The 939,636-nt window shown below is 38.6% G+C and overlaps 1 protein-coding gene, 2 long non-coding RNA genes and 1 pseudogene across 18 annotated transcripts; 2 read left to right on the top strand and 2 right to left on the bottom strand.

Annotated features, from left to right (window-relative positions):
- Nucleotides 1–32,608: 32,608 nt before the first annotated feature.
- Nucleotides 32,609–546,440, bottom strand: LOC147368971 (uncharacterized). Of its 15 annotated transcripts, none has more exons than XM_086410559.1 (6): nucleotides 546,057–546,196; nucleotides 544,888–545,038; nucleotides 221,742–221,825; nucleotides 158,166–158,265; nucleotides 40,877–40,982; nucleotides 32,609–33,614 (listed from the first exon to the last, which is right to left on the bottom strand). In XM_086410559.1, exons 2-5 carry the CDS (start codon nucleotides 544,923–544,925, stop codon nucleotides 40,911–40,913), a joined length of 294 nt encoding a protein of 97 aa, XP_086266685.1. In that variant the 5' UTR covers nucleotides 544,926–545,038; nucleotides 546,057–546,196; the 3' UTR covers nucleotides 32,609–33,614; nucleotides 40,877–40,910. The 15 variants fall into 15 exon arrangements, 8 of the variants coding, with proteins under 8 accessions (XP_086266685.1, XP_086266691.1, XP_086266686.1 ...); XR_015167014.1 differs by lacking the exon at nucleotides 40,877–40,982 and adding an exon at nucleotides 34,629–34,760 and having other exon boundaries at nucleotides 33,318–33,614; XM_086410560.1 differs by lacking the exon at nucleotides 40,877–40,982 and adding an exon at nucleotides 105,494–105,589 and having other exon boundaries at nucleotides 33,492–33,614.
- Nucleotides 546,441–566,221: 19,781 nt separating this feature from the next.
- Nucleotides 566,222–569,229, top strand: LOC147368970 (uncharacterized). Its single transcript, XR_015167011.1, has 2 exons — nucleotides 566,222–566,526; nucleotides 568,737–569,229. It is a non-coding gene; the product is annotated as an uncharacterized LOC147368970 (long non-coding RNA).
- Nucleotides 569,230–587,285: 18,056 nt separating this feature from the next.
- LOC147368969 (uncharacterized) lies at nucleotides 587,286–649,689 on the bottom strand. Its single transcript, XR_015167010.1, has 3 exons — nucleotides 649,504–649,689; nucleotides 638,829–638,929; nucleotides 587,286–587,518 (listed from the first exon to the last, which is right to left on the bottom strand). It is a non-coding gene; the product is annotated as an uncharacterized LOC147368969 (long non-coding RNA).
- A 22,747-nt stretch (nucleotides 649,690–672,436) lies between these two features.
- LOC147368968 (securin pseudogene) lies at nucleotides 672,437–673,123 on the top strand (annotated as a pseudogene). The gene has a single exon (XR_015168467.1). The product of XR_015168467.1 is annotated as a securin pseudogene (transcript).
- Nucleotides 673,124–939,636: the final 266,513 nt, after the last annotated feature.

Genomic DNA, 939,636 nt, shown 5'->3' with positions numbered 1-939,636 from the left:
AGCCTGCTCTGTGGACCCTGTTCTTCCAAAAATATTTTAATCGCCTTTTTTTCTTTCCTTCTGTCTTTTTTCAAGATTCTTAAAATTATCCAGGGAAGAACTTTGTGTTTTTTTAAAACATAATGACCATACTGGGGATCTGCTAAGAATAGAATTTAATGGCCAGGGACATTTCTTCTAACCATATTTTAATGTTTTCTGTTTACTTGGGTTCTCATGGTGTTTCCTTGGATTTTAGAGGAATTCCCACACAAGTTAAAAGGACGAATCATTCTAATGTATGCCTTAATTTTTTTATCTTAAACATTATCTGTCCCAACTAAAATTTTTTTCTCTAAGGTTTTTAAAATTTAAAACATGAAATTAAAACCCTTTTAAATTAATACTGAAAAGTAATCATATCAAACCATTTTTAGGGGGCTTCCCTGGTGGCTCATTGGTAGAGAATCTGCCTGCCAATGCAGGAGACACAGGTTCAATCCCTGACCTGGGAAGATCTCACATGCCGTAGAACAACTAAGCCCCTGCTCCACAACTACTGAGTCCATGTGTGACAGCTACTGAAGCCCACGTGCTTGGAGTCCATGCTCGGCAATGAGAAGCCTGCGCCCCAACTACAGAGTAGCCCTTGCTTACTGCAACTAGAGAAAAGCCCGAGCAGCAATGAAGACCCAGCACAGACAAAAATAAGTAAATCAAATAAAATACATAAAAAATTATTAAAAAATATTTTTAGGAGCAAAAAGACAATGTATTTTTCTTCATAATTAAGGTATCTTATCTATAATTTTTTAAAGGTTTAAAATTTTGCCTCATTATCCCTCCAAACCCACAATGTCTTAAGGATGCACAACTTTTTCAAATTTAAAACAGGTTTGTAATTCATGATAGTGAATAATAATAATGGGAAATATACATGTGACCTACCATGTTCCAGAAATTCTTCTTAAAATCTTCATAGGTATTGATTCATCTAATCTGCATAGCAGCCTCATGAGACATAATCATCAGATGAGGAAACTGAGACAGAGAAAAGATAAGGAACTTTTTCAAATACCGAAGCTAAATCTTGGTGGAAACAAGATTTAATGTAGGAAGCCTAGCCTGGATCTGAGCGCTTAACCACTGCACTCAACTGCCACCAAAACATGGTTCCGGACAACGGTTCCACCCATTTTGTGGAATATAATAGAAACATTAGCAAGTGACTGGCAACTTCTCTTCCTGAAAGAATAATGGATTCAACCTCTTTTCAATCAAAGAAAAGTCATTGTGTCATTTTTCCAAGACTGTGCCAAGCAGAAGTCATGGCACCTAAAACTCGGGATTAAAAAAAAGAAAATCGGTTTCTTGTTATTACACAACTGAAATGTTCTAAACATTAAAAAGAAAAATTACAATGGGTAGCAGAGTGAGGTTAAAAATGACATAAGACTGGTTATTTTTGAGACTGGTGATGTAAACATTGGGATCATAATATTATTCTTAATGTAATACACACACATATATATATATTTGGAAATTTTTATATTAAAAGTGAAAGAAAAAAGCTACTACATCTGCAAGGAGGAAGAGCTATCAGAAACACAATTTATTCCTTGGCTATGGAACATTTTTGGCATTAACCTAAATAGGGTAAAATTGTCTCAAATGACAATGCTGTGTATACAAACAAGCAGTAACAGATTATACTTGCTTCCTACCATTTGTTTACTCCAGTTTTTGTTTGTTTGTTTTAGGTCAAACTCACGTGCTGGGCTATATACACTAAAAATCTGTAATGTTCTATTTATATTTTCAACATGTGCTATGTGAATACTTAATGACTTTCTATATAAACTATATTTTAATCAAGAAGGAAAAAAATCAATCCCACATAGAAATTTACTCAATAGAAATTAAGAAATGAAGATTCAATACTTTATTACAGGTATACTATACACTGGGAGAAAGAAAAATCTTATTTGGTGTTTAGATTTCTTCAGTGCATGTTTTCTGTCTCATTCAAAGAAATAGAGTTGTAGAAATGAAATCAACAGTTCAGACACAGAATTAAATTCTTTAAACAAAATAATAACATACAGTGAAAGCCACTATATAAGAAACACTGAACAGAATTAGACTAAATGAAGAGAAAAATGTTTAATCTTTGCACAAAGAAAACTATGACATTGAGATTAAAAAGAGCATTGAAGAAGATGAAATCATGGTAACAGCTACTATTCTTAACAAATACGATATAATTTTGTGAAACAATGAGATTATAACACAAGGAGTCACTGATAAAACTGTTACAGCAGGAAATGGATAAATCATTAAATATAATGAAATTTAACCATCACTGTGAGAGAAATGATATGTAGTTAGAAAAAGGAATAGAATATAAAAAGAAAGCAACGCTTCTATCTGTGGTTCCACATTACTAAAAGTCTAGTGACAAAAGAGGAAAGTATTTCTGAATCTATTAATAAATAATGGACAAAATTATCATTAATTACAATAATAATAGCCATCTCAGATCCAAACTCATGTCCTGTCAACCTTTCATTTTACTTAACAAACACCTGTATAGCACTTACTCTGTAAAAGTCACCACACAATATGTGTGTGTGTGTATAACTAAAGAATCAGTATAGACTCTAGGAAAGAAGCGGGTAAAATTGTTGTCCCACTAGGAAGGAGCTGGAAGGAAGGTCATGCCAGACTTTTATAAATATATATATATTTATAAAGAGAAGGTAGTCAGGTTCAGAAGGTCATAAATGAATTATATCATTCTGGCAGAGTTCTTAGGAATCACAATGTTCAAAAAATTGTTTGTTAAATTAATGAACCTATACCCAACTTCTAAAAGTGAGAAGAGTAGAAAGGATTCCCCCCAAATGCAGGGGATCATAATGGTTAATAAGCAGCTCAAGGTGTACTGAGATAATATTCAAGTCAACAAGTATACTCAGTGGACAAATGATAACAATAAACATGTAGTAAACCAACTCTGAACTTAGAAACTTTCAACTTAGACAGTATAATTCCTACAAGCATATCCTACAGCCAAATTAAATAAACTAACCAGAACAAAGAGAGGTCTTTATGAATGAAAACCTGTTGAAAAAAAGGTCTTTATGAGTAAAAATATGTTAATCGAATCAAAAGTTAAAGTCAACAAATAGAACATAGGGTCAAAAATAGTCCCCCTGGGGAACATCAACATTTAAATTTAGGGCAGGAAATATAACTGCTTGAGTCATGAATGAGTGAGCAGAGAGAATTAAAAATAAAAGCAAAAAACCATCAGGGAAGAGATACCTCTGAGAAGGACAGAGTGATCAACAATTCAAAATACATCAGGAAAATCAAGTAAATGTAAGACTGAAAAAGCCTCCATTGGCTTTTACTTGGGAGAAAGGCTTAGTGATTCCAGAAGGAGCAATATAAGTAAAATAGTAGCAAAACCAATTGGTTCAGGACTGAAATAGAGGGCAGCAAATCAAGAGATCAAATGAAGCCTACTTTTTGGAAGCTTGCTGTTGAAAGAGAATAGAGCAGAGTAGTTTGCAGAGAGTCTGGGAGGAGACTTTTATTGTTAATATGAAACAGCCTTCAACATCCATTTTGAGAGAAAGGAAGTGGTACAGAAAGGAGTTAAAGTTTTAGAGGTTAATTGGTGAACACAGATCTGAGCTGAAAAAGGAGGGACAGGGAAGGAGACCGCTCAGCTGCATCTGCAGCAAGACCATTCCATTATGAACAAGAATTTCTAGCACAGAAAACCCAAAGTGGAGGAGTAGTAGAGACTCAGGGAGCTGCTTGAATGAGGAAAGTGCCCCTCGTGCAGCGGGAGCATAAGGACCTCAGTGGAACCCAGAGCAGTCTTAGCGGGCAATAGAAGTGGAATCGCTCATATGAATAGAGATCCCCAAATTAAAATTTTTTATTTAGACACCTAGAACTCTTAATAACTCAGCATATCCAGTAATTTCCTGGGATACCTATGAGTTAAGGGAAAAGAAATTTGGGATATTAAAACAGATTGATCTTGTCAAAGTATAAAAAATTTAATGAGTGTATTATTCTAAGTTAGTGTCTCACTTTCTTAACAGTGATTAGATGATAAAGATAAGAAGGAACTTTAAGACCTTTACATTCCAACTTTATATACCTTTGGGTCACCGTGTCTATGGTAAAAGGCTTCTGTACTTAGAGCTAGTTGTGAACCCAAAGTGAAGGTTTGTCATTAATCCACATTTGACGTATTTGCCTCAATATAAAATGTAGCTGACCTCATTAAAATCTCACTGGTTTATTCTGCATCATTATTTTACTCTTTTATTTAATATCGTTTATTAAACACCAACTGTATTCCAGACACTGTGCTAGACTTGATACAAAAAAGAACTTTATTGGTTCATTCTTGAGAAGGACCTATCTTTTATATGCATTTTTTTTACAAAAAATTGGTTGGTCACTTAGGGAGGAACCTAATTCTACAGAGTCATTAACCTTTGCACTCTAGAAACAAGAAACTAATTAATGAACTCCCTGCATCCCTTAGCCGAGGCATAGGTTAGTACCAGTACTAGGATGTCCAGTTCTAGTAGCAAGGTTGTCAAAACCACAGGTAACACCAGAACATAAACAAAACTCCGAGACAAGACTGTTTCAAATCTGCAACCTCAGCAGACATCTCAGAAAATTTATTTGCATCAATAAAATAAATACTAAGAAAGAGGAAAGTCCTTAGGATGATAAATATTATTTTACTGCCAACAGAATCAAACTGTATACTAAAAATGATTATGCAAAATATTCTAAAAATATTTCCTAAAACATTCAAAGATGTTCTACTGGAAAAAATAATTGAAAATGGAATCAGAAAAGATTTATGGAAGTCATGAAATAGTGGAGATCTGAAAAAATATTATAAAAAGGCAAACATGTAGGCATCAGATATGCATGTGATATTTGATAAATCTTAAAACTATTAAATGAATTAGAAGTGGAAAAACAGGTTACCTAGTACTTCTCAGACCTTTAAATATACATTGTCTATTTTTCCATTTCAAAACTTTAGCATATAATTAGTGCCTGGCTTTTAAAAAACAATTTTATGGATATATAATTTATATACTACAAGATCCACCCATTTTAAGTGTAGAAGTCAATGAACTTTAGTATATTTATAAAACTGCAACCATCTGTCACATCTAATTTTAGAATATCCCCATTAGCCTAAAAAGAAACCTCTGCCATCACTAATGGAGTTTTTAATCATAATTTTGGAAACAACATTTAATGCTTTGGTACTCTACAAAATGGTATTCACATAAAAGTTGTGATTGAAAAATGAACTTGATATTTCATCTAATTTCAGATGGTGATATTTCATCACCATTTAAAATATGCACATTTTAAAAAATCTCGATAATCCTTTCTAGAACTTGATAGTAAGTTTAAGACATGATGAAGTAAAATCTTGATGTATCAATATATTTCATAATAATTATCACAGTTATCTTTTTAGAGCCATTCAGCTCTGAATTCATCCTTTTTGTCCACTTGGTAAAAATGGAACTGAGCCTTTTAAACAGTTTTCATAGACAGCGGGCACAATGTTAAACTTTGTTAGTAGAAGGTGCTAGAGAGACATCGCAGAAGGGAAGGGTTTTGCATCCCAGTTCAGGCTTATTCGCTTACCAGACTCCTGCAGCATGACTGCTACTCCTGCGGAACATGGTTACCTGCAGCCTCCCTTGGCAGCCCCGTGGCTGCTACCATTGCTAAATGCCTCTTGCGAGTTACCTCCCTGTGTCCAGCTTTCTCCAATACTCGAGGGCACAGATTTCCTGCAAGTTTTGCTGGCATGGCCCCCAAAGACTTCATCCAATGAGCCAAGGCCATGTTGTCTTCAAAAGGTCTGGATTTCAGTTCTAGCTGTGACAGAGCAGAGAACTCTTCCTCGGGTGTTTTATCTCAGCACTAGGGATAGTGGTTATACTCTATAGTACTATTTCTGATATTACATATCTTTTATTTTTACATTTTTTAAAGTTCTATAAATTTCTTGCTAGCCAGTCCCTCATCACTACAGTTCCCCAATATACTTAATAATTATTTATATTAAACTTTCCTTGTTCAAATTATTATTGATTTCTCTCCTTGATAGATGCAGAGTGATATAAAGATATACTGTGAGCCACAAATATCTGCTTTCTAAAAAATCTTTATAACCATTCCTTTATCAAAACAGAGTTTATTTTCACATCCACTTACTACAGACCAATAACTGTATCTAATATCTAGAAAGCTATGACTGGGTTTAGGAAGAGAATCTATAGTAAGTTTGAAAGGAAAAAGAAAAAAAACCACAATGCTAAATTGTGGTAGACCAAACACCAGGCCAGAACTAAAGCGACATGAGAATCTACAGATAATTTCAGCCACTGTTCTAATTATCAACAGCTATGTAGCAAGCAACCCCCAAACTTAGTGGCTTAAAATAAAAACCAATTTTATATACTTCATGATTTTGAGGGTTAGTAATAAGGCCAGGCCTTGATGATGAATCTTTCTGTTCTGTATGGTGATGAAGAGGCCACTTGGTGATACTTGGGTGGAGCATGGGCTGTTCTAGAGGGGCCAAGATAGCTTCCTCACATTTCTGGCACCTTGGGTGAAGGGCTGAGTTCAGCTGTAACTGTCAATCGATATACCTACACAGGACCGTTCCTACCTAGTAGTCAGACTCCTTACATGACTCCTCAGGGCTCTAAGAATGTGCCCGAGTGATTGAGGTGATAGCTGCCTGGCCTGATTTTCTACTATTTCAATCAAGTTTAAGATGTAAGGGGAGTTACATAGTATGTTTAGGCCATTATCTTGATATAATCTCTGATGAGTTTTCAACTGAAGAAATAAAAGCAATCATGCACATCTTAAAAACCTAAAAAAAAAAAAAAAAAACCCAAAAAGCAAAGAAGAATAAATTATAAATATATATAAAGTAAAAAGGCAGAAGCTTTTTTACTGATAAGTACAGTTTTTTTCTTACTAAATCTGGAATTATACTATTACAGCTTTCCTGCAATTACTTTTTCACTTAAGAATAAATGATGGATTCTACATTATCACAGGTGTCTTAATGATATTTCTCTAGATAGAGAAGGAGAAATACTGTATGACATCCCTTATGTGTAGAATCTAAAAGAAACAAAGATACAAAATGAAGTTACTTACAAAACAGAAAGAGACTCATACACTTAGAGAATGGTTATGGTTGCAACTTATGGTTGCCAGCAGGGAAAATGGGGGGGAAGGTTAGTTAGAGAGTTTGGGATGGACAAGTACACACTGCTATATTTATTTACAATGACTAAAAAACAAGGACTGACTGTATAGCACATGAAACTCTGCTCAATGTTATGTGGCACCTTGGATAGGAGAGGAGTTTGGATGAGAATGGATACATGTATATGTGGCCGAGTCCCTTCACTGTTCACCTGAAATGATCACAACACTGTTGGTTGGCTATTCCCCAATACTAAATAAAAGGTTGTGTTTTTTTTTAAAAGAATGAATGATAAACAACTTTTCTGGTCAGTACATATAAATGATCTCATTCTTTTTATGGCTGCATAGTATCTTTAGGATGGAAATACTACCATTTATTATGTCAGTTCTCCGACTGATGAATCACACAGACTGAATATTTATGTCCTCTCCAACCCAAATTTACATGTTGACGTCCTGATGGTTAGTTGGTGGTATTTGGAGATGGACTCTTTCGGAGGTGCTTAGGTCAGGAGGAGGAAGCCCTCATGAATGGGATTGGTGCCCTTATAAAAGAGACCCCAAAGAGCCAACTTTCTCCTTCAACTGTGTGAGATTACATTAAGAAGATGGCCATCATCGAGGAAGTCTTTCATTGAGGAAGTGGACTCTCATCACTGGTGACCACTTGATCTTGGACTACTAGTCTCCAGAAGTATAGAATATAAATTTCTCTTGTTTAAAAGCTGCCCAGCCTATGGTATTTTGCTACAGAAGCCAGAGCAGACTAAATGGATATTTAGGTTGTTATAAAAAAGCTTATGGTTTGATATCAACACCTCAAAAAGTTATTATACAAGTTAGGAGTATCAAGTAACATTTTATATCCCTATAGAAAATATTCTTAAACCACTACTAAGTATGGAAAATGGAGGCTAAGCCAGAAAAGGTCATTTAGTTGTCTCTTTTATGCTTAGGATTTTTAAATTATGAGACAGAAGAAACTAAGTAACAGTGGCCATGGCTGAGCATGAAAGCAAGCAGCTCATCAAATATTTGCTTTACATGGGTCATTTGAAGTTCTGTTAACTCTGAACACATTGCCTTAAACTGCTGAAAATTCAAAAATAGTTGTGATACTGCTCTCTACTTATTGTTCCTTATTCATCCCATATCAGTTTACTTTTTTATCCTAACATTTATTTAAGGGCTCTCTGTGTGCCAGTCATTGTTCTAAATGCCAGAGTATTTAACCAGAGTATTTCATTTAACACATAACCAACCCAGAAAAATGACTTTGTTAGCTGTGTGATCTTGTGCAAGTAATATAATTTTGAGCTTTGGTTTCCTTATAAATAAAATAAGGACCATATTCTAGTATGAAGTGATTTAACACACATCTATTTGTGTTCTTACTGTGTGCCAGGCATCCTAACTCAGGCAAAGTTATTTTCAGGATTAAATGAAGTAATGAGTATAAGATACTACTTGATATAAAATAGGCATTCAGATGGTAATTCCTAAGGACTTCTCTTGTGGTCCAGTGGTTAAGACTCTGAGCTTCCAAGCAGGGGATATGCGTTCAGTCCCTGGCCGGGAAACTAAGATCCCACATGCCACATGCTGCGGCCAAAGATTTTTTTAAAAAAAGGAAAAGACAGATCCTAACTCCTTTTATTGTAGCTAGAAAAACACCAAGCTCGACCCAAATCTATATGAGTTCAAAATACTCCTCCCCTCCACTTTTTGTGATTCCATGCTATCTTCCTAAAAGCAACATGGTATGACTATACCTGTGATCCACTACTCTTTTCACTGCTTTCTGTAATCCAAGTCACACAATTCTTCCAAGGTTAAAAAGTAAGTCTAAATCCACCATCGTGTCTAGTCCAAATAATTTTTTACTTCTGTGATTTCATTATTTTTTTTGCATTGTGCACTACCTAATTTAGTTCTCCATAGGTTGTCATATATTTTTTTCTCCAGTTCCTTCTTAAATATACCTTGTGTTTTGAGACTTCAGGAGGACACATGGTACTTTCTACTCCTTTTATGTTTCTTTTATAAAATGTAAGCTGTGACTAGACATGTAGTCAATTGTGCAATGAACAAATGAAATCTGATTTTACACAATTTACAAATCAAAAGAAATGGAAGGGCAACTGCTATGATACATGGCTTCACTAGAGAAAGAGGTAAGTGAAGAAAGAGTGAAGAAGGGGCAAAATTTTAAAACATAGAGGCCTTTCTGAAGTTGAAAGAAATTAGTACCAATGTCCTTGGAGTTACAGTAATAAAACTGTGAAGGTGAGTGGGAGTCAGCAAGAGTAAGCAGCTAACCTAACAGTTCAGAGTTGTAAACAGATGCACTTCACAGTTCAAGTGGTAAGCATTTTTCTCTGCTTCTCATAAGCAGCAATGCTACCCATTCTTCACAAGAATATTATAGTTTATTATTTTTAGCTGTTTAATAGATGACATCCACACTAGATCCATACCAGAGGAGATAATGGGCCAATAAAGCCACGCACAGCCAAGATATTTATTATCTCCAGCAACATATCACATCTAGAGCTGAAAGTTGCAAGTACTTATATTAGCTTTTCACATGTGTATATGTATATGTGTGTATATGTTTTTTTACTTTTATGTAATAATTGCTTGACTAACTCTGCACAAGTAAAACAATGTGGTTAGAATAGGAGGGATCTCTTACAGCAACAGAGGGGATCTGGTGATTTTCACTTGGGGGTATGAGCAAGCTGGCTGCAAACAGGGGCAGACACGATGGAAAGAACCTTGAATTCAGAGTCAGAATCCTGAGTTCTTGTCCTAGATGTCACTAATCAACTGTGGTGCCTAGGGCAAGCCACTTAAAATTTCTGCTGTGCCCTAGTTTTTCTTGTTATAAACTGGGACAGTAAGGCTTGCTCTACTTACCTCATTAGTTTGTGAGGGTCAGGGGAGTGAGCGTGTATGAATGTATTTTGAAAACATAAAGTCACCTGTAAATGCAATGCATTTTCATTTTAGATATTGAGTAATGAAACTATCAAATAAGCCTGTAGTTCGATGATACTCCATCTTGGTTGCTATGGATCATACAAACAGGAAGAATAAATTTACTAATATTATATTCTGAAATTACATCTCCAATACGAATTGACAGAAGAGTCAAATCAGTTCTATACATATGAACCTAAGAGTATGTTAGAAACTGATAGCTGTTGGAGGCGGGAGGCGGGGGACAGATATTGAGATAAAGACATAATAGAAATGTGCATTCTAGATCAGTTAGTTCAATATTTGATAAAATACTGCTGCTGCTGCTAAGTCGCTTCAGTCGTGTCTGACTCTGTGCAACCCCATAGACGGAAGCCCACTAGGCTCCCCTGTCCCTGGGATTCTCCAGGCAAGAACACTGGAGTGGGTTGCCATTTCAATATTTCATTATAGTAGGAATTCTTTAAAAATCTAACCTTAACAGGTATGGAAGTAAAGAAAGTATTACATAATTAGAACCAAATGATTTTAGCTGGAAAAGATCATATAGAATATTCTACCCTGATTTGCTTTCATTTTGTGGCTGAAAATAGGAAAACTCAGCCTCCATATGTTTTGCCCAAGACCACAGTTTGAAGTGGTAGCAAGATTATACTCAGAGCCATCTTTGAAACTATTTTTTAAGTCCAAAGTGAGAGATTGGCTCACGGTGGTGGCTGAATTATGAATCTGGGATTCTAGAGATGAGTAAAGTGGATAATGCTGGTGTTGCTAGGCTAGGAGACTAAATGAAACTGACCGACAGTCATGAATAAAGGCAGATTTGTTGAGTGACCCATTCCAACGAAAGAGCAGAATTGTAGGTCAAACAAATTGTAAAGGCTAATGGAGGGAGACCTTGAATTGGAGACAAGGTAGACATAAGGAATATATTTCAGAAGTTAAGGCTGGCTAACCTGACTGGACTTGGAAACAATAGTAAGAAGAGAATAATAATGCTTCTTGTTCTCAGTGCTCATAGCTAACTTTTATAGAGTGCTATGTGCCAGGCATGGTGCTAGGTGTTTTATATAATTTTCTTTAAAATCTCACTCACCCACATGAAATTCAGATGCAAACTATTCTCCCATTTTGGGGAAGAGAAAAGGTATAGAGGGAGAGGTGGAGCTTGTCCTGCACAAGTCTAAAGTCTACATGCTTAACTGCTATGTTCCATGACTTCCAAAGGAGGCAGGAAGAGTAAGAAGACTGGGTTTATCAACGCCTGTCCTCGATTCATAGACTGGTTGGTAGGGTCGCAGTGTATGAATTCACAAACTCCCCATGAATTTGAATACAATAAACCACCTAAAACCTATATCCAAGCTTCGTTTCAAAATTATAACTTCACATTAGCATCTTGTACCAATTCTGTGTCACTCATTTGCATGTGATTTTTCATTTTAGTGTAGATATGATAAAGGATCAATAGATGTAGAAAGTTGACATTGGCTTGCAATTAATTCTAGCAGATTGATGTTTTCACCAAACAAAAATCAAAGTAATCAGGTTATTTCTATACTAAATATTTATAGAATTATAGAGTCAGAAATCTATCAAATTTTGGTTTTACAAGGAACTATTTCTAGTCACCATATTACCAACGTTCATTCATTCAACAAATATTACTTGAACATCCACTGTGTGCCAAGCTCTCTTAAAGGCACCAGTGTGTGTGTCATAAATACCAAAGTCCCTGCTGTCAGTGGAGCTTATGTTCTAGTGAAATTGAGACATAATAAGTAAACAGGTAAAAAAATGATCATTTCAGATATTAAGAAATGCTACAAAGGAAATACAAGGGCATGACATGAGGAATCACGATTGAGGCAGGAGGAAATTTAATTCTTTTACTGCCCCTACTGCTACTGCTGCTGCTAAATCACTTCAGTCGTGTCCGACTCTGTGCGACCCCATAGACGGCAGCCCACCAGGCTCCTCCGTCCCTGGGATTCTCAAGGCAAGAACACTGGAGTGGGTTGCCATTTCCTTCTCCAATGCGAGAAAGTGAAAAGTGAAAGTGAAGTCGCTGAGTCTTGTCTGACTCTTAGCGACCCCATGGACTGCGGCCCACCAGGCTCCTCCATCCATAGGATTTTCCAGGCAAGAGTACTGGAGTGGGGTGCCATTGCCTTCTCTGGTTACTGCCCCTAATCCTTCCTTAAAGAATCAGTGATGATCTCCTTTCCTAAATGTAGAATACTCCTCTGAATTGGGTTTAAAATAAGCACCAAAAATGCCTTTAAGGGAATATTAACTAAGCACTGTCCATCTAAAAATAGGGCCAGCCCCAGAAAAATCATGTCCTGGTTCTGTGTGACCGAAGGATGCACAGGAGGAGGGCTCCCTGGGCATCTTCCACTTCCTCCTGACCATTTGCTGCAGCCTCTTTCAGGGCACAGAGCTGAGACGCCAATCAGTTGGAATTTGATGATTTGACGAAATCATCAATAAGACTTGATGAAATAACTAACTGCTGTGGTCTCCCTACTTTACAAATAAAGGCTCAGGACATCACTTTCCTTTGTTTGATGATAACCACTGATAAAGTCAGGCTAAGTTGATAATACAAGCTGGCATCCAGAAGTTATCAAGAAACTCTCAACACTGGCCAGATCATTTTCATAATGTAGCCATTTCACTGTCATAAGCAAAAAGGCTCCAACTGGGAAACAATGCTTGTTCTATTAATACGTTATCATGTAAATGCAAACCTTCAGAAGTTCAGAAGCCTAAAGCTAGGGAAATATAGAGTTCTAATCAGATAGATCCACGTGTCTCAATGGATAACACTGAAATGATGAATGCAAAGTTTATGACTTTGAGATAAGCTGCAATAAAAATGTGGCTCAAGATACAGTTTTCACGAAAAAATTTTTCAAAAATCCACACTTTAGGGGAATCAGGTAGTGCAAGGGAGAGAGATTGTGAAGTAGAACGAAGGGAGAATTGTGAAGAAGGAGAAAGTCAGCAAAAAGAGGGGACTGTTGAGAAGAGATGCTGATTGTTCCAACCTGGGTCTTGACCATATACACATACATCTCTTACAACAAGAAGCCTCTGTATCAACTTGTGGTTGCCAAGGGGGAGGGATGGATTGGGAGTTTGGAATTAGCAGATGCAAACTATTATATATAGGATGGATAAACAATAAGGTCCTACCATATAGCATAATATCCTGTGATAAACCATAATGGAAAACAGCACAGCATTGTAAATCAACTATACTTCAGTAGAATAAATTTTTTTTAAAAGTCTCTGTATCACATTCACATGGAAATCCTGATGGGTACCACCATCTTCAAAGGAAGCTGCTCCTTCTAATCACAAAAACAGAACCAGCAAAAAAAAAGTCCACTTTGAAAGATTTCATTTGGTTTGGGCCCAAATCACATCAGCTCAGTCAGGGGCGCTGTCCCCAGTGTTTTCTCCCAGAACCAGCAGAAGGAATGTATTCCCTTTCAGCCAGTCCAGAGTCCCTGCGGCATACAGGCACCATCAAATGCAGATTGACATCTATTTGTAGCGCAACTAGAAAAGGCAGTTTCATTCTGAATTATTTAACATGGCAACATTTTGCACATATAAATCATGTCCAGCTTTATTAGATTAGGACAATTGAAGAAATATATACACCTGCCTGTCATGTAAAGCCCTTCATCTTGGGGAGTAGACTCCCCAGGGGGACATCCTAGGAGGTAAATTGAATACTGAGTGGTTTATCTTGTGGTGAGGCCTGAATTGAAAATTGAAATTCCTGCATGGACATCGAATTTCACATCAAAAATGAGGACCTAGTTTATCTCTCTTGGTTACCAGGGTACTAATCACTCTAGAAACTTAGATTTACATGACTATGGCTGTTCCCTGCCCTTTATGTTGGAGCTGGGCCCCGTGAATGTGATAATGTTCGTCAAGCCCTTTGAGGTCCTCAGATGAAAGGCATTCTACAAACACAAACTATCACTTGCCTAAATCAGCCGAGTAGCTTGATATTATTTCTCTCCATCTTTGGGTTTGCCAGAACAGCACAGGAGATAGCAAATGGCACACGGTGAGATGAAAGGGTGGAGATTAACAGGGGACTGCTTTTCAATCAGATAAGGCAAGAGGATGCACAGTTGATAGCCTGATTTCTATTATGAGAAAAAACACACCCAGAGTTGTTCTCATTGTGCTCAAAATCTCAGAGGAAAATCACTTTTATAAAAATAGGCTGTATCTCAAATGCTCTTCCTAATTCAAGTTCAGGAAAAAAAAAAAATTCACTTCTACCACTTACACAGAAGGGACTAAGAAAATGGGATTGGATTCCTTCTTCCCCCCTCATTCATTCCCTCTCCTTTTTAAAAAAAACCTTGTTAAAGGGAGAAAGTATGCATCTGAAAAGAAAAACACAAGGAGGAGACCCAGTGCCATTACTTTGGAGAGCTGAGAGGTGGAGAATGAAAAAGCCATTGGTCTCAGTTTTACTGCCACAATGGCCTTTTATGAGAGGGATTAGACACGCCAGGAGCTGGCGCAGCATTCATTGGTGCCCGACGACAATCTGGAAGAAGGACGATAAAAATCAGTTTGTCGTAAGGTTAAATCGCCAAAGACTTCCTAGATTGGCTTTTCAGATTGTTTCCCTTCGGAAAGAAGATGAAGAAAAGAAAGAAATATGGGTGAAAGGCTGGTTTTTTTTTCTTTCCCTTTTCTTCCCCCCTCAGTGCAAGATGTAGCATTCAGAAAACATGTTGAGCGAGCTGAAGCATTAAAAAGATCAGTCTTTGGCTGGTGAATGAAAGGCTGTTGTGCGTGTGACTCACATACTAAATGGAAACCTGCCTTCAAAGCCTATTTTACTGCCTAATTATATATACACAAAATGTAGCTGTCTGTTTCAATCAAATCATAGGAAAAGGAATAAAACTCCTCTAAAGATGCAATTTTCATGGTTTGTCATAACCTTAGAAACACTGCTAATGCAAAAGGAGGAAGTACAGCTGCATGGTCCAGATAAGGCTTCAGTAATTGTTTTTCTTTTAATTATTACTTTATAAAGACATTATACCTCCTACTCCGAAGAAGGAAAATTAGTGTCCTCTGTCTCCTCTTTTTATCCCCTCCCTGCCCATTTTCACACTATGCTTGTTGATATGCATTTCAGCTGTGGCTAGAAGCCAGCGTAGCTATGGAAATAATATTTAAGTAACCACCCTAACTACAGGCTCTCAGAGGGTTCCAGTGAGGATGTCTTTTCCAAATTTATGTTTTGAATTGAGCAGAGCCTTCCAAAGCACAAAATAGAGTGCCAGGGATCAAGATAACATGCTCAGACCCAAACAACTGTGTGAACTTGGCTTTCACGGAAATAGTTTCTATTCATAATATGAATACATTTATTCTTTTAAATTATGAATTGCATGAGCATTTCCACTGCTGTCATCCCTGCTAAAGATGATGTAATAAAATACACAAAAGACATTTTTCTCTCCAACATTTTATACGTACAAACCTTTTTTGTATAACCCGAAACTGTAAAGTTTAATAAGCCATTACTAATTTACATATTTTCATAGATTCAAATCATTAAAATGCAATGATATTTTAATGGCTTAATATATATCTAATTGCAAATTAAAACTTTTTAACACTGGAGATGGCACTGAGCATACTACCACGGGGTTCCAAGTACCTAATTCAGAAAGCATTGGTAGCTACTAACATTTCTGAGGGAAACGTAAACTGTGTCACTGGGTGAGTATATTGATTATCTTATAATGTGCATGTTTTTAAAAAGTCATCATTTTAACTACACCTACCCCTCTTCTCCTTAATCTCTTCCAGCCTACTCCCTGTTCTGTCTCAAGTCCTATTAAATTTGGAACCTGCTGTATTAATCCATAGAATAAACAACTCAATTAAGAATTATATGATAATTAAGTAGGTATGATCATTAAGCTACTCTCAATGACTCTCAGAAATCCTGGGGCATAAGAAATATGGAGAAAATCACAAACAGGCAAGAACTAAATGAGGCTTATGCTCTAGAAATTACTGCCTACATTCCAAATTCCAAAATGGGATTTGAGACCTATTGAAAACAAATGTGCACAAATGTTCATTGCAGCGCTATTCGCAATAGCCAAAAGGCGGAACAAACCCAAATACCCTTCAGCAGATGAATGGGCAAACAGATACACAGACACACACTCACACACAGGAGTATTACTCAGCTATAATATAGAACAAAAGACTGATATATGTTACAGTGTGAATGAGCCTTGAAAACATGCTAAGTGGAAGGAGTTAGACATAAAAGGTGACATAATATATGACTCTGTTTATATGAAATATACAGGATAGATAATTTCATAAACACAGCAAATTGGTGGTTGTTACCAAGAGATGACTCTACATCACCAGATAGTTGATACCCAAATCAGATTGATTGTATTATTTGCAGCTGAAGATGGAGAAGCACCATACAGTCAGCAAAAACAAGACCTGGAACTGACTGTGGCTCAGATCATCAGCTTCTTATAGCAAAATTCAGGCTTAAACTAAAGAAAGTGGGGAAAACCACTATGCCATTCAGGTATGACCTAAATCAAATCCCTTATGATTATACAATGGAGGTGTCAAATAGATTCAAGGGATTAGATCTGATAGAGTGCCCCAGGAACCATGGACACAAGTTCATAACATTGTACAAGAGGTAGTGATCAAAACCATCCTAAAGAAAAACAAATCCAAGAAGGCAAAATGGTTGTCTGAGGAGGCCTTACAGATAACTGAGGGAAAAAAAAGAAGTGAAAGGAAAAGAAGGAACGATATACCCAATTGAATGCAGAGTTCCAGAGAATAGCAAGGAGAGATAAGAAAGCCTTCTTAAGAGAACAATGCAAATAAATAGAGGAAAATAAAAAATGGGAAAGACTAAAGATCTCTTCAAGAAAATTAGAGATACCAAGGAAACATTTCATGTAAAGATGGGCACAATAAAGGACAGAAATGGCAAGGAGTTAACATAAGCGGATGAGATTAAGAAGAGGTGGCAAGAATACACAGAAGAACTGTACAGAAAAGATCTTAATGACTTGAGTAACTGTGTGATCACTCACCTAGACCCAGCCATCCTGGAGTGCAAAGTGAAGTGGGCCTTAGGAAGCATTTCTATGAACAAAGCTAGTGGAGGTGATGGAATTCCAGTTGAGCTATTTCAAATCCTAAAAGATGATGCTGTGAAAGTGCTGCACTCAATATGCCAGCAAATTTGGAAAACTGAGCAATGGCCAGTTTTCATTCCAATCCCAAAGAAGGGCAATGCCAAAGAATGTTCAAACTACCATGCAATTGTGCTCATTTCACATGCTAGCAAGGTAATGCTCAAAATCCTTCAAGCCTGGATTCAGCAGAACGTGAACCAAGAACTTCCAGATATACAAGCTGGATTTAGAATAGGCAGAGGAACTAGAGATCAAATTGCCAACATCCGTTGGATCACTGAAAAAGCAAGAGAGTTCCAGAAAAACATCTATTTCCGCTTCATTGACTATGCCAAAGCCTTTGATTGTGTGGATCATAACTAACTGTGAAAAATTCTTAAAGAGATGGAAATACCAGACCACCTTACCTGCCTCTGGAGAAACCTGTATGTAGGTCAAGAAGCAATAGTTAGAACTAGACATGGAACTGGTTCAAAACTAGGAAAGGAGTACATCAAGGCTAAAAAGCAAAGACATCCCTTTGCTGACAAAGGTCTATATAGTCAAGGCATATGCTCTTTCCAGTACTCATTTAGGGATGTGAGAGCTGGACCATAAAGAAGGCAGACATGCCAAAGAGTTGATGCTTTCAACTGTGGTGCTGGAGAAGACTTTTAAGAATCCCTTGGACAGCAAGGAGATCAAACAAGTCAATCTTAAAAGAAATCAACCCTGAACACTCACTGGAAGGACTGATGCTGAAGCTCCAACACTTTGGCCACCTGATGCAAAGAGCCAACTCATTGGAAAGACCCTGATACTGGGGAAAATCGAAGGTAAAAGGAGAAGGGGACATCAGAGGATGAGATGGTTGGATGGTATCACCAAATCAATGGACATCAACTTGGGCAAACTCCAGGAGATCATGAGGGACAGGAAAGCCTTGCAAGCTGCAGTCCATGGGGTCGCAAATGGTCGGATGTGACTTGGCGAATGAACAACAACAAAAGGCTATATTTTGTCACCCTGCTTGTTTAACGTCTATGCAGAGTACATTATATTGTTCATGCTGGGAGAAATATCAACAATCCCAGATATGCAGACGATACCACCCTAATGGCAGAAAGTGAAAAGGAACTAAAGAACCTCTTGATGAAGGTGAAAGAAGAGAGTGAAAAGCCAGCTTAAAATCCAACAGTAAAAAAACTAAGATCAGGGCATCTGGTCCTATCACACTACGGCAAACAGATGGGGATAAAATGGAAACAGTGGCAGATTTTATTTTCTTGAGCTCCAAAATCATTGTGGACAGTGACTGCAGTCATGAAATTAAGACACTTGCTCCTTGGAAGGAAAGTTATGACAAACCTAGACAGCATATTAAAGAGCAGAGACATCATTTTGTCAACAAAGGTCCATACAGTCAAAGCTATGGTTTTTCCACCTGTTGTTGTGGTTCAGTTGCCCAGTTATGTCCAACTCTTTGTGACCCCATGAACTGCAGCATGGCAGATTTCCCCGTCCCTCACCATCTCCCAAAGTTTGCCCAAGTTCTTGTCCATTGCATGGGTGATGCCATCCAACCATTTCATCCTCTGATGCCCTCTTCTCCTTCTGCCCTCCATCTTTCCCAGCATTAGGGACTTTTCCAATGAGTCAGTTATTTGCATCAGATGACCAAAACATTGGAGTTTCAGCTTCAGTATCAGTCCTTCCAACAAGTAAGTATTCAGGGTTGATTTCTCTCAAGATTGACTGCTTTGATGTCTTTGTTGTCCAACAAACTCTCAGGAGTCTTCTCCAGCATCACAGTTCAAAAGCATCAATTCTTTGGCATTCTGCCTTCTTTACGGTCCAGGACTCACATCCATACATGACCAAAGGAAAAACCATAGCCTTGACTATACGGACCTTTATTGGCAGAGTAATGTCTCTGCTCTTCAACACAATCTAGGTTTGTCATAGCTTTTCTACTAAGAACCTTTTTTCTGGCCAAGAAGGTTTTTCCAGTATTTACGTATAAATGTGAGATTTGGAGCATAAAGAAGGCTAAGTGCTCAAGAATTGAGGCTTTCAAACTGTGGTTCTGGAGAAGACTCTTGAGAGTCCCTTGGACAGCAAGGAGATCAAACCAGTCAATCCCAAAGGAAATCACCCTTGAATATTCATTGGAAGGTCTGATGCCGAAGCTAAAGCTCCAATACTTTGGCCACCTGATGTGAAGAGCCGACTGGGAAAAGACCCTGATGCTATGAAAGACTGAGGGCAGTAAGAGAAGGGGGCAACAGAGGATGAGATGGTTGGAAGTTATCACCGACTCAATGGAAATGAGTTTGAGCACACTCTGGGAGATAGTGAAGGATAGGGAAGTCTGGTGTGGTAAAGTCCATGGAGTCAGATGGAATGCATAATCAGATCATAAAACAAGAAAATGAACAAATGAAGCAGATAATATTAAATAGTAATCATTCCCTAAAGAAATTTAGACATGTCATTCAATTTTTGCATGATGTATCAGAAAGACTCCATTGCTATATGAGATAAATATCAACCAAGGCCTCAATCAACCATTTAGAACCCTCCATAATGGGATTTGAATTTACTTTATCCCATACTTTTCCATTTCTATACCCTAATGATCTAACTAGCAAAGAGGAGGAAATAAATTTAGTTTTCATAATAATGTTATATTCCATATATTATTATTTCCATTTCACAGTGAAAAAAATGGGGTTTGTTTGCAAGGTGGCTGTAATAATTCCTCCCATTCACATACTCATGCTTTTCTGCAAAGTGACTTTGCTTTTCTTCCTAACAGGAGGTAGGGTTCATTTCTCTATTCTTTGAATTTGGGCTTGGCCATGAGACTTTCTTTGGCAAATGGAACATGACAAACAGGAGCAGAGGTTTGAAAGTGCTTGTACATAACCTTGCTTTCTCTGGGTGGTGGTTACAACCCTGAGTCCACCGTGTGGACAAGTGTAAGCTAGCCTGCTAGAACAGCAATGGGGCCGAGAAAGGAGGCGCTCCAGAAGAATGTGTAAATGAGACCATCTGAGACTAGGCAGCCCCATCTGAGCCACTGTCTGACTTAACTGAATGGGTGACCCCCAAGAGAGACCAAAAAGAACTCCCCAGTGGAACCTGGTCCAAATTTCTGACTCATCCAATAATAAGCCAGAAAAACCCCAAAGCGCTATTACTTGTAGCCTACTAAATTTTGGACTGCTTTGTTACACAGTAATAAATCAGTGATTGCTAGAGAGAGGTTCAGAGAATTGCTCAACACCTCACAGGAAGTAGTGTTGGAGCTGGGGTTCCAACTCAGGTCTGCTAACCGCACCATCTATTCACTTGCCAGTCTGTACACTAATTTTCCCAAAGCGTCCCAAGAGAACTATTGGCAAGGTTAAACTCTATGTGAGTGAAAAATGTATGATCACACACTTAGCAATAATCCAAACTTAGGGAGAACAGTTCTCTCAGAGGAACCAGATATGTGGCAAGGCGGTTTGCTTGTTAAATGGAGCAATGTCTTATAAAGTCCTTAGCCAAAAAATAGGTTTGTCCTAGATTTGGAAAAAGCCTTTGACCCACTTTTTTCAGTTTCTAGAAAATGCAATACCTTTTTTCCAGAAGTCTGTTTCCACTCTTTTAAAGACACCTCAAGACAACCACGTAAAACTTAGGCTGAAGAGTAGTCCCAGCCCTTCTGCTCTTGGACTGCTGGGCAGGATTCCTCTGCAGTAGCTAGAATGGTAACAGAGGGGCAGGAAGAATGGTGAGCTCTGGAATCATGATCGCAGATAATCGTGCATTTATTTATTTTTGATAGGGATTAAAATAAGAAGAGGAGACTTGGGAATTCCCTGGTGTAAAGTGGGCAGGACTCTGTGTTCTCACAGTTTTGGCCCAGGGTTTAATCCCTGGTCAGAGAACTATAATCCCATACGCCATGTGGCATGTCAAGAAGAGGAGGAAGAAGGAGGACCATATTAGGCAAAAGAGGCAGAGATTAAGTCTCTGTGGCCCTAAAAGTTGGTCTGGTCCTATAGGTTGTTGAAGAATGGTCTGGAGGCAGCAGGACTCATGTCCGATGGAGCCTGGCCCTCTCTGAGAAGCCCAGGGTACCATGTGTTCAGTGCAAGTGTATTGAGGGGTTAGCATGTGCAAAGCACAGCAGGCATTCAGACAAATGGGAAGCTGTGTACATGTGCTGGGTGTACAGTGAACCTTGCCTTGGACACAGAAGGTCTGAGTCTTTGGATGACACTTTCTATCCCTCAGTAGGTTTCTGGAGGATCACCTCATGCCAAACATTTCAGTAAATCCCCAAATGGTGTTTCTGAGTTCTATACATAGTAATAATTTTTCCAATGATTTCTTGATACTGGATGATAACCAATTCTTGATTTTCAATATTAATAAAGGTGAGGCTGAACATAGATGAATACAGTTTCAACCCTCTCCTCTACCAGAAGGCAACTTGTCTGTATTTCACACTTGTTATATCCATGTTATTAGAAAAATTTAGTCCTTGAAATATGAAACTCCATGAGCAAAAACTAAGCTCTTACCTGAAACTTCTCTCCTTATTCAACATGGTAAAGACAGCCACCAACTCTAATGGTTTTTTGTGAGAGAAGTGGTTAGACTATAAATACTAATTTTGTATGTATTTTTATGATTTAATTTCTCCTTTTTATGGGAATATAAAACATTTTAAAAATAAATCTTTAATGAAACTGTACAATGGTGATGTGGGAAGTATGTGAATCTGTCACATACAATATAAGAACATGTTTAAATATGCATATTATATACATTTAAGGTTGCAATGGTTCAAAATAATATTAGGCTCTTATAGGAAACATTTCTTTCTAAATATGAGCCCACTAGCATCTTAAATACAGATTGCAATATATATATATGTATATATATACACACACATATGCAACCAGGGGTAAAATATTTTTAACCAAATATATGTTTTTATATTTTCTCTCTTAGACATTATGCTATATGCCAAGTTTATTATTTATTTAGATAGAGCAAAACATAAAAATTCCTCAAGCCTCTCATGTTTTTTTTCACAATGTGAGAACTATTACAGAACTGAGAAATACTTTCTCTCCCAGAAACTCTTTCTTAGACTGTCTTTCCTTCTTTGCCTACTTTCTCCCCTTAGGCACTCTCATCTTCCCTTATGACTTAACCTGGTATAAGTTAATGGTCCCCAAATCAGCATATCCAGTCCCAATATCATTCATCAATGCTATGTAGTATGTACAGCATCCTAATAGAAATCACCATTTTAATGTTTTCATGACCTTGGATGCTTTGGCTAATGACATTACCATCTGCATATTCAACCCAGATAGATCCCTTGGCACCATCATGGATTCTTTTTTCTCCATCATCCATCCTCGGCTCCCTTCAGGAACTCAGGTGACTATTCCTGTCACATCTAGTTTCATAAGATATGTCTCTCTCCATTCTATGGCCAAACATAAGCTGTTATCACTTTCATGGATGACTGAATTCTCCTTTGTGAGGACAGTGATTCTAATTTCTTACTAATGAACCTGCCATCCAACCTGCCCTCACCCCAAATTGTATTCAGTTTCTAACTTAATCTGGTTCTTTACATTTTCCTACTTAAAATTCTTCAAAGACTTCTTATTGCTTTCAGAATGAAGTACATATTCGGAGATTTTGCAGTCTAGCTCTGACTTACTGTACGATCTCTTCTTGTGCTGCTCCCTTCATCTATTCCACACAAGGCTTCTGCTCCAGTCCCATCAGATGACTAATTCGTCTGGGAGCGCTCACCAGGTCTCCCGCCTGGACTTCTTTGCTTACCTTTCTCCCCTTGTAGAGTTAACGTCAGTAAAGTCTCTTCTGACTTCCCACCACAGTGAATGATTCCTTCCTCTGTACTCCCACAAAACTCTGCTCACACTGTGCCCATCTGGTACTCATCTCTCTGGGTGGGTCATGTAGTTCTTGGAGGGAGCAGAAGAGGGAGGACCATGTCTGGTTTGACTTTGCATGGACAGTTCTGAGCTGGTTGGAACTACCTGCTGGTTAGCATGTACTAAAAAATTGTTTAGTGAATGAGTCTTCATTTGGAATGCTCTGAAGGAACTTAAATTTGACCTATAAACTTGCAGAAATAGGAAGAAGGATGACTACCGATTCAGAGATGGTATTGACCCCATGTAGCAAAAGCAAGCGCGTTGTAAAGTCAAGCTGCAGTTAGCCATTTTGCCACAGTTGCTTCTTTTTCAAGAAATGTCTAATTTGAGATCCCTTTCATGTGCTCTCCTTCCAAGGTTTAACGTACGTGATTAATCTTGACTTGCCTTAATACTGCTAGGAATGTGGCAATGACCTCAGCTGAACACTGCAAAGTGATTAATGTTACATGAACTGGACCAGTATCCTTCTTTCTTCTCTCTCTCTCTTTTTTAAACTCTAGATTCCGAATAAACACATTCATGCAAGATTCGGTTGCAGACCTTTGCTCGATAGAAAATGTACTGTGACTCAAAGAGTAATGTTTCAGATACAATAAACAATGTTAACGGAAACATGGCTCTTGTTAAAGAAAATGCTGTTTCAGTCTAAAGTCCCAGTGATCATAAAAGATATATGATGCAATAAACAAAATGAACCCCAGGCAGACAGGTCCCTTCTATGACTAACCACTGATTGAATTTTCCAACACTCCTGGACTTTCTGAGAGATAAACTATTCACAAAAGGTCCATGTTAAACATAAGGCTGTCATTCCCTTTTTGTTTCTAGTGAGGTCCAAGGACAGTGGAGGATCCCTGACATCTCCCTGCCAACTTCTTTTCTTTTCCATACTGGTTGTTTGTGTTTTTGAATTTTTTATGATGTGAGAAGACTGGCAAACAGTTGCTGTGATTGTCAAATGCCTTAAATCAAGAAGAGAAAATGCAATAAAACACAGTTTCCATGGTAACACATTGTAACCTAGTACCTCTGGATTATGAGCCAGCTTACATCTCTGATCATTACTTGTTGACAGGCATAAATTGAGCTTAAAAGCATTAATTTTGGAGATAAAACTGGAATGTGGAGCTAAGTTATAATAATGTTTAAACGTTTCCAAGGTAGTGGTAGCAAATCAACACTGGTTATGTCATTATTTAAATAATGTTAATAAACTTATCATAAACACTTAAAAAATCTACAAGCTTTTCTCTAAAGATGGTATAACAAATTTGTATATATCCTTGAGGTGCAAGTGGTAACTGACATGTTTTTGGTGGGGTTATAAGAAATTAAACGGAATGATCAATGGACGGTTTAATGAAGGAATGGTTCCAATATGGAAATGATTCTTAAAAATGTTGATAATAGAAAATCTCCTAAAACTATCATAGGACATAAGTATACAATGTTTCTGGATATATCCAGTAGACATAATTTCCTCTTTTTTAAATTAAAAGAGACTCGAAATACAAATTATCCCATTAGAATACTTGCAAACATACTTTTTTTTTCACACACTTCCAAGTTCTCATCAGAAGCACTCACACTTCTGTCATATTTTAAAGTTAAAAAAAAGAAAAAAAGATTGTCTTGTGTATATGGTTGCTTCCAACTGACTTCAGCAGTTACCCATCAACCAATATAATCAACCATCAAAAGATAATTTTTTTCAAGACTGCTTGTTACACTTCTAGATATATTTTTATGACAAGATAACTTCATCTGATAGGATTTAATATGATAATAAAGAATCGGTCTATTGTCGCAATACCTAATCTTGGTGTAAAAGTCCACTTTCTTTCCCTGTTAACTTCTGAGTTCAACGTCACTGCTACCACTTTGAAAGTAAGGGTGGGAGAAGCAAGGGAAAGACAAGTGGCCTTTCCTCAAGGTCTGACTTTTGCTACCTGGAGCCTCAGGCAGACACAGAGACCAACATACCTTAGTTTCCACTTTAGACCCATGTGGCAAGATTGTTACAAGTAAGCACTTACTGAGATGGATGCATGCAGGGAGCTTAGAACAGTATTTGGTGTGTAGGAAGTCCCCCATGAGGAAACCTTATAATCATCAGTCCCCCCTCCCCTGTAAATCATCATCATCATCATAGTATCCACCCCCCAGGACCCAGTACTGTGCTTCATTCACATGGCGGGGGTGGGGAGTAGATGCTTGTTAAATTCAAGGAGCCAATTTATTCAACTTGGGGTTGTGAGAGTTCACTATAGCTATTTTTGATAGAATATGGAACATTTTCAGGAAATTTGACTAGATTTCTTTTATTCATGTGTACTATACCTTTCAGAGATTCATAAAACACCTGTGAAAAGAGTGCATGGAGTTAGGCAAGAATTCTGTCTCCCAGAGTTGCCAATTTGTAGGATTAAACCCTTGGGAACACTGCAGGGACTCTGAACCCATGTAACACAGACTCGTGTTTAACCTATTGACCTTGGAAGGGCATGGATTTAAGAACCCTCCATTCTTTCAAGCACTGGTGCGAAGATATGCTAGTGACTTTGTTTTTCTCTGTTCTTTTTCAGCCTAGCTTTAAAGAATATAACCATTTTAAAAATGAAGAAAACATTTTTTTCCCATTCTAATTGATATATTCACTGGATTATGTTACATGGCATTTAGTTTGTCTAAAAAAATTAAGATCTTGACCTGTGCACATCCAGCTCTCAATACGACCCGGCATTCCTTTTTTTCCTTAGTCATTTTCCTTTCGTCTTCCTCAATATACACCCTCAAAGGTATCCATCTTTTTTAATCTGATCACAACTTAAAAAAAAAAATCATAGCCAGTAACCTTGTCCTGTAGACACGAGAGAATAAAGGCTGTTATAGGATTTTAGCCTGCTCTCTTTAACAGCCTCTGAACACATGAGAAAGTGCTGAAGCCTCATGCTAGGTTCCGGCAAAGCCATCAGTATATGTTAGTTTCCGAGTTTAAAGGAAGGAGTTTCCCAACTTAGAGCAAGATGTTTCCTAGTTTAGAGGAACAGTATCTCTCCTTTCTTTCTAAAGTTAATCCTTCAACTCCTATGCGGAATTGGTTCCTAACTATCTCCTCTGGGTCCTGGTTCTGTCTGTTGTTCCTGTTTCTCGTTTTTAGGATATTTCTCTTTTCTGGTTCTTCTCCATGATGGTCTTTCTCCTCCAAATATAGTCATCCTGCAGAATTTCTATTTCAATAAAAACACCGCCATTCCATCCGGAAATTTAGGCATTAGTTCCGATATATAATTTTCCATCACTGTCCCTCCTGTCCATACCCAGTCCACCTTAGCCAAGTTTCCCTCCGTTCCCTTCCTTGTCTCCTCTGTCATCGCTCTAACTCATTCCATCAGTGCGATGGGGATCTGGGGTTGAAAATCAGTGGGACAGTGTTGCTTTGGTTTGTGCATTAGTCTAATTTGAGATAAGTTCTGACAGTTTTGGGAAATGAATACATTTAGAACATGGGGTTGCAGAGTTGCAAAACATTCCTTCATAATTGCATTCTCATTTTTAGGATTATTGCTATAACATTGTCACCTTCCAGACAAATAATCCTGGAAAGTATTCTCCCATTTAGGAGCTACATTTCCTTTGTGGACAGCAATGTTCCACTAAAGAAACATTATTTTCTTTATGAGACTGTGGCTATTTCATAGTCCCTTTTGCTTTCGGTGGGTGACAAGGCCCAGGGTGTCACTGTCAGCTCAGTGGGTTTCAGTAACAAACAAGCTTAACCTCTGTGGGCTGGCATGGGGAAGCAAGAGTGGATTAGGAGCCAGCTCAGAGCTGTGGTGTTTCTGGGTGACCTAGAGCAGAGCAACTTCAAATTTGGCATGTTTTTACTCACGCCAGAGACCTCATTTATTCTAGGGAAGTACTTGCCCCAAAGGGCAGCAGGCAATAGATGAAAGGGAGCTAAGCCTCCCCAAGTCGGGCCAGCCAACTAGGTACTTCATACTTACAAGCTACTTCTAAAAAGTGTCCCAGGTCTCTTCATTATGTAAAAATGTTTAAACTTGTCTCTGTTTTACCTGTATCACTGAAGTGCTGATCATCATGCTGTTGCTTTCTCACATTTTTCCTAAAAGGACACAATTTTCCTTTTCTAGAGACTTTTTGAAGCTTGCCGTAAAGAAAAACAAGGGCCAGGGTAATAGTCTAGTTTTCAGGCCAGGGACTCTCAAACTCAAAAGTCACTGTTCTGTTTTCCACCTCCAATGCCCACTGCTGGCTTTCTGACCTTGGCTTGTCCTAGGGAACACTGAGCTGCTGTCCAATGAGCGCATTGGGTAAACCCTACATTTACCCAAAGACAGTACCCAATAAGATATCAGCTCCACATCTTTGATTTAACTTACATTTCTATCTTTGTTCGTCTGATGACTCTGCTACTAGTAACATCCCACTACTCTTACCATTAAACATTTCTGTGAATTAAAGCTTTCTTTCTATTTAAAATTCTTTTTTAAAGGACAAGACCTCTGTGTTGTTATTTCTGTAGTACCTGGAAAACAGCTGATGCTTATTGAGTGACAGTTGATTTAAACTGCCCTCAATTTATTAACTGACAAGTACATACAAACAGTGGAATAGAACAGCCAGTCAGCACAATGACATCACATTCCTTCTTTGAATAGCACTTAAAAAAAAAAAAAGGACTCAATTTGCAGTGTCTTAACCCAGCTTTGGAAAACGGACCCACCAGCATCATGAGAAAAAAAAAAAAAAGAGATGGCTGAAATTCAGATCCATCCAGATTAGGAGAGAAAAGGAAGGGCTGCTCTGCTTTCTTGCCCTTGTGCTGCCTTTCATCATTAGTAATTCTATCCCTCTCTTATCTGATCACGCAGAGACACATTATTTCACTGGCAAATGAATACACTGTGGAAAAACTCCCCAAATGCAAATGAACAGGAAGGACGTGCTGATACTGAAATTAGAGGAGCTCTTCCTCCCTCCCCCCACCACTGTCTGCGGATGGAGAAGTTATGGAGAGTCTGAATCAATTCCACCTCTACTTTATTCAAACTTTGTCAAGATAAACCTTTTATCTCATTGTTCTAGCGCTATGTAGAGGAGATAATTTACATGACAGTAATCGGGTTGCTATATTTAGTAGTGTGCTCTGTGCCCATTTCTGGTAACTTGCTTTTGTATAAAACACTGAATGGGCTTTTCAAAATTTGGAACAGTGTGTATGATAGTATTAAAAACATGACAGCTAGAAAGCAATGCAATATGGGTAGATTTTGTACACTTTGTAGCTTTGGGGGAAGATCACAGGAGGGATAATAGCTCTAAAGTTCCTTTTAAACAATGTGTACTATTAGAAGGAAGCCTCACTAAGTTTTATTATTGGCTTTCTCTCCTCCCTACAAGCAAAAGAGTATTTTCATTTTTAATATATTGTGTGGAGCTACCAGAAACTTTTTTTTTTTTAATCTGACATTGATTTATTTTTCTTCACCCCCTAGGTTAAAACAATGAAAAGAAAGAAACTCTTCTGTAGCACCAAGCAATTTATGGGCAACTTTGACTGCAGAGAGGCTTAAGCAGCATTCTTTGATTTGTTCCATGGTGCTGGTTGCTTTAACCCTTTCTGCCTCATCCAAGCGTACTGATCACCCTGCCACCTGGGAGTTTGCTGGCCCAGCTACACTGTCATGTCAAAAATCCACAGGCCCTCCTTCCTGGTTTGAGACATTCCACAGTTCTCAAAGGATTTGGTCAAGATAATGCTGCCTCCCATTTTGAGTTAACTTCTTTGAGTGTGAGGGTTACCTAGTTTCTTCAAATTTTATTTCAAGAGTGACTCTGGGATAGTATCTTGGGAGGTTATAAAGCTTTACTAAACAGAAGGTCTAGTGTGCCCTGACCCTAACCCATCTTTCCTCCATTTTAGCTTGAAACAGAGGGTGAAGAGGGGTACCATACGGGCTCCTGGACACAGAGAGCTTTTTGGGGACCCCCAAAAGTTTTTCTGAAACTATTTTGGGGGTCCCCCGTTTCTTGCAGGTAAGACTCTAGCCTCCATGACCTTCCCCGAGTTCAAAAGGGCAGATTAGAAGTTTCTCATCAAGGGAAGAACAGCCTTGAAACCACCTGAGGCAACCCCACCCTTAAACCATGCTATAAAACTCCCCATCAGGTCCTTCATGTCCTCATCTCGTTGGGACACAAAGATCTCAAGGGCAGGATCTCTCTGTGTTTCCTTTGCCTGGCAAAGCAATAAAGCTATTTTTTTCTACTTCACCCCAAATTCTGTCTCTGAGATTTGATTTGGCTCTAGCGTACAGAGGCTGAGATTTTGGTGCCAAGCTCTCAATCGTTAGTGATTTGCACAGTCATCCTAGAACCACCATGAAGTTCTCCACATTTCATGTTTTTCTTTCTCTTTTACATTTCATTTTAGTTGAATGGCATTTTCACCAATTTTCCTTTCAGAACTAGAAATAACTATATCTCTCTTAATTCAATATGTTTACAATACAGTATTGGGTTTTTAGAAATAAATTAAAACGGAAAAAGACTTGCAAGTAATGCGAGATGTGTGACAATGCGGTACCAGGGTGTAGCTAGCCTTGATTTGGCCTGGATGGTCAAGGATAATCCCCCAAGCCATGACGACAGCTGCTTCCACTGGTGAATGACTCTTGCTGTCCCACCAGACAAACCGCCTTGACAAATATCTTTGCCAGACACATTCTTGACATTGAAGCGCACACCGTCCCCAGGAAGAGCTTCACTCAAAGCTTCGTGGTGCATTTCAACAGATCTGACTTCAGTTGATTGGAGCAAAGGTGACTAGCATGCTAGGGTTGAGAACACCAGTCACTTCCACTGAGCCTACAGGGACAATGCCAATATTCCCAATTCTGTAGCTGTCCTAGAGGGGCAGAGGCAAGGGCTTGTCACTTGGATGAGTTGGGAAGTAAGTAAGTAAGTGAAGTCGCTCAGTCGTGTCCGACTCTTTGCGACCCCATGGACTGTAGCCTACCAGGCTCCTCTGTCCATGAGATTTTCCAGGCAGTAGTACTGGAGTGGATTGCCATTTCCTTCTCCAGGAGAGGATCTTCCCAACCCAGGGATCGAACCCCGGTCTCCCGCATTGTAAACAGACGCTTTACCATCTGAGCCACCAGGGAAGTCTTAATCCCAAGCCTCAAGCAGTGTGGTTCCGTTGGCACTGCCATCTTCACAGGTGACTTCACAGGCATGTTAGCGTTTTGTTCCAGCATGTTGTCACTATCCCAAAGGAAACTGGCATAACTGCTACTGTGTTGGTGTTGAGCCAGGTTTTCTTAATGTGGTTCTGACTCTTCCTTTATAATGTCCTTGTATCACCTCAGGCCATAGGGTAGCTCAGTGGGATCCATTTTGTTAACATTAACAATTTGTTGCTTTATACCTAGTGTGGGAGCCAGAAAGGCAGACTCACAGGTCTGCCTGTTCTTGGAGATCCTGCTACAAATTCACCAACACCAGCAGCAGCAATCAGGACAGCACAGTCAGGCAGAGATTGCCCCAAATCATGTTTTTGATAAAGTCTCTGTGTCTTGGGGCATCAGTGATGGTCACAAAATACTTCTTGGGTTTTAATTTCCATAGGAAGGTATCAATGGTAAGACCAAGCTCACCTTCAGTTTTTAGGTGAAAAAACTGATTTCAGTCTTATCTAAGACCCAGATTTCCTTCAAGGAGCCCTTTCCCTTCTCATTAGAATCCTCAAATTTTCTGATAGTTTCTTTTTTTTGGTCAGCCCTACTCATTTATAGATCAGATAGTAGACTTCTCCAAATCTATGTATTCAATGATGATCATGTTGTTATGAGTCTATTCTTTTCCCATTCTGGCTTAGGGTTAGTGGTGGTTTTCATGACATCTGTGTTCTGGCACCAAACCCACTGTGAAAAAGCTTTCTTCTCTCTTTTTATTTCTTTAATCCCTATTTTTCTCCTTTTGACTTTGCCTTGCCTTTGCTTCACATTGGTCTTTAGCCCTTAACTAAACATTTAACAGTTTCATGACCCTTAAACCACATCAAGAAAAGTCCAAAAGGCTCCTCAAAGGAGCAAGAAGAAATATCACATCTATAAATACTACACACAACTGAATTTCAAGGTCTCCTTCAGTTATAACTTCAACCTCAAAAAGCAGCTGAAGAAGCCATCTAATAGTTTAAACATTTGTTAGAACCCTGGATGCAGTTTGGAGGTGTGATTCTGATCTGGAATTTCCCAGGTGACTCTTGTTCACACCCAAGCCCCGACTGAGACCCTTCCCCTGACAGCCAGCAAAGAACCAGAAATCACAATGACATGCCATAGTTCACATGAAGCTGTTTCCACTGTAGGAAAAAAAGTGTGCTTCATGGGAAACTGCATTGTCTGTACCCGGTACACCCTTCCTGTTACCTGATTCTAGCCTTCACCGTCCTTGAGCTATTTTACAACTTGTATGTTATAGGTAACTGACAGACATGCAAATGCTTCCCGGTCTGGTAGAGATTCAATTGATTTCTCTCCACTCTCCCTGGAAAATAACCAGTTTTGTTCTATTTGCATTCTCATTTCAATATTCCTGATCTTGAAATGTGTCTCTTCAGATTCTCTTGAAGCTGTTACAACATCGGTCTTTGATTAATGAGTAGAACCAAATCTTTAATATGTACTCATTTTTGTATCTGTATGAGGGTCATGATTTTACCTCTCTTTGAAATTTATCTTTTAACACCACTCTTCTCAGTTTTTTTGCATGATTCTTTTCCTACCTCTGACGGTTCTTTCAATGTAAAAATCAGGTGATGGCGATTCAGCAATTGATGGGCATAAATAATTTTATAGGCAAAATGAGCCATAATATTTTGCGGTGGGGTCTCCCAGAAAATCTGGGATGTGTGCTTGCTGAGCACTCTTTCTTATAGAACCACACAGCTGGAAAGGGTCTTAGTACCATCTAGTCTCCCTCATGATAGGAATTAGGCAAACCAAAGCCCAGAAATAGGTTGATTTTTTTTTTTCCTCCAACATTGCACAGATTTTGAGTAGTAACAAAATTGATTTTGAACCCAAGTCTGGCTAATTCCAGGTTCCAAAGACTTTATTACTATAGTAAATCTTCTCTTCCTAAAGTGGGGCTGACAATATGAATGTAAAGCTTACTGTAAGACTTAAATGAATGTCAGAATCTAGAAAACCTAACACCAATGTCTCTGTCACTCACAGCAGGGCCTCTGTGCTTTCCCTCAATGAATGAAATGAAGTGACGAAAGAAATGGCACCACTTCTGCATTTGATTGGTCGACCAGTCGCCTTAATTCATAGGCACACTCTGCATGTCATTTATCCTCCCACTGTGCTGAAGCACATAATAAATGCTTGATAAAATTGTGTTGAATAGAACTGATTGGAGTAGAACTAGCAGAGATGCAAAGGACACGCAGGCTTTAACTAGAGAGCTGGAAGGAGCCAGCCTGTTGTACCCTAATCCTTCTGTGAACCATGCATTCTAAAAATAACCCAACTAGGTTGGTAGAGAATAATTTATACTCTAGAACAATTATTGTAACTAAACACCCTGACCCACTTTTTGCTGGAAACACACTGTACATTCTGATTTACATAGGAGTATTATCAGAAACCCTTTGGAGTGAGGGACAGCCTATTTTAGGAAATGAATAGCTGCACTTACATTGGTTGCTTCTTTCTTCCCAGGTTGGTTTTCAGTTCAGGCAGATGATGAGGGGCGGTGTTAGCAAAAGGTGCCCTATAGCATAGATGCCTGAAAGCTCTTTAAACTGTGTGCTGACAATATTTTTATATACTCTGTCTTTCCTTCATCATCTCCCCCACCTCCCCCAACCGTTTCCTTTGCTGCTTGAGCTGTTTGGCGGTGTCTGAACTGCGGCTGCTGAAGCCTTTTCTGGCAGGTTGCCCAGGGAGCAGCTCTCCTGTCGATTCCGCCTCTCTCCAGGAGTTGCCTGCCTTCAGTATAATGGGCAACATTGAAAGCCGCAAGGCGCTTGGTCGACAAGGTCAGAGTGCCTTTCATTCCTGCAATAATCAACCAGTGTAGCTCTTCCTCAGACCTGGGGAGAGAGAAGATAGAGGTCAAAAGAGCAATTACATTTCACATTGACTCCAGAAAAGGCTCGGATCACAAGACTGAAAAGCAAAACGGATTCTTGCTTCATTCTGATCCATTCTCTTTCTGGTCATCTTTGTTATTAATGCTGGCCTAAAACCATAACAAGTTTTCGCTTCATGATGTGCAAAACGCATTTTCTGCCTCCAGATGAGATCTTTCTTCTTAGACATTTAGCACTGTCAGCATATTGCAAAAGAATGCAAATGAGCTGCAGGATCTATAACCAGAGACAGTAAGCAAAGGCCATTAATTATGTTTTTAAAAAATGTTAACCCTAGCAGACTGTATAACAAGCAATTGTGCTAATTTCAATCTGTAATCAGTCTCTACATTAGCATAACTTTATTTATTTAGCATTAAGGCAACAATTTAGAGAATATAATTTAGTTGGAAATGTCAGTAATTTTGCAGTGGCAGATTGCTGTTACGAAGCCACCTCTATTTGACCTTACAGCTGCCAGGACTAATTACTTTAATTGCATTAATTGCACTGACCATTCTGGTATTTAGTGTAGTTGCTGCTACTCGTTAGCCATTGAGCAAATCAGCCTGGCTGAATTCTCAGGAAAAGGGGCCAATGTTTTCCTCTAAATTTTTTCTTTCTTTTCTACATTTTGAGAACCTAGATAATTCACAGATTACTAGTGGTCTCACTGAGATCAAGGATTTTAAGGAAAGGCCTTGAAAGGAAAAAAAAAATCTGTACTTTTTAACTTTATTGCTCTTTGCTGAGTCGATTAAAATACAGTCACTTTACTAACAGGAAGCGTTTAAAAGATGGTTGTGGTGGTTAAAAATTCCCTCATTTTACATTTTAGAATGAACGCTTATTAAAAATGCTGTAGTCTTTGTTTCCATCTTATTAAACTGAAAACAGAGTTTTCCATGAAATTTGACTCAACACAGATTGAAACTCACAGCTATGTCCTAATTGAGGATCTATCGTCTTACGAACCTAAAGAGAGATATTTTCTCCCGACAAGGAAAGTGCCACAGGACATTTGATCACTTGCTACCAGGAACACATCTATTACTTGAAATGAAGAACTCTTGGGATACCCAGTTTCTACACATGAAATTGTGGAATCTGAAAGTCAGAAAGACCAGATGTCATACAATGTATCTGCCTACTCACGGCAGGTATCAGCTCTTCCTGGTTTCTTCCGGATGATCATCTAATCTCTGGCTAAACACTTTAGGTTATTTTTTTCCCCCAAATAATGCAGTTGACTTTGCTCAACAACTTGGATTGCTATACCATTCTATTATATAATGATATATACCTACATGTCATTATCTAATATAAATAAGAACTATATAATATAAAATAAAGTGACAGACTTTATTTTCTTGGGCTCCAAAATCACTGGAGATGGCAACTGTGGCCATGAAATTAAAAGAGGCTTGCTCCCTGGAAGAAAATTACAAATCTAGACAGTATATTAAAAAGCAGAGACATTACTTTGCCAACAAAGGTCCATACAGTCAAAGCTATAGTTTTTCCAGTAGTCATCTATGGATGTGAGAGTTGGACCATGAAGAAGGCTGAACACTGAAGAGTTGATGCTTTTGAACTGTGGTTCTAGAGAAGACTCTTGAGAGTCCCTTGGACTGCAAAGAGATCAAACCCGTCAGTCCTAAAGGAAATCAGTCCTGAATATTCATTGGAAGCACTGATGCTGAAGCTCCAATACTTTGGCCACCTGATGAGAAGAGCTAACTCATTAGAAAAGACCCTGATACTGGGAAAGATCGAAGGCATGAGAAGGTGGTGACAGAGAATGAGATGGTTGGATGGCATCACTGACTCAATGGATGTGAGTTTGAACAAGCCCCAGGAGATGGTGAAGGACAGGGAAGCCTGGCATGCTGCAGTCCATGGGGTTGCAAAGAGTTGGACATGACTGAGCAACTCACAACAACAATACCTGTTTAGTGATACTAGTAGCCGATATGTATTGAGTGACTGCTATGTTCTGGGCACTGTTTTAGACCCTTGACATGGGTTTATTCATTTAATCCTCTCAACAGTCCTATGCAATATATGTTATTGTTGCTGTTATTCATGGCAGATCCAGGACTCAAATCCAGATATTTATGTCTGGAGCCTCTAAGTTTGACCTTGATGCTAGATTAATTCAGAAATGGAGTAAATTCTTCCTCTGAGGCCACACAGAATTGATAAAACAGCTTTCCTCCTAAGTTGGTGACTCCTGGCTTGCTGCCTCTGGTTCCTCATATGACAGAGCTTCAGTTTGGCAATATTCCTCTTCAAAGTGAGATAGCCCAATCTAAATGAAGTCTTAACACTCCCAGTGCATGCAATACTTCTTCAGGCTAAGATATACTGTCTGTAAGCTTTCAGCCCATATGTCATGTCCTTGGGGAAGCTTTCCTTGATCCCTTGTCTGCCTTAGGAAGCCTTATTATGAGGCTCTGGTGGGACCATGAAGCTTTCTTTCTTAGAATTAACACTCTTCAATTTAATAATTAATAGCCCCAAACTGACACAATATTGTAAATCAACTATACTTGTAAATCAACTATAAAATACATTAAAATATTAAAAAAATAATCCATAACTTTGCCTTTAATAATGCAAGGAGGAGTGGTACTGTCCATTTTCAATAGTTTTACTATTAACTGTTCAGTTCAGTTTGGTCACTCAGTCGTGTCCGACTCGTTGTGACCCCATGAATCACAGCACGCCAGGCCTCCCTGTCCATCACCAACTCCCGGAGTTCACTCAAACTCACGTCCATCGAGTCAGTGATGCCATCCAGCCATCTCATCCTCTGTTGTCCCCTTTTCCTCCAGCCCCCAATCCCTCCCAGCATCAGAGTCTTTTCCAATGAGTCAACTCTTCACATGAGGTGGCCAAAGTACTGGAGTTTCAGCTTTAGCATCATTCCTTCCAAAGAAATCCCAGGGCTGATCTCCTTCAAAATGGACTGGTTGGATCTCCTTGCAGTCCAAGGGACTCTCAAGAGTCTTCTCCAACACCACAGTTCAAAAGCATCAATTCTTCGGGGCTCAGCTTTCTTCACAGTCCAACTCTCACGTCCATACAAGACCACTGGAAAAACCATAGCCTTGACGAGACGGACCTTTGTTAGCAAAGTAATGTCTCTGCTTTTCAATATGCTATCTAGGTTGGTCATAACTTTCCTTCCAAGGAGTAAGCATCTTTTAATTCCATGGCTGCAATCCACATCTGCAGTGATTTTAGAGCCCCCAAAAATAAAGTCAGCCACTGTTTCCACTGTTTACCCATCTATTTCCCATGAAGTGATGGGACCGGATGCCATGATCTTAGTTTTCTGAATGTTGAACTTTAAGCCAACTTTTTCACTCTCCTCTTTCACTTTCATCAAGAGGCTTTTTAGTTCCTCTTCACTTTCTGCCATAAGGGTGATATCATCTGCATATCTGAGGTTATTGATATTTCTCCTGGCAATCTTAATTCCAGCTTGTGCTTCTTCCAGCCCAGCATTTCTCATGATGTACTCTGCATATAAGTTAAGTAAGCAGGGTGACAATATACAGCCTTGGCGTACTCCTTTTCCTATTTGGAACCAGTCTGTTGTTCCATGTCCAGTTCTAACTGTTGCTTCCTGACCTGCATATAGGTTTCTCAAGAGGCAGGTCAGGTGGTCTGGTATTCCCATCTCTTTCAGAATTTTCCACAGTTTATTGTGATCCACACAGTCAAAGGCTTTGGCATAGTCAATAAAGCAATTAACTGTTCAATCCCACACAAAAGCACAAAGAAATTCACAAAAACCCCTGATTCAGTTAGGTTTGAGCTGTATATGCCAATTACATGGTTTCCATGGAGCGAAATACATGAATGACTCCAGTACTTTTTTTTTTCTTTCAATTCCTCTCCAGCTACGCAACAGATGCAGAGCCCTCATTCTGGGTTTTCTGATAGGTAATAATCAAAGGTCCGTCTAGTCAAGGCTATGGTTTTTCCAGTGGTCATGTATGGATGTGAGAGTTGGACTGTGAAGAAAGCTGAGCACCAAAGAATTGATGCTTTTGAACTGTGGTGTTGGAGAAGACTCTTGAGAGTCCCTTGGACTGCAAGGAGATCCAACCAGTCCATTCTAAAGGAGATCAGCCCTGGCATTTCTTTGGAAGGAAGGATGCTAAAGCTGAAACTCCAGTACTTTGGCCACCTCATGCGAAGAGTTGACTCATTGGAAAAGACTCTGATGCTGGGAGGGATTGGGGGCTGGAGGAGAAGGGGACGACAGAGGATGAGATGGCTGGATGGCATCACTGACTCGATGGACGTGAGTTTGAGTGAACTCCGGGAGTTGGTGATGGACAGGGAGGCCTGGCGTGCTGTGATTCATGGGGTCACAAAGAGTTGGACACGACTGAGCAACTGAACTGAACTGAATAAACCCTTTGGACTTTATCCTTTCTTCCACGTCTACTTCATATCCAGCTATTTCAGTGTATGATTCTGGAAAATCTTCCTTCTCCCTGTATTAAACATACCCCAACTTTCTGCGTCTAGAACTAGGTTCTTGTGATTGCTCTCCACCCACATTCTCCACTCTCCTCGTTCTGTTTTCTGTTTTCACAGAAGATCTGTGAAATCCCAAGCAGCTAATCCACATCTTTTCTAGAGCATCCGCAGTGGGTTATTCCATCACTAGACCTCCTTTCTCTGACCCTCTGCACGGCCTCCCTTCAGTTCATCATCTCTGGGAGGGACTGTTGCAGCAGTGGCCCACTTCTGGCTGACCTCATCTCTGGGATCCTTCACATGGATGCATTTCCTGTGGAAAATCATTCAGGGGCTCCCTGCTTGGCATTTAACACGTTTTGTTTTCAGTCCTCAGGCACATCTGCCAGGCATCTTTACATTTTCAGTCTGAAGGTCATTCTTCTGGTAGAGAAGACAGAGCAAAATAGGAGCTGAGTAATTCTATTTTCTTTTTGTCTTGTTAACATTACATCATAATCTCTTAGAAATGTGACTAACAGTTCCATGTTCTTATTTGCTCCTTACACATTGCGGAAAGTGATTTTTTGTTATCTTTTTTTCCCCTAGTGAAATTGACCTTATTTTTTACTTTATTCTTTATGACACTTTTCCTCTAGGTTTGTGATACTGCAATGCTTTTGTTCCTGGCTACAAGTTCTTTGATCTTTCAAACATGCTTTTAAAAATCTGAGCTCTGTGCCACCATAATTGATTTCTATAGTTTTTCTTCCATATTCGACTCATTTTTTTATTATAGTTAGATTATAGTTATAACTTTATTTTCTCCTCCTTCTGGACCTATCTACACCCTTTTAGAAAACCCTCTGGCCATGAGACCAAGCAAATATGCTCTTTGAACTTTTTGAAATTTGCTTTTCCATAGTCTTGGATGCCTGTCAGACATGATGAACATTCCTGGCTTTTGCTCATTTGAATTCTGAGAAGCTCTCATTTTCTCCAAAGGTTTGCAACACTTCATTCTAAATCTGCCATATCTTGAAGATCAGAACCAAGTTTAGAGGAACTGTGCATCCTTCCGATCCAAGCTGACAATCTACATCTCTTTGACCCCCTGAGTCAAAGACCTCTGTTCCCAGAAGCAGAGAAACTCCCCAAATCCCACCCTGCCTGATGATGGGGAGTGATCCTAGCAAGCTTTGGCTCCTGTGCACAGGCTCTGGGAAAGAATGACAGAGGAGCAGGAGTGGTAGTCACCAGGTCACAGGAGGGGAAGTCACCAGGTCAGTCCCTCATCTGAAGCCACTGAACTCTATCACCCTTTATCAGAGGTGTGCCTCTGCAGGTACGCAGTGTAGATGGTAAAGCAGAAGTGGTGAGGGATCTCACGTGGGGGAAATGGAAAATGGAGTAGAGTGGGGGAGGTGGGGAGTAGCAGCCACTGAAACTCCACTGTGCACCCCTGTGCTAGGCACTTACAGGCACCTGTCATTTATTCCTCCCAGTACATTTATACACGTGGAAAATGAAATGCATTAAAAAAAGTTGACTGTCTTCTCTAAGTCATAGGGCAGGGAATGCAGAAGCCAAGAATTAAACCTAGATCTGAGGATGAGAGGATAATACAACAAAACTAAAAACAGAAAATTAACAATTTATTGCCTATATGTATTAAAAAGTAATATCTTTATAAAGGAGATATATGTACAAATCAATGTCTACTACAGTACACTTCAAGAAAAATATCTGCTTTGTTTCACATCAGTAATAATTTTGATGGATATAACTTGAATTTTTATTATATCTACTTTCTTGAAAAAGGTAACCTTTATTTCAATATTTTTCCTAGGCAGAGGTTTCTTTTTTGCTTGTTGTTTGTTTTAGTTTTAAAGTCTACTGGTGAAATTTCTTGTCAAAATAAAAGGAAAATAAAATCACACCACAGTGGTAGTCTCATAATTTGTAGTCCTTAAAGGAACATCAGCTACATATATAAATGTTCTTTGAAAAGCCTCTTTTAGATGTTAACGGAAGTATTGATTTTCACCTCTGTCTCTTTTATAACATCTATTTACCATGCTACCTCATCTCCATTCTGTGCTCTGCTCTCTCAAGTGTCAGTGTCAGAGACAAGGGCTAAAACCAAGGTGACTAAGCAGGTGTCAAGCCAGTTGCAGAAACAGAGAGAAGACTTAACGAATGGCACAGGTCTTCTAAGTCAATGGACCCTGTCTCCCCTAATTTCATTATCAATTCACCACAAGAACCTGATGGAGTCAGTATGTTAAGTCAAATGCAAAAGCTCAAGAATGAAAGGGGGAAAAAATCCAATCTCAGAGTCAGGTAGAAACATCATATTTCAGAGAAAAATCTTTAGTATTGATTTATAGCTACAGCCTCTACTCTAATGGTTTCCTCTTTAAATTAAGACTATGAATGATTTCCCATCCTGAAATTAATAATCCAAAAGCTGCACAAATTCAAAAAAGGCACTGATTGTCATACTTCAACCAGGAAGTACCAATAAGCAGATGCCCAGCCTGTTCCCATCAGCGACTGTGGTTGCTGACACGCTATGGCATCTTGAGAGTCATATGCATACTTGGGTTGCCAAGAGGCCATAAATTTGAGATGGAACATCCTCTTTGTTGAGGCTTCCGTACATGCAATCCAACTGCTCTCTGATAAACACATTTGTCTGGGAAAGAAGTTCCTGCCTAAGTAGTTTAGAGACTTGTACTCACGGAAGAGGTGACACAGACCCCACGTGGAGGCAAGTCAAGCAGTCTCAGGCACACAAGGCATCGAAAGTTCCAGAGGAAACCCTGTCTCCCAGGTTAGCCGCAGTGACTTGAAACAGAATTGAAACCAGAAAAAAAGGAAACAGTTGTTTGTGGGGAACAGGAAATGTATATTAAGAGGAAAAAATGACATAGAGTCATTTTTGGTACTGAGTATTTTAATTTACCCTGTACTATTGCATGCACTTTTGTAAACGATGTTAAATTATTTTTAAAAGAATGTGGGAGTATGAATAAATAAGTGAAGTCTCTTTAGAACATTTTAAGATTCAGAAACCTTCTCATTTGTTCCCTAAAAAAAAAAAAGAGCAGCTTATATTCCTAGTAAATTACCTGAGTTTTTAGTAAATGGATTGTATCAAACTATCAGAATTTTTTGCAGCTACTTTGGAATTTGTTTTTGGGTGTAGGTCTACCAGTTTCATTGTGCATACATTAAAGAAATTTAAATTTTAAAATGCATGCTCCTGCAGCCTTCTGTATATTATCTGTTATGGCATCTTTCTGTTTGAATTGCAATGAGTCACTCATGTTGTCTTGCCCATCAGACTATTCCTGGTGGGATCACAAAGCCCCCAGCACCTGCAACATCGTCCCTCCAATAGAGAAGACATACAGTAGATACTATCTGGGGTTTAATATTAAATAACACAATGTAATCAATTTGCAGAATAGTTACAAGAATTAAATGAGATAACATAAAAATCTAATATGTTTTTAAATCACCATAGGAACTCAACAGTTAATTCTCTACCCCCTTCTTGGGACTAAAGAAAAAATATTCTTTAATTTTTAAACCAGTGTAGAATACTAAATACTAATTTTCACTTAATAAGACATATGTGCTCTTTAGAACTTGTTTAGCTCATAAAAATAACCATATTTTGCATATTTAGAAATTTAAGGCCCATGTGGATGGATGGGAACAGAAAACGTTGGGAAACAAAGTTTGGCTTCCTTCCTAACGGTGCTTCATGAGGAAAATGGCCTTAGCAAACTGATGGTCTCCGTTTTCGTACAATCTCTTATCAGTTCCTGGAACTAATTTGGATCTTTTGTCCATCTTGGATGAACCCTTAGGCCCCAAGTGCAGATTAAGTCTAGGTCACTGTAAAGGAATTGCAGGAAATTTGGAGCCAGTAGTTCAGATCAATATTTCCTCAGACTGAGTCACCCATTGTTCTGCACAAATCCTGTGGGTGAGACATCTTCTGGACTCTCCTACCCCAGAATTACCTGGCATTTGCATCTTGCAAACAGACAAGCTCTTTGCTCGAAAGTTGGGCTGCTGAGGAATAGCTTCATGGGTGTTAAACGGAGAGGAAAGCTTTGTGGAAGAAAGCACAGTATAGATAGAGGGAGGGATGGGCCCTGTCCACTGAAAAGGTTTTTAGCCAGTTGTTAAGGACAAGCTATGACTTTGGCCTTCTAGGAAGAACACTTTCCCATATATAGTATAAATCAAGATTTGCCAGACAATTTATGCTGGTTAAAAAATATCCTGTATGAAGCAAAGGTGAAAGAGAGTAATTCCTATGTCCACAAGTGGTCTGGTTTATTCTTGTGAAAATGACCATTAGGCTGCACTGAACTGCCTCTGCGGTTGATTTCCATCAGACCATTTACTGTCATTCACTCGCTAAGTTGTGTTTAACTCTTTGTGACCCCATGGACTGCAGCACTTCAGGCTCCTTTGTCTTCCACTATTTCCTAGAGTTTGCTTAAATTCAGGTCCATTGTGTCAGCGAGGCTATCTAACCATGTCTTCCTCTGTGGCCCCCTTCTCCTTTTGCCTTCAGTCTTTCCCAGCATCAGGGTCTTTTTCTGATGAGGAAAAGAGTCAGCTCTTCACATCAGCTGGCCAAAGTATTGGAGCTTCAGCTTCATTATCAGTCCTTCCAGTGAATATTTAGGGTTGGTTTCCTTTAGGATTGACCAGTTTGATACCCTTGCAGTCTAAGGGACTCTCAAGAGTGTTCCCCAACACCACAATTTGAAAGCATCAATTCTTTGGTGCTCAGTCTTCTTTATGATCCAATTCTCACATCTGGGCTTCCCTGGTGGCTCAGACGGTAAAGCATCTTCCTGCAATGCGGGAGACCAGGTTCAATCCCTGGGTTGGGAAGATCCCTTGGAGAAGGAAATGGCAACCCACTCCAGTACTCTTGCCTGGAAAACTGCATGGACTGAGGAGTCTAGTAGGCTACAGTCCATGGGGTCACAAAGAGTCGGACATGACTGAGTGACTTCACTTCACTTTTCTCACATCTGTACATAACTACAGGAAAAACCATAGCTTTGGTTATACGGACTTTTGTTGGCAAAGTGATGTCTCTGCTTTTTTAATACACCATCTAGGTTTATCATAGCTTCCCTTCCAAGGAGCAAGCGACTTTTAATTGTATGGCTGCAGTCACTGTCCGCAGTGATTCTGGAGCCCAAGAAAATAAAATCTGTTACTGCTTCCACTTTTTCCCTTTCAATTTGCCATGAAGTGATGGGACCAGATGCCATAATCTTATTTTTTTCAATGATGAATTTTAAGCAAGCTTTTCCCACTCTCCTTTTTTACCCTCGTCAAGAGGCTTTTTAGTTCCTCTTCACTTTCTGCCATCAGACCATAACTAACTACAAAAGAGTGAATAAAGGATATCCCTCTCTGGAAAAAAAAAAATCTATCATTTCAATGATTTCTAAACACATCTTTCTCCATCAACATTTTAATCTCTTTAAATTGCTAGTGAGAAGGTCTTTAGCACATCCAGTTAGTGATTCTTACTTCTTGGGTTGTAATTCAAAGAGTAGTAGTGCCTCTGATCACTCAGAAGAGACTTTGGCAAGAACACCTACAATATGATTTAAAAATAAACAGCATCTTTTTACTGTGGTCTCTGTCTGATATTGAGACACATCTGTCAGTGGACTGACTGATGAGAACAGCATGAAGCTGACTTCTAAAGGGAACTGAGCAATTTTCTGTTGAATTCTCCTTTTCTGTGTCAACAAAACTCTCTGGTCATCTACAGTTCTTCATTTCAAGAAATGGGACACATTTGAGACTTTGTGGTTTTTGGAGAAACCAGAAAAGAAATGAGTCCGAGAATGTGAGTCAGGCACCAGCACCGATCCCCTCGTGGGCCTTAGGGTTTTCATTAATGAGACAATGACTCCAAAGGACAATGCTCCACTGTGACTCTGAATAAAAGGTTCTAAACAGTTTTGGCTTCTGCAGTAGCCAATCTAAAGCCTGATACTGGACCATATTGAAATGAAAACTTCTCAGCCCCGCTCTGCACCTCAGAAACATCAGGGGCCATATAAAAGAAAAAGAGAAAGAAGGGAAAGGAAGAGAATAGTATACATGTGACGAAAAAATGCAAACCAGACAAAAAAGTGCACAGTGAAATAATGTTCTCTCCCAACTCAGTCTTCAGTGTTCCAAGCTCCAATTCTCTTTCATCTGGGATTCAAAAATATACAGATATCCAGTCCTGAATCAGTATCTCAGGCAGGTATATGTTTAACACACTGCCCAGATGATCTTGTTGCTCAGTCAGGGTAAGAAACACTGACCTTGACAGAGTGGTAACACTTTGAGGATCTCCTGCTGCAGTGGTACATGATATGATGCATGGGCTTAGAAATCAATTGAGAGCAGAGGACACCAGAATCTTGCATGTACTTGTTAGGGAGAGGAGGTTTTGCACTATTTGTTTAGGAGGCAGTATAGTATAGTTCAAACAAAACAACACAACCATAAAGTAAACCTTCTGCCTGGGACTTAAGGAAAAAATCCAGGACTTCCCTGGTGGTACAGTGGATAAGAATCCACCTGCCAGTGCAGGGGACATGGGTTCAATCCCTGGTCCAGGAAGATTCCACGTACCGTGGGGCAACTAAGCCCGTGTGCCACAACTACTGAGCCCACATGTTCCGACTATTGAAGTCCATGCACCTAGAGCCGTGCTTTGTGACAACAGAAGGCACTGCAATGAAGAACAGCCCCTACTTGCTGCAACTAGGGAAAGCCCTCTCAAAGCAGTGAAGACCCAGCACAACCAAAAATAAATACATTTTTTTTTAAAGTCCAGATCTGACTTTGCCAGTAACTCCCTGTGTGACTGGCTCTTAGAAATTTGTACATTTCACCCTTCTAATTATTTATAGGTTGGTGGCCTAGCCTGGACTTTCTTCTTGATCAATTTTAGTTTTTGTTCACGTATCTAAGCCCTCAACAAAAGCCAACTCCCACGGAGCACAGGGCAAAGCCCGGCTGGTCCTTCCCTCTTCAGGAATGAGTATGTGACCCACATCCAGTTAATCTAAAGTGAAGACAGACTGATGAGAGGTTTCTGAACTGTAAGAAGCCTTTTAATAGGTAGGAGCAAGCCTGACTCCACGCTGGATCTGTTTGTTTTACTTTAACCTGCGCTCTGTGATCTGTGCTCAGTCATGCTGGCTCTGCACCTTTCCTAAAAGAATGTCTATAGCCTGAAATATACAGGACAGCCCGTTCTTAAGGCTCCGACCTTTAAGAATCCATTCATTCAGAGGCAAAAAGTTGCAGAGCAGAGAATAACGTTTGTTTTGTTGGAAGTTTACAGGAAGATTGTGACCTATGTGATTAACTGCAAGAACAAAGGATTCCAACATCAAGAAGTTTGCAAGAGAAGATGCCCCTCTCTCATCTTGTTTTTCAATATGCTTTGCTGAAACTCTTTGGGGGAGTTCAGGGTTTGGGGAGCACAAGCTACTGAGCCACTATCCCCTTGTATGGCCCTGCAATAAACCTTTCTCTGCTCCAAATTCCTGTTTGTTTGGCCTTACTGTGCATCAGGCACAAGGACTTGCATTGGATAATAGCCTCTTCCTCTTTCCCCTAACTGTGAACATATTTCTGATGGCTACTATGACCATTCTGTGGAGTGAGCCCTGGTGATGAAATGATACTTAGTCAGCAGAGTAGAAAGGCTAGAAAACATAGATCCAGGTCAATACATTGAACCACAGAATCCAACAATGCTAAAGCCAGACTATCCTCTATCCAGACTTCCTGATATATGAGCCAATAGTTTAAGCAATTTTGACCTGTTTTCTGTTACCTGAAAATTTCCTAAGTAATACATCTTCTTTCAGTATAAATCTGTCACTCAAGGCCTTGATTGCTGCTGCTGCTAAGTTGCTTCAGTCGTGTCCGACTCGGTGCGACCCCATAGATGACAGCCCACCAGGCTGCCCCGTCCCTGGGATTTTCCAGGCAAGAGTACTGGAGTGGGGTGCCATTGCCTTCTCCAGAGGCCTTCATTACCTGCCTTCATTACTTGCTCTCAGATAACTTTCATTAACTTCTTGGCCACTTACCTTGTGTTTATATCTTTTTCAACTTTATGAACCTTAGATAACTTAGTGATTATTAACTTTCCATTTTTACCATTTCTTCTCTGTCTCCTCTTGACCTGTCACAAATCAGCATTTAGAAGCACTGAAGTATATATGTATATATATATAAATATATATATATTTATATATATATATATAATATGTAGCCCAGTTCTCGTTCACTGTGGAAGAGTACTTTACCCAGTGACAAGTGGAGAGGGTACTTATGCTCAGATGTTCACCAGTTTTAGGAATCTAGGAGTGTCTGTAGGAGATATTACCAACATTCCTTTCTAACTTTGATTAAGAAAAGGACCATTTGAATCTTAATTCTAAATGAACAAGAAGTAGATTATTCTCTTCATGTGGAATGTAAAGCTTTTTCTTACTTGGGAAGGTGATTTTATAGGAATTCAGGGGAGAAGGGGAAGGAAGAAAGAAAGGGAGGGAGGAAAGAATAAACTTTTTTCTAATCTTAAATACCAGGATGCTTTCATATACAATTTGAGTTAAATCTTACAACAAGCCTGCAAGGAAGGTTTATTTCCACTTAGATATGGGGCAACTGAAGTTTAGAGCAGTAATTTTCTCAAGGCTATTCGACTGCATGTCAGAACCAGATTTACACCAAAGACTCTACAACCCCAAAAACATACATTTTCTATACCTTAAATATTTTTAGCCCCTTATCTACCCCCCAGAAACGTTTCTGGACTTTTGGAATCTCCTCAGACCATTTCTCTGCTGAGCAGGTGGTGGGCATCACCTGGGCAGCCTTCTGGCATTGGGTTCTCTGGGCTTCCTTCCCTGGATACTTCCTGTGCTCATCCTCAGGCCCCTTGTGTCTGGCTGCCCTTCTCCCAGGTGACTGTGGTAAATTCAAGGTCACTGAATAAATGGCTGATAATGAGGCTGTGCTCTGGTCACATATTTCCCTGGCTTGACTCCTCTGTGACACTTTGGTGGTCTCGTGGTCATCGTATGTGAAATAAGAGCCCCAGCTGTAGCCACCAACTGATCTTGTGGATCTCTGCTATGTACTGAGCCATTTACAGATACCTACTATGCTGTTTCTATTCTGCATGTGTTCTCTGACGCACTGTCCCAGCTCTTCGTGAAGCCTGCCATAGCACCCGGGTACCTATGTTTATAGTTCAGTTCAGTTCAGTTCAGTCGCTCAGTCATATCCGACTCTTTGCGACCCCATGAACCACAGCATGCCAGACCTCCCTGTCCATCACAAACTCCGGGAGTTTACCCAAACTCATGTCCATTGAGTCGGTGATGCCATCCAACCATCTCATCCTCTGTCTTGCCCTTCCCCTCCTGCCTTCAATCTTTCCCAACATCAGGGTCTTTTCAAATGAGTCAGCTCTTCACATCAGGTGGCCAGAGTATTGGAGCTTCAGCTTCAACATCAGGCTTAGAGTATGAGAACACCTTGAGCAGACTGGGACTGCCCCTTTTCCAGCATTATCCCCAATCATTATGTCAGAGCAGCATGATACAATGGAGAGAAAATGGATGGGAAGAAACACTGCAAGAAGGAAAGAAAAAAAAAAAGAGACAGGGAGAGAGGAAGAGCTGGACCCGCTGCACTGATGGAAATGCTGATAAGATTTGTACAAATTCTACCGCGTAGAGATTGCTGTGACTTAGCAATGTTGATATCAACACTTCTAAAAACTATATTTAGAGGAGAATAGCTTAAGAAGATCAGAAATCAACCCAAAGACACTGCCAGAGTTCTTCTCTGGTGTGCTGATGGTCATTCTTCTTACTGAAGCAACTAACTGAAGAGAATCCTAATGGCCTGTTCTCTCCTCCCAACCCACCACCTCCTGTAATTTGAGGGGAAAGGAGGAAGGAAAAACAGATTCCCACATTTCATGATTGTTTCTTGTCTGTCAGGAATTTTCATATTTAAACTTCAATTGTTCATCACAAAACCTCTTCAGTGAGGGTAGATGGAAATTATTATCTCTCTTTTTTTTTTTATAGGTAACTGAGGTTTAGACAATTTCAATCATATTCTCCATCATCACTAGCGAGTGACTAAGTGGAGATTTGAACTTGCTCTTGTAGCAGTTTCTTTACAATTTAATCCACACAGCATTTGTACGAAGTATGTACCATTCTGGAACAGTTTCAGAGGCCAGACTGTCAAACCAAGGTGTCAGCAGGGTCATGTTCCTTTCAAAGGCTTCGGGGGAGAATCCTTCCTTGCCTCTTCTAGCTCCTGGTGGTTCCTGGTGTTTCTCAGCTGGTGGTAGCATAACTCTAATCTCTGCCTCTGTTTTCCTATGGCTGTCTTCCCCGTGTCTCTGTGTGTATTTTTCTATCCTTTTAAGGACTCTTTCATTGCATTTAGGGCCTACCCTAATCCACTAGAATCTCATTTTGATCTTCCCTTAACTATTTCTGCAAGGACTTTATTTCCAAATACCACATTCTGAGGTTCTGGGTGGACATGCATTATTGAGGGACACTACTCAATCCATTATAGCAGGTCAGGAAATAGTGTGCATAAGACCACACAATGGGACTTCCCTGGTGGTTCAGGGGTTAAGACTTCATGCTTCCAGTGCAGAGGGCCCATGTTTGATCCCTGGTCAGGGAATTAGATCTCACATGCTGCAAACTAAAAAAAAAATCCTGCGTGCTGCAATTAAGACCTGGCACAGCCAAAGAAATTAATATTAAAAAAGAAAATCACACAGCTATATGGGCTTAAGATCTAGTTACCAACTATACTTATTTAATACCAAGTCTTGTTTATAAGAAGTTTAGAGGCAACCTTTAGGGGTTCACATAGTTAAGTGGTGGACTTTGTGAGGGGGTCAAGGGCTTGTAATAGCAGGTAGAAAGGAAGCAGGAGAAACAATTTATTACACTGAATGTGGCTCTGTTTGAGGTCCCCTGCCTAATAGGTGTGGTGGTGTAGAAATTACAAAAGCCACACGAACATTTTTGGTGACCAGCTAGAACAGAAGAATCCTATCTTAAGGGCTCTGCTGGACAAGACTTGATAAAGTGAGAGCATGTCACATGGACTGACACGTGGTGTGAAGAATGACAAGCCATAACAACAAAGATGACAGTGACAAGTTCTCTGATGACAGAGAACTTAACGTTCAGACAAAAAGAAAAGCACCTAAGAATTTACAGGCTTTTCAAGTGAGAGTAGGAGATTTTTCAATGAATTAATTAAAACTACATTCTTGGATGTTCTTAAGTGCTTGAAAAGTATAACAATAAAGATTAGGAATTACTCTTTTGGGTGTGCTTCTTTAGTTGAGATACATCTGAAAAAGTGGTCTAAGTCTGGTCATGGGTTTATGAACATGATATAAAGATTAAATGGTGTGTGTTTTGTCACCAAGGTGTATCTGACTCTTTGAGATCCCATGGACTGTAGTCTGCCAGGCTCTTCTGTCTGTGGAATTATCCCAGGCAAGAATACTGGTGTGGTTTGCCATTTCCTTTTCCATGGGATCTTCCCAACTGAGGGATCCAACCTGTGTCTCCTAACATGGGCAGGTGGGTTCTTTACCCTTGAACCACCAGGAAGACCCAAAGATAAATTAGTAAAAAATTCTGAATATCGTGTTGGAGGTTTTATATCTTCTACTTATGATACAATTCTTGAGGCAGGGGAGAGGGGGAAGCATGATTCGAATCAGTTCAGTTCAGTTCAGTCGCTCAGTAGTGCCCGACTCTTTGTGACCCCATGGACTGCAGCACGCCAGGCTTCCCTGTCCATCAGCAACTCTGGGAGCTTGCTCAAACTCATGTCCATCGAGTCAGCAATGCCGACTTGATGGACATGATTTGAATATTAGGAGGTAAAAAGATCAAGGAAAAGTCAGAAATAGGGGAGAGTTTGGGCACCCAAGTAATCTAGTGAATGAAAAGTGCAGACAAGAAATCTAATAACTTGGAAATCAGATTTACAGTGGTGGGTGAATTAAATCTAAACTTCAAAAGCAGTCTTTAGACTCTCTTGGTAAATAGATTTTTCTTTGACTTCCTCATACATTTCCTTCTCTTGATAAGCTGCAACATTTTTATTATAGAATGGTTAAGTGCTCCATTTGGGGCATCCACTACTAGGCAGGTCATTGAAATCAAACAAAATGAACATTAATACACTTATTTCAAAAGAGGAGGATGAGGGCCTCATGGATATGTCTACTTGTGAAGCTAAGAGGGAAAATATGTTTTTCCTTAAGATTGTTTGTTGCTTCGACAAAGAAGAAACTAGATTATCAATTGAAAGTCTGAGTTCATCTAAGTGGCATGAAGTATGAGAATTCCTTTTGTCCTTTTTGTACCCTATCTCTGACTGTGCCCAGCCATTGCTGGAGATTTCTGAGTGTCTTGAAATGCTCTTAGTGTTTTGAAAATGGTGCTGAATTGTTTTCCTTCAACAGATTTAACAAGTGAAGAATGGAGGGTTTTTTTTTTTCTCTCTCATTTTTAGACATAATCTTGCCATCATGTTTAAAAGAAAGATAAACAAAATGTCAGGAACACTTACAAAAGAATACTAAAACAGAGAGGCAAAGGGCATCAGGAAACAGAATGCATGGATGTTGTCATACAGATTGCGGCCACTGCTCCAGAGGCTGATAGAGTGTTGCTGAGCTTTCTCTCATGCAATGACTGATATCGAACTCATTTCAAATAGCCCCGACAGGGCAGAAGCGGAAAAGAAGTACCTCTCCTTTTTCCCTCTGCCACATGGGTAAGACATAGAGCCCTTCTCAGTACCACAGTCATCTGTCTGCAGAGAGGTTAAGAATGTGAGTGGGAGAATAAATGCTGAGCATCCCAAATTACCTTGTTCTCTGGGAGACTTCATCAAAACCCAACAGAATCTGTATGGATACTTCAAAATCTGCCTGTTCTAAGCACCCGCAGATGTTTTCTCTTGGCACAGATAATAAGGATCTAGGATTAAATGTTACCATTTAATAATTAATACCATTCAAACTCTGTCCCTTTTGTTGAAAGTTGGCACTAGGGCATAACTGCCGATGTGCTGACATCCTGGGACACCATGCCCGCTGATTTCCATGTTATTGTAACATTATAGTCAGGATAAAAGTACTTTAATTTCCCAAGATGTAATAATTGTAGTTTTCATAAACCAGACCGTATGTTGGGTTCTGTTCACAAACCCGCAGTTTGTAATACTTACATAGAAAAATTGGCAATTGATTTCCTTCAAAGAAATAAAGGATGTAGATTCTCTGACATCCTCCTGAATATTTCAATTGTGAAATCTCTATGCTTTTTTCATGCATATAAGAGCACAGTACACAGAATTATATAAGACAATGCCTGTTTCTGAACTTGGAATTATCTTCTTCTTCCTTTAAATCACACTACACATCTAGAAAATGGTAACATTTGGGAAATTTGAGTAAGAGGTATCCAGGTAATCTCTGTAATATTCTCTCTCAACTCTCCTGTAATTCTGAAATTATGTCCTTGAAATAGTAAAAAAAAAAACAACTGGAACTATATCTGAACTAGCTTGACACACTCTTTTTAAATAAGCTGAATCTTCTGTTTTATCTCCAAAGGGAGTAACTGAAGTAAATCCGTCCTTTTGTATACAGAAAACATTTAGATTAAAGGTTCTACCCTAGTACCTATAGAAACATAAAGTAACAGATATGTTTGGTGTATAACAAGGTCACAGGCTGTTCAGCTGCTGGAGCAAACTCGATTAAGACCGTGATAATCTTCTGAAAGATTGTAATTTATCTCCATTTGAAGGGCATTATCTTAGTTCTTCAGCTATCACAGGGAGCAAGGTTAACAAATATTCAGCGATGAATGTTTGAAAGCTGTAGTCAGATCTTGTTCTCTTAAACCCTTCTAAAGGGCTGTCAAAAGGCAGTGAAATAAAAATTGTCAAATATGTACACAGACGTACTTAATGGCTGTTATCTGAGAAAGTGGTTTATGACTCATACAGTCACTACCTTTACTTAAGCAATTTCTCGTTTGCCTTATATCGAAGACAATCTGTTCCCATTGCTCACGTGGGAGAGATTACCACAAAAGGCTCTTGTTTACTTCAAATAAGAAGCTATGAGACATAAAATCCACCCAGAGGGGATCTGTACTTTCAAAATAGTCTCATAATTTTGCTAAGGGTCAGCATTACCAAGAATCTTCTTACTACGTATACTTTATTTTAAATATGGATTTTGGAGCCTATAAATGGCCTTGAATATTTCAAGTGAGTTTCATTATTTTTAAGGATGGGAGGAAGAACAAAAATCATTGAGCATCACCTATGTGCTAGAGGCCCTGCTTGGTAAACAGGTTATTCTCATTGAATTTTCACAACAACCCCACAGCTTTGTCCTCTTTACATCTTACAGATTAGCACATCTAAGCATGGAGAGAGAAAGTTCACAGCACTTGTTCACAGAGTGAGTCACTGGGAACTGAATCAGGAAAAGATTCACCGAAAGGTCATATCTTTCTACTATATTCATACCTACAACTCTTTTTCAAATGTTTTGCATAATTTCTGCCTGGTCATGTGCCCAAGTGATTGATTTTTTTTTTCCCCTCTATGTTGGGGCCAATTTCTTTGAGGTGGAATATTGTTATGATGTAGACTTGGAATAGGCATGAAAACCCTCAATAATACCCACATAGTTTCAAGAAGGGGGAAGTGGGATAGGGCAGGCAGGGGGAGGAAAAACTGCTAAGCCCTCCCCAGTGTCACATTTATTTAGAATGCATTGTAACATTAGGACTCATTCTAACAGAGAAGAACAAACCTGACTCCATATTGGATCTAGGCCCTTAGCACTAACCTTTGTGTGCTGCTATCTGCGCTTAGTCATGCTGACTCTGTACTTTTTGTAAAAGACTGTTGCCTACACCCTCAAATGTACAGGGATAGTCCATTCTCAAGGCTCTCACCTTCAAAGGTATAGCACTTTTCCATTTTTATAGTGATTAAAAAGTTGCAGAACACAAAATAACAATTGTCTTCTTGGAGGTTTATAGGAACATTATGACCAGATCTACCAAGACAGCTACAGGAACAAAGGATTCCTGCACCAAGAACTTTATAACAAACAGTCACATCCCTTCCTTTTTTAGTATAAATTTAGAAGCCTGAATTGCAACCTGGGTAAGAAGGTTCTTTGGGACACTGGTCTACCATCTTCTTGGTCTGCTGGCTTTCTGAATGAAGTTGCTGTTTCTTGCCCCAACATCTCATCTCTTGATTTATTGGACTGTTATATGGTGAGCAATATGGGCTTGGACTTGATAACACCACTAGCTTTCAAATACTACTTTATGAAAGTTAACTTGCCACTGATACACTTGAAGGTGATGGTAAGAGAAGAGGGATAAAACAAGGATAGTGCAAGAAAAATCCAATTCAACTTTCTATAAGAAGTGTTGCGGGGACATGCTTCATTTTCAGCTTCTTAGCTGTCCACAAAGGCTACCACATAATTAGGCCCAGTCCTCTCAGCAGAGGAAAGAGACTAGGAGGGCCTCATTTATTTGATGGCCCTGGTATAATTTTAAAGATGAAGAAGGGCCAAAACAGGCTTAAAAACCTTAAAGTGTATTTAGAGACTTATATTTAATGCTTTTAATGTTCACATTTAATGCTTCTGCCTTCAAAATATTAAATGCATATCCTATTTATGCAACTCACCAGGATTAAAAATATTTTTAGTCACAGGTAGTGTGGTCTAGTAATATGACATATGCTTAAAGTAATGTGATACAGTCACATAACTGCATGCATTTGTCAAAATTCACCAAATGAACGCTTAAAAACAGCAATTTTTAAAAAAATATAAAAACTGTCTTAAAACCATCTTAATAGTCTTGACTTTTAAAAGGGCTGCCATCTTGTCAGTATATTCCTGTGACTGTATAACCTTATTTGAAGATACTGCTAAAAGCTTATGCTTGATTCCTTTGAAGAGTGTGAAATCCAGGCAGGGTTTTTCTGAAATGCAAATAGGAGGACTCATCTGGCTGATTTGGGATAGAAACCCAGTGCCTAGTACAGTATCAGGCATGTGCCCGTGTGGGCCTCATTTTTGCTAATTGATGAAATACATGAACATCTCTGCTACTCCAGGAGGGCACAGGCCCTGGTGGCCCTGTTAGCTCCAGGTCTTCTTGAACCAAAAGCACTCTACAAACCTGGGTGCCGCTCAGGGTCCTAAATATCTTTCAGGTATTGGTGGCACTGGTCATATACTGCTCAGGGCCACCTGGGACTCTGCCCTCATGTACTTCCAGGGATCTTCCTGTCAGTTTAGATCCTCTTTCATCCTAAGAGGAGTCATGGAAATGTTCTAGATGCCATCTGAGAAATGGATCATACATTTCACCAAATACAAATCATGTGTACCCTGAGCCTAGCCTGAAAAAATGAGGAGCAAAGTCGATCTACCTTGAAAAACATGTTGATTCCATCATTGTTCCTCCTGTTTAGATAGTGATGAATAATTGCTTTTGGGGTTCATTTTTTGTTTTTGTTTTGGGGGGGTTCATTGTGTTTTACTTGCAGAGATATAACTTTACAGTTAATTATTCCTCAAAATAAAGCTCCAGGTCTTCTTACTATACCTGAAGTCAAGATTTTGACAAAAACAGATAACTCTCCTTTCAGTTAGAGCAGTATTTATAGTGCCTCCTTCCTAATTATTTCTATTCCTAGTTATGCATTTATATTACTATGTGAAAGTCATTTGAAGAAACAGCTGTATAAAACAGACTATCACAAACATTAAGGATTTCTCTAGCTATTTATATTTCAGTATGTAGATGTAGCAATATTATAACTAAATCCTTGCACCTATGTACATAAATACTATCAGTTAAGCTATATCAGTCCAGGAAATTGGCTGAAGTCTGTTTTCATCGGTCAACTAAAATTATGTGGGAATATCGCTTTCCTCTATGAAATTTAGCCAACCTTAGAAATACTTTCATAAATGTTAATTGCCCACCAAATTTCTAAAATCCTCTAAAGTCTCACCTCAATGATTTTGGCACTTTATCTCTGGAAAATATGTCCTGCTCTTTTTATATATCAGAGAGAGATATTTGCTCTGAATTTTCTCTGTTTTTAGTCCCAGCATGATGATGGTGTTGGCCTAAGCCAACTCATTTACCGGTAACTTCTCCATAGGGAGATATCACGGCCACCATGCAGGCTGGGAGCATTCCAACCAGTGGAACCAATTGTTTCTAAGTACTAATTCTTTAGTTTTTAGGGTTTTGGTGAGTTGATTGTTAGTCATTCTTAAAAATTGTTATGTAAATTTACAATTCAATGAATTATAATGGAAAGAGGTAATACATCAAAACACCGCTTCTGAATTATCTCCTATTAACTATCTTTTTGAGGTTATTTACGAATAATATGTCTGTAGGATGGAAATATAATGATGTGTTATTTCATCTTCTCAACTCCGTGTTCAGGGACATTGCCTGGCTAGCTTAAAATTGGCCACCACTGGAATCAATAAAATTATAATTTAGCAGCTACCTACCCATTCCCTCCTCCATACACTCATCCTTTCCTGACCCTAAGAGTTGTTGAGCATTTATAAACACATTGAGCAGCTTTATATTTAAAGTTAATTGGAGCAGGAAAAAAAAGAGCCCCATGACTTCAACCTCTCCCACCATAACACAGGCATTATCATTACACAACCACACAGAAATGATCTGCCCATCCCTTCATTCATTCATTCAATACATATTTACTTAGTGCTGTTATATACAAAGCGCTGTGCTAAACATAGTTGTATGGAAGCAGATATACGTTACACAACTCAACACAGAAATGCTTAGTAATGGAATGAACACGTGCTTTGAATTCAAAAGGACCTGAAGTCAGAACCCAGCTATGTAGAATGACCCAACTCAGGGCTTTCCTGCAACTACTGGTTTGAGCATCGAAAGTGCAGCATGCCAGGAAACATTCTGCCCCCCAGGAAGTGATTTTGCCCTGGACAAATCAAAACATTTGATGCTAAAACTGTGACACTTAATGGTTTTAAAAGCTTAGGCTACATACTTTATCTCTCTGAGCCTCAGTTTTCCCTTATATAGGGAAAAGAAAGCCAATTTTCAAGACTGGTATGAATATTAGAGTCATATGGGTACCCCATATAGGAGTGTGCCCATAAATGTAGGCACTTCGGAAGACTTCTCACATGTGTAATAAGCTCAGCAAGAGGTTTTCTGTTATTATTATTCATAATAAAATGCAGAATAAAAAAGGTAAAGAACTTTTTTTGTAGGAGTTGCGATGTAATTGTAAGCTCTAATGGAAGGTTTTAGAATGGTAAGATGAAAAGCAGTGTCTGATTTTGACCCTTAGAATACAAACTATTCTTACCCCATTATCAAACGGTATCCTGCCTGCTGATGCTGCTCCATCATTTCCCAGAATTTGACATACTGATTTTCAGATCCTCTCCAACCTTAGCATGAAAACCAGGCTCCTCCTTCACACCTCTGGGCTAACTGGCTCAGGGCCTGCTGTCCTTTAATAGCTGCACCCCTCAGAGTAGAGCAGGTATTTAAATTCCGGTCTCTGAAAACCGTCACTAAAATGGTGTGTTCAACTTGCATATTGGTGGAATAAAGTTCACTGGGAAAAAGGAAGCTGTAATACCTACACTGCAGATTTTCAGGGAGGCTTAAAAGGTATGAAAAGTTCCCAAACATTAGTAGATACTCAAGAAATGCTAAATCATATTTCCACTTCTGCTCAATTGTTTTCCAAAGTCTAAGTAGCCAATAACATGTTAAGCATTGAGTATATTCTTGATGTTGTTAAAATGTGAAAGCCTCTCATGTAATGGTGTTATTAGGCCAGAAAACAAAGGTTCGAAATAAAGATCTTGAAAAGGAAAGAAACATAATGTTTTGTTCTAGGGAGATGAAGAACTCCACAGAGAGGCTGATTAAAATACCCACAGTGGGAATTTAAAACTATAAATGGAATGTAAGTAAAGCATTACTGTTGTTTGAAAGCCTTCTGCATATGTGGGTACAGATGAAATTTTGAATAAATGTTGAAGATACATATGCAAACATTCATCGATCTCACTGCTTCAAAATAAGGCTTATGTTGTTCACCTCCTTCCTTCTAGGGAAATTACTCTTATTATTCTTATTTTGTGCTTGATACTATAAAATTCTGATAATAGATGCCGAAAGATCACTCTTCCTTTGGGGAAAATGTGAGAAAATGGAATGAATCCTTGGAGAAAACCTTTGGTGACAAGTTTGCAGATCTGGTGTTTTAGCTACTCTCCAGGATGGCTTCCAGTGATGTTTACCTTCTGGCATTAACATACATCTTTCTGCAGTCTCCTCCCACTCTGAATCAGATCTGCTCTGCGTGGCCAAGAAGAACTGTACAAGTGACGGTGTGTGATTTCTGAACCTAAGTCATGCAAGAGGGGTTGCCAGATGAAATACTGTATGCCCAGTTAACTATGAATTTCAGAAACCAACAAAAAATTACATAAGTTTCTCCTTAATATTGCATGTACCATATTAACACTATACAATTATCTATTGCTTATCTGAAATATAAATTTAACTGGGTATCCTGTATCTTTATTTGCTGAGTCTGGCAGCCCTTCTCTGGGGGGCATTTTATCTTCCATCTTCTTCTCTAGGATTGTTCATCATCTCATGAGCATCTTAAGCAGCCTGTGGGCCCATGTGAAGAGGAAATGAGGTCTCCTACCACTGGTCAGCGCCAACTTGCTGCCCAAGTCAGACAGTCATCCTGGAACCATATTTTTGCTTCATCTATCTCTTGGCCTCATACTATTCATTTCTGTATGCCCTTAGCTCTAGATTATGGGTTCCATTAAAATAGAGACATACTTGTGTTTGATCCTTATTATGTAAAAGGACCCAATACAGCACAGCACAGGCACTGGGCCAGTTTCAGTTTTTTAAAGAGAGTAAAACAGGGCTGTGAGCCTCACTTTTGATATCTGTAGAATGGGAAAAAAACAGCGTCCACCATATAGCATTGGGTGAAGAATGAATGAGTTAATAGTCTTGGAAATATGCATGGTACATAAGAAGCTCTCAGCATACATGGGAAGAGTGTTCCTTTATATCAACATTTTACTTGTATCATAACTACCTGGAGGATTTGTTAAGACTCTGATTACCAGGCCCCAAGCCCCTTAGTTTCTGATTCCAAGGGTCTTGCTATGGCTAGATGATGCTGATGCTGCTAATTTGGGGACTGAGCCACTGCTTTGGCTTAATGCTTTCGATGACTGGCAATGCTGCACGAGCACCTTCTCATTTCTCTTTATAAATGATTCATGCTGGTTAGGCACAGACCTCAACCCAGGCAGAGCTGCCAAGAGTGTGAAGCCTGATTTCTCTTAACACAAGGAGGCACAGAAGTCTCTGATTTATTTCTGGCTATAATCAATATCTCTAGACCGAGGGATGCTCTATACCAGCAGGAAGTCTGAAATAGTAGAAAGACAGCAGCCTCTGTTCTAAATTCAGAGATGCGTTCTGTTCAAAAACTACCATTTTTGCGGATACCTGGACCTAGTCTCAGTCTTGAAAGCTAAGCGCATACATTCAGCTGAAATCTTCACGATATTCCAACATGGGAAGAAATTTTATAGTAAATAGTAAACAATGGTGCAGTGAATCAGAAACAAACTTTTTTTTGTCGCCTAAGCGGCACAGGCCTAAAGCACTTAACAGACAAACCTAGAAGTGTTCCCTGTCATTAACCCCCTTTGTAAGACACAAACTCATTCCCCAAAGCAATATAGGAAAGGAAAAACTTTTCTCCTACTCTCTTAGATTCTTTAAATGGGTCCTGTGAATTAAACTAAGAATGACAGATTAACAGGAGAAAAAGCATACAAATTTTGCCAACATTTTTACATGCATGAAGACTTCACAAAAAAGAAATAAAAACCCAAGGAGGTGGTCAGACTCAGTGACTTTTTTTTTTTTTTCAATGACTTATGTATCATTTTAACAAAGGAGAATAAATTTTGGAAAATGATAGACAAAGGATAAGAGGGATGAAGTTTGGGCTTCTCAGTTCAGTTCAGTTCAGTTCAGTCGCTCAGTCGTGTCCGACTCTTTGAGACCCCATGAATCGTAGCACGCCAGGCCTCCTTGTCCATCACCAACTCTCGGAGTTCACTCAGACTCACGTCCATTGAGTCAGTGATGCCATCCAGCCATCTCATCCTCTGTCGTCCCCTTTTCCTCCTGCCCCCAATCCCTCCCAGCATCAGAGTCTTTTCCAATGAGTCAGTCAGCTCTTCGCATGAGGTGGCCAAAGTACTGGAGTTTCAGCTTTAGCATCATTCCTTCCAAAGAAATCCCAAGGCTGATCTCCTTCAGAATGGACTGGTTGGATCTCCTTGCAGTCCAAGGGACTCTCAAGAGTCTTCTCCAACACCACAGTTCAAAAGCATCAATTCTTCGGGGCTCAGCCTTCTTCACAGTCCAACTCTTACATCCATACATGACCACTGGAAAAACCATAGCCTTGACTAGACGGACCTTTGTTGACAAAGTAATGTCTCTGCTTTTCAATATGCTATCTAGGTTGGTCATAACTTTCCTTCCAAGGAGTAAGCGTCTTTTAATTTCATGGCTGCAGTCACCATCTGCAGTGATTTTGGAGCCCCCCAAAATAAAGTCAGCCACTGTTTCCACTTTTTCCCCATCTATCTGCCATGAAGTGATGGGACCAGATGCCATGGTCTTCGTTTTCTGAATGTTGAGTTTTAAGCCAACTTTTTCACTCTCCTCTTTCACCTTCCTCAAGAGGCTTTTGAGTTCCTCTTCACTTTCTGCCATAAGGGTGGTATCATCTGCATATCTGAGGTTATTGAGATTTCTCCTGGCAATCTTGATTCCAGCTTGTGCTTCTTCCAGCCCAGCGTTTCTCATGATGTACTCTGCATAGAAGTTAAATAAGCAGGGTGACAATATACAGCCTTGACGTACTCCTTTTCCTATTTGGAACCAGTCTGGTTGTTCCATGTCCAGTTCTAACTGTTGCTTCCTACCTGCATACAAATTTCTCAAGAGGCAGGCCAGGTGGCCTGGTATTCCCATCTCTTGAAGAATTTCCCACAGTTTGCTGTGATCCACACAGTCAAAAGCTTTGGCATAGTCAATAAAGCAGAAATAGATGTTTTTCTGGAACTCTCTTGCTTTTTGCTTCTAGGGGCAGTAAATTTGGGGAAGGTAACTAGGAATGTATGGTAGATAAGGATTGTTCTGTAAGATTTGTTATGCAGACTCAAATTGTTTGCAATGTTAAGAGTCAGAAATTTTTCATTTAAATACACTGCGAATAGCTATCTTTCAATTATTAATGTGGTAGAGCCTTTTCAGTGGTATATGGTCAACAAAATTTTCTTAGTTTCATCCTTGGTAATTTACACATCCTTCTGCCATTCCTTCAGACAGCATTTATGAAGCAGCTTCTCTGTGTCTTTGTGCACACAGTGATTATTTAATAGAGCCTATTTAATCTAAATTATAACAGGTCTCACTAAATACTTCTTATGACCATCAACTTTAACATTTTGTGTCTCTTGGCTTTAAAAATGTAAGCCTAACTTTCAATATAGTAAGTAAAGTAAATTTCCCTTCATTGCCATCATTTCTTTAAGAAGTAAGGGTTAAAAATGAAAATCTTTGTTCTTAGCAATTATTTATTGTTTGGGGAAAAACAAATTAGGAACTTCTACAAGGAAAACCAAAAATGTAAGTGATGAAAGTAAAGAGAAATCTAAATTACGATTTATACTGTTTATGAAAATGACTGCTTTATGAAATGAAGTTTGGTAATCTCTCAATGAATACAGTAATTTAAGCAAATTTTGCATTAAGAATGAATCATAATAAGAATTTTCTATTGTGACATTGTAAGATTTTAATGGCATTTGTTTTAAAGCAAGTCTGAATAGAACTGGTCAAGTGCCAGAGTTGTTTGTGATGACAAACTGCTCACAAATTGTTTCGAAAGAAAACACTAAGTACCAGTTTTTTGCTTCTGAAACAAGTTTGTGTAAGTATTAGGCATAGTCCAGTATCTGTAAGTCATCTTCTCTGATCATAAACTTAAAAAAAATTCACTTTTCTAGTTTACGCTTTTCAGATCTTTCTAAATTTTCTACCTATGTTCTTTGTGGCAGCAAAGAGTTGAGTCATATATTATTACATTTTTAATTTTTTTAGGCTGTAATATGTGGCACGCGGGATCTTAATTCCCCAACCAAAAATTGAACCTGTATTCCCTGCACTGGGACCTGGGAGTCTTGACCACTAGACAGAAAGGGAAGTTCAGAGTCATGCATTATTTCTGTTACTGAAACATCACGCCTTCACATGCTTTTATTATGTAAACATGGAATGCTTTGTTGATTGTTGTTGTGTAGTAGCTAAGTCTTGTCTGACTTTTTGCAACCCCATGGACTGTAGCCTGCCAGGCTTCCCTGTCCACAGATTCTCCAGGCAAGAATATATTGGAGTGGGTTGCCATTTCCTTCTCCAACTTTGTTGATTGGTTTAAGCTTTTTAGTTCTCCCCACTGGTAATAAAAATATGATTTTTATTCCCCTGGGCTCCACATTGATTTAACAAAGATAACTTCTGTTAAAATTATAATTGCCTGCATTTCAAGTAATGTTATTTATAACATGATCACATAAAATTAATGAGAATACAAATTAATATTTTCCATTTTCAAAAATGAGTAAGATGGCTGCCAATTTTCAAATAGCAAAACATGTATCTTCATTTGATTAAGTAGTTCTAGAGTTCTATTTATGGATTGAAAACAAAGTAGAAAACCAAGGGAAGGAATCATTTATTTCTGAGGGCTTTAATTTTGCTTCTGATTCATTGACTTACTCATTTTAAACTTGTAAACATGAACCATCTCCAGGGCTAACCCCAGGGTCTGATGCTTATACAATCTGGGGGACTTTTTTAGGAAAAATGTCTAAAAATATTTTACTTTTTCAAAATTTACAGAAATAGATGATCTCAATAACACAAAGTTAGGGCTCCTCACAAGCTGTGGAAGGGGCCCATTCCATCATGCAAGTGATGAGTTTGAAGTTTAAGCTTCATTCTCTTCACAGTAAATCCACCTCTGGACTTACATACACAGCAGAACCAGGACATCAAAAGTACAATATGGGGACTTCCCTGGTGATCCAGTGGCTAAGACTCTGTGCTCCCGATGCAGGGGGACTGGGTTTGATCCCTGGTCAGGGAACTAGATCTCACATGCCGCAACTGAGACCGAGTACAAACAAAAATAAATACGAAAAAAAAAAAGTACAATGTGATTGATTCGTGTAAGGCTTGTGGAAGTAAGTTTTACTTTTCAGTCCTGTGATGAGAAAAAAATCATATATCCATATTAGTGGACTGGTAAAAGACCTTTGCTAAGCATATGGTAGAGAGCTTTGTGGGATCACCACATAACTGATGTGCTTAGATTTACCAAGAGGACTTCTTTGTGACTGACCACTATCATCTTTATTTTTTAAAAAATAAAAAAAAAAAATTAAACAGCTGTTAATTTTCATTCTGTTATGTGATCATCATCTAAGATCTTCAAACTTTTTGGTTTTATCACAGAACAAACTACTTTATTTGATCACATTTATGGACAAATAAGTAATAATACAAGTTAATCTGTACTGTAGGCAAAGAAGAGAAAAACCAACACTTACTATAATCAAAGATGAAAGAAAATCTTAAATCCTATGGGATGCAGAGATGTCACAGAAATGGTGGAACAGTTTCATAGCAAGGGTGGGCATCCGTTATAAGCAGCAGAAACCATTTCATTACAGATAGGAACATCAATTTTCTATTCTAACCAACTTTTCTATTCTAGAAAAGTTTCATTAAAATAGCAGGTTCCTGTGAAGGGACTCATGAATGACCATTTGAAGAGTTAAAGAAAGGCTACATTATTGTAAGAAAAGGCTGATAAATTCACACTAAAATCTGAGTTTTAATGTCAATGGTTGTCAAAGCGTGGGCTTTAGACTAGTGGTTTCAGCTTCAGCCCAGAATGCTTACATATGTAAGCTCTCAGGCCCCACCCCAGGCCCCTCGGATCTGGAGCCCTGTGATGGGGCCCAGCAATCTGCTTTAACAAGTACCCCTTTTCGAGGTAGAGAACCAACGCTCTAAGTTACAAGGAGCCATGGAAGATTTCCGAAAGCAAAGAAATGCTTATAACGTGGTGTTTCTGAAGATTAAGCTGGCAACTGTGGGTGAGATAGATTGGACAGAGAAAGGATTGGAGGCAGGAAAGTCTATTTTTTTTTCAGCATAATGTTTTAATCAGCATAATATATATAAATTATAATAGCTACTGCTGAATTCCAAAGCTGTTCTTTGTCAGAGTTTTAGCATCTTCATTTTATGGTACCAACATATTACATTGTGGCAGTATACCTTAGTGAGCCTGCTTTAAATTATTTAACAATCAATTAAATGCTTCCATTTTATTATCGTAAAAGCTAATTTAATGACTTGTAGCTAGTAACTGGTAGGAGGAAACTCCATCTTTTACACAAAATACAATAAAAATTCAGCAACCTTATAAACGCAAATCAGACAGATAGGAGGACCATTTTTATGCAATGAATTTGGGTGTTTTAAGGGAGTTTTAAAAGAGACTCTCCTTCCCTAGACATAATAACTTCAAATAAACATGTGTGAACTCGCAGTATTATAGGATATTTAAGAGAGACCAGGGGTGGGGGAGAGGCTGAAGAGGGGAGAGTGGTGAATGAGCAATCGAGGGAGCAGAAGAGTGACCAAAAAGAAGAAAAATGCAGCCAGAAAGCATAAAAGAAGATGCCTCAAAAGTCAGTCAAATCCATCAGCGGTTGGGTCCCTGTGACTCAGGACCTGATCCGGCTCTAAGCGCCGGGTAATGAGTACCACCTACGACAGCCCAGCTGCAGAGAACTTACGCTCCTGTGCCTCAGGGCAAGAAATGACTCTAATGCTGCTGGATGGCTGCCCTTTAAGTGTTTTCTTAAGTTTGAAATCTTGGCACTTTTTATAGACCCATCCATAGAAAACCTGCTGTGTGAGAAACACGCAGAAAATGTACTTATGGAACCCCATGTGTGAAGCGATATTGTTTACATAAGGCTTACACAATTTGAGAATAACGCAATTTGACAGAAGAGACAGGTTGATGAAATGTCTGTGGTATCTTTTCTTTTTTTGGCATTATAGTTGAGTGGGTAGAATATAACCATGGGAAAGCCAAGAGCTGGCCTCGATTCCTGGCTCTGTTACTGACATCCTGTGTGATTCAGGACAAGAGACACAGCTTAAACCCCACATTCATTATCCAGGAGGACCTGAGGGGAGACGGGTGTAAGGGTTGGTACAGGGCTCTCCCACTCTCGTTTTTCATCAGATTAGGAGGTTATCCAGTAGATAACATCCAAACCACATGTGCCTCTGCCAATCACCCCTCAGGTCAGGCAGTAAGAAACAGAGCTTTTCATCAAGGCCAAACCTTGAATATTGTTAGTGTTAGAACTGCGTGGGACAGCTGGTCATGGAAACAGGGTAGAGGCCTGGGACAGTGTGATAAGAAAGGTTTGGGATGCGTCAGACTGAGCATAAGTTCCCTCAAAGGCAAGCTGCAAAGGCCTGGAGCCACAGAAGAGACCCAGAATCAGAACACATATGCGGGTTCCACGGAAAAATCAAAGCAGTGAGATAAACTGTGGAGGCTGTCAAGGACCAGAGCCCAAGGTAGATAATAATAATGCTCATTCACATATGTCCAGAGCTCACCATGTCCCAGGGACAGATCTTAGCATCTGGACTATATTAATTCATTTAATCTTGGCAACTCACCTTAGGGGTAATGGGTCTGTAACACCCATTTTATAGATGGAGAAACTGAGGCACCCAAAGACATCACTGGGCAGTGGCTCAAAGGCTAGGCATGGAGGCAAGCTGTCTATATGCTTGAATTTCACAGGAATGAAAGAGGAGCAAGAGGCAGAATTATAACTATAAATCAGAAATAAAGTACACAGCATAAAGGTTAACTTTCTGTTCCAATCAGATGCCTCCTACATGCTTCCCACCAGGGTGCTAACCAATCACAGATTGAAAAGGCAAACAGCCCAGCAATTTGCCGCATCTCGCAAGCCTGAGAAAAGCAGTTGCCTGAATCTGTTTTACCACCGCCAGCCTCTTCTATCAGCTGTGATGCTCTGCCAGGCCCTGGAGGCAGGGGGTCAGTGGCCTCTGTGCCAGGACGGGAGAGTGGGCTTGGTCAGATTGCAAAACCACAGCCTTAACACAAGCTCTGTGTTTATTCAACAGAAAATGAAGTGGAAAGTTTGCAATTATGTAGCTTATTTGAACCAAGGAATCATCCAAACTGGTAATTTGACTCTTAGCCACGAATCCAACAGGGGAAAGAGCTGAAGATGTTCACTGCACAATAGAGAGGAAAACACTCACCCTGGCACACAAGCACACAACTCTGCTTGAGTAAACTGTAATTGGAAAACCTTCACTGGGATAACAGAGTCACTGAGATTCTTTCAGCTAAACTGTGTTTTAAGAAGAGCTCATCAGTGGACAATTTTGAAAAATAACACTATGATACTCTGCAAATTTTCACAGCACTTGCAGTGATATTACAAGTGAAGACATTTTTCTCTTCAGAAAGAATATAACCCACAAGGATTATGCCCTGGAACACTCTATTTTCCTATTAACTACTACTTCTGAAAAATGCCAGTTGCCTTTCATATGAATATCTTGTTTTCCCTTCCTTACAAGTGAGAAAAAAAATCTCAGAGCTTAAAAAGAAAACTTAGAAAACAACAAGTCCCTTGAACTTGGGATCAGGCCCTGGAGTGTCATGAACTGTCACATAAGTTTTGGTGAGAAGTCTTGAGTTGATTAGAGCCATTAAACCAAGGAATTATAGGATGGAAATGGAGACAGTCACATAATTAGAGGTTACGGATAAGAAAACTATAGCTCAAATATCTCTCATAAGATAATTTACTCATGAAGTTGGGATGAGTCTACTCACTGAGATGAGTCTATTCTTTCCACTATCATTTACCCTTACTTCACTATCCACGAGACTGAATTATTTTTGTGAATATTTATGAAGTGTTTTTCTCCTACATATGAAATAACTACCAATACTCACCTTTCCTATTTAAAAATGCATGGGAAACAAAAGAATTAAAATCAAAGATTTGTATGCCCATGTTCACAGCAGCATTACTCACAATAACCAAAGTTGGAAACAGCCCAAGTGTTCAGAGACAAATACTAGATTAAAAAATGTGGTATATATGGAAAATGGAAAATTATTCAGCCTTAAAAAGGAAGGAAATCCTAATGCCTGCTATAACATGGATGAAATTTGGGGATGTGTGTTAAATGAAATAGCTATTCACAAAAAGACACATACTGTATGATTCTAATTATATGAGTTCCTTCAGTTCAGTTCAGTTCAGTTCAGTCACTCAGTTGTGTCTGACTCTTTGAGACCCCATGAATCGCAGCACGCCAGGTCTCCCTGTCCATCACCAACTCCCGGAGTCCACCTAAACCCATGTCCATTCAGTCTGTAATGCCATCCAACCGTCTCATCCTCTGTCGTCCCCTTCTCCTCCCGCCCTCAATCTTCCCCAGCATCAGGGTCTTTCCCAATGAGTCAGCTCTTCACATCAGGTGGCCAAAGTACTGGAATTTCAGCTTTAGCATCAGTCCTTCCAATGAACACCCAGGACTGATCTCCTTTAGGATGGACTGGTTGGATCTCCTTGCAGTCCAAGGGACTCTCAAGAGTCTTCTCCAACACCACAGTTCAAAAGCATCAGTTCTTCTGTGCTTAGCTTTCTTTATAGCCCAACTCTCACATCCATACATGACCACTGGAAAAACCATAGACTTGACTAGATGGACCTTTGTTGGCAAAGTAGTGTCTCTGCTTTTGAATATGCTGTCTAGGTTGGTCATAACTTTCCTTCCAAGGAGTAAGCATCTTTTAATTTCATGGCTGCAGTCACCATCTGCAGTGATTTTGAAGCCCAGGAAAATAAAGTCAGCCAGTGTTTCCACTGTTTCCCCATCTATTTGCCATGAAGTGATGGGACCGGATGCCATGCTCTTAGTTTTCTGAATGTTGAGCTTTAAGCCAAGTTTTTCACTCTCCTCTTTCACTTTCATCAAGAGACTTTTAGTTCCTCTTCACTTTCTGCTATGGCAGGGTTTCGTCATCTGCATATCTGAGGTTATTGATATTCCTCCCAGCAATCTTGATTCCAGCTTATGCTTCCTCCAGCCCAGCGTTTCTCATGATGTACTCTGCATATAAGTCAAATAAGTAGTATGACAATATATAGCCTTGATGTACTCCTTTTCTTCTTTGGAACCAGTCTGTTGTTCCATGTCCAGTTCTAACTGTTGCTTCCTGACCTGCATCCAGGTTTCTCAAGAGGCAGGTCAGGTGGTCTGAGATTCCCATCTCTCTCAGAATTTTCCACAGTTTATTGTGATCCACACAGTCAAAGGCTTTGGCATAGTCAATAAAGCAGAAATAGATGTTTTTCTGGAACTCTCTTGCTGTTTCGATGATCCAGTGGATGTTGGTAATTTGATCTCTGGTTCCTCTGTCTTTTCTAAAACCAGCTTGAACATCTGGAAGTTCACAGTTCACATATTGCTGAAGCCTGGCTTGGAGAATTTTAAGCATTACTTTACTAGCGTGTGAGATGAGTGCAATTGTATGGTAGTTTGAGCATTCTTTGGCATTGCCTTTCTTTGGGATTGGAAGGAGTCAAAAGCTATGACAAATGTAGACAGCATATTAAATAGCAGAGATATTACATTGCCTACAAAGGTTCGCCTAGTCAAAGCTATAGTTTTTCCAGTAGTCATGTATGGATTTGAGAGTTGGAACATAAAGAAAGCTGAGCACTGAACAATTAATGCTTTTGAACTGTGGTGTTGGAGAAGACAGAGATCAAACCAGTCAATCCTAAAGGAAATCAGTCCTGAATATTCATTGGAAGGACTGATGCTGAAGCTGAAGCTCTGATCACTTTGGCCACCTGATGGGAAGAATTGACTCATTGGAAAAGACCCTGATGCTGGGAAAGATTACAGGCAGGAGAAGAGGATGACATAGGATGAGATGGTTGGATGTCATTATCTACTCAATGGACATGAGTTTGATCAATCTCCGGGAGTTGGTGGACAGGGAAGCCTAGTATGCTGCAGTCCATGGGGCTGCAAAGAGTCGGACACAACTGAGCCACTGAACTGAAATAGAGGAGTCAAAGTTATAGAGACAGAAAATATTAATAGAATGGTGTTTTTTGCAGGTTCTGCACAGCAGAAAGGAATGTTAAATGGGTATAAAGTTTCAGTTGGAGGAGATGAAAAAGTACTGAAGATGCATGATGGTGATTTTCTTTCCACTCAGTATTGTGCCACTCTTTGTGACCCCATGATCTGTAGCCCACTAGGCTCCTCTGTCCATGGACTTCTCCAGGCAAGAATATGGAGTGGGTAGCCATTTCCTTTTCCAGGGATCTTCCCGAGATGGGGATCAAACCTGGGTCTCCCGAATTGCAGGCAGATTTTTTATTGTCTGAGCCACCATCATGGTGATAGCTGTAAACAGTGTGGATGTACTTAATACTACTGAACTGTATACTTTAAAATGGTTGAAAAAAGTGAATGTTAGTTACATAGTCATGTCTGGCTCTTTGCAATCCCATGGACTGTAGCCCACCAGGCTCCTCTGTCCATGGAATTCTCCAGGCAAGAATGCTGGAGTGGGTTGCCATTTCCTTCTCTAGGGGATCTTCCTGACCCAGGGATTGAACCTGGGTCGCTGGCATTGCAGGCAGATTCTTTACCAACTGAGCTACTAGGGAAGCCCTTAAAAATGGTTAAGATGATACATTTTATGTTAAGTGTACTTCATCACAATTAAAAATAATTAATTGAAAAAACCCAAATTACATGGGAAAAAGTAATCTGTGATCTATGTGAAAAGATTGACAAGGATCTTATAATTGTGTCACTGTTTTAGTCTCTTAAAAATTATGCCTTGTATACTTTTTAATGTAATATTTTCATGAAAATAATGCTTTAAGCATAGCAAACTGATCTATAAATAAAAAGTGAATATGTTCTTGACCCACTTCAGCATGTACATTGTAGATATATTAAATCTATTTAATTAAGGGGGGAAGATTAGGAGAGCATTTGTTTCAGTGAACAGAGAGCATAGAGGTTTCAGAATATGAGGACAGAGTTGGTGCTTGAACTTTAATTGTGTTTGCATACATTGTGAACAAAAATGGTAAACGTACTATTGAACAAAGATTCAAGGAATAACATAGTTTATCCTGAGTTTTTCCACTGGCAAATCAGCAGGTAAGAAATTTTAACAATAAAGCTGGAGACTTCTTACATCTGTGCCCTCATGGTAAGAAAATAATACACTGTGTGTATTGCTTTAATAGGGGACCCACAGAATAAGAAGAGATGATTCATTTTCCTACCACAAAGGATCACAAATGTAACTTTTAGTGAACATGTTCAACTATTTCGTCAATTTACTGGAAAAATGATGTAATCTTTGTTTAAGCTTATTTCAAGGGTCATTGTAAATATTAGCTAATTGTCATTTTTATTTTGGCGGGGGAAATATTAAACGAAGATAAAATATTTCTATTGTTCATTTCAGTATTTTGCCTGGAATAGAGATTTCTGATGATTAATAATAATTTTTAAAAAATGTCTTCTTAAGTGAACTTTTAAATTCAGCTTTTCACAATTTTCTAATACAAGGTTAAACTCTATTATTCTTTCTTCAGGTGCTTAGATCTATAGTTTAACATATCTGAAGGTGAATTTGGCATAAAATCAACATTTTACTTTTGTCAGCTCTGCAGAGTCAATATATCATATCCCCAGAAGAGGAGGTGCTTCAAACATCAGTAAAAAAAACTGACAGAGAAGAGCTAATTCCAGAATTGTTCCAGTTGTTACTGACATGTAGCCCGGAAAGGACTGAGACTGATTGTCAGATGTCAAGTCAGTTTCCACTACTGACAAATGGAAACCTTCAAAGTTTGACTTGTAAAGAAGGGCAAACTGATCAGAACACAAAAGGTCAGGAAAAAATATTTTAAAAAAATGATTATGGCACCTTTTCAGAATTTTTTTAATCATACAAAGGAGAAAACAGATGTCTAAATAAAAACAAAAAGGATGCTTTAAGGGTAAATGAGAAACAAAGAAAGTTTCAATTAGTAAGAGTTACGTTTCAGCCTTCCTTTATCTTTTACTAAAAGAAACACAATATCCTTGCATTTGTTATGTTGCTAAAGACAGCTGGACTTCTACAGGTCATGTTCTCTGGCTCTGTGGGCATTTCCAGACAGGCATAGATTCCAACTCTTTGCTCTTGTTCCAAAGAAAGGTAAGTCTGTATCCCAATGTTATGGGTTGTCTTCTGTGTCTGATTTTGATGGCTTCTATAGATACACTCTGGAGAAGGCAATGGCAACCCACTCCAGTACTCTTGCCTGGAAAATCCCATGGACAGAGGAGCCTGGTAGGCTGCAGTCCATGGGGTCGCTAAGAGCCAGGCACAACTGAGCGACTTCACTTTCATTTTTCACTTTACTGCATTGGAGAAGGAAATGGCAACCCACTCCAGTATTCTTGCCTGGAGAATCCCAGGGACAGAGGAGCCTAGTGGGCTGCCGTCTGTGGGGTCGCACAGAGTCGGACACGACTGAAGCAACTTAGCAGCAGCAGCATAGATACACTCAGACATGTTTTTCTTTAAAAGAGGCTTTTGGGGTTCTTCAGTTACGATCTTCCTTTACCTTTCTGAACACTTCATGGTAACTGGCAATGCTGGTTACTTAGTGAAGTTCAATTTTCTCACCTTCCTTCCTAATAGAACCCTGATTTTGTTTGGGGGAAAATTGTCCTGTTGAAAAATGTTCTCATCAGACTTTATTTACACCCTTCTCACCATCACTCTCACTACTTTCCATCCAACCCCACTTTGTAGTTAGAGGTGGCCATGTGGTGGTTTGGGCCACCAATATGTAAGTGGGAGTTGCTGGGTAGAGCTTCTAGGCAGACGCTTTAGAGATGAACTTAACTCAGCTGGTGGCTGCCCTTGGCCTTCCCATTCTTGTTGGAAATGGGGTATGAAATTGGGGTGGAGTAGCCATCTTTGCACACTTTGAGGGCTCCCCCTGAGGATGTGCTGAATAGAAATGGAAAAGACCCTGGATCCCTATTAGCAGACTGGGACCACAATATCAGCTCAGGACTGCTTACTTCCAAACTTCCGGTTATATTAAAATAACGACAGTAATGATAATCACGCTGCCAAGTTGTTTAAGGTCTCTCCTTTCAGCTTCCTGTTACTTACAGACAAGCTTACTTCCTATTCATGGGAATATTTTAGAGCAGAAAATTCAAAAACAAAATACACTAGAGCCTTTAGTGAATGGTATTTCCCTAGGCTAACTTGCTTAATTATGAGGATGTTTAGTTAATATACAAATTATGAAGCTTCAAATAATTGGCTCTGATCAGCATCCTCATTATTACCATTAAAGAGATTTTTATTCAGAACTCATTTGCATGGGAAGCTTGCTCAGCTATTTACCTGGTGAATGGTTTTCCATATTGGAAGCCTCTTACCAGCTTAGAAATCACTGAGGAGTGTCTAGAGTCTTCAGAACAATTACAGCATGAGTTTTATAAATGAGTGACTTTCTTGGAGGTGCCACAGCATGTTGAAGCTGTTTTCATGAGAGTTGTTACAAATGATCTTTAACTGAGACTAGCTATTTATGAAAACTTGATATGACTTAGTATCTTTTTATATTAAAGGAATTCAAAGTTGTCACATTATTACATGGTTTGTAATAATATAATTCTTATTCGTATATACTTTCTTGAGTGGGACAGAAAATGATGGAGTTACAATGAGCAAGCTGGGAATTTCTTTTCACTCTAGGCATGCCCATGGGTGTTTTCACACTGTGAATATCATCCGTTCTATTTCTTAAAGAAGGAAAAAAAAAATGTTGAGAACTGTTTTATACTCATAGAACAACCCTCCCTCCCCCAGTGAGTACCTTTGGCAGCACCCAGGCAGCCGATGGGAGCTCTGTTCTAGTTATTCTCCATAGGCATGGGGGTGTGTGTGTGTGTATGTGGGGGGTGGTGGTGGTGGTAATAACCCTTTAGGGATGTATCATAACCTCAAGAGTGAGGTTTTATTTTTACTAGAAATGGTATCAAATTAAAAGTTGAGAAAAACGGCTATAGAGGCTTCATTTAATATCTTTCTCAGCTTATGTCCTGTTTAAAAGTTGGCAGTATTGGCCTGAATCTTGGCTGAACTGAGAAGTTTCATGAGGTTGTGTTCAGCCCAGTGACAGGGTGGGAATTGAATGATTGTCTTCCTGGCCTTTGGGAATGGCACCCCATGTCCACGGGCACCCCCTTACCCTTTTGTTTATGAGGGCAGTTTGGTTGAAGTCATTTCCATTAGCCTGTGTAAACAACCTTGGCGAGTTCTTCTGCATTGCCAGCACATTTGGGCATTCTATAAATCTGTATATATTTCCAATCTGTATTAGCTGGGATTAGTTTCAGCAGTAAACAATAGTGAGGCCTCAAACAGCAGTGGCTTAAACAATACAAAAGTTTAATTCTCTTTTCAGTTCAGTTCAGTCGCTCAGTCGTGTCCAACTTTAAGTAAAGTAAATCTGGAAGTAGTGAGTCAAGAACTGGCATAGTTCCTTCTAGTTTTCTGGTCCATTTCCTTACGAGGGTTTTTATTTTTATATTCTGTATAGCAGGACAAGGAAGACCGAAAAAAAAGGGCTCAGTCCCTGCCTTGTAAGGAAACTTCTTGTAAATATTATATAAGATTTTGATTTTGTATCACTGGCCAGAACTTCATTACGTGGTCACATCTAACTGAAAGGGTGGCTGAAGAACAGTTCTCTATCTGCATTTATAACGGCACTCAGATAAAGTCAGGATTTTGTTACTAAATAGGAGAATGATTACTGGGAAGCAATAGCTGTTGTTGCCACCGTTGCAAATAATTGAAACTAATGGTATGGCTATTTGTAAATGCACTGATTTCAACATATGGGCTGTAACCCTTGTCCCATTTAGCACCTGAAATGCTTTCTCCACTTCCAAGGGATTTATGGAAGCCAGATGGTGGCCAGTTACGAGCAATAGGGATTTAAGTTTTCTCCACTGCTTTTGTTTATCTTGATTCTGTAGATCAAAGAGCTCTAATTTATCTTTTTTTTTTTCCTCCCAGGCCCCATTCCATTTAGTGGAATTGCTTTTCAGATAGAATACACATCTTCATCCCCTGTCACCTTGGATGCCTTCTTATTTCTGAAGATTATTAGGGTGCTCTTCAAGTATAGACTCCTTTGTGGGAGTAGCTCGATTCCAGTAGCTCGATCATGACATGTTCTAAAGAGCCCTGGCTTTTAACTAGAGAAGGGGGAAAAAAAAAGCCAAGCCAGTGAAAAGTAGTAAAAAATCTGTAATATCTCCTAGCTGGAGAAAGAATACACCTTAGGGATTATTAGTAGCAATTTTTAGGCATAGGTGACCCTCTTATTTCAGAAGGAGTGGTGACATCCTCTTAGTTCTTTCTCCAAGAGCCAGAATTCTAGAGTACTTCCTTAGCCAGCGATTCACAGTGGTCCATCAATGAGAAGTCATAATAGGCTAAACAATTGGACTGTTTAATTCTATATTTCCTGACTTCTAACTGTAGATTTTGGTATTAAAATACTTTTTAGCAGTAATTCTATTTCTAGAAGGAATAGGATTTTAAGAAAAGATTAAGGTTTGAAGGAGTGATAATTCTGAGAGTCAATATGTATACCTATCAAGACACCTTTTAAAATTTTCTTTTTCTCTGATTCATTCAACCACTGAGAGAGTCATGGTTGCATAATTTATTTGCTTTTGGACATTTTTGATAAAACAGCACATTTTTTCATTAGAATGGGACTTTAAGAGATTTTGCTATCTTAAAAGATTAGTAGCCTTTGTATTTTGTTGTTAAATCCATGAGATTGAGGGCACCATGTTGCCACAAGAGTAGACATGTTTAAACAACTGCTCAACAATTTCTATACGGTTCTCTTTAATTCAATTCAATGCAGTTCACTGCAATAAATCAATGAAATTCAATTTAGTTAAATACTTATCAATTCTATGGAGGGGGTAAAAAAGTATCATTTTGTTTAGGACATACATGTATATGCACCAAGAGAAAATATATGAGGCAGGGTACATCTCAGTGGGTACATCTCAATGTCCTGTCCTGTCTCATATTTTTTCTCTTGGTGCATATACATGTATGCCTTAAATAAAATAGTATCTTTTTACCCCCTCCATAGAATTGATAAGTATTTAAGGCTGGGCTTTCCTGGTGGCTCGGATGGTCAAGAATCTGCCTGCAAAGCAGGAGACTTGGGTTTGATCTCTGGGTTGAGAAGATCCCCTGGAGAAAAGAATGGCTACCCACTCCAGTATTCTTGCCTAGACAGTTCCACAGACAGAGGAGCCTGGTGGGCTACAGTCCATGGGGTTACAAAGAGTTGGACATAGCTGAGTGACTAACACTTTCACATACACGTCTCAATGCCAGAGTGTTTGTAATAGGACATCATTGTATCTGTATCATAGTATTTATTTTCAGTTGCATTTGTGGAAAGGAGTCCCCGAAAGACCATCAAAAGATTGCACCTGATGGCATACCTACGTATATCATATTCCTTTGCAAAGGTGAAAATCTGAGTATAGAGTTATTTACAGAGAAAGAAGTCAGTACACGATCAAAATCTTATTTATACATGCAGAATATCATATATAAATTAACATTAATGGTAGTTGTCAATAGGTTAGGAGATTTTAGTGCTTTTATTTTCTCTCTTACACTTTTCTGTACTGTTGGAATTATTTATAATAAAGTTGCATTATTTATCTATTATGAAAGTATAAATGCAACAGATGACATTTTCCATCATTGTTAAAGAAATCTGGAAAAAAAAAAGAAATCTGGGTATTAAATTAATGATGTCTTAGAAGGTCACAACGGTCACTTACTATTTAGCTTTGTTCATCCTCTTTTTTCATTATTCTACCCACTTTTCTAAAACAATTGAGAAAAGAAGAACTACTAAAATAGGTGTAATATGATGAGATGGTGGCATAGGAGGCTCTTGAACGTGCCTGCTCCCATGGACGCAGGTAATCTACAGCTACATACAGAACATTCTCTCTGAAAAAGATCTGAAACTGGATAAACAGAGTCTCCACAACAAAGGGTAAGAGGACAGCAATGAGATGGGCAGGAGAATCAGAGATATGGCCACATCAAGGGTAAAAATGACATCTTAGCCACAGCAGTCCATAGTTGGGAACAACCAGCAAGATATGGTTAATTTCCCTAAGGAGCAAGGGATTTGAGCTCTATATCAGGCAACCCAACTCATAGATCTTGTACAAGAGAGATGAGTCCCTCCAATACCTGGCTTTGAAAGTCATTGGGAAACAGACACAAGAAAACTACAGGCCCACCGGGAACCAAAAACCCACTCTTAAAGGGCTCATGTGTAAACTCATTTGACCTGAAAAACAGCACAAAAACATCATATTGAAAGTGCATGGGTCATAGGTGAAGGGGATCTACTTACTAATACTGAAACATCTGCTAGAGAGGCAGAAACCTCTCTAGCAGGGATGCTCCTGGACACCGAGACACTGGAGGAAGTCATTTTTCGTGATTGCAGGCTACCTTGCTAATACCAGCACTGGTGGGCAACATTTTGGAAATCTCCATCTACCTTGTTAGCACCAGCTGGTGAGGCTTGCTGAGAACCCTGTGCACCCCTGCACCTCGGCCCGGCCTCACAATATGTTGGGTGATGACTCTACCCACTAGTGCCTGGCAGCCACTCGAGCCAGGTCTCACAGCTATTCTGGGGGCCAGCCCTGTCCATCAGTCTCCAGGAGTCACCACCCCCTCACCACAGAGCTCACAGGTGGCACTCGTAGTAAAGGATGTGCCTGCCAGTGCAGGAGATGCAAGAGATGTGGGTTCGATCTCTGGGTCGGGAAGATCCCCTGGAGGATGGCACAGCAACCCACTCCAGAATTCTTGCCTGGAGAATCCCATGGAGAGAGGAGCCTGGTGGGCTATTTAGTCCATAGGGTTGCAGAGTCGGACACGACTGAAGCGACTTAGAATGCATGCACAGGTATGGAAGAGACAGCTATGAACGTTGTTGGGGGAGAATCCTGATCCGAGGAATCTAGAAGTGATTTGCATTCATATTTCTCCATAAACATGTTTAAGTTTCTGCTATGGAAAAATTTCAGAAAGAAACCAATGTTCAGGCCCCTGATCTTAGCTTTATATTAGAAAAAAATGGCAAATGAGTGTTAAAACATTTGAGATTAACATGTACAGTTTTTGGTTTAACTGATATTCTCAATAATACTGGTTCAACAAACAGTGCATCCAGAGAAACATGTGTTAAGTAAAAGGATTATAATTCATTTGTGACATGTTTTTGTTTGTTTGTTTGTTTTTTTAATCACAAAGATTTTTTTGACATTTTAAGCTTAACAAGTGCCTAACAGCAAAAACTGTGAAGGTGTTGATGCGGACTTTGCTGATTCATGCTAAAACAACTTCTCTTCTTACAGCTTTCTCTCACTGAATTTTGTGGAGGTAGGTGTTTTTTCATTTGATCTTCTCAAGAAAATGGAGAGTAAAAAACAATCATGAAACTTAATGAGAACATGATTCTTTGGGTGTCTTGCAGAGCAATGAAAGTCAATTTCTTGCTTCTGAGTGCCTACCCTTCCTCTGTATATCTGGGCTTTTTGCACAGTAGGAACTCTTTTCCTAATGATGTCTTCACTCTTTTGTTCAACTACTTGCTTCAGTTTTCTGAGGTGGAGGCTTCTGTGGTTCTAGACAAATCCTAATGCCACATTGCTGTCAGCTGCTCAGCACATCCAGCTCTCTTCTGTCTCAAGAGTTCCCAAATGCTCTTCCCTCTGCTGTTCCCTATGGCTTTTCCTCATAGTGTGTGCCCAGTTAGCTCCCTGTTTTCATGAATGTGCACATTAGTGGGAAAAAACTGTAAGCACCTACGCCATAGGACTGCAGGGAGGGGAGAGGGACTGGAAATTATTTTTAATCATCAATGGCCAGTGGCTTAATCAATCATATCTATATAATGAAGCCTCTCCCCGCCAAAAATTCAGGGAGCTTCCATGTTGCTGAACATGTGGTGAAGCTGGCTAACTCAGAGAGGATGAAAATGCTGCACCGTTTTCTCATACACTGCACTATGAGTCTCTTCCTTTTGAGTTATCTCTTTTTATATAAAATTCATAATCTAGAAAGTAAAGTGTTTCTTTGAGTTCTGTGAGCTGCTCTAGAGAATTAATCAATCCCAAGGAGGGTGTGGCTGGAATCTCTGATCTATAACCAGTTGGTCAGAAGCACAGGTGAAAACCTGGACTTGTGACTGGCAACTGAATTGGGGGGAGGGCGCAGGCTTCTAGGACTGAGCCCTTAACCTGTGGGATCTATTAAGTATCTCCAGGCAGACAGCGTCCAAACTGTGTTGAATTGTAGGATACCCAGCTGGTGTCTGAGAACTGCCTGATGTGGGGCAAAACCTGTACATCAGAACTGGAGACCAGAATGGTTAGCTGTTAACATCGATACCAGGGAAGATTTCATTTCTGTAATTTCTTCCCTGATAAGGACAAAATAAAAGGTCTCTTATAGTGCTACTTCCCATCATTGCCTCAAAATGTCCCGTTTCTCGTATGAATTTTTTATGTGGGCTAGCTAAAAAATAGGAGAAATGAAACTAAGAACATCTAAAACTGATTCCTGATCGGTCTCCTCAGGTGTCACTGCTGAGCCTCTGTGGGTTGCTAACCACCATGGCTGGTCCATCAGCTGCTTCCCTGAGGGGAGTCCAAGTCTTAGTGCTGATTGGCTTAGTCCCAGTCGGTGATGTGTATGGTAGCAATTCACATCATGCTGTGCTATCCAAAACTTTTTGAAGGTGCACTTTCTATAACAACTCAGTCAGAAAGTCCAGCAACCCTGTGCTTGTCTCAGACCTCTCATGCTCAAGTCTGATCATGCAGAGAAGGATGCACTCATAGAGCAAACAATTCTGATGGTTACTGGCTCCACCTCTTTGTTTGAAAGGGAGTTTGGTATACTGGCTAATAAAGAATAGCAAAGTAAAAATAAAAAGCATTACTGCTCACACCTACTACAGGCACCAATCCTGGATATTTATCAGAACTGTAAGTAAAGGGCAATGCCAGTCAATTTCAGATTCAGGTCCCTCTCTGTCATTCTTAGTCCTGAAAAATTTCCAGAGGCTTTAACAAAATAGTAACCTTAATGAATTTCAGGAATATGACTTTGTGTGGCTTTTCCTTTCACAGTCTGAAAGGCTCAACAATGGGCTTCTAAACAAACATCTCAGTAATGGTATAAACTCTGTGGTTTGACTAAAAATTGATGACACTATGCTTTTAAAGTTAAACATGGGGAATTCTCTGGCACTTCAGTGGTTAGGACTCGGAGATCTCACTGTCAGATCCCCAAGTTTGATCCCTGGCCTAGTAACTAAGATCCTGCAAGATGCGTGACATGGTCAAAAAATAAAAAATAAAGGTACCCATGAAACCAGTCACATCTAATATATGACCATGCTTAGTGTGAGTGTGATGGTTATACTGGTGAAGGTAATGATGAATCCTTTAGCTTTGCTAGGTAGGAGTCAAATTGTTAACTGGAGTTAGAAGAAATTTCAGAATTTTGAAGACAAAAAATGGAGGAAATGGAAGACTCACTGGAAATTTTTAAAAGAAACAGAATTTGCTGCCTTCCAGTTAATGATTTGAATCTTGCCCAGCATCCCTGAGGTCATCAGCATCCTCTTCATCAATGTCATTATCATTGAATTTCTCTCAAGCTCACACTGCAAATGGCTGTACAGTAGGTGCTTTGGTGCCTTCTACTGCTCTACATCTTGGCTTATTTAGAGCTTGTTAACGGTGTCATCTCGTTTTTAATTGGTCAGCTGTCAAAAACCTGGAGAATACGGAATCATCTCCCTGAGCAAAAATTGGTGCTTCTCCGCTTCAAACTTGAGTTTACTGTGAGAATAAAACAGAGGCACGTCCTGCCGGGAAGTGGTGTGGCTGGGACAAGTCAAAGGCCTCCTCAACCCACTTTCGGCTCTTCGTCTCATCAGGGTGATTTGCCTGTCACTGTCCATATGGTGCCCGAGGCGAAGGGTTAGTGCTGCTGGTGGTGACATGCCCGACAGCAGCGGCTGCAGCAATTACCTGGGAGTCACATTAGAGTTGCAGTTTGCTTGGATGGATGGATGGGAGAGACTGCAGGTCAACATCAAGTTTTCCGGTCAGACTTGTCAAACACAGGAATAAAATATGTCATTTAAATACAAGCTTTAATAATCTTATATCTATACACCCCTGAATATGTCCTTCTGTTACTGTTTCTGAAATTTTTACTGTATAGAACTCCTTCATGAGATTATGTTTCACATGAACCTCACTTTCCTCTAGGTGAAGCAGGTTTTCCTCAAACACTATCAGTGATAGGGAGGCAGAAGGAAATAATGATAAAAGGAATATAGTAAAGGGATTTAAGGATAAATTTTTAAAAAATGAACTCAATTAGTAAAAGTAAAAACAGGGAGAAGAGAAAAATGGAAAGGCGTACTGAAAGCAGTAACATGTAACAAAAATAAAAGGAAGAATTGAGAATGATAGAAGCAAAACCTGAAGATCTTAAAATATCACCAAAAGGAAAAAGGAGCAATTAAATGATCCCAAGAGGCAATTACATGCACTGTATTATACCATCAGTTCAGTTCAGTTCAGTCGCTCAGTCGTGTCTGACTCTTTGCGACCCCATGAATTGCAGCACGCCAGGCCTCCCTGTCCATCACCAACTCCCGGAGTTCACTCAGACTCACATCCATCGAGTCAGTGATGCCATCCAGTATCTCATCCTCTGTTGTCCCCTTCTCCTCCTGCCCCCAATCCCTCCCAGCATCAGAGTCTTTTCCAATGAATCAACTCTTCACATGAGGTGGCCAAAGTACTGGAGTTTCAGCTTTAGCATCATTCCTTCCAAAGAACACTCAGGACTGATCTCCTTTAGGATGCACTTGTTGGATCTCCTTGCAGTCCAAGGGTATTATACCATATGATCTAGCAATTCCACTCCTTCATATGTGCCCAAGAGAACTGAAAACATGATGTGTCCAAGAAAACATGTCTACACAAATACCTGTAGACAGTGTTTATCCCTAACTGGAAATAATTCAAATGTCCATTAGCTGATGAATGCATAAACAAACATGGTGTATGCATACAATGGAATACTACTTAATGATAAAATGGGATGAAGTAATGATATATACAACAATAGGCATGAATCTTGAAAACATTATGGTAAGTGAAAAAAGCTAGCCACATATTGTATTTGTTGTATTTTGAACATGTATTTACGTGAAATCCAGAATAGGCAAATCAATAGAGACAGAAAGCAGATTGGAAGAATTAGGACTAGAGGGAGAAGAGAAAGGGAGAAGACTGTTAATGGTGTTTTGGGGGCTGTAAAAATACTCCAAAATTGGACAGTGGTGTTGATTTTACAACTCTGCAAAAATACTTATAATCTTTAATTTTACACTTGGAAATATTAAATGTTATGATATGTAAAGTATACCTCCATAAAGCTGCTATTAAAAAAAAAAAAACTTCCTGTATTATTTCTCTTCAATTCTCTAGGATCTTCTTTGGGATGGGTTGTAGCAGTATGTCTACAGCATAGATGGTGGGGAAGGAAAGAGGAAACAAGAAGGAAAGGGGTTTAGAAGGACAAAAAGAGACATTGGAAGGAGGTGGATATAGAAGAGGAAGGAACGGAAGAGATTTTCGGTCAGGCTTGTTAAACAGCAAGAACAGAAATGTACTCTAGTCAACTTGACGAAAGGCTCCACGGGTAAAGAAACACACAGAGAGACCTTAAACAGCAATGAAGTGGTGCTGGAGATGGACGGCGGTAAAGGCAACATGAGATTGTAAATGTACTCAACGTCACCGGATTGTACAAATGCTAAGACTGGCCCGTTTGTGTTATGTGTATTTTATCACATACATATACACACACAAATCCAGGAAGAAGAACAATAAGCACTATATACTTGGCATGAGAGCTTCTTGGTGAAAATAATTTTGGTTTTCATGAAATCATTGGAAAGTAGTAGTCTCCACTAGATCTTACAGAGGAGTTGCTACAGCAATCAGAGAGACGGTGCCCCATCCCCACCAGTATTTACTCTGCTGCGTATGAAGGTGGGTGTAAAGCTACATAGAGACCTTTTTATGCATATACAGTAACGCTCTTCAGTCTGGTTAAAACAGCAGGCCCTACATGGCATCTTGGTAATTACATCACTGTTAAAATATCTCAACTGTTGTATATTGTAACAAGCTTCCTTTAGGAAAAAGTATATTGCTTGTTCCCTTTTTTCTTATTTTTTTTTTCTTGGTTTCCCACTGAATAAGGTTTGGTTGCCTTACATGAAATTATTCAAGTTACAAACTTTAAGTTATTAAAACAAGGAGCCATGAGTATCAGGCAGAAAGTAGGGATTTCTGCCCCTCTCCCACATTTTCTGCCATTACTGTCCTTTGAAAAATGAGGTTTTATAAACATGAAATGTAACTCTTTTACACTTCTTTTTAAAGATATGGGTTCTAACTTGTAACTAAAGAGGCTGTTTATGGTTAAGAAGCAGTAGTAGCTTAGACGTTTTAAATGGTGGAAGGGGAGAGGCTAAACCTTTTCTGTACAAGGCTTGTCCACTATCCTTCCCGAAAGTGCTGCCCCACAGGTGCTTTTATAGTTGAGAACAGGAACGTGTACCCCCTTTGAGGATTGTCCAATCAGCAAAAACCTAATGCTTCTGCTAGCAAAAGAGCTCAAACACTTAAAATCTGCTTTTCATTTTAATGGTGGTTATTTTTATTTGTGCATGCATTTTTATTTTGCTGCTTTGTTCTTATGTGAAATGAAGTTTTAGTAATCCAACACCTTTTTATCTTTCGCTTTCTTTCTCTCTGGCTCACTCCTCCTGCTTCTCTTTTCTTTCCATCATGCCTGCAGCCAGATAACACTTTCCTGCTGAGACATTTTTAAAGTCACTGCACAGCTCTAGCAAATGAGGGCTGTCATAGTTTTTGGATGAGAAAATCTACTGCAGTTCACGCAGATCTAGGAGTTGATAGTGGTTAATTGACAGCCAGAAGGACTTGGTCTCCTGGCAGAGTTAGAGGGAGGGTGAGCCCTGTGGGTTTCATTTGGGCAGAGATAAAACAGGTTTTTATTCAGTACTCATGGAGAGAGCATAATTAACCTTTTAGAAGTTTAAGGATGATCAAATTGTTATTCATTTTGCAAACGAGAAGAGAGAGTTCCCCTTCCTGCCAGCAAAATGCCAGTGCAGATTTCAAGGTCACTGGATGATCTCTTTGAGGGAAAAGAAAGCAGTAAACACTCACACACACACACACACACAGCCACTCCTAAACCCATGGATTGAGAAATGTCACCATGAAAACATTCAGGAATGAAAAGGAACAAATGTTCTTTTCTATCAAGCTCCACAATAAAAATTGAAGCTAATGTTTGTCTCACATTCACATGGGCCTGTTGGATTTTAATGGCACTACCCCTGTCAGAGAAAACAGATATATGACTCCAGCTGGTAACTCCTAAGCTCTGGTATGTTCTGATGTTTTTAGAGGATGGGGGAAGGGCTTTTTGAGGTCTAAGCATGTTTTAAAGATGGCATGCATAACATTGCTATCATCTGAGAATGCTTGTTGTGTAAATATTAAACTCAAAAAATTTAAAAAGGATTCAAAAAATTCTAAAAAGGACTTAGCCAAGTCCATGCATGAAAAAGAGTGGTTTTCACTAGGTGTCCTTAGAGTTGATGATGTTTTATGGGAATGACCTTACTTTACAGCCATGTGCTTTGCCATATCGCAAACAACACTTCATTCACTGTTGCCTAGGAGACTGTTATGGCTCTTCTCCTAAAAACAACAACAACAGACTTTATATTGTGTGATAATTTCAAATACACAGAAAAGCTGCAATAATAGTTCAAAGAACAAGAGTACAAAGTATACCCTTCATCCAGATTCAGGAGTTTCTCTCTGATAAAACATTTTGATCTCATTTACTTTAATATTCTCTCTCCATATATATATCTTCAGATAGATAGATATTAACTTTATATAGATAAAGATATATATATATTTGCTGCAAAATGAATATGGGTTAAAATGACACATAATACATACATATATATATAATGATTATATGATTTTTCTGAACCTTTTGAGAGTAATTTGCAGACACATGTCTCTTTATTCCTAAATAGTTCAGTGTGTATTTCCTAAGAGGGATATTCACTCACATAACAATGGTACAATGATCAAAAGAGGAAGTTAAACACTGATCAGATCAGATCAGATCAGATCAGTAGCTCAGTCGTGTCCAACTCTTTGCGACCCCATGAATCGCAGCACGCCAGGCCTCCCTGTCCATCACCAACTCCCGGAGTTCACTCAGACTCACGTCCATAGAGTCAGTGATGCCATCCAGCCATCTCATCCTCTGTCGTCCCCTTCTCCTCTTGCCCCCAATCCCTCCCAGCATCAGAGTCTTTTCCAATGAGTCAACTCTTCGCATGAGGTGGCCAAAGTACTGGAGTTTCAGCTTTAGCATCATTCCTTCCAAAGAAATCCCAGGGCTGATCTCCTTCAGAATGGACTGGTTGGATCTCCTTGCAGTCCAAGGGACTCTTAAGAGTCTTCTCCAACACCACAGTTCAAAAGCATCAATTCTTCGGCACTCAGCCTTCTTCACAGTCCAACTCTCACATCCATACATGACCACAAGAAAAACCATAGCCTTGACTAGATGAACCTTTGTTGGCAAAGTAATGTCTCTGCTTTTGAATATGCTATCTAGGTTGGTCATAACTTTCCTTCCAAGGAGTAAGCGTCTTTTAATTTCATGGCTGCAGTCACCATCTGTAGTGATTTTGGAGCCCAGAAAAATAAAGTCTGATACTGTTTCCACTGTTCCCCATCTATTTCCCATGAAGTGATGGGACCGGATGCCATGATCTTCGTTTTCTGAATGTTGAGCTTTAAGCCAACTTTTTCACTCTCCACTTTCAGTTTCATCAAGAGGCTTTTGAGTTCCTCTTCACTTTCTGCCATAAGAGTGGTGTCATCTGAATATCTGAGGTTATTGAGATTTCTCCCAGCAATCTTGATTCCAGTTTGTGTTTCTTCCAGTCCAGCATTTCTCATGATGTACTCTGCATATAAGTTAAATAAACAGGGTGACAATATACAGCCTTGACGAACTCCTTTTCCTATTTGGAACCAGTCTGTTGTTCCATGTCCAGTTCTAACTGTTGCTTCCTGACCTGCATACAAATTTCTCAAGAGGCAGATCAGGTGGTCTGGTATTCCCATCTCTTGAAGAATTTTCCACAGTTTATTGTGATCCACACAGTCAAAGCCTTTGGCCTAGTCAATAAAGCAGAAATAGATGCTTTTCTGGAACTCTCTTGCTTTTTCTATGATCCAGCGGATGTTGGCAGTTTGATCTCTGGTTCCTCTGCCTTTTCTAAAACCAGCTTGAACATCAGGAAGTTCACGGTTCACATATTGCTGAAGCCTGGCTTGGAGAATTTTTAGCATTACTTTACTAGAGTGTGAGATGAGTGCAATTGTGCGGTAGTTTGAGCATTCTTTGGCATTGCCTTTCTTTGGGATTGGAATGAAAAGTGACCTTTTCCAGCCCTGTGGGCACTGCTGAGTTTTCCAAAGTTGCTGGCATATTGAGTGCAGCACTTTCACAGCATCATCTTTCAGGATTTAGAATAGCTCAACTGGAATTCCATCACCTCCACTAGCTTTGTTCGTAGTGATGCTTTCTAAGGCCCACTTGACTTCACAGTCCAGGATATCTGGCTCTAGGTCTAATCTACAGATCTTTACTCAAATATTGCCAGTGGTTCTAAAGATGTCCTTTAGAGTAATTTTGTCTCTGGTTCAGAATCCAATGTAGGATCTTGCATTTCATTTAGCTTTTATGACTCTTATTCTGCCCTATTCTGGAATGTGTCCTTAACTTTTCTTCATCTGTATGCTGTTGTTTTGAAGAGTATAGTTCATTTATTTTGTTGAATGTCACTCAGTTTGATTTGATGCTCCATTACAGATTCAGGATGTCTATCTATCCATCTGTCTTTGGCGGAGGTGAGGGGCTGGTGGTGGTGGCAGGAAATACAGGCAAATGATAAGCGGTGCTGTGCCCTTGTGTACTTTTCAATGATGCTGCTAATCCCACTGTTGCTGATGCTAAGTTGGATACGTGTGGCACCCACCAGAGTTCTCCACTGTTACACTGCTATTTTTCCTTTTACAATTTTTTAGCGAATTTTGGGGAGAGTCTCCCTTTCTTTGTTGGCTTTGCCCTAAGATAGACACAGTTGAATGGCAAGCTGCTAGAAGCTATTCTCACGTATTTTAAAAGGAAGCTAGATAAGATTTCTTAAATGGTTTAAACATATTTGGATTTTTTTTTTTCCTTACTCTGTGGTATATAGTCTTGCATATAATCAAGCAGTGCCCTTCCCTTCTACCAACTTAACTCAAGGCTATTATTTGTTGACCAAATAATCTAGGAACTCCCTGCCCACCATTTCTGTGAGGGAAGGGTGACAGGGATGTAAAGAACTGTTACCTTCATGGGGAAGAGGCATGAGAGAAGGACGCGGAGAGCACACACACTCTGAAAGCACAATAATGACAGTTCACACAGCCTCCTCAATGAATCGCATGTGCACGGACCCTCTTTGGCCCTTTGAACATGCACGGGCCCTAAGGCATTTGTTTCCCCCTCACAGTTATTCCAATTTCCTGTCTTTGTTCACCATTTCAGTGGGAACAGCAGCATCTTCCTGCAGGAAATACACTCAACTAAGCTGACACAAAGTTTTTATCAGTTTCCTCAAATTGTCTTAGTCATATTCATTGTGGAGAGCATTTCAGAAAGTAAATATTATTATGCAGATGTTGAAAGAAGAAAAAGTAAAGCCAAAAGAGGACACGCTTGGATACATGATTGACATGGTCTGTAGCTCAGACCCAGGGGTAAGGAGGAACAGCTTGTCCTGGAGTGGAGAGCCAAGAGAAGTTTCTCCAGCAGGTCCTTACAAAGAAGACGCTTTGTAGCGTGTAGTGAAGTAAATAATGTCCTTGACAACATCCTTACAGGAAAGCAGCAAATGAGCTACAGGGCTGTTTCTCATAAGGCCTCTCAACGTGGCTGACTGCCTTATGCCGAGCACAGGGGATAAAAAGAGATCAGTCAGCTGGTGACAATGCTCTCGGTGGCCTGGTTTATTCCAAGGTTAACTTGTAGAGTATCTAAAGCAGTATTTCCAAATGTCCTCTTTTTATCTCTCTCAGCCATATCCTCAGATCTGTCAGATGGGAATTATAAAGTTTCCTCACTGATTGCAGTCAAGGTTGAATGAGGTAAACTGATGGGATCGACGCACTGCAGAGCCAGTAATAGTGTAAGAAGAAGTGAACAAATGGAAATTGTTAGCATTTTTGTTTTTCAGGAAACAAAAAGGAATGAATGGATAATCAAGGTTCCAAATAGGGAATGTCCACAATAACATAGCTGGAAAATTTTTAAAGCAGTTTTAGACCCATGCCATTAGAAATGATCTTTGTAAGTCATTTAGTGAATGTCTGGTTTTATGTAATTTATCTTTCTTGTAAACCAGGAAAAGCAGGATATAAAATATGTCCCTAAGTGACTTAGTAGGTTTGCTATGTAGGGTTGTTAGCTATGACCCCAGTTATCTTCTGACTTGGGTGCAGGAAAAGCACACAGTTTCAGTGACTCTCCAAGTGTGGAATTGCAACCTGCAGCATCAGCACCATCTGGGCACTTGTTGGAAATTCGAATTCTCAGCCCTAAGCCTCAGCTACTAAATCAGAAACTCTGGGAGTGGGACCCAGCAATCTGTGTTTTAACAAGACCTGAAGGTGATTCTGATGCTGGCTCAAGTTTGAGAATCACTGTATGTGTGTGGTAATTAAATAAGAGGGCGAATCATCTATTAGGGCCCTTCCCAGGATATGCCTGCCCCACCTCAAAAAAAAAAAAAACATTTTCATATAGAAGGATGCCTATTTTTTCTTGTCTACGGAGAAGGAGGAAGTAGAACATCCATTTTATGGTTTATGTGACATCGTATTAAAGTATATTATTAAGGTCAAAGTTAATATGAAAGGGGATTGAACTATATTCATCTCTAATTTAACCCAACGGGAAAGTTTAAATTTGACCAACACTGTACCTCCTGACTCTAACAGTGGCTTAGCCTAGAACTAGTTTCTATTCACAGAGTTAAAGGCTGTGGGACAATCAATGAATGTTACAAATGATGCTATGAAAAGAGCCTTGCTGCTGCTGCTGCTGCTGCTAAGTCGCTTCAGTCTGTGCGACCCCATAGACGGCAGCCCACCAGGATCCCCTGTCCCTGGGATTCTCCAGGCATTGTACATTAAACCAGTACTACTAACTGACTTTCTTCTGTTGCATAAGGCAAACAATGCTGAGATACAGAGTATGTGCTCATAGGAGCAGAGGGAAGTTAGAGGATGAGTTGTGTGTAGTTCTGGCGTTTGAGCTGTAACTGGGCTCCCTTCTCTTTTAATAAGCAAAACATATTGAAATGCAGTGACGGGTGTGATGAGGTATGGGAAAATTCATAAATGCCATCTCATTTCCATTTTTATTAATTGCTTCCTCTGTAACCTTTGGTACTTTACAAAGAGTAACAAATTTCTAATGGCACCCACATAACCAATCTGCCTATTTAGAACTGTACTAGTGCATTAAGCAGTATGTGGGCAAAATGCATTCTGAGCAGTAACATTCAGACCCAATTCTGAGTGAACCAGGCTTATTAAGTTTTTTTTTTTTTTTTTAAATAGGCTGCTCGTTCTTGAACTGCATACTCAGACTGCATCACTGGAGGTGATTAAGAATTCAGATTCCCAAGTAGAGTTACGGAAGGAAAATGAACATTTTTTTCTCCTGTGAAGTAAATATTTAAAAGGAAGAGAAAGCTAACCAGAAAAAAAAGGAAGAGAAGAGAAAAAAGGAAGAGGGGAAATTTTAAATTTTTGCAGTGGTGCAATCATTTGGTCACACTGGGGGAAGTGACCTGGCTTCACTACTGCCCTTAAAGCCTTGGCCGGACTGCCTGGACTCAAGAACAAAAACACAGATGGCAATTACCACACAGACCAGGATAGCTTGTCAGGTACATGCTTTAAAGACAGATCTTTAGCCATAATCTTGTGCACCATGGGGGGAAAAAGTGGGGAACTTTGTAAATATAATTGCTTTTCAGTTTAGGATAAATGTTCAATAGTAAATTTTAGAAAAAACAGATTACATTTAATTCTAAAATTGGCTCATTTTGGCTAAGTGTCATATCCGTGTCAAAAAGGAAGAATGAATGCATTGATGTCTTCAAACTTGTAGCAGGCTTTTAGGTCTTCCATTTTTAAAAACTTATTTAGTTTTTACAATATGAAAATTATAGACAGAGTGACATTTAAACCTTTGCTTTTCATAGCATTTCACACTTACACCATTTTAAAAGACAGCTATTAACATTTACAAAAATCTTTCAGAAACCAAATGTTCTAACATGCAGAATTCCAATTATACTGTGTAAGAGGGTTATCAACCATTCTTCTACAAGAATACTTTGAAGTGTCTGGTATTAAACCAAGAGCTAAAATGTCAGTTGCACATAGACAATAAATTAGGGTTTATAAAATCTTGTAAGATTTATTTAATATTACAATTTTGACCTTTACGCTGTCCTCACCATAGCTTACTTAAGTTTCTTTCTCTCTTCCCATCCTCCACCAACCCCCCACCGTGCCATCCCCGTAATTTTACTTGAATGTTAAACAAAACCTGTGTGGCAAGTTATACAAAGTGATATAACCCATTCATGCTCTGGGTGAATGTGCCCCAAGCCTCCCCAGACCGTCCTGCTTGGGGTGAAGGAATCCACGAAGCATTGCCCAGTCCCCTACAGAGAGCCCTTGTGGGGTTATCAGTGGAATGCTAACCTCTTCTTGGAATGCTAACAGAATACAGCCTGTTCCTGGAGCGGGAAGGCCGTCTACCTCCTCTAGGACGGACTTTTGAAGACAAGCCTAGAGATGTAAGGACCAGTCTCAGACTGCTTAACTATTTCACAAGAGAGATAAAAGAAGATGGTATTCACATTTACTATGCTTACAATCTGGGATGAGATTTGCTGAAATTTCCAGAAAAATGATCAAAAGAAATTTTGATCATTCCCACTGAGTTGAGGAAGACTCAAGGCATTTCCCTTGAAGAATGAGATTCAGACCAGGCACCATCTCTTAGACATCTCGTGGGAGGCTCCTGCAAACAAATTGTTCTCCCCATTGGGCGCTTTTCCCAGAAATGTGGGAAATGTGGAGGGGAGAGAGGAAATATGAGAATAGAGAAATGAGTAGTCCATCATCTTGGTCTTCCCCAGCTGTTGGCAACATCAAGGAATGCTCCTTCTCTTCCACATGTTGGAAGGCGGCTAGAACCACTGTAGTTTTTAGGAACACTCTCTCAACCTCTAAATAAATCTTAATAACACCAGCCAACTGTTACATAGCATTTCTGTATGCCAGACTTCATTTTGAGCCCTTTACATATTCACAACTCACAAGGACTTGAGGATTTTCTGATGAGTAACCAAGACATGGCAAGCTTTAAGTAATTTGCCCAGTGTCAAACAGCTTGGAGACGGTAGAGCCATGATTTGTACCCAGGAAGTCTAGCTTTAAGTATCCCAAGGGTCTTTCTGAGAACCACCATGTACAGGTGGGTTAAGAAAACTCCACCAGCCTATGAATGCTCTTATGTTTTTTAGCAACAATCTGTAAAGTTACAAATGACCTGAAATAAGGTCATAGACTTGAGCCTTTCTAGAACTCATTTTGTCACCTGCTTTTGAAAGCAGCTTTGCACTGGAGCCAAAAGCAACAAGCAGAATCTAATCGTGAGGAATTGCTTAAGTAAGTGGTTCTCTTCAGCCAACTGCCAAGTCAGAAGCCTGTGAACAACTTGCAGCTGATGCACCACTGACACTTTTCATTTGTGGCAGATATGACTTTTTTTCTATATTTTTGTTAAACAACATATTGTGACATATTGCATGAGCACATTTCCGAATGTTAGCTTCTGAGATAGATCTATGTAAAAAATAGATCAGTATTCATGAACTCATAGAAGGGTATCTTGCTCTGCTAGACTACATTTTATGATTGTAGTACAAATCAAATTCCATTCCAATGGAATAGATTCGAAGATTTCTTACTTTCACCTGACAGCCCACTTACTTTGAGCAATATTCCATACAACAAAATTCGAACATAACCATAGAATGGAGTCATTTTCTTGGAGTTCACTGAAAGGGATTTGGCATGCTGCCATAATATTGGCACTGTAAACAGCCCTCCATTTATATTGATATGCATCTACAGTGCTTTTAACCCTTTATCCACTTCTACTGTGTCTTCTATGCACTTAAGACATGGGGAACAAATATTCTACGTCTGAATAGGCAAGCTTTATGAAAAGGAATTACTTGCCTATTTCCATTTCATATAAAGTAGATATTCTTTTGTGTGTGTGTGTGGTAACTCCTGATAAAATGGAAACAACTGGGACTCTTTTGCTGCCACCTGACATGATGTGGCTTTTTTTCCAAGAAATTGCAAGAGATTGCACAAGGCCTTTGTTATTTTGTTTGTACTTAACTTTCCAAACATTGACCTTTGTACTTGGCAAGTGGCCCCTTTAAAGTAAATTCTATCATCTACTAGAAATTTACCTCTAGCGTTAAGCACCAACCTAGGATAATAGAAATAACAGTCATTCATCTACCTTTGGAGCTTTAGTTTCAAGATTCCATTTACAAAAAAAGAAATGATGGCTGTTAAAATTGGTCTTGAAAAAATTAAATCTCAGTCTTAATACAGATATAAATAGAAACACAGTTAAAGACTTTATTTACTTCGTTAATGAGGAAGTAAATGAGCTATTTCAATCAGTTCAAGGAAGAATTTTTTTTTTTTTAAGGCTACATTTTTTAGGTCAGAAACGTTGACATGAACACACAATCAGGCAAAACTGGCCTCGTTCACACAGGGAAGAAAGTCAGTTGAACTTCCACAGGGCAGAATTTATTCATCTGCAGGCAAGTATTATTTTGCACTGCTATCAGCTGTGTACAAATGAGAGTTGTAAAAGAGCTCAAAGACAATGAAAGACTAGAAGCAGATAACCTGGACAGTGTGATCTAGAGAACGCATTTTCCATTGAGATATACTTTTCCCCTTACTAAACTCTCTGTGAAAAACCAAGAAGGGAATCAGAAACAGACTTCTGTTTGCCTACCATCTGAGCAGTTATAAATCTCCTAGTTCAGCCCCACATTGCTGCAGTACTTTTCACCTGTATAGATGCAAAAACTTCTTACCTTGTCTCCTCTTCCAGACTTTTCTTTCTCCAGTTTGTGCTATACACTGCTGACAGCTTGATCTTCTTACAGCACTTTTGTCATTGCCACAATCCCCTTAAAACTTATAAAAGGTTTCCTGCTGCCTGCAGATAAAATTGGAAAGTTCTAACCCAGTCCCCAGGATTGAGTTCTCTATCAGTCAGGGTTCCGCATTGTAAGTTATAGAAACGGACTCTGGTTGATTTAACCAAAAAAGGAATTTCTAAAAGAGGACACTGGGCAGCTCACAGAATTGCTAAGTTAGGGCTAGAGAACCAGACTCAGAAGTTCATACTGCAAGAGCATATTCTCAAAATCATGCTGAGGAACAGTTTGGATAAGGACATCACTGCTGTTGCTACCAAAAGCTAGAAGAGCAGTTCCCACCACTGATGCTACCAGGGGCACTAGCTTCTGCCACACCCATCACCCTACTGTTGCCCCAAACACAAAATTGTGCAGCTCTCACCAATGCCACTGTAGATTTTTTCCTGTTTCTGCTACTTATATTACAACCTGCTGCTACTGCTAAGTCACTTCAGTCGTGTCCGACTCTGTGCGACCCCATAGACGGCAGCCCACCAGGCTCCCCCGTCCCTGGGATTCTCCAGGCAAGAACACTGGAGTGGGTTGCCATTTCCTACTCCAGTGCATGAAAGTGAAAAGTGAAAGTGAAGTCGCTCAGTCGTGTCCGACTCTTAGTGACCCCATGGACTGCAGCCTACCAGGCTCCTCCGTTCATGGGATTTTCCAGGCAAGAGTGCTGGAGTGGGGTGCCATTGCCTTCTCCGTATATTACAACCTACCTATTAAAAAAAACGGCGGGGTGGGTGGAACTCAGGTCACAGGCCCATGCCCTAGCTGCAAGGCATGCTGGGAAAGAAGAGTTGGCAAACTGGCCATCTTTAATGGTAGGTGGATCTGCCTCCTCCTGTGATTCAAAAGTGGTGGATTTCATAAAGGAAACTGAGTAATCCTCAAAAGAAAAGGAGTTGGGGTTAGATTCTGGGTAAAGGATAACTATTCACTACAGGTTTCCCCTGTCTTCCCAATCGATTCTGCTACTAATACTCCTATATCCTACACTCCAACAAAACCAAACAACAAATCATCTAATCACTGTCTCATTTAGCAAGCATTTGATGACACCTATATGCTCAGCACTATGCTGGGTAATGAAAATAGAGAAACAGTAGTTATTTCAAAGAGATTACATAGTCCAGGCAGGGGCACCTATGGGTAAACAGGCAGTGACAATGTTATGCTGTGAGACAGATAAACTCAAGATGCTTTGGGATTGTCCATGCAGGAGAAATTATTCTGGAGGGAAAAAATCATCGGCTAGTTGTAGTGATTTCTTCCTTCAGTGAAGACCAAGTCAGGACAAGTGGTCCTGCTTGTGCCATTGTGCTTTTTCTGCTCATCCACGAAACTATCCTACTGCCTCTTCTATATGCCACAGCACTATTTAGGACTGGCTACCAGCATGTTCACTAGGACCCTCAGCTTTTCCATCTTGTAAGTTACCTTCAGAATCTGCCCTGAGCATGCTCCAGCAGAATGCAAGAAACTCAGCCCTAGGCCTCTCTTGTGGCTCTGTGGAGGAAATCATTTTCCTACTCACAACCTTCTCCACTATCTGGGCTTCTACTTTTCAGCTGCCCTGTGGCAGCTCAGTTTATTCAGAAAGAAGCTGCCCATCCTCATTAGCTTGATCATCAAAGCTCTGCTCGGGCAGGTTGCGCAATGGCGTTGACCTGCCCCTGACCTCTAAAGTCCCCTTGTGATGTCCCGTTTTTTCGCCTGCCTCTTGACACACTGATATTTTTGCCTACCTCTGGATTAGTGGATGACTTTCACTGATCCCAGTTAAGACAGTCTTAATGCTCTCTTCATCCAAGGAGCTGCTGTGATTTTAACCAATTTTTCCGAACATGATAAAAAAAGTTGGGGGGGGGTGTTGGTGGGAGTAGGGTATGATATTTCAAATTCTTGGAGCACAGTTTCAGAACACCTAAACTATATTGAGTGTCATGGGCCAGCTTAGCAATTGGATGCTGGCCCGGAAAAACTGGTTCTCAGCTCACAGCCATATCTTACTGCACTTTTTTCACCATTCCTGAACTTTGCTGCCAGTGAGAAATCCAAAAAAAAGTCAACCGGCTGTTTAAACTCTGTTATTATGAAATTTGTGTTGTATGGCACATAACACTGCTGCCCTGTATTAGCCTTTCGAGTCCATTTCCCTTATAGGGAGTTGGTCCTCAGAGAACAGGGCCTCTGACTCATTTTGGTTAGACTCAAAATCTCTATCAAACTGCCTTGAGCTCCAGAAACAGATGTCAAATATATGAATAATTGAATAAATGGTCTTCTTACTAATAAAGAAGTTGGCAGCCTACATTTCATGGGATGATTTGACCTACTTAATATTTTCAAACAACCTGCAGTATCTTCACAACCAGTAATTGGTCTGACTCACATCCAAGGGCTAGAGTGAATGCCAGTTCTGGGCCTTGGCCCAGAGGTTTGCTGGCTTATTGGCTTTCTGAGCAGGTGAGGAGTGAAATGTGCTGGTGATGAGTGATGGGGTTGGAAAGAGTGCATAGTATTCTATTCCTTCCCTTCTTTGTGTTCTCGAAACTAGGTGACCTCCTAGGAAATCAACAAAGGAAATGACTTCAGAGCAGCTAGTCCTTGAAATCATGTTCTTTTTGTGTAGATCTTTATAAAGTGATTGTTTCTCTGTTTGCCAGTTCCTTACATTTAAAATATTTAGTGTCTTTTACATATTTAGATGCATAGAGCAAGCACATTAGACAGTGTTAGCTCTCTGCTTGAATTATTTTGGAGAAGATACCATGTTCTGCTGATTCAGCCTTTGTGCTATTGACTCAGGCATCAGCCTTTCTTCCCCCTCCCACTGCCTCCATCCCAGCTGAGGCTTTATGAGATCTCATCTGGAGGTGCAGTATCCTTGCAGCTGCTCACCCTGCCATTTACTCATCCTACCGTTTATCTATTGCATGAGTTTAGATGTCACTAAATACATCGTGGGAGGCCTAAAGTTCTGTTTATTTGCTCATACACTCCATTGCTCAAAAATTCCTCCGTCATGTTTACAATATGAATGAAACATCTTTGTGATGGGGAGGGCCCCATCTGCACAACTGTAATAGTGGTTGTGTAGCCAGACTCTAAAATGGCCCTGGATGATCCCCAATTTCTGATATCCACAGCCCTGTGTAGTCCTACTCACATGGCAGGAGGGTTGGGCTGTGTGGCCAATAGAATATGGTGGAAGTGATGATAGTCATTTCCAAGATTAAGGTAGAAAAGGCACCAGAGCTTCTGATCTGTGCCTCTCATTATTCTTGGGGAAACCAGCTGCCATGGAGAGGCCCCCATGGAGGTGGAGCGAGGCTGACAGCCATGTGAGCTGAGAAATGGAACCTCTGGCCCCAGATAAGTCTTAGGTGAATATAGTCCAGACTCATGGACACAGTGACTGCAGCCTCATTAGAAACTCTGAGCCTGAATCACCCAGCTTAGCTGCATGGGAATTCCTGACCTATAGAAACTATGATGTAGCGATTATTTTTTGCCTGAAGCTCCTAAATTTTGGGTAATTTGTTATGCAACAAAAGATAACTGATACTAAGTAGTCCAGATGCTCTTTTCCATATCTTTTCCTATTCCCCTTATACCTTCATATATATTAAGCTCCAGGCAAACTGAACAGATCTTCTCTCCCCAAACAGAACCAGATAATACAGACTTTTACATCCACAGCTTATTCTCGAGATGCTCTTCCAGCCAAACTACCCTTCCCTGGTATCTCCACTTGCTGATGTCCTCCTCATGTTCATTAAGATGTAGTTCATGTCACATCTCCTTCTTAAAGCCTGTCTGATCACATCTGCCGAATGGAGAGTACTTGCTCCTTTCAAACTACAGAACAACTTTTGTTCCTCTTGCATCATTTAGCTCTTGGTGTCTTACGTTTTCATCTGAATATGTCTTTCTTGCCATATGAACTGAGTTACACAGAGTAGGAAATGTATAATCTGTCCAATGAGCAAATTACTCCTAATACATGAAAACAAACCTGGTCAGTCTGTTTTAAGTCATTTTCACTTCATCAAATTCTCCTTGTCTGTGCTGAGCATAGGAGACATTTAAGCTTCACCACAATGATGAGGTTGGCTTTTTCTATTTCAGAGAGACAGGTCTCTGGGAGATGAAGTTTTCAAAGGCAACACTGTTACCGGGACAATAGTGGTTTTCACTGTTCTGTGATTTCCACTGTCACCCTAAATGAGCAGGAGTTCTTGCAAATAACTCTATATGTCTGATCCACAAACAACCTCAAAAACACAGAACTTTGATACTGTGCTTTAAACTTAGGCTTCAGTTGTTCAAGCTACTTGAAAATCTAAATAGACGTCCTTATGCAGGACATTCCATCCATTTCCTTACATCATTTATTAATAAGTACGGTGCTAATGCTGGAAAATGATAACACAAACATGCAAATGAATTTGCTTTGCTGCTGGCCCTAGCACTGTTTTCTACATGAAAACAACCATGTTCAGTTTTTTTGTCCCCTTTGATTGTGAAATGAAGGTACATTTTTATTTTATGGCTCTGCAGAAATAGGAGAACTATTGAAGCAAATAGGAAGCAGGTTCAAGAAAAGGAAATTAAACAGAGAATATAGGTTGGCTATCACTGAAGAATGTTTATATCAGGCATCCAAGGCTCAAAGGGTAACATATATGAGATCTCTTCTTATGTGGGAAATCTGGTTGCCCAGACTTTTAGAGAAGTAAATATAAGATGACTTTGGAAAATTTAAGGCCTTAAGGTAGAGAGAAGGAATGGAGAATGGGAATAGTAAACTCTAATTAATATGTAAAGGAGAAAATGGGATCTTATGGTAGAAATTAAAAATTTTTCCAATTGATTTGTCACTTAAGTGAACCAAATTCCTTAAACTTAAAAAATAAACTGGTTAGGAGAATGAGAAGACAAGCTAGAGACTGGGTGAAAATATCTGCAGAAGAGATATCTAATAAATGACTATTATCTCCAAAACACACCAAATAAACACCTAAAACTCAGAAATAAGAAAATGAATAATCCAATTAAAAAAAAGGGCCAAAGGCCTGAACAAATACCTCACCAAAGCAAGTATACAGATGGCAAATAAACATATGAAGTGATGTGCAACATTATATGCTATCAGGAAATTACAAATTAAAACAATGGGATCCACTACACACTATTAGAATGAGCAGAATACAAAACACCGACAATACCAAAATGCCAATGAGAATGGGAGCACCAGGAACTCTCATTTATTGCTACCAGGAAAACAAAACGGCACAGCTACTTTGAAAGATAGTGCCCTAGTCAATGTGGGCTGGTATAACACGGTATAATAGACAGGATGGTTTATAAACAGAAATTTATTCCTCACAGTTCTAGAGGTTGGAAGTCCCATAACAGGGTGCCAGCTTGGTTAGGTTCTGGTGAGAACCCTCTTCTGGACTGCAAACTGTCAACTTAGTATATCCTCAAATGCAAAGAACAGAGAGGGGAAGCAAGCTCTCTCATAAACAGTTCTTATGAGAGCACTAATCCCATTCTTGAGAATTCCATCTATAGACATCTAGTCCTTATTACCTCCCAGAGGCCGCCCCCCCGCTCCCGCTCCTGCCCCCTACCCCCTGCAATGCCATCACAGAGGCGAACAGGGTACAGATAGGGTTTCAATGTGTGAATTTGGGGAGGATACAATCATTTTGTCCACGACTGAGTTTGGCGGTTTCTTACAAACTTAAACATAATCTTACCACACAATCCAGTAATAATGCTGATGTGCTTTGGTACATGCTATCTCAAAGTATAGCACCTTGTCATAATCAATATTTTAAGCTGAAGGAATTTGAGAAATGGCAAGTGCAGGAAGGACTTTCTGATTTTCCCCTGAGGCAGGTGCCCTCCCTATATTGGGAGGAAAGGAGCATCCTTATCACTAAAGATGGAAGGACACAGAGGAGAATCTGAAGGAATAGGCCATGTAAATTTCCCCAGTTTACTACACTTGCTCTATTATATCTTTCTCCAAGTTTCCATTCTTCCTCAAAACTAACATACAAACACTCAAGTTTAACCATTTTTGGGGGGTCTTCATTTCCTTATGAAGGCTCCTGTGCCACATAAAATTTTATCTTGAAGAAATTTGTAAGCTTTTCTCCTGTTAATCTGTCTTATGACACTTAATTCTAGGTCCAAAAGATGCTTACTTCTTGGAAGGAAAGTTATGACCTTATGACACTTAAGACACTTAATTTTAGGTCCAAAAGATGCTTACTTCTTGGAAGGAAAGTTATGACCAACCTAGACAGTATATTGAAAAGCAGAGACACTACTCTGCCAACAAAGGTCCGTCTAGTCAAGGCTATGGATTCTCAGTGGTCATGTATGGATGTAAGAGTTGGGCTGTGAAGAAAGCTGAACACTGAAGAATTGATGCTTTTGAACCATGGTGTTGGAGAAGACTCTTGAGAGTCCCTTGGACTGCAAGGAGATCCAACCAGTCCATCCTAAAGGAGATCAGTCCTGGGTATTCATTGGAAGGACTGATGTTGAAGCTGAAACTCCAATACTTTGGCCACCTCATGTGAAGAGTTGACTCATTGGAAAAGACCCTGATGCTGGGAGGGATTGGGGGTAGGAGGAGAAGGGGACAACAGAGGATGAGATGGCTGGATGGCATCACTGACTTGATGGACATGAGTTTGAGTAAACTCCGGGAGTTGGTGATGGACAGGGAGGCCTGGCATGCTGCAGTCTGTGGGGTCACAAAGAGTCAGACATGACTGAGCGACTGAACTGAACTGAGGGACCCTAAGAGCATTGAGAAAAATGTTCCTGCTCTATAGGACTCCTTGGTATTTCCCCAAAGGAACTAAAAATGTATGTCCACACAGAAACTGGCACACAGATGTTTATATAGCAGATTTATTGAAAACTACCAAAGCTTAGAAGCAACCAAAACATCCCTCAGTAGCTGAATGGATAAACTATGGTACATTCAGACAATAGAATATTACTCAGCATTCAAAAGAAATAAGCTATCAAGCCATGAAAAGACATGGAGGAAGCTTGAAAGCATTTTACTAAAGTTAAGCTGAGAAGGCTACACACTATACGATTACAACCATATCACATTCTGGAAAAGGTAAAATTATGGAGGTAGTAAAAAGACAACTGTTTTCCAGGGATTAGTGGAGAGGGATAGATAAATAAGGAGAGCACAGAGGATTTTTAAGGCAGTGAAACTATCCTATATGATACTATAATGGTGGATACATGTCAATATATTTGCCAAAACTCATGAATATACAAAACCAAGAAGGAAAAATAATGCAAATTGTGGACTTTGAATGCTAATGATGTGTCGATGTAGTTTAACCAATTGTAACAAATGTACCACTCTGGTGTGAGGTGTCAGTAATGGGAGAGATTGTGTGTGTGAGTGGACAGGCAGTATATGGGAACTCTGTATTTTCCACTCAATTTTACTGTAGACCTAGGAGTGCTCCCAAAAATAAAGTCTATTAAAAAAGAGAGACAAATAACTCACCATAAAATACCATGAAGAACTTAATTTATCATTAAATTTAAAATTATTTGAATTTTTAAAAAGTTAACTTTACCTCTATAATTTTAAATTTATGATGTGGTCTTGAACACTGGAATATATTCTTATATATTTTGTTATATAACCTGATTCTATTAAACAGACATTTTCCAATAAGTTATGTGACTATTGAATATTTGTAAATACTCTATTTTTCTTACATTTGTGAAACAATACTTCAAACATTTTTATTGCATTGTAAAATATCCCTTTATATCTCATGTAACACTTGAATCAGAGAAGGCAATGGCACCCCACTCCAGTACTCTTGCCTGGAAAATCCCATGGATGGAGGAGCCTGGTAGGCTGCAGTCCATGGGGTCGCTAAGAGTCAGACACGACTGAGCGACTTGACTTTCACTTTTCACGTTCATGCACTGGAGAAGGAAACGGCAACCCACTCCAGTGTTCTTGCCTGGAGAATCCCAGGGACGGGGGAGCCTGGTGGGCTGCCGTCTATGGGGTCACACAGAGTCGGACACGACTGAAGTGACTTAGCAGCAGCAACACTTGAATACATGCTCATAAAAAGATGAATAAGAACAAAACACTAAAAGATAGTTACCCCTGTTGGGGGGAGAGGGAAATTCAGTATTTTGCTTTATAGCTTTCATATAACTTGAAGTTTTTAAAATAGTTTACTATTGTAATTTATAAAAGATGAATTATAAATATTAAAAAAATTAATGCTCTAATATAGTGGTATTGTTAAGTCCTTCAGTCATTGAGTTTTCTTTGGTCCAGAATTTTTTCATGTGCTGTGTACTTAGATTGGTTTCATTTGATTAGTCACTTTGATTATGACATAATGCTCTAGCTATAATTTATCATTTCAATTTGACTTTTTCCTTCACTGTCCCCACCTCCATCCCAATCAAATAAAACATCTCAGTAAATGTAAACATATTTTGGATAATTTAGGTCAAAAAGTTTTAGTCATTCTTAACTCCTTTTCTTTCCTTTCACATCCAAAATTATGTCAGCCCAATCTCCAAAATTTCTCTATTTCTCTCTCAAGATATATCCCAACTCTTTTTATCACCTCTACTACTAGCACTTGGATCCAGGTTGTCATTATTTTTGCCTTAATTATTGAAATAGCTTCTCAATTGGTCTCACTGTTTATTCTCTTACCCACCTATAACCTATTCTCAATATAACAGATGGCATGACCCTTTTAAACAAAAATCATGTCCTGTCAATTCTTTGTCTGACCCCTCTAATGATTTCTGATCTCATCTAAAATAAAACACAAAGTCCTTACAGGGTTCTACATACAATATAGATAGTCCTCCAATTCAGCTCATTAGAAAGGCCTTTAGTGACTGCCCTTTATGAAATTATACCTTACCATGATCTTGCCCTATCATTCTCTAACTTCATATTTTTCTTTTTTGGCACTTATCACCGCCTGACATATCATTATCCCTGCTAGAAAGTAAGTATCAAGAAGGCAAGGATTTTACTTGTATAGCTTACTACATTAAAAATCAGCCTTTGCTGTTGAATCACTAAGTTGTAACTGACTCTCTGAGACCCCATGGGTTGCGGCACACCAGGTTTCCCTGTCCTTCACCATCTCCCAGAGTTTGTTCAAACTGATGTCCATTGAGTCGGTGATGCCATCCAACCATCTCATCCTCTGTTGCCCCCTTCTCCTCCTGCCTTCAATCTTTCCCAGCATCAGTTCGACTCTTTGTGCCTCTATGAACTGTAGCCTGCCAGGCTCTTCAGTCCATGGGATTTTCCCTACACAAGGATCGAATCCACGTCTCCTGCACTGCAGGTGGATTCTTTACCACTGAGCCAAGAAGGAAGCCCAAGAGGTGGTATAGTATACTAGTTAAGAGGATAAATTCTAAGGCTAATATTTCCTGAGTTCAAGTCCTAACTCCGTTTCTTATTAGTTCTATAAGTTTTAAGGCCCTGTTTATCCCTTTTAAGGATAAGTGATAATACCCATTTCATAGAGCTGTTTGTTTGCTGTATTTATAAACTGCCTATAATAGTGTCTGATGCTATATTTTTGTATTAAATGAAATAAAATTCAATAAAAACTGTAAAGTAAATGCATGGAGAAAGCTTTCTTTACACTTTACATCATCTCTCTTTAATCTCAGCCTGTTATCAATCAATAATCATGGTTTTACCACAACAAAGAATGTTCCAACTACCATACAATTGTGCTGATTTCACATGTTAGCAAGATAATGCTCAAAACCCTCAAACTAGGCTTCAACAGCACGTGAATCAAGAACTTACAGATGTACAAGCTGGATTTAGAAAAGTCAGAAGAACCAGAGATCAAATTGCCAACATGTGTTGGATCACAGAGAAAGCAAGAGAATTCTAGAAAAACATCTACTTCTGTTTCATTGACTAAACTAAAACCTTTGATTGTGTGGATCACAAGAAACTGTGGAAAATTCTTAAAGTGATGGGAATACCAGACCACCTGAACTGCCTCCTAAGAAACCTGTATGCAGGTCAAGAAGCAACAGTTAGAACTGGACATGGAACAATCAGGAAAGGAGTATGTCAAGGCTGTATACTGTCACCCTGATTATTTAACTTCTACGCAGAGTACATCATGGGAAATGCTGGGCTGGATAAAGCAAAAACTAGAATCAAGATTGCTGGGAGACATATCAACAATCTCAGATATGCAGATGATACCACCCTAATGGCAGAAAGTGAACAGAAACTAAAGAGCCTCTTGATGAAAGTGAAAGATGAGAGTGAAAAAGCTGGGTTAAAAACTTCACATTAAAAAAACGAAGATAATGCATCTGGTCCCATCACTTTATGGCAAATAGGTGGGGAAAGAATGGAAACAGTGACAGATTTTATTTTCTTGGGCTCCAAAATCACTGCAGATGGTGACTGCAGCCATGAAACTAAAAGATGTTTGCTCCTTGGAAGAAAAGCAAACCTAGATGACAAACCTAGAAAGCATATTAAAAAGCAGAGATATCACTTTGCTGACAAAGGTCCCTATAGTCAAAGCTATGGTTTTTTCAGTAGTCATGTGTGGATGTGAGAGTTGGAACAAAAGGAAGGCTGAACACTGAAGCACCGATGCTTTCGAACTGTGGTGCTGGAGAAGACTCATGAGAGTCTCTTGGACAAGATCAAACCAGTCAGTCCCAAAGGAAATCAGTCCTGAATATTCATGGGAAGGACTCATGCTTCAGCTCCAATACTTCGGCCACCTGAATGGGAAGAACAGACTCATTGGAAAAGATCCTGATGCTGGGAAAGATTGAAGGTAGGAGAAGGGGATGAGAGAGGATGAGATAGTTGGATGGCATCACCGACTTGATGGACATGAGTTTGAGCAAACTCCAGGAGAGAGTGACAGACAGAGAAGCCTGGTGTGCTGTACTCCATGGGGTCAGAAAGAGTTGAAAATGACTTAGCAACTATAAAACAGCAACCCAGAGAAGTCCTAATTAGATTGTTACTGAAAAATTGCCAGATGGACATATACTTATTCTGCAGCATACCCAGTACAAGCAAGGAAAATGTGTAAACAATCCAGACTTAAGTGTGTTTCAGTTTGGTGCCGTCTATTTTAAAAATAAGAGCTCTTTGCTTTTGTTTCAATTTATAACCTCAGTGGTGAATCAGCTCATTTAATGAGCTATAGCTGAGAGCAAGTACTCAGGGAACATCAAGTGCTTAAAGTTCGGAGGATTTGATTTTTTTCAGTCCAGTAACCAAAAGCATTTGATCTTTTATTGACTGAATATGGTTGCTGTAAAAAGAAATGAAATGTCCTAAGTATTCAGGGTTGAATAACTACAAATGCTTCTATTTCCACTGTTCAAACACCCTTAACTTTATGCTGTGTATAATAATATATTATCCTGTTCAGGCTTTATAAAGAAAATAGACTTCTTTTTCTGACAGTATTAGAATGGCCTCTTTAAAATGTAGATTTCAAAGGAAGGAAATTCTCTCCAGGTTGTAGTGTTTTGTATTAACAATTATTTTTCCAGATTAGTCTTCTGCTTTACCTAGGTAAAAGACATCAAGGGAAAGTAACACAGAGGGATGTTTCTTATTTGAAAGTCTAAAGAATGTGGTTTTCTTCCAAATTGTGATTTCCTTTGATAAATGTGCTGTAACTAGATCCCGGGGGCTACTCAAAGTGCACTGAGGAACAACACACAGCTTGGTAGGCAAATCCTCCCAGGAGGCCCTGGAGACAGTTCCACTCTGCTAGAATAACAGTTCCATTATTCAGCCTGGCAAGTCTATCGCCCTACTTATTAGCATAGTTTGGAGGTTAAACAGTGGTATCTCCTCCTACTTAAATTCATTATCAAATTACTTCACAGTGTTTATTTAGACTACTATCTCTGAATCAACGGCACCAGTTATAAAAACATGACTTTCTGAGAAGACTTCATTAAAGGAAACACTCCATCAGGAAAGGTCTCTGGGTAGGAACACAGGAAATGTGTTCCTTTGCACTCAAGGAAAACAATTCCAACATTAAGTTTCAACTATCTCAAAATTGCAATATGTGACATATAAGTTACTTTAATAAAAACCAGTAATATTTAGAATAAATATTAATATAATTAATGCTGCATCATAGTTGAAAATCACTGACGCTTTTAAATAGTAAATGTAACAATACACTTTTACAGCCAAAGGCAGCAAGTAAAATGCATATTTTGCACATGGCAGTTTAGAAATACATAAGCAAACCAAGGTGTGTCAGTTTTTAGTGGGGAAGACTGAGCTGGTCTCTTTTACATTTATATTGGGAAGCAACATTCATTTAATTTTTTAAAAGTTCTTTGTGAGTGATTCAAAGGAGGATGGGTGATCTGTGGGGTGATCTGGGGGTTCAGAACAGAGAATTCACTTTTCACTGTCAGTCACTGAAAAACTGATTGACTTGGTTAATCTTTTACTAGGAAAATGTCCACTGATTAGGTAATTTGGAAACATGCTCATATTTCCTAGCTAGGAGGATAGATCTGCCAGGTCCATTTACATGTTAAGTCTGGGAAGTAGATGTTGATCCTGGATATCGGACTACCAGAAGGTCTTTGGTGTCCTGCCCTCCTCCTTTTGCCCCCAGACATGGTTTTCCTAGAGGAAGCAATGGCTGGGGTGGTTATGTGAGCTAGTGTTCTGCTCCCCAGTATACACAGACAGTCAACTATTTCAGCACCCTCTAATAGTGAAATGAGCACCCAGGCATGCCTAGATCCTGAGCAAATTCTGTTTGAAAGGCAAGCAGCTGTGTAATCATTTATCTAGTCTTGGGAGGGAATGGCTTATTTTATATCATGTTTTCAAAAGCAAATTTGAAGTTCTAGTTGTAATGTGACACCATGTCTATCCTCAAAGTGAAGTGAGGAAAGGAAAATTTAATATGGGAGTCAGTTTTCCCCTTCCTCTTTTAGTAATAGCATGCTAAAATTTGGGGAAAGCTAAACTTACCTCTTTGGGGATATTTTCATTTTACAGTTAGCTGTCAGTGCCAAACTGAGTTGCAGTAAAAGTCCACGAAGTTAACGAAGATAAGAATTGTGTTAACTGTGGAATAAACCAACCATTAGATTGGTGACAGTGAAAAGGACCCTCAATTTTTTAATAGACCTTTGATTTCTATAGCCTTCCAACCATCCACCTTTTCCAATTATAAATGTTAAGGCCATTTCAAAATCAGAAGGACTAAGTCAATCTGTGAATTTAGGAAGAGAATAATGTCTTTACATGGTTACTTTGCATTTCAAGTCTTCCAGAAAGAAGGCTCAAGCACATCTGAAAATATCTTGGGAGTTAGTTATGCAAAGGTATGCAAGGCATCGCAGATTCATCTTCAGCATCTCTGCCATTTATTTAGAAGCTGCACACAAACAGAACCCGTCCTATCCTGGGCAGCCCTTGCATCACACTAGGAATACATCAGTGCGCTTCTGTTTCATATGCAGGCTTAATAGAGGGACAGATTTGATCTGGTTATACTTTTATAGCCTCCAGTTTATAGTTGAGCACTCTGCCTTTTTAGGGCTGGCTAGGAAATCAGATTGGATGAATCTGGGAACACCGCTTCACAATGTGCATAATCCTGGCTCTGGACAGAGGAAAATCAATGAGGGGAAGCATTGATCTCCTTGCAGAGTGCAAATGCAGTTAGCTCAGAAACACTCTGCCCGGGGATTTTGTTATTCAAGTCATTCTGTTGCACATGTTTTCAAACCAAGCTCTTATCATATAGCAGCTCTCTGGATTCAGCTTAGATCCAGTTGCACATGCATAAAAACCACATCTTTGCGAAGCAGAAGGAATTCTGAGTATCCACAGTTCAGCTTCTGTGTTTGCTCAAGGCTAAACGAAATAGCCTTCACTTCAGTGACATTTCACTTTGTCACTATGTCACTGGGTGGAGAAAACTCCTGCAGGAAGGTGAGAGTATGAATCACTTCAGAAAAATATTATCTTCAGCTATGATGAATTTGATGTGTGTCTGGGCTGCTTGGCCAATATGTTTTCCTTCTTTTATTAAAGAAGTAAATGTGACCAAAAAATTACCCAGAGGGCCCACTGTAGACACGCATGTGTGTACAGATATGTAGAAAAATGAAACATATTATATAGCCACATGAAGATGGATAAAAATATATTTTGCAATATTTCATACTTGTTAGTGAAAGTATTTTTACAACAAAGTGCCTCCCAAGTGCAGGGAATAAATCAAGCCTTTTAAAAGCGATTGTAGATGATTAATTTACTGCTGTCATAATATAGTGTTTTCCTTAATGAAAATTTATATCATTTTTTTCCTAGACTCAGTGGAATAAATTTACACTGAAAGGTGGAAGAGATCGATGTATTCAGTATTAAACACACCCAATTTTTGACAGTAAACAGGAGCTTGATCAAGTGAGGTATAGACAGGCATTCCTTAAATGTACCTTTTCTGACCTAAGCTTTTCCACATCAAAATCCTCATATAAATACAGTAGTAACCAGTGGCTTTTGGCATTGAGACACAGCATTTTCAGATTAACCTTGGGCTGTATCACAGTAAACTACCAACAGACTGTAGATTCAGATAATGGATTTGTGTTTAAAGCAACTTGCAATTGTGAGCAACTACAGTTAGAAAGAACGTTAAATGCAGACAGACATAAGAAATAGAAAAAGATGACCAATATGAAATTAGCAGGAAAAGAAAGCAATTGAAAGATTCATACACACACAGACCTTGTTTAACTGCACATACTGCTTTTATTCTTTTCTATAAATTGAAGGTTTGTGGCAACCCTGGCTGCCGCTAGTCTACTGGTTCCGTTTCTCTAATAGCATTTGCTCGCTTTGTGTCTCCGTCTCACATATTGGTAATTCCTCCAGTATTTCAAATCCTCTTCTTATTTGTTAATGGTGACCTGTGATCAGTGATCTTTGATGTTACTATAGCAAAAAGGTTACATCTCGCTGAAGGTTCAGATAACATTAGTATTTTTTAACAATAAAGTACATTTTAATTAAGATACGTACATTGTCTTTTCCCGTGTTTTTACATTTGTAGTGTGCAATTGCTATTGCACATTAATAGAATACAGTATAGTGTGAATAGAATGTTCATAAGCATTGGGAAAGCAAAAATTTTGTGTGACTTACTTCATTTTCTTTATCATTGTGGTCTGGAACCAAACCTACAATATCTCTCAGCCTGTGTTTCTGTATTTATATGTGTATATGTATAATTTTAGAGTCCTAGAATATGATGCAGGGACTCATAATTAACAAAGAGTGGAGGCCACAAATAAAACTGAAGAGAAAAAAATTCTTTTTTGTATAGTGAAGATAATCACAGAAATGAATGCAGTTCAGGAGACAACAGTCTTTTCAAGTTTTAATCATGAAATAAAAGGTTCTCCTGGCTGAGAGTAGGGACAGGGATGGGGGAGCTGGGGTAAGTGGGGAGGTGGAGAAATGGTATGAATGAACCATTAGGACTGGGATCTCGTCTCAGTGTTAATGAGCAGCAACTTCATGAACACTGTGAGCTGTGGTCCACCGTGGATACCAGCTGTGTGCTGCAGAGTACAGAAAACAAGCCAGGCAAGCAGCTCTGGGCCTGTGCTAATCATCTCCAGGATTACCAATATGAGAGGGAGGATGGTTTTTATTGCCCTTGAAGTAAAAAGTGATGTTATAATTTGATTCTTGCTCTTATGACAATCTAACTTAGAACATCAAACAAATCCTTACGTACTGTATCAGTCAGGGTCCAATCAGGAGAGAGAAATCACTTAAAAATCTGAACAGGGAGAGTTTAATGTAAAAACTATTAATATAGTATATGTATATAATATGTGGTGATATATGTATAATATGCAGTAATATATTATATATAATATGTAGCAATATATAGTAATATAATATAACTGCTGCTAAGTCACTTCAGTCGTGTCCGACTCTGTGTGACCCCAGAGACAGCAGCCCACCAGGCTCCCCCGTCCCTGGGATTCTCCAGGCAAGAACACTGGAGTGGGTTGCCATTGCCTTCTCCAGTGCATGAAAATGAAAAGTGAAAGTGAGTTGCTCAGTCGTGTCCGACTCCTAGCGACCCCATGGACTGCAGCCCACCAGGCTCCTCCGTCCATGGGGTTTTCCCGTCAAGAGTACTGGAGTGGGGTGCCATTGCCTTCTCCAATATAATATAAAACATAGAACATAATATGTTACTATCTCTATGGCGGAGACAGAAAAATCAAGGAAGAGGCCCCCCCCAGATCCAAGATTTATAACTTGTTGGAGAGGGCATGGCTATGGCTCACTTGCTAGATGGAAGAAAAGTTGCTAGTGAAATTTTCTGGAAATTCACGCTCTAGGAGGCCAGGAAAAGTCATTCACAGGAAAGGGGGTCTAACAGCAGGTCCCCTGGTGCAGAACCTCTAGGCAGATGCTGGAGGAGGCTGTGAAGACTGTGCACTGGAGAACCAGTGAGTGTATCAGCAGTCTGGTGCTGGAGAAGCCAGCGTTGCTGCAGGGGGTGCCCACTGAGGGAGCAGTGCACTGCAGGTGCTGGCCTGAGGCTCCACCTGCACTGTGGTTGCTAGACACTGAGAATATAGCTGGAGAAAATGTCATGCTCAGGAGTGTGAGGAACAAAAACAGCCGAACGAGGAAGCAAACCCTTCTCTTCTGGCAGTGTTTCTCCAGTGCTCTCTACTGACAAAGTTTAAAATAACACATGTCACCAAAGAGAACATAGATAAAGGGCCCAGATCCATTTTCAAAGAGCAGGCAAAAAGGTTGAATTTGGAACTGAGAAGCAGTAAACCATAACTGGCACAAGTATGCATTCAGAATTATCTTAGTCCTTTAGATTGAAAATCTGAACATGTTGAGGGTCTTTGTATAGTGAGATGATCTTTTTTTTTTAACCATGTCTCATGACATGTTCATGGTCAAAAAAAAAGATCATCTCACTATACAAAGACCCTCAACATGTTCAGATTTTCAATCTAAAGGACTAAGATAATTCTGAATGCATACTTTTTGACCATGCCTCATGACATGTTGGAGAAGGCAATGGCACCCCACTCTAGTACTCTTGCCTGGAAAATCCCATGGACAGAGGAGCCTGGTGGGCTGCAGTGCATGGGGTCGCTAAGAGTCGGATACAACTGAGCGACTTAACTTTCACTTTTCACTTTCATGTATTGGAGAAGGAAATGGCAACCCATTCCAATGTTCTTGCTTGGAGAATCCCAGGGATGGGGGAGCCTGGTGGGCTGCCGTCTATGGGGTAACACAGAGTCGGACACGACTGAAGCGACTTAGCAGCAGCAGCAGGAGTCAATATGTGACTTAGCAGCTTAGCAGCATGACATGTGGGAATCTTAGTTCACCAACCAGAGACTGAACCCTTGCCCCCTACAAGGAAGCAGAGAGCCTTAATTACTGGGTTGCCAGGGAAGTACCAGTGAGGTGATTCTTATATCATGGGTTACTTTTTGTTCTCTTTTACATCTTCATGAGATGAATAGCACAAAAATAAGCTGTGTAGGCAGAATAAATCACCTGACTTACAAAAGTCTAAATCAGTCCTCCTGCATCATTAACATCATATTTTGACTACAGACAATGACATAATAGAGAATTATTGATGCTTCTTTTTGAAATCCTTATATATTGCAGAGCTAAGTACACAAATAAATGAATTGGGCTCAGGTCAGTTCTTTTTTCTTTTTGTAATGTTGCTGTTTCAATACAGGGGATGCAAACCCAGCATTTTTAAACTAACATGTACGTGTGTGTCTGTGTGTGTGAGTTGCTTAGTCGTGTCCAACTCTTTGTGACCCCACGGACTATAGCCCCCCAGGTTGACTATCCATGGGATTTTCCAGATAAGAATACTGGAGTGGGTTGCCATTTCTTTCTCCAGGGGATTTTCCAAAACTAGGGGTCGAACCCAGGTCTCCTGCATTGCAGGCAGACTCTTTACCACCTGAGCCACCAGGGAAGCCCTGTAGTGACTTATCATTCGCCTAGAGCCAGACATCCTGGAATGTGAAGTCAAGTGGGCCTTAGAAAGCATCACTACAAACAAAGCTAGTGGAGGTGATGAAATTCCAGTGGAGCTATTTCAAATCCTGAAAGATGATGCTGTGAAAGTGCTGCACTCAATATGCCAGCAAGTTTGGAAAACTCAGCAGTGGCCACAGGACTGGAAAAGGTCAGTTTTCATTCCAATCCCAAAGAAAGGCAATGCCAAAGAATGCTCAAACTACCACACAATTGCACTCATCTTGCACGCTAGTAAAGTAATCCTCAAAATTCTCCAAGCCAGGCTTCAACAGTACGTGAACCATGAACTTCCAGATGCTCAAGCTGGTTTTAGAAAAGGCAGAGGAACCAGAGATTAAACTGCCAACATCCGTTGTATTATTGAAAAAGCAAGGGAGTTCTAGAAAGACGTCTATTTCTGCTTTATTTACTGTGCCAAAGCCTTTGACTGTGTGGATCACCACAAACTGTGGAAAATTCTGAAAGAGATGAGGATACCAGACCACCTGACCTGCCTCTTGAGAAACCTGTATGCAGGTCAGGAAGCAACAGTTAGAACTGGACATGGAACAACAGACTGGTTCCAAATAGGAAAAGAAGTACATCAAAGCTGTATATTGTCACCCTGCTTATTTAACTTATATGCAGAGTACATCATGAAAAATGCTGGACTGGATGAAGCACAAGCTGGAATCAAGATTGCTGGGAGAAATATCAATAACCTCAATATGCAGATGACACCACCCTTATGGCAGAAAGTGAAGAACTAAAGAGCCTCTTGATGAAAGTGAAAGAGGAGAGTGAAAAAGTTGGCTTAAAGCTCAACATTCAGAAAACTAACATCATGGCATCTGGTCCCATCACTTCATGGCAAATAGAGGAGGAAACAGTAGAAATAGTGACAGACTTTGTTTTTTGGGCTCCAAAATCATTGCAGATGGTGATTGCAGCCATGAAATTAAAAGACACTTACTCCTTGGAAGAAAAGGCATGACCAACCTAAACAGCATATTAAAAAGCAGAGACATTACTTTGCCAACAAAGGTCCATCTAGTCAAGGCTATAGTTTTTCCAGTAGTCATGTATGGATGTGAGAGTTGAACTATAAAGAAAGCTGAGCACTGAAGAATTGATGTTTTTGAACTGTGGTGTTGGAGAAGACTCTTGAGAGTCCCTTGGACTGCAAGGAGCTCCAACCAGTCCATTTTGAAGGAGATCAGTCCTGAATATTCATTGGAAGGACTGATGCTAAAGCTGAAACTCCAATACTTTGGCCACCTGATGCGAAGAGCTGACTCATCTGAAAAGACCCTGATGCTGGGAAAGATTGACGGTGGGAGGAGAAGGGGATGACAGAAGATGAGATGGCTGGATGGCATTACCAACTCAATGGATGTGAGTTTGAGAGGACTCTGGGAGTTGGTGATGGACAGGGAGGCCTGGTGTGCTTCCTCCAGTCCAGCGTTTCTCATGATGTACTCTGCAGATAAGTTAAATAAGCAGGATGACAATATACAGCCTTGATGTACTCTTTTTCCGATTTGGAACAAGTCTGTTGTTCCATGTCCTGTTCTAACTGTTGCTTCCTGACCTGCATATAGGTTTCTCAAAAGGCAGGTCAGGTGGTCTGGTATTCCCATCACTTTAAGAATTGAACTAAACTAAACTGAACTGAATGTTGCTGCTAAAAAAATGTTCTTCATTTCTTGTCTGTTAGCCTCAGAGAATGGCATATTAGGTTGCTAGGGATGCCGGAGATTTCTTTCCTCACCATTTCTGGAAGTTCTCTAGAAGTCTAAGATCAAGGCGTCAGCAGGATTGGTTTCTTCTGAGGTTTTTCTCCTTGGCTTGTAGATGGCTGTCATCTCTATATCTTCACAAGGTCTTCCCTCTGCGTGTGAAGGCGTCTGTGTCTGAATTTCCTCTTTTTTATAAAGACAACAGTCATATTGGACTAGGGCCCACACAATGCCTTCATTTTCATATAATCACCTCTTTAAAATCTCCATCTCCCATTAAAGTTAGATTCTCAAATACTGGTGGTTAGAGCCTCAACACACGAGTTTTGGGAGAAACGCAAGTCCGTCCGCAACAGGTGGTTAACTATGAGGGTTGTTAACTTCAGGAAGCCTGGGCTCGGATTCTAGATCAGCAGTTTAATACATCAACTGTGTAACACAGGGCAACTTACTCACCCACCTTAAACCTCAGCTCCCTCATTTACTTTGTAAGGCTGTTGTGAGAATTAAATTAGGCAACACAGGCAAAGCCTGTAGATTCTGGAGTATACTAAGAGCAAAAGATGTTAACTATTAGTAATGATGATATTGAGGCTTTCCTGGTGGCTCAGTGGTAAAGAATCTGCCAATGCAGGAGACGAAGGCTCAATCCCTGGGTTTGGAAGATCTGCTGAAGAAGGAAATGTCAATCCACTCCAGTATTCTTGCCTGGAAAATTCATGGACAGAAGAGCCGGGCAGGTTACAATCTATGGATCACAAAGAGTCAGACATGACTGAGCGCGTGCACGTGCACACACACACACACACACACACACACTCACTTATTTGATTATAAACACATGATGGCAGGACTTCCCTGGTGGTCCGGTGGCTAAGGCTCCATGCTCCCCATGGAGGGGGCACAGGTTCTATCCCTGGTCAGGGAACTAGATCCCACATGCTGCAACTAAGACCCAGCACAGTCAAATCGATAAATACATAAGTAATTAAAACAAAAAAACACATAATGGCTATTGCCCAGATGACAGGATACCTCTGCTGGTGATACGATAAGGCAACACATAAACTAATAATTAACAGGTTACGTGTACGCTTTCCTCAGGACCTTTGTACCTGCTGTTCCTGGTGCCCGGACCTCTGCTTTGCCGGCTTCTTCCAGCCTCTGCCCAGATGGTACCCACCCAGAGAGGCCTTCATGACAACTCTGTGTAAAGTAAATTCTCCCTCTTTCTCTTTCCACCCTATTGCCTTCTCTCCTTTTTTCATAGCCCTGAGTGCAATCTCGATTGCTCATTTATTTTCGTATTTGTTCTGTCTCTTCCATCATAGTGCAAACTGTCCAAGGCATTGCTACATTTCAACTTCCTAGCGCACTAAATCTGGCATGCAGAAACCATTAAAAAATGTTTAAATGAAAAAAAAAAATACAAAAAAACCTGTGCAACACCCTATTTTGTGGTAAGTACAGGATGAATAAAAATATACAACCATGTACTCAAGATAGTAAGTAAAAAAAAAAAAAAAAACCTTAAAAAGCAGAAAGGGATATATTAAACATATTTTGAATACTTCTATTTTTTAAATTCAGTGATACAATATTAATTACTTTTGTTATTCAAAAACCTTCTGTTCTTTTCCCGGACACTAGCATTCATGTTACCATAACGATAAGTTGGTATCTTAGAATGTTAACTTTTAAACCTATGAATGGAGAGATAGAACTCTTTCAACAATCATTGTCATCCACTGAGAATGTTTTAAAAATGTGAGCACTTAATGAGCTCTCTTCTCCTCTCTTTCCCAACCCACTCCAATGCATCTGTTCTGATCTTAGGGTTAGCACAGACTTCAAAGGGGGCTAGGGTCAGCTTGGCAGGGCCCAGAGGAAGAAGAAAAGTCCCAGTAAACACAAAGGCCATCAAGTCTGAATACACATTTCTCTGACTGAGTCCACAATGCATGAGTGTTGGGACAGTGATTGGTTTTGGCTGAGGACTGTTTTGTCAGGCCTATATGGTCACGCAGGCCATTTAAATGGTCATATTTTATTCTGCTAGCACCAAATACTCAGTTATGATCAAGTCAAATATATTTTGTGCATGCACAAATGAGCCTCTGTATACCATTTTTGTGTGCAAATCTGAATTCAATCCTTATCGAAAAATCTCACTAAATTATTAAGTGATTTCGATTAGGAAACATCACACTTAAATGGGCCTTTGTCTGCCATGAGCTTCTTGTGTGTTGTACTTTTAGTATCACTATTTTAATGATACGGATGGAAATTTAAGCCTGTCCAAATTTGAGGCCACATCTTTATGGTCCTTTACAAATATAAACTGAAATAATACGAGTTTGTTAATATAATATTGTCAATGAAAACTCTGACTTCTAAAAATTAACTTTAAAGTGAATAAAAAATAAGAAAAATTCTCTGCAATCAGCATGGTACAACAAAGTCCACAGTCTAGCATGAATCACTGTGGGGCACGGATCCGTAGGGAACGCAGAGGGATCATGGGGCAACCTACGAACAAGATTATTTACCCCCTAAACCATAGGTGGTTAGGGATTTCATCATTTTACAAGTGAAATACTGAAACTAACACTAAAACCACCTAATATAAACTAATAGTTGAGTCAACTACGTTTAGTTTATTTCATATAATGAAACCAATATTTTCCAACTTCTAAGTTTTGCTGCCCTTTAAAAGATATTTGTAAGGAATAATCTCATGGGCATATTAAGGGAACTAACTCTATTTGAGTGAGTTGGACTCAGATGAATACTACAATCATGATTCTGATGTCCAGAAATACAAATTCATTAGTTGCTGAAATATAATTCATTAGTTGTTGAATCTTAGTTGAATATTGGTTGTTGTACTGCTGGTTACTCAGAAGCACAGACTTGAGGTGCCATATATAAGCTTTTTTGCTATTATGCAATGCATGTGTTCCTGAAAGATTCTGTGTTCTAAAAAATCATGCACTGAAATAATAGGATTCTTTGACTAAATAGAGTTGGGTCAGATCATTATGCAACTTTGTAACCAGAGTACCAAGAACACAACAATAATCCTAAAATACTAAGGCACTTAAAAATGCATTCCAAATTCCTAATAAATACATACATTAGCAAATATAGGGTTTTATCTTAAAAAAAAAAAAGGAGACTACGGAAGAGGGTACAAGGAAGACCCAAGGTTGCTAAATTACAACGATAAGGAAACATACACAAAGACTGAAAAAGGACCAAGTTCAAAGAACCTTACATGAAGTTCAGAATGAACTTAGCCAAGAGGAAGACCATGTGGCAAACATGAATCATGGGGCTCAGTGGTTTGCTGCATTCAGTGCCTACTGCGTGCTGACATAAAACAGTCATGTGAGGAACAATTACTTTTGTGTGTCAACTCAACTAGGCTAAGTGAAAGTCACTCAGTAGTGTCCAACTCTTTGCAACCCAGGCCAAAATACTGGAGTGAGTAGCCTTTCCCTTCTCCAGGGGATCTTCCCAACCCAGGGATTGAACCCAGGTCTCTCACATAGCAGGTAGATTCTTTACCAGGTGAGCCATCAGGGAAGCCCCAACTAGGCTAAGCCATGCCCAGATAACTGGTTATTTCTGGGTGTGTCTATGAGAGTGTCTGGATGAGATTAGCATTTGAATCAGTAGAGGAAGAAGGAAGACAGCCCTCACCCATTTGGGTGGGCATCATCCAATCAATTGAGGGCCTGAATAGAACAAAAACAATAGTGGGAAAAAAAATCAGAGGAAGCATGGATTCATTCTCTGCCCTAGCTGAGATGTCTATCCTCAACCTGCTCTCTGACATCACACTCCTTGTTTCAGGGTTTTGGACTTGAACTGAATTATACCACTGGCTCTCCTGGGTCTCCAGTTTGTACATGGCAAACTGTGGGCTTTCTCATCCTCCATAATGACATGAGCCAATTCCTATAACAAATCTCTCTCTACATATATGTATATATTACATATATACTTCCTATTGGTTCTGTTTCTCCGGAGAACCCTGATGAACAGAATACACTAGGAAAAACTAGTTGATGTTGATGGCTGTTGACTGATCAGGTGGTAGTTGCTAAAGGTGGGACTGGCAATTTCTTAAATAAATCAACAATGAAGTTTGCCAAATCAAAGGACTCCTCCTTTCACAGATGATTTCTCTACAGCATGCCATGGTCTTTGATGACATTTTATCCATGCTGCTAAGTCGCTTTGGTCGTGTCCGACTCTGTGTGACCCCATAGACGGCAGCCCACCAGGCTCCCCTGTCCCTGGGATTCTCCAGGCAAGAACACTGGAGTGGGTTGCCATTTCCTTCCTCTCAAATCCTGCTGCTGCTTTATCAACTAAGTTTATGTGTTATTCTAAATCCTTTGTTGTCATTTCAATAATATTCATAGTATCTTCACCAGCAGTAAATTCCATCTCAGGAAATCACTTTCTTTGCTCATCTATGAGAAACAACTGCTCATCTATTAAAGTTTTTATCATCATTGAAGCACTTAAGTCACATCTTTAGGCTCCACTTTTAATTCTAGTTCTCTTGCTATTTCCACCACATCTGTAGTGACTTCCTCCACTGACATCTTTAACCCCTCAACATCATCCATGAAGGTTGGAATCAATTTCTCTTCCAAACTCCTGTTAAGCTTGATATTTGCACTTTTCCCCATAAATCACTAATGTTCTTAATGCCATTTAGAATGGTAAATCTTTTCCATAAGGTTTTCAGTTTATTTTGCCAGATTCATCAGAGGATTCACCATCTGTGGTAGTTACAGGCTTTTGAAGTGTGTTTCTTAAATAATGAGACTTAAAAAGTTGAAACAACTCCTTGATCCTTGGATACTGTGTCAGAAGGCATGAAAACAACATGAATCTCATTGTACACCTCCATCAGAGCCCCTTGGTGACCATGTGATTATCAATGAGCAGTAATATTTTCAAAGGATTCGTTGTCTGAGCCATAGGTCTCAACAATGAACTAAAAATATTCAGCAAGTCATGCTGTCAACAGTACTGTCATCCAAGTTTTGTTGTTCCATTTAGAAAACACAGATGGAGTGATTTAGCATAATTCTTAAGGGCCCAGGAAAGATAGTAAATGAAAACTAGCTTCCACTTGAAATCCCCAGCTGCATTATCTCATGAGAGTCAGCTTGTCCTTTGAACATTTGGAGCCAGGCATTGACTTCTCCTCTTCAGCTATAGAAGTCTTAGATGGCATCTTATTTGCAGATAAGGCTATTTTGTCTACATTGAAACTCTGTTGTTCAGCTGCACCTTCATTCATCATCTTAGCTACATCTTCCAGATAACTTTATTATAGCTTCTATATCAGCCCTTGTTGCTTCACTTCATACTTTGATATCATGGAGACAACTTCTTTCCTTAAACCTAATGAACCAATCTCTGCTAGCTTCACACATTTTCCCCACATCTTCTTCATGTCTCTCAGCCTTCCCAGAATTGAAGAGAGCTAGGGATTTGTTCTGTACTGGTTTGACTTAGGGAATGTTATGGGTGATGGTCTATCCAGACCATCAAAAGTTTCTCCATCTCAGCAATAAAGCTGTTTTCCTTTCTGAGTATTTGCATATTCACTGGAGTTGCACTTTTCATTTCCTTCCAGGCTTTTTCCTTTGCATTTACAACTTGGCTAACTATTTGGCACAAGAGGCCTAGCTTTCAACTTGTCTCAGATTTAGATCTGCCCTCCTCACTAAGCTTAATTATTTCTAACTTTTGATTTAAAGTGAGAGACGTGGCCTTCCCTGGTGGTCCAGTGATTAAGCATCTGCCTGCCAATGCAGGGGTCATGGGTACGATCCCTGGTCTGGGAAGACCACACATGTTATGGAGCAACTAAGCCTGTGCACCACAACTGCTGAGCCTATGCTCTGGGGCTTGTGAGCTGCAGCCACTGAAGCCCATACGCCTAGAGCCTGTGTTCTACCCCGTGAGAAGCCATGGCAATGAGAAGTCTAATCACAAGTGGAGAACAGCCCCTGCTTGCTGCAACTAGAGAAAGCCTTCCCACAGCAACAAAGACAGCACAGCCAAAAATAAAAATAAATAGAATAAATAAAGGGAGAGACATACAACTCTTCCTCTCACTTTAGCACTTAGAGCCCATTGTAGTGTTATTAATCTGTATAATTTCAATATTATTGTGTCTCAAGGAATAGGAAGGCCCAAGGAGAGGGAGAGAGACAGCTGGACAGTGGAACAATCAGAACACATGCAGCCTTTATGGATTACACGAGCTGTCTTACATGGGTGTGGTACATTTTGCCCTAAAACAACTACAAAAGTAACATCAAAGATCACTGATCATCATAGCAAACATAATAATCATGAAAAAGTTTGAAATATTGTGAGAATTACCAAAAGGTAAAAGACACAAAGTGAGCAAATGGTGTTGGAAGAATGGCACTGACAAACTTGCTCAATGCGGGATCTCCACAGACCTTTAATTGATAAGAAATGCAGTACCCACAAAATGCAATAAAGTGAAGCAGAAGAAAACAAGGTATGTCTGATAGTATGGTTTAAGCAATTTTTGGTTTTAGTCATAGAATGTTGATGATAGATTTTACTTAACTGATAATCTCTTGGTAAACAATTGGCTTGGTTAGAACTGTGGACAGTGGTTGGAAGAGTTTTGCTCTGCTTGAAGTTAACTTATTTTTATTGAAACCATGACCTTGGCTGTGTTAGTTAAGAAAGTGCTTCGATTACACTGGCATGTGCAGGGAAAAAGTGACCCAAAAAGCCCAACAGTATTAATGTCGGCTCTCCCTCACAGGCAGTGTAACTCTTAACAAGGCAATTGCTTTACAGGAACCAGAGTATGAGATCATTCATAAATTATACAAATTCTCATGCTGGCAAAGTGAAATTTAACTGTAGGGAAAAAGAGACGTGTAAAAATGTTTCCTATAGTCTAATTTTCTGTTTGCAGCAAGAGAGAATGATTGCCCTTACCTTCTACCCCAACCATGGAACCCTTAAGACACACACACACACACACACACACACACACACACACACACACTATACTTTGACTAAATACCCAAAGTGATTTCAAGCAGCTCACAACGTACAGATTCAGTAAGTAGTAATTAAGAGCAATGAATTTATTTCCTCCTTTTATTACATTCTAGACTCTGTTTTTTAACTTTTCAATATCATTCACTTAACTAAGAAAAATGAGTCGTTATTTGTAAGTTGATTCAGCAAATATAAGGGGATCTTGGCATACAAGCCTATTGTTTTTCTTTTCACTGATCCTTTTCTCTAGAACCAAGGAAGATGAATCACAATGATCTTATCTACTAAAAAAGTAAAGTTTAAATCAGTATCTTTATGCATAGGGCTACATGAGGGTTTTAGATTACTAGATGAAACTAAAGGTCTGACTTGAAAAATAACTGAGTTTATAGGTACTACCAGAAGTTTACTAGCATTTCTGTTTATCTGTAGTTGGAAAATAAATAATACTAAGACTTCTGGTGAAGTATAGATGACCGGAGTCAATGTCAAATATCTTGTTTTCTCTGGAGCTTCTTGTGTGGCCAACTATAATTGCTATTCCTAGACCGACAGGGCAGGCTTCCAGGTCCAAAATGTATACATTCTACAGTTTGACCCTTCAAGGTATTATAAAAACCATAAAATACATTTCTGTGGAGAAAACTCTCTGCTACAGCATGGTCCCTTGAAACCGTCCAATTTGATCTGTGATTCCTGGTAAGATATGCATTACATCATGGTCTATTTTCAGTCTGTTACATTAATCAAAACCTATGCCATTTATTAAACAGCTTCCTGCAGCTCAGGCATTTGAAATGCAGAGTGCTAGCAAGCAGCTGCCAAACACCATGAAGGAAAGAGGTGGGCTGGATTTGAGTAATGTACAAATTGAATTTCAAGTGACTGAGCAGCCTCTTTATCTCTTGGTGACACAACCAGGGGCTGTAGCAGCGTTCTTGAGGAAATGAAACCCAGAGCCATGGTTCAATCATGGGGTGGTTTCCAGGGCCCTGCCCAGCAGTCTTTCCGGAACTGCTGATGAATGTGACCTTTGCAAAAATGCACAAAGCCTTGATTTCTGCACGGTTAACCTTTACAAGCCGGAACCCCTCTGTGAAAACTACATACAGCAGAGGGAAGCCTCAGAATCAAAACAGACACATACACATTTCATGAAAGAGCGACTACAAACACACACATGCTCACATGTATTCTCAGAGGATGAAGACATTGAACCCATTTTCAATTATTCTCTCTACTGTGTGTTTCCAAGTATTTGCATTCCTCTTCCTTATGAGTAGGAAAGTACTAGCATTGCACTGTCAGCCCAACACTTAAATGCATTCGCTCCATTTCAGAACTGCCTCAACTGGAATTGGTGGTGAGATGGAAATTATATGTGTTCAAGTTTGCCAAGAGTCACTGAGACCATTTGGTCACCATTAAATAATGATCACATGCATATGTTAAGGAGAAGGGGATGGGTATTAAAATGGACAGGTTAGATTTCTACCATTGATCGAACCAGAAAAACCATTTTTGATTTGATAACATCTCCCCATGTTGTTTATTCTAAATATATTGGATATTCATTGTGAGGATGGGGAACACAGAACGCTATGAGAGTGACTACGGCAATATTCTTAACCTTGCAATGAATCAAACTTTCTATGGCTCCTTCCTGCTCTTAATACAATAGTATTTTGTTTTTAAGCGAATTTAATTTTTCTCATTATTTGTAAGTTGATTCAGATGACATTAATCATTAAGGACAAGTAAGTTACACTAGCTTACCTAGTCTTCTTTTAATATCTAGTTCTAATATTTTTTGTGTCATACTTCTCTCTCGACTAAGTTCTTTGCCTCACTTATTGTGTGATTTGCCTAGCAAGCCTATGAAGTAATTAGAATAGTGTAAGCTATTATTGTTGATGAGACAACTCAAGTCTAAAGAGGTTAAAGAGCATGCCAAAGGTTAACATGGCAAATCACTAGTAATCCTGAAATGTTAATTTCTCTTTTCTGTGATTTCTATGAACCATGAGGGATATGGCAATAAGGATATGGAGAAAACAGTGACTACAAAAGACACTTTGATTCATCTTTATAGGGTCTCAACCTGCATCTTCCTGTCTACTGTGTTCACTTTAGAATCTTTGTCAAAGTGCAGGAAACCCCTGATCTGCAAACACCCAGATTAGAAATAATCTAGCCGTCCAAACAGCTGCCTTCTGGCTGTCTTTTTACTGTCAACTGTTCAACCACGGGGAAATAGTGGGGAGGGGGTTGAGCAAACTTCTAGAGACTTCTTTTAGAAGTAAAGGAAAAAAAAGTGAGAGAAAAGATACACTATAAAAAAATAAAGAAAGAGCAGGTGACCTCCAAAATCATTCATTCATTCATTCACCCACCATGGGTTGTCATCCAACCATCTCATCCTCTCAATGGACATGAGTTTGAACAAACTCTGGGAGATAGTGAAGGACAGGGAAGCCTGGTATGCTACAGTCCATGGGATTGCAAAGAGTCAGTCATAGCTTACCCACTGAACAACAACAACAATAATCATCAGTTAGGTAGGACAAATGAGAGTTCATGAAATTTATGAACTCCTTTTAGTACTTGTGTTTGAGGCACTGCATCAAGTATTGGGAACACAGATCCAAGACCTATCTACAAATTACTCTAAGCAAAGAATGAGTGTGAAGAATGGTATTTGAAAAGTACAAAGCAAATTAGGACACAGAGGTTGGAAGGAATATTTCTGGCTGAAGTAACTGGGAAAGGCCTTGTGTCTAATGAGAGTCATGATGGATGAGCTTGACTCAGTCAAACCCCAATTTTTAGAAGTCAGGCTAATATTTTATTACTCCCTTGAGTCTCATTTTCCATCCAAAAGGTTTTCGTGGGGTGTTTCAGGATTCTACCCACTTTCATAAAGCACAAAATACATAAAGCAATGGGCATTGTGTAAAGGCAAAGTCGTACTAGTCATACTAGACCTTTCTGTACACCAGGTGTATATTATCACTCGTCTTTACAACCATTCCTCAAAGTAGATATTACAATATCATTTTACAGATGGGAAAACTGAGACTCAGAAAGGCTGTCACTGTGAATGGGAAATGATGCAGTTATTTTCAAGCAAAGTACCAAACACACAAGTGGTACCTATAGTCCCAGTGTGTGCAGTCCTACTGGTTATTTAGCTGTGTGTAATATACTGAACGGTGAAGGCAATGGCATCCCACTCCAGTACTCTTGCCTGGAAAATCCCATGGACAGAGGAGCCTGGTAGGCTGCAGTCCATGGGGTCGCTAAGAGTAGGACACGACTGAGCGACTTCACTTTCACTTTTCACTTTCCTGCATTGGAGAAGGAAATGGCAACCCACTCCAGTGTTCTTGCCTGGAGAATCCCAGGGACGGGGGAGCCTGGTGGGCTGCCATCTATGGGGTCGCACAGAGTCGGACACGACTGAAGTGACTTAGCAATGTATTGAATCTTTCACAAAAAATATTATGAGATGGTGAGCTAGTGTCAGTGTGTGTGTGTGTGTTAGTCGCTCAGTTGTGTCCGACTCTATGCGATCCCCTGGAATGTAGTATCAGTGTATTTGCCCCTTTAAAGGGGCATTCATATGTAATATAAGCCTTTCCAAAATACACATTCTTTTCTATAAGACAAAGTCCCTTTTATTTTGGCTAAGTATGGTTTCCCTTCCTTCCTGTTCATTATGGTGGTATCTGTCTCAAAGACAGGATTTAGCCGAAGTTAAAAATAAGGAGGGGAAAGGGTGACAATATGAAGGCTGATTCTACGTGAATGAGAGTTGATCGTCCCAGGGAAAGTAGGCCATTCTTTTTATTTTACGCTATCAACTCTGGCCTATGTCTTTAGAGGCACCTTAAGGCCTCAGTGTATTAGCTGTTCAGACTTCTGATTCCAGAAGATTACTTCCGAAAGGCTCACCCAGGGCTTGGCTGTGCTGCTTTAAATTCAGGTCTCTAAGAAACTGGTCTGAGCAACTTAGAGCCTTCAAAGTAAAGCCAAATGCTCCGTCCTCAGCGGGAAAGTGACTTTAATTAATTCTGGACGACCTTTCCATTGAAAAGCAAAACACTGCCCCGAGGCTTTTTAGAAAGGTTAGGTTGTACCTTTTCCCTCTTATTGTGATGAGAACGATATATGAGTGTTTCTTACACAAGTATCTGCCTCCTTCCTTCTTGTGGATGAGCATGCTCTTTAATAAAGGCAAAAATAAAAATAAAACAAACAAGCAAGCCCCAAAGCCTTGTTTGTAGCCGATTAACTTCTCAATTCTAGCAAGAACTAAACTACTGTATAAAATCTTCCATCACAATAAAACATGACTAAGACCTCATCAATTCTCATTTAGCAAATGCTTCGTACTGGACCATCTTTTTCTAATACTTAGGAATTCCATTATTTCTTATTTCAGTGAACATGTTTGGAAAAAAAATTAAGTGAAATGGGATTAGGTTTGCCATTTGTCATTTACTCAGAGCAGAATTCCGGTCTGACATGTGGGCAACTCATACCCAGAGCTTAATGCTTTTAGTAATTATAAGGATCATGTAGAGTATGTTGATTGGTGGGGGAAAAAATCTTTATTAACTGCTCAGAAATAGTTAATTCTTCATTAGTCAGAGCGCTGCACTAGATGCTGCTGCCTGTGAACCATGGATTAGAGTTTATGATAGTAATAACCTCACTGAAAAAACATTTGTTACTATACTTAATGACCAGATTTTAGTGCATTAACCTTCCTTGGGAGGTCAACTAACAAAATGGATGTTAACTGCTTGTAACAACCAATTCCTCTGAAATTAATATTTAGATGCCTTTGGTGTCAAAAAACCTTCCTTCCATATCAGGGCATTAAAAACACTTCTAAATTATTAATAGCAGGCAGGATTCAATGCCTCAAAGATTCCCATGCCAATGCTCTTTACCCTCAGCCTCTTCCTATTTTCTCAAACAGAGCTCTCTTCTGCAGGAACAAGGAAGGCATTCAGGGAAACTAGGTCTCAGAAATGCATGTGGGTCAACAATGCATTGCAGTTTGGAAAAGGTCACTCTTTAAGTTCAACAGAAATAAACATAACAGGGGTGTGAAAGGCGATGCTGAGAGCACTGGGAGCCAGACAGGGACAAAATCCTCACCAGGGACAAACTCCACACCGGCCCGGGCTCCTGAGCCACGGCCCTCTCACCACCTGTCAGGGACTCCTTACCCACACATTTTTGCACCCTTTGTTCAACTGACCTCCTGCCTCATTTCTCCAGCCCTGCCCCCTGCCTTCAAATTGGAAACAAACCACACTGTGTCAAAACAACTTCTGAACTATTTCCTTCCTAAGCAACCCCAGAATATAAAACATGTTCTGAAAGGCTGCACCATTCCCTGGAGAAATTTTATGATTTGGTTACTGCAGCGTGTGCTGCTCCTTGGCCGGGGTAGCCTTGGGTTCTTGCCAAACAATGAAGCAATGCTATTATTAGCCTTCCTATTCACTGGCCACAAAACAGTCTCTGTTGCTATTTTCAGACTGTGCTCTTCTGGTGCAATAAGGACAGCAGTGTACCAGGAGGGCAGCAACATGAACGTGAAAATGCTTTCATGGTGGTGTTTTTTTGGGCAGAGAGGAAATAACAGCTTCCAAAGCTGTTGAAATCTCTGCTAGTATCCACAGAGACATACCCACTGGAGTTGTGAGAGCACCCCTGGGATCTCAGTGATGAAGCTGCTGTGTTTAATAATTTCCTCAAATCACATGAAGGCAGTAACAGTCCTTACTCAGTCGTTTACATCAGCCCAGGTACAGGCATAAAATGATAAAGCAGTTTCGTACAGAGCATGGCGGGGATGATAAGGGCGATATAAAATGCATGTATAGTATAAAAGGGCCTTTTCCTCCCGGCATGATCAGTTACAAACCCAGCAGCAGCGTTTCCAGAGGAGCCAGGCAACTGGTGGGCACTCATTTTCTAAAAAAATGAGCTATAATTGACATAATGCTATATTAGTGCCAGTTATACTCTGGGAGGTAGTGGAGGATAGAGGGGCCTGGCGTGGTGCAGTTCATGGGGTCGCAGAGTCAGACATGACGGAGTGACCGAGCACACACACATTACAAGGTAAAACATAATGATTTGATATATATTGTGAAATTATCACCACAATGAGTCTAGTTAACATCCATCGCTGTACAGGGTTACAGTTTTTCCCCTTGTGATAAGAATTTTCAGATTGATTCTCCTAGCAACCCACTTCACCCATTCTGTTCACCACCCCCACCTCTGCCTCTGACAACCACTCATCTATTTTCTATGTCTACGAGCTTTATGTTCTTTTTTTCAAGATGACACATATAAATGTGATAATACAGTATTTATCTATCTCTGCCTTATTTCACTTAGCACAGTTCTTTCAAGCTCCATCCATGCTTTTGCAAATAACACTGCTTTATTTACTTTTTTATGGCTGAATTATGTGCATGCATGCTAAGTGGCTTCAGTTGTGTCTGACTTCTTGTGACCCCATGGACTGTAGCCTGCCAGGCTCCTCTGCCCGTGGGATTCTTCAGGCAAGAAGACTAGAGTGGGTTTCCATGCCCTTCTCCAGGAGATTTTCCTGACCCAGGGATTGAACCTTTGTCTCCTGCATTGCCAGGTGGATTCTTTACTGCTGAGCCACCAGGGCTGAATTACATATATATGTGTATAGATAAGTATAGGTATGTCTGTATCTACTTCACACCTTTTTTTTAAAATTGAATATAGTTGATATACTATGCTGTGCCGATCTCTGCTGTATAGCAAAGTGACTCGGTTTTATACACATATACAGTCCTTTTTAATATTCTTTTCCATTATGGTTTATTCCAGTATCTCACAGTTTGTTTATCCATTCATCCATCAGTGAATGCTTAGGCAGTTTCCATGTTGTGCCTGTAGTAAATAGTGCTGCATTTAAGATGGGGACGCATTTATCTTTCCAAGTGAGTGTTTTCATTTTTCTTTGGATTAATACCTGGAAGTGGGATTACTGGATCCTATGGTAATCCTATTTTTAGTTTTATCCACAGTGGTTGCTTCCCACCAACAGTGCACAAGGGTTACCTTTTCTCTGTATCCTTGCCAACGTTTGTTATTTCTTGTCTTTTCAACAATAGCCATTCAAACAGGTATGGGGTGATACCTCACTGGTTTTAATTTACCTTTCTGTGATGACTGGTGAGGCTGAGCATCTTTTCATTTTAGTTGGTTACCTGTATGTTTGTTTTGGGAAAATGTCTCTTCAGATCCTCTCCTTACATTTTAATTGTTGTTTTTTTTTTTTTTTTTTTTCTGTTGTTGGTGTTGAGTTGTGTGAGTTCCTTATATGTTTTGGATATTAGCTCCCTATTCAATACAAGATTTGCAAGACTTCCTGGTGGTGCATTGTATAGGAATCTGCCTACCAATGCAGGGGTCATGGGTGTTATCCCTGGTTTGGAAAGATTCTACATGCCGTGGAGCAACTAAGCCCAGGTACCACAACTACTGAGCCCCTGCTCTAGGGTCTGCAAGCCGCAGCTGCTGAGCCTGTGTGCTGCAGCTTCCAAAGCCTGCGCGCCTAGAACCTGTGCTCTGCAACAAGAGAAGCCACCATAATGAGGAGCCCGTGCAATGCAGCAGAGCAGCCCCCACTGGCTGCAACCAGAGAGAGCCTGCACAAAGCAACACACCAGCGCGGCCAAAAGTAAATAAATAAACAAAGATGTGCAAACATTTTCTCCCATTCCATAGGGTGCATTTTCATTTTGTTGATGGTTTCCTATTCTGTACAAAAAGTGAGAACTGGTTTATTTTTGCTTTTGTTGCCTTTGCTTTTGGAGTCAGATCCAAAAAAACCATCCCCAAGACTGATGTCAAGAAGCTTGCCACCCATATTTTCTTCAGAGTTTATGGTTTCAGGTCTTACGTTCAAGTCTTTATTACATTTTGAGTTCATTGCTGTCTGTAGTATAAGATACTACAGTATAAGTATCTTATAAGTATAAGTATAAGGTCCAGTTTCATTATTTTTATATACGGCTGTCCAGTTTTTCCAACACAATTTATTGAAGAGACTGTCTTTCCCTCACTGTATATTCCTGGCTTCTTTGTTGTAGATTAATTGACCACATAAGCATAGGCTTATTTCTGTTTTCTCTGTTCTATCTGTTTTTGTGCCAAATAACACTCTTTTGATTATTATAGCTTTGTAATATAATTTGAAATCAGTGAGCATGATGACTCCAGCCATCTTTATCACGATTTCTTTGGCTACATGGGGTCTTCTTTGGTTCCATACACATTTTAGGATTGTTTGTTCTATTTCTGTGAAAACGCCATTGCCACTTTGATAGGGATTATACTGAATCTGCGGATTGCTTTGGATAGCATGGACAGGTCATTCTTGTTTCTTTGTGATGAATATTTTTCTAATATTGGGAATTTAGTACAGACATAGTGTGAAAGCTGCTCAGCTGTGTCTGACTCTTTGCACCCTTATGAACTGTAGCCTGCCAGGCTCCTCTGTCCAAGGAATTCTCAAGGCAAGATTGTAACAGGAGGGAAAGGGGCAGGGCACAACTTTGGAAAGAATGACATAGCCCAAGAACACATCATAAAGCTGATTAGAATTAAATGGGACTAAGATGGTAGACAAGACTAGACCTTGCTCCTCAATCAGCAAGTGAAATGACACACCCAGAGGTGCCATGACAGTTCCGGGGCATTGTTAAAAGACCAAGGAGTGGGTGGTGGCCCATATCCTGGAAGCCTCCGCCCTTTCCCAAAAATAGTTGAAATAATCCTCCTACTCATTAGCATATATAATTACCCAGCCTATAAAGACTAACCATGCCAAATTTACGGGCCACATTCACTCTCTGCGATGGCCCATACTCTGTGGAATGTGCTTCTCTCTGTATCTGAATAAACCCACTTCTTACCTATCACTTTGTCTCTCACTGAATTCTTTCTGTGATGAGACGTCAAGAACCTGAGCTTCATTAAGTCCTGAAACCAAGTACTGTGGGTTTTGGCTGGGTTTGAGTCCTAGCCACGTGGGTTCAAGTCCCAAGCAGGGTTTTGGGCTTAAGTCCCAAACTGGGTTTTGGCGCGTTCGAGTCCCAGCCATGTAGATTTGAGTCCCAATCTAAGGTAAACCGTTTCAAGATTACTGGAACAGGTAACCATTCCCTTCCCCAGGGGATCTTCCCAACCCAGGGATCCAACTCAGTTCTCCCACATTGCAGGTGGATTCTTTACTGTCTGAACCATCAGGGAAGCCTGAAAACAGACAGGGATCTATTAAAATTTTAAGCCTGTTTTCATTTGGCTAGGACAAGTTGTGTATAACAGCAATTTTAACTTAATAGCTTTGGGAATAATTTCTAATTGAAAGGTTGCCATGCCGTTGCATATATTATTCCCTTTCTCTAGTGTAGCTGCTTTTCACTTTAAGTTGTATTAGGAAAGAACTATTTGCAAACAGTAAATAAGCAGTTCTTTCTTTTAAACCATGACAGATTTTGCAGATTTAATTGTTAAAATTTTGGATGATGGTATCTCTCTCTGTTAAGGTTGGTGCTTAATTTTTGCATTTAAAAATAAACAATTACTAGACTTTTGGTTAATTCAATGAAAAAGACAGGATGATAGCTTGGCTTTTAAAATTTCTTTCGCTACACTTTTTTTTTTTTTTTAATAGAGGCGTTTAGAAAAAGATCTCTTTCCAAATATAAAACTGAAATATGAACTGTTGACATTCTCTTCCCCTCCACCCTCCCCTCCTTTTTTTCCTACGAAAATATCAGTTAAAAGCTACAGGGAGCCAATTTTCAGACATAGTATTCTGAATGGTAGGAAAGATCAAAATACAGTTATTGTCTTAGTCTGCTTTATCTCTAAACTGATAAGGTTTCTGAAAGCGATCTAATTGTCCTGTGAATCATTAACTTCATAATGTTTACAGAGAATATGTTATCTCTCCTGTTTCTTGGGAACTGTGGATCCTTCATCAGTGACCTGGAATGGTTGCTAAGTGCGATGCAGGTAATGTACCTGTGCAATTTATTAGTGCCAGGTAGAGGTTTAAATCAGCATGTTGATTGTAGTGTTGTTCACTTAATGAACTTCCATGCTCCGCTTCCTGAAAACCCTTTTATGGTTTCTGTTGGCTCCATATGGCATTCTGATGAGCTTACACTTCTCCTTAAGTGCTGCTCTATCAGAAAACAAGAGCAAAGCTAAAACAAAGTGAGTCATCTGGTTTTGTCTTTGCTTTCACTGCATGAGATAATGTGGAGGTGTTAATTACAAGACTTCACTGAGTCTTGACTAATAACAGTGTGCAAACAAATGTATGTCAGGCTCAGCCACAGAAATGCTTCTACTAATAAGGTAAAGCTAGCAATTAGAGCTGACAATGAAGTAATACTTTCCGTTGAATATTCATTAATGAAGTTCTTGTTTGGGAAAAGGGAGGCTTCTGATTGTCCAGATGGAAACCTAGAATAGGAACCCTGGTCATTCCTTTTAAATGAATTAACCACCGTTTGGTGAGCCGGCACACTGGATTAATTCCCTTTTGTACTAATGCACTGACCCTTTGCTTCAAAGGCATAGCCCTGATGGCCACTAAGATCCTTCAATCCGTGACCTTGGCACAATAGGGACAAATTGAATTCCCAGAAGGAGAAAAATGATGGTGACCACAGAACATCACTAACAGCAGGCTGGAGACACAGCATGTTTTATTTAAATTCTTCACTATAACCCCTAGGGTTTCAGGGAGAAAGAGTGTGATTAGCTTACCTAACCCAGTCATGCTACTTTGAGGTTTTCGTTTTCCCTTTCTTCCCTTTTTCTCTCTTTTTCAGGGAGCAGTTCTGACATGCTTTTTTAAGTGCATGAGATCCAGTGCTTTCATGCCAAAAAGACACCTCCCAGAAAAGAGAGCTCTAGGCATTGATGGCTCTTTCACACACTGCACTGTTATTTCTGACACTAGTTCTATTACTCAGGCGCAATATCCCTTTCTGGAATTTCTTAGTAAAGAATCCCAAATGAGAGACTCTATTGATCAAAGTGTTTCATTTAGGGGACCCTTTACAAGTTAGATAGATTCTTATGGAAATACAAAAGGGGATGTAGGTTTCTTGGGTTGGGAGAATACAAAATCTTCCATTGCAATAAACTATCAATGTATCAAATGTTTAGAATGATTCATGACCTAGGTAAACTAAAAGAACGTTCTGTTTTGACTTTCTTCACAGCCCAGATCCTAATTTGGTGGAAAAACTCTGTGCCTGGGTTAGAAAGCCACAGTCCCAGCCTTCTTTGCAGTTAAACATGATCACATAGTGCACATCTGGCCAATAGTATGTAAGAAGAAATTCCTCATAGCTACTTAAAGTAGGACAGAAGCTGCTAGGAGGCACACGTTTTGTTCTGTGTGTTCTGTAGTTGCTGGAATCAACCAGCCAGTCTGTACTGGGCTATGAGGTAAAAGGGAAAAGAATCAGACCAGCAATACTGGTGCTCTGAAATTCTCCCTGTGTGAGGCATGCCTCCTTCCTCCTCCACATGAAGCCACTAATTCTCAGTTCTCTGATTAGCACAGCCAAATGTAATTCCTAACGAAAACAGAATATGGTATCAGAGCTGCAGGGGGTGTGAGGAGGAAAGGTTGCTTCAAGCTAACAGAACCTAAAATGTTTAATTTGCTCAGTGGAAGAGGTGGGATGGTGAAGGCACTATTGCAGGGAGTAAACCGGGATGATCCATATTAAATGTGGCAAAATGTCTTTTCAGACTTTAGGAATGCCGTCTACTGATTCCTAAGTAATACAAAATGTTGGCATGTGTTGGACCCTTCTTGTTGCTTTTAGCAAAGCCTCAGGGAGTGATGAACTAATTCAACAGACACACAGCCTACAAACAGACGCAGAAGAAAATCCAGCCCTGCTAAGAAAAGTGCTTCACTCAAGACCTTCAATCGAAGTTGTTGAGAATCTCAAAAGTAGGAACTTTTTGATAGGTAGGACACGTCTGATGGCTGGAAAAGAAACTCAAAATATAACAGAAAAGAAAGACAGAACCTTAGCTCTCTCTCCTGCAATAGCCTGAGTATAAGTAGGAAAGCTGTGAAGTGCGTGGCTCTTTTCTAATTTACTGTTTTTTTAAGCTGCTTGTCACAGGGACCCAAGATGACTCTCAACTACTAGTACATTTCAACAGATAAGAAGGAAAAGAGGGGAAAAGAGGGGAAAAGAGGGCATCCTCTTTCTTTAAAGATAAACTCTGGAAGCTGCACACATTATTTCTGCATATAACTTATTAGAATTTAGTTATATGTCCACCCTCAAGCATGGCATGAGGTCTTTAACCTGGACCACTGTGTGCTCAGCTAAAAGCCATGGATTCCATGACTATGGAAGAGGGGGAAGAACAGATAGAGTCTCCAGTGCAGGGCTGAACATCTAGCTTCTTCTCTACCTTAAGTAGAAACCATTCTTCTTGTTGTCGCTGTTTATTTTTAGGGCATCTCATGCGGCATGTGGTATTTTAGTCCCCCACCAGGGGTTGAACCCATGCACCCTGCATTGGGAGCATGGAGTCTTACGCACTGGACCACCAGGGAAGCCCCTCAAGTAGAAACCATTCTAAGCTGAAGACCCCAATTTTGTTTTCCTCCTCTGAACTCCTTCTGAAAATCTAGCTTTGAAAAGCTGCCTACACCAATCTTAAATTTTTCATGCTCCACGTTAAAAAAATAAAGTAATATAGCTTTAATAAGATGTCAATGCTTTATATTTCACTCTCCCATTAGGCCAAAGAGTTATAGTGTTGGTATGTTCTTTGGCAATTGTAATCAGGAAAAACAAAATCAAAACAAAAAAAAACAAAAGGGTTTTTTTCAAAAACCCTTTTGAAGGTCTCTAGGATAGTGGAAATGTCTCAAGATTTAGTTCTAATTAACCTCTGAAATCGGAGAAGGAAACGGCAACCCACTCCAGTGTTCTTGCCTGGAGAATCCCAGGGACAGAGGAGCCTGGTGGGCTGCTGTCTATGGGGTTGCACAGAGTTGGACACAACTGAAGTGGCTTAGCAGCAGCAGCAGCAGCCTCTGAAATAATGTTTCTGGCAACTCTATTGCATTGACTGAGTTCAGATCAGGCATCCAGAGACATTTCCTCCTGTTTTGAAAGAGGTGCATTGCTAATTCTCTAATTAATGAATGAACACTCCATTTGTCACACACACACAAAAAAAGGAATAATTTGCTGTGATTTAACTAGGTTTTAATTGTATTCTTTGAAGTATGAGAATATCTTATAAAATAGTGGAAAAATCTTTTTTAAAACTATATTTTGGAGGAAAACTTGGCAGTATCTTTTAAAACTCACATGTGGGATGGATTGATTCAAATATTATATGAGCAAATATGCTGCTCTAAGGATGCTCATTGAAGCATTATTTACAAAACTAAAAAATTTTGAGCAATTTACATATCTATCTACAGGGGAATAAAGAAAATACAGTATATCTATGCTAAAAAACGAACAACAAAAAAAACGCTTATGCAACCCTTAAAATAAGGAGATAGATCCATGGGGAAAAATATCCAAGATACAACATTAATATTTATAAAATATAAATTATACATATAAAATATGTATAGTTCAAGTTCATCTGTATAACACAGAACAAATCAGGAAGCATACACATATAATTGTATATGCATGGAGGTTTCTGGAAGCATATACAAGCAGCTATTAATAACGTTTACAATTAAATAGTAGATTGGTTGTTCTGATAGGAGGCATGAAAGACTTTTACTTTACAAATCTTCTGTATTTGTTGAAGTTTTTTTACCTTAAGTGTGCATTTTTTTATTAAAAAATTATTAAAACCTCTAAAACAATTTTATTTCAATGTATATGGTCTTTAAACATTCCATGAAATATACAGCATAAGGAATTATTGAATGAGTGTCTCAATAGAATTCTGCCTCCCTTTGTTTTATATTGATTAAGAGCCTGCTTCCAGACAATTACTATTTGTTTAGATAACATAAAATTTAATATTTACTTGTCTCATTTACTCTCTTGCCCAGGAAGCAAAACCACTGTAAAGGAGCATGGTAAGATCTTTCAGTAATTTATTTAATATCTGGCAAATAATTTTTTTTCTAAATTTTACTTTCACAAAGGGTTACAAACTTGTGAAGTTTGCCTTATTCAGTAGTTGAAATTCACTAGAAAAAAATGAGAAATGATCTTTTTCTCAAACTAAGTTTAATCCTCTTCCTTATAATGAGGCCGCCCTGGCCAGCACCTGGCAAGAAGATATCATCAGTAATATTCCACCTTATCTGCAAGGTGAAGAACAGATTAAAGGAGCTGGTACTCATTTTGACAACCCAGAAATTTATTTAAAATTTTTTCTCATTTATCAAAACGAAAAATGCTCCATCAAAATTTCAAACAAGTATGTGGTAAGTACAATTTCTACTCATTTCAAGAAAGAAAGAGTGCATTCCTCTTATGGGAACACAAGGCTGAAGTCTGCAGGAGCATGAATTTGAATCTGACTGTTGCATAGAATCAATCAGAGGGCCTGACTTCTCTAGCTTCTTTATGCCTCAAAGGGTCATAGGTCCAGCAGAGAACTGTTTATTTTGTAGGAGCTTACATAACAACACACTTATTATTGTGGTAAAAAACCAATGACTGGTTATGTCGTCCTATGAGCTACTGTGTCCTAGGCCCTCTGCCTGCAAAGGGCAAAGATATAAGCTCTCAATTTTTGAAGTTCAGAAATGAGTATTATGGTATTGCAACATAAAACTTCTCATTATAAAGGATTTCCATAACAAAAATCAGGTCTCTTCCAACTACATAATGAAGTCTCATCTGCTATGGAAATCCTTTATAATGAGAAGTTTTATGTTGCTGTACCATAATATTCATTTCTGAACTTCAGAAATTGAAAACTTAGCTCTGTTACAGAAAGACATTTCCACACAAATGTGATGGTTTTTTTAAATCTAATTTGCAAACAGGAAAGGGTAACAATGGTTGAACGATAATAGCACTTATTACTGATAGGCACCTACTCTGGTTCCACCCTTTACAGACATTCTCTTTAAACTTCACATGTATCTTACAAAAATGGATACTATTAGTGTCATTTTTCAGAGGAAGAAACTGAGGTTATGCACTGGTTAGCCACTGAGTCAGGAATTAAACCCCAAGCACAGGTTCTTTGAACCTCTGAGCTCTAATGCTTTGTACTCCTAATGAAGGGAAGTGGAGATGGGAGGGGGTAGGGAAAACCTTTACATTCTTTTTTTTTTTTTTTCCTCCTGCAACCCTTTAGAAAGAGAGACAGGACAAAAGAAGAATGTGTGTTCTATATGCACAATTCTTTGCAGGCCTCTGACGAAGTACCTCAAAAGCTAAGCTCCCATCAATCCTGGAGAGATAGAATCAGCGGAGCATAGTGATGGAATGAATGGTTGAAAAGAACAGCGGTGACCAAAGAACTTTTTATGCAGAGAAAACCCCAAATCTGGGGCAAAGCCCTCCTGTTCATTTTATCTCACAAAAGGTAGGTAGTGCTGCCTGTCAAGGTAATGCATTACTACACTATTTGGGAAAACTACAGTTCTAATTAGATGAGCAAATAAATGTTCATTTCAATTTATTAATATAGCTGTAGGCCTTGTTACAATTTATCTCTTGGTTCTGAGACCAATCCATCTCGAGCTGGGAATCATTGTGGAGAAGTAACAGGTTTTAATAATGGATACAGGCGGTGAATTATTCAGGCAGATGGGAGCAAGCCTTGATGCCTTCACTCACTTCTTTAATTAACTGTGAGAATCTGACGAGTCTGGGCTGTCTCGAGGCTTTCTAAGTTTATCTCCATCAGAACTGTGAATTTTTCTTGAGCCATGGATATGTTGTGTTCCAGCTCATCCTTATCCGAGGAAAAAAGGAACGCCCGTTCTCCTGTCACCATTTTGTCTTATTGTCTGAATTTCTTTGTCTACTTCAATATTATTTTCATGCAACTCTTTGAGTAATTAACATTTTTCTTCATAAAACCCACACCTTCATTCCATTGTACCTAAGGAAATGACTTTAGCAAAAGAGAATCCAAAATAGTTCAAATCTGATTTAAGTTTGGGAACTAACCCATAAACAAAACAAAATCCTGTTCTGGTCATTGAAGCCTATTTGCTTGACTTAAAGCCATTTGTTTTAGTGGCTTAGAAAGAAATGAACTGCTAGAAAAGAATTTTTAGAGTCTCCGTTTGACAGACCATCAAGCAAACAAAACTAACTCTTATGAGATACAGATTGCATAATTTGCATGGAACAGGGTTTATTAGTTATGGAGCTTTGCAATGTGTCCTAGTGGTTCCTATAAATGAAAGTCTATCAGGGCTTGGCGTTAAACAAATAACAGGACATGGTCTTGTCCAGTGAATTTTCTCTTGTGCTTAACAGCGATTTTCTCAGTGGGAAATGCATCTAACTTGTAGATCTTTGCCCCAGTGTAAATCAACGGTTTTGCTCTGAGCACATTAATAACATGCTTAGATTACTGACAGCCCTTATTTGAGCAATCTACTTTGCTATTACCTTTTACTATGAAATCTTTTTTTTTTCCCCCAAAAGTGCATGTAAGCTGCTACACAACCACTTATAAATGCCGTGACAAGAGAGTTCCTCTTTCAATTTTGTCACAGAAGAGAGAAAGTAAGAATCTGGGGGAGGTCTGAGCTCACCACTTCTCGGTAGAAATTGAATTACAATTTCTATAAATCAAAAGTCATGTTAAAAGCACTGTGAAGTAAACAATGATGTATATGAATTAGCAGCCCAACTGTAGTCAATACAAATCAAAGTGGCTTTATGAAGGTATTGATGTTTTCAGCTCTTCTAAGGTTGAATACATTTAAGTGTTTATCCCCCAGGGCACTGTTGCTCTAAATGAATCTATTCACTCTGAGACCAGACTGTACTCCTGGCTGGAGACACAACTCTCCATGCTGACCCAAAAGTGGTTCTGACCCAACTCGAGTAACCCCATCTGTGGCCAGATGCTTATGCTAAACTGAAATTAAATGAATGACACTTGGGACAAAGACACTCTTAAGCATAGTTTAAGTTAAATCCTGATACAGGATTCACATCTGGATAAGTGCTACTGGGCAAATCCTTAGAAGAAACTTCTGTGTTGCATTCTAAGAGATTCCAAACTTTGAAATGAATGTATAAGGTAACTGAACGCAAATGTAGCCTCTTTTTCATACAAATATCTTTGTCCCAAGTGTCAGGTGATGCTAGTGGTAAAGAACCCACCTGCCCATGCAGAAGACGGAAGAGATGAGGGTTCCGTCCCTGGGTTGGGAAGATCCCCTGGGGGTGGAAACGGCAACCCATTCCAGTATTCTTGCCAGGAGAATCCCGTGGACAGAGGAGCATGGCGGGCTACAGTCCATGATCGCAAGAGGTGCACACGACTGAAGCAACTTAGCACACAAGCACACTGTTCTTAAGAGGCTGATTCTGTATCTTCAAGTCGTATCAATACACCCTGTTAATGGATACTGACTATCTCAGTAGGTGCCATAAGCATACCTTGCTTGTCTGAAAGCAAAGTTTATTTTTATAGCCAAATGCCATATTTAAAAAATCACATAATGCAGGCATCCTGTTAGGATTAGCTAAAGAACACGAAACATCAGATTGTAATTAGATGACTACAGAGAAAAAAACACAGGATGCATATTTCTACAAAATATCTGGCATCCTTTAGCATATTCAAAGTAAAGATAAGTCATCTGTTTTAGTCTTCCTGTGGTTTGGAAAATGATTCCTTACACAAAGGACACGCATTGGAATTCATTTTGCTTTTCTTAGAATATTACAGCATCTAACTTTGTCTCTAAAAAGACCAGCCTCAAATTATCCGACTGAGGACACTTACATTCAGACCAGCAGTTAGAAAGCACACTAAGAAATGAAACATAGACTGATAAGTGGGTGGAAGTCATTCATCTTTTAAAGGCCATTTAAGAAAAAGTGAATTGTAAATTAAAATGTCTACAATAGGTTCAACACCTCTCTCTCAGCCCCTCCCCTCCCTTTGTCATGGAACAGCATTCAAGTGTGGGAATGTTTCTCTTAAACATGTGTAAATCACACATTTAGTCATGCTCCAGGCAGAAGCCCCTACCAAGGGGTCCGGGGGGAGGGAGGCAAAGGATATTAAATACTAGTCCAGCAGTTTGTTAATGAAACATTTACACAAGCATTTTGTGTGTTTGTAATAAAAAAAAAGAGGGGGGGCCTCTTTTCATCGCACCCTTTCATTACTTAGCACAATCTTTAAGAGGATTAATGTTGGGGGAGGTGCAGGGAAGAATGTGCTTATCAGTTGAGTCTCAGGATCTGTGATGCTGAGTTGTTAATAGATTGCCTCTGGATTTGGGATTACTGCCGTGCAAATTCTTCCAGGCTTTCAATAGAATAGAAAGCAGTTTGTTTTCTCCCCTTCAATGAGAAGAGCTATTGACTTTGTGATGAAATGACCTAGGACTCAGTTTATTCATACTACTCCCTTCTCCTTCTGTCACTTCAAACAAAGAGACTTATTTAATTTATTTATTTAGGCTCCTGGTGGCCAATGCATCAATATATGCATTCAGGCCACTGTTCCTTGGATTAAGAAGCAGCTAAGGAAACAAGTTTTATAACAAGCAACTGACTTCTATGACATTCATATCAAGTGTTATATCAAGAAAAAGAAGTTACCGAGAAGACATCTATATGTGAGAAGCTGTGTGTCTCTCATTTTCTGGAAGATTCTCAAACAGCTCAGATAAACTACATATTTGGGAGGACACTGAAGCTAGTAAGTGGTTCTCTTATTTTTCCGGGGAGTTAGAGGCAGCTTTTGTTGGCAATCTCACGAAAGAGTACAGTACTGATGGATCACGCTGCCTGATGTCCTGTGGCTTCTCACTATTTTTAGCACAAGGGAGATGTTAGTTGAAACACTGCACAATGGGCTAATCAGCCATAATAGAACTCACACTGTTTTTTTACTTCACATTGCACTTATTATGTGCCTTGAATGTAAACAGCTCTTTACTCTGACAAAGATGGCAGCTTGCCATGGTGGGATTCAGCCTTCTCTAAAGCTCAGCAAACACTGAATAGAAACAAGCCTGAGGACTCTGAAAAAGCAATTGTTTGAATGTATGTCACTTGCAGTCTTAGACAAAATTATTTTTGTTCTTTTCATCCTTTATTCCCCACCTCCCTCCTCAAATTAGCAAGCATTTCACATATGCCAGTTATCTGTGTATGAAAAATTATTTCCATTATTTCTCTACCCACCTACAAAGAACCAAAGAAAAAAATCACATTTTACATAAAGCCTTGAATGATGACATCTGCTACAGTTTCCACTCATTGTGAAATATGTGGAATTTAATGTAATAATGGAGCTTGATCATGTAAGTAGATTGACGTCACTTTAAAGCATGATAAGAAAGATTCTATTTAAAATTACACCCAACACCAAAAAGAAGGTTATTGTTTTGTACCATCTGTATCTACCATTAGCAGATTCAATAGTTTGCTCTCAAACAGATTTAGAGGTATTTACAATAAAGCAAATTGTTGTTGGCTAGCCTACCTACATTGTTATCATCCCATGTTTTTCTAGACACGTTGGCTTATTTAAAGATATTTTGAATTATGATCACAGTAACACATGCCCATGATGAAAACAATCAAATAGTGGGAGAGGGTTTATAAAGAAAAGTATCCTTTTCCCATGTAGCCTTTTCCATGCTCTGGCCCATTTCCAGCAAGTGAAACTCTAGGTTTATAATGGTTTATATTTATACAATAGGCTTATAATGGTTTATATTTAAAATGCTTGAATGTGAAAGCCTTACTAGTAAGTAATACCAGGTAAAGGGGAGGAAGTAGGCGGGCAGTGTGGACCTAAATGGAGCCAGTTAGCCCCATGGGGAGCTCCGAACCCAAGACTCCCCATGAGTGCAGTCCCAGGCTGGGGGACCAACTCAGCCCTTGAACCAGTTTCTTGCTCCATATTTGGACAGAGTTGCCCTGAGAACAAGGGCAACCTCGGTTGAAAGCTGAGGAGGATTGTGAAGGAACTGATAGCTGGAGCTTGTCTGCCAGCTGTACCGGTTAACTGGGCAACGAGTGTATTTTTGAAGGATGATGTGAGCTGAGCACCTAGGTCTCCATCCCAGTCCACCCCTTGCTGCATTTTGATGTAGTGCTTCAAACAGAAGTGCAGAGCAGCTCCTCAGGGCTCAAATGTGTCTCTCTTCCTGAGGAGAAACTGCCCTCAGGCTCCAGCTCTAGACCAAAAAAAAATACCCATCAGAGGGATCACATCTTGGGCAGAAATGGCCAGGCTTCACTGCTCCCTCACTGGCTGAGTATCATCCTGAAAACAGTGCACCCTCGGCTCAAAAGCTGAGGCAAAACCCGAAAGGACAAACCGCTCGAGGGTGGAACACACACCTGGTCACTGGGCAGGCCTGCTCTTTTCTAGAAGAGCAGTCTGAGCTAGAGACAATCGTAAATGAATATATCAAAATAAGTTTCGTACTTCCCCAAAACAATTCTCAATCTGCAAATATATAAAACATAATAGGAAAAACCCCGAGACATGTTAATATAATTTCATAAAAGGCTAACGCCCTATCAGAACATCAGTCTTCAGTAAAAATCTATACTGTATGTACCATCTATGCTATATTTAACACATAATATATAACACTGTATATGTTATATTTAACAAACATAAATACTCAAGACCTAACTAAATGCTTTGAACAAAGCTCTCAAACACAGAAAGTAGAACTAATAGATATGAAAAAATATTCAGCTGATCTCACAAGTATTCAAATGAAAGCATATTAAAGCAACAAAATAAGTTTTGGTAGCCTATCAAATTTCCATTTTTTTAGTAAAATGGTTTAGTTTTGGTAATAAGCTTTAAGTTAGACATTTGAACATGCCTGGAGGAGTGTCAATTCATATTTCCATAAATCAATTTGGCATCAGGTTTTAGGAGTTGTAAAAGCAAATCCTTTTACTCAGTAATTACACTTCAAGAGTTTACGGTGCCTCAGAGGTGGTCAGCTGCTTCAAGACAAAGTTAAACATCTCTTTCCCAACCATGGACTGCCAGAAACCTACTGAAGTGGACACTGAAAGCAAATTTTGACCCTTCTATGAGAAGTGTTTTCGAGAAGGAAATGGCAACCCATTCCAGTATTCTTGCCTGGAGAATCCTGTGGACAGAGGAGCCTGGTGGGCTACAGTCCATGGGGTTGTGAAGAGTCGGACATGACTGACTACACATGCACGAGACGTGTTTAGCCACAGAAGCTGCCATGAATGCTCTGAGTGAAGAAGGAAAGGGCTACGTGGTTGGAATCAGTGATGGGATGAACAACCAGGTTTGCCCACAAAGCAAGGTGAAGTAGAAGCACACTAGAGGATGCCAGCACAAGTCTGCTCAGGCGGTGCAAAGTGGATGCCAATCTGAGTATTCTCAGCTGGGTCGTTGTAAAGAAAAGAAAAATGGGAGAAAGATATTCTTGGATTCACTGATACTACTATGCTTCATTGGCTGGGGCCCAAAAGAGCTAGCTGAACATACAAACTTTCCAATCTCTCTAAAAGATGATGTCTACCAGTATGTTGTGGAAAGCCCCTGAAGAGTGAAGGTTAGAAACTTTGGTGCTCAAAACTCATTGCTACATTACCCGCTGTGTCCTGTAACATCAGAGTTGGCTTGTTTTTCTGAAGAAACAGGGTACTAAGAAAAAGTAGGAAAAGACCACAGAATATACTCACCACTGGCCAAAAGAATGAATGATGTCAAAGGAAAACACCAGGAACAGATTGTCAAAACATGAAGACTGTGAAAGACTCTGCAAGTTTCTACTTCTAAGTTTGAGTTTCATTGAAAACAAGATTTTCTGAGAGTAAGAAATAAATAAGGTCAGACTAAAAAAAAAAAGTTTATCTTAAGGAAATAATCAGAAATGTGGACAAAGATTTATACGTAAAGATACTCATCTTTATGTACTATTTATTATATCAAAAGCCAGAAGCAATCCAAGGGTACAAATTTAGGAAATGTGTTTTATTTAAACTACATTGTATCTATAGGATAGTGCAGCCATTAAAATGAAAATGTGTAATGAGGCTTTAATATCAAAAGGTAATGCTTATGACTGACATTTTAAAGTAAAATAAAAACAACTGCACATATAGCATTATCTCAAGTATGCAAAAATCCAAAAAGAGACATGTGTTAGAAGAAAATATGCCAAAAATATAGTCATGGATTTGATTAATTTCAGTTGGGTGATTTTTTTTTTTAAACTAAAGAAACATTCTTAGAGCTATCTCAAGAGACAATTGCTAAATCAATACACAGAAAGCACTTGCATTCCTATATACTAACAATGAAAAACCAGAAAGAGAAATTAAGGAACAGTTTTCTTTTTTTTTAAACTAAAGAAACATTCTTAGAGCTATCTCAAGAGACAATTGCTAAATCAATACATAGAAATCACTTGCATTCCTATATACTAACAATGAAAAACCAGAAAGAGAAATTAAGGAATCAATCCCATTTACCATTTCAACAAAAAAAAATTAAATATCTAGGAATAAACCTATCTAAGGGACGACAGAACTGTATACAAAAAATTATTATCACTGATGAAAGAAATCAAAGATGACATAAACAGATGCAGAGATATTCCATGTTCTTGGTTGGAAGAATAAAATTATGAAAATGACTATACTATCAAATGCAATCTACAGATTCAGTTTAATCCCTATGAAATTACCAATGGCATTCTTCACAGAACTAGAACAAAAAAATTTCATAATTCATATGGAAACACAAAAGACCCTGAATAGCCAAAGCAGTCTTGAGAAAGAAGAATGGAGCGGGAGGAATCAACCTTCCTGACTTCAGATTATACTACAAAGCTACAGTTATCAAGACAGTATGGAACTGGCACAAAAACAGAAATATAGACCAATGGAATATGATAGAGAGCCAAGATATAAACCCACACACCTATGGATACCTTATTTTTGACAAAGGAGGCAAAATTATACAATGGGGCAAAGATGGCCTTTTCAATAAGTGGTGCTGGGAAAACTGGACAGCTACATATAAAAGAACGAAATTAGAACACTTCCTAACACCATTCACAAAGATAAACTAAAAAATGGATTAAAGATCTAAATTTAAGACCAGAAACGATAAAACTCTTAGAGGAAAACATAGGTAGAAAACTCAATGACACAGATCAAAGCAAGATCCTCTATGACCCACCTCCTAGAGTAATGGAGAAATAAAAGCAAAAATAAACAAATGGGACCTAATTAAACTTAAAAGCTTTTGCACAGCAAAGGAAACTATAAACAAGGTGAAAAGACAACCCTCAGAATGGGAGAAAATAATAGCAAATGAAACAACTGACAAAGGATTAATTTCCAAAACATACAAACAGCTCATACAAGTCAGTACCAGAAAAGCAAACAATCCAATCAAAAAGTGGGGAAAAAACCTAAACAGACATTTATCCAAAGAAGACATACAGATGGCTAACAAACACATGAAAAGATGCTCAACATCGCTCATTATTTGAGAAATGCAAATCAAAACTATAGCAAAATATCACCTCACACCCGTCAGAATGGCCATTATCAAAAAGTCTACAAACAATAAATGCTGGAGAGGTGTGGAGAAAAGGGAACCCTCTTGCACTGCTGGTGGGAATATAAATTGATACAGCCACTATGGAAGATGATATGGAGATTTCTTAAAAAACTAGTAATAAAACCACCATATGACCCAGCAATCCCACCCCTAGGCATATATACCCTGAGGAAACCAAAACTGAAAAAGACACATGTACCCCAATGTTCATTGCAGCACTATTTACAATAGCTAGGACATGGAAGCAATGTAGACATCCATCAGCAGATGAATGGATAAAGAAGCTGTAGTACATATACACAATGGAATATTATTCAGCCATAAAAAGGAACACATTTGAGTCAGTTCTAATCAGTTGGATGAACCTAGAGCCTATTATACAGAGTGAAGTAAGTCAGAAAGAGAAATATAAATATCATATACTAACACATATATATGGAATCTAGAAAGACGGTATCAATGAATTTATTTGCAGGGCAGCAATGGAAAAACAGACATAGAGAACAGACTTACGGACATGTAGGGGGCAGGAGAGGGTGAGATGTATGGAGAGAGTAACATGGAAACTTACATTACCACATGTAAAATAGATAGCCAATGGGAATTTGCTGTATGACTCAGGGAACTCAAATAGGGGCTCTGTATCAACCTAGAGGGGTGGAATGGAGAGGGAGATGGGAGGGAGGTTCAAAAGGTGGGGACATATGTATACTTAGCTGATTCATGTTGATGTTTGACAGAAAATAACAAAATTCTCTAAAGCGATTATCCTTCAATTAAAAAAAAAAGAGAGACAATTGCTAGAAGCTTTCCTTATCCTTGGAGAAAGGGCTGGGTCCTGTGCTTCTTCTTGCGTGCCCCTGTCCTTCTCAGTATACACCCCTCTCTTAGCATTTTCTTATGGTATTCAAGTTTTCTGTGTGTGTATTTGCCATGTAGTTCTGAGACTACATGGAGTTGTGTCAGATTCCACAGGTTGAGAGCACAGGGCTCTACAAACCCTCCTCACTTCAGCCATCAGTGGCAAGCTCTAGAGTTCTCAAGCCACTCATACTTCTTACCAATTGGCTACAAATCTGAGGCTTCCTACTACCTCCCCAAGTTCTAGAATTTGCTAGAATGATTCAGGGACTTCAAGAAAGCATTTATACATAGGATTATAATTTTATCATAAAGCATACAAATTGGAGCCAGCCAAATGAAGAGACACATAGGATGAGGTCTAAGAAGATCCCAAGCAAAAATGTTCCCTGTCCTCAGAATGCATGACCCTCCTGGCACATCGAAAAGTATCACTAATGTGGAAGCTCACTAGAGCTTCAGATATCCAGTTTTTATTGGGGTTTTGTGACATAAGTTTGATTGACTGAATCATTGGCCATGTGATTACACTCAATTTTGAGTTCCTCTGCCCCTTCTCAGAAGTTGATCTTATAAATGTGTGACTCATAGCCTTAACCCTCTGATCACACAGTTGGTCCCTCTGGCATTGTGGCCCCCATCCTGAAATTATCTGGAGACTCACCAGGAGTCACATCGAAAGCGTATATTCCATTGCAGTCTGAGGGACTCACCATGAATAACAAAGACACTTTTTTTCAATTTGGAAATACCAAAGGTTTAGAGGCTCGCTCCTAGAAAGTAGGGACAAAGATCAGTCAAATTTCTTCTTATGCAACCATATCTGTCTCACTTATTAGCTGCGGCCTCCTATATGGAGGGACTATGTCTGGCATGCGTATGCCTGGGATCGGCTCCCAGCAGACATTTTTTTTTTTTAAGTAAATCTGGCAACTTAGTCCCATTAGTAAGTTAGAGAAGAGCCTTTCTATTTGTGGGTCTCAACCTGACACTCTGTTACTTTTCACAGTAACCTCAGAAATTCATTTTTTTCAGGAATTAGTAATGCACTGATATTTCGGTCCTTTGAAAATTTAATCCATCACCGAGAATAGTAATACAGAAGAGCAACCATAGAACAATTTTTTTAAGCATATTTTTTCTCCCTCCTGAGTGACATTTATAGGAACGCATTAGCTAGTTTTGAATTAATTAGGAAATTAATAGAGACTGTATCAGCTTTGTACAAGGAAAGACAACAAAGAGAGGTACAGGATTTGGAAATTTCATGGCTGTGTTTACGAGTGTCTAAGAACATCAATATTAAGTAATTTATAGAATTGCGTGCTGGTATTTTCATTTTTGTTCTTAATCTAAAGATGGCCTGGGGACTGGCTTTTAGAATATTTATATTGTATTTGGTGAATTTAACAACTTAGTTGATTGTATTTATGTTTGCTCTTTTGTTCCAAAAGCTATTTGCTTCTGGTAGGTAACATAGCCAATGCTGAGCATTGAATATTTAACTTAGTTCTCCAAGTCTTTGATAATTTCAATTTGCTAGGTTAAAGCTAGGACTATTGCCTAAAGGTTTTTTGTTTTAGTTCATAAGACTATGAATTTAAAATTAAGTGATTTAAAAGTAAGTCAACTTTTTATTGAGATAAAATACTACATGTTCTAATTTTAAATATTTTACACAAGTTGAGCTCAGTACAATCGCTCAGTCATGTTTGACTCTTTTGCCCCCATGAACTGCAGCACGCCAGGCCTCCCTGTCCACCACCAACTCCTGGAGCCTACCCAAACTCATGTCCATTGAGTCGGTGATGCCATCCAACCATTTCATCCTCTGTTGTCCCCTTTTCCTCTTGCCCCCAATCCCTCCCAGCATCAGAGTCTTTTCCAATGAGTCAGCTCTTCGCATCAGGTGGAGTTTCAACTTCAGCATCAGTCCTTCCAATGAACACTCAGGACTGATCTCCTTTAGGATGGATTGATTGGATCTCCTTGCAGTCCAAGAGACTCTCAAGAGTCTTTTCCAACACCACAGTTCAAATGCATCAATTCTTCGGCCCTCAGCTTTCTTTACAGTCCAACTTTCACATCCATACGTGACTACTGGAAAAACCATAGCCTTGACTAGATGGACCTTTGTTGACAAAGTAACATCTCTGTTTTTTAATATGCTGTCTAGGTTGCTCACAACTTTCCTTCCAAGGAGTAAGCGTCTTTCAATTTCATGTCTGCAATCACCATCTGCAGTCATTTTGGAGCCCCAGAAAATAAAGTCAGCCACTGTTTCCACTGTTTCCCCATCTATTTGCCATGAAGTGATGGGACCAGACGCCATGATCTTAGTTTTCTGAATGCTGAGTTTTAAGCCAACTTTTTTACTCTCCACTTTCACTTTCATCAACAGGCCCTTTAGTTCTTCACTTTCTGCCATAAGGGTGGTGTCATCTGTATATCTAAGGTTATTGATATTTCTCCTGGCAATCTTGATTCCAGCTTGTGCTTCATCCAATCCAGCATTTTTCATGATGTACTCTGCATATAAGTTAAATAAGCAGGGTGACAATATACAGCCTTGATGTACTCCTTTTCCTATTTGGAACCAGTCTGTTGTTCCATGTCCTGTTGCTTCCTGACCAGCATACAGATTTCTCAAGAGGCAGGTCAGATGGTCTGGTATTCCCATCTCTTTCAGAATTTTCCACAGTTTATTGTGATCCACAAAGTCAAAGACTTTGGCAAAGTCAATAAAGCAGAAATAGATGTTTTTCTGGAACTCTCTTGCTTTTTCAGTGATCCAGCGGATGTTGGCAATTTGATCTCTGGTTCCTCTGCCTTTTCTAAAACCAGCTTGAACACCTAGATGTTCATGATTCACGTATTGCTGAAGCCTGGCTTGGAGAATTTTGAGCATTACTTTACTAGCATGTGAGATGAGTGCAATTGTGCAGTAGTTTGAGCATTCTTTGGCATTGCCTTTCTTTGGGATTGGAATGAAAACTGACCTTTTCCAGTCCTGTGGCCACTGCTGAGTTTTCCAAGTTTGCTGGCATATTGAGTGCAGCACTTTCACAGCATCATCTTTTAGGATTTGAAATAGCTCAATTGGGATTCCATCACCTCCACTAGCTTTGTTTGTAGTGATGCTTTCTAAAGCCCACTTGACTTCACATCAGGATGTCTGGCTCTAGGTGAGTCATCATACCATTTTGATTTACTGGGTCGTGAAGATCTTTTTTGTACAGTTCTTCTGTGTATTCTTGCCATCTCTTAGTATCTTCTGCTTCTGTTAGGTCCATACCATTTCTGTCCTTTGTTGAGCACATCTTTGCATGAAATATTCCCTTGGTATCTCTAATTTTCTTGAAGAGATCTCTAGTCTTTCCCATTCTATTGTTTTCCTCTATTTCTTTGCATTGATCACTGAGGAAGGCTTTCTTATCTCTCCTTGCTATTCTTTGGAACTCTGCATTCAAATGGGTATATCTTTCCTTTTCTCCTTTGCTTTTTGCTTCTCTTCTTTTCACAGCTATTTGTAAGGACTCCTCAGACAGCCATTTTGCTTTTTTGCATTTCTTTTTTTTGAGGGATGGTCTTGATCCCTGTCTCCTGTACAGTGTCATGAACCTCTGTCCATAGTTCATCAGGCACTCTGTCTATCAGATCTAGCCCCTTAAATCTATTTCTCACTTCCACTGTATAGTCATATGGGATTTGATTTAGGTCATACCTGAATGGTTTAGTGGTTTTCCCCACTTTCTTCAATTTAAGTCTGAATTTAGCAATAAGGAGTTCATGATCTGAGCCACAATCTGCTCCCAGTCTTGTTTTTGCTGACTATATAGAGCTTCTCCATCTTTGGCTGCAAAGAATACGATCAGTCTGATTTCAGTGTTGGCCATCTGGTGAGGTCCATGTGCAGAGTCTTTTCTTGTGTTGTTGGAAGAGGGTGTTTGCTATGACCAGTGCGTTCTCTTGGCAGAACTCTATTAGCTTTTGCCCTGCTTCATTCTGTACTCCAAGGCCAAACTTACCTGTTACTCCAGGTGTTTCTTGACTTCCTACTTTTGCATTCCAGTCCCCTATAATGAAAAGCACATCTTTTTGGGTGTTAGCTCTAAAAGGTTTGTAGGTCATCATAGAACTGTTCAACTTCAGCTTCTTCAGTGTTACTGGTCGGGGCATAGACTTGGATTACCGTGATATTGAATGGTTTACCTTCAAAACAAATAGAGATCATTTTGTCGTTTTTGAGATTGCATCCAAGTACTGCCTTTTGGACTCTTTTGTTGACTATGATGGCTACTCCGTTTCTTCTAAGGGATTCCCGCCCACAGTAGTTGCTATAATGGTCCTCTGAGTTAAATTCACCCATCCAGTCCATTTTAGTTTGCTGATTCCTAGAATGTTGACGTTTACTCTTGCCATCTCCTGTTTGACCATTTCCAGTTTTCCTTGACACAAAGACACTGGCAAAATTCCTGGGCATCACAATTCAGTTTTTCCTCTAAGCACATGGAGATGCCTTGCTAGAAGTCCTAGGGAAGTCTTCCTGGGTGTTGCTTCACTTTCTCTAGGCCCCTAACTGGTTTGAACCCTTAGTTTTTCTCTTTCTTTCTAAGCAGACTTGATTTCAGGTTTGTGGGAAGAGACAGGACTTTTTGTAAATTAGGATCATCAGAGACGTTCTGTTTTTATTGGATTTTAAAAAATAGTCTCCTATTCTTGTGTGATGGTGGGGGTCTCCTGTGACTATATTCACAATAATTCCTAGGTATCACCTGATACCCGGTCCAGGTATCAGGACCAGGTATTTAAAATTTTAAATTATTTAAATTTTCCTATTAAAATCAAGGGTTGGTTTCACTTTATTTAAAACCAGGGAGAATAACAGCATGTTTGTATGTAACAAGATGATACAGGTGAGAAGGGAAAACTGATGATGCAGGATTGAGTAGAAACCTTGATGCCCTTGTTCAGGGCACTACACCACCATGATCAGTTCCAAGGGAGACTGTCACATGGCCCTCTCTGTGCATGGTGTTCTGAGAGGGTGCATCAAGAGGGCCTGTCGTACAGGCTACACAGGATGGATCCAAAGGAATTAACAGTCCACCAAAGTGGTCTGAAGATTATTTTAAATGGAAAACATCTGAACAGCAGCCACAGAAAGACATTGTCTCAACAAGCCTCCTGAAAATATAGCCACCACTGACTGCCCTCCTCTACCCACTCTTCCCCCAACCCTCACCAAAAGAGTTTCTAGACAGGAAGGAGTCTGTCCATTTTCATTAGCATTAAAAAGCCAAACAGAAGCTTCCATACAATCCCACTGAAACCCTGAACCTTGCTCTTTGTTAAGGTGGTATATAAATCTTTGTGTGTGTGCCCGTGTGAGCAGTCACTCACTCTTTGTGGCTCCAAGGACTGTAGCCTATCAGGCTCCTCTGTCCATGGAATTTTCAGGCAAGAATACTGGAGTGGGCTGCTATTGCCTCCTCTAGGGGATATTTCTGACCCAGGGATCAAATCCGTGTCTTTTCCATCTCCTGCATTGTCAGATGGATTTTTTACCACTGTGCCACCTTAGAACCATAAATCTCTATTCCCAGAGTTACTCATCAATGAGCAACTCCTGTTCGCACCTGTTTAAAAAATCTTTTCTCCAGTTAATCTATTTTCAGTTAATTTTCAGATCTCTTTTTGGACCTAAGTTGGTAGAGAAAAATCTTTTCCTCCCCACATGATTATAGGTACATGTGGGGAGTTGGCCTTAGTTAAGAGCATGGACCCTTAGTTAATCTACAGAAACAGGAGAGAAGGCAGAGGGATTTGTGTATATCCAGTCTGTAATTCTCAAACCTGCTGGAAGTGTCATTTCTTCTCACCGATTCATGTCCTCACTTCCCATTCACTACTCTACCTCATTCCAATAAAACTGCTGGGCTTAATATATATTCATTCAATTATTCATCACCGACTTGATGGACATGAGTTTGAGCAAGTTCCGGGAGTTGGTGATGGACAGGGAAGACTGGCATGCTGCAGTCCATGGGGTTGCAAAGAGTTGGATACTACTGAGCGACTGAACTGAACTGAATTATTCATACATGAAATGTTTCTTTAAACCTACTAGATAGTCTAGACCCTGAACATACAGCTTGAACAAAATCCAGAATTCCTGCTTCCATGAAGCTAGCTCTCTAGTGGGGGAAAACAGATATGAAACAAAATACATAGTACTTTCAGTGGTAATAAGAGTGATGGATAAAAATAAACACACACACACATAAACAAAAGTCAGGAAAGGGAGGAAGGGAGTGTTGACTGCCTCAGTTCAGTTCAGTCAGTCAGTCATATGTGACTCATTGTGACCCCATGGACTGCAGCATGCCAGGCTTCCCTGTCCACCAGCAACTCCTGGAGCTTACTCAAACTCATGTCCATCGAGTCAGTGATGCCATCCAACCATCTCATCCTCTGTCGTCTCCTTCTCCTCCCACCTTCAATATTTCCCAGCATCAAGGTCTTTTCCAGTGAGTCAATAAAGCAGAAGTAGATGTTTTTCTGGAACTCTCTTGCATTTTGGATGATCCAATGAATGTTGGCAATTTGACCTCTGGTTCCTCTGCCTTTTCTAAATCAAGCTTGAACATTTGGAAGTTCATGGCTCATGTACTGTTGAAGCCTGGCTTGGAGAATTCTGAGCATTACTGTTCTAGCATGTGAGATGAGTGCAATTGTGCAGTAGTTTGAACATTCTTTGGCATTGCCTTTCTTTGGGATTGGAATGAAAACTGACCTTTTCCACTCCTGTGGCCACTGCTGAGTTTTCCAAATTTGCCATCATATTAAGTGCAGCACTTTCGCAGCATCATCTTTTAGGATTTGAAATAGCTCAACTGGAATTCCATCACCTCCACTAGCTTTGTTGGTAGTGATGCTTCCCAAGGCCCACTTGATTTCACATTCCAGGATGGCTCTATGTGAGTGATCACACCATCATGGTTATCTGGGTTATGAAGATCTTTTTTGTATAGTTCTGTGTATTCTTGCTACGTCTTCTTAATATCTTCTGCTTCTGTTAGGTCCATACCATTTCTGTCCTTTATAGAGCCCATCTTTGCATAAAATGTTCCCTTGGTATCTGTAATCTTCTTAAAGAGATCTGTAGTCTTTCCCATTCTATTGATTTCCTCTATTTCTTTGCATTGATCACTGAGGAAGGCTTTCTTATCTCTCCTTGCTATTCTCTGGAACTCTGCATTCAGATGGGCATATCTTTCCTTTTTTTCTTTGCCTTTTGCTTCTCTTCTTTCTCACCTATTTGTAAGTCCTCTTCAAACAACCATTTTGCCTTTTTACATTTCTTTTTCTTGGGGATGGTCTTGATCACTTCCTTCTGTACAATGTTATGAACCTCTGTCCATAGTTCTTCAGGCACTCTGTCTATTAGATCTAATCTCTTGAATCTATTTGTCACTTTCACTGTATAATCCTAAGTTATATGATTTAGGTCATACCTGAATGGTCTAGTAGTTTTCCCTACTTTCTTCAATCTAAGTCTGAATTTGGCAATATGGAGTTCATGATCTGAGACACAGTCAGCTCCCAGTCTTGTTTTTGCTGACTCAATAGAGCTTCTCCATCTTTCACTGCAAAGAATATAATCAGTCTGATTTTGGTATTGGCCATCTGGTGAGGTCCATGTGCAGTCTTCTCTTGTGTTGTTGGAAGAGGGTGTTTACTATGACCAGTGAGTTCTCTTGGCAAAACTGTTAGCCTTTGACCTGCTTTATTTTGTACTCCAAGGCCAAATTTGCCTGTTACTCCAGGTATCTCTTGACTTCCTACTTTTTGCATTCCAGTTCCCTATAATGAAAGGACATCATTTTGGGGTGTTAGTTCTAGAGTGTTTTATAGGTCTTCATAGAACCGTTCAACTTCACCTTCTTCAGCATTAGTGGTTGGGGCATAGACTTGGATTACTGTTGTATTGAATGGTTTGCCTTGGAAACGAACAGAGATTATTTTGTTGTTTTTGAGATTGCACCCAAGTGCTGCATTTTGGACCCTTTTGTTTACTATAATGGCTACTGTATTTCTTCTAAGGGATTCTTGCCTACAGTAGTAGATACAATGGTCATCTGAGTTAAATTCACCCATTCCAGTCCATTTTAGTTCACCAAGTCCTAAAATGTTGATATTCACTCTTGCCATCTCCTGTTTGACCACTTCCAATTTGCCTTGATTCCTGGACCTAACATTCCAGGTTCCTATGCAATATTGCTCTTTACAGCATCAGACTTTACTTCCATCACCTGTCACATCCACAACTGGGTACTGTTTTTGCTTTAGCTCTGTCTTTTCATTCTTTATGGAGTTATTTCTCCACTGATCTCCTATAGCATATTGGGCACCTACCGACCTGGGGAGTTCACCTTTCAGTGTCCTATCTTTTTACCTTTTCATGCAGTTCATGGGGTTCTCAAGACAAGAATACTGAAGTGGTTTGTCATTCCCTTCTCCAGTGGACCACGTTTTGTCCGAAATCTCCACCATGACCCGTCCATCTTGGGTGGCTCTACATGGCATGGCTCATACGTTCATCAAGTTAGACAAGGCTGTGGTCCGTGTGATCAGTTTGATTAGTTTTCTGTGATTGTGGTTTTCATTCAGTCTGCTCTCTGATGGAGAAGGCTTATGGAAGCTTCCTAATGGCAGAGACTGACCGAGAGGGAAACTGGGTCTTGTTCTGATGGGCAGAGCCATGCTCAGTAAATTTTTAATCCCAATTTTCTGTTGATGGGCAGGGCTGTTTTCCCTCCCTGTTGTTTGACCTGAGGCCAAACTATGGTGGAGGTAATGAAGATAATGGTGACCTCCTTCAAAAGGTCCCATGTATGCACTGATGCACTCAGTGCCCCCGACCCTGCAACGGGCCACTGTTGACCCACACCTCCGCCGGAGACACTTGGATACCCAAGGGCAGATCTGGTCAGTCTCTTGTAGGGTCCCTGCTCCTTTCTCCTGGGTCCTGGTGCACATGAGGTTCTGTTTGTGTCCTCCAAGAGTCTGTTTCCCCAGTCCTGTGTAACTTCTGGTGGCTCTATGGTGGGGTTAATGGTGACCTCCTCCAAGAGGGCTTGTGTCATACCCAGGTCTGCTGCACCCAGAGCCCCTGTCCCTGCAGCAGGCCACTGCACACCCGTACCTTTGCAGGAGACACTCAAACACAGGTCGGGCTCTTTGTGGGGTCTCTGGGTCTTGGTACACACAAGGTTTGTTTGAGCCCTCTGAGCATCTCTGGCAGGTAAGGGGTTTGATTCCAAGCATGATTTCACCCCTCCTACAATCTTGCTGCGGCTTTTCCTTTACCCTTGGATGTGCGTATCTTTTTTTGGTGGGATCCAGCATTCTCCAGTTGATAGTTGTTCAGCAGCAAGTTGTAGTTTTGGAGTTCCTGCAGGAGAAGATGAGCGCATGTCCTTCTCTTCCACCATCTTACGCCACAAAAAAAGGTTGACTGCCTCACCAAGAAGGAAACATTTGAATAAATGCATGAGGAGGTAAAGAGCAAGCAGTGTGGATATAGTGGGATGCCTTTTCCAGGAGGAGGGAATAGATAAGCAGTAAGAGTGTACCTGGTATAGACAAGGAAGAGCAAAGATATCAGTAGGGAATAAGCAAAGGGAAGAGACACAGCACAAGATAAAACCAGTAAGGTCATATGGGGCCAGACCTGCCAGAGCTTGTAATCATTGCAAATGCTTCAGTTTTACTCTGACTGAACTGAGGACCCAATGGGGGGATGTGGGCAACAAAATGGACTGTGGGGAGTAATGACGGAAGCAAGGACAGCAGTAACAATGCTTATGCAATAATTCTACCAAGAGATGATGGTCACTGCTTTGGAAAAAACATCTGGCAGTTCCTTAAAAGGTTAAACAAAGTTATTCTACTATCCAGTGACCCTGTAGTTGCACTCCTAGGTACACCCCCAAGAGAAGGAAAACAAATATTTGAATGAAACATAAATATTTATAGCATCATTATCCTAAGAGCCAAAAGGTGGAAATAACTGAAATATCCATCAACTGAGGAAATGTTAAACAAAGTGTGCTATATCCATACAATAATAATGAAATGTTATTCAGTTGTGAAAAAGAATTAAGTGCTGATACAACCTACAACATGATAAACCTTGAAAGTATCATATTATGTGAAAGGAGCTGGTCAGAAAAGACCACATCAAGTTCAATACCATTTATGAGAAGTCCAGAACAGATAACTCCACACACATGCAAAGTAGATTAGTGATTGCTAGAGACCAGGACAAAGAGGGAATGGAGAGTGACTGTTAATTTTTGTGTGTGTGTGTGTGGGGGGGGTGGGCGGTGACTAAATGTTCCAAAATTAACTGTGGTGATGGATGTACAACTATTCAAATAGAATAAAAACCATTGAGCTGTACACTTTAAATGGATAAATTGCATGGTACAAGAATTATATTTCAATACAGCTGTTAATAAAAACAATAAACGATGGAGTTCGGCATAGGGACATGTGCTTAGAAGGTAGAGCTAGTAGAATTTGGTGAAGACTGGATGAGTTATAGGAAAGTAAACTGAGTCAAGGATATGCGACTGACACTAAATGGGGATGAGGGAGAATGCAGGATAAGTTTAGGGAAGAAAATCAGGAACTTTCTTTTGAATGTGTTAAGTTTGTGATGCCAAGGAGACATTCAATATGCAACTGGAGATGAGTCTGGGGTTCAGGAAAGAGCTGGGCTGGAATTTTACATTTGGAAGTTATTAGGATATGAATGGTGCTTAACTAGAGTCATCAGTTACCTCCAGGTAGCCAGTCTTCACCTTCTCAATAGCACTGGGCAGTATTGACCACTGTCTTCATCTATAATTGTTCCGTCTCTTACTTTCAGTAGAGAAATTTTGTCCTTCCTTCCTTCCTTGTCTCTCCCAATCAGTTTAATTTGCTCATTGCCTTCCACCTAATCTTCAATTCAGAGTTGTTCAAATCTTCCTCTTGTGTTGTTTCCTTCATGATATTGTATATTCACTAAGAGAGTGCATCTACATCCTAATTTCAATTACCTCTAATATACAAACTCACAAGTGAGCTTCAGATTCTTTACATAATGATTAAATATGTATAAAAAGCATCTCAAATTCAACCTGTGCAATATTGAACTCATCCTCTCTATCTCCACTCCCACTCCAAAACCAGTTCTCTTTCAATATCCCTTATTTCAGTGTATGAGTTATGTATTTGTGTAAACTACATGCTATCCTTGGCATCTCTTACCCCAACATATATAATCTATCATCAAATTCTAAAATATTCTCAAAATGTCTCTATTTTTACTGGTGAGCAATGCAAGCAAATGTCTACTCTATAATTTTTCACACAATCCATACTGAACCAGCATTTCCACCATTCATATGCCCTGGAGACAGACTAATTACAGAATATTGTGGATTTAAAAAAGGGGGTGGTGGGGGGCATGGGTTCCTTATACATGTTGAGGATTTTTCCTCCTCAGTGTTCTCTACAACTTTCCTTTGCAGTTTTCCTACTGTGTGTCTGTTTTAAATCCATATCATTCTACCAGTTATGTAGTCTCTCTCTACCAGAGACTAATTCTCTTAACATGTAGCTGCATTCATTTCCAGTTCAAAAACCAAAACAGCCTTTTGCCTGGGAATTTAAAAGCACACTCCTAATACTAGCATTATAAATCCATCAAGACAAAGTCCAAATGCTTCCTCTATATGTCCCAGTGTTACGGGTTGAATAGTGTCCCCCTCCAATTAATGTCCTTCCTAGAACCTCAGAATGTGACCTTATATGAAAATAGAGTCTTCGAAGATATAATCAAATTAAGCTGAAGTCATCAGTTTGGGCTCTAATCCAAATGCTTGGTGTCCTAATAAGAAGAGAGAGATTTGGAAATCAACTCACAGAGAGAATACCATGTGACAACAGAGGCAGAGAAGAGAAGAGAAGAGAAGGATGCAACTCTAGGCCAAGAAATGCCAAAGAATGATGGCTTCCTCTAGACGCTAGGAGGAGGCAAGGTAGTATTCTCCCCAACAAGTCACAGAGGGAGCATGGCTTTCTGACATCTTAATTTTAGACTTCTATCTTCCAGAACTATGAGAAAATAAACTTGCTATTTCAAGCCACCCAGTTGTGATATTTTGTAATGGTAGCCCTAGGAAACTAATACATCCTCTTACATTGAAAAATTCATTTTTCCCTTGAATCTGCATTCTGTGTTTTTTTTTTTTTTAATTCAGCTGTAATTCATGCACTATAACATTTACCCTTTTAAGAATATAATTTAGCGGTTTTAAAAAATATTTTCACAAGGCTGTACAACACCACCACAGAAATATTAGAAATATGGTTCCCTGATGCCCCCTCCTCTCAGTGCTTTCAACCACACATCTTTCTCTATGAAACTGCCTCTTCTAGACTGCACTAATTTTATTTGTTCCATGTCTTTTTCTCATATATTCTCCCTGCTACCCCTATTTGTGCATTATAGCTATTGTCATTCACCTAGTTAATAAATTGGTTCCCTGTGTATCCCTGTTTCCAGAACATGTTAAGCATTTATAACATGCTTTTTGAGTGAAAACATGAATCAATAAATGGCCATTTCAATGACCATCCTCTTTCTATCATCTGTCTTTTCTCATTTTGTTCAAATCTATGTTTCCAATGCATGTGATTCTCTTTAGAATCAGATTGGTTTTGATGTATGAATTTTAAACACACAATAATGTGTGCTACAATATTCAGAGGACAAATTTATTGAAGAAGCTACTTGGCAAATAGCATTGAACAAGACTCTTTCCTGGGGAAAATAATTACAGTAATGAAATAGACATAAGTGAATGGTAGAGTTTCTTGTTTTTTAAGGCCATCTGCACCCTTTACTTTAGAGATATTATAGTCTGAATGGGGGTGTCCAAAACTAGAAATGATGTGAAATACAAGAGATCAGTACATGGACTCAGTTCAAGTATGAATTGCTGATAGAAGACAAATGATGCTGCTTGATATTGTGACTTGAAAAGAAGTAAACCATGAATCATCCCCATATATAAAGTTGTATCAGAACAGTGGAACTGGTACCTGAATAGTTGTCATTGACTATATTGTTGGCAAAACAAGTAGTTGTTGGCAAGTAGCTTAAATGTTGCAATATGAATACAATTCATATTATCTGGAAGAGCAGACATTCCAGTTTCCAATTAAATTTTTTTTTTTTACCATATGTTTAGAAAATAAAAGTGATATTCTAAATCAGCTAAAGCTAGGACAGCACATTGTGCTTCTCTGTTGAAAGACATCATATTAACAGAGATAAGACTAAATATGTATAGTAATGCATAGCAATATAATTTTTATATTAAAAAAATTTAAAACACTCTTATGACTTAAGCATTATTATTGTCCCACATTGACAAATGAGGAAATGGCCTTGGTAACATGAGCTGATTGGCTTATAAATCTATCAAGGTAGTACATGGTAGGGAGGCAGGATACAAACCCATACCACTCTTCAAACTTTTAACTCACTATGTCCAGAATCCAAATGCTGAGCGCATACAAATAGGCAAAGTTGCTCTGATGATGCTGATGTAATGAAAAATAATGGCAACAGTAAATCTATTGATTTATTTGTCTCTATTAAAAAAGCACTGTGAGGAGAGAGATTTAGGCTTGTTCACTGCTGCATCCCAGCGCCTAGAACAGTCCCTGGCACACAAAACATCAATTACAATGTCTTTATAAATCAAAAAATAATACATCACATTTTCAAAGACATTTCACCAATATTATTTCATTGTTGTCATAACAATTTATAAGATTTCTAATTCTGCTCCAATATTCTTATTACTCCCTATTGTATAGAAGATAACTTAAAATATCAGTGCTGAGATATTACAAATAGGGGATATTAATCATCATCAAGGCCAGTCCCATATTAAGTTCCCAGCCAATCTTACCTCAAGGATGACAAGTACTGACTTGAATACATTGGCTTCTCTATGAACAGAAGATGTTGAAAGGCATGTGAAGAAATTCACTGTTGAGGAACACACACATCTGTCAACATTAAAAAACAAAAATATTACATTAAAATTCTGAAATATGGGAGAAGGTTGGCTTCCCTTCATAAGGAAGGCAGTGTTGAAGGGTGTTGCCTGTTATAGCTACTATAATCAAATGCCTTCCTATCCTGGTTTTTTACATTTATTATGGAGAATCAAAAAGCGAGTAACTGAGTTAAATGAGTATCTTATTTTGGGATAGAAAGGTAACAAGGTCCTGGGCTCTGAGGAGTTTCCTCTCAAGAAGCTTAGTGGTTTTGAGGGGAGGAGATATGAGTAAATGGGATGTAGCTCTGTTCACTTTCACACAGAAGTAGCGAAAGGGATTCTGCTGTCAAAACAATTTGAAAACCTCTTTTTTTTATTTTTTTATTTTTATTTTTTTTGAAAATATGTACCATGAGGTACTTTAGTTATTTTCAGTATTCATCCCACTTGCATAATATCTAAGACAGAACTATGTCATACCATATTCTTTTTTTTTCTGAAAAATTTCACAATATAATGTTGATAGTTTACCATGAAGAAATTAAGAAAAGAGAATAGTTTCTAATGTTTATCCATGTATTGACTGTTCATAGTGCTCTTTACTCCTTCCTGTATTTCCCAGTTTTGTTTTGATATTATCATCATTCATAAAGGACTTTATCATTTTTTATAGCTCGTGCATGCTTCCTTAGCTTTCATTTCTCTGAAGGTGTTTTCACCCCCATTTCAAAAGATACTTTCAATAAATATCTATTACAGAATTGACAGCTTTAATTTTTCAGCACTTTATTATTATTTTTTTTTATTTGATAAATTTAACGCCTTTTATTGCCATACCTCATTTTACTGTGCTTTGCTTTAGTGAGCTTTATAGATACATGTTTTTGTTTGTTTTTTTTTTTCCTTGTTAATTTTCTGTTTAGTTGATCTATCCATAAGTGTGAGTGGGGTATTAAAGTCTCCCACTATTATTGTGTTATTGTTAATTTCTCCTTTCATACTTGTTAGGATTTGTCTTACATACTGCAGTGCTCCCATGTTGGGTGGATATATATTTATAATTGTTATATCTTCTTCTTGGATTGATCCTTTGATCATTCTGTAGTGACCTTCTTTGTCTCTTTTCACAGCCTTTGTTTTAAAGTCTAATTTATCTGATACGAGTATTGTGACTCCTGCTTTCTTTTGGTCCCAATTTGCATGGAAAATCTTTTTCCAGCCCTTCACTTTCAGTCTGTATGTGTCCCCTGTTTTGAGGTGGGTCTCTTGTAGACAACCTTCTGAAAACCTCTTTTATTTAAAGGATAATGCCATCTACACCCAGAAAAGATGAAGACTCTAATCGGAAGATACTTGTGCCCCAGTGTTCATTGCAGCACTATTTACAACAGCCGAGACATGGAAGCAACCTAAATGTCCATCGACAGAGGACTGGATAAAGGATGTGGTACATAAACACAGTGAAGTATTAGTCATCAAGAGGAATGAAATTATGCCATTTTCAGCAACATGGATGGACCTAGAGATTATTATACTAAGTGAAGTAAGTTGGATAAAGACAAATATCACATGATATCATTTAAAGGTGGAATCTAAAAGATTACACAAATGAACTTATTTACAAAACAGAAACAGACTCACAGAAAACAACTTTATGTTACTAAAGGGGAAAGGGGGGTGAGGAGGGATAAATTAGGAGTTTGGGATTCAAAGATGTAAACAATTACATATAAAATTAACAACAAAGTCCTACTGTATAGCAGAGGGAACTCTATTCAGTATCTTGTAATAACCCATAATGGAAAAGAATCTGCCAAAAAATCTGAGTTATTTGGCTGTACATCCAAAGCTAACAAGATATTGTAAATGAACTATACTTCAATTTTTGAAAAATGTGGAAATCAATATGCAAATCAGAAAAAAAAAAAGGATTTACTAAAAAGTATAAAGCCATAGTGTTTTATTTATGTTTTATTCTCCATCCAGAAGCAATATCCAATCAAAGTTAGGACAAGGTATTTTGAATGTAAACGTTGCTTATCCAGCTCTCTCAGTTAATTGGAGCTCAGTTAAGAAGTGGAAAGGAAGAGACAAGAAAGGCGCACAATAAGCAGAGGCCTCCCTGACACTGCAGCACCATTCTCGAAACTATTAAGCTGCTTAAGTGAAGTGAAGTCACTCAGTCGTGTCCGAGTCTTTGAGACCCCATGGACTGTAGCCTACAAGGCTCTGCTGTCCATGGAATTTTCCAGATAAGAGTACTGGAGTGGGTTACCATTTTCTTCTACCAGGGGATCTTCCCCACCCAGGGATCGAATACCGGAGTCTCCTGCATTGCGGGCAGACGCTTTACCGTCTGAGCCACCAGGGAAGCCATTAAGCTCTTTACTTACAGGCAAGTCTTCAGTCTTCATCAGGACCAGCTCTCTGGAATGCTAAGAGCCTCACTTCTCTGGCTTCTCAACCCCTAACAGTAATGCAACACGCAAGGAAGGATGAGAGGCACTAGGAGGGTGATGGGGCTCTTAGAAGAATGTTCTACTACTGACCGCAAAATGGAAGTGGGAGAGACTGATTAGGACAGAGCACCTACTTACTACCCAACCCACTTGATTTGTAGAGGAGGCAGGTGTGCATTGTTAGGGACTCAGACTAAATAATTTTATAACCCTCAGCTGACTCTCAGGACCCTTAGATGATGCAGTCAGTGATGTTTATAACAATGATACGAGTATTTTAAAAACATTTAAAACACTCTTGCAGATTAAGTATTATCATTATCTCGCATTCACAAAGGAGGGGTTAAGTTATGTTTAAATTATGTTTAATATTGCTCTTTTAAAAAAGAGAGAGACTTTTAATTTTAAGGAAATATTTTTAAAATCTGGGTAGGTTAAAGGGAAAAAAAGCCTGTTACCTGGAAAAATCCCACTGTTTGGAACAATGAATCTCTAAGGGATTTCCAATAAAGGAGATGTTACTTTACTTAGATGTAACCATATGTTCAATTACAGGAAGGCATATTTGTGGAAAATCAAGGAAATATCCACAGTTTATTTCATAAAACATAGATGATAGTGTGGGTTTTTGTGATTTTTTTCCTTGAAATCTAAGTTATTTTGAAAAAATGATTCTAAAACTAGTTTATGGAAAGAGTTAGTCTGTTCCTTAAGTTCAGAGTTTTGCAAATAAATACATTGTTTTCAAAAATGCACTCCTACCTGAAAAATTCCTGTCTGTTGTTTTGCAAAGCAATACTTGTAAAACCTAAACAGTACTCAGGCTTTTCCGTCACGTATTATTTAAAGCGCTTTATCATCATTACTTGTGATTTTAATTCTCCTAAAACTTTGTGACCTCTATTCACCAGAGAAATAATTCATCTAATAACATTAATGAAGAGAACTGATCAGGCACATAAACACACATACAGTCACACACGCACGCACGCGACATCACCCAAAACCCACAGTAAGATGTCCGTCCATAAATTCAACAGCTATTGAGAAACAATTTGTTCTTTTGAAGAAATGTTTCCTTTGTGTCTATCCTACTTTTCTCTTTTAAAAAAATCGTGTTTCATGTGAAAAATGAGATCAAATTAGATATCCTTGAAAAACTAAAGCTTCTGCACATTACATATGCAGGAACTAAATCAAGACATGTGGAAAAGGGTAAGATGTGCTATAATATAATGCAGTTGGAAAAAGAATTACTTTTTTCTCTGCTTTCTGATGAAGAACTCGATGAAAGAGTGTGCCGGCAAGAACAAGTTCCTCTAAGTGACATTTCATTTCTTAGCAGCTAGATAGATTAATGCTTGCTTCTCTGCAACTCATGCATTACTAGCCCTAGTACTTCAGAAATGAAAAATCATGTACTCAATTTATTCTTTATTGCATAAATGTTATACAAAGAGAATGAAAATTTGCATTTGGGTCTTCATTCCAGATAAAATATTGTGGTCTTGATAACAGGTTAAGAAATACTGTAGTACCACTGTCCTTTCATATTTAGCCTCTATAAAACAGCCTAATGGATTATACGTATAAGATGAGGAGAGAGGAAAATAGAATTATGTTACATTGTGTAGCCTCTAAATAGATTACAAAAAAATGTTATCACCTTTTCAGGGCATGACTAACAAGACCCACCTGTAAATCTTTTTAAGAGCCAAATCACAGGGAACCAGAGACATTTTCAAATTATCAACATCACAACTCAACCAAAAGGAACTTGAACTACAAAATTCAGAAGAAAAGCAAAGTCTAAAGGAATACATGGTGAAGGATTAAGAGACTCCTGACCTGAAGGCAGGTCTTAGAGTCTGATCTCTTCTCCTCCAGACAAGAGAAAGTCGAGCAAGTCCAAAGGACAAACTTGAACTTTCATTTGTGGTGCCCATACTATCCTGTCTTTTTAAGAGTCCCTGCCCCATTAGCCTTAGTACTTTGGATAAACTTAAGCTTTTTGTTTTTCAGATCTCTGTTTTTAGCTTTAGTTAGAACTTAAATGTTTGGGGTGGGGTGGCATGGGGGTGGAGGAGGAATGGGGTAAGGAAAGATGTTAAGCTTCTGCTGCTTCCCACCAGTGATGAGTTTACCCCAAATAATCTTCAGTGCTTTAGAGAAATATTGTTTGAAAAAATTAACTAGAATTAAAATAATTGTGGCTACTACAGTTGTATACATGACAGATCATAAAGTCTGTTATAAATATATTTGGTGAAAGTGAAAGTCGCTCAGTTGTGTCTGACTCTTGGCTATACATACAGTCCATGGGATTCTCCAGGTCAGAATATTGCAGTGAGTAGCCTATCCCTTCTCCAGGGGATCTTCCCAACCCAGGAATCGAACCGGTGTCTCCTGCATTACAGGCGGATTCTTTACCAACTGAACTATAATCTCCTGGAAAGTGCAGATGTTTCCAGCTTAGTGAGTCAGCATGAGAATTTTCAGTTATGAATCATTTCTTTAATATATTTGATCTGATCGGCGTTTTATCTTTGAATACATTTTTGGATAATAATTTTACACAGCTGCCTAAAATTCCTTTCTAGCCATGCAAAACTTTGGAAAACAGCCCCTCTTTGCCCCACAGACCCTTTAGGATGCACCCTCAACCCCTCCTCTGTCCACAGACACTCGTCGGAACATGGGGGCTGTGTTGGACATATATTATAAAACAACAGATCCTAGGAGCATCTTTCAAGGTCAAAGTTTGGATTTCTGCCCCCTGTGGCCTTGACTGCTTCTGGAAACTTGCAGAGGTAAACCCAAGTCCAACACTCAGAGGAAGGAATTGTTTGTGGTGCTAAGGAAGAAAACGGGAAACACTTGGGGGTTTAATTTAAAGTAATTATGGCATTGGACTAGAGCCAATGGAAATTTTTCAGAAAGCCTGTCTTTTGTGAGAAAGTCAAAGTCATTTTTGGAGGAAAAAAAAAAAGAAAACCCACTAAGAACCAAGTGATTGTTTAAAGAAGCAACTCCCCCCACCACCTCACACCTTACACCACCTCCCCAGCCATGGATAAGGTCTTTGTATTTTCCAAAACTTCCCTAAAACACAATGTATTGGAGTCATAAAATACAAATACAAAGAAAGGCAATAAAACTGAAAATTAATTCTTTATCCTCGGGAAGTGAAATCTACTTACATAGTTGCATGGGCCTTGGACTTGAAGAAAATCATAACAATGCAGTGTAGTAAGCCTGAGGGAAAGGAAATGTCACCTGCACCTCCTTCCTGCTCTGTTTCTTTCTGACTTTTGGAATTCAGGAAGTCAGAGAAACGAAACAATTTGGATATTCAAGTGGTCATGATTTTTCAGTCAATGGGAGAGCAGTAAAACAAAGTCGAAATGTATTAAATTACTAACATATTGGTCAAAGGAGTGAGGGGAAACTTAAAATGAATTTAGAAACTATTGGTTTAAAAAAAAAAAGTGAAAACTTCTTTTGCATGTCTGAAGTATAAAGTTTCCCAAAGGCAAAATAATTTCCTAGGACTTTTCCTAAATACATTATGAGAAAGAATTTTTTTTAACTTTTAATTTTGTATTGGGGTGTAGCCAATGAACAATATTGTGATAGTTTCAGGTGAACAGTGAAGGGAATCAGATATATATACACACACACACATATATATATCTCCATTCTCCCCCTAATTTCCCTCCTTACCAGCCTGCCACATAACACTGAGCAGAGTTCCATGTCCTGTGCAGTAGGTCCTTGTTGGTTATCCATTTTAAATACAGCAGTGTGTACATGTCCATCCCAAACTCACTATCTCTTCCCCCCATCCCCCTGCTTCCCCATAGCAACCGTAAGTTTGTTCTATGAGAAAAAATGTTAATGTTTAGAGACCAACAGACAGACAGGGTAGGTCAGCAGAACAGTGACTTAATTATTGTTGATGCAGTTACTGTGATTATATTGGGGCTTTTGTTTTTAAATGCCTTAGGCTGGCTCTTCCTTGTCCACCTGACTGCTCCCTGTTTTCTTCTATATAATCATTTTTCATAAGTTTATAATCATTAGCTTTTAAGTTAGCAATTTTAGAAGAAGCCTATTGTTGTTAGATAATAATAAAAGCCATCTTTTTCATGAATGCCTGCGATATGTCAGGCACTTAACATTCACCATTAACCTTTACAGCAGTCCCAGAAGATTGATATTATTAGCCCACTTTAAGACTAGAAGCCTCTTAAGTGGTAAAGCTAAAATTTGAACACAGGTAAGTCAGGCTCCTACACACGCCTTTCAATTAAGCCTGCACTTTGTTGTGATTCAGAGCTAAAGTTATGCACCAATTTTGAGGATATGCCACTTCAGATAATATACGGGATAAATGACATCTATATCCTGTTAAGTTTAAATATAAAAGGGTGCAAGAATTTTTGGACCTCAACTGAAATTCATAACAGAGGGAATGATGCATTTGCTCTGTATAAGATTGGACTAGAAGGAACAGATTTTCCTCTTTCTTCTTTCGGTAATATAGCCCCAGGGCCAAAAGTGGTCAACCATTGTCATAATTCATTTGGCAGTCCTGTCAAAGATAGCTCAGTCATTTAGTATAACAAAATATTTTTTAACAGTCAGGGTACATATTTGATTTGGATCCAGGGACAAATGGCTCTTCTAAGGCTTCCTGGCAGGTTGAAGATGTGATGCATCAACTGGACGTATCAGGGCTTAATACCACTGAACCATGGAGTACATTTTAAAAGCTCACATACATTCTCAAATATCAGTGTATATAACAAATTTCACTGCCTTTGACTCAACGATATTTAGAATATATGCTATATCAGTCTTTCTGTTCTGTGATTTAGTCATAGTCCAAGGTCGTTGTCTTCTGTTCAAATGTAAAAAGTTTAACTTGAAGTGTAGGTTATTTATCTTGGACTTGGTTTGAAAGGGCATATATTCAATCATGTTATAATGTATAATAGTTCCTAATTTAACCGAGGAGGAAGTTATAGTCACACATCATTTATCCAGAATCACTAAGAATGGAGATGTTACACATAAGGGCACTTTCCTGAATATGTCCTTAAGAATATTTTCAAAATCACAAAATCTGTACTTACTTTCATCCATTTGGACTTGATTAAAACAGGGTCAACAATCACAATTCAACTTCTTGATAACTTAAAGTTTTTACATTATTAACTTTTTTTATTTTAAAAAAAGAGCACTAAGAAAAAACTCATGAATTTGTGTCTGGACCCACATTCAACCTTCAGCACTGACGAGAAAGAAGTGCTGTTTTTGTTTTGCTTTCTTGCCAGTTATAACACTTTCTGCATCCTCTCCTTCTTCCTCCTCCTTCTCTTCCTCTTCAGCCCATTTTAAAATCAGATTGTCTTCTTATTGTTGTGTGTCCTTTGTATATTTTGGATAATAGTCCTTTATCTGATATGTCTTTTGCCCCAAATCTGTGGCTTATCTTCTTCTTCTCTTGACATTGTCTTTTGCAGGGCAGAGGTTTTTAATTATGAAAAGTCTTGATGCCAGGCAGTGTCAGTTCTCCAACTTTTTCTCCTCCAATAATGTGTTGAATATTCTAAGTCGTTTGTCTCTCCATAAAACTTTAGAACCAGTTAAATAACTTGCTGGGATTTTGATCAGGATTGCATTGAATCTATGAATCAAATTGGGAAGAACCAACATTTTGACAATATTGTATGTTCTTATCCATGAACATGGAATATCTCTCCATTTATTTATCTTTCTTTGATATGTTCATCAGAGTTTTATAGTTTTTCTTATATAAATCTTGTACATATTTTGTTAGATAAACCAAAAGTTCATTTTGAAGAATGCTAGTACAAACAGCAGAGAAGGCAATGGCACCCCACTCCAGTACTCTTGCCTGGAAAATCCCATGGGCGGAGGAGCCCTGTAGGCTGCAGTCCATGGGGTCACTACGAGTCGGAAACGACTGAGCGACTTCACTTTCACTTCTCACTTTCATGCACTGGAGAAGGAAATGGCAACCCACTCCAGTGTTCTTGCCTGGAGAATCCCAGGGACGGGGAGCCTGGTGGGCTGCTGTCTATGGGGTCGAACAGAGTTGGACACGACTGAAGTGACTTAGTAGCAGCAGCAGTGGGCTTCCCTTGTGGCTCAACTGGTAAAGAATCCACCTACAAGGTGGGAGACCTGGGTTAGATCCCTGGGTTGGAAGATCCCCTGGAGAAGGGAAAGGCTACCCACTCCAGTTTTCTGGCCTGGAGAATCCCATAGACTGTATAGTCCATGGGGTTGCCAAGAGTTGGACACAACTGAGTGAGTGTAAACAGTATGGTGTTTTAAATTTCAAATTTCATTACTTGATAGGAAAGAGATTGACTTTAGTATAGTAAACTTATATCCTACAACCTTATTATAATTTATTATTAGTTCCAGAAGTGTTTTTTGTCAATTCTTCTGGATTTTCTACATAACTAATGACATTTCCTATGAACATAGAGTGTTTTATGTGTCCTTTCCTCATTAGTTTGACTGAAGGGTTTCCCATTAACAATTTGGGCATAAATAAGAATAATAACTGGAATGGGTTAAAACATGGTTTAACCTAGAAGTGTATACTGATCTTAAAAAAATGAAACAAAATCTCATTGCTCTCCTTTGGAAGATGTCAGAGAAACAATTCATTATCTTTTAAACTTGTATGTACAGGGAAATGTTCAAGCATTTATCCTGCCTTTCCTATATGTCTATACTGTAGGATAAACAGAAGAGTCTAGAAAGGGAAGTTTCTGTTTATAGAAGTACTCCAGCTGGTAAATGGAGAACCCATGCTAGAATTATCATATCACCATTTTGCAATAGTTTATGAAATAATGGATCCACACAATGATTATCTAAGGCTGCTAGCAACTCAAAAAGAGAAATAATTCAACATTATATGCTTCATAATCAAAATACACAATACTACCAAATAAGCATTATTACAAAAAAATTAGCACCTGAAATGACCAAACTTCTAGATTTAACTATAGGAAATATAGGACACTGAGGATCTATTAAATATTATTATTACAAGGATGCAATTAGCAAAGTCCAGACTAAGAAACTCTATAAGATAAATGATCTAGTTTCCCCCTCCACTAAGTAAGTTGAAAGAGTGGGAAAGAGAAACAGAGAGCACATCTATAGTTTAAAACAGATTTAGGAAACATTTCAACAGTTAAATGTAATGAACCTCATTTGGATCCTTTAAAAAGCATTTTGAAAAATTTGACAATCAAGACAATTGAACACTGTCTGGATTTTTAAAAATATTGTAAATTTAATATTGTTTTTAGTATTTATTATTAAAACAATAGCAGACCACCTTTCTTGCCTCCTGAGAAATCTGTATGCAGGTCAAGAAGCAACAGTTAGAACTGGACATGGAACAACAGACTGGTTCTAAATCAGGAAAGGAGTACGTCAAGGCTGTATATTGTCACCCTGCTTATTTAACTTACATGCAGAGTACATCATGTGAAATTCATCAGGCTGGAAGAAGCACAAGCTGGAATCAAGATTGCCAGGAGAAATATCAATAACCTCAGATATACTGATGACACCACCCTTATGGCAAAAAGTGAAGAAGAACTGAAGAGCCTCTTGATGAAAGTGAAAGAGGAAAGTGAAAAAGTTGGCTTAAAACTCACCATTCAGAAAACTAAGATCATGACATCTGGTCCCATCACTTCATGGCAAATAGATGGGGAAACAATGGGAATAGTGACAGACTATTTTTTTTGGGCTCCAAGATTATTGAAGATGGTGACTACAGCCATGAAATTAGACAGTTGCTCCTTGGAAGAGAAGCTATGACCAACATAGACAGCATATTAAAAAGCAGAGACATTACTTTGCCAACAAAAGTCCATCTAGTTAAAGCTATAGTTTTTCCAGTAGTCATGTATGGATGTGAGAGTTGGACCATAATGAAAGCTGAGCACTGAAGAATTATGCTTTTGAACAGTGGTGTTGGAGAAGACTCTTGAGAGTCCTTTGGACAGCAAGGAGATCAAACCAGTCAATTCTAAAGGATAACATCGAATATTCATTGGAAGGACTGATGCTGAAGCTGAAGCTCCAATACTTTGGCCACCTGACAAGAAGAACTGACTCATTGGAAAAGACCCTGATGCTGGGAAAGATTGAAGGCAGGAAGAGAAGGGGACGACAGAGGATGAGATGGTTGGATGGCTCACTGACTCAATGAATGTGTGTTTGAGCAAGCTCTGGGAGTTGGTGAAGGACAGGAAAGCCTGGCATGCTGCAGCCCATGCGGTTGCAAAGAGTCGGACATGACTGAACAACTGAAATGAACTGAACTGAACTGAGGAAGGGTAGTCTCAGCATAAGTGATCAGCTTGTGTCAAATTCTCTGATTGGTTGATGGTGCAGTAACAGGGCTATATCATAGGGGTTAATATTATCAATCCTTGGGCTCCAGTAGGCCTTGGGGCCTGATAGACATCAAATCATTTCATTTGGTGAGGCTTTTTAACACGTTGTGGCTTCCCTGATGGTAAGATGGTAAAGAAACTGCCTGCTATGTGGGAGACCTGGGTTTGATCCCCGGGTTGGGAAGATCCCCTGGAGAAGGGAACAGCTACCTACTCCAGTATTCTTTGCTGGAGAATTCCATGGACAGAGGAGCTTCATAAGCTACAGTCCATGGGGTTGCAAAGAGTCAGACACGACTGAGTGACTTTCACTTTCACTTTTAACATCTGTAAAACTCAGGAAATGTGCATCAGATATAGTTATCTAGGCATTTGAGAGAGGAGCCACAATAGAGTATATGGGAGAGGGGTCTGTCCTAGAAAGGACCCATAGAATCCTGCTGGGTTACAATGTTAGTGTGATTTTTAAAAACAAAATAGTTCTTATCTTTAGAAAATATACTCTGAAATATTTATGATATAATATGAGGTCTGGGATTTGTTTTAAAATAATCTAGTCGGTAAGCAGGGTATAGATAAGTCAAAATGAACAATTATTGAAACAGATGATAAAGTACGTGGGATTCACGGGCTTCCCTGGTGGCTCTGCAGTAAAGAATCTACCTGCAATGGAGACACAGGTTCAGACCCTGGGTTGGGAAGATATCCTGGAGAAGGAAATGGCAACCCACTCCAGTATTCTCGTCTGGGAAATCTCATGGACAAAGGAGCCTGGCAGGCTACACCTGCCTCCATGGAGTCTCAAGAGTCAGACATGACTTAGCAACTAAATCACCACCATGTGAGACTCATTATATTATTCTTTCTGCTGTGGTATATGTTTGTAATTCCCATAATAAAATGTTAACAACAAAACAAAAAAATACCTAAAGCCCAGATATTTTGTTACTTGCCCAACACCATATATGTAATTAGTGATAGCTCAAATCTGAAATTGGACTCTTGACTTCCAATCAAATACTGTCTCCCTTATAACAAGCTATTTTACAGAGAAGCCAAAATTCTCGGGTACCAGATATCTGCCCAAAGCTTGACAAGCCAGTGGGTGAACTAGGGAATACACAGTGGGGCTATTAAATACTGATACAAGCAGCTCATCAGTAAGCAGCCAAGTGGCAAATTGGGATTGACTGGGAGTGCAGAGCAGCTGTTGACTTTTGAAGTATTGCCCAGAGTTCTTGGCGTTCTTTCATTTGGTCTTTAAGGGAGCCATTTCAAAATCTGACCAGCCTTATAAGTGCCCAAACAGAATTGAAAGGCTGCTTAGTCTGTACCTAGAATTTTTTTAAGTGCATCACAAAAATCCATTTTTGATGAAAGCTATACATATAGTCGGAGAAGGCAATGGCACCCCACTCCAGTACTCTTGCCTGGAAAATCCCATGGATGGAGGAGCCTGGTAGACTGCAGTCCATGGGGTCGCTAGGAGTCGGACACGACTGTGTAACTTTCAAGTACACAACCTGAGTGACTTCACTTTCACTTTTCACTTTCATGCATTGGAGAAGAAAATGGCAATCCACTCCAGTGTTCTTGCCTGGAGAATCCCAGGGACGGGGGAGCCTGGTGGGCTGCCGTCTCTGGGGTCGCACAGAGTCAGACACGACTGAAGTGACTTAGCAGCAGCAGCAGTATACATACAGTAATTTCCTTACATACAAATGAGTTCCATTCATGTTTGTAAGTCCAATTTGTTCATATGTCCAGCAAAGTTAGCCTAGGCACCCAACTAACACAATCATAATATATAGTACTGTATAGATACTTATAGTATAGTACTACCAGTATAGTACTATAATAGCTTTATAATATATTTTACACAAATAGTACATAAAAAACAAACAAAAATAGAGGAAGCATTTTTAATCTTACAGTCAGTACCTTGAAAAGTACAGTAGTCCAGTACAATAGCTGGCATATAGGGGCTGGCATTGAGTGAAGGCAAGAAGAGTTACTGACTGGAGGAGGAAGAGGGGGTGGGAGATGGTACAGCTGAAGGATGGTCAGCAATAGGAGACAGAGGGCAAGCTGCAATTTCACTCAGGCCTGATGTTAATGGCACAGGCTTTGGTTCCTTGCTGGATTCAGTTTTATCTACCTTCTTGCTTCTGGACATTCTGGGCTTGAAATAAAGATACTGTACTTCATATAGAAAACTACACAATAAAGTATACAAAAGTACAACTACTTGTGGAGGATGCATGCGTGTGACAATGCACACCAGACTTGTGAACTAACGTGACTGGACATGCGAACATACATTTGCATCTTTGAAGGTTCAAGATTCGTATGTAGAAGAATTACTGTAGTCAGACCAACAGGGAGTCACGAGGCGACAGCTGAGGTTTCAGCACCTAGGCACCAAGGATAAGAGAATTGGTAGATTGAAATGTCATTTTCACATTGCTGAGGATTGCTGTTTATGAGACACTAAAACTCAGTCCCCTCTGCTGTAGCTTTGGCATTGCTGAGACTCTGACTGGGCTGTTGTGTAGAGCTGTGGATAGATGGAGAACTAACGAACCACATACGGAAAATCAGAAAAGGGATAAAATGGTGGTGGTAGCAGTACAAAACCAGGAAAGGCGTTCAGATCCAACACTGGAGGCAAATATTGACCCAAAGTTACGGACTAGACCTCGGTTTTGCTAATCTAATGTGCAGCAGGGCCAATCTACTGATACCTGGTTGTGGGGAAGGAAAGTACAGTGCTTATTGCAGGCCATCAGACAAGGAAGTGGGAGACAGGCCTCAGAGCCACTCCCACCTGGTCTTTGAGTGAGGTTCTTTCTATTTTTTAAGAGGAAGAACAAAGAGTCTGAAATTAATTATTGTCTTGTGACATTTAATCCTAGTTTTGGGAGTAAGGACCGCTTTGGTTTATGATTCTGTTGCCAGGTGGTTCATGGCTTGAAAGTGAAATCGCTCAGTCATGTCTGACCCTTTGTGACCCCATGGACTGTGGCTACCAGGCTCCTCTGTCCATAGGATCTTCCAGGCAAGAATACTGGAGTTGCCGTTTCCTTCCCCAGGAGATCTTCCTGACCCAGGGACTGAACGCAGGTCTCTTGCATTGTAGGCAGATGCTTTACGGTCTGAGCCACCAGGGAAATGGAGTTCTGTTAGCTCACTCTGCACTGGAGAAATAACCTAAGTTTATCCATTAATGATGATACCTATAGTAGCAATTTCAGTGCATTAATGACGTCATTGACAACAGCAATTTTAGTCATCTGATTCCGACTGATTACTATTAGCAAAGATTGAGGTCAGGGGGACAGGGAGTAAAGTTTTGGATAGAAAAATTAATCATAAATTTGGTTGTTAGGAGGACTTGGTTTTTTGAGAGGACTTGGTTTCACCAATATTTAAATGGAGCTAGTTAGGTAGCTGCATATTTCCTGCCATTACACAGCATCCTTTCTTCTGGGTTTTATTACTATGTATTTAGAGATTGAAGCTCTCCTAGGAGGTCATTTTTTGGGGGAAAAAAGGCAGCATAAAATTTTTCTTGTTCCAGTGCTTCTATTCTCTCGCCTCACCTTTCCCTAATCAATATTCAACACAGGTATAGTTCAGGCAGTTGTTCCTAGTAGACATCTGTTTTCTGTCTAGCTTTCATTCCCATTTTCTGATAGCATGCATGCTTTTCTTGAAAAGCTGTCACTTCCTTATCACATGTGGTCTTAGTGGAATTGTTAATCAGATGGGTACCTGATCCAAGTTTTGCTAACCTGACTCTTTTTAGTGTTAAGTTTGGATATTGAGGCTGCTATTTATCTGAATAGCAGTTTCCTAAAAAGAGTGGCTATTGGGTATGCTCTCTAGAACCCTAAAACTTAGTTACTCTGCATCTTGTCCTTTCAAATGCCAGGAACTTGACTTTAATTCTGTGACTTTTCTCTTTTCATCTCACAGTCCCTTTTTGCTTAAGTCAGAATTGGTTTATGTTGCCACAACCCAAACTAGATGCTATATTGCCCACATATGACAGCCAGCCACTAAAGGAATACAAATTGAGCATACTGAATATTCATTTGGTATATGTCAGGGCAACACTTGGAGCCATGTTTGACTCAGGTTTTGGCATACACTAACATAAAATCTTCTATGCTCCTTGACTTGTTCTTAGAGAAAGATCAAGTGTACTAAAATTTTGATGTGTTTTTGGTTTTCTGTTTCTCTTTAAAAATGTAAAGTTATAGTGCTTTTTGGAGAAGGCAATGGCACCCCACTCCAGTACTCTTGCCTGGAAAATCCCATGGATGGAGGAGCCTGGTAGGCTGCAGTCCATGAGGTCGCTAGAGTTGGACACGACTGAGCGACTTCACCTTCGCCTTTCACTTTGATGCACTGGAGAAGGAAATGGCAACCCACTCCAGTGTTCTTGCCTGGAAAATCCCAGGGATGGAGGAGCCTGGTGGGCTGCCGTCTATGGGGCTGCACAGAGTCTGACACGACTGAAGTGACTTAGCAGCATAGTGCTTTCATCAGTCTATAATGCAATATGTTGATATCACATTCATATTTTTATTTTTCTGCCTTCTGAAGAATTAGATGCCATAGATAGCAGTAGTATGACTCTGAGATGGAACACACCTTCTTAAAGTGGAAGAACGTTTACGATGGTCAGAATTCACACACTATTTAAATTGTTTTCATTGGTGTATGTGTCAGTGACAAATACATTTTTTAGTCAAATACCCATTAGATTAGTGGCTGAGTCAAGACCACGTCTTGGAAACTTTGAGAGGGTAATAATAGGGTTTTTACTTCATGTAACAGGACTTTCTCATCTACAGGTCACACAAATCTTTGAAGATGGGTGATCATATGGATAGGAGTGGGTGAATTTAATTCAGATGACCATTATATCTGCTATTGTGAGCAAGAATCCCTTAGAAGAAGTAGAGTAGCCCTCATAGTCAACAGTAGAATCTGAAATGTAGTACTTGGGTGCAACTCAAAAGTGACAGAATGATCTTGGTTCCTTTCCAAGGCAAAACATTTGACATCACAGTAATCCAAGTCTATGCTCCAACCACTGATGCTGAAGAAGCTGAAGTTGATTGATTTTATGAAGACCTATCACATTTTCTAGAACTGACACCAAAAAAAGCTGTTTTTTTTTCATCATAGGGATTGGAATGCAAGGCTATGAAGTCAAGAGATCCCCAGAATAATAGGAAAGTTTGGCCTTGGAGTACAAAATAAAGCAGGGCAAAGGCCAACAGAGTTTTGTCAAGAGAACATGATGGTTACAGCAAACACTCTTTTCCAACAACCCAAGAGATGATTCTACACATGAACATCACCAGATGATCAATATTGAAATTAGATCGATTATGTTCTTTGCAGCCAAAGATGGAAAAGCTCCATACAGTTTGCAAAAACAATCCCTGGAACTGACGATGGCTCAGATTATGAGCTCCTTATTGCAAAATTCAGGCTTAAACTGAGTAAAGTAGGGAAAACCACTGAATTATTCAAGTATGCTCTAAATTAAATCCTTTATGATTATACAATGGAGGGGATGAATACATTCAAGGTATTAGATCCAATAGAGTGACTGGGGAACTATGGACGGAGGTTTGTAATATTGTACAGGAGACAGTGACCAAAACCACCTCAAAGAAAAAGCAATGCAAGAAGGCAAAGTGGTTGTCTGAGGAGGCTTTACAAATAGATGAGGAAAGAAGAAAAGTGAAAGGCAAGGGAGGGAGGGAAAGATATACCCAACTGAATGCAGAGTTCCAGAGAACAACACAGAGAGATAAGAAGACATTCTTATATGAACAATGCAAAAAAAAAAAAAAAAAAATAGAGGGAAACGATAGAATGGGAAACACTAGAGATCTTTTCAAGAAAATTAGAGATATCAAGGTAACATTTCACATAAAGATGAGTGCAATAAAGGACAGAAACAATACGTACAAAACAGAAGCAGAAGATATTAAGAAGAGATGGGAAGAATACTCAGAAGAACTATACAAAAAAGGTCTCGATGACCTGGATAACCACGATTGTGTGTCACTCACCTAGAACCAGGCATCCTGGAGTGTGAAGTCGAGTGGGTCTTAGAAAGCATTACTATGAACAAAGCTAGTGGAGGTCTAGGTGAGCTATTTCAAATCCTAAAAGGTGATGCTGCTGAAGTGCTGCACTCAGTATGTCAACAAGTTTGGAAAACTCAGCAGTGGCCACAGGACTAAAAAAGGTCAGTTTTCATTCCAATCCAAAGAAGGGCAATGCCAAAGAATGTTCAAACTACCCTACAATTGCACTCATTTCACATGCTAGCAAGGTTATGTTCAAAGTTCTTCAAGCTAGGCTTCAGCAGTATGTGAATTAAGTACTTCCAGATGTACACGCTGGGATTTGAAGAAGCAGAGGAAAGGATCAAATTGTCAGCATTCATTGTATCATGGAGAAAGCAAGGGAGTTCCAGAAAAACATCTGCTTCACTGGCTATGCTAAAGCCTTTGACTGTGTGGATCACAAAAAACTGGAAAATTCTTCAAAAGATGTGAACACCAGACCACCTTACCTGTCCCCTGAGAAACCTCTATGTAGGTCAAGAATCATCCATTAAAACTGGACATGGAACAATAGTCTGGTTCACAATAGGGAAAGAAGTACAACAAGGCTGTATATTGTCATGCTTCTTATTTAACTTCTGTGCAGAGTACATCATGCGAAATGCTAGGCTGGATGAATCCCAAGCTGGAATCAAAGTTGCTTGGAGAAGGATTAACAACCTCAGATATGCAGATGATACCACTGTAATGGTAGAAATTGAAGAGGAACTAAAGAGCCTCTTGATGAGGGTGAAAAAGGAGAGTGAAAAAACTGGCTTGAAACTCAACATTAAGTAAACTAAGATCATGGTGTCTGGTCCCATCACTTCAAAGCAAATAGAAGTGGAAGCAGTGACATCTTTTCTTTTCTTTTCTTTTCTTGGGCTCCAAATTCATTGTGGATGGTGACTGTAGTCATGAAATTAAAAGATGCTTGCTGCTTGGAAGGAAAGCTATGACAAACCTAGACAGCATATTAAAAAGCAGAGACATCAATTTACTGACAGAGGTCCGTGTAGTCAAAGCTATGATTTTTCCAGTAGTCATGTACAGATGTAAGAGTTGGATCATAAAAAAGGCTGGTCACTGAAGAATTGATGCTTTTGAACTGTAGTGCTGGAGAAGACTCTTGAGAATCCCTTGGATAGCAAGAAGATCAAACCCGTCAATGCTAAAGGAAATAAACCCTGAATATTCACTGGAAGGACTGATGTTGAGATTAAAGTTCCAATACTTTGGCCATCTGATGTAAAGAGCCAATTCATTGGAAAAGACCCTAATGCTGGGAAAGATTGACAGCAAAAGGAGAAGTGGGAGACAGAGAATGAGATGGTTGAATGGCATCACCGACTCAATGGACATGAATTTGAGCAAAATCCAGGAGATACTGGAGGACAGAGGAGCCTGGCCTGCTGCAATCCATGGGGTTGTAAGAGAGTTGGACATGACATAGGTTGAACAACGACAAAAGGAAAAAGATAGAACTCTTAATCTTTTCCATTTCTTAGGTTCATTCATGAAAGGTCCATCCTTGTTCCTTGTTAAGTACTGAATTCCTTCTCCTTCTCATTCATATGTTTCAGTTTTAATTTCCAATATGACTATATTTAAACATAGGGTCTTTAAAGAGGTGATTAAGGTTAAATGAGGTCATAAAGGAAAGGCTCCTCAGGAAAATTAGTCTTTGTCACAGTGTCGTGAATCATGTCTCCCCAAAATTCTTATACTGAAGTCCAAACTCCCAGTAACTCAGAATATGATTGTATTTGGAGATAAATCTTTAAATAAGTACCTAATGCAAAAAAGCAAAATGGCTGTCTGGGGAGGCCTTACAAATAGCTGTGAAAAGAAGAGAAGTGAAAAAGCAAAGGAGAAAAGTAAAGATATAAGCATCTGAATGCAGAATTCCAAAGACTAGCAAGAAGAGATAAGAAAGCCTTCCTCAGCGATCAATGCAAAGAAATAGAGGAAAACAACAGAATGGGAAAGACTAGAGATCTCTTCAAGAAAATTAGAGATACCAAGGGAACATTTCATGCAAAGATGGGCTTGATAAAGGACCTTGATAAAGGTCCGTTCTGTTAGTATGGACCTAACAGAAGCAGAAGATACTAAGCAGAGGTGGCAAGAATACACAGAAGAACTGTACAAAAAAGATCTTCATGACCAAGATAATCACGATGGTGTGATCACTGACCTAGAGCCAGACATCCTGGAATGTGAAGTCAAGTGGGCCTTAGAAAGCATCACTACGAACAAAGCTAGTGGAAGTGATGGAATTCCAGTTGAGCTATTCCAAATCCTAAAAGATGATGCTGTGAAAGTGCTACACTCAATATGCCAGCAAATTTGGAAAACTCAGCAGTGGCCACAGGACTGGAAAAGGTCAGTTTTCATTCCAATCCCAAAGAATGCTCAAACTACCGCACAATTGCACTCATCTCACATGCTAGTAAAGTAATGCTCAAAATTCTCCAAGCTAGGCTTCAGCAATATGTGAACCGTGAACTTCCAGATGTTCAAGCTGGTTTTAGAAAAGGCAGAGGAACCAGAGATCAAATTGCCAACATCCGCTGGATCATGGAAAAAGCAAGAGAGTTCCAGAAAAACATCTATTTCTGCTTTATTGACTATGCCAAAGCCTTTGACTGTGTGGATCACAATAAACTGTGGAAAATTCTTCAAGAGATGGGAATACCAGACCACCTGACCTGCCTCTTGAGAAACCTGTATGCAGGTCAGGAAGCAACAGTTAGAACTGGACATGGAACAACAGACTGGTTCCAAATAGGAAAAGGAGTACCTCAAGGCTGTATATTGTCACCCTGTTTATTTAACTTCTATGCAGAGTACATCATGAGAAACACTGGGCTGGAAGAAACACAAGCTGGAATCAAGATTGCTGGGAGAAACATCAATAACCTCAGATATGCAGATGACACCACCCTTATGGCAGAAAGTGAAGAGGAACTAAAGAGCCTCTTGACGAAAGTGAAAGAGGAGAGTGAAAAAGTTGGCTTAAAGCTCAACATTCAGAAAACTAAGATCATGGCGTCTGGTCCCATCACTTTATGGGAAATAGATGGGGAAACAGTGGAAACAGTGTCAGACTTTATCTTTTTTTGTTTTTGGGCTCCAAAATCATTACAGATAGTGACTGCAGCCATGAAATTAAAAGACACTTACTCCTTGGAAGAAAAATTATGACCAACCTATATAGCATAGGAGAAGGCAATGGCACCCTACTCCAGCACTCTTGCCTGGAAAATCCCATGGACGGAGGAGCCTGGTAGGCTGCAGTCCATGGGGTCACGAAGAGTCGGACACGACTGAGCGACTTCACTTTAACTTTTCACTTTCATGCATTGGAGAAGGAAATGGCAACCCACTCCAGTGTTCTTGCCTGGAGAATCCCAGGGACGGGGGAGCCTGGTGGGCTGCCATCTATGGGGTCACACAGAGTCGGACACGACTGAAGCAACTTAGCAGCAGCAGCAGCAGATGGCATATTGAAAAGCAGAGACATTACTTTGCCAACAAAGGTCTGTTTAGTCAAGGCTATGGTTTTTCCAGTGGTCATGTATGGATGTGAGGGTTGGACTGTGAAGAAAGCTGAACACCAAAGAACTGATGCTTTTGAACTGTGGTGCTGGAGAAGACTCTTGAGAGTCCCTTGGACTGGAAGGAGATCCAACCAGTCCATTCTAAAGGAGATCAGCCCTGGGTGTTCTTTGGAAGGAATGATGTTAAAGCTGAACTTCCAGTACTTTGGCCACCTCATGCGAAGAGGTGACTCATTGGAAAAGACTCTGATGCTGGGAGGGATTGGGGGCAGGAGGAGAAGGGGACGACAGAGGATGAGATGGCTGGATGGCATCACCGACTCGATGGACATGAGTTTGAGTGAACTCCGGGAGATGATGATGGACAGGGAGGCCTGGCGTGCATGGGGTCACAAAGAGTTGGACATGACTGAGTGACTGAACTGAACTGAACTGAACTGAAGAGAATATGAGATCATCAGGGAGAGCCCTAATCCAATAGGAGTACTGTCCTTATAAGAAAAAGAGACATCAGAGCTTAGTACCTCTCTGTGTGAACACAGAGGAAAAGCCATGTGAAGACACTAAGAAGTCAGCCATCTACAAGCCAGGAAGAGACTTCTCACAAGACATCACCAATGGCACTGATCTTTGACTTCTGGCTTCAAGAACAGTGAGTAAATCAATTTCTGTTGTTTATGCCACCCAGCCTGTGGTATTTTGCTATGGCAGCTCTAGCAGACTGATACACTTCCTGTCTGTTTTCCAAAGTACACTGTATGTTCATATAAATCCTCTCTTAGACCTTAACTGTCTGTGATTCTTAGGTAAGGTCAATTTAATATTTTGACCAATAACTCCATGTTGCATGCATGAGTGTTCAGTCTCTGGTCATGTCCAACTCTGTGACCCTATGGACTGTAGCCACCAGGCTCCTCTGTCCATGGGATTCTCCAGGCAAGAATACTGGAGTGGATTGCCATGCCCTCCTCCAGGGATCTTCCTGACCCAGGGATTGAACCTGCATCTCTTACGTCTGCTGCATTTGCAAGCAGGTTCTTTAACCACTAGTGCTACCTGGGAAGCCCAACTCCATCTTGGCTGAATCTCATTTCCCTCCCTTTCTTTATATCACTATGCATACCCCTACCGGCCGTCTGCTGCTCCTAGGCTCCATTGCTGTTCAGACTGACCCCGTGGTGCTTCTGGCACTTACACAGCCCGTCACCACTGCTGTGTTCAGGCCACCTGAATCATGGTGCTTAGTGGCTTTTAACTTCCAAAACTTTATGCACCTGGGTTTCTGTGCTTGACAATGAGTTCTTTGACATTCTTGTATACTTTTGAATTTACAATACATCTACCTCTTCTCATTTTCATATTCCACAACCACATATGACCTTCTTTTCCCCGGCATATCCAGAGGATCTCTGAGAATTATGTCAAGATAGTTTCACTCTGTACTTGAGGGCACCATTTCCGTGATGTTGGACCTGTTTCCGCATCTGGTCCACAATGCAGAACTTCTTCTTCATTATTGTTTTTCTGGGATGCCACTGTTTCTTCTGCAATCTAGCCTATACTGCCTTCACACTTCATCAATGTTTGTCAGAACACAGACTGCAGAGTTCAAGATCTTTCCCTTGAATCTGCTGAGACTCATGCAAATCACTGTTAGATAGGGAGTAAGGTTGCTTAAACTTACAAGCTATCATATCCAAACCTCATCAAACCAAAAGCCCTAAGGGAGTTTTTACTGGTTGGATTTAGGTTTCATTCCACTTTAGCTCAGTGCTTAGGACAGAATCTATGATACAGAGATGAGTGATTTATTCAAATGAATGAGGGAAACATCAGTGTCAGAGCTCAGAGAATTCTCGACAGTGTCTCCTCCCCACTCACTTTTGGTGGACTCCTGCTGCCACACAGCCACCCGTGTCTTTCCCTGACATCACCTCAGCCTCCTTACCATTCCAGTACCACCCAACTTCCTTCTACTGTTGGATATTTCCACAAGTGCTTTTCCTCTGTTTTGCCTCCAGTATCAAGAGGATATGTTCACACAGTCTCTTCCTCTGCTTTCCTGTTCTCTCCATTTTCCTGAACATTCTAGGAAGCTGCTGGGAGCAGTGACAGCTTGTGTCCCTCCATCCCTTGATTTCCTTCATCAGACCAAATAACACCACAGAGAAGTATCTTGATCCCTCTTCAATTTGTCCAGATACCACCAGAGCCAGGCCAAAACGCAATTCTCCTACACGGAACTGGTTGGTTTCCCAAAAGGAAAAACGCTGTGCACAGCTGCATACCTCAGATAGATGTCTCGCTTCTTTTAGGTTAAAATATAAAGGAGATGGTTCCTTGACAACCACTATTCATATTCTGACATTCCTTCTCTTTTCAGAGAACAGATATACAACCAAAAAGAGGTGACAGATAAAACAGAGATTACTTAAGATGACTCCCTCAGCTTATGGTGGCTAAGTCTTTAGAATCAGATATAGAGGTTATCAACCAAGACAGTGAACAGTCAATCAGTAGCTTCCAAAGAAGCTCAAACAACGACAAAATATAGACACGATATCCCCTAAATAAACAGAGGGTTCCCGTTTGGCTAATCTGTTACAAATTCCCTAAAGTGAGAAATTTCAATGCATAAAACAAATACGGTGTAAGTGTTTTCTCCTCATCACTTTAATATGCCTGTTACTGTAGAAGTGGCACATCTTATTGTTAATTTGTTGTTGTTAAATTGGCTCTTACCTATCTTTTTCCTTGTAACTGCAAAAGAAATAATTATGGGAAATTCTAGCTCATTGTTATTTGATCTAGGAACATTTTGCCTTAAACTCTAGTCCTGTTAAGTGTCCTACTCTTATCCATAGGTTTTATTCCCTAATTTGTATTGCTTGGCTGTTGTGTTTTGACCATGCAAAAAATTTTTATAGTCAAACGGGTGCTGTCCAAAGTCAATTCTAGATTTTTTCACGTTAATATTTATATAACTTTTGAAATTTCAGTCTTCAAAATATTGATCCACAAAAGTAAACTGGTGTAGCCACTGTGGAAAAACAGTATGAGGATTCTCAAAAACCTAAAAATAGGGCTACCATATGGTCCAGCAATCCCACTCCTGGGCATATATATGCAGATAAAACTATAATTTGAAAAGATAAAATGAACCCCTATGTTGACAGCAGCATTATTTACAATAGAATGGACCTAGAGATGATCACATTAAGTGAAATAAGTCACAAATAGAAAGACAAATGCCATAGGATATCATTCATATGTGGAATCTAAAATATGACACAACTGAACGTATCTATGAAACAAAACAGACTTCCAGACAGAGAACAGACTTGTGCTTGCCAAGGGGGTCGGGGGAGGGAAGGACTGGAAGTTTGGGATTAACAGATGCAAAGCAGTATTTATAGGATGGATGAACAACAAGGTCTTCTGTATAGCATAGGCAACTACATTCAATATCCTCTGATAAACCATAATGGAAAAGAATATATATATGCAAATATATATACATGAAAATATATATATGCATAACTGAATCACTTTCCTGTACAGCAGAAATCAATACAACACTGTAAATCAACTATACTTCTATTAAATGTTTAAAATTTATTTTACATTTTAATTGGATAAAAATTGCTTTACATTGTTGTGTTGCTTCCAGCCGTACAACAATGTGAATCAACCATAACTATGTATCTATGCCCTCCCTCTTGAGTATTGAGCCATATGAAAGAATTCCAGGGGTTTCTCCTGAGAGATGCCACATCAAGGCCTGTCTCCTCATCAAGTTATCCACTTAACTGTTAGCTGAAAACAACAAGCTGTGTGAAATCATCAGGAGTATTTTTACTCCAAGTCTTTAAGATAAATATATATTTTTTGGATATGGAAAGAGTTAAGTTCCTTTCCATCTGTTCCTCAAACTTAACATGTACCCCACCCCCAGCCCTTGCTCCCCAATAAGTCAGTCAGTTCAGTCACTCAGTTGGATCTGACTCTCTGAGACCCCATGGACTGCAGCATGCCAGACTTCCCTGTCCATCACCAACACTTGGAGCTTACTCAAATTCATGTCCATCAAGTCGGTGATGTCATCCAACCATCTCATCCTCTGTCGTCCCCTTCTCTTCCTGCCTTCAGTCTTCCCCAGCATCAGTGTCTTTTTTAATGAGTCAGTTCTTTGAAGCAGGTGGCCAAAGTATTAGAGTTTCAGCTTTAGCATCAGTCCTTCCAATGAATATTCAGGACTGATTTCCTTTAGGATGGACTGGTTGGATCTCCTTTCAGTCCAAGGGACTCTCAAGAGTCTTCTCCAAGACCACAGTTCAAATGCATCAATTCTTCGGCGCTCAGCTTTCTTTATAGTCCAACTCTCACATCCATACATGACTACTGGAAAAACCATAGCCTTGACTAGATGGACCTTTGTTGGCCAAGTAATGTCTCTGCTTTTTAATATGCTGTCTAAGTTGGTCATAGCTTTTCTTTCAAGGAGCAAGTCTTTTAATTTTATGGCTGCAGTTACCATCTGCAAAATCACCATCTGCAGTGATTGATTTGCTGCTGCTGATGCTACTGCTAAGTCACTTCAGTCGTGTCTGACTCTGTGCGACCCCAGAGACAGCAGCCCACCAGGCTTCCCCGTCCCTGGGATTCTCCAGGCAAGAACACTGGAGTGGGTTGCCATTTCTTCTCCAATGCATGAAAATGAAAAGTGAAAGTGAAGTCGCTCAGTCGTGTCCGACTCTAGCGACCCCATGAACTGCAGCCCACCAGGCTCCTCTGTCCATGGGATTTTCCAGGCAAAAGTACTGGAGTGGAGTGCCATTGCCTTCTCTGAGTGATTGATTTAGGAGCCCCCCCAAAAATAAAGTCTGTCTCTGTTTCCGTTGTTTCCCCATCTATTTGCCACGAAGTGATGAGACCAGATGTTATGATCTTAGTTTTCTGAATGTTGAATTTTAAGCCAACTTTTTCACTCTCCTCTTTCACTTTCATCAAGAGGCTCTTTAGTTCTTCTTCGCTTTCTGCCATAAGGGTGGTATCATCTGTGTATATTCAGTTCAGTTCAGTCCTTCATTCATGTCCGACTCTTTGCAACCCCATGGACTGAGGCACATCAGGCTTCCCTGTCCATCACCAACTCCTGGAGCTTGTTCAAACTCATGTCCATCAAGTCAGTGAGGCTTCCAACAATCTCATCCTCTTAGGTGATTGACATCTGTGTATCTGAGGTTATTGATGTATTTCCCAGCAATCTTGATTCAAGCTTGTGCTTCATCCAGTTGGCATTTCATATGATGTACTCTGCATAGAAGTTAAATAGGCAGGGTGACAATATACAGCCTTGATATACTCCTTTCCCAATTTGGAACCAGTCTGTTGTTCCATGTCCAGTTATAACAGTTGCTTCTTCACCTATATACAGATTTCTCAGGAGGCAGGTAAGGTGGTCTGGTATTCCCATCTTTTGAAGAATTTTCCACAGCTTTTTGTGATCCACATAGTCAAAGGATTTAGCATAGTCAATGAAGGAGAAGTAGATGTTTTTCTGGAATTCTCTTTCTTTTTCTATGATCCAACAGATGTTGGCAACTTGATCTCTGGTTCCTCTGCCTTTTCTAAATTCACCTTGAACATGTGGAATTTCTTGGTTTGCATACTATTGAAGCTTAGCTTGGAGAATTTTGACCATTACTTTGCTAGCGTGTGAGATGAATGCAATCATGCAGTAGTTTGAACATTTTTTGGCATTGCCTTTCTTTGGGATTGGAATGAAAATTGACCTTTTTCAGTCCTTTGGCCACTGCTGAGTTTTCCAAATTTGCTGGCATATTTAGTGTAGCACTTTCACAGCATCATCTCTTTGGATTTGAAATAGCTCAGCTGAAATTCCATCATCTGCACTAGCTTTGTTCGTAGTGATGCTTTCTAAGGCCCACTGAACTGAGCACTCCAGGATGTCTGGCTCCAGGTGAGTGATCACACCATCATGGTTATCTGGGTCATTAAGATCTTTTTTGTATAGTTCTTCTGTGTATTCTTGCCACCTCTTCTTAATATTTTCTGCTTTTCTTAGGTCCATTCCATTTCTGTCCTTTATTGTGCCAATCCTTGCATGAAATGTTCCCCTGGTATCTCTAATTTTCTTGAAGAGATCTCTTAGTCTTTCCCATTCTATTGTTTTCCTCTATTTCTTTGCATTGATCGCTTAGGAAGGCTTTATCTCTCCTTGCTATTCTTTGGAACTCTGCATTTAGATGGGTGTATCTTTCCTTTTCTGGTTTGCCTTTCACTTCTCTTCTTTTCTCAGCTATTTGTAAGGCCTCCTCAGACAACCATGGCACCTTTTTGTATTTCTTTTTTTGGGGAAGGTTTTCATCACCACCTCTTGTACAATATTACGAACCTCCACCCATAGTTCTTCAGGCACTCTGTCTATCAGATCTAATCCCTTGAATCTATGTGTCACTTCCACTGTATAATTGTAAGGGATTTGATTTAGATCATACCTGAATAGTCTATTGGTTTTCCCTACTTTCAATTTCAGTGTGAATTTGGCAATAAGGAGTTCATGATGTGAGCCACAGTCATCTCCCAGTCTTGTTTTTGCTGACTGCATAGAGTTTCTCCATCTTTGGCTGAAAATACCACTCCCCAATATCTATGGTTAATTTTCAAGAGTCATTGCTACAAATGCTTAGGTTTTGTGGGGAAAATTGAGTTCCATATACAGTGATGGCATACAAAAACATAACATATGAATTACCATAAACTCTGCTGGGGTAAACAACTAGCTAGTCTTCCCAAAGAGTTTAAATCCCACTGGCACCTAAGAGAGGTGGGCCAAATAAACACTCCTCTGTGTGTGTGTGTGTGTGTGTGTGTGTGTGTGTGTGTGTAGTAACAAGAAAGCACTATATCAGTATAGTTTAAAAATTCCAATTTGTTTAATTTTTCTCAAAGGATGTGAGGTCTTTCTCAGAAATTTTCTCAGAGCAATAACAAAAAATTCCTCCAAATACAAATGTCTTTCATTCTTTTCTATGACATGCAGCATTTCTCAGTTTGATCAGGTGGACACATATGATTCTCACAATAGCAAACATTAAGGAAAAGATTTAATAATAAAACATATTTAAGAATAGTGATACTGGTAAAAATTGAAGCAAAAGGAGAAGGGGCAGCAGAAGATGAGATGGTTAGATAGCATCATCGACTCAGTGGGCATGAATTTGAACTAACATGGGGAGATAGTAGAGGACAGAGGAGCCCGGCATGCTACAGTCCAGGGGGTCACAAAGAGTCAGACACGACTTAGTGACTGAACAACTATAAGAACAATAGCTACAATCTACTGAGAACAGCTGTAATTCAGTCCTCAGTTTTCCCTCTAATCCCATTTCTCCTTATAATTTTTTTTCCCCCAGGAGAAGGGAGGATTTATTACTTGCAGCAAATAAGGAGAATGGTTGCTTTTCCAAAGCAGGGTCTCTTCTTTTTATATGATTTTGAAAAGTTGTTAGGAATAGCAGTAAATATAAGTTCCTGGGAGATGAGTAAAAATATTTTTTTTAAAGAAAAAAAAGTGTATGGGATGGAGAAAGTGTTCATGGATGAGCTGAGGCAGGCGAGGTAGATATGAGTTCAGACCCCAGACAAGACTTGAAGGCTAGTGGGGGCGGGGGAAGGAGGATTCAAGGGAGAACTCTGGAGTGGCTGGAATGTTTGTTTAGAAAGCAGCAGGGATTATCTGATAAACTGAGTAAACGGCTTGTCATTTTTATAATGTAAATGAAACCAGTAGTAAAAGGAAAAGCTGACATCCTCTCACAGGACAGATAAAGCCAAATGATTATTTTTAGAATCATTTACAGAAGAAAGCAAACATTTTTTCCCTGATTTCCAACACTTACCACCTCCTCTTAGCCTCTTGGAATGTTTATTGGGGCTGAGTGAATGAAAAGTGGAGGAAGGGTGGAGGGAAGGGGAGGGAAGGGTGAGTTAATCCTTCAATTTTGCTTTGAGACTTCAGATGAAGTGTACCAAGCATTTGAAATTGGGGACAAAATGAAGATTTACATAGAAGTAAGAATTGGTTGGTTCTCTCTAGGCCATAAAAACTTCTGCCTCTCACAATTAATATTCTAAAGTGATTTTGCCTTCCATTTTCTCCTCAAGGACCTGACCCAAAAGGTATTTAATTTTTAAATGGGCATACAAATAATTCAGAACAAAACAAGCTTTTAACAACAACAACAACAAAAAACCTGTCTTATTTAAAATCCCTGGAAGGTTTTTTAGTGAGAGCAGTGTGTGACTGACGTGGTAAATTAGGCCTGCTGGAGAAAAATCAAGACAAAATGTGGATTCATTGTTTTTTTGAAAGGCAGCCATCTTTCCAAGGGAATGTGTACACCACGTTTTATTAAGAAATTATATCTTTCCCCATGTTTTCCGTCTCTCTCACATGCTGGCAATGGCAAGCAGGTTGAACAGATGTGATGAAAGAATTAATACCAGTCTTGGGAACATGTAAACGAAATATTTCTTTTGAAACACCTATCTTTAAATTCCATTAGTTCAATCAGACACTGGAAGAGCCTGGATTAGGGGAATGATTTATACAGCACAGGCTGTTTGTCCAGACTCAGAACACCTTCGTAATATGAAAAACGTGAAGATGAATTTAATAGTTCTCCAATGAATTGGCTTGGAGTTTAAAATCCTGCTCTGACTGAGATAACTGCGTTTGTTTCAGTTTTAATAAATTCACCTCGGTAAGAATTTTTCTTTTTTTTTCTCCCAGATTCATTCATAGCTGCTACACATTTGTCTCTGTGTAAAACCAACTCTCCCCTCTGAAAAAGCAGCATAACCAGTCAAAGAACAAGTATATAGGATTAGCACATTATGAAGAAAAAAGAGAGGCTTTCAGCTCTCTGTCATGGATGATATTTATCACATTTTTCATGACCAGATCTAATAACAGTGCAGAGATAAAATAGGCTTGATGCATCTTTCCTGTGCAGAGAATTTTACAACAGTAACTCCAGGAAATCCAGGAGATGAAACATGTACTTCTCTTCTCTTGCAGTTTTTATTAGAGAAAAATGGAAGGTGTGTGTTGAGGGGGAGAACTTCCACCAAAGTGGGCTTGAATTTTCTGTCTGTTATGCTAATGTATTCATAGAAAAAGCTGGTGCTGAGGGCGGTTCTCCAATTAAGACAAATGAGGCACATTGAATTTCTCCCCCAGGACACAGCAGGGGTGCTGGCAAAATCTACTTTATTCTTTTCTGTCAGGGCTGAACTGGAAACAAAAGCATGAAAATTCAACACATCCACTTACAGAATAATAAAGGCTGTTGTTTAAAGCGTGAAGAGTTTTGGCACCCTTCTGGGGCCTTATGCAAATCACTCTCCCTCTTCACTGCTACCACACCATCGGTCTTGGAAATTAAAGATGTACTTGGTCGGTTAACAGCTGAAAGGAGAAGAGCAGGCTGAAACTCAATTAGATTTGTATTAAGCAAATAAATCAGGACTGACTGATATTGGCTAAACTAAAATGCATTATGGGCTGACAGTAATTCTAATTTGATTGACAAATATATGTTGTATGTTATTAACCTAAATGAAAGATAAGAATTTTTAAAAAGGGTTTTATTCTCATAAACAATCCTCTCCCTGCTCTAACTGTACACAAAACCATAAACAGAGACCACTGGCTTGGTGCTGTGTATAATCCATGATCGAGAACACAAGAAATCTGTTTTCTGATACATGTTAAGAGTTGAAGGCAAAATTATTCTGCAGAAAGACATTTGTTTTCATTGATTTATTTGGTGTAATGCAACAGCTAAACACTGTTTACTTGCTTGAATGGAGCACACTAAAATACACTATTTTTATTATGGTGAGTAATAAAAGCATAGACCTGTATATGCATTGTTACTTTTTTCCAGAGTTCTGCAGTACATGATGCTTTTCTACAGCAGGTTATATATAAAGGAGCTTCACATGAGGTTCAAAGTCATAAATGAAGATTTCAGGCAAATCCTCCAAGGTTTTAGGAAAAAAAATCGTTAAGTAGCATATATATGTTAAAATGTGTGGTTAGATAAATGAGAAGTTTTCCCTTGTGAGACAATTTAAGGAGTTCTTTTTTTAACTCATTTCCTTGTCTTTGCTGTTTACACTTTTAGAATGCATAGAGATATAGGTCATTACATTTAATATACTCAAGTTAATCATTGCACACTAATTTCATACTTTTGCTTTGGTTGTCAGCATCTTCTACTTGCCCCATGTTTTCCTTTCATCTGCAGGAATATTTTTTCCTTCTGGCTACCAGATTAAAGATCCATTCTTTCAATAATCATTCCTTCTCTCCTTTCCTACTTGGCTCTTCTTGCCAAGTCCTGCTATGTTCTGTGCCGTATCAGTGCCAGAAAGGTTTCTTCCTCCCCTTAGGAATCTGCCCAAACCTTTGTCCTGCGTGGGCTGCCTCCTGCCACAGCTCTTGCCAATGCATGTTCTTCACTCTCTGCATCCTCTTCTGTCCTCCAATGAGCGCATAAAAGATACTCAGCCTAAACACTTTTCTTTGACACCCGATCCCCAGTTTTCCTCCCAACACCATCAATAATACTCCTCACTGATACTGAGAGCGAACATCACAGGATGAGACAGTGCCAGTTGCTGGCAGATTTCACACAGTTTCTTCCATCTCAGATTAAATTCTCTATTTTTAGCTTTTCAAGCACCTGCCATGTCAAACCACTCAATCGCTACTTTCACTTATCTCTTCCTACTCCCCAGCAGAGCTGGTCACCTGATGGGCTTCTGCTTGTCTCTCCTATTTTGTTCAGGTTTTGCTTCTTTTCCTGATACCTCTTCTGAAATTTACCTGAGAAATCAGTTTTTAAAACGTCAATATCCATCCCAACACTCACACACAATCTGCTAATGATAATCTGTACCATTTATTGTGGACTTAGAATAGTTTTCTTCCATAATATTTATTCAATGGTTTTTTTTGGGGGGGGAGTTTCAAACTTTAGTTAACATTCTTCATTTACTTTTTTGATTGGTAAATATGGGCTTAAATATAATTTTCTTGAAGGGCTTTGTGTATGCCTATTAGATTATCCATTTTCTTTATTTCCGTTTAAGAGCACTGACATCACAGAACTCTGATATGTGCCAGGAACCCATTCTATGGACCTCCATTGAATCTCAGGGTTTATTTATTTCACTTAAAAAATATGGTAATATATGCATAACATAAAATCTACTGCATTAACTATTTTAAGGTGTACAGTTCAGTAACATTAAATATGTTTCTAATGTTTTACGGTCTTCACTAGTATCCATTTCCAGAGCTTTACCCTCCACCAGAACTGGAACTCTGGACCCAGTTCACAATAAGTCTCCATTCCTCCACATCCCCACTTTTCTTCTAAGACTCTGACTACCCTAGGTAGTTGTAAGTGGGATCACATAGCATTGGTCCTTCTGTGATTCGCTGATTTCATTGACCATAACCATAACATCTTAAGGCTCATCCCTGTTTTTAACATCAGAATTTCATTCCTTCTAAAGGCTGAATAGTATTCCATTATATGTTTATATTGCATTCGTTTATCCATTCATTTGCTGATAGATGTTTGAGTTGTTTCCACCTTTTGGCTGTTATGAATAGAGCTGCTGTGAACATGAGTGTGCAAATGTCAAAGTTTCTGCTCTTAATTCTTTTGGGTATTGAATTTTGAGATTTGACAACACAAATGCAGCATACGATTTTCTTCATAAAACTTTTATCTTGTTTCTTAGACCCATCATATCTCCCCCTTTGCTATAATTCCCACAGCAGTTCATTTCTCTTTGGAGTAATTTTCTGTCAAGATATACAGCTTCATATCTACTCACAAGGCAAAGCTAAGTCAAAACCAAGATGATATTGATGCCTCCTTCCCACCCCTCTTCAAATATGCACTGAGTCTGGGAGAAGGCAAATTGAAGACTCCCAGATCTGTGATCAACTGCCCAATTTAAACAAATTATATCCTGGAGGATATAATTTTCACACCTCAAATTCATATTGAAAGTATTTTTCTGCTTCTTATAGCGCCAGGAGACGAGTGAAAGCAACACAGGAAACCAGACTTGAGAGCGAGAGATTGACACTTGGGTAATCAAAAGGCTTTGTTCCCTAAAGCCCAGTCAAACAGTGTTGAGCTATCATTCACTACTAACAGAAACAGTTTGCTCTTGCATTGCTGAAATACCAACTACTAAATAATGTTAGGATAAAAAAAAAATGTTAGGATATATTTGAGGCAATAACATGTAATCATTCACAGTTCTTTTTGAAGGGAATGAGGTTAAGATTTTTTTTTTTAAAGCCCAAACGCAGAGAGTTTTTAACTACTAGACATTTGGCAATATTACTTTCACTCTGCTTCCTGCCTTATCCTCTCCCCCATAACCGTTCCCAAAAACCTTTCTGGATTTAATGTTGGAGAGAAAGAGATCCTGCCTTCACTTGAACAGAAGTTCTTGTTGTGTTTCATTTGTTCTGTTGACTTCACTATATTTTAACATATAAGTGTTGTGAGAGCAGACTGAATTCTGAATTGCTAGGTTGCATCTTCACTAGCTGTAGAAGCAGATTTCAATCCACAAGTTAGAGCTCAAATTTTCTCCGCAGTAGGGTAGGTAAAGGTCAGATGGGGTTTGTGGGGAGGGGAGGAATGAGACAGGAGAGACAGAAAGGGAGGAAAGAAAGAAAGGAGAGGAGGGAGGGAAGGAAGGAGAGAAGGACGGAGGGAGATGATTTCTTTAAGGGATAATGATACGTTTTATTGTGCAGATACAAAGAAGGGAGGGGGCTGGTAATGGTCTTCAGGGGACATGCCGGGAGTCACAGTGTTATCCCACATGACTGGCAGGCCTGACCCAAGCCAGTGTGTATACTCCCCACAAAGTACTCTTGACTGAACGTGTCCACAGAGCAGTTTTCATCTCAGGTGGTTTATTCAAAGCTTTTCTTTATTCAAGTAGGTATAGTCCTGATTTAAGATATTAATACCCCAGAGATTGGTCTAAAGGCCAAGCTGTCAATGCTGTGTCTTCTCTTCAGATGGGGGTCCTGTCTCTCTCCACATAGCACATATGGCAGCTCTCTCAGCTTCTCTGGACTCCAAGACCTCTGAATTGAAAGTGTTCTTTCTTAGATCTTAACATCACATTCCTTTATTTCACTCAAGATACACTGCAAATGTAGACATTTAATAAAGTTAATGCCCTGTCTGTGTCTCTTAAGGGGTTTATGTGCATGTGCATGTGCTCAGTTGCTAAGTCATATTCAACTCTTTCTGACACCAGAGACTGTAGCCTGCCAGGCTCCTCTGTCCATGAGATTTCCCAGGGAAGAATACTGGAGCAGATTGCCATTTCCTTCTCTAGAGGATCTTCCCACCCCAGGGATTGAACCTGGGTTTTCTGCATTGCAGGCAGATTCTTTACTACTGAACCACTTGGGAAGCCCTAAGGGATTTGCTGCTGCTGCTGCTGCTGCTAATTCGCTTCAGTCATGTCTGACTCTGTGCGACCCCATAGACGGCAGCCCACCAAGCTCCCCTGTCTCTGGGATTCTCCAGGCAAAAACACTGGAGTGGGTTGCCATTTCCTTCTCCAATGCATGAAAGTGAAAAGTGAAAAGTAAAAGAGAAGTTGCTCAGTCTGACTCTTATCGACCTCATGGACTGCAGCCTACCAGGCTCCTCCGCCCATGGGATTTTCCAGGCAAGAATACTGGACTGGGGTGCCATTGCCTTCTCCAAAGGGATTTGCAGAGGTATGCTTATATTCTTACTTCATTTAAAATTTATCATTTATCTACCTACCTACCTACCTGTATCTATCTACTTATCATCTACCTCAACATTTTAATAGAGGGAGCTAGAACACATGTGGGACCAGCCCTACTAGTTGATCAGTTAATCAAAACATTGCCATGAGAGGGGAAACAACAACAGGTACTGCAGAAATTTTTTAAAACATCATAAGAAATTTTCTTTCATAAGAAATACTATGAACAGTTATATACTAACAAAATGGACAACCCAAAAGAAATGGATAAATCTCTAGAAACATAGCACCTGCCAAAACTGAATCAATAAGAAACATATTTTGAACAGACCAATCAGTAGAAGTGAAATAGAGCCTGTCAGTTCAGTTTAGTTCAGTTGCTAAGTCATGTCTGACTCTGTGTGACCCCATGGACTGCAGCACGCCAGGCTTCCCTGTCCATCAGCTCCTAGAGCTTACTCAAAATCATGTCCATCAAGTCAGTGATGCCACCGAACCATCTCCTTCTCTGTCATCCCCTTCTCTTCCCACCTTCAAATTTTCCCAGCATCAGGGTCTTTTCCAATGAGTCAGTTCTTTGCATTAGGTGGCCAAAGTATTGGAGTTTCAGCTTCAGCATCAGTCCTTCCAATGAATACTCAGGACTGGTTTCCTTTAGGATAGACTGGTTGGATCTCCTTGCAGTCCAAGGGACTCTAAAGAATCTTCTCCAACACCACAATTCAAAAGCATCCAACACCACAGTTCAAAAGTTCTTCAGTGGTCAGCTTTCTTTATAGTACAACTGTCACATCCATACATGACTACTGGTAAAACCATAGCTTTGACTAGATGGACCTTTGTTGGCCAAGTAATGTCTCTGCTCTTTGATATGCTGTCTAGGTTGGTCATAATCTGCAATAATAATAATAATAAAAATTCCCTGCAAAAAAAGTCCAGGACTGGATGTCTTCACTGGGGAATTCTACCAAACATATAAAAAAGTATTACACCTATCCTTTTCAAAGTCCATCAAAGACTGAAGAGAGAGACAGAGAATACTCTCAAAGTCATTCTGTGAAGCCATCATCATCCTGAAACCAAAACCAGACAGACACTAACAAAGAAAGAAAATTATTATAGGCCAATATCTTTGGTGAAGATATGTGCAAAAATTCTCAAAAAATATTAGCAAATTGAATCCAATAATACATAAAAATGATCATACACCACTATCAGATTAGATTCATCCCAGGGTCACAAGGATGGTTCAACATACACAAATCAATCAATGTGATATACCACATCTACATGATCATCTCAAAACATGTGGAAAAAACATTTGATAAAATTCAACTTTCATTCATGATAAGAAAACCCTTACCAAAGAGGGTATATAGAGAGAACATATCTCAACATAATAAAAGCTGTTTATGACAAACCTGCAGCCAACCTTATACTCAACAGTGAAAAGGTGAGAGCCTTCCTGCTAAAATCTGGACCGAAACAAGGATGCCCACCCTCACTACTTCTGTTTAACATAATATTAGAAGTCCTAGCCACAGCAATCAGACAAGAAAAAGAAATAAAAACTATCCAAATCAGAAGGGACGAGGTAAAATTGTCATTATAGGCATATGATATGATACTCTATATAGAAAGCCCTGAAGACTTCACTAAAAAGCTGTTAGAATTGACAGATGAACTCGGCAACGTAGCAGGATACAAAATTAACTTACAGAAATCTGTTGTATTTCTTTACACTAACAATGAAATATCAGAAAGTATAGAAACAGTCCTGTTTAAAATTACATCCAAAACAAACAGGCAAAAAACCTAGGAATAAAGCTAATCACAGAGGTAAAAGATTTATATTCTGAGAACTATAAAACAATGATAAAGGCAATCAAATATGATTCAAAGAAATTAAAAGATATCCATGCTCTTGGATTGGAAGAATTAATATTGTTAAATACGAATTAATACTGTTAAGGTGGCCATACTACCCAAAGCAATCTATAGATTTAATGCGATCCCTATTGAATTACCTGTGACATTTCCGCAGAACTAGTGCAAATAATCATAAAATTTGTATGGACCTCAAAAAACCCAGAATTGCAACCTAATCCTGAGGAAAAAGAACAAAGTTGGAAGCATAACCCTTTCAGACTTCAGAAAATACTACAAAACCACAGTACTCAAAATGGCATGGTATTGGCACAAAAACAAACATATAGATCAATGGAACCAAATAGAGTACCAGAAATAAACCCAGACACCTATGGTCGATTAATCTTTGACAAAGATGGCAAGAATATACAATGGAGAAAAGACAGTCTCTTCAATAATAACACAAAAATAAACTCAAAATGGCTTAAAGACTTACATATAGACACAACACCATAAAACTCCTAGAAAAGAACATAGGCAAAACATTCATTGACATAAGTCTTAGCATTATTATCTTTCTCCCATGGCAATAGAAATAAAAGCAAAAATAAACAAATAGGGCCTAAACAAACTTAGAAGCTTTTGCACAGCCAAAGAAACCATAAACAAAACAAAAAGACAACCTACATGCTGGGAGGAAATATTTGGAAACAAATATTTGTGACAGATAAGGGCTTAATTTCCAAAATATACAGACAGCTCATACAACTCAATATCAAAAAAACCCAAACAACCCAATCAAAAAATGGGCAGAAGACCTAAAAAGATGTTTCTCCAAAGAAAACATACAGATGGCCAACGGCATACAAAAAGATGCTCAACATTGCTAATTATTAAAGAAATGCAAATCAAAACTACAATGAAGTATCACTTCACACTGATCAGAACGGAATCATCAAAATGTCCACAAATAATAAATGTTTCAAAAGATGTGGAGAAAAGAGAACTCTCCTACACTATTGGGTGGAAGTGTAAACTGGTGCAGCCTATGGAAAACAGTATGAAATTTCCTTAAAAAACTTAACTACCATGCTGCTGCTGCTGCTAAGTCGCTTCAGTCGTGTCCGACTCTGTGTGACCCCATAGATGGCAGCCCACCAGGCTCCCCCGTCCCTGGGATTCTCCAGGCAAGAGTAGTGGGGTGCCATTTCCTTCTCCAAAGCATGACAGTGAAAAGTGAAAGTGAAGTCGCTCAGTCGTGTCCAACTCACAGCAACCTCATGGACTGCAGCCTACCAGGCTCCTCCGTCCATGGGATTTGCCAGGCAAGAGTACTGGAGTGGGTTGCCTGCCATTGCCTTCTCTGTGGCAATTCCCTTTCTGGGCATATATATGGGAAAGATGAAAATTTTAATTTGAAAAGTTACATGCACCTTAATGTTCATAGCAGCAGTATTTACAATAGTCAAGACATGGAAGGAATCCATGTCATCAGCAGATAAATGGATACAGAAGACATGGTGTATATATATACAATGAAATACTACTCAGTCATAAAAATAATGAAAATTTGTCATTTGCAGCAACATGGATGAATCTAGAGATTATAAAAGTAAGTGAAGGAAGTCAGAGAAAGTAAAATATCACGTTATCACTTGGAATCTAAAAAAAAAATGATATAAATGAACTTATTTACAAAACAAAAAGAGATGCATAGATGTAGAAAACAAACTATGGTTACCAAAGAGTAAAGTGGGAGGAAAAAGTTTGGAATTTGGGATTAACAGATACACAGTATCATATATAAAATAAACTATAAATATTTACTGTATAGCACAGGGAACTATATTCAGTATCTTGTAATAGTCTATAATGGAAAATAATCATCTGAAGATATATATTTCTATATCATTTTGCTATAAACCTGAAAATGATACATTATAAATCAATTATACTTCAAAAAAATTGCCAAGTTATTAGGAATACCTGAAAAATAAATCAAATGTGCTTTCGACAACTATCTAGCAGTCTTTTTGCAAAAGGCTAAGGATGTTTCCACCGATTGGGAAAATCTGTACTTTTTTTCTTGCACATACTCATAGTGTATAGTCTACATGTTGCAGTTTTTTTCTTTCATGTGAACTGGAGGTATATAGTCAGTTGAGAAGCAATGTAAGTAGAATCATTCCAGATGAGTGATTCCCAAGCGTTGGCATCTGAATCATTTGGAGGGCTTGTCAAAACAGATTGCCCAGCCCCATCTGTGAATTTTGGATTCAGTAGATCTGGGGTGAGGTATGATAAATGATATTTCTAAAAAGTTTCCAGCTGACGCTTACGTTGCTGGTCAATGGATCACTCTTTGAGAACTGCTGTTGTAGGTTTTCATTGTACTTTATAGAAAGTGTGTCATTTTATAGCGAAGGAAGAATGTTGATTAGTACCAGTTGTTTAATATAATGTTGAGAGTGAATATAAATGTATACCTATTTCATGTAATTGATAAACAGCAATCCATATTCACATGCATTTTTCCCAGAGCATTAGTAAATCTGGCATAGCATGTTAATAATGTTAATGTTGTTAATGTGATTAATAATGTTAATAGGTGAGTTTATAAGAGGTAGCAGGGAGTCCTGGAAATGGAATGTTCTTTAAAACCCTTTCTTTTCCCAACTGAGCAAGTTAAGTTCTCAGTGCTTCTTAATCAATAGATTGGGCATGATTACAAATACATCACTGGGCTCTCCTGAAGATGAGGTGACAATATACAGATTATTTTCAAACATTTTCATCACTATCTTTGATGGTAGATAGGGAAAAAATTGGGAAAGCCCATAACTTTATTGAGGTCTCTTTATGTCTTAAGAGTGATTATATATTTTTCCTTTTTTTTGGTCTACCATACATCTATTTGCTTTAATATAAAAATATTTTAGGCTTCCCTGATGGCCCAGTGGCTAAGAATCCACCTGCCAATGCAGGGGACACAGATCTGATCCCTGGTTCGGGGAGATCCCACATGCTGTGGAGCAGCTAAGCCTGTGTGCCACAACTGCTGAGCCAGAGCTCTAGTGCCCGAGCTCCTTAACAAAAGCCTCTGCAATGCAAAGCCTGTACACCGCACTGAAGAGTAGCCCCTGCTTGCTACAACTAAAGCCCACGCACAGCAACAAAGACCCAGTGCAGCCAAAAATAAAATAAATACATCTTAAAAAATTTTTTTACCCAATTTGACATTATCCACTTAGCACCAGCAGCAGCAGCATGTTTATCTTTGATTTCTGCTATGAAGAACAAATACTTCAGCTTGAGAAACTTAGGAAAATGCTTTGTAAATAATAGGGTATTGCATGTAATTTTTTTATTATTAGAATTTTGTTTTATTTTGGCAAGCATGTGAGACATTCATTAGCATATCCATTGACTTTAATGTCTCATTTAAAGATTCCTTATGCTGATATTTGGGTTTTAAATGATCCAATATATGATGAGATCTTTTTCTTCCCAGATTAAAATTTTACTTCTAAATTGAGATTCAGAGATGCACCAAGGTGAAAGCAATTTTAAGAGTCCAATTGACACATGGATTTGTTTATCTCTTAATAAAGTAATAAATTAGGGAACAGTGAATGAATGTAACAGCTAATGGCTTCTGTGTTACATCATCATACAATCTCTAGCATAATCAAAAAATTTAAATGTACATCTTAAATTTACACAAATGTACTGTTTTAATGTGATTTCCAACAACCTGAAAAAAAAAATTCTGAAGTATGTATGATCCATTCAATTATTGTTACTTGAACATCTCTTATGCAAATACTGAGTTAGTCTTCATAAATAATACAGAGACAAATAAGACACAATCCTTCCTTGATTCTTGAGAAACTCGACAACTTCCTATTTTAGCAAATGACCAGAGAGACCTGCTAAACGTATCCACTTAAAGATAACGACCCACTTATAACTAATAATCTTCAACAACATGGCTGAAATAACAAACTGGAGTCAGACAAAGGTTGGTGTGAATCAAAGCTCAACCACTTCCTAGGTATGTGATGGTGGAAAGATAACCTTCTTAAGTCTGTTCTTTCTACTTGTCAGTTTTTCAATCTGTAAAATGGTGCTAAAATTATTTGCCATGTGGGGTCTTGTGAAGAGTGGACATAGTATATTTAAAGTGTGAAAAACAGGGACCAGCACTTAGATTTCCCATCCCTGCTTCTTCATGCTTATCTACCAGCTTGAGCTCGTGAGCTGGTCTGACACGGAGCCTGGTGAACATGGGAATGTAGTTGCCTTGGCTCAGATCACATTTCTGGGAATTGTGACCAGGAGGGTAAGGGACACAGTGAGTTGGGAACAAAGAACAACCTGTGGCTGTTCTTGTCAGAAGAAGGCAATGGCCATCACCCTTATGTTTGATATCATGTGCTGTCCCTCCTCCCCCTAGTGAGAATGAAGAAGGGAAGAATCCCCTTGCAATTGATGGAACTCTTACTCAACTTTGTGGTTCAACTGGGGGCATACCAGGTTTTATGTTAGAGATGGAAATCTAAAGTAAGCTTTTTTCTCTCATGAAATTCTACTCTGGGTAGTAGAACTGTTTCTCTATAAGAGAAGCTAAAGGATTAGGCTACATTCCTCTTTCAATTTTTGAAAACGCTAATAAAAGTAGATGGGTAATGGCTGTGTGCTTAGAAAGAGTTCACATAAAAATTCTCAGGAAACAAAAGTCAACCTAGAAGTGCTAATATTATGTTTAAAGACAAAGAAATTATGCATGATCCAACTGCTCAGAATTACACAGCCAAACCAAAGCTTAATAGATATAAAAATTAGATAATTTTACAAAAAGATAAGAGTTTACCATCTATTTTGATTGTATCCATAGTTCTTTTTTACTTTTCAGTGACAAATTAGAAGCTTCAGGTGGGCCTATATGTATTTATAAGCCTATATGGACTTCCCTGATAGCTCAGCTGGGAAAGAATCTGCCTTCAATGCAGGGGACCCCGGTTTGATTCCTGGGTTGGGAAGGTCTCCTGGAGAAGGGATAGGCTACCCACTCCAGTATTCTTGGGCTTCCCTGGTAGCTCAGACAATAAAGAATCCACTTGTAATTCAGGAGACCTGGGTTCGATCCCTGGGTTGGGAAGATCCTTTGGAGGAGGGCATGGCAACCCACTCCAGTATTCTTGGCTGGAGAATCCACATGGACAGAGGAGCCTGCCAGGCTACAGTCCATGGGGTCACAAAGAGTTGGACACAACTGAGTGGCTAAGCACACACATAACATATGTATTTTTGTGTGATATATGTAAATATATACATACACATGCACACTGCTGGGGCTTCAGAAAACATTATTGCAAAATATGTTACATTGGCATGTATAAAGCTCATGCCTGTGCTTAGTGGCTCAGTCGTGGCCGACTCTGTGATACTTTGGACTGTAGCCCACCAGGCTCCTCTGTCCAAGTGATTTTTCAGGCAAGAATACTGGAGTGAGTTGCCAATTCCCTCACTAGGGGATCTTCCTAACCCAGGGATTGAACCTATGTCTCCTGTATCTCCTGCATTGCAGGAGGATTCTTTATCCACACTGAGTCATTGGAGAAGCCTCAGAATATTGAATACTTGAAGCTAAAGAATTTTGAGAAATAGTAGATGCAGGAAGAACTCTCTGACCTCCTCCTTTCCTGAGGGAGATCATAAAACAACCAAGTGACAGGTGCCTTCCTTTGGTAGACAAGAGCATCCTTACCTCTGAAGATGGCAGGACAGCAGGAGGAGTCCAAATGAACTGGCCTTGCTAGGTTTCCCCCAGTTTACTACACTTAGCTCATTCCCTTTTTCACGTTACATTTTCCCATAATTTTTCACTCTTCATCAAACCTAGTATAAAAACATTTAGGCTTACATGTTTCTTTGGTCTTTATTTCTTATGAAAGCTATTGTGCCATGTAAAACTTACATTAAATACATCTGTATTTTTTTCTTGTGTCAATCTGTTTCTGTCAGTTTAGTTTTCAGGTCTAGCATCTGTCTCTGTCAATTTAGTTTTCTGGTCTAGGAAGAAAAATTTTTCTTCTTCTACCACATATACATACATGAGTAAGTAACAATTTCAACTTACATACTGATTGAATGCTTTCTCTTTTGTATTACTGGCACCAAAAATCTCATCAAGAAACCTTTATAAATTTACTAGCATCTAAAAGAAGAGCAAGTGCCTTGGCACACATTGTTCAATACTGCTTTCACTTCATCTTCTCTACATTGTGAAAGCCTAATATAAACAGTAGCAATAGATTTTGACTTATGGTAATTCACACCCAAGGTTCTTTGCCAAAATACCCTACGTTATTACTTGTTGACCTAAAAGCAGGCAGGTCACAAATCATATTTCTCAGCAGCCTCCCTTCTTGTGCCCTGGTATATAAAATCATTCCTTCCTCCTCTGTCCTCTTCGCTTGCTTAGAGCTTTGACTGTTGGACTCAGATGCAATTCCTGTTCTAAGAGCTTGTTAATAAAATATATAGGACTGGCTGTTCTAAGAACCTGATTATACCATGCAGGATATAAATTAACTGTCTGTCAGTAATTAAATATGGAATTTATGGTCCCTCCTTTTTTTCTAAGAAGTTTGTCATCAAGGTCTTGGTGAAAATATAACATTAAATAATCTTTATGAAAAAATTATATTTGATTTACAGAATTTTTTCTCTAAGAACATAATTTACCAATCTGATTTTTTTTGAAGTATTGTTGATTTACTCTGTTGTGTCCATCTCTGCTGTACAGTTAAGTATACCAATCTACTTGTAGTTAAGAATTGCCTAATGATGAATGCAGTTCTATTATTTACCAGCAACTAGTATTCAAATGTAGATCTAAAAAAAAAAAAAGTCTAAAAATTTTTAATGATACTCTGAAATCTTTTAATCTTTTAATGATACTCTGAAATACTCTGAAATCTAGTAGGCAAGATACTAAAACTATTTACAAATAAAGAGAAGCTGTTTGCCCAATTTACAATTTCTCATGTTAAGAAATTAATATATATAATTCAGATACATACCCCAAAGTGAATCTCCATATTGATTGTGGCCTAGAATTTGCTGGCATAACGTTGGAACTTAAATATAATCATACATTAATAATAGATAATTAAATAAATGTCCATCAATATATGAAATGATAAAGAAGGTGTGAGATATGTACACACACACACACACACACAGTATGGAATATTACTCAGCCATAAAAAGAATGAAATAATGCCATGTACAACAACATGAATGAACCTAGAGATTATCATATTAAGTGAAATAAATCAGAGAGAGAAAGGCAAATATCATATGATATCACTTATTTGTATAATTTTTAAAAAATGATACAAAGACTTTCCTGGTGGTTCAGTGGCTGAGACTCCATGCTCCCAATGCAGGGAGCCCAGGCTGATCCTTGGTCAGGGATTTAGATCTCACATACCACAACTAAGAGTTCATGTGCCACAACTGAAAGATCCTGCGTGCTGCAATGATCAAAGATCACAGGTTTTGTGACTAAGACCCGGTGCAGCCAAATAAATAAAAAAGTATTTCTTAGAAAGGTACAAATGAACTAAATTATGAAACAGAAATAGATTCACAATCATAGAAAACAATTTTATGGTTACCAAAGAGGATGGGGAAGGTGGAGGTGGAGAGGTAATTTAGGAGTTTGGGATTAACAGATACCCACAACTATATATGGGTTTCCCTGGTGGCTCAGATGGTAAAGAATCCACCTGCAATGCAGAAGACCTGGATTTGACCCTGGGTTGGGAAGATCCCCTGGAGGAGGGCATGGCAACCCACTCCACTATTCTTGCCTGGAGAATCCCCATTGACAGGGGAGCCTCGCAGGCTACAGTCCATTGGGTCTCAAAGAGTCGGACTACTACTACATATAAGATAGGTAAACAAGGACCTACTGTAAAGCATAGGCAACTATACCCAATATCTTGTAATAACATAAAATGGAAAAGAATCTGAAAAACACCCGAATCACTTGGCTGTACACTTGAAACTAGCATAAAATTTTAAATTAATTATACCTTAATAAAAATGTAAAAAATCATTATACATGTAATAAATACTTTTCCATTTTGTCATTTGCCTTTCACTTTGTGGTGGGATTTTTGTTTTGGGTTGTGCTTTACCAATTAGAAAAACAATTAAATTTTACATGTCAAATATTAAAAAAAAAGATTGTTAAAATCTAAGTTAAAAAACAAAACCCAAGAGTACTTATTCTATCAGTGAACTTTTCTTTATCCTTCCCTTTTTAGCAAGAAAAATGTGACAAGTTTTCTAGAAGCAGCATGTTGTTCACATTGGACAAAAACAAGCTGCTCTGGTTTGGGGTGGTACAAATAGATTTCTGTCAAACGTGAAACTCACTCAATCCTTCCCAAAATGAAGTACCAGTATTTGCTTCTTTAGTATTATGCAGGGGAAAAAAAAAATAAGTGTGCATGGTCACATAAAAACAAATAACTAGCTTGTCATGAAGTTCATGATAAGGAATGACTGAATCCCAGAAGCTATTTGTAAGGCTTAAATATAAGGTCCACAAAAATAATAGTGGTCAAAGTTCTTCAAATAGAATATTTATTCTGAATTACTGATGCCTGCTCAGATTTAGTTTAAAATGCTCCCATACCATCAGAAGATGAAGTGTTTACATGAAAATGGAAATGCCTACTTTTTTTTTTCCCCCACATGAAACTGAAATTATTCACAGGTCACAGCTAAAAGAGAGGGGAATGTCTAAACTGACTGTCATTTTTTATTTTCTCAGCTGGGCATCGCGCATGTCAGTGGAATGTATCTGTACAAACAGCATACTTTACATTCAGGAAGTGATATTTCAGAATGATCTTTTATAAAACAATGCTCCATTTTTTTGTGGTTTGGGGTAAAGCCAAGGCAAAATTTAGATTTCTTCTATTTCATAAATGAACTCCATAATAAACAAAACAAAATCTATAAAGTAGATTTATAATATCACCATTTTATGAGATTCAACAGAACTGCAAAATATCACATTTGACAAAATTAATGCTGCTGAAAATACTTGCTGCCAGCAGCTCTTATAATTACAAGGAAAGGCAATTGGTAATGAATTCTTTTAACTTGGGATTTCAAATCTCAGGACTGAATGTTGCCCATTATTGGAGTTCAAAGGCATCTATCTCTAGAATTGTTCTTTTAATGCTTGTTGGATGGCTTTAGTTGTTCTTTTCTTGTAGGCACACAATTGTTGTCTTGATCTTTGTGATAAAAAGAGCTTCAGTGGATCTTTGTAGTGAACTCAGTTGGCTTGGTAACATGCTGGTAGTCAGAATTCCAAAGTGGGGAAACAAAGGCTTAGAAATTATAGGCTGAGAACTGTTTGTTCAGGACTGTGGGAATCTTACCCCAGCCTGGGGAACCAATGGACTCTCTTCATTAGATCCACATTCATCCATAAACTCCCCAAATCCTTGCCCTTTTGTCTTTTCCTAAACTAGAGTTTTAACCACAATAAAAACAAATGTGGCAACTTCTTTTGTAAATCAATTCATACCAACATTCCCAGCATGCTTTAATTCTTCCCCTCCATGTCATAATTCCAAAAGAATGACATTAACTTATTCAACGTTACATTTATTTCCATAATAAGGATGTGTCAAGGGGCAAGACTTAAAGGCAAAAAAAAAAAAAAAGGCTTCCTTTAGGCCTATTTGAATGGTGATGAGTTGCCTTTCTCTCTGTCCAGATAAGGTCCTTTTTTCCTAAGTTAATGAAATGACAAAATAAAGTCCAGTGTGACTTTTTAAACTGCTTCATTTAAAAAAGTCAGTAAAATTGAAGCATAATCTGGTAAAATTAATTTCACTGAAAAATGCATAGAATAGAAAGGGAATAGCAACTTCACATTAAAAAAAAAAAAAACCCCAAAACTGGGCATAAAGGTATCCTTAAACCAACTGACACTATGTCATTTGATTATACAACTGTGACTTGGAAATGCCAGGAATTTTCCTTTGTGTGTCTAAATAATGCAAGTTGAATTCAGCAGTGTTCATATAAATACTTTAATTACACTGAAGTTTTATCAGCGGGAAGTCAAGGGAAGTATGTGAAACACTGGATAAACATTTTAAAAGCAAGAACCATTCAAGGTACACAAGACAGGGCAGTCATAACAATGGTAGCAAGCACAACTAAAGCAGATGAGGGACACTGGTAGCTCAATAACTTTTAGGAGCCTAGGACTGAACTGTTTTTCTTTCATTTTTATTTCCCACCATGGTTCTAAGTAAAATGCTTAAAAATTGGGAAAGATGAAGTCTGAGACACTGAAATGATTGAAGAATTCTAAGTAATGTCCTGTGAGAAAAAGTAAAAAGAAACCTGAATAATAGTGGTTCAGATAAATGGAAACTCAGAGTATTTCACCTTGGCGCTTAGAGCTGCAAACTAAAAACTAGGACAAAAACAAATTCCTTTTAGGAACACTTTTAAAACTTTTGTTCAAATTTGCAAAAAATGCTTTTTCAATGTGATGTCATGTGTACATGAATGTGGGTTACTTTGTACATAGTCTTAGGTGACTTCTAAATTTCCTTCTGACATGTGCAGGCCCTTAGCATTATGGAGTGAAAGTTTAGTGTGGTCTAATGTCTCTAGCGCTGTCAGGGAGCCACTGATGGAAATGCTTGCCGTGACCAGGCAGGATGGTAACTTGCATGAGCTGTCTTACAGTAGGAGACCCTGATGAAGAACAGTGGCTGTGCTGCCACTGAAAACTAACTGTGAGAATTCAGGAGGAGCCAGGAGGAGGAGGGAGGAGACATATATCCTGCCAACATCCGGAAGCTTTCACTCTGGAATCCATCTTGGCTGAGAGATGCACGCACCACCAAGGAGGATCCTGAGTTGGATCAAATATAGGTACATGCAAGACGGTTGGCCAGAGACAACCTGGAAAATTAACCCTATCACCATTAAGACTGAGTCGTGTGGCAGAGCAGTTCTCCTGGGTTCCCTTACCCCTACTGCTCTCCGCCTGGGTGCCCTTTCCTAATAAAGTCTCTTAGTTGACAGCACACGTATCTCTTTGGACAATTCATTTCCGTGTTAGACAAGAGCCCATTCTTGGGCCCTGGAAGGGGTCCCCCTTCCTCATCAGTGCTATGACTTATACCCCTTCATGAGTGACTGAGCAATTTATGGCTTCATACAAGGAGGAAAATAAGTAATGAGAAAGAAATCTTGCCATTTACCTTTAGTGAAACTTGAAGTTTATTCTTTTTGCCCTTAAAGTGATGGAGTGAGGAAGCCAATCTAAATTTATCATCACAAAGTTGATGAATGATCACTGCCATATTTACCTTTTCCTTATCTTGGTCTTCTTTCCTTCTTTCTTTCCTTCCTTCTTTGCTTTCTTTTTTCCCCCCACTATTTTGTTGTATATTTGTTAAATGTCACTTTACTTTCTGAAAATAGACAGAAATTAAATAAATATAAATATGTATTAATATAGTAAGGAAAACATCTGAAAAAAAAAGTGTTAAATATACTTTGCAGGCAATGTACGGTGCAAGCCCGACATTTTATGGATACTGTCTTTTAGGCCATTGTTGCCTCATCTGCTTGTTTTCTTTTTGACAAGATGATCTTCTTTGTACACCAACATTCTGTGACTCAAGAAAATGAGTAGCTTCAAATAAGCAAGTAAATCTTTATTTTCAGATTCTCTTTTTTGAGCAGTAAATGAAACAAATTTTCAGGTGTAGATTGTGGCTTAACTCATGGGTCTTCATACTAGCTGAATGTCAAAATCGCTACAAAGTTGTGAAGTATGGATTTCTAGGTTATCAACTCAAATGTATTGAATCAGAACATTTAGCTATCTGGTCTGGAAATTTGTGTGTGTGTGTGTTTAATTTAACAAATATTTCCTTGAGAAATCTGATGAAAGGCTGAAATTACCCAACTAGATTCCCACAGAACAATAAAGGAAAAATTCTTTTTTAAACCCGAGCCACAGAGACCATTTTTTATAACTGCATGCTGATCAGTTAAGTAAAAAAAAAAAAGAAAAAAAAATGCATCACTTCTGGCATAAGCATAATTCTCATTTGATACATAACTGTATACATATACTTATTTTTATGTTTTGTATTTTTATTTTTCTTCATTTTTCAAGTTGTATGTATTAAATAAATATATTTATTATCATGTTAACCTCCCAGCAAAAAATCTGGAAACTTAATCTCCCTCATCAGCTTAAAACCCATGGGTCCAACCCTTCCATAAACTAATGGTATTCTTTCAATTTTCTCCTTTCTTGCCTCACTCAGAGTAAGTTTTTCTAGTTTGTAGACAAGCATCCGTTACAGGCTCAGTAAAGAGAAAGGCACAAACAACAGGCTGTCTTTATATATACTTCACAGGACAAAATAAAAATAATTTTCTGGGAATACTTTTGCGTTTTGACAATCACGTGTCTTTGTATTGAGAAAAGTTTTTCGAGAGTAAAAAAATGGACTATGTGAGTTTTGTCATTTCCTGTTCCTGCTGGGTTGAGCAGAAATTCTTTGGTAGCCTCACTGGTCAAATATTCAGCAAAAAAGAGCACTCTTCCTGTTTCCACAACTACTGCTCTACTCCAAGCCACCATAATCTTTCAGTAGACTGTCAGAGCTTCCTTGATGGATCTATAATAAATCCTGGCCCCATCTCACACAGCAGCCAATATTAAATCTATATTGCATCTTTCCACTCCTAAGCTCAAAGCCTTTCTACGGGAAGAAAAATCTCTCCTTTAGCCATCTTAGATTCTCCTACTGGGGCCCTATAAATCAGACTGGCTACAAACAGAGTAAGAAGACAAAAAACAAACAAGTTTATTAACATGTGGGTCACACAGGTACACATGGGAGTACTCAGTGCTGGGTAACTCAAAGGGGTGGTTAGAGCCTTGGCTTATTATACACTGTCTTAGGCTAAACAAAGGAAAAGGGCAGATTTGAACAGTTGCTAATCAGGGAAAGGAGTGGATGCAGAGAGAAGGGAGGAACTGGTAAGAAAGCATAGCACATCACTGGGGCAGGATCCTGGTCCCACCTCACAGGATACACGTAACAATATCTTTGGGCTTTCTTACAGAACTAAAACCCCAACAAATGGAAGATGTTAGCTCTCTTTATTCCAGAGAAGGTCACTGGACCTTCTTCTTCCCTGAGAAGTTTGATAACCTTGAGAAGCTCATCAGGAGACCAACTGAAGCCAGATGAAAGGAATGCAGGCCCTGCACATACCCTGATCCTTATCAGCAACCTCACCTTTGAACCATTGCTATGAAATTCCTCACCAAGTCTTCCTGGGTTGGGACACACAGTTTTCAGGCACAAGCCTGCTGTGACCCCCTTTGCCTAGCAAAGCAATAAAGCTATTCTTTTCTACTTCACCTGAAACTCTGTCTCTGAGATTCAATTTGGCATCAGTGCAGAGTTTCAGTTTTTACCATCAATAGTGCAAATACTATTATATTTGACAAATATAATAATAATTTGCTTGTTTATTCACTCATTTTATATTTCTTTCCCTATTAGAATAAAAGACAAAAGTGTCTCTGTTTTGTTAATTATACAATCTTTAGCAACGAAAACATAGAAATATGGGAACAGTAGGTATGGAATAATATTTGTTGAATGAATGAATAATTAATTCTAAATATGGGCAGAAGTTGGCTTAAAGCTCAACATTCAGAAAACGAAGATCATGGCATCCGGTCCCATCACTTCATGGGAAATAGATGGGGAAACAATGGAAACAGTGTCAGACTTTATTTTTCTGGGCTCCAAAATCACTGCAGATGGTGACTGCAGCCATGAAATTAAAAGATGCTTACTCCTTGAAAGGAAAGTTATGACCAACCTAGATAGCATATTCAAAAGCAGAGACATTACTTTGCCAACAAAGGTTCATCTAGTCAAGGCTATGGTTTTTCCTGTGGTCATGTATGGATGTGAGAGTTGGACTGTGAAGAAGGCTGAGAGCTGAAGAATTGATGCTTTTGAACTGTGGTGTTGGAGAAGACTCTTGAGAGTCCCTTGGACTGCAAGGAGATCCAACCAGTCCATTCTGAAGGAGATCAGCCCTGGGATTTCTTTGGAAGGAATGATGCTAAAGCTGAAACTCCAGTACTTTGGCCACCTCATGCAAAGAGTTGACTCACTGGAAAAGACTCTGATGCTGGGAGGGATTGGGGGCAAGAGGAGAAGGGGACGACAAAGGATGAGATGGCTGGATGGCATGACTGACTCGATGGACGTGAGTCTGAGTGAACTCCGGGAGTTGGTGATGGACAAGGAGGCCTGGCGTGCTGCGATTCATGGGGTCGCAAAGAGTCAGACACGACTGAGCGACTGATCTGATCTGATCTGATCTGATGGGTAGAAGTCTAATCAAGTGTATTCATTCATTCATTACTAAAATAAGAAGATTCAAAAAATCTGTAAAGAACAATATAAAACTTCAGAATATCCAAAATAAATTACCAGATTTCTTTTTTATGTATGTAGGAGCCTCTAGGGAATATTTGGTTCTGTATCACTTAAGAAACATTTTATAACCTTGTAAAGTAGAAAGTAGGAAGTAGAAAGGCAAAAGTAAAAGTAGGAATGTAAAGTAGAAAGTAGGAATGCACAAGTAGGAAGTCAAGAGATACCTAGTATAACAGGCAAATTTGGCCTTGGAGTACAAAATGAAGCAGGGCAAAGGCTAACCGAGTTTTTCCAAGAGAGCTCATTGGTCACAGCAAATACCCTCTTCCAACAAAACAAGAAAAGACTCTACACATAGACATCACCAGATGGTCAATACTGAAATCAGACTGATTGTATTCTTTGCAGCCAAAGATGGAGAAGCTCTGTAGAGTCAGCAAAAATAAGACTGGGAGCTGACTGTAGTTCAGATCATGAACTTACTGCCAAATTCAGACTTAAATTAGAGAAAGTAAGGAAAACCACTAGACCATTCAGGTATGATCTAAATCAAATCCCTTACAATTATACAGTGGAAGTGGCAACTAGATTCAAGGGATTAGATCTGATATACAGAGTGCTTGAACTATGGATAGAGATCCGTGACATTGTACAGGAGGCAGTGATCAAGACCATCCACAAGAAAAAGAAATACAAAAAGGCAAAATGGTTGTCTGAGGAGGCCTTACAAATAGTTGAGAAAAGAAGAGAAGCACAAAAGCAAAAGAGAAAAAGGAGAAAAAAAGGCAAAGGAAGAAAGGAAAGATATATCCATTTGAATGCAGAGTTCCAAAGAATAGCAAGGAGAGATAAGAAAGCCTTCCTCAGTGATCAATGCAAAGAAATAGAGGAAAACAATAGGATGGGAAAAATTAGAGATTTCTTCAAGAAAATTAGAGACACCAAAGGAATATTCCATGAAAAGATGGGTACAACAAAGGACAGAAATGGTATGGAGCTAACAGAAGCAGATAATACTAAGAGGTGGGAAGAATACACAGAAAAACTATGCAAAAAAGATCTTCATGACCCAGGTAACTACAATGGTGTGATCACTCACCTAGATCCAGACATCCTGGAATGTGAAGTCAAGTGGGCCTTCACTTGGAAGGGAAGCATCACTACAAATAAAGCTAGTGGAGGTGATGGAATTCCAGTTGAGCTATTTCAAGTTCTAAAAGATAATGCTGTTGGAGTGCTGCACTCAATATGCCAGCAAATTTGGAAAACTCAATTTTTTTTTGAGTGGCCCAGGACTGGAAAAGGTCAGTTTTCATTCCAATCCCAAAGAAGGGCAATGCCAAAGAATGTTCAAACTACCACACAATTACACTCATCTCACATGTTAGCAAAGCAATGTTCAAAATTCTCCAAGCCACACTTCAACAATACATGAACCATGAAGTTGCAGATGTTCAAGATGGTTTTAGAAAACGCAGAGGAACCAGAGGTCAAACTGCCAACATCCGTTGGATCATAGAAAAAGCAAGAGAATTCCAGAAGAACATCTACTTCTGCTTTATTGATTATGCCAAAGCCTTTGACTGTGTAAATCACAAGAAACTATGGAAAATCTTGAAGAGATGGGGGTACCAGATCACCTTACCTGCTTCCTGAGAAATCTGTATGCAGGACAAGCAGCAACAATTTAACTGGACATGGAACAACAGACTGGTTCCAATTTGGGAAAGGAGTATGTCAAGGCACTATATTGTCACCTTGCTTATTTAACTTATATGCAAAGTACATCATGCAAAATGCCGGGCTGGATGAAGCACAAGCTAAAATCAAGATTGCCAAGAGAAATATCAATAACCTCAGATATGCAGATAACACTACTTTTATGGCAGAAAGTGAAGAGGAACTGAAGAGCCTCTTGATGAAAGTGAAAGAGGAGAGTGAAAAAGCTGGCTTAAAACTCAACATTCAAAAAATGAAGATCATGGCATCTGGTCCCAGCACTTCATGGCAAATAGATGGGGAAACAATGGAAACAGTGACAGACTTTATTTTTTTGGGCTTCAAAATCACTGCAGATGGTGATTGCAGCCATGAAATTAAAAGACGCTTCTCCTTGGAAGAAAAGCTATGACCCACCTGGACAGCATATTAAAAAGAAGAGACATTACTTGGCCAATGAAGGTCTATCTAGTCAAAGCAATGGTTTTTCCAGTAGTCATGTATGGATATGAAAGTTGGACTATAAAGAAAGCTGAGCTCTGAAGAATTATGCTTTTGAACTGTGGTGTTGGAGAAGACTCTTGAGAGTCCCTTGGACTGCAAGGGGATTCAACCAGTCAATCCTAAAGAAAATCAGTCCTGAATATTCATTGGAAGGGCTGAAGCTGAAACTCCAATACATTGACCACCTCATGTGAAGTACTGACTCATTGGAAAAGACCCTGATGCTGGAAAGATTGAAGGCAGGAGGAGAAGGGGATGACAGAGGATGAGATGGTTGGATGCATTAACGACTTGATGGACATGAGCTTGCACAAGCTCCAGGAGCTGGTGATGGACAGGAAGCTTGGCGTGCTGCATCCATGGGGTCACAAAGACTTGGATAGAACTGAGTGACTAAACTGAACTGAAACTAGAAAGTAACTTGTAGAAGACTGATTGTCATGAAAATAATTCTTATGCACAGATAAGTAAATCAATTCTAATTTGTGGAGTTTCAAATCGGCTCCCCAGTTGTAGAAGAAACCAGTTTTCTATTTATTTGGAAATTCATTTCAGTATTGGTAATTTATTTATGTGTCTGTTCTTTGGATTCTTCTTTGAACCAGTTGTAACATCTTGCCAGTTTCACTATTCAGTTTATGAATTAAAAGCACATCTTTGACATGTGTCCATTTTATGTTTATATGAGAGTTATAATTTTACCTTCTTTTGAAATTTGTCCCTTAACAATTTGAAGATATACTTTATTTTTTATTTTTTTGTATATGTTTGATGTGACCATTTTAGTGCTGGCAATTTAATGTTCCTGGGTTTGTTTGCTCATCTGTGATGACTAAGTGCACTATTATCTGAGATGTAAAAGGAGATATGGAAGAAATAGGTTGAAAGGCCAAGAGGAGTATAAACATGCAAGGATACTGGATGATGTGTACCCCAGTGTTCATCGCAGCACTGTTTATAATAGCCAGGACATGGAAGCAACCTAGATGTCCATCAGCAGATGAATGGATAAGAAAGCTGTGGTACATATACACAATGGAGTATTACTCAGCCATTAAAAAGAATACATTTGAATCAGTTCTAATGAGGTGGATGAAACTGGAACCTATTATACAGAGTGAAGTAAGCCAGAAAGAAAAACACCAATACAGTATACTAATGCATATATATGGAATTTAGAAAGATGGTAACAATAACCCTGTGTACGAGACAGCAAAAGAGACACTGATGTATAGAACAGTCTTATGGACTCTGTGGGAGAGGGAGAGGGTGGGAAGATTTGGGAGAATGACATTGAAACATGTAAAATATCATGTATGAAACGAGTTGCCAGTCCAAGTTCAATGCACGATACTGGATGCTTGGGGCTAGTGCACTGGGACGACCCAGAGGGATGGTATGGGGAAGGAGGAGGGTTCAGGATGGGGAACACATGTATACCTGTGGCAGATTCATTTTGATATTTGGCAAAACTAATACAATTTTGTAAAGTTTAAAAATAAAATAAAATTGTAGTTGGAAAAAATAAATGGTAGAAAACTGAAGGATGATACTGCCTTAAAAGAAGGCATTCATTTGTTAATTAGGACTCATTTTAGTTTTTGTAGGCAGAGGCCTGTAGGTCTGGTCTGAATGGGGACTCTCAAAGAAAATCTTTATATCTGGCAGCACTTAAATAATTCAGCTATTGGAACAAGTCATAGCAATTTAGAATCACATCTCAAGAAACTAAAACATGGGCATTGTTGGAGATTTTGTAGGTTTGGTTTCAGACCAGCATAATAAAGCTCATGACATAGTAAAGCAAGTCACACAATATTTTTGGTTTCCCAATGCATATAAGAGTTATGTTCACACTCCATCATAGTCTATTAACTGTGCAGTAGCATTATGTCTTACAAAAATATATAAATACCTTAATTAAAAAATACTTTATTGCTAAAAATGCTAACCATCATTTGAGTCTTAAGTGAGTCGTAATCTTTTTGCAGTAGTAACAACAAAGATCCCTGATCACAAATCACCATAACAAATACAATAATAACGAAAACATTTGAAATACTGTGATAAGTACTAAAATATGACAGAGAGACATGAAGTGAGCTCATGCTCTTTGAAAAATGGTGCTGGTAGACTTATTTCACACAGGATTGTCATAAACCTTTGATTTATTAAAAAGACAGTATCTGTGAAGAACAATAAAGTGAAGTGCAATAAAACAAGATACACCTGTATAAAAGAAAAAAATGCACAAAGAAAATACTTTGTAGGGCAAACAATTTTGAAGATCTACTAAGTAATGAAAAGCAGATAGATACTATTTTATGTATTATGCACTAAAGCTAACAGAGGGTTTGTGAGTGTACCTATTTGTAAGAATAATGTGAACATCATCCAACAAGGCCCCCCACTTTTCAAGGATTTTGCTCTCTGAGATCTGACATCACCAATGCCTTAATGTGGCTGAAATACATGAGAAGGCATGCAGCTACTAAGGAAAGATTAAAAATCCAGAATATCTAAGAATATTCAAGGCACAAAATTAGGCCTAAATTCCTTGACACTGGCCCCAGCAGCCACTGGTGCTAAACAGTTATATACCACTAACAACCAAGAAAGACAGATATACCCAGTAGCTCCAAGGAAAGAGCACAACCCCATGAACTGATGGTCACAACAGGGCATTAAACTGATAGTAGACTCATAATGGCCTTTTGCTCCTTTATTCACTTTTGCTACGTCAAGGCTGTATTTTGTCACCCTGCTTATTTAACTTCTATGCAGAGTACATCATGAGAAACGCTGGGCTGGAAGAAACACAAGCTGGAATCAAGATTGCTGGGAGAAATCTCAATAACCTCAGATATTCAGATGACACCACCCTTATGGCAGAAAGTGAAGAGGAACTCAAAGCCTCTTGATGAAAGTGAAAGAGGAGAGTGAAAAAATTGGCTTAAAGCTTAACATTCAGAAAACTAACATCATGGCATCTGGTCCCATCATTTCATGGCAAATAGATGGGGAAACAGTGGAAACAGTGTCAGACTATTTTGGGGGCTCCAAAATCACTGCAGATGGTGAATGCAGCCATGAAATTAAAAGATGCTTACTCCTTGTAAGGAAAGTTATGACCAACCTAGATAGCATATTCAAAAGCACAGACATTACATTGCCAACAAAAGTCCATCTAGTCAAGGCTATGGTTTTTCCAGTGGTCATATATGGATGTAAGAGTTGGACTGTGAAGAAAGCTGAGCACTGAAGAATTGATGTTTTTGAAGTTTGGTGTTGCAGAAGACTATTGAGAGTCCCTTGGACTGCAAGGAGATCCAACCAGTCTATCCTAAAGGAGATCAGTCCTGGGTGTTCTTTGGAAGGACTGATGCTAAAGCTGAAACTCCAATACTTTGGCCACCTCATGTGAAGAGTTGACTCATTGGAAAAAACTCTGATGCTGGGAGGGATTAGGGGCAGGAGGAGAAGGGGACGACAGAGGATGAGATGGCTGGATGGTATCATCGACTCGATGGACATGAGTTTGGGCGAACTCTGGGAGTTGGTGATAGACAGGGAGGCCTGGAGTGCTGTGATTCATGGGGTTGCAAAGAGTCGGACACAACTGAGCAACTGAACTTAACTGATACATATTTTTTGTTTCTCTATGGTGAGAAGGCAGGGAAAGCAATGGCAACCCACTCCAGTGTTCTTGCCTGGAGAATCCCAGGGGCGGGGGAGACTGGTGGGCTGTCGTCTCTGGGGTTGCACAGAGTCGGACACGACTGAAACGACTTAGCAGCAGCATGGTGAGAAGGAACTGGCTAACTTGGGACCGTGGAGTGGGAACACTTTTTCCTTGTTGCTTTCAAACAGTGCTGATGGTGTAACTGTTATTACTATGAAAATGTCCAGTTAATCAAAGAATCAAGGTATCGAATAAAATAATTTAAGTATGATTGGCAACCAGATTATTATAGCCTGAGAAAGGGAAAATATGTTTTGCTAATGAAAAAACAGATCAAAGTCTTGCTTGGATATGCAGGAACATACGGTCCATTTTCTCAGTATGTTTCTTGGCAGAGCCCTTTAGTCTGTAAAATTATGTGGCTTAAGTTACAAATTGAATGGTTATACACACCCAAACTTGGTGTTAAAAATCATTTATCTGAATAACAAATCAGTTTCCACATTTCTATCAGAAGTTTTACTTGCCTGGTAGAGGCCATACAAGCTAAGGACTAAGACATGTGCTTAGTTCAAGGGCCTGGAGTAGGGAAGATGGGAGAAATAGAGGGAGATATGTAAAGCTTGAATGGATCTGGGTAAGGCCACATAAATTTGGGTGTTTGAGATTTACTTACATAGTATGCATATATGCACATAACAGTTAATTTTATAATTCTTTGGACAAAATCTCTTAAATCATGCCAGAGTTTAGGTCTGTGTGGTCTATTCATTTCCAGTTTGAAAGTGAAGTCGCTCAGTCGTGTCTGACTCTTTGTGACCCCATGGACTGTAGCCCCACCAGGTTCTTCTGTCCACGGGATTTCCCAGGCAAGAATACTGGAGTGGGTTGCCATTTCTTTCTCCAGGGGATTTTCCCAACCCAGGGATTGAACCCGGGTGTCCCGCATTGCGGGCAGACGCTTTACCATCTGAGCCACCAGGTGTGTGGTCTATTCATTTCCAGTTTAGTCCTAGATTATAACTCTACCTCCTCCTCTGCTAGGTGGTTTACAAAATGTTAATAGGTAAAAGCATGACCAAGATTATGAACCAAATATCACACTGGGAAAGACATAAAAAGCAAATACAAATGCACCATGATAAATGCTTTCAAGAGGGTCAGCAGAAAATACCTACATTAAAAGCTAATTTGTTTATGACTATGGTCCACTGCTTATCTGCACAATTTATTAGTCACATAAAATATTTTGTAATTCTGTACTAGAATGGATTTGACAGATTTGTCCACACATCTTACATACACTTTGACAGGCTCTGTCTCTTTAAATTTAAATGTATATATATTATTTGCAAAGTTTCTAGGTTGGGTATGCACACTGTACATATGCATTATATGTATAGATAGTTAAGCCTAATTTAAACCTAACCATCACATTTCTAGGAAATGTGTTCTTCTTCTTATATTTTCCTTGAGTAATCAGAAAAAAATGCAGCAGTACTTATATTTAGGCACCTATCAAGATTCATTTTTTTCACTTTCAGTGTAGATAAATCTTTCTTTTCTATAAATGCATATATTTCTACACAGAAATCCCTCAGCTAATTCATGACACTTGACATTAATCACATACACAGATCAACAAAGACTTTGCTTTCATATAGAAACTAATTTAGAACATATTTCTAAATTACTGCTTGTTATTGCAGTCAATTTAATTAGCTAGCTAATGACAATATCTGCTCATAATCAAAGCAGTCAAAAATACCAAATTTAGTAATTAGACCATATAATTCCTTAACAACTCAATTTTATAATGGCAAAGTACAACACTTTTAGTCAATTTTCTTCAAAAACTCCTCTGTATTCAAAATTAGGAATTCCACAGTGTATTCTCATGACATTTAAAGCTCAAGATGGAGTGTTTAGGTTAGAAAGCACAGCTCCCTCTTGGATTCCATGTGAAATTGCTTGTAAGTCATATTACATTCTAAATCCATTTCCCCTCAAACCATTCTGAGGGTATAACATTTACTCTTTGTCACTAATGTTCTTTTCTGTACGACTCACCAATATGAATTGTAACACAATGAAACAATTAATCTTTGGGGCAATTTTAATGATCCTATAATTATACAAAACTGTAGAAAATCATGTTTTCCTCTTTATCAACCCAGATTCTCAGGGATGTTTTAATTCTAAGACAAAAACAAAAGGAGGGAGAATCTCTGCATTTCTAAGAACATCATATTAACAGGAATCTATAAACTAAACACAGATAGTGTCACAAATGCAAACTGACGTGTGGCATAATGGGTGGTGATGCAAAAATTCAGCCAGAAAGGTACGAACACAGGCTAATTTGATTTCTCCCAGCTGCCTGCCTTTCAATTCTTTATCTTGGCTATTGGGTTTGAATAAATTTCATCTCCCACACCACAAGTAATGAGCAGGCAATGACTTATGAAGCACAGAGACCAAGTTAAGACAGAATTAGAATACAATTTTAATGAGACGTAGCTGAGAAAGTGAAAGTGCTACACATTGACAGACTTGGCAAAATATCCAATATCATTTCAAATGTTCTTTCCTTTCTACAAAGAAACCGTCAAATATTAAAATAAAAATGAAAAAAAAAAAGGCTCCAAAGAATTCATTAGAGGTAGATTTTTAATGTGATGAGAGCTCAAAAAATAGAGAAGTCATTTAAGAAGTTGAGCAAATGTGACTTAATATGTAAACGTGTTAAGTATAAATAATCCTGTGAAAACAAACAACATTTTTTGGTTTCTCTGGAAGAAAGAAAAGTACATTACCATTCTGACAACATGTATCTGTTTGAAATGAGGTCCAGAAATTGTTGGGGAAATGGAGAAGAGACAAATATTTTCTTTGTTGCCACTTACTTAGAAGTCTACAAAATAATGTTATTATAGGGCTTTGAAATACAGTGAAAATAAGCTGATAATAGAAACAAGATAAACTCAGGCATGAAGTTCATTTTTTGAGGCTCAGTGGTCAATGTTCAGGACAGGAGAAAGAAGCTAACTGAGGTGGTGGAGATAGTCCCCAGAGAGGTGTAACAGGAAGTGGTCCCTGGCTAATAAGAAAGATTTGCACCAAAATGAAACCATTTATTTTCATAATAAAATAATGTGTTAAGTTCTATGAAACAGTTAAATGCCATAAAATAAAGAGGACAACTGAAAAAGTTAAGAACTCCAACTCACTATAGACAATATAAACGAATTTTTAAGCATGTTTTCCCACTCAGCTTATGTAAAGAATGCCCCATTCTCCTTACAAGGCCTGAGCCTTCTCAGCTGGACTGTGATGGAGCCTGGGTCAAACTGAGCCACACAACAAGAGTACTCACATTATGCATTTTAAATCCATTTCCCCAAACATCCTCTCAAATGTAAAGGAGTCTTTTTTCTCCCCTTGCTCCAACCTACTCCACACTGTTTCTTCTTTTTTTTTTTTTTTCAGTGATTACTTCCTGTTTTTTTCTAGTGCATAAAACATCTGTGATTTGCTGCAGGCACTCAGTATTTACAAGGCGAGACTCACAGCAGGTGCCACTTACCAAAAAAAAAGGGCTCCTGCAAGCATGAGCACAGCAGTGTTATTCCATGACCTGGGGGTCACACTGCTGTACTGCACAATGTTTAGCAAGGGAAGGCTTCTTCCATCAACAACTGATAAAACAGTGTTTTGTCTGGTAGGCTAAACTTTTTATGAAATGATAAACTAGGATCTAGAAATGTTTGAAAGTGAACACATGTGCTTTCAAAGTTATGGGCAGATACCTAATTCTGATTTGCATCCTGTAGTTAAAAAAAAAATGATGCCTATACCCCTCCCTCCAAAAAAAAAAAATAAAAAAATAAAAAAAAAAGAGAAAGAAATCTAGTAATTTTCTAACACTGACGAATAGTCTCCCTTGGTGTCCCCAGGCCTCATGCCGCAAATCCACTTCCTTGACTTTGAAGTCTGGGTCCTCTAAAGCTGTGAAATTTCCTGGATAACAAACAATGCTGAGGAAACTGTGTTGTGAGCAAATAAATTTGATAGCCACGGGACTTGTAAATGTAGTTTACATTTAACACCCAATAACAGTGACCAAAAAAGGGTGTGTGACATTTTCTCATAAAGGTCCTCATTCTTTAAACAGCTTGTTAGAAATTCAGTTAAAAGTCATATAATGGAGCTAGTTATAGTTTGTGAATCTCATTGGCTTTCTCCTTGTTGTTTTCCCGCATCCTCCACTAAAATACCTCATGGAGTTTGCTTTAGCCTGGCTCTCTACAGCAATATTCCACATTCAACATGCCCTCTTTCAGTGTTTCTGTTGTAACAGATTGTGAACATAAGATGCAAGAAATCCAAAGAATGTCCAGGCAATACCAGGAGTTTAAAAACTGCTTTCCCACATATGGCCAACAAATTATGTGTCTGGAGTGTTACAGGTAATCCGTTTGGGTGATCTATCTAAAATGATAGAAAAATTATGTAATACATTATATGATTTTATAAATAAAATAATACAAAATTGGAAGATGAACTTCCAGTTCATGAAAGAAGATGAAAGAATGAAGTTTTAATTGTCTGGTATGCCACGCCTTTACTATGTGTATATAAAGAGAATACCATCAGTTTATACCCATTCAAAATTATTAAAGAAATTTTGATTTTCACAAATAATGGTCTTATTTCACAATCCCCTTCTTACTTTCCCTTTCCCCTACCTCCACACACACATCTGGTTCCTAATTAAGAACTATATTTAGTCCTCAATAATAGGATATAAGATATTCTTGATCTGTCATTTGGTCAATTGCAGTTAACGATAATGTTCGCCTTATATTCTAGGTAGGAGGAGAAGGGGACGACAGAGGATGAGATGGCTGGATGGCATCACTGACTCGATGGACGTGAGTCTCAGTGAACTCCGGGAGTTGGTGATGGACAGGGAGGCCTGGCGTGCTGTGATTCATGGGGTCGCAAAGAGTCGGACACGACTGAGCGACTGATCTGATCTGATCAGATGGGTCTGATCAGCTGGAGGATGGAGCACACCCTTGTCATTCTCATTGCTCTGGGTTGTAGATCCTATATCCCACCCATTCTTTTTCTACTAACTCCTTCCTCCATTTTGTGTATTAATCTTTCCCCCAGTGGAATTATGCATACACCCCCATTGTAGCAGGTACTTAGCATACTTATTAGCTGTCAGCATTTCCCACCAGCTTCTTGAGGGCAGGCACCTGATCTTGTTCATATGTCTGTGTCTAAGGATTACTCTATTGATGGTCAGTCATCAAAAGGATAGATGTTGACATGATGGTTAATCAGGAGAGAGGGGTGCATAATCACTGAAGAAGGCAGTCTCCGATTCCTAGGAACCAGGAACCATAAATGGACACAGCATGTAAAATCATTCAGAGTACCAGAGTGACAGAATATGCTAATCATGCCTCTAACCCTCAACTTCACTCCCGACTTTCCAAAATGGTATAACAGAGAAATTAGGATTAGACTGAATCAGACTCTGTGAATTAGCATTCCCCTTCTAATGATATCAATACTATTTGGACAAAATAGGACAATTTCCTTAACCTCTCAGATGCAATTTCTCCTACTGAAAATATTGGGATAATAGTACCTACCTTATAGGATTAAATGAAATATCACATGTAAAGCATTTAATGCAAGCTCAACAAATCTTATTTCCTTCTTCTTTACTTTCATCCGAGGAGTTTCTTTTCCCTGTTGTATGTCTGATATTTAGAACCTTGGCCTTGTTGTCAATATCTAAGCAATGATCGTCTCAAGGATCAATAAGCCTTGTTTAGTTACAGTGTTTTTCACAGGTTCCCCAGCCACACTTATCATTGTGAGGGGTTTTTCTGAAAGGTAATTTCAGTTATTCTACACAAAGCAAGATTATTCAAGGAGACAAAGGCATTAATCATCTTCTCTTTGCTTCTTGTTTTCCTTGACCCCTATGGCAGCTTAACCAACATGCTCTATAACTGCTTCATATAACTTAAAGCTGGTTTTTGGCAAGAAGATAATGAATCCCACCTAGTTCATTTTCCTTGATCTGAAGGAGAATGTTTCTCCTGATTATGTTTACAAATTTTTAAATTGTGGTAAAAATTTATAACATACATTAAACAAACATGTTAAAATACATAACATAAAATTTATCATCTTAACTATTTTAAGTGTATACTGTAATAACATTAAATATATTCATATTGTTGTACTGAGTTAGCTAAACAATTTGTCCATTATACAAAAACTTGAACAAAACTTTTGGTCAACTCAATATAACAGAAATCAAGAACTTTTTCTTGTTGTGAAACTGAAATTCTATGCCCATTAAACAATAACTTTCCATTTTCTACTAACTTAGTACCTCTGATTATATTTGTAATTGTTGGTTTTGGTCTAGTTTAAGATGCGGTGATACAGAAACATGTATTTGGTAATAGTTAGAGTATCTTTAAAAAATAGTCATCTTTCATTGGAAAAACATCTATGTTCACAAAAGTTATGGTACATAGAATGCTCATTTTCTGCTGCACTTAACATTAATAATAAGAGTAATTACCCAATAAATATGGATAAATATGGATCTTACCCATAAGATGCTGGATGAATGTTGTAACCTTGGGCTGTGATTTGATTGAGAATAGAAGACGTAGAATGTGAAAGGTTGTTTTTCCTAAAAGATGGTGATTTTGTTAGAGGCAAGTAGATTACACGCTGTTTAACCATGTAACATGATTCTTGAAATCGTATTCGGATAATGGAGGACAAAGTGACTTTTTTGGCATTTAATCTACCACTTTTCAGCCTCATTTGGCATATTCAGATTCAGTCTGTATTAATAATTAAAGACTTATTTTTTTGGAATAAGTTACAGCTTAGAACACTAATTGTTAAACATGTACCGCAATGAAACCATACAACTTGCAAAAACAACGGAAGAATTTTACTTCAAATATTTAGTTATAATTATTATGACCATATTCTGCTTCCATTTTCGGATTTATCTGCTAATGTTTCATGATTTCAGCTAGAAATATAAATCTGAATAGCACATTTGCCTAGCACTGCCAATTTTTTTCTTGGTAAAGAGCCACTAAATGTTTTCTTTCATTTTCATTCTCCATATATAAATTAGTTCTTAAACATTAAAAACATTATCTTAAAAAGTTTCCATTATAATCTAACCCTGAAAATGATAAGAAACAAAGAAACACCATGCTACAAATGGGGAAATACTATAAATTCCATTATATAAGCATATTCTTAAAAAATCCCTCTCCTTATATATTCTTACTGATACATTTTTTCATGATAGACATAATTAAGATGTCCTTAATTTTATTACTATACCAGATTTTAAAGCCACAATAGAAAACGGATTTATTGTTGCATTTCTTAAAGCCAAATCATTCTGACAAGCTAAGGTCACTTTAGTTTAAACCCCAAAATGTTTTCCTCCCTTAGGAGGCTGGGACATTATTATTGTTTTTGTCAAGAAAGACTCGTGCATGATGCAGTCTTTCTCAGTGCGAAAATGAAAGGTGTATTCCAGTGTGCTGGGAAAGAGATGATGCCTCTTGCACAGACTTGGTGGAGGATTCACTGCCAGCTTCTTCACGGTGTGAACTCCTGATTGAAGCGCCAGCTGTGATCCTAGGTTTCAAAGAGACCTTGGAAATGGCAAAGCAAGACCCTGTGTTCCGAGCTGACAAAACCCAGTTGACAAGAGAAGCAGAAGCTATTCTTTCAGAATGCACATCATGGGGAATGTCATTGACGAAAAGAAAAGAGTGGGGGAGGGAGGAGAAAAGAAGGCTTTTGTGTGATATGACCCAACAGACCTGAAATCAAATTATAATGCCACAGAAATAGGAATTTTCTTTCTTTTCCATTGCATGGAAGACATTGTTTTGTCAATATAGATAAAATAAGTAGTTGGAAGAATATTTTTTTCTTTAGGTAGCCTCCTCAATATAATTGGATTTTCCCTGGCTCATGGTATTAACAGAACTATCTGTGAGCAACTCTTGGCCTGATAGGTGTAAGGAGATTCCAGAGAGTTCTAAATTATACCCAAACTGTCACCCCTGTCACAGCAAGGTAGAGTTAAAAGGCCTTTGCAACTACTCAGGAATGAAACGAAATAATTTCTCCCATAGGAGACTGGATTGTTTATTATTCCTAGCCTCCAAGCACTTTAAAATAATTTTCCCCCCTCTCTTTTGCTAACCTCAGCCATGGAGAAGAATGTGTATAAGGCAGTTATTATTTTGCATCAAAACTGTTGATATGTCCATTGCTGTCCCTTGGAGATTTCCATTCTCAGACGTGTAGACCACCCTCAGGCACAGGTCTGATCTGACCTCCCCTATGGTACCGGAGTTGGATCCTCAGTACTCACAGCGCCCCAGTTGCTGACCATGAGACAGTAGTCTGCTCATGCCCAAGCTTGCTGTGCCCAGAGTCACAAGAATGGCTTTATCAAGAGTGTGTCATGCAGAACCAAGCATTAACAGGATAGCAGTGTTCCTTCTCTGCCAGAGGACCATGTGGAGGGCAGCATTATGCTCAGTCACAAAGGGATGGCCCCTAGAGGCGCCAAAACAGGTCAGGGAAGCCCTTACCAAAATGCAAACTCAAATGCAAAATGCAAAATGCATTTGAAAAATGTGCCTTGCTAAATTCAATGCACTCTGGACCTTCCTTTTAACCTCAGAATTGCCTCTCGAGATACTGGCCAGTCAGTATTTATTTAGTGCCACAAGGCTAAGAAGATGAATTTCTGAATACTTAATTTTTTAAATAAAGATAAGCAGCAAAGCTTGTGATGTTATAATCAGGTTCTTATCTGTAAGACACTTTTGAATAAGGTAGGGTGTTAAAAACAATCTGTTTATACTAGCTTACACTGTTTTTGAACACTGGGAAATTTCTAGGGTGAATAGATTAATTTGTATTTTTTGCTGAGCAAATGGTAGAAGTTTTATTGGCTTTGTTTCTTATGCCAGAAACCTTACAGAAAGCTGGGAGGTCATCACGTGCATTGCTGCCTCTGAGCCTCTGATGATTCCAGTCATCTCAAAGGGATAGGGTTTTGCCCTCTTGCTTCTGATTTGTTGGCAATAGACCTTCAGCTAACAGTATATCTGCTCAGCTGAAGATGGAGTGCTAATCTAGAGGGACTCGAAATGGCTCTGTCATTTTCTAGATGACAGCTCCTATTTTCCACTGGCTTCTGGCACATGTGCTATCATCCATCTATGTCAGGAAGACACTTGCTTATCTGGTTGCTAGAAATGCTTTTGTTAAAAACACGTAACTGCAGTTCATCAGTCTTGTGAGCAAGTTGTTGACTTTGCTAAACTAAGTTTAAACTCTACTGTGGTTTTGTGATATGACATCTATTTTTATTAGATATTGTCATGATTATTTATAGTGTTTTAGAAATATACTAGAGTTTACAAAAAGGCAAGTTAATCAGCCAGTTGAATGGTGCAAAACAAAAGTTTTGGGACTACAGTGTACACATATTAACTCCATTTTTTGGCACCTCTTAATTAAGTAATTACTTAATAAAAAAGAGACAGAAGTTGAATCATGACCATAAGAAAACAAAATTCAATGCAAATAATGTGTATTTTACAACCAATGATGGTATTTTTAAAATTTTATTATACAAAACTGGTGATCTAATTATAACTCATGAAGTACTGTCATATATCAAAGAATATGATCAGCAAATATCCTTAATTACTTTTGTATTTAAACTGGAAAATATTTATTTTGCTGATATTCTTTTGGTTTTGACCAGTCTGTTCATGTCCTCCTGGTTCAATCAAGACTTGATCACTCAGAAGTTGGGCAAACCCTATCTAACTGGTCCAAGCTAACCCTAACCTTTCAGGAAGCTTCTGAAGAGTTCATATTCACCACAACCAGCTAAAACTGGTTCACACCACTTGGGCATATATTAACTCACAGTCAGTAGGGTTGTTAACAGTGATCAAAGCAAGGACATATCACAGAATCTTTCAAGAGTGGTACCTGGATGTCAAAATCAAGTGGTACCTGGATGGCAAAATCATTGCCAACTGGCCTCTCTCATCATCAACTGGCCTCTCTCTCATCAACTGGCCAGTCTGGATCAACACTTTCTTTCTCTTCTCACCCTTTCCTTCACACAAACACAGACTCATGGCTCTCCTGCTGTTGCTGGGAGTCTGCCACATGGCAGGGAGAGTCAAGGGATGTTGACTCAGCCAAGCACCTGCCTACTTTCAGTCCTGAGTGACTTTCACAGTCACCAGAGTAACTTTTGTTTGGTAGGAGCTGTTTTAAGATTTGATGCTCACCAGAAGTTCTGGCCTTGTAGAGGACAAATGATGCCAAGGGCCAAACCCAATACTACAAGGCTTTCCTGAGTGGGTCTAGTTGTGGGTGGGAAGTTATAAGGTGGCTTCTGGGTGTGCAAACAGCCCGAGTTCCCTCCACGCGTCCATTTCAAATTGATGAAGTGAATGCCAAAGAAAGGATAGGGGCCTGAACATTATAATATTAAAAAATAGTTGAGTACCATTAGATATGTAAATAAAGCCATAAAAGTAATCACAATGACTAAAGAGACCAAAATGACAGGCATCTCTCATAAGCAGAGGCACTGTATTGTATTTCTTGAAAGGAAAAAAAGAAAAGAAAAACAAACATTAAAAAGCGAAAAAAGAGAAAATGAAAAATCTTGGATTTATTTTCTTTATAGTAAAATGGAAGCATGTTGGAAACAGATTTGTCTCTGCCTGAAGTGGTGATGATATCAATTTTATGACAAGGAATTATATTTCTAAAAAATAAGTTGGAGAAAAGCTTCCAATTAATTAGGCTTGACACTGAAATATTGATGTTATTTACTCTTTTAAAACTCTCACAGATAAGTGTTTATTTTTTAAAAACCAAATTTTATGTTGTTTTGTAATTTATGTGACACATACACAAAATATATTAAAAAAAATCATTTCCCTCCTTTTCTCCTTCGATCTCTGACTCCTTTAAAAATGGATGAAACAATTCATATAAAACAGAAAAAAACAAATAAGATGTATATGAACTATAACCCTAATGATCAAGTAAGACTTGTAAACAACGAATGCTTTGGAATTTTTTTACTAACCTCATTTGACTATTTTTTCATGTCTTTTCTTCAACTATAGCAGTACAATTAACTGTTCATTAAATTTTGACAGTTATGCCTGAGATTTTCAGAGTCGTAGGTTAACACTTTCAGCTAAAAAAAAATCACCTTGAAATAAATATCTTTACAAAGGAACAAAGCTACTTTAAGTTGCCAGAACTGTAATATATCTGATGTAGAAGGAATATTACTATTGTCAGATGAGGACTAATACACAGAATATGTCCAAAGTGTTACCAGCAGTATTACCACTGTATTCAGTATTCTGAGAACAGAATCAGAAGAAATGGAATTAATCTGAGGGGAAAGTTATGGAAACATGAACAATTTCCCCAACAGTAAGTTAAGAAACACTGCTTACTAAGACAGGTTTCTTTTAAGCACCAGCATGGGATCTTCTTTATAGACCAGTTTTTACTTAGGCTTGGCACGTAGCTGCACATTTCCCTCCAAGTATGGAAGTGAGCAGATAACATATCCTCCCAGGGTTCATGGAGAGGAAGACCCAGATCTGCAAGGGAGATTTCAAAGACTACAGTCTGTACAGCAGAGAAAGAAACTTGATGTCACTCTAGCATCTTGCATAAATGCGGTGAGATCTTCAATACGGTGCCGAGTCTGTGCTGGGTCTCCTCATTCCTGCTGCTGCTGCTGCTGCTGCTGCTGCTGCTAAGTCGCTTCAGTCGTGTCCGACTCTGTGCGACCCCAGAGACAGCAGCCCACCAGGCTCCCCTGTCCCTGGGATTCTCCAGGCAAGAACACTGGAGTGGGTTGCCAGTTCCTTCTCCAATGCATGAAAGTGAAAAGTGAAAGTGAAGCCGCTCAGTCATGTCCGACTGACTCTTCGAGACCCTATGGACTGCAGCCTACCAGGCTCCTCCACCCATGGAGTTTTCCAGGCAAGAGTACTGGAGTGGGGTGCCATTGCCCTCTCCAAGAAGTCCTGTCATTATTTAAGAGAATTTCTTCCCTTCTTTCCTTTCTTCCTCCTTCCTTCCCTCTCTAACTCCTTCCGTCCTCCCTTTCTTTCCTTCCTTTCTTCTGTTCTTATTTAAAAAATAGTATGCATTACAAAGTCTGATAGCTCATACTTAGGATATATAGTAATATTTGAAGTATCTAGAAATATCAAATAGTTTAAAAAGAAGTAAGAAAATGCTTTGATTGTGACCTTTATGTAAAATACAAATTGAAACTTCCAACTTAGAAGTGTGTTAAGGCCCAGGGAAAATGAATAAATCAAACCCAGATAAATATGGGAAGGGTGGAGGGACAAATCCTATTTGTTTTCATTATTTTGAGTTCTATCGCATCAAACAATCGATGCAATTGATGCAGCCAACTAGCAAAGCACCATTGCATGTCAGTATCATTTTGTAGCAATGTGTCTAATAAGTGCTCTCAAGTCCCATTTTCCTGTCTGTAAACTGGAGTCACACAGCCTCCCAGGGCTATTGTGATGATTCTTGGTGAACCAAGAAATAGAGAAGTTTCAAAAAGGAGTATTTTTATTTTAGGGTTAGGGTTAGGTACCTTGGCACAGTGCCTACCCTGTAGCGCCCAGCTTCTGAGGCTTTGTGGATATACTTTAGTCCATCACAGCTACTGGTGGCATACAGGAAAACAAATCACAGGATACTGATCACTTTAGGAAAATCCCACATTCATCTTATTTTACCATTGCAGAAGTCTGTGGGATAACCTTAATATTAAAAGTGCATCAAATATACTCCTTGAGCTCATCTGCCCTGAGATTTTATTTGCTTAAGTTCCCATTTCTTTCCCTTTTGGTGGAAAATATCCTCATTGGTGTGTCATGTTTTCCATTTCATCTTGTATTGTCCCTTCTTTCCTTACCTTATAGACACCAAATGTCTACCACAGAGTTAAGAATTTACCACCCCTCTTCCCAGGACTGTTGAAAGTAATGGAGAGGGATATACAGTTAGCTGGTATTATTTTGTGGGGCTGAGCATTATAGATTTTTAAAGTTGGGGAGTTTTAAAGCTTTAGTTGCTTTTCCCCTAGCCAATACCAAGTACTTAGTTGACTTTGGGTACACAGTAGCTAGTATTTTAATTATTATATTATTGCTTTTATCAGCAATGGTTTTATCCCCATTTGATTGAAGCCTATAAGGGGAGTTGGCCCCATAGTTTCTCCAAGGAAAAATCTGATCCAACTAATTCTGCTAGATGCTACCAATATTCTGTTCCTTCTACCTCCCCAAGATTCTGCTCCCACTAGGTCTCTCTTGGCCACCATGGACTACCCATTCTTCTCCGTGTAATTCTTTGCACATAATTTACTTCGTATAGTATTTTTCTCTCATTTGTATACACCCAGGATATATATTCCTGAGTAAAGAAAGCTTTCTCAGTATATATAGCCAACCCTCATTCTCACACTGGCTGACGATGAAGCGTCCTTCTCAAGCAGTGGGGCTATAATCCAGTGTTTCAAACCAACATCAGGTCTGGTGTGAGTTGCATACTTTATTGTTATGCCCAATTTGATGTCGTAAAATGTCCAATTTACCCGACTCACAAATTTATAGAAAGCTACTTCTTATAACTACTTATTAAGTTTTAGGCAATTCCCCTGGAAAAGAGTGGCTTTAACCATTTTCAAAGATTTCTGTGAAATTATATTTGACTGCTGTGAATTTCTAGTGTTGTTTAGCTTTACTTTGGCGGCAAATATTTGACTGTGGCCAGGAAAAGCTTATTAATGTCTGGATTTTTCTGTACTTTTGATCTCTGGCTTTTGGAAATGCACACTGTTACTGTGTTTTGAATTACAACTGCAGTGCATAACTTAATGTCAAGAATTTTATAAACAATCAAATGGATTTCATTAAAACATACAGGATAGAGCCCATTGCCTTTTGGACGTCTCAGAATTTACAGATGCTTTTATCAAGTTCAACTCAAAGAATACATTGCATATGTTTCAAAAAATTGAGATATTTCATGGCTACATCAAAGATCTCTCGGTAAATGTCAGACTGCACTTGAAAATATGTGGATTATTTTAAAATATCTTTTGATATTGATTTCTAACATAATTTCACAGTGATAAAAGAACAAAGTCTTTATGATTTCAATATTTTTAGACTATGAAAATTTTTACACCTTATGTTCCTGGATATGTTCCAGTGTCTTCTGGTTTATAGTCTATGGGAACTTGAATAGAATTTGTATCCTGCTATTGTGTGTAAACTGTATAAATCTTTATGTTGAATTGTTTCATGGTACTTTTCAGGTCTACTATATCTTCTACTTTTTGTCTATTAATTCTATTAATTTTTGAGAGTTTGATATTGAAACTCCAACTAAAAATATTTATCTACTTAAAAAAATAATTGTGACGTATTCTTGCCTGGAGAATCCCATGGCCAGAGGAGCCTGGTGGGCTATGGTCCATAGGGTTGCAAAGAATCAGACATGACTGAAGTAACAAAGTATATGCATGTAGTGGTACTAGATGTAATGTTGTTCTGTATTTTCCAAGTCTTCTGTGTTATCACACCATTTAAAAAACAAAAGAGAAAGAAAAAAATATTTATGAAAAAAAAATTATATGAAGAACAATAAAATATGTAAAAGTTTTTTAAAAATTTGAGAAGTTTCAGCATTTGAAATGTGAATTGTATGCAGAATTGACATCCAGTGAGGAGTTAACAAACCTACTACATTAATCAACTGGGTGAAAGAACAACAGTTAAATATAAGCTTAAACTAAGTATAAACTAAAACGAAATATAAACTTAAACTAAAAAAAAAAGGCTTAAATGTTGTTGAATTTTCCAAATAACTTTGCTATAAACTTAAAGTAGAGAATAGAAAACAATATTTGGGAAATCTGTAATTTGGCTAAGTTTTCTTTTGGCTAACAGTCTTTCAGCAAACTGGCCTTGAGCAAGTTGATTTTAGGTGACTGGATTTCTCAAAAATAAGCTTTTGGTAAATGATTGAACAAAAAAAATTGATAAGTTGGTCATTTGGTCACTTGGCTTTCAGAAAATCGGTTTTTAGGAGATTAGATTCTTCCACAACTTCCCAGAAATAAATGATGAATGGAGCAAGTAAAAGGTAGTAGATTAGGAGCAATTATGAGTGCAATAGGACATTAAGTGTATTTTTTTTTTCCCTTGAGTACAGAAGTTGTGACTATAGTCTGAATTTGAAACAAAACATTAAGAACTTCATTCTACAAATTTAAAGGATTACCAGCAGTTGGGCTTATTAGAGAGCATAGCCAAATCAGAACTGGCTCTACCATCTATTGCCAATATCCCCTCTCTTACACTCCACTTTCCCAGACTGCTAGGTTGCAGTTTGGATGCTTTTGCAGAAGTGCAGTGTTCTTGGAGGAAGGCTGTTCCCTCCCTAAATCCAAGGGAATGGAGAGCAAACTCCAAAAGAATTGTACTTAAATATTGGGGGTATACACAGAAGACTGATATTTATTCCCCCATTGGATGTCTTGTTGGCCACTGAATTTACTGAAACAATCTTGTGCCACTTGGACTAAAGAAAAGAGAATTGAAGACAGACAGTGTGGTGGGGAACTGCCAGGAGGACAGAGGTTAGGATGGGCCTGCAGGTTCTCAGTTTCTGAAGTAGGAGTAATGATGGGGCTTGCACATGTCAGCTTGTGTAAGATTTGTCTGTGTTGCAAAGATGAGAATGGAGCACCGTCTTGATGGGATCACTAACATGTAGAGAGCCAAGACATGGGAGAAATGTAGGAAGCACAACTCTGTCTGGGGCTCACTGGAGAGGCAGGCTGGATCTCATAGAGGACAACCACTACCCAGCGTTGGCCTCACTGGACAGCTGCTGCTGCTGGTGCTAAGGCACTTCAGTAGTGTCCGACTCTGTGTGACCCCATAGACGGCAGCCCACCAGGCTCCCCCATCCCTGGGAGTCTCTAGGCAAGAATACCAGAGTGGGTTGCCATTTCCTTCTCCAATGCATGAAAGTGAAAAGTCAAAGTGAAGTCACTCAATTGTGTCTGACTCCTAGCGACCCCATGGACTGCAGGCCACCAGGCTCCTCCGTCCATGGGATTTTCCAGGCAAGAGTACTGGAGTGGGGTGCCATCGCCTTCTCCATCACTGGACAGCAGTCACATCTCATTAAGGAGAAGACTGTTCTCTTGCCCGTTTTAGTAAGGAGATGTTTCTGACTTTCCCTTTTACTTCTTTCCTCCTCCAGACACTGAATGAGCCTATGACTAAAAGGAAGAATGTGAGTAAAGACAGGATACCGTCACACCCCCCACCCCTTCTCCAAGCTGTTGGAGATACAGATTCTGTGTAGCAATGAAGGTGGAGAGGTGACAGACTACGTGGAGTCTGAGGTTAGAACTTTCAGAATGAATAGATGATGACACTAGTTTTTGTAACTACATCAAACGAAGCTATAGAAACCTGGTTTAAAAAAGAGACCTAAATAAAGCACAGCTAAGGACACGTACTGGAAGATATAAAACACTTTCAGGTTTAAACCTCAATGAATTGGACTCCCCAGTAATCAAATTATGAAAGTCCATGAAATGAATCAGCTCCAAATAGTAGAACCAGAATCAAAGTGTTTGCAAAGGGGATAGAGAAGAGGAATTGGGTTCAAGAGAAATTTAGGGGAAAGAATTTGCAAATTTGGCAGCAGAGAGGATATGGAAAGCAAGAGCATGCTGCTGCTGCTAAGTTGCTTCAGTCATGTCTGACTCTGTGCGACCCCATAGACGGCAGCCCATGAGGCTCCCCCGTCCCTGGGATTCTCCAGGCAAGAACACTGGAGTGGGTTGCCATTTCCTTCTCCAATGCAGGAAAGTGAAAAGTGAAAGTGAAGTCGCTCAGTCCTGTCCGACTCTTAGCGACCCCATGGACTACAGCCCACCAGGCGCCTCCGTCCATGGAATTTTCCAGGCAAGAGTACTGGAGTGGGGTGCCATTGCCTTCTCCAAGCAAGAGCATAGGATAGTTCAATTCAGTTCAGTCTCTCAGTCGTGTCTGACTCTATACGACCTCATGGACTGCAGCTCCTAGAGTTTACTTAAACTCATGTCCATTGAGATGGTGATACCATCTAATCATCTCATCCTCTGTCATCCCCTTCTCCTCCTGCCTTCAATCTTTCCCAGCATCAGGGTCTTTTCCAAAGAGGCAGTTCTTCTTATCAGGTGGCCAAAGTATTGGAGTTTCAGCTTCAGTATCTTCCAACCTTCTAATGAATATCCAGGACTGATTTCCTTTAGGATTGACTGGTTTGATCTCCTTGCAGTCCAAGGGACTCTCAAGAGTCTTCTCCAACACCACAGTTCAAAAGCATCAATCCTTCAGTGCTCAATTTTATAGTCCAACTCTCACATCCATACCTGACTACTGGAAAAACTTAGCTTTTAACTAGACAGACTTTTGTCGGCAAAGTAACATCTCTAATAATGCTTTTTAATATGCTGTCTAGGTGGGCTTCCCTCATAGCTCAGTTGGTAAAAAATCCACCTGCAATGCGGGAGACCCCAATTTGATTCCTGGGTCAGGAAGATGCACTGGAGAAGCAATAGGCTACTCATTCCAGTGTTCGTGGGTTTCCCTTGTGGCTCAGCTGGTAAAGAATCCGCCTGCAATGCGGGAAACCTGGGTTTGATCCCTGGGTTAGGAAGATCCCCTGGAGAAGGGAAAGGCTACCCACTCCAGTATTCTGGCCTGGAGAATTCCATGGACCATATAGTCAATGGGGTTGCAAAGAGTCAGACACGACTAAGCGACTTTCACTATCACTTCACTAGCTAGGTCATAGCTTTTCTTCCAAGGAGCAAGTGTCTTTTAATTTCATGGCTGTAGTAACCATCTGCAGTGATTTTGGAGCCCAAGAAAATAAAGTCTGTCACTGTTTCCATTGTTTACCCATCTATTTTCCATCAAGTAATGGTACCAGATGCCATGATCTTTGTTTTCTGAATGTTGAGTTGTAAGCCAGCTTTTTCACTCTCCTGTTTCACTTTCACCAAGAGGCTCTTCAGTTCCTCTTGGCTTTCTGCCATAAGGGTGCTGTGATCTGCATATCTGAGGTCATTGATATTTCTCCCTGCAATCTTGATTCCAGCTTGTGCTTCATCCAGCCCAGCATTTCACATGATGTACTCTGCATAGAAATTAAATAAGCAGGTTGACAATATACAGCCTTGACGTATTCCTTTCCTGATTTGGAACCAGTCTGTTGTTCCATGTCCAGTTCTACCTGTTGCTTCATGACCTGCATACAGATTTCTCAGGAGGCAGGTAAGGTGGTCTGGTATTCCTATCTCTTGAATTTTCCAGTTTGTTGTGATCTACGTAGTCAGAGACTTTGGTGTAATCAATAAAGCAGAAGTAGATGTTTTTCTGGAATTCTCTTGCTTTTTCTATGATCCAACGGATGTTGGCAATTTGATCTCTGGTTCCTCTGCCTTTTCTAAATCCAGCTTGTATATCTGGAAGTCCACGGTTCACTTACTGCTGAAACTTGGCTTGGAGAATTTTGAGCATTATTTTGCTAGTGTGTGAGATGAGTGCAATTGTACGGTATATTGAACATTCTTTGGCATTGACCTTCTTTGGGATTGAAATGAAACTGACCTTTTCCAGTTCTGTGGCCACTCAAAAAAATTTTTGAGTTTTTCAAACTTGCTGGCATATTGAATGCAACACTCTAATAGCATCATCTTTTAGGATTTGAAATAGCTCAACTGGAATTCTGTCACCTCTGCTAGCTTTGTTTGTAGTGATGCTTCCTAAGACCAACTTGACTTCCCATTCCAAGATGTCTGGCTCCAGGTGAGTGATCACCTCATTGTGGTTATCTGGGTCATGAAGATCTTTTTTGCATAGTTTATCTGTGTATGTGTATTCTTGCCACCTCTTCTTAGTATCTTCTGCTTCTGTTAGCTCCATACCATTTCTATCCTTTATTGTGCCCATCTTTGCATGAAATGTTCCCTTGGTATCTCTAATTTTCTTGAAGAGATCTCTAGTCATCCCCATTTTGTTGTTTTCCTCTATTTCTTTGCATTGATCACTGAGGAAGCCTTTCTTATCTTTCCTTGCTATTCTTTGGAACTCTGCATTCAAATGGGTATATCTTTCCTTTGCCCCTTTTGTCTTTCACTTCTCTTCTTTTCTCAGCTATTTGTAAGGCCTCCTCAGGCAACCATTTTGCCTTTTTGCATTTCTTTTTCTTCAGGATGGTCTTGATCACTGTCTCCTGTACAATGTCATGAACCTCTATCCATAGTTCTTCAGGCACTCTATCAGATTAAATCCCTTGAATCACCTCCACTGTGTAATCATAAGGGATTTGATTTAGGTCATACCTGAATGGTTTAGTAGTTTTCCCAACTTTCTTCAATTTAAGTCTGAATTTGGCAATAAGGAGTTCATGATCTGAGCCACAGTCAGCTCCCAGTCTTGTTTTTGCTGACTCTATAGAGTTTCTCCATCTTTGGCTGCAAAGAATATAATCAGTCTGCTTTTGGTATTTGGCATCTGGTGAGGTCCATTTGTAGAGTCTTCTCTTGTGTTGTTGGAAGACGGTGTTTACTATGATCAGTGCATTATCTTGGCAAAACTCAGTTAGCCTTTGCCCTGCTTCATTTTGTACTCCATGGCCAAATTTGCCTGTTATTCCAGGTATCTCTTGATGTCCTACTTTTGCATTCCAGTCCCCTATGATGAAAAGGACATCTTCTTTGGGTGTTAGTTCTAGAAGGTCTTGTAGATCTGCATAGAACCATTCAATTTCAGCTTTTTCAGCCTTACTGGTTGAGGCATAGACTTGGATTACTATGATATTGAATGGTTTGCCTTGGAAACAAACAGAGATCATTCTGTCATTTTTGATATTGCACCCAAGTACTGCATTTTGGACTGTTTTGTTGACTATGAAGGCTACTCCATTTCTTCTAAGGGATTTTTGCCCACAGTAGTAGGCATAATGGTCATCCTAATTAAATTTGCCTGTTCCAGTCCATTTTAATCACTGATTCCTAAAATGTCATTGTTCACTCTTGCCATCTGCAGTGTGACCACTTCTAATTTACCTTGATTCTTGGACCTAACATTCCAGGTTCCTATGCATTATTGCTTTTTATTGGATCGGACTTTCTTCCATCAATAGTCACATCCACAACTGGGCATTGTTTTTGCTTTAGTTCCATTTCTTCATTCTTTCTGGAGTTATTCCACTGCTGTTCTCCATTTGCATATTGGGCACCTACTGACCTGTGGAGTCCATCTTTCAGTGTCTTATCTTTTTGCCTTTTCATAATGAGCATAAGATAACTTGTGGATTTCTGGCTTGGGTGTCTTATATTGAAGTTAACTCAAAGACTAAAAATATAAGTGGAAAAGGAAATAAAATTTAGGATTGGTGTTTGCCATGATTATAGAGAATCCTGAAGGAAATAGCAAGAAGGGATAGTAAATGAATAATTTTCTTCCCTTTCTATATTTAGGAAATAAAAGATACAGTTAGGAATTTCTAATTGTATATATTATATATATACATATATATATATATATAATGTATAGCCAGAAATACATGTATAATACAAAACAAACATAAGTATATGTATATCTAACATATGTATGTATATATATCCACAAATACACACAAAATAGCATGAATATTAAATCATATGATACAAAATGGATATGTAGGTTATAACAAATAGAAATAATGGTTTAGAGTGTAATGTCCCTAATCAAGAGAGATTTTGTAAAAGATGTTTCAGTTTTGAACATATGTGTCTACTTTGTTGAAAGTCTCTCTTTCATTATCACTTTCCCCTTCAATTTAGAGACAAGAATTTTATTGTTTTGTTTTGAAAAGCCATTTTTTTTTTTGGTTTAGAAGAATAATGTGCATGCATGCTAAGCTGCTTCAATCATTTCCAACTCTGTGCTACCCTATGGATTGTAGCCCACCAGGCTTCTCTGTCCTCGGAATTCTCTATCCATGGAATTCTCCAGGCAAGAATACTGGAGTGTATTGCCATGCCCTCCTCTAGGGGAACTTCTTGACCCAGAAATTAAACTTGCGTTTTCTGTGTCTCACCACATTGGCAGGTGGATTCTTTACCTACTGAGCCACTTGGGAAGCCCCCAGAAGAATAAAACCTACTCATAGTAGAGAATCTGCAAAATATAGAAGAGAATGAAGGTGCTGTTTCTCATTATATAGACATTTTATTGTGTCTGTTTGAATGAAAACCTCACTTTGTATCCAGGTTATAAGATTGAAAACAGGTTGAAAGGAGTGAGAGAAACTGTTGACTTTTGTAGAACATTCCAAGTATAGAATAGATGAAATTGTGAGTCTGCAATATGCATGTCCATGTGTTGGAGGTGGTGTTGGTGGCAGTTATATCAAGTTAACAATGACAGATTTTGTGCTGTTAATATGAAAATAGAAAGTGTGAGTGTGTCCCAGATACATGACAGCATATTATTTTTGTTAAATGGAAATAGATGTTATGAAGAAATTGAATCAGAAGTAAACCTGATGGGCACAGTTTCATTATGTTATACACTGTGTAAAGATGCAAATTCTTTTTCTCTTTTTAGCTGTAACTTCAACTTCTCTAGGAAAATATAAATGTAATATATGTATATATTTTAAAGCAATAAATAACATATATCAAAGAAAGTAAATTTTAAAGATAAAAATCTGGTGTCCTAGATGCTTCTAGAACAAGTGATCTTATCGAGCCAAATTGTCTCCCTTTCCTTTTATTCAATGCCTGGAACGTAAAAGGTGGAATCAGAAGTCAAGAGTTAACTAAAGTGACAGTAGAATCTGAAATTATGAAACTGACTGTGTCTTTCCTTCTCTCTGATATCCTTTGTAAAACTTCCAGGGGAGTTGTCATTTTCATTGTTCTCATTTGGAGATATGCAGACTAATGTGAGATCTACCTATACTATTTTCTCACTCTTCTTAAAGTCACTAATTTTTCAAGTTTTCAAGTCTTAAGCCCCCATGCTTAGGATTTCAGTGTAATTCAAATCAATTCAATAATGTATCATTCATGACTCAATCAGAGAAACAGAACCACTAAGATGAATGTATATATGTATATGGATTTCCTCTTTTCCTTCCTGCTTTCCTTCATCCTTTCTTTTTTCTCTCTCTCTTCCTTCATCCCTTTCTTCCTTTTTCTTTCTCTTCCTTTCATCCCTTCCTTATCATCTATTTATCCATCTATATATCTATCATCAACTACTTAATGTTTTCGGTTTTATTGTTGTTTTCAGATACCCAATTCACTTGCAGTGTGTTTTGGTATTATAAGTCGTTGGGGAGAATGGATCCAGGTTTAAAACATTATGTTTTAAAATATTAAGATTCCCAATTCCTCCTTATCCTATTACTAGCTAAAGCTGAAACTCCAGTACTTTGGCCACCTCATGGGAAGAGTTGACTCATTGGAAAAGACTCTGATGCTGGGAGGGATTGGGGGCAGGAGGAGAAGGGGACGCCAGAGGATGAGATGGCTGGATGGCATCACTGACTCGATGGACGGGAGTCTCAGTGAACTCTGGGAGTTGGTGATGGACAGGGAGGCCTGGTGTGCTGTGATTCATGGGGTTGCAAAGAGTCGGACATGACTGAGCGACTGAACTGAACTGACTGAGAGTCAATAGTTTAGAGGGTATCCTGCCCACTGTTTTCTAAATCAGAACTTTTTGGCTCTATAATAGGTGCATTTCCATCTTTTACTTTTTTGTGTGAAAAGACTCATGTTGTTTATCTTCTCTTAATGTCTTTTTCTTTTCACCTTTCTTAGATTAGGTTCTTGGACACAGAGTCTGAGGGGGAGAATTGCCTGCAGAAGGTTCACTGGGGAGAGCCTTTAGGGGCTCCACCTACAACACAGTGAGTCAGGAAACACTGGGTGTTTCTGGATGAGATTGGCAGACTCAGTAGTGTAGATTGCCCTTCCCAATGTGTGTGGGCATCATCCAATCCTTTGAAGATCTCAACAGAATAGTAAGACTGAAGGATTAGGAAATCTCCCCTTTTGCTTCCTGCCTGCCTGCTTGAGCTAGTACCTGTTCTTTTCCTGTGTTTGGACTGGGATTTACATCTTCAGCTCTCATTCTCAGAGCTTTGGATTCAGACTGGAATTACATCACTGGCATTCCTGTGCTTTGAGTTTGCAGATCTTGGGACTTCTCAACATCATATAATGAGTTAATTCCTCACAATAAATCTCTCCATATACCTATATATATCTATATGTATATATACCTATATGTAGTCTATTGGTTCTGTTTCTCTGGAGAACCCCTGACTAGTACAAAACCCCTGACTAGGCAAAAATGGATATTTATTGGCTAATGTAACTTGAAAGTCTGTGGATGGCTGGAGTGAGGGATTCAGATGATGTCACTTGGTTCTTGGCTCTCTCCATCTTTCTGCTTAGCTCTTATCTGAGTCAGCCCTCACTTCAGACAAGCCCTCATGATGACTAGGGCTTCTGCCAGCAAACCCAGACTTACTTCCTTTTCATGAAAAACCCAAAATATAGGGCTTCTTTTCACTAACAGCTTCTAGAACACATCTGGGCCTGAATCTCATTGGCTAAAGGATAGGATACAGTGATTAACTGGCTCAGGACCTGTGTTCACCCTTGAAGCATGTGATGTACCTACATGACCCAAGAGTCAGAAAAGCAGGCTTTATCGAGGTAATTTGGGGTATGAGAGGCAAAAAAAAGGAAAAGTATGCTAGGAACATCCAATAAAAAGAACAAAAGACTTCTAAAAAGAGCCAGGCTATATATTTCTATTTTCAGTTAATTTTTAACATTTTTAAATTTCCTGCTACATCACTGGGACCTGTACTAAATGCTGGAACACAGAGGAGAACAAGATAGAGTCCCTGTTTTCAAAGACCTTGTATTCTAGTGGGGGAGGAAATGAAAAATAAACAGATAAATACGCAACCTGTTGTCCCAATTATCAATTTATTGTCTCTCCAAATCCTCCCTTCTTTACCTAGGTTTAGGAAGCTAAAGCTGGACACTGTGAACATTTCTTTTTTCCAGCTTCAAAATGTTAAACTTCATTAATACATGTCACAGGGCAATATGATAAGGCAGGATGATGTTTCCTTTCAGAGTTCCTGTAATCCATTACTATTATTCTATAAGAAAGCCCAGCAGTTCCTACAGATGAGTTCTAGCTGCATCCTTAGGTCAAGCTGTCCCCACCATGGCCACTTCTCATGGGTTCTGGTCTGTCCAATCTCCAGCAATGGCAGGCAGCACAGGCCTGGCCATACCCTCTGACAAGAGCAGACTTCTAAAGACCAGTAATAGCTCATACCCATTGGTAAATTTTCCTGGCTACAGATAGGTTACATGTTCCTCTGGTAGCCATGCCCTTTCTGAAAATGTCCGAATCCCAGCCCTAGGAAGGGGGAAGCCCTCTTAGCCTTTAGCTCTGATAGTGTTTCAGCCTAGAGGTAGTCGCTACCTTTCTGCATAGGCTGTATCTAGAATCCTCAGGGTCCTCGTTTACCCCTTTTATTAGTTAACTGCCTCTTACTAGTTTAAAAATTCTTTATATTAAAATTCTCTTCTTTAAATATATGGTGTTTCTGTCTCTTGACTGGGCACTGACTAACATACAGGTCACGTAGTGATAAGCACTAGGAAGAAATGAGTTCTAAAGGAAGAAAAGAATTGTTCTGGATAGGGTCATCAGGGAAGGATTTTGAGGCCTGAATAGAGCAAGAATATGAAAATTGTAGAGCAGAGTGTTTTAGAGAACAACCAGCACATGCAAAGACTCCCAGGTAGAAATGAGCCTGGCATGTTCAATGAAGAGCAGAATTTTGGTGCAACAGCTGGTGAGGGTGTGAGCGGGAGTGGTGGGAAATGAGGTCAGAAAAGCAGTCAAGAGCCAGACCATGGAGGGCTTGTAGCGTCATGGTGAAGAGTTTGGATTCTGTTCTACAAGCAATATGAAGCCACTGGAGGGTTTTGAGCTGAGAAGTAACTTGACCTGACTTATGTTTTTAAGAATCCTCTCTGGCTTCTGTGCAAAAGAATCAACTGTGGTAGGTAATGGGGCTATTAAAATAATTCATGTAAAATGATGGAAGTGAAGATATAGAGGTAGTGGGAAGTGCTTATTTTTTGGACATGTTTGAAGGTAGATGTAATTCTCCTGGTAGACCGAGAAATGAAGTTGCCTGTAACTGAGATGGGGAATGTGAGAAGGAGCACATTTGGGATTTTTCTGGGTCAATTATTTAGTTTGGGAGAGTTTTAACATACATTAAGTTTGAGAAGTCTACTAGAATTCTAAATGGAGCTACGGAGTGGGAAATTTGGTATACAGTTGGGAATTCAAAGGAAAGTTAGAGACCAGAGAGGTACATTTGGTTATCATTAGCATATAGACAATACTTTTATATGATGGAAATCCTAATGCAGTAAGGATAAGTAGGTAAGAAAAGTCTGAGAATAGAGCCCTGGATCAGTGAATATTAGAAGCTTGGCAATAAGAAGAAAAACCAGCAAAGAAATGGATGAAGTGCCTGATGAGCAAGGAGGTGAATCAAAAGAAAACATTGTTCTGAAAGCAAGGAGAGTATTTCAAGAAGGAAAAAAAGATAAAAATTCTATGTATGCTGGGTTCTTGGCAGAGTAAGATAGAACTTGTGGTTTGATCAGAGGACCTAGTAATATGAGGCCAATGGTGACCTTGACAAAAGCTGTTTTGGTGGACAGGTAGGGACAAAAGTCTGACCGAACTGGGTTCAAGAGAAAAGTAGGAAAGTGAAGTCGCTCATTTGTGTCCAGCTCTTTGTGACTCCATGGACTGTAGCCTACCAGGCTCCTCTGTCCAAGGGATTTTCCAGGCTAGAATACTGGACTGGATTGCTATTTCCTCCTCCATGCGATCTTCGACCCAGGGATTGAACCCAGGTCTCCTGCAGTGCAGGCAGATTGTTTACATCTGAGCCACCAGGGAAGCCCAAGAGACAGGCTTCAAGAGAGAGGTGAGGAAAGAAAGCATAGCTATTTCACAGGCATACTGCTGTAGAGGGAAAGAGAAAAGTGAAACAATTGTTGGATAGGTGTGTTTGATCCAGAGAGATTGTGCAAGTATGCATTCACATCAAGGGTCCACTCAGAGGGAAAACTGAAGATGCAGGAGAGAGAGAGAGTAGATGCTGGTTAGACCAATATCCTTGCAAAGATGAGAGGGCTAAATCCTATGCATAACCGGTGTGCATGACCCTTGACAGAAGCAGTTTATCTGCAGACATGGCGGATTACAGACATCTGTACTAAATGCTCTTTTGATAATTTTTATTTCCTTAGAAAAATAAGAGCAAGGCTTTTACTTCAGATTAAGGAGTGGGGAACAGTGGTTTGAGGTTTGTGAAGTGAATATAATGTGAAAAATATTGTCTGGGAAAATGGGAGAATGAATTGCTAGAGAAATATATAGAATTCAGGACAATGAATGTGTGAAAGCAAGACAGCACATTTTACTAAGTAAAATCAATTCCAGGAAAGCTGGAAATATCCCTTCCCCTATGCTGCTTATTTCATCCTTGAAATATGCACATCACGAAACCTATCTCAACAGTAAAGGCCTGAACCATAGCCATTCCACCATCTAAAGTTCTGTCTATCGTCTACCTATGGGAAGAGAAAACTGGGACCAAGGCAGATAGCTGACACAGATACCCTAGATGAATTAGAAAGGTGGAGGGACCCAGACGGTTGTAAAAACTTTTTCCAGAATTTGATGTTTAGGTTTCTTGGGTAAATAGAACAATACATATTTGAAACTCAGATGGCTTTTGTTCCCAATCCAAAAGAATCTCTCTTTGAGACTGGCTTTTCGGATTTAGCAGTTTGTAAACTTATTCTGAAGTCTTAAGGATAGGCAGTCTTAAGTCTTGTAAGTAGATGGAACCTAATTTATTCAAGCCATTTCTGTATCCCAAATAGGTTAGTATGTTCCAAGTGGCAGGAGAAAGTAATATTTGTTGAAATAGTTCTTCCCCCCTGTGTTGGAACAGGCTTTTTCACAATAAAAATATCAAGTCATTGAATCCTTAAATCAACTTAACCAGTTAGGTATCTGTGGTAGAAATCTTTTGGTTTCTCATCATACTTTTTCTACTGGGAGCTTCAATATCATTTATGATTTTGATCGAACACTGTCTGCTAGCATAAGAATGTGATGCAGCTGATTTCTCAGCATTATATTTTCTCCTTGAATGGGCCAATAGAATCTTCTCTAGGAGTTGATATGTAAGTGGGTACTGAGAGAGACAAGGTTTGTATTTATTCATTAATTAACTCAATAAATATTAATTGGTATTTACTATATTTCAGACACTCTTCTAGGTTTTGGAATAAGAAAGTGGGCAAATCAGTCTCTCTTCCCAGGAAACTTTCCTTCTTCTGAGATTGAGCACAGAAAGAATCATTATTCAGGAGGTGCCACTTGCTGTGGGGCTTCCCCTATGTCTCAAAGGTAAAGAATCCGCCTGCAATGCAGGAGATGCAGGAGGCCTGGGTTTGATCCCTGGGTCAGGAAGATGCCCCGAAGAAGGGAATGGCTACCTACTCCAATATTCTTGCTTGGAGATGATTATGGACAGATGTGCCTGGTGGGCTACAGTCCATGGAGTCGCAAAGAGTCAGACATAACTGAAGCGACTTAGCACATACACATACCACTTGCTATTGTTTGTTTGTTCTGCTGAATTTACCTGAAAGTGCAGCTAGCATAGAGGAAAACTGAACCGAGGCTGAAAAACATACACTAACATGTCAATCTTGCATACTTGGCTTCAGCCAGACTTTACATTAAATATAGTCCTCAACCTTTTGGTTGCTTTTATCTTTTCTATTTATCCTTAAGCCAGTTTGAGTTGAATTTCTACTTATACTGTACAAATTTTTTAATAAATGCCTGTGAATAGCCTAAAACCCTATAAGGTGTGGAGAGGGTATATAGGAGAAGAAAAGAGATAAGGTCTTAGCTTTATGGAATCTTTTAATGAGGAAGGCAGGTAATAAATACATAACTAATAAAATTTCAGATAGTAATATGTGCTTTGAAAAGATTTAGAAAGGCTAATGGAGTAAAAATTAAATGTGTGCTTGTGGAAGAGGGTGGAGACAACTTTATTCAAAATGTCAAAGAAAAGTCTGTCTAAGGAATTGCCATTTGAGTTGAGATCTGGATTGTCAGGGAGCCAGCCATGTGAAAATATGGGGCATGAGTTTCCCAGTAGGGGAAAATATAAGTTCATTGTCTCTGAAATCCAGATACACTTGTTATATCAAGCTTCATAACAAAGGTCACAATGAACAAGGTGGGTGGGGAAGATCAATTTCACGTAGGCTCTCTTAGAACTTGCTAAGGATTTATGGATTTTATTATAATTGCAATTCAAAACCATTGATAATTTTGTAGTAGAAGCATAATCTTAGTTGTTTTATGTTCCAAAAACTATTCACCTTGTTACATGAAGAACAAACTATAGTGGGACAAGAGGAAAAGCAGAAGGGAGACCAGTTAAGAGTCTATTAATCCAAGTGAGAGATGTTGGCAGCTTGAACTATTGTGGTTGCAGTAAAGACAGAGGAATTGGTGGGATCAGGATACATTCTTAGAGCAAGTAGGACCTCCTGATAGATTGATTAGATATACGAATGGAGAGTGGGAGAGATGAAGAGTGGGAGTAGAAGGTCAAGGAAACAATAAGGCTGCTTCCTAGGATTTTGGCATAATAAACTGGGTGAAAAGTTGTGAGACTAAAGGAGATGGAGATACAGATGGCTAACAAACACATGAAAAGATGCTCAACATCACTCATTATCAGAGAAATGCAAATCAAAACCACTATGAGGTACCATTTCACACCAGTCAGAATGGCTGCGATCCAAAAGTCTACAAATAATAAATGCTGGAGAGGGTGTGGAGAAAAGGGAACCCTCTTACACTGTTGGTGGGAATGCAAACTAGTACAGCCACTATGGAGAACAGTGTGGAGATTCCTTAAAAAACTGGAAATAGAACTGCCTTATGATCCAGCAACCCCACTGCTGGGCATACACACTGAGGAAACCAGAAGGGAAAGAGACACGTGTACCCCAATGTTCATCGCAGCACTGTTTATAATAGCCAAGACATGGAAGCAACCTAGATGTCCATCAGCAGATGAATGGATAAGAAAGCTGTGGTACATATACACAATGGAGTATTACTCAGCCATTAAAAAGAATACATTTGAATCAGTTCTAATGAGGTGGATGAAACTGGAGCCTATTATACAGAGTGAAGTAAGCCAGAAGGAAAAACATAAATACAGTATTCTAACGCATATATATGGAATTTAGAAAGATGGTAACAATAACCCGGTGTACGAGACAGCAAAAGAGACACTGATGTATAGAACAGTCTTATGGACTCTGTGGGAGAGGGAGAGGGTGGGAAGATTTGGGAGAATGGCAATGAAACATGTAAAATATCATGTAGGAAACGAGTTGCCAGTCCAGGTTCGATGCATGATGCTGGATGCTTGGGGCTGGTGCACTGGGACGGCCCAGAGGGATGGTATGGGGAGGGAGGAGGGAGGAGGGTTCGGGATGGGGAACACATGTATACCTGTGGCGGATTCATTTTGATATTTGGCAAAACTAATACAATTATGTAAAGTTTAAAAAATAAAATAAAATTGGAAGAATAAAAAAAAAAAGATAAAAAAAAAAAAAATAAAGGAGATGGAGATGATCTGGGGAGGAAAAATTTGACAGGACTGATAATGGGATGAATGGGTAGATGTCACAATTTCAGTACGAAGTGTTAAGTACGAAATTCTTCTTACCTATAATAGAGCTGATGCTGAGTAGATTGTTGGATTTGCCAGTATGGAGTTTAGAAAAGTCATACAGCCTGTAGATATAAACATGCATTCTATTTGAAGCCATAGGATATGATGAGATCTCCCAGTAGAGGAACAAAGATGGAGTTCTTGGATGATCCAATATTTACAATTCAGGCAGAAAAAGAGGTGTCTCCAGAGATTAAAAAGTAATCTCTATATGAGCGACTGAACTGAACTGACTGAACTGAGTTGAGGTCATAGAAAGTCCAAATGATTATGATATTAAAGTCAAGAAGGAAGTATTTAATAAGGAAAGAATGTGTTCAGCCATGCCTACTGGACACCAGCTATTGAGAGTCCCATAAGGTGAACACTGAGAACTGAATACTGGTTGACTAAGTTGATCTTGAAAAAGAGAAGCTTCAGTGAATACTGAGAGACAAGAGGTTCCATGCAGTGCACTGAAGAAAGTGGGGAAATCAGGACCTGGAGACAGGTATGAATGATTCTTTCAGAAGAGCAGAGAAATGAGGTAGTTGTCAAAAAGGAATATGGAGTTAACCAAAGGTCACTTGCAACCATAAGTCCTGACTAATCCTATGTTATTCTCATTACACACATGAGAAATTGGGAACTGCTGAGTGTATGTAACCTGCTCAGTGACACACTGCTAGTATGTAGCAGTACTACAGTTTAAAATCAGATCTTTTTTGCTAAAACTCATACTTTTTCATACTATATGTAGGCTTTGCTGTTTACACTGTGTACAGTTATAGTTGTTCAGTTGATAAGTTGCATCTGACTCTTTGTGACCCCGTGGACTGCAGCATGCCAGGCTTCCCTGTCCTCCACTATCTCCCAGAGCTTGCTCAAATTTGTGCCCACTGAGTCAGTGATGCTATCTAACCATCTCATCCTCTGCTGTCCTATTCTCCTTTGGCCTTCAGTCTTTCCCAGCATGAGGGTCTTTTCCAGTGAGTTGGCTCTTTGCATCAGGTGGCCATAGTATTGGATCTGCAGCCTCAGCAGCAGTCCTTCTAATGAGTATTCAGCATTGACTTCCTTTAGGACTGACTGGTTTGATCTCCTTGCAGTCCAAGGGACTCTCAAGAGTCTTCTCCAGCACCACAATTCGAAAGCATCAATTCTTCAGCACTAAGCGTTCTTTATGGATCAATTCTAATATCTGTACGTGACTTCTGGAAAAACCATAGCTCTAACTATATGGACCTTTGTCAGCAAAGTGATGACTCTGTTTTTTAATATGCTGTCATAGCTTTCCTTCCAAGGAGCAAATGTGTTTTAATTTCATGGCTGCAGTCATCATCCACAGGGACTTAAGAGTCCAAGAAAATAAAATTTGCCTGTTTCCATTTTTCCCATTTGCAATGAAGTGATGGGTCCTGATGCCATGATCTTAGTTTTTTTAATGTTGAGTTTCAAGCCAGCTTTTTCACTCTCCTCTTTCACTCTCATCAAGAGGCTCTATGGTTTCTCTTCACTTTCTGCTATTAAGAGTGGTATCATCTGCGTATCTGAGGTTGTTGTTATTTCTCCCAGCAATCTTGATTCCAGCTTGTGAGTCATCCAGCCCAGCACTTCACATGATGTACTCTGCGTATAAGTTAAATAAGCAGAGTGACATATACAACCTTGTGGTGCACCTTTCCCAATTTGAAACCAGTCATTTGTTCCAAGTCTGATTGTAACTGATGCTTCTTGACTTGTATACAGGTTTCTCAGGAGACAGGTAAGGTGGTCTGGTACTCCCATCTCTTTAAGGATTTTCCAGTTTGTTGTGGTCCACACAGTCAAAGGCTTTAGCAGTCAATGAAGCAGAAGCAGATGTTTTTCTGGAACACCCTTGTTTTCCCCATGATCTAATGAATGTTGGCAATTTGATCTCTGGTTCCTCTGCCTTTTCTAAATCTAGCTTGTACATCTGGAAGCTGTCAATTCATGTACTGCTGAAGCCTAGCTTGAAGGATTTTGAGCATAACCTTGATAGTATGTGAAATGAGAGCAGTTATAGGGCAGTTTGAACATTCTTTGTCATTGCCCTTCTTAGGGACTGGAATGAAACCTGATCTTTTCTAGTCCTGTGGCTATTGCGAAGCTTTTCAAACATGCTGACATGAGTGCAACACTTTAACAGCATCATCTTTTAGGATTTGAGATACCTCTGCTGGAATTTCATCACCTCCGCTAGCTTTGTTCATAATACTGCTTCCTAAGGCCCACTTGACCTCACATTCCAGGATATCTGGCTGTAGGTGAGTGACCACACTATCATAGTTATCTGGGTGTTTAAGACTTTTGTATAGTTCTTTTGTATATTCTTGCCACTTCTTAATCTCTTCTGCTTCTGTTAGATCTTTACCGTTTCTGCCCTTTATCATGCCCATCCTTGCACGAAATGTTCCCTTGATATAGCCAATTTTCTTGAGGGGATCTCTAGTCTTTCCCATTCTATTGTTTTCCTATATTTCTTTCCACGGTTCATTTATGAAGACATCATCTCTCCTTGCTATTCTCTGGAACTCTGCATTCAGATGGTATACCTTTCCTCTTCTCCTTTGTCTTCTGCTTTTCTTCTTTCCTCAGCTATTTGTGAAGTGCCTCAGACAACCACTTTGCCTTCCTGCACTTCTTTTTCTTGGGGATAGTTTTGGTCACACTTTCTGTACTATGTTATACACCTCTGTCCATAGGTCTTCAGGCACTCTGTCTACCAGATCTAATCTCTTGAATTTATTTGTCACATCCACTGTATAATCATAAGGGATTTGGTTTAGGTCATACCTGAACAGCCTAGTGGTTTTTCCTATGTTTTTCTATTTAAGCCTGAATTTTGCAATAAAGTGGCCAGGATCTGAGCCACAGTCAGCTCCAGGTATTGTTTTTACTAACTGTATAGAGTATCTCCATCTTTGGCTGCAAAAATATAATCAATCTGATTTCAGTATTGACCATCTGTTGATGTCTATGTATAGAGGTGTCTCTTGGGTTGTTGGAAAAGGGTGTTTGCTATGACCAGTGTGTTCTCTTGAAAAAACTCTTTTAGCCTTTGCCCTGCTTCATTTTGTACTCTAAGGCCAAACCTGATATTATTTTGGGGTATCTCTTGCTTCCTACTTTTGCATTTTAATCCCCAATGATGAAAAAGACATCTTTTTTGGTGTTAGTTCTAGAAGGTGTTGCAGGTCTTCATACAACAGGTCAACTTCAGGTTTTTCAGCATCAGTGAAAAATCAGTAGTTGGGCCATGGACTGTGATGCTGAATGGTTTGCCTTGGAAGTGAACTGATATTGTTCTGTTTTTGAGGTTGCACCCACGTACTGCCTTTAGGATTCTTTTGTTGACTATCAGGACTACTCCATTTCTTCTATGGGATTCTTGCCCACAGTAGTAGATATAATGTTCAACTGAATTAAGTTTGGCTGTTCCCGTCCATTTCAATCCAGTGATTCCTAAGATGTTGATGTTCACTCTTGCTGTCTCATACTTGACCATGCCCAATTTACCTTGATTCATGGATGTCACATTCCAGGTTCCTTTGTGCTATTGTTCTTTACAGTATTAGACTTTACTTTCACTACCACACACAATTACAACTGAGTGTCATCTCTGCTTTGGCCCAGCTGCTTCATTCTCTTTGGAGCTATTAGTAATTGCCCTCCACTCTTCTGCATAGAGGAGAAGGCAATGGCAACCCACTCCAGTACTCTTGCCTGGAGAATCCCAGGGACAGGAGAGCCTGGTGGGCTGCCGTCTATGGGGTCGCACAGAGTCGGGCACGACTGAAGTGACTTAGCAGCAGCAGGTTCTGCATAGCAATAGTTAGAAACAGACATGGAACAACGGACTGGTTCCAATTTGGGAAAGCAGTATGTTAAGGCTGTGTATTGTCACCCTGCTTATTTAACTTATATGCAGAATACATCATGCGAAATGCTGGGCGGGATGAAGCACAAGCTGGAATCAAGATTGTAGGGAGAAATATCAATAACGTCAGGTATGCAGATGACACCACCCTTATGGCAGAAAGTGAAGAGGAACTAAACAGCCTCTTGACGAAAGTGAAAGAGGAGAGTGAAAAAGCTGGCTTAACATTCAAAAAACGAAGATGACGGCATCTGGTCCCATCACTTCATGGAAAATAGATGGGGAAACAATGTAAACAGAGACAGACTTTATTATCTTGGGCTCCAAAATTACTGCAGATGGTGACCGCAGCCATGAAATTAAAAGACACTGTCCTTGGAAGAAAAGCTATGACCAACCTAGACAGCATATTTAAAAGCATTTGCTGACAAAGTTTTGTATAGTCAAAGTTGTGGTTTTTCCAGTAGTCATGTATGGATGTGAGAGTTGGACCATAAAGAATTCTGAGCACCAAAGAATTGATGCTTTTGAACTGTGGTGTTGGAGAAGACTCTTGAGAGTCCTTTGAACTGCAAGGAGATCCAACCAGTCCATCCTAAAGGAAATCACTCCTGAATATTCATTGAAAGGACTGATGCTGAAGCTGAAACTCCAATACTTTGGCCACCTGATGAGAAAAACTGACTCATTGGAAAAGATCCTGATGCTGGGAAAGATTGAAGGCAGGAAGAGAAGGGGTCGAGAGAGGATGAGATGGTTGGATGACATCACCGACTCGATGGACATGAGTTTGAGCAAGCTCTGGAAGTTGGTGAAGACAGGGAAGTCTGGCGTGCTAAAGTCCATGGGGTCACAAAGAGTTGGACACGACTGAGTGATTGAACTGAACTGAACTTTCCCATAGCATATTGGACATCTTTAGGCCCCAATAAGCCTGTTTGAAGGGGTATAAACCTTAGTATAACATATGTCTATGATAGTGTATTTATTAGTAATTTTTCTATCATCTGTAGTCTCATCTGGGGCAGGTGAGATCTTATTCTTTATCAATCTTATTCTTTATCAAATCCAGCAAGCATTGGCTCACATTAGACAGCTAGAAATATTGATTAGATACTGTGTAGAGTATCTAGCACTAATAGGCAGTAATATAGTAAATAATATTTTCAATACATAATGTATCAGTGTATTATTATTCTTCAAGAGACTAGTACACTTTTACCATGTGCTCATTATATGTGCCATCCACATAAGGTAGAAATATGACAGCAAATGATGCTTATCACTAGAGTCTGGAGCATAATCATGTTAATGATTTTGCTGCTAATGAAAAGTTTTAAAACTTAGAATTATTTTTATTACTATCTACTCAAGTCACAAAGATCAAAAGTAATCAGTACTCAACTGTTGTATAAAACAAGTGAATTTTTTTCCCCAAGAGTGTTCCAAGCTATATGTTTACCCACTCTCTAGAATTTTAGTGTTCTTAATTGTCAGCATTATTTGATGGTACAGATTTATATCCAAGCAAGAATTCATGGGACAGTCCTCTCATACATGTCATTTGCATTTATATTTCTAAGTTCTTCATCAATGTCTAAACTTTAAATTCAATGCCCAGTGTGCCTGTTTCCTGAGATACATTTTCTCCTTCTTATATCATTAATTTGAATATTTATGACTTTTCCATTGTATCGTTCCTTTACATTATTTGGTTGTAAGCAGGTGACCTTGAATTTGTCAGATACTCTTAACTGTCATACAGAGTTTTGACAGAATCACTGTGGTCTACCTGCTGTTTGCCTAAGCATAACAATGGGGACTAGTAAAGTGAGATCTAATTGCTACTCTGCTGTTGATTCCCTCTATGATTTGGGATAGATCACTAGCCTGCCCACCTTCCTTCTATTCTCACAACTGAGTTGGTAATCAGCAATCTTCTCTTCCCAGACTATTAGGTCCTGGCATTTTTATGCTGTCACGTGTTTCAGTGGCTTGTGCTGTTTTTATTTCAGGGGAGGAGGAGTACTTACTAATCTTATAAGAGTGTTGTGAAAATTAATTAGTTATTGTTCACAAAGTACTTTGAAGATTAAAAGCCCAGAATAAATGCTTATTATTGTTTTATGTACTCCAAGGGCATAGCTGGGCAGGCAGGAGAATGTATTTCCCACAGATGAAAGGATTATGCAACTTAGAAAACTGTGGTGTAGGATTTTAAGGTTGGCAAACAGGTTACTCAGGATTGCATATATGGGAATTAACTCTCACCAGAACACAAATGTTCCACCCAAAACCTGGAAGAAAGTCATTTGTTAGAACTAGTGCTGACTTCAAAAATATTCTAGCCAACATGATTGTCATTTCATGATACTGAGTGAAATGGTAAGACAGATGAGTTTCTCAGGTAGAGATGAAAGGAAGCAGAAAGGTAGCTCCAGGGCTCTGAGGAGCTAATGCTCGTGATGATGATGCTTGATGATGAGATGGGAGTCCTGGCTGACTGGAATCATGCTCGGTCAAGCTCAGCATACTCAGCAGGGTTCTAGCTGAGGTCAGAGCCATATAGCAGAAACTTCAAATGCATATCTAATCTTGAACACTGTTGGAAGAGTTTAGTTTGGTATAACTTTTCTGGAAGAGAAGATAATAATTACCCAAACTCTTCAAAGGGTACATATCCTTAAATCATCAGTTTCCTTCCTAGGAATTCACCTTTAGGAATATTTATCTGTTTACTTGGGTACCACTGATACCTGCAAAACTTTGAACAATGCAAATGTTCAATAATAAGGGATTGATAAAGTAATGGTTCAAACATAAAATTAAATGTTATAAAGTTATTAACAATGAGATTCTAGACTGTTAACAAGAAAACATATCCAGCTGACAAAAAGCCAGCTAAGTAACATAAAAACACTACTATATGTAAGACACATAACTAATAAGGATCTACTGTATAGTATATGGAGAAGGCAATGGCATATGGAACTGTTCTCAATACTCTGTAAAGACCTATATGGAAAAAGAATCTAAAACAGTAGATATATGTATATGTCTAACCAAATCACTTTGCTGTACAGCAGAAACTAACACAACATTGTAAATCGACTGTATTCCAATGAAAATTTAAAAAGAAAGCCAGCTATAACTACAGTATATATCATGATGAAGAGACTTTGAAGCATTTTTATTTTCTTGTCTGCTTATCTCTATTCCCTAATTTCTCTAAGTATTTATTACTTTTATAATTTGAAAAATCTTTCTTACAGAAAAAGAAAACATACATTCTGCCTGCAATGCAGGAGACCCTGGTTTGATTCCTGGGTCGGGAAGATCCCCTGAAGAAGGGATATATTACCCACTCCAGTATACTTGGCCTTCCCTTGTGGCTCAGCTGGTAAAGAATCTGCCCGCAATGTGGGAGACCTGGGTTTGATCCCTGGGATGGGAAGATCCCCTGGAGAAGAGAAAGGCTACTCACTCCAGTATTCTGGCCTGGAGAATTCCATGGACTGCATAGTCCATGGGGTCACAAAGAGTCGGATACAACTGAGCGACTTTCACTTTCACATCAGCATTCACATGGAAGGAAATATACAATATACTAAGACTATAATATTGGTACAAAATCTTTGAAAAGACCCAAAACAAATAAAGAGGGAGAAATGAATGATAGGCTAGTGTTATCTCATACCTTATCAGTCTTCTTCTTGGCCTCAATTTTCTCTGAAACTTTCTGTGATGTGGTTTGTCTCCATGGGTCTGCATGAGCCTTTTCCAAGGTCTATATCCAGAATTCATTGGCTCCCCCACTGCCCAAGCTGAGGCTTGAGATACTGGGGATCTACCCTGCATCCACTGGAAGCACAAACTAGCAGTATGGGGAAGTTAGTGCCCTGTGGGCAGAATATTTGACCAATGGAAGACAGGAGCCAGTGGGTATAGTCTTCTCTTCTTTCCCTGGATACATTGCCCTAAGATGGAGTAGCTCATACACTTCTCTGAAGACTAATATAAGGATGAACAATCAGTATCGCTCCATACACAGAAGTGGACAGCTCCATAAAGCACTCTCTTATTTGACTCTTTCCTCCTGCTCAGGCCCATTTCTGCCTTTATTCAGTTTTGCTTCATATTATACTCCCCAAGAAAGCGGCAGCACCCAGGCTTTGCCTTGGGCTCTGTTTGCTGGGGAACATCAAACTAAAACACATTATGAGAGACACATAGACAAAGAAGCACTGGATTTCAAAGATACTTTGCCATTTAGTCAATCAAACTGAAAATAATATTGAATTTAATTCTTATAACAACTTTTATAATCAAACAAACTTTGGACAATTTGAGAACCCTGCCCAAATTCACAGAGCTAGGAACTTGAATTAGGAGTGTCTAATACCAAATGTGATATCCCTCATGCAACATGGTATACATGATCTAGAAACACAGCCTATAGAAGAATCTTCAGAGACGTTTCTTATCTCAAGGAGTAGAGTCAGGCTAAGCAACCACAACTGGAACATATGAAACATGAAACATAAAGGATGGGTTTTTAGTAAAATGCTAAATTATGTAACACAGACTATAATGGCTATCAAATTCAGAAATAAAAGAGAAATTCCAGAGGCTAGAAGAAGTCTCAGACAGGGAAGATATTGCACCAAAGCTGAATCTTGAAGAGGGAGCATAATTTAAGATGAAAGAAAGAGGGGAGTGAAGATAAAGCAATTCATGTTTGAGATGACAGCAAAGGGATTAGGGTGACATGTGGGTGAACTGTGAGAGGGAGTTCAGAACAAAAGGAAAATGCCTGGTGGTGGGCTTTAGTAGACCTGGTTCCTGAAGAGCCAGGTTATTGCTGCTTGAAAGCAAGTAGAAGAATCTATGTTTGTTACACAGGGAAAAGGAGCCATTCATCCCTTCTGAGCAGAAGAAAGGTAAGATCATGCTGTGGATGGAATGACTTTATAGGAAGAACAATGTAAAGACAAGGAGATTTGCTTATTGTGTTAGAGTCACGAAATGTTCCAATATTTTGCTTGGTAGATGTAAGAATTCTGTGTTTATTAATTAAACACATACACGGATCTAGTGCAATTATGGAAGGGCATATCATGAAAATATGGCTTATAATGCTCGAGTCCTCCCTTGTAAGAATGTAACCTCCTATAACAGAAATTTAATGTTAGCTAATGAACTTAAAAGATGCTTGCTCCTTGGAAGAAAAGCTATGACAAAACTAGACAGCATATTAAAAAGCAGAGACATTACTTTGCTGACAAAGGTCCATCTAGTCAAAGCTATGGTTTTTCCAGTAGTCATGTATGGATGTGAGAGTTGGACCATAAAGAATGCTGAGCACTGAAGAATTGATGATTTTGAACTGTGGTGTTGGAGAAGACTCTTGAGAGTCCCTTGGACTGCAAGGAGGTCCAACCAGTCCATCCTAAAGGAGATCAGTCCTGGCTGTTCATTGGAAGGACTGATGCTGAAGCTGAAACTCCAATACTTTGGCCACCTGATGGGAAGAACTGACTCATTGGAAAAGACCCTGATGCTGGGAAAGATTGAAGGCGGGAGAAGAAGGGGATGACAGAGGATGAGATGGTTGGATGGCATCACCGACTCGATGGACGTGAGTTTGAGCACGTGATGATACTCCCGTGATGCTCCGGGAGCTGGTGATGGACAGGGAGGCCTTGTGTGCTGCAGTCCATGGTGTCACAAAGAGTCAGACACAACTGAGCAACTGAACTGAACTGAAGACCATGAAAACAGAGAGCATTTATTTAATAGTTACTATGTCCTTGGCACTATGCCAAGTTCTTGACATGTCATTAATCCTTAAAACCCTTTTATGATTTCCCATATCCACTTGGGGAACTAATGTTGAGAGAGGTTCAGTAATTTGTCCATATTTAGAGGCTGTTTGGGTAAACTCCGGGAGTTGGTGATGGACAGGGAGGCCTGGTGTGCTGCGATTCATGGGATCGCAAACAGATGGACACGACTGAGTGACTGAACTGAACTGAAGAGGCTAGCAAATATGATAAGAGTAAGAATTCCAAGTCCTTTTGTTTAACTCCTTAGCTGAAATTCTCTCTCTCTTTTTGGGAGTTAGCTGCCCAAAGCCCTTCCCCTGGGAAGGTTTAAGTTACCTAAGACACAAAAGGGACACTTCTTCTTCACAAGCATCCATGTCAACTAATTCAAATTTAAGAACTTCTCAGGTTAGGAGGATCTTAGAAGCCTCAGTATCAATCTAGTTGGTTGACAAATTCCTCAGCTAAGTTGATTTGGCATTGAGGAAATTTAATTCAGAGCAATTTCCCATCACTCATAGACTACAGTAAAATTAAATCATGAAATTTGCCAACATACTTATGCTGACATACCTGTTTATGATGGAGAAAAATAAAAGCCCCATGGGAAGAAAGTTCCAGGAAATAGAAAATGGGAAGCAGTGACACCCCTTAAGAAAATGGGTCAGTTTTTTCCCATGGAAAGAACCCGTTGTTCTAATAAAAAGGAGTATAAGGAAAACCAACCTTAGAGGGTTTTTTTTTTTTTTTTTTTTAAATCTGGAGTAAGGACTATCAAGGGCTCCAGTGGCTGCCTTCCCAGTACAATTTGAGTGGTTCTGGGAAAGATTTCACAATCTTATAGAATATAGTTATACATTCATAATCACAAGTGCTTGCAGTTTCAGCAATTAGGTATGCCTTTCTGTCTTCAAATAAAGGCTTTGGGGCTTTACAAGTTACTTATTAAAATACAAATACTCCTGGGAGGCATAACACCTTGGAATCTTTTCAAATAATATGTTGAAGAAAATTCAATTTAATTCAGCTCAAGCTTCAGTTTACTTGACTGTGATTCATAAGAGCCCTACTAAGTGCAAAGCCCTTTTCTGGATTTTAATTGTGGAAGGAAAAGATGAATCAGTTAAGTTTCAGTCTTCTGCAAACTTCTCAAAGGGACAGATAAAGAATAGTTTTGGCTTTGTGGGCTATATGGTCTTTAACCTAATACTCAATTCTGTCATTTGTAGTTAGAATGCATCATGTAAATCAATATAACTGTGTTTCAATAAAACTTTATTTTCTAAAGAGTCTGTGAGCTGGATGCTAACTGCTGTTCCAGATGCTTACAATAGAGCAGGGGGTTTACTTAATTCCATCCTTTGATGAATAACACCCCAAAAGGAATTCATAAGACATAGGCTTTGACTGGAGAGATCACTGGAATCACCTGGAAATTTTTTTAAAAATATAAATGCCTGATCCCTCTGCTCAGGTCCAGGGATTCAAATAGAATTGGCCTGGGGGTATTGAAATTCAAATAGAACTGGTCTCTGGGCACTGGGATTTTTCAAAGATCATCAAAGTTTGAGAAGCACTCCTATAGGTAGGACAATACCTGGAAAACTGTTCTAGCTGCAGAGGCTCCAGCGGCTCCAGCAGCAGTACAAGGCTGGGAGAGTGGAGGTTTGCAAAGGTGCCTCAGCTCTTTGGGCAAAGGACATTAATGTGAAGGCTTTCCTAGCACACTCAGAACAGCCTGTATCAATCTGGACCTGGAAATTACTGCAACCCAATCCTTGCTATAGGCCCAGATATATAACATCTTTATTCAGATTCTACCTATGTTAATTTCCAAGGACTGCTGTAACAAAGTACCACAAACTGTGGCTTAGAACAACGGAAGTTTATTCTCTCGATTTTTATTTATTTTCTTTGGCAGTGGTGGGCTTTCCTTGCTGTGCATGCGCAGGCTTTCTCTAGTTGCAGCGAGCTGGGGGCCGCTGTCTAGTTGCGGTGTGCAGGCTCTCTTTGTGGCGGGGCTCCTCTCGTTGTGGAGCACAGACCTTCGGGTGTGCGGGTTTCAGTGGTTGTGGCATGTGAGCTCTAGAGCGCGAGCTCAGTAGTTGAGGTGCATGGGGTTAGTTGCTACTTGGCAGGTGGGATTTTCCTGGACAAAGGATTAAACCCATGCCTCCTGCATTGGCAGGCAGATTCTTTACCACTGAGCCACCAGGGAAGCCCCTATTCTCTCAGTTTTGGGGACTTCAAGTCTGAAGTCAAAGTGTCGACAGAGCTATGCCTTCTCTGAAAGCTCTAGAAGAGAAGCTTTTACCTCCCTTTCTCCTAATTTCTAGTGTTTTCCACAATTCTGGGTGTTTTGTTTTGGTTTTTTTTTGGCTTATGATATACCACTCTAGCTTTCTGTCATTACCTAGTTCTTCTCTCTGTGCATCTATCTGTCCCTGTGTCTCTTCTCTCCTTAGGAGGACACCAGTCATATTGTAGTAGGGGCTCACTCTGTAATGGAACAAGACTGTATAGAGCCTTCCCAGGACAGACTCCACTCCCCCACCCCATGTCCTCTGCCTACCTCCTGTCTGTAGAAAAACTTTAACCACCTAGGTCTTCCCCCAAGTTCCAAAGAAAAAACTTAATCAGAGAAGTGAGAAAATACAAAAAGAAAGGAAAAGAGTCAAGCAAGAAAAAATAATAATAATTTAGCTATTAAACAAAGTTAATGTACCTCAGTGTTCATTGTGGTATATTTACAATAACCAAGACATGGAAGTAACCTAAATGTCCATCGGCAGAGGAATGGATAAAGAAGATGTGGAATATCGCTCAGTCATTGAAAAGAATGATATAATGCCATTTGCAGCAACATGGATGGGCCTAGAGATTATCATACAAAGTGAAGCCAGTCAGAGAGAGAAAGAGAAATATCATGTGTTATCACTTACATGTGGAATCAGACAAAAGATACATGTGGACATATTTACAAAACAGAAACAGACCCACAGACTTAGAGAATGAACTTATGGTTATCAGGTGAAGGCTGAGGGGGTGGGGATAGACTGGGGTTTGAGATTGACATACACATACTTCTATATTTAAAATAGATAACCAACAAGAACCTACTGTATAGCACAGGTAACTCTGCTCAATATCATGTACTAAATAAAATGGGAAAAGAACTTGAAAAAGAATAGATACACATACATGTATAACTGAATCACTTTGTTGTACACTTGAAATTAACACAACATTATTACTAACTATATTCCAATATAAAAATCTAAAAAAGGCATGCAACAGTAAAACTATATATAAACAACAGCAACTCCCCCACCCCAAGCCCCCAAAGTCAAAAACCTTTAGTTTCTCCTCAAGGCCTTTAGATATTATTCTGAGCCCTTGGAGCTGTTTTACAGACCCTGAAACCCCCACCAGTTGGGTGAAGTTAACTATGCTGCCCACAAACACACAGACCCCAGGCAAGTGAAGCCAGAAAGCTGATGATGTTAACTCCCAATTACCTCACTAAAAGCCAGTCAGAAGAATGTCCACGAACTGATCATGCATGCCAATCCCCCTCTCTCACCCTGTCTTTAGAAACCTTTCCCTGAAAGCCATCTGGGAGTTTTGGTCTTTGGAGAACTAGCTATTTGGACTCCTTGCTTGGTGTCCTGCAATAAACACTGTGCTTTCCTTTACCACAAGCCAGTGTCAGCAGACTGGCTTTATTGCACACTGATGAGTGGACCTAAGTTTTGTTTGGTAACAACTCTGTTCCACTATGACCTTATTTTATCTTACATCTTAATTATATCTGCAAACATCCAGTTCCTAAATAAGGTCATATTTACTGGTATCAAGTGTTGGGGGGACACTCTCACATGAACATTTACATTATCCTTGTGTTTGAAGGGCAGAGGTACAATGAAATATTGGAAGAAATTTAGGAATTGAATTTTAGGGCAGAGTTTGTAGCTTCATTGATAAAAATGGGACTAAGAATCAGGAAAATGATAATTCAGAAATGTGAAGAGATTTTTCTAATGGAAAAGCTCTATAAAGTTCAAAATATGACATGTAAATTTAAACTAAGTAAAAAAAAAAAATAAAGTGTAATGTGTGTGTGTGTGTGTGTGTGTCTGTGTGTGTGCAGTCTGGATTTAATAAAGAGGCAAGCTCCAGACACATTTGTGGCCTCTATAGTAGCAATGAATCCTCACTCTATAGATCAAGGTTCTCACTGCCATTACTGTCTATTAAATCAGAAACCACCAGAGTCTTGGGTGCCCCCTAATCACTCTGGGAGAGAAGTTGTGGTTTGGAAAGGCGTTGTCCCTTTAATTTGTAGAGAGGCATGAAGACAGCCTATTCTCATCTTGCCAGTTTTCTTGCAAAAAGGGTTGGCTCCTCTGGATAAATCTCCTGCCTCCTTATTTTCTAAACCTAAATGATACATCAGACACATCACCTCAAGCTTTGAACATGCTCAGTACCAAGCAAGAAAGGGCATGGCACAGTCAAAAATGGGAAGAACTTGTGCCCAAATTGGATAAGACATTGTGTCTCAGTATCCTCATCTGTAATCTGGGGATAAGAGTACCAATACCTCAGACTCACTGTGAGTGGTCATTAACACAAGATGTACAGTTCTTAGCGCAAAGTCAGTGGTCAATCATGTTAATACAGCATCGGGACAAAAGTTGGCATTTTAATTTCCAGCAGTTCAAAACCAGCATCCGGACAATTTGTGTTAGGGTAATGAAAGGAGCAGAAGACACACTGTAGCATTCCAAAATAGCTCCTTAAAGAGAGCAGAACACCCAGAAAAATAATGCTGCCAAGACAGAAGAACTCTCTCTCTGTCCCTATGAATGCAATAGTGAGGGACAGCCACTGTCCCAGTGGGCCGCTGACCTAGATGGCTAGAGTCCAAGGCCTCTCTCTCCACTGGGCAAACATTGGCTGATAGGACTGCTTATGAAGGGCAGCAGATGCACCCCCAGCCTAAGGTCTACTTCTAGGGAAGTAAGAAGGGAGGGTGGAAGGTACCATTGCAAGTATGCTGAACGACCTGGAGCTTAATTTGCACTTGAAAGAGGTTCCCTTTGGCACAAGAAGTACTCCTTAGTGAGGAGTACCATGAAGCTGGAATAGTCTGGGAGAATTGAAAATTAACCCAAGTGCCATGGAAAGCATTCAAAGGGCAAGGAACAAAGTCTGTGTTTATTTATTTCCCCTCTGTTTGCTCCCTCTCTCAACTCCTTTAGAAACCTTTGCTCTCTTTGCCCCTTTCTGAGGTTGCTAGTCCATGCCACCTTCTTCTCCCACTTAGAGACCGGATTCAGGCAGTGATGTGGAGGGGTTATAGGGTATTATACATGGGAAAATGAGACCAGATGATATGTTCAAGGAGATGGCATCTCATGTGAGAGTGTGTGTGTGTGTGTGTGTGTGTGTGTGTTGGGGGTGATGCAGAGAGTGTTTGGAAGCCTGTTATTAGACACAATGAATCAGGAATAAGGACTCTCACCCAGCAACAGAAGATGGATATCTGGACTATGAATTAGTATCAGACCGGTTTCCCCCCTCAGCCTCCTCCCATTCTACCCTTCCTAGTGGGTAAAACCAGGAGTGTATTAATTGTGGGGTAATTAAAATGCTGTGTGTAGAAGGGTCAGATTAAAGGATGGTAAGTCGAATTAGCAGGTGTCTATTTCAAAATGCAGGTGAGCTGTCAGCCCTGAAGCAATTGGGAACAGAAAGCCAAGCTATTGCCAACCAATGATGCATGTTAATCCTTATTTCCTTTTTCTGTCCTAAAATTTGGAAGCAAACCCAGCCTAATGTACAGCAGGAGTCCATATGGCAAAGGGAACTATTTTGATTTCTTTTGTTACAGAATTCCATAGACAATTGGATTTGGTTGTGCAAATCTGAAATAATGACAAGTTGTCAGTGAGAAGCAAAGCAAATATACTCATATAGTTGATTCAGATCTTAAGATGATTAGGGGTGAGTATTTGCCTTGAGAACAAATTGTGACCTGGTAAGTATTAGGGGATTATTTCTTCTTAACTGGCTGGGAGAGTTTCTTGTTAAAAGTATTACACAACACTTGTAGAAATAAAAAGTCATATTTTGATTCTTCGAATTCTCCTGTACCATGAAAACACAAAATTTCATTACAAGTCAGCTCTGGGAAGGGTGCTTGGCAAGGCACTGGAGGAAAGAAAAGCAGCACAAATACATGAACAGCATAAGAGGCCAAGCGTGGTGAGTGGCAGAGCAAGCAGTGGGAGTGAAATTTTTCTTCATCCAGAGAACAGTGAGAATGCTCTCATCTGGAGACCAGGAAAGGCTTTTTAAGAAAACGATATTTGAGTTAGACGTCAATGATGAGAAATGGAGGTTGAGGGGAGACTAGGAATTACAGATGAAGAACAGAGAAATAAAAAGAAGCATGGACTGTAATTTGTAAATGTTGCACAGTCTTTTGGACAAAATACAGACAAAGGCAGATTGCTGGGTCAGTGTTTCTTAATCCTGGTTTTGCATTAAAACCCCTGTGGAGCTTTTAAACACTCAGCGACCAGATCATATTCTAGACCAACTGAATCAGAAACTCAAGAGGCAGGGCCTAGGCGTCAGTAATTTTATTTTTTAACACACCCCAGGTGATTCCAATGTGCTGGCAAGGTGAAGAATCTGGGTATAGTTGATAATGAACTACAAACAAGGCCCTAGATTTTATTCTCACTTAGTAGAGCCAGGAGAGAAACTTTTCACTGGAGAAAAGGTACCTGAAAAAAAAGCTGGCCCTCTGACATATTTTGACTAATTTATCTTGAGAAGCCTTATTAAGTTATTTCCTTGTTAATCTCAGAAGAGATTATGTGAACAGCAATAGAGAAAACTAGGACTAGAAAAGGAGACTGTGGCCAAATCATGGAAGATCTTAATGCCAGACTATGGAACATGAGTTTTTCTCTAATTGAAGTATTTAACTGAAGCATGAGTGAAAAAAAATGAAGTATTTAATTGAAGTATTATAGGAAAGTTATGACCAACCTAGACAGCATATTCAAAAGCAGAGACATTACTTTGTCAACAAAGGTCTGTCTAGTCAAGGCTATGGTTTTTCCAGTAGTCATGTATGGATGTGAGAGTTGGACCATAAAGAAAGCTGAGCACCGAAGAATTGATGCTTTTGAACTGTGGTGTTGGAGAAGACTCTCGAGAGTCCCTTGGACTGCAAGGAGATCCAACCAGTGCATCCTAAAGATCAGTCCTGGGTGTTCATTGGAAGGACAAATGTTGAAGCTGAAGATCCAGTATTTTGGCCACCTGATGCAAAGAGCTGACTCATGTGAAAAGACCCTGGTGCTGGGAAAGATTGAAGGCAGGAGGAGAAGGGGACGACAGAGGATGAGATGGTTATATGGTATCACCGACTCAATGGACAGGAGTTTGGGTAAACTCCGGGAGTTGGTGATGGACAGGGAGGCCTGGTGTGCTGCGGTTCATGGGGTCGCAAAGAGTCGGACACGACTGAGCGACTGAACTGAACTGAATATTGTGTAAGTTACAGTGTATAACATAGTATACAGTGTACAATATAGTGATTCACAATTTTTAAAGGTCATACTAAAATTATAATTATTAGAAAATATTTGCTATATTCCCCATTTTGTACAATATATTGTTATAGCTTATTTATACCTAATAGTTTGTACATCTTACCTCCTACCTCTATATCATTCCCCCCACCCACTCCCCACTGGCAACTGCTAGTTTATTCTCCATATCTGTGAGCCAAGAAGCATGGCTTTTATTCAATGGTCAATAGGCGACACTGAAAGATTAAGAATGATTTAACAGTCATAGACATGGTGAAAGATATTTTTATGTTAGGTGTTAGTAGGTTTGAAGCAATAGAGGGAGAGGGCCAATTAGGAGATCACAGAAGTATGTGAAGCAGGAGAGGTTGAGGCTACGATTGCACAATAGCTTTGAGAATGGAAAGCAGGTGAATATGAAATATTGGGAAATAGGGCTGACAGAACTCATGTGGTAAAACTTCTTCTCCTTCCCTTCCTCTGACCGAGGGAGAAACCTGAGAGCTAGAAGCGTGTCATTTACCTCCTAAAGAAGCCAAAAGTGAGTTGGGGCAGAAGCCACTTTAATCAAGGGATAATTTAACAGGAGTAAGGAGGAAGGCATGGCATTGGGAAGTTGTGAATTTCTCATAGCTGCTGACTGGCTGGGTTTTCTGAGGAATTTCAGTTTGAGGGATGTTTGGCTGTATTTGATTTCAGATTAGGTTGGGGGAAAAAGTAGAGTCATAGCTTGGGGTTACCTTCCCACTTCAGTGGGAGTGCCCTTTAACCACTTTTCCTGGAGCAAAAGGAAAGAAATAGTTCCATGGTATAGTATGGTATGAGACTCACTGGAGGGGTTCCAGAAAGCAGGTGTGTTTAGAGTATTAAAGTTTACGAAGAGGTCAAAGTGAGGAGCCCCAGTGACAGCAGGTTGTGGTGTTAATGTGCAAAGACAGGTTAGTACAGCGGGCCTGAGACTGCTATTTTTAAGGCCTGCTTGCAAGGTGGGTCTATGCTGGCATTTGGGTTCCTACATTTTAGGAAGGTTCTCCCCATTCCCTAACTGATAGGGGTGGCTGTCTGTGCCTAAAGGGTTTGTGGACTGTGGGTGGTGCTAAACCCTGGTTTTCCTGCTTTGAGTCTGGAACTCTCAAGGCAAAGGGTATCCAACGGACCAGCCTCCAATAAAAAAAAAAAAACAAACCTTGGACCCTAAGTCTCTAATGAACTTTCCTACTAGATGACATTTCACACATGTTGCTGGTTTTGCTTTGTGTCCTTCTGCGGTAATAAATCACAGCTGTGACTACACATCAGGTCCCGTGAACCTTCCTAGGGAATCATCAAGCCTACAGGTAGTTTTGTGGACCCTTGACATAAAAAGAATGAGGAAAATTTAAGATCAGTTTAGTCAGGAAACCCAGGAGATCTGGAACTAGTAAATTTTTAATAGCTGACATGAGTTTATGCCTTTGAAAGTCATAAAGGAGAGAGATTTAAATTGAAATTGTTTATCCAAACATTCTTATGATGGCAACTAATTTTTTTAAACTTCCTTTGCACGTGTGCTCAGTCGCTTTAGTCACGTTTGACTCTTTTTGACCGTATGGATTGTAGCCTGGCAGGCTCCTCTGTCCATGAGGATTCTCCAGGCAAGAATACTGGAGTGGGTTGCTGTGCCCTCCTCCAGAGAATCTTCCCAACCCAGGGATAGAACCCACATCTCTTGTCTCCTACATTGACAGGTGGGTTCTTTACCACTAACGCCACCTGGGAAGCCCCAGTGAAAGGTGAACACAGTGAAAACAACAAGTCACAAAAATAAAATTTACACCTCAGCATAATAAAGGTTGCTTATTACACAGTTGGTGAGAATGTAAATTGGTGCAACCACTATGAAGAACAGTATGGAGTTTCCTTAACAAGCTAAAAATAGAGTTACCATATGATCCTGCAGTCCCACTCCAGGCGTATATCTGCAAAAACTATAATTCACAACTCTAATTCAGAAAGAAACATGTCCCCCAATGTACACAGCAGCATTATTTACAATTGCCAAGACATGGAAGCAACTTAAATATCCATCAATAAATGAATGGATAAAGAAGATGTGCTTTGTATATATATACACACACACACATACACAGTGGAATACTACTCAGCCATAAAATAGAATGAAATGATGCCGTTTGAAGCAATATAGGTGGATCTAGAGATTATCATAGTAAGTGAAGTAAGTTAAACAGAGGAAGAGAAATATCATGATATCACATATACGTGGGATCTACAAAAATGATGCAAAGGAACTTATTTACAAGATAGAAATAGTCTCACATACATAGAAAACAAACTTATGGTTACCAAAGGGGAAAGTGGGGTTGAGGGGCTAAGTTAAGGATTTGGGATAAACAGATACACTCTGCTATACATAAATAGATGAGCAACAAGGACTACTGTATAGCACAGGAAACTATATTCAATGTTTTGTAATAATCTATGATGGGGAAGAATCTGAAAAAGAATATACATATGTAACTGATCGCTTTGCTATACACCTGTACACCTGTAAACCAACTATACTTCAATTAAAAAAAATTGAAACAAGCAACTCCAGAGCCATTATACCTGTCTTGTAAATATTTTTAAATTTTATTTTTGTTTGCTGCTGCCTCATCATCCTCTCCGATGGTAATAAGGATCCTGCCCAGCTGACCAGGTGGACTAGCATGATAAGGCTGGCCCCTGTTGCAGCTTTCCTCTCTGCTCTCCTAGGAAGTTTCAAGTGCCCCAGTGCAATCCCTTTGTGCCTTTTTTGTGTACTGTGTCCTGACTTCTAAGAGTAGTGCTTGCCCAGGGGTCTCTTGGCTCCCCACCTGCTTGGTTGAGCCTGTTCCCCCATTACTTGTCCCATAGGCCCTCTCTTGTGCAATGACTCTCTCAGACCAGTATAATAAACTGTTTCCTGTGCCTCTCTTATGTGTCCTCTTGTGGCCACACCTAACTGACCACCACATAAAAGAACACAGAATAACACTACTCAGTGACATTTGTTTTTCTAGGTCTAATTCCAATATCAAAAAAGAAAGACATTACAAATACTGAATTCAGTAGAAAGGCTAATGAAGAGGATATGCATGCTTTATCTATATCAGCCCAGGCTGCCATCAACTGGGTGACTTAAAGAACAGAAATTTATTTTTTCACAGTTTTGGAGGCTGAAAGTCCAAGATCGGAGTGCTGGCAAGTTTAGGTTCTGTTTCTTTTCCTGGCTTACAAACTGCTGCTTTCTCACTGTGTCTTCACATGAGGGAGAAAATGCCATCTCTCTCTTCCTCTTCTTATAAGGGTACACATTTTGTTGGATGAGGGCTTCATCTTATGACCTCATTTAACTTGAATCACTTTCCTAAAGGTCTGATGTCCAGTAAAGTCATGTGAAAAGTTGGGGCTTCAACATATGAACTCTCTCTGGGTACAATTCGGTCTACAGAATTATCATTCTTTAGATTTTTTTTTTTTGATGTGGATAATTTCCAAATTCAATATTTATTGAATCTGTTACAATATTGTTTCTGGTTTTTATGTTTTGGTTTTTTGGTCTCAGGGCATCTGGGATCCTACTTCCCTGACCATGAATCAAATGCACACGCCCAGCACGAGAAGGCAAAGTCCTAACCACTGAACTGCCAGGGAAGTCCCGGCGTTATCCTTCATGATGAACCTTCCCTGGACTTCCAGCCACCATCTTTTTTCATAACTAACTTTCTCAAATGATAATTCATAACTGTGTGCAGCATTTCTACCCCAGGCATCATGCCTTGAACCCTCTGCAATTCTGTTTTTCTCCACTTACATTTCTGTCCTTGTTTTCCTGGTTTTCACATTCTTTAATTTCTCTGATGCATCCATGCTGCTTTTGCCTGCCTGCTTCTCAAAATCCTTCCTTCCATTGCCTTTCAAACTCTTTATTTACCATGTTTCATTGTTATTCTCCATCCTAGGGTTGTTTTGAGGTGAATATTAGACTACACATCATTATGTACATAAATATTCCAGAATATATTTCTTAAAATAAAGATTTATAAAATCACAACCACAATAGTTATTATCTCACCTAAAAAGATAAACAGTAATTCTTTAGTATTGTCAAGTATCCAGAAAGTGCTCAAAATTCCCTGATTGTCTCAGGAACATATATATTTTTTCAACCAGGATCCAAATAAAACCAAAACACTGCAAGGCTAAGGTAGCCCTCCAGTGTCTTTTAATCTACAGATATCCCTTCCCTCTCTGTTATTTTTCCCTTGGGATTTCTTTGTTGAAAGTTGTTCATTTTCTAGACTTTCTCAGATTGGAATTTCATTGATTGTACTCCATGGTGTCATCTCTGTAAATTGGTGGCAAGATCTAGAGAAGCTTGATCAGATTCAAGTTCGATTTTTATTTGTGAGAATATTTCAGTTTCAGGTCTCCTGGTGACTCAGTGGTAATGGGTCAGCCTGCCAATGCAGGGCACACAGGTTTGATCCCTGGCCAGGGAAGATCCCACATGCCATGGAACTGAGCCCATGTACTGCAACTACTGAGTCTGAGCTCTAGTGCCCGTGTTCTGCAACAAGAGGTACTACTGCAGGGAGAAGTCTGAGCATCACAGCAAAAGAGTAGCCCGTGCTTGCCACAACTAGAGAAAAGTCTGTGTGGCAACAAAGATCCAGCAAAGCTAAAAATAAATAAAAATTAAAAAAAAAAAAGAGAGAATATATCAGTTTTAGAATGTAATGTTACTTCTTTTCCTTATCAAATATGCTTCAGGCAGTGAGCTGCCATGGTTCCAGTTCTGGGAGGACCTCAATGTGGTGGGTGACATCAGTCACATAAAGAGATTAACATAACCCAGGGTGAATTGTACAGTGATGCTTTATGAAGGATGCTGGGGGAGCAAGTTGACTGTTTCATTCTCATTAACCTTGACACTCATAAGACCTTTATAGTTCTCCAAGCTTGGGAAAATGTCTCTTCTTTCATCCTTCCATACAGCATGGAATAGCACCTTCAAACACAGTGTTGACAAAATTCATATTGAAAATTCACCTACACCCGTGTTTCAGAAACCACGCATTCTAGCCCTATGAACTGGTAAACATTCAGCCAATTCTCTCATCTCGTTTCCCTCCCTTTGGTAGGGAGAAATCTCACAGATACAAACCAGGTGAATTTTATAGTGTGGTTCAATGGGATCAAGTTTAAGAGGAATAACATACCACTGTGGCCACCTACCAGAGAAGGAAATGGCAACCCACTTCAGTGTTCTTGCCTGGAGAATCCCAGGGATGGTGGAGCCTGGTGGGCTGCCATCTATGGGGTCGCACAGAGTTGGACACGACTGAAGTGACTTAGCAGCAGCGCAGCCACCTGCCAAATGTCCCTTCGTGACCATCAGAGCCAGGTACTGCCATGGGAGGCCCCTTGCACATCTAGAGTCAACTTCTTTTGTGATGTGTGTGTTTGTTCTATGCAAAGAAAGTTCTAGATTTACAAAAGTTAGAATGAGAAATTTTTAATCTCATCAGGAAAAATTACTCACATTTAAGAGGTCCCTTGCTCTATCTGTGAGTAAAATGAAAATTTCACAAATGGTTAATGAAGCTTCTAATTGACTTTTACAACTTCAGCAGTTAAGTCATGGAACGGTATTCTTGAGCTCCCAATAGAAATCACCCTCCAAAGTTAGATCAGGGCAAAATCTCCTTACTGGCCAATAGAGCCCAAGTGATTTTCATTTGATGTGTGGAAAGCAATTTATTATGTCAAATCACAGACGTTTATTTTTGGATATAGTGCCAGACAAAAATGTCAATATTAAAGTGGTAGCCAGTAAAACCATCTAATTTTATGTTGCATAAAATAAAGCTCCTTCTTTTGACAGAAACTAAAGAATTAAAAATTGGGAGATTGGGATTGACAATATACATACTACTATATATATAAAATAGATAAAGACTAATAACCTACTGTACAGCACAGGGGACTCTACTCAATACTCTGTAATGACCTATGTGGGAAAAGAATCTAAAAAACAGTGGATATATGTATATGTATAACTGATTCACTGAAACAGTTTCAGCTGTACACCTGAAACTAACAACACTGTAAATCAACTATACTTCAGTAAAAATTAATTAAAAAACAAACAAAATTTTTTTTTCTGTATTAGTATTTCTGTAAAATTATAAACCATCTTCAGGCTCTAACATTAGAGAGATATTTACATACACATTCATGCCTGCAGAATTCACCTGTTCTCAAATTGGACTTCACCTATTCCCAAATAGGGAATTCACCTATTCCCAAATTTGATAGTGTATACCACTAATTACATACTGCGTGTCAAGGCTTACATTTATGAATAGAATTGAGTCCTAGTGGATTGTATCAAGCAGGGAAATTCTAGGTGGGTGTTTTGGGTCTTGGCTATTGGGATAGGAGCCTAGCTGTATTTTAAAGCTGATTTAGTTAAAAGGATTAGAATTTATTCTACTTTCCGGTGGTGGTGGTTGGGGAACAGGATCTCTGATGATAGATTCCCTCTTTGTACTGATGTTCTGTGGAAGGAATAGCTAATAATAAATGGAAATGGAGGTTAGTAAAGGTTTACTCCTTTTAACAAGTCATTTAGTGTCTTTTCTTTCTGGGACTGATACAATTTCACAGACTCTTTTTTTGTTTTGTTTTGCCTTTCATATTTGGCACTAGCTACTGTATTTCTTTATCTTAGCCACATACAAATGGCCTGAACCACACTATCACTATTTATTTCTTCTCTTTTTTAAATGGTGTGCATTTTCATGAGATCAACAATAATAACAATAACCATTTTGGGAGTGAAAACGTTTGACATACACTGTCTTCCTGTAGCCGAACTTCATAATCACTTTGCAGGGAAAGGAGCGGAGGCAGTAATATCCTTGTTTGACATATGAAAACACCAAGACTTAGAGACTCAGTGAACTGCCTAAGGTCTCACCACCTGGACTAAGAACTGCTCAGTCTTAATCCTCAGTCTCAGGTCTGAGATGCTTTTTCCACCATCCCTCACTGCTTTTACTGGGCACCTGACATGCGGACGTGTGGTGTACACAGTTGGTAATGTGTGGAGTAGTCAAGTGAACTCACTTCAAGGCAACACGGTAATCAGTCAGGACTGACCCGAATAGACAGCACTCTCTACCCGCATGAGCAGCAGGTTAGAACATGGGCAGGGAGCCCAGAATGTGTCTCCTCGCAGGCAGGCAGACAGGAATCTCTCTGGAGACTGGCCAGCAGCCCAGAAGGTCTCCCAGAGGGTCAAGAGGGCTGCCAGGAGGAATCTGTAATGCTTCCATTTTAGGTTTAAAGGACATCATAGTCACAGCAGGCATATCTCATGCCGTACGTGATACTGACACAAATACACATATATCGGCTTCTGTGTGGAGAGACGGTGTCTTGCTGTGAAGACTGAATCTACAGGCACTTTTCTAGTTTTAACTTTCAGTCGAACCAATCAACATTACCAGTCCACAGCGTATGTGGGATGATAGATATTTCCCGATCTTTGCTGATTGCCCTGGCCGGGTAATTAATTTGGGCATAAGTCACGGTTGGGCTGCTCTGCCACTGCATGTTCGGGTTTTTCCTACAGCCAACTGTGGCAGGGGTTGCTAATTGCCTACCCAATATTATTTTCTCCCCTCCTTCAGTCATAGAACTCTGGTTTTATAGAGGACAGCCAGGGTACAATTAAAAGGCTATTTTCCACACTTGGCCTTGCAGGTAAGATTGGCTGTATGAGTCTGCTTTGGTTAATTAAAGGCTAGCAAAAGTATTCTGTGGGACTTTGGGGATGTTTCCTTAAAGGCAAGTGATTCGACCTGCCTTCTTGCTGCCTGGAATGTGAATGTGATGGCTGGATCTCTAGAAGCCATCTTGTAAGCCTCCACAGGGGCGACATTCCAGGAACTGAGGAGTGGAAGACAGTTAGGAAATGGAGCCACCGAAATCTCCGTGGAATTGCCATAACAGTCCTGGACTGCTGATTTCCAGGCTAATTTTATTTGTGAGAGACATAAGCTTTTATCTTGTTTAAGCCACCTTTATTTGGAAGTTTTGTTACATTGCAGTGGGAACGTCACGCCGAGTAACACATAGATGGACACACAACACAGAACAGATCTAAAACGTGGTAAAAATGAAAGTGAAAAAGATTTTAACTAAGGAAAGAAAAGGAGTTTGAAGTGGTATAATAACAAAACAAGAAAACATATACAAACCATGCGGTTGGATAATATTCAATTCTGCTATTTTTCTGTTATTTCTATTCCTTCTTGCACCAGTGTCCTAGTTGTGGAAATTATACAGAAAGAATAAAGTGTCAAATTACTGGCTTCAGAGGTTTGTGTAGGCTTTTAAGAGTCTATAGAAGGGCCTATAATATATACTTTTAAATTACTCAGTTTTTTTTTTTTTTATTGTGGAGAATTTAAACTTAAAAGTAGGCAGAGTAGCATAGTAAGCCCCCTATACTCATTACCCCACCTCGATGACCATCAGTCTATGGTTAATCTTGTTCCATCCATACTTCCATTCACTTCTCCCTTTTTATTAATTCTGAAATAAACCTTAAATTTTGGAATAATTTTAGGTTTTTAGAAAAGTTGTAAAGATAGCACAGAGAATTTCCACATACCATTTGTTAAACATACCATCCTACTTTGTTCTGTTGTTAATATCTAAAATTACCTGTTACATTTGTAAGCTATTTAATTGGGTTTTTGGGAATCCTGAGAAGTGATGTCAAAGTCTCAAGAGTGTGTGTGTGTGTGTGTGTGTGTGTGTAAATTTGGGGGAATCTGGGAGCTGTAGACTTTGTGCTTGCTTGCACAGTGTAGTTTGTGGACGCCTTAATCTCTGACAAGCCTCAAGATTGGTCTGGCACTGGAGCAGCTGGTATTAGCATGACAGCATATCAATGACCAATGCAGGGAGGCCCAAAGACAGCCCTATCTAAATCCTATGGCTCCAGAGTAGTGCAGAAGTGCTGGTGTGAATTCCTGGATTCCTGGATGGGGCCTAGACGTGCTGAGAGAACTAGACTGTGGGCCAGAGGAGGTATTGTGGTTGGATAAGAACAGTAGAGAACACTTCATGTCCAGATGGGAAACCTACAACCAAGCGGAGGCTGATGAGACTGAGTTTGGCATGAAGACCAGACAATGGAAATTAGATACCTATGGCTTAGGGGAGAAAGGGAGAAGAGGCACAGAAAGCCTAGCCCTGAATCTCACCAGCTATTACCCAGAAGACTAAGTTATTTTCTTTTTCTTTGTACAACTGAAAGAAATTTAGCTCAGGAACTTACATTTTCACATATGAGCAGAAAACCTTCATCTCCCCAATGCAAGATTACATTCTGGTAAAGAATCTGCCTGCAATGCGGGAGACCTGGGTTCAATCCCTGGGTTGGGAAGATCCCCTGAAGGAGGGCATGGCAACCCATTCTAGTATTCTTGCCTGGAGAATCCCCATGGACTGAGGAGCCTGATGGGTACAATCCATGGAGTGGTAGCATCTGACACAGCTGATCAACTAAGCACAGCAAACTGATTTCAGTTACATAGACATGAATTAGGTCAGATTACTGCCATCCAGGACTGTAAATTTAAATCTCTATATAAATATAAGTGGCTCAATGTTTGAAAGGAAGGGAGTCAGACAGACTCCTTGAGCTGGTAGCTCTGCTCTCCAGAAAGTAGGAAAAGAATGGGACGACTCTGCAGCTGTAGTGGGTGGAGGTTGGGCTGGAACATGAGGGGTTTCCATTTAGGGTTATGACTGCCTCTCTTCTCAGAAGTTTTTGTCAAACCCATTACAATGTTATGAGGCTATAACTCTGACTGTGAATTGGTACAAGCCTGAAAAGCCCCTAGTCCTCTCTCTGCTCTTGATTAGGTAAAAATGCTCTTAAATGACATTGTCAGACTTCACCTCCCAAATCAGGCCTCCCCAAATCCTGTGAGTGTATGTTAGGAGGGATGTCAGTTCACCCTACAATATGTGTTGGGAGCAACTGGATTTATTCTTAACTGTTTGCTATAGGCTGAATGTCTGTGTCTTCTCAAATTTCATTATGTTGAGATGTAATCTCCAGTGTGATGGTATTTGGAGATGGGGCCTTTGGTAGGTGATTGGGTTGTAAGGGTGGAACCCTTGTGAATGGGATTAGTGACCTTATAAAAGAGACTGCAGAGGGCTTCCTTGCCCCTTCTGCTATGTGAGGACACTGCAAGAAGAAGGCCCTCAGCAGACCTTAAATCTGCCAACATCCTGATTTTGGATTTCTCAGCCTCCCTAATAGTGATTAAATAAATGTTTGTTGCTTAAATAAATTGTTTGTTGCTACACAGTTTATGGCATTTTTGTTACAGCAGCTCAAACGGACTAAGATACTATTACTTGCAATGTTCATATGGGTGGATTATCTTTTATTTTTCTAGGCTCTATCTTCCTATCTATTGAATGAAGGGAATTTGGACTAAATAGTGTACAGGCTGTATCGTGAATACAAAGTCTCAGTTATTTGCCTCACCTACAGCTGCCATGTTAGATAAAGCAGCTCAGGGTGTTCTTTCTTACACAGATGCTATAGCTTATTCCATATGAAATTTAAGTAAAAGCAAACCTTTCCCTCAGGTTAGATTAACAGAGAGCAATTGCTTTGTCTCCTTAGCATTCACTTCTTGTTGTTGAGAAACTTCTTTTTCCCTTCACTCTAACCATAGAGGTCTCATTGGACTTTGTATTCCTATTCCTAGACTATCTGGCCATGGGAATGATCACATAGCTCAGGCCAATCGACAGGAATATTGCCTTGAGAATTTTTAAATTTGTTTTTTATTCACAACTAGATCAAGTACTTTCTTCTAGGTGGCAGAGATAGAAAGATGTAAAATATTGGTTGTCAGAGTTTCACACTCAAGGTAAAACTTGGCATGCAGAGAATCACAGAGAAGAGAAACCTAGAGAATCCTGGTTAACCTGAGTTCTAGTCCCTGAGCTAGTCCCTCTTAATTCCAGGCCTTAGACAGCCACTGTGACTGGGGTATGCCAGACAACAAAGACCTCTTATGGCATCAACTAGACATAGCTTACTTTTGTGTATAACCAAAGAGCACCAATTAAACTAGCTAGTGGAATTCAAATCAAAGTCAGTCTCACACATAGGCTGAAAATTGGGGAGGAATGTGAAGTGGCTTAACATAAACTCTTGGCTAATAGAAGTGCTCCTTATTGGATGGCAGATTATTGGCCCTGCTTTCATTTGGGAAATATGCAGTCTAGATAAATGAAGAAGGTGGGTCAATTGAGTGCAGGTTCTTTACAGAAATATTTCGAATAATTGTTCTTTTTTTTTTCCCATGAAGCCCATTGTGTATGGGATACACACATAGGATTGGGAATCCTAGAAGCTCTGTGGCTTAGAAAGACTGTAATAGGTGACATTCTTTATGTATCCTTTTAACAATCCCCAAGTCCAAAGATAGCCCATGCATATCTCTTCTGGGCAACTATAAATAACCCAACTAATACAATCAAGATCAGTGATTAGTAAGGGTACCATCTGAGTCACCTTTCAGTTCAGTTCAGTTCAGTTCAGTCGCTCAGTCATGTCTGACTCTTTGCGACCCCATGAATCACAGCATGCCAGGCCTCCCTGTCTATCACCAACTCCCGGAGTTCACTCAGACTCACATCTATCAAGTCGGTGATGTCATCCAGCCATCTCATCCTCTGTTGTCCCCTTCTCCTCCTGCCCCCAATCCCTCCCAGCATCAGAGTCTTTTCCAATGAGTCAGCTCTTCGCATGAGGTGGCCAAAGTACTGGAGTTTCAGCTTTAGTATCATTCCTTCCAAAGAAATCCCAGGGCTGATCTCCTTCAGAATGGACTGGTTGGATCTCCTTGCAGTCCAAGGGACTCTCAACAGTCTTCTCCAACACCACAGTTCAAAAGCATCACCTTAAACTATTTTAAAAGAAAATTTTGGTATAGGGCAGTCTGAAAACCCCATATGTAAGTACAAAATGCATTGCAATTAAAATTCATTTACTGGATTTTCTTTCAGTTCCCATAATTTTAGGAGATTTGATTAGATGGAATTTTGGCATTGGTAAATGGTTAGTGAACTCTGTTAATATACAACTATGCTAAAAGCCTGAAATAAATGGTCAACTTATAAACAGCTATCCACATCTCCAGTTTTACCATGTTAAAATATCTACTGTCCTTTTGGCTTTTTCCTTTCAGAAATAGATGTCATACTTTAAACTTAAGATACTTTTTGGTTATCATGAGACTTAAACATGAAATTTCTTTCTGTTTTCCTCTTTATTTCTCTCACACTCTCTCACATCCTTCTGGTTGTAATTTCAGTAGTCCTATATTCCCAACATCAAACAGAGGTTAAGTACCATGTTATTTAAACAAGATGAGTGTATTTGATAATGAATGAGTAAGGAAAGCGGAGGAGAAATAAAGCAGAGAGGAGTGGCAACTCCCGACAGCAGGGCATGAGGAGAAATGTCCCAACAACTCCACAGTCATTGGTTTACTCAGTAAAAATACTGCTCTCATAACATTATAATTCGTCTCCCTAAATTTTTATGTTTCCCACTTTGGAAAACAGCTCTGTCTAGTATATAATTTCACTCTTTTATTATGACATTTGAGAAAATAGCCAAGACTGGTTAGGTTTAATTACCTCCATCAAGTTATTTTAGATGTCAGTTTCTACAAGTCATTCACAAATGGGCAGATGGCAGAAACATGTTATTCCAGAATAACTAGGCTTGGGTAGAACTAAAGGAAAAACGTTGACTCCCTTGTACAATGTTTGTGTTGGTGTGAATACATATTCTGTATGCTTGTGTTAGTGATGATATTGTATGATTAGAGAACCATCATTTGATTTGTTTTCTGTTTACTTAAATAATTTTCAAAAATGTGACCCAATTGATTGCTTTTAATCAGAGATTATAAAATAGCAGATTTCTAATTGCATTGAATTTACTATTTGCTGTTATTACTTTTCTCAAGGTATTATCTTGAACTTGAGTTTGAAATGTTAATGGATTCTTATTCCATGTCCTTCTCTGAATGTGACAAATGGAGAAATGGAATTTGCATACCTTGAAAATCTTTATTCTGCAGTGTTCTTAGTTTTGGTAATGATATACTCTTGGGGCTGTGTATGTGTTTAGAATATGCCACATTTGGACATCTCTAGTCACTAGCATAAACCTTTAATTACTGTATAAATACAAACAAGTATTTTTCTTTTTCAAAAAAAATGTTGTAGGCAAAGAATAAAACAAGCTTATGTATTTGTGTGACTTGAGAACAAAACACTGAAAAACTTACAAAAGTAAAAATATCAGTGTTCTTATGATACTATTAAATCACATTGTGATAAATCAAATTATGATAATACTAAATAGGATGTGTGGAGAAGGAAATGGCAACCCACTCCAGTGTTCTTGCCTGGAGAATCCCAGGGACGGTGGAGCCTGCTGGGCTGCCGTCTATGGGGTCGCACAGAGTCGGAAACGACTGAAGCGACTTAGCAGCAGCAGCAGCAGCAGCAAATAGGATGTGACGATTCTGAGATTTTACCTACTTGCAAGCTAATAATTTATCCTGCCAGTGTCATGGATGTTGGCAGAAAACAAGAGACTCTTGGGTCAGAGACAAAGAACTATTATTCACAGCATTAGCAGTAGCCAGAGTATGGTATTTGCCTCAGCTCCCTTTGCCCCAGTTCCCACAGGGAACACAATGAAGGACAGGTGATGTCTGTACTTAGAGTAGGTTGTTAGGGGAACCCTGCGCTTAGGGAACCAAAGTCTTTTATAATGGGCAGTGAGCCTGCCTGAATGTTGTCCTGGAGAGACACTATTTTTATTTTACTGAATGATAAACAAACATGGCTTGTTTTCTTTGAAGGGAAACACTCTATTTTTCAAGGCCTTCTACTCTGCAAACTTTGAAAATGTAGTCTGGAAAAAGGCAGTCTGTGGCTCGATTCCCAAGATGTGTTGAAACAGGGGAGAACCAAGGATCGTTGTCTTACAGTGAATGCTGTGTACACAAATGTAGGTTTCTTTATATCTCTGTAATTAAACTAAACTTAGCTTTGAAATCTCCATCTTTTAGGGTGGAAAATTTAAACTTGTCAGTCACTTCTAGCTTAAAATATGTTTCCATATATTATGAATTTCAGTTAATTGAGAATTCTCATACTATTTTTCTGCATTTCTCTCAGTAGTAACAATAATATAGCAAATTTAAAATTGTACTTACATCAATCATGTAATAGTCTAAGCTCTTTATATAAGCTAATTCATGTAAAGGATAAAGTGTTACAGTTTCTACTTAATATGTATGAAAACTGTGACACAGGGAAGTCATGTTCCCCAGTCACATACCTAGTAAGTGATACAGCTGGGATTCTGACCACGAGGTCTCTTCTAACCTGTGTTCTGTTATATCTCCGCTTTAGTTTCTCTGGGCTCTCTATATGCCTGGGGACTTATATTTCACCCCTGCATCTCATCCATATTTAGTCCAGTCTTTTCTGGCTCCCACTGGTGTCTTACTTTATGGTAGTAAGAACCTTTTCAGGTACCTACTGATATCTATACTTTTATTACTTTACCTAAGATGATTATTTTACCATCTACTGATTACATGCTTATTTAATTTCAGGCCGAAAATGGTAGGTCCTTATGTCATCATGGACTTCCCTGGTGGCTCAGACGATAAAGCATCTGTCTACAACACAGAAGACCTGGGTTCGATCCCTGGGTTGGGAAGATCCCCTGGAGAAGGAAATGGCAATCCACTCCAGTACTATTGCCTGGAAAATCCCATGGACAGAGGAGCCTGGTAGGCTACAGTCCATGGGGTCGCAAAGAGTTAGACACGACTGAGTGACTTAACTTTCATTTTATGTCATCATACACTTTCCCTGTTGTGTGATTTAAGGCATAAACACTATGACAATATTTAAGGTTTTGTTTCTTGATATTAAAACCCAAACTTTAGAACTGAGAAAAATCTGCCCCTACTTGGTCACTTGACTCTTACAATTGAACATTATAGCTTTTTAGACTTCTCCCACATATATTTATGAAGTCTGCCTAGCTAACTCAATTCACTTCTTTGTTCTGGGGCTCCCGTCCTCCTTGTGGGGCAATAACTGTCATACACTTACTTGGTGCAGGGCTCCTGGCAATAAATAGGAGTCAGGAAAGAAAAATACCCAGATTACATTTCCAAATTCATAACCTAATTTACATAAAATGTTCTAGACTCCTAAGAACTTGGTTGGATGTGAGAGCTGGACCATAAAGAAGGCTGAGTGCCAAAGAATTTTGCTTTTGAACTGTGGTCTTAGAGAAGACTCTTGAGAGTCCCTGGGACTATGAGGAGATCAAACCAGTCAATCCTAAAGGAAATCAACCCCAAATATTCATTGGAAGGACTGATCCTGAAGCTGAAGCTCCAATACTTTGGCCACATGATGCAAAGAGCTGACTCATTGGTAAAGATCCTGATGCTGGGAAAGATTGGGGGCAGGAGGCGAAGGGGATAACAGAGGATGAGATGGTTGGATGGCATCACTGAATCAATGGATGTGAGTTTGAACAAACTCCAGGAGATAGTGAAGGACAGGGAAGCCTGGACTGCTAGAATCCATGGGATCACAAAGAGCTGGACATGACTGAGTGACTGAATGCCAACAACTTTGGTATGTATTTTAGAAAGCATTGAGTATTGGTAACACCAATAATTAAAAACTAGTCTTCAAACAAAGTCCTACTGTATAGCACAGAGAACTATGTTTAACATCTTGTGATAAATCATAATGGAAAAGAATATAAAAAAGAATGTGTATAAATATGTGTGTGTGTGTGTGTGTGTAACTGAATCACTTTGCTCCACAGCAGAAATTAACACAACATTGTCAATCAACTATACTTCAGTAAAAAACAAACAAACTAAAACTAGTCTTCAATTCCTATGTTCATTTAAGCTTGCTAAAGCAGCACTGTTTATAATAGCCAGGACATGGAAGCAACCTAGATGTCCATCAGCAGATGAATGGATAAGAAAGCTGTGGTACATATACACAATGGAGTATTACTCAGCCATTAAAAAGAATTCATTTGAATCAGTTCTAATGAGGTGGATGAAACTGGAGCCAATTATACAGAGTGAAGTAAGCCAGAAGGAAAAACACCAATACAGTATACTAACGCATATATATGGAATTTAGAAAGATGATAACAATAACCCTGTGTATGAGACAGCAAAGGAGACACAGATGTATGGAACAGTCTTATGGACTCTATGGGAGAGGGAGAGGGTGGGAGGATTTGGGAGAATGGCATTGAAACATGTAGGGTATCATGTATGAAACGAGATGCCAGTCCAGGTTCGGTGCACGATGCTGGATGCTTGGGGCTGGTGCACTGGGATGACCCGGAGGGATGGTGTGGGGCGGGGGGAGGGAGGAGGGTTCAGGATGGGGAGCACATGTGTACCTGTGATGGATTCATTTTGATATTTGGCAAAACTAATACAATTATGTAAAGTTTAAAAATAAAATAAAATTTAAAAAAAATTCAAATCCTGAAAAAAAAAAAAAAAAAGAAAATGACTTATATTGTTTACTCCCTTTCCTGTTTTGTTTTTCTCTGAAGGGAGGGCCAGGATAAGGTTAAGGTGAATGGGGCAGGTTGGTACTTGCTTTGGGTATAAAATTTAGGGGATACCAAAAAAGTGAGTAATCAAGATGTTTAAAAAGTCAATGTTTAAAATGTTTAAAAAAATCAAAATAATGCAAAAATTCACAATGAAAGAAATATCAAAATTTAAAACAAAACACAATTATTATTATTGATTTTTCCCTTTGACCCAGGCTCCAAAATGGTGGGATTATAGCATTACTGATCCCACAACACATTTTCTTCCCTATTGTCAGTCCTTTAAAAGTTCTTAATGTATGTAGTGGTGGAGAAGAACAGTGAGAAAACCTGCAAACACTGATACTTATGTGCATAAAACCCTTTTTCTTCTAGTTATTTTTGTGGCTTGACTAGTTTCTATTCATTGTACCCTGTTTGAGAAACAAAAATTTCATGGAGTTTTTGCTTGAGATGCATGTCTGCTTCCTTCATTCTCTTTGTCTTACAAAATTTAAGCAATTAAAGATGTTTTCTTAGGAGCTTTTCTACCTTGTTATTGTTATATAACAAATATAATTTTTTCCTCCTTATCTCTGGTAATGGTCTGTCCCTTGGAAAGACAGTGATATTTTCACGATTTTCTTACCAACTTGGCAAAAAAACCAACTCAACCAACCAAACTATTAACACCATTTTAATACTGGAAGACAGTGAAGCAAATATACTGGTGCCAATAATGTTGACATTGCACTATTTTTTCAAAACTAAAATTAACCTCAGTGTGAACTAGCAAAGTGGTTTAAAACTTGAAAATGCTTCATCATTTCTTTGCCAAACGTAGACCATCTACAAGTATTGTTGGTCTGGGCCTGAGTAAGATCAATGAGGCCAGAAACACTGAGGCCAAAAGAAAAAAAAAGACAAAGAACAGACAATCAATGGGAAATGACATTTGCCTTCCTATGACTTTGACCCCAAGAGTCAAGCTTGAGGTCATCTGGAGGTGGGCTGGGGGAACAGGGCAGAAAGAGAACATGTCAGCTGGATGTTGGGGTTTTGGTGTGATCTTACAAATCTAAAGGGTCCCTGATATCCAGTCAGACAGACAACTGGGGGAAAAGAGGCTCCTCCTACCTCACAGTTGTCATAACAGCCTTTTTATTCCAGCATCATCAGGGACTGCTTTTAAGAGCATTTTGATAGATGGCATTTTCCGCAGTGTTAGTGGTGGGAGGAGGGGGAGGAGAATCTATTTGCTGCACAGGCAGTTTTTGTGATTTGAACAAGACTCCCCCACCCCCTTCAAACTCAGCTCTGTGTGACAGAACACACACGCTCCCTTGTTAGCACTCGCCTTGTGGCCTCTGGGATTCCTTTCTCTTTAGCTGTGTTTCTTAATCCTTTGCATCTCTCTGAGGCAGAAGGAGCAAAAGCAGCAGGAAATGGCAAAGGCATACAAGTCTGTGCTGTTCCTGGAACACATTGAGCTTGTGTCTACACTCTGGAGGTAGAAATTCTGCCTGAAGAAAAATATTCCACTACAGTGCTCTTTGTCTGCTTGCCAAAGCACACAGAGATGGATCATCTTAAAACGCAGGCACCCAAAAGCCTGACATGTAGATGACCCCGACTAAAATGACTATTTACAGAGTAAGGATTTGGAGGGGTACCTGTGATGCAAAGAATAGTACTTCCCCCCCGACCTCGCCCTCTAGGGCATACACAACACGTGATGATGCACAGAAGTGTTAGATAAAAATCTCTGCTTCTTCTTGGGGTAACTTTTCCCCCTTTCTCCCATTCATTAAAGCATTTTGAAGTTTAAGTAACAGAGACTGAAACTTTTATGAATAGACACACGATTTGGTCAGTATTTTAAAAAAATAAATTAGTTGCAAATTTCAATATTTTTTACTACTTGTAGAAACAGATTTCTTTTAGGACACCTCATTTCTCATCCACACCCTTCCACATGTTGAGAGACTGTCCTGGGAACCTGACCCAGCATCTTCTCTAATATATTCATTCTTAAACTCAGGTAATAACAGCTTTGTTTTTTGCTGTGATCTTACAAATCTAACAGGGCATGTTATGTCTATATTTGGGCAACATTTTGAGAGAGCACTGGAAAGCAAGATTCAGGCGGTTTGTAAAAATGCTTTTTCATCCTTTCTACAAGTTCTTGCAGAAGTAGAAATATCTACCTAATGGAGAGGGGGGATGATTGTACATGTTTTCCTCCACTTGGTGAGCATCAGTGAAGCTTTTTTATAGTGCTACTTGGAATACTCTAACAGATGGAACCAAGTGCCTTTTATTCAAGGTCCTGGTGGATTTTCTCTTTCTGAGACACGTAGCACAAAGAACAATTTCACATTCTTCCAGTGAAAATCTGTGTGACCCTTTACAAATGTTATTACAAAAGAGTTCCAAGAAAATTACAGGAAATTCACTGAGCATTGCTAGCCTAATCATGTGATCATCATTTGCTCAGTATTTTCCTTTTTTCAGTAGGAGATTGATATTTGTAGTATGATGCTTACTAGAGCAATAGGTTGGAAGGAAATCATTTCCTATATTTTAAGAATGTTCCCTTTTGGCAGTACATAATCTCTTAAAAATGATCTTGCTTTCAGATAGCTACAAACATATCATTTAGTGTTTTTTTTTTTTTTTTTTGGTCTGAATGTGGGGCTGATAGATTTAGATACAGGGGAGGGATTGCAGGTTTTTCATTACCATAAATCCTGCGTCACATCCCCAGCATGATGGAAGCATTTTGATAGATAACATAAAGTCATTAATCACCACTCTCTTAAACTAAGTACAGAGAAAGAACTTTAAATGTTCTACATTCCAACATTTGTGAATGCCTCCTTTTTAAAAAAAAATGCCATCCTTTATTAGTTCATGCTGTTTAAGATAGCTTGAGTTAACTCCATGAAAAGAGACTGTGTATCAAGGGAAGAAAGGACTGGAAAGGGGGCGGGGAAAAGGGAAAGGAGGCAAGAAGATTAAATTCTGTCTTAAATCCAAACATGGGCTAGATTGCATGCTAGCATTAATGTCTTTGTCCTCTTCCCAGAGAATGTTGGCAGCCTTCCAGTTTATTAAAACAACAATCCAATGCTGATCTTCTCTCTGTATACACAATTCAAGGAAGGATCATTTACTCAAACAGAGCTGTTCACTGAGGTATAAAAGCAAAAATGCATTTTAGGAGATGTTGTTTATGACTATTGCAAAAAGCACTATGCCCCTGTGTTTCATATAAGTAATCATGATCATTATTAAGTGTAGAAAGAAAGCCATGTTGTTATTCTAAAAGCAGTAAGCACAAGCCACATCCAGGTATTTAATGATGCTGCTTAAGCTTTGGAAATGGTGCTAAATACTGTTGTGTGTTCCTCTTATACAATATCCATACCTGTCAAATAGATGCATCCTAGAATGCGTATTCTCTTATACTTTTCCCCCCCTAAAACAATGCATTATGGAATTTATTTCACAGATGGGTTTTTATACTTAACACTTAGAGAGTATCTGTGAATAGTCAACTTTCTTAGCATCTATTTAATGACTAAAATGAAGTTTATCTGTCACACAGTCATTGCTAATGTAAGAGTGTTTATAAAAGAGAAGTGCTGCATGCCTAGGCGTGTGTATTAGTGCAAAACACTGTTGTGTGTATTTCTTTTGTCACGTAAAATTCTGTAACTCACCCAGCAACCTGCAGGCTTACAAGTTCTGCTGGGTACCCAAGGGGCAGCCACAAATGTCAGACAAACAGATTTCCTACTAGAAGGTCCACCTCAGGAAGCAGAGGTGACTTTAGGAATAGCAGCCTTTTAAGTGAGCTTTGTTTCCAGATAGCATTCTGTAAATCCAAATCTTTGATAATGACACAGTGTATTGAATGGTGACCCACTGAATGGCTGTTGAACTTTTAAGATATGATTCAGCATACCATGGGGAGAACAGAGGACAATGACATTAAACACCAGATGGTATTTCAAAGCCCATCAGATAGATACACAAAGTCCTTTCTCTTTTCAACAAAAGATTGGTAAGGCCTTACAACCAAAAAAAAAAAAAAATTAAAAAACAGAAAGAAAGAAACAAAGAAGGGGAAAAAAAGTCCATTAAGATAAATGGGATGATTTGGTTTTGTCTTGCTTGACTATTACAGGAAAGCCATCTGAATGGGTCACATTACAAACTAGACTCCAGATCAAAGGATAACTACTGCTGCGGTGGGTCACACTGATTTGAGCTATGTCAATCAGATCAGCATGAAATCCTAAACTCTGGGCCAAGAAAACATGTCTCTCTCAAACTGAGACTTGACCACAGCAATTAACCAGAGCATTTGCCTCTGCCTCACAGGAAACCTGAGAGGGTTTTATTGGTTAGACCACTGTATGCACACACACGAGTGACTGGGATACTGTAACACAGCTTAGAGCTCATGAGTAAAATACAACCGTCCACCAGAAAGTCACCCAAGAGCTGCTGCTCCATCGGTAGCTGTTGGGTGAATAAAGAGGTGAGTGGAACATACTTTGCGCACTTGTGACGTTAGTCAAAGAACACTTCATTTGCTTCAGGAAAATCAAAGCTTGGGTGACTTTGAATGTGTGGATAATGGTAGAGAAGGAAGTGTGATTTTATGTATCAACTTGACTCAGCCACAGTGCCCAGATATTTGGTCAAACATTAATCTGGGTGTTTCTTTGAGGGTGTCTTTTATGTGTGCTTAAATTTAAATCAATAGAACTGAGTGAAGCAGAGAGCCCTCCAAATGTAGGCCTCCTTCAATGAGTTGAAGATCTTAATAGAAAAAAGACTGACCTCCCTAAATAACAAGGAATTCTGCCAGCACTCAGCCTTTGAATTCAAACTGTAACTCTTCCCTGAGTCTCCAGCCTGTGGGCCTACTCCATCAGATTTCAGACTTGCCAAGCTCTCACAATCATATGAGCCAGTTCCTTGAAATAAATCTCTATCTCTCTATATATACATCCTGTTTGTTCTGTTTCTCTGGAGAGCCCTGACTAAGAGCTCACGACACTTTGGCACTCGAGAAATGGATTAGCTGGACTCAGTGGTCTCAAAGCCCTGCACCAGATCTCAGGTTCTGGGAGAGCTGACTGGGTCGGGTAGGATGTATAGTGGTTAAGGGCTTCAGCTCTGGAAGGAGACACATCAGGGTTGGAATCCTGGCCTTGCCACTTACTAGCTCTATCACTTTGCACAAGTTCCTTAGGGTGTTTAGGCCTCAGTTTCCATATCTGTAACACAGTACATTAAAATGCACATCTGGGATTTCAGAAAGGAGGTGGATACAAAAAGAGAGAAGATTTTAAAAATGACAAAAAATGGGCAAAGGAGTGTAAACCACAAATAACATCCCCAAATTTCTTTGTAAGAGGAGGTCTGGTTGTGAATCTCAGGTCATCCAAACACAACAGTTCTCCTAAACTTATAGCCACCTGAAACATACAAAAAATTTTCAATTTAATGGCTCGATTGGACCTGTTTCACCATAATTTCCCATCACCCACACTAGGGCTTGTTGTGGGAATCTTTGCAAAAAAACCACGGGCTTCTTAGAGAATTTGGGCTGAAAGGGGAAGAAAGTGAAGAACTTGGACAAGATGTTATGGTTTAAGGACCCAGAGTCAAGAGATACTGAGAGACAATTGGCCTGCTTATGGAGTCCTTTAACACTAAAGAATTCGCCACTGATACTTCAAAAATTGGTCATTTGGGGGGACTTCCAAATCTCATATTTCTACAATGAAGATACATCTTTGATATTTAAAGGACTCTTTGAAATGGACTTGTCTGAGGGTACCAAGGAATTGACAGCTTTGATTGGAAGATTTAGTATCTTCAGAGAATAGAGAACTTTGAACGAGTGGAGGTTTGGCTTGGAGGGGAGAACAGAAAGGGGAGGATGAGTGCTTAATATAGCTACAGAGCATGGTGGGCATGAGGGCATGAGGGCATGAGGATAAGGGCCTTGGGTGGTAGATAGGGATACAGAAAAAATGTGGGAAAGGCCAAAACCATGCTCCATTTCCAAATTCTTTCCAGGACCAGCTCTGTGCTCTCATTTTCCTCCTGGTCACAGATGAGCCCTGCTGCCAGGATCCAGAGGGGAGGATGATAGCACCCTGGAGTAGTTCTATAGGTCAATTGTGGGCCAGACTGGAACACTATACACTACTTACAAATATCCCAATAGAAACAAGTTCTGAGTTCCATATTGAGTTATATTGTTGAAAAAAAAATCTTGAAGTGTACTCTATATGAAAATAAGGATTTACATAACAAAAAGCAGGTTAGTTACAAAGAAATACTTCCATGCAGGATTGGAGTCATCATAAAATCCCTTTAAGAAGCAAATTTCTTAGAGATTCAAAATGTGCCTTTGATTTTCAATTTTCATGATGTTTCCATGTGTTCATATTAATTATACAGAAAGGAACAAAAATTTTATAGAATGGCTCATTGAGGCCACACATTTTATATTTATTTTTTAATTTTTATAATAGCCATATGAAGTGGACATTTTTAGTTCCATTTTATAGATGAGGAAAGCAAGGTTCAGAGAAGGTAAGTCATTATTGAAGGTAACATAGGCAGGAAGTGGTGGAGAATTTCTGTCTTCAAAGCATATGTGTTTTTCAGTCTACCATTTTTATTAGAGTAGCTTCTATAACTGAAAACTCGATATTCACAGTAACTAGGGGTTCGGATTAATTTTTACTTTTATTCCTCAGGGCAGGTGGATATGGTCATCTACACCACTTAAAAATCTAAAACCTGATGATGTATAACTCAACAACAAAAAGGCAAACAACCCACTTAAAAAATGGACAGAAGATTCAAATAATTATTTTTCCAAATAAGAAATGCAAATGGTATATGAAAAGATGTTCAACACTATTCATCACCAGGGCAATGCAAACCAAAATCCTAGTGAGGTACCACTTCACATCCACTAGGATAGGTAACAGAAAAAGAAAAATAGTGTGTGTTGGCAAGGATATGGGAAAATTGGAACCTACATACATTGCTGAAAGGAATGTCAAATGAATTAGTGCTATGAAAAAACAGTTTGGAAGTTCTTCAAGATGTTAAACATAGAACTACCCTATGACCAAGCAATTCCACTCTTCAGTATATACCTCAAGGAACTGTATTTTCAAACAAGTGTAAGCACACACATATGTATAGCAGCACTATCCACAACAGTCTCAGGGTAGACACAGCACAAATGTCCATTAACAGATGAGTGGATAAACAAATTGTGGTATATCCATATTATGAAACATTATTCAGCCATCAAAAGAAACACTACAAGGTGGATGAAACTCAACACCATTATTCAAAATGAAAAGAGTTACACACAAAAAGTCGTATGATTCCATTTCAAAGAAACAACCAGAATATGTAAATCCATAGTTACCAGGGGTTAGGGAGTGGTAGAAATGAGGAATAACTGTTTCATGGGTATGAGATTTTCTTTTAGGGTGATGAAATATTTTGGTACTGTATACGGGTGATGGCTGTATACATTGTGAATGTATTAAATGCCACTGAATGATTTATTTTACGTTATGTAAATTTCACCTCAATTAAAAAAAAAAAAATCTAAGGTTTGGTGAATGTACTGGTTATACCAGGCACAGAGTTAGAAAAAGAGTTACTCAGTCAGATTTTGAGATAGACGAGAACTCATCATTCAAGTGAACGAAAGAAAGTATGCATATATCCACGCATCCTACCAGAACCCTGGTTTCCACTTGTTATTTTGTAGAGATCCCTAAATACCTTCCTGGGGTAAAGCAACTGTAAAACATGGAGTAACCACATAACAGTGGGCATGCTTTTGTCCCAACACAGCTTATCATGTGAAAATCAGACCAGCTTGTCTGGCTGACCACTCCATTTACCAGTATTCCTCATCACCAAACTGCTTAATTTGGTTATACTGTGGGCCTGTTTAGAATGCAAGAGATGCCTGCTTTGATTTTAACAGGGTCTACAGGTCAAGGCATAGAAGGTTTTCTATGTGAGCTAGTGGCCTACTTTGAGGTAAATAGTAAGCTTTTAACTTAATGATATATCTCTCTTTTCAGCTGCAAACAGTCTCCATTGTTTTTCCCTTCCCAGGGTTGGGCACTGTGAAATGCTACTCTCAGAAGAAAGAGGGTGTCAAAAACCCCAGTGATTTCGAAGGCTTATGGAACACATGGAATAGGAGCAATTTAGATGACAAAAAGGAGCCCACTTCAGTCCAGATTTACACTGTGTTCTATTCATCGACACATCAGCAAACATTATAAATGCCTTGCCTGAGTAATGAATGGTTTCTGAGTGAGATCCTGGGCTGGCAGCAGGTTTGAAATTCTAGACAGTCAGGCAAGGGAGAAGGTGACGAGGGTAGAATTACGGGAAAGGATTAATGAGGGGGTGCTGGCTGAACATACTGCTTCACTGTTCTCTCAGTCACTAGACTGAGGAGTCACTGATTTTGCCTCCAGGAATGTACTTTCATAACTTAAAACAAGCCTCTTTAAACAAATCTGCATCAGGCAATGTGTCAACACTTCATTGGTTTCAATAGAATTAGTTTTCTAAATGCTCTTTTTTGGAGCAATTTTTGTACTTGAAAATGCATTACAAGGAACATTTACTATAACTACAGTACAATGATATAGAATATGACAAGTCAGCTTTTAATCAGTGCAAGCTGCAACGCTGAACACGGTCCACATTGATCCTCCCCCTCCCCCTCAGCATCAGCATTAATAATCCCAGGAACCTGAGGTTATTTTCACTGGTATTTGCTGTAAATAATAGCCAAGACCTTAATTGTATTTGCCCAGAATGAACTAGGCTAACAGCCTTCAGAAGACGTCTGGGCAGGTTGTGATTTAATAGCCTTATGTAACTTCGGCCCTTTCTGCTCCCCATGGCAAATAAAGCACAAGATCGTTCTGCTAGCTGAGAGATAACACATCGGAGCCTGAACAAAGTAGGGGAACAGCACTCTGTTAGACCTGCCCTGGTCAAACGCAACGCACAGCTAGGAGCAGCCAAGTCACTGAACATTCAACATCCCTCACTCTGGCATGTTGTACAGGACACACTCTCTTGGTAAGATGTCTATAAATACAAGCAGCATGAGGGCCTGCAAAATGGCAAAATATTTCCTTTATGCATTCTTCTCATTAATCTCAGGTGTGGTTTGCTTGCCATTTAAAAAATGTTGTTGTTTTCTCCAAAAGGGAAACAGGAAAAAAAAAAGGCTCTTTCATATATTCTAATAATAAGAGACTGTGAGTCCTAATGCATGAAGCCGCTAACCCCATTCTACTTCAGTTTCACCTTTTTCTAAATGTGGCTGGAATACAGATGAAAGGGCAGTGACCACTGCATCGAAGTGTGCAAAGGGAGAGCAGTGGCGGCAGCTGACAGAGTCCCACTCTTCTATATGCTAGGATGTTCTAAGTGAGTTCTTTCAGACTTGCTGAAACAGTAAGTAGAGATGATGGCCTCTCTTTTCCTTGTTTCTCCCGAGATGTGTCATCTGCTTGTCTTCAAGGAATGCAGAAGGTGTAATCAAAAGTGTAGTTTGGGGTCATACACACCATGTTCACTAGCTGTGTACACTTAGACGAATTACTTGGAGAAGGCAATGGCACCCCACTCCAGTCCTCTTGCCTGGAAAATCCCATGGGCAGAGGAGCCTGGTAGGCTGCAGTCCATGGGGTCACAAAGAGTCAGACAGACTGAGCGACTTCACTTTCACTTTTCACTTTCATGCATTGGAGAAGGGAATGGCAGCCCACTCCAGTGTTCTTGCCTGGAGAATCCCAGGGACGGGGGAGCCTGGTGGGCTGCCATCTATGGGGTCTGAAGTGACTTAGCAGCAGCAGCAGCAGCAGACGAATTACTTAAATCCTCTGAGCCTCAGTTTTCTCATCTGTAAAAGTGGAACAGGGCCTAACTTTTCTGGTTACTAAGAGGCTTACAGATAATGATGCCAGCTATCTAGAATGATAGGTGCTCAACAACTGCTAGCTGTTACTGCTCTTATGAGTCCAAAAAGGATATACATTATCCAGACAACCTTTATTATATCCCCAGTTAGCTGCTGGGGACTATGTGAAGACTGAGATTTGGTTCCTGTCTGAGAGGATCTCACAGTGTTTTTGGGAAAACGGGCAAGTAGGCTTGTGAATCCTGTCAAAAGATGTGTATTACACTGCATCCTTGCAGTGAACTTGGCCTGTTGTATATCAGATTCCTGTAGTGGAAAACAGGAGTTTTCAACTTGAGCAAGGCAAACTTGAAGAGCTTCTTCAAATCCATAGTCTTAAAAAGGACCTTTCGCCACAAATTAAATTTTACCATATTTAGAGGATTGAGTGAGTCAAAATTTCTTCATGCCTTTAATTAATTGTTTTATTTTATCAGGATTTTACTTTTTAAAGCAGTTTAGGGTTCACAAAATTGAGAGGAAAGTAGAGCAATTTCCCAACCCCCCACACATGAATAATCTCCCCTATTATGAAACTCCCCCACCAGATCAGTCCATTTGTTATGATCGATAAGCCTACATTGATAGGTCATGACCACTCAGGGTCCACAGTTTACCTTTGGGTTCACACGTCACAGACATGGAGTGTAAAGACACATTAAAAAAGAATCTCCTAACTTTGACATGACTGAGTGGCTGAATTACAACTCTGACCCTCATTTTCAGTTTATATTCACACCGTTGTTGTTTAGTTGCTAAGGTGTGTCTGACTCTTTGCGACCCAATGAACTGCAGCACGCCTGGCTTCCCTGTCCCTCACTATCTCCTGGAGTTTGCTCAAACTCATGTCCATTAAGTTGGTGATGCCATCCAACCATCTCATTGTCTGTTGCGCCCTTCTCCTCCTGTCCTCAATTTTTCCCAGCATCAGGGTCTTTTCCAGTGAGTTGGCTGTTTGCACTAGGTGGCCAAAGGATTAAAGCTTCAGCTTCAGCATCAGTTCTTCCAATGAACATTCAGGGTTGATTTCCCTGGTTTGATCTCTTTGTAGTCCAAGGGACTCTCAAGAGTCTTCTCCAGCACCACAATTTGAAAGCATCGCTTCTTCAGTGTTCAGCCTTCTTTATGGTCCCACTCTCACATTCATACATGACTACTAGAAAAAACATAGCTTTGACTCTACAGACCTTTGTTGGCAAAGTGAAGCCTCTGCTTTTTAATATGCTGTCTAGGTTTGTCATAGCTTTTCCTCCAAGGAGAAAGCATCTTTTAATTTCATGGCTGCAGTCATTGTCCACAGTGATTTGGAAGCCCAAGAAAATAATATCTGTTGCTGCTTTCACTTTTTCCCCTTCTATTTGGCCATGAAGTGATGGGGCCAAATGCAATGATCTTAGTTTTTTAAATGTTGAGTTTTAAGCCAGCTTTTTCATTCTTGTCTTTCACCCTTATCAAGAGGCTCTTTAGTTCCTCTTCAATTTCTGCCATTACAGTGGCATCAACTGCATTATCAGGTTGTTGATATTTCTCCCGGCAATCTTGATTCCAGCTTGTGATTCATCCAGCCTGGCATTTCCCATGATGTACTCTGCATATAAGTTAAGTAAGCAGGGTGACAACATACAGCCTTGAATACTCCTTTCCCAATTTGGAACCAGTCTGTTGTTTCATGTCCGGGTCTAACAGTTGCTATGGGGAAGAGCCAGGAGAGAATTATCAAATGACAGAAGAAAATTTACCGCAGTGGAGAAAAGAGAAGGGTCGTCATTTTAAATGAATTCAAGTGTGGCCAAATGATCTAGACATTGCTCCATAAATTTTAGTAAAGCAAAGATAATGATAAAACTCTAAAAGCTTCCAGAGAGGACAAGAGAACTGTGAAATTTGATACCACACAGATTGGTGTCAAACTGAACTTTAATGAGTCTAAAAGACAATATCTTTAAAATTCCAAGAGAAACGTTTTTTTAAATCTAGAATGATATCTCTAACAATATTTTGATTTAGTATGAGGTATAAATGAAGACATTTCAGGCAAGGCAACAGAAAATTTCTTCTTACATGGCCAACCTGGAAAAATATACTTGACAGTATGCTCCAGAGAAATGGGGAAAAAACAAATAATAAGATATGAAATAAAAAAAAAAAGATGGAATTAAAAAAATAAATAAATAAATAAAAAAGATGGAATTAATCAAAGAGTACAAGGAAAAGAAATGACAGAATGCTAGCTGGGTAGCATTGAAAGCAGTAAGTCCTAATTTTATAAACAGAGCATGTAGTGGACACCAAAATGACATTAGGATAAATGGAATGAAGGCTCTCAAATGCTGTACAGAACTAAAAGATCATATTGAAAAAATGAGGAGGATGTATGTGAGGAAAATACTGATATGGGAAAAAGTTGCAAAGGAAAGACATTGCCAAATGTGAAGCAAAGGGAGACAAAGCTTGGTTTTGATGTACTTATGGAATCTTAAAAGAAGAGAAACCATTTAACTTTATCACAGAAACATGTTCCTTCAGATCTCCTAGAATTTATCATATCGGATCAATAGAAGAGGAAATATAATCCTACCACACGACATGGCTTTTCTGGAGAAAAAATGTTTACATTGTCATAATACTAGTTATGTTTTCAAATATCAGTATCAACCTACAGATAGAGCATCAGGGAATTACTAGGACATGGAGCACAGTGTCAATGTAATTATGTTGTACTCTTCTAAAACAAAGGCAGAACTGACAAAAGATAGAAAATGGGTAGGAGTGTAGAGTGGGGTGGAGTCACAGAATCTTTATATTATGCTTTGAGATTAAGAGATGCCATTGAAAGTTGATGGAAAAAGAAAGTTTTAGGCATCTCATTTATATTCTCAATGGATAGATCCCCTCACTCACTACAAGACACAATAGAGGAAAGGACTGCAAGTAGAAGAGGTGAGAGTGAGTTAACTCTCATCTGGTTGTCATAGAACATTCATAGAATATGTTCAAAACTGATACATAAAGAGACAGAGGTGCATTTGTTATTTATTGCCGCATAACATATTACCCCATAACGGTACAGCTTAAAACAGTAAATATTTGTTAACTCTGTGTGGGGGCTTCCCTAGTGGCTTAGTGGTAAAAAATCTGTCTGCCAGTGTAAGAGACACAGATTTGGTCCCTGAGTCAGGAAGATCCCCTGGAGAAGGAAACGGCAACCCACTCTAGTATTCCTGCCTGGGAAATCCCATGGACAGAGGAGCCTGGCCGGCTACAGTCCATGGGGTTGCAAAAGAGTTGGACATGACAGAGCAACTAGACAATAAAACAACTCTGTACCGGGAATTTGGAGTGACTTGGCCAGGTAGTTCTGGCTCAGTTTCTCCTGGGGTTGCAGTCACCCTCAGTCTTGCATGAGGTTATAACATTCACTCCTGATATGGCAACCTTCCCTGCAGGTGACTGGAGGCTTCAGTTTCTCTCCAAAGGGCTGTTTTAATGCCCTCATGAGAGCTGCTTCCTCCGGAGTGAGTGATCCAAGAAGCCAATTGTTACCTAGCTCCAGAGGTCACATGCTGTCACTTCTGCAATATCTTATTGGTCATATAAGTTGTTTTTTCTAGAATATGTACTTCATAAGAATATGAGTAAGGAAGTGAGGCTTATTGGAGGTCATCTTTGGAGGTGGATGCCATAAGAGGTATGAGACCATTATTTAGAGCTGAGGAGTGAGTATCAAATGAACAAAATGTACAACTGCTTATAAAAGAAATTTTTATACTCTGATTTTTTTCAGTATGTACATATTAACACTGTTTACATTTTGTTTCTTTTCAGTATTTATTATCTGTTCATATTAAGGTATGTATATAATTTTATGAAAATATAATTATGCTATATGTACTATTCAGAGTCTGCTTCTTCCACTAAAAATTATCTTGATTATTCATTCCATTGTATATTCTGTAAAGATGATTTCAAGAATATTGCTTTTATATGAAATACATATTTGTTTTGAATAGAAAATCACCCACAACCCTGTCATTAGCCTTTTAATTATCAAGAGAATATCTCATACTCTTTCTTTCTCAATCTAGATACATGTCTTGTTAAAAAGTGGGAGCTTTCCGGAAAACCTGACTGTAGTGGCTACATTTTATTTCATTGTAAAAGTTTATCATAATTTAACTATCTTCCTATTATAGGACATTATGTTTCCAATTATTATAACAAGTGCTTTATAGCAATCACTGTGTACATCTCTGATTTCTTTCAGGTAAATTCTTAAAAGCGGAAACGCACAGATGAAATGTATGAATACGGTTGAGGCCCTTGAAAAAGCACAGGAAACTTTCTCCTGAAGTTTGTATCGACATCTACATTGCAGTGTGTGAGAACACCTGTCCTACTGAGCCTTTGCTGCCCTTGGTACTCTTGTGGATCCATACTGATTGGAAAGAGGGATGACTCCCTAGGGACAACTTGGACCAAAGAAAGGAATTAGGTTCCAGCTCTGAGATTCAGTTTAAAGAGGGGAAAACAAGCAAAGCAACAGAGAACAAAACTTACTTTCTTGGGCTGCTGCAGTGCAAGAACACATAGGGGCATCTATTTGAAGACTTCTGTGTCATTATTTCACAATTTCTCCTTTGCACACTGGACTGTTTCTATTTCCCCTACTCCCATGCTCATAAACTCTTAAATTACATTTACCTTTACTGGGATATAAAGGTCAGATGTAATTTACCTAATAGAACCAATTGATGGAAATCTATACAGTGAAAGAGATATTAGGCTTGAAAAGCTGAGAACATTTTGTCCCTGCCTCTGTGCTGCTCTCAGCATGTTTTAAATACGACCCAACATTTGTTAACGGATACCACATGTCACCATCTTTAAATGACCTTATCCATCTTATCACCACAATTTCAAACTAAAGGAAAAAAAACCCCACCACCAAATGATCCTGAATGATGCTGCCTGTCATGTCAGCTGTCAGCAGCCTTGACATGGTCAGTAATTCTTGTAGATATTGTATCATTTACCAGATTACACTGAATATAAAAATCTCTTGAAAAACATCTCTCTCAAAGTTTGTCTTCTTGGATTGAAATATAATGGTAGTGAAAAGAAAAAAAAATGTGATTAATTTGAGCCTTCTAGATAAGCAAATCCAATCATTCACATCTAGGAATGGATCAGGGGGCCTGTGTTCACTTTCCAGCTCTACTCGTGAGCTGCCTCCCTTTCAGAGGGACCTGAGTTCTTCCCCCTTACTCTCAATTTGTCAAATGTGGCAGATGACACTTTTCTTAAGTTAATTCTCCAAGTTTCTTTAAGGATCAAAAATATTGAAAAACTCTCATCTTTTTTGTAAGTATTATGTGGGTATTAGAAGCTAAGAGTACAGTTTTGGCCTCATTTTGAAACTTTTAATTGTCTTTTTCAATCTTGGATTAGGGTCAGTTATCTTGAATCACTAGTAACACGCCAATAGGACTAAAGCCAATTTTCCTAATCCCATTAACTTTTGTAGTTTTAAAATTTATTTCTTTTGTTATTAAGAAAAAAGTTAATATCAAATAACTGCTGTTTTGACTAAGAGCAAAAATGCTAAAATTTATAGTATTTTACAAATGATAAATTTTGTTTTTTCTAGTCTTGCTCCCCTCCTCCCTCAATTTATTTTTTATCTACATTTGAATGATTAATAACTTTTTAAACCAGTTTGACTAAAAAGACTGACAATTTTTAAAAATGATTCTAACAATTATTATTTATCAAATCTCAGCCTTTTACCCAGAATAGTTAATTTTCCCTCTAATTACAAATAAATACTAACCAATAAAACACAAAATTATATACAGATGTTCATACCCAACATGAAGTCTACTATTTCCTTTCTTTCAAGGACAGGTTCCAGCAACTCAATCAATTAATTTGATTGTCCAAGGAGAATATTGTTGATTTTTCTGTGTGACAACACTGACAACATTATTGCTTTTAGTACCTTTCCAAACACCTTTAAAAAAGCCAAAATGTTCCCAAAGCATTGGATACCTATGTCAAATTTAGTAGAGATTCTATAGGGTAGATCGCATGAAATTAAACCACATACCCACAGTAATAATCGAACCTCCTTAAAAGGCAATTTTGCTACCTACCTTTGTTTCTAGAGCTGCCAATGTCAATCTTGTCTGCTCAGTGGCCCTATCATATTCTTATTTCCAACAACTTACAGGGTTTCCCCTGAAGGGAGTCCTTCTGTTAAGTTTAAGTTACCTGTGAGTAATGGGGAACTTGGGTAGAGAGGATGATGTTGTGCTAGTCCTGTGTGGCAAGGCGACGTGAGGACCTGCCAGACCTTCTGGTTCTAAGCCTCCACACTCCGTGTCCTTCTTCTGACCCTGCTTGGAAGTCAAAACTGAGCAGAGCCTCTCTTTCCATATCTGCGGTAATAATGCTAATCCTCTCTGTCAGAGGTCCCCTCAACCTCTAAGATCTAATGCCTGATGATCTGAGGTGGAGCTGATGTAATAATAGTAGAAATAAAGTGCACAATAAATGTAACACTATACATTTGAAGCATCCCGAAACCATTACCACTCCCACAGCCAGTCCGTGGAAAAGTTGTCTTCCACAAAACCAGTCCCTGATGCCAAAAAGACTGGGGACCGCTGTTCTCTGTGACTAAAGATGCTTCTGCCTGAATAAGTAAATATATTGATATATGGAAATGAAAACAGAGAATATACTTTAAGAAATATTATTGTCATCATGCTGGGATAGGAGGAGTCTCACTGGGCAGGAGGTTAAGGAGCCTACTCTGGCATAGAAGAAAAAAGGAGGAGGCGATTCCCTGATGACTCAATGGTAAAGAACCCACCTGTCAAGGCCGAAGACATGGGTCCAGTCCCTGAACTGGGAATATACCACATGTGGTGGAGCAACTAAGCCTGTGTGCCACAACTACTGAGCCTGTGCCCTACAACCTGGGAGTCACAACTCTGAGCCCACATGTTATAACCACTGAAGCCCATGTCGTTAGAGCCCATGCTCCAAAACAACAGAAGCCACCACAATGAGAACCCACATGGGGTTGCAAAGAATCAGACACGACTGATGAGAAGCCCATGCACTGCCATTATAGAGAGTAGCCCTTGCTCAACGCAACTAGAAAAAAGCCCATGCATCAGTGAAGACCCAGCAACAGTCCAAAATAAATAAATAAAATTATATTCAAAAAAGAAGAAATAAAGAGGGGGCCACATTTCAAAATTTGTCTTTCCACCCTGCTGCTGCTGCTAAGTCGCTTCAGTCATGTCTGACTCTGTGCAACCCCATAGATGGCAGCCCACCAGGCTCCCCGTCCCTGGGATTCTCCAGGCAAGAACACTGGAGTGGGTTGCCATTTCCTTCTCCAATGCATGAAAGTGAAAAGTAAAAGTGAAGTCGTTCAGTCGTGTCTGACTCTTTGTGACCCCATTGACTGCAGCCTACCAGGCTCCTCCATCCATGGGATTTTCCAGGCAAGAGTACTGGAGTGGGGTGCCATTGCCTTCTCCGCTTTCCACCTTAGCATTTGATACAGCCTGTGGTCTGAATCCCACTGGGGGTAAATATTATAAGTGTTTTTAGCTTAGTCTTACAAAGCTTGATCTTGCCTCCTAAAAGGGTTAATTGGCAAAGTGGTGTGAACAAAATATGGGGAGCTGACAGAACGGCCAGGAAAGGCATGGATCAGCCCAAGCTCCAGGGAATGTGGAGACTGCAGTGAAGCTATACAGCAACAAAGAGAACAGTTATATTGGAAAGAAGGGGCCAGAAGCAAGAGGGAGACAGAAACATACAGACCTCAAGAAATGACCTGATATAAGAAAGGGGCCCAAAGAAGAAAAAGGTCCAAAGTTATTCCTAGGTTTTGAATCTGCATATTGATGAAAGATGTATGTTGATAAAAAAGAGCCCGATGGGAAAGATTGAAGGCAGGAGGAGAAGGGGACGACAGAGGATGAGATGGTTGGATGGCATCATCTACTCAACGGAAATGAGTTTGAATAAACTCTGGGAGTTGGTGATGGACAGGTAAGTCTGGCATGCTGCAGTCCATGGGGTTGCAAAGAATCAGACACAACTGAGCGACTGAACTGAACTGAACTGATGAGAGCAACAGTGAAACCTGGTAAGTCATATGGAACAGGACTGTGGGAAATACAAGGCTTTGGGTTCACGCACATTGAATTTGATGTGTCAGTAGGCTGTCAAACACATGCGGTCTAGAAGTCCCAGAAATAATTAAGCCATTATTTATATTCAGATTTCAGCTTTCTGCATTCAGATAGTTCACCACTGCATGTTAGAGATGCTCTGATTTTTATTTTCTTTTGTGCTCTTGCCTTTGCTTATCAGGTTTTCTTGCCAAAATGAAGCATCTGCAACTTAAGGATACAAGTTGCTCATCCAAAGTAATGTCAGACTTAGGAATGTATGATTTCCAGAATTGGAATACTAACATCACCCAGATGTTTTAAAGCTGTGGTGTTAAATCCACCCAGATGTCTCTGATTGCATTTTGCTAGTCTTAAGTTCTTTGCTCATCCTGTGTGTTCTGTTCATTTAATCTGCTATAAATCAGTATAGCTTTGAATTTTTTAAGAAGGAAGTTTGAGTGGATCCAATGATATGAATGTGGAAAGAGGAGACTTCATAAAGATATTCTTAGATCTTAAAATAATATAAATCAGTGAATATCAGAGAATTAAAGAACTCTGGGACCGGAAGGATCCTTAGGGATAATCTAGTCCAGTTCTTTCACTTTAGAGATGATAATAATTATGGGATTTGGGAGACTTCATGAAGACACAGAAAAGGTAGAAAGGCAGCGGGAGTGCTAGGTTAGACACCAAGGATACTTGGTTTAATATTGAACTATGAACTTCCAGATGTTCAAGCTGGTTTTAGAAAAGGCAGAGGAACCAGAGATCAAGTTGCCAACATCCGCTGGATCATGGAAAAAGCAAGAGAGTTCCAGAAAACATCTATTTCTTCTTCATTGACTATGCCAAAGCCTTTGACTGTGTGGATCACAATAAACTGTGGAAGATTTGTCAAGAGATGGGAATACCAGACCACCTGCCCTGCCTCTTGAGAAACCTATGCAGGTCAGGAAGCAACAGTTAGAACTGGACATGGAACAACAGACTGGTTCCAAATAGGAAAAGGGGTACATCAAGGGTGTATATTGTCAGCCTGCTTATTTAACTTCTATGCAGAGTATATCATGAGAAACGCTGGACTGGAAGAAGCACAATCTGGAATCAAGAATGCTGGGAGAAATATCAATAACCTCAGATATGCAGATGACACCACCCTTATGGCAGAAAGTGAAGAGGAACTCAAAAGCCTCTTGTTGAAAGTGAAAGAAGAGTGAAAGAGTTGGCTTAAAGTTCAACATTCAGAAAACTAAGATCATGGCATATGGTCCCATCACTTGATGGCAAATAGATGGGGAAACTGTGGAAACAGTGTCAGACTTTATTTTTTGGGGCTCCAAAATCACTGCAGATGGTGACTGCAGCCATGAAATTAAAAGACACTTACTCCTTGGAAGGAAAGTTATGATCAACCTAGACAGCATATTCAAAAGCAGAGATGTTACTTTACCAACAAAGGTTCATCTAGTCAAGGCTATGGTTTTTCCAGTAGTCATGTATGGATGTGAGAGTTGGACTGTGAAGAAGGCTCAGCGCCAAAGAATTGATGCTTTTGAACTGTGGTGTTGGAGAAGACTCTTGAGAGTCCCTTGGACTGCAAGGAGATCCAACTAGTCCATTCTAAAGGAGATCAGCCCTGGTGTTCTTTGGAAGGACTGATGCTAAAGCTGAAACTCCAGTACTTTGGCCACCTCATGTGAAGAGTTGACTCATTGGAAAAGACTCTGATGCTGGGAGGGATTGGGGGCAGGAGGGGAAGGGGACGACAGAGGATGAGATGGCTGGATGGCATCACTGACTCGATGGATGTGAGTTTGAGTGAACTCCAGGAGTTGATGATAGACAGGGAGGCCTGGTGAGCTGCAGTTCATGGGGTCACAAAGAGTTGGACACGACTGAGCGACTGAACTAAACTGAAGTGGATTTTTAAAGGTGTGTTATTTGTTTTTGCTTTTTGTATCTTAGTATGAACCAAAAGTATGGAAAAAAGAATGCTCTATCTCCCCTCACTCTTCTGTTATCTCTATTTTTCCCTTCCACAGGCCACTTCTATCAGTTTTCCAATATACTCTTGTTTAAGAGATAATGGTGGAGTAGAAGGCCCCTAAGCTTACCTCCTCTGACAAGCAAACCCAAATTACAACTAACTGCTGAACAACCATCAGTAAAACAGACTGGGACCCACCAAAATAGATATTCTACATCCAAAGACATAAAGAAGAAACCCAATGGGAATGTACGAGGCGCACACTTGCAATATAATAAAATATACTCTTACTTGTTCCTGTGCAATATAATAAAATATACTCTTACTTGTTCCTGTAAAAAGAAAAATCTTCACTTGACCCCACACAACGTCCTCCTTTAGCTACAGTTGTACTTTTTGTTCCCCTTGACAGCAAATCTCTTGTATTTGGAAGAGTTTCCTATACTCACTCTCTCTGACTTCTATCCACCCATTTTCTCTTTTTAAAAAATTAATGCAAAATTCATGTAACATAAGATTAGCAACTTTAAAGTGAACAGTTCTGTGGTATTTGATACATTCAGAATGTGTGCAATTGCAACTTCTATCTAGTTCCAAAAACATTTTCATCAGCCCTGAAAAATCCCCGGACCCATTAAGAAGTTGCTCCCATTTCCCTCTGCCCGACAGTCCCTGGTATTCTGTCTCTATGCATTTATTTATTCTGGATATTTAATATAAGCGGCATCACACAATATGTGATCTTATTGTGTCTATCTTCTTTCATTTAGCATAATGTTTTCGTCAACGCTTATCCACACTTTTGCAAGAATCAGTACTTCACTCCTTTCAATGGCTGAAAAATACTCCATCATCCTATTATTTTCTTAAACTCACTCCAAACATCTCATCATTTTCAAAAGTTCTCTTGTCGAGGTCACTAGTGTTCACTAAGCAGCTAAATCCAATGATGAAATTTCAGCCACATTTGATATAGCTGGCACTCTTCTCCTTGAACTGTTTTATTTGTTTGGATTCCAGACAAACACACTTTCTTGGTCCCCTTCTTGGTCACTGGCATTCCTGTGAATCTTTTGCTGACTGCTTCTTATCTCTTAAACTTCAACATTGAGTGCTTAAGCATTAGTTGGTAGGCCTTCTTTCTTTTTAAATTTTTATTTATTTAATTTATTTGTCACACTGCATGGCTTAAGGGATATTAAGGGATTGAACCCAGGCCCAGGGATTGAACCCAGGGATTGAACCCAGGCCCAGGGCAGTGAAAGTGTGGAGTCCCTAACCGTGAGACTGCCAGAAAATTCTTGACCTCCTTTCTTCTTGATTTATTCTGTTGGTTATCTCATTTAATATCAAGTTTAATTTTTAAAAAAGTAAAATCATGACTTCCATGGAAATACGTAATGAATACATGTCTAATATTTTATTATACTTATTAATTAATGAGAGAGTCAGTAAGGATTAAACTAGTTCAAAGAATATTTGAGGAGCTATGTAGTCAGTATCAATTTAATAAAGAAATATGTTATATAATAATAAAGAATTTGTCTGGTCTTTGTCCTATTGTTCTGAGAGGGAGCTTTTAACCCTTGGAATCTCCCAAGTAATAAAAACGTCTGTTTTATTCATGCTGAGACCATGGGAGCACACCAGAGTTTATACTAATAAAGTGATTCTTGGTGGGCTCCTAGATAGTTCCTGGATGGGACTGTCCGTTCTAGAATGCTGGGGCATTGAGCCAGAATGAAAACAGCCTGACCATCAAGGAGAGAAAGGGAACTGGAGCTTGGGTTCATGGTCAATGATCTGATTAATCATGTCTGTGTAATAAAGTCTGGGAACCAAAACTGGGGTGAGCCTCCTTGGTTAGTCATACACATTGACATACTGGGAGGGTGACATATCCTGAGGACATGAAAGCTTTGCTTTGGGAACACCCTGTGTGTTTCTTCATTTGGCTGGTCCTGATCTGTATCTTTTATAAACAAACTATAATTTTAAGCATAGCACTACCATGAGTTTCATGAGTTGCCCTAGTGAATTATCAGACATGAGGGGGCAATGGAAACCTTTAAATTTGTAGCCTGTTTGCCATAGGTGTGTGGGTGGCCTGGAACCTGGAGCTTGCAGTGGTGTCTGAAGCAAGCGGAGTCTTATAGGGGACTGAGACTCTGTGAAGTCTTGGATAACTCAGGGAGTTAGTATCAGAATTGCACTGCAAAATGTTAATTCAAGGCTTCAGGATTAGATACAAAACAGGTATTAATATCTTATAGGATTTTTAAAAATCCATAATTTCCCACTGGACAGATAAAATTCTGTAAATTAGCAGGTAACTTCTCAGACCTTATGTCAAAATAGTTACACTCTCTCCAGAATCATGACTCCCAACATTTTCTTTCTAGGGTTTTTTCTCAGCGCTGGCCTTTAGACTAGTATTACAGGACCATCTGGGCTTTGCTGGTGACTAAGCAGTAAAGAATCTGGCTGTCAATGCAGGAGATGCAGGTTCAATCCCTCAGTCAGGAAGATCCCTTAGAGAAGGAAATAGCAACCCACTCCAGTATTCTTGCCTGGGAAATTCCATGGACAGAGGAGTCTGGTGAGCTACAGTTCATGGGGTTGCAAGGAATTGGGCATGACTTAATGACTTCCCTTGTGGCTCAGACGGTAAAGCGTCTGCCTGCAATGCAGGAAACCCGGATTTGATCCCTGGGTCGGGAAGATGCCCTGGAGAAGGACATGGCAACCCACTCCAGTACTCTTGCCTGCATAATTCCATGGACTGAGGAGCCTAGTGGGCTACAGTCCATAGAGTCGCAAAGAGTGGGACATGACTGAGTGACTTCACTTTCACTTAATGACTAAACAACAACAACAACTTGACTGTTTCATAAGCATGGAAACTTATACCCAGAACTGCAGTCCCAAACATGATTGATCTGTACTCTTATCTGTCTATAACTCTGCGACCCCATATCACATTCAATGTGGCAGCAAATTCTGCTGGGTTCTACCTTCTAATTTCCCCCTGAATTTGACCAGTTCTTCTCATCCTCTCTGGTAGCAGGTTGGCCCAATGCACTATCATCTCTTCCTTAAATTAATGTACTACACCTCCAGTGGGTTTCCCGGATTTTTATCTTTTATATCTTTTAGTCTATTTTCAACACAGGAACCATAATGATATTATTAAAATATAAATCAGATCATGTCAAACCTGCAAATGCTTCCTCATCAGTGTAAAAGCCAAAATTCCCACCGTGGTTTGTAAGGGCTTAAGTGACCCAAGGTTTCTATCCTTTTTTCCTACTGCTCCTCTGCCTTGCCCTTTTGACACTAGCCTCTTGGCCTTCCTGCCATCCTAAATATGCCATGTGATCTCTTCCTAAAACATTCTCCCTTCATGTATTTCCATCTCTTTAAGCCTTTGATCAAATGCATCCTTGGTGATACATCCTCTGCCCACCATATTTGGAACTCCATTTCTTATCTCCACTCTTCCTACTCTGCTCCTCCCTCTGAATTATTTATAGCACTTATGACAAGGCAACATGATATATAATTTACTTATTTTGTTTGTGTGTTTTCACATAAGGTTCATGTGGGCAAGCATTTTTTTTTTTTTTGCTTGTGTTATTCACCAAAGTATCCTAGTGCCCAGAACAGCTCCTGGCACAAAGCAATTCAACAATATTTGTTGAATAACGAATTATGACATATTGATATTATTGAAAAGTAAGGAAGTACATCACCAGCAATTTTATATGCAAATAAAAGCTGTCGATCATCGTTTTGGGTAGCTTTATAGTTATTTCAATGGTTTGGAATTGATTTAAGAGCCAGCTTGCAAGTCATTAATAATGTCAATTTAATTACTCTATAGTTACACCTCATTTTGGATTCCAAACTGAATTACCCATCTTGAACACCACCTTATTCATCAGACTTGGCTCTGGTAATGACGTGGTGATAACAGCCATTTGTTATTTTCAATAATCTTTTCCTTAGTCAATAATTTTTCATTTACAAGTAGCATATATATACTTAAACTATCAAGGTGATAGAATCTGTTCATATATTAACTTATATTACTGTTTTCTTTATATTTTTCCCTTGCCAATTCTAAAAACGGTAGTTGGACTTTTGCCTTCTTCTGCTTTAGCATGGCTGAGTTGCCAAGTCAAAGCAGAAATAGCTTGAACTCAATTCTCTTCTTGGATTTTTGGCTTAGAAAGCCTAAACTCTTGAGTATAAACTCTTATGCAAGGATTATCTAGGGCAGGAATGGTGAAATTGGTGCCAGTGAGGAGAAAGTGAAGACAGAAGAGATGAGAGAGGGGCAGAAATTTTTCTCTGAAGACTAAAGAAGAGACCGTGCTTAGGGTTCCCTGAGCACATCATTATGGCTTCTGAGTTGTTTCTGCCCCTCTCCCACCCCCCCGCCCCCCACCCCTTCCCCACCCCACCCCCACCCCACCAAAAGGGTAAAGGAACTTTGGAAGACCAAGGCTGTATGACATGTCTTAGGCTTGTCTTCAGAAGAGTATAGTGAACGTGCCTCTCTAAATACAATGGAAGGAACCAAAGTTGAGCCTCATGTGTGCCTAGAATCTGAAAGCATGAAATCTGCCAGACACCAAGGAAAATGGCAATACCATCTCTTTTGGTTTTTTTTTTTGAAGCTAAGTCTCCTTTCCTTCTCTGAAAACTAACTTTATCTGCTCTAAAAGTAGCTTCCCTAAAATTGGACTTATATCACTTCTCATTCCGAGAAGGACTCTGGCAACAGTCAGTCAAGTTTTTCCTAGCGTGAAGGCTTTAAATACTGCTGTTACCTCTCTAGGTGAGCTGTGAGTTAAGAGCCAAAAAAAGTAGGTAACAAGTCAGTGAATTTATTAGTACTTCAATATACTTCAAAATTCTAGTACCCAGAACCTTGTTATGCCCATTTCTTGGTCTCTGGGGCAGAAATAGTTTGGTCTTCAAGATAAGTTTGGTCTTTTTTTTTTTTTTTAATTTTTTTAATTTTATTTTATTTTTAAACTTTACATAATTGTATTAGTCTTGCCAAATATCAAAATGAATCCGCCACAGGTATACATGTGTTCCCCAGCCTGAACCCTCCTCCCTCCTCCCTCCCCATACCATCCCTCTGGGTCGTCCCAGTGCACTAGCCCCAAGCATCCAGTATCGTGCATCGAACCTGGACTGGCAACTCGTTTCTTACATGATATTTTACATGTTTCAATGTCATTCTCCCATATCTTCCCACCCTCTCCCTCTCCCACAGAGTCCATAAGACTGTACTATACATCAGTGTCTCTTTTGCTGTCTCGTACACCGGGTTATTGTTACCATCTTTCTAAATTCCATATATATGCGTTAGTATACTGTATTGATGTTTTTCCTTCTGGCTTACTTCACTCTGTATAATAGGCTCCAGTTTCATCCACCTCATTAGAACTGATTCAAATGTATTCTTTTTAATGGCTGAGGAATACTCCATTGTGTATATGTACCACAGCTTTCTTATCCATTCATCTGCTGATGGACATCTAGGTTGCTTCCATGTCCTGGCTATTATAAACAGTGCTGCGATGAACATTGGGGTACACGTGTCTCTTTCCCTTCTGGTTTCCTCAGTGTGTATGCCTAGCAGTGGGATTGCTGGATCATAAGGCAGTTCTATTTCCAGTTTTTTAAGGAATCTCCACACTGTTCTCCATAGTGGCTGTACTAGTTTGCATTCCCACCAACAGTGTAAGAGGGTTCCCTTTTCTCCACACCCTCTCCAGCATTTATTATTTGTAGACTTTTGGATTGCAGCCATTCTGACTGGTGTGAAATGGTACCTCATAGTGGTTTTGATTTGCATTTCTCTGATAATGAGTGATGTTGAGCATTTTTTCATGTGTTTGTTAGCCATCTGTATGTCTTCTTTGGAGAAATGTCTATTTAGTTCTTTGGCCCATTTTTTGATTGGGTCATTTATTTTTCTGGAGTTGAGCTGTAGGAGTTGCTTGTATATTTTTGAGATTAGTTGTTTACTACCCAAAGCAATTTATAGATTCAATGCAATCCCTATCAAGCGACCAACAGTATTCTTCACAGAGCTAGAACAAATAATTTCACAATTTGTATGGAAATACAAAAAACCTCGAATAGTCAAAGCGATCTTGAGAAAGAAGAATGGAACTGGAGGAATCAACCTGCCTGACTTCAGGCTCTACTACAAAGCCACAGTTATCAAGACAGTATGGTACTGGCACAAAGACAGAAATATAGATCAATGGAACAAAATAGAAAGCCCAGAGATAAATCCACGCACATATGGACACCTTGTCTTTGACAAAGGAGGCAAGAATATACAATGGATTAAAGACAATCTCTTTAACAAGTGGTGCTGAGAAATCTGGTCAACCACTTGTAAAAGAATGAAACTAGACCACTTTCTAACACCATACACAAAAATAAACTCAAAATGGATTAAAGATCTAAACGTAAGACCAGAAACTATAAAACTCCTAGAGGAGAACATAGGCAAAACACTCTCTGACATACATCACAGCAGGATCCTCTATGACCCACCTCCCAGAATATTGGAAATAAAAGCAAAAATAAACAAATGGGACCTAATTAACCTTAAAAGCTTCTGCACATCAAAGGAAACTATCAGCAAGGTGAAAAGACAGCCTTCAGAATGGGAGAAAATAATAGCAAATGAAGCAACTGACAAACAAGATAAAACTCTTGACTATGAAAGCCTCTTTGGATGGGAAAGTGAAAGCTTCAGAACTGAATAGGAAGATGAAGTTGGTTCTTTATTACCAAAGGAAAATATAATTGTCTACTAATGAGACTCTTCAAAGAAATGAGTCAAATTGACTTGTAGATTATTAATGGGTAGATGTAACACCAATTTACTATAATATGTGAAAGGCTAGATGAAGAAACCAGGACAAGAGCAACCTAAGCATCAGATCTTTGTATAGTTAAAACCAAGGTACTGTCCCAGAATCCTAAATATAGACCTTTTTGGCAGATTAGTAAGAGAAGGAAGATATGAGGAGATCATTTCCTTCTTTTCTATTTCTAAAGATCTGGCTCTCAATTGTATTAAAAAAAGATTCATCTGACCCTATGATCTTAGTAAACAGGTTGAACTGCAAATGAAGAACAGATTCTAGAACTATAAGAAATGACCAGTATATATTTACAAATGATATAGTAGTTTTATAGGAGTTTTATAGATAACTGATAAATCATTAAGTACAATGTATATGCAGTTTTATATTCTGATTGTAGGAAACATTTTAGTAAAATTATGGAAAATTGCTCTGAAAGTTTATCCTTGGGTAAGACCTAAAATATCTTATGTAACATGAAATAAAATACAAAGTGAAAAGAATGTTAAGAGAGTTTATCAAGATGGTTAAGAAAATAAAGAGCTAAAAGTAAGGAAACATAAAAATTGTCCAAGTAATACTTAATGGGGAAACATAGTAATTTTTTTTCTGAAATCTTTAGATTCTTAGATAAATTCTCTTTCAGTAACAACCTGATCTATTTTTATGTGTATCCAAAATAAAAAGCAAAATAAAATAAATATTATGATCTTATTTGGAGATCATGTAATGATAATGTGATAAGAGGATGATTTTGTGTGATTTATGAAATCCACCTTATGACTATTTGAGATAATTATAATCCTGGTTGTTGCTTGCATTCAATGCATTATGAAAGTGAACAATCCCTGTCTTCTCTCTTAGAGATTGAAGTTTAGCACAGGAAAGGGAGAAGCACTCAGGATTTGAAAATCAGAAGAAGTGGCTGAAAAATGAAAGAAAATGTCTCCAAGTTCTAGACATGGAAGTTTACTATGGCAGAAAGCTCAAGTACACTTAAAAAATATCCATCTAAGCTGGCCAGTAATATAGGAGATTTATAAATTATGAAAGACTTAAAATGAAGAGGGGTGTCAACTTCATTGCTTTGACAAGACTAAGAGCTCTGAGTGACAAAACCATCTACCACTGAATTAAAAAGATTACTAAAAATTAAAGTTTCTTATCAAAGGATAATGTTATTACATTAACATCTAAAAAAAGAAGCAAAGATTATTAGTTTACTCAAGTTTCAGCTTCACCTATTTTCTCAAATTATGAATGACAGAGAAAATACTAAGCACCTGAAAAATGAAATACATGGGTTTTGCATAAATATAGCCGTGCACACATACATGTAGATTTAAGACATTGAAACTACTTTTTTTTCCTAATCACATCGCTTATATGATCTAATGTGCCTCTGACATGGTATTTCATTTATGTAATATTTTCCCTCTTTAATTCTTTCTTTTTAAAAATGTAAGAGAAATTCTTTAAAAATTCTTTCCCTTAAAAATGTATTGCCTATCATGCTGTGTAAATATAAAAACATAACAATGTATATAAGTCTTAAATTGGAAAGCTCTCAACTCATTGCAGAAATAAACACCAGATTAGGAATTCAATTTTAGACTTTCAGATCTATGCCTGTTACTTGCTTTACCACCTGAATGGCACAGAGGGCCCACTTGTCTGTAGTTCTAATATGAAACTTTTACATCATCCTATTCATACACACATATACATAAAGTTCCTTGCCAGATTTTAAATTTCTTAAAAATACTGACGTACTCTTGTTCATCTTTACATTTCTTGAGGACAGGGAATTGAATTAGGAGCAAGTTTCAGTGGTTTAAGATAAAAGAATAAGTCCCTCTTGTTCATAAAGCTTTTTTCTAAAACTGAATCAAGATATTACAATAAAAAAATGCTAGCCTAGCTATCGAAGTAAAGTTCTAACTTTAAAAATACAAGAGTTCCAACAAAAGCTGGTAAAGAGTGCTTCAGACCCCTAAGATAATGGATATGAGGAGGCAAGCAGCCGAAGAGCCCCGGAGAATGGGAAAAATGTGAGAAGAAAGGAGAGAAGAGGGCTTCCTTGACAATGGAAATGTTAACGTCAGGCTTAGTATCATATCCTTGTTCAAGACTCTATTTGTTTCAGTGAATTAGTAACATATTTAATGTATTAACATTTTCACATTTTGTGGTTGATTCTCTCTTCTACTGTCTTTGCTCACGTTTCCACTGATTAATCTCACCCACGATAATAAACTGAAAAACAATATTGTAGTTGCTTAACTGCACCTCTCATCAACTTATCTGGTGTTTTATGGTCAGTGTTTTATGAAGCCAATCTACTAATTTTTTTTAAAAACTATCGAAATAGATCTTTTCAAAATGTGTAAAAGATGCCACCTGAACAGAACCTGCAAGAATTTTAACTTACTGCCAAAGATAATAGACATTAATAATACTTTATGTCCCTTAATCAAGATGTATGTGTGACTTTGCAGTGAAAAAATTTGGTCAAAGGTTAATTAAAAATGATATAGTTGTCAGAGTCTCTTTTAAAAAATGTTTCTATTCTTAGCCATCAATTGTCCAACAATTCTGAATCTTAAAGAACAGAATGTATATTTATTACACAAATAATTATTGAGCAACTCTTCCATGCCAGGTGGCACTATTCTAAGTGCTTGAAATAAAAAAACAATTTAAATATGGTCTTTGCTCTAAAAAATGAAAAGCAAAAAACCTTTCGAAGCTTTTCTAGTTATCCCTCTCAATTCAGTTGATTTACACATCTTTTGAAGAAATCTTGTTTGAAACAGAAAAAGACATTCAACTGGGTTTAAATGGTATTATTTGACAATTTGGCAGGCTGAGAACACACATTATGATTTTACACAAAGGAAGAAAACTTTTCGAACCAGAGCCTAATTCTGGCTCCTATCCTGTCTCTCCACGCTTTCATCAATTTCTGCTAGGGCTCCTACAGCAAAAGCATGTGTTCCAACTAGATGAACTATAATGACTCTAATAATAAGCTGGAATCAAGATTGCTGGGAGAAATATAAATAATCTCAGGTATGCAGATGACACCACTCTTATGGCAGAAAGTGAAGAAAAACTAAAGAGCCTCTTGATGAAAGTGAAAGAGGAGAGTGAAAAGTTGACCGAAAGCTCAACATTCAGAAAACTAAGATCATGGCATCCGATCCCATCACTTCATGGCAAATAAATGGGGAAACAGTGGCTGACTTTATTTTTGGGGGCTCCAAAATCACTACAGATGGTGATTGCAGCCATGAAATTAAAAGACGCTTACTCCTTGGAAGGACAGTTATGACCAACCTAGACAGCATATTGAAAAGCAGAGACATTACTTTGCCAACAAATGTCCATCTAGTCAAGGCTATGGTTTTTCCAGTAGTCATGTATGGATGTGAGAGTTGGACTATAAAAGAAAGCTGAGTGCTTAAAAATTGATGCTTTTGAACTGTGGTGTTGGAGAAGACTCTTGAGAGTCCCTTGGACTGCAAGGAGATCCAACCAGTCCATCCTAAAGGAGATCAGTCCTGAGTGTTCATTGGAAGGACTGATGTTGAAGCTGAAACTCCAATACTTTGGCCACCTGATGCGAAGAGCTGACTCATTTGAGAAGACCCTGATGCTGGGAAAGATTGAGGGCAGGAGGAGAAGGGGACAAAAGAGGATGAGATGGTTGGATGGCATCACCAACTCAATGGACATGGATTTGGGTAGACCCTGGGAGTTGATGATGGATAGGGAGGCCTGGTATACTGCGGTTCATGAGGTCGCAAAGAGTCTGACACTGAGCGACTGTACTGAACTGAATTATGTTTCTGTGTTTCTTCAAAATATAAGATTAAGTGAAATTTTATCTTCCTGCTGCGAAAATATTTTATAGTTCTAAGCTATGGTTTTTCCAGTAGTCATGTTTGGATGTGAGATTTGGACCATAAAGAAGGCTGAGTGCTGAAGAATTGATGCTTTTGAACTGTGGTGTTGGATAAGACTCTAGAGAGTCCCTTGGACTGCAAGGAGATCCAATCAGTCCATCCTAAAGGAAATCAATCCTGAATATTCAAGGACTGATGCTGAAGCTGAAGCTCCAATAATTTGACCACCTGATGTGAACTGCTGACTCATTTGAAAAGACCTTGATACTGGGAAAGATTGAAGGCAGGAGGAGGAAGGGGACAACAGAGGATGAAATGGTTGGATGGCATCACCAACTCAATGCACATGAGTTTGAGCAAGCTCCGGGAGATGGTGAAGGACAGGGAAGCCTGGTGTGCCTCTGTCCATGGGGTCACAAAGAGTCGGACATGACTGAGCAACTGGACAACAAGGGTCTCAATATCCTTTGAGTACACAGTCATCACAAATCCATTTTCCTGACCATTGTCTCAATTTATTTCAGGGAAAGTAATGGCCTCCCTCTGACTTTTATTCTCCTCTGCACTTGGATGTCAGGTAAACATAAAGGTACATTGGCAGGTGTGGTAAGCCTCTATTAGACTGCTCCTTTGTTCGGAGAACCCACTGGAAACTCTAGTGAGTGATCCTACAGGAAGTCTGCTATTTGCCAGAGCTTCTAAGCTATTATTTTGTTTAAAAGCTCTGTGGAATAGTTAAAATTCTCTTCATTTTTAGTAGGAGAAAACTGGCTCAGAATATGCACAACTGGGCCAAGTGTGGGTTTGTGTCTGTATACAACCCAATCTAAGGTCTTAAAATGAATACTAAAAGATCAGAGTGGAAGAAAACATTTTGCATTTATTTTGAGTAAATGAAGCTTGAGGCATTTGTCTCCCCCCTGCATATCTATGCAGTATATCTAAGCAAAAAACCTGTCATATTTGTTTTTTTACACCTAAACTTTGGTTCAGAAGATGTAAGAAAAAATATATATATGAATATGAACTATAATATATGTATATATATAAATACACACACACACATGAGCTAAAGCCACCTATATTTATGCATTTTTACCATTTTGGGGGAGAAATTATTCTGTGCATAATAGTTTATCATGATTTGGATGCTTTACTGAGGCTTAAGAAATTGTTAGTGCCAATTCCAATTTGCTTAGTTCATTTACTTTGCACCTAACTTGTAAATTAATCATTGCTGGTAACATCAATTTAGTTGTAATTAATCATAGAGGGAGGAGTAAATCAGTCACATTGGTGCCAGCCATATTAACTTCCTTATCTGATTGCTCTTGTGTAATTTTCCAGCACTTTGATGAATATACAAGGCAAGGAATATTTTGGGGGCTTTCAGGAATATTCATAGTATATTTGGAAATAGACTTAAAAGCACTATAAATACTTGATTGCTGCTTTACCTGGAGACGTTTTTGCGACTATTAGACACATAACTTTTAGACCACACACACACACACGCGCACACACACACACACACACACACACTCTTTGCCTTTGCTTTGCTTAAATGACATGCTGATGCTTTCAGAGCAGTTACATCTAAAAATGTAGATTTTGTTAGAGTCTTGTCTGGGTATTCAAGGTCAAAAAGAAGTGGATCCCAACAAATAGTAACTGTTGATGTTTCCTATGCAGTTTCCATGTGTCAAATAAATATTTAGGGAAATATATAATTCTCATTTGCAAATATGCAGTATTTTTTAGCTCTTGACCAAAAAATTGATTTTTATATCATCACGTTCCAAATATATCCATGTATTTACTTATGCCTGACAGAAATTTAGGTGATTTACTACAGACAAACAAACAAACAAACATTACACTGATGTATGAGGAATAATATATTAAACTAGCACATTTTACAACCCCCATAAATTATATCTGTGACTTCCTATTCATTGTATCAAGTTATTCATTACTTTCAGTTCAGTTCAGTTGCTCAGTCGTGTCCAACTCTTTGCAACCCCATGGACTGCAGCACGCCAGGCCTCCCTGTCTATCACCAACTCCTGGATTTACTCAACATGGGTTTACTCAAATTCATGTCCACCGAATAGGTGATGCCATCTAACCATCTCATCCTCTGTTGTCCCCTTCTCCCACCTTCAATCTTTCCCAGCATCAGGGTCTTTTCAAATGAGTCAGTTCTTTGCATCAGGTGGCCAAAGTATTGAAGTTTCAGCTTCAGCATCAGTCCTTCCAATGGATATTCAGGGCTGATTTCCTTTAGGATGGACTGGTTCGATTTTCTTGCAGTCCAAGGGACTCTCAAGAGTCTTCTCCAACACCACAGTTCAAAAGCATCAATTCTCTAGTGCTCACCTTTCTTTATAGTCCAACTCTCCACATCCATACATGACTACTGGAAAAACCATAGCTTTGACTAGAAGGACATTTGTTGGCAGAGTAATATCTCTGCTTTTTAATATGCTGTCTAGGTTGGTCATAACTTTCGTTCCGAGGAACAAGTATCTTATAATTTCATGGCTGCAGTTACTTTCATTACTTTAGGGTGAAGACAAATCCCACCTACAAAACAGATGCATGAGCATTGAAATATATTTTTCAGTCCACAGCAAAATAATAGTTTTAAAAGCCTGACTTTGCAAATGTTCTCATGAAAGCAGGAGGAAGATCTGTATTACAAACTCTCTTTCGGTTCCTCAGTGATCCCCACGGCATGGTGGTTGATCAATGGATATCTCCGAGGGTGACCAATCCTGCTGGTCCCTTTAGCATGACACTAGCATCTGCTTCTTAGTTCATGATCCTTGCCACTGAGTCTTGTCAGAGATTCCTGTACCCTTTTTGGTAGTACCTCAATTCTCTTCAGGTTCACAGGTTTACTCTGTACTTTTCTGTCCTCCCATCAGAGCAGGTAGGAACACATGGATCCTGAACATACCATGAACAGGACAGGAGGTACTGGAGTTGATACATTAAGTCTACCTGTTTAGATACATCTCTACTGTTCAGGTACTCTGAAGAACATGGTATCTCTCAAAGAGACATAAATTTTCTCAGACAGTGACTTAAGAATCAAATTGAACCAAAACAAACTGAACCAAACCAAAAAACCAAAACAAAACAAACTAGAAAATCTACCTTGGGTTTCCTTCTATCACATCTGAATGTTTCTACACATTCTTTTGGAGTTTTGGCCCCAAGATTATAGAGGACGTTCACCACTGCACTTGGCTCTTTATGCTCTTCTTTAAACTCCAGAATGTCTTTCTTCTTTTACTTCCTGTCAGAGAGGAATTTCCCCTACTTCACATCCTCCCACTGTCTCCAGGATGTACGTACCAGTAAAACTTAGTGATCTCAGCTTTTTTGATGCTTAATATCCAGAGTACTTAGAAAAGCTTATTTATCTGCAACCAGTCTCTAACTTGGGAAGTATGAGTGGGAGGAAGTATCCTTGAATGGGTATAAGGGCCCTTCTTGGAACTTCCCTAGGGAAAGAACAAAACTAGAAATGTAACACAGGTATACGGCAACAGTCAAGTCTTCATCCTAGGGCTACCTGTGTCCCTTAGGCAATCAGCTGCTTTCCAGAGATGATCACTGACTCCAGTGTCTTACACTGACTCTCCCAGAAGTCTTCTATGCCCATCCGTGTGTGTATATGTACTTTTCTTTTTTAAAAACAATTTGCAATATAGTATGTACACTGTTCTGTGTGTTCCACATTTTACTTAATATATCTGTATCAGTACATATCAGTATCTGTAACTGGCTCATTCTTTCAGTGGTTGCATAATATTCAAATATGGGGAATTAACAAATTACTTAACCAGATTCCACACACCCCGTTTGGTTTCATATTTTTTCTTATAAAATGATGCTGTGATGAAAATCCATCAATATAGTTTATTTTGAGCATGTACAGGTTAATGTACAGAACAAATTCTTAGAAGTATAATTGTTGGATCAAGTATAATTTTTTAATATAATAGATATGGCCAAAATCTTTGCAATAGACTTACAGTCTTATCAAAACATATGGACATGTCTGTTCCCTTTGCTTTTACCAATAGCCTGTAGGAACTTGATCTTTAACAGTGAGAAGTAAAAAATGGTGTCTTGAAGTTTTAATTTGCATTTTTCTAGTTACAACTGAAACTTTGAAGAATCTTTAAAATTTTCATTTGTTTTTATCTTTTTTCCATTTTTAAAATCAATTGTTGGTCTTGATTTTTAGAAGTTCTTTCTAAATTAAGAATGCGTGCATGTATGCTCAGTCATTCAGTCCTGTCTGACTCTTCATGACGCTATGGACTGTAGCCCTCCAGACTCCACTGTCCAAGGGATTCTCCAAGCAAGAATACTGCATTGGGTCGCCATTTCCTTCTCCAAGGGATCTTCCCAATCCAGGGATCGAACCTGTGTCTCCTGTGTCTCCTGCCTTGCAGGTGGATTCTTTAAAGCTGAGCCACTGGGTAAACACTCTAAAGTTTCTATTTTACTGTTTCTTAGTTTCATGGCATATTAGAAAAGCTTACTCTACTTATAAAACTATAAAAATAGTTCTCCCATGTTTTTGGTACTTCCATAATTTTATTTTTTAATATTAAAAATTTTGACCCACCTGAATTTACTATAGTGTAATGTGAGAGGCAGGTCAGGTGGTCTGGTATTCCCATCTCTTTCAGAATTTTCCACAGTTTATTGTGATCCACACAGTCAAAGGCTTTAGCATAGTCAATAAAGCAGATATAGATATTTTTATGGAACTGAAATTAAAAGACGCTTACTCCTTGGAAGGAAAGTTATGACCAACCTAGATAGCATATTCAAAAGCAGAGACATTACTTTGCCAACAAAGGTCCATCTAGTCAAGGCTATGGTTTTTCCAGTGGTCATGTATGGATGTGAGAGTTGGACTATGAAGAAAGCTCAGTGCCAAAGAATTGATGCTTTTGAACTGTGGTGTTGGAGAAGACTCTTGAGAATCCCTTGGACTGCAAGGAGATTCAACTAGTCCATTCTAAAGGAGATCGGTCCTAGGTGTTCTTTGGAAGGACTGATGTTAAAGCTGAAATCCCAATACTTTGGCCACCTCATGGGAAGAGTTGACTCATTGGAAAAGACTCTGATGCTGGGAGGGATTGGGGGCAGGAGGAGAAGGGGACGACAGAGGATGAGATGGTTGGATGGCATCACCAACTCGATGGACAGGAGTTTGAGTGAACTCCAGGAGATGGTGATGGACAGGGAGGCCTGGGGTGCTGCAATTCATGGGGTTGCAAAGAGTCAGACATGACTGAGCAACTGAACTGAACTGCACTGAATGTGAGAGGTAGGGACTGAATGTCTTTTTCCAGATGGCTGCCTAGTTGTATTACCACTACTTATTGAATAACCCATTTATCACTTATTTGAAATGTGAATGTTTTGATATAATATATAAGATAAAGTAGAAATATATATTGTTATATAGTATAATGTTTATATCTGAAATTTCTATTCATTCTATTGACTAGTCTCTATATTTGTTTACCAAGACAATAGAGATTTAAATATTATAGTAATTAATTGAAGGATTTTGTTGGTTTTTATTCATGATGTTGCATTTTGAACTTAAGTGATTAAAACACCTAATTAACAAGAGCAAGTCATACTTCATCCAAAAAGAAAAATTACAAATGACAGCATTGTCCTCGAAGGGTAAAATTATACCACAGAAACAAGTTGGAAATTAGTCTCATACATATATGTCATCCCTAAATACTGAGCATAGCTCATGTCAAAAGTCATCAGAATGGTCTGACAAATATCAATGTCTAAAGCGACATTTAAGAGAACAGTAACTTTGTGACTGAAATGCTGTTTTAACAGATAAAATCTTCTCACCTGAAAGTGCATTCTTGATACTGATTTTTCTCCTGCATAATGTGACTTTAACTAGTTGCTCTTTATTAGGTTCAGTCAGGGATTAAGTTGCTGCAAGAATTTACCACTGACATTAATCCTGTCTGGAGAACAGTATCCTGACTCTGATGTTTCGTAGGAAACAAGGTCAAATTCAGTACAAGATACTAATATTGACCAAGGTAAAACATGGAAATTTTACTGCGTAGGGAAAACAGTAGTATCACTATAAGCCATATTTCAACCAGCTTCTTTTTATCAATTAGTGTTTCTATATCATCTTTTAGGTACAAAATAATACACACTCATACAAATTTACAGAGTACAAATGTGTCTTTAAAGTGTGAAAGTTCTCCCCTTCAAAAAGGGTATCTAGAAGCAGTACTTTTATGCAGTGAGAAATAGATTTAAGGGCCTAGATCTGATAGAGAGAGTGCCTGATGAACTATGGACGGAGGTTTGTGACATTGTACAGGAGACAGGGATCAAGACCATCCCCATGGAAAAGTAATACAAAAAAGCAAAATGGCTGTCTGGGGAGGCCTTACAAATAGCTATGAAAAGAAGAGAAACAAAAAGCAAAGGAGGAAAAGAAAGATATAAGCATCTGAATGCAGAGTTCCAAAGAATAGCAAGAAAAGATAAGAAAGCCTTCCTCAGCAATCAATGCAAAGAAATAGAGGAAAACAACAGAATGGGAAAGACTAGAGATCTCTTCAAGAAAATTAGAGATACCAAGGGAACATTTCATGCAAAGATGGGCTTGATAAAGGACAGAAATGGTAGGGACCTAACAGAAGCAGAAGATATTAAGAAGAGGTGGCAAGAATACACAGAAGAACTGTACAAAAAAGATCTTCACGACCCATATAATCACAATGGTGTGATCACTCACCTAGGGACAGACATCCTGGCATGTGAAGTCAAGTGGGCCTTAGGAAGCATCACTATGGACAAAGCTAGTGGAGGTGATGGAATTCCAGTTGAGCTATTTCAAATCCTGAAAGATGATGCTGTGAAAGTGCTGCACTCAATATGCCAGCAACTTTGGAAAACTCAGCAGTGGCCACAGGACTGGAAAAGGTCAGTTTTCATTCCAATCCCAAAGAAAGGCAATGCCAAAGAATGCTCAAACTACCGCACAATTGCACTCATCTCACATGCTAGTAAAGTAATGCTCAAAATTCTCCAAGCCAGGCTTCAGTAATACGTGAACCGTGAACTTTCAGATGTTCAAGCTGGTTTTAGAAAAGGCAGAGGAACCAGAGATCAAATTGCCAACATCTGCTGGATCATGGAAAAAGCAAGAGCATTCCAGAAAATCATCTATTTCTGCTTTATTGACTATGCCAAAGCCTTTGACTGTGTGGATTACAATAAACTGTGGAAGATTCTTCAAGAGATGGGAATATCAGACCACCTGACCTGCCTCTTGAGAAACCTATATGCAGGTCAGGAAGCAACAGTTAGAACTGGACATGGAACAACAGACTGGTTCCAAATAGGAAAAGGAGTACATCAAGGCTGTATATTGTCACCCTGCTTATTTAACTTCTATTCAGAGTACATCATGAGAAACGCTGTGCTGGCAGAAGCACAAACTGGAATCAAGATTGCTGGGAGACATATCAATAACCTCAGATATGCAGATGACACCACCCTTATGGCAGAAATTGAAGAGGAACTCAAAAGCCTCTTGACGAAAGTGAAAGTGGAGAGTGAAAAAGTTGTCTTAAAGCTCAACATTCAGAAAATGAAGATCATGGCTTCTGGTCCCATCACTTCATGGGAAATAGATGGGGAAACAGTGGAAACAGCGTCAGACTTTATTTTTTTGGGCTCCAAAATCACTGCAGATGGTGACTGCAGCCATGAAATTAAAAGACACTTACTCCTTGGAAGGAAAGTTATGACCAACCTAGATAGCATATTCAAAAGCAGAGATGTTACTTTGCCAACAAAGTCCGTCTAGTCAAGGCTATGGTTTTTCCAGTGGTCATGTATGGATGTGAGAGTTGGACTGTGAAGAAAGCTGAGCACTGTAGAATTGATGCTTTTGAACTGTGGTGTTGGAGAAGCTCTTAAGAGTCCCTTGGACTGCAAGGAGATCCAACCAGTCCATTCTAAAGGAAATCAGTCCTGGGTGTTCATTGGAAGGACTGATGCTAAAGCGAAACCCCAGTACTTTGGCCACCTCATGCGAAGAGTTGACTCATTGGAAAAGACTCTGATGCTGGGAGGGATTGGGGGCGGGAGGAGAAGGGGACGACAGCGGATGAGATGGCTGGGTGGCATCACTGACTTGATGGACATGAGTCTGAGTGAACTCTGAGAGATGGTGATGGACAGGGAGGCCTGGTGTGCTGCGATTCATGGGGTCACAAAGAGTCGGACACAACTGAGTGATTGAACTGAACTGACTGAACTGAGAAGCAGTACTGTTATCATTTGGGTGAGCAGTGTTTCAGAACCCATTCTTGAGAAATTTTTATTTTGCTTTGATTTATATAATAAGATTTATATTTTTCATTTTATTTTGCATCTTGATTTTATTAATTTGTAATAGACATCTTTCCATGTCAACACATGGCCTACCTCATTCTATTTTAATTTGTGTTCAATTTTCATGAGCAATGTTGTCTTCTCTTACAAAATTTATTATTGGCACTATTACTTTAAATTACAGGAATAAATTCTTATAAAATTTAGAAATATAAAACCAAAATTAATTAAATAGAAAATAACTTAGAAAAACTAATGGCTATTTTCATTCACCAAACGTGAAAAAATAAAGAATATCATAAGAAATGAACAGTCTCATACACTCCCTTTTGGAAAGTAATATACTTGTATCTCTTATAAATTAAACATATCTATTCTGTTTGACCGAGCAATCACAGTTTTGAGCATCAATTCTGCACAGAGCAAAGTCCTACAATGCAAGACATAGGTGCAGTGATGTGTAAAGAAAAACTCTTCAGAGTGGGAAAATATTGGAAATGACCTAAAGGTCCATCAATTATGTAATGATTGAACATATCACAGTCTATAATGCCATCAAACATTAAACTATTACTTAAAGATATGTTTGAGCTGTAGCTATGGAACTGATGAACTTTCAGAATAGGTTTTTGAATGAAAATATCAGATTAATAAATGATTTTTTATAGTACATACTTTTTTTCTGAGAGAAACATCAACTACTCATATATATACATATGAAATCAGATTTGAAATTATATATCAGCCTGTTAAAATTACTTGTATCAATACTGATGATTATTAACAGTGTTATGATTTGGTGATGTGATTATGTTTTTCCTTTAATGGTTATAAACCTTGGTAAATAAGTATGTATTACTTTTATAATTTAAAAATATGAATAATGAACACATAAAATGAAAATATAAATATATAATTAGATAAACAAGTTTTATAGAAAATACCTTTCTATTGTCATAGAAAGTTTAATGATTAAAAGCAGATACTTTGCATACCAGTAAAATAAAGTAAAAATAATGGTGTTAGATGGTGCTTAGTAATATTAACATACTGACTTTATTTGGTCTGGAGACCTAGAATCTTGTCTTAATCTCAGTATTCCTACTTCCTACAAGGTCCCTGGAAGAGCTATGTTCAAAGAAGGCTAAGGAAAATGTCATTTCCTTATTAACTGGGCATCACCTTCAGTCAGTGCTGTATCCTCTGAGCTCACCTCACTACCTATGGGGTTCCTTTTGACTGATCTAATGGAAGCCTATAGGCCAGAATCAAAGAAGGCTGAAGACAGGCCATGCTGCATTTCTAAGTCTATGATAGAGGACAACACTTAGCACCCTAACAGTACAAAAATATATCTCTGAGGAAAAAGAAAGTAAAGGAAATACAGCTGAAGCAGAGCCCCACTTAGGTTAGTTTGCACTTTCAGCGTTTCATCCACTAGAAAACATGGCTGATCAGTGTCTTGAAAGATAACAGATTAGTGCTCCCTGCCTCTCAAAAAATGGGTTTCTTACTCTTTTTTCCCCCACTCATCCTTGAGTAAGAAAGAGGAAAAAGAAAGAAGAGGAAGGCAAAAGGCTTCCAGTTCTTGAACAATGCAGGTTAAATATAAATAAATAAGGAGATAATTTATTAAAAAATCTAAAGCAATAATTGGAAAGAGATGGAAATTAATCTTCAACTATTTTTTCAAACTTAGAGGTTCAAGAAAATAAAAGCCATATTTTTTTCCAAGCACTTCTAGGTTTCTCAAACCATCTGTGCTTCAAGGAGAATTTAGTTCATGTGTTTTTAGTTAATTTACACTTAACTCATCAAAATGTTGACTTGTTATTCCAGCTATTTGATGTCTCAGAAATCATACACACGTTTTAATATATGTTCAAAAGTCTTTCCTCCATTTGGATAAGGAAATCATCATTAGCTAGCAGTAAACAGAACCTGGAAGAGCTTAAGTCTGAATCCAAATGGAGAACTAAGGAAATTCCAAGGGGTTTGAAACTTGGCACACTACTTTCCACACACATGGTTACAAAATCTTTAAAGTGATAAACATGAGAAATGACAAAAAGGCATCAAAATCATCATGCACATAAATGGAGCTCTGGTATGTGAAGCTCTTAGTCAGAAGACTTATAACATATATCATGTTAATTCTATGCTACTTAAATGAAAAAACTTCAAGGTCAGCACACATAGCCCCATATAGCCCATGTGTAATATACATGTTTCAAAGCCAATAGGTTAATTTTTCAAAGGAAAAGCACAAAGAATATCTTTCAGAACTGCTGAAGATCTGATGATCTTTCCTTTTAAGTAAAATGTACTCGATGGATGTGAATCTCAGTGAACTCCGGGAGTCGGTGTTGGACAGGGAGGCCTGGCGTGCTATGATTCATGGGGTCACAAAGAGTCGGACATGACTGAGGGACTGATCTGATCTGATCTGATATCTATTAAAATTCTCTTGCATATTCATGTCCCCTTCATAGATCACAACCTCATCATGACAAAGGGGCTTGTGTAATTCAATGAAGCTACGAGCCATTCTGTTCAGGGCCATTCATAATGGATGGGTCATAGTCAAGAGTTCTGACAAGGCGTGGTCCCCTGGAGGAGAAAATGGCAACCCACATCAATATTCTTGCCAGGAGAACCCCATGAACAGTATGAAAGGTAAAAACATATGACACCAGAAGATGAGCCGCCCAGGCCAGAAGGTGTCAAATGCTACTGGGGAAGAGCAGAAGGCAATTACTAATTGTTCCAAAAAGACTGGAGTGGCTGGGATATAGTGGAAATGATGCTCAGCTGTGGATGTGTCTGGTGGTGAAAGTAAAGTCTGATGCTGTAAAGAACAACATTGTATAGGAACCTGAATGTTAGGTCCTACCATTAGGACTGAATGTTACGTCCTAACATTAGGACCGAATGTTAGGTCCATGAACGAAGGTAAATTGGACATGGTCAAGAAGGAGAGGGCAAGAATGAACATTGACATTTTAGGAATCAGTGAACTAAAATGGATGGGAATGGGTGAATTTAATTCAGATGACTACTGTATCTACTACTGTGGGTAAGAATCCCTTAGAAGAGATGGAGCAGCCTTCATAGTCTACAAAAGAGTCTGAAATGAAGTACTTGGGTGTAACCTCAAAAGTAACAGAATGATTTCGGTTCATGTCCAAGGCAAACCATTCAACATCATGGTAATCCAAGTCTATGTCCCAACCACTGATTCCAAAGAAACTGAAATTGACCAATTCTATGAAGAGTTACAACACCTTCTAGGACTAATACCAAAAAAAGATGTCCTTTCATCGTAGGGGATTAGAACACAAAAGTAGGAAGTCAAGAGATACCCAGAATAACAGGAAAGTTGGGCTTTGGAGTACAAAATGAAGCAGGGTAGAGGCTAACAGAGTTTTATCCAGAGAGCACACTGGTCATAGCAAACACCTATTTCCAACAACCCAAGAGATGACTCTATACGTGGACATCACTGGATTGTCAATACCTAAATCAAATTATGTTCTTTGTGGCTGAAGATGGAGAAGCTATATACAGCTAGCAAAAACAAGAGCTGGAGCTAACTGTGGCTCAGATCATGAGCTTCTTATTGCAAGATTTAGTCTTAAACAGAAAAAGTAGGGGAAACTACTAGGCTGTTCAGGTATGACCTAAATTAAATCTTCTATGATTATACAGTGGAGGTGATGAATAGATTCAAGGGATTAGATATGATAGACAGAGTGCCTGAAGAACTATGGAGGGAGGTTCATAATATTGTACAGGAGGTAGTGACCAAAACCATCCCAAAGAAAATGAAATGCAAGAAGGCAAAGTGGCTTTCTGAGGAGGCTTTACAAAGAGCTGAGGAAAGAAGAGAAGGAAAAAGCAAGGGAGAAAAGGAAAGATATACCCATTTGAATGCAGAGTTCCAGAGAATAGCAAAGAGAGATAAGAAGGCCTTTTTCAATGAACAATGCAAAGAAATAGAGGAAAACAATAGAATCAGCAAGACTAGTGGTATCTCCAAGAAAACTGGAGATATCAAGGAAACATTTCATGCAAGGATGGGCACCAAAAAGGACAGAAAAGGTAAAAATCTAACAGAAACAGAAGAGATTAAGAAGAGGTGGCAAGGATACACAGAAGAACTAAACAAAAAAGTCTTAATGATCTGGATAACCACTATGATGTGGTCACTCACCTAGAGCCAGATATCCTAGAGTGCACAGTCAAGTGGGCCTTAGGAGCATTACTAAGAACAAAGCTAGTAGAGGTGATGGAATTCCAGTTGAACTATTTCAGATCCTAAAAGTTGATGCTGTTTAAGTGCTGCACTCAATATGTCAGCAAATTTGGAAAACTCAGCAGTGGGCACAGGACTGGAAAATGTTAGTTTTCATTTCAATCCCAAAGAAAGGCAATGGCAAAGAATGTTCACACTGTCATACAAGTGTGTTCATTTCACATGCTAGCAAGGTAATGCTCATAATCCTTCAAGCTAGGCTTCAGCAGTACATGAACAGGGAACTGGCAGATGTACAAGCTGGTTAGAAAAGGCAGAGGAACCAGAAGGCAAATTGCTAACATTTGCTGGATCATGGACAAAGCAAGAAGAGTTCTAGAAAAACATCTCTTTTTGCTTCATTGACCACGCTAAACCCTTGACTGTGCAGATCACATTTTGTTAAAAATTCTTAAAGAAATGGGAATACCAGACCACCTTATCTGTCTCCTGAGAAACTTAACATGTGTTAAGAACCAACAGTTAGAACCAGACATGGAACAACTGACTGGTTCAAAATTGGGAAAGGAATACTGCAAGGCTGTAAATTGTTACCCTGTTTATTGATGTTATATGCAGAGTACCTCGTGCAAAATGCTGGCCTGGATGAATCAAAAGCTGGAATCAAGATTGCCAGGAGAAATATCAACAACCTCAGATATGCAGGTAATACCACTTTAATAGCAGAAAGTGAAGAGGAACCATGGCACCCCTTGATGAGGGTGATAGAGGAGAGTGAAAAAGCTGGCTTGAAACTCAACATTAAGAAAAACTAAGATCATGGGCATCTGGTCCTAACACTTTATGGCAAATAGAAGGGGAAAACATGGAAGCAGTGACAGATTTTATTTTCTTGGGCTCCAAGATCACTGTGGACAGTGACTGAAGCCATGAAGTTAAAAGACACTTGCTCCTTGGAAGGAAAGTTACGACAAACCTAGACAGCATGTTAAAAAGCAGAGACATCACTTTGCTGACACAGGTCCATATTACCTAAGCTATGAATCTCCCAGTAGTCATCTATGAATCTGAGAGTTGGACCCTAAGGAAGGCTGAGCGACAAACAATGGATGCTTTTTAATTGTGCTGGAGAAGAGTCTTGAGAGTCCCTTGGATTGCAAGGATATCAAACCAGTTGATCCTAAGGGAAATCAACCCTGGGTATTCATTGGAAGGACTGATGCTGAAGGTGAAGGTTCAATAGTCTGGCCAGCTGATGTGAAGAGCCAACTCACTGGAAAGGACCCTGATGCTGGGAAATACTGAGGGCAGGAGGAGAACGGGGTGACAGAAGATGAGATGTTAGCATTAAAGACTCAATGGATGTGAATTTGAGCAAAGTTAAGGAGATAGTGGAGGACGGAGGAGCCTGGGGTGCTGCAGTCCATTGGGTCTGAAAGAGTTGGACTGGACTTAGAAACTGAACAACAATGATCATGTAGGTATTTTGGAAATAAGATTTCTTTCCCCCAGCTTACAATTGTCTCTAGACTCATATACTTGAGTACAAGTTATCATGGATTAATGTTTGTTTATTTTCACAGCTGATCAAAACTTCTGTTAAATCTGAACCACATCTCATGATATTTACACAGACATTTAGAGGTGTTTGATGCAGGAACCTGGTCTTTTGTGACTGAAAACAAGAAAAGAGGTTCAGAGACCGCAAACCATGGAGGGTGTTCTAGGGTCAAATCTCAGGCAAGTACAGAAGGATCCCATTCATGCTCAAGAACGAAGCTCAAGATTCAAAACTCAGAGAAGTGAATCAGTAGAAACATGAAATGGAAGTGGATTTATAGGAACACAGAGTGTAGGGATTTGACCCTAGAAGTCAGAGAAGGGTTTAGGGGCAGCGTCAGGAGTGGAGAGGGCAGAGGTGGCACTAGAGGTACAGTAAGTGCTGGTTTGGGGCAATCCATATGATCATGAGCTACTTGATTGGCTTGGCTCACTTTATTGTCCAAGGATAAGTTCATAAAATAATGGAAATGTCAGGAGTATAAGTAAACATAATAATCATCTCATCTAACTTTGTAAATTCTAACTCTCTCATTTTATAATTGTGAATTTTATTGCATGTCCTGAAAGAGTAACTGTTTTACATGGCTATACCGATGCTGGTGTTGGAGCTAAGAGCAGCAGCTGTAAGGACCCCTTATTTCTGGTCCAGAATTGTTTCTATGCACCACATCCCAAGCCAATTAGTCATTTCCTTTTTCATCCCTTTCTTCTTTTTAAAGTTTATTTCTTTTTTCCAACTCGCCTCATTTATTCCCACTCTTAACTCAAAACTGAAATAGAAGTGACAAAATGTCACACCCAAAATGACAAAATGTCTCAGAGGGGGGTCACAGCAAAGCATGTTTGTTTTGTAAAGTTTCAAGCTGATTCTCAGCATATGGGTTTAAAGCTGTGAACCAACCTTGAACCTTGGGAACTGTAAGTTGACAGGATGGGACTAATAAGTAAAAGGGGGAAAAAAAGGTTCAGAAAACTTGTTGAATGTCAGTTCTTTTTTTTAAGAGAACATTTTGGTGAGTTAAGTGTAAATGACTCAGAAACACAAGGATTTTATTTCCTTTGCCATATGCATGGGTTTAAAAATTAATGGAAAAAAGTGCTCTGCACAACATGTTTTGAATTTTATTGGTCTCTCTCTTTTTTCTATGATCTCTAGAAGATGGAAGCTGAAGAATGAAAACAACTGAATCAAAAGTTTTAAAAGCATGCGCAAAAATGTCACTTGGCTGAATGGAGGAGTAAGAAAATCCAATCTTAGCTCTCATTCTGAAAAATTTGTTATTCCTTTAGTGTTTGACATAATAGCATTAGTAAAAGAAATTTCCAAGTAGGTTTTTAGTCTGAATTTATTGTGTGAGAATCTGATACATGGCTGTGAGGAATCCATTTCATCATAAAGAGTGTGATGCTGTAGTAAATGTGTATAATTGGGCAACTGGAATAAAAGAGATAAATTGCTTTGATCAAACTTTTAAGGCTTTTTAAACAAATAAAACAATCTACTGAATGATCTTTTATATATATCATTTTATCTGCCTCAAGTATTTTACTTGGTATAGTATAACTAGGATCTTTGTAAAACTCATTATTTCTATCAAAAGAGATAAATATTTCAGATTTCTCATAATCTGTTTTTATTTTCACTCTTTTAGCTCAACTTTACGAGGGGATAGTCAGTTTTTGTTCATTAATATTACATGAGTCTTTAGTCAAATTCCTGTTTTGTTGTAGGGACTCTTAATTAGCCACATGAATTTTAAATCTGAACAGGCAGTGTCTAAAACTCATCTTTTTTCAAACTTATACTTGTTCCCTGATTCACCCAGGAACTCCTAAAGGAACATAGATGTTTAAATAAGTACTCCTTGGTTAGCTTGTGGTTGGGCTCTAAACACCCAGCATCATTTAAATCAAATCATTTCATATGCTAGAATTGGATGAAATCACAACAAAGCTACGCTGCAATTTCATTAAAATGATAGGTTGGTTAGGCTGAAAATACTCAACACTATTGACTGCCATGGTGGAGTACTTTCAAAATAGCTTATCTTAATAGATGGAGCCGAGTCACATCATACTCAGCAAGGGCTCTGTACACGTCATCATCACGTCTGTCTTTAACAATGTGACTTTTTTTTTTTTTCATGTTGTTTCATGTAGTTTGAATAGAAGGAAAACTGGGCTACTTTTCAAAATTTAAATATGGTACATGAAAAGGCTTTGTTCACATTTAATTAAATTACTGATTATGTGCCATATGTTTGATCAGACACTGCTTGTATCCCAGATGGAGGCAATGGGTAAAAATAAGGTATAAAGTTTTTTTTTTCCCCTCTTCTCAAAGTACAAGGTACAAATTGAGATGATTTCCTATGAAATGTCATCACAGTGACAAACTCCTATGGCTACTGCTGTGACACAAGTCCTTAAATGATTGCTTCATGGCTCATTAACTCTCAGAACTATAAAGATAACCACCCTGAAGATAGGTAGGGCCCTTGGCTCCAGAAGACACTACTTAAATTATTTGCAAGACTCTTAGTGCAACTTTCCTCAGGTATACTGTTGCCCTGACTGACTTGCCAAAATTGATTTCTTTAGGATTTTAGAATAGGCTTATTTTTAAATTATTAATATAAAGAAATATTGTTAATTTGAAAATGTACAGCTAAGTCATGGAAATGTAAATTCAATAGTATCTCATACAACTTAAACTGGAAACAGGTAGATACCTTTTATGATTTCCCTTCATTCGGGGGAAGCAGAGTTCACTTTGCTTATTCATCAAGTGGGTGTGCTTTCCAGAGAGGAAGGGAAGAGTCATTTTTACCATATGAAGTGAGCATGTGTTTTTCTTATTTTTGCTGCTCTGCTGTTTTTGCCATATTTGCTGAGTTCAAGTCTCCCATCAGTTGGTGGGAGTGTAGATTTAATGACATTTATTTTGGAAAACATGTTCTGCTAAAATTTTTTAGTAATGTAAGCCATTTAATTCTAAAATTGGCAGCTGAAACTAATGCTATGTCCACATAAACAACTACTCAAATGTCTCAGCCAAAACCATTTTGGGGCACCCAAGGTCAGGATACTGTTTCTGGGTCTACACACTTTTGTGAAAGTGAAAGTGTGCAGTCATGCACTTACTTCCAGCCCAGGCAGAAGGAGCCTAAGGAAACTTTGTTTGCCCTCCTATTCACAGTATATCCCTGTATTTAATAAAAGAGATACTGTTTTTTGTTTTTAAGGAGAGTAAGTGGAAACAGAAGAAATATAAGGATGAAATTCTTGCCCTCAGCAGTCTTCTAGAGTAGAGGAGGTTATATCCTTTGGAAAGGGGACAGGCCAAGCAGTAGGAAAGAGAGGTAGGGAGGCCCCTTTTGAGTGAGACACACACACTAGGCTCAAATTAGAATGGTTCTCTTTACCTACTCTCCCCAAAGCGGGGGATGGTGAGGGGTTGGGAGGGGAGGAGAGCTCTCTCTACCATCTCGGTTTACCAGATGATGGGGTGTCAGGACAGACACAGGACACTATGAGACTCTAGGGCAGTAGCCATTTTTTTGAGCATCTAACATAGACTAAGCACTATACCACAACCTTTAAGATAAATTTTCCTATTGAAATGTCACAAAGCTCTTTTGGTAGGTATTATTATTGGTGAATAATATAAACAATATTGGAGAAGGCAATGGCACCCCACTCCAGTACTGTTGTCTGGAAAATCCCATGGATGGAGGAGCCTGGTGGGCTGCAGTCCATGGGGTCGCACAGAGTCAGACACGACTGAGCGACTTCACTTTCACTTTTCACTTTCATGCATTGGAGACGGAAATGGCAACCCACTCCAGTGTTCTTGCCTGGAGAATCCCAGGGACTGTGGAGCCTGTTGGGCTGCCGTCTATGGGGTTGCACAGAGTCGGACATGACTGAAGCGACTTACCAGCAACCAGCATAAACAACATTTATATTTTAATAAATATAAATACAATATGAGAGTTTGACCAACTTGTCACACACATACAATTAGCAAGTGGTAGCACCAAGATTTGAACCATGGAGTCTGACTTTATCAACCATTTCTTTTCATATTCTCATCCAAATAAAGTGAGGATACAAATCGTGAGGAAATAAGTCAGGGAGAGATAAGAAGGATGAGTCAATGAACAATATTATTATTCTATAATTGAGTGACAAATATTGCCATGCTACTGCTGCTGCTGCTGCTGCTAAGTCGCTTCAGTCGTGTCCGACTCTGTGCGACCCCATAGACGGCAGCCCACCAGGCTTCTCCATCCCTGGGATTCTCCAGGCATAGAACACTGGAGTGGGTTGCCATTTCCTTCTCCAATGCATGAAAGTGAAAAGTGGAAATGAAGTCGCTCAGTCGTGTCCCAGTCTTCACAACCCCATGGACTGCAGCCCACCAGGCTCCTCCATCCATGGGATTTTCCAAGCAAGAGTAATCAGGCTATATTTGTCTTAAATCCTTGATGTATGGTAGAGTAACGAAATCATACAAATTGTGAAATAATATTAAGATGCTTGACAATGAAAAAATTCATTCTCCCCCAAAAGACATTAGACACACAATCATGTGTGTGATTTAACACACAATCATGGATTCTTCTACTAAGTGAAACAGTTGTCCAGATTAATGCTTTGGAGTTACTCTCAATATTGTCTTCTCCCTGACTTGCCACAGTTCACTGTGCCCGCATATTGGTTCTCTCCGCTTTAGTCAAAGATCCCAATAACCATGCCAGGAGCCTGAACGTTATCCTTGACAAAAGACTTTCTCTTAACCCCATGTTCAATCCTTTACTCACTGCAGTCCATTTTCCCTCCTAAATATCCATTGAATCTGTCCACTTTTGAGCCATCTCTTCCAGCATACCACTAATTCTTGGACTTCTACAATAGCTTTGTACCTCTGAATGCTAATGCATTCTCCTCAGAGAAGGCAGGAAAATTTTTTAGTGATACAAACTTGATCCCATCATTTTTCTGTTTGAAACCTTTCAGAACTATTAGGATCAAGAAAGAAATCTTTAATATGAACTAGGCTGGCCTCATGTCTCTGTCTTCACCTCACATAACCTAACTCTTCCATTTTCAGTTCCTGCCTCATGGTCTTTACAAATGCTTTTCATTCTGGCTAGAATGCTCTCTCCCTTCTCCTTTTTCCTGAGTCACCTTTAACTTATCCTTTAGGGAGCTTGGAGTTCCCTGGTGGCTCAGATGGGAATTTGCCTGCAATGCAGGAGACATGGGTTCAATCTCTGGGTTGGGAAGATCCCCTGGAGAAGGGAACGGCTACCCACTCCAGTATTTTGCCTGGAGAATTCCATGGATAGAGGAACCTGGCAGGCTACAGTCCATGGGGGCACAAGGAGTCAGACATGACAGAATGACTTTTGCTTTATTGAGCTGAGCGTTCCCCTCCCCCTGGCCAAGGCAGTGCCTTTCCATACACCCTCCCTTAGATTCTCCTCTTCCCTTTTAACACATACAGAAATACACAGAATACTTGAGCAATACACAAAATACTTGCTTATCTATTTACCCTTAGTGTCAAATCTGTGAGAGCAAAAGGCAAGTCTGTCTTGTTAAGTACACTGTACACAGTATAAAGCATAGAGTCTTTATCAGGTACTTGATTAATCCTGAATGAGGTAATGAATGAATACTTCCTCTGTTACTTTCAATTAAGACAGAGAGTGGGTCATCTTAAAACTCTGACACTAGTTTCCTTGAGGGCTCCCACACACTGTGTCTTTTTTCTCATTACCATCAGTGGCTAATGTAATGCCTGATAGATTCTCAACTGTGAGCCTGCTTACTGAATGTACAAACAACACGCATGTTGCTCCCTGCCTATTAGGAGGTACAATGTCCTTTCACCACATGAGACATAACTGATTCTTCTTCTAGGCAAACCAAGGAGCTCCAGTATATAGTTTTGAATTATCTAGATAACTCTTTCCATTTATATTAGTCAGGATTCTCCAGAGAAACAGAATCAATAGAAAATGCATATGCGTGTGTGTGTATGTGTTTTTCTCTTTCTGACTTACAGGGGATTAGTCTGACATATATACACTACCATGTACAAAACAGATAGCTAGTTGGAACCTGCTTCATAGCACAGGGAGCTCAGCTCGGTGCTCTGTGATGACCTAAAGGGTGGGATGAGGGTGGGGGTGGAAGGGAGGTTCAAGAGGGAAGGGATATATGTATCCATATAGCTGATTCATTTATCATACAGCGGAAACTAACACAGCATTGTTAAGCAATATACTCCAACAACAACTATATATATATATATATTCCATTTCTTATAAGGAATTGGCTCACATAATTATGGACACAAAGAAGTCCCCTAGTCTGCATCTGTAGTTTTAGCTGGAATACCTGAGAACCAGGAGCACGGAAGGCAGTCAGGCTGAGAGTGAACTCAACCCTCCTCCACCTTTTTGCTCTACTCAGGTTCTTAACTGGCTGAAGGATGCCCAGTCTTACTGGAGAGGGCCATGTGTTTCACCCAGTTCGTGAACTCAAAGCTCATAACCAGAAATACTCAGACATAAAGTTTAACCAGCTTTCTGACAATCCTGTGGTTCTGTCAATTCGATGCAATATTAACAATCATATCTCTATAGCCAAATATACAGCTCATTCTATTGATTATGAATATTTGAGTTTCACTGTACTTTTCAGAATTCTAGCAACTGAGATTCTTGTCTACTCCAAATCTGATAGATCACTTGTGAGGTTATAGCTGTTAAAAATTTCATGGAGACAATTCAGTGATTTCAATAAATATTACTCATAAATTCTCAATGACATACTTCACATGTGCTACTTGAAATTACTCCAGAGATGCTTATAGGTATTAAATAAAGCCACAAAAGAACTGTAAGAAGATAGGATCAGCAGAATTTGTGAAATGTTCTAACATAATCTTATGACTTAAAAAAAAACTATTAGCTATAGTTAAAGTGAAGAAGCTAAAATATCTCCATATTTTTTCTACCTGGCTATGAACTAACTAATGTCCTTCTTTCCTCCCTCCCTCCCTATTTCCCTCTTTCCCTTCCTTTCTCTTTCTCACTTTCAAAGTGAAAGCTGTGCTCAATTAGTTCAGTTATGCATACATTTTAATTCTTCAATGTCACATCACAATGTCATTGTATGTCAAAGATACTAAATACACTTAGAGATTAGCATCATCAACGGAAGTACTATAGCTAAAAATGCTCCATAATAAAAGAAAAATTATGCTAAATACATGGTTAGTATGAAAAGAGAGAGTTATGTTTTAAAGTTACGTACCTTTTCTGTAAATTATTTGCCAAATAGTTGGTGCTTAGAAGTTAAAGTACAGTGTTACATTTCTGTAGTATGTTCTGTGAGTCCAAAGTTAGCATGTTTCTATATTCAGAACAATGGCCTAGAAAATAAGCTTGACTGAGTCACTTTGCTAAGTCCCTTTAATTTTCTGTATCTTAGTTTGCTTTTTCATATGCTACTGATAAAGGCTTTTTGTGTACATTTCAAGGGTTGGTTATGTCCAAGGTTTTACCGTTTAGTCTAGCACAACGATAATTTAAGGGAGATAGAGCAATATAAATAAATGAACATATCCTCTTGCACTACATATGTTATGTTATTACTATTATTTTAAGTTCAAGTGGGGGAAAAAAAGACACTTCAACTTTATAAAATCTGTTAAAGTGAAAAAAATAAAGAAAACAAATTAGGAAAGAGAGCTATTACTATGGGGGGAGGGGTCAATATAATGACTTGAAAGCATTGGCTAAATTTTAAATGCCATGGGACCAGTCTTGAAATAAAAAGCAAAAAGCTAGTCTATACTAGTGGTTGGAATGAAAATTGGTACAGCCATTATGGAGACTAGTATGGAGGTTCCTTAAAAAAAACTACAAAGAGCTATCATATGATCCAGCAATACCATTCCTGGGCATATATATCTAGAGAAAACCATAACTTGAAAAGACACATACACCTCAATGTTAATTGAATGTTCATTGCAGCACCATTTACAATAGCCAGTACATGGAGATAACCTACATGTTCATCAACAGAGGAATAGGTAGAGAAGATGTGGCACGTATATGCAAAGGAATATTACTCATCCATAAAAAGAACAAATGATGCTATATGCACCAACAGGGATGGGCTTAGAGATTCTCATACTGAGTGAAGTCAGACAGAGAAATACAAATGTTGCACGGTATCACTTATAAGTGGCAATCTGAAAAAAAGGTTACAAATGAACTTATTTACAAAACAGAAATAGAGCTATAGATGTAAAAATATAAACTTATGGTTACAAGGGAGTAAGTGGGGAAGGATAAATTTGAAAACTGGAATTGACACACACTACTCTATAGAGTGGACTTCCCCAGTAGCTCAGCAGTAAAAGAATCCAATTGCAGTGCAGGAGACGCAGAGATCCCTGGGTTGGGAAGATTCCCTGGAGGAGGATATAGCAACCCACTCCAGTTTTCTTGCCTGGAAACTCCCATGGACAGAGGAACCTGCAAACTATAGTCCACAGGGTTGCAAAGAGTTGGACATGCCTGAAGTGACTTAGCTCACAGCAGCCCTATATATAGAGTAGATAGCTAATAAGCAGCTACTGTATAGCACAGGGAACTCTACTCAATAGTCGGTAATGGCCTTTGGGGAAAAGAAACTTTAAAAAGTGGAGAGAGAGAGATATATATATATATGGATAATAGATTCACTTCACTGCACAGCTGAAACTAGTACAACACTGTGAAGCAAGTATACTCCAACAAACATTTTTTAAAAAGCTGGCTTAACAAAATCACAACTATTGATTAACAATCTTCTAATTTTTATGCCTGAATGATAGAATATTGTTTGAGATATGTGTAGGTTGCCATGGACAATCATCTTTCATACTGTTTAATATCTGAGTGGTATGGTAGACTTATTTTCATTTTTTACTTTATATCTTTTCATATTTCAGACAATTCATATATTCTTATTTAGTCAGGAATTATATTTCTCCATTCCACCTACTGGTTCAAGTATTAATTATACAATGAAATATAGAGATTCTGAGGTTAAAAGGCTAGAGGTAGACCTTACAGGTTTTATACATTATAATTTTCATTTATAATACAAGGAACACTACTTGACCTGACATAGGTAGATACCACGTTAAAGAAGTTTCATTTTGCTCTTTCACCTCTTCCATCCCTGATTTCCTTTCTGATTTTCCCTATATTAGCTTTAGTTGCTTTTCTACTTGGAGAATAAGAAAGTTTGATTACATATCAAAGTGTCCATATAGGATCTTGGACATCATCAAAGATTCATAGAGATTTGAGAGGGAGGTGTGTCTAAAGTCCGACACTCATTTTTGAGATGCAAACTTTGAGAATCAGGGAAGTTTCACTACTTGTAAAAACTCGTAAGTCTAAGTAGGTGGAGATTCAGTATAGTATGGTGACTGCATAGGGTGGAAGCTCCAAGGCAGCGGTTTATTGCTGGCTGGTACCAACTGCAGCTTTGTGATGTCACTCAAATTGTGGTTTTGAATGGCTGCTACCTTGTTAACTTTCTATGTGTATCCCTAGAAAAATCAGGCTTTTTGATTTCCTCATAGTCCCTGGAATTTCTAACATAGTGCACAACACACTCAGTATAAATTAAATGAATCTGCTTACAAGTTCTATTCAGAGAAGGCAATGGCAACCTACTCCAGTACTCCTGCCTGGAAAATTCCATGGATAGAGAAGCCTGGAAGGCTGCAGTCTGTGGGGTTGCTGAGGGTCAGACACGACTGAGTGACTTGACTTTCACTTTTCACTTTCATGCATTGGAGAAGGAAATGGCAACCCGCTCCAGTGTTCTTGCCTGGAGAATCACAGGGACGGGGGAGCCTGGTGGGCTGTGGGGTTGCACAGAGTCGGACACGACTGAAGCGACTTAGCAGCGCTAGCAAGTTCTATTACTGCCATTAGATCCCTTGAAATTTAAAAATTTGACTTTTTTTTTCTGACTTGAAAAATAAATGGAAATCTTAGTCATTGCCTTAACTCAACTTTGCATATTTGCTGCTGTTATAAACTCTGTGCACATTTCATGGGCTGGTTACACCCAGAATTCTATTATTGATTCTTTTCAAGCCCAATGACAATTAAAGAAAAGTGATATAATAGAAGTAAATATTTGTAAATTCTATCTGGGCTCAGAGAGTAAGGTTTTCACATCCCCTGAGTCAAACTTGAGCACAACTGCTTTGTTGTGATTCTTATGATCAATATCAGGAAAAATACCTTACTTTTCAGCTAGAGAACCATTAAACAAGATATCCCTCATTGTGCATTCTCTTGACTCAAGCACATGCCTGGTTCTGTGCATTAATGTTACAGATGCAGACCCTCTTCAGGATAGGTACAGGCTCTGGCTCCCATGTGTTGAGTCCCTTAGTAGCTCTTCTCTGATCTATGGCTGTGGTTTTCTCCTGCCATTATTTTCCTGACTCTGACAAAATGACAACCACTCTTTTGATTCTTCCACATACTCAGCTAGCATATCCATATTTTGCTGCTTCCACACCACTGAGTGATCTACCATGTCCAGAACTGCATGCAGGTTAATATCATTTTGCATTTTGAATCTTTGAGAAAGTTCAGTTTACTGGTCCCTAATGCAAACAGGTCTATGACTATTTCTTTGTGACTTGCTCTAAAATTATATTTCACAGCCAGTGCATGATCACCATTCAGAAAAAATTTCATTGTCTCTTTCCAGCCTGAATACACAGAAGAAATCTGGTCCTTTTGAAAACATTTGGAGATCAAAGTTCTTCTGATTTCCCTAATAGAACTGAACTTTGTGTCACAATCATATGTTTTCCTTTTCTTTTCTAAAGGTGAAGAAATTTAAATTTACGTGTGGCTTGTTAATACTAATGGCATAATAGCCTGATCTTTCAAAGTTCTTTGTAGTTGTTCAAATAAAAGTGTTTCTTCTACTTGGACATCAATGATCACTGGAGAAATACACATGGAAGGGCATGGAAGGGCATCTTTAGCCCATTGAAAGAATAAGGCATGGGTTCTTTCCCTGTGTTCTCATAGCAAGATGCTCTCTGTCCTTTAACTCCCCTTCCTTCCTTTCCTTTTTTCCCTCCTATATTTTTGTTTTTGTTTTGTTTTGGTTTGGTTTTTGCAAGTCTAGGTATGGCACATACCTGTAATGGAGGAGGGCTTTTTTCACCATTGATTTGGGGGTTACCAAAATGTTTAGGCTTCCTTAAGAATCAGAAAATGTGCCCTAACACAGGGGATACATTTTTTCTTGAATAAGGACAAATGAACTGCCTCTGCATTTAAAAGTTAATAATATATGAGACAACCAACTTAACTAGGCAAAGAAAATGGTTTTAATACGACAGACTTCTTTTTTTTTCCTAGTTAGCAAGCCAGTCTGTTGAAAAGAGCTAAAACATACAGTTCTGGTAGTTCACTGAGCATGGGCTAAAGACATTTTACCAAGACCTTTTATTCTTTCTGCAAAGTACTTAATCTTAAGAACTTAAAATCCAAGTCAAAGTTCTCTTCTTACTGTGACTTCCCACTTAGGCTACACGTCCACATGTATAAAATAATGACATTTTAAAGATGACAAATAGAACTCAAGTAATTACAGAAATAAAGTAATGGGAATTCAAACCTTCTTAACAAAATCACCATTTATAAATCTTGTCAAATTGTGTCTGTGTGTATGTAACAGCTCCAGGTATCAACCTCTTAAGGTGCCTGTCTCTGGTTTTTATCAGACGGCCCTAAATCATATTCACATTTGAAGTCTGATTTTACTTCAACGATATTCTCAAAAAGAAATTTTATAACTTTTATAATTTTTTTGTAAAGTATTTCCAATGATATTTTAAAAATATACATATTAACCTTCATGTAATTAACTGAATTATATTCAGAAAACTTGAGCTACAGAGATACGTACATATACCATAAGACATTCTCACACAATTCTTTTATGAAATAACTGGTTTTATTACATAGTGTAAAACTAGTAATTGGCAGATACAAGTGCTATGATGCACATATACCTCAGTAACTACAGATATAATTTATGGCATTTTCTCCAATACTTGTCCACATTTTAGGATTAGAAAATCTATCATGAGACATCAGTAATACTGTCTGGTATATAAAGTTTGCCATCAATACCCTATTTACACACACACACAAAAAAAATATCTGTTACTATCAACTCTCCACAGTTATTTAGAAAAGTTCTTTTATCAAAAATTAAATGCATTTTTTTTAGTGTACATACTTACCATAGTATGTAGTAAATTCTCAATTTGTGCCAGTTTTTATTATCTCTATTCAAATTAGTAGATCTCTCTTGACAGTAAATGATAGAAAACAAATCAAACTAGCCTAAGGAAAACAAGGTTTTTATTGGCTTTTGAAAGGTTGAGGGAACTGGCTTCAGGCACAGTTTAATTCAGGCAGTCAGTGGTCTTAGGAATCTGTCTTCTTTGATTTCCCCACTCTTCTTTTCTCTGGGTTGACATGTTTCTGATGTGTGTGATCTCTGCTAAGATGTCTCCCAGACTTCCTAGATACATATCCAATTTTCTTCAAGAACATGCTTTCCTGGTGGCTCTGATGGTAAAGAATCTGTCTGGAATGTGAGAGACTTGAGTTCGATCCCTGTCTTGGGAAGATCCCCTGGAAAAGGGAATGGCAACCCACTCCAGTATTCTTGTCTGGAGAATTCCATGGACAGAGGAGCCTGGTGGGCTACATTCCATGGGGTCTCTAAGAGTTGGACATGACTGAATGACTAACACTTTCACTTTCTTTAAGAATAGCAGAGAGGGGGCTTCTTTCATCCTATAGTTATGACAAAGGCTTCAAATTAAGTCTCTCTGGTTCCACTTGGTCTGACTTGAGCCACTTAAATATCTGTGAGTGATCATGATTTGATCAGAGGGTCCAGAATTCCGGTTAGCCAGGCCTGGGCCACATTTCTTAGCAGCACAGAACCATAAGGAAAGCAAGCTTGGGGATCAGAATAGTGAATGCATGCCAGCCTGCAAAAAGAAAGCAACAGATATCCAGTGCCTCACTTCATTTACCACCAAACATTTCCAGAGTTTCTGCTGCATACCCTTTGCTGGCTTGTGTATCTGAACAAGAAAGTTCCTGTGACTAGGAACAGGGTGACGGGTACAGCAAAGAAGAAACTCAAAAGTAAAAGACCTAGTCCCTCCCTTCAAAGGAGACACGCCTCAGAGTTCTAAAGACAATGAGAAACGAGGACTCTGTGATAACCTTATTGATGCAGAAGGTAGACATTCAGAGCATGAGAAAACACTGATTGGAGAACTGAGGGAAAACTCAGGTGGGTTGTGTTGATTGATGATGGACCAAATGTGGATGGGTAAAAGGAAAGCAGGATCTTCTAAAAGGCTGATGGAATGTTGGTGAGGGCTTATAGCTCTGCTGTATGGAGTGTGCTGGTAAAACAGGAGAGAAGAGATGCAGAGAAGAGTAGTGCTGAAAAGAAAAGGCAGGCTTGGTGGACGGGGAGGGAGGCACTTCTGGAGACCGCCTGAATGCTAGGTGGAACAGTTTAGCAGGAACTGATACAGAAAGGCAGAGTTGTGATAGGAGGATAAAAACTCCTGTTTTGAAAGATGAATTTATCAACAGGCTACAGGAGGTCTTAGAAAGAAAGACGATGGCAGGAATCCAGAGTTGTGTGAGGCTACTGCAGAAATCATGGAGCAAAGTGACAAGATCTGAGAAGGACTTGAGGCGGTGAGGAGGATGGGAAGTAATGCTGAGAGTAGTTTCAAAGGGATGATCAACGGGACTTTGAGGAGCTTGTGGAGCTCAGGCAGGAAGGAGAAGATAAGTCTAAAATGATCACACCTGGGGCCTAGAAAATGGAAGAATCATTAAGATGTAGTGACAGGAATCATCATTTCATAGTATTACGGTGCTTTTCTCATGACATTTTCGCTTTCTACCATATACCATGCTATTTACATGCATGTCTTTCTTTGGGAAAGATGTTTAATTCATCTTTGACAGGATGAAGTTTGGTCTTCTGCACATGGATGAGTTCATGCATATTTGTTAAATGAATTTTTACAGAGGAGAAACTGATTTCTAGGGAGGTTAAACATTTGTTCACCAGGCAAGTCATTGATAAAATGGCAACAGGGGTCATCTTCTCAATCCTTAATACTTTATCCTTTCTAGTCCTTTACTGCTACAGTTGTTCTTTTTAGGGGATATTTGGGTGTCTGTAATACAAGCTTCCTGGCAAAAATTGAAGTAGAGATCTATGTCCTGTCCTGTGCAAATGTACAGTACATTTCCAGAATACTTCATACTCGAAGTAATTGGGTTCTCTCAAAGAGCATAATAAGTCATCCTCTGACTTCTTAAAACCCTCAGTGTTTTTCCATTTAGTTCTATAAATTTTAAATTTCTGAGACCATGGAACTCTTCTGAGGTCCAAGATCCTGTTAGATTTTGTTTTATATCCAAAGTGCAACATTGGAATAATGCTACAAGAGATTGCAAAGAAGTAAATGATTATAATCTTCTGTAGTGTTTCTCAAAATGTTGTCTCCGACCAGCAGCATCAGCATCTTTGGAACTGAAAGATGAATATGCCTGGTCAGCACTCCACACCTACTGAATCAAAAACTTAGAGATGGGGCTCAGCAATTTGTGTCTTAACAAGCCTCTAGGTAATTCTGATGCACTGAAGTTTGGAAAACACTCATCTTTGGCAATCTCTCCTCAATGACCTTTGAATCTTTAACAGTTTTTAAATTTGACCATGCATCAGAATCACCTGGAGGGCTTGTTCAGACACTGATTAATGGGTCCATTTTTAGGAAACCTCATGAAGCTAATATTCCCTTACCAAAGATCCAACCCCCACCTTATGTGCCCTTGAAATTGGGTTTTGAAAGAGCTGTAAAACTCCTGTGGAATTCACATATATGTGTGTAAGACACCAAGACTCCATTTAATAAAATGAGCCTTCCTGTGAAATACTCAAACTGTTAGGGAAGGCCCAGAAAAATTAAGCAGAGAGAGCACACCAAGGAAGATCCACTCCTTTCCTATAAGCACCGATTTGTGGTAAACTGCAAAATTAAGGTGAAGCAATATTAAGAAAACCAGGGCTAAAAACCCCCTTCTGAATTTAAGGTCTAGTTTTAAAAAATGTTGCAGCAGCACAAAGCTATCATCTGTTTCTGTACACCAATTTGTGTGTAGCACAAGATCACATCAGTGAGCAAACGCTGCATCTTCTTATCAGGGAAGACTAATTGGAACCTACAATTAACTGGGGGGTAAATGCCAGGAATTCTGAACCACAGTCACAGAATAGCCTTTATTTGGCACTCTGATATAAGGTGGATAGTGGTGGCCACTGAGCAAAAGAGATGGAATTCTTTGCTAGGAAGGGGTATATCTGGCAGAACTTTAATGCTTGTTTCTTTCTCTAACAAGCACTCCATGCTCAAACTCAGGATTGATTAGTTGAGAGATGGAGAAAGAAAAGTTGGCAATGTATTAAAGGCTGATATACTAAGATGGGGGTAAACAAAACCTGAGGTTTGGTTTTGCTTCTTTAGGTATCATTAAGATGTAGGCTGCTTTTGAACTGTGGTGTTGGAGAAGACTCTTGAGAATCCCTTGGGCTGCAAGGAGATCAAACCAGTCAATCCAAAAGGAAATTAGTCCTGAATATTCATTGGAAGGACTGATGCTGAAGCTAGAGCTCCAATACTTTGGCCACCTGATGAGAAGAACTGACTCACTGGAAAAGACCCTGATGCTGGGAAAGATTAAAGGCAGGAGGAGAAGGGGATGACAGAGGATGAGATGGTTGGATGGTATCACTGATTCAATGGACATGAGTTTAAGCAAGCTCCAGGAGTTGGTAATGGACCGGGAAGCCTGGCATGCTGCAGTCCATGGGGTCACAAAGAGTCAGACTTGGCTGAGTGACTGAACTGACCTGAATTTACAGTATGATTAGGACATCTCCAGGGTGATTTGAATTTCCTAGAATGATTTCATTATACAAAGTTTTCTCTTGACCTTTAAAACAACTTTGAAAAAGTTTACTTCTCTGGGGGAAGACATTGACTCTCCATGATTTCCAAGAACATTCTCACACATGACTCTTTTATATTATTAGACTGGTATTTGTTTGTGTATTCATTAGTTCATTCATTTGCTCTCTCATGTATTCAGCAAACATTTATGAATGTATTCAGACACATTCCTGTATTCAGAAACATTCCATGTCTGGCATCTTTCTGGGACAGTGAGGAATGGTTTCTGCCTTCAGGGCCATCTCGTCCTCACATAGTGGGGAGTGTTGATACTTCTTTTTGCTTAGATACTTTGCTTTTTGCTTCTTTTTGTTTCCAATCACTAGTTTCCTCGTTGTGTATTAGTACAACAGATGCCTGAAGAGATGAGATTTTACCTTTTACGTTTGGGGAGAATAATTTGAAAATTGCTATTGATACTTTTTTGTTGCTAAAAATGAAAACATTAATTTCCTTTAATAATAGGTTTTATTTTAACAGAAGTATCACAATCAGATTTTTCACTCACTAATTATGCATATCGAGTGACTATTATATGTTAAACATTATTCTAGATTTTTGGAATCTATTAGCGAATAAGATGGGCAAGATCCCTCTCCTGGTGGAGATCATATTCTAGATTCGGGAGAAAGACAGTGCTATAATAAATAAGCAAATTATTTGGCTTGTTTGAAGATGTTATTTGCCAAGGGAAGAACAATAGGTATGAGGTAGGGGATAGAGCTATAGGGTGTGTTGTAGACATGAATAAATAGAATATATTCCCCCTCTGTTTTTAAAGAAAACCTTTTAAACCAGCATCACCCTGAAAGCAGAGATGAACTTTTTGAAATGTTATTTTTAGTATTAAAAAGTGAATGTATCCTCAGATTTAGAGACCATTAAAACACCAATACAGTATACTAACGCATATATATGGAATTTAGAAAGATGGTAACAACAACCCTGTATGCAAGACAGCAAAAGAGACACAGATATATAGAACAGTCTTTTGGACTCTGTGGCAGGGGGGATGATTTGGGAGAATGGCATTAAAACATGTATAATATCATATAAGAAACAAATCGCCAGTCCAGGTTCGATGTAAGATACAGGAAGCTTGGGGCGGGTGCACTGGGATGACCCAGAGAGATGGTATGGGGAGGGAGGTAGGAGGGGGGTTCAGGATGGGGAACACGTGTACACCCATGGCAGATGCATGTTGATGTATGGCAAAACCAATACAATATTGTAAAGTAAAAAAAAATAATAATAATAATAAATTAAAAAAAAATATGTATTTAAACTGGACTCACACTAAAAAATTATTGGTTATTTTGGGGACATGTGTGAATCCTTGATACTCAAGCAGGGAATATCTGTTCTTTACCTCATCCAAAGGAGAGACTATAGGAAGGGTCCTGGATTGGCTTGGTAGAGCCCTGGCTTGGACAGGATATCACATCTGGTATGATTCAGCATAGGAGACCCCAGAACTTGAGAATGTGGAACTGTAGAAACTGCTTGATGGAAATAGAGATCTGAGTTTCTGAAAAGACTGTAAATGTTCACATTGGTCAGGAAATGGGAAAACCTCTTATGGGGAGGTAGAAAGGTCACTTTTCATTCAGGGAGGCATGTACTTAGGGGACTGCATTCTGAAGTTCAGCAACACCTTGTTTTATATGATGGTGATGTCTGGGCATAAATCTAGGTAATAAAATTCTTCTTTAACATGGTAATCTATTTCTAACCAAAAACCAATATAACACTGAAACTCTTGAGGTCTCTATTTCAGGTGGAATAAAACCAGGCTGGTCATTATCATTATTCCATGTTATATTCTGAAAGTTCTGACCTACACAATAAGACATGAAATAAAAATAAATGGTGTAAGTACTACAAAAGAGGACTATTACCTAGAAATGTCAAAATAATTAGCTAAGAGAACTTCATCATTTGTAAGATGCAGCAAAGTGCCTGAATACAAGGTGAATATACAAAGATCTAGAGTTGTATTACACAAATATTATGTAGATAGAAAAGATCAAAAGAAGTTCCATTTATAATAAAAATAAAAACTATAAATCTTCCAAGAATCACCTTTGTAAGACATATGAGAAACTTCTATTTAGAAAGTGACAAAACTACTCTAAGAAATATAAAAGAACTAGATAGCTGGGGAGCTAAACCTTAGTTCAGGATTGGAGTGTGCAGTGCTGCTAATGATGTAAATATATAAGCTCTTCTTACATTAACATATAAGATTAATGCAAGTAATACAAGAATAAACATCATTCAAAATTTTCTAGAAAATAAAACTTTGAGATGGAAAGACATTTGGAAGACTGTAATATAAGACATATTCCTCTGCTGTGCTCCGAACAGTGCAGGGTACAATGTAAGAGCTTAATTCAGTGCAAATGAATTATATTTCTTGTAGAAAGGAAATGGAGTAGATGCATCTTGTCTATTTCTACAGCTCCCATTTTCCCTCAGTCTGGAATGCCATCCCCGAGCCTCCTTAGCCATCTCAAACTTACCGTCCACTAAAGGCCCAATGCATTAGTCTTTGAACTACTGATTACAGAGCACTTTGGAAATTTTTGGTTTAGTAGTACTGAACTAAATGATACTGTGGGTATCATTCATCTAGAATCTCTCAAAACTATTTATCCTGTCTTATAGTAATTGCATTATTAATAAAAGCAATGTGTAATGTATAACAAGGATTAAAACATGTGTGAGGAAGATACAATCAACTACAGGATAGTGCTTAAGAATAAGGAAGGAGAAGAAAGATTTGAAGTATCCATGGGAAATATTACTGTCAGACTATGTGTATTAATTACATGGGTAGATGTAAATACTCAGTGTATAATTTTTGGTTATTAAAATATGATTGGCAAGATGGGTACTATGTATTTTCATTTGTAGTTGGATAATTGCAAGCATTTAATGTGGAAAACTTTCTAAAAATCTGGCCCAAACAAAATAGATCCAATCAGCGAATAGTTTAAATAATCCATTGAAAATAAAGACTGGAACAAGCTATGTGTTAAGTAGAGCTCTTAGCCAATAGATTAATCCCTTTTAAATGTCAATTAATCTTGAGGGGACAAAGAATAAACATCATTCAAAATTTTCTAGAAAATACAACTTTGAGATGGAAAATACATTACAGAGGTCAAATGATTTTATATTTTGGAGACTATTATTCTCTATTTTTCTCTTCATTTTTGTTGCTCATGATGAAGAAACTGTAGGCAGCATGACACTCAAGTTTGATGTTTTTAGAGCTACAAGACATAAGCATCCATCATGGAAGATTATAGAAAACTTCAGATGGTTCAGGGGCCAATGGTAATGATACATGAGGGAATAAAGCCACTAAAGAGAAAAGAGACTATTACTACAAAATGAAATCTCCAAGTTAGCTCATCTTTCCTTCAAAGGATCCGGAGCTGACATTTACTGAACACTTTTTGTGTACCACAAAGTGGTAGTGGTAGCACAGGGTCAGGCTCTTTCCTCATATTATCACATTTATCTTTAGTAACTACTCTGTGAGGTATTAGAATCCCCGTTTTGTAGAAAACGGCACTGGAACTTAGTCATCCCTGGTGGCTCAGATGGCAAAGAATCTGCCTGCAATGCAAGAGACTCAGGTTTGGTCTCTGGGTCAGAAAGATCTCTGGACAAGGGGATGGGTACACACTCTAGCATTCTTGCCTGGAGAATTCCATGGACAGAGGAGCCTCAGTTCAGTTCAGTCACTCAGTCATGTCCGACTCTTTGTGACCCCATGAATCGCAGCATGCCAGGCCTCCCTGTCCATCACCAACTCCCGGAGTTCACTCAAACTCATGTCCATCAAGTCGGCGATGCCATCCAGCCATCTCATCCTCTATTGTCCCCTTCTCCTCCTGCCCCCAATCCCTCCCAGCATCAGGGTCTTTTCCAATGAGTCAACTCTTTGCATGAGGTGGCCAAAGTATTGGAGTTTCAGCCTCAGCATCAGTCCAATGAACACCCAGGACTGATCTCCTTTAGGATGGACTGGTTGGATCTCTCTCCCCGCAGTCCAAGAGGCTCTCAATAGTCTTCTTGAACACCGCAGTTCAATAGCATCAATTCTTTGGTGCTCAGCTTTCTTCACAGTCCAACTCTCACATCCATATATGACCACTGGAAAAACCATAGCCTTGACTAGATGGACCTTTGTTGGCAAAGTAACGTCTCTGCTTTTGAATATGCTATCTAGGTTGGTCATAACTTTCCTTCCAAGGAGCAAGCGTCTTTTAATTTCATGGCTGCAATCACCATCTGCAGTGATTTTGGAGCCCACAAAAATAAAATCTGACACTGTTTCCACTGTTTCCCCATGTATTTCTCATGAAGTGATGGGACCAGATGCCATGATCTTCATTTTCTGAATGTTGAGCTTTAAGCCAACTTTTTCACTCTCCTCTTTCACTTTCATCAAGAGGCTTTTGAGTTCCTCTTCACTTTCTGCCATAAGGGTCGTGTCATCTGCATATCTGAGGTGATTGATATTTCTCCTGGCAATCTTGATTCCAGCTTGTGCTTCTGCCAGCCCAGCATTTCTCATGATGTACTCTGCATAGAAGTTAAATAAGCAGGGTGACAATATACAGTCTTGACGTACTCCTTTTCCTCTTTGGAACCAGTCTGTTGTTCCATGTCCGGTTCTAACTGTTGCTTCCTGACCTGAATATAGGTTTCTCAAGAGGCAGATCAGGTGGTCTGGTATTCACATCTCTTTCAGAATTGTCCACAGTTTATTGTGATCCGAGGAGCCTGGTGGGCTATAATCCCTGGGACTGCAAAGAGTTGGACACGATTAAACAATGAATGCTTTCACTTCATATATATATATACGTGTGTATATATATATATATATATATACACACGTATATATATTCTTAACTTAGAGATATCTTAGAGATGTTCTTAACTTAGAGACATCTGCTAGATTTCAGAAATGTACTTATAAGGTTTTTTTTTTCCCTGAAAGTCAAGTACATCTTTAATCATGTAGATTTATTATCTATTTCATAGTGAACATTAGAGCTTTCAGAATGTAGCTTTCTTTGATCCCATAAGAATTCCATGTCAATCCCACACCAGTTGCATTCCATAAAATGATAGCAACAAGTCAGGAGGAAAGGCGGCTGTAATATTCAATTGTCTGTAACCAATGTGTTAGAAGTCATCGTCTTTCATCCAGACGGTACAGTTGCATTTTTAAAATGACATCTATTACCACATTAGAGGCAACCCATAACAGTCCCTTATAGAATGTTTGTCTCAATTGTGGTTATTTAATGTCATTATACCAAATTTCAAAGTGTTCTTATGGTAAACAGACATAGTGAAATACTAGATGATTAAGAGCTCATTTTTAAGTTCTAAGAAGTCAATGCTTCATTTTCTCTTTTTTTCAGTTTATTTATTTATTTTTTAAAGTTTCCAATGCCTTGGTCTTATAATTTGCAGGATTTTCTCTCTAAAGGAAAGACTTTCTTAAATTCTATTATTTATGTAGGTAAAAGTCAATCAGCTCCAGAACAAATTCTCCAGTTTTTTGACGTAGCTCTGAAATGGCTAAGTTGTCATGTCTATATATTTTTAATCAACTTACAGTAAAGAGGGAAAAAAAATATGACTTTCACACACATGCAAAGCCACACTTAAATTCCTTAGGTTAAAACTTTATGTTAAGTTCTGGCTCAGGGCAAATTTAAACATCTTAGTTGTAAACCTGGAATAAAGAGGTCAGACTGGGGATGCTGACAGCCTCTTAACTCTAGTCGTACCAGCAGGCATGGCTCTCAGAATGTAGCAACTACAGGAGACAGGGATGTGTATCTTGGACAGAGTCCTAGGTGGTTAGAGGGAGCTGGGGATTATTTTATTTCAGATTGTGGTTATATCTGTGGTTTCCAACTATTTGTTAGCTCCTTTTCTATAGGCATAAGGCACAGTTATGATATGTAAATAAAAATAATTAGCAATATCTTTTATTGTTCTATTAACAATACTAAAACAGCACAGTATGCCTTTTGAAGAAAGTGGTAGAAGGCAAATGCTCTTAAACAGAAATTAAGTACCAGTATTCTGATATATTATTATCTACACAACTTGGCTAGATTTCTTTCTGTATCCTGCTACTGGGAAGCCATGTACACAATGAGATAAAGAAATCTAGAAAGATATCTGATATTCCAGAACTGCTTTGACAGTTTCAAGAGCTGAAGGCAGAAGAAATTAAGTACATGAAGCCTTTTACACAGTAGGCATTCAACATTTGTTGCTCGGAATTCAAAGAAGGCAAACAAATGAAAATACTGAGGCATTTCCTTAGAAGAGATGTTCAGAAAAAGGCAAAACTAATTTTAAATAATGGCAAATACTGACTCTGGTTTTGGTGTCAAAAACATGTTGCTAACTTCAGCAAAAGAAAATAAAAAGAATAGACAAAATAAGTGTGACAAGATCTTAAATAACTATTGGATCTGAATCCTGGAAATATTGGGGCTTATTGTACTATAATTTCTATTTTTTTATTTTTTGAAAGTTTTAATGATAAAAGTTTATTTTAAAAAGTTATCACTGCAAGAATGCACGGAGAAGGCAATGGCACCCCACTCTAGTACTCTTGCCTGGAAAATCCCATGGATGGAGGAGCCTGGTAGGCTGCAGTCCATGGGGTCGCGAAGAGTCGGACATGACTGAGCAACTTCCCTTTCTCTTTTCCTTTCATGCACTGGAGAAGGAAATGGCAACCCACTCCAGTATTCTTGCCTGGAGAATCCCAGGGACGGGGGAGCCTGGTGGGCTGCTGTCTATGGGGTTGCACAGAGTTGGACACGACTGAAGTGACTTAGCAGCAGCAGCAAGAATGCATTATGTGATGGTCTCTTCACTTCATATGTGTTTGGGCACTTGCATTATGTCTAGTTCAAGCAGAGCTACAAATACCTTCAACAAAATATCCCATTTTCCATTTGTTAAAATGTACTTGAGTTTTACTATGTTGCATATTGCTTGCAGTGAATGCCTTTGGGATCCTTTCTACAACTTGGAATACTTAGGGAGCACAGGGGTTTGTCCAGTTTTGGTTATGATCTGTGCAAGGAAAACTGCTTAGTATGATTCCTATTTGTAAATGACCAACTGGGTCCCTTCTTAAGAGTGGTAAAACCACTTGTCACTGTCAACACACTTTGAAAGGAGGTTTAAAATACCACAAACATTGAGTTACCTTGGATGTGAGCCAAGCAGAATAGTTAATACAATAGACAGATCTGAAGGAATCTGGGAGAGACAGAGATTTGGAGATGTCTTTGTAAATTCAGAAAAGCTTTTGAGACTCCAATTTAACTTGGCTCAACCTCTGTTTTAATCTTCTTAACTCAGAATGGGTTATCTTTAAAGTCTGTAGTCACTTTACACTTTTTTTCTGTGCTTAGCACAATCGATCTGGCTCAAGTCCAGCTCATAGAAATCAAATTTAATGCTATAGCAAGTTTCTTTGCTCCTCTACTGGACGATTGAGTAGTAGTACCAAAAATCATTTTTTTGGATTCACGATTGGTCAAGTACCAAGAATCATTTTTTTTAAAGTTGTTCTATAGCTGCTTTGCACTTGAGGGAGAGGTGCCTGCTCCTTCTGTACACTGGCTTCTCTCCTTCTGTGCATAATGCACATAGCATCTCTACACCCCATCTCACTGAGTCGCTCATATAACTACTTGTTTCACTGGTTCCTACTAGCCCACTCTGTTCCTGCCAAATTGTTCCCTACCTATCTACTAGGCCAAGTTTCTTGATTTCCAAAATGCTTCCTGCCTAGGAGTTGGCAGACCAAATCTGGCTCACTGTTTTGTGAATAAAGTTTTATTGGGATGCAGCCATGCTCACTTACTGACATTGTCTGTGGTTGCTTTCATGCTACAATGGCAGAGTTGAAGAGGTGAGTAGCAGAAACTGTATGGCCTGCAAAGCCAAAAGTAAATTTAGTATCTGGCCTTTGATATGATGATGTATGAATACTTACATACCAATTTTTAAATTCCTTGCTAATTTTATCTCAAAGGACCAAAAGCTCTCAACACAGGAGAAAGCAATCAAGGAAGAAGGTATGGTCAGGTGTTAAAAGGCTTGCCTGATGGGACAGGCAAGAATAGGGTCTCTAAGTAACACAGAATAAGATCTCTAAGTAGATACACAAAGAAACACATCAGAATGAAACAAAAGAAGTTCTGATTTCTCTTTGGACTGATTCCCTCATCATTCTTTTGACTTCATTGTGATTTAATTTTCAAGTCAAGTCTTTAAAGCTATATGGATCTCACTTCATGAAGGTCCAGGATAAGTTAAGATATTTGCTAATTAATAATAAAGACGGGAAAAGACAATACATCCTCTTGAAATTGGGAACTGAAGCTGAAGGATGAGTTGCTTTGACTGTATGCAGGAGCCACCAATTGTTGCTCATGGAGTGTACCTATGGAACCATCTCTCCCATGAACTTGTTGTATAGAGACCATTTCTCCACCTGCAAATTGCTCAGACATGCTGAGTAATACATTTAATAAATCTGTTGGATTCTCCTGGATTTACTTCTTTTTTGCCCTGAGTGACAATTTATCAGACAAAACCTCTTTAGCTTTGTAATTCAAATCGAGCAACCAAATAAAGTATACCTACACATTTACCTCCTGCCTCCAATTAAGTCTCTGTGGCTGTAGAAAATGTCCATAGCTAAAATTACTATGTGACACTGAAGGGTAATAAAGAAGGATCCAGGATGAATATGACCCTTCTATTGAGGAAGTACATGGCAAATAGATGGGGAAAAGTGGAAACAGTGACAGATTTTATTTACTGGGGCTCCAAAATCACTGCGAATGGTGACTGCAGCCACAAAATTAAAAGATGCTTTCTCTTAGAAGGAAAGCTATGACAAACCTAACTAAACATCATATCAAAAAGCAAAGACATCACTTTGCCAACAAAGGTCCGTATAGTCAAAGCTAGGATTTTTCCAGTAGTCACGTGCAGATGTCAGTTGGACCATAAAGAAGGCTGAGCACCAAAGAATTGACGCTTTTGAATTGTGATGTTGGAGAAATCTCTTGAGAGTCCCTAGGACAGCAAGGAGATCAAACTAGTCAACCCTAAAAGAAATCAACCCTGACTATTCATTGGAAGGACTGATGCTGAAGCTAAAGCTCCAATAATTTGGCTACTTCATGTAAAGAGCTGATTCATTGGAAAAGACCCTGGTGCTGGTAAAGATTGAAGGCAGGAGGAGAAGGGGACAACAGAGGATGAGATGGTTGGATGGACATGAATTTGAGCAAACTTTGGGAGATAGTGGAAGACAGGGAAGCCTGGTGTGCTGCAGCTCATGGGATCGTACAGAGTTGGACATAACTGAGTGACTGAATGACAAATTGAAGAAGTAAATTTAATTCTTGATTTGTCACTGATTCAGAGAGTAAGGGTTAACCTCACCCTTTGGCAAAGTATAGGTGACTGCAGGGTTGTTTTTATAATATGATTTATCTTGTTCTGTGCTTTTGCCTCAGAGAGGAGAAATTCTGCAACTGTGCTCCTCCCAGAATACAGTCATACACATGCACCTGTGCTCATGTATACACTACCTATAACTATAAACACAAGTATGAATGAGACATTTAGGCTTCATTCATCCATTTCATGCCGGGCATGGTGCTAAACATATATGTTTATAGCAATGATTCTGAAGGATATGGTATCTTGGAGCCTTACAGTCTAAAAACTCTCAGGAAAATGAAGTATAAGATCTTGAATTCACTTTGATTTTTTCTTAAAGTAATAAACTTAGGAGAAGGAAAACAAAATCAATCCTCTATCCATATTTCTATAATATTGAGTGTCAGAATATGAATATTTCCTGCATTTTAAAACTCTTGGTATTGAATTAAAAGTTATTGTGGTTAGGTCTTTCTTTCACTATTAACATTATTTTGTTTTATCTTTACATTGTGAACATTCACAAATTTATTTTAGAAACCCCTTAAGAGCCTCCCGGCTATATTCTAGAAGTCACTATACAACCATATCTAATAACTTTTCCAGAAAAACAGACTGGTTCAGCAATATTGACATTTATTTGTGCACCCATTTGTAAATAAGTATTGAATTGTTAGTGTGCACCAAGCTCTGTGCTGGGGCAGACATACAGGAGGGTTCAACATGAGGAGAAGGATATCATTAGCTAACCATAACTAGAATGAGTCTTTAATTAGAGGTAAAATCAAGAAGAACAAGAAAATCCCATTCATAGTAATGGGGACTGGCTGATAGAATCTAAGACTGAATTTCTGAGGGAGGGGGTAATCAATATACAATGATGTGAAGTGGAATGGGCATCAAATAAGAAAGAATGTGTGAAACGTGTCTGAAGTGAACAATTCAGCACATGACTTGTTTGAATTTTGCAGGTAATAGGTGGAAGTTTTCCAACTGATTTCAACCGACCGTGATAGATTGTGAAATAGGAAAAATATTTAAGCCATCAAGGTTAAACAGATTCCTTGTGTCCCACCTTCAGTTGGGCAGGCAGTTACTTTATCTTTAGATTAAAAAAAAGAACTTTGAGCATTTGTGTAGCATCACTTATCTTATTCATTACTAAAGAAAAATATAAAACTATGAAAAGAGAATTTTCAGAAAAAGATAAAACGATGACTGCCCTACAGACATAAAAAGTGAACACGTGTTTAAAAAATTAATCCTATTTATTAATTAATAAGGGAATCAGGCAATGTTATAACTGATTCAGAAACTTAAGAATAGATACATTTGTAGAACAGGAATAGTGTAATATATGTGCAAATGGAAAGCAAAACTTTTTGGAGGAATGGAGAAGGAAGTCAGTTGTTTTTTACAGGCCAGAATTTGCCTGCCTATAGATAAGAATTACTTTTCTTTGCTATAAGTTATTTACAATTTGTAATTAGTTGTAAAATTGCTTCAGTGGAACCCAAATCAGATAACCCTAAGGGTCTAAACAATGCAGTTTTTCACTGAAGCACAAATTCTTTCCTACAGTTCTAAACATGGAACAAAACACCCTTACCCCAGTGGTTAAGGATCATTTAAAACAAAGTGAACAGCCCATTCATGGAGTGAAAAAAATCCCACAAATGGTGTTTTAAGTGTTTATCTAATGCAGAGCATGGAACATAAGTGCTCAAAAATGTGTGTTGAATATTTATTGCTATAGAAATACTGTCATTATGGAAAACATTCTGTAAAAACAGTAGATAAAGCAATGGGATTCTATATAGCAATAAAAATATATATTGCTTTATATAGTAATAAGAAAGTAAAAACAATAATTACAACAGTAGAATACTATATAGCAATGCTGCTAAGTCACTTCAGTCATGTCCGACTCTGTGCGACCCCATAGACGGCAGCCAACCAGGCTCCCCAGTCCCTGGGATATAGCAATAAAAATAAATAAATCAACTTTACACAAAAACATGGCTAATCTCACGAATAAAACAACTGAGCCAAAAAGTCAGGTACATAAAGAGTACATATTGCATGATTCTAATTATATAAAACAAAGAAACACACAGAAGTAATTCATGATACTTTAGGGATTACCCTTGGAGGGGAGGTATAACTGGGAGTGGGCAAGAGGGGGCTTCTGGGACACAAGATATTTCTTGAAATAGGTGTTGGCTGCTTGTGTATTTTTACTTTGAATTGTGCACTTTTTTTTATGTGTACCTTTCTGTACACATGTTAATACAAACATTTAAAGTCTACCAAAAGGTGTATATATGTATGTGTGTGTATATATATATATATAATTACCTCTAAAAAGAGCATCTAGGTAAATTTCTATGTACATTAAATCATATATATTATCAATATCAGCTTAAAAGCAATGTGTTAATAATAATCTTCTCTAGACATTGGGATTATGAGTAACTTTTACTTCTGTCTTTGTGTCTTTTTGCTTCCCTGGTGGCTCAGCTGGTAAAGCCTGTAATGTGAGAGACCTGGGTTTGACCCCTGGGCTGGGAAGATCCCCTGGAGAAGGGAATGGCTACCCATTTCAGTATTCTGGCCTGGAGAATTCCATGGACTCTATAGTCCATGGGGTCAAAAACAGTCGGACACGACTGAGCGACTTTCACTGTTACTTTCATGTCTTTTTACACAATCTGTTTTTTTTTCTTAAGAAAAACAATAAAATTGTAATTTAAAAAGTAGACTATTAGTTACTCATGAAGTAAAAATTGTAACTATTACACATAATAAATATCTTAATTGTATTAGTCAAAGAGACAAAACCAACATTTATTATAAGAAAGTATGTGATTATGAAGGATAAGAAATTCCACAATCTGTTGTCTGCAAGCTGGAGACCCAAGGAAGCAAGTGGTGTAGTTCCAGTCCACCTGTGAAGGCCCGAGGACCAGAAAGTTGATGGTTTAACTCCCAGGCTGAGCACAGAAGACTGAAGTCCCAGCTTAAATAGCCAGGTAGAGAGTGAATTCTCCCTTCCTCTACCTTTTGCTCTATTCTGTCTCTTGATGGGTTTGATGCCTATCCACAATGGTGAGGGTGATCTTTGCTCAATCTACTGATTCAAATGGTAGTCTCTTCCAGAATACCTTCCTAGACACACTGAGAATCACTGGGCACCTTGTGACTGTCAAGTTGATGCTTGACTAGAATTAATCATCATACCAATCTTGTTGAATTTATTTAATTCATTCACATGAATTCCAATAAGTGTCTAGAAAAAATACTAAAGAACCTTAGCTTCAGTATCACAAGTAAGCTCATGCGTTTTCCATTTTAAGTAGAGGTGATTAATGTTTATCCTGTAAATAACACTGACTTCACAGAATCATTTCACCTGAAAACTAATGTTTGGCACAGTTCTTGATAATTCAGTTTATAAAGTATTCATATAGTTTCCCTCCAGTTGCCCTGAGGAAAGGAAACAACATTTTTTCCAAATGTTCAGTCCTGACTGGTACAAAGGTAAGATTCTTACCAAGCATCACTACAAACAAAGGTAGTGGAGGTGATGGAATTCCAGCCGAGCTATTTAAAATATTAAAAGATGATGCTGTGGAAGTGCTGCACTTAATATGCCAGCAAATTTGGAAAACCAAGCAGTGGCCACAGAACTGGAAAAGGTCAATTTTCATTCTGATCCCAAAGAGAGGCAATGTCAAAGAATGTTCAAACTACTGCATGATTGCACTCGTCTCACACACTAGCAAATACAATATTGTAAAGTTTAAAAATAAAATAAAATTTAAAAAAAATTCTCCAAGCTAGGCTTCAACAGTACATGTACCGAGAACTTCCAGATGTTTCAAGCTAGCAAAGGAACCAGAGGTCAAACTGCCAACATCCAGTGGATCATAGAAAATGCACGAGAATTCCAGAAAAACATTGACTTCTGCTTCATTGACTACTCTAAAGCCTTTGACTGTTTGGATCATAACAAATTGGAAAATTCTTACAGAGATGGGAATACCAGGCCACTTTACTTGGCTCCTGAGAAATCTGAATGCAGGTCAAGATGCAACAGTTAGAACCAGACATGGAACAATGGACTGGTTCCAAATTGAGAAAGGAGTATGTCAAGGTGTATATTGTCACCTTGCTTATTTAACTTCAATGCAGAGTACATCATGCGAAATGCCGGATTCGATGAAGCACAACCTGGAATCAAGATTGCAGGGCAAGATATCAATAACCTCAGATATGCAAGACGACACCACCCTTATGGCAGAAAGTGAAGAGAAACTAAAGAACCTCTTGAGGAAAGTGAAAGAGGAGAGTGAAAAAGTTGGCTTAAAACTCAACATTCAGAAAACTAAGATCATGGCATCTGGTCCCATCATTTCATGGCAAATAGATGGGGAAACAATGGAAACAGTGATAGACTTTATTTTCTTGGGCTCCAAAATCACTGCAGATGGTGACTGCAGCCATGAAATTAAAAGATGCTTGCTTCTTGGAAGAACAGCTATGACCAACCTAGAGAGAATATTAAAAAGCAGAGACATTACTTTGCTGACAGTTTCATATAGTCAAAGCTATGGTTTTTCAAGCAGTTATGTAAGGATGTGAGAGTTGGAGTATAAAGAAAGCTGAGCACTGAAGAACTGATGCTTTTGAACTGTGGTGTTGGAAAAGACTCTTGAGAGTTCCTTGAACTGCAAGGAGATCCAATAAGTCCATCCTAAAGGAAATCAGTCCTGAATATTCACTGGAAGGATTGATGCTGAAGCTGAAGCTTCAACCCTTTGACCACCTGATGTGAAGAACTGAGTCACTGGAAAAGATCCTGATTGAAGGCAGGAGGAGAAGGGGATGACAGAGGATGAGATGGTTGGATGGCATCACCGACTTGATGGACATGAGTTTGTGCGAACTCCGGGAGTTGGTGATAGACAGGGAAGCCTGGCGTGCTACAGTCCATGGGTTTGCAAAGAGCTGGACATAACTGAGTGACTGAACTGAACTGAAGATTCTTACTTGACTATACATCTATAGTCAAGTGACTATAAAATGTCACTTACATGACTATAAAAATGCAAACACTTGATGTCATCATTTCAGCTGTGGTCAGATTGACAACAGACCCTCCCACCTCATTCATTTGTTCCTGAGTGAAAGATGAGATGAATTTGCCAATCAGGGTGGAGAGGCAATTAATGATGTGAAGTAGACAGACCCTTCAGTCTCGGCCTGGTTCTAAACAACTAGCTGTCCTGATCTGGCTACAGAAGGCACATCCAGAGTCAGTCAGTACACTGGGTAACCATGCACTTGTAATTTCAATGTTATCTTGGCAATTTCCCATTTCAGTTCTTCATAAAACAGAAAATGTTGAAAAATATTTACAATTTTAAACAAACATACTTTTCTTTCAAAACATTTGGCTCAAAGAAATGTATCTATATCTACAAATACAAAGAAAATCTGTGATTGTACATTTATTTGGTCAGACATAACAGAGAAGCAGTCACATATATTTCCTCAAAAGCAAGTAGTTTCAGGTAAGCTAGTTTAGTTGTTTAACACATTTATGCTCAGTTATTGGTTCTTGGGGATATGGTGATTAATACACAATGTTGGCTCTAGAACAATATTTTTGTTAAAAGTCAAAGAGACTTCTGAGAACCTTATAAAAGCTATAGTACTCCTCAGGAAAAAAGGTTTGTATAAAATTTTTATAAAATGCACTTCATCTGTATAATTTTCAAATTATCTTTACCATGATCATGATAATGAGGGATGAGAAAATAACAGTAATATACATTGATTACTATCTAAGAGTCAGTTTTTGGGTAAGTGACTTAAGATTATTTTTTCAAACCTTAAATATTCCTAACAGGCTATATGATTATACCCATTTTACAAATCAGGAGACAGACTTAGGGAGGTGACATAGTTTATTCAGGGTCATTGACAGTGAATGTTGAACTGTCAAGCCCAGGTTGTGGCTAATCATTCTGAACAGATGTGAGTTTGGTGTTTATCAATAAGCAAATAACATGCAATGAGATAAAATCCTAAATGGTTTGCTTATGTATATACCTAATCTCTCAATTTGCTGTTTTGTTATTATGTTCATGAAATAACTATTTAAAAGAGTATTTACTTCTCATAGTTTTCATGTGACAATGAAAAAAATTTAAAGGAAGGAAGATGCATGGAACTTTGGTAAAATAATTACGTAGCTCACAGAGGAAACACCTGCAAAATATAAGGAAAATAGACTGCAAGGCTCTGATCCCATGAAAACAGGACCCAACTCTGTCCTTTCTTAGTTTATGATGTCATGCAATCCCTTGACTTATTTCTCCAGAATTCACAGTTACCCATCATTTGTAGAGTAGTCACATAATTTCCCTTAAGCTATCCAGAGGAGCTACAGAAAATAAAACAATGATTTTATGTCATTGCTTTGCTAATGCCCTGGGAGCTATTCAGCCCACCCACATTCTATCAAGATGCCATTATGGGAAGAATAAGCTCTTTGTAACACAAGCAATATAATTTCAAGAATGTGGTGTTGTGTGTGCACGTAATCATTATAAAAATATCTATTCAAGTAACCCACAGCCATCTCATGATTTATCTCTTTCATCTAATTCTGTATTGGATCATTTGAATGTAAAATTATCAGAAGAAGGTCTTTTGTAAATGGAAACTCAGGGTCTGGTTCGTGTAAGAACTTGAGTCTCTGCACCTCTCAATTACATATTCTAAAGTGGGGCCAGAGCAACCAGATCATGCTGTGGCCAACCTGGTTACCACCACTTACCACCTTCTTAATAATTAATATGGGTCATGTTTATGATGGCAATAGAATCAATAGTAAAATAGGAATACAGAAAATAGCAATGTTTTATTCTACCTTAATCTGATTTTATACCCAATCCTTTTCTTTTTTTTTATGATTAAGAGAAGTATAAATACATTTTTCTATAATCTGTTTTATTTAGCAATCTATGTTTACTAGGGGTGGGGTGAGGAGTGAGGGGGAGGGGTTGAGCACACTGGTTCAATATATTAGCTCTGGAGGAGACAGCCTGTGTTCAAATCCTGGCCTGATACTACTTGTCTAAGACAGTGGTTTTTAAAACTTTCTGGTACATCAGAATCGCCCAGGAGGCTTATTAAACTTCACATTACTGATCCCTACTCCCAAAAATTTTAAGTGTATATGAGATAGAGCCTAATAATTTGCATTTTTAGTTAGTGATACTAATATAGCTGATTCAGAGATACCCTTTGAGACATAAATGTCAATTTCTCTTAGCCTCAGTTTCCTTATCTATAGAATTTAGTAATAATAGCTCCTACTTAAAATGGCTGATTTCCAAGAATAGTGTAATTTAGAAAAAATAAACAAAACAAAGTTTATTATTTCAATGTGAATTATAACTAATTAAAGAGATTGTGCTTTTTCAGTTGTGCTAAGTAAATCCCTTATGTGATACTCTAGATTGATATTAAGAATATGTGTATAATGACATACTTTCATAAAATGCCTCTTTGCTTTATCAAGAATTTTCAATACCCAACTTTCATTTATGTCCAGAAACATGTGCCAGTTATGACAGACACTATTGGTGGCCTTCCAATGATTCTACCTTCTTTCCCTTTATCGTTGACTGCTATTAACAATTCCTCCAGGAAGCTACCTCCTTATGAAGGGTCACATGTATTAGGGGAAGCTGGACTCTTTCCTAGAGTGTCCTGATTAATCTAAGCACCTTAAGGTGGTCATGAGAACATAATGCAGTTCTTGTCTAGGAGAAATGCAGGTTAGATTTCTGGGAAATGGTTTTTGTTCACATAAAATAACACTGGATCTTGGGGTATCTGTATGTTGCCTGGTACTGCTACAACTGTCTCAGGACCATAAGGGGAGCCAGCCTGAGAATAACCTGATACAGGAAGGATAGGAGAGCAGAGGGATGGGAAATCCAGGCCTCTGTTCATGGGATTGAACCACAGAATTAACTAACTTTGAAATTACTGTAACTTCCTGTTCCACATTAAGATAATACATTTCCCTTATTGTTTAAACCATTTTCACTCTATTTTCATTTTTTGCTGCTGAAGGTGTCTTAACTGATAAACCAATTTATTAAGCATATTATCCTTGAAATTAATTAAAATTATCAGAGTACTGCTGTGCCAGGGGTTCTCATTTAAGCTGCAGCATTTATAGACAGTGTGACTGATTAAATTATTTAACTTCTAGGCTTCTTCAGTTACTTCATTTGTATAATGATGACATTGGGCTGGATCATTTCTAAAGACATTCCAAGTTTAAAATACTGGGGTCATTTGATTCCATGCCACATGAAATATAATGATGTATATCCATTGAACAATGAGATTATATAGATAGCATATTAAAAAGCAGAGACATTAATTTGCCAACAAAGGTCCATCTAGTCAAGGCTACAGTTTTTCCTGTGGTCACGTATGGATGTGAGGGTTGGACTGTGAAGAAAGCTGAGCGCTGAAGAATTGATGCTTTTGAACTGTGGTGTTGGAGAAGACTCTTGAGAGTCCCTTGGACTGCAAGGAGATCCAACCAGTCCATACTAAAGGAGATCAGTCCTGGTGTTCATTGGAAGGACTGATGCTGAAGCTGAAACTCCAATACTTTGGCCACCTGATGCGAAGAGTTGACTCATTGGAAAAGACCCTGATGCTGGGAGGGACTGGGGCCAGGAGGAGAAGGGGACGACAGAGGATGAGATGGCTGAATGGCATCACTGACTCGATGGACATGAGTTTGGGTAAACTCCGGGAGCTGGTGATGAACAGGGAGGCCTGGCATGCTGCAATTCATGGGGTTGCAAAGAGTCAGACACAACTGAGTGACTGAACTGAACTGAACTGAACATAATAACTACATAATGTAGTCACACCTATGTAACATAATGACTACATATGTATTTTTATAATAATTTAATATCACACATATTATATACTCTGATTTATCTACAGTGAGCATCTGGTCATTACCATGGTGGAGTTAGTTGAATATTACAGCTCTTTGAATGGTACTTTTGTAAGGAATAATTGATTCCTCATAATATTTCTAATTTGGGGGAAAATAAAAATAATACTATTTATATTTTCACGTGTTATATTTAAATATATAAATATGGACATGGGCAATATTTAAAATGAAAAGTTATCTGTTAAGAAGTGAGATCACCAATATTTTTTCTCTCTAGAAGTACACACACTTGCATACCCTCCATCTTTGTTGCTATCATAGATGAATTGTATAATTTGTGTGACTTAGGCATGCAAAAATAAAATAGAAAAATTTCACTATAGTTGCACTTTAATTATCTTTTGGCCTCATAGCCACCAATAAAAACAAAACAAAAGCAAATCAAGTTGAAGTATGCCATTTTCAGGTTTTTGTTAGTTTCTTTGGGTAAATACTAATCAATTCAAGATGCTCTCACCTACAGCCTTCTTTCCTTTCTCTTTAGTTCCAGGATGGCTACATTGTACCATGGAAGAGATAGGGTTCCAGTTACTAGCATCCAATCCCAGTGGTTTACAATGATATATAAATATTCTTTTGTTCCTAGATTATTTATCTCTGTGGCATCTATGGTTGATCTATTTGGGGCTACTATTCTTTTTCAGTCACACAATTCTTTTGGGTGTTCTCCTTGTCCTAAGTTTAGCTTTTTTTTCTGATTTCAAAGTTCACCAACTACTTCCTTATCCCTCCTGGTGACAGAGGAAAAGATGGGACACTCTTCCACTTCCACTATGTGGGTGAACAATTCAAGTTAAGTGGCTGCCATAATCCCTCTTTATTCCTTTCTGATATCTCTCTGTCTATCCCTGTATCTGCGTCTGTATCTACATACGATATCTGCTGTATTACTTTTATATTTTGTGTAGTTGGAAACATCTACAAGCTACTCTATTAAGGTCAGCAAGATTGTTGAAATGAAGGCTTTATGTGAGTCTCGCCACCATCTTAGGCCTCACCCAAGAAGGAGCAAGACACCAGTCCTTTCTTTGGTGGCCAAAAACAGAAACTTCTTTGGATTTTTTATCAAGCCCTCTATTCTGGGCAGGTTTGGGGAGGAAGCAACAGAACTCTGGGCTCCCCAGTTTCTGCTCTCTGGGCAAGTCTTTCTGATTCTCCCCTTCACAGAGGGCTGAAAGTTTACATTCTTTTGGGCTAGAAAACTCTTGTGTTATCTTACATTGCTTCAAGTTCATCATGGCCTGAATTGTGTGCTGAGTCCCTGAGGTGCCTAATCTTGATATGCAAATGTACATGTATAGAAAAAAAATATCTTAATAAGATTGGTCTTTGATATCCAAGGCCGCTGCCTGTACCATGAGTTCGAAAAACAAGAAGGAGAAAAGTGCTAAAAAGAAACACTGTGGCAATTATTTCAGAATTTCACCCTGTTATATCCTAAAAATAAGCAATCTCTTTTTTTTTCCCAATTAAATTGTGCACTTTTTTCTCTGTATATAGGTGGTATATTTAGCTCTAGTTATAGCTGTAGCTAGCTCTCCCTTTCTTTTTCTCGTCACTATGACTTTCTGCCTCCAAAATGTCTACCATAGCCACAGCTTGCTTTCTCTTCTCACTGTCAAAGTTTTTGTTTCCAGACTTTTATTGCCTTTTTTCTTTTATGACTTCAAAAGTCTAAACAGGCTTCTATATTTCTTTTTTTTTTTTCTATTATCAGTTCAGTTGCTCAGTCGTGTCTAACGCTTCATGCAACCCCATGAACTGCAGCATGCCAGCTTTCCCTGTTCATCACCAACTCCCAGAGCTTACTCAAACTTATGTCCATTGAGTCAGTGATGCCATCCAACCATCTCATCCTCTGTCATTCCCTTCTCCTCCTTCCTTCAATCTTTCCCAGCATCAGGGTCTTTTCAAATGAGTCAGTTCTTTGCATCAGGTGGCCACAGTATTGGAGTTTCAGCTTCAACATCAGTCCTTCCAATGAATATTCAGGACTGATTTCCTTTAGGATGAACTGGTTGGATCCCCTTGCAGTCCAAGGGACTCTCAAGAGTCTTCTCCAATACCACAGTTCAAAAGCATCAATTCTTCAGCACTCAGCTTTCTTTATAGTCTAGTCTACCTCATATAACAATTAGCTATTCATTTATTCAAAAAACATTTACTGAGTGCCAACAGGGTGCCTTGTGCTAGGCTAGATGCTGGTGACCCCATTGAGAAAGTGACAAAGAATTTCTTCTTGGAGACCCTATACTCTTTTAAGAGGAACAGACTGAACATTAGAGGATTAAAAGAGTGTGGCAAGAGTTACAGTGGCAGAAGGTCCAGGGAGCTGGGTGAGCCTAGCAGAGTTATCTAACCTAGTCAGTGAGTCCAGGGAACATTTCCTACAGGCAGCAATTTCTAAACATAATCACTAAAGGAGGCAGAGGATTTAGGCAGAAAGTATATTCTTGGCAGGAAAATTATTTGTGAAAAGGACCAGAAATGAAAGGACATATATAAAAGAAATTCCATTTGACCAGAGCCTAGAGCTCAAGTGTGTGGGATGGGACAAAGCAGAATGAGTCCATAGAGACAGCCCAGGAAAGATTGCCAAGGGCCATACTAAGAAATCTGGACATCATCCTAACAGCAGTAGAAAGGATTGGAGGGACTTTAGTAGCATAATAATTGAGTTAGTTTGGGGGTTTAGATACATTTAAGTAGGTGGTACGTTGGGAAAAACTGAACACAAGTCCTGTTAAAGATCTGAGGCTATTCATTTCCCAAGTAAGAGATAATCATTAACTGGATTTGGAGTACAGCAGTGAGAAAGGAGTGACATGAACAGATCCTAGGCATTGAACAGCACTATGTGAATGGACAAGGGGAGCAGCTGAGGATGATTCTTGGGTGTCTCAGCTGGGCAACCTTGTGCTTGGTGGGCATCATTCTCTGAGACAGTGAACCTGGAGAGTGAGATGCTATCAGGATGGCATTTACATCCCACAAACACCAGAATCTTGTCCAAACATTGTCACAAACGTGGCCCCTCCAGACTCAGTGGGAAGGTATACAAAAAGAAAAGAAAGCAGAATAAACTATAGAAAAGCAATTAGCAGGGCTTCACCCAAAGAGAAAGAAAATAAAGAAGGCAAAGTGATTATCTGGGGAGGTTTACAAATAGCTGAAGAAAGAGGAGAAGTGGAAAGCAAGGGAGAAAGGGAAAGGTACATCCAACTAAACACAGAGTCCCAAAGAAGAGCAAGGAGGAACAAGGCCTCTTTCAATGAACAGTGCATAAAACTACAAGACAACAACAGGAGGGGGAAAACTAGAGATCTCTTCAGGAAAACTGGAAATATCAAGGGAACATTTTGCCCTTGATATGGACAAATGTCACAATAGAGGACACAATAGAGCACAGAAATGGGATTCTTTACCAACTGAGTTATCAGGGAAGCCTGGTAGAGACCTAGAAGATGCTGAAGAGATCAAGAAGAGATGTAAAGAATACAAGGAAGAATTGTACAAAAAAGATCTTAATGAACTGAATTACTATGATGGTATGGTCAGTCACCCACCATACTGAAGAATGTGTTGACCATCAGACAACTGCACTCATCTCCCATGCTAGTAAGGTCATGCTTAAAATCTTGCATGCTAGGCTTCAGGATTATGTGAACCAAGAACTTCCAGATGTCCAACCTGGGTTTAGAAAAGTTAGAGGAACCAGAGATCAAATTGCCAACATTTGCTGGGTCATAGAGAAGGCAAGGGAATTCCAGAAAAACATTCATTGACTACACTAAAGCCTTTGACTGTGTGGGTCATAGCAAACTGTGGAAAGCTCTTAAATGATGGCAATACCAAAGCATCTTACCTGTCTCCTGAGAAACCTGTACACAGGTCAAGAAGCAACAGTTAGAACCCTGTATGGAACAACTGATTGGTTCAAGATTGAGAAAGGAGTATGACAGGGCTGTCTGCTGTCACCCTGTTTAACCTATACATTGAGCACATCATGAGAAATGCTGGACTGGATGAGTTACAAGCTGGAATCAAGATAGGTGGGAGAAATATCAACAACCTCAGATATGTGGATGATACCACTCTAATGGCAGAAAGTGAAGAGGAACTAGAGCCTTTTGATAATGGTGAAGGAGGAGAATGAAAGAGCCAGCTTAAAACTAAATATTAAAAAAACTAAGATCATGGCATCTGGTCCCATTACTTCATAGCAAATAGAAGAGGTAAAGGTGGAAGCAATGATAGATTTCCTCTTCTTGGTCTCTAAAATCACTGTGGAGGGTGACTGCAGCCATGAAATCAGAAGACAACTGTTTATTGACAGGAAAGCGATGACAAATCTAGACAGTATGTTAAAGAGCAGAGACATTACTCTGCCGACAAAGGTCCGTATAGTCAAGGCTATGGTCTTCCTTGTGGTCATGTACAGTTGGGAGAACTGGACCATAAAGAAGACAGAATACCAAAGAACTGATGTCTTCAGACTGTGGTGCTGGAGAAGAATCCTAAAAGTCCCTTGGATGGCAAGGAAATCAAACCAGTCAATCTGAAGGGAAATCAACCCTGAATTGGAAGGACTGATGTTAGAGCAGAAGCTCCAGTATGTTGGTCATCCGATGAGAACAGCCAACTCACTGGACAATCCCTGATGCTGGGAAACATTGAGGGAAGAAGGAGAAGAGGGCATCACAGGATGAGACGGTTGGATGGCATCACTAATGCAATGGACATGAACTTGGGCAAACTTTGGGAGATGGTGAGGGACAGGGAGGCCTGGTGTTCTGGAGCCATGGGGTCACAGAGTCGGACATGACTGGGTGACTGAACAACAACAGCCACAAACAACAAAGTGAAAATTAAAAGATAGGTTGGACCACCTAGGAGACTCTTACATCCTGAGGCAAAAAGTCTTGGTCTTTCTACTTCTATTTCTACCAAAGCTGAAACCTTTCTCATATTCCACTAGGGTTTGTATTCTTGCAGTATGCCCTCATCATAGGTTAAGCTCCTGGAGGACTCTTGATTGGTCCAACATTTCATTCATGCAGCAAATATCATCATATGTATAGTACTCTGTGAAATGGTTACATGATAAGGAATTTATGCTCTAGTAGGAGAAACTGACAAGGATCTAGGAAAGCATGAAGGGAAATAAGTGTTCTTACAGAGAGGATCCACTGGGTTCAGGAGAGCTCCTGGACCTGGTGGGGGTGGGAATGGCACTCGAGCCCAAGGGTTTTCTCAAATATTGTATGTAGTTGCTCAAAAGCTCAACGTGCTTGCTGAATTAATTTTTTTCTTTTATACTTGTGTACTCTTAGTTTTCTTTTCCTTAGATATTATGTTCTTTAATAAGTATTCTTAAAACCCATGGTTTTGGTATCTTTTCCTCATATCTCTGTTTACCCTTAGCAAATTGTTTTCATATACTGGGCAAGGTGGTATGCTAAAGAAAGCATGTGGTTTAACCATAAAGGAGTAAGATGATTTCCCTGAGTCAAATTAAAAATAAAACAAAACAAAAAACCCTCAGTCCTATTTGATAGATCACACTGGTGTCAGTTACTCTAGTCTTATTTAACAAGAAAATACAAAGATTTATCCAAGCTTAATATTTAGAGGTCTGAGGATAGCTTTTAATTATTTTTGATGATTGTATAGAAATTAAATTAAAATTTTAATTTGATACTTAAAATTCATTTAATAATGAAGTAAATTAGTTTTATTGCTTTCTACTTTTAAGAAAAGCAACAAATCATAACCAATTTAACTATATGTGCTCTTAGCAGAAAAATAGTCAACTTCCAGATTTTGTACTAGAATCAGTAGAGATGATTCTTTTAAAAAAATACCACTAAGCCTTTTCAGGAGAAGGCAATGGCACCCCACTCCAGTACTCTTGCTTGGAGAATCCCATGGATGGAGGAGCCTGGTGGGCTGTAGTCCATGGGGTTGCTAAGAGTCGGACACGACTGAGCAACTTCCCTTTCACTTTTCACTTTCATGCATTGGAGAAGGAAATGGCAAACCACTCCAGTGTTCTTGCCTGGAGAATCCCAGGGACAGGGGAGCCTGTTGGGCTGCCGTCTATGGAGTAGTACAGAGTCGGACACGACTGAAGTGACTTAGCAGCAAGCCTTTTCAAAAAATGATGCTAAAGCAAGTAGACATTCATGGGCAACAGTGAACATTGACTAAATCTTACTTTTCATAAAAAGTTAATTTATAATGGACCCAAAACTGAAATGTGAAAAGTAAAACTAAAATTTTAAAAAAGAGAAAAAATTTGAAAAAAGAGCCCTTCAGGCTCTAGGGCTAGGTAGACCTCCAGCCAAATCACAATCCATAAAAGGAAAAACTGATAAAATTAGATCTCATCAAGACTAAAAACTTTTCCTCTGCAAAATACCCTTTCAGAAGACAAGCTACTGACTAGGGGAAAATATTTGTAAACCACACACCTGACAGAAGATTGGTATCTAGAAAGCATAAAAAAAAACCCTCAAAACTCAATAGAAAAAAAAAAAAAAAACCCCAAAAGTCCAGTTAGAAAATGGGCAAAAGACATGACCCAAAATTTGACTTAAGAGAGTAAATCAATAGCAAATGAAAAGATTTTCAAGGTAATTAACCATTAGAAAAATGTAAATTTAATCTAGGAGACATCACTACTCACCTATCAGAATTGCTACAATAAAAAGTAGTGAGAACACTAAATACTGTCAAGAATGTGGAAAACAAGGTCATTCATACATTGCTGGTTGTAATATAAAATGCGGCAGCCACTCTGAGACATGGTTTGCTAGTTTCTTATAAAACAAAACTAACTACCATGCTGGATGCTGGATGGCCTCACTGACTTGATGCACATGAGTTTGGGTGAACTCCGGGAATTGGTGATGGACAGGGATGCCTGGCGTGCTGCGATTCATGGGGTTGCAAAGAGTCGGACACAACTGAGTGACTGAACTGAACTGAACTATCATGCAACCCAGCAATTACACACCTGAGGATTTTCCTCAGGGAAATGAAAATTATGTTCACACAAAACTGGACATGATGCTCACAGAAGCTTTATCTGTAACAGCAAAATTAGTAAACAACCCAAATGTCCTCCAGGTGAAAAGTTAACCTCTGGTAGATTGATACTACAGGATAAAACTAAGGAATGAACTATTGATACGCTCAATGATTTAAACAAACCTCCAGAGAATTATGTTGCATGAAAAACGCAACTCTCAAAAGTTTCCATAGTGCATGACTACATCTACATAACTCTTGAAATAACAGCTTTATTGAAATAAAGACGAGATGAGACGTTGCTAGGAGTCAGGGAGTGAGGGAGGAGAGGGATGTAGGTGTGGCCACAGGAGAAATCTAGTGGCGAAGGGACTGTTGTTCAACTTAGCTGAATCCAGCTAGTCAGTATCTTAGTCGTGTTATTGTATTATTATTTTGCAGCATATTGTTATTTGGAAATTACTAGGGAAAATGTACCCAGGGTCTCTCAGTATTATTTCTCACAGTTCAGTTCAGATCAGTCTCTCAGTCGTGTCCGACTCTTTGCAATCCCACAGACTGCAGCACGCAGGGAAAAGAAGATGGCTTTCTTTGGTGGGACCCCCAGTTAATGCTTTTTTGTGTATTACAAAACTATGGCCAGGAGAGTAGGAAATATTGATTGGAACAAGGAAATCAGGCCCCACTCACTCAGTGATGTGTTGGAACTGGTTAGTACCTATTTGCTAGAGCCAATCATTAAATTTTTAGGAAATTTGTGATGTATTTATCAAACACAGCCTTTAACAAATTTAAATTATATAACTTACAATTAATTTAAGTATAAAGGTAATAAAGTCCAAACTCTTTCTTTCTTAATCATTTTACTATTATCTATGCTTTGAGGTTATTTTTATCTTTTGTAGTTGTATAGTAGACATATAATACTGTATAATGTTCCACCATTATGCATTTCATGTCAAGTCTGCATTCAGCGATATCACTTTGGTAGCTTCAAATTGGTCATTATGGGCATATTTATACCATAGAAGTAGCCAAACACTAGAAATCAGGGCTTTTTTCTGACCTCAGCAAACCTGTTATTAAACATTTACTGGTATAATACTGAGCTAAACTCATCCAATGAAGAAGGAAATGACAACCTACTCCAATATTTTTGCCCGGGAAACCCCACAGACAGATAAGCCTGGTGGATTATTGTCTGTAGGGTCACAAAAGTGTCAGGCACGGTTTGACCACTAAAACAACAAAAACGAATCCAAGCTGTATGGCTGGGAAATTTGAATTATTGTTGGGGAAAGCAGTGAGAAAAAAGTCCTGGGGGTAGTATCAGGCAATATCCACCGTGTTCTAGAAAATCATTGCGCTTTAAAGATGTTTTATTTCATTCTTTTATTTAGTGCTCTAGAAATTAATCTAGAGGTTCACAGTCGGAATCTAGACCGAGAAAACTGATTTTAGAGAAGTGGTTTCCTCCACTATGCATCCCAAGCTGGAGGAAAGTGAGTGTATTTTGAACTGATTTGTATTTGACACAGTAATGCCCCTGTGAAATAATAGGCTTTCCAGATTACGCAAGCTGGAGACAGAGATGCTGTTCTGGGACTTCTGGGCACGGCCTCTTTTTTTTCTACAGGAAATTAAGCTATGACATGATCTTGCCATTGTTGAATCAGATTCAGCAGCCAGGAGAGCCCAGTGTTTGTAAACATCCTCTTAAGTGGAAGCATCCATTACAGAGACTGTATAAAAGCCTTCTGAATGATAATGTTGGTCCTATTTATGGAAGGTTTTAAGTTTCTCACATCCGTACCTGTATGGTCAATGCCACTGGCACACACGAAACTTCATGGGGCCAAGGGGTGCTGCACTAGGATATGTTGCCTCTCCTCTCCGTCTTCATGGCCAGGGTCCTTACACCTAGTGTCCATATGCGTAACCCCAAATCTCCATGGAGTATAGACCCAGGTACATAGAAGGTCCTGTTCTACTGAAGACTGTTATAGGACTGGATATGCAGTTTTGTGGGTCTAAGTGGGGAAGCACTCAACTATTTTGCCTAAATAGAGATGAATTGGACCTCATGATCCATCAGGGTGGAATTGGTGTCTGGATAATAGGAAACCAGGTCCTCTATAATGTTCTCCCTTCCTGTGGCCCTACTTATCTTCAGCAAAGTTGATTAAAACTCATGAAACAAATTCCTCTGTAATCCAAGGAAGTGATTGTCTTTTCTCGCTAGTTTAATATAGTGCATTAGAGAAAAAGCATCCACTGAAGAAAAGTCTAGAAAGCAGAGTTCTGCAACTTGCAGCATATATTTTGAGCAAGCTCATTGGAACTGCACAGACCCTGGGGTGGTTAAGATTGTGTAAACAATGCCAGACTGTTCAGGGGGTGCCACTTCCACTCAGGCTGCATGTGTATATGCTGTGCTGTGCTAAGTTGCTTCGGTCATGTCCAACTCTTTGTGACACTATGGTCTATAGCCTGCCAGGCTCATCTGTTCATGGGATTCTCTACACAAGAATACTGGAGTGGGTTGCCCTTCTCCAAGGGATCTTCCTGACTCAGGGATTAAGCCCACATCTCTTATTATCTCCTGCATTGGCAGGTGACATTGGTTAAAGAAAGGCAGGTTTCTTTACCACTAGTGCCACCTGGGATGCCCCTGCATATGTATCAAAAGGTTTCCAAATTATTTTTTGAAGTGGTTGAAGCGTTCTCCTCATCATCTTGTACAGACTACTTATTTACTTAACAAATTATTTCTGCAAAAGTGACTTCCACTAATTATGATTAAAAGACTGGAAACTTTTAGATGAGTTCAACCTCTGAGCAGTTTCCTTAAGAACTTTGTAGAATATCCCTTTCGGAGTCTTCAGTAGAGATTAATTAATCAGTCTGAAAATTTAAGCCAAAGGTTGCCCTAGTACAACCATCCTGGGAAACTGGTGGGTGCTATCTACTAAAGCAAACCAGACACATACTCTAGGACCCAGCACTTCCTTCCACTTTTGGATATATACTAAAGAGAAATGCATACATATATTCACATGTACTACCACAGCTGCATTATTATTCATAGCTGCTGCTGCTGCTGCTAAGTTGCTTCAGTAGTGTCCGACTCTGCACGACCCCATAGACGGCAGCCCACCAGGCTCCCTCGTCCCTGAGATTCTCCAGGCAAGAACACTGCAGTGGGTTGCCATTTCCTTCTCCAATTCATGAAAGTGAAAAGTGAAAGTGAAGTTGTTCAGTTGTGTCCGACTCCTAGCGATCGCATGGACTGTAGCCCACTGGGCTCCTCCATCCATTGGATTCTCCAGGAAAGAGTACTGGAGTGGGGTACCATTGCCTTCTCAGATTATTCATAGCAGGGGTCCCCATCTGATGTGCCATGGACCACTACCAGTTTGTGGTCTATTAGGAACTGGGCCCCACAGCAGGAGTTGAGCAGGGCTTCATCTGTATGTATAGCTGCTCCTCATTGCTTGAAACACCACCTGGGCTCTGCCTCCTATCAGATCAGCAGCGGCATTACATTCTCATTGGACCGTGAACCCTACTGTGAACTGTGCATATGAGGGTTCTAGGTTGCACACTCCTTATGAGAATCTAATGTCTGATGATCTGAGGTGCAGCTGAAGTAGTGATGCTAATGCTGGGGAGTGGCTGATATACAGATTATCCTTAGTAGAGATGTTTGACTGCATGAGATCACATATCAGATCAGATCAGATCAGTCGCTCAGTTGTATCCGACTCTTTGCAACCCCATGAATCGCAGCACACCAGGCCTCCCTGTCCATCACCAACTCCCGGAGTTCACTCAGACTCATGTCCATCGAGTCAGTGATGCCATCCAGCCATCTCATCCTCTGTCGTCCCCTTCTCCTCTTGCCCCCAATCCCTCCCAGCATCAGAGTCTTTTCCAATGAGTCAACTCTTCCCATGAGGTGGCCAAAGTGCTGGAGTTTCAGCTTTAGCATCATTCCTTCCAAAGAAATCCCAGGGCTGATCTCCTTCAGAATGGACTGGTTGGATCTCCTTGCAGTCCACGGGACTCTCAAGAGTCTTCTCCAACAGCACAGTGCAAAAGCATCAATTCTTTGGCACTCAGCCTTCTTCACAGTCCAACTCTCACATCCATACATGAGCACTGGAAAAACCATAGCCTTGACTAGACGAACCTTTGTTGGCAAAGTAATGTCTCTGTTTTTGAATATGCTATCTGGGTTGGTCATAACTTTCCTTCCAAGGAGTAAGCGTCTTTTAATTTCATGGCTGCAGTCACCATCTGCTGTGGTTTTGGAGCTCCAAAAACTAAAGTCTGACACTGTTTCCACTGTTTCCCCATCTATTTCCCATGAAGTGATGGGACCAGATGCCATGATCTTCGTTTTCTGAATGTTGAGCTTTAAGCCAACTTTTTCACTCTCCACTTTCACTTTCATCAAGAGGCTTTTGAGTTCCTCTTCACTTTCTGCCATAAGGGTGGTGTCATCTGCATATCTGAGGTTATTGATATTTCTCCCAGCAATCTTGATTCCAGTTTGTGTTTCTTCCAGTCCAGCACTTCTCATGATGCACTCTGCATATAAGTTAAATAAACAGGCTGACAATATACAGCCTTGACATACTCCTTTTCCTATTCGGAACCAGTCTGTTGTTCCATGTCCTGTTCTAACTATTGCTTCCTGACCTGCATACAAATTTCTCAAGAGGCAGATCAGGCGGTCTCATACTCCCATCTTTCAGAATTTTCCACAATTGATTGTGATCCACACAGTCAAAGGCTTTGGCATAGTCAATAAAGCAGAAATAGATGTGTTTCTGGAACTCTCTTGCTTTTTCCATGATCCAGTGGATGTTGGCAATTTGATCTCTGGTTCCTCTGCCTTTTCTAAAACCAGCTTGAACATCAGGAAGCTCACGGTTCACACATTGCTGAAGCCTGGCTTGGAGAATTTTGAGCATTACTTTACTAGCATGTGAGATGAGTGCAATTGTGCGGTAGTTTGAGCATTCTTTGGCATTGCCTTTCTTTGGGATTGGAATGAAAACTGACCTTTTCCAGTCCTGTGGCCACTGCTGAGTTTTCCAAAGTTGCTGGCATACTGAGTGCAGCACTTTCACAGCATCATCTTTCAGGATTTGAAATAGTCAACTGCAATTCCATCACCTCCACTAGCTTTGTTTGTAGTGATGCTTTCTAAGGCCCACTTGACTTCACATTCCAGGATGTCTGGCTCTAGGTGAGTGATCACACCATCGTGATTATCTGGGTCATGAAGATGTTTTTTGTACAGTTCTTCTGTGTATTCTTGCCACATCTTCTTAATATCTTCTGCTTCTGTTAGGTCCATACCATTTCTGTCCTTTATCGAGCCCATCTTTGCATGAAATGTTCCTTTGGTATCTCTGATTTTCTTGAAGAGATCTCTAGTCTTTCCCATTCTGTTGTTTTCCTCTATTTCTTTGCATTGATCACTGAGGAAGCCTTTCTTATCTCTTCTTGCTGTTCTTTGGAACTCTGCATTCATATGTTTATATCTTTCCTTTTCTCCTTTGCTTTTCACTTCTCTTCTTTTCACAGCTATTTGTAAGGCCTCCCCAGACAGCCATTTTGCTTTTTTGCATTTCTTTTCCATGGGGATGGTCTTGATCCCTGTCTCCTGTGCAATGTCACAAACCTCATTCCATAGTTCATCAGGCACTCTATCTATCAGATCTAGGCCCTTAAATCTATTTCTCACTTCCACTGTTAATCATAAGGGATTTGATTTAGGTCATACCTGAATGGTCTAGTGGTTTTCTCTACTTTCTTCAATTTAAGTCTGAATCTGGCAATAAGGAGTTCATGGTCTGAGCCACAGTCAGCTCCTGGTCTTGTTTTTGCTGACTGTATAGAGCTTCTCCATCTTTGAGATCACATATGGTGGTGGCCATAAAAGTATGTTTGAAGCAACTTCAAATATCTCCATTTATTGGATTAAATTCAAGGGGGAATATCCTGAGACTGCCACAAAAGCACAGAAAAGCCTGCTTCCATTTCCAACATCCTATCTTTGTGAATCATGGTTTTCTGCAGTGACAGCAACCAAAACATGGTTATGGAGTAGACTGGACATAAGCAACGCACTTTGGGTATCATTGTCTCCTACCACCCCTAGATGGGACCATCTAGTTTCAGGAAAACAAGCTCAGGGTTTCCACTAAGTCTGCATTATGGTTAGTTGTATAACTATTTCATTATGTATTACAATGTAGTAATAGTAGAAATAAAGTGCACAATAAATGTAGTACACTTGAATCATCCCCTGAAACCACCTCCCTCTCCTCTGATCTGTGGAAAAACTGTATTCCATGAAACCTATCCCTGGTGCCAAAAAGGGTGAGGACTGCTGATTAATAGCCAAAATTATAAATAACCCAAATTTCCATTTACAATGGATAAAGAAATCAATTGTGGTATTGTTGTACAATGGGATACCACATAGAAATAACACTGAATGAGCTACAATTACATGAATCTCACAGTGATGAACATCTCACAGTGCAATGTCACAACATTGAGTAAGAGGATGCCTACTGATGTATCCTCTGTATATAAAGTTCTTTATATAAAAGCTTTTCTGTATATAAAGTTCTTTATATAAAAGCTTTTCTTTATATAAAGTTCTGAAACTAGAAAAACTAACAGATACCCTGGGGGCTTGTGGTAATGATGGTAAGGGGCAGGAGAGGGCTTCTGGGATGCTGCTCATTTCTCGATTTGGGGAATGATTACTTCATTTCAGGAAAATTCATTAAGCTGTATACTTATAATATGTGTACTTTATTATATGTTGGCCCTCCATAATATACATCCACATTGAATCCTAGAATCTGTGAATATTGACTTACTTGGGAAAAAGATCTTTAAAGTTGTCAGTAAGTTGAAGATCTTGAGATGAAGAAATCATTCTGGATTATCTGGTTAGGTCCTAAATTTAATGATGATTGTCTTTATAAAAGACACAAAGAGGAAAGACAGGAGAGGAAGAAGCATTGTGATGAGAGAGGCAGAGCGGAGTGGTCAGGCAACAACCCAGATACATAGAGGAGAAGGCCATGTGGAGATGGAGGCAGAGACTGAAGTGATGTGGCCATAAACCAAGGAATGCTGTGAGCCACCAGAAGTTAGCAGAAAGGCTTTGGAATGAATTCTCCCTCAGAGCCTCTTGAGGGAGTGTAGTTATTCTAACAACTAGATTCAGAACTTCTAGCCCCAGGACTCTGAGAGAGTACATTTCTGTTTTAAGCCAAGTTTGTGGTAATTAGTCAAAACAGCCCTAGGAAACTATTTCATACACTTTCTGTATATTTGCTATAGTTCAATAAATTTACATTAAAAGGGTATCTTGCATGTAGCAAGTGGGTTGACAGTGATGTAAAGATCAATTTATTAATAAGTTGATCTCTTTTAGGTATTTTACCTGCTTACAACAGGGAAGGGTGAGAGCTTCTCCCTGTGCATTTGTATCCTCTGTCCTTTTGGGAAGAAGCAGCCAGTGCTGTCCATCCACCATCTGTTGTCAAATGGTGCCATGCTGGATTCTGCCCCGGACAGGGAACCACCTTGTCCTAGTCTCTCTTAGTCTCCACTTACTCTGTGTGATGTTTAAACAATTAACCACAAGTAACCTTTTATATGTTAGTCATGGACTTTTTTTTCTTTATTCATTTCTATATTAAGAGAAATTCTAATATGTTCTTCCAGGAACTCTTTTTGTAATTTGAATAAAGCCTGGGGAAATAGAAGACCCAGTTTTTGCATGTAATTCTGCATAAAGCAGCATAGACCAGCATCTCAAAGTGGCTAAACATAACTGTAATCTCTACAAAACCTGTCCCCAAACATTTAAAGACATGGGCTTTGTAACTCACCTCAACAGTTAAAAAAATCTCTTTCCTTCTTCTTTGCTCTGACTCCCAGTCTTTCACACTTTTTAGGCACCCAGAAGGGCCTGCATGCACTCTCTGTAACACTCTGTGGCATTTCTCTACTAAAACTTCTCCTTCAAAGCAAGCTGTAAAGACTTGTGTATTTCCTCCTCCTACTCTTAGCTTTTACCTATGGCTTTCCTTGTCTCCCAGGAACCAGCCTTGACTCCTTCCTTTGTCCCTCTGGTTCTTGCTTTCTCTCCTGAGTTGCTACCCCAAGCTGCAGGACCTGAGTTCACAGATTCAGCTTCTCCCATGGAAGGCAGGGGAGAAGACAAGTGTAAATAAAGGAAGCTTCTGTGTGGCAAGTGGAGGGTTGAGGAGGTGGCTTGTGGGGGGTAAAGAGAAAAAGACTCTGAAGACGTCAAAACTGGTAAGTTTTACCTTATTTTCATCATACTAGTATTACTTTAAATGATGGAAAATGGTTTGTGGTGGCTAAAGCTCAAATTGGCCGAATTCAAAAATACTTTTGACTGAATCTAAAATCTCCCTCACCACCCCAGACTGTCAGAGAAGTGAAACTCAGCCTACAGCTTAGTAGTTGAGAGAAGGCAGGAAAATACTATTTATCAACAACCAGGCAGTACCACAGATACTTTATTTACTTAACTTTCATAGCAATCTGATGATTATGGGATTTTTAATTTCAAATTTTAAGTAAGAATCTAAAAAATATTTAAGGTCACAAGGGAGAAATTTATCAGATGAGGATTCAGTTATATGATTGCCTACCTCCAAAACCGAGGCCTGCTTCCTGCTTTAATCATATTCAGTGACATGTATTGAACACCCACTAGGTGCCAAGTCACCAGGCACTGTGACGGGTGTAAGAAACACAGAGACAGAAGAGATGGTTCCTGGCCCTGAAGAGCTGCAGCGCCAAAATGTTTCCTCTACACCTCTCAGACTCTATTCTACAGTTCTTCCAAATTCTGCTCCAAAGTTAACATATTTGTAATCGTATCTTTGTGTTTACATGCTTTCTTTTATAACCTGTAATAATCAATAAGAATAGAAATTCTTTTTATAGATGCTTTATTTAATACAGAGTATATATCTCTCTATATATCAATCAAATAATTAATGAGCAGTAATTTTTAAGAGCCATCTATAGGCTGATGTGCAGATGACACCACCCTTGAGACAGAAAGTGAAGGTGAACTAAAGAGCTTCTTGATGAAAGTGAAAGAGGAGAGTGGAAAAGTTGGCTTAAAGCTCAACTTTCAGAAAACGAAGATCATGGCATCCGGTCCCATCACTTCATGGGAAATAGATGGGGAAACAGTGGCAGACTTTATTTTGGGGGCTCCAAAATCACTGCAGATGGTGACTGCAGCCATGAAATTAAAAGATGCTCACTCCTTGGAAGGAAGTTCAGTTCAGTTCAATTCAGTCACTCAGTCATTTCTGACTCTTTGTGACCTCATGAACTGCAGCATGCCAGGCCTCCCTGTCTATCACCAACTCCCAGAGTCCACCCAAACCCATGTCCATTGAGTCGGTGATGCCATCCAACCATCTCATCCTCTGTCGTCCCCTTCTCCTCCTGGCCTCAATCTTTCCCAGCATCAGGGTCTTTTCCAATGAGTCAGCTCTTCGCATCAGGTGGCCAAAGTATTGGAGTTTCAGCTTTAGCATCAGTCCTTCCAATGAACACCCAGGACTGATCTCCTTTAGGATGGACTGGTTGGATCTCCTTGCAGTCCAAGGGACTCTCAAGAGTCTTCTCCAACACCACAGTTCAAAAGCATCAATTCAGCACTCAGCTATCTTTGGCTTCCCTGGTGGCTCAGAGGTTAAAGCGTCTGCCTCCAATGCGGGAGACCTGGGTTCGATCCCTGGGTTGGGAAGATCCCCTAGAGAAGGAAATGGTAACCCATTTCAGTATTCTTGCCTGGAGAATCCCATGGACGGAGAAGCCTAGTAGACTACAGTCCACGGGGTCGCAAAGAGTTGGACACGACTGAGTGACTTACTTTCAGCTTTCTTTATAGTCCAACTATCACATCCATACATGACCACTGGAAAAACCATAGCCTTGACTAGACAGACCTTTGTTGACAAAGTAACGTCTCTGCTTTTGAATATGCTATCTAGGTTGGTCATAACTTTCCTTCCAAGGAGTAAGCGTCTTTTAATGTCATGGCTGTAGTCACCATCTGCAGTGATTTTGGAGCCCAGAAAATTAAAGTCAGCCACTGTTTCCACTGTTTCTTTCCAAGGAAAGATATAAGCATCTGAATGCAGAGTTCCAAAGAATAGCAAGAAGAGATAAGAAAGGCTTCCTCAGTGATCAATGCAAAGAAATAGAGGAAAACAACAGAATGGGAAAGACTAGAGATCTCTTCAAGAATATTAGAGATACCAAGGAAATATTTCATGCCAGGATGGGCTTGATAAAGGACAGAAATGGTATGGACATAACAGAAGCAGAAGATATTAAGAAGAGGTGGCAAGAACACACAGAAGAACTGTACAAAAAACATCTTCATGACCCAGATAATCACGATGGTGTGATCACTCACCTAGAGCCAGACATCCTGGAATGTGAAGTCAAGTGGGCCTTAGAAAGCATCACTATGAACAAAGCTGGTGGAGGTGATGGAATTGCAGTTGACTATTTCAAATCCTGAAAGATGATGCTGTGGAAGTGCTGCACTCAATATGCCAGCAACTTTGGAAAACTCAGCAGTGGCCACAGGACTGGAAAAGGTCAGTTTTCATTCCAATCTCAAAGAAAGGCAATGCCAAAGAATGCTCAAACTACCGCACGATTGCACTCCTCTCACACGCTAGCAAAGTAATGCTCAAAATTCTCCAAGCCAGGCTTCAGCAATATGTGAACCGTGAACTTCCTGATGTTCAAGCTAGTTTTAGAAAAGGCAGAGGAACCAGAGATCAAATTGCCAACATCTGCTGGATCATGGAAAAGAAAGAGAGTTCCAAAAAAACATCTATTTCTGCTTTATTGACTATGCCAAAGCCTTTGACTATGTGGATCACAATAAACTGTGGAAAATTCTGAAAGAGATGGGAATCCCAGACCACCTGACCTGCCTCTTGAGAAATCTGTATGCAGGTCAGGAAGCAACAGTTAGAACTGGACATGGAACAACAGACTGGTTCCAAATAGGAAAAGGAGTACGTCAAGGCTGTATATTGTCAGCCTGCTTATTTAACTTATATGCAGAGTGCATCATGAGAAGTGCTGGACTGGAAGAAACACAAGCTGGAATCAAGATTGCTGGGAGAAATATCAATAACCTCAGATATGCAGATGACACCATCCTTGTGGCAGAAAGTGAAGAGGAACTCAAAAGCCTCTTGATGAAAGTGAAAGTGGAGAGTGAAAAAGTTGGCTTAAAGCTCAACATTCAGAAAACGAAGATCATGGCATCTGGTCCCATCACTTCATGGGAAATAGATGGGGAAACAGTGGAAACAGTGTCAGACTTTAGTTTTTGGGGCTCCAAAATCACTGCAGATGATGACTGCAGCCATGAAATTAAAAGACGGTTACTCCTTGGAAGGAAAGTTACGACCAACCCAGAGAGCATATTCAAAAGCAGAGACATTACTTTGCCAACAAAGGTCCATCTAGTCAAGGCTATGGTTTTTCCAGTGCTCATGTATGGATGTGAGAGTTGGACTGTGAAGAAGGCTGAGCGCCAAAGAATTGATGCTTTTGCACTGTGCTGTTGGAGAAGACTCTTGAGAGTCCCTTGGACTGCAAGGGGATCCAACCAGTCCATTCTGAAGGAGATCAGCCCTGGGATTTCTTTGGAAGGACTGATGCTAAGGCTGAAACTCCAGTACTTTGGCCACCTCATGGGAAGAGTTGACTCATTGGAAAAGACTCTGATGCTGGGAGGGATTGGGGGCAGGAGGAGAAGGGGACGACAGAGGATGAGATGGCTGGATGGCATCACTGACTCGATGGACGTGAGTCTGAGTGAACTTCGGGAGTTGGTGATGGACAGGGATACCTGGCGTGGAGCAGTTCATGAGGTCACAAAGAGTTGGACACGACTGAGTGGCTGAACTGAACTGAACTGAACAGGCTGATCGCTGAGCTAAGATCCTGTACCATGACAGATGCAGAAGAGAACCGATACATTAGCCCTCAAGCTGTTTGCTCTCTAGTGGGGAAGACAGCAAGGATGGAAATCCTGATAAGGAAAAGTAGGGATGAAAGCATCTTGCTGCAGGGATCAAGTTGTGAGGAACAGTGAAAGTACTGGTAATGTTTATATATAGTAGATAACTTATATTGCAGTTATACAGACAGATCTGAGGAGAATGTAAACTTTGGGTGATATGATATCTATTTCTCATGCTACAAAAATCCATGAACTGTTCATCTATTTTTATTTGCAATATTCACCTGGAAAAGTCAGTGTGCTTCAAATGCAGAACCTGCCTTTTCATGAAGCCATCTTTTCATATCCAATTTTCCAGTTCAACTGATGGTTTATGTTTTCGACCTTTCATATGAGTTGAGAAAGAAGCGGTGATCATAAAAAGGATGGAAACCATAAGAAGGTCATGCTAAAAGCTAACAACACACAACAGAGATAAAAGGGTTTATTTCTCTTCTTCTTTCAGATACCTAGCCCAGTATTGTATAGAGTTTCAGACAAATAAGGCTTGATTTTCTGAGAATGTGGTTGCAATAACAGTGACACTGTGTATAAATAGAAAGTGTTTTTGTGCCCTGACACTTCGTCTAGAATCTATTCATGATTAAAACACTATTTTTTTAATACAAGTAATACATGAATAAATTCCTGATTGAAAAAAAAAATGTAGTTTTCCTTTTCATAGCCTCCTCCCTCTACCTTAGATTCTCTCCCACCCAGCAAATCTTACTCCATTCTTCAGGGGAGAGATATGCATCTTTCTGTACCTTTTTCTATGGATTCATTTACAGATATACACCTATATGATATATTGCTCTTTATTACTTTTGCATAAATAGGATTATAATATACTTACTGTTCTTTACTTGCTTTTTTCATTTGACAGTATGACTTGGAAAATTTTCATGTCCGTTTACATAGATCTTCCAAGCTCCTTTTAGTTATTGGGTAATATTCTATACTATGGATGCAATATAATGATTTCTAACCAAGTCTTTACAGATGAAAAAAATGGGTTTCCAAATGTTCACCGTTTCACACTGTTTTGTGATGCATTTCCTTGTATGAAACTCTTTAGGAATGAGTGGAAGTGTTTCTCTAGGATTATACTTTGGAGTAGAATTGTGAGAAATACTACTGAATCTTCTTCCTAAATGCTGTCCTAACTTACATTACCACTAACAGTGTATTACTGTGCCTATTCCTTAGATTTTTGCCTATAATGTATATTGTTAATATTTAAAAGTTTCACACATGATAAGTGAAAAATGGGATATTATGTTTCAATTTTTTTTAATCTGAGTATCAAATCTGAGCAAAACTATCATGCATTTATTAGCTATTTGTGTTTTTTCTTCTACAAATTGCCTTTCAATGAGGAATTGTCAGCATCTGTGGCTCAGATGGTAAAGAATTTGCCTTCAATGCAGGAGACCCGGGTTGGGGAAGATCCTTGGGAGGAGGGAATGGGAACCCACTCCAGTTGTCCTTGCTTGGAGAATCGCCATGGACAGAGGAGACTGGTGGGCCCCATAGGGTTCCAAAGAGTCAGACATGACTGAGTGACTAACAACTAGGGTGGAGGGAACCTTCCCGGATTTCTATATAAAAATCCCAGGAAGCCCATACCCAAATTGTAAGAAGACTGAATGCTAATATGATTAACTTTTAGCTTTACATGTTAATTTCTCAATATTGAACTTGTCTGTTAATATCCAAGGTTGCTTATTAAAGTCACACTTTTTCTTTGGCCTTGCCTCTTTGGGAGAGCACTTTTGTATATTCACATTCAAATTTAAAGAATTCTTCTGTGGCTTAAGTTCTTATTTGTAGTAGAAGACAGTACTCCATAATCACAAACTATCCTAAATTGTAACCTCTGCCACAGAATAGCCCTAACACAAATACTGTAAGTAAGACCTCTTCCTTCTCCTGTTATTCCCTACACATTCTGGGAAAGGAGCCAGCCTAGCCTCCTTTCGCTGCTCCTCCCTGCCACCTTGTATGCAGCCTTACATGCTGAGCATCTCCACCTGGGATCTCTACCGTTTCAGGGCTGTTCAGATTCAGAACTCCAGGCCTACATTCTGCCAGAGGGATTTTGTAGGTTCTGAAAAAGTGGCTTCTTAGAAGGAAATTGGAGGGAATCATAAACCTAAAACTAAATCTTGAATAGGAGTTTTTGTGTGTGTGTGTGTCCAATGGGGAAAAATAAAATTAAACCTTTTTATTCAGGGCTTACCTAAGGCCTTAGTCTTGTGTCTCTTGTGACTCCTCCTCATCTCCTCATCCTCAGTGAGAAATGTTCTCCAACCAAGAGGCAGCCTCACATAGGAGGGAGGGACATGGACTCTGAGGCCAGATGTCTGAGTTGGAATACCACTTTCATCAGTTAGATTAAGTGATGAATTGGAATACCACTTTCAGCACTTATTAGCCTCCAATGTGGCACGTACTATCACTTGGCTGCTATTCACACCCTTCCAAAATGAAGAAATGCTGATTTGTACGACCAGTGGAAGGAATATGGCAAAAGGGATATTGTGCCATCTGAGGCTACCTTAGGGCCTTGCAACTTCTGCCTGCCTTCTCGAGTTGTTTCCTTTGGCGGAAGTCAGTGGGATGACATGAGAACACTCACATATACTGAGGAGAGATCTATGTGGGGAGGAACTGACATCTCTTCCTCTAGGAGCCAGCACCAACTTGTAAAGCATGAAAGTAAATCACTTTGAAAGTGGAACCTGATGTCCTTTTTTAAACACTCAGATGACCACAGCTCCAGGTGGTATCTGACATCTTATGGAATACCTTAACTCAGAATCACCCAAACTGTCCTTAAACACCGTAACCACAGAAACAAGGAAATACATAAAATATTATTGTTGTTTTCAGTCATTAGGTTTCAGGTGATTTGTTATGCAGCTTTAGGTAACCATAATAAACTCTGTGACCTTGGGCAGTGTCCACATGTATAAGATGATAATAATATAGCACCTACTTCATGGGATTTTGAGAGGGTTAAAGTAGTCAATATAAATCAAACATATATATTAGTATCTAGCACAAAGTAACTGCTATCCAAGTATTTGTTAATACTAACCATTTTTTAGTGTGTTAGTCTGCAGTGTATCCACCACTTACAGGAAATTGGATTCTCAGGTTCCCCAGGATCTCAGTTGCTCTCCCATCATTGTTGGTCAGGACACTACAGCCTGACCCAGGAGTTGGCATTATGTGGACTAGAAGAGGACTCTTGTTTTTGAGGAAAATAGTTGTTCCTCAGAATGTGCTGTGCTTAGTTGCCCAGTCGTGTCTGACTCTGCAAACCCCATGGACTGGTAAATCCCCATTTCCCTAAAGGTACTTTATCCACAATGGATTCCAGTTCTTTGCATGATTCTATGGTTCTTATTTTCTTATGTTTCCCTCATTCAAGTGCTTTTTCTACGGAAGAGCTTCCTATTCCCAACTCTCACCCTTGAAATGTGCTTCCTGAGCTTTCTGGTTTTAAATGTAGGAAAGCAAAAATGAGAAGCCCTTAACCAAAATGAGACTATTACTAGATGATGTGTTTTTTTCTGTTCTCAGTATCTGTTTCCCTTTCAGAGGTAGATATTGGGCACCTGTATACTTGTCAGAAGTCAGGACTTCAAAGGTCATTTAGTCCAATCTCTTATTTTAGAGATGAAGCTCTCAAGTGACCTGTCCTGGACGGTGGCTTGTTAATCACCCAAGCTGCAATAGAAGCAGTCCCTTGAGTCTGGCTTTCTTTGTCACACTCTTAACCCTTTTATGACTATGCAGTGAATAGACAAGAAGAGTTTCCACCAAAGATTGCACCTTGCGTATCTCTGCCATTCATAACATTCTTGTTTATTCCATCCACAGCTTCAGGAAATAGGCAAAGGGATGACATCTCTACCTTTCCTGTTTCCCAGCTGGATTGTAACGCTATCAGATGCTTTCCAATTTCATGCCCAGAATGTTTTGAAATCTTTGAAAGCCAGAAAAGTCTTTGTTGCTAATTTTCTTCTGGAACAGTACTCTGTGGTTGTAGAATGTTCCTTGGGCTTGAAACACTGCTTTACTTGGAGACTTTTCCCCTTTCATTTGTGAACACTAATGAGAAAGGTGATTTATTCACATGACCCTGAAAGTTCCAGATGTTCTGTCTGCCAACTTATGGGTAGACTCTAAAAGTGGCTAATTAGCAGATCCTCTATCCGGTGGCTATACTTAATGTGTAAAAAAGATCAGACATAGTTACTAGGCTCCAAATGGGGTTTTCACATTGCTGAGGGGACTCTCCTGTCAATCCTAAGGGAAATCAGTCCTGAATATTCATTGGAATGACTGATGCTGAAGCTGAAACTCCAACACCTTGGCCACCTGATATGAGGAACTGGCTCATTGGAAAAGACCCTGATGCTGGGAAAGGTTGAAGGTGGGAGGAGAAGGGGATGACAGAGGATGAGATGGTTGGATGGCATCACCGACTCAATGTACATGAGTCTAAGCAAACTCCAGGAGTTGGTGATGGACAGGGAAGCCTGGCATGCTGCAGTCCATGGGATCACAAAAAGTTGGACACGACTGAGCGACTGAACTGAACTAGGGAACTCTAAGGAAACACCTCGCCAAGTAAACTAATAGGAATTATTTTTGCTGGAAATCATTGTCTGTATCTTGTTCAAAATGTCTAACCAAAGAAAAAAGTTGGGATTTATAATATTAGAGGTGGTGGTGGTATACAGAGCATTTAGATGTCCCTTAACAATCAAGGAATGCTAAAGCTGAAACTCCACTACTTTGGCCACCTCATGTGAAGAGTTGATTCATTGGGAAAGACTGATCCTGGGAGGGATTGGGGGCAGGAGGAGAAGGGGACGACAGAGGATGAGATGGCTGGATGGCATCACTGACTCGATGGACGTGAGTCTGAGTGAACTCCGGGAGTTGGTGATGAACAGGGAGGCCTGGTGTGCTGCGATTCATGGGGTCGCAAAGAGTCGGACATGACTGAGCGACTGAACTGACTGACTGAACTAACAATCAAAGCTGTAAACACAGGAGAGACGCGTAGGTGTAGGGCTTCCTTGGTAGCTCCCCTGGTAAAGAATCCACCTGCAATGTAGGAGATCCTGGTTCAATTCTTGGGTTGGGAAGATCCTCTGGAGAAGGGATAGGCTACCCATTCCAGTATTCTTGGGCTTTTCTGGTGGCTCAAACTGTCAAGAATCTGCCTGCAATGCAGGAGGCCTGGGTTCAGTCCCTGGGTTGGGAAGATCCCCTGGAGGAGGGCATAGCAACCCACTCCACTATTCTTGCCTGGAGAATCTCCATGGACAGAGGAACCTGGTGGGGCTACACTCCATGGGGACACAGAGAACTGGACACTACTGAGTGACTAAGCACAGCAGACAGCACAGGAAAGCAGTAAATGTAAAAACAATGAAACAAATTAGCCACAGAAGCACCAGCTCTCCCTCTCCTTTGCAGCATTATTATTTAAAGTTCAAAAGTCTTTGATAAGATTAAAATAATCTTTTTAGGATACTGCCACATTTAAAGAACCACAAAAGGGAGCTGAATGAGCTGAGAGAAATACACAAGTGGGATCAGCAAGCTGACAGCTGCTGCATTGAAATCAGTATTGTAATATGTCAGTTTTCAGCTTTTCACATATAATCTAGACAGAGACATAGCTTTTCGTCTGCCTCGTTATGATCTCCCTCTGTCTGCTGCGGTTTGGGTCACATCTGTTGGCTGCATTCTCATCTTCATGAGATCTGCATTGACTGGTAGTTTAAACCCCGTGTTTATCTATGTCTGCGGTTCTTATTTTTCTCCCAGGGAAGTCTCCAGAGAAGCACAGGATCCCCTGATGTGAGTGTCCTGATTTTACTAATCCACAGTTGGTACACACGTTCAGGCAGTTCTGTATGTTTCATGCTAGGATATTGTGTGCATTCATTATGTGTACTTTTTAACATATACTTTTTTTTTATGTATATGTATTAACTCAGGAAAAAAATAATTTGACTAAATAAAAACTTAAACCCACTTCCTGAATGTCCCAGACTAATTTGAAACAGAATTGCTCACATTAAACAAAACAAGCTCTCTGTTTGTTTGATATTTTCATGTTTTCCATTCACAGATTGCTATGTCTCTCATGATGAAAGACTAAGAAACACTGCTTCAATCCTCAGAACTCAGCTGGCATCTAGATAGGGGTTTAAACTGTAGCATGCCTGCCTATATTCAAGCCTAGGAAATCCTTTTGCATTTCATCCATTGCTAATGTTTTATGTAGACTCATTGAATCTAACCCTTGATTTCTTTTATAGACATATGTAATTTGAAGGAATGCAACATTTTGCAAATGTTGGACCATATTTTTATTTCATAAGGTCTTATTTGTCTGTCGACCAAGTTTTGATTACTTCCATATTGCTTTTAATTGCCTTAATATCCCCAAAGACTTTCCTATTTTGTGCATCCCTTTATCTTTGCTTCTTTTATCTCTTGCTGTGAGAGTACAAAATTGCTGACATATTCAATGTATTTGAATCCTGAGTGTTGCACAAGAGTTCTCAAATCTGTTTTAATTTTTCAATATTCAGCTGAGGACCATTATCCATTCTGTTCAGTTAATCTGTTTTTAATCATATCTGCAAAAGTTAAAGTTGTACATGAGAGAAATGGTGCATAAAGTAAAACCAGATCAAGTGTATTTTAGCATGTGTAAAGTTAAATTTTTACTTTGTTCTACCTATAAGTGTTTTTGTCCTAAGTTGTATAGACTTGACTTCCAACAGAATTTCTCTACAAAGACTTTATGATGTTCTACTGTAAAAACTGCTTTTCCATGTATAAAATATTTGTCCATCGTTCCCAACCCCCTTGCTATCACAATGAGAACTGATGAATGGAAGTGTGCTTTCAATTCTTTTTCATAATGTAGCAGCTGAGGTACATTCAGCTGCATATATCTCATAATTGCATTAATAGCAACACAGACCACTATAAACAGAGTGGTTTGCTTAACACAAATTCCAGAGGACCCAAGATCCCTTTATGCTATTGTTCCTCCATCCCTGGGTATCTGTGTCGCTCCTGTATAGTCCCAGCTCTAGGTAAATACCCTCACATTACAGTAACTAAGCAGGAAGGGAAGAGAGAGCAACAAAAAGATTCTTCCCGCTGCATGGCCACCATCTTTCTTCAGGGGAATCTTTCTTAGAAGCCCTAAGGTGCTCTTCCCCTTAGGTCTTACCTGGCCTAGAACTGGGCCACATAGTCATCCTTAGACCAATTATTAGCAAAAGGGCAAGAGGTCATCATGACTGACTTAGGCCAATCATGATTATGCTGGGCTTCTGTGTATCACTGCTTGACCAAAGAGTTCTGTTAAAAAGGAACAATGAACAGGATGGTGGATCAGAAGAAGGGCTAGCCATCTGCCACACTAATAACTCTGTTCAAGGACTTTCCTGGCTGTCTGGGAGTTAAGATTTCACCTTCCAATGCAGGCGGGTGTGTGTTTGATTCCTGGTCACAGTCACTGAGCGAAGATCCCACAAGCCTGGAGACCAAAAACCAAAACACAAAACAGAAGCAATATTGTAACAAATTCAATAAAGACTTTAAAAATAGTCCACATCAAAAAAAATTTTTGTAAAAAAGGTTTAAATCCTATTTACAGAGGAGATAAATCCTCTCTTAGGGTATTTAGACCCCAAGGAGTTTGCTAAAATGTTCTCAAGTGTTACATATTTATACATCATTTCCTGTGTTTTAAAATAGTACATTTTATTACATGATTTTTCCCCCTGAATACAACTGACATTAAGAAATACACCATTCTACATATGTAAAAGAGAAAACAGCAGAAGTCTAGAAGTGGAGAGAAAAATTAAAGAGAGAAGGAAAAGGAGAAAGACTAAATTGGAATGTATTTTGACTTGCAAAATCTCTTCTCTTGTATAATAAGTACACTACTTTGTGTTTTGGCCTACCGATCTTGAATTATTTCCTCAGAATAACATTCTGGAGCACAAAAGGTGAAGGGTTACAGTCAGAAGAGCATAATTCTGCTGCAAAATCGACCAGATATCTAAATGAATAAATATCAGAATGTAGAAAGTGAGTGTGTTCAGACATTAATCTCCTCAGTTCTCTTCTTGTTCATTGGGGTTTGGTCCTCTGCTTGTCTTGAATTAAAACAAAAGTAAGTAGAGAAAGCTAATGTAGGGTGGAAACACTTATTCTTAGTGGAGCCTCTGGGTTGACAGTTAAATTCTCTTAGCTGCCTATGCAAGACTGGGAGAATGGTTACACAGGATGTTCTCTAGTTTTATTATGAAATTTAAAGGTAGCTTAACCATTTGTATTAGAGTTCTCTTGAGTACAAGTGGGCTCCTCTCATAGCTCAGTTGGTTAAGAATCCACCTGCAATGCAGGAGACCCTGGTTCAATTCCTGGGTCAGGAAGATCTGCAGGAGAAGGGATAGGCTACCCACTCCAGTATTCTTGGACTTCTCTTGTGACCCAGTTGGTAAAGAATCTGCCTGCAGTGTGGGATATCCGAGTTTGATCCCTGGGTTGGGAAGATCCCCTGGAGAAGGGAATGGTTACCAACTCCAGTATTCTGGCCTGGAGAATTCCATGGACTGTATAGTCCATGGGGTTGCAAAGAGTCGGACACAACTGAATGACTCACACTGAGTACAACCGACAAAATTTCATTTCAAACCAATTTGAGCAAAACATAAGACTTGGGGGATGAGTACTGGAGTAGTAGAGACTCAACGGGAAAACTCAATAACCAAGACTTGGGGAGGGTGGCAGTGACCTAAGTCAGGGACTAGAATGCTCTGGGACTCTCCTTCTATTTCTGTTTCTTCCTGAGTTTTAGCTTTTTTTTTGAAGCTCCATTATTCTCCACGTAGTGGGGGCCAGGGCCCTGGGCAGCCTCTGAATTACATCCTTATGTACATGCTAAGTTGCTTCAATTGTGTCTGACTCTTTGTGACCCCATGGACTATAGCCTGGCAGTCTCCTCTGTCCATAGGATCTTCCAGCCAAGAATACTGGAGTGGGTTGCCTTTCTCCAGGGAATCTTTCCAACCCAGGAATCGAACCCAGGTCTCCCGCATTGCAGGCAGATTCTTCACCGTCTGAGCCATTAGGGAAGCCCCCTCTGCCACACAGGTTCCCTGTTGTTACTGTCTTGCATTTATGTGGTACGTTTGTTGCAAACAATGGACCAGTGTTGACATATGATTATTAACTAAAGTTCATGGTGTACTTTAGCATTCACTCTCTGTGCTGTACATTCTATGAGATCTATCATTACCATACCACATAGAATAATCTCACCAGAGTAAAAATGACCTGTGTTCTACCTATTCACCCTCATCTCTTGCAACCATTCATCTTTTTACCAGTCCTGCCAACACCTTGGTTATAGCCCAGTGAAACTCATTTCAGAACTCTAAGATAATACATTCCTTGCGGCAGGGAGCAGGAGAGCAGGACAGAAGCTGGGACTCTCGGTGGCTCCCTGGCCATGGTGGCACGGATGGCAAGTGTGTTCCTTGGAAACGATTTACATCCTTACATAAATGTAATCAGAAAGGAAAGGATTCTTTTTCTCTAGGAAGAGTTTGGAAAATGCTGAGAAAGGACTCTGGTGTTGGCTTTGGTAACATAACCATGTGTAGAACTGCCCCTATCACTTCAGGTGTGGTGGGTGAAGGGGTGAGAAAAGAGAGGTGGGAGAAGCTGTATGATTGGCCCATCTCAGATTATGTTCCATTACCGTGGTTATGCGGTATGCGGTTATGCGGTTATGGGACCCACTCCCAATTACTCTCCCCCACCCTACTAGAAGCAAGGCTTTGAAGAAATATTTCCAGAAGAAGGGCAGTTGCTCTCAGTGGACCTAATGGTAAATGTTCACTTTAACACACATCCATAACACAGGTTCACCCTTAATTTCTGATTTAGCAGCATGGATGGGGCTCCGTTATGGCAGATGAATTAATGATGCTCCTCTGGAATTTTGAGCTGAGCTAGTGTGGGCTCAGCACAAGCTTCAGAAGACTGCATGATATGTGAGATCCAAAGCCAGCTTTTAGAACCAGCTTAAGAACTCTTCTTGTACTCTTAGGTTCTATACGACTGTACTGAAACTGCTTTCCCTATCAAATGCCTCTTAAATGCCACCCTACTCCAATAGCATTTCCCCAGTTCACTCTTATCAGCCTCTCTTAGCATCTAATATTCATTTATTCATTAACTTATTCAATCATTCAGCTGTATTATTTGATGAATCTTAGAGATGCTACAAAAGATAGGGTCTCACTTCTCAGATACTTTTATGTGAGAACAGGAAATAGAGAAGTAAACTAGAGAATGGATAATTTATTTGCCACTTGCAATAACTGCTCTGAAGATAATAAACAGAATATTGTAAAAGAGAGTGCTTACGAAAAAGCTACCTAAATAGGGTTTGCTGCTGCTAAGTCGCTTCAGTCGTGTCCGACTCTGTGCGATCCCATAGACGGCAGCCCAGCAGGCTTCCCCGTCCCTGGGATTCTCCAGGCAAGAACACTGGAGTGGGTTGCCATTTCCTTCTCCAATGCATGAAAGTGAAAAGTGAAAGGGAAGTCGCTCAGTCGTGTCCGACTCCTAGCGACCCCATGGACTGCAGCCCACCAGGCTCCTCCGTCCATGGGATTTTCCTGGCAAGAGTACTGGAGTGGGGTGCCATTGCCTTCTCCTAAATAGGGTTTATTTGTCCATAATTCTACTTAAAAACAACAACAAAAAAACCCAAAAAACCTCTCCCTGTGAAGAGCTTTGGTGCTAACCTCTCTTCTGGTCTAAGTTCTTTCTCTGGATTTGCTCTCTCCTCCCTCTTTTTGTGACACAGGCATTCCCTGAGACCAAATAACTAAGTAGATGACTTTAATTCTCCCAGTTCCTCCTTCTTTATCAGGAGAGTACTTCCTCATTCATCCTCTGCCTCTTATTATTTCTCTTGTTATGCATGGGAATTAAATCTTCTCCCCAAGAGAGAAATGCCTAAGAGAAAGCAAAGCTCTCTGCGGGCAAGGTAGCTGGTTACTGAGAAGGAGGCTAGTTTCTGGAGAGGTATTCCTTACAAATTTCCTGTTGCCAAAGCAACAACTTAGTCCAAGTTCTCTGAACAAGACATACAACATTAGGGTGAGATAGTCCTTATTTTTCCATTTGTGTCCATTTCCCATTTTTCTATTTGCATTATTTATTTTCAATTATCAACATACTATTGTTGTTTAGTTGCTAAGTTGTGTCTGACTCTTGCGACCCCATGGACTGTGGCTTGCCAGGCTCCTCTGTCCATGGGATTTCCCAAGCAAGAATACTGGAGTGGGTTGCCATTTCCTTCTCCATGGGATCTTCCTGAGACAGGGGTTGAACCTGGGTCTCTTGCATTGCAGGCAGATTCTTTACCGCTGAGCCACTCACCTGGTAGCTGAGTGGTAAAGAATCTGCTAGTAATGCAGGAGCCTCGGGAGACACGGGTTCAATCTCTGTGTCAGGAAGATCCCCTGGAAAATGGCATGGGAACCCACTCTAGTATTTTTCCCTGGAAAATCCCATAGACAGAGGAGCCTAGTGGGCTACAGTTCATAGGGTCACAAAGACCCAGACACAACTGAAGTGACTTACCATGCATGCACCAGGGCAGCCCAAACATATGGTTACACTTTATATAAATAAACACTGTCATCAAATTTCCTCAATATGTAACCACAGGTAAGTAATGGAGTAAAAAAAAAACTAAGTGCTGTTTGGATTTTAGACAATTTTCTCCCATCAGTGGACATTTCCAAACACTTTCTGTAGCCTTCCTTATCCTCCTATGCAGATGAATGCCAGGTTGTCTCTGTTTGCAAGGCAACCAGAATCTGGGATACGTGCCAAGCTCCTTATGTCTCAACTTTCAAGTTTTCTCTTGGAATGAATTGGTACTCACCTCATTTCCAAGCTGGTCCTCTGTTTTGAAGTGATGGAAATCTGTCACCAAAATCATGGTGGGGTTTCCTGAATTTAGACTGTGCTGACATAGTTATGGGGCTGAAAGGAGTTTATGGCTAGGCAAAATGGCATTTGATTGAAAATATTCTGGTAACGTTTATAAGGCATATAAACAAACTATTGTAAAACAAACTTTTACAATATTTTAAAAATCAATGACAATTACTCGGTAATAAAACATGTCTTCCAAGATAATTGTTTGGAAAGTTGTGGCCCAACATTCCCAAAAGCAGATAATTAGATTCTTAGCCCTATAGCCTCAATGTGATCAATCTTTCAGAGAGTAAGCCTTTATGAATTCTTCTCCCTTTCCTTCTCAGAATACTCTCTAACACTCTATTTTCTGGTCTTCCCTCTGTTGCCATGATATTTTTTAGCTAGCAGGCTCATTTTTTCCAGTTGTTAGCTAATGAGGCTTCCTTTATTATGACACACTTCTCTAAAATCCCTAGCCTTTTCTATTTCTTAGGTCTCTCTTATAAGACAGTTAGTGCATCAAACACTGAAGAGAATTTATTGAATGTTTGCTGTATGAACAGGAATAAACGAGGTAAAATGCAGAAACACTTATGGTCCAGCTGGGAGACAGGAAACAAATGAAAATGACGAAAGAACAAGGATGAAGCAAACAGAGTCAATAAGTGACTACAAGATGGCTATCCAGGGATATTCAAGTGGATCAGGTTACTCAGGAGAGACATTCTGGAAGGGAGCACTCTAGAAGAAAGTAGAGGTTTGAAGGAAGGACTGAAGCAAGACGAAATGGGAATAGGGGAGGGTACTTTCTCTACTGCTCTGCAGAGTGTCAGAGGTATGTTGAGATTCACCTAAGTACTCTTGGTTCTAAAAGCCACCTTAAGAATCTTAGATTTGTTTCCTAGCCTCATATGCAAGTCAGAACCAGTGTCTCAAAGAGACACTTTGTGTGAACACTCCAGAAGTATCCCCAAGAATAAATCTTTATTGCTTCCCCATTATTTCAGTTAAGTCCAAATCTCTTACCATGGAAATCATGAGTATTTGCAACCAGACTAAATGCTTCCTTTTGACGCTTGCTTTCCTTACCTGGGAAGCATGTGTCCTTACCTCTCTGAACTTCTAGCAGTTTATAGAACATGCCAGGCAATCCCTTCTTGCCTTTGCCTATACTGCAATCTTTACCATGAATTCTCCTCTCTTTGATCTCCTACAGGCAAAACTCATGCTTCTACTCCAAATGTCTTTTCCTCTCTGAAAACAGCCCTCAAAGCATTCTTTCTTCTGTTTTCTGCAAAAGTACTAACTGGATTTCCTCTCAGACTTAGCACAGCATACCATCATTTGCGGGAGGACAAGTTTTATATCCCATCATATTGTGAACTCCTCAGAGCTGAGATTGTGTTCTGTTATATTTATAACCCTGCTCTTAGTACCAGAAAGGGCAGGTGGTACATGTACACATCATGCTTACTAAACTAGAACCAATAATCAGCTTTATGTGGTGCCTGCATCCCTTGAAGACACCATTTGCCCTTTTATAGGTTCCTGACAATAAGAGAGAATTCATCAAAATATATACAGTGGTGCAGAAAATTTCAAAACTTCCCATGAACTTGGCATTATTTTTAGCCTCAAATTCTTTGGATACCTCTTATACCTAATTTGCTTTAGCAGTTTAAACAGAGTCCACAAATATATATATTCTGATAGTCATTAGAATTAAAAAAGTGAATGTATTTGATATTGCAAAGTAAATAAAACCATATTGGAAAGTTGGCTATTGTGTGTATTTTTTCCTAGTTAAGTATCAATTTTACTGTTTTATTTCCCCAACAAGTCATATAATCAATACCATTTATTCATCCTTTTCCTTACCCTTTGGTATTTTATTTACATTTTAGGTTTACTTTCTAAAAGTCTTAAGTATAAATATTATTGATGAACCTATGGAAAGGATTGGAATGTAAATAATGTTTATATGCATGTGTGTATTTGTGTACATATTTAGGATTTACATAGACTATTGTCACCTAAATAGAAGGTTCCAGAGCTAAGTACTGTGAGTTCTGGGTTTAGTAATCCAGTGATGAAAATAAAAACTGCACTTAAGTAATTGAAGGGGAAGCAAAAAATGCCATGAAAATGGTATAGGAAAAAAGTGATGTGTGATTTCTCTCATCCTGGGAAACAATGGTGGGAGTTGGAAGGTTTGCATCTTTACTTGTACTTGAGAAGGCAGGAGAAGGATATTTCAGATATAACAAAAAATGAACAAAGATAGAGAGTGGTTGAGCTTGGGATCTGTAAATCATTCATCTTGGCTGGGGCTCAGAGTACTCTGGATCACTCCTTAGCTAGGATGTCATTTGACTCATCACTTTAATTCATAAAACTGAAAATTAAATTGAGAAGAACAGTCATATATGCCTCATTTAAAAACCTACACTTCAGTTTTTCAATCCTTGTTTTGAAAAACCCAGATGAAGTCAATACACAGAGTGTATGACAAATGAAAGCTTGGCTTTAGGTACAAGTTTAACTATAGAGACACATTTTCTCTGTCTACTTCTTTAGAACACATTATTGATTATACAGATGTTGTTCATAGTGAGAAACGTGGGGTGCAGAAAGGCTACATCCTACAAAAATTAGGTATATGAACAGCAGATTGAAATAGGTTGATTCTCTCCCTTTCTGCCCCCTTGAATAATGAAAGTTGGGAGGGGTGAAGGAAAGGGAATCGTTTTCTATTTATCAATAGATTTGATGTAGCAGTAGGTACTGAAGCTCTGCTCAGTGTGCTCATAGCAGGTTAGATCTAGGGCAGGTGTGACAGGAAGCACAGACAACCAAGATCAGAGGAACCAGGGACACAGAAAATGGTAGCAGCAGGCTTGCCTCTAGGCAGATCGCAATGTTGGCAACATTAAGCATTGACAGCATTTCTTGCCCTCCTTCCACCTTTCCCCTATCACCATGGGTCAATGCTGAAGTCTCTTTTAGTAGGTATTTGTTTAAAAGTTGGTTTTCTAACAAGATCTAAGAGGCCACTGGACATTGAAATACATGGGGCAAAATCTAATAGAGCTGCAAGGAAAAACAGATGGATTCACTCTTATAGTTGGAGATTGTAATACCTCTCTATCAGAAATGGATAGATTCAGCAGGCAGAAAATCAGGTCAAATTCAAACACTGGTATAATTGATATCTATTGAGTACCTTATCGTTCAACAGGAGATTTTACATTCTTCTAAAACTTCTGTGGTATAGTCACCAAGAGAGACTGCATTCTGACCCATCTTAACAAGTTTAACAGAATAGAAATCACATAATGTCTGCTTCAGACCATAGTGGAATTAAACTAGAAATTAACAACTTTAAAAAGAAAATTCTCCAACATAAAGAGATAAAGCAGTATATCTCTAAATAACACACAGATCTAGTTAAGAAATCTCCAGAGAAATTTAAAATATTTTGAAGTAAATGAAAGTGAAAGCACAATTTTTCAAAAATTTTGAGATGCAGCAAAAGTAGTATTCAGAAGGAAATCTATAGTATTTTATTAATATTAGAAAAGAAGAAAGATCTAAAATCAACAATTTAAGTTTCTGTCTTAAGAAATCATAAAAAGAGGCACAAATTAAAACAAAGGAAGCAGGAAGAAAAAAATATTAAGAATTTGAGCAGAAATCAACGGCATTGCAAATAGGAAATCATAGAGAAAATCAATGAAACCAGAAACTGGCTCTTTGAAAAGATCACTAAAATTGGTAAGGTTTTAGCTAGAAGAACTGAGAAATAAGAGAGGAAATACAAATTATTAATATTTGAAAATAAAGAGAAATATTATCAATGAAATCTTTTTTTTTTTTATATATAACTACTTGGTAAGACAATATATACGCACACACCATGTTGATTAAAACACCTTTGCTGCATCAGAGCTCTGGTCCCTGTGTCTTTCTTTCTTTCTCTCTCTCTCTTTTTTTCAGGCTGATCCCCTGGAGTGCAGAGGCTCTCTGAGTTCACTTTCCTGCCTGGGCTTCTAAGATCCTCTCCAGAAGGCGCTCTGCGTCTTCACCCCATCAAGAGGGCGCCTGAGGCCTCCGTAAACAGAGCAAGTCCTGTGTCAGGGGCTTTATTGGCTTTCTGTGTAAACCAAGGAATATCAGCCTCTTTCTCTCTCCTTTACTTTCTTATTGGTCGACTCTGGACCACCAGGTTCCGGTCCATTAAAGGACCTCAACAAGTGGCGCCCAGAAGAGGAACTTGGTATACATAGGCAGATTCTCGGACGGAGTGACCCCAGGGCCTATTGAGGCCAGTAAGTACTAAGACATGGGTAATACGGCTGGAAAGAAAGCCTCATCACTTTTCTACTTTACTTCATCACTTATTTAAAGTTCAGGTATCTAATGAAACATATGCTGATTTTTTAGCTAGATTAGAAACTGCTATTTCCCATACTGTAATTGGAGAAGAAGCCAATAGGCAACTAGAGAAATTACTTGCTTATGAAAATGAAAAAAAAATCATCATTAATATTAAATCATAATTAATATTAGAAATGAAATCATCATTATAAATTTCATGGACATTAAACAATAATAAATGAATGTTATTCATATTCATGTTATTCAAAATTGTTCAAAATTGAACAATTTTATGCCCACATATTTGATAATCTAGATGAAATGAATCAATACTTTGAAAGACACAATCTGCCAAAACTCATGCAAGAAGAAACACACAACTTGAATAGGCCTGTATCTATTAATTAAATTGAATTAATAATAAATAACTTTCTAAAATAGAAAGCAACAGGCCAGGATGAGTTTACTGGTGAATTCTACCACATATTTAAGGAAGAAATTATATTAATTCTATACAATCTCTTCCAGAAGACAGAGCAGAAGGAATAATCCCTACCTCCTCCTATGAATTAGCATTATCCTAATAACAAAGTTAGATGAAAACATTACAAGAAAACTCTTACAAACACAGAAGCAAAAAATCCTTAACAAAATGTTAGTAAATCAAATCCAACAAGATGTAAAAAACATTTATATACCATGACGCAAGTTTTATCCTTGACATGTTAGGCTGATTCAAAACTCAAAAATCAACTGATACAATCAATCACATCAACAGATTAATGAAAAATATGATTATCTCAGTAGGTGCAGAAAACACATTTAACAAAATCAAACAAAACAACTTTTCATGATAAAAACTCTTGAAAAATTAGGAAGAGAGGGCAACATTCTCATGTTAATCAAATATATTTACAAAACCCTACATACTTAATGGTAAGAACCTTGAAGCTTCTCTGCTAAGATCCGGAATAAGATAAAGATGTCTCTCTCATTACTGCTTTTTAATATCACACTGGAAGACCTAGCTAATGTAATTAGACAAGAAAAAAGAAATAAAAGTTATGCATACTGAGACAGAAGACATAAAACTATTTTTGTGTGCAGGTGACATAGTCATCTTTGTAGAAAATCTGAAATAATGGACAAATTCTGGAACTAATACATGATAATAGCAAGGTTTCAGGGTTCAAGGTTAACATACAAAAGGCAATTGCTTTCCTATATGCCAGCAGTGGAAAACCAAATATTGAAATTAAAAACAATACCATTTACATTACATCTCCCCAAATTAGATACTTAGGAATGAATTTAACAAAATAAAACCCCGATGAAAGATATAAAAGAAGAACTAAACAAGTGAGGAGATAGTTCATGTTCATGGACAGGAAGATTCAATCTTGTCAACATAGCAGTTCTTCCCAATTTGATCTACAGATTCAATGCAACCTCAATCAAAATCTCAACTATTAATAACTCAAAACTCAGTTACTTTGTAGGTGCAGACAAACTGATAATAAAGTTTACATGAAGAAGCAAAAGACTCAAAATAGTCAGCTCATCATTGAAGGAGAAGGACAAAATCAGAGAATTGACACCATCTGACCTCAGAACTTAGTATAAAGCTACAGTATTCAAGATTATGTAGAAGTAGTAAAATAAAAGAGAAATAGGTGAGTAGGACATATTAAGGAACTCTGGAATAGGACCATATCAATATAGTCAACTGATCTTTGTCCAAGGAAAAAGGGCAGTACAATAGAGCTAAGACAATCTTTTAACAATTCAATAAATAGTTTTGGAAAAACTAGACATTCACATGGCAAGAAGTGGGGTGTGGGGATGAGTCTAGACATTGATCTTACTGTGTTTGCAAAAATTAGCCCAAAATGGATCAGAGTCCTAAATGTAAAACACAAAATTATAAATACTTAGAACTCAATAATAAGGAAACAACTGATCATACTTAAAAATATACAAACTATTTGAAGAGACATCTTACCAAAGAAGATATACAATTTCAATAAGCATTCACAAATATTTACAATATTACATGTCATTATGGAATTATATATTAAAATAGCAATGCAAAACCATTACATACTTACTTGAATGGCCCAAATCTAAATCACACAGCTATAGAAACATGAAATAACATGCACAAAGGAGACTGGTGAATAGTCTATGTTGTATCCATACAATATAACACTGTGCTAAGTCCCTTCAGTTGTGTCCCACTCTTTGTGACCCCATGGACTGTAGCCCACCAGGTACCATTGCCCATGGGATTCTCTGGGCAAGAATACTGGAGTGGGTTGCCATTTCCTTCTCCAACATAACACTATGTAGTCATGAAACCAACAAACAAAACTAAAAACTTTTCTTATGATACTAATTGATTTAGAGGATACATAAATAAGTTTAAAAAACAAGATACAAAAGGATATATAGTGTGATGAACTTATTTTTACAAAAAGAAATATATAAAGATAAAACAGAAACAAATAATGTTTATCTAAGGGTAACTGGAAAATCCCATGGATGGAGGAGCCTGGTAGGCTGCAGTTCATGGTGTCACTAGGAGTCGGACACGACTGAGCGACTTCACTTTCACTTTTCACTTCCATGCATTGGAGAAGGAAATGGCGACCCACTCCAGTGTTCTTGCCTGGAGAATCCCAGGGACAGAGGAGCCTGGTGGGCTGCTGTCTCTGGGGTCGCACAGAGTCGGACATGACTGAAGCCACTTAACAGGAACAGCAACAGCAAGGGTAACTGGGGATACAGTGATGCCAGTGGAAATTTATTTGAGAATACATTTTTCATATTGTTTGTCTTCTGAATAACATAAAATTTGATATATTCAAAAATTAAAACTGATGAAAAGAAAATTGATGAAGAAAATTCAAACCCTTTAATTGATTATAATCCATAAAAAATTGGCTTGACTATATCAAATTATTGTGTAACTACACATAAAGAATGATACATTTAAATAACTTTTATGTACAAAACTATACATCCTTTATGAAATCAGCAGTTTTAGGTAAGAATAGTGAAGGCAATGGCACCCCACTCCAGTACTCTTGCCTGGAAAATCCCATGGATGGAGGAGCCTGGTAGGCTGCAGTTCATGGCATCACTAGGAGTCAGACACGACTGAGCGACTTCACTTTCACTTTTCACTTTCATGCACTGGAGAAGGAAATGGCAACCCACTCCAGTGTTCTTTCCTGGAGAATCCCAGGGACGGGGAGCCTGGTGGGCTGCCGTCTATGGGGTCGCACAGAGTCGGACACAACTGAAGTGACTTAGCAGGTAGCAGTGTCAAGAAACATTTTCTGTAAAGGGCAAATAGCAGATGTTTCATGCTTTGTGGGTCACATAAGCTCTCTGGTATTCTTTGTTTTTTTGTTATTTGATTTTACAACTTTTCAAAATGTGACAATCCTTCTTAGATTGAGATACAATAACAAACTTTGCAGGAGTGTCCTGTGAGTCATATTTTGATTACCACTGTTCTGTTGCTGCTGCTGCTAAGTCACTTCAGTTGTGTCCGACTCTGTGCGACCCCATAGATGGCAGCCCACCAGGCTCCCCCATCCCTGGGATTCTCCAGGCAAGAACACTGGAGCAGGTTGCCATTTCCTTCTCCAATGCATGAAAGTGAAAAGTGAAAGTGAAGTCACCCAGTCGTGTCTGATTTCTAGCAACCCCATGGACTGCAGCCCTCCAGGCTCCTTCATCCATGGGATTTTCCAGGCAAGAGTACTGGAGTGGGGTGCCATTGACTTCTTTGGCCACTGTTCTATATTTAAAGAAAATAAAGAAACATAACAGTCAAATGTAATTTATGAATCTTGATTGGATCCTAGAATGAAAAACAACCCAGCTATAAAAGTTATTTTGGGAATGACAGGATAAATGTAAATGTGGCACAGTATTAAGATTCTTTTGAATTACTATTGCTTTTCTCATTAGGCATAACAATAGTGTTGTGGTTATACCAGAAGGTTTTATTTTTAGGTGATATTCACTGAAATATTATGAAGTGCAGGGTCATGTTAACTGCAACTTGCTTTTAAATGTTTTAGGAAAAGTAAATGGAAATAAAAGATACCAGGAGTCAATGTGTGCATGCTAAGTTGCTTCATTTGTACCTGACTCTTCACAACCCCATGGACTGTAACCTACCAGGCTCCTCTGTCCATGGACTTCTCCAGGCAAGAACACTGGAGTGAGTTGCCATATCCTCCTCCAGGGGATCTTTACAACACAGGAATCAAACCCTTGTCTTATGTCTCCTGCATTGGCAGGCAGTTCTTTACCACTAAGCACGGCGGGCGGCAGTGTGGCCAGCGGCTGCGACCAGCGCACTAAGCGCGGCCGAGAGGAGCTACCTGACATCCGAGGTCGGGGCAGAAGCCGGGAGGACCCCATGCCCGAAGGGCAGCGGCCAAGAGGAGTTACCCCACGTCTGAGGTCAGGGGCGGCAGCCGGGAGGACCTATCCCTTGACCGAGGTCAGGGGCGGCTGCCAGGAGGACCAACCCCACGTCCAAGGAGTAGAGGAGCTATCCCACGTTGAAGGTCAGGAAGGGCGGTAGTGAGGAGATATCCCTCATCCAAGGTAGGGAGGAGCGGCTGTGCTTTTCTGGAGCAGTCGTGAAGAGATAACCCATGCCCAAGGTAAGAGAAACCCAAGTAAGATGGTAGGTGTTGCAACAGGGCATCAGAGGGCAGACACACTGAAACCATACGCACAGAAAACTAGTCAATCTAATCACACTAGGACCACAGCCTTGTCTAACTCAATGAAACTAAGCCATGCCTGTGGGGCAACCCAAGACGGGCGGGTCATGGTGGAGAGATCTGACAGAATGTGGTCCACTGGAGAAGGGAATGGCAAACCACTTCAGTATTCTTGCCTTGAGAACCCCATGAACAGTATGAAAAGGCAAAATGATAGGATCCTGAAAGAGGAACTCCCCGGGTCAGTAGGGGCCCAATATGCTGCTGGAGATCAGTGGAGAAATAACTCCAGAAAGAATGAAGGGATGGAACCAAAGCAAAAACAATACCCAGCTCTGGATGTGACTGGTGATAGAAGCAAGGTCAGATGCTGTAAAGAGCAATATTACATCAGATCAGAGCAGATCAGATCAGTCACTCAGTTGTGTCCGACTCTTTGCAACCCCATGAATTGCAGCACGTCAGGCCTCCCTGTCCATCACCAACTCTCAGAGTTCACTTAGACTCACGTCCATCGAGTCAGTGATGCCATCCAGCCATCTCATCCTCTGTTGTCCCCTTCTCCTCCTGCCCCCAATCCCTCCCAGCATCAGAGTCTTTTCCAAGGAGTCAACTCTTCGCATGAGGTGGCCAAAGTACTGGAGTTTCAGCTTTAGCATCATTCTTTCCAAAGAAATCCCAGGGCTGATCTCCTTCAGAATGGACTGGTTGGATCTCCTTGCAGTCCAAGGGACTCTCAAGAGTCTTATCCAACACCACAGTTCAAAAGCATCAATTCTTCGGCGCTCAGCCTTCTTCACAGTCCAACTCTCACATCCATACATGACCACAGGAAAAACCATAGCCTTGACTAGATGAACCTTTGCTGGCAAAGTAATGTCTCTGCTTTTGAATATGCCATCTAGGTTGGTCATAACTTTCCTTCCAAGGAGTAAGCGTCTTTTAATTTCATGGCTGCAGTCACCATCTGCAGTGATTTTGGAGCCCAAAAAATAAAGTCTGACACTGTTTCCCCATCTATTTCCCATGAAGTGGTGAGACCAGATGCTAAGATCTTTGTTTTCTGAATGTTGAGCTTTAAGCCAACTTTTTCACTCTCCTCTTTCACTTTCATCAAGAGGCTTTTGAGTTCCTCTTCACTTTCTGCCATAAGGGTGGTGTCATCTGCATATCTGAGGTTATTGATATTTATCCCAGCAATCTTGATTCCAGTTTGTGTTTCTTCCAGTCCAGCATTTCTCATGATGTACTCTGCATATAAGTTAAATAAGCAGGCTGACAATATACAGCCTTGACGTACTCCTTTTCCTATTTGGAACCAGTCTGTTGTTTCATGTCTAGTTCTAACTATTGCTTCCTGACCTGCATACAAATTTCTCAAGAGGCAGGTCAGGTGGTCTGGGATTCCCATCTCATTCAGAATTTTCCACAGTTTATTGTGATCCACACAGTCAAAGGCTTTGGCATAGTTAATAAAGCAGAAATAGATGGTTTTCTGGAACTCTCTTGCTTTTTCTATGATCCAGCAGATGTTGGCAATTTGATCTCTGGTTCCTCTGCCTTTTCTAAAACCAGCTTGAACATCAGGAAGTTCACGGTTCACATACTGCTGAAGCCTGGCTTGGAGAATTTTGAGCATTACTTTACTAGCATGTGAGAGGAGTGCAATTGTGTGGTAGTTTGAGCATTCTTTGGCATTGCCTTTCTTTGGGATTGGAATGAAAACTGACCTTTTCCAGTCCTGTGGCCACTGCTGAGTTTTCCAAATTTGCTGGCATATTGAGTGCAGCACTTTCACAGCATCATCTTTCAGGATTTGGAATAGCTCAACTGGAATTCCATCACCTCCACTTGCTTTGTTCGTAGTGATGCTTTCTAAGGCCCACTTGACTTCACATTCCAGGATGTCTGGCTCTAGGTCAGTGATCACACCATCGTGATTATCTGGGCTGTGAAGATCTTTTTTGTACAGTTCTTCTGTGTATTCTTGCCATCTCTTCTTAATATCTTCCTTTCCTGTTAGGTCCATACCATTTCTGTCCTTTATCAAGCTCATCTTTGCATGAAATGTTCCTTTGGTATCTCTGATTTTCTTGAAGAGATCCCTAGTCTTTCCCATTCTGTTGTTTTCCTCTATTTGGTCTTGTAGGTCTTCACAGAACCGTTCAACTTCAGCTTCTTCAGTGTTACTGGTTGGGGCATAGACTTGGATTACTATGATATTGAATGGTTGTCTTGGAAACGAACAGAGATCATTCTGTCATTTTTGAGATTTCATCCAAGTACTGCATCTCGGACTCTTTTGTTGACCATGAAATCCCTCCATTTCTTCTGAGGGATTCCTGCCCACAGTAGTAGATATAATGGTCATCTGAGGTAAATTCACCCATTCCAGTCCATTTCAGTTTGCTGATTCCTAGAATGTTGACATTCACTCTTGCCATCTCTTGTTTTGACCACTTCCAATTTGCCTTGATTCATGGACCTGACATTCCAGGTCCCTATGCAATGCCATACGCAAGGCAAACCATTCAGTATCACAGTAATCCAAGTCTATGCCCCAACCAGTAACGCTGAAGAAGCTGAAGTTGAACGGTTCTATGAAGACCTACAAGATCTTTTAGAACTAACACCCAAAAAAGATGTCCTTTTCATTATAGGGGACTAGAATGCAAAAGTAGGAAGTCAAGAAACACCTGGAGTAGCAGGCAAATTAGACCTTGGAATACGGAATGAAGCAGAGCAAAGACTAGTAGAGTTTTGCCAAGAAAATGCACTGGTCATAACAAACACCCTCTTCCAACAACGCAAGAGAAGACTCTACACATGGACATCACCAGATGGTCAACACCGAAATCAGATTGATTATATTCTTTGCAGCCATATATGAAGAAGCTCTATACAGTCAACAAAAACATGACCGGGAGCTGACTATGGCTCAGATCATGAACTTCTTATTACCAAATTCAGACTTAAATTGAAGAAAGTAGGGAAAACCACTAGACCATTCAGGAATGACCTAAATCAAATCCCTTATGATTATACAGTGGAAGTGAGAAATAGATTTAAGGGCCTAGATTTGATAAATAGAGTGCCTGATGAACTATGGAATGAGGTTCGTGACATTGTATGGGAGATAGGGATCAAGACCATCTCCATGGAAAAGAAATGCAAAAAAGAAAAATGGTTGTCCGGGGAGGCTTTACAAATAGCTGTGGAAAGAAGAGAAGTGAAAGCAAAGGAGAAAAGGAAAGATATAAACATCTGAATGCAGAGTTCCAAAGAATAGCAAGAAGAGATAAAAAAGCCTTCCTCAGCGATCAATGCAAAGAAACAGAGGAAAACAACAGAATGGGAAAGACTAGAGATCTCTTCAAGAAAATTAGAGATACCAAGGGAACATGTCATGAAAGATGGGCTCAATAAAGGATAGAAATGGTATGGACCTAACAGGAAAGGAAGATATTAAGAAGAGATGGCAAGAATACACAGAAGAACTGTACAAAAAAGATCTTCACAACCCAGATAATCACGATGGTGTGATCACTGACCTAGAGCCAGACATCCTGGAATGTGAAGTCAAGTGGGCCTTAGAAAGCATCACTACGAACAAAGCTAGTGGAGGTGATGGAATTCCAGTTGAGCTATTCCAAATCCTGAAAGATGATGCTGTGAAAGTGCTGCACTCAATATGCCAGCAAATTTGGAAAACTCAGCAGTGGCCACAGGACTGGAAAAGGTCAGTTTTCATCCCAATCCCAAAGAAAGGCAATGCCAAAGAATGCTCAAACTACCACACAATTGCACTCCTCTCACATGCTAGTAAAGTAATGCTCAAAATTCTCCAAGCCAGGCTTCAGCAGTATGTGAACCGTGAACTTCCTGATGTTCAAGCTGGTTTTAGAAAAGGCAGAGGAACCAGAGATCAAATTGCCAACATCTGCTGGATCATTGAAAAAGCAAGAGAGTTCCAGAAAACCATCTATTTCTGCTTTATTAACTATGTCAAAGCCTTTGACTGTGTGGATCACAATAAACTGTGGACAATTCTTCAAGAGATGGGAATACCAGACTACCTGACCTGCCTCTTGAGAAACCTATATGCAAGTCAGGAAGCAACAGTTAGAACTGGACATGGAACAACAAACTGGTTCCAAATAGGGAAAGGAGTACGTCAAAGCTGTGTATTGTCAGCCTGCTTATTTAACTTATATGCAGAGTACATCATGAGAAATGCTGGACTGGAAGAAACACAAACTGGAATCAAGATTGCTGGGAGAAATATCAATAACCTCAGATATGCAGATGACACCACCCTTATGGCAGAAAGTGAAGAGGAACTCAAAAGCCTCTTGATGAAAGTGAAAGTGGAGAGTGAAAAAGTTGGATTAAAGCTCAACATTCAGAAAACAAAGATCTTGGCATCCGATCCCACCACTTCATGGGAAATAGATGGGGAAACAGTGGAAACAGTGTCAGACTTTATTTTTTGGGCTCCAAAATCACTGCAGATGGTGACTGCAGCCATGAAATTAAAAGACGCTTACTCCTTGGAAGGGAAGTTATGACCAACCCAGAGAGCATATTCAAAAGCAGAGATATTACTTTGCCAAAAAAGGTCCGTCTAGTCAAGGCTATGGTTTTTCCTGTGGTCATGTATGGATGCAAGAGTTGGACTGTGAAGAAGGCTGAGCGCCGAAGAATTGATGCTTTTGAACTGTGGTGTTGGAGAAGACTCTTGAGAGTCCCTTGGACTGCAAAGAGATCCAACCAGTCCATTCTGAAGGAGATCAGCCCTGGGATTTCCTTGGAGGGAATGGTGCTGAAGCTGAAACTCAAGTACTTTGGCCACCTCATGTGAACAGTTGACTCATTGGAAAAGACTCTGATGCTGGGAGGGATTGGGGGCAAGAGGAGAAGGGGACGACAGAGGATGAGATGGCTAGATGGTATCACTGACTCGACGGACGTGAGCCTGAATGAACTCCGGGAGTTGGTGATGGACAGGGAGGTCTGGCCTGCTGCGATTCATGGGGTCGCAAAGAGTCAGACACAACTGAGCGACTGAACTAACTGAACCTGGGAAATCTCTCCAGGAGTCAATAAATATCCTTAAATGATTGAATGGATGTACCTTTAATTTACTCAGTCTTTTGCAAAAATGCTGGAGAAATGAAAGATCATGAGAAAAAAACCACCAGATTCTAGGCAGGTATGGATGATATCAAGCCTCTAAAACTGCGTTTAAATTTATTACTTTTTAAAGATTTGCATCATATGTGAATAATAAGATAATAAGAGTCATCATGAAAATTATTTTTTTGTTTTGAATCAGAATTTTGAATCTAGAAACATGGAAACTCTTAGTCAAACATGTTCATTTTTGCAGATAAGGAAACCACTGCCAGGAAAGGCTTTGACCTGTGTCCAAATGCATCAAACAGTCAGTGTAAAAGTGTAAAAGATCAGAAACTATAATGCTTAGTACCTGTGTCTTTCCACTGTTTCGAAGCTGTTTACTATAGCTCAAAGTTACATATTTGATAAAGCCCTCATTTACTTTAATTCATCAGATTAGCTTTCTGATAAATTCCTTCAAACACAGCAAAATGTTTAGTAGTTTTCTATTTGTGATTACCATTGTGTGGATAAAGACAAAATGAATAAGTTGAACAAATCGGAGAAGGCAATGGCACCCCACTCCAGTACTCTTGCCTGGAAAATCCCATGGATGGAGGAGCCTGGTAGGCTGCAGTCCATGGGGTCACTAGGAGTTGGACACGACTGAGTGACTTCACTTTCACTTTTCACTTTCATGCACTGGAGAAGGAAATGGCAACCCACTCCAGTGTTCTTGCCTGGAGAATCCCAGGGACTTGGGAGGCTGGTGGGCTGCCATCTATAGGGTCTCACAGAGTCCAACATGACTGAAGCAACTTAGCAGCAGCAGCAACAGATAAATTCAGGTTACATGTGCAAACAATTCGATAAATGTGTTCCTAAAAATTCAGCCCTTAGCCTCTCACCTAAACACAGCAAAATAAACTTACTTAACATTATAAAGTGAGACAAAGGGACCTTGATTTTTTTATTTGTGGTTCATATTGTGAAGCATAGGAGATATTCCAAAAGAAGTCTATTTTCAAAATTCTCAATATCTTGTAGAGGCTCCTCTCTGAATCAGAACAGCTTTTCTTTCTCTAGTCCCAAAGAAAGTGAAATTCAATGTCATCCAATGGATGACGAAATATACCACGCTCAAAGGTAAGGGGGGTAAGGTGGGATTGTGGAAGAGGAAGGAATTAAAGGACTTTAAGGTATAGAGAATCCATGGTGGAAAGAGACTCATCAGAGACTAAGTGAAATAGAGGATTTTTTCTCCCCCTAGGACAACTAGAGGGATGGTTTCACGGTTGGCTTTGAGAGAAGTGAAGAATCAGGTGTACTGAAGATCCACTTACATTTTATGGATACAAATTCCCTTCAATTTTATATTCAAAATTACTTCTTCAATTGAAAAAAAGGAATTGAAGGGATTCGTGCATTGATAGTATCTTTGAATCTCTAGTAGCTGGAATTATTAAAGTTCCAATTAGATTATATTGGAGTTTGACATTCAAAGACACCTCTGTTAAAAAGAGGTTGCTATGTAGTCTGCTCTGCAGATACCTTTGATGTCTTTACCAAAAGATATCTTTTCAATGTAAAAAGAAAAGAGCAGTGGCTGTCCGTGTTGCCTTCGGTGTGAGAATGTGCTGGAATATTTTATTGTTGGGTTGGCATTGAAGTCTGCTGTGAAATGATTTTTATGAATGCCATTTCCTAGGAGGCTCACAGAACTGAGAACTGCATGTCATGAGGCCATGATCTCAAAGACCAGAAATCAAATAAATAAAATCTTGGGGAATTATGGTCTATGAAATATATTTTCTTCCCAAAATGAGTCCATTGTTCACTTTGATGTTGAGTTTAAATGGATCATATGAGAACAAAAAAAATACATCTATCTTTAAGTGGTAACAACGTTTCATTTAAGAATTTTCTCCATGAAAATACTATCTGAGGTCTAAAATTCTAGTATAAAAACAAGGAAATAGTTACCATGGTAGAAGGACATGATTTAACACATAGTTTTAAAGCTTTTGATTTAATGATGTTCATATTTAGGAAATGAGAAATAGCAATTTAGAGATTATTATCCCAAAAGGGTATATGCTTGAGGGTTCCTTTCTAATAGCCTATTACAGGGGATTCTCTTTAAGGAGAAGTAGTTTAACTGTAAGACAGAAAAGTCAAATATAGAAATTCTGGCAAATGTTCAATAGGTCAAGTTCAAGGAAAACTTATCATTATCTTCCAGATAATTTCAAGCAAGAGGCACATTTTAGAACACAATGAGAGAACAAAGATCAACAAAACTTCATATTCAAATGAGACACAGAAACTCTTCAGACATTCATATTTGGACAGACTATTAGTTTGATTCATTCAGTTGCTAACTACAATGAATTGGGCACACTTTTGTCACATGGATTAAAATTTCAAATAATGGGGATAATTTGTAGTCATGAGCTGAGCCCAACTGACTGAAATCTAAAAATAATACATACAGAATTTTTAAATCTCTAGTAAAAGGAAAAAGGAAGTTCCTGAGTAATTTTTTTCCTACTGGAGTGTTGTGAAAGTCAACTGAGATATTTGATGAGATAGTATCATAAATAACTATACCAATACTAGGAAAAATTAATCAGTGGTAAGCATAAATAAACATTCAATTTTCAGGCATAACATTTTGTTGTACTTCAAAGATTCTGTGTCTTTTAAAAATTGAAGATTTGTGGCAATCCTGCATTGTCAGATGATGGCTACCATTTTGTTAGGCAACAGAGGATTTTTAAATTAAAGTAATGGCTGTCTAGGGAGGCCTTACAAATAGCTGTGAAAAGAAGAGAAGCGAAAAGCAAAGGAGGAAAGGAAAGATATAAACATCTGAATGCAGAGTTCCAAAGAATAGTGAGAAGACATAAGAAAGCCTTCTTCAGCGATCAATGCAAAGAAAGAGAGGAAAACAACAGAATGGGAAAGACTAGAGATCTCTTCAAGAAAATCAGAGATACCAAAGGAATATTTCATGCAAAGATGGGCTCGATAAAGGACAGAAATGGTATGGATCTAATAGAAGCAGAAGATATTAAGAAGAGATGGGAAGAATACACAAAAGAACTGTACAAAAAAGATCTTCACAACCCAGATAATCACGATGGTGTGATCACTGACCTAGAGCCAGACATCCTGGAATGTGAAGTCAAGTGGGCCTTAGAAAGCATCACTACGAACAAAGCTAGTGGAGGTGATGGAATTCCAGTTGAGCTATTCCAAATCCTGAAAGATGATGCTGTGGAAGTGCTGCACTCAATATGCAGCAAATTTGGAAGACTCAGCAGTGGCCACAGGACTGGAAAAGGTCAGTTTTCATTCCAATCCCAAAGAAAGGCAATGCCAAAGAATGCTCAAACTACCGCACAATTGCACTCATCTCACACGCTAGTAAAGTAATGCTCAAAATTCTCCAAGCCAGGCTTCAGCAGTATGTGAACGGTGAACTTCCTGATGTTCAAGCTGGTTTTAGAAAAGGCAGAGGAACCAGGGATCAAATTGCCAACATCTGCTGGATCATAGAAAAAGCAAGAAAGTTCCAGAAAACCATCTATTTCTGCTTTATTGACTATGCCAAAGCCTTTGACTGTGTGGATCACAATAAACTGTGGACAATTCTTTAAGAGATGGGAATACCATACCACCTGATCTGCCTCTTGAGAAATCTGTATGCAGGTCAGGAAGCAACAGTTAGAACTGGACATTGAACAACAGACTGGTTCCAAATAGGAAAAGGAGTATGTCAAGGCTGTATATTGTCACCCTATTTATTTAACTTATATGCAGAGTACATCATGAGAAATGCTGGACTGGAAGAAACACAAACTGGAATCAAGATTGCTGGGATAAATATCAATAACCTCAGATATGCAGATGACACCACCCTTATGGCAGAAAGTGAAGAGGAACTCAAAAGCCTCTTGATGAAAGTGAAAGTGGAGAGTGAAAAAGTTGGCTTAAAGCTCAACATTCAGAAAACGAAGATCATGGCATCCGGTCCCACCACTTCATGGGAAATAGATGGGGAAACAGTGGAAACAGTGTCAGACTTTATTTTTTGGGCTCCAAAATCACTGCAGATGGTGACTGCAGCCATGAAATTAAAAGACGCTTACTCCTTGGAAGGAAAGTTATGACCAACCCAGAGAGCATATTCAAAAGCAGAGATATTACTTTGCCAAAAAAGGTCCATCTAGTCAAGGCTATGGTTTTTCCTGTGGTCATGTATGGATGTGAGAGTTGGACTGTGAAGAAGGCTGAGCGCCGAAGAATTGATGCTTTTGAACTGTGGTGTTGGAGAAGACTCTTGAGAGTCCCTTGGACTGCAAGGAGATCCAACCAGTCCATTCTGAAGGAGATCAGCCCTGGGATTTCTTTGGAGGGAATGGTGCTAAAGCTGAAACTCCAGTACTTTGGCCACCTCATGTGAAGAGTTGACTCATTGGAAAAGACTCTGATGCTGGGAGGAATTGAGGGCAGGAGGAGAAGGGGACGACAGAGGATGAGATGGCTGGATGGCATCACTGACTCGATGGACATGAGTTTGAATGAACTCTTGGAGTTGGTGATGGACAGGGAGGCCTGGCGTGCTGCGATTCATGGGGTTGCAAAGAGTCAGATACGACTGAGTGACTGATCTGATCTGATCTGATGTACATTTTAAAAGATATAATGCTATTGCAAACTTAGAAGACCACAATATAGAGAAAGTATAACTAGGAAGCCAAAAAGTTTGTGTGATACACTTTATTGTGATATTTCCTTTATTGCCATGGTATGAAACCAAACCTACAGCATCACCACAGTGGTTTCAAATGAAATCAAGCATTTAAAACAATCTGTCTGTAATTTTATATCCTACTGTATAGATATTCTAAAAATCTGCTATTGAAATGAGGTGAATTAGTAACAAACACATAGCAGGAGATAATGTTGAATCTCAAAATTCAAGTGAATGATAAATATTATGGTAGAGCTAATAAGCAAAGACAATGCTGAAATATACAGGTTGATATAATCCTCTATGTCTCTTTAAAGAAATAATTCTTTAGAATAGATTCTAAACCCAGGATATGGGTCCCTTCCAGTATGCAAGGTCAGGATTCTGGAGACTTGGTGTCCAGCATAAGGACAAGAATAATGACTACTCTAAGAATAATAATATGAAGGCATAATCCAAAAATTTCTACTTTAGCTCTCTTTATTCCCATAACCAGTGGAGGGATTTTTTTCCCCATTAAAAACAAGGCAAAGTAACTCCCCCCAGATTCACATACCTAGTAGCTAATAGAACTCTGGGCCTACTGAGTAGCCTTGAATACCATGCTGCATTGTAGTTCAAATCAGGGAAGATACAGGACCCCTCTTTACCCAGTGGTTATGGGGTCATCACCAAATTCTAAATATAAGATAGTGCTGTGCTGCTCTGAGGGGACTATAATTCTCAAGGTCCTTTCACACTTTTTTGACTGTAAGAGCAGCGATTTTGAAGACTTGGTTTTGGCACCCTCTTCCAGAGAGTAAATTTTGGAGGTAGAAGGAGAAGAGAGAAAATTCAAATCCATGCATGAGACAAGAATGGAGTGCCTTAGTCAACCTGCCATCATGAGGGGGTTGAAATGATTGGCTCTGCCTTCTATGTTCCACGTGCTGAACTGTGCTCATATGGAGAATACCAATGTGTACCAAAAAAAAAAAAAAAAAATTCCCCCCTGGATCAGATAAAGATGAATGGGACTCATACTAAAAATATTCTTCCCATTTGACTGTAATTGGATATTTTAGTAATCTACCCAGAATTATTTTTAAAAAGTCTTCAGAATCAAATACCACAGAAAAGTATCTAAGGAAGTTCCAAGTAGTTATACTAGTAACCTTTCCATCTACACAATTCTCAGTTAAGCAAAATTATGACATAAATTAGAAAGCAGAGCTGCCATTTACTACAGTCATTCCTAAAGAGATATGTCCAATAAATATGATAATACAGATAACCAAATCCTTATCTGGACTTTTTATTGTGAACTGAAATTCATATAGAATATGTAATGTCATTTAAAAAAAAACTAGGGTATTCCTAAAATGAAAGCAGGATTTTAAAAAGCAACAGAAATATGAACATAAATATTCCACTTGACCTCTGTTATAGGTATTTTAACAAACACTATAAGACACCCAAACTAAAACCTAAAAATGTACCTTTCCCTCAAGTGCTCTTTCCTTTCTCACCTCACCTACCACCTTGTGAAGTATTTCCTCTTCCTCAGCCCATTTAATGGAGAAAGAAATGGCAACCCACTCCAGTATTCTTGCCTGGAGAATCCTGTGGATGGAGGAGCCTAGTGGGCTGCTGTCCATAGGGTTGCACAGAGTCGGACACAACTTAAGCGACTTAGCATGCATGCATGCACCGGAGAAGGATATGGCAACCCACTCCAGTGTTCTTGCCTGGAAAATCCCAGGGACGGAGGAGCCTGGTGGGCTGCCATCTATGGGGTCACACAGAGTCAGACACAACTGAAGCGACTTAGCAGCAGCAGCAGCAACAGTCCATTTAATATTGGTTTGAACATTCAGTTATGAAAGACAAAATGTACCTAACATGAAAGCAGATGAATCTAGATATTTAGTCAAAGAAACAGTAATGGCAATTACATATCCTACAAGAGTCTCAAAACTCTTCCTCTCCATTCTCAATGCTACTGGGTATTTAATTCAGGCTCAAAACTCCACTAGCTTAAACTTTTACAGTGGTCTCTTATTTCTCCTACTGCCTCCATATTCTGACTTCATCTTCTAGGCTGTTCAGTTCAGTTCAGTTACTCAGTTGTGTCTTGATTCTTTATGACCACATGGACTGCAGACCGACAGGCTTCACTGTCCATCACCAACTCCTGGAGCCTACTCAAATTCATGTCCATTGCATCGGTGATGCCATCCAACCATCTCATCCTCTATCATCACTTTCTCCTGCCTTCAATCTTTCCCAGCATCAGAGTCTTTTCAAATGATTTGGTTCTTCACATCTGGTGGCCAAAGTATTGGAGCTTCAGCTTCAGTCCTTCCAACGATTAGCCGGGACTGATTTCCTTTAGGATTGACTAGTTTGATCTTCTTGCAGTCCAAGGGACTCTCAAGAGTCTTCTCTAACACCACAGTTTAAAAGCATCAATTCTTCGGCACTAGCTTTCTTTATAGCCCAACTCTCACATCCATACATGACTACTGGAAAAACCACAGCTTTGACTATATGAAACTGTCAGCAAAGTAATGTCTCTGCTTTTTAATATGCTGTCTAGGTTGGTCATAGATTTTCCTCCAAGGAGCAAGAGTATTTTAATTTCATGGCTGCACTCACCATTTGCAATGATTTTGGAGCTCCCCAAAATAAACTCTTTCACTGTTTCCATTGTTTCCCCACCTATTTGCCATGAAGTGATGTGACTGGATTCTCTTAGATTTCTCAATGTTGAGCTTTAAGCCAACTTTTTCACTCTCCTCTTTCACTTTCATCAATCTTTAGTTCTTCTTTACTTTCTTCCATAAGGATGGTGTTATCTGCATATCTGAGGATATTGATATTTTTCCCGGCATTCTTGATTCCAGCTTGAGCTTCATCCAGCTCGGCATTTTGCATGATGTACTCTGCATGTAAGTTAAACAAGCAGGGTGACAATATACAGCCTTGATGTACTCCTTTCCCAATCTGGAACCAGTCTGTTGTTCCATGTCCAGTTCTAACTGTTGCTTCTTGATCTGCATACAGATTTCTCAGGAGGCAGGTCAGGTGGTCTGGTATTCCCATCTCTTTCAGAATTTTCCACAGTTTGTTCTGATCCACACAGTTGAAGGCTTTGGCGAAGTCAATAAAGCAGATGTTTTTCTGGAACTCTCTTGCTTTTTTGATGATCCAGCGGATGTTGGCAATTTGATCTCTGGTTCCTCTGCTTTTCTAAATCCAGCTTGAACATCTGGAAGTTCACGTTTCATGTACTGTTGAAGCTTGGCTTGGAGGATTTTGTGCATTACTTTGTTAGTGTGTGAGATGAGTGCAATTGTGGGGTAGTTTGAATATTCTTTGGCATAACTTTTCTTTGGGATTGGAATGAAAACTGACCTTTTCCAGTCCTGTGGCCACTGCTGAGTTTTCCAGATTTTCTGTCATATGAGTGTAGCACTTCCACAACATCATAAATATCTCAACTGGAATTCCATCACCTCCACTAGCTTTTTTCATAGTGATGCTTCCAAAGGCCATCTTGACTTCCCATTCCAGGATATCTGGCTCTAGGTGAGTAATCACCCCATCGTGGTTATTTGGGTCATGAAGGTCTTTTTTGTATAGTTCTTCTGTGTATTCTTGCCACCTTTTCTTAATATCTTCTGTTTCTGTTAGGTCCATACCACTTATGTCCTTTACTGTGCTCATCTTTGCGTTAAATGTTCCCTTGGTATCTCTAATTTTCTTGAAGAGATCTCTAGTCTTTCCCATTCTGTTGTTTTCTTCTGTTTCTTTGCATTGATCACTAAGGAAGGCTTTCTTATCTCTCCTTACTATTCTTTGGAACTCTGCATTCAAATGGGTATATCTTTCCTTTTCTCCCCTGCCTTTAGCTTCTCTTCTTTTTTCAGCTATTTGTAAGGCCTTGTCACACGACCATTTTGCCTTTTTGCCTTTCTTTTTCTTGGGGATAGTCTTGATCCCTGCCTCCTGTACAATGTCATGAACCTCTGCCCATAGTTCTTCAAGCACTCTGTCTATCAGATATAATCCCTTGAATCTATTTGTCATTTCCACTGTGTAATCATAAGGGATTTGATTTAGGTCATACCTGAATGGTCTAGTGGTTTCCCCTACTTTCTTCAATTTAAGTCTGAATTTGGCAATAAGGAGTTCATGATCTGAGCCACAGTCAGCTTCCAGTCTTACTTTTGCTGACTCTATAGAGCTTCTCCATCTTTGGCTGCAAAGAATATAATCAACCTGATTTGGGTATTGACTATCTGGTGATGTCCATGTGTAGAGTCTTCTCTTGTCTTGTTGGAAGAGGATGTTTGCTATGACCAGTGTGTTCTCTTGACAAAACTCTGTTAGCCTTTGACCTGCTTCATTTTGTACTCCAAGGCCAAATTTGCCTGTTACTCCAGGTAACTCTTGATTTCCTACTTTTGTATTCCAGTCGCTTAAAATGAAGAGGATACTGTTTTGGGATATTAGTTCTAGAAGGTCTTGTAGAACTATTCAACTTTAGCTTCTTTAGGATTACTGGGTTGGGGCATAGACTTGGAATACTGTTGTATTGAGTGGTTTGCCTTGGAAATGAACAGAGATTATTCTGTCGTTTTTGAGATTGCATCCAAGTACTGCATTTTGGACTCTTCTAAGGGATTCTTGCCTACAGTAGTAGATATAATGGTCATCTGAGTTAAATTCACCCACTCCAGTCCATTTTAGTTCACTGATTCCTAAAATGTAGATGTTCACTCTTGCCATCTCCTGTTTGACCACTTCCAATTTGCCTTGATTCATGGACCTGACATTCCAGGTTCCTGTGCAGTATTGCTCTTTACAGCAATGGACTTTACTTCTATCACCTGTCACATCCACAACTGGGTGTTGTTTTTGCTTTGGTTCTGTCTCTTCATTCTTTCTGGAGTTATTTCTCCACTTTTCTCCAGTAGCATATTGGGTACCTATTGACCTGGGGAGATTATTTTTCAGTGTCATACCTTTTTGCCTTTTCATACTATTCATGGGGTTCTCAAGGCAAGAATACTGAAGTGGTTTCCCGTTCCCTTCTCCAGTGGACCATGTTTTTTCAGAACTCTCCACTATGACCCATCCATCTTGGGTGGCCCTACATGGCATGGTTCATAGTTTCATTGAGCTAGACAAGGCTGTGGTCCATGTGATCAGTTTGGTTAGTTTTCTGTGATTGTGGTTTTCATTCTGTCTGCCTTCTGATGGATAAGGATAAGAGGCTTATGGAAGCTTCCTGATGGGAGAGACTGACTGAAGGGCTACCACACCTATTTTTCTAAAATCACATATCTAATTGTCATAGTTTCCTAGTTAGAACATTTGAATGTCTCCTCTGAATCTAGAGGATAACTTTGTATCAAGTTAGTTAGGTGTATTACAATCTGTCCTCAACCTACAGTCCTCATTCTCTATAGTTCTCAACTGCTCCCTCCATGCCCGTTTCTTTGACACCAGTTATGTTGGACTATGCTTCCTCACTCTCCATGGGGTTCTCCAGGCAAGAAACTGGAGTGGGTTGCCATTCCCTCCTCCAGGGGATCTTCCCAACATAGGGGTCGAACTCAGGTCTCCTGCATTGCAGGCAGATTCTTTAATGTCTGAGCTACCAGGGAAGCCCTGCTTTAAATTAGTCTCTATTAAACTCAAGTGTGTATCAGAATAATGCAGAATGCATGCTAAAACATAGATGGTGGGTCTCATTTCTAGGGTATCTGATTCGGGAAGGCTTAATGGGGGCCCAAATTTGCATTTCGCACAAGTGCCTAGATGATGCTGATGATGTTGGTATGAGGACATCACTTTGAGAATCAGTTCTCTAAAGCAAGCCAGATTTTCAACTACATGAAATCATTTGACTCAGTTTAAAATTGTTTTTGTTTCCTTTCTTGGTGGGGCCTCTCTTGATTACCCTCTAAGTTGATGCACACCTTCTTGTAAGTTTATAAACATTATTTACAATACGGAAAGCTATGGTTTGTTAATCTGGCTGTTTCTGTCCTTCAACTATAAGCTTCTTAAGGGCAGAGAGTATGTTGCATTTATTTTTATATTCCTAGCTTAGCACAGTGGAGAGGAACTTGATCTCCTTTGCTGAATGAATTGGTGATATAGTATCTGCATTCTTGACTGGGCCATTTTCCAGATATAGAATTGGCCATGCTGTCTATTAACTTTAATAGCTACTGGCACATGTATTTCAGTGACCTTTTGATAACATTTCACAGTTCTTAACAATTCACCAAAGGGAATTTTAAACCAACCCTAATCTTACATTCTAATGAACAAAAGAAACATTCATGACAGGTAGTCAGAAATCAGTCTGATGAAATTCAATATAACATGAAACAAAAGACTTCAAATTATCCTGGAAGCTATAAGGGCCCCCGTCTCACATCATCTCTCTGAGGAAGGTGTGGCTACCCATGAAAATGTAACTGGGATATTATGTCAGTTAAGTGAAAAACATCAGGAGACTAAAATGCAGTCAAAACAGTGGATTGTCAGTGTGCTTACTGATTTATTGTTTCAGCTACAACAGGTTGTTCTTTCATTGTGTGAATAGTCTAAAGGGTATATATGGATTTACATGATCCATAGAGGTAAGGAAAGGATTCTTCAGGAAGGCTGAATTCTTTTCTTGCTTTTAACTCATGACCCCAAGAGAGTAGTGAGGTCAGCTAAGATGCTAGAACCAAAATCTTTAACTTCTACTTGATTGTACATGTGGTAATTGGAATTCTTGTTCAGATGTCCAGAAAAACATTTCCCAACACAAAAAGAGAGGCAGAGATGGTTTTAAGAGCCAGAGGTGTGGAAGTAGGACCAGTTCAAGGAATGCTAATTGGTATGGAGAAGCAGAATGGGGAAGGAATGCATGATGGGACTGGTCAGGAGCTGGCCCCAAATTGTGTGGGACCTTAAATGTCATGCCAAGGAGTCTAAATTTAATCCACAGTCACTTGGGAGCCACTGACATAATTCTAAATTGGGAATTAGAGAAACTGGAAGCAGAAAGACTAATTATAAGTCAAAAGATTAGAACCTGAGCTAATGGATGGCATCGAGAAAGGTAAAAAATATTTTAGAGTAAGAAAGAATTTATTCTAAGTAATTATATTAGAGTTCTTCAGAGAAACAGAAAAAAGGAGACCCAGGCAAGATCCAGTGTTGCAGTACAAGTCTGAAGGTCATTGCTGGTAAAACTCCTCCTTGCTCAGGGGTGTGAGGTCGGGCAGAGGTCAGCCATTAAGGCATTTGACTAACTGGATAGGCTCCACTCACAATAGGGAGGACATTGTGCTTTACTCAACATTTACCAATTTATAAGTCAATCTTATTAAAACAACAATAACAACAACAAAAAACTCTCAAGAGAAACATCCAGAATAATGTTTGACAAATATCTGGGCACCATGGCCCCGCTGAGCTGATGTATAAAATTAACTGGCACAGTGACCAATTGGATGGAGAACTAAAGGTAAGGAAAATAAAGGGTAGGTGCCACTGCCCTTTAGCTTAGATATTTGAGTAAATAATGTTGCTTTCTAATCAGGACAGGATTCCTGAGAAGAGGGGCAAATCTTGGTTAGAGAAAAATTTTCATTATTCAAGAAAAATTTACTGATCTTAAAGCTTGCATCAAGTACTAAGTGAAATAGCCTTTTTTTTTTTTTTTTAGTGTGTGTGGAAGGGAATAAACATGGAAAACATCGTATTAAGAGGAAAAACTACACTGTGATTAAAGCATATACTTCAGAGGCAGAGACACTGAAGTTCTGTGATGTGGACTAGCTGTTTAACATGTAAGTCTCACTTTCCTCATCTATAAAGTTAGGTGTTCTAAGAATTAGTTTATATATAGAATTATTACACATAATTAGTATAATATGACTTATATACAGTCTCTAATTCTCAGAAAACCTTAAACACACACACACACACATATACATACATACATACAGTGCCTGGCACTGGTACTCAGCAGTTTATCAAGAAACATCTCCAGGAAGATTTAGTTGTGTTTTTACTGCATAGGTTGTAACCAATATAGAGTGCTAAACAAATATGAGACAGATGAGATGAGACAAATACTTCCCCAGGGCCTTGACAGTCTCAGGGCACATGGCTGCTGGGAGGGCCGTGAGTGCTGTGTCTTCTGTTATAATACACTAAATGGATCCATGGTGACTTAAAGCTGATAATGTAGCTCCCAAGGGAACTGTGTTAGGACCAGGAAATAACTTCAACAGTAGTCTCATTAGGGTCTATTATTTACTCATGTAAACAACATCTAAAGGATGTAGTAGTTCATATGCATTATTTTATTAGGCTTCATGAAAGCCATAAATGTTTAAAATTTAGAAAATAAATTTTGTTGTTGTTGTTCAGTGGCTAAGTCATGTCCAACTCTTTGCAGTCCCATGGACTACAGAGTGTCAGGCTTCTCTATCCAAAGAAAACAAATTTAGGACCCTCTAACGTCATTTAATTGGAGTTTCTAAGATTACATGTTAATACACATTCATACATACAAACTCATTTAATCAGTGTGGAAGTAGATTGTAGCAGTTACTGTAATAATTCCATATATTCTGGTATTCCTTAATGAATGGATAACAAAGGGTGATGTACTGTAGAGGTTTCAAAATCAGAGGTGACTTTCTAAAACAGGGTTCAGAAAGCTATGGCCAATGGGCCAAATCTTGTTTTGTACATAAAGTTTTTTTTTTTTTCTAATTTTATTTTATTTTTAAACTTTACATAATTGTATTAGTTTTGCCAAATATCAAAATGAATCTGCCACAGGTATACATGTCTTCCCCATCCTGAACCTTCCTCCCTCCTCCCTCCCCATACCATCCCTCTGGGTCGTCCCAGTGCACTAGCCCCAAGCATCCAGTATCGTGCATCGAACCTGGACTGGCAACTCGTTTCTTACATGATATTTTACATGTTTCAATGCCATTCTCCCAAATCTTCCCACCCTCTCCCTCTCCCACAGAGTCCATAAGACTGTTCTATACATCAGTGTCTCTTTTGCTGTCTTGTACACCGGGTTATTGTTACCATCTTTCTAAATTCCATATATATGTGTTAGTATACTGTATTTATGTTTTTCCTTCTGGCTTACTTCATTCTGTATAATAGGCTCCAGTTTCATCCACCTCATTAGAACTGATTCAAATGTATTCTTTTTAATGGCTGAGTAATACTCCATTGTGTATATGTACCACAGCTTTCTTATCCATTCATCTGCTGATGGACATCTAGGTTGCTTCCATGTCCTGGCCATTATAAACAGTGCTGCGATGAACACTGGGGTACACGTGTCTCTTTCCCTTCTGGTTTCCTCAGTGTGTATGCCCAGCAGTGGGATTGCTGGATCATAAGGCAGTTCTATTTCCAGTTTTTTAAGGAATCTCCACACTGTTCTCCATGGTGGCTGTACTAGTTTGCATTCCCACCAACAGTGTAAGAGGGTTCCCTTTTCTCCACACCCTCTCCAGCATTTATTATTTGTAGACTTTTGGATCGCAGCCATTCTGACTGGTGTGAAATGGTACCTCATAGTGGTTTTGATTTGCATTTCTCTGATAATGAGTGATGTTGAGCATCTTTTCATGTGTTTGTTAGCCATCTGTATGTCTTCTTTGGAGAAATGTCTATTTAGTTCTTTGGCCCATTTTTTGATTGGGTCATTTATTTTTCTGGAGTTGAGCTGTAGGAGTTGCTTGTATATTTTTGAGATTAGTTGTTTGTCGGTTGCTTCATTTGCTATTATTTTCTCCCATTCTGAAGGCTGTATGAGGCCACCATCACCCTAATACCAAAACCTGACAAAGATCCCACAAAAAAAGAAAACTACAGGCCAATATCACTGATGAACATAGATGCAAAAATCCTTAACAAAATTCTAGCAATCAGAATCCAACAACACATTAAAAAGATCATACACCATGATCAAGTGGGCTTTATCCCAGGGATGCAAGGATTCTTCAATATCCGCAAATCAATCAATGTAATACACCACATTAACAAACTGAAAAATAAAAACCATATGATTATCTCAAATGATGCAGAGAAAGCCTTTGACAAAATTCAACATCCATTTATGATAAAAACTCTCCAGAAAGCAGGAATAGAAGGAACATACCTCAACATAATAAAAGCTATATATGACAAACCCACGGCAAACATTATCCTCAATGGTGAAAAATTGAAAGCATTTCCTCTAAAGTCAGGAACAAGACAAGGGTGCCCACTTTCACCATTACTATTCAACATAGTTTTGGAAGTTTTAGCCACAGCAATCAGAGCAGAAAAAGAAATAAAAGGAATCCAAATTGGAAAAGAAGAAGTAAAACTCTCACTATTTGCAGATGACATGATCCTCTACGTAGAAAACCCTAAAGATTCCACCAGAAAATTACTAGAAATAATCAATGACTATAGTAAAGTTGCAGGATATAAAATCAACACACAGAAATCCCTTGCATTCCTATACACTAATAATGAGAAAACTGAAAGAGAAATTAAGGAAACAATTCCATTCACCATTGCAACGGAAAGAATAAAATACTTAGGAATATATCTACCTAAAGAAACTAGAGACCTATATATAGAAAACTATAAAACACTGGTGAAAGAAATCAAAGAGGACACTAATAGATGGAGAAATATACCATGTTCATGGATTGGAAGAATCAATATAGTGAAAATGAGTATACTACCCAAAGCAATTTATAGATTCAATGCAATCCCTATCAAGCTACCAACAGTATTCTTCACAGAGCTAGAACAAATAATTTCACAATTTGTATGGAAATACAAAAAACCTCGAATAGCCAAAGCGATCTTGAGAAAGAAGAATGGAACTGGAGGAATCAACCTACCTGACTTCAGGCTCTACTACAAAGCCACAGTTATCAAGACAGTATGGTACTGGCACAAAGACAGAAATATTGATCAATGGAATAAAATAGAAAGCCCAGAGATAAATCCATGCACATATGGACACCTTATCTTTGACAAAGGAGGCAAGAATATACAATGGATTAAAGACAATCTCTTTAACAAGTGGTGCTGGGAAATCTGGTCAACCACTTGTAAAAGAATGAAACTGGACTACTTTCTAACACCATACACCAAAATAAACTCAAAATGGATTAAAGATCTAAACGTAAGACCAGAAACTATAAAACTCCTAGAGGAGAACATAGGCAAAACACTCTCCGACATATATCACAGCAGGATCCTCTATGACCCACCTCCCAGAATATTGGAAATAAAAGCAAAAATAAACAAATGGGACCTAATTAACCTTAAAAGCTTCTGCACATCAAAGGAAACTATTAGCAAGGTGAAAAGACAGCCTTCAGAATGTACATAAAGTTTTATTGGAACAGTTATTTTCATTTGTTTGGTTTTGTCTAAGGCTGCCTTCACTCTGCAATGGCTGAATTGAGTAAGAGAGATAGAGACCATATGGTCTGCAAAGCCTGAGTATTTACTCTACGGCACTTTAGAGAAAAAGTTGACAGATCCTCTCTAAAAGAATTTTGGACACTTGACTTTATGCCAGAGTTTGAAAAAGCTCAAACTATAAACTCTAGGTGTAAAGAGCAATGATAAACACTTTATGCTGATTAGATGTAATGATAGATTGGAGAAGCAGTGAGACTAAGGAAATTTTCAGAGTGTGAATAATCAAAAGAATGTAGCTGAGAATCCACTCCTGCATGTTTTTGCCAAAGAGAAACACAAGGCCGGAGGTACCACTTCTTCCAAATCTGGAAAAGAAGACAGGTTTCCATCTTTAAAATCAAATTTTAAAATCAAATTTCCAAACTCTGAGTCACTTTCAGGATAAGCCAAAGAGGTCTGGCCACCATTTACTGTCTCTGCCTTAGAAACTAGGGAAAGTAATATTGTGTACTAGCAGATAAGAGGTGGAATGAAGGAAGGACACAGCTAATTGTGATTTCACAGATGCTTTCACCTGCTTTACATGAAGGCCTCAGTGGACAAATCAGATTTGTGCAATGCAAAGAATGACAGGCAGCACGGAAGGAGAAAAGCACCATGCACATTCATCAATTTCAATATCAACCCCATAAGTTCCGGAGATGATGTCTGAAAAGTGAGAGGACAGAGACACGGCAATACCTGCAGAAGGCTGAGCAGCTGAAAGAAGTTGAAAAAATGCACTTTACCTGAGCTTCCAAATCACAGCAGATGGTGAGATCTGAAGGCAGATAAACATTAAGACCTGGAAAGCAAGCAATTTGTCCTGTCAGCTTTCAAGGGCTGGTGCAGATGAAAGACCGAGGACTAGATAGAAACTGTGCAACAGCAGTTTTTGACAACACTCAACACTGTCTACAGGGTGGGTGATGGATGGTAACCTGCTGAGGGGAGAGGAATCCCTGTAGCAATGGAAAGGAACTTCAGAACTGCTTAAAATTAGAGAGTAGACATGAACTGGATGTGAGAAATTGCAAGCAAATAGGGCATACTACACGGCAAAAACACATCAGATTAATGAAAAGACAACTCTTTTCAGGTAGAATATAGAGGAGTAATACAGCCTACAGGGCTGAGAGAATCTGGGTTGGTTTTTCTGGCTCCTAGCTCCTACGACAACATGGAAGGTTCTCAAGTAAATCACTGCCTGATGCACTGGGAGGATGATAGGGTTGGGAAGGCTGATTTTGCAGGATGACTTTCAGAGGCTGCCTATACTCCCACACAGATTTACCACTCATTTATTTATTTATTCATTGATTCCTTCATGCATTAGGTCCATAAATATTTATTTAGATAAATGCCTGATCAGGTGTTAGACATGGCCCTTGGTGCTGGAGATAGAAGTGTGAATAACATAAGTCACTTTCTTTCTAGAGCTATGTTCTATTTGGGGACACATCACTTAACAGCTACCTGGCCTGTTGCTCATTTTTCTCTTTTATAAAAATGATACAGTAATTGCTGTATTTACTTTTAAGATAGTAAGACAGTTACTGAGAAATTTCTGTAAAGCAGGCTATTCATCAGTTATTACAATTAACATTTTCATATCTGTTTCCCAGGCTCTGTTGGTATTATCTTGCTAATAAACAGACTTGATGATGCCACCCATACTTTGATGTCTTTCATTATTTATAGGAGGGGTCAGAGATTTTTTTCTGTAAAGGTTCAGGTAATAAATAGTCCAGGCTTTGTGGGCCATATACTCTCTCACAACCATTCAAGTCTACTGCTGCAGTGCAAAAGCAACCATAGATCACATGTAAATGAATGGGAGTAGCTGTGTTCCAATAAAATTTCATTTACAAAAACAAGTTGTGGTTCAATATTGGCCCATGGGCTCCAGTTTTCCAACTCCTGAGCTAGTGTGGAGCAGAAGGTCCCAATTCTTTGGTATAGCATATCAGTCAGTCAGTTCAGTTGCTCAGTCGTCTCCGACTCTTTGCAACCCTATGAATTGCAGCACGCCAGGCCTCCCTGTCCATCACCAACTCCAAGAGTTCATTCAAACTCATGTCCATCGAGTTGGTGATGCCATCCAGCCATCCCATCCTCTGTCGTCCCTTTCTCCTCCTGCCCCCAATCCCTCCCAGCATCAGAGTCTTTTCCAAGGAGTCAACTCTTCGCATGAGGTGGCCAAAGTACTGGAGTTTCAGCTTTAGCATCAGTCCTTCCAAAGAACACCCCAGCCTGATCTCCTTTAGAATGGACTGGCTGGATCTCCTTGCAGTCCAAGGGACTCTCAAGAGTCTTCTCCAACACCACAGTTCAAAAGCATCAATTCTTCGGTGCTCAGCTTTCATCACAGTCTAATTTTCACATCCATACATGACCACTGGCAAAACCATATCTTTGACTACACGGACCTTTGTTGGCAAAGTAATGTCTCTGCTTTTGAATATGCTATCTAGGTTGGTAATAAGTTTCGTTTCAAGGAGTAAGCGTCTTTTAATTTTATGGCTGCAATCACCATCTGCAGTGATTTTGGAGCCCCCCAAATAAAGTCTGACACTGTTTCCACTGTTTCCCCATCTATTTCCTATGAAATGATGGGACCAGATGCCATGATCTTAGTTTTCTGAATGTTATAAATTAAAAAATACAAATTATAAAAACCAAATGAGTGCATACTGTGCATACTATTGTGGAAACTTAATTTTTCATTAATAATATTATTATTTAATGCATAGATTCTACCTTATTCTGTTCAATGGCTGCTTATTATCCCACTGTATAGATGAATCACATTTCTTTAATCAGTCACTCTATACTTCAAACTTCCTTGTCTTGCATATGTTACTTCCTCTGCCTTGAAAGACTTTCCCTGTCTAGTTGGCAGTCTTCTTAAGAGCAAGAACTGGTTTAAATACTTTCTCTATAAAATCTATCCCTCATTCCTTGTACAAAATCCACTCTGTTCTCATTTATTTTATATATAAATCCTAAGAATCTGTGAGTAAGTGTGCTAGGTATTAATAATACATAAAATCTAATGAGTGTTTACTAGATGCCAGATATTGTTAAAAGCACATTATGTGTATTAACAATCTACAAAAGCTAGTTCCTATTGAACTGCTCAACATGATGTTTTTTACTCTAAATTTTAAACAAGGTGAGTTGAATTTTTCTGTTAAATGAAAGCAAAGGAATCCTACTTTATATGTATTTAGGAACATCTATCATTGAGCATGGATCCTGGCAGATACAATATTAAAGCTGCCTTCTCCTTTTAAGCAGTAAGTTCTCTGACTGTGGTCATAAGACCTTAATCACACAGGAATAATCAGGGTCCAGGATAGTAATTTGTTCATCGATGGAATCTCAATAAATATCAGTGTAGTGAACAAATAGAGGAGGGCATGGCAAACCACTCCAGTATTATTGCCTAGAGAATGTCCATGGACAGAGGAGCATGGCCGACTACCATCCATGGAGTCACAAAGAGTCGGAAATGACTGAGCCACTAAGCACAGCACAGCACAGTGAGTTAATGACTCGGCTACAGAGGTGAGATAATTTACTGAATGGGAAAGGCACTTTAATACTTTTTCTGAGTCCAGTTTCTTTAACTTTCAGGCTTTACTGTTTTTAACTGCTTTGATGATGTAAAAGATTAGGTGTAAAGAGCAGGGTGATATTACAGAGTTGAGTACTACTAATTAGTTCTAGGGAGCTTCCCTAGTGGCTTAGACAGTAAAGAATCTGCCTGCAATGCAGGAGACCCAGGTTTGATCCCTGGGTTGGGAAGATTCCCTGGAGAAGGGAGTGGCAACCCACTCCAGTATTCTTGCCTGGAGAATTTCATGGACAGAGGAGCCTGGCGGGCTATATAGGGTCACAAAAAGTTTTATACTACTAATGCTTTCACTTTCAACTAGTTCTAACCTATATTAGCTGTATTTTTCCACAACTCAAAACCCTGATTTAAAATACAATCATACTATAAGTTATCTGAAGATGAAAAAGGACAGTGATTTTTAGAAATATTTTTATAAGAGACTTCTGCACTAGGATATATTAATAGATAAGCTATTTACAGGTGATCAAGGTCTACAGAGACCAGATTTCCTGGCATCCATCTTGGAACTCTGTTATTTAGGTGAACAAAGGTGGAGTCTGCCACCAAAGAAGCCAAGTCAAATTCATGTAACACAGCAAGACACGCCTCCATGATGCTGAGTACTGGGTGCTAACTCCTGATTTACTGGTAACTGTAAGAATGATTCTCAGGCCAAGCAGTAAATTAAGGGCAACCCTGCACTTACCACACTGCATTTTATGGCTTCTCAAGAGTGATAGGATAAATATATCACAAAACAACGATTATTCAGAAAGCCAGGCACTGTGTAAAGTGTGCTACAAAAATTTTCTTTTATGAAACCCCCCACTAGGGTATAGGTATTTTCAATCCCAATTTATAGATGACTAAACTGAGACCTAACTTAGACCTATTAAAGGGTTATGACCTATTAAGGGCTTATACAGTGATAGTGTTGTATTTGAGACTCCTTGATTCCAGGCCCATGTTCTGTTCCACTAAAGCACTCATGCCATGAAAATTCAAATAGAGCAGTTAACTTCTGACTTCTTGTTTTCTTAGGAGAATCTGGATGCAATGTCACCTCATATATCTTCATTTGAGAAGGAACTAGATGTTCCAAGTTGTTTTCTCCAACTCTATAGTCCAAAGGGTTTGATTAGTCAAGCTAGTAGACATTTTGAGTTAATTATGAGTATGTAACGCTCCTCTCTCCAAAAGCCTAAGGATTTGGAAGATTACTGCCTCCTAAGAAATTCTAGGAATGAGAAGAATTAAAGAGAAAGGCAGAAAAAATATTGGTGAGGTTTATATTCATTTTTATATGAAAGTAATTCACATAAAGACTCAGTATGGACGGGGCTCTGCTTTTATGTGACTTGAGGCCAAATGAATGGTGTCTCTAATACCTTCACATGGTCTGGAGCCAGGAAGATACTCCCAGATCTGCATAACCTCACGAGCAGGGTAGAAATTCCACAGGCTCATTATGTTTACTGGCTGCCACTCCGGAGCTGCTTCTGTGGCTGGTGGTGAGTGAGCAATGGAGAACATGATTTATACCATCAGCAGCTTCTGTTAGTATGAGGCCGTCAGGAGACAAATCTCCATTGGTCCCTGATATTTCTGCACATCTGAAGAAGGGCTGTCTTTTCAAGGATGTTTGCATGGTAAACAGTCTTGGAAGATAGAGACAGTATCTTCCTATGGAGTACAGGTAATGGTTTGTTTCTTGCCCAGTATAATTAATATGTAACCTTAGCAAGGCTAAGGCAGGTTTGCTTGCACCCATTATTCTCTATGCCTGAGGTTGCCCAGCTGTGAGACAAACCAACAATGTACTTAGCATATGCCTGAACCACTCAACATCAGCCCATGGGCAGTGGGTGGAAACAAGGGGAACTGATGTGAACATGAACTCATGGTGTTTGTGTGCTGTGGATGATAAATCCTTTGCCTTGGCCCAATGAGGCTCGTGTTCTGCCAAGACTGATTATATTCTTTGCAGTTGAAGATGGAGAAGCTCTATACAGTCAGCAAAAACAAGACTGGGAGCTGACTGTGGCTCAGATCATGAAATCCTTATTGCAAACTTCAGACTTAAATTGAAGAAAGTTGGGAAAACCACTAGGTCATTCAGGTATGACCTAAATCAAATTCTTTATGAGTAAACCGTGGAAGTGACAAATAGATTCAATGGATTAGATTTGATATCCTGAAGAACTATGGACAGAGGTTTTTTAACATTGTACAGGAGGCAGTGATCAAAACCATCCCCATGAAAAAGAAATGCAAAAAGGCAAAATGATTGTCTGAGGAGGCCTTACAAATAGCTGAGAAAAGAAGAGAATCAAATAGACATGTATAGAAGTAAAGGCAAAGGAGAAATGGAAAGATATATCCATCTGAATGCAGGGTTCCAAAGAATAGCAAGGAGAGATAAGAAAGCCTTCCTAAATGATCAGTGCAAATAAATAGAGGAAAAACAGAATGGGAAAGACTAGAGATCTCTTCAAGAATATTAGAGGTCCAAAGGGGACATTTCATGCAAAGATAGGCACAATAAAGGACAGAAATGGTTTAACCTAACAGAAGCAGAAGATATTAAGAAGTGACAGCAAAAATACACAGAGGAACTATGCAAAAAAGATCTTAATGACCCACGTAACCACGATGGGGTGTTCACTCACCTAGAGCCAGACATCCTGGAGTCTGAAGTCAAGTGGGCCTCAGGAAGCATCACTACAAACAAAGCTAGTGGAGGTGATGGAGTTCCAGTTGAGCTATTTCCAAATTTGGAAAACCTGCTCTCTTACAAGCAGGGAAAAATAATCAGATCCTCCACAGTCCTGATATAGGCCTGTCAATCTACAAATCTGTGGTACCCAAGATGGTCTTAATGTTGTGTCTAGAGAAGCACAGCCAAATAAGAGTTTCATTTTTCATTAATACATTTAATTTTTATTATTACTTGGTAGCCTGAGTGTTGGCCAGGTTCTACTACTTCAAAAATAAAGCATGTCTAATGAATGAATATTTCATTATGTCTAGGTGCTGAGGTGTCTATTTCCATATAGAAATCCTTATAAACATAAAAAAAAAAAAAAAAAAAGACCAGCCCATCAAGGAAACAATAGTCTATCCCTTTTCTCACCAAGTTGTATTGAAAAGTTTTGATGATTATGGGTCTATCCTTAAAGAAAACATAAATTAGACTGAGCTAGTTAATAAGATGATGACTTATTTGTCTTGAATTGGTTATAAATTTCTTATATCCAAATATCCAATCTGCCATTAACTAAATGTTAAGAGTCTGCTAGGACCACTCTTCTATGAAGTACAGCATGTAAGTATCTTTTCCCAGGGCAACCCTCTGTTGGCATAACATTGGTTCTCTTTGTGATGGAGACAGTAAAGGTGGGGGAGGATTTGAACTCTCTTAATTTCAGGTTGATCTGAAACCAGCCCTCTTCAAGAAGTTTTTACCTTGAACCTGTGATTTTAGAGGAATTATCTCCTAATAGTCCCTCCTTTCATGTCTCTCTCTCTTGTCATTGACACAATTATAGGAGGTAATCAGTATTTTCCCCATGACACAAAAACACTGACTTTCAGTTTTCAATAAACAATGTGCTCTCTTCCTCTATTCTCGAATTCTTGAACCCAAATGATGATCTTACAAGGGTGATGGCTTAAAAGACTTGGTTTCTCCTCTAACATTTATAACCTGTTTGACCTAAACTGAACCATCTGCAGATTGACACATAATTTTGTCTTTATACACCACATTAACATATTGAAAAATAAAAACCATATGATTATCTCAATAGATGCAGAGGAAGCCTTTGACAAAATTCAACATCCATTTATGATAAAAACTCTCCAGAAAGCAGGAATAGAAGGAACATACCTCAACATAATAAAAGCTATATATGACAAACCCACGGCAAACATTATCCTCAATGGTGAAAAATTGAAAGCATTTCCTCTAAAGTCAGGAACAAGACAAGGGTGCCCACTTTCACCATTACTATTCAACATAGTTTTGGAAGTTTTAGCCACAGCAATCAGAGCAGAAAAAGAAATAAAAGGAATCCAAATTGGAAAAGAAGAAGTAAAACTCTCACTGTTTGCAGATGACATGATCCTCTACGTAGAAAACCCTAAAGACTCTACCAGAAAATTACTAGGACTAATCAATGATTATAGTAAAGTTGCAGGATATAAAATCAACACACAGAAATCCCTTGCATTCCTATACACTAATAATGAGAAAACAGAAAGAGAAATTAAGGAAACAATTCCATTCACCATTGCAATGGAAAGAATAAAATACTTAGGAATATATCTACCTAAAGAAACTAAAGACCTATATATAGAAAACTATAAAACACTGGTGAAAGAAATCAAAGAGAACACTAATAGATGGAGAAATATACCATGTTCATGGATTGGAAGAATCAATATAGTGAAAATGAGTATACTACCCAAAGCAATTTATAGATTCAACGCAATCCCTATCAAGCTACCAACAGTATTCTTCACAGAGCTAGAACAGATAATTTCACAATTTGTATGGAAATACAAAAAACCTCGAATTAGCCAAAGCTATCTTGAGAAAGAAGAATGGAACTGGAGGAATCAACCTGCCTGACCTTAGGCTCTACTACAAAGCCACAGTTATCAAGACAGTATGGTACTGGCACAAAGACAGAAATATAGATCAATGGAACAAAATAGAAAGCCCAGAGATAAATCCACGCACATATGGACACCTTATCTTTGACAAAGGAGGCAAGAATATACAATGGATTAAAGACAATCTCTTTAACAAATGGTGCTGGGAAAACTGGTCAACCACTTGTAAAAGAATGAAACTAGAGCACTTTCTAACACCATACACAAAAATAAACTCAAAATGGATTAAAGATCTCAATGTAAGACCAGAAACTATAAAACTCCTAGATGAGAAGATAGGCAAAACACTCTCCAACATACATCACAGTAGGATCCTCTATGACCCACCTCCCAGAATATTGGAAATAAAAGCAAAAATAAACAAATGGGACCTAATTAAACTTAAAAGCTTCTGCACATCAAAGGAAACTATAAGCAAGGTGAAAAGACAGCCTTCAGAATGGGAGAAAATAATAGCAAATGAAGCAACCGACAAACAACTAATCTCAAAAATATACAAGCAACTCCTACAGCTCAATTCCAGAAAAATAAATGACCTAATCAAAAAATGGGCCAAAGAACTAAATAGACATTTCTCCAAAGAAGACATACAGATGGCTAACAAACACATGAAAAGATGCTCAACATCACTCATTATCAGAGAAATGCAAATCAAAACCACTATGAGGTACCATTTCACGCCAGTCAGAATGGCTGCGATCCAAAAGTCTACATATAATAAATGCTGGAGAGGGTGTGGAGAAAAGGGAACCCTCTTACACTGTTGGTGGGAATGCAAACTAGTATAGCCACTATGGAGAACAGTGTGGAGATTCCTTAAAAAACTGGAAATAGAACTGCCTTATGATCCAGCAATCCCACTGCTGGGCATACACACTGAGGAAACCAGAAGGGAAAGAGACACGTGTACCCCAATGTTCATCGCAGCACTGTTTATAATGGCCAGGACATGGAAGCAACCTAGATGTCCATCAGCAGATGAATGGATAAGAAAGCTGTGGTACATATACACAATGGAGTATTACTCAGCGATTAAAAAGAATACATTTGAATCAGTTCTAATGAGGTGGATGAAACTGGAGCCTATTATACAGAGTGAAGTAAGCCAGAAAGAAAAACACCAATACAGTATACTAATGCATATATATGGAATTTAGAAAGATGGTAACAATAACCCTGTATACAAGACAGCAAAAGAGACACTGATGTATAGAACAGTCTTTTGGACTCTGTGGGAGAGGGAGAGGGTGGGATGATTTGGGAGAATGGCATTGAAATACGTATAATATCATATATGGAATGAGTCGCCAGTCCAGGTTCGATGCACGATACTGGATGCTTGGGGCTGGTGCACTGGGACGACCCAGAGGGATGGTATGGGGAGAGAGGAGGGTTCAGGATGGGGAACACATGTATACCTGTGGCAGATTCATTTCGATGTTTGGCAAAACCAATACAATATTGTAAAGTTTAAAAATAAAATAAAATTTAAATTTAAATTATATCCCCGTCACTCATTTCTATCAAGGTTTTTTTTTTGTTTTTTTTTTTTTGAAGGTGGTGGTCTATCCTTAGAGAAAATACAAATTAGACTGAGCTAGTTAATAAGATGATGACTTATTTGTCTTGAATTGGTTATAAATTTCTTATATCCAAATATCCAATCTGCCATTAACTAAATGTCAAGAGTGCTAGGACCACTCTTAGGCCATAGAAATTTATAAAACACTCTCTCCTACCCCTGAATACCCTGAAGCTCCTTGAAGTCTCTGAAGCAAAACCACTAGTGTTAATCACTAGTGCTTATCTTATCCGAGTGCTATGTTACAATTTACACACCCTCTAGAGGTTTTGACCCTTATTGTCTAGAGCAAATGACAATTAACTGTTGCATCACATTCCCAGGACAACTGTCCTTATTCCCACCTGATTGTACACACCTTAAGCAGCCTCTTAGAGATCCTAACGTTTCTTATGTTGGACTGATTTTTCTCTTGAGAATCAACCTTTGCAGGGGCAGTGCTTTCTATCTTTGGAGATGCCATATACTGACTGGTCATTTCCTAATCTCTGTTGTAAATAGGAGATGGGAGGAGGCCTTGAACTCTTTACACATGATTAATTTTTATTATGTCATATCAGCCCTGTATTCAACTCTGCTAACTCCTTGACATCTTGAGCTGATGATGTTATCACCTGATGGTTAAGGGCAACTGTTCGATGTTTTGAGTTTATATGTGGGTTTGGTCCCTAGCTCCACTGGAGAGAATTTTGTTCTAACAGCTCATATTCCCATGGAGTTTATACAAGCTTTCTCAGCTGGTTCGGGACAGTTAATTAGCACAGTCACCTCAGCTGTGCTGACATTGGTGGATGATATCAGTGTAAAACCAGCAATGTTTTGGAATGATAGGCTGTGTGAACTGATGCCAAAAGAACCCGGCTGCCTTTTCCTCTTCTGTTCAAAATATGTTTAAATTGCAGCTCTTCTTCCAAAGTACTGGTAACACTAGTGATTAAAAAAAACACCACCACCACCAAGACTAATATTATAGCAAACCAGAGAGGAGCTAATCACTGGTCATTAAACAAAATTTATTTCCAAAGAGAAATATAGAGTTGTATGGGTTTAAAAGCACAGAACAATGCTATTTTTATCTTGTAATCCAGTTCCACACATGGTGATCTCGCTGAGCACTGTGGCCAGGCAAAGTTGAGGGGCTTGTTACAGTGAGTTTATTAGTTGCAATGGGATCTTGCTCCATTTAATTTGTGCCAGGGGGCTGTTATATGCAAATCACTAACATGGTACACAGTTGGTTACAAAAGAAATATCAGATTAGAAAAGAGAGCTGCCTCCACATTCTTCTAGAAGTATCTCAGTGATATCATTTTACCCTATTATTTTTTGGAGACATGTTAAAAATTATCTGCCATGCTCTCTCACTGAAAAAGGAATTTTAAAAAATATTTTAGATGGAATTAAAATCATAATATTTAACATTCTGGATAATTCATGCAAGGTGCTATTGTGAGGAGTTCAACCAAACATCAGCTGTTTCCCTGCTGTAGTTTGGATTGCTTTTCATTGTTTGACTTCGATTTATTGGATAAGGATTGGCATCTCTGCTAAAGGCACCTGACAAGTGTGCCTTGGCATGGCACAAGGACACTGCTCAGTAGGGGTACTTTCAGGGGAAAGATGATGGGCTAAGTGTTTTCTAACAGCATTTTGGGGGACTAATTCTTGTACTTGCAGAAGAAAGATACTCAATCAGCAACATCTAGGACTGATAAAGATGAGGCATAGGGCTGTACCCAATTAAGTGGTCATCTTACAACAGGACTTATATTTTCCTAAGACTTCCAGTCCCAGTTTGGAACTTATGATCATGTTTAAACATGTCTATCAGATATCTGTTTTCTGGCATAGTTGAAATATCCCCAAGAGGCTTTCCTACACTAGGAGTCTAGACTCATCATCATTTCAGCCAGGGACATGCAAGTACAAGCAATCCATTCAAGGCTGTCATCCTGCAGTCTGGCACCATCCCTGTCTTTGCAGCAACACGGTTTGTTTGGGGAAAATGCTACTTCTGTTCTCACTAGTTTCTCTATATGCCAATAAGAGTGCAAAGCTGTGTTCTGAGCTGAGTGAACTTCAATGATATATGATTTAAAGAGGCCAAATGATAGGCAGCCTTATGTAAATTGATGGAGTTAGGCCACACCCTCCTAAAATAAACTCAAAATGGCTTAAAGATTTAAACATAAAACAAGGAACCATAGAACTCCTAGAAGAGAACATAAGCAAAATATTTTCTGACCTAAACCATACCAATGTTTTCTTGGGTCAGTCTTCCAAAGCAACAGAAATAAAAACAAAAATAAACAAATGAGATCTATTCAAACTTATAAGCTTTAGCACAGCAAAGGAAACTATAAACAAAATGAAAAGACAGCCTATGGAATGGGAGAAGACATCTGTAAACAATGTGACTGACAAAAGCTTACTTTCCAAAATATACAAACAGCTTACACAACTCAACAACAAAAAACAAACAACCCAACTGAAAAATGGCAGAAGACCTAAATAGATCTCTCTCCAAAGAGAAAATACAAATGGCCAATAGGCGCAAGAAAAGATACTTAATATCGCTAATTATTCTGTTCAGTTCAGTTCAGTTGCTCAGTCATGTCTGACTCTTTGCAAGCCCATGGACTGTAGCACGTCAGGCTTCCCTGTCCATCACTAGCACCCGGAGCTTGTTCAAACTCATGTCCATTGAGTCGGTGATGTGATCCAAACATCTGTTGTCTCCTTCTCCTCCTGACTTTAATCTTTTCCAGCATCAGAGTCTTTTTTTCAATGAGTCAGTTCTTTGCATCAGGTGGCCAAAGTATTGGAGTTTCAGCTTTAGCATCAGTCCTTCCAATGAATATTCAGGACTGATTTCCTTTAGGTTTGACTGGTTGGATCTCCTTGTAGTCCAAGGGACTCTCAAGTCTTTTCCAACACCACAGTTTAAAAGCATCATTTCTTTGCACTCAGCTTTCTTTACGGTTCAACTCTCACATCCATACATGACTACCGGAAAAACCATAGTTCTGACTATACAGAATTTGTCAGCAAAGTAACGTCTCTGCTTTTTAATATGCTGCTAGGTTTGTCATCGGAGAAGGCAATGGCACCCCACTCCAGTACTCCTGCCTGGAAAATCCCATGGATAGAGAAGCCTGGAAGGCTGCAGTCCATGGGGTCGCTGAGGGTCAGACACGACTAAGCGACTTGACTTTCACTTTTCACTTTCATGCATTGGAGAAGGAAATGGCAACCCACTCCAGTGTTCTTGCCTGGAGAATCCCAGGGACGGGGGAGCCTGGTGGGCTGCCGTCTATGGGGTCACACAGAGTCGGACATTACTGAAGCGACTTAGCATAGGTTTGTCATAGCTTTTCTTCCAAGGAACAATTGTCTGATAATTCCATGGCTGCAGTCACCATCTGCAGTGATTTTGGAGCCCAAGGAAATAAAGTCTGTCACTGTTTTCATTGTTTCTCCATCCTTTTGCCATGAAGTAATGGAACCGGATGCCATAATCTTTGTTTTCTGAATGTTGAGTTTTAAGCAAACTTTTTCACTCTCCTCTCTCACTTTCATCAAGAGGCTTTTTAGTTCTTCACTTTCTGCCATAAGGGTGGTGTCATCTGCATATCCTAGGTTATTGATATTTCTCCCGGCAGTCTTGATTCCAGCTTGTGCTTCATTCAGCCAGCATTTTGCATGATATACTCTGCATAGAAGTTAAATAAGCAGGGTGACAATATATAGCCTTGATGTACTCCTTTCCCTCTTTGGAACCAGTCCACTGTTTCATGTCTGGTTCTAACTGTTGCTTCTTGACCTGCATACAGATTTCTCAGGAGGCAGGTAAGGTGGTCTGATATTCCCATCTCTTTCAGAATTTTGCACAGTTTGTTGTGATCCACATAGTCAAAGGCTTTAGCAGAGTCAATGAAGCAGATGCTTTTCTGGAATTCTCTTGCTTTTTCTATGATCCACGGGTGCTGGCAATTTGATCTCTGGTTCCTCTGCCTTTTCTGAATCCAACTTGATCATCTGGAAGTTCTTGGTCCACATACTGTTGAAGCCTAGCTTGGAGAATTTTGAGCATGAGCATTACTTTGCTAGAGATGAATGCAATTGTGCAGTAGTTTGAACATTCTTTGGCATTGTCTTTCTTTGGGTTTGGAATGAAAACTGACCTTTTCCAGTCCTGTGGCCGTTGCTGAGTTTTCCAAATTTGCTGGCATATTGAGAGCCAGCAGTTTCACAGCATCATCTTTTAGGATTTGAAATAGCTCAGCTGGAATTCCATCACCTCCATCTTTGGCTACAAAGAATATAATCAATCTGATTTCAGTATTGACTTTCTGGTGATGTTCATGTGTTGTGGAAGAGGATATTTGTGATGACTAGTGCATTCTCTTGGCACAACTCTGATAGCCTTTGCCCCTGCTTCATTTTGTAGTCCAAGACCAAACTTGCCTGTCACTCCAGGGATCTCGTGACTTCCTACTTTTGCATTCCAGTCCCCTATGATGAAAAGGACATCTTTTTCTGTTAGAAGGTCTTGTAGGTGATAACAGTACCATTCAACATCAGCTTCTTCGGCATTAGTGACTGGGGCACAGACTTAGATTACTGTGATAATTATTAGAGAAATGCAAATCAAATTATGATGAGGTATCCCCTCATAGTGGTCAGAATGGTCATGATTAAGAACTCTACAAATAACAAATGCTGGAGAGGGTGTGGAGAAAAAGGAACCTTCTTTCACTGTTAGGTGGGACTGTAAGTTGGTATAGCCACTCGAAAACAGTAGGGAGGTTTCTCAGAAAATTAAAAATAGAATTACCATGACTGTATGCTAAGTTGCTTCAATCATGTCCAACTCTTCGTGACCCCATGGACTGTAGCTGCCAGGCTCCTCTGTCTATGGGTTTTCCCAGGCAAGAATACTGGAGCAGGTTATGTTCCTCCAGGTTATCTTCACAACCCAGGGATTGAACCCGAGTCTTTTATGTCTCCTCCATTGGCAGGTGGGTTCTTTACCACTAGTGCCACCTGGGAAGCCCAGATTTTTTGTTTATTTTTGGTTGCACCACTGTAGTTTGTGGAATCTTAGTTCCCCAAATCCACATCTATAGCAGTGAAGATCCAGCTCTTAACCACTGGACTACCAGGGGATGCCCCAGAATTAACATATGAGCTTCCCTCATAGCTCAGTTGGTAAAGAATCTGCCTGCAATTCAGGAGACCCTGGTTTGATTCCTAGGTTGGGAAGATCCACTGGAGAAGCGATAGGCTAACCACTCCAGTATTCTTGGGCTTCCTTTGTGGCTCAGCTGGTAAAGAATCTGCCTGCAATGTGGGAGACCTGAGCTCGATTCCTAGGTTGGGAAGATCCCCTGGAGAAGGGAAAGGCTACCCACTCCAGTATTCTGGCCTGGAGAATTCCATGGACTATACAGTCCATGGGGTCACTAAGAGTTGGACACAACTGAGTGACTTTCACTTTCCAGCAATCCCACCCCTGGGCATATATATTAGATGAAACTCTAATCCAAAAAGATACAGGCACCCCTACGTTCATAATAGCACTATTTACAGTAGCCAATATATGCTGCTGCTGCTAAGTCGCTTCAGTCGTGTCCGACTCTGTGCGACCCCATAGACAGCAGCCCACCAGGCTCTGGCGTCTCTGAGATTCTCCAGGCAAGAACACTGGAGTGGGTTGCCATTTCCTTCTCCAATATATATGGAAACAACCTAACTGTCCATCGACAGATGAATGGATAAAGTAGTATCCACATATACAATGAAATACTGCTCAGCCATAAAAAGGATGAAATATTGCCATCTGCGGCAACATGGGTGGATCTAGAGATTGTCATACCACATGAAGTAAGTCAGAGAAAAACAAATATTGCATAATATAATTTATATGTAGAACCTAAAAAATGATAGAAATGAACTTATTTAAAAACATATTTACAAAAGAATACCACATAATATTATTCTATGTGGAAGCTAAAATATGACACAAGCAAGCCTACCTACAAAACAGAAACATATTCATGGACACAGAGAACAGATTTATGGTTGCCAAGGGGAAGGTCATTGTGCGGAGGGATGGAATGAGATGTTGGGGTTAGAAGATATAAGCTATTATATAGAGAGTGGCTAACAGCAAGATGTTACTGTAAAACACAGAGAACTATATACACTATCCTATGATAAACCATAATGGAAAAGAGTATTAAAAATGTATATATCTGTATAACTGAGTCACTTTGCTGTACAGCAGAAATTAACACAACACTGTAAATCAACTATACTTCAATTAAAAAAAATAATAAAGAGGCCAATTAAGAAGGTATCTCATGTATATAGCAGGGGCAAGAGAAGCAGGAAGAGATCTGAGAAATAGGTGTATGTATAGGTCAATTTACATTTTCCAGGCCAAACAGAAATTTTGCAGTCAGTAAGCTATGGAAACTATAAAACTATTTTAAATAATGTTTCATATTCTGCAAACTTTCAGTCATCTATAGTGCACAAAATTCCCAAAATTTTTATAATTTCTCTTCCAAGGTATGCATTCATTTTTACTTCATGGATAGTTTAATGCCCAATAAATTATTTAAAATTATAAACTAACAATATATGCAGATAGTCTTAACAACTAGAATTCTGATCTGCTTTTTAAAAAAATTCCAACATATCGCAATTGAATATTTCCTGTGTTCTAGGTACAGGCTAACCCACTCCAGTGTTCTTGCCTGGAGAATCCCAGGGACGGGGGAGCCTGGTGGGCTGCCTTTTATGGGGTCACACAGAGTCGGACACGACTGAAGTGACTTAGCAACAGCAGCAGGTACAGGCTTGATGTCTGGTCATATGAAACCTCTACTAGAAAAAAGTCTGGGTATTTGTGAACAGATAGAGCACCTCATTATCTGTCTGCATATTAGATGTTAACTCTTTTGTGGAGAAGGAATTTCCCCAAACCCTTGTGACACACTTTCTCCTGTATCAGTATGGTAACAGGTTCAGTGAAAAATGATTCAGACACGCTCTGTGATCTCATAGATTTTTTTATTCTGTTTTTCCTAAAACAATAATGATGTTGCAACAGTGACAAGGTTGGTGATTCAAAGCTTGCTGAAAATGCTCTTATTAACTAAGCAGATGAAGCAAACAGCGCAACCTTGAACATACTAGAATTCTTTAGTATAAGTTTCCCTTTGTCAAGCAAACATCTGTGGAAACTCTGCTTCTGTTTCCTGGCATTTAAGCATCATTGTGAGTCAGGGTTTTCAAGACCTGACTTCAAAAAAAAAAAAGCTCAAGTTAGTGGCTCAGAAGTGGCATACACATGACCAAGTCAAAGGCTATTCCACATTTTTAATGTCCACTTAAAGGGAAATGTTGGCTGACTTCTTATTGAAACTTGCTTTTGAGTGAAATTTAAATTGACATGATTGGACAAATTTTGGATTGATTTCAATTATATTTAGGAAGCAGTCACAAATATTTGCATGAAAAAGGAAAAGTGGGCTGTGCAAAATAGAAAAGCAATTTTTATGCAAATTTGTATTTTGCCTTGGTGAAGGAAAGTCAGGACCAATGCACAGTTTGATAGCTAGGCTTATGTGCCTTTTAGAAGAGGATTCATATTTTTATAAAATCAAATTCCCAAATGGGCCCATGTCCCAGAGAATGTTTAAATATTGCTGCAGTAAATTGTGGACTTTGGGGAAGTATTTTGTTTAAAGAAATACATGTTTTCATATATTTGCTTTGAGAAGTGGCTGTTCAACAAATGTTGACTGACTGAGTGAGACTGCTGCCTAGGAGCAATTAATGCTTTGTGCTTCATTTCAGCTCAGTTCAGTCAGTCGGTCATGTCCGACTCTTTGTGACTGCATGGACTGCAGCATGCCAGACCTCCCTATCCATCACCAACTCCCAGAGTTTACTCAAACTCTTGTCCACTGAGTCAGTGATGCCATCCAACCATCTCATCCTCTGTTGTCCCCTTCTCCTGCCTTCGATCTTTCCCAGCATCAGGGTGTTTTCAAATGAGCTAGTTCTTCACATCAGGTGGCCAAAGTATTGGAGTTTCAGCTTCAGCATCAGTCCTTCCAATGAATATTCAGGACTGATTTCCTTTAGGTTTGACTGGTTGGATCTCCTTGCAGTCCAAGGGACTCTCAAGAGTCTTCTCCAACACCACAGTTTAAAAGCATCAGTTCTTTGGCCCTCAGCTTTCTTTATAGCCCAACTCTCATATCCATACATGACTACTGGAAAAACCATAGCTTTGACTATACAGAACTTTGTTGGCAAAGTAATGGGTCTCTGCTTTTTAATATGCTGCCTAGGTGGGTCATAACTTTTCTTCAAAGGAGCAAGCTTCTTTTAATTTCATGGCTGCAGTCACCATCTGCAGTGATTTTGGAGCCCTCAAAAATAAAGTCTGTCACTGTTTCCCCATCTATTTGCCATGAAGTGATGGGACCAGATGCCACGATCTTAGCTTTGAGCTTAGAGAATGTATATTCTCTCAGGAATCCAGACTGTTCTACAGTGTGACAGGTAATCTGGCCTCAAAGCACAGTGGCATTCCTGGATAAAGGCTGGAATAAGAGGAGAGGCTTAACTAGTTCATTATGAAACCTATGAATACAACTCACACCACTGTGAATATTGTAGATGTGTCTCCTAGTATTGCAAAAATCTTGCTTCATAATTATTTTGTGTTTTTTTCATTTATTTATTTGATGAGATGAAGAATCATATGCAAGGACTATGCTGTTGCATAAAACTACTAATTGTGTAAGGATTCAAGAAACACTGCTGGGGATGAGGATGGGGAATAAAGATCCTAGTACTGGTTTCCACCTTCCACATTCCTATCTCACCCACTCTCTACGCTCTCTTTCTCTCCCTCTTGAACTGTGTCCACAGTATCCCCGCAGCCCACCCCCATTTTCTTCTTCTCCCCTGTCCCTGGCTAGGCTCCCTTTCTCCCTTAGCTCTCAGCCTCAAATTACAGGAAAGCTATAGCTCTGTAAATGGCCTGAGGGAGGGACAGGATCACATTTCATTCGCCTGGAAATTTAGAATTACAAATTAATCTACAAGAAACAATTGCAGGAGCAACTTAAAACTGATGTGGACAAGGCTGAGCAGAGCTGAGGGTGGGGGTGGGGCATGTACGGCAGCTATTGCGCTCTTTCTTCCTCAGCCTCATGCAGAACATGCTAGCTTCCTACAAGGGTTAATCGAGGTAACTGAAAATGTCTATAGCATTATGTCTGTAATACAGCTACATTCATTTTTGACTTGATGAAATTATCAGCTATTTAACAGCCTTTTAGGGTGTTTTGACTGCAGCATTTTCATTTATACTTCAATGCACAAATGCTAAATGTAGGAGCCCTGTTTGCTGGTGGGGTTGGGGGTAGTAAAAAGGAGCTTTAGGAGCTTAGACAAGGCGATATGTATACACAAGGCGTGCTCTCATACAATGTTCGTTTTGATGCCTTAGAAATTGCTACAGCATTTAAATTAATTTCTTTCTGTTTCTCTCTTCACTTAGCATTTGCTAAAAATATTTGGTCACGCACAAAAGACCTCAGAACCACTGTATTTTACATCGGCAGTGAAGAGTTGCCAGTACTGGCTAACAAGCATTTTTATACACTTCTGATTTATTCCGTTTTTTTTTTTTTTAATATGGTACGTCAGCAACATTTCAAGAAATGATATAAAGTAGTGTTTTTATATTGAAAAGGTTTTCTCAGTTTTGAGAACCTTTGAAATTAGGAGTCTTAGTTTTCTCTCATGGTTTTCTAAGTCCTTTTTGGAGGACAGAGCCAGCTCTCAGTATGGTTATTTATAAATTGTATATAATTCAACTTCATTATGCAGGCAATATATTAGGCAACTTTTATATTATTTTTCAGTAATAGTATAATATTACCATAATTATTCTTGGTGGTTATTAGCCTTTGTTGATTGCTCTCTTATTCCATTATTACTCAATTCAATACATATGTGGCTATGTAGAACCTGAGTGGAGAAATACTGACAAAGTAGAGTGGCTCAGATGGTAAAGCATCTGTCTGCAATGCAGGAGACCCGGGTTCAATGCCTAGGTTGGGAAGATCCTCTGGAGAAGGAAATGGCAGCCCTCTCCAGTACTCTTGCCTGGAAAATCCCATGGATGGAGGAGCCTGGTAGGCTCCATAGGGTTGCAAAGAGTCGGACACAACTGAGCGACTTCACTTTCACTTTCTCACAATAGAAGAACCAGGGAAGGCTTTTGGCATTGCCCTGGGACTGAAGGAACAGGTAGGATGTCAGTGGGTAGGGAGGAGGGAAGAATATTCTAACCACAGCAAGAGCAAAGTCATGGTAAAAAGTAATGTGTGTGTAGGATATTGTGAAGAGCTGTGGGGAGCTCTTGGGAGCCTAAGACACAAAGTAGATGAGTGGTGTCCTGAGGAGAAGATTGAAAAGCCTACTAGAAAGGTGTGTTAAGAATGGGCTATGAAAAGCTTGGAATGGGGTGATGAGAAGCTTGAGACTTTTTATTCTGTGTGTGTGTGTATGTGTGTATGCATGCACGCACACATGCACACACACACATATGTGCTCAGTCATGTCTTGCTAGCTAACGGAAAGTCATTGAGCACAGTGGAACAGAGGTTATCAGAGCATATTGTTTTAAGCAACTCAAAACCCCCACTCTAGAAATATGAGAAAATGGAATTAGAAGGGATTAGAAGGTCCATGAATCAAGGCAAATAGGAAGTGGTCAAACAAGAGATGGCAAGAGTGAATGTCGACATTCTAGGAATCAGTGAACTGAAATGGACTGGAATGGGTGAATTTAACTCAGATGACCATTATATCTACTACTGCAGGCAGGAATCCCTCAGAAGAAATGGAGTAGCCATCATGGTCAACAAAAGAGTCTGAAATGCAGTACTTGGATGCAATCTCAAAAATGACAGAATGATCTCTGTTCGTTTCCAAGGCAAACCATTCAATATCACAGTAATCCAAGTCTATGCCCCAACCAGTAATGCTGAAGAAGCTGACGTTGAATGGTTCTATGAAGACCTACAAGACCTTTTAGAACTAACACCCCAAAAAGATGTCCTTTTCATTATAGGGGACTGGAATGCAAAAGTAGGAAGTCAAGAAACACCTGAAGTAACAGGCAAATTTGGCCTTGGAATACAGAATGAAGCAGGGCAAAGACTAATAGAGTTTTGCCAAAAAAATGCACTGGTCATAACAAACACCCTCTTCCAACAACACAAGACAAGACTCTACACATGGACATCACCAGATGGTCAACACTGAAATCAGATTGATTATATTCTTTGCAGCCAAAGATGGAGAAGCTCTATACAGTCAGCAAAAGCAAGACCAGGAGCTGACTGTGGCTCAGACCATGAACACCTTCTTGCCAAATTCAGACTTAAATTGAAGAAAGTAGGGAAAACCACCAGACCATTCAGGTATGACCTAAATCAAATCCCTTATGATTATACAGTGGAAGTGAGAAATAGATTTAAGGGCCTAGATCTGATAGATAGAGTGCCCGATGAACTATGGAATGAGGTTCATGACATTGTACAGGAGACAGGGATCAAGACCATCCCCATGGAAAATAAATGCAAAAAAGCAAAATGGCTGTCTAGGGAGGCCTTACAAATAGCTGTGAAAAGAAGAGAGGCGAAAAGCAAAGGAGAAAAGGAAAGATATAAGCATCTGAATGCAGAGTTCCAAAGAATAGCAAGAAGAGATAAGAAAGCCTTCCTCAGCGATCAATGCAAAGAAATAGAGGAAAACAACAGAATGGGAAAGACTAGAGATCTCTTCAAGAAAATCAGAGATACCAAAGGAACATTTCATGCAAAGATGGGCTCTATAAAGGACAGAAATGGTATGGACCTAACAGAAGCAGAAGATATTAAGAAGAGATGGCAAGAATACACAGAAGAACTATACAAAAAAGATCTTCATGACCCAGATAATCATGATGGTGTGATCACTGACCTAGAGCCAGACATCCTGGAATGTGAAGTCAAGTGGGCCTTGGAAAGCATCACTATGAACACAGCTAGTGGAGGTGACGGAATTCCAGATGAGCTATTCCAAATCCTGAAAGATGGTGCTGTGAAAGTGCTGCACTCAGTATGACAGAAAATTTGGAAAACTCAGCAGTGGCCACAGGACTGGAAAAGGTCAGCTTTCATTCCAATCCCAAAGAAAGGCAATGACAAAGAATGCTCAAACTACTACACAACTGCACTCATCTCACACGCTAGTAAAGTAATGCTCAAAATTCTCCAAGCCAGGCTTCAGCAATATGTGAACCATGAACTTCCTGATGTTCAGGCTGGTTTTAGAAAAGGCAGAGGAAACAGAGATCAAATTGCCAACATCCACTGGATTATAGAAAAAGCAAGAGAGTTCCAGAAAAACATCTATTTCTATTTCTGCTTTATTGACTATGCCAAAGCTTTTGACTGTGTGGATCACAATAAACTGTGGATAATTCTGAAAGACATGGGAATACCAGACCACCTGATCTGCCTCTTGAGAAATTTGTATGCAGGTCAGGAAGCAACAGTTAGAACTGGACATGGAAAAACAGACTGGTTCCTAATAGGAAAAGGAGTACGTCAAGGCTGTATATTGTCAGCCTGCTTATTTAACTTATATGCAGAGTACATCATGAGAAATGCTGGACTGGAAGAAACACAAACTGGAATCAAGATTGCTGGGAGAAATATCAATAACCTCAGATATGCAGATGACACCACCCTTATGGCAGAAAGTGAAGAGGAACTCAAAAGCCTCTTGATGAAAGTGAAAGAGGAGAGTGAAAAAGTTGGCTTAAAGCTCAACATTCAGAAAACTAAGATCATGGCATCCGGTCCCATCACTTCATGGCAAATAGATGGGGAAACAGTTGAAATAGTGTCAGACTTCATTTTTCTGGGCTCCAAAATCACTACAGATGGTGACTGCAGCCATGAAATTAAAAGACGCTTACTCCTTGGAAGGAAAGTTATGACCAACCTAGATAGCATATTCAAAAGCAGAGACATTACTTTGCCAACAAAGTTTTGTCTAGTCAAGGCTATGGTTTTTCCTGTGGTCATGTATGGATGTGAGAGTTGGACTGTGAAGAAGGCTGAGCGCTGAAGAATTGATGCTTTTGAACTGTGGTGTTGGAGAAGACTCTTGAGAGTCCCTTGGACTGCAAGGAGATCCAACCAGTTCATTCCGAAGGGGATCAGCCCTGGGATTTCTTTGGAGGGAATGATGCTGAAGCTGAAACTCCAGTACTTTGGCCACCTCATGCGAAGAGTTGACTCATTGGAAAAGACTCTGATGCTGGGAGGGATTGAGGGCAGGAGGAGAAGGGGACGACAGAGGATGAGATGGCTGGATGGCATCACTGACTTGATGGACGTGAGTCTGAGTGAACTCCGGGAGTTGGTGATGGACAGGGAGGCCTGGCGTGCTGCCATTCATGGGGTCGCAAAGAGTCGGACACAACTGAGCGACTGATCTGATCTGATCTGATCTGAGAAGAGTAGGCAAATATGCTTTAGCAAATATTCTACAACTTTTTTGATAAGACCAAAGAATACCTACAAAAGAGGAAGCAGAATGTCTTACAACAATGATTATAAAACTTCTAATCCTTTGGTTTTAAATTTATTTTTATACTGTAATCACATGAACATCCTCATATCTCTTTCTGTCTCTCTCTTCCTTTTTCTACCCTGTCCCTTTTTAAAACCCATTTTCAATTTTCTTAGACTCAAAGATGTTCTTATTTGACTGGATATATAATGACACAACATAGGCTAAATTCATCATTGCCAAACATCTATTTTTAATTCTGTTTAGTTCTGCAGCTCTATGGTTGAAATCTTATCTACTTGAAGGTGAAACAATTCTGTTCACCGTATTTTAAGAAGCAGTGATCTCGACAGATGGAACACTGACCCTTTCATGTAACCTGTATTATTATGCACCTCTTATAGGAAATTAATAGCGCTAATGTTATTTTCTAATGTAATTGGCATCTTTTGGGACTCATTAGTTAACTAGCCGCTTTAGTGACTGAAGTTTACCAAAGAGTACAGAGATTTTACCTTTAAGTTCACAGTTGTGTTTCAAAATAGAAGGAAGGTGTTTGCTTAACTGGCTAGCTCATCTTCAGTCTCAGATATATCTTTCATCCCAAAATTCTTGCATTGCTATTTGTCTGATGATGAATTCCTTGCTAGACACTTTCTTTCCATGGACAACTAACCAATATATTTAATCTCTTCTTCCAAGAAAGAACATAAAACATAACATGACTTTTATACAGTATTTTTTATTTATAAAATTGACTTTTGCTTGAATGGACAGTTTTCCTCTTTGTATTTGATGCATACACCCAGGAACACAATCAGAAGATTTCTATTGATTGTTCTGAAGCAATTTAGTTCTGGTCATGGTTGTACTGGATTTGCAATTATACTGAGGAGAGGTATTATTGACTAGGCCTGGTGATTACCACACTGACATCAGATTCAGCCAGAGGTGAAACTAACCTATATCTCCATGTTGGTGTTCCTCTTATAAAAGATCTGCACTGATTCGTCTAAACCATAGAAGAACAACACATGAGGCTATGTTTTAGTCACAGCAATTTATTTCTCTATGCAGTTCATTTACTTTTGAGTATAAGCAACTTAAGGTACTGACTTAGGAAAGATATATATTGAGGAGGAAAGATATACATTGAGGAGGTTAATTATTGACCCATGACACATAGGCTTTTGTCTAGCAAAACAAATAGGTCTCCTTTTGTATTAAAACAATGGTTTGCAGACAGGTCTTATTAATAGATGGATTACTCTTGCATATGTTTACTCAGATTGAATGTGGTCTATTAAATAGTAAATCCATTTTTAATGTAAATTTAAATTTCTTGGTTTATGTAAAATAAATATATATGTAAGCCCGGTAGCAATAACAGTATGTTCATTCTTAGAAAACAGGGATGTTTTATACACACTAAACTCAGGTGTGATAGTTTTTGGTGAAAATTCAATGGAACATTTATGTAAATAAAAGTTACCTGGAACAAATATTTTCTTAAAATATCAAGCCTGATTATGCTGAAAAATGCACTAATGTACAATCCATTGGTCCATCTGCAGAGAAGGTTGGCTTAACTAGAGACAGCAGTGTATGCATAGAGAGATTAGGAAATGAAAAATATATTGTTCATACTTGGTATATGATTAACAAAAATGTGCAAGTAATTTGCTGAAAATAATTCCCAAATAGACATATTATGCTTTTTCATTTTCTACAATATGCTTACTTTTGTTTCGTGATTGAAATGAAAATGACCAGAGTAAACCATAAGGATATTTTAAATAAGACTCTCACATCTAGAACAAAAAGATATTCTTTACCAACAATTGATGCAATATATCCTCAGGTTTTATTTGTTCTAAAAAAACAAATAATGATTATCAAAATTTGAAAGTTTGACAGAGAAGCATTGTCAACCACGTCTGCCTACAGAAAAAAATTCATTTATTTGCAAATACAGACAAATTTGTTTTGTTTTGTTCACTTTTTGTAAACTCAAGTACTTTCAACTTAGACTGAAAGATTTATGCTTTTTCATTGTTTTATGAAGTATAGTTATTCTCATATCAATGTAATACCCTTAAATGGGTTGTATTTATATCTTTCTGGACAGAATTGACCTTACCGTAGAGTTTAGATAGTATAATTCTTCAATGGGAGATCCATCTAATATCTGAGAAATTCTTCACAGAACTAGAAGATTTTGACCTCGTGATATTTCTGATTTAATCTACCCAGCCACAAAAGCACTGGTTTAGAAATAGGCTTATTACGGAAGAAGTAGATCCACCCTCTCAATCTGTCAGTCTCTTACATCAGCTAGCCTGTTGAGAAATCTGCATTTGACACCTTTTGAGTTGACCAATATTTTAGAATCCTAGCTTTGAGGAGCTGGACCAGTTAATAAGAGATAAAGCAGGTTTCAATTATTTCAATATGGTCCAGTTGACATAGGGAAGAGAAATACTCAGTTCTGTGGTCAGAGGATACACAGAAATCTCTCCACAGTCATCTTGCGAAGAGTGCCTTTGGTCTCTCAGGGTGCCTTATAATAGAGTACAGATGGTCCCATACAGACCCGTCACCACCACTCAGAAAAACCCTGTTAATCAGGTGAGACATCAAAAGCATCAGCCCAACATCCAGGAGGAGAGCTGGCAGGGGCAGCCAGTGCCGCTGATTTGCACTTGCTAGGGTGAGATCCAGAAGGGAGGCTTTCTCTACTGACAGGCAGAGAACACTGAAGCTTGAGTAACTTGGGTGAGCAAAAGTTTTATCTGAAGTATTCAAAAAATGTGGGCAAAAGCAGATGTTTGGTTTAAAATTAAGTGCCTAAGAGGCTCAGTTCCTTGTCTTGTTTTTGTTGATAGGGTTGGGATGGTCAACTCAGAAAGAAGGGAACAAGTACATCCTATTTGAGACTCTTTTTACAATATTTGCAGAGATTTACTACGATTTCCAAAGGTCATGTAGGGAGCTATTAGATATAGGATATATAATCTCTCAAACTGTACTCTAAACTTCTGTCATTTAGCGATTATCATATTTCTTATCCATTCTGCACCATGTTTTTTAACCCATTTCTCACGCATTCTACAGAACACACAGGGGCCAATCTAGGAATGAATGTGAAATATAATTATTGAACAGCCTTCTTTACTAATGCTATCTTCTTTTGCTACAGAATGTTAATTACTTCTTGTCTGCACAGAAAATGCTGTTTTTTTTTTCTTTTCTGTTATATAGAATTGCCAGTTAAAAACAAAAGTTTGAAAGGAGTCAAAACACTAAAGTAAATTTAAAAAAGAGCCAACAAGAGACGTTGAGTAATTTTGAAAGAAACCATAAAGTTGAAATGAAATAACAATGGAAAATGGGACAAATAATCCATTTCTTCACCAATAAATGTAGATGCCTTTGACATGGTCAAAATAAATCACATCGATGACAGTGATATACATAATTATCTCAGCATTTTGATTTTTATTTCAATGATATTTCAGTGAATCATACTGTCTTGGGACAGCTCAATGCCTATGACATTTTCCTGACCATATAAAACTTTAAGCTTTACCTAGCAGCCAGAGAACAAAGAGAAATGCAAAGGCACAGATTTAACACTGAAAGTAAGAACTACCTCTAGGAAAATACTGGGCCTTTTTGAGTATAATATAGAAGTACAGACAGAAAAACATAAGGCACACTCTCTCTAAACACACACACAAGCGTACATATATATATTCACATACACATACGTACACACACATGTGTGTGTATATACGGTGTGTGTTAGTCACTCAGTCATGTCCAACTCTTTGCGACCCCATGGACTGTAGCCTGCCAGACTCTCTATCCGTGGAATTCTCCAGGCAAGAATACTGGAGTGGGTATCATCTCTTCTCCAGGTGATCTTCCTGACCCAGTGATCAAACCCAGGTCTCCTGCATTACAGGCCAATTCTTTGCTATCTGAGCCACCAGGGAAGCCCATATATGTATATGTGAAGTGAAAGTCACTCAGTCATGTCAGACTCTTTGCGACCTCACGGACTATAGAGTCCATGGAATTCTCCAGACCAGAATACTGGAGTGGGTAGCCTTTCCCTTTTCCAGGGGATCTTCCCAACCCAGGGATCGAACTCAGGTCCCCTGCATTGTAGACAGATTTTTTTTTACCAGCTGAGCCACAGGGAAGCCCATATATATGTATATGTCTGTATAAATAAAGATGTCATACTTTTAATTTAAAATATATAACTTAATGACTTTATGAAAGTCAGTATCACACACTAATCTGGTTTTGCCACAGTTTTAGGGAATGATAACTCTTACATATGCATAATTGATTTAGAATGTTTAATACAATGTTATATGAGATTGAACCAGATGGGCCTTTTCTTTATAAATTAGGTCCTTGGAAAATCTGAATACTTTTTGGAGAGACTCCTGAATATTCCCTCCAGCACATCTGCACATCCCCATTGTGTGCACGGGGCGGGGGGGGGGTGGCAGGTGACACCCAGACAGCAGTACTGCCGTGTCTCCTTGCCTTGTTTGCACAATGGCCACCACCATCTTCTGCTGTCCCTGCTTTGCCAAAGTTAGTGACTGAAATCAAAACGGGTGGGCCTGAGGAATGCTGAACCGAACTGTTGCTCATGTCATTAAAAACTCAGCTAGGCAGAAAGCTAGGAAGGGAACAGTTGACAAAGATAAAGCTGAGAGCTCTGTGGCTTATCCTTAATTAGGTGTTGGCATTGGTTCCTGTCAAACAAGGGGGAGAGTGTGTGTTGCAGACACTGACGCATACAGACAGCGCTAGTCACAGTTGGAGAGAACACGGGGTGCATTCAAGCTGGCACTGAAAGGGATTTAGATAAGTACTTGAGGGAACAAAAATCGAAAAAGGAGGGTGATAGCAATGGAAGCTTTAGATGAATTGCAACTGAGTGCACCTTTATTATAGCTTATCAGTCTCCAGACAGCTACAAACCAACCTTCCTAGTGCATTTCTCTTCGTGTTCTCCTGGATTAAAGGTCAAAGTAACTCAAATTTATGTTCTGTTGCCCTGTCTCAGTCTCTCCCTTTGCTCACCTATAGGTGCCACACATCTCGGGGATTGGAGATCCCTGGCATGAAGCTTCTAAAGGGCCTCTTCTCATTGGAAAGGTTCCATTGATTTAAAATAATTATATATGGGAAGAGGTTGCAAATAATGCAATATTAAAAGGTCACAAAAATCCTGCTGGCATAAATACATGCATGGCAATGGGCCAGCTCTAATCGCTCTTGTCCATAACTGCAGTTCTATCTTGCATCCATCTGATATATTCAAATAGCTAATATTCTGGTTTATTAGAACACTGTCTATATGTATTCTCAACATACACAAAAGCTGTGTGTTTTCATAATATGTATAAGCACTTCAGACGGTAAGCTGTGCACATTGCAGCTAGCAGATGGTAGCTCTTATCACAGATAAAAGCACATATATATGTTTCTGTAACGACACCCTCAGAGAGAACGGATAAGAGAAGAATCCTCTCCACATCACAGCTTACATTACCCATCTACTTAGCCAGCAAACAGCATATGTTTTACTGCTGTGGAAAGGCAGTGCTTGAGAGGAAAATATGATAAAAATAAACTCAGAAATAATCTTATGGATAAATACAAAAACGTGCTAATTGGAAGTTAGGTGTGCATGTGGAAGTTAGGTAGGGCAGAATTTATCATGTTCCAAAAGTGAGACAAAAAAAAAGTACATCATGGAATTGATTGCCGGATAAAATGTAGGATGTCCGGTTAATTCAAATGTCATACGAACAATGCATAAACAGTTAGTGTAAGTATATCCCAAATATTGCTTGCCTCGTAGCTCATGTAAAATTTGGGAGACACTTAGGCTAAATATCATGAATTCTATTTGAATACTTTTTTGACACCTGTCTACCTAAAATTCAAATTTAAATGGGTGCCTTATATTTTTATTTGCTAAATCTGACCACTACAGTCTTACTCTGCTGTTATTAAGGTTTTTAACCAATGCTCCCAGGGTTCCAGGCAAAGGTAAACCTTCAAAAAGCATGTCAATTCTGAAAGAATATGATTGCAGGCTCTTTCTGTGCACACAAAACCAGTAGGGGTCTTGAATGTTTATCTGCAAGATGCAGTCACTAAAAGCTAGTGTGTATAATTTAGGACATATATCTCTCCACCCTTCTATCCTCACCCCATAGAGTTTTAGATCCTGGTTTGGAACTATCTGCATAATTGTTTCACTTTGGCTCTATAACACAGCTCTTTTTCATTTATGAATTTGGTTTATTATTTCAGACTAAGATCTATTTGCACTCATAAAAAAAGGAGACAGACTTTAAACACTCCACATGTACACATTTGTGTTCTTAGGCTGAGATCGGCATTCAAACTGGAAGGTTAAATGGAGTTCAGATAATTTCTTTTTTTATCCTTTGCTCTGGCTTTTGTCTCCTGTCTTTCAGCAAAACTGAATAAAGATGTCTCCATTTTACACCAAAAGATTCAATTACTTCTCGAATGCTGGGTAAACATCTGCAGATGAACGATCTTAACAAATGTAGTTTGATTCCACACAAACTTATGTGACACTTTTGTTTTCTCTCTTCAAGAGCAGAGAATAGATTCAAGCCTGCTTTTCTGAGACTAAGCCTCCATGCCACGAGCACTGAATTTTTGGCAGGCAGCCAACCAATCTCTGTAGCCCAATGAAACTCTGATTCCATCTGCTCCAGCAGCGCAATATATTCCACTTCAGGTCAAAAGCAGGGAGCCAGCAGTATTAACATTACACTAATCTGTAAAGACATTTTCACTGGGCTAGATAGGCTAATGTTACACAGGCTTTCAAAGCTTCAAGAGCAACAGTAATTGTCAGGGGGAAACTCAGTGGGCAGTAGATTCTTGCTGAGAATATTCCAAGATGAGGCTAGATGAATGGTTCTAAAGAATGAAGGGAGAAAAATACCTCTTAAAAAAGGCAAGTCACTATCTTGTTAAGCAGGTGTTTTAAACACAACATTAAACCATATATTTAGCAATGCAAACTCTATCATTCTATTTTTCCTGTTTATTCCTGGGTCCCAAAACTAACGTACACACAATTACACACACACACACACACACACACACACACACAGCCTTGGAAGCCTACTAAATAATTGATGAAGACTACAATCTCCATTAAAAACCTAGATGGAAATAGATTGCTCTAAGCATAACCTTGGTGTTATGAAATCAGAACCATTCCAAGCTCTTAATGCATTTTTAAAAAGAAAAGTAAGCTTATGGCTAACTTCTCACCACCTCTCCCCATCCTTCTTTGCTATTCTGCTGCTTGTAGAAAACACGATCAGTTTGAGGATATGTAGCCCTGTAATCAATTGCTCATTAAGCATAACCTACCAAGGACTTTATTAAAGACCCTTGATGGAAAATATGCTGAAGGAAAATACTGTGAGGCAGATTAATGTATACAATGGAAATTTAATACCAGTAACAAAAACGGGTCTTTTTCATTTCCCTAGTTCTTTGGTTTGAGGGGAAAAGTACTTTAAGATTCATGCCTTCAGGCAGATCAGAAACCATTAAGAACTACATTTCAGGAAATTGTAATGAATAAAAATTCAATTTAGACTGCTTGACTTTCTTTGAGAATAAGAGGAAAAATGTTTGACTAGAAAAGAATTATTTGAAAATCTCCACAATTAGGAAGTACACAGATATGTTTCTGCTATAATTTAAAGTTATGCAGAGTTGACCTGAAAGACTGCTTTGTGCTAGAATAATAGATTTCCCTCTGCTTGGAAGTATGCTGTCTCTATAATGTAAAAAGTAGCAAAACATACATAATTTCAATTTTCTTTCCTTATAATGTAAGTGAATACTTAGGGTTATATATTTTGAAGTTTCCCACCCATGTTCCTTTAAAAAAAAAAAAAAACTAAATATGAAAGTTGTTTGGAAATGAGTAAAACCATTGGACTTTTCAATCTTCAAAAATAATAAAGAAAAATTGGCAAGCATTTTTATTGTACTGGTTTAACACTTACTGCTTCTCTATATTCCTTGTCATAAAAATTTGCTAATAAAAAGGAACTGAATTTGGAACCGAAGAATCCCCTTCCTTTTTTAAAAAAAAATAGTTCCTACTCTAAATGGAAAATTCATATAGGGAACAGATGAATGAATATGCATGAGTCTTCATGCATTGATATACATATGATTTCTCCTCTACAAAGACTGGTTTGGAAGACTTTGTTATCTGACCAGAAAAGCCTGTAGTAAGTTGAGATAAAGGAGACTGACTCCAATCCCCTCAGCCTTTGCAATTGCTTTATATTCTAATCACTGCACTAAGCATCTGTCCCCGGCAGGCAGCTTGTTCAATCTAGCAGATAACGAATGCAGCCCGATGGAGGCTGTGCTGGCCCTTCCCTACGCGCGAGGAGCTAGTGTTCCATTCCTCTGATTAAACAGGCAGTGGGAAAGCGCTCTCAGAGCTGTAATTGCCTCCGTTATGAAACATCTTCACCTGTTAGCCAAAGCTAAGTTGAATCACAGCAGAAATTATTAACAGTGGCTGTTTTCAAGCCAGCTTAATTTGAGCTGATGCTGCTGTTCACTTAACACAGATGAATAGGTGTGCAGGACAAGAGCCTAAGCGGAGATGACACCCCAATGAATATTTGCTCCCAGCCCTGCTGCGAGGAGCTGGCTTGCACAACAACAGACAATTGTTAAAAAGTACAAGGGAGGGGAGCATTGGACAGGACCCACTCCTCCACCGTCACCTTCTGTACTCAGGAGAACTTTCTAACGCATGGCAGCTTTTGACAGCTAAATCATTTCTGCAATTAGTTTCCACAAGTGTTGGCAAGCACAAACTATTTTTGGGGGGGCTGTGCACGATGGTATGGGGAACAGTGCCTGGCTTAAAACATGGCCAGAAACTCTCTTTTCAGAGAACTGAACAGGCATTAAAATTTAATGGTCTGCTTTCATTTTCTCTGCAGTGTGCTTCAGGATGATTATAAATTACAGCATTCTGCTTACTTTTGACGGAAGTCATGTATCAGCATTTGATTTAGAAGCAATGTGTGCTTGACATATGAAACACATCTTGCAGAAGTGATTTATCACAGAGCTGTTTTTTTGTTTGTTTCCTAAGAAAAGAGCTGCGCAGGGAAGGGCAGCACTGTGATGGTGACAGCCATCCTCATAGTAGGGGTGTGACTGTGACTTCAGACAGTGTCTGAAAAGTCTGAAAATTCTGAATATATCTTATTTTCCAAACTGAGAAATCTTTTTGCTTGTCCTCTAAAGCTCAACATTATTCCTCAAAATCTCACTCTATTAAAAAATTTTTTTTTCTGGATAAAGATGAGCAAAGCATTACTGGATATGGGAATCATTTTTCAAAGTTGGGTGGGGTGTCATAGGCAAGATGCTCTCCTATAATCCCAGGCTAGTTTGGGAAGCTGCTGGCTTGCAGGGTCTCTGATACAATATGATTGGCTGAGGAGAGAGAGAGAGCAGATGGGGGATTTTTCGGTTTGGATGGGTGTGGGGCTAGAGGTTTGGAACAAATAGACAATGCCTGATTCTTCTGTTAGCTGGTATATTTCTTTACCCTTGAGGTTATGTCTTCTGGTGCACCGAGCTGCAACATAGCCAATCCATTCTTATCAGCGTTTCTTTATCATCTGCTCTGATGGCTGCAGCCAAAACAATTGTGTGGGAACCTATACGCTCACCAAGTGGTTTAATCAAACAATTGGCTGGTGACCATGTTCTATCTATCAAGTCTGATTAATAATTATAACAGAGTTGAAGAAATTTCACATATTATTTCAAAATCACACTTCATGGCATAAGGTATAACCTGGAAATACATTTCCCTTCTTTGTCTGTTATTTATCCTTGTAAAACTAAGCTTACCCTCTCACCTCATATCCTCTGGGTAGTTTCCTCAACACTTGCAGTTAGTAATTCATGACCCTATCTTTTTAGACAGTTTTTTTCTAATTCTTTCAACACAATTACCTATGGTCTTCCTCTGCTGCTCCCTATGCTATTTTCTAACATTCAACTTTTAACCTCAACTTCTTCTCCTCAGATGTTAGTACAAATCTGGCATAAACAGACTTTCCATAAAACTTTTGAGTAAATAAATGTTGAATGAATGGAAGTGTAAATGAATCTGTATTTCAGGTCAAATAAAGAAGTGAGAGTGTACTGCAGAACTGTCAATATATATTCCTCTCATATGGGTTTCTTCTTTCTACAGGGGAAAAGAAAGTCTAGTTTTTAGCTGAGGACATGGCTTTCTGGAATAAAGACTTTATTTTTCAGCTTGCTTTGCTGCTAAGTATGACCATTTTCTATATCAGTTAACGGGAGGTAGGTAGAAATGGTATGGTAATTCAAGAGGTGACTTTGATCATGGCTGGAAAGAAACTGTAATGGCTAGAGTGCTAGCAGTCATTTTGGAGTCTAAGGTCCTTCTGGGATTAAAATTCCTGTCCAGCAGAGCAACAAGGTATAAGGATTTAGAGACTTGGACACGACAGAAACTATGTTGGTGCTGGGCTAATTACTTTCAGGTGCCTTGAATATGCAAAGGGAAAAAACCCTTCAAATTATGTGTGAATTGAAATCCTTACTATGGTTTACCAGTAGTACCTGCTACATAATTTGCAAGATTTAGAACAAGTAATTTTTAAACAGGGTGACAATATATAGTCTTGTCACACTCCTTTCCCAATTCTGAACCTGTATGTAGGTCAAGAAACAACAGTTAGACCAGACATGGAAAATGGACTGGTTCCAAATTGGGAAAGGATTATGTATGACAAGGTTGTATATTATCACCCTGCTTAAATAAATACTTATATGCAGAGTACATCTTGTAAAATGACAGACTGGATGAATGAATCACAACCTGGAGCCAAGATTGCTAGGAGAAATAACAACTTCAGATATGCAAGTTGTTGATATTTCATTCTAATGGCAGAAAGTGAAGAGGAACTAAAGAGCCTCTTGATGATAGTCAAAGAAGAGAGTGAAAAAGCTGACTAAGATCAAGGCATCCAGTCTCATTATTTACGGCAAAGAGAAGGGGGGAAAGTGGAGTAGTGACAGATTTTATTTTTTGGGCTCCAAAATCATTGTGGATGGTGACTGCAGCCATGAAATTAAAAGATGCTCCTTGGAAGGAAAGCTATGACAAACCTAGACAACATATTAAAAAGCAGAGACATCATTTTACTGACAAAGGTCCATATAGTCAAAGGTATGGTTTTTCCAGTAGTCATGTATGGTTGTAAGGGTTGGATTATAAAGAAGGCTGAGTACCAGGAACTGATGCTTTTGAATTGTGGTACTGGAAAGACTCCTGAGAGTCCCTTAGACAGCAAGGAGATCAAACCAGTCACTCCTAAAGGAAATCAACCCTGAATATTCATGGAAGGACTGATGCTGAAGCTGAAGCTCCAATACTTTGACCACCTAATGGAAAGAGCTGGCTCACTGGAAAAGACCCTGATGCTGAGAAAGATTGAAGGCAAAAGGAGAAGGGGATGGCATAGGATGAGATAGTTAGATAGCATCACTGACCCAATGGACATGAATTTGAGCAAACTCATGGAGATAGTGGAGGACAGAAGAGCCTGATGTACTTTGGTTCATAGGGTTGCCAAGAGTCAGACACAACTAAGTCACTGAACAACTACAACAATTTTTGAACAGAGGAGTTTGTTTAAAAATCATTGAGAGTTTTCAAGGCAGCAACAGCAGAGATAAAAGCTAGTGTGGAGCCCTTTTATGCTTAGGAAGCTTGTCTCATTTTTTACCAAATCCTTCCTTACCCACTGAAATTTCTTTAGCCACATTGGCCTTGTTTTTGCATCCTGACTACGTTAGACTCTCCTGCTCTGGACATCTGTGCTTGGCCATTCTAAGCCAGGGATAACTCTGCCACAGTTAACAGCAATATTCATATGACCTATGCTGGCCTCTACTCAACATCACAGTTTAGAAAAGTTGTTTGCAATACCTCTCCATCCCTAGTATCATTGTGTATTCTTATTTCTACAGTAGCATACCTATGCCATTTCCTGATTTTATTGCTTTCTTAAGTGTTTCTTTTTAAAATTACCCAATCCTCTTGATTCTAAAGCAAGCTTCCTGAGGGTAGGTGTTTTCTGTGTCCTATTCACCAATAAATAAAGACAATCTCAAGCACATGGGTATTTGATCTATATCATTTGATCTAGATATTGATCTAGATCAAGAGTACATTTCTTGATGCTTTTTAAAAACATTTTATCAATTTATCCTATAATTACTTGATTTTCTGTTTGGTTACATGGAAGTGGACCTGCAAAGACAGAGATCATTTGTGTAAATATTTCCCAAACTTGTCAGATACGTGAAAAAGGAGGGATTTCCTCTCTGCTGGACCTCTGTTTGTACTGCAGTTAACACACACACCCACACAACCCTGTGAAGCAAAACGACCTACCCCTGTCTACACTGACATGACTACATCAAGTGTTCCTTTTCTTCACTGATCTTTTTAAATCACTTAAGTCATGTCTGACTCCCTGTGACCCCATGGATTGTAGCCCTCAAGACTTCTCTGTCCATGGGATTTCCCAGGCAAGCATAATGGAATGCATTGCCATTTCCTTCTCCAGGGGATCTCCCTAATTCCAGGATCAAACCCACATCTGGTGCATCTCTTGCATTGGCCAGTGGATTCTTTACCTTAGAACCACCAGGGAAGCATTTTCTTCATTAAGATAACTTTACTATTCTAGGAGAGTCTGCCCAGACAAATAACTTGACTGTTCATCATAGGAAATTTCTGAATACCCAACCACCATTCAATAGAAAGCATCAATATAAGATTTTACCCATAGAGAGTTTGGATCTCTTTCCTCAAAAATCCTTACTGGATATTTCTAATATCAAGTCTAAACTTTATATCATGATCCTTACCCAATCCAATCAAGTCCCTGCATGGAAAATCCACTAACACCAAACTTTCCATTCTCAATAAATCCTGACTTGGCCCTTCATCTCTAAGATGCTACCAAAGCTAAGTTAGTGTTATCCATTCCTGTGATCAGCACCTCAACTTTATCTTCTCAAAAGCTTATGTTGCTGATATTTGGGGAGCCAGCATTTTATAACTCTAATGCAATTCTTTGAGTATGGGTTTATCTCCCACACTGCAGGTGGATTCTGTACCAGCTGAGCCATAAGGGAAGCCCTTGATTATTTAGAAGTTTCAATTATTCAGAGATATAAAGTGTTTTTTCTCTTGAGAAGGGCTTTTCCTTACAAGCATATCAAGGTTAAAAGTTTACATAAATAGTGACATATAATGATTTCATGTGAGTCAGAGAGCAAACAAAACATATTTCCATGCTGTCACTGTTCAGTATGGCAGTCATTAGACATATGTATCTATTGAGAATTTGATATGTGCTTTGTCTGAATTGAGATATGACATTAAGTGCGAAATATATCCCAGATTTCAATGACTTAGTATAGAAAAAAGAATTTAAAGTATCTAATTAATAATTTTTATATGATTATACGTTGAAATGTAGTATTCAGGATCTAATGTGCTACAGGACACAATATAATATTTGGATATAATTTATAATATATGTAAGATTAGGACTTCCCAGATGGCAGTAGTGGTAAAGAACCTGCCTGCCAATGCAGAAGGTGTAAGAGACATGGGTTCTATCCTTGGGTTGGAAAGATCCCCTGGAGGAGGGCACGGCAACCCACTCCAGTATTCTTGCCTGGAGAATCCCATGGACAGAGGAGCCAGGTGGGTTACTGTCCATAAGGTTGCAAAGTCAGACATGACCGAAGCAACTTGGCAAAGTACACACATATATGAATTAAAGGTAATATATGATATGCTATTAATTTTAACCATTTCTTTACACTTTTAAAAATATGGGAGCTAAAAACTTTAAATGATATATATGGGCTTTATTATATTTCTATTGGAGAGTTCTGTTATCTCTCTAGTTAAAAAAGACAGAGGAAAGAAAAAAAAAAACCCTGACAAACTGCATTATCAATAAAGAGGCAAATATATATATTTTTTTTTTTCCTCTTGTAATGACTTACTTCTCCAATGTTAGTTACTTATTTAAAGATCCTTACCACTACAACCAGAGATAGTGTTTTCAACACATAAAATACTTGTTTTAAGTGGTATTTCTTGGTCTACTGGAAAGCATTAAGAGGAATTACCTTTAAAAGTTGAAAAGCAATTACAAATTGTTTTACTTTAGAATTAAATTTTAGAGGAAACTTTTCCACAGTTGGCTTTATAAGAGACATTTCAACAAACAGAGTAAGTAAGGAAGCCCAAGTGTTAATCCGAGTCTGTGGAAAACAGCCAGACAGATCTGTGACTGAACAATGTAATTCAATTGTACTAAGAAGCAGATGTAATCTGTAATTTTTCTCTACAACTGGCTCTTTTGTCTGGAGAATGATGCCTGGCTAATGTCCTTTTTGTTGACTGTAGAGGAAATATGCATATCTCCCTTCTATCCTATTGTGTGCTTGAAAACTCTGAACCTGATGTGTTAGAACATTGGGGATGGGGTACAATTGCTTCTTGAAAGACACTTTTGAAAGTTTGACCCTAACTTTTGACTAGGATGAAAGAGAGATGAGACAATCTCAGGACCACTCTCAAAAGCTAAAACAGGAACAAGATAAGGACTAGGGTCAAATGTTGTTGACGTGAGGTAAAAGAAGAGAGAGACACTTGTAAGGAGGAGATGTGAATAAATAAATGTCCTACAGAGGAGGCAACTTTATTCTTTATCACTGAGAACAAGGAAACGCCACTTCACTGCCATTGAATCCTCTACAATACGAGACCGAAGAGTTAGACCATATAGCTTCCTGTCAGGTGACTAAGATCTCATTTCATTTTAATGCATAAGCTTTGTGAGTTTTATCCTCCTTCAGAGTCCCTTATCCCCTGAAGTTGTTTTCATGTTTGACAATAGTTTCTAATGTTATATTCTCACATGTTGACAATGTAACATAAAAGTTTTAACAATATTTAGATTTACTGTAAACTATTCCCATTTATAATTCTTCTCAAGCTTTAAACAGAAAAATAGAGAATGTTTTAGGACAGCAGGATATAGTAGCTTTGAATTTTGACCCTTCAGTTCAGCCATATTTGGCAGTTGAATAACTCTGTGATGTAACTTCCTTTATATTATTTTCTTGGTATAAGGAATCAGGAAAAGAATGCTTTAGAGTTTTATACAAAAATATTTTCCATTTTTTTTCAAGGAGCAAGAAACATTGGAACTCATTCAGAAAATATTATTTGTAAAAATTGTCTAGGTGATTTAAGAATTTAGCACAGAAAGCTGGGGGAAAACTATAATATACATAAAACATGAAAAAATGATTACTTATGACAAGAAGAGAAGTGAAAGGCAAAGGAGAAAGGGAAAGATATACCCAACTGGATGCAGAGATCCAGAGAATAACAGGGAGAGATAAGAAAGGCTTTTAAAGGGAACAATGCAAAGAAATAGAGGAAAACAATAGAACGGGAAAGACTAGAGATCTCTTCAAGAAAAATGGAGATGCCAAGGGAACATTTCCTGCAAAGATGGGCACAATAAATGACAGAAATTGCAAGGACCTCACAGAAGCAGAAGAGATTAAGAAGAGGTGGCAAGAATATACAGAAGAACTATACAAAAAGGGACTTAATGACCCAGATAACCATGATGGTGTGGTCACTCACCTAGCGCCAGACATCCTGCAGTGTAAAGTCAAGTAGGCCTTAGGAAGCATTACTACCAACAAAGCTAGTGGAGATGATGGAATTCTAGCTGAACTACTTCAAATCCCAAAAGATGATGCTGTGAAAGCACTGCACTCAATATGCCAGGAAATTTGGAAAACTCAGCAGTGGCCACAGGACTGGAAAAGGACAGTTTTCATTCCAACCCCAAAGAAAGACAATGCCAAAGAATGTACAATGCCAAACTACTGTACAATTGTGTTCAGTTCACATGGTAGCAAGGTAATGTTCAAAATCCTTCAAGCTAGGCTAGCATATGAACCAAGAACTTTGAGATGTACAAGCTGGATTTAGAAACAGCAGAGAAATCAGAGATCAAATTGCCAGCATCCTTTGGATCATAGAAAAAGCAAGGAAATTAAAAAAATATATATATATATATATTTCTGATTCATTGACCATGCTAAAGCCTTTGACTGTGGATCACAACAAACTGTGGACATTTCTTAAAGAGACAGGAATACCAGACCACTTTACATGTCTCCTAAGCTCAATGAGCTGTCTCCTAAGAAATCTGTATGCAGGACAAAAAGCAACAGTTAGAAATGGACATGGAACAATGGACTGGTTCAAAACTGGGGAAGGAGTACATCAAGGTTCCATATTGCCACCATGCTTATTTAACTTATATGCAGAGTACATCATGGATAATGCCAGGCTGTATGCATCATAACCTGGAATCAAGATTGCCAGGAGAAATATCAACAACCTCAGACATGCAGGTGATACCACTCTAATAACAGAAAGTGAAGAACAAAAAAGCCTCTTAATGAGGGTAAAAGAGGAGAGTGAAAAAGCTGGCTTAAAACTCAACATTAAAAAATAGTAAGATCATTTCATCTGGTCCCATCACTTCATGACAAATAGTTGGATAAAATGTGGAAACAGTGTCAGACTTCATTTTCTTGGGCTCCAAAATCATGGGGGATGGTGATTGCAGCCATGAAATTAAAAGATACTTGCCCCTTGGAAAGAAAGCTATGACAAATGTAGACTGCACATTAAAAAGCAGAGACATAACTTTGTCAACAAAGGTCTATATAGTCAAAGCTATGGTTTTTCCAGTAGTCATGTATGGATGTGAAAGTTTGGCAATAAACAAGGCTGAGGGCCAAAGAATTGACGCTTTTAAACTATGGTGCTGGAGAAGTCTCTTGAGAGTCTCTTGGACTGCAAGGATATCAAACCAGTTAGTCCTAAAGGAAATCGACCCTGACTTTTTGTTGGAAGGACTGATGCTAAAGCTGAAGCTCCAACACTTTGGCCACATGATGAGAAAAGCCAACTTATTGGAAAAGACCTTGATGCTGGCAGAGATTGAGTACAAGAGGAGAGGAGGGAGACTGAGGATGAGGTGGTTAGGTAGCATTGCTGAGCGAATGAATATGACTTTGAGCAGTCTTTGGGAGGTAGTGAAGGACAGGGTAGCCTGGTGTGCTGCAGTTCATGGGGTCACAAAGAGTTGGACATAGCTTAGTGACTGAACAACAACAACAATGACATTGAGTCTCTGGAGCTGGTCTTTGTCATTAAAGATGAATAGTTATTACTTCCTAATTCTGATTGCTTTCCTAAAAATGATCTACTACATATAGTAAGGATAGACCCAAGGTTTCAATACGCAAATTTCTCCAGAGATCAAATTTCTGGAGCAGAAAAATTGTGTGTACAGCAGAGGAGGTATCTGTGGTTCTTTCAAAGGGGAGACTACAACTAAGAAGATGTGCTGACGACAACCTATGTTTCAAAGTCAAATAAAAAGTATCACAGTAAATAATGGTGGCATTTAGAAATCCTTTTCTCAACTGTGCACTTAATCTTTTAAGATTAAGAACACTATTTTAATGCTTTTTTTTAGAAGAAAAAACTGCATTTCTATTTGTGCTACCTTTATCTTTTATCTGTTTATCCTATTGCTATCTGGAGGCCTTGACTTCCCTGAGGTTTTGAGAGAAAGACTTCAGACGGTGTAGGGAAAAAGTGATTTGAAGTCTGAATATGAATCTCATATATTGTTATTTTTATAAAATCAATGAACTAACTCTAGGCTTTATCTGTATGAAATAATTTAATTGCAGTGGAGAGAAAACCAGACCAAAATGGGTGTAAGTGTAAAAGTAATTTATTGACCTATGTAACTGAAAAGCCTCATTTGTCACTGTAGATGAGATTTCATATAGCAATTCAAAAGCTGTCACAAAAGATCTCCAATTGTCCCACTAAGTCATAGAACTGCTGCTTCTTTTGAAGACCTCAGGGCTTCCCTGATAGCTCAATTGGTAAAGAATCTGCCTGCAATGCGGGAGACCTGGGTTCGATCCCTGGGTTGAGAAGATCCCTTGAAGAAGGGAAAGATTACTCACTCCAGGATTCTGACCTGGAGAATTCTGGTTCATTGTCAAGAGTTGGACACGACTGAGCAACTTTCATGCTCATGCTCATGCTTGAAGACCTCAAATCACCATACCAACATTTTCAATGAAGGGGAAAACCTTTTAGGATGACTCCCAGGAAAATTAGTCTTTGTCCCAGTGTTATGGGCTGAACTGTGTCCTCCTAAAATTCATATGTTGAAGTCCTAACCCCAAGTAAATCAGTATATGTACCTTTATCTGGAGATAGGTCTTTAAAAAAGTAATTAAGTTAAGGTAAGGTCATTTAGGGAGAACCCTAATCCAATATTACTGGTGTCCTTATAATAAGAGGAAATTGGGAGACAGAAACACACAGAGAGAAGATTATGTGGAGACAGAGGTGATGAACACTTAAAAGGAGAGAAGTTTCAAGAGAAAATAAACCTGCCAACACATTGATTTCAGACTTCTAGCCTCTAGAATTATGCAAAGATAAATAAGTCACCCAATCTTAATTGTATGTTGAGATTACTGTGTGTTAATACAGTAGCTCCATTAAAGAAACCCAGAATCCCTGCCAAAAGCTCTGAAGGTCACTTGCTTAGGTCATGTGCCACCCCTGAACATTATGACCATCAGCATTAAATAGTGGATTAGCTTGGGTCAGCCAAGGTTTGCCCCTGAATCTGGGGCAGAGGAGGGGCTCTTTGCCAGCAAAAACACAGGACTGAGACTTGAGGGCTTTCTCTACTCCATAGTTTTGTTCTTAGAACTTGTAAATTGTTTTAAGCTATAATCTATCTGCTAACATAGGTCTTCCCTTAATCATATTCTTATTTTAATCCAGGTACTTGGGGCGTTTCTTGCAGAGCCTGAAGTTACAGTCTAGGACTAATAATAGAAAAGACTCAGTAATTAACTGTATTCAATATGCTGGCAAGAGCCATTTGTGAAGATTTTACTGAAGGACTGTATGAGGAAATGGGAGGTCAATATTGTTCATGGTACAGCAAACACCTTAATGCAATTCCTTCCAACCATCTTCTCACTTTCTGACCCCCTCTGCCCTCTGACCCAGCACCTGCTGCCTTCATCATTCCAATTGCTGAGTCTTTTTCCAGAGTGTCCACATGGGGGTCTCTCTCCTCCCTTCAGTTCTTTATCCAATCGCATCTTATCTGTGAGGGCTTCTTTGATGAGAGTATGCTCTTTCTCTCTTTCCTATTTAATTTTCTTCCATTTTCCTTTCCTCTAGATTTCCTTGTTTATAGGTTTACTATCTGCCTCTCTCCTTTAGACAACTCCATGAGTGTGGACATTTTGTCTGTTCTATTTCCAGCTGTAGCCTTCCTTATTTAAAATCTTGTCTAGAAAATATAAGTCATGCAGTACATTTTTTGTTGTTGAATGAACATATTTTATTTTTCTCATAAGTTTCTCTTCAGTAGCCAGTCATTAGGTCTCCTACAGTTGATGCCTCCTCAACATGCTTCCCAAATATCCTCCATGGTTTCTAAGATTGAATTTCTTTAGAAAGCAGTAGGATAGTGTTAATTATATATACACGTACGTATAAATAGCACATATATATGACACGAACCTAATGTTTTCCTACATCTCCTTCAGTCAATATCAAAGAGAAGTCACAAAAATCAAATTACAATATTGAGGTATTTTTCCCCAGGGGAATGTTTGTCATTCTGAGATTTCTTTTACACTTTGAGTTCATGTGCTTTTCTTTGTAGAAGACTCAATTTTTTTTTTAACATGGCCATATGTTTTATATAATCTGCCCCCCCTCTATCCCATCAATTTTAACTGCTTGCCATTTTTTCTCTCATACTCTTTTTTTCTTTTTTTGCCATCCATGCTGGCTTCTTTCTTCTTCGAATGCACAGTGTCCCTTATATTCCCTAGAGCAAGACAGAGAGTTTGAAGACGAGGCTGAACATTCACGCCGGCTTTTGTGCTTAGAGTTCAAACCCTTGAGCTGCCCCACACCACACCAATACCCCTCTGCCTCTAAGATATGAAAATAGGATGATGCAGAATTAGCTTCATGAAAATCTAATGAATCATATATATTCATTAGATATACAAAGAAGCAAAAATCATGAATTTTATGACACTCTTTTGGTGCTTAGGTCAGATTGTTTGCCTGTTAGAGGGAAGGAGCCAGGAAATTTGAATAAACATGAGGCTGTATAGCATGGCTTTCCTAACTGAGTCTTTTGAGAAGTGGATAGTCTTGGTGCCCATTACTGTTGCTGCTGCTAAGTCGCTTCAGTCGTGTCCGACTCTGTGCGACCCCATAGACGGCAGCCCACCAGGCTCCCCTGTCCCTGGGATTCTCCAGGCAAGAACACTGGAGTGGGTTGCCATTTCCTTCTCCAATGCGTGAAAGTGAAGTTACTCAGTCATGTCCAACTCTCAGCGACCTATTATTATTCCACCAAAAATGGCCGCCATCACATATGAATAAAGCCAGCATTAGAAATGCTAGTACTTGAAAGAGTCCTGTTTCACTTTCTTGGATTTCAAAGGTGACACAGCACTTTTAACATGCCAACCAGTAGCTAAGACTGTAGCCACCCATATCTGTGCTACAGGGGAACCAGGGTTACCAGGCAGAGGAAAATCCTTCTGACACACAGGCCCTCTCATATGCAGCCAGCTTTGGCTGTAATACTTGTCCTGTCCTCAATTGACCTCTAGAAGCCTGTTAACACTTCCATGGGCTTCTAAACTTCCTGAAGGCAATGATACAGTTTACCTCAGTTACAACTCTATCTTCAGTGGCCACCCTAACCCCTTGTACATTATAGGCACATAATTATTTCTTAAATTTATGAATGCATCCTACATAGAACTAGTTTTATACAATGAGTAAAATTGACAATAGAAATTTTGACATTTTTAAAAGGTTTTACAAGGTTTGTGAGAGTGGGACTATAAAGAAAGCTGAGTGCTGAAGAATTGATGCTTTTGAACTGTGGTGTTGGAGAAAACTTTTGAGAGTCCCTTAGACTGCAAGGAGATCAAACCAGTCAATCTGAAAGGAAGTTAGTCCTGAATATTCATTGGAAGGACTGATGCTGAAGCTGAAGTTCCAATACTTTGGGCATCTGATGCAAAGAACTGACTCTTTGGAAAAGATCCTGATGCTGGGAAAGATTGAAGGTGGGAAGGGAAGGGGACAACAGAGGATGAGATGGTTGGATGGCATCACTGACTCGATGGACATGAGTTTGAGTAAGCTCCGGGAGTTGGTGATGGACAGGGAAGCCTGGCACGCCACAGTCCATGGGGTCGCAAAGAGTTGGACACGATTGAGCAACTGAACTGAACTACAAGGTTTATACATGTGTGAAGAATCTTTACTGCAGTCAGGTACTGTGACACACACAAGTCACAGAAGGTATGAAAATACTTCCGTTTTCAATAAGCCACTATCATAATATCAATACATTGCAAATCATATAAACTAAAACAAGTAATTTCTTTAGCATATATCATTTGCTGTACTTTATAAAAAATGTCCTGCTTATTACAATACCCATTGTAGGTAACACTACATCTAGTTTTTCTGCTAAGGCAAGGACACTAAGTCTCATTAGAGTTAAGGACCTTCACCAAGTTCACACTGTTGGTCAGGTTTCTCAGCTGTAATTAAGTATACTGTGCTCTTCCTGGTATACAGCAACAGCTTTGCTGCAGGGTAACTGATGTGGCCATCCCTATGCCTGTGAAATTGCAGCTCAAAAGATGAAAAAGACAGCCCCATAACCCAGAAAATCAGAAGGGCTGATATGAACAGAGCAGAGGGTGCTTTGAGCTGAGGGTTGAGAAAAGAGAATGACTCAAAAGCAGCTGGGAGGGGAGTTTTGGGAGCAGCATCCTATCACCAGGAAAGCTATTCTCTGGGCATGCCTGGGTACCAAAGAACAGCTTTAGAACCTTTTAGCTAGATCTGAGATAGAATGGTGAAAGCTTTCTATGTCAGATGATATCCTAGTCTTCTAAATTAAAGAAACAATTTCCCGAATTTTATCCTTTCACTGCTTTTTTTTTCTTCTTTTATCTTGATTAGGTTTTATTTCTGATCTCCTTTGTAGTGATTCTGGGACCAACTGCTCAAAGGAGCCTGTAAGGAAGATCCATGTCTTGGTTTTGCTGGGCTGTATAAGATTAAGTTCCTACCAGAGTGGTTAAAACCACCCTTCACCATGTCCCCCAATTAAATATGACTCAAAAGTAGGATTAAAGACAAGAACAAGAACCTGTCTTCATTTCTGGGAAACAGAAACAGGCTACAGACTAATGTGAATCTAGAGGAACTGAGGAGACCTGGAAGCATTCAAGGAACACTTGAGATGGGTTGAAGTGACTGGGTCTGGTGGCTCAAGTGGACAAGCTTAGTCTTTGAAGGTCTCATATTCCTTCCTTCCTTCACTCATTATTTTTATGTGTTGAATATAAAAGGAAGAAAAAAATGAATTCTAATAGAGATAAGGAGTATGATCACTATGGGTTTAGTGGTGAAAGAGAGCAACAGAATAGTAATTTGAGCGGGCTACAGGGTCAAGGCAAAATATTTTTTTGCAGTTAGTTTTAGAACAATACATGAGTGGAGAGACTGAGGATCCAGAAGAACTTAATGAAATAATTCCCAGACGACGAGATAAGATTCTACACCCAGATGGAGATGAGCATGTGAGATGAGTGCAATTGTGCGGTCGTTTGAGCATTCTTTGGCATTGCCTTTCTTTGGGATTGGAATGAAAACTGACCTTTTCCAGTCCTGTGGCCACTGCTGAGTTTTCCAAATTTGCTGGCATATTGAGTGCAGCACTTCCATAGCATCATCTTTCAGGATTTGAAATAGCTCAACTGGAATTCCATCACCTCCACTAGCTTTGTTCATAGTGATGCTTTCTAAGACCCACTTGACTTCACATTCCAGGATGTCTGGCTCTAGGTAAGTGATCACATCATCGTGATTATCTTGGTCATGAAGATCTTTTTTGTACAGTTCTTCTGTGTATTCTTGCCACCTCTTAATATCTTCTGCTTCTGTTAGATCCATATCATTTCTGTCCTTTATGAAGCCCACCTTTGCATGAAATGTTCCCTTGGTATCTCTAATTTTCTTGAAGAGATCTCTAATCTTTCCCATTCTGTTGTTTTCCTTTATTTCTTTGCATTGATCACTGAGGAAGGCTTTCTTATCACTTCTTGCTATTCTTTGGAACTCTGCATTCAGATGCTTAAATCTTTCCTTTTCTCCTTTGCTTTTCACTTCTCTTCGTTCCACAGCTATTTGTAAGGTCTCCCCAGACAGCCATTTTGCTTTTTTGCATTTCTTTTCCATGGGGATGGTCTTGATCCCTGTCTCCTGTACAATGTCATGAACCTCAGTCCATAGTTCATCAGACACTCTATCTATCAGATCTAGTCCCTTAATTCTATTTCTCACTTCCACTGTATAATCATAAGGGATTTGATTTAGGTCATACCTGAATGGTCTAGTGGTTTTCCCTACTTTCTTCAATTTCAGTCTGAATTTGGCAATAAGGAGCTCATGATCTGAGCCATAGTGAGCTCCCGGTCTTGTTTTTGCTGACTGTATAGAGCTTCTCCATCTTTGGCTGCAAAGAATATAATCAATCTGATTTCGGTGTTGACCATATGGTGACGTCCATGTGTAGAGTCTTCTCTTGTGTTGTTGGAAGAGGGTGTTTGCTATGACCAGTGCATTTTCTTGGCAAAACTCTATTAGCCTTTGCCCTGCTGCATGCTAGTGTGGTCATGCTTAAAATCTCTCATGCTAGGCTTCAGCACTATGTGAACCAAGAAATTTCAGATGGTTCAAGCTGGGTTTAGAAAGGGAAGAGGAACTAGAGATCAAATTGCCAACATTCACTGGATTATTGAGAAAGCAAGGGAATTTCAGAAAAATATCTATCTCTGTTTCATTGATTATGCTAAAGCTTTTGACTATGTAGATCATGACAAACTATGGAAAGCTCTTAGAGAGATGGGAGTACCAGACCATCTTACCTGTCTCCTGAGAAACCTGTACACAGGTCAAGAAGCAACAGTTAGAACCCTGTATGGAACAACTGATTGGTTCAAGATTGAGAAAGGAGTATGACAGGGCTGTTTGCTATCACTCTGTTTAACCTATATGCTGAGCACATCATGAGAAATGCCCCGGGCTGGATGAGTTACAAGCTAGAATCAAGATAGGCAAGAGTAACATCAACAACCTCAGAATGCAGATGATACCACTCTAATGGCAGACAGTGAAGAGGAACTAAAAAGCCTCTTGATGAGGGTGAAGGAGGAGGGTAAAAGAGTTGGTTTAAGACTAAACATTAAAAAAACTTAGGTTATAGCACCCGGCCCCAATACTGCATGGCAAATAGAAGGGGAAGGCATCACTGACTCAAAGAACATGAGTTTGAGTAAATTCAGGAGTTGGTGATGGACAGGGAGGCCTGGCGTGCTGCAGTCCATGGGGTCGCAAAGAGTTGGACACGACTGAGTGACTGAACTGAACTGAGTACAGATTTCCTCTTCTTAGGTTCCAAAATAACTGCAGATGGGGACTGCAGCCATGAAGTCAGAAGACAATTGTTTCTTGACAGGAAAGCAATGATAAACCTAGACAGTATGTTGAAAAGCAGAGACATTACTCTGTTGACAGTGGTCTGTACAATCAAGGTTATGGTCTTCCCAGTGGTCACATATGGTTGTAAGAGCTGGACTGTAAAGAAGGCAGAATGTCAAAGAATTAGTATCTTTGAACTGTGGTGCTGGAGAGGACTCCTGAAAGTCTCTTGGACAGCAAGGAGATCAAACCAGTCAATCTTAAGGGAGATCAACCCTGAATATTCACTGGAATGACTGATGCTGAAGCTGAGCTCCAGGTTTTTGGTCATCTGATACAAACAGATGACTCATCGGAATGGACCCTGATGCTGGGAAATGAGGGCAGGAAGAGAAGAGGGTGTCAGAGGATGAGATGACTGGACGGCATCACTGATAAAATGAACATGAACTTGGGCAAACTCTGGGAGATGGTGAGGGACAGGGAGGCCTGGCATGCTGCAATCTATGGGGTTGCAAAGAGCTGGACATGAGTGGGTAACTGAACAACAACAAAGGAGAGGGTATCCTTCAGTGGCAGTGTGTGTTTATGTACGTATGTAGTTATACATGCTAATATCAGAAAAGGAGTCCTAGAAATAATAATGCGTGAGGAGAGCACATTTAAAAAATTTACAACTTTGAAAATTCACAGGTATATAATACATATTTCTTACAGGAAATACTTTTAAAATAATTAAAATTAATATCCTTTATCCAAAATCTAGCATCCCTAAAAGAAAGAGTATTGAACTTAGTGCCAGACTGTGATCTTTGGGTTTTTGCGTGTGACTTTGGAAAAGTTTTGACACGTCTCTGGGTATCAGTTTTCTCATCTGAACAGCCAAGAGGCTGGCCTCCAAGGCTGCTTCCGTACATGATATCTCTGAGTCTATAACTATAAGTACAAATTAATATAACGCTGAGAGTATAAGTGATTTCTAATTGCTCAAGTGTGACGATTTAAAATAGGAAGCCAAAATGGTCTATGTAATTAGCTCTGACACATGTCTCCCTTTATGACAAAGGTCAGTCATTTCAATTTCCTCTGTCGTGCTTGCTCCATCCCAAAATGGGGATCACATTCCTTATACATGCCTTTTTTCATGAATCTTTTGTCCAGATTAATAAGGACCTTATTTCCCTGAAGGAAATGGCTCATGTGTTGGAGGTACATTAATTCTTTTAGGCCATTAGGGCACCATTTACTTAATTTGAAACCAAAATGACAGCCGTGTACCCTATTTTCCTTGGTAAGCTCATGGCTTCAGCTTAAAATGTAGCAATGCTATTTAGAAGAAAGAGTATCAATAATTTATAAAGTGTCCACAAGACATGCTGGTAACTTTTCCCCCAGGTGTCTTTTTTCTTTTTAAAAACATCATCATGGTGTTATTTACAACAGGCATTTAATTTCCTTTCATATACCAGTTTCTAGATGAGAGATATATCACAAGTTGGGAAACTGTGGGGTTTGACAAAAGTTAAATTCACATTCATGTGAGGATCTTTGTTGCTATTCTCTACCTTAGGATATCTGTATTAGGAGATGAACAACATGACTCAGAAGTCCTTACTACCAACTTCTCCTTCCCTGGCAAGAAGGCAGAACTTGGGCACTGTATCCTGGGTATGCCACTTGGAGCTATGATATTTGCTGAATGGATTCAACTCAGAGAGCATCAATTCGGTACAAACTACCAGCAAGACATTGTGTTAAGGGGTGTGAAGATGTCCTAAAAAGGTCTACGTACTCCCAAAATAGTGTCAAGGAGACAGACTGTACAGTTACTAGAATTGCTGCAGACCAAGGCACTGAGTGCTAAAGAATTGATGCTTGTGAATTGTGGCTCTTAGAGAGCAAGATCAAACAAGTCAGTCCAAAAGGAAATCAATCCTGAATACTCATTGGAGGGACAAATGATGAAACTGAAGCTCCAATACTTTGGTCACATGATGCAAAGATACCCTGATGCTGGGAAGGACTGAGGGCAGGAGGGGAAGGGGGCGACAGAGGAGGAGATGGTTGGATAGCATCACCAACTATTTGGACATGAATCTGAGCAAACTCCCGAGATAGTGAAGGACAGGGAAGCCTGGAGTTCTGCAGTTTACGGGGTTGCAAAGAGTTGGACACGACTTAGCGACTGAACAACAACAAAACTGGACTCTTGAAATATCACCACCCAGAAGAGAAAAATTTGAGTTTATTGATTATTGTGGTATGGGAGAACACCATGTCACAAAGCTTTGGCAGCATCTTGAATGGAACAAAGTAAAGCCAGAAGTTACTGAGAAGTCGAAGTTTGGTTTAAGGTTGCTCTTTCACTATGGAGACTTGGCTAGGATTGAATGAGTATCAAGATAATCCAGAATTGGAGAAAAAAGTCAGAGGAGGATTTTGAAGCCAGGGTTTCTTAAGGTTTAAACTGTTGATGTTTTCCATCTAAGAGCTGTTGGGTCACTGGGGAAATTCCTGTAATAAACAATCAAACCATTCACTTGGGCAGAAGAACCTGGAAGAGTAAGGAAATGCTATGAAGTGGAAAGCAGATTCACATTAATAATGGTAATAAGGAGTGATTTTGTCCTAATTTTCTGGGCTGAGTACAGAGGTAGAAGCTTTTAGTTCTTAATCTGCTTCTCTATTCTGTCCATTCTGTTTCATTGGTTGTCTATCCAATTAGTATAAGAATATCTGGTATGATAAGGACCTCCCATCTTGTTTTTCTTGATGAGTTTCTTTGATATATTTGATTACTTCTGTATCACTTGAGAATCACCTTCCCAAGTTCTTTACACATATCCATATGTACATACCCAAAACTTGTAAGAATTTTAATTACATTGAATTATTGATAAATTATGACAACTGATTTCTTTATAATATATAGTCTTCTACTCAATGAACATGCTGTATCCCTCCACTGATATGTTTTCTTTCATTTTCAGTGAAATTGAAAAACTTCTTTCAGTGTTCTTTTGTATTTTTTGTTAGATATGTCCCACACATTTCACAGATTTCTTAGATGATACTTAAAATGCTACCAATTAAAAATGATATACATAATTTTTACATTTGTTTCTGATATGTAGAAGTGCAGTTAATTCTTGTTTCTGGATTTTTTAATCTAGCATATTTCTTACTTTTAAATTATGAGTAAAAATGATAATCTGGGGGGATATTTGTCTTTTTTTTAACATAAATGGAGTGACTTCAGTGTTTCATCAATAAGTAGGATGTTTATAGATTTTTTTCTTAGATGCTCTTTATCAAATTAAGTTAGTTTAATACTATTCCTGGTCTGCTAGGAGATTTCTCTAAAAATTATGATTAGAAGTTAAATTGTATCAACTATTTTTCCTGCTTCTATCAGAGTGATCATATGATTCATAATTAATGTAATTAATCATTTTCCTAACACTAATTAGGAAAATCAATCTTCAAGTACCTCTGGTTATAAATTTAACTCTGCCATGTTGTGTTATATTTTTATATATTGCTGGATTTTGCTTGCAGTACTGTATACATAATATTTTTGTATTTGTAACAAAGCATTTTTTTCAGAATTTTAAATTTTATATTTTATCTAGTTATTTTCAAAATATGTTAGGTAGTTTATCACAATCTTCTGCTTGATATTCTCTTCTTTCCATCTCCTTTTAAAAAAACTTCTCCAAACATATCCACTATGGCTGATAATTTCAATTATAGACAAAAATGAAAGTGAAAGTCGCTCAGTCATGTCCAACTCTTTGCGACCACATGGACTATACAGTCCATGGAATTCTCCAGGCCAGAACACTGGAGTGGGTAGCCTTTCTCTTCTCCAGGGGATCTTCCCAACCCAGGGATCGAACCCAGGTCCCGCATTGAAGGGGGATTCTTTACTGTCTGAGTCACAAGGGAAGCCCAGATGAAAGAAAACAATAAAATTTTTTTTCCAAGTTACACAACTTGATACAATTTGGATTTGAACTAAACAGCCCACTTCAGAGACCATGCACTTAACTATGCTCATGAAAATCATCATTAGAGACTTTACTCCATTTACAATAGGCTAAAATTTCTAAAATGTATCTGTTATAAGTTAGGGTATTCCTGAGGACTTTAAACAGTTAATCGGCAGGATGAAATTTTTAAGAAGATTATTATGTCAGCAGTGTGGTGAATGAATTTATGGGGCTGGACTAAAGGAACCAGTGGGGTGACTAGACTCAAGCTAGACTTGTAGGAAAGAATCTAAAGGAATGAGTGTTTCACTGAATGAGGAGTAGGGAGAGAGGTAAGTTTAACTTTTGTTTTTGTTAAACTTGGGAGACTGGTAGATGCTAGTTCCTCTCATTGAAGTGGGAATACAAAAGAATGTAGCAAAAGCCTGTTTCCTCAAATATTTCACATGTTGAATTTGAGGTTCTGGATTTAGGTAGAAATGTTGAATAGTCAAATTACGTATATAGAAAAACACAGAAGTCTTCCTCAGAGTCTACATAACTCTAGCTTTTTAATTTCTCTTTTATATTTCCCCCTAACTTCCATCCATATCTTCCCTAGTAAAAGTCAGAGCAAGCACTTTAAAATGTACCCTCACTTTAGAAGTCTGAGGGAGTCTAGGGATATTACCTATGTGGAAACAGATGAGATTCAGGTATAACTAGGTTCAGATGAGGCTTTTCCAGTGATTTTCAGTTTTTCTTTCATATTTTAAAGCTCACTTTAACTCTGGTATGAACTAGAGATATTTCTTTCTACACAGCACTGGAGAAATAAGGTCCAATTGATAGAGTTTTTCAGTTACTCAGATCCTATCTCAGAGGTGATCCTCTGTGAGTTTTCACCTACATAATGTCTCTAACTTTCTGTGTGTACATCTTTTTCATATGGTGTTTCTTGTCATGTCAATTTTCAAACTGATAGCCAAATTATGAATTCATGGCTTCTCTAAAACTCTAAGTTTTGCTAAAATTTCCTCCCACACTGTGTAGATTTCTGGTCTCCTTCTGACCGTCATTTCTTCATTCCATCGCACAGAGATAGATCTCCCCAGGGTACGTATCTTAGGCCGTAATCAGTTCTCTGTTCTAACATGCAATTTGGATTTAATTAACCTACCCAAAGCCAGAATGACTTGACTTCCCTGGTGGCTCAGATGGTAAAACGTCTGCCTGCAATGCGGGAGACCCAGGTTCAGTCCCTGGGTCAGGAAGATCCTCTGGAGAAGGAAATGGCAACCCACGCCAGTACTCTTGCCTGGAAAGTCCCATGGATGGAGGAGCCTGGTAGGCTACAGTCCATGGGGTTGCAAAGAGTCGGACATGACTGACTTCACTTTCACTTTTTCACCCAAAGACAGAATGGTGTTTGATTTAGTCCACTGATTTTAAAAGAGGGATTTTTTTTCTTTCTTTTTTTTTTTTTCAATGATATTAGCTCATATCTGCTGATTTCAGCATGAAATTGAAGAAAATGTTTTGGTCTAGAATTGCAGGATTAGGATGCTGGTGAGAGCTTTATTATAATTTAACCTGACAAGATTTAGGAAATTATTTGTCTCTTTGATTCCTCATGTTATTGTTTATCTCTTTGAATCTTCATGTCTATATCTTGATATTCATAAGGAATTCCTCCTGATACTATCACACTTTTTCAAGGTTTCTGAATTCCACTGTAATGGGGGGGGGTGAGGTTACAACTTAGTTCATTTGTCTTTGGATATTTACTTTCAATTAGGATTCCTTACACTCACTGGCTCACTCTAGCATACCCTACTCATTACAACAAACAAGGCTTATAGGGTGTGCTGTTGAAATTTATCTTGCAGCAAAATTGCTAGTTACTTGATGTCATGGAATGTAGGGCTTCTTTCAAAAGTTAACACTAGAAATATTAAATCTACATATGCTAAGCATTTATTCTAAAATAAAACTCTGCCTCTCTTACTAAGGTTTTATAAAAACAAATCAAGTGAACTAATAAATAGAAATAACAAATGCAAATAGTATCATTATGCTCACTGTGAAGAAAAAATTGGCTTCTATGAGTCACTGGGAATTTTATTTGACTGCTAAAATTGGATATTGTCCACTACATACAATCAGTCTATGAGTTAATATTACCTAGAGGCAGATACTACAATTTATATCTTATTCCTCCTTCCAGACCAAGAACACAGATAATTATATATCTCATATTCATTAATAAATAAACAGAAAACATACTCTAGCTCTTAAAAATCATGCTGTAGTCAGAGATCAAAAGTCTTTAATTAGTAATTGTTAGCAAAGAATCTGGGCAGGATAAGAAAGGGTGGACTCAGGGGTAAGGATGAGACTGCTGCTACTAAGGATGAGACTAGACTCTGAATAGTGGAACCAGTTAGAACCGCACAGAAAAGGGTGAAGCTAGGCTTGTCTTATATATTTTGCAAACATTAAAGAGAAATAATATTAGGTTAAAAACCTCTTCAGGTCAGATTTATAGTTCTTATCATAATTTTCTGAGGTAAGGTACACTAAATTAAATTGTACTCAAGGGACTTGCATTTCCATGTTATTTGGAGAATATCAAAACTCTTTGTCTCTTTTTCCTTCAGGCCTGTTTGAAATAATTGTCTTTAACAGAGTCATTTAAAAAATATGAACTAGAAATTAAATAGCACTCTCTTAAACAATCAAGTCAAAGCAGCAATCACAAGGGAAAATACAAAATATCTTGAGACAAATGGAAATAAAAACACAGCATACCAAAATATATGGCAATCAGCAGAAGCAGCACCAAGAGGGAAGTTCATAGTGTGAAGTGTCTATATTAAAAATGAAGAGAAATTTCAAATCAATAACCTAATTTTCCCCTCAAGGAGCTAGAAAAAGAAGAACATGCTAAGCCCAAAGTTAGTAGATGAAAGGAAATAATATAAGAGCAGAAATAATGATATAAAAAAGTCAACAAAATTAAGAGGTTTTATTTATTTATTTATTTTTTTAAAAATAAGCAAAACTGATAAATCCTTGGCTAGACTAAGAAAAAAAGAAAGAACACTGAAATTGATAAAATAAGAAGTGAAAGGAGAGATTACAAATGATGCCACAGAAATGAAAAGGATCAGAAGAGACTACTATGAACAATCATATGCAAACAACATGGATAGCAAAGAAGAAATGGATAAATTCTTAGAAATGTATCACCTACCAAGACTAAATAATGAAGAAATAGAGAACTATTTCTAAATAGAAATAGAAAAGTGAAAACTATGAAATGCTGATGAAAGAAATTATACAAGGCACAAACAAATGGAAATGTGGAAAGATACATCATGTACATAGATTGGAAGACTTAATTGTTAAAATGCCCATCTTTCCAAAAGCAATTTATAAATTCAATGCAATCCCTATCAAAATCCCAATGACAATTTTTTTTTAATAGAAAAAAAACAATTCTACAATTCATATTGGACTACAAAAGACCACAAATGGGCAAATCAATCCTGAGAATAAAGAACAAAGCTGATTTCAATATATACCACAAAACTTCAGTAGTCAACATGGCATAGTACTACACAAAGACAGACACAAAACCCAATGGGACAGAACAGAGAGCCCAGAAATAAATCCATGCATATATGGTCAACTGATTTTTGACAAGGGTGCTAAGAATATACAGTGCAGGAAAGAATAGTCTCTTAAATGGTGCTGGGAAATACTGATATCCACCTGCAAAAGATATCCACTGGATATCTTATCATGCACAAAAATCAATTTAAAATGGATTAAAAATTTAAGTGCAAGACCTGAAACTATAAAACTCCTCAGTTCAGTTCAGTTGCTGAGTCGTGTCCAACTCTTTGGGACCCCATGGACCACAGCACACCAGGCTCCCTGTCCATCACCAACTCGAAGAGTTTACTCAAACTCATGTCCATTGAGTCAGTGATGCCATACAACCATCTCATCCTCTGTTGTCCTTCTCCTCCCACCTTTAATCTTTCCCAGTATCAGGGTTTTTTCACATGAATCAGTTCTTCGCATCAGCTGGCAAAGAATTGGAGTTTCAGCTTCAGCATCAGTCCTTCCAATAAAACTCCTAGAGGAAAATATAAGGAAAGGCCTTCAAGACACTGGTCTTGGCATCAACCTTGTGAATATGATATCAAAAGCATAGGCAACAAAAATAAAAACAAACAAGCAAATGAAAAAGTTTTGTACAGCAAAGGAAAACAATCAAAAGAATGAAAAGGCAACCTACAGAATGGGAGAAAATATTTGCAAACCATACATCCAATAGGGGGTTAATCTCTAAAATATATAAGGATCTTTTACAACTCAATAACAACAACAACAACAAAACTAATAACTTCATTAAAAAATGGTCCATGGACTTGAATAGACATTTCTCCAATGAAGATCCAGAAATAGGCAACAGGTATATGAAAAAAAAAAATGCTTATGCAATAATCAGCAAGGAAATGCAAATCAAAACCAGAATGAGGTATCACCTAATACACATTACAATGGATAACCAATAAGAACTTACTGTATAGCACCAGGAATCCTGCTCAATATTCTGTAACTACCTAATTAGGAAAAGAATTAGAAAAAGAATAGATATATGTATATGTAAAACTGAATCACCTTGCTTGACACCTGAAACTAACACATTATTAATCAACTCTACTCCAATATAAAATAAAAGCTGAAAAAGCCAGAAAATGAAAAAATGTTGGTGAGGATGTAGAGAAATTTGAACCCATGTGCATTGTTGATGGGAATGTAAACTGGTACAGTCACTATGGAAAGCAGTATGTAGTTTCCTCAACCAATTAAAAATAAAATTACCATATGATCCAACAATCCCTTTCCTGTGTATATATTCAAAAGAACTGAAGATAAAATCTTGAAGAGATAATTGCACACATGTTCATTGCATCATTATTCACAATAGCTAAAAAGTGAAAGTAACCTAAATGCACATCAACAGATGACTAGATATAGAAAATGTGGAATACGCATACAACGAAACATCATTGAGCCTTATAAAAGAGGAAACACTATTGTATGTTACAACATGGGTGAACCTTGACGACGTTATGCTTTGTGAAACATCAGTCACAAAAACACAGTTAATAAATGATTCTAGTTTTTCAGGTTTCTAGAGTATTCAAACTCTTAGAAAGTAGAATGGTACTTGTCAGGGAATGGGAGGAGGAAGAAAAGAGTAACTCTTCAATGGGTAGTGCAGAGTTTCAGTTTGCAAGATAAAATAAAAATATATGAACGTGCACCTAATTCAGCAATTACAAACTCTTTGTGGGAACTCTACAGAGTGTCCAGTGAAGTAACTTACTCACAGGTATTCGATTAATGCTTATTAAAGTGTATTCATAGACATTATGCAAGCAGAAAGTTGTGTGTGAATCTAGACTAGAGCAATGCCTTTCAGCATTTAAAAATCCATTGCTTTCCTGTCAAGCACTATAGTTCTCAGTTTTTTGGATGTTATTTTGAATTTCAAAATTAATGATATACTATGAATAAAAATATCTATACAATGGTGATTTTTGAATATGTCCTGTTATACCAGACATGTGCCTATCCCTTGCTGATTCGGATATACTCCTCTAGTTCATATATCCCCAAGCTTGAAATTGCTGCTGGAAACTAAAGCAGGGATGGCAAATAAAGGCACATATGCTTATCATTACTAACCCCCCTTTTTTAAGCCATGGCAGACACGGGCCATGTCATTTTCTTTTCTGTCGAGCAGAGAGTATCTGACTCTACTCAAAATAACTCTCTCAGTTATAACAAATTCATGCCTTTTAGTCACTCAGCCACGTCCGACTCTGTAAAAGATGATGAAATTATTATTGGGTTGGCCAAAAAGTTCATTTAGGTTTCTCTAGAAACTTTCGGGCCAACCAAACATGTTCAGAATAACTGAACATCACTTCAGTTCAGTCGCTCAGTCATGTCTAACTCTTTGTGACCCCATGAACTGCAGCATGCCAGGCCTCCCTGTCCATCACCAACTCCCGGAGTTCACCCAGACTCATGTACATCGAGTCGGTGATGCCATCCAGCCATCTCATCCTCTGTTGTTCACTTCTCCTCCTGCCCCCAATACCTCCCAGCATCAGGGTTTTTCTAATGAGTCAACTCTTTGCATGAGGTGGCCAAAGTATTGGAGTTTCAGCCTCAGCATCAGTCGTTCCAATGAACACCCAGGACTGGTCTCCTTTAGGATGGACTGGTTGGATCTCCTTGCAGTCCAAGGGACTCGCAAGAGTCTTCTCCAGCACCACAGTTTAAAAGCATCAATTCTTCGGCACTCAGCTTTCTTCACAGTCCAACTCACAGCTGAACATATACACTATCTAATATGAACTCTTTACCATTTACTGTATGCATGCGTGCTGAGTTGCTCACTTGTGTCTGACTCTTTGTGATCTCATGGACTGCAGTCTGCCAGGCATCTCTGTCCTTAGCAATTCTCCAGGCAAGAATACTGGAGTGGGTAGCCATTCCCTTCTCCAGGGTATTTTCCCAACCCAGGTCTTCCACATTGCAGGTGGATTCTTTACCATCTAAGCCATGAGGGATGTCCCCATATATCATATAGATCTCTATATTACAAGATGTTGACTTCCCTGGTGGCTCAGACGGTAAAGCATCTGCCTACAATGCAGGAGACTGGGGTTTGATCCCTGCATCGCGAAGATCCTCTGGAGAAGGAAATGGTGACCCACTCCAGTATTCTTGCCTGGAAAATCCCATGGACGGAGAAGCGTGGTAGGCTACAGTCCACGGGGTCACAAAGAGTCAGGCACTACTGAGCGACTTCACTTTCACCTTCTATATTACAAAATACAAAGAACATGTGATGGAATCTGCTGTCAGCCTTTGGTTCTCTCCCAGTATGGAACTGAGTTTATGTGCCCAAGGGGATGCTTATGGCACAGGGTCCATATACAAATGCTCCCCAACACTTGTGTGCCACAGGTAAAGGGCACTGGACATTTGCTTCTTACTTCAGTGCTCAAGAGTTTTTGTTTTTGATAGGAAGAAGCACTTCTTTTGCATCTGAGAACCTTGTGTCTATGATCTGACAACAGCATTTTCCTGATCTCTATCTACAGCAAGGCTCATTGAGCTGAATATGTGTATGTGTGTGAATGTGTGTGGAGAGGGTCAGGGGTAGAGGGATGTTAGGCTGAGAAAGGGCAAACACAGACAGAAAACACACATTAAAATTTAGTCTTTTTACTCAGTGAATGTTGTTGAGTACCCTTTATATGTCAGGCACTTCCTAGATTCTAGGAATAATGCAGTGAGTAAAAGTCCCTGCCATTTGTATATTTGACATTTTTGTCATGAGTTAAAAATGAACAAATAAGGAAAATACACTGTGCAGTTGTGGGAGAAGAACATTATTTAGAAAAATAAAGCAGTGCAAGGGGCAAGTTACATCTGGGTTGGGCTTTTTATTTGTTATAGGGAAATCCCAGAACACGTCAGTGATGACATTTTAGCTGAGCCCTGAAGGGAGCGAGGACAGAGACTTGTGGATGTTCACCCGAGGGAAGAGCTTCCAAGCACAGGTGCTGGCTGGAGCAAGCTGGACTTTTCTGAGGAAGGGCAGGGAGGCAGTGTGACCCTGAGGGGGAGGAAAGGGAAGGGAGGTGGAGAGCCGCGGAGGGGCAGAGCTGTCAGCCCAAAGGTCATTTTTGCAGCTCCATTTTTCTCTCAGAGGGTTTGTAAGATTTTTTTGTGTTGGAGCAGAATAGTTCTGCTGGAGCAGAGAGAAACTCCTTCTGGCTGTTATCTCAATGCATTATCCTGCCAAAGAAGGTTTTTAAGTGACATTTAGCTCCACTGCTCTGGCACAAGTTGCCCTTTGGGCTTATTTTTGGGGCATGAAGGGACAATAGAAATGAGATCTACCTGGTGCAGTTTGACAGGTAACTTCTTGCTCTCCTATTGGGGAGGCATTTGTGTGTCCCAAGAGGTCTCTAAGGACACTGCAGGTCCCTCAGGAACAGTGAAGCCATCACTGCATCATTCTACCACCTATGTCAACTAACTTGTTGGACGTGTGAACAGCATTTCAGAGCACTCTCCTGTTATCTTTACTTGACCCTTGTCATTTAGCAAGGTAGCAAGGGCCTCTTTTCAAATCTAGTTGTCAGGGGTACCTGCCCTGGATGGAGGTCTGTGTTGAATGGCATTTTGTATGGCTGAATCACCATCCGCCACATTAATAACAACAAGATTTGCTGGCCCTGAGGTTGGTTATGGAATCTTGAGAGGTTTTGCCCTAATTAGCTCTCATGACACAGAATCTGCTCAGTCGATTTGGAAAAAACTCTTTGTCCTGCTCCAGGCTGGTTTTATTGTGAAAAACAGCCTATGACTTTGAAGTTGACCATGGATGGTCCACTTTCTGGGACAGGTCAATACTCCTCATATTTTCCACTGAAATCTAAAATCAGCCAGCAGCACAAATGCGGATCTGTACATTTCAGATGAGTTCCACACCCATCTCTGTAGTCATGCTTAATAAGTCACGTCTTAAAATGTACAGAATTATCTATGACCTGTCTCCTTCATCTTAAGCATAGGCTCAAGGCCTCAGATTTATAAAACACATTGTTAAATCTGACAGACTTTTTTAATTTCAAGGAGGAGATTCTGTGGTTTTCCAGCTGTACCCACTCCCCTCAACCCCCCGAAGTTGTTCACTGAAATAGTGTGTATCTTTACATGTTGAGATGTGCTGATTTCAGAATCAACTACATTCTCCCTTTTTTCCTTGCATACTCTTTACACTATCTTTTCAATTTTAGTGAAAACAGAAGAGGAAGGCAGAGGGTGAGATACCAGAACTGGCAAACCTTTAAAATGGGAAGCACTCTGACAGACTAAAGGGGAAAAAATAAACTGAGACTTGTTACTGCTATAATTTCACTGAGGGTAAGTATCTTTTTTTTTTTTTTTTTCATTTGGTTGTTTTGCAAGCTTGGCATTGTGGAAGAAAAATAGAATGTCAATAAATTCAACTTTGAACATCTATTCAATGAGTTATTTCCTAGTAGGAGGAAAATAACATTGAACCAGGCTAGGCAGTCTATAGGGAGGCCATGTAAATGACTTGTAACTAAGAGGATATGACCCTCTGCATAATTCATAATCATTAGTCTAAGTGACACTTCTGCAGTCACTCTGCCAGGACACTTTAATATGCTGGGGCTGAAACCCAAACAGTCCACTCAGCAGCAGTCCCAGCGTGATCAGGTTTCTTTGAAAGACAGCTCCCTGAAAGGCCAGATTTGGGCTGCATTTTTTTTTTTTTTTTTTAAACAGAAGATGCTGGCTCAGCTTCATCATGTGTGCAATTTAAGGGTTGCTCAAGTGATTCTTTAAAACTGCATAAAAGCAATTCTGCTGTGCCTGGGAGACAGTATTGCTATAATGTTCTGTGCATACATCTGCATGATTTCTCAGAGCTAATTCAAATTTAATGCATTGGTAATTCCTTTTCTGCCGAAGCCACCCAGCAGTAATCTGAAGGTTATAGAATGATCTTCCAGCTCAAATAACATTTTAGCCTAGCATAAATGGAAAGGCAGGAATATAATGGGCAGAATTAGACTTGCAATGATACATTCCACCCTCATTACCATACTCAGTGAAGATGACCAGAGTTTAGAGTGTTTATAGGAGGATAATCATAATAGAGTTTTTATCAATAATAAAACTGAGAGTCAAACTCTTTTATCAGAGACAGTGTAATAACCCAAACAATGGCATGTGAACAACTTAAAAAATATTTCCCTAACAAGTAGAATGACCATTTTCAGGGTAAAATTAAAGCTCTGATTAAAGCACTTAGAAGAACTAACTCACAAATCTATGGGGCGTCAGAAGATAATTTAGCTTAGATGTCACAAAAATATTGACATCTAACTCAAGTCCATCTGAATAATAAAAAGAATAAATTTGAGAGTGTTTTTTTAATAAACTTTAAAATTTTATAACAAAATTAGATTTTTATAGAAAAATTTTTAGGATAGTATGTAGTTCTTACAGCCTATAGGCCCACTTTCACCAGTTATTAACATTTTATATTACTATGGTACATTTATTTGCCATAATGGATGAACCAATATTAATACATTATTCAAGCCCACACTTTATTCATATTTCCTTATTTTAAACACACTATCCTTTTTTGTGTTCTAGAATTTCCATCCAGTATATCATATAATATTTATCTGTCATGTAGGCTCCTTGTGCATATAATAGTTTCTTAGATTTTCCTTGTTTTCAATGATCTTGACAGTTTTGAGAAGTACTAGCCAAGTGTTTTGAAAAACATCCCAGAATTGGGGCTTGTGTGATGTTTTTCTCATGATTAGACTAGGTGATAGGTTTTTCAAAGACCATAGAGGACAAGTTCCATTCTTATTATATCAAGAATACATGCCATCAGTATGCTCATCACTGCTGATGTTAACCTTCATCACCTGGCTGAGCTAGTGTTTGCCAGGTTACTCTCCCCGCCCCTTTCTATACCATGTTCAGCTTACATTTAGGAAGTGGGGCGTAACGCTTCACCTCCTTGAGGATGAGTTATCTACCTGAATTATTTGATTGTTTGGAAAAGACATTTGTCATTTCTCCCCCATTTATTCATTAAATCATTTATTTATATCAATATGGATTCATGAATGTTTATTTTATATTTTGGTTTATAATCCAATACTGGGCTTCCCAGGTGGGGCCAGTGATAAAGAATATGTCTGCCAATGTGGAAAACTTGAGACGTGGGTTCGATGCTTGAGTCAGGAAGGTCCCTTGGAGGAGGACATGGCAACCCACTCCAACATTTTTGCCTGAAAAATCCTATGGACAGAGAAACCTGGTGGGCTATAGTCCATAGGTTCACAAAGAGTCAGACATAACTAAAGCAACATAGTATGCTGCTGCTGCTGCTGCTGCTACTGCTGCTAAGTCACTTCAGTCGTGTCCGACTCTGTGAGACCCCATAGACGGCAGCCCACCAGGCTTCCCCGTCCCTGGGATTCTCCAGGCAAGAACACTGGAGTGGGTTGCCATTTCCTTCTCCAATGCATGAAAGTGAAAAGTGAAAGTGAAGTCGCTCAGTCATGTCCAACTCTTCACGACCCCATGGACTGCAGCCTACCGGGCTCCTCCATCCATGGGATTTTCCAGGCAAGAGTACTGGAGTGGGGTGCCATTGAACATACTCTTAAATATAACACAAAATTGTCCTTTATTGACTTCCCTCAGTTAAGTTCAGTTCAGTTCAGTTCAGTCGCTCAGTTGTGTCCGACTCTTAGCGACCCCATGGACTACAGCCCACCAGGCTCCTCTTTCCATAGGATTTTCCAGGCTAGAGTATTGGAGTGGGGTGGCAACATAGCATACATGCACTTAATCCAATACTACTTCACTGCTCAAATGGTTAACAGTTCTGGCTATCTGGAACTTTTTCAGTTGGCTTCTATATTCCTTTGACATGATCTCATTATTCTGTAGTTTTGTTTTTAGCACTTTCTAACTTTCTGGCCTTATAAAATGCTCCAACTTCATCTTTTACATTTTTTACTCAAAACCTAGACTTGACTTGCAGCAACATGAATGGACCTAGAGATTATCATATTAACTAAAGTCAGAAAAAGACAAGTATGATGTAACTTATATGTGAAATCTAAAAAAAAAAGATACAAATGAACTTTTTTACAAAACAGAAACAGACTCACAGACTTGGAAAACAGACTTATGGTTACCAAAGTGGAAAGGTGGGTGGGGTAAATTAGGAGGTAGGAATTAACATAAATACTATATACTACTATATACTATAGTAAGGTAGTATATATAAAGTAGATTATCAACAAGGGTCTACCGTATAGCACAGGGAACTCTATTTAATATTCTATGATAATCTATATGAGAAAACAATCTAAAAGTGGGTGAATATATGAATCAGTTTGCTCTAAACCAGAAACCAACAGAACATTGTAAATCAACTATATTCTTCCCACACTCCCCTCCCGTGCCCCCCACCCCCACCCCCCAGCCCCTGCTGCCACAAAATCCTAGAATCAGCAATTTCTCCAAGGAGTCTGCTTCTCTTAATTGGAGAATGGAATTAGAAAACAAGATCTGGGTGATAGAATGTTGGTTGCTAACAGGGTGTCATTGCTTCTATGTCTTCTCAGTTGACATAGCAAGGAAATACATGTGTATACACTAACTCCTATATATTAATAAATATCTATAAATATTTCTGTATATAACCATTTGTGTCTATATTTGGCTAAACATCAATTGATAATAAGTTTTCCAAATTTAATACTCACAGATCATTGTAGATTCTCCCCTTGCTTATCTGTGACCTCCCACTCCAAAAGTAAGACACTTGGCTAATTTGAGAGTATTCTCATCCCTTCTTTTATGATATAGATGACAGAATTCAAATAACTCAAAGCCTTCCCCATCTGGCCCTGGTGTAAAATGTCTATATCCTACTCAATAGAATGGTATTATCCAAAATATAAAGGCAATGAGCTCACTGGTAATTTCTGAAGTGAGTCCGTGACAAGGACTGAATCAGTTCAGTTCAGTCACTCAGTTGTGTCTGACTCTTTGCAACCCCATGGACTGCAGCACACCAGGCCTCCCTGTCCATCACCACCTCCCAGAGTTTACTCAAACTCATGTCCATTGAGTTCTTGATGCCAACCAACCATCTCATCTTCTGTGGTCCCCTTCTCCTTCCGCCTTCAATTTTTCCCAGCATCAGTGTCTCTTCAGATGAGTCAGTTCTTTGCTTCAGGTGGCCAAAGTACTGGAGTTTTAGCTTCAGCATCAGTCCTTCCAATGAACACCCAGGACTGATCTCCTTTAGGATGGACTGGTTGGATCTCCTCACAGTCCAAGGGACTCTCAAGAGTCTTCTCCAACACCACAGTTCAAAAGCATCAAAACTTCAGTGCTCAGCTTTCCTTATAGTCCCAACTCTCACATTCATACATGACTCCTGGAAAAAACACAGCTTTGACTAGACGGACTTTTGTTGGCAAGTAATGTCTCTGCTATTTAATATGCTGTCTAGGTTGGTCATAACTTTTCTTCCAAGGAGCAAGCAACTTTTAATTTCATGGCTGCAGTCACCATCTGTAGTGATTTTGGAGCCCCCAAAATTAAAGTCTGTCACTGTTTCCATTGTTTCCCCATCTATTTGCCATGAAGTGATGGGACCAGGTGCCATGATCTTAGTTTTCTGAATGTTGAGTTTAAGCCAGCTATTTTCACTCTCCTCTTTCACTTTCATCAAGAGGTTCTTTAGTTCTTCTTCACTTTCTGCCATAAGGGTGGTGTCATCTGCATATCTGAGGTTACTGAAATTTCTCCTGGCAATTTTGATTCCAGCTTGTGCTTCATCCAATCCAGCATTTCTCATGATGTACTCTGCATATAAGTTAAATAAACAGGGTGGCAATATACGGCCTTGATGTACTTCTTTCCTGATTTGGAACCAGTCTGTTGTTTCATGTCCAGTTCTAACTGTTGCTTCTTGACCTGCATACAGATTTCTCAGGAGGCAGGTCAGGCGGTCTGGTATTCCCATCTCTTTCAGAATTTTCCACAGTTTATTGTGATCCACACAGTCAAAGGCTTTGGCATAGTCAATAAAGCAGAAGTAGATGTTTTCCTGGAACTCTCTTGCTTTCTCGATCATCAAATGGATGATGGCAATTTGACCTCTGGTTCCTCTGCCTTTTCTAAATCCAGCTTGAACATCTGGAAGTTCATGGTTCACGTACTGTTGAAGCTTGGCTTGGAGAATTTTGATCAGTACTTTGCTAGCGTGTGAGATGAGTACAATTGTGCGGTAGTTTGAGCATTCTTTGGCATTGCCTTTCTTTGGGATTGAAATGAAAACTGACCTTTTCCAGTCCTGTGGTCAAGGCTGAGTTTCCCAAATTTGCTGGCATATTGAGTGCAGCACTTTCACAGCATCATCTTTTAGGATTTGAAATAGCTTAACTGGAATTCCATCACCTCCACTAGCTTTGTTTGTAATGATGTTTCCTAAGGCCCACTTGACTTTGCATTCCAGGATGTCTAGGTGTGTGACCACACCATTGTGGTTATCTGGGTCATAAAGATCTTTTTTGTATAGTTCTTCTGTGTATTCTTGCCATCTCTTCTTAATATCTTCTGCTTCTGTTAAGTCCATACCATTTCTGTCCATTATTGTGCCCATCTTTGCATGAAATGTTCCCTTGGTATCTCTAATTTTCTTGAAGAGACCTCTAGTCTTTCCCATCTGTTGTTTTCTTCTATTTCTTTGCATTGATCACTGAGGAAGGCTTTCTTTCTTTTTTTTTTTTTTTTTACAGTTTTTTAAAAATTTAATTTAATTTTTTAACTTTACAATATTGTATTGGTTTTGCCATATATCAACATGAATCTGCCACAGGTATACACGTGTTCCCCATCCTGAACCCTCCCCTCCCTCCCCCCTCCCCATACCATCTCTCTGGGTCATCCCAGTGCACCAGCCCCAAGCATCCAGTATTGTGCATCGAACCTGGACTGGCAACTCATTTCATATATGATATTATACATATTTCAATGCCATTCAAATCATCCCACCCTCTCCCTCTCCCACAGAGTCCAAAAGACTGTTCTATACATCAGTGTCTCTTTGCTGTCTCGTATACAGGGTTATTGTTACCATCTTTCTAAATTCCATATACATGCATTAGTATACTGTATTGGTGTTTTCTCCTTGCTATTCTTTGAAACTCTACATTGAAATGGGTATATCTTTCCTTTTCTCCTTTGCCTTTCACTTCTCTTCTTTCCATAGCTGTTTGTAAGGCCTCCTCAGATAAGGATTCCTCCAAGAACTGAATAGAAGTCTTCTTATTCTTAAATGTGATTCCCTCAAGGCTTAAAAAAGTGTTAAAGAGTTTGCACAGCAATTTCTTGCTTTATGGCAGTTAAACAAAAGCATTTGGCTTAAAGCATTGTCAACATAGTAAACTTCACAGGAATAAAATCACTAAAAGTTGTTCTTCCCTGGAACCAAGTATTACTCATTGGCAGATGTTATCTGTTAGTAAAAGGATTGTAACCAGTAAATGCTGGGGATCAAGGTCCTACTTAATACAAAAACCTGACATCATCTGTGTCACTTACAAATCTGGAATTAATTATTTGATAAGCTTGGGGCTGATTTAGTAACACAGACATTTTGTTGTATGAATGGTGAATGTCAAGAATGACTTATTACCCTGAACACATTTAAAAGGAAGGCTAATATGATTTCTTATAGGAAAGACCCAATGGCAGCTGCACCAGAGAGTCAATTACACTGTTGTGTGCAGTTCACAGACTTATTTTCTAGAGAAAAAGAAAAAGGCACATGAATATCTCCATAGTGATGAGGTTTTGGCTTCTCTGACTTCGGATTACAAATCTAGAGGAAAAGAAATTGAAGGGGAAAGGAGAATTATTGCTTAGCAATCTGAAAACAGTGTATTTTAGTCTCCTTAATAAATTTATGAGGTTTAAGTTCACAAGTGAGATTTTAATAGACTATCAAATTGAGAGGCATTGGAGAGAGATATCAATATCATTACCATTTAATACAGCTGCATTTTCTATCCCAACAAACTTATAAGGATAAATATCAGAGCAGAGGTTGTGAAATTCATTGTGTGTGTGTGTGTGTGTGTGTGTGTGTGCATGTCATGTTGAATGTGGCTCATTATGGAAAAACAAAACAGAACAGAACCAAAAACTGAAATTCATGAGTCTGACTAGACAATATGGTATGAAAATATTCCCTTAAAGTCAGTATAAGTTGTGGTTATTTACCCCCAAAAGGAGAAGCAACCTTTGAATTAAACAGAGGGTAAACTGAAGGCAAACATGTGGTCCCTGAGCAAACCATCCCTGCCTGTCTGCAAAAACAGAGATTTACAAAAGGAAATTGTGTCTTTGGCAGAAACATTTCTTTTCTGCTCCTGATTGATCTGTTCTCTGAAAATTGCAAATTGTTCATATCCTATGTTGACAATTTCCAAACCAGCATTGTGACTGAGAATGTAGCTTTGTTTCTATTAATAGTAGTCATATATCATAGGCAAACAAGGTACTTTTTGTTTTTGAACATAAATACATGTTTTAATGGCAGTATGAGGGTCAGTAAGATAGGATGTTAACAGAATATATCCAATGCTTTTTCAGAAATACTGAAGGACAGCCTGCTGAAGACCTGGTGTTAGAACGAAGTCATGTACCTGATTCGTTAGATACAAGGGCCAAGGCCTACCGTGGGTTCTGTTATGCCTGGGGCAGCAAGGCGGGACCTACCAGATAACCGCAATGGGGACTCCAGCGTCCCTTTTGAAACACGTTTGATCTTTTTGAGTTTATATTGCCATTCAACACAGTGATAACAAAGTAAGGACCCATATTTTTGCTGCTGAATCAGGGTGTGATAAATATTTGAATATATAAATGACGTAAAAGTTAACTGCTGTTCTTAACCCAACACTCTTTTTGGTAGTTCAAATAATGGGGTTGATTTAATCCAAAGAAATAAATACTTGCTGAGAAATCCTTGATAAAAATACCAATTTCAGTGAGATTACATGGCTGAATACACATGGCAGCACCTCTCCCACCACTGGTACTCCATGCCTTAGAGGTTCCATACTTATTCCTCTTAATTTTCTTGGGCAGGTTAATACGTCAAGGTTAAAAGCTTGAAGGACTGACTCCCCATCCAAATATCTTTTATTTGATAAGCCTTAAGAGTAAACCTAATATAGTAACTAATCATGTAAGTCAAAAACATGATAATAATATAATACAGTTCAATTACTTCTTTTTCTATTTTATCATCCAGATTTTACCAAGACTTAACTTTTAATTTTACAAAGACTTAGCTTCCCTGGTAGCTCAGCTGGCAAAGAATCTGCCTGCAATGCAGGAGACCCTGGTTTGATCCCTGGGTAAGGAAGATCCAGTGGAGAAGGGATAGGCTACCCACTGCAGTATTTTGGCCTGGAGAATTCCATGAACTGTGGGGTCACAAGGAATCAGGCAAGACTGAATGACTTTCACTTTCAACTCTTAATGAGACAAAAACTTTTAGTCCCAGGAAAACATTTAAATCCCTTAATGTGGTATAACATATTTCTTCAAAATCTATGTCCAAAAATGACTAGACATAGTATGAAAAAATGCTTAATCATACTCTTCTTAAAAGAAATAGAAATAAAATAATCAAGATACAAAGATTTCACCTATTACACTAGTAAATTTAAAAGATTTGATGATACCCAAGGATGTCAGGTCTATGAGAAGAGAATATTTGATAAACTGTTGATGAAAGGATATAGTTTTGAAAGGTTCTGGAGTCATTTGGCCCAAATATTTGTATACCAAGATATGCATGTAAATAAATTATAATTTAAAAAATCTTCCAGAAACTACCCAAACGTCCATCAATCAAATCAGTTAAATTGTTTCGACTCCACAATGTAATACCATTCAGTTGCTAAAATTACTGAGTTGGCCGGTATTTGTTGCCATGGGAGGATGCCAGAAATCATAATCGTCCTAAAAAACCAACAAGATGTAGAGCAACATTTGGTGGTTTAGTCACTAAGCTGGGTCTGACTCTTGTGACCCCATGGACTGTAGTCCGCCAGGCTCCTCTGTCCATGAGATTCTCCAGGCAAGAATATGATTTATTCTATGTACAAATTCAAATTTTTCAAAACACATTTTTTAAGGGAAATTCAAGATTAACTATTGATAGCTATTAATAGTAATTCTTTTTGGGGAAAGACTTCAGAGATGATAAAGTTGGTGCTTTTACTTTTTTCTTTTATCTTTATGTATGATTTTATGATTTTATTGAGAATGTTGTCAACAAGGTTAACTTGATATTGAGAATATGATCCAGTATTTGGTTTCTTTGCCTTAAATTTCTTATTTAAAATGTTGTAATACTTGCTATTTAAAATTTAAAACAAATAAGATCAAAGTAGTCTTTTTAGCTTCATTGCTTTCCACTCCTCTCTCTCCCACTCCTTAACTTCTTACTTTTAAAATGGACCATATATTTTAATTTCTCTGCACATGAAGCTTGCTGCTGAAAATCTTTTCCTTCCTCTTTTTTAATTGATAAATTCCCCTCTTACCATTTCATACCCACTCAAATATTCTAAGTCCATTTTGTTCTTGGTATATTCGATGCCTATCAGGTGTTACTTGGCATTTATTTTTCTCCTAAAGTGTACTAAGTATTATAACACTACTTAAAAATATGCTTAATACTAGGAGATAAAGGATGAGATTTTTTTTTAATGAGTTTTTATTGACGAAGTTTATAGAAGCAGTCTTTTGGCTTGTGTATTGAGTCTGTGATATTCTGAATTTGAATACACTTCATAGCAATATTAGAATACTCATGTCCCTATTTTATACCTTACAGAGCCATCCAAAACCTCATGTCCATCCTCCCCAATGTAAAATATCTTTCCTTGCCTTTAATGGACATTAAATATACCAGCACGAGCTCAGGATTTTTTTTTTTAACCTGCAGGAGACAGTGGCAGCAGAACTAAAAGAGAAGTAATGGAGTGCACTGCATGAGAAATTTACATTATTGTCTGGCAATAGATTGGTTTGCTTACCCTGTACCCACCAGCTCTGTCCCTTGATAATCACCTTCACACTCAGCTGCACTTCAGAGCTTGTTTACCATGTTGCAATGATGTTTACTCCCTAAGTTTATTTGATGTTGGCTATTTGAAAACATTATCATTTAAATTGGCTCCGGTAACTAATGAGCATATGTTTCATGAGTTTCACAGGAATGAGCCAGTGGAAGTATCAGTGTGCAGGGGCTGTTTTTGAAGAGAGTCGTTTTAACCACAGTATAATATCAAATTTTAAACTGTTTGGGTGCAAAGTGGGTAGACCCCCTCTGGTGTGAAATGATAACAGGATTTTGTGAGGACGAAAGAAAATTGAAACTAGAGCTGAGATAATTATAAAGTAACTTAAGAGCGATCCTGAGTACAAAATGCTTAAAATTTGCTTTGGGACATTTTGAATCTATTGAATGTCGTAACTATTCCCTTCTGGTTTTCTGGAGGGAGAGTACAAGAATGTCAGATTCCTCACTACAGCTGCAGACAGCCGTAGCGGTGGCAGTGAATGCAAGAGTGCGGAATATATCTATCTGTAATGACACTTTGGAGGGTGCTACTGGACAGTCAAAGCTCCCGCCACTTAAAGAATATAAAGTAACTGCACCAAAGGCAAAGAGAAGGAGAAAAGTAATTAGGAATGAGGTGTAGAATTTGGAATAGAATTCTGTAGAAACAAAATTTTTAAAAATTGAGGCAAAAATCAGCCACTCGTTATCGCATATTTCCCTAGAGAACTGCATTCTCCCTCAGGCTCAGTTTGATGTTTTGGATTAGGTTGACTACTTCTCTACCAGAGGCAGACAGGTAAGGAGGGCCTGACTAATCATAATGTTGTATTCTCTTGGCCATAGAAACTGGTTTGGGGATAGGTTATGCAACTCAGTCAAAGATAATGACATGCATGCTATTTGGCAGGGATTGATGACAGAAATGTGTGTCTATTTTCCTGTAGCCCTGAACCTGGGATATTATAGCTCTGAAAGCCAGTGGGGACAAGACCTGTGCCAAGATTGGGAAGAGGATCAATATGAGATCTTGAGTTTAGTTGCAGAAGAAGCTAGGTTTACCCAGGACTTCATAACAAACTAACCCAATACTTGCCTTTTTGCCTAACTGGGTTTAGCTTAGTTTTCTGTCACTTGCAATGAAAAGCATTCTGATGTGCAGTATTATCATTTCAATCAGTGTTTCATTTAGAAACATGTACATAACTGAAGCTTCATGGTCGTATGAGCACTGAATTAAATGCTAAGGGTTTTCCTCTCCTAATGATAGCTGGATCTCAAACCCAAATCCAGTATCAATGAACTGCAAAGGAGACGTGACTATAGCTGCAGCAGCGCACTTGGCATCACCAGTGGTTTTTTATCACCTTTTTTAGTTTTGTATGGTATTTACATTACTTTTGCAAAGAGTTGGACACAACTGAGCGACTGAACTGAACTGAAACATATGTATATTTAAAATGTCAATTTTATTCCTTTTGCTAGAGTGAGAGTAGCAACAGATTCCTATTAAGTGAGAATGTTTAACACTTAATAGCCTTTTAAACAAATGAAATGCTTTAACTTTCTTATTTGGTCAAAAAACCTACAGAAATTCAAATAATTTTACTGGCTTTTTTCAATTCTGTTATAGATATGTACGTATTATATTCAAATCATTCCTTGGTAAATGTTCATGACTATAAAATACACTAAACAGGAGGTACACTTAATGAAAGTTTTATCTTTCAATGGAACTTTGCAAGTATGCTATAATTAAAAAAAGAAGTTTAGCTTGTGAACTGGGTTTTCATTAATAGCTTCTAAATGTTGCTCTATAAAGAGATGTCCTAGATATAGAAGTAGTCATGTTTAGGAGATACTGTAGAACGAATATTTGTGTCCCCCCACGACCCTCAGGGCTTCCCTGATGGCTCAGAGGGTAAAGAATCTGCCTGCAATGCAGGAAGCCTGAGTTCAATCTCTGGGTTGGGAAGATCCCCTGGAGAAGGGCATGGCAACTCACTCCAATATTCTTGCCTGAAGAATTCCATGGACAGAAGAGCCTGGCAGGCTACAGTCCATGGGGTTGCAGAGAGTCAGACACAAATGAATGACTTTCACTTTACTCAGTACAAATCCCAAATCTGTATGTTGAAACTTAATCCCCAGAGTGATGGTATTTGAAGGTAGGGTCTTTGGGATACAGTTGGGTCATGAAGGTAGGGCCCTCATCAATAGGATTGGTGCATTTATGAAAAAGACCAGAGAGGTCCTCCTTGCTTTTCCACCTTGGGAGGACACAGCAAGAAATTGGTGGTTTGTAATCTGGAACAAGGCCCTCACTAGAACCCAACCATGTTAGCACCCTTATATTGGAATTCTAGCTTCCAGCATTGTGAGAAATAAATTTCTGTTGTTTGTAAGTCACCTAGTCTATGGTATTTTGTTAGAGCAGCCCAAACGGACACAAATAGGAAACATGTACAATTATATGTTCATAGGACTACCATTTATAAAAGCAAATGACAGGAAACAACTTAAATGCCCATCACTAAGATAATTGATATTCTCTTATATTCATAAAAGGGAATGTTATATTGCCATGAAAACAGAACACAATTACTTGCAACAAGACACAGACTAAACCTATAAAACAATGGTGAATGAATAAACAAATTCACAAGGATCACCTATGTACGTAGCAAGATGGTAGTTCTAGAAAATTCAAAAGTTAGCAACACTAAGCAGTGTATTATTTAGGAATACACAGATGTTAAAATTCTTTTTGAAAAGGCAAAGACAACTAAAGCAAAAGGAAACAAGTGAGACTACAGTTAACTAAAAAGCTTCTGAACAGCAAAGGAAATCATCAATAAAATGAAACACAACCTACTGAATGGGAGAAAATATTTCCAAATTATATATCTTATAAGGGTCTAATATCTAAAATATACAAAGAACTCATGTAAACTGAATAGCAAAAAACAAAACAATGTAATTAAAAAATGTACAGAAGATCTCATTGATATTTTTCACAGAATACACATAGATGGCCAACACATACAGGAAAGGTGCTCAACGTTACTAATTATTAGAGAAATACAAATCAAAACCACAGTGAGGCATCACCTCATACCGTTAGAATGGCTATTTTTCAAGAAGGCAAGAAATAACGAGTGTGGATGAGGATGTTGAAAGAAAGGAAACCCTCAGGTACTATTGATGGGAATGTTTTTAGGAACCTTCATATTATTTTCCATAGTGGCTATAAATTGATGTAGCCACTATGGAAAATAATATGAAGGTTCCTAAAAACTTAAAAATAGAACTATCATATGATCCAGCAATTCCACTTTTTGGTATTTATATTAAAAAAGAAAACAATAACTTGAAAAAATATATACACCCCTTTAGTCAGAGCTTCCCTGGTGGCTCAGATGTTAAAGCATCTATCTGCCTGGAATGTGGGAGACCCAGGTTCGGTCCCCGGGTTGGGAACATCCCTGGAGGAGGAAATGGCAACCCACTCCATACTTTTGCCTGGAGAATCCCATGGATGGAGGAGCCTGGTGGGTCACAGTCCATGGGGTCACAAAGAGTCAGACACGACTGAGGGACTTCATTTTCACTTTCGTTATTGCAGCACTATTTATAATAGCCAAGATATAGAAGCAAACTAAGTGCCCATGAATGGATGAAAGGATAAAGAACAGGCAAAATACACACAGACACACACCCAGAGATAAGACACACACACACACAAGAATATTATTTGCCATAAAAGAGAAAGAAATCTTGTTATTTCTGACAACGTGGATGGACTTGGAGGGCATTATACTAAATGAAATGTCAGACAGATAAGGACAAACACCATATGATCTTACTTATGCGTATAATCTAAAAAACCTCTGAAACAAAAAATGAAGCTCATAGATACAGAGAAGTGATTGATGATTGCCTGGGTTGGAGAATGGGGCTGGATGAAGGGAGTCAAAGGTACAAATTTCCAATTATAAAATAATGTACAGCTTGGTGACCATAGTTGATAATATAATATTGTCTCACATATTTGAAAGATGCTGAGAGTAAATCTTAAAAAGTTCTGATCAAAAGAGAAGACACTTGTAACTATGCATGGTGACAGATGTTAATCAGCTTTCTTATAGTGATTATTTTGCAGCATGTGCAAATATTGAATCATTATGTTGTATACCTCAAATGAATATTATATGTCAATTATTTGTTGTTGTTGTTCAGTCACTAAGTCATGTCCAACTCTTTGCTAACCTCATGGACTGTAGCACACTAGGCTCCTCTGTCCTCCATTATCTCCTGGAGTTTACCCAGATTCATGTCCATTGAGTCAGTGATACTATTTAACCATCTCATCCCCTGCTGCCTCCTTCAGAGACTGAAATGGTCAATTATACCTTGATTTAAAAAAAAGCAGGAAAGTGGAAATGATAAATCAAATTCAGGATGGTAGTGATGTGTTTGGGGCAGGGAGTTGGAAAAGGCATGGAAGAAGGGTACAGATCTAGGTACCCATGGCACCAGTGAGGTTAGAAGACTGTAGGTATTGAGTTTATTGGTGGCATCACTGGCGTTTCTTTTACTTTTATGCTTTGTAGTCTATATATTTGTTATATATATATTCCTTTGTATGTTTATCAAATGTTATATAATAAAAAAATTAAAGATTCTTGGCCAGCAACATATACATGCGAACAGCTTTGACTATATATAAGTCTAATAGTAAAGGACTTATTTTGCTGACACATGCAAATATGTGCTTTTCATTTAAAAATTAATAGGTGCATTCAGTCTTACCATTCAAAATACATTAAATTTGAAGCTTTAATTTAGGTACAAATGGACAGATTTGCAAAGTCATGATTATCCTCAACACCCAATATCTGCCATTCTGTATTGCTTCCATTCCCGCTGCCACTTTTGACACATACCAAGTCAGTGGCAAGAGAGAGAACTGGTAAACTATATAAAGGAGCACTAAATAGTGCAAAGTTCACTTAAACCGAAAATTTAACTTTATTTTTTGTTAGGCAGGTACAATCTTTCCATCCTCTTGTTATTAAAAAGGAATTATTTTCTTAAGCTGAGTACTATCAAGGTCAGGAACCAAGGCTCCAAATCAGTAAATTCGGGGTTCCAAAATGTCATGCCATCTACTGGTTGTGTGATTTTGTGGCAAGTTACTTAACGCTTTTAAACTCCACTTTCTTCATCTTTAAACTGAGGTTAGTAATAGTACTTACCTTGCTGAGTTGTGAAGCTTAAATGAAATGAATGTTTACAATAAAAACAAATGCTTGTAATAAACTTGGTCTCAGGACTGGCAAACATTCAATAGATTTTAATTACTGTGATTATATGTCAACAAGCACACAATAGTTAAGGTCAGTAAAAAATTATTCTTAAATATTAGAGGAAAAAAAACCACTTATTTTCTCAAGATTAGGACCACACTAACATTTGAATTCTAGAAAGTGTTAAAAGAGTTAAGGTAATGGCATCCTGTCCCACCACTTCATGGTAAATAGATGGAGAAAAAGTGGAAGCAGTAACTGATTTTATTTTCTTGGGCTCCAAAATCACTGCATACAGTGTCTGCAGCCATGAAATTAAAAGACTCTTGCTCCTTGGAAGGAAAGCTATGACAAAACTAGACAGTGTATTAAAAAGCAGAGACATCACTTTGCTAACAAAGGTCTGTATTCTCAAAGCTATGGTTTTTCTAGTAGTCATGTATGGTTGTGAGAGTTGGACTCTGACTGAGCACTGAAGAATTGATGCTTTTGAACTGTGGTGCCAAAGAAGACTCTTGAGAGTCACTTGGATGCAAGGCGATCAAACCAGTCAATCCTAAGGGAAATCAGTCCTGAATATTCATTGGAAGGACTATTGCTGAAGCTGAAGCTCCAATACTTTGACCACCTGATGTGAAAAGCTGAAAAGACCCTGATGCTGGGAAAAATTGAGGGCAGCAGGAGAAGAGGATGACAGAGATGAGATGGTTAGATAGCATCACTGACTGAATGGATATAAATTTGAGCAAACTCTGGGAGATAGTGCAGGACAGGGGAGTCTGGTGTGCTGCAGTCCATGGGGTCGCAAAGAGCTGTTCAGACTTAGCGACTTAACAACAACAAAACTCCCATCGCAGGGTTTCCTCCTTCAGCTTCCCTCAAAGATAACTGGTAGCTGATGAAGGAAGAGCAAATGATGTGATAAATCTATAATAATAATAAACTGATCTATACTTGCTTTTCCTGATTCAGTTTCTAGCTTAAACAAGGAACTTTAATAATTGTTCTCTAGGATACCTTGAAATTCTAGACTTGTTCCTAGCATCTACTACTTGAAAGTATTAGCAAACAAAAATCCCCAACTTTGTAAACTTAGCATGCATTTATATGCATGGATATGGGGTTTTGGGGTTAATGTTACATACATCCTATTAGCTGCCTCAGCAAACAGCACATTAATTCAAGTAATCCAGTAGCCAAAAAACAAAAATCACCAATGAAACAATAGCCAGGGTAGTGAAAAATAAGAAATCTCAATAATTTAGTAATATCTATTACTTGAAAAAATGCATTCTTAACTGAGGCATCATGTAAAATAAACATGCAAAGTACTCTTTATTTTATTCCAACATCAAATACTTATATATAAATTTAATTCATTAATATTTTGTAAAAATTTGCCACTTGTGTTACCAAATACAGATATTTTCTCTTTGCTTTAAACATGATAGTTTTGCAGTAAGTAACTGTGAATTATCTCAAATCTGCCTCAGGGAAAACCAAAACCACTGAATCAGAAACATTTAGTTGAAGGTGCAACTAAATGGTCTTTTTTTCTTCCTGATAGAGAAGTAACTGCTCTGTCAACTTAAAAGCCAGGATTCTTTTCTAAAAAAAAAGGTTAAAAATGAATCCAAGGCATAATCCTATATAGTGCCTTTCTTGTGTTAGTATAATATACTCATTTCTTACATACACCAAGTAATGTGTTTGGGCCTTTTTCTATTATTTTGCCATAAAATCAATACATTAAAACTATATGTGAGACAGACAGTGAATCCGATTCTTCAGGGATTCACCTGTGGGTGTCCTGGGGAGCAGCGACAACTGTGTGAAGTTTCCCACCAAAGTTTTCAAGGACTGGCCTCACTGCTAATTTAGCAGTTGCAAAAGGGCCCTATGACCACCCCTCCAATAGTTGGTACATTTCCTGAGGTCAGGGATTCATCTTACATATCCTGTATCACTAACATATAACCTAATACATGTCACAAGTCCTCAGACATGTACTACTTTATCAAATAGAACAGAATAAAAGAAAGCAATGACAGCAGAACATTCTGGATTTTCAGGCTTATTTGATATTGAAACCAGTTCTATCCATCTAATTAAAGGCATAAAATAACATAGAACTGTGGGTAACTAGGGTGAAAGTTTTATTTTATCCAGCCACCTTTATGATTGCCTGCTGTGGTCTAAGCCAAGGTTAGTCACAGGCACAAGCAAATTGTGTCTGAGTCAGAGCACATGTAGTTGCTGTGAAGATCTATTTGTAGTCTTGATGGAGTGGCAAAATAAAAAATTTATATTGATCCTCTTTCTCATGGGTAATTATAAATTGAATTAAAGTACCTCTGAAGCTCAGGAAAGTTCACCGAAGCTTTCCTTTGTTATATTTCTTGCTTCTTTTCAACCTGAGTTCACAAGGGTTTTGTTTCAAGTAGATTCAGTGATATAACAGAAAGCTCTACTCATATCCAGTGGGGGTAAGCCAGAGAGTGCAGTGCAGTTGGGTAGAGCATAGTCTAATATGATTTACAACGTGAAGTCTATCTCAAAGAGGAGCAGAGAAGTGGAGTTATCAGATGATTGATCCCGAATTAAGTTGGAGTTGCATGTCTTGAAACTTCTGAGTTTCTAATAAAAAAAGAGACTTCTCTTTTCCATTTTCACAAACTACATATAAGTCTGTTATTTCTCTGTGGCTTCCTGATTGCCAGAATGGCAAAGACTTCCATCTGCTTGGCTTCATTCACTTAACTCTGACATTTTGAGCTTCAGCTAATTGATTATCTAACTAGGTTGGGAAGCAATTTCAAGTAATTTCAATGTGTGTATGTGTTTGTGTAGGCGTCTGTGTGTGGGATGAGCATGCGTGTGTGTAAACTGATGGACATTCTAAGCAGATAGGGATTATACTGTTTGGTATATATATACTGTTATACTGATACACTGTTTGGTATCCTGTTTTCACTATTTAAAATCTCAAGCAACAAGAAAAGTGTGGATCACCACTCTCTGGACCACTTTGGGTTATTTGATGTTTTAATTAGACAACAGGATTGGTTATCTATTTGGCTAGGGAATCAGAGCTACTTGAAATGGTGAACCACTGTGACTAGACTCATATTGACTTAATGGGGTTTTTCTATTTGTTTCCCTAAAGGATAAAATTGAGGGGAAAAGGATTGTTGAGATCTAACAAATCTTGTCTATTTCCCCTCATCCAACCCAACTTCAATGTCCAATTATTTTTTCTATAATGAGGGAAAGAAGATCAATGTACTGAACCCAACTTGACCATATTTTTTCCCATTAGGATACATTGTGAACAGCATCTTCGCACTCATGTCTAACCCAGAATCCCAATAAATGCCATAACTTTGAGTCTAAGAAAAATGATAAAACAAGTAATTTATTTTTATAAATGAGTTCATCACAGGTCTCTACAAAAAAAGGTACTTATGTGTACAAATGTATATACGGTAATATAGGACCTTTTTAATTTTAAATCATGGGTAGATTATATATGGCCCTCATTTAAACTCTTAGAGGATTTCCTACTTGTCTTTACCTAAGTACAGCCCCCCTATGAATGCCCAAATCTTCTTCAGAAGTATGTTCTAATGCTATCTTATGAAGACAAAGGTTTCAAACGATCTAAATTAAATTATAGTTTTAATACAATGAAAGAAAATGTCATGTGAGGTGGATGCTTTTCTGACTTAAAAATGAAGAAGGTGTCTGAGCAACCAGGCTGATGCTAGCTGAATCTTTGACAGGAACTTGTGTTCCTTCTGCCCAAAGGGCTGGTTGTTAATCAATTAATAAAGAAGTACACGTAAATGGTGATATGTTGGAAACCAAGAGACATATTCTGTTAACAAACTACAGCTAATCACACGACTTTCTCTTTCCTTATTTTGCCTGTGGGAGATATTTTGGTTTTGTAGGGTATGTTTTTCACAGAAAATTAGTCATCCTCCTCTCCTTTTATGCACGCATGCGCGTGCACACACAACACAGCTGTTCTTGACTTCACTTTTAAAAGACATTCTTGAGTATGATGAAGAGCAAAGCATCACAGGCAGCAGGCTGATGAAGATGATGAGATGAATAGAATCAGGTAAGGAAGCTAAATTTCATAAACTTGATAGAGATGGTTGTTGGATAAACACTAGACCGGTTTTTAATCATTATTGTAGGGTATGAAAGAATCATACAAAGCTAGACTGAGATATTTATAAAGAATAAATATTACATATTGCTCTTCCTGATCAGAAAGTAAGATATTTATTTGGAAAATATATCTGCAAAGAAGAAAATAAAAACCATGTAATCCTATATCCTGAGATGATATTCTTAAATTGCATTAACATTGTAATGTATTTTGGAATTTTACCACATCACTGAGAGGCAATAAATGACTTTGAAGGCTTGTAGGACACCAAGGTGTTAAAAATAAATGCTGCAACTCCTATAAGTGATTTCAGATTGCACTACTGAAGTAAGAGGATTTTTTTGTTGTTGTTGTAATTTTCCTTACCAGTATATAACCTACACTGGTTCATTTTTGAGAGTAGACACTGACAAAACTAGAAATATTTAGGGTACTGACCCCAGTACTAGATATGGTTATCGAACCCTTGTTCATTAGTTCATCTGCTTTTCTTTTGCTTTTCAGAAACTGAGAAGTTCATGCCAGGCTGAAATTTGTGATTAATGACTTAAAAAGAACAGAATTAATAGGAACAGAAAAGCACAGGAAATATTAGAAAGGGAGGAAAACTCAGTGGACATTCAACCACTTATATTTACTGTGAAAAACATTTTATTTTAAACTCACATTTTTCCTAATGTTACAAAAATCCCTATTGACTATTCTATGTTTGACTATTTTTCCTAACTTTAGTATTGAACAAAATTCCATGTCAACTAGTGTTCCTGTCCCTCAATAACTTATGGAGGACAAAGCTACTCTGGTGCGGACTAACATTCTAGTTCCCCAACTTCACAGGCTTTTTCAAAAGTTTTTAACTAATTTTTTTGCTTTGATGCTAATTTCTGTATAAGTAGTTCAATCATAGGGTTAAATGGCAAAATGATATTAAGATGTAGTCTACTGAGAAATCATATTTTGCACCATTATCCTGGTCTTAATTTTTTCTGCTTACCTATGCCCTATGGGTAACCTCATTTCTATCAGTATCTTGTGCTATGTTCCTTTGCTTATTAATAAGTACCTACAAAACCAGTTTATATGTATATAGACTGTATATGTTATTGCTAAAATATAAATCACATATGAATGCTTAAGCGAGGTATATCTTATACAAATGTCAATATTAGGTTCTTAAACTGAAGGAACAGTATGTGAACCGTGAACTTCTGGATGCTCAAGCTGGATTTAGAAAAGGCAGAGGAACCAGAGATCAAATTGCCAACATCTGCTGCATCATCGATAAAGCAAGAGAGTTCCAGAAAAGCATCTATTTCTGCTTTATTGACTACGCCAAAGCCTTTGACTATGTGGATCACAACAAACTGTGGAAAATTCTGAAAGAGGTGGGAATACCAGACCACCTGACCTGCCTCTTGAGAAACCTATATGCAGGTCAGGAAGCAACAGTTAGAACTGGACATGGGACAACAGACTGGATCCAAATAGGAAAAGGAGTATGTCAAGGCTGTGTATTGTCACCCTGCTTATTTAACTTAGATGCAGAGTACATTATGAGAAATGCTGGGTTGGATGAAGCACAAGCTGGAATCAAGATTAAAACTCAACATTGAGAAAACTAGGATCATGGCATCTGGTCCCATCACTTCATGGCAAATAGATGGGGAAACAATGGAAACAGTGAAAGACTTATTTTGGGGGGCTCCAAAATCACTGCAGATGGTGACTGCAGCCATGAAATTAAAACACACTTGCTCCTTGGAAGAAAAGCTATGACCAACCTAGACAGCATATTAAAAAGCAGAGACATTAGTTTGCCAACAAAGGTCTAGTCAAAGCTATGATTTTTCTAGTAGGCATGTATGGATGTGAGAGTTTGACTATAAAGAAAGCTGAGCGCCGAAGAATTGATGCTTTTGAACTGTGGTGTTGGAGAAGACTCTTGAGAGTCCCTTGGACTGAAAGGAGATCCAAGCAGTCCATCCTAAAGGAGATCAGTCCTGGGTGTTCATTGGAGGGACTGATGTTGAAGCTGAAACTCCAGTACTTTGGCCACCTGATGTGAAGAGCTGACTCATTTGAAGAGACCCTGATGCCGGGAAAGATTGAAGGCAGGAGAAGAAGGCAACAACAGAGGATAAGATGGTTGGATGGCATCACTGACTCAATGGACATGGGCTTGGGTAGACTCTGGGAGTTAGTGATGGACAGGGAAGCCTGGCATGCTGCAGTCTATGGGGTCGCAAGGAGTCAGACGTGACTGAGTGACTGAACTGAACTGAATTGAAATTGAAGGTAACATACTGTATGTTGTTAATATAAACCTGCTTTTTAATAATATATTCTGGAGATCTTTATACAACAATACAAAGTTTATATCATTTTTATAGCTGCAGTAAGATGATATATCATAGTTTAATCAGTATCCTAGTGGGAACATTTGGTGTCACTTCTTTTCCGGATTTTTTTTTTTTTTTTTGGGTGTGATAAACTGTACAAGGGTTAAGTTAGCACAGAAGCCATTTTTGCTTGTGCAAGGTTATATAGATGTAAAATGCACTTTCAGATGTGGGCTTATTGAGTCAAGGACAAACATACCTGTTATGAGGTAGATGTTGACAAATTGCCTGCTGTGTTAAGCAGGACAATGGTCAAAGATGTTAATATCCTAGGAGAGTTTTTTCACAACGTATATGTATACCAAATCATGTTGTACACTTTTCAGTTCAGTTCAGTTGCTCAGTCATGTCTGACTCTTTGTGACCCCATGCACAGCAGCATGCCAGGCCTCCCTATCCATCACCAACTCCCAGAGTCCACCCAAACCCATGTCCATCGAGTCAGTGATACCATCCAACCATCTCATCCTCTGTCATCCCCTTCTCCTCCTGCCCAATCTTTCCTGGCATGAGGGTCTTTTCAAATGAGTCAGCTCTTCACATCAGGTGGCCAAAGTATTGGAATTTCAGCTTCAACATCAGTCCCTCCAATGAGCACCCAGGACTGATCTCCTTTAGGATGGACTGCTTGGATCTCCTTGCAGTCCAAGGGACTCTCAAGAGTCTTCTCCAACACCACTTTGAATATTTTATAATTTTGTCAATTATATCTCAATAAAGCTGAAAAAAAGAAGAAAAAATTCCATACCCTAATCCTTGGAACCTGTTAATATATTACCCTATACATAGTAAAAATTTTTAGAAGATGTGATAAAAGTTCAGGATCTTTTTTTTTTTTTTTAAACTTTACAAATTGTATTAGTTTTGCCAAATATGGGAAAGTTACCTTGGATTATCTTGGTCCAAGATACAATCACATGAGTCTTTAAATGTGGAAGAAGGAGAAGGCAGATAAGCTTATGGGAAAGTGAAAGAAAGTGAAAGTGAAGTCACTCAGTCGTGTCTGACTCTTTGTGACCCCATGGACTGTAGCCTACCAGGCTCCTTTGTCCATGGGATTTTCCAGGCAATAGTCCTGGAATGGATTGCCATTTCCTTCTCCAGGGGATCTTCCCAACCCAGGGATCGAACCCAGGTCTACCACATTGTAGACAGACGCTTTACCGTCTGAGCCACCAGGGAAGTCCAAGCTTACGGGAGAGATGTGATAAAAGGAGGACCTGACATGATTGCTATCTTTGATGATGGAAGAAAAGAGTCATGAGCCAAAGAAGGTAGGCAGCCCTGGAAGCTGGGAATTATCCTCAGCTGACAGATAAGAAGCTAAATTTTGCCAGCAACTTGAATGAGCAAGAAAATAGGGACCTCAGTTCTAGAACTTAAAAGAAATGGATTTTCCTCTGGTATCTTCAGTAGGGAACACAGCCCTGCCATCACATTGATTTTAGCTCTGCAAGACCTATGTGGGATGTCTGATCTACAGAACTGTACGGTGATAAATCTCTCTTGTTATAAGCTTCTAAGGTGTGGCTCTTTGTTACAGCAGCAACAGAAAACTAACACACCCTCCACAGGGTTTAGACCACTTTGTATTCTTCTTGGCAGTTAATGGGACTGTTCCCCACATTTTCACAAATAGAGTGTGTTGCCAGACTGAGATTTTTTGCCAATCTAAAAGGTGAAAAAGAGTATCTTGGTGTGATTTTAGTTTGCATTTCTTTTTGTACCAATAAGGCTCGGCAGTTTTACATTTATGTTTGTTTGTATTGAGTATCTGCTCATATTTGTTGCCCACTTTTCTATTGGGTTATTGGTATTTATCTAATCAAGTTCTAAAGGCTCTTTACGTCTTCAGGATATGAGGATTTTATGAGGATAGGAATTCCAACTTTCCGCCCCCTCCCCCCCAAATCATTCACTTGCCTATGAATTTAAACGTGAGCCTTGACCTCTTCATTACTTTCTCCAGTTTCTATGAAAATTTCATAAAATTGTTGTAGGTCTCTGGATAATACAAGTTAAAATATCACCAAGAGAATACATTTTTGAGGAAAGAAAAAAGAACTATTGCAAAACTTGCTTTTTTCACTTTTTCACCTTAAGTATGAATCATTCCTCTTACGGCTTCTTTCAAACACCTTAACCTTAAGTAGGCCTCAATTCTACAGTGGTCCCCACTGGGAGGCGGGGAGACTTTGTGCATTATAATACTAAGGCTGCAGTAAACACGTTTTGTAGCAGACTCTTCAATTAAAAGTTGCATTGTTAGACCTAAAGCTGTCAGAGAACCCAAAACCTGGTATTTCCTATCAGCAGAGGCAATGGTAACATTATGCATAGCGAAATGTTGACAAGCTCTCTCTGTAGTGACACCAGCCAGCTCAGGTTATAATTATCCTTGTTACATCATTGCTTTCTTTGCTACATACACAGCAAGGGAGCTCTTGCTTGGGAGACAGATTTGTGTTTATAGCCAAAGAGCTGTTCCTTTTTAATTCAAACCAGGTTTGCTGATAGCTGGGAGGGGTGGGAGGGAGGAAAGAAAAACTGTTATAATTAGAGTATCAGGAAGAGAAACAATAAACACTTAAATGATGAGGAAGTGATCATCGAGCACTCTGAAACAGAAGATCAGAGTTTAAGTCAGGCATTTCTGACAAGGATATCAGTACTAGGTTCATTAACTGCCCTTCCTGCTTTCAGAAAATTTTAAATGTGGCAATTTACATTAAAATGGATTTAGTGACACCATCCTCTCATTACTGTCAGTTTACATTTGGGTTCATAAACTATAATTGTAAATAAAATATGCTTTTCATTACAATGTCTATTTAGTAGAATATGGTAGGAAATTAGAGGCATAATCACAATCTAAATTATTAATTCAGTGGTATTTTTCAGGTGCCATATGTAGATACTCCATTGTGCATAATGAGTGTGCACACAGTGGTTGAATTAGGTCGGCATCTCCATGCTCCACCTCTCCTTTCCTTGCCTTATTTTGTTTTTGCTCCTCTACCTCCTCACAGTGGTACACAGTAAAATGGACTTTCTGAAGTAGTCTACCTGCGATTATGTGTGCCATGATTTTTATATCATTTCTCCACTAAGTTTTAAGAGGCCTCCAATAAATAGCACCTGCCTTCTGTGTCCATGTTCTAAATACGTTGAGAAGAGAAAGATTAGGAGAACAAAATACTAGCTTTATTATGGGCAAAGTTAAGTTGGAGAATGTAACTTAGTCTGTGGGATAAATGGACTAGAATTTGGGAGATTCCTGGTCTGTCCTGATCATAATGGACGGCTTCCTCACTGTAGCAGGCTGAATAATGGCCATCAATGATATCAGATCCTAATTCCTGGCACCAATGAATGTTAGCTGGTAAAGTTTTTGCAGATGTGATTATGTTAAGGATGTTGAAATGAAGGGATTTTTCTGGTTATCAAAATGGGCCTTAAATGCCTTGAGAAGTGTCCTTGTGAGACAGTCAGAAGCATAAATGACAAGCTGAAGAGGGGAAAGCAGTGTGACCACAAAGACAGAGATGGGCATGCTGCAGCCATCAGCCAAGGAATGCCAGCAGCCAAAGAGCTGGAAGAAGCAAGGAATAGCCCCCCCTTCTAGAGACTCTAAGGGAATCCACCCCTACTGACACCTTGATCTTGACCCAGTGAAACTGAATTTGGAATTCTGGCCTCCAGAACTCTGAGAGAGTAAATTTCTGTTATTTTTAGGCACTCAATTTGGAGTAACTTGTTATAACAGCTTCAAGAAACTAATATGCCTCCTCCTCATCTTTAGTAGACAGCCCCTGGAGGATGAAGATTCTCGAGAGGAGCAAGAGCTGAGAGGGTCATTTATGGCCAGTTAGCATTTTCAAACTCACAAGTCAGGTGGGGTCATGCCACTTTTTGTGGGGTAGACTGATTAAAAAATAGGGAGGGGCCAAGGATGTGTTAGGGTAAATTCCTCTTCATAGGAACCTCCCCCTTCCCTTGATTCTCCGACATCCCTAAATTCTAACAATTTCAATGTTAAAATAACTTTTGCTATTTAAATATTATGGTTGTTAGTAAGTCTGAACAAAGGTTGAAGTTGAAATCAGCTGGTACATCCAAGAACTCTGAAGGTCAAGAGAGTGTATATTAGTATAAAAACAAAGATTATCCATCAAATTGAAATTTTACTCTCCATTTTACAAACAACTTCCATATTGCAGCATGGAAGGAGAGGTTATCTTGCTTAATGAAAGAAGTGAATTAGATGATATAAACATTATCAAATTCCCCACTCATTTTCACCTGTGAAATTGTACTGTTTATTTGTTCTATCTTAAAGTACTTTCTCTCAACATTAAATAATTATGTGGAGAAATTACTATGTATGTATCTACTCGGAATATTCTCTTTGTTTTTCCTTGGCTTTAAAAACTGACAAATCAAGGAAGATTTGGTCACAAATCCAAAGACATATATAACTAAAGAAAACAAAAAGCCTACTGACTTTGCCTCAAGGAGCAGGATTCATGTGGTGTGGCTTAACCATTTGTTTACTGTTACTATCTTCCCTTTTCATATGGCCTTCCCCAAATATGATGTTTTGAATATTATTTCCCATAACAGGTATAAATAAACTAATGTTTATTCAGCAAATATTTAATGAATGCTAACTTTGCACAAAACACTAATTGAACAAAACAGAGACATCTTCTGTGTGGGCTTACTTTCTTTATGTCTAGGTTATCCTTTGCAGAATCTCATCTAACTCTTTTGGGGGAACATCTTTGCTTAACTTGGGCACATGCAAGCAATGAATAACATGTAGTCCAGAAGCTCAGCCATGACACAGAAACCACACAAGCAACAGAGAACAAGCATTTTCTTTCTTGCACATGGAAACTAAATATTAAATAAAATTTTTGAAATAGGTCATTCCCTCTCACTGAAGGAAGGATAAAGATTATAATATTCTACTGAATCCTTCCAATTTACTTCTTAGCTCTCTGGAGCAGGGGCTCTGGAACTAAAAGAAACTAGGATAGGCCACAGAATCCAGTATTATAGGCACTGGACTATATGAAAATGGGGATCTATTCTTTCTATTTTTCTTCAGTTTATATTTTAGAACTCTTTGGAAGCTCTGCATTTTCCTTCGTTTTTGTTTTGCTTTTCAGTAAACAAGTGCATGTCTTGGAACCTGTTACTTATGCTGCTGCTGCTGCTAAGTTGCTTCAGTCGTGTCTGACTCTCTGCGACCCCATAGATGGCAGCCCACCAGGCTCCCCCGTATCTGGGATTCTCCAGGCAAGAACACTGGAGTGGGTTGCCATTTCCTTCTCTAATGCATGAAAGTGAAAAGTGAAAGTGAAGTTACCCAGTCGTGTCCTACTCTTAGTGACAAGATGGACTGCAGCCCACCAGGCTCCTCTGTCCATGGGATTTTCCGGGCAGGAGTACTGGAGTGGGGTGCCATTGCCTTCCCCATTACCTATGTTATGTATACTTACTTCGTAATTATTCCATATTGATATCTCTTATTTCCACAAAAACATTTTAATTTCCTTTGTGAGGCTTTATTGTATTTAGCACAGTGCTACAGAGTAGGCATTTAATGAAATTCCTCAACTGTTACGAGCCATAAAAAAAATGACAATGACTAGAAAGAATATAGTATATAATACAACAGTGACCAGTAGAGTTTAGGGGTCAAAAAGAAGTATAACTTTTAAATTATGGGTCTTTATTTTTGTAAAAAAAAAAAAATATATATATATATACACACACACACACACACATATATATATATATATTTCTTTTTCTTCTTAGACTTCTCCTTTAACTGTTCACTGGAACATCACTTGTAAATTTGGAATATGAATATTTTATAAATAAATGAGCAGGGATAATTATAATTGTTCATGATATTTAAGGGCCACTAAGAGGAAATAATTTTCATTAATCAGCAGATTATGTCATGTGGTTCTAAAACTTAAAAACTCAACTAGCGGATTTTTTTTTTTGACATTTACTCATTTGACCAATTATCATTAGTCTTTTATAGACCATTAATGCCATCATCTCTTTTGAGTAATTTGGTTTCATTTCCTTTCAAAGGTACATCTGGCCTCTTTTAAAGTGGACATTGCCAGTTTATTCTTTCAAAATCTATTTACTTATGGGTAAATAAGTAAACTCTTTCAGTGGATCACTGAGCAAGTCTTGGAAGTGAGGTTGACAGGTGTCAAGTCTTAGAGATACCCAGATACATAAGGAAGGGTAAGAGTCGTTTAACTTTTTATTCATGAGAAAAAGGTAGTTAGAAAGTCTGATGTAACTGTAATAATTCTAACAAAACATCTTAGGATGTACAGAGAAAATTGTAAACAGTATTGAAGAAAATTATAGAAGACCTAAACAAATGCATTGCTATGACTGTGATCATGGAGAGGATATAATCTCATTTTCCTGTTAGATGTTTTGTGGGACAGAAAAATGTTTTCAATTCTCTGAAGCTTAATAAAAGTGCAAAAGTACCTAAAATAGTTGAAAAGTTCTGCAGAAGATTATCAAGGATGAAACTTTGTTTATCAGATATCAAGGTATCATGAAGTAATAATAATGAAGTAATTGTAGCATTTGTTCAGGAATAAATATGAAAGAAACAAGAGTGTAGAAACAGTCCAATTGATATGGGAAAATTTACTATATAATATCTGTAGCATTACAAATCAGTGGGGATTAGGGGAGCTTTTATGAAAATAGTGGTAGGACAATTAGCTATTTTTTGAAAATGGGAGTAATAACAGTACCCTAAGCTCATGTAGTTGTGATAGTTTAATTATGCCAGTCCAGGTTCGATGCACGATACTGGATGCTTGGGGCTAGTGCACTGGGACGACCCAGAGGGATGGTATGGGGAGGGAGGAGGGAGGAGGGTTCAGGATGGGGAACACATGTATACCTGTGGCGGATTCATTTTGATATTTGGCAAAACTAATACAATTATGTAAAGTTCAAAAATAAAATAAAATTAAAAACCATATCAGAAAAAAAATTTTATTGGAGTATAGTTGCTTTGCAATGTTGTGTTAATTTCTACTGAATATCAAAGTAAATCATGTGTGTGTATATATATATATATATATACACACACACATACACACACACACCCTCTTTTGGATTTCCTTCTCATTTAGGTCACCACAGAGGACTGAGTGGGGTTCCCTGGGCTATATAGTAGGTTCTCGTTAGTTATATGTTTTATATATGTCAATCCCAATCTCCCAGTTCATCCCACCTGATGATTTTAATTTGTATCCTTTCTCTGCAATAAACCATGAATATAGCAAAAAAAAAAAAAAAAAAAACTGAATAAATACATCTTTATATCAATTTTATTAACAATTATATATATATATATTTTACTATGAAGTCCCTATCATATTTTCCTACCATTTTCCTATTGGATCATTTCTCCTTTTCTTAATGTATGTACTTTTGGAAGTTAAGTTAGTTCTTTGTCATAATGATTGCAAGTGTTTCTTCTGTTTTTCTCACTTAACTTATGCTAATTATTTTTATTATTACTATTTAAAATTTTTATCTAGTCAGACTCCCCTATGATATCTAGGTTTTATATTATGTAGAAAACAAAGTATTTTTATTCCATAATTAGAAATAAAATTTCCTAGTCTTTCTTTTTTGATTTTGTGTGAGTCTATTGTTTGTCTTTGAATCATTGGTTCATCTGAAAATTTTCCTGATAGTTTTCATAAATTTAGTTTCCAGGCTGGTTTCCAACCAAATATTATTATGCTGAATATACTACACACTCCAAAAAATTTTAGAATTTTGATTCATGTAATATTAATCATGAAAAAATTGAGATAAATAATCTTTAATGTATACTTGGAAATAATCAATTTTATTAACTAGAAATTGTACCCCAATACATGAGTATCTAATTGTGCCATTGGGAAACAGCATTTAGGTCTTCAGAGTTTGGAATAAATGACATATCTGCACCTCTACTTAATATTACAGATTTTAACAATGAACATAGTTCTGGACTTTCAACTGATTTCTCTGACCTGAGGTGCACTTTTCAGTTTCTGAGGAAAAGAGCAGGAAGAAATCAATCAGGAAAGGAGGAAATGAGTGTGAGTCACACAGTTTTATATTTGTCTTAAATTCCTTTCTGCCTCTATTTTTATATGGATAAAATATTTCGCAGAATAGCAATCTCATAATTTTAATGTTTGACTACTTTTAATTCATGCATTTTCATTCTTTATTAGTCCAAAAAATCTTACAAAATTTTTTCTCTCTTCTAGAAACCAACAGATTGTCTTTGTTATTTGCTAGTTTTTTGGACCATTCTGCAAAGGGTTCTATTTTTGTTCTTCTAGATTCCAGGTCACTTGAAGATATTTTAGCTCTTTCAACATCTACAATTTTGTGTGCTAGAGTTCAAAATTAGGTTTTCACTTCTTTGTCCCTGAGGTCATGCATTTCCTCTAATGAGTTGCAGGGAGAGGCTATATACAGCTTGGTTCCTTTCTCCCCTTTAGGGCTATTTAGAACGTATAAATCACATTTTCTGTTTCCACATTTTCATCTCCTACTCATTTCCCAAACCTCTGCAATTTGGGCATCTACCTAACAGTCCTTAAAACTCTCTTTTCTATTTTGAGGTTTTCAGGCCATTTTGTTTCATTTGACTAACATTCTACAGAAACAGGGATGTTTGTCTGTTTTGTTCTTTGCTGTGTTCCAGTGCCTAGCACAGAGAAGGCTTTCTAATAGCATTTCCTAGGAATGAATGTATGACCGTACTTTTTTGAAATTCTGCTCTTAGGCGTCACTGATACAGCTCTCAGCTTTCTTTCTCCTCATTCTCTTTCAAAGGCTCCCCCCGCAAGGCTTAGTTCTAGGTCTACTTTGTTTCCTCTACACATTATCCTCAGTCAGTTGCAGCCACGCTCATGGTTTTCATTGCATTGTTGTTGTTATTCAGTCACTAAGTCATGTCTGACACTTTTGCAACCCTATGTACTGTAGCCCGCAAGGCTCCTCTATCCATGAGATTTCCCAGGCAAGAACACTGGAACGGGTTGCCATTTCCTTCTCCAGGGGATCTTCCTGATCCAGGGATCAAACCCATATCGCCTTCATTGGGAGATGGATTCTTTACTGCTGAGCCACCAGAAAAGCCCTTTCATTGCTACCTATACATACACTCCCAAATCTCTTATCTCCCATCTTATTCTCTTTTCCAAACTTTGGACTGGTATTTCTCCAGGTTGGGTAGACAAGCCACCGTAATTTGAATCACCTGGAGCATACGTTTTGAAATACAGATTTCTTCCTTCTTCAGAATAAAGATATTTAGAGTTGAACCTGGGATTCAGAATTCTCAAAGCATTTCACAAATCCTTTCTTTACCTAATGAGTTTTAGACACAAAACTGACTAGAAGTAGATTCATGATGATTTAATTGCTAACTGAGGAAATGTGATTGATCAGGGAAATGTTATGAGGAGTTAGGACTAAATCTGGGCTTCAAAAGATGTATAGGAACCCCAAACTTTTTCCAAATCCATCCACTTTGTCCTTTCGTCTCCAGCCCTAAACCTCTAGTTCAAGCCACCATCATCTCCCAAATGGACTATGGAAATAATGACAATGAGAATGATACTCATCATAAGAAGAACAAAAAAGAGGAAAGAGAAGAAAGCAGACAAATCACAATGATGTCTAACATTTACTGAATACTTAGAACATATAAGACTCCTCTCTGTGCTTCGTAAGTATCCCATAATAAAGACAATAGTTTCCTCCTAGCTGATTTCCTTCTACTGTTGCTCCCTATAATCCAACTTCCAAGCAGTAGCTAATTTTTAAAATATAAACCAAGTGCTACCTTTCAGGACTCCCCACTGCATGCAGATTAATACTCTGTAGCTTACATTTGCCTGTAGAATAAAGTCCAGTTTTTCTGCCACAACTCACTTTTCTCTCAGATGTTTTTCTCCATTCTTCATCTTACTCACACCACTGACTTTTCTTCCTTCAAATGCACCACATTTGTGGCAGTCTTGGTGTCTCAGCCTTTACTCTTCCCACAGCTTAGATTCTCTTTCTCTACATCACCTCTGGCTTCCTTTTTTTTTTTTTTTATTAAAGTCCAATTTACATTGCCACCTTCTCAGTACAGCTTTCTCTCACTTCCCAATACAAAATAATCCCCTAGTCTGTATCAGATCATAAGTATTTTCCTTTATAGTATTTAATATGCTCTTAAGTATCTTTACTCATTCATTAGTACTTCTTTACTAATTAATTAGTCTTCCTTGCTCCATCGGGACAGTGTCTTCTTTCCCACTGCTTCTCCCTTATTGCCTTGTAAAGAGCTAATCCAGAGTAGATACTCATTGGGTGTTCATTGAATGTATGAAGATACAGTAGGTAGACATTTGGGCAGGTAACAAAAGTGTGTGATAGTCTAGGGTACTGACACATGTAGAATGCTGAGAACTATTATTTAGAGGGGGTGGGTGTGTTAGCTGCTCAGTGGTATCTGACTCTTTGCAACCCCATGGACTGTAGCCGATCAGGCTCCTCTGTCCATGGAATTCTCCAGGCAAGAATACTGGAGTGGGTTGCCAGACCCTTCTCCAGGGGATCTTCCTGACCCAGGATTTGAATCCAAGTCTCCTGCATTGCAGATATATTCTTTTCCATCTGAACCACCAGTATAAACAAAGAATAGATATTGTTGCTTCAATGGTTTAAAACTCTCAGGAAGTATGATATAGAAAATAGTTTATTTCTTCCTACTTTAAAAGTAAACTACTCTGAAGGATTCTAAGAGCAAAAGTTTGTGACATGTGTTTAAATGGAGAGATTACTATTAGGTCTACAATATACCCATGCAAGTCTCATTCAACACCATATTAAAGAAATGGTGGGCATTCCAAAATTAAAGGAAGTAATTCAGTGAGTATCTATTTTACACGACAAAAAAGATGCACAAAAAAGCAACTATTCTTGTGAATCACATATAAGTATGTGTGATGTATTATATTTAACTATGTACAGCATTTTTTAAAAAGATTTTTATTTAGTAGAAAAGTTGTTTGTAACAAATACCCAGAGGAAAAACTAGAGAAAAACTCTTAATCAAGGGTAATTTAAGTATGGTTTGGCAAAGAAAAAAAACAAAGTGTACTTCTCTATGCTCAATCTCTTGTAAATGGTTGTAAAATCATATGTAAAAGATAGGCATTACTAAGTGTGGTACAGATCAGTCAATGGAGTGGAAATTCTGCATGACTGCCAAAGTGCTTAAAAATCACCAGTCTACATCTCATTTGAAGTACCTGATTGTGATTCCACTGTAGGAAGACAGACTAACACACATGTGTAGATTAGCAACATATGGGTCTCATTTTAGGGCTAGTGAAACTAAGAGTTAATTGTGTATACATGACAGTCATCATCAGTCAGTAATTCAGGCAACTAATACCTTTCAGTTCAGTTGCTCAGTTGTGTCCAACTCCTTGCGACCCCATGAATTGCAGCACGCCAGGCCTCCCTGTCCATCACCAACCCCTGGAGTTCACTCAGACTCATGTCCATCAAGTCAGTGATGCCATCCAGCCATCTCATCCTCCGTCGTCCCCTTCTCTTCCTGTCCCCAATCCCTCCCTGCATCAGAGTCTTTTCCAATGAGTCAACTCTTCACATGAGGCGGCCAAAGTACTGGAGTTTCAGCCTTAGCATCATTCTTTCCAAAGAAATCCCAGGGCTGATCTCCTTCAGAATGGACTGGTTGGATCTCCTTGCAGTCCAAGGGACTCTCAAGAGTCTTCTCCAACACCACAGTTCAAAAGCATCAATTCTTTGGCACCCAGCCTTCTTCACAGTCCAACTCTCACATCCATACATGATCAATGGAAAAACCATAGCCTTGACTAGACGGACCTTTGTTGGCAAAGTAATGTCTCTACTTTTGAATATGCTATCTAGATTGGTCATAACTTTTCTTCCAAGGAGTAAGCATCTTTTAATTTCATGGCTGCAGCCACCATCTGCCGTGATTTTGGAGCCCCCAAAAATAAAGTCTGATACTAATACCTTTAAGGGTCATGAATCCAAAGGAACTGAAATTGACAGGCAATCTGACAGTCTAAGGCCCACTACCTAGATAACAGGTTATGTGGACCAAACCATTCCTGGCTGGGGCAGATGGCACAGGGAAAGGGTAGCTCCTGGGTACTCCTGGCTCCATAGCTACAGTGGTCCTCTGGAAAGCAGCAAAGGCAACTCCTCATGCATTTGTTTCAGTTAGCAACTGCCAGTCCATTTCACACAGGACTAGAATGTAAATGGCATCCCATAATGCTGAAGCCAAAGAGGACCCCAGGGCTTACCTTAACCAACTCTGCATTTAACCAATGCAGATACTGAGCCCTAGAGTTAAGGGCACAGATGTGATCAGACCCATATTTCTGATGTATAATCCAATCTTTGGTTTACTATCAGTTCAGTCGCTCAGTCGTGTCTGACTCTTTGAGACCCCATGAATCGCAGCACACCAGGTCTCCCTGTCCATCACCAACTGCCAGAGTCTACCCAAACCCATGTCCATCGAGTCAGTGATGCCATCCAACCATCTCATCCTCTGTCATCCCCTTCTCCTCCTGCCCTCAATCTTTGCCAGCATCAGGGTCTTTTCAAATGAGTCAGCTCTTCGCATCAGGTGGCCAAAGTACTGGAATTTAAGCTTCAATATCAGTCTTTCCAATGAACACTGAGGACTGATTTCTTTTAGGATGGACTGGTTGGATCTCCTTGCAGTCCAAGGGACTCTCAAGAGTCTTCTCCAACACCACAGTTCAAAAGCATCAATTTTTCTGTGCTCAGCTTTCTTTATAGTCCAACTCTCACATCCATACATGACTACTGGAAAAACCATAGCCTTGACTAGACAGACCTTTGTTGGTAAAGTAATATCTCTGCTTTTCAATATGCTGTCTAGGTTGGTCATAACTTTCCTTCCAAAGAGTAACTGTCTTTTAATTTCATGGCTGCAATCACCTTCTGCAGTGATTTAGGAGCCCCCGCAAAACAAAGTCAGCCATTGTTTCCCCATCTGTTTTCTGTGAAGTGATGGGACCAGATGCCATGATCTTAGTTTTCTAACTGTTGAGCTTTAAGCCAACTTTTTCACTCTCCTCTTTCACTTTCATCAAGAGAGTATTTAGTTCTTCTTCACTTTCTGCCATAAGGGTGGTGTCATCTGCATATCTGAGGTTATTGATACTTCTCCGGGCATTCTTGATTCCAGCTTGTGCTTTCTCCAGCCCAGCGTTTCTCATGATGTACTCTGCATATAAGTTAAATAAACAGGGTGACAATACACAGCCTTGACATACTCCTTTTCCTATGTTGAACCAGTCTGTTGTTCCATGTCCAGTTCTAACTGTTGCTTCCTGACCTGCATACAGGTTTCTCAAGAGGCAGGTCAGGTGGTCTGGTATTCCCATCTCTTTCAGAATTTTCCACAGTGTATTGTGATCCACACAGTCAAAGGCTTGGGCATATCGATGGAGCAGAAATAGATGTTTTTCTGGAACTCTCTTGCTTTTTCGATGATCCATAGTTAAGCATCTTATCACAGGTATTTTTATGTCTGTTTTCTAATTGGTGAGATTGAGAATTCTATTTGCTGACTAAAATGAATATAGTAATCAGGATTGCAGCATGTAACTCAGTAGAGTGGAGCTTTTAAAAATTTCACCTATGGAAATGTGTATGTAAATAAAAATCATATAAACAACCTCCAGAGGATTCTTTTAAAAATGGATAGTAGAGAAGTAGTGACTTTTTTTTTTATGAGTCAAAGTAATACCATCACAGAAAACATATAAAAATTAATTTGTCTTCACCCTATTGGTTTTCAATTAGAGGCCTAGTTCAGAATCACCTGAAACGTTTTAAAAAGCATACAGGCCTGATCTCCAACACAGAAAACTAAATTAGAATCTCCAGGCTTGGACATGGTACATGTGTACTTTGAAAAAAGATCTCCATATGATTTCAATATACAATTTCTATCAACAATGTGGAAAATCTTATTCTTTTATAAACACTGGATAGGCAAATAAAAAAATGACAACATCCAAAGTTTAGATAATATCAAAACCCCTCTTTTTCTCCAGATGTTTTACCAATCCAAGCATCTTTATAGGCAGAGTGCACAGACTGCATTATATCCAGATGCAGATACATAAAACTGTTATATTTCAATTATAATTTTGGATGGGAAAGAATAAGAGCAGAGATAATAAAATCCATAGAAAATTCTAAAACTGCATTTCAGCCAAGAATTCCCAGTACTTCCTCACCCATCCAGTCCTCATCCATTTTCCCAAGGAGTCACGCTGCCTGGCTTCAGCCCTATATTCTTGATCTCTATTTGGAAAGATAAGAGTGTAAGAGTGAATGGTGAAGTAAAGATAATGCAGTGGGAGAGAGAAAGGAAACAAAGAAAGGGTCAAAAAATTCACAAAGTGAATAATAAATCACTGAAGATACCAGAGTTGCCTAGAATCAGAACAATTGATCCTCAAATAATGGAAACGGCAGCTAAAAAAGTGGTCTTTAGTACCTGCCCGGCTTCACTGGTAATTCAGTCAGTAAACAATCCATCTGTGATGCAAGAGACTGGGGTTCTATCCCTGGGTCAGGAAAATCCCTTGGAGAAGGAAATGGCAACCCACTTCAGTATTCTTGCTTGGAAAATCCCATGGACAGAGGAGCCTGGCAGACTCCCTGCCAGAGTCCATGGGGTTGCGAGAGTCAGACATGACTTAGTAATTAAACTATCATACTGCTGGTAAGAGCAATAGCTAAAATTTTCTCTAATACTGAGCTTAAGAATATAGCACACACTTAAGAAAAGTTATTATTCAGAATATAGCAGCATATAAAGAGAATCTTTATGGTCACCTTTTTATGGATACCCAGGCATTCCCCCAAAGAAGAGATGCTTCTATATTAGGTTCAGATAAAAAGAGTACCAACTCAAACCCTGAGCTAGACGTTATGGTTTAGAATGGTTACTAATTTGGAAAATTAAAGTCTCCAACACCAAGTTTGGTCCTCTGCCTTGGGGTTTTATTTATAAAGTTCTCTTGCTTAGGGCAACGAAACAAAAAGAGAGGAAACACAACTGCATCATGATATACTTCCATTACGTCACAGTTTGGTTTCCTGGCAGCTGTCAACGCCTCTTGTCCCAGCGTGGCACTGGAACTCCCGGAGTAGTCCTACCCAGTCATGCCATTTGTTTCCGGATGGAATGTCTTCCTACTAGGGAGAATGCAGTGGAAGTCCATGTTTTGTGTTTCTCTTTTAACAGCCTTGCCTTTTAATGACATCACTCTTAGCCCTGAGATACGACTGCATTTCCCCAGTTGCCTGATAGTGAAGCAAAGGTTACCTTCTACTTCACAGCAGTGTTGTCATCAAACAGTTCTATTTCACAGATATGACAATGCAAAGAATAAAAATTTCCCCAAGTGCACGAAAGGGCTACAGCAGCCTTTACACGAGGAAACCAAGGAGGCGGCAGGATTCAAACAGCCTCCCTAACAGATAACCCGATTGGCAGCCTCTGATATCATCCCAACCTTTCGCAAACAGTGACTGCTTTGTGTTCAACGTTTTTTGTTTTGGTCTTTGGAACTCAAAATAAAGAGAAAGGCCCATATACACTGCATGGATGGGCAGAATACAGATGTCCACTGGCCATTTATAAGGATACATAAGATTTCCTAAAGACTTAGAAATTTGATAGAACCTTAAAGAGAATCATTGGAAGAACGTTGAAAAAACAACATGTTGGAAAGTATTCATAAACCTTTATGAAAATCTGTGTGCCACTGCATTTCTTTTAGTTTGACAGGAGGTTAGTTGCTGATTGGAGTAAATGGCTAAAATCAAGATTTTTATTTGTTGAGAAGAAGCTGTTTTGTCCCTTTAGCAATGACAATGATTTCATAATGGAAAGTGGAGTTCTGTACGAAATTATTGTTTAACTAGAAGCTAGGTGTCAAAGTGCTCAAAATAAACGTGTTGAGTGGGTTGCAGCAGGTAGAAAATACTGGCTTCCATTTCCTTGGTTATTTCAGCAAATGCTTGCTCCATGGGAAAGAACAGGTCCACTCTGCAGAATTCTCAAAATCCCTTTGAGGATTAAAAAAGAAAAAGTTCTGAAGACCTTTTCTTCTGTATCACCATGATGAACGGGCTTTTATGTAAAATAAACATAGAAGCTGATAGGAATTTTTCCTGAATGTCATAGTTGGACAAAGAAAAAATGAAAAAAAAAAAAAAGCCATTTCAAAGTCAGTGTCTCTGCAATGCTTTTATGGGAGAGATGAGGAAAAGGAAGAGTTGTCTTTTAACACATAAAGCAATCTGCCGATCCTTGGTGTAATGTGCTTCTAACCTGTCTCTCTTCTTTTCCACATTTTGCAGTCCATGTCATTGCTGACCTGTTCCATGAAGGCTTTTGTAGCTGGGGAATCCCTCCATATTCCATGTGAAATTCCTACTTGGAAACCTTGATATAGTACCTCTTCTCTAGAAAGAACAGGAAAGAAAAATGCTTTTGACATTTGTCTCTCTTCATTCTATTAATTTTCCACATTTTCCATGATCTGTTTTCCAGTTTTCCCAGTTCTAAGCACCTTTGCCCCACTTGATTTTATCTGAGAAAGAACTATAGTACAATGAAAGAATATGGGATTTTGAATTTGATTCCTTCTCTGCTGTTTTCTAGATGTGGGATCTTGACCAAAAAAAATCACTTAACATTGAAAACCTCAGTTTTAGCAACTGCAAAATGGAGGTGATATTAATAATGGGTTATTTTGGTAGTAAGTGAGATAATTTGGGGAAAGTCCCTTACAATGCTCGATGGAAATTAGGAGAGAAGTGCATGTCCTTTTCTCATTTTCTTCCCCTTTCCTGAAACTCTCAAACTCTTTTTTTTTTTTTTGCATCATTCCCTGATGAATGTTAATTTTCTGGAAGGTCAAGATATTGGGGGCAGGTGGTTAAAAGCATGAGAGAGCTCTTTTGACATTTATTTGGGTATACGTTTCCTTCTAAGATCTGAGTACCTGAGTGGCTGGAATTATAGGAGGGGACTCTCCCATTATTCCACGTCAGATTTGTATTTTACACTGAATTAAAATAAAATAGAATCTGTCTCTATATGGCAAACACTCACTTCTAGAAATCTAGTATTTGAGACGGCTTACATCTCTTTCTTGGGATGGATGACAGCTCTACTTAGCTCATGCCCTAAGTTCTAGAAATAGTCTCTTACTATTTGGGGCCTAAACTATAATGAACTGTCTATTCTTCATGGGAAAACAAAACAAAACAGAAAACAGAGCTGCTATTCATGATTCCAGGCTCAAAGGAGACAGGTGATGCTGCTTTTGTGCCACATGGAGTCAACCAATTTTCCTTTTGTCTTGGCCAAAAGCCCAGGCACTTGGAAGTATAATATTCAACCATGGATATACATTAGAATTATCTGGGTAGCTTTAAAAACACTGCAATGTCTTCATTCTCCCGTAGACCAATGAAATCAGAAACTCTTGGGGTTACACCTGGGCATAGGTATTTTTAAAATCCTCAGATGACATCAGCATGCTTCCAGAGTGGACAAATACCAATTTAGAAAAGACTGTCTCAGTCCTGAAAGAGTTATTATTTCATAACAACCCTAGGTGAGATTGCAAACAAATTGATTTTGGTATGTAAGGGGCATATTTTTCCCATGCTTGGTGCTCTATTTCCATTGTCCCATGCTCCTTAAATTACCTTTTAAATCATTTCAGTAAATACACCATGATATACAGTTAATAAAAACTAATTTAGAAACAATTCAAGGAAAACCAAATGCTTACAGAGGTGGAAGTTGGGTCCTTGAGCTGTGAGTGGTAACTGAACCAGGAGGGCTTCAGAGGCAAGATTCTACTATAAATAAAAATTCACACACAAAGAACCCCTGTCTTGGGAAGTGTGCACTCAGGTGTAGGACAGCAGGATTCATTCTTGTAACTGGTCTCCTGTGTGTACTTTTGTTTCCTTTACAGTCTAATTTCCATACAAAAGCCTGAGTGATTGTTTAAAAAATGCAAACTATTCTCTGCTGAAATCTTTCCAGTAGCTTCTCACTACACATAGAATAACACCCAAATTCCATCCTATAGACAAGAAAGGCCCCTGTTCTCCTCACTGTTCCCATCTTATACCCCTCTCTATGTATCTTACTCTCCTCCAGTCACCTTGGGTGTTTTCTGTTCTTGAGTAGCACAAACTCACTCTGGACACTGGGCATTTGCTCTCCTTTTGCAGTGCTCTTTCCCAAGACCACAGAGAGGCCTGTCCTGAACTCCTGACCCATAGCAGCCCCCCTCTCACCACCTTCCATCTCTCTCACATCTCCTTAGAGCTTTGCTTCAAGGCATCATCATTTTCCTGAATCATGTTCATTTTGTCCCCTTCCTTGAAGGTGAGCTGTGAAATCACAACTTTGACTTGTTCATTTCCATGTCTTCAGTAAGTGCAGAGCCCACAGGTCTCTCTAGGAAATTAATAAAAAGTAGCACTCTTGACAAACACAGGGCTGCAGGTCCCAAACCACACTCCCACGGCTTTATGAGTCCCTTTGAGAGATTTACAAAAGTGTCTTCCTTCTTCCAGTCAGATGCAGATGCAGGACTTAAGGACTTGAGGTTTACATGCAGATGGTGGGTTGAAATTTTTCACTTGTTCTGCACAATGGTAGGTGGCCAAAGTGCCTGAAATATGGTAACTCTTTGCTGGATGAATTTATCAGGAGTGATTGTGGCAATGCTCATTAGCAGAGTACTCACTTTGCTCCTGCATTCTAAACATTGCAAAAGAGACTCAGCAGCAAAACAGCCATGTGCTAATAAATGGAGAACAAACAAATCTCCAGAAGAAACAACCACCAACACTGCTTGACTTGTAGTATTTGCCAGTTTCCATGTTGTAAAGAGTCCATCCAACCATAGCCCATCATTTCAAGCCATTAACATGTTGATGGCTTGCAAAATTCCTGAAAGTTAATGGTTTCACAAGCTATTAACGTGATATCAATGGTTTTCACAAGCTATTAACGTGATATCAGTGGTTCACACTGACTCCTACACACCAAATCAAACCCTACCCTGATGTTGAATCTCAAATAGGGATCTCAGAATCTGGGTCAAAGAAAATGACTAATCCCACACTCCCTTGCAGCAGAGGTAAAGATAGTTTATACTCAGTCTGTCGGCATCGTCATGCATGTGAGGACCTGGAAATGGCTTGACTTCTGGGTGGAATGGGAGATCCAAGATGATTTTGAAAATAGAGGAGAAAAACAAAATTAAGGCTGACACCAGTGACCTAATGCATTGAATCTCTCTTCATCTACAACATAAACAATTTGGACTAAATTTTCTTCATTTCAACAAAACAGACTGTTGTTCCATATGCCGTATGAGTATTAGCATGAGGGAAGGGGAAAGCTAGAAGATCTTGGTTTCTATGGATGAAGGAGTTTGTGCTACATGTGTAAATAATACATCGCTCTTTCTAGGCTAGTAAGTATTTAATACACATTCTTTTCTAGTTGAAGTAAAATTACTTAGGTCAAATTTGCCTTGAAACTAAAAACTAAAGCTTAAGAACTTTTAAATGCCAAGGATACTATTTAAATCAATAAGAACCCAAGTATTTTCCTATTTTTTCTCCTATCAGAGCTTGCATCTGATTTTCCTTTTTACTTCTCTACACACCCTATTTGACATCCTTTGTTTGATTCTGGATTTCAAGCAAAAGTTAAACACGTGCCTAGCAACTCAGACAAAAAGGAAATCCAAACCATCAAGCTGGAGAAGCATAAACCACTGTCATCAGGGGCTCAGAAACAGCTTTCAGAGTTGTAATTTCTGATGTTGAGCTATCACTTTGCCGGGCAAATACTAGTGTTGAAATGTATTATTACTACCCTTCTCCCTAGTCTAACCACCAGAACAAACATCCAACTTCTCAGGGAAATTCAAGTGTGCATGGATGAGACAGGAGCCCTTTGCTGCAGCCTTTAGAGAGTGGACACCAAGCTCTAATAGAGTCTGTCATCCTCACACGAGCCACTGAATCATGTTTATATGTAACTTGCATATTAAAAAGCAACAGCCAATGTCAATGGTGCCGATATAAAAAATATCTTAATAGTCAGTAACTGACTAATGAATACTACCATAATAACAGTTTAATTTGAAGAATTCTGACAGCTGCTTGCTTTGATGAGCATGGTTTCCAAGGAATCTTAGTCCCATGCTGAGAACATCACCAGCCTGCTGATTGATAGCAGCAGTGCAGAACTGTTTAATGTCACCACCTCTCAGCTAAAGTAATAATAAACAGGAATGTTACGGTTTATTTTTCTGTATGAATTGTTCAGGCTGTATATAGTAAGTACCAACTCAATAGGGGATAATAGCTGCCATTCTCCTGGGAGTTGTAACTGGAGGTGAGCCTTTTTTCTTTTATCAGCAAGGTTTATATATCAGAATGAATGTAGAAGTTCTTGATTTTCTGGTGGATTTATTTTATTCCTTTACATAGCTCTTGCTCATCCCATTCTGCTTAGCAAATGTAATTACTCTGGTTAAGATGTAGCTTCCTTATTATTTTTGAACTTCCCAAGATAGTTTAAAGCAGACAGCTAGGGTATGAAATATATGGTTCTACAACTATCTTAATTATACTGTGGGACTCTGTATTTGATATGAAATAGCAATGTCTGGGAAGTGAATTTAATCTCTACAGATTTAGGACGATTGCCAAAAAGATTCATTGATTTTTTTTTTCCAGAAGTGCAATCTTTTATTGTATTAATGTCAGAAGCTTCAAATTATTAGGAAATGTGTCAAGAATCTCAAGGTATAATAATGTTCTTTAGAGAGCTTGATTCTGAAGACAGTGCAATGAAATGTTCAAAAAGAAAACATGTCTTATGTTCTTTAAGAATAAAGCTCTGGGATTCGTTTTAATTTGTCATTTTGAGCAGGATGAAGTCTCCACTGAGTACTTTGATGTGAAGGCCCTGGGTGTGATATACAGCTATTCCTTGGTCACTCAGAGCTTCACAAGCTCCAGATTGCAGGGACTTTAGCAGTCCTGGAAAAAAAAAAAAAAAACACAAAAGATACTGACTTGGGATTTGAGGCTTCAGAATTGAATGATGAAGAATCACTGGGATTTGTCCTGGTGAAGAGGTCACAAAGAAGGGATCATAAAAAAGGGGAGATAATATTATGAGCTGTGTCACCAAGCTCAGGTAGAGATTTATATGTCCTAAAATCAGGGGAAATCTAAGCACTGGGCAATGGATTACTTAGGGTGATTTTTACTGCAATGAATAAAAAGATGGGTTAAATAACACAGGGAAAAGAATGGTTCTAGCACCTTCAGATCAGATCAGATCAGTCGCTCAGTCATGTCCGACCCTTTGCGACCCCATGAATCGCAGCACGCCAGGCCTCCCTGTCAATCACCAACTCCCAGAGTTCACTCAGACTCAGGTCCATCAGGTCAGTGATGCCATCCAGCCATCTCACCCTCTGTCGTCCCCTTCTCCTCCTGCCCCCAATCCCTCCCAGCATCAGAGTCTTATCCAATGAGTCAACTCTTCGCATGAGGTGCCCAAAGTACTGGAGTTTCAGCTTTAGCATCATTCCTTCCAAAGAAATCCCAGGGCTGATCTCCTTCAGAATGGACTGGTTGGATCTCCTTGCAGTCCAAGGGACTCTCAAGAGTCTTAACCAAAACCACAGTTCAAAAGCATCAATTCTTTGGCGCTCAGCCTTCTTCACAGTCCAACTCTCACATCCATACATGACCACAGGAAAAACCATAGCCTTGACTAGACGAACCTTTGTTGGCAAAGTAACGTCTCTGCTTTTGAATATGCTATCTAGGTTGGTCATAACTTTCCTTCCAAGGAGTAAGCGTCTTTTAATTTCACGGCTGCAGTCACCATCTGTAGTGATTTTGGAGCCCAGAAAAATAAAATCTGACACTGTTTCCACTGTTTCACCATCTATTTCCCATGAAGTGGTGGGACCGGATGCCATTATCTTCCTTTTCTGAATGTTGAGCTTTAAGCCAACTTTTTCACTCTCCACTTTCACTGTCATCAAGAGGCTTTTGAGTTCCTCTTCACTTTCTGCCATAAGGGTGGTGTTATCTGCATATCTGAGGCGATTGATATTTCTCCCGGCAATCTTGATTCCAGTTTGTGTTTCTTCCAGTCCAGCATTTCTCATGATGTACTCTGCATATAAGTTAAATAAACAGGGTGACAATATACAGCCTTGACGAACTCCTTTTCCTATTTGGAACCAGTCTGTTGTCCCATGTCTAGTTCTAAGTGTTGCTTCCTGACCTGCATACAAATTTCTCAAGAGGCAGATCAGGTGGTCTGGTATTCCCATCTCTTTCAGAATTTTCCACAGTTTATTGTGATCCACACAGTCAAAGGCTTTGGCATAGTCAATGAAGCAGAAATAGATGCTTTTCTGGAACTCTCTTGCTTTTTCTATGATCCAGCAGATGTCAGCAATTTGATCTCTGGTTCCTCTGCCTTTTCTAAATCCAGCTTGAACATCAGGAAGTTCACGGTTCACATATTGCTGAAGCCTGGCTTGGATAATTTTGAGCATTACTTTACTAGTGTGTGAGATGAGTGCAATTGTGCGGTAGTTTGAGCATTCTTTGGCATTGCCTTTCTTTGGGATTGGAATGAAAACTGACCTTTTCCAGTCCTGTGGCCACTGCTGAGTTTTCCAAATTTGCTGGCATATGGAGTGCAGCACTTTCACAGCATTGGGTGGGCTTCAGGCACATGGGATTCAGAGATCAGTGCTGTCATGAGGGCTTGAGCTGTATTTAATATGATCCTTACTGTGCTCTATAGGCTGTGTGTTCAACTCGTTCTCAGACTAGCTCGCCCGTACTCCACTCTAGCCTTTGTCTAAAGACCTCAAGGTAAACTCCTAAGATTAATGCAAGTTTGACTCTCATTCTTTTTAGAGGAATCCAAGTCAATAATTGACTCAGCCTAGGAAACTCACAGATGCCCCAATATAAATCAGGGGCTATTAAGGAATGCCATATAGATGCTGATGAGAGTGGTGAAAACAGCAGTGTTTTCAGAGATAGGCACACTCTACTTTCTGGAAAAACAAAGGCTGCCTCAAAGGCTGGAAGGTACAGGTCCTATTGCAAACCTCTGCACACCAGTGTATTAATGTTTTCGGGACCGACTGAAAACTTGACATCCAGTTTTCACTGCCAAATGACACAGTCTAATTGTTCACCATATCACTCAAGGCTTCATAATGAACTCACTGAACTTGCCAGATGGGAATTCTATTCTTTCAGAAGGAACTCTACCTACATTCTGATGGGGCTGCTCTCATCCCAGCTCCCTACCTTTGTTCTTACTCACTCTTCCCTCATCTTTCATTAGCATCCTTTTCTCTAAGCAGCTACATCTGACTTGGCTCTGAACATTGTATTGGAAGAGGTAAAGGATAGTAAATTATGAATGTAGATACTGGAGTTGTGTAGGATCAGACTTAGCTCTGTTAGCAAGTTATTTAACGTCACTCAGTTATAATTTCCTTATATTTGAAATGAGTGTATAATGGGGCCTAATTCAAATGTTCTAAGCATACCATGAGTTAATATATGTAAAAAGTTTAGAACAATGCCTGGCACTTGGCAAGCATTCAATAAATATGAGCTAGTATGTAAAAATATTCTATGAAATCATTCTCTACCATCCCACATCTCTTCTTCCTTTAAATTACTGTAATGTTTTGGCCCAAGACCCTCACTGCACTCTTAAACATGTGCTGCTAACTTTATATAGGTGACAAGTATCAGACACTTGTTTTTCCACACAGGACATAACTCCACACCATAAATCTATAATGTAGGCACCTAACAAATATATACTGAAGACATGGAATGTGGCTAAGAATGTGGCTGTGCATGTTCAAATAGGATCACAGTTGGCCAAAAGGACCATTGAAAAAACCCACTGAAAATTAACATATGCAATCAAATCCTGTTTTTTTTTTTTTACAATATAAAAAATTATGTCTATAGAGCTAGGGAAGAGTTTATCAGTTAGGTCTATAATTCAGGTTTTAAAATTCCATTCCAAATATTTACTAACACTCAGTAAATATTTTCTATCTGAGTATTAGGTTGGCATATCCCCTTCAGCATATTCTAGGCAATTTACTAAGTGCAGGGAAGATGGAGGTGAATAAGACAATCTCAGACCTAGCAGAAAAAGAAAACATTAAATATTACAAGTATGAAAAGGTCTTTAAGGAAAAGTACAAATAGACATGTGTATATCAGTGTGGGATATAGCACAGGCTTCCTCTGTTCCCTGGATGTATAAACATTAGTGCTATTGGTGCACATAGAGGGTTATTATAGGCACATTATATGTAGAAAGTAATAGCTGTATCTGTATAACGCTATATAGTTTCTAACAGTACTTCCTTATTTCTCATTTGACTGAGGGTCCTAGAACTACTGACTCCATAATCAGTAATCTATTTTCTCTACCTTGTGCCCCCTACTCTTCTTCTTTTCCATTAACAACTGCTACTTACATATATTTGATGAGAACAAGGTAAATATAGTGATATATTTGTGATAGCAACAGTGGCAGGGCTTCCCTGGTAGCTCAGATGGTAAAGAATCTGACTACAATGCAGGAGACCCTGGGTTGGGAAGTTCTCCTGGAGAAGGGATAGGCTGCCCACTCCAGTATTCTTGGGGTTCCTGGTTGCTCAGGTGGTAAAAACTCCACCTGTAATGCAGGAGACCTGGGTTCAATTCCTGGGTTGGGAAGATACTCTAGAGGAAGGCATGCTGACCCACTCCAGTATTCTTGCCTGGAGAATCCCCATGGACAGAAGAGACTGGTGGGCTACAGTCCATGGGGTTGCAGAGTTGGACATGATTGAGTGACTAAGCACAGCACAGCAAGGGTGGCAATTAATATCGCTTGCTAGTGTGAATTGGATATAAAAAGGTAATTTACAGGCTTGGCATCTGGTTGTTGCAAATGATATTTGCCTACCAAGAGCTTTCTTCTGTCTTTACATGCTAATTCCTCCTCATTCTTGGAGATCCAGTTTTAGTGTGACCTCCTCAAGGAAGCATTCCTAGGTTATTCCTCTAACTCTTCCTTCTCCTTTCCAAATGAAGAGCTTGCTCTACTACCTGAGTTCAAAAATCACATGGGTTTACTTCTCTGTCTTCCTTAGGAATCATGGGCTCCTGCTCCTTAAAGCAAGGTCTATGCCTCATTTATCATTTTATCTTTAGTGTCTCATACAGCATTTGGAGAGGGAAAGAGGGAGAAAAAGATGCAAAGAGATGTGTGTGTGTGTGTATGTGAAAGAGAGAGAGAGAAAGAGAGAGGGTTGGAGAGAGGGAAGGAGAGAGGTGGCATATATGCACACATGCTAAGTCGCTTCAGTTGTGGCTATCCATGGGATTCTCCAGGCAAGAATACTGGAGTGGGTTGTCATGTCCCTCTCCAGGGTATCTTCCTGATCTAGGGATCAAACCCTTGTCTCTTACGTCTCCTGCATTGACAGGGAAGTTCTTTACCACTACACTTGCAAAGCCATGGCAGTCTACAGTGCCTTTCAAATTACTTTAAAAAGTTTAGATTCCAAATTATACTCTTAGACTCCATGAAAAAAATAAACTCCCAGGACATTCTGTAAAATCCTAGCATATGTAACTCAACTCTTTCTTCTACAGAAAATTAATAATTGCCTTATTTATGGTTAAAGCCAGCAGTTGTGTAATAAAAATAGTTCAAGATTATATATAGCCTTGCAAGACAGGAGAGAAGAGAGCTAGACCGGGAGTGAGGGTACATGGGTTCCAGGTGTGATTTCATGGCTCTGGAACTCATTCTTTGCATGAGGTGTTTCAAAGGTCACTTCCAGTTTTAAAATATTATGACATGAAAACAGTAAAGGTACCCATCTTTTACAGGGCAAATAGAGTCAACAAAAAATATAACATATACTATGGACAAGGAAAAAAATAAGATTACAATGAAGCAATTAGATGAAATTGAAATCTCCAGTATATAAAACATTGCACACAAGAAAAGCTCTTTTCTCCAGATGGCTAATTGAATAGAAGATTTGTGCAAATGCATGAAAATGGTAGGCATAGACATAAGCTTGGTATGAAATAAATCAGAACAATCATGCATTTTTCTAATGTAAAAACTTCTACTTGTAAATAAGGGAAAAAGAGTAAAGGATAGAATAAAGAGAAAAGAGCATATATGATTCATTTATGTATTCAAGGTTTAGAGCTTTAGTGAAAATGACGGATAAAAGGAATTTTTTTTTCTTCTTGGATGTATTACAAGCTATTTGTTAAGACTGAATACTATTTCAGCTAAGTTGTATAGAAGCTCCTATTCTTCCTACTAAAGCAGGTTCTTTTTTTTTTTTCTTTAATAACAGTCCGACTTTGAACAATCAAGGAGATTAAATGGAGCATATGTTGAGACTATCCATCTTTGACATCTTGACTATCTTGTCATAAAAAAATAATATCACATAAATAACACATTAGGGGTTACTTCTCCTGCTTGCTGGGACTTTTTTTTTTTTCCTTGGTTCCTACAGCCCTCTCTCTCTGGCACAGAAAATTTGGAAAAAAGTGGTGAAGAGATAGCAAATATAAAATAAATTTCTATTGTTTTTAAGATATACATACAGTGAAGAAAGGAAAAGATAATAGATTAGTTAACAGTAAAAATACCTGAACCATAATGGACAGTGAAAGATAAAATGGCATTTATTACTATTATTATATTCATAGTAATAATACTAGCAGTAGCAGTAAATTTGTACCAAATTTCCTAGCTTTTAATGTGTGTGTAGTAAACTGTGGGCTTCCTAGGTGATACAGTGGTAAAGAATCTGCCTGCCAATGCAGGAGAAGCAAAAGATGCAGATTTGGTTCCTGTCTTGGGAAGATCCCCTGGAGGAGGAAATGGCAACCCACTCCAGCTTTCTTGCCTGGAAAATTTCACAGAGGAGCCTGGCAGGCTACAGTCCATGCAGACATGATTGAGCACGCACATCATATGCCACGTAATCAAATGTTGCTAGGATCAATCTTGAGAAATTTATGGCAGAGCAACTGGACATTGTTTATGCTCCATCAATAACAAACCAGCACAAACTGAAGAAACAGATTCCAGTTGCTGCTAGAACAGCTCCATCCTTGACCTTGCAGAATAAAGTTGCAGCAAGGAACAGCCAAGGAGATTTAAAGGTCAGAGACAACACTGCATAACGATCTGACATTATATAAGACTATATGGAAGGATCGTTTATTCAGCAACAGATAAATCTAGGTCAAAAGAAACATTTAGAAGGATATGTTGAATTGGCTCACAATGAACAGTGTCTTGAGAGAGTTGTCATTCTTGTCACAAACTACAAAAATGTTGACTATTATCAATCATCCCACAGCCCACATATGGACTGTCCTTCATTTTCTAAAAGCAGGTGAAAATGGCAGGTGGCAACAGCCTTCAGGAAACTAAACAGCAACTTAATACTGAGGTGTTTTAAGGAATCATACTGATACAAATCAGGATCCAGATAAATCAGTGTAAATATTTTTGTTTGTGTATGCCTGCTCAGTCACATAGTCATGTTGGTCTCCTTGCAGCCCTGTGGACTGTGGTCTGCCAGGCTCTTCTGTCTATCGGATTCTCCAGGCAAGAATACTGGAGTAGGCTGACATTTCCATCTCCTTGACTACTTACTATTGAAAGGCTCCAAGATCAGATTTTTTGACAGTAGAGAGAACCTGTAGGAGTTTTAGATGGTTGTTCCCGAAGAGAAAGTGAATGAAAAGCCTCCCCCACCCCACAAAAGCCAACAACCAATCTTGGCTAAAAAACAAACAACAAACCTATTAGCTATTAGGGGATTTCTAGAACTAAGAATGTTTTCATTTCTCTTTGGTTTCTAGCTTTAACAAATCAGTATCAATTAGTGGAGTATATACCTGAAGTAAAAAAGTCAAAGAATATGCTTGTATTATGTACAGAAAAAGAGACATTCGGCTGTTTTAGCTTAGTAAAGTTCACAATCCAGACATGCATGATAAGAGACTAAATCACTTCCATGCTAATGCTGATACTTCAGCACTATTTTGTGACATCTTCATGGATTTAATCGTATGAAACAGCAAGTCAGCTAAGACTTCGAGAAAAATCACCTATAGATTTTTAGGTACTTTTTCTCAACACTGACTCATCCCCATTTTTTCAATGATACATTATGAAAAATTTCACATTAGCAGCTAAGGTAAAAGAATATTACATTGAACATCTGTAAACTCATTACCTGGATTCTACCATTGACATTTCACTATACTGGTGAAGAGTTGACTCGTTGGAAAAGACTCTGATGCTGGGAGGGATTGGGGGCAAGAGGAGAAGGGGACGACAGAGGATGAGATGGCTGGATGGCATCACTGACTCGATGGACGTGAGTCTCAGTGAACTCTGGGAGTTGGTGATGGACAGGGAGGCCTGGCGTGCTGCGATTCATGGGGTTGCAAAGAGTCGGACATGACTGAGCGACTGATCTGATCTGATCTGATACTTGCTTTACCTTCTACCCATCCTTCTAGACAATCAACCCATCTTAGTTTTTGATGCATCTGCAAATCAGCATGATGGATTACATTAACAATCTGAAGAATAAAAGTAACATAATCATTTCAATAGATGCAGAATAACTTTTCACAAAATTCAACATCCACTTATGATTCTATTAACTAATAGAGTCTTTGCACGTGTAATCAGTTAAGGACTGAGATGAGACCATTCTGGATTGGGGCTGGTCCTAAATCCCATGACTAGTATTATAAATATTTATAAGAAGAGAACAGGACACACAGAGATATTAAGAAAGGCCAGGTTTTGGTGGAGGCAGACTGCAGCAATCAGGAGATGCTGTGAAGAGAAAAGGAAGGATATTTTCAAGTCTAGAGGGAGCATGGCCTTGCCAGCTCTTTGGTCTTAAACTTCTAGCTTCCAGAACTGTGAGAAAATAAGTTTCTATTCTTTAAAGTCTACCAGTTTGTGGTAAATCTGTTTGCCAACAGGATTGAGAAATAAAAATTCTGCTACTTAAAAAAAAAACAAAAAATAACAAAGTGCATCACTACATTTTCCCCTAAATACTTTACCATGCACATCATTAGAGTTCAGTATCTGTTTACAATTTCTCTGATGCAAAATAGACATAAATGAAAAGCACACAGCTTAAATGTGCATTCTGAGTTTTGAAAAATGCATGCATCTATGTTACCAACAACTTTTAGCAACACATTGAACATGATCATGGCTCCTTCAGGCCTCCAGAAACCACCACTGTTCTTATTTTTGTTCCCACCATAGATTTTTCTCTAGAAATCTTATAAATGGAGTCCCATAGTATGTACTACTGTGGAAGACTTCTTTCAACCAGTATATTATTGGGCATCTCACCAGGTTTTTTTTTTTTTTTTTTTTTACTGCAGAGGGGTTTCTGTTGTAATGATAGCACAATTTGTTTATTAATTCTCCTATTTATGGACTCTAGACTTGCTCCTACTTTTTTACTACTGTGAATAACGTTGCTGTGAACATTCCTATAGTGTTCCTTACACCCTGCATCTCATCCCCAGGCAGTCTCGGTCTCTTTCTACAAAACGGACAGTCCAGGGTCTATGTGGAAGACTATGTCCTTCTGATCATCAAATAAGTTTAAATTTCAGACTCTGTTTGGACTTGATCAATTAGTGGACTGTTCTTTATTTTCATTGAGCCTTAGAGCCCAGATGGAAAGAATTTTTTTTTTAAAGGGAAATAATGACCTTAGTCATATTCTGAAGTGTGAATGCACTGTTTACTTCAAATACTTGCAATTCTAGGAGGAAAAAATTAAAAGAATTGATGTATAATTTATTACTTCTTCCAAAAGATTGTGACTTAAAATAGCCTGGAGTTTTTAATGTTGTAAATCTCTCCAAAAGAGATTTCAAGTGCTTATCTTTTTGCTCTCAAAAGAAACAAAAAAATCAGTGTACCATAGATATCACATATGTGACACAATTTCAAAATTATCAATATTAGACTATTACTAATGCTCAGCACTGATATGAGTTGTGAAATTCTTGAATGTTTTTCTAGCCAAATACATTGAAACAAATTTTCTGGAATAGAAGAACAATTTCTCATGACTACTTCAATACTTGAAGATTTAACTTCTACAAGGCTATACAAAAATGATGCCAAAGAATGCTCAAACTACCGCACAATTGCACTCATCTCACACGCTAGTAAAGTAATGCTCAAAATTCTCCAAGCCAGGCTTCAGCAATATGTGAACCGTGAACTTCCTGATATTCAAGCTGGTTTTAGAAAAGGCAGAGGAACCAGAGATCAGATTGCCAACATCCGCTGGATCATAGAAAAAGCAAGAGAGTTCCAGAAAAACATCTATTTCTGCTTTATTGACTATGCCAAAGCCTTTGACTGTGTGGATCACAATAAGCTGTAGAAAATGCTTCAAGAGATGGGAATACCAGACCACTTGATCTGCCTCTTGAGAAATCTGTACGCAGGTCAGGAAGCAACAGTTAGAACTGGACATGGAACAACAGACTGGTTCCAAATAGGAAAAGGAGTACGTCAAGGCTGTATATTGTCACCCTGCTTATTTAACTTATATGCAGAGTACATCATGAGAAATTCTGGACTGGAAGAAACACAAGCTGGAATCAAGATTGCCGGGAGAAATATCAATAACCTCAGATATGCAGATAACACCACCCTTATGGCAGAGAGTGAAGAGGAACTCAAAAGCCTCTTGATGAAAGTGAAAGTGGAGAGTGAAAAAGTTGGCTTAAAGCTCAACATTCGGAAAACGAAGATCATGGCATCCAGTCCCACCACTTCATGGGAAATAGATGGGGAAACAGCGGAAACAGTGTCAGACTTTATTTGGGGGGGCTCCAAAATCACTGCAGATGGTGACTGCAGCCATGAAATTAAAAGACGTTTACTCCTTGGAAGGAAAGTTATGACCAACCTAGATAGCATATTCAAAAGCAGAGACGTTACTTTGCCAACAAAGGTCCGTCTAGTCAAGGCTATGGTTTTTCCTGTGGTCATGTATGGATGTGAGAGTTGGACTGTGAAGAAGGCTGAGCGCCAAAGAATTGATGCTTTTGAACTGTGGTGTTGGAGAAGATTCTTGAGAGTCCCTTGGACTGCAAGGAGATCCAACCAGTCCATTCTGAAGGAGATCAGCCCTGGGATTTCTTTGGAAGGAATGATGCTAAAGCTGAAACTCCAGTACTTTGGCCGCCTCATGAGAAGAGTTGACTCATTGGAAAAGACTCTGATGCTGGGAGGGATTGGGGGCAGGAAGAGAAGGGGACGACAGAGGGTGAGATGGCTGGATGGCATCACCGCCTCGATGGACGTGAGTCTGAGTGAACTCTGAGAGTTGGTGATGGACAGGGAGGCCTGGCGTGCTGCGATTCTGGGGTCGCAAAGAGTCGGAGACAACTGAGCAACTGATCTGATCTGATCAAGTCAAAAAAGAATTGGGAACAACTAATTACAAATGATTCTAAGTTTCAGGGGGGAGGTTGGGTTGGAGTTGGCATAAAGGTTCCTTTTAACTTACATAGTTTTATGTCAAAGGTTATTATGGACACACAGTTAAAGGTCTGTTACATGTTATATATTCACACATGTTATAGAATGATTCCTCTTAAATAATTATTTTTAAAGAATACATATATATATAGAGAGAGATAATATATATTTCATCTATTTTTTAAAAAGAAATTCATTCTTCTAGTTCATCCCTATAAGTCCATTTACAATATTTCACTCTAGGACTTCTATGTTTTTCAGGAAGGAAAATGTACACTATCAAGTATTACAAAGAAAAAGAGATAAGGTTGTTTTGTTAGGTTAATATCAAGAAAGAAGTGCATGTACAATGCATATAATCTATGGAATGACAAAAATAATCATCTTACCAAAGTGAATATTATTGTAAGTGACAGGAAGAGCAGATCATTTCAAAATTTTACTTTAACTGTTTTTCTTATAAATGATAACAGAAGAGAGATACTGGACAATGTTTACTTAGCTATATAGGTCAGAATGAATGTTAGCATTCATTTTAATCACCATGGGAGCCTTGCTGGAACCAATAAACCCAGTACTATACTCTATTCACTAATAGTGATAATCAGAATATCTGGTTAGGGGTTTCCCTTTGAAAAGATGTCCCCCAAGGATTGTACTAGGTATCAAGTTCTGACTGAGCTGTGTTGATCACTAACAACAGCTTCCCTCACCCTCTCTCTGACTCTAGCCAGGCACACCACTTTCCTTCTGCCTATAGTCCAGGCCAACCCATATCCTGAATCTCCTCTGAGCTTACATAGGAAGCATGCCATTCATTTGCTGATTTCCTCAACCTCTATTACTGCTGCTGTAATTTTGTTCCTGTTCCCAAACTTTTTGCCTAAATTGATTACTTTTAGTCCAGACTGTATATTGGGTTCTTGCTGCTGTATTATTCAATACTCACTTTGGTAACTGATCCTTGCTTGACTCTTCAACCTCAATGGTTCTTCTCTCTACTCCCTGACCTTCTAGACCTAAGGTCTTGTTTCCCTAGAGCACCTTGACTGCTTCCTCATCTCTATACCTCTTGACCTCGCTAGATTGGCCCCAATGGTTTTACATTCATCTCCACTCTGGCCAACACAAAATCTATATATAATAGAATAAAAACTGGGCAAAAATCCTGAGACATATTCTAAGGGAAATGGAACAGTTTCCAAAAGAGAAGAATATTAATTGATTTGTACTTAACACTAACTAGTATTGTGATCTTCTATTCATTTACACCATGGAGAAGCCTTATCTCCAAATTTGCTTCCAGTCCCAGCATTCTATATTTGTGTACATATCTTTATGATAATAATTACAACACACATTCTATTAACAACTAGATTCAAATGTGTTGAAAATTTCCCAGGTATAAACTGAAAGTGAAAGTCGCTCAGTCGTGTCCGACTCTTCGCGACCCCATGGACTATACAGTCCATGGGATTCTCCAGGCCAGAATACTGGAGTGGGTAGCCTTTCCCATCTCCAGGAGATCTTCCCAACCCAGGGATCGAACCCAGGTCTCTCTCATTGCAGGCGGATTCTTTACCAGCTGAGCCACCAGGGAATCTCCAGGTATAATGATCATCCCAAATAAATGAGAACATGTAGTCAACAGACAATTGCAATAGTTTTCAACATGGCTGCATGTAAGAAATATCTGGGAGGCTTTTATAGAGTCTATTGCCCAGGGCCCATTGAGACCAATAAAAATACAGCTCCTTGGCACAAGGCATATGTAGTGTATAAAAGCTCCCACATGTGATTTCAATGTATAAGCTTAGATTATAAACTACTATAATAATCAATGACTCCGTTCATTGAGCACAGATTTTTAAAATGTCCCCCTCACAGAGTGACTCAGGCAAAATATTTCCTGGAACATGAGATATTAATAAATGCATAAATTCAATAAGTAAACTGTCTTGTCAACGCAGACATATCTTACCTTTTAGAAAATATAAACCTGATTTTTGGCCCCAAACTTTACTTGACAGTTATATATACATTGATTCATCTAAAAGACAGTAGTCCATTTATCCTTTAAATATGAGAGAGATGCTTCTCATTTGGAAACTGTTCCATTTCACTTAATAACCTGGTTACATATATTCTTCTAAAATTAGAAGTCAGCAGAGTTCCACCTCTGGGGTTAACATTACAGACCTGGTGTTGACCAGGTAAATCACATGGGTTTACTTAGTTGATTATGAATTGATCTCATTACCTTTCCACACTCCTGCTGTTAACAATGAAATTTCACACATATTCACACAAATATAAAATAATAAAAGTGAAAGATAAAGCCCATGAGTCAGGCAAAATGGATAACAGAAGTAATCACTGTGTATTACTACTGTACAAATCAATAAAGCAAATATGTTATTCTTTTTAAGTGTCATATTACAATAATGCTTTTCTGAAGACTGTTGTCTGGATCCAATTTAAAGTGGCATCTGCTTGTGTTTGCTTAAAACAAAAGGGTGGTTGACTTAATGAATTATTTACAGGCATGCAATATGGCAACAGTGTCATTATGAACTCTCTTCTAAGATCTCCTCTGGCTACTCCTGGCAGGGTGTCAATTTGCTTGTTTTTATGGTAGGTGCACGAAATTGCAAAGCTATTCAAAGAAATGAGATTCTGCCATTGGACTCAGTAACGCACACAAACCCAGTAATAAAGCAATGGTGACAAGAATGGCGGAAACATTTATTTGCCATTAACGATGTGTAATGTGGAGCTCAAGTTAAAAAGGAATCATTAGAATTACATAAAGCTGAAAGCAGCTTTGAAAACAGGCCTAAGGCCTAAAAGAAATCAGAACATGCCTGTATGAAGAAATGAAGTGAAAAAAAAAAATGTCATCTCTGTGCCCTCTTCCTTCTCCTTCTCATGTATGCTACCCGTTTCTCAGCAACTGTTTGGCAAGGGAGAACTGGGAGTTTTTAGAGTTTCTGTATCATATGTAAAAGAAATTAATAAATAAAAGACTTAAGGGGAAACATGGATACAAAGTGGCTTGTCACTTTATTTCCCTTGGTAACATTCTATCGATTCCAGGTTTGCTAAAACTTATTTCTATTAAGCCAGTCTATCTAGACAGACAGCTTGTTAAGGTAGGTGGCTCTTAGAAGCAGGTCAAAATCCAGGGGAGGCCAAAAATAACAACAAATCCCCATAGAGGAGGTCATAACTTACTTTAAGGTAGTATAATCTGACACAATGCCTTGACTATAATCACTGATGAGTGATACTGGGTGATGGAGCAATTTGATCAAACTGAAATTTCAATTTATGAAAAAGGGCCTTGTGAGAAGATTTTGTGAACTAAAACAAGCTACTACTGGTAATTTTTTCCTGCAATGCCAGCCCCAGAATGTAAGAAAGAGGTATAAAGGGGATTTGTAGCTCTGTATCTATTCTTCCAAACTTTGGTGATGATCTGCCACATGTCATGCCCTGCACTAGGTTGGGACCATAAAGTGCTAAGTCAGGACACTACCATCCCCATTTTCGTGGATGGTCTAGCAGGAAATTTTGTTTGGAAATTTGATGGGTTTTATTTGCCAGAGATTCTGGTGGATAATTAATGTTGTTGTTTTTTAATCTTAAAATGCTTTTTATACTCTGAAGGCTATCATTGTTTAGAGCTATCTTTTCATATTTGAATTAAGAACACACCTAAAGGTAAAAGGAACAGATTTTCTTATTAACTCTTAGAAAGACAAACCCTTAAATGCTGATAAAAATATTAACAGAGGATGATTAAGTACAATTTATACTGAATGTTCAAGCTACACATCTGGTGATGGCATGAATGGATTTTATTGTGAAAATAGAAGCTTTGTGAAAAAGAGACCTCCAGTGGATTTGCAGGACCAGGATATAAATTCAAATTGTGTTTTCCAGTTTGAAGGATGAAGAAGAATTAAGAAAATCACCTCTTTCCCACAGGGAGTAATGCCTTCTCTGACTAACATAACTTTGAGACACTGTTCAAAGGAAGTAAGAAATTAGTAATCACCAAGCCAGCGGGTAGGACTGATTAATTTACTCTGACTGTAGTCACAGAACAAATTCACCAGAAAATTGCCAAAGTACATTTGCCTTTTTATAGTCCTAGGTATAAATTTAAAGTTGTGGTTACCAAGTCTAGTGGTCTTTTAAAAATCGTTTTATGGTTCCTGTAGCTGTGCTATTTTTATGCCCTGAATATGTTAGTAAAGAGAGAGCTGAGGGCATGGACTCTGGTTCCCAGGAATCCTGGGCATAAGTCCTAACCCTTTTCATGAAAAAATTATGCAGCTTTGGACAAGCCATTTAACCTCTCTTAAGTGCTATTTTCTCAATGGGAAATTTGGAAAATATTAATACCTAAATTCTTTATACCTAATGAAGGTGAAATAGGATAATACAACAGGTTTTAGTCACTAGACATGTTCAAAAGTGTTAGATATATTATCATTATCATTATTTTAGTTTTCTCACCAATAATCCCTCTGAAAATCCTTGATATTAAGTCAATATAGCATTTTTTTTCTAAGTCATACGAGACCCCAGGTTTACCAATTTGTTGCCTGGGAATCATTACATATGAGGAAGACAGAAGAATGATATATCAAGGTGAAATCAGAAATTTATATTGGTTGTAAACTCTTACTTCTATGGAGAACTCAAGGCTCTGTCTCTCTTATCTGTATCTCACTCTACTCCCAGCCAGGGGACATCTGCTGTGTACATCAAGGATAAGGACAAAAGGACCCCTATTCTACAGGAGAGTTAGCAAAGAAAAAGATAAGCTCTTTCTGCCAGTGGAGTACTCTTTCAATTTGCTTTCTTTGTGGTTTATTTTCTCTTTGGAATATTTTCCCTTTTTCCTTCAAATTCCTTCACAGTACTTTGTCCCTCCTCTTCTCTCCCAAGTTACTGGTGAGAGATTTAAAGTTGTCTACTGTTTGGGAAGAGCCTTCTGAAATGGGGAGACCTTGAAAAACTGTGGTGGGACCCAAAGAGGGGGAAACAAAAGTGACCAAGGGAAGCTCTGCTCTAGAAAGTCTTTCATCCTTGTAAAGGGTTTTCACTTCACTGTGTTGTTACAGCTCAAGGAGCAAAATCATGGAAGAAAAACCAAGTAAGATCTGTTTCCCTTTAGTCGCCATTGTGGAAGGCCAGAGTGTCCAGAAGCTCTAGAAATCATTAAGAGTACACTGGCTGACAGCTGATTCATTTATTCTTCAGAAATATCTGGGTGTGGTAGCCAGCTGATGCAGAGTTCCCAGATTCTAATACTGTTAATATATTTTGGAACAATGGGGAACATAAGTGATGTTTCTCAACATTTTAAGTACTAAATGCTATTTTGGAGAAGGAAAAGGCAACCCACTCCAGTATTCCTGCCTGGAAAAATCCCATAGACAGAGGAGCCAGGAGGGCTACAGTCCATGGGGTCACAAGAGTCAGACATGACTGAGCAACTAAACCACCATCAACCACCAAATGCCATTTAATTACACACTCTTTGGGAAAACTACATTTGACTGACACTTGTTCACTTATTTTAATATTTCCAATGAGTTGACAACACAATGCTATTAGTAATACCTGTCATGTAAGGCCTATAATCAGCAAGTGGCCAAGAAAGTAGAATCAAGTTTGCACTATTGATTCTTTCCTACACCCTTACTTGTGATCAGTTTTGTATTAATTTTCATTAAAAGTATTTTAAAATAAAGCAACCTATTTAAAATCATTTATATACGATTGTAATGCCTTTTATTTATGTGGGTTTATTATTTCTAAAGTACTCACACATATTTTATACAATTAAAACAAAAATCATACCAAGTTTATTATCTCAGTTTTACAAATAAATGGACACTCAGAGAAGTTACATCTTGCGTAAGGTCCCAAAGTGAATAAATGACAGAATTGGCAAATAAACTCAGCTCTGATCTCTTTCACCTCCCATAGCTGACTTTTTTGTTATAGTATCAAAGCAAAGAGGAGTTTTGTATTCCAATGGTTTTAAACTTCATTTTAGCACTGACTTCATTTCTCAAATGAAATATCATGCATAAACCTGAGACACATAACAAAACTGGGCAGCAGAACACCCACCCGCTGATTCCCCTCTATCTCCATCATGCAGAGACCTCTGAGGAACTGGCACTAAATCCAAAGTGTTTCTCGGAGTGTGGTTTGAAGGCACTTAGCAACCAGATCTATTCCCTTGCCCTTAGGCATCCTCACAGGTGGGCAGAAATACCATTTTGTGAGGGCAAAATGGAAATGCAGGGCCCAATGTTAAAAACTTAAGAATTTTAAGACAGTGACAGCAGAACCAAGTAAGAGGCCCTTTCTGATTGACAGCATAGGCTGCTTGTCTGTGAAGCTGTCCTTGTGTGTAGACCAGGATTTACTTTTAGAACCCTTTTACTAAATGGTTTCTAAACCTGTGTGCTTATCTTTTCTCAATGACCTTTGTCTATGCTCTGGTTCATTCTTATATTCATATTTGCCTTGGGGAAGGGTCATTAAATCTGCTCAAATTATATTATCGTGGGGAATTTTTAAACCTTTAAAGCGTATTTTCCTCCTGCCTGCATACCAGACCTTCACTCTAGCTCACAGCAAAGACCCATATTTCCAAGGGAAACTGGATTCCTTCTTTTAAGAAGGAATCTGAAGTAAAAGATATTTATCTTGTAAAATGGAAGCTCATAGCTTGAAAGCAGGTATTTCAAATTCCTTGGATCTCTTCCCATTCCTTACCCCACCATTACAATATCAACTATCAATATTGGTGGGCTCAGCTAAAAGACTTTGTCACTAGACTGTCACAGACACATGGCCGTATGTTCATCACATCTGTCTCCTATTGTTCCTGGATACCCAGGAAGGTGGTATCTTTGAAAGAGTGGCTAACAGAGGATGGAGTGCTGTTTACAACTTCTGGGCCTAGCCCCCAAACCTGTATACTCCTCCACACTCCACTTCTTTTCCTCAGTTGCAGCCAAATGCAGAGGGCTCTGTGGAAAACTCAGATATCCTAGAAGATGATGAAGCTAGAAGTGGAAGGATCCTGATTAGCTCCATGCATCAGAGCATCTTGGTCTCCAATGACACACTGGTCCATGTTGGACTGTTTTGGAACTGAGAATAAATCTGTACTGTATTATGTGACCAAGATTTGGGGTTGTTGTGTTACAACAGTTAGCATTACTTTACCTGACTATACATACAGGCAAGATATTTCTGACAATCCTGGGGCTTAGCAAGAGTTAAGAAGAAAGATAAAAGTAAGCATTTAAAATAATATATTTCTTTCTTTTTTTTTTTTTTGAAGCATAAGTTTATTTATTTATTTATTTATTTTTTTGGAAATTTGTGTGAGGAGACATAGAAAGGAGAGTTATATGGCTATATATATGTCTCTTGAGGTTTCTGAGACTCTGAGAGGAGACTTTCTTATCCTGATAAAGGATAGGTCATGGCAGTCTGGTTGGATACCATATCCAGGTAGAAGGAACCCCTGATATTTAGCTTTCCAAAGCATCCCTGGTTCCTATCAGGTGTAGACAGAGCATGTAGTAGTAGAGTCTGACCGAAGAAGAGGCTAGAGGGATTGGTGATGGGAGATCAGATGTTTCTCTGGCATGGGCAGCTTCAGAGATAACCAAGTTAGGGCCAAAGGGAGTCAAAGCCACATCACATAGAGGTCTGGAGAAAGAGCACAAACCCAAATGAGGTCAGAACCACCTAAGAATACCAATAGACTCCAATCAAACTGAGTCAAGATCACAAGTTACTCCACCTGCAGAATTTAACTAAGAACACTTTCAGAGTAAGCCACACATAGATGAAGAAAAGGCAGGAAAGTTTGGGTAGAAGGGCCCTAACTCTTCTCCACTCCCGGAAGGTTTTGTAAATCACCTCTTACAACCAATGTGCCCAGACAACATCACATGGAAAGCAATAGGGCATGGGAGCCACCTCAGAGAAAATCGTGCTTACTCCAAAGATGAAACACTATTAACAGATTGATTAAATGACCAGTGTAGATTACACTTTAAGCAGGGTTGAACGTTGAGCAATTTTTTTTCCTATTAGGAGATGGGAAATTTGCCAGAGTTGGGGAATGGCGGGAATGGAAGATGACAGGGTTGGAAGTTCAGGTTAGTTTAAGACAAAATATTCATATATTCTTTGCATACCCAAGTTTTGATATGAGTTAAGCTTTGCAAATCTATGTATGATTAAAAGAAGAGTAAACTAAATAATTTCAAACTATCTACTAAAACTTCACACACCCCAGGACTCTCCTGAGAAAGTCTGGCAATGACAGATTTTTCTAAATGTATGGCCCTCCTCTTCTTGATTCGGCTGTGCCATGCTATTAAAAAGTATAATTTCCCCACATCCATTCTTGTGAAATAAAACACACAACAAGGAAAAGTGCATAAAACAGTGTTAGGCTTTTCATCCTTTCTTACTGAGCAGGTCTGGGGGAAACCAATCTTGCCGAGAACAATGTCAGAAACAGCAATTGACTACAGTGATAACAACATACCCAGAAGGCAGGTTGTCTGACAATAAAGTTGCCAAAAAAGAAATCGCTGTACCTGTGGAGACCTTGAGTAGTTCCATGAAGGTGGTCCATAGCTGATCATAAAGGCAGTGCAGAGCAGCTGGAAGTTCCTCTAACCAATGAGAGTTTCCTGAAGATTCTGAGCCATTTGGCTTTGCTGGGTCACTCCAGAAAATATACAAGTGCTGCATTTGAGAGCAATGAAAGTTTTTGTGAATGAAAGAAGGCAGCAACTATCACTATTAGACCCTTCCCTCTTCATATCCATATTTAAAGTTCACTTTTGTTAGTGATGGAAACCAAAGCCTGTCCCCTGAGAATTGGCCACCAGATATAATTGCATGAGTAGAGAATAGCTATAGCAAGTAAGTAGGAAAGTGCTTGGGTCCTCTTGCTTTGTGTGATATTTAAATTGTTTTAACCAACTCTTTTAACCAATGCTTGAGTGTACCAAAATGGCCAACTAGAGTTTTAAACAGTAGTAAGAGAGTACAAGCTAGAATATTTCAAAGTTTAACTCTAAAACGGATGTATAGTTTCTGCAGAAACCATAATATTTTGGGTCATTTCAGATTGTATCTCTCGTCCAGAGGATACCAGAGAGTTCTTGTTAGGCTGGATGGAGATAGCACAAAGAGCTACAACAGAAATGGGGAAGAAAGCCCCTGGAATTGTAAAAGTCTGTGTAAGACCCTGTCCAGACTGATGCTGACTTGCCGGGTTTTCTTCCCTTTTCCTCTGTCTTAGAAGTTTATTAGGAAGAGAGAGACGGAATTAAGGGAAACAGCATAGACTTCATGTTCCCCTGGTGAAGCATTAAAATCTGTATGGGTTCAGGTGTGCTGCTCATGTGCAAAACCATCCGGGTCTTGATCTGTTGCCATTTATGTGGTATTAGTTTTCTCCACAAGAGAGTCTGCAAGCTTATTTGGGATAGGGATATTATGCCAGTTGGTGTCCTAACAGACTGGCACACTCAGACTAGAATAATTCAATGAGGGTTTAATAGAGGAAAAAAAGTGGGCAGGGTTTTAGGAGATGGTACACAGGGAATGGTATAGTGCCCTAAGAGTAACAGAGCTAGAGATACCACCCTAGGCTCAAAGAAAGCCAGAAAAAGGGTCTTAGAGCTTCTGTTCTGTGACCTTTCACAGAGCCAGTGGAGGTGAGCATGTCAAAAAGAGGGAAAGAATGCTGTCTTACCTTCCTGGAGCCTCCTGCAGGGGCACCATGGGCTGAGCTCAAGGGGAAGCCAGAGGGCTCAGGAATCCTGAGAAGCTGCCTGAGCACAGAGCATGGTGGGAAGGGCTGAGCGAGGATCTGAGCGAGGCAAACTAAGGATCCTCAGCATGGACACATTTCCCTTTCTCTTTTAAATACATGGCACCTGGCCTTAGTAACCAGGGGCTTGATTAAGAGGCTGCTCTTGGCATTTCAATGGCTCTTTTTCCTTATCTATATAGTAGCAAGGCATCTGCCTGCTTTTACTTCCCACAGGAGAGGAATGGTTTATCTATTTGAGGGGCCCTAAAAGAACCTGACTACAGGAATGAGTTCAAAGCATAATTTACACCAAAGCAATAACAGACCCCTAAAAGCTCTGATTAAGAGTCTTAAATAAATTCACCTTCTGTAATTGCCAGTACACATCTCTGTCCTCGACTTTATGAACCAACTCCAGCACCCCCGAGCTTACATCCCTCCTTGATCAATCTGCAGCAAGGGATTTACTTCTCTAATAACACGCTTCTCAACATCAGGCAGGTCCCAGAATGACCATCAAACAGAGGCAATGTGAACAGCTGGGAGTATCTGATGGTAGTAAACACAGATGTGCCTGACAGGACATTAACTGCTTAGCACATTGATGTAACTGACTTCCCAACGTTCAGCAAAGCTTTGTAGTCCCTGAGATGCTACTGCCTGGGTCTAATGATTGCCATGTTTCCCCATCCGCTCTTTGGCAGTGTTTTCTGCTGCATCTGATGCAGTGCTTCAGCTTGGTGTTAATTATGAGATCGGCTCAAGGCCTGTGATTTAGAGCCTGGGTTCAGAACCCTTTCAGTAATTCAGTTCCTGCAAGTCTGTGTTATTGGCTCCTGAATGCAGTTGCTTAAGCTGATTAAAATATAAGCTGGAGAAATTCATTTCTTAAGCAAAATTGAACCTGATGTACACACTGAATATTGTACCTTGTCATGTCCTTGTCTAGCTCAATTCTACCTCTTACTGCTTACCTCCTGCTTGAGAATTTCTTTTTAAAGCAAATGTTTGAATTGCTTGAGTGAGAATTGGCCCTTCTGAAAATAGTTTGATTGTAAAACAACTTGGATAAAGTATTGAAGTACGACACGGGTTTTTAATTTTCTTTTGTGGCATTATCAGTCAACCAATATCATCACGAGAAGACAAATTGATAGTCTCTTAGTAAAATGGGGAAATCCTTCAAATAACTTGTTCATCACACAAGTAAATGGCATTGTTGGAACAGACAGACATGAGATAACAGCACTGATAACTTGATGAGGGATCACAATGGCTCTACCCTGTCCTACCCAATCTACCTAACAGCAGTGTCACAGATATTTGCAGTATGGTTGATAAAATTAAGAGCAGACTTTTGCAAGGAACAAAATCTTTTAGTCTGTTAATCCAAACACACAACAAATGCCATCTAGTTTCAAACAATGTTTCTGTGTCTCTTTCTGTTTAGGTTTCCAGATCTGATGGAGAAAAATCTCTGGGCATGGTCACTTGCTAGCATTTCTAACTGAGCCTCCTATCTTATAAATGTTTTCTTCAGGCACAGGTTATACTGACCACTGAAATATACCACTGCTCCTGAAAATCTCCTGAATAGCCTGAGACTACTGTTAACTGGTCAAGAGTGTCACTGTCACAAAAAGCACTTGGCAAAAATCTTGAAAATTTTGAATACTATTTTCTATTACAGAATTGCTAAGGCCAGGATGATAAACAAGTTTATCTCTTGGCCATCCTAATTATTTAAGTTGTCTGGAATAATGGCCTTAGAGGGAGTCTGGGGTGAGTCCCACATTCATGGAAAAGAGTGCAGGGTTGGCTGGGTAGTCTTGAAGGTCTATAAGCCTCTACTCTCTTTCAGTTGCTGAGATAAGATGCTTCTTGAAGTATAAATGTGTTTTACAGATCATATATGTGATTTTATTATAATTATTGTATAAATATAATGCACATAGGGCTTCTCTATTGGCTCAGCTGGTAAAGAATCCACCTGCAAATGTGGGACACGTGGGTTCGATCCCTGGGTTGGGAAGATTCCCTGGAAAAGGGAACGACTACCCACTCCAGTATTCTTGACTGGAGAATTCCATGACATGACTGAGCGACCTTCACTTCACTAATGCATATATACTTCATACATGTATATATAAAAATATAACAGCACATAAAATTCTGGAAGAATTCATAGAATCTGGCTAAGTTTTAAAAAGTAACTTAATGTTTGTTTTAAACAAACGTAAGTTTATAGGTTTGTTTAAAACCTATAACAAAACTTCTATAGTTAGAGAATAAATTGTTCTAGTTTGGAAAAATTATGCTAGAATGTAGAATTGCAGAGATAAATACAAGCTGGTCCTTACCTTTGATAAACTTGATTTTTTTTTTCTTTTCCCCCTTTGATTTCAACCAATTTGCACTCTCACATAGGTATCAGCTATGTTTTGAGATAAGTCAGCTTAATCAACCACTAATATTCTTTGGCTATGAATGACACAGCAACTTTGTGAATCCCTAAATGTTGTGGGTACCTTGGAAGGAAGGTAACTTCTGTACTTTGCCCAATGATTGGCTGGCTCCAGGGATTTGTCATGAGTCCCCAGAGAGCAGAGTCACAGTGGTTATCATCCTAGGGCACTCTCAGCAGGCCACAGTGATATTAATCGACACTGGGAATACTATTAAGTGGTTTGGAATACTTGAGTTGACCCACTGGGGTACTTGTTCCACTGGGAAAAGTAAGTGAAGTGGCTCAGTTGTGTCCAACTCTTTGCGACCCCATGGACCATAGCCTACCAGGATCCTCCGTCCATGGGATTTTCCAAGCAAGAGTACTGGAGTGGGTTGCCATTTCCTTCTCCAGGGTATCTTCCAAACCCAGGGATTGAACCCGGGTCTCTTGCATTGTAGGCAGATGCTTTACCATCTGAGCCACCAGGGAAGTCCAGGGAAAAGTAAATTAGGATCAGAAACCTGCTTGGTGATTAATGAATCAAAACAAAAGGAACTGAATGGTTTTAAGAGTTTAGTTCCAAGAGATTTTTTTTTTAGAAATCAGCCAGTAGTTTGAAACTACACCAACTGGAATTTATCATATAGTTATGTACTCAGGCTAATCTAAACAGTAATTCCACCTTTTGGGGAGGAAATACAGTTACACATATATTTTTAAAAAAATAACAGCCTTTAGTATTGGTAGTGTGCATGCTAAGTCGCTTCAGTTGTGTCTGACTCTTTACAAACCTATGTACTGTAGCCCGCCAGGCTCCTCTATCCATGGGGATTCTCCAAGCAAGAATACTGGAATGGGGTGTCATGCCCTCCTCCAGGGGATCTTCCTGACTCAGGGATTGAACTCTTGTCTCTTATAGCTACCTGCATTGGCAAGCAGGTTCTTTACCACTAGCACCTCCTGGGAAGCCCAGTGGCCGTGTGGAACAACATACACTTTAACTTAATTTCAGGAGACCTTTTTTTTTTTTTCATATGATGGTTTTGTTATTTTTTAAATGGCTGAGTTATCAACTCAGCTAGTGTGCAGTAATTTCATACTTTTTAATATGCATTATCTGCAATAACATTGTGGCAGCTCCACACCATGGACTAACACACAATACCTAGAACAGACTTATTGTTTTTGGTTTTTATGTAAATAATAAATGTTTTTAAATTGCCTAAATATGCCATTCTGAGCTGTTTCATTCTACCAGGAAAATACCAGGGATTTTTCCAGGGATGGTATGGGGAGGGAGGAGGGAGGAGGGTTCAGGATGGGGAACATATGTATGCCTGTGGCGGATTCATTTTGATATTTGGCAAAACTAATACAATTATGTAAAGTTTAAAAATAAAATAAAATTAAAAAATATATATTTAAAAAGATTAAATACCAAAATAACTACATTTGATTAAACAATGTTATAATGACATTTAAAAATTTACAGTAAGGCTAAAGCCCCCCTTCTGCTTGCATTCCACTCAACTCTGACCCCAGAACTCTCTGAAAAGGTGAATGGCTGTCTTCTGGAGGAACATGAAACAGAGAAAGGTTTAGTGCAGGGCCATGCCAAGAGATGGGTGGCTCATGCCTTAAAACCCCCAAACTGCCTGATAGCTTTCAGTGAAGCCTTTTTTAAGGAAAGATGAAGGAAGGCGTGGTTAGTTGTTAGAAACTTCATAGTGTCACATCCTTTGTTTTCTAGGTCTGGCATGGTCAGGTAAAGATGTTCCTGTAAATCTCTACCACAGGAATGTCATTCTCTATCTTATCAAGGAAGAGCAAGGTTCTGAGGCACAACTTTCCCCCTCTGAGGTCCCAGTCCTGGCTAAAAGAAGGCAGATCTCAGCTGGTGGCTCCCTCAGGGCCAGGTCCCCAGACCCTGCCCAGCTGTCTTGCTGAGGGAGCCAGGCACCCGAGACCCAACTGTCCCTCAGGCTCCTCAGGCTGCCCAAATGCACAATGGGAGGGGCCAGGTCCCACAGGCTGCATCCCATGCAGACTGCCACTGTCATTAGGACGCAGAGGTGGGGACCGAGGAGAGGTTCAGGGCCTTGCTGAGGGGTTTGGAGCCCTGCAGGACAGTCCCCAGCCTACTCTCTGGGACCCCCACTCACCGGCTAACCCAGGGCCCGGTAAGCTGGAGGGCCTGGGGGAGAAGGCCGGGATCCGCCTCTTACCTCACTCTCCACCTAACGACCACCACTCTGCTGACCATTGGCTGCACCGTCCACTAATGATCGCTCATTGACAGTCGTTTGTTTGGGGGAGGGGCCCACTGCCACGGACCAATGGCTGAGCAGGACCACTAACGGTTGTTCCTTGACTGTTGGTCCCTGCGGCAGGTGGCACTGCAGCACCGACCAATGGCTGAACAAGACTATTGATCTCGTGGTAACTGTTGCCTGGTAACGGGGGTAGGGGTGGGTAATAGCGCACAGCAACAGCTCTGTAATAGGGGCTGCCCACTGCTAAGCTCTATTACAAAACCACAGGCAGCAAAGCTGGGCTCTGTTGGCGTCTCCCTGCCTGGTGCTCAGCTGAGCTCCAAGTAGAGACTCAGGGTCCTTCTGAGGGAGGATGTGGCCGGTGCGACCGAATCTTCTGGGCCTGGGCTGGAGCTCCCTCGTCGCCTATCACCAGGAGACAAGACAGTATTATGTTGTTCACATGTGGAATTAGAATATCTTAAGGTTGTACTTTCTTTCTTTATGAAATAATGGGGTCCTTGACATATTAAATCATCCATTTCTACTCTGGAAAGTTTGCAGTCACACAGGACATTTTGTGTGGATCACATTCTGGGAGAAAAAGCAACATAGTTTTGTTTCGTTATTTTCAGCCTATGGAATGACTTGCTTTTGTCTGTCCTGTAAGTCAGATGGAGCTACTTGACATCTACAAACTTTCCATGTTAGAACGGTTATCTGATAAATTCAATCCACCTCCATTTTCATATGTAGGATGGACAGACACCCAGAGGGACACCCACAGACCGCCTGCAACCCTAAAGGAAAGAGCTGTCAGGTTCCTGGAGCTGCACTTACCCATTTCTCTTTCTGCTTTCTGTTGTTTCTTTGTGTTGACTTTGTCCCTGGCATAATTTTCCATTCTAAGTAGAACAAGTCTCCTACACATTGTGTATGTTTAAAGCAACAGGAGATCCTCTTGACCCTTGCTATCTTGGAGGTTGTGATAGGAGGGAAGGTATGTGGTGTGTAGGCAGAGACTAGTGAAGCTGTAGGCTGGGATGCTGTTAATGAGACCAGGTGGAGGAGCAGCAGTGGTGTGAGGAGAGTCGTAAATGCCTGGCAATCCTTGCCTGATCTCAGAGGACAGCAATTGGAGTTAAGGGTGCCCTGGGTGCTATCTAGGCAGCAGGAGGCCAAAGGGAATGGATGAACAAGAGAGAGAGAAAATCCCTCTGGGCAAAATGTCAGATGTGGGGCTGCATAAAGAAACTTCAGTTCTTAAGCACCAAATAAATGCTTGCCTGCCCATGCTCTGATATACCACATGTTCTTCAACATAAAGACAAGACTAATGTGTAAAACTAGTAAAGGATGCCTAGAAAAGTAATATATGTATGTAGGTGTATATATATATGTGTGTGTGTGTGTGTATATAATGGTAACTACATCAGTTCCTTTTTAAAAATAAAAAATAGAAACTACTTTCAAGAAATGATTCTGCTTGGTTTGACTTTTAGGTGTTCAATAATGCTGGTCTCTTAAGTATTTAGGATAATTCTGACTACTCCGAACTCAACTAACTCAGCTCTGTGAGGTTAAGGCCTGCCTGTTGGTTCACTATTATATTCCCAGCTGGCAAACTACTCTGAGCACTGTGGGAACTAATAAATATCTATAGATGGAGAGACTGACAGATTAAATCAATCCTTTACCTACGAAAGGGAACTTTTACCAACTCATACCTCAAGCTGGGGTGAAGGGCAAACAGGGAATACATTGTCCAGTTCACTATAAGGGCTAGAAGGTCAATAGTACATCTTATTTTCTTCAGCTTTTGATTTTTTATATTTCATGCTTTTTGGAATATTTATATTATTTTTCTGATAACAGTCTCTAATTGCCACTTGGTTATACTTTATTAAATTAGTTTTAATCAGACTATGTCTGGTATTCACTTTCCCTTTTAGCTATTTTTCTTCCCTGTTATGTGGCTGACTCTGTGACAGGAGCAGACATAGTTATCTAATTTACAGCAGTATCACCAGAGCCTGGCATAGAGTAAATGATCAATATATATTTGTTGCATAAATGGATAATAATTGTCTCCTGATTTCCTTCCCTCTTTTCTCTCAGTTGGAGCCCTAGTAAGATGACCATAAAGTGTGACATTGAAATCAGGATTCTATTTTTAGAGTGAAGGGAGGTGCTACTGATGATTACACCAGGACAAAGTCAAAATCTGAGATGGTCCCACCCAGACTGGGACATATGATATTCTATTTTGAAAGGTCTTTTCCATTCTACCCCCTCCCTAGGATGGGTAGGGGGCTTGCTCAATTATAATGAGCAAACCATTTTAGATAGTAGACATCAGGAATCAGAACACATCATTATTTCTTTATAGCAAACAGCCAAAAGCTGTCAGTGATGTTTGCTTTTCTCCCAAAACTGCAACAGGTTCTCTCTCACTCTGACCATTTTCACTTTGATTTGTTTGTTTGTTTTTGTTGTTTATAAGGATCTGTTGTTACTAGGTCTGGCTTGCTGGATGATTCATACTTTCTTGATTCTACATAGTCTTGCTACCTGGTTCTCATTCCCTCATTACCCTGCTTAGTTATTGTAGACTTCCTGTCCCAGGCACTCACCTGAGTTAATTATTTGGTTTTTATGATTCTCTCCAATGCCCTTTGAAGTTCCTCTTGGCAACTTATAGCCTTTTTCTTCAACAACCACAGTTCAGTTCAGTTGCTTAGTCATGTCTGACTCTTTGTGACCCCATGAACTGCAGCATGCCAGGCCTCCCCGTCCAGCACCAACTCCCAGAGTTTACTCAGACTCATGTCCATTGAGTCGCTGATGCCATCCAACCATCTTATCCTCTGCTTCCCCTTCTCCTCCAGCCTTCAATCTTTCCCAGCATCAGGGTCTTTTCAAATGAGTCAGGTGGCCGAAGTATTGGAGTTTAAGTTTCAATATCAGTCCTTCCAATGAATATTCAGGACTGATTTCCTTTAGGATGGACTGGTTGGGATCTTCTTGCAGACCAAGGGACTCTTGAGTCTTCTCCAACACCACAGCTCTAAAGCATTGATTCTTCGGCACTCAACTTTCTTTAGAGTCCAACTCTCACATCCACACATGACTACTGGAAAAACCATAGCCATGACTAGATGGATCTTTTTTGACAAAGTAATGTCTCTGATTTTTAATATGCTGTCTAGGTTTGCAGTGATTTTGGAACCCTCCAAAACTAAAGTCTGCCACGTTTTCCCCATCTATTGGCCATGAAATGATGGGAGATGATGCCATAATCTTAGTTTTCTGAATGTTGAGCTTTAAGCCAACTTTTTCACTCTCTTCTTTCATCAAGAGAATCTCTAGTTTTTCTTCACTTTCTGTCATAAGGTTGGTGTCATCTGCATATCTGCAGTTATTGTATTTCTCTTGGCGGTCTTGATCCCAGCTTGTGCTTCATCCAGCCCAGTGTTTCTCATGATGTACTCTGCATATAAGTTAAATAAACAGGATGACAATATACAGCCTTGACATACTCCTTTTCCTATTTGGATCCAGTCTGTTGTTCCATGTCCGGTTCTAACTGTTGCCTCTTGACCTGCATACAGATTTCTCAAGAGGCAGGTCAGATGGTCTGTTATTTCTTTCTCTTTCAGAATTTTCTACAGTTTGTTGTGATTCACACAGTCAAAGGCTTTGGCATAGTCAATAAAGCAGGAGTAGATATTTTTCTGGAACTCTCTTGCTTTTCGATGGTCCAACAGATGTTGGCAATTTGATGTCTGGTTCCTCTGCCTTTTCTAAATCCCACTTGAACACCTGGAAGTTCGTGGTTCACATACTGTTGAAGCCTGGCTTGGAGAATTTTGAGCATTGCTTTACTAGTGTGTGAGATGAGTGCAATTGTGCCGTAGTTTGAACATTCTTTGGCATTGCCTTTCTTTGGGATTGGAATGAAAACTGACCTTTTCAACACGCACCAGAGAACAACAATGCACTTGAGCCAGCCTAGGTTTTTGGCTGAAACTCTCACCCCTCAAATGTGATAAGGAAGCTTCCCTACTGCTCCCTCCTGCCTTATATCTTCACTGGGTCTAGACTTGGTCTTGGAGAGCCTCCCTCTTCCCTCTAACAGGAATGCAGACCACTACTTATCAAGTAAGGTGGCTTTCTTTATAATCATTACCTGTCATGTAGCAGAATTGGAAAAAATATTCCATCAGGTTACATTATATGGATGATTGGGGAAATTTTTAAAGCAAGGATCATAAGAGAATTTCTGTAGTCCTTGGCACTTCATTAAGAGCTCTAGATAGTCTGCTAGATGTAGAATGGATTTTCATTCCCGTTGTTCTCCATTCTTCCAGGGTTGACATGAGAGTGAGAGTGCTAACGTGGGTACAAGCAGAGTTTGAGGGTGCCAGGCAGTCTTAGTTTACATCACAGCTGTTTTTGATAGTTTCCTGGGAAAGACAGCTTCCAGATCTATGGATCTTCATGTCTGTGGGGAAGTGCCCTTGGTCCTATTAGGACAAGGGATTCCCTGGACCCATGGGAGGTTGAGCTGTGAGCACTGCTTAAAACACAAACTGCAGAAGGTGTGTTATTCATATCCCCTTTCCATTATGCTATACGTGGAATTAATCAGCACTACAACTCATCACTTTCAAATGAAAATGCAATTAAATCTGGAAGATTTCAATCTGAAAAACACATTCAGGAGTTAGGTCTTTCTATTGTTTTATTAGAAAGGAGCCTCCATTGCTTTGTTGATTCTCTTTTAATAGAAGTAGTGATAAAAATAAAATGGAAATGAAAGATGATGGATGGCCTGTAGGTATCTTATTCAACAACTGAAAACAGACATATAAATAGAAATATTAATCAATTCTCTGAGCATAGTTCAGGTGCTAAGCTGTGGAATGTAATAATCCCACAGCTTAATTATTATTTTTATGGATACAGTGGCCCAATACACTTCAGGCAATTGAATCAATAAACCCACTTCTGCTAGAGTGGGTTGGGCACAGGGTTGTACGACTTTTCTGTCAAGCAAACAGGTTTGGATTTATACTGGATTCATGCTAATATTTTGATCAATGTGTCTTGGATCGTCTTCATTTTAAATGCACAGTTGAAGACACTTGCATTTAGATCCCAAGTTGGACCTTAGTTTTGTTCTGGAGATGTGCCTGCTCACACCAAAAAAGATATCAATTGAACTGAGCCATGTGATGCTACATAAAATCAAGCTTGCTACAAAAATAAATTGGCTGAAACAAATGCTTTCTTCAGAAATGTCACTACTGAACAAGAAATAAAAGAGATATATTTTTTTTCTCCCAAGAAAGAGTAGTGGATCACAGAGAATTATTTTCCTGGTATTAAATTTTAAATATAATTTTTTCTACAGAGAGTTAGCATTTGTTTAAGACATATAAGAATGCAGATTGAAATGTCTCTTGTCCAGCAACAGATCTTCATAAAAATAATCTATTTTAATGTAGTCCTTCTTTGTAGGAAAATTAAAACCTGCATGTGAAAACATGGCAGAGTTTCCTTTTCTTTGTGGATTTTCATATCATCAACCTGTTATCACTAATTACATTATATTCTCCTATTTTGCAAGGTTAGATATTTCAGGCTGGCTCCTAAGAGTGATAAAGTAAATGTTCATAGGTCATCAAACTTGAAGAAATAATGGAAATTCAAAGAACTCTGTCTTCCACATTTTTGGAAAACATTTTCCCACACACACTGAGATAGCATTAAAATATTTACCTCCCCCAAACAGAATTCTGACTGTCACTGCCAGGTTCAAAACACTGACTCAATCAGGGAAACAACTTTGAAGCAAAATGTTAACCTTATATTCATTATTATTATTCATTTCCTTTTTAAAATGTTCAATAAAATTTTTATGAAATACAAAAGATTTTAATTTTCATCTCTTTGGCTTTTCATTGATATATGTCCCCATGTATCAATGTGGTTTCAGCAGATAGGATTAAAAGAAGATAATATCAAATGAACTATAAATGGCAAAAATTTTAAAAGAAATGCAATGGTAATCTTTTATATCAGAGCTGTGTCTATGCAACTTGCAAACATACAGATGTAAAAACAAAAAATGTCTCACTATCCAGATGTTAATTCTGAAATAACTTTAAATTTGGGATGTTTTGTCTGTACTGTGCTAACCAGCCTGTGTTTCTATATGACTGTTCACACTATGTAGACAAAACAGATGGATAATGTGACAGCACCATTCATTTTTCTATCCAGATGTTCTGCCATCATTTGGCAGAGTCATCCCACTGGCCTGACAGTTGATGCTTAATATAAACTTCAGATCAGTATACTAGTTACATCTGGTGGTTTTCCCTGAAAACCTCCTGATCTTTTAACTTTCTAATTATTTAGCCATTATTATTCTGAATAAGTAATTAATCTGACACTGGGTAGCTTATTATGTACTGTTAAAATATTAATGGAGAAACCAAGGCATAATACACACACGTGTGTGTGTGTGTGTGTGTGTGTGTGTGTGTATGTATATACATGGCAATGGCATCCCACTCCAGTACTCTTGCCTGGAAAATCCCATGGATGGAGGAGCCTGGTGGGCTGCAGTCCATGGGGTCGCTAAGAGTCGGACATGACTGAGCGACTTCACTTTCCCTTTTCACTTTCATGCATTGGAGAAGGAAATGGCAACCCACTCCAGTGTTCTTGCCTGGAGAATCCCAGGGACAGGGGAGCCTGGTGGGGTGCCATCTATGGGGTTGCACAGAGTCGGACACGACTGAAGCGACTTAGCAGCATGTATCTCCATATGTATGTGTATAAATAGAACATTGTATAATTTGTATAATTTTATTTCATATATGAATTTTATTCTATAATTGGTTTATTTACTAGTGATTAGAGATTACACTCTGGCATGTAAATAAACAAGTAGCTAAATATATGTATATAACCTAAAATTTTACTCTCATATGATTACAAGTGTACTTTTGAGGGGTATACCAAAGAAAATCACATTTAATGTTAATTTACCATTACCTAAGGCTTCTTTGAAATGTATTATTTGTAAGGAAGTAGGATCTCTATATGATTATAAAATTCTGAAAATTTATAGCTTGTGAAGTTCTTTTCTTCTTCCACAGTAATGATATGCATCACTTACAGTAAGAATTTTAAACTAAGTGTATTTTTTTTTGCATTTCTTCAGAAACTCTAATTTAAATATTATTGTGACAATAAATATCTTTGCTTCAAGAACCCTTCATAAAATGTAAGAGCTTTTAACATGAAATAAATAAATTCATTGTTCTCTGAGATTAGGTGAGTGTCTTTGAAATATACTATGTTAGAATGCTAATTGAGTTTGACACAGCATGGATATAAAATGCATCATACCACTCAACTTACCAGCAGTAGAACTGATTACCAATTCTAATCGTTGTCTGCATGGTGACAGCATACTGAGATGGAGATGTTGAATATTTTAGTTTGTGATATTATCATGGTTGTTTAAAGTACTGACTACGTGTTTTGAAACCAATGTATGTAATTGGTATGCTTGTAAGAACTAGCAGGCTGAGCACATCATTTATTTATAGACTCTTTTGATGTAACTCTATGGAGGAAAAAGTTAATAAAACATGGTTCAAAGATAAATTTACACTCACCACTATAATATGACATAAAGCACAAATTATTGTACCGAAAAAACTGTTTTCTAGTGAAACTCATTTTTTATCTTTGAGTTATTCAGCAAAGCACGAAGAATAGGGCTGGGGAGAAGTAAGAAGTACATAGGTATTGTTAACTCTTTAAACTTTTCTGAAGCAACTGTGACAATTAAAATCCATGTGCTAACAATGAAAAATCAAGAAATAGGAGAGGGTTCCTAAACCTTCCCATCTTTTCCTATAAAGTAGGTATGGTCTCATAGGGTGGGTTCACCAAGAAGTAAATATCAGAAACAGAGAGGGAACAGAAAACATGTTTAGGAAGTAACATGGGGGCCTCATCTCCAAGGCCAGACGCAAAGGGTAGCACTGTGCACCACCCTTCTGCGGTGAGGATACGGTCATGCTCAGTCTCTATTCAAACAGAAAAGCACATTTTACAATAGTATTAATTAAATGCCTAATTACGGTCAGGGAACTGCTGACTTCAAACTTCATTTGCTTCAGGGAGAATCAAAGCTTACAACAATGTGCTACAAAATATGAAACTGCTGACAATAAAAAATAATGTGTTAAGAATAGTGATGTAGGCAAGATATGAACAAAAAAAAGGAAAGAAGTGCTACACACAGTCCATGGAGGACGACTGTCTAATTTGCATGGTGGAGGGGTTCCTCTTCATTGGAAACCATGCAGAGGAACAAGTCAGAAGAGTTGGGTTTTGGCTTTTGACTTTTACCAACAATGGTATAATCTTAGGCAGGGATTTTAATCTTTCTGGGCTTTATTTTATCTTGGACCAGATGCTGTCTCACTTTTTAATTCTTGGTTTCATGATCCCTTCTCTGAATAATGTTTTTGAAGTGGGGTCCAAGAAGCAGAAAAGATTGCCTGATTCTAGCATTTATGTGGATGATCTCTAATTTTTCCAAAAACCTTGTGAGATTTTTTTCCCCATTTTTTCATATAAGAAAGTCAAGACTCAGTTGTCATATACAACAATAATGAACAGAGCAAGAATTTGATCCCAGGCAATTTCAATCCAGAACCTGGATGCCTACATCAGACCATACTACAGTGACTGTCTGTGCTAAACCTAAATTCCTCTCTCTGCCTAATTATGACACCTACATTTTGTGATCAAGTGCTTAACCATAGTGGATGGCTACAACAGCCAAATGGCTAGGATCAACCTAAGACAAGCTCACTTTCATTGATAGACTGTTTCTACTTCAGATTCCTTATTAATCAGAGTCATCATGAGAAATCCTATCTTCATTCAGCTAAGGGGGGATGGAAGATTGACTGCTCTACTCTGTGTCTCCTGATCATTTCACCTCTGCAGTTGGGCTTCGGTGTTTAAGGCATCCATGTCAATAGTTTTTAATTTAATCAACTCTATGCTCATTAAGCAGTGCGTTATAAACTCCAGCTCATGCTGAAATTCTTTTTAATGTGATTTTTAAAAATGAGAACTTGAGGTTTCTGAATGGCTACTTTTAGCAAAAATGTGATTATAAAAGTAAAAGCCAATAATTAGAAAAATGCTTGACATTTCTCCTTCCTACCTACATCTATGTGCTCCTGCTAATGCATAATCCACATGTATTCCTGCATAAAGAACTCCTATTCCTTCATTTCTTCAGAAGCACCCTCTGCCTGGCTCATCACCTTTTTAGGCCATTCATAAATTCTGTTATTACCTTATTGTCACTACAGAGGTCAGTATAAAGTTTACATCTTCTATGTCAATGACTATAGTAAAGCTAAACAGTTAAAATTTCATAAACTTTTATCAAATATCAGATATTAAAGATGTATGCTGGTAGGTGCTGACAGATTTGGTTTCTGGTGAGAGTTCTTCCGGGATTTTAGACAGCAACCTTTTCACCATGTCTTCACATGATGGAGAAAGAATGCTGGTTTCTCTCCCTCTTCTTATAAGGACACTAATCCCATGTATCATGGGGACCCCACCCTCATGATCTCATTTAAAACCCAATTACCTCCCAAAGTTTCCAACTCCAAACACCACCATATTGGGGATTCAGTTAAATTCAGTCGCTCAATCGTGTCCGACTCTTTGCGACCTCATGAATCGCAGCACGCCAGGCCTCCCTGTCCATCACCAACTCCTGGAGTTCACTCAGACTCACGTCCATCGAGTCAGTGATGCCATCCAGCCATCTCATCCTCTGTCGTCCCCTTCTCTTCCTGCCCTCAATCCCTCCCAGCATCAGAGTCTTTTCCAATGAGTCAACTCTTCGAATGAGGTGCCCAAAGTACTGGAGTTTCAGCTTTAGCATCATTCCTTCCAAAGAAATCCCAGGGCTGATCTCCTTCAGAATGGACCGGGTGGATCTCCTTGCAGTCCAAGGGGCTCTTAAGAGTCTTCTCCAACACCATAATTCAAAAGCATCAATTCTTCGGTGCTCAGCCTTCTTCACAGTCCAACTCTCACATCCATACATGATCACTGGAAAAACCATAGCCTTGACTAGACGGACCTTTGTTGGCAAAGTAATTCTCTGCTTTTGAATATGCTATCTAGGTTGGTCATAGCTTTTCTTCCAAGGAGCAGGTGTTTTTTAATTTTATGGCTGCAGTCACCATTTGCAGTGATTTTGGAACCCTCCAAAACTAAAGTCTGCCACGTTTTCCCCATCTATTGGCCATGAAATGATGGGAGATGATGCCATGATCTTTGTTTTAAGCCAACTTTTTCACTCTCCACTTTCACTTTCATCAAGAGGCTTTTTAGTTCCTCTTTACTTTCTGCCATAAGGGTGGTGTCATCTGCATATCTGAGGTTATTGATATTTCTCCTGGCAATCTTGATTCCAGCTTGTGCTTCTTCCAGCCCAGCGTTTCTCATGATGTACTCTGCATATAAGTTAAATAAGCAGGGTGACAATATACAGCCTTGACGTACTCCTTTTCCTATTTGGAACCAGTCTGTTGTTCCATGTCCAGTTCTAACTGTTGCTTCCTGACCATTGGGGATTAGGGCTGTGAGATATGAATATTGGTGGTGATGGTTTAGTCACTAAGTCGTGTCTGACTCTTGTGACCCCACAGACTGTAGCCTGCCAGACTCCTCTGTCCATGGAGGAAGCATAAACATTTGGTCCATAACAAAGAGGTAATAAAAAGTTTTCATCTTTTCCTCCTCTGGATGGAAATGACATCAGTCTACATAGAAAAGGAATGGTCATCATTATAAAATTTACAAATAGTAAAAGCTGGAGAGAATGTGGAGAAAAGGGAACTCTCCTATACTATTGGTGAGAATGTAAATTGGTACAACCACTATGGAGAACAGTATGGAGGTTCCATTAAAAAAAAAAAACTAAAAATAAAGACACCATATGATTCAGCAATCCCACACCAGAGCATGTATCCAGAGAAAAACAGGATGCAAAAGGATACACACACCCTAAATGTTCATTGAAGCACTATTTATAATAGCCAAAATGTGGAAGCAACATAAATGTCCACTGAAAGATGAATGGATAAAGAAGATGTAGTACATATATACAATAGAATATTACTCAGCCATTAAAAAGAATGTAATATGCCATTTGCAGCAACATGATGGACCAGAGATAATCATTAGTGTAATAAGTCAGACAAAGACAAATATCTATGACATTGCTTATATATGGAGTTAAAAAAATGATACAAATGAACTTATTTACAAAACAGAAAGAGATTCACAGACTTAGAGAATGGATTTATGGTTACCAGAGGAGAAGGACTGAGGGGAGGGATAGATTGGGAGTTTGGGACTGACAAGTACACACTGATAGATGTAAAATAGGTTATCAACAAGGACCTACTGTAAAAAGAAAAAAGAAGACATAAATAAAATAATCCTCAAAAAAAAAAAGAAAAAGAAAGAAAAGGAAGCACTCCTTTGTGCCTTTTCTATTGATTTTTTATGATCCCTTCTTGATGTTTGGTAATACTCTCCCTAAAAATGCACTTTGCATGGTTCTCAGTAGTGGTAATCCAGATTAATGTTGTCTAGCTCAAATTTCCGGAGAAGGCAATGGCACCCCACTCCAGTACTCTTGCCTGGAAAATCCCATGGATGGAGGAGCCTGGTAGGCTGCAGTCCATGGGATCGCTAGAAGTTGGACACAACGTGACTTCACTTTCCCTTTTCATTTTCATGCATTGGAGAAGGAAATGGAAACCCACTCCAGTGTTCTTGCCTGGAGAATCCCAGGGACGGGGGAGCCTGGTGGGCTGCCGTCTATGGGGTCGCACAGAGTCGGACACGACTGAAGCGACTTAGCATAGCATAAGTGAAAGTGAATGAAGTCGCTCAGTCGTGTCCGACTCTTTGCGACCCCATGGACTGTAGCCTATCAGGCTCCTCCGTCCATGGGATTTTCCAGGCAAGAGTGCTGGAGTGGATTGCCATTTCCTTCTCCAGCCAGGGTATCTTCCCGACCCAGGAATCGAACCTGGGTCTCCCGCATTGCACGCAGACGCTTTTACCGTCTGAGCCACCAGGAAGCGTTAGCATAGCATAGCATAGCTCAATAGCATAGCTCAAATTTCATGCTATTGTGATTTTAGATTCTCGCTCTCAACTGAAAGAACAAATTTCAGGAAAATTCATGAACAGTGTATTTACTTATTTCTTGGTCTGTGGTTAAATTATCACAGGTGAGGCAGAAAATTTGACATTTTAGAAAGGATAATTCTTTCAACTAAAAATAATTAAGTAAAAACTTAGACTCTTATGGTAGAAACATAGGTTTTAATAAATATATATTTATTACATGTATAAATTAAGGATGAAAATATTTCAGTTAGCTAAAAGATTTCAAAAGTCTCCAGGTTTATGTAAAGTGAATGAATTAAATATAGTCAAAAGTTAGAAAATTCCTCATTTTTTTCCTATTTGTGTATCTACTTTATCTTTTTCTTTGTTTTTTGTCTTTCCTTATGGTCATAGTTTACAGAGTTTTAAAACTCCTTTATAAAGATGTACTTTTATGGAACTTAATTCTCCCCTTTTGTCTACATCATGTGATAGAGGCAAGAACTAACAACAAAGTGAAATAGGAAGCTGATGGTAGAAAGGAAATTACAGTCTTTCAGTGATCTTTCTTTTTCATATTTATGTTTTCCCTGTCTACAATCTAGGTCTTCTGCTATATAAAATCAACTGGATAATTTTTCAAAACTAGATAATTGGATCAAGAATAGGACAATATGAACAGAAAAGAAATTTCAGAGAAGCCACTTCTATAGTCAGATCATTTCCTTTTTGCTTTAAACTGTGGTAAAGTGCAAAATCTGTTCAAGACATTTCTCATAATAACTACTATAAATATCAAATGTTTACCATGTGCCAGATATACACTGAGGACTCACATACATTATTTCATTTGAAACACAAAAGAACCTAAATCTGTTTTTCATAAGAGGATCCAGATTCATTTATTAGAACAGTTTAGTAGATTATGACTGGCATTTTTTTTAAAGAACAAATTACAAAATAGCTGTCTGAATCACATATAATAATGACAAATAGTGCTTCTTAAAATATTTGTTTCAGTATATGTGTGAATATGTGTGTGTGTTGAGTCATAATGTAAAATATATTTTTTTTTACTGATAATTAAAAATTTCAAAAGCCCTGCTCCATATGGTACTATTATTATATTAATTTTTAGAGGAAAAGTACAAAGATGCAGCTTTATAATTATAATTTCCAAAGTTCTCAAATGAATTAGCTTTCACCGAGTCTCTAATAGTGCCTAAGACAACGTTATTGTTGTCCATCGCTTCCTCTCTCTCTCATGGTTTGCATTTATATAGCATCCAGGCAGCCCTACCGTAGGGTGATTAAATCTCCTCAGATCAGGCCATCTGTGCCATTGAGTAAGTGGGATACTTCAAATAAGTGAATGATGAATTCTGTTCCAGACTGTCCCATAAAATTATAATAAAAATAATAATGAAGTGCTCTCTAATAAAAAGAAAGTCGTTACAAATACTGTGCTATTGATTTCAAAGGGCAGTAATTTTAGAGGAGCTCTTTCATCTGTGTTATAAATCTCGGCAACCAGTGGAGAAAATGTCAGGATTTTAAAAGCAAACAAACAGAAAAAAAATTGCCTCACTGCTCATCTTTCATGCTGTTTTGAGTAAAACTAAGGTAGCACAAATATTTAAACAGATGGTTCAATGATATGCTTTTTTCTTTACTTAATCATAGTTATTAAAGCACTCACTTTATTTTTATTGTGTTTTAAACGGGCAGAGAAAATCTGAGGCTGATAACGACCTTTGTACATCATGCTGCAAATTGATTTTGATGACCTTTCACTTTGCAATAATTAGGCTGGCTTCATGCACATTCATCTCCCTCTCTCTGCTCTCAGGGTGCCTGATGCGGTGTTTTCTCCTGCTGTCTCCCAAAACCCATTCTCCTCCCCTTCTCCCAGCTTTATCTCCATCATCGCTGCACTGGGTTTCTATCTCTTTCCTGAAAGCCACAGATTCTTGAATATAGAATGAATAGAGGTATTTAGAGGCTGACAAGAAAGAAGAATAGTTATTTTACTGATGTTTTGAATGATCAAATATTCCAATTGTCATGTAATTATGACCATTACAATGATGTCATTGCCATAGTCATTTGTCGATTGTGTACATTGTGTTGAAGACTTATTACCACATTGAATTATAACTCAGTAGTTTAATGAATTTTTTAAGGGTGTTTCTTTGTGGCTAATGTGAACAGATGGCGGAAGTGGAAAAGAAATAAACTATGCCTCATTTTCCTTTACATTTTCTTTGTTATTATGCTCTAAAATTAAGAACATCAGACTAACACATTTTTACACATATATTTTAAACCATAATCTTTAAAAAGACAATTGTCAGATATCCCTCAAGTCTATATATTCTGCTTTCTTTAGATTTACTTTTTTTTACTTTTTTTGCAGTAAAATATAGATGGCATTTTAAAGTCTGCACTTCAACGGCATTAATTACATTCACAATGTTGTACAACACCAAGTTATACTTTCTAGAGATTTTCATCATTCCAAACCTTTAAATATATTTTTAAGCAACTGCATTTGTAGTTTATTAGGGAACTTCTCTCTTTCTTCCTTATGTGATATTCCTTAAATAATATTCTTAATGTAACTATTTATATATGAACCCCCTAGGCTTAAGGTTAATTATAAATGTGTTGTCTTAAGAACTACAGAATTCTAAAGAATATTTCATTGATGAATAGTAATATAAGAAGCTTCACAGGTAATAATAGCAAACATTTACAGTACATTTTTTCTGAGTGAAGCTCTAAGTTAATTTCTATACATGTTAAGGAGAAAAGTTTGATAACAAAATGTTGCTTACAACAGTCTTTAAGGCAAAGTGGATGTTATTATGAAGTTGACCTTTCTTACAAAAATACAAAAGTTGAGTCTTTCATGCATATGTGCAATGCACAATAAGAATGATCATAAGCAAACTGGACCTTAAGAGTTTGCAGGGCCCAGTGTTATTCTGTTCCTTTCCTCATTAACAGCCTGATTTGAACCCAGGAAACAGAAATCAAACTATGATTTTTAAATGGAAGGAACTTAATATAGGAAATTGATCACACAAGTGATGTAAATGATGAAAAGCCAACAGGGGATTGCCAGGCAACCCAAGTATTATCAACAGGAGTCATTACTAGGTTGGAGAACCAAAGTGGCGATGTAGAGGTATGAGATCCTGGGGGTGGGAGTAACCCCATGGAAACCGGAGCCACGAAGGAGACTCATTGTTGGAGATATGTTCCCATGATGAGATCCCATGATGAGACAGGAGGAGAAATATTCTGATTTCTCTCTCCCTAATACATTTTAGTCTGCCTACAATTCTATCATTGGCCAAACCCAACCAGAATCATCTGGCAAGGCAGCCTAGGACAGAGCCTGGAGGGAAGAGCAACACCTCCCTCTCCTCCTGACAGAGAAGAGACCAGGGTAAGAAGGGTAAAGAAAAGACTTAAGGGCAAAAGTATCAAAGACTGGGCTTTAATGTTCCAAATCAGGAAATGCTGACCCCTTCTAACAAAGCCAAACAGAGGGAAATGTACAAAGGTATGGATGCATGATGAGTCATAATATAAAGAGCTAAGCTTTAAGAGAAGTTTCCAAGGAAGTGGATGCCTCTCACCTTTGTAACTCTTGATTCCTCTCTTTTCCTTATTTCTCACAACCAATGAGCAAGTCTTATCTGCACACTCCAAAACATGTCTCCCATCCAACTCCGTTCACCACTTGGGTTGGCCCCACTACCATCTCACTTGATTTTTTGCAAAAACCTCCTGACTAGTTTTACTCGTTAAGTTTTTCCTCATTTAAAAAAAATTTGAGGTAAATTTTACCTACAATGAAATTCACAGATCTTAAGTGAGTTCTGATGAATGTATGTGTCTATATAAATTATCAACAACAATTTAAGTATAGAATAACAATTTAAGTATAGAACTTTTACGTCACCTCAGAAAATCCCCTTATATCCATCCAGTCGAGTCAAACTCCACCTTTTGTAATCAGCCATCACTCCACCTTCTAAAACCATGGATTTGTTTTGCCTGTTGTTAAACTTCATATAAATAGAATCATACAGTATATATTCTTCCATGTGTAACTTTTTTCACTCTTTATAATGTTTTCGAGGTTCATCCACGTTGTTGTGTACCATTAGTTTATTCTTTTATTAATTTCTGATTAGCATTCTATTTTGTGGATATACTACAATATGTTTCTCCATTTTCCTGTTGATAGACATCTGGACTATTTCCAGTTTTTTGTTACTATGAGAAAGCTGTTATAAACTTTCAAGCATAAGTCTTTTTGTTGGACATATGTTGTCATTTCTTTTGAGTAAATTCCTAAAAATAGAACTGATAGATTGTACGGTAAATATACGTTAGCTGTAAGAAAATTCTAAACTGTATTCTGAATTGGGTACACTATTTTATACTACCACCATCAACATTTGAGACTTCAAGTAGTTCTACAATCTTGAAAATATTGATATTGCCAGTATTTTAATTTAGTCATTCTAAAGGGTGTGCAATAGTAGCTTACTGTAGTTTTAATTAGCATTTCCTTGACAATGACTGACTGAGATTTTCATGTGCTTTTGAGTTGTTCATATATTTCCTTCTATGAAAGGCCAGTTCAAGTTTTTGGTTATTTCTTACTTTGTATTGTTTTTAAAGTGAGTTTTAATAGGTCTTTAAATATTATAAATACGAATCTTTGCATATATATAATTAATATTATTTATATATGCAAAATTCCTTACAGTTTGAGCCTTGTGTGTTTATTTTCTTAAAGCTGTTGTTAGGTTTTAATTTTGATGAAGTCAAATTTTATATTTTTCTTTTCTGCTCAGTGTTATGTCCTCTCTAAGAAATCATTTTCTATCCAAAGGCTCTCAGGATATTCTGTTATTTTTTTTCCTCTAGAATTTTTAAGGAGGTAACTTCTACATGTAAGTCTATCATGCATCTTAATTTAATTATTTTGTGTGTCATTTGAAATGAGAGGTCAAGATTCATTTTTCTTTCATACATTTATCCAGTTGTTCCAACACTATTTGTTAAAAAGACTTTGCTGCATTAAATTGCTTCAGTCCTTTTTTGAATAACAAAAAAACTTGTTTACAAAGAGGAATATTTTTGGATTCTCTATTTGGATTCTTAATGTGTCATTGACCTATTCTGCTATCCTTGTTGTCTATCACTTTCTTGACAGTGTTCTGTAGTTTTGTAACAGGTCTTGCAAAGAGACAGTTGTATAGCTTACAATTGTCTTCAAGGATATTTTAGTTTTTTTGCATGTCCTTACAAGCCCTAGAATAAACTTTTCAATTTTTACATAAAAGCCTTATTTGATTTAAATCAACTTGTATCATATATCAGTTTGGGAGAGAACTGATACTTTTACATCGGCGAGACTTCTAATTCATTAACATAGCATATTTTTCCATTTATTGAGGAATTCTTCAATTTCCCTGGGCAATGCTTTGCAGTTTTCAGCACAGAATCTTTTGTATACTTTATGTTTACTTCTGCACTTAAAAGCCATATTTTTGTTGTTATAATAAATAGTACTTGTGATCATCATCCAAGAAGGTTCCCAAAGGTTTTCACTCATTCTGTATGTTTGCCTTTGAGCAGGCATCCCCACTGAATAAAGTTGACTTGAGTGACCAAGACAACATCATGGGGATAACTGAGTGGGACTTCCAAGGCTCATGAAAGAAACTGTGGCTTGTGATTGATCTCTTCTGGATCATCATTCACTTTGAAGGAAGCTACTGCCATGTCATGAAGACACCCATGAGGTCCTAGGAGAGGCACATGTGGTAGGGAACAGAGACCTCTTGCCAATATCCAGCAACACTTCACCAGTACTTGGCAGCCACGCTGGAAAGCCTTCTTGAGAGTAGATCTTCCAGTCCAACTCTCAGAGCTCTGCCACTCTGGCTGACATCTTGACTGCAACCCCTTGAAAGATCCCAAGCCAGAATCACTCAGCTGTTTTTCCCAAATCCCTCAACCATAGAAACTGTGTGAGGTACTAAATGCTTATTGTGGTGTTAAGTCATTACACCTATGGTCATTTGAAATGCAGCAATAGATAGTATAATACAACATTGTCCTTAAGTTTTATTTTCTAGTTGTTTTTACTATATAGAGAAATAACATTGATTTTATAATATATTGACCATGTATCCTGTGACCTTGCTAAATTCACTAATTAGTGCTCGTAGTTTGTTTTATAGATTTGTTAGAATTTTTAATGTCAACAATAAAGCCACCCGTAAATTAAAAATTTTACTTCTTTCTTGCCAGTCTCTATACCTTCCATTAGTTTCTCCCTGCTGTAAGACAGGACTTAAGTACAATATCCACTAAAAGTGGTCAGTCACAGCATAAATCCTTACCTTGTTTCTGACTCCTAGGGACATGTTCAATTTTTTTACTAAACACAAGTATGATGTTCTATAGATACCTTTTAGATTTAGGAGATTATCTATCTACAGTTTGCTGAAATTTCCTTACATAAATGAGTGACCACAAAGCTGTTCCCTTTTAAAGAAATTGTAAGAATACTCTCTTATATTTACCCATATGAACTATTTCCAGAGTTCTTCACCCTTTTCTTTCATCTGGTATTATTTTCCTTTATCCTAAAAATCAAACTTTAGTATTTCTTACAGGCAGATCTACATGCAACTGATTCTTTAGGCTTTTGTTTATCTTTGTGTCCATTTTACATCACCTTTCTCTAAGAAAGTTTTCTCGAGAGTACTTTGCACTGCCAGCACAATTAATTTGCTCATGTTTCCTCCCACTAGAAGGTGAGTTTTATGAAGTCAGAAGCCTTGTCTTGTTTACTTTTCTATTTGCTTTACCAGGAACTGTCTGTCACAGAGTGTTGGTCAATTTGTTGGCAGAAAGAAAGAAGAAAGAAAGGAATGGAGGAAAGGAGGGAGGGAGGGAAGAAAGGAAGGAGGAAAGAATGAAAGAAAATTAATTGAAACTGCTATTTATGGCCCTTATGAAAATATTTGAGTTTGACAGTATTTCTTGAAACATCAACTGCATTCATCTGGTGTTTAAGTGGCACAAATTAGTTTGCTTATAATAGCAGTAAAAAATATCTGGCAAGGAGGTAAAGAAAAATGTCAATTATATATACACCTTCAAAAATTTATAACGCATTTTAAAGTACAAAATAACAATTCATTACAAACTTAGCATTATATATATGTGTGTATGTAATATCTATAGATAGATAATGAAATACATTTCCTATTTCATACTCCATATAGAGTATATTCATTGCAACCTTGTGTGTAAAGGAAGTAGATGTGTGTGTGTTAGTTGCTTAGTTGTGTCTGACTCTTTGCGACCCTGTGGACTGTCGCCTGCCACGCTCCTCTGTCCATGGAATTCTCCAGGCAAGAATACTGGAGTGGATTGCCATTTCCTTCTCCAAGAAAGTAGGTAGTTTTGATCATCAATACTTGAATACTTTGCTGTTGCTGCTGCTAAGTCACTTCAGTCATGTCTGACTCTATGCGACCCCTTAGACAGCAGCCCACCAGGCTCCCCCGTCCCTGGGATTCTCCAGGCAAGAACACTGGAGTGGGTTGCCAATTCCTTCTCCAATGCATGAAAGTGAAAAGTGAAAGTGAAGTCGCTCAGTCGTGTCCGATTCCTAGCGACCCCATGGACTGCAGCCTACCAGGCTCCTCCGTCTAGGGGATTTTCCAGGCAAGAGTACTGGAGTGGGTTGCCATTGCCTTCTCCACTTAAATACTACTAGTATATAAACAGTCATCCTTAAAGTGAGATACAGAAATTACTGGCACTTTTCATTTTAACAATAGCACATGTTAGAATGTGCATGCAGTGATTCTGTATCTAATGACAAGAAAACACACAGAGGACCTGGGAGGAAGAAATTGGTGGAAGACAAGGATAAAGATGACAGGTTTAACATATGAGGGGCATAAAATAATAAGCATCCAATATGGTCAACTGACAAAGAAGTTTTTGATGAGAAGTATTTTGAAAACACCCACAGTTCTCAATAACTACTCTAAGCTAACAATGACTTAGCCTGCAAAAGGAAAACAACTGCTAAATAATGTCATTTGTAATGCTCATAATACTAAATATAAATCAACCAAGAATCCTCAACTAGAAAAGATCAGGTTTAGGCTGAATAGTGGTAACATGTATTTTTCTAGGAAAGAAATGCTATGGAATTCAAATTCTGAAGTGGTAGGCTCTATTATCCTGAAGAACAATATTCCAGGACAAGACTATGAACATTGAGGTCTGGGTCATTTAACATGTACCTGAGCAAACCGCTCTCCCATACATTGTATAGATCATTGTGTAGATAGAGATGTCAGTCAGGTGAGCTAGCAGGGCTAATTCGTCCCTAATTCTGATGTGAGACATTGTTTGACAGAGCATTTGGTGAGGTCATGAGAAGATTTTAAAAGTAAAAATACTTGGTGTAGGCCAACATGTGAAAGGTAAGTGATGAGTAAGTGAGATAAGTGAGAGTAGGCTTTTAGAGACAGGCTTGGGTTCAAATGTACCAAAGGTGATCTTTCTCCTTTGTAGATCATGATAGAACTTGTTTAAGCTTGCTGTTTTTTTCACACTCGAAAGTGTACCAAGTTACAATCAATTATATGATTACATACAATCAATTATATGATTACCCAATTTAAATGTCAATTCTATTACTGCGAGAACTTGGGTGAGTTATTTAAGTTTTCTAGTCTTGATTCCTTACTTTTAAAATGGAAATAATCATTAGGCACAGTGAGAGGTTTAAATGAGATATTTTGGGAAAGATTCTACTTGTGCGCCTGGTTGGTTAGATTGCAGGAAAATGCTATTTCCTCATCACCTGCATCCTCTTCAATAAGATAATTAAAGCCTTCAGTGATATGACCCCAGCATGCTTATTCTTCTTCATCTACCTCTAACTTCATCTGCCTCAAACTTCTCAAATTTTCTCTTGAAATTTGGCATGCTATTTTTAAACAATTCTCATCCTTCTCATTATCTTAAATTCTCTTTACTATTTAAGGCTCACCTTTTCTGAATATCTATTGCTAGAAGTAATCTTTCCTATACATATAAGCACCTTTTAAAAATTTGTGGCTGTCACTCTTTAAAATGATTTAAATATTTAATGAAATGATAAAAATTTTATATCATTTTGATCTATTCCAATTTTTTAATTGATGAGGTTATACATTTTTACATTATTTAAATATAATGTAGCTTATTTAATGAATCTCTTACTTAATGATATTTAAGTTGATTTCAGTTTTTAAACTATTATCACATTTTAATGTTAAAAGTTGTGTTAAATTTTTCTTATTTAAAAATCAATTTTTTTTTAAAATCAAGGATGGTAATTTTTTTTTGTCATGTGTTTGCTTTTTTGTTAAATGTCCTCTATTCAAACTGTTTTAGATTTTACTGAAAGGCTTTTAAGTGTTGTCTAAGTTATCAAATTTATACTTTCTGAGTTTTGTGTCTGCTTAGAAAGATCATCTCCATTCTAAGATTATAAATTAATTCAGTCATGTTTCATCCAATACCTTTATGGCTTCACTGTTTAACTCTTTGATCCATCTGTAGTTTATTTTCACATAAGTAGTAATATTAAAATGTGACTTTATTTTTTTTAAATGATTATACAGTTATAAAAGATTTGTTGAAAAATTCATCTTTATCCCTACTGGTTTGAGATGCATTTTTTGTGCTACTTCTCAAATGTATTTGGGTCTATTTCTGAACTCATTTTGTTCCATTGATATTTCTGTGTATTGCTGGCCATTATTAAAGTTATATGAATTAGAGATTTAATATATGTTTTATTATCTGGTATGACTTCCTACTCTTCATCTTTAGAATATTTCTAGTTTTATGTGTTCTAGCTAGTTTTATGTGTTATCTGCCAGACTAAGTAGTAATATTTTTTCATTTTGTAGATTTTTTTTTAGTTAATGTTTTACCTGGTGGCTCAGACAGTAAAGAATCTGCCTGCAATGTGGGAAACATGGGTTTGATCCCTGGGTCGAGAACATCCCCTAGAGAAGGGAACTGCTGCCCTAGAGAAGTATTCTGGTCCGGAGAATTTCATGGACAGAGGAACCTGGCAGGCTACAGTCCATGAGGTCGCAAAGAGTTGGGCATAACTGATTTTGTGTGTCACTTCCGAAAGTTGGAAAGTGACCGACTTTCACTTTCACAATTTGAATCTTTATTTATAAAAACAGGATAGATTGCATTTTATGGAAGGACTATTACTATGTCTTTCAACAGATACTAAAAAATTTTCACCTTGTAGTCACCTACAGATACTTATAATGTTGTTTCTATAACAATTGCTCTGTTTGAGACTATTAATATTTTCCTCTATTGTATTTTTTAATTGGTTATAATTTATACATATGAATGTACATTCATTTAACTATGTAAATATATGTCTTTATTTGTAATAGCTTTCCAGTTCAATTCTCTTTTTTCAAATATGGAATCATATTTTCTACAAGTAACAATATTTTACCTTTTATTTTTAAAAATTGATAGTCTGTTTCAGATTAGAGCAATGCTTATAGTATTGCTCATCTGGGTTAAAATTCAAACACTATCAAGTTAATTAGATGTTCAAACCTTCCATTTTCTCATCTGTAAAAAGCAAGGGTAGTAGTACAGTTGACCCTTGAACAACACAGAGGTTAGGAGTGTACACAATCCCTGAAGTTGAAAATCTAACTCTCTCTCTTGTGACTTTGCATCTGAGGATTCAACCAACTGTAGATTGTATACTATTGTGGTATTTACTATATACATTAAAAAAAAAAAACTATGTGAAAATGGACCAATGCTATTCATGTTGTTCACAGATAAACTGTACTAAGCAACACAGGGGTAGGTAACATATAGATCAAACTATTATGTGTGTAAATCAATTAGCAACATACCTAGAATATGATACACTTCCCCAAATGTTAACCATTGTTTTATTTTTCCTCAAAGTTAATTTAATAGTCTGGTGTCTTATTATCAATATTGTGTATGTGTTAGTAGCTCGGTCATGTCCAATTCTATGCGACCCCATGGAGTGCAGCCCACCAGGCTCCTCTGTCCATGGAACTCTCCAGGCAAGAATAATACCTGGAGTTGCAATATTCCCTTCTCCAATTATCAACATTAAATAATACTAATAGTCATTTTAAATGACTTTCAGTGATGTGCAGAATGGCCTAATGGTTTTTGTAGTGTATAGATTATAGTATGGTAAACAACCTAGATAGCATATTCAAAAGCAGAGACATTAGTTTGCCAACAAAGGTCCGTCTAGTCAAGGCTATGGTTTTTCCTGTGGTCATGTATGGATGTGAGAATTGGACTGTGAAGAAGGCTGAGTGCCAAAGAATTGAAGCTTTTGAACTGTGGTGTTGGAGAAGACTCTTGAGAGTCCCTTGGACTGCAAGGAGATCCAACCAGTCCATTCTGAAGGAGATCAGCCCTGGGATTTCTTTGGAAGGAATGATGCTAAAGCTGAAACTCCAGTACTTTGGCCACCTCATGCGAAGAGTTGACTCCTTGGAAAAGACTCTGATGCTGGGAGGGATTGGGGGCAGGAGGAGAAGGGGACGACAGAGGATGAGATGGCTGGATGGCATCACCAACTCGATGGACGTGAGTCTGAGTGAACTCCGGGAGTTGGTAATGGACAGGGAGGCCTGGCGTGCTGCGATTCATGGGGTCGCAAAGAGTCGGACATGACTGAGCGACTGAACTGAACTGAAACTCAGAGTCTAGATTTACCAGGACTACAATAACATACAATTCTATTGTTTTATATAAAGACAATAAATTACCATGAAACTAAACAGTGCTTAATTTTATATTTCTGGCAAGATACAGGTTAATTCATAAATTAGAAAAAGGAGTGATGATAAAGGGAAGTCTTATTTTACATCTGATTATAAACACTAATAAACATATTTACCACTTCATATTTGTCTCATAGGTATTTATTTATACATTCTATCTTCCTCTATAGAAAAGGTAAGTGCCACACTCAGTTGATTCATCTGCATGGTCAATTTGGGCAACTGATAATCTTAATTGCAATACTCAAAGTAAGCATTCAATAACTATACTTTGAGGAAAGGCATAAATAAATAAACTGTATAATGAAAAAAAGACAATATATTTTTCCAGATTCCACAAAGTCCAGCACATGCAATAGAATCATTGTGTTATTCCATCCTCAGATGACAAGAGACAATATCAAATTTCACCTCTCCCTAATACACATAACATTCTCTAATAGGAGAAAGATATTTAATCAGGAGCCACTATGTGCAAAACATTGATGAGAGATTTGAAATATTAAATATTCTTTCATCGAGGAACATTTTTCCTCTTAATGCGCATGTGTTAAATTCTACTCTAGTTAATTTTTTCCTTCACTCACAGTTGAAATTGGAGATATCTTGCTTTTACAGTAACATCTGATTTATATGCATCAGATAAACACAGAGATTTCATTTGTAAATGCTAGTCAGTGATTTATATCATTGTTTTCCTTTTTGGACAAGTCACTGCAAAATGATTTTTTTCAAGCAAGATGGTATTAACCTTTTCTGATTGCAAAGTCTCTCACCTAGTAGCATCAATACTACTTTGTCATTTCTGTCAGTTACTTTATTACATTTGATAAACAAATAAATAGAGCCCCACATATCAAAAACTAAAATGGCTATTTTGAGGGTTAGCCTTTCGATAACCATCTACAACAGATTATGCAGCCTCTGTAATATTTCAAAGAATTGGCCTTTTTCCAGTTGATACTGATATTGGGATTTGAGTTAATTGCCAGTGCATCTCAAATAACAGAGCAGGTGCTAGAAGAATGAACATTTCCTGTATTTTCTTTGTTATTTATAGTCAGAGTTCTTCTGCACTAAACCCTTGAGCTGGCTTTTTAGAGCCCACTGTATAACAATTTCATTCACTTTCATGTCAACAAGCTTTGGCTTGATAAATTAAAATGGAAAAATGCTGGCTAAAGCAGCACAGCCCTACATGATTCATTTTGCTGTAAGTTTCTGGCAGCTGCCCAAGAATGACCTGCTATCTTCCTAGCGTCCTTATCATTTTCCCATCTGGAAAGGGCTGAACCTTACTTACACTGGGGAGTTAAAGGATACATTCAAGGGCCATTAACAATCATAACTCTAAAAATCATCACTTTTTTTCAGGCAAGGTTACCACTGGTCTATAGAATAGGTAGGGAGGTCAATATTTTACTTTTATTTAAATAAATATAAAGCAATTGCAGGATTTCTTTAATGATTTAGGACTTCAGATAATCTGAACCACTATGTGATAACAGAATCAGGAAACACTTTAATATTTAATTTTCTCAAAATTTTGAAATTTACAAGTAGCTTTTCTTAACTGAGACTATATGCAGATTAAAAATAAGTTTAAAACCCAATCCTGACATAGCATTATTATCCTGCTGCTGCTGCTAAGTCACTTCAGTCGTGTCCGACTCTGTGCGACCCCAGAGATGGCAGCCCACTAGGCTCCCCCGTCCCTGGGATTCTCCAGGCAAGAATACTGGAGTGGGTTTCCATTTCCTTCTCCAATGCATGAAAGTGAAAAGTGAAAGAGAAGTCGCTCAGTCGTGTCCAACTCTTAACGACCTCATGGACTGCAGCCCACCAGGCTCCTCAGTCCATGGGATTTTCCAGGCAAGAGTACTGGAGTGGGGTGCCATTGCTTTCTCCATATAGAGCTAAAGAAGTCCAAAACCTTGAACTTGAACCCTGCCTGATAAATTGAACACCAGGGGCTGTGGAGGTAGAGGCAGAGAGGAAGCTGCAATTGCTAAATTTGAATTACTGAAGAGGGAAAATTGAACTCTGCTTAGCAAGATGCTTATTTTTAAAATAAACACTGGAGAGAAAAGAAAAGAAAAAAAAAACCTCCAATGGAATTTTGTTTATATAAAGATAAAACCTAGATCTAATTCTGGAATGGAAACTGAGAGTTATAAGTCTGTGAATAATAACACAAGAGGTTATCGCCACTGTGGGTAGATTTGAGTCAGTGGGGATAATTACACACCCTGGGTGGCATGTCTGAGAATAGCCCATCAGTCTCTCTGTGGGAATCAAGACTTTTGGGGTAAGTGAAGACTTTTGGAGCAATAACTCCAGGGTAAGAAGAATACAGTCAGAAACCCTCAACCCTTCCCCTGCATGGGAGATGGCCTGAATGCTGAAACTTTTCATTTGGTCATTTAATTAATATTCATTTATTGGGCCCAGGCCCTGTGCTGGTATCATCCAATGGGGTAAAAGAAAGAATCCTTGAGTCAAGCAACTGTAAGCAAATATTATTACACCAGCTTCCTTCTCTCTCTCCCTCCATTTCTCCCTTCCCCATTTCTTCTTTCTCTATATCTTCCTTCCTTCCTTTCTCCCTCCCTCCCTTCCTGTCTCCTTCCTTCATTTCTTTTTCTTATTGTTAAGTCCTTTCTCTATTCTCAAACTATTAGTGAAGTTTTATTCAATTCCATAGCCTAATCTTAGATTGTGGCTAGAGATTTTAAGGAAGGAATGTTTTATAGCTTAAAGACAAAGTGGATTGACTATAAAGTCACTGGTATTAACACAGAAGAGAAACATTTTATCTGATAGCAACACACAGCCAGGAAGAATGAGGCAAGATACTGGCTTGCTAGGTCTTCAACAACCATAGAACAAAGCTGTGGGACACATTAACCTTCTTCTAAACAGTCTCAGATGGAGAAGGAAATGGCAACCCACTCCAGTGTTCTTGCCTGGAGAATCCCAGGGATAGGGGAGCCTGGTGGGCTGCCGTCTATGGGGTCGCAGAGTCAGACACGACTGAAGTGACTTAGCAGCAGCAGCAGCAAAGAGTCTCAGAAACACCTGAGGAGGGGGTACCTGATGGCCAGTACTACTTTTAGACTTAGGTAAGACAAGGAATCCCAGAAACTTAATTGCAAAAACCTAATCTCTTCAATAAATGATGATGAAAAAACTGGATATTCACAGGGCAACAAATGAATCTGGATCCATATCTTACACAACTCACAAAATTGATTCAAAATGGATTAGTGACTTAAATGTAAGACCTGAAACCATAAAGAAGAAAACAAGGAAAAAGCCCCTTCATGTTGATCTTGGCAACAATTATTTTTGATATGACACGAGAAGCACAAACAACAAAAGCAACAATAAACAAGTAAGACTACATCAAACTACAAACCTTTCACATTGCAAAAGATAAAATCAACAAAGTGAAAAGGCAGTCTATGGAATAGGAGAAATATTTGCAAAACACATAACTGATAAGGGATTAATTTCCAAAACATATAAGGAACTCACAAAGTTCAATAGCAAAATCCACGTATAATCCAATTAAAAAATGAACAAATGACCTGCCTAGACATTTTTTTCAAAGAAGATATTCAAATGGCCAACAGTCAGCATCACTAATCAACAGGGACATGTAAATGAAAAGTACAGTGAGATATGGTTACCTCAAACCTGTTGGAATGATTATTATCAAATGGACAAGAAATAATAAGTGCTGATGAGGGTGTGGAGAAAAAGAAATAAATGTCTGTACACTGTTGATGGAAACATAAATTAGTACAGTTACTATAGAAGCAGTATAGAAATTCACCCCACCCCCTAGATTGAAAATAGAACTGCCAAATGATCCAGCAAGCCCACTTGTGGGTATATGTCCAAAGGAAATGACATCACTATATAGAAGCGATAACTGCACTCCCGTGTTCTTTGCAGGTTTATTTATAATAGCCAAAACAAAGAAAGCAACCTAAATGTCCATGGACAGGTGGAATATTATTCAGCCACGTCCTTTCATTTGCAAAAATATGGATGGGCTTTGAGGGAATTATGCTTCGTGAAATAAATCAGACAAAAACAATGAAACATATTGTACGTTTACATGTATCAGTTCAGTTCAGTCGCTCAGTCGTGTCTGACTCTTTGCAATCCCATGAATTACAGCACGCCAGGCCTCCCTGTCCATCACAAACTCCCGGTGTTTACTCAAACTCATGTCCATCGAGTTGGTGATGCCATCCAGCCATCTCATCCTCTGTCGTCCCCTTCTCCTCCTGCCCACAATCCCTCCCAGCATCAGTCTTTTCCAGTGAGTCAACTCTTCGCATGAGGTGGCCAAAGTATTGGAGTTTCAGCTTTAACATCAGTCTTTCCAATGAACACCCAGGACAGATCTCCTTTAGGATGGACTGGTTGGATCTCCTTGCAGTCCAAGGGACTCTCAAGAGTCTTCTCCAACACCACAGTTCAAAAGCATCAATTCTTTGGCACTCAGCTTTCTTCACAGTCCAACTCTCACATCCATACATGACCACTGGAAAAACCATAGCCTTGACTAGACGGACCTTTGTTGGCAAAGTAATGTCTCTGCTTTTGAATATGCTATCTAGGTTGGTCATAACTTTCCCCTCAAGGAGTAAGTGTCTTTTAATTTCATGGCTGCAATCACCATCTTCAGTGATTTTGGAGTCCCCCAAAATAAAGTCTGACACTGTTTCCACTGTTTCCCCATCTATTTGCCATGCAGTGATGGGTTTACATGTATATGTAGAATTCAAAAAAAAAAACCAAAACTGAACTTGCAGAAAGAGAGAGTAGATTGGTGGTTTCCAGAGGTGGGGTTTTGGGGAAATTAGTGATGGTGGTTAAAGGATGCAAACTTCCCATAAACCATCCAAGATAAATAAATTCCGTAGTTTATATTACCACATTGTACACTGTATTTGTATATTTGAAAATCGCTAAGAGAGTATATCATAAAAGTTATCACACCTCCCCCCACACAAGTTGTAACTAAGTGAGGTGGTGCTTATGTTAACTGACCTTATTGTGGTAATCATTTCACAATATGTGCATATATTTAATCAGCACATTGCAAAATCTTAAACTATCACAATGTTACATGTCAATTATATCTCACACCCCACTCCAGTACTCTTGCCTGGAAGATCCCATGGATGGAAGAGCCTGGTGGGCTGCAGTCCATGGGGTCGCTAAGAGTCGGACACGACTGAGCGACTTCAGTTTCACTTTTCACTTTCATGCATTGGAGAAGGAAATGGCAACCCACTCCAGTGTTCTTGCCTGGAGACTCCCAGGGACGGGGGAGCCTTGTTGGTTGCCGTCTCTGGGGTCGCACAGAGTCGGACACAACTGAAGCGACTTAGCAGCAGCAGCAATCCTGGAAAAAGAAGTGAAATATGGATTGAATTCTATTACAGATATCATTTGAGCTTTGGGGATGAAGAGAGACTTGGGGGGGAACCACCAAGGCAACTAGCCTGATGAAGAAAGTAAATTGAAGAAGTAACTCCTCTGCAGGGGCTTCCCAGGTGGCGCTAGTTGTAAAGAACCCACCTGCCAGTGCAGGAGACAGAAAGAGACGTGTGTCTGATCCCTGGATTGGGAGATCTGCTGGAGGAGGGCCTGGCAACTCCAGTATTCTTGCCTGGAGAATCCATGGACAGAGGAGCCTGGTGGGCTACAGTCCATGGGATCACAAAGAGTCGGACACGACTGAAGTGAATTAGCACATATATATCTCCTCTCCAAGCACATTCACTCAGTGGATCCAGGTTAGCCATGGAGTGAGATTAACTTGCACTGACTAGTTAAGTCAGTCAACTTGACTATACACATTAATAGTTGACTAAACATACATATATATATATAAACATGTATTTTTTCTTTGTTTGAAAGCTAAATAGAGACCCTTAGGAAACTACAGCCAACATTTATATGGCATTTATTATGTATTCAATGCTCTTTTGCATATATTAACTAATATAATCTTTATTACAACTCTAAATGGTAGGTACCACTTTTATATTTCTTTTTCAAGTTGAAGCAATTGAGGAAGAAATTAATAACCTGCTCACAGTCACACGGCCAATAAACAGGGAGGCCAAGAGACCTGGGGGAGCCTGCCTCAAAATCTGAGACCTTAACTGAATGATTTATGTGGAAGAAGACAGCTATTCTTTCTCTACAGATGTATTTAAATTGTAAAATAAAATCAACTGCTAATCAAGACTGAAGAATATTGAGTGAGGTTGGTTAATCAGAAGGAAAGCAAGGTCACCAAATTCTCTCAGATTCAGATGATTTTTAGCCAGGAGGCAGAGACTCTGTAGGAGTTGAGAATACAAGGACAAGTGTAATTTTTTGCTGTGGGGAATAGTGCAGTCTTCCCTGTGCTCTTAGTCACCATGGAGGTGTTAAATTGGCATAAAAAGTTCAGTTTTTCTATCTTAAAGAAGACACTGCAGACTGGAGCTCGGAAAAGTTGGGACAAGACTGAAGGATAGAGGAGGTCATTGCTAGATAAGCAGATTTTGTATGTTTTGTGTTTAAAATTTTTCCCTTTTTAATTTTCTTTTCCATACCACATTCTGGTAAATACTAAACAAACTATAGTTTGTCAGAAAAATCATTTATTGGGCAATCCCACATGCCAGTCTGTGTTCACTGGCTCTGCGTTCATCTTGCAAATCCTCACCTGTATTATGATCCATTTCACTGATGAGGAAGCTGAGACAAGATTTCAGTGACTTGAGAAGAGCTGCATCAGAATTTGCACTGCCTTCCTAAGAATTGCCAAAGCTTTACTTTTCCCACTGAATTAATACAACTCCCACACATCTTATTTATATAAGAGGCATTGAGCAGGTCATGCGCTCCAAAATTATTCTTTAGATTCCCCTTTTTATGGGGAATCTATTTATGTTATAATCCTACATTTTCTACTGATAAAAACTGTTCTCTAGCAAAGTAAACAAGTATTTTTTGTGGTGAGGTTTTTTTCTCTTGGATAAGGAACGGGTTCTACAACCATTAGATCTTCCATTTAACAACTCTGTATGATAATTTCTGTTGTGGAAAATGACAGTTGTTTTTAAAAGAGTATCTTAAAATTGAAAATTTCCTCCTCTTCTCTGTCGAGAATGGCAAAGACCAACTAACCTGTTCACTAAACACAGTGTCTCTTGGATTCTGTCTTCTTTAGCCATTGATCACTATTCCAAGCAATAAACAGCATTTTCTTATAAATGACAGAATGCATATCTGATGCACAAAAACTTTAACCAATAAGTAACTTGTTGGATTAAGAGTCTTTTTTAATAGTCCTGTAGTGAGGTATATCGGGCTTCCCAGCTGGCACTAGTGGTAAAGAACCTGCCTGACAATGTAGGCGATGCCTGAGACAAGGGTTCAGTCTCTGGGTGGGGAAGATCCCCTGGAGGAGGGCACGGCAACCCACTCCAGTATTCTTGCCTGGAGAATCCCACGGACAGAGGAGCCTGGTGGGCTATACTCCATAGGATTGCAAAGAGTCAGACACAACTGAAGTGACTTAGGACAAACATAGTTAAGGTATATTATGCCGAGAGTACCTTTAAATTTTGATTCTAAGCTACTGTTTTATTGTTTATATATTATCTTTTTAAAAATTCTTCCAAGTGCATCAGTCATATTGCAGAGCTCATGGCTCAGGGCTGTCTGTGAAGAATTGGTCCAGCCCCCTAGAGAAATTCCTTGACTGCACTTAGCTGGAAATCTATTATGTCTGCTCCAAGGCCAAACATTTGAGGCCCGTATCAATGCTGGTAGTGCTAGAGAGGGGAGGGAGGGATACAGGATGAGGCTGAGGGGGCTTCATACTGCGAGGTGTTCATCACTTTGATTCAGTTCTATCAGCATTGAAGAAAGTTAAAATAAGAAAATGGAAAAAAGAAAAAATGAAGGCCTAGTTGAAAGATGTCTTTCCTCATAGCCCTATCTCATCTGTTAGCATTCCCTTTACTTCTTCTTAGTGAACCACATCTGAAGAATGTTGTGCAGGCAAACTAGAGATTCCTTTAACTCTTTAAGGGAAAGAATGCTATCCTGGAATTATTATTGTGGGTCGGTTTTGTTATGAAGGGAAGTGAACCATTTTGGTTCACACAAACACTTGGAAGATTACAGCCCTTAGCCACAAGGGATTTGACAGAAGAGAAGGAAAAATCAGAGTTTACAGACTTTAAACAAAATAGAGACATCAGTATTTATTGTCTGTGCATCAGTGAGATTAATATATGCAAGCAAAAATTTGTGAAGCAGATAAAAGAGACTACAAAACATTCAAATAGATTGCTAATATTAACACATAAAAGAAATATTGATATATATCACACTGAAGCATGTTAGCACTAACGATTTAAAATACTACTTAGGCTTTAAGTGGCTGTCCTATGACCGCATATTTTCTCACAACCAGGAAAAATTACTAGAATTTTTTAAAGCTCTTGTTAAATATTCAGTGTTAAGGGTTACGGAAACAGAACCATGAATTTAATATCTTGCATATATTTAAGGATCTGAATTGAAAATATTTGGTATTTGGGATTAGGCTACTTTAGCATGAGGCTTAGGAAAAGCATATTTGAATTCAAAGAATGAACACTAAAATGAAACCACTGGAGATGGGAAAAAAAAGAACATGAGAAAAAAGAAAACAAAATAGGAGAAATATGCCACATCAATATACTAATTCCTGTACTGTTTATCAGCAGTCACAATTAAATCCCTTGATTTTCTAGTAGACCAAAATATGAATATTTTGACTTAAGGAGCTGCTGGTAGAGTGGTTATAAATCAGAAAATAATTTAGGTAATTTTTTCTTCATGTAAAACTATATTGAAATTTTTTAATACTATTTTTAAAAGATTTGATCAACTTTCAATTGTTCTTGTGCTAATTCCATCCAATCCTTTAACCAGTGACTGTGGGAGAAACTCCTTAGAAGAGGCATAAGTGACAGACTTGTGACAGAAAACAAGCTGTGTTCTTCTTTCTCATGATCTGCTCTTCTTTCTCATCTGTTAGAGGACCCTGGAATTTTCCAAAAGACAGAATGGTGAACAGGGCATCTTTGTACCTGGCATCATACAGAGGTGGCAACATAGAGGAACAATATATGTAAACATCATTTTTCATAGATTCAGTTTGGAGTCTGAATTTCCAACAAAGATATGGCTATAGATTCTACTACTCTGGAGAATATTACTTCCCAACTTTTTCCAGAGATTCTATATTATTGTCCAGATTCATGAAGTCAATGTCAGGACTCTTCTGCGAATGCCAAGCTATGGCCAGGCAATGCCTGAGGAAGTCATGGCAGACATTGTTTTCAGGGAGAAATTCTGACTTATTAGGAGCCAGGCACAGTGCCAGGGACTTTACATGGTGTAGCAATCAGGATTGTAGAAAGAAACAGATGGCAAACTCAAACAGAGATAATTGAGGAAAATTTAATAAAGAGATATTTACAAAGATGTGTGCAGGGTTATTTTAGAGAAAGGAGAAAGAGATGTTTCTGTGTATCAGGACTAGCAACACTGGGGAGACTGTTCCCTTAGAGCCTCAAAGGAGGGAACACCTAGGAGGACTCAGAAAGAGAAGGGACTACACTCAACCAAAACTGCGACCTTCAACACACTTATGCAATTCACCCATAGGGAACAAGTAGGGAGAGAAGGAGGGAAATAAACACCCTGACCTCACTCTCCTTTTTTCTGGTGCTTTCTATTCACCAAGCCAAGTCAGGAGGCAGAGGGTGAGTTTGCCCATTAATTTAGTCGATAAACATCACTACATAGCGCACAGAAGTGTATAGAAAATGGGAGAGCGGATTTGGAGGGCAAATGAAGAACAGCCAACATAACCTCTTCTTCACCCCTCACCACATCCTAATAGGAAACACATCATTAACATCTGCAATTTATGGTTAAGAAATTCAGGTTCAGAAGGTCAAGGAGCTTTTGCAAAACATACAGGTAATGTGACAGCACCAAGATTGAAACCTAGATCTTCTCAGTCCAAAGTTTTGTTTCTTTTTACAGGACAGAGTGTAAGGGTCAAAGGCAGGGATGCAAATTAAAAGCACAAGGAAGCAGGGAAAAACATGAAGGAGGAAAGAAAGTAGCTGACACCTACTGAGCACTGGCTGTGACCCAGGCATTGTTCTAAGCTTTTTAAATGTGTAGAATTCATCAATCCTCTCATCAGCTGTATGATTTAGGTATTGTCATCTCCATTTCACAAAGGATGAAGCAAAGTCTTAGGAGGACTTAGTGAGGTATCAGAGACAGGAAGTAGCAGAATTTGAACTATACAGATTCTGGTCTCACACTTTTAGCAATTAAATTATAGAAAATGTGAGAAGAAAACAAAACAAAGATGGGGGAAGTATGAGTGTTGGGCACTATTGCCTCAAACAGTCAGGTGTCCTAAATGCTTTTTCTTAATATAGGTAAATCACTTCTTCCTTTCTGTTTCTTTTCTATTCATTTTGCTATGCATGTGTTATAATGCCAGTGGCAGTGGTGGCAGAAAAAAATATAAAACTCCATTCAGGGCTTCTCATTATTTCAGGGTCACCTATGCAAACCTGAGAGACATATACAAAGCAGAGTTTACCATATTCCCTTTGAAATTTACTCCTCCTTTTACATGCTCTCAATTAATGGCACTACTTTTTTTGTTATCTGTAAAGACAGGTACTTCCCCACACTCTTGCTGTTATTATTTACTAGATTCCTCTGTAAGTAATCTTACAAAGTCACTCTCAGTTCAGTTCAGTCGCTCAGTCGTGTCCGACTCTTTGCAACCCCATGAATCGCAGCATGCTGCTGCTGCTGCTGCTAAGTCGCCTGAGTCGTGTCCGACTCTGTGCAACCCCATGGACGGCAGCCCACCAGGCTTCCCCGTCCCTGGGATTCTCCAGGCAAGAACACTGGGGTGCGTTGCCATTTCCTTCTCCAATGCATGAAAGTGAAAAGTGAAAGTGAGCTAGATCATTCTAAAAGCACTGCATCTCTTTTTGGCATATTCACTGCACACCTTTAAAATCATGGATTGATTCCACATATTATACATATACATATTATATATTAAAATATATAAATGTATATACATGTTATATATATGTATAAAACCTTTTATCAGATACCGTGTCCTTTGCAATTGCTTTCCAGTCCCCTATGTTTGGTATATAGTAGTACCTCAATAAATGGCTCTTCAATAACCAGGTGGAAATTGGGCTTCTGTAATTTCTCTGCTTGAATGAAAGCCTTTGACTTGCTATTGAACATACTGAAAAATGGATGCCTCAGATTTTGTAGGCTTTCTTCCCCAGCAAAGGCCAGGTAAGGCTGCGATTGCCTGACTTCCTTTATTGTTTCCTTTGATATCTCACCTGCTGTAAGCCCTGCTGTTCTTCAAATGTCAGGCTGACTTGGAACCAATCCTTTGATATGCTGTTTCATGGGGTTTGCAGATACTAAGTTAGGTGCATTTTTATTCTCTTTGTTTCTATTTTCATGAACTCTTCTAGAGGACATGGGTCAGAAAGGCCTCAAGGTTAGCTTATGTCTAAATGGTATTTTTCAGGCAACAAGACTATACTTTTATACCCTCCAATGCTTTGGACGCCTAGTCAAATATTTTGGCACTTGTCCCAATCATTAGTAACAATTCAAACCAGAGTGGCTGGCAAAGAATTCTTGAATCAAAGGTACCAAAGTAGAGTTTCTTTAAGGTCACTGAACACAAAGCACAATCTTTTAGCTTCCAAAGAAGGTGTGCACAGTGAGTTCTGAAGAAAGAAGCACACAGGCTGCATTCTTCAGGTTTGAAATGCTACTGACAACATCTACTGCCTCAGAGGCAGATGTATTCTAAATCTCTCTCCCCCTCTCTCCTCTATTATCTTTCAGCTAACCATCTTGCTGAGAGAAGACCCCAACCTGGGCCGCTGTGCATGGTCTGGAAGCTGTAGCATTCATGTTTAGTGGAGCACTTTCTCTGTATGGCAGCCTCTCTCCCACTGAACTGACATTCCACCCCCGGTGTCTGGGGACACTCGCCCCCAGTGTCATCTGTTATATCAGCATCTGTAGCAGCTGCTGCTTCTTCCGGCTGAGAAGTCTCAATGTTTGCCTTGAAAATGCCAGTCCTTCACCTCTCTCAACATTCAGACTCACTCATCAGTTCGTTTCCAGCTGCCCTTAAATGTATTCAGAATAATAATGCACAAAGGACAGTTTAAACACAGCAAAGCAGTTGTAGGCAAGGCATCTCCAGTTCACCAGGCTGGTCTTCCTTAACCACAAGTATCACGTTATCATTTAAATGCATTTCTGGCACAGGAGCCCTTGGCTATGTATCTTCTTTGGCAATTGGAGAATATTTGACAGCTGCCAAGCAAAATGGGGAAAAACATCCTGAAAAAGAGTGGATAAAGAAGGCATTCAGTGGTAGGTTATCCTGAATTGTCTTTCCTTTGCTTTTCATCCATACTACCCCATCGTCACACTTGACTTTACCTTGGCAAAAAGCTAGTAATTTATTTCTTTCCTGCAGACAGAAACTTCATTGTTGATCTCCAGGGCATCCTTGTGCCATGACCACAGTATGTCTTACTCAAGGTTCTCAAGTTTAGTTTTTAATTTTTAAAATTAGAATATGATAAGGCCAATGGAAGAATTTATTATAAAAAAGAAACGGAAAGATATATCCATCTGAATGCAGAGTTCCAAAGAATAGCAAGGAGAGAAAAGAAATACTTCCTAAGTGATTGATGCAAAGAAATAGAGGAAAACAACAGAATGGGAAGGACTAGAGATCTCTTCGAGGAAATTAGAGATACCAAGGGAACATTTCATGCAAATATGGGCACAATAAAGGATAAAAACAGTATGAACCCAACAGAAGCCGAAGATAATAATATGAGGTGGCAAGAATACACAGAAGACCTATACAAAAAAGATCTTTATGAACCAAATAACAACGATGGTGTGATCACTCATCTTGACTGGAGTGCAAAGTCAAGTGGGCCTTAGGAAGCATCACTACAAACAAAGCAGGTGGAGGTGACGGAATTCCAGCTGAGCTATTACAAATCCTAAAAGATGATGCTGTTACAGTGCTGCACTCAATATCCCAGAAAATTTGGAAAACTCAGCAGTGGTCACAGAACTGGAAAAGATCAGTTTTCCTTGCAATCCCAAAGAAAGGCAATGCCAAAGAATGTTCAAACTACCACACAATTGCACTCATTTCACACGCTAGCAAAGTAATGTTCAAATTCTCCAAGCCAGGCTTAAACAGTACGTGAGCTGAGAAGTTCCAGATGTTCAAGCTAGATTTAGAAAAGGCAGAGGAACCAGAGATCGAATTGCCAACAACTGGATTATTAAAAAAGCAAGAGAATTCCAGAAAAACATCTACTTCTGCTTCATTGACTATGGTAAAGCCTTAGACTGTATGGATCACAACAAACTGTGGAAGATTCTTAAAGAGATGGGAATATCATACCACCTTACCGTCCTCCTGAGGAACCTGTATGCAGGTCAAGAAGTAACAGTTAGAATGAGACATGGTACAATGGACTGGTTCCAGATTTGGAAAGGAGTCTGTCAAGGCTGTGTATTTTCACCCTGCTTATTTAACTTGCATGCAGAGCACATTATGAGAAATGCTGGGCTGGATGAAGCACAAGCTGGAATCAAGATTGCCAGGAGAAATATCAATAACCTCAGATATGCAGATGACATGATGCTTATTCAGTTCAGTTCAGTTGCTCAGTCGTGTCCGACTCTTTGTGCCCCATGGACTGCAGCATGCCAGGCTTCTCTGTCCATCACCAACTCCTGAAGTTTACCCAAACTGATATCCTTTGAGTCAGTGATGCCATCCAACAGTTTCATCCTTTGTTATCCCCTTCTCCTCCCACTTTCAATCTTTCCCAGCATCAAGGTCTTTTCCAATGAGTCAGTTCTTTCCATCAGGTGGCCAAAGTATTGGAGTTTCAGCTTCAACATCAGTCCTTCCAATGAATATTCAGGACTGATTTCCTTTAGGTTTGACCGGTTGGATTTCCTTGCAGTCCAAGAGACTCTCAAGAGTCTTCTTCCACACCACAGTTCAAAAGCATCAATCCTTTGGCACTCAGCTTTCTTTATAGTTCAACTCACATACATACATGACTACTGGAAAACCATAGCTTTGACTAGATGGACCTTTGTCGGCAAAGTAATATCTCTGCTTTTGAATATGCTGTCTAGGTTGGTCATAACTTTTCTTCCAAAGAGCAAGGGTCTTTTAATTTCATAGCTGCATTCACCATCCGCAGTAATTTTGGAGCTCCCCCCAAAAAAGTCTGACACTGTTTCCACTGCTTCCCCATCTATTTGCCATGAAGTGATGGGACTGGATGCTATGATCTTAGTTTTCTGAATATTGAGTTTTAAGCCAACTTTTTCACTCTCTTCTTTCACTTTCATCAAGAGGTTCTTTAGTTCTTCTTCGCTTTCTGCCATTAGGGTGGTGTCATCTGCATATCTGAAGTTATTGACATTTCTCCTGGCAATCTTGATTCTAGCTTGTGATTCATCCAGCTTGGCATTTTGCATGATGTACTCTGCATATAAGTTAAATAAGCAGAGTGATAATATACAGCCTTGACATACTCCTTTCCAATGAAACTGCTGTTTCATGTCCAGTTCTCTGTTGCTTCTTGACCTGTATATAGATTTCTCAGGAGGCAGGTCAGGTGGTCTGTTATTCCCATCTCTTGAAGAATTTTCTAGAGTTTGTTGTGATCCACACAGTCAAAGGTTTTGGCCTAGTCAATAATTCAGAAGTAGATGTTTTTCTGAAACTCTCTTCCCTTTTCTATGATCCAACGGATGCTGGCCATTTGATCTCTGGTTCTTCTGCCTTTTCTAAGTCTAGCTTGAACATCTGGAATTTCATATTTCATGTACCATTGAAGCTTAGCTTGGAGAATTTTGAGCATTACTTTGATAGTGTGTGAGATCAGTGCAATTGTGCAGTAGTTTGAACATTTTTGGCATTGCCTTACTTTGGGATTGGAATGAAAATTGACCTTTTCCAGTCTTGTGACCACTCTTGAGTTTTCCAAATTTGCTGACATATGGAGTGCAGCACTTTAACAGCATCATCTTTTAGGGTTTGAAATGTGTCAACTAGAATTCCATCGCCTCCATTAACTTTGTTCATAGTGATGCTTCCTAAGGCCCACTAGACTTCGCATTCCAGGATGTCTGGCTCTAGGTGTGTGATCATACCATCATGGTTATCTGGGTCATAAAGATCATTTTGTATAGGTCTTCTGGTAATTTTGCCACCTCTTCTTAATATCTTCTGCTTCTTTTAGGTCCATACCATTTCTGTCCTTTATTGTGCCCATCTTTGCATGAAATGTTCTCTTTGTATCTCTAATTTCCTTGAAGAGATCTCTAGTCCTTCCCATTCTGTTGTTTTCCTCTATTTCTTTGCATTGATCACTTAGGAAATCTTTCTTATCTCTCCTTGCTCTTCTTTGGAACTCTGCATTCAAATGAGTATATCTTTCCTTTTCTCCTTTGCCTTCACTTCTCTTTTCTCAGCTATTTGTAAGGCCACCTCAGACAACCATTTTGCCTTTTTGCATTTCTTTTTCTTTGGGATGGTCTTGATCACTGTCACCTGTACAATGTCACGAACCTTTGTCCATAGTTCTTCCGGCACTCTGTCTATCAGATCTAATCCCTTGAATCTATTTGTTTCTTCTACTGTATAATCGTAAGGGATTTTATTTAGGTCATACCTGAATGGTATAAGGCAATGCCAAAGAATGCTCAAACTACTGCACAATTGCACTCATCTCACATGCTAGTAAAGTAATGCTCAAAATTCTCCAAGCCAGGCTTCAGCAATACGTGAACCGTGAACTTCCAGATGTTCAAGCTGGTTTTAGAAAAGGCAGAGGAACCAGAGATCAAATTGCCAACATCTGCTGGATATGGAAAAAGCAAGAGAGTTCCAGAAAAACATCTATTTCTGCTCTATTGACTATGCCAAAGCCTTTGATTGTGTGGATCACAATAAACTGTGGACAATTCTTCAAGAGATGGGAATACCAGACCCTCTGATCTGCCTCTTGAGAAACCTATATGCAGGTCAGGAAGCAACAGTTAGAACTGGACATGGAACAACAGACTGGTTCCAAATAGGAAAAGGAGTATGTCAAGGCTGTATATTGTCACCCTGCTTATTTAACTTCTATGCAGAGTACATCATGAGAAATGCTGGGCTGGAAGAAGCACAAGCTGGAATCAAGATTGCCAGGAGAAATCTCAATAACCTCAGATATGCAGATGACACCATCCTTATGGCAGAAAGTGAAGAGAAACTAAAAAGCCTCTTGATGAAAGTGAAAGTGGAGAGTGAAAAAGTTGCTTAAAGCTCAACATTCAGAAAACGAAGATCATAGCATCCAGTCCCATCACTTCATGGGAAATAGATGGGGAAACAGTGGAAACAGTGTCAGATTTTATTTTGGGGGGCTCCAAAATCACTGCAGATGGTGACTGCAGCCATGAAATTAAAAGATGCTTACTCCTTGGAAGTAAGTTATGACCAACCTAGATAGCATATTCAAAAGCAGAGACATTACTTTGCCAACAAAGGTCCGTCTAGTTAAGGTTATGGTTTTTCCAGTGGTCATGTATGGATGTGAGAGTTGGACTGTGAAGAAGGCTGGGCGCCGAAGAATTGATGCTTTTGAACTGTGGTGTTGGAGAAGACTCTTGAGAGTCCCTTGGACTGCAAGGAGATCCAACCAGTCCATTCTGAAGGAGATCAGCCCTGGGGTTTCTTTGGAGGGAATGATGCTGAAGCTGAAATTCTAGTACTTTGGCCACCTCATGAGAAGAGTTGACTCATTGGAAAAGACTCTGATGCTGGGAGGGATTGGGAGCAGGAAGAGAAGGGGATGACAGAGGATGAGATGGCTGGATGGCATCACTGACTCAATGGACATGAGTCTGAGTGAATTCCGGGAGTTGGTGATGGACAGGGAGGCCTGGTGTGCTGTGATTCATGAGATCGCAAAGAGTCAGACACAACTGAGCGACTGAACGGACTGACTGACTGAATAGTATAGGGGTTTTCCCTACTTTCTTCAGGTTAAATCTGAATTTGGCAATAAGGTGTTCATGATCTGAGCCAGTCAGCTCCCAGTCTTGTTTTTGCTGACTGTATAGAGCTTCTCAATCTTGGCTGCAAAGAATATAATCAACCTGATTTTGTATTGACCATCTGGTGACGTTCATGTGTAGAGTCTTCTCTTGTGTTGTTGGAAGAGGGTATTTCCTATGATCAATGTGTCTCTTGGCAAAATTCTGTTAGCCTTTGCCTTGCTTCATTTTGTATTCCAAGGCCAAATTTGCCTGTTACTCCTGGTATCTCTTGACTTCCTACTTTTGCATCCAGTCCCCTGTGATAAAAAGGGCATCTTTTTTGGGTATTAGTTCTAGAAGATCTGAAGGTCTTCATAGAACTGTTCAACTTCAGCTTCTTCAGCATTACTGGTTGGGGCGGAGACTTGAATTATTGTGATATTGAATGGTTTGCTTTGGAAACAGATCATTCTATAGTTTTTGAGATTACACCCAAGTACTGGGTGGGATTCTTGCCCACAAGGGTAGATTTAATGGTCATCTGAGTTAAATTTGCCCATTGCTGTTCAGGAGCAGTGACCCCACAAGAGATTGACCGAGACTTTCCTGTGAGTGTCCAGGAGTCTCCAGTGGAGGCATGGGCCAGTGGTTGCTTGTTGCAGGGTCAGGGGCACTGAGTACGGCAATGCATGCATGGGACCTTTTTGAGGAGGTCGCCATTATCTTCATTACCTCCACCATTGCTCAGTGACACAGAACAAGTGGCAGAATTGGGATTTCAGTTGAGGCCGTAGCTGTATAGACCACACTCTTAATGATGATGCAGCTTTGCTCCCCATCTGCAACAAGTACCCCGATCCAATGTATCGTTTAATTGCTAATTCATGTCTGACTCTTTGTGACTCCATGTGGCCCACCAGGCTCCTCTGTCTGAGGGATTTCCCAAGCAGGAATACTGGAGTGGTTTGTTGTTTCCTCCTCGAGGGGATCTTTCTGACTCAGGGATTGAACTCACATCTTCTGAATTGGCAGGCAGATTTTTTACCACTGAGCCACCTGGGAAGCCCTAAAGAATCTGAACTGGTGCTATTAGTTAAGAAAGGGTCCTAACTTTTTTTTTTTTTTAATGTGTGTTAATCTAGTTTTAAAAATACAGCCATCTAAAAATAGGTATCATCTGTCTTTTCACAATTTTAACCAAGGTGGGAAAATGTCAGGAAGAACTGCCAAGGAAACCAGGGAGTCAAGGGAAGGCATAGGGGAGAGGGCCAATGGACTCCCTGCCATCACTCCACACCTGGTAGAACCATTTTAGCAAATGCTTGGGGCACCCAATCTCTAATCAAGGCACTGACTCAGCCACTCCAGCCAGCAGGGACTCTGCGATCACTAGAGGAGGGACTTTGATCAACTCCATCTAGTGCAAGTGACTCTAAGTCCTCTGGTCTACTTTCTGTCCCTCCAGACAGGCCCTCTTAATAGATAAAGAGCACATTTTAAAGGCTACCAAAGTGTGGAGGCTGGCGTCTGTAAAAGGCAACTTGTTATAAATCTCAAAGGCACACTCAGAGGTGCACCCTGCGCTCCTCTGCTTCAGTCAAAACAAAAGACCAAGTCCAAGGAGTCAGGAAGGCTTCCACAGTATAAAAATTTAGCATCTGCACTCAAAAATCCACACCTGAGTTACTCGAAAGTCAAGAAGGTATGTATAACACAGCACCAATCACCTGGTCCTTGTCGTCTCACCCCAAGCTTTCAAGATGGGGGGCGGGGGGGATGTACTTTAAAATCTCAATATCAAAGAAAGAAAACCCCCAATGTTAAAAGTACATTAATTAATACCCCCACCACCATCTGAACCTCTGGGTGAGGATCAGATCTTATGAGCACATCTCTGCAGGGCATAGAACATTAACAACATGGTTAAAGGCACAGTGGTGTTTAAAAATAAAACCATTGGAATGGACAGTAAAAGATCCATTGTAATAATTGACCTGGCTTCCATGGGTGGGAGGGACTCTTGCCAAATAACATGAGACAGAGATGAAGATTTGGACCTCGGGTTTTGGCTCTTTGCAACAGCAAGTCCTTGGCCTCAGGAGCAGGTGAAAACAGGCCCACAGGAAAGTCTTGGTGCTGGAGGCCAGCAGATCACATCTTTCCTGCTTTTTTGCTGACCTGAGAGGGAACTTGTAAGATGTTGGGGGTCTCTTTCATGAGACCCAATGTATGCTTTGTCCTTCTATTTTTCCTTTTTGTCAAGATAGTAAGCATTCATGGTCAAACTAAAATGTCAGCTCCCTCAATCATTTCACCTGACACTCTCACCGCAATACTAGCCACAGCTGATTATATTCCAATAGCACTTCAGTTCAGTTCAGTTCAGTTCAGTTGCTCAGTCGTGTCTGACTCTTTGGGACCCCATGAATCGCAGCATGCCAGGCCTCCCTGTCCATCACCAACTCCTGGAATTCACCCAGACTCACGTCCATCGAGTCAGTGATGCCATCCAGCCATCTCATCCTCTGTCGTCCCCTTCTCCTCCTGCCCCCAATCCCTCCCAGCATCAGAGTCTTTTCCAAGGAGTCAACTCTTCGCATGAGGTGGCCAAAGTACTGGAGTTTCAGCTTTAGCATCATTCCTTCCAAAGAAACCACAGGGCTGATCTCCTTCAGAATGGACTGGTTGGATCTCCTTGCAGTCCAAGGGACTCTCAAGAGTCTTCTCCAACACCACAGTTCAAAAGCATCAATTCTTTGGCTCTCAGCCTTCTTCACAGTCCAACTCTCACATCCATACATGGCCACTGGAAAAACCATAGCCTTGACTAGACGGACCTTTGTTGGCAAAGTAATGTCTCTGCTTTTGAATATGCTATCTAGGTTGGTCATAACTTTCCTTCCAAGGAGTAAGCGTCTTTTAATTTCATGGCTGCAGTCACCATCTGCAGTGATTTTGGAGCCCCCCCAAATAAAGTCTGACAGTTTCCACTGTTTCCCCATCTATTTCCCATGAAGTGATGGGACCAGATGCCATGATCTTCGTTTTCTGAATGTCGAGCTTTAAGCAACTTTTTCACTCTCCACTTTCACTTTCATCAAGAGGCTTTTTAGTTCCTCTGCACTTTCTGCCATAGGGGTGGTGTCATCTGCATATTTGAGGTTATTGATATTTCTCCCGGCAATCTTGATTCTAGCTTGTGCTTCTTCCATTCTAGCGCTTCTCGTGATGTACTCTGCATAGAAGTTAAATAAGCAGGGTGACAATATACAGCCTTGACATACTCCTTTTCCTATTTGGAACCAGTCTGTTGCTCCATGTCCAATTCTAACTGTTGCTTCCTGACCTGCATACAGATTTCTCAAGAGGCAGGTCAGGTGGTCTGGTATTCCCATCTCTTTCAGAATTTTACACAGTTTATTGTGATCCACACAGTCAAAGGCTTTCGCATAGTCAATAAAGCAGAAATAGATATTTTTCTGAAACTCTCTTGCTTTTTCCATGATCCAGCAGATGTTGGCAATTTGATCTCTGGTTCCTCTGCCTTTTCTAAAACCAGCTTGAACATCAGGAAGTTCACGGCTCACATATTGCTGAAGCCTGGCTTGGAGAATTTTGAACATTACTTTACTAGCATGTGAGATGAGTGCAATTGTGCGGTAGTTTGAGCATTCTTTGGCATTGCCTTTCTTTGGGATTGGAATGAAAACTGACCTTTTCCAGTCCTGTGGCCACTGCTGAGTCTTCCAAATTTGCTGGCATATTGAGTGCAGCACTTTCACAGCATCATCTTTCAGGATTTGAAATAGCTCCACTGGAATTCCATCACCTCCACTAGCTTTGTTTGTAGTGATGCTTTCTAAGGCCCATTTGACTTCACATTCCAGATGTCTGGCTCTAGGTCAGTGATTACACTATTGTGATTATCTGGGTCGTGAAGATCTTTTTTGTACAGTTTTTCTGTGTATTCTTGCCACTTCTTCTTGATATCTTCTGCTTCCGTTAGGTCCATACCATTTCTGTCCTTTATTGTGCCCATCTTCACATGAAATGTTCCCTTGGTATCTCTAATTTTCTTGAAGAGATCTCTAGTCTTTCCCATTCTGTTATTTTCCTCTATTTCTTTGCATTGATCGCTGAGGAAGGCTTTCTTAACTCTTCTTGCTATTCTTTCGAACTCTGCATACAGATGCTTATATCTTTCCTTTTTTCCTTTGCTTTTTGCTTCTCTTCTTTTCATAGCTATTTGTAAGGCCTCCCCAGACAGCCATTTTGCTTTTTCTGCATTTCTTTTCCATGGGGATGGTCTTGATCCCTATCTCCTGTACAATGTCACAAACCTCAGTCCATAGTTCATCAGGCACTCTATCAGATCTAGGGCCTTAAATCTATTTCTCACTTCTGCTGTATAACCATAAGGGATTTGATTTGGGTCATACCTGAATGGTCTAGTGGTTTTCCCTACTTTCTTCAATCTAAGTCTGAATTTGGCAATAAGGAGTTCATGATCTGAGCCACAGTCAGCTCCTGGTCTTGTTTTTGTTGACTCTATAGAGCTTCTCCATCTTTGGCTGCAAAGAATATAATCAATCTGATTTCAGTGTTGACCATCTGGGGGTGTCCATGTATAGAGTCTTCTCTTGTGTTGTTGGAAGAGGGTGTTTGCTATGACCAGTGCATTTTTTTGGCAAAACTCTATTAGTCTTTGCCCTGCTTCATTCTGTATTCCAAGGCCAAATTTGCCTGTTACTCCAGGTGTTTCTTGACTTCCTACTTTTGCATTCCAGTCCCCTATAATGAAAAGGACATCTTTTTTGGGTGTTAGTTCTAAAAGGTCTTGTAGGTCTTCATAGGACCGTTCAACGTCAGCTTCTTCAGCATTACTGGTTGGGGCATAGACTTGGATTACTGTGATATTGAATGGTTTGCCTTGGAAACGAACAGAGATCATTCTGTCGTTTTTGAGATTGCATCCAAGTACTGCATTTCGGACTCTTTTGTTGACCATGATGGCCACTCCATTTCTTCTGAGGGATTCCTGCCTGCAGTAGTAGACATAATGGCCATCTGAGTTAAATTCACCCATTCCAGTCCATTTTAGTTCGCTGATTCCTAGAATGTTGACATTCACTCTTGCCATCTCTTGTTTGACCACTTCCAATTTGCCTTGATTCATGGAACTGACATTCCAGGTTCCTATGCAATATTTCTCTTTACAGCATCAGACCTTGCTTCTATCATCAGTCACATCCACAGCCTGGTATTCTTTTTGCTTTGGCTCCATCCCTTCATTCTTTCTGGAGTTATTTCTCCACTGATCTCCAGTAGCATATTGGACACCTACTGACCTGGGGAGTTCCTCTTTCAGTATCCTATCATTTTGCCTTTTCATACCGTTCATGGTGTTTTCAAGTCAAGAATACTGAAGTGGTTTGCCATTCCCTTCTCCAGTGGACCACATCCTGTCAGATCTCTCCACCATGACCTGCCCGTCTTGGGTTGCCCCACGGGCATGGCTTAGTTTCATTGAGTTAGACAAGTCTGTGGTCCTAGTGTGATTAGATTGACTAGTTTTCTGTGAGTATGGTTTCAGTATGTCTGCCCTCTAATGCCCTCTTGCAACACCTACCATCTTACTTGGGTTTCTCTTACCTTGGGCGTGGGGTATCTCTTCATGGCTGCTCCAGCAAAGCACAGCCATTGCTCCTTACTCATTCTATTGCTCCTTACTCATTACTATTCTTACTCATTCTATTCTTACTCATTACTATAGCACTTCACTCATTCTTTAATTTTGACACAATACACTAATGTGTGTGTTCAGTCACTCAGTGATGTCCGACTCTTTGTCACCCCATGGACTGCAACCCGCCAGGCTCCTCTGTCCATGGGATTTTCCAGGCAAGAATACTGGAGTGGGGTGCCATATCCTACTCCAGTGGATCTTCTCAACCCAGGGAGCGAACCTGCATCTCCTGTGTCTCCTGCATTGCCAAGTGGGTTCTTTACCACTAGCACCACCTGGGAAGCCCTCCAGACTTTAATACATGTATTTATTTATGTCTCTTTTTTACTAGGATGAGACCATGTAGTGGTCACATTTACATTCTCAGAATCTATAGTGAGATCTCAATAACTAAATACTGATGTTTTAAACTAATTGTATCTAAATAAAATACTTGATACTGGGTTTTAGTATAAATCTGAAAAAAAAATCAAGGGACTTTACATAGCTGATTATTCCTGGGTTACAAAGTATACAACATATTCACTGGGCTTATGTAATATATATTTGGTACTAAAGTTTGAGCAGGAGTGAAGATTAAGGAGAGAGAAAAATCTTCAACTCTTGATCTAAAAGGAGTCTTTGGGGAAAATGTTTTACCTTCTAATAAAGGTGTATTCTTAATACACCTGAAAACTTTATTAAAAGTTATTCCATTCTCCTTTTCCAAATACCATCTTGGTTAGAAACTGACACTGTTGTCTCTTACAGTTTAAAGAGGATTATCTGTCCTTGCTGACTAGGTTTGCCTTGCTGTACTGCCATGAGAAGGTCAGAATGTATGCTTTAATGTTGGCCTCTTTCCTCCAGTGTAGCCCCCATGGGCATATACTGGGTCATGATCTTTTCTTCTCCATGTTGCTGGTATGCCTTGGGCTTGCACAGCACAGGAGTAGTTAACTGTTTCTCCAGTTACCCATTATTATGTCCTCACATATAGACATTAGTAAGTCCTCCCAAGGGAACAGACAATGAAGAAAACTAGCAATGCCTTCTCCCTAAAGAGAAAGTTTAGTTTATGCTTGAGGATGTAACTGACAGTTACCTTATACTGGCCAACGATGGGCTCTCACCCTTCTCTCTTTTCCTCATTTTCCACATCCATTCCATTAGCAGGACAGTTCAGCAAAATCTTCAAAATACATCTTAAACCTGATCACTGTTTTTAACTACTATCATCCGAGCTTATCTTTGCCTGAGCTTATATTTGCTATACAACAACTTTTACGGCTTTCACTCTTGACCTCTATTCTCCAGTGCCAGCCAAAGTGACAACTTGAAATTGAAATCAAATCGTGTCACTCCTCTGTTTTCACCTCTCCATTGGCTTTTATCACACTTAGAATAAAACCCAAAGTCATTACCACAGCTCCTTATGATTTGACCTGGCGATTTCTTCCAAGACCACTAACCACTTGCTCACAGCACTGAAGATACACTGGCTTCCTTGGTGTGCCCTGAACATGTCAACCACATCTTATTCTAGGGCCTTTGCACTTGCCCTCCAGGCCTTCTGCCTGGAATGCTCCTTTCCCACACCAATTGATATTCATTTTTGTTTAATTTGTCATCCTGCTGGAAACTATCTTTTCTAAAAATACTCTACCACAGTCACACTCTGTTCCCTTACCCACTCGTCTCTCTTAACGGTACTTTGATTTATTTGTTTATTGCCTATCTTCTACAGAATGTAAGTTCTCTGAGATCAAAGACTATTCTGTTCATCACTTTATCCCTAGAAGTTAGATATGGCATACAGTAGTCAGTCAGTGAATATCTGTTGAATGAATAGAATTTAATTTAGTCCTAGATCTAAGACATGAATTTTATAAAGCATCCCTCTTCAGCACTGTGAAATGTTGAATGGCTCAAATTCAATTAGCATTTCTTTCAACTTCTTTTAAATTTCAATAACCTTTTAATAAAATTCATGAAAATATTAATTTTTTTATTGTTGAAAAATGTTACCAATATAGAACAAAGATGATCTGGAGGTGGATTTAGGGACATAGCAATGGAGATACAGCAACTGAGAAAGAGAAAGACAGAATCCGAAAATGGGGCTCTTCTTGTTTTCAACAAATTAAAATGGGAATGCTATATTGATCCACTTTGCATATCAAAATGCACTGAAATCTTAGGATGACCCACATGAATGATAGGATTAGGCATTTAGCCCTTTAGGCCTTATCTGGAAGTCAGTAGTTTGAGGTAATGCTTTAGACTTCAGGCTTTGACAAGGTTTGCCAAATTGCAATTCTTTTAGAAAATATTATCTGATCCTGAGCATCTGGGAGAGACTGATAGAAGAAGTTGGGATGCTAAGAATAGAAGGAGTTCATTGCATTCTTTGTGGGTTGCCTTTGAGGTGTGCTGGAAATTAGAGGCCCTCTGTGTCTTTTACTTTGAATACTTGGTTACATTTAAACCCCATGTGAGAGGATGTGTTTAGAGTCGGACACAACAGAAGTGACTTAGCAGCAACAGCAGCAAGTCTACTGATAAAGCCTAAATTCACATAGCTCAAATCATTATTTTGAATGACTCAATTGCATGAATGGTCATTGATTTCTCAAAGGAAACTAATTGGTATGCTTATCGCGTCATATACTTTGTGTTATCTCTTAGAAAAGCACAGCTTATATATAGGTTGGCAGTGTCCCATTGTTCTGACGCCAGCAGTGGCACTGACAATAGTTCAGCAATTGGTTGAAAAACCACAGGATACATTTTGCAATGCAGATTTGATAATGGGCTGTAATCATTCACTATTAGAGAAATAGAGCTATATGATTTTGGAGCAATGACAGAGTTTACACGGCATCTATTCATATTCCTTCACTTTAGTTACAAGAAACTAGTCTGCTAGCAGGATAACAAACACCCATGTTCATCAACAAATGAGCTGGCAGCAAAGGTCACAGTTATGGTCTGACTGCTAGCCCAGGGGTCTTTTTTGGGGGAAGGAAGGCAGCTTTATTATACTATTTATGTGTAGTAGGCAGAATTTTGTTCCCAATGACCTTAACATGCTGGTATTATAACTATAAATATCTTTTCTTATTAATACATGAGGAAAAGGATGTTAAGTAACTTTTCAGATGTAAATTTACTAATCATATAACATTAACATAGGGATATTGCTCTGGATTATCCAGTTGTACTCAGTACAGTCACAGGAGCCCTTATAAAGAATAGAGAGGTCAGAGAGATTAGAAGCCTAAGAAGGATCATATGTGACATTGATGGCTGGGAGATGGAGGGGTCATGAGTAGATAATGTTGTAGCCACTTGAAGTCTTAGCCAATAGTCAGCAAGGAAACGGTAACCTCAGTCCCACAGCTACATGGAACTAAATTCAGCAAACAACCCGAATGAGCCTAGAAGTAGATTTTTCCCCAGAGCCCCCAGAAATACAATTCCATGAGGTTGGGACTTTTATTATCCTGCTGTATGGAGACTACTGAGGCACTGAGAAAAGTTAGGTTGCCCAAGGTTCCAGAGGTGATAAGTGGCAGAGCTGTAGTTCAATGTCTGTCCTACTCACTGACTGTCATCAACTCTGATGGAGAGAATCAGATCTCAGATGATGACTGAACAGCTCGAGAAACCTGGAACTGCTGCTGAAGCCAGCTATAAATAAACCTCAACAAACATCACTGCTATCTGATACACCCTTTTCTGTCTAGTGCAGCTTCTGTGGGTGAGTCTAGATTCTCAGCAGACTTTGTAATCATAGCTTATCCTAAGTCTCCCCTCTTCCTCCTCAGGGCTGAATTCAGTCATGGAGCACTGGTGAGAGAGTGGGGAAATGCAGCTTCTAGGATCTTGTTGTTTTTCTTTCTTTCAAGTTAGGGGTACCCAGATTCCAAAGTTCTCTGCCTTACCCGGCTCTCGTCTCTGACAATCAAGGCTCTGTTTTGAGAAACAGCTTGCCTGAAAGAATCATATCCAGAACAAGATCCTTTTCATTAGAAGGATCTGTGACCTGGGCGGCTAAATGGGGAGAGCAGGGTAACAACTGTTTGTTTTACTTGCCGGGGTCCCTGATTTGGAGCAGTTTTGAATTTCCTGGCTCAGCTGCACCAGTGTGGGCAGATGTCTGGAGTTCTTGTGCTCCGTGGAGGTGAAGCTAGCAAACAACCTCCTCGGAGGCGTCTCTTTTTCACCCAGCTGATGGACAAGAGGCTGTGAACTATAATATATCAATACTAAATAGTCATGCTTGTACGAGTTGAAAGTGTGCCAAACAGCTGCCTCCTTTAGCAGCCGGGAGAGGAGCCACTTCTTTGGCTGGATAGGGAGGCGTGCCAGAACAGTTAACAGAAACCAGGAAGAAATTCCGATTTATGTTGTTGCAAAAAGAGAAGAGAACCAAGAAAACTGAATTTTCAGTGAAGTCTGATAATTAAACACAGGAGTGCTGACAGGGTAGTTGAACACAACAGATAAATAACTACTTTCCGGTAATTATAAGCCAGAATGGTAACATATTAGACAAGCTGGTTCACTTGGTATTTTCAAGTCTGACATTTCGATTCTAGGGGATGTTGGGATCTGGGCTAACAGATTTCTTTCTTTTTTTTCCATTCACTTCCCTTTTCCCACTTCCCACTGCTTGCTGAAAATGAAATGTGATTTTTAAGGTGCCACTTTCAGCACGTTCTGTATGTACCCCCAAATCACACAGTGCACCTCAAAGCCCACTGCTACTAGAACAGCGGCTGAGATGGCATCTGTTTTTTCAAACATTGTAAAATATTGTTTAAAAAAGGCCAGGTTGTTCCCTAATACAAAAACATGGTACAAATTAAATATTCTATTTATAGGCAGTTTTCATGGGTCATAGACTGCCAAAGCCTTTAACAAATCATCTCCTAGGATAAACACTTCATTTCACAAAGAGGAAACAGAGGCAGAGTCCTTTTTTCAGATGCACTGTTTTCAGGAGAAACAAAACCTAAGTCCAGGGAACAAAACCATCCTCTTTCATGAAGAAAAATGATACAGAGCCAACCAATTTTCCTGCTCTCTTTGAGAATAGTGTTAGAATACTTTTAACAGCTGACTTTACATAATAGGATAAAGAGTTTGCCCTTTTCTATGTGGTGTGTAGACTGGATGGGTGCCATGGGCTTTAGGCAGAGATGAGAATGAATGCTTTTGCTGTGTTGGTCTCATAATGAAACCACCCCAGAAAGAACTAAGAGATACCCCTGTGGGCCTTTAGTGATCCACATGGTTTAGATCTTATTTTATTGACCCCCAAGTCCCTTGTTTTCTTTCCGGTTTCTTAATTCACAAAAGCAGTATCCTCGTTTATTAATTTCTGTGAGGGAATCAACTCCCAGTTCCTGTCCTGTGGCCTGGCAGAGAGATATTTCCCAGCTCTGTTTGAGAAGACTGTCCAGCCTGCTTGGCACTTGAACAGGCTGAAATGGAATGTCTTTTGTTGTAAACACCTAATTTGTTCATTTTGAACTGTCTGAGTAACTAGATCAAAGACCAGTGTCAAATGCCCAAAGCAGTGTTTGTCAGCAGTGGACTTTTTTATTCTTCTTGTTCCAAAGCAACTGAAAGGGAAAAAAGACTTGTACTGTATTTCTACAAAAGCGTAGGAAAACTCGCGTTGGCAGCCTCTTGCAACACAATGAATACAGGCTGCTGAGTACAGGCCATTTGTCTCCTGATTACAACAGACCCCAGGGGGACTGGTGTTGGCTTTGAACCCCCATCTCTTTCTGAGAGCCTTCTTGCTGTGACAGCTCTCCCACCAGTGAGCACAGCACAGGGCACTGGGGAGTCAGACCTCTTCTCCGCCGTGGGTTTTAGTCTGCTCTCTAAATTAAAATAGGACTTTCTTGTTTGCAATGTGTTGACTTGTCTTGAAAAAGTATATTTTAAAGCTATTCTCATTTGGAATTCAGGGGTGGCCTGAGTGAATTTTTTTTAGTGTAGTAAAAAATTTTTAGTGTGTAAAAAATTTTTTTTTTAGTTTCACATGCACAACAACAAGGGCTACAGTGTAGAGGAATTGACGAGAGAGGAAGGGCCTTAAAAAAAAAAAGCATCCTTTCTCTCATATGAGAAATGGTGGTAACAGACACAGTGGCATTACTAGCGATGCTGGATCCCATTTGGTCTTGCTGAATGTTGATTTATAAGGACTCACATTATGTTTTTCTCTTTGTAGGATTATCATTCTGAAATGGAGTAGGATATGTCTCTACTGTCCTGAAAGTGTAGCTGTATTATTAAGCAGTCTTGAGAGTAACTGGAATGTCTTCTCTTTAATTACACTTCTTTTCAATGATATTCCATGAGACCTGCTCATGCTACCACTGGGAGGTAAAGCTGGAATGAAAAGTTCATTTCACTCTTAAAGGCAGTTGCCATCGTTAACATTTTTTTTCTTGTTTAGTTTTATTGTACATTTATTTTAAACTTAGGTAAAATGTAAAATATTTGCAAAAGCTTCCTCTACTTCAGATGATATAAATTTGTTTTATACATTTGCCTCTGTCTTTTATTTTGTTCTGCTCATTTTATTGCCCTGTTTCACAATTATTTTTCTTATATTTAAAAAAAAGCAGCAGCATCAATAAGCTGTCATTTGGGAGTTTCTTTTCCATTATGTTTTCACTGCTGGGAAATGCTGGAACAAAGGCATTCAAAGCGTTACTGAACGGGGATCAACATTCAGGCTGCTGCTGAGGCTGTAATCAGCCTGTCTAGGATGAAAATGCATGCTTTTCAGCACGGGTTGGAGATTTTTGTACTTATCTTTGGAATGCATGCTTAGCCTATGTACTCAAGTGATGTGTTATTGCCATGTCCTTATGTGTCCCACCACTTTCATTAATAGAATGGAAGAAATGGAATGTGACCTGTCAAACCTGTCAGTATAAAGCAGTCCAATAGATGCTTTAAAAACACAAATAGAGTCCCAGCTTGTGTCAGTGTCAATTTCTAAAACACATTTTTATCAGGGATTTAATTTCTGTCCTGTTCTAGCCAGATATGCACGTGGGGAAGTTATGCCACTTCTGACAAAGGTTACTAGTGAACAGTTCTTGGTATGTTGGGGGTGAGGGTTGGGAACAAACAGCTAAAATAGGATGAACTGAAAAGGTCATGGGTATTCTGGACACTGGAGGAGGCATGGGGACAGCAGAGTGGCTGTCGAGGTCACACCCAACTTCCGTGTACCGGCCAATCCAGTCAAGAGACACATTGCTTCCAGCACCCAAGAGCATCCTTGTGTGCACTTTCCACTCAGTTCACAGGTCACTGCTCTTCTGAGTTCTATCCTCATAGATTAGTTTTCCACATTCGCTTTTAAGTCACCAAGCAATAGAGTATCACACAGTACATTAGAAAAACAATTAGTATTGCTTTGACAGCTGAGGTCTTGCGTATGTGTGCTTTAGCCATTTAGTCGTTTCCGACTCTTTGCGACTGTAGCCCGCCAGGCTCCTAGGGTCCATGGGATTTTCCAGGCAAGAATACTGGAGTGGGTTGCCATTTCTTTCTCCAGAGGATCTTCCCGACCCAGGGATCGAACCTGGGTCTCCCACATTGTAGGCAGATGCTTTACCATTTGAGGGTTGAGGTCTTATGTATAATTTATATAATACTTGGATTCATTTGACACTATAAAATGTAATCCCTGTATTGAATTATTGACAATGGTTCTGCAACTTTCCACCTAAATTAGTTAGTATTAATGATAATTCTGGAAAAATAGATATTCGGTGCATCTCTATTTTTGTATTTATATACATTATGTACATAATGCATTATGTATGTTATTCATATATGTATATGTTGTATATTATGTATAAATAATGTTATAAATATAAAGCTATAAACACAAATCTCTGACGTTAAAGGTTTGAAACAGCAAAAAGCCTATAAGTGTCTTAAAATGGCAATTTCATAGGAGAATAGCACCTCTTCTAACCTCTGGATTAGCCAAAGTTCTCATTCTCTCTGTCATAATACAGGGATTGATGCCCATTGCACTCTGTAAGCAACTGGACACTGAGCTGTTCCGATAGGTCTGTTCCTTTGCCTCACTTATCAAATGGGTGACTATCAAGCATTTATTCTGTTTATATCACACAAGTTTTACTTCCTACTGTTCCTATTTAACAATGTTATGCCAAGTGGCCAAATATGTATGTAAAGAAAAGAGTATTGAGTTTCTATGGAAAGAAATTTAAAACTGAAGAAAGACTTGATAAAGTTGATTTGTTAGAAATAACAACCAAAAAAGCTGATATCAAATTAGATGAGCTACACAATTGTTTAAAAAAAAAAAAAGAAGGAAAGTTCTGTTTAATATTTTGCCCTCTAAAGAAACTAACCTGGAAGTCAAAGCTGATGCATCACGGAAGCTGTTTATTTTTGTTTCTTAACTAGGTACTTCCATGGTGCTTTCAATGAGCCAAGCACTGTTCCAAGTGTTTTAGAAATCTTAACCTACTTAAATCTCCTAACTACTCTGTGTTATAAGTAATATTATCCCATTTGACGTAACATACGAGGCAACTAAGTCACAGAGAGCCTATGCCATCGTCACACAGCTAGCAATGAGCAAAGTTGAGACCTGGAACCCAGGCAGCTTCATCCAGAGTCCATTCATCTTCCACTATGCTATCCCACCTCTCTTTATCCGTAACAGTCTATGCCACTGTCCAATGGCACAGCTCCTTGCAGGGGGAAAGAACCAAAAGGCCTTAGTGCGTCACTGAAGGACTGAGGAATGAATATTCCAACCTAATTCATGTTTTGGTTAAGCTAAAATGCTTACATTACTTGGGTTTCTTTCTTTCTGAATATCAGCCTTACCCTATTTTTATTTACTGACCTGATTTCATTGGACAATGGCTTCTACTCCACAAACAATGGATCAACATATTCGGTCCCCATCAAATTTTAAGACAGCCCAGCTGTTTACTGGATTTGTTAGCAAGATCAAGGTTATCTGTAAAATAACAAAAGTTGGACCAGGTGATTTATCAGACCCGTTCTAACACTAATGCTTTGTGGTCACATATGTTTAGCCTCTGAATGGCTTTGTTAGCTTTACCTTGTTTTATGAACACAGATGTACATACCCTTGACTTCATCCATCCATTTCAAAATTGAAAAAGAGAGAGAGGGCACTTAAACTCAAACCATCTCCACTTTTGGCTAAACAACTGCTGAGAAGTCATTTTCTTATGTGAAGCAACAAAATCTCTCCTCTACTTTTGTTCGAAGTAATTTACATATAGTGAAATGCTCAGATTTTAAGAATAAAGTACTAAGAGTTTCAATATACTCATCTCATGCAACCAAACCTCAAGCAAGTTGTAAATAATTTCCATCACCCCAGAAAGTTCTCATGTGCTTAAATCTTAAATCTCCTAACTTCTCTTAAATCTCCTAATTTCCAGTCAATCCCTGCCCTACCTCCTTGCCATCACAGGTAAGCGCTCTTCTGAGTTTTATTCCTATAGATTAGCTTTCCTGTGAATACACTTGCTTTTAAATTGCCAACCATCATAATATAATACAGTAAATCATAAAAACAAATAGTACTCCTTTTGGAATTGAAGTGTTAAGTCTAATTTATATTGGGTTCATCTGATAGTATAAACACTTGGCTTAATCTGATAATATAAAATGCAATTTAGTAGTCAAATAATACCATTCTGGTTGCAGCTACTGAAACACTGGTTTTAAAATTATCTCTGAGAAAAGAAAAAAAAAAAAAAAAGGAGAGAGTCTAGTCTGGGGTTTCCAAGGCAGAAACTTCTAGGTTTCTGTAGATTTAGTTTCAAAAGTCATGTGGCATCCCATCACTTTGACCACATGCAGTCGTAATTAAGTCATTTCACCTACCCAGATTCAAGAGCAGGGGGAGAATTAGACTCTACTTCTCAGTGGGAAGAGTAGGGAAGGATTGGCAGCTTCCCTTGAGGCTCAGCTGGTGAAGAATCTGCCAGCAATGCGGGAGACCTGGGTTTGATCCCTGGATTGGGAAGATCCCTTGGACAAGGGAAAGGCTACCCACTCCAGTATTCTGGCCTGGAGAATTCCATGGACTGTATAGTCCATGAGGTCATAAAGAGTCAAAGGAAAAATTTTCAAAGGAAAGAGTTCCTTCCTTTACTAGCTGACTAAGATAGTCACGACTGAGCGACTTTCACTTTCACTTTAATGCACCTGAGCACCGAAGAAGTGATGCTTTTGAACTGTGGTGTTGGAGAAGACTCTTGAGAGTCCCTTGGACTGCAAGGGGATACAACCAGTCCATCCTAAAGGAGATCCGTCCTTGGTGTTCATTGAAAGGACTGACGTTGAAGCTGAAACTCCAATACTTTGGCCACCTGATGCAAAGAGCTGACTCATTTGAAAAGACCCTGATGCTGGGAAAAATTGAGGGCAGGAGAAGAAGGGGACGATAGAGGATGAGAGGGTTGGATGACATCACCGACTCAATGGACATGGCTTTGGGTGGACTCTGGGAGTTGGTGATGAATTGGGAAGCCTGGCTTGCTGAGGTTCATGGGGTCGCAAAGAGTCGGACACGACTGAGCAACTGAAATGAACTGAACTGAACTGGATGAGGTTTATATTTTCAGATCTGTAGCCTGAAACTCTTTTATATGTTTCACAAATTTTAAGACATGATTTACTACTTAGTAGTTAAGTCATCTGTAAGTCAAAATATCAGATATCTCATAATTTTTAGATGTGTCACCCTACCTCTTTGAAACTTTGACTTTTAATCTGTAAAGCCTTCTTATCATTCCTTCAGATTGGATTATATGGATCAATGTGATAACATAAAAGAAAGTGTAACTGAAAAACAATACAAGGTCTTCTCTTAGTTATCATTAAAATGATAATGACTCAATTTCTTCTGCAAACAAGGAAACAAAACAAATGTCTTCTTGAAGGCAGTCAAATTTCCCAAGACAGCTTTATGTACTTCCCCTATCCCCTTTGTCATGAAGTCCAGGGTCACAGAGAGTCCTTCTCTGACTTCTGACTCAGTGTTGAGCCGGCCCTATTTTTTAATAGCACAAACAGTAATCTCCACCTGAAATCACATTACATATTCTTTCATCTACCTGTTTGCTTTTTCGTCTTTTTTAGAATATGAGTTCCTGTGAGCAGACTTAGTTTTCCCTTGCTCTTAAGTAACACTACAAATGTCAGATATTTAAGGAACATTGCTGAATAAATGGATGACTAAGTGGGTAAGTGACTTGTGTTACTAATGCTGACCAACCTGGCACCGCACTTTTGAATTTTCTTTCCCTTTACACCTCTAACAAATTTCATCTGTACTGACTCCTATAATATTTTACAAGGGTCATCTGGGAACTAATCACTCGCTAGAGCAACTCCTTTTCTCAGTCTCCTCTCTCTAAATATGGTCTCTTATAGCTGTGATATGGAGAAGGCAATGGCACCCCACTCCAGTACTCTTGCTTGGAAAATCCCATGGATGGAGGAGCCTGGTAGGCTGCAGTCCATGGGGTCGCTAAGAGTGGGACACGACTGAGCGACTTCACTTTCACTTTTCACTTTCATGCATTGGAGAAGGAAATGGCAACCCACTCCAGTGTTCTTGCCTGGAGAATTCCAGGGACGGGGGAGCCTGGTGGGCTGCTGTCTAAGGGGTCGCACAGAGTTGGACACAACTGAAGTGACTTAGCATAGCATAGCATAGCTGTGATAAAATCATGGCAATTCTTCCTGACACATTTCTCAGTAATATGTCTTATTCTTCCAATTCTTACTACCATTGTCTCAGGCTAAGGATTTATCATGATTTTTTACCTAAATTATTACAAAAATATTCAAACTAGTTTCCTTCTTCATTATTTTCCACAAGCATTTGCATACTAATACTTTGGCTTAGTATTGCTATTCCGCTCTTCAGGAAATCACAGGTGGACTACAGGATGCCTACAAGGTAGATCGCAGGCTCCTGGATGCTGCAGTCCAGTTGGCGTCCCTGTCCTTTCCTCCACCTTTTCCAGTGTGCGGGTGTCCAACACTCCAACAATGCAAGCCTTCTAAACTAGTGCGTTTCAGCCTTTAGTGGGCATACAGATACACCCCCAACCCCTCACCCCCCACCCCCCACCACGATGGGGGATTATCTATATTGTTAAATACAGATATATTTATTAAAATGTAAATATTATCTAAATTGTTAAACTTCAGATTCTGATTCTGAAGTTCAGAGATGGAGCTTGAGAATCTGCATTTTTAGCAAGCTCTCGAATGGTCAAACCTGTCTTGGTGTAGCAAGGCTCCATTATTAAGTGCATATGCCATATGTACTTAATATGGCATATGGTACTTCCATATGTCTGTACCATACCTTTTTTAGTGTATTTTTTGAAACATATATACACACACACACACACACACACACACACACACACCCCACATCTTCTTTATCCATTCATCTGTTGATGGACATTCATGTTACTTTTATGTCTTGGCTATTGTAAATAGTGCTGCTAAGAACATTGAGGTGCATGTATCTTTTTGAATTAGAGTTTTTTTCACCTTTTCCAGATGCATGCCCAGGAGAAGGACTGCTGGATCATATGGTAGTACTACTTTCAGTTTTTAAGGAGCATCCATACTATTCTTTGGGCTAGTGGTAAAGAACCTGTTTGCCAATGCAGAGACATAAGAGACGTGGGTTCAACTCTTGGGTCAGGGAGATCCCCTGGAGGAGGGCATGGAAACCCACTCCAGTCTCCAGTATTCTTGCCTGGAGAATCCCCATGGACAGAGGAGCCTGGCGGGCTACAGTCCATGAGGTTGCAAAGAGCTGGACATGACTGAAGAGACTGAACGTGCACACACATGCTGTTCTTCACAGTGGCTGCACCAACTTACACTCCCGTCAGTCGTGTATGTGCCCTATCCTTGCCTTCTGTCCAGGACATTCTTTCCTTACCTGTTTAATGAATTTCTATACTGTGAAGACCTAGATCAAATGCTATTTCTTAAAACCTCTCTTTCTATCTGCCTCAGGAAGAATTAATTGAATCTTCATGTTTTCTTATAGTATTTTATTGATACTTATTCAGCAGTATTAAGTGCTTTTCTTTCTAAACTGTAAGCTCCTTGCAGGGAGTGACAGTGCCATTGCGATTTAGGCGGGAACAAAAACTCATACCCAGAGTAGTTATTAAGTGATGTATAAAGTATATATTATAATATATAAAGTACAGAATAGTCACAAAATCTTATAGGAATACAGACGTATATTGAAATAGTTGCTGTATCAATTATGTGCTAGTTTATGATATAATGCCTAGAGTAACAGGTGCAAAATACACATTTGTTGAAGTGATTTTAAAGAATGATTTTAATTTCAAAAATTTACTACAGAAAATGCTGCTTTGGTCATCAGACATTTACTTTCAGTGGGGGAATTTGTTAGACCATAAATAACATTCCTGCAAAATGTATAATATTTACTATTTAATTTAATGATCCAAAAATCTGTACTGACTCAGAAGTAGAAATGTTAAAGTAATTACACTGAGAAGTCAATTTAATGAATGCCCAATATGTGAAAGCATTATTTCTGTAATCTTTTTTATTGCCCAATTTATCATTTTTATTGTTCATTTACTTATGTTATATAGTTCTAGAATGAATTATAATCTCTATCCCCCACACCTTTTTTCAAGTACGATCTCTTACAAAGCCACCAAAAGCTTTTATTTGAATAGAGTTTTTATACTTGTTAAAAATGAATCTGATTCTTACATGCTTTGGATAATTTCCCTTGAGTCTTCCCTTAATTATATCATACATGTGTTTAAACAAGCATTTGCTTTCTCACAGCCTACATTCTCTCTACTTGCTCTTCCAGGGTGGCCACAAGACTCAAATGGTGCTGTTTACAATCCCTTAATGGCTGTGGTCTTCTAAGCACAGAATTCTGAGTTAGGAAGGCAAGGTCTCTTGATGGTATAAATGGTATCACACAAATAATAGAGGGAATCTATCACATGGAGGGGCATAGGTCATTATATGACTTTGGTCACCTTTACACCCACCGTAGATGCAAAACAAAAAGGGACATGTATTATTTGTCACCCATTACAAATAAGAATTTTTTTTTTTCCTGTCAGAGTGTATAGAGAAAAATCCTGGTAAGAACAGATCACTAGTTTACAAAATCTTGATTCAGTTTCAGCTTCAGACTCTGTTAAGAATTCCCTGAATGAGTTTGGCCTAATTTTAGTACATTACATGTATAAAAATCTGTAATTAAAACTTTGCAAATGCTTTCAAAGCATTTTTAGATTATCTAACAAATCATACATGTCAGCATAATAATACCCTAACTCCAAGTTGACTGTGTCAGAGAACTTTAAGAATCAAGCAAAAGTAAATTTATGAAAAATATTAACAAGTTTTCAACTTTGAGTATGAACCAAACAATTTGAAAAGAAACATACTAGTAATCCAAACTCTGCTCGAGGTGTTCTTAAACCTATAAGAATGATTGATCATATTTAAGAAAAAGGGGAGGCTTTTAAGCAGTAAGCTCTAGAAAAGGGTAGGACATTAAAAGATGAGTCAATTTTTGGATTACTTGAGTTTGTTTTAGAGCTTGGTTTATCTTAAAATAAATTTTATTTCTTCAGAATATTACTGTAACAAAAATAATACATGACACACTATTTTAGAATTTGGATGTGTATGTGGGGGAGACAGCAAAGTAGTTTACCCTGTTTTTAATGTGGGGAGAAAAATCTTATGAAGGCTTTAGTGTCCAAATCAATTTTTATGGAAAAGAACCGGTAAGTTGGTCTTGGCTGGTTACTACCTGCTTGCTGATGTAAATTGCTAACATACCAGTTTGGTTGGAATAGCTCTGGACACATCAAAAAATCTCTACTTGATAAACTTGATAGCTTACTTATGACTTGATGGTAACTGCAAATTATATATTAGACAGGCTTGTGTTTCCAAAAGCAAAATGGAAATTTTCTTTTGTGAATTTGAACAGTGCAGACTACAATCATTTCAATCTAGTCTGTGAGTAGGTAGCTCAGCTTAACTGAAGTAAGATGCTATAGCAGTCCTATAGATGGGTCCTATCTGTGGTGTGTGGGTAACTAGCTAACATGGTATTTTTCAAAGCAGTGGGAGACTCCATTCCTGAACGACCATTCTAAAACTGCCCACAGTTGTTTTTTGCAAGGAATTAAGAAAGAGAGTTGTAGGCTAATTCCTAGATGTTCCACATTCTCTAGAGATTAACTAGAGAATTAGTACCTGGAGACTAAAGCAATGTGCCCTAAGTGGTGTGCATGTGTGCTAAGTTGCTTCAGTCATGTCCAACTCTTTGTGAACCCATGGACTTTACCTCACCAGGCTCCTCTGTCCATGGGATTCTCCAGGCAAGAATACTGGAGTGGGTTGCCATGTGTTCCTCCGGGGGATCTTCCCAACCCAGGGAAGAACCCACATCTCTTAGGTCTCCTGCATTAGCAGACGGGCTCTTTACCCCTATCACCACCTGGAATGCCGTGTCCTAAGTGATGGTAGATCATAAGCATTGTCTTCGTAACCTATGGAAAAGTGGTAGTAAAAGTTACTAGTATTATACATGGAAATCATTGGAGATTTTGTTTCTCAATTTTAGATCCTTATTTGGATAATACACAGAGGGTAAGTTACCCTCAAGCAAAGAAGAACGTGTGTGATCTCCACCCCAGGCAAAGATAGTACAGCGAATTGTTTTATGGCCTGCAACAAAAATGATGGTGTTTCATCCGAGATTGTGTATGGTGACTAATGCATCAGTAGTATCAAAAGAACTGACAAAGAGAAAAACGCTCTGCCTGGGCATTATGTTTGTTTATTTATTTACTAAAATAGCTACCATGTAGGAGTTAAAAAAAAAGAGCCATTTTTATTTGCTAAGATGAAAGTGTGAGAGAAAATACTGCTGCTATTTAAGAAACTAAGGGAATAGCATCAAGCAGAAGTTATCAGATGGGCTGCTTCTAAGGCAACAAGGGGGTTGTCCCAAGCCTGAGTGCAGGAGGAGAAAGGGTCACACCGCAGAGAGCAGCCGTGGGGTATAACTGCACAGGACAAGAATGTTCCCTATTAACTCTAGTCACTGAGAGGTAACAAGACACTCAAGAGATTGGGACATCATGAAACACAGAACATGTATGGACTGCATGGTTAGTGATTGTCGCTCTCAAATGTCTTCTCGAAGTATTGCATTCAGTTCAGTTCTGTGACTCAGTCATGTCTGACTCTTTGTGACCCCGTGGACTGCAGCATGCCAGCCTTCCCTGTCCATCACCAACTCTTGGAGCTTGCTCAAACTCATGTCCATCGAGTCAGTGATGCCAAAGTCAGTATAAATTGTGCTCTTTTAAACAGGAAGCTATGACCAACCCACTAGAAATTGCTTCCCAGTTTCCAGGTCAGGCTTCATGTGAAGTAAAAAAATCAAAGCCTTTTAGAGAAGTAACCTAGTCCTTTGGGCCAAGGTCATCTTAACACTAGAATTAAATTATGCTAATATTAATTGAAATTCAAGGTGATTGCCCTGTATAATCCACTCATCATATCTCTACTTCTCTTTGTCTGTAGAAGCAGACAGTAAATTTTGTTACAGAACAAACTCAAATATATGATTCACTATATAGTAATTCAACTAGATAACAGAAGAGATCTCTAATCACTTAGCTCCTGAACTTGTCTCATTATGAATAAAAGTGTTGCAGTCAAGTTCCCTTGGGATGGAATTTTGCTGGCTTCATTCCTTTCCCTTTCCTTCTCGTCCCTTCCCTTTCTCTCTCTCTCTTTGTCCTTCTCCCTTTCTCTCTTTTTCTTTTATTCTAATGTCAAGTATCGAGGTAATCACCAGGGGTACTCCAGATTTTGGTTCTTTTTAAAAATGATTTTTGCTAGTACAGGATATGTGGCCACGTTCCTCACTTGAACACCTCTATCACTAGCTTGTATTGGAAAGCTAGTTTCACGGCTGCTGCTTTGCCCCCACTGGGAGCCTAGTGCCACTGATGCAGGGACCCTGGAATGTGGATTATCGTGAAAACGAACACCAGTAGCCAATGTAATGACTGCACACAAATGAGAAGAGATTCTACGTTAGACTCCTATTTTTGATGGGGCTGTACTAGAAGGGAGCACAAGGTGATTTCTTTTTATGCCTGTCCTCTTCAGAATATGTATAACTGGTTAAAGCTTTTAACTTTAAAATAATTACTCAAAGTTATTGAATTAAAAGAACAAAATGACACAAAAAACCCCAGCAACCCATCAGCAGTAGAAATGTTCCTTGTCAGTCACAGGATGCTAAACTTCATCCATTTCAAGAGCATATAACCCTTTAGGGCTTTTTTTTTTTTTTTTTTTGGCTTGAGAGAGAGGAGTCAGAGGCAGTCTCAGTCCAAAAAACAACCTCAAAACATTGATCCTGCCAGTTTGAATTTTACTAAGGATTTAAAGTCACTACCACCTTCCACAGGATTCATTCATGCTCAGTCGAGACAAATAATGGCTTAGCAGGAAGTGGTTTACAATCCTGGTGGACTCCTGTGGAGCTAATAAGTTCAGAAATACCACTTGGATGGAAATGTATGATAATCATATGATTATCTTTTTTTTATCCATTCCATAGTCTCCCATATAAAAATAAAAATGCACAGGCTTAGACATCCCTTTATTGTATCAGATTAAATAGGATTTAATGCCTGGTTGTATGTCTTCCAGCTCAGACCCATTTGTACGAGGCTGTGGAGTGACGAGCTGGTTCAGATGAATGAATAGCTTTCTCATTACTTCACCCCATTCTGCTGTCTCTTTTCCTGTCCTTTGTATTATAATGGAGGACAGCTGTGGCAGTGAAGTGAATATTAACTAACCCCAGTGCCTCAGCAGATTGTGACTTTAATCCCTGCAAATACCACTAAAATCAAAATTTAATTACACTCAGAGTAGCTCTGTTAATGCCTGAAAAATATTTAACAATTAGTGGTTGGCTTAATTAAGCAAACTGCCTTTCACAAAGCAACCTGTAAAGTCTTCCCAAACCCTTCCCCCATCCTTTTTTTTTTAATCCTTTAGACTAATTAGTCTGATGTAAGCTCACAGCACTTCATTTACTGTTACTGAGTCTGCTGCTTAGCTGATCTAGGTTCTGAGCTTAACAGCCTGTAATAGAAGGGGAAGTTGTAAAAAGAAAGAAATTAGGTTCACTACATGCAGCAAATTAATAAAAATAATCCTTTTAATAAAGCGCTAATCAGTTAGTCATTTTCTCATTTATACACACAAACACATATATATCTATTATATACATACATATATGTATATATTCCCATGTCTATGTAGATAAAGATACATCAGATATATAACAGATAGATATATAACAAAATGGCTACATCTCAGGTAAGTATTAGGGGAGATTCAGAAAAAAAAAAAACAAACAATAACAAATAAATTAATGTGCAATAACTGCCATCAAAAGAATTATTCTCTGTCCTTATAAACTGGAAACTATTTACATTTTAATTTGGAAGGGAGGGATGATGTACACTTTTGTTTGTAAACCAAACAAATAAAATAAAAGCAAATGAAGAATGATGGAAAACCTGTTAAAATGTAAATCCTATTTCCCGATCGATACTGATACCTGATACCATCTGACCTACTCAGTTCCGTGTTCATTTCTTCATCCAAGCATCAAACGTTCAATATGACTTGCTGGGGTGATAAAAATACATGCTGTTATAAATCTTTGTGTCTACACCTATGGAATGTTTTTAAATGCCACAAAGGGGTGACTTACGCAATTTGTTTGTTCAACCTCTTTTTCTGCTTGAATTCTTAGGAAATCTCTTGTCACAAAATAATCAGGAGAGTAAATACAGTAGCACTTTAAAAGAAGGTCACTTATTTAGCAAACTAAGGGGAAAAAAAGAAAGCAGCAATCAGAAAGTAACAACAACTACAAAACTGCCTTGGAGAACCATAAGAAGTCTTAGATCTACCAAGGAGCTTAGAAGTCCAACATCCCATTTTACAGAATAGAACAATGAAATTCAGAGTTTAAGTGACCATTCAGGGCCACATGAGGAACTGTTAGAACATTATTTCAGAGCCCTCTAGGCTCCCCCTCTAGACCTATTCCCTTTCATCTGATACCGGACAGAATTATACAAAGCCACATTTTATGATTTCCCAAATCGTAGAGGATTAGAAGCCACAAATTAGAGGCTGAAAAAGGGTTTCTAGAGGCTTAGTGCTCAGATGTTGTGAAATACTAGAACACATGATAAAACTTAGAACTTGCTAAGTAAAAATCTGGAAAAGATAGTCTCTTGGTAACACTCATATCCAGGTTACAAATACAAATTACAAAGCTGTTTATTTGAGAATGCAGATCTGCACTGCTTTAGCTTATCTCATTCATCTGTGTATTTGTGCGTGTGTGCCTGCATGAGTCTCTCCTCTGGGGCTTCGAAGACAATTCTGAAACCGACTGATTCTAATTTATTTTATTTTGGAGAATATCAAAAGGAAAATATTTTTCTCTGCTCCTAATATGTACTCAGAGAGTTTTAGCATAAATGATGTTAATTTTTCAATCTAGGAAAAAAAACTACCTGTAATCTCATTTTTATGGAATATTTTCACATATATGTAGTTCTTCCTCTATCCATTTCTGTTCTTTTTTATTTAGGACTAGTTATTGTTTTAGCTGTTGCCTAATTCAATAAATAAGGGGAAATAAAAGAAGAGAGCAAATAGTGTTGCGTGTATGTCTGAAATGATGTGTTACATACACCCACACCCAACTCTGCCAGCAGTCTCCAACCCCATACAATTTTGTACATTTCCACATAATTGGCAGGCTATGTTTCAAGTCTCATGGTTGGCTGAGAATGGAGATGAAATCACAGTTCATAATACAGAAGGAGTACATATGGGTTGTGATTGAGATACTTGTATTTTGACTGAAGAATTGAGCAGCATCTGGCAGGTGTATAAATCCTTCATGGCAGCAATTCAACTTTTTAATAGGAGAGGAAATGGCATATTATATTTCAAAATTGGTATCTTTGAAAAACGTGTATTAACATGATGATATGAACCAATGTAAAATCTTCTTATGGGTTTTCCAGGAATAATTGTGTTTTAATGGTATATGCAACTTGTGTTGCAAATTCTTTTGTCTATTAGTCACATACACATATCTTTATTTCTTCCTGAATGTATGCTGTGTAACTATTAACCAAATGTTCATTCACCATCAAATTCTGTTTCTTCAGTGTATTTTCTCATTCAAAAGCACATAATGATTCTCCTTAATGATACAAATAATCCACTTCTAATGGACTATTATACCTCTTTTCCATTCTTGAGCAGCATTATTGCTTTTAGGTTTTTAGTTAAATGCTATACAGTTTCAACATAGTATAATATACTTAATTGATCTTTAAGTTTCTCTGTGAAAGAGCAGCAAGTATTAAATGCCAAACAGAAAAATTGCCAAAGTCAATTCACCTCATTTCAACTGTCAAAACTTTTCATGTGAAAAAAGAATAGAAATGTTTTTTTTTCTTTCAAATAAGCATATTTGTGGGTACAGTATTCTCTTTTGACTCTGAAAATCATTTGAAAATAAAAAGCTTGCCTGTGCTTGTTTTCCATTTGCAAAATGTCAGCTGTATCTATGAAATGGTCACTGAGTTTCATCATCTTGCCTAATAGGCAAAGAACTGCTCTCTTGGAAGGTATATTAAATTGTGTTTTCCAAAGGACCACTTCATGTTTTTCAGTGAGAATTTATCTAATAGTGGGCTGGTGACATAAACATATTAACAGCACCACTTCCTTGCATTCTACCTTACCTACAAACACACACACACACACACACACAGAACCTCTTCCCCCAACCCTTCACTAATAATGCCCTAAGAAAAAGAGGAGAAATAAAGTCTTAACTAAGTTCAGTATTTCTTGTGATTTAAATTTCAAGATAATTTATGTTTGACTATATGGATGTATTTCTTATTTGAACATAGAACAGTGAAAAGATTTGGGGCTCATTAAGGCCCATAGCCTAGAGTAAATAAAACCTCAAATTCTGAATCTTAGAAAAATATATAGAATAATAACTTTGGAAGAACACAAAGAGCTTAACCCCTCTACTTCAGACAGTGAATTTCACTACTCAGAATTTTCAACCTTCATAAACATCTCTAGAACTAGAGATTCTACAACTAACTAGCAGTTTATCATCCTGGTACTCAAACAGTGATTCCTTATGTCCATTTGAAACCACTTCTATTTCCTTCTATCAGATTTTCTGTGGTGGTCAAGAACAGCCGTTTAGGACACTCCCTACATAATAGTAATGGAGTTACTCTCTCGTGTAGACTGAATTTTTAGGTTTTACTTGAACCTTAATTACAGAATTTCAGTTATTTCCAAATCTCAGATGTGCTGACTATTCTATTCTTAAGGGGTCACCCTTCCCTATAATGACCAAACAGTACCTTGAGCTCCCATTCTGTGAAACACAGGAAGTCTGACATTGAGTTTCTGGATCTCTCTGAGGGATGGTTCTATGAACTCAGTCTAGGTGATCACTCATCATTTTTAAAAGCTTCCCAGCTTTAGGTCATTATCCCTCTGGGCACATAGTAAGCCAATACTTCCATGCTGCTAGTATCCAATAGCTCTTCACCTTCAAATAGAATTCAGGTGGTATTTCCAAATTTCTGACAGACAACAATTTCAGGATTCTGAAATGAGAAACCAGAATTCCTAGAAATTCTTAGGTAGCCCTAAGGAATCATAGGTTTTCCTCTATTTCCACATTTTTGTGTGTGGTAATAATAAACTGCAAACCACTTAAACAGCAAAATTGCTTTTAAAAACATTTTGGTAGTTCTTTAAAAAGTTAAACATAGTGCTACCAGATTCCCAGGTGGCTCAGTGGTAAAGAATCCGCCTGCAATTCAAGAGACACAGGAGATGAGGGTTTGATCCCTGGGTTGGGAAGGTCTCCTGAAGGAGGGCATGGCAACCCACTCCAGTATTCTTGCCTGGAGAATCACATGGACAGAGGAGCCTAGTAGGCTACAGTCCATAGGGTCACAAAGAGTCTGACATGACTGAAGTGATTGAGCACACACTGTAAGATCCAGTAATTCTACTAGGTATATAGCCAAGAGAATTGAAAACTTATGTTCACCCAAAAACTTATGCATGAAATGTTCATGGCAATAGTATTCATAAAAGCCAAAATGAAGAAATAACCTAAATATCCATGAAGTAATGAATGAATAAACAATATATGATATAATCACATAAAGGCATATTATTATTTATAAAAACAAAGTATCAGTACATGCTATAATATAGACAAATCTTCCAAACTTTATGCTAAGTAAAAGAAGGCTTAATAGAAGGCCATATATTATTGATTCTATTTTTATGGAATATCCAGACTAGGCAACTCCACAGAAATATAAAGTAGATCAGTGGTTGCCAGTGGTTGAGAGAGAGGAGTAATTGGAAATAGAAGGTTATTTGAAGAAGGCTGGAAGACAATGGACCCATATCCATCTTCCACTTGGTTCTGTACATCTACAGGAGTAGAAGACAGTGAAAACATCCACTTCCAGTTTCTCTTGGTGATTCCAGCACTATCTGGCATGATTTCAGTGATGTGAGTACCCACTATGTCAGGCTTCTCAGTGACTGAAATACCAGCTGTGCTTTCTCTCAGTCACTCTACTCCCTGCCTTCCAAACACCTGCTGTGTCCTCACATGCTGTCTCCACAAGACTGAGCATCCCCCATGAGGCATTCTCCATCAGAGGTCCACATCTGAGCTATGGGCACGTTCCTCAGAGGTCTGAGCAGTAGCCATTAATGCCACTCTCAGAGTTTCAAGCCCCAGTCCATAGGACTTCTACTTCACCCTTCTGTTTTCTGGCATCATCACTTCTATTAAGGTCTCTCAGACCAAAAGATACTGTTTTCTACATTGATGATTTCTTCATATCAGATTTCTTTTTTGCTCCTTCAGACTTTCAACACCTAAGTAACTAATTCTCTCTATGAAACATCCTATGTTTGTAATACCTAGTGCGGTGTCTGCCTTTCTACTTTGTGTCTGACCCATATTGCCACAATGTCTATTACAAATGTTGGCAGTAAATCTGATACTTAACACTGAACTGTAAATTTTCTGTTTTACTTTTCCTTTTGTTCAGTATTTTGAGAAACAGAACATTTTTAGTTCATTAATGGTAACATAATGAAAAATTTAAAAATCATAAAACCCTTTTCTTTCCCTTTGACCCTAAATTTTATTTATTCCAGATAGCATTATTTTAGCACTATAATCAGGCCAAAAAATAAAGCAAAAAACATTTGTTATTAAAAGTATTTTCCTAATTATCAAGTTAATTTTTTAGTCTTGTCTCAGAGTTAGATAATTTAGTAAATAGCTATTTCTTTCTTAAATCATGGTTTAAAAAGCTCTACTATCTAGACCAATTACATACTCACTTATACATATGTATGAGGCAGGCACTTTAAAAGTAAGAAAGCAAGATATCTATATGACTTAATGTGGTCTAAATACCATTAAGAAAAATTGCTTTTAAGTTTAACTGAGAACAGATGGAAGATTCACGTGACATTTTTGAACATAATTCTAGTAAAAGCAGAAATAGAAAATAGGCAAAAATACAGACCCAAATGTTATTGAAAAACCATGTATACTTCACAAATCCCAGTAGTTCTACAGGTAAATAAATAATTATAGGATACATAGTACCGTATAATCTATGTATTCCCTCTGTATCCTAACTGGACTGCAGACCATCAGGTTCCTTTATCCATGGAATTCTCCATAAGAATTCTTCATAAAGAATGCTGGAGTGGGTTGCCATTCCCTTCTCCAGGGGCTCTTCCCAACCCAGGGATCAAACCCAGGTCTCCGGCATTGCAGGCAGATTCTTTCTGTCTGAGCCACCAGGGAATGTATACATATAAATACATACATATATATATATGTATATATATGGCCTCAGCAGATGTGTTAGCAGGTTTTCATGACTTGTGAAATGCATTAAGAAGTAATTAGGAAGGCATCCAAAGCTAGTCAGCACATTAATATGTCCAGAAAGTTCATATTGGATATATTTGCTAGGTACTCTAATTTTCTGGAAATGGATCAGTTCTTCTAACAGTTGCAATTTAGCTTAATGTGTAAAATAATCATACAGTGTCATAAATTCATGTAAAGAAACACCTGACTCACTTTTTTACTTCTTCTTTTTAGACTGAGTATAATTATTCCATGGCATTTAGTATTTTTCATATATTGATATATTCATAAATAGGTAGTTAACTCTCCCTTTAATTGATTTTTTTAATTTGAGCCCAAAAGAGTCCAAAATGTTGCATTAATGACCAAATCTTTTCTCTGACACTGAATGGAATAAAAGCTTGTGACTTAAACCAAATGAGTTGATATTTTTTCTATATTGAATGAAAAAATATTTTCTCTAGGAAAAGGTAGCTCTTATAATAATAGAACTGTAGACTCTCCATTACACATAATTTATACTTGCTCACAGTATAAAACATGACCTCAAATGATTTATGATATTATCATGAAATAGAAGGAACAAGACATGGGAGACCTTTTGGACATAATCAGTATTTCAAAACTCCTGGAAGGGAAACAGAGCAAATCCCAGTTACGGCTATAGCACTAAACTCAGGACAACATTTTAAATTGATTTGACATTCAATTTTTTGAATTCCTGATTAAAATCTGAACAACGTGAAGTTTCAAAACATGTGACATAGATGCTGTCAAAAATTCCAATGCAAATCTCTGCATTTGGTGGGAATGTTAAAGTCAAAATTGTTTATCAATATTAAAGTGATTGAGCACATTCATATTAAGTGGCATATTCTTATAAGCAAAGTCAGGTAGTTAATTAGAATAGTTATAATTCAGTTAAAATGCACATTTTCTTGAAGTTTCTTGAAACTGCTGTACTTTACAATGATAGAGAAGTATCACAGTCTGAGGAAACCCAGTGTCTACCAACTGTTTACAATATTGAGGAGTGAATACATGTTGCAGTAAGATGTGGTGATTACATGGCTAATTGTATCAATGTAGTCTGCAGACAGTAATTTAGAAGAGGAAAATACCTTTAGGATTTAATATATTGAGTTTGTCTCTCTATTGATCAAATTAATGGGATGATTTCCAAATCTCCACTTTACTGAGTATTTTATTGATATAACCTTTGACCAAGAAGCATATAGATTTCAGAATATCTTTCCTTATAGACAGAAAATCAATTTGGTTATTTTAATAAATATAATTGTTTGCACAAAATGGTTGGCTGAGCAGTTAAAGAACATCTGCTGTCATAATTTGGTGGATATGGGGCAGGAAAGTGATGCAGACATGGAGGAGAAAAGAAGAATCAAACTTTCAACACTGGTAGTGCTATAAGGAAAGAGTATTAAAGTGAAAAAAAACAGGTAATAATTTTGAGTTTCTGCAGGAGTGTTCTGTCATAAGAACAAAATAGATTTTGGACATTTCTTATAATTTTTATATAATTCAATAGCAGATAATATAAAACATGAATTTTATACTCTTAATTAAGAAAACATTTTTTTGAAAGGGCAATGAATAAAATGTCATTTAAAGATTATTTCTGGTTGATGCTAAACTTCTTAAAGATGGCATAAGTTAATCATTAACATCCAGACTTCCTAGGTTGAAATCTCAGCTTTACCTCTTACTAGTCATTTAGCCTCTTTGTGCCTCAGTTTCCTTTTTTGGGAATTAGGGAAATAATACTTCTCTATATGGTTTTGTGATGATTTTATAAAACATACAGAGGAATAAATTAACACACAGAAATAAATATTTAGAGAATTAAATGCTTAATAAATTTTAGTGATTATTCTGTTTTCATTTTTAAATATATGCTTCATCCTAATAAATAATTTACTAGAAAATAATTTTAAAGTGCAAATGTTTATTTGCTGGTTTTGATCATTTTAGTGTTAGTTTCTTTTCATTGATCAGAAGACTATAATAAAAACTACCCCAGTTAACGGTTTGATTGCATGGGAGATAAAAATGCATACATATCTACACATACAAGCAGAAGAGCAAATGCAAAAGAAATATTTTTTAAAACACTTAAATTTAACTTATATTATCAGACCCCTTGAAATTACACTGCACACAGATAACAACCGCTAAGTATGAACCTAGCCAAAGGTCTAATTTAAATTCAAATCATTAAAGACTATCCAAAAAAAGTTAATGAATTTTCTGACTACTTCTACTTTTTCATCAAATGGGATTCAACTATACTCAACTACAGTAAAAAAAAAAACAAAAAACTTTAAAAGTAAAATCTGGAAATATTTGCTTTTGAGCATAATCTGAGCATTCCCAAAATCCATAATTTAAACATTCATATAAATGCAAACATCTATTTGAAAGCTTGGTTAAGAGTAATTAGAGGAGTACTAAGCCTATGATTTAAAATTGCATGTTTCCTCAAAAATACTAAGCATATGTACTGTAATATTTGTTCTCAATACTGATAGTTCATATCATCATGTAATTCTTTTAAAATGATCATGTGCAGAAATAATACACACTGTTTGCTAGTTAGTAATTTATTTTGCATAATTAAGTTATCATGACTTTATTCTTTCAACAAAGCGATGAAAGCATAATCCACTCAATAACAGATGACCAAACTGTATCAAATTGTGTCTCCAAATAGGGACAGAAGCATTGCTATGTGTATGTTTTTATTAGAGAAGAAGTGAATCCAAACTACAATGTCTTGAGTTCATTTATAACCCATATGTTTGAGTGAATGTATGGTAAAAATATGCAATTTCATTACACATTAGAGGCACTACAAATTTCAGCTTTGCTTCAAAAAACACTCAGATTGCTAATGTGACATATACTGCTAAAAGGCTAATATCATTGCTATGTAGAGTAATGGGCAAGTGAAAACATCTGTGTATTCCCTGCCTTTAGAACATAGCCTTTTCATCCAATGGCATATCTGTACAGAGGATAAAGAATGTAATAACAAGGAGTGCTTCTATACAGTGTATGGTATCCAGTGAGGAATGATAGCAAAGGAAAAAAAAAAAAAAAAACACAAGGCTACTGAAATTAAGCAAGCTATAACTTAACCATTGCTGGCAATATAAACTCACTCTTAAAGATCATTGAGAAGTATTCTTGCTCCTGTTTTAGGATAAATTAAGACTAGAGATGAACATCTCTAGATGAGTCATTAGAAAATAAGAATGCATGCTAGATGAGGAGAATAGTCTCAAATATCTGCAAAATAAAACTGAAGCAAAGTCCACTAAATACTTACGTTTATAAATCTGAACACCAGAGGTTATATCAAAATATGTGGAAATGAAAATGTATTTTAGTTGTGTGCGAGTAATTATTAGGGGGTTAATTAATTCTCAATAACTAGTTTATGTTTTTAAGATGTGTATTAAAAAAAAAAAGATGTGTATTGAGTGGTTCTGGTACTTAAAAGCTATTTCAAAGAATGAAAGTTCCAATTTTATAGTGTTTCTAGAGGAAGCTACTATCACTGAAGGATAAACTGTATGTTGAAAAACAGAGGTTTAAGCTCTAGCTCAATTACTTGGCTTTGGAAACTAAAAAAGGTAAAAATTTTATTTGTTTATGTTGAACACAGATACATATTACCTCACAGAGCCGCTGAGACAGTGCTGTATGTAAATTATTTTGAACTTATTTATGTTTTCTATGTGGCAAGTATTGTTTTATATTTTTTCTGTATCTATTCTTTAAAACAGACTGTGGTGGGCATATTTTAAGATGGCCTAATCATCGCCACTTCCTGGTATTCATGCCTTTGTGTAACACCCTCTCCTTCATTAAGGGCAGGACATGCAACTTGCTTCTAACCAATAGAATACAGCAAAGGTGATACAATCAGTGATTACATGTACTCAGTTCCATAAGACTATAGCATCTGTCTTGCTAGACTTTCTCTGTTACCTGCTTTGAAGAAGCTGGCTATCATGAATCCTATAGCTGCAAGGGAACTATAGGTGCTTAGAAGTAGATTTTTCCCTACTTGAGCCTCTGATGAGTACCCAGTCCAGTCTGACACTGAACACAGACTTTTGAGACCCTGAGCAGAGAACCCAGATAGATTGTGGCCAGAGCACTGACCTATGGAAACTGCAAGATAACAAGTATGTATTGTTTTAAGCTGCTTAAGCTTGTACTCCGGAGAAGGCAATGGCACCCCAATCCAGTACTCTTGCTTGGAAAATCCCATGGACGGAGGAGCCTGGTAGGCTGCAGTCCATGGGGTCGCTAGGAATCGGACACGACTGAGCGACTTCACTTTCACTTTTCACTTTCATGCATTGGAGAAGGAAATGGCAACCCACTCCAGTGTTCTTGCCTGGAGAATCCCAGGGATCGGGGAGCCTGGTGGGCTGCCATCTATGGGGTCACACAGAGTCGAACACGACTGAAGCGACTTAGCAGCAGCAGCAGCAGCAGCAAGCCTGTACTCATTTGTTAAGCAGCAATAGAAAGCTAATCTACAGATGTTATATATTGGGTTGGCCAAAAAGTTTGTTAAACCCAAACAAACTTTTTGGCCAACCCAATACATTTTTACATTGAACTATAACACATTTATGTATTTATTTATTTTAGATTATGTAAGATAAACTTACATAGTTCACAATGTACTGTTGTGTAATGTTAAATTTTGCTAGCCATCCCATTGTAGGAATGGCCTTCAGGAACACCCTGGATGCCCACTATGCTAACTCACTTGGCTGTGTGACTATAAATGAAAGGATTAGAAAGCTTATCACAATGTCTGGTGCCAGGAATGGAGGAGAAATTGGGTTTGAATGTATGCATTTCCATGTGAACTGTGGAAAGTTCATCCAAGTCTTCTAGCTTGTATTTGCAATAAACCTGACAGATTTGACAATAATGCCAAAAATCATTAATGAGTTATTAAGCTGAAAGTTAATTATCTAAGCTAAAAATAATTTTAAAAGATTTTTGATCAACCATTCCAGAGAAAAGCTAAATTATCTTTCTATTCTCAAAACAGAAAATAATATATCAAGATCATTATTATATAAAGAGATAATAAAAGAGTATGCAGCCAAATTTGTAAGCAAATAAATGGAGAGAGGAGTTGTGTTTTGTATATTGGTGGCATTTTTTAGATTTTTTAATATTTTTATTTTTGTGATTTATTTTTAATTTCAAATAAATATGTATTTCCATATCTAATATTATAACTCTGAATTTTTATTTTTAAATAAGGGGTCCAAAATTTCACAAACCTTCAAGTTTCACAAAACTAAAATTCACCTGTACATCCAAAACAACAGAGAGACACTATTTTAAAATGCTGCTAGCAGCTATGGCAAGATGAAGGTAGATTAGGGTCCATTAGAATTAGCAACATAGAATCATTGCTGATTTTAACAAGAATTATTTCAGATGAGTGGTATGGCCAGAAAACAGAGGAGGGGATTAGAGAATGAATGAAAAGTGCTGTAGCATGGTGACAGTGGTTATCAACAAAGCCTGTGAAATTTAGCAGTGAGGCTTGGCAAATAGATCAGGTGGCAGATGGAGGGAAATGTGAGGCCCTGAGAGTTGTCTTTTTTGATAGAAGCAACTATGTATGCTGATCGGAGCACTCCAATAGGAAGAGAGATACTTAGAATCTAAGCTGTACAGCAGTAAGTGCATGCGGCAGCCATTCTCCAAGATCGCTCTCAGTGAGCACAGCTCTCATTATTCACACACTTGGGTAGACCCTTCCCAAATGTATGAGGGTTGGGCTGTGTGATAGAGAAGGAAAAACCTGAGTCTTCCTTGTCTTTCTTCTTTACTCTCCCACTCCTGGCATACTCTCATAACACTTCTGACACCAGATATGTGGGTTTGTCTTCCCACACCAGGTAATTCTCTGAGATACTAGATAGTTTGCCTTCAATTTAACTAAATTCTGATCCTATCTGCCTGGAGATAGAGTCAGATCCCACAGGTTAAGGTCCTAGTCCCACAATACTGTTCATATCCCTTCACCATTTCAGATGCCAATTGCAAGTCCAGATTGCCACCTAGTTTTCTGACTGATAAGCATATAAATTGGAAGTTACCATGACTCCCTCTCAGGTTCGACTGATTTGCCAGAGTGGCTTACAAAACTCAGGAAAATAGTTTATATACTATTTACCAGTTTATTATAAAGGGATATGATAAAAGATACAGATGAACACCTAGACTGAAGACATGTGCAGAGTGAAATGTGGAAAGAAGCTTGGAGTGTCCATGCTTACTCCAGGAGTGACACTCTCTCCGCACCTCCATGTGATCACCGACACAGAAGCTCTCCAAACCCCATACTTCGGGGATTTTTACAAAGGCTCATCACGTCAACATGGTCAATCATTGACTTCATTTCTAATCCCTCTTCCCTCTCTGGAGAATGGGAGTTTGTGTTGAATTCCATACTTCTAATCATAACTTGGTCTTTCTGGTGACCAGCCCCCATGCGGGAGCCTACCAAGAGGAACCTCATTTAGAACAAAAGATACTGCTATCACCCAGGAAATTCTAAGGGATTCAGGAATTCTGTGTCAGGAGTCAGGATCAAATGCCAAACATGAGAACAGAAGGTGCTCCTAGTGTTCTATCACTTATGAAATTACAAGGATTTTAAGAGCTCTGTGCCAAGAACCAGGGCAGAGACCAAATATATATTTGCTATTATGTTGAAATGACCCAAGAACATACAACAGGATGCTGTATGGAGTAGTCTCTTTCCAAAATTATTTTATAATAGGCTATGATTTCTGCTTAGTCTTTCTGTCTCTCACTGTCTCTCTGTCTCTTATCATTTGCTCTGGCGGAACAAGATGCCATATTTTGAACAGCCCCAGGGAGAGACCCAAGTGGTGGGGAACTGAAGCCTCCTGTTAATACTCAGTGAGAAACTGACCAATGGCCATGCAAATGAGCTTCAAAGTAGATTCCCCAGTCCTAATGAAATAGTGTGATGGCTGTGCTCCCAGACAGCTTGACTGAAAACATGTAAGAGACCTTGGCCCATATTTACCTAGCTAAGCCACTCTTGGATTCCTGATCCTCAGAAACTGTGAGATGATACATGTTCATTGATTTTAGCTGCTATGTTTCAGAAGAGTTTGTTATGCAACAATAGAAACTAATACACCACAGGAGCAAAGTCCTTGAGAAGACAAAGTTACAAAATCATACACAGCACAAGTAGATACATTGGCTATTAATAGAGACTGGAATGTGTCTATCCTTTTTTTTTGTTTTACAAGAGATAAAATAGAGCATATACACAAGATTATGTAGGTATGCTTGTTGGATCATTAGGAAATTTAAATTTTGTTGATTGTTTTCTCAAAAGTATGAGTTAAGTTTTAAGTAACGACAGGTAATTAATGGAGGTGAAAGGGATGGAAATTTTAAAATTGTAGAGAAAAACTATAAAATAGTCATCTAGGAAAGTGGCAAAGAAAGTTAGCGGCAAAATAGAATAGAAATGGGGCTACTGTCGAACTTTGTTGATGATTTCTGTCTTGTATTTAAAGTGACATCAAACAACAACCTGCATGATTTTTCTCCAGCAATATTTAGTGGCTTGGGTTCAGCCATAAAGGAAACAGATACCTGGGTTTAACTAAAGCCCGCATTTGCTAAGTGAGTGCAATGGAGACAGAGAGGCCAGGGATGTGAGGGTATTTACAAGGGAAGGGTTTCTGTCCTGGTGCCAGGAGTCCCTTTGTCCAGGGAAACGAAAGGACAAGAGGATTGCCAGCAGTGAACAAGTGGTAGAGTACAAGTTAGTGAACTGGAGCTCTTGTAAGAATGGTTGCACAAAATAGTATCTAGGTAAAAGAGGAAAGGGCAGAGAAGGCAATGGCACCCCACTCCAGTACTCTTGCCTGGAAAATCCCATGGATGGAGGAGCCTGGTAGGCTGCAGTCCATGGGGTCACTAGGAATCGGACATGACTGAGTGACTTCACTTTCACTTTTCACTTTCATGCATTGGAGAAGGAAATGGCAACCCACTCCAGTGTTCTTGCTTGGAGAATCCCAGGGACAGGGGAGCCTGGTGGGCTGCCGTCTCTGGGGTCGCACAGAGTCGGACACGACTGAAGCGACTTAGCAGCAGCAAAAGAGGAAAGGGCTTCCCATGTCAGTGGTAAAGAACCCACCGGCCAAAGTAGGAGACCCGGGTTCAATCCCTGGGTTGAGAAGATCCCCTGGAGAAGGGAATGGCAAACCACTCCAGTAGTATTGCCTGGGAAATCCCATGGACAGAGGAGTCTGGTGGGCTACAGTCCATGGGATCACAAAAGCGTCAGACATGACTGAGTGACTTAACAATAACAAAAGGGCAAAATGAGTTAAGCTAATGAGGAGAAGGTCCATGTGAATACAGAGATGTAGGATGTGGTAACGAAATGTGTAGCTGAGATGGGCTGGGGTGGGAAACTACTGAGGTTGGCAAGGAAAGGATGACTAGTAGAGTTAAGTACATAAGTTGAAGAGGAAAAAAAAAACAGTTCCTGAGCTGCAAGTACTTGCCCAGAATGTAGACTGATGGACGTTATTCAACCGAAAGAGTAAACGAGCCAAGGGTATTACAGTTCTTTGAAGAAGTAGAGTTAAAGATCTCAATGGAGGGAAAACTATATATAAAATGATTCTTGTATCTTGGTAGTGGAAACCAAACCTTATTTTAATGACCTTATCCTGAGGAAACTCATGAGCCAATGAGTAAAGAGTCACTGGAGGCCAAATCACATACTGCTTCTCAAGATTTGCTTTGGGCAGGGGCTTACAAGGTAGTTGGATACAAAGAGCGAAATCAGGAAGGAAGAAGGTAAAATAAATTGTCACATTGTGGTATAGAAAAGACATTCTTGTTTCTGTATGAGTTAACTTTAATTCATAATTCATTCTAACTAAAATAGTCTGTTCGTGGCCTATCAAATGTACATTGTATATCTGCTTTAATTATTAAAGAAAATGGCACACTGACCAGAAGAATGTCCATGTTAAAACTAAAAATTAAATGCTCCTCTTCCCGAGATGCCAATGCTAGTACTCCTTTGATTATGAGACTCCCTTTCCAGGAACCAAGGCCATATTGTACAGGCTGTACGCGTACAGCCTATTTTTTTGAAACCTTGAAGAAATGTAGCCTTATTTATTGTTCTTTGTTCTGACAAGATATAAAACTGTGCTGAAAACTATGCTTCCCCGGAGAAGTTTCTCAGAGGAATCTGGGAAGCTGACTTCTGGGCTATAGGCCTCAGTCTGGCTCAAATAAAACTATTTTCTTAGTATTCATTGTTTATTCATTATTTTTATTGATAGAAGGAATCTAAATGACATAACCAAGAATTATCTCAAGCCTGTGACTGTGAGAATTTTAGGTGCTGTTGACTAAGCTTTTCCATTGATTTTGAGTAAGTCATGTGGTTCCCCTCAGCAGTGGCTCTGATCCAGGATAAGTCTGTTGGAGTTGGACCAATCTAGTAACAAACTAATTATATTAATCTCCTGGCCTCTGACTTCTATCATTTCCCAAAAAGTTTGGGCTGTCTCCCCTAGAAAGGGCAGTGGAAATGGTGATCAACAACATGAAGTAGTACTTGGTTAGATTCATAGTTGGAACTTTATGTCACATGATCAGATTAATGTAAGTCAGAGCAATGATTCTCATTCTCATTGGGGACTTATTGGTGAGTATGGAGAAAAATGTGTAAAATTTCAAAAAACATATTGAGTCTCATAATAGTCCTCTCTCCATACCCACAGATTCATTCTATATAAGGGGCTTGAGCATTTGTGGAATTTGGCAACCATGTTGGATTCTGAAACCAATCCCCTACAGATACCAAGGGAGACTAGGTAATTTCATATTGGGAACATAAAAAATATATTCACCTACTATTGTACAATCTTTAGGTCATGTAAAAAAGTATAAAAATCATAAAACAAACAGCCAAGTATACATTACTCATTTAAGAATTAGGGACTTTAGAGGAAATGCTTTCAGGTTTTCACCATTGAGAATGTTTGCTGTGGGTTCATCAAACATGGCCTTTATTATGTTGAGGTAGGTTCCTTTCTCTGGAAGAGGGCATGGTAACCCACTCAAGCATTCTTGCCTGGAGAATCCCCATGGGTAGAGCAGCCTGGCAGGCTATGGTCCATGGGGTTGCAAAGAATCAGACACGACTGAGCAACTAAGCACAGCACAAAAAAGATTCCTTTCTATGCCCATTTTCGAAGAGTTTTATCATAAATGGCTAAATTTTGTTGAAAGCTTTTTCTGCATTGATTGAGATGATCATAGCATTTTTACCTTTCATTAATATTACACTGATTGATTTGCATATATTGAAGAATCCCTGCATCCCTGGGATAAACTCTACTTGATCATGGTGTATGATCTCTGTACTCTGTTGTTGAATTCTGTTTGCTAGAATTTTGTTTAAGATTTTTGCATCTATGTTCATTAGTGATATTGGCCTGTGATTCGTGTTGATGTATGGCAGAAACCAATGCAATATTGTAAAGCAATTATCTTTTAATTAAAAATAAATAAGTTAAAAATAAGAATTAGGGACAACAAATATAATTGAAACTCTAAGCCACATGAACCCAATCACTTTTTCCCTAGAATTAGCACTTGCCCTAATCCTGTCTGTCATCCCCAAGCCCTTTCAAGTTTTGAAAGAGTAATGAACAAAATATTCTTTGTTTCATATGTTTCAAAACTATCGAAATGATTTCACATAGTATGTAGCCTACTGCAAATTTTTACTGTCCTCATTATTAGGTTTTTAGATGTTTTCATATTGTTACACATAGCTATGATTCATTTTGACTGATGAATATTATTTCCATTATTTGCCAAAAGCACAGTTCATGTATCTGTTCTTCTGCTGATGAGCATTTAAATTATTTAGTTTCTCCATATCACTAGTGATGCTACAGTGAACATTTTTAGAATTTATCTAGGTGCACACGTATGATGGTGAAATTGTCACATCCTCAGGTAGGCATATTTTAAAATTTCTGATATTTTTATAAATTGCTGTTTAAAATGGTTGTACAAGTTTCCTTCCCCTCCATGAAGCAACTTATGACACTGTGTTGATTGACATCCTCTCCAGTACTTTCAAAATGTTAGTCTGATGCTTCTGAAATGAGGTCTTGTTCTTTTAATTTGGAATTACTACACAAACATAATTTTGATAGTAATAAAAAACAAACTCCAGAGAGCAAAACTCAACAACCATTTTTGCCTAGTAGGATAACTCAATAGGCTGTCTCTGAGATCCTCAAGTGATGGGTGAAGAAGGCATGGTCCCCTAGAGAAATGTGTGAAATTGTCTGAGGTGGGGCTCTGGTGTTTTATTTATCTTGGCTTGGGAAAATGGTGGGGAAAAGTTCAGCAGAGAGAGCAAAGCCCAGTGAAATTGTATTGGGTCTATTACTATAGGATAAAAGAAAGACAAAGTTGTATACAAAAGAGCAGAGTGATTCAGAACTAAAAGGGGAGAATAAGAATTAAAAGAGCTTCAGTAAATTAAGGAGATTACTGCTGTTTCCTTAGAATTTGCCTGTTTGAATCCTCTTCTCTTAGTTTACCATTTATGTCACCAGGGTCTCCAGTTATGACCTACTTAAAGCAAATGACTTATTGATAATAATCACAGAATCATGGAGTTGGTAGGAATCCTAGGCATTATTTTACACAGAAAACTGAAGTATAAAGATAAGTTACACACTCACATGAACAGGTTTTAATGAAACAACTGAAGAGATGGTCTTAGACTAACTGGTCCAAGTTTTCTGGAGTATTAACCTGATCCCTAAGATAGAAGAAAGATCCCCATTTTGTGCTTAAATTTGTGATACAGTGTTTGAGAGCACAGATTTGGAAACAGAGAGGCCTGGCCATGATCCCAAGCTCAGCAAATGTTAAAGGTATCATCTTGATCAAGCCATTTGACTTCTTCATCTTTAGTTTCCTTATTTGTAAAATAAGGGAGGTTTTAATTTCTATACACACATTGTTCTTACGTTATGAAAATGAACTGATAAAGCCATTTTAGTCTCTGACAAACATGAATAGTTGATGCTATATTTTTAACATCTCAATGTTTGAGATACAAAGTAGTCATTTTGGTGTTCTGACTTGAGCTGCCAGTGGAACAAAGGGGAAAGTTTTGTTTAGTTAAACAAGTCAGCAGTGGCTGGTCTAGGTCTCCATCACAACACACCACGCATGCTTTTGACTGTTTAACCTGCATTTGGAGAAATTTTTTTAACTTCAACAATTTTAAATTTTCCTTATTTACTCAGTTATGTGTCTCTATTCCAATGAATTTGTATATATATACTTTGGAGACTTCATAGAACATGGAAACTGAGTTGTCTCCCTACTTTTCAAATCTTTTATTTCCAAACTCTAAAGTGTGTGCAGCTAAAATTCTTTCATTATTTTTGAAGGAGAATCAGTGGGCATTTGAAAAATAATTATAAGTTTTTACTTGGGTATGGTATCCCTTTTACCTATTGCCCTTGTCACATGAATTTACCATTATTTTTCTCTTGCTTTTATATCTGTTGCCAGCTTCTGTTTCAAGATGGCTGAGTACATATATACACACATAAGTTTACCTTTATACTCTCTTAAATTATATTGGGAAAAAGTCTTCAAAAACAAAAAATAGAGTAAATCTAAAGCAGTGAGGGGAAAAATGTCCATCAGTAGACAATAATATTGGGAAAGTTGTAAAAGCTCTAAAGATGATAGATAAGATTTTTTTAAACTTAATCCAATAGAACCAAAGAACTGCTCACATAATATAAGTATAATATAGAATCACTGAAATGGTATGCTTCCCCAGAATGGCTCTAAGTCAGAATCATGACTAGGGTGATGTGAATGAGACAAATGAGGAAATTGCCTCTGGAAAAGTTGCAGAATTTGAGGGGTGCTCAAAACTCAGTAATTAGAGGGAATAATATTTTTTAAAATAAAAATTAATGCCAAAATTCCATTGTTAAAAAAATATCAGTATGACTCATTTTTCCTTTAGCCTCACACTCCAGCGTAGCATGGAACTATGAATGATCCTGTCTTCATTTAAAGTTTGATATTTTATCCATCCTAGATTTTTGTTTTATTTTTGATCCTTTTAAAAGAGTACACTAAAATATTATTTATCCTGATTACTGTTTTAACATCTACTTAAACTTTATATCTACAGTAAATCCTCAATCATCTTGTATGCACCCTTAGTCTCAGCTGTCCCCTGAGTATTCTTCAGATCAGAAGCAGCAGAAGAGGGCTCTGAGAAAAACTCTGAATATTATTTAAAGGATTGTGAATCACTGGGCTTGACCCAATACATAATGCACTGACTCTGGTGTTTGTCCTCAGGACAAATGGAGAGATAAGTTCTTGAAATAATATGACAACTTTTCCTCCGGGAACTTACACAGTTGGCTTTGAGGTTACAGCAAGAAACAGAGCAGGAGTCTAAATAACTTTCACAATAGATAAGAATTACCTGTATACAAAATATAAGCTCCCCATGTATCTTTAAAATAAAACCAAATCAACAATATGTTCACTGGCTCCACACACTCAGCCCTTTCTTAGTTATTTGCTATAGCTGAAAATGACCTGTAGACTGAACACGTATTCCTTTTCTGAAAAACAGTGATATGTACTGGAACTGAGGAAGATCTCTGTAGTCTTTAGTATAGATCAATCACAGGAAGAAGAAAAAAGCTAACACAGTATAAAGATATACCTGAAACATGTAAAAGGATAAATTCTCACCTGAGAAAGTAAAGTTGACAACAGAAATAGAAGGAAATTTGAATTGTTTCTATTCCCAGAGAGATTTGACAGGATATTAAATTCATAGTGTAACAGGCTACTTTGCAAAAAGGGTAGTGATAGTTTGGGAAATTTTACTGCAAATTCCTTTTAATTTCAATATAAAATCAGAAGAGTAGTCAAATAGGAAAGTGAGAATCTGAACATGTTTCACTGATTCAAGGATAGTTTTGCTCCTTACAGAATCCCCAGCACCTGGATGAGTTCAGTACGTGTTGATCTCATCTTATTGGAACAACAGGCAAGAGTTACAGTAGTAAACTGTGACATCATTTTCAGTTGCTTTCTACCCTCTCTCTCGGCACGTGACTTGAAGCACTATTTTACCGGAGAAGCATGCATCCCAATTCCCTTGATATCAGGGACATGTGACATGTATTGGCCAATGGGAAGTGAGCAGATGTGAAACATACTATGTCCAAGTTTTGAAAGCTTTGAGTGCCTTAGTTCTTTGTATGTATGTATTTATTCTGTTCACCAAAAGAATGGCAGGTCCTAAAAAGAAATTGCTCCTTCAGTCCAGATTCTGAAATGAACAAGATAAATGCAGTAAAGCACATTCAGTCTGCAACCTTCAGAGATAACATGAAACATAAGAAGAGAGAACTGAGCTTTTTGTGGTGAAACACTGAGGTTTGGAGTTTATTTGTCATCAAAACAAGGCTGATTATTACAGTTAACTGATTCACTTTGATGTTGTTTATGCAAATTTTTCTCAAAATCCTTGTGTTACTAATACATGGAACTTACTAGTGAAATATTAATAGAGTTAGAATTACCTATTTGAAAAAAAAATTAGGACCAAAAAAATGTGACCAACCAAAATGTAATCAGGAAAGGTAAATGTTAATCAGCAAAATAATAAGAAGCAAAATAGAATAAGAGAAAAACATAACAGAAGATAGTAGAAATAAATACAAATATTTTAGTGATAACAATTTTAATATAGCATATTAAAATTCCTTATTAAGAGACAACTAATTTCAGATTGAGTATTTGCTATTGAGAAATAAAACTTAAAATCTACTAATGTGAGCACTGGACTATTTCATCTGAGATTAAAACTCTTAGTAATCCAAAGTTAAATTTTAGCGAGTACTGAAAATATTTATGAAACATCTAAATGTTTTTAAAAAGTACTCAATATTAGTCATTTCTATTACTCTCATCTATCTTAACAAGAAAAAAATATATGTCCAAATACATATATATACATATATGCACATATATATATATATGTCCTAGAAAACCTCTGAAGATACAAAGTTTTCCCCTTAATTGTTCTTTTATATTGTTTACCTAAATATGGCTGACTAAGTTGCATAATACTCTCAGAGATACAAAGACATGAAGAGGGAACAAATATTCCATCCTGGTTAAGAAGAAAACTATACTCCTTAATCACCAGTTATCCAGGCAAGAAACAAACAAACATCCACATAGACATAAGAAAGGATTCTCACTCTTGTGACAAAACAGAACAAACAAAACTGAAAAAACTGTACACAAAATTTGGTTCAAGTTTTGGTTCAAGTTTTCTAAACTCTACTCATACTTAGAGTGAACACGTAGCGTCTCAACATAGTTGTTAGCAACATTACCTTCCACCTTCAAAATTTCCCTGGTTTGGTTGATAAATTCATGGTATCCATGTATCAACCTTAATGCGATTTATTACAGTATGTATAATAAATGGAAATAGAACTACAGATATTGCAGTTAGGGAGTTTTACTCTTCTTCATAATAGTGTGCTACAGAATCCTGGGGGATTCAGAGGAAAATGGTAGGTACACAAAATGAGTCATTAATTGCCCTGTAATCTAGATCCATTATAGTCATTAACTTTCTGTTTTAGTTTAGTCATCTGTAAACTAGAGATAACATATAATTTTAGTAACTTCATAACCATTCCTCTAAGACTTGGATAATATGACATGGGACCATTTTGCATATCATAATGCTTTAAGCATTTAAAATATATTTTTATTGATAATCTAAACTATTTATTTAGAGTACTTAGCACTGTCTCTTTTTCTCTTTGGCAGTTGTGTGTGTAGATTCAAGATCAAAAAGTCTTGAAATAATGACATAATAAACTTTTTGAGTATAGATTATCTTTAAATCTAAGTTTTGAGTTTAATTAATTTTAACAGTAGGAAAACTCATATGGCATTATTTCATTCCTATTACTTTCATAGATTTCCTTCTTAAGGTACAACCTGGAGAAAAGTAAAAAAGACCACTTTACTCTCTTGAAGTTAATTTCTCCTAACATGGAAATAGGCCCAAATTTCTCAAAGTTTAGCTGCAAGCAGAAGACATTCACAGTAGTTTCTCTAATTTTCCTGGAAATGAATGGTGTGTGTTACTTGGTGTGTTCTTATTATGATGAAAGAAACCTTCTTCATTAGTGACTTTTAAATTAATGACTTAAAGAAAGATGTAATAAGTAGCAATGAGAATCAGGTTTTAGTTTTTATCTCCCTTCTATGACTAATCTCAAAAGTCCTAAATTAATTGTCAAAATTCTTACAGCCTAGCTTTCCACCTACCAAAATAGTATGAGTCTCTATATTTAATGGATAGCTTGTTTCAACAAAACTTTTAAATTATTTCTTAAACTCAGAACACTCACATTTGAGGTGAGAGTTGATTTCACTTGGTTCTGCTGGCAGGGCCATCTCTTTTCCTCTTGAAGAGTACAATTTCTCTAGCTTTGTCTCATCCTGCATAATTCTAGAAGAAATTTCACAGGGAATAAATATTATAGAGATGAAGCATGTTTGTTTTGTTCTCGACCCTGCATAAATCATTGGCTTTAGTAGTTCCAAAACACTATTTGTATTATGTAAATAAAGATGCTACTTTTGCAACATTGTTTTGAAGATTTCTGTATAACAGTGCACTTTAAAAAACGTAGTAATTGCTATCATTGTGTACAATGACCGAGTAAGCCACTGGCATTGATAACACTTTCCAGAAAGCCTGAATTAAACATCTTTATTGTTGAGGAATACACAGAAAGAGAAAAATCCTTCTATGTGGCATGAGGGCAAAGGAGGAAATATTCCCAGAGCCACAGGGAAGTATTGCTATCAAAAATAGTCATTTTTACCATTTAAGATCAGAGAAAAGACAGCAAACCTGCCACAACCAACGAGGCGATCTTTCCAAAGTAGCTAGTCTCTCTAAGAATAATAATAATGAGCAAACTCAAAAAATCTCAGATCCTTCCTTGGTAGCTCTCTGGTTGAGAATTAGATCTACAGACTCTTCTGGTACACTTAAGAACTGCTTGGAAATATGGCAGTCTCAACAGGGAAGGATGTTATTCCATCATTATTGCTGCAGTGCAACTGATGAGAGGAAAGTAAAGGCTGTTCCTGAAAGAGTTAATTCTGTGCCTCTCCTTACACCTAATTAACAACAGGAAGGCCTTAGGCAAGAGAGAAAATAGGACTTTTGGGATTATGTAATCTCATCTGATTCCAAGTAAACCCAAGGAATACCTGTCAACCAGACAGACAGCAGTAACAGCTAGGACTTGCAATCTGATTTTTAAAACCTTCTGTGGGGAAATAGATGTGAATGCAGAAAAGGAATTTGCTTCAGTTAAGCTTCAGATTTCCAGAGGGTCATTAAATTAAATTCACAATCTCTGAGAACTCTAATCGGTATTTACTTTTGCATTTAGTAAAATCTCACTAATTTGGACTAAGGAGAAAGAATAAAACTTTTGATTTAAAGAATATCTTTAAAGAAATGATGAGGTCCTGAAACTAGGTAAACAGAATATGGCCTCAGGGGGTTTAATAATGATGTATAGTTTGAATATCAAGGTAAAGTTAATTTATTACTTGTTTATAAGGGCAAGAGGTGACAGCTATCTACAGGAAGGGTTGTCATGCAGCAAATAAGGCCAACTTGTTTTACACTGCTCCAGAAGGCAGAGTTAAAATTCATGGGTTGAAGTTTCAACGAGCTGATTTTGGCTTTCTACTGAATATGAATTTACTGTTTCCCATGAGGAAATGAACCTCCTGTCATGTAAAGTAGTCCAGCAACCCATTGACCATCTGTAAGGGAGATTGTGAAAAGAATTCTTGTATTTGAGTTAGATCAGTGCTTTAAACTTTTTTTTTGCAACAGAAATTTTGAAAAATTGAAATCGTACTCAGAATTTTAGAATATAAAACAGATGAAAGAGTTGAAATGATTCCTGGATGAGTTAGAATTTTGAATACTTGAGAATATATCATGGTTCATATAATTGTGCCAGCTCTTTACTGGAGCCCTTATGCCTCACAAAGAACGGAGAGAAAGCTCTCTCCAGATCACTGGTTTTCTGATAAAGAATAAGAGTTTCCAAGTACTGGGGATGACCATTTAATTGAAAAGAAACAAACAGAAAGGCCAATATTCCCTGAAAATGTATTCCTTATAACTTACTTATTCTAAATAAAAAAGCAGTTACCTTGAACTTATAGGTGAACTAAATGAGAATTTCTGAAATGATGACCATGTCACCAACTAGATTCAGAGATGTGGAGATTTTCTAAGCAGAGGTTTAATAATTGTGGTAGCCAGCCTCCAAGGTGGCTCTCAAAGGTTTTCACCTCCGGCTGTTCACGCCCAAGTGAGGTTCCTTCCCACAGAGAATCAAGGCTTGTCAGTAGAATACTGCAGATGAGATCATGTGTTTTCTGAGGCTAGGTTATAAAACAAATCATAGATTCTAACCTGGCCCCTTGGGTCATTTGCTCTGGGGGAAACCAGCACTGTGTTGTGAGGTCACTTGAGCTGCTATGTGGAGAATCACAGTGACGGGAGCTGAGGCCTCCCACCAACAGCCATGGGTCTGAGAGAACCTGAAAGCAGATCACATAGCCTTCTTTAACTTTCAGAAGGTTGCAGGCTAGCTGACATCTGACTGGGATCTGTGAGAGATCCTGAAATAGAACAGCTCGGCAAAGCAGCTCTACAACTTCTGACCCAAAGAAACTGTGAGATAATAAAGGATTACTGTTGTTTTTAAGACACTAAGTTTTGTGGTAATTCGTTATGCAGTCAAAAAATAGTAATAATTGAGCATCCACTTCCTGGAGATTTTTTTCTAGAGTCATTCACTTTTCATTATGACTGAGGAGATGGCCTCAAAAATCTATAAGCATCATGAAAACATGCGGCCACTTTTTTTTTTTTTTTTTTTTGAGCACCAGTATCCTCAGTAACTAGTTCAGTTCCTGGAGAAGGTTTCCATAGAGTCCATACAATTTTACTGAATAGATGAACAAATCAACAAGACTGAAAATCTTTGGAAGTTAAAATTAACAAGGTCAAATTGAGTTATTCAATAGCTGGTTTATGATTTGTTTTATTATAAATCTCAAATTTTCATTTAAAAATTAAATACTTTTTTGAAGGAGAATGTAAAGAATTTTCTTAAATTAGTAATTAAATTTCTATGAAATATAAATAACATGTGGACTATAGTCAGGAAAGGCATTCTAATGTGGTATGATTAAGCTCAAAGCAATTGAACAACATATGCCCTTCCCTTTGCCTGAAATGAATCTTGCTTCCTTTTTCCAGATTTCATTCCCTTGTGCTTCAGGCTCAGCGAGCTATAGCTCGACCTGCAGAGAAGACTCCCCTGATTCCTTTTGTCTGGACTTGGTGACATAGAGCATTTGCAGAACGGCACATTCAGTTTTCCAAAACAACTCTCCTGTTTTTACAAAAAATAGTACATGCATATTTAAGAAGAGTGAAATAATATAGGATAATGGCTACTAAAATGTTCTCACCCCTAGGCTATTTAAATAAGCAATCTTTAAATTCTAAGTCCTCATAACCAACAAGTCTAAAAGCACAAGATGCAGCTACAAACTCTTGTACACGTTTATGCAGAAAAGCACACTCTACATAATAGCAAAAAGACATTTTTAAGACTAGAACTCTCCTAACTGCCAAGATTCATTTTCTTCCCTTGTGGCTTATAATCTTCCTTCCTTCCCCTGTCATACTGATTTAACTCCAACAGGTGGATTATTTTAATTGTATTTTTGAGAAGTCTTCATTTTTGCAACATGAATGACATTTTAGCCTCTGAAACTGTGTCTGTGTGTGTGAGTCGCTCAGTTGTGCCTGACTCTTTGCGACCCCATGGACTGCAGCCCACCAGGCTCCTGTGTCCATGAGATTTTCCAGGCAAGGATACTGGAGTGGGTTGCCAAAACTGCATCTAGGCTCAAGTAAATTCACTAATAGGACATTCTCTAAGTAGGAATGAACATTTCCTACACATGTAGCTTACATACACTGATGATTACTTGACTTGTATTTACCACCTTATAGGAACACCAAATGCTCAGGATGCCAAAATTATTTAGGTCAACAGACATTTGCTGCACAGTGACTAAATGTGAAGCCTTAGATTAGAAAGACAAGGAGGGTAAATGCCCTACCTTCGAAGTAATTAGAGGTTAAATAATTAAAAGGAAATATATCAATCAAGGCTGTGTGAACTTTTTCTTAAAAACTTTTTAAGTAGCTGGACATTCTCTAAGATACAGGTCATGGCAAGGGAATTCTGCCTGCTCAGGAATATGGTACAGAATGATTTCCAACTAGATTATATTGGTTACTGGACAATACCAGGAAAGTCTCAACTCAGGGATAACTGACTGTGTATTAGAATATTTGAATGTTTTTAACTCATTCAGCATGGTAATGGAATAACTTATTTGAACTCTTTCAGATATTTAGGTGACAATTTATTGCAACAAATATGAACATTTATTTGATAGAAAAGAATTTGCAGACCGTCTGTCTTTGTCTAAATAGCTAAGACCTCAATAGAAACACCTTTCCCTCTTCAATATGTTAAGAAGGCCACAGTAAGCTGCTCTATGAACATACCATTTCCAAGCTGAGTTTATCAATACTCTACAGATTTGGCCTGAAATAAACGGTCCCTTCTTTTAAATAGGGTATTCCTAGATACTGGCTTATAAAGTGGACAGTTGAAAAGTAAAATTATGACAGCCTGTCATCTGCCTAGACAGGGTCAAAAGTGGGCAAAGAAAAGAGTAGAGTGTAATGAAATATCTATTTTTTCTAGGGAGCACTGAATAAAAGGCATGGCAGATAGGAAAGCTAATAAAAAGAGGCATTGCTATTACTTGAATTTGGTCTGACATCTAAATTTTAAAATGAACCAAGTATCAGGATTCAGGACTAACTAAAAATTATACACTTTAAAAATTTCAAAGTATTTTTCTAACTAAAACATGTGTCATTCAAAAATCACCCCATTTCCTCTGTGGATATGCACATAGAACACAGTGATGGTAAAAGAAATGCTACAGGAGCATGCCCATTTCTTATTTAGAAAACTGTGTTTAGCACAGCAAAGAACAGAGTAAATCCTGTATTTGCCATTAAAATAAAGCTGATAATAATGGTTCTTAAACGGGCTTTTTGTACTCAAGTCTTATGTTTCCAATTTGCCATGAGTGATAACTTGAATCAACATCTAGAGAAGAATAAGTTCAGATGGCGGAGGCTCTTATCTTTATTTTCACAGGTATATATTGATGTGCACATTACTTTCATTCTTTCATCTAAATTGAATTTAATATGTAAAATTGAATATCTGAATAAATAGGATGTCAGGAAGAAAAAGGTAGCTTGAATTCTAATCAAAATAGAAGAAATTTTATTAATGAAATTGGAAAGAATATAAACACAAACTATTTTAGACCTAAAATATATGGCTCATGTGGTTTACTCATAGATAGTATAGGCAATTATGGCTTTGAAGAATGCATACAAAAGAAAGTGTACTTATTTTATGTAAGCTCTATGGAGTTTGAAATAACAAGGAAACCACAGATTTCCTTTTTAATGTTCAAAATGGAAATAGAGCCTCATATTTTTATCTAATAAATACCATATATTTTGACTATTGAGTCTCCCTCATATTTAAAATTATGGATGCAGCAAAGCAGTTAGAATCATGTGTCCCAGACATCTTAGAATTTGAGTTTTGGAAGAACAGTAATGATCATGTTATGTTTCCCTTGTACCTCAGCTGGTAAAGAATCTGCCTGCAGAGGGAGACTGGGTTTGATCCCTGGGTTGGGAAGATTCCCTGGAGAAGGGAAAGGCTACCCACTCCAGTATTCTGGCCTGGAGAATAATTCCATGGACTGTATAGTCTATGGGGCTGCAAAGAGTCAGACAAACGGAACGACTTTCACTCCCACTTATGTTGCCCTACCATGCCATAGGGAAGGCTCACCGAGGTTACAATGAGTATCCAAAGTCACTGAGCTAGTTAGGGACAAATCGAGGGAGAGAACCTGGCACATTTTCCATTATCCTGGCTTGATCTAAGATGGGTACTACCTAAGGCAATGCCTATAGTTTTGTAGTTCTATCAACATGTTAGGAAAGCGTTGTCCTAAACTGCCCACCCTGGCCATGCATAATAACTGCTTGCATGAGTTATCTTACAATGGGAAGTCCAGATAAGGAACATGAAACTAACAAGCTACTGCCAGTCAGAAGAATTTGGGAGGGGACAAAAGGAAGGAGGAGATGCCAGCCCAAAGCCCCCCAGAAACCTTTGAGCTGGTCCTGACTGAGACATGAACATACCACCAGGAAGGACCCTGAGTCAGATCAAATTTGGGCACAAGCAAGATGACTGATTCAGAGACTGATTCAGAATATAACCCCATTACCATAAAAGCTAAGGCTGTGAGCCTTGCTGCAGAGAAGTTCTCCTGCATCAACATATTCCACTGCTCTCTGCCCAGACTTCCCTTTCTAATAGTCTTTTCCTTTGTCAGCATGTGTGTCTCCACAGACTATTCATTTCTGAGTGTTAGACAAAAGCCCACTCTTGGGCCCTGGAAGAGGTTCCCCTTCCTGCAACAAATGGAGCTAAACTTTCAATGATTGTTCTGGTTCACAATAAGGAGACCATCTGAGGTCATCATATTTTTGTCTATAGTGCTTTGCAGATCAGCACATTACTGGAATGCCATTAAACTGCAAGGGGTGTGGGGAACTTTAAAAACGAATCATTGACTGTTTGGGGAAAAAAAAGAAGACAAAGCTCTCTGAGCCAGCTGGAACTTTCATTAGGCCCTGGGCAGATGCTTCAAAGTCAAGGCATGTGCCCAACAAAAGCACCACATCATTGTCTCTTCAAATTGTGCTTTCTTTGAGGGATATAGAATGCAAATCACCTAACCAAAATGCAGAGTTGCGAGGCAATGCAGGAATTGAAAAGAGAGAGTTGGGATTAGATATTGCACCAAGTAATCTACTTCCCCATAACTGGATGCACCATCTTCCAAGCTATTTGTGTTGCCTGAGCAAGGCACTGAATTTTTGTCAATCTGCTTTAATTAATCTTGCCATAGTCCTATCGTGGGGTGGGTGAACTTCTAAACATTAAACAGTAGAATTACTCACCAGGTGGCTTTTCCCAAACACCCCCAGCCCCAATTAAAGAGCTATATTTTGTTTGGGTTTCCTCAAATGGCGCTCTTGTTAACACTCATCAAACACAGGAAAAATAAAACAGCAATTTAACTGCACTTGCAGTGTGAAAGGCTTGTGCAAATAATCAGCACATTTCTAACTGGTTAGTAATAGGCAGAGTGCAAAAAAACAAATGACCAGATTTATATCACTGGGCAGATCTGAAAGCAATATTATAGCTGAAATATATTCATTTACAATTTAAAGCAAGCCTTTCAGTGAATAATTGTTTACATAATAGTGAAGAGCGCTTGTGCTGCACAACTGGTATCCATTTACAATGTGTTAACCAAATAATGCATGTTTACAAAAGATTTTGGGTTTGTTTTTGGAGAAAAGAATCATGGTACCCATGCCAACAAAAGCAGAGCAGTATGTACAGTTAGTAAATCTTTTCTTAGCTGCAAAATGAGTGTCAAGTTGCTTGAGCTCATAAACTACGTCAGCATAAGTCACTCATTAAAATTGATGTGTGAAGGTAGTATTCTCAAACAGCAGGTTGCTCTGTTTCTTATTTTTTCAATCAGCCAAATAATGAGCTGCGGTAGAGTTGCTTAACCAGGCCAAAGGAAGAAGAAAGCGGAATCATCTTCAAACGGCCATCCTGGATTTAATAGCCTACAACAAAACCCTAAGCAGGTCAGCTTCATGGTTCAGCAGTTCCTAAAAGCCTTGTCTTCTTCTCCCAAGCTTATCAGTGACGGCTGGTGTATAAGAGCTCCCAATGAGAACTGATTTACGGCACTGAAGGGCTTTGTGGTAACAAAGGCAGGCCAGGGTCCTCGAGAGCTTTCTGTACTTTTTAGATCCCAGAAGATGATGTGGTTCTGTGATAGTAATCTCTTACACTTTACCATTGACATAAACAGGTCACAGTGCCTACAAAAGCTTAAGCAGGAGTCAGGAGCAATCTCTCTCTCTCTCTCTTTTTTTCTGGGTCACAGTCAGATTTTATCGAGTCAAGCTATCTAACTGAACACAAACCATGCCATACGACCCAAATGTTGTGCATTAAAAATGAAGCAGAATGGGGCCAGGTTTGTCTCAGGCTAGTGCTGCTACAGGGATAAGTTTCAGACATCACCTGAATACAAAATTATTTTTTTGCTGCATTGACAAAAGTCTCACTTTTCAAGGAGGAAAGAAAAAAGTTGAGAATAAAAAATAACAAAAACGCACATACAATTCTAGTTTCAAGCTAGATGTATCTGTTGTGAAGCCACATGTTGGCTAAATAGGAAAAGTCAGGTGAGCTAAAGTCTCATGGCAGTCTGGTTTAAACCATGGCTACACAAACCAGAGCCCTGTCCAGATCTCAGGAAAGTGAATTATATATAATAACACTTACAGTTTCCTAGTACTATTAAATTTGCCTTCTTACATAAATGCTTAAGTTATGATAAAAAACAGGGCCACGTCAGTTCCTTTCAGTCTCAGCACATTTGCTATTAGCATAAGAAATGCTGCTTATGGCAGAGCTAGTCGGGCTTGAAATTTCTGAATTAATGGATTTGATTTCCTCTTGAGACAAACCATCAGCCTTGCAGTAATGGAAATAGATATAGTTGGTAAAACAAATAAAAAACTGGCATGCAGATAAAATGGGTTTCAGTTTAAAATAGTAATGTTGTAATTGAAGTGAACAATTACAGGGTTGCTCCTAGGCACAAAAGAAATCCCATGAAAATGAAGTAATGTTTTTAAGTGTAGTCATTTCAGGAAAATGTAGAGCTGCAGATGTCATTGTCTGCCAAAGGGAAAACTATACTTATTCTTCTATACAAAGATCATTTAATAACATTTGGCTAATTTTAATAATAATTGCTAATATTAACCCTATATTTCACCGGGAGTTTGAAGACAAAGGCTCCCCGCCCCTGCCCCATTCTTTCCCTTCAGTTGGTACAGCGCCAACGAGATCACGTTCCTGTAAAAAGCTATTGGCAACGAACTATCAGAAACCCCCACCCGGAAAGCAGCCTCCTCCTGTCTAACGTCTTATTTCTCTTTCTTTGTCAAGCATCTCGTATCTGAAACGGAGCCCGTTCGCTGGCAACTGAGGTGCAGGAGGAGCGTAGAATAAAGGAGGGATGGAGAGTGGGAAAACCCAGGGCAGGGAAATAGAAGTAGGCCCTGGAATGTGTACATCTGATCCCCTTTACTCTTTTTTTTCCATCTGTTTCAACTTGTCTGTGAACCATATGAAATTTAGAACAGAAATTTCCATTTTTAGAACTGGAAATCTTTTCATGTTCATACACACACAAACTGAGGCAGCCAAGGCCACAGGACGTCACAAGAAACCTAAGTGTCTCATTGAATGTGAAAAGGCAGTGACACAAAGAGGCTTGAACAAAACGCTCAGCTGGGTCCCAGCCCACTGCTTGGCCCTCCTTCCCGCTCCTCGGTTTTACAGCGTCGCAGGAAGAGACACGCGTTCTGTTTCCTCCTCAGGTTTTAGCAATTAAAACAATATTGAAGCTCTGTGAAATTCTATTTGGAAATACACTGTGCTTTGTTCCCTGCGATGCTGACTGCCGCACGCAGCCCGTTTGGCTCATTTGGCATTTCTTTCTCTGAGGGAAACACTTTTCCTGGGTTGGTTGATTTTTTTTTTTTCCCCCCATATCACAACACTGAAGAAGCCACAGAGGAGTGAGAAAATGAAAGTCTCTTCTAACAAAGGACTTAGCTGTGACTTCTTAGGAGAAAAGGTTAAATCGACTGGCTGTGTGTCTTAGAGTGAAGTAGGGAGAAGGGCCGCTTCCCTTTTTACTCAGACAGTTAGAATAATTCATTTCCTAACGCAGCCTACCTGTGACAGTCACAGGTGACCTCCCAGCCTGCTAAGCTCGGCTGATTTCCCTTTCCCATTGTCCAAGCACAACTCCTGCCAGAAGACAAATGTACTGCAAGCCGGAGACATATCTGCAGAGCAGGGGGAAAGCAGCCTGTCTACAGATGTCATTTTAAAGCCTCGCAAGGAGATTTTACTGCTTTCTTCACACTCTCACACTTACATAAATACACCCACATAGTACAAGCAAGTTCCTGAGACTCCTGAGCATTTCTCTTCCATTAGGAGACATTTTAAAACAAATTAGCACCCTCCCCCAAAGCCTATTGGCCTAAATGTGTTTATTACTTTGTTTGTGGTTTTAGAAGCTCTTCCTATAGGCTTCCAGTAAGACTGTTCCTGGCAAATGATGCTCACCCTTCCTCTGTTGAGGAATACACATATCCAACAAAGACTTAGATCTTTTTTTTTCCCTCCTCTTGACACAGCGGCTGGTGACACATAAATGTACTTTTTTTCTTTTGACAGAGTAATAAAAATCTCATTATCTCTGAATAGGCAGCAATTTCGTTATCTAATCTTTTTACCAAAAGGTTAGTTAATTAATCAGAAACAAATCCTGATTATTATTTCAATAGAATTAGAAAGACAAATCACCAGAGTACAACTAACTGGGGCAGGCCTGCGGTTTCACCTGCCTCATTGCCATGCGGGCCCCGCGATTGTCAGGGTTCCTCCAGGAAGACAGCCTTCGGAACAGCAGCCAGCAGATGGCTGCTCCGAGGCCAGCCTGCCTCGGCTCTCATGCCTGTGATCCCATTACCTCACCGAATCCGTTACCAGGGTAACTGTTAAATTGCTGTGAAAGGCATGGTAATAAAGTAACCTGTCACATTGGCAATAAAAGGAGCAGAATTTTCCTGTTCACTGAACTTTGCAGCTCATCAATACTCACTTGATGGAGAAATTCCCCACTACTCCTGGGTCAGCCACAGGAATCCTTCCATAAGGCTTCTGAAATGCAAACTAAAGTTCATGTAAACACAGGGAAGATATAATTAAAAGCTGTATTCTTAGCTGCCCAGAGTTAATGCTTCCCTCTATTCTGTGGAAGGTTATGGGAGCTTGAAGAACATCAGCTTGCTCCCTTTGTTGTTGTTGTTGTTTAATTTAAAGCATGCCAGACAAAAATAACCTTTGCTGGTGAAAGACAGCTGTGATTAATTCAAGACTGGGAAAACAAAGACCATGGGGGAAAAAAAAATCCCTTGTTCCTAAAATGTCTTGCTTTTGCAGATCCTATCTTACTGGCTGTTTTCATTAAAGGGTCATGGTATGTTAAAAATGACTTGAACTTAAGCATTTAAAAGAAAGAATGGAACTCCTTGGTTTTCACAAGCATGAGGAGCTGGAAACAACAACCCACCTCCCACCTCCCCAAAACCAGAGAGAGTTAGGGTCCATCAGCTACAACTGCAAAGAGATAAATGAAGGCTGAACATATGCACAGGACTGTGTGTCTCCCTCTCCTTCTGGAAATGTCCTTCAAGGGTTTCTATGTCAAGGATTCTAGCAGTGATGCCATTGGGTATAAAACTTGCTATAATTAATTGAGGTTCTTTGAGGTAAGAAAAGAGAATAGCAAACACCCTCTCAGCTTTAAAGAATAAGAAATAAGCAGAAAATCCCATTGACTTCAATTACATTCTGCAGCCAGCCCTATGAACATACATGGAAAGTGGGGTATATCTGTCTAGCCCTCATTATTAGCCATTTGCAGACTTCACGCTTTTGGCTCCATTTGGTGCTGTCATTAATTAGGCAATGTTAACCTTAGAAGACTTTGGAGCTTGCCTATTGAAATAACACTGGGCACGCTTCGCTTTCTCCCTCCCTTCCTTTGACTTGTAAGTGCTCACAGCTTGTTATTAAAAAACTGACACTGTGTCTTTGACCAGCCAGCAGCAGACATGAACCATACTTCTAGTGGTAATGGCAACCCACGAAAAGGAATGCCTCCGAGCAGGTGTTGTCTTCATCACAGGGTGCTCAGCAGAGCCCTGCTGGCTGGCCACACCACCCAGGGCCTTCCACTGGTGTCGTAGAAATGACGGGTGGTTTTCAGAATGAGGTGGCAATACGTTACGTGTGGAAGAGTGGATTAGTTCCCAGCTAGAATCACTTTCATGCATTGGAGAAGGAAATGGCAACCCACTCCAGTGTTCTTGCCTGGAGAATCCCAGGGACAGTGGAGCCTGGTTGGCTGCCGTCTATGGGGTCGCACAGAGTCGGACACGACTGAAGCAACTTAGCAGCAGAATCAGGGAAATGAAGGCTATGGCTTCATGATATCCAAAATTGTTTTAAAACAGAAATGTTTTCTGTCCTGTTGAAAGTAATTCTCAAATATGGAGTCACAACACACACACACACACACACACACACACACACACCATAATATACAATGTGTTTTTTACTGCCCATAATGTTTAGGAGAGAAAGAAACAGAATTACAGAAGTAGCTACTCATAATCAGCTCTAAACTCACCAATGGTACGCTATCATCCCTGTGAACGTTTTCCATGGATATCAGGTTAGGAAAAAGTCTTTCTTTTTTTAATTAATTAATTTATTTTAATTGGAGGCTAATTATTTTACAATAGTGTAGTGGGTTTTGCCATACATTGCCATGAATCAGCCACAGGTGTACATGTGTTCCCCATCCTGAACCCCCCTCCCACATCCCTCCCCATCCCATCCCTCAGGGTCATCCCAGTACACCGGCCCTGAGCACCCTGCCTCATGCATCGAACATGGACTGGCGATCTATTTCATATATGGTAATATACATGTTTCAGTGCTATTCTCTCAAATCATCCCACCCTCACCTTCTCCCACAGAGTCCAAAAGTCTGTTCTTTACATCTGTGTCTCTTTTGCTGTCTCCCATATAGGGTCATCATTAGCATCTTTCTAAATTCCATATATATGCATTAATATACTGTATTGGTGTTTTTCTTTCTGACTTACCTCACTCTGTATAATGCACTCCAGTTTCGTCCACCTCATTAGAACTGATTCTGATTCAAATGCATTCTTTTTAATAGCTGAGTAATATTCCATTGTGTATATGTACCACAGCTTTCTTATCCATGTATCTGCCGATGGACATCTAGGTTGCTTCCATGTCCTAGCTACTGTAAATAGTGTTGCAATGAACATTGGGGTACACACATCTCTTTCAATTCTGGTTTCTTGGTGTGTATGCCCAGCAGTGGGATTGCTGGGTTGTATGGCAGTTCTAGTTCCAGTTTTTTAAGGAATCTCCACACTGTTCTCCATACTGGCTACACTAGTTTGCATTCCCACCAATAGTGTGAAAGGGGAACCCTTTCTCCGCACCCTCTCCAGCATTTATTGTTTATAGGAGAAAGTCTTTTTCTACACCAGGGATTTATCTAGCTAAATTTGGAAAAATAGAACCAATGTAATAATCACCAAAATCGAACTAGACCTTTAGAAAAAGTGAAAGTGTGTTAGTTGCTCAGTCGTGTCCGACTCTTTGCAACCCCATGGACAATAGCCTGCCAAACTGCTCTGTCCATAGAGTTCTTCAGGTAAGAACACTGGAGTGGGTTGCCATTCCCTACTCTTCTGGACACAGGGATTGAACCTGGGTCTCCAGCACTATGGGCAGATTCTTTACCATCTGAGCCACCTGGGAAGCCCAGACCTTTAGGTCTGGTGCCTTAATACCAATGGAGCTAGTGGATTGGATGTGAGAAAATGGGAGATGGTAGCCTCCTGGTCAACTGGATAATCCATTCTCTCTCTAAAAAGCACAGTAAAAAAGAACTCTATCATTCAGCTGCCAGCTTTTGTTTCCATGTAGCTGAAGGAAGTTTACCCTTGTCAGATCTCTTGCCTTTTAAGAGAGCCCACAAACCAGGACTTTTATTAGAAAACTTCAATTTTTAATGTCCTTTTGTATGTCTCCTAGGGCTGCCAAACAAAGTTCCTCTGATTTTGCCTGGTGTTCCAAATAAGAGAAATTTATTTTCTCACCATTCTAAAGTTAGAAGTTGGAGATAAAGTGCTGGTAGGGCTGGTTTCTTCTGAGGTCTCTCGCTCCTCATCTAGTAGATGTCCATCTTCTCCCAATGTCCTCTCATGGTCCTCCTTTGGCGTCTGTGCTCTAACCTTTTCTTCGCGAAGGATTTCAGTCATAGCGGATCAAAGTCTACCCTAACAACCTCGTTCTAGCTCCAAATTCAGGCACATTCTGCGGTTCTGAGGGTTAGGACATCAATACACAAATTTTGTGGGGGACACAATTCTGTACCACAATGCCAATGTAGGCCTAACCCAACTTCATTACAAAATAAATCCTCGCAATGATAGTAATTACCAGTGCTTGCAATGTGAAAGGCACAGTTGTGGGCCATTTTATCTCATAAACGTATTGAATTCTCACTGCATCCCTATGAGGCAGGTAATATGATCTCTCTTTTCATAGAAGAGACCTGAAGGCAGAGAGAGATTAACTCACTCAGGCAGTAATCTGATGGAGAGAGGATTGGGATCCAAGCAGTATCAGAGAAGTCCAGACTATAGTTTCTGTTTAGTTAGTTCAGAACTTTCATGGTGAGAAAACAACCCTTACTACGACCTCAGATTTAAAGAATAAAAGGCACACTTATCCGATGAGAGAGTCTGGTAATCTCCAGAAATGCAAATCACTCTCATAAAATCAGGCTTATACAAATTTCCTATGGATACACATCTATGCTCACACCAGTAGGTTTTGTCAGGCCTTTATGCTGAACCAATCTGAAATAATGAAATACTCTTTATCATCTAGAGAAATCCAGGGATTGAAGAAAAGCAAAATTTGATGAACTTTATGCTCTGGAGCAAAAGATATCAGCAAGACTCTCAGAATATGGGATATTCATCAAGACAGAGTTGGAAAACTTCTGGAAACTCTATGATTTGCCCTTGTTTTGGCCATTGTGGCTGCGTGCCCTGTCACCCACTATTAGTATAAAATATGAAACCAAAAAGAGAAAGATTTAGGTCTATTTGTTTTCCAGATCGCTACAGAAAGGATATCTTGGAGTGATTAAATTCTATTTAAAAGCTAGTCTTGGGAGACCAGGATCCTAACACACAGTGTTAACATTAAAAAGTAAAAACCTGCTCAGACTTTACATAAAAATCAGAATTCTGTGAGAAAGAGTTTGAGATGTCATAACTGGTAGCTGAGAGTAAACCAGGCTGAGACACTGTAAGGCATCTCCTTATTCATCATAGCTTTGTGGAAGGGTACAGCAAGAGAAAAAATTGGGTTTTCACAGTTTTTCTTCCTAGTCCAACGGAATGAAGCAATTTCACCACAGGGCCCATTATGCCTAGTTAACTGATTTTCCTAATTGGGCATTTTGGAAAAACAATTGAGCTCTGTGACCTTTTGGATGTTTTTCTTACTGGAGACTTGAGAGGCACAGACCCACTGTTCTTTGTAGCTTTATACGATGTTATTGAAGCACAGATTAAGGCAATGTTTTTCATACTTTTGTTTTATATATAATTTTCTTCCCTGAGTAATTTTTTTCCCCTTCTTGTGTGCCTGCACTAAGACATTGCAGGGAACTGCAGTTTGGGTTGGGACTTCTGAAACTCAGCAATTTGAGGCTATAATGTCTAAAAACCATTATCACAGGTTCAAACAGGACTGCCATAATTGTGATGTAGACCAACCTAGAGTAAGCTCTTTTTCTTAACGTAATAAAAGATTTGCCAAACAGTTATTTGATTATGCTAATTAACTTGGCTGTAATCATGTCTCAGACTGAAGAGGATCAAGCATTAGGAAGGCAGAAGGAATTCAGTGAGACAATTTTGATTTGACGTGTTGACTTAAAATACAGTATTTCTGAATAGGTTTTTCTTTGGCTTCAAATCCTCTTTTAAACAAGGTATGCTAAAAAAGACTCATTTACCAGCACTTAATCAGGTGCTCTCCCAGTCTATTAATTATTTTCTCCTAGCTACTATTATTGCAATTTGGTCACAATGTGACATGTCAACTCTAGGACTTCATAACAATGTTATGCTAAATACCTTAGCTGTCTGCTTACAAGTTGGGTAACAGAACACTTATGCATGCAGGTGAATGGATGAAAAACACATGTATGTATGTATATGTGTGTAGTGGAAAGACTGAAGAATGAACTACTTATTATACTATAGTAATATTATTTGATTGTTTCTGGATAGCAGGGTTATAGGTAATCATTCTCTTATTCAGTGTTCATTTCTTATTTTCAGCAAATACAGAGATAGATATGGGTATAGACGATTCCCACAGCTATTTCCCCAGCCTCAACATTTAAACAATCAGTTGTTTCCATCTCTCATCTAAATATTCTGTCCTGGAGGTTCAGCGAAACGCAAAAGATTCAAAACTGAACTCATTATGCTGCTAAGTCGCTTCAGTCGTGTCCAACTCTGTGCGACCCCATAGACGGCAGCCCACCAGGCTCCCCGTCCCTGGGATTCTCCAGGCAAGAACACTGGAGTGGGTTGCCATCTCCTTCTCCAATGCATGAAATGAAAAGTGAAAGGGAAGTCGCTCAGTTGTGTCCGACTCTAGCGACCCCACGGACTGCAGCCCGCCAGGCTCCTCCGTCCATGGGATTTTCCAGGCAAAAGTACTGGAGTGGCTCCCCAAATTTCTATTTCCCCTATTTTTGTTCATACAATCATTTTCTATTTGACTACTCAAATCTAGAGTCTGGCAAGCCTAAAGTCATTCTTGGTTTCTGGTCTCTTGCTTCTCACAAGTGATCAGTCCAGTCTGCTGGGTAGCGTCCCCTCAGGGTCCACAATCACAGTCCTCCCCTCTTTTATTGGCAGGACCAATATCCCATTCTCTGTTATTTCTTATGCAGACTCCCACATAAGAAATCAGTCAGTCAACAGGTTTTATATTTTCAAAATATATATTTCCCCTCAAATTAAGATATTTGTAAAGAATTTTATGAAGAGTTCTGTCACAACCTCAAATGGGGGTTCAGTTCACTTCAGTTCAGTCGCTCAGTCGTGTCCGACTCTTTGCGACCCCATGAATCGCAGCATGCCAGCACTCCATGTCCATCACCAACTCCTGGAGTTCACTCAGACTCATGCCCATCGAGTCAGTGATGCCATCCAGCCATCTCATCCTCTGTCGTCCCCTTCTCCTCTTGCCCCCAATCCCTCCCAGCATCAGAGTCTTTTCCAATGAGTCAACTCTTTGCATGAGGTGGCCAAAGTACTGGAGTTTCAGCTTTAGCATCATTCCCTCCAAAGAAATCCCAGGGCTGATCTCCTTCAGAATGGACTGGTTGGATCTCCTTGCAGTCCAAGGGACTCTCAAGAGTCTTCTCCAACACCACAGTTCAAAAGCATCAATTCTTCAGCGCTCAGCTTTCTTCACAGTCCAACCCTCACATCCATACATGACCACAGGAAAAACCACAGCCTTGACTAGATGGACCTTTGTTGGCAAAGTAATGTCTCTGCTTTTGAAATATGATATCTAGGTTGGTCATAACTTTCCTTCCAAGGAGTAAGTATCTTTTAATTTCATGGCTGCAATCACCATCTGCAGTGATTTTGGAGCCGCCAAAATAAAGTCTGTCACTGCTTCTATTGTTTCCCCATCTATTTTTCATGAAGTGATGGGACCAGATGCCATGATCTTCGTTTTCTGAATGTTGAGCTTTAAGCCAACTTTTTCACTTTCCACTTTCACTTTCATCAAGAGGCTTTTGAGTTCCTCTTCACTTTCTGCCATAAGGGTGGTGTCATCTGCATATTTGAGGTTATTGATATTTCTCCCGGCAATCTTGATTCCAGCTTGTGCTTCTTCCAGCCCAGCGTTTCTCATGATGTACTCTGCATAGAAGTTAAATAAGCAGGGTGACAAGATACAGCCTTGACATACTCCTTTTCCTATTTGGAACCAGTCTGTTGTTCCATGTCCAGTTCTAACTGTTGCTTCCTGACCTGCATATAGGTTTCTCAAGAGGCAGGTCAGGTGGCCTGGTATTCCCATCTTTTCTTAGATATACTAAATAATGATGAATAATGTTCCTGATCTGTAAATTGTTTTGAGAGTGTAGGTATTTTGAGGTGTAATCTTCATACAGGATGATTAAGTTCATATAAAATTTAATTCCAGATAGTGCTAGCTTGCCATATGTGGTATTCTAAAGATGTTCTTCTCTAGAGTTTACAGTATTTACTAGAATTTTTTATTAAGATAGGTGAACAAAAGATTTTTAAAATAAATTTTGTGAAAATTCATCCATACAGCTCAACCTAGTAACCATCGTAGTTGAAATCATTTTAATTTCCACTGGGTTTGGTCAAGGAAGACACATTTATTGAGAATCAAGCATAGACGTAAAATGCACTATAACAGGATAAACACTGCCCATGAATTGTTAGGGCCACTTCGGTAGCAGAGTATCTGATCAGTATAAGTTTTATTTAAAAAGAACTAAATGGTTCAAGTCATAAATAGCCTTTTTTACCCCCACCTTTAAGTAGTTAATGACAGGCATTTTTATAAATTATTTTATATTGCCCATACTTAAAACTTTTCTAATTAATAAACATTAATTACTGAATTATTCAAAAAATGTATGCCTGTATAATAATCAAATATGAGCTATACGGGTCACTTCCTGTGTCTCTGGGGGCTATTAAGCAGGCAAGCAGAAATGTATCTTCCCTATAGGATACACTTCCAACTTTCCCAAGAAAAACATCAAAGGAACATATATCTATTTTCCTGCCTCAGAATCTGCTGACATCATCTGAATGAAATGAAGCCACAAAAAGATCTTCTTCCATGCTGATTAAGACTTAGCTAAAAGGGGACTCTGTAATTACTGAAATTATTACCTTAAATTATCTACACTTTGTATTTAAATTTAAACATAAATATTATTTACAAAACCACTGAAATATTATTCAAATGCAACTTATTTTTTTCTTTTTCTCAAACATAAAAACAAAAATCTTTAGAATTCTTTGAAATTCAATCTGGTAATGATTATTGGATTAAAACCACACTTGGAATAATTTTTCATTTCGAGATTTCCTATTTCTGTTTGACAATCCAGAATGCGGGGGAGGGGAGCGGTGGGGAGTGGGAAAGGTGGGTAAAACAAAACTCCCAAAACATGCTTGGGGCTTTTGAGAAAATTGCCTTGTTATTCTTATTTGCTTGAAAGAAAAAGGTAGGAAATCCCTAAATGTTAATTTGCTTTTTGGGCTGTCAGTGAATTCTGCCCAGACTAACTTTCATTTACTTATACTTTTAATTTCACCTCTCAGGGATGCTGATAACAAAAGTTTTTATTTTCAGAAGGAACCTGACTTTAAAACAAATGGAGATCCTGGCTATGTCCAAATGATTCTTTCTCCATGTTAACTTTGGAAAATTATTGGGTGGGAGCTATATTATTTACTATCTTATTTACATGTAATAAAGGAACCAGAAGTCCACAGACATCTAGGCTTGGAAGTGTCTCTACTTGGAGGATTTCATGTATCCTGTGATTTAAGGTAACTGGTATGGATTGTATATGCTAGCAAAGCAAAGGAAGCATTATTTTCTACTTTTGCTACTTATAGAGAGTACTGGAAATAATTAGCAGCAAGATCATAGAAGAAAAAAAATTAATAAAGCCTTTAATAGTTTTAAACAAAAGTGGTACCAGTTTTGTGTGTATATAAGAATTTATAATTTTAAATAATGTGCATGGAAAAGTACCCAAATTTTATATTCACTACTGTGTTAATTTATCTTTGTGTTTTGCATGCTAGAAATTAAAGTACATATAATGCTTCAGGCTCAAATGAATTTGATTATTAGCGATTCTTAAAATTGTTCATAATATCCAATATTAAATACAAAAAAAAAAAACTTAGGGTTTCATTGGTTCTGCTGTTTTGTGATATGAACTCAAGTTCCCTAAAGAAATGAGATGTGTCAAGCCGTACTTTAAACACAGCCTTTTAAAAACACAGGGAATGATTATTTCAGCAAGTTTTCGTTTGCAGCAGTAACATATGCAGTGGCAGCTGTGTACTGGAGCTTGGAGACCAGGGATCCTTTGGAACCCAATAAGGAAACTGTGACTTGCATGTAAAGTGAGAAAGAATCCCTTTTCCCTAGTTCTAAATTATGCTGAGACTTCAGGGGGATAAAAGAGACAAAGAAACATATTGCAGTTTCTATCTGATAATCTACAGAAAACCAAGCAAATTAAGATGAAATTAATTATATGGAAAATATCCACCCCCAACCCTGTGATCCTTCAAGTAATATTGAAAAATCTTTCTTTCCTGCAGCAGGCAGTGTAGTGACTAGCTACACTTCTTTGCTCATTAAATAATAACATTTTTTATTGTGTCTTTTCAACATTATCAAAACATTCAAGGCCAAGGGAAAGACAAAGGAGAAAATTTACTCCTCAGGTGTTGACTCTATTTCAAAGTCACTCAAGCACTGCTCCCTTGCTCTGTGATAGCCTTAGAACACTATTTAATTACAAGCTGTAGCCATGGGGGATCATGTTTTAATCTGTATATAAACAAAGGGATAAAATAAAAACAGCACATTTGCAGATTCTAAAGATGCTGCTTTTATAATCTGATACCATGAATTATTACAATCATATTATTTGCTTCCCATAATGGAAAAGAATGGGGCACATCTGCACATAAAGCCAGGCCACCCCATTACAAATGACACACAATTAACATGAAAATCACACCCTCAAGTAGCAAAAGCAAAAAATCTCAGAATGCCATCAGTTCAGTCGTTCAGTCGTGTCCGACTCTGTGACCCCCATGGACTGCAGCATGCCAGGCTTCCCTGTCCATCACCACTTCCTGGAGCTTGCTCAAACTCATGTCCATTGAGTCAGTGATGCCATCCAACCATCTCATCCTCTGTGTCCCCTTCTCCTCCTGCCTTCAATCTTTCCCAGCACCAGAATGCCATAAGATGAAGTATTTAATGTTAGCTTTCATATATTAAAAGAGGCACATTTGCACACTATTCTTTCCAAAGAACCAGATTCATTTTGTTGTCTTCAAATAGGAAAAGAATCACAAGGTGAGCTCTACTTTGTACCCACAGTCTAGTCCCATTCTAGGTGGGCTTCTGGAATCTAAAGGAGAGGCCGTAATTCTGCATTGTTTGGTTTTCTGAAAGGGAAAATTGCTTTGGAGAAGAAAGGTTGCCACAGTCAGTGTGCTAGTATCCAGATGCACACAAGAGCCCATAAAATTCCCCCACAATCTACTGACTTGTGGTAACCAACCTGCCAGCCACCTGAATCATTTAGCACACCTCAATAAAAACTGTATTACTTTAACATCAGATGTGATTAAAGCTTTATGCTCACATTTAATTAAGGCTATCTGCATTTTTTCTGTTGATGCTTTTCTTTTGAGCATTAGTTTTGCATGTTTAAAAAAGACAAGCTAATTTTAAACAGTCAGGAAGATACTAGATTCTAGAAACTATATAAAATAGTTTATAAACAATGATATTTTCCAAATCTGTGGGGCAAAGAAAAATCTTCTACTAACCTCTATCTACCTGCAACATACCAAGTGAAGGAAAATGTTACCGTCAGATTATCAGCCTGCAGTACTGGTATACTGTTCATAGGGTTCTCAAGGCAAGAATACTCTGGGAGATAGTGAAGGACAGGGAAGCTGATGTGCTGCAGTCCACTGGGTCACAGAGAGTCGGACACAGCTTAGAGACTGAACAACGAGGTGCTAGTATACCGGTGTTAGATGATAGGGGACTGAGGAATCTGATTTTCACATGACCTTTTCTCCCTCCAAAAGGAGTGATATATTAATACAAATTTTCATGAAAAAAGTCCATATAGCAAGATAGATGCATAACTGAATGACCTTCTTATTGTTCCCTGCTGCTGCTAAGTCTCTTCAGTTGTGTCCAACTCTGTGCGACCCCATGCACGGCAGCCCATGAGGCTCCCCCATCCCTGGGGATTCTCCAGGCAAGAACACTGGAGTGGGTTGCCATTTCCTTCTCCAATGTAGGAAAGTTAAAAGTGAAAGTGAAGTCGCTCAGTTGTATCCAACTTAGCGACCCCATGGACTGCAGCCTACCAGACTCCTCTGTCCATGGGATTCTCCAGGCAAGAGTACTGGAGTGGGGTGCCATTGCCTTCTCCTAGAACAGTTCAAAACCAGTAATTCCTATTACTGGGGGGGGGGAACACAAAAAACAAAACACATTCCTTTAGAATAGGACCACTGGTACTGTGAACAGAGAAGTGAGAATTTATTCATGTTCGACAAATATCCAATCAATGCTTAGATCAATAACAGCCATATTGGAAGGTGTCAGCAATACTTGGCATAATCTCCCAAACTTTAGTACCCATTTTTTTTTTTTGGACCACAAGAACATAAGAAGGCTGATTTTGGGTCTCACCTAGGGTCAGTCAGACCTAATAGTTGGGCAATATTTGTTGAAGTCTAACAGGCAATAGAATGAGAGCAATGTAAGTAAAAAATTCACATGAGAAATTATCTCATCCTCACTGAGGTTTGCATTTGGTTCCTTCCCAACTGCAGGGCAATGGAACACCTGGGGAGATGATCTGGTAATATATTCTGACATTCTACAGCTGAATACTAAGGGAATGTACTTCAAACTGTGTGTAAAAGAGCGAAAAAAGTTCAATTCTATTCACTGTAAAAAACGGGAAAACATTTCATCTCAGTGTCTATTTCGTGTGTATGTGTATGTGATACGCTAGTATCTATCCTTAGACTTCCCAGGTGGTGGTAAAGAATCTGCCTCCCGTGCAAGAGACTCCGGTCCAATCCCTGGGTCAGGAAGATCTCCTGGAGTAGGAAATGGCAACCCGCTCTAGTATTTCTGCCTGGAAACTTCCATGGACATGGAGGAGCTTGGTGGGCTACAGCCCATGGAATTGCAAAGAGTCAGACATGATTGAACAACTGAGTGTACACACACTTGATATGAATGACATAAATTAGTATAGGCATAAATGAATACTAATGCCTATACTGGATAGAGAAAATGAATGATTTGACTTGCTTTATTGATTGGTTTACAAATTATGTTTACTGTCATATAGAAATTGTGACGACCATGAACATGGCTAGTTGATTTGCTACATTAATCTGATAGCCTCAGAGCTTAATTTCTCTGAGTCCTATCCAAAGTGATAGGATGCCTGGCTTCTCCACCACTATAGTAGTCCTGAAATACTGCCACTTCAGCAAAACTATTAATATCTACTTCCCTAAAACATAATTATTGCAATAACTCCCCACCAGGAAATTTAATTAATATTCCCAGGTAGAGAACATAACTTTAAGTATAACTGAAACCCTTCAACATGGCATAAAAATCTCAAAAATCACTGCTTCAAGAAAATATGTAATTCAAAAGTACCTGTTCAGGATGTTGCTATAAATAAATATTCCATGTCTGTCTTATCATCAGATGGAGTTAGGACAGAGGCATGACACTGGGGAGGTACGGTATAAAATGACTCTAGCCTATGAAAGGCAACTTTTATTAAAAGTTGGAGAGAACCTCTGAAAATCTTTACTTATAAGCAATCTGAAAGCTCTGCCTTTCCCATTGAATACTTCTGTCATATACGCACCATACAATGCATACAGTGATCAAAAACTAAAGCGTGTGAGCTTTACTCAGGAAGCATAGAAAATGCAATCCAACTTCTTCTGGCTGATGTTTTATTGATAAAAATCAGAAAGTAAACCTTCCATGAACTTGTAATTAGTTTACCATGCAAAGTGTTGACAAAAGCTTTAGTTCAACACCCTGGATTTTCCCCATGCTTGGCTGAATGAGAACAGTTCTTAGCGGCAATCATGCTGGGTCATGAAACTAATTGTGCTTTGTGAGGGTGAAAATTCTCAATTTCCGAGCAGGGGACACTGCCACATGACGGATGAATGTTAGAAATGTGGTGTGCTGTGCTCTTTCATCTCTGTCACTGGATATTTATTCTGACTAGGCCTCTAAATTATTCATTTTCTTTAAGCAATCAATATTAATAATCTGATTTGCTCCCTGGCATTTTTTAGTCACACTTCTGTTTAACTGACTGTAAATAAAGGTCACTCAGAGGCTTCCTGCTGCTGTTCGGAAGGTCCTTGCCTAATTAATTCCCAACACTTTTTTTTCCCTATGACTGTGATTAGCAGTTGCAATCAAGTTCGGCAATTAGCTGCCTCCTTGCGCTGTGACTTGCTCAGTGCAAGCCCCCAGGATGAGGCTCCTTTAGGTCATTCAGTCATCATTCTAAAAAGAGACCTGAGGAGGGAGGATTTATTTTTCAATTCAAGGTTTACAAATTTGCAGATAATTATAGAGGAGATTATTAAGCCCATCTGCCAGTTGCTTCAGTAATCTCCTTGTTTAGGGTCCTCAAATCCTGAGCATCTAGGGAAGAAGTATAGCTTGCTAGTACTCTGCAATCAGAAGGGTTGGGGTGGCAATCTAGGGTTCACCATGAATAGGTTCTTTGACCTATGGCCAATTATTCACTATTTCTTTTAATGAAGAGTGGCACTTTCTCAGAGTTTATAGTGAAGATTTAATGACAGTAAGTTCATAAATGGATTCTACAGACGTTTAAGAAATGGAAAAGTTGTAGGTATAGGCTGTTTTGAATTAAAACAGATCAGGTGAAGAAAGAAGATGAATCTGTAAGTAAACCCTTAAGGTGTGACTATTGCTGTGAGGGGAAAGAAGAGGGTGTTATGAGAGGGGATTGCACTTTAGACTGGGTGGTCCAGGAGAGCCTTACTGACAAAGGAGATTCAGTTTTATGTGTTCCAGGAGCAGCAAAGGAGTCTGTATGTCTGTTGTATAGCTTGATAGGCAGAGGGCACAGTAAGAAATGAACTTGAGGGGGTACTTTCTGCCAGTTTACTCATTTGGGGGAACAGGACATCAGAATGATAAGCGACCGGGTTCAAATCCCAAGTCACCACTTATGAAATGCATGACACTGAACAAAACCATTTAACCTCTTCATACCTCTTTTTCTGCCTCATTGGATTGTTGAGGACATTAAATAAGATAATTATATGTAAAGCTTTCAATCAAGACTTAAAACAGTAAGCACCTGCTGATATTAGGCATTATCCCTGGTTGTGGATAAAGAATCTGGATTTTATTAATTATGGTTAGAGGGGTCAGGAGCATTTTAAAACACCTTTAAAAGTCAGGGAGATTATAGTGTGAATGATAGTATTGGAAGGGAAAAAGGTAAAAATGTGGATTATGACTGGAAGACTATTTTAGAAATTCAAACTCTTGATCTAAGTCAACAAAAGTGGATATGAAAATTGCCATAAAGAGATAAATCAGACAGTGTCCAATATACAGTAAAAGTTCAATATATGTTAATTATCATGACTCTGATTATTTACTCATCTACTAATCGCCTTTTGATGAACTTGTACCAGTGATGATGGATACTTGCTTAACACAGAAGTATCATTATTCACCTAAAGTATGTTTTCAGTGATCCTCATAGTGCCAAGATAGAAGAAAAAATGGGTTACATAATCGTTCACCTTCTAAAAATATGAAGATGTTGGAAGGCAGCCGAAGAGGAATATTCCTGTGTTACTCCAGGTTGTAGATGGCAATGAGGCAGATCCAAACAGGCAGTGCTGGAAGTACGTACAAACTAGGGAGGAGTCAGGATCTGACTTGTTAAATGTGGGATCTGAGCAGTGAAGGACAGTCATTTGGGTCAGTACTGAGGCAAGAGTAAGTAAGGCCCAGGAATCAGGAGGACAGCAAGATGAGGAACAATGGGGTCAAAGCAGTGAAGAGATAAGATCCACTCATTCATTCAATAATTGCTTATTGAATGCTTACTATATGTCTGTTACTCTTACAGGAGCTGGGGCTTCAGACATGAGAGACAAAAATCTGTAGCATCATAGAGATTATATTTTAGAATGGGAAAGCAGACAAGTGATAAGACAGTAAACTATCACATTAGAAAATAGTAAGGTAAATACAGAAAAATAAAGCAGGAATGGACTACTGTTTGATGACTTTTACACTGCCTGGTGAGATAGAAAGTACTAGAAGGTCCCAAACAGAGGAGTGACATGATTCATCTTTTAAAAAATTCCTTTAGTTAAGAATAGACCACATGAGGCAAAGGAGGTTAGTTGAGAGGCTACTGCAAAACTTGAAATGATGGTGGCTAGAACATGAATGGTGCAGCTGCTAAGTCACTTCAGTCGTGTCCGACTCTGTGCGACCTCATAGACGGCAGCCCACCAGGCTTCCCCGTTCCCGGGATTCTCCAGGCAAGAACACTGGAGTGGGTTGCCATTTCCTTCTCCTATGCATGAAAGTGAAAAGTGAAAGTGAAGTTGCTCAGTCATGTCCGACTCTATCGACCTCATGGGCTGCAGCCTATCAGACTCCTCCGTCCATGGGATTTTCTAGGCAAAAGTACTGGAGAGGGGTGCCATTGCCTTCTCCGGAATGGTGCAGAGCAGGGGCTAAAAAGAGTTGGAGTCTGGATGTGGCTTGCAAGTAGTGCTAGTTGAATTTACTTCTGAACTGAAGGTGGGACGTGAGGGAAAGAGACAAGAACCTAATAGTGGAGCCCAGCTTGCACCAGCTTAGGAGAGCTGACTGTGCCCTGGCTTCTTACCTTGGACCACAGTAAAGTCACACCAATGGCTTCTAGTCATGGTGAGAATATTTGCACAGAGGAAATCAGCAAACTCAACAAGTAATTTTATTTTTTTTCCTGGATAGTTGACTGTGGAGCATTTACCGGCACCTCATCAGTTAATTCAAAAGTTACACTAAGACTTTTGGCCTTCAATGGGAAGGAGGAATTGCTGCCAATCAAGATGGAAAATGCTTTGCATGTACCATGTTTATGAGATGGACACGTGGGGTCAAATTTTGGATGTTTAAGGACTGCAGGTTTGAATTTGGGGTGGCAGCAACATCTATGTGTGGGACTTAAAGTCAGGGGATTGGAGGAAATTAAGAGCTGGTTTCTGGAGTACTTGGACATTAAGAGAGAGCAGATGAGGAGGGACCAGCAAAGGAGAATGAGGAGTATTAATATGTGTCTAGTAGTGATACCGGAGAAGGCAATGGCACCCCACTCCAGTACTCTTGCCTGGAAAATCCATGGACGGAGGAACCTGGTGGGCTGCTGTCCATGGGGTCGCTAAGAGTCGGAAATGACTGAGCGACTTCACTTTCACTTTTCACTTTCATTCATTGGAGAAGGAAATGGCAACCCACCCCAGTGTTCTTGCCTGGAGAATCCCAGGGACTGGGGAGCCTGGTGGGCTGCCGTCTCTGGGGTCGCACAGAGTTGGACACGACTGAAGCGACTCAGCAGCAGCAGCAGCAGCAGGAGTGATACATGGTTTCAAAGGTGTGCCATATCACCAAAATGAATCTGATCATTCACAAGAAAATCATAGGCTGTCATCCTCTTTCAAACCCTCCTGCTGGGCCTGAGCAGGAAAGTGCTTTTGGGGGGACTTAAGGGTGGCATTTGAAGGTCTTGGTCTGTAGAGTGTATGGGGGGCAATCATATCCCGAAGGAGGTATACACATCTACGGATTGGCCCCAACAGTAACTGGAGCAGCTGAAAGGAGGGAAGAATTCCTGGAAAGAATTTATTTGTTTAGAAGGACTGGCATATTATCAGAAGCATTTTGAAGACAAAGAAAATTCCTTCTGGTGAAGTGTCCTCTCCAATGTGTTTAAATGGGAAACTATACTTTTCTAAGACAATCATAACACTGAGGACTGAAGGAGGAGCCAATTTTTACTACTGGCACGGGAGATCCCTCTTTTCCTGACAGCTCTGAGTCAAAGAAAGGGTACTACTGTACCAGCAGATAGGTCTCTTTTTGCCTTTCTGTTCTGTTCCACTTGTTCATTTAATCTCACAGGGGATCTGACAGCTTCCTCCAGCTCCTAAAGCAATTCTTTAGCACTCATTGAAAAGCACAGCAAGAGAGAAGAAAGATGCTAACGGCGGCTTACCTGCAGAAACCTGCTATGAGCTATGTGGGCAACATTCACCTGTTTTCCAAGTGTCTACTGCGTAGAATGAGGACTAGAAGTAACAATTTCAACACTCTGTCTTTATGACAGCTCAGCTAATGAATGCAAATGTTCAGCATAACCCATTTACTGGACAGTGGATGATTCATATCATGGGGATGTGTTATAGAAAATGTCAAGTGCTTTTAACTTATGGACTGCATATACAGTTCATGTAGCTCTATTCTTTTCTTCTTGACATACAGAACAGGTGATAGGTATCTCCTCTAGTATATCCTTTGTGGATGGAAAAGACATTTTGACAATCTACATGATTCTGCCTTCAGATAAGCATATTTTTTTGTGCTCACCTGGTAATCAAAAGATTCTTTTCACCCAACTGGACATTTTCTCCAGTGACAATCCAAGGCAGAAGACCTGTTAGAGAAGCTATTTACACAGAGGATTCTGTAACTTAAATAACTTGTTACCATCTCCTCATGAACAGCACCCACACAACTGATCTCCAGAAACCCCCAGCCTTCTGTCCTAACGTCTCAGGCACTGACTGCTCAAGGCTGACCACTTCTGCCTTCTCTGGAGGGCAGGTGTCTGTAAGGACTCAATCTTTCCCACTTACTCACTTGGCCTTCCTGATTAAACCCAAAGCTGTCCTGATGACCACAGAAAAAGAAGAGGCTAATTTAGATTCTGGATTCTAGGACTAATGGAAGTTCTTTTTCCAAAAGAATATTTTTTGAAGAAGAAAATGCTCTACATTTGCACTAACTTGTATGATAGCTGCCAAGCATAAGTGGCTATCGAGCAAGTGAAGTGTGGGTAGTCTGACAGCATTTGAATTTTTAACTTTATTTTGTTATAGTTAATTTAAATGCTTAATAACCACATTCCCAGGAGTTATCCTACTGGGCACCCGAATAGATGCAAAGTCTTCTAGGCCTCTGTTCTAAGGCTTTAAAAGCTTATTTTAGTCCTTAGTGGAAACTCTCAACACTGAGGTTTCCCATAAGAATACACCTAGACAGAATCTGCCTTAAAAGATAAATCTGTAGTCTTAGCAGCTAGGCTCTAAGGAATTTGTGTTCATTCCATCTCCAAGATACCAGACCATTCATGCATCTGAGCTGCTGTCCTAATATTAGGTGTTTAGGACTTGAGAGTATATGACTCCAAGAATCCCTATCCTTATTTTATGTTACCTCCTGGATAAATGGGCTTCCCTGATAGCTCACCTGGTAAAGAATCAGCCTGCAATGCAGAAGACCCCAGTTCAATTTCTGGATCAGGAAAATCCCCTGGAGAAGGGATAGGCTACCCACTCCAGTATTCTTGGGCTTCCCTGGTGGCTCAGATGTTAAAGAATGAGACTACAATGCGGGAGACCTGGGTTCAATCCCTGGGTTGGGAAGATCCCTTGGAAGAGGGCATGGCAACCCACTCCAGTATTCTTGCTGGAGAATCCCCATGGACAGAGAAGCCTAGCAGTCTACAGTCCACAGGGTCACAAAGAGTCACACATGACTGAGCAACTAAACACACACACACACCTGGATAAATAATGTACTCTGGAGTTGTGCATTACTGGTGTTACACAAAATATTTGATGAAATTTTCTGTATTGGAGAGAAAGAACTCTCCTTCCTTTGGGGGCTTCTGTAGTCATAAATCAGGGAGGGGAAACTGTGAAAGGGAGAGTGAAGGTGGGGGATCTTACCTGAACTGTGCCCCCAGGGCATTTTGGACACATCACTTCCTAGTCATCTTAGTGAATGTGCATCCTGACTGCCTCGTCCCATGTGTCTCTCAAGATAAGAAAGAGCTAGGAGCCAGATATGACTTGCTGTGTGGCTGAATGCCAGTCACTCAGATCTCTTAAGTCAGCACCTTTCCCTCAGTGAGATAGACTTGGTTGGTTCATGGGCTCATGGAAAAGGAACATCCCCTGAGTTTTGGAGTCCTGGATTTTCCATGTATGAGGTAACTCAGAGTACCTGGAGTTAAGTTGAGAGAACCAAATAAAATAATGGATGTACAATATTATTAAGTATGTTATAAAGAGCAAAAACCATCTTTCAGATCTATAGGCTATGTGTACTCTCTTTAGGAGCTAAAGTTTGCCTTTTCAGGTCAGCAATATGAGATCTAGGACAGGATGAATAAAGTAGGCTGGAGCCAGGCTGAATGGTACTGCTCCTGCTCTCTGCACCCCTTTTGGCCTAGAGTCGAGTCAATAGCGGTTCATCATGTGGCTTTAGTGTCTGCTTTCACTTCAGCTTTCATGGGGGACCCTTCCCCCCTTTTGGAGAAGGAAATAGCAGCCCACTCCAGTATTCTTACCTGGAAAATTCCATGGACAGAGGAGACTGGCAGGTTACAGTCCAGGGGGTCACAAAGTGTTGGCCATGACTCAGTGACTGAGCACATCACCCCTTTGCCTCTATCAACCTCTTCAGACTAGTCTTTACAGCTGTTCCAATTGGTGCTTCAACTGCTTTCGTCCAGATGCCACGGAATTATTCAAGATGAGGACTCATGGGTGACTTTTGCTACTTAGGCTTCAGTGGGCTTGAATCTTTGAATCTTTGGCACAGGGTTTAGGACTTTCCTTGGGGCATAATTGTAGGTGTCCCTGGAGAAGATATCCAAGGCTCTACGAAGTCAATGAAAATGACAATGTAGTACCCTATTCTGATGGTTAAACTGTTTGCATCAAGGACAAAATCTGCACCTCACAATCAAGTAATGCAGTGTTAGTTGCTCAGTCATGTCCGACTCTTTGCGACCCCATGCATTATAGCTGATGAGGCTCCTCTGTCCACAGAATTCTCCAGGCAAGAAAATACTGGGGTGGGTTGTCATTTCCTTCTCCAGGGCATGACAATCAATCTGAGTTTCAAAGAGATGGAGGAATAAGAGATCAAATTGCCAAAACTTGTTGGATCATGGAGAAAGCAAGGGAGTTCCACAAAATCATTTAATTTGCTTCACTGACTATGCTAAAGCCTATAACTATGTGGATCACAACAAACTGTGGAAAATTCTTAAAGAGATTGGAATACCAGACAGCCTTTACCTATCTCCCGAGAAACTTGTATGTGGGTCAAGAAGCAACAGTTAGAACTGAACATGGATCAACTGACTGGTTCCAAATTGGGAAAGCAGTATGACAAGGTTGTGTATTGTCACCCTGTTTATTGAACTTATATGCAGAATACATCATGAGAAACACAAGAGAGAATGACTCACAAGCTGGAATCAAGATTGCTAGGAGAAATATCAGCAACCTCAGATATGTTGATATAACACTGTAATGGCAAAAAGTGAAGAGGAACTAAAGAGCTTCTTGAAGGTGAAAGAGAAGAGTGAAAAATCTGGCTTGAAATTCAACATTCAAAAAACTAAGATCATGGCATCTAGTCCCATCATTTCATAGCAAATACAAGGGGAAAAAATGGAATCGGTGACAGATTTTATTTTTCTGCAGTCCAAAATCACAATGTCTATAGCCATGAAATTAAAAGGTGCTTTCTCCTTGGGGGAAAAGCTATAACAAACCTAGACAGTGTATTAAAAAGCAGAGCCATCACTTTGCTGACAAAGGTCCATCTAGTCAAAGCTATGGTTTTTCCAGTAGTCATGTATAGATATGAATTAGAACATAAAGAAGGCTAAGCGTTGAAGAACTGATGCTTTTAAATTGTGGTGTTGAAGAAGATTTTTGAGAATCTTGGACTCTTGGAGTGCAAGGAGATCAAACCAGTCAATCCTAAAGGAAATTAACCCTGAATATTCATTGGAAGGACTGATGCTAAAGCTCCAATACTTTGGCCACCTGATGCTGGGAAAGATTGAAGGCAAAAGGAGAAGGGGGCAGCAGAGGATGAGATAGTTAGGTAGCATCATTATCACAATCACTATCAAATCGGCGGACATGAATTTGAGCAAACTCGGGGAGACAGTGGAGAACAGAGGAGCAGAGGAGCCTGGCCTGCTATGGTCCATGGGGTTGCACAGAGTTTGATATGACTCAGAGAATGAACAACAACAACATCAATATTCCCATCCCCAAGGTACCCACCCACTGGTGATAAGTCATCATCCCAAACCCCTTCCTCCTCCAGTACATATATACCCAAACAATGCCTGCTCTATTCTATATCCACAGGCCCTGACTACAATTATAAGTGCAAAAAAAAAAAAAATCACTGTTTTCAAGAGAAAGTTTCTGTCCATGATCTCCTTCAGAGCTGGGCTGTCATAGAATGAGAGATCTGGCCTCAGCCAGGAATCAATTATCATGATCCAAGGTTTGAATCCAGTTCCCATTTGGTGGCTGGAGAATGACATGCATACTACCTGAAGATATACTCCAAGTCTGTAAAGAGTATGTCCTTCTTCCCTTCTTATCTTTGCCAAAACCTTTCCTCTGTTCCTTGTTTGTTTAGGCCTATCCCACTTCAGGAAAGAAGAGCAGAGAAGAGGAATTGCCTTACCACCACTCCCACCGTGGGTCCATAGTGCCCAGTAGATAGCCACGGTTACTCTACGTACATATTCACACTCACACAGAGCTGTATGCATCCTTTCTAGTGTTGAGTCAGAAGAGTGTTGAGATAGTCTACGATAAGAGCCACTGAGCATGCATCGCTTTCATTTAGGTGGGAGATAAACAGGCACACAGGAGCCTATCTGGAAATTCTGGGCTTCTTACTGCGGTAGAGTATGTACATGGGTGAAAGGCAGGGAAGTGGTGTACAGCCATATAAAATTTCATTAAGTCTAAGCTAAGAGGCGGGGAACAGGGCCCATCCCCCAGCTTCATTAGGACACAGTGGGGCAGCTATTTCCTCCCACGAAGATTCAGGGTCATGGGTTCTTCCCACTTTTCTGAAGTCATACTGAGTCACTCCCAAACTTCCAGTTTCCACTTTTATGATATGCAAAGCTACTTAGTCTCCTATCTCCTAGAATGTAATTAGGGAATTTCTGGCCCTATTATGTCCAAGTAACTCTACTACCATGCAAAGCTGTTCAAGGAGCAGGTCTTGAACCTGCCAGGTCTTGAGATTGTGTCTTTTTTGTTTTCTCACTTTGATAAACCCCTAAAATGCTTTTTATACTAAACTTTCAAAGTAAAATTTTTTGAGGGGGATGACAGTATTCTAAAAACTTAATATTTAAGATATATGATATAATCAATCAGGTGCAAACAGTTCTATGAAGTACATTACTATGAAGTGAAATTTACAAAATTGTAATACAGTAGGTAGATTAAACTTTCATATTAATGTTGAAATAAATGAATTGTACATTGTAGGTATCACTGTAACTTGTGCTGCTTGCATAAAATATTTAAATAGGGAACACATTACAATGTTACATCTGAGCATTAAAAAAAAGTCATTCAAATTGAATTGACCCAGTTACACTGACTAGATCTGATTAAATCTGATACATTTATTTATAAAGTAAGTCTGACGTGGATATGAAAAGGCAACAATAGTATCTCACAGAAAGAAAATGTTAAAGTGACATGTCTTAAAAATAATAAAGTAGCATTTTATGAAAAATATATTTTATACTGCTTCAGTTTTAAAATTTAAATTAGGTAGAATTTATAATTTCTCAGTCACACTACCACATTTTAAGTGCTCAATAGCCACATGTGAACAGCACAGGTCTAGAAGAAAGCACGGAGAAGAGTCTTGTGAGAGTTTGGCTGTTACTCCAAACTTGATCCAGAATGGCTACTCTGATCTATGTTGATAAGGAAAATGGAGAACCAGGCATCCATATGGCTCCTAAGGATGGGCTGAAGCTGGGGTCTGTGCCTTCAGTCAAAGCTTTGGATGGGAGATCTCAGGTTTCAACACCACGTGTTGGCAAAATGTTTGATGCTCCACCAGTTTTACCAAAAACTGCGAGAAAGGCTTTGGGAACTGTCAACAGAGCTACAGAAAAATCAGTTAAGATGAATGGACCGCTCAAACAGAAACAGACAACTTCCTCTACCAAAAAGATTACTGAGAAGACTGTTAAAGCAAAAAGTTCGGTTCCTGCCTCAGATGACACCTATCCAGAAATAGAAAAATTCTTTCCCTTCAATCCATTAGGTTTTGAGAGTTTTGACCTGCCTGAGGAGCACCAGATCACCCACCTCCCCTTGAATGGAGTTCCTCTCATGATCTTTGATGAGGAGAGGAAGCTTGAGCAGCTATTACATGCGGCTCCCCTTCGCCTCTGAAAATGCCTCCTCTGCTGTGGGAGTCTAATCTGTTTCAGTCTCCCTCAAGCATTCTGTCGACTCTGGATGTTGAATTGCCACCCGTTTCCTGTGACTTAGATATTTAAATTTCTTAGCACTTTATAGTTTGGGTATGTAGTAATGGTTTGTATTAATAAAGCAATTCTTTGTTTAACAGAAAAAAGAAAGAAAGAAAGCACGGAGACTAGATTGCCTCATTTATGCCTCCTCTCAGTTGTGTTATGGTGGTAGTCATGGTGGGCAGATGGGAAAGGAAAGATCCCAGAGCTGTTTCTCAAGCTCTAATTCATGATTTCTGATAAATAAGAGACAGGAATCATAGTTTTTTGCCATAAAAGGAATGACTGAGTTAAGGTCTTGTTGACTGGATTTCTTTCTTCTAAGCACTTTCCAATGCCTAATGTGTTTCTAGACTATTCGTAATGAGAGAAGTGCTGTTGTTATGTTATCTTCACGTGATTAGGCAACAAAAACGGGCTTATCAACAACCAGTCACTGCATGGATTTAGCAGGTTACTTACCCTCTCTCAGCATCAGTTTGCTTTTGTGTAAAATTATTAAACACTTGTCTTTCTCACTATGCAGGACTGTATATGTATGAGGTGATAATGCTCTGTAAACATTCAAGTGCTCTAAGTATTGCTCTAATTCTCGCAGTAACACTGTACCAAGATAGGTTTTGCTCTCATGGTTACTTTTCTAACAAGACCTGAAGTCCTTTTCTAACTTATCTTAAAAAAAAAAAAATCAATTAATTGCATGTTTTAACTAACCAGAAAAGTGGGGAAACATTAATATGAGAAACTTCAGATAAAACAAATTTTAATATCATGTCAAATTTCCTACAGGTCTCCTTTCATCTTTCTTTTTAAAGACAATAATATGCTGTTCATAGAATAAAAGTCTTACCATGTATTCCATTCTCCTTCCTCACCCTGAGCGGTAACAATTATTATGAAGTTAGTGACTATTCTGCCAATGAAGAGTGTCAGGCTTTCATGAGGCAACACAGCATGCATGGCCTTGAAGAGCACAGATTCTGGAGTCAGTTCAACACACTTTTCTGTGTTACTTGGGGCAAGTTATTAAACTTCTTGGTTTCCTCATCTGAAAAAATGGATAAGATGATAGAGTCTAATGCATATGGATACTACGAGGATAAAACGCATGTAAGTGTTTTTAAAGGCCTCTTTGTGACCCCGTGGACTGTAGCCCACCAGGCTCCTCTGTCCATGGGATTTTCCAGGCAAGAATACTGGAGTGGGTTGCCATTTCCTTCTCCAGGGGATCTCCCCGACCCAGGGATCGAACCCAGGTCTCCCACATTGCAGGCAGACGCTTTAACCTCTGATCCACCAGGGAAGCCCTTATGTAAAAAACTAGCTATCATTAATATTAGTACACATGTCTGTATATATGTTATATAAAAGGGAACAATACTTATTTCTCAGTCAACATTATGTCTCTGCCATGCACCCATGTAGATGTATTCAAAGAGAAGGATTAAAATTGCCCTTTTTTTTAAACATTCCTCTGAATGTTTGTATCACAGTTTATTCATTCTCCATTGAGAGAAATTTCTACTGTTTCTACTTTTTTGTTATTACATCCAGATAATTTTTACACACATTTCCTGGTATAAATGTACACATTTATCCATCTTGTACCATAGGGATTCATGCCATCCCAGACATAAAGAGCAAGCCATGGTTAAAGCGAAATGACTTTCTGTATATTTAGATCTTCGGTCCATAACTAGATGATGAGCTCCTTGAGGCAAAAGTGATGGGTAAACAGTAGATCCTTAGTAAGCTAGCAAGACCCTGGTAGAGTGAGTTCAGGCATGTAGTGATGACAACTGTTTCAGAAGCAAACCACACAACCCTGAAAGGCCATTAGAGAGAGTTAGCAAGGGAGGAGTTTTAAAAACAGAGTCTAGTAGTGAAACTCATACTGATATGCTGTTTATCTTGGCCTTTTAAAATGCAGATTTGATTCTCCATCTCCTAAAGAAAGGGATATTACTCAAGCTTTCAGGATGACTTGGAGCTGGCAAGCCTCAGCACTCTAAAGAAAGAGGGGACGGGGGTTGGGGTCGGGGGCAGAAAAAGGAGACTCTCTGTCAAGCCCCAGTGATATCCAGTCATTCCACATACCCACCGCTTGGACTGATTCCATCTACCTAAAATGCTCTTTCTCCTTCCTCCCCAGAAAACCTCTAAATATTTTACCATGTTCTCTCAAACAAGGAGCCTCGATTCACGTGTCTTCATGTCACACTGCACTTTTCATAGTATTAGTTAAATGTGGAAGTAATTCCTCATCTAGAACTGATAGAAGAGCTCCTATTAAGCCAACTTCCCTAAGATAATTCTAAGAATTATTAGAAGAGTCACATAAAAACCAACCAAACAAAAAGGCTTTCAGGGTAAATACCCCAAGAGAAGGAAACTCCTTAGGTCAACATGACATTTTGCAATGCTTTTCCCTTTAGAGCATTTGCAAATTTATAGGTAATAAAATTTTGCAGAAAAGTAAGGAGATTATAAATACAAAATTTAGGCTATTGGTTACTCTAGAGGGGAAGACAGGTTATGATAGAGCACAAAAGGATTTTTTAAGAAGCAGACAGTATTCTATTTCTTAAACTGGATTGTGGTTCCATAGCTAATAAATTTATTACTTTTCTTCAAATTTCTATATATATAAATATAAGTATGACACACAAACATACACATATGATATATCACATTCTCTTGAATGTACATTTACCATAAAGAAAAAAAGAAACTCCAATCAAACAGCTCTTACCTACAGAGAGTATATTTCAGCCCCAAGCGTGATTTTGTACTTCAGCAATTTCCTCTGAGAGCTGCTAGAAAGCCTGCTCCTCTCATCCATCTCTAGTAACTTCTGCTATTCCCAGGTGGTAATAACAATCTCCAGGGCTGGGAGCTTCATGTTTCTGACTGTAGAGTTCTCATCCTTAAAAACCTATTATTCAGAAACAAGAGTATTAAAGCTGGGTGCATGTCCTCACTCCAGGAGAAGTTAAAAAAGACAATGAGGACAGCAATGATTAGGTAAGGGGACAGAAGAAAGTGTGAGAAATCAGTCTGTTTATAGCCTCACTGGTATATACAAATTCTTACACATGTATACCTTTGTACATGGACACATATAAGAGTGTATACACACATACTGGACTGTAGGTATGACAATCAGGAAGAAGAAAAAAGAATAGAGTAAAATGAGATTAGGACGAGTGTGGAGATGGGAACTGAGTTCATGAAAAGACAGTCTGTGGGTTACAGATAGCAACATGAAGTGTACGGGTGAACAAGAACAGGAGGGGAATAAAAAGTAAAAGAAGAAAGAAATCATGTAATCAGTGAAAGTAATGCCACTTTAGCAAGGAAAAACCATACAGAATGCATTTTGATTGGAAATGAGGATAGGGTGGCTGTGATCTACACTACAAGGTTCAGGTTGCTTTCAGATTTCTAAGCAGAGATATTCTTTCATGTTTTGTCTTACTAAATCTGTGAAGAATGGCCTTGGGAGAAAAGTCTTATCACAAGGCAACTGACTTTTAACTGGGCACACACGTTTGCAGTCTCTATGCTTCCTTATACTTAGAAATGTCTCTTAATAGTAGGCTTCCCTGGTGGCTGAGATGGTAAAGACTCTCCAGCAATGCAGGGTCCCTGGGTCGGGAAGATCCCCTGGAGAAGGAAATGGCAACCCACTCCAGTAATCTTGCCTGGAGAATTCCATGGATAGAGGAGCCTCGCAGGCTACAGTCCATGGGGTTGCAAAGAGTCAGGCATGACTGAGCAACTATCACACGCTTCCTTTAATGCAATATGGCTTAATATGCAATGCCTTTCACTAAAAAGATAAGAAACTTCAAGTGCAAACACATGGCAGAGTCATGGAAATCAACTCGAACAATTGTCAAAAAAGAATAGTTGTTCTTAAACAAATGCGTAGAAAGAAACATTATATCTAATATTCCAAATATTTATCATCAGTCTCTAGGTAATTTGATTGACAGTATAGATATTATTCTTGGAGGAAATATTATCATGGATTAAGAAATATAATAAAAACTACACATACTCTTTTTTTTCTCTTAACATAATGGGAGGAGGGAGTCAAAGTGTAAATAATACTGAGGATAATATGAAATACAACATTAAAATAGTATGAGAGGTAGACAGGAAAGCAATGAGATTTTCTGATCATAGTAAAAATATAAGCACCTATAAAGCATATAAAGTATCTACATACACAATAAATAAATGCACATGTGCATACAGAGGAGTTTAACATCTAATTTCTAAATAAAGAGAGGTCCACATCAGAAAATCATTCTCATTATATTTGCCCCATCAGACCTTTCTGGTATTTTCTATCTGCAGAATTTATTATTACAAATTATCATATATACTTTCTCCTTGTTTTCTTATATACCTTAGGCAAGGTCAAAGAACTAGCACTGCCTACTAATTGAGTAGTTCCTGATTTTATTAGTGATTTCAAGAGATATTATAATTTTTTAGCAATTGAAAACATAATTTACATTTGCTTTCAGTTTTAAAAATGTTTAAAATACTCGCATGTAATTCCTTAGACAGGAAAACAATCATGTTATTTAATTGTAAAGACAAAGAGAGCCTGTGGCATTCACTAAACCATTGTCCCATCCTAATCAAGCAGCAATTCCAACAGCTAGTTCCAAACTATATCCTGCATCCATGTGATCCATCTATTTCTCTTCACATAGACTGCCACTGGGCTAATTCAGTGGCAGATTTTCTCTAGCCAGATGTGATGCAAAAGCCACTAAAGAGTCTTCCTGTTTTTTTTTTTTTCCCTGCTGCCTTTCAAAATTCAAATTTGAATACTTTATGTATCTTATAAATTATTTATATTTTCTATAAAATATTAAAAAAAACTATAGCATCAAATAAATCTTAAAATATAAATCAGATCTTAACACTCATCTGTTCCATAAAACTTCCAGTGGTTATTCCCTGCATTTAGAATATTGTCCAAATGCCCTTCTACGGTTCATGAGACTTTTTATGATTCAATGTGTGTGTGTGCTTGCTGCTACTGCTGCTAAGTCGCGTTAGTCGTGTCCGACTCTGTGCGACCCTACAGATGGCAGCCCACCAGGCGCCCCATCCCTGGGATTCTCCAGGCAAGAACACTGGAGTGGGTTGCCATTTCCTTCTCCAATGCATGAAAGTGAAAAGTGAAAGTGAAGTCACTCAGTTGTGTCCGGCTCCTAGCGACCCCATGGACTGCAGCCCACCAGGCTCCTCCGTCCATGGGATTCTCCAGGCAAGAGTACTGGAGTGGGGTGCCATTGTGTGTGCTTAGTCGTGTCTAACTCTTTGTGACCACATGGACTATATATAGCCTACCAGGTTCCTCTGTCCATGCGGATTCTCCAGGCAAGGATACTGGAGTGGGTTGCCATGCCCTCCTCCAGGGGATCTTTCCAACCAAAGGATAGAACCCTGGTTTCCCACATTGCAGGCGGATTCTTTACAGTCTGAGACACCCGGGAAGCTCCCGTGTCTTTCTGCAAGCTTATTTCATCCTACCCCTCTCTGCCTGAACTGCTCTGACAATACTAGCTTCTTTTCCATTCTATCAAATCCTTTCCCACCTGAAGACATTTTCAATGTGTCTGAAGACAATAATCATCTACTTTTCCATGCCTACTGCGTTCTTTCCTAAAGGTATGGACTTGAACTTTATCACCTTTATGCTGTCTTCCCTGACCCCAGGGCAGTTTCTTTCATTCAACCCTGTCCTATCATTAGGGGAAGCATGCAGACTGAACCCACCCACCCTGGCCAGGCACCAAAGTAACCATTTGCATGAGGTTTTAGGACAGGAGGTCCTGGTAAGGAACACGGAACTAATAAGCCACCACCAACTGGGAGAGTTCAGGAAAGGTCAAAAAGGGACACCACTTGTCTAACCATCTCCCAGAATCCTTCTTGCTGGCATCCATCTTGGCTGAACAAAGCGTGCACCACCAGGAAGGACTCTGAGTCAGAATGCTTGGCTAAAGACAACCCAAACTAATCCCAATCACCACAAAACCCGGACCTGTGAGCCACGCAGCAGAGCAGTCCTCCTGGGTTCCCTTACCCTATGGCTCTTTGCCCAGGTGCCCCTTCCCAATAAAATCTCTTGTGTTGTCAGCACATGTGTCTCCTCAGAGAATTCATTTCTGAGTGTTAGACAAGAGCCCACCTTCAGGCCCTGGAAGGGGTCCCCCTTCCAGCAACACTATCACATTAATCCTTCTATTACCACTCACACTTCACAATCTGTAACAATCTAAATGTATCCATTTTGCCTTTAGTTTGCTAATGCCATAAACAGTGAAATGAAAATTCTATAAAGGAGGCCTTTTATATATCTTGTTCATCATTGTATCACAGGTACTTAGCTCAATATCTGCCATAAACATGCATTTAACAAATATTTGCTAAATGAATGAACAATTAAATTTGGTTTATTTCTCTTTCTCCTCAGTATCTTAATGCTACACTTAAAACTCTAATGACGTTCAACTGAAGTTTCCTTATCATAGTCTGCAGTTCCATGTATCAGCTACTTCCAAATCTCCCTCTAAATTCATCTATCATCTATGCTTTACTCACAATATTTCAACTGCACTGGCCCTGGTCTTCCTGGAACCATATTAGTAATCTATTGCCAAATAACAAATCAACCCCCAAGAGACTGACTTAACAGTAAGCATTTGTTATACCAATGTCTGCTGGTCAGAAATTTGAGGTGACTTCCCTAGGTGATTATGGTCTGAGAACTCTAATGGTGGTGTGGCTACCTGGGGTTGTACTGACTTTACTTCTAAGTCTTGACTTGGCCTGGAAGACCCTCTAGTGGAGCTGCTGCTGCTGCTGCTGCTAAGTCGCTTCAGTTGTGTTCGACTCTGTGCGACCCCATAGACGGCAGCCCACCAAGCTCCTCTGTCTCTGGGATTCTTCAGGCAAAAACACTGGAGTGGGTTGCCATTTCCTTCTCCAATGCATGAAAGTGAAAAGTGAAAGTGAAGTTGCTCAGTCATGTCCGACTCTTAGCGACCCCATGGACTGCAGCCTACCAGGCTCCTCCATCCATGGGACTTTCCAGGCAACAGTACTGGAGTGGGTGTCATTGCCTTCTCTGCTAGTGGAGCTACTGGCAGCAAACCTCTCAGTTTCTCATTGATTATTACTTTTTAAAATACATTTTATTTATTTATTTTTGGCTGTGCTGGGTCTTTGTTGCTGTGTGGGCTTTTCTCTACATTCAGAAAGTGCAGGCTACTCTTTAGTTGTGGTGTGCAGGCTTTTTTTTTTTTTGGTGGCTTCTCTTCTTGGGGAGCACAGGCTCTAGGTTACATGGGCTTCAGTAGTTGTAGCTCTCTGGCTTTAGAGCACAGGGTCAATAGTTGTGGTACACAGGCTTAGTTGTTCTGAGGCATGTGGGATCCTCCTGGGTCAGGGATCAACCCCAGGTTTCCTGCACTGGAAGGAAGATTCTTCACCACTCAACCACCAGAAAAGCCCCTCTTGTTGATTATTAGTAGAAGAACACTTCAAGAACAGGGATTTTTGAGGAATTCTCATGTGATGGCAGAGCAAGTGAGGAAAGAGAACCAGATAAACATTACATGGCTTTTACAAACCAGCCTCAGTAAATTATACTCTATCATTTCGAAAATATCCTAGTGATTGGTCAGTGATTGGTCATGGGGTTATATAGATCATCTGTTTTCAATGAAGGATTCTGTTTCCAAAATGGAGCCACATAAAATGGCATTCTTTCAGCTGAGCAGCTTTTGAAAGGCCTCACCTATTTCTACACGAATGAAGGATACACGCTGGAGAACGAAGGCATAGAAGGCATGTCACAAACTAACAGAGACTGCACAGGCATAATGACGTGGGCATGGCAAAGAGCCAACACTTCAAAAAATATGAGAAGGCCACCTTGTAGAGTCTTGTTTCTCAAGATGAATGTTAAGCCACCCAGGGATCAAACCCAGGTCTCCCACATTGCAAGCAGTTTCCTTACCATCTGAGCCACCAGGGAAGCCCCAATAGGAAATGCAAAGAAAATCAAAATACTACAAATTAGCACACTGCATAGCTGTGTGCTAATATCAAGGACCTACCAAAGAAGATCAACAGAACCGGATAATACAAGTGTGAGAGAGTTAAAAACCGTCTACCTGTTTTGTAACCTGTATTTTTGTCAGATAATTTTATCAACCCAGAGACCGATTTTTTTTGTTGTTGTTTTAGTCAGGATGTTTTGAATGTGTCACAGAAATATAACAAAAAACTAGATAAAGTACATCATACTTTTTTTTTTTTTTTGACTCTTGTAGTTTGGAAAGACCCCATGGAAGCTCCCCACTTTAAAAAATAAATAAATCATAAAACCTGTCAGGAAATAGAGGCTTGGAGATTTCAACTTGAGACTTCAAGTCATACGTTGGTTATATCTATCTGTGTTTCTTCTCCATTTGATTCTGTTTCTTTTTGAGTACTATTGCTCTAACTTTTCCCTTCTTCAAATCCCATTACTTCTTCTTAGAGAATTTTTTCTCAGATTCCCTGTGACTTAGATAATAGGTCAGATGATACTCCCACACACAATTTCCTTCCCCGCCTCCCTCCAGTATCAGTTATAACACTCAACCAACTATATTTCATCTTGAAAATTTGAAACTGATACACAAAAGTTCTGTTAATGTCTGTTGAGTATTGAACTTGCAAGTCACGAGGCTGCAGAGAGGTCATTTTCAGCCCAAACTGAGAAAAAGCAAAAAAAAAAAAGAAGTCAGCATACACTAGAAAAGATAATTAAAGAGAATAATTCTGCTTCTTCTGGTTATGGTGAATTAACTTGAAGCACACCAATCTTCATAATACAAACAATTGCAAAAACTGAGCAGAATATGAGAGCAATCTCTTTGAAATGCTATTGAGCTATTAAAACTGCCAGTGTCTAATGGGTCAACATCTCTGGGAGAAGACAAACTCATTGAGCTAAACATGACATTTCATACTGCTTTTTGCCTCAAACCATTTGCTGATTCATAAGCAGCGTTGCCTGACGCACTAATAAATCAAGCAGAAAGAGTTGAATAAGGGGTATGGAAGCTGAATAAGCCTTCAGGAGTCACGTGGACCTGGAGAGAAAAATTTTGATATTCAGGGATAGCAAAGTAGCTCAAGGTTGAGGGAATAATGTTTTGAAGAGAAGGGAAGCACAGAGAAGGAATCCTGGCAGTATGCGCTCCCTTCCCCGGAAGCATTTGTCATTCATAAACCAAACAGACTGAGAGTCTGGGGAACCAAGCAGGAAACAGTTGCTAAAAGGCTGAAATCCTAATTCTAGTTACTGTGCTGGAAGATAAAATTTGCAGCTAGGAGCCTACCAAAGTCAAAAGACCATAGTAAACAGCCCAACCTTCTGTTGAGACAAATGAACAAGCTAGAGCAAGCCTTAAAAAGGCTAAAATTCAGTCCCAAATAAATTCAGAGTGAGGTTGGATAAGGTTGGCCTCATCTTGCTCTAACATCCTGCAAGAAACTAAATAAAATTCAGTCTTGGGAGAAGGCCACATTTTCAAAGCTTCTCAACTTAAAAAAAAAAAAAATCACCCTTCAGTCAAAATATATAAGGCATACCAAATGATGGGACTATGAGGAAATGCAGACAACAGAAAGAGTCACGATGATATAGACAATGGAGTTATCTAACATAGATTTTTATACAACTGTGACTAATATGCTTGAAAAATAGACAAGAGAGAGACTTTCTGCTGAGAAAAGGTATCTAGATAAAAGAAATTAAATGAAAATTCTAGATTTAAAAAATTTTAATTAATATACTCAATTTTATCCTGGATATGTGCCACTATAATCTAATTTTATATTATCTTAACATCCTACAGCGGTTTTAGTTTACATTTACTTTATCGGAGGAGTGTGGAGCAATTGGAGCATCCATACATTGTAGGTATGTCCACTTTGGAAATTTGTCTAGTAGTATCTAGTAAACTTGAACATCAGTTCAGTTCGTCGCTCAGTCGTGTCTGACTCTTTGCGACCCCATGAATCGCAGCACGCCAGGCCTCCCTGTCCATCACCAACTCCCGAAGTTCACTGAGACTCACGTCCATCGAGTCGGTGATGCCATCCAGCCATCTCATCCTCTGTCATCCCCTTCTCCTCCTGCCCCCAATCCCTCCCAGCATCAGAGTCTTTTCCAATGAGTCAACTCTTCACATCAGGTGGCCAAAGTACTGGAGTTTCAGCTTTAGCATCATTCCTTCCAAAGAAATCCCAGGGCTGATCTCCTTCAGAATGGACTGGTTGGATCTCCTTGCAGTCCAGGGGACTCTCAAGAGTCTTCTCCAACACCACAATTCAAAAGCATCAATTCTTCGGCGCTCAGCCTTCTTCACAGTCCAACTCTCATATCCATACATGACCAGAGGAAAAACCATAGCCTTGACTAGACTAACCTTTGTTGGCAAAGTAATGTCCCTGCTTTTGAATATGCTATCTAGGTTGATCAAAACTTTCCTTCCTAGGAGTAAGCGTCTTTTAATTTCATGGCTGCAGTCACCATCTGCAGTGATTTTGGAGCCCAGAAAAATAAAGTCTGACACTGTTTCCACTCTTTCCCCATCTATTTCCCATGAAGTGATGGGACCGGATGCCATGATCTTCATTTTCTGAATGTTGAGCTTTAAGCCAACTTTTTTACTCTCCACTTTCACTTTCATCAAGAGGCTTTTTAGTTCCTCTTCACTTTCTGCCATAAGGGTGGTGTCATCATGCTAACAATCTAAGATCAAGGATTTCTACTCCCAGGTGTACATCTAACAGAAAAGCACAAATATGTACACCAGAGACAAGTTAAAGTATGTGCATAGAAGTACTTTCTTTTTGTTTTTTTAATTAAAATATAGTTGATATATATTAGTTTCAGGTGTACAACATAATGATTTGATATTTATATACCCTATGAATTGATCACCATGATAAGTCTAGTAACCATCTGTCACTGTACAGAGTTAAGAAAATATCAATGATTAGGTCAGTTTATGTGGTGGACACCATTTGCTAGATATTAAAAAAATAGTTTCAAAACTTGCAGTTCAGTTCAGTTCAGTCGCTCAGTCACGTCTGATTCTTTGAGACCCCATGAATTGCAGCACGCCAGGCCTCCCTGTCCATCACCAACTCCCAGAGTTCACCCAAACTCATGTCCATTGAGTCAGTGATGCCATCCAGCCATCTCATCCTCTGCCGTCCCCTTCTCCTCCTGCCCCTAATCCCTCCAGCATTAGAGTCTTTTTCAATGAGTCAACTCTTTGCATAAGGTGGCCAAAGTACTGGAGTTTCAGCTTCAGCATCAGTCCTTCCAATTAACACCCAGGACTGATTTCTTTTAGGATGGACTGGTTGGATCTCCTTGCAGTCCAAGGGACTCTCAAGAGTCTTCTCCAACAACACAGTTCAAAAGCATCAATTCTTCAAAACTTTAAGTGGAGTCAATTCCCAGAAAATATTGAATTTTTCACAGCTGCAATATTTTGTCAATATTTTAATTGACATTATTTTATTATTGGACTTTCCTGGTGGCTCAGACCATAAAGAATCTGCCTGGCAGTGCAAGAACCATAGGAGACTCAGGGTTCAATCCCTGGATCAGGAAGATCCCCTGGAAAAGGGAATGGCAACCCACTCCAGTAGTCTGGTCTGGAGAATCCCATGGCTAGAGGAGCCTGGCTGGCTACAGCCCATGGAATTGCAAAGAATTGGACACAACTGAGTGATTAACACATACACATTTTATCATTGCTACTGAGAGTATGACATTTTGGGGGAGTATCATTGACACATACAACCTTTACTATGTCCCTTCTCAACAGGGTATTCTAAGAGAAGACAACAGAGAATGGAATTTAAGATGAGTGTGGTAATCAGTTATAATGATGTCAGAAAGGTCCGGGAGAATAACAGTTTAAAAAATGGATCTATCAATAAAGAAAGATCTACTCATGATCTTCAATAAAATAAGCAATTTGACTAATTTGCCATTGAGTTAGACAAAGACCGTCCAATATTGAAATATCTAATTTCCTAATAATAATGCTAAAGCAAACTCCAGTACTTTGGCCACCTGATGTGAAGAGTTGACTCATTGGAAAAGACTCTGATGCTGGGAGGGATTGGGGGCAAGAGGAGAAGGGGATGACAGAGGATGGCATCACTGACTCGATGGACGTGAGTCAGAGTGAACTCCAGGAGTTGGTGATGGACAGGGAGGCCTGGCGTGCTGCGATTCATGGGGTCGCAAAGAGTCAGACACGACTGAGTGACTGATCTGATCTGATCTGATATGAGTGACTGAACTGAACTAAACTGAATAATAATTTAAATAGGTAGAAATGATTAACTATTGGATTTAGTGTCATTAAACTGTTACAATCTTTTCAGTCATGGGACAAATATTTATTGAGCACTTGTCATGTGCCTATAATGTCTCAGCCTATATTTTAAGCAGGCCATTTGTTATTTTGATATTGAGTTGTATGACTTTGTATATTTTGATTAGTAACTCCTTATCAGACATATCATTTACACATATCTTCTATTCTGTAGGTTGCCTTTTTGTTTTGTTGATGGTATCCTTTGTTGTGCAGAAGCTTTTTTCATTTTGATGCAGTCACATTTATTTACTTTTTATTTTGTTGCCTAGAAGCACTTTTAAAAATAGCCAAAAATGAAAAACAAATCACATTTCCAATCACTTATTCATTAAAATAGAATGAATAAATTGTGACATACTTCGCAAAAATTTCTACATAGCAATGAAAACAAATGAAACTACAAATGAATCATTATGGATGATTCCTAGAAAAATTACAGTGGGTAACAGAGGCCAGGCACAAAAGACTACATACTATATTAAAATGAAGGTGAAAGTGTTAGTCACTCAGTAGTATCTGACTCTTTGCAACTCTAGGGACTATAGCCGGCTAGGTGTCTCTGTCCATAGAATTCTCCAGGCAAGCCTACTGGAGGGAGTTGCCATTCCCTGCTGCAGGGTATCTTCCAGACCCAGGAGTTGAAACTGGGTCTCCCACAATGCAGGCAGATTCTTTACTGTGTGAGCCACCTGGGAAGCCCACATAGTGTATAGTTTCAGGTATATGAAGTTAAAGAACAGATAGAACTAATTTATGATCGTGAGAATTCATCTTTCGGCAGGAGAGAGTTAATGAGTAGGAGACGCAAAAGAGATCTTTTGGCTATGGATACTGTTCTAGTTATCAGTCTGGGTGATGATTTCATTGATAAGTTCTTTTTGTGAAAATTTATTCTGCTGTACACTTATGATCTTTATATATCAATAAAGCAATTTATTTAGAGAAGGAGAAGAAGTGAAGAGAGAGATAAAACTAAAAACTTGTGCAAGTCCAAAATGAGATCTAGAGGGAATCCTTGGCTTCTGCAGGCTCTCCTGTTCTTGCTTTGGCTTCTCTGAAACCTACCTGCTTTCCCTAGATTTGCTATTGTGAGATACCTTTCCAATTATTTCCCTTCCATCCTCCCCACTGATTTTTCTAGAAAGCTACCTAAACAAATGTTTAAAAAAGTAAAAAAAAAATATTTCCTGAGAATAACCTGAACCCACATACTACTGAAACAGAACTATATATTTTTAATTCTACCTGTTTACAAACAAGATGCTACAAGACATATAATCCTTGAATAACACAATATATAAGAAACTTTAATGAAACATAGCATCGAAATGGAATTTTTATCAGTACTTTTAAGAGCAATTTAATTGCTTTTTTAGTTAAAGAAACTTTAACTAAAATTTACTTCATTATCTGAGATTTTCTCATTTAAAGAATGTTAAATTACTTCAAAATAAGCAAATGTTCCATTGTCCAGCATGTAGAAAGGACCTCTGGAAATTCAGCTCCAAAATAAAATAACAATGCTGATTAGAAAACAGACAGATGAGGTGGAGATGAAAGTGTCTAGATTTATGTTTATGATGCAAGACAATTAGCAGTGATATTTAAATTGTTTATAAATCAAATGACCAACTACATACAATGATATTTGGCCCATATATCAGTTTGAAATAATTCAATTCCAAAGAAATTTTCAAAAGGATCATGTTTAACTTGTATGGCTTCAATATAGATGACTATGTTAAAAACCCCAGTTGTTTTGTCTGCACTAGATATGCCAATGAACTAACTCCAACAAGAAACAAAGGTGTGTAAAAACTGTTACCTTGGAATTCTTAAACATCAGGTCTTTCACTTTATAAAAGGATTAGACTGCTGAGTTGTAAAAGGCTTATTTCAGATTGTTATTAATTTAACATTTCAAAGCATCTATTCATAAGATTCTATTTAACTAAATATTAACGTGTAAATGTTTAAGGCACCTCGACATAAAATATCTCTATCAGTTTTCAAAAGCTACAAAAAGGAGTTATGGACATTATGCTTAATTTTTCAGACAAAAGTTTTAGAACTTTCTCTAAAAACATGGTGTTTCTAATGAGCAGAACCAGGACTGGAACATAGATTTTTTTTTTTTTTCACCTTCTAATAAAGTGTTTTTGTCTGTACAGGGTATTGATAAATATTAACTAGATATTGTACAATCAATTTAGATACAATCTTTTTATAAGAATGGACTTTCCTCTATATAACCCACATATGCTATTACTATTTATAAAACCAAACAAGGTATATATTAATACAAATTTATGCAAATTATTCATATGAACCCCCTTATCATTAGAATTTATAAACTCATGCCAATAAGTAATTTATGTCATATACATTTCCACCTAGAAATAGGACAACTTAATATTTTTATACAACAATAACAAACAGATATTTTATTTGTTATATTTGGTCCCAATTGAAATTTCTCTGTGTGTGCAGAATGAAAGGACTCCAGGATTTCCCTACACTGAGGGTCATAAAGTGAGAAATATTAGAAAGTGAGATGTTCATTTTCTTCTTTTTTTGCAGACTACTAGATTTCTGCCCTAAGCTTTTATTTTCAACTGTCAGTTTCCATTGACTTTACTGGATCCCTGAGTTTCACCTTTCCCTGCATCTCACTGATCTCTTTCTTCATCCTCTGGTCTATATTGCACCAGACACATAAGGACAGGGGACAGGGGGAAAGATACTAAACAACAACAACCCCAATCATAAATTAAAACTCTCTCTTTAATGTTAGAAGCCCAATTTTGAAACACATGTCTTGCTAAGCCTTTTTACTAGTTGGATTTCCCACCGCTCCTAAGAAGCTTTGCCGATCGTTAACAGTTTGACACTCTCATGGCTAACCTTGACCTACTTTGTACTTCAGTTATTTACATCAGTCTCATCTCATTCACTTGATGGTCCAGCGTCTGATGGCATGGTTTATTTTTGTTCATTGTTATATCTAGCAAAATAGCGAACTGAGAAGCTTCAATAAAAGCCCCATCTCTAAGCTATTGCTCCAGGCCTGATGAGCCAGTGTTTGCCATCATTGCTCTCTTTCTCCCAACTTCTTTTCAGGCCTCTGGTTCAGTATTTCTCATTGGCCAGTTAGAGTGGCTTGAACTTTTACCATTTAATTCTTTTCAATCAAAGATTTTTATTCTGGGTATTGGGGTTGAGGGTGGATGCTGGCAAGATAGAAGTCATGCATCCAGAAATTTTTAAAGGCTTCGTGTTAACAGGAAATTGTAACTATGCCATATCCAAGTGGATTTTTAGCCTCCTAAAATGTGTTTCTCCTTTTCCTAATCACAAAGCCAATGTAAACTATTTAATTCAGAAATTACAGGATGAAGAACTGAAAACAGCATAGCCTTAGGCAAGAAGTGAGCATCCTCACACGGTATTCTCATTAGTGAGGATAAATGTGCCATCTCTGGGCAACCTATTATGTATCCTATATTTGTGTATTAATTAACAAGAAAGTTTGGTGGTAGCATGAATCTATATGACAGAAAGCCATACAATTCTTTAACTTCAAAAAATAGTGTTAAAAAAGCAGTTTTAGGGTCTAATTAAAAAGGCCTGTATTTTAGTACTACATCGTATTGCACATATGTTCACAGCTCTCAGTCTCCCATGCTGCCTCTGAAACACACTTTGTTTCATTCTGGGAACATTACTGCTGTTAAAACACTGGGTTTTGGACGGGAATTGGAGAGCAGAGGGAGGAAGGGAGGTTTTTTACGAAGAGGAGGGATTTCCATTGTTTCCAGGAAACTGCTAAAATATGTGTATGTATATGTGTTTTTTTCTGAGCATTTCTCACACATTTTCAAGACTCTAATTCCCACCTCCGATTTTTTTTCTCCATTTTCTGCCTAGCCTGTTCATTGCTAATGTAAACAGATGGGATTTCCTGAATGCGAGGGACCGTGATTAGACAGTGACTCTATAGGAAAAATGGAGGACATCTTTGCAAATGGAAAATAAAAGCATTCCTAAAGGCATTTCAGAGAGCAAAGGCAGAACTTTTCACTACAATTATTTTTTCAAATGATGGAAATTGATTCAAATGTAAAACTTGGCAATGTTTTGTTGTTACGAAGATGCATAAAAAATTGATGGACTTATATGCTTAACGGAGGATTGGAAATTATTTTCCTTAAGACAATTAGAAGTGGGCTGAAAGATGATGTGTTAGAAATAGAATATACTGGAGTTAAATTGAGACAGATGGGAAGACACTCAAAATATTGGCTATTGCCCACGGATTCTTTATGCTTTCAGCTCTTCATCATGAATTTCTAAGTTCTTTACTTTTATGTGGTGGATAGTTGGGGTTTGAGATATGCATGATCTAAGAGATAAAGGACATAGGGAGTTCTCTTCCCACAATTTTTATATGAGATACATAATTTCACAATAAGATAATGTGTGAAGTATTATTCCCTTATTCTTCTCAGACCCATTATTTAGTTTCGTCAGCACAGGCAATTTTGATTGTGTCAGGATATGAAGCATAAATATTTAGGTTTAAATATTTCAATAAATGAATGGAAATCAGGAAGAAGGCATATTTCTCAAGTGGATAAGAGCCTTTCTTTTAAAAAATGTTGAACTACTCAGAGCTACAGCCCAATCCATACAACTTAAGCATTTTCAAATTTGTGACATCTTTTGCATCAAATCATTCTGTTTTAATATGAAGCTTATATAGGTAATTGAAAATTTATCAGTGGGAGAATTGAGGGAGAGAGTTCAATGGTGGCAAAGAAAGATCCTGAAGTCATCTCCTCTCATGGACATAACAAATCTATTCTACAACTATATATAGAATAATTCGCTCTGAAAGTTGGATGAACGGACACTCCACAACAAATGGCAAAAGGACAGTATCAAGACAAGTAGCAGAAACAAGGATATAGTCACACCAAGAAGAAAATCACACCTCAGTCACAGTAATCCGTGGCCAGGAAGGATTACAAAGGTATGATTGTTTTCCCCGAGGAGTAAGGGATATGAGTTTCATATAAAGTACTCCAACATTTAGATCCTGCACAGGACAATCAAGTCCCCAAAACACCTGGCCTTAGAAAACCATAAGTTTTGTGTTCAGAAAAAATACAGAATTATAGGGGATGAAAAATCCCCTCCTAAAGGGCTCTTGCACAGACTCATGTGACCCAAAAGCCAGCAATAAAACACCAGATTGAAAAGCACAGGGATCTTGGTGAAGGGGATCCACTTCCTGATCTTGAAGTGTCTGCTGGAGAGGCAGGAAGCCGTTGGGATGATCCCTGAGGACTGAGATGCTGGCAGGCATCCTCCTCATGGGTTCATACTGCTTTGCTAATACCAGCACTGGTGGGTGCCATTTTGGAAATCACAGTCGAATCTGTTAGTACCAGTCGTTGTGCCTCACCAAGAGCACTACCCACTATTGCAGCTCAGCCGGGCCTCGTAGCCAGCTGAACCAGAACTCTGCCCACCAGTGTCTGGCAGCATCATGGCCTGGCCACAGTAGACACATGCAGCTCACATAAGGCAAGACTGTGCTTCTGGGCCCCATAGGGCATCTCCTACACAGTCACTTCGTGAAGACCGAGATACAGAGCTGATTTACCTAATATGTAGAAACAAGTACAGAGACGGAGGCAAAATGAGGAGCAGGAAAACTTGTTTCAAGCAAAAGAAAAACAAAACAAAACTTCAGAAAAAGAATTAAACAAAACAGAAATAAGCAATCTACCTGATAAAGAGTTCAAAGAAAAGGTTATAAAGATGCTCACTGAACTCTGGAAAAATAGATGAACACAGTACAAACTTCAACAAAGAGATAAAAAAATATAAGAAAATATCAAGCAGATATAACTAACTGAAAAATATACTAGGGAGGTTCAGTAGTAGATTGAATGAGGTAAAGAGTGAATCAGTGAGCTGAGAAACAAAGCAACAGAACCCACACAAACAGAGCTGCAAAATGAAAAATGAATTCAAAAAAGTGAAGATAACTTAAGAGACCTTTAGGACAATATCAAGCAGAATAACATTAGCATTATAGGGGTCCCAGAAGGAAAAGAAAGAAAAGGGGCCATAGAAAGTATTTGAAGAAATAGTGGCTGAAAGCCTCTCAAATCTGGGAAAGAAAACAGAAGCCCAAAATTCCAATTTTACTATTAAAGAAATCAAAAGCTCAAAATTGGTAGAAGGAAAGAAAATAAATGAAGTAAGGGACAAAAATAAAACAATGGAGATCAGTAAAACTAAGGGCCATTAGCTAGACTCACCACGAAAAAAAATAGGGCTCAAATATGTAAAATCAGAAATGAAAGAGGATATGTAACAACTAATTCCACAGAAATACAAAGGACCAAAAGAGACTACTATGAACAATTATACACCTAAAAATTGGACAATCTAGAAAAAAATGCATAAATCCCTAGAAGCATAAATCTTCTAAGACTGAATCATGAAGAAATAAAAAATCTAAATAGATCAATTACTAATAAGGTGATTGAAATAGTAAATAAAAAACTTTCAACAAACAAAAGCCCCTGACATTTAAAACCATTTAAAGAAAATTTAATACCTATCCTTCTCAAACTCTTCCAAAAAATTAAAGAGAAGGATAACTTCCAAAGATATTTTATAAAGCCAGCCTTACCCTGACAGCAAAATGAGACAAAAGACACCAAAAATAAGAAAATTACAGGTCAATACCTTGATGAACATAGACAAAAATCCTCAATAAAATATTAGCAATTCAAATCCAAACTACTTAAAAGGTTACACACCAATATCAAGTGGGATTTATTCCGGGGATAAAAGAATGATTCAACCTCTGCAAACCATTCAGTTTTATATCACATTAACAAAATGAAGGATAAAAATTAGTTGATAATCTCAATAGATGCAAAAAAAATCACTTGCCAAAATTCAACATCCATCTGTGATAAAAACTCTGAACAAAGTGGATATGGAGGAACATAGCTCAACATAACGAGAGCCATATATGATAAAGCCATCACTAACATCATACTCAAGGTGAACAGCTGAAAATTTTTCTTCTAATATCTGAAAAACTACAAGGATGTCTGTTCTTGCCATGGCTATTAAACATATTAATAGTAATGGAAATCCTAGCCATAGCAATTAGGTAAGGAAAAGGTATAAAAGGCACCCATGTTGGAAAGTAAGAAGTAAAACTGTCAGTATAGAAACATATGGAAAGCATATAGAAACTCTTAAAAGATTTCACAAAAAAAAGCTCTTAGAAATAATAAATAAATTCAGTAAAGTCACAGGATACAAAATCAATATATAGATATTTGTGGATGAATGGAAGAAGATTCATATATACAATGAAATACTATACATACATGGTGGGATATATATATACAATAAAATAATAATCAGACTTAGAAAAACAATGAAATCCTGCCATTTTTTGACAACACGGATGGATTTTATTGTGTTAAGTGAAATGTCAGTTGGAGAAAGACAAAAACCATATGGTTTCATTCGTATGGAATCTGGAAACAACAACAAACAAAATAAACAAAAACAAGCATGAAGATACAGAAAACCAATTAGTGGTTAACAGAGCAGGGGGCAGCTTCAGGGTGGGTGAAGTGAGAGAAAGGGGCTAACTGCAACCATGGATAACTGCTGGTGACCACTCTGCAGTGTATATAGATGTTGAACTATAATGCTGTACACCTGTGACATATGTAAAATAATAATTTAAAAAACTCATAAATAAAGAAATATTGGTTTGTATCCAAGGAATGGTCTACTCCTCCTATACTGATCCTATCTACCCTAAAGCAGAAGTGAAGCTGACATTGACAGTCATCTTTGAGGTCCAAAATTTGTGAGAATCAGCTTAACTTCCAGTCTATACTTGCCTCAAGATTTTAGCCAGTAAGAAAGGCCTTTCTAATTATGTGGTGCAATTTTTGAAGACCATTCTTCATGACATTTAATCTATATTCCTGGTCTCTCCAGTACAATATTTCTCTCAGACCATGCCTTGTGAATCATCAAAAATAATTTAGGTGTTGGAATATTAAGTTCAAAAATAAAAATGAGGCTGAAAGGAAAGAGTGTTTTTCCTTCGTGAAATTATACCTATTAGCGATCCTTAACCATACTCAACTACATTTCATGTACCTATCCTTCACCTCTCTTCTGCCTCAGGTCTTTTAATTTGATTTTTGTTGTACATGATGCTGGAAAGATAAAGCTCTCTGGTGATAGCAATAATCAAGATAAAAGAGAGAGCAAACCTGAAGCTAGAGTGGGTCCTTATTGTTCCCACACCTGTGCAAAGAAAAGAAATGCAGTTCAGAGTACTCTATTAATCCTTTGTATATTCCTTTCTTTAAAACACACCCTCATTACCTTTCCAGAATGTCTTTGTAAGAAAAACACCTAAGTCTCTGTGGGTACTGTTTTTAGATAAGCTGTTTTAAATCATAGCTATTAAAAAGAATTTTCTCTCCCAAGAAATACTTTGCTGGAATTGAGTAGTCACATTGGGTCTACTTAAATCAAGCCTTCCTACGATTCACACAATCGCAAATCTCAAAAAAAAAAATTAAAATTACTTGTGACCCTATGCTATAAATTGCTATGCTATAAAACGAAACTTAGTTTATAAAATGACCCTCTTCATTTCAAAGTCAGGACTTGTAGTCATGGAAAAATTACACTTAGTAAGAACTAGACCATTCAAGTATGACCTAAATCAAATCCCTTACAATTATACAATGGAATTGACAAACAGATTCAAGGGATTAGATCTGATAGACAGAAAGCCTGAAGAACTAGGGGTGGAGGTTCGTGACATTGTACAGGAGACAGTGATCAAGACCATCCACAAGAAAAAGAAATGCAAAAAGGCAAAATGGTTGTCTGAGGAGGCCTTACAAATAGCAGTGAAAAGAAGAGAAGCTAAAGGCAAAGAAGAAAGGGAAAATGATACCCATTTGAATGCAGAGTTCCAAAGAATAGCAAGCAGAGGTAGGAAAGCCTTCCTCAGTGATCAGTGCAAAGAAATAGAGGAAACCAATAGAATGGAAAAGACTAGAGATCTCTTCAAGAAAATTAGAGATGCCAAGGGAACATTTCATGCAAAGATGGGCACAATAAAGGACAGAAATGGTATGGACCTAACAGAAGCGGAAGATATTAAGAAAAGATGGAAAGAATACACAGAAGAACTATACAAAAAGATCTTTATGACCCAGATAATCATGATGGTGTGATCACTCACCTACAGCCACACATCCTGGAATGTGAAGTCAAGTGGGCCTTAGGAAGCATCATGACGAACAACGCTAGTGGAAGTGATGGAATTCCAGTTGAGCTATTTCAAATCCTGAAAGATCATACTGTGAAAGTGCTGCACTTAGTATGACAGAAAATTTGGAAAACTCAGCAGTGGCCACAGGACGGGAAAAGGTCAGTTTTCATTCCAATCCCAAAGAAAGGCAATGCCAAAGAATGTTCAAACTACTGCACAATTGCACTCATCTTAACACGTTAGCAAAGTAATGCTCAAAATTCTCCAAGCCAGGCTTCAACAGTATGTGAACTGTGAACTTCCAGATGTTCAAACTGGATTTAGAAAAGGCAGAGGAACCAGAGGTCAAATTGCAAACATCTGTTGGATCATCGAAAAAGCAAGAGAGTTCTAGAGAGACAACTACTTCTGCTTTATTGACTGTGCCAAAGCCTTTGACTGTGTGGATCACAAAAAACTGGAAAATTCTTAAAAAGATGGTAATACTAGACCATCTGACCTGCTTCCTGAGAAACCTGGATGCAGGTCAGGAAGCAACAGTTAGAACTGGACATGGAACAACAGACTGGTTCCAAATCAGGACAGGTGTACATCAAGGCTATTATTGTCACCCTGCTTATTTGACTTATTTTACAGAGTACATCATACGATATGCCAAGCTGGATGAAGCATAGGCTGGAAGCAAGATTGCTGGGAGAAATACTGATAACTTCAGATGTGTAGACGACACCACCCTTACGGTAATAAGTGAAGAAGAACTAAAGAGCCTCTTGATGAAAGTGAAAGAGGAGAGTGAAAAAGCTGGCTTAAACTCAACACTCAGAAAACTAAGATCATGACATCTGATCCCATCACTTAATGGCAAATAGATGGGGAAACAATGGAAACAGTGAGAGGCTATCTTCTTGGTCTCCAAAATCACTGCAGATGGTGACTGCAGCCATGAAATTAAAAGACACCTGCTCCTTGGAAGAAAAGCTATGACAACCTAAGTTAAGTCGCTCACTCAGTCATGTCCGACTCTTTGTGACCCTGTGGACTATAGCCCTCCAGGCTCCTCCGTCCATGGGATTCTCCAGGCAAGAATATTGGAGTGGGTTGCCATTTCGTTCTCCAGGGTATCTTCCCAATCCAGGGATGGAACCCAGGTCTCCTGCATTGCAGGCAGATGCTTTAACCTCTGAGCCACCAGGGAAGCCCATGACAACCTAGACAGCATATTAAAAAGCAGAGACATTACTTTGCCAACAAAGTTCCGTCTAGTCAAAACTTTGGTTTTTCCAGTAGTCATGTATGGATTGTGAGAGTTTGACTATAAAGAATGCTGAGCGCCGAAGAACTGATTCTTTTGAACTGTGGTATTGGAGAAGACTCTTGGAGTCCCTTGGACTGCAAGATCAAACCAGTCCATCTTAAAGGAAATCAGTCCTGAATATTCATTGGAAGGACTGATGCTGAAGCTGAAAGTCCAATACTTTGGCCACCTGATGCGAAGAACTGACTCATTGGAAAAGACCTTGATGCTGTTAAAGATTGAAGGCAAGAGGAGAAGGGGACAACAGAGGATGAGATGATTGGGTGTTATCACTGACTCAATGGTCATGAGTTTGAGTAAATTCTGGGAGTTGGTGAGGGACAGGGAGGCCTGGCGTGCTGCAGTCCATGGGGTCCCAAAGAGTCAGATATGATTGAGCGACTGAACTGAACTGAACTGAACTGAACTGAAAGAAGTAAAACACTGCCAAACTGAAAAGCATGAAAATAATCATGTCGTTTTACCATTTATCTTTACTAAAGACTCTCTGAAGCAACAGGCAGGTCTGATGCACTTTTGTATCTATTACCACTGAGCTATGGGGAAGAATTAAACTTAGTCACATGGTCTGTCCTTTTTTTTTTTTTTTTTTGTAAGCTGTTTTATTTCCATCATAATCACTGTTAGTAACCCTCTCTCCCATCTGCTGATTTTTTTTTTCTCCCCCGCTTTGCTGAAACAGTGCTTAGGTTTCAAAAATAGTGATCTCAAAATCATTAACCTAGAAAGAACCTGGCCTTCATCCACTTCATTTATGGGATGTTAAAGCAGTCTCAAGTGTTTGCTAAAATAAACTACCGGACTATAGACGAAAGGAACACACCATCTGGCCAAGCCAGTGAGGCTTTGAATATATAGTTTAGGTAATCACTTTAGGTGAATCTACTACAACACATCAAATGACAAAGTTTGGACTTTTTTCTTTACCCTCTAAATCTTATAATCTGAAAAATGAAATGCTAAACTGAAAGAGGAATCCAGGGCTAATGTACATAAATGGAGATGTGAGTAATGTGACCAGTGATGACATCAGCAATTTATGACTTCTATAGATCTACTGCTCAGCGACTTCCCTGGTGGCTCAGGCGGTAAAGCATCTTGCTTACAATGTGGGAGACCTGGGTTCGATCCCTGGGTCAGGAAGATCCTCTGGAGAAGGAAATGGCAACCCACTCCAATACTCTTGCCTGGAAAATCCCATGGTCGGAAGAGCGTGGTAGGCTACAGTCCATGGCATCGCAAAGAGTTGGACACGACTGATCGACTTCACTTCACTTCACTTCACTGCTCAGTGAAGATGGGAATTCTCGTGGACATGACAGACTTGTCAAAAGAATTGTGTGTAAATACATTTTCATATGTTGAATCACTTAGTACACTAAGGATTCCAGAATATAAAAGGAAACTGTGTGGAAATCTATCTATTCCCTTATAATTTGTATTTTGTAAGCATGGATGCCTTAGTCTCTCAGATTTCTTCACGAAGAAACTAGCCCTGACTGAGATCTAGATTTTATCAATTAAGAAATAACTTATTGAGGCAAAACAGATGTAAATGACCACTTTATTTCCGTTTTCAGAATCAAGATATATCTCTATTCACACTGTCTACATTTTCTCATCTCCTGGGTACTTACCTACCTGCTCTGACTGCATTCTAATCCTATCATTCCACTGCAAGAATTGTTTCCTTTTTCCCAAATATAAATTCTCACATTTTCACATTGTATTGTTTAACTTCTTGGGACAATCCAATGCAACTGTCTTCTCCTTCTTATAATATTTTCTTATACTTGCTTTCAGGTTTCCTGTCTAGTAGCCTTAGTAGCAGTAGTAGTAGTAGTAGTAGAGACTACTAGCCTCTCTAGTAGTCTGGTCTTTCCCCTCTTTTCTATATCTATTTTCATAGGAGTTAGGTTTTCTATACCTAAATATCTATCTTCATAGGATTCAGGTTTGGGGCCCTCACCATGCTCTTTTCTGAAACCCTCACTATACTAGACTGAAGCAGTTAAGTAAAAAGCCCAGTAATTCTGAATTTAAAAGAAAGATATCAAAGTGAACATGTGATATCTCGTGTGTGTGTGTGTGTGTGTGCGCACGTGTGTGTGTGTGTTAGTCACTTAGTTGTGTTCTATTCTTTGCAACCCTATGGAATATAGCTGGCCAGGCTCCTCTGTCCATGGAATTTCCCAGGCAAGAATACTAGAGTGGGTTGCCATTCCCTTCTCCAGGGGATCTTCCTAACCTAGGGATCCAACCCAGGTCTTCTGCACTGCAGGCAAATTCTTTTTCATCTGAGCCACCAGGGAAGCCCTGATATGTGTCCTAGCTGTATCCAAAATAAGCAAGCCAATAACAAGCACCCAGACTATGTTTTCAACTAAAAGGAACTTCAGTTCCTGAGAGAATTGGTTGATTCCAAGTATAAGGTAGGAAATGTGTCCAAATTATCCAGAAACAAGACCGAAGAGGCTTTTTACAACATTAAATGAAATAATGGATCTGGGCAATGATCATCAGTGGCTGCTAACACCAAATGAAGCAGGCAATCAGATATTATGTGCTTCACGATAAAAGCACATACCACCATCTATGATATATTCTTGACCAAAAAACAATCAACTCTGTGTCATGTAAAAAACTATAGATCTAATTACTAATTTATAAGACATAAGGGGAAAAGAGGAAATAATGGGGGAAATGACAATGGGGAAAAATAATGGGGATGCAATCCAGAATATACAGATTTTAAGAATCTCTGAAAGACTGTAACTTCAGTTCAATAAATAAATTGCAAGTGAAAAAGGAGATAAAATAAAAACAAACATAAAAGAAAAATCAGTTAATTATCACGTATAAACCTTATTCAGATCTTTAACAATCAGTAGTAAATAATTTATGGATGGTCAAAGAAATTGGAACACTGATTGAATATATGAAAATATAAAGAAACTACTGTTATTTTAGTTGTAATAATGATATTGTGATTATATTTCTATAAAGAGCCCTCAGTTTTACAAATTCATACTGAATAATTTATGATGGAAATTATATTCCACTTGGGATTTTCTTCAAAATAATCCAGTAGTGTTAGCAGTAGCAGTAGAAGGAGGGGAACAGTAAATAGCTGGATGTAGTTGAAACAAGATTGGTTATGAGTTGGTTTTTGAAGTTGGGTGAAAGCCATGTGGTTATTCAGTATTCCAGTTTACTTCTAGAATACATTTTAATTCGCAATAAAAAAGTTTTAAAAAATCCACATGCAGACGTTGACTGAATCTAGATTAGTCCTGCCTCTCCTTTGTATATGGAGTTACATACCACTATATATCTAAGTGTGTGTGTGTGTATGTATGTGTGTATATATATATATATATATATATATACGTACATATATATGTGTGTGTGTATATATATATATATATATGCTGACTGGCTCAGATCATCAGCTTCTCAAGCAAAATTCAGGCTTAAACTAAAGAAAACGGGGAAAACCACTAGGCCAGGCAGGTGCAACTTAAATCAAATCCCCTATGAATATGCAGTGGAGGTAATGAATAGATTCAAGGGATTAGCACTTATAAACAGTGTACCTGAAGAACTATAGATGGAGGACCATAATGTTTTATAGGATGCAGGGCACAAAATCATCCTAAAGAAAAAAAAAAAAAAAAGCAAGAAGGCAAAGTCGTTATTTGAGGAGGCTAAAGAAAAAAGGGAAGCAAAAAAAAACAAGGGAGACAAGGGAAAGGTATATCTAACTAAATGCAGATTTCCAAAGAATAACACAGAGAGACAATAAGGTCTTCTTCAATGAACGGTGTATAAAACTAGAAGAAAACAACGGAAGGGGAAAGACTAGAGGTCTCTTCAGAAAAATTGGAGATATCAAGGGAACATTTTGCCCAGACGGGCACAATAAAGGACATAAACGGTAGAGCCCTAGTAGATGCTGAAGAGATCAGAAAGAGGTGGAAAGAACAGATGAAAGAACTGTACAAAAAAGATCCAAATGAACTGGATTACTATGATGGTGTGGTCAGCCACCCAGAGCCAGACATTCTGGAGTGTGAAGTGGGATGGGCCTTAGGAAACACTGCTGTAAATAAAGCTAGTGAATGTGATAGAATTCCAGTAGAGCTATTCAAAACCATCAAGGATGATTCAATCAAGGTGTTGCATTCAATATGTCAGCAAATCTGGAAGACCAGCATTGGTCACAGGACTGGAAAGGTCAATCCTCATCCCAGTTCCCAAGAAGAGTAGTACTAAAGAATGCACTAACCATCAATTACAGACAATTACACTCTTCACCCATGCTAGTAAGGTCATGATTAAATTCTTGCATGCTAGGCTTCAGGATTTTGTGAATCAAGAACTTCCAGATGTCCAAGTTGGGTTTAGAAAAAGAAGGGGAACCAGAGATCAAATTGCCAACATTCGCTGGATCATAGAGAAAGCCGAGGAATTCCAGAAAAACAATGACCTCTACTTCATTGACTATGCCAAAGCCTTTGACTGTGTGGATCATAATAAACTGTGGAAAGCTCTTAAAGAGATGGGAATACCAGACCATCTTAACTGTCTCTTGAGAAACTTGTATGTGGATCAAAAAGCAATAGTTAGAATCCTGTATGGAACAACTGATTGGTTCAAGATTGAAAAAGAAGCATGACAGGGCTGTCTGCTGTCACCCTGTTTATTTAATTTATATTCTGAGCACATCAGAAATGCTGGGCTGGATGAGTTATAACCTGGAATCAACATAGGTGGGAGAAACATCAAAACCTGAGATATGCAGATGATACCACGCTAATGGCAGAAACTGAAGGGGAACGAAAGAGGAACTAAAGTTAAGGGGAAGGGGAGAGTGAAAGAGCTGGATTAAACTAAATATTAAAAAAAAAAAAAACTAAGATCATGACATCTGGCCCCAATGCTTCATGGCAAATAGAAGGGGCAAAGGTGGAAGCAGTGACAGATTTCCTCTTCTTGGGCTCTAAAATCACTGCAGATGGTGACTGCAACCATGATCAGATGGTATTTCTTGGCAGGAAAGCTATGACAAACCTAGACAGTGTAAGAAAAGCAGAGACATGACTCTGCTGACAAAGATCCGTATAGTCAAGGCTATGGTCTTCCCAGTGGTCAAGTATGGTTGTGAGAGCTGGACCATAAAGGACGTGGAGCATGGAAGAATTGATACTGTCGAACTGTGGTGCTGGAGAAGACTCTTGAGAGTCCCTTGGACAGCAAGGAGATCAAACCAGTCGATCTTAAGGGAAATCAACCCTGAATACTCGTGGGAAGGACTGATAGATGCTGAAACAAACTCCAGTATTTTTGGAGTCATCTGATGCAATCAGCTGACTCACTGGAAAAGTCACTGATGCTGGAAAAGATTGAGGGCAGAAGGAGATGAGGGCATCAGAGGATGAGATGGCTGGATGGCATTAACAATGAAATGGACGTGAACTTGGGCAAACTTCAGGAGATGGTAAGTGACAGAGAGGCCTGGTGTGCTGCAGTCCATTGGGTTGCAGAGAGTCAGACACAACTGGGTGACTGAACAGCAATATATATATATATATATATTTTTTGTATACATTAGGTCTGAGAATATATACATCTCAGACCTAATGTATACAAAATGCAATTCAAATGTCACAATTCCACTAAAATAATAATAAGAGCAATAAAACTTTTCTAATGGTCTTTCCCACCTCAGTAATTGTTGCAGCATACACTCAATTCTTCAACCTAGAAATCTTCAGTTCAGTTCAGTTGCTCAGTCATGTCTGACTCTTTGCAACCTCATGGACTGCAGCATGTCAGGCTTCCCTGCTCACACCAACTCCTGGAGTTTACTCAAACTCACGTCCATTGATTCAGTGATGCCATCCAACCATCTCATCCTGTCATCTCCTTCTCTTCCTGCCTTCAATCTTTCCCAACATGAGGGTCTTTTCCAATGAGTCAGTTCCTTGCATCAGGTGGCCATAATATTGGAGTTTCAGCTTCAGCATCTGCCCTTCCAATGAATATTCAGGACTAATTTCCTTTAGGACGGACTGGTTGGATCTCCTTGCTGTCCAAGGGACTTTCAAGAGTCTTCTCCAACATCACAGTTCAAAAGCATCAATTCTTTAGCACTCAGCTTTCTTTATAGTCCAATTCTCACATCCATACATGACTACTGGAAAAACTATAGCTTTGAATAGATGGACCTTTGTTGGCAAAGTAATGTCTCTGCTTTTTTATATGCTGTCTAGGTTGGTCATAGCTTTTCATCCAAGGAGCAAGTGTCTTTTAATTTCATGGCTGCAGTCACCACCTGCAGTGATTCTGGAGATCAATAAACTAAAGTCTCTCACTGTTTTCATTGTTTCCCCATCTATTTGCCATAACGTGATGAGACCAGATTCTATGACCTCATTTTCTGAAAGTTAAGTTTAAAGTCAACTTTGTCACTCTCCTCTTTCACTTTCATCAAGAGGCTCTTTAGTTTTTCTTCCCTTTCTGCCATAAGGGTGGTGTCATCTGCATATCTGAGGTTATTGAGATTTTTCCTAGCAATCTTGATTCCAGCCTGTGCTTCATCCAGCTCGGAATTCTCATGATATACTCTGCATATAAGTTAAATAAACAGGGTGACAATATACAGCCTTGTGTACTCCTGTCCCGATTTGGAACCAGTCTGTTGTTCCATGCTCAGTTCTAACTGTTGCTTCCTGACCTGCATACAGATTTCTCAGGAGGCAGGTCAGAAGGTCTAGTATTCCCACCTCTTTAAGAATTTTCCACAGTTTGTTGTGATCCACACAGTCAAAGGCTTTGGCACAGTCAATAAAGCAGAAGTAGATGTTTTTCTGGAACTCTTTTGCTTTTTTGATGATCCAATGGATGTTTGCAATTTGATCTCTGGTTTCTTTGCCTTTTCTAAATCCAGCTTGAAGATCTGGAAGTTCACAGTTCACATACTGTTGAAGCCTGGCTTGGAGAATTTTCAGCATTACTTTGCTAGAGTGTGATATGAGTGCAATTGTGCGACAGTTTGAGCATTCTTTGGCATTGCCTTTCTCTGGGATTGGAATGAAAACTGACCTTTTCCAGTCCTGTGGCCACTGCTGAATTTTCCAAATTTCTGTCATATTGAGTGCAGCACTTTCACAGCATCATCTTTCAGGATTTGAAATAGCTCAATTGGAATTCCATCACCTCCACTAGCTTTGTTCGTCATGATGCTTCCTAAGGCCCACTTGACTTCACATTCCAAGATGTATGGCTCTATGTGGGTGATCACATCACCATGGTTATTTGGGTCATGAAGATCTTTTTTTGTATAGTTCTGTGTATTCTTTCCATCTCTTCTTAATATCTTCTGCTTCTGTTAGGTCCATACTGTTTCTGTCCTTTATTATGCCCATCTTTGCATGAAATGTTCCCTTGGCATCTCTAATTTTCTTGAAGAGATCTCTAGTCTTTCCCATTCTATGTTTTCCTCTATTTCTTTGCAATGATCACTGAGGAAGGCTTTCTTACCTCTGCTTGCTATTCTTTGGAACTCTGCATTCAGATGCTTATATCTTTCCTTCTCTCCTTCACTTTTCACTTCTATTTGTAAGGCCTCCTCAGACAACTGCTTTGCCTTTTTGCATTTCTTTTTCATGGGGATGGTCTTGATCACTGCCTCCTGTACAATGTCATGAACTTCCGTGCATGGTTCTTCACGTGCCCTGTCTATCAGATCTAATCCCTTGAATCTATTTGTCACTTCCACTGTATTGGAGTTTCTAGTTTCAACTAGAAACTTTATGCAAGTTTATCTATGTTGTGAGATAAGATTTATACATATTCACTATAAGAAGAGGCATAGTTTTGAGAATATAAATACAGCAGATAGCAGTACAGTTCATAATAAAATTGTTATCCTAATGATGCTTACTTCCATTCCTCTTGTGTTATAAAGCTATAAGCAGAGTTTCTCAGAGGCATTTGAAGTTCCCTTCATAGGCCATGAGAATCGGGGATGCATATGAGAAGCAAAAATTGGTGAGTGGAGGGGTAGAACCAGAGAGCCTTGTAGAAGCTCTATCTCAGACATTAGTATTGGGAAAGGATAGAAAAACAAGGCGCAACAGTAATTAATTTGTAGAGTTTAAGTTCCAAGTACATCGCTTACAGTTATGACACACTGGTCTGGAATGTGCACAGAACACATTGCACACTCTAACCAGGTTCTCTAGAGTGAAATGTAGGAGGAAAAAAATTTTTTTAATGCTCAGCTGATTCTAAAGTGAGTGCAGCTAAGATACACTATTCCAGGGTCTTCTGAGATACAGCAGGGAACAAGCAAGAGGACTATAAATTAAAAACACACAGAGACATTTGAACATACAGTTATATTTGAGGAATGCATTCATATAGCCAGATGCACAATTGCATTAGCTTATTCTTTGGTCATAATGCACCAGAAGTCCTCAAGATTTCTGAAAGAGTTGATTCTATGTCCCTCAACATACCCTTGTAAGTAAATGGGAGACAAGTAGGACAACTTGTACTAAACACTTTTAAACACGCATGGTTAGTGTATGTTTCCAAATTAACATCCAACCATGTAGATACATAAATCCAACATGTCTCTGTAAGCAATAGGGAAACCTCCTTGCTTTGAGGCTTCTGTCCTCCCCTTTGCTATGGCTCCTGGAATTCTTGGACTCAGCTACACAGCTGATAGGGGGATAGGAAAGGGAGGTTGAGGTTTGGATTCCACTGTGTAGTAACAGAAGAAAGAATAACCACCCTGTGGTTTAGCCTCAATGCCGTGTGATTTCAGGACAATAAGAACCTCAGATCTTAAAAAAGATTTATTCCCTTTAGCCTCTCTATGTGTCCTTGGTTCTATCTGTGCCAGATTTGAAGAGTCAAAGAGTGTGAAGTCTTAAAGTAGTCACTCCCCTTAGATGTGTAATAGTGCATTCAGATTCTGCCCTTTTCACTAGTTTGTGAGCTCATGAAAGGAAAGACTATTATTTGTTTTACCACTGGACCCTTAGGTTGTGAAAAACATTGGCAGATACTAGATCCTCAACAAATAATTGCTGAATGAATAGATGAAGAAATGATACCAAATGGTCGGGTTTCATTTAAAGACGCACATATTAGAAAGCACCAGCAAACCATGTGATAATTCAAATCAAATATATGCTGTTTGATCTGTACATTGACACAAAAGCTGCACTTTTAACTTTTTTAACCTATATTATCAATTTGATGATCTTTTAATACAAATCCAATTTTTCTATATTTTCAGCACACATTTAAAATATTTGGTTAATTTTTGCTTCTGGTACATCAGAGTATGACACTTATAAATAAATATGTGTTATAGCAAAATAAACAGCAATAGAATATACATCAAAATTCTAAAAATAAGGTAATTTAAAAATTTTCATATTTAAATCACTCCTCCCAAAAAGGAGTTCTTAATAACAAGGGGAAAAATTAAAAGGTGTTGTTGGTACTATAGCTAATATAGCTAATAAGCTACCATGTTATAAGAAATAGGACGCCAAAATCAGTCATTTTAAATAAGCTAATAACATATCTAAATGACATCAGGCAGTTAAAATATCAGATAAAAGGATATTCTGAAAGTAACTATGTTGAAAATGAAGTCTGCTCTGCAAACCATTTGACAATAATGGATTGTGTGCCTGATGAAAATGCAGTTAAAAATAACAAAAGGAAAAGGAAAAATAATTCATTTGCTAGGGCAGATTTTTTCCCTATAGACATTCCTGGATGCAAATAATTATGTGACTTCTCTCATATTAAGTAGACTAAAGACCATTGGCTTCTAAGAAGACATGAAAACAAAGGGTTAGAAAATTATAAAATCTCTACTGCTGGAAACATTTTCACAAGTTAAAAATTTTTATTTAAAAACCCACATATTCTTAGGAAAGGTAGGTAGAATGACCAAAAAGGAAACAAACAAAGAGACTTTCTCTCAGTATTTTCTAGATAGGAAAAATACCTCTTGAAATATTCATGAAACACATTTTACCCCATCAACCATCAATTGGAAGAAATTATAATAAAAGTTTTAGTGCAGGAATTCTTTCAGAACAAATCTGTACAGAATGAGGATTGGCAACTTGCAACATAATATTGCAAAGTTAATACCCACTGATTTTCTTGGTCTGGCTATAGTCCCTATGTTCCTCACTTAAACAGACCACAAATTACCTAAAATGTTGTCAACTGGTACACTCACTGAGTTGGAGTAATTCCTTATATCCAAACTCCTGGGAATCATGGATCATTATTTTCTTAACATCCCTGTGCCTGATCCACAAAGAAAAACAAAGCCCTTGATACACCTCCCTGGAAAAATGACCATCCCTTGACAATGATACTTTTCTTTTACAGACCCAGCCAAAATTACTTTACATGAATGAATATAATAATTGATGCTATGTCTGTCTCTCCCTCTAGACTGTAAACTGCATGAAGGTAAGTGTTGTGTTCAATATTGCATACTACTACATACAAGTGTCTTGTGCAGTTCTTAACTTAAAGTAGTCACTCTATTAGTGATTGTTGAATAAGCAAAAGAATGAAAAAGGGGAACATTGTGGTCCCACAAGGAATGGTGCCAGGGTACATTACACGTAGGATATTTGTAACTGCCATGAAAGAAGGGATGTCCAGAGAAACTCACATTTTTGACGGAACCATCTGGGTAGTGAGTTGTTTTATCATACAAAACAAATTATGAGAAAATAGTGTAACTTTATGAGAGGGGTCTAAATAAATGGCATTATGGCTTTGAAGTGGGTAAGAAAGAGGAAAGGCATCTATAGGGAAACAATAATAGGCTGCTGCTGCTGCTGCTGCTAAGTCACTTCAGTCATGTCCAACTCTGTGCGACCCCAGAGACGGCAGCCCACCAGGCTCCCCCGTCCCTGGGATTCTCCAGGCAAGAACACTGGAGTGGGTTGCTATTTCCTTCTCCAATGCATGAAAGTGAAAAGTGAAAGTGAAGTCGCTCAGTTGTGTCTAACTCCTCGAGACCCCATGGACTGCGGCCTACCAGGCCCCTCCGTCCATGGGATTTTCCAGGCAAGAGTACTGGAGTGGGGTGCCATTGTACACATTCTCAATTAAATCAGCAAATGAACTATTTATTAAGGACTGTTGCATAAAGACATCAGAGCAATAGGACATGGGCAGTAATCATGTCAAAGGATGTTGGGCTAATTCATAAATTTTACTTCATTAAGAGCTTCTCTTTAAGAAGAGATACTATTATCAAAGTGAAAAACCAATACAAGAAACAGGAAAATATATTTTCAGTACATGTAATTGATAAAAGACTCATATTCAGAACATATAACTCTGACTAATCAATATAAAAATGGCAGAAAATGAAATTAGAAAGTGGACAGGAGACCCAAACAGACAGTTCACACATACACAAATAGATCTCCCCATGGTCAATACACATTAGCTATCTGGGGAATACATCCATTAGGGTGGATACAGTTTAAAAGACTGACATTGCCAAGTATTGACAAGAATGTGGAGCAATTCACACTGTCATGTTTTTTAGAATCTTATCTGAACTTATGCATAACCCATGTCTCTGTGCACACGCTAAGACTATTCCTCCATGTCTGACTCTTTACAACCCCATGGACTGCAGCCCACCAGGCTCCTCTGTCTAAGGGATTCTCCAGGCAAGAACACTGGAGTGGTTTGCCATGCCCTTCTCCAAACCTATGACTCTACTCCAGGGTATTTATCCAACAACAAAAACTACATATATACATTGGGAAAATGTACAATAAGCTTCAGAGTAGCATTATTTGTATTATCTCCCAACTGAAAACAACCCAAATGCCCATCAACAGAATGGATACAAAAATTATGGTATAGATATACAATGGAATACTATGCAAACATAAAAAGGAAGTTGCTTCTGCTATATTTAATAATATGGAGAAATTCCACAAATAGAGTATTAAAGCTAAATACACAGAGCACATACTAAATTATTCCATTTATACAAAGCTAAAAAACAGTTGAAACTAATCTCTGTGCTAGAAATCAGGATGGTTGTTAGCTGTATGGGCATGGTGCTCAAAGAGCTGGGTAATACAGAGTTTCGGGTATAATATTGGTGCTATTTTTTTTTTTTTTTTTTTTCTTGATCTGAGTGGTGGTTACACAAGAATGTCTACTTTACAAAAATCTCTTGAGCTGTAAACTCATAATTCTGCAACTTTCTTTGAGTTTATTATAGTTCATTAAAAAGTTGGCTCAAATGGTAAAGAATCTGCCTGCAATGCAGATTCAATCCAAGTTCAGTCTCTGATTTGAGAAGATCCCCGGAGAAGGGAATGACTACGCACTCCAGTATTCTTTCCTTAGACTATTCCATGGACAGAGAAGCCTGATGGGCTATAGTCCATAATGTCAAAAAGAGTCAGGTACAACTGAGTGACTAACACTTTCACTTCAAAAAGTTTATATAAACAATAAAATCCTAGACTCTACCAAGGATGCCATAAAATAGTATTTCATTTCTTTAGGTAGGTTCCACAGATACCCTTCAAGAAAAATATATGAACAAAAAAGTTGGGAAGATCATTTTACAAAATCTCTCATTTCACAGCATTTTCATAACAAGTTGATCACCTATTCTTCATAGCAAATGTTTACATTGCTCAGAAATATTATTCTCTGGAATATCTTAGGAAAATATTTTAAGCTGAAAGTGTTTTCTGAAGAAGCAGGGAAGTCATTCCGACCTTCTTCCCACTCACCCCTCTTCCCTGAAGCAGGTTATAAAGTCTTCATGTGAGAGGTACCCTCTGCATACCCAGAGGGAAGGAACATAATTATAATCAAAGACAAAGGGACACCAAGAAGGATCCTACAGGGCAAGCCTTGCTAAGTGTTCCCTAGTTCACTACAATTACCTCATATTCCTTAACCTGTTCTATTCCTCCATTGACTATCCACCCTTCCTCAAGCTAGCCTAAAAAAACAGGCCTGTTTCTTCATTTCCTTCTGAAAGCTCCAGTGACATACAAAACTTGCATTAAATAAACTTGTATACTTTTCTCCGGTTAATCTGTCTTTGTCAGTTTACTTTTTAGACCCAGCTAGATCCCTATGAGGATTGAAGAAAACTTTGTCCTCCCCTGCAGAGCCTAAAGTAGTTACTGATATCCATTCTCTTGTCCTAACAAAAGTTTACAACAGAAATGTGAAAGGTCAGAGAAGAACAAGAGATTATATTATTGTTCTATATTATAATAAAAGAAAACCTATGTCTTTAGCACCTTAGGGATACATTTCTCTATGATTGCTGCTGCTGCTGCTGCTAAGTTGCTTCAGTCGTGTCTGACTCTGTACGACCCCATAGACAGCAGCCCACCAGGCTTCCCCTCCCTGGGATTCTCCAGGCAAGAACACTGGAGTGGGTCGCCATTTCCTTCTCCAATGCATGAAAGTGAAAAGTGAAAGTGAAGTCGCTCAGTCGTGTCCAACTCTTAGCGACCCCATGGACCGCAGCCTACCAGGCTCCTCCATCCATGGGATTTTCCCGGCAAGAGCACTGGCGTGGGGTGCCATCACCTTCTCCATTCTCTATGATTAGGGTGTTCATTATTTTATACTTAGACCTCTCAGCAACAAAGGATTTGGCTTTTGGTATACAAATGCACATTTTTTACCCACCAGAAGTCTAAGCAAGAGAAGTTTGCATTAAATTGTTGAATAGGTGAACAGTATGTATGAGTATCCTGTCTAAGATTATGATGCCCATGTGGCCTCTTTCAGACCAAAAGCAGCACCAATGACAGGGTCTTTGTTACCATGCTGAAATGGGTTTATTATAAGGAAACATTCTGAAGTATAGAAGCACAGAAAATGGATTTGTCTGGTGCACACAGATTTTGGGGGAGTCCCAGAACACAAGCCCAGGTACTCCAACTCCAGAGTACCAACAACAGACACTCCCAGGAGCCAGCTTCCCTGGCCTCTGCCTCTTGGATTTTTTGACCTACTGCTAAGTGTGGCTACAACTTTTGCTCTCCACTTCATGTGTTTACCTTCTAGTTGCTTCTATTTGTGCTTACTGCTTTCTCTCTGGCCTCATTTTCTATGCTGCTCTATTACCGGCCTTTCTTTTTCTGTGTTTCACATTCCAACACTCCGCAAGAGATTGGATTGGGCCAGTTCTTTCCTCTCCAGGAAAGGATTTATCTATTAACCAAGTTTTACAGCCAGGTCGCCTCTCAGAAGTCAATCCACATGTATGCCTGTGGCGGATTCATTTTGATATTTGGCAAAACTAATACAATTATGTAAAGTTTAAAAATAAAAAAAAAAAAAAAAAAGAAGTCAATCCAGCTTGAATATGAGAGGGGGACAGTTGTCCAAGGACAAAGCGTGATGACAGCTGCTCAAGGAAGCAGTCATGCCTTCAGAAGGGACAGGGACATGGCAAACAGTCAGAGCCGTGAGGCCTGGCCAGGAAACTATCAGTTTGCCAACTGCACAAAAGAAGCTTAATGTCTGTTACCATAGCTGCTGGTCTGGAGAATCTTAAGTAGGATCAAGAAGAGACGGACTGCAGATGAACACGGCAAATAAGCCCCTGTGACCCCTTCAGTGTGACTGTTTCAGCGACACTGGGGAAAATGGGGCTCCTTGTCAAAAAACAAAACTTGTACTTGTCTGGATTAAAGGTTAAATATATTACATGTATTAGATAAATCTGTAACATTTATGCTAGGAGATAAGATAGTGACGTATCAAAAAAAATCACAAAAGATGATAAAATGAGTAGAGACAAAGACTATGCGTAGAAGTCACACTTGCTCATGATAGGTTCAGGCAAATATCAAGGCCTCCCTCTGCAGTGAATAGTAGAAAAACGTGGATTTCCTGGAGGCAGCAAAATTTGCAGAGATAAGTACATTTAGAAAGAGAATTACAATGAATTTTTAAATTAGCCAAAGGAATTAGGATAAGAGCTTAGGATCATCCTGACCTGTTCATGAAGTTTTATTTACAAAAAGAGAAGTAACCACATATTGGTTGTAGTGGACAGGGAAGTAGATGAATAAAAATGAATAAAGACAACAACAACAAAAACTTTCTTATTCTCCACCCATTGCCCAAAGACAGGATAAACTCATTGTCCTAGCATTCTTCATGATGGAGATGGCTGGCATCTGGTGGATGTCAGTCGTTATTCTCTAATTTGTCTAGTACTAGGCTCATATTGCTAATTGCTTGCAGACAAAGACATTGAATTAGGCCTCAAATGCAAGTCTGAGAAAACAAGATGGGTACTTTGTGTTTCTATAACTTGACTAAGCCCAGGGTTATTACAGCACCCAGTCTCTGCATCAGAAGAGATGTGCACCAGTCCCTTCCCCTGGGGTTTTATACTCTAAGAAACAAACATTCTAATATCATTATTTCCACACTTTTATCTTGCTTAAAGAAAATTGTACTTTAATACTTGGGTGCCAAAAATACATATGATCAGATGCTGTGATCCAGTAAAAAAAAAAAAGATCAAATTCTTATTCAAAAGAATATACGGATACTCAAATCCATTCAATATTTTAACACACACATATTTAGCATGACTATAATTTTGCCTTTTCTCAAGAGAAATAATCACAACTATTCATTAGAAAATTTCTAGTACAAAGAACTAGATACAATTTTGAGCCATGAATCCACAAAGTCATCATGGTATATTGGAAAGACTTATATTAGGACTCTTAGGAAGATTCAAATCCAGTTTTGCCAGTCACTAGCTCAACCCATTTAGACAAGTTATGTAAATGTTCTTTGCCTCCATTTCCTCATTTGTCAAACGGAGATAATAATAAAACTGATTCACAGGTTTATAGCAAGGATTAAATTAATTCAAGTAGAACACTTACAGTACTGCCTGTCATCTCGTAAGCACTCAATAGATGCTAGTTGTTATTAGTTGGAGCCCAACCAAAATTCTGAAAGAGATGGGCATACCAGACCACCGGACCTGCCTCTCGAGAAACCTATATGCAGGTCAGGAAGCAACAGTTAGAACTGGACATGGAACAACAGACTGGTTCCAAATAGGAAAAGGAGTACATCAAGGCTGTACAGTGTCACCTTGCTTATTTAACTTTATACAGAGTACATCATGAGAAACACTGGGCCGGATGAAGCACAAGCTGGAGTCAAGATTGCTGGGAGAAATATCAATAACCTCAGATATGCAGATGACACCACCCTTATGGCAGAAAGTGAAGAGGAACTAAAAAGCCTCTTGATGAAAGTCAAAGAGGAGAGTGAAAAAGTTGGCTTAAAGCTCAACATTCAGAAAACGAAGATCATGGCATCTGGTCCCTCACTTAATGGGAAATAGATGGGGAGACAGTGGAAACAGCATCAGACTTTATTTTTCTGGGCTCCAAAATCACTGCAGATGGTGACTGCAGCCATGAAATTAAAAGACTCTTACTCCTTGAAAGGAAAGTTATGACCAACCTAGATAGCATATTCAAAAGCAGAGACATTTCTTTGCCAACAAAGGTCCGTCTAGTCAAGGCTATGGTTTTTCCAGTGGTCATGATCGGATGCAAGAGTTGGACTGTGAAGAAGGCTGAGCGCCGAAGAATTGATGCTTTTGAACTGTGGTGTTGGAGAAGACTCTTGAGAGTCCCTTGGACTGCAAGAAGATCCAACCAGTCCATCTTAAAGGAGATCAGTCCTTAGTGTTCATTGGAAGGACTGATGCTGAAGCTGAAACTCTAATACTTTGGCCACCTCTTTCGAAGAGTTGACTCATTGGAAAAGACTGATGCTGGGAGGGATTGGGGGCAGGAGGAGAAAGGGACAACAGAAGATGAGATGGCTGGATGGCATAACCCACTCAATGGACACGAGTTTGAGTGAACTCTGGGAGTTGGTGATGGACAGGGAGGCCTGGCATGCTGCGATTCATGGGGTCGCAAAGAGTTGGACACGACTGAGTAACTGAACTGAACTGAACATATATTTAATGTAAATTTTCAGAATATATGCATACCTATTATCTAGCTTCCATAATTATAATCAATAAAGCAGTTTCTTTATTCATGAGGTCGCAAAGGGTCGGACATGACTGAGCGACTGAACTGAACTGAACCTTAAAAGTAGTTAAGAATTTTATTTGAGAACAAATATGACAGTCTTTAAATCATCTGAGTTATTCTCAGAGAAAAAATAATTGACTGGACCCAAGACCTGATATGGTACAGTATGCCTCATGTGTTATTAAGTTTCTAGATGGGAACCTTTACATAATTGGAGTTGTTTGGGCTCCTTGTCAAACAAAAACTTGTTATTGTCAACCTATCTCAACAGCAGATATTAATACAAAGGACCCCCTACAGAGAGCTGGGAATTTCAGAGGGAAAAAAAGATATCATAGCTTATAACCTTCAGTTCAGTCACTCAGTTGTGGCCGACTCTTTGCGAACCCATGGACTGCAGCACGCCAGGCTTCCCTGTCCTTCAATCACAGAGTTTACTCAAACTCATGTCCATTGAATCAGTGATGCCATCCAACCATCTTATCTTCTGTCGTCCCCTTCTCCTCCCACCTTCAATCTTGCCTAGCATCAGGGTCTTTTCAAATGAGTCAGTTCTTTGCATCAGGTGGCCAAAGTATTGGAGTTTCAGCTTCAACATCAGTCCTTCCAATGAATGTTCAGGACTGATTTCCTTTAGGATGGACTGGTTTGATCTCCTTACAGTTCAAGGGACTCTCAAGAGTCTTTTCCAATACCACAGTTCAAAAGCATCAATTCTTCAGCACTCAGCTTTCTTTATAGTCCAACTCTCACATCCACAGATGACCAATGGAAAAACCATAGCTTTGACTAGATGGACCTTTGTTGGCAAAGTAATGTCTCTGCTTTTTAATATTCTATCTAGGTGGGTCATAACTTTTCATGGCTGCAGTCACCATCTGCAGTGATTTTGAAGCCCAAAAAAATAAAGTCTATCACTGTTTCTACAGTTTCCCCATCTATTTGCCATGAAGTGATGAGACCGGATGCCAGGTTCCTAGTTTTCTGAATGTTGAGTTTTAAGCCAACTTTTTCACTCTCCTCTTTCACTTTCATCAATAGGCTCTTTAGTTCTTTTTTGCTTTTTGCCATAAGGGTGGTGTCATCTGCGTATCTGAAGTTATTAATATTTCTCCCAGCGATCTTGATTTCAGCTTGTGCTTCATCCAGCCCAGCATTTCTCATGATGTACTCTGCATATAAGTTATATTTTTACAGAGACATAAATTCCCTATTTAGGCCCTTCTGAAGTTGAAGTGACAAGTAGAAAAGTAGCTTGCATTGCCTCTGAGATTGTAACAGGTGCAGAATACAGTGGAGGCCCCGCCATTTCCCTATCTGGTTACGTTTTTTTTAAAGCAAAAGTGCATTGCTAAGCTGCTAAGTCACTTCAGTCGTGTCCGACTCTGTGCGAACCCATAGACAGCAGCCCACCAGGCTCCCCCGTCCCTGGGATTCTCCAGGCAAGAACACTGGAGTGGGTTGCCATTTCCTTCTCCAATGCATGAAAGTGAAAGTGAAGTTGCTCAGCTGTGTACGACTCTTAGCAACCCCATGGACTGCAGCCTACCAGGCTCCTCCATCCATGGGATTTTCCAGGCAAGAGTACTGGAGTGGGGTAGAAAGTACATTAGGAGTCTGCAAAGCCATCTCACAATAGTTTTTCAAAATAAATTCTGAGGAAACTGTCTCTTCTACCCACCTTCCAACCTCCACTTTGACCTTTACCCCTGATAAGGATTTCACAGTTTACCGCTTGGGAAAAAATTGTATCAGTAAGTTTAGAAAACAGTTTGCAATGCTCAGAAGCATATTAAAAGATGTGCAGAAGAAAAGAAACTATTTTAATGTGTTTACATTATCTGATTATCTTCTGGCTCCCAGCTTCATACCCTGCCTTTCCCTGCTGCTAAGTCGCTTCAGTCGTGTCCGACTCTGTGTGACCCCATAGACGGCAGCCCACCAGGCTCCCTGTCCAGGCAAGGGTTCTCCAGGCAAGAACACTGGAGTGGGTTGCCATTTCCTTCTCCAGTGCATGAAAGTGGAAACTGAAAGTGAAGTCACTCAGTCGTGTCCGACTTTTCGCAACCCCATGGACTGCAGCTTTCCAGGCTCCTCCATCCATGAGATTTTCCAGGCAAGAGTACTGGAGTGGGTTGCCACCACCTTTCCCTAGGATCTGTATTTCTGGGAACTGCATTTACAAGGCATCCTTCCAAGGGGAGGACTGCTGGAAACTGAAGGATAGGAAGAGGGGAGAATTAAGTATTTTCTCACTTCCCTCCAGTGATGTCTCCTCCAAGAGCTATATCTTCACAGTGATTCTAGGTCCATTGGAAAACCCCTCCTTTTCATGGTCTCAGCTCTCACAGACAGCCTTAGGATGGGTCTAGATCCAGCTAGATGGCCCCAGTCTGGAAATACCACTTTCTACTGGTGTTAATCTCTAGGATGTTCCACATGTCTTGTGTATCTCTGAAGCTCCTCTACAAACTGTCCCCATGTCGAAGTCCCTCTATTTTTCTATTAGAACTCTGATAATGACAAGCATATTTCCTAATGTATACAACAGTAAAATATATATATATCATGAAAGTTGTTTGTGTCTTTACTGGGGACACTTTGGGCTACTGAGAAGGGTCCAATTCAGAAGATACTTAGAAGATACTCAGACAACAAAGCATATTCGGATAGGTCAGACATTTTGAAAAAAATATATGTATACATTTAGATTTTTTTTCTGGCTATTTTCCTTGATGAAATTAAGCAGCTGCTCAATAAATCCCATCCCCTTTTGTCCTATGTAGTCAGAGCCTTCATCTCATTTCCCAAAGGAAGTGTCTCCTTTCAGGATATCATAATAAGATAATGGACTGAGTGATCAATGTTGTGTGCGGTGGAACATTAAGAATATGCCATAAAATATGGAAAACAATTTAGCCACTCTCTAATGCAAGCAATTCTTGTAAAAACTATACATGAAAAACATGTACCCAACTATTTTTTTCATGCCTTATGACAAGATTAGATGCAATAAAAATCTTGTCTTAGCGAACCAGCACATTAGAAGATGCTGTCAGCAATAATTTTGCAAAGACATGTCCATTACCAAAGAGGGGCATTATCCTAAATTTACTCTCATTGAAGATTGATGTCTGCTATAAGCCACCATCTGTCTCTAGATTCTGTGGTATTACAATACTGTCACTCTGCACAGTGAAAGTGGTTTGTGGCTTCTTGTTTTATTTCCACGTCTTTATATTTTCAATTTTGAATTATGGACAGGCGATTTTTGGAACAAACAACCAAATATGACTGACCACGTGAAGTGTATGGATCAAGTCCAAACAAACTTACTGTTTTCCTAAGTAAGATGAAGAATGCATCAAATAAATTGTTTGAAAGTCATTACTCCACAGGGATTTACCCTAGTGTATTATCAGCTATTCTGTGATAAGAAAGTTATTTCAGCATATCTGGTCAGTTTTACAAATTCTCAGTGCTAATGCTCTATTGAGTAGAACAGTAGTTTCCAACTTTTTTGATTCTTCTTATCAGGAATAAAGGTTTTGATACTCAGGTACAAAAATTTATATATATATAAATTCTAGTTGCTGTCTAGTGGACAGCAACTAGAATTGTTAGATGTAGCCAATAAATAAAAATATAAATCAACTAAAACTTTGAATGCCAATTTAGTTTATATTTCAGAAAAATAAGTAATTTTCAGTATAAATATGTCCCATCAACATGTAACTGGGTGTTCAGTATTTTATGTAATTTATTATATATATAATTTTATGTAATTTTTATATATAATATATATATTTTATGTAAATATACACTTTTTATGCTATTATATTAATATATATTATGTAATATAGAGAACAAGATAAAAGTAAAATTATGGGATAAAAATAAGTGTAGGTAGAGGCTTGATTATTTTGACTTGTTCCATGAATCATCTCAATCAGACTGCTTAAGTGAGAACTTAGAGCAGTCAGGACATGTCGCAAATTCAATTTTGACACTGAGGTTCCATTTAACTCTTGTATATTGGAGGTAGGGGGCTTCCCTTGTAGCTCAGCTGGTAAAGAATCCGCCTGCAACATGGAAGACCTGGGTTCGATCCCTGGGTTGGGAAGATCCCCTGGAGAAGGGAAAGGCTACCCACTCCATTATTCTGGCCTGGAGAATTCCATGGACTGTATAATCCATGGGTTCGCAAAGAGTCGGACACGACTGAGCGACTTTCACATTCACGTTCATTGGAGGTAGGCTTGCCTCCAATAAATTACACAAAATACTGAACACCCAGTTACATGTTGATGCGACATATGTATACTAAAAATTACTTATTTTTCTGAAATACAAACCTAACTTGGCATCCAGAGTTTTAGTTGATTTATATTCTTATTTATTGGCTACATCTAACAATTCTAGTTGCTGTCCAACTGTCTGAAGCTTCCCTCAACACTTCATTCTGCCTACACCTCTCCCCAATTTCCTCAGTGAGTTGTAATTATTGTCTATTAACACACAATTGACAGGTTTAAAGCCATATATTCTGCTCTGATTTCTTTAAATGATATTATCTGCAATGGGTTCTACGTTTATCTGAATAGAACAGAATACACATTGTGTGTATCTGTCTAAACAGGACATCAAAAAGCCAGTTTTTGTATGTCATTTAATTGCTTGTGTGCATGTCTTGTTGATTGAACTGGTTTATTCATCATTTATTCAATGCCTAATATATTTTAGACATGGGGCCCAGTACCTGTGGTATTAAGAATCATAAGACATGATTCCATTTCCTTCAGAGTAAAAGCCAATATCCTAAAAATGATCTATGTAGCCCACATATCTGGCCCAGCAGTAGTCATAAAAATGTCCCTCTCTGGCCTAAGGATATAACTGCTGTGTGCTTAGTTGCTCAGTCATATCCTCATGGACTGTAGGCCACCAGGCTCCTCTGTCCAGGGGGATTCTCCAGGCAAGAATACTGGACTGGGTTGCCATGCCCTCTTCCAGGGGATCTTCCCAACCCAGGGATTGAACCCAGGTCTCCCGCATGGCAGGTGGATTCTTTACCAGCTAAGCCACCAGGGAAGCCCAAGAATAGTGGAGTGGGTACCCTATCTCTTCTCCAGGGGATCTTCCCAACCCAGGAATCAAACCGGGGTCACCTGCATTGCAGGCAGATTCTTTACCAGCTGAGCCACCAGGGAAGCCCATCTTCCCCTAAATATGGCCCATTTCCTCATTTCTTCCAGATCTTTTTCTTAAATGTGTGCATGTGTGTGACTTTATGTGACCACTTTCCTAAATTTATATTCCTTGCTATACTTATTATCCTCCTTTATTACTTGCTTTTCCTCTTAGACATTTACCATTAACAAATTCTATAGGTCACTTGTTTACAGTATTGTCTTTCTATCCTGTGGGAATACAGAGTCCATGAGGGCAGGCATTTTGTTTTAGTTACAACTGAAAAATAATACCTGGAATGGTTCACTTAGAGCAGGGCCTGCAATAGAGCAAATGACTGATAATTTTTGAATAAATGAACCTATGTCCTCAAAGAGTGAAAGGTCTTATGGGGAGATGTAAGTCAGTGAGATAGCTTAGTCTACCATCTTGGGGATGGGAGGGCAAAAATATAAGTTAATGGTGAAACTTGTGCTGAATCCCAGTAATTCCACGGGCTCAGGCATCCCTGTGCAGGCAGAGCAGGGTACAAACAGATCACCAGGGAGCTAAAGGCAGAGGCAGGGCACCACGAAGAGTGGAAGAGAAAGAAAGGAGGCAGGGGGCAAAGACAAAGGGGGAGAGTTTTTTGAAAAAGAAGATGAAAATGTTTCTAAGAACAAATTGCTGAATGAGTAAATTGATAAATTTAGTCTGGTTAGTCTAGGTTTCATGGCTTCTGAAATATTAACAGATAGTCATAATGATGATACACATCAAAACTTCTTTGGTTTGTGCCATATTTTCAGTCTATTGCTTTCTTTCTTTTTTTTTTTTTTTTGATGAAAGTGAAAGAGGAGAGTGAAAAATTTGGCTTCAAGGTCAACATTCAGAAAACAAAGATGATGGCATCCAGTCCCATCACTTCATGGCAAATAGATGGGGAAACAGTGTCAGACTTTATTTTTCTGGGCTCCAAAATCACTGCAGATGGTGACTGCAGCCATGAAATTAAAAGACGCTTAGTCCTTGGAGGAAAGTTAATACCAACCTCAAGTCAAGTCGAGGCTCTCACTCAGTTGTGTCCGACTCTTTGCAACCCCGTGGACTGTAGCCCACCAGGCTCCTTCATCCATGGGATTCTCCAGGCAAGAATACTGGAGTGGGTTGCCATTTCCTTCTCCACAGTCTATTGCTTTCTGTATGTTATTTCTTTTATTTCTCCCCAAATTATGTACAGCAGGTAATTTATAGGTACGAAAATTGAGACTTTGAGAATCTCACTAGAAAAATTTTCAAATACTGTAAATGTTAATAGGTGACAGAAGTGGGACTCAGATCCTGAGAACTTTCAGAGTATTTTCTTTACACTAAGCCTTTTTTCTAGATTCCAATGCACCTTACATGTACCTTTTTCATAGAATTGAGCACAGAGTGTAACTTTTTCTTGCTTGTCCTCTATTATCCAATGATGAAGACACAGACATCTGTATTTGTATATCTGATTATATACAGTGGCCCTTAGGAAGACCTCAGACCATTGTAATATCTAATGGCTAAGAATTTTTTTATCTCCAGAAACCAATGTTCACCCTCTTTGGGGGCGATATAGCCCTTGTTTGAGAATGCATGGTCTAGTGGAATATAGGCTTTTTGTAATTGACTTTCCATGAAGTGAAGTGAAAGTCGCTCAGTCGTGTCTGATTCTGTGTAGTCTGTGGAATTCTCTAGGCCAGAATACTGGAGTGGGTAGCTGTTCCCATCTCCAGGGGATCTTCCCAACCCAGGGATCGAACCCAGTTCTCTCGCATTGCAGGCAGATTCTTTACCAGCTGAGCCACCAGGGAAGCCCTAAAGACACCTTATGAATAAAAAGTTGTCTTAGCAACCACTTGTTGGTAAAGCAGGCTAGACTGAAGTCAGGAGACAGCTCTTAGTCGGGCTCTGCCTCTAACAAGCTGTGCAATCTTGCATAACTTAAATGTTCTGGCCTTTTGTTACCTTAATTCTGAAACAAGGGACTATGCTGAATTAACTTCAAAATCTTTTCCAGTTGAGAAACTTCATGATCTTACATAATGAAACCTGATTGTTGGCTACTTTTCATTTGCTTTGGTAAACTACATAGTTCATGGAGTTAAGACACTTATTAGTGGCTTCATTTGCTGGTAATAAATACGTGGTACTTTTCCTTTTCTTGTGATCTGCATTCATACTTCAGGACTTCAGGATGTTTTTGGTGAATATTGTAAACTCTTATCTCGTTAAGGGCCCCTGTGACTTCACTGATGCAGGCCAGAATGACTTGGCAACATCAGAGAGATGGATTTCCTTCACAGTTCTGGGTCAGAGGTACAGATGTTCATGGGATCTTAGCTGTGTCACTACAGCTAATGAATTTGTGCTGTGTTCCACGGCATTAAGTTAGACCTGACCTTCGAGTCACATTTAAGAGAGAGCAATCATAGGTCACAAATCACAAAGGTTTAAGTAATGGCCTCTTCTATCACAAGAAACTGATTTAAGCAGATTTGATTTTATAAATAATGCTCAGAATTTAGGGAACTTTAGAATAGTACTGCCTGTTATAGAGCTCAATTAAAATATATGAATGTTTGGATTATTTCAGAGAATTTTAATGTACATCAATACAAATGAACTTTATTTGTATATGTTGAGAGAATTGAATCATCAGAGAATGAATCACTTTGGAAGTGCCTGGGGACTTTTTTATTTAAGAGAACTCTATTAAACATTCTGCATAATGAAGAATTATTTTTATATTATGAGTAATTCTCTTTACTGCACTTGTTTCAGAAATTTGCTCTCTTTGGCATTTGTTTTTGGAGAGTGGGGTTTATTCTCATATTTTCCAGGTCTTTTCTAACTCTTCTGCTCTCTTTTTCATTTTCTGTTTTGTCAGGGAGGGCCAGGAGCTTTTTACAACATTCTTTGGATTGAGTGTATATTTTTTAGGTTATTCAGAGTAACAGATTCCAAAACAAACAAACTTTTATTTTAAAAATGCTGACTACTAAATATTTTCATAGAAAATGTTGATGCTTTCATGGTAACAGTCTCTGTCTTTTTACTTTGTCTTATCAAAGATTCCCACCTCTCAAGGGAGAAAGGGAAGGAAAATAAGTGTGCAAACGGCATCAGATAATCCAATCTGCCACACACATATTGAGTGATGTTCACACTGTCTGTAGTAACTGGGATTTTCCTTTTAAATTTCAGTAGATTATTAATATGTTCTACTCATCACAAAAAACTAACAGATTACAACATCTTCAATAGTATATGACTTCACTTTCATTTTGCAGGATTGAATTTCAGAAGGAGAGTTATGTGATATTTAAATATTAAATACAAAAATCTTCTTAGAAGATTATTTATAAATATAAAAAGATTAGACCAGAGGTATGAATTCATCCATTAGACACCATCAACTTGTTTGTTTCAATCTGATAAACTAGTTCCTATCAAAACTTAACCACTGCCTACTTTTGGAACTCTGTCAACTACTAGGTTTATTTCAAATCCATAAAGTCGGATACTGAATAGCAACTTTGCAGCCTATAAAAATTAATGTAAAACATAGACTGTTTATACAAATCTAATAAAACAGCTTGACAGAAAAAGAAAGGCCCAAGATTGTGCGGTTGTTTGGGAAGTAGCAGGACTAAGAGGGGCTTTATTTAATTTTATGTGGTGCAAGGTAAACCTGAGCAAATTCATAAAAGGAGTAATAAAGTAGAAGGAAGGTATTTAGGGATTCAAGTGAGACAACAGCTAATCACTGGATCAAGTTCCTTTACTAATTGAGGTACAGATGAGAGGGCCATGGAGGAGGGTTAGTTTTAGAAGGAATTCTGAAATGGGGAGGACGTTGAGTGGTGAAGAAAGGGATTTGGGGATAGAAAGGCAGTCTGGTTCCAGCACAGTTCTTCCCAGGAATGGGCTGAGGGCTGCGTTTAAAGGCTCATATTTCTCATGATTCCCTGAATGGAGAAGTAGGATCTATTGGTAGAAGCTACAGGACACATATTTCACTGTACTCCAAGGAAGCTCTTTCTAGCAATGTGATCTGTCCATAATTATAAAGAGTGACCCTTGGAAGTACTGGGTTCCAGTCTTTGCTCTGTGTGCCAGAGAAACCTATTTGGCAGATTGCTACAGAGAAGATACAAACATGAAATGAATATTCTGAAGGAATAACGGATAGCTCTTTCAGAGGAATCCAGCCATCACCCTGTTCAACTCCTTTGTTTCTTCTCTTCTACTCTAAAAGTCCATTGCTAACCCCATAAAAATCTACTTCTCTGATCAATTCAGTAACAGGAAACTTTCTGTCTCCTTAGATGAAGAAGTAGAAAGGAAAGGGACAGTGGATCTAGGTAGCTTTTATTATGACCATATTTATCAGACATCACCAAGTATCCATCTTAGCAAATTTCCTTTATATCCAGTCACTATCACAGTTATTTAAAGGAAGATATTTCCTGCAATAAGAATTGACTCTGATAATTTTTCCATTTATTCATCTTTAAGACTGTATACTCTTTAAGTTTGAACATTTACTTATGGATTTCCTTCTATAGGTTAATAGAGTCTTGTTCATAAAAATAAAATTGCTTGAAATACACTTTTAAACTAGTTTGGAGAATCTGCCAAACCAATCTGTTCATTTCGATCACTGCTGTTTCTTTGGTGTTATATTATTTTTAAGTGAAAGTAAAACAAATAGCCTTTTATTCTGAATAATTCAAATTAATTTTTGAGTTTCTTATTAGGGATGCTTCATTAAGTTCACACCAACCTCATGGACCAAAATTTTAAACATCTGGCATTCTACTAGTATGCTTTCTCTCCTACTGAGTATGACCATCACAATTGATAAACATCATTAGATCATTATCTTTGACAGTGAAGAAATGTACACTTACCACTGCTGAGAATGCTCTTTCCAGCATCTCTTCATGCTGCACTTTCAAGACCAACTCTTTGCAGTCTACTAGGAAATGTGGCTCCAGAAATCTTGGTGCTTACCTTGCAGGTATGAGAGCTTACAGGTACAGGATCAGGGAGACCAGTGTACAAGTAACTCAAATTGATGCTTTAATAAATGTGTGATAATTTTGCCCAGTATAGACATTTTTGACTTTAGAATGAATTATTTTCAAAATTCTTTCACTTTTTTTTTTTTTTTTTTCTGTAAAGGACAGGCAGCATTGCAGAGCCTAATATTCCTGGATGTAGGCAACCAGGTCATCTGAATTAGCCAACCATGAGAGCACTCCAATATGCTGTTTATAATAATCTTTATACTTTTGTCCTAATTTACAGATTATCACTCTATGATTAACTTAAAATACATCACACATAAAATCTTAACTGATTATCTCTTTGAAATAAGGCTATTTTGAGGTGATAAAATGTTCCAAACTTGGATTTTGGTGAGGTCTGTACCATTTTGCAGAATTTTATTAAAAGTTATTGAATTGTACCATTTAATTACATTGAATCATTGAATTCACCACTTAAATGGTGAATGTCATGGTATGTAAAGTATATCTCCGCAAAGATTTTTTTAAAAAAAGAAATTTGGAATTATTTCCTATTCCTACTTAGGTTTGACATGGATGAGATCTTTCCCAGCAGATATTATGTTGGTCTAATATCCATGCCTGTTCGTGTTTGAAATATAGGTGGATGATCAGTAAGTGCCTTTTAGGACTGAGTTTCCTTTTGTACATGATATCTCATCCAATTTGAAGAATTATACTAAACAGCTCCCAGAGAACAAGTATAAGTTCATGAGTTAATATGAAGCAACTCAGGTACCATGGAGAATAGTGTAAAAGTTTTCAAATCAACTCTAAATAGTTATGAGCAATCATTTTATATTTAAACTGATAACCTCACAAAAGGAAATGAAAAAAACAAATCATGGTTTTAAAAGAATGACTAAATATCATGCTATAATTAAGAGGTATAATCATCTATATAAGGGTGAGCCCAGTTTAATGGGACAGACTACACTGAGTTGGTAGATCCAGCTGGAGCACATCTGGACAGTATGTGATCATCAGTGGAGTCCATAGAAGGCAACAGACAGTTAGTATCAGATATGTTCCAAATTTGGGCTCAAAGCTATATGTTGGATATTTTGGAGAGGAATCAGAAGACAAATAAGATCGTCTACAGAGACAGAGATGTGGGTTCCAGAATGAAAAATAGAAAGCCATTCTAAATAGATTAAACTTCACTTACAGGCTGGCTACAAAGAACAACGGCAGTATTCAACCTCTAACACTGAGGCAGAAGATAAAGAGAGCTTAGCCACAAGCTGGACTGAAGTTGAATTGCTTGAAAAATTTACCTAGACTTCCCTAAATTCTCTGAATTTCTGAATTAAAAGCAAACTTTCTATGACCTAGTGTTCACATTTATATCTAAAATGCAAATTTTATTTACTTATTTATTTTTAACTTTTTATTTTATATTCGACTATAATTGATTAACAACATTGTATTGGTTTCAAGTGTATAGCAAAGTGATTCAATTATACATACTATCTATTCTTTTTCAAATTCTTTTCCCATTTAGGTAGTTTTATAACATCGAGCAGAGTTTCCTGTGCTATATGCTGCTGCTAAGTCACTTCAGTCATATCCGACTCTGTGCGACCCCATAGATGGCAGCCCACGAGGCTCCGGTCCCTGGGATTCTCCAGGCAAGAACACTGGAGTAGGTTGCCATTTCCTTCTCCGATGCATGAAAGTGAAAAGTGAAAGTGAAGTAGCTCAGTCCTGTCTGACTCTTCGGGACCCCATGGACTGCAGCCTACCAGGCTCCTCCATCCATGGGATTTTCCAGGCAAGAGTACTGGAGTGGGTCGCCAGTGCCTTCTCCTGTGCTATATAGTAGGTCCTAATTGGTTATCCATTTTAAATATAGCAGCATGTGTAAAGTAATTAGCCTCCAATTAAAATAAATACATTTAAAAAATAAAAAAAATAAAACATCCCATGAGAAAAAAAAAAAAAACAAATACAGCAGCAGGTAAAAATTTTTTAATTTAGAAAGCCATAATAACACAGAACAAATAATTGATCAATTTATAGACTAAATTAAAGGGAAAAAACTTGTAAATCCCTCAATCTCTCCTTTTACAAATGTAGGTAGGATAATAATAATGAATTTCAACCATACACTACTTTTCAAGCAGCCCTGATCATACACACAAATGCACAAACCTCCTGCTTTCAAATAGTTACATTTTTAACAAGATGAATTCAACAGTTCACCATCCTACCAAAATAAGAAAAATACAGAGAAACATAAAAATCAGCAGACTTAAAACGCTACATATTTATAGGCTGTGAGTTCCTAAACCAGAATGAAAAAAAACATAGGATGAGTGTCCAAAAACAATTCTGCAAGTCAATACGATAAATCAGGCCCAGAAGTCACAAACACAATAAATCAATTGAAACTGCCAAACCACTCTTCTCAACCTACTGGATTTAATTAAAACCACCACTCAGTTCATGAGAGGCCTTCTTATAGAGCAGATAATATCATTCAGTCTCAGCCATTCACCCAAACCTGCTGTGGGAGACACAGCATGTTAAATTTTAATCAAGGGGCCTGTGAAGAGCAGCAGGGTTTAGTCCACATCTACAGCAAGGCACTGTCATCGGTTCCATGTCCTCTTCTCATCCTCCCAAAGCACTCATTGAGAATGCCTTCCGTCAGCCCTCAACACCATTAGAAGAGTAAGTGCCAGATACATGCAGGAGAAATGTTGCCTTGCTGGCCCTTGCTTTTGTGTTGAAAATACAGCACAGCCATTGAAATGACTAGGATGTTTAATCAAACGTGTAGAACAAGAGATGCCATGGGTGCTCTATGGTTTTAGGTTCTTTAGTGAATCTACCAAGACTTCTCAGCCCTAGCTCAGAGTCTATAAAGATCTGTTACCAAACAACCTATAAATGCCACGTGGTAGAATGATAAAAAGAATGAAGCCAAAAAAAAAAAAAAAAAGCACTCACAAGCAATGATGAATTCACAAGACTGGCAAAGGGCACAGGTTTGGCCTTTGCCACAGCTTCCAGGCATTTTCTAGGACTGGAGGTTAGGAATCTCACTGGCCCTTAAAAAGAAAAGATCCCTTGGGTTTAGTGCAGAAAAGACATGGAGATACCCACCCATGAGGTTGTTTTAACTTGAAGGATCACATTATTCATCATGAACAGTCTCTAAACTCAGTCAGCAGAAGCCTTTCTGGCACTTTTCTTGTGTATACTTGGCTCCATTTTATGAAGACAGAACAGACTATGTTTGGCATTTTTGCCTTGAGTTATTGACATGTTTTAAATTATGCTGTTTTATGTCCATTCTTAATAGAACAGAAATCTGCTACAAACGATCTTTATTAACAGACTGCCTCAGGTGCTGAGACTCTGGATTTAACAACGTCTCCAAACAGACAGACAGGGAGCTTGTTAATAGGCTTTTCCAACCCTTTGGCTTCTGTGAGACGTAAGTGGATTATGGAGGTTTGTTTGTCAGGCTATCCTTTTTACATCACTGTCTGAATAATTGCCACAAAGGCCTATTGCTTTGGCCTAATTAACAAAATGTACAAAATCCCAAACATAGAACTTTTATTGACTAACCATCTCCATGGGAAACATATGAACCCTCATCACTCCTGGCCCCAGACAGACGCTCTTAGTGATGTTACACACTGAACTACAGCTTGTTACTATACCAAGAACTTGTCTTAGGATTTTTGAGCCACTCAGAAAGTGTCACAAAAAAACACATTTATTGGTTTTAGTTTAAAACTCATTATCCTTGGGATGAGACCAATTCTTATGCAAATTTCACCCTATGTTCACTGTAAAACTTTATACTATCAGTTCTGCTTTGTTTTTTATTCACAGAAACTGATCCTTGAGGAGGTGGTTTCATAGTATAAAAGACTTGATGGAAAAGTTAGAAATATGGAGAAAAAGTAAGGGTTAGTAAGCTTCCCTAGTGGCTCAGAGGACAAAGTGTCTGCCTACAATGCGGGAGACATGGGTTCGATCCCTGGGTTGGGAAGATCCCCTGGAGAAGGAAATGGCAACCCACTCCAGTACTCTTGCCTGGAAAATCCCATGGACTGAGAAGCCTGGTAGGCTACAGTCCATGGGGTCGCAAAGAGTCGGACACAACTGAGCGACTTCACTTTCACTTTACTGTTCAAACACTTCTCATTAATTAGAAAACTACTTGAACAAAGACTTCGGGGCTTGTGTGTCAGAGGACTGTTTCAGGCTCTGAGACTAAACTAGTGAGAAGACAGCCAGCATCCCTGCTCTTTGGAGCTTTTAGTATCAAGGATAGCAGATTTTGAAAAGCCCAGGTGATGAGGCCTATAACTATTTCTGCATTTGATGTGCTTACAGGTGTCCCCCTTTTCCACAGTTTGACTTTCAGCGGTTTTGATTTCAGTTACCCACCATGATCCAGAAAAATGTTAAATGAAAATTCCAGAAATAAACAATTCTTAAGTTTTGGACCTGGACTTGAACTTTGGACTTGGGCTGCAAAGAGATCAAACTAGTCAATCCTAAAGGAAATCAACCCTGAATATTCACTGGAAGGACTGATGATGAAGCTGAAGCTCCAATACTTTGGCTACCTGATGCAAAGAAACAATTCATTGGAAAAGACACGGATACTGGGAAAGATTGAAGGCAAAAGGAGAAGGAGGCAGCAGCAGATTAGATGGTTAGATAGTATCACTGACAGAATGAACATGAATTTAAGCAAACTCTGGGAGATAGTGGAGGACAGAGGAGCCTGATGTGTTATGGTCCATGGAGTTGCAAGGAGTTGGATATGACTTAGTGACTAAACAATAAAAACCTTTTAAATATTGGGAGGTTCTGAGCAGCATGCTGAAACCTCACACGGTTCCCCTCCATCATGCTCAGGACATGAATCATCCCCCTGTCCAGTGTACCCTTTCTGTAGCAGGCTTGTGTTATCAGACCAACAAGTATTATCACAGAGCTTCTGCTCAAATAATCCTTATTTTACTTACCAAAGGGCACAAAGCCCAGCAGTAGTGATTCTGGCAATTCCAATCTGCTAAAGAGAAGCCAGGCAGTGCCTCCTTTAAATGAAAAGGTGAAAGATACTTTCTTAATAAGGAAGAGAAAAGCTGTATGCTGAGGCTGTTAAGATCTATGTAAGAATAAATCTTCTTACCTATGAAATGGGGAACAAGGAAAAAGAAATCTGTGCTAATTTTGCTGTCACACCTCAAACTACAAAAGTTATGGCAACAGTGCATGATAAGTGCTTAGTTAAGACAGAAAAGGCATTGAATTTGTACAATAAGCTATTTGAGAGAGAGACCACATTCATATAACTTTTATTACAATACAATGCTGCTGCTGCTGCTGCTAAGTAGCTTCAGTCGTGTCCGACTCTGTGTGACCCCATAGACAGCAGCCCACTAGGCTCCTCTGTCCCTGGGATTCCCAGGCAAGAACACTGGAGTGGGTTGCCATTTCCTTCTCCAATGCATGAAAGTGAAAAGTGAAAGGGAAGTCACTCAGTCGTGTCCAACTCTTAGCGACCCCATGGACTGCAGCCTACCAGGCTCCTCCGCCCATGGATTTTCCAGGCAAGAGTACTGGAGTGGGGTGCCATTGCTATATCTGTCTTATTATTACTTATTGTTGTTAATCTCTAACTCTGCCTAATTTATAAATTAAACTTAATCATAGGTATGTATGTATAGAAAAAAAAACAATATATATAGAGCTCTGTACAATCCAAGCTTTCAGGCATTCATGTTGGGGGTGGGGTTGGGGGGCTGTTTTGGAACATAGTCCCTGCAGAAAAGTGAAGATTACTGTAACTTTCCTTAGGAACTCAGTAAAAAGCCCATAGGATGAAAAATTCTGTTTGATGACTTAGGAAGTTAGATTGGTCCTGAGAGAATAATCTGTGTACATCATTTTATGTAATATTCAGAAGGTACATATTGGAAAAGTTACTACAGACATTTTTTTTTTTTGAATTTGAGAAGACCTACAATCTGCTACAATTAAAATGATAATCCAACAAAAACTGAAAAGCAAGACAAATAAAAATTTCTTAATGTACTTATACACACAGATAGGTTAGAAAGTTTTGACTAAATTTATGTTTTTGCTTTTTAAATCAGTCAAGTAACTTGATAATGACTGCAGAGAAAGCAAAAGATTCAATTCAAACAACTGAATGAGCTTCAGTTGGGAACTCAGCTATAGCAATATTCATAGCACTGAATTAATTCAGAAAGCTTAAAAGCTCTAGGAATAGACTGCAATTTTTCTTTTTTTTTCTCCAGTACAAAAGGGGGCAACAGCATTTTTTTTTTTAATCTCAGAAAGATATCTTGTCTAATCTTGGGAATTTATGCTGAATTTTGGAGAAAATTTCCCCCTGGAGCAGTCTGTGCACATAAGCACACACACATTGGCATCTGTCAACATGGAACTGAATTCACCAAAAATGTGAAGAGCACCTGTCGTGTTCTCACATTAAGATGAGTGTCATAGCAGCTGTCCTCAAGCTTAAAAATCAACATGGGGGAGTAGAGGAAGGGCAAAAGTTAGATAGGCTGAGGTCAGAAGCTGAGCAGAATAGGATAGTGGAATATTCTTCAGGTGAAGACAGATTACGGCAGGAAAAGGCAATGTCTCCCATGCTAGTAGGCCTTCCAAAAGCCCTGGGGAATTGAAATAAAAGCAGAGACTTTCTTTTTTTAGACCAGCAGCAATAATAACAACAGCAATAATTAATAGAAACTATCATTTGTTGAGAGTTTACCTTGTACCCCATTTACTTGATGGTTTACATTTATGAATTTCATTACTGTTGCTGCTGCTGCTGCTAAGTTGCTTCAGTCGTGTTCGACTCTGTGCGACCCCATAGATGGCAGCCCACCAGGCTCCCCCGTCCCTAGGATTCTCCAGGCAAGAACACTGGAGTTGGTTGCCATTTCCTTCGCCAATGCATCAAAGTGAAAAGTGAAAGTGAAGTCGCTCAGTCGTGTCTGATCCTCAGCGACCCCATGGACTGCAGCCTTCCAGGCTCCTCCATCCATGGGATTTTCCAGGCAAGAGTACTGGAGTGGGGTGCCATTGCCTTCTCCGTCATTACTGTTAACACTCTGCAAAAGTAGGTTTTACTATTGTCTCTATTTTACATGTGAAGACACAGAGAGTAGCACTTTGCTCAAGATCACAAATCCAATGAGAGGTAGAATCAGTATTTAAACCTACTCCAAAGCCCATGCCCTTATCCACTGTATGAAATTTGCCGAGCCTGGACTGATGCACAGGGCTTTTTGGTGGTTGTGAAGGAGGGGAGGTAGTGATTCATCACTCTTTGCCCAGAGAGTTGTTTGCCCTAGATTTTGCAAGAGATCATGTTTAAGGTAAACCGGTTATCACCTGCCAAGACAGCAATGATTTACAATTATTTATTAAGAAAATGTTCTGTGTGCGAGTGGTCTCTCTCTGAAAAAATGCCAACAAAGAGGCCTTGTCAGTTTTTTGGCAGAAATACATCTAAACACATAAAAACAAGTTTAAACACTATTATTTATGCGTAATTCTTTCTTGGCATCATCTCTCACTTGCCACAATTTGCAGCCAGAAAACACTTATTTCTACTTTTCTTACTCTAGAAATAATCCAGCCTTAAGTGGATCTAATTCCTTCCCAGAAGACAAACAGCCCTGTCAGGACTTGGTGGTGTGTGCTGTGTTTGAGGCATCAAGGTTTCCATTCACTGCACAGCTGCACGGACTCCGGAAGCTGGTGCTAAGCCAGAGTTCTGTACCCACTGAGATCTGCAGTCTGGAATGATAAACACACAGCTGCCCGTGGCGAGGGCCACAGACATAATAGATGGCCATGTCTCCACTGGAGTCAGGCAAAGCCAACACAAATCATTAATCCAGCTGCTGATATGTTAAATATAACAAAACACGTACAAAATGGTGACCTGTCTCCATAGAAGACAGCGATGGGGTGGTATGAGGCGGAAGCAATTTAAGGCAACAGGACAGAGTCAGGGGCTGTGCAGTCCTTTGTAAAGTTCTGCAGGAGAGCTGATTTACTGCCACAAGGCCTCTTGCTGCAAATAGTTCATAAAGCCTACGACCTGAGGACTTGCCCACGGGACCACAATAACATTTATCTAGCATAAATTAATGTGTTTCAACCACTAATTCAATTTGGCCAGCCTCATTCTTCTGGTTTTGGCAAAGCCTCGCCTTGCTGTAAAGTCACTTCGTGACTCACACGAATGGCTGGGTTTGTTAAGGAGTCACACACCGCTAGGCACAAAGAGTGCTCTTAGTTGAGTAGTCATAAAAATATACCTCCAGAGCACATTTGGAGCTGTGCTAATTGAAACTTCCTCTTTAGAGGAACCTGATCAAAACCAGCTGTAGGAGTCAAGCAGGAGCAGATTTCAACATCACATTAAAAGCTCAGCAGATTCAGAAAGAGCAGCAATGTTTGAAAGAAGAGGGCATTGAGGCCCCAACACGCACTCTAATTGGCTCCCAACACTCTGCTGCGAGCTGGTGACCTAAACCTGGAGAGCAGCAGGAAAAAACTTCTCTGCAAGCTTGATTTGAAAAAAAAAAAAAAAAAAAAAAAAAACCGGAGTGCAGTTCCCCTCATAAAATTCCAAATCTGCCAAGCTTCTCAAGGAACACATGGGAAAAAACCACAAAGGCCTAGTGAATTTAGGAAAATGAAGTGAGATGAAGTGGAATATTGTTCTTAAAAGGTAGAAACAAGAGCGTCAGTAATTTTGTTGGTAGGATAGCCTCTTAAGAACATACCATTCTTAAAAAAAAAAAAAAAGAACATACCATTCTTATTAAAAAAGAGAAACGCAACATCCAGCGCACAGAGGATAAAACCAGCAAAATCCTAATAAAAAGCAAAAACATGGAAGAAACATGACAACACAGACTGTACTTAAAGATGAAAATGTGAACTATCTTCTCCTCTCTGGCTGCATATGGAATTCCAAGACATAAGGAACGCATTCTGTCAGTGTGTGTAGTAGCAATCTGCATCCACAGGTTTGCTGAAAATGTGGAATAATCATGCATTTTCTGTGTTTGCTTTACTGGAGTGGGGTTAGCCACTTGTAAAGGAAGCAGTCACTGATACATAAATATAAATAGCATGTTCTACCCATCAAATATGTGAATTTTATTTAATTTAGATGAGTGGGGTGCCTGGAAATGTTAAAAAGAAGTTATGTTTTATAGCACCTTTAAGTAGCATATAAATTAGGAAGGATGGCTACTTCTTTTAATTTATTTACTCATCAGTTTAATGGAGTGTCTAGTTTGGGAGCTATGTCACAGTGATTCGTAAAGATACAGGTTGGGGAGGTTTATTTATGTAGATGTGGAAAGGATCATTATGTTTTATGCCACAAAAGGATGAGAGCAATATATGAATTATAATGAGTATTCTGGTGGATATAATTGCTAAGTTACTTCAGTCGTGTCTGACTCTGTGCAACCCCATAGACGGCAACCCACCAGGCTTCCCCGTCCCTGGGATTCTCCAGGCAAGAACACTGGAGTGGGTTGCCATTTCCTCTCCAATGCATGAAAGTGAAAAGTAAAAGCAAAGTCGCTCAGTCCTGTCGACCCTCAGCGACCCCACGGACTGCAGCCTTCCAGGCTCCTCCATCCATGGGATTTTCCAGGCAAGAGTACTAGAGTGGGGTGCCATTAGCGCCAGAAATAATAACTATGAAAGTTGAAAATTTGCTTCATTTTCACCCTCTTTTTGGAATGCATTAAGTGGTTAACCTTTTCTTGTGTTTTTTTCTTTTTGTCACAAATAAAACACATTAAATTGACCCACTGGGTTTAAAAACAAAACAACTTCACCAAAGTAAGTTTCATAGTCATATAATCCTATATTCCCTTTTTATGCTTAAAATTTTGCATCCAGAGTTTAACTGTCACTGACACAAAATGTGGCCTCTGGTATATGTGATACAGCTTTTAAATTTGTGCAGATTCGAGTAGCAAGTATTTCTAATGCTTCTTTGTTATCCTTATGGCTTGCCAGATAGTGAATCATCCTCAATGCATAATGTAATTCACAGTTGCAATGCTATGCCTTTGATTTTATTTATCTTGTTTGTCCAAGTTCTACAGACATTAGAGAGGCTTAAATTTAGTGTTCTTAAACATGAAAGAGGCTGAAGAATTTGGAATTTTTTTGAAAGATAATTCAAAACTAAGGGGGGAAAAATTGTAAAATAATCCAAACACGATATCTTGATTTAAAATGTTTTGTGGAAAGCAGTCATCTGACCCAGCTTCTCCCAATTTTCTCACTAAAATGTCTTCTTTAAAATTCAGAGCAGATGAATACACACAGGTTGTCACCAAACCTGGATCTGAAGTTAATAATATCAGAATCTACAAGTTTCCAATTATCTAAGATTTAAAAGAATAAGGAATAAAATCACTTTCAGGTTCTGTACAATTAGAAACAATAGAAATCAGTCCACTAAAAGTGAGTAAAGTCCCCACATTTCTTTCCTACTGCTTTACCCCTGACTCAGAAAATTGTCTGTACTGAAAACAAAGCCTGACAGCTGTTCTAAGGACCCAGGGCGCTATATTCTGGAGCAGCACAATGCTGTCTCCACCTTCCTTCCACACTAGCTGTATTTTCTGAGTTTGAACACTAAGAGATGGTCCACTGGAACTTGCAGAAATCTAGGCAGAGTTGGTGGGTTGCTTTGGAAGGTGGTGGTGTATGTTTAGGAATTAAAACACAAATGCAGGTGAGGAATTCATCTTGGGTCAGTGGAACTGTAGCAGCCAAAATCCTGCTAACTCTGAGAATTAGACTAGGAGTTGAGCACGATCTTCTCTCTAAGAGGACAAATAGGTCAGAAGCCATGAGAGTATTCAAAGGTTGAGACCAGATAAATATCTCTTTATTATAGGATATATTTTAAAGATTCATCATGAAACATATGAAAAAAATACTGCATAAAAAGAAAAAACGTTTATCATCCTACAGATTAAAATGAAGAAAAGATCTCTGAGTCGATGAGCTACAAAGAATTAACTTAGAATATTATTTGGTGACCTCACATGTCAGAGGTGGTTGGTCTCTCATTCTTCCCGGGCTGTCATTTACAGCTGCATTTCCAACTCCCTTAGAGATGTTGGTCAAGACTAAAGTTTCTACAGGGGAAGGTAAGCATGGATGTCAATAGACCAAAAAGAAATAAAACAAAACAAAAAGCCCTTACTCTAAACATCCACATTTTCCCTATCAATTAGAAATAGGAATAAGACAGCCTTGGAAGATGAATATTGAAAATGGCAGAGCTCCCCTGCACCATGATGGGATAGGTAGATTAAATCAACACACACACAAGAATGACTAGACAATCTGGATAATTACTTTATTTATTATTTACTTTATTATTTATTTATAATTTCCTATAATTTATTATATTATAATTTACTTTATTATTATTAAAACTGCCTAAAGATAAAGATAACTATCAAAGAGCAAATAATTATGAGAATAAGGTCAATAAAAAGATAAAACATTTAGAGAAATGAACCCCAGCATCTGGGGACAGTTTCTCCTAAGGATAGCTGCCAGTTTTGGAGAAGGCAAGTGAGAGGCTAAGAAATCAGAATTTGTGACCACATTGCAAAGCTATAGAGACCACTAAGGATTATTAGATCTACGTACGAATGCTAGGATCCTCAAGGCTGCTTACCTACTCCATGAGTAAGGTTGATTTGGTTATAGAACAGTTGTTGCAAAGACTGATACCAGTCTCTTTAGTTCAATTTAAGATATTGAAATGATCCCAGATTGTCAGTTGTCTACTACAAACAAATGTAAAAATTATATCATATTCATCCTTAATTGACTTTTTCCAAGTTAAGTTTACTGAGGTAAATTTATATTTAGTTAAATTCTCTCTTTTTAGTATACAGTTTTATGAATTTTGACAAACACTCATGTAACTGCCTCCATGATAAAGATATAAAAAACTGGTTTCTGTCATTCCCAAAAGTTCCCTCATGTGCCTTTGTGATTGATTCATTTCCCTGCCTTTTGCCATGGCAATCACTGATTTGATTTTTGCCATTGTGGTTTAGTCTTTTCCACAGTATCCTATGAATGGAATGATGCAGAATGTTGCCTCTGAATCTGGATATTTTCACTTAGCATAATGCATCTGAAATTCATCTCTGTGTTTAAATAAATCCATCATTTTTTCCCACTTTATTAGTAACTAGCATTCCACTGTTTGAGTGTACCATAATTTATCAGTCATAAGTTCATGGGCATTGGAGTAGTTTCTAGTTTTGAACATTTGGAATACAGTACTTTGCCTCTTGAACGTGTGTGTATACACACACACACACAAACACACATACACAAGTATTTATTTCTCCTGGATAAAGTCCTCGGAGGGGGAATTCATATGGTAAGAATATAGTTAACTTTTAAAGAAACTGCTCATTAAACTTCCAAAATGATTGTACCATTTTTCATTCCCCACTACAATTCATGAGAGTTTCAAAGAGTTCCAGTTGCTTCACATACTTGACAGCATTTGATGTGGTCATGTTGTTATTTTTTCTTTAATTAAAAAAAAAAGTTTACCATTATAAATGCATATTTGTATTTTTAATAGTTTTTTTAAAATTTTATTTTATTTTTAAAATTTACAATATTGTATTAGTTTTGCCAAATATTGAAATGAATCCGCCACAGGTATACATGTGTTCCCCATCCTGAACCCTCCTCCCTCCTCCCTCCCCATACCCTCCCTCTGGGTCGTCCCAGTGCACCAGCTCCAAGCATCCAGTATCGTGCATTGAACCTGGACTGGCGACTCATTTCATACATGATATTATACATGTTTCAATGCCATTCTCCCAAATCTTCCCACCCTCTCCCTCTCCCACAGAGTCCATAAGACTGATCTATACATCAGTGTCTCTTTTGCTGTCTTGTACACAGGGTTATTGTTACCATCTTTCTAAATTCCATATATATGTGTTAGTATACTGTATTGGTGTTTTTCTTTCTGGCTTACTTCACTCTGTATAATAGGCTCCAGTTTCATCCACCTCATTAGAACTGTAATTTTCAATTTCCTCATGACTAATGATGTGAGGAGCTGACTCATTTGAAAAGACAGTGATGCTGGGAAAGATTGAGGGCAGGAGGAGAAGGGGACGACACAGGATGAGATGGTTGGATGGCATCACCAACTCGATGGACATGAGTTTGGGTAGACTCTGGGAGTTGATGATGGACAAGAGAGGCCTGGCGTGCTGCGGTTCATGAGATCGCAGAGTCGGACACGACTCTGAACTGAACTGAATGATGTTGAATTTCTTTTCATATGCTTATTTCCTATCAGTTTATCTTCTTTGGTGTTCAAATCTTCTTTTCCATATTTTAATGGGTATTTTTGTTTTTCTATTCAGTTGTGAGAATTCTTTATATTTTCTGCTTGTGAGTCCTTTATCTATATCTGTTTTTGCAATTCCTTTAATCTTATCCTCTCATTTGTCTTTTCAGTGTCTCCCAAAGAGTAGACATGTTTAATTTTGATAAGGTAATACTGAAGTTCTATTTATCACTTTCTTCTTTTACTGTTTGTGTTTTGCCATAAGAAGTTTTCACCTAACTTAAGGTCACTAAGATTCCTCCTATGCTTTTTTAAGAACTGTTATCATTTTAAGTTTTATATTAACGTTTATGATTCTACAATTCAAGTTAACTTTGCTTAAGGCATAAACATGGGTTGACATTTATCTATTTGCGTATGGCTCCATCCTTCCAACAATAATTATTGAAAATACTAATTTTTCCATTAAATTGCCTTGGAAATTTTGTTGATAATCAATTGAACATATATATATGTGTGTGTGTGTGTGTGTGTGTGTGTGTATACACATGGGTGTATTTCAGGAGTGTTTTTCAGAATCTTTTCCAATATAGGTTATTACAAGATGTGGAGTATCTGTGTTATACAGTAGGTTCTTATTGCTTACCTATTTCATATATGGCATTGTGTATATGTTAATGTGAAACTCCTAATATATCCACCACCACCACCACTATCCCCTTTGGTAACCATAAGTTTGTTTTCTATGTCTGTCAGTCTGTTTCTGCTTAGTGAATAAGTTCATTTGTATCATTTTTTAAAAAAAAGTTTCATATATAACATTTTGTTGGTATTTAAATTTGGATTACATTAAATCTAAAGAACATTTTTGAAAATTAACTTATTAATATTAGCTCCTCCAATCTATGATCTTTATTTTATAGTTCTCAAATATAAATCTTGCACATATTTTGTTAGATTTATCAAAAACTATTTCATATTTTGGTGTTATTGGAAGATGCATTGTGTATTTAAACTTGGTTTCTAATTTTTCATTGCTAGTATATTGGAAGCAATTGATTTTCATGTATTGATATTGTCCCCAATGGTCTTGCTAAATTTACCCATTAGTTCTAATGGCTGTTTAACAGATTCTTTTTCATTTTTAATGCATATCATCATTTTATTTGCCAATAGAGACTGTTTCACTACTTCCTTTCTAATTTAGAAGGCTTTTATTTCTTTTTCTTACTTATTGTACTGGCTGGGACCTCCAGTGAACTGAAATGGTAAGAGCAGTCATTCTGGCCATGCTACCCATCTTAAGAGAAAAGCATTCATTTTCTCACCATTAAGAATGATGTTAGTTGCAAGTGGTTTTGTTTAGTTTTGTTTTAAATCAATGTCCTTTATCTGGCTGAGGAAATTTCTTTAAAAATTTATGACATTCAGTAAAAAGTAAGTAGAGCCATAAAGGAATAATTCAACTTGAGTGAAAACTAAGAAAATGAGAAACAATGGGGAAAACATCAAAAGGATTTGATTATAGCATTAGCAGAGGCATCATTTTAAAAATCTATACATTATGCATTTAATGTAAATGAAAGGATTCAGAACTTTAGAGAGATCTCAAGGTGGTGGATCTGAGTTAATTCTTTCTATAAGCTCTTTACCCAGTAGGACTTTTGTGCTATCCCATTAATGTCTCTCTAATGCAAGCAAAGCTAACCTGATTTATATTGGGGTAAGACAGTCAGACTGTTCCAAGGTAACATGGGTAAGAGGCAAGAGTGGAACTTAAAATATTTAATCTCTAACATACATATCTCCTTCTACTTCTGGTACTTCTATCCAGGCTGCTGTCTCTAACTTACCCTGCATATGTGTATATATATATATATGCACACACATGTATGATTATTTATATATATAAATATATGATTGTGTGTGTTAGTTGCTCAGCTGTATCTGACTCTTTACAATCTCATGGACTGAAGCCTGCCTGGCTCCTCTGTCTGTGGGGTTCTCCAGGCAAGAATACTGGAGTGGGTTGCCATTTCCTACTCCCAAAACATAAGATTATTTATATATAAATATATGACTATTTATATATATATAATCAGTTCACAAATAGACTTCAGTCTCTTAAGGGAAAGTCTCAAGATTTTCAGATTTGATGTATCATTTAGTTTCTACTTTATTTCCAACCAGAACTAGTTTTAGTGGAAATAAACAGAGACTGTTATTAATTTATATCTAATTAATACACATACTTTCTACATATATGGACAGGAATATTTGTTGTGTGCTATCTCTCAAACACAATGAGAGATAATGGGTAGTTTATTTTCACTATGATTCCTCCTCCCTGCATCAATATCTTTCATAATTGCAAATTACTTGCTGAAAATTACTTTTCCATTTTATGAAATTCAGATTGAATATACATGATTATAAGAACTCTGCTATTTAAATGTTTGTTTATTTTTTAATTTATTTTACATCCTTGATAATGAGAAAAAGTCTAGTATTTACTTGTGAGGAAGAGATGCTATATTTATAAAATTCCAGGAAACTGATATTATACAAGGTGTAGTAGTATAACAACAACAATAAAAAGAATATAAGACAGAAAGAAATAATGAGAGAAATAGCATACGTATAACCAAATAAAAATTCATTAAATAAGCTAATCAATAACCTAACAACCAGACAATTAGTAATCATTGAAATAGCAGTTATATCAAGTGTAATATCAGATAGGGCATGTGTGATAGTCTATGTGGATACAGATGTTCCATCACTAGTATTAGACAAAATGGAATCTGGGGTCTCCGGCAGTCAAGGAGCTATACCTCCCAGATTTCTCTTCGAGAGGACCGGTTGCCAGGGCAAGCCGAGAGATAATTGACTAACAGCCTGCAGCTGCCTCACACTGTCAGATGCCTCCTGGATTCATGCCAATGCCATGTATCCCCTGAACTGTTCCCAGTCAATGCCTTAGCCTGGGAGAAGTACTAGAGGAGGGCTATTTCTGCCCAGTGTGGGACTTCTCTAAAGGATACTCTGAAGAGCATCACATTGTTATCTCATCGGTGGCATCATGTTCATCGGATAGGATGATTCCAAAGTGGCGAGTGGACCGGAGGCCAACTGAAGAGCATCACATTGTTATCTCATCGGTGGCATCATGTTCATCGGATAGGATGATTCCAAAGTGGCGAGTGGACCGGAGGCCAACTGAAGAGCATCACATTGTTATCTCATCGGTGGCATCATGTTCATCGGATAGGATGATTCCAAAGTGGCGAGTGGACCGGAGGCCAACTGAAGAGCATCACATTGTTATCTCATCGGTGGCATCATGTTCATCGGATAGGATGATTCCAAAGTGGCGAGTGGACCGGAGGCCAACTGAAGAGCATCACATTGTTATCTCATCGGTGGCATCATGTTCATCGGATAGGATGATTCCAAAGTGGCGAGTGGACCGGAGGCCAACTGAAGACACAGCAGCCATAGTCCTACTGCTCTGGCTCGAATTTCTCAGGTGTCTTTACAATTCTATTGTTACTTCCTACTTTGAGACCCTGTGGCTTTATTACTGATTATCTAAGTAACCTTCTAAGTGGATTATTTCTTTCCCTAGATGACAGTGCTTCCCTTTCTCATTTTTAATGCCTTGACTCCATGTTAGTACAGGTTGTCTAAGAAATCAAACCTAATCAAATACCTAAAGAAATCAAACACGGAAGAAAGTTATTGAGGGAATTCTTGTGAAGGAATAAAGGAGGGGGAAATGAATAAGTAGGGAATGGTTTCAGCATATGATGTTGGTCTGTCTCCCCTGAAAGGGGAGAATGAAGGAAGAAGAATTGGGTAGAAGGAGATATAGACAGCAGTAAAGTTCTGAGAAAGTCTTAACTAAACCAAATAGGAGTTCTTGAGCAATGGTTGACAGCATGGTCCCCTAATGGGCAGAAATGACTTATCTCTAGCACTCTCATCATGTCCCATCACTGGCTAGTATTAATTTGATATAAATGCTTCCTTGACATGACTAAAAAGCCTCTTGATGAAAGTGAAAGAGAAGAGTGAAAAAGTTGGCTTAAAGCTCAACATTCAGAAAACTAAGATCATGGCATCTGGTCCCATCACTTCATGGGAAATGGTTGGGGAAACAGTGGAAACAGTGTCAGACTTTATTTTTTTGGGCTCCAAAATCACTGAAGATGGTGATTGCAGCCATGAAATTAAGAGATGCTTACTCCTTGGAAGGAAAGTTATGACCAACCTAGACAGCATATTCGAAAGCAGAGACATTACTTTGCCAACAAAGGTCTGTCTAGTCAAGGCTATGGTTTTTCCAGTGGTCATGTATAGATCTGAGTGTTGGACTGTGAATAAAGCTGAGCGCCGAAGAATCATGCTTTTGAACTGTGGTGTTGGAGAAGACTCTTGAGAGTCCCTTGGACTGCAAGGAGATCCAACTAGTCCATCCTGAAGGATATTAGTCCTGGGTGTTCTTTGGAAGGACTGATGCTAAAGCTGAAACTTCAATACTTTGGCCACCTCATGCGAAGAGTTGACTCATTGGAAAAGACCCTGATGCTGGGAGGGATTGGGGGCAGGACGAGAAGGGGACGACAGAGGATGAGATGGCTGGATGGCATCACTGATTCGATCGACGTGAGTTTGGGTGAACTCTGGGAGTTGGTGATGGACAGGGAGGCCTGGCATGCTACGATTCATGGGGTCCCAAAGAGTCAGACACGACTGAGCGACTGAACTGAACTGAACTGACATGAACACTGTTGCTGTTGCTGCTGCTGCTGCCAAGTCGCTTCAGTCGTGTCTGACTCTGTGCGACCCCATAGACAGCAGCCCACCAGGCTCCCCCGTCCCTGGGATCCTCCAGGCAAGAGCACTGGAGTGGGGTGCCATTGCCTTCTCCACATGAACACTGTAGGGGACCCAAAAATGTAGCATCTTAAGGCTGTCAGCCAACTACGTTTTCCCTGGAAGGCTCTATGGAAGGAAGGTATGAGCAGTAAACTTCCTTGTGTGTCACATTCCACCCCTGGACCATGTACACCTACTTCATGGACTGTATCAGCTCCATGGTTACCAGGAGCCTCCTTTCCTGAGAAGGAAACTCTCAAGGGAGAGTTAGCGAGACAATCTACAAACTTAAGCCCAGAGGATTAACACAACATTGTTAACAAAACTGTAAGAGGCAGATAATTCTTATTATAAACAACTTATTTCAGTGACTAAAATAAAAGTAATAAGAATACTACCAGTACAAATAAGAAATAGGTATTACTGAAAACTTTAACATAATAGGCACTTAAACATGAGAGAACTTAATCACACACACACATTTTTCATAGCTGAGGTGCCAGGACAACTTCATAGCATCTTCAGGAATCCAGGTTCTAATCTTTCTCAACCATTATTTTCAATATGTGGGCTTTGATTTTCAAAGTCATATTATGATTCAGTATAACTGAAAGAGTTCTAACAATCCTGTCCAATGTGCCAGATAGAAGAAGGAAGGCAGAAGAATAAGAGCACATATCTTCCCTTTTAAGAAACCTTCCTGAAAAATCTCATGTAACAATTCTGTTGATACCTCTCCATGTAGATGCAGAGCCGTCATTTAAGACTTCAATATTGTATGTGCATAATTCCAGGAGAAACATTTCACATAGAAATATGACATTCATACCAGAATTTATTACATGGTCATGATGTATATAAAGTGAACAAGATTATCACCAGGTATTTATCAGAAAAGAAAGGGAAAATAGAGATTGAGAAAGATAATTAAGGAGGTAAGTAGATGTCTCTGCTGTACTAATCAAATGATTTCCTGAAACTAATGGAACTTTGATATGAGATCAAAACTGGACAGGAGAATACTGAAAAGAAAATTATAGACCTTATGCTGACAAAACGCAGGTAAACAAAATATTAAAAAACAATAAAGAACAATAAATAATACAGCTTGACCAAGATTTGTCCCAGGAATTAAAGTACTATGAATGAAATTCACATTGTCACTAAATGAGACGAACCAAGTGATAATTTCAAATTTTGGTAAATATCAAAACAGATTAATATTTTTAAAATATTTGCAAACAGTAAGTTAGGTATTGTTAAACAACTAAACAGCCTCTTGATGAAACTGAAAGAGGAGAGTGAAAAAGTTGGCTTAAAACTCAACATTCAGAAAACTAAGATCATGGCATCCGGTCCCATCACTTTATGGCAAATAGATGGGGAAACAGTGGAAACAGTGAAAGACTTTATTTTCTTGATCCAAAATCACTGCAGATGGTGATTGCGGCCATGAAATTAAAAGATGCTTGCTCCTTGGAAGAAAAGCCATGATCAATTTAGCATATTCAAAAGCAGAGACATTACTTTGCCAACAAAGGTCCATCTATTCAAAGCTATGGTTTTTCTAGTAGTCATGTATGGATGAGAGTTGGACTATAAAGAGAGCTGAGCACTGAAGAATTGATGCTTTTGAACTGTGGTGTTGGAGAAGACTCTTGAGAGTCCCTTGGACTGCAAGGAAAGCAAACCAGTCCATCCTAAAGGAAATCAGTCCTGAATCTTCATTGCAAGGACTGATGCTGAAGCGGAAACTCCAATACTTTGGCCACTTGATGAAAAGAGCTGACTCATTTGAAAAGACCTTGATGCTGGGAAAGATTAAAGGTGTGAGGAGAAGGTGATGACAGAGGATCAGATGGTTGGATGGCATCACCAACTCAATGGATATGAGTTTGAGTAAACTCCAGGAGTTGGTGATGGACAGGAAGGCCTGGCGTGCTGCAGTCCATGGGGTTGCAAAGAGACAGACACGACTGAGTGACTGAACTGAACTGAAAGAGTATGTAGGGCTTCCCTGATAGCTCAGTTGGTAAAGAATCCTCCTGCAACGCAGGAGACCCTGGGTTCGATTCCTGGGTTGGGAAGATCCTCTGGAGAAGGCATAGGCTACCCACTCCAGCATTCTTGGGCTTCCCTTGTAGGTCAGCTGGTAAAGAATCTGCCTGCAATGCAGGAGACCTGGGTTTGATCACTGGGTTGGGACGATCCCCTGGAGAAGGAAAAGGCTACCCCCTCCAGTATTCTGGCCTGGAGAATTCAATGGACTCTATAGTCCATGGAGTCACAAAGAGTAGAGCAGCTTTCACTTTCTCTTTCAAAGAGTATCTATCAAGAACCTTCAACACAGATTACACTTAATGGTTAAACTTGAAAATCATTCTCATTAAAAGACATTTTGTTGTTGTTTAGTCAGTAAGTCATGTCCAACTCTTTTGAGACCCCATGGACTATGTCCTCACAGGCTCCTCTGTCCATGGAATTCTCCAGGCAAGAATATTGGAGTGGGTTGCCATTTACTTCTCCAGGGAATCTTCCCAATCCAGTCTCTCACTCAGGAGATTCTTTACCACTGAGCCACCAGAAAAGCCCAAGAAACATTTTAAGACATAGATAAATCTAATTAAAGATACATAATATGTGAAGAAATTATATTACTAAAAGATATAATTTTTGAAAGCCTGAATTAATGAGATATAATATGCTCATGATAGAAAGCCTTAATATTTAAAGATGAATTATTTTTCCCACATTCATCTATAAGTTTAACTGATTTTCAAAGAAAATGAACTTATTTCTCTTTTTCACCAACATGGCAAGCTAATTCAGATGGAAGAGTTAAGTCCAAGGAAAGTAAAGTAATTTTGAAAAACAATAAGGAACAATTTCCCTAGGAGATATCAACACTTTGCACAAAGTTATAGCAGTTAGGTGGTAGCATAGCCACATAGACAAATGTGTCAAAATAGAGGACCCAGAAAGAGAACCATACTTAACTGGAAAGTTGTTATTTGAGAGAAGTAGAGAAATGATTATCCATTTACCAAATGGTGAATAGCCAATTGGCTCCTCATCTTGAAAAACTAAATAAACTAACTTGTATAATAACAAAAATAAATTTTAGATAAAGACCTAAATTTCAAAGGCAAAACTTTACATCCTTTATAAAGATATGCAAGGGACTATCTTTATGACCTTTGGGTAGGGAAGGCTTATATGTCTCAAACACCACTCTGCTGCTGCTGCTGCCATTGCTAAGTCGCTTCAGTTGTGTCCGACTCTGTGCGACCCCATAGAAGGCAGCCCACCAGGCTCCCCCGTCCCTGGAATTCTCCAGGCAAGAATACTGGAGTGGGTTGCCATTTCCTTCTCCAATGCATGAAAGTTAAAAGTGAAAGTGAAGTCGCTCAGTCATGTCTGACTCTTAGTGACCGAATGGACTGCAGTCTACCAGGCTCCTCCATCCATGGGATTTTCCAGGCAAGAGTACTGGAGTGGGGTGCCGCTGCCTTCTCCACAACACTCTAACAAAGGAAAATTCTGAAATCTGACTCTATTAAACTTTTTTTCAGAGTGCTGCCAGAAACAAAAGTAAAGTTGCCTCCTTGGAGAAGATATTTATAAAAATATAGAAATAATAAAAAGATAGTATCCAGAATACATAAAAAAATGAGTAAATATGAGAAATAACAGAGTAGGTAACTTGAAGTATGCATATATACCTTTGTATATACTTCTCAGAATATGATTATATTTGGAGATAGGGTCTTTAAAGAGATAATTAAGTTACAATAAAATCATTTGGCTGAACTCTAATCAAGTATGACTAGTGTCCTTTTAAGAAGCGAAAATTTGGACACAGGCATTTACAGAGGGAAGACCATATGAAGACACAGAGAAATGACCATCTACAAGCCGAGGAGAGAGGCCTCAGAAGAAACCAGCCCTGCCAACACCTTGATCTTGGATATCCAGAATTGTGAGAAGATAAATTTCTGTTGTTGAAGTCACACAATCTGTGGTACTTTGATATGGAAGCCCTAGAAAAGGAATATATTGTGATATAAAGAAGCTCCCTTCCATTTCCAAAAGCCCTTGGGAGTGGCATCATGCCCACTTGAGAACCTCTGCTATGAAGGATTCCTTTCCCAGCACACGTGCATAGGAAGCATGGACAAGATTGCAGCTATTAACAGGAGCCAATTCAACTACGTGTATATCACAATGGAGAAGTCAGCCAGATATACTGTTGAGTGAAGAAAACTAGGTTGCAGCAGCATAATATATGTTGTGCTGTGCTTAGTCGCTCAGTTGTGTGCGACTCTTTGCGACCCCATGGACTGTAGCCTATCAGGCTTCTCTGCCCATAGGGATTCTCCAGGTAAAAATACTGGAGTGGGTTGCCATGCCCTCCCCCAGGGGATCATCATTTATAAAAGGTTCAAACATGAAAAAAACACTGGATATGTTGTAAACTGACAAACGGCTGGCAAAAGTATAAAAATCAAGATAGACATTGTCCTTACCAACTTCAGAATTTTGGCTTCATCTTGGGAGGGAGAGCAAAGAATGAGGGAGGGTATGAGGAAGGCTAGAAAGGCAACCAAAACTGCCTCTGCAAAGTTACATGATCTGTAGGAAAGTCTACAGCAAATATGGCAACACTATGATATTTGTTAACTTTGAGTGGTAGGTAAAAGTCTGTTACTTTATTCTCTTTAATTTTCCAAATGTGTTAATTTTTTTTAAAAGAAAAGAAGGTAGTTCTATATTTTATTATTGTATTATAAAACAAACCACATACAGAAACAGAGTTTCTTTCTCAACAAGGAATTCACTTTAAAATTATAGGTAATAGCTGGCAAATTTTAGGAAACATTTGGAGGATACGGTTTGTTGCATCTCCCTCATTTACTCTTTCCCCTTTGTATGGACTCCAGCTAATCCAGCAATTCATGCGCTTGCATTCTCTGCAGCTGTGTGCTAATTCTAGACTAAACCCCTCAAATTAGCAATGGATAATAATACACTAATTAAAACTGGAACACAAAGCAGTTTTTCCAGAAGCAATGTGAAAAACCTCACTGATTATTATCTGTGTATACTACAACAATTTTAGACGTTCATTACAGAAGCTTAAAAGAAAATACACTAAGATAGACATGCTCAAGTTGCTTCTTGAGTAGTATTGATTTTACTTCTCAGCTTTGGCATATACACAGATGTCCCTATTTCTGGATCTCCCTCCTCTCTCCCCCTAAAGGCGCCAGAACAAATATATCAAAGCAACAACAATGACAGCAACACAGTAAAAGAGCTGATACATTTAGAAAGAACTTTGTTATGTTTGCAATACAAAATTACCTCCCCTACTTGTTTACTTTTTCTTTGTAAACCTATTTAATATTTGTTGATCCCAGGTAGGTGAAATAACATGAGCTTTCTTTTAAAACTTAAGTAATTCTAAGTTGCATTATTCCTAAATTACCTAACAATAAAGATAATTGAGAGGACATTGTATGTAGTCTTAACTAGATGTAGAACGCTGAAGTAAAGTAAAAGCGTTAGTCACTCAGTCATGTCTGACTCTTTGCAACCCCATGGACTGTAGCCTGCCAGGTTCCTCTGTCCATGGAATTTTCCATGCAAGAATACTGGAGTGGGTAGCCATTCCCTTCTCCAGGGGATCTTTCCAACCCAGGGATCGAAGCCAGGTCTCCTGCATTGCAGGCAGACTCTTTATTATCGGAGCCACCAGGAAGTACTTAAATATTTAGAACTATTTAGGGCTTATATCTTTACTAAGCCAATATAAAATGATATGTAGTTTAGCAATATAAATATTATAATTAGCTATTTAATCATTATAACACAACAGACTTAAAATAATTAGAATGAACAGAGTTTATGCTAGAGATTATGTTACATGGAAGTGTTTTCAGAGTCACTGAACTGTACATCAAGAAACCTATTGGTGTATTACCTATTGGTGCATTGCCTAAGTCTGCATTTAAATCAATCAGTAAGACTTTTCATTCTCTGAGCTTGAAAATCTCTGTAAGATAGCAATATTAATATGCCATTTCCACTATTTTTATTTTTGGTTTGAAAGCACTTTTGGAAACTCTGACTTTATCATAAAATGATATACAGAAACTGTTTATTGAGGAAAGAAAGGAAAGGAGAATGAAGGGTGGAGTGGGGAGGGGAGGGGAGGGAGGAGAGAGTAGGTAGAAAAAGGAGGTATTGAAGGAGGCCAGGTAAAACACTGCAGTTGGCACCACAGAGTTCGTAAAGAAAAAAGAGGTGAACAGAGGGATACAAGCCAGGATATTGGAGGTAGAATCAATGGATGTGGTTTACCCATGCCTACATGTGGGTGTTGGAAGGGCACAAAGAAAAGAGAGAAGTCTAAGATTAGTCTGAGATTTTTGCCTTGAGTAAGCAAGTGGATAGTGATGTGATGTACTGAATGAGAGGTATGAGGCAGGAAAAGTTCTAGTAGGCTGTAAAGGGCTCTGTTCTGAGATGTCTTTTAAGCATTCGGAGAGCAATGTCAACTAAGCAGTAGGATATATAAACTCGGAGTTATAGGGACATGTAAGACTGGAACTCTAGCTTTGGGAGTCTTTGGTTTAAGGTGGTATTTAAGACATACTACTCATTAGGTGACCCAAGAGAGCTGGTGGATAATGAAAAGCTCTTCTTCTACTGCCTATATGAGAACTGCTAAATCAGAAAGGAATGAGAAAGTATGGCTTTATATAGTGCAGTCTGCCCACTGAGCCACAGAGTCAGAATCTAAACAATGTGCTAATATACTGCTGGTAGTTAGAAAAATGAACAAAAATTATATTGGTAAAAGTCACACTGTACTTGCAAACATGTGGATTATTTTCATGTACCTCTTGATATTGATTTTTAACATCATTCCACAGTGATATGAGAACAGACTCTGTATGATTTCAATACCAGAAATTTCAAGACCAGATATTTTTGCATCTTTTTAAAATATCTGTAGATATGTTTCAGTATCTCTTAAGTTTATAGTCTATGGGAACCTGAATACAATTTGTATCCTACTGTTGTCTGAAAATTGTATAAATCTTAATTATGTTGAATTGGTTCATAGTATTTTTCAGGTCTATGATATCCTTCTCGGTTCAGTTCAGTTCAGTTCAGTCACTCAGTCGTGTCCAACTCTTTGCAACCCTATGTACTATAGCACACCAGGCTTCCCTGTCCATCACCAACCCCCAGAGTTTACTCAAACTCATGTCCATTGAGTCGGTGATGCCATCCAACCATCTCATCCTCTGTCGTCCCCTTCTCCGCCCACCTTCAATCTTTCCCAGCATCAGGGTCTCTTCAAATGAGTCAGTTCTTCGTATCAAGTGACCAAAATATTGGAGTTTCTGCTTCAACATCAGTCCTTCCAATGAATATTCAGGACTGATTTCCTCTAGGATGGACTGGTTGGATCTCCTTGCCGTCCAAGGGACTCTCAAGAGTCTTCTCCAACACCACAGTTCAAAAGCATCAATTCTTCTGTGCTCAACTTTCTTTATAGTCCAACTTGCACATCCATACATGACTACTGGAAAAACCATAGCTTTGAATAGATGGACCTTTGTTGGTAAAGCAATGTTTCTGCTTTTTAATATGCTGTCTAGGTTGGTCATAACTTTCCTTTCAAGGAGTAAGCATCTTTTAATTTCATGGCTGCAATCATCATCTACAGTGATTTTAGAGCCCAAGAAAATAAAGTCTGACACTGTTTCCACTGTTTCCCCATCTATTTCCCATGAAGTGATGGGACCAGATGCCATGATCTTAGTTTTCTGAATGTTGAGCTTTAAGCCAACTTTTCACTCTTTTCTGTCACTTTCATCAAGAGGATTTTTAGTTTCTCTTTGCTTTCTGCCGTAAGTGTGGTGTCATCTGCATATCTGAGGTTATTGATATTTCTCCTGAAAATCTTGATTCTAGCTTATGCTTCATCCAGCCCAGCACTTCTCATGATGTACTCTGCACATAAGTTAAATAAGCAGGGTGACAATATACAGCCTTGACATACTCCTTTCTCTATTTGGAACCAGTTTGTTTTTCCATTTTCAGTTCTAACTGTTGCTTCCTGACCCGCATACAGATTTCTCAGGAGGCAGGTCAGGTGGTCTGGTATTCCCATCATTTTAAGAATTTTCCACAGTTTGTTGTGATCCACATAGTTAAAGGCTTTGGCGTAGTCAATAAAGCAGAAATAGATGTTTTTCTGGAGCTCTCTTGCTTTCTTGATGATCCAATGAATATTGGATATCCTTCTACTTGTCTGTATATTCATTCTATCATTTTTGAGAGTTGGATGTTGAAACTCCAAGTAAAAATCTTAATTTATCTTCTTAAAAAATTGTAATATATAGTGGAACTATATGTAATCTTGTTTTGTATTTTCCAAGCCTCCTATAAATGTTTTATCATATTTTCATAATATAAAAATTAAAATATAAAGAGAAAAATGATATTTATATCTTCTCAATATAGATGGCAGTCTTTTCCCAGTGGATTTTTAATATCAGTGAATTACATAAAACCAGAAAGTACGTTCTTTATTTTCAATCAGTGTTGCTAGTAATTTAGACAGAACTTGTGCAATTCCTTTTTTAGCTTGCAGGAGACTTTGATCCTTTTGAAGTCACACAGTTATTATTCCTCTCTTGTCAAGTGTGCAATAGTTACCACTAAGCATTAGTGACCCACTAGATCTAACCCATGTATCTTTTTATCAGGTTAGCACTAGCAGCAAATATGAGCAAGCATCAGAAGGAAGATAGACTTTGGGGACAGTTTAGATTAATATGCTGAACTGTCTAAAGAAATAGACTCCATGGGTAATTTTCAGTTCCTAAGCTATGCAACGATTATAGTTATTCCACTCAAATGTCTGCAGCAACTAGATCAGTGACAAAAATAGAGCCTGAAAAACAAGAGAAGAAATGGCAAACATGTTATTTATTTGCTTAAATCGGTTATAATGGGACTGGCAGTGTTAGTCTCATTAACAGAGAGACCTTTCATTCCACAAGCCAGCTGGAATAATAAAGGCAGCTATGTGACATTTAAAATGCAATTGCTTTGCGAACTGTAGATTCTGTTTGTGATGCTTAGTGATCACAGAGGAAAGTGATCTGAGAAAAGTGCAAACCATCTTGCTCATCATCTGCATTCCCAACAAAGACAGCATTGGGGTTAAATGCTATAACATGGCAACAAGGATATGCTAAAAAATGATTCATGTCGAAGTGCTTGAACATTTATTTGAAGCATTTATTCAATTGTTCTTTTGCCATGTGACAGTGCAAGAGTTGGTAGAAATACATCTGTTGTGTTTTTCCTTGAATAGGCAAAAAGAAATTATAATTAGGGAGATACTGCTTTATGCTTATAAATACACAGCATCGTTTGAAACAAGTTGTTCCAAACAAGTGAGAAGCATGCAGATTTCCCTCTTTCAATGAATGGGAAATGCAGACTAGCTTTGGTGCCTTTGTTTTAATGACAAAATCATGATCTTCGATGGAAACGTGCCTTTAGAGTTTAGGCATCATATGACAAAGTGAGCGTCAAGATAAATGTAAAAATCTGAATTAAAAAAAATTTTTGTACTAGGATTTGTTTAAATCTTGCTGCTGCTGTTGCTAAGTTGCGTCAGTCATGTCCGACTCTGTGCGACCCCATAGATGGTAGCCCACCAGGCTCCACCGTCCCTGGGATTCTCCAGGCAAGAACACTGGAGTGGGTTGCCACTGCCTTCTCCAATGCATGAAAGTGAAAAGTGAAAGTGAAGTCGCTCAGTCGTGTCCAACTCTCAGCGACCCCATGGACCGCAGCCAAGAGTACTGGAGTGGGTTGCCATTGCCTTCTCCGTGTTTAAACCTTAAACAGGCAAATATCACTCAGTGATTTTTCATCTCTTCTTAAGTATTCCAATATGGATTCCAAAATGAATTTGGATTGAGGGGAGGATTTTTTGATCCCTCCATTTCCTTGGCCAGATGAAAAAGGAAACCCAGAAGCAAATAATGGGCTATATAATACATCACTTGGGTGTCCAAGCTTCTCTATACCTCATAGGTTTGGGCTGGAATTTTAATGGGTTCCAATTTTACTGGACCTAATTCATCTATTTCTGTTAGATGTGCTTATCCTTTACACACTATAGAAACACTAAAACTATAGAATGAACTGTAAATCATCAGATTATAAAATTTTACCTTGACATTTTTAGGAACTACATTCATTTCACTTTCTACCTATGTAATGAGGTCTTGCTACTTTCTTTTTTATTTTAGAGGTGAAGAGCTATGCAATTTTGACTCATTTGCATAGTACCTAAGTGAGAATATAAGTCTAGTTTTCTACCTTAAAATATTCAAGTCTAATATCATGAGGATTGTGGGTACTACGTAGTTTCTCATTCCCTGTCTCTCTCATTCACACACACACACCCCTATTATAGTCAGCACTGCTAAAACACAGAATTAGACAAATATCTCAAAGACAGGATAAAAAAAGAAAAGGAAGTAATATTATTAAGAAATGTCAGAAAGACTATCTAAAGAATAAATGGAATATCTAAATAATATATCTCTTATCTTTTCCCATGTCAACAGGAAGTGTAATTCTCAGAGATCTTTAGGAAGCCTAGTGTATCTCATTACCTTTTCATAGATCAGTTTCACTATCCCCACAAATCCCACATGCACGACATTTAGATTAAAAAGCTGGAGATGTATAGTGCCAGAGAGAAACAGAAACAGTCTACCACTTCTGGACGGCATGATGAAAGAAGTCTTTATGAACAAGTGACAGACTGAGCCTGATTTTAGCAGTCTAAGCTAAGCTGGAAGGTCTTCTAGGCCCAGCAACTACATGAGAATATAGTGGACTGGGTCTTGTTTAGAATGATACTGGACACAAGAGAAGGCTTCCCCTGTGGCTCAGCAGGAAAGAATCCACCTGCAATGCAGGAGCAACAGGAGATGTGGGTTCAGTCCCTGGGTCAGGAAGATCCCCTGGCAGAAGGCATGGCAACACACTCCAGTATTCTTGCCTGGAGAATCCCATGAATAGAGGAGCCTGATGGGCTACAGTCCATAGGGTCTCAGAGTCAGACTAGACTGAAGCGACTTAGCACACAGGCACACAGACATGAGAGATGTCTGAAAAGGAGTTTGATGGTAGTCAGATTGTGGAGAGGTGGGTAATTCTTTCAGGAGTATTGGTTAGACAGTGGAGATTTGGCAGATGATGGCATTTAGTCTCTATTGAGGTCAATTTGATTAGTGAATTTAAACACAAAGAGTCATGAGAACTGTGAGGAGCATTCTGAACATAGAGGAGACTGTTAAACCATGTGCTACCAAATAATGCTGTTCCTGATGATTATAAAGAACAAGCTGAGGAAAAGTTAAAATACTATTATTTTTCTATTCAGGTTTAAACTGTAAGGCTATGGATAAGACAACCTCCTGAGAATCTTTCCATCTCAGTGATCTGTGAATAGCTATCTTTTTGATCTGGTTCTTTTTGACTGTATGAACTGTTTCTGATCAGATCAGATCAGTCGCTCAGTCGTGTCTGACTCTTTGCGACTTCATGAATCACAGCACGCCAGGCCTCCCTGTCCATCGCCAACTCCCGGAGTTCACTCAGACTCATGCCCATTGAGTCAGTGATACCATCCAGCCATCTCATCCTCTGTTGTCCCCTTCTCCTCCTGCCCCCAATCCCTCGCAGTGTCAGAGTCTTTTCCAATGAGTCAACTCTTCGCATGAGGTGGCCAAAGTACTGGCCTTTCAGCTTTAGCATCAGTCCTTCCAAAGAAATCCCAGGGCTGATCTCCTTCAGAATGGACTGGTTGGATCTCCTTGCAGTCCAAGGGACTCTCAAGAGTCTTCTCCAACACCACAGTTCAAAAGCATCAATTCTTCGGCGCCCAGCCTTCTTCACAGTCCAACTCTCACATCCATACATGACCACAGGAAAAACCACAGCCTTGACTAGATGAACCTTTGTTGGCAAAGTAATGTCTCTGCTTTTGAATATGCTATCTAGGTTGGTCATAACTTTCCTTCCAAGGAGTAAGCATCTTTTAATTTCATGGCTGCAGTCACCATCTGCAGTGATTTTGGAGCCCAGGAAAATAAAGTCTGACACTGTTTCCACTGTTTCCCTATCTATTTCCCATGAAGTGGTGGGACTGGATGCCATGATCTTCGTTTTCTAATGTTGAGCTTTAAGCCAACTTTTTCACTCTCCTCTTTCACTTTCATCAAGAGGCTTTTGAGTTCCTCTTCACTTTCTGCCATAAGGGTGGTATCATCTGCATATCTGAGGTTATTGATATTTCTCCCGGCAATCTTGATTCCAGTTTGTGTTTCTTTCAGTCCAGCGTTTCTCATGATGTACTCTGCATATAAGTTAAATAAACAGGGTGACAATATACAGCCTTGACAAACTCCTTTTCCTATTTGGAACCAGTCTGTTGTTCCATATCCAGTTCTAACTGTTGCTTCCTGACCTGCATACAAATTTCTCAAGAGGCAGATCAGGTGGTCTGGTATTCCCATCTCTTTCAGAATTTTCCACAGTTTATTGTGATCCACACAGTCAAAGGCTTTGGCATAGTCAATAAAGCAGAAATAGATGTTTTTCTGGAACTCTTTTGCTTTTTCCATGATCCAGCGGATGTTGGCAATTTAATCTCTGGTTCCTCTGCCTTTTCTAAAACCAGCTTGAGAGATTAAAAGTCCTATGAACATTTCTCTATTAAAAATTTGCATGTATAAAAAAAAGGATGCAACTCTTAATCTCCTGGGATTCAAGATCTGTACAATGGAATGTTATAGTCTGTTGTAAATTAGGAATAGACTTTTTAATGCATTGAATTCTTCTACTGCCCAAATACAAAATTTAGTGAAACACATGAAACTCTAATTCTGAGGCCAAGATATAGCAGAAATACAAACGATAATAAAACTTGGTAGGAAAACAAGCATAGCTAGTTACATAAGTGAAGGCAGAGTAATAGATAATCAAATGCAAAGTTTAGTAACAAATTTAGCTGACAGTACCAAAATTGAGAGTTGATTAAAGTAAACAATTACAAATACACTGATCTTATTTTTGCAAATAAGACATGAAAGTTACTAAGTTACAAATTCATTTCTTGGATATTAGCATACATATATTCTAGATACAAAAAACACACAGTTTACATCCTGGTAAAAGAGCTAATAATATGTTATTAAAATAACACCTATCACTGTAACTCAAGCTAAATGGCCAAGAGATTTTAGCTTCTGTATCATCTACTGCTGAGAAATTGATTAGGTAGTTGCTGAATAGATCTAATTCAATTGCTGTTTGAAATAATACAAGTGTTTCCTGAACTGGTCATTCTAGTCATCTTTTAACCAAATTGGTTGAGATACGCATTAATTACAGAGTATTTTTCACTCTAACCCTCCACCCTTGCCACACACACATAATGGAATAGCTGATCTTATAGACACCATTCTGACGCCTAGAAAACATGCTCACCTTGAAGGAAACTATGGCATACTATCTGGAAATACGGATGGCCTTTGAAGTTATGCACAGCAAACAGACATGAGGTGAGTGAGTGAATGTGAAGCATTTAGCTCATCAGCTGCCACCAACTAAGGGCCATCGTTATTAGCTATTATTATTAATATTTTCTTTTAAGAAAAAGAAAGTTATATAACTAGACAAACCTTCTGATTTAAAACCAGAACATTCAATTTTCAGGGTCTTTCTGGTTAGAGTCGACTCGTTGGAAAAGACACTGATGCTAGGAAAGATTGAAGGCCAAAGGAGAAGCAGGCGGCAGAGGCTGAGGTGGTTATATAGCATCACTGACTCCATGGACATGAATCTGAACAAACTCCAGGAAATAGTGAAGCACAGGGAAGCCTGGTGTGCTGCAGTCCATGGGGTGGCAAAGAGTTGGACACCACTTAACGATTGAACAACTGGTTAGAGGCTAGAAAACTAGGAATACTGATTGGCTTATTTACATCTACTTTCCTTCCAACTCCTTTGTGGGATACAAATATGAAAAACCAATATAGGTCAAGATCAAACAATTTTGCTACCATGTCCAATCAGTGCAACAATACATACCCAGCAAACGCTTCTCCCTTTGTGGTCACTTGGAGAGCTGCCCTTTGCTTACATGCAGTAAGGCAGTAGAGTCCAAAAGGCTGAGATATGGGCTCTGGAAGTACACTGGATTTGAACCCTGGCTCCTTTGTTTACCAGAAAATCACCTAATTCTTCTGAGCTTCTATTTCTGTTTATTTCTTTTAATTAATTAATTAAAAAAAAATGTTGTCCACACTGAGCTGTTTGCGGGATCTTAGTTCCCCAACCAGGTATTGAACTTGCACCCTCATTAATGAAAGTACAGAGTCCTAACCACTGGATTGCCAGGGAATTCCCAATTGTTGCCTTTTTTTTTTTTTTGAATAGAGACAGCAAGAGTGCCTTGCAGGGTGATAGTTGTGAGGGTTAAATAAAATAAGGCAATTAAAACAATCACAGGGCTGCTTTGTACATAAAAATCACTCATAAAATGTTAGCTTATTTTTATCATTATCTTTTTTCTTTAAAAATTGTTTGTTTGGAACGTGATGAGATCATGAATCCATAATATTCGTGAAGGTTCTCTTACTCTATCAATTAGATTGTTATCCAGGGAAAGAAGTGCTGGGAAAGAAGTAAAAGCTGAGCAATTTCTGTTCCTATAATTTATTATCATTGTTAATGCCAAAGGAATATTAAAAATTGGAGCATGAAATGAAAGTTTTTTGATAAGTCTTTATGTGAAGTATTTGTTAAAATCTCATGGACAGAAAAAAGCAAAAACATGTGAAATAAACAACATCAAATACTTATCATTTCCATGACTAAATGTTTTTTAAGTTGGTTTTTATCTGTAATTTGAGTCGTAGAAACCAAAACGTGTACTTTGCAACAGATTTTTCTAATTTTCCTTTGATCAGTGTGACTCTTGGGCTGTTGCTTTGCTATATAGATGTCTATGAATACCCTTATCCTGGGAGGGATTGGGGGCAGGAGGAGAAGGGGATGACAGAGGATGAGATGGCTGGGTGGCATCACCTACTCGATGGACATGAGTGTGGGTAAACTCTGGGAGTTGGTGATGGACAGTGAAGCCTGGTGTGCTGTGATTCATGGGGTCACAAAAAGTCAGACACGACTGAGCGACTGAACTGAACCGACAAATACTCTTTTGTAAAGGGATGTGTTTATTTCAAGTAGAATTTCAATATCATTGCCCTTCTCCTTTAAATTATTTTGATGAACATATTTAAAAAAGAAAGCTATAATTTTTCCCTAAAGGGCCAGGTAAAAATCTATGTTGCTGACTTGCTTTAAAATTTCTCAAATTATTTTCTCATTTGACAACTAAATCAAACAACCAGTGCTCTTACTTTCTCTGATCTAAACAATTTTACAGAGACTACCTTGCAAATGTCCCAAGAGATGAACTTGCTCACAATGAAAAATGTACTCAGCAGGAAATTCACTTAATGATAATGATTATTCTTCTATGTAATGGACATTTCATTGTCAGTAAAGTGTAATATTATTCTGTTGAAAGCTTCACATATGCAGCCAGCTCCAAAGACATCTTGGCTTAACTTGCGTATCTCACTTTCCAGTTTTATCATTTGTCTTTTTGCATATTCAATGAAATTTTTTCATGCTTGGTATGTAGAATGCTTTATGCTGGTGTCATTTGCTTCTATTGGGGAAAAAAATCTTTCATAGTTTGTATGGGCATGGATTCATGAATATATTTTATATGATATCCTGGCAGAGAAGATGGCATCCATCCTACCATGCATAAGTGTATAGCTAGAGATTATTTTTATCCTTTCAATAAAGCGAAAGCTTGCTATATTTCCACATTTTGCAATAGCAAGCATTTAACTTGGTCAGAATTTGCAGTAACCAGAGGTCAAAGACAAGAAACTGATCATGTATTTGGATGGCTGACTAAAAGGTCTCCTTAACACTAATGCTAATAGCTGAGCTATTTGAAATCCTGAAAGATGAGGTTGTCAAAGTGCTGTACTCAATATGCCAACAAATTTGGAAAACTCAGCAGTGGCCACAGGACTGGAAAAGATCAGTTTTCATTCCAATCCCAAAGAAAGGCAATGCCAAAGAATGCTCAAACTACCGCACAATTGCACTCATCTCACATGCTAGTAAAGTAATGTTCAAATTTCTCCAAGCTAGTCTTCAACTGTACATGAACCGAGAACTTCCAGATGTACAAACTGGATTTAGAAAAGGCAGAGGAACGAGAGATTAAATTGCAAATATCCGTTGGATCATAGAAAAAGCAAGAGAATTCCAGAAAAACTTCTACTTCTGTTTCATTGACTATGCTAAGGACTTTGACTGTGTGGATCACAACAAACTGTGGGAAATTCCTAAAGATATGGGAATACCAGACCACCTGACCTGCCTCCTGAGAAATCTGTATGAGGTCAAGAAGCAACAGTTAGAACCAGACATGGAACAATGGACTGGCTAAAAATTGGGAAAGGAGTATGTCAAGGCTGTATATTGTCACCCTGCTTATTTAATTTATATCCAGAGTACATCATGCAAAATACCAGGCTGGATGAAGCACAGGCTGGAATCAAGAATGCCATGAGAAATATCAATAACCTCAATATGCAGATGATGCCACCATTATGGAAGAAAGCAAAGAGGAACTAAAGAGCCTCTTGATGAAAATGAAACAGGAGAGTGAAAAAAACTGGCTTAAAGCTCATCATTAAAAAACTAAGATCATGGTATCTGGTCCCATCACTTCATGGCAAATAGATAGGGAAACAATGGAAACAGTGACAGACTTTATTTTCTTGGGCTCCACAATCACTGCGAATGGTGACTGCTGCCATGAAATTAAAAGACACTTGCTCCTTGGAAGAAAAGCTAAGACAAACATAGACAGCATATTAAACAGCAGAGACATTACTTTCCCAACAAAGTCCGTCTTGTCAAAGCTGTGGTTTTTCCAGTGGTCAGGTATAGATGTGAGAGTTGGACTATAAAGAAAGCTGAGCACTGAAGAATTGATGCTTTTGAACTGTGGTGTTGGAGAAGAATCTTGAGAGTCCCTTGGACTGCAAGGAGATCCAACCAGTCCATCCTAGAGGAGATCAGTCCTGAATATTAATTCGAAGGACTGATACTGAAGCTGATGCTGCAATACTTTGGCCATCTGATGTGAAGAACTGACTCATTTGAAAAGATTCTGATGCTGGGAAAGATTGAAGGTGAGAGGAGAAGGGGATGACAGAGGATGAGATGGTTGGATGGCATCACCAACTCAATGGACATGAGTTCAAGCAAGCTCGAACTCTGGGAGTTGGTGATGGACAGGGAAGCCTGGCGTGCTGCAGTCCATGGGGTTGCAAAGAGCCCAACAAGACTGAGTGACTGAACTGCACTGAACACTAACACAAAATCTCTGCTCAGGTTTCAAAGGGTCTGCAATGCCACCAACATATTGCTTGTGGCTTTAGCACTAAACCCTGTTTTCTCTTCAAAATGCAAATAATTATGGAACTTAAAATGATGTCACTTCTACTTTCAGATAATGTTCTTCCAAGGTAGGGATTTACCACTTTATTAGAGTCAAGGACACTAAAATGGAGCAAGATGCCAAAAAAAGATGATATTTGGCAAAACTAATACAATTATGTAAAGTTTAAAAATAAAATAAAATTTTAAAAAAATTTTAAAAAAAGGAAAAAAAAAAAGAATAATAAAAAAAAAAGAATATTGTATCCCTGTGTATAAAGACCAAGGAAATATATACAATCTACTTATATAAATATGCCACACAAATCACTATTTTTATTTCAATTGCATCTAGCCTCATGGGAATCATATATATGTGGTATGTCCTAAAGTACATGTTTTGTTCTTAGGTAAACCTACATCTCATTTTCATGTAATTGTATTTCAAATCTTTTTAACATTTAGTATACCTCTCATGTTGCCTCGGTTGGGAAGATCCCCTAGAGAAGGGAATGGCTACCCACTCCAATGTTCTTGCCTGGAGAATTCCATGCACAGAAGAGTCTGGCAGGTTACAGTCCATGCGATCACAAAGAGTTAGACATGACTGAGTGGCTAACACTTTCACTTTCACATCCTATGACAAGGTGGTATAATAGGTGTACATATATATAGACAGAAAATACCTTACTAAGCATGCAATAACCTGAAAAAATTCTAATATCTGATGTATCCCAGATCTACGAAGGTAGATTTCAGATGTAATTATTTCCAATTTTATAGGCTACCATTTAGAAAACTTTGTAACGCTAAAAGGTTTGAAAACTTAATAATGCTCTATACATTAGGCGATAGGTTCCATTTTCTAAGAAAGAGTTACTCAAATGCATTTTACCACAGGATTTCTTTAAAACACAATGTTTTTTGTTTCTTAAAAACATAATGTGAAAAAAAAAACCCACGTGTTGCTAGAATACTAAGGAAGATGAGATTATGATCTACCTTTGGATTAAAATTGAGAGCAAAATTATGGTCTGATAGATATTTAGTTCTGTGAGTAATGCTTAAAAACATTTCTATTTTGAGAACATCAGATAATATTACCAACAGATGTTGAAATGAAGAAATTCACATAACAGAGGTTGGATCTTTCCAACAAGATTAGAAAGTAAAGGCTTCCTAAGTTATTAACACATAGATTGACTACGATATATCTCATGTGCTCTCTTGTCCAGTTTCCTGGTATATGGGTGCTCAATTCAAAAATTTTAAGGGCATATTTTACTACAATATATTAAAATATAGTTAGCATATTTTCTTGTATGTGTGTATGGTTGGCTCAGTCATGTTTGACTCTTTGCGACCCCATGGACTGTAACCCACCAGACTCCTCTGTCCATGGGGATTCAGCAGACTAGAATATTGGAGTGGGTAGCCTAACCCTTCTCCAGGGGATCTTCCTGACCCAGGAATTGAACAGGGATCTCCTGCATTGCAGGTGGGTTCTTTACCAGTTGAGCTACCAGGGAAGTTACACTTATTCAAAGATAATGACTGTTGTTTATTATGAAACATCATCAGGAATTCAAGCAATGCAACAAAATACATACAGTTAAAAAAATAAATCCTAAACTATGCCAACCAGAAGTCACTATTAACCCTGAGCAATCTTTATTCAGTCATTTCTATGCATCTAAGCGTGAAATGCTAGATAGGCAGGCATAGGGAGATGTACATAATTATACAAAAATAAGATTGTGCTATTTCTATAATTCTTATCAAGATGTGATTTATATAAAATAAAATTTTCTACTTTGTTCATTTTTATGTACTATGGTAAATATAGAGAGAGGTGTTCAGTTCAGTCGCTCAGTTGTGACTTTGCTACCCCATGAATCGCAGCACGCCAGGCCTCCCTGTCCATCACCAACTCCTGGAGTTCACTCAGACTCAGGTCCATCCAGTCAGTGATGCCATCCAGCCATCTCATCCTCTGTCGTCCCCTTCTCCTCCTGCCCCCAATGCCTCCCAGCATCAGAGTCTTTTCCAATGAGTCAACTCTTTGCATGAGAGAGAGGTGTAAGCACCACCATAGTCATAATACTGATTAGATTTTTTTTACCCAGAAAAAGTTGTGTCATGCCCTTTCACTATCAGTTCCATCCACTGGCCACAACTGATCTGTTTTCTGCCACCAATTTTGCCTCTGATAGAAATTCACTAGAAAAAAATGCAGTATGCTGGCTTTCTCTCTGGGTGTTTCGCTTGGCATAATGCATGTGATTATCACCCATATCGTTGTGTGAATAATTCATTCCTTTTTATTGTTTGTTGTTGTTCCATGGCATAGATGTAGCACACCTCCATACATCTGTACAGCAGTTGATGGACAGTATGTTTTCAATTGTTGCAGTCTTTTTTTCAGTTTGGGATTATTATAAATAAAGCTGCATTTGAGAAGACTTTGTGTATAAATTCTTCATGTTGGTAAATACAAAAGAGTAGCATTGCTGAGTTACATTTTATATGTATATTTACTCCTATAAGACGATATCACATTGTTTCTTGGAGAGGCTGTAAAATTTGGCATTCTAACCAGCTATGTGTGGAATTCTATTAGTGCCACATCTTTGCTAATACTTAAATTTTTATTATTCTAGTGAGCTTATGATGGTTTCTCAAGGTGGCTTAAATTTTTTTCCCCGATGACTTTTTTCATCTTTTCACATTTATTTGCCATTTGTATATTTCTTTGGCTGTAGCCATTTTGTTGTTGTCATTTGGGTTGTATATTAGTTCCCGAGGACTGCCATAGCAAAGTGCCATTCACTGGGTAGCTGAAAATAACAGACATCTATTGTTTCACAATTTGGAGGATAGAAGTCCAAAATCAAGTAGCTGACAAAGCCACAGTCCCTCTGAAACCTATGAGGGAGAATCCTTTCTTTCCTCTGACTAGCTGGTGGCTTGCTGGTAATCCCTTGTCACTGCTCAGTTTGCAGCTGTAACACTTCAGTCTCTGCCTCTATCATCACACGGCACTGTCCCTGCAACATCTATCTTCTCCTCCTCTTTTAATAAGGACAGCATGCATATTGCATTAAAGTTCCACCGTACTCTGGTATATGACCTCATCTCAACTGTAATAACCCTATTTCCCTTAATGACTGCTGAATTTCATATATGTTTCCTTGTTCATAAAATGAGGATATCAAAATTCACCTTAGAGTAGATATTAAAATAAGGTAATATATGTAAAAGAGACTAATATTTTTGTGAGGTAAATAGACACAAATTCTACCAAGTGCCATATGGTATAAGGCATAATCATATTTGTTAGAAAAATGTATACACAGAGATGGAAAAGCACACATTTTTTCCCTAAGCCCTTATCCTAAATAAAGTATTATTTCAGTGAGCATATAAGGACTGGCCTCACCACATAAAAGGCTCAAAGAGAGACACCCTGCCCTGATATATGATGTAATATAGAAGGATGAGTGAGAAGTACAGAGCAAGGGATACCTAGATAACTAACAAGGTTACCCCTTTTGAGAAGGACACATGTCTTTAGTTCAATGGTCATTGTCATTCTCTTACCAAGAGGCTAAGCCAGGCCCTCCTGAGCTACCAAAGAAGATATTAAAAAATAAACACTTACTCTGAGGTTACTAAAACCTTTCCCTAATATTTATAGCATGCACTCCACACATATTAGTCCGTTTTCCTCTCCACACCACTCCAACTCTCAGAAGACCAGAATCTCAAAATTTATCATACTCTTTCTTCATTTTTCCAGGATGATTGCAGGAACACATAGTCAAGTAGCAGTGAATATATACATAATCGCCTTCATATTATTATGGCTATGACCATATTACAGCTGAGTAAATAAGGTATCTAGAAAACAAAGTTATTTGTTTTATTGGCACATTTTATGCAACAGCAAATGGATATGTCAATTTACAGCAATTACTAAAAGTGACCTTGTCTGTACTCTTTTTTTTTTGGTAATGTTACATATAGAGCTTATTATCACATGTTCACAGTGAAAAGAGTGCAGTAATGAAGGGCAAGATTTTATGGAGTTATTAACTTGAGTTTAAGTTAATTAGCCTTTTGGTGTTTATTATTTGACAGATTTCCTTTATCCCTGGTCCCCTAACTTTACCTCTTACAGTTTCTTTTTCCATGAAACACTGCTTTCAAATGAAAACATCTAATCAGAGAAGTAATAAGCAGAGTGGGAAATGGAAATCTTTTTCAGTGTCTTCAGATGCCAATACTGTTTGCAGCTCTTGAGAGTGAAAGTTCATACAGACTATGATTGTTAACTCTATATGCTAACTTGACTGGGCTAAGTGATACCCAGATAACTGGTAGAGCATTTTTTCTAAGTGTCTCTGTAAGGGTCATCTCAGAAGATATTAGCATTTGAATCAGTAGACTGAATAAAGAAGATCGCCCTCACCAATCAATCCATTAAAGGCCCCAATAAAACAAAGGCTGAGGAAAGGCAAATTCGTCCACTGTTTAAGCTAGGACATAAATCTTCTCCTGCCCTTCAACATCAAGTCTCCTGGTTCTTGGGCCTTCAAACTCAGATTGTCCCCTATACCATTGTTCCCCTCAATTCTTAGGGATTTAGACTTAGGCTGGGGCTTGGATTCTTGGTTTTCATGGTTCTTAGGGCTTTGGACTACGACGGAATCATATCCCCAGCTTTCCTGGATTACCGGATTTTCTGCTCCTCCAGCTTGTGGAGGGCAATCACAGAACTTCTCAGTTTTCATAATTGTGTGATTCAATTCCTTATAGTAGATCTCCTCATATATGTGAAGCTTACAAAAACCTTTCATCATATACTAAATTTTCATAAACAAATGTATTTCTAGAATTTGTCTATTAATGAGCCAATTCCAAACTGTTTTAACTATAATGGCTTTATGTTTACTATCAGGGGGTAAGTTTTTCTTTCCTCCAACATGGGCATCGCTCTCTATATTATTAGAGTTTGACTAGATATTCTTCTTTTAAAACTATTTATTTAGTTGAAGCATGTAGGATCTTTGATCTTCACTGTGGCATGCAAACTCTTAGTTGAGGCATCTGGAATCTAGTTCCCTGACCAGGGATCATACCCAGGTCCCCTGCATTGGGAGCATGGGGTCTTGGCCACTAGACCACCGGGAAGAACTTTACTGGATACTCTTGATTGACTTTTTCAATATGGATATATGAAACAATTTGTTCAGTACCAGAGGGAAAAGATTTGTTGATCTTTTTATAAGATGATGTTAAATTTATAAATTAACATATAGAACATCAATGTCATTATGAGGTGATCCTTCTAAACACATTTCATTTTACATATTTAATCATATAAAAATATCTCTTAGAAAAAGAACAATAACCAAATTTCTGGAATCTCTTCACATGCCAGAATAAAGGTTCTTGCCTGTGCATAGGACTGTATATGTATAGCTCATGTGATCATAATCATGGTATAGCCATGCCTTCCAACAATATGTCATACTTCTCTGACAGCTTAGTATAAAACAATTTTCTGTATTTGGAGAATCATTTTCTATTGACTGTCTTGAACCATCCTTGTGAAACCAAATTTCTTCATCTTAATGCAATTAAATAATAATTGAGAGCACAATTTGAATTTCAAAATTCTTTTATGGTGAATAGAATTAATGGCATTTAAAGGTCCTTAGACTTATATTTTGCTTTTATTATTGCAGTACTCCCACAGAGCAATAGTGAGCCCAAAGTCTTTGAAATACGATGGAGAATTCCACTGACCTCAAAGTGCCTTAACATTTGTAATTTTATATCCAAGGCAATTGCTTCAATGCTCTTTGCTAGTACTTTTGCTATCATTTACATGCTGTGTAGATATGTTTGTTCTCTGATATCAGACAAGTCACAATACCTTGGGAAAAAGAAGACAGCAAGGCTAAGGATTAAAATGCAGGCCCACCAGAGACTAATGATAGAAGGAGGCAGAGCTGCGTGTTCTGGGTACTAGGATCGCGCTGAAGAGCTATTCAGTGGTGGCAGAGGAAGTAGAAGAGAAAGGTTCTGTACAACAAAGGCAGGAAGTTCAAATGTTACATGTTTTCCTCCTCTGTCATACCACCAACAATTGTAGGCCTCCTGAAATAGCTCTGTTAGTCCAACTCTAGTTTTGCCAGTAGTTCTTATCAGTCATCAGGAAGAATCTATATAAAATTAGAAGTAGCTCACTGCAGAAAACTTCAGGAAAACCCCGTGACATTGTTTTCATATTGTGGTTTTAAGTAACATGTTTGTTGTTGCTGTTTAATCACTAAGTTGTATCTGTTCTTTAAAGACCCCATGGATGGTAGCCTGCCAGGATCCTCTGTCCATGGGATTTCCCAGGCAAGAATACTGGGGTGGCTTGCCATTTCTTTCTCTAGTGAATCTTCTTGACCCAGGGATCGAATCCAAGTCTACTGCGTTGGCAGGCAGATTCTTTACCACTGACCCAATAGGAAGCACATCAAGTAACATACAGCAGAACGTAGTCTCCAAAAGCATGTAGCAGAACGTATTCCTAAGGGAAGTGTCATAAAGGAAGTTGTTTAGAGTTTCCAAATGTATTTCAGAAACACAACATGTTGTGAAATCATAAGAATTATATCTATATTGGGCTCTGTTCACCACTCCTGACCCAGAGCTCTTAAAACCCTCACAAATAGGATGCTAGGAAAATCTTCTGTTATAACATTTAGTCTTTGGCCTTGGTTACTGACACGGAAACTCAAAAACCTCTGTAATTTCCTGAGTGATAGGAGCATCTCTGAGCCCCTAAATCCCTTGGATTTTCCTAGGTGATGGAAACATCTCGTGTTCTAATGAGCCGACTCTTGGTGGATATGAACTGCTAGCCAGAAAGACCAACACCGATTAGAAGCTTGAAACTTTCAGTCCCATCCCCTATTTTCCCTAGAGGAGCTGGAAATGGAGATAAAAATTGATCATGCCTATATAATGTAACTGCCATAAAATCCCAAATTAAAGAGTTAGGTGAGTTTAACATATTGATGTGTCCAGGAGGGTGGCCTACCCAAACTCCATGAAGGTAGAAGCTGCTGTACTTGGGACCCTTCAAGACTGTACTCTCAGTATCTTGATCCATCTGTTCATCTCTATTCTTTATTATATAATACATTGGTAAATATAAGTGTCTCTCTGTGTTGAGTGAGCTTTTCTACCAAGTGGGTAAATCTAAGGAGTAAGGTCATTAGAACCTCCAATTTGTGGCCAAAATGGACAGAAGTTGTAGATAACCTGAGGACCTCTTACTTGCAATTGTTATTTAAAGTGGGGAATAGTCTTGTAAGGGAGAAGGCAATGGCACCCCACTCCAGTACTCTTGCCTGGAAAATCCCATGGATGGAGGAGCCTGGTAGGCTGCAGTCCACGGGGTCACTAGAGTCAGACACGACTGAGAGACTTCACTTTCACTTTTCACTTTCATGCATTGGAGAAGGAAATGGCAACCCACTCCAGTGTTCTTGCCTGGAGAATCCCAGGGACGGGGAGCCTGGTGGGCTGCCGTCTATGGGGTCGCACAGAGTCGGACACGAGTGAAGCGACTTAGCAGCAGCAGCAGTCTTGTAAGAGTAAGACATTAACCTGTGTGATCTGCACTAACTCCAATTAGTATCAGAACTGAATTGAATTGCAGGACACCGAGTTGATGTTGCAGAGAGCTGCTTGGTGTGGGGGAAAACCCACACATCAAGTATGTGAATAAAGGAGAAATGGAGAATTTTTTTGATGCACATGTCATGCCCCCACTGTGGATTCACAGTGTACATTTCTTCCTGAAGACCCATCTATGCAGTGTTGCCAACTAAAGCTACTAATCAGTTTTCCATTTATTTAATTACACAACTTGGTTTTTTCCCCTTTGCTACACTTTTAACCTTCCATGGAGCTAATATTATGCAGAACATATTATGTAAAATGCTGGTCTGAAGAGTTTCCTAATTTATAACTTACTGAAGTTTGTAGCTGCATCAGTTCCCTTTGGAGGTGCGGTGGTATAAATTAAATCTATAAACCTTTGAAGTTGGTTTTTGAGTGCCTCAAGGAGTGTTTCTGCAAGTATCAGCTTAATGAACAAACAGCAACATTTGATTTTTCATTACTATAAAGTCCATAAAGTAGATCTTAGCTGCACATATGGTTAATTACCAGTATCATAAAGCTTTATTGAAAAGCATAATATTTACATCAAAGTTAGCATTTGAGTTATGGTGGATTTTGGCTACTGTGAAGGCTAAATTTAATGATAATAATGAACACATAGAAGAAATTATTACAAATATTTGTAGTCAAATTATATCAGAAAATCCTTCCAACAACTCAGTTAATGAAACAGGATAGCAGTAGCAATGGCACCCCACTCCAGTACTCTTGCCTGGAAAATCCCATGGACGGAGGAGCCTGGTAGGCTGCAGTCCATGGGGTCGCTAGAGTTGGACACGACTGAGCGACTTCACTTTCACTTTTCACTTTCATGCATTGGAGAAGGAAATGGCAACCCACTCCAGTGTTCTTGCCTGGAGAATCCCAGGGACGGCGGAGCCTGGTGGGCTGCCGTCTATGGGGTCGCACAGAGTCGGACACGACTGAAGCGACTTAGCAGCAGCAGCAGCAGCAGTATTATTCTTCCTGTTTAAAAACTGATACTGCATTTTTTGACCCTAAAGGACCCCATGTGTGTTTTATGTATGTGATAGACTATTTATGTACTTGAAGGACCAGAGACATTAGTGTTTTTACCAAGCTTGCTCCCAACTTTTCATGAATTACAGGTAATCAAGTACTTTGATGTCATTTTCAAAGATACAAAGTTGAAATTATGTTGCTGTCATTATTTGTTCCTTTGGGAGTTCATTTAATACCATTCAAATATACCATTGCTTTTTGCTGCCTTTTTGTACACTACTAATAATTGTTTAATACACATCATTTTTTGTTCTGTCTCTCAAAAAAATTGTTAATATCTTTGGAATAAAGTCAGTTTGTGCAGGTTTTTTTTGCTTTAATTTTTTCCCCTGGAAGATGATGTAGCGCTAGGTACAAAAAAGGTATCATGAAAAGCTACGAAAGCTATGATTTTTGAGGGTCCTTGGACTTCACAGAATCTGCAGAATTATATAAGAAAGAGTTGGGTGATTGAACATTATTCTTTATCCAGTTGTTTCATTTTTAAAATAAACTTTGTATTGAAGTATAAAGAGATAAATACATAAATATAAGTGTATGCTACGCTAAGTCGCTTCAGTCATGTCTGACTCTGTGCAACCCCACAGACGGCAGCCCACCAGGCTCCCCCGTCCCTGGGATTCTCCAGGCAAGAACACTGGAGTGGGTTGCCATTTCCTTCTCCAATGCATGAAAGTGAAAAGTGAAAGTGAAGTCGCTCAGTCGTGTCCGACTCTTAGCAACCCCATGGATTGCAGCCTAACAGGCTCCTCCATCCATGGGATTTTCCAAGCAAGAGTCCTGGAGTGGGGTGCCATTGTCTTCTCCGAAATACAAGTGTAAACCTCAGCTAATTTTTATAATATGGACATATCAGATAACCAATACCCCAGATGACAGCACAAATCCCTACATGCTGCTGGCACTATCACCACCAAGCAAACAATTATCCTGCCTTCCAGTGCATTAGATGTACATTAAGGCATCATCTAGTATAATCTCATTCATGTTTGTTTGTCTTCTTTCACTCAACATTACTTTTTTTTAATTCCATGGTAATAGTGTAATACTGGTTTGTTTATTTTCAGTGCTGTGTAACTTTCAGTTGTAATATATTCATCTACAAGTGATCATTTGAATTGTTCACACTTTGGGGCTTTTACAAACAGTGCTGCTATAAACACACATATACCTGTCTCTCAGGTGTTCACTCCAGAATGAAATCACTGGGTCTTAAGGGATGCAAAAGGCTGTCTAAAATACATACTGTCCAATTCTTTTCCAGAGTGATTTTAGACCAATGTATTACCAGCAATATAAAATATAAAATAGATGAAAATGCTCCACCTGCTCACCAACACTAGATAACATCACTTTGAAAAACTGTACCCAACATGTATGTGTCTGCTAGATTACTGTCATTTTTTTCATTTAATTTTTAAACTTAATGAGGTATAATTTGGATGCAGTAAAATGCACTCATTTAAAATTGTATTGTTTGATAGATTTATATATGTGTAAAATTGCCATATCAATCAAAAGAGTGAAAATTTACATCACTCCCAGAAAGTTCACTTCCACCCTCTTCAGTCAATACCCTCCCAGTTCAGTTGCTCAGTCGTGTCCGACTCTTTGTGACCCCATGAATCACAGCATGCCAGGCCTCCCAGTCCATCACCAACTCCTAGAGTTCACTCAAACTCACGTCCATCGAGTCGGTGATGCCATCCAGCCATCTCATCCTCTGTCATCCCCTTCTCCTCCTGACCCCAATCCCTCCCAGCATCAGGGTCTTTTCCAATGAGTCAACTCTTCCCATGAGGTGGCCAAAGTATTGAAATTTCAGCTTCAGCATCAGTCCTTCCAATGAACACCCAGGACTGATCTGCTTTAGCATAGACTGGTTGGATCTCCTTGCAGTCCAAGGGACTCTCAAGAGTCTTCTCCAACACCACAGTTCAAAAGCATCAATTCTTCGGCACTCAGCTTTCTTCACAGTCCAACTCTCACATCCATACATGACTACTGGAAAAACCATAGCCTTGACTAGACAGACCTTTGTTGGCAAAGTAATGTCTCTGCTTTTCAATATGCTATCCAGGTTGGTCATAACTTTCCTTTCAAGGAGTACGCGTCTTTTAATTTCATGGCTGCAATCACCATCTGCAGTGATTTTGGAGCCCAGAAAAACAAAGTCTGACACTGTTTCCACTGTTTCCCCATCTATTTCCCATGAAGTGATGGGACCAGATGCCATGATCTTAGTTTTCTGAATGTTGAGCTTTAAGCCAACTTTTTCACTCTCCTCTTTGACTTTCATCAAGAGGCTTTTTAGTTCCTTTCACTTTCTGCCATAAGGGTGGTATCATCTGCATATCTGAGATTTTTGATATTTCTCCCAGCAATTTTGATTCCAGCTTGTGCTTCTTCCAGCCCAGCGTTTCTCATGATGTATTCTGCATATAAGTTAAACAAGCAGGGTGACAATATACAGCCTTGACGTACTCCTTTTCCTATTTGGAACCAGTCTGTTGTTCCATGTCCAGTTCTAACTGTTGCTTCCTGACCTGCATATAGGTTTCTCCAGAGGCAGGTCAGGTGGTTTGGGATTCCCATCTCTTTCAGAATTTTCCACAGTTTGTTGTGATCCACACAGTCAAAGGCTTTGGCATAGTCAATAAAGCAGCAGTAGATGTTTTTTCTGGAACTCTCTTGCTTTTTCAATGATCTTGCAGATGTTGGCAATTTGATCTCTGGTTCCTCTGCCTTTTCTAAAACCAGCTTGAACATCAGGAAGCTCACGGCTCACATATTGCTGAAGCCTGGCTTGGAGAATTTTGAGCATTACTTTACTAGCATGTGAGATGAGTGTAATTGTGTGGTAGTTTGAGCATTCTTTGGCATTGCCTTTCTTTGGGATTGGAATGAAAACTGACCTTTTGCAGTCCTGTGGCCACTGCTGAGTTTTCCAAATTTGCTGGCATATTGAGTGCAGCACTTTCACAGCATCCTCTTTCAGGATTCGGAATAGCTCAACTGGAATTCCATCACCTCCACTAGCTTTGTTTGTAGTGATGCTTCCTAAGTCAATACCCTCATCTCCAAGCAAATATAACGTGATTCCTGCTAGTAGTGTCACTTGGTCTTGAACGTCATATGGATTCAGTCATACAATATGTACTGTTTCGTGCCAGTTTCTTTATAAAAATAATGCTTTTGTCAGCCTGTATTTCTATTTGCATCATTAATTCATTTATTTTTATTGCGGAGTATTATTCCATTATATCTCAGAGAAGGCAATGGCACCCCACTCCAGTACTCTTGCCTGGAAAATCCCATGGATGGAGGAGCCTGGTGGGCTGCAGTCCATGGGGTCGCAAAGAGTCAGACACGACTGAGCGACTTTACTTTCACTTTTCACTTTCATGCATTGGAGAAGGACATGGCAACCCATTCCAGTGTTCTTGCCTGGAGAATCCCAGGGACAGGGGAGCCTGGTGGGCTGCCATCTATGAGGTCGTATAGAGTCGGACACGACTGAAGTGACTTAGCAGCATTCCATTAGATAGATAGATACCACACTTTATTTATCATTCATTTTGTGATGAGTGTCTAAGCTGTTTTCAGTTTTAGTGTGCCAAGAATAAAGCTGCCATGAATATTCATATCCAAGACACTGTGTGGTCACCTTCACTAAGAGTATCATATGACAAGTGTACATTTAATTTTGTAAGAAGACACTGCTAGTGTCTTTTCCGACATGATTATACCATTTTAGACACCTGCCAGCAATATATGAATCTCAAGAATCTCATGTCCTTTCCTACACTTGATATCATCAGTCCTTTAGTGTTAGTCTTTCTGGCCATTGAGCAAGTTGGTATTTCATTGTGGTTTTAATTTGCATTTCCCCATAATTAATAATGGTGATCATTTTTAAAAAATCTATTTATTAGTGATTTGTACACCTTCTTTTCTGAGGTATCCCTTCAAGTCTTTCATCTACTTTTTATTGGATCATTTGCCTTTATGTTGCTGGGCTATGAGAGATCTTAAAATACTCTCCAAATAGAAGCCCCTCCCCTGAGGAGGGCCATGGAAATCCACTCCAGTACTCTTGCCTGGAGAATCCCATGGACAGAGGAGCCTGTTGGGCTACAGTCCATGGGGTGGAGCAGAGTCGGACACGACTGAAGTGACTCAGCACAGCACAGCACAGAAGCCTCTATCTGACACAGGCACACAGAGAGTAAATACATCCCTCTCAATTTGTGGACTGCTTTCTCATTTTCTTTAATAATGCTTAAAGAAACAGAAAACTTTAATTTTGAAGAAGGGCAATTTACATTTTCTTTTATACTTGATGCTTTGTTTTTCTTATCTAAAAAAAATCTTTGCTAACTTCAATGCATGAAGATAGTCTGTTTTCTTCTAGGAGTTTTACATTTTTACTTTTTATTTTTAGGTTAATGATCCATTTCAAATTAATATTTGCATATGGTATGAGATAAGGATGGAAGCTCTATTTTTTTTCACATTGATATCCAGTTTTTCCTACATCAATTATGGAAAAGAATATGTTTTCCTCATTAACTTGGTACTTTTTAAAAATGTAATTGATCATATATTTGTGGATTTATTTCTGGACTCCATCCTATTCCACTGATACTGTAAATCTATCTATCCACTAACACCACTTGTCTAGATTAGATTGGCTCTGTTTAAGTCTTCAAAGTAGGTAGTGTAATACCTTTACCTTCATTTCCATCTTCCACAAAACTTTCGATATTCTATGTCCTTTTTTTTCCAAGTAAATTTTATAGTTTGCCAAACTCTACAAAAATGTCTGCTTTCATTTTGATTGAGACTGGGTTGAATCTACATATTAATTGTTGGCGAATGAACAACTTAAAACTTAATTGATCCTTGAACAAACTATATCTACATTTAAGTATTATTAAATTCTCTTGGATACATTTTTAGTTTTCATTATAAAAGCTCTGAAAATTTTTGTTAAACTTATTTCAAAATATTTTAGATTTTTGTTGTCATTAGAAACAATCTTGCTTTTTAAATTTTAATTTTATAACTTCATCATAATTATTTGGAGAAGGCAATGGCAACCCACTCCAGTGTTGTTGCCTGGAGAATCCCAGGGACGGGGAAGCCTGGCGGGCTGCCATCTATGGGGTTGCACAGAGTTGGACATGACTGGAGTGACTTAGCAGCAGCAGCAGCATAATTATTTGTTTATATAAATATAATTAATTTATTGTACACTGGTATTTGTTCTGTGATTTTTCTTAAATTTCCTTTTTAATTCTAGTAGGAATTTTTTTATTAGTTCCCTAGGTTTTTATTCAATTACAATCATATTATTTGGGAGTAGATAAAGCTTCATTTCTTCTTTTCAATTATTATTATTTTTTTTACCATTTTTATTCTTTTATGGCACTGGTTAGGTCCTCTAGTACAATTTTGAATAGAAGTGGCAATAATGAACATCCTTTCCTTTTTCTCAAATGCAAGAAAATATCAAAACAAACAACCTAATCATAAAAATGGGCAGAAGATCTAAATAGACATTTCTTCAAATATCTGATAATGGACACAAGAAAAGATGCTCATCATTGCTATTTATTAAAAAAATCCAAATCCAAACCACAATGAGTTATAACCTCACACCTCTCAGTTTTGGATTTATATCCAGAAAAAAATGAAAACTCTACTTCAAAAGATATATGCACCTCAATGTCCATAAGTGAGTGAGTGAAAGTTTCTCAGTCATATCCAACTATTTGCAACCCCATTGATTATAGCCCACCAGGCTCCTCTGTCCATGGAATTCTCCAGGCCAGATACTGGAGTGGTTTGCCATTGCACTTCTCCAGGAGATCTTCCCGACCCTGCGATCAGGCCTGGATCTCCTGCATTGCAGGCTGATTCTTTACCACCTGAGCCACCAAGGAAGCCCTGTCAATGTTCGCAGCAGCACTGTTTACAACAGAAGACACGGAAATAATCCAGGCGCCCAGCAACAGATGATCAGCTTAAGAAGATATGGTGCATATATACAATGGAATATCACTCAGCCATAAAAAGAATGAAATATTGGCCTTGTAGCAGCATGGATGCTTAGTGAAACAAGTCAAAGACAAATATCATATGATATCACTTATGTGTGGAATCTAAAAAAGTATACAAATGAATCTATATATAAAAGAGAAACTCACAGACAGAAAAAACTTATGGTTTCTAAAGGGAAGGTGAGGGAGAGACAAATTAGGATTATGGTATTAAAAGACATAAACTACTACACATGAAATAAATAAGCAACAAGAATTAACTGTATGCAACAGGGAATTGTATCCAATATTTTGCAATAACCTATAATGGAATATATTCTGCAAAATGTATAGAAAATCACTAAGCTGTACACCTGAAACTAATATAATATTGTGAGATAAAATATACTTCAGTTTTTAAAAAGTATCATGTGATAGAATGAAGTATTAATATATCTCATAAATAAAATAGTAAAAAAAAAACATGAAAATGACTATGGATAAAATTATGGCCATAGCAAAGGGTGCTGAAATATATATAACTTATTTTCATAAAAACAGAACAAGTACCACAAAATTCAAGTACACAATTAACCTGCCCTGAAGTACATAAGGCTTGAATCTACCTATTGAATCTCAAACGTGTTTCAGGAAAAATGGATACAGAGGGATTGATATAAGTACACACATGCATTCTGGCAAATTCCTCTATCTTTAAGGATAAAGAAAGAATCATACGGGGATTCATGAATGAATGAAAGAGTAAGTCACATTCAAAGTGGAGCATCAGGTGGTCTTTTTCGGTCTTCAATTAATACTCAGTTCTAGAAAAAGTGTAGAAATGCTTATACATTTCTAAGAAAAAGTGTTACCCCAAATTTATACATGGTAAATATATTTTATATTTAAAGTAAAAGACAGGATGTCTCATTTTTACATAATGATATTTAGCCAAACAAGAGATAACTAAAAATAAAAAGCTTAGAAAAATAGAAACTGTAGAAACGCATGCCTAATGAGAGTTAAATCCATTTATGCCAACATTGAAGATTAAAGAACTAAAGTAATTCCAGTTACATAATCTAATGTGAATGCTATACTTCTTGGAAATGTTAAAATGATAGTATAATTAAAAATGAAAGCTAAAAGATCAAATGTGGGAGGAAGTATGAGTGATATTTTCTCATATTTCTTAGAAGGGAGTAAAATATTTTTTAAGCTTGAAATGTATAGTTAAAAATAGCTCAAAATATTACCTCCCATGTATAATTTCTCAGTAACTCCTGAATGTGCTCCATGAAAAGAGGGAAGTCTAAATGAAAAAAGATCAGGAAGTGAGATGGTAACAGATAACCATCATTGTGACATCCCATCTTTCAAAATCACCAATATATGATCAATTTCCATTCTGCGAGTCCCGTTGTCCCCGAGTTCAAACTACTGTTCAGTTGTGCTCATTTCACATGCTAGCCATGTAAGGCTCAAAATCCTTTAAGCCAGGCTTCAATAGTATGTGAACAAAGAACTTCCAGATGTACAAGCTGGATTTAGAAAAGGCAGAGGAACCAGAGATCAAATTGCCAACATCCATTGGATCAGAAAAAAAGCAAGAGAGTTCCAGAAAAACATCTACTTCAGCTTCATTGACTATGCCAAAGCCTTTGACTGTGTGGATCACAACAAACTCTGGAAAATTCTTAAAGAGTTGGGAATACCAGACCACCTGACCTGCCTCCTGAGAAGTCTGTATACAGGTCAAGAAGCAACAGTTAAACCAAACATGGAACAATGGACTGGTTCCAAATTGGGGAAGTAGTATGTCAAGGCGGTATACATCATGCAAAGTACCTGACTGGATGACTCACAAGCTGGAATTAAGATTGCCAGGCTATGTATCAATAACTTCATATATGCAGATGATATTACCCTAATGACAGAAAGCAAAGAGGAACTAAAGAGCCTCTTGATAAAGGTGAAAGAGGAGAGTGAAAAAGATGGCTTAAAACTCAACATTCAGGGGAAGGCGCCAAGATGGCAGAGGAGTAGGACGGGGGAAAACACTTTCTCCCCCACAAATTCATCAAAAGAGCATTTAAACGTCGAGTAAATTCCACAAAACAACTTCTGAATGCCGGCAGAGGACATCAGGCACCCAGAAAAGCAACCCAACTCCTCGAAAGGAGGTAGGAAAAAATATTAAAGACGATAAAAGAGACAAAAGAGGGAGGGACGGAGTTCCGTCCCGGGAAGGGAGTCTTAAAAAGAGAGAAGTTTCCAAACACCAGGAAACCTTCTCACTGCTGAATCCGTGCCGAGCTTTGGAAGCACAGAGGACAACATAACAGGGAGAAAAAATAAATAAACAATTAAAACTCGCAGATTGCGAGCCCTACGGTAACTCCTCCAGCGGAGAAGCAGCGCAGACGCCTGCATCCGCCATTAGCAAGCGGGGGCTGGGTAGGGAGGCGCGGCGCGGGCTGCATCGCTGAGAGTAAGAATCTGGCCTGAATACCCTGAGCACTATCTGAGCGAAATAATTTGGGCTAGCAAACCAGACTGTGGGATATCTACCATGCGAAAAGCCAGCCCTAACCTAAGACACCGCCAGCCTGCGCATGGAACAAAGGACTAAACAGAGGTAGCCGGCTGCAGACCTTCCCCTTCCGGTGACAGGCAGCCAGAGCCGGAAGGGGGCAATCGCAGCCCCAGAGAGACATTATCTATAAAACTGGCTTCTTTGCTAACTAAAACTTATTGGGGGTCTGGACGGTCAACATCTGCCTGAGAAGGTGCGCCGGTTTTACACCCAGATAACCAAGTGGCGGGGAGGCGATAAGTCGCAGCATTGGCGCTCGCCAAACACCTCATCACCTGAGCTGCTCGGACCTGGGAAGAGCACAAAATGCAGCCCCAACTGAGTCTGCGCCTCTGAGGACTACCTGAGTGCCTGAACCTGAGCGGCTTGGACCTAGGAGGTGCATGCAACCCAGGCCCAGCCTCGGATTGTTCCTGGCGGAACAACCTAGAGCCTGAGCAGTGTGGGCAGGGAGGCTACACGCGCCGTGAGCGGGGGCAGACCCAGTGTGGCTGAGGCACTGCGAGCGCACGCCAGTGTCATTTGTTTGCAGCATCCCTCCCTCCCTCCCCATAGCACGACTGAACAAAGAGAAGAAATACAGCTCCACCCACCAGAACACAGACACAAGCTTCCCTAACCAGGAAACCTTGACAAGCCACCTCTCCATACCCACACACAGCGAGGAAACGCCACAATAAAGAGAACTCCACAAACTGCCAGAATACAGAAAGGACTCCCAAACTCAGCAATTTAAACAAGATGAAGAGACAGAGGAATACCCAGCAGATAAAGGAACAGGATAAATGCCCACCAAACCAAACAAAAGAGGAAGAGATAGGGAATCTACCTGATAAAGAATTCCAAATAATGATAGTGAAATTGATCCAAAATCTTGAAATTAAAATGGAATCACAGATAAATAGCCTGGAGACAAGGATTGAGAAGATGCAAGAAAGGTTTAACAAGGACCTAGAAGAAATAAAAAAGAGTCAATATATAATGAATAATGCAATAAATGAAATTAAAAACACTCTGGAGCCAACAAATAGTAGAATAACAGAGGCAGAAGATAGGATTAGTGAATTGGAAGATAGAATGGTAGAAATAAATGAATCAGAGAGGATAAATGAAAAACGAATTAAAAGAAATGAGGACAATCTCAGAGACCTCCAGGACAATATTAAACGCTACAACATTCGAATCATAGGGGTTCCAGAAGAAGAAGACAAAAAGAAAGACCATGAGAAAATACTTGAGGAGATAATAGTTGAAAACTTCCCTAAAATGGGGAAGGAAATAATCACCCAAGTCCAAGAAACCCAGAGAGTCCCAAACAGGATAAACCCAAGGAGAAACACCCCAAGACACATATTAATCAAATTAACAAAGATCAAACACAAAGAACAAATATTAAAAGCAGCAAGGGAAAAACAACAAATAACACACAAGGGAATTCCCATAAGGATAACAGCTGATCTTTCAATAGAAACTCTTCAAGCCAGGAGGGAATGGCAAGACATACTTAAAATGATGAAAGAAAATAACCTACAGCCCAGATTATTGTACCCAGCAAGGATCTCATTCAAGTATGAAGGAGAAATCAAAAGCTTTTCAGACAAGCAAAAGCTGAGAGAATTCAGCACCACCAAACCAGCTCTCCAACAAATACTAAAGGATATTCTCTAGACAGGAAACACAAAAATGGTGTATAAACTCAAACCCAAAACAATAAAGTAAATGGCAACGGGATCATACTTATTAGTAATTACCTTAAACGTAAATGGGTTGAATGCCCCAACCAAAAGACAAAGACTGGCTGAATGGATACAAAAACAAGACCCCTACATATGTTGTCTACAAGAGACCCACCTCAAAACAGGGGACACATACAGACTGAAAGTGAAGGGCTGGAAAAAGATTTTCCATGCAAATAGGGACCAAAAGAAAGCAGGAGTCACAATACTCGTATCAGATAAATTAGACTTTAAAACAAAGGCTGTGAAAAGAGACAAAGAAGGTCACTACATAATGATCAAAGGATCAATCCAAGAAGAAGATAAAAAAAAAAAAAAACTCAACATTCAAAAAACAAAGATCATGGCATCCGGCCCCATCACGTCATGGCAAATAGATGGGGAAAAATGAAAACAGTGGCAGATTTTATTTTCTTGGGCTCCAAAATCACTGCAGGTGGTGACTGCAGCCATGAAATTAAAAGACATTTGCTCCTTAGAAGAAAAGCTATGACAAACCTAAATAGCATATTAAAAATCAGAAACACTATATTGCTGACAAAGGTCCATCCAATCAAAGCTATAGTTTTTCTAGTAGTCTATGAATGTGAGAGTTGGGCCATAAGAAAGCTGAGCACTGAAGAATTGATGCTTTCAAATTGTGGTGTTGTAGAAGACTCTTAAGAGTCCCTTGGACAGCACAGAGACAAAACCAATCAATCCTAAAGGAAATCAACCCTGAATATTTATTAGGACTGATGCTGAAGCTGAAGCTCCAATACTTTGGCCTCCTGATGCAAAGAGCCAACTCATTGGAAAAGACCCTGATGTTGGGAAAGATGGAAGGCAGGAGGAGAAGGGAGTGACAGAGGGTGAGATGGTCGGATGGCATCACTGACTCAATGGACATGAGTTTGAGCAAACTCCAGGAGATGGCAAGGACAGGGAAGCCTGTTGTGTAAGAGCTGGACACAACTTAGCGATTGCACAACAACCACAGTTGTCTGGTACAGAATTGTCTGGTTCTGGTACAATCCAGAACCCTTGCTCCTCTAGTTGCCATGGAGCTACAGTACAGGCACACAGCCCAGGATTTGCAAGACAGGAGCTTTCTTAGGAGTCTTCAATTCCAAAATATGGACACAAGAAATGGAACAAACTCAACTGTGTTTAGTTTTGTTATTTCTGTTTGCTTGCTTTCTGGAATAAATGGCCAACTATGTTCATACTTTGGTAATACATGCCATATAGCAATTTTAGTATCTCAGACGTGAATGATGGAAGTGGGCTTAGTGTACTCGTAGATACATTTGATCTTTGATACTATTTTTCATTTTCTTCATTGTATATTAGTCACAAACCTGGTCCCTTAGTTCTCTCCCAACTATTCTGTAAGCTGCATAATACCTTTTAATAAACTGGAAATGTTGCTAAAGATAGAAGACACTAAATTCTGTTAATCACATTTTATAAACTCTCTTTAACAGGTATGTCTTATATACATGTATATGTGCTACATGGGCATGTATGTGCACACATACACACACACACACACACACACACAAGCTTCAGTAATTGTGTTATGCGTCTTCAGTTTCTTTTTCTTCAATTAAAGTCACAGATAATTAAGCTTGATTTTAAGTTTAAAATAGTCTGCATGCTACCATTTTAACGTCTAAACTATTCCTATCGTTTAGAAGTCTTGTGTGTGGATAAAGAAAGACAAGGTTGATGGCCACTAAAACTAATTGTTGAGTGATGAATGGTAAGAATTGTAATAAACTTTTGTTTTGTTTTCCGGAAATTTTTACTTTGCTTTAATGTTTTTCTTTTTAAATATACAAGTAGGAATTTTTATGGGGCAGTAAAATGGTTATACTAAAAATTGGTATAAATAAACAATTTCCCTCTAAATATTTATTATACATTCAAGAAATACTTTTCTCTGCATAGACAATTCATCAATGTGAGTGCACATTTCTATGTGTATCAATGTGTTTGTATGCATTTTTTTAAAGATTACTGGAAACAAGTTCACTATTTAACAAAATGTTTTTCTATTTTTTATTTTGTATTCATACCGCATTTATGTATCTGAATAGAAATTGAGAAATAATATAGAGGTCAGAATTTCATATAACTATTTCTCATCACAACAAAACTTAACACCTGTGTAAATATAAGTATTTTTATATGATATATATGACATTTTAAAAAGAAAATAAGACAATTTTACATTCATTGTTCTAACGTGCCAACGCTTTCCTCTTCACAGAGAAGTCAGAAATAAGAGAGAAAACACATACATTTATTTTCTTTTCAGATCCAAAGTCATGTGTATCTACAGAAGCTTATCTCCTATACTAATATGCATTACTAAGTACTCCACACCCAAGAACAACCTGAGAGACGGCACTCTACATAATTATGCAAATGGATTTTTTAAGAAAAAGGAAAAAAGCAGAAATGACAATATGCTAATATGGCAGCAGCATTGAATATGATTAGGATTATTAAAAAAAAAATGAAGTGTTTGTTCATGCCCAGAGCCTTTTTCTACTTAATATTTTTTTCATGGCACCTCCAAAGGAAGTATTCAAGAAAAAAGCCCTCAAATCATAATTACCATAATTAGACTTTTTCATCTTAAAATCCTTTACACACCACTAGAATAAATATTATATGTAGTACATAGTATCATAATTAAAGTAAATGTTCAAAGAAATGATGCTTTGATTGCTGTTTGCCACATAGTCTATCTAATGGGCCAGAACTACACAGTGTATATGTTGTGCTATGTGTCTATTTGTTATTATTATTAGCATGGTGGCTTTGACTAATCTTAATTAAAAATCTGCATAAAATGTTTCTATCCCATTGTATAGAATACACTAGAAATAAATAATGAAAATTAATATTGGAAGCGGTGAATAATTTAGACTATTGCCAAATAAATGCTTTAAAAGGAAGCTTTCAAATGGAGATAAGCCTTGTAAAAGAACATCAGATTAGTAAGAGCTGCAAGCTCTTTTCTAGGTCATGTGAATGCATTGTTTAATTACGGATCAAGTTTAGTCTTTAGTTCCTTGACCACTGTGGATTATTCTTCCCATTTTCTTCTATGATATCATGCTAAGCTGGATGATACATACATAAAACTTGATATTATTCACCTCCCTATATTCTCTAGAAAACATCAAAACTGAGTAAGAGATTTGTGGGAATGGGGGGGTGGGTGTGGAGTGCAGAAAGGCCTTTAGAAGTCTTTGATTATAAGTAAAAAGAGAAATTCAATTCTTTTTATAAATATATAAAATAAAACTCATTCTGAGCAAAATATTTAAGAACCAAAGATAATATACTTTTGTGGGCTTAAGTCCATGGGAAAAGAGTGACCAAAATACAAAAATCAAATTGCCTTTTTGTTGCTAATACTTATAGTCCAAAGAGTAGTTGAATATGATATCTGCATAAAAGAAGTGAGGTAAAAGTTGCTCAGTTGTCTTCAACTCTCTGTGACCCCATGCAACATAGTCCATGGAATTCTCCAGGCCAGAATACTGGAGTGGGTAGCCTTTCCCTTGTTCAGAGGATCTTCCAAACCCAGGGATTGAACCCAGGTCTCTGACATTGCAGGCAGATTCTTTACCAGCTGAGCCACAGGGGAAGCTCCTATAAAAGAAACTCAGGAACAAAGCATCTGCTGTCTCTGAAAAGCAGAGCAGAAATCAAGAAGAGAAAGAAGAAACAATTTCTGTACTTTGCCTTTTTCAGAACGTCATAACCAAAATAATGACTGGCTTCTTATTGGACCAAACAAAAATATGTTATTTCTGAAGTCCACGACCTGTTTGTAACTAATAATAAAGTAACTGACCTTTTCCTTTTTTTCAGAAGGAGGAAATCTTGTGTGACCGAAGGATACTTAAAATGAGAGTGAGAACGTGTGGGTGTGAGTGCTAGCTCCTTGTTTGCTAACAAGTTAAATGTTTTGTGGTCAAATTCCATACCTACAAAGTGAAGTGGCTAATTAAAGTACTGGAAAGACCAAAATATGATGATTCTAAGATTGTACTTGTTTGCAATTCCTTTCTCACTCCCCTTTAACCTCTCTCCAATCAGGCTTTTGCCTTTCTCATTTCATTCCACGTTGCTAACTACAGTGATCCCTTCTCAATCCTCTTACTGTTTGATGTATCTATGTTCTCTTTCCACCGGTAAATTCTATTTTCATTTCAGCAGTCAAGATAATCTTTCTCCTTCTTCTTCCATTTCTTCTTGTCCTTCTTCAACACTTCCCGTTCAACTAATTTTTCTAAACTTTTTTTCAAGGAACACTATATGGATAAGGCCTTTTCCACTGAATGAGTTCTGAGTCAGGTCAAATAAAGACAAATCCTTTAAAATGAACTTCTATAGACAGCTGTCATATAAATCAGTGAGTGACAATTCTTCAGTGATATGGACTTTAGGGCAGATTCAGAGAGATTTTGTCTGTAAAGCGGCTGCTAGACCATGTTTTTCACAGCTGGTTTTCACAGCTATTATGACCATGAGGCTAATTATTTTCAAGGGTTCCACTAAGCTGGGAAGAAAAGCACAACTATAAGCAAGTCCATATAGCATTATCAGCTACTCATACCGAGATTCAATCATTTTATTGAATAAATGTTCCTTGACCATTGTTCCTTAACTTGGATTAATTTGAAGAGTTCAGAAAAATGTTGATTTTGACCATTTTGCACTGCTAATGGTGCTTATATGGATCAAAGGGTTTTCAGAGTTTCTTACTCTGCCATTTGGAAGTGCTTTCCTATGACTAAGTGGAAGACTTCTTCCCCAAACATAATTTTAGCTCATTTTTTTCAAGATTGCTGAAATGGTGCAGAAAACCTCAAGCAGAAAAAAGAGCAAAAGAACTAGACCTAGATGCATCACATTCAAGCATTTGAAAAATCAAAGGAAAAGAGAAAGTCCTAAAGAAAGTCAATGAGAAAAAAGAAACCCATACCTACATACGTACAACGTTTTTCATCAAAAACTATACAAGCTAGGAGACAACAGGGTGACATCTTTAGAGAAGAAACAAACAAAAAAATCATCCCAATATCCTATTCACAATGAACATATCTATCAAAAACAAAGAAGAAATAAAAACTTTTTATGACAAACAACAGCTGAGTATTCTATTACCTATGAAATGTATTTCTGGTTGTTTTTCATGAGGCTTTTTTTTTTTTTTTTAATTAAACTCTTCATTTTGAGATAGATTCACTTGCAGTTGGAAGAAATAATACAGAGATAGCTATCCTGTGTGCCCTTTAACAAGCTTCTCCTAATGGTAACATCTTGCAAAACTATACTATAAGCAAGATATAAGCATTGATATAGTCAACCTAAGACACAACATAACATAAGACAATTCCATTGTCGAAGGATTCCTTATAATTCCATTTCATAGTCACACATCCCTCCTCTCACCATCCCTAACCCCTGACAATAATTACCCTATTCCCCGTTTCTATAATTGTACCTGTTTAACACTTTTCAAGATTGGTTTTTGTAACAGCATAATTATCTAAAAAATCATTCAAATTGTTCCATGCATGAAAAGTCTATATGTTTTAATTGTTAGGTAATAGTCCATGCTACAGATGTATCACTGATAATTTAACCAGTCATCTATTGAAAGATGTCTTTGTTTCCAGTTGGGGCTATTTTGAAAGAAACTGTAATGGATATTTATTTCCAGATTTCTGTTTTAGCCTAGATTTTATTTCTCTGTGATAAATGCCCAAGAGATCAATCATTGGATCATATGTGAGTTGCCTGTATAGTATTACAGGAAAGTGTCAAACTTTTCCAGAATAGATTACCATTTTACATTCCCAGCAACGTTGTATGACTGACACAGTTTCACCAACATTTAGAGTTGTCATAAGATTTTATTTTAGCTAGCATCCTGTTTAATCAAGGGGAGGAATGAGCCTAACTGGGTAGCTGGGCTACAAGGTAAAGGTTGAAATACATATGAGTCATCTTGTTCTGTTGGATGGTACAGGGGAGATGGTGAAACATCCTGCCATAATGTTTTTTACCCAGTTCTAGGGTTCCTAACAGAGAAGGCAATGGCACCCCACTCCAGTACTCTTGCCTGGAAAATCCCATGGATGGAGGAGCCTGGTAGGCTGCAGTCCATGGGGTCGCTGGGAGTCGGACACGACTGAGCGACTTCACTTTCACTTATCACTTTCATGCATTGGAGAAGGAAATGGCAACCCACTCCAGTGTTCTTGCCTGGAGAATCCCAGGAGCGGGAGAGCCTGGTGGGCTGCCGTCTATGGGGTCGCACAGAGTTGGACACGACTGAAGCGACTTAGCAGCAGCAGCAGCAGCAGTGGCTAGCTGCATTCCTTGACTTTTGGTCCTTTCCTCCACATTCAAAGCTAGCAGCATTGTATCTTCAAACTCTCTCTGCTTTCTTCATGACATAGCCTTCCCTTTCTACCTCTGATCCTCCTGGCTAATCCCCACCCCTTTAAATTTTTTTTTTCCTCTATCGCAAATTTTTAAAATTAATTTTTAATCGGAGGATGCTTGTTTTACAGTGTTGTGTTGGTTTCTGCTGTACAACAATGTGAATCAGCCATAAGTATATGGCTGATAGATATAGATATATAGATATATAGATATCTCCCCTCCCTCTTGAGCCTCCATCCCACTCCTCCATACCACCCCTCTAGGTTGTCACAGAGTGCTGGGTTGAGCTCCTTGAGTTATACAGCAACCAGCAACTTCCCACTAGCTCTCTGTTTTACATATGACAATGTTTATATTTCAATGCTACTCTCTCAATGCATCCTACCCTCTCCTCCACCCACTGTGTCCACAACTCTGTTCTCTGTTTTGGTGTCTCTATTCCTGCCTTGCAAATAGGTTCATCAGTACCCATTTTTCTAGATTCCATATATATGCATTAATATATGATATTATTCTCTTTCTGACTTCACTCTGTATATCAGGCTCTAGTTTTACCCACTTCAGTTCAACGTAATCAAATTTATTCCTTTTTATGACTAAGTAATATTACATTGTATACAGGTACCACAACTTCTTTATCCATTCATCTGTCAATGGACATCTACATTGCTTCCATGCCCTGGCTATTATAAATAGTGCTACAGTGAACATTGGGATACATGGATCTTTTTGAATTATGAAGTACAGTGGATTTACATTTCAGACAGACAGCCAAGTGATTATGTGTTTCAGATCCTGGTCCATTATAGGTTATTAAAAGATATTGAATATAGTTTACTGTGCTATACAGTAGGTCCTTGTTATCTACTTTATATATGGTGATGTGTATCCGTTAATACCAAACCCCTAATATGTCTCTCTTCACCTGTCCTTTTTGTTAACCATAAGTTTGTTTTCTTTGTCCATGAGTCTATTTGGTTTATAAATAAGTTTATCTGTATATTTTTTTAGATTCCACATATAAATGATATCACATGATAGTTGTCTTTCTGACTTACTTCAGGTAACATAATAATCTCTAGACCCATTCATGTTGCAGCAAATGGCATCGTTTCATTCTTTCTTATGGCTGAGTAATATTCCATTGTATATATACCACATCTTCTTTATCCAGTCATCTGTGGATGGTCATCTAGGTTGTCTCCATGTCTTGGCCGTTGTAAATATTGCTGCTGTGAACACTGGGCTGTATATATTTTTTCCAAGTATGTTTTTTATCCAGATATATGCCCAGCAGTGGGATTGCTGGATCATATGATAGCTCTATTTTTAGTGTTTTAAGGAACCTTCGTACTGGTCTCCAATTACATGGATGTTCCAATTTAACATTCCCACCAACAGTGTAGGAGTGTTCCCTTTTCTTCACATCCTCTCCAGCATTTATTATTTATAGACTTCTTGATGATGGCCATTTTGATTAGTGTGAGGTGATACCTCACTGTATCTTTGACTTACATTTCTCTAATAATTAATGATGTTGAGCATTTTTACATGTGCTTTTGGCCATCTGTTTGTCATTTTTGGAGAAATGTGTATTTAGGTCTTCTGCCCATTTAAAAAAAAATGTTTTAATGGAGCTGTATTAGCTGTTCCTAAGAAATCTGCATGCAAGTCAAGGAGCAAGAGTTAGACCCAGACATGGAACAACAGACTGGTTCCAAATTGGGAAAGGAGTATGTAAAGGTTGTATATTGTCACCTTGCTTATTTAACTTATATGCAGAGTACATCATGCAAAATGCCAGGCTGGATGAAGCACAAGCTGGAATCAAGATTGCCAGGAGAAATATCAATAACTTCAGATATGCAGATGACACCACCCTTATGGCAGAAAATGAAGAAGAACTAAAAAGCCTCTTGATGAAAGTGAAAAAGCTGGCTTAAAACTCAAAATTCAAAAAATTAAGATCATGGCATCTGGTCCCATCACTTCATGGCAAATACATGGGAAAACAAAGAAAATAGTGAGAGACTTTATTTTCTTGATCTCCAAAATCACTGCAGATGGTGACTGCAGCCATGAAATTAAAAGACACTTGCTCATTGGAAGAAAAGCTATGACCAACCTAGACAGCATATTAAAAAGCAGAAATATTACTTTACCAACTAAGGTCCGTATAATCAAAGCTATGGTTTTTCTAGTAGCCATGTATGGATGTGAGAGTTGGACCATAAAGAAACCTGAGTGCCAAAGAATTGATGCTTTTGAACTGTGGTGTTGAAGACTCTTGAGAGTCCCTTGGACTGCAAGGAGATAAAACCAGTCCATCTTAAAGGAAATCAGTCCTGAGTATTCATTGGAAGGACTGATGCTGAAGCTGAAGTTCCAATACTTTGGCCACCTGATGAGAAGAGTCAACTCATTAGAAAAGACCCTGATTTTGAGAAGGATTGAAGGCAGGAGGAGAAGGGGATGACACAGGATGAGATGGCTGGATGGCATCACTGACTCAATGGACATAAGTTTGAGCAAGCTCCAGGAGATGGGGATGGACAGGGAAGCCTGGTGTGCTGCAGTCCATGGGGTCGCAAAGAGTCGGACACGACTGAGCAATTGAACTGAACTGAAGTTGTTGGTGCATTTTGGAAATTAATCTAGATGAAAAAAAAAAAGCCTTTGATAAAATTCAACATTTATTTATGTTAAAAAGTCTTCAGAAAGCAGGCAGAGAGGGAACAACCCTAACATAATAAAGGCCATATATGATGATTCCACAGTTAACATCATACTCCATGGTGAAACCTGAAAACTTTTCCTCTAAGTTCAAAAAGGCAAGGATTCTCACTCACATTACTCGTATTCAATATAGTTTTGAAAGTCCTAGCCATGGCAATCAGAGAAAAAACAGATGTAAAAAGGATACAAATTGGAAATGAAGAATTAAAACTGTTGCTGTTTGCAAATGACATGATTCTATACATGAAAACCTTAAAAACTCTACTAGAAAACAGTTAGAGCTCATCAATGAATTTGGTAAGTTTGCAGGATACAAAATTAGTATACAGAAATATGTTGCCTTTCTGTACACTAATAACAAACTGTTAGAAAGATAAATTAAAGAAACAATCACATTTACCCTTGCATCAAAAACAGTAAAATACCTAGGAATAAACTAGTCAGAGGTAAAGAACTATACTTGAAAAGTATAAGATGCTGATGAAAGAAACTGAAGACAACACAAATATATGGAAAAATATGCCATATTCTTGGATTGGAAGAACCAATATTATTAAAATGACCTTACTACCCAAGGCAATCTACAGATTCAGTGTAATCCTTATCTAATTATCAACAGCATTTTTCACAGAACTAGAATAAAAAGACGCTTAAATTTATATGGGAATACAAAACCCCCGAATAGCCACAGCAATCTTGGAACAGAACAGAGCTGGAGGAATCAGGCTCCCCGACTTCAGACTATACTACAAACCTGCTTCACTCTTCTAAGAACCCTTGTAGTCACACTGAGCCCTGTAAAATAATCCTGGATAATCTCATCTCCAGATTCTTAATTTAATCACATCTGCAAAGCCCCTTTTGTTACACCACATGAGGTAACATATTTACATACCCTGGGTATTAGAATGTAGACATCTTTGGGGGGACGTTATTCAACCTACCACACACCTTCAGATATCTCCTCTAGTTGAGTCTTGTGTTGTTTCTAGGGTACATAGTTGCACTTAGTGGAGAAGAGAACAAAGAGATGTCTTACAGACTGCATGTTTATCTCTATCCCAAAGGCGTATATTGAAATCCAATTTCTGATGATACCATTAGGAGCCAAAGACTTTGGGAGATGATTAGATTGTAAGGGCTTTGCCCTCATGAATGGGATTAGTACCCATATAAAAGACACCACAAAGAGGCTCCCTAACCTTTTCAGCTTGTGTGAACACAATGAGAAATGGTAATCTACAACCTGGAAGAGGGTCCTCACAAGACCTCATACTTCTAATGTCGGGAACTGTGAGAAATAGATTCCAGTCTGTGGTACTTTGTTATAGCAGCCTGAACTAAGACATGAGTATATATCATTTTTCTTGGACAAGAGTAAACTATTATTTTTGTCTCTAGCATTATGTCAAATTTAAATTTTATATGTACCTGTTCTGTTTGTATGTATTTAATTGAAATCACTGATCAAAATATTGAATAAGGCCAAACACAGAGTCAAATAGCACAGCTATTCCATTTTTATTTTATTGCAGTATGTTTGAGTAGTATGAATCCATTTGTTTGTATCATCACCAAGTTAATAATCTTTCATTGTTTCTCTACATGTAAAAGTAAAATTTTGTAGGATGTCTTACTGAAATCACAATGATAATAGCATTTTCTTCATAAATAGATCAGGGATCCCATACAAAATACATTCTACTACTTGTGAATACACTTTTCTTTTTTAGTAGAAACTAAACATCACTGCAAATGTTGACTGCAGCCATGAAATTAAAAGATGCTTACTCCTTGGAAGGAAAGTTATGACCAACCTAGATAGCATGTTGAAAAGCAGAGACGTTACTTTGCCAACAAAGGTCCGTCTGGTCAAGGCTATGGTTTTTCCAGTGATCATGTATGGATGTGAGAGTTGGACTGTGAAGAAAGCTGAGCACTGAAGAATTGATGCTTTTGAAGTATGGTGTTTGAGAAGACTCTTGAGAGTCCCTTGGACTGCAAGGAGATCCAACCAGTCCATTCTGAAGGAGATCAGTCCTGGGTGTTCATTGGAAGGACTGATGTTGAAGCTGAAACTCCAATACTTTGGCCACCTGATGAAAAGAGCTGACTTATTAGAAAAGACCCTGATTCTGGGGAAGATTGAAGGCAGGAGGAGAAGAGGATGACAGAGGATGAGATGGTTGGATGGCATCACCATTCAATGGACATTGAGCAATCTCTGGGAGATGGTGATGGACAGGCAAGCCTGGAGTGCTGCAGTCCATGGGTCACAAAGAGACAGATATGACTGAGCCACTGAACAACAAGTCCCAAGTGTGGTTATGGCCAACATTTACTTCCATTAACCACTTCTTATCATGAAAAATTTCTTGCTTTTTTGATCAATATTAGATTATCAGAGAAGCATCTTAATTTCTTCATTTGTCTTTAGAAAAGTAAAAAGAATATCTTAGACCCTATTTTTTCAGCACAATTAGATCCCCAGATGGCTTAAACTTATCATGACTTTATCTTAATAGTGTTTGTATTTTTTCTGTTGCTTATAGTAAAAATCATATTTAATAAGTTCAGTTATTTTCTCAAGATGCCTTTTCTAAACACAGACATCAAAACTATTCATCCAATAGTTCCATTTCCTGAATATGATAAAATTTTCACAAATACAAAGAACTATGTCTTTTTTTGGCTCTACTTAGAGCAAACCAGCTGTCTACTGAGCTATCAGCAGGGTTTATTTTTCTTGGCTTAAATACAAACCTCTAGTTATTAATATGGGTGTGAGTTTTTCTTGCTGACAATTTAAGATAAAGTAAATTAGAAGTGACATAAAGGAGCATGTGTGTGTTAATGTGCGTCACCAAGGTTCTTTCCTGACATCCTGAAAGGTCTTGTCTAGATGGCCCACTACAGAGACCATGGCAAGTAACCCCATGCTATTAAAGGATGGGCATTCTCACTGCTTTGTAAAAGTGACAGATGCAGCATGTGATTGTAAATTAGCAATATGAAGTTAGTCCCGAGAGACCTCCAAGCAGACTCCTCCAACCTCCCACCCTCAGCAATTATTTGGCGGCTTCTTAAGCTTTTAACATTTCCTCTGGCTTACTGTACTGAGTCCTTTGGGCTTTGGTATAACTCTTTCTTCCCTCTTTCTCCTCAATTTACAGTCATTCAAGCCAAAAAAAATAGTTTAAACATTGAAAATGATCTTATCATTACAAGTATTCTTTTATCTTCACCTTTTGCAGCCCTAAGGAAAATTTTTGGACACTGTCCATGTCATAGTGCTTCACAAACTTTAGTGTGTATAAAGTCACCCAGGGTACTTATTACAAATGCAGATTTCTAAGCCTCCTGTCCAGAGAATCTGATCCAGCACGCCTGGCAGGCAGCCTGTGATTGTCTGTACATTTCGTGTACTCCCCATGTGATCTTTATGCAGGTGGTCTGTAGATTGCCTTTGAGAAGCATCCTATTCAATCCTTAATCTCTTTTCAAGTTTAAATTATGTGTTTCTTTCTATTTTTAGCTAGGCTACATTCCTCAGGCAACAATTTTAATAGTGAATGTTGTCATCCTCACTTTCTGTGGTTTGACCATGTTTAAATGAGCGCTCCTGAGAACTGAAGCATTCCACAGAGTGATGGGGAGGAAACAAAAATACATGAGGCACAGATATTGATCACAAGCTCTGCCACTTCATGCTCTCCCACTTTATGTCTATGGTGGAGCATGTTTAGAATACATTTCAGCCCACCCTTGATAATAGCAACACTTCACTCTTGAGAGATTGCTCATTTAAATATTTCATATCAAATTAGATAGTACCTTTACATGCTCACATTTTTTAAAAAGAGCATGTTCATATAAAATATTTAAATACTATTAAATTTACAAGGTAACAAATGCCATAGCACCTTAATCAAAAGCAAAATACCACATGATGAAATGTCATGACTTCAAAATGCGTAGGGACAAACTTTGGCCCAGACTAAATGTCAACAGTAAAATACTTGGTAATGAAATGAGCAAGACCAAAGGTCAGGCTTCCATAAAAATCCCATTCTAGCTCAAGCTTCATTTTAAATCATTTCAGATTATGTATGGTAAGTTGTCTATATTTTCAAGTAAGACATCCTTCCCATGAACTTCAGATTGGGTAACTGCTTACGAGAGTGAAAGATCCAGAGTGGGAAGCAACATTTTGCAGTGCTTTTCCTCCTCCTCTTCTTTTCAATCTGTAAAAGCCTGCTTTGTGACTAGATCTCTTTATAGAACAAGAGCCTATAGTATCTTATAGGAAAAATGAGTGACTTATGGCCTCACATGTCCTGGTTTGTCCCAGAAAATTGCAACTTACAACCTATTACAGATAAATCATAACTGTTCATTATTTTCAGTTCCCTCTTACTCTCAAGAGGGCTTCCCAGGTGGTAGAGGTGGTAAAGAACCCTCCTACCCATGCAGGAGACCTGGGTTCGATCTAGTATTCTTGCCAGGAGAATCCCCATGGACAGAGGAGCATGTTGGGCTACAGTCAATGGGATCACAAAGAGTCAGACACAACTGAAGCATCTTAGCACACAAACATGCATTACTCTAAAAAATGCTCAAAGTTAGAGTATAATTCATGTGGCCGTCCTATTTATGGACAATCTAAAGGAGTTCGTCAAGGCTGTATATTGTCACCCTGTTTATTTAACTTATATGCAGAGTACATCATGAGAAACGCTGGACTGGAAGAAACACAAGCTGGAATCAAGATTGCTGGGAGAAATATCAATAACCTCAGATATGCAGATGACACCACCCTTCTGGCAGAAAGTGAAGAGGAACTAAAAAGCCTCTTGATGAAAGTGAAAGTGGAGACTGAAAAAGTTGGCTTAAAGTTCAACATTCAGAAAACGAAGATCATGGCATCCGGTCCTATCACTTCATGGGAAATAGATGGGGAAAAAGTGGAAACAGTGTCAGACTTTATTTTTCTGGGCTCCAAAATCACTGCAGATGGTGACTGCAGCCATGAAATTAAAAGATGCTTACTCCTTGAAAGGAAAGTTATGACCAACCTAGATAGCATATTGAAAAGCAGAGACATTACTTTGCCAACTAAGGTCCGTCTAGTCAAGGCTATGGTTTTTCCAGTAGTCATGTATGGATGTGAGAGTTGGACTGTGAAGAAGGCTGAGTGCCGAAGAATTGATGCTTTTGAACTGTGGTGTTGGAGAAGACTCTTGGGAGTCCCTTGGACTGCAAGGAGATCCAACCAGTCCATTCTGAAGGAGATCAGCCCTGGGATTTCTTTGGAAGGAATGATGCTAAAGCTGAAACTCCAGTACTTTGGCCACCTCATGTGAAGAGTTGACTCACTGGAAAAGACTCTGATGCTGGGAGGGATTGGGGGAAAGAGGAGAAGGGGACGACAGAGGATGAGGTGGCTGGATGGCATCACTGACTCGATGGACATGAGTCTGGGTGAACTCCGGGAGTTGGCGATGGACAGGGAGGCCTGGCCTGCTGCGATTCATGGGGTCGCAAAGAGTTGGACATGACTGAGTGACTGATCTGATCTGATCTGATAGAAGTCTTAAGATAAATGATCAAGTTATATTATAGCTTTCTTTGGCTTAGAATCATCTAGTGTAGTGTTTCTCCCACTTGAACACACATCTGAATCACTTGGAGCACTTATTAACACAAAGTCTGCTGGGCTCCATCCCTAGACATTTTTAGCACTTATTAATACAAAGTCTGCTGGGCTCTATCCCCTAGCCATTTTGGTCTGGAGTAGGCCTGAGAATTCATATTTCTAACAATTTCCCAGATAAGACTTGTGCTACTGGTCTGGTGATTTTACTTTGAGAACCAATGGCCTGCTCACTTCCTATTTTATTCAGAATAAAAGCCAAAATCCTTAGAATGGCATAAAACTTAAACGATCTGACTGGCAGTTATATTTCTGAACCCAACCTTCCAACCTGCTTTTTCCTCTCCAGCCATACTGATCTCCTTGCTAGAGCAGAAATAAGCAAGCGGTCTTTCTGCCTTGGTGCTGTCCCTTAATCTGCAGAGATCTTGTCCAGGTATTTTGGTGGTTTACTTCCTCGATTCCTTCAAGTCTTTACTTATGCTCTCAATAAGTCCTCCCTTGACCATTTTTATCAAAATTACAACCCACATCCCAGCTCGCTTATCCCAGCTCTCTTGTACCCCTAGGTTTTCTTTTTTTGAGAGAAAAGAACAATTTATACTATTTTTACTCCACTCACTACACCTCCCACCGCAACGTAAGCTTTGCAAAGGGAGGATCTTTTCTGTTTATTGACTGATATATCCCAAAGGCCTTGATGAGAATCTAGCATACAGTAGGCATTTTACATATGTTTATTGAATGAAGAAATGCATCATCATTTTTAATTCTGCTTTATAAATGAGTAAGGCAAGTGAAGGCTAGAGGATTACTGTAGAATCCTAAGACACTATAAACACACATGTAAACAGATGCATATTTTTAAGATCAGAATGTAATGCCCAGACTTTGACTTGCAACTTTATCATGTACAGTCTATACTTACTCATGCTGCACCTATGAAAGTTCTGTGCTTTTCATTAGCACTAAAATGTCACACATCCTTTACTTTATTTTAACACACCTGCTGGTCATTCATTCCCAAACTATCTCCATTGCTCTTCTACCCTTACCACTAGTTTCAAAAGTCCAATTTTAACTATTTCTATGGAAACTATTAGAGACATAACACCTATAATGTACAAGAAAAGAAAAATTAGTACATTATGCACTATTTCATAGCTCTGAAAAACCAATCCTACAAATAACACTCTTTCTGAAGGTTAGATAGATCATTGTCTCATTAGAGGAAGTGATTCACATATTTGTAATGAGTTATACTCAGTTCTTTTGTAAGATTCTTTTAATCACCATATTTCAAAAACCCATCTTTTGATATGATTTTTAAAAGCATTTTCTTTTTATCTCAAAGTCTTTGCTGTGGTGGACACTCTCACAATCCCACTCTCACTCCCAACAACCCTGAGCAAAAAGGGAATTTTCAATTTCTGATTCTCCTGTTGTGTACATACATGAATAGCAGAATTAATGGCATGATTTTTGAAGTAAGTTTAGTTAATTCAGCAGTCTTTTAAAAATATATAATTTTTCTATCACTCCCATCAAAAATATGTCACTGGAGTGCCTCTTCATGATTCAGAGGAAAGAAAATATTCCTGGGAGAACCTACATCCAATCAGAGAGAAAATAAGCTTAGCAATTATAGGCATATAGACTTAGAGGAAAGAGACATTTTTTTTTTCTCTAATAGTTCAGCTGCTGTCATCAATTATTCAAAGCCCAATTTAGATGTTGTTGTTCTTTAAACTCTAGTTAACCGATTTGGGATTAATGTGTTAGCATTGGCCATGAGCTCCCTAACCCTGCATTCACTATAAACTGCTCTCTGCTCTATGGAACTCAGTTCCCCTGGCTCTTAATTAACTCTTCTGACCACCCTGTAAGGCTAAGCAGACTGATTAGCCCCACAAGTGAAGCAGCAAACCTGATAGCTCTTTGTTATTTGACACAAAGGTTTTAGGGGGTCTCAGTGGATACTTTTCTCCCAAATCCCTTTTGCAACAGTTAGAATGCTTTCTAAATGACTATTTCTCCTAGAAACATATTAATACAAATATGTCAAAGCAGTCAAAATTATTGACTCCTAAGGTAATTATTCAATGCAAAGAAAATACATAAAAGGAAAATTTTTAATTTGATCTTTTTTGAGGAGATCCATGAAATTCAGCAGCCCATAGTATCTATACTATTTTGTGGGATATTATGACTTCAGACCTGAAAAAACCTATCTGTGATATTTGAGATGCATTGTGTCTGTCTCATTGGAAAAGACTCTGATGCTGGGAGGGATCGGGGGCAGGAGGAGAAGGGGACGACAGAGGATGAGATGGCCGGATGCATCACCAACTCGATGGACATGAGTTTGAGTGAACTCCGGGAGTTGGTGATGGACAGGGAGGCCTGGCGTGTTGCGATTCATGGGGCCGCAAGGAATCAGAAACGACTGAGCGACTAAACTAACTGATTGACTGTCTGTCTGCAAACTTTCTTATTGTTTTAGAGCCTGTTGTTTGTACTCAGCTTGGAAGCTGGCTATTATCGTAGCCTTTCCATATAGGTGCTTTGCTACATCCCAAGCAGCTAACAAATTATTTAACTATAGTAATGGTTTTAACTCATCCACCCATTATTGTAAAGGATTATTTTAACACATTCCAGTGGCCAGCCCAGTGCCAAAAACAGCATAATGCACAATAAACTCTCAGTGAATAGAGAATTCTTCATGTCTTTTTTCTTTCTCTGAAACTCCTTGTGACAATACAGCAAACTGAGTATGACTTTGGGGAGTAAACTAGAGAAAATAATTTGGTTACTTCGATATCAATTATAGTGTGAGTCTATGTAATGCTAGCATGTCGTGGTATGAAATTATTTATTTCAGTGATCCTTCTGATCAAAAAATCCTTTCAAAGAAATCATGAATAAAACAAATCATAGGGAATTAAGTCAAGTCCCTCCTGTCCAGATGTTTTCTGTCATATGTTCAGAGAAATGCTCCCTATTTTCTAAGGCAATTTGGGACTTACAGCCCTTCATAGAAAAGGCCTGCCCTTCTCTGTGTTTTCAGTTGCCCAGTGCTTTGGTTCGCTGGCCAGTTTCATGATAACTTTATTCCTTGAGACTTTCCTAGTTGAATACTACGTCTTGACTATCTTGGAAGTCGGGGGTAGGGGGCGGGGAGTTGGTACTGATAAAGAGATATTCACTATGCAGGAGATATGGGTGATTTGCTCAAAATTAAAGTATCTTTGAAAGCTTTAGGAGACAAAGAATGGTGCAAGTCTTTTTCTCTTTTTTTCCTTCTCTCACCAACCAGGATGATATATTATCCTGGAAACAAAGAATCACTTTGTGCTTGTTTGATTTTTTTTATTATATCTCCATTTTTGAGATTCATAAAGAACTGTAAAGTAGATTTGTTCAGATGATTGGTTGTCATTACTGCGTCTCCAACTCAGGACTCTGAAAGTTTTCTTCAAAACATGACTATCATAAACTTCGGTTTTGTTACTATTCATCTCTCTCAAGCCCACACCATAAGAACATCTGATAACATGTTAAGAAACCACGTGTTTTCTGTCAATGAACTTTCCAAAGAGGCACCTGAAGGTAAACAAGTTCTTCTGCCCTCATTGCCTCAAATACTTTTACTCTTTCCCTCCTTAAATCAATAAATGGCATTAAGGTCAAGGGTTATTATTTTGTAATGATACTTTGTCTAAGACAAAAGAGTTTGGTAAAATGAATTAAAACCCAATATATGTAAGTATTAATAAACTGTACAGAATCCCTGGATAAATATCTTATTTGAGTTAGTGAGTTAGAGCTCAGAAGCCAAATGACTCCTCCATACAGCTAAAGAAGTAAGCAGGGGTAGATAGTAATCTTAGCACAATTATGGACAGAGAATCAAAATCGATAGGAAACTGAAACATATACTAATATAGCATCTACTACATCCTTCATGATAAATGGGGATCAATTAGATTAACTTCAAATTCCTTTCATGAAGCATTACATGAGTCAAAGTTCCCCTAATATATGCACTAGTTAACTCTTGTTATTATTTCCTCAAATGATTAACATTAATTGACCACTTACTCTATAGTGGATCAGTTATATTCTCAGCTCTGTGTATGAACTAATTAATGTTTATAACACTCAATGCTACATATGTATACTCATTTTAAAGATAAGGAAACTAAGTCACAGAGAATGTAAATAACTTGCCAAGGCCACAGAACTGATAAATGGCTGAGCCAAGATTCCAACTCAGACGAGTCAGATCCAGAGTATGTGACCCTAATCACTACACTTCCTTTAACTTACATCATTACTGAATGTATTAGTTTCTCACTCCTATTGTAAATTACCCACAAATTAGGAGGCTGAAACAATACAGGGTTATAATCTTTTAGTGCTAGAGGTCAGAAGTCTAAAAAGGCTTTCAGGGGCTGAAATCAAAGTGTTGGCAAGGCTCTATTTCTTCTAGAGTTTCTGGGAGAGAAGTTGTTCCCTGGACTTTTCAAGCTTCTGATGGTCATCTGCATTCTTTGGCTCATGGCTCCTTCCTCCATCTTCAAAGCCAACAGGGTTGTATCTTTAAAAGTCTCTTTCTCTTTGTTTCAGTTTATCTCATCACCTTCTGTTCATAATTCTGATTCTCTGTCTCACAAGAGGGAGGACTCTTTTAACTACATGGGACTCACCCACAGATTCCAGGATAGCTTCCCCATTACAAAATATTTAACTCCACTTGAAAATCCCTTGTACTATGTTAGGTAAAACACTTACAGGTCTTGGAGATTAGGACAGGAACATCTCTGAGTGCGTGGGCAGATAGCATTACTCACCCTACCAGAGTCAGTCACAATTAACTTGAAAGAGAAGTACCTGAATTAAAAATAGGAAATAGAAGTGATTACTGTGACTTTTCATTTTACTCTCTCACACTTTTTCACATATGAATTACACATTGTTTCTCAAATGAGATAACTCAATTCTCTGTTTTATAGGAAGAAATTGCTCTGAGGTCTTCTTAGCTTGTATATACTTCATGATTATGGCTGTAATTTTCAATAGACTATCTTTACTTGCTTCTAGTCACACAGAGACCCTAAACTAAAGGCTACACGGCCAAAAGGCCTGGCTTTTTGGAACACTTTCAATATGAAAACCAGACCTGACTGCCTTGATATGTATACCGGGTGGCAGTAAACCTGCAAACACAGAGATGGCAGATGGATGGCACTGAAGATGGCTCAAGACGGAAGTGTCCTGTTTATCTCCCTACCATTTTCTTCTATCAGATGTAGAGGATTTGAAATATAAGTGTAAAAGATGGGGTAGTATGCCAAGTACTTAACAAACCTTCACTGGAATAAAAAACCAAATTCAAGTTTAATCCCAACAATTATGTGTTGTTAGAAATTTCTTCATATATAAACGTAATAATTACTTCCTTTTTGTTTCTCTCTGCAGGAAATGGAACTGTGACAGTTATTCAGATTGGGGGAAGGGATGGGAGTGATGAAGAGTCACAATGAGATATTATCAGAAACATTTCCTGTCTATAGCTTCTGTTTAGAGTTCTGACAGTATTCTGAGCATGAAGAACAAGAGAATTATGGCCAGCTCAAAAGTACCAGACATTCTTCTTGACAAACATTTAAAAACATGTACTGTACTCTAAAAGACTAACTTTATTTTTACATATTTAATATATGAACTGATCTCTTTGTTGTACTTCAGGGGCATTCATATGCTTTTCTCACACACTTAGCATTTCAAAACACTATTTTTTAAAAAATTTTTGGGGAGACCAGTCAATCAGTTTAAGTAATAGCCAATTTGAAATTCCTCCTGATGTTTTAATATGCCTCTTTAGAAAACTGTACACAATTGCAATCAGAGCAAACAAAGACAATTTGCTTTTACAATGAAGTAGTTTAATGGTTTCCTTAAAGGTGTAACTTGATTAATTTCTTTTATGAGGCTAAGCAGGATGGTCCAAGAAGAAAGATGCCATGTAGCTACAGAGTATTATTATTCATTACAATAAAGGCCAGGATAATAACAACCCAACAAGAGAATATGAATACACTTCAGTGCAATGACACAATGGGATTTACAGAAGGCAGCAAGTAGCTTTAAAGGAAACAAGATAGGCACCTCTCACGATAAAAAAAAAAAAGAATAAATGTTTATCCCAGTGAAAATGAAATTTAAAAAGTTTTTATGTGGATATTTGGAAAATAGAAACCCAATATCCTTGGGTCTCTATTCTAGCTTTACATTGGCATTGTCAGAAGCAGCTCAGACCTATGGAGAAACACCCATACCTTTTCCCAATAGATGCAGGAAGAAGTTCATCCTATCGGCTTGTGTTTAATGCTGTGCATCTAATTTCCTTGTCAACATTATGATTCATGACAGCAAACAGAGACAGTGTCAAGCCTGCATTTTGGTGAGTTGGGAATAGATTAGAGTATTTAGACAGCTTTCATGTCCAGTCTCAGCCAGTCTTGCTGGACATAAAGAAAACTTCAGAAAATTCTCCAGATCTACTACAGACTCAGAGTGAGATCCAGGGAGATGACTCATTACACGTTGAAGGTACATGTCATGAATATATCATTGAAGCCTACACTAGCAACCTTAGGGGAAAATCTCGTTCTTGTGTGAATAAAAATATGCACACTGATCCTAAATAAAATTAGCAATGTTTGTTGAGGAAATTTTCTGTTTCTATCCTAATGGGCTAGTGAAAAACTACCCAAGGGAGAGAACATATATGTACATGTGTATTACGTTTGCCATTCAATTTATTTTTTTTTTAATTTTTATTTTATTTTCAAACTTTACAATATTGTATTAGTTTTGCCAAACATCGAAATGAATCTGCCACGGGTATAATCTGTGATCCCCATCCTGCACCCTCTTCCCTCCTCCCTCCCCATACCCTCCCTCTGGGTCGTCCCAGTGCACCAGCCATTCGATTTAGGTGGGAATTTTTCTCTATGCAACAACAATCATCTCCAGTGATGGTTTGAACTCCACTCTTAGTGACTGTATTTCATGACTTTGCACTAGGTTTGCTCCCTCTTTGGTTATTTAACACTTATAGGGAAGCTCTTCGGAGAAGGCAATGGCACCCCACTCCAGTACTCTTGCCTGGAAAATCCCGTGGACGGAGGAGCCTGGTGGGCTGCAGTCCATGGGGTCGCTAAGAGTCGGACATGACTGAGCAACTTCACTTTCACTTTTCACTTTCATGCATTGGAGAAGGAAATGGCAACCCACTCCAGTGTTCTTGCCTGGAGAATCCCAGGGACGGAGGACCCTGATGGGCTGCCATCTATGGGGTCGTACAGAGTCGGACACAACTGAAGCGACTTAGCAGCAGCAGGGAAGCTATTATGTACAAAGTACTGTTCTATGTTATAGAGTTTAAATGAAAAAAGCTCAGTCAAAAAATATTTAGACATCGTCCCTCAAAAATGTTATCATAGAGTTGTATACTGGGGGCTTAGGAAAAAAGGAGAGTATGTCTAAGGAGGTCTGATGGTAAGAGTCAGGCACTGTTTCTTGAGGACATAACATATGAGTTTGATTTCGTGGGATTATTATGTGCTTGACACTTGGAGAAAATGGGGAAGGAAGAAGTATCGTGGTTAGAAGAAATAACGTGCACAAAATCATGGATCAAAAAGTAATGAATATGTTATAATAGAAGAAAAGCTTGTCTATCAAAGTATTGGAATATAGGGCTTATCACTGCAGCCAGGGAGGTAAGGGTAGATAAAACTAATAGGGTTGGTGACACTTGCTAAAAATATGCTACATAGAAATTTCAAACTTTACTATATACTTTATTTTCTATTGCATTTAAGTTGATTCATGAATTAGAAATACAATGCTGATGAAAAGTGACTTGAGGAGGTGGTAACAGGCAGGAAGAATCAACTGGGTGAGAGGAGTAAGGGCAACATGGGAGTGAAATGCAGAGTAAGAAATGAAATTGGGAAATATATTAGAGATGTAATGGAAAGAATTTATAAACATATGCAAACACATACAATAAAAAAGCTTATGTTTATCTTGCACTACTGTGTAAATATCAATGTTTCTAGGAAGGAAGGTGGTGGAGTAGTGGAGAGCAGCAGACTGAGAAGGTGTGTTCAGGAGGAGATGTGCAGGATCAAGTTGAGCCTGGATTGAACACATACTCTGAACTGAGTGTAAGGATTGGGAGTTAGCATGATGGTGGTGATTTTTCAAACACAGGCTCAGTGGTAAAGAATCCACCTGCCAATACAAGGGTTCTATCCCTGATCCAGGAAGATCCCACATGCCATGGAACAATTAGGCCCGTGCACACGACTTCTGAGCCTGTGTTCTAGAGCCCTGGAATGGCAACTTTCGAGCCCACATGCTGCAACTGCTAAAGCCTATGTACCCTAAAGTCCATGCTCTGCAACCCGAGAAGCCACTGCAATGAGAAGTCTATGGAGAACAGCCCCCACTCTCCACAACTAGAGAAAAGCCCATGCAGCAATGAAGACCCAGCACAGCCAAAAATAAATATAAAAAAATGAATAAAATAAAAATTAAAAAAAAAAAAAAAGACCACCAAAAACTCATGCTGGCAGAAGAGAGAGTGCGACACAAAAATGAAGGCAACGCTAATAAGACATGCATTCATTTTGTTCCACTCATTAAGCTGCACCTCCAGTGAATGTATCTGGAAAGAGGGAGGGCACAGATTTGACCCATAGACAACGAGGAGTCCTCAAACTCTCTTAGGTTCCTCCAAGTGTCTTTCACATTACACAAGTCATAACACATGTACCCACGCTTTACCAAGTCATCTCCCAATACAACAAGATCATAATATACAAAGAAAAGATTGTGAGCCTCTTCTAGGTCAAGGGAAAAGCAGTCTAGAGCCTAAATCTTTCATGATGTGTGTTCCCATGGCTGCACCCCCTTTCCTAACTTTGCTTGTCATCTGTTCCAAAAGATCCTCCCCTCCATCTGCTGTATGAATTGACAGCCATGTTTCATGATACATACCTACTTTCCAAAGGGTTTGATAATCTCCCAGTTTTCCTCACTCTCTAGCAAAACACATCTGCACATTTATATTATAATCAATGGGGCTTTTATAAAGAATCCAGGATGACCATAACGATTTAAGATCTAGCCTCTTTAAGTTCTCCCTATGAATTAAGTATGCAAATACATGTGTTCTATCTTTTAAGTGTCCAGTGGATAACCACTGGAGTATGTTTCATTCTCTAGTATGCACACAATACCTGTGAGAAACTGATCTTGATTAAATACACCTGGGGTCCACTCCGGGTGATTCAGGCTAGGCTATCTGATGTTGGATCTGGGGGTTCAGTTAAGCTCCCAAAAGTTCTAATATGACCCTCCCTCATCCACAGACAAGATCATTAACAACTGTGTTCCACTCTATATGGAGCTAGAGGCTTAACCTGTGTCTACCCTCGTAAATGTTTCTGGTCTTGTTACAAATCCCAGTAGAACTCACTACCTTCTGTTTCTTTAGAACAGATTTGCCCATGTGGAGTCTGCGCCAGATCCATTTCTTTCATCTAAACCTCTTGCTGACAGCTGTTAATCCAGTGAAAGCCAGATTATAATGCAGGTGAGGAATGATTGAAACATGTAAAAGTGGAGAAAGAGGTTGACACTGATGGGAAAAGGAGTGAAGGATTGACTGAGGGGAAGGATTTTTTTGGATGAGAAAGATTTGAGAACATTCGTTCTCAAATGTTTGAGAATATTCTGAGAGAAAAGCATAAGTGGGGAGGAAGAGATTAAAGATGCTAAAGAGATGGTGTAACAGATGGTTCAGGAGCTCAGAGAGGGTAGGAGAATTTGAAATAAAGGATTCAAGAAGTGGAAGCATCTGAAAGTGCTGGCTCATCTTTTTTGATAATGGAAGAAATGGATGAGAACAATGAGAACATTTTTATGTGTGTCTATCATTGGTCCCAGGCTGAGAGAAAAGCCATTTAAGGACACAAGCTTATTTTATCCTGGCCAGGGTCTGTCAGTCTGTCCCCTTGCTTACATAAGAGCAAACTGAAGTTTTGGGGAAACAGAAAATAAGGTGAAGTGCTTGCCAATAAGAAGCCAGTGCTTCGGTGGGGAAGACAGAAGAGTACACAATTATTATAAATGAATACACATAATGTTGTCAGTTGTTACAGCAATTTTGTAATAATTTCTAAATTCAGTCATCTTTCTTTTGTACTAAAATAGGAAGGGACTGAGGAGTCAGTTACTAATGTGATAGCTTTTTACAAGAAAGAAGAAATGTTTAATGTAAGGAGATGGGAACTAATCTACAATCATCATAGAACAGAAAACTTAATTTTTCAGGATTATAACAGTGGCAGATTCATGTTGATGTATGGCAAAACCAATACAATATTGTAAAGTAAGTAACCTCCAATTAAAATAAATAAATTTATATTAAAAATTTTTTTCAGGATTATAGAGTTTAAATATATATATTTTTAAATTTCTGCTCTTATTTTGATCATTGCATATCAATTTTTTGGATTTGAGAGTTGTAGAAACATCCCCCCCAAAACAAAAACAAACCCATACAACAATGCTAGAATGATTTTGGATTAAACTAACCAACTTCCGAAAGTCTAACTAAAATCGATAGCAGAATTAAATACAGTGTAAATGTGGCCATTATACAAAAATCACAGGCACAAATCCATGAAACACCAGCAGCGATCGGAGGATAGAAAAAGAGGAAAGAAGTGTGGATTTGACACTGAAACTCAACAGGTGAGTTTAATAACATGAGACAATATATACGGTCTATTTGTTCTCTGTCTCTTTCTACCATTTATACACACACACACACACAGCAGGAGGATCTGATACAATTCTTCCCACAGAAGGAAACTAGGGGTTGTTTCCCAGTTCAGGCTGGAGAATCTGGGTTTCATTCCCCCGCCTCAACAGGACTCAAATTATCAAGCTGAGAAGTTGCCAAAATAAAAATTATCTTTTAAAACTTTTAAAGCTCTATAAAGAAGTGTCTTATAACTACTTAATGATATGTTACTCAAATTGGCAAACCAAAACAGTAACAATGTCATGAGGTATACCATAGCAAAGTAACAAATGTTGGCCAGGATTGACATTGAGACGTTTATGAGCATGAAATGCGAGATTATAGAATTTACTTGGTAGGCAACCACACAATAGGTTTAAGACAAAATAAAGTAGATATGTGCTTCCTATTCTGGGAAATGTATATATTTCTCATTTGTTTTTCAGATGAAAACAAACTCTATTCCTTCCTAAAAAATTATGACTTTGTTCAGAACAGCAAATTGCCCAGCCCTGGTGATTCATAATCTATGCATGGCAATTAGGGGTGACCCTGTGACCTGTTTAGCCAGTAAGATTCTGAGTAGAACTTGGCTGAGAAAGATAGCACCATAGAACGCTTTCTTTGTAAAGGAGAATAGAGGAGGAAGGTTTTATTCTTCATTGCCTCTTTCTGTTACCCACGCAGATGTGATGGCTGGCTCTGTAGCAGATATCTCGTGACCATGAGATAACCATGGAGATGAAAACCAACATTCTGAGATGTCCAAGCAGAAAGGAAGAAAGATCCTAATTGAAAATAAACCAACACTACCAACAGTGAAACTCTGGATATCTTGTCATGCAAGAAAAAAATATATCCCAATGTTTGTTATTTTTTTCATATTATTGATTTCAACCAACTATATCTCTAACTGATACCATTGGTTTCCCTGGCTGATAAGACTTTTCTCTGTCTGGCCAAATTCTTTTCTTGCTTTTCTCTGGCACTTAGTTTGTCAGAGAAGTCCAACCTAAAGTCCTCAAAATATTCTGTCTCTAATTTTTTTTTTTATCCATTTCCCTACCAATTGTTATTATATTCTATTGTCTAGTATTTGCCTAGTAACCATCCTCTTCCCCCTTACCCTCTCTCTGCCTTCACAAGTTGAAGTGTAAACTAGTTCATGTTACCCTCTAACTCCCACACAGATCTCATCACACAAAAGGTACATCTTATCCACATCTACCACCACAGTCCCACCTCAGAGCCCTGTTCAGATCCTAGGTCATGACTAATTCCACTTCTATGTAGTCATTCATCAGTATTTACTGAGCCCATGCTATATGTACATGTTGTGAGCATGGCAGAAAAGATATTTATTAAGTGTTCAGACTCCAAAAACTGAATACCTGGGTTCAAATCTTGTGATTTTGGACAGTTTATTAAACTCAGTGCATCAGTTTTCTATCTATAAAATGGAGTTAATACTGTCACATACACTTATGATTTTATGAGTATTAAATGAGTTCATAACATGTAAAATACTTAGCACTTGTGTTCAATTCCTCTTAAGAACTCAGCACACAATAGTTACGAACCATAGCACTTTCAAAGTTGTTTAATTTACCCTCATACAATCAGAAACTTAAAATCACTATGGGGGAGGTGGGGTGGCTAGGAAATCTCAATATAAATTAAAATTTAAAATGAAATATTTGTGCCAATAAAGGAAAGTTAAGACAAAGAAAAAACTATTTCTAGGTCAGGTGATAAAGACTTCAGGAATGGGAGATTTGAGCTTAGTCTTGAACAAATGTAGGCAGGACTCCTCTGTTCCCTACTCAGGCAGCTTTCTTCAAGTCTTCTTTGGTCATAAATCCCCAGAACTGACTTCCTTTACTTGAGAATGTGAATGAATTCTAAATAGCTTGGGAATGGAGAGATGATGTGAGCCAACAAAGCTAACAGTGAAGATTGTACGCAAAGCACTGGGGAGGAGTTAAGTTCTCTACTCCAGCTGATTCTACGGGCCCCTGCTGTAACCAGCTCTCTGCAGCCCTTCAGGAGAAGGTTCTTTTAATTCTTCTCTCAGTCACTTACTTGTAGACCAGGCTAACCTCTTTGATGGTAGAGATGGGATAGTTTTGGTGTGAGTCCTACCAAGGGGGTGGGCAGGGAAGAGTGTTCCCGTTGCTGCTTGAGCACCAATGACCAGGAGATGGGCAAAGCCTGAGTCTGTCTGGGGAGGATTCACACTACAGGGAGGGGCCTTGATTCTCCCACTGATTCAGGAGGGCTGGGTTCACAGCTCCATTAGTCTAACATGGTACTCTGGCTCAGGGTCCATGTTATAACAAATCTCTCTCTGATGGGGTTCCGAGAGAAGGAAATCCCTCTGTACTGTTTTAGTGTCTTGCTCCAGGGTTAAAGTTCTGGCATTGTAATATATGGCCTCAAGCCGGGGAGCACAGCAGATCATGACTTGCTCCATGGTCCATTAGAGGTTCCCTCTGTGTTCTAGTCATTAATTCCCCCATTATGGCTTGTTGTTCTTGCTTTTCAGATACTAAGTCATGTCTGCCTCTTTGTGGACATTATGGCTAATTCCCTCATTTTGGAAATTTACATTAAATAAATATTTAATATGTAATACACTTTAATTTTTTATTTTATATATTAAATAATGTATTTGATACTGAATAACAGAAGCAGAAGATATTAAGAAGAGGTGGCAAGAATACATGAAAGAACTGTACAAAAAAGATCTTCACAACCAAGATAATTACGATGGTGTGATCATTCACCTAGAGCCAGACATCCTGGAATGTGACGTCAAGTGGGCCTTAGAAAGCATCACTACAAACAAACCTAGTGGAAGTGATGAAATTCCAGTTGAGCTATTTCAAATCCTAAAAGATGATGCTGTGAAAGTGCTGCACTCAATATGCCAGCAAATTTGGAAAACTCAGCAGTGGCCACAGGACTGTAAAAGGTCAGTTTTTATTCCAATCCCAAAGAAAGGCAATGCCAAAGAATGCTCAAACTACCACACAATTGCACTCATCTCACATGCTAGTAAAGTAATGCTCAAAATTCTCCAAGCCAGGCTTCAGAACTACATGAACCATGAACTTCCAGATGTTCAAGTTGGTTTTAGAAAAGGCAGAAGAACCAGAGATCAAATTGCCAACATCTGCAGGATCATCGAAATAGCAAGAGAGTTCCAGAAAAACATCTACTGCTGCTTTATTGACTATGCCAAAGCCTTTAACTGTGTGGATCACAATAAACTGTGGAAAATTCTACAAGAGATGGGAATACCAGACCACCTGACCTGCCTCTTGAGAAACCTATATGAAAGTCAGGAAGCAACAGTTAGAACTGGACATAGAACAACAGACTGGTTCCAAATAGGAAAAGAAGTACGTCAAGGCTGTATATTGTCACCCTGCTTATTTAACTTATATGCAGAGTACATCATGAGAAACACTGGGCTGGAAGAAGCAGAAGCTGGAATCAAGATTGCTGGGAGAAATATCAATAACCTCAGATATGCAGGTGACACCACCCTTATGGCAGAAAGTGAAGAGGAGCTAAAGAGACTATGAAAATGAAAGAGGAGAGTGAAAAGGTTGGCTTAAAGCTCAACATTCAGAAAACGAAGATCATGGCATCTGGTCCAATCTCTTCATGGGAAATAGATAGAGAAACAGTGGAAACAGTGTCAGACTTTATTTTTTGGGGCTCCAAAATCACTTCAGATGGTGACTTCAGTCATGAAATTAAAAGACGCTTACTCCTTGGAAGGAAAGTTATGACCAACCTAGATAACATATTCAAAAGCAGAGACATTACTTTGCCAACAAAGGTCGGTCTAGGCAAGGCTATGGTTTTTCCAGTGGTCATGTATGGATGTGAGAATTGGACTGTGAAGAAAGCTGAGCACCAAAGAATTGATGCTTTTGAACTGTGGTGTTGGAGAAGACTCTTGAGAGTCCCGTGAACTGCAAGGAGATCCAACCAGTCCATTCTAAAGGAGATTGGTCCTTGGTGTTCATTGGAAGGACTGATGCTGAAGCTGAAACTCCAATACTTTGGCCACCTCATGTGAAGAGTTGACTTATTGGAAAAGACTCTGATGCTGGGAGGAATTGGGGGCAGGAGGAGAAGGGGACGACAGAGGATGAGATGGCTGGATGGCATCACCTACTCAATGGACACAAGTTTGAGTGAATTCCGGGAGTTGGTGATGGACAACAATGCCAGGGAGGCCTGGCGTGCTGCGATTCATGGGGTCGCAAAGAGTTGGACATGACTCAGTGACTGAACTGAACTCAACATATATTTAATGTAAATTTTCAGAATATATACATACCTATTATCTAGCTTCTATAATTATAATCAATAAAGCAGTTTCTTAAAATGTCACTCAAAATGCATACATCTTGTTAGGCTACTGACCCAGGGCAACTTTCTATGTAAATTCATGTAACTATCTAAATATATATATATAAAATAAATACTTATGAATATTATAATAGGTTCCAGTTTCATCCATCTCATTAGAACTGATTCAAATGTATTCTTTTTAATGGCTGAGTGATACTCCATTGTGTATATGTACCACAGCTTTCTTATCCATTCATCTGCTGATGGCCATCTAGGTTGCTTCCATGTCCTGGCTATTATAAACAGTGCTGCAATGAACATTGGGGTACACGTGTCTCTTTCTGGTTTCTTCAGTGTGTATGCCCAGCAGTGGGATTGCTGGATCATAAGGCAGTTCTATTTCCAGTTTTTTAAGGAATCTCCACACTGTTCTCCATAGTGGCTGTACTAGTTTGCATTCCCACCAAAAGTGTAAGAGAGTTCCCTTTTCTCCACACCCTCTCCAGCATTTATTGCTTGTAGACTTTTGGATCACAGCCATTCTGACTGGCGTGAAATGGTACCTCATAGTGGTTTTGATTTGCATTTCTCTGTTAATGAGTGATGTTGAGCATCTTTTCATGTGTTTGTTAGCCATCTGTATGTCTTCTTTGGAGAAATGTCTATTTAGTTCTTTGGCCCATTTTTTGATCGGGTCATTTATTTTTCTGGAGTTGAGCTGTAGGAGTTGCTTGTATATTTTTGAGATTAGTTGTTTGTCAGTTGCTTCATGAATCAGTTCTAATGAGATGGATGAAACTGGATCCTATTATACAGAGTGAAGTAAGCCAGAAAGAAAAACACCAATACAGTATACTAATGCATATATATGGAATTTAGAAAGATGGTAACAATAACCCTGTGTACGAGACAGCAAAAGAGACACTGATGTATAGATCAGTCTTATGGACTCTGTGGGAGAGCGAGAGGGAGGGGAGATTTGGGAGAATGGCATTGAAACATGTATAATATCATGTATGAAACGAGTCGCCAGTCCAGGTTCAATGCACGATACTGGATGCTTGGGGCTGGTGCACTGGGACGACCCAGAGGGATGGTATGGGGAGGGAGGAGGGAGGAGGGTTCAGGATGGGGAACACAGGTATACCTGTGGCAGATTCATTTCGATATTTGGCAAAACTAATACAATATTGTAAAGTTTAAAAATAAAATAAAATTTTAAAAATAAATACTTACGAATATTATAAATGTTCAAATATTTATATAAATACTTGCTCTGTATTTACATAAATAAGTACCCTAGTGGCCTTTCACAGAACAAGGAATGTTTGTCTTAAGGTATTCTCTGCCTTTGTATCACCCAGAATCAGATAGCAAGCTCTCTAGTTAAAGGAAACACAAACACACACTAATATCATCTCTGGCAATACACCTGGTTATGTTTCCATTCTTGTTTGATTGGTCACATAGCTTTAGCAATCTGTCCATATCCATGGATTTATCGCATACTTAAAACTCCTAACCTTCTCCATCACGCTGCTCTCCTCCCATCTCTACCCATGCTGCATGTAGGACCTGGAACTGAGAAATTGTGCTTAAGCCCATATCAGAGCCCTAGGACTGTACTAACTATGAAGGCTATTCTTTGCAACAATGCTCACCCTCCCTCTGCTCTTTCCTCTGCCCTCTGTCACTTTCGTGTTAGTTCAGTCCATATCTTTCATCCTCACAAGACTGAATGTTGGGTCATGATCTGTGCATCAACAAATCACCTAGAATAAAATGCATAGATAGAGCAGCTAGCTGTGTCTCAAAAAGCTTGGTTCAAACACTCACAATCTCTGCTGCCCACGCTCCTACAGCATACTCTTGTAGACAGGCCACCCTTGCAGGCCATATCGTAATTGCTTCCAGTTGCTTAGCGTATCCACTAGATACTGTTCAACTTGGTTATGGAGAACTTCTGCCCAAACTCCTGCGTGTCTCGTAGTTGGCAATGCTCCTTTCACAGAGAATCTGTGATCAAATAACACTAGGCCTCTCCCTCTCCTCATCTAGAGTATATCCCTTCTTCTGGGCCTCAGCACATCAGATTCCCTGTCTCCTTTTGTCAACCCACAGTCTTTCAGCTCCTCCAAATATCCCTGCATAAAGAAGAAACCACTTCCCCAAACTCTTATTCTCTGTTCTGGAGGGCTTTGGGCCTCACACATTTCCTTTATTAATAACTTCCATCTCTCTTTAGCAAAGACTGCACCCAGGAGGGACTCCCTTCCTTTCCTGGGCTGTCCGTTCTCCTAACTAGACACAGACCCTTGAATTATGCTTTTGCCTTGTGCCAGCTGAGCCTAGCGCACAGTTTGCCATCAGGAACACAATAAATGTCACTGATCAATATGCAGCGATTAAGATTTTGCTTTGTTTTTATGACAGCAACTTCTTCCACAGAAAGAAGATGGACTTCTTGACCTCCAAACTGTTGTTATTGTTGTTTTTAAACATGCAGCACAATAACATATCCCTAGGCGTGTTTTCCCTGCATGTTTCACACCACTTAGACTAATGAAAGAAATTCATCATTTAATGTGATTGTTTCAATTGCGATGAACAAGAAAGTGCTACAGGGAAAAAAAAAATAATCTATGGCTATAGACTGCTTCTTGAAATAAAAATATCTGCCCTTTCTTTACGATGGAAAAAGAAAAGAAAAGTACTTTGTGCTGGCAAGGGGCAAGTTCAGGCATATAATGGATCCTTTTGTCAGCTGTCATTTGTTTCTACCAAGTGCTACATACCCTTTACTGGAGATGAATACCGCTCATGTCTACAGACAGACCCGGGGTGGCTTGGGGTGGATTGTAGGCATTTCAAAGTCATTCTCCTACATCTCTGCCTGTGTTTTTCAAGTGCCTATTTTCAATTTGCAGTTGTGCTGGGAAAACGTTTTGATTCTTGATTTAAAATGTGCACTCCCAGAAGGTTCCAAGAGGTTTTCAGGCAGAGAGATAAAGCCTGTCTCTTTATGCTCCTATGCAGCATGTGCTCTGTGGCAATAATACATACCTCACACTGTGCTCAAATCCCTGGTTATGAAAGTCAGTCCAATTCCTATTTGGTGGATCTTTTGACATGCAAGTGCTGTTCCCCGAGGAAGCAAGCCTCTTGCAGCACTGGCTCTCTCATCCTTTGTTTCCCGTACTCTACACGCTTCTCAGGAAAATTGTAGCGTGAAAGACACAGGAGAAACTGAAACCGTAATGAAAAAGTCAGCTGTAAACAGCATACCTGATACAACTGACTGCAGTTAAAAAGCCTTGTTTTATGAAGATAATAAGGTTCGGGTTCAGTGCTCTGACTAGGGCTGAAACAAACATTCGGGCACCAACCAGACGAGTCGCAAATCAGTACCGAGGCCAACTAAGGACCCACAGACGCTCTTCCCCAGGTGATATAATCTGCAACTAAATCACGTCCAAGAAAGCTGAGTGAAAGTTTAAATACATTATGAGTTAAGACTTTTAAGCCAAGAACGTACAATCAGACTCTGTCTGTAGCCAGAGGGGTTTGATCTCACCTCAGAAACAGCCTTGCATATAACAAAATACTAAAGAGGCTTCCAAAAATTTTACCACTGGAGCCAAAATGTATCTTTCATCGCATTAGCAAAGTGCCACAAACTCCTTGAAGAGGAGATTCTATATTTATTCAAAATGTTGTCATCTAGATGCTGGTATTTACTAGATTTTATTTCACAACATTTTTTTTTCCCAAGCAAACTAGCTGAATTGAATTTCAAAACCGAGCTTTCTTTTTGGTGGTAGTTGTGGGGAATGGGGAGGTTGAAGAGCATCAAATCAAAATCTAATGAAGTTTCTAATGATCAAATAAATAATCACTTGACATTTATTGCTATGCTTGGCAATCTGCAGAAATGGAATAGAGCAGAGATGCCGAAAGCCCCATTTCCCATAGATTTACATTATGCTACCACACAGAATTAAGCTGACATAAGCTCTTTAAGACCCACTAAAGCAGCAGATTTTACACAACTTGTTTAGATTTTTTTCCCCTTCTCCATGATCCCATATTCCCTGAGTAACTCTTTCTATCTATTTTCGATTCCTTATTCTTTTGAGAGGCCTACTGGAGCCTTCTCTTCATGTCATTTCAGGCTATAACCCTGCAGTTTGAGTTTATCTTAGCTGTAAAATGCAACAGTAATTTATATGCTCCCTTACTCCAGCCTCCTCCGAGGCACTGGCTGCCAGCTGTCTACCCAGCAGTTTAAAGAAAGAGCTGTAATGAGCGAGAGTGCAGCAGGGGAGGGGGCGGCGACACATCAGAGTGCTTTATTTCTGCTTCCTTAGTGAGCACTAGAGCCACATAAATGGCATTTTCTGGTGCTGACTGACAGCGCCATAACCTCCTTCCTCCCCTCCCGTCCCCTCTCCCGCTCCCGCCTCACACCAGCCTTATGGGGACAGGTTTTCTTGTTTCTTCCTTTCATTTCTGAGGCAAGGAGAACAGAGTGAAAAGATGAGAGGAAACCTGGGGCAGCTGTGATGTGGGGTGGGATGTGAGTTTCCAGTGCACACCTTGCCCCTCTGTATCAAGAATATGTTCTTGAAGCTGCTGCAAGACAAAGATTCTGGTAGCTTAATGCACTCCACACTGTTAGATTTTAGCTGGACTATTGTGGGTATATTTTTTGATGTGATTCAACTGAGGTTTCTTTTCTTTTTAAAAATATTTCAGCAGTAGGCTTATTTGCCACATTTTTTTTAATAGGGCACAGTCACTTTTGTCTCAAATCTAAAATCTATCCCCTTGGCACATTATTTCTTCAATTTGGGGGGATAAAATATGTCCCCTTTCATGCACAGTAGCATATACAACAACTTCAGAGAGTACGATTCAGCACAAAGCAGTCACAAAGCATTTTCTCCTTACACTGCTAAAAATCATACGGTTCTTTTTTGCCAGTTCATTGAAAAAAAGTCCCATTGGACAAAAGGGAATTATATGTATATATGTCGCTGTGCAGGATATAAAGACATGCCATGTTAAGGGATCTGATTCCTTTCCCATGATATTTCTGAATGTGTTGACTATTAACATCTCCAAAGAAGACCTTATCAGTTGAGGATTCATCTCTCCCACATCTCCCTTTAGCTTTGTGTAATCTCAGTTTCTTTCCCAAACTGATATATCTCGGCAGACTTTGGCAGAGCAAAAGCAATGAGCTGTGTTGAACAAGGCTGAGCTCCAGATCAGTGGAATGCTGTCTGAAGGAAGGTGGAGTGGTAGTTAACTCTTGCAGGTACTGGTCCTTGATTCAGACACAACAGAAAGGTCTTTTTGTATTATCTGTCTTAACTTAGTCGAGTCCATTGGCCATGACTGTACTTTCAACTGAGAAATGATCCCCTATTCTGACAAAGACTTGACGTATCTTTTGTGTGTGTGTGGTGCCCACTAATTTTTCTTCTAAAGCTGAAAAATATATGAAATATTATCATATTTAGGAAATGTAAATTTACCTGAAGTTTCACAGTACATAGGGGAATAAAAACTTCTCTCTGATTAACATGATAGCTTTGTGATGTTTCATTATAAGTATAATTTGGGGGGAATTAACAGAGAGAAAACAGGAAAAAACTAATAGAGGTACTTTTTCTATTAATCCTTCTCTGCTTTCAGTAAAAGATAAGTTAGTCTCTCCAACCTTTCTTCTAATTTCCCTTCCAAATAGTACTAGATTTATGAAGAAGAAAAGGAGATCAGAAAGGCTTGTGCATTTCTGGTGTTTTAAAAATAAAACACATAGCTGTTTTACTTTTGAGGAGTCACAGTACAAATGTACTTCAGTGGTTCTAACGTCTTTGACGGGTAAGGAAACAAAACTTGCCACCACAAAATGTCTCTTTGGCATGTGGATTATTTTAAGCTGAAAAAAATCAAGACCCAGGAGACTCAAAAAAACTTCAATCTTTAACTACCTGAAGAATTTAGATAGAGGGCCTGTCTCCAGAATGGACCTATCACCAGAGGTATCTGCAAAGAACAGGAGCTAGATGTAGAGAGGGGAACTACACAGTGCTTGGAGATAAGAGTTCAATGTGCATCCTACTGTTTCTGCATGACCCAGCAAACATTTATTTACCGAACATTTGATTTTCCATCTCCATGTCAGCTACCTCCCCCACAGCCCCATAAATTCCAACCCATTATCCCCAACATCCTTTTTTGCTTTTAGCTGAAGACAGTGTTTAAAATGTCTTTGGCCATTTTGGTGAGTTACTCAGTTTTTCCAGGTCTCTTCCATGTATATGTGTATTCAACTTTAATTTGATTTGCTCCTGTTAATCTGTCTAATGTCAATTTAATTCTTAAATTAGAAGAACCTAGAAGGGTAGAAAAAAAATGTGTTCCTTCCCAACAGAAGAATGAAGGTCCCAGAAGTTCTCTAAGAAATAAAGAAACACTTTGGAAAATCCAAAGAGATAAACCTTATCCTACTTAATATAAGCCTGAAATAGAAGCAGCTTTCCAGACCCAAAGCAATATGAAATACAGTTGATCCTTGAATAATGTGAGTTTGAACTATGTGGGTCCACTTGTAGGCAGATATTTTTCAATAGTAAATATTACAGTACACATGGTCCATGGCTGAATGAATCCAAGGATGTGGAGGAGGTGCAGATACAGAGGACTAACTGTGAACTATACACCATAGATGAACCCCTGAGTTATTCCAGGGTCAACCATGCAGTGACTAGAAAAAGCATATGGCAAACAACAGGCAGACTTGCCAGATCTACCACCTTTTGGAAAATTCTGAGCATAAGCCATAAATCATGGAGCAATCACTCTTCCCATTGTTTTTGGTGTTGGTGGAGGTTTGGGAAAGGATAACAGTGGATAACAGTGTTAACAGTGGATAACAGAGGATAACAGTGATAAGTAATCATTTTTCTTTTAAATGAAGGAAGCAGATGGATCAATGAAATCTATGTACATGATGATATATTGCAAGGAGCATTTGAAAAATTTGATGTCTTAAAACAAGGAGTTGATTGTTGATCCTTTTAAGTCAGCATTTGCTTTTCAATGATATTCAAACAGAGCTGATTTACTTTAAATAAATTATCTTTATGCTGAATTGATTGTGCCTTTCAGTACGTAAAAAAGTTTAATTCACTTTTATATTATAGACCTTGATACACTATAAAATTTCCCAATTAAACAAAACCAAAACAAATAAAAAATAGTCAACTACCTCCAAAGGCAGAGATTAGCACAATCACTGCTTTCTAGCAGAAAGAACTTGTGATAACAGCAGAAGTTTAAAAAACAAAAACAGGAAAAATGATGCAGGGTCAAAGAGTATAAATGATTTTAAAAGATGTCAAGTGTAGATTCCACTGCAGAGTGGCTAGCAGAATGTAAGACTTTAACATCTCTGAGGCATGTTCCCCCTGGGTCCTGAGCAGGATCCCTAGAGAAACTGAATAAATGAATCAAAGTAAGTGGCATCAACCCTAGAAAATAACACATAAAGAATAATGGCATAGAGTCTGGGCAATCATAAAGATGATTCGCTTATGTATCTTTTTTTATTTTTTTTAAGTTAACATCCTTTGCACTAACTGTGAATCAAGGCTTCTTAGGTTTATAAAGCAGTATGTAACGGTATGAGCAAATACTTTGCCCGTTCCCAATCAGAAATCCCCCTTTAGATTAACAAGTCACTCTTAGCACATTCTCACTATATTTAGTAGTGAATTACCATTGCAATTTCTGGCATAGTAACTGCTAGCATCTAGACCCCAAGTTTCACATCACAGGGGTTGTTATCACCCTTTCCTAAATTACTAAGTACTAATTTGACCTGATGATGTGACATTCATTATAAGCTCCTTTAAAAAAATCTACATTTTTTAGTTTTCTTAACCTAAATACATATGCTCAGAATATTTACACATACACACACACACACGGAGTCTAAATTTGACTGAAAGTATTCTTCTTTAAGATGGAAATTTCATTTTGCACCTGAGTTTCATTTTGTGCCTAACTGAACAGCCACATGGAGCAAATGTTTTTCCTGCACACAGAAATGTAGCAGGTAATAAAGCTGTCTTTGTAGTAAACTGAAAACTCAGTATGTAAAAAAGCACTAATTTGGCAACTATGTTAAATACACATTTATATAAAATAGTTCCGGCCCTAGCAGAGCTTATAACCAGTGAGAAGGGGAAAAAGAAATCTTACAAAATTTGGAAAATTGCCAGCAACAGTCAGCAGTAAGTGCCATGTGAGTGGTATAAAGAATAAGAGCTCTCAAATTTCAGAGGAGGGAAGCATTGTTTGGTATTTGGGGGTGGCCCTGGAAGCATAGTTAACTGAAAGTTATGGGTTGAGACTTGGGAAAAAAGAGGTCTAGATATACAAGAATAATGAGAAAGAAATGCTAAGCAGGAGACGGGTATGAGAATAGAGAATGCTATAGAAAAAAGCAGGAACATGAAAATGGGGGAAAAAATACTTGAAGTGAAGGAGTGAAAAACTTTATAAAGACACTACAGGTACCAAGTACTGTCTTAGTTAATGAATATATAAAAGTGATACCATCTTTGACATCTAAAGATGATTAATAACTAACCACCATCCAAAGACCAACCCTATTGGGCAACATGATATAGTGGTCCTTGGTCCACCCTGGCTCTGTATAAAATAGAACTGTAGTTTCAACCCTGTGTGTCTCACAAAACAATAAATACACATCCACATACATTCAGTTCAGTTCAGTTCAGTTGCTCAGTCGTGCCCAACTCTTTGCCTACATTAGATGGATCAAAAAAATTCAACATAAATTTATTGAAGGTTTACTTCAATGTCTCAGGCACAATGCTACTTTACAGAATTGAGAACATGCCCAGTGATTAGAACAAAGAGGTAGACTGGAATAGTGGCTAAGAGGATAAGCTTTAAAAACTTTTAACCTGGGTTCCAGCTCTTTGAGTTAGTTTGCAACCCATGGACAATTTAACCTCCCTCAACCTCAGTTTCCTCATCATTAACATAAATAATAACCCTGCTTCCTGGAGTACTTGTGAGAAGTCTACCATAAAGTTCATGAAAAGCATATGTAAGTGCTCAAAAAATGTTATCTGTTTTTAAGAACGGACCATGCATGCAATCAGCTACAGGGAGGAGGAACAGTCTTCATGAGGCTGCTAATTAGACTGAATTAGCAATAGCTCATTTTTGTTCTAGGGGCTTCCCAGGTGGCTTAGTGGTAAAGAATCTGCCTGCCAAAACAGGAGGCCCAGGAGATACAGGTTCAATTCCTGGGTCAGGAAAAACCCCTGGAGAAGGAAATGGCAACCTGCTCCAGTATTCTTGCCTGGGAAATCCCATGAACAGAGGAGCCTGGCAGGCTACAGCCCATGGGGTTGCAAAGAGTCAGTTGCAACTAAGCACATATGCATTTTTGTTTTAACCAAGCTGTAAGATTTGCTAACATTCTATCTGAAGTACCTTCTTCAAAGATATCCCTCTTTGCCCTGTGTGTTGAATCATTATTCAATGAAAAAGTGAAAGTGTTAGTCACTCAGCCGACTTCTTCTAACCCCATGGACTATAGCCCGTCAGGACTCCTCTATCCATGGAATTCTTCAGGCAAGAATACTGGAGTAGGTAGCCATCCCCTTCTCCAGGGGATCCTCCTGACTCAGGGATCAGGTGAGCATATTCAACTAAAGCATCATCGGTGGATTTTGTAAAGGGAATAAAATGTCGCAGCAATCTTGCTGTTAAGTCATAGTCTCCTTAAAAAAAAAAAAAAGAATGCCCATGAACCTAAACTCACTCTCTGCAACCCATATCCTCCTTTCTTCTCTCCCTTATGGGTTAGGCAGGCTGACTGCCAACTTGCTTTCCTCTTTGAAGTGAGTAGAGTTTGGGGAAGTAGAGAAAGTAACAAGAATAACTCACATGCTGTGAGAGTATATTGTGTGCCAGGCCCTATTCTGTGTACTTAGATGAATGAATACATAATGGACATATTATTTCAGTAGAATATTTATTTGGACAGACTGTAATTCTAATAAGTTGCTATATGTCACTCAAAAAAAACCACATTAACCCCAACTAATAATGACATAGAAAAAAATGTGGCTACGGGTAGAAAGGGCAGGGCAAGAAAACGAAAAGTAGAATCTCCCTGTTTTATTGGGCTTCCCAGGTGGCGCTAATGGTAAAGAACCTGCCTGCCAATGCAGGAGACATAAGAGACACAGGTTCGGTCCCTGCGTTGGGAGGATCCCCTGGAAGAGGACTTGGCAACCTCCTCCAATATTCTTGCCTGGAGAATCCCAGGGACAGAGGAGTCCGGCGGGCTACAGTTCATAGGGTTGCAAAGAGTCGAACATGACTGAAGCAACCTAGCACACACATACCTGTTTTATGAAGTGACTTTGTTTCTCTTTAATTTTTATTTGTGGTGGGGAAAAAATATGACTGTCGTACACATCCTCATTTTGAAACAAACAAACTGTATAACAATCTCAGCCAGGAGTTTACACACAACAAATGGCACAAACATATAAACGGATAGACATTCCCATGGTCCTAGCTTTAACACGTGGGCATTCTCCACATTGTCAGATATAATGAACTATAAATTAAACAACAGAGAGGAGGGACATTTTGCAGCAACTGTGACATCTTTGAGGTTTATGTGTTTGATGTGCTATGTAACGTTTATCTTCCTTAACAAATAACCAGAAATAAAAGTAAACTCCTTCCAGTAAACTGCATGACTGCTGTTCAAAACTGAATGCTTTAAAATTGAGGGATATCTTGCAAAATGAAAATAAACACATAATGAAAATATTCCATTGCATTGGTAACTATCTGATTTTGAGGGAGGTTTCTGGATGACCCTCATAATATTGCTTAGAAATACTGTAGCATGTTGAACATTTGGAATTACTCTCTTTTTAAAAAAAATTATAAGTTTAGACTCAGAATTCATACTGATGATACAAACATTGTCCAAAATTGCAGGGTACAATTTTCCACTTCTTGAACCAGGATTCATGAAACTATCTGAAATATTTCTGGACTTCAAAAAAGAAAACAATCATATATGACAATAAGAGTAAATAAATAGGATATATATAAAGATATATTATAAACTTGTAAAAGTAGTTTTTTTTAACAGTATGGAAAGTTTTTAAAAGAAGGGCCAATCTGTCTGGCAAAATAAAATTTGGTCCACACCAACACCCTAAATTACAAAAGCCTGTTTTGCAAGAATTTTGAGACTCAGAGGGTAATTCTAATTCAATGCTTACCTCACTGTAGAATGGCTTTTGGAAAATACACTCATTGAATGATTTAAGTCTCACAGGCCTCAACACATTCTGTGTTTAACCAGTTACTTCTGGCCACAAAGAAATGTGGTCTCCATCCTCAGCTGGGAATTTTCATTCTTGGCCACAATTTAGAACTCAGGGGCCAAACCAGAGGTAAATCAATAAAAATCTGTGCACTAGAATTTCCTTATTAAAGGAAAAAGAAAATGGAGACAAGTGAAGTTTGGGATTTTATTTCTTTTCTCCTTACAATTATCTTTTGGTTTTTTCCTAAAGTGTCCCTTGCTTCTCTTCTTTTCCCTTTCCCCGCAAGTTTCCATGTTCAATACCATGCCTAAAGTCTCTCCAATTTCATTAATTTCTGTTTCATCATATTCTTCAAATTCCCCTTTGAATCCTCTCCCTTTCCATATTCCCAGATGCATTTGGGAGCCTAACAGATATATGTAAGTATGTGTATATTTATACATATATGCACAGATTTGTAATTAAGATAACTTCAAAAGGCAAAAGTTGTGGGTAACCAGGGATAGGGAGGTTATGAGGCATAGTCTATTGATGAAAGACCCAGAGGATTTGATTGGCCTTAAGTAATCTGGGGGCTTCCCAGGGACAGAGGAGCCTGGAGGGCTACGGTCCATAAAACCATAGAGAGTCAGACATGACTGAAGCGACTTAGCATGCATGCACACACACACACACACACACACACACACACACAAGTAATCAGGGGCTAATCTCAAAGTCAGAATCTGACCCCAGGCCACTTGACTCCAAGGACCTGTCTGCTAAGTGATGCTACAGTCTTTTCAAAAATATCCCAAGAAGCATTAGCAGAAAGTTCAAGATTAGTTTTCAATGCTATACTTCTTCCAACACCAACTCACATGTAGCATGAATGTCTAAAGATAAATGAATTAATGAAGTTTGATGCTCGAAAGAAAAACAAAGAAAGGAAATAAATATTTCAGAAAGGAGTCGGATATGTTACCCAGACTCTTAGCCTTAGGTTGAAGAAGTGAAGCCAGGCAACACAGAGGAATCACTTAGTTTAGAATTCCTCTGAATTCCTTTAGTCCCTAAGGCTAGTTAAGGGGAAATGATCTGACGGTTCTGCATCTGCTAGTGTTCGAAGGCAAATGGGAAGCATTGCTCCAGGTCCCCTTCAAGAAATATATAGTGCACACGGCTATTGTGAAAGTAAACACTGCAAATCACAACCAACCCAGTCTGACTAATAAATGTGGAAACACCTCCAACATATGGGGAACTGATGCTTGAACAGACACAGAAGGAGTTGCCAAAAATGTGCAAAAGAGAAAAAAACAGAAATAATTTATTGCAGAGATGTGTGTGTGTGCTAGTTCCCATATTAGCCTCAACATTTAGTCTGTTATAGAGGGTTATATTTACAATGAAATGCTCTTGAGAACTTGCCTACCCTTCTTCCCGCTTCAGTTCTCTAAACAGTCTTCCCAGGAAGTCTATGTGATGACATAATAGAAGTCTGATTAGCTAGGGAAACTTTACAGGCATTTAAACCAACATTACTGGCATGTAGCATTGAAAGACTCCCATATGGACTTCTAATGGACTGTGATTAAGTAAAAATAAAATTTGTGTTTATCAAAGGGTGCTATTCATAACAAAAAGAGGTAAAGTAAGGCCAAGCTACTTGCACTTACCCTGCTAGATTAAATCATAAATTACTGCAAAATGGATATTTACCCCTTTCCAGCATGCCCATTTTAATAATGTTTGCTCTTGACCTTTGTGAACTAGAAAGACAGGCCCCTAAGAGGGGAACATAAGTGTGTAGGCGGCAGTGGTATTTATTTTGGTCCAGCAGTATTTCTATGATCCAAAGCCTGAATGGGAATATTCTTTCTGAGCCAAATGTGTTCTAAACCAGAAATTTCTCAGACTCGACTCAAGCCTACCTTCAAACTTGAGTTTGCAAGAGGAGTTAGAAAGAACCCGAAAGCGGGAGAGGAGAGAGAGTGAGTGTGAGAGAGACCTCCTTTAAGAAAAACAGATTTAATCTAATAAGAATGAAGACATAAATTTCACTTTTTGCATTTCCCACATGCTTGGCAAAAATAGCAGCTTTACTTCCAATGTACTTTGGTCTCCTCTCATTCACATACTCTTCCCAAACCACCAAGTGTCCATCATACTCATACTGCCCTCCTAATGTCCAAAGACAAAAAAAGCCCGATTTTCACTCTAACAGTCTATTGGTATCATTAATATCTTCTCTGTGTTTAATCCTGAAAAGCTTTTTTATCGTGTGGGGAAAAACAAATTGTTTCACCCTCAACTCTGAAATTAGGAACCTCTGAGAAATGACTTGCTGCTACTGCTGCTAAGTTGCTTCAGTTACATCCGACTCTGTGCGACCCCAGAGACGGCAGCCCACCAGGCTCCCCCGTCCCTGGGATTCTCCAGGCAAGAACACTGGAGTGGGTTGCCATTTCCTTCTCCAATAAAAGAAGTGACTTACTTCACACAATTCTGTTACGGGTTGGTATTTTAGATTGTTAAATGAATAATGACAAAATCACTTTTTTATCTGAAAGAATGCTTATACTCTAATGTAAATTCAAAACAATAATAATATTTGAATATTAACCATTGCAAAATAGAATTTTAAAAAGGGATAAAGTGGCGTCAACCTTAGAGTGCAAAACTTTTACAGCATTCTGGAATGTTTTTGTATTCTTTTTCTTAAACAATTTGAAAAGCCAAGCCAAGTAACTGATAATAAAGGGATTTGTCGCGTTCATGTTCATGTCACATTCAAGAGCCTGTGAAATTATTTTGCATGGGAGTCTAAAATGCTAGATCAGTTCTTGGCATAACTCAGAAACAAACACTTACTTATTCACACTCCTTGCTCTATTCCAGATATAAAAAGAGCAGCTTTGGAAATGCTTCTGCAAGCAAAGTATCTTTGAGAGAAAAAATTCCTCAATTTAATTCTAGTTATAGGACTTAGATCAACTTGGAGATGTCTGCATCTATTAATAACATTATATTCTTATATCTGAAATAGAAGTTTCATTTTGGGAAAAACATCTCACAGAGAAGTTTTGTATTGCTTTTAAGAGAAAACATAGCTGAACAATACTCTTCACAGTTCAGATTCTGCAATGTGTGAGCAATGAAAAGAACCTCTGTAGCCAAGAAGTACCTAGGTGATGCGACCAAATCTTTCTTCCCTGTGACTTTAAGTTCCCCTTGGGGCTTTCCACCTTATTCACCCCTAAGAAGTCTGTTCTCTAAGGTTCAACCATTTGTTTTACTGTTCTGAACACAGTTGAGGAATTTTAGAAATTTCCAGTACAATATATTGAATATTGTGTTTAAAACAGTTAACTTAACAATTAATAATTAATCATAGCTAATTAGTAGCTATTGAGTAATAGGAAGATTGATAGGGCTTTGATCACAGTGGCCAAGGAAGCTGGAAGAGACAGTTGAACTTCAGACTTTGGCAGATGGTACTTATACGGCAGGAAGGATATCACACACATGAAGGGTATTCAGATGATTCTGGGCAACTATACAGTCCATGCTTTGGCCTTGTCAGCATTCCCTTTTCTAGTCTTAACCATCCCAATAGCAACAACATGCTGCTGCTTAACACAAATACGTTCTTCCTTTTCCCACAAAGGAACAATTGAAATTCCTATCAGTTGATGTACCCAGCATTCTTCCTCTAGTTATAACACTACAGAATGATGGAATATAAGCTGGGAGGTAAATTGTGATATTTAGTGAGTGAGTGAGTGAAAGTCGCTCAGCCGTGTGCGACTACATGGACTATACAGTCCATGAAATTCTCCAGGCCAGAATACTGGAGTAGGTAGCCTTTTCCTTCTCCAGGGGATCTTCCCAACCCAGGGATCGAACCCAGATCTCCCACATTGCAGGAGGATTCTTTTCCAGCTGAGCCACAAGGGAAGCCCTTGTGATATTAATCATCTCTAATATACCCTATATAATACAGCAAGGAAACAAGAGAAGATGGGGAGAAAATCACATCAGTAAAGAAAACAGTCTTTGTTTCTAAAAATGTTATGAGCTTGTAGCTGGAACTCGTAAGTTCCTTCTTCCACTATCCATTCCATGCTCCATTTACCTTCCTTCAGTAGCACCTCAGCTGATCAGCTTCCTTACCTGGTGGTGTCAAAACTTCGCTCAAAAGGAGTATGCCTGAGTAGACATTATATAATCTTATAAAGAAGAGGCAATCCCTGTCCCAAGAGGACATTCCTCTCTGTTACCATTGCTTAACTGCAATTTTATTTCCCTTGATAACTAGTAAGCACAAGAACCCTCTTTTTTGTTGATTTATTCAGGGCATGAGGTACCTAAAATGGCCAAGAGCAGTTTCAACTTCTAATTCAATGGAACCATTACTGTGTCCCTTGGTAAAAGCATTCATGCAATGAATCCGAATACCTCCAAATTTGTAGAGTTTAGGGAAAAGGTCAATATGGAGTAAAAACTGGGAGAATAGATCATAAACTGCAAAAGTAAATAAGCCACTCTCGCTTCTGTCTACTTATTGCCCAGACCCATGTTTTGAAGCCATGGAGAATGATCACAAAATATTAGGCATTGGCTTATTCTATACCAGATTCTATGGGACATAATCCAGTCTCACAAGGTCCTCCAGAAATTGCAGAAATTAAGACTTCAACTGACCTATCATCTTTTCGTAACTCCAGATACTTCACATATGATGATGAACGAGGCATTTAGTAAATTCACAGGTGGGGTTCTTGGCAGAAAATCAAGGAAAGGGAATCTAAATCCAAATAGTTATCTATTATAAAATAAGAATGAATATATTTGAACTATCTTTATAGAGCTGGTTGATTCATAAGGTATGGTAATGTTCCATATTTGTCACTGTTGCTAGGTTAGCCTTGGTGACTATAAATATCTATTGGTATTTAAATTTTAAGTCTATTGGTTTTAGAAGAATAGGAGTAGCCCTCATAGTCAACAAAAGAGTCCAAAATGCAGCACTTGGGTGGAATCTCAAAAACAACAGAATGATTGTGGTACATTTCTGCTCTTGGCCATTATAGGAACCTCATGCCCTGAATAAATCAACCAAAAGAGGGCCCTTATGTTTACTAGTTTCAAGAGAACTAAGATTGCTGTTAAAAAATATCATTCTATATCACAGTAAAACCATTCAATATCATGGTAATCCAAGTCTATGCCCCAACCACTAATGCTGAAGAAGCTGTTCTATGAATACTTGGAGTACAAAATGAAGCAGGACAAAAGCTAACAGAGTTTTGTCAAGAGAATGTCCTGGTCATAGCAAACGCCCTCCTACAAAAACACAAGAGATGACTCCACATGGATATCACCAGATGGATAATACTGAAATCAGATTGATTATATTCTTTGCAGCCAAAGATGGAGAGCTCTATATAGTCAGCAAAATCAAGAACAGAGGCTGACTGTGGCTCAATCAAGAACCCTTTATTGAAAAATTCAGACTTAAATTGAAAAATATAGGGGAAACCACTAGGCCATTCAAGTATGACCTAAATCAAATCCCTTATGACTAAACAGTGGAAGTTACAAATAGATTCAAGGGATTAGATCTGATAGACAGAGTGCCTGAAAACAATGGACAGATGTAACTTTGTACAGGAGATGGTGATCAAAACCAACCCCAAGAAGAAGAAATGCAAGACGGCAAAATGGTTGATTGAGGAGGCCTTACAAATAGCTGAAAAAAGAAGAGAAATGAAAGGCAAAGGAGAAAAGGAAAGATATATCCATCTGAAATGCAGAGCTCCAGAAAATAGCAAGGAGAGGAAAGAAAGGCTTTTTAAGTGAACAATGCAAAGAAATAGAGGAAAACAATAGAATGGGAGAGACCAGAGATCTCTTCAAGAAAATTAGAGATACCAAGGGAACATTTATGCAAAGATTGGCAGAATAAAGGATAGAAATGGTATGGACCTAACAAAAGCAGAAAATATTAGAAGAGGTGGCAAGAATACAGAGAAGAACTGTAGAAAAAAGATCTTAATGACCCAGATAACCGTGATGGTGTGATCACTCACCTAGAGACAGATATCCTGGAATGCGAAGTCAAGTGGGCCTTAGGAAGCATCCCTACAAACAAAGTTAATGGAGGTGATAGAATTCCAGTTGAGCTATTTCAAATTCTAAAACACGATGCTGTGAAAGTGCAACACTCCATATGCCAGCAAATTTGGAAAACTCAGCAGTGGCCACAGGACTGGAAAAGGTCAGTTTTCATTCCATCCCAAAGAAAGGCAATGCCAAAGAATGTTCAAACACAATTACACTAATTTCACATGCTAACAAAATAATCCTTAAAGCTAGGCTTCAACTGTACGTGAACCAAGAACTTCCAGATGTACAAGGTGGATTTAGAAAATGCAGAGGAACCAGAGATCAAATTGCCAACATCTGTGGTATCATAGAAAAAGCAAGAGAATTCCAGAAAGACATCTATTTCTGCTTCATTGACTACTCCAAAGCTTTTGACTATGTGGATCACAACAAACTGTGGAAAATTCTTAAAGAGATGGGAATACCAAGCCACTTGACCTGCCTCTTGAGAAATCTGTATGCAGGTTAGGAAGCAACAGTTAGAACCAGACATGGAACAATGAACTGGTTTCAAATTGGGAAAGGGGTACATCAAGGCTGTATTTTGTCACCTTGCTTATTTAATTTATATGCAGAGAACATCATGTGAAATGCCTTCCTGGATGAAGCACAAGCTGGAATCAGGATGGCTGGGAGAAATATCAATAACCTCAGATACGCAGATGATACCACTCTACTGGCAGAAAGCAAAGAGGAATTAAAGAGCCTCTTTTTGCGTTACGAGACAGCAAAAGAGACACTGATGTATAGATCAGTCTTATGGACTCTGTGGGAGAGGGAGAGGGTGGGGAGATTTGGGAGAATAGCATTGAAACATGTATAATATCATGTATGAAACGAGTCGCCAGTCCAGGTTCGATACACGATACTGGATGCTTGGGGCTGGTGCACTGGGACGACCCAGAGGGAGGGTATGGGGAGGGAGGAGGGAGGAGGGTTCAGGATAGGGAACACAGGTATACCTGTGGCGGATTCATTTCGATATTTGGCAAAACTAATACAATATTGTAAAGTTTAAAAATAAAATAAAATTTAAAAAAATACAAAAAAAAAGAAATTCAGCTTATAGCTTAATTAATTTCATAACATATTTGCTTAAAATATAAACACAGCATATTTCTGGTGACAAAAATGTTTGTTACCTAATGTTAACAGCTTTAAGTATGGCATTGTTATTACTTTAGCAGGTAATAAATTCTGTCTGTACAGTAAAAAAAAAGTAAATAAAATAAAGAGCCTCTTTTTTTTTTTTTGCATGTCATGAAAATTTTTTTTTAATTTTATTTTATTTTTAAACTTTACAATATTGTGTTAGTTTTGTCAAATATCGAAATGAATCTGCCACAGGTATACCTGTGTTCCCCATCCTGATGAAAGTGAAAGAGGAGAGTGATAAAGTCAGCTTAAAACTCATCCAATCCCATCACTTCATGGCAAGTAGATGGGGAAACAATGGAAGCAGTGCCAGACTTTGTTTTCTTGGGCTCCAAAATCATTGTGGATGGTGACTGCAGCCACAATATTAAGCAACGCTCGCTCCTTGGAAGAAAAGCGCTGACAAACCTAGACAACATGTTAAAAAGCAGAGGCATTACTTTGCCTACAAAGGTCTATATAGTCAAAGCTATGGTTTTTCCAGTAATCATGTATGCATAACCTTTGCTGAGCACCAAAGAATTGATGCCTTGGAACTGTGGTGCTGTAGAAGACTCTTTAGAGTCCCTCAGACTGCAGGGAGATCCAACCAGACAATCCTAAAGGAAATCAACTGAATTTTCATTGGTAGCACTGATGCTAAAGCTGAAGCTCCAATACTATGGCCACCTGATATGAAGAGCCGATTCACTGGAAAATACCCTGATTCTGGGAAAGATTGAAGACAGGAGGAGAAGATGATGACAGAGGATGAGATGGTTGACTGAATGGATATGAGTTGAGCAAACTCCAGGAGATAGTGAAAGACAGGGAAATCTGGTGTGCTATGGTCCATGGGGTCGCAAAGAGTCATACATGTGTGATGTCTGAGTGATGACCAATGACGATTTAAATTTTATTCCTCATGCAATGACCACACTATTCATGACCTCTTTGAAAGTGCACTGAAGTGATTTCCTTGCCAGGGAAGGTGGCTGTCTGACACCGTATGTAGGTCATATATCTAACTGAGTGTTGAAAGTCTGATCCACACCAGAGATTCACGATCACTCTCACGGAAAACATACATTTTCAAACTCTTAGAAGCTCATCTAAGCCACTCTTACTGAATGTTCTCTGTTACAAATCATTAGTACCTCTCTCACCCAAAATTTTATTCCTTGCTCAGTTACATGATTAACTGCTTCTTCTGTATCAGTGGAGATTGACAGCTTTAGACATCTGTTTACCAAAGTGTACAGTGAGATATACCACTTAGAATTATGACCACAGGGAGCAGACGCTCTCCAGTGTTTTTCAGGCCTTCATAGCTACAAAGGTCACAGTAACCTACCTCTGGTTGATGTCAGCATATATTACAACATGTTCTGTTATCCAGGTTTAAGTGACATCCCCAACATTCTCTTCAGGTCACTGAAACTGCCTGTGAAGCCGTAGGTGTGGACTGAAGTAGGACTGGTAATATGAGAGAGCTGGGGCTAGTGGGAGTGCTCACATTACCTATTTCTGCTGTCTATATCTATCTATCTATCATCTATCTACCTACATATCACCTATAATTAATAATAGAGTGATGCCAGGCTTCTGACTCTATAACTTCCTGGGAAGTTCAAAATGGACATCTCAGGTTCCATGGTCAGCTGTTGCCCAATGATTAGGCATTAGATCTATATGTGTGTCCAGGGTAAAAGCAAAAGCCTTTCTCAAATGAAAAGTACTATTAGGTGAATACACATGGCTTTGCTCCAAAATCCTAAGGTCTTCCTCACAATTCTACTGATGTGTCTTTCCATCAGTTTAGACAGTTTCCTAACTGGCTCCCAACACTCCTGCACCACTGAGTACCCTGATTCAGAGAAGATGGTGCCCTTGTGGCTGCCTTGCTGCCCCAACCAGCTGGAAGTATTTTCAAACTCTGATCATCTATCAAGTTTCAGTTATTCCCAAACATCAAAGAGGTCTACCAGGCATTCTTTTGTGTGTTTTTTTTTAGTGGTAGGAGACGTAATATATAGCAAATAACATTTAGTTTTAAAAGGCTATTTTGACATAAATAAGAGTCTAGAAACATCACTGATACATTAGAACTCCATATTTTTAATAGAGTTCATTTCCTGGTCTCTGGCAGTCATGTTATCTTTTATGACTTCTAGAATACTCACTACTGTCTAAGTCTTCTAAGCATACCAGTATATTGCTGCATTGATGCAAGTTGATAAGGGTAAATAGTTGTCTGTCAGGTAAAATCAAATGGCTTCTGATGGGTTTGCTTATTGATATAATAAAGCTAAAAAAAGCACTTGTCAGCTCAATAGCTGCATAACAGTTACCAGGACCTGAGCTGATTTGCATCTTTATGCAATAACAGCTGCGATAGAAGATATTACCTAATTAAACCTGTAATAATCACTGTCCTTGTTCCAGACTCACAAGTCTTCTGCATAGGTCCACCACATGAGTTAAATGTGTTGTTATGAAAATATTTACTCATGCATTTTCCATGCAAACCAATTCCACACACTCAAGCTAGGCCACTGATTTCATAATATATTTTATGTGTACTTTCCAAAAACTGCAGACATAGAAATCATCTTCTTTTCCTCCCCTGACCCCCTTAGCAAAACTTCACACATACTTTTTCCAAATTTTTACTGATACACAGAAAAGAAACCTCATAATTGTTTCGATGTGCAAGCTGTCTTCTCCCAAGCTTGACATTGTAATTGGTATTAAAATTACAGTCTCTTTCGAGCCTTCTCTGTGATCTGACTTTTGATATAGGTTTGGAGGCAATAAGGCCTGGTAGAAGCATGACCTGAGAAGCATTGTTGTCCTCTTCAAAGATGATGACCAAGGGTAAGGTCAACTCAAGGGCTCCAGGCACACAAAAAAGACAGCCTAAACAATGTGGGGGAAGGGTGGAGCATAAAGGTTGTGGCTGCTTCTATCAGGGATCATCAGTGGGATACAGGGGCCATGGGATATGTTGAGATATCCAATAGCTCCTTATGTGCTTTCATTTCATTATTACGGTTATATCTTAGTTCATTCATTAACCAAAAGTAACATTTTAGAGAGAAGGAAAGAGCCAGCCAATTGATCGATTATATGCTTATCTTTGTGGGGAGGAATAACAAAGAGTCATCAAATGCTGTTTATTGGTAACAGAAAATTCAGTTCTACTGAACGGAAAAGACTCCTCTACACATCAGACAAGTTTTCTAAAAACATGTATATAGTAGACAAAGCCCTTCTTTACTATTCTGTTTGTACTTATGTAGCAAGTTTAAACATATATAATACATTCACAACAGGGAAGCTAAATGGTCCTGCTGACTTCTCACCCCTCATATGGCAAATTAATTTGAAAATTCTAACTGGGAAGAAAGTATTTCATACAGGAGAAGAATGGAGAGTATAAATTCATTGGAAAATAAGGCTTAAAAATAAAATTCCAAATTAAATAACCATTTTATAATGACATCAGGTGACTCTGGGGCATGCTTTACTGGGTTATTAATACATGTCTCCAGCAGCTGAAGGCACCCAAGGCGCGCATTCATAGACACTAAAACACACCCTGTCATGCTTTAATACTAAATTAATTAAGCAGTAGCATGACCTGTGTGAAGGTCTTTCCTGGTCCAGTAATTACTGAATGGAAGACATAAAGGCATTTTCAGACATTGCTTGACCAAACAATCATTAGTTTATATAAACAAACAAAAAATTTGTATAAACTACAGTTTGATTTTCCTTTGTCCCAAAGTTAATTTCAAAGTTAAGTTTAGGACAAAGAAAACTAATTTTTTTTAGCACTTTTAGGCCAAAGCTCTATCATTGTTTAAAATATATCCCATATATCCCCTTTTGAGCTTACAAATATAAACACAAATCTGATGACTTTGATTTCACACATTTTTCATTTGAATATAATTAGGCTGATCAGTGGGCCATAAAAGTTGACACTTGCTATAGGAAGCAAGTTTGCACTCAACTGAGTTTCTCAATATCCTTACAATTTCTCTCTATTAACTCTTGTGTTTATATACCTCTTTTAATGCTGAATTTTTCTGAATTTAACTTCAGAGTGTAGAAAAGCTCTTAAAACATTGTCAATGTTAATTGCTTGGTAACTGTAGACCCCACTCTTCATATGTAAATAAGATAGGAAAATTATACATTTAGCATATGGTATAGATCATATGATTCAGCTTTTCCCAACTGTGAACCAGAATTTTTGTCTATTTTGTACACTGATGTATCTCAAGTGCACAGAAGAATATTTGGTACAGAGATCTCAGTAAATATTTGTTGTGTGAATGGATAAATGAAAGAATGCTTCTGTGCATTCTGTACTATGTTAAGAAAACCAAAGCCAAAATGTGTGGTTCTTGCTCTCAAGTTCACAACCTCCCAATGAAGGAAATAAAGAGCTTTGTAGCTAGCTATGATACAATTTTGTTATTTTTTTATGCTTTTACTTTAAAATTAATTTTGAAGACTCTTGGGTAGGATTCATTCTGGCCACTTTGAAAGTGTGTTTTCCCTAAGCTGGATGGAAAATGACATTTCAGAAAAAGAAAAAAATAATCACAAAGGAAGAAATGAACAAAGGACATTTGAACAGCAGTGTTAGGGTGCCAGAGAAGACAGGAGACGAACACAGACCAGAAGCCTGGACGCTGATAGTAGAGGGCCTTGAACACCTGCCAAGAGTTTTTTTAAAAAGGAGAGAGCAGTTAACTTGCATTCAGTGTTGTCTAGGAACACATTTTAAAAGATGTAAGGAGCATCTATGTTACCTATTAAGAGTGTCTCGATGATCTTTGTAAAAATATGACTAATAAAATGGTAGCCAAAGAAGCCAGATCAGAGAGAATCAAAGAGTAAATGGAATGGCAAAAGTAAGGTTTAAGAAGGAAAAGCATGGAGGACCACTCCCTCATCATTAAAATCATAAATCTGTACCAGTCAACTCAATGGGATATGGAAAATTGAGATGGAACAGAATGAAGAGCCAAGAAACTGACATACATGTATCATGTATCAAAAAGTTATATATGAAGGGAGTAGCATCACAAATCACTTTGGACATTTAAGTCCAAAGAATGGACAATTAAGTCAGTGATGCTGGAATAATATAAAGCCATAACCATATCTCACTCTACAAACACATATACAGAAATCTCAGAGGGGTTAAAAGCTTAACACTAACAACAACTTTTAGAGAAAAATATATTTATTATATCATAAAGAAAAATATTACTTAAACAAGATGCACAAAGCACAAATTCATAGAAAAGACTGTCATTTGATATTAAAAATTAAAGTTAAAAAGTTATTCATGACAAAAGACATTATGTAAATCAAGTTTAAAGAGAAGTCATAGACTGGAAAAAGTTATTTTCAACCTAATTGACTCAGAGCTAGCATATAGAATATATATATAAATCCTATAAATCACTGTAAAGAATCCAATAGAAAAGCAGGAATTTTATGAAAAGGTAATTATAAAAGAAACCTGCATATGCCAATAATCACATGAAAAGTTTCTCATCCTTACTGATTCTCAGCACAAATTAAAGCAAGGAAATACAATTTCGTATTGATCCAATTGGCAAAACTGAATGTGTCTGGTTGCTAACTAGAAAGTACAGCTATATCTGAGAGAAATTTGACAAAATCTAATGAAGTAAAGGTGTACAAACTATAATACTCAGCAATTCCACTTGTAGATATATTCCGTATGGAAAATCAAAAAAAAGTACACAATGAATCAAAAGCAAGAAGGATCATTTTAGCACATATTCTCAGTAAAATCTGAAAAGACAGTTGTTACTGAGAGGAGTACGTGAATAAACTACTGCTGATTCATCAAGGGAAATGCGTTAAAGTAATGAAAACATTGCAGATGGTGACTGCAGCCATGAAATTAAAAGACGCTTACTCCTTGGAAGGAAAGTTATGACCAACCTAGATAGCATATTCAAAAGCAGAGACATTACTTTGCCAACAAAGGTCCGTCTAGTCAAGGCTATGGTTTTTCCAGTGGTCATGTATGGATGTGAGAGTTGGACTGTGAAGAAGGCTGAGCACCGAAGAATTGATGTTTTTGAACTGTGGTGTTGGAGAAGACTCTTGAGAGTCCCTTGGACTGCAAGGAGATCCAACCAGTCCATTCTGAAGGAGATCAACCCTGGGATTTCTTTGGAAGGAATGATGCTAAAGCTGAAACTCCAGTACTTCGGCCATCTCATGCGAAGAGTTGACTCATTGGAAAAGACTCTGATGCTGGGAGGGATTGGGGGCAGGAGGAGAAGGGGACGACAGAGGATGAGATGGCTGGATGGCATCACTGACTCGATGGACGTGAGTCTGGGTGAACTCCAGGAGTTGGTGATGGACAGGGAGGCCTGGCGTGCTGCGATTCATGGGGTCGCAGAGAGTCAGACACGACTGAGTGACTGAACTGAACTGAACTGAACTGAATGAAAACATATCAAATATAGATAAACCCAAAACACAACACTGAGAAAACAGAGTAATTCATCAGAAACAAGGTACAGTATGATAGTATTTAAGAAAAATTATAACTGTTAATAAATATTAACATTTTTATGGCTACATATATGGAGAATAGAATCCTACTTGAGTATGCTCAGTGGCTTCAGTTGTGTCCAACTCATTGTGACCCCATGGACTATAGTCCACCAGGTTCCTCTGTCCCTGGGATTTTCCCAGCAAGAATACTGGAGTGGCTTGCCATTTTTTCCTCCAGGAGATCTTCCCCACCTAGTTATCGAATCAGTATATCCTGTGTCTCCTGCACTGCAGGAGGATTTTTTACCTCTGAGTCACTGGGGAAGCCCCCTATTTGAGTATAAATCTCTAACTTTAGGACAGTGGTTATCCCTAGGGAAAGAGGGCATAGAAATGGGAATGTAAAAACACAGATAAGACTACCAGTTCAGGAAGCAAAAGAATGTCAAAATACTATAATTTCCTAAACCTGTGGGAAGAATACATGAGAATTTGTCAAAACATTTTTAGGCTAAATAATTCAGAAATAAAAATTAAAAATTCAATATACATGATTAAAGTTTAATAAGTGCTATATCAGATGTCTACAAAACATTCATGAGTAAACATTTTATGATGCATTTTATATTATAGATATTTTAAAACCAACAAGAGAAAGGGCCACTCTCTTGGATCACTGAGTAGATAGGAGTCTTGTATAGTTGTGTGAAGACCCAAGGGAACGGGCAAGATAAGTACACTTGATCAATAGATATTTGTGGGCAAGAGTCACTTGATCAATAGATATTTGTGGGCAAGAGTCTGGATCTCATTAATTAATCATTTAACAACTACTTGTTGAGTGTGCACCATGCTCTAGGCAACAGTCTAGTTCTAAAGATCTAAACAGACAAAAATATTTGCTTTCATGGAACTTACCTATTAACAGGTAGAGATAGAATACAGACATAATAAATAAGTAAAATAGAAGATCATATGCATATGCAGAAGAAAGAAGAGTTGGTCAAGGTGACCAATGCTGGGGAGTAGTGGTGAAAGAAGCTTGAGGTATTACAGAGGGAGTGGTCAGGGTAGTCGCATTGTGAAGACTCTTGAGCAAAAATCTAAAGAGCCAAGGGAGAAAGTAGCCTGAGGAAACAGTCAGTGCAAAGGTCCTGTAGCAGGAAGATACCTAGTTTATCCCAAGGAACAGTAAGGAGGCCAATGTAACTGAAGAAAAGCGGAACAGAGGACAAAAACTAGGAGAAAAGATCAGAGAGGAAACAGACTGAGATCATGTAGGGCTTCACAGGCTGTTGTAGGAATTTGGGGTTTAGTTTGGATGGTTCAGAGCAGAAGAATAATTGACTTTCTCTTTAAAGGACATACTGCCCACTGTGTCGAGAAAAGACTGTGTGGAGAGCAGGATGGAAGCAGGGAAATCTGGTAGGAGGCTGATATTATAAGACAAGCAAGAGGTGATGATGGTTCAGATCAATAGAAAGATAGATTGTGGGTATATTTTAAAGTCAGAAGCAATAGGATTTGCTAAGGAAACACATTCAGGGTTGAGGGGAAGCAAGATAGGAGTTAAGGATGACTGCAAGATTTTTCACCTGAGCAACCAAAAGGAAGGAGTGGCAATTTACTGAGTTGAACTGGAGCAGATAGAGCATATTTGTGAAGAAAGAAAATGTTTTCAGTGTGCAAAACAAAAACGTTCAAATGATACCAGGAGAAAGTTGCTAGTGGAAGAGAAAGAAATGTAAGAGCATGGGTTGCCTAGAATCCAAAACAAAGTCTGTCAAGGAGGACAAGTTGATAACTGTCAAATACAAGAGCATTTCTGTTCAATAGATGTGGAGAAATGCCTGACCAGACTGGCTTTAAAAGAAAGCTGTGGTACATATACACAATGGAGTATTACTCAGCCATTAAAAAGAATACATTTGAATCAGTTCTAATGAGGTGGATGAAACTGGAGCTGATTATACAGAGTGAAGTAAGCCAGAAAGAAAAACACCAATACAGTATACTAATGCATATATATATGGAATTTAGAAAGATGGTAACGATAACCCTGTATGCGAGACAGCAAAAGAGACACAGATGTATAGAACAGTCTTTTTGACTCTGTGGGAGAGGGAAGGGGGGATGATTTGGGAGAATGGCACTGAAACATGTATAATATCATATAAGAAATGAATCGCCAGTCCAGGTCTGATGCAGGATACAGGATGCTTGGGGCTGGTGCACTGGGATGACGCAGAGGGATGGTATGGGGAGGGAGGTGGGAGGGGGGTTCAGGATTGGGAACACGTGTACACCCGTGGCGGATTCATGTTGATGTATGGCAAAACCAATACAATATTGTAAAGTAATTAGCCTCTAATTAAAATAAATTAATTAAAAAAATAAAAAGCAGAGACATTACTTTGCCAACAAAAACATCAACAAAAAGATAAGTGGAAAAGAGAATTAGAAAGACTCAGCATAGTTAGTTATTTCAATGAGTTTTTAAAATTAACTTTTATAAAGAGAAGCAGAGAAATGGAGTGATAGGTGAAGTTGGGGGTCCCACCCTTAAGTGAGTTCTACTTGTCAAGTGGGGTCAAGAAAAAAAGATTTTAAAGACAAGGTAAATAATGGTTTGTTTTTAAATGGACAAGAATGTTGAGTGTAGAGAGACAGAGAGAGGAAAAAGAGAAAGAGGTAAATGTGAATCCAAGAGGAGCCCTGGTATTTAATGAGAGCAAAGTTGTTCAAGCTACTGTAGTATGAGGAAAGGCAGACTATGTAGATGCAGATTATGCAGGAAAGTGGTAGATGTGAGAATGGAATTTATGGCTTCCTTGGAGGCTCAGTTGGTAAAGAATTCGCCTACAATGCAGGAGACCTGGATTCGATCCCTGGGTTGGGAAGATCCCCTGGAAGAGGGCATGGCAATCAACTCCAGGATTCTTGCCTGGAGAAGTCTATGGACAGAGGAGCCAGGTGGACTACAGTCCATGGGGTTGCAAAGAGTCAGACACAACTGAGAGACTAACACTTTCTTTCAACAGATTCCTTCTTAATGAAATACAAAATGAGATCCTCAACTGTGAGTAAGAATAGAGGAGAAAGTGTGAGAGATTTGAGGTGAGAGGAAATTATAAGAATTATTAGAAGAAAGTAGGTAAGTGAATGGACTATGGAAATTATTAATATTTTTTAGACATTATTAAGGATTAACTTTTGAGTTAGTGATCATGAATTTAAAGTGAAACCAGGCAGCAAGGTTCTCCAGTCATGCCTAGGTATACAAGGGTAGTTTATTTATTTAGGGCTGATGTTTACTAAGAGATTATGATGAAACAAAATACAGAAAATGGAATTGTGATGTTTGGAAGGAAGTACTTAAAATGATTAAATTCAGGTTGGCTATGTAAAAAAGAGAGAAAATGAGACAGGCATGGGGTACAGAAAAGATGATAGCATCATGGGTTGGTGGGATCGGGGAGGTAGAAGGATTGTTAGAGTCAGGGTACCAGAGAAAGAGAGCGAATGAGAGAAAGATGGATGATGTTCATGAGGGAGTAGGTATTTGAAATTGAGACTGTGAAGAGGTATCAATTAATAACAATAACATGGCTAAGATATGGACTTGAGAATCACAAGCATGCTGGTTGAAAATGAAACTACTACAATAAGGTTTCCAATAATAGCACAGAGAAAGAGAATGGTAGAAAGGTGTTTGTTTCCTTTGACATTTCCCTCTGGGGAAATGGAAGTGCCTCTATCTATCCCAATACTGCTTTTAATATCTCGCAATTCACATTTTCTCCTTTTTTGGATGGAGGTAGCAAAATAGATGTAATGAAAAGGATGTTTGGATACCCAAAAGAATAACAGTTAAAGAATGAAAGAGAAGTAAAAAGACTACCACTGCCTTGTTTGTATTTCTGCCTGCCCCTTCACTTTAAATCCCACAATTTTAGAAGACTGCTTTCAGAATCATTATCTAGCTTTACACTTAGAAAGAGTCAGTACAATTGGATTTGATATAGAAAATTTCCCTTTACAGGTGTCTTTTTCAACCACACTTATCAAAATGGCATTTAAAATACTTTGGAATTTTTAATATTGAGAAGAGACGACTGCTGTATCCTTTGAGCAATATTTGCTTCGGGAACTTCAGACAAGCTTGTTTGAAACTATACAGAAAAAACATTTCATTCTAGCTGATTAATCCAAAGCCAGAACTGTGTTTGAGTGTCTCCTGCAAAGGTATGTGTCAGCAGTGGCCTGCCGCAGAGGCAGGGGCTCTGGGTGCAGCAGACCTGGGTATGGCATAAGCCCTCTTGGAGGAGGTTGCCATTAACCCCACCATAGAGCTGCCAGAACTTACACAGGACTTGACAAACAGACTCTTGGAGGGCATAAACAGAACCTTGTGTGCACCGGGACCCAGGAGAAAGAAATGACCACAGAAGAAACTGACCCAGACTTGCCCATTAATGTCCAAGAGTCTCCAGTGGAGGCATGGGTTGACGGTGGCCTGCTGCAGGGTCAGGGGTATTGAGTTCAGCAGTGCCTGCATGGGACCTTTTGAAGGAGGTGCCATTATATTCTGGAGAAGGAAATGGCAACCCACTCCAGTATTCAGGCCTGGAAAATCCCATGGACCGAGGAGCCTGGTAGGCTACAGTCCATGGGGTTGCCATTATATTCATTACCTCCACTATAGTTGGGGCTCAGGTCAAACAACAGGGAGGGAACAAAGCCCTGCCCGTCAACAGAAAATTGGAGTAAAGATTTATTGAGCATGGCCCCACCCATCAGAACAAGACCCAATTTCCCTCTCAGTTGGTCTCTCCCATCAGGAAGCTTCCTTATCCTTATCCTTATCCTTCCTTCCTTCCTTATCCTTCCTTATCAGAGTGCAGACAGAATGAAACCACAATCACAGAAACACAATCACAGAAAGTTAACCAAACTGATCACGTGGACCACAGTCTTGTCTAACTCAATGAAACTAGGAGCTATGCCATGTAGGGCCACCCAAGATGGACGGGTCATGGTGGAGAGTTCTGACAAGATGTGGTCCACTGGAGAAGGAAATGGCAAACCACTTCAGTATTCTTGCTTTGAGAAACCCATGAACAGCATGAAAAGGCAAAAAGATAGGACACTGGAAGATGAACTCTCCAGGTCGGTAGGTGCCTAATATGCTACAGGGGATAGGTGGAGAAATAACTCCAGAAAGAATGAAGAGATGAAGCCAAAGCAAAAACAACACCCAGTTGCAGATGTGACTGGTGATGTAAGTAAAGCCCAAAGCTGTAAAGAGCAATATTGCATAGGAATCTGGAATGTTATGGCCATGAATCAAGGCAAATTGGAAGTGGTCAAACAGGAGATGGCAAGAGTGAACATCAACATTTCAGGAATCAGTAAATTAAAATGGACGGGAATGGGTGAATTTAACTCAGATATACATTATATCTACTACTGTGGGCAAGAATTCCTTAGAAGAAATGAAGTAGCCATCATAGTCAACAAAGAGTCCAAAAGGCAGTACTTGGACACAATCTCAAAAATGACAGAATGATCTCTGTTCGTTTCCAAGGCAAACTATTCAATATTACAGTAATCCAAGTTTATGCCCTGACCAGTAATGCTGAAGAAGCTGAAGTTGAATGGTTCTATGAAGACCAACAAAACCTTCTAGAACTAAAACCCAAAAAAGTTGTCCTTTTCATTATACAGGACTGGAATGCAAAAGTAGGAAGTCAAGAGATACCTGGAGTAACAGGCAAATTTGGTCTTGGAGTACAAAATGAAGCAGGTCAAAAGCTAACAGAGATTTGCCAAGAGAGTGCACTGGTCATAGCAAACACCTGCTTCCAACAACACAAGAGAAAACTCACATGGTCATCTCCAGATGGTCAATACCAAAATCAGATTGATAATATTATTTGCAGTCAAAGATGGAGAAACTCTGTACAGTCAGCAAAAACAAGCTGGCTTAAAATTCAACATTCAGAAAACTAAGATTATGGCATCTGGTCCCATCACTTCATGGTAAACAGATGGGGAAACAATGGAAACAATGAGAGACTTTATTTTCTTGGGCTCCAAAATCACTGCAGATGGTGACTGCAGCCATGAAATTAAAAGACACTTTTCCTTGGAAGAAAAGCTATGACCAACCTAGACAGCATATTAAAAGCAGAGACATTATTTTGCCCACAAAGGTCCATCTAGTCAAAGCTATGGTTTTTCAGTAGTCATGTATGTATGTGAGTTGGACTATAAAGAAAGTTGAGCGCCAAAGAATTGATGCTTTTGGACTGTGGCATTGGAGAAGACTCCTGAGAGGCTCTTGGACTGCAAGGAGATCCAACCAGTTCATCCTAAAGGAAATCAGTCCTGAATATTCATTGGAAGGACTGATGCTGAAGCGGAAACTCCAATACTTTGGCCACCTAATGCAAAGAACTGACTCATTTGAAAAGAACTTTCTGCTGGGAAAGATTGAAGGCGGGAGCAGTAGGGGATGACAGAGGATGACATGGTTAGATGGTATCACCGACTCAACGGACATGAATTAGGGTAAGCTCTGGGAGCTGATGATGGACAGGGAAGCCTGGTGTGCTACAGTCCATGGGGTTGCAAGGAGTCAGACAATGACTGAGCCACTGAAATGAACTGAATCCTATTTTATACAGATATTGAGTAGCCTGAAGCTTATAAAAAGGAAGATTGTAGTCTTATCTGATATGACCACTACATTGGTGAACAAGTTTTGCCCTTCCAAATAAACTTTAGTTATAACTCTTTCTGTAAGCAAAGAAATGTCGAGTGCTAGGGTTTTGTTCACCTGTCTAGCATGATCATTGAAGAGACACTTGGATACGTTTGGTTCAGAGTCAATAGGACTTCCGTCAGTGGAAGATTTCAGCAGTGTCTACAAACTGAACATTTGTTCTGATGTAGCATGCTGTGACAACCAGCTGGGTCTGCTCAAACTTCATCAAGCAGCCCCATTTTGTAATGGAATCTTGGTCATAGAATACCTACATAGCAATGGGCTTCATGAGGTCATTTTAAACAAGAAATTGGTTAGTGTGAACAGTCCTCTAAAGTTGTAAGGAATTTTAAGTATAACTAAACCAAGAGATATTACTGAGGTTTTACACAGATTGAATGCAGATGAAGCATGATAAAGTAACCTTACCTTACAGTTAAATCAAATGTTAAATTTAATACATATATTATTAAGTAGAAAAGGGAATCACTAGTGACCCAAAGAATAAAGATTAAGAATACACAAAACGCTGGTACTCATATAGACTTTATTGGTTGGAAAATTTCACAAAGTAGATAAGATTTGTCACCCAAGGAAACTTCCAAGGGTGTCACCAGTGAAGCCAATATTTGGAAATATGTTGGAAGGGAAGATTTTTTTCATATTAGAAAACATGATTATGGTATCACTAAATGTTAAACATATAATCATTTTATTTACAGCTTATAAAAAAGTATAAAGTAATTATGTTAATAAAACATTAAAAGGTTCTCATGTCTAATGGGTAAACTTTAAAAAGCACTAAACAGTACAAATTAATCAATATTCAAAGGAAAGAGGCTTCCCCAATGCTACAGCAGGTAAAGAATCTGCCTGGAATGCAGGAGACACAGGAGACCCAGGTTCAATCGCTGGGTCAGGAAGATCCCCTGAAGAAGGAAACGGCAACCCTCCAGTATTCTTGCCTGAAAAATCCCATGGACAGAGGAACCTGGTGGGCTACAGTCCAATGGATCACAAAGAGTTGGACACGACTGAGCAATGAAGCACACACAGAGTGCTCTGATTCTAAATTACCAGTCTTGATTTTTGTGAAAACTATTCTAGAATTAGAGATACAATTTCTCACTGAAGAAGCAACGCCCAGCCAGCCTAGATATAAATGGCTTGTTGAGAACTGATCAAAGCCAATTTGTTCACATTTTGGCAGATACTAAATTCTTCAGAGCAAGAGATAAGTAAATGTTATAAGGCCTCCTCTCCTAGAAACTTGATGCCAAGGGGAAGAATACAAGGAAAGGAAGTCTGAGGGCAAATTTGGCATTCATGTAAAAATTCCTTAGTAAAAAGACAATGACATTTTTTAAGACTCTCTGATAGTAACTCTTAGGAAAGATTCACTGGACGCAGATTTATCATGTTTACCATAGATGTATTATATCAGTGTCTTCTGCAGGATATCCAGATGGTTCTGATCTCTTCGGATTGTGTCATAGGAGAGAGCAGGCGAGTTAACATGGCACTGGAGCAAATCATGGCCTCTTCCATGTGAACACAAATTGTTGTACTTTCTAATTGGAACAGATGAAAGTATTGACCGAATTATTAGCCTCAGACTTTAGGCCAGAAGCTATGTTAATAGTTCTAGAAAAACACATCCAGAAAAGAAGCTGTAATTGAGGATACTACTTAGTTGAGTTTTTAATAGCCTATTGTCATCTTTCAACATTCAACAGGTTTCTGCAGAGGCCAAACCAGTGAATTAAATGGAAACAAGATGGGGACCTCCACCCTTCAGATCTATGTTATCTAGTAAGACTAGGTCCATGCAGCTCTTTAGATTTAAATATATATTTATTGAACAAAAGTTACATAAAATTATACATTCATCTCCTAAGTCACACTAGCCATATTTCAAGCACTTGATAACCATTTCGATCATTACAGAAAGTTCTGTCTGCACTGCTCTAGATTCTTACGGGTAGCACTATTTTATCCACTCGCCTACTCTGGGATGCTTGTTTTTGATTTACTGTTTTGACAAGAGGAATGGGGTATTGTTTTAGAAGCTTCTTTTTAGAATTCCCCAACATGAAAACTCTGTAAACCACAGGCCGAAGACTCAATGTGGAGGTTAATCCAACTGTGACATGTGTCACCCCAATCCGACTGAACATTCAAGGACCAGAGAATTGACCCCTGGATAGGTTAGCACACCCAGTGGACCCACCGTAAGAAAGATGTTGGTCAAAACTCCTTTAATTACTTGTTCCTTCAGTGGGCTCCACTCTAAGAGGGGAGCCATGACACTTTGCTTCTGAGGGTATTAATGTCAACTTGGACTCTAAACCCAACCACTCTTAGACAGGCTGGGGTATTTCCTTTTCCTCAATGTACAGCTACTCAAGTAAATTAATGTAGATCTTTATAAAGAGATCACCACAGTGTGTACTTGCTTTAATGTTGCAGCATCCTTTCTCAGGTTTCCTGTCTAAAAACCAGCTTGATTCAGAACCTGGGTAGAGGATCATGATTCTTTATTAGGGAAAAAGCAGTCAGCCTCTGCACGGTGCATCTTTGCTTTCTTCTGATGGCTCAGGGTGAGTAGTACCCATGTTGACGACACAAACGTTTTACCTCTAGGAATACTTTATTACATCTCCATATTCTCTATAAGTCTCATCCTTTTGTCTGTCACTCCAATCCTGCAACTCATTATGATAACTGTATGCATGTGGCTTCCTGCATGTAAGAATGGCCATTTGGCCATTATTGTTTCAGGGTCCTATCTGTTCTGTAAGGCATTTTCTTACTATCAGTCCTGGCTAACAGAAGAGAGCCACAATCTAGCTTTCTACTGATATCTGTGCTCCTCTCACAAGTGCATTTCTTACGGCCTTTCCATGAGACACAATCACCCAGTGGGTCTTCTAGCTTTATATATCACATATATTCTAATATGCCCACCTTCTTGAGTGTCTCCATTTCTTTCTCCACCATCTATCAAGACAATTCTGACATTTCAGTGTTACAGTGTGAGCCATCATTTCTCTGTGCTTTTAAGAACCATCCTAGTCACCAGTTCACCCATTTCCTTGGATCTTTCCCAGGATATTCAATCTTGTGTATCTCAGCGAAGTGCACCAATTTAAAGTCTTCTCTGTACAGTCTTATCACCCGCTCTCCTTAACCAAGGAGTCTCAGATTTTGCTCCTTTCCAATACAAGCTGGCTACTTCTTACAGCCTCTTTGAGGAATTGTCCCTTTCTTTCCTTACCAGACTCACTTGACCATACCTGGATTATGCAATGACTCAACCCAAGTTGTAAGGCTATTAGCCAAGAGGCAGTAGAGGGACAGATTCTGAGGCTGGTATTGTCCTCAAGTAAGGGGGAGAGTGCTAGGAGTTGCTCTCGCCCAAAGATAACTCCTTTACCCAAAGAGAACTCCCTTGCCCAAAGAGAACTCCCTTGCCCAAAGGAATGCACTCTTGCTGCATTTGGTGGCTGGTTAAGTAAGGTATATGTGTAAAGTGTCAGTACAGCGCCTGAGCTCTCTGTGGATCGTCTGAACTCTCAGCTGAAATTGTATTGCAGCTTAAGTTCTCCCTCTAATCTTGGTTCTCCTGTGTTCTCAAAGATACTGTTCTCTAGGGTACTCTCCAATATCCTTCCTGCATGCACTTTTTTGTCTCAGGGGGTCTATTTTCCAGGGAAATGTGAGTTAAGAAAATGTATACATTTTATTTGTGCTCTCATGTCCCATTATGTACCCCTTCATATAATCTATCCGAATTATAGGCAAAATGCTGAAATTCATTTGCAAGTAGTAATATCAAAGACCAAATAGAATAACAAATTAATGCATATGTAAAATAGTAAAAATGTGAAGAAGAGCTATATAGTGCTTCTAAGGAGAATAACTAGCAGGATGTATTTGTTTGCAAATGATGGAGTGATTTGTAGGCAGATAGTGAAGCAACTAAAAAAGAGAGAGGACGAAATTTGACATCATAAAGATATATGTGAAAGAATAATATTTAAGGCGATGCAAATGCAACTGGAAGCCTGATTATGGGAGTAGCATCCTATTAGAGGTCACTCAGGTACAACATGTGAAGAGACTGCCAGTCAGGAAAGCTTATGGGTGCTGCCCTGCAGTATATCCAGCCCACGTCAGAATTGATAGAACACACAGTGCTTTATACTCTTAGCTAAGCTACATCACACCTCATTAATGGTATATCTATTCCCTTTCTTCCCTCAGCAAAACATTAAAAACTTGAGATGAAAGCATGTCATTCTAAAACATATTTGACTCAAAGAAAAAGATGCTTCCCAGAACTACAAAAGATATTTCTGTAATGAAACTTTAATTAAACTTTGCTTTAATTTGGATCACAATGCAGAAAATAAGGGGCTTTTCATCTTGCCCCAAGTGGAAAGTGTCAGTGTGTGTCATGAATAAAACGCTGGCACGGAAATCTCTTACAATCTTTTCGTGTTGTGAGCCTTGTTGATAACTAACTATGACAACAAACCAATTATTTGCAATTTCATCTACAAATAGATATATCTTTAGGATGAATAAACTACCAGAAATATATTTTTGCCTGCCCTCTAACATGCTAATAAGAACAATGGTAATTAGAAGGAACAAAGGCTGGGAAATATAATTTGGAGGAGATCACAGTTCCATCCCTTAGGGTTAATGAAACAATAGTTGACATCATTTAGTCCCACTCAAAAGAAGTCAAATGGCAACAGACAATTAGCAAGCAACGAGTCTATTCAGAACAATTCTTAGGTGCTAAACATTTAAAATTATAAAGAACACATATTTGAAAAATGTCAACTTTAGAAAAGACTCAAGCTCAGCAGTTGAATGGATCGTTTTTAGAATCTGGTCTGGTTCATAGAGAATGTTCTTGCTGTCAATAGCAGTGTCTGTAACTTTTTTACTGAGAAGTACTCCATATGTCTCCCATTCGCCCTGGACCACAGACACTTGCCAAGAATAGGGAGGAAATGCATCCTCATTTGTGCAAAGTAGGAGTAGAAAGTTTATCTTTTTTTTTTAAGGAACTGAAATGCCTCCTGTATACTGAACATCATGTCAGACATGGGTTACAGAGTGGAACAAATGAGATGCAGACTGGCCTTGAGAATTGAGAGATGTTTTTAATGGGTGTCTTTTCCCCCAAACACATCTTTCTTAATCATTTTGCTCCAGTAAGACAAACATTGGGAAAGGACTGCTTTCAGAAGTAGAGAACGGTCTGCAAATGACCAAAGCCAGCCCCTGTTTTTGGAAATAAAAGTTTTACTGAAACAGATTCATGCTCAATTTTTTATGTATTTTCTATGGTTGTTCTTATGCTTTTATGCTACAAAGACAGTTGAATTGATGTGACAGAGACAGTATGTTTTACAAAGCCTAAAGTATTTACTGTCTGGCCTTTTACAAAACAAGCTTGCAAACAGTTGATCTAGGGAAAGAAAAGTACATTTGAAGTCAGATTCTTTCTTTTAGGTGGCCAGTACCAACAGCAAAGCAAGGTAATAGGCAGACCAGTCACTAAAAGACCTAGGCACATGTTGCTTATAATATAGTTTAAATTTATGAATGCTCTGCTACGGAGTAATTCCCATAAACGCATGTCCCATTCTTTTTGGTTTGGTTGTTATATATATATGCTGAATAAATAATTATAACTTGCCACGAGATTAGCAAAAAATCACTATACTGTCACCACGCTATTCATTTTCCACATATTCTATTAACTCTAATGGTAGCCACAGTTAGTATTCTCCTATGCACTAAGTAATGTGTTGAGCATCAATGGAGAAAAAGAACTTTCTAATATAAGAGCACAAAGTCAGGCAAGGTTAGAGTGCTTTCACTTAGAATTCAGGAGCTGTTCTTTATACTCCAGCCTGTGTTTCCAGAATACCCTAACCACGGTCTTCACTTAGAATGCTTTCTACTCTTTCACAATCTTAAAGGTAGGAGCAGTAGATTCCTGGCCTACATACATATAGCTTCTGGGTATGGCAAAGAGAGGGCATTGAAGCATCAGAGGTGTAGTCAGGAACGAACGTCTCACGCCTTGTGGGTGATGCCTCTCAAGATGCCTAGAGCTCATAAAGGAGTGAGAGAACCCTAAAACAAAGGGTTCTCACAATGGCAAGTTAATTTATGTTTATATTCCTTTTTAATAGGATATTATTTTGAGATATTTATAAGAAAAACGCAGAATGTGTGGACCTGAGACTTGAGAAGTGGGAATTATAGCATGAAAATGAGGACCAAAAAAGTAGAATTACATCTCAATAATGTCCAGGGCTTCAGAGAGTGACCTGTAGCAGACCCTCACTTGGAGGCAGTGATACGCATGAGCACTGTTTACTCTCCCCTATGAACTTAGTGATGATCACAGACAGAAGGAAGGCAGGGGGGAAGAATGACGATGTTGCTGAATGTAAGCCCTGAAAAGCTTTTTAAAATTCTGAATTAACAACATTTAAATGTGGGCTTAACTGAGCTCGAATGAGTTTAAGCTTACTCTGACAATTAGCTGAAATGACCTCAGAGCTAAACTAAATTAGAGACATTTCAAAAGGTGCAATTTTGCACTTATATTTGTGACTAGAAATTCAGGCCAGCCCGTAGACGATATTTCTAAAATTCTCCCTTCACTGTTTGCCTCTTATCATACTCTGTGAGTTTCTCTAACACATGTCGGATTTACAGCAGGTTAAATTTGAGAACAGATCTCAAGGTAACTTGGCTGTGGTGGGGAAATGTTGGCTGCAGTGGGGAAGTGCTGGCTAAAGAATATTAATCACAGTCTCCATCGTAGCCTCCTCAACTATTAACAGCTAAAGTCCTGGGCTGCTGTACTAAAGAGTTCTTCATTGTGTGCACACAGTAAACAGCCTCAAAGGTGCCAAGCCTTATCTTTTTTTAAGCTTTCAGGACCCCAAAGTCCATGATGAGAAATAGAACCCAGAGTAACTTTTTAAATGTATGTAATCTGGAAAAGACCCTGATGCTGGGAAAGATTGAAGGCAAACAAAGGAGAGACTGACAGAGGATGAAATGGTTAGATAGCATCACCGACTCAATGGACATGAATCTGAACAAACTCGGGAGATAGTGAAGGACAGGGAAGCCTGATGTGCTTCAGTCCATGGGATCGCAATGAGTCGGACACGAATTAGTGACTGAATAGCAAGTTAATTTGGTTTGCCTGCTGTTATCTGTGGGCTATGAATCGAAGGATTCAACAGACTGGACCACAGATCTGATTTGCATTGGTTGAATGGTGAACTCAGGGATGTGGAGGGCCAGGCTTACTACACCATTTTATGGCCTTGAATAATCCTGGATTTTGATATCTGCAGGAGGTCCTGGAACTAATACCCCATGGATACTAAGGAAGAATATTACTTTAGATAAGGGAAATACAATGTCTTTTCTCCCATCCAACAGTTTTGTGCTTACTACTATAATAGCACAGAGTAAACTTCATTTTAATTGTCTCTGCCTATCCCTTTCCTCTAGTGGAATGTGAACTCCTTAAAGACAGAAGTAGAGCAATTTCTTTCACTTCTGTAGCCCAGTACTAAACCAGCCCCCCACAAATAAATGATTCTTCATTACCCTTCACAAATCCCCCAGAGTCAGTCAGTTTCTCTCTCTCTAAATCTCTCTTCCTCGCTCTTGTTCATTCTGTGTAATTTTTCCAGGGGACTGGTTATTTCCAAAATGGAACCTGCTACTTTAAGCAGCATAATAATAGAAAAATATCATTTTCTAACAGGGAAAAATCAAATTCATACCTCTACTTCCTTGTGTGAGAAAGGTAGGGTGGTTTAGCTAAGAAAGGTCATAGTTCTCAGAGTAAATGAGCAGGTTTTCCTCACAGGGTTGGAGTTAACATGCCAAAGAATTGGAAAGCAAGAACTCCCAATGGCAGATGTGCAACATACAGATCCTCTCAGCCTTTGGATGCCTGGGTAGGGCCTGAGGCACCTGGAACACTTGGACTGGTCTCCTTTAGCTAAGAGTGGCCTTTTCTGTTCATTGTGTTATATTCTACGTGAGTTACAACATAAGAAAGGACAGGAAGCACTGAAAAGTGAGGAAGTTTCCACAGCTTTGAAGCTGCTATGTGAGTATTGATAGGCATCTGTGGCATTTGAGAAATAGGCCTCCTAGTTCATGGCAAAAGGTTATAGACTCCAGCCTAGGTGGAGGCAATGACTCCAGAGAACACACTTCTCTTTGCTTCTTCTTCTCAGCACAGACTTCCTCTGTGGGTATTTGGTTCCAATGAAGAGAGTCCTTACTACAGTGCATCCTGATCCAGTCACAGCATGTTGTGAACTTGCATTTCATCATTCTTAATACAACCTAGTGGGCTTTATAACCCAAGGGTTCTGATTAAAAAAAAAAAAATGTTTCTTGTACAGGAAAGAGTCAACAGGCTTGGTTGATCAAACTTTGTACATTCTCCAAATTAACCTGTTTTCAGGTCAGCCCTTGGCCAGCTTCTGGAATATGAGCTCTGAGCCTTGGAATATTCTGCTTTATGATAGTCATTTTGTATGCCTGAGACTTAGGCCACAATTTACCAGTTTGATACTTTATGCCAATAGTGGGGTTTTGTGTGAATGCCTGCCTTTCCTGTGTGACACTAGAGTCTGAATAGCTGAGGAAAGTCAAGTCTGTGTGACCGACCTCCAGTAAAAATCCTGAACACCAAGGTAAACATTTCAGGAGAGCATCCTTAGCAGCATTTTGTTTTGTTACATTTTAACACAGAATGAACATCTAACTTGACATGATTTGAATTTTCTCTAAGTATCTCCTTTATTACTGTCAGTTTGGGAGTTATAAATCTAATTTCCTAGATTTTTATTTTTATCCCTAAATTTTATGTTGAAAATCTTCACTCCACCATCCTTTAATCAGACTGAGAGGTCTCCTTTCTCTTAGGTTCTGCCCAGTCCCTCTTCATTAGCCTTCCTTTCCCTCAAGCCTTTCACCTGCCAAGGTATTGTATGCAAGCCTGTGAGTCTTTCCTGATTAACTGGACTCTGACCTATTAATATGCTCAGCCAGCCCTGAAGCAAGTTCCATTGTCAAACCATTACATCAAATGTGTTCTTTTCTTTTAATTTCTACCCACCCATGCCCACCCCATCCCCTGATATAATGTACTTATTATCAACCTTTGGCATGGTATTTGTTCTCAAGATAATCTGTTTTTCTAACATTAGGAAATAAACAAAAACTAACCACAACATTCTAAGACATCAAGTATATTTCAGAACAAATTTTCTGTATTTTTCCCCAAGACTATGGCTATTTTATACTTAAAAGAAAATTCATTTTTTCCAATATTGCAGTATATTTGTGAACAAAAACAGTAATACATTCTAGACATTTTTATTAAGAAAACCCCCAAATCCTCCTTAGTAACTATATTAGCTTTTCTATTGCTGCTATAGCTAGTTACCACATATTTAGCAGCTTAAAACAACACATGCTTATTGTCTCACATTTCTGTAAGTCAAAAAGTATCTCTGTTCTAGGTCTTATAACGTCAAGCAGTTCACTGGAAGGATCTGGAGGAGAATAACTTCAAATAGAGTCAAACTGTTAGCAGAATATTCCCTGTGCTTTGACTGTAAGACTGCTGCTGCTGCTAAGTCGCTTCAGTCGTGTCCAACTCTGTGTGACCCCATAGATGGCAGCCCATCAGGCTCCCCCGTCCCTGGGATTCTCCAGGCAAGAACACTGGAGTGGGTTGCCATTTCCTCCTCCAATGCCTGAAAGGGAAAAGTGAAAGTGAAGTCGCTCAGTCGTGTCTGACTCTTAGCAACCCCATGGACTGCAGCTCCTCCATCCATGGGATTTTCCAGGCAAGAGTACTGGAGTGGGTTGCCATTGCCGTCTCTGGATTATAAGACTGAGGTCCTTAATTTTTTTGTTAGCTTTCAGCTAGGACTATCTTTAAGTCCCCAAAGCCTCTCTGATTCTTGCATGTGGGCCTACATCAGAAATTCAATTCTTCTCACTTTGGGATCTCTCCAACTTTGCTCTGTTTTATGAATCTTCTAATTCTAGCCAGAGAAGGTTCTTGGCTTTTAAGGGCTCAAGTGATTAGATCAGGTCTACATTTAAATTCAGAATACCTGTTTATTTTAAGATCTGTTCTCTTAATTACGTCTGCAAAGTCTCTTTTGCTATATGAGGTAATGTGTTCACAGAGAATTAAGGACATGGGCATCTTGCCATTATTCTGCCTACCATGGTAATTGTAACGCAAACAATGAGACTGAAAAAATCTAGTGAGTAGACTGAGCTTTAGAGATATTAAATATCTCTAAAGGAGATATCCAAAGGAGATACTTGGAGAGATACTTTAGAGAGAGCTCAATCTATGGATTCAAAAACATCCACAGGACTCTGTGACTCTCTATCTTGGTAACATTTTTTTCTGATTTAGCTGCATTCTTAGCATCGCCTACCCAATATAATGGAGACGAAGGCCATCACAAGACCTCAGTCTATACAGGTTCAGTTAAGAGGTACAAGTGTTGAATGTTTGTGAGATGATGTCATATTTTTAGGTCTATTCCCAGCAGGATGTGATTGCCTATCACAGGAGCTGAAACATCCATCTCATCACCACAAGCCTAGAAACAACAGACTTGGATATGTGATATTAGAGCTATATTTCTTTAAGAGGACATGAACTGGAAGAGTATGGAAAGTGGTACCTTTGTTGTTAGAAATAGAACACGGGTATGATATCGAAAGTGATCTATCTTGTCATTTTCCATCGTCACAATGTAGGAAGTAAAAGCTTAGGACAATCAACTAATCTCAGTTCTTACAGTGACACCAATTGATCAAGTGAAAATGTATTTCCTTCAGGTTCAAAACTGGGCTGATGTAATCTTTGTCTTGACACCATTATATTTTGAAACCTTAAATATCTTTAAAGAAAGATATGTGAGTTAGTTAGTTTGTCTACACATCACAGAAAACACAGCAAGCAAAGTAAAGAGTACGTATATGTATTATCCAGCTGGTAAAATAATCAGCCTTCAATGCAGGAGACCCTGCTTCGATTCCTGGGTGGAGAAGATCCCTGGAGAAGGGATAGGCCACCCACTCCAGTATTCTTGGGCTTGCCTGTTGGCTCAGATGGTAAAGAATCTGCCTGCAATGCAGGAGACCTGGGTTGGGAAGATCCCCTGGAGGAGGTCATGGCAACCCAATCTAGTATTCTTGCCTGGAGAATCCCCATGGAGAGAGGAGCCTGGCAGGCTATAGTCTATGGGGGTCACAAAGAGCTGGACACAACTGAATGACTAAGCACAACACACATGTATGTATTATCTCACTTAACAAAATGCCATGGGAAGAGAGTAATTCCAGGACTGGGAAAGCAAACATATCTTCAAAGATAAATTCTTTCTGTTTTATTTAATTCCCCAGAGTTTTGACTTGTTGTTTTAAGTTTTATCTGTTCCAGATCCTCATATGGCTATCTCAGCTCCAGGAATCACATCCAAAAACAACGTTACAATGAAGAAAAGGAAATATTCCTTTATTTGTCTTTTTGACAAGGGAGGAATCTTTCTGGAATTTCCTAACATCTCATTGGCCAGACTCTGTCACATGATCACAACCTGATCAATTAATTATCCTGGGACATCAAGTCACTGAGTGGCTTCAAGATTCTCCCTTAGCGATTCTCTTCTAGAAGTACTTGAACACTCTTTAATGAGGGAAAAAAGTCAGGGTATTGACAATGAAGAATAAGATGGAAATGACTACTGGTTAGATGAGAACTTGTGTCTTTCACAGAGTGTGAGAAACATTTTTGCTTTCAAAAACTTCACAGATCATAAAGTATTGAAAAAATACTGGGTTAGAGACTCAGAGCAGACAATATTTACCTGTCAGTAGTCATGGAGAAGGCAATGGCACCCCACTCCAGTACTCTTCCCTGGAGAATCCCATGGATGGAGGAGCCTAGTAGGCTGCAGTCCATGGGGTCGCTGGGAGTTGGACACGACTGAGCAACTTCACTTTCACTTTTCAGTTTCACGCACTGGAGAAGGAAATGGCAACTCACTCCAGTGTTCTTGCCTGGAGAATCCCAGGGACGGGGGAGCCTGGTGGGCTGCCGTCTATGGGGTCGCACAGAGTTGGACACGACTGAAGCGACTTAGCAGCAGCAGCAGCAGCAGTCATGTAACCTTTTTGGATTTAGAAGAATTAATGTCTTTCTTTATAATCAAATGACAAAGTCTTAGTTTTTTGAACAAATACAAAGAAGACCTTGGAGCAAAAAGTGACCATCCTAAGAAAATGCAATGAGATAAAACGTATGGACACATAAGATCCAAATAGCAAAGATATTATTGCCATATATGTCCTCCTAAGGGTTTATCATCAGGGCTAGAGGGAGAATAAACTGCATATTAGTATTAGGGTGCATGTGTGGGGGTCTTTATGAAAGGAAAAGTACTAAAATTTACATATTATTCTCATGGCAGAGTCTGGTTCAGTCATGGTCTATATATTTTTAGAGTCCACATAACCTTGTTGGTTAAAGAATCCTTTTAGGTAAGGATTTTTGTATGTATAACCACTTTCATTATTGGTAAAAACTTAGAAAATATGAGGTAAAAAACTCAAAAAGCACTGAGATGCTATCTGTTTCATTTACTATTCAAATCCAGAATTAATACAATATAGACAGGTAGATTGGAGAAGGAAATGGCAACCCACTCCAGTATTCTTGCCTAGAGAATCCCAGGGACAGAGGAGCTTGGTGGGCTGACACCTGTGGAGTTGCACAGAGTTAGACATGACTGAAATGACTTAGCAGCAGAAGCAGCAGATACATAGATAGATGATAGATATATAGGCAGAAAGATATTCTGCTGCTTAGGACAAGAATCAGGAAGCACACCAATTCATAGCTGACTTAACAAGTATATTTGTGATAGAAAATATTTTAATTTGTCCTTACAACAAACTGGTGAGGTAAACATTTTCAAGACTAACATCTATTTTGCATAACTGATAAATGAGTTATCTGGTTTCAGATAGTTTTAGAATAAAGTTGAAGCACTATTTTCATTACAATGGCACAATTCTTCGATTTATATCCTTCCATAAATCCCTGACTCAAGTTTTGTTAAACTAAAAGTTATTTGACATAGAATAAAAAACAATACTTTCAGTGTTCTACTTTCCTCAGTCGTTGTCTACTATTATTTTCCATATTATGCCTGGATTTTATTAAATAATAGTTGAGATTACAAAACCCATAAAGCATACGTAAGTTCCAACCAATGTAATAAAATCAATGAAATTCCAAGCATGTCTGTGGCCGCATCCAGAATTCATCTCGGATCCCAAGTGATACAGTACAAATGAAATGGAACACTTCCTCCCATTCTGCAAATTCCCTCTGAAGCCTTTACAGCAGGATGAGTTATGGACCAGCCGAAAGAGTCAGAAGCTCGGTGCTTTGTACTGAGCTTGTTTTGTTCCACGTAACATGGTGGGTCTGTGAGAGTCTGGACTAAATCACGGTCTGCTCTAGGTTTGAAATAGCAAGCGCTTACATGGATCTGTTCTTCCTTGGGGAGTGGGGGTGGGCAGACTGAATCCTTTCAGAAGCAGTCTCATCAGGACCCAGGCTGAGGCCGCACTGTGCCTGTTGACCTACTGGGCACACTGCCTGCATCTATTTCATGCATTTTCTCTTGGCCCCCCTTTTCTCACAAGCTGAATGCTCGGAAGTGACAGGGGAGACCAGGCTGGCTCCGTGTCTGACTGTTTGAATGGCTGGGACTTTCCATCTGACAGGATTTACCTAGTCGTGATGGATGGCAGCTAAAGCACAGGAAAGAGAAAGGGAAGGGAGAAAGGCAACTAACTGCATTATACCATGGGGGTCTGTAAAATGCCCACCTACAAAATGATATGAGGAGCTCAATATCTGACAAGAGTTGAGGGAATTAAGAGTAATTTGATTACAGGTGCTCAACTGGCATTCATTTTCCTCTTATTATCTGAGAATCCTCCCTCGAGAGAGAGCACTAACCTTCAAAAGGAGCAGATGAATGGCTCTATTAAAAGCACTGTAGTTTGTTCATGGCTCTGTAGCATCTGACCATTTTATGAACCCAGTGGAATTGTAAATAGGATACAGAAGAGAGGAAATGTCTTCCTCAAACAGTGTACAGATGACTCTATCTGTCTTTAGTGATTTGTAATCCTGAAAGAGAGTTTGCACATGGACAGAATAATGTGAAATAGTGATATCTGCTCCCACTCCTCAGAGCCCCCAACCCTGAGTATATCTCTTAAAGGTCAAGTATTTCAATACTGTATTACATAAAATTGTGACAGTTTCTTATAAAAAAACCAATGAACAAAATGCCTGTTAGATGGGCTTGATTTTAAATAATTTTTGTTAATACTTTATATATTTGGTTCATTTTAATCTCAGTTAAAAATAAATCTCTAGGTATATTTTGCTATCTACTTTCAAATACAATTTTTGCAATAGTGACACCTATGAATGGAAAATATCTTACCTAAATGATTCATAAATAAACTTCACTGGTTTACCTATAGTGAAACCATATGACAATACTAACTTTCCCTCCTCTAGTAAAAAGCAGGACTAATAAAACTTATTTAAAACTGTGTCTCCACTATTGGTATTACTCTTAGTTTATGTTACCTTCATTTAGAAAAAAAAGTAAAAATTTCATTGGTGTTACAACTTGTTTAACAGCTCCCTTCTGATGTGTCACTGAAGAAGGTAAACTAATATGCATATGTTATCAATAAGCATAAGAACTCGGATACTAATCTACATCATATGGAAGAGTGCTCCAGGATTCAAGAAAGTCAGAACTAAAAATTTATGTGAGATATAAATAACTATGTAAGCTCATTTATTCTCTTAAACAAACCCAGAATTGGGATAAAATCTAATATCTTAAAATTCTGGTAATGGAAGTACAGAATCAAAGTTTCCATCTTTAATCAAAGTACATTAAGTGTATATAAACTATAATTATTATTTAAATACATTAACCATAAAACCTGCTATAAATGTGTACATTTATACACACTGAAATTAATGTATCCAAAGGTGGTAACTGTATCAAAAAGATTCAGCTTAAGATTACTCAATACATTTACTACCCAAAGACTAGTTGTGAAACGTTCTGGATGTCTTCAAAATTTGTAATATTTTATTCAAAACATTACAGATATAGCCAAAAGCTAAAAATTAATATTTTGCCCAAAGAATGAGATGGGTAGCACAGAAAGGTGATCTGAGTTTCATTTTGAAACAATAATAATGATACTACCTTTTATTAAGCATAATCAGTGTTAACATGAGTCCAAAAATATTTTAATTATTTAAGAACATCACATACTGTGTACTAACCTTATAAATAGTCATTACTTATAGTACTTGTACGATACACATACACTAATTTTCAAGAGATCACACATAGGTAATTATTTAATTCAATTGGTTATGTCATCTAAAGAGTGTAAATATTAGATTATTTTTCCAAGCTACTGAAAAAGTTACTGCCTACTGTAAAAATTTAGTTTAAACCAGATGGTAGTATTGGTGGTGTATGTTTTTTTACTACAGCTTACTTCTAATAAATGTTTAATATTTAGTGATTATCTACTGTAAGAGCTTTCCTCTTATTATCATATTTATTTCCCACAATGTACTATCATTGTCTTCATTTGACAAATGAGAAAACTGAGGCATAAAAAGATGAAGAAACTTGCCCCAGGGTTTAGGAGCCTCTTTAACACCCATAAAGGCCTTTATCTTCACTGTACAACTGATGCTACTTCATTTCTCATGGGAAACAAATGAAATTAATACAGTATGATTAGTCTTTTGTTCAAAGGTCACACTAAAATCTCTATCTTTCTTAGAAGGGAGAGGTTTCATTTTCATTATTGTGAGTAGAATATCTAAAGTCTGTGAGTTTTCTGTAGAGGGAAAAATCTCTTTTCAGAAAAGGTAAAAAAAAAAAAGTATGTGGTTTTAAGATTATTATTGTAAATTATAGAGACTTGTCCATTAAACTTGCCTCAAATGAGAAAAATGGAGTGATTTGTTGTCATCACTGCCATTTATTTATACCCCAAGAGAGGTTACAAAAGCAAATGACACCTTCTTCCTCAAAAGCATGTAACCTATTGTAGTCAAAATTCTTCACATCTCCAATATCTAAAAGATGGTGGCACATATAAAAGTTAGATGACTTCTGATAAGTTCAGGGCTGAAGCTAGAGTAAAAATACCTGATGTTTCATTATTATTATTATTATTTTTAGTTTTGGTGTTCTGAAATGTCCACTTTGTTGCTCATGTAAAGAACATAAAGTTCAACTTTGCCCTATAAACAAAATCATTCCCACCTATGTCCAGGACCTAAAAATTCAAAGTTATCAACAAGTTGAATGAGGTAGCTGGATGTGAATTTTCTGACTCCAGAAACATACTTTCCATTCTTGTGTTACACTGACTGACTCTTCTATGGCAGTATAATCAGGTAGTCATTATTGGTTCAATTTCAGGGTAATAAATGACATCTAGAAATAGCAAATAACTTGCCATTTTTATCCACTAATTAAGTGATGATACATGGATTTCAGCCTTGTTCTTCAGGACTCTTACTACTATACCACTGTTTCTGATTAGCAATCTCATTATTAGGGAATTAATTCCCCTGGAGACAGGAATGGCCACACACTCCTGGCTCTTGCCTGGAAAATTTGATGGACAAAGTTGCCTAGCGAGTTACAGTCATGGGGTCACAAAGAGTCGGACACAACTGAGCGACTAACACTACTAGGGAATTAAAATTCATTTAGTGTCTATTAAGTGCCAAGCTTGTGTTATATATTTTATCCAAAATACTGTATCTGTAAAATAACAGAACAAAACAAAACTCCTTGGGGAAGTTATTGTCAAGGAGGAAGAAAATTTTCTCTACTATTCTATTTTCTTTTGACTGGTCTAAGAATTAAATTGTCATGAGACAGATTGACAGTAATAAATCAAACAAAAGCTTAATAACATATATACATTGGAGATTACAGGAAAGCTGTGTAACTCCTCAAAATAGCTAAAACACTCACCTTATGCACCATCTCCAGCTAAAGACAAAAGGACATTGGGGTATGGATTTGAGACTTCAAAAATGAGCAAGGCAATTCACAAATGTTTGGTAACAAATGTGTGCTAGGCTATGCAAAGACAATGAGACAAAGAGAGGAATTTTAACAAACTTTGGTAAGTTCCTCCCTGTCTTCAGACCTAGTTTATACCTCATAGCATAATTATCTATCATGATAGCTCCCTTGCTGGAACAGGTTCTCTATCTGCATTCTTTTAGGCAGTTAGTTCAGTTCAGTCGCTCAGTTGTGTCCGACTCTTTGTGACCCCATGGACTGCAGCACGGCAGGCCTCCCTATCCATCACCAACTCCCAGAGTTTACTCAAACTCATGTCCATTGAGTCGGTGATGCCATCCAACCACCTCATCCTCTATCAGTTAAGGGGAAAGTAAAACTGAGTCTTTTGGGCCTTGACCTCAGTGTGAAACTATACACATGTCAAGAGGCATTTTGATCTGTGCTACATTATTATAAACCTCATTTTAAATGAAAGGAAACTGAGGATCAGAGGTAAGTTCAGAAATCTTTCAAGGTCATTCAGCCTAAATAATGAAGTCATAGTACAAAAACAACTCAGAGGACAAAACATGCTGACTACCCAAAATTTCTGCTTTGCCTTACAACTTACTACAACTCCTAGTGCAATACTTTCAAAATGAAAATAAAAATTAAATAAAGTTAAGCAAAATTTATACAAAATCAAAAGCTAAAATAGAAGTAAAGTCTCAAAACAACAAAACACTCATGAGTAAGGAAGTATAAATAAGAAAATAAAAATCTATAGAATTTTTAAGAAAGTCCCAATAAAAAAACTTCAGGGAAATGTAACAAGATATCAAACTATAGATAACATTATGATTACTCTGGTATGTCCCTTGGAAAATCTCAGTCAAAACATAAGAAACTTAAGCTTGGGACTTAGTTTTATCTATGTTTTAGTCACTTGCTCTGGAAGGTAAATGAATAAGTAGAGAATTAGTCCAGGCCATTTCACACACAAATAGAGAGTAGATATGCACACAAATTCCTGCATACATTCGGTTATATTCTGCATAATATTTACTAGAAACACCTACATGTAATGGATCAGTGAATAATTTACTTAAAGAATGGCTACTGTGGCAGAGACATTTTTGATTCAACAACTACCATTTGTTTCTTAAGATTTCCTAAAACTCAAGCAGTTGTATGGGCTTACATGACTGGATTCAGACAATGAACTACAAGCAGAATTAATGAGTGTCATTTTTAAGTCAAAGCATGGAAGAGCAGGTACAATAGCTCCATGCACCCTCTTCTTTTTGCTATAGGCAGTGGAAAGGTTCCAGATGGCAGAGTCTCAGTCAGTCTGAGTTCCTTAGTAACTATGTGCAGCAGAGTCTCCTCCATCAAACAGCATTAGAAATATAGCATGAATGATAAATAAAGATTTTAGTGTTAGACCATTGACATTCTGGGGTCGGTATGTTATTTCAGCATACTTGGCTTGTTTTGACTAGTGCAAATACCTTCCTATTTATAGATCTAGAGATTTAAGAGCTGCCAACAAACACAAAACTTCTTACTTATGCTGATGCCAAATAAATTCCAAAAATGTCCATGTTGTGGTGAAAATGTAAAATGAGTTATATGCCAAAATTAAACCTTGTCTTTTCAGCACATTTTGAATTGCCAAATGATCTCATAGGTACTTCCTCTTTGAGATCATAAAAATAGAGATTATTAGTTCAGTATGAGGTATATTAAATGAGACACAGGACTATTAAGGAATCCATTTATTTAAAAAGTATTGATTGAATACCTACGATATGGCAAGCACTCATTTCAGTGTTGTACATCATACTCAACTGAGAAAAGTTGAAAGCTTTTTCTCTAAAGTCAGGAACAAGACAAATGATGCCCACTCTCAACATTTCTACTTAACACAGTGTTAACAGTTCTAGCCACAACAATGAGATAAGAAAAAGAAACAAAAGGCATACAAACTGAAAGAGAAGTACAAATGACATGATATTCTACATACGAAACTCTAAAGTCTCCACTCCGAAACTATTAGAACTAGTAAATGAATTCAACAGAGTTGCAGGATACATGGTTAATATACAGAAATCTGTTGCTTTTTCATGTACTAAGAATGTAATACCAGAAAGAGAAAGTAGAAAACAATCCCACTTTAAATCACATCAAAAAGAATAAAAGACAAAATAATAAACCTGACTAGGAGAGTGAAAACTCCCAATGAAAACTATAAAACATTAATGAAGGAAATTGGAGATGGTATGAAGAAATGGAAAGATATCTCCAGAAGAACAATTAGAAAAGGACTGTTTGTATGACTAAGGAATAACATTTGTGCTTTCCTGTATATTTTCTTAAGTGGCTGCCCCATTTGACATACCTACCAGCAATGAATGAGGGTTTCAACTTCTCCATATCCTTACCAGTATTTATTTCTTGTCATTTTTATTTGAGCCATTCTGGTGACTAAGAAATGGTGTATCATTGTGGGTTAGATTTTCATTTCCCTAATGAGTAATGATTCTGATCATCTTTTCAGGTAATTATTGGCTATTTGTATATTTATTTAGTAAAATGTCTATTCAAATATTTTACCCACATTAAGAGGGATTGGGGGCAAGAGGAGAAGGGGACAACAGAGGATGAGATGGCTGGATGGCATCACTGACTCGATGGAAGTGAGTCTGAGTGAACTCCGGGAGTTGGTGATGGACAGGGAGGCCTGGCATTCTGCGATTCATGGGGTCGCAAAGAGTCGGACACGATTGAGCGACTGAACTGAACTGAAATGAGATTGTTTGTTTTCCAAATAAGTTACAAGAGCTCTTTATTCTCATATAAGTATTTATCAGATATACTGTTTGCAAATATTTTCTCCTAATCCATGGCATGTCTTCACTCCCCTGATAGATCTTTGCTGATGGACATCTAGGTTGCTTCCATGTCCTGGCTATTATAAACAGTGCTGTGATGAACATTGGGGTACATGTGTCTCTTTCCCTTCTGGTTTCCTCAGTGTGTATGCCCAGCAGTGGGATTGCTGGATCATAAGGCAGTTCTATTTCCAGTTTTTTAAGGAATCTCCACACTGTTCTCCATAGTGGTTGTACTAGTTTGCATTCCCACCAACAGTGTAAGAGAGTTCCCTTTTCTCCACACCCTCTCCAGCATTTATTGCTTGTAGACTTTTGGATCGCAGCCATTCTGACTGGTGTGAAATGGTACCTCATAGTGGTTTTGATTTGCATTTCTCGATAATGAGTGATGTTGAGCATCTTTTCATGTGTTTGTTAGCCATCTGTATGTCTTCTTTGGAGAAATGTCTATTTACTTCTTTGGCCCATTTTTTGATTGGGTCATTTATTTTTCTGGAGTTGAGCTGTAGGAGTTGCTTGTATATTTTTGAGATTAGTTGTTTGTCCGTTGCTTCATTTGCTATTATTTTTTCCCATTCTGAAGGCTGCCTTTTCACCTTGCTAATAGTTTCCTTTGATGTGCAGAAGCTTTTAAGGTTAATTAGGTCCCATTTGTTTATTTTTGCTTTGATTTCCAATATTCTGGGAGGTGGGTCATAGAAGATCCTGCTGTGATGTATGTTGGAGAGTGTTTTGCCTATGTTCTCCTCTAGGAGTTTTATAGTTTCTGGTCTTACGTTTAGATCTTTAATCCATTTTGAGTTTATTTTTGTGTATGGTGTTAGAAAGTGTTCTAGTTTCATTCTTTTACAAGTGGTTGACCAGTTTTCCCAGCACCACTTAAAGAGATTGTCTTTAATCCATTGTATATTCTTGCCTCCTTTGTCAAAGATAAGGTGTCCATATGTGCGTGGATTTATCTCTGGGCTTTCTATTTTGTTCCATTGATCAATATTTCTGTCTTTGTGCCAGTACCAAACTGTCTTGATAACTGTGGCTTTGTAATAGAGTCTGAAGTCAGGTAGGTTGATTCCTCCAGTTCCATTCTTCTTTCTCGAGATAGCTTTGGCTATTCGAGGTTTTTTGTATTTCCATACAAATTGTGAAATTATTTATTCTAGCTCTGTGAAGAATACCGTTACAATTAAGCATACCAACATATGTGTAGTGGTAGCTTCAAAGGAGACAAGAAAGAAAAAGAGACAGAAAAAATATTTGAAAAAATAATGATAAAAATGTCCCACATAACATTAAAAATATTAAATAACACATTAAAACAGCTAATGGATTTCAGGTAAAATAAAAACAAGGAGATCACACATAGGTAAATCAAAGTCAAAATGTTGAAAGCCAAAGATAAAAAGAAAAACTTGGAGGTAACAAGAGAAAAACAAATTGACTCGTATAAAGGAAGACAGTAGGCTTAAACACTGCATTCTCATTAGAAGCAACGGATGGTAGAAGTAGGATGACATATACAAAGTGTGAATAATAACTTTTTAAAATCTATCAACAAAAAGTTCTATACGCAGCAAAATCACACTTCAAAAATAAAGTTGATATAGAGAAATTTCCACATAAACAAAGATGAGGTAATGTGTTGCTTACAGATCTGCATTACTGAAAGTATTAAAGCAAGTCCACCAGGCTGAAGGAAAATGACAGCATGTGGTTATCTGAATCCACATAAAGAAATGCAAAAAAACATAAAATATAATTATACAGGTAAATAAATGTAGAATACTATATAATTATAACTTCTTTATCTTCTTCCCTTAGCTATTTAAAATATCTGTATTAAAAATTATAAATCTGTGTTTTATAAATAATAAATCAGAACAAGAATAAATATAGCTATATTGGACTAAAGTTTCTAATTTTATTAGAGTATGCTAATTTTAATCTGAGGAAATCACCTACTGTAATTCCTAGGAAAATCAGTAAGAAGATAACTTAAAAACAGTATAAAAAGAAGGGACCAAAGAGTACATTGCTGCTGCTGCTAAGTTGCGTCAGTCGTGTCTGACTCTGCGCGACCCCATAGACGGCAGCCCACCAGGCTCCCCCGTCCCTGGGATTCTCCAGGCAAGAACACTGGAGTGGGTTGCCATTTCCTTCTCCAATGCATGAAAGTGAAAAGTGAAAGTGAAGTCGCTCAGTGGTGTCCGACCCTCAGCGACCCCACGGACTGCAGCCTACCAGGCTCCTCCATCCATGGGATTTTCCAGGCAAGAGTACTGGAGTGGGGTGCCATTGCCTTCTCTGAAAGAGTATATTACTTAACAAAAAAAGCAGTAAAGGAGATACAGAGAAACTAAATGGACAAGAGCACATTTAAAATAAATACTAATAAAAAAGCTATGAGATACATATATATACACACACACACACACACACACACACACACACAAAATGGACTATTACTCAGCCATTGAAAAAATGAAATAATGCCATTTACAGTAACATGGATATACCTAGATATTGTCATACTGAGTAAAGTAAGTCTGCTTATCAGACCAGATCAGTGGCTCAGTCGTGTCCGACTCTTTGCAACCCCATGAATCGCAGCACGCCAGGCCTCCCTGTCCATCACCAACTCCCGGAGTTCACTGAGACTCACGTCCATTGAGTCAGCAATGCCATCCAGCCATCTCATCCTCTGTCGTCCCCTTCTCCTCCTGCCCCCAATCCCTCCCAGCATCAGAGTCTTTTCCAGTGAGTCAACTCTTCGCATGAGGTGGCCAAAGTACTGGAGTTTCAGCTTTAGCATCATTCCTTCCAAAGAAATCCCAGGGTTGATCTCCTTCAGAATGGACTGGTTGGATCTCCTTGCAGTCCAAGGGACTCTCAAGAGTCTTCTCAACACCCTAGTTCAAAACCATCAATTCTTCAGCGCTCAGCTTTCTTCACAGTCCAACTCTCACACCCATACATGACCACTGGAAAAACCATAGCCTTGACTAGACCGACCTTTGTTGGCAAAGTAATGTCTCTGCTTTTCAGTATGCTATCTAGGTTGGTCATAACTTTTCTTCCAAAGAGTAAGCATCTTTTAATTTCATAGCTGCAGTCATCATCTGCAGTGATTTTGGAGCCAAAAAAAAAAAGTCTGCCACTGTTTCCCCATCTATTTCCCATGAAGTGATGGGACCAGATGCCATGATCTTCGTTTTCTGAATGTTGAGCTTTAAGCCAACTTTTTCACTCTTCTCTTTCAGTTTCATCAAGAGGCTTTTTAGTTCCTCTTCCCTTTCTGCCATAAGGGTGGTGTCTGATATCAATTTAGGTAATATAGAAAATAGAGGATACTACGTGGGGAAAGGAGGTAGAAGGGAGGGTAATAAACTCATGGTACAGTAAGGAGAGTAAGGAAATAATACCAGAATTTGTAGATTTCTTAGAGTGCATTATACATAAAGGCATAAATGGGATCATGACAAATGTATTTATGAAAATACAGAGGGCTTAGATATAGAGTACTTTACCAGGATGAAATTCTACCATTCCATTCTGGAATGTAATCTTTTAAACATTCTACATTTTATTTCAAATTATAGAGATGACCTGAAACATTACACACAGAAGTGATTAAGATTATTTATGGGAAACAGAGCAGGGAAGTGGCAGGACAGGGATGGCTATTTTTCATTCATGGTCCTTTCATATCATTTGGTTTCTGTCATGTGCACCATATTTATTTTGATTAAGTAACAAATAAAACAACAAATGTAAAACCCACCAGTTCTGACTTTCACTTCATGGTTAAGGGATGTTTCACATCTCAAAAGAGAATAAATCAAACCCTATGCAATAGATATGAGTGTATTCAACTATTTCATGGTCTATACTTGTACCCAGGGTCCCTTAAGTGCTGTGAGGCTAATTCTATGATATTATAGTTAAAGAAATTGTGGCCCAGATAAGGTAATGCTTCTAGCCAGGGAAACAGTGAGGAGTTTAGCACCAGTATCCTAAGCTCCCAACTTGACCCCATGCTATATATGAAGACACATAAATCTCACAGATTCTCACAGCACATATTAAGGAAGAAAACCATACTACTGGAATTGTGTTGATCTAGGTTCCCCAGATGCAGAGCTCAGGATAGTTAGTTTACCCTGGAAGCAAGGATAAGATGGGGGGAGGGTAGAGAAAAGAGGAGAAGTTACCATTAGCACGCACCACCGAGATTAACCGTGTGGGCAATGAAGGCTCAGTTCTAGCAGCTCTTCCGAAAGTAAACCACATACTTTTCAGAACTGTCAGTCCAAAGTGTAGGGACTTGAGGCTTTGTCTTCAGCTGACCTTTCCCTTGGTAGAGGGCTGTCAGGGAGGAGCTAACTGCCTGCACCTCAGGGCTATGCTGGTACACTTGGACAACTACATTGAAGCTCATAGTCAGAAATCAGAGAACAGAGGATAAATACTTGGTGGGACTCTGTCAGAGCTCTGATGAATTCAGCAGAGATCTGCCTAAAATCAGAGGTTCAAGAGGGGTTATGATGTGATATGGAGCAACAGAGGCATCTGCTAGAGGATCTTAGTAAAGAAAGGAACCTGACTTTGCCATGTTTCAAAATGATTTATAGCCTGTTCTGCCTCATCTCTATTCCAGTATATATTTCACAAAATAAATTGACATTTAAAATGCTTTTATATATAAGTATTCTATTACATAAAAGGGGGGCATCAGTCTTATGTTTGTTTACTAGTGATTTGAAATATTCTTTAGATATTACAATTTGAATATATATTGTGAACTGAGTTTTGCTTGCATGCCATTATAAACATATGGCTGTCTTGAAGACAAGCACAAAAATTTCATATCCCCATATTTCTTTTTTGACATTCTGCTCGTCCCACAGGCTATGTTAGTCTAGTAACAAATAAACAGTTCTTTACTAAATTTTATTCACATTGATTATATTGCTACCCACTAAGTGACCTTTGACACATGATTTTCATATATTTCATCTTCATTGCATAGAAGGTAATACACACAACATGACATTTTATGAGATAGTTTAACACACTTATATAAATGGACGCTCATATGGAAGTTAAGCCTATCTGTAGATACACCACAAAGATACAACAAATATAGTACCACACAAAGTTTAGGAGTGAATATGCTTTTCTTTATTACACGTGAATTCCTAATAAAGAAAATATTATTTTAACAAATATTTCTGTATTTAAAAAGTTAGTTTTGTCCCTGTAGCAGGAGTCAGAGGGAAACTACAATTGCTATGCTGTAGAAATGTAATTAAAAAAATAAAACCTGCTCTCCTATATACCTGAAGCCATCAGTCATCACAGGTATTGCCACGTTTTCTTTTTTCCTTTCTCACTAGTGCTGACAGATTGGCCAGATTTATCCAACTCAGCTTACTTTCCTATGATCAATGGCAAAGCCATTGTTAAGTGAGTTGAACCCTAAGCTCCTTTCCAGGTCTAAAATTCTACCCTTATTCTAGTTTAGATTTATGAGGTGTTGGCTCCAGCTGGAGGCATAATCTATCCTCACTGAATAGAGAAATATCAGTAGCCTAGACTGTCACTGTATTTACCACATCACTAGTATCATATCACCAACAAAATAGAATATCAAAATAAAAGTTTTCAGTGACTTTCCCGATTAAAACGATGTACTATGTACAAAAGAAGAGAATTCAGCGTTTATCGATAGATCATTTGTTCTGCCACAAATCCATCAAGATTCTTTATCCAGCATGATTTGAGCAAATATAAATTTCAAGTAAAGCAATATCTGATGTTCACCTATTCTACTTAACTGTAAAATTCCTCTATATTGGACTATATAGTTATAGCTACTTTTCTTAGTTCTGTTTTAAAATTATCACATATATTTTACAGTATGTTATTAAATGCAGTCTAACTATAAGCTGTCACAGGTCAATTGTGGACTTATTTGAAAATAAATGAGAAAAAGAAATCTAGTGGGAAGAAAGAGGAAGGGAGGGAGGAAGAAAGGCACTTCACCAAAATTGCACCAAAATTATTGCAAATTGTCCAAGAATTTAGGAAATATTATAACTTTCCATTAATGTGAGAAAAGATAGAGACAGGGAAGAAACAGACAAAAAACCAGAAAGATGGATGTTGAAGAAAGATTTTAGAACTACGAAAAGGGAGTCTTTCTGCCCTTGTAGACTGGAATGGTGGGTCTTTCCTAGAGGAAAACGTGTACAATGAACAAACTCCACTTTAACAAAACATCATGTCTTTGTGAAGGCTATTATTATGAGATTGACATATTTTACCAAAACTAACCTAAAGAAATGATGCTCCTTTTTAAACTCAGTCCCCTTTAAAAGGGGGACGAAAAGAAGCTAGAAGAAACAGACCAGGGATGACTTTCATCTCATGGGAAATGGCCACATAGGGCTCTGATCTCCTACACAATTCAGAAAGGTTTCATGTAATCCTGAGGTTTCAGATGGGCTTTTGTCATTTCAGGGAACATACTTCCCCACACTCTGTTTAGAAATTACTTGCTTGGATGCTTCCAACCAGAGCTTCTTGAAGTACTGTGAGGGAGCACTGGCCCACCTATCCCTGCATGTTTGGGAGTGCATGGCTGCCTTACACGTGTCTACACAGCTGTATATTCTTTTAAAACTACTCTTCTAGCTGCTGCCAAAGCTGTAAATTTAATGAGAGCACCTGCTGCCCCCTTGCTTAGTTAATTCACAGTGATCTGCGTGAACTAAAGAGAATTTCAGAAAAGCCTCTGTTCTCCAGTAATAAATTACCCATCTCTACTTTGGCCTGAAGGGTCTTTGATTCATGTCGTATTACACTTACACTAAGCACTGATGACAGTGGACACGTTTAGTTTCTCTAAGTAGTGTTGGAGCTGGGGAAAAGGAAATGGCTACTAAGATTAAATGAAATGAGAAGATCAATTGTCTGCTTGAATATTGACAGCTGGAGAACTAGTCATCCTTGACCTCACATTGGAGGCATTTATTCACTGAAGAGTAAAAGCACTAGCTAACAAATTTTTTGCAATGGTGATTGGCAAAGTGCAAAAGAAACAATTTAACATCATTTATTTTTTAAAAAATAATTTAAGGCTATACTATGGAGCAAAGATAGTCTTTTTTGCAAATGGTGCTGGAACAACTAGATATTCAGATGCAAAAAAAAAAAAAAAGTGAATCTAGACACAGCCCTTATACTGTTACAAAAATGAACTGAAAATGGATCATAGACCTAAATGCAAAACATAAAACTATAAAACTCCCAGAGAATAATAATAGAAGAAATCCTAGATGACCTTGGGTTTGGTAATGACTTTCTAGACACAACACCAAAGGCATAATCCATGAAAAAAATTACTGATGAACCGAGATGGCAAAGAAAACAGGACAAAATCTTAAGGATCAAGCAATTGATTTGATGAAACAAGAACAAAAATGGCTTAAAAATAATAGTAGCTTAATATGAAAGTGAAAGTCACTCAGTCGTGTCCATTTCTTTGTGACCTCATAGACTATACAGTCCATGGAATTCTCCAGGGCAGAATACTGGAGTGGGAGCCGTTCCCTTCTCCAGGGGATCTTCCCAACCAAGGGATCGAACCTAGGTCTCCCACATGGCAGGTGGATTCTTTACCAGCTGAGCCACCAGGGAAACCCTTAATATACACTGAAATAATTAGGAAGAATGAAATTTTCATAGAAAAGTGACCCTGGATACTATGAATTTGATGAGCTCAAGGTGCCAATGAAGCAACCATGTGAGTATTGCTTAAAATGAAAGTGAAAGTGAAGTCGCTCAGTAGTGTCTGACTCTTTGTGACCCCATGGACTGTAGCCTACCAGGCTTCTCTGTCCGTGGGATTTTACAGGCAAGGGTACTACAGTGGGTTGTCATTTCCTTCTCCAGGGGAACTTCCCGACCCAGGAATCAAACCCAGGTCTCCCGTATTGCAGGCAGACGTTTTACCCTCTGAGCCACCAGGGAAGCCAGAGTATTGCTTAAGCGCAGTTAAATATGCAGGAGTGAATTGGAGATAGTTGGGGTTTTGTATATAATTTTCCCTTGAGATCTGTACAGAGATGACAGCTGAAGCTGTTCGCTGGGATGAGACAGTAAACAGAATGTAAGAAGATGAACTTGGGGGATGATAACTTTAGGATACAAACAAGAACAGAAAGAGCAGACTGAGATTTGTGAGAAATTATTAAGGTGGGAAGATATCCAAGACAGCAATTTTCAAGGAAATTTTTAAAAAGACGTTAAAAGAATCATCAACCATAATGTGAAGTCAAAAGAACGTGAATTAAGAAAAAAAAAAATCCTTGATTTGGAGCTCCAGAGGCCATTTGTACATAGGAGAGAAATTTCAGGTAGAGTATTTGACGTAAAATTGCAGTTTTAGAAAATGAGACAACCTCTACCTGTAGAACTTTCTCTGAATAGTCTAGAAAGCAAAAAACAAAGATGCAAAAAAAAAATAAGACTTTTAGCTTAGCCTGAATATGTAACCAGGCAAAGAAAAAAAAATGTTAAGTAAAGGGAAAGAGAGGGTGAATGAGAGCCAAGATTCCAAAAGAAGATAATAGAAGCAGAAGAAGGAATTTCAGACTGGAAACATAGCATTATTCTATGATAGGAGAGAATAAGAATGAGTAAAGATAAAAGATAATTAATGTGACAAGAGAGAAAGGGGATAGAATTCTCTGCTGTTGTCTATCTATTCCTAAGGCAAAAAAGTTAAGCGTGAAGATGGCATTAAAAGAGCAGCAGAGTAGTTTTCACAGCTGTGAGGATAGGAACCTGCAGACAGATCTGAGTGTTACCCAACCTGAGGTTAGATAGCATAAAAATAACTGGAATTCCATTTGGAGTGAAGATTTTTAAGATATATACTGCATAACATATATTCTACTTGTTTGAAGCTTGCCAAGTATGATGTTAACTCTTGCTTTTTTAATAAATATATTTGAATATTCTTTACCAAAGAAAACTAAATAACAAAGTGCTCATTTTATTAAAATCATTTTAAAACTTCCAGGATTTTTAAAACCCAACCTCATTTAAAATAAACATTTTCCTATTTTCTGAATATTGTTTTTCCCTCATGCAAATGAAATAATCTTGAATATAGAAAAGAAATAACGACAGTGAAGAAGCTGAATTTACAGTGATAAGGTTATTTTTCTGCTTTTAGAAAATCTTAAGTTCATGGATTATTTCAAATCTTCACTATGCAAAACTCAGAATTTTATTTCCGGTAAAATTATATTTTATAAGGAATCAAAAAATATGTAGTAAGCCTTTGGAACAAAATGCTCATGAGAGATAGTTAACCTGTCGAACCTGTGAATAAATATTTCTTTGGTAGCACATGGTGGTATTCACACAACAATTGGGTTCCAAAATATGTTTCTTCAATGTTACATAAAAACATGCAGTTTGTGTAATGAACAACAATAGTGCCAGTAATCAAAGAAAATCAGAATTGTCAACAAGGAGAAATAATGTCTCCTAGCAACCAAGTTTCAATTACTCTTTGTTTGCTAACAAGCACTGAGATATTTTGTGCTGGTAGCTTTATTTCAGAGAGTAATGCATTATCAAAGACCATAAAAGAGAGCTCCTGTTTTAACCGGCTCTGGTTTCCAATCAAACATCTTGCAATTAATTTTATTAGTGTTTTAGAACTAATTTACTTTGAATAAGCCATAACTATGATTTGTTATTTTCATGTTCTAAAAGAAATTGTAAGGTAGGATAATTATTTGTTTAAATAATGGAATCATTGGCATACAGATGATACTCCAAAGAAGTAAAAATTTATTATCATTAATAATAAGATTAAACAAAACCATATCCCAGAATAGATCCCAAGAGGACCCTTTAGCTATTTTAGTTGAACTAGAAATAATACTAATTAAGATATAGTACTGACTGTCATAGCAATAGTCACAAAGGCCATTTGCTAGTGCCTAATAAAAACTGACTATGGCCAACATGGATACAGTATGAAAGAACACCCTGAGTTGAAATCAGTCTACATTTTGAACATTACATATCAAACTTTGGATTCAAGACACTTGTACAAATCTCTTTATGCCATTCAAATTTGGAAAATGACTAGAGAAACTGAGCTGTTTCAGCTGTACCTCCTCTGCCATTGGTGGGTTAGGTTTTTATCTCTTCTTTACATAGAGGCAATTTAGGAGACCTGAGCACCCCAGGAGCGCGCTATGTGAGTAGAACTATAGCTGCATTGCTGCTGCTACAATTATTTCTCTCATTGGACTTTTGTAATCTGTCTCATCTGAACCTATTGAAGAGAAAAGACTCTTGGAAAATAGCTGCACAAACACACATACACAAAATACTAGAGGCCAAGACGATAATTAGCAAAAGTCCATATCAAAGTGGTCAAAGCCAGAGTTGTGTAGCCACCCGAAGTAACGTTTTCAGACTGGTCATTTGGAGACACGTTTCTGTTACTTGACATCTCACTTTTTGTTTAGTGACTCTGGAAGGACATTCTATGTTTCAGATTTGATTCTGTAGTAGCTGAGAGCTATTCAAATTAGTGTTTGTAAATATTTTAGTTAATTTGTCTATTATTTATACTATTGCCTAGTTAATAGGGAAAGATGAGTGCTCTGACATAAATTTACTTCAATAAATAAAAGTATTGATGTAAATGAACAAAATCATCAAACTGAAATACAATAATTTCTCATTAAATATTTCTTATATTTCTTATCATAATTACAGTATAAGAAATATTAAAGACTTTTTCTTTGTTTCCTTTCCTGATTGCTTTCTTCAGCTACAATGGCAAATCCTCTACCTTTTTTGGACTTCTGAATATAAATGTGTTCATTCATGTCTTAACAACATCTATGTTCTAAAATCTATGTCTTATTACTTCCTAAGCAGGAACAATAAATCTTATGACACTTTTTTAGCCTACTTCTAGCCCTAAACTGCACAGTTGACCTTGCAAGATAGAACTATTGCATATAAAGAGTCATATAAGCATATATACAAGGTTAACTGTAGAAAATGATTCAATTTTCTATGTACCAGAAAGTCCAAGGATTGTGCTATTTAAAATTATTATTGTGGAGCAAAATGAGCAGTGGTATATAGGATACATGATTTCAAAATAAACACATTTCCTGGCCAACAAATTATTTTTCTATGTGCAAGAAAGAAGATTTAACCAATCTAAGAGGAAGGATTTCAATAAAATGCCATTTTCAGAAGAAAGTTATAATTTTACCATGTTTGCCCAAATGCTGTTTTTACAGGAGATACTAAAAAATGATCAAGCACAGTTTGCTTTTAAGTAGAGTAAGAGCAAGAGTCTGAGTGTGCAAATGCATCATCTTTCAGAGATACTTTCATAGCCATCATTTTTACGGTTTTAATATGAACCTTTGCAAAAATACTTGCCAGCTGACTCTCTACCCTTGAGACAGTAAACAAATGTAAAAAGAATTTTTTAAAATACGCAAAACAAAAAAACATGAGTCATGAGCCGAGACTTACTTTAAACCCAGTAGAACTAGGTCTTAGGTAAACTGTGTAATTTCTTTGGGTCTTAATTTTCACATATGTAAAACTTTGGGGTGTGTGTGTGTGTGTGCACGCGCACACACGTGCATGCGTTTGCATTTATATAGAACGAGATTAATTTTCAAAAAATGCCTTTTAATTTAGCACAGACACGGAAATGTTCTCTAGGGGTAAGATGAGGAGGGAAGGAAAACTGACAGTGAATTCTGCGTTTCTTACTTGCAGAAGCAGGGTGTGAATCAACATGTCTGTGAGGAAGACAGAAATACTTCCTTGACAATCTCTTTCCACTGGGAATTCTGATGAGTCTGGAAGTCACTGACTGGCCTGAAAATTCTTTTACTCTCAGTGTAAACTAACAGCTTCCTAGTTGTACACATTTATACATAAATATGTGCCTAGGCCAGAGTGTCAAATGAGTTTTTACTGGGGAACAAGTCATACAATGGAGACTTGAGCACACCAGGCTTCTTTCCAGACTGCCACAGCTTTGTTTTTGAACCATTACCAGTGCCTTTCAGTGGTGCTGTCAACAGAGCTCAGATAGGGTCTTGAACTCCAGAGAATGAATGAGATATGCTAAATGAAGCATAATTACCTTATTGACGTCATTCAGTTTTCAACTCACATTTAACGGGGGAACTTCAAATGTTTGAAACAGTGGGCCGTTTGTAGCACATTATGCAAATGATAAGACTAATCTTTTGCATTATACATAAGAGCTGCTTATTGTGCATTAACTAATTTATCTGACTATGCAGGGGCTATGAATGCTGATTTTTATTAAGCTTTTCATTAAGTGAAAACTTAGGCATAGCAAGTGCATATATTAGCATGTGCCCATCTTGCATGGATAAACACATACTTGCCTCTAGTTACCAAGTGACATTCTTTTGGTGGTAGAAATCATCAAGTATGTTTTTTTTCAGTCATATCAGTAAGATGGGAAAATGAGAATTAAATAAGCAGAGGAAAAGACTCCTGTATTAATACTCATCACACATATTTTATCATGGTCACAAAATTTCTCTTTAAAATCACAGAATGTGTAGTCTAAAGTCAATAATTTGAGTCTTACATTAAGTACCCTTTAATATAGTGGTGACTATTTTTGTGATAATCATAAAAAGCAGATGAAGAACCACTGATCACAAAGTCTAATTAAAGCACTTTAGTTTTAAGATTCATTTGAGGAGAATAAAGGGAGGAAAGAGCAAAATAATATTTTTATTAAATACTCTCTAATTAACTTGGTTCAAATCTAGGCATACTCTCGTCTAGACAGACATATGAATAATGCTTCATATAATGCTCACATAATTAGCACATTTCATTAAGGTACACATTTGAAGCCAATACCGACTCTCAACATAGTTCTATTCTTCTCAGTGAGCTGTTTTGAATTTGACCACCAAATTTCACAAGAGAAGATATAGCAAAACAACCACATATTTTGTCTGCTTTATTATACGGATACAGATTTATTTTAATCAGTGGATATATATTGAGAATTCTCTATGTGCAAAATTATTATGAATACTTTGAATGTATTAGTGTAAAAGCATATTTTAACTATGTAGTTAACAGCCCACTAATAGGAGGTGAGTCAGTGATTACTTTTATAACAGATTTTTGAGGTGAAAGGGCTAGCAGAAGTAATGCAACTATCTTCGAACACACATTGAAGTTTGCAGTATCTTCAGATAAACAATGAAGATACTAAATAGCAACAGTGATTAGTAAAACTGACTGAAGAGGGGCAGAGAAACCTAGTATACCCTCCTAACTTCAAATTTGAGTTCCCAGTTTTTAGCTCATTAAAATTAATGACCAATCAACGATTATCATGCACGAGAACAATTCGTTCTTTTAACAGTCAGGTAAACTAAAACACACATTACTATATCCACAACACAAACCCAGCCTTGGGATTTGGCCATGAGCCCAACTTAACTGCAAAATGTTTATTAAATTATTAAAATTTATGGGTTGATAGCACTCTCGAGCAATTTATTATAGCTGTAAACCATTTTTAAGTTTTGAAAACACAATAAAGTTGATTTAATAATCCCCCTAATCTTATACATAACTTCCTCCAGAATTGTCTTCAATTACGCCTCATAAATAACAATTTATTGTGTATTAGAGAAACACTAAAAAACAAATACTTCATGAGAATTTCATCAGATTCATTTATTCTGAAACATTTGCCAGGAAGCATAACAAATTCACATGTGACCCCTGCACTCAGAAGAGCTGAAGTTCAAATCAAAGCCACAATGGAGACTTCCTTTGCCAAGGATAATAACTAAAATCTTCCCTTAACTTGAGCCAGGAACTCAGCTTTAATGAATGCAAGGGCGAAGGGGTCGGGGAAGGGGGAGAGAAAAAATTCTAGTGAAATTCTCTCCACTTTAAAAACAGCTTGAATTGCAAAGCACAGATAGTCACATCACCTCTTTGTAGGACTTTGTAAGGAACAAGCAGCTAAAAAGAGGGAACACAAAGTCAGTATTTGTAAGCACACACGGTGTTTTCCTCAGGTTCAGTAAGTCATCCGATTAGGCAAATTCACTTATATTTAATGACATTTACATGAACATTCCATACTTAAAAAAATAAAATTGACAGTCGTATAGGAAGAATAATCACTATTGGCAGAATAATTTAGAATCTGCTTCATATTTCTTAGTGACTCAGTTGGGGCAGAATTATTTAAGAGACCTAGTGGGTTTCACAGCTTATAGGACTTTGTTTTCCAAACTGAAACAGATTGTTTTTTAAGTATTATTTTAGTACAACAAAAAGAAAATGCATATATAGTAGATAGCTTCCCTAGCTAGACGGAAGAGGAGGGACATAACTGTGTCCTGAGGAAAGGCTGTATGCCAGTGATAGGAAATGCCACATCTTCATTCCTCAAACATTTCAGTTTTGTGCCCTAATACTCATTTAGGAGGCTGGAGGCTGAAACCTCTATTCAAGCAAATCTATCATTAACTCCATTTATGCTAAATGTACAGCTGGTGATCTCCTGGTCTTCCAGAACCAGATACTGGAATGAAGTTGGCTCTGAGAGAACCTCTCAGAAGCGGAGAATTTCTTCTAAAATGGTATCTCTTTTTACTTGAGATAAAAGCAGGATGTATCGTTTTCAAAATGAGCATGATCCCACCATAAAACTTGAGAGTAATCAAGAAAAAGCAGTGACAACTTCATTACCTAGTCACCCCATGATTAAGGCCATAGTGGCCCATTAGTGTCAGTTTAAAGTAGAACTCCATAGAAGACAAAGTTGGGCTTTCATTTCCCTCTCTCCCTCTTATTCATTCTTCCCTTGGTGCCTGGTGCCCTAAATACTTGAATCGACTATGATAAATGTTATTAGAGGATCATGTCTAACTCTATTTTCTTTCTCATGCTTGTGCCTGGGTGTTCATCCCTATACCAAATGACTCTGCCCTCTCATCTTGGCCACAGTAACATCAGGCAGACACATCCAGTCTAGGTTGGGCCAATCAAATTCCTCTCCCTGAAATACTGTACCAATTAAGTATATAAGGCTAGTCGGAGAAGGCAGTGGCAAGCTACTCCAGTACTCTTGCCTGAAAAATCCCACGGACGGAGGGGCCTGGTGGGCTGCAGTCCGTGGGGTCGCTAGGAGTCAGATACGACTGAGCGACTTCACTTACACTTTTCACTTTCATGCATTGGAGAAGGAAATGGCAACCCACTCCGGTGTTCTTGCCTGGAGAATCCCAGGGACGGGAAGCCTGGTGGGCTGCCGTCTATGGGATCGCACAGAGTCGGATACGACTGAAGCGACTAAGCAGCAGCAGCAGCAGTCCACAGGGGAGGGAACATGGAAGGGAGTTATAGAGAGAAGAAGAGGTAGAAAAATATGATGCCATAGAGAGAGTGTTAAAGAAAATAGTTGCTGCATTAAAAAGAATAAAATACCTAGGAATAAACCTACCTAAGGAGACAAAAGTTCTGCATTCCAAAACCTATAAGATGCAGATGAAAGAAAATGAAGACAACACAAATAGATGGAAAGATATACTGTCTTCTTGGATTGGAAGAATCAATATTATTAAAATCATCGTATATCCAAGGCAGTCTACAGATTCAATGCACTCTCGATCAAAATACTAATGGCATTTTTTCACAGAACCAGAACAATAATTTTAGAATTTGTATGGAAACACAAAAAACTCTGAATAGCCAAAACAATCTTGAGAAAGAAGAATAGAGCTGAAGGAATCATGTTCCCTGACTTTAGACTATACTATAATGCTACAGTCATCAAAATATTATGGCAATGGCACTACAACAGACATAGATAATGGCAGAAAATAGAGAGCCCCAAAGTAAAGCACTTTAGCCAATTAATCAAGCACCATGCAATTAATTTTCAACAAAGGAGACAAGAATACACAATGGAGAAAAGACACTCTCTTCACTAAGTGCTGCTGGGAAAACTGGACAGCCACATGTAAAAAATGAAATTAAAACATTCTTTAAAACCATATATGAAAATAAACTCAAATGGATTAAAGACCTAATTATAAGACTAGACACTCTAAAACTCCTAGAGGAAAATAGAACATTCTGACAAAAATTATACCAAACATTTTTGGCGCTATCTCCTAAAGTAAAGAAAATTAAAACAAAATGAATAAATGGGACTTAATTAAACTTATATTTAAACAAATCACACAGCAAAGGAAATGACTGACAAAATGAGGTGACAACCTATTGAATGGGAGGAAATATTTGCAAATAGTACGACTGGTAAGAAATTAATATCCAGCATATACAAACAGTTTATATAATTCAACATCAAAATATCAAACAACCAATTCCAAAAATGAGCAGAAGACCTGAATGGACATTTTTCCAAAGAGGAAAATGTAAATGGCCAATAGGTACATAAAGAGATAGTCAAGACTGCTAATAATTAGGGAAATGCAAATCCAAACCACAATGACATATCACCTCACATCAGTCAGAATGGCTGTCATCAAAACGAAGACAAATATTAATAGCAAATATTGGTAATGATTCAGAGAAAGGGAACTTTGGGCATGATGGGAATGTAAACTAGCACAGTCCACTGAAAAACAGTATGGAGGCTACTCAAAACTAAAAACTATAATTGCCATATGATCTGGCAATTCCATAAAGACAGCAATTCGAAAAGATGATAAAAACTCTCCAGAAAGCAGGAATAGAAGGAACATACCTCAACATAATAAAAGCTATATATGACAAACCCACAGCAAACATTATCCTCAATGGTGAAAAATTGAAAGCATTTCCTCTAAAGTCAGGAACAAGACAAGGGTGCCCACTTTCACCATTACTATTCAACATAGTTTTGGAAGTTTTGGCCACAGCAATCAGAGCAGAAAAAGAAATAAAAGGAATCCAAATGGGAAAAGAAGAAGTAAAACTCTCACTATTTGCAGATGACATGATCCTCTACATTGAAAACCCTAAAGACTCCACCAGAAAATTACTAGAACTAATCAATGATTATAGTAAAGTTGCAGGATATAAAATCAACACACAGAAATCCCTTGCATTCCTATACACTAATAATGAGAAAACAGAAAGAGAAATTAAGGAAACAATTCCATTCACCATTGCAACAGAAAGAATAAAACACTTAGGAATATGTCTACCTAAAGAAACTAAAGACCTATACATAGAAAACTATAAAACACTGGTGAAAGAAATCAAAGAGGACACTAATAGATGGAGAAATATACCATGTTCATGGATTGGAAGAATCAATATAGTGAAAATGAGTATACTACCCAAAGCAATTTATAGATTCAACACAATCCCTATCAAGCTACCAACGGTATTCTTCACAGAGCTAGAACAAATAATTTCACAATTTGTATGGAAATACAAAAAACCTCAAATAGCCAAAGCTATCTTGAGAAAAAAGAATGGAACTGGAGGAATCAACCTACCTGACTTCAGGCTCTACTACAAAGCCACAGTTATCAAGACAGTATGGTACTGGCACAAAGACAGAAATATAGATCAATCGAACAAAATAGAAAGCCCAGAGATAAATCCACACACATATGGACACCTAATCTTTGACAAAGGAGGCAAGAATATACAATGGATTAAAGACAATCTCTTTAACAAGTGGTGCTTGGAAATCTGGTCAACCATTTGTAAAAGAATGAAACTAGAACACTTTCTAACACCATACACAAAAATAAACTCAAAATGGATTAAAGATCTAAACGTAAAACCAGAAACTATAAAACTCCTAGAGGAGAACATAGGCAAAACACTCTCTGACATACATCACAGCAGGATCCTCTATGACCCACCTCCCAGAATATTGGAAATAAAAGCAAAAATAAACAAATAGGACCTAATTAAACTTAAAAGCTTCTGCACATCAAAGGAAACTATTAGCAAGGTGAAAAGGCAGCCTTCAGAATGGGAGAAAATAATAGCAAATGAAGCAACAGACAAAGAACTAATCTCAAAAATATACAAGCAACTCCTACAGCTCAAGTCCAGAAAAATAAATGACCCAATCAAAAAATGGGCCAAAGAACTAAATAGACGTTTCTCCAAAGAAGACATACAGATGGCTAACAAACACATGAAAAGATGCTCAACATCACTCATTATCAGAGAAATGCAAATCAAAACCTCTATGAGGTACCATTTCACGCCAGTCAGAATGGCTGTGATCCAAAAGTCTACAAGCAATAAATGCTGGAGAGGGTGTGGAGAAAAGGGAACCCTCTTACACTGTTGGTGGGAATGCAAACTAGTACAGCCACTATGGAGAACAGTGTGGAGATTCCTTAAAAAACTGGAAATAGAACTGCCTTATGATCCAGCAATCCCACTGCTGGGCATACACACTGAGGAAACCAGAAGGGAAAGAGACACGTGTACCCCAATGTTCATCGCAGCACTGTTTACAATAGCCAGGACATGGAAGCAACCTAGATGCCCATCAGCAGATGAATGGATAAGAAAGCTGTGGTACATATACACAATGGAGTATTACTCAGCCATTAAAAAGAATACATTTGAATCAGTTCTAATGAAGTAGATGAAACTGCAGCCTATTATACAGAGTGAAGTAAGCCAGAAGGAAAACACCAATACAGTATACTAACGCATATATATGGAATTTAGAAAGATGGTAACAATAACCCTGTGTACGAGACAGCAAAAGAGACACTGATGTATAGAAGTCAGTCAGAGAGGGAGAGGGTGGGAAGACTTGGGAGAATGGCATTGAAACATGTATATCATGTATGAAACGAGTTGCCAGTCTAGGTTCGATGCACGATACTGGATGCTTGGGGCTGGTGCACTGGGATGACCCAGAGGGATGGTATGGGGAGGGAGGAGGGAGGAGGGTTCAGGATGGGGAACACATGTATACCTGTGGCGGATTCATTTCGATATTTGGCAAAACTAATACAATATTGTAAAGTTTAAAAATAAAATAAAATTAAAAAAAAAAGAAAGTAAAAAAAAAGATACACTCAATTCTAGTGTGCATAGTAGCATTACCTACTATTGCTGAGATATGGAAGCAACTTAAGTGTCCATCAACAGATGAATGGATAAAGAAGATGTGGGAAGTATACATATACATACATATATATATATATATATATACACACACACACACACACACGTGTGTGTGTGTCTATATGGACTACTACTCTGCCAATTGTACGAACACGAATGGACATGGAGGGCACTACGCTAAATGAAATAATTCAGATGGGAGAGACAAATACTGTGTGGTATCACTTATATGTGGAATCTAAAAAATACAACTATTGAATAAAGCAAAAAAAAAGAAGCAGTCTTGCAGATGCCATTGGCGAAATTGGGGGTGGGGGGTGGTTGGGTAGAACCCAGTAATGGAAGAATGAGAAGTATTAACTATCATGTATAACATAGCTTTAAGGATGTATTGTATAACATGAGACATGCAGCCAATATTTTGTAATAACTGTAAGTGGAAAGTAACCTTTAAAAATTATAAAATAAAATGAATTGCCCTCTTTTTCTCCTATGCCTTATCAGTTTCTATGGGGTCTACATATATTTCTAATTCTTGGATCCTTTAGATTCTTCTGCTCTATAAACTGAATTTTAATTTGAGCCAGTGTACCTAGGCTCTGTTCCTTAAAAACCAATAACACTGTGTCCATGAATGGGGAGATGGAGTGTAGTCTGTCCTCATTTTACTGGTAACAGAGCAAACTCTATGCACAACCAACATGAGGAGGAAACAGGTAATACTCCTTTGCCAGGTACCAGAGACTTTCTGGACTCTTGATGGCTATGTTCTCTCCAAATTAACCCCTACTTGACAGCCATAAATAACAGTTGTACAGCTTCCACCTCCAAGTTCTTCTTTTATGTGGAGCTAGGTCAGAAGTTTTATGTGGTCTACCTGGAAGTATTATACCATCTGTACTTTATCCAAGAAGATCAAATCTGTGGATTGTCCCCAAAAATTCTGCAGTAAGTTGTGGCACATATACCAGAAGTTTCAGAAGTGACCATAAAGTATTTTCAAATGAAAAGACCTACCATAAATGAGACAGTAATAATCACCAGTTTGAATTTGGGTCACTTGATCTATGGCTAAAAGATTTTATATATACTCCAGCTTTGGAGGAATGACAAAAGCCAAATTTATCTTTTCATATAAATAACTAAAATAACAGACCAAATATACAAACTAGTAAATTTTGTATAATGAATCCTAGGACACACAAATTAGAGATCTTTGAGAAAAAGAAGACAAAAGGTGATCCCTGCAATTGCTTCAGCTTAAAGTGCCTCAAATGACTAAAAAAGTATCTCAGTCCTGGTGAAGGAAGCTATAATCCAAACAGAGCCCCATGATCTTCACGAGTAGAAAAACAGTGTTGAATATCTCAGGAGTCCATGTGGGCTAGAATTTGCACAACAGAACAACAGAATTTGTGAGGGGATATCTCATTTTTTTTCTTTTAAAAGAAAAAAAAGCTACAAAAATTTGTAGAAGTTTTATCTTGAGTCCTTAATTGAGGTCTGATAATTGCATTAATATAAAGAAATTACCTAAGGCCAGGGAAAGAATCACTGGAAAAAAAGAGATAGAAGAGCCTTACAGATCAAACAAGGCCAGTAATAGTACATGAGCCTACAGTAGAAGTCCTTAGTAATACTGGGGACTTTAGGGAAAGAACCCTGTAGATTACAGTCTCAGTGCTAGGGAAAATTAGTCCTTGCATAAAAGCCACCTAACAAAGCTTAAAAGCAACCCTAAAAAGAACAAAACCGTTTCCCAGTACCTTAACTGCATCCCAGAATAAAGTTCAGGAACTAAAGAAATTTAAAAAGAGTCAACACCTGATACAGTAAAATTTTTAGAACTTGCCATCAAATAAAAATTGCTGAGCATGCAAAACAAGAAAGAAAAGAAAGATAAAAATAAATCAGTATACACAAAAATGACATAATAAATCATCAGACAAGGATATTAAAACAGTTATTACAAATATGTCAAAAATAAAGTCAGAAAGAAAATACATGTTAAGGAGATAATAATAAACAATCATATTTTTAAAAAGAAGCTATACATTTTAAAATCAAACTTCCAGAGATAAGTAATATGTCACATACAATTAACAGATGATTAGACTCTACAGAAAACTTGATTAATGAATTTAAAGACATAGAGAAACTAATAAAATACAACACAAAGAGGAAGAAAAGAATGGAAAAAATGATTATAATATCAGTGAGCTCTGAGACAAGTTTAAGCAGCCTATTACTGATGTAATTTAAATTATTTGGAGTAGTGCCTAAAATTTTCTTAATTTGATTAAAACTATACACCATCCAATTCAGGTAACTCATTGAAGAATACAGGCAAGATATATGAAGACAACTATATCAAAGCTGAGAATAATCAAAATGTTTAAATCAATAAAGTCAAAATCTTTTTTTTAATTTTTATTTTATTTAACTTTATAATATTGTATTGGTTTTGCCATATATCAAAATGAATCTGCCACAGGTATACAAAAGCAGCCAAAGAACACAATGCTTAAAGAGAAACAAAAGTAGGAATGATAGAAGATTCATCACTGAGAATAAAACAAATCAGAAAATTCTGGAGAACCATTCAGAATAAAGATATCCTTAAATAAAGACGAAAAGAAAAAATGGGTAGCAAAGATTCTAAATCTAGTGATAATGCCTTTTAAAAACAAAGGTGAAATAAAAACTTTGTCAGACGTAAAAACGGTGGCAAAACTGATCACACACAGATGTACATTACAATAAATATTGAAGAAAATCCATTAGGCAGAAGGAACAACAAATAGTTGGAAAGCAGAATTTATATAAAGATGGAAAAGACCAGAAACAGTAATGAGTGGGTATAAAATATTTTTCTTGGTTTCAAAATATCCTTTAAAGATAGTTGTTTAAAACAAAATTATGAAAATGTAAGTTTTTCATGTACATAGAAGTGAAATGAATGACAGCAAGAACATAAAGACAAAAAGAAGGGAAGGGAATATACTGCTTTAATATTTATACAGAAAATTCAGCTACATTTTATGTCAGCATTTCTAGAGCAATGCAAATTATATCTTAAAACTATGGCTGAATTTTGCATAGTTTTCAGGAGACTGGCAACAAACTTCTAAATTTCCAATGATTTTTAAAAAAACACTATCAGATGGAAATATAACAATTTACCTTGCTTAATCTTGATATTAAAACTTGAGAAAGCATATATAACAAAACTATGAACTAATCTTATTTATAAATAAAAATATATAAATACTAATAGACTTAAGCAGTGTTTTATCAAGTATTTTACCAATTTTATCAGATACTTATCAAATAGTGTTTATTGATAAATGCTTATCACTTCTCTTTCCATATGTATATATAAAATATAAAAGCATTCTTTTGTGACCTATGCATTTTTTCTATTACTAAAATGTAATAACATCGAATAGGAATAAAGATTCTATTTACAAAGAAATCTACTTAAGCTCTGTTTAAACAGACTCACAAACTTATGGCTGCAGAAATAGAGAGTTGGGGATGGACATGTACACACTGCTATACTTAAAATGGATAACCAACAAGGACCTGCTGTATAGGCCATGGAACTTTGCTCAATCTTATGTGGCAGCCTGGATGGGAGGGAGGTTTGGAGGAAATGGATACATGTATATGTACGGCTGAGTCCCTTCCCTGTTCACCTGAAACTATCACAACATTGTTCAATTCAGTCACTCAGTCGTGTCCGACTCTTTGCGACCCCATGAATCGCAGCACGCCAGGCCTCCCTGTCCATCACCAACTCCCGGAGTTTACTCAGTCTTACATCCATCGAGTCAGTGATGCCATCCAGCCATCTCATCCTCTGTCGTCCCCTTCTCCTCCTGCCCCCAATCCCTCCCAGCATCAGAGTCTTCTCCAATGAGTCAACTCTTCCAATGAGGTGGCCAAAGTACTGGAGTTTCAGCTTTAGCATCATTCCCTCCAAAGAAATCCCAGGGCTGATCTCCTTCAGAATGGACTGGTTGAATCTCCTTGCAGTCTAAGGGACTCTCAACAGTCTTCTCCAACACCACAGTTCAAAAGCATCAATTCTTCAGTGCTCAGCTTTCTTCACAGTCCAACTCTAACATCCATACATGACAAAATAAAAAGTGTTGTTGTTGTTTTTTTAAAAGCACTGTTTAAATAAAATATTTACTCTATTTCAAAAGTAATCACTAACCACTATATTAAAAACTAAAATAAAATTGGAAAGATACATAAAGTGTAACAAAAATTTTTCAGTTAGTAAACTGTATTTTATTCACTGCTTACATGTATTAATATTATAAAACGATCATAAAAATTAGTCTAGCTAACTTCCATCACCATAGATAATTACCAAAAATATTTTTTCTTATGAAAAGACTTTATATTTTTGTAGAAACTTTCAAATATGCAATTTCAGATACCAACTATGATCACCATACTGTACATTACATCCCCATGAATGTACTTATTTTATAACTAGAAGTTTGTACCTATAGATTCCCTTCACCCATTTTACCCACACTCTTGCTCTAGAGTGTGGGTAAAATGATGAGCTGCTCTACTTCAGCTCAGTTCAGTTGCTCAGTTGTGTCCGACTCTTTGCGACCCCCTGAACCGCAGTATGCCAGGCCTCCCTGTCCATCACCAACTCCTGGAGTCCACCCAAACCCATGTCCATTGAGTTGGTGATACCATCCAACCATCTCATCCTCTGTCATCCCCTTCTCCTCCTGCCTTCAATCTTTCCCAACATCAGGGTCTTTTCAAATGAATCAGCTCTTCTCATCAGGCGGCCAAAGTACTGGAGTTTCAGCTTCAACATCGGTCCTTCCAGTGAACACCCAGGACTGATCTCCTTTAGGATGGACTGGTTGGATCTCCTTGCTGTCCAAGGGACTCTCAAGACTCTTCTCCAACACCACAGTTCAAAAGCATCAATTCTTCGGCGCTCAGCTTTCTTTGTAGTCCAACTCTCACATCCGTACATGACCACTGGAAAAACCATAACCTTAACTAGATGGACCTTTGTTGATAAAGTAATGTCTCTGCCTTTTTTATGCTGTCTAGGTTGATCATAACTTCCAAGGAGTAAGCGTCTTTTAATTTCATGGCTGCAGTCACCATCTGCAGTGATTTTGGAGCCCCCCAAAATAAAGTCAGCCACTGTTTCCCCATCTATTTGCCGTGAAGTGATGGGACCAGATGTTACGATATTAGTTTTCTGAATGTTGAGCTTTAAGCCAACTTTTTCACTCTCCTCATCTGTAAGCTCAAACAGTATTTCTCTTTCTCTATTTAACTTATTTCATTTAGCATAATGCTCTCAAGGTCTATATTTTCACAAATGACAAGATTTTACTTTTATAGCTAAATAATATTTGCTTGTATAATATCTATCTATCTACATATATATATATATATATATATCTCCCACATCTTCTTTATCTTCTGTTTATCATTCAATAGATACTTAGGTTATTTCCATAAGTTGAATATTAAAAACAATGTTGCAGAGATTATAGGGCGGTGTCAATAAATCTTTTTGAGTAAATGTTTTAATTTTCTACAGATAAATACCCAGAAGTGGAATGACTGAATCATATGATAGTTCTATTTTCTAATTTTTTTGAAGACCCTCCACACTGTCTTCCTAATGGCTGCACCAGTTTACAATCTGCTCCTCGGTGCACAAGGGTTCCCTTTTCTCCACATCCTTGCAACATGTGTTGTTGTTCAGTCGCTAAGTCGTGGCCAACTCTTTGTGACCCCGTTGGCTTCCTGTGGCACACCAGGCTTCCCTGTCCTTCATTATCTCTCAGTTTGCTCAAATTCATGTCCATTGAGTCAATGATGCTATTTAATCATATTATCCTCTGCCACCCTCTTCTTTTCCCTTTAAGCTTACCCAGCATCAGGGTCTTTTCTAATGAGTCAGCTCTTCCCATCAGGTGGCCAAGGTGATTCAGTTTCAGCACCAGTCCTTCTAATGAATATTCAGGGTTGATTTCCTTTAGGAATGACTGGTTTTATCTCCTTGCTGTCCAAGGGGCTCACAAGAGTTTTCTCCAGCACTGCAATTCAAAAGCATCAGTTCTTCAGCATTCAACCTTCTTTATGGTTCACCTCTCACATGATTACTGGAAAAACCATAGCTTTAATTATATGGATATTTGTTGGCAATGAGATTTCTTTGTTTTTTAATACACTGTCTAGGTTTGTCATGGCTTTCCTTCCAAGGAGCAAGTGTCTTTTAATTTCATGGTTGCAGTCACGGTAGGCAGTGACCTTGGAGCCCAAGAAAATAAAATCTGTCACTGCTTGTACTTTTTCCCTTTCTATTTGTAACAAAATGATGAGACCAGATGCCACAATCTTAGTTTTAAATGTTGAGTTTCAAGCCAGCGTTTTCACTCTCCTCTTTTACTCTCATCAATAGGCTCTTTAGTTCCTCTTCAGTTTCTGCCATTAGAGTGGTATTATCCACATATCTGTGGTTGTTGATATTTCTCCTAGCAATCGTGATTTCAACTTGTGATTCATCCAGCCCAGCATTTCACATGATATACTCTGCATTTAAGTTAAATAAACATGGTTACAATACACAGCCTTGTTTATTTCTTTCCCAATTCTGAACTATTTGTTTGTAAGGTCTAACCAATGCTTCTTGACTTGCATACAAGTTTCTCAGAAGGCAGATAAGGTGGTCTGGTATTCCCATCTCTTTCAAAATCTTTCAGTTTGTTGTGTTCCATACAGTCAAAGTCTTTCATATAGTGAATGAAGCAGAAGATGTTTTTCTGGAATTCCCTTGCTTTCTCTATGATCCCATGGATGCTGGCAATTTGATCTCGGATTCCTCTACCTTTTCTAAATCCAGCTTGTACATCTGGAAGTTCTCAGTTCATGTACTGCTGAAGTCTAGCTTGAAGGATTTTGAGCATAACCTTACTAGCATGAAAAATGAGCACAACTGTTGGGTATTTTGAACATTCTTTGGCACTGCCATTCTTTAGGACTGAAATGAAAACTGACATTTTCCAGTCCTATGGCCACTACTGAGCTTTCCAAATTTGATGACATATTGAGTGCAGCACTTTCACAGCATCATCTTTTAGGATTTGAAATAGCTCAGCTGTAATTCAATCACCTTCACTAGCCTTGTTCATAGTAATGCTTCCTAAGGCCTGCTTAACTTCACACTCCAGGATGTCTGGCTCTATATGAGTGACCATTCCATCATGGCTATCTGGGTCATTAAGACCTTTTTTATATAGTTCCTCTGTGTATTCTTGCCACCTCTTCTTAATCTTTTCTGTCTTTGTTAGGTCCTTATTGTTTCTGTCCTTTTTCATGCCCATCCTTGCATGAAATGTTCCCTTGATATCTCCAATTTTCTTAAAGAGATTTCTAGTCTTTCCCATTCTATTGCTTTCCTCTATTTATTTGCACTGTTCATTGAAGAAGGCCTTCTTATCACTCCTTGCTATTCTCTGGAACTCTCCATTCAGTTGGGTATATCTTTTCCTTTCTCCCTTGCTTTTCACTTCTTTTTTCCTTATCTATTTGTAAAGCCACCTCAGACAACCACTTAGCCTTCTTGCATTTCTTCTTGCAGTTAACAGAATTAAAATGGAAATAAGTACATATCTATCAATAATTACTCCAAATTTCAAGGGACAAAATGCCCCAATACAAAGTCATAAAGTGTCAGATTGGATTTAAAAACAAACAAACAAACAAAAAAATTATAGAGAAAAACTACAATATACTACCTACAAGAAATTCACTTCTGGGTGAAATATAGATAAACACTGAAAGTAGGGAGATGGAAGAAGATATTTGGGGTGGTTTTGGTCACTGCATCTCGTACAATGTTATGAACCTCTGTCCATAATTCTTCAGATACTCTGTCTACCAGATCTAATCCCTCGATCAGCAATATGTGTTACCTGTATATATTTTTTACAATAGCCATTATGACAGATGTGAGGTGATACATCATTGTGGTCTTAATTAAATTTAATTAAAAGGAATTAACTTAATTCAACCTAATTTAATAGAAATAACAGCAAACTATAAATTAACTGAAAAACAGGACTAAAATGGCAATAAGTATATGCCTATCAATAATTACTCTAAATGTCAAGGGACAAAACGCTCCAATTAAAAGACATAGAGTGTTAAATTTGATTAAAAAAAAACAAACAATGACCTACAATATGCTGCCTACAAGAAACTCACTTCAGGTTGAAATACAGACACACAGTGAAAGTAGGGAGATGGAGAAAGATATCTGATGCAAATAGAAATGACAAGAAAGTGGAGCAGCAAAATTTATATCAGACAAAATAGACTTTAAAATCAAGACCAAAATAAACTTTAAAGAAAGGCAAAAAAAAAATGAACCATGTATTGATAAAAAGATCCAAACCAGAAGAGTATCTTATGCACCCAATTTAGGAACATCTAAATATATAAAACAAATATTAACAGACAATAGGGAGAGAAGTTGACCCTAATACAATAATACATAATACAGTAATAATACAAAAGAAGTTGACTTTAATACCCCTACTGACATCACGCAGACAGAATAGCAGTATCTATTGAATGATAAACAGATAAAGAAGATGTGATTGATATATGTATTATACAAGCAAATATTTTTTAGCTATAAAAAAGAGTAAAATCTTGTCATCTGTGACAATATGGATGGTCCTTGAGAGCATTATGCTAAATGAAACAAGTTGAACAGAGAAAGAGAAATACTGTTTGAGCTCACAGATACAAAGAGGTTTGCAGTTTCCTGAAACAGAGCAAGGGAGTGGGCAAAATGGATGAAGGGAATCTATAGGTACAAATTTCTAGTTATAAAATAAGTACATTCATCGGGGGTGGGGGGGTGGGGTGTAGTGTACAGTATGGTGACCATAGTTGATGTCTGAATTGCATATTTGAAAGTTTCTACAAAAAAAAATTATTAAAAGTCTCTTCATAAGAAAAAATATTTTTTGTAATTATGTATGGTGATGGAAGTTAACTAGACTAATTTTTGTGATCATTTTGTAATATTAATACATGCAAACGGAATAAAAATACAGTTTACTAACTGAAAAATTGTTGCTACACTTTATGTATCTTTCCAATTTTATTTTAGTTTTTAATATAGTGGTTAGTGATTGCTTTTGAAATAGAGCAAATATTTTATTTAAACAGTGCTTTAAAAAAAAAAAAACTTTTTATTTTGTATTGGTTAACAATGTTGTGATACTTCCTGGTGAACAAAAAAAGGACTCAGCCATACATATACATGTATCCATTCTCCTCCAAACTTCCCTCCCACTTACAGTAATTGGTCTGTTCGAGCTATATGTTCCTTTTTAACAAAGTCATCACAGGTTGTATGTTTCTAGAAACGTCCATTTTTTCTAGGCTATCCAATATGTTGACCTATAATTGTTAGTAGTACTCTTTTAATTTTTTACATTTCTATGGTATCAGTTGTTATTTCCTCTCTTTCATTTCTTGTTTTGTTTTTATGGGTCCTCTCTCTTTTCTTCTAAATGATATTAGCTAGTGATTTGTTAATATGTTTCAAAAACTCGCTCTTGGTTTTACTGAGCTTTCATATTGTTCTTTTGATCTCTATTTTATTTATTTCCTCTCTGGCCTATATTATTTTCTTCCTTCTGACTTTGGATTTTATTTGTTGTTCTAATTCTTTTATATGGTGGGCTAGATTGTTTATTTGAGATTTTTCTTATTTATTGAGGAAGGCCTGTATTGATATAAACTTCCCTCTTAGAACAGATTTTGCTGCATCTCATAGAGTTTATACAGTTGTGTTTCATTGTCATTTGTCTTCAGGTATTTTCTGATCTCTTCCTTGATTTCATCATTGCTCCATTTTTTAAGTAGCACTTTGTATAGCCCATGTATTCATTTTTTTTCCTACTTTATGTCGTTGCTTTCTAATTTCATACCAGAAAAGATTCTTGAAATGCTTTCTATCATCTTAAATCTGCTGAGGCCTGTTTTGTAACCTAGTACGTAGTCTGCTCTAGAGAATGTTCCCTTTGTGTTTGAAAAGAATGTGTATTCTGTTATTTTGATGTAGTTCCCTATAGATATCACATAAGTTTAGTTGGCTTATCGTGGCATTTAGGACCTTTTGCCTACATGAGAGTCAGTTCAGTCGCTCAGTCATGTCCGACTCTTTGCGACCCCATGAATCGCAGCACGCCAGGCCTCCCTGTCCATCACAAACTCCCGGAGTTCACTCAGACTCAAGTCCCTCGAGTCAGTGATGCCATCCAGCCATCTCATCCTCTGTCGTCCCCTTCTTCTCCTGCCCCCAATCCCTCCTAGCATCAGAGTCTTTTCCAATGAGTCAACTCTTCGCATGAGGTGGCCAAAGTACTGGAGTTTCAGCTTCAGCATCATTCCTTCCAAAGAAATCCCAGGGCTGATCTCCTTCAGAATGGACTGGTTGGATCTCCTTGCAGTCCAAGGGACTCTCAAGAGTCTTCTCCAACACCACAGTTCAAAAGCATCAATTCTTCAGCGCTCAGCCTTCTTCACAGTCCAACTCTCACATCCATACATGACCACAGGAAAAACCACAACCTTGACTAGACAGACCTTGTTGGCAAAGTAATGTCTCTGCTTTTCAATATGCTATCCAGGTTGGTCATAACTTTCCTTCCTTCGTAAGCATCTTTTAATTTCATTCTTTTAATTTCAAGCGTCTTTTAATTTTTTGGAGCCCTCCCAAAATAAAGTCTGACACTGCTTCCACTGTTTCCCCATCTATTTCCCATGAAGTGATGGGACCGGATGCCATAATCTTTGTTTTCTGGATGTTGAGCTTTAAGCCAACTTTTTCACTCTCCACTTTCACTTTCATCAAGAGGCTTTTGAGTTCCTCTTCACTTTCTGCCATAAGGGTGGTGTCATCTCCATATCTGAGGTTATTGATATTTCTCCCAGCAATCTTGATTCCAGCTTGTGTTTCTTCCAGTCCAGCGTTTCTCATGATGTACTCTGCACATAAGTTAAATAGACAGGGTGACTATATACAGCCTTGATGTACTCCTTTTCCTATTTGGAACCAGTCTGTTGTTCCATGTCCGGTTCTAACTGTTGCTTCCTGACCTGCATACAAATTTCTTAAGAGGCAGATCAGGTGGTCTGGTATTCCCATCTCGCAGAATTTTCCAGTTTATTGTTATCTACACAGTCAAAGGCTTTGGCATAGTCAATAAAGCAGAAATAAATGTTTTTCTGGAACTCTCTTGCTTTTTCCATGATCCTGCAAATATCTTCCAAGCTAAGAATTCAGCCATATCGTGTTTGTAGATTGAAATTGTACATTGTGAGAGTATGGACACCACAAAAATGGCAACCACTACAGATCATATCTTTTGTGCCTCCAAAAGCCAGTTGCTAATCATTTACAGGTACATCACTACTTATTCTATTTCATCCTTTCCAGATGATGACACGTAGACTAGAGCAGGTAGCCAGGAGGGGTAAAATGCTGAGGGGAAATGCAAATGACAGAAAATTTATGTTAGACCCTGTAATTAAAGAATGATGTCCCTGGAAGATAAGGGAGAAGACTTAGCAGACATCTGATTTGTACCCATTATTTGGGAAAATGTTTATTTTGGACTGGAATCTAATGAGATCATGTAGAGCATGATTCCCTTTATTCATCTTCTATGAGTAACTGGAACTCAGATTTCTTGGAAAGCTCTCCATAATAGCAGGAGAAAGTGTGGATGGCCTAGAAAATTAGGTAGATGTTTATGACTTGAAGCAGTGAATAGGGAATCATCTGTAAAAAAAATAAATAAATAAAATAAAATAAAATCAAAAAAAAAAAAATAAAGTCTAAATGCACACTATTGTTGGATTATTGATCCTCATCTTTTCCAGGTGTAAAATGAGGTTAATAATGGTACCTACCTTTTAGGATAGTTGTGGAGATGATCTCTTGTAAAAAGAACAATACAGTGTCTGACACTTAGTAGGCTCCTAATAAATGTTTGCTATTTGCACATTTTGTTGCTAAGATTTAAGAGGCAATCATAATATTTAGTATGGAAATCCTTGGCAAATTCGTTACAGAATTATTTAATAAGATTCATGATATTAGTTTTCCCCGTGAAATTTCTTTGCATGTCTCCTATGTGTAGGCAATATATTCAGGCATAAGAGACTTGCATAACTAGGGGATTATTTGTACTTTAAGGCTTACTGAAAGGGACGGCTGTCCTATGAGGTGTATTTCCTCAAACACTATAAAATTGCAAAGGAAGCAGCTCTTCCTCTAGCAGGGCTGCCTTTTATCTTTAGCTGCTTACAAGCTCTTGGAACTCTTTGGGGATAATTGCAATGTAATATGTAACAGCTGCTTACTAGGTAATTTACTCAGCTGCCACCACCTGTGGAGATTAGAATGGCTTTCCCCTCCTAACACTGGGCCCCTGGAATTTACAATCTTTTCCTTTTCTCTGGTGGTATCACTCTTTCCCCTCATGCTTCACTAGGAAGTCAGCCATGTTAAAGTACACAAGTAGTGTGCCTGAAGGAGGAAATAAAAGCAAACAAACAAACTCTATGTGGGGTAGGTAGCCTTTAGGGCATAGTCTCTATGTGACCAGCAGGGCTAAACCTGAAGATGTATTAGGTTCCTCCAAGCCCACTTAAGTTTAGAATAGTGTTCTTACTTTTTTATGCTCTGTAGACACTTTGTACTCCAAGGCCAAAATTTGCCTATTACTCCAGGTACCTCTTGACTTCCTACTTTTGCATTCCAGTCCCTTAGATAAAAAGGACATCTTTTTGAGGTATTAGTTTTAGAAGGTCTGGTAGGTCTTCATAGAACCATTCAACTTCAGCTTCTTCAGTATTACTGGTCAGGGCATAGACTTGGATTACCGTGATATTGAATAGTTTGCCTTGGAAACAGATCATTCTGTCGTCCTTGAGATGGAAACTGAGTACTGCATTTCCGACTTTTTTGTTGACTATGAAGGGCACTCCATTTCTTCTAAGGGATTCTTGCCCACGGTAGCAGATATAATGGTCATCTGAGTTAAATTCACTCATTCCAGTCCATTTTAGTTCACTGATTCCTAAAACTCTTGCTATCTGCTGTCTGACCACTTCCAATTTGCCTTGATTCATGGACCTGACATTCCAGGTTTCTATGCAATATTGCTCTTTACAGCATCGGACTTCACTTCCATCACCAGTCACATCCACAACTGGGTGTTGTTTTTGCTTTGGCTCCATCTCTTCATTCTTTCTGGAGTTATTTCTCCACTGATCTCCAGTAACATATTGGGCACCTACCGACCTGGGGATTTCATCTCTCAGGTTCCTTTTTGCCTTTTCATACTGTTCAATGGCATTCTCAAGGCAAGAATACTGAACTGGTTTACCATTCCCTTCTCATTTTGTCAGAACTCTCCATCAAAGGCTAACAGAGTTTTGCCAAGACAACACTGGTCATAGCAAACACCCCCTTCCAACAACACAAGAAAAGACTCTACACATGGACATCACCAAATGGTCAATACCAAAATCAGATTGATTATATTCTTTTCAGCCAAAGATAGAAAGCTCTATAAAGTCAGCAAAAACAAGACTGGGAGCTGACTGTGGCTCAGATCATGAATTCCTTATTGCCAAGTTCAGACTTAAATTTAAGAAAGTAGGGGAAACTACCAGATCATTCAGGTATGACCTAAATCAAGTCCCTTATGATTACACAGTGGAAGTGACAAATAGATTCAAGGGATTAGATCTAATAGACAGAGTGCCTGAAAAACTATGGACAGAGGTTCATGACATTGTACAGGAGGCATGATCAAGACAAAAAATGCAAAAAGGCAAAATGGTTGTCTGAGGAGGCCTTACAAATAGCTGAGAAAAGAAGAGACGCTAAAGGCAAAGGAGAAAAGGAAAGATATACCCATTTGAATGCAGAGTTCCAAAGAATAGCAAGGAGAAATAGGAAAGCCTTCCTCAGTGATCAATGCAAAGAAATACATGAAAACAATAGAATGAGAAAGACTAGAGATTGCTTCAAGAAAATTAGAGATACCAAGGGAAATTTTCACGCAAAGATGGGCACAATAAAGGACACAAATGGTATGGACTTAACAGAAGCAGAAGATATTAAGAAGAGGTGGCAAGAATACACAGGAAAATTATACAAAAAAGATTATCATGATCTATGTGACCACGATGGTGTGATCACTCACCTAGAGCCAGACATTCTGGAATGTGAAGTCAAGTGGGCCTTAGGAAACATCACTATGAACAAAGTTAGTGGAGGTGATGGAATTCCAGTTGAGCTATTTCAAACCCTAAAAGATGATGTTGTAAAAGTGCTACACTCAGTATGCCAGCAAATTTGGAAAATGCAGCAGTGACCACAGGACTAGAAAAGGTCAGTTTTCATTCCAATCACAAAGAAAGGCAATGTCAAAGAAAGCTCAAACTACCACACAGTTGCACTCATCTCACACGCAAGCAAAGTAATGCTCAAAATTCTCCAAGCCAGGCTTCAATGGTACATGAACCGTGAACTTCCAGATGTTCAAGCTGGATTTAGAAAAGCAAAGGAACCAGAGATCAAATTGCCAACATCTATTGGATCATGGAAAAAGCAAGAGAGTTGCAGAAAAAACATCTACTTCTGTTTTATTGACTAGGCCAGAGCCTTTGAAGCCTTTGACTGTGTGGACCACAACAAACTGTGGAAAATTTTTAAAGAGAAGGGATACCAGACCACCTGACCTGCCTCCTGAGAAATCTGTATGCAGGTCAAGAAGAAATAGTTAGAATTGGACATGGAACAACAGATTGGTTCCAAATCAGGAAAGGGGTACTTCAAGGCTGTATATTGTCACCAAGCGTATTTAACTTCTATGCAGAGTACATCATGTGAAATGCTGAGCTGGATGAAGCCCAAGCTGGAATCAAGATTGCCGGGAGAAATATCAATAACCTCAGATGTGCAGATGACACCACCTTTATGGCAGAAAGTGAAGAAGAACTAAAGAGCCTCTTGATGAAAGTGAAAGAGGAAACTGAAAAAGTTGGCTTAAAACTCAACATTCAGAAATGTTGTGATGGGACCATGGCATCTGGTCCCATCACTTCATGGCAAATAAATGGGGAAACAATTGAAACAGTGAGAGCCTTTATTTTCTTGGTCTCCAAAATCACTGCATATGGTGACTGCAGCCATGAAATTGAAAGACGCTTACTCCTTGGAAGGAAAGCTCTAATCAACCTAGACAGCATATTAAAAAGCAGGGACGTTACTTGGCCAACAAACATCTGTCTAGTCAAAGCTATGGTTTTTCCAGTAGTCATGTACGGTTGTGAAAATTGGACTCTAAAGAAAGCTGAGCACTGAAGAATTGATGCTTCTGAACTTTGGTGTTGGAGAGTCCCTTGGACTGTAGGGAGTCCCTTGGACTGACAGTCCATCCTAAAGGAAATCAGTCCTGAATATTCATTGGAAGGACTGATGCTGAAGCTGAAACTCCAATACTTTTGCCACCTGATGTGAAGAACCGACTCATTTGAAAAGACCCTGATGCTGGGAAAGATTGAAGGTAGGAGGAGAAGGGACGACAGAGGATGAAATGGTTGGATGGCATCACTGACTCAATGGACATGAGTTTGAGTAGACTCCGGGAGTTGGTGATGGACAGGGAAGCCTGGCAAGCTGCAGTCCATGGGGTCACAAAGAGTAGTACACAACTGAGCAACTGAACTGAATAGACCCTTTGGAAGTGTTATGGGTTGAGTTATGTCCACCCTAAAATATATGTTGTAGTCCTAACCTCTACTATGTCAGAATGTGACCTTATTTGGAGATAGGATCTTTACTGAGTCAATCAAGTAAAGGTGAGGTCATTAGGGTGAGCCTTAATCCAGTAGTGACTGTAGTCCTTATGAAAAATGGGGAAATATGGAAAGAGACATATACACAAGGAGGAGGACATGTGAGGATGAAGGCAGATAGGAATGATCATCTAGAAGCCAAGGAATGTCAAACATTTCCAGAAAACCACTAGAGACTAAGAAAGAGTCATGGAACAGATTCTTCTTATAGTCCGCAGAAGAAGCCAACAGTGACAACACTTTGATCTCAGATTTGTAGCCTCCAGAACTGTGAAACAATAAACTTCTACTGTGTATGCTACTCAGCTTATAATACTTTGTTATGTCAGCTCTGGAAAACTGATACAAGAAATCTGTGAAGGCACTAGACTTCTCAAAATATTTTTAAATGCATAAAATAACATAAAAAATAAGATGAAATAGATATATTAAAATATTGTAATCAAATTTTGCACAAAAGCATCTTTGTGATATAGTCATATGTATTTCTATATTAATTTCTATATGTGATCCAGTAATGGATCAAAGAAAACCACTGCAGTTTTGAAGTATGGATTAATATTAAAGATATTTTGAGGTCTGCAACAAATTTAATGGGATTTTAAAATATCTGTGATTTCAACTGTTTATAGGTGCTGCTCTTATTACTATTGCTTATTGCCTATATTCATGATTGAAGGAAACAGTAAATTCCAGTCAGAAAATTAGTAAAAGTTAGGTCAAATTCACTGACCATCTGAATTCCTTCTACAAACACCTTTAAGGACTGCAGACTCTGGACCAAGAACTTTGGCTTCAGAGAGTTCATTTCAAGGAAACTTCCCTTAATATAACATCTGGTCACTTTGCTTAATCTTAGCTGTTCATTTATAACTTGATGTCTAGTTTCCAGACTGTATATTCCCTGGGGATTAAAATGATAAGTAATCCTTCTTTATTATTCAATATTTCACAGATGTTATTCTCTTAGATCTGGCACTGATCTTAAAGTTGTTATTGAAGATTCCCAGAATTTAATGTTGCCTTTGATGTGGCTATAGAGCTTCCTATTGAAATGCCCTAAACGGTGCCTCTACTTCTTCTCTTTGTTTCCAAATCTGGATTGGTTGAAGTTCAATTCCTATTAATACATCTTAAACTCAGAAAACTCCATTTTCACTCATCGTATCTCACCTGTAAAGACCTGTTCTTTTCTGTCTTCACATTTCTATATCCTCCCAGACACTCAGTCTCCTGCTCTCACCAGTATGCAATGAACCTCCTGAGACTTGGACAATCTCCAATTCCAGCAAGGACTATGTCTGCAGACTCCAGCTGAAGCAGATCTTGGCTTCATAGTCAAGGTCTATGGAAAAACCTTGACAGTGTTCTTGACACCCATCTATCCATTCATATGACTCTTATTCTTTTACCCTTCACTTCCTAGACATGTCCTATTTTCATATTTCCCATCTGGTCTTTTTCCAAGATTTTTCCTCTTCCCTCTCACAATATTCCCTAAAACCTGCATGCTGGCTTCCCTGGCTTAACCCACTGACTTGCCTTGAATTGTCACTGTTGAGTCCTCTGACTTTTGACTGCCTCTCTGATACAGCAGTCCAATACTAGATGATATCTTATTTACGATAATTTCTTTGGCCTCTCATCTCAAACCTTGCTCAGTTACCAATTTCAAGATACTTTCATGTGTTTCTGTGTCAACAATTTCAGATTGTATTTACTCCTTCCAGTTGTGCCTCAGGTTTTTTGATCCCAGATACTGCCTAAGTGACATATGTACATGTGTGCATGCTAAGTTGCTTCCGTCATGTCCAACTCTTTGCAACCCTATGGACAGTAGCCCACTGGGCTGCTCTGTCCATGGGATTATCCAGGCAAGAATACTGGAGTGGGCTGCAATGCCCTTCTCCAAGAGATCTTCTCGACCCAGGGATCAAGTCCACATCTCCTACTTCTCCTGCATTGGCAAGCGGCACTTCCCTGGTGGCTCAGATGGTAAAGAATCTGGCTGCAATGTGGGAGACACAGGTTTGGTTCATAAGTTGGGAAGATTCCCTGTAGAAGGGAATGGCTACCCACTCCAGTATTCTTGCATGGAGAACTGAGGAGCCTGGCAGGCCACAGTCCACGGAGTCACAAAGAGTTGGACACGACTGAGTGACTAACACTTTTTCTTTACCACTAGCACAACAAACGCATAATGAAACCCTCTCATTTCTCCCTCTATCCACTCTAGCGTAACTAATGAATGTGTTAAATTTTTGAGAAATATATATGTACATACAAATTTAAAGAGAATCAAGTTGATTTCAGTATTTATAATCAAGGTCCGTCTAGTCAAGGCTATGGTTTTTCCAGTGGTCATGTATGGATGCGAGAGATGGACTGTGAAGAAAGCTGAGCGCTGAAGAATTGATGCTTTTGAACTGTGGTGTTGGAGAAGACTCTTGAGAGTCCCTTTGACTGCAAGGAGATCAAACCAGTCCATTCCAAAGGAGATCAGCCCTGGGTGTTCTTTGGAAGGAATGATGCTAAAGCTGAAACTCCAGTACTTTGGCCACCTCATGCGAAGAGTTGACTCATTGGAAAAGACTCTGATGCTGGGAGGGATTGGGGGCAGGAGGAGAAGGGGACGACAGAGGATGAGATGGCTGGATGGCATCACTGACTCGATGGATGTAAGACTGAGTGAACTCCGGGAGATGGTAATGGACAGGGAGGCCTGGCGTGCTGCGATTCATGGGGTTGCAAAGAGTCGGACACGACTGAGCAAATGAACTGAACTGAACTGAGATACACAATTCACTTTAGTTTATGTTTTTCCTGTGTTATGCTAAATCCTTGAAGGACATTTAGTCATCTCTAAAGAATATGTATTAGGGTTCCCAGGTAGCTTGATGATAATGAATCTGCCTGCCAATGAAGGAGATGCAGGAGATGAGGGTTCGATCCCTGAGTCAGGAAGATCCCCTGAAGAAGGAAATGGCAACACACTCCAGTATTATTACCTGGAAAATCCCATTGACAGAGGAGACTGGCAGACTACAGTCCACAGAGTCACAAGAGCTGGACATGACTTAGTGACTGAGCACACATGCAAAAGAATATGTTTACCTTTTTGTTTTTGAATTGTTCACATTTGTTCTAGCGAAATTCTTATTCATGGTAATCACAGTAACATCATTTTAATCTGTTATTTGTGACTCAGTCATGGCTCTTAAGTGAGTGTGCCCAACACACCAGATACATGCCTGCACTGAAAACTTTTATCTTAATTCTATGAGGTTCCATGTAGGTGTCCCTACATTTTTTCTGCTGAATTTGGATTATATTGGATTAGAATCCATTCCTTTGGCAACATTTTGTTTCTGTGGGCTTTCATCAACCCACTTATAAAAGGCCCAACAGCATGTCTGTATTCAAAGCCTGAACCAGCTTGATGTATTAATGCTTGCAGAGGAAAACTATAATGATGGTGACTATTCTCAATTTGTTCTGTGAAACTGCCCAGCAATTCAGTTCTGTTTCTATTATTTCTGTTGGCTTTTTTCCTCCTCCGTAGCAGCTTTAAAAAATATTCCAATCTCCTAAAATCTTATATATTCTAACTTCACATGCCCTGAGCATATTGTATAAATACTTATTTCCAGTAGAAAACAGATAGCAGTTGATGACATGATATCAAACCTATAAATTTATTTGTATTTGCATAAAGACTGTCCTGTTTAACTTTTGTTAACAATGTAAGGAATGACTGACCCATGAAAAGACAATGTATGTATCAGTATTCTGACTTTCCTATTTCAACTCCTCAGGGTCCTTGCTTCACCAGTATCCTTGCTTGTAGAACACAATGTCAGTGTCCTATGGCTATACCAATTCCTTTCTGTTCCCATATAAATCAATCAAATCTCATGGGAAGCCCCAGGGACTCTGCCTGATGGCATTTTCTGGCTGCAAGAGCTTGCTTAACCTGCATGTGAGTAGGAAGACAGTACTGGGAAGTTGGCATTATCATTCCTCACAGCAACCCTTATTTAGTGACTGCATGGGTTGGTGAATAAATATCTCATCTCCCTCATGCCTGCTGCTGTTGTGGCTGCTAAGTCACTTCAGTCGTGTCCAGCTCTGTGCGACCCCAGAGACATCAGCCCACCAGGCTCCCCCGTCCCTAGGATTCTCTAAGCAAGAACACTGGAGTGGGTTGCCATTTCCTTCTCCAATGCATGAAAGTAAAAAGTTAAAGTGAAGTCACTCAGTCGTGTCTGACTGTTAGCGACCACATGGACTGCAGCCTACCAGGCTCCTCTGTCCATGGGATTTTCCAGGCACGAGTACTGGAGTTGGGTGCCATTACCTTCTCCTCCCTCATGCCTAGGGTAGGATTAACTGAACCTCATTTGGGCACAGTGATAGCATGCCTAGTAACTCTCTGATTGGCTCCATCTCTCAATTTTCTATCCTTTTACTGCTGGAGTCTAATATCTCCTCCTGCATAAGTCACTTTCCCTCAACTCCTTGGATCAAGGTCAGTTTCTGTGGAATGGTGGTCAGTCATTCAATCATGCCCAACACTTTGCAGCCCTCATGAACTGTAGCCCACTAGTCTCCTCTGTCCATGGAATTTTCCAGGGAAGAATACTGGAAAAGATTGCCATATCTTACTTCAGGCATCTTCCCAACCAGGGATTGAACTCACATCGGCAAGCAGGTTCTTTATCACTAGCGCCACCTGGAAAGCCCCAGTTTCTAGCAGTAGTAGCGTTAGTCCCTCAGTCATGTCCGACTCTTTGCGATCCCATGGACTGTAGCCCACAAGGGTCCTCTGTCCATTGGGGATTCTCCAGTCAAGAATACTGGAGTGGGTTGCCATTCCCTTCTCCGGAGGATTTTTCCCAACCCAGGGATCGAGTCTGGGTCTCCTGCATTGCAATCAGATTCTTTAGCATCTGAGCTACAGGGAAGTTCCTTCAAGTTTCTAGGGGATCTTAACTTAATGGTAGACTTAAGCCCAATTGCAAGGCAGGGCAATGCTAACATTAAGTAGAACGACAGGACATCCTGCCATCTGCTAGCCATCAAAACCCCTGTGGTAGTGTGGAATAGGGTATAAATCGGGGTTACACTGACTTACTCAGTAGCTCTACAGCCTGATCTCTGGTGATATGGAGTTGGTTGGCTTTTATTAATTGAGAATGGAAGAACAGAATAGACACAGATCAGACAACTATGGACTTGGGTTACAGTATAAAAGCTAAGAGTTGTCAGTGACAGTATTTAAGGAGACTTTTATTTACTACAACAGGAGAGCAGATTCTGCTGAAAATCAGAAATCAGATTTGATTTTGAGAGTTGTGGAACTAAAAAGGGTGTTTATATCACAGCTTCTGCATAAAGATAGGGCCCTAATATGAAAGGATTGAGATTCTGAGACTAGAGTTGGAGATGTATAAGTGGATACATTTAAGAACATGGAATCTTTCAATTCCCCCAAACCCTCTGGGCTGGTAAATGTGGCCCCTTCTCTCTTGATAATGGAGAAGCATGTGCCCCATTGCTTGGAAATTTTGCAGAACTCTCACCTGAACCAAATTCTTTATAAAACAATGCTTGCCTCCTCAGGATGTATACACATATTAACATTACATGTCTAATGTTAAAAAAAAGAGATGGCATAAGCCAACTGAAGGTACTTATCCATATTTTACTGTAATGATTATGTTTATTAATACCATAATAATATTTTGGCAGAGCCAAAATGGCAATTAGAAGGTCTTATTAACCTGTAAGGAACCTGTGGGAATGGCTAATAGACAATTGTGGTTCCAGGATAAAGAGACACAGGGATCTAACAAGAGTGCTGCTTTACTTATATGTTATAAAAACAACAAGAAAGGGCAAGCTGAAGGCTCATGTCGGTAATTACAATGTGCCGGGGTCCAGCCCCAGCAGGATCCAGGGGTACCCTCAGGATGATGGCATAGGCGAAAGGATAGCAAAACAAAGAGAACAGAGGCTTGATCTTCCTTGATTAATATAGAAAGCCAATAAAGCTCCTGTGTTCCAAGGAGTCATCCTGAAAGAAGAAGAGAGAAAAGGAAAAAAAGAATGACATGGGGAGACCAAGCTTCAGTGAGTGAGGCCCATAACTTTATTTTCAAAAGGAACTTTCATACCTTGACTTGTACATAGAGGGAAATGAAAGATGCAAAGTCATACAGAGTCAGCCCAAACATTACATCTGTTTTGTCTTTATCGAAACCAGGATTTTTTCTGCATACCTTTCCCGTAAACAATGTTGTGTACAATATCTTCTGGCCTTGGAGGCCTGTGGACATTTTATGACCCTTTTTTGATAAAGGCTGATCAGCCAGAAAACTTGTTTTCCCTTAAAGTGTTTCTTCTTTATTTCTCCCAGCCTCAGAAAGTACTAAACAGAGTTACATTCTTAGGGAGCAAAGGTGCAGTGAGTTACAATAAAGAAAGAACCACTTAGCTCAAAGGTCTGATGTGGTTAATTCCAAGGCTACTACTTGTTTTTCTTACATTCCAACTATGTTAACCAATGCACTCCCAGGTACACAGTGGATAAGGGATATGGGCACTTGGCAGCAAGCATTGGCCCAGTAATGAAGCCCTTTACCAGTACTATCTATTCTAATAATTTTTCATCTCTTAAAGGGCTCTATGCTCATTAGGACTTTTAGAATGTTTTGGCTTCCCGTGCCTTTCAAGGCTGGGGAGTTGTGAACAATCATGTGTGTTAATTGCAAGAGTATGGATAAACCTGTCAGGCAAACTAGAATGACAACAGAGGGGTTAAAATAGAAATATTCCTTTCATGCCCAGGAGACTTATTAATTAAAGCTCTAAGTTGATGTCTTCCAGAGACAGGTGTTCGGGGATAGCCCCCTGTTAATGTCAGGAGAGTTGGTGAAAGGCACAAAATAGTAAGACAGACAGATTCTGGTTTTGGGGTAGATGCTTGAGCAGATCCAGGGGGTCCCTTGAGGCCTGATCTGCCTTTGCCTGTCAGGTTCTCTCCGCATGACCTTTGTCATGGGTGGGATCTCCCATGGTGGCTCCTGGCAACAATGGATAAATCACATTAAGTTCTCAAACCCAAATCCCATCAATTGAACACAAACAAGGTATTTCAAAGGGAAAAAAAACAACAAAAGATCCACTAGCAATAATAGCAAGCATATTTAGTTCTGATACCCATCCTTTCAAATAGGGCTTGTGACCATTTACCAGACCAAGTGTACCTTGAGTAAAATGGGAATACCAAGATTTTTTGAGAGCTATTATACACAGAGTCTGAACTAACACTGATATCAGGAGACTCCAAATCTCATTATGGCCTTCTATTATTACAAAATGGGGTTCTAGTGCAACTCCATCTCAAGTAAGTACAGAGGGTCTATAGGTCTACCCTGAGTACAAAACTGATAGGTATATCTGGAAGCTGGAAGAGTCTTCACATTGACTTCTTAAACTTTGAGTTAAGCGATATTATGAAACTGCTCCTGCTTCTATAGGGCCAAGACAGTAAATTAGAAAAGTGAGATTGCATTTGAAGTCGATGGGAGAAATTATCGCCACCCTCAAAGATTTAAAGTTTGACTTACTGATGAAGGAAGAAGAAGAAATTTATCACTGGTTATACATTGGTCCTGCTTATGAATCTGCCTGCAATGTGCTAGAGCTCTGTTTGATTCCTGGATTGGGAAGATCCCATGGAACAGGGAAAGGCTAGCCACTCCAATATTCTGGCTTGGAAAAGTCCATGGACTGTATAGTCCATGGGGTCGCAAAGAGTTGGACACGACTGAGCGACTTTCACTTTCACGCATTGGTCAGCCAATATGTTTATGCAACCTAAAAATGGACAGTTGCCACACTCTAACCCCATTCAAGGCAGTCCCCGAAAAAGAAGAAAGTAAATCTTCCCAGTCGACAGAACTTTAGCAATATACCTGGTTCACTGACTTGGTATGAAGGGAGAAATAACTGAGGTAAAGATACACATAGACACAAAGGCAGTGGCAGATGGTTTGGTTAGGAGGCCTGAAATGAACAAGATTCAAAAGTTAAAGACAAGAACACAGGGAAGAAGAATACGGGTGGATCTATGTGAGTGGAATCAAAGTTTGCAGATATTTGTGTGAAGTTTGCAGATATTTGTTTTACAAAAATTTCCACCAGAAAACATCAAAAGTCACTTCTGTAAAACAGATAAATTATCCAGTGGATATCAGCCAGCCTTGACCTTGGCCACCTCAGTCTTAGTACAAGAGGCTCTTGAAGAGAATAATTATATTGGCAGGAAAGGAGGCTCAGCACATTCTCTCAACCACAGGCACCTTTCATCTGTGCTGATGTGTGTGATTTAGCCACTGCTGAATGTCTCATGTGCTGGCAGTAAAGACCAACACTGAGTCCTTGGTATGGTTTCATCCCTTGAGAACAACATCTGGACACCTGAAGGCAAATGGTTTGGAACAAACCCATTCCACCTGAGACAGGCCAAGGATAAATACATATACCTAGTATGAATTTTCCTTCTCAACTGGCAGAGCTATCCATGACCTCACAGAGTGTATGATTTAGCAACATTCAATCCCATCTTAATATCACCTTGATCCACCTAGACTATAACCACAGATGAGAAAAGGATCACATCTGTCATGGACACCACTGTGCTCCCTAACCCTTGCAGAACTCTAGGCAGAATATAGATAATCAGTTGATTGAGATGTATTTTTATTTTTTAAAAAAGGAAGGCATTTTGAAAACAAATCTCTCCTCAAGGATATTTAAAAGTATATTTCACACACTTCTCAATGAACTAACTATACATCATCTCCAGAGACAAACCCACTAAATTTTTCAGACATTATTTTCCAAGAATGAATAAAATATTAGTGAATTTCTCTTAAGTTCTCAGATACATGAGTTAGAGGAATAGGATTTTTTCACAAAGAGGTGAGTAAAGAATATAATAGAATTTATTTTTTAAGAGAGAAAAACATGAATTCAATCTCACATTCCTGATTATGTTCTCAGCTGGATAATTCATAAAAGTGTGAATTGATGCCACATTTGAGCAAGAAATCAAGCTTAAATATATCATAGTGAGTTATATTGTGAAGTCTTAATAGTTTTTAATTTTTAAAAAAAGTTATCAAGTAGACCTTGGACAAACATAGCTCATATAAACTGTAGTATATTTAAGCAAAATAATGTGTAACCTCAAATAATTTTGCCTCACATGAAAATTCAAGGAGCTCATGGGACACTGGATATTATGAACTACATTTGATCAGAAGAAAGTTTTGTTGTGGCGATTTATAAAGAGTACTTGCTGATGACTCTAAAAGATACCTATAAAAATCTGGTCATATACATTTATTAGAGCAATAAAATCTCCATTATTATGAATTCTATAATACAATTGTTTAGCTTTAGTTGTACGGGTATAACTATAACATACGTACATACAAATTAACAAGCATTTTTCTTGTAAGTTTGCCAGTCTTCAAGTGCAATGTTGCTGTGCCTACACAAATCATTATGTCTGCCTATCATGACCAAATGGCTAGAAATGGAAACATACATGGACACAGGGGTCATTCAATTACTGAATTGCCAAGGGATCCAAAAGTCATTTAGTACATTGATTATTTACAATTTTGTATGGATGTTTCTAAAAGCACAGTTTTACAAATAAAGGCAAGTATGTAAACAATAATGCAATATGCTATAGATATTTCTAGTGAAAACAGTGTAAATAGACAGTGTTGGAAAATGCCAGGCAGTCAATGCTCTAAATCTAAATTTAGATTTAACTTTTTTTCCCCATAAATCTATTTACTCACTTTTCTAGGCTGAATTTCGTAGTCCAACAGCTCTACCACCTCAGCTCCCTGCCCCTCGGCTATGCTGACACAACAAAATCTCAACCTGGATGAACTTTTTCGGCTACATTCTCTGCTCTGATAAAAAAGGTTTCTAAAAAAAAGATCACATGATCAGGTAGGTTAACGTGAGCACAATTTCATGACCTTTGATATCAAATGGGGCATTAACATTGCCAATTTCCTCCATAGTTTCCATATTCAACTCTCCACTCCTCACAGTGGCTCCATCCTCCTCAAATCCCTATAGCATCTCTTCCAGCCTCACTCTAAGTAGGAAACTTTGCCTCTTCTCAAAGAAATTAGAAAATATGGTGGGGGATGAGGGGAGTATGGGAATGGACAAGACAGTCCCTTAGCTTTCTTTGTCCAATTTATAAAATCATGTCTTCATTCAAAATATCTTTTATTCCTATTCACACATCCCTTGGGGAAAATCCTCACCAACAATGGGCTGATAGTAGGAATAGGAATTAGAGATATTTGGCAAAATATTAACAATTAAAATCTTCCTTCTTTGGGCCTATCATTGTATTTTTTAGAAATACACTCCATGAAGAAGAGGGATGATAATATAGCTATTGTGTTTTTAAATAGCAAAAACATTGTAAGCTTTCCATCTTTTAATTATTAAGGAATTGGTCAAATAGACTGTTGTTGTTATTTATCACTAAGTTGTGTCCAACTCTTTTGTGACCCCATGGATGTAGCCTTCCAGGCTCCTCTATCCATGAGATTTTCCAGGCAAGAATACTGGAGTGGGTCACCATTCACTTCTTCAGATCTTCCTGAACTGGGGATCCAACCTTTATCTCCAGCATTAGCAGGTGGATTCTTTACCACTGAGCCACTTGGGAAGCCCTTAAATAGACTGCTGTAGACTAAATAAATGTTTGTTTTTCCACCTCAAAATTCACGTGGAAACTAATTCCCAGTATGATGGTATTAAAAGTTGAGCCGTTTGGTAGGTAATTTGATCCTAAAGGTAGAGAGTCCTCATGAAGATTACTGCCCTTATAAAAGAGACCTCAGAGAGCTCCCTGACCCTTCTGCCATGTGAGAAGGCAGCCATCTATAAACAGGAAGTAGGCACAGAAGAATGCTGTTGTCTTGTTCTTGGGCTTTTAGCATCCAGAATTGCAAGAAATACATTTCTGCCCTTTAAGCCTGGGTTGTCTATGGTATTTTTGTTATAGCAGTCCCAATGAACTAAGGCAATATCCTACAATGGAATATTATGACTGCTGAGGAGACTAAAAATACTAGGAAGTCTTTTAAAAACTGAAGTTGCTTTCTAGTACTAAGATAGAGAGATGTCTATATATATCCATAATATATTATGTAAAAGTAAAAAAATATATTCTTTACACTGAGATTTATAATTCTATTTTACATAATAGATATATATGCTTATCAGTTCATTTTTTAAACCTTGAAAGAATAAATGGTTTTCAAAAACAGTTATCCTGTGCTAGATTTGAATTTACAGGGTCACTTTTAGATTCTAATTTGCATATCCTTGTATTCAAATTTTCTAAAGGAGGCAGATTACATTTACAATTAGAAAGAAAAAATTATTTAAAACTATTTTATGAAAGTCTAAGGACAAAATTCTAATGTAAAGCTATAATGGGCTCTCTCAGCAACATTACTTTATAAATTATCACCTTTCTTTGTAAAGTCTCCATTGGATGTTTCCTCTTTGCAGTTAGCGCCTGTACCTGATCTAGTCTATCTCATGTTATCCTTCTACCATATGCTACATCTAACAAATGTCCATCTCACTTCATCATCATGCTTGACATCTTGAATTAATTGTTTCTATGTCCTCACTGCTCTTTTATTTGGTTCTTTTATTTATCGATTTGCAGTGATCTGCTTCAGTATCTTGTATACGACAGTCTTCATTCTCACAAAAGTTCGCAAAGACCTCTTTGTGGATAAATCCAACAGGCAGTTTTCTGTTCTCTTCTTTGAACTTCCTGAGGTGTTTGCCACTGGTAACTACTTCTTCCTTGAATCTCTTCTATTAAATCCCATGATACCACATTTCTTTGGTTTTCCTCAACCAATATACCTGTTTCTTACCATTAATTTTCAGGGGTTCTTTTCATCTGCCTGCCTCTAAATGAATTTTATCTTCAACTGAACTACTTTTTAAAAAAAATTTATTTATTTTAATTGAAGGCTAATTACAATATTGTATTGGTTTTGCCATATATCAACATGAATCCTCCACGGTGTACACGTGCTCCCCATCCTGAACCCCCCCTCCCACCTCCCTCCCCATAGCATTCCTCTGGGTCCTCCAGAGGAATGCACCAGCCCCAAGCATCCTGTATCCTGCATCGAACCTGGACTGGCAATTCGTTTCTTATATGATATTATACATGTTTCAATGCCATTCTCCCAAATCATCCCACCTTCTCCATCTCCCACAGAGTCCAAAAGACTGTTCTATACATTTTTGAAGAGATACAAATAGAGGCAGAATATGTTCTAGAATTAAGAAAAGCTTGAGTTTGAATCTTGGCCCTGTCATAGGCTTATCAGGGGACCTGTGAAAAGTAGCTTTCTCCCTCTGGCATGTGTTTTCCCTGTAATAAAAAAGGAATTAGTTTTCTTATATGGTTGTTTTTTTGCATTAAATACTTACAACTATGAATGTCATATAATAAATATTTAACAGCTGGTGCTGTTACTACTCTGATTTTGTAATCTCTCCTGGGAAACCTCTACTCTACAACTATTACATATTAACCAATGACAACCTACTCTTTCATTTCTAGCCCAAACTCTCTCCTAAACTTGTAAACTATTAGATAGATCTATTTCATGGTAATCAAAATTAACATCCAAATCTAATCTCAGTTAGCTCTCTGACAGTCCTCAGAAAAATTTGTCCTTCTGAATGGATGGGGTGACAGTCATTGAATTCTCCTAAATGAAAACCAGGAAGACATCTTTAGTGTTCCCTTTTTCATTTTTTTACATAGTCACTAAATATTGTTGATTCTTACTCTACAATATTTGTAAGATTTATCCACTTTTACCTTTTCACCTTCTCAGTTTATGACATCAACTCCTATGCTGGTTACAGCTAGTGGCTCTTGATCTCCCATACCTTTAGGTTTACATTTTTAATTCTGCTTATTCTTTTCATCATCTATTTATACACTGTAATTATTAACTATTCTTAAGTTCTTAAAATATTTCTATGACTTTCCTATATTTTGGCCCCATTTGTTACCACCACTCTCATTATGGTCTCTCCATTACCACCTGCCAATCCATCCTTTATACATTACAAAACAGTATTAAATTCCTCTAATGAGCTTTATATCTTCAACCTGTAACATACTACCTTCTCTCTTCAATCTACTCCCCTCTTCTCTTGATTGAAATGCATTCACTCTTTAGATACTACTTCCTGTGGTAATTTTCTTTCCAAAATCTTATCTAGCTTCCCCCTTCACTTCATTTCCTCTCATAGAAATATATATACCTGTATCAAAATACTTGTTTCAGGAAGTTAAAATTTCCATTTTCATATGTCTTTTTCTTTGAACCAACATTTCTCAATTCATATCTGTTTCTTCTCTGAGGTAATTTTCTCAAACAAATGTGAAATGGAATCACCTAGGATGCTTATCAGAGCTTCCCTTGTGGCTCAGATGGTAAAGAATCTGCTTGCAATGTGGGAGATCTGGGTTCAATCCCTGGGTTGGGAAGATCCCCTGGAGAAGGGACAGGCTGTCCACTTCAGTATTCTGGCTTATCAATTATCTATATTCCTGAGTCCCACTTCTAGTTAAATATTACAAAAGGATCACTTGTTGCAAGTATTACATGTTGCAAAGGATCACATGTTGCAAAGGCATCAAATAATGTAAAAGAATAACATCTTTTCCCTGACAAAACTCAATTAAAGGGTAGTACAATAAATCAAAATGTCATTGTTACAATAGTAGCCTGCAGGTCCAGAAGTACAATAGAAATAAGGAAGATGAACCTATTTCAATCAATTTTTGGAAGGTGGGAAGCAAATGATAAGATGATAACTATCTTGGTGCGGTGGAAGAACTTAACATTTTAGTGCCAGGAAAAGGGAAACACTGACCATAAATAGCCAGTTTGCCCCAAGAATGGTCTGAGAAGTTTAGCACCTAAACATCAGGCTGAAGCTGAAAACAGAAAAATATCTGGAAACCTACATTCCAAACAGGTGGAAAAAAAAAAAAAAAAAAAACAGGCCCTCAATCCATTCGCACACAAATAAGTGACTAAACTTTTTTCTCCAGACTCTACATGATTCCGTTTAGACTGGGCAAACTGCAAATAGTAGGTTCAAAATTCAAGAATAGTATGCACCTTACAAAGAGGTTTCCACACGTGGCTGGAAACAGGGATTAAGTAAATGTCTATGTATTATTTTATTGAAAGGATTCTGAGAAAATGGTGAAATAGGAAGGGCCAGGAATCTTTGTCCTCACCTAGACAACATGTGTACTGTCAGAACCTATCTGCTGTAACTACCTTAGAGCTCAGTAGTCTCTTGAAGAGTTGCAACTTCTAGGGGAAAGCTTACAGAATAAATTGCAGTTCAGTTCAGTTCAGTCACTTAGTCGTGTCCAGCTCTTTGTGACCCCATGGACTATAGCACACCAGGCTTCCCTGTCCATCACCAACTCCCAGAGCCTACTCAAACTCATGTCCATTGGAGTCAGTGATCCCACCCAACCATCTCATTCTCTGTTGTCCCCTTCTCTTCCTGCCCTCAATTTTTCCCAGCATCAGGGTCTTTTCAAATGAGTTCTTCACATCAGGTGGACAAAGTACTGGAGTTTTGGCTTCAGCATCTGTCCTTCCAATGAATATTTAGGACTGATTTCCTTTAGGATGGACTGATTGGATCTCCTTGCAGTCCAAGGGACTCTCAAGAGTCTTCTCCAACACCACAGTTCAAAACCATCAATTCTTCGGTGCTCAGCTTTCTTTATAGTCCAACTCTCACATCCATACATGACTGCTGGAAAAACCATAGCTTTGACTAGACAGACTTTTGTTGGCAGTTAGTGTAAGGCAATTACAGTATTAGCTCAGCAGTGGCTACCCACCTGCCACCCTAACCCTGTATCAGCAAACTTGTACATATTCTTGCAGCAGCTTCCACACACCTATGGGACACAAGGTGGGTAAAAAGGACCCTGTTCTTCAAGTATCTAGGATCTACATTCTGATCACTGAGTTCTGCTTCTGACCATGGAAGTGCAGACATAGAAATAGGCAACTATGGTGATACCACTACTTCCTTTATTGTAAGTCCCTTCTTGGGCTGAAGCAACTACTAGGGTATCTAGAGGGACAATACCTTAATCCACACACCCCCTTTTTACCCTTATTCCTCCCTTTGTGAGCCAGACATTACAGAGTTGAATATTCAAAAGTAACTACATATATGGAGGAAAAGAAGGTAACTGTGCATAGCCAGAGAAAAGCAAAGACTCAAAAAAGATCTGAAAGACCTCAAGTTTAAACCTCAGTATGATCCTTAGAATGGCAATTGCCTAAAACAACCAAATCAAAAACAAAAACAGCAAACCCTATTCACTTCAGCACTCAAGACACACACAGACTAAAAGTGAGAGGATGGAAACATATACTATATGCAACTGAAAATGATAAGATAGTGGCAGTATTTTTCTAGAAGTACTAAAAAAATAGACTTTAAAACAAATTCTGAAACAAAAGACAAAAAAGGGCATCATATAATGATAAAAGGATTAATATAAAAAGAGGATATAACACTTGTTAATATACACACTTAACACTGTAGCTCCCAAATATATAAATAAAATATTAACAGACATAAAGGGAGAAATTGACAATAATGCATTGATGCATTGTTTTTGTAATGTTGGGGACTTTAATACCCTAATCATCCATACCAAAAAAAAAAAAAAATCAATAAGGAAATAGTATACTTAACAGACACAATATAGCAGTTGGATTTAATAGCTACTTACAGGATAGTACATCCAAAAATAGAAGAATAATCATTATTTTCAAATCCACATGGAACCGTCTCTAGGAGAGATCACAGGCTACGCCACAAAACAAGTCTCAACAACTTTAAGAGGATAAAACATATCAAGAATTTCTTCTGACCACATTGTATGAAACTAGAAATCAATTACAGAAAGAAAAAAAGAAAACACAGAAACGTATGAAGACTAAATAGCATACGACTAAAAAAATAGGTCAATGAAGAAATCAAAGAGAAAAAAAAAAAAAATATCATAAGACTGTAACTCAGATGGTAAAGAATCTACCTGCAATGCAGGAGACCTGCATTTGATCCCTGGGTTGGGAAGATCACCTGGAGTAGGGCATGGTAACCCACTCTAGTATTCTTGCCTGGAGAATCCCCAAGCACAGAGGAGACTGGCAGGCTACAGTCCATGGGGTCTCAAAGAGTCGGACATGACTAAGCAACTCTCACACACACCATAAGACAAAGGAAAATGGAAACACAATTTTCCATCATCTACAGGACTCACAAAAATGCTAACAGGGAAATTTATAGCAATATAGGCCTATCTCAAGGAAAATGAATAATCTCAAATAAGCAATCTAATCAACCATCTTTAAGAATTAGAGAAAGAACAAAGAAAACCCAAAGGTAGGAGAAAGAAGGAAGTGATTTAAAAAGAGGAAATAAAAAAGAAAGGCAAAAAAAAAAAAGAGAAAAGAGCAATGAAAGCAACAGTTGGTTTTGTGAAAAGATAAACTAAATTGATAAACCTTTAAGAAGGATCATCAAGAAAATAAAGAGAAGATCCAAACAAACAATACAAGAAATAAAAGAAGTAAAATAACAACCAATATTAGAGAGATGAAAAATTCATATGAGAATTCTTGTGACCCCCATGGACTGCAGCACACCAGGCTTCCCTGTCCATCACCAACTCCCAGAAATTGCTCAAACTCATGGCCATTGAGTCAATGATGCCATCCAAGCATCTCATCCTCGATCATCCCCTTCTCCTTCTGCCTTCAATCTTTCCCAGCATCAGGGTCTTTTCCAATGAGTCAGTTCTTCACATGAACAAAATAGAAATGTTAACAACAAGAGAGACAAAATGAAACCATGAGGAAATTCTAGAACTAAAAAGTACAAAATGTTAAATGAAAATTTCACTAGAGGGATTCAAATGCAGATTTGAGCAAGCAGAAGAATCTGTAAATCTGAAAACAGAACAATTGAAATCATTGAATCCGAAGAACAGAAAAAAAATTTAAAGAAAAGTGAATAGAGCCTAAGGGACCTGTTGCTATTGCTATTGCTAAGTCACTTCAGTCGTGTCCAACTCTGTGTGACCCAATAGATGGCAGCCCACCAGGCTCCCCGTCCCTGGGATTCTCCAGGCAAGAACACTGGAGTGGGTTGCCATTTCCTTCTCCAATGTATGAAAGTGAGAAGTGAAAGTGAAGTCACTCAGTCGTGTCCGACCCTCAGCGACCCCATGGACTGCAGCCTTCTAGGCTCCTCCATCCATGGGATTTTCCAGGCAAGAGTACTAGAGTGGGGTGCCATTGCCTTCTCCGAAGGGACCTGTAGGACACTACTAAATGGACTGTGGGAGTTCCAGAAGGAAAAGAGAGCCAGAAAGTGGTAGATTATTTGAAGAAATAATAGCAAAAAACTTGCCATGCTTGATAAAGATGTGTATATATATATCTTCCCTGAATCTGAAAATCTCAAAAAAACTTTAATTTTTTTTATTTTTTTAATATAAATTTATTTAATTGGAGGTTAATTACTTTACAATATTGTATTGGTTTTGCCATACATCAACATGAATCCGCCACAGGTGTATATGTGTTCCCCATCCTGAAGCCCCCTTCCTCCACCCTCCCCATACCACCCCTCTGGGTAAAAAGGAGGTTCAAAAAGGAGGGGATATATGTATACCTATGGCTGATTCATGATGAGGTTTGACAGAAAACAACTAAACTCTGTAAAGCAATTATCCGTCAATTAAAAAATAAATGTAAAAAGAGCTATAATTGATATTCTTAGAGGGTTTGAATGAGAACTGCATTTATAAAATAGCAGCCAAAAAATACACAAGGAAATGTGAATCAGATTTTCAACAGCATCACAAAAGATAGAAGATAGTAAAACTATGCTTTCTTTCAAAATTATAAGAGAAAATCTACAGTTCATTCCAAAGTTCAACATCCAATCAAACTTTCAATCAAGTATGAAGATAGACTAAAGATGCATATCTCCTTTAAACATACAAGGAGTTCTTTCTCAGAAAGTTACCAAAAACTTCACTCTAGTAAAATAAGACTATAAACCAAGAAAGAAAAACTTCCTGCTATAACAAGAATTTGATTGGCTCAGCTTGTGTCAGGAATATACTTGTACTTCAACTGCCAGTGAAGCAGGAGGCAGAATCATGGTACAATTTAGCACAGACTACTTCCTGTGGATTTTTTTATTGAGAGTACAAGAGGGGGAAAAAGCATACTTTGTGGTTTAAGCAGATCCAGCCACATTATTTTTGAACAAAGAATTTGAATCTCACGGTGGTGATTAACTTATTCAAGGTCATATAATTTGATAGTAGTGGAGTCAGGGCTGGGATTCAGTTTTTAGTTCCTAATTCAGTCCTCTTTCAACTTTGCTAACATCAGAACATGGAATTTCATCCCTGTTGGACATTTACAGCTACCAATTAACTCTAGCCTAGCCTAATAGTAAGTACTAGTTGAGACACTAAAGAATTAAAAAACATAATACAAATTCAGGTATAACGAATATTGATTTTTCATACACACACACACACACACACACACACACACAGTGATAGTGATAGTGAAGTCGCTCAGTCATGTCCGACTCTTTAAGACCCCATGGACAGTAGCCAACCAATCTCCTCCGTCCATGGCATTTTCCAGGCAAGAATACTGGCGTGGGTTGCCATTTCCTTCTCCAGGGGATCTTCCCGACCCAGGGATCGAAGCCAGGTCTCCCACATTGTAGGGAGACGCTTTACTGTCTGAGCTACCAGGGAAGGCCATATATATATATGGCAAAGACATTACTTTGCCAACAAAAGTCCATCTACTCAATGCTATGGTTTTTCCAGTAGTCATGTATGGATGTGAGAGTCGGACTATAAAGAAAGCTGAGTGCCAAAGAATTGGTGGTTTTGAACTGTGGTGTTGGAGAAGACTCTTGAGAGTCCCTTGGACTGCAAGGAGATCCAACCAGTCCATCCTAAAGGAGATCAGTCCTGGGTGTTCACTGGAAGGACTGATGCTGAAGCTGAAACTCCAATACTTTGGCCACCTCATGAGAAGAGTTGGCTCATTGGAAAAGACCCTGATGCTGGGAGGGATTGTGGGCAGGAGGAGAAGGGGATGACAGAAGATGAGATGGCTGGATGGCATCACTGACTCAATGGACATGAGTTTGAGTAGGCTCTGAGAGTTGTTGATGGACAGGGAGGCCTGGTGTGCTGCACCTTGGTTGCAAAGAATCAGACACGACTGAGCAACTGAACTGAACTGAACTGAAATGTACCCATACTTCAAAACACAAAAGTTGTACTTCTCCTTGAAGCTTACAGAAATTATTCTAGTTCCTGATGATTTTCCTTTTACATTCTTCTAACAGTAAAGTAAGCACTATAAATATTAAACGTAATTACATTATTCCTTGAGTTTACCTAATTTGACCTTATATACTATACTCTTTGTTGTTGGTATTTAGTCGATAACTCATGTCCGACTCTTTTGTAGCCCCATGGACTGTAACCTGCTTAAATGTTTGTCTTAAAGGGAACAGAACTTAATGTTGTAAAATAGGTGACATTCATTTTTTAATTCTACAGTGAGTGTCACCTATTCCATAACATTAAATTTAGCTGAGTCATACTCTATTCCCATTATGGTGATACATATTTTTGCCAGCTTCATGGCAAAAGTTTTTCTAAAGTTTCATACATAATAAAAGCTCAAAGTTTTCTGAAAGCTCCGAATGTTATTATAAACATATGGCAACAGAAATGACTAGAGCTGCAAAGCATGTTACCCTTTTCAAACTATTTATGGGTTAAAAATAGCAGAAACTGATTTCAGACAAAGCAATAATCTTTACCATGAACATAAGGAGAAGTAAGCGCATCCTTATATGCCAGCTTGGTAAATTATTGCTATAAAGACAGACCTTCAGTCTTGGACAAGGGGGAACAAAATCAATATTAATCCAGTCATACTTGTAATGGAAGGATGTGGTCATATGAAGTATTACTGGCTAGTGCAGGATCATAGTCTGAATTTGAAGACAGATGCTGTATGCTTGCTATGGAAACAATAGACCGTGACATTGTATTTGATATGGAAAAATCAATCACAGCATTAATAGCTAGAAACTGCTCCACTCTGAGGCGAGAATACAAAGTACCTCAAGTCATTGTTAAATAGAAGTTTCATGATTGTTTAATCACTTGAGAGGCCAAAGCAATTAAAATATCATCTGTCAATACTTTTCTAGTATTTGTTTTCAGAAGTAACAAATGTTTTCTCAACAACTATTGTTTTGATGTAAATGAGGACAATACAGAAAAAATAAAAAAGAACCATTAGTACCAGGTTCACATTTTCCAGAAGGAAGTGGTTTCAGATTTTATTTGGAGATGGAAAAGGCCAAAGTCCCTCCAGGCACTTTTTCTGGAATCCATCAGGTAAACCAGGGTTTACAAAGATCTGGCAGTGTGGATCAGAATCATCAAGTAACAACCAGAGGGTACAACCTTCAAGCCTCAGGGATCTGGTGTGAATTCATCTCTGGCTGTGACCACACACATGCGGTGAAGTGGTACTCCACTGGCATGATTCAGACGTTTAATTCCCAATGGGCGCATGGAGAAGTTATTGCGTAGTTTCAGTGTGCCTGGAAATAGTTGGCTAATGTAGGCAAAGTGGGAGCTTACTCCAGAAAGACAGGTTGAGGTACTGAATACCTTCCCAACGAGTCTGAACTTAAAATCTAAGGAAACAAAGTACATCTTCCTAAGATTTTAAAGAAATGAAATAATACAATCAAATGTGTATTTTAGAAAAATAGCTATGGTGGTAATACGGGTGGGAGATTAAAGAGGGAAGATTCTGGGAACAAGAACCATGTAGGATACTAAAAGCAATTTGCAAAGAACTTAAACAAAGGCAATTACTAATAACAGGAGAAGGCAAAGATGGGGATGTGGAAGAGTAGACTAGAAAGAATTCATGCAGATATGAGAGGAAATAATAGAAAATAATACTGAGGTTTTTTTCTTTGTAAGCCTAGTTAGGTATTAAAGTCTTTAATAGATTTAGGAAGAAACAAGATGAGAATAATTGCAAACTGCAAACAAACCCCATATTTTAGGGCTTCAAAGTTACCTCTAATTATAATTTTCTTTGATGAACAGTGAGGGAAGAAAATAAATTTCATTTGAATTTTGCTTTAAATCCCTGCTCACCTGTTATCGGCCTTATACTTGGAAATATTACTTAACATGACTGGGAGCTTCAGCAGTTTTCAAAAATGAAATGATTTCCACCATTATTTGTGTGAAAACCAAATGACATGGACATATGACTGTATTTTATATTAGTAGAAGTTAAATAAACAGCATCAATACTATCAGTATTTTTGAAACTTTTAATTAGAAAGTGAACATTATATTGAATATAACTTAAAAATATGTAATTTTAATACCCTCTAAACATCAATAGTTTATTTTAAAGAAAATTATTTTGGCCACCTAATTAAGAAAAAGTATAGTTTTTCCTGAATGAATTCTATAAATATGCATAGAACATAAAAATGCACACAAAATAGTAATTTCACAACAGCTATTTTCTGCAGAATATAGTTTAAAGATGGAACCATTTTCCTGTTTGTGAAATTCTGTATTTCAATATATAACATGAACCTGGTTGTTTCATCTTCTTGAATACTTTTCCTTTTGCCCAGATGATCATGAAATCTTATATAAGAAACTAGATCTTAAATTTCAAGAATGTTCATGTATCTCAGGATAGTTTCTCATATTTCTCTTTCATCCTGTGTCCATGCCTTATTGTCTGTAGCAAGTCAATTAAAAAGAAAAAAGCATTTACTGTTTATTCCTCTACCTCCTTTACCTTTACATCTTTGATCAGCAACTTCTTAGACCAGGAATAAGTAGTCTTTTCCAAAAATTTTTATTGTTAAAGGAAGAGTTGTCAGTTCCCACATATAAGGTGGTATAAGACAAATATTAAACAACTATTCTTCATTCATTCACCTCTCTCATTCTCTCTGTCTATCTCTCTCTACCTTCTTTCTCAATTCTGATTTTTCTCTTGACATTGCTGAGCAGTATATTGTGTGCCACAAAGTACTTCCAGCTCTGTAGAAAATATAAATTGTCTAGATCTACAACTGCTGATGTTCCCCAAACCAAGATATATAGGTCTTAAACCTTACATTTGACATCAGGTGAAGTTTCGTAGTCGTGTCTGATTCTGCGACCCCATGGACTGTAGCCCACCAGGCTACTCAGCCCATGGGATTTTCCAGGCAAGAATACTGGAGTGGGATGCCGTTTCCTTTTCCTTTAACATCAGAGTTTGTTCTAAATTCAGCACTATTTGTCAATCTCTTTCATGTAATGTCTCCTCTTCAACATTTTTACAAATCCAAGATGTTGTTAAACCATTTCCTACCATAGAAAATGGGGATTTCCATATTTTAATGTTTTAACTTAATACATCTAATTAAATAGAGCTTGCAGAAATTAATTTGGCACTCTTCAACCTTCTATGGGCTTCCCTGATAGCTCAGATGGTAAAGAATCTGCCCGTAACGTGGGAGATTGGGGTTCAATCCCTGGGTCAGGAAGATCCCTTGGAGAAGGGAATGGCAACCCACTCCAATCTTCTTGCCTGGAGAATCCCATGGACAGAGGAGCCTGGCAGGCTATAGTCCATGGGGTCGCAAAGAGTCAGACATGATGGAGCACTAACCCTTTGAGTTTCAATCCTTCTAAATCTATCTAGAGCTATACTAGTTCACATCAACGACTAAGTATAGGGCATTGACCATGCATAATACCAAGTCTTATGCATAATACTATGTAGACAGTCAAAAATAATTATTGAGAGAAGAGTGAAGTAGTTTACGTAGTTGCATAATCTTAAGTAACTTACTCTTCTTGCCTGATTTTCTTGCCTATACAGAATTTACAATTACTTTCATCTCAATGGTAATTGTGAGATTAAATGAGATAACACATATCAAGTGCCAGATACAGCATGTGTCAAAGAAAATAGTAACTACTATTGCCGAGAATGACTGAAGCACCTTAGCACTCAAAATAATACTGTACAGTAGAAAGATAATGTGAGATGCATATGTAATTTTAAATTTTATAGTAGTTATAATTTCAAAGTTTAACAAAAGGTAAATTAACTTTAATATAAACTAATACAATTATGTAAAGTTTAAAAATAAAATAAAATTTAAAAATAAATAACTAAAAGTTATACAGAAAAAAAAAGAAATTCTTTATATCAACATATAATCAAAATAAAATGTTATTAATGAGATATTTCACATTCCTGTTTTTTATAATACATCTATAGAATCCGCAGTGTACTTCATATTTACAGAACATCTCAATTTAGACTAGCCATACTTCAAGTGCTAAATTGCTAAGTATAGCTAATGGTTGCTAATGGCTACACAGATCTAGATGCTTATTAACTTCAGATGTGAGTGATATGTAACTCTGGGTGAGTCATTTCTTTACAAGTGGGTTCAAAACTCCTTAAAAAAAAAAAAAGGAAAAAGAAAATAGCTCTATGGAATATATCATGACCAGGTTCCTGATGACCTTACTATTTTCTTTTAAAGTGTTCTTAATAAATACTATGTTTCAAGTAAATAAATAATAAGAATAATACAATTTGAATTTAGAAAAAATAATTATGATCACCTCTTTAAAAGTATGGGAAGTCAGCCCTTGTTTTAGGAAACACATATTTTTTGTTGTTGTTTTTTGGTTATAAAATTTTATTTTTTTTAATATAAATTTATTCATTTTAATTGGAGGCTAATTACTTTACAATATTGTATTGGTTTTGCCATACATCAACATGAATCCGCCACAGGTGTATAAGTGTTCCCCATCCTGAACCCCCCTCCCACCTCCCTTCCCATCCTGAACCCCCCTCCCACCTCCCTTCCGGTACCATCCCTTTGGTTCATCCCAGTACACCAGCCCCAGGCATCCTGTATCCTGCATCGAACCTGGACTGGCGATTCGGGAAACACACATTTTGAAACTGTTAAACTTACACAGAATCCTAGAGTAAGCTTGGTTCTCACAGAAGCAAAAAGATGCACACAGCTTTTAAAATGTTATTAAAATACTTTGAAGAATGTTTCTATTCCCACTGGGCTAACAATACAAAAGCCCTCCTAGGGCCCACCCTAGGTTTGCCAGCTCAATGAACCCTCTTAGGCAGTTAAAAAAAAAGAAAATCCCTTCACCTTCTCCTCTTTGCTACATGAGCTGATTTCACAGACTCTTTACATGCCTTATTTACTATTCATTTTCATCTTCGGAAGAGAAATTTGAAATATTTATTCATAGGACATTGTTTTTTTAAAATGCTTCCAAAGCCAAGGATTTCATAAATGACGGGAGGAAAAAAAAATGTCTGCAACAGTCAGTGTAATTATCATCCCTGAAATTGCATTTTAAAATATTTTAATAATTGAAGAAGTTTTCAGAAAATATAGGCAAGAGAACGAAGAGAATAAAGGAGCTCAATAATCCAGGGTAAGTAAGCCTGCTGTGCTATGTGTGTGTACAAATACTTAATTCTTACATAAAGCCCAACAACATTAATCATGTCTGTAAAATGATAACCAAAATGACAGCCTTCACCCTGCAATCAGCTATACAGGGAAGCAGTTTCTAGCCATAGCCTGCTACTCTGAGCAAACAAGTGATGGACAGCGGTCCTTTTGTCAGATTCTGACAAGTGAATCAATAAAAAGACACAGCAAAAGTTCAATCAGAACAGACACCACTAATACGGCTGGCCTTTGGGGACCCACAGAAGCGTGGAACTGCTTTTCCATGTTAATTTCTCTTCACTACCCCTTGGGGTTATCACCTTCTCTGGCCCCTGTTAATTAAAAACTGCCTCCTTCTAAAATTCCTTGGCAGGCATTTCCTTTGTGTCAGCCTATCTTGCTGACTGTTAAAAGAAACGGAGGAGGGAGTGTTTCAAAGCTGAGAATTTCATGATGCCAAAACTCTGCTCCTGTCCTCCCAAAAGACTGTGTAAAGTTCATTTTTTTCCATAGAACCCTTTATATTATAATTATGAACTAACAGAAACACACATGAATAAAGATAACACATGAATAAAGTCAAACAAAGAATAAAATTAGTTAAGTAGCTAGGCAGGTGAATCAATAGGTAGGCAGACAATCTTAGCATACTATTTTTGGAGTTAGCCTTATTTTGGAATTTCTTGATCTAAGGAATTTTAATAGTATTCACATATCTATTTGTTGATTTAGCCTGCCACTGAGTCATTGCATTCTTTTTCTTCCCATATCAGACATAAGTTTATTTCTACGTACTTGGTAATCCTACATGAATATCAAATAACTGACCTTAGGGACCAGGTTACCTCGTGTTTGTGCTGAAGTCTATCCTAAGTCGCTTCAGTCGTGTCCGACTCTGTGGGACCCCACAGACGGCAGCCCACCAGGCTCCCCCGTCCCTGGGATTCTCCAGGCAAGAACACTGGAGTGGGTTGCCATTGCCTTCTCCAACGCATGAAAGTGAAAAGTTAAAGTGAAATCGTTCAGTCGTGTCCGACTCTTAGTGACCCCATGGACTGCAGGCCACCAGGTTCCTCCATCCATGGGATTTTCCAGGCAAGAGTACTGGAGTGGGGTGCCATTGCCTTCTCCGCTGAAGTCTATAAGGTTATCTATTTCACCATGACTTCTCCAACATCGTATATTATTATTTATTTTAATATTCTACAGGTTGTGGCTTATAGGACTTTACTTAGGATCAGTGCTTTTAATCCAGTCATGTTATTTCTACCAGATATAAGATTCCATTTTGCTATCATTACCTAGGATAAACTACAGCCTCCATCCTGAACAACACTAGAATATAGCAAGCCATCACTTCTCTATGTTGTTCTAGTCTCCTCTGCAATCAACCACCATTCTAGAGTTATTTTGGATTTTTATTCTAAATTATTATTGTGTTTCCCATTACTTATCAATATTTTAAAAATATATTTATATGTTTTCTGTGTTTTTACTTTAACACTATTCTTTGATTTCTCGTCCCTGAGTTTTCATTGTTATTATTAAAATTCTATTGCAGTATTTATCAAAAAGAGATTGTGACTGGTAAACTTACTGAATCTCTGGATACCCAAAAAGGACTTCATTTTCATCTCACAAGTAAGTGTTTATTAGACAATATATAAAGTATGGATTAAGAATATCTTTTGTGAGGTGATGATAACAAGATGATAGACTAGGAAGTTCCAGGTTCTCACTCCACCATGCAAACATGTAAACAACCCACCGACTAAAATTACCTTCTGGAAATTCTAGAAACATGTTAAAGATTTGTAGCAACCAAGCAAACAGCCAATCAAGAAAAAGCCACACCAGAATGATAGAAAATTTCATGGTGCTTTTGCTTGTCCTTACTTCACTCCCTCCCCATAGTGGCGTGACGTGATCAGGAGAAAACTGCTCAATTCCAAGTTCCTACTCATGGACTAGAAGGATAAATGTGGAACGTGGTTGCAACATTCTGACCTTTCTGTGGGCTATCTGAGGGACTGATTTTTTATTGTTTGACCCAGAGCTCAGATAGAAATGGCAGCATAGGCTTCATCTCAGGATGGAAGCCATGGAAAGCTGGGGAAGTTACCATGACACATGAAAACTGCAAGGCTGCTGTTAGAGACCTGGGTTGGGCCTGGTTGTACCTAGTACTTAAAAGATATTTAAATAATTATTCGGACAATTGTTCTGGAGGCACCTTTTGATCCTTCTTATTTCCTTTTAATTCTGCTGAATCAAAGAAGACTCAGTGGTCATCTCAGGCTCCCCTGTTCCAGAGGCCATTTGTACTCTTGTAAAGACTCCCATAGAGTTGATGGATGCTATACAAGTCTGAGTCTTCGTAGGGTTACGGTCAAGAAGCAGATCTTGAGTCCTTTCTGCCACAGAGTCCCAACATTATGGAGTTAACCCCATTTCCTCAAATCACTCCCTTCCCAACCACCTGCTAGGATATCCACTCCAAGAAAAAGTAGCATTGGGACCTCTTACAGGCTCTCTGCTTTGTCTGATCCGGACGCTTTACTCTCTTACTTTCCCTCTTCACATATCATCTAATTCTTACTTTAAGAAGGAAATATAAGTGCTCATTTTAAGAGGGAAAAGTAATAAAGTGTTATGTCATCCACTGCTTTTTTACTACTACATATATGTTTAATTTTCATTAAATGCTATGTTCTTAGTACAGCAGACTTTTGGATTCTGATATCAAAGATGATTTTGATGTCTTACTTTTGGAATGTAGAATGCTTCTCTCAAATTTCTAAATCTTATGACTGAAAAGTATGGATTGCAAGACTATTTTTGTTTCTCTACCCTGATACACTAAAAAGAGGAGCAAAAAAAGACTCTCCTGAAATTTAAAGTTGAGCTAGAGCAATGACTGATTTGTTTTCAACCACACCAGTCTTTTTTCTGAGGACTTTGTGTAGAGAAAGCTTTTACTGATCCATGACTATTGAGAGAGAAGACATGGGAGAAAACACATAATAAAAATAATGGTCAGTTTTGTACATAGCAGAACAACTCATTCATTGTGATCTGTTGAAAGTCAGAGCTCCACACAAGGGTTTGTAAAATAAAATTAGAAAAAAAAAAATAATGATCAACTACATGAGGGCATTTCCCCTCAATGTACAGATAGATGATAAACAGATCAATCAATCAATTATTCGATAGAGAGATGAGATAGCTCCAACACTTTGGCCACCTGATGTGAAGAGCCAGCTCATTGGAAAAGACCCTGATGCTGGGAAAGATTGAAGGCAGGAGGAGAAGGGAACGACAGAGGATGAGATGGTTGGATGGCATCACCGACTTGATGGACTTGAGTTTGAGCAAACTCCAAGAGATGGTGAAGGACAGAGAAGCCTGGCATACTGCACTCCATGGGATCTCAAAGAGTCAGACATGACTGACTAAACAACAATTGATAATAGCCAAAATTGGATGTCTAATCTTAACACACATAAACCTTTACCATCAGATTTTTGTATGCTTATGTAAACTATCTTCCCACTCTTAAAGAATTGGAGCTTTGTGCAGCCTTTTCTTCAGTCCTAGATCTGATATTCAGATAGTGTTTTACTGAATAGCATTGTGAACTTGGCAGGTCTTCGTGGCCAGACATGATGGTGGTAGGGGACAGGTATAATAAACTGGAATGAAATACAGAGTCTTCCCCAAGAAAATACGGTGCCTCAAGAAGCACAGGAATTAGGAGAGGCAAACCCTTTAAGGCAGAGTCCAGACTGACTAAATTCAAAGTTCAAATCCAAAGGGCAGCAGAAATGCCAGAAATAGGAGTTAGAGCTGAGCTAGGATATGGGCAGAAACTAGATTGAAAGCTACCATCATTACTTCCTAAAGATGATCTCTGGGTAAGCTAACTGTAAGTTCTGATTTATATTTCTTGACTGTTATTTTAATATGATTATTAATGGTACCCTTTTGCTCTCAAAGTGCTCTGGTTTAGGGAAATCTTGGCAGCTTGGCCTTTCTCAGTGGCGCTAGTGGTAAAGAACTCATCTGACAATGCAGGAGATTTAAGAGATGCAACCTCAATTCCTGGGTCAGGAAGATCTCCTGGAGAAGGGCAAGGCAATCCATTCCAGTATTCTTGCCGGAGAATTCCACGGACAGAGGGGCCTGGTGGGCTACAGTCCATAGGGTCTCAGAGTTGGACAAGACTGAAATGACTCAGCACATACCTGGTTTAGAAAAAAACTGTATGTACCTTACCCCTTGTTGACCGGAAGTCATGTTGGAACATCTACAAAAATTCTAATTGATTCTATAGGTTAAGAAGGCAAGCTCATTAACATGACTTAAGGTGCATAACCATGTTAGACTCCCAGGTAATATTAAAATTAACTACTGGAATAGATGTGAAAGCAGGCAAACAGTAACACAAATAACACAATTATTTGCATTTATACTAGAGAAGTTACTGTGGTCCCTACTCAGCTACTTGTCAGCACCTCTCTCATTTACCAAGTTATCTGTGGGCATACCTGTCTGTACTACTATATGATTCTTGAGGTCCGTTATGCAACCTTGTTCACCTTTGTCTCTCTCAATACTCAGCGTTAAAATTTGTATTCGGAAACAGTTACAAAAGTTTATCACAATTATTGGCAAAAATCTGTAAGTGATCCAGGTTTTTAGTCAAAGTAGCTAGTAAGTATCTTAATCCTTTGTATTCATACATAACTGTGATAGAAAAATTATAAATAGCTTACAGGCACTGTTTAGAAGATGGTATTATTGATTTTTTTTATAGATGAAGAAACTGAGGCATAAAGAAGTTACATGATTTTTCTCATGACAACCCAGCTATCTACTGATAGATCTCAGATCTGATCCCCAAATAATCTGTTGTAAAGTTAAACTGTCATCTAATGCACTGCCAATAGATATTGGGATATTCACAGATACAATGTTTATTTCTGCTTTGGGAAATCTGAGGATTAATTTCATACTCTCTCAATCCACCAGCTTTAGTATCCATACTCTTTCTACTCATGAAATTTCTGTTAGGCTGTCTTCCTTAAGGCACTGTGTCTTCAAAGAGCATTTTACAATTAAATAACAGTAAGTCATACATTCATGATTGTGTAAAATGTCACAAATTTAAAAAAGACAATTTGTTGATTTTACTATTTCATCCCAACATATGAGTCCTATAGGACTCTCTCCAAATATTTCTATGAATATAAACCTCTTGAGTAGAAACACACAAAGCACTGAGTTCTTATAAACTCTTTGTTATCTGTGTGTTATTAAATCCTTACATACTGGATGATATTCTTAGTGAACCAATCATTTAAGAACAATAACAACAAAAGCCATAGTTTAGCTTATCAATAAAATAACACCTTGAATATTTACTTTAATAAAGAATCATACTAGATATTTGATTCTAAAACATACATGTATGTAAAATAAAAGTAATGAACTTGGGCTTAAAGGAGTAGCTATAACCGTTACTGAATATAAGCTTTATTTAATCAGCATAGTTTTATCTTCTCTAATTTTTGGTTATGAAATTAATGAGTGAATGAATAAAAATAAACAAATCATAAATAAATTCTCACTTGACTGGAGGCTATAAAAATTTGAAACATAAGTTACCGTAGTACCTTCTCTTTGAAAATTATATCACACAACAAATGACCTTATTACAGTACAAAATTCTAGAAGCCTTGTGTTGTGTGTGTAGACTTATGTGTGTGTCTGGATGTCAAGCATGGGGCACTAGCTTGTTGATTAACAGTATCTCTTTTTAAAACATATATTCAATTAGATTTAAATAACATTGGATCAGACTGCCAATTCAGTGTATTTTAACAAGCACCTAGTCAGTTTAGCAAAATTAAGCAATCAGTTAAATGTCAGTCAATTTAGACAGTACTTCTGGTAAACTTCTCCCAATCCTATACTATTTCTGGATTCCTGGTAGACATATATGAAATACGGTCTAATTACTAATTTAGTAGGAAAGTTTCTCAGGAAATCTACCTGTGTAGAAACTCATTTTTCAAGTACATATTGGATGCAATTTTATTTAACCCTTCTAGATCAGTTGGCATTAAACATTTAGTATATCAATACTATTTAAAAAGTTAGAAAAAAATTTAAATCAGGAAAAAATAATACCACAAATTTCCCTTTGTTCTGAATATGAATATCTAGTCTTTTAAATGTCTAATGAAAATATGAAAATCAAAGATTAAAAGAAAACACTTTCATAAACAACATATCACAGAGACCAAGTCAAACCTTTGATGTACTTCAATTCACCCCAAGAACAGTGAATCATTTTTGACACAAACAAATGTACAGAAGACTATTTTTAATCAGAAAACCTTTACCTGTAGGAAAATAAAGCATACTGTTTAACTTTCATGTATTTAGAATTATTAGAATGCCAAAAAGAATTGTGTTGTCTTTGCTAAAGTTTCATATATTTTTAGGCAGAATGCAAAAACAAAATTCATTTGTCCTCCTAAGACAACTAGGTTCTTTGTCTAATTTCCATTTGTTTCTTTGGCAGCTAAAACACCTTGAAATTACCTTCTCCAGCATGGAAGAATAATTTTTTTTTTCCCTACCTCTAGCTGTCATAGTGATTAGAATTTTAATTAGCAAAGTAGAGTGCAGAGAGGAAAATGACTGAAAAAAAAAAGCACACAAAAGATTCTCAATTGGAAGAGAAACAAAGGGACAACTGAAGCTGCCTCACAGCTTGAATGCTTCACCTGTGATTTCCCCCCATTCCTGGATGCTCTGACTTAGCACACGGCTGTCTACCCACATACCAGCATGGGGTGGCCAGGGCACTACTCAAAGTTATTCCTAGTTGTCACTCAAAGTAAAGCAAAACTCTTAAAGCACTGGAGTGGCTCTGTTTCAATGCCAATGTCAGCCTCTTTAATTTACTCTGAGAAACCTACTGCCGATTATAAGTCCAACCACAAAAGGCAGAATCCATTAAATATTCAAAAACTAAACACTCTTAGGCTGGCGATAACACTCTAGTGCTTCAGAGGCATTCATTCCTTTGTATGCAGGGTGAGGCACAGCAGGCATCTTTCATCAAGAAGTCACTCAAGAAACATAGAAACTATACTAGTTGTTCATTATGCCATTAATTAGCAAAGGGTCAGAATATTTCTGAAAAATCTAAGACAATCTCAGTTCAGTCACTCAGTCATATCCGATTATTTGTGACCCCATGGACTACAGCGTGCCAGGCTTCCCTGTCCATCACCAACTCCTGGAGCTTGCTCAAACTCATGTCATCGAGTCGGTAATGCCATCCAACCATTTCATCCTCTGTCATCCCTTTCTCCTCCTGCCTTCAATCTTTCAACAGGGTCTTTTCCAATGAGTCAGTTCTTTGCATCAGCTGGCCAAAGTATTGGAGTTTCAGCTTCAGCATCAGTCCTTCCAATGAATATTCAGGACTGATTTCCTTTAGGATGGACTGGTTGGATCTTGCAGTCCAAGGGACTATCAAGAGGCTTCTCTAGCACCACAGTTCAAAAGCATCAATTCTTTGGTGCTCAGCTTTCTTTATGGTCCAACTCTCACAACCATACACGACTACTGGAAAAACCATAGTTTTGACTAGACGGACCTTTATCGGCAAAGTAATGTCTCTGCTTTTTAATATGCTGTCTAGGTTGGTCATAGCTTTTCTTCCAAGGAGCAAGCATCTCTTAATTTCATGGCTACAGTCACCATCTACAGTGATTTTGGAGCCCAAGAAAATAAAATCTGTCACTGTTTCCCTTATTCCCCCATCTGTTTGCCATGAAGTGATGGGACCAGATGCCATGATCTTGGTTTTTTAAATGATGAGTTTTAAGTCAGTTTTTTCACTCTCCTATATCACTTTCATCAAGTGGTCTAAACTAACATCACAAAAGTTACATCTACCATCTATATTACTGCAGTAATATTGTATGCATGTGTATATATAAATATGTACTGGGTGATGTATAAATGTAATGGAAGTAGCTATGGAAAGCCATCAAGTATCAAGGTCCTGTGGCTTTAGAGGGCTTCTCTGGTGACTCAGATATTTAAGAATATACCTGCAATGCAGGAGACTCAGGTTCCATCGTTGGGTTGGGAAGAGAGTCACTTGATCTAACTTTGATGGGCTCTCTTAGTGCTTGCCACTTGACCTTGGGAAGCTTTTTAAGCTGTCAACTTCAGTCTGTCATTTATTTGAAGTTGGGAACATAATATATATGTCATGCAGATAATGTGAAGAATGAGTGAGACAATGGACATATAGTTATAATAATAGTAATAAATGTACACAAATAGCTGATAGTTATTTGTAAAATTATAAGTAATGTCATAACTTCTATGCACAAACATGAGAAAAATTTAAATTGAATTATAAAAGATTTTGATGGGCAAAAATGAGGCTGATAATTTCAGAAATAAGCAAAACCACAAATGAGCAAGGCATAACTTGAGGGAGATGAGTAATGAGAAATTTAAGAATCATAATAATCAATAGCTGAAAGAGAAGTGTGATACAGTCGGCTAGGATAAGAATGTCCTATACCCTGAATTTTATACCAGGGTTCTTGGGACTCCACCCTGTGGGCAGTAGAATGATTTGAGGGAAGGCATGCTGTGAACAGTCCAGTGTCTCAGTGATAGTATCTGATATCAATACTATTGGACTGATATGGACAGTCCATTTGTGTTATGGACTGAAGGCAGGAAAAACCAGTTAATCATCAAAATGAGACAAAATGGATCTCTGATGTTAGTGACTGGCATAAAAGGAAGGAAAAAGATAGGAGCCCTGTAACCAAAAAAACAGAATTTAACATCATAATGTAGGGTGACAGAACAAAGGAGATGGGAAGTCAATGATAACTATAACATTTCAACTCCAGGATTATTGAAAAAGTGAGGCTATTTGCAGACACAAGGGTTATTGTGGTTTTCAAAACAGAAACAGAAAAATTTAAGGAAAGGACCAAAAGTTTTTGAGTTTACATTTGCAAGAACAGAAAAATACTAAAAGCACTTAATGAATATTGTTCAAACAAGCTGCTGACAGAGAGAATATAAGTTGCCCTTAGAAATTTAATTATTTCATTTGTGCCATTTAAAACCTATTTTATTGAATTCATTTTAACTGATTATTAAGGACCACTTAAGGCACTGGGGAAATTTCGCTTAATTTTCTAGTTGTATAATGTGTAATAGTTCATTATTGTTAAGATAACACTAATATATTTAAGTAGGTTTTATATTGACAGCAGGATTAACTTGAAATTGATGTATTTAGGATGTTATAAAACACCATATATTTATTCTCTATCACAAAATATTGAATTAAATATAGATGTGTTGCAAGCAAAGACCAATTCACAACTGCCTATCCAAAGTATGTTATTTTCTAAGTAAGAGTGATTTAAATTCCATTTCATATACAATTTTTGTTTCAGTCAAAATCCAGGCTTAAGAGTTAAAATCAGAAGGCTTCCAACAAATGGATCATTGTCCAAGCTCTGGTAAATGTGCTCCTGGTGTAACAAATTGGTTTGCTGACCTTTTGTCTACTAACATAACACATGACATATTTGTAATTTATGGAAATCAATCCATAAAGAATTTTTAGTTTCATGTAATTATAGACCAGTGCAAGATCTAAATAAAGGTGAAGAAAAGGTCTTTAGGAAAGTAATGGTACACTGTTGATAAAACTAAAAAGCAAAGTTCAAAGCACTGATCCATGCAATGCATCTTTAAATACTGGTAAAAGGCCAATAATTATAGCTAAAAGTTAGTTACCAGCTGTGTTTTACTGCATACATTTTAAGGCACCATTGAAACTGCAACCCTATACTCAAGAATGTGGGGGAAAAAATCACACAAGACCAAATCTATCACCTAGTTACACATTTTAATAGTGCTTGGCAATTTCCATCTGCTTTTCTGAAAGGCTGTCTTTATCAGGTAGTCATCAACTCATTTATACTGTCTCTTCTGAGATATCCTATCCGTCAGCCCAGCCTCCACCTGGGTGAATAGTGCCAGCTCTGCTCTCAGCAGACCTCAGTTCAAAGCCTGGCTCTGTCACATAATAAAAGTGCCACAGTTTGTAAGTTACTCAAGCTCTCTTGTGTACATTAAGATTTTCAAGTGTTTTGAGAATTAAATGAAGTAAGTTTAAAGTGCTTTGATTGGTACCTGATATAAACTAAGTTCTCAGTAAATGTTTCATGTTTCATTATCATTTTCACCATCACCACCATCACCATCATTTATTTTAGAGAGAGAAAACATGTCAGTGTGTATCCCTTTTCTTTCTGTTCTCCCATTGTTTCCTATGCAGTTAACTTCCCTACACTACTGGTTCTAGTACCCAAACTGTTAGGCAGTCTCTGGAAAGCCAGATTTTGTGTCTATAGTGTGGCAGAAAGAGACATGTTACACTTCTTCTAGTTCATAAGAAATGCCAGCTCCTTTTCTACTCATGGACCATCATATACATTGCTCCTTATGTCTAGAAAATTTATCTTTGCTTGGCTAAATTTTATTCATATCCATGTATGAGCCATTAGTTCAGTTCATTTCAATTCAGTCGCTCAATTGTGTCTGACTCTGCAATGCCATGGACTGCAGCATGCCATGCCTCCCTGTCCATCACCAACTCCCGGAGCTTGCTCAAACTCATGTCCATCCAGTCAGTGATGCTGTCCAAACATTTCATCCTGCATCCCTTTCTCCTCCTGCCTTCAATCTTTCCCAACATCAAGGTCTTTTCCAATGAGTTAGTACTTCACATCAGGTTACCAAAGTATTGGAGCCTCAGCTTCAGCATCAATCCTTCCATTGAATATTCAGGGCCAACCTCCATTAGGTTTGACTAGTTTGATCTCCTTGCAATCCAAGGGACTCTCAAGAGTCTCTTAAAAAAAAAAAAAAAAAAAAAAGTCTCTTCCAACACAGAGTTTTAAAAGCATCAAATCTTCAGCACTCAGCTTTCTTTACGGTCCAACTCTCACAACCATACATGACTACTAGGAAAACCATAGTTTTGACTAGATGGACCTTTGTCAGCAAAGTAATGTCTCTGCTTTTTAACATACTGTCTAAGATGATCATAGCTCTTCTTCCAAGGAGCAAGTGCCTCTTAATTTCATGGCTTCAGTCATCATCTGCACTGATTTTGGAGCCCCCCAAAAATAAAGTCCGTCACTGTTTCCCTTATTTCCCCCATCTATTTGCCATGAAGTGATGGGACCGGAAGCGATGATCTTGATTTTTTGAATGTTGAGTTTTAAGCCAATTTTTCACTCTCCTCTTTCACTTTCATCAAGAGGCTCTTTACTTGTTCTTCGTTTTCTGCCACAAGGGTGGTGTCATCTGCATATCAGAGGTTATTGATATATCTCCTGGCAATCTGGATTCCAGTTTGTGCTTCATCCAGCTCAGCATTTCACATGATGTACTATGCATATAAGTTAAATAAGCAGGGTGACAATATACAGCCTTGACATACTCTTCCCAATTTGGAACAGGTCTGTTGTTCCATGTCCAGTTCTAACTGTTGCTTCTTGACCTGCATACAGATTTCTCAGGAGGCAGGTAAGATGGTCTTGTATTCCCATTTCTTGAAGAATTTTCTAGTTTGTTGTGATCCACACAATCAAAGAATTTAGCATAGTCAATGCTTTTTTGATGATCCAACGGATGTTGGCAATTTGATCTCTGGTTCCTCTGCCTTTTCTAAATCCAGCTTGAACATCTGGAAGTTCTCAGTTCATGTACTATTGAAGCCTCACTTGGAGAATTTTGAGCATTACTTTGCTAGCGTGTGAGATGAGTGTAATTCTGTGGTAGTTTGAGTATTCTTTGGCGTTGCCTTTCTTTGGGATTGGAATGAAAGCTGACCTTTTCCAGTCCTGTGACCACTGCTGAGATTTCCAAATTTGCTGGCATACTGAGGGCAGCACTTTAACAGAATCATATTTTAGGATTTGAAACAGCTCAACTAGAATTCCAACACCTCCACTATTTCTGTTCATAGTGATTCTTCCTAAGGCCCACTTGACTTCACATTCCAAGATGTCTGGCTCTGGGTGAGTGATCTAATAACCATTATGGTTATTTGGATCATTAAGATCTTTTTTTTGTATAGTTCTTCTGTATATTCTTGCCACCTCTTCTTAATATCTTCTGCTTCTGTTAGGTCCATATCATTTCTGTCCTTTATTGTGACCATTTTTGCGTGAAAAGTTCCCTTGGTATTCTAATTTTCTTGAAGCGATCTCTAGTCTTTCCCATTCTATTATTTTCCTCTATTTATTTGCATTGGACACTGAGGAAGGCTTTCTTATCTCTCCTTGCTATTGTTTGCAACTCTGCATTCAAATTGGTATATCTTTCTTTTTTGTCTTTGCCTTTAGCTTCTTTTCTTTTCTCACCTATTTGTAAGGCATCCTCAGACAACTATTTCACTTTTTTGCATTTCTTTTTCTTGGTGATGATCTTGATCACTGCCTCCTGTATGATGTCGCGAACTTCCGACTGTAATTCTTCAGACACTCTGTCTATCAAATCTAATCTCTTGAATCTATTTGTCACTTCCACTGTATAATCATAAAGAATTTGATTTAGGTCATACCTGAATGATCTAGTGGTTTTCTCTACTTACTTCAAGTTAAGCCTGAATTTGGCAATAAGGGGTCCATGAGCTGACCAGTCTTGTTTTTGCTGACTGGATAGAGCCTCTCCATCTTTGGCTGCAAAGAATATAATCAATCTGATTCCAGTATTGACCATCTGGTAATGTCCACGTGTGGAGTCTTCTCTTGTGTTGTTGGAAGAGGGTGTTTTGCTATGACAAGTGTGTTGTCTTGGCAAAACTCTTAGCCTTTGCCCTGCTTCATTTTGTACCCCAAGGCCAAACTTGCCTGTTACTCCAGCTATCTCTTGACTTCCTACTTTTGCATTCCAGTCCCCTATAATGAAAAGGACATCTTTTTTGATTGTTAGTTCTCAAAGGTCTTGTATGTCTTCATTGAAATGTTCAACTTCAGCTTCTTCAGCATTACTGGTTAGGGCATAGACTTGGATTACTATGATATTGAATGGTTTGTCTTGGAAACATAGATCATTCTATCATTTTTGAGATTGCATCCCAAGTACTGCATTTCAGACTCTTTTGTTGACTATGATGGTCACTCCATTTCTTCTAAGGGATTCTTGCCCACAGTTGTAGATATAATGATCATCTAAATTAAATTCACCCATTCCAGCCCATTTTAGTTCACTGATTCCTAAAATGTTGATGTTCACTCTTGCCATCTCCTGTTTGATCACTTCTAATTTACCTTGATTGATGGATCTAATATTCCAGGTGCCTATGCAATATTGTTCTTTACAGCATCAGATTTTACCTCCATCACCACATCCACAACTGGGCATTGTTTTTGCTTTGGCTCTGTCTCTTCATTTTTTTCTGGAGTTATTTCTCTACTCTTCTCCGGTAGCATATTGGGTACCTACTGACCTGGAGAGCTTATTTTGCTGTGTCATATCTTTTTGCTTTTTCATATTGCTATATCCCTAGCATGCAGCCTAACACCTAGCAGACAGTAGGTGTTTTTAGAGTGACTATTTTGCAGCGTTGTTGTGAATATTAAATGTTAAAATTCTTGCCACAGTTCAACATACATTAGGTACCCAGCCCTTCTCTCCTAATACCAGAACTTAGTATGTACTTAGGCACAAGGTATCCTCATTTTCTCAGAGTCATTCTCAGGAATCCTTCCTGTTACCAATTTGGCATCTATTTGTGAAATGCATTCCAACACATAATTCCTTTTATTCACTAACCATAACTTTAGCCTTTTTTGTCCTACTCAATAAAGTATGTGAAAATAGAAATAAATAACAGCAATTCCAAAATTAGGGATACTCTAATTTGTACAAAGTATTATATCTTAGCATGTTGTGGATTGAATGTCTGTGTACCTTCTCCTCAAATTTAAAATACTGAAGCCCTAATCCCGTGTGATAGTATTTGGAGGTAAGACCTTTGGGAGATAGTGAGGTTTAGATGAGGCCCTGAGGATTGACCTCATGGAAAGAGGACAAGAGACCAGAGTTCTCTCTCTTCCCACCACATGAGACACAGTGAGAAGGCAGCCGTCTGCAACCCAGGAAGAGAGTTCTCACCAGGAAGTGCATATGCCAGTGCCTCAATTTAGACATCCATCCTCCAGAACTGTGAGAAATAAACGTCTTCTTGTTTAAGCCTCCCAGTCTAAAGTATTTTGCTATAGCAGTCTGAGCTAATACAGTATGTATTAGCTAAATACATAGCTAAAACAACTAACAAACAAACAAACAAACAAACAAACAAAATTCTCACTCTGATTATGTGAAATCAAATTACCTCCATTCCAGGTAATCTTTATTGAGACCTGAATTGATGAAACAGGCATCATCTACATTTCTGATCATTGTTGTTAACCAAAAGAACTCTGAAGGGTCCCATGTTGGCACTAAATGATCTACCCCAAAAGCGTAGCTAAAAACAAACAAACAAAATTCTCACTCTGACTATGTGAAATCAAATTACCTCCATTCCAGGTAATCTTTATTGAGACCTGAATTGATGAAACAGGCATCATCTACATTTCTGATCATTGTTGTTAACCAAAAGAACTCTGAAGGGTCCCATGTTGGCACTAAATGATCTACCCCAAAAGCGACACTGTCACTTCCACTCACAAACTATTGAACAGAATAGTCACATGACCCCATTCATTCAATCACATGTGAGTCCAAATTTCAATATGTGAAGTACTATAGGAAATATAAATATTCTCTAAAAAAATGATATATCAATATTGCTATGATCCTGAAAATGCTCTAAATTTTTCCCTTTCTCCCTATACTCCTAAATCAAAACTAACTGTGACTATAAAAATTTTCTGAGCAAAATCTCAGATAAAATCAGGCAAGTAGAATAAAGGAAGGAAGGAGGGAGGGAGAGAAGGAAAGGAGGAGGGAGAATAAAGATAAAAAGAATAATAGAAAGAAGGAGAGAGATGGAAGGAAGCATAGAGAAAATGAGAGAAATAAAACTGAATGGAAGGAAGGAAGGTAGGAGGACAAGAAGGGAATAAAAGAGAAAGAAATACTAAGCCAGGAACATAGCCTCATGAAATAACCAATGTTCCTACCTAGATTTTAGGATAACTGGTTCCCAAGAAAATTATCAGAGACATCCAAAATTAATGATGCCATGATATTTAGGATTGCTTCTAAGGAAATTAGAACTCCATGTTCTTTCTAAGATTAGCTCTTGGTGATGATACACTCAAACTGGATAGTTTCAGATAGTTTAATAAAGGAACTATTAACAAAGATGTAGGCCGATTTGGAAGGAAATAAATAGCAGTGCAGACCCTGGGGCCTGCATACTAAAATCATTGAGCTCCCCTAGGCATGAACAGACAAGAAGAGGGAACAGCTAACCACGAGATATCACCTCACACCTGTCAGAATGACTATCATCAAAAAGTCTGCAAATAACAAATGTTTGCAAGGATATGGAAAAAAGAGAACCCTCATATAATGCAGATAGGAATGTGAAGTGGTACACCCACTGTAGAAAAGAGTAATTGAAGTTCTTCAAAAAACTAAAAATAGAACTAACCATATGATCCAGCAATTCCACTCATGGGTATACACCCAGAAAAAAAATGAAAACAATAATTTGAAAGGATACAATACACCCAGAAAAAAAATGAAAACAATAATTTGAAAGGATACATGCACCCCAGTTTTCACAGCAGCAGTATTTATAATAGCCAAGACATGGAAGCAACCCAAGTTCCCATAAACAGGCAACTAGATTATATGCCTAAGAATATATGCCTACAACGGAATATTGCTCAGCCAGAAAAAGGATGAAATACTGACATTTGCAGCAACATGGATGGACCTAGAGAATGTGACATTTAGTCAAATAAATTAGACAAAGAAAGACAAATACTGTATGATGTCACTCATATGTGAAATCTAAAAAATAATACAAGTGAATGTATATACAAAACAGAAACAGCCCCACAGATATGGAAAGCAAACTTGTGGTTATCAAAGGGGAAAGGGAAGGAGGAGTAATAAATTAAAGATATGAGATTTTCAGTTTCAAATTACAATATGTAAAATAGATATACAACAAGGATATATTGTATAGCACAAGAAATTATGCCCTTTATCTGGTAATCACCTACAATGCAGTCTAATCTGCAAAAATACTGAATCACTATGCAATATACCTGAAACTAACACTGCATTTTCAAATCAACTATCAGATCAGATCAGATCAGTCGCTCCTGAGTCGTGTCCGACTCTTTGCGACCCCATGAATAGCAGCACGCCAGGCCTCCCTGTCCATCACCAACTCCCGGAGTTTACTCAGACTCACATCCATCGAGTCAGTGATGCCATCCAGCCATCTCATCCTCTGTCATCACCTTCTTCTCCTGCCCCCAATCCCTCCCAGCATCACAGTCTTTTCCAATGAGTCAACTCTTCGCATGAGGTGGCCAAAGTACTGGAGTTTCAGCTTTAGCATCATTCCTTCCAAAGAAATCCCAGGGCTGATCTCCTTCAGAATGGACTGGTTGGATCTCCTTGCAGTCCAAGGGACTCTCAAGAGTCTTCTCCAACACCACTGTTCAAAACCATCAATTCTTCGGTGCTCAGCCTTCTTCACAGTCCAACTCTCACATCCATACATGACCACTAGAAAAACCATAGCCTTGACTAGATGGACCTTTGTTGGCAAAGTAATGTCTCTGCTTTAGAATATGCTGTCTAGGTTGGTCATAACTTTCCTCCTAAGGAGTAAGCATCTTTTAATTTCATGGCTGCAATCACCATCTGCAGTGATTATGGAGCCCAGAAAAATAAAGTCTGACACTGTTTCCACTGTTTCCCCATCTATTTCCCATGAAGTGATGGGACCAAATGCCATGATCTTCGTTTTCTGAATGTTGAGCTTTAAGCCAACTTTTTCACTCACCACTTTCACTTTCATCAAGAGGCTTTTTAGTTCCTCTTCACTTTCTGCCATATGGGTGGTGTCATCTGCATATCTGAGGTTATTGATATTTCTCCTGGCAATCTTGATTCCAGCTTGTGTTTCTTCCAGTCCAGCAATTCTCATAATGTAGTCTGCATATAAGTTAAATAAACAGGGTGACAATATACAGCCTTGACATACTCCTTTTCCTATTTGGAACCAGTCTGTTGTTCCATGTCCAGTTCTAACTGTTGCTTCCTGACCTGCATACACATTTCTCAAGAGGCAGATCAGGTGGTCTGGTATTCCCATCTCTTTCAGAATTTTCCAGTTTATTGTGAGCCACACCGTCAAAGGCTTTGGCATAGTCAATAAAGCAGAAGTAGATGTTTTTCTGGAACTCGCTTGCTTTTTCCATGATCCAGCGGATGTTGGCAATTTGATCTCTGGTTCCTCTGCCTTTTCTAAAACCAGCTTGAACATTGGGAAGTTCATGGTTCACATATTGCTGAAGCCTGGCTTGGAGAATTTTGAGCATTACTTTACTAGCATGTGAGATGAGTGCAATTGTGCGGTAGTTTGAGCATTCTTTGGCATTGCCTTTCTTTGGGATTGGAATGAAAACTGACCTTTTCCAGTCCTGTGGCCACTGCTGAGTTTTCCAAATTTGCTGGCATATTGAGTGCAGCACTTTCACAGCATCATCTTTCAGGATTTGGAATAGCTCAACTGGAATTCTATCACCTCCACTAGCTTTGAGGAGGGGACATATAAACAGACCTGGAATGAAATGCATAGAGGGATTCCCCTTTATGAAAGCCATGGCCTTTAATTAAGGAATGCTGCAACTTCCAGTGATGCAACAAGAAGGAATCAGGATGAATATCTTTATCCTCATCCCACAAACCAATCGCCAGCAGATAATCCTACTGTCTAATTTATAGCCAGAAATCAAGGGAGTCTGCTGAGACAGTCCATGTAGCTCAACTTGATAGAAAAAAATATATGGGGTGGGAAAATGACAAGAGGGCACCCAAGTGATATGCTCAGCTTGTAAATCGTAGTTGTACCTCAATTATCAAAGAATAGAGTACTCCCTTCACCTGCTGTGTGAAAACTTGATGCTGCATCGGTCTCCAAAACATTTCTTTTAGAACAACATGCTTCCTTTCAGGAATCAACCTTGATTTTATAGCATTGCCTCTTGAGATAAATCTCAGTTTTCTAGGTTCATTTGAGATGATGCTGTTGCGATCTTTAGTGATAGGCAGTGATGTTTTGCCAATACTACTACTAAAGAAAGGCAAACGTTCCATTGATTCCTTCTCTTTGCCAATAACAGAGGAAAAGAAGTTTGTCAACACTCAACAGAAAAGCTGGATCTGTGCAGATTTGGCCTGCTGATTGGATCTAGTGGGCTTAAAGGCATAAGCCAAGCTAGGGAGC

This window comes from Bos grunniens, chromosome 7, assembly GCF_055505025.1.
Source record: "Bos grunniens cultivar Pamir isolate PY7600 chromosome 7, Bosgru_T2T1.0, whole genome shotgun sequence".
Classification (NCBI taxonomy): domain Eukaryota; kingdom Metazoa; phylum Chordata; class Mammalia; order Artiodactyla; family Bovidae; genus Bos; species Bos grunniens.
This window is presented reverse-complemented; position numbering and strand designations above follow the sequence as displayed.

Excerpts from the sequence above, each read along its gene's own strand:
- LOC147368971 (XM_086410558.1), bottom strand. The coding sequence starts at position 544,925 with ATGGACCACCTTCATGGAACTACTCAAGGTCTCCACAG. Across the intron at positions 221,826-544,887 it reads ACTACTCAAGGTCTCCACAG|GAAAAACAACCTTTCACATT; the intron begins GTACAGCGATTT and ends ACCATCTTTTAG. Across the intron at positions 153,584-158,165 it reads CAGTACTTGTCATCCTTGAG|GAACTCCAAAACTACAACTT; the intron begins GTAAGATTGGCT and ends CTTCTCCTGCAG.